Source organism: Phycodurus eques, chromosome 17 (genome assembly GCF_024500275.1).
Source record: "Phycodurus eques isolate BA_2022a chromosome 17, UOR_Pequ_1.1, whole genome shotgun sequence".
Classification (NCBI taxonomy): Eukaryota; Metazoa; Chordata; class Actinopteri; order Syngnathiformes; family Syngnathidae; genus Phycodurus; species Phycodurus eques.
Window position 1 is genome coordinate 8,940,296 of NC_084541.1, and position 1,153,433 is coordinate 10,093,728.

The following is a 1,153,433-nucleotide window of genomic DNA, read 5'->3' on the forward strand; positions in this document are numbered from 1 at the left end:
TATTGCATGACTGAATTATATTAAAAAAATATAAATAAAGGTGGCGGCACGGTGGAAGACTGGTTAGAGCGTCTGCCTCACAGTTCTGAGGACCGGGGTTCAATCCCCGGCACCGCCTGTGTGGAGTTTGCATGTTCTCCCCATGCCCTAAATTGCCCGTAGGTGTGAATGTGAGTGAGAATGGTTGTTTGTTCGTATGTGCCCAGCGATTGGTTGACAACCAGTTCAGGGTGTACCCCGCCTCCTGCCCGATGATAGCTGGGGTAGGCTCCAGCACGCCTGCGATCCTTCTGAGGAGAAGCGGCTCAGAAAATGGATGGATGGATCAATAAAGGTGCTGAGACACGATTATAAACTAACAATTTGAGGTACCGTGACATTGGATCTGTTGTGACACGATTAGAAACTATGCCGTTTTAGGGAAACTTTGTTTGAGCCAATCAAGACCAAGGAGAGTTTTGAATAAGGTGGGCGAGTACCAGATGGAGTGTATTTAAATGCGTGTCTTATTGGAATTGTTCAGTCTTTTCGTCATCCTCACTAATTGCTCTGTTTGGTTGAGGCCTCGAATTAACATTCAGTGATCAGCTCAAGCTATTTGGATGTTGGTTTCATTTCAAGTCTTAGTCTAAGTTTACTTCTTAAAACTTTGAGAGCTAAATTCAAATTCAAGTCCATCGCTTGGCCACCGTCTTCTGAGGAGAAGCAGCCTTGGGAGCAGAAGGAGAGCGGACGGAGGCCGGGGACAGCATCTCACCAGACGGGTGCCACCCTACAAAGGAAGCGACAATTCAAGACGGAAATGGGTGAGTCACCATCACACCACCAATACTCCCCGGGAGGTCACCCCAGTGGTTCCCCCCGCCCCACCCACCCCAGAGATCGGGAAGGAGTGAAGAAAGTCCCGCCCCTACAGACGCGGGAACCGCAAACACAGGGACAAGAGGAGAAGATCCCACTCCATACATGTGTCCTCTCACCATGCAACCCGATCTAAAATGTGTGGGAAAATAAAAATAATTCAATAAATAGAATAATAATAAAACAACAACCTTGACAACAAAGAATACAGAATTCAAAAGACAACTAATGATTGTGCATGTTTATTAGGGAGGCCGATTATGCTTAAGTCGCCAAGTATGCACAATCTTGGGGAAAGTGGAATCCTGAAATTCAAAATGTAAGAGAGTTTTTGTGTAACTGAAGACCAAAAGCATTGAATTGGTGTGAATTCCCATATAGCATGAAAATCGGTGTCTGGGGTATTTTTTGGTGCATTGCGCACATATATTAGATGGAGAGAAGCCCATTTTATGCAGTGTACTGAGTAAAGTGGGTTCTATCGAGCACTGTATATTGTATAAACTGTAGATTTGGTAGCTCTCAATCAGTACCCAAGAAGTTGCTTTTCAGAAAGAGCGGACCCATGACTTAGCATATACTGAAGGCTAATTAGAATGTGCCTTAACTAGGAAGACTTGTTAGTTAGTTAGTTAGTTAGTTATTAAGTAAGTAAGTAAATGAGTAATTAAGTAAGTAAGCTAGGCAATTAGTTGCATCCAGTATGAAGGCAAACGCAGTTTCACATTGTTTAAAACTATTACGATAACTAAGTTGTATTTAAAAGCAATAACGAGATTAGGGTAGCGTCGTGACGAATCACAACTAGCCGAGTTTCTACAATAGCTTGTGAAATTTGTAGTACTCTACTGTAATTAGCCTCGCCGCCGCTCGAGGGGGGCAGCACATCGAGAGCTCCATTTGACGACGTTATTATTATAGCAGAAGAAGAAAACGGTACGTCATTAAAACAGTTCCCTCTGCAATATCAAAACACAGTGTGGGCTCAGGTAAGGTAAGTGCGAACTTTGTAGTGTTTTTTTTTTTTAATGTTTAGTCCAAAAAGAAAATATTGCAGCATACAGCGTAACGTAGAGTTATTGTGTACTTTGTGTTTGAAGGTTTGGTTGAATAAATTAGGTCGTAACTCGGTATGCTAAGCTATGTGCTAACAGTCATGCTACAAATAAGCCCCCTTGTTTGGTGTCACGGAAAGAGCTAGTCTGTTAGGTAAGATTACAATAGCTAACCGTGCAATAGTGACGTGGTATTTATTCACGCATGGTATATTAAATATTTTTGTGATATTTCAATAACAGTGGGGGGACAGCAGAGGGGGAGGATGGATGTCCTGACTCACATACTTACAGACTCTCTTGAGCCAAAAGAGGAGGATGATGGCCAGATCACAGAGGAGTGCATGCTGGGTAACTGCAGGGTCAGCCTCCCTGAGGAACTACTTGAAGATGTGAGCGATGTGTGGCTGAACACTGCGTTGACATTGTATCGTTCAAATCTTTGATGACCTTGTTTACTGTTTTGTCATCAGCCTGAAATCTTCTTCTCTGTGGTGAGTGAAAGCACATGGACCGAAGTGCTGTCAGATTCTCAGCGGCAACACCTCAGTCAGTTTTTGCCGCAATTCCCCGACAATAACAAAGCAGAGCAGGGCAGCGCCATTGACGACCTGTTCAACAACAGAAATTTTCATTTTGGAAATCCTCTTCATCTTGCACAAAAACTATTCAGAGGTAATTTACACGCTCACTGATTAATCAACTCTCAAATTGTGACGTTGCTCAGTGATGGTGTTGTTCCTGAACAAAACACAGATGGTTACTTCAACCCTGAAGTTGTCAAGTATAGACAGTTGTGTGCCAAGTCTCAGCAAAGGCGACAATTGTACTCTCTTCAGCAGTATTACCACAGGCTGCTGAAACAAATCCTCGTCTCCCGAAAGGTATATTCTGCAAAAAAAATGTTGGAAGTACAACAATTGCCAGAAATTTGTCTCAATAGTTCTTCTTGTTGTTTTAGGAGTTAATGGACTTTGCTGTTCACAATGGTCTGGACTTTCCACCAAAGAAAAAGTTACAGACAAGGAGTCATGCTGAAATACGAGAACAAAAGGTTAGAAGAAGACTGAGACGCATTTTAAAGGAGGTTAAAACTGAATGTGGCGACAGTAATGCTTCATCAGATGATGATGGTCAGTGTTTTTCTTCATTTCTTACAATACTTTTTTTCAGACATTTCCATTGTAAGATTTCACAAACTGTCTTACGATGTTACTTAGGAAGTTTTAATAAAAAACATTAAAAAAAGAGAAGAGAAAAAAAAGGTGCCCTAAGAAAATTTACTTACCTGGATCTGTACTGTGTTATACATACAGATCTAATGTTGTGGACACCAACACCACAATCCCCCTCTTTGCCAACGTCCACTGTCTCGCTCAGAGTTGTGCCCAGCCTCTCTACCCAAGACATGAAGATCACTGGTGAGTCGTATTTTTTGTAATATGCATAATGCAGCGATCCCTGTTTATAAGGAGATACATTACAGACCCACCCGTGATAGGTAAAAATCGGTGATATGGAGAAACCATACTGTGCATATACAGTATGTATGTGTGTATATATATATATATATATATATATATATATATATCCATCCATCCATTTTCTGAGCCGCTTCTCCTCACTAGAGTCGCGGTCGTGCTGGAGCCTATCCCAGCTGTCATCGGGCAGGAGGCGGGGTACACCCTGAACTGGTTGCCAGCCAATCGCAGGGCACATACAAACAAACAACCAATCCGTACTCACATTCACACCTATGGGCAATTTAGAGTCTCCAATTAATGCATGTTTTTGGGATGTGGGAGGAAACCCACGCAGGCACGGGGAGAACATGCAAACTCCACAGAGGCGGGGCCAGGGATTGAACCCGGGTCCTCAGAACTGTGAGGCTGACGCTCTAACCAGTCGGCCGCCGTGTGTGTGTGTGTGTGTGTGTGTGTGTGTTACAATTTTATTTAAAAAAAAGAAAAAAAATTATTTAACATTTAAAATACCCCACCTCCTCACTTTAATCATGGTAAATGTATTTCAAACTGAAAACATTTTCAAGTATTATTTAGAAAGAACATTGACTCTCAAAGTATGGTACGCGGGCACTCTCTAATAGTAAGCCAAAGTACAGTTTAGTTGTATTGCATTTAATCTTTAACAATTGTTTGGTTTAAACAAAGGTACAATTTTTATTTCACTTTTATCTGCAATAGATTTCAACGGAAGCAATTTAGTAGTTTTTTTTTCCCAGCATCAAAGTGCAGTGTTAATGTTCAAACTGTGTGTAATGTTACAATGGCTTACAGTTGTATTAAATGTACTTTTAGGAATAAAGCCTGTCTCATTTTTCGTGAAAACGTGGGCTTACTACACTATTGTATTTTAATGTTGGTGAGGATGGTGGTTCTAGGAGAGCTAAGTATTGTTTTAGTTGTTACCCGGTGTAAAGTTTGTGAGCCACTGAAATAGAAAATACTCTATTGTATCGTTTAATGAGGTCGTTAATGTCATCTTGCCTTGAGGCATCCCTTCCCATTCTAGCAACTTAGTCATCTTGACTGCCTTGTCTACTGCCGAATGATGAATTCTGTCAGGAGAGAACACTTTGTAGTTGTGTCGACACAACATTTGCCAAAAGGCATTTAAAGTTTCCTTCTTCAACTCCTTCACCACCTTGGCTATTGTATAATCACGGCAGTACACCTTCAGCGTGAAGTTTTTGTTAAAATCTATTCCTCACCAAGGTGGTATGTGCCATTGCGCGTGTATAAAGCCTTCAACGCACATACGATATGAAAAATCCCCAATTGAGCGGGACCACGATAGGTGAACTGCGATATAGCAGGGGATTAGGCTACTGTACTCTCCGTAGACATTATATTGAGACAAATTGTCATTTCTTTCAGAAAAAATCCAGCTTGGAGAGCAGGACTTGAAGGCCATGCTACAAAACCATCGGGAGAAGAGGAAACAACCAGTAAATGATGTTTCGATAGGATTAAAATGGATATAGTGTTAATTAATTGTATAGTACATCACTCATAATTTTTCTCCTCAGGATCATCCAGCCTTGATGACCTCTGATATCCACCTCAATGACATACTCTCCAGGGCAAATATCGGTCGCAGGTCAGCTTTACGTGAGTGAATCCGCTTCAGTGAGTAACACTAAACTGTCTCTTCTTTTACTAATACCATCTTTCTTTCTCTTCCAGCGCTTTTTGAGCTGTTGCTGCCCAAGAAAAAAATAAAAGAAGAGAGAAGGAAGAAAAAAATGAGGACAGTGAAACTAGAGTCTGAGGATCCCTGTGACACTCTTGCTTCAGATGCCCCGCCAGCCCCTGTGGCAAACATCATCAACTCCATGCCAGACACCCCGTTGACACCACTGGCCCACATCAAAGAGGAGTACGTTTGGTGCAACACTAAGAAAGCACATCTGAACACACCTTATCAATGTGCGTAACCTTGATCATGGCAGAATCCTGGAGGAGCCGCCGAGCAGCCCGGTCGTCATGGAAGAACTAGCCGTCAGCTTCTTCAGCTTGTTGGAGACCATTTTGAGGATGGAACACCTCGCCAGCACTTCACTGGTACTTCCATGTGGCCTCAATCTGGCTTGTTAGTGTATGAATAGAAACCCCCATGCTTTGATTGAGATGACTTCACGTTGATGTGCTCTCAGTTGGAGGAAAAAGTCCAAATGTGGCAGTTGTCTCCTGCGAGCTCACTCAACGCCTGGTTTTCTTCTGCCTCCTGCTGGTCTGACTTGGTCCTCCATGCTCTGCAGTTTCTCGCAGGAGAGAGTAAAGGTAAATAGCTGCTATAGACTACTTCTATAGCTACTAATGTATAGAAGTCCCAACCAGTACAGTTTGGTTCTGTTTTTGTCCAAATGTCAAGACCAGTATCAAAATGACTGTTTCGTACACATTTTTCCGATTCATGTTTTGTTTTTGTTTCAATGTTTTACAGAAGGTGTCATGGCGCTCCCCAGCGGCTTCCTGCCATTTGTGGAATTTGTCGATGAAATGCAGCAGTGGAAATGGATCGGTGAGAAGGATCAGTGATTGACAATCCTAGTAGATGCCATGTTTCTTTATAGTAATGAAAGTCAGTTTCCTTTTATTTTAGGCCCCACTCACGATGCAGAGAAGGACATAATCGCACTCTGTCAACTGTGGCTGGACTCCAAAGATTTTGCGGTTAAGGTATTACAAATCTACATGCAGACTGAGACAGATTGAAATACACGTCTGTATCGATTCCTCTAGTGTCTTTGTCACCCACAGACTGAAAGTGAAGAACTAACTGAGTTAACACCCCCCATGCCACGAGTGTAAGACGCAATCTTTACAAATCTAAAAGAAAAATGGTGTTGACTTATTGTTGTGAATTATTAGATGCTTAAATATCTTTAACAGTTCGACTGATTATGTGGTGAGACCCAGCACAGGAGATGAGAGACAACTCTTCCAAATTCAGGTTTATTTTCTTATTTGTTTTAGTGTTATTTGTGTGTATGTTTATAAAATGCCCTCATAGCAATCATTTCCTTTTATTATGTTGACTAGGAGCAGCACAGATACAACCAACCCCACAAAGCCTTCACGTTCCGCATGCATGGCTTTGAATCGGTGGTGGGGCCCGTCAAGGGAGTGTTCGATAAGGAAATGTCCCTCAATAAAGCCCGGGAGCATACGCTGCTGCGCTCCAACCGCCCGCCATATGTCACCATCCTCTCTTTGGGTTCGAGCATTTCTCCGTTGGTGCTTCACTTGTGTGTGCAAAGCAAACCGAAGCTTAGAGCTCCCTCTTCTTCCTATTAGTGCGGGACGCAGCAGCCAGGCTACCCAATGGAGAGGGAACTCGGGCAGAGATCTGTGAACTGCTGAAGGACTCACAGTTTCTTGCCCCCGACGTCACAAGTGCACAGGTTAAGAGGCACTTTCTCCCCTAAAAACTCTGACCACTTTTCTATTGATGACGTCTTTGTTAAAACGTAGGTTTGTTCTTGTTCTTCATGTAGGTGAACACAGTCGTTAGCGGGGCTCTAGATAGACTACACTACGAGAAGGACCCCTGTGTGAAGTATGACATCGGCCGCAAACTTTGGATTTACCTGCACCGCAGTCGCAGTCAAGAAGAGTTTGGTGAGCGACAATGTCGATGTGGAAGCTTTTTTTTTTATGCATTTTTGTCTAGTAGGACAAGTTTTGATTTTTGGGTTGTTGTTCTTGTCACACACACACAAAGTATACTACATAATCTAATCAATGTGAGTCATAGAAAGACAGTAATTGGTGGGTCACGTCAATTGTACATGCAAAATGTGATTAGTCTTAAAACAACCTGATTCAGTCACTTAATTAAAATAAAGCAATTAGACGTGCAGTGTGAATCCTGCCTTCGTTTTTGCTATAAATGTTTTTTACAATCCCATCCAGAGAGGATCCACCAGGCTCAAGCGGCTGCCGCAAAAGCAAGAAAAGCACTGCAGCAGAAGCCGAAACCTGCATCCAAACCTGTGAGACAACTATCTTGTCATATATTTAGTTGCATTTGCAGTACTTTGTCATGATGCTGTGGAATTAGGACAAATGTCCTCAAATCTCAATTTTATTTCCTTAGAAATCTGGCTGCAAAGAAGGAGGCGGTAAAACAGCTGGCTTTTTGGAAGCAGGACAAGATATAGGTTCCAGTCCCATGTCACCAACACATTCTACACCTACCCCAAACACTCCTGGCACCCCAAAGTCACCCTTGCCTTGCACAGTTACTACACCAACTAAGACCACAGTGGCTGATGCAATCAAATCCAGCCCAGGGTGTGTTTCTTCTTCTTTTCACTGTTGTGTGGCATACGCTTCGCATTAAGTCACTTGTTTCTCTTGCAGTGTTCTCCTGGTGTCTCCCCCATCCTTGCCCCAACTAGGCTCCATCTTACCCCCCAATCAGGCCGGCCCAGCCACATCACAGCCCGTCACTTCCCAGCACGCGGCCCGAATAGTGAGTCACCTGGCGGCAGGCTCCCTCCCTCAGGTGCGGGTTGTCTCCACCCAGCCCGGACTGGGTTCTCCATCAGGAAGTCAGCAAGCCGCTTTGGTCCATCAAAACCCTCATCACATCAGAATGCCGGTGTCTGTGTCAACCAAGAGCATCTCACAGGTAAAAGGACAAATGATAGTGATGTTAAGTAGGGGTGTAACGATTCATTTTAACGATTCGATTCGTATCACAATTTGTGGTTGCCAATTAGTTTCAAGGATGATACTGGTTCATTTAGAATGAGCCGATCTGAAACGATTCATTGGTTTGAAATAGATTCAGTAACTTTTTAGCCTAAACTTCAACCAGTGTAACTGTGAAATAAATACCACTACAAGTGGTGTGTGGGCGGCTGGCGTTGGAACGGATGGTGAGAAATGTGAAAATCCAATGGCGCCTAGGTACGTCGTTAGCGAAACAGCGAGCTACTCATTTAAAACATCTCCATCTTTGCAAAGGGTAAAGTGTTTCCACACACCATGGTGGCTTGATAAGTTTTGACTCAACGGCTTCTCATCTGCCACCATGCAGTTTTGTTGTCTGCGGGGACCGACGATGAGGTCACAGACAGGCAGACTTAGTTTAGTATTGTTTTACGTCTTTAAAAGTGCTAAAAAAAAAAAACAACAACCTACGTATCCATCTAAAGTCTGCCGTGCTTACATCCAATGCGTTATTTCCTAGTATCAATAAATCGATTGATTACCTTTTTTAAAATATTTTAGATCAATTTATATAGTCCGAGAGGACAACAGTTGGATCGTGGGAATATAAATTGATACATCAATGTAGTGAATGAATCGTTACACGCCTAATGATAAGACTTCATGTGTCTTAAGGAATGTCATTACCTCCGTGTGGGTGTATTGTGTCTAAAACAGGCAGTGGTTTCTGTGCCTCTGAGGAGCCAGTCTGGTAGTCCAGTGCAGGTGCCGAACACTCTGTCGGTTTCCACGGTAACTATGACCAAACCTCAGACTGTGTCGCCTGGCAGCCCGGCCAGCATTCCGACATCATCGCCGGCTGTGCTGCAAGGAGTTGCCAACCAAAACATCAAACAGGTAAACCATGTGTCATCTTATTCTGATTGCCACATTATTTTACTGCCAAAACAGAGGACCAAACATTAATTTCAGCCCACTTACTGTTGAGAGAGAGAGAGATATAATACAAGAGCTGTATCAACATTTCTGCCTTTACAAAAATAACAATGCTCAGTTTTGACTGGAATTGTCAGAGAGGTATTCTCTTGTGTGACTGACTGACTAAGGTTATTGAGAAGTATGGATCGATATATGTGCCACCAGAAACTGAATTTGAATCATGTATATATGAGTTTGAATTGCTAGATGAATAAAAAACTTTTTTTTGGGGGGGGGGAGCTAAATTAATGCAACAAATACAGGACTCTTGATATTTTTAATGCTTGGCAGGCCAGATTTAAAGACCGAAGTGGACCGTAAGTTTTGTTGTATTTTCTCTGCAAAGGTGTCCATCACAGGCCAGTTAGGAGTAAAGACCCCTGGAGCAGCAGGAATTCCACTTACCGCCACAAACCTCCGTATCCAGGGTAAAGATGTCTTGCGTCTTCCATCCTCCTCCATCACCACAGACGCCAAAGGCCAGACCGTACTGCGGATCACGCCAGACATGATGGCCACGCTTACCAAATCTCCCGTGGCAACGGTCAAACTCAGTCCTGACTTTCTGGGCACAGCCGGCGCCGGTGGTAGCAAGAGCATATCGGCCACTCTCCACGTCACACCCCCTCACCCGTCTGTCTCCGCCGCTACATCCTGCACAGGGGAGGTACCCGCCACCAAAACTGCGCCCATCACGTCCACCCTGCTGAAGGCTGCGGGAGACACGGCCATACGCCTGATGCCCACAATGGCTGTCACCGTGGCTGACCAGAAATCTCGGACCTTCTCTACCGTCAACTCCCCGGAGAAGAGCGGTACCACCATCCGTATCATGCCAGGCCTCGGGGTGATCCCGCAGAAACAAGGTCAGACCATCACGATGACATCCGCCGGCGGCAGCAAGCCCCAAGCGGTATCCACCTGTACCAACGTCATGACCATGGCTGCCAGCATGGTGGCTGGTGCGAAGGGCATCACGGTGGCTTCGGGAGCCTCGGGTTCTCCTCTGAAGCTGGGAACAGCCACGGCAACAATGCGCCAGGTGCCTGCCCCTGTGGTCAACACACAGACGGTAAGATAATTATCTGCCATATTATATCGATCATAATATTTACAATATTTTTTTATCATCTGCCCACAACGTTTGTAGCACATGATAGTTGTTTATACTGTATTAGGCTATCCAATGGCTGGTAAACATGTTAAATCCTCAATGTAATCTGATGGTTTTACTGTATATGACTTAAGAATAAAAATTTCTACCTTTTCTCTATGTCTTGCCTTCGCCGAGGACTCGAGAGTCATAATATCTCGAGAAAGTAAAAGATTTAACAGTGTTACGCGTCGCATTAGACGGAGCGAAAGATGCCACTATTTAGTCAGTGGTAGCACAGCAGCAATTGTAGCATCAGCATCAAATCCATTTTGCATGAAACATGAAGTGGACACACTTAATTTGGTGTAGTGGGCCACAAAAAATGATGTGGCAGACTGAATCTGGCCCTGGGCCTTGAGTTTCACACCTTTCATCCATTGTATTGGTGGACCTAAGCAGACATCTGGCGCTAACATACCAGACTCAAAAATGAGAAATGTGTTTTTTAAGAGGTGATGTTATCCCAGACAGGTTCTGTCAGTATACCAGAGTCAAAAACGCGAAATGTGTTTTTAAGATGCGATGTTATCCCAGACAGGTTCTGTCAGTATATGAGACTTGCACTTCTCGGCTTGACTGACTGCTTAACAAAAGCACCTTTACCACAGACCGAGGAACCATTGTATTCTGAATACGAATACAATGGTTCCAACACGAATACAATGGTTCAGCCCTTGAGAAAAAATATAACCAAAATCCTTGAAGCAATTATGGAGTGAAGCCCAAGGGCCCATTTATTAATACCTACTTGCATTTGCTATTTGCTCCAGTTTAGTACAAGTTGTGAAACCTGAAACCATGTGTGTTTATTTTGATTTCTATCTACTATGTTGCCTAAACACACAGAGACAATAGCAACCATGCTCTCTTTTCACCTTTTCATAGGCGAAGATACCTGCACGCATCACAGTTCCTCTTTCTGTCCTCAACCAACCACTGAAAGGTAAAAGTGTAGTGACCACACCAATTGTGAAGGGGAGTCTCAACACAAAGTAAGTCTTAACATATGCACTGTATCTAGTATTGACCTGATGGACTTTGAATGATGTTGTCTATTGCCCCTCCTTCCTTTTGCATGTAGTATCAGCAGCCTGGGTAGGAACATCATCCTGACCACCATGCCTGCGGGCACCAAGCTGATTGCTGGGAACAAACCAGTTAGCTTTGTCACAGCGCAACAGTTCCAGCAACTGCAGCAGCAAGGACAGGCCACACAGGTTTGTAGCAAGTTTCACCAGGAAGCAGACACTGTAAATATATCGTCATAGCAGCACCATGTCCAGTACATAAGGAAAGTATTCAGACACCTTTATTTTTTTCCACATTTTATGTTACAGCCTTATTCAAAATAAAATACAATTATTACTATTTAATTTCCTCAGAATTCTACATACAACACACCATAATGACAAATTAAAAAATGTTTTCGGGGAGACTTTTGAAAAATTAAATTAAATTTAAAAAATAACTGTGACATAAGTAGTAATAAAAAGTATTCACATCCTATCCTCAATACTTGATGCACATTGTTGGCAGCAATTACAGCCTGAAGTAATACACTGTACATCAATATTAGCTCATTTCCTTATCCGGTGTTAACGCTCATCTTTGGCTCCTTTAGGTTCGCATCCAGACCGTTCAGGCACAGCAGCTCCAGCAGCACATGGCGGCAGCTTCTCCCAAATCGGTCTCCACGGTCGTCGTCACAACAGCGCTTTCGCCAAAATGTCCGCCCGATCTTCCACCTACACCTCCTCAGTGATCTGAGCTTGCCATCTGAAGTCCTCTGATAGTTGTTTCTGTAATATTGGCGTTTCAGTGCGTACTCTTTTCTGTGTAACTTGAAAGCACATTATTATTTAGTTATGTTTGACAATGTTAATCAAGTTTTTTAAATAACCTTCCTCAACTGCATTTCATGCGTTTCATTTTCCTTAAGAGTAAATATGTTAAATTATGCGTACAATACTGTGATATCACTCATTAAAGCTCACACCTTCACTTCATTTGCATTTACTCAATTTTAATGATTGGCAAGAAAAAAAACTGTTAAACACCACAATGTCTTTTTTTTTCACATTCCAAAACATTCATGTTGGGTTCCGTGACGACTCTCAATCCGGGGGCAACCGACTTCCGCATTCTGCAAAACGGGTCTAAGCGCTTCCCACTGGTTTGTGTGAAAGGCAGAGGCGGCTGTGACACAGCAACCATTAGACATTTAAATGTCTACCATGTCTTTTTCCTAAGATGTCACCACAGCCACCAAAAATGACAATATTCGATGTTTATGCTTTGTGTTTACATATATCATCTTGGTATAATTAATTGATATACATGTATTTAACTTTTGTCCAAAACCACCAGTCATAAAGAAAACAACATTTCGGCAAGTTCGGCTTCAAACAATCATCATCAAACCGTATAGTCATACTTGTTAGCGTCACATACACAGGAAGTCACCTATCACGTTTTCCGGGTGTGGGCACATGACGTTCCGCATATAGGTGAATGGTTGGTTGTCCATACGTGCAATTGACTGACGACGAGTCTAGGATGTAACCCTGCCTCTTGTGCAAAGTCACCTCACCCCACTCTAATAAGTACAAGTACTGTAGAAAATGGATGGAAAAGCAAATTATTCATTAATACATTTTATTTGGGGGTGTTTTTTTAGCAGCAGCAGCATACCCACTATGTGTATTGTGGACCAGAATAACATTTTTTTTTTTTTTTTAAAAAGCTGTCAAGCTTATGTAGTTAAACAGTCTATTCATTTTCAACAAAACATAAAATGTAATATTCCAAAGCCACTACTCCTCTTCTGACTCTCCGAGCAAAGCTTTCTCAGAGTTCTCAGTGGAGACTTTATTTCGCATCACCATCTCGATGTCTCGTGCTTTTCTGGAGAATCTCCTTAATGTGCTTTTGGAACAAGCAAACAAAACAAGGCAAAAAGCAGGTTACACATCCACAAGCATTCGTTATAAAGCGTGAACAGATAATACGACAGCGGAACCCTGCATACTCGCTGTTCGGCACCTGCAGATTCACCTTTTTTTTTTTTTCCTTTTCCATTTTTACCCCCAATATTTTAAAATGTATCTTTTCTTTGTTCTTTTTGTTTTTTGGGGTGAATCAACCCCCCAAAAACGCTTATTAGTGGTCTATCTCCACTTAACAATTTTGGCAGACTGTGACCTTTTTTTTTTTTTCCAGGTGGCAGCTGGCTCCTGCGTTGGGCCCTGTTGGTGGCTGGGGTCCCCATGCTTTCCAGGGGTGGTGGGGGTATAGGCGGTGGTGTGGTGCGCTGTGGGGGGGGGGGTGTTCCGGTACCTGCCCCCCTCCCATTTATATATATATATTTATATATATATATATATATATATATATATACAACCTTTATTAGTCCCACAGTGGGAAAATTTGCATCGTTTAAACAGCAATAGTGGATACAGAATATACAAAAACAGTATACAAGTACATTGAAGCCATAATTTATTAATTATGATTATAGAGTAATGATTATGCTTTGCTATTGAACAGTATGCAGAATTATTTTCATCCTATTACATAATATTCTGCAATAACTGTCACAGCGGTAATGTTCTTCACATACTTTTAGAAATATGGAAAATCAGAGAAATTGCTCTGGAAGTGAATTTCTATAGGTTGGCAGATTTGCAGTCATAGCCATGAATGCAATTGTACTTAAAATTGGCATAATAATTTATTTTGGTGTTTCAGTTTTGGTGTCCTCATTTTCAGTTTTGGGTTTCGGCCAAGAATTATTATTTTGGTGCATCGCTACTATACAGCACTTGTATTGGAATGAATTATAGTGGTCATAATGTTGCTACTAGTTGGTGCATTTTTACAATTTCCTTGGCCTAAGAGAAAGAATGACCAAGTTTAATTGTAAGCTTGTAAAAACATACTCACATCCAAACAGCAGCCGAGGTGCAGGTGACGACAAACAAAGCCACCGCCAAGTGCCAGCAGAAGCACATGGTGACAAACATGATGTTGTTATGCAAAGTCAAATCCCACTTCGGGCCGCTCGGTGGGTAAAGCACGAAACCGATCTGGAATGAGGTTCAAACACTGCTATAAACAACAACAATTTTAGGAAAGGTGTTGATAAATAACTACTGCGTATCTCCATATCCCCAAAAAATGGTAGTTCATCATTTTCTAGAAAAATATGCCTAACAAGTTGAAGGAAACTTACAACCACAATTCCAATGAAGTTGGGACGTTGTGTTAATCATAAATAAAAACAGAATACAATGGTTTGCAAATCATGTTCAACCTATATTTAATTGAATACACTACAAAGACAAGATATTTAGTGTTCAAACTAATAAACTGTTGTTTTTAGCAAATAATCATTAACTTAGAATTTTATGGCTGCAACACATTCCAAAAAAGCTGGGAAAGCTGGCAAAAGACTGAGAAAGTTGAGGAATGCTCAATGGCTTGGGTAACTTACACATCTGTGAAGGCACCATTAATGCTGAAAGGTACATAGAGGTTTTGGAGAAATATATGCTGCCATCTAAGCAACGTCTTTTTCATGGACGGCCCTGCTTATTTCAACAAGACAATGTCAAACCACATTCTGCACGTGTTATAGCAGCGTGGCTTCGTAGTAAAAGAGTGTGGGTACTAGACTGGCCTGCCTGCAGTCCAGACCTGTCTCCTATTGAATGTGTGGTGAATTATGAAGTGTAAAATACGACAACAGAGACCCCGGACTGTTGAACAGCTGAAGCTGTATATCAAGCAAGAATGGGAAAGAATTCCACCTACAAACTTCAACAATTAGTGTCCTCAGTTGCCAAACATTTATTGAACGTTGCTAAAAGAAAAGGTGATGTAACACAGTGGTAAACATGACCCTGTCCCAGCTTTTTTTGGAACGTGTTGCAGCCATAAAATTCTAAGTTAATGATTATTTGCTAAAAACAATAACATTTATCAGTTTGAACATTAACACTTGTCTTTGTAGTGTACTCAATTAAATATAGGTTGAACATGATTTGCGAATCATTTTCTCCGAGCACCCCGGTTTCCTCCCACATCCCCAAAACATGCATGGTAGGTTAATTGAAGACTCTAAATTCCCCGTAGGTGTGAATGCGAGTGCGGATAGTTGTTTGTTTGTGTGTGCCCTGCGATTGGCTGGCAACCAGTTCAGGGTATACCCCGCCTCCTGCCCGGTGATAGCTGGTATAGGCTCCAGCACTCCTGCGACCCTTGTGAGGATAAACGGCTCAGAAAATGGATGGACAGATGTATTCTGTTATTGTTTATGTTTACCACAGAATTCAAACCAATATGTCATTTAAAACATCACATACAGTTATTTTTGTTTTTATAATGCAGACACTTTGACCCTGGAACAAAGTCACTTGACTATTATTATTTCACATAGGAAAAATCGCTTAAAGCAACTTCAACCAGCGTCATGGAACGGATCACGTTCGACTTCCACTGTTTCACTATACAGTGTTCCCTCACCACTTCGCGCTTCACGTTTTGCGGCTTCAGTGCTTCAGTGGTTTTTCCAAAATATTCATAAAAAAATAAAACAAATACAGCCATATTGCGTAAAGACACGTTTCATGTTGATGCGCGCGAGAGTAGGTTTCCCTGCATGCCAAACAAAGACAAGAGTTGACTCAGAGGCTTTGTACATGCCTGTACTGTACGGGAACGCATACAAGGCGCGTGATTGGTTCCCGGCGCGACATCGACCAACGAGAGCATGAGTGGATTTATCCCGTGAGCTGATTGGCTGCGCATCATCGCAGCCTCACCCAGCATCTTCCCTTGTTGTGTCTCGCCAGTCTCATCCACGCTGTTGTGTTTACAATAACTTTTTTGGTTTAAGCAATAATTTTTTTGATTAGTTAAGCAAGCCCTTACAATGCCGCCGAAGCTCTGTGCCCCTGCGAAAGCATCCAATATTATCAGGACAAAGGCCAAAGCTCTCTACGACAAAATCTTGCCCGATGACGACAATGAAGAGGCTGAAGAAGGTGCTGACGAACCTCAAGCCAGTTCTAGCGCTGCCAGGAGTGATTCGACTCCTCGAAGGACGAGGCTTTTCTGCCAGCAAAGGCTGGTTCAAAAAATTTCAAAAAAGATACGGCCTCAGAAGCGTGCCTCTGTTATGGTGAGGCTTCCTCTGCTGACAACGATGCTGCTCATCGTTACGTGGAGGAAGAGTTTCCTAACCTCTCCTCCGCCACCAACACAAGCCTCTTCGCCTCTCTCAGAAGGCAATGTTGATGAATGTTAATTACTGTATAATAAATATTAATTACTGTATAAGGTTAGAGCGTCAGCCTCACAGTTCTGAGGACCCGGGTTCAATCCCCGGCACCGACTGTGTGGAGTTTGCATTCTGCTACCCACATACACATCCACGAAAATTCCTAGGTAGTGGCGTGGGGGTCAAATCCTACTTCGCGGTTTTTCACCTTTCGCGGGGGGTTCTCGTCCCCATTAACCGCGAAAAACGAGGGAACACTACTTTTCAATCAAAACTGAGCATGATCAAGTTTTAATACAGTTCTTGTACTGGATCTCAGCACTTGTAAGTATTACCTGGTAGAACCACGAGCCTTGCAGTATAAACAAGCAGGCTTTCAGCATCTCCAGGATAATGTGGTCTCTTATGAACACCTCCATCATGGTGCTGGCTGACCCGCTGAACACAGCCACGACGAGCAGGGAGTGGATGTGAGCGTCTAGCGGGGGGCGACTGAGCACATGGAAGTAGAACAGAAAGCCTGGGCCACATAATGTCAAAATATAACTCACTAATAGCAAGCCAGTTGAACACAAAACATCTATCTATTCTCAGCTTACCTTCCACGAAAAGCGCCAATGAGAGGGCAAGGCGGTCCACGCCAACTGGCACCAGTTTGGACACGGTGCTCACCACCAACGCTATTCCCGAGATGCCAAAAAACAGGTACATGGTGGTGTGCTGCCAGTTCATCAGCTTGACCCACGAATTGTTTTGCACGTCGTAGAGGCGAGCGTGTGGCCCGTCCACCACAAACTGCTCCACCATGATGCCTGAGACAGAACCACATCGATTAAAGTGGGTTTGCAGCGTTCCAATGATGCTTCAAGAGGAAGGACTGACCGACAAATGAAGCAAAGATTTGCAACCCTCCCTCGATGTATTCCATTCGTTTAAAGAAAGGAGGCAAAACGGCTCTGCCTTTGGGCTGGTTTTTCCTCCAGTAGTGCTGGAGAGTATGTTTGACCGTCAGCCATAACCCAAAGAGCAAGAAGAACGAGCCAGGAATGGCGTGGCCTCCAAAGTTGGCCATGGTTAGGCCTAAAAACAGATAGAAACAGGAAACAATCACGTTGGTCGTCACTTTATGCTCTTTATGCTACAGATTAAAGTGCATGCTTGATAACCTTTCATTTTATGATATTCTGATGGCTCTTCAAGATGACAAATGTCTCGAAACAAATATGGATGAGAAGCATAAACAAAAACGTGTGTATGACACGTGTGAACATGAGAGACGGTGCCAAAGAAATCAAATACAGGTGCATCTCAATACATTTAGAATGTCGTTGAAATCTTAATGTTCAATTCAAAAAGTGGAACTCATATCGATTCACTACTTCATGATTAAATTATTTTATAAATCAGAGGATTATAGTTCATAGCTAACGAAAACCCCAAATAAGAAACAATGATGGTAGGTAGGAATTGGCCTTTGTTTAATGAAACTTTGTTATATATGAGTTTTATTTTTTGAATTGAACTACTGAAATGAATGAACTTTTCTTTCATTTGGTTTTACGTTTACATTTCTTGAAAATACAGAGCTTTTTATCTTGGAAACATACTTTTTTTTTCAAAAATACAAATTCATTCAAAATATAGCAGTTTTTTCTTAGAAACAAAATACTAAGTTATAAAAACTTGAACTTTACAACTTTTTTTTTAAAGCATGATTATTTTTTAATAATATAAACTCTTTTCAAAACAAGCTTTTTTTCCCTAAAAAAAAAAAAAAATTCTTTCTTGATGCTATACAACTTTATATGGAATATTAGCATATACTGTACAACATATAGACAACCATTCACCAAGTGTGAATGGTTGTGGTGGGCTACAGTCTATCCGAGCTGACTTTGGGTGAGAGGTAGTCCACCCTGGACTGGTTTGCTCAATAGAAATACAGTAGAGAACAACCATTTCCACTCACATGCACAACTATGGACAATTTAGTCTTGAATGAAAGCAACATGCATGTTTTTAGAATGTGGGAGCCAGAGGGCCTGGAGAACATGCAAACTCCCCACACGAAGGCCGGAGCCTGGATTCGAACCCCGAACTCCAAACTGTGAGACGGATGTGCCAACTTCTAGATCCCTGTACGTGTGTTGTGAAGGACAATAAAGATTCTGATTCCAATATTATGTGGTTGTTGTTTTTTTAATATCACAAATACCTGCCTTTAGCATGGAATATTTTGGAGCCGATAGTGTTTTCACATGATATACTGCGATAATCGTGTACAGTATCCTTTGAGAAATGGAGATGCTGTAGCATTTATAAGGAAACGTTTAACATTCGACACTGCGTGTTGAGCAATATTAAGTGTCTGACTCTCTCAGCATTCATCTCGCAACAAAATTGCACACAGATAAATTAAAAATTAATTAAATTCGAAAATTAAAAAAAAAATAGGAAAAGTCATCAGCAAAACATTTACATTAAGAGAATGAAGTAGACTAAAATAAAAAATGTTATCATGGTGAAATTTTGTATCTGTTGAGGTTCAAATACAGATGATTGATACAGATGTGCTGATTTATATATATATATATATATATATATATATATATATATATATATATATATATATATAAACGCAACCGATTTCAGTATTTAGAAAAGGCAGACCTAAATTATTCTTCTCACCTCAGCGAGTCAAGGATATCCTGTTTAAGAGTCACTTATATAAAGCAGCTTCCATGCACGCGCTACACTTTCAAAACTCCCACAAAAGAATACGCACGTTTCTGAAATTGTCCTTGAGTTGCTTGATTGTATGTAGTAACTACTTGGTAGAACTGTTTTTGTCAACACCTGTCTGCGTTTGTGGACTGCGCGATTGTTTCGAGCGAATCCGACGAGTTTTTCCTCGCCGAATCTGGCAAACGTGACACAACGCATTACAACTCCATTTCTTATTACGGGACGCAAAAAGGTCGCGACCATACCTTCAACTTCCGCCTGCAACTGCCAAAGAAACGTCCGTTGTTTGCTTGGAAATGTGCGAGCGTTGCCACCTGTCACCCGATGTGAAAAAGAGTGAGTGCTTGACCGTGGCCCCACCCAACCTTTGCTTTAGTTTTCCCTTGTACACTTCCTCCTGCAGAGAGACGCACACCAGGGACAACTTGCCCAAATGTTGTTTTCCCAACATATTCATCTTTGCATCTCCAACTCGAATAAAAGAAAACCTTTTCAAAGCAAATGAACATGAATACAATGAGTAGCAGAAGACTTAAAGACATCAAATCACTCTGCAAATGTGCAACCAAAATGTCAACGAAAAAGAAAGTATGATGCCTCACAAGCGAGCATGACGTCAGGGCAAAAGCAATGATTGAACGCTTAGTGAATAATCCTCCAACAACAAAAAACACAGTCACGTTCTCTGATTTAGAATTACTTTAAAGACACTGAGATGTGCCCTGATAAAAAAAAATGTCTGTAATAAGGAGAAGAATAAAGAAAAATGTTGTGCAGTAAAAAAATAAGGAAAGCCGCTGCCTAGATTCCAACCCAGAACCTCTGAACTGTGAGGCACCTCCGCAACTAATGTACAATATATCAGATCAATCCCCAACACCAAGCAAATGGCAGTGAGTTATAGTACCTTGTTGCACTATACAAACGGTGGCTTGCGTGTAAGATAAGAAAATGTGGGTTATTCACGTGCACATGCTGGAAAAGAAATTACAGGCAAGTTGAGAAAAAGCACAGAGAAGAAGCATGGATTTAATGTACAAGCTGAAGGAGAAGTAAAAGGAAAGACCGGTACATGCATGCTTATTTAAGTGAACTTTGCACTCATTTTTGCAGTCTTTATTGCCATCTTTATCATCTTCAAACATATAAAATTCTTTGGCAACAAAACAGACATCTAAGGCAGTTGAAAATGAAGACATTCATATTAAATGACAATCATATGAAAAGAAATCTAAAAATACTCTGCCGCTCCATAAATGTCTACACCGGGTTTACAGTATCTCACAGAATATTTTCTTCTCTCTAAAGGGGTTCTCTGAGGGAGGCACAGGGGTCACCAGGGGGTCATCTTTGGCATGAGTTTCACAATAGGCCATCAGATCTGCTGCTGCTTTGGATACCTGGGTAAAAATAAATATAAAATTAGCTGTCATAAAACTAATGTACTGATAAGGAGTTAGAAGCCACAATGTGGAAGCCACTGGAATAAAAAAGAAAATAACAATATGGAGTTTTTTTTTTAATAGTACTTTTTAGTATCTTCAGTAACCACAAGTCAGGTTGAGTTTGACATTTCTCACAGCGGCCCATCTTAAAATGTCATTTCAAAATGTCTTTCTAATCACATAATATCATCAGATGTGGTTGCCTTTTTAAGACTTACAGTTAAGGTCAATAGGCCAACACCCTCACGAAAAAAAAAAAGATTCATTTGAAAATTCTGGCACAAGTTAAGCTCTATACAATTCTGTCATTTAGACCAGAGCATTCCATCTGATGGGGTTGCTGTTAATAACTGCCAAACCTCCAGGTAGATTTTACAGGCTAAGCCCCTTTTCAAACATGTGACTGACTTGAAATTTCTCACACCAATGTAGGCCCCCCCAGAGTTCTTTTAACCATATACAGTATTGTAATTTTGTCAGATAGGGGTACAGTTATTAAAATTGGTTTAATAACCCCAAGCCCCTCACCAAATAAATCAGATTGACTTGAAATTTCCCAGACAAGTCGAGCTCAAGGTGCTTGACAAAAAAATTAATATTGATCATTAAATACAATAGATGGGAGTGCTGTTATTAAGCCCCAAATGTATAGTTATACGTTGCCCAAGCCCCTCATCAAACATACGTGAGTGACTTGAAATTTCTCACATTACTCCATCTTAATATGCTCTTAAAAAGTCATTGGAACCTCATAATTTAGTTTTATTTTTACACTTAAGAGTCTAGCGTACTAGTTCCTCACCAAACAAGACTGACACATTTCTCACACAAAAGCACGTGTTTAACTCATTCCGCACCATTTCATACATTGGCAGCTGACATATAATGTACAACCCCAATTCCAATGAAGTTGGGACGTTGTGTTAAACATAAATAAAAAAAGAATACAATGTTAATGTTAATGTTAGTGGAATACAAATCATGTTCAACCTATTTTTAATTGAATACACTACAAAGGCAAGATATTTAATGTTCAAACTGATTCACTTTATTGTTTTTAGCAAATAATCATTAACTTGGAATTTTATGGCTGCAACACGTTCCAAAAAAGCTGGTACAGGTGGCAAAAAAGACTGAGAAAGTTGAGGAATGTTCATCAAATACCTGTTTGGAACATCCCACAGGTGAACAGGCTAATTGGGAACAGGTGGGTGCCATGATTGGGTATAAAAGGAGCTTCCCTGAATTGCTCAGTCATTCACAAGCAAAGATGGGGCGAGGTTCACCTCTTTGTGAACAAGTGCGTGAGAAAATAGTCGAACAGTTCAAGGACAATGTTCCTCAGCGTACAATTGCAAGGAATTTAGGGACTTCATCATCTACGGTCAATAATATCATCAAAAGGTTCAGAGAATCTGCAGAAATCACTGCATGTAAGCGGCAAGGCCGAAAACCAACATTGAATGCCCGTGACCTTCGATCCCTCAGGCGGCACTGCATCAAAAACCGACATCAATGTGTAAAGGATATCACCACATGGGCTCAGGAACACTTCAGAAAACCAATGTCAGTAAATACAGTTCGGCGCTACATCCGTAAGTGCAACTTGAAACTCTACTGTGCACAGCAAAAGCCATTTATCAAAAACACCCAGAAACGCCGCCAGCTTCTCTGGGCCCGAGCTTATCTAAGATGGACTGATGCAAAGTGGAAAAGTGTTCTGTGGTCCGACGAGTCCACATTTAAAATTTTTGGGGGAAATTGTGGACGTTGTGTCCTCCGGGCCAAAGAGGAAAAGAACCATCCGGACTGTTATGGACGCAAAGTTCAAAAGCCAGCATCTGTGATGGTTTGTTAGTGCCCATCGTATAGGTAACTTACACATCTGTGAAGGCACCATTAATGCTTAAAGGGACATACAGGTTTTGGAGAAACATATGCTGCCATTCAAGCAACGTCTTTTTCATGGACGCCCTTGCTTATTTCAGCAAGACAATGCCAAACCACATTCTTTACGTGTTACAACAGCGTGGCTTCGTAGTAAAAGAGTGCAGGTACTAGACTGGCCTGCCTGCAGTCCAGACCTGCCTCCCATTGAAAATGTGTGGCGCGTTATGAAGCATAAAATACGACAACAGAGACCCCGGACTGTTGAACAGCTGCAGCTGTACATCAAGCAAGAATGGGAAAGAATTCCACCTACAAAGCTTCAACAATTAGTGTCCTCAGTTCCCAAACGTTTATTGAATGTTGTTAAAAGAAAAGGTGACGTAACACAGTGGTAAACATGACCCTATCCCAGCTTTTTTGGAACGTGTTGCAGCCATAAAATTCCAAGTCAATGATTATTTACTAAAAACAATAAAGTGGATCAGTTTGAACATTAAATATCTTGTCTTTGTAGTGTATTCAATTAAATACTTTTTAATTGTACTTGCTCTTTACACATATTCAAGACTGGTGGAAAACTATGGGCAGCATTGATCAAAGTGCCTTATCAGGACACTGCTCATTGCCAAATTGCCATAACTCTTTCCTCATTTGTCCAAGTCAGTGCCCGATGGCAGCTGGGATAGGCTCCAGCACGCCCGCGACCCTAGTGAGGAGAAGCGGCTCAGAAAATGGATGGATGGATGGAAATTAGCACACCCAAAATACTAAAACCAAAGTATTTGTAGTAGGCCCATTTAAAATGTCACTACAAATGTTCTCTTTTCTACTGTCATTTTGCATAGTATCAACATAAACTACACATACCATCATCCTCTCTATGTTGACCTCGAGCTTTAATTGCTCAACCGTCTTTCGGGCATCCGCAATCTTGGCCATGTTGTTGGACATCCCGCTGCTTCTTTGCCTGCAGTAAACATGCATGAAGTGTGGCGATTTAAGACAGTGAAAATGACAACGTGTGTGTGTGTTTCAGGGACTGAGAATTGAAGGCAACTGGGCCGTGAGTATTGAGACTGTTTCAATTTGCTCATTAATTCTTCGCCCTGGGTCTCAGCTGCACGTGTCGCAGTGAGAGTCTCAGAGGAGGAGGACAAGGGAGGGCAGAGCTGCTCCCCTGATGGCTGCGAGCTGAGACTGTAAATAAATCTACCATTAACATGTTTATGTTACAGAAAACTGAGCTGCTGTTTATCCATTTTATATATATATATATATATAATTTTTTTTTTTCAAATAACACATTGTTCAGTAGACAGACATACATTTATGATCTTCCCCCCAAGTTAGACTATAACAACAATATTCTATATTTGTTAGTTTGTAAAAGCAACATTAAATTAAAATGTGTTGAATATTAATGACCTATACTTCAGTCATACTTCAGTAAATATTAGACCTCTACCCTAATATACAGAAGTGTTGCATTTCTTTAAGCTGTTTTAAATACACTAAACTCCAATACAAAAAGGGTCAAATTCTTCTTAGCCATAATTAAATTCATCACAAACATCACTCACCGCGACACTCCTTTGCTGAGAAGTGCTTGAGTCCTGAGCAGCAACTTGCAGCATCAAATGAAGTGTGCTTAATGGCAAAGCTGAGGAGGGAAACCTCAACAGGTTCCCTCCTTCAATTAATTAGCGCTGGTTCTTCCCCCAGCGTGGGCTCGGTGCAAGGCAACATGCAGCGCTGAACCTACTGACATATGACACTGGCTGAACTAAATCTGATATTCTACCGCATTTTGTGCCTGACATTGAGATTGTAAAAAAACCCACAAGCTTGTTTTCTTGACATGATTAAAATGTGGTAAACTGACGTAATTTCCCCCTTTTTTCCTCGAAAATAGTCAAATGATATATGTTAGTTTAACACATTTTAATCATGTGCAACCGATGTACATGTTTGAATTAAGTAAATTCAAAGGATTTTTTTGCAGTGTCCTTTATCAGTCAGAGCACAGATATAGTGAGAGATAACCATTCACAGCCACACCGTCGCTAGGTGGGAACTGAAACTACACTGCCTGATCGGAAGTCAAGTCTCCTACCAAGTACAGTGTATGCATTATTTATTAAATTGCCACATAATGGCTTTTAGCTACACTGACCGGCCACATTAGGTATACCTACTCAAGTTGATGAAATATAATATAATATAATATAATATAATATAATATAATATAATATAATATAATATAATATAATATAATATAATATAATATAATATAATATAATATAATATAATATAATATATACATTATTTGGCTACAATATCTGTAGCAGTTTTCCCTAAAGTTAGTTGTCAGTTATTACACAAAGCACCAGGGGGCAATGGTGTGGTGTTAAATGTCAGGTGCCTCATTACCATTTGTTTCCCACTCATCATTGGACTGTCTCTGTGGAAGAGCTAAGACGGAACTGTTTCACTGGTGTCTTTCTGTGTCAAGATGAGGGCCCCAAATTATAGTATGACATCCCCACAGGTGTATTCATTTTAAGTTGACATATTTGGGATAATAGTGCCCTTCCAAATAAAGTCCTACCTAATATTCATCGGGCATCATGGTGGACGAGTGTTAAGCATGGTCCTCGGTTTGAATCTCGGGTCTCATAGTTTGCATGTTCCCCCCATGCTTACATGAGTTTTCTCCGGGTACTGTGGCTTCGTCACGCATTCCAAAAACATGCATGTTAGGTTAGTTGAAAACTCAGAACTGTCGATAGGTGAGAACATGAGTGTGAATGGATGTAGGTTTATACTGTAGGCCCATGTGCACTGTGAGTGACTGCTGACCACTCCAGGGTATGTACTGCTTCACACCCGAAGTCCCAACTCCACACAGCAGAGGCTGAGTTGCGATACCAACACGGGACCTCTCGAAGGTGACGCAAATGTGCTAACCACTAGTCCTCCGTGCTACCATTAGCGAAAACAAGATTGCACAAATAATGTTTGCATTAGTCAGCAAGAAATTATATTATTACAATCAGACATTGCATGTGATCAGTCATTAAAATACTAGTCACATCCCGACAAAATATGCCCCCAAGTGGCGGTTAGCGGCAGAGCAATGACATCTGAGCAATCTGATTGGATGCCTAGTAAAAGTGCTATGATTTATTGGGAGATCGTCTTGTGTTTGGAGAAAACAAAATCGTACCAATAATATTGATAGATGGATATTGCCTCAATATCCCTATGTGCCAACACTTTACTGACAAAAGATAACAAAAAAAATGACAAAGTAGCAAACATCTAAAATTAGCACTCCAACTCATTGGGCTCTATTTTTGTAGAAAGCGCATCTGCGGCAGCGTGAAATTGCCGCTGTATCCTGATTTTCGTAGAAGTGCAAGGCTCTCTGTGCGTGTGTGTTTGCCAATTTGGTAGACCGGTCTGCACCAAGTTGGGCGTTCCAGTGCAGCGAGGGCGTTTCCTTGGAGATGTGTTGATGATCTAACGAGATGTTGCTGAATTTGATTGAGCCACAGGCAGACAGATACTGAGTTCCGCGGAGAGATAGAAGATGCCGGTGGTAATAAGCATCTCATTCGGTATTTAATAATGCTCCACTCACGCATGGATTGCTGCGATACATCGTTCTCTTCCGCACATAGATCATAATCATAATCATAATCATCTTTATTTCGGTAGTTGGAGCTGCTCTAGTACGACAACAGACAGTCAATTGACAGAGAATACTTTTGAGACATAAAGACATCGGCAAAAACAGTCGCTGAGCAATAAAAGGTTGCTAGTAATCTGGTAATGTCGGTATAATTTATTTTTTCGAGACTCAAGACTGACATTGTGCCACATTTAAAGGGATGTCGTCAGCTGTAAACACTCCCACAATGGCGCAGCCCGTCCTCTCTCAGATCTGCCTGTACTTGTCTGCAAATTTCCAGCACCGGTCTAAAATGCCCCTGGCGCAGAGCTGCTCTGCCCACCGTTCATAAAAATAGAGCCCATAATGTCGGGATACACTGCATAAAATCGCTCCATAATCACATAGTCCCCAAAAGTATGAGAGTTCCTTGTGAAGGAAAACGTAACTGCCACCACCCTTACATTACACTTCCACAAGGCCACAGCTTTCAAGTGAGGACCAGAGTACAGTTTGTCTCTTCGACTGATATAAATAGCTAACTTGGCTTCATTCATCCATCCATCCACGCAATTTCTGAAATGCTTATCTTCACTAAGGTCGCGGGTGTGCTGGCGCCTATCTCAGCTGACTTTCAAGTGAGAGGCGGGGTACACCCTGAACTGGTCGCCAGCCAAACGCAGGGCATATATAGATAAAAGAACCATTCACACTCACTTTCACGTTTACGGATAATTAAGAGTCTTCAATTGACCTACCGTGCATATTTTCTGGAATGTAGCAGGAAAGCCGAGTACCCGGAAAAAACCCACACAGACTCCCAGACAAGGGAAGAACATGGAAAACACCACAGGCGCTGCTGGATTTCAACCCTGGTCCTCAGTAATGTGAGGCAGATGTGCTAACCAGTTGACCACCGTGTCACCCCAACTTGGTTTCCCCAATTTAAACAACTATAAGAGCTGGAACTTACAAAGGGCAAGCCAGTGAAGATTTTCTTCTTATGATTATTATTTCTTTTTATTCATTTATTTATTTATTAATTTTTTAAAAAATTTTAAAAAATGAATTCTTGAAGGCGGCACGGTGGACGACTGGTTAGAGCGTCAGTCTTACAGTTCTGAGGACCCGGGTTCAATCCCCGGTCCCGCCTGTGTGGAGTTTGCATGTTCTCCCCGTGCCTGCGTGGGTTTTCTCCAGGCACTCCGGTTTCCTCCCACATCCCAAGAACATGCATTAATTGGAGACTCTAAATTGCCCATAGGCATGACTGTGAGTGCGAATGGTTGTTTGTTTCTATGTGCCCTGCGATTGGCTGGCAACCAGTTCAGGGTGTACCCCGCCTCCTGCCCGATGACAGCTGGGATAGGCTCCAGCACGCCCGCGACCCTAGTGAGGAGAAGCGGCTCAGAAAATGGATGGATTAATTCTTGAAGTGGCACGGTGAACGTCTGGTTAGAGCGTCTGCCTCACAGTCCTGAGGACCTGGGTTCAATTCCCAGCCCCGCCTGTGTGGAGTTTGCATGTTCTCCCCGTGCCTGCGTGGGTTTTCTCCGGGCACTCCGGTTTCCTCCCACATCCCAAAAAATGTGTGGTAGGTTAATTGAAGACTCTAAATTGCCCGTAGGTGTGAATGTGAGTGCGAATGGTTGTTTGGTTATATGTGCCCGGCGATTGGCTGGCGACCAGTTCAGGGTGTACACCGGCTCTCGCTGGGATGGGCTCCAGCACGCCTGGGATCCTGGTGTGGAGAAGTGGTTCGGAAAATGGATGGATGCATGAATTATTTTTGGAAGATTACAACTTTAATGTGGGAAGAGAGAGGTTGGTTGTTGATTTGAGCATGCACACGGTTTTAAACTAGTGGTCTGAGCAACCTTTTCAGGAGTTAAGCAGAGCAACAAGTGGGATATATGTTCACAATGGACCTTAATGGAACGCAGGGAAAGGTTTTTTTGGGGCAACAGGCAAGGTTTTTTTTTGGGGCAACAGGCAACTGGATCTACAGTACATGTTGGGTGTTGGCTTCCCAAAAGTAAGTCAATATTTCACAATCCCATCACAGATCACCCACTGCTTTACATATTTAAACACTGTACTATATAACCAATATCAGCTGCTTAAATTTTTACCGGGAACAGTGTTTCAGCGGTCATTATGTCGTCAATTCAAAATTACGAGTGTGGGTGCGTGCAAGTGTGTGTGTAAAGCTTGATCTTTTATTTCCATTTCACTCTTTATAACGAACGCCTAGTCATGCATGTGGAAATGTTTTAAAACGTTGTTATGAAGCTAGTGAATCCAATTTCCATTACAGGAGGAATAAAGTATCCATCCACCATCCATCAATACGCAGCACTGTGGCCTGACAGTTCTGAGGTTTTGGATTGGAATCCCAGGTTATCTGGCTCCCTCCAGCATTCCAAAATTTATTATGACTTTTGTCAGATTCAAGTTATTTCTGCGACCACTGTGGGGTTTTCTTTCATTAAGGGGTACCAGGAATTTTATTTTATTTTTCTTTGGTCTTTTTTGGGGGCATATTCGGTATTGGAGTAATCCAAAAGTGATTAAAAGTAATCACGTTTCATTACTTAATATTATGGTACTTGGATTAGGTTACTAATTACATTTTTTAAAATAGTAACCAGTAACTATCTGGGATTTGTTTAAAAGTAACCCTCCCAACCCTGGGCAGCACATAATACGTATTTAGTTACTTTGCCGTAAGGGTTGTGGCAGTACAATATTTGTCAAGTAGCCATCAAGAAAAGGGTCGTTTTAACAGAGCTTTTAAAGTGAGTTAGCATAGCAGCCAGCTGTGTATTGTATGTATGCGCGCGCGCCACCATCATTTAGTGAGTGACCGCGGTGGTGGTGGGCGTGCACACGGCACATAGCATGTAGCTAGCTACTTTTAAATGATAAATGACGACGGTGGCTCGTACGAACATTTCGCTCAATTTCCTCCTCGTCTGACGGCTTTGTCTCTAACGTGGACCAATCGTGGTTGGAATCAACCCGGGACGGCTCGGGGACTGAAGCAAATGCAAATGCAGCATTCTGACGGAGCGAGTTGATATTGAAGTTAACGCTAGCTAAGACGCACAATACGAGGATGGGGCGCGTGAGCTAACGTCAACGAAGAAAAGCTCGGGGAGTGTTAACATATTTTTTTAAGGTAACCCGCACGCTTGTATTTTGTTTACGTGTTCACGTGTCACTTCGTGATAATACGAGTGGTGTTAACTGGCGGGGTTTGCGTCTGGCAGGATGTGCGGCGTGCGGGGATGACAGGACGATGGCAAACGGCGTTGGAAGTGAGTAATGTCGGCGCACGGGAGATGTTGCTGTGACTTGCTGTGCGCTAGCCGAATGAGTGAGTGGCTTCGTCTTTTTTGTTTTTGTTTTGCTACCAAGTTCGGCTGCACCGACGCTCCACCTGCACGTCTCTCCAGCTGACATCTCTCACTTCAGATGGACACGCTCTGTGTGTGCGTGTGTGCTTGCGTGTGTGTGGAGGGGGGTGGGGGGTGTTACTCAGCAGTACAAAGGGTTTGGATTGCAGATTGAGTTAGCAAGCAGGCCGGAGAATGGCAACACTTTCCTCTTTTTAATATGAATATTCAGGTTTATCATGAGCTGAGACGACTTTCCTCTTTTTTTCTTTGGTCATCTGCAGAACACAAGCTGCTTGTGATTGGCCCAACAGAAGCATGGTCAGTGAGGGAGAAGCTGTGTTTGGCCACATCGGTCATGAAGAGTGGAGACCAGAACTGGTACTTTACTGTCATTCTATGCACTTTAACCAACAGGTGTCAACCTCAAGGCCCTTTTTCAAAACTAAAAATGACGATAACCAAATGCAGGAGCAACTACGTAATATGATGGGACAATTGTTAGGGGTCCCACACACACACACACACACACACATATATATATATATATATATATATATATATATATATATATATATACACGCGCCTCCTGCCCGATGACAGCTGGGATAGGCTCCAGCACGCCCGCGACCCTAGTGAGGAGAAGCGGTTCAGAAAATGGATGGATGGATGGATTATGCACTACAAATACATCTTCCAGAGGTTCCCTGACTCTTCAGATGGAGCCAAAGCAATAACAAATGCCATTATTTATTTTTATAGAATAATGATTCACACTGTTCAAACCTGTCTAAAAAGAAGACAAGCTATTAATGTTGCACTTTCCTAAAAAGAACAGATTTGAACTGTGGAATTTTCATTTGAAATGTAATTAAATCTGTTCCTCTTTATAATTACAGTATGTGGTTTCAGCGTTATAACCGGACCCCTTAAGAGCAAATGTAACTACGATGTGGCTCGTGATGAAAACAAATTTCACACCCTTGCTTTTACCCCATGACTGTGCCCTCCATTGTGGTCAATATTAGACTTCAATAGTCAATACCAATAGTTAATGAATTACTGACAATGACGAAGCATCTCAAGGGTATGCATACAGCTGCCGAACATATTATAACTACAGTTAAGTGCACTGGAACAGTGCATGTTATGCAGATCAGTACATGCTGGCATGTACAAGTACAAAGCAGTATTAGGACAATTGAAAAGAACAAAAACATTAAAACAAAAATTAAAAAATACAGTTGTAATTTTCATGTGGTTTTAAATTTACCACAAATACATTTCTATCAACATGAAGTCTTTTTTAAAGAAAATAATGGAAAAAAAAGTAATTTAAACATTTTTCAAGGATAAACGTTATATATAAAGATAATAATAAATGTTGGCGTTTTCCAAGAAATAGTCACATTACAGATATGTATTTGTAGTGTTTTATGTACAACTCAATCCCTGTAAATTTACCTTATTTTTGTAACAGGACAAGTTTATTCTCCTAACCTCACGTCTATCTACCGCCTCGCCCCCAGCCACTCCACCACAAGAGATTTCTGATGTGACGTTGCATTGTAAAGCATTGAAAGCCTTACACAAAAATGCACAAAATAAAATGTTACTTGGACAAATAAAATGTGTGCTGTGCATTATGGTGCGTTTGTGTAATTATGTACGATGTAGAAAGTTCTTAAAAAGTGTCTGAATCTGACCTTGGCAGAATCACAGGATTGATCTTTAACTTTGCAGGGTCTCTGTCAGTCGAGCCATCAAACCATTTGCAGAACCCGGGCGACCACCTGACTGGTTCTCTCAAAAGGCAGGACATGTCCTCAATGTTCTCAACTACAGAAAAGAAAATATATACTTTTACGCTCTATTCAAAATTTACTTCACTCTTCTCATGTTTACAGCATTGCGCCTCTAAGTATTCCGAGCTACTGGAGAACACTGAAGCCCCCAAGTAAGTGTTTTAAACCAAGCATGCATTCCAGGCAAAAACAATATATGACAGCTGAACAAGGTTCCAATGTCATTGTGTGTTTGCAGGAGAAAGCGAGGCGAGAAGGGGGAGGTGGTGGAAACGGTGGGGGATGTGATAGTGCGCAGGCTGACGGTTCAGAGGATTGATGAATTAAAGGAGTTGATCAAACAAACCCAAGAGGAGCACAGGTATAAAAAATACATATTTCAACAGTATGGATATATAATAGTGGTGTAATTATACAGAACTGTATGGTCTTAGGCCACCACTGACTTGTCGTTTTAATGGTAATTTTTCAAAGCAGTCAATTTGATGTAGTCCGTCGCTCCGTTCTCCAGACCGCTTATCCTGTTCAGGGTCGCTGGGTGCTGAAGCCTATCCCAGCTGACTTCGGGCGAAAGGCGGCCTACACCCTGAAATTGGGCCCCAGCCAGTCGCAGGGCACACATAAAGGCAGACAACCATTCAAACTGACATTCACGCCGTCACTGAGTGGGAACTGAACTCACGCTGTCCGCACCGAAGTCAGGCAAATGTACCGCAGGACAACGTACCAAATACAGTATAGCAGGATTATGGGAAGAAAATGTCATCATTTTGACAACGTTTTATAGAGGGATGGGGCATCGTCAAAGGAAGAAACAAGTGTTGAAAAATTCATGGCATTTTCAAGTTTGGAAACTTACCATAGGAGTTTACAAGAATGAATGTAGTTGAAAAGATGGTATGATGTGACTGTCTGTAACAATACATTTCTCGTTGATGCAGCTTTTGTACTGGATCCCATTAGATTGTGTGGGAATATCTAATGTTGCGTATTCACAATGGACAATGCATGCAAGTACTGCACTGAAGGGTGGGGACGAGTGCCAAAGAAGAGAACATTGAAACTGTAAACTAAACTTGAGAAATAATACGAGTAATTTAGAATTTTCTTACCATGCAGAAATTTAAGGTTATGGATGAAACTTAAATGTACTCCTTAGTAATCCTAGAAGAATCCATTACATTTTGGTGAGAATCTGGATAAAGGTGCATATATAGGTTTTTATAAAATTTTTACATTTAAGTCTCTATGGCATCAATGGAACCATCCATTCCCCAGAATCTGAATGGTAACACCCATCTGTTCATCATTCTCCATGAACCAGGAAGTAGGTCTCAATTAAGTGATGTTAGTTGTATATGGAAATACATTGCTAAAACAACAATGGTGCCAATGACTGTACATATTTAGAACGTGTTTCCAACCTGCAGGACACTGAAGAGAGAGTCGGAACTCATTCAAGCTGGTCATTTAGATTCCAAACTAGAAGAATTATGGAAGGAAATTCAGAGGTAAGATGCAACAAATTCTCAATTCACCCAGTGATACGACCATGTCTATTTTTGCCTTCATAAAGAGGATGCTCAGTTTAAAATCATGAATATATTCAAAACACTCTTGCACACATCCATTGTTAAGGGCATATAAATGTATTGTGTCGGGTAGGAAACAGAAACTGGAAGAGGAAGAAGCCGAGTTGAAAAGAAAGTGCACAGACGCTGCCTATCAGGGTATCGTCTTTACTTCAAATTATCTGTCTGTGTAACTATCTGTATAGCTATCTATTATCTGTAATTGTGCCACTGATAGAAACAAATCTTAACGCTGTTCCTCTCTCTTTCAGCCAGACAGGTAGCAAAGAACACACCTCGGCGTGTGGCAGGTGCCACCATGCATTCACCCACGAGTTGCAACTCCACCAGCCTGGAGTTTCCATTAGGTGATCCTCTTCTGTGCTTGAATCACGATTTTTCGTCTACAAAAGATGTAAGTCCAAAGAGTCTGTTGACATAACTGAAAACATTGTGGTTTGTATCACTTCATCCTAACTGATGTTTCTGACTCTTTCTTTGTCTGTCTGTCTTTAGGTTTCAGGATCTGTCAGATTAATGTCATTTGCCGACTCTTCTGGCTCTGGTAATGAGAACCCGTTACTTGTTGATGACCCCACCCAAAAGAAGCTCCTGGCCCAGAGAGGTACACCGCCCCCATCTCCACTCCTCTCTGAGCTACTGAAGAAAGGCAACATCTTGGCCACAACATCCAGATTGGTATGCTGAAATAACATATTCAAATAAAAAATGTCTACAAATATTTGATCATTTGTACTTGAAGCAAAAAAAAATGTAATGTATGTGGTTGTGTGTCAGACTGGAGAGCGTGACGTGTCCGCTGGTAATATGACTGCAGCACATGACTTGCAGCTGGCTCTGCCCTTCTCTCCAGCATCAGGTAAAATATACTTACTGGACATATGAGTAGCACATGCACAATCACGCACAATCTACTGTTTACTGCAGGGATGGGCAAAATTGTGTGCTCAAGGGCCACATTGGATTTTTAGAAACAGACACATGGGCCAGGTCTTTTAAAAAAAAAAAAAAAGAGAGAAATTGTTTATTTTAATAATAAAATCAAATGTTTAAATGTTATCTATCATCAATGTAATTATGATTAATTAACCAATTTTCTAAATTAATGATGTAAAATGATTTATTTTAACTAATATTTTTCATTCTATTGTTTATATTCATTCATTCATTCATCTTCCGTTCCGCTTATCCCCACTAGGGTTGCGGGCGTGCTGGAGCCTATCCCAGCCATCTCCGGGCGAGAGGCAGGGTACACCCTGAACTGGTCGCCAGCCAATCACAGTTATTGTTTACAATAAATCAATAATATAACACATATACAATGAAATTATTTTAAAATAAAATCTGATTAACCAATTTTAGGAAGTAAAAACAGCTAAATTAATGCAACAAATATTACAGGACTCCTGATAATGCAAATGCTCGGTGGGCTGGATTAAAGAACAGAGCAGGCCATATGTAGCCCGTAGGGCAAAGTTTGCCAAACCCTGGTATACACAAGCTGTATTTTTAATGTTCTGCCCCACAATGTACTTCTATACCACAATACTAAAACACATTGTAAATGAATACCTCTGAGATTATGAAGGGGTGGGTTTCATGTACAATTAGTTTTTATTATTGTGGTTTAGAAGTGCAATCAAGTATTAATAAAAATTAAGCATTCTTATCTTTTTGCTACATATGTTACTTTTGATATAGCTCTTATATTAAATCCCGAATGACAATGAACTTTGATTATTTCACCATAGTCTACTTATTATTTATATACCATTTTCAGCTTGGATAAATTTCTTTTGACTACAAAACAATAACTGTTTTGATGCATAAAATTATTTTCTGTTTCTAAAAGCCTGTTGTTCATTTTTAGTTGTATAGTAGAAATTCTTAGAAAAAGTCCAAACTAAAGTCACTTCCACTTTTGTGTTGGTGATGCTGGTACCTCCATGGCAGGTGCTCCAATGTTGTCTCGACTCCTGGAGGCGGGTCCCACCCAGTTCTCTGCCCAGTTAGGCTTTATGGTCAGCACAGACTCCCCCTCCGGCACCACGCCCGCTCCAGTGAAATCTGCCACCTCAGCATATTCAGGTCTCAAACACAAATTTACACAATTTGTCATCACGTAAAATCGTGAACAATGCCTTATTTATTTAGGTCTGTTCCTCCAAAATTCTTACATTTTAGTAAGTCTTTTCCTGCAAAGTTATCAAAGATGTTGTTTTAATTACATACAGTACATGTTTGTGACTGTAGTGGTCCAATTTGAAATTCTGAGATTAGGTGGGAATTTTTAATTTTTAATTAGTGGCAAAGACATGGATTTGTCTTTTTCTACAAGAATACGCTTTGAACACACAAATAAATGTTCACTAAAGTAGCAGTATTAAAGGAACAACGGATGTTGCCAGATTATAAATATACTTTAAGTACTTTTTCTTGTCTGTTTAGCCACTCGTTGGTCACAAATTTGGGTTCATGTCCCTGCTGCATCAAAGAGTTATAAAAGATAACCAAAATGTTAGAAACACCTGACAGCAAACTTGCAACCACAGTAATAAACATGTTGAATAAATATATCTAAGTGGTATTCTATATATTAGACACAACTTTGTATTGGATCTTAATAGATTCTATACCTTCATCTATAATTTTTTGTTTAAATGGGTTTCATTGCAACTCTTTAAAGCGTCCCCCCCCCCCGCCCGAACTGTGATGTGTCATTAATTTGCAGAGGTGGATGTGATTGCACCATCTGCGTCATTTGGGTGCCAGCCTCCCCCTGCAGGTGTGAAAGTTTCTGAGCTGAGTGAAGAGGATGTGACAGTTTCCTACATGGCAGATGAACTGGATCTGAAGACAGTGGGGGACATCATTGCCATCATAGAGGACAAGGTGATGATTGGGGACAACTTATGTAGTAATCACCCATTGGACACTTGCTAAGTATAATGAGATTCACTGTATTTAAAATCATGCTTTTGGCATGCATTCATGCAGTGTACCTATTGAAGTGTCAGATGAATGTATTTTCACCGAGGACATTAGCGGACAAAATGGAACCACCACAGTAAAATTAGGTTATTTTTAGAGATGTTACGATTAATCGATAACTAATCGTGCATCAAATTATTCTACAACTATTTTGATAATTGATTAATCATTTAGAGCCATTATTTTGCAATAAACTAATGCAAAATAAACCTTTTCGATTTGATTAATCAATAGAATTATTGATAGAATAATCAATTCTAGAAATATGTAATATTGACAGCCCCAGTTATTTTGCAATTTAGGTAATTTGCTACTAAACATAGGAAAAATTTCGAAGGAGAACTGTTGTGTATGATTTACAGTCAATTCTGTACCTTTTTCTACAGGCAGCAGATGCTTTGGATGTGGCTGCAGTCGAGGCTGCTCTCTTCCTGTGCGAAGAGAACGGCCACACACTTCCCGGTGCCTGGCAGGCTGAGCCATTCCACACCCAAGACCCCGCGGGGGTTCCTCAGCCCTCATCTCTCCGCTGTAGCCCAACAAGGAATCAGTCCGACGAGTTGGACATTCAGGGCAAAACCTCAGCGTGCAGTAGTCAAGATAAGTGTGATGCGGCAACCACGGTGGGACTGAGTGGCCTTCCACCAAACTCCTCATGCAACTTCAGGAGTTTTGTGCACTGCCACACTGGAGCACCTGCACAGCCCAAGGCCATGACAGACACAGGAGCCGTGGGGCACCATAAAAGCCACATGTCTTTGGAAGAGAGATGGGCACAGCAAAGACCTGAAAACTCCAGTGAAGGTATGCACACACATGTAAAAGTATAATGTGTGTTTACCTGCTTCATAACGGGCAGCTACATTTTATATCAGACCACCTGCACAATCTAATCAGATCTAATAGGTGTATCAAAAATGTAGCCTTCGCAGAGATATTGCTCAGTTTTGATTGAGGCATCCATCCATTTTATTTTATTTTTCTGACAACTGTTGTCCTCGTTATGGTTGCGAGTTAGCTGGTTGCTATCCCAGCCGACTGTGCAAGAAGCGGGGTACACCCAGGACTGGTCGGCAGTCAATTTCACATATAAACAAACAAACATTCACACTCACACCTATGGGCAATTTAGGCTTTTCAACGAACGTAAAGCTTTCACTCACACTAAAAATACTTTTCCGGGTTTTAAGCGAACGAGGGACAGAATGGCCACCACGCCACCCCAAGCCATATAAATAGAGTATATAAAGCATCAAATACTGTGTTTTACAACAATACTTAACTATTTTTATAATATCTAATGTGCCTGTGGATGAAAAAGCGACGCCTGTGACCAAAATGTATGCGCACGGTACGTACATCGCTGTGTACAGGAGCCAGCTGAGCCTATTTTATCGCCTCTCTTCTCTTTATTCTCATCCACATTCAGTCTTTAGCATCATGTTTCTTCTTTAACAATTAATCTCTCTTTTTCTTGTTTAATAAATGTGATAAAATACAATATACCGATGAATTGCATTCACTTCCACCACACAGTGCTCATATCTCAAGTTAGTGCTCATATGTCAAAGCAAAAAAAAATCGTCTGACGGCACGTATCTCAAAAACTTGCAAGTCAGGTCAGTTCTGTCTCGTGGCACCACTGTATAAAGTTAAATTATCTGACAGTCAGTCAAAAGTGAACATTATCTTCATAAAGGGTTTGATAAAGTGCTTTGATCTGATCTAATTCGATTGTGCAGGTGAAACTAATGAAGCGTATTTCTTCTTTGCAGAATCAGCATTAGAAGTTTTTCAAATGACAGAAAGACATGTGAAGGAGGTACACAACCGCATCAAACTTGTCATAGTACCTCCACTGTGTAATTGTACTGGAAGCAATCTTTTTGCATTCTCTCCTGCATTCTCCATTTTTGCAGGAGATAAAGGAGGAGAGTGGACTAAGTGTCGATCGCAAAAAAAATGCCTTAGGGACAAGTATGGACAATGAGGTCAACGGGCCAGAAGAAGATGAAGAAGAAGAAGACGAGGAAGAAGAAGATGGAGATGGTGCCGAGGGGTTCTCGTCAGAGCCTGAAGGAGAGATGGAGATGGAGCGTGCAGCCAGCGAGAGCGAGGATGCGTGCAGCCTCCGCACTGCTTCGTCATCCTTTCAGCTCCACACCACGGCCGACTCCATACCCAGCAGCCCTGCATCGTCACAGTTGTGAGTAGAAACATTTCCAGCACTCAAATGGTGGTTCTTTTTTCATTTCTGTCTAGTTACAAGTTGCACCGTGGCATGTAGAAGGTCCTGCTGGCTGGCACCTAGATGACATTGCCCTTTGAGTCATGTTTTTCATTACTTGTTCTAACATAACTTTCTTGTGTAGCTCTTTGTGCAGTGAGGACCTGGAGGCACTACAGGCTCACAAGATCTGGAAGAAGGCCATTATGTTGGTTTGGCGTGCTGCTGCCAATCACAGGTAAGACTATAGCGGGTTCATTTAGGCCACGTCGTGTTGTCACGATACCAAAATTCTGACTTCGAAACATGCCTAAAATACCTCGATACTGGTACTGAAATAATACCATGGGAAAAATCTAAAACATCAGTAAAAGCAGTTGAATGGAAAAAATATATATATACAGTGGGAATGGAAAGTATTCAGACCCCCTTAAATTTTGTACTCTTTTTTTATATAGTAGCCATTTCCTAAAGTCATTTAAGTTAATTTCTTTCCACATTAATGTACACACTGCACCACATATTGACAGAAAAAAAACGTAATTGTTGAAATGTTTGCATATTTATTAAAAAAGAAAACCTGAAATATCACACACCCATAAGTATTCAGACCCTTTGCTCAGTATTTAGTAGAAGCACCCTTTTGAGCTAATATAGCCTTGAGTCTTTTTGGAAATGATGCAACAAGTTTTTTACATGTGGATTTGGGGATCATCTGCCATTCCTCCTTGCAGATCCTCTCCAGTTCTGTCAGGTTGGATGTTGAACGTTGGTGGGCAGCCATTTTCAGGTCTTTCCAGAAATGCTCAATTGGGTTTAAGTCAGGGCTCTGGCTGGGCCATTCAAAAACAGTCACGAAGTTGTGCTGAAGCCACTCCTTTGGTATTTTAGCTGTGTGCTTAGGGTCATTGTCTTTTTTAAAGGTGAACCTTCGGCCCAGTCTGAGGTTCTGAGCACTCTGGAGAAGGTTTTCGTCCAGGATATCCCTGTACTTGGCCGAATTAATCTTTTCTTCGATAGCAACCAGTCTCCCTGTCCCTGCAGCTGAAAAACATCCCCACAGCATGACGCTGCCACCACCATGCTTCACTGTTGGGACTGTATTGGTGATGAGCAGTGCCTGGTTTTCTCCACACATGCCACTTAGAATTAAGGTCAACAATTTGTATCTTGGTCTCATCAGACCAGAGTATCTTATTTCTCACCATCTTGGAGTCCTTCAGGTCTTTTTAGCAAACTCCATGCAGGCTTTCATGTGTCTTGCACTGAGGAGAGGAGTCAACCATCACTGCACTGCAGTGATGGTTGACTTTCTAGAACTTTCTCCCACCTCCCGACTGCATCTCTGGAGTCAGCCACAGTGATCTTTGGGTTCTTCTTTACCTCTCTCACAAAGGCTCTTCTCCCCCAATTGCTCAGTTTGGCCGGACGGCCAGCTCTAGGAAGGGCTCTGATCGTCCCAAACATCTTCCATTTCAGGATTATGGAGGCTGTGCTCTTAGGAACCTTAAGTGCAGCAGATTCTTTTTTTTTGTAACCTTGGGCAGTTCTGTGCCTTGCCACAATTCTGTCTCTGAGCACTTCAGGCAGTTAATTTGACCTCATGATTCTCATTTGCTCTGACATGGACTGTGAGCTGTAAGGTCTTATATAGACAGGTGTGTGGCTTTCCTAATCAAGTCCAATCAGTATAATCAAACACAGTTGGACTCCAATGACGGTGTTTAAGGATGATCAGACGAAATGGCCAGCACCCGAGTTAAATATATGAGTGTCACTGCAAAGGGTCTGAATACTTATGGCTGTGTGATATTTCAGTTTTTCTTTTTTAATAAATAAGCAACATTTTCAACAATCATGGGGTCAATCAATTTCAATCAATATGGGGTGCTGTGTGTACATTAATGAGGAAAAAAAATAACTTAAATGATTTTAACAAATGGCTGCAATATAACAAAGTGTGACAAATTTAAGGGGTCTGAAAACTTTCTGTACCCACTGTATATATATGTACACGTATGAGCTAAAAAGTCATTAGCTTACCCTTGTTTCTTCAATATCTTATTCATTAAATTTCTTATTCATTTTATCGCCTGCATGGTAAAACTAAAGGTATATTACCAAGGGTTGGTTATCGAGAATCGAGAACCGTTTGGAACCGGAACTAACATTCTGGCTCTCCCAGAATCGTTCTCAGTTGCAATGCCTACAGTCCGTCAACCCCGAAGAAGTGGCAAAAACCAACAAAGAAGAACGCGCACGAAGACGTGCTTGTGCCCGTTGGGCACAAGCACGCTGCCGTTGTGCCCAACGGCAGCGGCGAACAAAAGTGTGTCTTCACTATGTCAAACAAAGTGACCAGTCACCTCAGTGCAACACTTGGTTTAAGATTATATTGTGCAAAGGAGGCTTTCATGATGTGGAGAAGTCTGACGTGCTCCCTCCCGAGCCTCGGCCTACACCGTGCGGAACTTCAGTCTGGTCAATTGGGTGAGTGAAATAATAAAATATGTCTATGCCAACATTGAGGCAGCTAACAAGTTAAACGGTGGGTTGCACTCTTGCACTGATGGTTGATGTGATAAAACAGTCACAAATCACTATTTTAACAATGCTATATTTAACTTTTAGCTGAAACAGTAATGAATGAATATTAAGTCAATTGAGTTAGTTCCACACGCTGCTTTTCAGTTCATAGGTTTGATATTGATACTGGTTATAAAGAACCCCAAGTCAAATGTTCATTTTAGTTTATGCTGCAGGCTCCTAAGAAAATGGATGTTCATAATTTGGACACCCTTTATTTAAACCTTGCAAACATTTTTTGACCAAGCCCCCTAAAAGAATTGGAACCGAGAATCGTTTGGAACCGGAATCGAAATGAGGAACCGAAATCAGGACCGGAATCGCTCAAATTCAAATGATACCCAACCCTGAATAATATTATTGTATTATTAAATATGATTTTGGTTATTATCAAGAAAACTATGGCTAGATGTCAGCTCTTAAACTCTTATGAGCTATTTGCCATGTCATTATTATATTTGTCCAAACAAATGCACCTTGAGTGTACCAGGCATTAAAAATGAATAAGAAACTGAAGAAACAAGGGTGGTCTTCCCCCATGACTATATTAATTTATTTATATTTACATATACCGTATTTTCACGAACATAAGGCGCACCGTATTAAATGGCGCAGTCTCAGTTATGGGGTCCATTTCTATATTTAACACATACATAAGGCGCACCGTATTATTGGGCGCAGGCATGGTAAAACATAGGCTAGCTTAAAACATACGGTAGCATGCAAGCACGCCAAAACAATGTTTTTAAAAAGGCAGCGGGAGCAAAACTAAGTTCGGTTGTACTTTATTGAAGTATTTAACAATGTACTTATGTTATTTTTTTATCAATCCTCATCCACAAATCCATCAAAGTCCTCATCTTCTGTATCCGAAATGAACAGCTGGGCAAGTTCTCCATCAAACACGCCAGGTTCCCTCTTGTCATTGTCTGAGTCAGTCTCGTTGCCATGCGGCTCCTCAGAAATGATGCCGGCTTTTACGAAAGCTCGAACAACAGTGCAAGCAGACACGTTAGCCCAAGCATCCACAATCCATTAAAAAATTGTGGCGTAACTCGCCCGGCGCCGCCTCCTAGTCTTAGTAAAGCTGTGTTCGCCATCTGTCATCCATCGCTCCCACGCCGCTCGCAACTTCACTTTGACCGCCCTGTTTACACCGATGTCCAGCAGTTGGAGTTCCTTCGTCAAGCCTCCCGGAATGATGGCAAGCTCCGAGTTATTGCACTCAGTCGAATGGTGACTGTAGAGACGCTTCTCCCGGCTGTTCTTTGCTCATTAATCCATTGCTTGAGTTGGTCTTCCAACTCGGGCCACCTCGCCTTGTTTCCGCGGAAACTCAGCTTCGTCTTCTTGACTTGGCGAAGCTCGTTTTCCTGCTTCCTCCACTTGCGAACCATGGATTCGTTGAGCTTGAATTCTCTCGCGGCTACTCGATTCCCATGTTCCTCCGCGTAACTGATAGCTTGCAGTTTAAACTGTGCTTTGTAAGCGTGTCTCTTCGTAGGTGGCATTTTCGGGGGTCCTGAGCCAAACTGATGTTGTTTTTCACAATGCACACCCCCCCGGCACTATATACCTACTGGGCGCGTGCCTTTAGCATCCTTTTTCATGCGCACCCTTCCCCCTTTAACGTCCGCATGCTGTCCTCAGTGCCCTCTGCCTTTCCTCTATATAAGCAGTGTGTCGGCAGGAAATGCTCCCAGTCAGTCAAGCGGAGCGCTCATCGAAGTCACAACATTTGCAGATTTTGGAACTCGGTGCACACATAAGGCGCGCCCCGTCCATTTAGGAGAAAATGTAAGACTTTTAAGTGCGCCTTATGGTTGTGAAAATACGGTACTTTGCCTTACTTCTACATGAAATAAGCTTTTAGTATGTAGTATTCTCAGGGCCGCCCCTCCCTAAACACAGACACACACTGTGCTTTGGGCCTCATTCTCCATGAGGGACCACATTTTGTATGTCCACAATGGATGCGCATATGTGCAACTGTGAGGCCGGTGGCATAGAGCACAAATTTAGCACGAGGAAGGAGAGAGCCACTCATTGCTACAATTAAAGCACTCAACATCACAAGCACAGATGCCTCTCTCCACACTTAAAAGGCATTTCTAATTTGTTGGAAGACAGGCAGTCATTGGCTGACCCATAGGCTTTTTGCGTACTGGCCTTTAAGACACAATTGGAACGCTGTCTCGTTAAAAAAAAAAAAAAAAAGAATACATAGAAAAATATATATATCAGTACTATTAAAAAAACAGTACCATGCTATGTCAAAATACCTCCATTTGGTATCGGTATCGATAACAACACTATGTCCAAATGTACCAGGATATGTTTAAATATTCATTCTCCTAGCTTTGGGGTAAAAAAAGATCTATGTACAAACACAACAGTGTTGGAAAAACAAAATCTTGTCCACGTAAAAACATTTGTTGGCTCTCAAGCACATTTTAGCCAATCAGAATGCTGGCAAAGCAGCATCAGCAGACCTACATTCTGATGCCTCCATTCCTAGATGCACATTATGATTTAAATCAGCTCCAGAGACAGCATGAATTCAAGTTTAAATACATAGGATTTACATTTCAATACATGTCGCACATTTCAAATGACAAGGAAAAAAAATCTGTTTTTACCATCTGTAAATGCTGAAGACGGACATAGTCTTGCAGTGTTCATCCTGGCCAAAGTTAAAAAAAATAAAATAAAGTTTGCATATGGCCAAAACGCACAGAAAAATTTGCATTTTTGAAAATATTTAAATTCAGTTCAGTAGTAGTAATAAAAAAGTTAGTGATGCTTTTGAGTCCGAACTATCACTGTTTTAAGGTTTTACCGTATTTCACTATATTTTTACACTTTATAATTCAATATACATGATTTAAGCATGGAAGCAAAATACAACTCACCATCACCTTATGCCTTTGTCATTTGGTGTTAGATTCAAGGCTGTTTTATTCATATAAATTAAAATATTAACAGCGGCCATTACTTTTACATTCATATTACAGTTCAGAATGTTGAAATGTCACTTTACATGTTTATGTGTGCGAGTGAGTATAATATATATATATTATATGTATATATTGTATAATGCTCCATTGATTTTTAAATATATGAAACAAGATTGGTTCGTCTCATTCTTATGTAGAGATACCATAATGCCACTTGAGAACAGAACAAAAAAAAAACAGCTCCATGATTCATTCTTTTGCATAGGCCAATAATGTCAAGTAAGTTCAACAGCTATTTGATTTTTCTTTTTCTCTAACCCTCCAGCAAGCTTTTCTGATGTGATTCTTTGATATTCCACACTTCACATTTCTTTCATCTCTTTTTTGGGACTATTTGTAGGTATGCAAATGTCTTTCTCCAGCCAGTGACAGATGAAATTGCACCTGGATATCATAGCATTGTGCACAGGTAAGAGCGACCTCTTCATAGCACTGGAATAGTACAGTTCAACTCAGCTCACCATTGATCTGGCTTGTATTTCTACTTCGGAGTGTGTACTCTGGATTGATACATTGATACACTGTAAAAAGTTTGTACTGTTCACTCCATAATCAAGAAACTAAATATTACTGACCTGAACTGATTTGTTGAGATGGGGTTGGTAAAATGTTGGTACAATCTGTTGCTCAGCTCACATTCATTAATTGCGCAGGCCCATGGACCTGGCCACCATTAAGAAGAACATAGAGAGCGGTTTAATGCGAACCACAGCCGAGTTCCAGCGGGACATCATGCTGATGTTTCAGAACGCCGTCATGTACAACAGCCTGGATCACGACGTGTACCACATGGCCGTGGAGATGCAGCGTGACGTCCTTGAGCAGATCCAGCAGTTTCTAGCCACCCAGCTCATCATGGAGACGTCCGAGTCTGGTATCAGCGCCAAGGGCCTGAGGGGCCGCGAGGGTCTACGACGGCAGGACTCCACAGACAAGGTGCAGCGCTAGAATTTGGAGAGAACAGACAAACATGGAGGTTAAAGGGATTGATTAAGAACTTGTCACACTTGACCAACATGGGATTCCATCAGCTCGAGTCAGTGGTGTGTACATGGGCAGAAGCTGCCAAAACACTGGCATTGTCCTCTTAGATAAATTAAATTAGCCTTGCTAAACCAGCAATGTTGAAAATGGCCAATACAGCAAATGTTTTAATGTAGTTCTTCCAGTATTTGCATCATTGCTTGTCTTTTGAATCTGAATCTGATATACTTTTACTTCTCACAGGACGCGTTCTCCATGTCCTCTCCTGCTTTTCTACTGTCTCTTTTTGTAAGTACACACCTGAAAACATAAAAATACACAACAAAGATCCAGTTATTGAGGTCGCTGATAGTGTTGTGGTACACAGCTGACTTTCATGTCGCCAGCTTGGGATGTTTCTGCTTTGTACCATGTGATCAACTGGCGATCAATCCAGGATGTAGTGTGACTTTCGGCCACAGCAAGTAGGACAGGCTCCAGTTTTGTGGTGACAGTGAACAGGACAAGCTTTGGAGCACACATACAACCCCAATTCCAATGAGGTTGGGACGTTGTGTTAAACATAAATAAAAACAGAATACAATGATTTGCAAATCACATTCAACCTATATTCAATTGAATGCACTACAAAGACAAGATATTTCTTGTTTTTAGCAAATAATCATTAACTTAGAATTTTATGGCTGCAACACGACACTAATTGTTGAAGCTTTGTAGGTGGAATTCTTTCCCATTCTTGCTTGACGTACAGCTTCAGCTGTTCAACAGTCCGGGGTCTCTGTTGTCGTATTTTATGCTTCATAATGCGGCACACATTTTCAATGGGAGACAGGTCTGCACTGGAGGCAGGCCAGTTTAGTACCTGCACTCTTTTACTACGAAGCCACGCTGTTGTAACGTGCAGAATGTGGTTTGGCATTGTCTTGCCGAAATAAGCAGGGGCGTCCATGAAAAAGACGTTGCTTAGATGGCAGCATATGTTTCTCCAAAACCCGTATGTACCTTTCAGCATTAATGGTGCCTTCACAGATGTGTAAGTTACCCATGCGATAGGCACTAACACAGCCCCATACCATCACAGATGCTGGCTTTTGAACTTTGCGTCCATAACAGTCCGGATGGTTCTTTTCCTCTTTGGCCCGGAGTTTCAAGTTGCACTTACGGATGTAGCGCCGAACTGTATTTACTGACATTGGTTTTCTGAAGTGTTCCTGAGCCCATGTGGTGATATCCTTTACACATTGATGTCGGTTTTTGATACAGTGAGGGATCGAAGGTCACGGGCTTTCAGTGTTGGTTTTCGGCCTTGCCGCTTTCATGCAGTGATTGCTCCAGATTCTCTGAACCTTTTGATGATATAATGGACCGTAGATGATGAAATCCCTAAATTCCTTGCAATTGTACGTTGCGGAACATTGTCCTTAAACTGTTCGACTATATCTCACGCACTTGTTCACAAAGAAGTGACCTTTGCCCCATCTCTGCTTGTGAATGATTGAGCAATTCAGGGAAGCTCCTTTTATACCCAATCATGGCATCCACCTGTTCCCAATGAGCCTGTTCACCTGTGGGATGTTCCAAACAGGTGTTTGATGAGCATTCCTATTGAATGTTGTTAAAAGAAAAGGTGATGTAACACAGTGGTAAACATGACCCTGTCCCAGCTTTCCCATATTCCAAACAGGTGTTTGATGAGCATTCCTCAAGTTTCTCAGTCTTTTTTGAGACCTGTCCCAGCTTTTTTGGAACGTGTTGCAGCCATAAAATTCCAAGTTAATGATTATTTGCTAGAAACAATAAAGTTTATCAGTTTGAACATTAAATGTCTTGTCTTTGTAGTGTATTCAATTAAATATAGGTTGAACATGATTTGCAAATCATTATATTCTGTTTAACACAATGTCCCAACTTCATTGGAATTGGGGTTGTAGATGGATGAATTTGGTTGCTGGAAAAAGACACTTACTTGAGCTGAATCAAACATTTTGCTTTTACAAAGATAATGCCCAATTTCAATTCAAAGGAGTCAGTCTAGTAAATGGAAGTTGCTGTCGTGAAGCCATTAAATCATACAAATCCATAATTTCTGTGTACAGGATGGAGGCACCAGAGGGCGCCGCTGTGCCATCGAAGCTGACCTCAAGATGAAAAAGTGAACAAAAACAGGCGAATAATTTGAGTCTGACACTGTCATTAAGTGAAAAGTGTTAATTCTTCCAAGTTTTAATTTATGAAGACACCCGCCTCTCCCCGGCTGCGTCATGTGTGCAGTGTAATCCCCAACTCGCTCGCCGTATTTCAACGATCTGTAGACTGTGAGTGGGGAAACTCCTATTTTGCAGAAATGGATTACATGTAATCCCAGATTACAAAAGGGGATTCCGAAAGAGTGGGTCAAAGCTTGTGATAGCTGCACATCACTCATAGCCTGCTCACAGGGAAGAACATCAGGTTGTATAAATGTGTCTCCCAGCCTCATAATCAACTAATCCTACAGGCAGGCTGTGTTTGGTCCACATGTGTGTGGTGGACTGGCATAAATGCACTACTACAATTTACAAAAATACGTGTGAAACCAGAGGCCAAAGACTGATTTGCTTGACTTTTTGGTTGTGTTACCTTATGAAAAGCATTAAGGATAAAATCTTTTTATTTTTTCCCCATTTCAACAAACTTTAAATGATTTTAAATGTATATTTTGTGGTTGTTTTGAACATACCTACCTATATTTTAAGTGAAACAGTATTGTTGTAATCGCACTGTGTTTTGTGGATGTGATAATAATGGAAACTATACTTTTAAACAATAAACTCATGTTTGGCTTGTATACTACTTGTGAATTGCTTTATTGTCTGGTCTTTGCTAATTGAAGTGAAAGTGGAAATATGGCACCGATGTGTTAAAATATCTGACAATTCTTTGCCTTACTTATAATCAATTTACAAACCCCAGTTCCAATGAAGTTGGGACAAAAACCTGAATACAATGAGTTGCAACCTTTTCAACCTATATTATATTTTATACACTACATCGACAATATATTTAATATTCGAATTAATAAACTGTTTTTTGACAATATTCACTCGTTTTAAATTTAATGCCTGCAACATGTACAATTGTGTACCACTGTGTTACATCGCCTTTTCCGTTTAACGAAGTGTTTGGGAGCTGAGGACAGTAATTGTTGAAACTGTCGGTGGAATTCTTGCTAGACGTACAACTGCAGTTGCTCAACAGTCCGGGGTCTCCGTTGGCGTATTTTGCACTTCATAATGTGCCAAATATTTTCAATGGGAGACAGGTCTGGACTGCTGGCAGACAAGCCAAGTACTCACACTCTAACTACAAAGCCATGCTGTTGTAACACGTGCAGAATGTGGTTTAGCATAGTCTTGCTGAAATAAGATGGGACGTCCCTGAAAATGAGATTGCTTGGATGGCAGCATATGTTACTCCAAAATCTGTATGTACCTTTCAGCATTTATGGTGCCTTCACAGATGTGTAAATTACCCCTGCCATGTGCACTAACATACCCCCATACCATCATTGATGCTGGCTTTTGAACTTTGCACAGATAACAATTCGGATGGTCCAGAGGACACGAAGTCCATGATTTCCAAATACAATATTGAAATGTGTACTCATCAGACCACAGTACACTTTAGCACATTGCATCAGTCCATCTCAGATGAGCTCAGGCCCTGTGAAGCTGGCAGTGTTTGTGGGTGTTGTTTATATAGCATTTGCTTTGCATGGTAGTTTTAACTTGCATTTGTAGATGTAGCGACAAACTGTATTAACTGACAATGGTTTTCTGATGTGTTCCTGAGCCCAGTTTTTAACGCATTGCTGCAGGAGGGATCGAAGGTCACAGGCATTCAATGTTGTTTTATGTGCAGAGATTTCTCTAGAGTCTCTGCATCTTTTTATATTATGGACTGTAGATGACAAAATCCCTACATTCCTTGCAATTGTGCATTGAGAAACATTCTTAAACTGTTGGACTATTGCTCCCGTGATTGTTCACAAAGTGGTGAACCTCACCCTATCCTAACTTGTGGATAACTAAGCCTTTCACGGATGCTGTTTTTATACCCAATCATGACATTCACCTGTTTCCAATTGCCCTGTTTACCTGTGGAATGTTCCAAACAGTTTTTTTTTTTTTTTTTATTAAGCATTCCTAGACTTTCCCAGTCTTTTGTTGCCCTTTCCAGCTTTTTTTGGAATGTGCTGCGGGCATCAAATTCAAAATGAGAAATTATTTGCAAGGAAAAAAAACTATTAACGTTCATCAGTTTGAACATTGTCTTGTCTTTGTAGTGTATTCAATTGAATATAGGTTGAAAAGGATTTGAAAACCATTGTACTGTTTTTAATATACATAACATTCCAACTGATTGGCTGGCGTCCAGTTCAGCGTGTACCCCGCCTCTCACCCGAAGATAGCTGGGATAAGCTCCAGCACGCCCGCGACTGTTGTGACGATAAAGCGGTACAGTAAATGGATGGATAACATTCCAACTTCATTGGAATTGGGGTTTGTATAATGCATTCAGAATCAAAACCACAGAAACACAAATGAGACAGGAGTCACAAAACAATCCACTTTTAATTTTCTGGTAGTTTTGTTTGAAAAATGGCTAAACCCAACTACGGCTTCACTGTATTTATGATTGTTTGTCCATAATACTGAATTGATCAATGTGGTCAGTCAATATTGACTGAAAATGTATTGCTAAAACATTAACAAAAACAATGTAACGAAACAATCCTTTACCTAGGGTGCATGCAAGACAACAGAACACTGTTAAATAATAAAAGTGCTTGAGATTAACCTGAACATGTCACAGGAAACACAGGCGACATGGCAACGTAAATCCTGTATGTAGTGTCATGTCCACATTTTTTCCATTTCAAATGTTCCATTTTGGTTTAGAAAAGGACACCACTTCAGCCCGAGGTAATGGAACAGCCTTTGAAATACATAACAGCAATCATGTGTTGCTTTTAAACATCCATTATGATGGATCCATTATGGAAGCAGTGAAGGGGGAGGTATAAATGATCTGAAAGCACAGTGTAAAAAAAATGTCAGTCCCTTCTTACTGTCTGATTTGTTTTGATTTTATCTAAATAAGTTATAAATAAATAGTCCATGACTTCACAGTACAACAGTGTTGAGATTTGTCCAAAGTCGAGTTATTCAAGTCATTGTAGCAAATATGTTGATTCATTAAATACACTTGGATTTTTGGCAAAGACACTGAACAATCGGGAAAATAAATAAATCAAAGTGCATGGACATAAACATAGCTTAATAAAATGCCCTCAGACAGAGACCATTTCTCGAATAAAAAAGTTGAAAAGGGGCGGAGCCTCAGTGCTGCGGCCACCAAAGCAGCTGACAAGCAAACTCGTATTTACTACCAACCCGGAGGAGAGAAGGCACATTTTTTTCCAACTCTGCTGCATGAGTCTTGCCAGGATAGCTCGAGTGTATATAATGTCAATAATGTCGTTGATCAATAGTCATACAAATAATAATGTACCAGAGTGGCACGCCACATTAAACAAACCGTCCTTCATTTGCTTCTCTGACGTCCGACCAGTCTGTGCAGCTTGTCACAGTTGTCCAACCTCATGGACTCTGCCTTCTGCTTCAGACGCTCATCTCGGTACAGCTGCCCGAGGTTCATCAAGTCTGACTCTGAGCGGGACAGAGTTTCACACATTAAGCAAGTACTTGTGGCAGAAAAACAGATCACCACCAGACAATGCTGTTGCCTTACTTTGCTGTTTCTCCTTCCAACAGCTGCTCTGCAAGTGTTCGATGTAGTCACTCTCTATAGTTTTCTCCAGCTCGTCCAGGGCATCGCCACGGTATTCCTTCTCAAAACTTTTATCCACGTAGTACGGAACGCCCATGTGCTGCGTTTCCCGGGAAACCACCAGGCCCATGCTCCTGCAAACACACAGCCTGCGTGTAGTCGACGTCCACTGTGAACTGTAAATGTCTCTCCAACACACTCACGGCTTATAGAAGAGACTGTAAGGTGGGTTGGTGGCCATCATCTGAGTGAATACCGAGATGAGGATCAGCACCAGAATGGGGAGGAGCTGCAGCAGAGCTGTAAAGGTGTTCTGTGTGCACATCATATCCGTGAACAACACTGTGAGTACGTGTTTCAACTAAATCAAATGGGTTTTTGTTAGGATTGGGAGACATTTCATTTTTCAACACCCTAAAAATTGGTTCCAAATATTGAACTTTTCCAGCAAGCTGTTCCAAGGTGACGACATGCCCAGAAAAGTAATATTATGACATTATTTACACTGCTCACAATCTGATTGTGAATCAGATATATATATTTCTTCTGTCACCTCGCCAACCTTAGGTTTTAAAAGTAACATGCTCATTTTTAAAATGTAAGGACTAGAAAGTATAGACACTTGTGTTAAAAAGAAATAAAAACTTGCCACAAGGGTTTCGGTCTTGCTTGGCCTTTGCCACCTCCACTTTCGCCCTACGACGTATCTTGTCTCCTCTCCCTCTGCCCTTTTAGTGTCACACTTCTTCTTAGCTAACCTCCTTCCTTGTATGCTTTCCTGTACTTTGAGGTTCGACCACCAAGTCTCCTTCTCCCCCTTTCCACCAGAAGACACACCAAGTACTCTCCTGCTTGTCTCTCTGATCACCTTGGCTGAAGTGGTCCAGTCTTCTTGAGGCTCCTCATGTCCACCAAGAGCCTCTCTCACCTCTTCTCGAAAAGCCGCACAACACTCTTCTTTTCTCAGCTTCCACCACATGGTTCTCTGCTCTGCCTTTGTCTTCTTAATATTCTTCACCACCACCAGTCATTTTAAACGCCACCATCCTATGCTGTCCCGCTAATGTACAATCTCCCTTACCTCTACTTTACAATCAGTAAACTACTTCAGATTATATCGTCTGCGCAAGATGTAATCCACCAACATCTTTCTACCTCCGCTCTTGTAGGTCACCCTATGTTCCTGCCTCATCTAGAAGAAAGAGTTTGCTCCAGCCATCTCCATCCTTTTGGCAAAGTCCACCAGCTTTTGTCCCTCCAAGTTCCTTTCCTGGATGGCAAACTTACCCATCACTTCTTCATCACCCCTGTTACCTTTACCAACATGTCCATTACAATCTGCACCAATCATGACTCACTCTCTGTCTGGGATGCTCAGAACTACTTCGTCCAGCTCCTTCCAAGATTTTTCTTTTACCTCTAGTTCAGATCCTACTTGTGGGGCATAACCACTAATTACATTAAACATAAAACCCACAATTTAATTTCAGGTTTCAGTCTCATCACTCGATCTGGCACACTTTTCACCTCCTTCACAATCTTAACTAACTCCTCCTGTAAAATAACACGACTCAATTTCTGTTCCCATTTACACCATGGTAAAATAATTTGAAGCCTGCCCCCAAGCTTCTAGCCTTGCTGCCTTTCCACCTGCTCTCCTGGACACAAAATATATGTAACTTTCTCCTAATCATCTTGTCAACCAACTCCCGAGCTTTTCCTGTCTTAGTCCCAACATTCAAAGTCCCCACTTTCAGTTGTAGGCTCTGTGCTTTCCTCTTCTCTTTCTGCCTAAGGACCCATTTTCCACCTCTCCGGTTTCGACCCACATTAGCTGAATTTCCACCGGAGCGCTTTCGGTCAACAGCACCGGTGGCGGACCTTGTTAACCCAGGCCATGAATGGAATCATGTATGGAATTCTTTGGATTAATGCTCATACTTGTTTGGCAAAGGTTTGAGCCAAATAACCATCCTGACGCAACCTTCTGCATTTATTGGAGTGAAAGTATTATTATTAGGCATATTAGACAAATGCTGCTCAAAATTGCTGAGCTCTTTTTCCTACGCCACGTAAAGTGGGCGCAACATTTTGTCAAAGTTTCAATATTTTGAGAATTTGCCAGGAAGAACGGGGTGCGAAGACTCGTTCCTAGCTTCTTGCAGCTTTAATTATTATTGTAGTTTACACTGGTCATCATACTGAGTTGCCCCGACACGAAAACAATCTGTTGCAGTGCAGTTGTACACTTGTATTGTAGACTGTGCAGGTGTGACTAATATGTCCGCCGCATTTTTTATTCTTTTAAAGCACATTACAGCGAGATCACAACAAATATGTGGTATCAAAAAGCAGGTGTGAGAGTCACTGACTTGACTCGGGTTGTCCTCCGCCACATCCTCACGTCTCTCATAAGCTCGTCGTCGACGAGGCTGGTAGAACTGAGAGTAGGAGGCTCCTTGGTTGGTGTACACGTGAATGTTTCCTGTGGAAGACAATGGAATACATCTAAAACTGCCACACTCCAACCTTAGAGACAAAGATGAGAATAACAGTAATACTGTTTGTGAGGATAGTCACTATCATCGACACGCCTACCTGTGGGGAAACGTCCTCCAAAGAAAATGTTGAAGAGTTCCTCGGGGGAAATGTCGGCCTCAAAGTCTCGGTGGAAGTTTCGGTTGTGGCGATGGTGAGTGGTGTGTTGGGGTGCACACTCCGCTGCCGATTGATCGCCATACTGATCATACTGCTGCCTCTTCTCCGGATTGCTCAGCACTGCGTACGCGTTGCCTATTGCTGGGAGAACCAAGGAATGACTTCTTGTACTGTGTCTTCCTACGTGGACTCAAAGGTGGAAGCATTCTGCTTCTGAAACGAACTACACTTGTCAAATTTGACTACTGTATTATCATAGGACAGTGTTGTGAAGCAACTTTTTTGGGGGGGATTGGTGACTGCAAACAAGAGCACTAAAAGAGCACAAAGTTCCACCAAGGCTTAAACATTGATCACCTTTAAAATTAATTATTCACCGACAAGCTAGGATCTTTACTTGTAAGGCCTTTATTTGTAAAACTGAATTTGAAAAATAAATATATTTTACATTTTACACCAACTATATCTGTACATACGTCTGAACACACCATAGTATACCACTAACCTACACTAAAACACAGTCATATTTTTATATTTGAATAAAAAAAAACACTTCGAGGACTAAAATACAATGCATGAAAAACATCAAGTACAGCAGTAACTGAGGGTGCCTTCTTGTGCTGTGTGAAATTAGTTCATTGCGTGTTGTTGCTAACTTCAAATTGTAGTATGTAGGTAACCGAGCACCCACCCCCCTCACCCATTTAACTCTTATTGCAATAAATACTGTATGTATAATAGCATCTTGTCAGATTACATGAGATCGATCTTTTGTTTTTTCCAGTGTTGAAATGTTTAGCAGCTTTTGAGTGAAAAGAAAATGCCTAACTGCAGCACTGTCCCTTTAAATTCCACCATAAAATGTCAACTTTACAGTTGCCACATCTGCTCTGTCCATTAGTGTATGAATGTGTGCGTGTATGAGTGAATGTGAGGCTTTGCAAAGCACTTTGGGCACTGTCATGGTGTACATAAAGCACTATATAAGTGCAGTCCATTTACCACGGTACAGTTGTCTACCACAACACATGGTGGTATCAGTCACAGCAAAGGTAACTACAGCCACCTCATGGCACCACCGGTTTGCTTTTCTTGAAGGGGTGGGGGGGGGGGGTGGGGGGGAGAGAGACCATGCATAGCAAGGCAATCAAAACAGATATAATTTGCCCTTCTACATTTTCAAAATTATTTTGACCACAATGTAAAGACAACATAACATGTTGCTATACAAAAGTAATGATAATTGCTTGCTTCCTACTGAGGCTTAACGATATTTAATGGGCAAATGAGGCCACAGTGGTGCCTTGAGATAGGAGTGTACTCGACTTAAGTTTTTTCGAGATAAGAGCCATCATTTGGTCAATTTTTGCTTTGACTTGCCTGCAAAAATTCAAGATCCGAGCAATGTATGGGCAGTGAACTCAACTCCACAAAAAGCAGTAGTTTGGAAGATAATGAACAATTCTGTTTATCACCGCTCCGGTTTTAGTTTACCGCTGTACTCACTTGTTTTTCAGTGGATTGTTATATAAAAGTGTTTTTCAGACAATTATTTACTTTAATTATGACTTTACTGATACCTTAGTGATAGAATACAGCTTGATCAGATTCACACAAAAATTCGTGTTACGTCCCTGTCGTAGGAATGGAACATCTACGTCGTAAACTGAGGACCCCTGAAATTGAGGAATATGGCATTATTGTGTGCTTTGGTGATCAGGCAGTGTTTTATGGATTTATTTATTTATTTTTCAACGGCCAAAAAGCATATGATATAAAACTGTGGACACATGGTTGTCCACATAACAAAACTATTTTCACATTTGCTAAAGCTACTCACTTCAAATCATCTACCTTTAAATGCATCTGTGGCTCCAGGAGCAAAGTTTTTGTCAGGGTGGAACTTGAGGGCCAGCTTTCTGTACGCCTTCTTCAGATCTTCATCGCTGGAATGCTTGGGAACACCAAGAATCTCATAGAAGTCTCTGCAATTCTTAATCCTGCAGTGGCATTGTGGATGTTCAAATACAAGCTATCAATATGCAGACATTTGATGTCATTTCTTTGGGTCGGAATCGCCATGTACCTGTGAACACCCTGGCGCTGCTCTTCTGTGTAGCTCTTCCTGCCATCGCCGCTCACATGACTTTTCTCTGCGCTTCCCAAGTCCTCATCTCGCCAGCCTCTAGGCGGGGGCACACGGTTCGCTTCCTGAGCAGCATTGCTTCCATTTTTAACTATGGCATCAATCAGCACTATAGAGACCAGTGTTCAGAGGAGGGAGAAAATGTAAACTGATGGCAGTGTAGCTTCTCAGTCATCCAGATCAAGCTAATCTGTAAAAGTTTAATTATGGCAACTGAAGTATTCTTGGTTGACAGCAACAAAAATAATTGTGGGAAATAATTGTTTTGGGGCGTGTTCTTCAAGTTTTAACAGTGTACACCAGTGATGAAACTAAAAACCTGTACAATTACAGGCCTCTTCATTTGGTACACCAGCGCAATCAAATCCAGTGTTTCTCAATCTTCATCGAGCCATGCCATACATTTTTTCATATTAAAAAATCCCATGTCACACCACCAAACAAAAACGTCACAAAAAGTATATGAAATGAAATAATGATCTCATCCCAATTCTCAGCCTGTGTGTGAAATCTAGGCCTGTTTTAGTTGAACACAAAGTAGTGATGCACCGAAATTTCAGCCACCAAAAGTGCATTTTCGGAACTACCAAAGTATGCATAACATGTCACATGTTGAACACTGACGGCCGGGTCACGTGAGTTGTGTACACCTCAGAGTAAAGAATAATGTACTATTAAAAAGTGAAGGAACCTTGTTTTTTATAATCACCTATTACTCTCGAGGTTCCATGCGTGTTCGTTTTCGTGGAAGAACTACAATTATAACGACGTGTTAAAAGTCAACCAATTTATTCCTGACAGAGGAGTCTATACATTTTACAGAGCTCTGGGTCAGCAGCTACGCTTATCCTAGCCTCAGCAAAGACAGCGCAGACTGAACAAAGCTCTCTGTTCTTGCCCCCGACTAATGCAATGTTTCAAAGAGGAAGTATGGAATCGCTGTCGTCTGATTGGTCCATGGTCCCATCTGACGTCATCGTTGCTCTGCAGAATGATGACCATTTGCCGCTGGCTCCAGATGCCGTCTCCAGACGCCGTCCCACAGTCTTGCATTTAATGTTTATAGTGGCTCCCCACAGTCATTGTCTTCCTTGACATCTGGTCTCTGCTGGATCGGTATCCACCCTGCTGGGAGCTTCCATGCATCACACCCCCACACCCTTATCTGATTTACATTATGCTATACTGCAATAAACATCCTTGTCTACCCTCCAAACCAGTTACACCATGAAACTCTATATTACCTTCAAAAGCAATGCCCTATAGAGCATTGCTGAATATCTAGTTGAAATGACTCACTACATACACCCTCCACTCAGGTTTTGAGAATGACATAGTGCCATAAAGCAACCATAAATGTGAAATAAGCATAAATGTTAAATAACATTCAACAAACTACTGGTAATATAAACACTAATAACAAAGATAAACATCTTTTTTACAGTAATAATTAAATCAGCAGCTGCAGATCTCGGCCGTGGAGGTCCTTCCCTTCAAAGCCCTTGAGAGCAAACCTAAGGACAAGACTCCTGAGAAAATTAATAAAACACCCCCCACACCAGTCACGCTCCCAGGTGAAATCCGCTATATGGTTGATCTCCTGCTGAGAGAGAGGCTTGATCACAGTGGGGGTTATCATAGAAACCAATGCACAAGTGCCTGTCCATCCACTCCGTAGCAAGTCCCACAACAGACCATCCACCACAAATCAGACCTTTTCTTACTCAATCGGGCCGCATCATAATAGTCAATAAAGAGTGTGAATTTACAAAACTGTGGATCCGGGTGGCTAATTGATCGGGAAGGTTTGTTATTGGGGCCTAAAGTTACCTTACCCTTATTTTGAAAGATGCAAGTTAGGGACGGGACCATGTTGACACCATAGAGGGGAACGCCTTTTACCTTAGTTAGAGGATACACGCGGTCCCAGCGCATGTTAAATGACCAATTTAACACCAAAACACAGTATCCACACACAACACCCTACACAATCAAGCAGGTCGTCTTCCCCATCGCAGAGGCCCCTGACAAGACCTTCAAACAAACCCTTATATAAATATATATATATTTATAAATACATATAAATCAAAACTCTGCAAAATATACTCCTGCCAAAGAAGTGGACTACATAATTCCTGTATACATACTCCAGAGACAAGTTGGCAATTGTCACCCAACATTGATACTATTCCCCAACCAATTGTTAACTTGTCTCACCAAAGTGTTGATGTCAATAAACCAAGAATCACATAAAAATCAGCGTTAAGTCAGCACACCAACATCCTGCAATATAACAACACTATCAAGCTGCATCCTCCTGGGCGTCCTGTAAAATAACGTTATTTCAACAAATCAGTCATTCAACAGTCTGTAGACCGTATTCTCTTGTCAGTCACACTGTCCTTTGTAACTAAAAGTCTATAGTCTCTTGCACGTGATCACATCCTTCATTACTTCTGTCAGCCAGCTCAGTAGTGCTCCATTTCTGCTTTTAATTAAGACGACACAAACATTAAACCCAAAACATAAACAATTAACATGACATGACAAGCGAGACTTCACAGACAATAATATTAACCTCGACCCAGGAGTGAATGTCCTCTCACATACACCACACAGACAAAACTGAACACAGCACACTTATTGGTTGAACCATAACACCTAACCATCCCATTTTGAAGCATTAGCGTTCTTACCCAGTTTGCGGATCCACATCCATAATTGGAGAGAAACTTGTACAGCCACCTGAGGCTTCTTTAACGCAATTAATATCCAACTTCCCTTGTTCCTGTTTGGGCAAACAGTTAACTCATCTCCTGCAACCACGCAGCTTGTATTTGAAGGTTGATAGATTGGAAATAAATATTACCATCACTACACTAGGTCTTCCTCCTCAGTAAAGCGATATTTCTGCTCGAGTGACGATTTAAAAATAGCTCAGGCTAATAATAATTCATCTGTATCACTATCCAGGTGTAAAAGAAGTGGCTTGGCAAGATGTCTCTCCACCAACCACACGTTAATTCTCCCCAGATACCTTTACAAGTCTACAGGAGTCCTTCATTGCTTTAGCTAATATATCGTAACTAACTGTTAGCATAAGTCCCCTAATTCCCAATATTACATCTGCCAAATTCTCAAAGCAAGTCACCCTCTACCACTACAGACCAGGCTTCTATCCATTGCATTAATTAAACGATTCTATTGTAAATCTCCCTGGCCTTTGCAATACCATAAACTCGTAAAACTCACACACACCCCGTCGTAAAGCTGCCCCACCCCCCAGCTGGGACGCCTGTGTCCTGTCATAAACCATTTGGTGCCCATTCCCTGCGAATTTAGAGCTCTGGGTCTCAGAAGGACATACCAGATTATTCTGTCTGATATTTCCTCAATAAGACTCAATTTATATTTATTAATCTATATTATGTTGCTTCACTATTACCCTTTTGCTCAAAAAGTAGCTCTCCGTTTGTCCACAAATTGTTGTAATCAACCTGATTTAGGAGACAGAATGCAAATAAATAAACCTCCTCAAAATTTACTTGCCAGAGAGATGGAAAAAATCCTCTTTGTCTTCCCTGCTCTAGTGCTGAATCTGGGGAGCCAATCAAACAGATTAATCCTCATACCATATTAGCCATTCTCAAAAACATGTACTCCACACCCTTGTACATGATGCAAGTTAGGCATAGTCTCATGACGTATGTAGCATACGTAGCAACTCAACTTGACACCTCTGGAATATCCTTCACTTCTGTGAACGAAAAGAATTGCATTCGCCACGCTGTATCAACAGTCACCACACTGTATCAACTAAATATTGTAAGGATGTCTTTAGTTGACTGGTGTACCTCGCATAATTTTCTTAATCCGGTTTGCCACAAACAGGAATGTATATCTACTTACAAAAATTACAGACTCTCTTCATATTCGCAATTACAGTCTTCCAGCCGCTTACTTGAGTGCCACTCCGTAAAAAACACAAAAAATGACTCCCTCTGACACACAAGTTAACACAGCTTTCATTACTTTGCAACCTATGTCAAAGCTCCTCTTCTCGCCACAAACAAGACTAAAGTCATCGTATGCGCTAAAGTGCTCCTCACGATCCTTTATCCCTTCAAGTGCTCTCCAAGCATCCATCCATTTTCTGAGCCGCTTCTCCTCACTAGCGTTGCGGGCGTGTTGGAGCCTCTTCCAGCTGTCATCGGGCACGAGGCGGGGGAACACCCTGAGCTAGTTGCCAGCCAATCGCAGGGCACATAGAAACAAACAACCATTCGCACTCACATTCACACCTACGGGCAATTTAGAGTTGTCAAGTAACCTACCATCATGTTCTTGGGATGTGGGAGGAACCCGGAGTGCCCGGAGAAAACCACGCAGGCACAGGGAGAACATGCAAACTCCACACAGGCGGGGTCGGGGATTGAACCCCAGTCCTCAGAACTGTGAGGCTGACGCTCTAACCAGTCGTACACCGTGCCGCCACTCTCTAAGCAATATATATCAAATCCCATTCACAATCTCAGATAGCAACTTGCACGCCCTTTTTTCAAACTCCGAAGCGTTTTCTGACACCAAAAACCTCCCGGTACTGTTTTCAGGCTTTTATCCCAGGCACGTAGAGCCGCTCTGGTCCGCTCTGCTGACCCGGAAGTAGACCATCACGACGCCACTCTGCCTTGATCATATCCGCCGGGCACACGCCTTAATTTATCTATTATTTAATTTATTTTCCAGAATATCATATGCCTACCTATGTATACATACAATACATATACCTTATTTATTTAGTTAATAAATATAATTGGTACCCTTTAAAGCGCTTTATAACTATTTACATATATAGTCCTGAAATTTTATTCATCAAAGTTCTAAGGGTTACTTTATATTGTATACACAATTTATAAAACGGATCACACAGAATATTTATACCATTCACACTTAGTCCACGTTTTTTTACAATAGAGGCCTGCGCAGGACATTTTGTGACAAGTAGAACCACTTGTCCGATCTGATTACTTGTGGAAAGTCATGCGTCTGGATATAATGGTTAACCAGCGCTTTGACGACAGACGGCGCATTTTCTTTTGCACAAGGATAGCCTTTGGGCCATCCAGAAAAAGTGTCGACAATCATTAATAAGTACCTTATGCCTTGGACTGGGACCACCATTGTCGGTTCAGTCCATTACCACCAGATCATTCGGGCATCAGCCCATCTCAGTGTGTTGCAATTCCCTCTTCGTTATAGGGCCAACACTGGAATCTTGACATATATCACAAAAAAAAAAAACAATCTTTTACCTTACGCAGAAGATCAGGGTGCCACCAAAAGCGCAGCTTGTACAGCATTGACACATAACTCTTATGTGCCTCACAGTTCTGAGGACCTGGATTCAAATCCGGCCTCCCCTGTGTGGAGTTTGCATGTTCTGACCGTGCCTGTGTGGGTTTTCTTCAGGTACTCCCACATTCCAGAAACATGCCTGGTAGGCTGATGATTGAAGACTCTAAATTGTCCATAAGTGTGAATGGTTATTTGTCAATGTGTGCCCTGGGATTGGCTGGCGACCAGTTCAGGGTGTACCCCGCCTCTCGCGCAGAGTCAGCTGGGATAGGCTCCAGCACGCCCGCAAGCCTCGTGAGGATAAGCGATACAGAAAATGGATGGATGGATGAGTTCCTTCAGTGTTTCGACTTTTGGTTTTGGGCCTTGAGTTCCTCAGTTTTGGTTTTCAGTCAAGAATTTTCATTTCGGTGCATCACTAACACAAATTCTATGAATGGAAACGAAGCTACACAGGTTAATTGAACTTTCTGCTGTCTAATGGAAGAGCATTTCATTCTTATGCCTTTCACTATAAGTCGCTAGCAAAGATAGATGAACAAAGACTTTATTTATCGTGAATAAAATATGTTCTGACAAATTTTATTTCTCTCGACAAACCTGATGATTTCTCATGGCACAGTGGTTGCGAAACTTATCTAATACTGTCTTTACAATGGTAATGTTTCTTTGCGACTGACACTTTCTGAAAGTCTGCAATTTAACATGTTTGTCTGAAGTGGTTTGGAACTGTAATGAACCATACCAGCTGCATCTATTCTCTTACCTTCAGAGGTGGGCAGTAGCAAAATACATTCACTCTTGTTACAGTTCCTTAAGCAAATTCTGGGATAAATTGTACCAGTCAGACTTTACTTTTATGAGAGTAATTTTGTTCAGAAGAAACGCTACTTTTACTTGGTTACAGTGAGCTACATTTCAGTCTATTTGATCTAGTTTGTCAGAGACACTTTTGCCTCAGGTGCTGTCAGCAGCACCACACAGTAGCAACGTTTTCAAAGTGACCCATTTGCGTGAAGCCTGGAAGAAACAATGGAGGAAATAAAGTCATGAGACTCACAGTCAGAGCAGGTAAAAGAAACACCCTGGCCTCACATTCAATGCATGTTTATCTTAGACTGTGATGAAGAACACCGATGATGTCATGCTCATTCTCTGTATTTGCCTAAAACTGTCAACATTTCAGCCTACAAGAACTTCACTTTGAACTTCTACTGTTTCACAAGTGTAAACAAAGTAAGTTACTTTAACTCAATTCAAGACCTTTTCGAGTGGCTGAATTTGCCTTATTTTATCAAGATTTATTTTATCATTGGGCAAAACCCGAATTTGCCTTTCCTACCCTATATCTTTGTCTATGCACTGATTATAAAAAAAAATCTGAAATTACTCATCAGTAACATAGTAACTGAGTACTTGTTTTCCCCCACTGAATTCTTAATTATTTGAAAGACTAATTTTACTTTGATTTGAATCATGTATTTCTTAAGTAACAGTACTGATAACTGAGTATGATTTTTGGCTACCTTCATGTAGCTATATGTGAAGGGCAAAATGCACGAGTCTATGCTCAATATTTGTAATGTAATACAAACAGCAGAGTGGGGTCTACACAGCACTCAAGTTCCACAGCTTAGCCACGTCTGCTAGGAAATAAAGCAGTTGCAGCTAAATATGCACGTCAGCCAAAAATAAAACATTATCATTAGGTAACATAACAGGAGTATATTGGACCAACATGAGCCTTGACTAGTAAGTAACATGCGCGGCTGCTAATGTTACCTCTGGCCCGTGTGCTGGGGTAGATATTCTGAGCTTCATAGAGCAGCTGCAGCGCTCGGTCCTTCCGTCCTGACCGTAATAAAAGCTTCGCCTTCTCTATCAGCCGGTCCGCTTCGTCTTTGTCCATTTTTTCGGTAGCTTCTTATGTGCTAGAAGCGTCGCTCGCCGTCGGTGGTGCAGCCTCACCGAGCCGGTGGCACCGTACCTTGATAGCCACTTAGCCTCACCGACTGACAGCTCCGTAACGTTAGCTCGCAGGCTAACTAGCGAGCTAACTAGTTAGCTTCAAACTGGCACCGACTTGACGCTAACCGACCGGCTGGCAGCGGCGGTCGTCAACAGCCTGCGAAATCGCAAGGACGATTCATGTCATGTTTTGTTGTTGTTGTTGTTAAAATAATGGGGCGCACTTTAATGACACTTCGCACCTGCTAAGCTTGGAGTGACAGTGGGTGAAAGGCAAGACCTTCGTGACGTCACTGTGACAGATAGATACTTTTCAAGCTCTTAAAATTCTAACTTCTTTTAAGTACAGGTACAGTATAATTTTTATATATAGTGTATATATATATATATATATATATATATATATATTAGTATAAAATAATCAAAAAGTATATGCTTATTTTGTCTTGTAAAATATGACCTTAAAAAATATATGGGGTGTTTTCCCACCAACCTTTTTTCTTGAATATACCTCATTCTCCCGCGACCCTGGTGAGGATAAGCGGTACGGAAAATTAATGAATATTTTATTCTCGTCTTGCTTTTGGACAGGCCTTTTCTGTACGAGATCCTAAATTGTGGCACTCCCTGCCTGTAGATCTCAGGCAAGCAAATTAATATTTTAAATCTTTTGGCTTTTCGTAACTGTTATGTTAACTCTTTGTTGTATTCCTGCCCATGTTGATTATGTGTTTTATTGTTAAGCACATTTTTTTTCTTTCCGAATATATATACAATTAAATTCTTGAAAATATAGCACTTTTTTCTTGAATACTTTCAAAAATACAGAAAACAATTCAAAACATACCACCCTTTTCTAAAAATACACTATTGCCAAAAGTATTCATTCACCTGTCTTGACTCAGATATGAATTTAATATGACATCAGTCCACCCTCTGCAGTTATAACATCTTAAACTCTTCTGGGAAGGATTTCCACAAGGTTTAGGAGTGTGTATATGGGAATTCATGACCATTTTTCCAGAAGCAAATTTGTCCGGTGACACACTGATGTTGGAAGAGAACGCCTGGCTCTCAGTCTCCACTCTAATTCATCCAAAAGTGTTCGATAGCATTGAGGTCAGGATTGTGCAGGCTAGTCAAATTCATCCACATCAAACTCTCTCATCTGTGTCTTTATGAACCTTGATTTGTGCACTGATGCACATTCATGCTGGAACAGGTAGGTGCCATCTCCAAACTGTTCCCACAAAGTTGGAAATGTCCAAAATATTAGACCCTGAGCTCCAGTGAAAGAAACTCTGAATGCTTCAACAAACCAAAAGATTTTGGACAGTCAAACTGTTCAGGGATTCCCCCTTCCTATTCCAACGTGTCTGTACACCAGTGCACAAAGCAAGGTCCACAAAGACATGGATGAGAGAATTTGGTATGGATGAACTTGACTGGCTTGCACAGCATCCTGCCCTCATCCCGATAGAAGACCGTTGGGTTGATTTTGAGTGGACAGTGAGCCAGGCCTTTTCATCCAGCATCAGTGTGTGACCTCACAAATATGCTCCTGGAAGAATGGGCAAAAATGTCAATAAACTCACTCCTTAACCTTGTTGAAAGAGTTTAAGCTGTTATAGCTGCAAAGGGTAGACCAACATCATATGGAACCATTTGGATTTAGAATGGGATATCTCAAAAGCATTTTTGAATCAAGGCAGGTGAGCGAATACTTCTGGCAATATAGTGTATGTATAGAATTTTTACTATTTTATATAATAAAATTGCTATAGAAATCACTATATTAATAAAATTGTGTGTGTGTGTGTGTGTGTAGAATTTTTGTTCAAAGTCCAAACCTGTACTTTGTTTTCATTAAATGTTTGTTCCAAGCAAGATGTAAAATCATGTTGAACGGTTACAATTTTGTAAATGAGAAGCTAAATGACTTGATTTTGTTCATGCATATTTTATTCAAGAGTAAAAAAAAAAAAAAAAAGATTTGTCCCATAGGGCATGCTTACAATGTGTGTATCATTGAGGAAGTCAAATGCCAAAACATATCTCTCGAGATATATTAAAAAATAAAATAAAATGTTGCCAGATAAAATCAATTATATTTGTTTGTCAAAATATGCATGTAGACCATACAAGAACCAGAACAAGAGAAAGGAAAAGAACCATAAGTTTAAATTGTAACAATAATAGTAATATCAGCAGTAAATAGAACCAGTACGGTTTCACGTTTCAAGTGTGACACGTGATTTTCTTGGTGTCCAATTAATTTACATCTGAAAACCATGCTATCATGCTTTGGCAGCCTGAAAGTAGCTTTTCACTGAGATTATATTCATTCACACTATTAAACATGTTCTGTATATCATACAACAAGGCTTCACACCTGTGAAGGGTATCTCTGCATACAATGTCTCAATATAAAATTAAAAGCAGTGGTAATAACATAAATGAAAAAAATGGACAAAAACAAGAAGGAAGCCTATTTATAAAATTTATAAAACAAGACAAATGAAACAACAGATTAAATTTAATCAAAATAATTCAAGTTAACTATTTGAAACACGACTACAGTATCACAATTATCTCACATTACAATTAGGAACTTAACTGCATGCATTGATGCGTTCCGTACCATAGATGCTGTGTTTAAAATCACTGTTTTGTCCATCCTTGAGTCACATACAGTACCTTTACCATTAAAATAATGGAGTAGAAAATTTAATTCCAGAAATGTGTCTGATAGCGTTTCTTAACATTTGGACTTCCTACTTTAGTGACTTTACAAATTGTCTTTTATAACTCCATTGGATCGCGGGGGGGGGGGGGGCAGGGGTTATTTAATTACAAGTGAAGTTCTATTGTCAGATTCGTCATCAAAAATAAATGAGCCCCCCCCCCCCCCATATAATTTAACATAAAACATTTTATTCTGTAAATTGTAGAATTCTCATGTTGATAAAGTAGTGTGTGTAGATATTAATGCACACCTGAGTGATAGCACACATCTCGGGCAGTTCTGGACAAGCAGGATATATAATAAAATACCAAAACCTCTTCTCTTTTTCACCTCTGTTAACCGGTCCTATAGCAACGCAGGCGTGATTGCTGAAACTTCTTCAGTGGAGGAGGATGCTCGAGTGATTTTTTTTTTCTTCCAGAAAGTGAGGATGTGCAAGGTAATGCCATGCTTTTCCGACATGAGCACAAATAATGGTGATGGGTCTGTGAGAACGGCCTTTCGTAAAAATAAAAATTCAACCCATTTCACATTCTTAAAAGATACTATAAATACCAAGATTAGTCTCCCATCCCCCCTCTTTTCTGCCCTCAACTCCTTCGAGTTGCTAGGAGATGACTGGCGGCGAGTCATGTGGAGGTTTAATCTCACACTGCAGTGACTTTTTACCGTTTGTCTTTCAAGAAAATATCAATACAAGGTAAATAAATAAAATAATCCACTTTAACACTTGCCATATTAGCCATTTGATTTCTTGGGAATTAATTTTTTAACCCTATTGTTGGAGGACTATTATTTTTTACATTTGCAACTTTTATAAAAAGGATTATACTTTATTTTATTGTTGTAGGAATACAATTTATTGTGTTGGCTTCAGACTCTGACATCGCTTCAAATAGCGCAGGTTGAATTTAGTTCAAGTAACCAAATATGGTTTGATGCCAATAGTGTACAACCACACTGCATGATTTTTAAAATGTCATTATTATCATTAGTTTTCTTAGCTGATTAGTTGGCAAAATTCCCTGCCTCAGACTGACAGGGGTCCATTTTAAAGTAGCCAAATATGGTTTGTTGCCAGACAGTGCTAAGTGTACTGAAAACACTTTTTTTGCTTTCTTTTTTTTCCCCAAGGTATTCTGTTTTTATACTTTCTGAACAAGATACATATCTGCAAGCTGTGAATCTGAGTGGCTTGATATAAACATTTTGTTAAAAAATAATAATTTTTTAACTCATTTGCATGGCATGAATACTGAAATTATGCCTTGTGTCAGTCATGTGTGTCACCAACACAATGTCTGATTTACAGTAGTTCAGTCTGTACTTGAGCAGAGGAAGGGAACAATAGGCAGACAACTTTTACCCACAATGCAGCCCCCTTGACCCCCCCCCCCCCCCCCTTCACATTCTGTCACCAAATAAATGACCTTGTTGCTCATTTTACATTTGCTGCAGATCACCTTCTGTCTGTCTGTCTGCTGTGGTCCCGTTTGTGTTTCTGTGTTCTGAGGCCTGAATTTCGATTTGGCAATGTCTCACTGCTCGGGGGAAAATCTGCAAGGTCGCATCCCCCCTAATCACCACCACAACCACCACCGTCACCAACCAAGGCTCACTGGATGTTGCTGTTGTCATCCGTGCCGTTTTCCTCGGACATATTCATCTTGCCCATGGAGTGACCCACGTGGTTGACACCATCCCTGCGAGGGGGCATGCGCTCATTGATGCGGTCCAGGCCCTTGGCTTCTTCGAAACTGGTGATCTTGTGCTGGGGGGAAAAGCCACGGATGGCTGAGGAGGAGAGGAACATGACAACATAGCGGATCAGAATCACATTTGTGTATTCTGATACATCTATCATGATACATTTATTGATGTTATTTGTTGATACCCATCTATATTTAACGCTTATGAGGCTGGATTTACACTGCAGGCCCAAATGCCCAATACCAATTTAATGCCTATTTACGTGGCCATTTGAGATGACACATCACATGAAACAACCCAAATCACAGGTACAGTAGTTGCTCTTTTTTCAGGGAGGTTACTTTTCGAGAGAATAGATGGACTATATACGATAGATAGGAAGTAGACGAAAATCCACAAAGTAGTGACCATATATTTTATCACTTGATATTTTAAAGCTCTATACGAAATACCAATACAAAAAATGCACACTCAATGTAAGCTGTAGCCACCGACAGCTCGTGAATTAATGTGCTTATTGCGTGTTTGTTTTCTTACCATTTGTTCAATAAAGCGATTGAACGTGCACCAGCGGCTATGTCTATCATTGACCACCTCTTGAGGGACTACAATTCATTCCAACTAGCGGTGGTAGGCTATATTAAATTAGTTAACGATGTTTACTTTACTGTAGACGTGCATTTGCGTAATCCAGTTCTGCTTTGCAGTAGAAATATTGTGCTCTCTCTTCTTCATTTAAGTGTGAAATTATCCCAAACTTTGGACATTGTCTTTTTCACACTCTTTCGTTTTGGCTCGCGCTTATTGCTACGTGTCTACAGTAACGGTCCATGTGGGAAAATGATCACCACAAAATCCTGCAATATAGTGAAAAATAGGCAATATAAAATTAGATATGTACAACTTAAAAATCCGGGACACAGTGAAATAATAAAAAGTGAAACGAGATATGGCAAGGGATTACTGTACAGTAATTACCCGCATACCTGCAGTTCACTATTCATAAATTCACCGATTTGTAATTTTTCTGCTCTTTCTGAAATGCCCTAAAACGCCACAAGCTGCTGCCAAAGCCTGGTCTAAATAGAAAAGTTGTACAGTAATTGGTCCACGGAAGTATGTTGACGTGATACATCTCAATTGAGGGACAAGTTTTGTGTCTCAGGGACTAGCTAAATTTATCCTGCGTTGTGAGTGGAATTTACAGAGTCTTTGTTGCATGTGTATATACTGTACACATACACTTCCAGTGCATTTTTTATTTTAAATCAAATCATCTGTAAGCCATTATCTTTAAGGGAAATATGGTAAAATGAGTAAAATTATAGTTTTGGGATGATAATTGGTTTATTTAGGGTTTAAATTATTAATATAGGCAATTATTAACATTTTTATGGGGTCAATTGCGGTTTTGCACTATTCACAGCAGGGCTCTGTCCCTATTCCCCACGATTATTTTAAAGTGTTAGAACAAAATTATCACATTAAGAAATAAATAACACAAATATTGAATATTACATACGGTTTAGTTTAGCTGGCCTGGATCATTGATTTCAATGTAACCAACTGTAGCTGTAATTTAGATTTACAGTGCGTTTGCCGTTTGGTCAGACGCAGGTGTGTTTACGTCCTCAATTGGCTCATTTTTATGACATCAGGCACACTATGACGGCGTAGAGCTGATCTGACCATTTATGCTGCACTTGCATTGGCAGATATCCAATTCATATCAGATGTTTATCCACATTCGGAAGTCGCCTGATTCAGAACACGAGATATCTGAATTCATGTGGTGGGGTTTTCTATTCACGCTGTCAATAGTGCCACTTGGGAGAAAAAAATAAAATACAAATAAAAAATACAAAATAAAAAAATCTGAATTGTGTCACTTGAACCATGCAGTGTAAATCCTGCTCTTAGTCTGCAATCATTTACCATAACATTAGATACATCTGAACAATCTAATTAGATCTTATACTAGTTAGCTCATGTATTGTGGAAAAATACAAACAATCAAATGGAGGATTGCCTGTGCAATACAATGTGGTCGTCTGACTCTATGCATTTTTAATTATAAAGGCCGCTTTATTAGATTGCACAAGTGTACCTTTGAGTGTATATCTAAAGTATAACTGTTCTGAATGGTCTTCCATGAGACATACTGTACATACTTACACTATTTTATTCCCTATTTGCAAAGATGACGCTATCCATTTCAAACACCTTTTACAGTTATCGCAATAATAGAGATACATTTTCTACTGATGTATTTTCGTGAACAATATAGCAATATTGGACAGTCCTGGATCAGGTTGCCATGGAAACAGTCTTGTATATTTCTAAAACCTCCATGATTTGAGTCTTTTAACTTAAACTGTTGTTACATTGAACATGTCCAAATGTTGCCTCCCAAATATGTTTTCTCATTTTCCATACAAGCACCCAATAAAAGGCAAAGTTTTAATTAATAATGTGTGTGAAATGCTGCTTGTGTTGGTGAGAGGTGGACCAGGAAGATGGAGGGAGGAAAACCATATGCTGGGAGGAGTGAGGAGGGAGGAAGAGAAGGAGGTTGGAGGGGGGTGGGGCTCACACAGGTTTACCTTCTCTGTCCTCATCATTCGTCTCGATGGCTTCAATGGCTTCAATGGTGGCTGGGGGAGGAGGAGGAGGGGAGCAGGTTACTCCGGATAAAGCCATGCAAATGTCAGAAAGGCAGCCCCGCTCAAAAAGGCAGCTCAATGTTAGGTCGGATGCAATTCACATGTTCAGTAGCAATGGAGCCTTGGTGGGACGCCATGCATTGACATGGATTGGAGAGAATCAGTGTCAACTGCAGGTCAAATAATTAAAATGTGGAGAGTAGCAAACAAAAGAATAGAGCATGGCAGGGACCGATCAACATGGAAAAATAATGACCTAAATACTTCCAATCATTTTAAGTTTCAAGTTCCATTCTAATCAAATCATAGCTTCACAACTCACAGATTTGAGATTCAATTTAGAAAGTCAATTTAAAAAGGCAATTCACTGTGAGATTGTCGACTGTTGTATAACTTGCGGCATTTTTAAGAAACAGTCAAATTTCTTTTTATTCACTTGTTTTTTGTAGTAAACACAGAGGTTACAAGGCATCCATTCGTACTTATTTAGTTCCACCGTTTACACCCATGAAAGAGCCATTTGGATAGAAACAAAATAAAATAAAAAAACAAACAGTGAACCACAAAACCCTTTTGTCATCTGAAGTGAGGATAACACTGCATATATTGTTTTTGAACCTGTATGTTGTGTATGTTTGTTGCATTTATGAAATCAATGAAGGGTACAGAGACCACAAAATGTTATTTTAGCATGTAACAAAAAAACACTTATTGCTACTGTTTTGTAAGACGCTTCTCGATGATGTTTGTTTATACTGTACATACTGTTCTGTACTGTAATTTTAATTACTGGATTTTTAAAGTCTCTAACGTGAAACTCTCAAGCATCTTCGCATAGTCTGTAAACTTTGTCGGTTGTCTGTTGGTTTAAATATTTCTGCTATAAAGAATTGTGAGCAATATACTGTATCTCCTTTCCTTTCATAAAGGTTTGTCAGGAGTAACCTTTGCCAAAGGTGGGTTAAAGGTTACGTCTAGGCACCTTTCCGAAGTATTTTTAGAATTCGAACGACCTATCCTCCTCTCACTCAGATTGGAAAGGAAAGGAAAAATCCTAGGCAAAAAGGAGAATCCGAAGAGGCCCTCTCCATTCTTCTCTGCCATTTCTTCTTTATCTCTTAGCGATGTGCTCCCTTGACGTAGTGCCCCCTCTAGTGTTCGGACTGAGACACCATATAAATGAAATGTCTTTTGTTACAGGCTTCATTTAACTGTAAGAGAAATATGTGGACTAAGACAAACATGAAAAACGTGGAGTTGGACGATAAAATGTCAGTAATGAACAGTTATTGTGAAACTTTTGCCATTTTCAAGAAAAGTGAACAATGTTTATCAAGGTGTTTCTGAACAATATTTGGTGAGAATAAAGCATATTCATCACAATTGCAAGACGTACCGTAATTTCTCGTGTATAATGCGCATTCCCCCCCCCCCCCAAAATAAATTGTCAAAAGTCAATAGTGTGCATTATACATAGGTAGAGGGGCAAATGGAAAAAAACTTTCACATTTTATAAATGTATGCCGCCATCTAGTGGTTATGAAAAACCTGTACACTTTCATTCCAAAATGCCACCGCCACCTAGTGGTTATAAAAAATTTGTAGCCTACACTTTCATTCCAATATGACAGGGGTACGTATGACTGCATACATGTACAGTTGTGCTCATAAGTTTACAATACCGTGGCAGAATTTGTGAAATATTGTTTTTTTCAAATATGACTGACTGAACAACAACCATCATTAATTTCTTTATGGTTATGTTTTGTTTAATGATAATGCTTTTCTGAAATGCTTTACTGTTTAATTTGAATACCATTCAAATAAAATGTGTTTCGCCTGGTCTTTCATGTTTTCTTTAAATAATTGTACCCATCTTACAAATTCTGCCTGGGTAATCAAACATATGAGCACAACTGTGTGTGTTCTAATTTACTAAATAAAAGTAGGGCTGTTAATTTCAAAATAAGAGCAAGTACATTTTAAAAAAGGATTATGTGTTCAAATAAAGTGCAAAACTTCAGAATAATTATTTGAAAAAAAACTAATAAAATACAGATACTTTATGTTTTGATTATATGGGTAGAAGCAAAATCATGCATTGTAAAAATGCATTATACATAGATAGAAGGGTTTTCCAGAATTTTGAGGTCAACTTTGGGTGTGCGTATTATACATGGGTGCGCATTATACAGGAGGAATTACGGTAATAGCATTATAAACATGTAATCCTACTTGGTATATACAATTTTTTCAAAAGTGGTATTTGTACATCCCTAACAAATACAGAAATGTTTTTTTTTGTTTTGTTTTTTCGCAATTTGATACCTGTGGGCAATCCTTCCAAACGTATTCATCCATTATCAATGGAGCTTTCCTCGTTAGTGTCACGGGTAACTGGACCCTATCCAAGATGACTTTCGGCAAAGGGGCGAAGTACACCCTGAACTGGTCATCAGTCACTCGTAAGGCACATATAGACAAAAATCATTGACACTCACACCTATGGTAACGTCTGTCTTCATTTGGCCTAAGAAGCATGTTGTTGGGATGTGGGAGGAAACTGGAGTGCCTTATAACACCCACGCAACACGTGGAGAGATTTTAGACCCTTTCAGAGGGTAATATTGAGTTGAAAAAGCTGTAGAAAAAGTACAAAAAGGAGTCTTATCTCCAGCCTTGTACTTACCACTCTGCAACGTCTGTTTGCCCCCAGAGAGAACCCCGCTCGGCAGCATGCCGGTGGGCGTCAGGCCCTTGAGCGTCAACACATTTTCACTTTCCTCTCTGCAGGTATCACAGATCAGACTGATCAGATGATCTGAACGACTTTGAAATAGGTGAAAATATTGTCCTTCCTGAGACTGTTAACACAAACCACTTACTGGCCTCTTCATTACGTACACTTGCACAATCGAATAAGAAACACGGGGTAGAGCTGTAGGAAAATAATGCCTTCATATACATAATAATGCTAAATGTTGATTGACCAGTGAGTGAAAATTGCAATAATTAACAACCATCCATCCATTTTCTCTGCCTTTTATCATCATTAGTGTTACAGATGAGCTGGTGCCTATCCCTTCTTCAATGACTTCGGGGCAGAGACCAGTCACATGTACAGTCGGCAAACAAGCATTCACACTCACATTCACACCCATGGAAAATTCTTCCATTGAACTACCGTGCATGTTTTGGGAAAATGGAAGGAAGTAGGAGTTACCAGGGAACACACAATAATCAACATATTTAATGAATTAAAACCTCTCTGACAGTATCAATCAAAACTGAGTGTCATTATCATTGTAAACACAATACTTGAAACAGCTCTTGTACTGGATCGCACTTGTGTAGGTGTGCCTAATGAAGGGGCTGGCAAATATAGTGAGGGTCACAGGCACAGTTTCCCACTTTGAAATTATGACTATAATAAATTAAGGCAGAACTATATGCTGCACACCGGGATTACCTGAGGACTGAGAACATTTTGGCCATTTTTCCAATAGCACGAATCTTGTTTCGGATCACCTCCTTGCGGGCTGCAGCTGCGTTGGCTGTAAAGAAATATGTGTGAGTGCATTTTGAAGGATACGGTTTTTTATTCATTATTTGACACTATAAACGCACTCTGACCTCCTCGATCTTATATTTTGATGAAGACCCTTCCAAGTGAATTCAGAGATTTGTTCCTAAATACATTATAAATGTTTGAAGATAATTGCTCAAAAAGTGCAAAGACTCAGAATTATGTAGTACTGAAATGTAGAGATACAGCATTAAACTATTTTGGACCATTTCAGTTTTCATGATTTTTTTTGCGGCATGGCTAAAATGGGGCCCAGTGACACACTTGGGGTACGACATGTACCCATGTACGACATGTCAGTGGTTATCCATCACAATTGCGATGTGCAGTTAGCTAGCTAGCTTTGCCAACACCCTGAAAATGCATCTTCCCTTCGGATAGTCTGCTAGCGTGGCTGCTTTAAAGTGCCCTGTCGGCTACCGTGAGTGTGCGTACATTAGGGAGAGAAAGGCGGAAGAGCAAAGGGGGGAAAAAAGGCTGACATGACAGCTAGCATGTGGACCAGGGCCTTGCGTTTGCGTGAGCGCTTGAGAGCACCTTGTCGTCGGCCGTGAGTGCCTATATGTCACAGTAAGAAAGGCAGAAGAGAGAGGAGGGGGTAAAATAACAAAACAAAAAACTGACGTGGACCAGGACTTTCCGCTGGCAAGGCCGCTTTAGAGCGCCTCATTCTCGTTGTGTTAAAAAAAAACAGACTCAGTGTGATATATACTATTCCAGCCACCGGAGGCCTTATGCGGATATATTTGTAGGCATAATAAAGTTGCTTGACAAAGTAGCATCCATTTTTCATCAGGCCGTGGTTACACGCATTCAGTGGGCATGCCGAAAACATTTGAGAGCGGGCAACAAGGCTTGATCTTTCAATTTTGAAGCCTCATTTTATACATTTACTCGTTTTTTTAGCAGTGTTGTTAACACTTTTTTTTGTGGTGTGTCAAATTTAGAAGACATTTATTTTCACTTTATTAGGACATTAGCATTCAGATTTAAACTTTAGATTTATAATCAAAATGAGTATTTAATATTTCGATTTATATCTAAATTTAACATTTAAGTTTATATTTAACATTTATGATAAACATTTAGGTGTAACATTTAGATTTAGGTTCATCATTAAGATTTAACATTTAGGTGTAATATGTAATATTTGGATTTAACAATTTACTATATCTCCAAGTTGACAATAAAAAAAAATGTGAAAAAAAGTTTTTTAAACATTGTTTGAAGCCAAATGTGGCAAAATGTTGCTGTTATTTCCAGTGTGAGCAGCTTTATAAACGGCACCCCATAAAGATTTGCCGTCTTCCTGCCATAGCTAATGTCATTTCAGCATTTGCATCACAGTGCATTGCAAAACATGGCATGTCATATTTCCAACAATGCTAAATTTGATAGTTACCGTCAAATATCTCATCTTCATCATTCATTAGCTCGTCATCGGAGCATATACTCAGCACATTCACCAGCATCTCTGTGACTAAGGAAGAAGGAAACAGAGTGTAGGTAAGAGCTTTGGTAATCGAGCAATGATCCATGGAGGTAGCAGATCATTACATAAGCACAAGTAAAAGGAGGCGGAAGCACCCATACACTCCATACCTTTCTCTCCAACAAACGGCAGCGACCAGGTAAAGACGTCCATGAAGTTGGGCAGCCAGTAAGGATGAGGCGAGCAGTTGAACTGTCGGATGTTCATGACATTGTTTTCATATTTGAGTACAGCAGCTGGGAGAAAAGAAGCAGCATGTTAAAAATTGCGACTGTGCTGCTGCTTTGAGTGTGCGCGACTTGTTCACCTGGAGGGTATTATCATACAGTGGAACCTCGATAGAACGTTTTAATAGGGGTGGGGGTTCGTCTGATACAGGCGACTGTCTGCTACATTGGAGCCCTTTTTGTTTCGAGGCCATATGCATCCATATTACTGTACGGTACAAAATTATTGTTCCCTCTATTTGTGGACCTTAGGGTTATAACACAGCGACACCGGCGTGGGGGGCAGTGGTCCGGTGCCTGTGCCTCCTCCCTTTGGGACTGGTCGGGGGGGGCTTCGGCCGGGCTCGGGAACTCCCTGGGTCCTGGGGGGTCGGTGGCGTCCCCCTGGTTAGGTCCCCTGCTGGACGGGCTCGCTGACTCGGCCCCCCTCTTGTGGGTGGGTGGGCTCACCCTTCCTCGATGTGCTGGCTCAGCAACTCCGTACACCAGTTGACTAACATGCATGTGGTATGGTGTTCACTCACTAATAAGTATGATATACACACTATAGACTTTAATTGTGCGAGAATCACTTATAAAAACACAGGTTATAATAACATATCAACTCACAGGTTCTTGCAGGTGTTTAGACTAAAAAAAAAAAAAAAAAAAAAAGAATCCCACCGCACCACTCGTCAATAGCACTGCCTTGCTCATTTCCCCCACATTCTGTCCTCTCTTATCTTGTTCTCTTGGTTAGTTATTGCCCCCCCAAATCTACAAATGACTGTTGTAATGTTACTTGTGTTCAAATAGCTACACTGTCTCACTATTGTTCTGCTGTGGTTCTCACCCCTAGTCCACTCTATCCTTCTGTCTGTCCCCTAAACCCCTTTCCTGTCTGGTTGTATTTTCAATAAACATCAGAATAATAATAAAAAAGAAAATGAAAATAAGCAGGAGGAGTATTTCAAACTCTCCTGTTATACAGCACAAAGGCATACAGAGCCACCATTCTGCAAGGCCATGCAGCTGAGCAGGACAGGTTTAAAAAAAAGAACTAAACAAAAACTCATAAATCGGATATTTCAAGGCACCACTGTATACTGAATTAATGAGGATCTTGTCTCCATTGACCCACAAATCGACCTGCTTAATTGAACACAAACCTTTTCTGTTGTATGAATGGCAACAAGTGGCTACTGTGCATGGGTTAATTATACCTTCTGCCGCTTGACAATTTCCAGTGGTTGGGAATGACTTCTAGAACCCAAAAGGAATATAAACCATTAATAAATATATCTGATTACATGACCTTGAATATCATGGTTTTAAATTGCAATTTGTCAGTCATTACTCTCTAGACTACGATGTTAAAGCAAAACTCTCCTGTAGACAAGCAGGAAACAAGTCAACCAGCAGATGGCATAACTGAGGCCAAGCACTGCTGACACTGATACATCAAGAGGCAGAAAGCCACATGGAGATAGCCAGCTTGCCTACAGTCCCTCCCACGCTCTGCATATCCCACAGCCAATGGCAAGCAAGACAAGATCTGGGCGCACCAACACACGGGGGGGGGGGGCTTCCTGATGTATTCCTCTGTCTTGTTCACAAGCCGTAAACCACTATAGCCCTCCATATGCTCAAAGGCCACATCATTAGGTACACCACCACAATCTAATGAGATCCAAAACAAGCGCTGCATCCGACAAATAAACAATTGAACACAAAGAGTACAAACACATTCGGTCAGGAGGCAAATGGATCCACTAATTGAAATGCACAGAAACAATCCACAGATTTCCCCACCTTTGTTGTTGTAAACATCCAAGTAGTTTGGTGCAGAGAAGATGGTGATGAGGGATGGGAATCCTGTGGTCTGACTTTTACGATACATCCGGTAACTGGCAAAAACCACAACCACAACAAAAAGAATAAATAGATTTTTGTTTTTTTAAATAGACAATTTGGTCTTTTAAAGTGCATGTATCACTGTGAGAACTTACCCTGCATCTTGTGCCTCATGTGCTCGGATAATTGATAAGAGGTTATTGCTCTGTAGGAACTCACACACAGCTGGATAACTGAAAAAAAAAAGTAATGTAAAAAAAAAAGTAAAAGTGAACTAATAAATAATTGTTTGTCTGTTTTTTGGAAAAACCAGAATTTAAATACTGTGCATCCGGCAATTATTCACAGTGCATTTTGTTGTGTTACAGCCTTATTCCAGAACAAATTATTATTTTTTCCCCCCATCAAAATTCTATTTCTGTTTTTTACATTTGGGATTTTTTGATTTTTTTTTTTTAACTTCAGTTTTTATTTTTAGTTTACTTGCTTAAAAAATAAAAAATAAAATAAAAAAATAAAAAAAAGCAAAAATTGCACATTGTCATTACGGGATATATATAAACTATCTAGGTAAATTGTTTTTTTTTTTTTTTTTAGTTAATTTTGGTTGGCTGTAATATAAAAGTGGAAAAAAGTGAAGCGCTCTGAATGCTTTCTTGGAAATTTAGTTTAGCAGTTTTGAAGTCAACCAGATCAAGGAATGAGACTCCCAGCCAATCTTGTTGTTTATTAATACACCCAGGGCTTTGTTGATATACACTCTCTCCATGTTTACCCTTTCTACCTTTTTCCTTTCTTGTACTGCACCCTATTTGGTTTACAGTTTCCAAATACAATGAATTTAGTTTTATTTGCATTTAATATTGTTGTTAAATCCTTTTAAACATGTTATTAATTTCTGAAGTGGTTGATGAAAAAAGTAAATTTGTACTTGTGTCATTAGCATAAAATATAGATTTCAACACTTCACATAATTTGCAAATGTCATTTATGTACAAGTTAAAACGGATTGGCCCCTGTGAGACACCACGTGTTATATCCAAATCCTTTGACTTGTACTCCCCCAACCAATTCACCACTCCCTCCCCCAAATCCCATATTGTTCCATAACAAATGAATGAGGCACACAATGTTACCCTCAAATGACATTAAAATGTTTTGTTTTCCTCTATCACACAACATAATGTCAGGTTAGTGATTATACATCCATTCAGCAGTGGCTGAAACAAGATTTATAACTCATAAATATATTAATTTGGTCTATAAAATCACTAAATGTGAAATTAATGAAATGAAATACTAATGGAATATAAACCCAGTAGGGCTCTGAGATCTACAGACTCAGGTCGAATAGTGGAGCACAGAGTTCAAAGCCAACATAGTGAAGCAGCATTTTGCCGTTACGCCGCACACAAATGGAAAAAGTTGCCAACAGAAGTTATGTCATCCCCAAGTGTGAATGTTTTTAAGTCCAAGTTAAAAACTCTTCTTTTTTCTCATGCTTTTTAGAGCGTTTCAACTTCAATGCTCGGTCTTGCACTGTACGCTGTTTTAATTGTATTTATTTTCCCTCTTTGTTTTAAATGTTTATCAGCTGTTTTTTTTCTTTGTTTTTAAATGCTTTTAATCATGTAAAGCACATTGAGTTAGCTTGTGTATAAAATGCGCCATACAAATAAATTTGCTTTGCTAATGAAAAATTGTCATGGATGATGCAAGCATATACAATAATCCAATAGCTACTCAAACAAAACAAAATGGCATTGCAAGCAGCAGTCACAGCTTTCTGCCCTCAAGTTTTAACCTGAGAGAAAATTAACTCTAATCACACATAGCATAAAAAAGGCTGTATAGTTCATACAATATTTTTCAGGGGTTACTACAATATATTCATCTTGAAGTCTATATTGACAGTGAGGGATTACGTGAATTAAAATTTTTTTTTTTTTTTTAAAACATGGTATTCTTACAGAATTTAGGACTAGGACTTGTAGAGTGCGGATTCCAACAGAAGAAGGGTCTGATAATTGAGATACTTCCATGCTGCATTATGAATATAAATCCACTATGTAGAAGCTCTCAACACAGCTGTTATATAACACTGTGAAAGATGTTATGTCATTTGGAAACATCTTCAAGCCCTAGTGTTTGGGGGGGAAAAAAAAAAAAAAAAAAGATTAGATATTGATGGGTAAAGGCTTTTGTTTTCATCTTGTTGTCCTTTTAGTTGTATTATACAACCAAATTTAAAAAAGATAACTAATCACACTTAATTGCTGTTCTTATTTGTTGCTTGTATACCATCCCTATGAGGAATTCTTTCAGTTGGTGTCGTATAATGTCCTCCAGTATCAGATAACATGTAGATAACAAAGCTAACATTGTATAAAAATCTTCCTGAAGGCATCAGCCAAACGAGGGAAGGAGGGAATATGACACGTCCGTGACTCCACAGAGCTTTTGTTGCTTGGCACACTAGTATGTTGCATTTTGTGTTGTGACTGCTATACACTTCGTTAAAAGTAGTCCGTTTTTTTTTTCACTTCATAGATAATGGAAAGAGAAATATGGCCTGGCATGAAGCATGTTGGCATATCTACCTACATAACAATTACAGTGCAGTTGAACCTCAAAAGTCACTAAGGACTGCCTCCATACGCGTGTTTTGCTTTTGTGGGAGCTAATTATAACCATAAAATCAGAAATTGAACATAGTCCAAAACAAAGTTCTGGCTGTTAATACAATATGAGCAATAATAAAATAATAAAATTACATTACAAATTCATTTTACCAAACAGATGCTAACGTATATAACCACTTAGCTATTTTTGATTACACAACCAACAATGCTGAGTATCAATTTCTTACACAATCCAGATCGATGAAGCGACCACAAAACTCAAAATGGGCTCGTATGCTGCCTGCCAACAGTCATACAACAGGGCTTTATTAATTTCAATAATACATACTAGACTTTACACCGATTTAATCGGGCTGATGGTATCGGCCAATCAGCATTTTATGCTGATCGGCTTTAATGTCATAATTTGCCGATCCGATCAATGATGTCATTAATCGGCTCCGCAAAAGAAATTGTGTGCACAGTATATTTGAATTCAAAAGCTAGTTTATTTTTAGCCTTGTCGCGTGTCTTTTGATGTAGTACTGTAAATATCTGAATGGCCAAAGAAGTTATTTATAAAAAATTTTTAAAAATCATCAGTGGTGTGGGACAGACAACACGTCGGCGACAGACAACATGTAATACCCGGATCAGACTACAAGACAAATTTGCTCTGTCTGACTACTGCAACAAAATCTTGCACTCCGATACCACAGCATCCCGTTTTTTACGATTATTGGGCTTTATCTTGTCAACTCAAAGGCGACTGGATGCACTCGTTACCGTGGCGACGGCAACAAGAGTGGAGCGTGCCGACGGTATTATAAGGACAAAATGGGGGAAAACGTGTGTTGGTGGTCACCGGAGCTCAGGACAGGAGAGGACGTTCATTTAAGGCTTGCTTGAGTTATGTTCACGTACTTTTAATATGATACGGCTCACAAGCAGGCAATAAATGTTATGTAGCCTAGGAAGCTAGCGGTAGCACGAACGGTTGGACGTAAACATGCCGCCGTTCTGTCGAATCATGCTCTAAAGTTTCGGTGTGGGTGAAGTAATTTAATTAAAAATAAAGTAATTTAATTACAATAAGTTAGCGCCCATTATTACTGTCATGTAATGTTGGTTTGACCTGACTGATTAGAATACACGATCTGACTAGAGCAGTGATTTTCAAGCTTTATGGAGCCAAGGAACATATTTTACAATTGAAAAATCTCACCGCACACCAACAAACAAAAATGTCACAAGAAGTGCATACATTAATTACTGTATTTACTTCCTGCCATCTAATAGGAGACCATTCATTTGTTCTGTCTGTCACTCTGCCTCACTGGCATAAATAGAGGAACAAAGATACATTATTTATTGTAAATATAATTTTTGGAGCAATTAAGTACACAAGTATATACAGTAAATGAACAGGTAATTTAAATAGACACATTCCTCCATCTTGTGATCGGATTGGTGATCGGTTATCGTTTTTTTTTTTAAACTTGCTGATTGGTGATCGGCCCCAAAAATCCCGATCGTGTAAACCCTAATACATACTGTTTAAAACACCTTCGGTTTTCCCTCCCCATTACATTTCTGTCAGGTGTCTTCAAAGGGGGAGTAGTTTTTATAAAAAAACATTTCTTAAGTTGAATTATTCAGTGCTAAACCCCCTTTTATACCTGTATGACAGTTAATACACAGTTTAGTTCCCATGCCATAAAAATATTTTTTTCCCCTCCCACTTTTTTATGCATAACATTGGTCAAAATGAGTCGCTGACCTGGTTTAAGTTTGACAGCTCTTTGTCTGTTGAATGCACAAGGCAATAACTGACATAAGACTTGCAAAATGATCGGATCAGATTTCGGCATCGTTGTGATGTTGTGTTGCCAATTAATATTCAAGTAACTGTCCTCTTTGTGGTTGCTACACCCCCACTCATCTCAGGAAAACTGGCTGAGCTTTAATGGTGCATCTTGTGCAAAGCTGAAACTTCGCATCACATGCCAACCTCACGGCAGTTGAAGAATAAATGGCTTGAATTTATTTTTGAAGAAATTCCAAAGCATTCCAGAATTGTGCTGTGTTTGCACATTCTGTGGAGGATGACTTTGTAAACATAAGCTTTCACCTACGCTGGAAGAGCATTTCTGGTTTTTGAGCAAGTTACTTAGATGGGCAGCTGCCGCCAAGCCATTCCAATACACTATATAAAGCATACATGTGTTGTGTTTAATAATACTTAACTACGATATTTATCATTTATAATGTAACTGTAGATGAAATAGTAAACTTGCATTTATTATCTCCAGCGATGAACATTGCACGCAGGTTCAATTCAAGTGAATGGAAGCGGATGATGCGATTAAACTCTAAATATCACTATCTCATAATTTTATCCACGTCCCCTTTCAGCTCACGTTCCCGATTAGTGGGCCAACAATCCAATGCTCAGTGACTTGTGCTTTACAATGATTGTAAGACCCCACATCGACGGATCCAAAGGCGACCTTGCTATGATAACTTGGCGGCCACAAGCCACAAGAAGCCGTGATATCGCCAAGGGCCAACCAGAGAAAGGCTGTTTTCCATATTTAAATTAAGAAGAACAGTGATCCAATTCGCGCAAAACTTATTACATATCAAATAACGAAAAATCCGTCCGTCTCAACTGGCAGGTGTGAAAGACCAACAAGAATAGTTTGAAAAAGGGCAACCTGGGCATTTCCCACCCAAATTATCTTGCAAACCCGATAAAAGGACATCAAAGATTATTGAAAAAAAAAAAAAAAAAACTGTTGTTTTGACAGTGACAGTTTCAGATGGAACAAATTATTTCATTTAATAGGATTTGGTATATGCATTTGAATTAGAATAACTTTTAAGTTTTGTGTTCAACTTTGGTGGTATTACCAGTATTGGTTGTTTGAAAGGGCTGCATTAGATGAATGGTTCTTTCTAAATGACTCAAGTGACAAATTGACTTTACACTGATCATCATCAATTGTTAAAGTCCAGTCACTTTCTAATTTAACGCAGCATGTTGCACATGCCTCCCATCATCTTCCTCTCCTCGAGCACTTCACCACTTCCCATCCACAGCGCCATCAAACTTTCACAAGTGTTTGAAATATTTAAACGTCCAAGGTTTGTGCTGGGAGGAAGACAAGGAGGCCACTGTACCCTGAGCACCTGGTGAAACTGTGCCGTTTCTTTTATCTGGGTCACATGGCGAACGTTCCCAAGGTGGCCCTTATATAAATTACGGAAATAGCTGTGCTCACCCTCACATGGATACGCTTTCTGCGCCACAATGGCTGACAGTGAGCACTGACAAGGCTGCTAAATGCTGGACTCAACAAGTGGTTAAAAAAAAAAATGCATCTCCAAGTTACAAATACGCGCACATTTTGTATGGCATTTATTTAAGATCATGTTTGTCTTTTTGTCTTGAATAAAGGATGCCTATTAAAGCAGGAAATAAAAATCCCAAAGTACAACATGGAAAAGAATATTCTCTGTTCACTCCAACGGTTTCTATTGATTAGTCAGAGAAAACACACACACACACACACACACACACACACACACACGCACACACTGCCTGCCTGCGGCTCACATTTCTTCTCTCCTTTGTGAAATTATGTGTCGGTTTTGCCTGCGAGTGAGAGAGCGCAAGTGAGAAATCTGACAAGGGAGAATGAGCGAGAGAGACAGAGATGGAAGTTATGCGTTGCAAACACCCTCATAAAATTGATCAGTCAGGGCGCTGGTCATTGACTTCGTTAGTCTTGATCAACAAAAATCAATGACCTAACTTGATCCCTCATTGTAGAATTTTGTTTTAGCATTTTCTTGTAAATGTCAATGCAGTATTTTGATGACAACATTTTTAAAGTCAATGTGTGTGTGCGTGTGTGTCCTTGAAAAAGTGTGTAGCTGAGGGGTTTGCACATGCTATGATGCTCAAGTGATGCTTTGATGATGCTTTGTCGAGTATGAACATAATTAAATTATCTACTAAATTCTACACACGACAGAATCAATTCCTGAGAAAAACAAATTACTTTGGAGGTTTAATTTTCCAAGATTGCTCCACTGACAAAAATAAGTAATAAGTAGGACGTTTAATGTGATGCAGTCAGTATAACAGTCAGGCTTAGATTTGCCTGCGTAAAGTGAGGTGTTTTTTCTCCCTACTGAACCTAAAGATGATGATATTTCTTGCCTTAAAATTCATTACATATATATATATATATATATATATATATATATATATATATATATACACACACACACATACATACATACAAACACACACACGCGCACACGCAATGGATCTAGTAAAATCCACTGCAAAAGCCATCTCAAATACCCCATCATTGGAACAATAATGCTTAGTTTTCATTGTCACAGTCAGTTTATTATTGTGATTGTAGTTTGCTTCATTCTGAAGTGTTTCAAATTGTGTATTTTTGCCCTCTTGCATAGGTAAAGTAGTGAGACCATTGTCAAATTATCATAACTTATTATTCAGTTTCTTTCTTCTTTTCCTAAAGAACAATAAAGCTGGATTAATTATTTGAGACAAACTAATATACTCCATTAGAAGAGCATGTCAAAATGGAAACCCTTTTGAAGGCCAACCCATTGAAGGCCAAATCAGACCCATGTGACATTTACAAATTAGAGTGGTTATGTGTTATGGCCATTTCTTTTTTTTTTCATTTCTTTTTTTTTTTTTTGTCCTGTTTGGCTGTTAGGTCAAGTAGAATGGAAAATCTGTATCCCTTTTATGCCGGGACAGTTTTACTGTGTCACGGTGGCGTTTTTAAGCTTCCGCTGTGGTATTATAATTGAGTTTTATTGCGAACCAGACGAGATGAGTCTAACAGAACAAAGTTTCTAGAAGGGAGAGAGTAACAAAGACAAAAGACAAAGCACTAATTGTAAACAGGATGAGAGAAGCAAATCATGACATTATCTACAACAATGAAACATTAAATATGAGTGTTGCATGGGGCTGTAGTGCTACACCCTGTGAGGTAAGATCAGGACAAGGGTCGTGAACCCGGCTGTACAACTAAAGTGTGGTGGCATTAATTATGTAAATTATAAAAGTCTACAGGACGAGAGTCTAAGTGAGGGGATACAGAAGCGATTTGTATATTCATGAGTTATTTGTTGCACTTAGTGCGTGACCCCACACCCAGTGAAAGAGTCCTAGGGGGGGAGAGGTGAGAGGTCAGCCCCAACACCAAGCAGTCATGCAGCCCGGGAGCACCGCCATGCTAGTAAGTGAGACCCACCTCCCCCCCGTTACTATGACTGCCAGGTCCCCGACTGGCAGTCATTGGCCCTACCCAGTGTATCAATGCCCCCCCGAGTGGTGTGGTGCATTCAAATCTGGAGAGGTCAGTGAGCCGATGGCGTGGGGGCAGGGCTGCCAGGCACTACTGCCTAACAGCAGAGTGTGTGTGATGCATTTAAAATCCAAGGGGGCAGGCAGGGCGCACGGACCGGGAAACAGCACAGACATGCTGAAACCCAATCCGACACCCACGCCCTCCCGATCCCATACCAGTCCCCCAGGAACTCTTTGATATGTGTATGTACCCAGATGTGATTAGCGAGAAATATATACAGTGACTGGTGTGAGTGTGTGCTCAGTGAGCGATTAAGAGGCATGGCTCCCGCAGATCGGGCCCAATAGGTGAAGAACCACCGATGAAGAGGACCATTCCAACCAGACGTGCAGCACCAACCCCGGCCCCCCCCCCACCCAACACCCCCACCAACACCCACTATCCACCCCTGGATGGATAGTGGGTAAAACCTCACCCCCCCCCCCCCAAACCAGGCAGGGAAAAGAACCCCACAGCAGGCCCCACAGCCCGCAGGGGAACGCCCGTCTCCCCCACGGGAAGAGGTGACCGCAGCGGGACGCAAGGAACGGAGAGAAGAGGAGGAAGCAGGCCCGAGGAGCGACAGGGGCCCCCACCAGCACGGGTGCCAGCCTGCACCGCCCCAGCACCCACAGAACATGGGTGAGTCACCATCATACCACCATTACTCCCCAGGAGGTCACCCCAGTGGTTCCCACCTACCCCCAAGATCAGAAAGGAGTGAAAAAAAAGTATTTTTGGTGCATTGCACGCATATATTAGATGGAGAGAACCCCATTTTATGCATAGTGTACTGAGTAAAGTGTGTTCTATGGAACACTTTATATTGTATAAGCTGTAGATTTGTGTTTTTTGTCATTCTAAACATATTGTTACATATCTGTATCCAGTAGCTACGGTCAGCAGACATGAAGAGGTCTTGTTCCTATTTGGTGATTGGTAAGTGCATTCATTGATTTAGTACATGAAATTAATTTATAAACTTTTGAGAGATTTATTTTACTTTGCGGGAGAAGCTTCATTATTTGCTTGACCAACTCCGGCAGTTCGAGGGTGCTCTGGAGTGTTGGTATTCTTTTTTTTAATTGCTGCTTTTAATTTATTGTATTGAAGAAAGTTTCCGGCTGTTATTTATTTTATTTTATTTATTTATCACGTGTCCTAAAACATTATTGTTAAATAGTTGTTGTAGGTGGTTAATTCCATGTTGTTCCCAGGTACTAAAATGAAGGGGTATATTATTAATTCCGAAATCTGGATTATGACAGATTGGGGAGAGCATACTGGGAGCGAATTGATCTGCAGGAGTCCATGAGTTTGCTGTTATTTGTCCAGTTAATGGAGTACCGTATTTGCACGACCATAGGGCGCACCGTATTAAAAGCCTCAGTCTCAGTTAAGGGGTCTATTACTGTATTTAGCACATACATAAGGCGCACTGTATTATTGGCGCAGGCATAGTAAAACATACGCTATCTTAAAACATACGGTAGCATGCATGCACGCTAAAACAATGTTTTTAAAAAGGCAGGGGGAGCAAAACTGAGTTTGGTTGGACTTTGTTGAACTATTTAACAATGTACTCACATTATATTTTTATCGATCTTCATCCACAAATCCATCAAAGTCCTCATCCTCTGTATCCGAAATGAACACCTGGGCAAGTTCTCAATCAAACAAGCTAGGTTCCCTCTCGTCATTGTCGGAGTCAGTCTTGTTGCCGTGCGGCTCCTCAGAAAAGATGCTGGCTTTTACGAAAGCTCGAACAACAGTGCAAGCAGAAACGTTAGCCCAAGCATCCACAATCCATTAACAAATTGTGGCGTAACTCGCCCGCCGCCGCCTCCTAGTCTTAGTAAAACTGTGTTCGCCATCTGTCATCCATCGCTTCCATGCCGGTCGCAACTTCACTTTGAAGGCCCTGTTTACACTGATGTCCAGCGGTTGGAGTTCCTTAGTCAAGCCTCCCGGAATGATGACAAGCTTCCTCACTTGCTGCACATGGCAGAGTTATTGCACTCAGTCGAATGGTGACTTGAGACGCTTCTCCCAGCTCATTCATTCATTGCTCGAGTTGGTCTTCCAACTCGGGCCACCTCGCCTTGTTTCCTCATTTTGTTTTTCTTTTTTTTCCTGTGGAAACTCAGCTTCGTCTTCTTGACTTGGCGAAGCTCGTTTTCCTGCTTCCTCCACTTACGAACCATGGATTCGTTGATCTTGAATTCTCTCCTGGCTGTGGCTGCTCGATTCCCATGTTCCTCCGTGCAACTAATAGCTTGCAGTTTAAACTGTACTTCGTAAGCGTGTCTCTTCGTAGGTGCCATTTTCGGGGGTCCTTAGTCCAACATGGGCCACCTCGCCTTGTTTCCGCGTTTTTTTTTTTTTTTTTCGTGGAAACTCATCTTCGTCTTTTTGACTTGGCGAAGCTCGTTTTCCTGCTTCCTACACTTGCGAACCATCGATTCGTTGATCTTGAATTCTCTTATGGCTGCTTGATTCCCTTGTTCTTCCGCTTAACTGATCCATTTTGGAGAAAATTTAAGACTTTTAAGTGCGCCTTATGGTCGTGAAAATACGGTAGTCTGATATTTGTGAAAATGTTTTAATGAGATTGAAAACTGCCTGAATAGAATACTTGGGTTCCTCTAACTAAAGAAGAATATCATCAGTATATAGATTGATTTTGTGTTCTGTAACTAGTGAGCAGATACCTTTAATATTAGCATTCAGACGTATAGCGGCAGCAAGAGGTTCGATAAATATTGCAAATAGCATTAGTGAGAGTGGACATCCTTGTCTGGTTCCTCTTTGTAATGTAAAACTTTGTGAAGTGATCCTATTTGTGGTGACTGTCGATTTCGGCGCATTGTATAATGTTGCTATCCAATGTATAAATTAATCTCCAAAGTACTCCAAACAGGAAAGCCCAGTTAACTTTATCGAAAGATTTCTCTGCATCAAGTGACATGATGATTGCGTTTAGATTTTTACGCGGTGACATGTGACATAATGACAGACGTCTGACATTATTTGTGGAACTTCTACCTTTAATGAAGCTTGTCTGGTCATAGTGGATTATTGACAGAAGTACCTTTTTAAGTCTCGCTGCGAGAGCTTTCGTGATAATCTTGATATCTAAATTAATCAGTGATAAGGGCCGATAATTCGCCGGGAGAGTGGGGTCTTTACCTGGCTTTAGTAATAACTTAATTGAAGCTGTGTTCATATGGCTACTAATTCTACCTTCATCCTTTATCTCAGACTATTCTGAAAAATAGCGGCGCTAGTATTGGCCAAAAATGTTTAATGAATTCAACAGGGATTCCGTCCGGGCCAGGCGCCTGTCCCGGTTGCATATTTTTTAATGTCTTATGTAATTCTGTGATGGTTAAAAGAACATCAAGGCTGTCTTTAATTTGTGTATTTAATTGAGGGATGTTTAGATCCTTAATAAAAGTTTCAATGTATTTTTTATCTCAGTTGTTTGAAGATGCGTATAAACTTCTATTAAATTTTAAAAAATTTCATTTATTTCTAACGGTGACTGTGTATAGTTGCCGTTTGAATCTTGAATGGCTGTAATTACTGATTTTTCTTTATTGCGCTGAAGTTGGTTCGCAAGGAATTTTCCTGATTTATTATTGTACTCAAAGTTAATGTATCTTAACTGTTGTTGTAGAAAATCTGTTCTTTTTGATAAGATAACGTCTAACTGATGTTTTGCCTTTTGAAGTTTGTTTCTAAGCGTATCTATCGTATTAATTGCATAATCTTCTGTGAGGTGTTTAATTTTTTTCCTCAATTCCATTTTCCAATTTTTGTTATTGTTTTTTTCTTATACAAAGAATATGATATGATTCGACCTCTCAAAAGAGCTTTCCCGATTTCCCACAACAGAGATGGGGATATGGTTGGGGAGTCGTTGAATTTCAGAAACTCATCTCATTCCTCCCTCACGAAAGAATCAAAATCTGTGTCCTTCAATTGGGACGTGTTGCAGCGCCATGTTGGTGGGGGTCCCAAATTTGATTAAACTTTTAGATTGAGAGAAATCGTTGCATGATCGATGATGATGATTGGATGTATTTTGGGAGTAATTCTTTGAGCTGCCAAATTGTTTGAAAGAAAGAAATCTATTCTTGAGAAAGAGCGGTCAACTGACGAGAAAAATGTGTATTCTTTTTTTGTACGGTTTTTCAGCCTCCACGTCAACGAGACCAAAGTCATCCATATACTGCTCTAGTATATTAGAGCATTGTGGCTGATTACTATTTTTGAGATTTGAGCGATCTATTAGGGGATTTAGCGTAAGGTTAAAATCAGCTCCCATAATAATTGTATAAGTGGCTGACAAGTTTAACAAGTGTGAAAAAAGCATGTGAAAAAAGGCTGGATTATCCTTATTTGGCGCATATACATTGACAATTGTATAAAACTTCGTAGACTAATTATATATCGGCCTTCTGGATCTGCTACTGTACCATTTATTGTAAAAAGTAGTCTTTTATGGACTAGTATTGAGACTCCTTTGTCTACAGTTATAAAAGGCAGAGATAACCTGAGTGAAATTAGAGTCAATGAGGCATTTTTCTTCTGACTTAGTAAGGTGTGTTTCTTGTAGTAGGAGGAGGTCTGTATAAGTTTAGTGGTATAATTCAGAATCTTAATTCTCTTTGCCTGTGATCGAATGCCATTGACATTCCAAGACACGAATGTTAAGTGTGACATATAATGGGTGTGTGTATCATAATTTTAAATAGATTTGGTACTATGCATTCTTTGTTGTTGTTTTTTTGACAGTTTTCGGGAGATTTTTAGGTATTGTGTTGACGAATGTTATTTAGAGAGGGTGATAGAGATGCTATATGTGTGGAAGCAAGCAGAGCAGGAAAGCAGAGAGATAGGAGTGAGGATTCATGCTGGTGGCATGCGTGATTCCGTTTTTGTTTATCTAAGCAAAAGTGGAAAGAATGAAACAAAATACAATACATTTTTGACAATTTCTAACGACAACAGATCAAAAGAAGTACTTATTTAGAAGAGCCAGGGCATGACATTGGTATCACGAAACAGTTGACCGTCGACATATAGCTTGTCAACAACTAACCACGCTCGTTTGCCTTTGTCGCAGAACTCCTTCATCAATAGATACAAAACTCTACACCTCTCATTATTCTCCTTGGAGAACTGGTCGTTCATTCCAAACGAAGTCCCTCTAAGCTCCCGACCTTTGGATTTTACAAACACTTTTTTCTGAAAGTGTTCAAACTTTGCAATGATGGGACGTGGTCGGTTTCCTGGACGAGGGCTTCCCAATCGATGGATACGGTGAAAAGTAATCTTCTCGACTGTATCTTGCTATATCTTGAGCGCGGACATCATAAACTTTTTAATCTCCACCTTGGGGTCTTCCAGAGCATTGTCTGGAATGCCTGAGAAAATTAGGTTGTCACACATGCTTCTTGACTGAATGTCCAACGTAGTTTCTTTCATGAGTTTATATTCCAGTCTAAGAGTTTGTAGTTCTGCTGACGTTAACATCATGTTTGATCGAAGCGCAGTATTATCTAATCTTAGCTCATTCACTTGTTGTTGCGTGAACTCCAACCTCTTTCTGAGTTCGGTGAGCTCCTGGCGAAACTAATCAAGTGCAATTGACAATTTCTTGTCGATTGAAAAGAAGACACTCGTCTGTATCTCTGTCGAATCAAGCAAATCCTCAGTTGAGGTGGAAGAATCAGCTTTTTTCCTTTTCAGCGGCAGCTCGACGCGTTGACTCGGATCCTCCATGGCGAGACGAGCTGGCGTTGACGTAGCTGCGCGGATAGCAAGTGGCTCTCTGTAAGTTACTGTTGCTAGCAAACCTGGCGAAGGAAAAAAGGAAAGAACGAAGCAACCATCCGCCTTTGATAAAGGCTTGTGAAAAGTGAAATTTTATCTTGTAGTAGCTGAGACTGTGCAAGGGGCGCCGCCATGTTTTGGAAACCACGCAATCTCTCGTGTTGTCACAGCATGCTCCCGTCCGCCTTAGCTGCTCCCGTCCCCCATATTTTCTGTTCGCTCCAACAGTTTCTATTGATTAGTCAGAGAAAACACACACACACACTGCCTGCGGCTCACATTTCTTCTCTCCTTTGTGAAATTATGTGTCGGTTTTGCCTGCGAGTGAGAGAGCCCAAGTGAGAAATCTGACAAGTGAGAATGAGCAAGAGAGACAGAGATGGAAGTTATGCGTTGCAAACACCCTCATAAAATTGATCTGTCAGGCCGCTGGTCATTGCCTTCGTTTGTCTTGATCAACAAAATTCAATGACCTAACTTGAACCCTCATTTCAGAATTTTGTTTTAGCATTTTCTTGTAAATGTCAATTCAGTATTTTGATGACAACATTTTTAAAGTCAATAAGTGTGTGAGTGTGTGTCCTTGATAATGAGATAAGTATGTAGCTGAGGGGTTTGCACATGCTGTGATGCTCAAGTAGCTTTGTCTAGTATGAACATAATTAAATTTTCTACTAAATTCTACCCACTACAGAATCAATTCCTGAGAAAAATAAATTACTTTGGAGTTTTAATTTTCCGAGATTGCTCCACTGACAAAAATAAGTAATAAGTAGGACGTTTAATGTGATGCAGTCAGTATAACAGTCAGGCTTAAATTTGCCTGCGTAAAGTGAGGTGTTTCCCCCCCCCCCCCCCCCCATTGAACCTAAAGATGATGATATTTCTTGCATTAAAATTCATTATATATATATATACACACACACACGCGCGCGCAATGGATCTAGTAAGATTCATTGCAAAAGCCATCTCAAATACCCCATCATTGCAACAATAATAATGCTTAGTTTTCATTGTCACAGTCAGTTTATTATTGTGATTGTAGTTTGCTTCATTCCGAAGTGTTTCAAATTGTGTATTTTTGAGACAAAATAATATACTCCATTAGAAGAATGTGTCAAAAAGGAAGCCTTTTTTAAAATTCATACTAATATTGAAGGCCAAATCTGACCCATGTGACATTTACAAATGTAGAGTGGCTTTGTGTTATGGCCATTTCAAATCGATATTATGTGCATTGATTTTTGGAAGTCGTATAATACTGCAAGCAGGGCTTGTTTGAGTGTCATGTTCATGTACTGTATACCCACTATGTGAACTTGCTTGGCTTAGGTGAGATCAATATTTTATAACTATATAGTAGGTATTATAATTGATTGACTTTTCATGTAGCTCTCCCTCCATTCATTAAGGGCTTCTTATATTTAAGAAAGTGATCATATTGCATTGGCCATGGATCCCAGGGGACAGTGTTTCCTCTCTCCTAAAGGTGGCGAGATAAGTTTCAGAGTAAAGTTACTACCTTTACTCCCAGGTCACAGGGGGCTAAATGACAACAATATTGCAGCCTCCTCCACACTACACAGAATAATTTTCACAACGGTCCCATCACTGAGACAATATCGTATTATATATGTTTTATATTCTTTGCCAGCTACTCTCCAAGGATGAAGATGGATGAACATTTTGTAGCTCAATATATATTTAATCAGATGTCATCTGCTTGTTCATAACTACATAGCATATATATGAAAATAATGGTAAGTGTTTTTACGACTGTCATAAGAGGCAAAAGGTTGTTGTTCTGAGGATTTAATAAGATTTTGTACATTACAGAAAACAGACAGTGGAACGTAAACGAATTTGACAAACCTTTTTGCTAAGAATATGCTTCTAAAGTTGCACAAATGAAATACCTTTTCACAAATTAAAACAATTGCCATATTTTCACCATAACACCTCAAGGATCAAGAAAGACACCACATTTTACACCAGACTTGCTAAAATTAATCTGTTTTGAGGGGCTGTGCCATCATGAAAATGAGCCACTGTGCACTGTACCCCCCTCTATTGCATTGCGAGGTGGTGTACGGCTTTTATTACCATGACGACTGGGCAAACTGTTCCTACTAGGCCATATTTTGAAGAAAAAGTGAGCTCCCGCTGATCAAAGATACATTTTATTCTGCCAGGTACTTCATCAGCATGCAGTGCATGCAGCAGACATATAACCCAAGTCATGGGTGAAGAAACTTGGTGTGGTGCCAATTTGTGACATCACAATTCAGAATTCAAAATTCAGAATAGCACTGACACATATTTGGTTGTTTAGTTTCACGTGATGGGTGGGCAAGCATGCCAGAGATCCAACTATCCATCCATCCTTTTTCTGAGCCGCTTCTCCTCACTAGGGTCGCAGTCGTGCTGGAGCCTATCCCAGCTGTCATCGGGCAGGAGGCGGGGTACACCCTGAACTGGTTGCCAGCCAATCGCAGGGCACATAGAAACAAACAACCATTCGCACTCACAGTCATGCCTACGGGCAATTTAGAGTCTCCAATTAATGCATGTTTTGGGGATGTGGGAGGAAACCGGAGTGCCGGAGAAAACCCACGCAGGCACGGGGAGAACATGCAAACTCCACACAGGCGGGGCTGGGTTTTGAACCCCGGTCCCCAGAACTGTGAGGCTGACGCTCTTACCAGTCGTCCACTGTGCCGCCGAGATCCAACTATTTACATGTAATTTTCATTAATTTGTCCTCTTAAAAGTCCCTTTCCATCAAAATGTATTTTTCCCTCCCTTTTTATTCATAATATACAGTATGTCAAAATTAGTCTGTAACATGGTTTAAGTTTGACATCTATGCGGTTTGTCGATTGAATGCAAACGGCAATAAACTGCATAACGCCTTTTTGAAATCGCTGACATTGTGACGTAGTTTTGTCAATTAATATTCAAGTACCTGCCCAGCTCGTGGTTGGTACCCACCCACTCAACTCAGTTGAAAAGCAACATTTTAAATTTCAATTTCAATCAAATTTCAATTTTCACCCATGTCCCCTCACAGATCACGTTCCCATTAATGGGGGAACGATCCAACACTTGGTGAATTGGGCTTCACAATAATAGTAAGACATCGAAGGATGCAAAGTCGCTGTGATTGCTTGGCTGCCCCAACCTTCGAGACGGTAGTAGACACCGTGATATGGATCAATGGAATGCTAAAAAGTGAGATGCATGAGGCAGAACTGGGACATGAATCACCTTTGCATTACACCTTTGTCATTAAAGACAATAGAGACTGAGTGTTGTGTTTTATTGTTTTTATGTCTTAATATTCACGGTGGTTTACATGTTTTCACTACTGTATTATAGTTACGAATGCAGAATGCCTAGACAGTCATTGTAGGTTTTATGTCGCAACCCTTTGACTGTGGAACAAAGTGTACTGTAGATCATGTTGGGTAATAGTCAAGTTTTAATGTATATATGTAGCTCTTTGGTCGATTGTCTACTAAATTCTCAAGACACGTTGACATCAACTGCTCTGAGCCTTCATTAAACAAGTTTCACCCCCACTGGCACCTAATCTCTGCTCCTCATCAGCACCCACTTCCATGGCTCTCTCACATTTTACAATAGAGGATCAGTTCTCGCACTTCCACTTTAACATGCTCTGCTTAATAGTTTCACAATCAACTCATGTACCATGTTTTTTTTCATCGTTTAATCTCTGCATTTATTTTTTTTTTTTAGACTTTATGCTCATTTATGTTCATCTTTTAATTGAAAAGAAATAAAGTTGTCTCACTAAGAGTAGATCCTCATCATAGACAAGATGGAAACGCTTAATAGAAACTTTTCACAGATGGATGAAGGTTTTTTTTTGGTCCATGTAAAGATACCCTGGAGTCCCAAAATTAGCTGTATGGAGTACATTAGTATGGATTGTGTTCTGAGGCACAGAAATGAACTCCGGCTGAACCCTGATTTCTGACAACGTCGGGGTGAGCCCACCTGTAAAAGTAGGAGCAGCCTCGCACTGTGTTGTGGCTGAAATATTCCTGGGTTTTCTCATTGCCGAAGTCCTCCAGAGGATCCGACCATAGCAGGTCACACATGGGGCCAAAAGCCGGCGGCTCCTTAAATCGATCCAACTTAACACGACCGGCAGAAAGAGACACACAATTCATGAGGCAAAATCTATCCACCATTGTGAAACTCCCCCGAAGCAATCTTACCTTTTTAATATCATCTAATGTGTGAATTTCAGGTGAGAGTCCGCCATGGACACACAGAAACTGCTGGTTCATGAGCGCAGCCAGAGGAAGGCAGTCAAACGCGTCCATGCATGAGTCATACACCTGCTCCGAATATTTGATTTTACCTGCCAAACAACGGTAGGACAATTAGTTGTATATGTGATCTCTCCGATACACTACAGTATGGACAAAAGTCCTTGAAGTGAACATGGAAAACAGAAGAACATGGAAGAATGCACGTCCAATTTCATTTTAATCCATTAAATCCCTATCATTTGTGCTGTCAAAGCAGAACTACTGGTCCAGAAGTGCCCCTGAAAACATATGAGATTAGTATGACAAAACAACTGAACACCGAGGTGTACTCACATTCTTGTTTGAAGGTGAAATATTCTGTCAAATGTCTACATTCATGATTTCCACGCAGTAAAAATAGTGTCTTTGGATAGAGGATTTTCAGTGACCAAAGATATAAAACACACTGTCGAGACAAAAATTCAAAGAAAGTATTCTATAAGTATGATGTTCAATAAGTTACAAACACTAGCTTATACAGTATGTGTCATTTCCCTATGTAATACTGTGATAGCTTCACCTCAATGCTAAAGTAGCCACGGTCGACATAGTCCCCCAGGAAAAGGTAACGCGTTGTGGCCGGTGAGCCTCCCACTTCGAAAAGCTTCATCAGGTCAAAGAACTGCCCATGGATGTCCCCACAAACTGGAAAACACAAGGGGGAAAAATAACTTTAAAAATTATTTGATAGGTTTGGCACTGGCACCCTGGTGGCTGACTTGGTAGCACACCCACCTCACAGTTCAGAGGTGATTGGTTCAAATCTACAGCCTAAAAATATTTCGCTTTACTACGAAGAATTTTGCGCGTGAAAACATGCTCACGAGAAGAAAATAGTTGAGATGGACACTATTTTAAAGTGAATGTTAGTTTTGTAATTTACACTGGAAGTTGCTTAGTCACCATTTGGCGAGTGCACTATTTTGTTTTCAGAATTCAACTTGCTTTCTCATCCCTTCCATAAATTGTAGTACTCCACTGTTATGTGGAATATAATAATTTTTAAGAAATCATCCGAGCAGTTTACATTTTTCCTTTGATGGATTAAACGCAGTTGTGTTTCAGGATGATAAAAGAGTCACTCTCTTTAATGGGTAAGTGAAAATAGTGTAAATGCGTGCTGTCTTCAGGGTCACAAGAAGCAGTGTTTATGGTCTTTAGCTGAAAGGCTATTGCCCACCAAATAGAAGCAAGACACCTTTCGTAAGAGAGATGCATGCTTGTTTTTTCATTGGACTTTGTACGACTCCGCATTGCAAACCGACATCTAATTGCCTTGCGACCTTCAATTTTTCATCATCATCTCTTTCGCCTCCCCCACCCCCATCTCCTCTCTCTTTTCCTCTCTCCCCTATCAGCGCCACAGTGGCCTTTGCCCACTCAAAGCTTGGAGCGATGTGAGTGGGAGACTGCTTGTGTGACTAAAGCAATCACACACGCGCATGAACATACAAGCACGTACACGCATGCATGTACACAAAAATCCACCCAGCATGTCCATGCAAGTTAAGATTTTGTGAGTGCACAAATGTCTCATCATAATTAGATGCCTGCACGCAAAATCACACAGACAATAGGGGTTGTACCCATTATTTGTTAAAACTGTCGTCATGAAATGAAAGTGTAGTACATGAGTAAAATGATTGTCTCTGGCCCATCCTGTGCCTCCGATTTAATTTGCAAAAGAATTCCACGCCGATAGAAAAACAACCAATCAGAGACGGAAGGTGTGACTGACAAGGTGTCAATTTCTCTTGCATAAGTGGACACACTCATAGCGGGAATACCCCTGCGGAGTCATGCTGCCAGCTTTGCTGAAACTATGTTGGACTAAAATCTAAATAAAAAAGGTAATATCACCTCTTTTATTATTTTGAATTGATTGTATATTCCACAAAGTAAAAGTTCAAACTGATAACTCTATTACAAATAAGTCATGCTACCAATGAGCCAACGTCAGCTCGCTTACAGTGCTAATGCAAGCTCGACATGTTCTCTGTTACTATTGATCACGACTATTCACTTTCATAATCGCATGCCATTATGAATGGCCACGTTTGAGAATCACGCTCATACACATTTGTGGGGGGCAGTTTCTTTGGTCAGAGCCTCGAAGGACTTAAATTATTAAGTCTGATGTAAACTTTTACTCAATTTTACTTGCAGTCCCAAAGCACTGACACTTTATACTATCCTTCCCTTGTAAAATTATTTGTTTCCCTGTTATCGACATGGCTAAATATATACAGGTAGTATTTGTCAGACTTTGAAGCTACAAGAAATTCTCTGTTTGAGGAAATAAATCCCTTGATGACTGTAGACCCAGAATAAAAATGACTTTCTGGCATGTTCGGCAGGGCATAAAACTAGGCCACAATTTAGGTTGATCAGAGGGAGACACTGGCAGTCTCAGACTCTGCCAGCGTTTGGAGATGTCACAATTTTAGCAAATAACTTCCGGGTAGTTGCAACAGACATACAGTAAAAATGTCACATTTTCTGCAACTTAACAGACCAGGATGTAGATGACTTAGCACAATTGCATTTATTATAAGGTTTGTACAACTAATATCTCGGATACATTTTCACTCAAAATGAACAACTTCCTGCATCAGGACTTTCAATTATTTTTGTAATTAGTATGTCATATGGAAGGCACACCAGGATGGTCACCAGCTAATTGCTCGGCACATATATGCAAACAACCATTCACACTTACGGACAATTTAAGACCTTAAAGGTGCCATATTTTACCAAACCAACTTTTACTAGTATTTGGGATGTAATAGTGGCTCTATGTTGCTTCAGTAAACACGTGACATATGAATTAAAATCGTCCACGCATTCATGAGTTCTTGATGTTTTCCTGCCGAGAGGCCTTAAATCAGGTCATTCAAATTTCTCAAGCTTATCTACGTCACTAGCGAAGATCTCCGCCTACCTCTCCGCTCCTAAGCCAGTGCTGTCAACATAAAGTGTTCTCACAAGTGGGTCTTCTCCACAGAGGCAACCAATCAGAGGAAAGGAGGGGCGGGATACGAAACTGGGTCAAACAGAAGTACCTGTCAGAGGGGCCTTTTCTGGACACTCGTAAGGTGTTTTTTTAAATTAATTTGACATTTTTATGTTAGAAAGTTAGAAAGTGTATGTTAGAAAAGTCACTTAGAAAGTCACTCTCTGGAGATCTAACTGGCCAAAAATATGGGACCTTTAAATTAACTCTGCAACCCTGAATGAATGAGTAACAAAATATGATTCAACTCCATGATGGCGATACAGATCCAATATATGCTCATTTGTTTTTTGACACACTTGTTATAAGTGAATATTTTTCATTGTTTGTGTGTGTGTTTTCTCTCTTCCTGTTTTACTGTTTATATTATTTGTTTCTTGTCACTTTTCTCATCCAATCAACAACACCATTTCCACTTCTGTTTTGTGAAATCTTTGTGGTTCTGGTCCTTTTTGTGTCGCTTATTTCTAGACTTTACACAATCGGGATTTTGGGGCCGATCACCGATAAGCAAGTTTAAAAAAAAAAAAAACGATAAGCGATCACAAGATGGAGGAATGCGTCTATTTACATGACTTGTTCATTTATTGTATATACTAGTGTATTGTATACTGTATCCATCCATCCATCCATCCATCCATTTTCTGTACAGCTTATCCTCACAAGGTTTGCGGGTGTGCTGGAGCCGTCCCAGCTCAAATTATTCTCTCGCATTTTAGACAAAAGTTAAAACATCAATGACCTCAAGGGGGCATTCAAGGATTGGCCACTGAGAGAGAATAATTTGAGCTGGGACGGCTCCAGCACACCCGCAAACCCATGGGTGCAGGCCCGGCTACCAGGCGCTCGCCTACGAGCCCCACCTCCGGGCCTGGCTCCAGAGGGGGGCCCCGGTGACCCGCGTCCGGGCAAGGGAAACCCGAATCCATTTATTGTACTCGTCATAGGGGTTTTTGGAGCCGTGCTTTGTCTGGTCCCTCACCTAGGACCTGTTTGCCATGGGTGACCCTGCCAGGGGCATAAAGCCCCAGACAACTTAGCTCCTAGGATCATTGGGACACACAAACCCCTCCACCACGATAAGGTGACGGCTCACTTTAAACTGCATACATTTCTGGAGGTCTCTGAACCATTTGCACAATGGTCATTGCACCAGACTATTGTTCTATTACTCATTTCAAACTGTTCTAAATTCCTAGAGGACTCGGCATCATTTGCACAACTGTCAAAAAAATAAAAAATAAATAAAAATAAAAAAGTATCTGCATTACCACATTACTGGTCACCTTTTATTGCTCAGTGACTGTGTTTTTATATTTTTATTGTCTCAAAAGTATTCACTGTCAATTGAGTGTCTGTTGTCGTACGAGAGCGGCTCCAGCTACTGGAAACAAATTCCTTGTGTGTTTTTGACATACTTGCCAAATGAATATGATTCTGATTACATCCTAGCAGTGCAGTTTTTTTTAAATTCGTTTTTTGTTTTTTTTTTAATGTCAAAACTACCTGTGACTGGTGCCTCAATGTCCAGTATAGTTTTCTCTTGGCGCAGGATTGTCGCCCCTTCGTTGATGATTCGCAATGCCACGGCTTCTTCCACGCGGCCCTCCTTGGTAAGATGGGCCTTCAGGAGGTCCACGCGAGGCTTCCCTTCGCAGTCGAACACTTCTTTCATGGTAAGACGGTGACTTAGGGGAAAGGGGACAGCTGGGGACAGAGACATGGGACATCAAATTCATGTGGACACTATTTGAATGCGATCAGAAAAGTGGGACTCATTGCAAACTCCACTCAAGAACGACAGATGACCATGAGAAAACCTCATGCACATTTTGCCAAAGGCGTAACAAAGCCGCTGCATATATTGTACACAGTATGTGCAATCTGTTCTAAAAATATTACTTATTTAATATGTACAAGGACAATAAATCCCTTTGCTGGCTCAAACAGTAAATTATTAAAAACTATAGCTGACAATTATTCTTTGAGAATATATATAGGTAAAGATTTGTTTTTAAAATGGTGACAGACATAAAATACACTGTCAAATACTTCCTTAGGTATACATACACCACCTAATAAGATACTGTACAAGAGCTCTTCTGGTTGAAGTTTTAAAACAGCATTGCAACATACTAAGGGCTCATTCTAATATCTTGGTATCTTTACTTAATCAAAATGGGCAAAATATTTCAAACACTTCCCAGTATGGTGCAGCTGACAGCAATGCAAACTACAACCAAAACAATAAATGTATTGTTAAATTCACACTGTATGTCTCTCAATGAAAAATGAGCATTATGCACAATAATGAATTTATATTAAATATAGAAAACAAAAACACACCAAGAAAGAAAAGGTTTCTCAATATTATGAATTTTTGGCACTCAGGAAAAACTTCATGCCCATGTCCTCGATTCATCCAACACACTCCCTGGATTGCGGAAGCCTGTGCCCATTAAAATGCACCAGTCACCTAGCCAACAAACTAAATGCGAAACTGTGCAAAAGAGATAATTATTTCTGTCAGGAAATAATTATCTGTCTGGTGTGATGACAAGCTTTCAGGCTCTGTGTATTGACATTAATCTATAGATCATCAGGCTTAACAGAGACTTTCTACATGAGGCCGCCGTAGACAATTTAGATTAACAGAAAAAGTAAGACAGATGATCGTAAAATTGCAAATACTTCCACTGATAACATGCATGCACACGCCACTGCACATTTACCATGTCAGCAGTAGTACGCCTGCCAGATTTTAGCCCTGCATAGGCAAGCACAGGCCCTCGGCAATGCCAAGTGAAGGGAAGAAAAAGGAACGTGTCTCAAAGCTTAAAGTGAACATGATCAACATGCGCTTTAATAATGAATGCTTGGCTAGAGAACTCTCAAAGTCGCTGCTCCCGGGATAATGAGGCAAGCGCCAGCAAGTGTTTTTAATTGGAGGATGGAAACAAAAATGTTCACAGTGTGCAGTGTGTATCTGTGATGGCGACGTGCGCTTGACACATAAGCGGCACACATTCTGCACTGTCAACACACACACACACACACACACACACACACACGCACGCACGCACGCACGCACGCACACACACACGTGTTGGAAGTTTGACTTGAGTTGTTATCATAGAATTTAGAGTCTGGATAACGACTTAGCATTTGCCCCTTGTCACAAAATGACAAATGTATACATTTAACCATAAACCATTAAATAACTATAAAGCAGAAAAACAGATACATATGGTGTTCAATACACACAACACACATACATCTTGATGTACAGTGGAGAGATGAAAGAAGCTGACTCCGGCTCAGCGTCCAAGCAGCAAAGTCAAACTCTGAAATATTGTATGTTGCTGGGCAACAGCAGCAGCTGACTGTTGGCGTCAAGCCAGTGCCGACGCCAAAAACTACATTTGGCATTCACATAATCTTTGCTGAAAAAAAGCACAATTATCTGAGGCTATACCGAGGAGTTTCAGCAGACTCCACTGTGACTCTCTCAAGTGACACGTTTTCAAAATGTGCATGTTAAAGGCGGTGTGGCGTTACTAATGAGTAACCTTGGGTTTTGTCAGGAAATGCTGATTGGCTCGTCAGCTACGTTTAACAAGACAGTATGCATTTTCAAGAGATGCAATTAATGTAGGCAGACATGAGCGACTTGATATCATCGCCCCACGTGATGTGTGTGGGAGGAAGCAAATGTGCATTGCCAATACAAATGCAAATGTATATTGATGGATCATCACCATTGATGGGCCCAGTGGCGATTTCTGGCACATGCATTATGTGCGGCCGCACGGGGGGTGGGCGGTGGGTGGGTTGTCATGAGTCAAAGCACCCCAAAACTTAAAAATATTGCAACGTGAAAAAAAAAAAAAAAAAAAAGATCGTGTAATTGTGCGTTCAAATCCCAACGACTGACATGTCAGTCGTTGGCATTTGTATTGGGAATTTGCACCCCCTTGTGGAGTTGCCCTCTGTAGAGGAGAGGCCATTTCAAAGATGAAGTAAACAAAAACCCACTTGGTCAGTCCTGTCCCGAAGGGGGATGGTCTCACACAGGGTGCTATTCAAGCTAGGACTGCCACTAAATGGGTCCTTAAGTATGGATGGCACCATATTGTTTAAAGACACTATGCACATTTAATTCAAGCGAGATATGTTCTTTATTCTTCTTCACACTAATTTCTATTTTTTTTTTTTTACAATACTTTCATATTGTTTCATAATGACCTACTTGGCCTGTTTGTATTCAAATACTTATTTTACACACAGTATGTTACTAAGACTTCCCGCAGTAACTGCCCTGAATATGCCTCTCCATTCCCTGCAACACAGTGATGATAGTCCCCTTACAAAACAGAGTGCACAGACCAGGACATAATGCATTCAGATTTTGTTTCTTCTGTCACATTACGATATGGAATAGAAATAAGAGATGTTATGAACTTGTAGTAGTTTCACTTGTGGGGATAAAAATAACTCTCTTGTCATCAGTTGTTAGCTACACGGGCCACATACGACTGTCTCATCCAATCAAAATTATCTGCTTTTATCACTTAAGTGACACAATGGTGCTTTTTCTTTTAATCCCCCTTTAGCTTTTGTAGAATGAAGTAGTCATGAAGTACCTTTTTGAAATGAAACTGAGAGGACAGATTCAAAAGGTAAAAAGCATTATATTTGAGTACAATTCTATTTTGTTAGAATTGGTAGGAAGAAAATAACTAATTCAGTCAGCACAATTGAAGCCAGATATTTACATACACTATCTAACAATACATACTTCCCCGCCCTCACTTTTTCCCCCTCATAGACGAAACTTTTCCTGTATTATTATTATTATGATTACCAAAATTTGCTCAATGCCAGAGTAATGGGCAATTTTTCATTACTTTCACCAAAGTCAGAAGTTTATATACAGTAAGATTACTATGCTTTTAAACTATTTATAATATTTGGGAAAACCTAGATGATGATGTAATTTCTTTGGAAGATTCTGTTTATTGACAACATTTGAGTTAATTGGAGACACAGCTGTGGATGTACGTATTTGAACTAGGCACACCTGAAACACCTTGTGTAACATCAGGGGAAAGGCAAAGAAATCAGCCAAGCCATTAGGAAGAGAATTGTGGACTTTCACAAGACTGTTTCATCCTGAGGTGCAATTTCCAAATGCCTGAAGGTGCCACGTTCATCTGTTAAAACAAGTATACGCATATACAGTATAAACACCATGGGAATGTCCAGCCATCATACCGCTCAGGAAGTAGACAGGTGTGTCTGTCTCAGAGATTAACATACTTTGGTTCTAAATGTGCATATCAACACCAGAACAAAAGCACACGACTTTGTCAAGGTGCAGGCTAAAGCTGGTAAGAGTGTGTCATTATCCACAGTGAAACAAGTACTGCATTGACATGGGCTGAAAGGCCAGTCTGTCAGAAAGAAGCCAATGCTCCAAAATATATATATATATTTTTTTAAAAGCCAGATTACAGTTTGCAAATGCACACAGGGACAAAGACCTTAGTTTTTGGAGACAGTCATTATGTTTAGAGGATAGCTGGCTGGATGACTGGTTAGAGTGTCTGCCTCCCAATTCTGGGGACCTGGGTTCAAATCCCGGCCCCTCCTGTGTGGAGTTTGCATGTTCTCCCTGTGCCTGCGTGGGTTTTCTCCGGGTACTCTGGTTTCGTCCTACTTCCCAAAAACATGCATGGTAGGTTAATTGATGACTCTAAATTGCCCATAAGTGTTAATGTGCGTGCGAATGGTTGTTTGTTTATGTGTGCCCTGCGATTGGCTGACAACCAGTTCAGGGTGTACCCTGCCTCCTGCCCGAAGATAGCTGGGATAGCTTGTGAGGATAAGCGGCTCAGAAAATTGATGGATGGATGGATGTTTAGAGGAAAAAGAGGGAAGCTTGCAAGCCTGAGAACACTATCCCAACTGTGAAATACAAGCGTGGCAGCATCAAGTTGTGTAGTTGTTTTGCCACAGTCCTATTGAAAATGTACAGTCACACCTGAAAACGTGTGTGCGAGCAAGGTGGCCTACAAACGTGGTTCAGTTACACCAGTTCTGTCAGGAGGAATGGGCCAAAATACCAGTCAATTATTGTGAGAAGCTTGTTGAAGGCTATCCAAAAATTTGACCCAAATTTTCCAGTTTAAAGGCTAAGGTATAAAATACGAATGAAATGGGTGGAAACGTTTGACTTTGAAGAAAGTAATGAAAAATTGTCTTTTAAAAAAAAATAGAATAAAAATAAATACGTAAAAATCATCCTCTCATCCTTCTGGCATTTAGGACAAGAAATAATTTTGGTAATCCGAATTGACCTAAATGTTTAGGCTGATTTAATGTCAAACTGTGAGGAAAAAAAGTGTGTGTCTTTTTATACAGTGCATCTTAATATCTGGTATATCGTTAGCCTAATAGCATAACATTGCACTGCCCAAGTCTTTTTTTTTTTACTTCTCATTACCATATTAATTAAAATACCAATGTGCTTGTTAAGAAATGTGTTTTCTCTTGTTTTGTATCATTTCAAATATGACTTGGGCAACTATGCCATTAGGTTAATATTATAAACGAACCTTCATTAGGTATCGCAGCAAAATCTAATAAAATACAATATTGAAAAATGTGCCGTTACAAAAATAATAATGAGGGAGATAGATTTATTTAGCAACTGGAAAGGCATAAAATATGAATATAAATAGCTCTCATTATTATGTAAGGCAATTACTGTACATAAAACTAAACTCCAACCACAGTAATAAACATTTTTAAATGAATACTTCTCTGACAGTGTCAATCAAATGTGAACATTATTATCAATGTAAAGCCACAATTTTTCACAGAGCTTTTCAACTGGAACCCATTATGGGCTCAACAGGCTAAACAGATTGTAAGTTTGATCCAATAGAAGACGTAATAAGACATGCTTCTGTAAAACATCAAATTGAGAGGATTTTACACAGCTGAACCATGAGCCTCGAGCGCAAATATAACAATGCAGCAGCTGTGTGACGAAGTGTACAAGTTAGAATGTAGGTTGGCCCATTTTATGGTACAGTAATAACAGACAGTGGTATTCAGTGATTTATCCACAACAAAGATTTGTGTGTAAAAAAAAAAAGAATGAAAGAAAAGAAAAACTTATATTTTTCACTGATACTAATTAATGCATGATGTAGTATATGCCACTGCGGACTACAATAAACATTTGGCTGAACGTTCAAAGTCAAACACTTATGTGACGCTGGTTGAATTCCATGCTCTGTGTGCTGTGGCCAGTAAGCAGGACTGTCCCCTTTTATTAGAATATATTGATGAGGATATTAACAGCGGCATGGTGGGTGACTGGTTAGCACATCTGCCTCAGTTCTGAGGACGTGGGTTCAAATCCGGCCTCGCCTGTATGGAGTTTACATGTTCTCCCCGTGCCTCCGTGGGTTTTCTCCGTGTACTCCGGTTTCCTCCCACATCTCAAAAACATGCACGGTTGATTAATTGAAGACTAAATTCCCCGTAGGCGTGAGTGGTTGTTTGTTTATATGTGCCCTGTGATTGGCTGGAAACCAGTTCAGGGTGTACCCCGCCTCTCGGCCGAAGATAGCTGGGATAGGCTCCAGAACGCCCGCGACCCTAGTCAGGATAAGCGATATGGAAAATGAATAAATGTATAATAATTATTATTTAAAAAATCATCATCAGATTGATTACTTGTAGTAGTGGTGGGATGAATATCACAGCTCTTTTTAGTTCGAACAGTGATTCTCAAAGTTTGGTATGAGTACCATTAGTAATACACTTTCTAGCAGTATGCTTAAGAATTACTGAATTAAAAAAATAAAATTTACTGTATTTAAATAATGTAATTCATGAAACATGTAGCTACTGCATGCATACAGCCTGTTTAAACTACTATTTATGGACAGTATTTTTTTTTTTTTTACTTTAAGTACAGTACATGCAGTTCAGTTGGATTTCATTTTTAATCTTTAAGAATGTTTTTTTTACACATTTATTTTTGTATAACTTAATTAAAATACATTTGAAGTGAATTGTTTGCTTTTCTTATATTTAACCACAGTGATGAAGAAATAGTGCGTAATATTACAGTGGCTTAGAATAATAAATTCTAAATTACATATAATACATACTTTATGGGAATAAAACCTGCTTGTTTTTGACACTTAGGCCTGACCGTTTTTTAATATTGGTCATTATGGTGGTACTTGGAGGGCTAAGTATTTATTTTAGGTGGTACTTGGTGTAAAAAAAATAATAATAATTAAAAAAAAGGAGAACCACTGACTTGTGTCATTTACAGTGTTGCCATCTACAGTTCAGTTCAGTCTTTGTACAATACCCTGTCGCCTCAAGTGCAAAAGTTGTTGATGCTGACTGAACTGCACACCCATTGCTCTAATAATGCTGGTGAATACTTTGGCGCACACTGAGCTGGTCCATAGACAAGATGAGCCTGGGCTAAATGAGTTATGGCACAACTATGAGCGCTTCATCATCCTCCATTGATCATACATTGCATCCACAGTGACGCCGTGATCCATCACCCACTCATGCATCTTTTGGGAGTCCTTATATTAGCATACAAGTAAGATATAGAAGACAGTTAATGTTAATTTATAGTTCCATGCCCTCTTCTTGCTCCTCCCTGTCAAAATCCTGCTGCATCACTGCCCCATCTTCGAGCAGGAGCTAAGCATAATGGTGACAGCTAAGAACAAACATAAAAAATACATTACGTTTTTAAAATGTATACCCCCATATCTCACTGTGCTGCCGTGCTTGTTGGAGTTCGCGCAGGCTGCCTAGGAAATAGGATTGTTTGTCAACATTAAAAAAAAAAAAAAAAAAAAAAACTTGACGGCCGCGAATGCACCACGGATGCACGACGTGGATGGGGAGGACAAAACAGAGGCCACGTTCACGCCACGGCACAAGAAGCGAAAAGGCAAGACGTTATGTAATATCGCGAGGCAAAATGTAGGATTTATTGGTAGTGGGGGGGGGGGGGGGGGGTGGGGGGGGGTCTTACTCACATTTCACCATCCGATCGGCGGCGTTGTGGACGATGTCAGCGTTGGACATCTTCATGGGTAGTTTGTGGCTGTCTTCGAGAATGGAAACGCTTCCTCTCTTCCTCTCACCCGCTAAAATACAAGATCAACTCTCAGCGCTCTTGCTCCGAATGCAGTTGATGCTGTGGCATCACTCGGATGGTGAGGATGCCCCCCCCCCCCACCCGCCTCCTCCTCCTCTTCCTCTATTCGCTTCTCTTCCTCCTCCGTGGGTCGGAGTGGTGGCGCCCGGGTAGGACTTGATGCTGCTTCCTTCCCAGCCTCGGGTGGATGCTGGAGGAAGCTGGATGCGGTGTTAAGCTGCTGCTGCTGCTGCTGTGGGGGAGGATGCACGGGAGAGGGAGGGAGAGACAGATAGCGAGTGAGAAAGAGGGAGGGGGCTTTGAAGGGAACTCCCACGCAAATGTTTCCACCAGACCGCTTGCCTGATGCTGGCTTCTGAAGGGGCTGCCCCCACGCTCACGCACGCACGCACGCACGGCACACCGTGTCCCGCTATTCCGGAAATTCTTGGCAAGCATGAAAACAAGAACACAACACATTCCGGTGAAATATTCAGAGGCTGACATCTATACGTCCAAAGTGCGAATTATATTTTGTAAAAATTCTAACTGTTCGCGATAAAGCACGAGAAGTGAGTATGACTTGACTTTGTTTATTTAAAAAAATAACAATAATAAATTTAAAAAAAAAACAATCACACTACCAAGTCTTAAACATATTGAAAATGAAATGTATGCAATTTCAACATGTCACCACTCGAGGCTCCTATAAAAACGAATTGATATGTTATGATGATATAAAATGATCCTGTCCCAATGTACAGGAGCCACCCACTCGAGCTATACTCGAATAGTCCAATACCATTTTATCATATGAAATAACACTAAACCAAAATCAGTGAAAATTTATACAAATGGCTATTCATTGTAAACGAGAGTATTCATGTGTTCGTGTTTGTATTTTTGGAACAAGGACTGGCTGTCGGGTATGATGCAGAGCAGTTCCATCCCACAACTAACCACACCCACATCTATCCATCAATTTTCTATGCAGTATTTTTCTTGTCCTCATTAGGGTCTCAGGTGAACTTGAGCCTAGGTATCCCAACTGACTTTGGCAAGAAGGTGAGGAATACCATGGATTGATCACCAGCCAATCACAGGGCACACAAACAACCATTCACACTCTCATTCACACCTATGGACAGTTTAGTCTATTTAACTTAACATGCATGGTTTTGTAAAGTAGGAGGAAGCCTATACACAAAGAAAACTGACAAAAGCACGGGGAGAACTTGCAAACTCCACAAAGCGAAGATCCAAAACCAGGGCCTCAGAACTGTGAAGCAGACACGCTAACCACTCCACGTACGACCCCCACAACAACATAAAATAGTTAAATCAATAACTCTCTGACAGGTGCAATGCAAAACACAGAATTAATGGATTTTGATACAACTCGAGAATCTTATTATATTGTGCAGGTGGTATATAAAGCAGAGCAAAGACAGGGTGCATACCAACAATCGGGCAAAAGTTTAGCATTTTTCCTCGCTTGCAATCAATGTCAGTCAGATGTTTCTTAAAGATTATCCTGAGCAATTATTTTGTGTTGTGAGGTGTTTTAGAGGTACAGTATGAAGTTTTCAAACTGCTAGAAGGATTTTAATGTAGCCTCACCCACTCCCACCCCCTGCCCTCTCGTGTCTTCGCCCAAAAAAACGCCCTCAGCTCAGTAACTGCGTGCCAAACACGAAACATAACCGGTTTGATATTGTATTTTTGGACAGTACAATTGATTGAATATGTAAAAGAGGTGATAAATGTAGCCGACGACTCAGAGAACGGTGACGTCAGTTCGTTTATATGTCAACACCGGTGCCGGTGGTTTTCAAAGCCCAGCGATATGCAGCCCTCCACATGTAGGACACCGTCTTTATATATGTTTACCCTTAATCTGAAGTAGAGAGCTGTCCAGTTCCTTCTTTTTAACTTTTGTTGCGAACCGGAGTTAAATATCCCAGCCAAGAAACTATAACAGTCATAGCTCATGACCATCATGGTGTGCATAAACAAAAGATTGACAGACTATTCACTCAGGTCTCCAGTCTCTCGAGTCTCTGACTGTCTAGTTCTCCTCATTCTGATTCCCATTTTAAAATAATAATTAATAAACAGTTTTATTAAGATCGTTTCAATAATATTGTACTGTCAGGTCATACAGACAGGTTTAACATATGACAAAAAGTGTTTTAAAAACTGCAAACGCTCCCTGAATATGTGATTTTTCCTCCCCGATCTACTCGAAAAACAGTTGGGGCCGACAATCAATGTTAAACCTGTTCAAGATTTCCATTTCATAATTCCTTGTGTGTTTGCTGTATGGTCAACAATGAGTTTTGCCGATCCATGGACTCTCAGCTCGTGACGTGAAACGGAAGGAACCTGAAGCTTGCACTGTTTGATCAGTGCCTTCTACAGCGGTACTTTGACTTGTGAATTTAATTTGTTCCGTGAACAAGCTTGCAACTCAATTTATTCATCTAGCAAATACATTTTCTTCTTTGAAATTAATCAAAATACCACACTGTCATTTTTTGTTTTTTTTAACAAAGAAAAATAGAATTGTATTGTATAAAATAAGAGAATGGTTTTATATAGTGTAATTAGTACATACTATAATATTTGTGTTGGATGTGTGCCTTTAAGGAGCGTGCAGTTGAGGAGAATAAGAAAATGAAGATGTGGATGAAAACACTGGAAGAAAAACAAAATAAGTAGTTCCTTCGCATCTGCGCTCCAGGAAACTGAAGTGAAAAGGTCAGCAGATTTTTTTTAAACGCTAGCTGTCTCTATGGAGGTTTTAGAAACAAGAGACAAAAAAAAAAAAAAAAGTTAGAATATTATGAAAGAATTCTTTCTACTCTTGCAGTCTAGGAAGTTCAGGACCACTCAACAGTGATCCCAAAGTGGCTGTTCTCAGAGTTTGCCGCGAGATGGCGCCATCGCTCTTTTTGTCCCCCTGTGAACACATTAACGCCTAATCTATTGCCTTCTCAAATAACAGACAGCGTTGCTACTTTGTGTTCATCATTACACACCACAATTACCCTTCTTATTAACAGTGCATGCTTCAGACCTGTTGATGCCATCTCATCATACTTGTGGGCCCTCCTCCTGTCTAGTCCCACAATGGGACAGACAACTTGAGTGAGGAGGCTGAACATGAGATGAGCTCGAGGATGAGTAATAAATCCCTAGAAACGGAGGCATAGTTGCTAATCAGACAGACGGCCTCCGCATTTTGGAGCTCAGCGATGCACCCAAGGTTTTACAAGGGAGAAGAAAAAAAAAAAAAAAAAGTCACACAATCCATGCTGTCGCTTAGGGGACTTGTCTGATAGCAGAATGTCCAATATTGCATCCCGGGTGCATGTGGTCCGTCATCTAAGGTGCCAATATAACCATGGGCTGATAAACCTGAAGGTAGTGGTGAAAGCAGGGTGGGAGCAAGATGATTGACCTCATCCTTTAGTCCAAGTCAGCGACTGCATGCATCATACTGTGCATTAGAATCAAAACTGGTCACTTTATGAGCAACTGGCAAGTGTGATACCTAGAATGACTCTAATAAGGTGTTAAATAAATAAATAAAATAAAATCATGAACGAATGGCAGTTACATTTGTTGACGCTATTATTACTGGCATGGCCATATGTGGTGGCAAAGTGATAGCAGCTAATGGTGCACTGAGAGGGGTACTTCCAACATTATATGATGAAGGCCTCCAAGCTGTATGTTGCCGTATGAGTAACTCACATCATATAATTGAACCTTGAGCATGTTGCACGCACTAATTGATATCCTAGGTTTATAAAATGCAAGATCGTTACTTTAGCTTTACTGTATTGTATCTCATTTTTACATATTTTTCTCTGGGGTCAATTGTGAGATTATTGCTAAATTTTTGTTACAAGCAGAAACTGCCTATAACATGTCCATAAATGAGCAAAGTCCCAACTTTCTAGTGCTAGCCTTTGAATTACCACAAAATATTAGCGGTCTTTTTTTGTGAACAAGATCAAGAGGGTTTGTTTCTTGTTTGTTGCCAGTATATGTACCCACCCAAACTGTGTTGTTTTGGATGTTTTTGGAGCATAGATAAAAATAGGGGCGGCACGGTGAGAGACTGGTTAGAGCGTCAGCCTCACAGTTCTGAGCCCCGCCTGAGTGGAGTTTGCATGTTCTCCCCGTGCCTGCGTGGGCTTTCTCCGGGCACTCCGGTTTCCTCCCACATCCCCAAAACATGCATGAATTGGAGACACTAAATTGCCCGTAGATGTGAGTGCGAATGGTTGTTTGTTTATATGTGCCCTGCGATTGGCTGGCAACCAGTTCAGGGTGTACCCCGCCTCCTGCCCGATGACAGCTGGGATAGGCTCCAGCACGCCCGCGACCCTAGTGAGGAGAAGCGGCTCCGAAAATGGATGCATGGATGGATGGATAAAAATAGGTTTCAAATAAGCGTGGCAATTGCTTGACACAATACTATTGCAATATCTTTGCAAGGGCAGCTGTGACCCGATGGTTAAGATCATCGCCTGCCACCGTGGGGGACCTAGTTTCAAGACTCCGACTGGACCATCCTCCAACATCCCCCGGACTCACGGGTGTGGTGTCCTTGAGCAAGACACTGATACTCCGAAATGCACCCCAGGCGCTTCAGCTGCCCCCAGCTCCAGTGTGTTCCACTAACGTGTGTCTGTTCACTGTGATGGGTAAAATGCAGAGAACAAATTTCGTGTGCATGCATGCATGCATGTTCATTACAATAAAGGTGATTATTCTTCAATGACACTGATAGTATATCATAATACAGTCCAGCGATTGAGCAATAATTTAAATATTAGAAGGAAATGTCAAGTGACAAAGCAAAAACAGTCTTGCACATAAAGCATACAAACACATTCATCTCATAATTTTACCAGAAAAAGTCTTATCAAAAGCTTGTATGTCTATTTATGTATTTATATAAATCCAGTAGCACGTTTTATGAAAATACAAATGTAATTACAGTAATTACATTTAGCACTAGAAAAGTAATTTTTCAGTTACTGTACAATGCAATTCCACAGTAACAAGTGTTTACAGTAGCTACTATACATAGTTTTGTATGTATAGGAGGAATCCCATTAATATGGTCATGAAGTGACAGCAATATCTAGTAAGTGAAAGAGCTAACGCTACGATACATAATAGTATCATACATAAAGTACATATTTTGTCCCAACCCAAGTTTCAAAGTGCAAGTTTTTTGTTTAAAGTAAAAAAACAACAACAACAGCCAAACACAACACTGTAGTAGTGTTTGTACTTCTACACTTATCCAGCAAAATGTACTTTCAACTTTATTTTGTTTTTATTTTATTTATTTATTTTTTTTAAACAGTGTTTAGTAAAGTCACATTACTTAGAAAAGTGTTCAATCACAAGCACATTCTGCGTAGCCCAAAGAAAGTTTTGGATAAGCAGTTGGTGCATACGCACATAGCGTTTCCTTAAAAAAAAAGTGTCATCGCCAACTTGTAGGGTGGTGTGAACAGGATCATTTTGCTAGGAAATTGTTCACATAGACAATGTACCCTCTCTGTTAATGTACTCTAAATGTAAATATAATTATACTGCTTGCATTTTAGGTTGAACCTCTCATATCCACACACTAAATGGGAACCTGCTGTATGATTTAAAGGGCCTGAGGGTCAAAGGCAAAGGAATGTTGGCAGGTCAGAGGTTATGAATGTTAGAGGGTAGAGGTTAAGAAATGAAGGGAGCAAGTTTGCATCGCAACAATGGAAAGCTAAGAGATGTTGCAGAATCAAACGACAACACAAGAAGCTATAGGTGCACCGAAATGTATACATACAGTTCACACTGTCTACAACATTCTTCGCTCCCTTCGTCCCTTATAGACCTCCTTTTGGGCCGCAGTCAGGGGCTTTCCTACGGCGTCGGTCATGTGTGCAGCTGGTGATGGAGGCCACGCAACAGTGATCTTGCTTCCCCGGCTCAGGAAAGTACCGTGCCTCGCTGCGCACAACCAAAACAACAAAGAGCCGAGTGTGGCTGCAGCCTGCGGGGTTCACTGCACCCACCACAACACGTCCAAGAGTCACAGCTAGCTGCTCGTAGCCGTCCACGCATGACTTGCCATCTTTTTGCCTTAACAATGTTATATCCCTCTTTTCCATAGCTTGGATAGAGGACTTGGGAAAGTCAAAATGAAGGACACGTACTACAAATTGCATGTGGATGCTGCAAGGTGCTGATACTGAGCTAAAGTAAGGAGAGAGAGAAATCAATTTAAAACGATAACTCCAATTAATCTTGCATATCGCACAGTACAGCATCTCCCGATCCTCCTTCCTTTCTGGAAAAACTAGAAATTTTCAATTAAAAATTTCAGCTTTAAAAATGGAGCAATCCTTGGATACCATGTAAATGTACCCCCCAGTGGCTGTGAACAGAATAGGTAATGAATTCCGAGCAATATGATTGGCTGTTTAGTTGACTAATGTCGCATTTGATGTTTTTGCAGAAGAATTAACACTTTTCCAATACGTATTTAGGATTATAAAAAAAAAAAAAAAAAAAATAGCCAACCTATATTGAACGAGTCAGACATTTCGGTTGGTGATTTCATATGTTGCAAAGTGGCATAACGATTACATTATGTGCCACACGCAAACAAAACTGTCACTCAAGTTTGGTCACAATGGCTGTAATGTTTCTGTCATTCCAGTGAATTAATTTTACAATAAAATGATATAGCAGAGAATAAAACTTGATCAATGAAGTCGATTTATCCTCCACTTGGAGTGCTGCTGTGAAGGTTACTCCTATTAAATGTTTACATATTCACTTTGGCTTGTTGTGACAATAAATGTGAATTTGTGTTGATTGAGTTTTACAGTGATTGGAGCCTGATGCCAGGTGAATACGTTTCAAAAGTGACCACATCACACAACATAATTTGCAAACAAGCAGGCTTTAATCTTAACAGATACAAGTCCATGTGAAGGTTCCATATTTGTTTTCATATTTCTAACAGTATCACCATGGAATCACGAGACACTCCATTAGGTACACCATACACCTGCACAATCGATTGAGATTCAATAGCTGCATCACCCTATAACCCTATAAATAAATAAATACAAAAAAAATCTAATACAATAACTCAGTTTCAATAGTGTCAGAGGTAATACTGTATATTTAGTGGACTAAAACAGCACAGTACAATATCATCAGCATCATATTCAGTTAGATAGACTATAACATAATTTCCTTTAGAAGAAAAAAAAATAAAATAAAATCACGGCACACCAGACAAAAATGTCCCAAAAAAAAAAAAAAAAGGATTCACAGGTATACTGTATTACTGTATGTACCTTCTGCCATCTAGTGGAAGACCATTTTATTGTTCTGCCCTTCACTATACGTCCTGGCAGAGATCGATGAAAAGCTATAGTAAATAAAACGTATTTTTAGACCACTTAAGTAAAATGGGATAATTCCCCGATGATCTCTCAATGCACCCTAACATGCAGCGGCATTGGTTGGGAATCAAATTTTCAGAAGTTTAGAATTACTTAACATTCATTCTTGTTAGATTTGCACTTGTGTACCAAATGTGATCATATTTATTCACTGGTAATGCACTTAATTCATGCGAAATAAAGTTACATATGAAAATAGTGAAAGAGCTCTTTTGTATCAAAATGGAACTGAGAATTTAAATGAATTATTTTAATCACTAACAGTCATTAACACGTTGAATCAGTGACTCAGTGAGACTGCACTTATTGTGTGTGCCTTTGGAAAGAGACGCCTGCGCGTAATTACGCACTCGGTGGCCTTTGACTTTAGTATTTGCCAAGTGAGTGTCATGTTTACGAGCCACAGAGAATATTTGTTTGCAGGGAAGGTGGTTGGCCACTGTCACGGTTGGTACAACCCCCCACCCCCCCTCCTCCCCTCCTCTCACACGTCCACTCTCCCTCAGCAGCTATGTTCCAGCACTGGAGCCTCCATCGCGCGGCTCGATCGATTCTCATTGATTGTCCCTGACGAGCTGCTCCACTTTCTAGCCAATGTCAGCCAGTCTGCGATCGGGAAGGAGAGAAACCAAGGAAAATCTCTGCCGCCCTGGCGGTGTCATGTCCACACACTTGGGCTGAACGCCTGCCAAGCATCAGGGACAGTCCGAAGAGGCGGACTGGCGTCTCGAGCGAGAGGCCGGACGAGATGGAGGGAAGGTCTGGTGGGGGGGTGGGGGACGGGTAGATTTCTGCATCGCATTGATAGCTGAAGTGAGTTCACTCGTTTACGTTTTTTTTATGGAAACGATGTGTAAACGAGTAAAAAAAATATATCAATTGGAGAGGCAACTATGTCTAATGCAATATGTATACTTATGTACTGTCTGATCATGTGAACCTATTTGTGTACTTGTTAGTCTAAGATATCTATCAAACTAGTGGTGAGGCCCGTTTGTTCCCTGAAACAAATATTTTTATATGAGTGGACATTTTTTCAAAGCAGCTGCAATGACAGCCAGTTGATGTCCTGTGTCGCGCCGCGTCAAAATCCACTTCGGGATTTCCGCAAGCTCCAAAAATCTATGAAACGTGTTTGCATGTTCCTCTCGGCGAGTGGGGTTGGAGAGGTGGGATCGCGAGGACGGGAGAAGGCTGGCTGGCTGGGGGGAACCCACGCGTCCGAGCCCCACGGAAAGTCCGCCTATGCCGAACAACTGACGGTGAATGTTGTTTTCTTTCTCTCGTCGTTTGTTCCGAGCACACGGACACGCCGCTGTAGGCTACTTGTGGAAGGAGGAGGAGGGGGGGGGGATAAGCTTGTCTTTCCTTCCCGCTTTGGGGTGTTTTTTTTTGGTCACCATTGCGCACGACAAGGCGGAGAAACGGAACGCTCGGACTGTGGGAGCCCCCTCACCCCTCCTCTGCTCGGATCTGCTCTGGTAGGTGCCAATAATACGGGTTTTTGTTTACAAATAACATTGAATGGGAAGTGAGACTGAGGTGGGATGGATGATTCGGAGGCGTAGGGCTGGACTATATACTTTGTTAAAGTCCAAAAAGTTGGCTGTCATCTCCAGAGAGCCCCCCAAAAATGTTGGACCAGGCTTGCACTGGGGGAGCCGGTGCCGCAGATGGGCTTCCGCGCTCCAGACAAAAGCGGCGCTCATTTCCCAACGACTCCCGGTGCGTTGTCAGGGCGCCACTGACGAGCTGCTGCCACTTTGTCACGAACAATCTCGCCTTTATTTTCATGTGGCGGCCGCAGGGATGCGCGCGGCGTGACGTGGACCAGCTGAAAACTTGTACGATTCTCTGTGTGTGACCGTTATCGAAATGTTGAGCCCCCCCGCCAAATGCAAACAAGCAGCATTAATGGTGCGTAAAAACAGCCAGGAAGTGAGCCTTTTCGCATTCCAGATGGCACCTTCTCTCTTAGCTACGGCTCAGTGTGCATTTGTCCGAGCATGAGCAAGTTCTCAGGTGTCCCTCAACGCACCACCACCTTTCAGCGACACGAGGTGCAGTATTTTTTCAGCCTTTAGGTTGTTGGTTTCCAACTTTGTGTGCGTAAATGCAGGAGGGGGCGCAGCACCGGATGGAGGCTGCGCGTATAATAGTCTCATCGTTGTCAACCTGCTTTTTAACTTCCTCTGTGTGTGTGTTTGTGTGTATGCGTGTTCGTTTGTGCAGGAGGTGTGAGTAATTGAAAACGTGACGCTCGTCGTCGACAGCGCGTCTGCAAGGGGGGGGGGGGCGTAGGCGGGGGGTGGGTCGCATTATGTGCACGGCCCGCACTCATGCATAAAGTATTCCCGCGTCTCTACAAGTTGAATCACTTGCACAAGAGTTCGAGACGGACTAAACCAGTAGCGAGGAGTAAGGTGTGTGTGTGTGTGGGGGGGGGGGGTTTGGGGCGCTGCTTGTTTTTAAATGCTGACTGCGACAACTCGCCACCTGCGCCCGCAGTGACGTCAGTTCCTTCATTTATTGCTTAATGTTCGAGAGAGGAGGTTGATTGTCTAGTTGGGCGAATACTGAGAAAGGCAGTAAAAACTGCACATTAGTTTGGACACTAATGCAGCTGTGCAGTTTTTTTTTTTTTTTTTTTTTTTTTAAATCAGTGCCCCTTCACTCCATATTTTGGTAGCCCGGCTTGTCTAAGCTAATACTTTCCAGTATTGGTTATACTATTGGTCTTACTTATACAAGAAGCTCAAAAGGGTCATCATGGACAGATGTTTGATTACTCTGACGTCATCCTTATCGTGCTTCTCATAGCCACGAGGGGGCCCATTTTCATAGAACTGTATGGGATTGTTATGATATGCTGAGATGTAATAACAACAACAATATAGTATTTCATTAGAAATCAATGATCTCATAGTGTTGCTGGAAGTAACCCTCTCGAAGCATCTAGTTAAAATGTTAATGGTTGGAATGGTTGCCTCTCAACCCGAAGGATGTGGGTTTGATCCCCAGCTCCGTTTGAAAATGTTAGTTTGACACAAGTGTTGGTAGTTGTGTCATAATCATCCCAAATAATCGATACCCCTGAACCACAGTGGGATTATTAAAAGGTTGTTTAGTTGTTGGTTAGCAGCAACACAAGATAATTTAAGTTTTATCCTGAGTAAAGTGCTCAACCATCACCCCCTGCTAAAACCAAGTATAAACACAAGCTAACCCTAAAATCCTTAATCACCTATTGATCAGTCAACCACGTCATCAACTAAACCCCACCGCAGCTGCGTTGTCATTATGGGGAGGAGTGGAAGGATATGTACATAGTATGATGTCAGATTGAGGAAGAAAGTCTTCAAAAGGTATCACGTTTTTATGAAACAAATCGTTGAGGTCGTGAGCACGTCAAGAGTTGCAGGTGAATGTCGAATTTGATGTGAAGGTAGCCTAATTTTGACAATCTTCTCTGATAGTTCAATCAGTGGCACATAATGTTTCAACAGTATCACCCTTGAACGTTTTTTGTAGAAATTTTCCACTACCGGTCATTTTCACGACAAATCAAACAGAAGTCTTGATGGCCTTTAAACGTATTCCCAGTATTTTAACATTAATTCGTCTTGCGTATATATACTGTACCGTATTGCAATCATACTATTTGGGCGAAAACTACTCAGATGTGGCAAGTATGATGCCATTGCCAGGAGCTGGCATTAAATTCACAAAGGGTTATGTATCTTAGTATTTCTTGGCCCAGCAGTAACTTTCTGGAGCCTTCGCTGGTTGCCTGGCAACTGAAATGGTTTGGCACGAAAACGTGGTAAACAACAAATTGACGTTTTACTCCTGCAGTATGGAATAATTGAGTCGTGAGTTGTTAATTAGGGTGCTTGTGGGTGGAGTCACTTCTCCGGGATAGAGCCACATTAGTTGTTTGCAGACTCAATGCTAACTTAGGTACCAAGCTCATAAAAATACATCTAAGAGGGACAAAACAATTTGGGAGAAATTAGATAAGAATCCCAAAAGGAAAAGAAACTAGGAATACAAATGTTAAAATTTGTGATTGATATTGAGGTGTAAAATTATGAATTTTCAATCGTTCAGGCAGTTGTATTCTGTAGCATATGAACAGAAGATCTCCTAATTTATAAATCCGGTTGATATCTGTTAATGTACCCTTTTAATTGTACCATTATGCATGACGTCATAAGATATTGGTGGTTAATCAAACTTCACTTGGAAATAAGGCATAGTGTTTCTAAACACACTACAAATCCACTGGCAAAAGTGTCACCAAATTGACTACAATTGAACTCAAGTACCTCGGTTATAAGAATAATTGAAGTTGATCTTCTTAATATGATTACATTTTGTCTACAGTAATGACCAAAACTAACACTTATACACTGTGGTGTTGCTGAATTGCCTCTTGGGTATGAGTGGCACATGCAGTGATGCTTTGTTTGCAGGGTCACTTCATACGTTTAAGGCCACACCCATCTGCACATTTGTGGAGTCACAGGGTTAGTCATTGACCCATATTGACCATTTGGACCGTTTATGTCTAGGTCTGTATGCCTTTTTGCTAATCCTGTACTGACACTCTCAGTTAGAGACAATGAATATTGAGAAAAATGTCCTATACAGCGGATATTCATTTGTTTTATGCTGAGGCAGCACGCAAGTGTTTGAGGGGTTTATATGTAACTACGAATTACAGGACTGTCAATTTACAGCGACCAGAGGTGTAAAGCTTTAAACATGAACCACAGTATCAAGTCTGTACACAGGAAATTGAGTAAAAGTGCCTCAAGTACAAAACGACACTAAATTATCTAGTTTCATTTGGCACTCAGAAGCGGAGAAGTGACGGTTGTGGTTGAGGAGACAGTTCACATTAGGATGGCATCGCCTTCAGTAAGTGATGGGTTTCTAGGTTGTTTAGCCCGAAACTGCGTACCATGTTCAAGGTTAATGGGGCCGAGACGGTGACTGATACAATTCTGTGAATCAATCCATACCGTAGAGAAGGTCTTGCTTTTCATAATTTTAAATGAAAATCTTGGCACATATTGTATTGTCATAACTTCATATTGACTCAGAGACCAAGTTTACGTACTGCTCAAGTTTGTATTTGTAATTTGAGATCACAACTTTATGGACAAACAATGATAATGCTGTAGTATGTCGGCCAGGCCAGTAGTCGGCAGTGTAAGTAATTATAACCCAGATAATTTTGTTGTCTGGACAGACACAATGGAGGAAGTTGTTGTCATAGTTCATTGTGGACTATTTATCATCAAAACGTCTCTAAAGTATTGATAATCAGCCCCTCAAACAGAAGAATAACCTTTGAACTATTCAAATAGCACCTTTTAGTCGACCCAAGGATGCTTAACATAGCTTGATAGTACTAATCAACCAAAAAAAATACTCCCATTTATTAGTATTTTTAGGCCCCCAAAATACAGTCGCATCGAAACAAATGCCCATTGTGTAACCTAAAAGTTACCTTTGCCATGGCAACTGACAGGTCAGGTAGGGCTAAGCTACCAAGCTCAGGAAAATCACACCTCAAAGATGACCTTCCTTACTATCTACTGTAAAGTGAATGAGACAATTTACAGTAAGAGCCTGCTTCTGTATTGAAAACGACTTGAGAGCACTTCAGGTCATAAACTCTGAGATAATTAGAATGTGGTCATAAATATCTGGTCATTAAAAATAATGAATATGGGAGGCACGTGAAATCTGCATCACTATTCAGACCAGTAAGGGTAGTCACTTAGGTTTACGCAGTTTATATACAAAAAAAAAATAAAAAAAAATGATGATGATCTTTGGAGGAAACTATCCGATGTGTTGCTGTGTCGTCAGTGGAAAGGTGTTTGGACTGTCGCAGAGCAAGTCAGTAGTATCTAAAGTGCTGCGTCACTTCCACACTATCAATTAATGCTCTGAAACAACCGCAGTGACAATACATGTCATTTTAAGACAAAGTAAGGTGTTATCACTTGGTCGAGTTTTGAAGAATAGGCGGCCAGTTGGCCAGTTTACCAGCGGAATTAAACCATTACAGTAGATCAGAGATTTTTTGGAAAGATTTTTCATGGGTCCTCACTGCCAGTTTTGTCACTTTGTAGATGACGAGAACTAATTTATTCTAGTGATTGATTATATGCCAATTTATTAATATTGTGGAACACTCCAGGCTTTTAACACATTTACTGTATTTAGAACATTGATGAAGCGGCTGGATCTGAGCTGGATATTCTCCCAGGCTTTGATTAATCAAGAAATAGTGCTGGGCAAGTGCCCAAGCTCGCCCGATTTACTTCTAGAGATGCACAGCTGCCAGAGTGCAACTCAGAGAGTGTGAAATTCAAATGTCTATCAATAACCACTTAGCTGCTTTTAACTACATGAAAGTATTCAGAAATGACCACTAAACGTGTAATTTTTCTTCTCTCTTTTCTTGTTATATAAACCCCACACGTATCATTCTGTGATGACTCGCAGCGCTTTTATGCTTTCACCCGCAACTGCGCAGAGATGCAATTAGTGTTGAGATGCTTAGGGGAAACCGGACCCTGGTCAGTGCCGTAGTGGGAGAAACTGAAACTATGGGGCCGAGGGGCTGTGGAGCTGGCTCTGGTTCGCTGGCGCCACATCCCCCTGAGCTGGTGAGAATGTGGGGGCTGTGCTCTTGCCTTTGAAGCTTTACCTCCCACTAATTCTGGCCTTCCAATTTCCACACACTGCACAGACACCCCCCGCCCGCCGTACTCTTCCCCTCCTTTTCCCTTTGTTTCCCTTATAAGGAATGGCCCGGCCATTTCCTCAGCTTTTCTGTGGGAGGTAGTGTGCTTGTTTGTGAACACGGACAGGTCAGGAGAATACGAGCATAGTTTGCCTTTTCATAGATGAGCAGCCACAGGAATTTCAAGCCAAGTGGATGAATGCATCTGTGTCCAGTGGGGAGTCTCACACTACCTGCCTGATGAATTGTCCTCTCCCTCACGATTGTTTGATTCAACTACCACCAAATTATATTCTATTTTACAGGATGGGAAATGATTTCCTGACTTGGAAATTAAAAGAGGGGAGAGGGGGGGGGAAAGAAAAAAAAAAAAAATCATAGATTTTAGGTATTGTTGAATATATTCTACAGTAGCTAGTCAGGTAATGATTGTTGAAGCATCTAAAACAATTAAATGAAGTCTTAATTCCTTAATACTTCTACCATTATGCAAGTCTTTTCTCAAATATTGTAGTCCAAGTGTTGGTAGTGACACGCCACAACAATATGACCACTTGCACAATATTATATTTTATACCAGAGCTATATCAAATAATCTGCCATTACAAAGGCAACAACGATCAGTTTTGAGGTATTAAATTGACTAATATTAGTTTGCAGTGGCGCAGAACTGTACTGCATCATAATAAAAACTAATATTTTGACAATTTAGTTAGTCAAAAATCTGACTGTAACAATGGACATCTTGGTAAATGAATACTTTCCTGATGTCAATAAAAACAGAACATTATTTTATTTGTAAAGGCAGAATATTTGATGCAGCTCTAGTATTAGATCTCATTGTATTGTGCAGGTGGTTATAATGTTGTGGCTAATCTGTGTATATTGGGCATCTCAATAAGGATGCTGTCATGGTACCTTGAATGAAAGCATTTAAGAACGTGTTGCATTTGTTGAAATTTGACAAAAACTGAACTGGATTTTGATTAATTAGCACACTGTTCTCTTCCCTCCATGTGTTAAGGTTCCAGGTGGCCCATGGAAGAACGTGGATGAGGGCTTAGTTGTAGCCTGTCTGTTGGCTGATTAGTCCATCAAAGAGTGGCACCACTTTCGCCAGGGCACAGAACGGACCAACAAAAGTTTCTCCTCGCTCACCCTTTACACCCACGCCCCCAACCCAGGCGGCACATACGCTCTGGACCATGTCTAGCAGGCTGTCCCAGGGTGGCCGGACTGAGGACCTGGAGCGGAGTAGCTGCAAACAGGACTCTCCTGTTATAGAACGTAGGAACCGCAGTGGCATCATCAGCGCACCCTTAAACAGGAGCCTTAAGAACTCTCGCACACTCTCGCAGTACACAGCGGTCTCGTCTGCTACCACCAATGGACACAAAGACAATCGTGAGACAAAGAGCCACACGGCCAAGCCTCAACCACCTCCACTGCCCCAGCCCACTGTCTCTGCACTGGCAGCGGCCAAGTTGGACCGGACCTTAGAACAGGTTCTGGAGGGACAGAATGGCTTGCTGCACTTTGCCCAAGCAGCCGCATTATTAAAGCGGGCCGGTATGGAGCACATGCTTCTGCCTGGGGGCATGGGAGTGGGAGTTGGCGGAGCAGATGCAGGCTCGGGGGCTAGCGACTTGGAGGGTACGTCTGTCACGGACGCCGTAGGTGGTCCTGTTGACTTCCCATATGGAGTAGGGGGTGGCTTCCCGTTCAACCCAGGCCTTTTCATCATGACGCCGGCTGGAGTGTTTTTAGCGGACAGCGCGCTGCACATGGCCGGCCTGACCGAGTACCCGGCACAGAACGAGCTGGCCTCTGCCATCAACTCCGGTAAAAAGAAGCGAAAACGTTGTGGCATGTGCCCACCTTGTCGGCGACGGATTAACTGTGAGCAGTGTAGCAGCTGCCGGAATCGCAAGACGGGGCATCAGATCTGCAAGTTTCGAAAATGTGAGGAACTGAAGAAGAAGCCCTCTGCTGCTTTGGAGGTAAGAAGGTGTGGTCCCTTCATATGTAATTGCTTTGATCACACGAGAAAAAATAAATAAAATTAAAAAAGTAGTAATAAAATACAAAAATGTTTGCAAAGTACGCCAACTACAAAACTTTTTGATTCTGTTAATCTACATTCCAAAAATAGGGAAACAAGGGATAATTGTAATACCCCCATATTTGAAAAGCGAATAGAGTGATTTTGAAAAGTTTCACATACAGTATACAACATTGTGGAAACAAAACCCCATTAATATGGATGTGCAAAATGAGTGAAAACGCCTACTACAGTGGCTCTGTTCTAACCCCACTGTTTTGACTGACTTGTCTTACATTGAGACAGTAATGCTGTCATTTAAACGAACTTTCACTTTGAGTTTGAGATGCGTTTTCAAAGGCATATTGTTACTCAAACCAAAAAGACAGCACCTTTCCCTCAATTTACAGTTAAAACAGACTTGTGTAAGCAAGAAGCACCTAAAACGATGACTGGCCGTTTAATTCATGGATTAATGATTGAGGGTGGTGGCTTAGGTGAGTGGCATCTTTGGGTGGAGCAAGGAGTTGAGAAAGGTGGCGTGCGGTTTGTATACCATAATCATAATCATTCACCACTGAGTTTGTTCATTCACTGGGTGAAAAACTGCTACCTTCGTTTGGGCATTTTCAGTTTGGTCACGTAGTGCTTACACATGCATGTTAATATTTTGGCTAAAATGTGCAAGGGAAAAAAATTAGCGTTAGTTGGCAAAGTGAAGGTAATTGTGTACAGTATGCGTTTGTGTGCAAGTATACATGTGTGCATAAGTACGTGCGTGTGCATGTAATATGGTCCATCTGGCCTTGGCGCTGTCATCTGGAGCACCAGGTGTCAGCGTGGCACACGTGCCCCCTCCCCCTCTTTTGCTGCCGTCCTTCTCTCCGGTGACCCTCCCGCTCATCTAAATGGCTGCGGAAAAAAAGTACTGCCCTTTACCTCTCTCGCTCTCTGTGGCTTAACCAAGCACGGCTGCGGTGACAGAATGAACGATCATGAAATTAATTTTGGCAGATGTTCCAATCTAAAAAAGAAAATGAATGTTCCTTATTAGTTGATGAGAGAATCACTTACCTTGTTATTACGCGAAGACTCATATTTTTCCCTGTGTGAGCCAAGTACTGTTTGGGGTATTCAATTAGTCTAAATATGTATTATGTTGTCAAATGAATTGGGACACCTGGCTGTGATACTTGCAGTACAGGAACTGAACATGGAAGAGTTGGTCTCTCATGAAGCTGTAACATCTTAGTAGCAATTGGTCCCAAAAATGTTTTTTGGGGTTGAGCTCTCACATTCTTCTAAAACAAACACATCCAACGATGAATTTATGGACCTTGCTTTGTGCACTGAGGCACAGAAAGTGATCTAAAAACTGTTCCTACTACACCGGAAAGCATAGAATTGTTCAGGTCAAGAATTAACATTCAGAGAGGACAACTGTTACTTTAGTTCAACCCCTGATTGATCAATTAACAAATGTGTCCCAAGCTATTTGTTTAAATAGCATGTAATGAGTCATGTCTTTATGGTGGGTGCCCTTAAAAAGTTGCTGGCCAGTGATTTGCCATTGAAAGACATCACCCCAGCTGCAAACTGACTGATTATTTCCATACTTTACAACAATGTTACTGGATTTGCAAGTGATGGGGTCGTGGTAATTAACCTGATGTTCACATCGGTGATGCCACACCAACAAAAGTGCTTGAATATTCATGAATGCTGATGTTGATATGGGTCATCACGAAGCTCACGTCGTCACAGTCGAACGGCGCTGCAATTATATGAAATAGACTTTAATGATATCATAAACCTGCAGAGTATGATAGTACTCTAACTGGCAGACATATGGGTGCTTATTCATTAATTACAGAAATCTATATTCATTTAAATGCCTTTTGTCATCACATTCAAGTAAACCCGTGAAGCATATGTTCCTCTTTATGTTGGATTTCAATTTAATTAGACAAATTTGGCATAACAATACTTTAATGAATGTTATTAAAGGATTAGGCTGTGGTATAATCCTCTAGTGATGTCAGTGGGGGAAAAAACACTTGCGTTTCAGGGCTGCACTTCTCTTACATCAGTCTTGATATTGTAAAACAATGTACCTGTCGTTAAGTAATTGAGCATTTAGTTAGACTAAACAGACACCGGTGTCACGTCACCCAAGATGAAAAATGATGAGGGTCAAGGGGGGTACTAGATTGTCGCGAGAAAAAAAAAAGAAACAAAAGCGAAACGATTACATCACATCTGCACACACAGAAACCACCTGATAACCTACAGAAGCTGCAAAGTTCCATCCTTTTTTAGGAGCCTGAAAAATTCCCTGGGATTCAGACACTTGGCTAGAATATTCCAAACAGTTTTCTCATACAAGCCAATGATAAAGAAGTCCGAGTGAAATCATATTCATGATGTGGCGGACCACAAAAATTAGTTCAACACCCTTGTATACACAATTGATCAGTGTCCTTGATTCATGATTATTTTGTTTTTGTGAAAGGAAAACAGGGAATTAGCTGTTTGAATGTTAGCATTAAAAATTATGCATTAACCAACGAGTACGAAGGACCGACTTGTTGTACAGAAGGGGAGTGATGTGTGAATCTGAAGAGATATTGTGTATATATATATATTAATCTACGCCTCAGTATCTCTGTATAGTTCATTAGTGACTGACACGTGAATGACTATTAAGCTAAATCTGTTCTCATATTGTTTAAAAAATATTAGTTCAAGATATACCGAATAGAAGCTGTTCCACAGTAGTGTAATTTGTCAGTGTTTCATGGTTTGTATTTGTCTGTGTGTATGCATCCCGTTGGCAAAACTAGATATTGTCTTAACAGGCTTTGTGATTAAGTCAACAGCTCTTTTCCTGCAGGTGTTTAGATCACAGAACACAGCCTGGTCTGCACAGCCGGCCATAGAGAAGTCATCAGCACACGCCAAATGTCAAATGACGAGATGCATGACTGGTTGCTGCATTAGAGGCGAATAGTCTATTTTTATTGGCGCTTCCTCTTTACGTGTTTAATGTAAATTCAGGGTAAATTGATAGTATATGATAGCAAAACCATGTCTGCCTGGCTGGTATAAAGTTTAAGGGTTTTCAGGATTTACCTGACTTTTTCCCACTCAAGGCCCAAATTAGAAATTTACTTACTGCATACTTATATCATGTATGGCCATAACATCAACATGTACTACACAAAATAATGATAAAGTACACAGAAGACATGCACTTACTTAGTACAACAAACACAAATAAAGAAGCCCTTTGCCGAGGAATTGTGTGCTTGCTTGACAAATGATAAAAAAGCTTATACAGTACTTAGTGACTCAGACAATTGCCTACAACATGAAAACTGACCTGTGATCCATTTTGGATCTACACATTAAGTTAAGGAAACCCTGTGTAAAAATACTGGGACCCACGTCCTTTACAACCACAGGAAGTGAAATACGAACAGCTTCCATTCTTCTGGGAAGACTTCGTTCAAGATTTCTCAATCAGTGTAGTGCAGTGATTCTCAAAGTGTGGTATGGGTACCACTAGTGGTACGCAGGCTCACTCCAGTGGTATGTAAGAATCACTGAATTAAATGTTCAAAGTGCATGTTACGTGGCATAAACCTTTTTTTATTCCAAGACATACATTTGTTAAGTACTGTTCAGTTGTATTTAACTTAAGTACAATAATTTGCATTTAATCTTTTAGAATTGCTTCTTTATAAACACATTTTTGTGCAAAACATTTGAATTGAATTGAAAATGAATTTGAAGTACAGTTTCTGATTTTCCTATATTTAAACGGTGTTAATATTTGAACTGTATAAAGTTGTTTACAATATTAATATGAAATATACATTTTAGTCATAAAACCTCTGCCTTCTTTTAATTGTAGTCATTATGGTGGTACTTGGAGAGCTAAGTACTCATTGGTACTTGGTGTAAAGAGTTTGAGACCACCAATGTCGGTGATCTGCGCATGTGGCACATGCAGATAAATGAACGGCAAACATAAGTACCTGCTCGCCCTGTACCACATCGACAACTACACAGAATATTCAAGATAATGCTAATCTGGGTATCCAACATTGTTTAGGTTTTGAAGGAGTGGGGCGATATTGAAATTGAGCCAAACTGCCCCATCACAAAATTCATAGTTCGCTTACAGACAAATTTGTCAGAAATAGGCAGCTAACAAAATATTTACTTGGTTGTGTAATTTCACACAGGTACTTCAGAGTTCCAACTGTTTGCATACAAGCAATTAAAAGCCAAATTTCTATAATGTGTCCTTATAGGATTCAGGCCGTCCCATAACTGATACATTTAGTTAATAAAAAAGTTTGTCCCAAGACTTTTTTTTTTTTTTCCCCCCATTTGTCTGTGAGCTATATTAAGACCACCGGGCTCTGCGATTATAAGGACTTGGCCACCAACCTAAATATATCACTGTCAGAAATAAGTAGTTTTTCATAAAGTGAACCTTGTGTTGAGTTTTGTTTTGACTTTTGAAATTGTTTCCATGCAGTAACATTCAAGAAACATTTCGTTTTACTGCATTTGCATTGAAAGGTTGCTGTACGTGCTTCCAAGACCCCAATCGGCATACGTGCCGATACGCAAGCTCAGTCCAGTGAGCAGGGTGCTTCATTTAAGGGTGTTGACTGCGGCTCAAAGAAGAGCGTAAAATCAGCAAGTGAGGGGGAGTATGCATGCAGAGGCCTTTGCCATATCGTCGCTCGCTGGCGCAGAACGTCTGGATTTATTCTGAGAATGCAACTTTTGATAGAGACTTGTGGGAAGGCAGAGCAGTTCTGCTATGTTGTATGTGTGAAAACCCTCCAGTTGTGTCAATGTCTACAGTGCTCTTCAACTATTAAACATATTGGAACTTTTCATTATAAAATTAAACTGTGGTAGTTAATATAACATCTTAGCTAATATAACATCTTGGCTGTATATATAATTTGAATGTTTGCAGCTACATCATGAGACGAGTGTTGTTCTGTTGGGAACACCTTCTAAATGAATGGTTATAGCCTGAACTTTCCTGCCCCCAAAACCTTGGACAGCAGAGGCTCATGGAAAGTAACAGGCATGCCGACTGGCACCAAGACACATATGGGACATGTGGACTTGTTGCTAAGCAGACTGTGGGACAAGTTACATCAGGAAGACAAGGGGAAAGATGGCTACGACGAAAAACATAATTTATTAAAGGCAACGGATTAAAAATATTTATCCAAAGACAAACATTGATTGATAAACCTCCTCCCCATTCAATGGACAAAGACAAACTCCTTGTGCGTCTTGTAACATACTTGGCCAATAAAGCTGATTCTAAATAGGCCTACTACATTGCAACCTTAATTGCATGCTTGAAGTGCTACACCTGCTTCAGCGCTGTCCATGAGAAAGAGAGAGAGAGAGAGAGAGAGAAATAGAGCGAGAGAGATAGAGAGAGAGAGAGAGAGAGAGAGAGAGAGAGAGAGAGAGAGAGAGAGAGAGAGAGAGAGAGAGAGAGAGAGAGAGAGAGAGAGAGAGAGAGCGAGATCCGGCCTCCCAACAGCAGCGAGAAAGTTTACTGACAGGTGAGGGGAAGCTGCAGCTTGTCTGAATGTTGATGACGTATGTAAGCAACCACGCATGTAAATGATCATTTAGCGACAGTGGCCACGGCAATCTTCTTCCTTGACAATCACACCATGGTGTTTGTGGTTTAATTAAAAAAAAAAAAAAATATATATATATATATATATATATATATATATATATGTACGCATGTGTTTCATACTGGTATACTGTATGTGCGTGTCACATGGTGCGCGGGTGTGAGTCACATGGTGCGCGAGTGTGAGTCACGGATTGTAAATTTTCCGTGATTATCCAGTTCAATTGCATTCGGTTCCGACACTCGGTGGGCCTGTGAATGTGTGGCCGCTCCACAACAAAAATTGCAGATTGCCGTATTATCACACTCTTCTCTTAATATCATGTTTTGTTTTTGTCAAAATCTCCCAAAACCCTTTTCCATATTATTATGACGTGTTGTGAACAGAATTTTAGGGTAAAATTTAATCCATTTCGGAATGAGGCTCTAACATAACATCTAAAAAATGTGAATTGCTATTATTACCTTCCAAATGCTCTGTATACTCACCATATGGGTCGCAACATTATGTACACTCAACCTAATAAGAGTCATCATAACTTGTATTAGTTGAACAATGTATTTATGATTGTCATGTGCAGTAAGGTAGAATAGAATGCCTTCTTACTGGCAGGTGTTTACGTTGTTTGATTACCATTGCGAGCGCCAGTTGCCAAGCTGCAACTGTAAATCACAATAGTAGTAAACATTTTTCAAACCAGAGACAGAACAATCTCTTTGGAAAAGCAGAATTTTGATACAGCACTTATAAAACTGAGTTAACTTTGCTCTTCAAACGTACCTAATGTGGTCGGTGAGTTAATATCCTGCTTAAAAATAACGTGATGAGTGCAAACGCCTTGTGTCAGGAAACAGAGAAAAACAAATTTGTCATGCTGTTGATGTGTGGGAAGACACCTGGTGGTCAATTTGTGTTTTTGTTGATTCGTTTTGGAATATACATTTTCTGCTCATTGTGAATCCCAGGCAATATTAAAAGAAATCTGATTCATGGCAGCTTTCTAAAAGGAATTTCTTGTGTAACAACATGCAACTTTCTCCGAAATGTCATTACAAGTTGGAATTAGCCCACTGTGGAAGCAATTACAGAACAGAATTCAGAATAAAGCCCACTTCCTTATGATATGTTAGACAAATTGTTGTGCTATGCTAAGACAAATATGGTCATCTTTGGGGAAAAAATGTCGATTGTTGTGATTGGCCACTTTGCACCCACACTTCTCATCTGCTTGAACCAGTGAAATCAGCGAAAGCGGAGACACTTTTTTTTTCTTTTTCTATTTGCTGCCATTTCACATTGATTGCACATGGTTAATGAGGAAATGCAGCAGTTAAAGTTCATCTGATGAATGAGTTTTTCTCGCCACGTATTACGACACACTAAATCCAGACCTTACCGGCTTTTTGACATCTGTGGCGGCGCCAGATGTTGCGGCTGTCTTCCTGGCTGTCTCACCGGCTAAGTGCTTCTGTAGAAGGGTCGTCACAGAGACACATGAGGGGTTAATAACACAGACCATAAAATGACTCTAGCATTATGCTGCCTGTGAGCCGTACCTTATGGTTCATATTTATCATCACTTAAGCAAGAATTCATCTATGTATTGTTGTTATAACATTAAGATTTGAAAAGTAAAATGAGTACCCCTAAAAAATGTGCCGTGTTAAATAGGGTTTACACGATCAGGATTTTTGGGGCCGATCACAGTTTAAAAAAACGATAACCAATCCGATCACAAGATGGAGGAATGTGTCTATTTAAATGACCTGTTCATTTACTGTATATACTTTATTGCTCAAATTGTTTTTTATTTATAATAAATAATGTATCTTTGTTCCTCTATTTATGCCAGTGAGGCATAGTGACAGACAGAACAAATGAATGGTCTTCTATTATATGGCAGGAAGCAAATACAGTAATTAATGTATCCACCTTTTGTGACGTTTTTGTTTGTTGGTGTGCCGTGAGATTTTTCAATTGTAAAATATGTTTCTTGGTTCCATAAAGGTGGGAAATCACTGCTCTAGTCAGATCGTGCATTCTAATTTTCCCGGTCAAGCCAACATTACATGACAGAAATAATAGGTGCTAACTTACTGTAGTTAAATTACTTTATTTTTAATTAAATTACTTCACCCACACCGAAACTTTAGAGCATGATTTGACAGAACGGCAGCATGTTTACGTCCAACCGTTCGTGCTACCGCTAGCTTGCTAGGCTACATAACATTTTATTGCCTGCTTGTGAGCCGTATCGTATATAAAAGGTACGTGAACATACCTCAAGCAAGCCTTAAACGAACGTCCTCTCCTATCCTGAGCACCGGTGACCACCAACACACGTTTTTCTCCATTTTGTCCTTATAATACAAAGTCGACGCTCTCCACTCATTGTCGTCGCCATGGTAACGAGTGTATCAGGTCGCATTTGAGTTGACAAGATAAAGCCCAATGAGCGTAAAAAACAGGATGCGGTGGTATCGGAGTGCAATAGTGAAAGAGCAAATTAGTCTTTTAGTCTGATTACGTGTTGCTTGTCTCTGACGTGTTGTCTGTCCCACACCGTCGCCATGTTTTTTTTTTGTTTTTAAATAACTTCATTGGCCGTCAGAGATTTATAGTACTACGTCAAAAGACACGCGACAAGGCTAAAAATAAACTAGCTTTTGGATTCAAATATACTGTGCACGCGGCGACGTGGAGCAAATGTCTTTTGCGGAGCCGATCAATGACGTCATTGATCGGATCGGCGAATTATGACATTAAAGCCGATCAGCCGATCAGCATAAAATGCTAAATATCGGCCGATAGCGATCAGCCCGATAAAATCCGTGTAAAGTCTAGTGTTAAAGCATGAGCAGGCGGTACGTTCTTCAATTTAAATTTTTTGTAACTTCTCTCATTTTACTGGATATGCATACATCAAGGTAAACGGCAACATTTTCCCATCACGTAACTTGCCAAAGTGATCCTTATTTTATATCCTTATTTAGAAGCAAATATTTCAGCCAAGTAATATGAATACATTAAGTCTTGTTTGAGATACATTAAGTTTGCCAAAGCTCAGGAAAGGCTGGTTAAAATGTGATGTAACACTAGGTAACTACCAATATGCCATTGACAAGAATCACAATGAATTGACAGATTTAATTTATTTATTTATATATTTTAGTGGCTTCCATAGTTCAAAGTGCATCCCTGCTGATGTGCACTCCTTCCACTATAGAAACATGTCTGTGAACAGAGAGTAGCTAGTTTACAAAAGCACAGTCACTCTGGCTAATTTAGCAATTTTTTCAACATTAGCAACTTTCCTGACTCCTTTAATAAATTTTTTTTTCAAACGGTTAAATTCTTGCTAAGAAACACCCAAATTAAATTTTCACTTTTAACTCTATTCCCGATGACAAGAAACACAGTGGAAGGCAATCACTGACTCAAATGCACTGAATATTGCCTAAGACTTAGTGCCCATTACGTTACAAAAACAGTTACTTATATGTGTGTACATGTAAAACATATACAGTATGTGTTTACGTACAGCACATGCGTTTTTAGAAAATTATGAAGAAAAAATAAATGTTACTATTATCTGTTGATACAAGTTAATGCTCAGAAAAAAAATTGTATTGTATCAGGAGAAATAAGCAAATATAGAAGGGGGTGACTAAAAGTTTAATATTCAAATGTAATTGTAACTGGCATTTGGTATAAGTTGGGGGTGGGGTGGGGGGTTGATTAGAATCGGATTTTTGTGAAATAGCTAAGATTTTACTTTAAGGTGTTAACAGCCTTGGATCAATCAAAACAATTATATATTTTTATCTCAGTTTTGTTCATCCATTTAACTTTGATTCATAAACATTTTAAGCACGCATGCCCTGTCATGAATATTTCACGAACTGTTCTCACCTACTAACTAACATGTCCTACTTTGGCAAAAAAAAAAAAAGCTGTTTGGAAAATGAATGAATGAATTAATAAATAATAATAATAATAAAATAAAGGGACCAGCTATTTGAAAAGCACAACCTTTTTCTGGCCACATGCAGTGTTTTATTACAGAAATAATTTCATTTTGGCTGTAGCAGTTATTTTTACGTACTGTACAAAGTTAAAAGAACTGCTGGGATTTGCAGTTGTTTTCAAGCAACACCTTTAGGTGCACTCAACTGAAGGACGCAATTCAATAGACATCAGAAATTGTATAAGGTATTAGTTTTCACAATATATTTATTAATGTCGTACTGTATGCAGTGATGTAAAGCTTAATGTACATCTTACTGAGAAGAGACTGTGATGTACAACTAGCTAACTAGCAATCTGCCAGTGAATAGAATGAAAAAGTACTAGCCAGATAGCATGCAACATCGATATGAAGAGTAGATCAGAATCAGAATCATCTGACATAAAGACATTGACAAAAACAGTCACTGAGCAATAAAGGGTTGCTAGTTATGAGTCGTGTAATGTCTCCAAAGACGAACGAAAAACACAAAAACAAAACTAGAGAGCGCGTAACCGAGGCGACCACACGTATATACACCTGTATGCCGTAGCAGCCTGGCTAACTGACGTGCCTAAGTTTTGGCCATGTTGTGGAGGTTGACGTTCCCATCAAACGCAATGTAAGTCAAAAAAATATTTTTACCTGTGAAAGGTTATCCCTTGATCCCTTGTTGTGATTGTACAGCATTGTTTGCAACAATGTGCTGGCATCCTTGTTCATTTGGTTTTGCCGTCCACACACAGAATACGATGACAACTTTGACCTCTTTAGCTTAGCGTCGCCATTGGCATGCAGCTTAAACGAGGAGTGTCATATTTACCTATTCATATATGTGGCACACAATGCTAATACTAGGCTAGCTTCTTTTTTCTCATCAAACCTTATCTGTAATGGCTGTATATTTCATTCTTGTTGACCATTTAAAATCTAATTCACAAACATTTTAGGTAGTGCAAATGTGTTCTTTCTGCTCATCGTTGCCCCAATTGTGCTCACCTGCTAGCACATTCTTAGTTGGACAAAAGACCCGAGTAGAAGGGGAAGGCTGCCTTTGTAAGTGCCTGAGTTGAAATAATTTTAACACCTTTTTCTGGCCAGATGAAGTGTTTAAGTTTAAATCCAACGGTTAGTACAGAAATCAGTAAATCTTGGTGTACCACTTATATTTATAATAATAAAAGGACTGCTGGGATTTTTAATTGTAGTGCAAAGGCAACACAACAGCAAATCACATTTATTTTCCACAAAACACAGTAAAGTGATGTTTTTGCTCATGGACATCGAAGCTACTCAGCCTTAAGAAACGTGATTTTTTTTAACATCGGCAGTATTTTTTTAGAGTTAATATTTTGCTGCATTGGTTAGCATGTGCCGGCACGGTGGGCGACTGGTTAGCACATCTGCCTAACAGTTCTGGGGACCGGGGTTCATATCCCGGCCCCGCCTGTGTGGAGTTTGCATGTTCTCCGGGCACTCCGGTTTCCTCCCACATCCCAAAAACATGTGTGGTAGGTTGATTGAAGACTCTAAATTACCGGTAGATGTGAATGTGAGTGTGAATGGTTGTTTGTTTCTATGTGCCTTGCGATGGGTTGGCGACCGGTTCAGGGTGTACCCCGCCTCCCGCCCGAAGATAGCTGGGATAGGCTTCAGTAGCCCTAGTGAGGATAAGCGGTAAAGAAAATGGATGGATGGATGGATGGATGGTTAGCATGTCTGCCTCACAGTTCTGAGGTTCTGTGTTCGAATCTTGGCTCTGGCTGTCCTTGTGTGAAGTTTGGATGTTCGCCCCGTGCTCGCGTGGGCTTCCTCCCACATTTCCAAAAAAATGCATGTTAGGTTCGTTGAAGACCTAAATTGCCCATACGTGTGAATGTAAGTGTGAATAGTTATCCTGCGATTGGCTGGCAACCAGTCCAGGGTGTACCCTGCATCTTCTTCTATCCTATCGATCAATTACCTAAACCGCTTATCCTCATTATGATCGCGGATGAGCTGGAGCCTGTCCCAGCGGACTTTGGACGAGAGGCGGTGGACACCCTTAACTGGTCACCAGCCAATTGCAGGGCACATATAGACAAAGAGTCAATCACACACATGGAGAATTTAGTCTTCAGTGAACCTAAACCTCTAAATTGAAGCCAAAGCACCCGGAGAACACCCATGTAAGTGTAGCGAACATGCGCGTCGCAACTTAGAGGCGCCACAGAGACTCGCGACCACTTGAGAACCCCCACTCCTCCACGCTGCCCTGCTGTGAGACGGCGACTAGGACAGGGCCTGGTGTACGCCAAGTGGACCTAAACCTAATTAGCAGCTTCCCGTACAATCTTGATTCCTGACTTCAAAAGACCCCTTCCCGGACCAAATGGTTGGGGAAGACTATGTGGTTAATATTTACCCATGCGCGTGGCGTTCACTCACTGGCGTTGAGAGGAACTGTAAGGAGAACTTGTGGACATGCCTTTGATGTTTGTTAACGGAAGATAAAATGTCCGTTTTTATATCTTGCAAACTCTGTAGAAATATTCCAAATGTATGCATTGGTGTCTGTGTCCTCATTCTCACTTTGACAGGTCCTCTGCAAGATTTTTAAAGCTGTTCATGATTTGAAAGCAACCCATCTGCCACGACCAAAGTTTAAACAATGATTCAATACATGACAGTACAAAGTTGGAAGTGTTTGAGATTAATATTATTTTAAAAACCCATTTAATAAAATTTTCAGACAAGATTCAGGTTGGTGGGCGTGGTCTTCTCCAAGTCGGCACGCCCTCTTCGTATGCCCCGCCCCTGGGGTATTTAACTCTAAACTCACACCTTTTAAAGTAGAGTTGAGTTGAGGCTTCTTTTCCTTCTGTGCTGGTAGCTTGACAGCTGGGTGGCCACCGGCCACCCCTCCCCCTTCTTTTGTTCCCTTTTTGTCCTCGGGCGCCTCCGGGTGCCACCACGTGCGCGAACGCCCGCCGCAACCAAGCCGGCGGCGTTTTCGATCGAAGAAGTCGACCATGCGGCTCTTTCGGCTTAGCTCCTTCTTTACCACAACGGATCGATACAAAGTCCGCATCACTGCAGTCACTGCACCGATCCGCCTGTCGATCTCCCGTACCATTCTTCCCTCACTCGTTAACAAGACCCCAAGATACTTGAACTCCTCCACTGGAGAGGGCACGCCACCCTTTTCCGACTGAGGACCATGGTCTCAGATTTGGAGGTGCTGCTTCTCATCCCAGCCGCTTCACACTCGGCTGTGAACTGCTCCAATGAGAGTTGGAGGTCACGGCTTCATGAAGCCAACAGAACCACATCATCTGCAAAAAGCAGAGATGCAATACTGAGGCCACCAAACCGGACCCCCTCTACGCCTCGGCTGCGCCTATAAATTCTGTCCATAAAAGTTATGAACACAATCGGTGACAAAGGGCAGCCTTGGCGGAGTCCAACCATCATCGGAAACGAGTCCGACTTACTGCCGGATATGCGGACTAAACTCTAACTCCGGTCCTACAGGGACAGAACAGCCCGTATCAGGGGGTTCGGTACCCCATACCCCCGAAGCACCCCCCACAGGACCACCCGAGGGACACGGTCGAACGCCTTCTCCAAGTCCACAAAACACATGCAGACTGGTTGGGCGAACTCCCATGCACCCTCGAGGACCCTGCTAAGGGTGTAGAGCTAGTCCACTGTTCCACGGCCAGGATGAAAACCACACTAGTCCTCCTGAATCTGGGATTCAACTTCCCGACGGACCCTCCTCTCCAGCACCCCTGAATAGACCTTACCAGGGAGGCTGAAGAGTGTGATCCCCCTGTAGTTGGAACACATCCTCCGGTCCCCCTTCCACCCCAGTCTGCCAATCCAGAGGCACTGTCCCCGATGTCCACGCGATGTTGCAGAGGCGTGTCAACCAGGACAGCCCTACAACATCCAGAGCCTTGAGGAACTCCGGTCGAATCTCATCCACCCCCGGGGCCCTGCCACCGAGGAGCTTTTTAACCACCTCGGTGACCTCAACCCCAGAGATAGGAGAGTGCGCCTCAGAGAACCCAGCCTCTGCTCCCTCATGGGAAGGCGTGTCGGTGGAATTGAGGAGGTCTTCGAAGTATTCTCCCCACCGGCTCACAACGTCCCGAGTCGAGGTCAGCAGCGCCCCATCCCCACTATACACAGTGTTGATGGTGCACTGCTTTCCCTTCCTGAGACGTTGGATGGTGGACCAGAATTTTCTCGAAGCCGTCCAGAAGTCTTTCTCCATGGCCTCACCGAACTCCTCCCATGGCCTCACCGAACTCCTCCCATGGCCGAGTTTTTGCTTCAGCGACCACCAAGGCTGCATTCCGCTTGGCCAGCCGTACCCATCAGCTGCCTCAGGAGTCCCACAGGCCAAGAAGGCCCGATAGGACTCCTTCTTCAGCTTGACGGCATCCCTCACCATTGGCATCCCATATTACTTTATCCTAAATTAATTACAAGTCTTATTTCATACATAATCGCTACATGTTGATGCAATCCGCGTAAGGGGATTTCAAGTTTTGAATTCAGAACACAAAGAAATCTAAGATATTTTCAGTAATATCGACACATCGCCCGCCATCTTGTGTGTGGCATGTCTAAACGTAATCTGTGTTGATTACGTTTAGACCGTAGACAGCGTTGTCGTGCTTGCAAACGTGAGAAAACTAAGATTAGCCTCTCAGTAAAACGAGTGTTAATTCTTTTGTGTGGGGTAAAACATGTGGCATCTGCGGTGGCCGCCATTTTGTCTGTCGGCTTTGTATATTGCAACCACGAGGTTCGCCATGTGGTCTTTCGTGTAACACTTAGAGGCTTCCGTAGTCCGCCATCTTTGCCGTCCACGTGACGTCATGTGGCTCTTCTTCAGTCTGTGCGCTCGACTGCCACCTCATGGACGTTTGCGTCATGACGTAACCTCTGACCTCCCCCCTCTCGAAGTTAGCCACCTACCCGCTAGCAAGCTACTGACGATCGCCTACAAAGACGCCCGACCAATCGATGATTGTTACGTTGGGAACAATAATCTTAGCTTGTCTGTCGCGCCACATTATACTTCTCAGCTGTTTTGCGAGTGCTTTTTCGACGAGCTTTAACCACGCTGCGCGCCGCGAGCCACCGCACTGTCCCACAGCCTAGCGTTCCGCGTAACCTAGCAACCGCTAGCCCGCTAACTAGCCTCTAAGCTACCGCATACGCCGAACGCCGCGATTGCTTTTATTAATTTAAAAGCTTCCGTTTGCGATCGCTTTCAAAATGCCGAGAACCGCGATTACTTTCATTAGTTTCAAGCTTTTTTTTTCTCTCGTTCGCGATACGGCTCAAGCCATTCAATCCAACTGCGCAACGATCACGATTGTGATGAATTTCAACGTTCCCGTTGTCGCTCGTTTGCTTAAACACAACCGCTACAATTGTACGATTGAATCTTTGTGCCTTTTTATTTTTAACCAATTTTGAGATTTACAACGTGAGCGTATGACAAGCTTTAACAACGAAGGCCCTGCATCACCCAAGCGATAAACTCCATCTTCCGTTCACGTACGTGCACTACACATTACAGTAACCACATTTACTTACTCTTTTACAAAGTGGTGTCAATAAATTAGTTTCAAATTTAGTTGACAAGCTGATTCTTCTCACTCCACCAATATGCCTAAGCAATTGTTTCAAATCAAACATTAAATTGCTAAACCTCGCGCAGCAATTTTTATTTGATCGAGTTAATTTGTACACAAAATTCGACAATTTTGTTCTATTCTATAAAGTTTCTGCACACGCAACGCAATTATGGCAGAACTTGTACAAAGTCCCAGCCATTATGACAGTCTCAACTCGTTAAGACAGCTTGTAAGTAAACTTACTAAAGACCTCGTCCCAGGCTATGCAGAATCTGTCAAAGATGCTAGCCTTGAAGCCCTCAATAGCAACATGGCACAATTTATGACTGACACTGAGCATAAAACCTTAACAGATAAAAATGCTGTGCGGACGCTCAGTTGCATAGTTGTAAACTTAGTGTCACGGCTAAAATGGTGCAATGCGGAAGAGAAGGGAATTAGACTCAAACTAGAAGCTGAACAGCAGCAACAAATCAACTTAAGGGCACAAAAAGTAGAGTCCAACACTCGTTTAAATCCTTGCACAAGCCCGCCTCGTTGATGTCGAAACGCAGCTTGAGATGCTCAAAGAGGAACGCGCTCAACGCGTCGAGTACTCATGTGAACTCATGTCACAATTGACAGTACTAGAATCTGACATGTGCTGTCTTCAAAAGCTAAGGCTAGAACAGGAAGCTGAAATAACACTTGTTCGACAGGTATTGCAGACAGCACGCAAATTAATTGCCAATTGGGAACACGTCTTCCTCGACCAAACACTGTCTAATGACGTCAATGACCGCAGACCTGTCAGTCCGCCTCCTAGGAGCGACAAAGCAGCGCTTGGTTCTGACCTCCCTGGGATACGGTCAACGGCCCCTGCCACTTTGCAACACCCCTCTCCGACCCTGGCACTGCCAAGTTGGGAGCTCGCTACGCGAACCACAGCCCTCCTCAATCCCGCCCTTGCATTTGTCTCTTATCCTGGCGTCACTACAGGTATGAGCTTAAAAGACTTAGACAGAATTGTGCGCAACATTGTGAGATTCGAACCTAAATCTGACGGTTCACACGACACAGCCGTGTACCTGAGAGACATTGACTTTTACCTTAAACGATTTCCTTCCGCTACTACAGACAATAGATTGTACCTTATTAGAGTTACATCTAACCAGGAAGTAAGTAGCTTAATCGAACGACAACCGCCACATATATTGTCAAACTATCAAGCCCACTGTCAGGCTTTGTCTCAAGAATTTGATGATCCAGAGGCCCCATCCAGCTTCCTGGCGGCTTTTACTGTTAAACAGGAGAGCCTCGAAACGCCACAAGCTTATTACTGTCGTTTACGTAAAGCGTACTTCGGAAATTTAAACAAACCCCAACATGGAGGAAGACATACTCTTTTTGTTGGAAACATGCATCCGTATGTAAGGCAACATTTGGGGGTAGCAGCATGCCCCCGCTCGCTGTCCAGCTCACAACTGCACGACCTAGCCGGTAAAAGCTTTGCTAGTCATAAAAAGACCAACACAAAGCTGTTGGATCACAATATTTCTGGTTTGATCTACCAAAATAATGACATGCGCTAAAACTTTGAACATTTGCTGGAAAAAAACGACGCCTGGTCCGGTTCACTCGAACGCGACAAGCCCAAAAGTCAGGTATCCTCCTTCGCAACCCCACAAGGGGTCGCTAACAAAGAATTGGGTACTAGTGCACATGCTATCCTTCAGATCATCTGCAGCTTGGCGAATAATGTGAAGCAAGACCCACGGGAGCCTGAGCCCCTGCTTGGAGGGCATGCCCCAGAGCTCGGCCAGCCCGCCATGATGGTCTGTTCTGACTCCGACGTCTCTGTGCATTCGGCTGATTCTCCAATTAGCGATGACAAGCGTCCCGTCCAAAAGACCGTGGGCAAGCACATAACCGACCACTGCGATGACCAAGTAACACCCGTTACTAAAATAAAAATTCACGGACCAAAACCCAGTTGGACAATCAGAGCTCGACAGTCTCCTCCCATGCCCTGTGACTCACTGAATGACTTCCGCTTAAACTCACCGTTAATGACACATCAGGGAAATGTTACTTGACAACCACACTTGAACGTATATTCCAATATGACGGACTCGTGGATACTGGAGCAGACATCAGTGTCATGTCCGAGGACGTGGTTGACTAACTGTGTGACAAAGTACAGCAAGACAACCGTACACTGAACCTTCAACACTGCGAAATGACAATTTGCCCCCTTGCCTTGGTGAACACCCACTTAAGCTCGCTAGTGTGGTTGCATTGGACAATACGGCCACATTCCATAATTCGTCCTGTGTTTGTGTCACCTGTCAAGTCAGTACCTTTGCTCATTGGACAAGATCTGCTAGGTCGTTTCATGCCATTAATTGACTATACTAGATGCGAGAGATATGCACAGGTGCGCCGGCCCCTGAAGCGGCCAGAACACAATAGAGAATCCTCCCAATGCTACGCTCTGAGCCTTACAATCCTTATTTCATACGTAATCGCTACATAAGCATCGGAAGAACAGATTTGAAGCTCCAATCTCAGAACTGGGAGGCGAACCTGCTAATCACTATTACACTGTGCCGCCCATATTGAAACATTGGAAGTTAATTCATTTGATTTGAGCTACAAATGAAAGGATGCAATAATATATACTATTTGGTGGTACTAAATACTTTCAAGTAAATAAAGAACGTTTTAAAGTTTTTACATTCGAAATCTCATGGAAATGTGATTCTGTGAATGGGAACCATGTGTCACATCTTTCACTTGCATGTCCGACTCCTTAAACGGTCCGCTGTCTCTTGCGATACAAACGTGGAGCTGAATGTATCACATATGAGAATTTCAGTTAATAGTCTCACTCTACAGTGTGACTTCAGGAGTGTATTATCATGCCAGCGCGTGTGGAGGTGTGTGATTGTACTTGAGTACATTTTGGCTTTGGTGTGAGAGCGTGTGTGGGTGCACGAGTTCTTCCTGCCTCGTTCCAGGCTCAGCCGGTGACTTGGACTTTGGAGGACGCTCGCCACGCTGATAGTGTCTTTGTCCGTCCTGATTGGCGGACCTCTGCACAGCCTTGCAGCAGCGTGCATATGTGCCACTCCTGTCATACAGATAGCCACAGTGAGGGATTGTATAGAATTTGCGGTGCTGGTGGAGAGTGGCATCGTCATTAATGATAGCGTGGGAGAGCGACGCGTGTGGTGGCTAAATAATAAATGTGGCCTATCGGTTTTTGCGTGAAGCCTTTTCCTGCGTCTAATGGCTCATACACATTTCACCACTCACTCTGAGAGTGGCATGTCATTTATGAACCAAAATAGGAAACAAGCAAAGCTTTCACTCTCTAAATTTGGAAGTATGAGTGCAGATGTCTGCACTTACAATAATAAAAACAACAACATTACAATACAGTAATTCAGGATGTAAAAAAAAAAAAAAATGTGTTGCTCTAAATCATCATAGTTGTGAATATAAACCCAGATAGTTTTAAATATTTATTTTTTTACACTTGAAGATTCGGATAAACACAACTCATTTACTGTATACAGTGAAAAAAACAAGTTAGTACACACTAAAAAGTCTTAATATATCCAGTGGGTATAAAACGTCTACACACCCTTGTTCAAATGCCAGGTTTTTGTGATGAAGAAAATCCCTCAATAAATATGGGCTGCAAATGTGTATTTTATTCAAATTATACTATTTTTTTTTTAACTCAAAGATATCTGCAGTATACTGTGTACTCTATAAAGTGCAGTGCTTTTCATGAGTAATTTCAATCTTCTCTTTCTTCTTCTCTCTCTCCCCACCCACCGCCACCCCCCACCCCCTTCTCTTCTGTTTTTTCCAAGAAGGTGATGCTTCCTACAGGAGCGGCGTTCCGGTGGTTCCAGTAGAACTTATCCTACAAGTGCAATGCCAACTCTTGGGTTGTCTCTGGAAAACAGACACTGGCTAATAAGAAAAACTACAACAAACATATTATAGAAAAGAACAAAAACAAAGCAGAAAAAAACATCTGTGGGGTAATGGATGCGCCTACTTATTCCTTGAACCAAAAATGAAGCGTGAAGAAAAGCATCTATGGAAACTTTAATTCCCTTTTCTATGTTTCCATTTTGGTACCTTTTGTCCTTTTTCCAGCAGCTTTTTTTCCATGTCACCTGAACACGGAACTGTTTATTGCCAGAAGCAGAAATGATGGGCCCCAGTGTGGACAATCAACTAATTTCTGTTTGGTGTTAATGTTGTTCATGTGTGGAAAGATACAGTACTTGTGTAGAGAATGTACTTTTACAGCTATATATTTTAAAACTAGCGGCAAATGGCAAACATTCTTGTAATTCACCTTTATGTTGTTGAAACAATGGTCTAGTTTGACCACTGACAAACAACAAAATGGTTTTTCAACCGATTTTCACATTCGGATGCTGTAAAATTCCACATCCAAACAGGAAACAGAAGCTGAGACTACGCTGTAATGTCGTCCGTCATCATCAGCCCTCGTCTGCATTTCCAAACTACTTACTTTGGCCCCTACTGAGCATGCCCCATAGCATGCTATCTGGCCAATAGCACTAAGAGACAGCACTTGCTCTGAGTCTACCCTACTGAACGCACTGATGAGAATTTTTTTTTTTTTTTTTTTTTTTTTTGTATTTGTTTGTTAATTTGTTCTATTTTCATGATTTTTTTGTTATGTTCTTGGGTAGCTGCAGCTCTTAAGAATAACCAATCTTTGTATTTGTTTAGAAAATTGGACTGGTTTTTGTGAATAAAGAGGAATGCATGTATTTGTGTCGAATGTACAATTATGTTTGTCAACTTTTCATGTTTTTTAAAGACCAACTCAATTAATTAAAAAGCTAGTACATTACTTTCTAGTGCAGCAGCACCTCTAAAGTCCAGCCAGTCAAAACTCACACACTCACAGGGAGAACACGTAAACTCCACACAGTAAGGCTGGAGCTGAGATTCGAACCCTGAACCACAGAGCTGTGAGGTAAACATCCTAACCACTCGTCCACCGTGGCGTTCACATTCTGTCGTTAGGTCACCATTGTTAACTTTAATGACAAATGTGGAAGCTACTATGAGTTGTCACTGATGCGCCTCACTCATCTTAAATACTGACGTTTACAGAACTGAGCTCTCTGGAAGTATTTTGGAGTGTGACACCATGCAAGATGGCGGTCCAAACTCCCGATCATCCATGCATCCATTTTCTACAGCATTTATCTTCATTAGGGTCGCAGGTTAGTTGGAGACGAAACAAGCTGGTTTTGGACCACAGGCGGGGTAGACCCTGGAGTGGTCGCCATCCAATTCCAGGGCACATACAAACAAGCGTTCACCCTCACATTCACACGAATTTAGAGTCTTCAATGAACCTAACATGAATGTTTTTGTAATGTACAAAGGAGCCAGAATACCTGGAAAAAACAACGCAAGTACAGGGAGAACATGCAAATTCCGCGCAGGAAGGCCAGAGCCAAGATTTTAACCCCAAATGAAGTTAATCCTTTTCATGCTCGCTGAACTCGGGTCTTGGGAGGTATGGTGAGGTCTTGCTGAGCGTGTCTGGGACTCCAAAATTATGACCAACTTTACTTTTTAACCTGATTCATGAATTCTTAGAGAGAAGACTGTATTTTATTAAGGCGATGGTAATAAGAAGCCTAAATTGAGCGTTGTCTGTTTAGTTCAACACATGTTGCATTAACGGAGTCAAAGAAGTAAAGTTGGGCTAAGGACAAGTGAAAAGCTCCAACATGTGGCCAATCTCACGTGGGTCTTGGTGTAATTACTAATTCTAATGACTCAGGTCTCTGACGCCGCAGTGAATTTCCATTTCCTGCTAAGTGATGATTCTAGCTGATGTTTTTCCTTTGTTTTTTGTCAGCTTCGTAGTCTCTCTCGCTTTCTCGCTCTCTCTCACTCGCTCACGTCCTGGTAGTGATGCAGAGCGCTGCTGCAGCCGTGGCGCTGAGTGTTTTTAATTAGCGCACATCCACGGTGGAAGGCCCAGTAGGGCGTACGAGCTCGTGATCAGCTTGGCGAGCGGAGTTGGAGAGAGTGGCTATATCCCCCTCCTCACCCCCACCTCCACTGATGACAGTGCTGGGCTACTGCCATCGCCATGGCGATGGGGGGAGTGCATGCGTGAGTGCGTGTGTTTGTGTGTGTGTGTATCTAAGGGGGTGGCTGAGGCCTTTCATTATTAATGTGCACCGCGGCGTCCTTACCTCCTCTGAGCCCGCACAACTCACTGCCTGACCTGCCATCCAAGGGAGATGGGAGTGGGGGAGGTAGGCTTGAGATAAAGAACGAGAGAGAAAGAAGCAGTGTGGAAGGTGTAAAAGCGTCCAACTTTAAAGAATAAATTAGTTTTACTTTAACAGCACAGACTGAAAGACAGGAGATGCAAATGAGATTAATAATTAAAGTCTGAGGAGGATTTTAGGTGTGGCTGCACCTGCCTGCTGAGGTGTAGCGTGGGTTTTGTGTGTGTGTGTGTGTGTGTGTAGGTGGGTGTGGGTGTTAGCCGTTGTGGGGGGTATAAGTGGCTAGGTCAGGCGGGGGTGGCTGCCTCCATGCAAAGAGGGCGTTCGGCTCGGTGAGCAAGCCTGTCACACCGGGAAAATCCTGGAATCTTATCAGCGCCTCGCAGACACTGAGCCGCACTGATCTACTCACCCTCACTGCCAGCAGACGTGCCCTTCCCCCCACCCAAAGGCCCCCACTGTGCGGGCCGGCCCCAGCTCGTCGCATTCACCAGCCCGGTCGCACGGGGAGATAGCAAGAACCGATGCGGTCCAATTGTTGTTGGAAGGAGGAATGTGGCAAAGGAAACGCTCAAGCTTTCAAAGTTAGTTGAGAAGGGAACTTGAACCTTTGGAAGAATGATGGGGGCCCCTTGTTTGACTCCATGGTCATTACGTTAGTGTCGAGAGATACATACTGTTGTATTAAGTGAAGCAAATTGTATTATTACTCACACTCATACAACCAAAATTCCAATGAAGTTGGGACGTTGTGTTAAACATAAATAAAAACAGAATACAATGATTTGCAAATCATGTTCAACCTATATTTAATTGAATACACTACAAAGACAAGATATTTAATGTTCAAACTGATACTATATTGTTTTTAGCAAATAATCATTAACTTGGAATTTTATGGCTGCAACACGTTCCAAAAAAGCTGGGACAGGTGGCAAAAAAGACTGAGAAAGTTGAGGAATGCTCATCAAACACCTGTTTGGAACATACCACAGGAGAACAGGGTAATTGGGAACAGGTGAGTGCCATGATTGGGTATAAAACGAGCTTCCCTGAATTGCTCAGTCATTCACAAGCAAAGATGGGGCAAGGTTCACCTCTTTGTGAACAAGTGCGTGAGAAAATAGTCGAACAGTTAAAGGACAATGTCCCTCAACGTACAATTGCAAGGAATTTAGGGATTTCATCATCTACGGTCCATAATATCATCAAAAGGTTCAGAGAATCTGGAGAAATCACTGCATGAAAGCGGCAAGACCGAAAACCAACATTGAATGCCCATGACCTTCGATCCCTCAGGCGGCACTGTATCAAAAACCGACATCAATGTGTAAAGGATATCACCACATAGGCTCAGGAACACTTCAGAAAACCAATGTCAGTAAATACAGTTCGGCGCTACATCCGTAAGTGCAACTTGAAACTCTACTATGCAAGGCAAAAGCCATTTATCAAGAACATCCAGGAACGCTGCCGGCTTCTCTGGGCCCGAGCTCATCTTAGATCGACTGATGAAAAGTGGAAAAGTGTTCTGTGGTCCGACGAGTCCACATTAAAAAAATTTTGGGGAAACTGTGGGTGTCGTGTCCTCCGGGCCAAAGAGGAAAAGAACCATCCGTACTATTATGGACGCAAAGTTCAAAAGCCAGCATCTGTGATGGTATGGGGCTGTGTTAGCGCCAATGGCATGGGTAACTTACACATCTGTGAAGGCACAATTAATGCTGGAAGGTACATACAGGTTTTGGAGAAACATATGATGCTATCCAAGCAACGTCTTTTTCATGGACGCCCTGCTTATTTCAGCAAGACAACGCCAAACCACAATCTGCACGTGTTACAACAGCGTGACTTTGTAGTAAAAGAGTGCGGGTACTAGACTGGTCTGTCCCCCATTGAAAATGTGTGGCGCATTATGAAACGTAAAATAGGACAACGGAGACCCCGGACTGTTGAACAGCTGAAGCTGGACATCAAGCAAGAATGGGAAAGAATTCCACCTACAAAGCTTCAACAATTAGTGTCCTCAGTTCCCAAATGTTTATTGAATGTTGTTAAAAGAAAAGTTGATGTAACACAGTGGTAAACATGACCCTGTCCCAGCTTTTTTGGAACGTGTTGCAGCCATAAAATTCTAAGTTAATTATTATTTGCTAAAAACAATTAGGTTTATCAGTTTGAACATTAAATATCTTGTCTTTGTAGTGTATTAAATTAAATATAGGTTGAACATGATTTTAAAATAATTGTATTATGTTTTTATTTATGTTTAACACAATGTTCCAACTTCATTGGAATTGGGGTTGTAGAAAACCACAACAAATAGATTAAGTACAAATTGTAGAAAATCAAATGCAGGTTGTGGCCTCTGCTCATATAGACTCCTCAATTAATTGCCTGGTGCATCATCCCTTTAAATCCACTTGGTTGTTCCTCTGAAACAGAGCTCTCCTTCAAATAAATGCCATATTTTTGTTGCATGTCTCTGGAGGGAAACAGAGATACTCGAAGTGTAAAACAAACACAAACAAAACTTACTTTGGATAAGAATGATGAAAGCAAACATTACAGGTACACACACATGTACATGCACACACACACACACACACACACACACACACACGCACATAGTATTAGTGCTGGCTTGAATGGCCCCCTGTGCGGCCCCCGAGATGGCGGCTGTCCCACAGGTCTCTCGTCGAACGGGGCGGTGAGGCGGAAGGGTGGGGAACATTTTGTCATTGTCTGATCCAAAAATAACGGTCAAAAACCTTTCATCAATGGGGGCAGGGGGCCGTGTGGCCCCTCTGAGATTGCCGCCCCGATCAACTGCCCTTGTCGCCCTCAAAAACCGCCACTACACACACACACACACACACACACACATACAAAATAAATGCCAATTAACTTTGGGCACGAGGCAGTGTACACCCTGCACTGGTCATCAGTCAATTACAGGGCATGCATAGATTCTATTCACATTTGCAGTCACACCTATGGACAATTCACTATGTCCATTTAACACAAAATGGATTTAGAAACATTTGACAGCAATGAAAGTCAGAAATGATAACCACATGCACTGCCCACAATATAAAATAATATTCAGTATTGTAGAATAAAATAATAATACAAAGAAATAATAGATGAGTAATACTGATGGTACCATGTAAGGTATTACATTTGTATTACATTTGCTTTTATAGCTGGAAAAGGTACAAATGGAAGTCCAATAATTACCAGTATTAGAATAATCTACACATTAGTGTAGAAATGGCTTGCTACTGGGACCCCATGTCTAACTGAAAGTGTAGTGTGCTTTTGACGTTTTTTTTTCTGCTTCCTTTCTGTATCTTGGATATCGTGAAGTAAATTCTTCAAGTCAATCCGATGATCCATCCATCCAGCCCGCCAGCCAGCGATCTATTCATGCGTTTTCTCTAGCCTAATCCTCATTAGGGCCACAGGTGAGCTGGAGCCTATCCCAGCTGACTTTGTGCATCAACCAACTAGTAGAGCACATATAGACAAACAACCAGAGGTGGCAAAAGTACTCCACACTCTGAAGTGGACTGACTTAGCACAAGCACAGATACTGAAAGGTAGTGATTCATCTCCTGCCTGAAGAAGATAAAACATGTAACTTGTTGTTTTTAGCTAACTTGCATTTGCTGCTATTGAAACAATATGTTAATATAGCTTTGCTCATGTTGTGAAATGAGTAACAACAAATACAAAATTACCTAACGGTAACGACCGAAAACTAAATCTTACCAGTGTGGGGTTTTTTCTCGTTTCTTTTCTTTTCTTTTTTTTTTTTTAATAAAAGAAACAGAAATTTTGAGCACCAGAAGATGTTGTGGTTCTTACCACGAACCATTATTGGAGCCGACAGTATCTTAAATAAAGCCATGGATGAGGAATATCTTACTTCTCCAAATCTTACGTTGCCATTATTGTCAAGGCTCCCTTGTTCATGTTCCTCCATATCACTGCTGTCCCTTTTTTTCCATCTTATAAAACCCCAAAATCTCAATCAATCAAGATGTCATCCCATGGATGACGTTACCTTTCGCTCTTTTTTATGTCGTGCTGTTGTCCGTGTAGGTTGAAATAAGTAATGGGCCTATTTCAACTCAGCAAAGAGTAGAAAGTACAGTTTTCAAATCTGTTTTCAAATGTAGGGGGGAAAAAGCAGAAAGTCATTATAAAAATAAGTACTCATGTACGGATACCTGAAAACTTTACTTAAGTAGGTCTACAGTAACATAATATTTGTACTGTTATTTCTCACCACTGCAAACAACCACATGTGGACATTTTAGTCTTCAATTAACATAATAGGAATGTTTTAGGGATGGGGAGGAAGCCAGGGTCCCTGAAGAAAACCCATGCAAGCATGGGAGGGCATGCACACTCAACACAGGAGGGCTTGAACCAAGATACGAAAACCCAAACCATGCGACAGACGTGCTGACCTTAAGTCAATTATGTCAAAATATTATAATAATAATAGAATATCATCTTTATACATATTTAGTCATAGATATTCATGAATTAGTAATGTAATGAATGACCCAATAAGGATCACATTCTGGGTTCTTGTTTCCCCCCAACTTACAAACATGTTGTCAAAACAGTGAAAGGGTACACATAACACATGCAGGAGGACACGCAGGAAGAGATTAAGTCCAAATCAATCGCTGTAGCTGGACGCGAAGTGAGATTTCACCCAGGGTTCTCGTTGAGGTCTGACACATGCGGCAAATGCTTGAGGGAGTGTTATTACCGGGGTGATGCTTGATAAGACGCTCGTTTTCTCCACGGCTCGTCCCGCGGGAAAATGCATCGCACAGCCATGGAAACCATAAGGGTAGGTGTTGTGCTATAATTGGACCAACGTTTTTCACGGTGCTGCCCCGCTGCCAGGTACGCCACCGTCTTCACGTGACGCTAGAGTGAAGCCACAGTGGAGAAAAAAGACACTTTCGAGGACAGCCAGTTACTCTTTGAATCTCAAACAGACATGGCAGATTTCACGCTCCTGTCATTTGTGTTACTAAATGGTCTGTTTGTATGTGCACACCTGAGTCAGATATATATACATGTATAATATGGTGGCAGGAAAAAACGGAGAAGGACGGAGGAGTGAGAAGAGTAGCCAATCCCTGCTCAGTCTCTGTAACTTGGATGATTACATCAATTTCTCGGGTATCAATAGCTTCCCTGGCCCTGAGCTACACTCCCTTCTCCACTTTGCATGCTGCGTGCTTTGTATACCAGCACATGACTCACACTCAACCACGCCTTTTCCCAATCATTGCTTCTCCAACTCGAACATTTTAAGAAATACACCCATCTGGGAAAAAGGCTTCTGGTAATCAATTCATTTATCACGCCAGGGCTGGTCTAGATTGCTTATTTTGAAGCACAATCTTAATTCTTGATTTTACCAAGAGATTCTGACCAATTACATAATTCCAACTTTGTGGGAAACATTTGGGGAATGCCGATGTCGGTTCTGAGGTCACGAAGCAAGGCATGCTTGCATAAAATTGGTGTGGAAGAAACCCATATGAAACAGTGATTGTGAGTCATGTCCTTTCATTGAACATTAGTGGCATTTGACCTCACAAATGTTCTTCTGGATCAATGGAAAAGATTGCCACAGTCACACTCCAACATTTTGTAGAAAGCCCCCACAGAAAGGTGGAAGCTGGTTTTACTACGGAGTGGACCAATACCATATTTTGTTCTTTTTTTTAATTTAATTTTATTTTTTACTTACTATTGGTGTAGATGGCATTAGAGAGGAGGATGCAGGCTTATGTGGAAAAGGATGATGCGCTGTGGTGACCCCCTAACAAACACAAAGGAAAAGAAGGAAATAGGTATAACGGGGCAGTACAATGTAGTAGTCGTTCCTGTATTACCAAAAAAAAAAAAACATCCATGTTAGGTTAAGGTTAAAGACTTTAAACTATCTATAGGTGTGAATTTTAATATGAATGGTTGTTTGTCTATATGTGTCCTGCGATTTACTGTTAGTTGAGGGTGTACCCTGCTTCTCGCCCAAAATCAGCTAGGAAAGGCTCCAATTACTCGCAACCCTAATGAGGACACGCTATACAAAATGGATAGATAGTTCAAAGCATACACGCCACTCCATGATGTCATTGTTGAACTATCATCTATAGATATTAAAAATCATGTTTCTGTTAACAGTGAACCATCCAGCTCATCTGTAATCCGAATGCGAGAACAGATGGATGGAAGGTATAATGGCCATGCATCCCAATACTTTTGTCTACGTGGATTATAAAAATTTAGATGAATTCTAAGAAAATAGTCCCTCTAAAAATCTGAATTGATCTATTGGTGATTGGAGAGAAGCAGATTTAAAAAGGCTGGTGATGTGGTTACTCCGGCAACAAGAAGTGGGTTGGAGTTTGGGCTTGAGTGAGGTCTGGAACGAATTAAGGTGGAGATGATGAGATGGAGTTTGCTGTCGATGCCCAAAGTCTGCGTGTTTGTTCTGGGGAGATCGGAAACTGGCCTGTGGCATGTGTGCATCTCCGCTTGCTTTATCTCTGCACTGTTGGCACGCTCCATCTGAATTAATTGCCTCTCTGTGAGGAAGAGAGCAGGGTGGGCAGGAAGCGTCACAGAGGTTCCATCCTTCTATTCAGACCGACTTTCTATAAGGAGACTGAGTTCAAATGCTAGCTCCTGGCAACCCCTAAAAATGACCCCCACAAACTCTGTTTAGGAGCTAATTGGCTATGGCTGCATCTGTCAAACTCCTGAAGTTTGCAGATGACACCACTGTCATCGGCCTCATCAAGGACGATGACGAGTCTGCATATCGACAGGAAGTGGAGCGGCTGGAGCTGTGGTGCGGCCGACACAACTTAGAGCTGAATTCGCTCAAGACTGTAGAGATGATCGTGGACTTCAGGAGACAGCACGTTGTCCAGCTGCTTTGTGTCAACCATCGAGACCTTCAAGTTCCTGGGAATTACAGTCTCTCAGGACCTGAAGTAGGTGACCAACATCAACTCCGTCCTCAAAGAGGCCCAGCAGAGGATATACTTCCTGCGGCTTCTGAGGAAGCACGGCCTGCCACAGGAGCTGCTGAGGCAGTTCTACACAGCGGGCATCCAATCAGTCCTGTGTTCTTCCAGCACAGTCTGGTTTGGTGCTGCTACAAAAAAGGACAAACTCCGACTGCAACGGACAATCAAAACTGCTGAAAGGATTGTCGGTACCCCCCTACCCACCCTTGAGGACTTGCACGCTGCCAGAACTAAGACAAGAGCGTGCAAAATCCTCTCGGACCCTCCACATCCCGGTCACCAGCTCTTCCAGCTCCTTCCCTCAGGTAGGCGCTACCGATCAATGCAAACTAGAACTAGCAGACATTCCAACAGCTTCTTCCCTTTTGCAATCAACTTCATAAACACCTAACCTACAATTCCATTGCAACATTCTGGCAATTTTTTTAATTGCGTTTGTTGTCACATTTCTGTGGGGCCAATTATACATTACTCGTGCACTCACTGTAGTAGTCTCGCCACGCTGCACTATTATCATATCTGTTGTTGACCAATACTGGCCACTGATGCCACAGTAGCATCTGCTCCATTTGCACACTGATTGAGGAGTATCTGCAACATTTGCACAATCAACATTGTCCCAGATTATCGCACTACACGCTTGAAGTCTCGGTGCCCTTTGCACAATGGTCATTGCACCGGACTATTGCAATATCAGTCTTTCGAACTGCTCTAAGTGATAGAGGATTCTGCATCTTTTCGCACAATTGTCAGAAAATAAATAAATGTACCGGCAATACCAGATAACTAGCAACCCTTTATTGCTCAGTGACTGTTTTTGTCAATGTCTTTATATATCTGTCAATTGACTGTCTGTTGTCGTACTAAAGCGGCTCCAACTACCGGAGGCAAATTCCTTGTATGCTTTTTGGACATACTTGGCAAATAAAGATGATTCTGATTCTGATTCTGATTATTTCTTAATGGGCCCCCAAAAATAAGGCTTGTTTAGTGAACACCGTTAGTGTAACAAGAGTGGACGCAACCCTGGATCAATTTTATGTTGTCTGGCTCTTACTGTTGACCATTACACACATTCGATGTCACCGTGAAATAGGTTGAAACCTTTGGTAGGTTTGATAAATACTGTAATACTTGTTTTCCTCTCGCCTTCTCCTCTTTTCCGCCCCACTTGGATAACTCCGCTTCATTTTCCTTATAACGTGCCAACTTTGCTTTCCTGAATAATGTCTGCACATGTGCAGTAAGAAGGTGGAATAGTCCATTGCATGAGAAGGAAAAGGGTCAGTTGAAACAAAGCCTTTTGATGTGTCTTCAAGCCTGTGAATTAAGACTAAAACCAAAATGACTGCTTTAAATCAAGAAACTCTTGAATAATCAGTTTTTATGAGATGTTTTAGGGCTTCTGGAAGTCTTGGGGCATCAGAAAATGTCCTATGCTTGCCTATTGATAAGTCCACCCCTGCCTAACATGGATGTTTTTGGAAAGTGGGAGGAAGCCAGAGTACCTGGAGAAAACCCACGCAAGCACATGGAGAAGATACAAATTCCACACAGGAAGGTCGGAGCAGAGTTGAACCATGACCCTTAGAACTGTGATAGAGACGTGAAACCATAACCATTGCGCCACTGTGTTGCCAGTTAACAGACAGAAGAACAAGAAAAATCAGATTACTGCACTTAATCATAACCTCCAGTGTAAATTCAGCTTCACAGAAACAGGTAAACACAGTAAACAAAGGCCACCGATGGGGGACATAAAGCATTTTCGTCAAGCTTTGTGGAGGTTTATTCTTTCATTTTGATTGTCTTTGTACGTACATGTAGAAGTGACCATTCTGTATCATCCAATCAACAGCAGTGTATCTGGCTTTAAAAAAAAGAGAGAAAATAAGCTTATTTTGGTACCGTTCACAACTTCAAACAATGGAAATGTAACATTGGAAATGCAACAATATGCTGCACTTAAGAGGTCTAGTTTGGGGTACTTTGACCGTTTCTGGGCAAGAGAAGCTCCAAGGCCCTCTCAGGCTGTACAGGCTGTTACTGGCGCTACAGTGAAGGCATGATAGGAAATGGCCTCGATGAGATAAAACCCGCTTTCTGCGTGCTTCTCTACAGGGGTCTCTCTCTCTCGCACACACACGTGCACTCACGCAACACACACACACGTGCACTCGCGCAAATACACACAGGTCCATGTGCCATGTGAGGTGGGGGTAGAGCACTGTCGGCTGGAGGACAGCGATGGCCCACAAGGTCAGCGTATAAGGTTGTTTTTCTACATTCTTTTTTCTTTCCCTCCCAGCCGCGGAGCTGTGTGCTGCTTGCCCGGGTCTCTCCTCTATCTGGTCAATACGGCCACGCAGCTTCTAGCGATCAATGGAGGGTCAATACCTCTCAGACGCCTGCCTCTTTGTGCGCACACTGATTTAGCTCCCACCTACCCAGACCAGCCTTTTCTTTTTTACTTTTTCTTTCTCGCTCGCTGTTTTTTATGACCCAAGCTCTCACTTAAATACACCGACCTGCTGAAATTAGAGACACAGCGGTAAATCAGAAGGGCAGAGTGCACCTTTTATGCCGAAGGGCATAAACTAAAGCACCTCATTGGGAATGCATTTGAAGTTTTTTGCTGATATGTTGACTTTTGTCCTTGCCACATACAGTATGTTCAATAGTTTAATGAGCTAGAATGACAGTCAGTGCAACACTGAACAGTGCAAGGCTGAACAACCCTAAATTGGCCCAAGTTGAACACATTCATTCATACCCATCTCCTGCATGAGCCTAAATTATCGCATTAGGATTCATGCATTTCTCAAAAATGTAAGCAATTTTAATTGTTGTAACGCCCCCCCACCACCAAAAAAAACAACCTTTATCCAGGTCTGCACCAAAATTAGGCCTGACTCCTCTACAAAATGTCTTTTGTAGAATCCTACAAACAAACAAAAAGAGTAAAGACAGCCTCTGTTGGAGATAAAGAAGTACCCCCAAAGCCACAGGTGAATACACAATTCCCCTGTAGATGGGGCTAGATTAAGTCTAAAAAGTCCAACTGGTGAAAGAACAGTGCCTGCACTACTTCACATAGGACACACTCAGTCATGCATGCTATCAGGTGACCTGCGTTAGCATGCAAATGACAACCAGGCCGATAACAGACCTGCAGCCTGAAGCCGTAGCAAGCATCCTCTTATTGATTCTGCCTTTAATGTACAAAGATGCTGTCATCTTAACGCGTCGTTAGAACAGTGCTGTTCCAAACTGACTCAGCTCAGCAAGAATAAATGCATGCATATGAAGTTGGTATCCGCCTTATTTTAAAAGTAATTTATTTCAAAACAACAGTCTCTATGGGCATATAATGTGCAGTTATGGGACGTAATGAAATACAAATACTTACTGATGGCTTTTTTTCTTTTGCCCCCTACATTTGAAAATAGATACTTGTACTTTCTACTACTTACTCTGTGAACATAGGCTTGTTTCTTTTTTTTTTATCCTCCATGGATGACGACACATTGTGAAAAAAGAGAGATAGGTAAGGTCAACCAAGGTTGAGATCTTGATTGACTGATTTATTGATTGAGTTCTTGGGGGGGCGGCACGGTGGACGACTGGTTAGAGCGTCAGCCTCACAGTTCTGAGGACCGGGGTTCAATCCCCGGCCCCGCCTGTGCGGAGTTTGCATGTTCTCCCTGTACCTGCGTGGGTTTTCCCCGGGCACTCAGGTTTCCTCCCACATCCCCAAAACATGTATTAATTGGAGACTCTAAATTGCCTGTAGGCATGACTGTGAGTGCGAATGGTTGTTTGTTTCTATGTGCCCTGCAATTGGCTGGCAACCAGTTCAGGGTGTACCCCGCCTTCTGCCCGATGACAGCTGGGATAGGCTCCAGCACGCCCGCGACCCTAGTGAGGAGAAGCGGCTCAGAAAATGGATGGATGGATGTGTTGCCTTGTGCCACCCTATAAAACCATCAGCTTCTGGCATTGAACAATTCTCCATCTAATACATAAAAACATATATAGGCAAGTTATTTTTGTATTTATTTTGTTGTTGTTGTATTTTTCAGGTCATATCCCTCCATCCATCCATCCATCCATTTTCTATGTTGATTATGCTCACTCAGCTGACTTTGGGCAAAAGGCAGGGTACACTCGGAATTGTGCGCCCGTCAATCGCAGGGCACATGATGTAGACAAAAAAAAAAACATTTACACTCACCTCTACGCCTATGCACAATTTAGGCTAAAAAATTTAGAGACGTCAATGAACCTAACAAGCATGGGGAGAACATGCAAATTCCACACAGCAAGGTCTGAACCAAGATTTTAACCCCCTCTGTGCCAGCCACTCATCAAACGGGTCCTTCAGTTGTTAGCGTTAGCCTTTTTTGTTATGTTATTTTGTTTTTATCATGCAGTTACTGTTGTCACTTCAGGCCTGATTATCCCATCAGAATTTATCTTGATGCTAAGCTGTGTCCATTGATTTTCTTTTTTTTCTTCTCAGTATGCACACAAGGCCAGTTAATAAAAGAGGGAAACTATTTTGTGTACAGAATTTTTTTTATTTTTCAGCTGTGCCAAATTATAAAATTTATGGTATGCCTTAAAATGTGTTTTACCAAATGATATTTATCAAAACGTCAGATTTATTTCTGAACTTGGCCTTTGCAGTTATTTACTATGAAGCCGGGTATCAAAAGATACAGATTTCCCATATACAGTAAACCTACACAGTGAGCCGTTTTCAAGGATATAAAACACTGTTAGCGTGTGAAGGGAAGCCCAAAGCACATTCACAAGTTCAGCCAAAACTTCACAATGTGCTCTCTTGGGCTGGATTTTCACTACACAGTTCAAATAAAACAATTACAAGGAATGCATTTTAATTTGTAATTATTTTTTTTGCCACGTGGCACAATTCGGCTATGAGTTAGGTAAAGAGAAAAAACTAAAAACGTGAAATCCTCTGATCGGAATCAAGCCCCCTCCCAATGTGGATGAAAATAATGTTGTGAATCATTTATCTGCCAATGTGACTGCACCGTAAATGGACAGATTGAATACACCAGGTCAAAGAGAGCCTGGCGATCGGTGATATATTGACATACGTGTCTGCAAAACAAAAGCAAATAATGTACGTACAAATGGGGGGGAAACAACTGTGGTAAATCAAAGCTATTGTAAAATCATAGAGAGGGAATTAAATATGATGTAATACATCAAAGGTGCAGAGATCATTAAATAAGGAAATCTCTTGCTGATGGTGGTCGGTGAAGTAATGCCAAGACACACTACACTTTAACCAATAGTCAGTTCAGACCAACAAAATTATTATTATTTCATTAGCATATATAGACCTTTAAAAATGGGGTGAATATAATCCGGGGTGTGTCAAAAAGGTTCCAGGACTGGTGTCACAAAACCTATATTTCAAATTCCACTTTGTATTTCCACTTCAAAGTAATTCCCCCAAAGTTTAACACACTTTCCCACACTTCTCATGCTCTCCTGGAAGGATTCTTCCAGGATCCTCCACAGCTCCGTCGTCATGGCCATCTTGATGTCATCCATGTCTTCAAAACGGGTCCCTTTGTTGACCCCTTTGTCGAGTTTGTGAAAGAAGAAAATGATCACACATAGCCAGGTCGGGGGAGGTTACTCCAGTACATTCAGATGTTCTTTTCGACCAGGAACTGTCAGATGCTCAGGGCATTGTGAGCAGGCATGTTGTCATGGTGAAGCGGCCACCAGTTTCCCGCCACGACTCTCTCTCCTCCTCTTCTGGCACACTGAATGCAGCAAACGACGTAGGATCTCTTTATAGATGTTCTGGTTGATCATCAGGCCCATATTGAAGGGGAAAACTCATAGTTTGTAGCTCAGTACAGAAAATGGACATTTGGTGTGACACACTAGGTAAAGGAAAGATTTTGATACAGCTCTCATTAGGGTACAGGTGATCTGAATGTGTAGTTTAGTCTTCATCTAAGTAGATATGTTGCACACCAAAGATTAGTCTTAAACATCAAGCAGACCATGGCAGACCATTTTCACCTTGTCCGACAACTACTTTTGACGAAGAAAGACAAGAAACTGCGTAAATGACTGCACACACAAAGCGCACTGCTATCTTGAATGTGACAGAAAGAAAAGGGCAAATTTGTTGTTTCGCCCTTTGAACCAACGACAACGGTTAGCTAACATTTTGCGTCTAGATGCGATGGATGATTGGACGGCCCCCATGGAGTCCGCCAACATTATGGTAATTGTCATTACTAGGGTTGGAGTGCGTGCGTGACTGACGCCATTAGGGAAAGTGCAATTACAGTAGGCTTTGGTGACCTTGCTGACTAGTGGAGGTCAGGGCTTCTCATTAGAGCGTGGTGGAAGGCAGCCCAGTGTCTCCACTGTGCCAATCAATAAGAGCGGAGCGTGGTCGGCGCTAATCAGAGCTTTGACGCAGGCTCACGCCCCGCTACACCCCCCATCCCCCGCGTTCCCATCGCCACACATCTCTGCCGCGCTTCCTCTGTTCCACCTTTTAGCTCTCTTATTACCACGGCGAAAGAATCGTTTTGCTCCAGCATGGCGGCAAAGCTAAAGTGTGCCTAGAACAAAATGTTACAAAGCACAGGAGGTGGCAAAACCCATGCATCTTAATTTTTTGTGCATTTTGACCCATTTCATACAGAGTATTAACAATATAAACTGTTATGATGGTGGTTAATGAAATGCAATCAGTGTGCAGATTTAATAATGTTAAATTTTTCTTCCTTAAAAACATAACCCAAATATGTTTGTTTTTTTGGGGTGGGGGCTGCAACAGATTAATGGCATTTCCATTCATTTCAAGAGGAAAAATTTATTTGGTATATGAGAAAATATAGTTGTGAGCTTGGTCACAGAAGGAATTAAGGTACCACTGTAATATACAATCCCCCCGGAAGAGATGGATGAAGTGGCTGGGGAAAGGGAAGTCTGGGCGTCCCTGCTAAAGCTACTGCGCCCGCGACCCGACCTCAGATAAGCGGTAGAAGATGGATGGATGGATGGATGGATGGAACCAGAGGTCTGCATTATTGGCAAATTGTATAAAGGTGTTGTATTGAATCTCATTGAAGGTGGCGGTGTACCTAAGGAGATGGGCAGTGAATCTATGAATTCCACCATATTAACTCCAAGATACGGTGAGTTCAGGGGATCCTCAGTTTATGGACCGGGTTCCACTCCTACGACGGCGATGTGACCCACATTTGTACGTTAAGTTGGAACATAGCATGCTGTAGTGTATCACTAACCTACACTAAGGCAGTAGTAAAGTCAGAATTTATGTAAATATTTGTATGAGGAACACTTCTAGGCCACAAACATAAAGTCTACTAATTTTCAGAGCGGTAGGACATGGTATTTATATGATCAATTTATCTTATAGATTTTTCATTTAATGGTTTTAAATTTCAATAAAAATAAAGACTATTAAATGTATAACAGTGATAATTGTATTCTTGAAACTGAGTGATGACGTATTCTACTATTCTTATACTAGGCGTTGAACCGATTATTCGACTAGTCTACTAGTCAATTTGCTACTTGAAGTTGACTAATTGCTAATCGTGTGTTTTTGGCGTCTAATCTTCCAATCGGCCAATTTTAAGAGGACTTTCAACATGCCTGTCCGTCTGCTGCAGTCGCTAGACGCTCTGTGGAGCAGCAAGATGTCCGGTCAACAAGGTGATACAGTCTTCATACATTTGTGTGGGTCCAAAAGTATAAAAATAAGCTGCTGGTGGATAAGAATAGTGATTCGCCGCGCTAGTTTCTGCTATTCCGATCGCCGCTAGTCTTACAATAGTCATACCAGTGTTACCACAGTTACTGGCAGAGACGAATGAGGGAAGCGGTGCAAAGTAAAGCACAGTCTTCATCGCCAAAATGCTACGTTCAATAATGCACGGGAACAACTGTTTGATAACGAGAACTTTATTCATATCATAATACTCACCAGCCAATATCATGAGATTTGAGTCGCTTTATGACACAGTGTCATAACACTTGTCGTAGTACGGCAAGTGACCGTACTATGCTTCAAAGGTCTATTGTATGCTACAATAAAAGCACAAGCGAAATAGAACAGTGAAACAGAGACATGCTCTCTTGGGGAATGGTTATGATGTCCCGTCAAACATTTTATGCTATGTAAAACAAGATGAGACCAGCTCGTGGCGCAGGGGCTCCTGTTTGTAAGTACGCTACGAAAATTACATTCAGCAAAATGGTGACTTGTATTTTTAATAATTTTGTTTTATTTGTTTCTACGTCAGTCCATCAAAGTATGGCTTTATCCCATCTGTGGTGCAAAAATAGGTTGGGGGCCGTGCTGTATTGTGATGACTAAATTTCAATGACATCATCAATTAATCAACTTCGACTTGACTTTCATCCCATTACGTTGACTACAAAAAAAAAAATCATTCAACCCCTAATTCTTATGCCACTGCGCAGACTAATGAATTGCGTACCGTTCGCAACCTCGAAAGGTCACAATTACAGTAAATATTTGTATGCAAAACACTTCTAGGACAGGAATATATATCGATCAAATGAACTGTTCGTGACCTCTAAATGTCGGATGTCAGGGCCGTCATAAACTGAAGACCCCCTGTATTGGGTTAATTGGATGACAAAGTGCTAACAAGGTGCAGCATATTTTCAAATTTAACAACTGGCAGTTTTTCTGAGTAACAAATATATGACAATTATCATTTAACGTATTCTATTCTTATATCTAATGTTGCCAGCGGAGTATTAAAACCAAGAAACTTGCTAGTCAAAGGCCTTTTAATCCTTTTTGACCGAACTATGTTTTTGTCCCTGAGTAATAGCAGAGGTATTAATTGATTTCAGGAAATTTCATTTCTATTCTACACGTCTGCATGATGTCCACTATCTCTGCCATCACCTTATCAAGTGATATAAAGTACTTGGTATTATTCATTCGAGTAGCATGGAAAAGTGAATGTAAAAGGAAATAATGTTGGATTTTTTGTCACCTTTGTTTGCTTGGAGAGTGGGTGTAATAAGGAGAAAAATAAATAAAACAAAGGCTCACTGAGTGCATTTTATGTAAAAGGTGATAAATACGTGCCATGTTGAAGCAGTGCACACTTTGATGAGCCACAAAGCTGCAGCTACGTTTCATGAAGCAGCCTGACGACACACGCGAACGCCTGCTGCGTACTCAGCATCCGTCCATTGGCTGCCTGTGGTCGCTCGTAATGGATTGTAAAGCTCAGTGCAGTTGCCCCCCTCGCCAACATGCCATCAACACAGACGCACGAGCGCACGCACATGCACACACACACACACACACACACACACACACACACACACCTCCAGGCAATGCTGCATTCAGCTCGCACTCCACGCTCTGCTGTCCTCTCTCAGCTACGCTAAATCCAACTTCTCTGGTCATTGCCCTCATTACCAACACCTCCCAAGCTGGCGAAATGTCCTACAGACTCAGCGTTGGTCTCGACCAGACTTTGGATAGAAAAACTCACAACATCATGAGTATCGTCCTGGGAAAAAGGGAGTGTCATTATTTAGCAATGTTATAATGTCACTCAGTTGAGCGCAGACCTCAGCAAAGGCTGAGGTTTTGACAAAAGTGAAAAAAAAAAACATATTTTATTGATACATTTGTGCTCTGTTTGTTAGTTCGCTGGCCACTACCCGGTTTACAGAGGATGATAAACAATTGGTGCCATTACAATTCTAGGTGCTGGACTATTTCATTGATTCCATACTGACTCAAAACGGAGCATGCTATCACTACTGTTTGTTTCTAATCTGACTACCATGTCATGCCTTGTAGTCAGTGTATTTTTTTCAACTCATTCGAGCAACCATGTTCAAATCCAGTTTGACTCTTCAGAATTTTGTGACAAATGGTGTTAGACGTGGGATGGTTACCCACAGAGCCATATGTGGCATGTCCAGCTGGAATATCTCTTGGGACAGGTGACCCGTGTGCAATAGACTCTGATGCTTCCATGCAAAAGAGACTGAATCTTAAATGTTGTGGGCAGTGCACAGGTTTTCCAAATCCTTAGACCAGGTTTAAATCTGCATTAAGGGTACTCCACGGGGTCCTTTGACAAATGGTGTTAAAAGTTGGATGGTTTGTTCAGAAGCTATTCATCACTTGGAATTTGGAAAGACTCTTAAGACAGGTGACAGGAGATGGGTAAGGCACAAGGATGCCTTCTGCTTCCTGAAGGATAGTGAGTTCCAAAGTTGAACAGCATTTGACAACACACCAAAAGAGGTAATAACTTTTCGTCATGCGTACAAAACAAAAAAAGACACAAATATAGAAACAGCATATTTCATCACTGTTCTATCATAGAATGGAACAAAGCCACCCATGAACATGGATATCATCAGGCATGTATTTAGGAAAGAACATAAAAAATAATCCCCCAAGCAAGCCAAAAGTCAGCCCAACAAGGCTGTAGAGTCTGCTTGCCAACACTGACTCACTCATACAAGGAAAAAAGATTCAAGGGTTCTCCCTTGTTTGCTCCTGCCAACACCATCAACCACTTTTATTGTCTTATACAGCAAAGCCCCCCCACCCCCCACCACCACCACTTTGTAAGTAGCACTGTATCACAACATAATTTGTCATTGGCGGACACTTTGGGGAATATGACGAATCTTATCATGCAGAGTGGCCTTGTTCCAGCAACTTTTGCAATGAAAAGCTATGGCCAAGTGTTGACAAAAATACTGACAAAATGAGACACTAAGATAGACTCACAAGTATGGTTGAAGAGGAACTTCTGCAGGAATGCTGTGGGCCTAAATTATTAAGATCCCAAATACTGGGCAATAAAGTGCGTGTTCACTCTACCAGACTTGTGGCCATGTTGCGCTTGACTTATAAAAGATTGCCATCTTTTACTATGATCCCAAATAGCAGGAGCTAAATTGTGTGTTTGCTCACGCTAACAGATTGCGTGCTATGTTGGCAACAGGTGGAAAAGTGGTGGAAAAAAGCGGAGTTTGTGCTTTAGGTAGTGCTGATTATTTTCACCATGGAACATTTGGGAGAGCACTGCAACTGCAAAATTACATTAGAAGTGATGGAATTGGAAGTGTTAGTGGAAGACAATAAACATTACTGAGTTAGAGACAAGGAATCTATTGCTCTGATAATTTTGGTTGAAGTCAGCAACCACATAAAACCACATAAAAGGTTTTCTTTGATTTAACTCAGTCTGAGGGCCCATCCTTGCGTAACATGGCATTTAAAACTAGAGACAGCATGCCCGAAAAGTATTTTGGAATAGGCTAGCACCACAGTGCTCTGAAATGAACCAGATGCAAGGAAAATTTGTATGGAGTTTTGATATGGCACGATCCCTTTTTGTGACTGGCTCCAAGTCAACCCATAGATCATTCAGAACTCCAAAATTGCATTGCTAAACAGTATGTCGCGATGATTTAAAAACAAATTTACAGGAACGAAAAAGATCCTTTCAGTCGAGTTTTAAAGACGCAAAATCAGCCATCGTGATTCATCTCATGTTGTGTAAATCACATTGCGTGTGCTAAATAAATCTGTTTTCATATACCAGAATATGCATAGTAAACTGCATGGCAATTCAGGACGTTTAGCAGACTCAATCTTGGGTGAGCCTGGTTGCAGATCAGCTTCCACATTAAAGTTTGCGCAAGCAATCAAGTTTGCACATTTTTTGTACACCCAAACCTTCGGTAGATCAGGCCCTATATGTGTACATTTCAACTTTTGTCACTGTCCATAATAAGAACATCTCAAGGTTTTTTTTCTTTCATTTTAGCAGAAACACTAAGTCTTGGGGAAAAAAACACAACCTTTCGTGAAACATTTTTGCGCTATAAGGTGTTTGTAAAAAACAGAAACCCAACGGCGTGTCATCCATAGATTCATCCATTTATTTCCTATCGCTTATCGGGGTCACGGATGAACGAGAGCCTCTCGCAGCTGACTTTGGGCGAGAGCCAGGGTACATCCTGGACTGGTTGTCAGCCAATCGCAGGGTGCGTATAGACACACAACCATTCATGCTAGCATTTACAGTACTACAGTACAGCTCTGGATAATTGAAGATTTTAGAGACTACAATGAACCGAACAAGCATGTTGATGGAATGTGGATGAAAGAGGATAAAACTCACGCAAGCATGGGGAGAACATGCAAACGCCACACAGAAAGGTCTGAACAGAATATCGAACACAGATCCCTTGATTGTGGGAGAAACATCCTAGTTACATGCTTGCCATACCCAAATGTTGTACCTGGTCAGAAAACTTTAGCTCCAGTTTGACAAATTTCAACCTGCCTACCTTATAATGAATGAGAAACCAAGAGGTATGCTATGGATCTGACAGATTATGTCTTCTGGCCTCTTTATGTGTCAGCAGTCCTTCGCAGGTTGCAATATGACTGCCTGTTCAGCACCTGGCAACTGAGAGACCTTTTTCAGACCAGGAGTGGAGTTTGCAAGTCTATTCTTTAGAATGGCTGACTCTTGACCTCAGATAAATCATGAAATGAGGAAATAATGATCTGTTTTCAATATTGTCAAAATGTTGAACTCCTGATGAAAAATCGCCAACTTCAACAAAACACTGTAAATGTACAAATGCTGAGAATTGACCCTTCACATGTAAACTTGATTTAACATGTGTGGTTTGTTGAGGAGAATGATGCTTTTCTCAGCCCAAATACTTGCAAAATATTGGCCAGAGAGTAAAGTAATAATGTGGGACTGATGTCATGGCACTGTTCAAAACACATAGGCCGCATTCCAGCAAAGTGGGAAGTCTGACATTTTAGACCTCAGACTTGAGAAAGTCCAATGGGAGACAGTGGAAGTTGGGGATACAAATCGATCTACCCTGACGACCAAGGTAATGCAACAATGGCAGCACCCACATAGATGCCCCAAAAGCCATTGAATACATCATACAGCTATATCGCTATACTGTCAGTGCATTAAATAATTCTGCCAATTCCAGCAATACATACAGTTATTTTTTTCTCTAATGCTTGTCCCGTTCAGGGTCGCAAGGGAGCCTGAGTCTATCCCGGTTGACATCGAGTGAAAGGTGGACTGCACCCCGGACTGGCTGTAAGTCACTCACAGAGGAGCAGCACTCTGAAAAATGATTGTTGTCAGGACTGTTAATGGTCAGATTGTCAATTCAAAAATGCAAATACTGTACTTGCTTATTTCAGGCGTCAGCCCTTTTTGTTGTTGTTTTGCGGACCCTGCTCGCCTCAAGCATCATGTGTCCTACTTCCCAGCAGTCTCAAATGCATCGTCCAATCAGATTGATGTCATCCTTCCTGTTTACTACTCTTAGGAGTCATATTTGCACCGTGTCTGGGGACTGCTATGATTTGCCGTCCAACATAATATTCAAGTGATCCCCTTCATTGTTTGCGCCCTCGCTATATCGCAGATTTCTTTCGTGGAACGTATCTATCTGTCTGTTGCGGAAATCCCTGTCATATAGCAGAAATCAGTGGTTTTTAGCAGTTGTTTTGAGTGAGCTTTTACAGTATACTGCACTTACTGCTAACTTGAGTGTTTTTTAAATCTATTTTAATTTGTATTCATTTGGATTTAATTTGATTGATTTTTGTGTTATTGTTATTTGTGTTGTGTGTTATTCTCTATAACTGTAAAACGTTGATGATCCTGTATTTTATATATCGTTGGTCTATTAGGACACAGTAGCTAACTAAGTCTTACTTGAACGTGCTCAGAAAACATTAAAGAAAAAAATATATATACAACAAATTCAACAAACAATAAGAGTCCAGTTGCCTCTATTCAATGTTTTCGGATTACCATGACTGAGAATTTACACAGACAAAAAATGAAAAAAACAATGAAGAGAAAACATCAATATTTAGTTAGCACATTGGTATGATATTGTGACAGTATGTTTAAAATGACTTGGGCAATTATGCTATTAGGCTAACAATATATAAGACTGTATTTTAACTATTTGAAGCATTTTGTGAGTCCTCAGTGAAATATGCTATATAAATAAAACTGACTGACTGTCTGACTGACAGACTAATACACGCCACCCCACGAGAACCCGCCTCTTAAAGGCACACAGGCACTACAGTGTGTGCAGTATTTTCTATACATTTTAAGTTTGCATTTTTTGTATGTTCAAATTCTAGCACTATACACCAAAGTTAGGATTTGATTCATATCTCGATTTCTGAACACAGTTTAATACACGATTCCATTTTTTATGAATCACAATTAATTTAGCAATAGAATATATTTAAAATATGTGTAATTTATTAATATCATAAATACATTTGTCAGAGTAGACTGTGCATGCCCCACTTCAATTAATTTAGTCTTTGAAGGTGCATTAACATGTTTTATGTTACTTGGGGATGTTTTTGAAGCGCTTGAGTCTTGTCGACTACGCAATTTCCGTCTCTGTTCTCAACTGGGTAGCTGAAATGTTCCCATACTGCTGAGCTAAATAAGCTTGAGGTTTCCACAATTTCAGGGTTATTGGTCATACTCGCCATGTTTCCTGCTCTAGTCATGTAGTTGAACTAGTTTGAGCATTAGTGCTGGCCACAGTTTTGTTCACTCCGGTCACATGACATGGAGTTGGAGCCAGCTTGCTGAAGAGGTTTATCTACAATCTAGGCTTACATTTTTTAAACTTACCACAACAAATGTCAATAATACTATTTGTTATTAAATTAGTAATGATTGATTATTGCATCTGGTAGCACTGTGAGCACATATGGCTATGTCGGGATTGGAGGCACAAACTCTGGGAGTTTGAAGGGGCATATCGCAGTTCCGCCATTTCAAAGGCGACATGTTTTTCATGTCTTTGAGTTTTGGGGGGGAGTTTTGGGGTTTCATGCTACAGTATATCAATACAGGCTTATCAAATATGTTTACAATGTCTTTAAAAACTGTTTTAAGTTAAAATGTGTTTACAGTGTGCTATAAAAGATTTCTATGGTGTCTCTATATCTCATTTTCACCAAAAGCAAGTGCTTCTAGACCGTATTCCCCACAATGAATGGGGTTCACTGCAATATGTAGGTAAACACACATGAATATTTGATAACATTTAATCATGAAAATGTACCAGTCTTCTACTATTGGTACTATTCATGCACAGTTTTTCTGTGTTGCCCCCAATGTGTTGTGCTTCCTCGCTGCCGCCGCCACATCTATAATCCCTTTTATTGAAATCCGTGTCACCTGCCGCCTGCGCAGTCCAGCACCCTGAAGCGCTCCACGTCTGGCATCGTGACGGGCACTGCAGCGAAAGGGAGCCAAGCGGAGAACACAGTATCACTTGTAATGGCGGCTTTTTAGCATCTATTCATATCTCTGCTTGGTTTTACAGCGTCAATTCAAAATGCAGCCTTCTACTGTGTCGACATGAGAGCGCTTTAACGACGACGGGGTCAGATTTCGCCACAAGCGTGATGTCCTCCTGCTGTTACTGCAAGGCGCTGTCACCAGGCCTGCCAACACCGGTAGCCATGAAGATAGAGGCATGCGGGAATCAAGGCTGAGTGTGCATTGTAGCATTTCACTTCCCTAAAAGCACACAACGGCAGAATGCGTTGGGGAAAGCTTGAGATGGAGAAGTAGCCTACACCACTGGGGAGGTGATGATGATGATGCTGATGATGTTAGTCGTGGTGGTGGCGGTGAGAGGGGAGATGAAGAGGAAAGCCAGGGGGAGAGAGGAAGAGGGAACGTGAGGCAATTTTGCAAACCTGTGACACATAAATTATTAACAAACTCTGGCTAAATGTGTAAACTGTCCCTCCTTGCTCACACCCTCTTCTTCATTCTTCACACTTACCCTCCTGTGCAAAATATTCATGCGCGCACACACACACGCACGCACGCTGTCGACGTGGCATGTGATTGCTCGTAACATGAATTGGAGCATGTCAGAGGCAAGACGTCCCGCAACGAGGCGGCGAGGGAGAGCCGACGTGAGTAGTGGGGTGCAATAAAAAGTGCGACAAAGACAAAGATATAAACAGCAGCACGGTGAAATACGGGCACGGGGCCTGTACATATGTTGCATCTTGGAGCAGATGTACAAGGCAAACGAGGCGGCGAACAATTATGGACAGCAGGAACATGCGGTGTGACTTTGAATAAGGCCGTTTGATTCCAATTTAAAAATGTTTAGTGTTAACGTTTACTGCTCTCTGGCTCTTTGTTTGGAGAGCGGTGCAGCTTTGCCACTAATCACGAGGCGTCCAGTTCATTTGGTATTCTCTAATCAATTGGCAATGTGTGTGTGCGTGTGAGGCGCTGCTTGAACGGTCACTCTGCCCCTCAGGCGATGGTGTGTGTTTGGGACGGAATGGATCCTCCCCCAGGAGTGCAGAGGAGACGTCTGTTTGTGTGTGTGTGCGTGCGCGTGTCGCCACGATACTTTTGCCGCAGTCTGTCCACTCCTACAGAACTTTGGCCACACATCTTCATAAGCACAGCATCCAAACAGAGGCCTCCACATGAGCAACGCGCTTTACTACAACAAAGCCAGGGATTATTATTTTGTCGCCAATGAGGAAATGTAGCAATTTCCAATTAAAAAAAAAAAGTTTTAGCTATCGCAAGCGAGAAATGTACAGAAACTACAATTATGGCAAATAAAGAAATTAAGGTCTACAGACTGGAAATATTTTAAGAACTGTGTGAACAACGTCGTCATGAGAGACCTTGGCGAACAAGCTCAGTTTAGCAAGCGTCAAGGTATTAGCTATGTGTGTGTCTTGCTTTTTCTTTGGCTTTCTGGTGATTTTGTCAAATAGAGGTCAGTTTACCATGTCCCGACATACGACATTTCGTGTTTAGGAACAGCAACCAATTAACTATTTTGCACACCAGCATAAGATTACGTCGTGATAAAATACAAGAGGGCACGCTCAGTTACCACCCTACTTCAGGCCTGATTGGCTGACATTCCAAATAGCAGGGGATAAATTGTGTGTTCGTACAAACAGATTGCCTGCGCTGTTGGTGGAAATGTTGTGCGTGATTTACTAAGGCTGGATTATTTTACTAAGATCCCAAATATCTGGCACTGAATTAGTTTTCACCTTGAGAAATTGCATGCACTCTTGGGAAAAGGTGTAAAAATGGTGGAGACCGTGTTTTGCTCTTTAGTTAGCTATGATGGTTCTCACCGTGGAAAATTTGGGGAAAGCGCATCAAGTCCAAAATGAAGTTTGAAGTGATGGAATTGGAAGTGTTAGTGGAAGAGGCAAACAAACAAATGATTGAGTTTCAGAAAGTAAATCAATTGCGGCCATATTTATGGAAAATCCAGCAGCCTCATAAAAGCCAAGTTTTGTTTGATTTAACTCACCTCCAAAGCTTCAACAATTAGTGTCCTCAGTTCCCAAACGTTGATTGAATGTTGTTAAAAGAAAAGGTGATGTAACACAGTGGTAAACATGACCCTGTCCCAGCTTTTTTGGAACATGTTGCAACCATTAAATTCTAAGTTAATGATTATTTGCTAAAAACAATAGCGCTTATCAGTTTGAACATTAAATATCTTGTCTTTGTAGTGTCTTCAATTAAATATAGGTCGAACATGATTTGCAAATAATTGTATTCTGTTTTAATTTAAGTTTAACACAATGTCCCAACTTCATTGGAATTTGGGTCGTATTTGAAAACAGCTTCAGAGAAGATGGAGGGGGAAGAAAATGGGACAAATATACTGTACACTCTAGGTTAGGTTATGCGAAATAAGTGGACTCAGGGTGCGTTGCACCGCTGAATCAATCATTGCTGTAAACAATATCCGTCTCCCCGACTCTCTAGTTCAGTTTGTGTAACCAAAACACATGACAACAAATCCCATGAAGGCACTCAATTCTCTCATAATATAAATAGGAAAATGTTTCCTGCGTGGAATAGCGATTGATATGCAAATAAAGTAGCACAAATAAACACACAACTGGTGTTTGTTTACAAATGTAATAGTTAGCTGGACAGTCAAGCAGGCCACAATAGACCAGCAAATATCCAAGTGCACTTCAGCAGCATGACTCAAGCACATTATCCTTGTTCGCGAGACAAAAATAAAGACGTCCTGCTCTCAGACCGCGAAATGAAACAAAGCAGCAAATATTGAGCAGGTATGCTCGTGCTAACTGCAAACATGCTATAAACCAAAAACGTGTCTGTTAAGTCAATCATCGATTCTGTTTACATGCCACATAGACGATAGTCACGTCACCATAATGATCAATAACACATTGCTTCAACCTCTTAGCTTCCAATGCAATCACTAATGTTGTTTTGCCGCAAAGCAGAATACAAAAGTCAGCTGTTGAGAGTCCAAATTTACGCACTCAAATAGGTTTAAATAGGTTTAAACCTATTTAAAATACTCAAATAGGTTTAAATAGATATAGATATTAACAGGTGTAACTTATTTCACCACTTTCAAAGACGTTTTGAACAACAAATGAGTTTTTGTTTTAAAAATAGCCTCTGAACACATACACATACAATATAATATCTTTTAAAACACCATTTCAAATGTGTTTTCTGTACAGCCAAAGGCATATTGCTTGCCATAAGCCACCAGCTAAAAGCTGAGCTGCACTGTATTTGTGTACAGAGTCAACGAGTGGCTAGAGGGCAAGGAAGTAACATTTCTTGTCACTTTCCAACTATGTTCCATGTGGGAACTTGGTACACCTCTGTACTGGACATAAAAATCAGAATAGGAATATATTACGTCTGGTTTTTTTTTTTACTACCTAGTTGCGACCCACTTTTGGGCTCCAAACACCAGTTGAGAATCACTGCTGTACTGTATATGGTTCTACACTTTAGGCTAAGGCCTCTTTTCATGGTCCTGGTCAGACTGAACACAGACCTTTGGGGATCCCTATTTGTTTGTACACACTTGATCAGATTGTTTTAATGATTTTTTCCTAATGTGTCACATAAGCACCATACATGTGCACAGGGGAAGTGACATGCCTTTCTATCTTTTCAAAATCAACTAATCATTAAATTACTTTTACACGCAGAGTGCGACCAAGTGAGGCTCATCCGCAGCGGGACGTCTTCCGCCATTACCTGCTCATACAGCCCGGCTGCATTTTGCCGATGGCGGCGGCCATAAGCTGTCTTTGACCTTTACGCATGAGAAAACTTCCGTGTTGGGTGCGAGCCAGTTGCAGAGGCACTTTGCATCACTTGAGAGATTCAATTGCTTTTATGTGTCGCAGCTAAATGGATGCAGAGATGCAGCCGCCTCCCCACGGAGCTTGGTCACCAAAACACCAGCGTCAATGTGGAATAACAACATTTTAGTAGGGAATTGTGTGAAAAGTGAAAAGTGCTATATTGTTCATTGTTGCAGGCTATTTCACAAAAATGTATGGGCTTTCTTCTAATTTAAGTGCATTACTTTTTGCTTAAAATCTTAAATTCAGGCCAGGCCGGGACTAATAATATAACCCCAATTCCAATGAAGTTGGGACGTTGTCCATCCATCCATCCATTTTCTGAGCCGCTTCTCCTCACTAGGGTCGCGGGTGTTTTGGAGCCTATCCCAGCTATCATCGGGCAGGAGGTGGGGTACACCCTGAACTGGTTGCCAGCCAATCGCAGGACACATACAAACAAACAACCATTTGAACTCACATCCACACCTCCAGGCAATTTAGAGTCTCCAATTCATGCATGTTTTTGGGATGGGATGTGGGAGCATACCGGAGTGCCCGGAGAAAACCCACGCAGGAACAGGGAGAACATGCAAACTCCACACAGGCGGGGCCGGGGATTGAACCCCGGTCCTCAGAACTGTGAGGCTGATGCTATAACCTGCCGTCCACCGTGCCGCCAAGTTGGGACGTTGTGTTAAACATTTAAAAAAAAAAAAAAAGAATACAATGATTTGCAAATCATGTTCAACCTATATGTAATCGAATACACGACAAAGACAAGCTATTTAATGTTCAAACTTATAAACTTTATTGTTTTTAGCAAATAATCATTAACTTAGAATTTTATGGCAGCAACGCGTTCCAAAAAAGCTGGGACAGGCGGCAAAAAAGGTGTCCCTCAGGTGGCACTGCATCAAAAACCGAAATCAATGTGTAAAGGATATCACCACATGGGCTCAGGAACACTTCAGAAAACCAATGTCAGTAAATACAGTTCGGCGCTACATTCGTAAGTGTAACTTGAAACTCTACTATGCAAAGCAAAAGCCAGTGGTAGTGGTAAACAAAACTTGTCTTTGTAGTGTATTCAATTAAATATAGGTTGAACATGATTTGCAAATCATTGTATTCTTTTTTTATTTATGTTTAACACAACGTCCCAACTTCATTGGAATTGGGGTTGTACTAATAATGACAATAATAATACTGAATTAAGTAAGTGTGCTTTTAAGGCCAAGACAGACCTGACTGCTTCTGCCAATGGACCATTCCTGGTCATTAGCATGCAAAGCTAATTGTGGCGCAGTGGCTACGCTTGATCTCTTTCCCTGTAAAGCGCGAGATTGAATCAGCCCGATGATCACAACGACCTAATAAGATAAAATGTGGTGTGATAGAATGCTGAGCCGATGTTAATCAAGATGTCTAATTTTGTCGCGGTGGCTAATTTTATTAGGATTCTGGGCGAGTTATAGTGTTGTGAACACTGCTTGTTTGTGGGTTAGTTAGCAGTATTACACACAAATGCACAGCTGATTCCCATGACAGGTGCACCAAGGAAGAGATTGACGCAAATCTCGACAAAAAATGCAGGTGGTGGAATTGATTTTTGCTTGTTGCTGTGTGAATTACAATGCAACCATTCCCTTGCCCCTTTGATGTTAAAGGTAGGCAGTGCATTTGGTACCTGGCCTTTCAGTAGGGATTTACCCAACTTAATCAACTCCTTAATACCACCTCTATCATGTTGCAATTATAGAAACCATCAATACTATAGAAAAATGCAATATGTATAAAATATCATCTACAGTGTGTCACATACTGTATAATTGTATATCAAACAAAGCATTTCAGATCAATGTTTATGTAATAACATGATAAAAACATAAACAATTTAAAATACCAGTCAGTGCATCATACTTACCAAAGATGCAGATTATTAAAAGTATTAATTAAGGTGTGCAGATGGCTAAAGACGTGTTTTGCTAGTCGAACTTGACTTGGTCTGCCCAACCAATCAGAAGTTGGAAACATTTTGATATGGAGAGCTCGCTTGCTGGCTCTGTGAAGACAAATTAAAATGTTGAATGTTTAAAGAAACAGTCTCATTGCTAATAGTTTAAGTTACTTTGACTAGCACTAATGCTTCTGAAGGCCCTGAGCAAATTTGATTGACATTGCAGCGCATAGAGGCTGTAATCTGATTGGACAAAAATATCCAACATCTCCATACAACACTGGAAGCAGGTGCAGCCAAGAGAAATGCTCCAAAATGAAAAGAATAGATTGTTGGGAATAAATTAATACATAATTAATAATGAATGGCATTTAGGTTGTAATCGTAGGTCAGCGATTCTGATAGTGTTTAAGAGAAGGCTTTGCTGGGCCTGACCACTCACCAATGAATCAAAGAATAATAGCGCACTTCACACCCCTATTCCTTGTCTTGTTGAAGTTAAATCTTTTTAAGGGTAGTCTTAAGCAAGTAGTGACTGTCTATCCTGCGGTTCTAATGTCAAGTATCCATGATGCTATGCATGAGTTGGGCGTTGCGACTAGGCAAGCTGTTTCTACTTGTGGAGGGGGAGCCCAAAACGTGGGAAAAAAAAGAGTGCAATAAAAGCTTTTTACTACTGGAGGGAGCACTTCACTTTATACACCGTGTATGTGGCTCATGCAGCAGACACATTGCCAAACACAAACACTTTCCCAACATCTTACATAATGGTCTGTGAACAATGGAGTAGCCTGCTCACATGCGAATGGATATATGCCACATTTTCCCCCTTTTGCTAGAGGAATTATTTTCCATTTTGGGAGTCTCCTGCTCAAGAACCAGAAATGGTACAATTGCTTTACTTTTATCATCCTACATGAACCAGAAAATACCTAGCTACTTTAGAGCGCCTCATTGTTGCAGCCTGCAAAAGCCCCGCAATGACCCGGTGGGATATATTCCAGCCATGGGAGTCTTTAAGCAGATATATTTACGTGGCTCAAAAGTACTGAACACATAAATGCAGTTATGTGTAGGCATAATAAAGATGCTAGATGAATTAGCACCCATTCATCCATCCATCCATCCGACCATTTTCTGTACCGCTTATCCTCGCTAGGGTCACGGGCGTGCTGGAGCCTATCCCAGCTAACTGCGGGGAGGACGCGGGGTACACCCCAAACTGGTTGCCAGCCAATCGCAGCGCACATATAAACAAGCAACCATTCGCACTCACATTCACACCTAGCACCCATTCTTAGCATCTATTTTTGGAGCTCGTAGTATTGATATTTGATTGACATTTGACAGTTGGGTTTGGTAGTTGGTTTCAGTGCATTCAGCGGACCCGCCCGCATCGTTTGTGAGCGGAACGACAACTTCATTTTTCACAAGTTTGAAGCCTTATTTGAGATGTTTTAAATTATTCAAAAAAGGACATTTTTAATTTCACTTTCCAGGGACTTGAAGTGACATCATAGGATTATAGCATCTTGGGTTTGACAGCACATACTGTGTATGTGTTTATCATATGTAAATACATACAGTACATGACTGTCAGCCAACATCCTCTGAAAGTATACCCAACACACGCATGCACGTACGCACGCACAACTGCCCAAGCCCGCCCCCCCGCGCCCCCACCCCCACAACCTCCCCCCTACACACGCACACACTGAGTCCCCGGTTTGTCCCCCTGCCCACTTCCTCTGCAGCCTGTGGTGTTTCCGCTGGGGTGAGACGCTGCCAGCTCCCTCCCTCTGCTCCCCAGTGGGGTCCTGCCTCCCAGCATCTGTCAGGGCAGCTGTCTCTTCTCTCCAGTTCTGCACTGCACCACACTACGCCAGGCCTCCAAACAGGATCTTGAGCGACACACACCCCGCATTAACACGCACCGCGACGCTGGAGTAATGATTGACTTCTATCGTGTGAAGGTCACACAGTGATTTTTTATTTAGTGAAAAGGACAAACTTAGTCCACTCGTGGCACGGATTTCCTTGCAAGAGTGTAAATGGACTCTTCTGTGGCTTTTTCGTTGAATATTGAATTTTTCGTGTGTTTGATATACACGCATTGGCCACAACATTAGGTACACCTGCAGAGTCTAATGCTGTGGTGGACAACGTGTGGCCCGCAGAACAAAACTTTTAATTTGCCCGCAGAACATTTATATTCTCAGGAATTCTGGAATGTCTTCCTAAAATTGGTTTGTTAAAATGCATGTATGCATCCATCCATTTTCTGTAGCGCTTATCCTGACTAGGGTCCCTGGCGTGCCTATCCCAGCTTTCGTCGGGCGAGAGGCGGGGTACACCCTGAGCTGCTCGCCAGCCCATCATAGGGCACATATAAACAAACAAGCATTCGCACGTCACAGTCAAACCTACGGGCAATTTAGAGTTTGCAGTGAAACTACCATGCATATTTTTGGGATGTGGGTGTACACCGGAGTACCCAGAGAGTACCCACGCAGGCACGGGGATAACATGCAAACTCCACACAGGTGAGGTCAGATTTGCATCCTTCTCTCCAACACCAACTACCCTCATGTCTTCCCTCAACCTTCTCTTTGGTTTTCCTCTAGCTCTCTTGTCTGGCAGTGCCATCCTCATCATCCTTATACCAATATACTCACTATCTCTCCTCTGGATGAGTCCAAACGTTCAAAGTCTGCTCTCTTTAACTTTGTCTCCTAAACATGTAATCTGGCTGTCCCTCATCAATCAATCCTAACCAACCTGGTCACTCCTAGAGAGAACCTCAACATCTTCATTTCCGCTACATCCAGCTCTACTTCTTGTCATCGTTTCAGTAATAATGTCTCTAATATGTACATCATGGCTGGCCTCACCATTGTCTTATAAACTTTGCCCTTCATCCTAGCAGAGACTCTTCTGTCACATAACACACCTGACACCTTCCTCCACCTGTTCCAACCTGCTTGGATCCGTTTATTCACTTCCTTACCGCACTCACCATTGCTCTGGACTTTTGACCCCAAGTATTTAAAGTCCACGAACCTCTCTATCTCTTCTCCCTGTTGCCTCACGCTTCCCCCTCCACCCCTCTCATTGATGCACACATATTCTGTCTTACTTATTCATTCCTCTCCTTTCCACCTGCTCCCCGCTTAGACAGCAGATCACTTATTTAAAAAAGCACATTACAAACATTTTTGTCAGTGGTTTATGAGGGGCTTGAACGGATAAATGACATTTCCATTCATTTCAATCGGGAAAGATAATTTGAGATACAAATGTTTTGAGTTATGAGTGTGGTCATGGAATCAATTTAATTTGTAAGTCAAGCCACCGCCATATGTCTCCTTTAAATGAATATTATACTGATTGGGGTTGGTTTTTATGTTTGGAGAAGAACAAAATTCCATTCATACAACAGAAGCTTCTTTCTCCTCACGAGTCTCACATTACACTATTTCATGAGTTATTCCTATGAATGAGTCCGGGAAAGACATTGGCGAGCAGAGTGGAAAAGAGGGAGGGATGATTCAGATCCAGGTGTGCCTGGAGCTTGTGGAACTAAACATAAAAATGCTTTGAGCGACACAGGTGCTGAAAAATGATCTTTTCCTCGCCTGCTCCAGCAAAGCAGGTGTGTATGTGTGCTCATGATAGGTTGCAGGTTAGGATAGGAGGTTTGTAGTAATTCAGAGTTAAGAACAGACACAACAAAAGAAATAAAAGCGGTGTCATATTGGCAGCTTGTTTGAAAATGATGTCTTTATTATTTCTGTGTAAACAATGAAAATGATCATTTGTGAGAACAGTAGTACATGAATATGCTTAGTTAAGTGTTCAGTCTGGGCATGCGGGAGTATGTCAAAGCCAAATCAACAATACACAAGGATTTATGTGTGCTCATAACACTTTGCAGCAAATTCCACTTTTCAGCTGCACAGAATCGGCTCACTTTGGGCGGAGTGTTTTGCACTTCAAAATAGTTCTGCGAAAACCACACTGCATTGAATGCATCATTTGGAACGACACGTACGAACAAAGAACAACAACGGAGTAGAACAAGGGTCTCCTGTGTATCCTCAGCATGTGGCTGTTGGAGAATGTATTCGAGAGGAGACTGACAGCTGCACACAAAAAAACAAAAACAAACAAAAACATCCACTGCAGCAGAGTGGAGATTGCGGAGTATCGTACTAAAGTGTCCACCGATAAAGAAGGCCACACAAATTCAAAATTTTAACATCTAAACCAATTTTTATAATGTTGCTCTCATCTCAATTGCTCTCATAGGGTGTGACGTACTCGAGAACGATATCTCCACCAACAACCAACTCAAATTAGGCCCGATTATCGGTATGTGGGTACCTCGCTTAAGGCAGAGCAACAAGGTAAACTAATGTTAGCATGTTGATTTGCGTTTGTCACTTCTGGCCATTAAAGTTTAAATAAAGTGGAGATGGTAAATCTGTTCGACAAATGAGTGACCAGCAGTATCCCCGATGGCCCCGATGGCCAGGTACTAGAAATATTATCTCATAGTATCACCATTAGGCAATGGAAAGGTTTCAACAAATAGAGCTGCCTTGAGTGAAGTAGGTACTGTGTGGTGAATTGACTGCAAATTAATATACATCTACTTCACTAGTGTGTTCAGTGTTGTCGCATTACTTCAGTGGGGTACACACATACTGATAATTGAGCCAAATTTGAGCATTTTCCTTTCCTTACGAGTTAAGTCCGTGAAGGTTTTTACTTCGTGTTGCAAGCCAAAATTTGCACAGCTCTGTAAAAATATGTCTTTAGGTGAAAAGAATGCAACCGTTTGTGCACCATGATAAATTCATTGTTGCTCCTTCTGGTGTGTGCGACTTGGCTACCGATGGGCAGTAAAATACAGTCATGAAGACACAAATGACAACTTTTACAGCTACTGTAAGTGACTCAGTAAACTGCTGTAATATTAGTCATTTTTTCGCCGAGGATAAGGAATATATGCTAGTGTCTATTGTTATATTTTCTCTCTTCATGTATTGATTCATCATTTGTGTTCAAATTTCCAAGTGCTTAAATACTTTATAACACATGCTGTCCGTTAACCCGTCTATGGCAATTTTGAATGTCTGTTAGCAGTAAGCTAGCAGAAGTCAAAGTTGTAGGAGTGGTGTTAAATAGAAGCCTCTTTTTTTTAAGTGCTCACTGCCACGGTACAGTGCTCATATATTGAATTGTTTCTCGCAAGTCAAAGCAAAAAAGTCAAGGTGTCAAGGAATTTCTAAATGAGCATCCATACTGAAGAGTTTTCCATTTTTGCAGCTGTCGCCTTTTTATAGTGTTGTCAGAAAAAATATTTCACTTTTTACTCGACAGTTAACGCATACACAGTTAAAACAAATGCTAACCAGCAGACCTGCAAAATTTGCACTGTCGCAGCAAGGCCGCAGATGCCCTCTCACATGGACAAAAACTTAAAACGTGTACATGCTGACAACCCCCCGCACCCCCCCCTCCCCGCTGGGTAGAGGTCCATCCAGCGCAGATGCAGCCCTGATTAATTGGGTGCAACACTGGGAAAAGGGTCTGGAAACTACCTGGCAATTTCCTGCAGCAGCCCCCCTACCCCCACCTCAGGCCCACACACACACGAACACATCTATCCACCAAACCCTCCTCCTCCTCGGCCTACCCCTCCTACTCGCGTTTGGATCACGCAAGTCAGCAGGTGGGCTGCAGGAAGGAGTGTCTGCCGTGTAGCGTTGATATTCAGCCTGCGTCCAGTGTGCTGGGCGCCCTACATTGCAGGCGCTCCCTCTGCCAAATGTTGGCTCGTCTCTGGGATGAGACCTGGAAACACTGAGAGACCAAATGGTGCAGGTAGACACGCACACACACACCCGCAAGGGAGTGGTCAACATCACAAAAAAATAGCCAGGATAGAGATGTTAAAAGGGTTGTAGTTTGCCCAATCTGCAAAGCGTGTGGATTACCCAACGGAGAACAGTGAAGCTTTTTAACGAAAGCACAGGAAGGGGGGAAGCAGCTGGTGGCATGTGTTTGAGCTGCGAGGATAAGACCCCGTGCGTTGAGTTCGCCAGCAAACGCCGTCCCGCCTCTCCGCCACCCCCACCCACCAACGCCTCCATCGCTCACTCACTTTCCCCAGCTCCTCACGCCCTCTTCATCCCTCCCCCTTGGAGAATGTACTCCTTTGTCCGTTCCACCACTGCCTGTCCTGGTGTCAGGCCTGAGCTGCAGAGGCCCGTTGGCTGGCGAACATCAGAACCAGAGAAGAACCGAGTTGAGCCCCTCACAGAGCTGGCTGCAGCCGAAAGGTCGCCAGTCGCCGCTCCCTCCTAAACCGGAGCCAGGAAAGTAAAAATGACAAAATGAAAGCCACAGAACGAGACATCAACAACAAGGGTGCACAACACCAGGGAGAAGCATGGACAACACAACAAAGAGAACTGTGAAGACAGTCGTCCACACATCCTCTTACAAGTCATTTCCAGCAAGAATTTCAGTTTGCTATGATATGTATTGGTTCCGTTGAAAAATTACCATTAAATCCTACTGAATCACTTCTTGTTATGTACCCGACGGTTAGGGCAGCAGCAGAATTTAGCAATAGGCAAGCACAGGCATTTGCTAAGGGCCCCAAAACTTCCAAGGGCCTCTATCTAAATGTCTCATAAAAACGAAATAATGTTTTCTTCCATTTAAAGCAATTATTCTTGTTATAGTCTGAATGCATGTGCTTAAAAAAACACCTCAAAATGCTGAATCTATCCTGATGGTTTTGAGTGCCCCCCACCTTCCCATGCAATGGACCATTGTTTTACTGCGCATGTGCAGACTTGATTCAAGAAGAGGGTAGCAAAAGTTACAGACTTATTGGAGGTGTTGGGAGGGAAATAAAGCGCAGTCATCCCATTCGAGCGGAATAGAGAAGATGAAAGATGAAAAGTTGTTTTTTTTAATTATAACTATGAATAGTTTCAACCTTTTTCTCAGTGAAAGTGAATTTGCGTAGCCGACAATAGCAAGAACGAGATGCTCTTGCCAGTTGCAGTTGCACTGCTGACAGTGTCAACTGAGGAGAGTGCAGAGTGACACAAATGACACTTTTCACCACTAATATGTGAGTATTAAAGCAGTGGAAATTGTAAACTATATTAAATCTTAATATTCTTATCAATTGCAGTAAATGCATTGAGTTGATTCACTTGTTGGATAATAATCCTCAAGAAGGATTTTAAGAACTAATGGGGGGAGCTAGACACACTGCAGAAAATTGTCACTTCTGTGATAATTGGACTGGGAAGCATCCAACATTTTGGGAATATTTAATCATTCACTCATATTCACACCTGAGAAGAATTTAGAGTCTTCAATGAACCTAACATACATGTTTTTAAAACGGGACAGGAAGCCAGAGTACCAAAAGAAAACACTTGCAAGCATGGGGAGACAATGCAAACTCCAATCAGGAAGGCCGGAACTGAGATTCAAACCCTGAAAACTATGAGGCAGACGTGTTCACCACTGTCCCACTGTGCTCCTCACCCTATTAATTTTCATTGAATAATCACCAATTCTAATGAGGACAAGTGGTATAGAAAATGGAGGGATGTTTGCTTAATACAGTATATTAAGATGCTGCTCAGCTGAGCCTGAAAGTGGCTCAGCTGAGCAGCATTCAGATCCTTTGCTGAGTATTTAGTAGAAGCACCCATCCATCCATCCATCCATCCATTTTCCACACCGCTTATCCTGGTTAGGGTCGCAGGGCGCTGGAGCCTATCCCAGCAGACTTCGGGCGAAAGGCGGACTACACCCTGAACTAGTCGCCAGTCAGTCGCAGGACACATATAGACACAGACAACCACCCGCACTCAGATTCACGCCATCACTGAATGGGAACTGAACCCACGCTGCTCGCACCAAAGTCAGGGGAGTGGACCACTACACCATCAGTGACTCAGTATTAAAATTCAATTACAGGCATAGAGAGGGATGATTTTTCAAAAGATAATTTTAATAATATTCTACTGTCAGGTCATACTGAGTTTTAACACAAATGATAAAAAGGGTTGTTGTTCTTTTTAATTTGCAAACTCTACCTAAAGACATTTATGCATTTGGCATTTCAATTTATGAAAATAAAATCACTAATTAAATCAATAGATTTTTGTTCTTTTTTTTATAGTTGTATTGCTTGGGCGCTGGAGGCCCAAAAAAAAAAGCAACAACAATAGAACTGAGAATAATGAATGAACATTGATTAGAATTTAATTTCAAACAGTTCAAATAATTATGAAAAAGAAATAATTGAAGGAAATAACATTTAGTTGTATAGCTGTGGGATGAAAAAAAATCTGAGTAATTAATCAAAATAAAGGGTCATTTCTCATAGGAAATAGTTTATGAGTCCACGTTAAGGCCTTAACTCAGCCGAATGATTCTGTTATTGAATAAACAATTGCTGTAAAGGTGTTATGTCTATAAAAAAGAACAACACTTTTATTTGTCTGCCCACTTCACTTTGTGTGTTGATGCACTGTTTCTCTGAATGGGTTTTGTATGCATCCCTCCTGAGCAGTCGAGCCCATCAAGGCAATTTATAGTGACTTGAACACATCTCGTCTTCCCTCTCGCCTCCTTCCGAGGCGGCCTAGTCCCACCCGTGATGAAGCACACTCGGCCAGCACCTCCCAGGCAGCCTCGACAGTCATGTGCCTTTGTCGTCTATTCCTGGCAACCTCACATGTTTGATTGGTCACACTTGTGTGTGCGTGTGTGTGTGTGTGTGTGTGTGTGTGTGTGTGTGTGGTAGAGGAGGCTCTGCATGTCCTGTGACTCAGGTGCTGAGGCTGCCCCCTGGAGACAGGGGAAGTCATTACTGGTCCCACATAATGATGACGATGATGACGATGATGATGATGATAGACAACCCCCCCCCCCCCCCCCCCCTCCTCCCATGATTCTTTGGGTTCTTTCGCTTCCTGGAAGAGTATTGAATTGTCCCTCGTGCACATCAGAGCGTGGCAGGCAACCGCATCCACCACGCATGGCAACACCGGCCCATCGCCTAGCAACGCACGTCCTCTGCCCCAGGAGGAATTCGGTGGTCTCTGCTGTAGTCACACCATGCATTTCCTGGAGGGAAATCAGCCCTCGCTCACCATCTCTCTCCGACGCCGCCACTCTACCTCAGCTACATTCCAGCTGGCTTAGCTGTTTTTGGAGGGAACCTTTACTAACGTGTGCATATTTCAGCAAAAGTGAAGAGGGGGGAGAAGAAAAAGTACATTCCTAGAAAGGAAAGTAACGGTGGAAATGTGGTAGTGGAAGTTTTATTTTTACATACTGTGTGCTTTCTGTCGTCACGGCGGAAACTTGCCATGAACTCACGTGACCTTTATAAAAATGTCAAGCTCAGAAGTCTCTAATAACAAGCCTTTAACGAGCCTTTGTGCGAGAGGAGTACGTCATCGCCATCGCCTCTGCGTGCAACTGCGTGTTTGTTCCTTGTCCGCTTTCCTCACTCGCAAACGCCTGTTCCCATAGTATTCCCATGACTCTCTGCTGCCCCCTCCCTCCTCCTCCCCTCCCCAGGGCCCAGGCTTCACCAAAAGGCAGAGCTGCGTTGGCGAGTGGCAAGCTGCTTTAGCCCACCTTCCTCACATCTGAGAACCTCTGTGAAATCCTAATCCCCAGAGCAGGGTGAAGCGCGGGCCCAGCTTGCCTGACCTCTCTGGTTGCCATGGATACAGCGCACTATAAATAAAACAGAGGGGCTTTTTTTTTTTTTCAAGCAGTTTGGCAGGGCTGCGTGGCCTGCACGCTGGTGGGGTTTATTTTCTCTCTCCCGCTCACTCCATTCTCATTCTATACCTCCTTTCTCTTCAACTCTTCTTCATTGATTCAAGAGTCTCAGTCTTCCATTTTCCCGCCTCCTTATCGGCGTCCATTCAAGGCTTCAATTCAGCCTCTCAAACAAACCACAACACCTGCATGATGACTCCACACCCACCCTCTGTAACCAGTTACCACTCAAAGTACAGTAGTGGCCTGAGATACAAGTGACCCGCCTTAACAGGTTTTTCAAGCTACGAGCCATCATTTGGCCGATTTTTTGCTTTGACTTGCGAGCACAAACTTGAGAGACGAGGGGTGTATGGTGGCAGTGAACTCAACTCAACTCATTTCACAACTTGCAGAACTTTGGCAGACAGTGAGCAAATGCTAAAGAAAGAAGCTTCAAAAGCTTTTCAATGCCACTCTCAGTTGACGTTACCTGTCAAACTAAACATAAAAAGAATAGAATTACACATTGTGTATTTAAAACAACGAAACAACTTTGCCTTAACACATAATGGAAAACCAGCTAACACTTAGTAGGCCATATCGGTACTTGCGGTATTATAACCTTTTACGCAAGTTATTTTTGAATAGAAACAGTGGCGCATCCCCTGTAGACAGACAATATCACAATACTCACATGCGTACATTCTTTATCCTCCACGGAAAACAACTGATATTATAGCAGCTTACTGAGTCACAGTAGTTTTGAAACTATTCTTCGTTTGTGTCTGCATGACTGTATTATAGTAACCCCTGGTGGCCAAGCCGGGCACACCAGAAGGAGCACCACAATGAATGGAAGTGCAACATGAAATCATGATCCAGAAACTGTTAAATTATTTACATTATTATATTTAATTGTTATTCCATGTTTTTTATGAAATACAATATTATAGGGTGCTATTTTCATTATTGAGCAAATGCATTTTAAAAGCTCTTTCTCAAGGCACCACTGTAAAAGTTGCAACAGAGGCCTAAAAATAAAAACAAGAGTTATTCCTCAATGGCAGCAGGGAAATAATTTGCTCACGGGCGTGGGAGGTTGATGGGAACGGGAGGGGTGAGGGGGAGAGAAGCTTTGAAGGGGGTTCAGGGTTTGACCGTCTCGCTGCTAGGCAAACATGCTTGACACTTCATTCCTTTCCAGCTAATGTGGAGCCGAGCGCAGCATGTTAACCTTCCGCCTGCCTTCTGATGGGCCGCAGTCACTTCTTGCACCACTTCCTGCTTTTTCAGCTGTTCATCACAAAAGAAGACTGTAGAATGAAAAACGAAGAAAATACAGCGAGATGCTGTCACAGAGTTGAAATGCTTTGAATACATCACAACTTAGCAGAGCAATCCCAAGCCTCTTCAATTGGCAAATGAGCCAATCCGTGTTGAACCTAAACAACAAAATAGTGCCACAACCTCTCCTCCAAGTACACTTGTCTATTTACTAGTGCAGTCTTTCCCAACTTTAATTAAGCCAAGGCATATATTTTACATTGGAAAAATCCAGAGGTGAGCTAAGCAATTGGTACCTGGGCATTTAACATTTAAATAAAATACATCTTACTCACCAGAGATGTTGATTATTCAATTTATTAATGAGTGCAGATTGTACATATGTGTTTTGCTCGTTGAAGTTGGCTATAACAAGCTTTGCTCTGATTTCGAAATCTGAATTTGAAATTTGAAGAAACAGTCCCATTGCTGATATAGTTTAAGATAGAGCTGTCATCGTTACTGATTCTGAAGGTCCTGGGCAGATTAGATTGACATGGCAGCAGACTGAAATCTGGTTGGACTAAAACTCCAACAGAGCTGCATTGAGTTTTGTTGGATACGCAGATGCGGCTCCTTCTGGTGTACGACCTGGCCACCGGTGGGGCAGTATAATACAGTTATGCAGACACAAACGAAAAAAATGGTTTCACAACTACTGTGGGAGACTCAGTAAACTGCAGGAGTATTCGTCGCTTTTTGTAGAGGATAAAGAATATATGCCTGTGAATATTGTTATATTGCCTGCCTACATGTGTCAAATTTGTGTTCAAATATCCGTTGCTTAAAGCTATAACCCTGCCACATACATGCCAGCTTCGTTAGCCTTTTAATGGTGTTTCCCATTATATGCTAGCAGGCAGGTTTTTTTTTAACACACAACTTGTAATTCTCTTCGTTTTACATTCTGTTTGACAGTAAACGTCAACTGGGAAAGGCAGTAAACAGCTTGAAGTCTCTTTTGTGAACAATTGTTCACTATTTGTCAAACTTCTGCTTGTTGTGAAGTGAGTCGGGTTGATTTCAATGCCACCATGCAGCGCTTGTATCTCAAATTCTTGCTTGCGGGTCAAATATTTTAAGAAATCACCCAAACAAAGGCTCGCATCTAGAAAAACCCATAAATCGGGGCACTTCTTCACATCTCAAGACACCACTTGAATAGACAATATGGAGATTGATATTTGGAGCATTAAAAAAACTAATGTGATTGTGAATGTGTTATTACTGCTAACTAAAATAAGTCCAGATAATGTGTTCAAAGTGGCTAAAATGCGAATACATGTTGTGACTGAGCAAGACGGAATGACTTGCTTAAACCAAGTAATGACTGCTTGAAATTTACCGGGGTCTCAACTTGACTTGCTTGATTTTCGCGATAGTAACTTGGGACATGCTTGAAACGTCAAGGTTAAGCCTAAATAATGACTAATGACTTGCACGTACAGTTTGTGACTTACATTGTCCAGGTGTGCCTAATGTTCTGGCTGCTAACTGCGTATGATCTTGTGACGTGTCTACCTTAGCCGGGTGCTACATTGTAAAGCAATGTGACAAGCCCGCTGTCCCAGCCAGAGTAGCTGTCACCATGATTTGAAAATTTGGCCGTCACATGCCAGACTGAGGCCTAAGCCACATTTCCTCTATGAGCGACACGACACCCTGGCACCCGCAAACATTTCATAACGTTGCCGGGGAGACGGAGGTCACATGAGAGGACCGACCCTCGCGTCGAGGCGCTTTTCACTCGGGCGACATTCCCGAGGATTAGAGTCACGATGCTGCGTAAATGTGAGACGCCGCCCTTGGCAAAAGACAAATACAGTTAAACTTAATGGGGCCCTGATGTGGATGGAGCCTCGTTGGAAAGTCGGGGCAAAACACGTCTCGCATTAGTATGTATGTAGCCCGCGTGGAAGCGTGGGCGCACTGCGAATGTGTGTGTTGACGCGGCCCTGGTGAGCACGGAGTTAATGCAAGCAGGGCTGTGGCAGTCCTCCTGCCCCTCAGCCAGATTAATCATGCAGGAGAGACACAGCAGGGCCCCCGTTCGTTCCGCCTCAGGGTGAAGCTGTGCCCGCATGCTCTCCGTATCACATGGTCCTTGCCCCCCGGGGTGGGGTGGAAGGGGTGGGGGCTATTGACGGTGTGCTGGAACGCCACAGCACGCAGCAAGGCTTTTATTTCTTTTCTCCACGCTTGCTTTTTTTATCCTCTCTTTCAACTCTCACTTTCTTCTCTTTCCTTCATTCGCCCATCTGTGAGTGTGAAGGAAGAAATGGAGAAACAGACGTTTGTCTCCCCTGCAAGGAGACAACAACAGCGTCCTTTAAAAAAAAAAAAAAAAAAAAAAATACATTTTAATCTCCCTCCGTAGGGTCCTGACGACAGCAGCGGCCTGGCTCGGTGTGCAATGAAGAGGGCTAGTGTGTCGGGATGGAGGGGACGGAGGGACGTAAGGGGAGGGCTGCCGGGACCGGCCACAGATATCTCCTGGAAACAAGTCCACGACGTCTCTGCACGTCAGAGAACAGCCACGGCCATTGTTTGGCTTTTTGGGGGCGACAGACGTGGCGGCTCAGTTACTTGAGCACTTTTCCAATTGTGCTGCGTGACTGTGGAGGAACATGATGTGTGCTGCTAGAAAATGAGGAGTAGGTTTATTCTAGTGGTTAGGGTTTCATTGTGAATTAGGGATGGACATTTGACTATATTACCTTAATAGGGAAAATGAAGTCTCAATTATCAATTGTTATTTTAAGCTAAAATTACATGGGGCAGCACAGTGAGCAAGTGATTAGCTTGCCGAGCAGTCAAGAGGTACTGGGTTCAAATCTTGGCTACAACCCTCCTCCCTCCTGTGCTTGTACAGTATGTGTATGTCGTAGTCCTGCCACATACCAAAAAAAAAATTATGTTAGTTTACTTAAAGACTCTAATTTGTCCATAGGTGTGATGTGAGAGTGAATCGTTGTTCGTCTATATGAGCTCTGTGATTGGACGCCGACCAATCCAAGGTGTACCCCAACTGTCTTACCAAGTCAGTTGGGATAGCCTCCAGCTAACCCGTGAGCCTAATGAGGACAATCGCTACATAAAATCTCCTGTATCAATACAATTGTTGTATTGAGCAGAACAATCCTGGGAGGACTCAACGTCTTGTACTTCTTAAGACAGCAATTAGTTACAATCAATGTAAAGTGAAAATATCGTCGTAATTTGACCCACCACATAGAACTGTTGTTAACAACGCTGTCAAATTTGAATGATTAAAAAAAGTTGTCAAGTATATAAACTGAGGATTCAAAACTGTGACAAATCAAGCCAATGTCTCTGCTTAAAGCCTCTGGTTGATGAAATATATCCCACTGAGTCATCGTGGAGCTTTTCCTAACTGCGACAACGAGGCGCTCTAAACCGGCCATGTCAGCACAAAGCCCCTGTCCAAACGCTGGCTGTCACGTTGGTCTTAAAAACATGTTTTTTTTTCACTTCACTCTTCCGCCTTCTATCCGTGATCTGCGTGCGCTCATGACGACAATGAGGCGCTCTAAAAGGCCCACGCCAAATCTCTGAATTCACTTTATAGAATCTTTTAAGATCGACTCTAGTGTAAAACCCTATTGTACAAGGCATCCCTACAGTCTGGAAAGCAAAAATGCATATTTAAGAATGAAAGCCGGACTACACCCTGAACTGTCAATTTCTTCTGATCATCCTTAAAATGGTTCTACACCTTCATTGGAGTCCAGCTGTGTTTGAATATAATGATTGGACTTGATTAGGAAAGCCACAAACCTGTCTATATAAGACCTTACAGCTCACAGTGCATTTCAGAGCAAATGAGAATCATGAGGTCAAAGGAACTGCCTGAAGAGCTCAGAGACAGAATTGTTGGCAAGGCACAGATATGGCCAAGGTTAGAAAAAAAATTCTCCTGCACTTAAGGTTCCTAAGAGCATGGTGTCCTGCATAATCCTGAAATGGAAGATGTTTGGGACAATCAGAACCCTTCCTAGAGCTGGCCATCCGGCCAAACTGAGCAATTGGGGGGAGAAGAGCCTTGGTGAGAGCGGTAAAGAAGAACCAAAAGATCACTGTGGCTGAGCTCCAGAGATGGAGTCGGGAGAGGGGAGAAAGTTCTAGAAATTCAACCATCACTGCAGCCCTCCACCAGTCGGGGCTTTATGGCAGAGTGGCCCGACGGAAGCCTCTCCTCTGTGCAAGACACATGAAAGCCCGCATGGAGTTTGCTAAAAAACACCTGAAGGACTCCAAGATGGTGAGAAATAAGATTCTCTAGTCTGATGAGACCAAGATTGAAATTGTTGGCCTTAATTCTAAGGCCTATGTGTGGAGAAAACCAGGCACTGCTTATCACCAATACAGTCTCAACAGTGAAGCATGGTGGTGGCAGCATCATGCTGTGGGTGTGTTTTTCAGCTGCAGGGACAGGGAGACTGGTTACAATCGAAGAAAAGCTGAATGCAGCCAAGTACAGGGATATCCTGGACGAAAACCTTCTCCAGAGTGCTCAGAACCTCAGACTGGGCCGAAAGTTCACCTTGAAAAAAGACAATGACCCTAAGCACACAGCTAAAATACCGAAGGAGTGGCTTCAGAACAACTCCGTGACTGTCTTTGAATGGCCCTCCCAGAGCACTGACTTAAAGCCAATTGAGATATCTCTGGAAAGACCTGAAAATGGCTGCCCACCAACGTTCACCATCCAACCCGATAGAACTGGAGAGGATCTGCAAGGAGGAATGGCAGAGGATCCCCAAATCCAGGAGTGAAAAACATCATTCCCAAAAAGGCTGTATTAGCTCAAAAGAGTGCTTCTACCTAATGGTGTCGTGGTACACTCGCCTGACTTTGGTGCAGGCAGCGTGGGTTCAGTTCCCACTCAGTGACGGTGTGAATATGGGAGCGAATGGTTGTCCGTGTCTATATGTACCCTGCGACTGACTGGCGACCAGTTCAGGGTGCAGTCCGCTTTTTGCCCAAAGTCAGTTGGGATAGGCTCCAGCGCCCCGCGACCCTAACCAGGATAAGTGGTGTTGAAAATGGATGGATGGATGGGTGCTTCTACTAAATACTCAGCAAAGGGTCTGAATACTGAATGGTGTGATATCAGTTTTTCTTTTTTAATAAATCTGCAAAAATCTCAACAATTCAATTTTTTTCTGTCAATATGGGGTGCTGTGTGTACATTAATGTGGAAAAAAATTAACAAATGATTTTAGCAAATGGCTGCAATATAAAAAAAGAGTGAAAAAATTAAGGGGTCTGAATACTTTCTGTACCCACTGTATATGTATACATTTTCAACATTTTAATTGGGAGTTTTTATGAGACTTAATTGGAATATTACAAAAATAACATCTTCAATGTGATTTACAATATTTGGGACACAAAGGTTGAAGCATTTTGAACTCAAGGTTACTAAATTCAACTGCATACACTGGTACATGCGTCATGGGCGAGGGTATCAATTTGCCAACATTAGCAAGTAGGTAGAATGATTAGTACACATTTGCAAGCAAGAGCGCAGATCCAACAAAGCATAAGGCATGAATGTGTAAATTCAATTACATTTTACATTGGTCCTGTACAAGTATTCAGGTCATTGAGTATGGGTTCAGAGAAGCGTTGTGCCATGAACTTATGACGTAGTGCTTATACCCACATGCGTAATTTATGTGAAATTTTATGTAAATACATGGGAGCATATCACAGTAATCGCAAAATCAATAGTAGACTATAAGGCAGGTTGACATATCACAGCCCACTGTAGCAATCCCCAGATACCACACAAATATGCCTTCAAGTGGTTGTGAGCACAGACAATTTAGTCTTCAGTGAACCTAAAAAGCATGTTTTTGGAACGTGGGAGGAATCGAAAGTACCTGGAGAAAACCCACGCAAACGCAGGAAAAATATGCAAACTCCACACAAGAACTCCTGAACCTCTCAACTGTGACGTGCTCAATGCAGACATGCTAACCGCTGTGCTGCCAGATTGAATATAATAAAATCTCTTTTGCTGGTTTGTCCCAAACAAACCACATAATGTGCTTGCTTTGATTGAATCACAACATATGTAAGTACTAAAAGTAGCAGTATAGAATAACTTTTGTTTATTTGATGCTGCTCCAGGGCTTCCCCCGACAGCCAGAGGAGGGGGACTTGAGACGAAATCGCCAATTTTAGGATTTTGAACTTCCATCCATCCATCCATTTTCTGAGCCGCTTCTCCTCACTCGGGTTGCGGGCGTGCTGGAGCCTATCCCAGCTATCATTGGGCAGAAGGCGGGGTACACCCTGAACTGGTTGACAGCCAATCGCAGGGCACATACAAACAAACAACCATTCACACTCACATTCACACCTACGGCAATTTTCCAATTCACGCATGATTTTGGGATGTGGGAGGAAACCGGAGTGCCCGGAGAAAACCCACGCAGGCACGGGGAGAACATGGAAACTCCACACAGGCGGGGCCAGGGATTGAACCCGGGTCCTCAGAACTGTGAGGCTGACGCTCTAACCAATCGCCCATCGTGCCGCCAGATTTTGAACTTGTTGGGCTAAAACTTATGAATGACTCGACTTGACTTTGACCTGTTAAAAACAGAGTTAACTTTACTAAGATTTTAACAACACGACTTGACAAATCTTGCCAATCCCCCTCTGAATCACATCCGTTACATTGTAACCACTCTGTAGCATTACCTTGATGCTAATTCTAACACAACAGGAAAGATGTCTCGCTTGTCCACCAGCATTATAAATCATTAGAAGAGAAAATCTGGGGTTTCCCTGGAAATGACAGAAACGCTAATCATATCATAAACCAGTGAATCATGCAAATTGCAGCTAGTTTTCATTCATTCTGGAGGTTTTTCCTTTTCAAATAAAGAATGGCTACAGCTGTAGTGTGACTTTTAAATACATCCATTTATTGCCTCTTTGATTCAACAACACAAACTCGACCTCCAATGTGCCTCAAAACGGTGCACGTTATAAAATTGTCCATTACATATCATTCTCCCTATAGAAAATGTGGAAAAATAGTAAAAAAACACACTGTACAATTGTTTAATATAGTACTGAGACGTAACACTTAGCAGAGTTGGATGATTTGGCAATGACCATCAAACCTGCCAGGATTTGATCCAATGGGAGGGATTAGGAATTTTTGGCACCGTCATTGGTCCTCAACAAGCTGCACTGAGGCAAGGAGTCATGTGACACACCATAATAACTCTCAGTGAGGCGATTCCATTAAAGGAAGGATCCCTCTGTACCTTATTCCACCTCAGAAAATGAAAAGAAAACCACATATGACCTAATGCAAACTTTAACAAAACAATGTGACAGTCACGTCAGACAGTAAATAGAGAACACGTTCAAGCATTTCCATTTTTGTGCTTTGGGATACTGACAGCAATGTAACAAGTGTCTTCATTGGTGGAGTTGTCCTTCCACTGACTATAACTCCACATGGTCCAATATTGTCCAGTGTGGCTTCTCTCTGGATTCTTTGGGTCAGCTTCGGGATTACCTGACAGAAGAAGTGGTGGATACACGCAAGTGGCTCGGCTTGGTCGGGAGAGGAGGCTTGATGCCGCGCGAGGGGGTTGTCGGGGGGGTCGGACTACTATCGACGCTAAAGGTTTTCATCAGCTGGGCCACTCGGCCCCGTCCGGCGTTTGGCGGCGTACTCGATGAGCCCACCTTCATTGACGACACCCTGCCAGGCACTTCCAATGCAGCGGTCCCTGAAAAACACCAAAAGATATTTGCTTAAGAAAGACCCTTCAGCCAGGACAACAAGCAATATTATGCGGATACCAACAGAGTCACGCATTCACACAAATATTTCAAAATACGTTCAAACAGGGCCATTTCATGAGTTTTTACAGTATACGGGCAAGTCTGTATTTATTTAGACACCTTTAGTGTTGTACCACGGTATGCCGCAACATGCAGGGAAGCACAGAGGTTTACTGGAAGAGATGCAGTCTAATTGAGAGTGAAAAGAAGAGGCAGAGAAGGTCCCCTATGAAGTTTCAGTGTTATCTACACTGTTTAGTTAAACAAAGCTACAATTCTGTTGTATGAATGGCAACAGGTGAATACACAGGTTGCTTGTACCTTTTGACACCTACTGGAGGAGCATTTAATTGTTCTGCCTGTCACTGTACATCTCTGGCATGATAGTTGAAAAAATATACATTATTTGTAGGAAATCGTTTTACAACCAATTTAAGCAAAGCAAAGCAAATTTATTTATATAGCACATTTCATACACAAGGTAACTCAATGAGCTTTACATGATTAAAAGCATTTAAAAACAAAGACAAAAACAGCTTATAAACATTTAAAACAAAGAGGGCAAAAAATAAAATAGTTAAAGCAGCGTACAGTGCAAGAAATATCATTTAAAAGTGGAAATGCTCTAAAAAGCATGGGGGGAAAAAAGAAAAGTTTTTAACCTGGACTTAAAAACATGCACACTTGGGGCTGATGTCACTTCTGTTGGCAACTTATTTCATTTGTGTGCAGCACAATAGCTAAATGCTGCTTCACCACGTTTGCTTTGGACTCTGTGCTCCATTATTTGACCTGAGTCTGTCGATCCCAGAGCCCTACTGGGTTTATATTTCATTCATTTATTCAGGACCTCAACCGTTTAGTGATTTACAGACCAGTAGCAGAACTTTTAAATCTATTCTAAAGCTGACTGGAACCCAGTGTAAAGACTTTAGGATTGGAGTAATGTGATCTGACCTCTTTGTTCTGGTCAGAACCTGAGCTGCAGCATTCTGAATGAGCTTCAGCTGTTTAATGCTCTTTTTAGGCAGTCCAGTCAGAAGACCATTACAATAGTCTAGTCTACTTGAGATAAAAGCATGGATGAGCTTCTCCTGGTCTGCTTGACACATGCAAGCCTTCACTCTGGATATGTTCTTCAGATGGTAGAAGGCAGTTTTAGTAATTGATTTGATGTGACTGTTGAAAGTCAGGTCGGAATCTATCAGAACACCAAGGTTTCGGACTTGGTTTTTAAAGAGAGTGACTAAAGGTATTTACAAACAGCAATCCTCTTTTCTTTATTGCCCCCCCCCTCCAAAATATTTCAGTTTTGTTGACTCATCCAGTTATTTATCAGTGACACAACACCTCAATTGAACTGTTGTCATCTGAAGACACTGCTAGATATAACTGTGTGTCATCTGCATAGCTATGATAGTCAAAATTAAAGTTCGGAAGAATTTGACCCAAGGGTAGAATATACAGGCTGAACAGGAGGGGTTGAAGAACTGACCCTTGAGGGATCCCATAGGTTATTGCCATTCGATGAGATTGAACACTTCCAATGGTTACAAAATAACTCCTTTCCTCCAGGTAGGAGCGGAACCATTTAAGGACTGTTCCATTTAGTCCTACCCACGTTTCCAACCTGTTCAGCAGTATATTATGATCTTCCGTATCAAAAGGTCCAACAAGACCAGAATTGACACCTTTCCCAAGTCAGTATTCAACATCATATCATTTAGTACTTTGATAAGAGCAGATACTGTACTGTAATGAGTTCGGAAACCTGATTGAAATTTGTCAAAAAGTCCATTTAAGTTCAAGAAATTGCTGAGTTGATTAAAAATAACTTTCTCAACAATCTTTGCTATGAAAGGGAGATTTGCGATGGGTCTAGAGCTTGCTAACGTGGAAGCATCCAGCGTTCTATTTTTTAGCAGAGGCTTAATGGCTGCTACTTTAAGAGCTTTAGGAAACTTACCTGACTGAAGTGAGCAATTGATTATTTGATGCAAATCAGCTAGCATAGAGTTCGCAATAGCTTTGAAAAAGTCTGATGGTATTGAGTCAAGACAACTCATTGATGATTTCAGCTGCTGAACCGATTTCTCTAGTTTCTTTGGTCAACTGTATCAAATTCTGACATGGTAATAAAGTTTTTCCTGGGTGGCTTCAGATGTAGTATCATTTTATCATTTTGCTGATTTGTGCTAATATTTAACCTGATGGATTGCATTTTCTCACTAAAATAACAAGCAAATTCATTGCATTTACCTGCTGTTAATAGTTCTGGAGCTATCTGATCCAGGGGGGTTGTGAGCTTGTCAACCACAGCAAACAGAGTGCGAGTATTGTTGAGGTTCTTTGTGATGATTTCAGAAAAGTGTTGCTGTCTAGCCCTGACTAACTCTTGGTTATAATTGCAAAGACTTTGTCTGTAGAGGTCATAGTCAATTTGGAGTTTAGTTTTCCTCCACTTACGTTCTGCTTTCCCACACTTTGATTTAGAGGTCTTTACCATCATTGTGCTCCTCCACGGTGTTCTAGGTCGCCTCAAGATTGTTTTAGTTTTGATAGGAGCGACAGAATTCATGACATTTGAGATTTTACAGGTGAAATTATCCAAAAGTTCATCAACTGTCTCAACACAGCAATGGTGTCCATAAACTTAGTGGCGGTACTAACATTTATGTACCTTTTCTTAATAGACATAGAGGTTGCCTGAACTTTTGGAAGAATCTGTAATTCAAAGAATGCACAAAAATGGTCAGAGATAGCCATATATTTAATGTCAATTGATAGAATTTCAACATCCTTAGCGATGACCAGGTCGAAGATGTGACCTTGAGTGTGGGTTGGACTTTTAATATGTTGAGAGAAGTCAGAATAGTTGTAGTCAGTACAAATAACTGACAGCAGTTCTGAAAAGTCCTCCATAAATTTTCCATTGCATCTTGGAGGTCTATAAATTATTAAAACAATAACCTTTGGGTCACCTTTAACTAAAAAAACTGAGATTTCAAAAGAGCTAAACTCACCCAGTATAATTTCTTTACACAAATAAACAAATAATGGAACAAATTAACAATACCACCGCCTTTTTTGCCTATTCGACATTTGTTCATAAAATACAAATTTGCTGGTGTTGCTTTATTTAAAATGTTATTACAGCTACTTTGTTAACCACATTTCATTTACTAAGAATAAGTCCAGATCAATTTAATGAAAATAAATAGCACTCCTGATGGGAATCACTGCTGAACATGTGGAGCTATGATTACATCAGTCGCGACACTTCCCAGTACCTTTCCACGATCCAAAACAGCTGACGTTTACATCAGAAACATCAGCGCAATCACAGACAGAAAAGCAATGATGTCATTGTATTGCCAGAAGATAAATGTTGCCGCCTATATTATAATAATAGCGCAAAGCAATTATATGACACATTGGCTTTTAATAAGAATAGTGTCTGTCTTTGTGACTCCAAGACAGGATCTTGGTCTTTAATACTAGTGGACCAGCCAGTGCACCTCACATGCTGTGTTAGCACCAGAACTGGAGCTAATGCTACAAGGTTTTTCAAATTAAATTAGGTTTATTTCTCAATAGAGAATGTTAGCTAATTTATTAGCTTAGCTTCTTCAGCATGCATTTTTGTATTGAGGTTCTTAAGTTTTACACTTATTCACATTCTTTTTATTCCTTTAGTATTTTTTTCCTTTTTCTTTTCTCTTTTTCATGCTGAAAACAATTATACATGTTTTAAATCCTGTGACGTGACCTTGAGTGACATGAAAGGCGCAGAAAAAAAAATCTATGAATATAATTATTGTTATTACGCATTTATTGGTTAACAAAGCCATGTGTACTAATGATTATTAAAAATGTTGCTGACTGTAATGGTAATGGCAGTAACATTAGTACATTACAATATTAAATATAGGGCCCTTCAAGCATAAAATAATTTTCAAAAAAGATAATCAATACAACTACTTTGAATCGTTAAATGCAAACTTTGTTTTGTAATATATTGTGATTGAATCAGTGAGCAAGAACTGTGATGGGACTTTTTCCACAAAAAGTGATGATGTCATGGCTTCCCAGAGTCCAGTCAGATTGCTCTGCTCGCCTCTTCTACGCTGTGATCTCGTTTTTACTGTTATTTATTAGACTATTTCTGAGAAAATTCCAGCTGTTTCTTTTGTAACTTTAGATATTTATTAATACAAAGCAATGCATGGCGTCGGAGCATTTATTGCAAAAATACTTAGTATGTTGTTATAGCAGTAGTTTTACAAAATACACTATACAACCACAAACCTACTGAATATGTATCACATGCACTATTTTTATTTTTTTTCATTCCTTGGAGGGATACTCACACTATTTTCCCACAATTTCTCCAGCACAGAACACCTTAGGGAGTATGATGGTGCCAATAAAGGTGAACATAACTTAAAAATATGTTTCAGGAAAAGCAGACGAAAATGCAAACTGTAAAAGATTGTTATTAAAGCTAGAATTCTTTCAGCACCTCTATCACTTCCTCTTTCCAAATGCATCTTTCTTCACTCCACTCTTGTTTTTTTGTTTTCTTTTTTCCTTTCCGCCTCCCTTTATCCCACCCTGGCTGAACAGAGGTCATCCTCCATGGAAGTGCAGCGGGGACACAGCTGGCCGTAGTTTGTGCATGCGTGTGTGTGTGTGTGTGTGTGTGTGTGTGTGCGCTCGCTGAGGTAGAGGGTGTAATTGAGGGAGGAATGGAGGGAACAGGCGCAAGAGAGGGGAGGAGGGAGGCAATGGAGAGCAGACAGACGCTGCTCAGACACCAGAAGGCTTGAGGAGCCACATATTTTTAGCGTCATCCCCGGGGGACGCAGATATGTGAGAGAGACTGTGTGCGTGTGCTACATAAGCAGTCTTCACGCACACAAAATAGAGCGACAAGCATGCGTCTCTGTCGGTGGGGATTTGAAGAGACACATTCTCACGCCACACAACAACAACGCCAAGCCGAGCCTCACGCGGCCCTCCTGCTCACCAATTCGCTCAGGCGTGCGACCAATTTCCACATCACACGCACGCACACATGGCAGGCAATCCTCAAGCCTTTTCTTTGAAAAATGAACACATGAAAGTAGGTTGTGTTATTGTTTATTGCTGTTTAGACTTCACCTTTGTTGCTTAGCGTCTTTCTGCCTGCCTTCCTCTGACCTCTGACCCCACCCCCGGTTCCTGTGTTAATGTCCTCTCTCAGCGCTGCGTGGGCCTGCCCCTGATTGTCTCGTTGTGTTGTGCAGTCACCACGGAAACCTTGGGCAGGCTCCAGCAATTGAGGCTGACACACATTCAGGCACGCACCGAGCGCGCAAGGCGGACGCACATGCGGATACACACACACACACACACACACACACACACACACACTGAGTGGCGGTCAAAGTGTGTTTTTTGTGCTCGGAGCCTTGGTGAAGGTCTGAGTGGAATACTTAATAAACACAGAGGCAGACAGAAAGAGGGAGTGTTTTTTTTTTTTTTTTAAGTGTCAACTAAGGTAACAAAATAAAAAACACCCACCCAGTATACGCTATTCTTGAATGTAGTCATCTGACTATAACAAATGAGAAAAAAAGACACTGCTCGGCAAATAAACCATCAAGTGGACCAAAATATCGGTGTTTAATCATCCTGGATTGATTAATAAATCTTCAATTTAGATCTCTCACTCCCTTGTGCATAGTGGGGGAAGGGATGACAGTGAGTGGGTGAGCGTGGGTGTGCGGGAGGCGTTGGGCGATAGCGCCACTGACCAGTCTGGCGCTGAAATTAAAGACCAATCTCTCTCTTTGAAGACCCCTCGTCAAGAGTGTGAGCAGGAGAGCGAGAGAGGAAGGAGGTGGGGGAGGCAGAAGTGGAGCAGAGGGCAGAATTCCCGAGCAGCACGTCTGTGGACAGAAGGGCAGGGTGTGTGTGTGTGCACGCCACTGGGGCCCCTGTCACTTATCAGCACGGGGCTGAGCGTCGCCCAGGGCTAGAGTCGGGAAGCGGCGCAGGAATGTGCGTCCTTCCCTCTGAAGGTGAGGAGAGAAGAGAGGAAAGCCGACCCCGCTGATAGAAAAAGGAGGTTACAAAACACCGACGCACACACACATGCACTAGCTTCTACAGATGCGCCACATCTTCAAAATGTTAATATAACCAAACACTAACACATTGCAGATTGTTGAACATAACACAGTGGAGCTATGAAACACAATGTGTTCTGATAAACTGTCATAGAAGTGTAAAAATAATAACAACAGCTACTATACTTTTAAAGGACACACACAGTGGTGCCTTGAGATACGAGTGACTTTCGAGTTTTTGAGATACGAGCTGTCTATAGACCGATTTTTTTTGCGTTGACTTGCGAAGGCTGTATGGTGGCAGCAGTTTGGCAAATAGTGAACAATAGATAAAAAAGGAGGCTTCAATCTGTTAAATGCCACTCCCAGTTGACGTTTACTGTCAAACTAAAACTAAAAAGAGAATTATACCTCGCGTACTTAAAACAACCATAGCTGCATGCAGCACCCAATCGTATTGGCAGCCTCTAAAAACAATGATTTTAGCAAGAGAAAATATATAACTATAATACGGATCCTTGTGATATTTTGACGAAAGCATATTACAGACTTGTTAACCGTTTTATAAATTTTGACAAAAATGCATGTCTCCTTGAAATAGGCTTCACATCCTCATTATTGACATTTTGTCAAACTATTATAATACACAATAGTTTTTAGAATGAGAATGTTCAAGGTCCCCCCCTCTGCCTTCGTCAGATGATGTTCCAGGAAGGATCACTCCTTTAAAAAAAAAGAAGCAGTTTGACAGTTTTTTCCGTCCCTTTAGCTATAAAAATGAAAGAATGTGAAATGTGTCACTGATGTGATTCATTATTAGAGTGATATCACCAGGATATTGATCAGTTTGATCATCTTTTAATTTTATTTTGTGGCTTGCCGTGGTGTAGAATCCTCAAAGCGAATTTCTTTTCCTGCATATTTAGCCAATACCGAGTGAATGTCTCCAAATTTGGGCATTTCTGGATGTTAATTGCATAACCGAACAGCAAGCAATCAACGCATGTTAAATATAATTTTAAACGCCCATATAAGCCACATCTACTCTAATGGATAGGTATTAACTAAATACAAGGTTGAAAGTGAAATCTCCGACAGACACGAACACAGCTTTACAACTCGACATGCTAGCTTCACATATCACACCGCTAATGATTTATTTCTTCCCTTTGTTTTTCTAAATGTCTTTAGCTCATTTTAAAATGCTTTTACTTTCAATCATGCCAAGCAGATTGAGTTACCGCTTCTACAAAATTCGCTACATGAATAAAGATTCCTTGCCTTGACTATCAACAATGAAAGCACAATCCCAGCCAATTTATTCTACCTTCGGTATCTTCCAAAGGAATATGGACTCTTATGAAAAGTCATACTGCGTTACGCTTGGATTGGGAACTACAACACTGTTATTACATTTTCTAGACTTGTAATTGGACGTTGCTGAAGTGAATGTTTACACAACCAATGCAGATTGCTCAATTAACGTCATGGTATATGTGGCGACGTCAGTGCGACAATGATAATTGCTTTCAAGACAAAGGCACAAATACAGCAAGTCTAGGGTGTTAAACTTCACACACTAATTGTGGCTGGCAGTGAGAAAAAAAGTTGCATTTAGAGTAAATACAGTCCCCTCCAAAATTATTGTAGGAGTGAGGCTATTTTCTTTACTTTTGCTGTAGACTGAAAACATGCATGGTAGGTTAATTGACAACTCTAAATTGCCCGTAGGTGTGAATGTGAGTGCGAATGGTTGTTTGTTTGTATGTGCCATGCGATTGGCTGGCAACCAGTTCAGGGTGTACCCCGCCTCCTGCCCGATGATAGCTGGGATAGGCTAGCACGCCCGCGACCCTAGTGGAGAAGTGGCTCAGAAAATGGATGGATGGATAGATTGAAAACATTTGTGTTTGACTTTAAAAGACGAAAATGAGACAAGAGATTAAAATTTAAGCTTTTAGGTAGGGATTTGCATTTTGATCTGAACTTAGAAGATAGCAATATTTTCAGTTGTTCTTTTTTGGGGGGTTACCCCATTCGGAAGGTAAAATGCATGCTCTATTCGGTTTAAATCTGGAGATTGAATTAGCCAGTCTAAAACTTTCCACTTTTTGTCCCTGATGAACTACTGTTGTTTTGGCATTGTGCTCTAGGTCTTTCTCACTGCATGATTAAAGGATCTCCCAATCAGTTTTGTTGCATTGTTTTTTTGTTTTTTTTTAATTGGTAGACAACATGTTTCTCGAGACTTCTGATTTTATTTTAGAACAGTAGGTTGCGATACCTTACCTGTTACTCTCTGCAGGCTGTTGCCCTCTGGAGGCTGTTGCTGATGTCACTAACAGTTATTTGTCAGCCTTGTTCTCACCACATTTCTGTCATCAACTGCTGCTGTTTTCCTTGATCGTCATGCTACTTAATGCTCAAAGTGGTTTCTTTCTTCTTCAGGAAACGCCAAATGGTTGCACTGGTTACGGTCAATGTTTGTGCAATGTCTATTATTGATTTTCCTTTTTTTTCTAGCTCCTTAGATTTTTTTTCCACCAATAGACAGCTCTCTGGTTTTACTGTTGGTTATACCTCTAATGAGTATAAATGTGGACTTTCCAGGCAAAATCTAAATCTGAAACTGAGAAGACATTCAATGATGTAAATTGTTTGGCTAATCAGTGCACCTGGGTGACCTTACTTGTTAAAAACCAACTTCTCCAAATGAAGATCATTCATGCTAAACGCTGCATCTTGTTGTAATGTCATATTATTACATATCCATTTTGTATTATTTACTTAGTTATTGTCACCACATTGTGTCATAGTTTATTGTGTCCCTCTGGTTTGTACAAGTGTTATTCACTTGTCCCAGGCATCTTTTGACACTTGTGGCTCATGTGACAGGTCACACTTCCTGCTCGGGGGAAACAGGAATGGTTGTCACGACCCACATGCAAACACAAACAGCTGAGACTTGGAGCGTTGTCGGCCACCTCTTCCCCTTGGAACGAGCTTCCTGCCATTGTCAAGGACAGACACTCGCTCAGTATTCCCTGTCCGGAGTGGAGACATTTATCCGCCTCTGTGTCCGACGTGTGTCTACCTCCAGCCTGCAGCTGTTCTTTTCCTTTGTTTTTCAGTGAGCTTCACTAATGTGGGCCCAGACATATTTTTTAAAGTCATCTTTTTTCTTGTACCAGCAGTTGTCTTTACTTCCGCCAATATCAGGGAATTCAATTGCTTATTTACTTATTTTAATTTATTTATTTATTTTTTCCAGAATTGTTATTCTGGGTGTTTGTTACTCCCGATTTTTGGACACACTTGCGAAGCCAAGCTGCCATGAATATTACAGAAACGTCTATGCTTTTTAGCTCGTCGACTGTTTCTGCTGTCCAAAGAACTTTTTGGATAAGATGACATGAATGTGATGCAGAATGAGCATTCTTCCAGCAGAGGGATCTAACGGAAACAGAGTCTCCCTCTCCAAATGGCCTTTTAACCTACAGTATCATTGTTTTCCACTGGATGGTGCTAATTTCAAACTGAATTGAACAGAACTGCTTTGGATGAGTGTTGTCTTCAGAGTAGAGAATTTGCTGCTGTTCATAGAGAAAGTCTGTAAAAGGAGCCTTGTGGGAATGGGAGAAAAGCAGAGATAATATGGTATCACTTGAAGATGATGGTGCTTGGTCAAGTGTGCAATTTGATCACCCCTTCTCAGAGTCACTATAGGGGCATAGATGCATAGTATCTAGGGACTGCTACGATGAGCTGCGATGCATTAATTAAAGTGAGTCAGAAGTACTGAATTCATTTTCTTTCGCTTTTGAGATGGGTGCCATCTCTCAGCATTCACACACAAATCCCACAGGAATTACAATTTCTAGTAGTAAATCTAAATGTACGCAGCCATGACAACAAAGACCAAATAAAGCACGCTAGAAAATACAACCCCAATTCCAATGAAGCTAGAACGTTGTGTTAAACATAAATAAAACCAGAATACAATGATTTGCAAATCATGTTCAACCTATATTTAATTGAATACACTACAAAGACAATATATTTAATGTTCAAACTGATCAACTTTATTGTTTTTAGCAAATAATCATTAACTTGGAATTTTATGGCTGCAACACGTTCCAAAAAAGCTGGGACAGGTCTCAAAAAAGACTGAGAAACTTGAGGAATGCTCATCAAACACCTGTTTGGAATATGGGAAAGCTGGGACAGGGTCATGTTTACCACTGTGTTACATCACCTTTTCTTTTAACAGCATTCAATAAACGTTTGGGAACTGAGGACACTAATTGTTGAATTCTTGAAGGTGGAATTCTTTCCCATTCTTGCTTGATGTACAGCTTCAGCTGTTCAACAGTACGGGGTCTCCGTTGTCGTATTTTACGCTTCATAATGCGCCACACATTTTCAATGGGAGACAGGTCTGCACTGGAGGCAGGCCAGTCTAGTACCCGCACTCTTTTACTACGAAGCCACGCTCTTGTGACACGTGCAGAATGTGGTTTGGCATTGTCTTGCTGAAATAAGCAGGGGCGTCCATGAAAAAGACGTTACTTGGATGGCAGCATATTTTTCTCCAAAACCTGCATGTACCTTTCAGCATTAATGGTGCCTTCACAGATGTGTAAGTTACCCATGCCATTGGCACTAACACAGCCCCATACCATCACAGATGCTGGCTTTTGAACTTTGCGTCCATAACAGTCCGAATGGTTCTTTTCCTCTTTGGCCCAGAGGACACGACGTCCACAATTTCCAAAAACAATTTGAAATGTGGACTCTGTGGACCACAGAACACTTTTCCACTTTGCATCAGTCCATCTTAGAGGACCTCGGGCCCAGAGATGCCGGCGGCGTTTCTGGGTGTTGTTGATAAATGGCTTTTGCTTTGCATAGTAGTTTCAAGTTGCACTTACAGATGTAGCGCCAAACTGTATTTACTGAGATTGGTTTTCTGAAGTGTTCCTGAGCCCATGTGGTGATATCCTTTACACATTGATGTCGGTTTTTGATGCAGTGCCACCTGACGGATCGAAGGTCACGGGCATTCAATGTTGGTTTTCGGCCTTGCCGCTTACATGCAGTGATTTCTCCAGATTCTCTGAACCTTTTGTTGATATTATGGACCGCAGATGATGAAATCCCTAAATTCCTTGAAATTGTACGTTGAGGAACATTGTCCTTAAACAGTTCGACTATTTTCTCACGCACTTATTCAGAAAGAGGTGAACCTCGCCCCATCTTTGCTTGTGAATGACTGAGCAATTCAGGGAAGCTCTTTTTATACCCATTCATGGCACCCACCTGTTCCCAATTAGCCTGTTCACCTGTGGGATATTCCAAACAGGTGTTTGATGAGCATTCCTCAAGTTTCTCAGTCTTTTTTTAGACCTGTCTCAGCTTTTTTGGAACGTGTTGCAGCCATAAAATTCTAAGTTAATGATTATTTGCTAAAAACTATAAAGCTTATCAGTTTGAACATTAAATATCTTGTCTTTGTAGTGTATTCAATTAAATATATGTTGAACATGATTTGCAAATCATTGTATTCTGTTTTTATTTATGTTTAACACAACGTCCCAATTTCATTGGAATTGGGGTTGTATCACAAATCACAAGTCGTATTTGCTTTTTCCCCCTCCTGGTTGGCCTGGTTTGATTTTGCCACTCCATAAAGATTCCGAGAGGCTGAGGTACTATTTGGCCAGCACATTAGAAGGAAAAAAAGGGAATAAATCCTTCTCCAACTGCTGAAACTTTGCGCAGGCAGCTTCCACTCAACACTTCCAGTCAGAGCATTGTTGTTGCTTCAGTGGAGACGAAAGTGACATCATGTGCGTGAGCTCACTTTTCAGCCGCTTTCTATGTTTTCGGTCTTTCGCCACCGTGAGATGTCTAATTAGAAATGGAATAAAACTCCACTGTGGCAGACATGTTGGAAAATGTGTCTGTGTGTGAAAATATTCCTATTTCAGTACCTTTTTTTTTTTTTGTCTTTTTACAGAGGTGTGCAGAGTAGCCAAATATTGTAATCAAGTGAGAGTACTGTTACTTTAGAATAATATGACTTGAGTAAAAGTAAAAAGTAGTCATCCAAATATTTAGTTGAGTAAGAGTAAGAAAGTATTCAATGAAAAAACTAAAGAAAAAAAGTAAAGAGTAAGTTGTGAGTAACTTCAGATTATTTAAATCGCAGCATGAACATCAAATGACATAAAATAAATAATAATATACGGGAGTCGACAGACACCTGCCACCATTTCAATTTTTAACTGCCCAAAAACCAACAACACATGGATCGGGCCCGACAGAAATATTATTTGCTTTATTCACTTAAATGACTTGATGAAGCTGTTTGCTGACCAGACTTAGTGATTGTGTGTGTGACAGCATAGTATAGTGCTAATGTTGTCATATCCACTGCCAAAACAACAGCAAAAACATCTGCAACTTAGTGCAAGGTGTTTTCTCAAGTTAGAAGTGGGCTGAGATATCCAAGTTTGGGCAGTCACAATTTTAAGAGCTACATGACAAAGCTGTTAATTTTTGGAGTCTGTAAAGTAAACACATTCGCGCGGGTGTTTTTTTCCACCCAAAATGAGTCATTTTGATTGGCTTGTGAAGGCTACGTGCGCGGTCATGCGACTTGCCTTGTGTCGTCTGATTGGTGAATTGGAGTCAAATGACACTCGTGATGATGTTGGATTGGCGCAACGGGCGCCCTATACGGAAGTCGAAAATGGAGTCTAAAAATAGATGCGAACACGCAAGAACGGATAAATAAAAGTAGCGAATGGCATGTCGATCATTGTAACGGAGTAAAAGTATCGATCCTTCTTCACATAAATACTCAAAAGTAAAAAGTACACTGCATTTAAAATACTCTGACAAGTACAGTTTATCGAAAATGTTACTTGAGTAAATGTAACGGAATGATGCCAGCCATCATTATTAGAATTTATGCATCCTAAGGTAATTAGGAACAATGTAGCCCTTTAGTTGATATAAGAAACCTTTGGTGATTATTTGCATAACTCATGTTGATCACGTCACTTACGTGCTTGACGATTGTGCAGTATTTACACAATTTTGTCATATCAGAATTAGCACACTACTAGTCACTTTAAATTGCTTGACAACTCTGCATCATTTGCGTAATTGTCTTTGTATCAGCATTACCACATTACTGGTACCCTTACATTGTTCGGCGACTCGCCGTACTTCTGTCTTTTGTCCTTAATGTATATTTTGTCATAGTGACTTGTTTGCTCTCGTACTAGGTGGCTCCAATTTCCGGATACAAAGTGCTTGTGTGGTTTCAACATACAGTCCTTGGCCAATAAAGATGACTGATTATTTAAACGAGCCCAAATGGCAGCTACAGACCTCACTAAAAAACAGATGCTTCTCCACCAGTTAGCGAAGGTAATGATAAAAAAAAAATAAAAAAATTCAATGTTATGAAATAAAATGTATTTTTGTCATGTATCAAAATTATAACTATTACATTACATGTTACGATTACATGATAAAAAGTTACCGAAGTAAAAAGTCTTGTAATTTACGACACTCATTTTATGGGATTATACTTTCAAGTATTTTGTTGAGCATCACATAAAGATTTAACATTCAATTAATTTCAGAGGAAGGTATATGTATTCATCCATCCATTGTCAACACCGCTTATCCTGGTCAGGGTCGCTGGAGCTTATCCCAGCTGACTTCGGGCGAAAGGCGGACTACACCCTGAACTGGTCGCCAGTCAGTCGCAGGGCACATATAGACACGGACAACCATTCGCACTCACAGTGGGAACTGATCCCACGCTGCCCGCACCAAAGTCAGGCGAGTGCACCACTACACCATCAGTGACGGTATATGTATTGTATACAATATATATCTCACTACAATGGACTCTTTGACCCACCTGATATTACAGTATGATTTAATATTTGAAGGGTCGTGTGTCAATGCAGGGTCTTGGGAGCCCCTTCAGTGCTCATAATCCTAACCCTACGTGCCCTTTCCCATGATGCAATGCTCACTCACCTTTGGCTTTCTGTGACTCCTCAATCTTTTCAAAGCCCTGTGACTGCAAGTCCACTTTGAAAGCCGCCGCCGTTCCGCTGTCCATTTTGGCCGTGGCGCTGAGGGGAGGAGATGACGCCACGCTGGCCTGCCTCAGATTTGCGACGGCGGGTCTTGCGTTGACGGGTCCCGGCGCCACGCTCGCATTGGCAGGCTTTATCATGACAGCGTTGGTTCTCCTGGGAAGCCTGGGCTGGGAGACGGGCTTTTCTTTGGTCACATTTAGTGACTTCTCTTCCTGCAGAGCGAAAAAGATACAATAAAACTTGGAGAAGGACAACAAGTGTAATTCATGTATGTATGTATGTAATCACTGTCACAGTCATGACCATGAGCCTTTGTAGCCCATTTTAGGGGTGCTGAAGCACCCCTAAAATGGATCCCAGCATCCCTAAACCTCTGATCCAAGAATTGCCCCTGGTAATGACTCATCAAATTGCCTTTCTCTGCGGTAATGAGAGCACACGGTAAGGACACAAACAGACCGATGACCACTGGTTAAGGCGTTAATTATGCGTGGGAAGAAAATTATGAGGAGACTTGGAAATCAAGCCAGCGCACTAATCTTTCTCGCTGATCCTCCGCCAGTTTAATCAACAATTTTGCTTCCTTGCCTCTCAATCAGTTGGACAAACCTGCAGAAGGCATTGCAACTTCAGCAGTCAACCCTCTTTTCCTTTAGGAACTAATCGTTCTGCAGTGAATCCTCCAAATTTGAATGCAATGAAGGTTGTACAAGTTGGAAACCGACCAAGATTTGAGGAAAAAATAGGCTTTAAAAGTCAGTCACACAAAATTAATTTGAACTGTCTTGCATGATGTGTCAGCTACTCTCGTGAGACTTCAGCTCAGTAAGCATATAAAGCACATGTATTTTACTTAAGGCACGTGGGATAGATCTGGGCCTCCATGTCATTTTATGTCGCCCGCAAAATGTTTCCTTGACTACCCCACCCCAAAAAAAAAAAAAAAAAAGAAAATAACCAAATGCATGGGCAATAAAGTAATGTGATGGGGTGATTATTAGATTCCCACATGGATGAGGTAAGGGACAAGAAGTGTAACTGTGTCACGCTCTAGCTACACACCTAGTACATAAACAGTGCAGTTGAGCTTCTGGCAAACAGATGTCATGGCTATCAGTCCAGTGTTTAAAAATAAAAACAAAAAAATTGCAACTTCAATTGGCATCTAAACAGACACCCCTGGCTCTTCAGATATAAGAAATACCATTCATGTCCTTATACTATGGCTAAAAGCAACAAGTCGATAACAATAACAAAATAAGAACAAAATACAAGCTGCACTTCTGTGTTCATGCGTACATTTGGCATTTTGGGTTTCTGCATCCTTCATGCGTCATCAAAGTTAAAGGTGATTGCACAATTTATCATTTTTAAGGTTTACGATGCAGTGGTTACCTTAATGTAACACATGGGTGACAGTTAAGTGGTCAAGTCCCTCTAGCAAGCCTCCCTTTCACTTTCTTACAAGCTCAGCCTATGTCATGCGTGAAAGTGCGAGTAGTTTTACTAAATACTAACTTGTACTGACAAAACTATAAAAAAGCTGTCACACATTTCTTAAATGTTTTGAAAATTCAAATTGTTGAAAATGTTTAGTGTGTGATTTCAATGTATTGTTCTTACTTTACTGAAATTTAAATTTACAGCTTGGCACCGAACTGAAATTTTCAATTTTTAACGGATTTAATTTAATTGAATGTGATTTTGCGCATGCATTGCAGACTTGGACGGAAAGAGCGACGTTGACATTGACAAGAAAAAAATAACATACTTTGCATTTTGGTAACGTTACAGTAAGTTTCAAGTCATTTAAGTTTTTAAACATGTATATGTCCTTGACTAGACGAAATATTCAGCCCTCGCATCCGATGCATTAGTGTCCGCAAAGTGCTGGCCAATGAGACGGTGGCCTACGGGAGGATCTGCTGCTTAAACATTTATATTTCTCTCAGATAAACCACAAAGATGCCATAAAATGTTGTAAAATAACAAAGGCAAAAGCTTTGCCTTGTGTGAACCGTGTATGTGTGTGTGTCAATGTGCATGAGCACTGCTGTATTTTGAAACTAAACTAAGCTAAGTTAGCAAGAGCTAATGTTTTGGCTAACACTGGTAATGTTGTTCCAACATTCAAATATGGTAAACATGAAACAAAGATTTTCATCTTAAACTTTCAGGATACGTAAAATGAATCATTTTCATTTAATCAAAGCTAAAATACTAAATGTGCCAGATTAAATTTTGTTTAAATTATGCAGTGTTTATTTTTTCAGTGTACACTTAAACATTCATTGAATACAGCCTGTACAATTCAGAATATTTGAGGACAAAAGGTGGCCTCTAAAAAAATGGATTAATGTTCCCCCGCTATTCGCAAGGAGAGGGATAAAACCCTGCCGCAGATAGCGAAAATCCATCGTAATTGCCGCCCCTCCCAAAAGGTCTAAAATTGCCTAGAGGTGCCACAAGATGGCAGCAAAGCACTAATTTTTTCTTATCTCATTTCACTTAAACATAGTTCCTTGGCACCAAGAGGCCACAATATAGCGACTAATACTTTGGCCTGAGCACAAAAACAGCCAATACTGGAGGATAGGTTGCCCCCCAAAAAATGTGTGACGATGTGAATTTGTGAGTGCCGAATCGCGAATATACTGTATGAGAGTTCACTGTATCTGCATTTCAGTTTTTTCTGATGGGAAACATTTTAAGAGGCCAACGAGGATCTTGGATCGCGAGAACATTCAGCCTACCCAAAAAATGGGGGTTGAGGCTACAAATTTGGTCTTTGCCAAACTCTGCTAAAGTGTCCATGTTAAATGCATAGCATGGCTTGAGGAACAAATAAGGGAGTTTGCTTCTGTGGAAAAAAATAAATAAATCCTGAGAACAGAGATTTCGACTCGCCCCAAAAAACCGTGGGGACGTTCCTGCAATCCCATCCATCTGCGAGTGACGCGTCCCACTAATTCCCTGATCAAGTTCATCAACCATCTGCTCTAGGGCGGCCCAAATATCCGCCGTGCCGCTTCTCCTTCACTTCTTCTGCCTCTGTGCGTGTGCGAGAGTGTGTTTGTGTGTGCGCACGCACGCTTGTGTGACTGCAAAGGTATGCATGCACGTGACACAAAAAAGTGAGGCAGAGTGAAGGTCGTGCTCCCCGGACTTCGGGCGGGTCAGTAGAGTTCACCTATTTCAAATGCAGAACTCAATGAAGGGCCCTTGTTAGAGCTCAGTGCATGAAGAGGGAATGCTGGGAGAAAGATGATATGCAATGACGCGGTGAGTGAAAGGACCACTGGCTTAACCACAGTTTCCTATTACTCAGACTGGGAATGACCTGATGAGACCCCATTAAAGCCTTTTTAAAATCAATTCCCAGCTACTATTTCTACAAACTATTACATCTTTAGATCTTAAAATTGTGCGCATTCATCACTTTAAGTACCTTGTGTGCAGTTGCAGATGCTGATGAATGTTCACTCACTGACACCTGTGGGCGCAACAAAGACATTACACCATGGTTGGCCATGACGCAATCCAAGCACTGGACTCACATTACATCAGGACAATGCGCCAACTCACCGCCAGGGGGTGTAAAGTGCTTGCCTCTTCACATTTGGCCTTGTGGAAACAGACAAAACAATTCATGTCATCATTCAAGTGTGTTCAGCATTTGAAATAAGAAGGAAACGATTCAAATTGATGTTAGGCTAACTGAAGCCTAGTCTAAATTGTCCATAGGGGTTAATGTGTGAATGGTTCTTTGTCTACAAGTGCCCTGCGATTGGCTGCAACAGGTCCACAATGTACCCCAACCTCTCGCCCAAAGTCAGCTGGGAAATGGAGTTTACTGCAACCCTAATGAGGATATATATGTGGTGTAGAAAATGGATTGCTCTTTAATTAGAGAGCATCTCTCCGACACTTAAGGATGTTCATATTACCAAAAAAAAAATACGAACATCATGCCTGGCAGAGGTTGCAATGACAATGTATTAAAAAAAAAAAAAAAAACTCTTTTTTTGCCACATATAAACCGCCACCACTGACTCCAAAATCAGCAGCTTTGTGAAACGCACACCCTAAAATATCACAGGGTTGTGTGCTTATTTTAACCTAAATCAATACCTAAACCTTTTAAATCAATAGGGGTGTCTACTACTTGAGGAGCAGCGATTTAACACGGCTAAAGAGCCAATCTGTACTTTACATATTATGTCGCGGAGATAAAAATGGCTTGAAAGAGGTTTTGCAATGGGGGGTAGTGTTTTGAAATGAGGCGAAAATGTGGGTCTGATGGGAACGGATGGAATTTTGTCAATGTCAAGATCATGTTTTGAGTGGTGAACAGAAAATGTTCGTGTTCATTTTCATTTTGATCAAACATTTGTATGGGTTTGAGACCATTAATTTTCATTCCAAGATGATTTAAATATTTACATACCTTCAAATTCAAGGATATTCCAGGTTGTGTCTGAGAAGGAAGGTTTTCTCTGTCAGTCATGACTTCAGCATTTATTCTGCTTTTCAAAATGGTTTGATTGCTGTAACATAGTTTTTAAAAATTATCCTTTTGTTTAAATCTTGCCAACAGTGAAGTCTGTGAAACAAAAATTACATTTACATATATTGTATATAAATATATTACACTGAATTGTTCTGTGGCCAGGGTGCCTTTTTTTCTCCCAATCCTGAGATGATGCATTTGGAAGTCAACTCGTCCATTTCCCCGATAACAATGACGGCCACATCGCCATCGCGACCCAGCAGCCAGCTCACATTCTTGCTGTTGGCTGTGAGGAAACAACACGACATTTGAGTTAACAGATGGACCCCTTGCACACAATGCCAATGTTTTGGGCAAGATTAGTGACAGATGTGAAACTTGAGATTCAAAAACAGACATATAGGTTAAGTACAGTACCGGTACATGATAATCTTGTGCGAACCACTAAAGCATTACAAAAATTATAATGCTCAGTTCCATGTAAGCCTATCTCCTGCATACTCCTCTCGAACACCAACTGCCCTCATGTCTTCCCTCACGACATCCATCAACCTTCTCTTTGGTCTTCCTCTCGCTCTCTTGCCAGGCAGCTCCATCCTCATCATCCTTCTACCAATATACTCACTATTTCTCCTCTGGATGTGTCCAAACCATCGAAGTCTGCTCTCTCTAACTTTGTCTCCAAAACATCGAACCTCGGCTGACCCTCTGATGAGCTCATTTCAAATTTTATCCAACCTGGTCACTCTGAGAGCGAACCTCAACATCTTCATTTCCGCCACCTCCAGCTCTGCTTCCTGTCTCTTCAGTGCCACTGTCTCTAATCCGTACATCATGGCTGGCATCACCACTGTTTTATAAACTTTGCCCTTCATCCTAGCAGAGACTCTTCTGTCACATAACACACCTGACACCTTCCCCCACCCGTTCCAACCTGCTTGGACCCGTTTCTTCACTTCCCGACCACACTCACCATTGCTCTGGACGGTTGACCCCAAGTATTTAAAGTCCTCCACCCTTGCTATCTCTTCTCCCTGTAGCCTCACTCTACCCCCACCACCTATCTCATTCATGCACATATATTATGTCTTACTTCGGCTATTCTTCGTTCCTCTGCTTTCCAATGCATGCCTCCATCTTTCTAACTGTTCCTCCACCTGCTCCCTGCTTTCGCTGCAGATCACAATGTCATCTGCAAACATCATGGTCCACGGGGATTCCAGTCTAATCTCATCTGTTAGCCTATCCATCACCACTGCAAACAGGAAGGGGCTCAGGGCTGATCCCCGATGCAGTCCCACCTACACCTTAAATTCGTCTGTCACACCTACAGCACACATCACCACTGTTCTGCTGCCCTCGTACATGTCCTGTATTATTCTAACATACTTCTCTGCCACTCCAGACTTCTACATGCAGTACCCCAGTTTCTCTCTGGGTACTCTGTCATATGTTTTTTCTAGATTTACAAAGACTCAATGTAACTCCTTCTGACCTTCTCTGTACTTTCCCATCAACATCCTCAAGACAAATAATGCATCTGTGGTACTCTTTTTAGGCATGAAACCATACTGTTGCTAGCAAATACTCACTTCTGTCCTGAGTTTTGCCTCCACTACTCTTTCCCATAACTTTATTGTGTGGCTTATCAACTTTATTCCTCTATAGTTCCCACAGCTCTGCACATCACCCTTGTTCTTAAAAATGTACACCAGCACTTTTCCTCCATTCCTCAGGCATTGTCTCATGTGCTAGAATTCTATTGAACAAGCTGGTGAAAAACTCCACAGCCACCTCTCCTAGATGCTTCCATACCTCCACAGAATGTCATTTGGACCAACCATTTTTCATCCTCTTTAATGCCTTTCTAACTTCCCCCTTACTAATCATTGCCACTTCCTCGTCCACCACACTTGCCTCTTCAACTCTTCGCTCTGATTTTCCTCATTCATCAACTCCTGGAAGTATTCTTTCCATCTATCTAGCACACTACTGGCACCGGTCAACATATTTCCATCTCTATCCTGAATTACCCTAACCTGCTGCACATCCTTCCCATCTCTATCCCTCTGTCACGAACTCTTTGTCCTGTCTCCTCAGCGCACCCGGCTGTCAAACTCCTGAAGTTTGCAGATGACACCACTGTCATCGGCCTCATCAAGGACGGTGACGAGTCTGCATATCGACAGGAAGTGGAGCGGCTGGAGCTGTGGTGCGGCCGACACAACCTGGAGCTGAACACGTTCAAGACTGTAGAGATGATCGTGGACTTCAGGAGGCATCCTTCGCCACAGCTGCCCCTCACGTTGTCCAGCTGCCTTGTGTCAACCGTCGAGACCTTCAAGTTCCTGGGAATTACAGTCTCTCAGGACCTGAAGTGGGCGACCAACATCAACTCCGTCCTCAAAAAGGCCCAGCAGAGGATGTACTTCCTGCGGCTTCTGAGAAAGCACAGCCTGCCACAGGAGCTGCTGAGGCAGGTCTACACAGCGGGCATCGAATCAGTCCTGTGTTCTTCCATCACAGTCTGGTTTGGTGCTGCTACAAAAAAGGACAAACTCCGACTGCAACAGACAATCAAAACTGCTGAAGGGACTGTCGGTACCCCCCTACCCACCCTTGAGGACTTGCACGCTGCCAGAACTAAGACAAGAGCGTGCAAAATCCTCTCGGACCCTCCGCATCCCGGTCTTCCAGCTCCTTCCCTCAGGTAGGCGCTACCAATCAATGCAAACTAGAACTAGCAGACATTCAAACAGCTTCTTCCCTCTTGCAATTAACTTCTTAAACACCTAACCTACAATTCCATTACAACATGCTGGCAATTTGTTTGACTTGAGTTTGTTGTCATATTTCTGTGGGGCCAATTATATATTACTCGTGCACTCACCACGCTGCACTATTTGCATATCTGTTGTTGACCAATACTGGCCACTCATGCCAGAGTAGCATCTGCTCCCTTTGCACACTGATTGAGGAGTATCTGCAACATTTGCACAATCAACATTGTCCCAGATTATCGCACTACTTGTCACTTTAAACTGCATACACTCCTTGAAGTCTTGGCGCCCTTTGCACAATGGTCATTGCACCGGACTATTGCAATATTAGTCATTCGAACTGCTCTAAGAGCTAGAGGACTCTGCATCTTTTTGCACAATTGTCAAAATAAATAAATAAATAAAAAATGTACCGGCGTTACCAGATAATTAGCAACCCTTTATTGCTCAGTGACTGTTTTTTGTCAATGTCTTTATGTCTCAAAAGTGTTCTCTGTCAATTGACTCTCTGTTGTTATACTGGACTGGCTCCAACTACCAGAGACAAATTCCGTGTGTGTTTTTTGGACATACTTGGCAAATAAAGATGATTCTGATTCTGATTCTGTCTGACCAACCTGTATAGATCATTTTCTCCTTCTTTAGTGTCCAACCTGGCATACATGTCATCATATGCCTCTTGTTTGGCCTTTGCCACCTCTACTGTTGCCCTATGTCACATCTCAATGCATTCCTTACGCCTCTCCTCAGTCCTACTTCTTCTTAGCTAACCTTTTACCTTGTATGATTTCCTGTACTGTGAGGTTTCACCACCAAGTTGCCTTCTCTCCTTTCCTGCCAGAGGATACACCAAATACTCTCCTGCCTGCCTCTCTGATCACCTTGGCTGCAGTGGTCCAGTCTTCTGGAAGCTCCTCCTGTCCACCGAGAGCCTGTCTCACCTCTTCACAAAAAGCTGCACAACAGTCGGCCTGTCTCAGCTTCCACCACATGGTTCTCTGCTCTGGCTTTGTCTTCCTAATCTTCGTCCCCGCCACCAGAGTCATTTTACACACCACCATCCTATGCTGTCTAGCCACACTCTCCCCTACCACTACTTTACAATCGGTAACCTCCTTCAGATTACATCACCTGCACAAGATGCAATCCACCTGCATGTTTCTACTTCCGCTCTTGTAGGTCACCCTATGTTCCTGCCTCTTTTGGAAAGGTGTTCACTCCAGCCATTTCCATCCTTTTTGCAAAGTCTACCACGATCTATCCCTCAAAGTTCCTTTCCTGGATGCAGTACTTACCCATCACTTCTTCATCACCCCTATTTCCTTCACCAACATGTCCATTACAATCTGCACCAATCACGACTCTCTCTGTCTGGGATGCTCAGAACTACTTCGTCTAGCTCCTTCCAGAATTTCTCTTTCACCTCTAGGTCACATCCTACCTGTGGGGCATAGCCACTAATCACATTATACATAACACCCTCAATTTCAAGTTTCAGCCTCATTACTCGATCTGATACTCTTTTCACCTCCAAGACATTCTTAGCCAACTCTACTTTTAAAATAACCCCGACTCCATTTCTCTTCCCATCTACACCATGGTAAAATACTTTATACACTGCCCCTAACCTTCTACTTACTGCCTTTCCACCTGGTCTCCTGGACACACAATATATCAACCTTTCTTCTAATCATCATGTCAATCAACTCCCGAGATTTTCCTGTCACAGTACCAACATTCAAAGTCCCCACATTCAGTTGTAGGCTCTGTGTTTTCCAAAGTTTAACAGAGCTAAACAGCAGCTCTTGCTGTTGGCTGACAGCCAATTATGCAGCTTGGCGCTGACGTATAAGCTCCCTCAGGAGTATGAGTGGTGAAGCAGCTGACGCAGGTTTGACAGTGTGAGTGATCGTTGGCTTCAAATTAGTATGTCATGGTGAACTGGTTTTGCCAGCCTATCCTGTGGATCACATTCTTGCTGGCTGGCCCTACCAGGAGCACTACGAAAACACAATAGTTGGAACCAATTTGATAAACAAGACACATACTAGACTGACAGCAGCAATGAGGCGCCTTTGTCAGGTGCGTGACAGAAGCTGCATGGGAAATTTGAGCCTTGCTGCAAATGACAAGTGCACCAAGCACATTAGCAGTAAAAATAAAAATGCATACTAAGAAACCTACACCCTGGTTCAGAGGTGAGATCTGAGACCTTAAGCAATCCTATAGGCATCTTAAGCGCAAATTGGAAAATGGAAATTAGACCGGCTACCTCTGTAGAAATGTTTATATCTTGACATAAAATGTATTTTTACACTCCTGAATTTGATTAAACCACACCTAGTCTGCAACTAGTCTCTTACACCGCCTCACCCCTGACATCTGGATAAAGGTCTGTCCAACTGCATGCTCTCTTCTCCCCTCTCTGCTCAGAGAGTGCGCTATGTGGTGATGAGCAAAGTGAGGCTGTTTCTGAAGCTGTGGAGGATTCTGGATCATCTGACCGCAACAAGACCTGAAGAGGACCACTTCTCAGGAGGCGTCTACCTGCACTGCTTAATTTCATCAAATGGACTCTCATGCTATTTAAACTAACATTGTATAGCATTTATTTATCACATCATGTGATTAATATTGCCCACTGGGCATCCATTGCAGCCTGGTCATCTGAAAAGGGGGAGGCCTCCATCAATCCCTTCTGAAGGTTTCTTCCTTTTTCCAAAATGTTTTTTTGGGAGTTTTTCGCTGCCCAGGTGAGGCGTTCAGGCCAGATTGTCCATCTCTGTGAACAGTGGGCCTCTGAAGCTCTTTGGACTCTTTTGTGATTAAGGGCTATATAAATAAACTTGACGTGACAATTTTTGATAGCTGATGATAATTCCTTCCTACAACAAAAATTCACCAACATAAAGCATCTTGCAGCCGTTTTATATTAAGGAAACTACATTCAAAATACGGCACACGGTGGAAAAAAGACCCTTACCCTATTCTTTTCAGTTTTTACTTATAGTTAATAAATAGCAGCAATTCAGGCATAAAAAAACTTTTCTGTAATCCGCATAATCCTAATTTGTGTCTGTCTGTGTAGGGCAGCTGGGACCACTACAGCAACTTGCCATGTGGCGATGACTCTGTGATTGTTCCCCATCAAGTGTGCTGAGCAACAAGTGGCCAAGCAAATGTGTAACAAGACAAGAAAAATAAATTCACCCAATTCTATTTATCTTTGTTGCTGATCTTGCCAGTCAGATAATTTTGCAGTAATAATAATCATGCACATCGCTATCAGTTGTCGGTGTGGTTAAGTAAATTACTGTGGGAACAGAAATTTAAAGTAAAAATTGGATCAGATAGTGAGAGAAAGTAGAATAGTTTTCATGTAGTGAAGTAAGTAATGCGCTTATTAAGTGTTTGGAATGCCTCTCTTTTCACCTTCTGCAGTGCAAAGGTTTTTTTTTATTTCATTGCTGTTTGTTGGTTGATGTATTAATTTTTTTAAATGAATTATTAACACACAAGTTGATGATGGATTTCCATGAAACTTTGTAGTGGTTTAGTTACCAAAACTGAGCACGCACTGTGCAAATGAGCCATTTTTAAGTCTGATTCTGAGTTGGTTGACTAACCAGGGCTACTTTCAAGACTGGTCAGGTGTCATTAGCCTTAAAACATCATATATCCCTGAAAACGTCCTATGGCACACCGAGATATGAGAAGCGCTTTGCTTTGTCGTTGGAGTTGATTTTAACAGAACATTCAGGGTCCACAGATCTTCTTGATTTATTTTGACAGTTGACAAATTTAACAGCATCTGACATCTACAGCACACAGGTGTAAAAGCAACAACTCAAATTTACAGTGTGAGCGGTAACTATGTAGCTCAGTGTAGTCAGTCAACGTAATGTGAGCGCTTCACTCGATAGCTTTGACTTTCTGTCACAATACATACAGTGTGAGTTGAGTTTAAAAATAACTGAAATTGTGGAGTGTGTGTCCAACTTTTAGTTAGTTAGTTGGTTAGTTAGTTAAGATAATTAAACAAAAAACTAAACAAAACTTTCTAGCTGGTTAGTTCAGTGGCAAAAATTTAATTTCTGCTACCCTTTGTCAAGGGGTGGCACATGGGCTAGCGAATAACTCATACAACCCCAATTCCAATGAAGTTGGGACATTGTGTTAAACATAAATAAAAACAGAATACAATGATTTGCAAATCATGTTCAACCTATATTTATTGAATACACTACAAAGACAAGATATTTAATGTTCAAACTAATAAACTTTATTGTTTTAGCAAATAATCATTAACTTTGAATTTTATGGCTGCAACACGTTCCAAAAAAGCTGGGATAGGTGGCAAAAAAGACTGAGAAAGTTGAGGAAAGCTCATCAAACACCTGTTTGGAACATCCCACAGGTGAACAGGTGGGTGCCATGATTGGGTATGAAAGGAGCTTCTGTGAATTGCTCAGTCATTCACAACCAAAGATGTGGCGAGGTTCTCCTCTTTGTGAACAGTGCGTGAGAAAATAGTCGAACAGTTTAAAGACAATGTTCCTCAACATACAATTGCAAGGAATTTAGGGATTTCATCATCTACGGTCCATAATATCATCAAAAAGTTCAGAGAATCTGGAGAAATCACTGCATGTAAGCCGAAAACCAACATTGAATGCCCGTGACCTTCGAGCCCTCAGGCGGCACTGCATCAAAAACCGACGGATATCACCACATGGGATCAGGAACACTTCGGAAAACCAATGTCAGTAAATACAGTTCGGCGCTCCATCCGTAAGTGCAACTTTAAACTCTACTATGCAAAGCAAAAGCAATTTAACAACAACACCCAGAAACGCCGCCGGCTTCTCTGGGCCCAAGCTCATCTAAGATGGACTGATCCAAAGTGGAAAAGTGTTCTGTGGTCCAACGACTCCACATTTCAAATTGTTTTTGGAAATTGTGGACGTCGTGTCCTCCGGGCCAAAGAGGAAAAGAACCATCCGGACTGTTATGGACGCAAAGTTCAAAAGCCATTATCTGTGATGGTATGGGGCTGTGTTAGTGCCAATGGCATGGGTAACTTACACACGTGTGAAGGAAACATTAATGCTGAAAGGTTCATAGAGGTTTTGGAGAAACATATGCTCCCATCCAAGCAACGTCTTTTTCATGGACGACCCTGCTTATTTCAGCAAGACAATGCCAAACCACATTCTGCACGTGTTACAACAGCGTGGCTTCGTAGTAAAAGAGTGCGGGTACTAGACTGGCCTTCCTGCAGTCCAGACCTGTCTCCGATTGAAAATGTGTGGCGAATTATGAAGTGTAAAATACGACAATGGAGACCCCGGATTGTTGAACAGCTGAAGCTGTACATCAAGCAAGAATGGGAAAGAATTCCACCTACAAAGCTTCAACAATTAGTGTCCTCAGTTTATTGAATGTTGCTAAAAGAAAAGATGATGTAACACAGTGGTAAACATGACCCTGTCCCAGCTTTTTTGGAACATGTTGCAGCCATAAAAGTCTAAGTTGATGATTATTTGCTAAAAACAATAACGTTTAGCAGTTTGAACATTAAATATCTTGTCTTTGTAGTGTATTCAATTAAATATAGGTCGAACATGATTTGCAAATCATTGTATTCTGTTTTTATTTATGTTTAACACAACATCCCAACTTCATTGAAATTGGGGTTGTATAAGAAGGTCTTATAATAAACTGTGGTGAACATAGATAAATGCATGTGTTTATTAGATTATAAAACCAGTGTAGATGAAGCTGGAGTGGGGCAGATATCGCCAAAGTGTTAAGTAACAGTGTGTCACAGATGCTTTAACACAACGTACCAACCTAATTGGAATTGGGGTTGTACATTTTAGTGCAGATCTGAATAACAGGTTTTTGCTGTGCAGTACTCTCTTCAGGCAGCCAGAGGACTGTCCATTGTTTACTCTGTCATCCCTCATGAACCAGGAAGTCGCAGTTTAACTCAACAGACTGGCAAACACACACACAATAGTATAGTATTCCTCTCATTTTTGACACTGTGCTTAACAGTTTGTCATTGGAAGTCGGTGAGTTTACTGAGTGCCATTCTTGTTTTTAGTTTTTTTCCCCCCCAATACGCTTGTGGATCATGTGGCTAAAACACAAACGCAAACATGGATTGCCTGCACAGCATCACAGTTCACAAGTCCCATGACTAGAATAGCCCAAAAGCAGCATGTGACACGAGCTTCCCTTTGTGCATTTATGTGAGCTCCCCCGCTAAGCTAAGCAGAATTCTGTCTTTTGTGTTTCAAACACATACTTTTCCTGTCTACTTCCTGTTTTCCTCCTGCTAATTGTTTCAAGCATTGGCTCACTTCCCATTTTACCCAGCGAGATGAACCATCCACCATTTTCACAATTAGAGTAAAGCTATGACCTCATGCTGGAGAAGCCTGGAGTCTTCATTCAACCTACTGAAAGCAACATTGCTCATTTAAGAGTGACAGAAAGTGTTGTCTTCTTTCTCACTGCACCAAGGTTGATAAATAGGAAGTGCTTTGTTATTAGCCCCAAAGAGACAGCTCACATTACTGTATCAGTCACAGTTCATGAACCCGTTTAACATTTGAACCAAATGCATCATGGGCCCAGAGCTCAACTGTGTGATTGGTCATGACCAAGCGTTATGCCACCACACATTTTCCCCCAGCAGACAGAAAATGCAGTCGAACCAGTTTGAAGTCACGGCGGAGCCTTGTGAGTTACAGCCTGCTTCTTCCATTCCTGCAGTTGTGTAAAGAAAGCAATTATGGGTGACTTCATTTACTACGCTTGTGGGGATTTTTTTGTTTTTTTCCTGTCATCATTTTTCATCACATACGATTTCTCAATGTGTCACTGGGTACAACATGATTACTGTAATTTTTCTTGGGTAAAGTATTAAACCTGAAAAAAGTACTTTTTTGATTCTTAAACCGAATAAAATGTGTTCACATAGAGAGAGATCACACAAAGAACAAAGCCAAGGTTTTTGGCCTCTATATAAATGTTTTTTTTTTTTTTTTACTATTTGTAAAAGTTTAATGGCTGGTGTTAAGGTTTGTATCGAAGGTGTGAATTTGTATGTGAATTATAAGGAGGTTGGATAGAAGTTGATTGACTTTTTAAGATCTCATTTATAGACAACTTACATTTTCGCTTACTGCGATTCATCATTACTGTTATTTGACAACTTTTTATGTCCACTTTCTAATTATTATTTAAAACTGGGTGGTGATTTTCCGTATTCTTCATGTACTGTTGACACTGCATAGCTAAACAACCAATAATAAAGAACTTCATACCATTTTTCTTGCGAGAGACTCAACTGATAGCCAGAACTGTCCTTCAAACAACATCCTTCTTTCTCTGTTTTGAATAAAGCAAAGATGATAAAGACAAGAGCCAAAGTTGTGAAGTGTTTGGCAACCTTGGCTAATGAATGAAATCTTTTGAGCAATTTAGCCACAATAAAAGTATCTTTAGAGTCCGATTGACACATGCAGGTCAAAATTGCGTGAATAAATGAGCCCCTTAACCATGAATTATGCTGATTTCAATGTAAATGCAGTACTTGTCATCACTGAGCTTTTTGGAAACCATTCCACAGCGGATGGAAACAGTTGGGTGTCAAAATGTGATGCATGATGGATTGTAGTCTTCAAAAATGTTGGCAAAAGAAGCTCCAATATAACTGAGTATTGTACCCTTAAACTTAACGGTCTTGCAAAGTATAAATTTGTATAAAAGGGGTCTTTAAGTGTATAAGTCAAGTTTACGACGTAGCCGTGTCTGAAATGGCTCACGCTAGTTTAATAGGGAGCAGCTGGAGTTTGTCAAGCTCAAGTAAGTTTGTCTGTGAGGAAACTTAAAACTGGCCAAATGGATTCGGGATAAACACTGTGCCTGAGTTGGCAAACAGCTGTTGAGATGACAGCGAACATGAGATCTATGCATTAAATGTGTCATGGTGAATGTATGCGTTGTGGCCACAGCTCGTGGGCTGCTCTATTAGTTGATTGAAAACAACTTTGCAAACGTTGTCGTGAGATTTGGATTGTAAACGTCAAGAAGGTGGACAGATGGCGCTTTGCTTGCGTGAACATGAGTTATGCCTTAAACCGATGATTCCCAATCACTCCTGTGGCTCATTCATGTGCTTTGAGAGCTTGTCAGGTCCAAAAATCATTATTTTTATTTATAAGAAATAATGCGTCTTTGGTCATCTACCTATGCCTGAAACATTCAGTAACAGGCGGAAGTATTAAATGTTCCTCCATTAGATGGCAGAAGGTAACCTGTGTAGCCAACTGTTGCCATTCATACAAAACCATACAAGCTTTGTGTTCAACTAAACAAGCCCTAATTTCAAACTGAGTAAATACATTTGTGAGTAAATTGAGACGAGATCATCATTAGTTCACTTTATACAGTATACTTTTTGTGACACATTTGTTTGATGGTGGGCTGTGAGATTTTTATAATGTAAAATATGTGCCTAAATTGGAATGCAAAAGCGATGAGGCCGTGATTGAATTGTTACCTTTTTTTGTTTCTTTCCTCTCGCCTTCTCGCTCTAGTTTCTCCTCACGCTCCATCCAGCGCCGCACCTGCTCCTGGCGCATCTTCAGGAACAGTGTCTTTTTCTGGTCCTCGTTAAGAGCCTCCAGCACATCGGGGTCGATGTACATGTCCTTTAGGATCTGTTGCAGCATTGTGGTGGCAGATTTGGCAGCTTAGACAGCGGGTCAGTCGGGGGTTCCACCTGGTTGAGGCGGTGCAGGGAGGGAGTTTCTCCTTCCAGAGGTGAACAGCCGTGCTTTTATAGTTTCATGCTTTCAAAACATTTTGATGTGCCAAAATCCTGAAGGATGCTTCTCTGGAGGAACTTCACAAATCGCGACAAGTGATCATCCTCACACATTTGAAGAGGACAGGATAAAATCACTTTTCTTAGTGGACAGTTTCTCCCACACACGTCAATTTCCTGTCATCATTGGAGTATCTGTACAAAGAAGAAAACAGGACAAGCCTTCTTGACGTCTTTCATTCCTGTCAGTTATGAGAGGCTAAATCCAAACTGACACTCTGCCCAGAATGGGAGGAGACTCTTAAGGAATGGAACTGTTTCTGTCATCATAAAAAAAAACACACAAAAAAACACAACCAACCCTTCCTTCTTCCCTCTCTCTAAACCAGGCTCCATTCACACCCAAACTCCCACGAGAATCCCCTTCTTGTGATCAAGTTTTGGCTTGAAAAAAAAAAAGTGGAAGAGCGTTTCAGATACTCTTAACAAGGACCCTGAAAGGGATCAGCCCACCCCCAAAATCACAGCAGGGAGGAAAGCAATGGCTACCCCTACCACACAGGCAACAACACACTTTGAGGGAAAGGAAGCTTGTCGCAAGACAGAGAACCGGTGGAGCCCAGATGGTGTTGAATAAACCAATTTAGTGTGCACACATGGAAGCCCAGCAAAGGAGAATAAGAAAGCAAGAAGGAACAACAAAAAGAAGAGTTAAAATGGAGTTGGCTGAGATACTCACAGTAGGATGTAGACAGCTGCTCCACAACAGAGTATGCTAAGTAAGCTGAGAGTCAAGAGAGCCTCCTTGTCTTTGTATGTATGACTGGCTGATGACATCACAGCATTCCATGCTGTCCCTCCCTCCCTCCTTCCTTGTAACCGCCTTTCTCTCAGTTGTCTCGCTTCCTCTCAAATTGTCTCTCTCGCATTCTGTCTGTCTCACTTGCTCTTGAAACAGATCAGTCATACGTCAGTTTTATTTGAAAAAAGAAGAAAGAAAACCACACCAAGACATTTGGAAAACACCAAACATGACATACATACATATTTTTTTGTGTTAAGGTGTGTGTGTATATATATATATATATATGTGTGTGTATACACACACACACACACACACACACAGTCGCCATGGCTGCGGTCAGCCATCAAAGTCCGGAAACGGTAAATTTTCTCTTTCTTTGACGGACGTTCATGTTGTTATGTAATGTGAACGTGCGTGTATAAAAGTACAGACACTGATGCACAACATCACAACCAGACGTGATGTTGCTAATATATACGCGCCGGCTGGGAGTTGTTTTGACTCACTTCCGTATTGTCGTTCTCAAGCGAAATGACGGTGGCTCTAAAAGGACAAAGCTACACCAAACTGACAAAGTGAACCACTTAACCCTCATGACGTCGCAGGTGAGTTGGCGCCGATACCAGCTCACATTGCAGATACAATTGGGCTGACTGGGCAAGTAGCGGGCTTACACCCTGGAATGGTCGTCAGACACGTGGGCACATATGGACTAACGACACCATTAAAGAAAAACATCAATTCACACTCCACTTACTTATGAGTATTTACTGAACGAAGTATGTGAATGTTTTGGGAATGTGGGCCAAGTACCAGGTCACAAGAAGAGCTAGAGCCGATATTTGAACACCCGACCTCCCAACTGTGAGGCAGATGTGTTAACCACCAGGCGACGCTATGCTTAAAAACTAGTTCAACTAAAAAGGGCAGTAGATCCAGTTGTGGCATTCTACAATGTGTTATTAAACTCACATCGCACCAAAGGAAATATCATGGAGCAGCCAACATTCCGTGCGATGCAGAGCATTTCTACACCACAAAATTCTTCAATACTGTACTACCAATCACGCGAGTACATCATCTCATCTCACAGCCATACGAGTGGGCGTAACCACACGGAGAAGGCTGCACACTGCAGACAGATACAATTGGAGCCTTTTCGTGCCCGGCATTTATAAACAAACAGCTCCCTCTAATGGCCAATGCGAGAAAAGCTTATGTGAATTACGTCACTCCAAAAGACAAAAGCATGCTACTGAACATGTTGCAGTAGCAACATTAACATGGGGACATGAAGTAGAACGTTCTTTCATTCAAACGTAATATAGTAATTTTAACTATTAGCTGATATCATGTTCAAACGTAATATAGTAATTTTAACTATTAGCTGATATCATGGCATCAGCAGTTGTATCACGTTGTGTTGATCAAACTGACCTTCTGGCTGAAGGACAAAATTGGCAGAACAGAACTCACCTCAATAGTACCTCTTCATTAATTGGTGTACAACTTTTACTCTTTGGAGTGCACAAATACTAACTTCCTTACAGTGCAATGTACAGTGATGAAGGGTAGTTGGAGAAAATTGTTGTATTAGATATGGGCAACCCCAATCCAAATCACTGTTGAGCGAAGTAATCTTTGTGAGCAAGATTACGATTTACAAATCTGTTAGGTCGTCAGGTGCTGTTCTGCACAAGAATTAAAGTCGCAACATCATAAGATCAGAGATCAATGCTTTATTTTACAGCCTGTTATGACACATACAGTACTAGAATTCTCTATAAGACGACGACACAGGTAATTGTCCGATGTTATGTCACCAATATCGTATTTTTAAGGCTGTAAAATTAAGCTTTAGTCATTAGTATTGATGTAAATGTCAGACAGTGTGGACAAATACAACATCAAAATCAAACACACTTTTCCCCATCAGTGAATAGTTGACATTTTGGTATTTTTTTTTCAACAAGAAACATGAAAATACATATTTTGAATATAGATTCTCTTTATCGGGCAAAATTAAACTAAAATTTTGTCAAATATACATACGCAATATCTCATGTATCAAAACAAAGATGAAGAGAGATAATGACATTCTTATATGAAGTATTGTTCAGGCATTTTAGAACCTGCATGGGAAAGCAAAGTGCTACAAACAACAACCACTAAAGACAGTTCACCAAACTGGAAATGAAGACTGGACTAAAGCACCTTTTGTTAGCTTGAGCTAAAAAGGAGTTTTCAGTTTACTTTTTTTTTTTTTCATTCAAAAGTGTTGTTCCTTCATCGTTTGTTACCATTCTTGCAATAGTGTTGTTTCAAGTTATTGTGAACTGCTTTGACGCAGTGGCTGTTATGACCTTTGTTCGACCTCCATCCCCCTCCAATACAGATGTTTATTTTTGGGGGGGAGTGCAAATAACCTGCTTACAACCCCTGCTTACAACCCCTCCACTAGAAATAAACATGGAATTCAGCCACATCTTTTCAAATAGTAATCATATATTTTAATTGATATACATATATTGCCACAATTGGCACATACGATATTGCACACAGTCATGAAATGTTGCACATAAAAAATAGATATATTTTTTTGTGAGCGAAAACATTCCAAAAGTTACAAGTGGAATAACGCTGAGAAGGTAAAAACTAAAAAAAATGAAATAAAAAGCGCTACTCCCCATTAATTGAGCGACTGACAACATACATGACTTCCTAAAAGCCAGAGCATATCAAGAGGCAGGTGAAGGGGGGAGGAGCGGCAATGGAGGCTTGTCAACAACTATTTCCAATAATTTCAGCTCACTGCTCCTCTGGCTATATAATGTGCTTGGTGCTAACTCTTCTGCATTATCTTGCATCGAGGTGACCCTCCTCCCCTTCCATGTTTACATGTAGGCCGATACCTGGATGGCTGGGGAATAATGTTGAGTGGCGATGAAGGTATATGGAAGAAGGACAAAGCCTTTCTTTTTTTTTTTTTTTTAGCACCACGAGTCTGGGCCGAGACACAAAAATGGAAGAAAACGGTCATCGAAAAGAAGCCAAACTTGCGATCCAAAGCACCAGGCCAGCGTGTAAGCATGCAGAGTGTGTAAGGCACCAGGTTGTTTTATATGCTGAAGAGGATGCTCCCAGTAAGCTTTTACCATATATAGGTGGTCAAGGACAGTCTAGTTTGCTGGTTTCCAGTCAAATCTAAACATCACGGAAGCAAACACTGAACTCAATGCTGAGGTAAATAGATCTGATTGTTGCCAGTTTCTCTTAACGTGACTGGCAAAGAGTTTATAAAACTGCTATCACACATCTATGAGATGCGACAGAACTGGACAAGAGCCAGTTGTTTTCTGTGTGGCAGCCCAAATATATCACCCCCCCAGGAAGATATGGGGCCAACAACAATCTAAAGTGAAACATTAAGCCTCTTTTACACAGTAATCCCGCAAAATTCCCGTAACAGAAGCGCTGACATTTATCTGCCTTTGTAAATACACAAAAGCCAGTGAAGGCAGGAAATTGCCGCAACTGTGTCCTTTTCCACAGCTACAAGGCATCAGATAAATGTATACGAAATGCCAACGTTTGGTATAAAATACAGGGTGTCCCAAAGTCACTATTCACTTTTTTTTCCATTTTGTTTTAGGTATCATTTGGACAGACATGAGGCCATCACCATTTCACAGCTTAGGCTTTGCAGTTTTTCTAAGCAGATCATCATTCCCATTGGCGTAGCCTAGCAATAAGTTTTTCTGGCCAGACTGTAGTTCAGCACCAGTTTGAGAACCTCTCGGGCCATCACAATGGTCCAAAGCGTAGTAGAATTTACGCTACCCATGACAAGTCTCTCAAAATAGGGGGCCTGCTACTCGCAGCATGGTTGAAAACACTAAACCTCTAGAGCAGGCATTCGCGCAAAGCCAGGCAAGGTCTATCTAGAGGGATGAACTGGAACTTGGCATCAACAAAATCTCGATTTAGCCAGTGCTTTGGAGAGTGATAACCCGTTACATGTACAGAGTTTCAGGTTGTTGAGCATCCCAAGTTACCTGAAGCATTTTAACAAACTGGCACTGAACTGGAGTCTGGGACAAAAGCGTTTTGCCAGGCGGCAAATTTGCCGTGCTACTCCAATGTCGCTTTGTAAGCCCTTGAGCAAGGGAATGATATGTTTAAAGCCTAAGCTGTCAAATGCCGAAGGCCTCACGTCTGTCCCAATGAGACCTGAAAAAGGAAGCATTTAGTGACTTTTGAGACACGCCCCACTTGTCAGACAGCAACAATTGCTTTCAACACAACATAGTGGAAATGAACGATGGACGTCAAGTTTCACACTCTTGGTGTGACAGCATTGCCTTCCACACAGGCAGCATCCCGTCTATTATGGCTCTGATACGACCTCCGTAGGCGGAATATTCACTGAAATCTGACCCATTCTGTACCGTTTGTACAGAACAGTTACATGGAACAAAGGCAGAAAAATGCCAGCTTTTACAGGCAGTGTAAAAAAGGGCTTGTGTCCATATTAGCCTCCCACCGATGGATTTTACAGAACCAGAACTGAAGCCCACCAGGAAGGGTACGTGGTCACAAAACTGGAGCCTTGGCCCAGGCATGCACCCTTACTTAAAGGCTCCCCCGGTAGTGTGATGGTAATCATTTGACTTTCACTACATCACCAAGCCTTTGGATGGACATCACTCAGTACTCAAGGAGTTGAGCTTTCGTGCAATACAGGCAAAATATGGAAGGGTCCTTGAGACAATATTTTGGGAGACCAATGCAATCGACTAAGTGCAGACAAACATGCAGCGACAGCACGCCTTAAATTGGCACCATTTAGACATTTTTAACCATGTTCTGGCCAATTGTTCATTTCTCTGCATTTGCTACATGTTATTTCATTATAATGCATTTAGTACCTTTGAACCCAACACATTGCATTAACAACAACACACAACGGAAGTCTAATAGATCCATTTGCATGGCAACCATTTCAACTGATTAGGTTTACGTCTTTGAATGCCTCGGACAACACGTCAAGAACCACTGACCAATATTGATTTGATTTTGATGCAATGCATATTGCACAACATAGAGAGAGCACTTGTTCCTTTTGAAAAACTGCATGACATCTAACCAGTTTCCAAAGTAGGCCTAGCCCTCATTTGATTTGTGTGTAAACAGTCACAGGTAAATAAGATGGCGAATACATGTGACCTTTTTTTCCGTTCTATAAACTTTCTCAATTTTGGTTTTGGAAAAAACAAACGAAAATATCTCATTTGTGCTGAAGTTATTAGCTTACATGACAAGGAAATGCTTACTCTCAGATCTCAACATTGCAAACACTTTTTTTTTGTTTTTAGCTTTTTAAGTGGTACAAAAGTTATTTTACTCTGTTAATAAGGGAAATAAAGACTCAATATTGTTTTTCAAGTAGGAAACAATGTTCAAACATGTTATTACTTTGTTTAGCAGCCAAGTTACTGTATTATGGTGGTTAATTGGGCTAACATCCAGCGATGAGTGACAACATGTCAGAACTGTCAGCTTGTGGTGGTTTCTTATATTGTGGGTAATGCTCCCTTGGAGTTAAACCGTTACAGTTAGATTTATTTCTTTTATACAGTAGAGTTGAGGGTTAGATTTCTTATTTCCACGACTCTTGTCTCAATCCTCGTCTCCATCGTCCGCCTGCACCTCCTCCTCCTCCTCCTCCTCCTCCTCCAGCTCGCACGCTCGCTTCTCTCGCTGCTTCTCCTGGATCTTCTTCATCTCGTCGGCGTATTTAGAGAACGTATTCCCGAATTTGGACCACACTTTGTAGGGCACCGTGATCGAGTTGCGGTAGGTCGGTTTCACCTCGCTTACCCGCATGAACACGCCGTACTTGTTGGAGCCCACGTCGAAGAAGAAGCGCTTGTTGTCCACAGTCAATGACGAGCCTTCGGGCAGCTCCGCGGGCTCCTCTTCCACGCCGTAATCGTCAATAAGTTTGGCCAAAGCGTCGCGAAACTCGATAAGTCCTTGGGCCGGGAGCGCGATGGTCTGGCCCTGCGTGGACCCCAAGCCGGGCCCCCGGTTGACGGTCTGCCGGACCCTCAAGAACCGCCCCCTCTGGTTCTCTTTTAGATCCATGTAGTACTTCCGATTCTCCCGCATTAAGAACTCGCTTTTGAGCGCTCGCCGCGGCTCGTCCTGCACCATGCCCGGGTTGCTGGGACCCAGCTGGGCGTAGTGCTCGATGAAGTCCCCCAAGTAGTCGCGGAACTCGACTGCCACGGACATGGAAAGAGTGAGGCGGCTCTTGTTGCCACCGGCCCCGACTTCAGCTATCTTCAAGAAGCGGCCTTTGGCGTTCTGCTTTACGTCCAAATAGAAGCGTTTGTTTTGGATGTCAACCCGCTTGGACGCCAGCTCTTGAGTCTCGTGCTGGAGGCCGGAAGCCGAGCCCGCCCCTCCCGCCGCCGAGTGCATGGAACCGAAGCCTGGGCCCGTGCCTGCTCCTCCCTGCTCACTTCCACTGTCTCTGTCCGCCATGATGCCTGCCTGCCTGCCTGCCTGCCTTCTCCCTCAGTCTAACCGCAAAGACTCGACCAGTCACAGCCAGGGAAGCAGCTCTCGCGAGATCTGCCGAAAGGTACACAAAAAAAATGAGAGGGAGTAATTAGCATTCAGAGACGTCAAATACTGTACATAGAGCCCGCCTTGAGCGGGTTGGCGCTTCCGCCATATTGAATGTGTCACATCTGCCCGTAAACCATCCATTACCCATTTGTACCCTCATAAGCTGCAGCCTATCCCAGCTGACTTTGAGGCAGAGGCAGGGTACACCCTGGACTGGTCGCCCTCCAATTGCAGGGCACATTGGACAGACAATCATTCACACTCACATGCAAACCTAAAGACAAGTAAGTGTCTTCAATGCATATTTTGGAATGTGTGAGGAAGCCGGAGTACCTGGAGAAAACCTGTTGCAATCACAGGGAGAACTCCCCACAGGAAGGCTGAAGCCCAGATTTGAGCCACTCGTCAACCATATTGCCACAAATAAATTAATGAAAGCCAGGGGACTGAACTATGGCAAGTTTGGGCATTTACATATTCAGGATCCTTGATATCAGTAAAGACCTTGTAAAGTCATGTTTGTGATTTGATTCTAAATACAGTGGTGCCTTGAGATACGAGTGACCCGACTTATGAGATTTTCGAGGTACAAGCCTTCATCTTGGCATATTTTTTTGTTTTGTTTTTTTTTGTTTTGAGTTACGACCCCAATTTCGAGTAACGAGTGTGCTTCTTTTTTTTTTGTTTTTTTTTTGTTTTTTGTTCTGTTCGGCTGTTAGGTCAAGCAGAATGAAAAATGTGTATCCCTTTTATGCCAGAACAGTTTTACTGTGTCACAGTGGAGGTTTTAAGCTTCCGTTGTGGTTTCTTAGTATTATAATTGAGGTTTATTGAAAATAAGACTTGATCACTCGAACAGAACAAAGTTTCTAGAAGGGAGAGAGAAACAAGGACAAAAGACGAAAGCACTAATTGTTAACAGGATGAGAGAAGTAAATCATTACATTATCTACAACAATGAAACATTAAATACGAGTGTTGCATGGGGCTGTAGTGCTACACCCTGTGTGGGAAGGACAGGACAAGATAGAACAGGACAAAGACAGGAGAAGAAGCATGCAGGACAAGGGTCATGAACCCGGCTGTACAACTGAAGTGTGGTTGGATTAATTATGTAAATTATAAAAGTATACGGGACGAGAGTGTAAGTGAGGGGATACACAAGCGATTTGCATATTCATGAGTTATTTGTCGCAGTAAGTGCGTGACCCCCACACCCAGTGAAAGAGTCCTAGGGGTGTGTGCCTGCGGATACATGCAAGTGAATTGACACAGTTTTACATGCACAAAGACTGACAGAAGTGTTACATGCACAAAGACTGACAGAAGTGTCCTGTAATTGCTGTGGCCGCACCGCGGCGGCTGAGGACCCCACCCAATCAATCGAGTGCACTTCCAACCTCCCACACAATGTCTGGCAACCAATGATTCCCACTGATTTCCTAGGGACAATACATTGGGGTTGTGTACTTGCATTTCCCGTGTTTTTGGGGCAAAATAACATTCTTCAAACCATGGATCCCAAGAAAGTATTTGAAAATTAACTATTAACAAAAGCTGTTATATTGTTTACATTTAGGGGCAGCCATAGCCCAATGGTTAAGAGTTATATTATTTACATTTAGGGGCAGCCATAGCCCAATGGTTAAGATCATCGCCTGCCACCGTGGGGGACATAGGTTCAAGAACCCGACTGGACCATCCACCAACATCCCCCAGACTCACAGCTGTGGTGTCCTTGAGCAAGAAACTGATACCCCGAAATGCTCCCCGGGCGCTTCAGCTAGTTCCACTAACGTGTATCCCCAGGCGCTTCAGCTGCCCCCTGCTCCAGGGTGTTCCACTAACATGTGTATGTGTTCATTGTGATGGGTTAAATGCAGAGAAGAAATTGGCAAATTGGACTGCTCCATTGCGAATTAGCCTGCTACGAGCTGCTCGTCGATAGTTGCTGGTAGTGGGTTTGCGGACGGGTGGACCGGCATTTGGTCCCTTCAATACTCCACAGCCTTGCTCCATGCGCTGTGCATGGATCCACACAACAGCGATACCTTATTATGTTTGCTAGCCCACAACCTAACAAGCTAGCCATATAATGAGCTAACAGCGTGGTTGTTTCATGTCAGCACCTGACTGTGTTGTTGTGTTTGTGTCTCTATTTAGACACGTAAGGGAAAGTTACCCGTTTACGATGTTCACTATCCCGCGAGCTAACGAGCTTGCTACACTGCGGCAGGCTCATCCAATATGTCAGCGCCTCGCTCTGTGTGTGTGTGGCTCCCCACATAATAGACACTTAAGGGAACGTTAACTGTTTGTCAAACAGCTAGACACCTTTTCAGTCTTTAGCTGAATACAGACACTTCAGGATATACTGTACGAACAAATGTATATGATTGACACGTGAAGGTCAAGCAGGTGGTGTTTCAGCGCACATGGCGACATCTGGAAGGTGGGCTCTATTTTCCATGATTTTGGAGTTTTATGTTACATATAAGGCATTTTTTTTTCATTCAGATGTGTCACGCTTGTTAACAATAGTTTTTTTCCTGTGGTGTGTTAAATTTACAAGACATTTGTTGTCCCTTTACAGGGTCTTTAAGATCACCGTTAGTGTGTGTACTAGTGTACAGCGGTTCTCAAACTTTTCACACACAAGTACCATATCAAAAAAATACTTAGCTTTCCAAGTACCATCAGAGCCACTTAAAATGGTGTGTCTGCTGACTGCCATTTAACATGAGTTTGGATGTAATTGATTTATTTAATTGTGTATTTTTTTAACTTATTATTATTATTTTTAATGTAATGTTTTAATGTGAAAACATCCACATCCCCAGCTATAAGAGGGTGTGCACACCCTCTTACCTTGTCACCTTACCTTGTTTTTACAGGTTATAGGTCACATGAGTGGAGGAAAGTTTTAATGTGATTTTGCTTTGTCTCATTTTTTTATATCACAAAAACCTGGCATTTGAACAGGGGTGTGTGGACTTTATATATCCACTGTATGTGTTGGGAGTAAATTTAACATTTTTGTTTCAGCCGATAAAAGACCAAATACTGTGAGTTAACTTTGGAGAACTTTTATTACTTAAAATTGTATAAATCCTCAGAATTTCAGCCTCATAACAAAAAATATTCTCAGATTTATGTTCTCCGTGAAATCCGTCTGATTATCTTTGTTGAATGAAAATAAAACATTTGCAAACATCTGCTTTTGCTTTGGAAAACAGTGATCATAAGTGTTGGCTATTTTCTGACTCACGGACCAAACCAGTGACTGAATCATAATAATAATTTTATTTTTGCATTTTGTGCACTATCAATTTGAAATAATGTCTCATTTTTTTTAATGGAGGGATATCAATTTTAAAATGTTTTTAATTCAATTCATGGATTAATAATCCATCCATCCATTTTCTGAGCCGCTTCTCCTCCCTAGGTTTTGGGGCGTGCTGGAGCCTATCCCAGCTATAATCGGGCAGGAGGCGGGGTACACCCTGAACTGGTTGCCAGCCAATCGCAGTGGATTAATTATAATAAAAATAAAAAAATCAACCGATTAATCAATTATTCAAATAAGTGTTAGTTGCAGCCCTATCATATCTTTAAATGTTGTTTCAAACGAGTTTGCTGTACCGCCAAAGGCATATTGATTGCCATGATGTCTGCCTGCTAGCCAAAGCCTAAATTGCACTGTATTTGAGTAGATCAGTGGCTGAGCGCAAGGAAGTTAACAGTTCTTGTCACTTTATACTATGGTCCATGTGGGAACTGTGTACATCTATGTACTATAAACCACCCCCCCCCCCCCCCAAAAAAAAGAAAACAAAATTTAGAATCTGAATACAGTTGAGAATCAGAGCATTTGCTTGCAGAAAGTAGTCAAACTACCCCAAAAAACGTGCCATCTCATCTACATTTTATTCGCTAAATATTGTGTTGATGCCTCTGAGTGTAAAACGGTTGGTACATCGACAAGCAGCAAATGACACATTCAACATGGCGGCAACGTTTACGCATAATTCTGTGCCAAGACGTGATTTAGGTATAGTTGAAATCTATGTCAGCATTAGCAGCTGAAATGTCACCTGACCTACTCGGGAGAGGAACTTTCACTTTAAAAATGGCTACGGCAAATACTAACAGTAAGTGTCACGCAGTAATTGCTTTTAAGGAACGTTGTCTTGACGGTGCTGCCGAATTATAGCCACACGTCTTCGAAGAAGACGCGTTGCTATGGCGTCGAATGGTTTAACGCGACGTATTTTTTTTTTCTTTCTTTCCAAATGACAGTTCCAACTATGACTAACCGAGAACGAGGTAAACTCAGCTGTCTTCAAGCTACAAGTGGCACATGCTTAAAAGTGCTAACGTTTGTCAGTACAATACGGTATTTACCACTGACATCTGCTAAAATGTAACCCAAACACGGCTAAACCAGTACAAGCAACGTAGCTTCATCTGCAATGTCAGAACGCACAGGAGACCGTAGATGAACCACATGGAGCGACATCAGTTGACTAAAACAACGTGACAGCGAACAATAAAACCAAACAACGTACCTCAATTTGCTACTCAGCAGGTTAAAAATTCTTGACACGTACTGTCAAGCGCATGTAACGTTTGTGGCTCAGAGAGAGTCCGTTGCGAATACAAGCACCTTTTCATCGTCGAAACGCTTTCTCGTGCATAAGTGTCTTATGTATGTGACGTTGGCTTGCGTCTTTTTCTTTTTAGTGTATGAGGAGCACGACGTGGACCCGCAGAAGAGCGCTGGCCTCTTCAAATAAGGGGGGGGGGGGGGGGGGGGGGGGACAGACACGTATTTCATTCATTGGTTTTCCACTTTTTTTTTTTTTTTTGTCAACTGTTTTTCACCCCACGTTGATAATAAAGTTGTGTATAAAGAGACTCTGTTCCTAAAATGCAATATCGTTAGCCTAGCATAGTAGCGTATTTGAAAGTTTTGGGGAAAGGAGGATTAAAAACAACCACCACCTCGACGCATTCAATTAATAAAGAGTCCCAGTTGCCTCAATTCAACCTTTGCGGATTACCATGACCTGCAGAGACAAAGTGAAACAGACCTAGAGCAAGCACATTGGTATTTTTTTTTATTTTTATTGTTAATGTGACAGGAAGTTAAAAATGACAACTATACTATTAGGCTAACGCTATTTAATGACTCATGACACTTGTAGCACGCAGTGCACAGTAAATCATAAAATCATAACCACAATACCCACTGTTTATGAATACGAATTATTATTTTTTTGAAAATTGCTATTGTGACAGGAAGTTTAAAATGGATTCGGCAATTATGCTATTAGGTTAATGACTTAAAAATCTTAGTGTACTGTAAATAACATCTATAACCAGTTTACGAATAGGAATTCAAATTAGTTAATAATTCTCCCCAAATTAAGTACATTCTATATACCTCAGCTCACAGGGAAAGTAAATGACAAATATTACACTTTTGTCCACAATCAGTGAGCAATCAAAGTGATACTTGAGAACATTGATTATACATAGATTAGCCGGAAATGGACTGATGATAATAGGGACTTTAAAAAAAAAAAAAAAAAAAAAGGTTAAATATGAAAAGCCCTTACTTTGTGCTATAACAGGGGAATTGAAATCTAATTCATCCTAAAATTTTGAATACACAAGCAAATAAATTACTAATCCTAGCAATTTTCAAATATTGATGACAAGCATATATATATAGCACAATTGCCTATAAGTAATTTCTGAACCTTTTCGGAAAACGAGAGAAAAAGAACAAATTCCACAAACAAGAAAATATTTAATGAGAATTTTTGACAAGCACATTGGTATTATGTTTTTTTTTTTTTTTTATTGATACTTTGACCGTAAGTTAAAATGGCTTGGGCAATTATGCTATTAAGCAAATTAAAACGCATTTGCCACCGCAGCTAATTTTCAAGGGAAACCGTGTCCTATTTTACTTTACCTATTAAATATTTATATTTCTCTTAATGCTGAAAGTTATATTTTCGTTCATTCCAAGAATAGTCTTTTTTTAATGATGTTTTCTTGAAATACGTATTCATTCAGCAGCCCTTTGATCTCATATATTACAGGTTGTACAGTAAGTTAAAAAGTCAAGCTCATTCATTGAATATGAATGAATAACACATTTTACCTTACTTTCTTGGACTATTAGGATGCAGCACACGCTGTGACTTAGTTGCAATAATCATCAGGAATATTATGTATGCATGTAAAAATATATATATGTTTTAAATAATTAATCAATTTAAAACAAATTGTTTGGAGCGGGCGTCCACTTCAAAATGATTATGACTCGTTAATTATTTGTACTTTAAAATGTTTATTAATACTTGAAAATGCTTATGATGTCAAGTGGTGGTCCCGAAAAGGTAACTGTCCATAGGTAAGTCCATTATAAGGATGTTCGGGGTATTTTAAAGAAAAACACCTCTCACAGTAAAAGGTATATATATTTTTTCTAGTTACATTAAAGAATGAAATGATTCTGCTTCCATCCGCCATTACAGTGCTTATGTAAATGGTTATGTATTGGTTCAATTATAGGCAACGGTGGCCGCTCACAGCATCATCTACAGGCCGTAATGTAAATTAACCATGTAATGGAAGAACGCTAACTTTCTACATTCGTTTTCTTCTATGAAAAATGTATCGCTATGCAAGTAGTATTTTTATTTTTTATTCTTTAGCTGAGTTTCAAAGGCCTAACTCAAACGTTTCCAAACTTTGCAGAGCCATTTCACTATATGTATTATTTAAGTAAAGAAAATAATGGCGTAGAACGCCTTATTTTGGATGTGGAAATAATTCACTTCTATTTATCAGCAAACTGCATAATAATCCAGAAACTTTTGAAGAATGGTTAAAATTGCAATAGTTATTTCCCGAATTTGTATTTTAGTGTTGTCTTGTTTGCTACTATCTTTAAAATAAAAACAAATATATATATATATATATATATATATATATATATATAGCTCAAGAGAGACAGAGAGAGCTTGCAAACACACACAAATAAAAAATAGCGGAATATAATAACAACAACTTAAGCATTCTCAGTATGTCCATCAAAGTTTTAATATATATACCAACATATAATTAAAAGGACAATTCAACCCCATGCATTAGTCAAATATGTATGCGTCTATATTAATGCAAAGACAACTGTTTTACTGGAAATGTGCTAAATTAAAAATGATCACATTGAGTTGGAAAATTTGGCATTAATAAAAGTAATTTAAAAAAAAAGAGCTATTGGTCAGAATTTTACAAAACGTGAATGATTGCATTAAGTAACAGTTTAAGACATTGCAATTTGTTCTATATTCGTTCATCTAAGGCCTCAACAAGATAGTTTAGTTTTAATATCATGTCCTATTTCATTAGATTTATTATTTCCCGGTATTGAATTGCGATGCACGCAGACTTGAATAAAGATGAATTTGCAGACGACATCTCTCTGCTTTGTTGTAGGTTGATGGTAGGTTGACAAGTGAGAAGTTGGGGGGAAACTAAAATCAGTATAAAATACCTAACGAGAATAATACAAATGTCTATGTCTAATAAAAATAAATAAGCATTAGTATGGTTTCAACTATTTTTATTATAATTGAAAGCAAAACAGAGGCAACTTTGACATTCATTTTGTACAGAATGGACCATTTTTCACTTATTGATCTTTATGCCGCACCTCGTGAGAATATATTTAAATTAATGAGTTTGGTTCAAAACAGCCACTCCAATGACAAGGCAGAAATGTCTAAAAATTAGTTTTCGCTCATCTGAATCCAAAGCCCGAAAAATCAAACAAGCAAACACAAAACGAATTGCGCACTTTCGAACTATTTGGGCTATTTTCGCATTTGGGTCTCTTTTCCAGCCGTTATGAAAACAGCAACGCCATATTGCTCGTGTGTCACTTCCTGGACTACTTTTACTCATGTAGGGCTGCAGCCAAGTTTGGCATAAATATCACGCGGGCACGCATTCAGGCGTGACACTCGGCCGTGTATTAGTTGGTATGTGGGTGAACTCCGCAAAGCCTAACATGCTAGGGTGCACATTAGGACGGTTTTTTTTAAAGGCCACGGTGCAATTAAATGACGTTGGAACTAACAAAGCACATTTCCTTCCAGGCGGTATCTCCTTAAACAAAACCTTACCAGTTTGTACCCTTCAAAGCATCGACGGTGTGCAGCGGATGAGCTGACTGGACACGCCGCACAAGAAGGCCTCTGCTCGGGGATCACGTTCGTCGGACTCGTCGTAGTGCTAGAGCTCCCCTCCCAAAGATGGACCACAAACGGCGAGTCGTGGCACGGAGAGTTACACACGCACCAGTCGGCGGGCGCCTTACGCTCCCCCGTGACGTCACGACGCACGGCCTGATCTCTGATCTCTGGCGTCCTCTCGTGGTCATGTTGAGGAGTTGCAGCATCACCTCCCTAATTTACAGGTATGGAAACACGTGGAAGGGATTTTTTGGGGGAGGATGTAACCGGTGTGAATGTGGTTTCAACTCCCCACCCCCCATTGAATTAAAACTGAATGTGTTTGTGAATTCTTATTGGTCTATATGTGCCCTGTGATTGGTTGGTGCCTGTAGTTCAGGGTGTACCCCACCTCTCACCCAAAGGACTGGTGTGATTGGCTCCAGATCAGTTTAAGGAAAAATGCTATAGAAAAAAGACATCACAACTTCTTGACAGATTCAAAATGAAAAGACCAACAAAAGATGCAAATTTCTCCCATCCAACCTCAGTCAAACATGCTCTCTCCGGAAGATCATATGTTTGATATTTGATCATGGTTCTGATATACATTGACGGATTAACAAGAAAATCCAGTCCTCAATTTCTTTGGTATTTTGGCCATAGGCCAAAACCACCTTTTAGGGATCTAGTTTAATGTGCTTTTGTGATGTTGCGTATTGGGTGAATACATAAGACCTATGCCTCACCAGACACTTCATTAGGTACATCTACAATCATATTACTGTAATTGAAATTTATTAGCATTTGGTCAAAAGCTAATATGTAACCTTTTAAGATAGCACATTTCAATTCACCCAAAGACATTCCATCCATCCATCCATTTTCTGTACCGCTTTATCCTCACAAGGGTCGTGGGCGTGCTGGAGCCTATCCCAGCTATCGTCGGGCGAGAGGCCCTGAACTGGTCGCCAGCCAATCGCAGGGCACATAGAAACAAACGCACTCACATTCACACCTAAGGGCAATTTAGAGTCCTCAATCAACCCACCATGCATGTTTTTGGGATGTGGGAGGAAACCGGAGTGCCCGGAGAAAACCCACGCAGGCACAGGGAGAACATGCAAACTCCACACAGGCGGGGCCGAGATTTGAACCCCGGTCCTCAGAACTGTGAGGCAGATGTGCTAACCAGTCGAGCACCGTGCAGCCCCAAAGACATTATGCCTTTATAAATATAATATGTACATTGCTCATTTTTGATTGACACCGTTAGAGAGGTATATCAATATTTATTATTGGGGATGTGGTTATATTGTATTTTGTAGTGGTGTAGAATTGCCTTGCACCATACTCGACTGTCTAATACCATCCATCCATTCTCTACCGCTTATCCGAGGTCGGGTCGCGGGGGCAGTAGCTTTAGCAGGGACGCCCAGACTTCCCTCTCCCCAGCCACTTCATCCATCTCTTCCTGGGGGATCCCGAGGCGTTCCCAGGCCAGCCGAAGGATGTAGTCTCTCCAGCGTATCCGGGATCGTCCCCAGAGTCTCTTCCCAGTGGGACGTGCCCGGAACACCTCACCAGGGAGGGGTCCAGGAGGCGTCCGAAACAGATGCCCAAGCCACCTCATCTGATTCCTCTCGATGTGAAGGAGCAGCGGCTCTACTCTGAGAACCTCCCAGATGACCGAGCTTCTCACACTATCTCTAAGGGAGAGGCCGGACACCCTGCGGAGGAAACTCATTTCACCGCTTTTCTTTCGGTCACGACCCACAGCTCGTGACCATAGGTGAGGGTAGGAACGTAGATCGACCGGTAAATCGAGAGCTTCGTCTTTCGGCTTAGCTCCTTCTTTATCACAACGGACCGATACAAAGTCCGCATCACTGCAGACACTGCACCGATCCGCCTGTCGATCTCCCGTTCCATTCTTCCCTCACTCGTGAACAAGACCCCAAGATACTTGAACTCCTCCACTTGGGGCAGGATCTCATCCCTGACCTGGAGAGGGCCCGCCACCCTTTTCCGACTGAGGACCATGGTCTCAGATTTGGAGGTGCTGACTCTCATCCCAGCCGCTTCACACTCGGCTACGAACTGCTCCAGTGAGAGTTGGAGGTCACGGCTTGATGAAGCCAACAGAACCACATCATCTGCAAAAAGCAGAGATGCAATACTGAGGCCACCAAACCCCCTCTAAGCCGGTATCAGGGGGTTCGGTACCCCATACTCCCGAAGCACCCCCCACAGGACCTCCCGAGGGACAGAGGGGGGCCCCGGTGACCCGCGCCAGGGAAACCTGAATCCATTAATTGTATTTGTCATAGGGGGTTTTGGAGCCGTGCTTTGTCTGGTCCCTCGCCTAGGACCTGTTTGCCATAAACTTAGCTCCTAGGATCATTGGGACACACAAACCCCTCCACCAAAATAAGGTGACGGCTCAAGGAGGGGACTGTCAAATACTTTGACCCATATATGTAGCAAAGTAAGGTAACATAAACATGAGAAAAAAACACACAGTGCTTATATATATCCCATACGTACAACCACAATAATCAATTATTAAATTTATACCTCTCTGTCAGTAACAAAATGAAATGGAGCTTTATTGTCTTTGTCTGGACAGAAGTGACATCCATCTATCCATTATCTGAGCCGCTTATCCTCACAAGGGTCGCGGGAGCGGTGGTGCCTATCCCAGCCATCATCAGGCAGGAGGCGCGGTACACCCTGAACTGGTTGCCAGCCAATCGCAGGGCACATAAACAAACACCCATTCGCACTCACATTCACACCTACAGGCAATTTAGAGTCTTCAATTAACCTACCATGCATGTTTTTGGGATGTGGGAGGAAAGCGGAGTGCCCGGAGAAAACCCACGCAGGCACGGGCAGAACATGCAAACTCCACACAGGTGGGGCCGGGGATTGAACCCCAGTCCTCAGAACTGTGAGGCAGACGCTCTAACTAGACGTTCACCGTGCCGCCAGAAGTGACATGTTAAACGATATATTGTTTGCTTTGCATTAGAATGTGCCAGGGTTGAGCTGGAGCTTATCCCAGCTGACTTTGGGAAGAGCAAACCCTGGACGAGTAAAAGCAACAATGTGGACTAACCCTCACGCGAGTCGTCATTGAACCTAACATGCATGGTTTTGAAATGTAGGAGAAAACCCAAGCAAGCATGGGTATAACATGCAGGTGTACATATGTCAAATAATGTACAGCACATTTATAACATTGATATTTTTTCGCGAGCATAGCCTACTTGTTGTGTGAGACTGAGATGCTGCCCACCTGTTGGCGTGCAAATTCCAATGCCTGTTCTGCATTCACGATGCCATATAAGATGTGGCCAGCAGATGTCCCTCTTTCAGGATCTTGACAGTACATTCCTATATTTGCTGAAACCAAACTGTCCTCTACAAGCCTTACTAGCCTCCCCTAAATATTCAAATTACTGCAGGTTGTCCCCACATTTTTGACTTATGCATCTTTAAATGTCCTCCTTAGTATTGTTAAAAGTAGTTTCCAGCAGATGTAGTTCTTCAGCATCTGTTTTAAAAGCTCTTATATGAACACAGAAGAAAAGTCATCACAGCGCATGACTTGTATTGGACTATTACTAATGTTAAAATACACCATGAAGTGACCACTTTATAGGACCTGTGCTTGGGAGGAGTGAGGAAATGGCTGCATGCACACCTCCCATCCTGCATTTTTGCGTGACGCCCCCGACCCCCTCTTCTTCTCCTCCTCCTCCTTTTGGCAATCTGTTCCATTTTCTTTGGGTCTGTGAGAGTGGGGGGGGGGGGGGGGGGGGGGGGGGTAGGGGGGGGGGCGGAGAGAGCCGCGGTAGAAGACGGCGAGCAGGACCGCAATCATGTTTTAATCCTCAGAATCAAACCTGCGCTTTTCCCCATGCTCCTGAGACTCGAACGAGCAGAATTTGTGGGCCCACTGCAGCATTTTTCCGTCTTTTCTTGCTTCATAATCGACGGCTGTACCCCTCCTTACTGCAATATTTGGGCAAAGATAAGAGCGTCAAGGCTGCCATGGCAGCATAGGAGAGGGCATCCTCATCCAATTCCTTGCTTCCACTGTCTATGATGCCTTATTGTTATTATTGTTGTTATTAAACTGGATTTGGGAGCCAGCATCCTTCTATGTCGCACCGCCGCACGCCGACCCGTTGGAATTAAGCGGGGATCAAGCAGCGGATCCCGATGGCATGGACACTTGTGCGAGGTCCGCCGCGCTGTCGAGCCACTGGAGCCCCCTTGCCGTCTCCTCCTCCTCAGCCAACCCAGCTCCGTCCCCATCGTCCCGCAGCCCCGGGAGCCCCGCCGCCGCCGCCGCCGCAGCAGCAGCAGCAGCACCGCCAGCAGCCACTCGCGAGCCACAGCAGGCGGCATGAGGCTTGAGTCGCTCGCATCTCTATCCATGCTGCTCATCGGGGTCTCATTCGCCTGCTATCCCCCGACTTCGGATTCCCTGCAGGACCGGGCGTACAGGTCGGCCGTGGTGATCGAGGGCAAGGTGCAGTCCACGCCGGGGAACGCCTCCGCCGAGCCTCCGTCGCAGCCCGGCGTGCACGTCAAAGTGCTGGACGTGTGGCCCCTTCACAGTGGGGGACTGGAGCCCGAGCAGCTCGTCACCGTGCTGGGGGAGTTCGGGTCGGAGGCTCCGTGCGCCGACGTGCAGAAGAACCGCAAGTACATCTTTTTCATGGAGCCCACGGAAGCGCCGCTGGTCTATAAGGCTTCATTTGCGCCCCTGGACACGAGCGGGAAGAGTCTCAAGAAGGATGTTGGCAAGATTTTGTGTGAGGACTGCGGTAAGTGGGATCATGTATTGGGGATTACCGGTGAACCCGGAAGAAAAGCATACTAGCACAGGTTTGGGGGCTTCGTGGGCAACATCATATCTGGGATACGCTTGAATTGTAGCTCCCACAGAGTCGATGTAGTGTTTGGATTCAGTGGGTTGCACATATGTTCCTTAAGGGCGTCTATGCAGCAATTTTCGACAACTCTCGCAGGCTCCCATAGCCCACATGATCAATCAAACTCTCTTTCTCTCTGCTCAGCTGCATCGCACCTGCGCCTCGCACTGTTGCTTGTGTGCAATTGCACTTTGTGGGGATCAAACTATCTGCATCCTGCAATACCCCCCTCCACTGCATAGTTTTAATACCCCAAGTGTCCTCTCACACTACGCTGCTTTCTAACCTTGCAGTCCTATAGGACACATTTGCATCCTAATAGGGCTTGGCCCCTGTTTCAGCACCAGGGACAGCGGCCGGTGGCACACGATCACGTTGCTCCAAGCAAATTACTTCCTGAGGTATATTTAGGTTCACACCTAGTAATAGCATTCCATTTGACATAGCTTATCTGTTGTACTATTGGGAAATCAGACTCAATGTCTACTTGTAGATAGTGTTGCTGTACTTTCCTGAAATGAAGTGTACATACCAAATTTAAACTCCTCTTTTTAGAACATATGATCAAGCATTATTATATTGACACTAACTGAGTCACTGACGGTGACTCTGCAGCGTGATGCAGGCAGCTTGGTCACAGTTCCCACTCGGTAACGTGTGAATGTGAATATGAATGGTTGCCTGTCGACATGTGCCTGTGATTGACTTGTGACCAGTTCTGGGTGTAGTCTGCCCAACAAGATAATCTGGATGGATGTTAATCCGAATTCTTATTTCAGATATATTTGTCTTTCTTTCTTTCTTTCTTTCTTTCTTTCTTTCTTTCTTTCTTTCTTTCTTTCACCCCCTTTAAAATAAAGTGTCACAACAGGTCAAATTTGGTGGATTTGATCAGTGTGTTGGGAGGCTTTCTTGGGTTAAAATCTTGGCTCAGACCAATCTAATTGAACTTTTGCATCCCTTTGCTTGCATGGGTTTTCTCCAGGTATACGCCAGCTCCTTTCCTCATTCCCCAAACATGCATGTTAGATTAATTACAGAGAAAATTGTCCAGAGGTGTGAATGTACATGTGGATGGTTGTGTTTCTACAATATAATACATATGCCCTGCATTTGGCTGGCGAACAGTCCAGGATGTAAAACGCTGCAAGACCAAAGTTAGCTGGGATATGCTCCAGCTCACCTACGACCCGCTTGACCGGTATAGGAAATGGGTGGATGGTCAGTGTGTTTTTGTTTTCGGGTAGTAGTCCAAGTGCATTTGTGCTGGTAGTTGCTGATGTAATTTGTGTGTTTATCGTTTCAGTGCTGCTTTGCATGTCGTACAAGGGAAAATATTTTCGTAAGTTAAGTGGCCTATTGATTAAACACAACACACTGCTGTTGGTTGCAGAAGTAAGCACATACATTCATTTATATGCAAGTGTGTATGTAGCATTTCTTTTGTTTACAAATTGTTGAGTATCAGAATTCAGCAGGTGTTCTGCCACTGAGTGTGGCAACCTCTCAGTGATGTCTCAAATTACACACACAGTGTATTCCGCACTCCTTGACAGGGTAAAACAAGTATCTACCTCTCAAATTATAGTGACAGGTCCTGTAACTGGGTCTCAAACAGCTCCTAGTACTTGTCACAGTGACACCTGCAAAGGCCTGTAACACTGCATCAGAATGGAAGAATGGGAAGCAGCTCTTCTTGTATTCCGTCATGGTACCGGGCAATTTAAAAGTGCACATGTCCTGAAAAAAGTCATATCCTGACATCATTTTGCATAGTCATTTTAACTTGGTACTTATGAACATAATATGCCCTGTCCTGTTGCCTTCTTAAATTTTTAAATCCTCTTAGCGTGTACCCACGAGACATAAATGCTCCCCGTTTCTCCCTTTTGCCACACTTACTCCATTGCCCTGCCTTTTTAACTCATGTCCTAATCAGAGAGGTAACACCAAATGGATCTTATCGCCTAAAATCCCCCAATGACATATTTTGCCAAACAGTGAATATTGTCAGTAAGTGTTAAACAAAAGTCACCTCATTACTGTATTTCTCATATAGTGTTTTTTGATACCCAACTGCAGAGAGAACCAGGTGGTTATTAGGGGGAGGCATATATTCTTTATCCTCTGCAAAGAACAACTAATATTACTGCAGCATACTAAATTGAGACCACCATCGACATGTATGGTTGTATTACTCTGCCCCCATGTGGCCACGTGTGGGCACGAACACAAGAAGGAGTAGCACAATGTCAATTAAATTGAAACAAAAAATGGGACAAAACCGGTTTTATTTATTTATTTAGTCATGTTATCACTGTATGTTTTTTTTTTTATAAAGTACAATACTGTAGTGTTATGTTTCTTTAAAAATAAAAACATTTGGGTTGTTTTTTATAATGAGGCTGGAAATGATTAATGGACAATTTAACATTCATTTCAAAAGATGATTTGAGGGGTGTGGGCGTGTCTGCTGAATGCAATGAAACCACGTCCTCGCTGTTAATCAAATACCACACATCGATCTTACCTACACATCCCTACATGTAATGAAAATATACCCGCTTAAAGCCTCTGGTGGAGAGAATATATCCCACTGGGTCATCGCAAGGCTTTCAACAGATAAGGTTAGGGTTGGGTTAGGTAAGGTAACAGGTCAGTTGTGGCAGAGTGTTTATTAGATGCTATTTCGGCCACTATTTGACAAAATACAGTATGAGAATCCAAACTTTTGCCATGTCCAACCCGAAGGCCCTGCAATAATTGTATTATATAAAAATTGGTATAAAGTAGACCGCAACAGAGCCCAGACCTTGTATCATTGAGGATCTTATCGCTTGTGTAAGTCATAGCTACACTCACCATGCTGAACCTTCTCTTCTGCGCTGTCAGGACAATTCATGACAAAGCCATTCCCAAAACTAGACAAACAGTCAGTCCCCTGACAGTCTCTATTCCCCACCAGTCTCCTCTGTTTACTCATCAAAAATGCTGATTCATCATATCTGTTATCATCACATCTCTTTTCCATGATATTTTGAATAATTATAAAAAAATTTTTTGGCAGTGCATTTTACCCAGACCCAGTGTTTTAAGTCTGGACACTGGGTCCAGACTTAAAACAGTGCTCAGCCTTAAAGCTTGTGCTGTATATTCCCACTTGTGCAGGGTTGCACATGCTCCCCAGTGTGTTAACAATAGGACTGTACATACTGTACAGGTCTCCACATGATATCCTTGTTGTTGTCTGGTTTCTAAGGGCTATTGAGATAGAGGTGCTCTGGTCGCACCATTAGAGAATCAAAGTCCATGCAACAAATTCATTCAAAAACAAAAAAAATATTATTATGATCAATACACTCACCAGCTCCTTCAACAATACAATTACCTTTTGTAATATCAAGAAACAAATTAAAACAATCCTTAACATCATGTTTATTATTATGCTTTTAGTTTACAGTGATGTAGAACTGTGCTGCATATGGAGAGCTACAGTGGATATAAACATTCTACACACCCCTGCTCAAACACAATTTTTTTTATATATACTGTAAAAAAAAAGAAGTATTTTCAAAACTTTTTATACCATTAATGTACCTATAACATGTACAACTCAGTTATTTTCCCTTTCTTTTCAAGAAGGGAATTAAAGATAAACAACTGAAATACTGTGATTGCGCTGTGTTCAATTTAACAAATCACATTAAATTACATTTTGTTGACTTTGTTATGGTCCAGTGAAACCAAAGTTGAAGTTTTTGGCCATAATTCCAAAAGGTATGTTTGGCACAAACACAACACTCCTCATAACAAAGTGTGATGCTGTTGGTGGCAGCATCACACTTTGGGGCTGTTTTTCTTCAGCTGGAATTGGGGCCTGAGATAAGGTGGAAGGAATTATGAACATTTCAAAATAGCAGTCCGTGTTAGCTTAACACACACTGTGTAGACCTTTTATATCCTCTGTATTTCAAATGTTCTGATCACCTAATTAGATACATGAAAGAGGTAAGGATACTGTAAAAAGCTGTGAGACAGAGCAATTGTACACCACTGCAAATTACATCCATAATAATATTTTTGACATTAATCGCACTCTGACAGAGTCAGCCAAAACTGAGAATTAATATCTTTGTAAAAGCAACATTTAGATGCAGCTCTTAGATGTATTTCATTTGTATCTGATATGAAACAATACTGCAATAACTGAGTGTAAATGGTATGTGTGACACCATAGTAGTCAAAATACTGTAAAATACTATTTAGTCTAGCATGTTCCCACAAGGCTTTGCCTGAATTAGAAGTCTGCCTAATGACACACATGTGTGGGTAACCCCCCCATTTTTGCTCCTCGACCCTGTGGGGAGACATAATTTTTTCACTTTGTGTGTGTGTGTGTGTGTGTGTGTGTGTATGCAGGCAGAAAGATGGGAGCACTGACTCACATTTCTGCGCAAAAACAGCACTTAGCATCTACTACACCAGCATCCTACTGATAATTAACAAATGCAAAAATCATTCTGATGCATTCCATTGCTCATGAAGGCTACTACTTTATTGGGAGTAGTAGATGAGTGTAAAAGTGTTATTGCGCCCTCCGTCTTCACAATTCTGTCCGTGGTCGCAGCTGCCGGGCCGAGGTGGTCGACGAGCAGACGTTTGCCCCCGAGCTGTGTATTGTTGTCTGAATCGAGAGCATTCCTTCGAAAAGCTTGACGCTGAAGATTAGTGACATTGACACTGTGCTGTTGCCTTGTGAGCTCTCCAACAAGCCCACAAGGTTATCTGGCAGCAGTATGAATCAACATGCGTCTACAGATTGCCCATTATCCTCTAAATATTACACTGAAGGGCAATTTAGCCAACAGTGGTTGATGGTGACAAAGGTGCTCATTTAGTGGATTTCACCTCAGAGATTGTACTCCAGCACAGGATGTTTGCTGAGATAAGAATGATTGAAATGTTTATGACTGCCAGTGCTGCAGTGCCTCTTGTCCAGGCCAGAGATTGAGGCTAATGGGAGTGACCAGCTGAGTGCACAGATCTCTCACCATTTACATTGACATTGTGTCGGTTGTTTATGTTCATTCTTGTAGAATCTCTGTCCTATTAATCTTTGCTTCTCTGTTGTTGCAAGATAACTTGATGAATGGAAAAAAAGAACTGGGCCATTCCAAATAACTGCCCCCCTCATTTTCTGTCTCGTTCACTTTAAGGGCCATTTCAAAGGAGAGATTTTTGCAAGCTACAATTTTTATATAGTGAGCATATTTAGTGTGTAAAAATAAACATTTCCAGGTAAACGTCCTGATGATGGCTGTCAAAAAGGAAGTGTGTGCTGAGAATACAAGCTTGAATAGCAATGGACTTTAATAATCCTTGAAATTTATAAATCCACACTTTGGGTATCAATAAGCTTTTAAACTTGCAACATACATGTATAGTCAAGGACATTAGCCTTGTTTAGTAGCTGTACACATAGTGAGTGAAAATAATGTTGCTGTCCAATGGAAGGCAGTGGTCGTGGTCAAATCCAGTGACTAAAATTTTGTAAATTGCTGACCTTGCTGCTTCAGTTTTCATGTTTTAGTAGTCGTTAAGTTAGTAGTTTGGGCGTTTGATTTTTATTAAACAAAGACATATCTGAATTATGCTGGTAATCATATCTAAAATTTGTAAACAGCAATTATTTGTATTTAGTTTGCCACTGCATGTTATTTGCCGTGGCTTATGTAGGAATCACTATTTGTGTGAAGATTAGTCCAGGGCATGTCCATGGCCACTCCTGTAAAAAAAAAAAAAAAAAAAAAAAAAAAGCAGTAATACCACTTTTTAAGGAGGTCAGGTCTTTAATTACGTGTTCCTTGTCAGCCGGGTCCAATTGTCAACTCGTCTTTGTCAAACCTTGAGGGATTGTTTCTCTTTGTGAGGCTGAGGACATCGAATCCAAGATGTTTGGACTAGCTGAGGTTATAGGTCACGTGGGTACATGTTTTTTGTCAGCTCTCTACTTGTTGAAACTTTCAAATAACATGCTTGTCACACTTAAGTTCACTACACTCTGTCGTTTGCTACTGTTTTTTATACTTTCGAACTTCTATTTGGTAGGTTAACATATTTAACAATTTGTTTATTATTTATTACATTTTGTTTGTTATTGTTGGAGTTTCCAACTACCGGAGACAAATTCCTTGTGTGTTTTGGACATACTTGGCAAATAAAGATGATTCTGATTCTGATTCTGATTCTGATTACAGTGGTGCAGAATGGCACTGTATAACACTAATAGCTGTTTTTCTACAATATGTTGAGATGTCTGTCTGATATCTGACAGTGTCAATCAAAATTCAGCATTGTTATCCTTTAGTCATTTCTTCATTAAAAATTTCTGCTTGAGTTAAATCTAAAGTCACTGATATTGTATGGGTGAACTTTCTGGACATGTGAACTCATGTTAAAAAAAACTTGTTCTTATAGAATATACCTAAAACAAATTGTTGAAGACAAAGGTACTTGCACAGTTAATTATCTAACTAATTAGTATATTACCAAAAACGTCAGACATTTCGACATGGAGGCATGCAGTATCTCGAGAGTCTGGTCCCGAGGGGGTCTCCAAGATGGATTTTTATACTGTACCTTCCCACATGCAAATGGTCCAATCAATGCACATACTATAGATAGGCAAAGCCAGATGGTGAAGGAAAGGAATATTGGTCATCGGGTGCGTCTCAAAATGGTGTTTGTAGGCTATTGTTCTTGATTAGACAAACTGGAGTCGCTTCTTGTGTTTTCTAATTAAACTCAGTGACGGTGTGAATGTGAGTGTGAATGGTTGTCTGTCTGTGTACGTTCACTGTGATTGACTGACTGAAGTCAGCAAGGATAGGCTCCAGGTGTCACAAGCCTGAAGAAGATAAGCGGTATCGAAAATAGAGAGTTAAATTTAGAAATTTTCATGGAAAAGTTGGTGCAGTCAGAACATCTACAAAGTTCCTAAAAGTGGCCCAAAAATTCCAAGGCTGGGAAACCACCATACTAGGTGTGTCCGAAAAGTTGTAGGACTTGTGTCATAAGAAATATTTTTTGAAACCAAACTATGTGTTTTCCACCTTCAATGTTTGCGAGAAAATCCACTAGCACGTCTCAAGAGATTATGCGCCGTTCGCTTCGTTCAGTGAGCGAGACGAGGCAAGGGTTGTGGCAGGATAACTCGTGGCTGCTTCACCATGACAACCCGCCTGCTCACCTTGCGCTGAGCATCTGACAAGTTCTGGCTGAGAAGAACATCACCGTGCAGGCGCAACCTCCCAGCCTGGCTCCGTGTGATTTTATTTTTTCTCCTTCCCAAGTTCAAAGGGGTCATCAACGGAACCTGTTTTGAAGACTTGGGCGACATCAAGATAGCCATGACCACAGTGCTGCGGAGAAACCCGGAAGAATTCTTCCAGAAATGCTTAAAAGCGTGGCAGAAAAAGCTGAAAATATGTGTTACACTCGAGGGGCATTGCTCCAAAGGGGAAAACCTGCAGATTGTAGTTCGGACTTCAAAATTCATCTTTTGTGACACCAATCCTGTGACTTTTTTGACACACCTCATATGCATTGAAAATCCAACTACCGTAAGACACAGAAGCCTAATGCAAGAAGAATCTTTAGCTTTGATTTAGCACATAGCAATTAGGCACGTAATAAAAGCTTTTGACATTACACCAAACTGAAGTTATCACTCCCTAATATGGCGCTTAATCACCACTCCATGCATGGACCCTAAGTACTTGCACTTTAGTTCTACACGGGTGATTTAACAAGTCTTCTGTGGATATTTTTCCATCCTCGTGAATGTCTGTTAACATGCCCTTTGACTTCACACACAGCAAAGCAATGCTTTGGATGATTATACATTTCCATGCCATAATACAGACATAATGTCTGGGCTTGTGGGAAATAATGAGCTTTCTCGAGGTTCAGCTGGATGAGAACTATGAGAAAAAGTTTGAAATGCCAAGCACTTTAAAAGGTGCAATGCAATATTAAATTAATCGTAGTGAGTGTGACGCATAACTGTAAAACACTTCAGTGGAGTTTAAAGAAATGAACACATTTGTTAAGTAGAGAATGAGCAGGTCTGCATGACAATTATCTTTCTTTTGGACCATGTTAAACCTCATAGTGTTTTCCCATTTGTGATCAAAATAGGTACGTACAATGTACATTTACCGACTAATTCTGTAAATGTGTTTACAAAGCAACATTTATTTGTCCGAAAATCCTTTGTTTGTACTGTAGCTTGCTTGTACTGTAGCAACACTGCACTGGGTAAACAGCTAGCAGAATCATCCATTGGACAGAAAAGAAGGATTGTGATAGTGTGAAGGGAGATTAGTATTACAATTACAATAATTAACCTGATTTATAATCTCCTCCTAATCTCTATATTGAATTAATAGAAAGGATGAAAGCTGCTTTCGGAACAGTAAAACTGTCTTGTGTTGCTTTTGTATGCATTTTTATTTCATGGAAATAAATTTGGCAACACTTTTACATAGAATATTTTCAGTATGATGCAATGCAGTTCTTCAACACTAAAAACTACAACCATAATAGTAAAAATATCACAAACCCCAATTCCAATGAAGTTGGGATGTTGTGTAAAATGTAAATAAAAACAGAATAAAATTATTTCCAAATCATTTTCAACCTATATCCCTTGTGTTGTCTTGCAGGTCAAAAGTGACCCACTGCCATGTTTAGCTGTAGAAAAAAATACCTTAGACTATCTTTTTCCAACTTAAAATTTTCTGACATTTCCTAAAGGGGCCCCATCATTAGAAAAAGTGATACTTTGTTTTTGTTTATGTTTCCATGTGGGCTGTACACCACTAGGGTACAATGGTTGTCTTATGGGTCATTTTTGACCCGTGAATTATAAAAGCATTTAAACACCAGTAAAAAAGTTCAAAGGCCAAACACAAACTCTTTCTCATACACAGATACACACACACACACACACACAGACACACACACACACACACACACACACACACAAGTCAAAGAAACTGGATTGGTGTATGAATTGAACTAACATTTGACCTGCAGCTGCACTCTTGAGCTGCAACTAACCCCTCACATCACACAAGCTCCCAAAGAAAACAAAACACATTTAAAACATAATCAAAACGAATTCAGTATCGAGGATATAAAGGTATACTGAATCAAATGACCCCTAGTTGGGTCGTTGCTGAAGCCATGAGTAGAAGTTTCACTGTCCAACAGGTCCTGGATGAGAGATTTTCAGGAGCTCAGGAGGAACAAGAGGATGAAGATGTATCTGAAGAGGAAGACGTGGAGGAATACAACCCAGAGGATGATGCATCTTCAGATGAAGAAGAGGAAATCCCTCAAACTGATGGAGAAATATTATTGTTAAAGAACAGCAAAATTGCATGGTCCCCATCAAATTCAGACAGCAACCAGGGAAGAACAGCAGCACCAAACATCATAAGGATGACTCCAGGGCCAACAAGGCTGCCCATGTGCAGGACATTTCATCTACCTTTCTCCTGTTCATCACACCAACCATTGAAAAAATCATCCCGGAGAATACAAATTTGGAGGGTTTCCGGAAACATGGAGAAAACTGGAAAAATATGGATGAGCTTGACCTGCGTGGCTACACAGGGCTTTTGATATTAGCAGGTGGATATAGGTCCTGTGGCAAGGCTACATATAGTCTCTGGGATGTAGAGAGTGGCAGGGCAATTTTTCGTGCCACAATGCCGCTGAAAATCTTTCACACTTTTTCAAAAAGGCTGATATTTGACAACCGTGAGTCAAGATCAGCAAGGCGTGTGACGGACAAACTGGCAGCCATCAGAGAGGTCTGGGACAAGTGAATTGAGCATCTCCCATACCTCTACAACCCTAGCCTTGAAGTCACAGTAGATGAGCAGTTGGTTCAATTCAACGGTAACTTTTTATTTTCATATATGCAATGTTACTAACCTGAAATATTTCTTATTTCATTGTGATGTAACATCCTTGATTCATGCAATTTTCCGTGACACTCACACTCAGTGATTGTAATTTCTTCTTCTTTTTTTTTTTTTTTTTTTTTAAATCAACAAGTCGCTGTCCTTTCCAGCAGTATATGCCAAGCAAGCCAGCAAAATATGGCATCAAACTATGGGTGGCCTGTGATGCAAAATCCAGCTATGCATGGAATATGCAAGTGTCATAATAAACAGTGCAATAATAAACCTTACTCTGTAAAAGAAAACTTATGACAGCTGGTTTCTGGTAACAAAAAATAAATTGTAATAATGTCTTTTTTTATTGTGAAAAAAATACATGACAAAAATGAATTAAATTGAGTTGAATTGATAAATAACGTTGTTTCATCATGCAAATTAGATTTTGGATTTAAAATTCATTTCAGCTGCTTTATTTGGGGGCTTTGGTAGGGCGGGTCATGTTTGACCCGTAGGACAAGGGGAGGAAACAGAATGTTAAGATCACATAAGGAATATTCATTAGAATACACTACAAACACAAGATATTTAATGTTCAAACTGATGAACATTTTGTCTTTTTTTTGCAAAAATTCTCTCATTTTGAATTTTATGCCTGCAAAACGTTCCCAAAAAGCTGGGACAGGGGCAACAAAAGAGAGGGAAAGAAGAAAAAAAGAGAGGAATGCTGAAAACACACGTGTAAAGCTTCTCTGGGCTTGAGCTCATGCGAGATGGGCTGACGCAAAGTGTAAAAGTGTGCTGTGGCCTGACGAGTCCACATTTCAAATTGGAAATTGTGTCCTCTGGGCCAAAGAGGAAAAGGACCATGTGTATTGTTCTCAGTGCAAAGTTCAAAAGCCAGTATCAGTGATGATGTGGTGGTGTGTTAGTGCCCATGGGATGGGTAACTTGTAATCTGTGAAGGCACCATTAATGCTGAAAGGTACAGTACATATGGGTTTTGGAGCAACATTTGCTGCCATCCAAGCAATGTCTTTTTCAGAGACGTCCCATCTTATTTCGGCAAGACAATGCCAAGCCACATTCTGCACGTTACAACAGCGTGTCTTCAGAGTAAAAGAGTGTGAGTACTCGACTGGCCTGCCAGCAGTCCAGACCTGTCTCCCATTGCAAATTTGTGGAGCATTACCAAAGCGCAAAATACGACAACAGAGACCATGGACTGTTGAGCAACTCAAGTTGTACATTATGCAAGAATTGGAAAAAAATCCACCTACAAAGTATCAACAATGACAGTAATAAACATGCCCTGTCCTAGCTTTTTTGGAACGTGTTGCAGGCATCAAATTCAAAATGAGTATTTGCAAAAAGGTTATCAGTTTGAACATTACATCTCTCGTCTTTGTCATGTATAGTAATTGAATAGGTTGAAAGGGATTTGCAAATCATTGTATTGTTTTCAATTACGTTTAACACAACGACCCTTCATTGGAATTGAGGTTTGTATTAAAATTAATCTCCCTAATAGTGGAAATTAAAAATGCCCATCCTTCTATTTTCTGTAGTGCTTGTCCTTATTAGGGTTGCACGTGAGCTGGAGCTTATCCCATCTGACGTGAGGTGGCGTTCACTCTGGACTGGTCACCAGTCATTCGGAGAATTAAAAAATTTCTTCATTTTTATTATCATTGTACAGCTTATAATGATCTAATTCAATTGTGTAGTAATATTGTGACCACTGAGTATAGACCACTACACTACTTATTACTGTGCTTATTTCCATGCATTTTAAATTGAACGGAACCCGAGACTACACCACTCATCATTAATGTTGTAAAGCCAAAGGTTTGTAATACACTAATAATGGGATATCATTAAAAAGTCACCTCATAATTTTACTGCTGCATACCATTATTACTATATAATTTAATTAAATACTCATAACCTGTTTTAAAAAAAAAACTTGTTTCATTTGCAATTAACGTATAATTATAACTTTGATTGTGAAAAACTACAATATTTAGGCCTTTGCCATTACAGTTTACAACTTCTTTTCTGCTTCTCCAGCATTGAGGCAGACTCTTTAACCCACTGAAGAATGTTGCCTTCACCACCATGAGGCAGTATATGATCAGGATCAGGGCGCACTAGAAAGTTGCAAAGGAAGGGCCTGTTGGGAACCTCAGCAGTTGTTTGACTCGATGAGCCACACTGAAGAGTCCATAGTCGTGCAGTCCGGGAGATATGCGCAGGATAACAGCTGTGAAATTCACTGCCATTTGGATGCTTCTTTGTTCATCAAAGACAGTCATATTTCCATTTTGGGGGCTCTTGCTGTTAGTATTGCAGGCAGCTATAAACAGACATGCTTCTGTGACTCAACTAACGGTAATGGTGTCCCTCAGGGACGAGCAACCCCGGACACTTTTGAGCCGTTGCCAAAAAGATCCAAGTCGTTAAGTTTGAGAGTGAGATATAAATGTCAATGACTTACCTCATGTCTGCATTTCACCAGAATACAAAACTGCTGTAACTTTTAAATGCAGCACTATTAATTGGACTTCTATAAAAATAGCAACTACCATTTAGAAACCTCAACTAGGCAATACAAAAAGATAATGAACCTACCACATGACAAAAATAATGCTATAATGCAAAACAAACTAACTACAGGATAAATATACGCTTCAAAACAGAGAGGGTCATATGACAATTTACCGTACTGTATAGTGTAATTGCCTTACCTAGTGGAGAAGTTGGCATCATGTTTGTTAAAATCGAAAGAGATACCAGTTTGGGCTCATGTTTAGATATAGTGCTGTTATAAAAACACACAATGCAAATATGTTCCAAATACAACTGTGACCTTTGTTTTGCAAGCGCAAAAAATTATATGTGGCGTGAACAAATGACAACAGATCCTATGCATCACCGCTGTTAACTGTGTATATACGTAGAATGGCCTTTTTCTCTGCTCCGCTTCTCTGTGTGTTTTGTATCTTTACAAATTGTGTCCTCCTGCTTTGTGAAGGCAGTTATGTTTACCCCGCCTTTTGAATCATTCAGTAATTTGCAGCTATCTTGGGCTGCAATACTCTTCCGTCACAGACTGCAGCTAGTGCATGTAATTAAATATTGAAAACATTTTTTTTTTCTCTGCACACAGCTCAAGAGGTGGTTGATAAAATTAACCCTTTTAAATTCCAAGAACAAGAACAACATTGATGGTTGGCATAAAAGATGGCTGGGATGGATAGATAAAATTTAGTTGAAAGTATTATTTCAAAAGCACTGAAGCTTGAAACAGAGTTTTACAGGAAATCAATGTATGCTGGTATTGCCTCATAAAGGAAATTGTTTTAAAAATTAAATGTTATATAACCTTAGAAGTGCAGCATTCAACTCCCCCAAAAATGTCAAGCCCTGCTGCAACACAAACATGGCAACGTGATTTGCTAAAATTGCTATGTTGTTATGTGAGCCATATAAGAACCTGTAAAGTGATTTTGGTGATTTGGTTCATATTACATTAAATATATTTGAAGATACATGCTGAAAACATACCGTATTCAAATACTGAATACAAATTAGTACTGGATTGTTGCGATATAGCATTAAACTCTTTTTCACCATTTCAGTTGTCTGGAATTTTTTCGGGCGTGTACCAAGTACACACATGGGCTTTCTGACATGAGTCGACCCTCCCCCACTATAGCTACAGTATGAGTACTGAGCGCCGTCAGTCCATCAGCGGCTATCCATCGCAATTGTGAAGTACTTACAATGAATAATTGTAATAATAACTTCCATTTCCACTACCACTGAATGCAATTAGCTTGCTAGCTCGCTAATAAGTCACCGCCTCACCGCCTTGGTTTTGTGTCATGTGGGTTCACATAACAGAGACACTCCAAGGAAAGTTAACCGTTTATCAAACATGCAGCACACATTAATCAGCCTATGGGTCACACTGCAGACATTTGAGCACATACTGTACGAAGTATTTGAGTGACAGGTGAAAGCCAAGCGAGGCGTGTTTTCAGCGCATTCATCAGACATGCCCACAGCATCGGAAAGTTGAGAGAATGTCTAGATCTTTTGCCATTTTGAAGCCTTATCTACAACCCCAATTCCAATGGAGTTGAGATGTTGTGTTAAACATAAACAAAAACAGAATACAATGATTTGCAAGTCATGTTTAACCTTTATTTAATTTAATACACTACAAAGACAAGATATTTAATGTTCAAACTGATAAACTTTATTGTTTTTAGCAAATAATCATTCACTTAGAATTTTATGGCTGCAACACGTTCCAAAAAAGCTGGGACAGGTGGCAAAAAAGACTGAGAAAGTTGAGGAATGCTCATCAAAGACCTGTTTGGAACATCCCACAGGTGAACAGGATAATTAGGAACAGGTGGGTGGCATGATTGGGTATAAAAGGAGCTTCCCTGAATTGCTCAGTCTTTCACAAACAAAGATAAGGCGAGGTTCACCTCTTTGTGAACACGTGAGTGAGAAAATAGTCGAACAGTTTCAGGACAATGTTCCTCAATGTACAATTGCAAGGAATTTAGTGATTTCATCATCTACGGTCCATAATATCATCGAAAGGTTCAGAGAATCTGGAGAAATCACTGCATGTAAGCGGCAAGGCCGAAAACCAACATTAAATGCCCGTGATCTTCGATCCCTCAGGCGGCACTGCATCAAAAACTGACATCAATGTGTAAAGGATATCACCACATGGGCTCAGGAACACTTTAGAAAACCAATGTCACTAAATACAGTTCGGCGCTACATCCATAAGTGCAACTTGAAACTCTACTATGCAAAGCAAAAGCCATTTATCAACAACACCCAGAAACGCCGCCGACTTCTCTGGGCCCGATCTCATTTAAGATGGACTGATGCAAAGTGGAAAAGTGTTCTGTGGTCCGACGAGTCCACATTTCAAATTGTTTTTGGAAATTGTGGACGTCGTATCCTCCGGGCCAAACATCGAAAAGAACCATCCGGACTGTTATGGACGCAAAGTTCAAAAGCCAGCATCTGTGATGGTATGGGGCTGTGTTTGTGCCAAAGGCATGGGTAACTTAAACATCTGTCAATGCACCATTAATGCTGAAAGGTACATACAGGTTTTGGAGAAACATATGCTGCCATCCAAGCGACGTCTTTTTCATGGACGCCCCTGGCTTATTTCAGCAAGACAATGCCAAACCACATTCTGCACGTGTCACAACAGCGTGGCTTTGCAGTAAAAGAGTGCGGGTACTTGACTGGCCTGCCTGCAGTCCAGACCTGTCTCCCATTGAAAATGTGTGGCGCATTATGAAGCGTGAAATACGACAACGGAGACCCCGGACTGTTGAACAGCTGAAGCTGTACATCAAGCAAGAATGGGAAAGAATTCCACCTACAAAGCTTCAACAATGACAATGATAAACCTGCCCTGTCCCATCTTTTTTGGAACATGTTGCAGGCATCAAATTCTAAATGAGTATTTGCAAAAAAACTCAGGTTTTCAGTTTGAACATTAGATCTCTCGTCTTTGTCATGTATAGTAATTGAATAGGTTGAAAGGGATTTGCAAATCATTGTATTGTTTTCAATTACGTTTAACACAACGACCCTTCATTGGAATTGGGGTTTGTATTAAAATTAATCTCCCGAATGGTGGAAATTAAAAATGCTCATCCTTCTATTTTCTGTAGTGCTTGTCCTTATTAGGGTTGGATGTGAGCTGGAGCTTATCCCATCTGACGTGAGACGGCGTACACCCTGGACTGATCACCAGTCATTCGTGGAATTAAAAAATTTCTCAGTTCCTAAACGTTTATTGAATGTTGTTAAAAGAAAAGGTGATGTAACACAATGGTAAACATGACCCTGTCCCAGCATTTTTGGAACATGTTGCAGCCATAAAATTCTAAATGAATGATTATTTGCTAAAAAAAAGAAAGTTTATCAGTTTGAACATTGAATATCTTGTCTTTGTAGTGTATTCAATTAAATATAGGTCGAACATGATTTGCAAATCATTGTATTCTGTTTTTATTTATGTTTAACACAACGTCCCATCTTCATTGGAATTAGGGTTGTACTATTTTTTTATTATTCATTCAAATTTGGCAGGCTTGTTAACAACACTTCTGTGTTGTGTCAAATTTATAAGACATTTAAATTTTTCCGAGATATGAGCGTTCGTTTGGCCGATTTTGTGCTTTGATTTGTGAGCAAGAATTTGAGATGCGAGCATTGTATGGTGGAAGTGAACTCAAATCAGTGCACTTCACAACAAGCAGCACTTTGGTCTAATGTAAAAATCTTCAATAAAGGCTTCAAGCTGTTTAAAGCCACTCCCAGTTAAAGTTTACTGCCAAACTAAAATTACAAATTGTGTATTTAAAACAATCACATAACTTCGCCTTTAAGTCTACTATCTTAATGCTAACACACAATGGGATATGCTATAGGTGGGCTAACGAATAGCATCTATGTGGCAAGGAATGGATATTTGAACACAAACAGTACAGCAACACAGACAGATATAACAATACTCACAGGCATATATTCTTTATCCTCCGCGAATGACGATTAATATTACTGCAGGTTGTCTACAGTCGTTGAGTGAAAACTCTTCTTTGTTTGTTGGCATGACTGTATTATACTGCTGCCCGGTGGCCAAGTCGCACAGACCAGAAGGAGTGGCAATGGATTAATCATGAAGCACAAACATTTCTTTGCGCTCTAATTAATTACTGAATGTTATTACTGTATGTGTCATGAGTGTGTGTTGCGGTTGTTGTCTTCCCCCTGTCTCATACACACCTGCTCCTGAGAGCATCTTCACCACCTGTGGCTCGTTCACCCTAATTACCCCTTGCATTTAACCTCGTGTCTCATTCTTTCTAGTCGCCAGTTCGTTGTACCTTGTCGTCGTGTTCCAGCATTCCTTGTTTCCATGTCACAGACTCACAGTAAAACTAGACCCTGTTCCGAATATCGACCTCGCCTTTTTGCCTCACGTTTTTGGATACTGTTGCCTTTTTGGATTGCCTACCAGTGTACCGACCTCTGTCATATATTAAACCTCTCTTTTTTAAACTGTCCATTTGTTTTGGAGTCGTGCATTTTTGGGTCCTATCCTCTGTTCCGTTCATGACAGTATGTTGTGATAAATTCAATATTATGGAGTGCTGTTTTCCATATTAAAAAATACAGAATATATATATATATATATATATATATATATATATATATATTTTGTTTGTTTTTGTTTTTGTTTTGGGTGGAGACCGGAACTGATTAATGGCATTTCCATTCATTTTAATGAGGAAAGATGATTTGACATATGAGTATGGAATGACTTAAACTATCTAATCTCAAGGTACCACTTTATATTCAAAGTATATATTGTTAGGACATAAAAATTGTCAAATATAATTAAGTTTTTTTTTCTTTAATAAGTGAAGATCTCTTCACATACCACTTACCTAACATACAGTATTTAGCAAAAACTAAACAAAAACACTATAGTAAGTGTTGTATTATAGGTAGATATGGTCAACACATACTTTCCAGTATTTCCACATGAGTCAATTATTCAGGAAAGATAAGGCTTTCTGATTTGTACTTATACATATGATTCTTATATTTCCTACTAAAAATTTTGCTTCTTAATTTCTCAACTCTCAATGAGAGCAGACTCACTTCCTTTACATTATTTTTATTGCCAACTAGAAAACTGGCAAAAACGTGACATGAAATCTGCCGATAATGTATTCAACATTGTTTTAGGTCTATTTGGATTTGTTTACATTTATCGACAGTTCCATTTTGAACCCCAAACACTGTCGTTTGGCAATCTATCGGTGGATCGAAACATAGCATCACTGTAAATAAAATAAAATAAATAAATAACAGAACGTTTAAAAAAAATGGGAGAAGCACAATTTGTTAATGATCAAAAACTTATTAAGATGCAAGGTTAAAGGTCAGGTTTTGGCTTGTTTCTATTCAACCTAATTTTTGTTTTGTGTACAGCCTCAAACTGACACATTTGACTTTTTATTAGCGGCGTAATTGTCCATAGCACCAGTGTTGTTGTCAGGAGTGTCAACATTGTTTTGGCATGTTGTAAAATTAGGCTACGATTACTCACTCCCAAGAAGTCTGGTTAAGATACTGGCACACATTTCATGCTAATCATTACGTCAATTCGCTTACTTTGGCTGCCAGTCACACCACAAAAAGTACATTATTTAACCTTCTGTGCACTTCTTTACCAGCATAGACAACAGCAGTTCTCTTGAACTGCAGGGTGTCAAAGGGTTCTACAAACAGGGTTGGGTATTCAGTTAATTTGTTTCACATTTTAAAATGTACTGTATGTCAAATAAGCTACCTTCTTGCTAATATTTCATAATGACTTGGTTGTTGATGTGAAACCTCTCCATGAAGTCAGTTAAAAGGTTTTCTTCTGGTGCGCCCTCATTCACCAACACTATTCTACTGTACAGTGCTCATGTGGCAAATAGCAGAATGGCAGTGATGCATATGATTTACGTCAACTGTTTTTGAATTTATGTCTTGTCTGTGTCTGAAATCCTCCTTTAGCCAGAAGGTGGAACGATAGTAATGAATCAGTTTAAACTTGATAGCTGCCAAAGTTTCTGTGACAAATAGTCAATAATGAGCCGGATGTTGTATCCACTTTTGTGTTGCTGTGTTTGAGTGCGGAGTACGTGATTTACAAACGTTTGCTCGCCAGCTCTTCACATTGCTTCTCCATTTGCGTGGTGTCGTGGTCCAATAGAAGGAAGTAGTGTGAGTGTGAAGAATGCCTCATGAGATATAACCTTTCACTGCGCACGACCTCTCTTGAATTAATTCACCACAGAAGCTATTGAGGCGTCCTCCAAACTGAAACCAGTGCCTAAAAATAATGTATCTGCAGGTAGCGATATAATCTAGCAGCAGGTGTTAGGATGTCGAGAGCAAACAGATGCTGCAGACACTATAGATTCACAAGCGTCACCAACATGGTGCCCGCGGGCACTAGGTCGCCCCCAAGGACCACATGAGCAGCCCTCGGGCCAACTTGGTGGTGGGACTTTGTGGTTTGTTGAGAATTTTGTAGAAGTGAAAATGTAAAGACCTTGCAGCGCTTTACAGAAATAAAGTGTTGCATATTTTTCAGTTTCCTACCTTGTTAAAAATTGTTGATACAGTAATTATTGTGAGCTGTCATTAGCAGGATTGATTAACTGCTTAAAACACTCATATCTCAAACCATTTTTACCCACTGAAATGAACGGAAATGCCATTAATCCGTTACATCCACCCAAACCAAAAGAATCCAACAAAGTGTTTGTTTTTGACAAGATAAATATTACTCTATAATATTTTACTTTATAAAAAACAGTAATAACATAATTAAATAGAATATAAAGACAAAGAGTTTGTGCATCATGATTGATTCATTGAGAGTGCACCAGGCCCACATGGGGGTAGTATAATACATGGAGATGGTAACAATTCCTCAGTCAGCTGCAGTAATGTTGTTTTCTGCAAAGGATGAAAAAAATAAATGCCTGTGAATATTGTTATACTGTCTGTCTACATTTGTTGCTCTGCCGTTTGTGTTCAAATATCAGTTTGATAGAGGGTTGTAACACCGTGACACGTATGCCAATGTTTGTTAGTATTACACTAAGCTAAGCTAAGCGATCATTCCTAAGGCAAAGCCATTTGGCTGGTTTAAATACACAACATGTAATTCAAATCTTTGTTTTTAGATTGGTTTGCAATACACTTCTACTAGGAATGGCATTATCACACGCTTCGGTGTGATATCACAATTTTATTTTTTTACAGTATGTTCTGTAGCCCTGGGAGAAGTGTTCACAGAGTTCCCTGCATGCCTAGCCGCATGTTGTACATGCTGTAATTAGGTGTCAATTGTAATGTAAAGAGTTTTTTTTTTTAATGTTTCCCTATAATAATAGTTATATGTGTTTTATTCACTTGTTGGTTTTCATTTTGGTTGTGTTGTTGTACTGTAAATGTAGGTTGTGCTCTGTGTAGTGACTCCTTATGCTGATGCTGCTGTCTTACTACAGTAATGCATAGTCACCATATGGGGGGGTAGCACAGGGGGGCCCAGGCAGAGTGTTAGGGGGGCACTGAAAACAAAAGCCATCTTGCTTGAGTTTCTAAATGCTGCTTTGTTGTAGTTGGTATTATAATTTATATTGTGATCAAATACCATTGTACAATAACATCAAAACAGCAGCACCCTGAAATTAGGTTCAATCCTTCATGCGGACCGATATTATCGATTTATGAAACAGCCAAGAACATGTACTAGTATAAGGAAATGTGCTCGTCTGCTCTTGTAGACATTAGCAGGCTGATGTGTTCATCATGAAGGTTTCGACCTAAATGTGGGTGTGCCAAAATCTGGCTAAAAATCAAATAAGTCATCAGAAAACAAGCCTAAAATTACTCCTGCATCTATTTTGGGGACATTTTTTTCTGCAGACATCGTTTTTAATTCCAGATCTATGGAATAAGTCCCAATGTTTGCAGTATTAAATAGGTAGGTCCTTTAATGGCTGTGTCAAAGAAATATTGTCTGCCATGATGTAGTTGACCTATCAGCAACATTTGACATTGTTTAGGTGCAGGGATCATTGGTGCAATAGGAACCGTACATGGGTGTTGCTCCAGGCTACGTGCGTCACTCTCATGTTCTAGTTTCATCCGGTGCCGGTTTCAGTTTGGAGATGCTTGCGATTTTAATGGTAGACTAGGACCTAAATGAAACTGTTTTTGTTTAAGGTCAAGTGGTGGCCATAGTGAATATAACGTTGACTGTGACTGGTATACCATACACATTGCATTTGAGTACCTCGCTGAAAAGAAAAAATATATATAATAAACTTTATCACAACAATACAGCGCGCTGCATCAAAATGGTTTGAAAGGTTTCATAAGGAATGTAAGTTATTTGAGAACTTCATCTTCTTTCCAGATCCGTGTAGATGATTGGAAGCAATTAGTTGTGATTTTTTTCATCATGCTATTAATTCTGTAAATTTGCCATCACTCAGTGTTTGGCAAGCATATGCTTGTTTTTCAGACACTTGAGGAAGCGATCTGCTCCTTATCGACCTGGCAAAATATCAGACACAAACAGAGTTTTGTTATACAAAAATGAAACACAAGTGTCAGTTGTAAAAGTCTAGCGAAAGGCGATAGTATACACGATAGGAACTTCAGCAAAACGCTTGGGAACAAAAGGAGCATGGGAAGGGCAACTGTGTTTGTGTGCAGCGTGACGAAGTGTTGAAAAGAGGGGCTGCCGGCACTCCCGCTATGGGCGCCTCCCGGTGTGTCTAAGGGACGTGTCCGGCCATGTTCATCCCACACATGCACACACATACATGCACGCACGCATGCACGCACGCACGCACACACAGTACATATTCTGAGAGCTTTGTTTCCACAGGTATGTTGTAGGTGTGGATTGATGTGTGTCTTAACATGAAAAGACTTTAAACAGAATGGAATGGCTTGTGGCACTGCCTCACAGTTTTGAGGACCGGGGTTCAAATCCCTGCTTTGGCTGTGTGGAGTTTGCATGTTCTCCCCATGCCTGAGTGGGTTTTCTCCAGGTACTCCGGTTTACTCCCACATCCCAAAAACATGTGTGGTAGGTTGATTGAAGACTCTAAATTGCCCGTCGGTATGAATGTCAGTGTGAATGGTTGTTTGAGTCTATGTGTGCCCTGCGATTGTCTGGCGACCAGTTCAGGGGGTACTCGCCCGACGATAGCTGGGATAGGCTCCAGCACGCCCGTGAACCTTGTGAGGAAAAACGGTACAGAAAATGGATGGATGGATGGAATGGCTTGTACGCTGTGCTTGGAGTCTCACCAAGAGGCAGCCATGGTTCCCTCCTCTCGTGAAGGGGGTGTCCTCCTTTGAGACTTCTCTGTAAGAGTTGCGATGACACATGCGTCACTATTCTAATGGAAAGTTGCCCAACATTGTGGTCCATGACCAAATGAATGTAGAACAGAGGAGGAAACAACCACACTGACTCATCGACAGATACCCGTAAACAACTTGAAACGCTCGTTTCTAATATAAGTGAGTATTTTGCTTGACTAAATTGATACCTGCTTATGTCAGGCTAAAAACTGTGACATCAACATATTGACAAATGCTGGAAGGTTCAGGAGCGGCAGTGGAAGGCTTCACAAATTACACATCCATCTATGTGCAGCACTACACAGCACAGGTCCATAAATAAGAGGAAAATTTGGATTTAAATACAAAAAAGTTCTCCCAATGTTTTTGTCTATGTAGCATTCATAGCTCCTCTGACTATGGCTGCATGCATGCATTTGAGTGTGTTTTGCAAGTAGGCTGTTACTCTGTCCTTTACCCTGTGTCTTGCCCTTCCACCAGTGCTCATTATTGTGTTGCTCTAATCTGAACGGGACAGCACTGGCTGTAGGAGTGTATTTATCTTCCTGCACAAATAGGACCTCTTTCCGTCTGCTCCCTGCTCGGCTTGTTGTTGAAAGATAGTGAGCAGCGAAGAGCAAGCTTCACTATGGGCATGTGTGTGTGAGTGAGTGTGTATGTGTGCGTGTACACGGCTGAACCGAAATGTGGCCCAGCTGGCTGGGACACAAGCGAGCTAGCCCTCACCTCACTGCAGCGAATGCAGACAAAAAAAAGAGGACGATATCTCCCTTGATATTGATACCCCTTAACTGTAGGGGTGTTCTACCCTAAGTGAGACAGCAGCATTCCTCACAAAGGTTTGTTGTACCTGTAAAAGTCAGTAAAATCAGCATTACACAAAGTTCCTCAAGTCTAAGTTCCGTAGCACCATTTCACATCACATCTGTTGGGATGTATACTTTTGCTTCGCATTGTCTAGACACGTTTCTTTTCGTTCCCCTTGTTGTCTCCATGACATTAGGCTTACAAGCAGGCAGTTGTCATAGTGCAAGTGGTGATGGGCCAGGAAAGCACTGTAAGCAAGCATAACAAAACATCACAAAGCATACCATGAAAACTAACGCAATGTTTGGTCTCTTCCCGTGCCCATGTCAAAATTTGTCAACACGTTTCACATAAAACTGTCAGGAAGTTGATTACAAACCTTATCTTTGTCGATGACAACATGATTCATTATACAACCCCAATTCCAATGCAGTTGGGACGTTGTGTTAAACATAAATAAAAAAAGAATACAATGATTTGAAAATCATGTTCAACCTATATTTAACTGAATACACTACAAAGACAATATATTTAATGTTCAAACTGATGAACTTTATTGTTTTTAGCAAATAATCATTAACTTAGAATTTTATGGCTGCAACACATTCCAAAAAAGCTGGGACAGGTGGCAAAAAAGACTGAGAAAGTTGAGGAATGCTCATCAAACACCTGTTTTGAACAACCCACAGGTGAACAGGCTAATTGGTATCAAAGGAGCTTCCCTGAATAGCTCAGTCATTCTCAAGCAAAGATGGGGCGAGGGTCACCTCTTTGTGAACTAGTGTGTGAGAAAATAGTCGAACAATTTAAGGACAATATTCCAAGGAATACAATTGCAAGAAATTTAGGGATTTCATTATCTACAGTCCATAATATCATCAAAAGGTTCAGAGAATCTGGAGAAATCACTGCATGTTAGTAAACCAACATTGAATGCCCGTGACCTTCAATCCCTCAGGCGGTACTGCATCAAAAACTGACATCAATGTGTAAAGGATATCACCACATGGACTCAGGAACACTTCTGAAAACCAATGTCAGTAAATACAGTTTGGCGCTACATCCGTAAGTGCAACTTGAAACTCTACTATGCAAAGCAAAAGCCATTTATCAACAACACCCAGAAACACCACCGGCTTCTCTGGGCCCGAGCTCATCCAAGATGGACTGATGCAAAGTGGAAAAGTGTTCTGTGGGCCGACGAGTCCACATTTAAAATGTTTTTGGGAAATTGTGGACGTTGTGTCCTCTGGGCCAAAGAGGAAAAGAACCATCTGGACTCTACGCAAAGTTCAAAAGCCAGCATCTGTGATGGTATGGGGCTGTGTTAGTGCCAATGTCATGGGTAACTTACACATCTATGAAGGCACCATTAATGTTGAAAGGTACATACAGGTTTTGGAGAAACATATGCTGCCATTCAAGCTATGTCTTTTTCATGGACGCCCCTGCTTATTTCTGCAAAACAATGCCAAACCACATTCTGCACGTGTTACAACAGCGTGGCTTCGTAGTAAAAGAGTGTGGGTACGAGACTGGCCTGCCTGCAGTCCAGACCTGTCTCCCATTGAAAATGTGTGGCATATTATGAAGCGTAAAAGAGAGACCCTGGACTGTTAAACAGCTGAAGCTGTACATCGAGCAAGAATGGGAAAGAATTCCACCTACAAAGCTTCAACAATTAGTGTCCTCAGTTCCCAAACGTTTCTTGAATGTTGTTAAAAGAAAAGGTGATGTAAGACAGTGGTAAACATGACCCTGTCCCAGCTTTTTGGAATGTTGAATGTTGTTTGGATGTTGCAGTCATAAAATTCCAAGTTAATGATTATTTGCTAAAAACAATAAAGTTGATCAGTTTGAACATTAAATATCTTGTCTTTGTACTGTGTTCAATTAAATATAGGTTGAACATGATTTGCAAATCATTGTATTCTGTTTTTATTTATGTTTAACACAACGTCCCAACTTCATTGGAAGTGGGGTTGTACAGTGAAGCCCCGGATTTTCGTGGTTCGGCATTTACGAATTCACCTATTGATGGATTTTCTTGTGGAACCTATCCTCTGTTCTTCATAGAAGAACTTCCCTATTTTGAATTTTTTGTGACGTAGCAAAAAAGATATATATAAAAAAGTCAGTGGCAAAATACTGTTTACTTTTTATAAATCTTACTATCAAGTATAAATACTATCAAGGTATTTTATGTAACATTGCAGGTGTACAAATAGGTTAGCAAATGTGACCAGCTAAACATAAATAAACAATCAAACACAAACAAAGTGTTTTGTTTTCTGAGCGAGAAAAAGCAAAACAAATGCCCAGAGCTGATGCTTTGACACCCGCTGAAGTAAAGTGTTGCGAGATACCAAGATCTCATGCAGTACGCAACATCACATGAGACATGACACAACTTTTGAGGTGAAGTTTTTGTTAAAGATGCTCATTCCAATGGTCACTTTTCAAAACTCTATTTAAGACACTTCCATACAGTGCCTGCAATGGATTTATGTCTTTTTTCCTCCAAGGAAATTCTGTTTGTTACCATTCAGTATGTGTTTCAATTGTCAAATGTTGTTAATAAAGTTACCAAAATTGCTGAACTATAACCTTTACTTCAAAAAATCTTGGAACCCTTCTATGGGGTTCCAAACATTGTGGTACAGTACCAGGTAATTCACTTCTGTGTGACAAAAGGCATGGCTTTCTTGTTCTTTGTTTACTGTGTTTCATCCTGTTCTGTGTTAACATCAGTTGCCAGTTTAACCATTTTGTAGTAGTGTGATGTCACACTTAATTTACGTAGCAGACGCAGTTACTGTATCACCATCTTGCTAACACACCCCACGATGGAAACACAAGCCAGATTATAAAAGACTTTCCATGTAACTGTACTGCTTCATGGAACTTTTGGTACTAGGTTGATGACCCAATCACAGCCTTAGCTTCCTGTTAGCCTCGTCTAGCTTGCCAAAGCACAGCCTCGGGGCCACCGCGGCGCAGTCAACAGGGGCCGCTCTGCGGCCCACTTATCAATCTTAGTCCATTTGAGTCCGCCTTGATCCCGGCCCGTTTTGTCAAAGCATGATCTAAGCGTACACACATGCGTCGTGGCCTGTTTTGCAGGAAAAGCCTTCCACTGATGAAAAACAAACAAGTAGATAAGAAAGGCTCTTGATAAGCTCATGCTCAGCCACAAAAAGGCAAAAAAATGCAAATGATTCTGACCGAGAAGCTGCTTTCTCTCTGTGTGAACCTCCTCTCGGTGTCCTCACTGTGACATGTTTGTGCTGCTCTAAAAGCACATTCTGGAGATAAGGGACAAGTGCAGGGTGCAAAAGGAATTTGATTCGATGTGAAGAATGCAATGCAGAAAGCGGACACACGTATGTTTTTGGAGGGGGTGAGCTGGTCGCTGATAAGACGACAACCTTCACGTGTTTTCTGAAAATTTTTGCAGCTTGAAGTTTATTGTAATCATGCTTGATTAACAGTTTAAAATTTGCAAATTAAAAGCGTACTAATTAGCAATGTTTCAACATTGGCCTTGAAGTCATATACTGCAGAATGCATTTTAAAAAAAAAGGGTACAATTATACAGTAAGGGCATCCCTATTCAGGGGTTCAAAATACATTAGTTATTAATTTGTTAGCAAAGCAGTTCACTGACTCTTAACTGTTGCACTGTTTAATTTATTTAAAGTATTTTATTAAAAATGTACTTATAGTTTATAAAGTTTTTAGTACTATACAGTATTTGTAAAGCCTTAATAAGGATAAATTTACACTTTTCGACCTGATTTGTTCAAATTTCAAAGCATATTTTCAGAAAACCTATCAACTGGACAGACAGTTTTTAAGTAGTGTTTTGACATTATAAACAGTTACACGGGTGTAAAAACAAAATTACCACTGCTAGTACTAAAATGAAAAAACAATCGCGGTTGTGCTGGCGCCTATCTCAGCTAACTCTGGGTGAGAGGCGGCATACACCTTGAACTGGTCGCCAGCCAGTCACAGGGCACATACAAACAAACAAACAATTCACAGTCACATTCACACATATGGACAATTTGCATTTTTTGGGGATGTGGGAGGAAACCGGAGTACCCGGAGAAAACCCACACAGGCACGGGGAGAACATGCAAACTGTCAGGGCTGCTGTTTCAGCACCCTGAGTCCAGCCCGTGTGTGTGTGTGTCATGAGTGCTTTGCAGGGTTGACGTGTTGGAGTCTAGCAGCTGCACCTTGTCATCCTAATTACACCTGACTGCTCTTAAGATGCTGTGGGACTCCAACTCGTCGCCAGACTATCAACGCTCTACATCGAATTTGTAGCCTAGCCAGCTTGCCTATCTTTTTGCTTCCTGAAGACCTAGTGAGTTACCTCTACCTAATTCTTGTTCTTCGTCCCCATTCTGCCATCTGCCCTTGCTCCCTGTAAACCAGTGCTCACCTCTTGGGGCCCACCGACAACAGGGACTCCTACCCTGCCAGACCGGTCCTCGTTGGAACTCTGCCAATCACGGATTTAGTTCTCGGACTTCCTTTGTTCGCTTCCAAGCTGCAATAAACCTTTATTCCCAAACTCACCTCCCTGTCCTCTCTGCATCTGGGTCCAACTTGCAACCTGAATCCTGACAGCATAGTCTGCCCTGTCATGGACCCAGTGGAGACGGATCCCCTTCGCCTAACAGTTACCGGACAGAGCATGCTTTTGGAGCAACACGACCAAGCCCTCACCCTGCTGATTCAAAAGGTAAGTGACTTCTCACAAGCTCTCACATCCCTCCAAAATCAATTTGCCTCACTCCAACCCCACTTGCTGCAGCATCCACCCCTCTGCACTTCCCCCCTCATGCGTGAATGCGTGAACCATATGTACCCGCACCAGGCCCTTACAACGGCAATCTAGGGTCTTGTCGCGCCTTTCTGGTCCAGTGTTCACTTGTGTTTGAACAGCAACCACAGTCGTACTCCACCGACAACGCTAAAATTGCCTACCTCATCGGCTGTCTTTTTTCCATGGCGATGAAGATTTGTGACCACCCGGTGCATGGGAGGGAGGCCGCTAAACGGCTGATGTCACTCCGACAGGGCTCTCGCAGTCTGGCTAAATTTGCGATAACTTTCCGAACTCTCTCTGCGGAGGGTAACTTTAATGATGAGGCGATACAGGAAGTTTTTCGGGGGGCCCTAAATGAGTCTCTTAAAGACGAGTTGGCCTCCAGGGATGAGCCAAGCTCCCTAGATCAGCTGATTGATTTTTCTATCAGACTGGATTGTCGTCTCCGTGAGCGGCGGAGGGAACGCAACTCGAGGTCACAGACCCCGCCTACCCTGCGTCCTTCTCCACAGCACTCCACTCTCAAATCCTCCTTTGAGCCGCAGACTTTGTCACCAGCCCCACTTCCCGAGATCGGTGAACCCATTCAACTTGGCCAAACAAAACTCTCAGATTTGGATCAAACACGCAGGAGAACCTCTCATCTGTGCTTGTATTGTGGAGAGGTGGGCCACTACATCGCAAACTGTCCCACACGTCCATCAAACTGGCAGACTCGCCAATAAAGGAGGAGTTGGTCAGTCAGAATGCAAGTCCCTCCTCTTCTGTGCGTTTTCAGATCTCTGCTACCATCTGCTCGAATGATCTGTCTCTGCCCGTTTTATCCCTAGTAGACTCTGGAGCTGACGAGAATCTCATTGAGGACTGCCTAGTTAAACAGATGAAAATTCATCTACAGGCTCTGACCACTCCCAAGAATGCCCCTGCCCTTGATGGGCGGCTGATCACCCATATCCAGCAAGAGACTGCTTCCGTTTCCCTCAAGCTATCAGGTAACTATCTTGAGACTTAAGTTTTCATGTTTTCCCTTGTCTTCAAGTTCCAATCGTGTTTGGGTTGCCTTGGCTGAGGCTCCATAACCCCAACATCGACTGGACCGTGCCCAAGATCACCTCATGGAGGAGTTTCTGTCAAGAGAACTGCTTGTGATCTGCTGCGTTGCCCCGAAGTGGCCGAAGTCAGAGTAAATCCCCTGACCTATCAGGTGCCCCCTCAATTTACCATGACCTAGCTCCAGTATTCAGCAAACACCATGCCACCTCTCTACCCCCACACAAGCCTTACGATTGTTCTATTGAACTACAGCCCGATGCACCGCTACCTAGCAGCCGTCTTTTTAACATCTCTCGTCCAGAGCGGGAAGGCATGGAGACCTACATCAGCGAGTCATTGGCCGCAGGTATTATCCAGCCCGCCTCTTCACCGGTGGGGCCAGGCTTCTTTTTTGTGGACAAAAAAGACAAGACCCTCCATCCATGTGTGGACTATCGTGGCATTAATAACATCACCATTAAGAATAGGTGCCCCTTTCCCCTGATTGACTCTGCCTTTTCCCCCCTTCACGGGGCAACAGTTTTCACCAAGTTGGATCTGCGCCCGGCCTACCACCTTGTCCGCATTCGGGAGGGAGATGAATGGAAGACAGCATTTAACACCCATAGAGGGCACTACGAGTACCTCGTAATGCCTTTCGGCCTGACCAATGCCCCTGCTGTCTTCCAGGCACTAGTCAATGACGTCCTGCGTGACATGATCAGAAAATGTGTTTTTGTGTACCTGGAGGACATCCTGGTTTTCTCCCATTCCGTCGCAGATCACGAACGACATGTTCGACAAGTACTTCAGAGACTCCTTGAGAACAAGCTCTTTGTTAAAGCAGAAAAGTGTGAGTTCCATGTTCCAAAGACCACCTTTTTGGGTTACATCATTGCTGAGAGGCAGCTTCAAATGGACCCAGCCAAGGTAGCTGCAGTCACTGAGTGGCCAACGCCATCCACAAGAAAGGAGCTGCAGCGATTCCTTGGCTACACCAACTTCTACCGGCGGTTCATTCGGAACTACAGTCGGGTGGCAGCACCCCTCACTGCGCTCACATCAACCCTAAAGACCTTCGAACGGTCTGAAAAGGCCGACATGGCCTTCTGTGAGCTAAATAAACTTTTTTCCTCAGCTCCTATCCTCGTTCATCCAGATCCACAGAGGCAGTTCATAGTTGAGGTCGATACATCAGAGGCGGGGGTTGGTGCGGTGCTGTCTCAGCAATCCCAGACTGATGGTAAGGTCCACCCTTGTGCCTTCTTTTCTCGCAAGTTGTCTCAAGCAGAGAAAAATGATGGGAGGAGCTCTTGGCGGTGAAGATGGCGTTGGAGGAATGACGGCATTTCCTGGAAGGCGCCGAACACCCATTCATCATGTGCACAACCACAAGAATTTGGAATACATCCGCTCTGCTAAGAGGCTGAGCTCCCGTCAAGCCAGGTGGGCATTGTTTTTTGACTGGTTCACTTTTACCTTGTCTTACCGCCCAGGGGCCTAGAACACCAAGGCGGATGCCCTGTCCCACCAGTTCGCCTCGGAGAGTGTCAAGAATGATCCAGATCCCATCTTGTCTCCCCGTTGATTTCTGGGCCCATTCATCGCAACTTATCTGTCACCCTGGAATCCGCAGAACATTGCCCTTCCTCCGTCAATGCTTCTGGTGGCCCACCGTGGAAGATGACACTCGGTCCTTTGTCTCTGCATGCACAGTATGTGCTCATAATAAGACATCCTCTAAACCAAGCTCTGGTTTACTACGTCTGCTTCCCATTCCCAGACGCCCTGGGTCGCACATTGCTCTGGACTTCGTTTCTGGGCTTCCCCCATTTCATTGGCCCCTATGAGATTGTGGCTGTGGTAAATCCATGTGAGGTATGTCTTAAGCTCCCTGCCTCTCTCTGCATTCACCCCACCTTCCATGTTTCCCTGATAAAACCGGTTTCTTCCAGTCCTCTGTCCCGCCCTGTGCCACCCCCTCCTCCTCCCTTGGTCGTCGTTGGTCATCCCACTTGGGCCGTGAACAGGCTCCTGGATGTGCATCGCCGGGGTCGCGGCCTCCAGTACCTAGTTGTCTGGGAGAGCTATGGTCTGGAGGAGCGTAATTGGGTCCCTGCGCGGTTGATTCTGTGCAAGTCGTTGATCCGCGACGTCCATCGTGCCCACCCCGGTTGCTTGGCTCGTGCGCCGAGTGGCACCTGTGGAAGGGGGTGGGGTACTGTCAGGGCTGCTGTTTCAGCACCCTGAGTCCAGCCTGTTTGTGTGCATGTGTGTGTGTGTGTGTCATGAGTGCCTTGCAGGGTTGACGTGTTGGAGTCTAGCAGCTGCACCTTGTCATCCTAATTACATCTGACTGCTCTTAAGACGCCCTGGGACTCCAACTCGTCGTCAGACTATCAACGCTCTACGTCGAGTTCGTAGCCTAGCCACCTTGCCTATCTTTTTGCTTCCTGAAGACCTAGTGAGTTACCTCTACCTAATTCTTGTTCTTTGTCCCCGGTCTGCCATCTGCCCTTGCTCCCTGCAAACCAGTGCTCACCTCTTGCGGCCCACCGACAACAGGGACTCATACCCTGCCAGACCGGACCTCATTGGAAGTCTGCCAATCCCGGATTTAGTTCTCGGACTTCATTTGTTCACTTCCAAGCTGCAATAAACATTTATTCACAAACTCGCCTCCCTGTCCTCTCTGCATCTGGGTCCAACTTGCAACCTGAATCCTGACAGCATAGTCTGGCCTGTCATGGACCCAGCGGAGACGGATCCCCTTCGCCAAAAAGTTACCGGACAGAGCATGCTTTTGGAGCAGCACGACCAAGCCCTCACCCTGCTGATTCAAAAGGTACGTGACTTCTCACAAGCTCTCACATCCCTCCAAAATCAATTTGCCTCACTCCAACCTTGCACACAGCCGCCTGCTGCAGCATCCACCGCTCCCACTGCCCGCCTCACCCACGTAATGCGCGAACCATATGTACCCGCACCAGCCCCTTACGACGGCAATCTAGGGTCTTGTCACGCCTTTTTGGTCCAGTGTTCACTTGTGTTTGAACAGCACCTACCCTGCCAGACCGGTCCTCGTTGGAACCCTGCCACTCCCGGATTTAGTTCTCGGAGTTCCTTTGTTTCTTCCAAGCTGCAATAAACGTTTATTCACAAACTCACGTCCCTGTCCTCTCTGCATCTGGGTCCAACTTGCAACCTGAATCCTGACACAAACTCCACACAGGCGAGGCCGGATTTGAACCCAGGGTCCTCAGAACTTTGAGACGGATGTGCTAACCAGTCGACCACCGTACCGCTGAAAAAACTATAAAATGTTATTCTTAATTTTAATGACGAGTTAATGCGTGACACAAAGGTGAGTGGTCTTGCAGAGGCGCCTCACGCATCTCACTTTTTCAAATTCTTACTTGTTACACAACTTTAACAATAAGTTTGTAATCGTTGTTAATAGTGAAATGTAAAAAAAAAAAAAAAAAAAAAAAAAAACAGCACTCCATGATGTTAGCGTCATACTTTTGCCAAATACTTTTGTTTCATTTTAAATGCTATGGCTCCAGGGGCTTTCTTCTTTTCGAGGTTCCACTATATTTTAATCCCAGTTTTTGTGCAATCCTGACAACAAACATACCCTCTTAAAGCACTGCTGGCATTTAGCACAAATTGGCTCCTTTGGTTTTACAACAGACCTGTATGTGTGGGTGTGTTTGTGAGTGTAATGGCAAAAACACCAGTGTGACGCCTTAATACCGATGCAGCGTACCTAAAAAAAATTTGTTTTTGTTTTTTTTGCTTCGTTTGAGCCACACTCAGAGTGGAAAACAGGCCCATGTCCAACATATCAATGGCCCATGTGCTTCTTCTATATACATGTGGCTGCACCTGTGTGTTTGTACGCCCGTGTAGATGTGCGTGTATGAGGGCGTATGTTTGCGTTTGAGTATGACAGTGTATACTTTGTCGGCCCAGGGACACTTAGATTGAGTGTGTGTTGTTCTCTGTGATGAGAGTACGTGTATGTGTTTGCGTGAAGACCTGGTTCCATGTGGGTGTGTGTTTGATAAACTATGAAAGGATGTGGGAGACTGTTTGTCTCTTCAGTCAGGGTGAAAGCAGGAGAGAAATAGCAGAATGAGGAGGTGGACGGGATTTGCTTGCAACCTCTATCTCTAAGTCAATCTGCTCACAGTCACACAAACCTCTTTATCGCTCCCTTAGACAGAAGGGAGGGAGACAAGCAACGAGAGAGAGAGAGAGAGAGAGAGAGACTGCTTATTAAAAATAAGTATGTCATAAGTGGAAAAACAGAGGAAAAATGGAGAGGGATTCAATCAGGCAGCCTTAAGAAGATAAAAGTGGATTTTTCTCTCTAGGAGGATCACCAAACGTCATCAAAGTTGTGCCCAGACAGCCTCAGCTCTTAATATTTGTGCACTTACAGTATAGGCACCATGTTTTCATTGGTCAATTCATTACAATCTACTGTAATAACACCCAGTGCAAAAGTCGTATCCAAAAGTGTTTCAGCAAAAAGTGTGGTCTACAAACTGGGAGAATCAAAGAGGGGTTGTGATAGTCTGAAGGCCGACTATTGTGACAATCAGTCCATAATGATACAAATTCTTAACTCCTCCTATCTTCATATTGAATTAAACATGAAGGAGGGATGCTGCTTTTTGAATTACCAAAACTGTTCTCTATTGTTCGCGTGTTTATGTCATTTACAACGTGAGAATATTTGGGATTTGAGCTATTATTGAGTACCATTGTTTAGCTCCAATACTTGTATTCTAGACTACTACTATACTACTAAATGGGCAAAATATTAAGACACTGCAGGGGACACCAACCTTTTTGAACGTGAGCGCTACTTGGGTACTTATTAATGCAAAGTGCTACCAGTTGGATACACACTTCTGAAATAATGCATTTGCTCAAATTACCTTTAATTATAGGTTATTTTTAATAATTTATGGTATTCATCTTTGTGCAGACTAGGGCTGCAACTGTTGATTATTTTAATGATCAATCAGTGGATAGTCTTTTTTCAATTTTTAAACTTAAAACTTTCCACCCGTTTCTTCCGGTCAAATTTCGAATTGACTGCAGAAAATGCACAAAACATAAATTTATTATGATTCAAGTACCGTTTTTTTTTGTCTGTAAACGTGTCAGAAAATAGGAAAAACATTTTGATAATTGTTTTCCAAAGTAAAAGATGTTTGCAAATGTCTTTTTTTGTGATGAAACAAAGGAGGATTTGGACAATTTTAAGTTAAACAAGGTCTCTGAATGATTAATCGATGATCAAAAATGATTATTGATTAAATATTGATTAATTGATTAGTTGTCGACAACTAATCGATTTATCGTTGCACCTCTAATGCAGACATTGATCATGTCAATAATTTCTCACAACAATTATTAACAATGATTTAACAGGGTAGGAAGCTGATAAATACGAATATGCAACACTTTGGGCTCTATTTTCATAGATTGCAGAGCTGCGCTTGAACGTAAAAACTGGCCTAACTTGATTTTTGTGCAAGCGCAAGACTCTTTGCGCATTTGCCAATTTGGCACACTGGTCTGCGCCAAGATGGCATGCAAAAAGAGTGTGTCCTTTGACATCTACCCGGCGTATGTGACAATTTGGTGACTGAAAGTCTGTCTAACTTATACCTGCTCATACCACGTCTAAATTTTGGCACAAGGTAGACTGCTGGTCTAGCACAATTTTGGTGAATTTGATCAAGATGCAGGCAGACAGGTACGCGAGCTTTGCAAACATGTGTCAGATGTATTTCATTCATTGTAGAAATCAATTCATTTAACACATTATCCATTCATCCATCCAACCATCCATTTTCTGAGCCACTTCTCCTCACTAGGGTCGCGGGCGTGCTGGAGCCTATCCCAGCTGTCATCGGGCAGGAGGCGGAGTACACCCTGAACTGGTTACCAGCCAATCGCAGGGCACATAGAAACAAACAACCATTCACACTCACATTCACACCTACGGGCAATTTTAGAGTTTCCAATTAATGCATGTTTTTGGGATGTGGGAGGAAACCGGAGTGCCCGGAGAAAACCCACGCAGGCACGGGGAGAAATGCAAACTCCACACAGGCGGGGCCGGGGATTGAACCCGGGTCCTCAGAACTGTGAGGCTGACGCTCTAAGCAGTATTATTATTATTATTATGATTATTATTATATATTTAAAATCATCTCACTGGCCGTGGTACAGCTATAGGGGTATGGGGTGCACATGGAAACGAACAATCACGGAGGGGGTCTCCATGTGCCCACTCCACTGCACTAATCTGCTTTAAAATAAACGTTCTTTGCACGCTTTGACCCGGACTCGAACAAATCAGTTTCTTCTTCCGCCATGTCAAAGACTATTAAGGTGCAACTTGCACGCCACTATTAAAGGGAATGGGAGGAGCCAACTCGATTGGACAGGATTAAAGTCAGTTGTGAACGCGCCCACACCAGCGCAGACGTCCCACTTTACACCTGTCCACGAAATTACCAAGATCGGGTCCTCCTAGAGGTACGCCAAGCACAGCACTGGATTTATGCCAGTCACGAAAATAGAGCCGTCTAGCTCTATAAACCTACTAGGAATCACGATTTCTCATTTCTGGTGAGCAGGGCAATCTGGTGCCTGCACAATAGCAAAAATCATCGTATTGATTAACTACTGACCGTGTCTAACAAGACTAAGCATTATTATCTTTGTTATGGTGGAATTTTTGATACATCTCTTCTATTGGATCTCCGGTGTACCTGTTAATGTGAAATTGCTGTCAATAGGTGGAAAATGTTTTGTGCACAGTGGAAGTGTTTTCTTTCAATTCTACAGCCTTGCCTGCAGAATTGTTGCAAGTGTTTGCACACGCATGCCGCTTCTTGCATCACAACATTTTTATTTGGCAATCTTGTGGTCATAAAAAGCTGTAAATGTTGTACTTAGGCAAGGGCATGCCTCTATACTTGTGTGCCAGAATATGCATACAGTTTCAAAAACAAGATGGGATATCAACCTGCCCTGAATTGCACGCATTGACAAGGCATTAGTGTATGGCTTTAATTTACAGTGCAGATGACGAGGGCAATGATCGGGACGAGTAGGAGAGATCACATCTGGCAGTTCCGTGCTATCTCGGAACACATACTGTAGTTCTCTCCCATGCCCTATTGGCTGATGAGTTGCTATGCTCCTCTCTTGCACCTCCCAGCCCCAATCAAAGCCATCATGATATGAGTCAGCAGCAGCAATCAGACACACCGGTCACAATTCATCTAGTGAGTGTGGGGGAAACAGTGAAGTGCTCACAGCAAAGTGGGATGATGGCCGAAATACATTGGGAAAATTTAGCAAGCTCTGGTGTCATTTTCTCAGCGGCTTGGAGAGTGGAGCATGCTCAGTGCTGATGTTGGTACGCCCCCTCCTCTGTGAGATGCTACTGCAGTGTTTCACAGCAGGCTTGACACAATAGACTCTTAACAAGAGCATCAGAAGGGCCAAGCTCTACCTTCTCTGTGCTGTGTCAACCTTTTCTTTTCCATCCTTTCTCACTTTCCCCTCCTCCCGTTGTATCCTGACACGTTTTCTCCTCACTTTCTCACTCCGATCTTGTCTCACTCTCACCTCCCGTCTCTCTCTCATCCTCGCTCCGCCCTTATCCACATCTCACATGCTCCCGTTGCTACCCTTAAGACTGCGGTTGCCATGGTGACAGCCATGTTCTGCGCAAACGTCAAAGAGCCCAAAAGCGCCTAGGATGAGTTGCTTGTATTTTACCACTTACATTCCTCCTTGCTCTCTTTCTTCTCCGTGTGCCACACAGCCACGCTTGGTTTGGATTCATCCATCCATCCATCTGCTGTTTTGAAAACGAGGCAGAGGATGTCATTTTTTTTCAGGTCTTTTTATCTATTTTTATTTTTGTTTTGTCTGTGTCCCTGATCTCAGCTGTTGCCGAGCAGAGTTCGCTCAGATTTGGAATCTCAGCTGACCTTGGCACTGCTGACCTTGACAAATAAGCCCCTTCCTGGGGCCTCAACCTGTCAATGACATCCATTTGTGTCATGCCCCCCCTAAGGACACCAATCTTCAATGCCTCACATCTTTCCTCATTCATTCGAGGGACGCTTATAGTAACACGTGGAAAGCAGCAGAACTGGCAGAATATATGGTGAAAGATTTATGATTTATGCACCTCCTTGGGCTATACTTACCACCGATAGTGTAGCTAGAGTAGCAGATTTTGAAATCAGACAGTGTGTGTGTGCATGTTTGCATAACATACTTTACTGCATGGTCAGCTCAGGTGAGTGTTTAAGAGGTGAATTGCAGCAGATGTTTCTGTTACTATTATATGAATGAGGATTTCATTTAAACCATATGTACATTTTTAATGCAGAAGAATGGGCAGTGTAGTGGGTGGACCTTTGTGGGCATTGCCAGCTTTTTCAGTCAGCGAGGGTGGGTTTCAGCCCCTGTTGTGAATCTTACTGGAGAAACAAATAGTATAGAACATGGGTGAATGTGTTATTGATAGTGTAGTCCAGGAGTGTCAAACACATTTTTGACACGGGTCACATTGTAGTAATGGTCTCCCTTATAGGGTAATTATGACTGTGAGCCCATATCCATAAATGTATGATGGCTCCAAATTATTATATATGTACAAAAGTAATTGATGGTTTGGAAATCAGAAGCCAGTAAAAACTGTTTGTTCAACTATTATTTCACTTATTTGAAAAGGGGGATTTGTAAAAAAATAAAAAATAAATATATTGCAATATCTCAACGTTTTTAAAAGTGATGACAATTTGCAATTTTAGCATTTTAGCAAGAAACAGAAAGTAGATGCACATGATTTGCTTTTGCGGGCCACATAAAATGATGTGGTGGGCCAGTTCTCGCCCCTTGGGCCTTTATTTTGACACCTGTGGTGTAGTCTTTCACATACAAAAGCTGACTGTCAGGCACCTGACATGGGCTGTGATTCCCTCACAAATAATCCTGGTTGTAGACTTCCTTTTGTATGCATTACCTCTGATAGGCTCCAAGTAGTTGTTTTCATAGTTAACTTTTATGGGTGTATAGTTTCCCTTTTCAATCATCTAGTATTGTCAAGTTAGTTTTTTTTTTTTTTTAAATTAAGAGCTGCAGGACCCAAGCACAGGGAAGCAGGGAGACAAGGCAGGAGTCCAGGAATCTAAAAAAATGAATTTTAATTTAACAAAGTCCAAAATCTAAATACAAAGTGACAAAGAAATACCAGTGAACAAAAAACGAACCAATGCAAAAACATGACCAATGCAAAAACATGACAGGACTAAGGAGACATGACGTGACAACAATTCACCAACAAGGACTGAAAGAAACCAGGGGACTAAATACAATCAAACTGACAAGACAACGAGGAAACACCGTGACAAGACACGAATGGCTGGAGGGAGCTGATTGGTTGACACAAGATCGAGGGCTGACGAGAGCAGTTAGAAACTAGAAACTAACAAGCAGAGAAATACATTAAAATGGTTCACAAGTAAATACGACATAACATGAAACAAAACTAAATAATGTACACCACCAAAACAGAGATCACGACTGGTATCCATTTGTGCCCTTTTTTTGTGACCCTGAGTATGGACAATTAATTGGTATGTCTTTGTTAGTGTAGTTTTTAATGTAGTGCTGTCATTTTATATAGTATTTTTAATGTAGAACAATTGGAAGCATAGTTTTTCACATAGTTGACTGTCATGCCATTGTTTAAATCCTGTGCCTCATTCACAATCCCCCTGTAATTTACTGGTGACTGCTCCAATGTATAGTCTGCTTTTTGCCCCGAAACTGCTAGGTTAGGCTCCTGTTAGCCTGCAACCCTCAAGATACACCGCATGGAAAATGAATGGGTTATTGATAATGCAGTAGTTCACATAGCTGACTTTTAAGCAGTTGTCGCCAGCTCGATTGTAGGTCACTGACCTGTTTAGCATGAGCTTCATTTCCCTGGGAAATCATCCATCCATCCATCCATTTTCTATAGCGCTTGCCCTTATTAGGGTCACAGGTGAGCTGGAACCTATCCCAGCTGACTTGAAGGGGTTACACCCTAGACCGGTCATCAGCCATTCGCAGGCAGGGCATGTTTCATAGACAAACAACCACTAACACTCACATTCACACCTAGGGACAATTTAGAGTCTTCAATGAACCTAATGTGCATATTTTGGAAATCTGGGAGGAAGACTGTCCGGCGTTTTATTTACATATTCACAGTATGTTGCAGCCAAATGGGCAATCTCTTATCACATCCTGATTAAACTTGCTTTGACATTCCAGCTTCTCACACTACATAGTCCCATATATGGGGACTTTTCTTTCCCAGAATTGGATCTTGCAACTCTTTCCTGGCTAATTAAAAAAAAGACATTATAACACATCAATAAGTGTATGCTGCTTGAAGAATCTTGATTTTAAGACAGGGCAAACACAAGTCTACCGTGCTGCCGTGTAATCCACCTTTCACCCTAAATCACCTCCAACCCCCATACGACCCTGAACAGGATAAGCGATATATGAAATGTTACATTTGTTTGTGCCACTGAATAGAATCTTCTCCTTTTGAAAATAGAAATGGAGCCAATACAGTGCTTCTCAAAGGTCAAAGGTCACCTCCTCTTTGCTCTGTATTAATCCTTCTTTATTCCTGTTTCTCTGAAAGCAGCCCCCAACGCCCCTTATTTCATCTATCAAGAGCTAAAAGTCTAAAAAACATGATGTGCATTAACTACACACACTACACACTGAACCTTATATCGGCCTGATACCCATATGTACTTTGTTGGCAAGAAGCAGACAGACCTAAACAACATAGGCTAATGGCTGTTTAAAGTCATTATGTCTGCAAAGATAAACTTGTACGTGTGTGAAAGGGCAGGAGTGTTGTTGTGCAGCATCACTGTGATGATGTGCAGGTATGCCGCTGCTCTACTCCATCACGCTGTCTGAGCTGTCTCTCCTTTTCTGGGAGGGATTAGGAGGCAAGCAGCCATGGGGTCTGGGAAGCATTTATGAGCGGGGACATATGTACAAAGGATCAGTGTCAGAAAATATAGGGCTTGTGTCTTTTTCTTCTTCAGAATTTGCTCTACAAAGTCGTGCCCCTCCCACGCTGGCTCACTGTGCCCCTCCACCTCCAGACCCAGATCCGAGAACGGGCCACATCTGTTGAACAACAGCAGATGCTCAGGGAGATGCTTTCTCTGAATGTTCTAAACTCTTGTTTCCGTGCAAGTGTTGAAAAATAGAAATGCGACTGTAGCTCCACTTCCCACAGCTGCCGCCATGTTGTATTTCTTAAGAGCGTAAACTTTGTGATTGAATCAGATGTGTTGTTTCAGGACACCGTCAATCAATTCCTCACGACCATCCATTTTCCGTTTTCTATACTGCTTATCCTGTTCAGTCTCAGGGATCTGGAGCCAATCCCACCGGACTTGGGGGAAAGCAGTCAATATTCTTAATTTTCATACTTTTCAAGTGTAAAAATACGTTAAGTGCACTCTTAGGTTGTGCACCCATCAGATTTGATGGAGTTTCCATTATATTAACTCCAAAGTTGACTGTTTTCCTGCAACAGGAGCTTCCATGCAAACCTTCCTAGTGTGTCACCAATATTCTGAGATAAAAGTGCTATAATTTGCAACAATATCAATTAATTTTCTTTAAATATAATGACTAGAGAGGCACCGATACTGCTTTTTTCAGACCGAGCACGACGACCTGTATTTAAGTGCTTGCCGATGGAGAGCATCGATACTTCATAATGCTGTTACGTCTTAGACGTTTTTCAACATCGAATATTGTTCAAAAACTATTTTCTTGAGCATTGCAAAAGTTCCACTCAATTATACCACTTTTTAGAGTAACAAGTGACATTTTAACATCCAAATGCATGTTTTTCGAAGTCTTGCCACAAATTTTACTTGAATTTAGCCTGCAACATAAGGCACTTAAGTTATGTGGTGTCTTAGTTTGAACACTAGGGGGTATTATGTAAAAGGTGTACATACAGTAGATGAGCGATGAAAACAGAATAAGAGACGAAGAAGAACGTAGAGTCTGGTGGAATAATACAATGCCGTGTTACTTCTGTGTGCTAACTACAAAATAAAGTGAGTAAAAACTAAAAGAAATACAAAACTGCTTTTTGAGAATTCCACAAGTTATAAAATAAAAATGAACAACTGCAGTGATACTTTATCACAACACCGCTTACCTCTCATCACTCGATGTGCCGTGCGGAGCAAAACACAGTGGGCGACGGTGCTTGCCGGACGGCCCGAGCGGTGTATAATTTGTAGTCAGCTAAAATTGTTGTCATCGGTACTTACGTTAAAGTACCTCCACACAGCTGACATGGCTGGCTCCTACAAGGAAAATATACAGTATGTCAGGCTGTTGAAGTGGTATTGGTGTAGTAGTATCGCAGCATTTTTATGAGTACAGTACAGTACAGTATTGGAGATTGCCGAATCACAGTCGTACAATTATTGTCCAAAATCAATAAATCAATTATTGTATAAGAGTCTTGTAACTACACACTGCTGCTTTTTCATGCTCTATAATGCCTTCACAAACTGTTATCTGACCTTTCAATGTTGATTGATTGTTTTATACCACAATGTATTTTCCTCCTTTTCCCTCCTTTTAATGGCGCATCTTTTTTTTTTCTCTCCAGTTTTTGTAACTCTGCCAAGTGGCATGCAGTAAATGTTACCCACATATGCGTTTATATTGTTAAATGCTACAAAATAGTTTGTTTCCAGTTGAGCAGCAGCCCAGAAGGTTTGCAAACAGTTTGGCAGGAAGCCTCAGTTTTGAAATACACACCATCCCAGAGGTTCACATCTTCTGACATTGTTCTTACGAGCACATCCAGTCGTAACGGCTGTCGACAAATTTCACATTTCACAGGCTTGCATGTTTTGCGGACGTGCCTGATGGCGGTCTTCAGTTCCTCAGCACAGACAACTGGCTGTGTTACTCTAAATCTATGCGCCATCATCTTGATGCCCTCATTTCCTCTGTACTGACGTCACTAATCGTCACATTTCTGACACATACATAAACCACATGCCCACCCACGTGCACACAGGCTCAGCGAATGTCTCATTCTGGAGAATCTAGTAGGAAGTGAGTGTTGATATTGGGGGGGGGGGGGGGGGGGGGGGGATAGTATGGTAAGGTGGCAGATCTCTCTGCACTAAAGCCCCCTGCCAGGAATCGGTTACCTCTGCTGACAGATTAGATTATTGGCAACAGCCACAAGGAGAAGAGAGTAGAGGGGAAAGAGCAGTTAGGTTTAGGTAAGCACCAAATCAGACCAGACTGGCATGTCCAAACCTGGCCACAGGTTGACCTTTTGCACATCTCTTGCATCGCAGATGAGGCATGCGTTGTTGAGTGCGTTGACCTGTTAAGACATGACCCCTTAGCTGCCCCTTACAAACTGCGCTACTGCCGCCGCCTCCTCCCAAGACATGTCAAGAATTCTCCTTGGGCTGCTCTCAGACAAAACCTGGGAGAGCCCAGCAGATGACTCATCCACCTTTTTTTTTTTGTTTTGAGTTTCAATGGCCAGGTTTCATTGAGAGCCACATGATTCTCCGCTTCACTCAGCAACAGCCTTAGATAAGGGTTCCCCCGACCTCTGATCCTTCTTAGCAGCTTAAAATGTTCAGAGCACACACTTAGGGACATGAGAAATTAAGATAAAAGGATGAACCACCGTTTACATTACAGGGTCCTCAGTTTACTGTGTTGCCATACAGCGTACAATGAAGTAAGAATACATCGTCACACGGCACAGGAAGGCTTGCCCCATTTTCATTGTGCTTCCTCTTTTTTTTTTTTTACATTGTTGGTTTCTTTTAAATATATGGCCTACAAGTGTTTTTCATACAAATTTACTGAACAAATGAACAAGATTTTGGTACAGAACTTGCTTAGGTTCACAAACTATGCTTCACGAACAGTCACAGCAGGAAGATTCTGTTGCGTTTTTTCCTCACAAAGCGTATACATCCTTCGCTCCGTACGTCGCATATTTCACACACAGGTGTCTTTTTGTTTTTTTTGCTCTAAATGAGACCTCTCTATGGCTTCAAAGAAAGTGAAAAGTAGGAAGTGGATAGTCTATTAGGAAGCCTAATTTTATTAATGTTTTTATCCAGATCTGCGCCAAACTTTTTAACAGGTTCTTGCTTGGTCTGTAAGCCACCCCTTACTTATTATTATGACTTAGTATTGGTTATGTAGTTGTTTTCATATTCCTGCGAGTTGACTAACTATGGCATGTTAATACTCAATAGAACACAGACCTCAGCCAAAGGTTGAAGCTGTAACAAAAGTGATTTATGTTTGTGACATCAGATGACAGGAATGTACTAATCTAATTCCGGTGCGGAGGTGACAGTTTATGACTTAAATGGCAAAAATGTCAATTAAAACATTTTTCAAAAGTAGATTTTTATTGCATTTAGTGTGCAAACTACTTTCTATTTCATGGAGAATGATGTAAGATATTAAGGTGTTGTGATATGTGTAATGAGATGGAAGAATTATTTTGTGTTACCATTGTAAGTCGAATGTCAAAAAAAAAAAGAAACATTTTCTAGCATTGCATGATGGGTTCTCCCTCAGCACACGTGTGACTCCTCCACAAATAGTGGTCAAAATCATATAGTTTATGCATAAGGTCATCAAAACAATACATCTTGCTTCTCATTCTCATCTGAAATGCAGTTTGCATGTTTGCAAAAAAAAACATAAAGAAAAAAAATCAACTAAAATCTCTAAAAGAACAAAACAAAAAATAACTTGTTATAAAAAACCTCTTTCTAACTGCAGTGTTCTCTTGCTGGCCTTCACCTCAGTCAAGTTCTTGATTTCCTGTCCTAACATTTCCCTGTTGCCCCGCTTCCCTCCATCCTAGCCTATACATGAACGAGACCTCGGGGATGAAAACGCTTTTGCAGAAGGGTCCTGTCTAATATTACTCGCCGTTTCAAAGATACGATCTTGTTTAATGAATCTGGATTCTTTCCGCCGCGTGGGTATCGGTGACACCTGGCTGTAATGTGGACTGTGAGGGAGTCGTGCATCCACGGGCGTGTTGCGACTTGCCTGTAGCCAAGTGGGAGTCGGGGTGGGGTTGGGAGGGGGGGGGGGGCGTGTGTGTGTAAGGGAGGGGGGTTCTGACAGACAAGAGAGGGGAAGGAAAAGATGATTTTGTGTAATTTTGTAAGAAGTAGTCTGTCACTGATTGGGATCTGACTTTTGGCACCCCACAAGGCCCCCCGCCCCCCACCACCACCATCTGCACCCATCTCCTCATTGCTCACTCACACGTATCTCCTGAATCTGAACGCATCAAATCAGACCCAGATGTGAAGTAGCTTGTGACCCTGACAATAAATTGGCAAGGGCAGCCCCGCCCGCCCCACCTCCCCCTCCATCCCACCACCCACCCTATCCTTTTGAGTTATCTGGGTGGGGTCAGCAGTGCAAGGAGGGGGTCTTGGTCTCATTTGGGCACGGGTCATTACTAAAGAGAAAAGATGCTCGTCGAGGAAACCTTTTTTTGTATGGACCACATGGGACTTTTCTCAAGGGGGGGTCCTCTTGGTGCTTAATTTTGGCTGCAGGGCTTGTAAGAGTCACTGCTTATCGATGGGAAATGCCTTCCTCTTGTCTCCTCCCTTCTTCCGTGTACTCTCACTTTTCTTAAGCCGTCCCCACCTTTTCTCTCCCTATTTTTCCTCCCTCTTCCCTCCTTCCTCACTCCCGCTCTGTCCCTCTCTCTCTCTTTCTCTTTCCCTGCTGTGAGGAGTACGTGGTTCCTTGCTGTACTTGATTGGTGTGAGTCTATATAGGAAGAGAGACGCTCCAACTGGGCTCAGAGTCTGCGGCTGCCCTCTTGCCACACGTTCCCGCCACCGGACTACCTACTTTTGAAAAGAAAACATTTTTTTTTATTTCTTATCTTATTTTGGGGCTCTTTGACTGAGAGGATTTACTTCATTGTGAAAGCATGACAGAGAATAGGAGGAAAGATAAGAAAGGGAGAAAGAAGGGCGGTAAGAAGGGGCAAAAAGAGAAGGAGGGCGATCCCACTCAAGGTAAGAGGAAATTCAAGGTGCACAATAATTTCCATATTTGCATGAGACTGTAAAGGAAACAAATTAAAAGGAAGTTTGTGTTGCTGAAGTATCACCCTCGGCTTATCAAAGCTTGCCGCTAGGTTGTCACATGCATATGTCTCCTAATGTGGACAGCGTGTAGAGACACATCTGGTTTGGCGGCAGGCTGGAATTGTGGGGAAGTCAAACGGTGTGATTTGTGACCTCATTGTTTTCGGGCTTTCTCTCAGCCTTACAGAGAAGGAAATAATAAAATTAAAAAAAAAGTTAATTTGTGGGTTAAAATCTGATTAGCCGTGATTCATCATTATTCCCACAGAGCGAAAATTATGTAATAGTGTTGTCTGTTTGACATTTTCATTGTGGAAGTATTTGTGGAACACAATGCAGTACCATAGCTTAGTACACATTCGGATAGGGTTAATAATTTATCAGCTTTTTTAGTGGTTTTTGGATGTCAGTGATGTACATAAAATTGCGTCTTTATTTTTTGCTTCCATGTCAGAGTATCACTAGAGTCTTCCCGGTCACAAGTGTAGCAAATGTGCTTGCTCACTAGTGGTTGCATGCAAGCTGCAGCATGTCACTGTAAACTGACCTCAGGTCATGGGGAAGCCCACCATCCCCTGTTTCATTGAAATTACTTTACTCTGTGTGCTGTGACGTTTGCTTCTGGCTATCTTCTGTTTTTAACTTTCTCTTTTGAAACTCTGTTTTCTTTTCTTTTTTCACGGTTACAAAATATGTTTTATAACACGTACGTGATAGTGATCTAGAAACAGTGGAATACTAAGAAAATGTTTTGGGGGAGCATCTTCATTAATCAGCAAGCACTGCAACAGATCTAATCTAATGGCATCTACATGACATACAACAGAACATACAGTTGGTTTGCATGTTCTAGTTTCACAACTTTCATTAAGCCAAGGCATCCATGTTACATCAGAAAAATCTCACAGCACACCCCCAAACAAAAATGTCCCAAAAAGTATCAATACTGAAATTATGATGATTTCATCCCAATGTTAATGACTCAGTGTGAAATGTGGGCCTTTTTAATTGAACACAAGCTGATATACTCGAAGGACGCCATGACTTATTCTGTTTTATGAATGGCAACAGGTGGATGCACAGGTTTATTTTAACTTCTGCCATCTAATGGAAGCACTTTTAATTGCTCACAATATAAATCACTGGCATAGAGACACGAATATACACATATTTTTAATTAAAATGATTTTTGGGAAAATTAAGTGAAAGTGAATAATTTCCTGCAGAACCCCTGATGATCTCTCATGGCACACTAGGCTGTCACGGCACCCTGGTTGTGAACTGCTATTCTAGTGTATAGATCAACATACTCGAACACAGTGCTGCTCAATCATGGATATGATGCCAGCAAATAAAGTAGTATGTGGCATGTCAGATTTAATCATCCCAGGGCTTTTTCATTTATATCCGAAAATGACATTGAAGCACAAGTGCACAGTGCAATGCAGCAATGTGATTTTCAGATCGCCTTTTTTTTTTTTTTTTTTTTTTGCTCTATTTTCTATGCCAATAATCTAATTACAAAATTCAACTCCTGCTTAAGTAGCCCGTGTAGTGTCCACATTCACAGTGCACACGGCATCAAATTGAGACTGTGAAATGTATCATGCAAGATGAAAAGATTGAGAGTCTTAAAGCTCTGTAATAAGTAAGTAGCCACCTTGTAATTATTGATGAGTAAGCGTCACTGCTGAGAGCAATAAAATACATTCAAAAGAAGCAATGATGGCATCTTATTTAAAAAACAAACACACATCTATGAAATTTACTGTATCGGTATGCTACCCATATTGTTTTAATGCAAAATTGTTATGATATTAAATTATAATTACAGACCACCTCCATACAATGCAATATGACTTTAAGATATGAAGTTAAACACAAATATCTCAAGTCATCTTTCCCCACTGAAATGAATGGAAATGCCATTATTTCGTTCCATTCACCCCCCCCCCCCCCCAATTTCTTTTTAATAAGAAAAATAGCACTCTACTTCCTGACGGTAGCATAATACAAACATATTGTAGGTGGAGATGGTCACAACTCTTCAGTAAGATGCAGTAATATTTGTCATTTTTCGCAAACAGTGACGACTATATGACTAAATGCTTGTGAGCATTGTTATATTGTCTGTGAGTATGTGTTGCTCCACCATTTGTGTTCAACTAAGTTGCTTGAAGGGTGATAAAGTAAATTCAACATGTGTTAGCAATAAGCTAATAAACCTCATTTTTTAAGAATTTAATCTGTCATACATCTGCTTGCTGTAAAGTGAGTTGAGTGCACTGCCACCATGCAGCATTCATACTCTGTCTTACATTTTTACTTGCAAGTCCGAATGATGGCTTGTATCTTTCGAAAAAACTTAAAAGTCAGGTCAGATGAATCAAGTCGAGTATTAATATTTTCAAGTTTTTTGTTCTTGCCCTAACAATATCCTGCATTGTTTTAATTGATGGTGCGTGGTCCAGCATGTGCTTGCTTGTGTACATGTCCTTGTGCGTCTGAGGAGTGTCAAATGTAATTGTATGTAATCTGACCAATGAGTGGCCTGTCAGTCAAGAATATGACAGCCTTATCCCCTCTACTTTCATCTTTCCTCTTAATGGAACTTTGCACGTTTTTCAAGGGATGTGATTTTCCCAGCAGGTGTTAAGTTCACTAAGGGTTACTACAGCCACACTGAAAAGAAAAAAAAAGTTGAGAAAAAGTTGCAGTACTAGGAAAATGAAGTCACATTTTTAAAGTTTTCTCTGTAATAGTTCAACGCTGTTGTCGTTATTTCTCCTCAATACTACAACTTTATTATTGTAAAATCTTGCTCATAATCTTGTAAAATTATAATTATATCCCTGTAAAAATTAATTTTTTTCTTGTAATGCTATGACCCTTATTAAAAAAATCTTATTTTTAGACTTTTATTCTTGTAAAAGTAAAATTATCCTTGTAATATTATAACTTTAGTCTGATATTGAAGCTTTATCCTGAAATAGAATACGAAATTCCCATATTATTACAACTTTATTATCATACTATTAGAGCTTTATTCACATGAAACATTTTATTCACATGAAACATTTTTTCTCAAAATCATGATGATTTAAATACCCCAATTTTTTTTTTTTTTTTTGGAGTATTGTTTTTTGTTTTGCTTTTTTTTTTTTTCTTCTTCCTTTTCAGTGTGACCCTAATGTTCGTACTATGTAGCAGTGAGGCCACAAGCGAGGATGAGCTTGCTGATTTGGTGCATTTTGCAGCAGCAATGTAAAATTTTTTTCCAGACTCAAATATGTGTGTGTGGTTGAAAGCCGACACTCTCATGATAATGCTAACAAAGCTGGCAAAATGTTAAATTCTTACAGAAGAAGAAAAGACACCTGGGGGGGGGGTGGCGTAAAACTGGGCAACTTTGTTCTCATTCTTCTGCTGAAGAGGAGGCCACAGGCACGTAATCAACATTGACATCAATGCGTTGAAAAGACAGAGCCGCTTGTGAGGTTGTGGAACTCCTCGCACAAAGTGTCATTGGCCTAAATAAATACGCATTTACTAGCATTGTAATTGTACTGACCATCCATCTTGTGTCAAGACAAAACACAGGTTTGCATCCGGTGCGGTAGCTGTTTGTGAGTGTGCGTGCGCAGCGCACACGGACTGCTAATATTTGGTTGTGGAATTGAAGAGCCTCCTTCATCTTGTGCCAGATCTTTCTTATCATGTTCAAACACCTACCAGGCACTTTAGAGCTTCAATCGAAGCTACTGAACTAAGTCAGAAACAAAATGCATCAATAATCAGAGGAGCTGGCGACATCTCAAACTGTTCGGCAATGCGTATGTTGGTGTGGCCGCACAACACGGAAAGCTAATCAAAAACAACACCTTACAGCTACTTGATTCATCACTAAGCTGCAAATACAGCAGTAATGTGCCTATAAAACACCTTAATGCATGCTGAGTGGAGACTGTTTATTTTGTAAAAGCGAAGCTCTCAGAACATACCTACACACAAAGCACAGTGGAGTCTGAACCTTTTAAATGCACTGTACTCACAAGTCACAGCGGTAGGGCAAATTTAGCTCCAATATGAAAAGGTTCAAATAGTAACCAACAATTGAATGAAAACTAGCTAAATAATAACATGACCGATAATAAACTAAATTTCTATAGCACTGAAAACGTCATAATAAACATATTGTAAATGAATACCTCTGGAGGTGAGTTTTAATTTCTTTGTAAATGCAGCTTTTGTATTAAATCAAAATGGTATTATGTCACAAGCGCCTCTAACAAAGTGGCTGGTGACTACATTTAAAAGTCGTTCACAGTTGTGCTAAGAAATACAAGCAAGCTACTACATTTCTTTTTCCAACAATTAGGGAATATATCTCCGTTTTTCTCCTCTCTCCCTATTACTCATTTTATGTTTCTGTATACAGTATAAGAGATGGATGCCATAAATTAAAAGATAAATAAGTTAAAAGATAAATGGATGGCTGTTCACCGATGTCCATAGGTGCTTGAATGAGTTTATCTTGAATTAGCAGTTAATAATCTCAAATCTTTTCTTTTTTTTTTTTAAATTGTAATTGGCTTCATAACTTTAGAACGTCACACATTTCATTGGTGCATCGAGCAGGATCGCTGCTACCGAGGCAAAGGATAAGGTCTGTTCGCTGATCTTCAAGAACTGGCCGATATCAGGAGAATAATCCTCCTTTTTCATCTTTTTTTGGTGCTTTTTGTGGCACAATTGGTGCATTCAACTTCCCGTGTTCCAAAATACTGTGTGCACTTCCTGGACACAAGTCATTTACATGAACTGCAACACAAAGCAGGCCTTGCTCTCAATCCAAAACACCCATGTCACTTTAATAGGCCACTTTTTTTTTTTGGAGCAGATTTATTTGAATTATATACACTATCAATGTGCCCGACCTTTACTGGCGACCAGTCTGTCTTTTGCCAAAAGTCAGCTGGGAAAAGCTACAATGATCAACTCCTCTACTGGGGAAGTGAACGAATTCTAATGACTGCATCTCACAGCATAGGAATAGAAAAATGCAAAATGCACTTGAATCAGATTTTGTTAATAAATTTACCATTCCAATGGTTACACTTGATTGAATCTATACAAAACGCTTTAGGTTACGTGCAGGTGACTTTCATCAGTACAAAATTAATTGCATGAACTTTGCTGAAAAAAATTCCAGCGAGTATATGATTTCTAGCAAACAAGCATGCAAATGTGGTTGTAACTCTGATGTTTTTAAATTTTTTATTTTAATTTTAATTTTTGGCAAACATTTTTGTCAAACCTCATTCCATGGTTGGTATAATTTAAATGTAACAGTTATGGTACTGTATGTTAAAGATAAATGGTGAGTAAAGCGATGACTCGTAAAGAGAGGAGCGAAGTGATTTCATATACTGTATAACCTCCATTTACTTTATCCATCCATTTCCTGAGCCGCTTATCCTCACAAGGGTCACGGGAATGCTGGAGCCTATCCCAGCTATCAATGGGCAGGAGGCGGGGTACACCCTGAACTGGTTGCCAGCCAATCGCAGGCACATTTAAACAAACAATCATTCGCACTCACATTCACACCTACGGGCAATTTCGAGTCTTCAATCAACCTACTTTATACTATATTTAATTTCCATCACATTTGGAGTCATAAGCCAGTGAAGTGAAGCAAAACGGTTTGGATCAATAAACTCTGAACTGGTGGATATTACTAAGTAAGCAATCTAATCTGCCAATTAATGTGTAGTAACCACACAAAAGAAAAGCTAACATACCATGCAGTGTGCTGACAATAACTGCCTGATTCGCACATTTTCATTTATCATAACAAAGAACAAAGTGGACAGTTCTCTTTTAATTAGGGGACAATATCTAGATCCATCCTCCTTTATGTGTACCCAAGAGTACACTCCCGACCTACACTGCAAACAAGGGGTACTGAAAAGTGGGACACATCTCGCATATTTTAGGACACTTTACAATGAAAATGTAATAAAATGCATATTGCACTGAACTGAACCATACCCCTTCAAGACACTAGACTACAGTTATGACCAACATCCAGTTCAACTATATAGTACGACAACAGCTACACTGAACAGGATAAAAACAGTATACAAAGTGGAGGAAGTGACGAAAGGAGGGATTAGGGAAAATATTAATGATAGTTTTTAAACAGCAATCAATGCTGAAAATATTTCTGTGCATGTCAGGTTGAGTTATAAATCAGGAACCTGTTCTCAGAAACAAGGATACACGATAATTAATGGAAAGTTATGTATTTCAGGGGTTATGATTTTAGAAGGCAATTTTTTTAAAACTAAAATGCTCCAACAAGGGATGCACATTCATTGACAGACTACAGGCACTTAAAGGGTATAAGAGAATCTATTTCTGAAAGTCCTGTTTTCTTGTCAGCGCTGTATTGAGTAGTATAATGCTCTCCGAAAGAGTTAGCCGTGTTTTTCTAGTTGAGATGGAATCAACAGCACCTCTCCTGGTTGCTAGGGCTGAAACGATAAATCGACTACCTCGATTACAGTAAAAATTGAAGCAAAAAGTTACAGACTGGCTAATCTGAGTCTGCAGCAGCCAACAGCACTCTCATTCGCCAAGACACCGGTCACTCACTTTCATCCGATTACATTAATAATTGATGGCTTAATCAGGAGAGTACTCAATTCTAAAACTATTCTGTAGATGCAGCCCAAGTTATCGCACTCACATTTTGCTTCAATTGCTTCAAGATGTAATTCATGAACTATCAATTTCACACAATCAAAAGGAATTTTAGAGATCATAGATATCCACTTGTCCATCCAATTAGTATCATGTTTTTGTGGCATATGATGCTTGTCTTGCTTGAAAATAGTCAAGTTAGAACATAATAGTATAGTGCTACAATTTTAACTAAAATAAGTTAACACTGGAGAAAGGATTGTGATAAAGAGTAATGAGCATTCTTGAACAGTCAGATGGAGAAAGAAACCATATGCTGTTATTGTAAAAGGTTGCATTATCTCAAAGGCTTTGAGTCATATTAAAACGATGCACCAGCTAATTATCTGGTGAAAGCAACTTCCTTGCTTGCGGTTGAGAAATGATCTTTTAGAACAGATGTTACGGTGCACTAACTGGTCCTCAGTCGGAACACCATCGGCCCAATGCAAAGGTCTCGAGCTGTCTCACTGGGCAATTTGTCTCTGAACAGCATGTAGTGAAGTGGCATAATACCAGAATAATCTGGGATACTTTGTCCGGGGGAGGGGGGGTTTTACAACTGCATGCCTCAGATTCCTCCCCTAAGCTTCTGGAAGTAAATGAGAGATGTTGACTCAATTATATGAGCATTTGTTAATTCATCAAGCAACTTGTTCTTAAAGTCGGTGCGGTCGCGCTGACTTTTCCAACTGTTGGCCCTGAGCGTGAGCCGCTGACATGCCACACAGGCCTGAGCGCTCCGTTTTGGCCCTTTATTGTCCACGTTTGCAGCTGCCCCTCCACTTCAAAAGCAGACAATCAGGCGCTTGCAGAGGCCCTGAGTATATCATTGCTGCGTGACACATTTCCCACAGGTGTCAGGCAAAAACGAGACGACCGTTTGAGAAATCATGACTCGGGGAAAAAAAAAAAAAAAAAAAAAGACTTTATGTGACTACGGTCGACTTGCGCTCTACTTCATGTGTGTCCAGCAAACATCTCCTGTGCGATGGTTTCCTCATCAGGCGACCCACAGAGGAGCATCCACTGTATATCACACTGCGTGTGCGCTGCCAGGAGGTTCATGGATGTCATGTTGTGTAGATGAAAGAGCCTTGAAGATAGACGTGAATATGAATCTCTATGGAGAACTGTTGAACATCTGTGTCGCGAAGGTAGAGAGAAGTGACGGCTCCCTGCGTCTTCATTACGTTTGTGCATGGAGTGGTCCTTCTTCCACATCTGGCTTACCGATAAGTGTTTCTGTAACTCTTCCAGGTGAAGAGAAAAATTGTTTAATTTATTTGGCAAGGACAGACCTGTGTTGAAGCAAAGTACTAAACATTTTTTGTGTTTGTTTTTTTATGGGGCAACTTCATTCTTGCTATTCTTTCTGCCGATGACAGGATGACAGGCTTTCCTCAGGCACCGTGTTGGGCCAAATCTAGCAGAGTGGAACGTGTAAGGCCATATAGCGCAGATGTTGTTTAGGCACTGTATTCCATATAGATGGGTAGGTTAACGGGCAAAGTCAGTTAAATAGTAACATTTGGAGACTGGAGTCAAATTCAACGTTTTCTTGCCACGCTACATTTAGAGGTAAAGGCCAGTTGATGAAAACGTTGGTGCACGTTTGAGTATTCATGAATGCAGGTTCTTTTCGTACAACACATCCCATACAGCCTATTACAGCTCAGGTAAAAAATATGTTTAATGGGAAACATCTGGACGTTTAAAGTTCTGCATGTGGTCCTTCTTGATAAACCAATAGCACCTGACACTCCAGTATGTTCAGCCCTTGTGTATGCACTGTGTTCCTAATTATTAACTGTATGTTGTTTTGTTCATTTTCCTAAATACAAATTAAAGTTAATACGATTTTTGGAACATCAATATTTATATTAGCATCAACAAAGGTATAATAGTGGGGACACTGCTTTCTGTCCTTACATTAGAGGAAATGCTATTAAACTTTGCCCAACAAATTAGATGGTAGTCTCAGAGCCCATCTTCAGTATCACCTTAAATATCTCATCCAATGAACTTTAACTAATTCCATGTGTATTTTCAGCCTCTATTTAATTTGAGGCGACAGTAATTGCCTCCCAGAGTTGCTGTTTGGATGTATACTGCCATCTACCGTCATAGGTTCTTAATAGGGTTGATGTCAGGGGATGATGGTGGTGAAACCATGAATATTTCTCCCTTCATAGCCATCGCAGCTAAAGCTTCTATGGTATATTTAACAGTGTGCAAAGGTGTGTTTTTCTAGCATGAGAATGATTTTACTGCAGAAGCCACAGTTCAGAGGTCATTTGGACAACTTCAGGCACCCTATATGAGCCTTCCATTTCACTCCCCATAATTGTAGCCCAAAACATCACTTTGTCACCTCCTTGGGCAATTTGCAGCCTTTTCAAGACACGGTGGCCATCCACCAACTATCAAGAACGGCGACATTTAAAGTAACACCACATTTATTGGCGATAAAGTTGTGTGAGACTTAGTCTTCAAGGATTTATGAGCTTACTGCAGATAGGGTGGCCGAAATATAGCTTTATGCCCGACTGCAAGCCTTTAAAGGATGCTGCATCAAGAGGTTCTTGGGACTCCAGAGACCCCAGCAGCTTCAAATACCTGCTTGCTGCTCATCAGAGGTCTTTTAACAGCTCTTCTATTAATACGATGCCTTTGCCTAACAGACATTCAGACAGACACAAATTTCTTTGTACACCTTTATCAGAACAAAACAGTTTGCCAATTTTCTTTTTAACAGTATGATTATTTTCTTGAAATGTCCAGTCTTTTTATATCCGTAAGTGATTTGACTGCTTGATAGTGTGGAACAACCTGTAATATTCCTTGTAATTAGGCTAATCTGGGAGACCTGTCTGAGATTCATACCAGTGATCTAAATAGACAGGTTAAACAAAATATGCCAAAACTTCCCCAGAAAAACAAAAATGCAAAAGTTTACTTCACTTAAATCCTATACTGTTTGCATAATAATTTGGAACGCGGCGTATATTTTGCTATGACTTCAATAAGAAGCTATCTAAAATCTTCAATTCATTACATGACATCCTCATGTATCCATTTTCTGTGATATAGTATCCAGTCCAACAAAGACTCATCTGTCTTATTTCAGCATCCCAACTTCCACGTGCCATAAATACCAAGTGGCTGACAGACAAAAATATAAATAGATGCTGCCGATCTAAAAATACTCTTTGTTATTGAGCTGTGTTTGAGCTATTTTGAATGTGACTTTTTTATGTCATCGCCTGATGTCTGTGAAAATCAGATTGCACTGTACACCGCAAACCCTGTGGAGTACTATAGAATAAGTATGTATCTTTAGTATTTACCAGAGGTGTGAGTAAGTCACATATGGGAAAAGGGCCACTGTGGATAAGTTAGTAGAGCTGCTCATCCAGTGACTGCAGGCTTGGCGGCTCAAATAGACCGACTGTCCGCTGTCAAATTGTCCTTGGGCGAAACACTTAACTCCAAATTGTCCACAGTGGACCTGGCAATGCCTTGCATTGCGGCAGCCACCCATTGGTGTATGAATGTGTGTGTGAATGGGTGAATGTGCGCCTCTGTGAAGCGCTTTGGGCAACGGGATGGCGTAGATGCGCTATACTGTGTAGGTGCACTTCATTTACCATTTACGTGCAAGTCCTAGTATGAGTAAGTCTCAAGTTTTAACCTTCAAGTTTCAAGCAAGTCCCAAGTTAATGTGGCGAAAAGTCAAGTCGAGTCCCCACTAAATTTCAAGCAAGTCGAGTCAAGTCATTTCTTGGGTTAAGAAAGTCATGAATCAAGTCATACAATGTGCAGTGATGCACATTAGCCATTTTGCACTTCGTATCTGTACTTGTGTTAGTTAGCCTCCTAACACATTCACAATCACATCATTTTATATGATTAAAACCAATATTCATATTGTCCATTACTTTATTGTCTTCTCAATTAAATTAAACAACAAATAACTGACATGGAGTTAATGTTTGACCAGCAATGAATTAGCTAAACTGTGACTTCATGTTGCTTGCCTATCTTTGTGGGTTTAATCATGACAGATGAAGTTAGATGTTGTAGTTGTTGTGTCTCTTATTTTTGAGTTTCAATCCTTGCATGTTGCCATTGTTATTTTCCTGATTTTATTAAAAACTTTAGTCTTGAATCCAAATGTAATATTCTTTGAAGCGCCCTCCATGATAATTGCTTCATGAGCACTTCACATCATAACATACTGGTGAACTGCCAGGTTTGCGCACACTAATAGAGGAGATTTTTCACTCTCCGTTGTTGTTTTTTGTTTGTGTTGTATGTTAGTGTGCCTCATTCTGACTGGCAGTTTCCTCTCGTACTATTCTGAAGTGAAAAATAAGACGAGCCTAAACCAAAGTGAGACAGGGCTCAGCCGAACTGGCACAAGAAAAAAAACATAAACAATCATTTTGAAGTTGTAACATGCTTCTTGGGTTGCATGAAAATGCTTTAAATTAAAAATACATTTTAAGGGCTTTGTGTCCCCCAAGTTAAATAAATATAGTTCTTCACTTTTGTATGATTTTCTACTAACATCAAGATCTTGATTGCGAGAGCCAGACTCGACACATTAGTGACACACACACACACGCACACACACACACACACACACACACACACAAACGCACACACACACACACACACACGCACACACAAAAGGCAACATCACTGAGGCTTTTCCTTTCCTTGCGGACATGACAACTTCATCAGGTCATGAAAGTAGGACACTTTCGACAGAAAGAGGACATGGGTGGGTGGTAGAGGAAAAAGTTGTTATAAATGCATCACAACTGCAAATTTTGTGTTCTCATTGCTATCCTTGACGGACTTGAAAACAGCTATAATTGGAAGCATTAATCAGCTAAGCATTCACATGATATCGTGAATGGAGAGAGTTTTTGTGTGTGAGTGAGGAGGAGGGGGGCATCTTGGCCATCCCCTGATTGACCCTCATTCACCCCGGCTCACTCTCCCCACCCTGAGTGAGTCTTCCCCTAAACATCTGTGCAGCTGTCAGCTGGCAAGTGTTTGTGTGGCTGTGTATTCTTCAAGTACTGTATGAGTGTGTGTGTGTGTGTGTGTGTGTGTGTCAAAGATCATTTTTCATAACCTAACGCATGACATTAATAGAAGTGACACAATATTTGGAGTCACGCACACAAGAGCAGCAGCCTAAAACATGATTTACCCAGTAAGCGTTAATTCTACAGTGGCAATTGATTGTAGATGTTTGCTATAATATCTTGTGTTATATCCGATAGCAGGCAATTGTATAGCAAGATAACCAGCTTGAAAATGCACCTGGTTGTGAGTTTGACGTCAACTTGATGATGCCTCTGGTGTCAACATCTGCTGGTCACATGAGAGACTTGTTAGCTCAGTCCATTGAGGGACACTTGGCTCCATACTGCCTTAATGTCCTCTTTGTTTTCTGGTAAAACACAAACACACAGTGGAGCATCAATTGTGCAAACTAAACTTTTTTTTTTTAACTCAAGAATTCTCAGTAACTGTTTCTCTTTTTTTCCCCCTCGTCTGTTTAGCTTCAGCTCCAAAGTTAAAACCAATGAAGAATCCATCAATAGTGGACGAAGGAAGCAAGCTCACAGTCAAGTGCGAGGCCACGGGGAACCCTCTGCCGACCTACCGATGGTTCAAAGATGGCAACGAGCTGAAGAAAAGCAAAAAAATTCGAATAAAGAACAGCCAGTGAGTACAAAAAAAGTACTAAAAATATTTAATACTGAATACTAAAGTAAATGATGTTTAACCAGCAGTGTGTAAATGTATAGTTCAAGAACATGTTTTAAAATTAATCACCTTTGCCTTTAAAGGAAACATATTATGGAATATTAACGTTTTAATAGTTGCAATAAATAGTACAGTAGCAGATCCAGAACGCCGATACATAATTATACAGGCTACAATATTTAACAAACTTTACACAATTGTATACGCTCCTAATAAAGATGATCCAGCCTTTTTTCACATGCTCTTTTCACACTTCTTAAACTTGTCAGCCAATTCTACAATTATCTTGGGAGGTGATTTTAACCTTACGCTAAATACCCTAATAGATCGCTCATATATACTTGAGCAGCATATGGACGACTTTGGTCTTGTTGACATATGGAGGCTGAAAAACCGTACAAAACGAGAATACACATTTTCTTCGTCAGTTCACCGCTCTTTCTAAAGAATGGATTTTTTTCTTTCAAACAATTTGGCAGCTCAAAGAATTACTCCCAAAATACATCCAATCATCATCAGCGATCACGCACCAATTTCTCTCAATCTAAAAATTTAGTCAAGTTTGGGACCCTCACCAACATGGCGTATAAGAAAAAACAAGGACAAAAATCTGAAAATGGAATTGAGGAAAAATTTAAAAACCTCACAGAAGAATATGCAATTAATCCATCAGATAAGATTAGAAACCAACTTCAAAAGGCAAAACATCAATTAGACGTTATTTTATCAAAAAGAACAGATTTTCTTCAACAACAGTTAAGATACACTAACTTTGAGTACAATAATAAATCAGGAAAATTCCTTGCGAACCAACTTCAGCGCAATAAAGAAAAGTAATTAATTACAGCCATTCAAGATTCAAACGGTACACAGTCACTGCTAGAAATAAATGAAATATTTTAGAATTATTATAGCATCTTATACGCATCTTCAAACAACCCAGACCAAAAATAAATGTAAACTTTTATTTAGGATCTAAACATTCATCAATTAAATACACAAATTAAAGACAGCCTTGATGTTCCTTTAACCATCACAGAATTACATAACGCATTAAAAAAAAATCTGCAATCGGGATGAGCGCCTGGCCCGGATTTCAGGCCAATACTAGCACCTCCATTTTTCAGAACGGTCGAGGAGATAAATGATAAAGGTCAAATTAGTAGCCATATGAACACAGCTTCAATTAAATTATTACTAAAGTCAGGTAAATACCCCACTCTCGCAGCTAATTATTGGCCCTTATCACTGATTAAGGTAGATGTCAAGATTATCTCAAAAGCCCTCGCAGCAAGACTTGAAAAAGTACTCCCGTCGATAATCCACTATGACCAGACAGGTTTCATTAAAGGTAGAAGTTCCACAAATAATGTCTGACGTCTGTTAAATTTAATAAGCATGTCACAGCATAAAATTCTAAATGCGATCATCCTGTCACTTGACGCAGAGAAAGCTTTCGATAGTTAACTGGGCTTTCCTGTTTGCAGTACTTCATAAATTTGGCTTTGGAGATTAATTTATACATTGGATAGCAACATTATACAATTCGCCGAAAGCGTCAATCACCACAATTAGGATTACTTCACAAAGTTTGACTTTACAAAGAGGAACTAGACAAGCAAATCCACTCTTACCAATGCTATTTGCAATATTCATCGAACCGCTTGCTGCCGCTAAAGTAACATTAACTTAGTTACTTTACTGATTACTTGAGCTTAAAAGTAACTGAGTTACTTTACTGATTACTTGATTTTAATAGTAACTAAGTTAGAAAAAAGTAACTTTTTAGTTACTTTCAGCAGCTGCCAAGTGGCAGGAATAGCACTTATCCACAGTACAAGAACCATACCCATTACTTGGTAATGCACACCACACAAGTTACATAATGATGTCATCCATATGAACCCATCCATCCATCCATTTTCTGAGCCGCTTCTCCTCACTAGGGTCGCGGGCGTGCTGGAGCCTATCCCAGCTGTCATCGGGCAGGAGGCGGGGTACACCCTGAACTGGTTGCCAGCCAAACGCAGGGCACATACAAACAAAAAATCATTCGCACTCACATTCACACCTACGGGCAATTTAGAGTCTCCAATTAATGCATGTTTTGGGATGTGGGAGGAAACCGGAGTGCCCGGAGAAAACCCACGCAGGCACGGGGAGAACATGCAAACTCCACACAGGCGAGGCCGGGGATTGAACCCCGGTCCTCAGAACTGTGAGGCTGACGCTCTAACCAGTTGTCTACCGTGCCGCCCAATATGAACCAATAACTTAAATATTTGTGTAGTTGAAACCACATTAAATCAGCAACTTCGTGCAGACTTGACATGATAACAGTACAGTAAGTACCTCAATGTGAACAAGCCATTCTTAGTAAACTTCTTTAATCTTAACTGGTAAATGGATGCTGATTGTGGTCCATGAAGGCAACTGTGTGTGTGCGTGCGTTTGTCCGTGCATGTACGGTTTGATATTGGGGGCATACAAACACACACACACACACACACACACAAACACACACACCATTGCTCCCACCATCGTAATTTTGATGCAAAGAGCGAGAAAAGGTGACAAGATTATGCAACTGTTTAACTAGCAAAGCTGTGGGTTATTGAGGGGGGAGAAGCACTTACTTGCGTGACGTCAGCCGTGCAGCGGTTTAAACCAGCTCACAGTCCGGACTGCAATAAAGTTGAAAGTTCTCACTTTTCATTGTAAATATTATTTCAGATAAATATTGCAAGTCCTTCCATGAGTCAGTCCGTACTGTATGACGATTTAAGACCGCACATTTCGGTATGAATAATTAACCTACAATGCATTGCACACTTAACACGACAATAAAACTGTATTTTTAATGTGTAAATAAAACAAGTAACAACAATCAAATACACTTTTTACAAGGGCAAATAACAAAAATCGAGTGGCAATAGTGAAATCCTGCATTTATTTGCATTTTTATAATACTGCACCGTCACTGTGCAATGTAGAATCAACAATCACCTCCCAATAGCTTTCTTCCACTTATTGACAAATTAGTAGTGTGCGTGAATGGTTAAAAGCAATTGAATGGCCGGACTGCGATTTCTTTTGAGTCACCAGCAGCCACAAACCAGTACTTAGAAAGAGACATTGTTGGTTTGAAAAAGTAACTGTAGTCTGATTACTCTCCCAGGGAAAGTAACATGTTACTTTACTCGTTATTCAAAATGGCAGAATTTTGGAGTCACGTGTTACTTTGTAATGCCTTACCAGCATCACTGATCGGCAGTTATAAGTATTTTTTTTTGGCAGGGTGTCAATTACATGCCAGTTCCAGTGCTTTTGGTTGCAGTACCGAGCTTTGCCGCCCATTAAAAGAGCCAGCACTTTGCCCTGCTCGCTTAATAATTCATGCTCCTTTTCCACACTGTCTCCGGTAGGCTAATGATCATGTAATTAAAATTGCTGGCTCCAGAGGAGCATGTGAGTAATGTGCAAGTAAAAGACAGAATCTTGGAACACGTTGATGCATTTAAAGCCCCCTTGTAGACACTGTTGCTGTTTTCGAGCCAATTTAAAAGCAGCGTTATGAAAAAACATCACGAGACGTGTGACATGGCTTAATGAAACCACTTTGAACTTTATACAATATTCTAAGTAGTTCTATTATTCTAGACACGTTTTCACTCTCTAATCAGCACCCTATCAAAGCAAAGGCCTGTTGCCATGCGGCTGCTTGTCCTGTTGTCTGCCTCGCTGTGCCCCATATTTCCACTCAGTGTGTTTCCACGTTGCTTCCTCCCGGCCTGGATTCCCTTGACTCAGCTGTGTGAGTATTGTCTCCCACAGGAAAAACTCCAGACTCCAGATCAGCAGAGCGAAACTGGAGGATTCTGGGAAATATACTTGTGTGGTGGAGAACCTGCTGGGAAAGGACAACTCCACTGGCACTATAAACGTCCAAAGCAGTGAGTACCGAGTGAAAGCACTGGCATTGTTCTTCATTACTTATGACTGTTCTCCGGCCAACTAAAGATCCAAAGTGGGCATCCCAAACAGGCATGTAAAAGTGATAAAATGCATAAAGAACAACTGTCCACCTTGTCTTTGGGGGTTTGCAGTGTTTTTAATATGGTTTCTACTATTCAGCAATGTGCATCTGGCAGTGTGACATGAGAACATAATGCAGAACAGAATAAAAAAACACAGCACACCTGAGAGCTGTAAAAAGTTTCACTTTTTGATAGTGGAAAATACAGTACAGTACATGCTAGTGTTGTGTTTTGGAAAGTGCTGTCGCTGGTGAAAGACGTTTGATAACAGCTGCTTCCATTTGGTTGGGGGGTGAAATAATGTTGGTTCTGAGCACTGCTACAAGTATGTTTGGGTAGTATACTTGCTGCATGGTTGCAGACAGTATTCCCCCCCTCCACACACACACACACAAATAAAGAGCGGATACAAGTCATGTGCTTTTGCTTCTATCCAAGCAAGGATGTATCGTTATCTGGTGTCTGAGTGGCAAAAATCCACAGCTTGTCGAGAGCGCAGACTGTAGCTAGAAATTCCACATCTTCCCCACCACTGTGTCAAAAACAAAAAATCTACATCCACTCACAATGGCGTTATAAAGACACAAAAACACATTCAATAGCTCTCAAAATGCAAATTAGAAGCCTGAAAAAGCAGCAGTAACCACGTGGTCATGTGCACTGATGACTCTGTTCCTCAAAAGATAGCATGCAAATATTCTAAATGTACTTTATACATATTTAAAATCAGCATGGAAATTTAATTGGTACCTTTAATTGGTACTGTTTAATAACATTTACATACAATAATTTGGCTTTAGTGGTACAACAACTAATCGATTATGAAATTAAGCGACTATTTTGATCATCAATTAATCGTTTAGGGACCTTGCTTAATTTAAAATTACAGCCTCACAACAGTAAAAATCTTCAGATTACTGTAGTCCTCCACGAAAGCAGACGGATCATCTCCGGTTTTACTTTGGAAAACAATGATCAATATTTTTGCTTATTTATGTTACGAACCAAAGCATAATGAATTTATGTTTTTGCATTTTCTACACTGTCAATTTGAAATAATGTCCCGTTTTTTATTTATTTATTTTTTTAAAGGGATAGGAAATAGAACTTTTCTTTATCCAATTCATCAAAAAGAATAATGGATCATTAAAATCTTCGTTAGTAGCAGTCCCAATTGGCTTTTTATCTTGCCAAGCTAAAAAATATTTTCCGTTGATTTTCCTTGAAGTATATATGTCCATGAATCCGTATGTTTCAGTATTATTATTAGTATGTTAATAGGGTTATATGATTAAATATTTAATAAACTGGTTCAGGTTAGATGATCAAACAAACCTAAGAAAACAGGTGAATTTAATCCATGTACTTTTTGCTTCCTCAATAACAGACACAAACACTAGCACAATCACATTAAGCTTCATACTGTTGATAAGGTCTTATACGTCAAAAGACTCGTACTAGTAAAATTATACAAAATGACCATTCCTCTAAATCTTCACCTAAATGCGGAAAATAAATTGCTCCTCTAAGATGTGTATCTGTATACCACAGTTGTATAGTGGTTAACAAGTCTGCCTCACAGTGAGGAGGTTCATGGTTCGAATCTTGGCTCAGGCCCTCCTGTGTGGAGTTTGCCAGTTCTCCCTGTGTTTGCATTAGGTTTTCTATGGGTGCGCCAGTCTATTCTCACATTCCAAAAACATGCATATTAGGTTCATTGAAGACTAAATTGTCCATTCGTGTGAACGTGAGAGTGCATAGTTATAATAGGATGTACCCCAACTCTTGCCCAAAGTCAACTGGGATGGGCTGTAGCTCACCCTTGACCCTAATGAGGATACGTATTTTAGAAAATGGTTGGATGAATGGATGGATGACTATCTAAATTCCAATGTTTTCACCTAAAATTCTTACTATATTGTTGTAAAATATGCATTCCTATTTTTTCCAGATTATTTTTTTTTTTGTCATTTCATTTTTGCGGGACTTTATAGTCTGGCTTTAATAGTCCTTCATCCATGGACAAAATACAAAAAAAGACAATAAAGGATATATAGTTAAAATAATAATAATAAGAAGAATAAATACCAGTGTTGGTGTGCCTTTGGCCTGTGCTTGATGTCTTGGAAGGAATGTACAGTATGTTCCTGCTAGTATTCACCTGACTGTAAAAACGTCTCAGGGCGATGATGCTGTGCAGAAAAGAGGCCGTGACGTTAAACAACGTACAGATTGTGTTTTGCTTATTTTATTTTTTCAATTGAGCATGCATGGTGACATAGCTTTGCTACTGCTGGCGAAACATTTGGATCTTTTTGTAAATTTCTTTGAGGCGGGGGAATGAGCGAGCCGCTCTTTCCACGCCACGGCGAAGATATCGTCACTCTCATTGCTGACCTTGGCAAGGGGCTCATTTCTGTAGACATCCCACTCCTACATGAGAGGCCAACTGTGGCTGCCGAGGAGTGAAAAAAGAGGTGCATTGAATCCAGCCGTCACTCAGTGCCCTTGTACGCTCGTTGAGGCACAACACTCACTCAGCCTTCTCTCTTTACATCCGTCACGACGAACTGTTATTGTTTACAGTCAGGCAGCGCCACTGGAGTAGCAGATCTTTGCAAATAATGAAAGGGACCTTTGTACGAGGAAAACCAACATGCTGGTCCAATTGCCAGCATACAGATAGGAAGCCAACCACATCCAGTTGAGATTCCCATCCAGATTATGCACCTTGTGCTGACACGGAAACGTTACATAGCCTTTTTTTAGGCACTATTCAATGAGGCTAGCTCCCATGCTTGGTGCAAACCGTCACATTTAATTGTAGCCTAATCATTTAAGATAAGTGGAATGCTGAAATACATCCTGCAGAGGTCAGGGGAATCCCTTGTGGCAGCACCTGTTTCCTTAAATGTTTTTGGAAGGCTTAGCAACATGTGACAGTGAAACCCTATATAATGATCTGTGAATATTGTATTACAAAGCAAGCAGGCTGGAACACACTGTATAGTTACAATGTATCAGACGGGACGTGAGCGTGAACTCCTTTGAAGGTAAAGCGTGACTCATTAACATCTACTGTAAAATTTAGAGATATGATAACAATCCATTTCTCTTATACAGTACTGTACTGTACAATCTACCGAGTCAGGTAACATTTAACATTCTTAACATTTATATAAGTATAAAAAGAAGTTAACCACCATTTTGGGTCAATACCACATTAAAGTGCCTTTGGTGTCCTCTTCAGAATCGAAAATGTAGTAGAATAATGGAACTGAGGTCTTATAAATGGCCAAATATTTACACACATACCAGTATGTCTCTTAAAATGTGTTTCCTCCATTTTATACCATTTCTTTTCTTTGGGTGTACATGATTTCGCCATGCCCCACACATTGCACTGCTAACCACAATGTGTAATATAAAGTAGTTGAATGACACTAAATATATTTTTTACATGGTGTTATTTTCCAAAGTTATTTGGTAAAACAAATCATTTTGTTCACGAATAGTCTAAGTTTCACAATCATATTTATTGGACATCTTGCATGTGTCTCTGAAATTGCTCTTCGCCCTGTCATTGAGAGAAAGGTTGCAGAGTAAATAATTACACTTATGTTTCGTAATTTTCATCATATTATGTGTGTAGTTGTCGAGCTTAACATGTCCACTCTGTCATAGTAAAATATCAACTGATATAAAAAACTTTCAGAAATTCAAAATATATTTGCTAAATGGTACACAGTCGGCTTGATAAGTGAATCATAACACACATTGTAGCTCCACTATGTGTTCATTAAAAAATACAAAACCTGTCAGCAAGCTCACATATCTTGTTGTTTGCATGTACATTCTCTGCTGACAGTTAATTTATTTTTAAAAAGTGTGTGAGCTTGACCAATATGCATTTCTAACAGCATAACATCTACATACAAAGAATATGACGTCTCAAAGGCACCGTCTGTTGATATTGACTCTTTTGTTGTCATTGCTGACTAAACATATGATACTGAGCAGCCAGGATAGTCGTGTGTACCTCTTTCCTACATCACAATAAGTTCCATTTCCAATTCTATGATCTTCAGCACACTTATCCTCCCTCTGTGATGGCACCCGGACCGGGGTTCAAATCCCGGCGCCAAATGTGTGGAGTATGCATGTTCTCCCCGTGCCTGGGTGGGTTTTCTCCGGGCACTGCGGTTTCCTCCCACATCCCAAAAACATGCGTGGTAGGTTGATTGAATACTCCAAATTGCCCATAGGTGTGAATGTGAGTGCGAATGGTTGTTTGTTTCTCTGTGCCCCGCGATTGGCTGGCGACCGGTTCAGGGTGTACACCGCCTCCCGCCCGAAGATAGCTGGGATAGCCTCCAGTAGCCCGCAACCCTAGTGAGGATAAGCAGTAAAGAAAATGGATAGATGGATGGATGGATGTTCCATTTTATCTGTCGTTGTCATTGCAATAAATTATACCATTTTGTCAGGGAGGAACCATTTCCAATTTCGTTCTTGAGCAGAAATATCTTAGGAAACATCACCCTAACAGAGCCATGTACAAGTGTACTTTATCTAACCGTAAATATAAGCGGCTTCTTGCACACTTTTAGGTGTGCAAAGGTGTAGATGTAACACTATATTGAAAAAGCGGACTGTCTTGTCAGCATTTCATTAAATCGCTCTTGGTTTTTAAACAATGGCATGACTGTATGGCCCATTTTTTGCAGTGACCCCAGGGTGTCTGCCTGTCTCTGTGTGTGCGTGTTTGTTTGCAGGTCCCATTGTGTTACACCGGCACGTCTTGTTCCGTCATGCTTCAGGGAAGAAGGCAAGACGGGACGAATCAGGGGTGGTATGTCCATAGGTGGGGGGGGGGGGGGAGGAGGTATTCAACAAAACCATATCCTCCAATAAACAACACTCTGTCATTATCAAAATCACTGCTAAAAGTATGAAATCTACGTGTCCAATCTTTCTTGTGTTTGGAAAGGAGACGAGTCATTTTAGACGCACTTCTCCTCCTAAGGTTGCAAACGACATGGCGTTAAAGAGCTGCAGTGGCCCGCTGCAGTATGTTGCAGCATGTCGCTGCAGTATGATCAGTTTAAGTGAACAAGAGGGGAGGGGTGCATGAGATGGACAGAAGGACACACACACAGAGAGAGATAGAGAGAGAGAGAGAGAGAGAGAGAGAGAGAGAGAGAGAGATTGAAAAGAGTGCGGAAGACAAGGGAGAGACGGTGCAATCAATATAAGGGAATGCATGACAGAAAGCAGACTGAGACATTATATACAATAGACAGGGGGAAGCGGATATACAGTATATAGAGGAAAGACACAGAGCGAGAAGGAGCAAGACAAGAGCTTGACGTTCTGGAGGGGAGAGTTTTATACTCTTTTAGGAAGCAGTTTAGCCCAAAACTGAGTCTGATGTTTCTAAAAGAGGACCTATTGTAGTTGTTTTTTTAAATCTGCCGTGGCAATTTTCAGCGCATTACAACAGAGGCCCCTTCATGCCCATCTTGTTCTACCTGATTTAGGAGTGACCCCCAAACTATTACTGTATTGTTATTATCAATTCAATATAAATGTACTTACCAAGATAATCTTCCACAATCTAATGAGATCCATTACAAGAGCTGTAGCCACAATTCTGCCTGCACAAAAATGCATCGTTGTAGCCCAGGGGTGAACTGAAGGGCATTTGATTTTTAAGACAAACAGATGGGCGAGTTTATTCTTATTCTTATTATATCTTAATAATAGAATAATCCATTTGAATTCATCATTGTATTCTTTATAATTAATTTAATTATCCATCCATCCATCCATTTTCTGTGCCGCTTTATCCTCACAAGGGTCGCGGGCGTGCTGGAGCCTATCCCAGCTATCTACGGGCAAGAGGCGGGGTAAACCCTGAACTGGTCGCCAGCCAATTGCAGTAATTGAATTATAATCACCCAATTATTTAATGAAATAAATACATTACATGTATGTACCTTGAGATACAAGTTCAATGGGTTGCATGACCATGCTTTTAACACAAATCATCTCTCCCAATTGAAATGAATGGAAACTGGCCATTAATCCGTTCCAGCCCCCAAACCACCCACTCCTAAAACATTTTGGAATGTGTCTTCAATAAGGAATGTAGGACTCTATAATATTGTTCATTATAAAAACATGTCGTGATATCATAATTCAATGGAATTTAAAGAATTAAACATTTTGTGGATAATGATGTATTCATTGCATTTGTGCAGCTCCTATTGGTATGGGCGCCTTGGCCACCTGGAGGCAGTATAATACAGATATAGGAATATACAGTACATGGAGAAGGATATCACGACTCCTCAGTAAGCTGCAGTAATATGAGGGTTTTTTTTTTTTGGTAGAGGATAAAGAATGTAGGCCTGTGAGTATTGTTACAGTTCATTGTCTGTCTACGTGTGTTGCTCCATAGTTTGTGCTCAAATATCCTTTGGTTGGAGAGCTGTGATATCTCCACTGCTAGTGCTATTCATTAGCCGATTTGTTAGCACTAAGCTAAGCAGACTTTGCTAAGGCAAAGCTACAGTATGTGGTTGTTTTAAATACATTGTGTGTAATTATCTTCCTTTTATGTATAGTTTGAAAGTGAACTTCAACTGGGTGTGATGTTAAACAGCTTGAAGCCTCTTCTTTTGAAGAGTTGTTCACTATCTGCCGAACTGCTGCTTATTGTAAAGTGAATTGAGTTGAGTTCACTGTCAACATACAGTATCTCAAACTATTTGAAAATAGGCTAAATGACGGCTCATTAGTCGGTTCACTCGTACATCAACTACATTCCTTTTTCAATGTAATTTTGTGTCCATCAATACTGAGCATTCATACATTTATAATGGCGTGTTTTGTTGGTATCGGACACTATTGGAATTAGATTGTGCAGGTGTACCTATTTTTCTAGTCTGCGGTTACCAATGATCACAGATTAAATAACAAAATGAACTCAAATGGCAGCATCTTCTTCACTCAACGTGATGTAGCACGTCTGCAGCTTCCTGCCATCTGTTCTGTGCTGAGGGCCGACCTGAGCCACCCATCAATCAGCTCCACCACATGGTGATTTAAGGACAGCGCATCACACGCTGAAACGAGGGGTTCCCTTCGTTTGAAAATAAGAATCCAAAATGTGATTTTAAAGCCATAAAGCACACTAGCTGTGAATTTTAATATAGGTCGTTTAAATTGATACGCATAGTATCACTTTGTCAAGGAGCGCCAGACTCATCTGACACTTTGCCCAGAGGCGTTGTTAAATAGGAATTACCTGAATGTTCCCCGGATACCAATTTTACCTCCACATATAAAGGAAGATGGGAAAGATCACTGCTGTATGCCATAAAAACAAGCAAGATATATTAACCCCTATTAATAATGCACATAACATTTGGTTATTACTCCAGCTCTGCCAACACCTATTTATAATTTCACAGTGAGGGAAAAGAAACCTACTACGCCAGTTCCCTCGGGTGAGGAAAAGCTAACCAGCGTGTTCGTGTGGGAAGAACCGGAACCTTAAATGAGCCCCTTTATGCATTATCAAGCATTCAGTGCATGGTGGTGCCATGCCAGCCATGCAGTTTGCCCTATAACACTAACAGATTGCACCTGTGTATGGATTTTACGCATGACGCTTTGTAAGAGCGGGTGGAGGAGGAAGACCCACTGTTAACTGTATGATGTGTCATTATTCAACACACAGTTGAGGTTCTGCTTCAACACATTTCATTACTATTCCTTCCCACTGCTTGTATTTTAACTGAAACATTGGGGAGTCTCTCCGGACTCTTCGTGTTCTATCGTTTACATTTTGCTGTTGCTGACCTGAATCCAGTGTGTGTTTTGTGTATGAGCGTTTGGGAGTATCTCCCAGGGGCATAGTGCGGGTTGCCAGAGCCTGGAGTAAGGCAAATATAAATGCCCCACCCGCCACAATCCTTTGGACCAATACCACCAATACCAAGTCTACCTAAATATCTTAAAATACGAAACAAAAATGCAACATACAAGGATGGCTGATAGGAAGATAGCTTTACGTTTCTGGTGATAAAGCTGTCCAATAATAGTCACTTGTGGAGTGTTTTTGTCTTTTTCTTGCTTCTGGGGGGGGCGGGGGGGGGGGGGGGACAATAATCTGACATACATGGTTGTCATTGGGCATTGACAACCTTCTTCATTATTAATGCACATGACAGTAGCTAACTATCATAATGTAAAATATTCATTTGTAATTTCCACAGACAGCAGAAATTAAGCAGAGACCGTATATACTAGGCAAATCATAAGCCAGTAGTCCCATGCCCTTCGGGAATTTATTTAATTTTTTTAAAAGTTAATTCAATTACATTTTCTTTACAAATCAGTTGATTGAAGACTGTAAATTGCCCTTAGGTGTGAATGTGTGCACGAATGGTTGTTTGTCTATATGTGCCCTGCGATTGGCTGGCGATCAGTTCAGGGTGTACCCCGCCACTCGCCCGAAGATAGCTAGGGTAGGTGAGTGAGGATAAAGCGGGACCGAAAATTGATGGATATATATATTAACTCGTCACAATTACTCTCATTAAATATATTTCCAAAGGTGCTATTGACATGAAAATTTCACCAGATGTTGGGAACAACCACAGTAATCCATACATACACAAAAGTACAACAAATAAGCTCAGAAATTGAGTTGTGTGTAATAATGTGAAATGACACAGGGAAAAAGTATTGAACACGTCAACTGGTATTTATATAATACTTTGTACAAAAGCCTTTGACACCTTCAAGACACCTCCTGTATGGAGAACATAGTCGCATGCATTGCTCTGGTGTGATTTTGACCCATTCCTCCTCACAAGCAGTCTTCAAAGCTTGAGGGTCCCGTGGGCTTCTTTTATGGACCTTGAGTTTCAGTTCTTTCCATAGATTTTCGATTGGATTCAAGTCAGGTGATTGGCTGGGCCATTCTATAAGCTTTATTTTTGTTATTTGAAACCAATTGATAGTTTCCTTGGCAGTATGTTTTGGATTATTATCCTGCTGAAATGTCCAAACTCGTTTCATTTTCAACATCCTCGTAGATGGCAGCTGATTTTTGTCAAGAATGTCTCAGTACATTTGCCAATTCATCCTTCCTTCAATAATGTGAAGTTTACCAGTACCATTTGCTGAAAAGCAGACCCACACCATCATGTTCCCACCTCCAAACTTCACTGTTGGTATGGTGTTTTTAGGGTGATGTGTAGTGCCATTTCTCCTCCAAATGTGGTGTGCTTTATGGTATCCATCCACCCATCCATCCATTTTCTGAGCCGCTTCTCCTCACAAGGGTCGTGGGCATGCTGGAGCCTATCGCAGCTATCATCGGGCAGGAGGCGGGGTACACCCTGAACTGGTTGCCAGGCAATCGCAGGGCACATACAAACAAACAACCACTCGCACTTTTTTTTTTTTTTTTTCAATTTAGAGTTGTCAATTAACCTACCATGCATTATTTTTGGGATGTGGGAGGAAACCGGAGTGCCCGGAGAAAACCCACGCAGGCACGGGGAGAACATGCAAACTTCACACAGGCGGGGCCGGGGATTGAACCCAGGTCCTCAGAACTGTGAGGCAGACACTCTAACCAGTGCCGCTTATGGTATCCAAACATTTAAATTTTGCTCTCATCCGACCAGACTATATTATCCTAGTATAACTGGCTTCTCCAAATGTTTTTCAGAAAATTTAAACAAGCTTTGTCATGCTTTTTTTTCCAGCAATGGGGTCTTTCGTGGTGAACATGCATAGAGGCCATGGCGGCGGAGTGCATTACTCACCGTTTTCCTTGTGACACTACCTGCTATTTTCAGGTCGTTTTGAAGCTCTCCTCAGGTGGTCCTTGGCTCTTAGACAACCATTCTGATTATTCTTTGCACTCCTCTGTCAGAAATCTTGTGAGGAGCACCTGACCAAATTTATGGTGGTATGATTGTCTTTCCACTTACGTATTATAGCCTCAACCGTGCTCACTGGAATGTTCAGAAGCTTAGATATGCGCCTGTAACCAATGCCATCGTTTTGCAACAATTAGTTTGCGATGGTCTTGAGACAGCTCTCTGCTCTTTGCCCATCATGAGATGTGTCTTGACGCACACCTCGACAATGAGACCTTTTTGTTGGCCATCAATTAGGACTGAACCAGCTGATATTCATTTGCACTGACAAGGGGCAGGATTGTTGTTTGATTATTGATATATTTTATGTGTTGTCTTGGCTTTCCATGCCGTTTTAACCTCCCTTCATACCTTTATACCTGTGTCATTTCACATTTTTACACACAACTTAACTTATGATCTTATTTTTTTTACTTTCGTTGTATGTATGGATTACTTGGGTTGTTCCCAACATCTGGTGAAATTTTCAGGTCAATAGCACCTTTGGAAATATATTTAGTGAGAAAAGTAGTGACGTGTTAAATACTTATTTCAGCTGCTGTTTATCAGGGTTGGCACTGGGTCATGAAAAAAATCTCCTAGCTACACACAAACTCCACTTATCCCCTTAACCACAGCATTACGTGTGTTTATGTGGCTAAACAAATTATTACAGCAAATATTAAAGGACTTGATGTTGACAACGCTCAGTTTTCATAAAGAATGGAGCAACCCGTGTGTGGCCCCACAGCCATACTTTACCCATCCCTTTTACACACAGTCGGTGTGCATATACCTGTAGATGCCAGATAAAGTAAATGTTGCAAAGCATCATGGAGGATTGGCAGTGCAGCTACTGTAAATTAGGAATGCTTGTTGGTGGTTGTGTGAAGATTTTTTCATGGGTTTTGTGTGTTACGGTAACCATGAGTGTGATGAGGGTGGGATGGAGTGACACACTCGTCTGTGTAATTGTCAAGGATGGTGTTAATTTTGACTTTAAATTGATGAATTGGCTATTAATCCTGCTACGATCCCTTTAATATCTTTTCTCATCATGACGCCACTGAAGGTGTTATCCCTCCTGTAACATCATCTTGCCCCTCCCCCCTTCGCCACCCATGCTCTCCATGCTACCGCACCGGTGTTTCCCGGGTGTCTAGATATGATAAGTTATTTTCCCTACAGCATGCCCGACCTCCTAAGTAGGACCAGCGGCCATTTTTTGTCCATGTGGTCTGACCTCTAGCATGTAATCAGTCTGGCACGGTGAGACCTGGTGGCCCGCTGCAAAACAGTGTAGTATATCATTCACTGTTTTTTAGAACAAAGGACCAACCGCGGTCAGGTTCACGGGGCTCCACGTGGCTTCAGATTAAGGCCTCCCATTATCCTACAGGCTGCCATGTTGTGATAAGTGCTTGTGAGGCGGCCAAGTGTCCACGGGCTGTAGGTCACATCCTTGGGGTGTGCTGTGCGCCGCTCCGCCGAGAGAGTGTGTGAGCGTCCAGGAATGTGTTGATGGAAATCACAGCTGAACATATGATTGCTCCAACCTTAGCAGTCATGCTGGGGCCCACCAGCAACAATTTCACGGATGCATGCACGTACGCAGGCCCACACACACACACACACACACGCACGCACTCACGGACACACACACACACACACACATACTTTCACATGTTTTCACTTGTGATTGTGAGGCCAACTACTGTGACCCCAATGCTGATGTACAACCCCAATTCCAATGAAGTTGGGATGTTGTGTTGAACATAAATAAAAACAGAATACAATGATTTGAAAATAATGTTCAGCCTATATTTAATTGAATACACTGCAAAGACAAGATATTTAATGTTCAAACAGATAATATTTATTGTTTTTAGCAAATAATCATTAACTTAGAATTTTATGGCTGCAACACATTCTAAAAAAGCTGGGACAGGTGGCAAAAAAGACTGAGAAAGTGGAGGAATGCACATCAAACACCTGTTTGGAACATCCCACAAGTGAACAGGCTAATTGGGAACAGGTGGGTGCCATGATTGGGTATAAAAGGAGCTTCCCTGAATTGCTCAGTCATTCACAAGCAAAGATGGGGCGAGGTTCACCTCTTTGTGAACAAGTGCGTGAGAAAATAGTTGAACTGTTTAAAGACAATGTTCCTCAATGTACAATTGCAAGGAATTTAGGGATTTCATCATCTACGGTCCATAATATCATCAAAAGGTTCAGAGAATCTGGATAAATTACTGATGTAAGCGGCAAGGCCGAAAACCAACATTGAATGCCCGTGACCTTCGATCCGTCAGGTGGCACTGCATCAAAAACCGACATCAATGTGTCAAGGATATCACCACATGGGCTCAGGAACACTTCAGAAAACCAATGTCAGTAAATACAGTTCGCCGCTACATTCGTAAGTTCAACTTGAAACTCTACTATGCAAAGCAAAATCCATTTATCAACAAAACCCAGAAACGCCGCCGGCTTCTGTGGGCCCAAGGTCATCTAAGATGGACTGATGAAAAGTGGAAAAGTGTTCTGTGGTCCGACGAGACCACATTTCAAATTCCATCCATCCATTTTCTGAGCCGCTTCTCCCCACTAGGGTCGCGGGCGTGCTGGAGCCTCTCCCAGCTATCATCAGGCAGGAGGCAGGGTACACCCTGAACTGGTTGCCAGCCAATCGCAGGGCACATAGAAACAAACCAGCATTCACACTCACATTCACACCTACGGGCAATTTAAACTCTTCAGTTAACCGAGCATGCATGTTTTGGGGATGAGGGAGGAAACCGGAGTGACCGGAGAAAACTCACACAGCCACGGGGAGAACATGCAAACTCCAAAAAGGCGGGGCCGGGGATTGAACCCCGGTCCTCAGAACTGTGAGGCGGACGCTCACCGTTCCGCCACATTTCAAATTGTTTTTGGAAATTGTGGACATCCAAAGAGGAAAAGAACCATCCGAACTGTTATGGACAAAAAGTTCAAAAGCCAGCATCTGTGATGGTATGGGGCTGTGTTAGTGCCAATGGCATGGGTAACTTACACATCTGTGAAGGCACCATTAATGCTGAAAGGTACATGCAGGTTTTGGAGAAACATATGCTGCCATCTAAGCAACGTCTTTTTCATGGACGCCCCTGCTTATTTCAGCAAGACAATGCCAAACCACACTCTGCTCGTGTTACAACAGCGTGGCTTCGTAGTAAAAGAGTGCAGGTACGAGACTGGCCTGCCTGCAGTCCAGACCTGCCTCCCATTGAAAATGTGTGGAGCATTATGAAGCGTAAAATACGACAACGGAGACCCCGGACTCTTTAACAGCTGTAGCTGTAAATCAAGCAAGAATGGGAAAGAATTCCACCTACGAAGCTTCAACAATTAGTGTCCTCAGTTCCCAAATGTTTATTGAATGTTGTTAAAAGGAAAGGTGATGTAACACTGTGGTAAACATGACCCTGTCCCAGCTTTTTTGGAATGTGTTGCAGCCATACAATTCTAAGTTAATGATTATTTGCTAGAAACAATAAAGTTTATCAGTTTGAACATTAAATAGTGTAGAGTATTCAATTAAATATAGGTCGAACATGATTTGAAAATCATTGTATTCTGTTTAACACAACATCCCAACTTCATTTGAATTGGGGTTGTGCATACAGAAAAATTCAGCAACCCAGCAAACACCTTTATACCATCAGTGGCCATCATTGCTTCCGTTCTGTATTTGGTCCAACTAGAAAAAAAGCACAAACATGATGACAGTACATGGTAAACGTCTCATCAATCGCATCTTTTTCATCTCAAAGTACTGTATAACGTAGTAGGGTATCAAGCTGCCTATACACTCAGTTGGTTGAACTGAGTGACAGTGAACTAGCGGGACTGTGTGGAGTTTGCATGTTCTTCCTGTGATTGGTTTTCTCCAGCTATTCCATCTTTCTCTCACATTCCAAAGCCATGCATGCTCGGCTCACTTAAAACGCTAATTCTAGAGTGGGCAACATATGGCATGGGTCACATGGCCAACCAAGCATTTACATTGTCAAGGGTTCTGTAATATTTGTTGCAATTTCATTTTTATTGATTAGTTTTTCCCCCAAAATCAATTAGTCAAAATTTGTTGATTCAGGCGGAACGGTGGACGACTGGTTCGAGCGTCTGCCTCACAGTTCTGAGGACCGGGGTTCAATCCCCGGCCCCGGCTGTGTGGAGTTTGCATGTTCTCCCCGTGCCTGCGTGGGTTTTCTCCGGGCACTCCGGTTTCCTCCCACATTCACAAAACATGTGTGGTAGGTTGATTGGTGACTCTAAATTGCCCGTAGGTGTGAATGTGAGTGCGACTGGTTGTTTGTTTGTATGTGCCCTGCGATTGGCTGGCAACCAGTTCAGGGTGTACCCCGCCTCCTGCCCGATGATGGCTAGGATAGGCTCCAGCACGCCTGCGACCCTTGTGAGGATAAGCGGCTCAGAAAATGGATGGATGGAAAATGAATTATTATTTTTTAAAATAATCTCATAACTAAATCTTACTTACTTAAATTCCATTCCTACATTGGCAGCGTAACCGAGTAGTCTGTCAAAATCAGTAAACTGCGGTGAAGCACTGAAGTCATAATTACAGTAATATTTGTATGAAAAAACTTATAGGCCATAAATATAAAAAGGTATGCCTAAACTACCAGTATTGTTTGTCAGCTCATCGGTTGAGCAGATTCTTCAGGTTTGAGGATACACAACGAGAAATTACAAAAATAAACATACGCGCTAATGTTAGCTTACCCTGTTGCTGTGGTGTCATGTTGAACACTGCGGTATTAAACTCCACAGTTTCTGCTTTGCTGCTCCTCATTCTCCTCCGGGATGAAATGAGTCTCCGTACCATGTCCAACAGCTTCATACAGAGCAGTAAATACAGGGGACCCTTATTCGCCTCCATTTTTGTTGTTTTTTGTTTGTTGTTTTCAGTTTCCCGCAGTACCATTTTGAAGTTGAACACAGACAGCCTGAGACTGTGGCGAGTCCATTGCAAAACGGCAGTAACTCTTAGGTCTGGTACACACATAAAGATTTTTCCACTCTTAAAATACTTTTTATCTGCTACAGACCCCCCACATTAAGATATAAAATTGGGCATTCAACAGTTTTGGTTGTCATGTGTGTGGTGTGCTCCGAGAATCTCAACACAGCAGACCACACACAGAAAGATCTGATCTCTCGTGATCGCACATAATCTCACAAAACCGAAGACCTTGTAAAATGGCGATGTTCTTAAAAAAGGACTTGCTTCGGAAAATACTTCTTGGTCTCTGAGTAACCCCATTTTTTTATTTTATTTTATTTTTTACATAAAACGACGTTGTGTAAGACATTTTTGTCTTGAGTGCTTCTTTGATTGGGTACATTGTGTTCCATGTCACCATTCTCGGCTTCATGACTCAGGAGAAGTGGGCGTTCCCCACACACATTATGACTTTTGGCCGTATATACTGATACTGAACACGTTTATGATTTAAGCTTGTCGGACCGACCTGTTTCAGACCCTAAAATTGGGACGAAGTTATTCTTAACACACATCAGACCTATGGACATTCATACAGGATAACCTTAGACATAAGATTTTCTGGCGTTTGACATTCATGGTCAGGAAGGGACAAAATTGGCACAAAAGCAGGCCGATTGTATTTATGTGTGTACCGGGCCTTAGGTATTCAACAAATAACTTGTAGGAAGCCTGTTGCCAGTTTGCTTCGACAGTCAAAAGCACACGCTTCCAGCTGTGTTACGTTAAAAAGAAAAAAAAAAAAAACAAGTATGCCATACCCGCAACTGAAATTCAACATCTCAACGCATTCTATTACACCCTGACAACATAAGTCACCGTCAAATTTTTTTTTTAGTGTGTTTAAGGTATTTGAAAATGACAGACAGCAGCCGTCACAATCAATGTAAACTGTGAAGGGAAGTTTCAGGTTTTCCTCCCACTGACTGATGCTCTCCTACGTCAATGAAACATTACGCTAAGTGCTGCTTTAGAGAGGATAAACAACAACTTCCCTCGCTTCTTCTGTGTCTAACCCTGGCAAAAACACGACATACTCTGTCGACGTAAGAAGCAAGATAAACATCTTCTGTAGGGATGCTACTGCTATTTTTTTGTGGATAAGCTACAGTCATGTCAGTAAGAAACTACATTTGCCAAGTGTTTAGTATTTACAGGTCACTGGAGAACTGCTTGGCAGCTTGTATGAATTTAGTCACGGTGCTATCAATCATGCCCGCTACACTACGCTCGACCTGCGGTGGCAGTCGGCATTAGTGTTGTTACACACTTGTCAGGAAACGTCCATACCAGCTGACCAATCATTACAATTAATTTATTTGAAAAGCCTGAGACTGTTTTAATATGTGACAGTGACAATCTATGGGGACAATCTATCAAATGTCATTGCAGTTCTTGTTTTGGGTTGTACTTATCTTTCAGACAAGCTTTGGTTTATCTTTCAGAGTCTTAAACCCATTGACATGCTCTCAGGCCAAATACCATAAGATATTTGAAAATATCTGTCGGTAATCTGTAGAAAGTTTTTTTTTTTTTTTTCAAACCACAAAAATACTTTTGTTTGTCAAAGCTGCATGTAAAAATGCTTTACTTGTCCTTGCTTGTATGATATCAGTGTGATTGCAATTTAAAAAAAAAAAAATTTTAGCTTGTTGTTTTGCTAACTTCCATTCATTCATCCATCTTTGTTATTGCTTTTCCTTATTATGGCCACTTACGACAAACACCCATTTACATTCACACCTATGGACAATTTAGAGTCTTCAGTTAACCTAATATACATGGGTAATGTGTTGGGGGAAGCACATGCAAACTTGGGTAGAACCTGCAAACTCCACACAGGAGGGCCCAAATTGAGATTTGAACCCAGAACTTCTCAATTGTGAGACATGTGTGCTAAACGCTACTCCATCCTGTTGCCCATTTTGATGTCCCCCTTTTTAATAAAAAAAAGAGTTAGTTTTTGTTAAGATGTGATATTCAGAAATGATTTTTGTGGTTCCCCATTCCCTTGTGTTTAATTTTTATTTTGGCTTCATGATTGGCCAAAAGGGTGGCACGGTGGCCAACTGGTTAGAGCGTCAGCCTCACAGGTCTGAGGACCCGGGTTCAATCCCCGGCCCCGCCTGTGTGGAGTTTGCATGTTCTCCCCGTGCCTGCGTGGGTTTTCTCGGGGCACTCCGGTTTCCTCCCACATCCCAAAAACATGCATTAATTGGAGACTCTAAATTGCCCGTAGGTGTGAATGTGAGTGCGAATGGTTATTTGTTTCTATGTGCCCTGCGATTGGCTGGCAACCAGTTCAGGGTGTACCCCGCCTCCTGCCCGCTGACAGCTGGGATAGGCTCCAGCACGCCCACGACCCTTGTGAGGAGAAGCGGCTCAGAAAATGGATGGATGAATGGATTGGCCAAAAGGTCTTGACACTTTGTACTTACAGTGACACCTGTTGCTTTGGCATGCACTTGACACTTGATTGTGTTGTCTTGTGGACTGTCAGGTGTTGTCAGTGAAGTCATACTGTAGCTGAAAAGGCCCGAGTGCTGCTTGTCACCAGTGGTCTTACATAACGTGTACATGACCATTCAAAACCTTGGACACACTTTCTTATGCTATTGAATGAGAAAGTGTGTCCTAAATTTTGACTGGTAATGTAGCTGGTAGAAAGGTAGTGTGTATCCCTAGGCTGTTGTGTTTAGTGTGTATTGCCTGCTGAGAAGACCAATCTGCCTCATCATTGACGGTCGTGTTTATGTGTGTTTGTGTAGCGCTAATACAGCGGAAAAGTGTTGGAAATGATTTGAATCCACTCGGGTGTTTTGTTTGCATGATCGGAGCAAAAACTGATGAGCAACTTGTATGACTACTGCGCAGCTATTTCCCGTTGAAGAAAACTCCCTCATTTTTGAGGGAGTTTTCAGCTCAAATTGCTGTTCAAGGTCATCAGTTGCTACTCCAACGACTCCTGATTCCAATAATAAGCAAATGAAGAATATTAGAAACAGCCCTCAGTATCCCACAGTGCAGTTCTACACCACTACAAACTTAAACCACAATAAAAATATAATAAAGGTATTGTTTGACAGCGTGAAACAAAAGTGATCATTTGTATCGTCTTTGTAGTGAATTTCACTGGATTGTGCAGTTGTACCTAGTCACCTTTAGCATGACGACATGAGAAGGGGTGTTGTTTTTAGTTGTATCATGGTTTTGGTTAATTGGATCCTTAGATTGTTTCTGAAATCATCACCTTTAGACAGTGTGCATTGAATTATGTGGTTAAAATACATTCTTAAAAAGTGCAAAGTGACTACATTGGGAGTACAATGTTTCGTGAGATTATGATGATGATGATAATGGTTATTATTGTTATTATACAGTGGAACCTCAATTTATGAATGACCCGGCATCTTGGCAGGGTCACGGACTTTGTGATTTTTCCCGTGCCGCATAAACATCATTGGCTCCATGTGTCAGGTATCTGTTTTTTGCCCAAAATGGCCACCACCTCCCACAATGCAAAGCTCCACCCCATTGTGGGAGGTGGTGGCCATTTAGGACTAGCAATAACCACAGTGAACATCAACATGACTGTACCTGAAAAGGCTAAGACACTGCACAGTGATTTCCTATCAAACTCACTGTTATTTCATCATCAGAAATTGTGTTTTTCTATGTTATATTGTTATTATATTTCTATTATTGCAAAGATTTGATTTTTAACCACACAATGATCAAAATATGGTAAATATAATGTAATTCTACCGCTGGAACACATCATTGCAGTTCCATTCATTATATATGGGAAACATTTTTGTTGCAAGCGTTCAGTTTGAGAAGGGGGTCACTGAACAAATAAATTCATAACCTGAGGTTCCTATATATATATATATATATATATATATATATATATATATATATATATATATATATATATATATATATATATATATATATATATATTAGGGATGACACATTTAAAGTGTTAACTCATGATTCATCACAGAAAAATATAGCATTAATCATGCTTTAACTCAGATTAATCGCACACTTTATTTTGACCACACACGTGCCTTTACCATGCTGTGGATGGATATCTGAAATGCGATGCAGGTTGCCATAAGGTCAACTGATCAGGTCAATGCTTACGCCAGTCCAAAGATAAGTGAGGAGACTCCGACTCGTGTGCAAATTTTGCTTCAAAAGTCACCCTGACGGAATCTGGGAGCTCTCTGTTTTAAATGGTGGAAAAAAACGTGTGTGTGTGTGTGTGTGTATAATTAAATGCATTAAATTAAATATTATCCGTAGTAGTAGTACTTAATTAAATACATTAAATGTAAACATACTTTATGAAAACACATTAACAGTTCTGATAGAAATGTGTCCTGTCTCTGTGTCCCCAAATGTATTTTTAAAGAATTCATAATACCAACATAATATACATAGCACCACATTTGTTTCATTAAAAACACAGTAATATCCAGGAGACTAATAATGCTAGGGAGTGTTTCATAGCAAGAATAGACCTAACTAACAACTACCTATTGCTTATTTGTTGTTGTGGTACTATGCAGAGATTGTGGCCTGGGCAGAGTTTCTCTCTCTGTCTAGTAAAGCAAAGCGGAACCATCCATCCATTTTCTGAGCCGCTTCTCCTCACTAGGGTCACGGGCGTGCTGGAGCCTATCTCAGCTGTCACCGGGCAGGAGGCGGAGTACACCCTGAACTGGTTGCCACCCAATCGCAGAGCACATAGAAACAAACAACCATTCCCACTCACAGTCATGCCTACGGGCAATTTAGAGTCTCCAATTAATGCATGTTTTTGGGATGTGGGAGGAAACCGGAGTGCCCGGATAAAACCCACGCAAGCACGGGGAGAACATGCAAACTCCACACAGGCGGGGACGGGGATTGAACCCCGCACCTCAGAACTGTGAGGCTGACGCTCTAACCAGTCGGCCATCGTGCCTCCCAAAGCGGAACCAAGTTCAAAAATATATAATATCTTCCCAACACTTGATAGAAAATGAACCAGAAATCCTGACTGACATCTTCTGACCCCATGACAGCTGCAGAGTGTCACACTTTTTTTTTTAAGTACACCCACAACCATGTTTAGTTCTTGAAGCATTAACACAATTGCCACTTCACCCACACAGACTTTCCTTACCTTTCTTTTTATTTATTGTTTTGGCTCTTCTGTATCACATCCGGAGTACCAGGAAAGTAGAGGACCAGTTGAAGAAAGTGTTCATTTTAAATATCTATCCAAAAAAAACATCTTTCCGAAAATGATGATTTTTTTGGAATATGTGGCCAAACCTCAGAAACAACATATTGGTGGAAGGTATATGAGGGTTTATCATATTTTTGAGGTATGCTGTATCAGAACACGTTTTTGCCAGAAGCATTCAGACGTTTGCAGTTAATATGGTGAAAGACCAAGAAATGCTGGATGGTTGAGCCATAAAACATAAATCAACTTCCTTATATGTCAACAATTGGGAAAGCTATGCATGGTATGGAGCATTCAATGTGGTGCTTGCATGTGGCCAAGCTGTCTGAAGAAGAAGCAGCTGCTGAGTCTTATCATCTGAATGCTTAGAAGCACATCACAGAACTGAACAATACTGAACTACAACTGGTCTCAGAACAGCACACACCTTCTACAATTCTAAATTGGATGGGTACCAAATTTGACATCTTCATAGATAGTGTTATGCGTAATCCAAGAAATAAAGACGATTGGAGGACCCCGGTTGCTGTTCAGTCCATATTTGGACCACTAGTAAATTGTACACATTCATCAATAGCCAACTCCTGCATGTGTCATTCATTATTCAATGAGAAAACAAAGACATTATCCAAAAATGAAAAACTAGAAAGGCGCTTCTGCCAAAGTGGAAAGATTATCTGCATAAGAACGGATTCCTGGCAACGAACCGATTAAAACAATCATTTTTATTCACATTGTCACATGTATAAATTTGTCTCCACCGAGAAAAATGATATGCTCTACCAAGTCTCAAAGGGGGGATATGAAATAAGCAAAAGCTAAGGACCACAAATGTCAACTCCATGTAGAAACATTCCACAAAATAACGGGAAGTCATATTGACTTTGCTGTGCGCTTGTCTGTATAGGATTGTAGCAACTTCAGAGCAGGGGTGAAGAGCAGTCTATCCATCCATTTCCTACACACCTTATGATCATTAGGGTCCCAAGTATGCTGGAGCCTATCATAGCGGACTTCGAGCAAGAGGCGGCGTACACCCTGGACTGGTTGCTAGCCAATTGCATGGCACATGTAGACAAACGCTGACAACCATTCGCACTCACAGGGTGAACAATCATAGTAAAATTGCAGTTCATGAATCCTCACCATTAGGGATAGCGAGTATCGAAATCGGGCCGATAGTGGCCTTATTTCAAGGTATCGGGTACTTGGGAAGGCTGCCGTTACAAGCCAATGATACTTAAGGCAAAACAATCTGACATCAAGTGAGTCCTCTTTGCCAGAATTTGTCACTACACTGCGGCGGTTTGACACATTGGCGAATCATCATGTATCAGAAAGAAAGAAAGAAAGAAAGAAGGAAATTAAGAAAGAAAGAAAGAAAGAAAAAGAAAGAAAGGTCTTTGTTCATAATTATCTGTCATTGTGTTAATTGAAATGTTTCAAAAGTACTAGAGCTATCGGTACTTGATATCAGTATTGGTGAGTGAATAAAATTGAGTGAATACTCGTACTGGTTTTGGGCTGGAAAAATGTTTTATCAAACATCCCTACTCATCATTATATACTGTATTTATAGCTCCTCACCAAAAAGTTAAGGGAATGGATTCTTTTTGGATTATACATTTGCATTTTGGGGTAAGAAGGGTTGACTTCTTTTGAGAGCAAATGGTGATGACAGAAAATAAATTCCTCTCGCCAAATTGTTTTCGATGTCAATTGAATCTGATGTGAAAGAAAAGTGAAGGTTTAACCTTTGCAAAAAAATGGGTGCAGACTTATATCCAGATCTGTAATGTAATGGATTGTTCCTTCGCCCATGCCCCACAAGGTTTTGTAGTTTCTGTAGTTTTTGCATAATCCTGTTTAATAAGAAACAAACAAAAACCAAGAATGCCACTCAGTAGAGCACAGACCTCCACCAAGAACCACCAGTCCAAATCTGGATCAAAAGCAACCCAATCAATGCATACGGCTGAATATTGTATTTAAGATTATTCACTGAAACATTAGCAAAAATATTCCATTGCACCTTTATCCTCTCTTGGGCCCGTCATCCACCCCCCTCACAAAGTTTAATGGAAACCAATCGAGGATTGATAATGTGTAATGTGTAATCCTGCTTTTCAACCAACCCATTCTCTTTAGCTCAGATAATGGTCTGAGTTGAAAAAACATTTCTGCAGGCGGAATCTTATTTTGCTTGTTCTCTTAATTTCCTGTAATCCCGTCGAAGCCGCAGTGTGATAAATTGGGAGTTATTTTCAATGATTCCATTTAAATCCACATTTAAATGGTTTCAAACCTTAGATTCTGCTGTAATACATTTGTCTTCAAAAAATAAGAAAAATAGAATCAGTCTATCCACTCTTCAGAAAAGTAAACAGGAGAGAGGCCTAAATGCTCCCAACTTTAAACACTATTATTTAGCTAACCAATTACAATACCTCATCAAATGGTTGCACCACAGTGAGGAGTGGGATTCTTGGCTAGAAATAGAACAAACAGACTGCAACAACATCAAACTACCAAAACTCCCATTTATTTTCTACTAGTCTTAAATGCCATAAATGTTTTAATAATCCAATAATCGCATCCACCTTAAGGGCTTGGTGGCAAAGTTGAGAATCGACAGGATCTCAATTACCTCCCAGTATGCTCTCCCCAATCTGGCATAATCCAGATTTCGAAATTAACAATATACCCCAGGCGGCACGACTGGTTGTAGCGTCTGCCTCACAGTTCTGAGGTCTGGGGTTCAATCCCCGGCCCCGCCTGTGTGGAGTTTGCATTTTCTCCCCGTGCCTGCGTGGGTTTTCTCCGGGCACTCCGGTTTCCTCCCACATCCCAAAATCATGCATGGTAGGTTAATTGACAACTCTAAATTGGCCGTAGGTGTGAATGTGAGTGCGAATGGTTGCTTGTTTGTATGTGCCCTGCGATTGGCTGGCAACCAGTTCAGGGTGTACCAAGCCTCCTGCCCGATGATAGCTGGGATAGGCTCCAGTGCACTCGCGACCCTACTGAGGAGAAGCGGCTCAGAAAATGGATGGATGGATGGATGGATTATATACCCCTTCATTTTAGTACATGGGAACAACATGGAATTAACCACCAACAACAACAATGTTTGTAGGACACGTGATGAACTGTTCCAAGAATTCCAAATAACAGCCGGAAACTTTCTTCAATACAATAAATTAAAAGCAGCAATAATAATAAAAAAAAAAAAACCCTCCTTGAGCCGTCACTTTATCGTGGTGGAGGGGTTTAAGAGCTAAGTTGTCTGGGGCTTTATGCCCCTGGCAGGGTCACCCATGGCAAGCACGGCTCAAAGACCCCTTATAATGACGACAAAAAATGGACTCAGGTTTCCCTTGCCCGTACGCGGGTCACCGGGGCCCCTCTCTGGAGCCAGGCCTGGAGGTGGGGCTCGAAGGCAAGGGCCTGGTGGCCGGGCCTGCACCCGAAAGGGTAACGTGGGTTCCCCTTCCCATGGGCTCACCACCTGTGGGAGGGGCCATAGGGGTCGGGTGCAGTGCGAGCTGGGCGGGGGCCGGTGTACTTGGCAATCCGATCCCCGGCTACAGAAGCTGGCTCTAGGGACGTGGAATGTCACCTCTCTGGCAGGGAAGGAGCCCGAGCTGGTGTGTGAGGTCGAGAAGTTCCGACTAGATATAGTCAGACTCGCCTCCGCGCAGAGCTTGGGCTCTGGTACCAGTCCCCTCGAGAGGGTTTGGACTCTTTTCCACTCTGGAGTTGCCCACGGTGTGAGGCACTGAGCAGGTGTGGGTATCCTTTTGCTCCCCGGCTCGGCGCCTGTACATTGGGGTTCACCCCGGTGGACGAGAGTGTAGCCTCCCTCCGCCTTCGGGTGGGGGGACGGGTCATGACTGTTGTTTGTGCCTATGCATCAAACAGCAATTGAGAGTACCCACCCTCTTTGGAGTCCTTGGAGGGGGTGCTGGAGAGCGCTCCCGCTGGGGACTCCATCGTTCTACTGGGGGAGTTCAATGCTCACGTGGGCAATGATAGTGAGACCTGGAAGGGCGTAATTGGGAGAACGGCCCCCCCGATCAGAACCCGAGCGGTGTTCTGTTATTGGACGTCTGTGCTTGTCACGGCTTGTCCATAACGAATACCATGTTCAAGCATAAGGGTGTCCACACGTGCACTTGGCACCAGGACACCCTAGGCCGCAGTTCAATGATCGACTTTGTGGTCGTGTCATCGGACTTGCGGCCTCATGTCTTGGACACTCGGGTGAAGAGAGGGGCGGAGCTGTCAATTGGTCACCACCTGGTGGTGAGTTGGTTCCGATGGTGGAGTAAGATGCCGGTCCGACCTGGCAGGCCCAAACGTATTGTGAGGGTCTGCTGGGAACGTCAGGCGGAATCCCCTGTCAGAAGGAGTTTCAAGTCCCACCTCTGACAGAACTTTGCTCATGTTCCGGGAGAGCTTTGGTGGTCGCTGAAGCAAAAACTCTCCAGATTTGAATGCACCACAGGGGCGCTTCGGTGGGGCCGGCGGAACGCCCTGGGTCCCTCGGTGTGGGACGTGTCCCGTCCACCGGGCTGCCCTGGGCCTGATCCCGCCCCTTGATTGATTGGGTGAGGTCCTTAGCCGCCACGGTGCGGCCACAGCCATTACAGGACACTTCTGTCAGCCTTTGTGCATGTAAAACGGTGTCAATTCATGTATCCGCAGGCACACACCCCTAGGACTCTTTCACTGGGTGTGGGGTCACACACTTACTGCGACAAATAACTCATGAATATGCAAATCACTTGTGTATCCCCTCACTTATACTCTCGTCCTGTAGACTTTTATAAGTTACATAATTAATGCCACCATGCTTTAATGCTGTTGTACAGCCGGGTTCATGACCTTTGTCCTGCATGCCTCTTCTCCTAACCTTGTCCTGTTCTATCTTGTCCTGTCCTTCCCTCACAGGGTGTAGCACTACAGCCCCATGCAACACTCATATTTAATGTTTCATAGTTGTACATAATATGAAGATTTACTTCTCTCATCCTGTTTCTCTCTCCATTCTAGAAACTTTCTTCTGTTCGACAGATCAAGTCTGATTATCAATAAACCTCAATTATAATACCACAGCAGAAGCTTAAAAACTCCACTGTGACACAGTAAAACTGTTCCGGCATAAAAGGGATACAGATTTTCCATTCTGCTGGACCGAACAGGCCAAATAAATAAATAAATAAGTGGTGAGTTGCAGCGAAACCTTTGCAGAAAACCACATCTAAGTTTTTGAAATATCACAACACATCTTTCTTTGGAGGAGATCCAGTAAGCTATAGGCCATGTTATACAGGACAGTTTAGCCTCAGTATAAACGAGTGAGGGCACTGCTCTGTGTGTGTGTGTGTTGGTGTGTGTGTGTGTGTGTGTGTGTCTGCGTGTATGTGTGTGTGTGTGTGTGTGTGTGTGTGTGTGTGTGTGAGTGTCGGGAGGAAGCAGCTGTTCCACTGGAGAAGCTGAGTGACGTGAGCAGGAGGTGACACAAGGTTGTGCTGTGTGCGCGGCTTTGTTAACTCTTCCTGGGTCCGACACAAAACTGATCTGTGACTCCATTTGATAGCATGATAAAATAATTCCCACTTCAGGCCTCCCAGCTGTCCTGGTGGTCTTCCTCTCCTCCGAGTGTGACCTGAACTAAGGCTGCCGGATTCTTCTTTGGGATTTTCCAGATAACTGACGAGCCCCATCATGTTTTGTTAATGCTTTCAAATATTAAAATGATTCGTTGCATCACAAAGGCTTGTCTGTACTGCACTGAAAATGAGTCTGAAAGTAAGCTGGTTTGTCTGTGCTACTCCCATGATATTGTAAATTTTGCATTTTTACTTTAAGCAATTTCAAGTCAACTGTGAAGGAGTAGGATATAGGTCAAGGAAGAACCCATTCAATTATGGTAAGGGTCAACAGTGATAGATGTATGGATTCAGGATTTTTCTCCCAACTTTTGTTGACATTAAAGGTTTTTAGACAAAGCCGTTATTTATTTTCGGTGTAAAAAAAGCATGCATCATAATGACATAATTGCATAACATGGAACATGAGCTGAGGAATAACCTTTCCACTTGTCTTATTGTCACACTGCAAAAATGCAAAATTTTACCTTATGAATTTGTCTTATTTATAGTGAAAACATCTGACTGTACTTATTTTAAGATAGATTTGCCTTTTTTTTCTAAATTTTCAGCAAGACAAGAAATTTGTTTGTTTTAAGATACAATTTTTTCAGAATCTTGTCAAGTCTTATCAAGATCTTATTTTAAGAATCTTATCAAGTCAATTCATACAAGTTCCGTTGGTAGATATTTTTTCACCTTTTTTAGGGACAAAATGTCTTGTTTTTAATATTTTGGAGTTGTTTTGAGAAGGCCATGTTTAAATTAGTTTTTCTTAATGAGTCAGAATAACAGTATGCAAACTCTCTACTTTGGTACAATAACTTGTGTTGAGAAATACTCTGGTAAAAGTAGAAGTACTGATTCAACTCTTGTACTTAAGGCAAAGTAAGAAGAAGCACAGACCTTGAAATGTATTTAAATGGGGAATTTTCAATTTTCATCGTTGCTGTGACACTAACTATAATTAGTTTTATTTTTTGCGAGGCTGTGGGGGTGTGCCGACAAATGATTGACACCTCATAATTCAGGCCTTCTCTCTCTGATGGGTTGTTTGTGCTCGGTTGTGGTGGTTTCTTGAATAACCATTTTTGGGGAAGATTGCACTTCCGACTCATAGTTCTGAGGTTGTGTGTTCAAATCTGGGCTCCGACCTTTGCGTGGCTTTTGCATGTTCTCCGCCACTCCGGTTTCCTCGCACATTCGAAGAACATGCATGCTCGGTTCTTTGAAGACACTCCATTGTCTTTGTGTGAATGTGAGTGTGAATGGTTGTTTGTCTATATGTGCCATAACCGGACAACATCAAACAATTATTTTAAATAAGGCAGTGGATGGGGAATGTCTTGCTTCTCTGAATCTTTTGCTGTCATCATTTTTGCGCCCTAGTTCACGTTTTGTCACTGCTGTCCCTGTTCTTTCTGCCTTTAAGACACCACCAGGACACCAAGATTCCAATCAATCAAGATTTTAACTGATGTTACCTTAGGGGCAGCATTGCTCAGGTATTAGGGTGGTTGTTTCCCAACACAAAGGTGGTCGGTTTGCTCCTGAGCCCATGTGACCATTTCCAAGTGTCCTTGAGCAAGACACTGAAACCCCAGTTGCTCCTGATGCTACATCATCAGTATGTGGATGAGGAGAGAAACGCTATACAACTGAAAGCCCATTTACCATTTAAACTCTATTTATTTATCTTTTTTTTTTTTAACATCATCCGCGGAGGTTGAAAAAAGCAACAAGCCTATTTTGGCAAATTTGGGGTAGGTGTAAAAAGTATGGATATCTGTTTTTAAATGTCGGGAATAAAAGTAAAAAAAAATGTCAAAAAAGGCAACTTATGTAATTACCCAAGTAAAATACAGATACATTACCTGAAAAATATATTGAAGTACAGTAACAAAGTTTTGGTACTTTGTTACTTCCCACCACTGCCAAATACTGATGACAAAATTAGATATATGAGGTGCTTGTTATTTAGCAAGGTGTACAAGTTAGCCTTTCCATAGCTCTGCACTGAGTGTGTTTATCTTTCAGAATGGGGCACTTCAAGGTGTTTTTACACTTTCCAGTGTATCTTTACGGAACATATACTTACCATTCCTTTGCTTTAAGCTCATGGACACACAGCGATGTCGTAGACAGCTGTCTCTTATCCGAAACCTCCCATTAGTCCATTGCACTACCTCCCCTGTTGTTGTCCGTTTTTTTTTTTTTTTTTTTGCGTATGAGTCGTCGTTGTGTCCGTTGTGTGTGTGTAAGTGTGTGTGTGTGTGTTGATTTGAATTGTGACTGGAATAAATGTCACCGTGGTCACTGATTCACGCACGCACAGCAGGCTCATCCTTTAGTATACATTCAATAGAATGGTGGGGGATGTACAGCAAGTGTTGATGTGTGAGTGTGTTGATTTCATGGAATAGCGTAGGGGAAAACCTCTCATCCTCACAGCTGGTCTACAACTGCGAGTACAAGGCCCAAATATGGAGCTGGGGTATATGTTTTCTGGTACAAGGCTGCAAAGTCTACCTTCCTCCAAAATGAGAGCCAGCTGTTGAAGATGACGGCCAATGAAGACATGATACCTCCCAAGCGATGAGATCCACTTTGTAGCGTGCTAGTATTATCATAGCTCTGACATCTCATCGCAAAATGACTATTTTTACGACACTTTAAGTGCTTGTGAGTTTTTGTCCATTTTGTTTTGTTGTAATGGCTGAAAAAACATAGCAACCCATAAAAAATAATTTGCGAAAGTGAGAACACATGTTCCAACATCTGGTCAAAGAACCTGTCCCTTGGAGGTGTGCAATGGATTTCAAGCCATCAGAGCTACTAATTTAAATTTCACACGCTGGCTTCCAACCAGTGTGTAGGTTTGCGCTTGTGTTTCCAGTTAGCATGAAGAAAATGGAGGGAGTGATCAGTAAAGGCACCTTGCTGCCTCTGATAACAGATTGTGAGGCTTTAACATTGGGGAATAATCACAGCCGCAGATTTAAGTACGCCTGCACATTCTAATCACATCCAATACAAGTTCAAATAGTCTGTCCTTTAAAAAAACGCTAATACTAATACTAATACTAATGTTTTTAAGTGTAGAACTGCACTGTCATACTCTTGTTGATGCTGTTTGTAATACTTTTATTTAAAGTATTTAAATTGGGTAACTAAAGTAGAAACACCCGTCAGTGTGAAGCACTGCAAAACTGAGCATCCCGATTTATTATTATTATTATTTTTTTTTTAAATACGGGTCTTTCAATTGTACAGGTGCCTTTAATGTTTGGCTGGTTAGTTTTGAAATTGTCAAATCTTCCATTGTAGCGGGCTTCCTGACACACAAATGGATCTTATCAGAAGTCAAGCAACCCCTTTTCTTGACACTGAGCTGCTCAGATTGAGCAAAGGCGCCCTCACATCTGTCTGAAACTGGCACTTCTGCAGGAAGTGCTGGATGAATATAAGCGTATTACTATCCATTACTGCTGCTGCTGTCTGTCAGGAGTTTAGACACAGGATGGCAAGAGGTTGAGTGGATCATCGTAACGACCTCAGACACGTGGGGGGAATCCCCCTTTCTTGAAGTAGGGAGAGTGACCTTAAGAATTCTGTGGATTGTGTGGGATTGATTGTAAATGAATCACATCCACAACAAGCTGAGATGTTGACCATTCTTCAAAAGAAAAAAAGGTCCTTTCTTTTAAACTTTCCTTTTAACCTGTCCTGCAACAAACAAAACAAAACATTACACAACTTTACCTTGGAGTTTTTTTTTTTTTTTTTTTTTTTACTGAGCAATAGTGCTGCAGCCTGGTGTTGATGATTCAGTCTTAACTAGTTTGCAGTCTGAAGAAGAACAACATGATGTCACCAATGAAAATTTAGAAAGCTTAATGCATGCAGACTTCTCCAAGCAGCATCAATATGACACTCAGAGATTTTCCAGTCTGATGAAAAATAGCTAAAAAAAAAAGGAGTCAGTTAATTTATGCTGATTTCCCCAATGTTCAACAAAGGAAATTTAGTCAAAACACCCATCCCTCCTTTCTAACATCCATCCACCCATTTTCTATAGCACTTGTTATCATTAGGGTCGCAGGGATCTGGCGCCTATCCCTTCGGTCGAAAGGTGAACCACAAACGACAACCCCAATTCCAATGAAGTTGGGACGTTGTGTTAAACATAATTAAAACAGAATACAATGATTTGAAAATCATGTTCAACCTATATTTAATTGAATACACTACAAAGACAAGATATTTAATGTTCAAACTGATAAACTTTATTGTTTTTAGCAAATAATCATTAATTTAGAATTTTATGGCTGCAACACATTCCAAAAAAGCTGGGACAGGTGGCAAAAAAGACTGAGAAAGTTGAGGAATGCACATCAAACACCTGTTTGGAACATCCCACAGGTGAACAGGCTAATTGGGAACAGGTGGGTGCCATGATTGGGTATAAACGGAGCTTCCCTGAATTGCTCAGTCATTCACAAGCAAAGATGGGGCGAAGTTCACGTCTTTGTGAACAAGTGCGTGAGAAAATAGTCGAACAGTTTAAGGACAATGTTCCTCAACGTACAATTGCAAGGAATTTAGGGATTTCATCATCTGCGGTCCATAATATCTTCAAAAGGTTCAGAGAATCTGGAGAAATCACTGCATGAAAGCGGCAAGGCCGAAAACCAACATTGAATGCCCGTGAGCTTCGATCCCTCAGGCGGCACTGCATCAAAACCCGACATCAACGTGGAAAGGATATCACCACATGGGTTCAAGAACACTTCAGAAAACCAATGTCAGTAAATACAGTTCGGCGCTACATTCGTAAGTGCAACTTGAAACTCTACTATGCAAAGCAAAATCCATTTATCAACAACACCCAGAAACCCCGCCGGCTTCTCTGGGCTCATCTAAGATGGACTGATGCAAAGTGGAAAAGTGTTCTGTGGTCCGACGAGTCCACATTTCAAATTGTTTTCGGAAATTGTGGACGTCGGGTCCTCCGGGCCAAAGAGCAAAAGAACCATCCGGACTTTTATGGACGCAAAGTTCAAAAGCCAGCATGTGTGATGGTATGGGGCTGTGTTAGTGCCAATGGCATGGGTAACTTAAACATCTGTGAAAGCACCATTAATGCTTAAACTGACTCCCATTTAAAATGTGTGGCGCATTATGAAGCGTAAAATACGACAACGGAGACCCCGGACCGTTGAACAGCTGAAGCTGTACATCAAGAAAGAATGGGAAAGAATTCCACCTACAAAGCTTCAACAATTAGTGTCCTCAGTTCCCAAACATTTATTGAATGTTATTAAAAGAAAAGGTGTTGTAACACAGTGGTAAACATGACCCTGTCCCAGCTTTTTTGCTAAAACAAGGTTTATCAGTTTGAAAATGAAATATCTTGTCTTTGTAGTGTATTCAATTAAATATAGGTTGAACATGATTTGCAAATCATTGTATTCTGTTTTTATTTATGTTTAACACAACGTCCCAACTTCATTGGAAATTGGGGTTGGAGATTGATTGCCCGGGAATCACAGGGCACATATAGAAACAGACAACCATTCACATTCTGATGTTAAAATAATAATAATAATAATAATAATAATAATCATTTCCAAGCTACACTTAATACTATTTTAACTCCACAACACACCAGAATGATCAGGGTGTATTGTTCCAAGCCATAGAGTGCTGAGTTGATCTGAACTACAATTAAACCTCCTCGATTAATGGGGGACAGGGTCAGAGTCCATTACAACTCGTGAAAAACTTACAGATGATTTCATTGAAAATAAAATATGCCAGTGTACGTATAAAGTACGTGCGGTGAAGACTCGCCGTAACTTCCACTGACAACTCAGGCTAAACTTAGCTACTCCCTGAGATGTTAGTCTCTTAGTCGAAATTCATAGCTTTAACATACAGTGGTAACTTGATTTTCGAGTGCACCAACTTACGTGTTTCCCGAGTGAAAACAAAGTGTATCTGCAGGATGAGCCCCACTAGTAGACTGAGTTATAACTGCCTCCACAAACAGGGAAACAGGTCTGCATTTCGATTGGGACCAAAAATCCAGCGCTTGCCAACTGCTGCCCGCCAGCGGCCTTACCGGCAGTGCCGCCGTCGGCTTTCACCGCCTGATTCCCCTGTTTGAGTGTGCTGTGCACCGTGTGGCTCTATTGCAGTTTGCGAGCAGCTGTTGTGCAATCCCGCACTGGGCAGCTCTTTGATTTGACTTGAGCGGCGGGATGATTGAGGCAGGCAAGACCAGGCATATCAGCTATGTGACTGAGACACGGCAAGAGTCAGGAGTTTAAAAGATGACACAGTCGTTGTGGTAGCGGCAGCAGTCCTGCTGAGGAGTGGGTGTTAGATTAATGTTCCTGGTAGGCTCCACTTCATCTCTAAATTTTTTTGAATTGGGGATAGTTTCCATTGTCGGCAAGCTCAGATATTCATAATGGTCTCTCGCAATGTCCAACCTACAGTAAATAGCCATCTAATTCCTCTTTGGATATTTGTGTGCTATTTTGGATCCATGAAGCCTAAATGAAGAGAGACTATTAGTGTTGATTGGGTGTGCCTCTGTTATGTTTTGAAGTAGGCGTGTGTTTGTTTTATCTTTGATCTCACATGGTAATATTTTCCACCCTAAAATCCTGTCAATAAACAAAAACAAAAATCGAAGCCTTCGTCATCTCTTATTTTCTGTGATTTAGTTTTCTGCTCTAGACTTAATTACTTGTCGAAGGATATATACACAGTTGCCTGTCATCTCTTATTTATACGGAAGCGAAGCAGTGTAGCTTTCATAAATAACGTGTAAAGGAAAATACTGAAAAATATTTTTTTCCAATAATGGATCCAAACTCATTCTTTCTTGGCCTATGCCTCGCAACTCCTTGGTTATGCATAAAGTGCCAGTTTAAAAAAACAACAGTCATTTTTTGTAAAGTTTAGCTCACATAATAGCATCACATATTTGTTTGTACCTGCCATTTTCCATTAAATTATTCCCTCCAGATACATTGCAGTCAAAATGCCAGTGTTTGATCATTGGGTGGTCCTTGGAAAAATGCTGCTTTTTTTCCGCATTTTGTCTTTGCTTACACTTTCTCAAGACTTGTCACCATGCACCTTAGTAACAATATAACTAAAGCGCATTGATTGCTTATTTTACCTCCCTCGTCTGACGTGTGTGCGTCTTACATCCTCTTTCACCACATCAAACCCTCCCATCAGTAGCACTCTATTGGACCAAGGAAACTCTGCCCTGTATGGACTAACCTAATCCCAAAGTGGTTATCCAATGAACGCATATGTACACACATTCCATTTAGAATATTTTTCTAAGGGATTGCCAACAGGAAAGGTCTCTCGTTCCACTTACAAGGAAAAGCATATTTGGGTAACTGACCTCCCTGCTAAAGGGTCTGTCCTTATCAGTCAGTTATCTCTTTACCATCATGTTTTTCTTGGCCGAGTAAAATGATTTATTGTTGGTTTTATTAGTTGAAGCTACTGTGTGCTACCTGTTCATTCATGTTGGTTCATTTATTGGGAGTTTTGTCAGTTTTGCATGACCCCAAGCTTAGAGAAAGACATTTATACGAATTTTCGAATTGTAGTTCTTGCATCTGTCTCTGCTGAGATGTAGCTTTCAGAAAGCGATGCAGTCTGCCCACTGTTCTTGCACACATACCTCCTCCTGTCCATGGGACATGATTTATACTTTTTATGCTGATAACATTACCTTTTGTGAGTGAAAACATCAAACCATAACGAAGTCCAGATGTAAGCGAAGCTACTTTGGGTTGTTCCTGACGCCGACTCACACGCTGTCTTGTGTTTTGGATTGCGCTTCGTTCAACTACAGTGCAACAGTGAAAGGTCCTAATCCAAGCCTTTAGTAAATTCTGAGCATTTTTCGTAAACATTGACCAAACGTGTGTAATTCAGCAGTGTAGACCGGCCAATTGAAAATGTTTTTACTACACAATTTGCCGTTTCGTGATACCCTGTGAGGTGGAGCACGGGGTTTGGACTCATTGTCAACGCAGTCGCTTTTTCTGCATATATGCACAATGTGCCTCAAGAGGGAAAAAAAACTTTGCAATGGGTACCCCTCTTTTCATTTTTACGATTTTTTTAGAATCCTTTGGAGAGCGTGGAAAGACAGGCATGTTTATGAAGGTTTCCAGATGGTCCTCTTTGCACCCCCAGCTTTTCTTTTCAGTTCTTGGACCATGAAGGATTAATCAAAGTCAGCAGTAAGGGCTGATGGCTAAACACTGTGGCTCTTTAGAAACCAGCGGAGACCTCTCTGCAACTCCAACTCAGATTCGGCCCCTGGGCTACAAGGCCCGGTGAAAGTTGAAACCTCCACTTCAAAACCAATCAAACTTGGTGAAATCATAAGTGCAGATAAACAAGTTGTGCCCCCTTACTCTGTTTTAGCAAAGCACCTGATCACCTCACAGGCTGAGAGGGATTTTTCTCTGGGATCGAGCCGGAGGATGCGGCCTAAGGAAGGAACACATCCAACAAATTTACATTTTTGGCTTTATTGACACAGTTTGGCCTCTTGTTAAAAGACAAAAGATTAAAGTGGCATCTCCGGAAAGAGTGTGACAACCCAAAAGAACCACGCACAAGATGATTGTTAAAACAAAGCTTTTAATTTCGAAATATGACAGCACTATTCTTGTTCACAGTGTAGCCCACTGTGGTGCGTTCCATAATTATCATTTCGAGCAGGAAAGTGAACAGTGGTGCGGTTGACAGCACAAACTGGAGAAGCTCCAAAATGACAGTATTTGCTTGCTTTGGGAGATAAATAGTTCACAGTTAAAATCTATGTCCCTTTGGATGCTGGCTTTTTGCAGAATCTGCAACTACTGTACGCAACAAGAACAATGTACTATTTCTCGGACACGTGCAAAGAATCTGAGCCAAACAGCTGGTCGACACGGGCGTGCATGTACCGCTTGTACTTTAGCAAGTGTCTCCAGAAACAACTGCATCTGTTCACTGAAGCCTCGCTATAGGTCACATCGCACAATGATACAGCAAAGATAAAACAATTTGCTACCAAAGCTAAGTGCCTCATAAAGCTTGCATTGACCATAATGTAACCTCGATGGGAAATGCAACGACACATTTCAAATATACCTAATGACTATACATGTAAAGCTTGCCAGAAAGCATATGGAGTCAAACATATAGGGAAAGCTGGCAGCTAACCAAGTTCCTTTATGGATACAACAAATGCTGTCAAAAACAACATGAGAGCGAACATGGAGTTAAAAAAAATAATAAAATCATATCCATTGATACATTTCAGGAATTTTGCTATTTGCAGTCATTGGTCCAGCAAATCATGATGTGTGTCATTGAGCACTCGAAAATAATTCCTTCAAATTATGTCCGTTTTTTTGGGAGATTATATGTGTATCTAACTATGAAATAAAAGGTTTTAGGCCTTCTCATTAATTTTACGTTAAAGTAAACACCGGTTTGACTTAAAAAAAAGAAAAAAGTAACTATGTGAACTCTATGTCAACTTAGCCACTTAAGTATGTGGTGCTGAAGTCAAACATGAGCTCGAGGGGGATTATTGTACTTGCCTTCTGTTGCTTATCAAACATCATGGAAGGATTTGTGTACAGTGAAAAAGATGTGATCAATGTGATCCATTGGGAGTAGTTGATTGTCAGTGGATGTTTATTAGAAAATCTGTTTGAATTGTTTGTAAATTTCCCAAAATGAGCAAATATTGATCGTTAAAATTTCTTATTTTAAAGCTTTTTTCACTGTATAATGACAGTATATAAAATAAACTGCGACTGGGTGGCGACCAATCCAGGGTGTGCCCTGCCTCTCACCCAAAGTCATCTGGGACAGGCTCCAGCACACCTGCGACCCTAATGAGGATAAGCGGTATAGAAAATAGATGGATGGATATAAAATAAAAATGCTGAGGCAGCAAATGCAACGTATGGTTTCCATTTTCCATAGCTCAAACCGGCATTAATTTGAACAACAGATGGGTGGAAACATTTTTTATTTCATCGTCCTTCTAAGTGATGGTGTTGGAAGAGTAATTGGAAGACAGAAGATGTCAAACAATAGGGATGAAAATTGGACTTTTTCTCTGCAGTGGTATTTGTGACATTTGGCGATGCTGGGCCAATAGATGTTTCTACTGGTTTAGTTCATACGTGGACATTTGTAGCTTGTTTATTTATTTATTTATTTATTTTATGTTGATTTATGGCATTCTGTTGTTATTAAAGTTGCTTGATATCTACTGCTTGCGTACAGAATGCAGTACAATAAAACATGTTAGGGGTTAAACTTGGAAGTTATTTGCTCGAAGATAAAGGTCTAATGCCGCTTAATATTGTTTGTTCTGCCACTAAGCGATCTCCTTGTCTTGTAAAGATTAAACTTCCAATTCCCATTTTCTGCTCTGTACCCAAGGACATGCATTGTCATCTAATGAAATTAGATGTTGGGAATGTATAGGGCCATTTGGATGTCAAATACATAACAGGACATTGAAGGTCACCTGACCTGGAATAAGTAGACATACTAGCATGTACTCTATAGTCTTTGGACTGAATTTAGTCTTTATAATGCAGACAAATCAGAAAATTATTGGCATAGTGGTTTTGTGGCAAAATGTAACTCATGTGGTTATGGATTTTTAACTGACATTTCCTCACAAAGTGATTAGTACATCTGCCTCACAGTAGATTCTGGGTTTGAATCTTGACTCAGCCCCTCCTGTGTGGCGTTTGCATGTTCTCCCTGTGCTTGCATGAATCTCTCCAGCTACTCTGGCTTGCTCCCACATTCCTAAAACACGCATGTTAGGTTAATTACTGCAGAGACGAAATTGTCTATAGTTGTGAATGTGAGAGGGAATGGGTGTTTAGCTATATTGTATGTATTCTGCAATTGGCTGGCGACCAGTCCAGGGTGTACCCCTTCCGCACCTCTCACCCAAAGTCAGCTGGGATAGGCTCCAGCTCACCTGCGGGCCTAATGAAGACTAGCGCTACAGAAAAAGAATGGATGGAGTAGGTAATTATCAGAGTTGATAGACGCTGTTGTTCACATTCATCCATCCATCCATTTTCTGAGCCGCTTCTCCTCACTCGGGTCGCGGGCGTGCTGCAGCCAATCCCAGCTATCATCGGGCCGGAGGCGGGGTACACCCTGAACTGGTTGCCAGCCAAATTTTTTTTTAACACAACGTCCCAACTTCATTGGAATTGGGCTTGTAGATGAAGGTGTCAGGCGTCACCAACATGGTGCCCATAAGCACCCCTTAGGACCACAAGAGTAGCCTGTAATTCTAAAATTAGCATACCAGTGATGGAACATTGTGATTCCCTAGGAGCGTTGTCAAAGTGAACATTTGAAAATGTAAAAACACTTGCAGTGATTAATAAAAATAGGACTATTACTGTTGTTGATACTGCCGTTGTCGTGCCAATTGTTCTCTCGTCTCTCCTTCAGTCGCTCTCTCTCTATCTAACCTCTGTCCCTCTACTCTGTCTCTCCATCTCAACCCCAAACAGCCAAAGCAGACGGTCGCCCCACAGAGTTTGGGTTCAGTTCAACTTTTCTTTCTTCTGGGGGAGTTTTTCCTTGCCTCCGTTGCCAAGTGCTTGCTCTTGCCGGGACATTTTGGTTTTCTTATATACATACAGTATATATATTGTATGAGGAATGTAGCGCTTGCCATGCTCAATGTGTAAAGTGCCTTGAGATAAAACTTCTGTTGTGAATTGGTGCTATATAGATAAGACTGACAAAGTGTTGCATATTGGTATTTATCTGATTCCTACCTTGTTAAATTATTGTTGATAATTATTATGAGTATTTTCACAGGGATACATATAATTCCATCCATCCATTTTCTGAGCCGCTTCTCCTCACTAGGGTCGCGGGCGTGCTGGAGCCTATCCCAGCTGTCATCGGGCAGGAGGCGGGGTACACCCTGAACTGGTTGCCAGCCAATCGCAGGGCACATACAAACAAACAACCATTCGCACTCACATTCACACCTACGGGCAATTTAGAGTCTCCAATTAATGCATGTTTTTGGGATGTGGGAGGAAACCAGAGTGCCCGGAGAAAACCCACGCAGGCACGGGGAGAACATGCAAACTCCACACAGGCGGGACCGGGGATTGAACCCGGGTCCTCAGAACTGTGAGGCTGAGGCTCTAACCTGATACATATAATTAATTAGTAATAATAAATATAATTAAAGGCATTTTGAGCATTTTTAGAAGTGTGGATCAAACTAATAATTAGTACCCAAGAAGTAGCTCTCAGCTTCGAAAAGTTTGGTGACTCCTGGTATGTAAAGATACTAATTGTTCGGCCTCAGGCAGAGATGCATTTAGTGCTTTTGCAGTTTTCTGTTTGATGAGTATGCTAGATGTTGTGAATACAGACAGCCGGAATTTGTGTTGATGCAAATGAACCTGAGGAACAATTTGCGACTCTGGGTGGCAATATCAAACAAATTAACCCCCCCTCCATCCAGAATGTTTTCCCCTGCTGGCCTAGATAGAGGCGGCCTATTGGACGTCACGTTTCGTGTTTTTGCCCCCTTTTTTGTTTGCATCTTTTGCTCAAGTTTCTATTATAAGCATTGGGTTGTTTTTACAATGTTTTCAGGTTCCTGACTGATCTTTTTATGAGGCGTTTTACAAGCCAGTGCTCCAGTCAGAGGTCAGGTGTGAGCAACGATGAGGTAGTTGTCATTAGCCGGGCCACTTTTTTTCCTTTTTTTTTTGCATTCTTTTTAGTTTCCTTTGAGTATACTAACATTAATTTTTGCTTTAAAAGTGAAAGACACACAACGTGCCTTTGTGAACTTACACGAAAACTGACTTGTTTTCCTGGTGACAAAAATAATTCCTACTGAAAACCACTGAAAATATGATTGTTGATCCCAAATGTATCTTCATGTAAACTAATGCAAACCTTTATATTCATGTGCATCATGCTAAGCTACTTTTTCCCATTCAAGGCATGCAACAATGATGGAAATTAGTTGTGATTGTTTTTCTTATCAATACAAATGTAAACATACGAGCCTTTAAAGGTTAAAAAACAATCTAATTCATATTTGATACATACATTTCAGGCCAAAGTAATGTTAAAACACTGACTTGTTTAAAGTGGAAACAAATATTCATCGTTACAGCAGTTTTTAGAATTGTTTTTGGGAGAACATGTGAGTCTAATGGCCCTTGACTGACAGAGGCCCAAGAAAATAATATTTCCAATTTGCATCATTGAAGTGGTGGGGCTAATTATATTTTTTCACAGGGCAACAAATCCTTCTCAGCGCCCCTTTTGGGGCATGTTCATCATTTGAGCACACATTTGACTCTCTTTCTTCAACTTTTTTTGTAAAAAGATTGAAGATTAATGTACCCACTTTATTCTGAGCCATTAGCCTGTGTGGGGTGGGGGGGGGGGGGGTGTTAAGAGGGATTTTGCCTCTCCAATCTGCTTAAAAAACGTCTGTGTTGACAATCGTGAATGTTGAATATTTACGATCGCAAATCCTCGCGTGTTTGTCAGCGGCAAGTTTGTCAAAACCACGTACTCTTATGATTGTGTCAATGGTCATTTGGAAAGCAACCTAAAGCTCGAACAGAGGAGCAACTGGTTGTGTTGAGTGTTTGTTTCTCACAAGTTATTCACCACAGAAAAATGACAAGATGAAGTTGCAACTGCAACGCAGTTGCCAAAAGGGATGACAGTCAGCCTAGCTTCTTCTCTTTCTTCTCTTCTATCTTCTCTTCTTCTACTTCTTTTCCTTTCGGGTTGTCCTCTTCTATACTCTTTACTCTTTTAATTTGTCTATGTAATTAACAGCAATATGGATGCCCTGTGGCGCCATACTGCCTTTCACAGGTTAGTTTTGGTATTACACCTACTTTGGGGGAAGAGACTTTTGATTGTTGGTGGAAGTATCATTCTGTGTATGATGTGCTGTGTTGGTCATTCTGAGTTCACAACACACTATAAAAGCAGTAAGAACACACATGCTGATTTATTTTCCTGTTCATGTGGCGTCTGTCACATTAAAAAGCATGTGTGTAAACTATTTTACACACAAGAGAAGAACAAAAAACAAAACCTCTTGCCTTTTAATATTTTTAATTATAATACGTTCATTGTTATCATTATCTTGAGTTGCTGATTGCTGCGAGAAATAAATCTCCACTAATTACATTGTGTTACTTTTTGTGGTGGAATAAGTCTGTGTCTCGGCTCTTCTACAAGCAGAGAAAACAGCTGATGTGACTTTCCGCATGTAACAAATGTGATCCTGTGACAACTCATCCTGATGGCAAAGAACACACATCACAGGTCCAACTGAGTCGACTCCAAACGCACTTTCCAGCTGTTGAATCTGATTTATTGTACTTGCGCAGAACTGCGTGGTCGGAAATTCTCCGCGTCCCACCAACAAACTGTCACTATCTGCTTAGGTTCTAACATCACCTGACAGCAGGTAAAGAGCTGCCATCACGTGTCATAATGCAGTACATCACGCGCCTCTCTTGTCTGATCCTGCAAGCTTCACCCCTTCCACCTCTTCCTCTCTGCACTGCCGTTTGCCTTCAAACGTTGCAGCTCTTGGCCTGATTAGCAGCCTTCACCCCGAACATATTCTGTCTGTTCAGCCAGGGGGGATTAAGTGCAGATACATGACATTTCGGGCCATTCCAAGGATCTGAGTCAGCGCATAAACAACTCCTACGCTATGTCAGGGAAATATTTATCTTTGCTCGTACAACTTCTTGAGATAGTGTCAACACTGCTGAGAGACACAATTATACTCGTGGATGGGGAAACAACAGTAAGAGCCCTCGTGGAAATACTGGAGTATCCTGTGGGGAAAGAAAAGTGTACCCTATCAACTGATGAAACACAAGTGATGCCTGTCACAAACTGTTGATACCAGCCTCCTTCGTGTGGCCATCAGATTCATGCATTCACGGAGAAATTAAGGTTAATGTGGGAACATCGTTTCATGTTAACAACCTAAAGAAATTATGGTTTTGCGCTTTTATTCAAATATGCACCCACATTACACATGTGCTACATGAGTCAAATGTCTGTTGAACTCAGTTATTGTTTTGCGTAAATTCAACAAACAAAACAAATAGTGATGATAACATAAGACAGAACTTGAAGTTGCAAGAAAAGTATGTGATCCCTGCAGTGTGATGTATACTCGTTATGTTCTGCAAAAAGCATTTTAAAAAAATAGACAGTTTGTCTGTTGTTGTGACTTAGATGTTCACATTTTGTGACCAATTTATGTAGAAATCCAGGTAATTCCAATCCTTTCAGCAGTATAATGTTGTAGGTCAAATAGTCTCAAAGTGTGCTACTAGTACCAATAGTGGTATGTGAATCACTGCTTCAGTACAGTTCAGATGTATTTAACTTATTTTTAATACATTTGCAATCAATCGCTAAGAACTATTTGCTCTTAAAGATGTATTTAAGTAAAATTTTTATTCAATGTTCATATGCAATACATTTCAATTGAATTATTACTGAAATAAGCTTTTTTCTTTCCTATATTAAAGCGCAGAACTGTGTCAAACTGTCAAGCTGTGCATAATGTTACAGTGGCTTACAATGATATTAAATATACTTACTGTATTAGTAGTAAAGCATTTGTTTTGTTTTTGGTGAACACTGAAACCTACTACACTGTATTTTAATGTTCATCAAGATGGTAGGACTTGGAGAGCAAGGCCAAAAGAGTCTCCAATTAACCTACCATGCATATTTTTGGAATGTGTGAGGAAGCCAAATATTTCTACTGTACACTCTAATAATACTTAATAATCCTAATGTCTGTCATTTTTGTGTTTTCTTTTCTCCTCAGTAACCACAACGCTATCTCCAGGCTCAGGCCACGCCAGAAGATGCAATGACACAGAGAAGGCCTTCTGTGTGAATGGCGGTGACTGTTACTTCATACATGGTATAAACCGGCTTTCCTGCAAGTAAGTTACCTATTTTTCAGTTGGTTTTTTTTTTTTTTTTTTTTGGTCCTTATTTTTTATGCCCACCAGTTGAAATGCAAACCCTTTTTTGTGGCAGCATTTATAATATTCTTCATCACAGCAAGAATCTGCCTTTTCCTGCTATTTCTGTTTTGGTTTGTTTTGTTGAGAGCACTTGATTCCTGTTGTTCTTTGTTTCAGCAGCAGAAGCAACCCGTCAGAGGAATATGCTGCTTAACTGCCCACCTGTTGTGTATTGCAACGCTCATAATGGAGCGGCGTCGGCGTGCTCATCCTTTTAAGTCCCGTTTAGTGTACAACAGGAGGGCTGCCTTTTAAAAGCCCTTTTCAAAATGTCATGAGTCACCGCTCTAGTAGGGAGAAAATATTTATGCCTATTAGGGGCCCCCAATGAGGTAAATAGAGTTGTTGCTTACATTGAAGGTCCTTGGCAAAGGGGATCGTGACACCGCGGCTAAAGTGTACTTGTCGGAAAGGAGCCAGTTGACATTATCATAAAAACAACTTGTTTTTTATTTAACATTGAGATTTTAGTTTGCATTAGCATCACAACCAAGAGTCATTACTCCAAAATACAGTGGAACCTATGAGGTGGAACACAAGCCGCAATTCGGATTTGGAAACCAGTTTTCCAGAGGAAATAATGAAAAATGAACAATTGTCACTCTCATTAAAACCTTTCATAGCCGTAGAGACCGATTTAAAGGAACGTTTAGATATACAGTAATCCCTCGTTTATTTCGGGTTTAGGTGAAATCAGTGAAGTCGTGACCACGTATTTTCTTTTTAATTATTTATACACATTTTAAAGATGTGTGAACCTCCCCACACTCTTATTAATCTTACCCACACTCATATTAACCGCTATACTCCTAAACACCTTTTAAACTCTCAAACATAACATTTTAGACAGTAGTACTACACACTATGTACAGTCTATTCCTTGTATTATGTGTTTTAATGAATTTGTCTTATTTTTTAGTCTTAATGTTTTCGGCTAGCAAGCATTTATGTTACTACAAAAAATACAGCATACACTCAAAATCCCACAATATGGCTAATTATGTGTCATATGAATATTAATACCCGCAATGCACTGAGTCCGCAATCGGTGAACCATGATATAGCGAGGGAACGCTGTGTTAAATGTAAAAGCAATACAAATTAAACTTGAAAGAGGAGAACATTCTTAACTGTTTCACGAGTGTAAAAAAAGAAGTTAACCACTGTAAAATGTAAAACCAATTTAATAACAAAGTCTACTAAACTTTTGTTTCACGTTGGAGTTTTACGTCACATTACTTGTCGAGGCGGCTCATTGATAAAAAAAAAAAAAAGCAGCAACAACAACAAAATCAATTTAAGTTTGAGTGTGGTACAATGTGACATACTTCATGACTGCGGTTCTAGTATTGCAAAATAAGAGACAAAAAGCCAAAGAAAAAGCAAAACAGATGCCCCTTTTAATCCTTTCTGAGAAAGTTTTGTCTGAGAGTATTTTCTAAAAAAGAATTGTGCTTGTATTCTGAATTGAACAACTTGGTTGGACTTTAGAGCAGTGGTTCAGGGATGCCGTGTTCCAGTGAATTATAGTGACAGCTTTTCCATTCCATGGCAGAATGTACAATAAACCTGTGTATCCACCTGTTGCCATTCCTACAACAGAATAAGTCGTGGTTTCCTGCGAGTACAAAAGCTTTGTGTTAAATTAAACAGGACAAGATTTTACACTAAGTCCATTTGTGAATAAATTTAGACGAAATCATCATTATTTCAGTATTCATACATTTTGTGTCATTTTTGTTTGGTGGTATGCCGTTAGATGCCTTCCTTCAACAAAGGTATGGAATGACTGACTGATTTAGAGTTTCCACTGGAACATGTTTTTCCGCCTTTTTTGTTAACTCATTTAATATTCAATCCAACCACTGTGGTAATCCATTCTAGCTAATAAAATCCATTCTTGTACTTGGAACACAAACTGTGCACTCCCTCTTGTAATGGCTGTTAAATATCGGGTTGCATGCTCTGTTGGACCATATGTCACTATATCACAACTACTTAGGCCGGTGTGATGTAGGAGCAGCAACACTGGCGCAGCTTCAGCGTCCAGTTGGCCCCTGAAAAGAAGACTGCTCGACGGGCAATGCGGATATGGCCCCAACAGCCGTTCAAAACGCTATGTACAAATTGGAGGCAGCAATAACTCAATAGCTAATTCACTCACAGCCCCAGGGCATGGCTCCAGAAGAGTTGGATAATGCAGTGAAGGCCCGTGGGGAATTTGTTGCCCCCACAGCCATCTCATTCAATATAGGCCAGGCATCAGCGGGTATTACTCACTGGCTAAACAAGTGGTGCAGACAGCTCAGCCCGCATTTATGCCCAAATCATTCACTCTCGTGGACAAACTTCTTCAAAGGGGAGCACAGGTTAAGACATGCTCCATGAGCAACCGTTATTTTAGTAGTTTTCACCTTACGAATGAAGTACAAATTGGAGTTTAGCCTTGTTGAGCATACAATTAAATGGTGGGCACTCACTGGAAACTTCATTGGGAACCCCTACTCAAAGTATTATATCATTTTAAAAAATACAATATCTATAATAATGACAATATTTACTATTTATACATAATAATAATAATATTAAGAAGAAGAAGAATGGATTTTTCATGAATATTTTTTATAAATATATATATATATAAATAAATCTCAATAAATATTTTATTCAAATACAAAATCTAACTGTGGATCTATAATAAGGACTCGTTTATGTTTATATTTTTAGACTTAGGGCCTATCACCTTTGCTAAATGCACAATAAATCTCCCCATCGGATTTGTTTTTTTGTTTTTTTTTTAAGACAAGTCTGTTACAGTGTGATAATAGAGTACGCAGCTGCACTGAATTCCGATATTTATTAGATTATGTAGTTCCAGTTCTGCCACTTTTACGCCAACTTACCGTCATCTCATCAGTCAGGGTGAATAATTAAATGTTGAACATTATGGCTCTCCCGGGAGGTGTTGTGTGAAACCAGTAAATCGCTTGCCAATGACCTTTTGTTGGACGGACGGTCTCGTTGTGAATCCAAGCGGAATGCCGGTGCTCCTAAAACAGCAACTCCTCATTCTAACGGGACTTTAATGAGGAAAGATAGCTCGGGCCAAACAGACATACTGGTGATGATGAAGTGTTGAGTTATTATAAGATACATTCAAATGTCAAAAACTGCCTTTTACATGCATGCAAACAGAGTTAAACTATTTTAAATTTCCTTTGGGAACGTCTCTGTGTTTCCATATTTCTCTTGATCTTGAAATATGGTAGCGTTTAGAATGTATCACACAACTCAACTGTTAAGCCCTAAACAAATATCCAGAGAGTAATAGGCGTTAGCCCACGTTACATTTTGCTCCACGGGCTTCCAATTGATGAATTGATTAGCTCCAAAGCGCTGCAATGATCTTTCTCTTCTTTCTTTGTCCTTTAGGCCAAAACGAGACTGGGCTTATGTCTTTAAAAGCGATTTAGGACAAGCCTCCATCATCTCTCTCATCTTCTAGATTTTTATTGAGTTTTTGGAACCACCAAGAGAGTACTTTTAATTCTTTATTTCTGTGCAACTTCCTGTTGAGTTTGTTGGATGTATTAACTTGGTACTTTTTCAGATCCTCCCATGGATGTACACATTATTTATTTATTTGCATTTTTTATTATTAGTAAGAATTCACACACAGAAGTGTTTGGCAAAAGTTGTCAAAATGTGAAAAAGTCTGTTTTATTGATAATGGGGAAATATAGAGAAATATGTTTTTTTTTTAAATACGTTATCCCATGTTATCTATTTTGAATGACATTTTGCTATTTGTTGTCAAGGTAAGAAGCTCTAACATGCGTTTGGCAGCTAACCTGGAAAATTGTGCTTTGAAATCTCTGTCAAATTGCATCACACCAGGTTTCATATGTTTTGCTTATATGTACTATAGCTAAAAGGAGTTCAAGTTTCATCCAGATCCAGTGGAACCAAATGTTAATACCACATTTGTTCACTCATTCAGTTCACAGATGACAAATGTGTAAACTTTAGCGGGGGTCTGTTTAATGTCATTTTTTGGGCTTCATTCTATGGCCTCACAGTTTCGTGGGTCACTTATAATTTGTTTATTGAAAGAAATCATTGGTTGAATATCTTAATTTAAAAGAGCTTCCTCATTGTGCATTTTATATTTCATGAAACAATTGGAGGAATGTTGTCTTTTCTTAATATTGTTATTTTAGTATTGTTACATTCTTAAAATAATATCTATTGTAATATTAGCTAATGTTTTTACATATTGCATTACACAAACACGTTGGGCTTTATTTCCGTGACTTGCGCAAGTCCAGCGCTATGCTTGGTGTAACTCTGTGAGGAGGTGGGTTAGACCTGATGTGTGTAATTTCGTAGACAAGCACAGCCAGTGTATTTAAAAACAGGGCTATCTGCACTTTGTGGGCATGAACATAGCGGACTTTATTTGCCGCCAGTAAAAGCGGCTTCTTTCATTCATTCCCCTTAAGTGAGGCCCAATGACAGTCTCACACGGAGAGAGCGCTAAGCGAGTGACTCGAGCATTGTCACGTTGCCGGCGTGGCAAAAGACAATGTGATTAAATACAGTATCAGCTGGTGATAACCGGGGGCAACTTTAAATGTGTCCGCGGACTTCATGTATTTACCCCCACCCATGCATGATTGTTTGTGCATGTACCCCCCCTCCCCCCGTAACTGTGTGCCAGCCAGTGGGATGACTTAAAAGATAATAATAATAATAATAATAATAATAACCTCAACCAACCGACCATTGTCTGTACTGCTTATCCTCCCTGGGGTCGCGGGTGTGCCTATCGCAGCTATCTTCGGGCGAGAGGCGGGGTACACACTGAGCTGGTCGCCAGCCAATCGCAGGGCACATATAAACAAACAACCATTCACACTCACATTCACACCTACGGGCAATTTAGAGTAATAATAATAATAATAATAATAATAATAATAATAATAATAATGCATGTCGGCACAGTGACTGGTTAGCATATCTGCCTCACAGTTCTGGGGACCCAGGTTCAAATCCGGCCTAGCAGTTTAACGTGAGAAATTGTACGTAAAGTCAACGTTCCATTCTTTTGAGTGTAACTGATGTAATGTTTGTACAACCTGTTTCAACCTGAAATCCACACAAGTTCACCTCGCTGTGTTTTCCTGCCCGTAACATTTGTGTGCTCCTTCCCAGATGTCCTGACGGATACTTTGGCCCGCGATGCTTAAAGACTGAACCTCTGCGGTTGCACATGCCCAATCCTTTCAAAAGTATGTTCACTTGATATGAGCAGCTGAGAACAGAGACACAGTTGTCACTGGATTACGTCTGTGGACTCCCGCCGAAACACCCCCGCTACTCCTCCGCACACCCACCAAAACCCGGTCCTCTTCTACTGTCTCCTCTTCTTCCTCCCCCCTCTCAGGTCAACGTGCACCGGGCCGTGCACAGTGGTGTCACCCATGGGAACGCTCTGGCTCTGCTGTCCATTAGTCAAGCTGTTGGTCTAATTCTCTGCCTCTCTCCCTCTCTCTCTCCCTCCCCCACCACACCCTCATTCTTGCGCACTTTCTGGCTCATCCACCACCCTTCTTCCTCCTCTTCCTCCCTCTTTTTGTGGCTTTCAGGTGTCCAAATGACTTTACTGGTGATCGGTGTCAAACCTACGTTATGGCACGTTTCTACCGTATGTCAACTTCCTCTTCTGTCAAATCCCCTCGAGTCACATGTGCATGTGTAGACAAGACATTAGCCTCCGAATAACGCGCCCAGTAGTTGTGTGTCTTCTGTCCAGACCCATAGATAAGCAGGCCCTCTTATTGTGTGTTGTGTGTCCTGTTGTGTATTGCATGTGCATTTCAGAATAACCGCTAATACTGTTCTTTTGTTGGTGATGTGTAGACGTAGCCTTTTACTGAATGTGACAACTACAGTAAAACAAAATGCTTTTGGTCCAGCAATTAATAATGCTTTCTCACCTTAAGTGGATACCATGTGCATGTTTAGCCCTGTTTCCACCAAGCAGTACAGTTCAGTTTACAACCCCAATTCCAATTAAGTTGGGACGTTGTGTTAAACATAAATAAAAACACAATACAATGATTTGAAAATCATGCTCAACCTATATTTAATTGAATACACTACAAAGACAAGATATTTAATGTTCAAACTGATAAACTTGATAGTTTTTAGCAAATAATCATTAACTTAGAATTTTATGGCTGCAACACATTCCAAAAAAGCTGGGACAGGTGGCAAAAAAGACTGAGAAATTTGAGGAATGCTCGTCAAACACCTGTTTGGAACATCCCACAGATGAACAGGCTAATTGGGAACAGGTGGGTGCCATGATTGGGTATAAAAGGCGCTTCCCTGAATTGCTCAGTCATTCACAAGCAAAGATGGGGCGAGCTTCACCTCTTTGTGAACAATTCCGTGAGAAAATAGTCGAACTGTTTAAAGACAATGTTCCTCAATGTACAATTGCAAGGAATTTAGGGATTTCATCATCTACGGTCCATAATATCATCAAAAGGTTCAGAGAATCTGGAGAAATCACTGCATGTAAGCGGCCAGGCTGAAAACCAACATTGAATGCCCGTGACCTTCGATCCCTCAGGCGGCACTTCATCAAAAACCGACCAATGTGTAAAGGATATCACCACATGGGCTCCGGAACACTTCATAAAACCTATGTCAGTAAATACAATTCAGCGCTACATCCATAAGTGCAGCTTGAAACTCTACTATGCAAAACAAAAGCCATTTATCAACAACACCCAGAAACGCCGCCGGCTTCTCTGGGCCCGAGCCCATCTAAGATGGACTGATCCAAAGTGGAAAAGTGTTCTGTGCTCCGACGAGTCCACATTTCAAATTGTTTTTGGAAATTGTGGACGTCGTGTCCTCCGGGCCAAAGAGGAAAAGAACCATCCGGACTGTTATGGACGCAAAGTTCAAAAGCCAGTCTCTGTGATGGTATGGGGCTGTGATTGTGCCAATGGCAAGGGCAACTTACACATCTGTGAAGGCACCATTAATGCTGAAAGGGACATACAGGTTTTGGAGAAACATATGCTGCCATCCAAGCAATGTCTTTTTCATGGATGCCCCTGCTTATTTCAGCAAGACAATGCCTAACCACATTCTGCACGTGTTACAACAGTGTGGCTTTGTAGTAAAAGACTGCGGGTACTAGACTGGTCTGCCTGCAGTCCAGACCTGTCTCCCATTGAAATTGTGTGCCGCATTATGAAGCGTAAAATACGACAACGGAGACCCCGGACTGTTGAACAGCTGAAGCTGTACATCAAGCAAGAATGGGAAATAAATCCACCTACAAAGCTTCAACAATTAGTGTCCTCAGTTCCCAAACGTTTATTGAATGTTGTTAAAAGAAAAGGTGGTGTACCACAGTGGTAAACATGACCGTGTCCCAGCTTTTTTGGAATGTGTTGCAGCCATAAAATTCTAAGTTAATGATTATTTGCTAAAACAATAAAGTTTATCAGTTTGAACATTAAATATATTGTCTTTGTAGTGTATTCAATTAAATATAGGTTGAACATGATTTGCAAATCATTGTATTCTGTTTTTATTTATGTTTAACACAACGATCCAACTTCATTGGAATTGGGGTTGTAATTTGGTACGGTTGTTCTATCATGTTCCCGTTATTTTGTAAATAACGTATCCCTACCGTATTTTAGCAACTCTCCATTGGGTTACAAATGGCTTTGGGATGGTACAAATGGTGAAGCCAGGCATACTGCCATGTGTTGATTAGTTGACAAAAAAAAATATCAGAGAGGACTCACAAAGTGCTTTATATGGTTAAAATACAGAGTCAAAACCCATGGAAACACAAACTAAATTTGCTACACCCCACGTACTACATTTTAGTTATACAGATATGGTCATATACAGTACATATGGTTATAACATTGCTAAAAACAACAAATATAATGGTGGCCTAGTACTATTGCACAGTATGTCAAAATTGTCCCTAATATTCCACCTTGTGATTTATATCAAGGTTGGTTCTATCATGGTTCTTACACATTTTCTAAATATGAAATGATTTGCTTTGACATGATGTGATTGCTGACAGGCAAGACAAGAAACATAACCCTGGTTAGGGATGTCTGAGAACAATTACTTGAGGAGCTAACATCAGCTAACATTCCCTCATGACAATTTCATTACTGCACAGAAAGTCAAATGTACACTCCTTATTTTTGAAATATTATGAAATCTGTACATAGAAGTAAACCCGTTAGATTGTTGGTCTACCATCGGAAAGATTAGGAAGCGTTGCATGGAGATGCATCACAAACATACACAAGCCGTGTTCACATAATCCTACGACTGTCTTACAACTTTGACATCCACTGGGACATTTTGCAAGCTGCATTTGATGACTTCACACACACAAACACACACACAGCTGTTGTGCCGTCACACCAGAGACACTAACTGCTCCCTCAGATGTCCTCACACGCCGTATTATCATTCGTAAAGCCAGGGTCAACTCTGCACCACTAAATACAGCAATAGCAGCAAATATATCCATCAAATGTGGATTTATAACGTTTGACGATGTGTGTTGGACCACTTCTTGCGAGATTCTGCTTCACAGGTTTGGCCTCTCTTGTTGCATTCCAGTAAACTGGGAAGTCATCAATTTTAGACCTGACAAGGAAATGAGGATTGTAGTCCCAGTCAAAGTTAGAGTTCCTAGTAGCAAAGTCGTGTCAAATCAATGGGAGTCAGTAATCACATAACAATGGTGGCACCCACAGAGATACAATAAAAGATGCAGCATACCTGATTCTGCAGGGAAATCAGTGATGCCAAAGGTGGATCACAGAATCAGTTTAATACAATTCAACTAACACAATTCCAGTATACTCATTATACAGTAGGACAGTGCGTTGAACTTGTGGTTAGTATGTCTGGCAAACAGTTCTGAGCTTCAGGGTTCATATCTCAGCTCCAAACTGAGGTATTCTGGGTTTTCTCTGGGTACTTCGGCTTCCTACGACATTCCAGAAATATGCATGTTAGGTTAATTAAGACTCAAAATCAGTGGTATCCAACCACCGGGCCGTGGGCCAGTACCGGGCCAGCTAACTTCCGATCTAGACATGCCGACACTCCGTGAAAAATATGTACTTCCATGAATCAGTCCGTGGCTGAAAAAAAGATTGTGGAGTACTGCTCTGAATTGTCCCTATGTGTGGATCTGAGTGTAAATAGTTGATTGTCTATATGTGCTCTGCAATTGGCTGGCAACCAGTCCAGGGTGTACCCTCTTATCACCTCAAGTCAACTGGCTTACCTATGACCCTAATGAGGACAAGCGCTATAGAAAATAATAGGATGGATGATAAAACTGGTTACAATCTCAGTAACAATTACTTTTAAGTAGCCAGATATTGTCTTTTTCCAGGACATGTACTCTTTTTGGGACTGTCAGTGGCATGTACAGTATTCTTCCTGACTCAGGTTTCTATTTAAATCCCGTTCCTGAACAATTTGGCTCCACAGCTTTTAGAAGTACAGTAGGATGTGGTGAAGCATATCGCTTTCAAATGACAGTAACTAGTAATATAAAATGTATTGCATTTTTAAATTGAAGTAACTTAACCAAAATTTATCTCTGTGTGAAATTGTTTGTAAAATGTATTTTTCAAAAATGATCAAGGTTACAAGTAAAATATTAAGGTGGTTGTCAAGACTGCTGCATATCAATGATTTGTTCACAAGCAAAACAAATACCATCTTATCACATTTGTCCTCCAACTATATCTTTTTTTGTTTTGACTAAAATGCTTTGAGGTTTCAGCTTGTTGGTAGGATAGTTACTGTAAAAGTAGGATATTCTTGAATTCTGAATGTAGCTCATCCACGTGCTCCGAAAGCGTGACTTATCAATGTAGTCTTCAGAGTGCGAGCCATTACATTAGATTCCTGGAAAAATATGAGTGCTACATAAACAGGTCATGTGTGTTTCACAAGATTTAAGACTGTATTTCTGCTCTTTAGGAACAAAGCCAATAATGTATTTATTGAATTACAGCTGCTATGTTACTGTACATTTGTCAGTGTCATGTCCTCACATGCCCATGTAGCAATCAATTCAGTGACATGCCAGTTTGTAAGCAGCTTGTCTGCTTTCTAAGGTGGTCGAAACTGAACATTGCTTATGTATGTCTTGTTTGCCTAATGTTGGCTCAGAGTTGTTCTTCTCCGCGTTCGTTCTCATCCTATAGTAAATGTAATGCACCCTGCTCATTTTTTTGGCAGAAGAAAACGTTGTGTGTGGGAGAATGCAGCCCTCTCTGCATTCAATTTAACTTTGCTGCAGCTGTGCGACGGTATCAAGGACAAAATTTATCTCTGGTTCTTATCCAGCTGCATGAACACATTCCAAGCTTTAGCAGCTTTTTGCGGTGCTTGAGTGTTTGCGAGAGCCCTTTTGGAAATTTCATGAAATAAAGCATTTAGTGTTAATATCATCTTGAAATAAAAAAATAGTTGGTATACATTAAAGGTACAAACTGGACATACTGTTATGGAGAGGCGCTCAGAAAAGCCACCATTTAATCAATTTATTTAAAACATGACTGTTATCCTGTAGTTCTTCAAATATGCTGATCCACAGTAAAAATCCGGTCCTTGGAAAGTCACATTCAAACATGATGGATGTCGCGATTAGCCTTCCAGGTGAACTTTAAGACACTGTTGATATTTCACATTTTTTACTCTCAATTATAACAATAAATCACATTTTCTCTCAATGAGTGCACAGCCAACAGGCACACACAGGCACATGTGAGCACGCACATCCATTCCGTACTTCAAAACCTGATTCCTGCAGGGGTACCACCAATCCCCAGGAGAGAGCCCGTAGAGCAGGAGGATGGCTTCTGCTCCTCTTGGCTTAACAAGAACGTGTTGTCTTAAGAACAGCTGGGACTTGCTTCGACACAAAGTCATGCGAGTGAGCTCCCAGAGATATGAACTCAGTTGGTTTGAGCAGCCCTCGTCATAACTATAATTATTCCTATTCAGGGTGATTGTTTCAATTATGGTACGTTGCGCTTGTTTAAACCTGCCTATTCAAGGGATGGGTGTGTTTGGAAAAAGAAAAGGTGTTTTTTTTGCATTTTTTTTTTTTAAACAAAGCAGACATAAGAAAATGGTAGCGGAAGCTAGTAATCTCACAGCATGTTTACATTAGGCATGTGACCTATCTTTTAGTCATGAAAAATGACATCATCTGCAAAGGCAACAATTACAACACAACATAAACCATTTGTTTTTAAATATAAGAGGATAGGATGTTAGGCTAAAAGCTATAGGTTTAACGATCTGACCTTATTTGTGTTTGTGTGTTGCATGCTGCATGTTCAGTGTGCCATCGTTAAATGTTACTAACAATGTCTGACAGTTACTTAGTCAAATAATTGTTCACTTTATTGTGTCTATTTTTCCTACTATATGTTAGGAGGTGCCTCTTTCATAATCTGCTCTTTTGTTTCTCTGTTTTTTTCTTTTTTCTTTGGACTGTCAACTTTCTGCAATGGCAGATCATCTTGGGATTGAATTTATGGGTATGGAACAATCCATTTTGATTCTCCGTCCTGCATAGATACTAAAAAAAATAATAATAAAAAAAATAAAAAAGATTTCATTTTGACATGCATTCATTCCATCTGTGGTGTGACCTGTGAATCATACCATCCCCTCTATTAACCAAACAATCTCTCCCCGGTCAGACATACTGTCACTCGTTAAGAGTGTACAAACCCTACAACTGATTCTCCATCGAACGTGATTAGCATGGATGTCATCACCTGCACTTCTCGTACTGTACATGTGCATTGAGTCAACCGTCTGACTCACATAAGCACATTTCTTTCTTTTATTTGCTCATTCCATCTTTAACAAGCATGATATATCATGTCAGTAGCTGCCAGATGCCTTCCAACTCTAGCCTGTTTTCTCTATGCATATGCCTTCCCTTTCTATTACTTCTAGAGATTTAGTACCTGTGTCTTGCCTCACTCTCTCATAAATTGAGCTGAAATTTGCCTATGAAGTATAAGATGTCTGCACTGTTTGATTTATCTTTCAATGAGTGGTTGTTCATATGAGCATGCAGTGCTATATTTAGAGCCGTATGGTCATGATTTGCTTCTGTTTGCTGCCATTTCTGTCCTTCTTTTGACAGCTCTCATTTTCTTTAAGCTTTTCCAGAAAAGTACTTCAATGGTTTGAGGGTGAGATGAACACTAGTAGCAAGCAAATGTACACACCATGAGGCTGGCTGTGTTCTCACGAGAATTGCGCAGGAAATCGTACATAAAAGTTGAGCATTTTATCACATTAAAACTGGACTAGTTTGCAACAATATGAGTGCCACATGCACAAACTGCCACTGTGACACACTGTGAAAAATAGTGGACATTGCCCTGAAAAGGCCATATATTGCAAGGAAAACACTCAATTTTGCCATGAAATCAAGGTGGTTGAAGTTAGGTTAAGAGAACATATTGCCTGTTTAAGAAAGAAGTCCCTTTTTCTACAACTGGTTGTCCCAAAAATACGTTTATTTAAGTGTCACTTAATGTACAGTAATTTCCTAATCACTGTGTACAAAATTAGTTTCTAACAGTAAAGTACGACGGACTAATGGTAGTAACGAAGTAAATTTTATTTATATAACACGTTTCACAGATAGGACACAAAGTACGTCCAATAGTAAAAATAGAGTATATAAACCAGTGAATCACAACATTTTAAAGTTAATCAAAGAAAAACAAAAAGCAATCATATCAACCCAAAATAAATAATAATCAAAACACATCGTAATCTTACTGGAATGTCTGCCTAGAAATGTTTTATTTTTAAGTGCTATAACAGTTTAAAGTTGTTAACAGTTAGTTGCAAATACGTTAGCACGGAATTTGCATGTTCTCCCCTTGCTTTCCCGGGTTTTCTCCAGGTATACTTGCTTCTATTACTTCTTCCCACTTCAAAAACAAACAAACATGCATGTCATGTTAGTTGACGACTCTAAATTGTTCGTAGATGTGAATTGGTGTGAAAAGTTATAAAAATAATAGATATTTTGGTAAATTATGTGTTTCCTCATTATTATTTGCAAGCATTCAGCAGCAATTCAGAACAAATGGCCTTTGTTCAAAGCAGAGTCAGACTTCCATTGTTAATTACAATAGGATTAATCCTGAAAGAAAAAAGGTATCAATTGAGTGTGTATACATCTTTTGGGACACAATATCATTTACAGTGCCCTACATTCTGTATGAAATCCTGTGTAATTCTGGTGTGAAAAGACTAGCGCCAATGTTTTAATCATTCAAGGAAATAACCCAGTTTGCCACAATGATTTCTGTAATATGTCAAAACATTAAACTGGCTCAATGGTGTCAACTGGCTTCAACCATTATGTAAGAGTTGCACAAATTTAACATGTTTATCCACAGTAATGTAACCTCCTTCCCCCTGAGGAAGGAGTAACGTCTAACCCTCAAACACACGCAAACTCTTCTCTGGAAAAGCTCCTCGGTTTTAATGTCTTTGTGATGATGTAACACATGAATAGTCAGGGAAGATAAGAAGTATTAGAAGGTTCATACTGTAGATCTGCAGTGTAAAGCAGGAAGCTGCTTATGAAGAGACTGACTGTCTTCTTCCTCTTTGATTTGTCACTGTATGTGTGTGCATGTGTGTCTGTGTGTGTATGTGTGTGCGTGTGTTTGCATTGTGTGCTGTGGACAGAGGCAGAAGAACTCTACCAGAAGAGAGTCCTGACAATCACGGGTATTTGTGTGGCTCTGTTGGTGGTGGGCATCGTTTGTGTGGTTGCTTACTGTAAAACCAAGTAAGTTGTGCTCCAAAATTCACCAAAATGTACTTATCAACCATGGTACGTCTTCACATACTGTGTACAGTGCGATAAAAAACCAATATTTTTTCGAAAGGAAACAAAGAAAGAAGATGCACAATCATCTGAGGCAGAACATGTGTCCAGAACACCCCAATCGGAACCTAGCTAACGGACCCAATCACCCAGGACCAGGACCAGAGGAAATCCCCATGGTAGATGTGAGTTTCTGAAAAAAAAATTCTACAGTTTTAATGGTTAACCCTAACCCTTTTGTACCCTATTAAAATAATAGTCATAGTCAATCTTCATTTGAAGATGAAGAACGGAAGGTCATGCTGAATTTAATCAAAACATTTCGATTTATGTGACAATTGCAAATCCAGGTTTACACGGCCTCTGAAATGTAACCCCTGCTTATGGGGTTTTCAAAATAAAACCTCAACACCTGAGTAGAATCTCATTTGATTTGCCTTTGAAAATCCATCCATCCAATTTTCAAAAGCGCTTGTCCTCAGGTGAGCTGGAGTCAATTGCGGGGCGCAAATAGACTTTCACCCAGTTCACACCCTTTAGACAATTTCCAGTCTTTTATTAACCTAACATGCACGCTTTTGGAATGTGGGAGGAAACTGGAATCCCTATGAAAATCCCCAAAATATATACAGTACACTACTCACAAAAATTGAAAGATATTCAGCTTTCGGGTGAAATCTTCGGTGATCTGCAAATGCACTATACCCTTTATACGTGAACTTAATTTAACCTTAAACCTGCAGTGTGCAACTTTTATTTTGTTAATAAAAGGTCAGATTCACCCACTGATGCAATTAAGTCTATCAGCTCCTTTAACATTTTGTTGCTGTATTTTTCAGTATTTTATCTTTTATATTTCATTTCGACCGGCTGAGTTCCCGCTCTCCGTGCTTACTGGCGCACCAAAAATAACGTCCCGGAAATTACAGACTGGAAAGTCATGCATTTTGTCTAGCAATCGCCGGAGCGCGGCCCTTTGTCTCCTGTTTGTAAAAAGCTAACTAAAAATATCATTTCGTGTTTCCATAGCAGAAAATAATCATACAGTAATTACATCTTCCGAAAAGTCTATCTTTTATCCCCACCGGCTGTCCTTCAAAACAGAATAAAATAGAATCACCCTGGAGCCTATGTCACATCAACGGCTCCGTTGTTGTGATGCAGAATTCCTGCCGAGGGGGCGACAGAAGCTACACACTGCAGCTAAGATTTAAATTCTGAATGCGCATGTCCAACTGATCAATGTTTCAATACTTTTTGCACAACTTGCTCTTCTCTAACAAGGAGCTGAATGGTGAAATTCACAAGTGTTTCAATGAAATTGCCAAGGCTTCATACAAGATGTAATTGGCCACTGATCTTACAACAGCAAAGATACAGAGAAACTGGAAGTGTCACAGAAAGGCGTAGAAGTAGATGTCCTTGGAAATGTTGATTCATGGATCAAAAATCTGTTGTAAATTATACCATCCAGCTCCTTGTTACAGGACAGGAAGTTGTGCAAAAAGTAGGTAACTGAACCATCGAAGGGTTGGGCATGTGCATTCACATGTTTCAAGAAGATCAAATTACGTTAACCTGTAAAGGTTCATAGAGCATTTTAGGTCCATTCTGAAATTTCATACAAAAGCTGAATATCACTAACTGTTTGTGAGTAGTCTATAGAAAAGAACTAAAAATATCCTATCAATATCCATCCACTGACTTTGGACGAGAGCAAGGGTACACCCTGAACTGGTCGCCAGTCAATCATAGAATAAAAAAACAAAAAATCTGGCCAACTAATGAACTTGTAAAGGTTATGGAGCATTTTAGGTCCATTCTGAAATTTCATGCAAGAGCTGAATATGACTAACTAACTGGATATGCAAATTACATAATAAAATAATGTGTACAATTAAACTGCCTTTCCTTTGACACAGTACATATCAAAGAACGTCCCAGCAACTGAACGAGTCATACGGCCTGCAACAGAAGGATCGTTCCCTGCCAGCCACACCTCTTCCAGATCTCATAATTCTTCCACACGCGCCCATTCATCAACTCACAGGTGAGCATGCATCGGGTGCATCAATGCAACAAAAGCTTTAGAAATGTCTCCACGTGTGCCTGACACCGTTTGCGTCGTTTCAGACCCGAGGAGCGGACGTGGAGCCTGGAACATTCGGACAGTATCCTCTCTGACTCACCCGGTATGATGTCATCATCGGTGGGAACCAGTAAATGCAGCAGCCCCGCATGCATGGAGGCACGAGCCCGGCGGGCTGCACACTGTGCTTACAATGACCCCCATCGGCCGACCCTCCAATATGGGGACTCCTTTGACTCCCTAGGAGACTCTCCACACAGCGACAGGTGAGACTGAGGCCCCTGTGGCTCATTTCTGGAAGTCTTCAGAGACATAGTAAAAAACTTGGTATTGTATTTAGTCATTTAACGTGTGACTTTACATTCTTAACTTTCTGGGCTGCCAAACCACTGTAAAATATACATACCATTTGCATGCATAGCATTCAAAGCACAAAACCAAGGGCCCGTATAAATTCAATCTTGCATTTTGTGTGTTAAGAGTTATTTCACTCTATATAAGTTAACGGAACCATTCTATATTAAGTATGTGGACATGAATTGGGCCTCAAATTGCTATGCACAGCTTGATTACGTAACCGACATCCCCTCAGAGTCCAGTAATAAATAACATGGGCTTCGTCCTTTATGGCAACAGCTTCTGGATCAGCAAAATCAGCACTTATGTGGAAATCTCTCAGGCTCACTTGGCCTTAGTGTATAGAGCTTCCTAAAGGCTCATCACCCTTCAAAGATCCACAGCGATGCGCCATCAGCGAAATGCAACTTCTGCCAAGTTGTGTCTTACATGTGTTGTGTGGGCGTTTTGGTGGAGCCCAAGATTAGGTACACCTGCATCTGTCAATATCCAATAAAAAAGGTCGTATCAAAAATGATGCCTTAACACTGTCAGTGTTCATTTAACAATATGTTTATTATTGTAGTTGTGGTTTAAAGTGGTGTAGTACTGTGTGTGAAGTAAACCTAAATAAGATATATGTATATAATGACCTGTACCTCACTCCAAACTACAACCACATGAAAATAAGAATTGTAGTTTCGACAAAGGAGCATCTCAAAGATCTAACTGTTTTTTGCTTCACACTTCACTTTCTTAGTCAGATTTGGAATTGACAAATTACGTTGAATTTTAAAACATCAATATTAAAAACCATAATTATTTCTGTATAACATAAAAACATCTTTAATCCATCAGCATCACCTAAAATACATATTAAAAGACTTAATGAAAAAAGAAGTAGACCTTTAATATATCCTTGGGGAACACCAGAGGATGATGATGATGTTAACACAGGTGGATCGCAGCTGTGTTATGCAACTTAAACAGCTCTCAATTAACCAATGACACATATATTTTGTCTGTGGTAGCATCCACAGACAAAGCATGCTGGCCTTCTTTCTGGGAGCTAACTTTGGGTGTGAGATGATATTTCTCTCTTGGGTGAGAGAAATAAAGATGATTCTGATTCTGATTCTGATTCTGATTCTGAGACTGTGTACACACTAGACTGAGTACCTGTCAATCATAGGGTTGTCCCATAAAGACAAACAACCATTCACACTCACATTCATGCCTATGAGCAATTTAGAATCTATAATTAATTTTAATTTATGAAACTAATTAAAATCACTCAAGGGGAAATCCAACTCACATTCTTTTGTATAGTATATTTGCATTAGACCACACACAGCAGAACAGACACATTCAGGCATGCAAGGAGAGATGTCTGAGTAAAGGAGTACACTTGGGGGGAGGACTATGGGGGGATGATAGGGGGAAGAAAACATGCAAGCACAGATACAGATAGGTCCCAGTCAAAATTCAAATGCGGAATTTTTTTGTTGGAAGGCAGAGTGAACCTCGCTCATCCACGGTGCTGTCATCATTAATTAGTAGTTCATATTGTACTTAATTTAGCTGCACTGGCTTCATTTCGTTGACAAACATGTCCTGTGACCTGCAGTGATGTTAAGTAATGGACAACAAAATACAGTATATCAGTGGCTCAGTATAAATGTATCTGGACAAAGACTTAGCAGGAACAGGAAGTCAGTTAGACACAAATAAGGCCGCTTCTCCACAACAGCACTTTTAAAATTATGAAACATTTCTATGTAGACTTATTAATTTTGTAATTTAATCACTTCTGTTTATTCATTCTATAGTAAATATTGTATCCAGAGCCAGAGCCAGGTCAGGCACTCCTGCCTAAGCGTTCAGTGGGTACTTCCCCGTACATAATCCACATCTTACTACCTCGATCACATCACGATTATAGAAACTATCAATACTTTACAAAAACGCAATGTGCCATTAACATGACAAAAACACAAACAAAATTAAACAAAATACATCATACTCATTATAACATTTATGAATGTGTTCAGATTGCTACGAAGATATTTTGCGAGTCGAACTTGGTTTGCTCTGACCAACCAATAAGAGGATGTAAAAATGCTGAAATTAATATGGGCCAGCTAGCTTGCTCTATGAGGCGAATTTAAAATTAAATGGTTAAAGAAACAGACGCATTGCTATCATAGTTCAAGTAACATCGGCCAGCTCTACTGATTGGGCAGATAAGATTGACCATAGCAGCACTTCCATCTCATCCATCCATTTTCTTTACCGCTTAGCCTCACTAGGGTCTTGGGCTGCTGGAGCTTATCCCAGCTGTCTTCGGGCGGGAGGCGGGGTACACCCTGAACCGGTCGCCAGCCAATCGCAGGGCACATAGAAACAAACAACCATTCGCACTCACATTCACACCTACGGGCAATTTAAAGTCTTCAATTAACCTACCATGCATGTTTTTGGGATGTGGGAGGAAACCGGAGTGCCCGGAGAAAACCCACCCAGGCACGGGGAGAACATGCAAACTCCACACAGGCGGGGCCGGGATTTGAACCCCGATCACCAGAACTGTGAGGCAGATGCTCAGCATTTAGCGGCTAAAATATAAAAAAAATAAAAATAAATCTAACCTCCACAACAGATCCTGGAAGTAGTGCAGCTTAAAGGAAACACTACACGATGTAGAGAATAGACTGTTGGGAATACATTATTACAATTTTATTGAACAAATATTGGAAATTGGGTTGTAAATGTACAACCCCAATACCAATGAAGTTGGGACGTTGTGTTAAAAATAAATAAAAACAGAATACAGTGATTTGCAAATCATGTTCAACCTATATTTACTTGAATACACTACCAAGACAAGATATTTAATGTTCAAACTGATAAACTTTATTGTTTTAGCAAACAATCAGTAACTTTGAATTTTATGGCTGCAACACGTTCCAGAAAAAGCTGGGACAGGGTCATGTTTACCACAGTGTTACATCACCTTTTCTTTTAACAACATTCTTTGGCCCAGAGGACACGACGTCCACAATTTCCAAAAACAATTTGAAATGTGGACTCGTCGGACCACAGAACACCTTTCCATTTTGCATCACTCCATCTTAGATGAGCCCAGAGAAGCCGGCAGCGTTTCTGGGTGTTGTTGATAAATGGCTTTTGCTTTGCATATTAGAGTTTCAAGTTGCACTTACGGATGTAGCGCCGAACTGTATTTACTGACATTGGTTTTCTGAAGTGTTCCTGAGCCCATGTGGTGATATCCTTTACACATTGATGTTGGTTTTTGATGCAGTGCCGTCTGAGGGATCGAAGGTCACGGGCATTCAATCTTGGTTTTCGGCCTTGCCACTTACATGCAGTGATTTCTACATATTCTCTGAACCTTTCGATGATATCCCTAAATTCCTTGAAATTGTACGTTGAGGAACATTGTCCTTGAACTGTTCGACTATTTTCTCACGCACTTGTTCACAAAGAGGTGAAGCTCGCCCCATCTTTGCTTGTGAATGACTGAGCAATTCAGGGAAGCTCCTTTTATACCCAATCATGGCACTCACCTGTTCCCAATTAGCCTGTTCACCTGTGGGATTTTCCGAACAGGTGTTTGATGAGCATTCCTCAACTTTCTCAGTCTTTTTTGCCACCTGTCCCAGCTTTTTTGGAACGTGTTGCAACCATAAAATTCTAAGTTAATGATTATTTTGCTAAAAACAATAAAGTTTATCGGTTTGAACATTAAATAGCTTGTCTTTGTAGTGTATTTAATTAAATATAGGTTGAACATGATTTGCGAATCATTGTATTGTTTTTATGTATGTTTAACACAATGTTCCAACTTCATTGGAATTGGGGGTTGTAGGTCAGTGCTTCTCTTAGCATTCAGGGCTGCAGAGAAGGCCTTGCCGACCCTGACGGCCCACCAGAATCACCACTGATTACGTTCCTTTCTCTTTTTCCCTCCCAACAGATATTTGTCAGCTCTAACGACACCAGCCCGCCTCTCGCCAGTGGATTTCCATTACTCATTCCCCCCGCAGGTGCCTACCTTCCAGATCACCTCGCCCAACGCCAGCCAAGCCATGTCCCTCCCTCCCGCTGTTCACAACCCGTACCCACTGGAAGACAACCAGCCTCTGCTGCGCCACTACCAAGTGCCCCTCCACGACACCCAGTGCCAGGAGGCCTATCGGCAGCAACGGCGCACTTATCCCAACGACAGCAGGGGCAGCCTGCCCTCAACCCCCTACCGCCTGGCGGACGACGAAGACTATGAGACCACCCAGGAGTATCTCTCTTCGAGGGAGCAACCAAAGAGAAGTGGGTCCAGCGCACCCGATAGCCGGCGTTGGAGGAGATCCAGACTGAACGGCCACGTGGCCCCGCGTGGATACGAGGCATCCCGGGACTACGGCTCCCGGAGCTGCCTTACAGGAAGCGAGTCAGAGGAGGACGGCGAGAGTACGCCTTTCCTCAGTATGCAGAACATGAAAGCTGAGCCCTCCACCATCTACAGGCCGGTGGACAGTCGGACTCCTCACTCGTCGGGGCGGCACAGTGGGCGTGGGAACATGCAAACAAGACTTACACACTCCTGCTCCAAACCAGACACTACACCCCATTAGAAAATGACCATGAACCAACAAAAAGTCAATATAGTATAGACCTGCATCTATAAGAAATATTTTTATTTTATATAACTGACAGATATTCTAAACAAATGAAATATTTATTTTCATTTTAGCAAAAGTTGTCTACTAGTTAACAGCAAAGACTTTTTTATAGGGAAAACTCTATTTATATGTACATTTTGATTTACAGCATAAAAAGATGTGCCAGTTTTTTCACAACGTAAAAAAGAAAAAAAATAGAGTAATATTGTGGTGCCTTTTGCTGTTTGCCGATGCCAGAGGGCCAGTGGAGGTTTTTGTAGCCTTTCTTATACGGATGCCTCATTTTTTTATACACATTAATATTTTATTTTATTTTATTTTTTCCCCCCATCTCTGGTTGAACGTTTCCTTTCTTGTATCCTTTTAGGAGTCGCACTCCACTGGAACCCCCTTTTCATATCATGCAATATAAACCAGTTTCATCACAAAGTGTATGTTTACATCAATGTAACTCACCTGTAGAGTTTATTATTTGGGATCAATTAGAATGAATACCATATAGATCATTTTTGCCACCTGATTTGGATGTGTGTGTGTGTGTGTGTGTGTGTCTGTGTGTGTGTGTGTGCGCACGCATGTCACTGCTTCCATGTATTGTTAGCGTTGCAATGGTTGTTGATGTAATGGCATCGCCCTACGGATTTGCCAGTGCGCATCAGAAATACACAGAACCCCTGCTTTATCACAACTGTGTGCCCATCCCTCCACATCACCCCCTGACCCCACCCCCATCCCCATCCCCTCGCACCAGTGAGTAGGCGCAGGTGAAGCTGCGGTAGGTTGTGTTAAGTTATGCAGGTCATTGCTTGATGTGTTTACAGCTATTCTTTACCCCCGTCCCAGCCTGCCCCATTAAGCCCACCCCCCAACCATCCACCCTCCCACCTTTTCTGCAGGCTCCCCTCATTTTAGCCCTTTATGAGCCTCAGAAATACTGAGCCGCTTGGCACAGGGTGACCCCTGCCATTAGAGGTGGCGGGCAAAACAAAAACATTACATCTGTTTTCACTCAACTTTTAACTCCCCTCCTCTTTAAAATCCCATACTTCATCATCCTTCTGTGTCCATTCTTGTTTTTGTGGTCTCTGTTAGTGGCCACACAGTGTCTCAGGATTTCCGAATTGCCTCCCCAGCCCCAAATCCCTCACCCAGTTAAGTCTGTTTCGGACCTTCATGCACTCATAACCTACACATCCACACAGTCAAGTAGGAGGAAAACAAACTAGACAACACGAGTGGAATAGATGTGAAAGGGATCATTCGATGCAAAATATGCAAACTTTCCGTTTTGCTGTTTGATTACATCATTTTCTAAGAGGTGACCATGCAGTGTGTGCGTGATGCCTGTAGTGTAGAATGAAACAACACAATATACAGTCAATGCATATTTAACACAGTTATTTTTCTTCATTAAAAAAGCCATCTATCGAGTTTCTTGTGCACATACTTATTTTATCACTCGGTTTAGAGAGCTTCACTCTTACAGGCAGACTTCCAGTAATGTCAAGTAGCATCCAAATAGTGTCTCCTCCGATAGTACTGTGTACCTACCGCTTTGTCTTATTGACAGATTTTGTCTTCTCAAATTCAGCCTGATGCAAGGAATCAAAAACATTAAAGCCCACAGAAAACTTTGAAAATCTAAGAGGAAAGCTGAAGTGTTCACTGTTGATATGTTGCTATTAAGAATTAAAAAGAGATGATAACGATTGCGCTGCACTTCTAATTGCTACGTGGCAATTGCACAGTGGTCTTTTTCATGGGGAATGGTCTTTGGTCACATGTCACTTGCAGGTAAATTCCCTATCCCTTCCCCCAAAAACTCATCTAATTTAATTTCTGTGATCCCCCTAACTCTGGCAAAACTCACCATGTTGAGGTCCTATCAGGCATGCTCTGCTATAGAGTCCTCTCTTTTCATTTTAAGACCTACTTCCACCTAACCTCGCACTCCCCCCAGCTTGAAACTCCCTTTCCTCTGCATGTCCTTGTGGTCAAGGTTAGATGGGTGCATGGTTTTAAAAAAAAGGTGAAAAACAAAAAGAAAAGCAGCCGACAATTCTATTCCAGTCAGTGAAAGTGTATGTTATTTAACATTCAGCAATAAATATGAAGCTCCCACCCCTTGCCCCCCACATGTCAAGCCTGGAATATGCTAGAAATAAAAGAAACAATGCGAGATTGTCATAGATTGTAAAATAAAATGAAAAATGATTCCACCTGTTCATATGAGGAAAATAAATCTTTATTCATATCATTTTATGATGTAGTTATTTCTGCAGAAATGTTTGCTCTGCATCTTGATTTATTTCTTTGCTTGAATGCACATAATCTTATGGATGTGTACAAAATGACATTTTTGATAGCATTATAGTATGGTGATCGGTGATGAATGGACACACATATACTTTGAGAAAAAAATACGATATAGTCCCCATAATTAATCCTGCCGGGGAATGATGATGCAACATATTTCATAACAGATTTATACTATTCACTGTAAAGGTTAACGTTTTTTTATTTAGAAAAACTAGCTTTCAAATAACTTTATACTCTATTCCTCTATTTGAGAAACAAAATCAATATCCTCCAGGACACTAAATTGTGCAGACAGGGGTCTTTTATCTGGCAATTACGTAAGATTAAAATAGTTACACTGTACTGTATTTCAGTATACTTTAGCATGAGTGAAAACACACCACTAGATGGCAATACCAATTGCAAAACAAGTACATCACACAACAATTGTGTGGGGAGGAGTCCCAGTACAAAATTGTCTAATGTGTGTCCAAACGCATTTATTAAGGCAAAAGAATATGTTTTATTCATGTGCTGGGTGAATAAGTTGCATGAATACAGGAAGGTGACAGGTCATTTTAATGCCTAAAATGTGGATGAATGCTGAATTCAAACGAAAGACCAGCATCACTGTAACGCTTTTTCTGCAATTAAAGGCAATTAACAATACTATAGTATGGCCAGTTTAAAATGGTAAAACAATATTAAATGAGCTAACAGAAAAAAAAAACGTTTTTTTTTTGGATCAAAAACTCATACAAAAACTCCAACGCTATCATGACTAACTTACTTTCCTCCATATTTTAGGATTGTAGAGGTGAGCCAATCCTGTTCTTTTAACTTCCAGTCCATGTATAAATATGAACTCAAATGAGTATAAGACGCAGTGCCCTACCATCGGTGCCAGCAAAAGGCCTTCTCTGCTGGCCTAAACATGATCAGAAACAATGACCTACATTTGGAAGCAAGATTATATTATTTGTTTCATTAAATTGTATTGATTGAGGCAACGTAGATACAATATTACATCCCAAATACCAGAATAAGTTGGTTTGGCAAAATATGTCCCCTTTAACACAAGAGAATGAAGGCCCAGCGTCTTGTAAGCAGCAAAGTGGAAAGTCCAGTAAAACTATAACTGGAACGGAACGTGGCAGATGTGAAATAATGTATAATAGCTAACACGCCCTTAGTCTGGGAAAACAAACAACAACAACAAAAAAACATGAAGGTCTGTTAAGATTTTAGCAGAGTGAATGGAGTCAGGTGTAGGCACAGGCAGTGTACATTAGATGGAGTCATTGCTGCAATATCCAATCATGCGCATAGGTGTCGCTCTTTAGCTACATCAACATTTAAACCGGATGTTTGGGTACAGGTTTAAATGTGGTTAAAACATCCAACAGCGGATGAATTATTTAAAATGAATGTAATCATTTCCACTCACAAATAAGGGTTTAGACTTGACATAGATACTGTTTTACCTAGGATGTCATTTACATAGCTCAACCGAGTGCTGGCAATGTTTAAAATGTAACCAGTAAAATGGGGACCCAAATTATTTTAGGCAGCGACGTCCACCAGACACATGACAGGTTAGTGTTGTTGATCTAAAGTTATCGTCCTGTTCGCTTTTTTTGGGGCTAACTAATAATTAAGTTAGTCCCGCACTTGTTAGTCCTCCTAACGTTTATCACTTTTCTCCATATATATTTGTAATTGACGAAAAGGGTTTAGCTGGCTAACCGTAGCTTGAGATGGAGCTGAACGACAGTCAAGTTCAAGAGAAGGTCAATTTAAGTTCAGCTGTATAGTTTATAGTGCAGGGGTCATACTGAAATTGCACCGAAAATCGAGTCTCCTGAACTTTTTGGTGAGAGCTTGGTTCAACTACATGAGGAAGCTTCAAATATAATCTCATTATCCATACTAAATGTTGTTCATGATCAGGTTAAAGCTTTCCATATATGATGTAACACATTTGTTGCTATAAAATAAGTTGTACTGTATACTAAATGACAACAGACAACACACATAGGCTGGTATTGTTTTTATTTTTAACTTCCTTTGGCTGATTTTAAATACAAAACATTATGAGGCTCCAGCATCACTAAAGTCCTCAATGCTACTGTAAAACCATATGTGATATTTTCTTTCCACGATTGACCTGTCTATAACTCGCATCAGTCTCCATATTCCTGGCAGTCATACAGGAGATGAGTAGGCTAAATTAAAATCACTGCGAAAACAGCTGCAGAAACACATACCCGCTCAAGTTTGACAGTTAATCAGTAATACAATTTTGATGCCTTCAGACGACCTGCTTCAGGAGATTCGCTTGCGTGTCTTGCAGAACGGCTGCTTCCTTTTGTGGCATTTTGGACACTCTCCCAGAGCCCCTATATTAAAAAGCAGGCAATTCATAAATGGATGGGTGTTTACTTTTAATTCACTTTGCAACTAGGTGTATTTTTTTGTTCACATGATTTATCCATTTACCTGTCTTCGACGTCTTGTATTGTGTCAGGAAGCGGCGAGCCAAGTGTTTCCGGGAGGAATATGGCTGCCACGCCACTCATGATGGGGGCTCCTCCGTAGATCATACCCGGCAGCCAAGGTATGAAGTCACCACTCAGAAGCACCATCGGGGCCACCATTGCTCCGGCACGAGCCGTCATCGATACCCAGCCCATTCCATTCTGACTGAGGTACAAAATTTTACTTTAACGTCATGATTATTGTGTCGATTCATCCAGGGTGTCCCACCCCTCTCGATCAGTCACCTGGAATAGGCTTCATTGAGCTCAAATGAAGACAAGCGCTATAGAACGTGGGTGGATGGATATTCCACTATGATATACATGTATTTCAATAATATGCATCATTCTGCTATTTTTTGAAACACTTTTGTGTTGTATTTGTAATCCTCCCAAATATCTGCCAAGTGAAGGGGTCAGTACAACACAGGTGTATTAGGACTCTGAGGTAAGATCATTGGGTTTATGTGACCTACTTTCATCATGGTTCACATTTTTTGCTCATCCCTTGACCTCTGACCTTTAGTTGGGCACACACTTACACTGCAATGTCTGTAGCTAGATCATAAACTATTTCCATCCATCCCTTTTCTATAAGCACTTGTCCTCATTCGCAAGTGTATCCCACCTGACCTAAGGGCGAGAAGCGAGGTACACACTGGACTGGGCGTCAGTCAATCGCCAGGCACAAAAAGACAAACAAGCTTTCACACTCACATTCACACCTCTGGACAATTTAGAGTCTTCAAGGAACCTGTTGTTGTGTGTTTTGGGAATGTGGGAGGAAGGTGGAGTACCCGCAGTAAAGGAGCGCATGGAGCATCAGGGAGAACATGCACACTCAACACAGGAATTAAACGTCATGTTGGAACTATTTTATATTCATTATGAGACATAATGTTATTTGAACCATTATGTAATAATTCAGAGTGGCCTGTCAGTCTGATTATCCTGCTCAAATAGTCAAGGAGAAAAGTTCTCAGCTGAGGTGGTGATTGTCTTAATGAGTTTAAGTTCTTGCATACATGTGCAACGACATAATCAACTCACCGAATTATGGTGGGGAAGAGCTCGCCTGAGTAAAGGTAACAGCAGTTGAAGGAAGCAGCGAGGCAGCCTTTACCCACGACAGCCAGAGTGGTGCGCAGCGTCTGTTGGTCTGTGCACGGGTGGAATGTCAGTCAGGTCACTTAGCTTTGCACTGACTGTGCAGTGTTACCCTGCTATATTGCAGTTCATCGTTTGCGCCCCCATTATATTGCAGTTTTTTAATCTTTTGTTTTGATTGTTTTTTTTACAGTATTCAGGCACTCCTAAGGAACATTTTGGACATACGGACACTTACTTGTTAGTTAAAACATATTTTTAAATACTTCTGCAAGTCCAAATTTAGACTTCTGCGCCTTAGGTGTAGTGCCACAAGATACTTAGCAGCACTGAGGATTACTGGAAGAGATGCAGCGTCATTAAAAGCAAGAAGAAAAGAGAGAGCAGGTCTTTAACTTTGGTTCTCGACTTTTGGCAGTTAATGGACTCTATGCACGCACCACTTGCGCATTCGGTGGCATTTTAACTTCTGGTCTACATGTAAACGCATAGTGACACTATGAGAAATGTGGTAGAACTCAAGACCGAGTCGAAACTGATCATCGCAGCACACCGCAGTGTTGGCTGGAGTAGCGATCTCATCATCTTTAAAAAAGTAAATACCTTTGGTGCCATTTCGAGTCGGCCAAGATCAACCCCCTCCACAACCACAAGTTCTCACATATTTGATGATAGAGGTCATTATTCAGTCAGATGACATCCTAGTATGTTCTGTTTGTATGTGCTTCTGCTCTGTGTGTTACAGTTGTTAGCAGCTGTTTGAAGGTTTCATAACATCTATACTAATTTCTGTTAGCCCGTTTCTAGCATTTCACAATATTTGCTACAATTAAGATTTACTTTCACATCATTAGACAATTACTTTCGTTAGATGAAGTATATGGTTTGGTTGAACATTTTGGTATTTGAATATGCATCAATAGAGTTTCTATCCTGCTTATCCTCACTAGGATCACAGAAAAGGTGGAGCCTATCCTACCTTTGAGCAAGAGACAGGGTACACCCTGGACTGGTCACTAACCAATCACATGTTTAAATACTATATACAATGTTTTTTGCATATGATTTTTACAGTAAACATTTACTGGAAGTTACAAATAAACAGCTTGAAGCAAGCACTTTTTGCCTCTCATTTGGAAAAGCATGCAAATGAGAGTGAAAAAAACGTTTTTTTTTTTAAAAAGTATTTTAATATGGTTAAATATTTTTATAGTATGTGTGAGGGATAAAACTATTTTTTTTAGTTTTTTTTTTATGTGGTCTCTATCGCAGGTTTTCAGTATTGGAATCTGGAACATGTACGTTATTAGGGATTGATGTAATTAAACAATTCAGCGTTTTCGTCGGTAACCAGCAGAGGGCAGACTTAATTCAGCAATCAAATCTGAAAGCAAACAAGAAAACTGTCTGGTTAAGGAAAATATTTGTTACGTTGTAAGGCAGTAGAATCATGAAATGTTTCTCCTGCAATCAGTGAACAATGTTAATGCTAATACTAATGGAAAATAAACAATTACAGTGGGAGGAAAAAGTATGTGAACCCTATGGAAATTCTTAAATGTCCACAGAAATTGGTCAAAATATATATAAATCACAAGATTAAACAGCTTGCTTAAACTAATACCACACAAACAATAAAATGTTCTCATATTTTCAACATGAACATTCACAGGGCAGAGCGGAAAAAGTAAATGAAACCCTTGGATTTAACAACTGTCAAACCAGTCGCCCACCATGCCACCCTTGTGAACTCCATTTTTGTTTAATGTTTTACGTATAGTGAATTTGTCAACAAAGATGCTGTCATGTGCCAGTGATTTCTGTAAGTCTTTAGCTGACACTGTAGCGATTTTAATTTTTTATTTATTTTTTAAACCTTATTGAGCATTCTGCACTGTGCTTTTGCAGTCATCGTTACGAGACAGCCACTCTTTGGAAACAGTGAGGAACTTTCTCCATTTTTAGGCAATTTGTCTAACGGTGGACTGATCAACATCAAGGCTTTTAGAGATACTTTTCCCAGCTATCATCGGGCAGGTTATTTAGAAAAAAAAAAAAAAAAACAACATATAATTATTTGTGTTGTATTACAGTAGACTCTTTTTATTTGTGTGATTTAGATGAAGCTCAGACTACATTTTAAGACCAATGTATGCAGAAATCTAAGATGTTCCAAAGGATTGACATGCTTTTGGCCCCCACTGTAAATCTAAGGATAGAAAAATATATTATACAGATCAGCTCAACATTATAATGACAGTGATAAAACAATTTGAAAAAGTAACTGGAGTATTTTTTATTTTTTTTTTAAAGTTATGTAAAGTAATATTCTTTTCAGATGTTTTGGGGATAAAATGTTTATTTTTCCTATTTTAATGAGTGCCCTACGAGGTGTCGACCATAAAATAATAATGTTTGTTGTAAAATATTTAAAAATACTGTTACTAAAACTAATCTAGAAGTAAATGTGAATGATGTATCCTCGGCGTGTCTGGTATTATGTCATACCATAAGGTACCATAAGGTTGATCAGTACGGTGATTCCAGCAATGATAAGTGCACCACATTGGGATGGACGGCGTCCGATAAAACTCATTGTCACAGTTATGACGACCTTGGCGGGAATGTCCACAGCCCCAAAGATGACTTGGATTAAGTAGAAGTCCACCCCAAACTTCTGGAGGTCCATAACAAGCCCATAGTACGCAAAGCTTGTTGATAGCCTGTGGAACAGTAAGGCAAAGGGTTCTTAAAATCTGAACGTTTCAGTTTATAGCTGTGGAAAGTGCTTAATGTGAAGTCATTTGAAGTGCTTGCATGTGAGTGTTTGCTCACCAGACAGCACTGAGGCAGATTGTCATCGACCTCATTGTGGGAGTGCGGAACAGATCACAGACAGTGTAGGAGCCTTGTGAGCATGACATCTCTTTCTTCATGGACTCCTGCACCATCTTTCGCATAGAGAAAGTCATCCTCACTCAAATTCAGTTTCTATATCCAACAGAAGAAAATGGTGTCGTTAAGACCCTTAACATTTTCACCTACTTTGATGTCAATTTTGTCTCCTTCCTCATGGCGTCCATTTATTTTTGCGACACTTTTAAGGTTCTTGATGGCTTGGTCATAGTTTTGGGTGAGGACCAACCATCTTGAAGATTCATGAAACCACCTGTATGAGTGAGCATTTGTTTACAGTCCAAGAACTACATTCACATCATTAGCCAAAACAACATTCACATCATTAGCCAAACCTGTATAAGTCCAACAGAGGAGCTATGTTAAAAATTCTGCCTATACAAAGATATATTTTCTCAGATTTGATTGCCTGATTGTCGCCGCAAGTATTGATTTATGGTTTAAGTATTAAGAGAGGGCTATAGAATAAAATGGATAAAAGAGGAGATAAAATTAAGTACTAATTAAATTTGAATATATATATATATATATATATATATATATATATATCAGAATGGGATAAGGAAAGCTTTTTAAGCTAGTATATTTATTTCAAGACTTATCTTTCATACTGCATTTGTTTTAAACAACTAAGCATGGCATGCATTGTGTGATACATGTATCACAAGTGGAATGCGAAAGAGGTGCTGAAAGAAATGTACTATGCATACTTTTACAGTGGCTTCAACCTTTTTAATCAAGTACATTTGTTAAGAGTTCAGTTGTATTTAACTTTTAAGTACAATACATTTGCATTTAATATTTTAGAACTGTTTGTTTTCAAACATTTATTTAGGTACTATTTTTATTTGTATGCAATAAATTTAATTTAATCATCATTCATCCATCCATCCATTTTCTGAGCCGCTTATCCTCACTAGGGTCGCGGGTGAGCTGGAGCCTATCCCAGCTGTCATCGGGCAGGAGGCGGGGTACACCCTGAACTGGTTGCCAGCCAATCGCAGGGCACATACAAACAGACAACCATTCGCACTCACATGCACACCTACGGGCAATTTAGAGTCTCCAATTTATGCATGTTTTTTGGGATGTGGGAGGAAACCGGAGTGCCCGGAGAAAACCCACGCAGGCACGGGGAGAACATGCAAACTCCACACAGTCGGGGCCGGGGATTGAACCCGGGTCCTCAGAACTGTGAGGCTGACGCTCTAACCAGTCGTCCACCGTGCCGCCTAATCATCAGTCAAGTAATTTTTATTTTCCTAAATGTAAGCATGTGTTAATGTTCAAACTGTAATATACTTTTTTTTTTTTTTAAACTGCTGCCTCATTTTTAATAAACACTTTGGCTTACTATGCTAGTGTATTTTTATTTAGAACTTTGTCATTCTCGTAGTAATTGGAGAGTCAAGTATTTTTGACTGAAGAGCACCTCTGCTGGTTGCAGTCAAGTTGTGTTCTTCATTTTGTCTCAATTGCTTCAAATGGCTATTAATCAATAATCAGTTCCACACAATCAGCTGAAATCTTAACTATCAATTAATTGACTTATCAATTACTGTACCCCTAACTACTCTGTATGCAGAATAATTAAGATTTGGTGGTCAACTAAGGAATCTGTTACACCTAATTTATTAATATATAAGGAGTTTTGTCCTTAGACTTAAGTTCATACAGTGTAGGTAAATAAACACAAATAACAACAGTAAAAAGCGTAATTCTCATCGTATGTGTACCTGATGTTGTACCATCTTTTAATTAGTATTTTGTTCTTTACTGAATCTATGAAAGATGCTCATGAGCTCAATTTAGAACATCTCACCATGAGTAGATGAAGAAGACATAAAACGGTGAAGACACAGCCAAGGTCAACCACCTCCAGTCCCGGACGAAATAAGCGATGCCCGCCTGGATTAACTGTCCCAGTGTGTAACAGTAACCTGTGAGAGTGCCCACCCCGGTCCGCACATGGGTCGGTATCCACTCCACAACTTTTTGAAAGAGATAATACAGTGTTGTGTGAGATGCAGCATGTTCATTGAGACTATCTTTCCCAGTCAAACTGAATTGCTTACTGAGAGAGAAAGTATTGAGGCCCACGCCTGACAGAGCCATTCCGCAAAAAAATCGGCACAGGCAGAACATTGGGAAGGACGTGGAGAAAGCAGCACAGGTCCCGGCCACTGCCATCAGCAGGTGAGAAATGATCAAAAGGCTGCGTCGCCCAAACCTGAGAACATAGCAAAGAATCACTGTAGCTCACAATGTGCAAAAACAAGATGCATGTTTCTAATATAAGGATAATTTTCACTTCATTGAACGCATTCCATTCAATAAACGAGTAATTTAAGAAGAATGTGTTAAGTGTTACAATGTAAAGCTGGTCAGTTAAGATTCTTGTTTACTTGTCTGCAAGACTTCCCAAGACAACGGATCCCATAAGGACACCTCCCATGTAGACGGTTTGGCCCATTTGCTTCAAAGAGCGCAGATCACACACCAAATCCCACTGAACACACAATTTAACGCTTTTTAAACAACCATGCTGAGACTACAAATCTAAACATAGCCTTACCTCCGCTATGATTGTAGAGGTCATTCCAGTCATATTATAGGACCATCCATCTGTGCATCCCTGGAGGTTTGCATCAACATCAAAATCTTCCTGTTGTTCTTGTTTAAAAGTGCCATTCTTGTCCAGGAGGTGCCACTGTGGAATAACGTAGCGTCGGCAGCTCTGATGCTTGCCGGTTTGGTCCAAAGGCACTGTGACTGTCAGGATTTCTTGCGGGCTAAGCTTTAGCTGAGAGATGTTTGCGTGTGCGCTGCAGTAGTGAAGAGGCACAGCCGCCACAAAATTCTGCAGCAGGTTGTGACTGGCCATCAGTAGCACTGGAATACAGAGCAGGGTCACATGCAGGATCTGGAAGCGGCCTGTGCTGCCCACCTGCTCCAAAAGGTCACCAAATGCCATTTAAAATGTTTTTTTTTTCTCTCAAATCCCCACAAGCTGGTTAGTGGCACCAGGAGTTCTAGTAGTTACAAAAACATGTCTTATGTTGTGGTAGGAGTAATGAACATTCCCCTCAGCACCTGTGAACGTAGGAAAATAATGGCCAGTTATTATGTTGCATTACTAGTTTTAAAGGTACAGGTTTTTTGTGTTTTTTTTTTTGGGGGGGGGGAATGAAAGTCACACAAAAAAATCCATATACGCACAAAATGACAGCATATCTCACGAGGCTTAATCTCAGTAGGCACTGAAAGGATTTTTTTCTTTTCCCTTTTTTCTATTTCTACCACCGAAGAGAATGGTATGACAACTGTAGAATGGGGAGTGAAAGTTAATCGTGATGTGGAAAGTAATTTGTTATTTTCAATTTAAATAAAAAATACTTTGGCCCGGATCAAACATACAAAATGGGCCACAAGACTAAATTTTATTTTAATATTTCATTGGTTGGATTTAGGTGACCTGGAAACCGCTCTGCACGTGCCAGTTTGGATGTTGGATACCATTGTGGCACTGGAACCATAAACTAATTTAATCAATGAGTCATTGAGCCAAATATTGAAATATGAAAAACGTCTTTGTCTTAGGTTAGATAATAAAATAATCACCTTTTCATTGTTTGACTTTTGATTCCCAATTGAAAACTGAAAGAAGGGAAGGGTTACATAAATTAAAAAGTGTCCCAAGTGCCTCTTTACTGGCTGCTCAGTACTATATGTCAAAGTTGTCAGTAGTGCTATACTGTAGTATAGTATAAAGAAAATCGACATTTTATGATATTCAAAAAAGAGACGACTATTTTAAAACTTTTTCCACTTTTAATATGACCTGAAGGGCGGCACGGTCGTTGACTGGTTAGCACATCTGCCTCACAGTTCTGAGGACCCAGGTTCAAATCTGGCCTTTCCTGTGTGGATTTTGCATGTTCTCCCCGTGTCTGTGTGGGTTTTCTCCAGGTTCTCCTGTTTCCTCCCACATCCGAAAAACATGCTTGGTAGGTTAATTGAAGACTCTAAATTGGCCGTAGGTGTGAAGGCAAGTGTGACTGGTTGTTTACATGTGCGCTGTGATTGGCTGGGGACCAGTTCAGGGTGTACCCCGCCTCTCGCCCGAAGATAGCTGAGATAGGCTCCAGTACGCTCTCCCTCCCGGTTCGAGCCTCAGCCTACACCGTGCGCAACTTCAGTCAATTGGGTGAGTGAAACAATAAAATACCTCTATGCTAACATTGAGCCAGCTAACAAGTTAAACGGTGAGTTGCACTCTTGCACTGATGGTTTTTAGCGTTTATTTCAAACCAACGTAAGAGCTGAAGACAGACACAAAATTAAAATATAAATTACTTAACCGTACTGGAAAGAAAGTTGAGTCTCATTACAACCTTAACATTGAGCTAAAACTTCACCAAGTGTCAAACTAGCAACTTTACATCATAATGAATTGGGACAAAATTCTCAAAAACGCTGTCTCACAGTTTCACAAACACTAACCTTGTCTCATCGGTGTTGATAAAGGAATCGAACATTTTACAGAGCATTTGGTTCCATCCATTACTTTTTTTTTTTTTTTTTTTGCATTTGTTTTAAATTCGTTTTTACCTCTGCCGTTATTTTTCGTGCCAAAATGCTGAGTTCTGGTGCGCACCCTTCAAAATAAGACTCCATGCTTAAAACAGGAAGTCAAGTTAAAACCTCCACACATAAACCATTTGACGTGATAAAATGGTCACAAATAACTATGTTAACAATGCTGTATTTAACTTTTAGCTGAAACAATAATTAATCCATATTAAGTCAATTGGGTTAGTGCCACACACATTGCCTTTTAGTTCATAGGTTTGATATTGATGTTGGTTATTAAGAACGCAGAGTCAAATGTTAATTTTAGTTTATGCTGCAGGCTGCTGAGAAAATGGATGTTCATAATTTGGACACTGTTTATTTAAACCATGCAAACATTTTTGACCCAGCTCCCTTAAAGAATCGGAATCAAGAATCGTTTGGAACCGGAATCGAAATGAAGAACCGGAATCGGGACCGGAATCGCTCAAATTCAAACAATGCCCAACCCTAGATGTGGTTGTGTTCAGAATTAACCAATCACATTCAAACTCATGTTAAATGGGAGCTAGCACACACGTGCCACCATTTAAAGGGCCTTAGATTAATGCTAAATAACGTTCAGCCGGATCAGTGCAGCGTCTGCAGTGATGTGGACTTTGTATCTTTGTATCGGTCCGATGTGGTAAAGAAGGAGCTAAGACGAAAGGCGAAGCTCTCAATTTACCAGTCGAGCTATGGTCACCTATGGTCACGAGCTGTGGGTCGTGACCGAAAGAACAAGATACAAGCGGCCGAAATGAGTTTCCTCCGCAGGGTGTCCGGGCTCTCCCTTAGAGATAGGGTGAGAAGCTCGTTCATCCGGGAGGATCTCAAAGTAATGCCACTGCTCCTCCACATCGAAAGGAGCGAGATGAGGTGGCTGGGGTATCTGATTCGTATGCCTCCCTGGTGAGGTGTTCCGGGCACGTCCCACCGGGAGGAGACCCTGGGGACGACCCAGGACACGCTGGAGAGACTACGTCTTTCGGCTGGCCTGTGAATGCCTCGGGATCCCCCTGGAAGAGCTGGATGAAGTGGCTGGGGAGAGGGAAGTCTGGGCGTCCCTGCTAAAGCTACTGCCCCATGACCCGAGCTCGGATAAGCGGTAGAAAATGGATGGATGGATGGAACGTTCAGCCATTCTAGTCGGCTTTGCCTGACATTTTTGTAGTCACATCTTACGGCACAATTCATGGTCCACAAAGAGATTCTACAGCATTAGAGGGGACTAATTGTTCAAAGGTATCAGTCAGGAGAAGGGTACAAAATAATTTACAATGCATTAAATATCACAGAACACAATGAAGACAGTCGTCATATGGCGAAAATATGAGCTAATAGTGACATTACCACGTCCCTCCAAAATTGGTGAAAAGGCAATAAGAAAAGTAGTCAGGGAGGCTGCCACGAGGCCAACAGCAACATTGAAGGAGCTGCAATACTTTCTGGCAAGTACTGGCTATTTAGTAACAACATGACAACAATCTCCCTTTGTCTTCATATACAGTTATCTGGGCTATGCGGTAGGATGGGAAGACAGAAGGTTTATATCATACAGAAAAAACCCACACTTAAAATCTCCCAAAGACCTGGGAAATCAACATTGAACTTTTTGGCCATAAACCCAGAAGATACGTTTGGCACTGCTCATCCTCAAAAGAACACCGTCCCTACAGTGCAGCATGGTGGTGGCAGAATCAAGCTTTGGGGCTGTTTTTCGTCAGCTGAAAATGGGTCCTTAGATACGGTGGAAGGTATTATAAATAGTTCAAAAAGCAGTGAGTGTTAGCACAAAACCTTTAGGCTTCTGCTAAACAATAAAAAATAAATGTCAGAATAAGCCTAGTAGAACATCTTAACTTTATTTGGGGTTGTTCAAAAGCCCTTTAAATGGTGACAGTTCTGTACTGACTAACTACCATTTAACATGAGTTTCAATGTGATAGGTTAATTCTGAAAACAGCCACTCCCCCAATTCTAAGAGGGTGTGCACACTTGTGCTACCACTATCAGTTGTTTGCATTGCAATTTTCCCCCTAACTGAGTTTTACATATAGGTTGCATTAAAGGTGGAAAATATTTTGAAATAATTTTTCTTGGTCTCATTTTTATATGACAAAAACATGGCTTTAGAGCCCAGGGTGTGTAGACTTTAAATATGCACTTTATAAGAAGGGATTGTACGCTGATAAATGGGGAACATTTAGTTTCTATGTGAAGAGTCTTGCCTCTAAATCAGCAGTATCTGCCCTCTCCCGGTTTGCCATCAATCCTTCGGTCATCATCAAGTGAAAGTTGAGTTCACATTTGACTTTTTTACCTTTTAATATTAAGAGCAGTTAACATCTTTTTTTTGCACTTGTATGATAGTTAAGAAGTTTACTTAAAACTGTATTGCGTTAGGTGTCAGCAGTTTGATTCTAGAACAGATTATCTCAATTTAAAGTCCTAAAAAAAATAAAAACGTAATCTAAATGTGAACATTTGGAGATCAACCAGCATCCCGGAACGGACTGTGTTTGACCTTTGAGTTTCCACAGCACAGAATTTGGGAAGGACTTACCTGCAGAATACGATGATTAATAGCTTTCAGCATACGTCTTTACTTCAATTCTCCCACAAGATCGCACAAGAGCATCAACTCAAATAAAATACTTTAAAAGATGGTAAAAAAAATGTAATGGAAGTACATAAAGTTGTGACTGCATGTTATTGCAAATAATCTGCTCTCAAATTCCAGTGCTTCTTATGAACTTTGGATTATTGAAGTGCTATTGAGCCGGCCGCACGACGTATTAGCAGTCCACTCACTCAATGCGGAGCTTGAATGTAGAGTCTGCTGAATAGGCTCAAAGTCTGGTCAGGCAAGAGAGCAAAAGTGGGCAGATACCTCAGTTTGACTCATTTTTACTCCCCGCTGCTATTTAAATTATTGAATATGTTAAAAATCGTCAAATTGCCTCATATGTGTTTGTTTTTTGTTTATCATTGCTTCTACCAATGGGACATGAGGCATTTTACACAAATCTGCAGAGCCAAATTTTTGGGATTCTGTAATCAGAATAATCAGTAACTTTAGTAAAGGGGACTCTTGGAAATGAAAATAACAGTTCTAATTGTCAAACAGTGTAGTTATGGAAAAAACAAAGCCTTTGCGTGGCAACTATGTAATGTAATGTAAGTGTCATTTTGCTATTGTTGGAGCACAAACCTAAACCTCTGACTTTTTGTCCTGCTGAATAGTTTTGAGGAATGTGTGCACTTGTGTAATGATCAGCGTGAGGTGTCAGCCTGAATGAAGCTGCAGGTGCACCAAAGAAAAACAAAACCCCCCGAAAATACGTTGATTCAGCTGTGAGAGTCAGAAACAGCATAGAGTTGTCCTTGGAAACTCTTTTTGAGTGGCTTTTGAATCCCAAAACATTAATAAACATAAAGCTACAGACTTCACCAAAAACTTCATTACAGATCAGATCACTTGCTGCACAATCTATTGAGAGACAACACAAGCGCTCTGCCACAAAGATACCGAACAGGTATTAATTTAACAATATTTTTTGATGGTGGTAGTTTGGACATCTACATTGGTTGACATCCATTTTCTGAGCCGCTTCTCCTCACTAGGGTCGTGGGCGTGCTGGAGCGGAGCCTATCCCAGCTATCATCGGGCAGGAGGCTGTCTTCCATTACATTGCACTGGTCAAATATGACTGCTACCATGTTGACAGTAGTAACACATTACTTATTTTCTCATTGCCTTGTGCCGCTCTCTCTGTTACTAGTTACAACACAACTAAGCTCATTTAACTTTGACCTGTCTACAACAGAAGCCAAGAACAAAATACATTTTTTTTTATGAAGCTGTGACAGTCCAAAGGTCTGAACCTTGTAAAAGAGCTAATAATGAACATTTTCTGCAGTTGTTAAGAAGCTGCAGAGCAATGACAACAAACCCTATCCCCAATGTGGAGGTGAAATACTGAATGTACTGTATGTCTACTTTGAAATATGAGACCATATAATTACTAACTGAAAAGTGTGCTGTTTTTTTTTAGTTCCCCCCCAAAATAGATGTATATTGTAATCAAATAAATCACATAATTTTATCACCTTTTCCAGTTCGGTCTATACCAATGATTTACTGACTGTTCACACTATTGTGAAATGACTACACGTTCAAGTTTAAAAAACACGTGGAGTTAACACATGCTCAGAGAAGTGTGGTTTTGCTGGCAAGCTTTTTTTTATTTATGTGATCTTTTATGTGATCTATGCATGAGCAAGCATAAAGTATTATGTGACATATATATATATATATATATATATATACATATACATATATAAAAGAATATTAGTCCAATATGCTTTTCTATATAAACTTCAACATGTCGTGTAAATGATTGCATAGCGAATACATGTACTGTAGTCGCCAATATGCTGTTGTAAATTGGAAAATTGATTCATTGTATCACATTAACTGTAACTAAATGATTTGGATCAGTGAAAATATATAAAAAATTTGTACACCAAAAAGACAGTAATCAGCATTGATCTCAGGCAACTCTTCAAGCTGTGATCTAACAATTTGCTACACACTTAAAGTGACTTCTATCAGCCACGATTTATATTTTAGTGAGCCACATTTAATTCAATTTATTTCATCAGCAAGATGATGTATTTTTTTAAGTCAACTGCCCTATTGTTTTCAAGAGGATCATTTGGAGTAACGGTCACGGGTGTGACTACATCACTGCAAAATAAAAAGTATGTTATCAGAAAATCAGTGGGCATTAACGTACGGTTGTATCCCCAACTGTAAAAAAAAAAAAAGTTGTTGCCCAACTGTCCAAGGTCCATTCTACTGCAGGACTGTGGCTCATGCTGCACGAAAAACAAACAAACTGTTCTTTTTTTCTGACTTTAAACCCTCTCAAAGTAGCCTTCGAGTATTTTCTATGCTGCATATCCTGTCCCAGTTGACCTTAGAGAGGTAGAGTACATCCTGGACTGGTTGCCAGCCAATAATAGGACACATAAAGTATAGACAAACAACCATTCACACTCACACCTAAGGACAATTTTGTTTTTAGTCTTACATGCATGATTTGGAATGTGAAATGAGCTCCGCACAGCAAGGCCGTAGCCCGGATTCAAACCCAGAAGCTCACAAGTGAGGAAGATGTGTTACTAACGCGTACACCGTGCCGCCTCAGATCATGTCACTTTTATGACTTTATTTCCGTTTAACTTCCTGTACCGTTTCCAAGCAACTGACATTCAACTTGGCGGTAACTATCTGATCTCTATATAAGAGCTTAGAGCGCATGCCACAATCTAATGTACCCCTTTAGGGAAAAGGGGGAAAAAGGTGAAGTAAGAGTGTCGTATTTTTCCAAATATACTGTAATTATTTCATAACAATGAAAAAGCCTCAATAATTACCCCTTCCGTTGCATGGAAATCTTACTCAACATAGCCACTACCTCATACTGATCATATCAGCCTCATGTAGGGCATCTGCAAAACATCAGCACCAAGAATAGATCTGTTTTTTGCAGATTGCGTCACCTGAAAACAACACTTCCTAAGACAGCAACTGTCTGCAAGGTTGATTAAAATGTAAACTAATGCAGAAGTGTTCTCGATATCCTGTTTGTAATTCCTGTTTTACAGTAGATTCCTTACTGTGAAATCCAGGTCGATGTCCTCAGCTCTGATATTATAATCCCATTTGATGGTAAATATCATCCCTAATGATGTTATCAGTGTCCTTTTGTGCCGTCAATATTGGTATACAACGCAATGGTGCATTGAAAGACAACAGTTAAAATGGAAATAACTAAAGGTAGTCACCCAGGCTGTTGTGGTATTTTTTACATTTTAACATTTTATTCAGAATGAGTTTGGGTGTGAGTGCTGTTGGGATTTTTGCATTTAAAAAAAAAAAACAAAAACAAAAAAAAGAAAATCACCAGTCAGTTTACAAAGCCCACCACAAAGCTTCTTGATCAACTTCACAGCGGGTAAATTGTAATCTCTGCACCCCTTGAACGTGGCTGCAAGATGTGGTTTTGTGTATATATGCAAATGACATATGCAAAGTGTAGCTATGGGTTTTGTTTGTGACACTGTGAAGTGATGCAGGTAGAATTTAATTTGAAACTGTGGATGAACCTTTCGGATGCACTTCAACCGCCTGGCACAGCCTCAATCTTGGAAGTTAAGACAAGTTCATATTTATGATGATGTTGATGATGCTGTCATGTGGCCAGTTTAGTCTAGTTTATCAGGGTTAGGGAGTTTCTCGAGCGTCGGCTCCATCCCCCAGATCTCACGGGCATACTGGGCAATGGTGCGGTCACTGGAGAACTTTCCACATCCAGCAATGTTGTAGATCACCTTCTTGGTCCATTCCTTGGGGTTCTGGATTGAGGATAATAATACGAGCAGTGATAAATAAAATGACTACTATTAGTGATGATTTGAAAAAAACATTTTAATTAGAGTCATGACATATTGCCTTGTACAGACCTTATAAAGCGCGTTAACTTTCTCCTGGCATTTAATATAGTCCTCATAATCAGCGAAGACTTTAAATCTGTGCAGAAAAAAACACAATTATCTCAATGATGAAAAATCTGCATGATTAGTCTCTGTGGGAATTGTACCAACATGCAAGTTTAAAGTTATATTGTGCATGTTGATATTATGTTTGTCCCATGTTGTTATTGATATTAATTGCCTTTACCTGTCATGGTGCATCAACATGTTGACGATTTCTTTGAACAAGTCAGGCTGCTTTGGGCTGAAGAATCCTCCAGCAATCTGGTCAATCGCTTGTTTCAGCTCAGGCATGCGATTGTAGTACTCCTGAGCATGGTATCTACAGCCAGAGTAACAGAAAAATAATACCTTGACAAAACACAATGTATATTACCATAGTAACCAGTTCATCAAAGATTTGTCAATGCTTATACAATCATGTAGGCCAGGTCGCCAAGGCCACAGTGTATAAAATATCCCCACTCCTTGAGAGGTGGAACAGTGAAGATATACTGTATACCTAGGTTGTAGCGCCTGCTAGACGTGCATGTGATCACGATATGCAGTGAGCTGATATTGTTTTGTTCAGTCCAGATGAAAAACATTTCAAGATGTTTGTTGTACTGTTGAAAAAAAGTGTTGTCCAATTTCCAATATAAGGGCTCTATCAAGAACTCTGCCTGTCTTGAGAATCATAATCTTTTAAAGCTAAATATACTATACAGATCTCATATTGGATTTTATTAGATTGTCTGGGTATAGTTATTGGAGTGCTCGGGGTTATTGTATGATTTTTCTAATTTGGTCAGATATGAGCTGACATCTTACCCTTTCTTGTCCATTTCATCAACATCTTCCACCCTCATGCCAAAAATGAAGAGATTGTCCCCACCCGCCTCCTCAGCCATTTCCACATTGGCTCCATCCATAGTTCCAATGGTCAGAGCACCGTTCAGCATGAACTTCATGTTGCCAGTGCCGGAGGCCTCAGTGCCCGCTGTGGAGATCTGCTCGGACAGGTCAGAAGCTGGGATGGCTGAAAGGTGATAGAGGTAAATGGTCATTGACTTTAAGACAGGGGTGTCAAACTCATTCAAGTTGATGTGCCACATACTGCCTAACTTGTCAAGTGGGCTGCACCAGTAACATCGTAGCACAATTGATATAAGTAATAAGTGGGCGGCTGTGGCTCAGTGACCGAAGGGTTACTTGTTCGAATGCTGGCTACGACTGTCCGCATGTCAAAGTCGCCCATTGGTGTCAGGGCTGCTGTTTCAGCACCGTGCGTGTGTGTGTGTGTGCGTGCGTGCGTGCATGTGCGTGTGTGTCATGAGTGCTTTGCAGGCTTGATGTGTTGGAGTCTAGCAGCTGCATTTTATCATCCTAATTACACCTGACTACTCTTAAGACACTGTGGGACTCCAACTCGTCCCCAGATTATCAACGCTCTATTTAGAGTTCATAGCCTAGCCGCCTTGTCCACCTTTTGCTTCCCGAAGACCTCGTAATTTTATCTCTAACCCATTCTTGCTCTTTGTCCCCAGTCTGCCGTCTGCCCTTGCTCCCCGCAAACCAGCGCTCACCTCTTGTGGCCCACCGACAACCCGGACTCATACCCTGCCAGACTGGTCCACCTTGGAACCCTGCTAATACCAGATCTAGTTCTCTGAGCCCTTTTTGTTTGCTTCCAAATCTATAATAAACATTAGTTCACAAACTACCCTCCCGCTGCTCTATGCCTCTGGGTCCAACTCGCAACCTGAATCCTGACAATTGCTGTATGAATGTGTGTGTGAGTGGGTGAATGTGAGGCTTTGTAAAGTGCTTTGAGCACCGTGATGGTGTAGATAGAGGACTATATAAGTGCAGTCCATTTACCTAGTTGGTGTTTTAAATGCAAAAAAATAGAAGTACATTAGATTTTTTTTATATATTTAAAAGAACTATACTTTTGGAAAACATTCACAACAACCTCAGACTTGTTGACAAAATGTGCAATATTCTGATCTCGGTATATAAAGGGACACAATTTTAAGTCACCCCCCTCCCACCACCATGTCTTTAATGTATTTTTTCACTTTCAAATTCATCCTGGCAGCCAGATTGAATCTACTAATGGGCCGGTTTTGGCCCATGAGGCATATTTTTTAACACCTGCCTGTAACCATGGATTTACTTCATCTGCTGGGGGACACAGGAATAACAAGATGAATAAGAAAAGCAGTTGGAGAGCAAAGGGTGCGAGAAATACCTTTCTCGGCAAGCGTGACTCTATAGTTCTCCAAAAAGATGACTTTGAGCCTGTCTCCCACCACGGGATCATTGTTGACCACTTCGCCGATAGCTGTGATCAGACGAATAATCATCTTGGCAGTGTGGTAGCCAGGAGCAGCCTGCGACAAATCACACGTCACGCAAGCTGCAAACAAGTCGCACTGACAATATTTCAATTTCACATACAAAGATTATGACATGTTGTTCTTTAGACAAAAAGTAGTCGAGATGGAATCAACACCACCTCTGCTGGTCACAGCCAAGTAGTGCACTCTATTTTGCTTCCAATTCCATCAAGTGACTATGCGCAAACTCCAACATTTTTTGTGACAGTTATGTTCAAAGTTGTAAGACAAATACCTTTCCTCCAATCATGATGGTTCTCGGAGTCCACTGCTTGTTGGGCTCTCTCTTGATTCCTGGCAGCAATATGCGAAAATGTAAGGACTGAGGTGGCCCTATTAATAGATGTCGCAGTGTGAATTAAAATGGATGTTGAATGCTTACGGTTGTAATAGGTGATGATGTGCAGACAGTTGAGAAGCTGCCTCTTGTATTCGTGGATTCTTTTGACTTGAACGTCAAACATGGAGCTTGGATTGATCTTAACCTTGTAGTGCTCTTCCAAGTGCATGGAAAATTTCAATTTATTTTCCTGACAAAAAAATATTAAATTTAACCTGTCAGGTAGTCTTAGTGGAGTATTTCCTCTCCAAAGCTTTATTGTCGGAAATTGAGCAAAACAAAAGTATCAACAGAAGCTGAATCCGCTTAATGACAGGCAACCCTACTGATGCAGAGACTGTAAAAATCACATAATAGAGGTTTGCATATTGTGCCCAGAGGAACAAACAGTGGTGCAGACTCAAAGATCAAAAAGATGAACTTGACTTCACCTGCTTCACTTTGGCAACATCACGGATGAAAGCGTCGTCGTTCACAAACTTGCGCAGACGCTGCAACTGGTCAAGGTCACGGATGAAGTCCTCGCCGATTCTCTTTATTAGACAAGAATGGAGAATGAGTGTTAGTTTTTCACACACAAAGCACTGTGGGATATCTGTGTGACGTATGTGTGTTTAAAAACACAGCTAACCTCGGCGATGACCTCAGCCAGGCCAGGGTTACACATCACCAGCCAACGGCGAGGGGTGATGCCGTTTGTCTTGTTCTGGAACTTCTGTGGTTCCATTTCATAGAAGTCCTTGAAGCTGCGGGCCAGACATAAATCAGGACACACAATTAATAAAGAGGCTCACGGCTGAAGGTGCATCGGCTGTGACGGCCGGCGTGAACGTACACAGTGGCTTTGAGGATGTCCGAGTGGATCTGGGCCACGCCATTGACTGCGTGAGACCCAACGATGCACAAATGGGCCATGTTGATCCTCTTCTGTCCTCCTTCTTCAATTAGGGACATACGGCTCAGACGGTCAACATCACCAGGAAACTTTGCCGCAACGTTCTGTCAAAAAGAAAGACATTCAACACAAATTAATTAACTTTCTGATAATTTTATCCTTTATTTTGCTCATATTAGTAAACAACTGAATGTCTCGCCATGGCCCAACTTTACTTGATGTTGTGTAAGGCGTGCAGATGAATGAAAGCAAATTTCATTTCACTTTTCACCTTTAATTCATGGTATGGCACATAGGTCCCCAAGCGACTGTCTGCAGCTCGGCAGTGAAACCGGACTGACAGAGAGGACGGATATGTGCCGGAGACAGAGGCAGGTCTCAAACCTAGTTATTTCCTCCTCAAATTGTGTGTCTGAAAAATTTTGTCTTAGAGCCATGATCTTTGGAATATTTGTGGCTGATAGAAAATGGGCACAGTGTTTCGTTTGGTGGCTGCAGGGGGCGAAAGAATCAGTCGCATTCACTTCATTCACTGGAGTGTATAAACCCAGGACCTGTAGTTACTTCCCCAAAGGGCTGAACTGGGGGATCAAGCCATGTGAAACAGAGACAGGAAATGGTTCTTAAATTTGCATTCTAATTTCTGAAAACCTAGACCCCCAGGCCTGCTTTATTTACTTGTGAATTTAACAAAATCCCCTGTATTTTTTGGGTAAGCAGAACTACATGATACAACTCTAATTCGTTTCTTTTAATGACAGTCCTGTATTTGTTATTAATATACATTGCTAGTCATGGTCAGACTTTGGACATGGAATGTATGCACATCCCATCCTCCCGCAATGCAATTTTTAATGTTCTTGATAATAAAAAGCCTGTGCCTTTCTGAACCAGATCAATGAGCAGGCCAATCAGCTTTATTCATAAGCTATATTTAGTAAGCGGGGGATACAAGAATGCATACAATGTCTGCAGAGCATTACAAATGGCAGCATGTTGCAATAAGCAGTTCTAACCTCCAGGTGGCGACGATTGATTTCATAGACAATTTCCAAGTGGCGGGGCAACAGATGGGCAAACAGGTCCACTGGCCATCGCTCCAGAGCCTCTGGGAGAACTGTGTGATTGGTGTAAGCACAGGTTCGCACGCACACATCCCAGGCCTATAGATAAGGAAATATTTGACTCATTTTATGTGGAGAAAATCACTATGAGTTGTTTCATGTGGTGTTTTTTAGGTACAGGTATTGAACAAAATAGCTCAACTCACCTTATCCCATGGAAGTTTCTCTTCATCAAGCAGAACCCTCATCAACTCAGGAATAGCCATAGCCGGGTGAGTGTCATTCAATTGGATGGCAACCTGAATATATAAAACTTTGTTAAGTGTCATTAGCCAGTTCAAGTAAATGCTTATGGGGTCCTCAGTGGCGCTCCACTATTCTGATACGATAATAACCCTGCAACAATGCATTAAACACACACTGACTGAGGCAAGGCACGGTGGACAACTGGTTAGAGGATCTGCCTCACAGTTCTGAGGACCGGGGTTCAAACCCCGCCCCCGCCTGTGTGGAGTTTGCATGTTCTCCCCGTGCCTGCGTGGGTTTTCTCCGGGCACTCCGGTTTCCTCCCACATCCCAAAAACATGCATGATAAGTTAATTGACAGCTCTAAATTGCCCGTAGGTGTGAATGTGAGTGCGAATGGTTGTTTGTTTGTATGTGCCCTGCGATTGGCTGGCAACCAGTTCAGGGTGTACCCCGCCTCCTGCCCGATGATAGCTGGGATAGGCTCCAGCACGCCCACGACCCTAGTGAGGAGAAGCGGCTCAGAAAATGGATGGATGGATGACTGAAGCAATTTCAAGTAAGGCACAGAAACATCGGGATGGGGTGTTTTAATTTGACAGAAACTATTGAGTTTTTTTTTTTTTTTTTCCCCCTCCCTTCACCTTGTCAGGCAGTTTGCTGAAATCTGTGCGAGCAATCTCCCTGGAGCCAAACTTGGAGACCTTGAAACGGCGAATGATGTCTTGCAGGGTGGCAGACACCACAAAGTATTCCTGCTTCAGACGCAGCTCCTTGCCCTCGAAGAACTGAGAAAAGAGACACAAGTATGTTTTTGTCCAATAACTCTAGATGCATCATTAAAAAGTAGAATTTTATAATTTATCACTCACGTATGGCTTTGTATTTTTACTGAACATCCGCCTACATTGTGCAAATGTGCACTTCCTTCTAGACCATGGGTGTCAAACTCATTTTCGTTGCGGGCCCCATTGTAGTTATGCTTTTCCTCAGAGGGCCTTTATGACTGTGAAAATCATATTGAGCAACTCACAATATTATTGCGTGTACACAATTGCCCCTGCATTTGATTATTATACACTCCATATTTTTACTATTGTTCAGTTTTATGATAAGAGGAGATTTGGTGGGGATAGAATACCTGTAATATCTGTAAAAAGTTAAGAAAATTGGTAATTTGTAAACATGAAGTAGACACACTTGATTTGCTCTAGTGGGCCACCAAAAAAAAAAAAAAAGACTGGTGGACTATATCTTGCCCCTGGGCCTTGAGTTTGACACCTTCTGCTTTAGACCTACAGATATTAGCCTGGCCATTTACAAACTACAGTATGTTCAAAGCTGTCGAATGAATGTATGTATACATTAGGTTAAAAAGGTAGAACCCAGCATTTGTGGCATCATGGTATCATGTAGTTATAGCTTGGCAATATTACTGTCAATTATTTGACAAAATTTTGCTAATGTTGTTTTTGCACCTTTATGTCATGGTCTACACTCTGCTCAGTTTAGCAGTTTCAGGATAGCATAAGTTGCAGATTATTGATTGAACTATCAATTTCGTATAATGAATAAGCAGTTAAAAATTGAAACAGATTTTAGTTAATATATTGATGTCGACTTCCGCACTTGTAATGTGTTTGTTAAGCACACAAAAACTTCAGTTAATGCTAGACCGACTCAATGTTTTTGTGTTGAACTAACAATACACTTGTGTGAAACTGGATGACATATATAATATTTTTGAGTGAACTCAAACATCCATCCATCCATCCATCCATTTTCTGAGCCGCTTCTCCTCACTAGGGTCGCGGGCGCGCTGGAGCCTATCCCAGCTGTCATCGGGCAGGAGGCGGGGTACACCCTGAACTGGTTGCCAGCCAATCGCAGGGCACATACAAACAGACAACCATTCGCACTCACAGTCATGCCTATGGGCAATTTAGAGTCTCCAATTAATGCATGTTTTTGGGATGTGGGAGGAAACCGGAGTGCCCGGAGAAAACCCATGCAGGCACGGAGGGAGAACATGCAAACTCCACACAGTTGGGGCCGGGGATTGAACCCGGGTCCTCAGAACTGTGAGGCTGACGCTCTAACCAGTCGGTCACCGTGCCGCCTGAACTCAAACATGACATTCATAAATAAATGATGATCCAAAAGTGCATGGCTTTGCAATTTACAAAGAAATTAGATGGTGCCCACATTTAATAAAAAATTAGATATAAGCTGAATTTATCACAATGGACCTGTGTGGGTTTTCTCCGGGCACTCCGGTTTCCTCCCACATCCCAAAAACATGCATTAATTGGTGACTCTAAATTGCCCGTAGGTGTGAATGTGAGTGCGAATGGTTGTTTGTTTGTATGTGCCCTGCGATTGGCTGGCAACCAGTTCAGGGTGTACCCCGCCTCCTGCCCGATGACAGCTGGGATAGGCTCCAGCACGCCCGCGACCCTAGTGAGGAGAAGCGGCTCAGAAAATGGATGGATGGATGGACTCACTCAGTTTCATCACAACATTCTTGCAGATAGAAATGGGCAACATAACCTAAGTATTGGGTCAATCACTTTCTGACCGTACTTGCACAGACATAAATTACCATGACACGGTTTATAGCTAAAGCTTTAGGGTTATCAAGCAAATCCTCCATCTGGAGCCTGTAGGGAGTCGACGCATGGTGGTCTGGTCTTATGTCAGATTTAAAAGGCAGCTGAAGACGAAGACCCTGAGGTCCTTGAGGTCCGGATTATGGAAATCCATCTTTTAACATTCAGATATGTACCTGAATAGGAGCAATGCCGCATGTCGGCTGTATAATTTCGCAGATTAAAAAAAAAAAAAAAGCGAATTAGTCCTTTCTTACGTTGTCATTGGGATACAGCACACGGGAAATGTTCTCAGCCAGGTTACGGTCCAGCACAGCCTGAATGTAGCCACCAACATTGACTGTGTAAAAAAAAAAAAAAAAAATATTTAATTTACAAAACATTTCAAGCTCATTATTATGTGACAAAAACTATCCAGAAGAAACATACAGTCTTTAAGGTTAAATTCGCATGGCGCCTTTGCAGACCACAGCCTCATGGTGTTGACTACGTTGTTTCTGTAGCCAGGGACTGGGGTGTCATATGGCAGGGCTAAAACTACCTGCCACCGCATTACAGGAAGAGAGAAACCTTTTAGATTCTTAGATTTGACTCCTGATGTCTCTATAAATATCTCCTTGTTATTTTTTTTTCACCTGAGTGTCAACCCATCTGACACCGTCAGGGTGATGCTCAGTCCTGCCGTAGAAGTGCACAGGGCGCATGTACTCAGGACGTGCTTTCTCCCAGGCGTTGCCATAGCGCAGCCAGTCATCAGCCTCTTCAACCTTGATAATGACATTGGGAGAGGAAAAACACTCATTAGGTGAGTACGTTCTAAGCTGAGTCAGACCCAGTAAATGACAAGGACAATCAAGATAATGATAATACGTAATTATGGATATTATTCACTTTATGCCATTAGGTTGCCTAAACCCACATCTGTCATGAAAAAAGACCCAGGAATATATGTATTTCTTTGCTAAATAAAGAGGCTAACCTGCCAGCCGTTCATTATTTTCTGATTGAAGATACCAAATTCATAGCGGATACCGTAACCATAGGCAGCCAGGCCGAGGGACGCCATTGAGTCCAGGAAACAAGCTGGAAGCCAAGGCAAAGCAGGTAAATAAATGATTATTCTTCCACAAGGTGTACAAATTCAAGTAAGTGAATGGGTGTAAAAAGGATTTGAATAATTCAAACGTGTAAGGGTGATAAAAAGCACACCGGCTAGTCGCCCAAGTCCACCATTTCCCAAACCGGCGTCTTCCTCCATATCCTCAAGTTCCTCCATGTCCAGACCCAACTAAAGATTCCAGAGAACACACAAATACTAAAATTAAGAAACCAATTTAAAATTTCGAAGCTAATTGAAAAAGATAACGCGGCTTCCTTTCACCTGGTATGTGGCTTCATCGCAGGCATTTTCCAGTGCAAGGTTCACCATGGTGTTCTGGAGGGTGCGGCCCATGTAGAACTCCAGAGAGATGTAGTACACACGCTGTGTAAAAAAAGAAAAAATAGAAAAACATAATGAGTGTATATAGATATATATATATATATATATATATATATATATATCAGTGCTTATAAAACCTTTTACACCAAGTAGGAACAATACTTACCTCTCCAACTATGACTCAAGACAGTACAAAAATACAGTTGTGTAGTAGGCCTAACTGTTCATTAAAACCAAGACAGAAGTAAAACTCTAGATTTAATATTATCGTAAGCCAATGTAACTTTTAAACAGTTTTAACTTTAACAATGTCCTTAATGAAATATTAGTACTATTAGTATGAGCATTAACGATTCAATTAAAATGTATTGCACATAACAGTTAAATGAAAAGTCCACCTAAATAAAGTTGAGAATCAAACAGTTCTTAAAGATTAAATGCAAATGTATTGGACTAAAAAGTTAAATACAACTGAAAAGTGATTCTTTTGCATACCACTCGTGGTACATATACCACACTTATACTGGTATATATCATTGAGGGGAAAAATGCAAACTCCTATCGTATTTGAAGTACAGTATCCCCCAAAGAATTCATTGTGAGTAATCTTCCACCTGGGCCTGCATTGAGAGTTTAGCCTTTGCCATTTAGGTGTTATTTTGGGGTGGGGGGGGGGGGGGGGGTTCTCATGAAATTGAGAAGGTTGATATACACAGAAGAGTTAAAACAGAAGGGAAGGGACTAGGGGACAAATTACATTCTGTATTACATAACGGCAACATTTTGGTTTGGCAAAAATAGCTCCTGTGGAGGTTGTTGTAAAGGTCAGCCTGAGAGTGATAGTCTTTTCTTATGGAGTTCAACTCAGGAGTGAGAGGAGGAGTGGTTCACCTAGTTGTGTATAATAAAATAAAATATTCATGCCAGAGGCTTATGACAGCCAGGGTTCTATTATTTGATCGGATTTTTTTACACATTTTAACGGACTTTGATTTTGTCTATTTCTTCAGTTATTGTTAGTCTAATTGTCCTATTTACCTGTCTTTTCTTTTACTGATACTTATAAATATCATCAATAAATCAAATGGCTGTCACAGTTGCTTTGCAGTACATGAGCTTACAGCTCTGATCAAGGGATTCACCTTTGCCCTTTCAGTCTGCATCTGTGAGCAAGGTCGATACAGTCAGGAGGGTCAGGTGGTTCAGTGTGAGGTTGCATCCCACCGATGCTGTATTAAACCTTTTCTAAAAATGTATTCCACTCTTCAAGTAAATGTCACCCTGCTTGGGTGAACACAAAAGGCACTTAAGTGACAGAACAATGACTCTCTTAGATGTTACAAAGGGGGGAAAAAAATCCTTTATTCTGCAGAGTGATACATTAAACTGCAAAGAACAATTTTCCCTTCTTGTAAATGTAATTGATATTGCTTTCACTGGACCTCCAAACTACTATTTGCAATTATGTATGTGTCAGTTTACTATTGTAAGTACCAGGTTCTCTCTATAGGTGCATGCCATGCACATATACGGGGCGTAGATATGAAATCCAGTGCCCTTGGAGGTATGTGCTCATGTGAGACAAGCAGAGGCTGTGTGCTTTATGGTGAGGCGGAAAAGGAGCAGAAGGTCACGGAGAGGTTTAATGTTTCAGCACACCATAAGAATGGAAGCTTACCAGACTGCTAAGAAGCCCTTGTGAAGTTTAAATGTCATGGCCTGGCATTAGATTGTACCCAGGCTGCTCCTATACAGCTGAGGAATGAGAAGCCCTTCTCTTATATGCAATAAAACATAGCTGATGCTTAACAGGAGGATTTAAGCTCGAGGATTTAAGCAAGGTGTTAATGGGGAAAAAATACAGATTTTACATCACACTTTGAATCTCAGTATCTGCTCCTGTTATGACTTAAACTTACTTTGGGATCTTTCTCATAGTAGTGCTGCTGGGTTCTGATCCACCTGCCGATCAAGTGGTCCCGGACAGTGTGGGCAAGAGCAAAGTAGTAATCCCTTTTTGTCGCCACATTTCTGTCTTTGGCCAGCGTGAAGTGGAGGTGCCTGTTGAAATTCTGCTTCAGCTCGGTGACATTATCAACACCGGCCAGGCCTCGCACCGAGATCTGCTTCCTCCTGTCATGGTCAGACAAGGGTTTGGACATGGCGGCTCAGGGTTTGCTAGCTGAGACCTCTGGGAGAACGTTTCACGTTAAGCAAGCACCACCAGGCCCAGACACACAGCAAGAGTGGCAGCACAATGTGGGGTCGGGTTCAGCTTTTTAAAGGCGCTACTATTAATATTGCAAAGAGGGTGGAGCTATCGTGTAGATTTGGTGACGGGTGGAGCATATGCTCAGTAATTTTTAAAGCATACTGTAGGTCTCATTAACAGACGTTGGATAATGACAGATTAATCAGAACTCACCACTGACATTACAGTCATTACATAGATGAGATTATAGAAACTTTAATATACAAAACAAACAAGTGTTGAAAAGTAAAAAAAAAAAAAATTTAAATACACTGACACAAATTCTTACATACGCTACTGCAGGGACATAAATATTGCACAAGGTGTGAGATAAGTGGTCGCAAAACCTTCAAGGCATGCAATTAAAAAATGCATAAAATTAGATGCAACATAATTTAGGGTTGAGTTAGGAGGAAGTAAAAAAACGGTTACTTTTGTTTACCGCATATCTGTAAAAAGGCAAAGCATTCTTTTTGCGAAGAAAACAAAATGTTTTAGCTGTCGCACTCACTCTACATGATGGAAACTTAGATGGTAATGACACCAGAATATAATTTATTTCCAGTTCTGCTGATCATTAGTCACATTGTTACCTCCTGAGCTTGGGTAAACTTTTCAAAGGTGTTCCAGTGGCGACAAATGCCTGTGATGAGGACGTCTGGCAGCTGTAGTGGCTAACTCACTTTCCCTCTCATCGTTGGCAGGAATGTCGAAGTTAGCAGATGGTATATTAAATTCCAACCAACGTATTTTTTGCTCAAGCAAAGCACAGCAAAAGCCCGCCAATGTTCGTCTTGATAGGTGATGCTATCTTTGCAAATTGCTGGATGGTGTTGGAGCCATCTGCATTGCAGACAAACATTACAGACTCGGTAATGACTGACCATGTTTTTCATTGTCTAGCATCTCAACAGTACTGTAACAAGTCCTTGTGAAGTGGTGATTCAGGGTTTGTGTATAGATCACATTTATTTAACAGCCCGCAGCCATATCAGACTCCAAATCATCTGCTGCAGAGCTACTAGAGCCTACTCTATTTTGAGTTATTGCACTCACGAGCCAAACTATCGTAAAGTCTTGACCTTCTATAAATAGTAACTCTGACCCAGTCCCAAAGGCCATGATATTTGAAAGGCATATCTTGTTAATGTCAGCTAGAGCCGGCAGACAACACTCGTGTATTGCTAGCACTGTGTCGGAAGACGCTGTTGTCAGCGAGCTGCAAGGCGGCTTCGAAATTGGTTTAGCCTGTTATTTTAGTGTCAACATGAAATGGATTTCATGGCACTTTCATTACAAGTTGACAGTAAAAGTACAGGGGGTAAAATTAACACGCCTTTCCAAGCATTTGCACACTGGACAACATATAAGAGTGACAAAGAGGGATGCTGTTGCCAGGCGTCATAGCACAAAAAAAGAACTGTGAATTAAATCACAAATGTTTTCTAATAGCAAAGGCTGTCAAGATATTTTATGTGGTTTAATAATCCCCTCCACACTATGTTACATTCACGTCTCTGCATACCCAATGACCCCTGCAACAGAGGAACCATCACACAACAGATGACAGAGATTGAAGCTGGCGTGTCCCTGATTTGTCCATTATGATGAGCAAATTATGTTCCTACATGTCTACTGGCTGTTCTGTCAAATAGTGCATCAAACATTTATAGACCACACTCTTGTTTCCGGCCTGATAGACACCCCTATACATCCTGTGTATTCAAAAAAGCACGACATTTTGCTCTACAAATTGTTAAAATTGAGCCATTTAATGAGAATTCCAACAATAATATCCATGGACACATTCCTCTGTCTGTTGAGTTTTGACTTTGTTCATTGTAAAACCAGCGACCACTGTCGTTAATAAAGGTTATGATTAGCTAACGTTAATCACAGTTATTAGCGCAACCACACTGCTGATTGTCCCCAGTGCATTATGATAAATATGGTGTCGATATTTTTGCGGAAAAAAAAATAGATACAAATAAAAAATAAACACTAAATACCACTTCTGCTTTGGTAATTAAGGACTTTGGGTGAAAGTCACTGATATGGCTTTGCTCACATGGGATAAGTGAGCTTTTAATGAAACGCATTCTGATGTTTGCCACATTATTTTGAGAATATTTGTGGGACAAATTAATTGGAAAATGAATGCATTACTGACATAAACCACACCAAAAAGGTATTGAGTTTTATGAATGGGTTTATACTGGGAGGTAATACTAATACTCTGTAAACAGGTCAAACTATTAGGGAAAACCAGTCAGTGCAGCCCAGTACAGTACAAACCAACCCCACGGTCTGAAATGAATCAACAGCTTTCTCAACCGGATTCCATGAAAAGCTCTCTGCTCCCACGTATCATAAATGTATCTGAAAGCTGTCTCACACAATAACATGTTACATCTGCAGGGGCGTGCTCAGCCTACGTCTCAAATATTTACTTCACTAGAAGAATTCAGCTTCTTGTTGCCATCATATCAAAAATCGTTTTTAATATCTTGCATTCAGCAGGTAAGTCCCAGTTTTTCTGTCTTAAAAAAAGCAAATACAATAGATGAGTCTCATCAGAATTGTTTGTAGCAGTCAACGTGTAAGGTTTGTGGAGAGGATTTATTTCAATACCTGGAATTCAGTAACTGATTGACCTATACAAATTGGGCCGAATGTCTCTCTGCTAACAATTTTTATTGGGTAAAAAAAGTCTACACACTCCTATTCAAATGCCAGGTTTTTGCAATAAAAAAAAAAAAAAAAACAAGCCCAAGATAAATCGTTGCAAAGCTTTTTCCACCATTAATGTAACCTGTACAACTGTCATGTGATGTGTGATACCAAGTGTGCACACACTCTTAAAATGTAACTGGGATGTTGCTATCACATTCAAACTTGTTAAATGGGAGTTGGCACACACCTGCCACCATTTAGAGTTCCTTTGATTAATTCGAACTAAATTTCAGCTGTTCTAGCAGGCTTTTGCTAACATTAAATGTTTTTGATTTCGAGCAGAAGCCTGAAGACTTTGTGCTAACACTGACTGATTTTGAACTGAGGTTGTAGGAAGTGCGAACTATGAACTATGGTATAGCAGGGGAGCGCTTATAATTCCCTCCACATTGTCTGGTGAGCCGTGTTGTGTTTGTCCCAAACATACCTTTTGGAATTATGGCCAAAACATTCCCACCTCGGTTTCGTCGGACCGTAAAACATTTTCCCACTTGTGTTTGGGAGGTTTTGTTTCTGTCCAATGAAACCAGTGTTGAACATTTTGGCCATAATTCAGATGGTATGTTTGGTGCAACCACAATGATGCTCATCACCAAAATAAGACCAAACCCACAGTGAAGCATGGTGGGTGCAGCATCATGCTTTGGCGCTGTTTTTCTTCAGCTGGAACTGATGCCTTCGAAAAGGTGGAGGGAATTATGAACAATTCAAAATCACACCCTCAGGCTTCATAAGCAGTCATCTCTAAACTTTATTTTCACTTTCTCTGTTGTAATTTTATATTACAAATATAAACTGGACTGACTAGACAACTTTTTTTCTTTCAAATGAATATTCTTCCAATGTCATGTACTTGCATTACAGTCTCGCTGCTGTGTAGGGTTAAAGTGACAATGTGGGTGAAGAATACTCATCATCTCATTACTGTTTTTTCCGAGCACAAAGTTTTTAAAGTTTAGTTTTGAAATTCTAGTGGTTAAGTCATGTCAAGTGATTTAATTGTGTTGAGTGTCCTGTGATCAGCACGAAAGAAACACTGTCACCTGGTGGTAAATCTGCAGTTTCCTGCAGCAGGGACACAAGAACAAGCAGTGGCCCAGTTATCGTTCGTCAGTGGCCCAGTTTTCGTTTGAATGTAAATGAACACGGAGTGTTAAAAGTACCTTAGCTTCGGTGGAACTTTACAGTTCATGTCTGTGGCTTGCACTGTTTTGTTTAGGGATGAGCATTAAAAGAAACCTACGTCCATTGTGGATAAAGGATGTTTTTTCCCCAATGACAACTTTTTACAAAGGGTAAATTACAATAGTAATTCCCATTAAAACAACAGTAAGGCGCAATAGAAATCAATAAAATGCAATAAAGTGCTGATTATTGCTATGAAATTGGCACATGGCAGCAAGTAAAAATGCCGAGTGACAGTCTGTCCAGCAGATTTATCAATGTATTAATTTAATCTGCCCGAGAACATCATGCTGTTCACTGTCCACTAGTCTGCGTTGTAGTTGTGTATGCACTACATCCATATCCATCCATCCATCAATTTTCTGAGCCGCTTATCCTCACAAGGGTCGCGGGAGTGCTGGAGCCTATCCCAGCTATCATCGGGCAGGAGGCGGTGTACACCCTGAACTGGTTGCCAGCCAATCGCAGGGCACATATAAACAAACAACCATTCGCACTCACGTTCATAACTACGGGCAATTTAGTCTTCAATTAACCTGCCATGCATCTTTTTGGGATGTGGGAGGAAACCGGAGTGCCCAGAGAAAACCCACGCAGAAAACTCCACACAGGTGGGGCCGGGATCTGAACCCCAGTCCTCAGAACTGTGAGGCAGACACTCTAACCAGTCGACTACCGTGCCGCCCTGCATGCACTAGAGTATTGAAATATTTGTCCATTAACTTAGTTATTTTGTGGTTTAAAATACCCCTGCTTGCAACATTTCTTTCTTTTTTGCTTTCTGTTTTGATTAGCTTGTTTTGGAAGCCAAGTAATAGCCTGCATTAATTGCACCATGGATTAAAATCCATAGTGCCACCGTGGCTTCAAGACCAAGCGACTAAAACAGGGGTGTCAAACTCATTTTTGTCACGGGCCCCACTGTAGTTACGGTTACCCTCGGAGGGCCGTTTTGGCTGTGAAACCATGTAAAATAATAATTAATTAGGTCATCGTATCGTTACATATACAAAACAAATTGATGGATAACTAGTTTTGAAATCATAAGTCAAGAATAATAGTTTGTTCTGTTTTTGTTGAAGTTACTGAAAAAAGGTGTTGGGTAACAAGAAATGTCATTGCAATAGCTCAACATTTATTACATATGACAATTTGTAAATTTTGGTACAGATTATAGCAAGAACCACGGAAATTAACTCATGATTTGGTTTCGTGGACCACATAAAATGATGTGGTGGGCCGGATCTGGTCCCCAGGCCTTGAGTTTGACATGAGGACTGACAGTACAAATAAATCAAATTCCAAAAAGATCAACGAAAGCAATCAAAATTCATTACATGAATTTATAATGCCCATATTTCCCCAAGTTCTTTCTTTCTTCACCAGCACAACACTAAGTGGTAGCGGGGGAAAGTAACTTTCTTGCTCAATGGGTCTAAGAAAGATCACATCCCAAAGGGAGGCAAAACGGGATAACTGCCGATTGACGGAGCACAATCATAATTATGTGCACAGAAGTAAAACATAGTCTTGCATTATCTGTACTTTTTGCTGAGGGTTAAGTGTATGATAGTTCTGCCTGGCCAGTTTCATTTAAAATATATCTGATGTTGTGAAAGCATGCAATGTTGGGTAAGGTGGAGCTTTGATTTGAAATACTGCTCGTGCTCATTACGACTTTGACGATGACATTGAACGTGTTGTATGTTTGGAGTGTTTGCTGGCATGTGTGGCATTCTAAATGCGAGTCTGATGTGAAGTTCTTCATATTCATGAACTTGAAAACCTGAATATCAAAGTTTTGAAGATAGATGTCACGTCTTCCCTATCAGACTGATACTAATACGTTCTCTTGGCCGCCTTGAACATAACAGAGTGATGAACGACAAAAAACTACTCTTTCACTCTGCAAACGATAAAATGTCCAACATTAAATGTAACATTTGCTAAGCCGTAAGTACCAGTGAAATATTTCCACATAAACATTGGATGTCATCTGTGTGCTTAATGCTTTTGAACTTTTCAACCTGCCACGCGTTTGTGATGATTCTAATCGAGCAAATAACTCTTTGACAGTTTAATAATCTGTTTTGAAGTTCGAGAGTGTGATCATTTACCATATTTTCTTAGAATCTTTAAATGGGGGTTAAGAGACCAGCACAAATTGTATGCTGCAAAATAATAATACTTATATTAATGTAAAAATACACAAAAACACTCAATGTTAGTTTAATCGCATTGCAAAAGTCCTCTATATTATTACGGATAATCACAAAGTATACATTTTTCAAAGTCTGCATTTTCAGATCTGACAGCAAAAGTGTTCTCCCATTTACGCACTCAAGCAGAATTGTTTTTCCAAGAAAAATGAAAAATACATTTGAGCACATTCATAATTCATACGTCATCCCCAAATGCAAGATAGCTTTGACTTTATCTCTTGCAGGGAAGGCGCGGGCCCTTAAAAGCACAACCCGGCAAGCTTTAGGGGGTTCTGCTGTCACTTAAAAGGTAAAATACTCTCCAACAAAAATATCACAATCTGTGGGACGCTAACATTGGGAAGTTCTTTTTATTGTGTCCTTGTGTGCTTGCATCATTTCCACTCCTTCATCTACTTGTGTTCTTTTCATACTGTATTTAGTTATAGTCTGGGTTTCCATTGGCTTGTCTGTATAAATCTGATGCAGTTCGACTGGATACATCTTCTCATGCACTCCAGTCAGGAAATTTGTAATACGTATCCCTGATGGGGATGAATAGGACTTAACAGAGCATTTCCAGTTTCAGACTTCATAATTAGTTTTGAAGTGGCTTCCTTCCAAGTACACATTAACTTGTACAACCTTGTATCTGGTGGCATCTGCCTATGAACTCACTGGACACCTCATTAGGTACCCCTAAACAATGTCATAAGAGCCTATGCAAGAGCGGATTTCAAAGTCCTGCCTTGACAGAATAAAAAGAGCACTCAAAGAGGCCAGGTGTCCCCAAATTAGAGGCCTTACGGCTTTTTTACCACTTGTGAAATCAATGATGAACAGCTGCAAGGATAGCTAAGAGGATGGTAACATTTGATCAATGTTCACTATTTAATCTGGACACATAGCAACACAATCTGATGGGAATTGACTGAGATGTGTCTGAATTTTTTCAATGGGATTATCCAAGTTAAAATTTAAATTGCTGCCAACTGCACAATCTGGATCAACAGTGCGAGTTCACATTGCACTCTGGCAGAATCTGACTGCATACACATGGCTTCTTACACAGACGTTTCTCCTATAAACCATAACAATTTTGCACTATTTCATATTTGTATTACCATACATGTGTATGCATCATACATCAAACACTAACTAAATTTTAAGGCTGTTAAAAATGTCAAGATGAAGAAAAACCAAAATCATGATGTCAACAGAAAAAAAACATAAATGAGAACACAAGGCTCAAGGCTCCATTTTGATTGTCACTTTCAGAGAGGTATTCGTTTAACAACATGTTTATTATTGTGGTTGGACTTTGCAGCAGTGGAGAAATTTATTGGATCATTTTGCTAAAACCATATAAAACCTGTTTAAAAAAGGTTCTCAGTATACTGCAGGGCAGCTTTAAACCACTGCAAAAAACTACAACCACGATAATAAATATTGATAAATGAATGTCCTCTAATGGCAGTGTTATACTTGTTGGCATGTCTTACATTTCTGAGATTCGGGGATAGAATCTCAGCGTATGGAGTTTGCATGTTCTCCCCGGTGTTGCGTGGGTTTTCTCCAGGTACTATGGCTTCCTCCCTCATTCCAAAAACATGCATGTTTGCTGAAGACTACACAAGTGTTCAACTCGCCCTGGACATATGCTTCCATCCAAGCAACGTCTTTTTCATGGATGCTCCTGCTTATTTCAGCAAGACAATGCCAAACCACATTCTGCACGTGTTACAACAGCGTGGCTTTGTAGTAAAAGAGTGCGGGTACTAGACTGGCCTGCCTGCAGTCCAGACCTGTCTCCCATTGAAAATGTGTGGCGCGTTATAAAGCATAAAATACGATAACAGAGACCCCGGACGGTTGAACAGCTGAAGCCGTACATCAAGCAAGAATGGGAAAGAATTCCACTTACAAAGCTTCAACAATTAGTGTCCTCAGTTCCCAAACGTTTATTGAATGTTGTTAAAAGAAAAGGTGATGTAACACAGTGGTAAACATGACCCTGTCCCAGCTTTTTTGGAAGGTGTTGCAGCCATAAAATTCTAAGTTCATGATTATTTGCTAAAAACAATCAAGTTTATCAGTTTGAACATTAAATATATTTTCTTTGTGGTGTATTCAATTAAATATAGGTTGAACATCCATCCATTTTCTGAGCCGCTTCTCCTCCCGAGGGTCGCGGGAGTGCTGGAGCCTATCCCAGCTATCATCGGGCACGATAGGCTCCAGCACTCCCGCGACCCTCGTGAGGAGAAGCGGCTCAGAAAATGGACATGATTTGCAAATCATTGTATTCTGTTTTTATTTATGTTTAACACAACGTCCCAATTTCATTGGAATTGGGGTTGTACATGCATGCTTCTGGTTATTATTATTTTTTTTAATCAAGTCATGTGTTAGCCATATGTTTTTGTGTGTAGTGTAAGATTAGTTTGGCATGGTATCAACATGTTTTTGGGTCATAGTTTGTGGTATATTCATATTTTAAACGTTTTTATTCAAATAAGAAATTATAACAAAAAATAGAGAGGGCATCAGTTAGGCTACTTGGCGTTTCTCACTATTTGTGGCAGGGCTTGGCCGAAAGCTAACAAAATATTTGAACGAAAATTCACGCCACCATAAAAGGTGGCCCTATAAGTCTTGCTGGTGCTTGCTCATGGGTACTTCAATCAAATGCATTTTTCCGATCAGACGACCCAACTTGTGCTCCAATGGAGGATATACTGTAACATGAATCTTGCGCAACTTGCATGTTCTTGAACGCTCATCGAAGCGGTCCATGGCAACTCTGCTGCTGCTAGTAGTTGTGGGAAGCTCCATTGGTCCACGACGACTGACCGCGCCCTCAACCCGGCCGAGCTACCTCACCAAGTGTTAGCATCAAGTGTCAGGGGAGAGGCGGCCCCCGATGCTGAGGATGAGGAGGAGGATGTTGCGGAGGAGAGGAAGCATCTTTGTCTGCACGGAGAAGCTCGGGGCTTCCCTTGCTCTCTCCTTCCTTCGCGCATACAATAGATAAGAACGACCACCGCCACTCTGAAGATTAATAACGCTTCATTTGCAGTTGCTGCTTTTTTTTTTTTTTTGTAATCACACCTTGATGCAGGATTGCCCCCGCCCCTCTTCTTTTGTGCTGTCTCTGGCCGGCCGGAATACAAAAATCAACGCTTCGCTGGTGTGTCGGATCGCCGGATGAGGCACAGGTAAACGAGACCGCACACCTCCCACACTCAAGCCGCAAAATGAGGCTTCTTAATGAGCTTCAAAAGCAGCAAAAACGCCGCCGGGTTATTTGTGTCTGTGTCTTTTCAATGTCATCACTCCGGAGTAGTTGTTATTGTTGCGGGCTATTCCAATTCCACCAATTATTTCCACTTTTTTCTCTCTCCATGAGATGTCGCCATGCTTAAGAACTCGTGTGTGTGTGGGGGGGAAGCAAGACGTGATCCAATTCTAACTACAGGGCAGGTGTTTTCTTATCAGTGTTGGGGAAGAGCACACTCCCCTAAAATGAGCACAAACAAGGTTGAGGTCGCTTCATAATTTCATGCCGGGAGACATTAAGTGCACGGTAGAGCTGGATGATAATTTGCATCAAGGCTGCAGTCACCAGCGTGAACTGGAGCCAAGGGCTCCCGTTGTGCGAAATGTTGTCTTCATTTGGCCTAAAAGTGAGGTGAAGGTGCTTCATGCAGGCTCCCTCATATGCCGCTGGTAGCCTATTTATTATTGAGAGGGGCTCATGTTCTGTGGGGAGAAGACTTTCTCGAGAAAGTAACACTCATGCTTTTTTTGATGTAGTTAAATTGGGGGAAAAAAACTGAAGCAAAACAGGGAGATCTCTGATAAGCAGTAAAAAGCTGCACCCTGGCGTCTACGCTTCCACAGGAAGCAGCTGGTGCCTCAGTTCAGCAGGGTGGGCCACTCAAGGAGGCGTGCAGGGGAGTTTCAACATCCAATTATTTTATTGGGGCCAGGACTGGTTAGCACATCTGCATCACAGTTCTGGGGACCGGGGTTCAAATCCTGGCCCCGCCTGTGTGGAGTTTGCATGTTCTCCCCGTGCCTGGGTGGGTTTTATCCAGGTGCTCCGGTTTCCTCCCACATCCCAAAAACATGCGTGGTAGGTTGATTGAAGACTCTAAATTGCCCGTAAGTGTGAATGTGAGCGCGAATGGTTGTTTGTTTCTATGTGCCCTGCGATTGGCTGGCGACCGGTTCCGGGTGTACACCGCCTCCCGCCCGAACATGGCTGGGATAGGCTCCAGCAGCCCTGGTGAGGATAGGCGGTAAAAGCTAATGGATGGATGGAAATATAAGAACACAATCGCACGTCAAGCTGATGACAAACATGGGCGGCTATAGTGAATGTGAGATTGCTCAGTAATCAAGATGACCAAAGCTACCTCATTTCATACGAAGATGTACACTATGAGTTTTTTTGTTTTCTTTGTTTACAATCACTGGTCACTTTATTAGGTACACCTATTCCCTTTAATGCAGTGTTTTTCCAACTTGTCACTCTGGGACATTTTCCTATAGTTGATAGAAGTTCAGCACAGAAAAACAAACATATTTCTAAAAAATAATCTTTGAAAACATATCCATCCATCAATTTTCTACATTTCCTCACGAAGGGGGCGTGCTGGAGCCTATCCCAGCTAACTGCAGGTGAGAGCCTGAATCGGTCGCCAGCCAATCGCAGGGCACATAGAAACAAACAACCATTCGCACTCCCATTCACACCTATGGGCAATTTAGAGTCTTCATTTAACCTACCATGCATGTTTTGGGCCACACAGGCAAGGCCAGTTTTGAACTCAGGTCCTCAGAACTGTGAGGCAGATGTGCTAACCAGTCTTCCACCATGCCACCTTTGAAAACATATGTACTGTCCATAATAATTTTAGACATAACTACGGTACACATGCTTACATGTTCAAAGTGCCTCTCAGAGCACCTTATGAAGAAATCAAGTAGGAAGATTATGATTGCCCTAAACACAGCTAAAAAAATTCACTTATATCTTGGAACTTTACACGTCTGACGCATGCCTGCCCAAATACAGTGGGGCTTTGACTTACGAGTGCCCCAACTTCCAAGTTTTTTGAGGCGCTTGATCAATTTCAGATTCGCCCCTGCTCGAATAAAGTGGGGGGGGGGGGAAAGGAGAGCGATGGTCACCAGTGGTCCTGAGCTAACCATGTGATAAATGGCCAATCCGAGGTATAGAATCAGAGCTACGGATATCGTTCACTAGGCCACGCCTCTTAAAGGCACACATCAACACACGGGTAGCCTACTACAGTCTCTGTGTGTGTGTGTTTGACTTTCATTTTAATTACACTTAATACAAAATAAGAGTAACTGGTCACCTTGTCTGTCAGGTGAGCCTGAAGAAAAGGAACAAGGCAACTCGGCGCTTAATATAACTGAATCAAACATCGCTAGTGGTTACGTTGGATTGGTTAAACTGAGTCACGTGTCTCTCTGTAGATCGCACAAGCAATAATCCATAAAAATACATGTTGTGAGCGGAAGGTAGTTCCATGCAACGGAGTAAAAGTAGTGTTCTTCTTTACAAAAATACATAACAGTAAAAAAAAATGGAAAAATACTCAGACAAGTTTTAAGTAAATGTAACAGAGTAAGTGTAGCACATTACTTCCCACCTGTGTGTGTTTGTAAAGTTGTTGTCATGATCAGTCAAAAGGTTTTGTAACACCTCACATAATTTTCTGACGCATCCTGCTGCTCCTTCCTGCCTCTCCCGTATTTGTTATGCAAATTGAAATCTACAGCACATCGCATTTCACAAGAGTGGGGAGGATTATTCATAGGGCAGCGCTTATTTCCTGTCCACCTGAATCGGGTAACCCTGCCCTAGCACACAACCCCCACACGTGCCTTTTTTTTGTTTTGTTTTTTTTGCCTGCTGCATGTTTCACTTGAAGTGTGGATGGTGTATCGGTTTTGCATCTCAGTTCTGTTGTACAATACATCTCTTCTGGCTGGCTACACTGTTCATTCTCTACTGGGTTCAGTAAGACACTTGTTTAAAGGCTCTTCTCTTAAGTGAGCTCCCTTAAATGAAAGCTACGGTATGTTAACAAAGAAGCAAACTCATGCCATACTGAGTGTTTGAGCGTGTGTTATTGTTATATATTTAGCTTGCTGTACAATACCAGCTGGCTTTTCTTTTTGTTGAACTAGCTTTCTCGACAGTCATGCTCCATGCACAGCGTATTTTCGGCTCAGAACACATTTGTTTGTTTTTGTCCATATCAGCTCTAATGTGACACACCACAACATTCTACCACTGACCACTCAGTAAACAGACTGGTCTTGCAGCGGCGTCTTAACTGCATCACTTTTGTTCTCACTCCCCAGACATCTGTCAACATTTGTGCCTTCAGTGACATTTTAGGGGTTGGTAACAGTGTAAACGTGGATGAGGTCAGCAGACCTCCAGCAACACTAACACATCTTTTTTTTTTTTTTTTTTTCCCCAGACAAATTAAGTGAAATTGGATATTTTCCTGCGGCACCTCTAATGCTCTCTCACGGCACACTAGTTAGTATGCCACAGTACCCTGCCTAAGCCACTGCCCCACACCTTAGCAAAGGTTCATGAAAATAGTAGTCTTCTGGTGGCCCCTGTGTAATCATACTAATGAACTAACTATGCAGCCATAATGTCTTCGTAGTTGGTGGTATCGAAAAAGTACTGGTGATAAAGACCAAAGACTAAAATAACGTAATGGATACTGTTACTTCTAATGTTCTTTCTTTAATAGAATTTAAATGTATGGTACATGGTTACTGCTCGTTCAGCTGGGTATTTGGACTCCCTTTAAGCCACTATCTCTTTTAAATTAGCATAGCAGCTGCTGTGCATGAAACGGAAATCATATTTGAAATTAAGATACCTCACACAAAGGCAGCAGCCTATATGCAAAGAGAGATGGATGATTGGATGGCATGAAGGAGGAGACTGCTGGAATTAATCGCAGGGGAGAGTTGACATAGCGTGAGTGTGTGAGTATGTGTGTGTGTGTGTGCGTGTGCGTGTGCGTGTGTTTCTGGCGTTGCTCAGCGGCTCACGCATGCAGAGTGGCGAGTAGAAGGTTACAGATATTGTGTGGCATTGCGAATTGTGTCGCTTCCTCTCTATCATAGCCCATCAAGGTCACATCCACAGACTGGATGTGGTGGCCCTGGCCTTTCCTCTCCTGGCTCTGGCAGAGGAATGGGGCCCGCGGACCACTGCTGCTTCTAATCAGGGCTGACGCATGACTCAATTGCATGCCAGCTGTACGGCCAAACAGGGATTATGTCCCTGGATGGTGAAGACACACACTCACAAAAAAGGTCACTGTTGAGATCTTTGTCTAGCTGCACCTTGGGCGGGTATAGGATTTGTGCTTTATTTGTTCTCAAATAAAATAGTCTCATCCACACAATGTAAAACACATACCCAGGAGCCCTGAAGTCAGAACTGCGACACCCGCAGCGTGCTGTAAGTTACGTTGCAATCTGGGTCATTGTGCCACTTGTTTTCCAGAGTGGCTTCAAGCTTTTAAAGCAGCCAAGTGTACATGTGGAATTAAAGTCAGCTATACAATGTACACTCGTGTACAGTTTTGCCACTGATTTTTACAATGCTCGGATGATATCACCATAAATCTGTGAAATAGCTGGAAAATTGCCTGCTATTTTCACTACAGGTGTCCTAGTAGGTGGAAAGCACCGTGGCCTGTAATTTTCTGTTAGCTCAATCTTACTGCGGACTGAGCTAAGGTTGGCACATTGCAGTTTGTCATAGGAGGCGAAATGATGGTGACAATGTTATTCAAGAGCTCCATTGTGAGTTACTGAATTTGGGCTGACAGTACGAAGTACTATGAAAAACATTCGTACTGTGAGATGGATATTTTCTTTTTTGTCTGCATTATTTATAAAGGCGCAAAGATCTTCTGCTTAACTAAGAGTAAGATGAGTTTTTTAGTGGATTTGACAGCTCAGGAAGTAGAATGAGGAAGAAGAGTAACTTGAACCTTCTCATATCATCAAGTCTGGCTTCGCCTCACGTGTAATTGCTGCAGATTCATCGTCTTGCTGTTCATGAAGCCGCAACGTTCGACGTTGGGTAAATGACAGTGTGACTGCTGAAGTGCAAGTTGATTGGCTACAGCCTGAGCAGATGTCGCTGTGGGGCCATGTTTAACACCTGGCACTCGGGTGTCCTTGCCAGATTGTTGACTGATTTGTCTGCCTTTTTCTGGCACCTGGCTATTTACTTGCATGTGCCCACGTCGGTTAGACTATGTTGACATACTTGCAAGCATCAATGCAACCATGGGTGAAGTGCTTCTAGAATGAGGTGTGGTCAAGGGCATTGTGAGTGCATTCTTATTTGCAACAAACCCTTGAAATATTATATGTCTGCTAATGCACAAATATAGACATGACAAAAACAATTACAAATGGAAGTAAAGCAATGTACAGGAGGACAATTCACAGCAATTGCCATTAGAATGAATGAAATGAGTGAAATTATGTGCAGGAACTTCATTTCTCAAAGGTTAGTAAAAATATGTGCCACATATAACGCACGCATGTGACAATGTCCTCACACGCACTTAAATCATGATTGCTTTGAAATTGTCACAGCAGTGCTCTTCCTGCTGGAAAATAGTTAATATTGTGTGGGTTTTTTTTTTTTAATATAATTTATCAGAATCATCTTTATTTGCCAAGTATGTCCAAAAAACACACAAGGAATTTAAGATTAAGGATAATGAATCTATTACCTAGATTCACTTCACAGAGTATCGGGCCAATTCCTACTTCTTCTTTTGGTTGGTCTACCACTTGATTGTCAGGTTTGGATGTCTTTCTTTCACATTTGCCTGTGATGACAAGATTAAAAAAAATAAAATAAATACCTGCCCATTTCAACAATATTAAATTAATCATTGCATTTCTTCCCATGAGACAAAGCGGTATTCAGTAACTTCATTGTTTATGCTGTTTTTAGACACGGAATCTCCAGACATGCCAACAAGTGCGAATGTATTGATGAAAGGTCACACGCCCATACAGTGACATTCTGTCAACAAAAGGTGTCACCCTCCTGATAAAGCTGCCATTTCTGTACTGGCTGCTAACAGTTTACTTTTTTTCAACATTAGAAAGTCATTGAGACTATTATCATACTTACTGTAAATATCAAGGGACTTTTACGCAGTGCAACTCTCCTTCTCGGGAAGTAGAATTAAAAAGACTTGTGACAAACAAACCAACGAATGAGGCAAAGTACAACTTCAGTGCTTCAGTTATTCATTGATTAATTTATACAATAATAACAACACACTTGTGAATTTGGCACTGAGGTTTAGCATCTGCTTTACTAATTTAAACGTACCACTTAAGATCATAAATAAGTACCTGTATTGACTTTAAAAGCTGATTAGGGACATTAAGGTTGAAGCTATGCCATCACGGTGGGAGATTTAAATGTGAATCTCAATGTGACATTTCTATGTTCTCCCTCTGCTTTAGTGCATTTTCTCTGTGTAATCCGGTTCCAAAAACATGTTTTTAGGTCATTTGAAGACTCTAAATTGTACGTAGGTGTAAATGTGAGGCCTTTGGGAAAACAGACCAAACCTGGACAATGGATAAGCAATATATTTTATTGACTAATTGAAAATCAAATAATAATAATAAATAAATACTGAAAGAAAACAAAACAGCAGAATATTTCACATTAACATAATTATGTTAGCTTGCGCAGCACGGTGGACGACTGGTTAGCACATCTGCCTCACAGTTCTGAGGTCCGGGGTTCAAATCCCGGCCCCGCCTGTGTGGAGTTTGCATGTTCTCCCCGTGCTTGTGTGGGTTTTCTCCGGGCATTCCCGTTTCCTCCCTCGTCCCAAAAACATGCGTGGTAGGTTGATTGAAGACTCAAAATTGCCCGTATGTGTGAATGTGTGCGCGAATGGTTGTTTGTTTCTATGTGCCCTGCGATTGGCTGGCGACCAGTTCAGGGTGTACCCCGCCTCTCACCCAAAGACAGCTGGGATAGGCTCCAGCACGCCCGTGACCCTTGTGAGGATAAAGTAGTACAGAAAATGGATGGATGGATGTTAGCTTGCGTTAATATGTTCATCCAAGTAAAGAATTGTGTGTGTGTGTGTGTTTTTTTTTTTTTTTTTTCTAATAATGTGCAGTATACGTTTCAGATACTTCATGGGACTGAGATAAACTAGTATCACCACTTTTCTTTCTCAAGAGATACACATTCACACTTACCACTATCACTACTGTATTCATCTTTTTATGTGCATATTTTTTATTTGACTTTAGGTGTATTCCAACAACCTTTCTTGTGGGGGCCCCATTAGGGAGATTTCCGTGTCATTGAGGTGTGTGGTTCCAGTTGTGTCGTTGATATTGACTAATATCTCCCGTGTCTCGGGCCCCACTGCTAGGCACCACTCAGCAACAACTACAGTAGTAAAGGGGCCCAATGCGAGGGTTCTCGACAAAGACGCGCTATCGTTGCAGTGTCTAAGCAGCGCTTTGTCATTGATATGAGCCAATGTCGACTGTCTCTCTGAGTCCCCTCAGCTCGGCACCCTGGTCACTTGCCTGATTGTGGCAACTCTAAATGTGAATCTGAATGGCCGTTTGTCTGTACGTGCCCTGCAATTCACTGGCAGCCAGTCCAGGATGTGCCCGCCTCTCACCCAAAGTCACCTGGGATAGATTCCAGTTACCCATGACAAGGAGAAGCACGATAGAAAATCAGTGTATGGTTGACACTACCACACAGTCTCTAGTCATACCGGATCCTGATGTTATGGACCAGTAGTTAATAAAGAACATAAGTAAAGCTGACACAAACATTTAATGATCATCAGACTTTTAAAGTGTCGTTCACACAAATACATTTACCTGATGAAATCATTTTGTACATATGTTGTTTGAATTACTAACTCTTCATATAACACTATTTACAAAGTTACACAATCCTAAATTGCACATTTTTGCTGGAGCCGAAGCAAAACAATATCTGCAATAATGTGTTAAATAAATCCCCTTGAGACACTGTTTAAAGCCAGGCTATATAAAATAAGCATGCCGTATTAAATGTAACATATGTGTCTTGGCAGTTAATGGAAGCACGTTAAAGCACTTAGCCTCATTCAGATTGCACCATTCCGAATGTGGTGTCACGTTGCAAACATTACAGCTCATCCATCGTTGTTACTGGGTGACAGCTTGAGGAAAGGATGCCGAAAATTGCACCGTGAACCAAAATGTGCTCAGGCAGCATTATCAGTGCCCGTAGAGATATAAAACACAATATTACCTGCCTGCCGTATACATTATGCAGTTACAGGGCTCAGAAGACTGCTAGGAAGCAAGGTTCAAAACTACAACAAGAAATAGATGCAGTAACCACTGTATGCCCAAGTTACAGCACCATTTTCTTATCTCTCGATCTACTTTTGTTCGTAGCGTACGATCGTAGGCCAGTGTCTCGAGCTAAAACACGAGAAAAGCAAGCAAATGCACCTTGGCAGCCTATCATCCAGATGAAACACTTTATCTATGTCATATGGCACAAAATACAGTGCCGAGTGACAGCCAACTTTGAAATTTAAATAAATAAATAAATATCCGGACTGCAGCTTGGCCAGTCGAAGCATTTGAATTGAACTTGCATCACATCAGCGGTGCTACTGAGGTCGCCCGCTATCTGTGTTGCAGATCTCTCAATGAATCTTTCTCTTTATTCCTGACACCTCCTTCACTGGCGCAGGCATTCATCTCTCGCTAATATCTACACACATCTCCCTGGGGAGGAATGAGAGTTGTGTAGCATACAGCTATGTCTGGGTTCATTTACACAACAATGTAATACTAACAAAACAAAACAAAAGGCCCTTGCTGTTATGTACATGCAGTATGTCTTGCAAAAAACAAACAAACAAAAAAACTGAAAACATTTGCATGCCAAACCAGTAGTTGCCGACGATGCAAATGCTCTCCATGTTGCTGGTTGGTTTCCCAGGTCTTAACCAAAAGCGTTTGTGGATGTAGGTTTAGAATTTGACGTATGTAAGTGATGCACCTCCATTTGTCCCAGTGACAGCCCAGAAAATGTATACTTTGCTGACATATAGTCCTGAGTAGTACCATTTCTACAGTAGCCTAGTCGCCCTCCATTGTAGTTTTGGCTTAAATGTGTAATTAGGGCAGGGAGAGTGGCCCTAGTAGATAACTACGGCTTTCTATTTTATACAGAGCCATCGTTTATTTGTAGAAGGGAATGCACAGAAAACATTTGGCACGTGATAGTTTGTCATTAAAACAGCCGGGTTGGCATACAGTAGCTGTCCCATGACAATTATTTTATTAGCCTGTGAAGCCCAGATGTTTGTGAAAATGTTATGATAATAATTTCTATGATCAAGAATGATTTTTGGTTTTCCAACTTTTCCAAGAGAAATTTATATTTATAAAAAAAAAAAAAAGAAAAAAAAAAATCACTTCCAGCAAAAGACTGTGCTGTAGTTTTCTTGGTCTTGTATGTCCACCAGTGATGTGCCAAACATTTAGTACCAGGGCCTTCATTGGGAATTTACTTATCCAATTTAATCCTCCTCTTAAGACCGCCTCCATCACGTCGCAATTACAGAAACCACCAATACAACATGCAAAAATGCAATATAATAGCATGCAACTTTGTCACGTAGATCATCTGGAGCAGTTCAGAATCAATATTTATCCAACAACATGACAAACACAAAATACATTTAAATAAAACATCACGCTCACGAGAGATGTTGATTATGAAATGTATTAATCTGTCCAGTTTGCTCCAGAAGTGTTTTGCTATTCAAAGTAGAGTTGGTCTGCCCAACAAATCAGAGGACGGAAAATGCTGACATTATTGTGGGCCTGCCACCATTGATGACTACCTTAAATGTTTGCTGCCCCATTATTTATTTGTGTCATGGCTGGAAAAAACAAACGGTACATTGGATTCATAGTTGTTTTGTGTGTGTTTGTAACAAGACTTCTCAGTATGGATCAAATTGATATTTTCTTCCTAGATTAAGCATCTTTCAACAGAGACTTAATGATTTAATTGAAGCGAACCTTTTTTTTAAAAAATCATAAACAATTGTTCAATTGCAAAAGCCGACAAGCTCCAATTAAGACATAAACAGAGCAATGCCGACCAGCAGGCTGCCTATCATGGCATCGGTCAGTGTTTCTTAACCCTGCTAAACCAAACAACCCCTTTGAAAAACTTTTATTTCAGAATCTGACAATTGCCATACGCATTCTACTGCAGATAGCGTCCTCTCCATCCAAGCCAATCACGACCCCATACGTACAGTATTAACGTCATCACAAACTTGTTGTGTACAAACATGTCTGCGCCCATTATTTCTCATTAACTCGCTGCTAATATACTGTAACCTACACTTTGCATCGAAGTGAACGGAAAATATGACAATTGCGTGAAACAGTCTAAGAGATGACGTCATGAAACTCATCGGTTATGGCGACAGTGTTCAGATTCTACGAGGACGCCTTCGGCAACGTTGATCGCAAACAAGTGTGTCGACTGGATCCTGAGGATAGCAGCAACGAAGAAAATAACTGACTGTGCAATCAGTGTGACTCACGTTGAAGGCTTAGGATTAAGGATTCATTTAAGGGTTAGAGACTGTAGTTCTTGTACAGTCACATGATATTGATTTTTTATTCACAAATCATAATACTTACCATTTCAGGATAATTTTAGTTATGTGAAAATGTAGGCGTTGTCTGTTTTTGTGATGAAATTACATCAAATATCTCTTTAAGACTTTTTTTTCGTTGTACTTTTTCCAAATCATCATCTTAATTGCTGAATATATATTAACTTAGAATACCATAAATAAAAAGTATTACAGTACCTTTAACCTGGAACCAGAATTTAAAAAAAATAATTCTCAAGTCACCAAAAATTGAGATGTCCGCTTTTTCATTTAAACTCTTCAATAGAAGACTGCTCAGTTGAATATATATTTATTTGTGAAAGCAAAAGTAAAACAAAATACTGGTTGAAAACATTGCGGTAATGTCGCCTGACAAGAGGTTAAATGTACAGAGTCCTCTCGCCTCCATTCCTCTGTCATTTTAAGGTGGATGACATTTTCACACGGATGCAATTGATCATTGAGTGGCACAGCAGTCTGGACTTGAATCAAGAGATTTTAACAGCTGCCTGGCCATCCATCCGTCACGCTGATCTCCTCTGTGCTCGATGCGGGCCTGTCACACTTAGATGGCCGAGTGACGGCAGCACAGGGGATGTGTGGTAAATAGTGCAGCAGCCATTTATTTCCGCCCTCCCTCCGTCTGCAGGCGTCACTCACGGGGAACAGATTCATGCTAATTCATTATTGTATATGCATCAGGAGTCTCATCTAACCAAACTCAATTTTATCCTTGCCTGCGGCTGCTTTGTCTGTAAAGGCATTTGTCTCAAACCATCTTACCTGCGTCGGGAGGCTGCACGTCAGCCTCGGTGTCAGCTCCCACTGGGTCCACGTGGGGCGTGTGTTGCAGGTTCTGGGGAATGAACTGAAGTGTGTGTGATGCCTTCTGAAGTGCTCGCAAACATAAGCGTGCGTGCCTGTGTGTACATGTGCGAAGGAAGGAAGGCAGAGGCAGAGAGGACGCTCGCTCGCGCCCACTCTCACTTTTGTCTGGTGGCATTCTCCTCAGGATGAGATGTGACAGCACTGGATGATCTAATCGTGGATGTCATAGCATAGCTGCTTATTAACTGGGATTTCAAGGGCAAGCATTCCCATCATTAGCCGGATACTGTATGAAAGGGAGAAAAGCCTGAGCAAGCGAGCCGATGATGGATCCTGGTAATGTCAACCAGGCGCAGGAGGAACTGCTTGTCTCTTCTGATTTTCCCATGCACACATTTTAGGAAGTTTCTTGACGAGGATCTTAATTTGCAGAGCGTGGATTGACGCAGATTGTTCTTCTGGAGGGTGACATCTCAGCAGCAATTTTGGTCTTACTTTTGAGCCGAGTGGGAAGGAACTGTCACATGTAGTGAAACTCAACCGGGGTTGCTTTCATGATGGGTACGTTTTACACCGTTTGCATGTTAGTAATTCTGAAGGGGCAATTTGAAAGAGGTAGAAGTTGATCTTTGCTCTACATCTTGTAAATGTTCACTTCCTGACTGTGCATTTCCCCATTAAAACGATAGGTATCTGTTCTTAGTTTTAATTCAGGATGATAGTAGAATTCTATCACCCCAATACTCCCTTCAGGTTTAAATTGAGAGCATCCTTTTTTTTTTTTTACTTTTTTTTTTTTTTTTTGATACTGAAGCTCTGTGAGCAGTTGTACAGTGGAATTAAGCAGTAATGCATAGTAATTAGTTGAAAGCAGACATAAATCTGAGTCTTTTATTGTTAATGAATTCAAATAAAATGGTTAGCACATCTGCCTCACAGTTCTGAGGTTGAGGGTTTGAATTTGGGCTGTGGTCTTCCTGTGTTGAGTTTGTATGTATTTATATGCCTCTGCCTGTGTGGGTTTTCCAGGTACTCCAGCTTCCTCCCACTTTCCTGTAATGTGTTTCTTAGGTTCAATGAAGCCTCTAAATAGTCCTCTGGTGTGAATGTTAGTGAATGTTTGTTGTAGGCCAAACTCCCAGCCACCTAACATACTGGCAAGTGCACTCTTAAGGTTTAGCACATTCTCTGTTATCCATTACATCTGTTTCACACAAAAGAGTCACACAGAAAAGGACGTTACTAACATTTTAGTCATGTTTACAATAATCCTGAACACGAGCAGTCGTAATGGGATCAACACAAAACCACACAGAACTCGTCTTCGCTCATCTGTATGGCACCACACATAAGCACCACACCAAATCAACATGATAGCAAGCTGGCAACCAAAGTTAGCAAATTTATTGTCAAAATTGCAGTGATGCACGCAAATGTAAAATTTGAATTGCATAAATAGTGATTCCACCAGACAGTGAACGTTGATGAGTTTAACTCGACCGGAACTTGACATGTCAACATGGAACACGGAGGAGTTGCTCGCGTACATTGCCCCCAGCTGTGGCAGTCAGATTTGACGTCAGCTTCAGCTCGGGGTGCTGGAATGTAGTGCCTCATCTTGGTCCTATATACATATATTTCAAAATAATTTTATTAAATTATAAAGATTTTTATTAAATGTTTTTGTCTTCAAGGAAATGAAGGCAGTTAGCGCAGTCAGTGGTGGGGTGGCGCCCTAGCGCCCTCTATTGTCCAGCCACCACTGAATGTGACTCCCGGAAGCAGTAGGCCGAGTGGTGTTGCAAATGTACACTTTGATGGAGAAGTATTAATACTGCTTTTCAAATGTTATTTAAATGAACAGAATCTATAAATATTTCTTTGTATTAGTTGTATGATTGTGCGAAATGCATGGACCCTGACAATTCCAATAGTAACAAACAATGGGCAATTACATTTTTGTGCATTTGTGTGTGTGTGTGTGTGTGTGTGTGTGGAGGGGGGCAACCATGTCATGGTGACTGTGAGATGCAGCACTGTGTCAGCTGCACAGAGGGTAAACTAGTTTGACACAGCCTGTCCTCTAGTGCCTCCCCGGGCCAAGCTTTTGTATTTTTTTTGCCCCCCTGCTCGTGAGGAGAGTAGTCCATCTATCTATTTCATCCTCTAGTGAGTCATACTAGAGCAGTTATAGTGCATTGAATGGAAATGTGCTATTGTAAGGGATCAGCAAGCCTTTGTTTGCAACTTTTTTATCCTGTTTATCCTGTTTATTTGTTCTTTTTGTCCTAATGACACAACCAAAATAGTTTCTAAGCCTTTTCCCTTTTAGCTTAGCCGTGGGAGCCTAAAGTGTCGCTCCTCACCACCTCCCTGCTCTCCATTATTAGTATCATAGCATGCTCAAACTGAGTAGGGCGCTCTGTTAACTAAATACTCAATACAAATACATCTGACACGAACACAGAGGAGCGAGGGCAGAGTGAATGTCGATGAGGGATACGTCTGGGCCGAGCTCCACTTAATGGAGCCTTTGTGGCACGAGCTTGTGGCAACAATCTTAGCTGATAAGAGCGACGATGCTGAGGCACTGATAACAGCCAATCACAGGGCACACACAAACAAACAACCACTCACGCTCACATTCACATTCACACCTACGGGCAATTTAGAATCTCCAATTCATGCATGTTTTTGGGATGTGGGAGGAAACCGGAGTGCCCGGAGAAAACCCACGCAGGCACGGGGAGAACATGCAAACTCCACACAGGCGAGGTCGGGGATTGAACCCTGGTCCTCAGAACTGTGAGGCTGACGCTCTAACCGGTCGGCCACCGTGCCGCCATAACATCAGGTCATAAATGAAGATGTTTGGTGATTCTTGCCGTCTTCTCCATCAAATCTCTTTTTTTTCCAACGGCATCTCTTGTGTATGCTACAATGTAGTGAGCAGATGTGCATTGCATTTGTTCCTGTACTACACCTACAGAACATTTGCATTTACTTAATGAGGTAGTGTGCGCAGAAGTCTGTTTATGCTTGTAGCAAGTGTTGTGCACTTAGCTACTCAATTACCTGGCTTACTGGTTTGTGAAAATGTCAGCTGTTCCAATGCCCTGCGCGTCTTGGAATGCTGGAACACACACATCAGCACACACACTCGCTATATGGCCTAGTATAGTATATAGTACTTTGAGTAGACTTTTGATACTCTTTAAAGGGATTGTTCTGCTTGCCTGTTTTTATGTTCTTGAGTGAATGTCCCAGAAAAACAAGTTTTATGTGAATGCAATGGAAGGATATATTTGTAAAGTTCATGTTTTTTTTTTTTAAACTACGCAAATACTTCGTACTGTACTTAGGTAGACTTTTCAAGTATAAGTATTTTATTTTGTTGTGAATGTGAGTGCGAATGGTTGTTTGTTTCTGTGTGCCCTGCGACTGGATGGCGACCGGTTCAGGGTGTACCCCGCCTCCCGCCCGAAGACAGCTGGGATAGGCTCCAGCACGCCCGTGACCCTTGTGAGGATAAAGTAGTACAGAAAATGGATGGATGAATGTTATCTTATGTTAATATGTTCATCCAAGTAAAGAATTTAGAGTATTCAATTAACCTACCCTGCATCTCTTTGGGATGCGGGAGGAAACCAGAGTACCCGGAGAAAACCCACGCGGGCACGGGGAGAACATGCAAACTCCACACAGGCGTGGCCGGGATTTGAACCCCGGTTCTCAGAAGTGCAAGGCAGATGTGCTAACCAGTCGTACACCGTGCCGCCTGTTAGTCATCATTTACAACAAAATAAAATCCAATTTGTTCGTTGATGTAATTCCTGATCACAAGGCAAAACAATAGTCCTGCCTGTCCAAAGGAAAATCACCCAATTTTCCATTACTTTAACTTCCAACATTTAATTACATATTACATCAAAAACAGCAAATACAGGTATTTTAAGACTCTTACTCAAGTCATATTCTACAATGTGGGTTTAAATTCTACCAAAGTTATTTCCTGTTAAGATAATTGTACGCAAACCCCTATTCTAATGAAGTTGGGAGGTTGTGTAAAACATAAATAAAAACAGGATACAGTGATTTGCAAATCCGTTTCAACATATATTCAATTGAATACCCAACAAAGACAATATATTTAATGTTCAAACTCATTAACATTGTTTGATGGATGCAACACATTCCAAAAAAGCTGTGACAGAGGAATGTTTACCACTGCGTTACATCACCTTTCCTTTTAACAACACTCAATAAGCTTTTGGGAACTGAGGACACGAACTGTTGAAGCTTTGTAGGTGGAATTATTTCCCATTCTTGCTTGATCTACAACGTCTGTTGCTCAACAATCTGAGATCTCCATTGTCGTATTTTACGCTTGATAATGTGCCACACGTTTTCAATGGGAGACAGGTCTGGACTGCTGGCAGGCAAGTCTAGTACTCACACCCTTTTCCTACAAAGCCACACTGTTGTAACACGTGGCTTGGCATTAGCTTGCTGAAATAAGCAGGGACGTCGCTAAAAAAGACGTTGCTTGGATGGCAGCATATGTTGCTCCAAAATGTGTATGTACCTTTTAGCATGAACCCATGCTGTGGGTATCATAGATACTGGCTGATAACAATCCAGATGGTCCTGTTTCACTTTAACCCAGAGGACACAAAGTCCATGATTTCCATAAACAATTTGAAATGTGGACTCGTCAGACCACAGCACACTTCTGCACTTTGCATCAGTCCATCTTAGATGAGAAGCCTGGGACGATTCTGGGTAATGTTGATATACTGTATGGCTTTGCAAGGTAGAGTTTTAACTTGCATTTGTAGATGTAGTCATGAATTGTGTTAACTGACAATTAACTTGTTCACCTGTGGAAAGTTTCAAACAGGTGTTTTTAGAGCATTCCTCAATGTTCCCAGTCTTTGGTTGCCCCTGTCCCAGATTTTTTGGAATATGTTGCAGGCATCAAATTCAAAATGAGAGAATATTTGCACAAAAAGAAAACAATAATGGGCCGGCACAGTGGATGACTGGTTAGCACATCTGCCTCACAGTTCTGGGGACCGGGGTTCAAATCATGGCCCCGCCTGTGTAAAGTTCACATGTTCTCCCCGTGCCTGCATGGGTTTTCTCCAGGCATTCCGGTTTCCTCCCACATCCCAAAAACATGCGTGGTAGGTTGATTGAGGAGTCTAAATTGCCCGTAGGTGTGAATGTGAGTGTGAATAGTTGTTTGTTTCTATGTGCCCTGCGATTGGCTGGCGACCGGTTCAGGGTGTACCCCGCCTCTCGCCTGAAGATAGCTGGGATAGGCTCCGGCAGCCCGCGACCCGAGTGAGGATAAGCAATAAAGAAAATGGATGGATGGATGGATGGATGGATGGATGGAAAACGATAACGTTCACCAGTTTGAACAATAACTATCTTGTGTTTGTAGTGTATTCAGTTGAATATAGGTTGAAAAGGATTTGCAAATCATTGAATTCTGTTTTCATTTACGTTTTACACAATGTCCCAACTTCTTTGGAATTGGGTTTGTAAAACTCCATGTTAATGAGCATAATAATTTCTGAATGCTTGAATTGAATGTTAAAAATGGTCAATTATGTAGCGCTCATTGCTGATTGTTATTTTGAAGCATATGAGGCAACCAACACAGGTGCTGTTGATTCACTCTTAAGTTAGCTATCGAAAGAAGCTGGTCAAAGCTTGGAAATGTTTATTAAATACGTGGAAATGTATTTATACTCGGAAAATATTTATGAACCCTGAATGAGATCAATACTAATACTGCATCCAAAATGTGGCCCACAGTATACTTTTCAGTGCCTAAAAAATAATGCTCAGCTATTAGAAAAAAAATAATAAATTAACAATGTGATTATTATTGTGGCTATAGTTTGCAGTGATGTTGAACTACGTAATTTTAAGCTGTTTGCTGTATTTTGGTTACCACCTTTATCTCCATGAATTAAAAAAAAAAAGATACCGCTCAGTGCATTTGTGGGAAAAAAAACTCAAGATTAAAATCACAAAATAAAACCATTTCTGCTTGGTTTTGGAGCATTTGAAAGCATGATACACCAGTTTGTCACCCTAAAACATAATTAGATGGTGATGTCATTCACTCTGTGTTGATTCAGCAAAACATTATCTTCATTAAGTGTACATCTTATTAGCAGGAGGCTACAGCATAGTGCCAGATATATTTTGGTTGTCATTGAGTAGTATCGATCCAACTTTTTGATTGACAATGGCGATTAAAAAACGAGCATCTGCAAGCGCTACTGTTTACACCACAATTGTAGTCATAACCAAAATAACCCATCTATCATCTTCGAAGAACAACAATAACCCAGACACTATTGTTCCTGCAACACCCCACGCACTCCTACACCATCCCCCCCAAAAACACCTTCGAGTAATTGAAGCTATGCCGCAAAACTGCCCCATCATAAAAGATTGAGTTGTAGGGATGTGTTTGCTACACCGCACCTTAAAAAAAGAGGATTGAGGGAATGGATAAAATGTAAGATTCATAAAGGTGGTAGGAGACAGGGAATGTTCTTTGCAACATGACATACATTTGGAATCACATCCTGTCAAGCTCTCACTGCTTTCACTTAGAGTCTGAAAATGTAAGCTTTATGTACAGTATAATAGAAGTACAGTGTAGGCAATGGAGTCATTCATTTGCCAATTGCCAACAGTATTATTTTCAGAATTCATGATGTATTAAAACGTGGCAGATCCTCAGAAATCCCTTAGGTGTTTTGGAGATGTTAAACCTTACTTTTGCTGTAAAAAAACAAAACACATTTTAATAAAAAATACCATCCATCCATCAATCCATTTTCTACCGCATATCCGAGGTCGGGTCGTGGGGGCAGTAGCTTTAGCAGGGACGCCCAGACTTCCCTCTCCCCAGCCACTTCATCCAGCTCTTCCGGGGGGGAACCCGAGGCATTCCCAGGCCAGCCGAAGGACGTCCCCGGGGTCTCCTCCTAGTGGGACGTGCCCGGAACACCTCAGCAGGGAGGCGTCCGGGAGGCATCCGAATCAGATGCCCCAGCCACCTCATCTGGCTCCTCTCGATGTGGAGGAGCAGCGGCTCTACTCTAAGGAACGTAGATCGACCGGTAAATCGAGAGATTCGCCTTTCGGCTGAGCTCCTTCTTTGCCACAACGGATCGATACAAAAAAATAAAATAAATAACAATAAAAAATGGCGGCACAGTGGCCGACTGTTTAGAGCGTCAGCCTCACAGTTCTGAGGACCCGGGTTCAATCCCCGGCCCCGCCTGTGTGGAGTTTGCATGTTCTCCCCGTGCCTGCGTGGGTATTCTCCGGGCACTCCGGTTTCCTCCCACTTCCCAAAAACATGCATGAATTGGAGACTCTAAATTGCCCGTAGGTGTGAATGTGTGTGCGAATGGTTGTTTGTTTGTATGTGTCCTGCAATTGGCTGGCAACCAGTTCAGGGTGTACCCCGCCTCCTGCCCGATGACAGCTGGGATAGGCTCCAGCACGCCCGCGACCCTAGTGAGGAGAAGCGGCTCAGAAAATGGATGGATGGACAATAAAAAATACTAAGAAAAAAAAAAATAAGTGTTTCCACATGATACTTGAAAAAGCTTTCATTTAATAGTGTTTGTAAAGTTTGATTAAAGAGCTTTAAATTGCTTGAAACTGAAATAAGCAATGATTGCTTGCAGGAATGTGTCACAAGCAGGTGACACATTCTCATACTTTGTGTGCAGTATTCCTTTTAATTTGTTTATAATTGACTTGCATTGCTTTTTAGCATAATGCAATCTACATAGGGCAACATACAGCGCCTGTAATTTGTTGGAAAAGCTTGAAAATTATTTCCGATGGTGCATCGCTCAAATTTGACTGACCTTTTGAAAATAAGGTGAATGAAATTGTAGTGCATTTGATAAATTTCCTTGATCATCCTTCCATCCATCCATTTTGTATATACTGCAAGGGTGGAAGGCACGCTGGAGTCCCAGCTGACAACAATTTTTCACTATGAATGTGACCTATAACATGTAAAACTCACCTGAAAAAATGTAAATCTTTTAGAGAGGGGAAGTAAAAATAAACACCTACAATCATGTGTTGCACAAGTGTGCACACCCTCTGAAAACTGGGGATGTGGCTGTGTTCAGAATTAACCATTTATGTTCAAACTCACCGGCACGGTGACCGACTGGTTAGAGCGTCAGCCTCACAGTTCTGAGGACCCGGGTTCAATCCCCGGCCCCGCCTGTGTGGAGTTTGCAAGTTCTCCCTGTGCCTGCGTGGGTTTTCTCCTGGCACTCCGGTTTCCTCCCACATCCCAAAAACATGCATTAATTGGAGACTCTAAATTGCCCGTAGGTGTGAGTGCGAATGGTTGTTTGTTTGTGTGTGCCCTGTGATTGGCTGGCAACCAGTTCGGGGTGTACCCCGCCTCCTGCCCGATAACAGCTGTCGCGGACGTGCTGGAGCCTATCAGCACGTCCGCGACTCTAGTGAGGAGAACCGGCTCAGAAAATGGATGGAACTCATGTTAAATGGGAGTCAGCATAAACCTGCCACCATTTATAGTGCCTTTGACTAACCCCAAATAAGATTAGCTATTCTTGTAGCCTTTTCCCGATATTTTTCAGTCAGCCATAGAGGTCATCAGGGCTGTAGCTCAACTTCTCATTGCAGATGTCATGCGAAGTAGTTCAGGCAGTCTTCAACGGCACCTCTGTTGCTTTTAGCCAAGAAGTGCACAGCGTTTTGCCTCCGTTTCTCCAAAATGGGATGAACAAACAACAATAAGCAATACAATCTATACAATTGCATCATTCTTAATGATCAATTAATGGATTATCATACCCATCCATTGTACGAGCCTTAACAAGTGAATGCATTTTATTGTCCAGTTTACATACTTTGAGAAAACTTTGGATAAAAATTGGCACAAAACATTTTCTATAATGGAAAAAGTTCACAATGTCAATGTTTTCTATTGTAAGCCAAGTAATGCTGAAACAAGTTAATCAATGCAATAAAAGAAAATGAAGTGGCCAAATCTCATAGGTGTCTCTGGCTCAGAAGAACATTGGCAGAATTTGTTCCAACCTGGAAGTCTCCAATAATAGCTCGCCGAGACCGATTTTATAAGCTCTTGCTTTACACGGTAAGAAGCTTCAGCTGGACCCGGGCGAGCTAGCAGCTTGTTGGAGCAATGGCACACAGCTGAGCAGCCTTCTGTGGCTTCATCCTGTGTGCTGCAGGGTGGAGGGCGGGTGCAGTCCTTGGAGCTGAGCTGCAGCTCCCCAGGCAGGAGCATGGCCTGAGTGACAACCCCATGTTGCCTTTTGCCTGCTTAAATTTGCAAGTGTGCCCTATTCATAGACACTACTTTCATTGTAGTAAAATTATTTCTGAAGTTTCTCTTTTTTAGTGTCCAGAACCGCTGATTTATAGTCATTAAAAATTTATGTTCAAACTGCCAGCTCAGAGAGACTTGTTAGAATCAGTTGCGATAGCAGTTATGATTTGAGACGCATGACATTTAATGAGAAATATTAGGAAGCAACATGTTATTTCAAGAAGGTTAGCACATCTGCCTCACAGTTCTGAGGACTGGGGTTCAAATCCCGGCCCCGCCTGTGTGGAGTTTGCATGTTCTCCCCGTGCCTGCGTGGGTTTTCTCCGGGCACTCCGGTTTCCTCCCACATCCCAAAAACATGCATGGTAGGTTAATTGAAGACTAAATTGCCCGTAGGTGTAAATGTGAGTGCAAATGGTTGTTTGTTTATATATGCCCTGCGATTGGCTGGCAACCAGTTCAGGGTGTACCCCGCCTCCTGCCTGAAGATAGCTGTGATAGGCTCTAGCACTCCTGCGACCCTTGTGAGGATAAGCGTCTCAGAAAATCGATGGATGGATGAAAGTGTAATGGCGGCACGGTGGACGACGAGTTAGCACATTTGCCTCACTGTTCTGAGGACCGGGGTTCAAATCCCGGCTTTGCCTGTGTGGAGTTTTCATGTTCTCCCTGTGCCTGTGTGGGTTTTCTCCAGGTGCTCCGGTTTCCTCCCACATCCCAAAAACATGCGTGGTAGGTTGATTGAAGACTCAAAATTGCCCGCAGGTGTGAATGGTTGTTTGTTTATATGTGCCTTGAGATTGGCTGGCGACCAGTTCAGGGTGTACCCCGCCTCTCGCCCGAAGGTTGCTGGGATAGGCTCCAGCACGCCCCCGACCCTAGTGAGGATAAGCGGTACAGAAAATGGATGGATGGATGAAAGTTTAATAATAAAAATTACCACGTGTTCAAAATTAACTCTACTTCAGCAATTTGAGCATCCACCCACTCCAAAAGCATGGCAGACGTTCCGATCTGAATTGTTGTTTAAAAACAGGGCCCAGTGATGCACTTTGTAGTACGGCATGAGTCCCCCATCCTCAACTGCGTAAGAACTGTGTTCACATCAGCTGTTGACAGGGACAATTGCAGGGTCCAGTTATCTAGCTAACTAGCTATGCTTATGATGTAAGTGCACACACATAACGTAGAAAGACTAAAGAGAGAGGAGGGAGGGAGGAAAAAAAAAGTCTGACGTGTGAGCCAGCGTGTAGACCAGGACTTCATGCTGGCGTGTTAGCTTTAGAGCGCCTCATTGTCCGCTGTGAGTGTGTGAACGTCACAGAGAGACAGGTGGAAGCGTGATGCGGGAGAAAAAAAAAAAAGTCAGGCATGACAGTTAGCGTGTGGACCGGTGTTTTGGACTGGTGTGGCTGCTTAAGAGCACTCCATGTCTTGGTGTGGAAAAGCCCCACAACGACCAGGTAGGATAGATTCCAGCCACCGGAGGCTTTATATTTTCGAGACTCCAACATGCAGTATTGTGTAGGCATAAAAAAAAGATGCTAGACGAAGTAGTATACAGTTTTTTTCAGGTGTTAGCAGTGGTATTTGATTGACAGTTGAGCAGGGTCTGGTTTCAGCGCATTCAGCGAACACGCCCACAGCAGCTTGATTTCTCACGATTTTGAAGTCTCATTTTATGTACTTGCTCTTTTTTTTTTAACATTCAAATTTGGCAGGATTTACTTAATGTGAACAAGTAAAATGACGTGAAAATAAGAAATAATAATAAATATATAGCAGTGCATATTATTATTTATAATAGAGCTGAAGTACTGTAAAACTTAAGGATCATTGAGAACACAAAAACATGCTTGAATTAGAAATAAATAGAAAGCCTTTATTGTCATTGTATGGTGCAAATGCAATGAAATTGGGGGGAAGTGATCAAAAGTTCAGTCAACACACAGATATAAATACTCTGTATTCAATTTACACTATGTTTATTTCAGGCTTTACACGATCAGGATTTTTGGGGCCGATCACCGATCAGCGAGTTTTAAAAAACGACCTGTTCATTTACTGTATATACTTGTGTACTTAATTGCTCAAAAAATTATATTTACAATAAATAATGTCTCTTTGTTCCTCTATTTATGCCAGTGAGGCATATTGAGACAGAACAAATGAATGGTCTTCTATTAGATGGCAGGAAGTAAATACACAAATAAATGTATCCACTTTTTGTGACATTTTTGTTTGTTGGTGTGTCGTGAGATTTTTCAATTGTAAAATATGTTCCTTGGCTCCATAAAGCTCGAAAATCACTGCTCTAGTCAGATTGTGTATTCTAATCAGTCAGGTCAAACCAACATTACAACATGACAGAAATAATGGGTGCTAACTTACTGTAATTAAATTACATTATTTTTAATTAAATTACTTCACCCACACTGAAACTTTAGAGCATTATTCGACAGAACGGCGGCATGTTTACGTACAACCGTTCGTGCTACCACTAGGTTGCTAGGCTACATAACGTTTTGTTGCCTGCTTGCGAGCCGTATCGTATTAAAAGTACAGGAACATACCTCAAGCAAGCCTTAAACGAAAGTCCTCTACTCTCCTGAGCACCGGTGACCACCAACACACGTTTTCCCCCATTTCCCAATTTGTCTTGTCATCTGATCCGGGCATTACGTGTTGTCTGTCTCAAACGTGTTGTCTGTCCCACACCGCCGACATGTTTTTTTTTAAAATAACTTTATTGGCCGACAGATATTTACAGTACTACGTCAAACGACACGCGACAAGGCTAAAAATAAACTAGCTTTTGGATTCAAATATACTGTGCACGATGGCGACGCGGAGTAAATGTATTTTGCACAGCCGATCAATGACGTCATTCATCATGTCGGCGAATTATGACATTAAAGCCGATTAGCATAAAATGCTAATTATCGGCCGATACCGATAAGGCCGATAAAATCAGTGTAAAGTCTAGTTTTTTTGTTGTTGTGTGGTGTAGAACGGCAATGCACTTGGAACTTGTGCTATTATTGTGGTTACAAAAATAATAAAAGATGGGAATGGAACCTCCACTGTGACAAAATGAACACCACATACAGGGCAGACATTCTGTGCCTTGCTCTCTATATTTCCCCATAGTTGTTGACGGATTGGGTTCAGTCATTTGAGATGAGGTGTCTCATAATAGGCATTATTAAAAAAAAATTAAATAAAGTATCCTAAATATGGTACAAAATCTCCTTTTACAGGGTCTGTCAAGAACAAGGAACAAAGGGGAAGGGATTCTTAAACACTGGCATCCATGGTCGCTAGTATCTTTATTGTTATCTTTGTTTACTACAAGATGAAAACACTGACTTTGAAAAGCGCCTTGATAGAGCTTCGGTGATCCTGATACGCTTCACTGCATGCTTCTCAATCATCTAAAAAGATATCGCTCTCAAATGGCAAAATCTTGACAATGTTTGGACTTTGAAGCATTGGAACCTTGTGGTCACACTTTGTCTCATCCCTATGCAAACATCCATACTAATTAGAGATTATCGACTTGCTCAAAAAGTATCATCAGGACCATGTTTAAAAATATCCATTAATGCACACGCTTGCACTTTGCGTCCATCTGATAACTTTGTGTAAGCAGCTATTGTTCGCCTCTTGGGAGAGCAAGTTTTCTGCATGCACACTGTCTCACAGATCTCACTGATTAAATATGAGCTAGTAAATATTGTCTGTGCCGTGGACCTGCAGGCGGGGAGGCAAGTTTGAAGAGCCAACAGAATGGACACAGCCGCTCTTAAACTTGGATGAAGCAATCAATTCCCAGTTGCGCTTAATTACTTAAACAATTAGAAAACCTTGTAAATGATTCAGCGTGAGACAGCAATCAAGGCAAAATGATCTCGCTTTAATGAAATCAGGAACTGAAACAATGGAAAGAGCAGCAAATTATGGAGTAGAAATTGCAATAAGAACATTGATCTCAGGGACAGAACCATTTATGTATGATCTTTTAAATTCAAAGAAAATATGGCAGCCTTTCTACTAGGTCAGGCCTGTCTTTGTTCTATATCTGACTGCCACAGACTTAATATGGATAATTAAAAGTGTGTATCATTATTCTATGTCGTCGTTTCTATCAATTAATCATGGTGGGAATTCTGTCAGTACTTTTCTTGTTTGACATGCAACGCTTTACAGTTGTCTGGAATGTCTTGTCAGAAGAAGTATAATGGAGATAAAGGTATTAAGCTCAGTACTTACAATTAGTGTAATGCACACAGTTACCAATTTAGCTGAGCAGTCTGCGCCAGGCTGGGCCTACCAATGCAACAAGGGTGTGTTCTTGGAGATGCGCCTGGCGGAGTGACAATTTGGTGGCAGAAAGTAAGTCTAAACTTACGCCTGCTCAGACCATGTCTAAATACTGGCGCAAGGCAGACTGCTGGTGTAACGTGATTTTGGTGAATTTGATCGGGGCACAGGCAAACAGATACTGAGCTCAGCGGACATACAATACTTATCACCAGCTAGTTCTGTATTTAATAAGGGTACTTGCTCACATTGCCTGTTGCCGCACCGGCCTAGAGCAGTGACAATGTGACACTCAAGCCCAGATTGCTGTGATTAAACATCGTCTTCTTCCACACAACGATGCCGCTATTGAAGCTGTCATTACATCATGTGTAAAGGGAATGAGAGTAGCCACTTTGATTGGCAGCGAGTGAAGTCGGCCGTAAACACTCCCACAGTGGCGCAGCCCGCCCACTGTCAGTTCCGCCAGGTTGCACTGATGTATGAAATTACCAACACCGGTCTAACCTGCCCCTGGCACGCAGTAGCGCCACCCGCCAAGGTGGATTTAAGGCGTTCACGAAACTAGTGCCCTGAGACTGCTCAATGGACAAGTAATTCGCAGGTCTGGCTCACAGTTCTGAAAATTTGGGCTTGAATCTCTGCTTCAGTCTTCCTTTGCATTTTCTCTGCATGCATTTTCTCCGGGTAGTCTGCTGTCCTAGCAGGAATGTTAGGTAATTGAAGAATCTAAATTGTTTATAGGCTACTACTCCTCGCCTCTTGGATAGTCTCCAACGCCCAAACGAGGATAAGCAGTTTATAAGATGGATGGATGAATGGGTGGCTGGGTGAGCCATAAGGCTGCATCTCTTTGCATTCAAATTCACAGGCTAACCATAATAAACAGTAATGAGTTCCAACTGATTCTTGTCGAGAAATACGATGACAGCAAGGTGCCAAATTTGAGGTTATGCAGAACTATTCACTCTGTGGGGAATCTCACTCAATTCCACACTCTCTGCTTTTAGCTGGCAAGTCATCCTGTGTGCGTCTATGTTTCAATATTTAGTGACTGGAGAACATACTGTAACTTCAATGATATGAACATTAGACAGCCCAAATTTCAAATGATCAACAACAGTCCTATGAATAAAAATGAGTTCCTTAATTATGATGCTTACCTGGATCTTTTGCACCAAAGCATTGACATCCAAATCTTCCACACCAACACAGCTCTGTTTTCATTTGGCTTCAAACAGAAAGATTGAAAATGAGCTTGTAGGTGCGTGACAAGTACACTTTCACTTTACGGGTTCAAGCTTTCCTGTCGACTTGATGTCATTACCAAGTGCGCTGTTCTGCTCGTTCACCTCTTTAGGTGGATCGTAATTGCTTTCATAGTCTTGCAGGCTCCATTTAAAGGACGGCAGCGTAATCAACCGCTGCCGCTCCTCTATAGGAAAATTGATGAGTGAAAAGAGTCTAGCTAAACTGTTCGGGGCGAATAACCATGCAGTGCAAATTATGCAGTCTTTTGAAATATTGCACCACAAGCTGCAGATTACAAAACAAAGTGTTCACAGCTCAGATGCTTCTTCAACAACCACTTATTATTTATCACTAAATCATAGGCAGCTGTCATATAAACTCTATTCATCCTTTTGAGGTTGTGACAACAACCCGATTAATTCATCAGAAACCCACATGTATGAACGCATTCAGTCACATGCACTCACAGACTGCTTCATTAGGAACACCAGCTCCAGCTAATGAGATCGAAGAGAGGGGATATTCTGCCTTTACAAAGGCAGTTGCTCAGTGGTGATTGCCATTGTCGGAAAAGTATTCGTTTAACACTATGCTTATTGTTATACTTTTAGTTTGCTTTTAGAACTGCACTGCATCATACTGAGAGCTCTTAGTCTTATTTTATAAGGCAGACTTTGGATACAACGCATGTATTTGATTTTATTCAGTTGTGAAAGTGTCCCTAACCGTGTGCTTAGTGAGTGTATAATCATTATTTTTGTCATTTGTCAAGTGCTACCTCCATTATAGATGGTCTCCTCGTTTGGCGTCTCACTGAACAATCGTATTGATTCTACAGAGAGGTGATGTTAGATCACCATTGTGTTCACTGAAATGTTACTAAAACTCTCACAATCAAACCCAGCTGGTTGGATTCATGCAGAATGTGCTCAGTAAATTTCCCCGCAGCATCGTGCCACACTGTCTTAGACCAGCGCTGGACAATATCAGCACATGCACAATAACTAACTGTTGGACCTCTGAGCACTCTGCCTCCCCCTTTGGCCCTCCCTTGGGTAAATTGACTCGCAGTAGAACAAAATCTTGAGCAGCCAAGATCGTGGTATGCAGTCTATGTGAATATAATGATCGGATAAGGGTTTTCCAAAGTGTTGACCTCAAGAACCAAATTGTATTCCTCCCCGGGAGCATAATGTATTGCCATAACATTGATATGTATAAAAAGATGAGGAAGACCACGACTGACATAAAATTACAACAGACATGATACAAATGCAGCTGCACAGCGGACTTGTGGTTAGCATGTCTGCATCTACGTCTATGTCACCCACAACCCAAATGAGTTGTATTGTTGTTTAAAATGCATGGGACCTGTCGTAGAGGGTAAAGACAAGCTGAAGATGTGACATTTCTATCCTTCTTCCCACAATTAATGTGTCACTATATCGCTCCTGTCGTGATGACAAGCATTGAATGTACAGTATCTGAATGTAAACACTTACAGGAATATCGCAAAAAGACGCTCAGTTTATGGTAGAAACCTATTTCCAAGTGAAGCCCCGCAAGTGAGGATACAGATTGGCGTTTCCGTCGATCCACCTCGCGAATCTACGCTCCTTACCCAGCAAAATGGACGAGCTTCATCTTCTCATAAAGATCAGTAAAGACTTCAGACGTTCCGCCGCCATGTCCTTTACGGAGACTTGGCTTTGTGAGGCTGTACCCGATGGCGGCGTCATGCTTCCCGGCTTCCATCTTCACCGGGCAGACTGCGACATGGAATCATTGGGGAAAACAAAAGGCGGCGGGATATGCTTCTATGTATATTTTCTGAGAAAAATGGTGTACGGACGTCACGGCACTCAGCACACACTGCAGCCCGCATTTAGAGTCGCTGTTTTTGAACCGTAAGCCATTCTACTCGCCTCGTGAGTTTGCATCATTCATTCTTGCCGGTGTCTACATTCTGCCTCATTATTCTCGGGGACTTTAACAAAGCTAAACTCAACCACGAACTCCCTAAATACAAACAGCACATCGACTGTCCTCCCAGGGAAAATAACATTTTAGACCACTGCTATACTACGCTAAATAACATATACCGTGCCATACCCCGTGCAGCCCTGGGCTCGTCTGATCACTGCTTAATTCACTTAATAGCAACGAACAGGGAAGAACTTAAATGCGTGAAGCCTACAGTGAAAACAGTGAAAAAGTCGACCAATGAAGCAAAGATAGAACTTCAAAGCTGTTTAGACTCCACAGACTGGAGTGTCTTTGAAAATTCAGCTGGCAGCCTGGATGAATATACGGACACTGTCACATTCTATATTAGTTTCTGTGAAGATGTGTGTGTACCAACAAAGTAATTTTGCACATTCAATAACAACAAGCCGTGGTTCACTGCCAAACTTAAGCAACTTCGCCAAGCTAAGGAGGACGCATATCAAAGCGGGGACAGGGCCCTGTATAATCGCACTAGAAACCAGCTGACTAAAGAAATTAACATTGCAAAGAGAAACTATGCAGCAAAGTTGGAAAAACAGTTTAGCGCAAACGACTCTAAATCAGTCTGGCATGTATTACAATCGCTGACCAATTACAAGCGACGATCACCCCAAACTGAGAACAATAGTACAATGAGTTGAATACCTTCTACTGCAGATTTGAAAAGGACACGTTCACACCCCACACCAACCCAGCCGCACCACCGACCACAATCACACCTCTGACTTCTGCGTTTACCATCCACGAACAGGATGTGAGACGCATCTTCAAACAACAAATGATTAACAAAGCGGCAGGCCCAGACCATGTGTCCCCATCCTGCCTCAAAGTCTGCGTGTACCAGCTCGCTCCAGTCTTCACATATAAATTCAATAGATCTCTGGATCTGTGCGAAGTCCCATCCTGTGTCAAACGCTCCACCATTATTCCAGTCCCCAAGAAACCTACAATCTCGGGTCTAAATTACTACAGGCCTGCCACAGGAGCTGCTGAGGCAGTTCTACACAGCGGTCATCGAATCAGTCCTGTGTTCTTCCATCACGGTCTGGTTTGGTCCTGCTACAAAAAAGGACAAACTCCGACTGCAACGGACAATCAAAACTGCTGAAAAGATTGTCGGTACCCCTCTGCCCACCCTTGAGGACTTGCACGCTGCCAGAACTAAGACAAGAGTGTGCAAAATCCTCTTGGACCCTCCACATCCTGGTCACCAGCTCCTTCCCTCAGGTTGGCGCTACCGATCAATGCAAACTAGAACTAGCAGACATTCCAACAGCTTCTTGCCTCTTGTCATCAACTTCTTAAACACCTAACCTACAATTCCATTGCAACATGCTGCCATTTTTTTTGTCGAGTTTGTTGTCACATTTCTGTCGGGCCAATTATACATTACTCGTGCACTCACTGTAGTACTCTCGCCACACTGCACTATTTGCATATCTGTTGTTGACCAATATTGGCCACTCATGCCAGAGTAGCATCTGCACCACTTGCATACTGACTGATTTGCAACATTGTCCCAGATTATCGCGCTACTAGTCACTTTAAACTGCATACATTCCTTGAAGTCTCGGCACCCTTTGCACAATGGCCATTGCACCAGACTATTGCTATACTAGTCATTCAAACTGCTCTTAGTGCTAGTGGACTCTGAATCTTTTTGCACAATTGTCAAAAAATAAATAAAAATAAATTGTACCGGCATTACCAGATAACTAGCAACCCTTTATTGCTCTGTGACTGTTTTTCTCAATGTCAGTGTCTGTCAATTGACTGTCTGTTGTCGTACCAGAGCGGCTCCTACTACCGGAGACAAATTCTTAGTGTTTTTTGGAAATACTTGGCAAAATAAAGATGATTCTGATTCTGATTTAGTGAGTTCATTGTCAGTCATTAATGTTCCCCTCTTGTGGAAGGTAGATAATGTAGCACAGGCATTGGTAAAATACTATGCAACACATTAAATAGCATCAAAGACACAAATATTAATAAATCAGTTTTTTTCAGCTTATTGTGAGATAAGGTGTAGCTCAAACTACGTGTCATGAATTATTAAGCAAAAGTGTTATGAGAAATTTCTCAGATCTGTTATTATGCAATGTTTACATTTTAATGTTAAATGTAAAAGAGATTCAAATAAGTGATCTCCAAGCATTTGTTCTTACTTGACAGCGTTTACAAAAATGAAACTGACAGATTCAGTATCAGCCTAGGGCATACTTCTGCAAATAATAATTGTGTGGGTGTTTTTTTGTTCTCTTGAAAACCTCTGAGGCTGTGTAAATGTTGCTAGAATGAAATCTTCAAAGTGCCTCGATGGCTGAAATAACACAGCTACCCAGCTTTGCTTTGTTTATTTCCCATTTTCTGGTTCACATGATGGTGTTTCAGGAGTGCTTTTTTTTTTTTTATTTTTTTTTATGAGAGTCTCATTAAATCCATCTACTTTTAAATTAAGTTACTACTTATTCCGTTTGCCAAGCACAAAAACGCAGATGCCAGCGGTACTGGTTTGGTTGGACGATTGGTAAGGATGGCATGATTTAGCGATTTTCATCAAACTTTGAAGAGTTGTGCCACAAATGACAAAGACAGAGCCATACAATTTTGAAAAAAATCTGGATTGAAATGTGGGTATAGAAATGTTTGGTTTGTTTTTGGCCTCACATGGTGACCGTCCAACACCCCTTCCTTTCTCCACAAATCAGAAATGAGCCTGTTAACTAACATATATGGACAAATACAACTTTGTGACGTACAGTATATACAGACAGAGAAGCAAAATACAAATATGATGCAACACGATTTTTCTTTTTTTTACCTATGTGGTATATCCACAGAGTGCCGTTATCGTTTTATGCTTTTCTGACATATTGTGTTGGCAGGCAAAATGCCCCACCCAGTCAGGTTGTTGCATATTTGTTTGGCAAAAGAGAATATCCCATTTTCACTGTTCTCTCGAGCCATATAGCACCAATTAAGATTAATATTCACACCTTCATTCAACAGGGACAAATTCAGTCTCTTTCCGGTTTTGAAATGCGCCTTGTCGTTGTTTATTTCTTATCATTATAACCTGCTTGAGAACATCTCGACCCACATGATGATGCACACGGTGACATATCTCTCAGGATGTTTTGCCTCCCCAATGAAGTTATAGTGAAGATGAAAAGCTGAGACCACCGAAATACAAATGTGTTTTTTGTTAAAATGAAAACAAGGTGAAGTCCAACCACGTAGATGCAAGTGAGACAGATTCTTATTTTATATTCCATAACTGACCGTGGCAAATTACAATTCATCCTGTGAGGAGCAAGTCAGTTTGTATCGCCTTCCAGGATGCATCTATTCCCATGATAAACCCATCTATCTGAAGGGTTTACTTCCTGCCTCCAGCTTTCAAGAGCAACTTTGATTTGCTTCCTATGATATGATATTTCTTGCAACTCTGCCAAATGTGAGCAAGCCCAAATGTGGCAGTTCCTCATCTGCAGTGCCCCAATAGAGGCCGTAATTCCCTGCTGACTCAAACATATCATATATTTCTCTCTGTGCAGAGATGAAAATGGGCCAGCCCTGCAGGAGACGCCTTTGCTAATGCGCCCTGTTGAGGTAAAATCACAGTTTAACGTACATCAAGAATATTTCTTACTTTAAAAAAAGCCTACTTAGATGGGCACTACAAAAGGGGGCTACAGACTACTCAAAAGTTATGGGAACAGAACGGCAACTTCCTTTATTTTTGCCGTAGACTGAACACATTTGGGTTTGACATCCATTGAGGAATACCTCTCAAAAACAAAATTACTTGTCCCCACTCCCCCCAGTTATCAGGTTAGTTACACCTCTAACTGTAAATCTAGTCTAGTCTATCCATCCATCCATCCATCCATTTTCTGAGCCACTTCTCCTCATGAGGGTCGCGGGCGTGCTGGAGCCTATCCCAGCTATCATCGGGCAGGAGGCGGGGTACACCCAGAACTGGTTGCCAGCCAATCGCAGGGCACATACAAACAAACAACTATTTGCACTCACAGTCACACCAACGGGCAATTTAGAGTCTCCAATTAATGCATGTTTTTTGGATGTGGGAGGAAATTGGAGTGCCCAGAGAAAACCCACGCAGGCACGGGGAGAACATGCAAACTCCACACAGGTGGGGCCGCGGATTTAAACCGGGTCCTCAGAACTGTGAGGCTGACGCTCTAACCAGTCGTCCCCCATGCCGCCGGTCTAGTCTCGTCAGGCAAAACCTAAATCTGAAACTAAGCGTTGACATTCAACACTATTTTGTTGTTTTGAATAACGTAATAGGGACACACCTGGGTAACAAAACACAAATCCTTCACATATTGCAATACTTCTGATCACATGCAAATTAAGTGGGTTCAAACAAAAGGTGTTGTCTTCTATATTGTGTATCGTAGTCAGATATTTATTATTTTTGAAATAAAGCTAAAATGTTGAAATCATCCATTCAATGACAAATCCAAATCTTTTCCGTCTACAAGAAAAATTAAGTAATTGGCGTCACTGTCCCAATACAACAGACAGACATAACTTTTGTCCAACCACCTTACAAACTTTACTTGTGTCTAGGAGGCTTGTTGTGTTGCTCTTCATGACAACGTTTCAATTATTTTTCTTGTTTGTTTCCACAACACAAATCTCCTACTTTCCACTGCCACTGACCTGTACATGTATTGTTAGGCTGCAGTGTCTTGGTCCGGAGAGACAGCACGGAGAGCTTATGGGGCCTAACATTCCCGCGAGGTGGCCATGAAATATGGACTGCAGCACAGAATTGTTGCGAAGCACTGTTTCCATTTTCTAGAGGAGAGCGAAGGCTACAGGATCAATATGCTTCTTCATGTTGAAAGCCTGCTACTGGCTTTAACTCACACATGTAGGGTTGTCAATACAACAGTTAGTAGGATGTAATCACTGCAGCAATTATAATATATTTCCTTCTTACTAATTCTGATGAGTATTTAGCACATCCGCCTCATAATTCTGAGGTTGGACGTTTCAATCCACCCTCAGACCTTCCTGTGTGGGTGCTCTGACTTCCTCCCACGTTCCCAAAACGTTTTTTAGGTTTGTTTGAAGACTCTAAATTGTCCGTAGGTGTGAATGTGAGTATGAATTGTTGCTTGTCTATGCATGGCCTGCGATTGACTGGTGCCCAGTTCAAGGTGTACCCCACCTCTTGCTCAAAGTCAGCTGGGAAAGGCTCTAAGCGCACCCATGACCCTCGTGAGGATAAGCAGTATAGAAAACGGATGGGTAATTTAATAGTCTGATTCCTCCACTAAGAAAGTTATGTGTGTTACCATTTGTTTGTTACTGTGCAGCTTCCTGACCCCACATATAAATTTGTATGAGTGATTTGGAATAGAAAAACACAATTGCTTATAATTAGCAAAACTACCCAGATAGAAATGACATTTTCTTTCTTGGTTGGTCAGAAACTGTTGTGTCAAACCATGTAGATCTGATGCAGATCAGGCAATTGGCAGAATTTCTAATGCAATCTGGAGACTTATATTAAATGTGTTCTGAAGCTTACACCGCTAGCTGTCCTAGATCTTAGCTCTTCGTTCACTGATTTCATAAGTGGCAAGTGTTGACGTTTTGTCAGTATCTGAATTAAGAATGGCCATTTGACTCAATTTCCTTGATAAACTATGGGATTGCCCTGATGATATGAATTGTCATTTTGTATACTAGTACAAAAGTAGAAGCACCCTTTTGAGCTAATACAGCCATGAGTCTTTTTGGGAATGATGAAACAAGTTTTTCACACCTGGATTTGGGGATCGTCTGCCATTCCTCATTGCAGATCCTCTCCAGTTCGGTCATTTTGGATGTTGATCATTGGTGGGCAGCCATTTTCAGCTCTTTCCAGAGATGCTCAATTGGGTTTAAGTTAGGGCTCTGGCTGGGCCATTCAAAAACAGTCATGGAGTTGTTCTGAAGCCACTCCTTCGGTATTTTAGCTGTGTGCTTAGGGTCATTGTATTTTTCTAAGGTGAACCTTCGGCCCAGTCTGAGGTCCTGAGCACTCTGGAGAAGGTTTTCATCCAGGATATCCCTGTACTTGGCCACTTTCATCTTTCCTTCGATTGCAACCAGTCGTCCTGTCCCTGCAGCTGAAAAACACCCCCACAGCATGATGCTGCCACCACCATGTGTCACTGTTGGGACTGTATTGGACAGGTGATGAGCAGTGCCTGGTTTTCTCCACACATGCCACTTAGAATTAAGGCCAACAATTTCTATCTTGGTCACATCAGACCAGAGAATCTTATTTCTCCCCATCCTGGAGTCCTACAGGTGTTTTTTTAGAAAACTCCATGCGGGCTTCCATGTGTCATGCACTGAGGAGAGGCATCCGTCGGGCCACTCTGCCATAAAGCCTCGACTGGTGGTGGGCTGCAGTGATGGTTGACTTTCTAGAACTTTCTCCCATCTCCCGACTGCATCTCTGGAGCTCAGCCACAGTGATCTTTGGATTCTTCTTTACCTCTCTCAATAAGGCTCTTCTCCCCCGATTGCTCAGTTTGGCCGGACGGCCAGCTCTAGGAAGGGTTCTGATCGTCCCAAATGTCTTCCATTTCAGGATTATGGAGGCCACTGTGCTCTTAGGAGCAGACATTTTTTTATAGCCTTGGCCACATCTGTGTCTTGCCACAATTCTGTCTCTGAGCTCTTCAGGCAGTTCCTTTGACCTCATGATTCTCATTTGCTCTGACATGCACTGTGAGCTGTAAGGTCTTATATAGACAGGTGTGTGGCTTTCCTAATCAAGTCCAATCAGTATAATCAAACAAAACTGGATTCCAATGAAAGTGTGGAACCATTTTAAGGATTATCAGAAGAAATGGACAGCACCCGAGTTAAATATGAGTGTCACAGCAAAGGGTCTGAATACTTATGGCTGGGTGATATTTCAGTTTTTCTTTTTTAATAAATCAGCAAAAAATTCAACAATTAAGTTTTTTTTCTGTCAATATGGGGTGCTGTGTGTACATTAATGAGGAAACAATTAACTTAAATGATTTTAACAAATGGCTGCAATATCACAAAGAGTGAAAAATTCAAGGGGGTCTGAAAACTTTCCATACCCACTGTATTATATCAAAAAGGTCGCGGCGTGCTGGAGCCTATCTCAGCTATCTTCGGGCGAGAGGCGGGGTACATCCTGAACTGGTCGCCAACCAATCGCAGGGCACATTTAAACAAACAACCAGTTGCACACACATCCACACCTATGGGCAATTTAGAATCTTCAATTAACCTACCATGCATCTCTTTGGAATTTGGGAGAAAACCGGAGTACCCAGTACTCTGTATGAGAGCATTTCTCTTGCTTCAAGTACTTGAAAATCTTAAGGTATTATAATTTGTAAGTGAGATTTCATGACTGGTTATGAGTACATTTAGCTTAAAATAAGAAATACCACAATTATAACGGTATAAGTAATAAATTAAGTACACTAGTTTTAAGACTATGTTTACTTGTTTTAAGAAATCTTGCCTAGTGAATTTTTCTTTTCTATTGTCAGATAATTTTGCATTATAATACATTCCATGTTTCAATACTATTTTTTATTTGTTTGTTTTTAAGTCGGTGGACGACTGGTTAGAGCGTCTGCCTCACAGTTCTGAGGACCCGGGTTCAATCCCCGGCCCCACCTGTGTGGAGTTTGCATGTTCTCCCCGTGCCTGCGTGGGTTTTCTCCCACATCCCAAAAACATGCATTGATTGGAGATTCTAAATTGCCCGTAGGTGTGAATGTGAGTGCGAATGGTTGTTTGTTTGTATGTGCCTTGCGATTGGCTGGCAACCAGTTCAGGGTGTACCCCGCCTCCTGCCCGAATATAGCTGGGATAGGCTCCAGTGCTCCTGCGACCCTTGTGAGGATAAGCGGTTCAGAAAATGGATGGATGTTTTTAAATCCCAGTTTTTGCAGTGCACCTGTGCTAGCCCAGCAGAGCACTCCATTTTGCTACAATTACTTGAAGATGCAATTAACCAGCGATCAATTCCACACAATCAATCGATTAATACATTATTATGCGCTTCCCTACTCTGAATAAACTTGATTGATTTAGAAGTGTTTTTATTGTGACATGCTTTGCACAAGATTCTCAGCAATAATTATGATGAATCATTTTACATTCTCCTTTTGTCCTTTGTCCTAGGATGTTGTGTGCCTGAGAAGGCAGACCGTGCCACCTAGGCTCTGTGCCGAATTGACACTTAGAGAATTGACTGGAGCCGTGCTGGATGGAGGCCAAGACACTGGATGGCGAAGACGAGGAATCACACAGTCTCGTGGATCACTTGTGATGTTTGTTGTCTTTCTGTCACGCGTTGAACGATGGCAAAAAGAATCCGGATAGACAGTCAAGGCTAAAGAAACACTGCATGCAAAAATTGCTTTCTTGTTTTGAGATATTGTGGGCCTTCAGTCGACACTAAGCTATTATTTCTTCTTCTTCTTGTATAGGGATACATACTGTATGCATTAGCTGGTAGACACTAACCATCATGGCCAAGTGTCACAACAAAGCCTCCTGGTTATTGTTTTTAGTTCATTTGGTGCTAACAGGAAGCGCATTGGAATATGAAGGCATTCCGGGTCAGTGGACACGCTACGGACAATGGGACGCCAAGACGACTGCAGAACTCAGCTTCATCCTGAAGACGAACATCAGCAAAGCGCTGGTGCTCTACCTCGACGATGGTGGCGACTGTGACTTCCTGGAGCTCCTCATAGCTGACGGGAGAGTCCAGTTGCGCTTCGCCATCCACTGTGCTGAGCCAGCCTCCCTGCACACGGAGACGCGTATCGACGACCTGCGCTGGCACCGAGTTCTCCTGTCGAGGAACTACCGAGAGACCAAGCTGCTGGTGGACAACGAAGAGAAGGCGGCCGAGGTCAAGTCTAAGAGGAAAGAGATGGTCGTGGCCAGTGACCTCTACGTAGGCGGCATCTCGCCCGACGTGCGCCTCTCCGCCCTGACGTCCAGCACCGTCAAGTACGAGCCGCCGTTCGAGGGCCTCATCGCCAATCTGAAAGTGGGGGAAGCTCTGCCCGTGCTCTTGGACGGTCAATCCGTCCACAGCGACATGGACTACATCTGTGATGCGCACTCGCCCTGCTATAATGGAGGCCTGTGCTCCGTCAGCCAGGGGGAGGTCCTGTGCGACTGCATCAACACCAGTTTCGTGGGAAGCTACTGCCACGAAGGTGAGGCAATTCACACGTTTGTGATCACCGCAAAACATTATTTTGCGCCTCGGTCAATAATCAACAAAGCCCAACGAAACTGATTGAAGTTAAATATATGAGAGCGGTTGGAGTACCATCAGTTATCTTTGCAGAATAATGTGCCAGCAGCTTGATGTCATTTGTTTATGGTGAAACTAGTACAAAACACCAGGGAGGAAATTATCTGAAAGCCTAATTTAACTTTTAACTATACTACTGAAAACGTCCAAAAGAAGTAAAGCTTATCTTTACTTGTAAAGTTTCTGTTTTTAATATATAGTATTTAGCGATAGAGGATCCCAACAGGCGTTACTTTGGACGAAATGCCCTTTTCTAATCCCCTCAATAGAATACTGAGAAATTAATTTATTATTATTATTTTGTTGTAGCCATTTTTAAAAAATATTTATTACCTGGTATATAGCAATGACATGCATCACATATAATATAATGGTGTCAATACAATATAATGTGATATTTAAGTAGAAATATATTACTTTGTCTTCCTCCCGTGGCTGGGAGAAACTTTCTCCACTGTCGTTTTTATGTTTGTAACAGCTCCTCTCCTAAATTTCCCACATAATTTCTTATTATCATGCAATTTAAATGCTTTTTTTTGAGGGGGGGGGGGGTGTGTAAATGTGCTGTTTTGCTTTTTCCTCAAAATACAATTCCCTGAAAGCTTAACTTGAAAACTGTAAAGTTATTATTATTATTATTTATAGTTTAATGAGCTTTAATTTATTTTTTAAAGTACACATACATAGTTTTTAACAGTGTTATTTGAATATTGCTCCATCGATGGCTTAATATGTTGCAAATATACAGTGTAACAAAGCCTCCTGTGGTTGAAACAAAATGATGAAGTATTTAGGCTTATCGTAATGATCCAATTTTGTAGGAAAGATTTTTGTATAATAATCCCCAATACTGTATGATACACTAACTTGTCAAATATAATACTGTACATGGAGGATCCTAACAGGGAGTACAATTGGCTTAATGACTATTTGTAATATTCACGCAAAAAATATGAAATATAAACATTATAGGTACTTGCTTCTTCCAGTTATGACATTTTATTTGTTCCACTGTCACTAATTTAATACAGCAAACACACTGTTCCAACAGACAAGTAAACAGTCCAACAGACAAGTAAACAGTCCAACTTTGACATGTATTTGTGTTTGAAATAATAACCAAACAAAAAAGCTTAAGCAGCTGTTTTAGTTTCAACTTGAAGCCACTTGGTATTTGCTCTCCTACTGCCAACAAAATAAACATGTCTGTTTTTCTCCCTATTACAGCAGGTGTCCAGAAAGAAGTAGAAGGTAAGCCACTTTATTTTATAATGAGCGTAATGGTAACCATGTGTACTCTTTGCAAAGGCTTTTACTGTAGCCTCAGTGTGATTGCTGCCATCAGGTTGTTATTGTCAGTTTGGACTGCAGTTCTGACATCCAACACATTAGACTTTGATGACATACTGTATATTGTACATATAGTAGGACGTTCTTCATGTACTGATTGTACAAGTACATTTATTCACAGCAATCAAATTGCTAGGTCTGTCAAGTCTCTGGGCCTCGTAACAATGTAGAGTTTTGCATAATCCGTCACAGAAAATGTTTGCCCTTGTATGCGTTGCCTTTTTCCACTTCTTAGTGACTATTTGTTTGCTAGACTTAAATGACATTTAAGCTCCCACTTGACACGTGGAATCAAACATGACTGCAAAAATACACTGAATGATTTCTGGGGACATTCATCAATTTGTTCTGTTATTTTTGCACAGGGAGACTTCCCAGATATTTTGTTTTCTCTAAAAGGAAGCCACTGTGTCATTATTGGCTCATTATCCTGCAACATTTTAACGATACAGAGCAACTGTACAGGCCAGTTTTCTAAATATGATGAACACATAAAATGTTAAATATAAAGTGTGAGAAGGAGATTTATTTGGTCGCTTGTGAAACTTATACATCACATCAGCAAAGTGGCCGTCGTGGTGAAGTGGCAGCCAACACACTCTGGGGAGGTGCACTGAACCACGGCACGTTATCAATCACTGTAATGCAGCAAACTATGCACACCTGCTCGCCAAAATCCACTATATTACTATAAAACATATTCATGTATAGTTTGTTAATATGGATGCAATTCGCATAGAATGTCTATGACAACGCAAATGATTGTCATAAATTTATAAGTGCGAGTGTGCATATTTCAGCCTTTACAAATACTGTAAGCTATAATCGTCACATACTCGCACAAAGGTGGCATGTGTTTGCTCTTACAGGAAAAATGCAGCCATTATTAGATGACATACTGCAAAGAGAGCGGATCAGAATGTTTATTGGATTAAAACTTGACATGGAGACAATCCCCTGTGCAGAAAGCATGAAAACAACAATGACAACAAAATAACACTGAGCCGATGCCTTGTTATTGCCCCCATGCAACCCAGTGTGTGATGCAGCAGCAAGTCTGTTATTCTCCCACCAACAAACACACGCACACACACGCACACACACACACACACACACACACACACACACACGCCGTAGACAGCAAAGATGGCCGCCCATATGCTTTATTCGATCTTGACTGCGGGTTTGAAGTGCTGTAGGAATAATCCCCATTTGACAGCGGAAACGCTTAGAGGGAACGAAACAGTTTGGCACAGCAGGTGGCTCTTCCCAGTTGTTCATCTACAGTATGCAGCATGTGGCATCCCGTTGATCTGTGTGGACAAAGGCCACGCCGGGGCACGCTCTAATGCCAAAAGCATCCTCTGATGTTTTGAGAGCGGAAAAGCAGGTCTGCGAACGAGAGATAAGCGCAGCTACCTCACATCGCACAAGCGGACCGCAGAGGATTCTGTCAAACGTCACGGGACAACTGTACACAAACACACAAAGTCCGACTGAAAACGTATTGTCAATGCTTTGTCTGGGTTTTTATGTTTGTTCGCTTTGTTTACTTTCAGAATTGTATGCACAAGCGCACAGTAATTGCACTCTAGGAACGGCAAGGAATGACAAAGCATCCATAGGCATCCGTCGAAAAAGGACACAGCTGGTCCGAGTGGGCTCAGATCTTCCGCTAGCAATGACCTTGGTCTCATCCCTCATTATAAGACGCTCTATAATACTGTACTTTTCATGGAAAACAAATTTGGCAAATCCTAATCCTAATGCAATGGCTCTTTCTTCCAAGTTGCTCACTAATTATGTCGCAACAATGACCAAATGTTTTTTTTTTTTTTTTTTCTTTTCGAAATAAGGATCATATAGTATAGTTTTGAACAACATTTTCAGCAAATCTTAAAGAATTTAAATTGTTGCAATCCAAGTGAGATTGGGAAAACTCTTTGGGTTTAACACTTCCTTCCCTAAATAGAACATCCAGCTAGCTGTAATATTGGTTGTGAAAATGAAAAAAACACACATATTGGCTGAGAACTCTCTTGGAAGGTTGTGTTCACCAATACAGAAAGAGATATAAGCTTTATAACCACTAGTCACAATAGTATAACTCCTTGCACAACCTAGTTATAGCCAACACAAGTAGGTATCAAGTGTGCATTTAGACAGATAGCAATGCTCAATTTTGACTGACACAATCAGAAAGATAATAACTGAGCTACATTTCTATGATTGTGGTTATAGTTTACAGTGGAGTGGAATTGCACTGCGTCATACGAAATGTTTCTAATATTTTGGTTACCACATTTGCCAGTGTCAATCAAAATGTAACATTATCTTTCCAAAGGCAGAGTATTTGATACACAACAGTATTGGATCTCATTATATGTAAGTCTTCATTAGACAGTGAAGTGTTTGTTGCAAGCTGAATCAAAAAGCATAAAATGCCAACAAATAAATAAATCACAGATTATTCCATGGCCTGCTGTTTTAGTTTCCTCTCCACGTTTAAAAATAGCAAACTAAATAGTACAGGAAGAGAGTGAAAGGCGGTTTATGTTCGTATATGCTCCTGGGACTCTATCTCTGCATTGCCACGCTGAGATTTGGCTGTAAGGCTCAGCCAAGTAGGGTAAGGATATTCAATGTGGTGACTCCCTGGATGTGATATTTTACTTTAGCAGGCACGACATATCTCATCCACTTTCCCTCCAATGCTGCTAGTAGTCCAAGATTAGCGTGGCTGGTCCGGGCATCACATTCTGCCTGTGATGGTTTGACCTGCATGGGTCGCACAGTTAGCTGTACGTTGTTATGACATGCAAGATGGCAACATAGGAATTTAAAGAGAAATTGTGCAAAAAGTTATGCTTAGTGTTATATTTGAACTGGACTGACATCTGCAGCAACAATGTCAATAAAAATGCTGTTGATTTTTTTTGTTTTTTAAGGGCATAATTGAAATGATAATGAAGAGTTATTTCACTGCAATAGATGTAATAATCCATCCATTTTCTACACCGCTTATCTTCGCTAGGGTCACATGCATGCTGGAGCTTATCCCAAGTAACTGCGGGCAGGAGGTCGTGTACACCCTGAACTGGTTGCCAACCATTCGCAGGGCACATATAAACAAACAACCCATAACACTCACATTCATACCTATGGGCAATTTAGAGTCTTCAATTAACCTAGCATGCATGTTTTTGGGATGTGGGAGGAAACCGGAGTACCCGGAGAAAACCCACGCAGGCACGGGGAGAGCATGTAAACTCCACACAGGGGGGGCCGGGATTTGAACCCCGGTCTTCAGAACTGTGAGGCAGATGTGCTAACCAGTTTTCACCGTGCCGCCAATTTATTTAATAACGAAATGTATAAATTGTGCAGGTAAGATTTTAAACTAAAATTTTTTCCAATTGAAGAAATAGTTCCTTTATTAGTCCCAAGATGGGTAAATAGAAATGGGCTTTCACTTGTATAGCGCTTTTCTACCGAAGGTACTCAAAGCGCTTTAACAGTGTCTCCTCATTCACCTACTGATGATGCAGCATCAGGAGTAACTGGGGATTCGGTATCTTGCTCAAGGATACTTGGACATGGTCACAGAGGCCGAGGATCGAACCCACAACCTTTGGTTTGAGAGATGACCACGCTACCAACTGAGCAATGGGAAAATTCAATTCAAGCAAATCTAGTAAATCATGCCTTTCGTGTCTCTTTTTGTGATGAAAACAAATTCTATTCAAAATTAGGCAGCACGGTAGGGTGAAGGTTGGTACAGTATGTCTGCCTCACAGTTCTTGTGTGGCGTTTGTTTTTTCTGCGTTTCCTCCCATATTCGGAAAAATTGCATCTTAGTTAGGTACATTGAAGACTACTAATTTTCCTAAGGTGTGAATGTATGGTTAGTTGTCTTTTTGTGCCCTTCGATTCGCTGGCAACCAGTCCAGGGTGTACCCTGCCTCTCCCCCAAATGTCCGCTGGGAAACGCTGCAGCTCAACCGCGACCGTAATGAGGACGAGTGCTCTTGAAGAGGGATTGTTTTCACATTTCACATTTTCCTCTTGACCCCGTTGTCCTTATGAATGATATACACAATAAAATGACATTTAAAAAAAAAAAAGGAAAAAAATGGTGGGGGAAAGGAGATTAGTTGAGTTTCGTCTCATGCCACATTTTTTTCCTTTTAATTCAGGTTAATTTAAATTTAGCTTAAATTCTTGAGGGTCTGACAGTCCAGTATATTTGTCAACAAGACAATATATTTTGCCATATCTGCATACCAGCTAAGTCATACTATTTTCATAAAATGTTTTGACAAAAAAAAAAGAAACAACAGGCTTTTTCAAACCACCTCAAATATATGTCTCCCTTTTTACTAACTACAGTGAATTACTGTTTGTACAAAACCCTCCTAGAACAGACTCCAGAGAGGATGGCTGCCTCGCAGTCGTGATGTATTTCTGCTCCTCATTGAAAGGTGTTTTGCAGCTTGGTGCGGCTGGGTGTGTCTTTGTCTCTGCCTTGCCAACAGTTGTGATGAGTGAGCGCCTAACGGAGCACACACACATATACGCACGCGCACACACACACACAGATACACCCATGCAACCCCCCCAGCCCATCCCACCCGGTAGCTAAAGGATGACAGACATCTTAAGGTGGTGATGTTTCTTGCTTTCCTGTCCAGTTCAATCGCAACACAACTGGTGAGAATGAGATAGCCTGAGGGGTGAGGAGAGAAGGAAGAGATGGTCGTGTTTGTATTTTGAGGACGACGTATTGGTTTGTTGTCGGGCGACAAACAGCCCCACTCAGAGTGCATAGAGCTGCACTTTGCAGGGTTTGTTCTAACAAAATATCATCAGGTGCGTGGTGTGTGTTTGTGTGTGTGGTGCATACCTGCTCCCTTGGGTGACGATGTTCTTAACACAGCAAGATATACTCTGACCTCCATCTTTATAAGGGTCCCCAGGGACTGAAATGGACCTCTAAGCGCGTTTCCTAAAGTGGTGCTTTTCCGTTCAGTTTGCCACACATGGTGAAGTTACCACTGATCGGACTTGTGTGTCTGCTACTGTATATGATGATAAATACGTAAATAAAGTGACAGCGTTGCAACACGATACAGTGTAACCCGCCAGTGGATTCAACACAGAAGAATGTCATATGAAACAAAAGGCAAATTAATGCCAGCTTGCGTTATTACCTCAAGAAAAGTGTGTCTAAAGCTGTCATGAAAACATACATTTTTTTGGTACTCTTCACAACTTTTGATTGTATGCATAATGCAATAAATATGTATCTTTAGAGTATACTGAAACAAACCATTTTTCGTATACAGTACCACTGCTGACTGAAATGTGGTAGGTTACAGATAATGCAAAATATGAACTGACTCAAATCCATTTAACTGCTGCAATACCCCATTTGGCACGCTCTTGAACGCATATATAGGCGACACTTTTAGGTCCTGTATTAACCCAGGCAGTAATGTGATGCGGTATGGGTACCCTTCAAAGCAAAATATATAGCTTATCAAGCAAACCTCTTTGGATACCGTAATAATGCATTTAGCAAAGCAAATGTGCCAAAAGTGGTACAGAACAAAGCAATTATTTGGAGACCCACTTTGTATGCAAAAGATTGTTTGTCAAATTTATACTGATAATGTGTTTGGTACTCAAAAGAAAGGGTGTCTAATGTCTCTAATAGCTTTAACAGAAAAGCAGTTTTTAATCTATCAAACTGACGCACCTAATTTGAGTACTGAAATAATGCATTTGGTGCCAAATAAAAACAGTGTGCCAAACAAGTGATACAGAACAAGATCTCCTGTGGGGAGTTTGCTTGTGTGGGTTTCCTCTGGATACTCCAGTTTCCTCCCACATTCCAAAAACATGCACATTAGGTTAACTGAAGACTCTAAACAGACCATGGGTGTGGATGTGAGTGCGAATGGTTGTCTATTTGTGCCCAGCTGGCAACCAGAGTGTACGATAGCTTTCGCTCAAAGTCATCTAAGAAAGGTTCCACCTCATCCGCGACTCTAATGAGGCTAAGCGGTATAGAAAATAGATGGGTCGATGGTATCAAACTGGAATACTAGTATGGTTAAAATTACTTAAGTAATATCCAGGAGACCTGGTTAATCTTAAATATGATTTGATATCCTTGCATGGAATGACAACCATACATCAAAAGCAGCATACACAGTGGTTGAACTTGTTTCAACTTCTGTATTATACCTGTGTAAATCACACCCTATTATCTTCACTTAACATGGTCTATGCTCTATCTGACTATCATTGTTTTCTCTTAACCAAGGAAAATGGTCTAATCTGACTTTGTATGATTTAATCATACAGGACCTATCAACCACAAACATATGCAAATCTCTATTCAGTCATTAGTCAGTATTAAGCAAGTCACATATGTGAGACCTATGTAAGAATGCACATGAATTAATCTACGATTGTATTCCATCAATTACGACTTTAGGTACTGTAATACCACATTTGGTCCACTAATATGCTGATATAATATTATAACTAATATATTGCGTTCAAGAGCGTGCCAAATTGGGTATTGCAGTAATTAAATAGATTTGAGTCAGTTCTATAGCTTAGTCATATTTTGCATTATCTGTAACCTGACACATTTCAGTCAGCAGTGGTACTGTATACCAATGCCAAAACGTGGTACAGTAAAGATCGGATATATTGTTATTTTTCACAGCTTTTGTGAATGTGAAATATTGCTTATATTATCAAACTGAAATTTATTTTTTTTAACCATAATACAGCACTGAGTCCACTAACAAAGATTGGCCAAAAAGTGGTACAGAATGAACATTGGTTTCTGACTTCCTTTGGTACCGTAATGCTGCATTTAGGACCTTAATACAGTGATTCCCAACCACGGCGCCATAGCACACAAGTGTGGCGTGAGAGCTCATTAGGGATCCAATTTCACTTCATTTGTCCGAAAATTATTATTTTATCCATTACAAATACACCTTTGATCATGTATCTATGCCAGCGACGTATAGTGACAGGCAGAACAATTAAATGTCCATCCATTAAATGTTCAATGGTATAATAAACCTGTGTATCCACATGTTGCTATTAATAAAACAGAACAAGTTATGGTTTCCCATTAGTAGATCAACATTGTGTTCAATTAAACAGGCCAAGATTGCACACTATGTCCATTTGTGAGTAAATTGAGACAAAATCATCATTATTTCAGTATTCATACCTTTTGTGACATTTTTGTGCTGTGAGATTTTTGTCATGTACACTGAATGAGTACACTGGCTCAAAAATGTCTGGCAAACACTGCATTCACAAAACGATGCGACACTTGACAACTTTTGACAATGACGATGCGGATGTATCGCGTCCGGTATCGAACTGAATTGAACTGTAATTGTTGATGCCAGTGGGTCTTATGAGTGACAAAGGAGCTTCTGAGCCTGATAGGAGTGTTCAAAGAGTGCCAATGCAATGAGCAGAGCTGTTTGTGTTGGCTGGCTCAGTGGGGCTCATGTGCTGAGCAGAAGTGTTGTGTTTTGTCATCCCCGTCTCCTTTTTGGCACGAAAGGCGGGTGAAGTATGCCACATATACTCCCTGCCAGGCTGCATATTGATTAGTGTGTGTGTGTGTGTGTGTGTGTGTGTGCGCGCACACGCACGGGTAATGTAGGAGTCAACAACTGGGTGCCTGCTGCTCCTTTCTGCTCTATTTTTATTTTTAAACTTTTTTGTATTTTTCGCAAGCTGATGTGTTACATGATTGGTGTGTGATGTCATTGTATGATTACTGCAGCAGGAGGGCTATTTACTTGCTCTTTAGTACTAAACCTGTAAATCCACTACACCGCTTGGCATAATGTGCTTTGTATGATTCCGACGTTAGATGTAGTGAGTGAGGATGAATGTGAGTGCTGCCCTTTTCCTGTTAGCCATGTGGCTTGGCTGAGGGTTTAGATGGAAATCCGAGTGGACATAAAAATAAGTGAAGACTGTTAATTGGTACATCTCAAACACTGTCTTAACATACAATGTGTTCCATTTGGGGAAAAAGCATCTTTGAGTGCAACTAGGATGACGGTTGCGCCAATCAAGATGTTTTTTTTCTTTCCTTCCCTCTCCTCCCTTTGAGATGTCTGTCTCTTTTTTGCTTTGATTCCCCGTCTCTCACCTTTTGAACTGTGACATCCGTGCCTACCCCAGGATGTCTGTCACAAACTGCAGTCCAACATTGTGACAATGCTTTTAGTTTTCCCGATCCTCTTTATGAACTTCCTGTTTTCGTATCCTTTTTTCTGTTCTTTCCCTCAAGGTCTGGCGCACCTGATGTTAAACCGCCAAGGTATGGGGTCTATTGGTTTGCTTTTTCCTCCCAGCCACCTAATCACGACATTCCCCACTCCCGTAGATATCATTTCAGTTAACTGTGCTGCACTAATATTTCCTCTCCTCTTTTTTTCCCATATGTACATATACTTGCTCATTTTTGCTCCCTTTCATGTTATGCTCACGACTCACTCACTTCTTGTCCATCAAATCTTTGTCCTGACCACTGACTGCGCTACTGGAACATCACCTTTGACTGCTGCAGTCTTAAGCCAAGGTAATGCACTGACGCTCATGACGTCTCTTCAGTTTACTGAAGGTATTTTCAAAAACAAAAATGTGTCTCGGGTCATAAGAACTCACTGACTTACTTCCTGGGAAGCTACTGAGAGAAGAACACATGAATATATTAAGATAATAATTTTCTTTTTTCACATGATTTGCCATTCATATACAGCAGTGAGTTTAAATGATATGAGTTTTCATCATAGCTAGTTTGTAAATGAAATTACCTTTCACATGGGGTAATTGTAGTACAAATGTGTTGAACAAGAAGGTGCAAACTGTTATTACAATACTGTATGTATTTCTAATTATTTTGCCCTGTACTGTAGATTGGGATACTTAGCAGGATAAAGACAAGACATACATTTTAGGCAGCTTATTTGGTGTGCATCCAGACTCAATAGCAGCTATGACCTATATATTTAGGCCTTTGAGTTTTTTTTGTTTTTTGTGTGCCGAGATTCAGATAAGTCGCTATCTCCGTCTCCATGGCAATCGCTTTCCACAAAATACAGAGGCCTCACTTTGATGACCTCCCCCCGCAGTAAAATACACGGCTCCTGTCTTCGATTTTCTGGTTTGCAAAATGTCACTTATTAAAGATAAAACTGATCTCTACGATATTCTGATGAGGTAAAATGTTTTTTGTTTTTTTTTCACGTTTTTCCGGAACTGTTTTGTTATAGCGGCCGTGTTCTTTTTTTTTTTTTTGACTGATTCATATATTACATAGCATTTTTTCAATATTAGAGTCTCATGTTGTTGTCATTTTACCACAATTTGAAAAATACTGGAAATCTAATTGCCATACAGTGGAACCTGGATAAGACTAATAGGAGATTGTCAGTTACATTGAAGCACTTTTTTTTTAGGCCACATGCACCCATTTTATTATTATTTTATTTAAAGTTATTGTTTTGTAGTTGTTGTTTTTTTCGTGGCCTAAAACACCCAGTACAGTACAAAGTTTTTGTAAATAAAATGTTTGAAAGTTTCACATTTTATCTAAATTTACCACACTGGTGTGCTTGGTCATGTTGACATTGTTAACATACAGTACTCATCATAGGCGAGGCACTTTCATGTGTCGCAAGGAATTAGTGTGCTTCCTAGTTACAAATCCGTTGTCAAACGCTAGACAATAAAACTGTTACTGTACCAAAAGTAGCATGTTCCAGACTCCAAAGACTTGCTTTTTATTTCTCAGGTAACACTGCCGCCATACCCCTCTCTCTCTCTGTCTCTATCGCTCTCTCTCTCACTCTCTCTCTGCGCTGGGCTCTACGGCACACTAGACAATCGATATAACCAACATGACATGGCCGCCACGTCGCGGGCCCACATTCAACATGGCCGCCATGTAGGCACGCGAGGCGCGTCTTTTGGAATCGGATCTCGTCATATTATATATCTGTGACCCGGAAATAAGTCAGTCCCATTCTCTGCCTGCACTGCGCCACAGTACCAGTAAACAACAGCGGCCAATTCTGGAACTAACAGACATTGTCAACAGCAGTTCAAGTGACAAATGGAAACCATTTTTGGACACATTGTTTTCATTGCCGACGGTCCGTTTTTTCTGTTACATTAGGGTCCGTTTTATCAAGGTTCTACTGTATTATATTGAGCAGCCAGGACAGAGATGTTCTTACTACATTCCTGTCATTCAATCCCTGGTTCAATTACCATAGTCTTCCTCTGTGGTGGAAAACATACGCTTTGCAGAAAAATGTTGGCGTTCAAATTCCGACGTTCCACTGTATTGTTTTATTGAATGATATGATTAGATTTAAAATATAAAATAGTGTAACGTTTTATGTCTTCTGTGAATTATTTCTGTGTCTATGAATCACCAATGAAGAGTCTGGAATTATCCAGCCGATTTTCTACAGTAAAAATATCAGAATCAGAATCAGAATCATCTTTATTTGTCATGTCCAAAAACACACAAGGAATTTGTCTCCGGTAGTTGGAGCCGCTCTAGTACGACAACAGACAGTCAATTTACAGAACACTTTGGAGACAGAAAGACATTGACAAAAAAAAAAAAAACAGTCACTGAGCAGTAAAGGGTTGCTAGTTATCTGGTAATGCCGGTACTTATATGATTGTGCAAACATCTTGTCAAAGTCAGTTACAGTAGATGGGAGAGTCCATAGTCCATAGAATGGAATGTTTTTAAATTATTATTATTTTTTAATCCCCTATAAAAGCTTCCCTTAAGACCATTGATGACTTTGCCATCATATATTCTTTGGTAAATTTCTTTTGACAGGTCTTCTCCACAATGAATATCGTAATGATAAGATCAGAAGGTAATGTTTCCTTTAAGATCATGCTACAGTAAATGCAACCACAGATGCAACAGTGTACTGATTAACATTGGCACCTGCAATATAGTAGCACTTCAGTATCAAATATTTACTGAGTCATACGAGTGGGTCCTAAAGGTCAACCATACTGTGATTTGTCCTGAAATGAGGCCTGAAAGTAATTGCTCCATTTCATGCATCAATAAGAAGACATTGTGGAGATAATTACCCCCCAGGCAATACTAGCACACTTTTCAATTTGTTGCAAAGCACTGTACATCGAACTGCCAGAGAAATGTGTGAGATGGAAAAGTTTGACCGTGGCAATAAGTCTGATATCAAGCATTGGTTATTAACATTGGCAGTTGTCAAGCTGTTAGCCTGAGGCTTGGGCGCATGTGTTTAGGTTTGAGCTGGCTTGTTTTTTATTTGGCACTAAATTAGCTCAAATCAAATAAACAATGTAGTTGCTCCCTTGTGGGTTTATCCTCTCAGTCTCAAAATGAATTTAAATGGTGCTTATTTGTTATGCTTAGATGATGTCGTTTTAATTCACACACATTTGAAAACTATCCACACACACGTGGCCACCCACTTGCTAATGCATTTCCCGATGGACTCAGTGGTCAGTAGCTGCCCATATGTCCATGCCACCTGACTTAGGTTGGGATGCTGACAGATGCCTCCCCCACTAAAGACTTAGTCACCACCTGCGCCCAAGCCCAAGCTTGTGGGCCGCTTTGAATTTGTAAATCGTGAAGTCTCGTCATAATAACCAATACGCATATTGTCATTTCGTATGACTGCATGATGTCAGTGTAACAGGTGGGCTCTTAAAACGATTGAGTTCGTGATGCCCACCTGGTGGTATGGACCTCTTTCTCTTCTGTGTTTAATGTGCTTCATGCTGTGACGGTTATTAGTATACTAATGTAAATGCAGCAGCTAATGTACAGCTTATGAGCATGGGGACAACGTTTGTCATTTTTAACACTCAGAAGGAGCTCGGGGTTGCTGTGTGGCCTTGCAGTGCAATTCACCGATTTAGCCACAAGGGGCACGCTTCTTTTATACAATGATTCCGCAAGTAAAGTCTACCTTAGGAAACCGTGAACACAAAGAATTTAATGCAACTGTCAACACTGGACGTTATCATTAAAGGGCACACGAGGAACTGTTGTTAATATTAAAACTATTGATTGCAAACGTCACTGATGGTGTAGTGGTACACTCGCCTGACTTTGGTGCGGGCAGCGTGGGTTCAGTTCCCATTCAGTGACGGTGTGAATGTGAGTGCGAATGGTTGTCCGTGTCTATATGTGCCCTGCCACTGACTGGCGACCAGTTCAGGGTGTAGTCCGCCTTTCGCCCGAAGTCAGCTGGGATAGGCTCCAGCGTCCCGCGACCCTAACCAGGATAAGCGGTGTTGAAAATGGATGGATGGATGATTGCAAGCCTTACCGTCATGTGAAGTTATATCGTCCCTATAGGGGGGGCCTTGCTTTACAGTTTGGACATTTGACATTTCCAGGTTACGAAAGGCGCACAATGAACTACTTCGCACAGCGACAGGAAGAAATGTTGTCACGTGACAAAAGAAGGCCTGCTCAGTTATCGCAGTAATTAGTGTTTTTTTTTTTTTTTTTTTTTTTTTTGTATGGCCGAAATGTGTTTTTATTATAAATATTCACTGTAATTATGACATAACTATTTTGTTGGTGTAGGTCAGTGCTCGACTATGGCTCTTTCCAACATTGTAACTGAAGGAATGGAACTCCATTATAAACCGAGGAGCCCTTGTTTTCTATTTTTGATAGTTCCATCGTCATTATTATCCTCCCTTTTTAAATTTATCATTGATACGCTTGTGTCAGGATCCGATTTTTGTTCATCAAGTCTAATGGATATTTGTTCAACTTTTGAATTATATCTTCATTACAATTTGATGACTGCTGTTCAACTCCGAAACCATTTCAGTTTTGAGGTTCCACTATAACTTGAAGATTGTCGCAGCCTCTCTTTGGGCCTGAGAACTGTTTGCCGATTAGAAATTAGGACAATTTGGTTCTGAGTTGCAGCTGGCAACAGGCAGCCATTTGATATTTTTTCTTTTCGTACTCATGCAACTTGAACCAGATTCAAAATCAGTATGGTTCTGGTTCTAACAAATCAATAATTAGCCTTAAAATTTTCAAGAAGAAAACGTGTGATTGGCAGAGTCCTTGCTTGAAGTGGGGTACACGCATATGGATTTTTAACATCAAATATTTTTTTAATGTGAGTAACACCATAAATCACAACGAAAAAAATTTACTTCTGTATGCTTACTGCTCTTATAATGTGTAGTGTACTCGAGTTGCCCATAGACAGCACACCACACACAGCCATACCTGTAACTCCACCAACCACTGCAGGTCTCTCACGCCAAACCAGAGGTCTAAGGTAATACCAAGACTGGTCTGTTTGAGGCCACACTGTGCCGCATGTCATCCAGACGAAAATCTGTTAGATAGTCAGATACATTTTCTGGTAATTAAATTTGCAATTACAAACTCTTCTCTTTGTCATTTTTATTGTGGTTAATGACTCCGTGTTGACCACACACCCAAGGATTTGTGATCGTAAATATGGAACAGGTTTAACATTTCCGATTGTCAACCCCAACAGTTTTCCGAGCAATCGGGGAGGAAAGATCATCCTTCACAAATCCCACTCCACAGGATAATCCGGTAATCGGGTCTTTGCTTACGTACCTTGACAGGCGGCCGGAAAAATGCTGACATTTGTTTACAATATTGTTATGTGTGTACCCCTTTTTAGATTAAGGTACAAAATTCCTGAAATGACAAAGGCCATTATTAAACCTTATTTGATCTGGCCCTCCATGCATTTTAAAAGCAAATGTAACCAGAGAGGATTTTTTCTAAAAAGCACAAAAACAAGCTCATTATAAATAGTAATGCATATTTGTTCATTTGTTAGATCATATTTGTTCATTTATTTAGTATAACCTTCAGCAGATTTGATTGACTGAAATACCAGTGACTGGAAAAGGTTTCCCACCCCTGAGTTAGGGGGAACCCATTTACACCTCTGTAGGGTCAGGAGACATGAGATTGGCCAATGTAGTTTGTCAGACAAAGGGAAGGGGATATGAGGAGAGAGGTCACAGTCATGTGTGGCTTCCCAGTCAAGCTAGTATATACTGCTGAGCTTCATTTTCGGCAACAGTCCTCCACAATGGTCTAATAGATGCCCCCAAGGTAAATGGTGATGGATTTCCCCACGGTGCCAGCAGTTACAAGGTGCTGAATTGCCCCATCAGCGTCAGCCATTTGACTGCAGCCTTGAGCAGCCTTTGCTTCTGAGTTAGTGCCAAAGTCTGAGTGGTGTCAGGGCAAACACAGCAGCTTCTGGCTTCCTTGCTGGCTTGTCAACAATGTAGCTGCAAACAATAGAGCAAATCCTAAACAAGAAGGCTCAATCAATCGACCTACCTACCTTCCTATCTATAACTCTTCAATAAGTATGGTTTAAATTCCAATTTGTCTGCCAGCAGTAGCACACACTTTGACTCAGATTTTAACTTGCATGGAAAAAGTCATAGGATTTACTCATAACTTCCCCAGCCGATTAAATACAAAGAAAACAATATTTACCCACAATAGCCTCTTTGGAATAGCAAGCAAGGGTCTGAAGATGTTATGCCACTAGACAAGTCAAGTCAGATACATTTTATTTATTGTATATAGGGCCAATTCAAAAAAAAAAAAAAAAAAAAAATTGATTTCAAGGCACTTTACACACTGAGCAGGTAAAGAACCACACTGCTCATACATTATATATGCTCTGTAGCGCGACCGTCTGCCTCGGCCAGTTGGTGTGAGATTGAGACAGAGTGCACTGACAGACGGTAGATAGTGAGAGAACAGGATAAAGGGGTTGAGCAGACGAGGGAGGGACGAGCGCACAATGGGCACAACAACAGCTGATGACAGTAACTACGACGATGCCGGTCCACTCCCAACACAAGACCACAATTAGAAAATTACCCTGAAAACAGCCTGAGAAGGAGGATTATAAGATTTTTATTTAGGCATCATAATTTTGTGTTTGACTGTATAAAAATATATAAAATATAAGAAAAAAAATGTAATCTGCAACAACTGCTGGATCTGGTGAACCATTGTCATTTGTATGACTACAGTATTGAGCCCTACACCTTATTTTGGGGTCAGAAAAGACTCCTTCATTTCCTTCAATTCTCAATTTGTCAGTAGACCAAAGCATGTATATAGTTATATCCATGTTTAACTATTTGTTTAGTGTAATTTGGATACGTATAGTACCACACCAAAAGTAGGTTGTTATCTTATGTTCTTAATGTGGAGTTTTACAAAATGTCAGATGTCTGCTCCTTCGAGTTCTTTCGAAGGCGAAGTTTAGTTAGACTTACACGTTTGTATTGACATTTAAAAAATGGCACTCATGAATAAAGGCGCAGGCGTGATTATCTCTTTTTATTATTATCACCAAATTGTACGGGGGAAAAAAAACTATTGAGTGCTTTCTGCTTGCCTTGTCTTGTCTGTCGAGCTCACCATTACAACACATTTCTCAATGTGGCATTTAAATCCTTAAACGTAACCTTGGGGTTTCTTTTTTTAGTGGTAGGACTTTAATGTTTTTTTGAGAATGCTACATGATATTAAGTTCCAGCTGCAAACACCGTACTTGTTTGCAGGTTTGATTTATAATTATCGTCTTTATATAGTATGGAGTGACTGTGCAGAAGCAGAGCAGCTTTAGTGTGTGTCTGAAGACAGTAAGATTGGTTCACACGTCTTTTCTTCCATTCTTAGGGCAGGGGGAGTCGATGGCCACCTTTAAAGGCAACGAGTACTTCAGCTACAACCTGTCTCAGACGCCCATTCAGAGCAGCTTGGATGAGATCACTCTGTCATTCCGTACACTGCAAAGGAACGGCCTACTGCTTCATACGGGGAAGTCCGGAGATTATGTCAACCTCTCTCTGAGGGACGGAGCTCTGTGGCTGGTCATTAACTTGGGCTCTGGTGCCTTCGAGGCCCTCGTGGAACCAGCCAACGGAAAGTTCAATGATGACATCTGGCATAATGTACGAGTGACACGCAACCTGCGCCAGGTGTGTACACCGTCTATCTATTTGCGTTTTAAATGGTTCTTCGGTGAAACAAAATCACCAGGTCTAAGTGTGGAACATGAATCATGAAACACAACCAAAAATGGGGTGTGATAAGACGAGATGAGTCACTGTAAGTGTAGTGGTTCACTCGCCTGACTTCGGTGCGGGTGGCGTGGGTTCAGTTCCCAGTCCCACTAAGTGATTGTGTGAATGTGTGTATGATTGGTTGTCTCTGTCTATACTGTATGTGCACTGTGAATGAATGACTGGCTTTCACCCAAGGTCAGGTGGTACAGTATAGGCTTCACCTCCCTGAGATAAGTTGTAGAGAAAATTAATGGATGAATAACACAAGATGAGACTAATCTGTGTTTATTGCGTGTGTTGTACCCTTGTACAAGGGTGTCCATGTTGAACAATGATGATAATAATAAAAATAGGGAGTTTACCACCAAATGCGGTTGCCATTCATCAAGGTAAGATTACCACCATTGGTATTGTTTGTAAGCTAAAATATAACTAAAAATATTAACTGAAAGAAAAATTGTTACACAGCACTGTATGTCTTTTCTCTTCCATGGGAAAAAAAGAATTCAAACAAAGTCAAGGGTCAAACATCCTCCTGGAACTGAATGTGGTCACATGGTCCACTGTGTTGACCAGGGACGGGACAAGTTTTATGCTCAAGGGCCACATTTGAATTTTAAATCATGATGATGATGATAGCCAATGCATTTAGGGGGTCTGGTTTGGTTCCTTCAGTATTACGACTCTGCTTTTTGCACATAACATGGTTCTGTTGTCTTCATCAAGCTGCAATCTCCATCTTTCACTGGAGTGGTTCGCAGCCGAGTGTAAAGTTATTGGGATGAGAATCGACACCTCCAAATCTGAGGCCATGGTCCTCAGTCGGAAAATGGTGACGTGCCCTCTACGGGTCGGGAATGAAACCCTTCCCCAACTTGAGGAGTTTAAATATCTTGAGGTCTTGTTCACAAGTGATGGAAGAATTGGAGCACAAGCTCAACAGGAAGATCGGTGCAGCATTTGCAGTGATGCAGACTCTACATCAGTCTGTCATGGTCAAGAGGGTGCTAAACCGAAAGACAAAGATTTTAGATTTACCAGTTAATCCCACCCTCATCTTTGGTCACAAACTGTGGGTCATGACCGGAAGAACAAGATCACGTATACAAGCGGCCGAAATTTGTTTCCTCAGTAGGGTGTCCAGGCTCTCCCTTAGAGATAGGTTAAGAAGTTTGGTCATCCGGAAGGGGCTCAGAGTAGAGCCACTGCTTCTCAGCATCAGCAGGAGCCAGAGGAGGTGGCTCGGGCATTTGCTTAGGATCCCTCCCTGATGAAGTGTTCTGGCACGCCTCTGCTGGAGGCCAGACCAGGACATGCTGGAGAGACCATGTCTCTCGACTGGCCTGGGAATGCCTGAGGATCCACCTGGAAGAGCTGGACGAAGTGGCCCAAGAGAGGGAATTCCGGGCCTTCCTGCTTAGGCTGCGGCCCCGCGACCTGACCCAGGATAAAGGGAATAAAATGGCTGGATTGAAGAACTGACGGGCCCGCATGTGACCCCCCCCAAGCTATAATTTGCCCACCTCTAGTTATAGACCCTTAGGTATCGTTCAGACCAGCATTTCATTTAGTGCAATCATTTAAACCAGTAGAAAAAAATGCTATATGCTTGTCACATTCAGGTCAATCGTGCACTTAATTTTGGTCTGTAACACTTGAGTTACATTCTTAAGAGGTTCAGGTAATTTTCCTACCTTCAGGAAATCTTTTTAAGGTAATAGTTCTCCATCAGTAAAGATTCGGGCAAATAAGTGTTGCTTCTAATGAATGTTTAATATGTGTGTTCTGCAGGAGTCCCGCTATCCGTGCTCCTATGCTTGGCTAGAGATTACCAGCTCATATTAGGTCATTGCCCTCTTTCTCATGAAACAGATTGCTTTGGTTGAAATAATCAGAATATTGTTTTTTGTGCGCCGTAAGAATGTTTTAATCGCAATATGAAAACTCAATAATATTCATCATATTCTCACACAGTATCTCCTAACCAATGTTACCTTTAGAACAATACTCGCTGCACATGACAACAACCACTCTTGAAATTAATTTTTGTCTCTGTGGCGGATGATGCAACATTGCAGCAGTTTCAGAGAGGTCATGCAAGCAACAGCAGTGCTTGTATAATGAATACAGGCAATGCATGCCAAGTACAACTCAGCCCTAAGGTTTCATATTCATATAGTTTGTACTGTCCAGAGGACAAGGCATGACGCTGAATCCTCCAACTAATTGCCAAGATGTGTCTTTTACACGAGACGTGCCCCCGTTTCCACTTTTGGACCATGGTCAGTCTATTCCACCGACCATACAACATGAAAAAAACACTTCTTCTACTTTTCCTTTCGGCTTGTCCCTTTAGGGGTCGCCACAGCGCATCATCCTTTTCCATGTAAGCCTATCTCCTGCATCCTCCTCTCGAACACCAACTGTCCTCATGTCTTCCCTCACGACATCCATCAACCTTCTCTTTGGTCTTCCTCTAGCTCTCTTGCCTGGTAGCTCCATCCTCATCATCCGTCTACCAATATACTCACTATTTCTCCTCTGGATGTGTCCAAACCATCGAAGTCTGCTCTCTCTAACTTTGTCTCCAAAATATCGAAACTTGGCTGTCCCTCTGATGAGCTCCATCCATCCATTTTCTGAGCCGCTTCTCCTCACTAGGGTCGTGGGCATGCTGGAGCCTATCCCATCTGTCATCGGGCAGGAGGCGGGGTACACCCTGAACTGGTTGCCAGCCAATTGCAGGGCACATAGAAACAAACAACCATTCGCACTCACAGTCATGCCTACGGGCAATTTAGAGTCTCCAATTAATGCATGTTTTTGGGATGTGGGAGGAAACCGGAGTGCCCGGAGAAAACCCACACATGCACGCGGAGAACATGCAAACTCCACACAGGCAGGGACGGAGATTGAACCCGGGTCCTCAGAACTGTGAGGCTGACGCTCTAACCAGTCGCCCACCGTGCCACCTCTGATGAGCTCATTTCTAATTTTATCCAACCTGGTCACTCCGAGAGTGAACCTCAACATCTTCATTTCCACCACCTCCAGCTCTGGTTCCTGTTGTCTCTTCAGTGCCACTGTCTCTAATCCGTACATCATGGCTGGCCTCACCACTGTTTATAAACTTTGCCCTTCATCCTCGCAGAGACATAACACACCTGATACCATCATCCACCCATTCCAACCTGCTTGGGCCCGTTTCCTTCCTGACCACACTCACCATTGCTCTGGACTGTTGACCGCAAGTATTTAAAGTCCTCCACCCTTGCTATCTCTTCTCCCTGTAGCCTCACTCTTCCCCCACCACCCATCTCATTCATGCACGTATATTCTGCCTTACTTCGGCTAATCTTCATTCCTCTAATCTTCCTCATTCATCAACTCCTCAAAGTATTCTAATCTATCTAGCGCACTACTGGCACCAGTCAACATATTTCCATCTCTATCCTTAATCACCCTAACCTGCTGCACATCCTTCCCATCTCTATCCCTCTGTCTGGCCAACCTGTATAGATCCTTTTCTCCTACTTTAGTGTCCAACCTGGCATACATGTCATCATATGCCTCTTTTTTGGCCTTTGCCACCTCTATCTTGGTCCTATGTCGCATCTCAATGTATTCCTTTCACCTCTCCTCGGTCCTCTCAGTGTCCCACTTCTTCTTAGCAAACCTTTTTCCTTGTATGATTTCCTGTACTGTGAGGTTCAACCACCAAGTCTCCTTCTCCCCCGTTTCCTGCCAGAAGATACACCAAGTACTCTCCTGCCTGCCTCTCTGATCACTTTGGCAGTAGTGGTCCAGTCTTCTGGAAGCTCCTGCTGTCCACCGAGAGCCCGTCTCACCTCTTCACGAAAAGCTGCACAACACTTGTCCTGTCTCAGCTTCCACCACATGGTTCTCTGCTCTGCTTTTGTCTCCCTCATCTTCCTCCCCACCACTAGAGTCATCTGACACACCACCATCCTATGCTGTCTAGCCACACTCTCCCCTACCACTATTTTACAGTCACTAACCTCCTTCAGATTACATCGTCTGCACAAGATGTAATCCTCCTGCGTGCTTCTACCTCCGCTTTTGTTGGTCACCCTATGTTCGTGCCGCTTCTGTAAAAAAGTGTTCACTACAGCTATTTCCATTCTTTTTGCAAAGTCTACCACCATGTGTCCCTCCAAGTTACTTTCCTGGATGCCGTACTTACCCATCACTTCTTCATCATCCCTGTTTCCTTTACCAACATGTCCATTACCATCCGCACCAATCACGACTCTCTCTGTCTGGGATTCTCAGAACTACTTCGTCTAGCTCCTTCCAGAATTTCTCTTTCACCTCTAGGTCACATCCTACCTGTGGGGCATAGCCACTAATCACATTATACATAACACCCTCAATTTCAAGTTTCAGCCTCATCACTCGATCTGATACTCTTTTCACCTCCAAGACATTCTTAGCCAACTCTTCTTTTAAAATAACCCCGACTCCATTTCTCTTCCCATCTACACCATGGTAAAATAATTTAAACCCTGCCCCTAAACTTCTAGCCTTACTGCCTTTCCACCTGGTCTCCTGTAGACACAATATATCCACCTTTCTCCTAATCATCATGACAACCAACTCCCGAGATTTTCCTGTCATAGTCCCAACATTCAAAGTCCCCACATTCAGTTCTAGGCTCTGTGCTTTCCTCTTCTCTTTCTGCCGAAGAACCCGCTTTCCACCTCTTCGACCCACAGTAGCTGAATTTCCACCGGCGCCCTGCAGGTTGACGGCGCCGGTGGCGGACGACCCGGGCCACAACCGATCCGGTATGCAATTCTTTGGATGAACGCTCATATTTGTTTGGCAAAGTTTTAAGCCGGATGCCCTTCCTGACGCAAGCCTCTGCATTTATCCGGGCTTGGGACCGGCCTACAGTTTGCACTGGCTTGTGCCCCCCAAAGGCTGCATTAACATGAAAAAAAACCCACTAAATTTACAAAAATGCTAACATTTAAGAGCACACTCACACTAGGTAAGCACATTTGACAAATCAAGTCAAAATTGTTTCACTAGATGGATAGTAGGAGTGCTACATACCATGCTCAAGCATGTTTGCAGGTATGCCTGGGCAGCATGTTTACTCATGCATATTTACCAAACTCATGCCTGTATAACCAATGCAATCATTCCACCCACCAGTTATTGATAATGACAAGAGCCACCTTGCTATACAAAGTAGTAGGATGGATAACCCTTTTTAGTCCTGCAATGGACAAGTTCCGGTTTTAGTTTTGCAAAGTAGACAGTGGCAGCACAAAAGAATGCAAAAACTTATTTACAGTATGAGCCAATGGGAGCAGTAGTATTTGTGGCAACTGCACATGAATAATGAACACTGTATATGCATATCGGAATAGCAAGCTGTAGATAAATGTACAAGATATATCGTATAATGTAAAGTGAATAGAAAAATAGTAAAACAGCAACATGAACAGTATAGTTATAGTAATACATTTTATATTGAACATATATGCTTAAAATACAATACTGTCCTGTCAGGCACACAGGATGACACAAGTCATATTAACTATCAGCAGTGGCGCCACCGGAAAAAAATAAAATACCAATTTGAGCCATACCACTTGAATGGCGCAAATAGAATTTTTTATTTTTTTTCCAGGGGCCCCATCATTCAGTCACGGACCCTTTTAATCACTTTTCTTTCCATTTCCAGCGCCCCTACTGACAACTATACAGTACGTGATTTAATAGTAAATAAACACATTTGAGGTGAATGTGTCACGGATGTAATATAAGACTCGCTAAGCTAAAAAAAAAAAAAAAAAAAAAGATTCCAGCTAGTCTCACCTTTTTGTTAATCAGAATCATCTTTATTTGTCAATTATGTAAAAATGCACAAGGAATTTGTCTCCGGTAGTTGGAGCCGCTCTAGTATGACAACAGACAGTCAATTGACAGAGAATACTTTCGAGACATAAAGATGTAAAAAAAAAACAGTCACTGAGCAATAAAAGGTTACCAGTAATGTGGTAATGCCAGTCCAATTTTTTTTATTTAGTTTTTTTTTTGACAATTGTGCAAACAGATGCAGAGTCCCCTAGCAATTAGATCAGTTTGAAATGAACTATATGTACTATATCGATACCAGAACTGTATAGCTATGAGTATATCATGAAGATAAATAGTAGACATTTAATTCAGACCTTCTGAGGTGCAGCATCAGTGATTTCTGACCTCACAAATTAGGTTTTGGATGAATGGACACAAATTTACATCTCATGGAAAGATGTTATATCTGTAAATTGTGTAAGTCCTTCCATTTTTATTTTTGTGATAATGACCACCTGTCTCATTACTTTTGTTCATATAATTTTAATATTTTATTATATATATATTTAACATGACATTTGCGTCATGGCCAATGTGACAGCGTCCTAGCTGTGCTTAGTGACTATATTTGTACTGTCAACACACTGTGGCGGCAAGTTTTCCTGAATTGTGTTTTGTTTTGTGCCAATGCTCTGGGCTCATATAGTGGGGAGCGTGCTCGACACGTTCAGGCACATAAATTGTGTAAATTCATGCAGAACTCCTTTGGGCTCAGCTGCCAAGCTATATATTTTTTTTCCTCACATGTGCTTTTAAACATCTGCAATGGAAAAGTCTCACTGCAGAATCCCTGTGATCATTTCCGCCACATTGAAACTTTATGGAATTGCACGTCTCCGATAAGACTTTATTAATTTCAGGGGAGACATTCAGGGAGGAAGAAATACAGTGTGCAAAATAAAGTGAACGTTCACCTGCAACATAATTTTACTAATCTTGGTCTTGTGATGTGTGGTGCATTTCAAATGTTGGCGTGCAAAAAAAGGACTCCCAGTGTATCTAATTCACCATCAGCAGTACATTATGAGCCTGGCCACATGAATCACAATGTAAACTTGCATTCTCCTCCATGCCGGTTCACTTCCCCAGACTTTCACATGAGAGGAGATTCAATGCTCACAACGTCACTTATGCTTTCAGCCATGCATTTGATCCCTGTGTAAATTGCCTTTGCCTCAGATAAGTTACCTCCCTGACATGTAGATATGGAGAATTTTAACTCCTGAGAGAATGCTGGTGGAAACATTTTATTAGATCCGCTGTTGCATTTCAGGCACGAATTCCTCCAATTACCACCTCCCGCCCTCTCGTCTCTTATGTCACTGAGGCGGACAAAATGATTGTATTTATTTTCTGACCCTCATTAATGATGCTGCTGCATGTTGATGTGCAAACACAATATACATACTTGCAGACAGCATCATCTAGTGTGTTGTTTTTCTGTGTTTTAATCTGCGCTCTGTAACTTTTACATATGCATCTAGAGGTTTTATGTCTTTTTTTATTTAATTCACAGAACAATCAATTGCAAGCTTATTTTGTACATATGAAATAGGCTGATAATCCATATAGTGCTGTTTTGTGTGTGTCTGTATGATTATTTATTTATTTTTTATCCTGTCCAGGGTCACATAGTTTACTAATCAAAGAACCCAGTGGCCTTTGGGAGAGTTGTGAGTGAGGCCTATGAACTCATCAACCTTACTGGGAAAAAGACCATGAGCAATTTAGTCCCTCTGTCTGCTTGGTAGTTAAAATATTTCCGTTATATAATGATCCACAAATTATTTTTGTGGGTAGCATGGTAGCCTGATGGTTAGCATATCATGGTGACCCACAATCGTGAGGGACATTCACCAAGGAGCCATGCCTTGAGAGTTGGGGGGGGGGTGGGTTCCAGATTGAGAGTAGAGACCTGCGTTTCCAGGTTAGGAGTTACTTTTGTTGCCGGGTTACCTAGCGTAAACAGATACACTGATCGATCCATTAACAGTTGTTGTTAGATTTGTGAAATGGAGAGCAAAATGTTGACTCAACTCATCTTTGACTTCTGTTTCGTCAATCACAACATTTGCAAAATTGGTGACCTCGATGTGAGCGTTATGCCAAACGACAACGGTGACAACAACTCGGTACTTCCCAAATTGGTGTGATGTCGAGGCTCCTTCAGGTACCGGCAGCTACGACACACTCAAGACATTTCTCTTACAGCTGTGGTAACTATCAGAAACAGAGAAGGCAGACCAATTTCTGTCCCTGTGCTGGGCTTTGCTAATCCCTCATTCCTGTTCGCGCACATCTTCTTGCATCAGCTTCCTGCACGCTAGCCAATTCCCTCTCTCTTAAACCAAAGATTACCATGTTCTGCTATTGAGGCAGACAGGATTTTCCTCACGAACCGACCGTAGTTTCCCCACCAAGGGCACCTCGGCCCCAGCCCCAGAGAATGCTAATGTTATCACAGTGACAGTGGTTGTTGGCTGCTAATGCGACACAGGGTTATGCTACTCTCATGCCAGGCATGGAGCTAAAGACAACCAGTGTCAAAAGCCATGTAGTTTTGTGGTCAAGGGCTGGCAATCCACGAGTGCCGGCCAAGACTGCAAGCTGTTGTTTGTCACCAACACCTTGTCTGGCCAATGGCTATTGATCGATCCAGGTGCACCGCTCATCTTTCTGCCAGCACAGACTGTGGACACCATGGCTGATACACATGGATTGTAGATGGGCGCCACTAATGGATCACCCATACATACCTAGGGTTCTAGGTTTGTGGAAGACGTTTTGGATGGGATTTCGTCATGGCCACTGTGTCCACGCCATTTCTGGGTGCAGACTTCCTCTGTGCTTTTAGACTGCTGGTGGATGTGACAAACTCCTGCCTGATTGATGCCCACTCTCTTGCTTCTCACCCCTGCACGCTGGGAGGGATAGGAGCACTCTGCATGGTGAAGACACTTTACACTGTGAACACGTGTCATCAACATTTACTGCTCACCGAGTCGCCAAGCATGGTGTGGCGCATCATATCACCAGGGTCCAGGTATCTCGGGGGAGAGGAACCAAACCTCACAGTTCTGAGATCTGAGATCTGTCGGCTTCCTTTCACATTCCAAAAACATGTATATTAGTTAACTCAGGGGTGCCCAAACTTTTTGGCTCAGGGGCCACATTGCCGTAAAAGAATTGTCATGCGGGCCAGCATTAATTTTACATGCTACCGACGAGGGGAATGCTTTTTTGTATTTTTATTTTACTTTGTTTTACTATGCTATCTGCTGCTAGTTAGATCTGATAAGTGCCTGACCTGGATAAATGAAGGTTAAAATAAACATTAATGAAATGCAAAATAAAGTATTTTTATCAAATTTAACTCAAACTCAAACTTTATTCATCAGAATCAACAAACAACATGTTTGCATTAATGTGAAGGGTGATACTGAGATCTCGACTGCAGTAAATGGGGCAGGTCTGGCTCAAAAGCGGTGGTTTTAATGCGCAAGATGTCATGCAGGTGGGAGTCACTTAGTCTTGTCCTCACGCGGTTCTTATTCATGTTCATTACTGAGAATGTCTTCTCACACAAGTATGTCAAACCAAACAAGCTCAACATTTTCTTAGCAAATGTATCCAGCTGCTGGTAAAAGTTGACAAGAGGGAGTTGTTGGTACCGGCTGCGACACTCTGTGTCACACTGCAGCTCAATGAGCTCCAACTGCAGGTGGGCTGGAACATCACTGAGATCCACTGAAACGGGAGAAGAAAAAAGTATGATCTCCTTTTCAATAGTTGCAAAATCCCTGAAACAGTGTTGAAACTCCTCAGTCAGAGATGAGATGTTTGCGGCATACGTCCTCATTTGCGCACTGATATTGTGCGCTGGAAAACGGGTCATTATTTCTTGCAGAGATTGGAAATGTGTGGTATTGGGCTACGTTTGTGACAGGTGGGTTTTGAAAAGTAGCAGCTTGGTCCGAAAGGCTTTAATATGTGAATACAGTTGGCTTATCAATGCATTTTGCTCCTGAAGGCTCGTGTTCAGGTTGTTAAGATGTTGGGTTATGTCAACTAAAAATCCAAAATCAGACAGCCAAACAGGATCGGTTAGTTCTGACATCGGTTGTCCCTTTTTTGCCAAGAATTGTCCAATTTCCTCTTTGAGTGAGTAGAAACGCTGCTGCGCAGACCCCCGACTGAGCCATCTTACATCAGTGTGATACACAACATCTCCGTATTCAGCGTGGATATCCAGTAAAAATTGTTGAAACTGGCGGTGGCACAGGGCTTTGGAGCGAATATAATTAATAGCCTTTATCACCGGTTTCATTACGTGATCATATTTCAGATGTTTGGCACATAGAAGTTGTTGGTGAATAATACAATGGAGTTTTATAGCTTTACCTCCTTCTTCGCTTACTTTGTTACACAGTAGGGTTGATAATCCACTGTGCTCGCCAACCATGGCATGTGCGCCATCTGTAATAATCCCCGTGATTTTATTCCACTTTAATTTTATGTCATGTACGGCGGAACAAACAGAAGCAAATAAATATTTCCCTCTTGTTTGGTCCTTAAGGCTCTGGAGGTCAAGTAGCTCTTCACGCATGTTCATTTCACTGTCCACTCCTCTAAAAAAAATCAGTAACCGAGCGCTGTCGGATCCATCCGTGCTTTCGTCACAGGCTAACGAAAAAAATTCAAACTCCACTCCTTTTGCGTCCAACTGTCTCTTAATATCAGAAGAAACTTATTCGATCCTTCGTGACACAGTGCTACGAGCCAGGAAAACATTGGCGAACTAACTGTTGCTTTTTCTCAGGACAAATGTTCTCCACCATATTCATCACACAGTCTTTAATAAATTCACCCTCAGTAAAAGGTTTGCAGTGCTTGGCAATCAGCGTTGCCACCTCATAGCTTGCCTTTGTTGCATTTTCATTTGACTCACTGGCTCTTGTGAAAAAGTGTTGCTGTGCCGTTAAACCAGCTTCCAGTTGCTTACATTTTTCACTGCGTTCGTTCCCAGTTAGCTTGTCGTAATTAGCATGTTCCGTGTGGTAGTGCCTCTTTATATTGAACTCCTTGAACACAGCCACAGTATCTTGGCAAATTAGGCACAGGCAGTTGTTTCTAAACTCAGTGAAAAAATATTCAGACTTCCATTTGTCCTGGAAACGTCGGCCCTCGCTATCAACTTTCCTTTTCTTACTTCCAGTTGCCATTTTAGAAATGGGCAAAAAACAGATCATGCGCAAAACGGCCCCGCGAGAGTTGAGGCACAAGTTTACTGCCATCCTTTGGTGAAATATAAAATTGCGCGTGTATTTTGTACTGCCGGGCCACATATTATTGGTTTTATGACAGAGGCTTCGGGCCAGTGGAAATATGAACACGGGCCGGATTTGGCCAGGGGGCCGGACTTTGGGCATGTCTGAGTTAACTGAAGTCTGTCAATATTTCATAAGTGTATGTGAGCGTAAATGGTTCGTCTATATACTGTATTACGTGCAATTGGCTGACACCTTATGTGTGTGATTCCTCTCACCCATCATCAGCTGGGATAGGCTCCAGCTCCAACACGACCCTAATGAGGGCAAGTACTATTGAAAATTAATGGATGGATGATTTTGTTGTTGTTATTTGAGAGATAACTTGGCTTACTTTTAACATTACGGACAGTAACAAAGAATGCTATATGTTTTGTGTAATCGTCCTGACTGGTTATCGCCCCAATTTTTTTTCATATATAAAAAGGGCACTGAAGGCTCTGTGTGCAAAGATCTGCTTTAGATGGTGCTAGGTATAAACGAGAAAGCTACATTTATCAATTTCAAGACATAAAAGGCTTTTATTTGATGTGCGCCATCAATCAAACCAAAGCCAAGCAACCTATTTTCAAAGAGTCAAAGCTAAAGATACTCAAGGTTTTAACACAAGATGGACAACAAAATCAATATGTGTCACGACAAGAGAATGGCCGGCAGAACCTGACACCTCAGCATGTCCCATTACTACTTTGACTTTTATCCTTTAGCTTTCCATGAGAGGAGTCTATCTATGGAAAGAAAACCCGTGTAAAATTGTAACCTTGTGATTTAGGTGTGTACGAAATCCTGCTTAAGTCGTTGAATGTTGCTATCCTGTGAAATAAACCCTTGAAATGTATTTTCTTTAAAAAAAAAAAAAAAAAGAAGAAAATGGTTCTCATTAGCTCAAAGAAGCTAAATTGTGATGCCCAGTTTTTAAAGAGGCCCTTTATCACTGCGGAGTCACCTAATCAAAATGATAATTATCCATGAGGAATTGTAAATCAGTCGACCATTAAACCAGAACACTGCCAGACAGCTTTAATTCATGTAGCGATGAGAGAAGCTGCTTCCCTTACATCATATAAACTCTGCAATTGTTCATAAATTCACAGTACAAATTTATAAAATGATTACGTTTCCAACTTTTGGGGAAGTTTGACCTTTCATAGGATGCATTAGCAATTCCTATCAAGTTTTTGAATTGTAATTGTTTTAATTTATTGTCATGCGGTTGGAATGGTTTCCATCTGTGAAGAATTTCATGTTCCCAGTAGGCTTATCGTCATGGCAACAAGCATATCCTTCTTTTCCCTTGCTTCACTGTTTTACAATTCATCTCCTCTGTCTCTTGTGATGTGACTGATACAACGACATTTGTTTTTAGGGTCTCTGCCAGTGGGCAAAAGCAATAATTAAACTCACTATTTCACTATTCTTAAACCCAAATTAATTGAGTTTTCCAACTTGAGCAGCATCCACATTGCTTTTGGTGCCAAACTATGATTTGAAGAAACCTTCGTGGTGTAATGACTTTACTGCCATTGGAAATGGAAATCAGCAGAGATTAGCGACACTATGAAGACTTTTTCCTGTAATGGCTTTCCAGATCTAACAGTTATCAGGCAAAGAACCATGTGAATACCTAAAAATGTATAATACAATTAAAATGATAAGAAAACTAACAAGTGGAGATTTAATAAACGTTTTAAGTCTTAGAAGAACTTAGTGAAAATAAGACTTCTTCTTTTTCCTTTCAGCGAGCCTATCTCCTGCATCCTCCTCTCGAACACCAACTGTCCTCATGTCTGCCCTCACGACATCCATCAACCTTCTCTTTGGTATTCCTCTAGCTCCCTTGCCCTTGCCTGGCTGCTCCATCCTCAACATCCTTCTACCAATATACTCACTCTCTCTTCTGGACGTGTCCAGACTATCAAAGTCTCTAACTTTGTCTCCAAATCATCTAACCTTGGCTGTCCCTCTGATGAGCTCATTTCTAATTTTATCCAACCTGGTCACTCCGAGAGTGAACCTCAACATCTTCAGCTCTTCTTCCTGTTGTCTCTTCAGGACATCATGGCTGGCCTCACCACTGTCTTATTAGCTTTGCCCTTCATCCAAGTAGAAACTCTTCTGCCAAATAACAGACCTGATACCTTCCTCCACCCGTTACAACCTGCTTGGACCCTTTTCTTCACTTCCTTACCACACTCACCATTGCTCTGGACTGTTGACCCCACGTATTTAAAGTCCTCCACCCTAGCTATCTCTTCTTCCTGTAGCCTCACTCTTCCCCCTCCACTCCTCTCATTCATGCACATATATTCTGTCTTACTTCGGCTAATCGTCATTCCTCTGCTTTCCAGTGCATGCCTCCATCTTTCTGTTCCTCCACCTGCTCCATGCTTTCACTGCAGATCACAATGTCATCCGCAAACATCATGGTCCATGGAGATTCAAGTCATCTGTCAGCCTATCCATCACCACTGCAAACAAGAAGGGGCTCAGGGCTGATCCCTGGTGAAGTCCCACCTCCACCTTAAACTCCTCTGTCACACCTATAGCACACTTCACCACTGTTCTGCTGCCCTCATACGTCCTGTATTGACATACTTGACTGCCACTCCAGACCTCCGCATGCAGTACCACAATTCCTCTCTGGGTACTCTGTCAGAGGCTTTCTCTCGATCCACAAAGACACATTTCAGCTTCTTCTGACCTTCTCTGTACTTTTCCATCTCTAGACAAATAATGCATCTGTGGTACTCTTTCTAGGCATGAAACCATACTGTTGCTCGCAAATACTCACTTCTGTCCCGAGTCTAGCCTCCACAACTCTTTCCCATTACTTCGTTGTGTGGCTCATCAACTTTATTCCTCGATATTTCCCACAGCTCTGCACATAACCCTTGTTCTTAAAAATGGGCACCAGCACACTTTTCCTCCATTCCTCAGGCATCTTCTCACCTGCTAGAATTCTGTTGAACAAGCTGGTCAAAAACTCCACAGCCGTCTCTCCTAGATGGTTCCATACCTCCACAGGAATGTCCTCAGGACCAACTGCCTTTCCATTTCTAATCCTCATTAATGCCTTTCTAACTTCCCCCTTACTAATCATCGCCACTTCCTGGTCCACCACAGTTGCCTCTTCTACTCTTCCTTCTCTCTCATGTTCCTCATTCATCAACTTCTCAAAGTATTCTTTCTGTCCAGCACACTACTGGCACCAGTCAACACATTCCCATCTCTATCCTTAATCACCCTAACCTGCTGCACACCCTTCCCATCTCTATCCCTCTGTCTGACCAACCTGTATAGATCATTTTCTCCTTCTTTAGTTTCCAACCTGGCATACATGTCATCATATGCCTCTTGTTTGGCCTCTTTACCCTATGGCACATCTCATTGTATTCCTTTCGCCTCTCCTCGGTCCTCTCAGTGTACCACTTCTTCTTAGTTAACCTCTTTCCTTGTATGATTTCCTGTACTGTGAGGTTCCACCACCAAGTCTCTTTCTCTCCTTTCCTACCAGAAGATACACCAATTACTCTCCTGCCTGTCTCTCTGATCACCTTGGCTGTAGTGGTCCAGTCTTCTGAAAGCTCCCCCTGTCCACCAAGAGCCTGTCTTACCTCTTCCTAAAAAGCCGTACAACACTCTTCCTTTCTCAGCTTCCACCACATGGTTCTTTGCTCTGCCTTTGTCTTCTTAATCTTCCTCTCCACCACCAGAGTCATCTTACAAACCACCATCCTATGCTGTCTAGCCACACTCTCCCCTACCACTACCTTACAGTCAGTAACCTCCTTCAGATTACGTCGTCTGCACAAGATGTAATCCACCTGCGTGCTTCTATCTCCGCTTTTGTTGCCTCTTATGGAAGAAAGTGTTCACTACAGCCATTTCCATCCTTTTTGCAAAGTCTACCACCATCTGTCCCTCCAAGTTCCTTTCCTGGATGCTGTACTTACCCATCAGTCCTTCATCCCCCCTGTTTCTTTCACCAACATGTCCATTACAATCTGCACCAATTACGACTCTCTCTCTGCCTGGGATGCTCAGAACTACTTCATCTAGCTCATTTCATAATTTGTCTTTCACCTCCTACCTGTAGTGCATAGCCGCTAATCACATTATACATAACACCCTCAATTTCAAGTTTCACCCTCATCACTTGATCTGATACGCTTTTCACCTCCAATGCATTCTTAGCAAACTCTACCTTTAAATTAACCCCTACTCCATTTCTCTTCCCAGCTACACCACGGTAAAATAATATAAAGCATGCCACTAAACTTCTAGCCTTACTGCCTTTCCACCTGGTGTCCTGGACACACAATATATCAACCTTTCTACTAATCATCATGTCAACCAAATCCTGAGATTTTCCTGTCATAGTCCCAACATTCAAAGTCCCCACATTCAATTCTAGGCTCTGTGCTTTCCTCTTCTCTTTCTGCCTAAGAACCAGCTTTCCACCTCTCCTTCGTCTTCGACCCACAGTAGCTAAATTTTCCACTGGTGCCCTGCAGGTTAACGGTGCCAGGGGCGGACGTTGTTAACCCAGCCACGGAAATAGAACTTTAAACAATGGACCCAGTCGATCAAATTAGGAAGCTGTAAAACTGTGGGATTCTTCTCAGTGAACCCTGCAGGTTAACGGTGCCAGGGGCGGACGTTGTTAACCCAGCCACGGAAATAGAACTTTAAACAATGGACCCAGTCGATCAAATTAGGAAGCTGTAAAACTGTGGGATTCTTCTCAGTGAAGAAAATACTAATAATGATGAAAACTTATTTAAAACTGACTTATTATACTATCCTCCAACCATTCTATATTGGGCTTGGTCCCATTCGGGTCCAGGGTGACCTTGAGCCTATTGAAGCTGACTTTGGGTGAGAGGTAGAGGTTTTTATATATGAAAAAAACGTCCTGGACTGGTCGGCAGTCAATCGACGGGCACATATAGTCCACCAAGCATTCACGTTCACATCTATGGTCAATTTAGAGCATAGTTGGACAAAATACGTCCCACGGGCTACATCCAGCCCATCCATGGTCTCTGACCAGCCCTCGCAGTCTGTATGAAGTAAAAATAAAATGTAAAATATGCAGTGCTTTTATTTCAATGTGTGTGGGCAGTACTATCGAACAAGAGAAATGACTTGATCTTCAGTGTTGTCGATTTAGCAACATATTTAGCAACTTTTCGACCCCACTAGTGACAATTTAAAATTAAAAATGTGACTAATGCCAATAGTGGTCATCATGTTGGGAACATTTTCTGTATGGTGGAGGGAAGATGTCGAGGTGGTTTACCCTGATAATGGCTAATATGAGTTAGGGCGCAGGTGGAGACAGGCTTGAGCAACGAGACGGGGAAGGTTGGGGGAATCTTTAAGGACTGTGAAAGCTTCAATTGGACGGAAGTGGGATTGATGATTTTGGTAATTGGGAAAGGGCCAATGAAACAGGGAGTGAGTTTACGGGATTCAGTTTGAAGCGGGAGGTCGTGAGGAGAAAGCCAGACAGATTGGCCCACCTTGTATTCGGACGTCGGGGAGCGATGACGGTGCACGAGCTGTTTATTGCGTGCGGCAGACTGGTTCAACGGCGCACGGACGTCTTTCCACACTGCCTGGATTCTCTGGAGATGATCCTTGACAGCGGGGACTGCCACTGCCTGCTCCTGTTCTTTGTATAATGGTGGTTGGTAACCATAGCAAGCCATGAATGTGGACATACTAGTAGCTGGACTGGTGAGGGAGTTGTGGGGGTACTCAATCCACGGGAGGAATGAGCTCCAGGAGGAGGGGTTGCATGCGGCAACACAATGGAGGGCAGGTTCAAGGGATTGGTTTGCCCGCTCCGTCTGGCCGTTGGTCTGCGGATGATATCCTGACGACAAGCTGGCTGCTGCGACCACCGCTTTACAGAATTCCTTCAATACCAGGGATGAGAAGTGAGGATCTTTGTCAGAGACAATATCGATGTGAATTACCGTGGAGTCTGTGGAATTCACACTTTTCAGGTTTAACATACAGATGATTTTCAAGGAGACACTGAATGACTTGGCGGACATGGATGCGGTGTTCTTCGGGGGAGCGGGAGAAAATGAGGATGTCATCGAGGTATACAAACACAAACCGGTTGAGCATGTCACGGAGGACAGTAATACACAATACATTTTTGGAAAACTGCAGGGGCGTTGGTTAAACCAAATGACATGACCAGATACTTGAAGAGATGGGTATTGAAGGCGGTCTTCCATTCGTCCCCCTCTCAGATACGGATGAGGTGGTAGGCGTTTCGTAGATCCAATTTGGTGAATACCTGGGCGTCACAGAGGGGTTCAAACGAGGGGTCGATGAGGGGAAGCAGAGATTTATTCTCCATGGTGATATCATTGAGACCACGGTAGTCGATACATGGGCGGAGAGTGGTGTCTTTCTTTTCAACAAAAAATAAGCCGGCCCCAACTGGAGAAGAGGAAGGTCGAATGAGTCTGGAAGCCAGAGAGTCATGGATATCATTCTCCATTGCCCTTTTCTCAGGTCGGGAAAGGTTGTAGAGACGGCTGGATGAAGAGGGGCCCCCGGCAGCAGATTAATTGCACAGTCATACGGGCGTTGGGGGGGGGTAGAGAAATGGCCAGGTCTTTACGAAACACCGGAGAGAGATCATGATATTCTTCGTGGACTCTGCAGAGGTCAACGGGCGTGGAAGAAGGTGGCGGTTTACCAGAGGGAGGTATAGCTGAGAGCAGGCAAGTGTGAGTGGCAGTGAGGGCTCCATAAGGGTGATGGCTAAGTGTGTCCAGTATATGGTGGGGTTATGTTTTTTGAGCCAGGGAATTCCAAGGACTAATGGGGTATCAGGGGAAGGGATAACAAAAAGAGAGATGTTCTCACAGTGATTTCCTGAAATAAGCAAGGTGAATGGCACAGTTTGGTGGGTAACAGGGGAGATGATTTGGCCATCCAGGGCTGTGACCTTCTTCAGGGACAGAAGTGGTTGCAGAGGGATTTGGAGCTGACGAATTATGGCTTCATGAATGAAATTGTCATCGGCACCGGAATCAATCAGGGCAGTGATGAGCGTGTTATGAGCAGAAACTATAATGCAAGCGGGAATGGTCATGCGAGAAGGAGAGCTTGCGGGAATGGAGGTTTGGCTCGCGGCCGCGGTGAGCCTGATCTTTTGGCCGCAGGGGACACGAGGAAATAAAGTGACCGGATTGACCGCAGTAGATACACAGCCGCTGTGTGATAAGACGCTGATGCTCCTGTTCATCTAACCATGTTTTTGCAATTTGCATGGGCTCTTCGGTGGCTACGGGGAGTGACGGAAGTGCGGAAGACGGTGCGGGAGGCAGGTGTGAAGCTGACGGCGCGGCGCTCGGAGTGGTAGGGCTTTTGCGTGAGCGAACCCCCCTCTCTCGTGTGCGCTCTCGCAGTCTGTTATCCAGACGGATGGAAAGGCCTATGAGATCCTTGAGAGAGGAGGGCTCGTCCCGGACTGCTAGCTCATCCTTGAGCTGCTTGGAAAGGCCAAAAAAATAAAAATAAATCAGCCTAAATGCCGCGTCATCCCATCCACATTCACCCGCCAATATTGCAATTGAGTAAAAACTGGCTACATGCACCCAGGTCCTCGGAGTAGGACTCGGGCGACGGGACATGAGGTTCTTTGTACAGGAGGCAGGGTGGCTCTGAGGCTGCGGGCTCGGAAGGCGTACTTACAGGTGGAAGTTTGGACACCATCGTCGAGGAAAAGGAGGGATACTTGTTCTGTGAGGGAGTGTAGGGAGTCCATGAGTTCTTGGAGAGTCTTTTCTTGTCTTCTCCTTGGAGAGTGAGTGCGTTCATCAGTGCCTCCGGAGTTGCTGGGTCCATAAGGGCCAAAGTATTCTGTCACGTATGGGGAGTAGCTGGATCCAAGAGAAGACGGAGGCAGATGTAAAATGATGAACAGTTTATTGAGGAAAAGTAATGGCGGTGGTCCTAGGTGGGTTGGCAGGCGGTGGCGTGGACAGGTGGCTGGCTTGGCGGCAGGAATGACGTGAATCAGGAACACGGGGGTAAACACTGAGAACAAGGAGACACAGGAGCAAAAAAAAAAAAAGGGAACGATGAATAGAGTGACTTACGTGAGTTAAATGGGCCTTGGTACCGCTGGAAGTAACTGCAATACTTTGGCGAGGATTTCCTGGAACAGGCAGGCTTATATACCGGTGGTGATGAGGCTGATTGGAGACAGGTGCTGAAAACAGAGGGGGCAGGGGGGAGAGAGAGAGAGAGGACGCAAAGCGCCCTCCCGGCTCCAATAATGGAACGGCAGGGCAGTACATGACAGATACTATAGTATGAACAGTATTCTCTATACATGTTATGCTTTCAAATTTTGGGTTTTTTGTGTGTTCAAATACATTTACACAGTGTTCTAAAGGTCTGTTTTAATAGGTTTAAATGTGTTTAGAGAGTGTGGAAGGGGTGAAACAATTTTTTCAAAACGTTTTTTATATGGTCTCCCAATAGCGGATTTTCCCCTGTCGTGATTGAGTCTGGAACGTATACCGCGCGATAAAGAGGGGCCCACCGTTTTTAAAGTGTGCCCAATAAATGTTTTGCATCTGTCTAAACAAAATTGAAAATAATTTTTACCGTTCCTCAAAAATCATTGTTTTCTCCTTCCAGGTGACAATCTTGGTGGACGGGATACTGACTACCACAGGCTACACTCAAGAAGACTACACCATGCTGGGCTCTGACGACCTGTTCTACATCGGAGGCAGCGTGGACACCGCTGACCTGCCAGGCTCACCAGTCAGCAACAACTTCATGGGCTGCCTCAAAGACGTGAGTCCTGCCCGACCACTGCGGACCACTTGAAATACTAGCCTGCCCTTTTTATATGCTCCTCCCTCTTCCTATACATTGAGGGTGTTCTCAATGTATAGAAAGTTAGCCTTCACATTATTACTGACTGGCCTGTTGAGAAGGGTGTTTCAAGGAGGAAAGTTTGGCAGAGAGGCTGCACCATGTGTGTTTATATAATCCTATGGGAATGCCTTGGCAAGAGAGTAGCACCAGTACAGTATACATAAGTAATGCCTCCATCTTCTTATGTTCACCCCAGGATCTCCTCTCTTCACTCATCCTCATTTTTAATCTTTCCATAAAGCCGTGGCCTGCACCTGTCACTTTGATTATCTCTACGGAGCATGTTAACATCGTGCACTTGTGCATTAGACTTATGTAAGGTGTAAAGCAGGACATGATCTGTTAATGCCCATTTTCCGCTGTGTCGTACAAATTTTTAATAGGAAAAGCAGTCACGTAAAAATCAAGTGAGGCCACGTTTAAAAGTGAAGGATAAGTGTCAGTGTTATTGCAGCCAACTCCCAATTCAAACCAATGAGCTTACATCCACTATTCAAGTGCCTTTTTTTCCCTCTTTTTTTGGCATACAAGGCAATAAAGTTTTGTCTCTGTCCTCACTTCCCATTGAAGCACTGCATAAAACAAACAGCTAATCCGAATTATAGGCTGCACAGAATTCACACAGCAAATAAAGTGGAGAGATTAAACACAAGCGACATATGTGACTGAGAGCTTGGCATAAAATACAATTTCATATTGTGTTGTTTAAATCAGACTAAAGGCTTATTTGAGAAGTGTACCAAACCTAGTGCAAAGCTTCCTGGCTGTGTGAAACGTGACCCTTTCTCCACTTGGGCAAGTTTTCCTATTCAGAAATAGAAAGAAAAAGCAGCATAGTTTGGTGCCACATTATTCCCGTGGTCAAACATGCGAAACATTCCCAACAGCCTCCATTTGCAACCCCTCATGCCAGCTAAAACTGAGCTAACACTGTACAGTCCCAACACCTTGCAACGATAGGCTCAATCCATTGACAGTAAATGCACAACAGTCAAAAACTTGCATAAAATGTAAATACTGAGTAGGTGTTGAACTGATGAGTCGACCAGTCGACAAGTCAACTTTACTACTCCACATCGACGTTATAAGCTTGAAGTTGATTAATCAAGTGTTTTTGGCATCTCGTTTTCTAATCTGCTGATTTACAGAGGACTATCGACTCGCCTGTCTGCTACTGTCGTCAGACACTCTGTGGGACAGCGAAATGTCAGGCCAACAAGGCGACACAGTCTTTATACGTCCACGGGTTTGAGAGTATGAAAATAAACTGGTTAACATCGGGACACTTGTCGCTTTCCGACACTGTGTCATAACATTTGTCGTAGTATGGCATATGCTATACAGCCGTACTATGGTGTGCTACAAGTATCTGGAAATATTATACCAAACAAGAGATCGCGAGCACATTCATTTGCAAAATCTGCAAGTCTATCCTCAAATGCAATAAAAGCACAAGTGAAATAGAAACACAAATATACTTAATTACTATTTGGACACTTGCTACGATCTTTCAACACGCTATGCTATGGAACACAAGATTAATACTGTCTACTAATTAAAACATTGAGCGTAATGGGGATTTGGATTTTTAATAGTTTGTTTTTATTTGTTTCTGTATGGGTCCGTCGAAATATGTCACAGTGAAACTGGTCCGTGGTGCAAAAAAAGGTTGGGGACTGCTGTACTGTGCTGAAAAATATCAGTGACGTCATCGATTAACTTCACATTGTAGTCGACTACAAAAAATCTTTAGTTGGTTAACCCCTCTTCTGAGTCATGCCTGCAATCTGCTAAGCCATGCTGCTACCTAAATTTACTAGAATGAGAAAATATTTTACTACTACTAACTAGTCTTTCAATTTCAATCTAATGAGATCTTATCCAAGGAACCTTACCTTTACAAAGGCAATATTGTTTAATTGACATTGTCATAGAAGTAACGCTTGAAACATCTATTATTATGCTAAACAGTTAATTAGCTACATGAGAGTGACATACTGTAATATTAGAGACCACTCTGTGCTGTATAATACTGTAAATTATAAGCACAACACTAAACATATAACCTCTCTAACATTGTGTCAAGCTAAGTGTTGTTGTCTTGATAAAAATAGAATAGTTGATACTGTACAGCTTTTTCAGGTGTATCTTAGTAAATGTCCCATGAGTGCATGCTATCCTGCCTTTAAAATAATCCCGAGTGGCAATATATAACATTTTCTCATTCAATAGTGTAACTCCGATTTGCTACAATTTAAATGTTAGTATTGGTTTCACATGAGGGTATAACATCATTTTCAAGCACAGGCGCTGGATGATTTGCTCTCCATATTAACTCTGCAGCGTGAAGGCTCTGCAATGAAGATGAGATGTTATTTTTGGGCAGGTTATTGTCCCGGCATTACTGCAACCTCCACTCTGTGGGCGGCATGGCTGGTGGTGGTGTTCGGGGCCCGCGCTGCTGATGTGCCAACGTATTGCAGGCACGCTGACAGGATGCGATGTGCATCACAGCCGCGAAGACGGGATGACAAACGGGAGTAAGAAAAAAAGCCCCACTAATGAGGGCGAGTGGTGGACGAGGCAAAGCTGATCAAATGGGATCAGCCTGCCAGGAAATGCTGAAGCAAGGTTCAGAGACAGGTCAGCCGGTCCTGGAGCTTTGCCACTAGACCGATAGGGCTGCATGCTGAAAGCAGAGAATTGACACATTTACATTCTTCTTAATGTTTCCCAACGTACAATTGCAAGGAATTTAGGGATTTCATCATCTACGGTCCATAATATCATCAAAAGGTGCAGAGAATCTGGAGAAATCACTGCATGTAAGCGGCAAGGCCAAAAACCAACATTGAATGTCCGTGACCTTCTATCCCTCAGGCGGCACTGCATCAAAAACCGACATCAATGTGTAAATGTATCACCACATGGGCTCAGGAACACTTCAGAAAACCAATGTCGCTAAATGCAGTTCGGCGCTACATCTGTAAGTGCAAATTGAAACTCTACTATGCAAAGCAAAGGCCATTTATCAACAACACCCAGAAACGCCGCTGGCTTCTCTGGGCACGAGCGCTAAGATGGACTGATGCAAAGTGGAAAAGTGTTCTGTGGTCCGACGAGTCCACATTTCAAATTGCTTTTGGAAATTGTGGACGTCGTGTCCTCCGGGCCAAAGAGGAAAAGAACCATCCGGACTGTTATGGACGCAAAGTTCAAAAGCCAGCATCTGTGATCGTATGGGGCTGTGTTAGTGCCAATGGCATGGGTAACTTACACATCTGTGAAGGCACCATTAATGCTGAAAGGTACAAACAGGTTTTGGAGAAACATATGCTGCCATCCAAGCCACAACTTTTTCATGGACTCCCCTGCTTATTTCAGCAAGACAATGCCAAACCACAATCTGCACGTGTTACAACAGCGTGGCTTCGTAGTAAAAGAGTGCGGATACTAGACTGGCCTACCTGCAGTCCAGACCTGTCTCCCATTGAAAATGTGTGGGGCATTATGAAGCGTAAAATACGACAACGGAGACCCCGGACTGTTGAACAGCTTAAGCTGTACATCAAGCAAGAATGGGAAAGAATTCCACTTACAAAGCTTCAACAATTAGTGTCCTCAGTTCCCAAACGTTTATTGAATGACCCTGTCCCAGCTTTTTTGAAACATGTCGTAGCCATAAAATTCCAAGTTAATGATTATTTGCTAAAAACAATTAATTTTATCATTTGAACATTAAATATATTGTCTTTGTAGTGTATTCAATTAAATATAGGTCGAACATGATTTGCAAATCATTGTATTCTGTTTTTTGTTTCATGTTTAACACAAGTCCCAACTTCATTGGAATTGGGGTTGTATGTCGTTTCAAGCCACAAAGGATTTATTTAGGGGATAAATGTCTTGTGTCATTTAAAAGACAGAGCATGGCCCATGATAGATCTCTTTAGAGATGATAATAAGGTTCATCTGCTAAAAGGGAAAATAAAAGCCACTTTGATACAATTGCATCAAGCACAGCGCCAAGCAAGTAGAGACATTTATCTGTGGGGTCTCCATCTGAGAGGTCAACAATACCCCAGGAGATTCAACATTACATCCTTAGCCTCGATTCATCTCATGCTTCAACTTTTGAAGCCAATTTGTAGCCAAATGTCCTTATGGTCCTCATAATCATATTCTAGTTTTCCATTCCAATAACAACTCTAAAAGAATCACCATAGATGATTGACATAATTGATTTAATTGTGTACTTACACTGTTCTGACAGTTTGGTTTTTTTTGCCCTTTTTTTTTGTCATGGAGTGACACATTTGATTCGGTCGCCTGTTAATGGCATCATTTCCACTTTACACCCACTGGCTGCTAGTCACATAATTTTCTCTGCCACACATTATATATTTCAACTCTCTAATAAAAGGCATTCATCGGTAGCTTATTTAGATAATGATCCAGCATAATTTGTTATTTGAGAGGTTGTTCTCATGAGAATTTAGTAGAATTTTGTTCAAAATATAATGCAGTTCAAACAAAGAAAAAAAGTAAATAATACATAAATAATGATAATATAACCATTTTGAATTGTGGAAAAATGTAGCTTTTATTGTTGGAGCCTGTCCACATTGCTTTTGGACTGTGTTGTGGTAGGACGCTTTTGGGAAAGGTGACAATGCAGGTGTTCGTTCATGTGTCGAGAGGTCGTTTTGCATCTCAGCTCTGACCATTATGTGGAGTTTGCATGTTCTCAATGTGCTTCCATTGGCTTTTTTTTTTCAAGTTTTTTTCTCCCACATTCCAAAAAGATGCATGTTAGGTTCATTGAAGACTCTAAATCGTCCATATATTTAAATGTGAATGTAAATGTTTTTATTGTAGATATAATGTGCCCTGCAATTGGCTGGCGACCAAGTCCAAGGTCAGATGGGTTATGCCTAGATCATGATGATCGCACTACTCGTCACTTTAAACCGCATTCACTCCTTGAAGTCTCAGCGCCCTTTGCACAATGGTCATTGCACCGGACTATTGCAATATTAGTCGTTCGAACTGCTCTAAGTGCTAGAGGACTCTGCATCTTTTTGCACAATTGTTTTTTGTCAATGTCTTTATGTCCCCAAAGTGTTCTGTAAATTGACTGTTTGTTGTACTAGAGCGGCTCCAACTACCGGAGACAAATTCCTTGTGTGTTTTGGACATACTTGGCAAATAAAGATGATTCTGATTCTGATTCTGATTCTGAAACTACAGGATTTTAGCCTCGTTATTAGCCTGATTTGCTATTGTGGCCGATTTTCAGATCGCATTTTTGTCGGGAACAACACAACTTATTGTAGTGTAAAATAATCCACGACCAATGATTTGACCCTATGATAGCCCTACAACACCAAAATGAAAAGTCGAGCATGTTTGATTTTTTTTTGGCAATCTTCTGTGTAGTGTGACATATCAACGACAACTGTCCGACAGCGCACATTGACGTCAACCAGTACGATTGCGTATTGTGACCGACACATTGCCTCCCTTGCTCGCCGTTGTCAACATTTATTAATGCGCACAAACCAGTGTTACCGAAGCTTTTGAGCATGATTCAACAGAATGCTGGCATGTTTACGTGAAAACGTTAGTGCTACCATTAGTTGGCTACATAAGGTTTTGCTGCCTGCGTGTAAGCTACATTAAAATTTTGTGAACATACCCGTATCTCGAGCTCCCCTTGAATGGACAGCCCAAAAGTCATCTCCCGAGCACTCGGTGATGACACCACGTTTATTTTCACCTTTTTTTGTTCTTTTTCCAACACACATTACCATAATCCGTTGTTGTTGTTGTCACCATGGTAACTGGTATATCCAGTCGCAGTGTTTTGTGTTCCTGCTTCCCTATACTGTTTGATTTGACAGGATAATACCCAGTGATCGTAAAAGACGGGATACGGTGATATCCTAACTAATGTTGTGCAGTGTTGCCAGTGTTTGACCGAGATACGGCAAGATTTTAAGGCAATAGTCTGACATAGTGCCAATGTGAAGATCCAGGCTTTAGGCTCCATTTCACCCACAACCTTAATGAGGACAAGTGCTAAACTGGTTGAATGGATGGGCTCCTGGGACCCTCCTGGAATACTACTCAATAATTTAATTGATTATTTAGATTTGTTAGCATAATCCTTTCTAGCTGTTTGACTTTGGTGGAGATTTCAAAGAAAATGTCTCTCATATAATGGGACTCAAGCCATTCTAATGTTTGAAATTTTTACATTATTAAAGCTTCTAAATATTGTACAGATTTTTTTAGTAGAAGTGCAGCAATTAATCGATGAATCAACAACTAATCAATTATCAAATTAATGAACAACTATTTTGATAATTGATTGTTTAGAGCCATTGTTTAATTTAAAACTATCCAAATCCTCTGATTTCTCTGCCAGACATTCCCAGCAGACCCCCACAATACGCTTGGGTCTGCCAGGTCGGACCAGCATCTTCCCCCACCATCGGAGCCAACTCACCACCAGGTGGTGATAGGTTGACAGCTCTGCCCCTCCTGCTCTGACAGGTTGACAGCTCTGCCCCTCCTGACTGTTGTTGGTGCCTATGCACCAACAACAGTCAGGACCCGTCCCCACCACCTGAAGGCAGAGGGAGGCTACCTTCTGGTCCACCAGGATGAACCCCAATGTACAGATGCCGAGCTGGGGAGCAATAAGTGTACTCACACCTGCTCGGCGCCTCTCACCGTGCGCAACTCCAGAGAGGAACAGAGTCAACCCCTCTCGAGAGGACTGGTACCAGAGCCCAAGCTGTGTGTGAAGGTGAGCCCAACTATGTCTAGTCGGAACTTGTCGACCTCACACACCAGCTTGGGCTCCTTCCCTGCCAGAGAGGTGACGTTCCACATCCGTAGAGCCAGCTTCTGTAGCCGGGAATCGGACCACCAAGTTCCCCGCCTTCAGCCGCCGCCAAGCTCGCACAGCACCCGACCCCGTTGGCCCCTCCCACATGTGGTGTGCCCATTGGAAGGGGAACTCACATTACCTTTTCGGGCTGTGCTCGGCCGGGCCCCATAGGTGAAGGCCCGGCCACCAGTCGCTCGCCATCAAGCCCCTTGTCCGGGTCTGTCTCGAGAGGGGGGCCCCTGTGAACCACGTCCGGGAAAGAGAAACCACGATTCAATAATTTTACTCGTCATAGGGGGTCTTTTAGCCGTGCTTTGTCTGGTCCCTCACCTAGGACCAGTTTGCCATGGGTGACCCTGCCAGTGGTATAAAGCCCCAGACAACTTAATTCCTGGGATCATGGGACACGCAAACCCTCCACCACGATGCGGTGAGGGGCTCCTGGAAGGGTTGTGCGATAACCTTTAATGCAAAATGTATTTTTTTCCCAATTATTTGATTAATCAATGGAATAATTGATAGAATAATCGATTCAAATATTCGATAGTGACAGCCCTAGTTTTGAGTACCATTTTAGCATGGGTAATTGTCATTTTAGGGCGAAAAGATTATGTGCAGGCTACTGTTGTTCAGGGCATGTATCTTCTTATTCTTAAAATTGTATGTACCTTGTTGGCAGAGCTATGTAAACACAATATATGGTCTTTGACAACAAAGCTGACTTTGACATTGACTTGACCTTGAGTGTATGTAACATTTTGTCAGCTTTCTCAGTCGTGATCACTCTTTTTATGAGTAAGACCAACCTGGAAATGCTCTGCTAATAAAGCCCAAATTTTTTCCTATTAAAAAAAAAAAAGAACTTCGACTTTCACTCATTTTCAAATGGTCAGTTTTACCATTTGATTTCAGTGCTTAATTAGTTACAGCGAGGCAGTGTGAAGTGTGATATTGGCTCATATCCCCTTTGAGCTGGCCTGTAAGTCCTGTGTGCAGCGTGGTGTGTCACCTCCAGCGCTGACTGGTGGCACAGTGATGTGGCAGATAACACATCGGGCTGCGGGTGAAATGAGACAAGCTTTATTTTTTTGTGCCCTGCTGTGCATATTGATGAGGCCAACCCACAATACAACAACAACATAAGAGGAATAGATGCTGCTGAAATAATGTGTTCTTTCATGAGGCATGTGTTGTTAAATTGACTTCAATTTTACACAGTCACGGAATATTTTGTAAATACTGTATATCAGTAAGTATCCTGGCAGTACTTATTGTCATATCCCTCCATCCATCCAATTTCTTTACTGCTTATCCTCACTAGGTTCGCGGGCTGCTGGAGCCTATCCCAGCTATCCTCGGGCGGAAGGCGGGGTACACTCTGAACCGGTCGCCAGCCAATCGCAGGGCACATAGAAACAAACAACCATTCGCACTCACATTCACACCTACGGGCAATTAAGAGTCTTCAATCAACCTACCACGCATGTTTTTGGGATGTGGGAGAAAACCGGAGTGCCCGGAGAAAACCTACCCAGGCACGGGGAGAACATGCAAACTCCACACAGGCGGGGCTGGGTTTTGAACCCCGGTCCCCAGAACTGTGAGGCAGATGTGCTAACCAGTCGCTCACCGTGCCGGCTATTATAATATCAGTTACAAAAAATAGTGAGGGCACAGCTCAGAAATCAACCACCCTCTGCCTTGTGAGTTCAGCCATGCTTATAAATGTTCAAATTTGTTGAGTGAATGTTGCATTGTGTAATGACCTTGAATGGTCCAAGCACATATTTTCTTCTTTTTAAAAAGAAATAGATGTTTACAAAGCAAACAGATATTGAACTCGCTGTACTTACGCACTACTTCTTATTTTACTTCACTTTGAAACCCAATGTGCACCCTTAAATCAGCTACTGTAAATACTCACACAGGCCTCATAATAAGTTTAGTAGTAGTAGTTGTAGTACTAGTAGTAGTAGTAGTAGAGCTAGTGGTAGTATAAGTACCAGTTGTATAGCTCGAATATACAGTATAGCGTCCACTAAAATGTGTCTATGTACATAGAGTTTATTATTATTATTAGTAGTAGTAGTAGTAGAAGTGGTGGTGTAGTTTTACAACGCTGCCATGTATAAAATAGTCCAGTGAATTAAAAATAATTCTGGAATTGTCCAATTAATTAAGTAATTAATTAATTGATTGTCCAATCAAAAGCAGGCAGTATTATCTTCTGTGCTGCATTGTCTTATGTACTGTACTGTAAGTTGTTTTAGATCACATTACACTGTACATTGTGCAAGTGTATCTAACGTTGTGTCCAATGAGTGTGTGTGTGTGTGTGTGCGTGCGTGTGTGTGTGTGTGTGTGTGTGCGTGCTGTGTGGTTTACCATTGTCATTTACAGCACATTTGTACGCTTTATGCTTTCTTGTTACTGCGTGAGAATATAATAAGGTAATTCACTCGTCAGTGTAATATATAATACTCTATATACAGTATACACCAGTGATTACCAACCACTGTGCTGTGGCACATTAGTGTTCCATGAGAGACTATCAGGTTTGCGGCAGAAAATTATCCAATTTCACTTAATTGGTCCCAAAAATTAGTTTTTAATAAAAATAATATATATCTTTGTTCATCTATCTATGCCAGTGATGTAGAATATAGCAAGAGGCACAGCAATTAAATGTTCCTCCACTAGATAACAGAAGGTACATAATTAACCTCGGTATCCGCCATTCGTACGACAGAATAAGTCATGGCACACACACACACACACACACACACACACACACACACACACACTGAAAAAGTACATTTGTGTTTCAATTGAGGCAGTATCATCCTCATCCCGTCATCATTTTCCAGAGATACGAGCCATCACTCTGCCATTTTTTCCCTTTGAGATACGAGCACTAAATGGTGTCAAAAAACTCAACTCACTTCACAAGCAGCAGTTGAGCAGATAGTGAACAACTCTTCAAAAAGAGGCTTTAAGCTGTCACATGCCACTCCCAATTGATGTTTACTGTCAAACTGAACATAAAACAAAGAGAATTACGCCTTGTGTATATAAAACAACCACATCACCTTTGCCTCACGAAAGTCCACTAGCTTAATTCGAGCAAACCATGCAAAAACGCTAGAACCTAATGCATAGCATTGGGTTCTCAGTGTTACAATACTTGGATATTTGAACATAAACGGTGGCGTAACACATGCAGACAGAGAATATAACAATACTCACAGGCATATATTCTTTACCCTTTCTTTTAATGGGAAAATATTATTTCAGATAATGTTTTGAGTTAATCAGCGTAAGGTCACGGAACGATTTCCAGGCACCACTTCTTGTGACATTTTTGTTTGGTGCCGTGAATTTTTTTCTAATGTAAAATTATGTGGCTTGGCTCACTAAAGGTTGGGAAAGACAATGGAAAACTGTATAATGGATGGATTTTTTGAGCCATAGGAATGTTAAGTGGATTTTTTTTTGTGGATCTTTGAGCAAGCCAAAATGTGGTCTGGATGGTATCCTTGCGATTGTAAGCATGTGTTTGTGTTGTATTCATTGCTTTATTTATTGATGAGTAATAGCTCAACTTCTGGGCCGGACGGATTGCCTTGCGCAGCTGTCACCTCACCACGGCATCTCTCTCATTTATCAGGTGGTCTACAAGAATAATGAATTCCGACTGGAGCTGTCACGGCTGGCTGAACAGCGGGACCCAAAAATAAGTATCCATGGCGACTTGATGTTCAGCTGCGAGAGCGTGGAGGCCCTGGAGCCGGTCACCTTTGACACGCCGTCTGCCTACCTGACACTGCCCAGGTGGAACACAAAGAAGACAGGCACCATATCGCTGGACTTTCGCACCACAGAGCCCAGCGGTCTGCTGCTGTTCAGCCACGGCAGCCTGCTGGGAGCGTTGCCTGGGAGCAAGCCTCGTGCCGACTTCTTTGCCATAGAGCTGCTGGATGGTTTCCTCTACCTTGTCATGGATATGGGCTCTGGCAGCATCAAAATGAAAGCCAGCAACAAGAGGCTTGATGACGGCCAGTGGTGCCATGTGGACTTTCAGAGGAAAGGCCGCAATGGTAAGGGGAAAAAAATAATAATGTGTATGTGAGGAGGCAGGAGAGGCTCTGTCTGCTTCTGTTATTGTGTTTCTGTGCTCTTAGCTGCCCCATACAAAGATTTCCAAGCTGTGAAGTCACCATATGCCAGCTCGGATACAGTCACCGCGCCGTGCCCTTGCCATTTTTTCCCTACTGCAGTGAAACATGCATGCATATGCAGTAGGATTTTTAATTACGGTGATATTTTTAGCTGCCATAATCTGTTTGACATTTTTTGTCTAATAATTTTACAAATGGCAAATTTAACAGTTGCCCATATTAAACTGGGTAATGTTGTGCAATTTGCATCTGCCTCTCTCTCTCTCTCTCTCTCTCTCTCTCTCTCTCTCTCTCTCTCTCTCTCTCTCTCTCTCTCTCTCTCTCTCTACAGAAAGTATTCAGACCCCCTTAAAATTTTCACTCTTGTTATATTGCTGCCATTTGGTAAAATCATTTAAGTTCATTTTTTCTACATTAATGTAGACACAGCACCCCATATTGACAGAAAAAAAAAATATTTTTGAAAAAGATTTATTAAAAAAGAAAAACTGAAATATCACACAGCCATAAGTATTCAGACCCTTTGCTCAGTATTTAGTAGAAGCACCCTTTTTAGCTAATACAGCCATGAGTCTTTTTGGGAATGATGCAACAGGTTTTTCACACCTGGATTTGGGGATAATCTGCCATTCCTCCTTGCAGATCCTCTCCAGTTCTGTCAGGTTGGATGTTGAACGTTGGTGGGCAGCCATTTTCAGGTCTTTCCAGAAATGCTCAATTGGGTTTAAGTCAGGGCTCTGGCTGGGCCATTCAAAAACACTCACGGAGTTGTTCTGAAGCCACTCTTTGTGTATTTTAGCTGTGTGCTTAGGGTCATTGTCTTTTGTGAAGGTGAACCTTAGGCCCAGTCTGAGGTTCTGAGCAATCTGGAGAAGGTTTTCGTCCAGGATATCCCTGTACTTGGCCGAATTCATCTTTTCTTCGATTGCAACCAGTCTCCCTGTCCCTGCAGCTGAAAAACATCCCCACAGCATGACGCTGCCACCACCATGCTTCACTGTTGGGACTGTATTGGACAGGTGATGAGCAGTGCCTGGTTTTCTCCACACATGCCACTTAGAATTAAGGCCAACAATGTATATCTCGGTCTCATCAGACCAGATAATCTTATTTCTCACCATCTTGGAGTCCTTCAGGTGTTTTTAGCAAACTCCATGCAGGCTTTCATGTGTCTTGCACTGAGAAGATGTTCCCTCGGGCCACTCTGCCATAAAACCCTGACTGGTGGAGGGCTGCAGTGATGGTTGACTTTCTAGAACTTTCGCCCATCTCCCGACTGCATCTCTGCTCTTCAGGCAGTTCCTTTGGCCTCGTGATTCTCATTTGCTCTGACACGCACTTTGAGCTGTAAGGTCAGGTGTGTGGCTTTCCTCATCCAGTCCAATCAGTATAATCAAACACAACCCGAGTTAAATATATGAGTGTCACAGCAAAGAGTCTGAATACTTATGGCTGTGTGATATTTCAGTTTTGCGTTTTTAATAAATCAGCAGAAATTTCGACAATTATTTTTTTTTCTGTCAATATGGTGTGCTGTGAGAGAATAAGAATACCCCGCTTCTGTTAAAATGATGGATGGCCTACGATGTCACCAGCTGGCAGCGTGCCAGCGCACATGCGGAATGACGTCACATCAGCTCAAAACAAAATGATGGATTGCCTATGACTTCACCAGCTGGCAGCGTGCCAGCGCACGTGCGCAATAACGTCACATCCGGTCAAAACAAAATAAGATCACTTTCCGGGCCACATGTCCCCAATGATTTCACATCCGGTGAAAACAACATAACACCGTATCCGGTGAAAACAAAATGACGCCACATCCGGTGAAAACAAAGTGAGATCATGTTCCCTGGCATTTTTGTCACATGACATAATGTTGGGGGTCATCTGTAGAAACAAAGGAAATTACCTGTGAATATGATCCCTTCTAGCCCCGTCCCGCGTCGGTGGTGGGTGTGACCGCGCCCCACAGCTTTTGGCAAGGCAGCGGCAAAGAATGAGGTCATCACGTGACTTGTCTGAGATGTTACGGGTCATGTCCAGTGGTCACAACCCCACACCTGTAGAGAATGGGACACTCATGTGGCTTCAGCAGGTGACATGGGGTGTCTGAGACGTTAGAAGATCTGAAAAAATGTTGTATGTCGCCAAGAACATGTGTTTTCTCTGCCCAATGGGTTGTGCGAAACGCTGAGCAGACCATCAGTCTAGGAAATCCCCTTTTGTGCAAATGGGAACACGCCCAGACATGTTCTCAAGGTTCTTATCAAAAAACATGTCTAGGTGTAAACCATAAACATGTCAGTTTTACATTTCGTGTGGGAGTTTCCGAGGCGAAAACATGTCTTGACATGCTTCTCATTTTCAAGGCTCTTATCAAAAACAAGTGCAGGTGTAAAGCATTATGTGATGAATATTAATACATCTAAACCATAAACATGTCAGTTTTACATTTCGTGTGGGAGTTTCCGAGACTCTGATCAAAAAACAATCTGAAGTGCCCTATGTGATAAGAAGATTATAGGTGTGTAGAAAATCAATATCAAGTAGGTATATATGGCTTGCTTACACATGGCAGGCTGAAATATGGCCTTCATGAAAACAAGTTGCGTTGGCAGCGTTGTAAAAACAAGTCCCGCCATCGACGCGTGACGGGGCCGAAAGGGATCATATTCGCAGGTATGATCATAAATGACCTTTTTTGGTGCCGATATGACACCTAATGATTTCCTTTGTTCATACAGATGACCCCCAGCATGATGTCATGTGACAAAAACGCCAGGAAACATGATCTCACTTTGTTTTCACCGGATGTGACGTCATTTTGTTTTCACCGGATGTGGCGTCGTTTTGTTTTTACCAGATGTGACGTTATTGGGGACACGTGGCCCTGAAGTTGATGTAATTTTGTGTTTGACCGGATGTGACATCATTGGGGCACCGGATGTGCCGTCATTGCGCATGTGCGCTGGGACGCTGCCAGCTGATGACGTCATAGGCCATCCATCATTTTGACAGAAGCGGGTATTCTTAGTCTCTGCTGTGTGTACATTAATGAGGGAAAAAAAGAACTGAAATGATTTTAACAAATGGCTGCAATATAACAAAGAGTGAAAAATTTACGGGGGTCTGAAAACTTTCCGTACCCAGTGTGTGTGGCGTGTGTGTGTATTATATAGATATATTTTTCTCTCTCTCTCTCTCTCTCTCTCTCTCTCTCTCTCTCTCTCTGTATATATATATATATATATATATATATATATATACAATTTCTCATATCATTAGGACACCTGCATGAACCTAATGAGATCCAATACAAAAGCTCTATCAAAACTTCTCACTTTACAAAGGGATAATCACCACCAAAACTTTTAACCTTTGTCAACTGAATACCTAAAAGGATGAAAAGGTGTATCCACATCCACAAGGTTTTCTTCATTTGGGCATGTGGATACACCTTTTCATTCAGGTGACAGAGATATAACAAAAGCACAAACAGGACGATTCAATTTAGTTTGTAACTTGACAGCATCTGACCTGCATCCTCCGAGGAAATGTTATTCAAATTGGATGCGATTGGGTAGAATCTATATTTCTTTGTGGATGTGTGGAATATCATCAAAAATCAGTGTCAATAACCTTAAACGAATATCTACTCATGATATATGCTTCCTGGCATGGGTAATAACGCAACCTGTAAAAATTGAGTCTTGACATAGGAGTAAACATTCTGCTTAAATAAAGACAATATAATGCTCAGTTTTGAACCTGTCACTGAAGGGTATTTATTTGATATGTTAGTTTTATTGGTTGTCATCTAGTAATTTTCAGTGGTGTAGAACTGCAGTGTATTACTGTACATACTAAGAGTTGTGTCTTGTATTTTGCACACCTTACAGAGTTAAATTAGGCAACCAAAATATTTGAAACTGCTCTCAGTATGATGCAGTAAAATGGTATACCACTACAATCCACAACCACAATAATAAACTACTGTATTAACTATTATTTATTTATTCATTTATTTATTTATTTATTTATATTTATTTATTGTTGTTAAATTAATGGCTCTCCGACAAATTCAATCAAAATTGAGCATTATCTTTGTAGAGGCAGAAGTATTGGCCTATAAAGTGTACATGCTATTGTCATACAGCAGTGATTCCCAACCATCGTGTGCCGTGATAGTTCATTAGGTGTGATGCGGGAAATTATCCCATATCCCAATATTTTTTCATTAAATATACATTTTTGTACAAAAATGAGCATTAATTTACTATAAATAATGTATATTTGTTTATCGATCTAGGCCAGTGAGATATAGTGGCAGGCAGAACTATTAAATGTTCTTCCAGTATTTATCCACTCACCATGGTAAATTTATCCTCTTTATCCCCTTGTTGTCATTCATACAGCAGAATAATAGCTTTGTGTCAACAAAAAAAACTGAGCCCAGAGTTCACAATAAGTAAATTTGTGATAAAATTGAGACAAGATCATTCTATGTGTGTGTATGTGAAAATATACTGTATATACAGTATGTATGTATGTATTTCTCACTGCTTCCAATTCAGTCAAATTCCAAATATAATCATTACAACTTCATCACGTCTGAGAGGAATATTCAATGTGGATCCTCTTGAGGCCTGGAAGGACAGTTTCTTTATTTACACTTGAGAAAAAAGAGCAAAGACGAGTGCCCACTTCCTCAATCCCACGTTTCTTTCTTGCTTACCGCAGCCCACACACACCTGTCGTTATTTCCCACATGTAAAATGTTGCATAAGTGCAGGTTGACTCACCCGCTGTGGTTCCGTCCCTGCAGGCTTTATTTCGGTGAACAGCAAGAGCATCCCGTTTTCCGCCAACGAGGGCAGCGAGATCCTTGACCTGGACGGGGACATATATCTGGGGGGTCTTCCCGACGACCGCCAAGGTCTCATGCTCCCTCCAGAGGTGTGGACCGCCTCCCTGGGCCTCGGATATGTGGGCTGCGTCCGGGACCTCTTTATTGACGGCCGGAGCCGCAACCTGTGGAGACTGAGCGAGGTTCAGGGCGCCGCGGGCGTCAGCAGCCTATGCACCAGGGAGACTCATGTCAGGTGTGGCCGAGACACGTGTGCCAATGGCGGGCACTGCAAGGAGGGGTGGAACCGACACATTTGCGACTGTAATGGCACCGGCTACCTGGGGCCCAACTGTGAGAAAGGTATGAGCCTCTGAGAGAGGATGCATGGATGGATGAATAAGTAAGCAAAAAATACCGCTACAAAGCTTTTATCACACTTTGAAGTCTATTTTATTCATCACTCAGCTGGAAAGTGACATTAAATAAATATGTACAGGAAAAAAGACCATTGCTTAAAACCTAGGAGTCCCATATAGTAAAACATTTTTATGTAGAGTAAAATAATCTATATGAGCATTGTAGCTGACTGTGTTGATTTTTGGTCATCTGATCATGTGAGCTGCCTCACAGCTCAGAGGTTCTGGGTTAGAATCTCTGTTCTGGTGTTCCTGTGTGAAGTTTATATTTTCTTCCCGTGCTTGCGTGGGTTTTCTTTGTGTACTCCCACATTTCAAAAACCTGCATGCTAGGTTATTTGAATACTCCAAATGGACCATAGGTGTAAATGCTTGTTTGTCTATATGTACCCGGCAACCAGTCAAGGGTTTACCGCATCTCTTGCCCAAAAAGATTCTCGTGCTGCATTTCAGAAAACGCGCAACTTGGAAATTTCAGACCAAGTCAGCATTTCCTATGCTGCATTCAAGACTTCTGAGAAGAAGAAAAGATATCCCACTTAGAGCTCACGAGGTCTGACATCAAACGATGTTTGTCAAATGTGAACACATTGTGTGTAGGTGTAGTGCTATATCATCTCTGCATGAAGTAATTTGTTCAACTTAAAATGTTTTAGGCTGCTAAAATATGTACTGTATACTGTATATGCAGTATGTCAGGACTGCCAACCGTCTACAAACAAGCATCTGCCTTTTTTAAAATTGTTTTAATTTATTTATTTACTTATATATATATATATATATATATATGCCGCACAGTGAAACATATATATATATTTATATATATGTTTCAATGTGCGGCACAGTGGACGACTGGTTAGAGCGTCTGCTTCACAGTTCTGAGGACCGGGGAGTGTGGAGTTTGCATGTTCTCCCCGTGCCTGCGTGGGTTTTCTTCGGGCACTCCGGTTTCCTCCCACATCCCAAAAACATGCATTAATTGGAGACTCGAATAAATTTCCCGTAGGTGTGACTGTGAGTGCGAATGGTTGTTGGTTTGTATGTGCCCTGCGATTGGCTGGCAACCAGTTTAGGGTGTACCCCGCCGATGATAGCTGGGATAGGCTACAGCAGGCCCGCGGCTCAGAAAATGGATGGATGGATGGATGTTTCAACTGGAAAACTAATAGATTATTACTCTGAATTTGAACTTGTTAATTTATTATTAATACCACCACAATCAATCAAGGACATTGTAAATTGAATGCCATGCCTCTCCAATACAATATACAGTGCACCTCCCTAATACATGTACTACTACATTATGTTAGGCGGCACGGTGGACGACTGCTTAGCACATCTGCCTCACAGTTCTGAGGACTGTGGTTAAAATCCCGGCCCTGCCTGTGTGGAGTTTGCATGTTCTCCCCGTGCCCGCGTGGGTTTTCTCCGGGCACTCCGGTTTCCTCCCACATCCCAAAAACATGCGTGGTAGGTTGATGGAAGACTCTAAATTGCCCTTAGTTTTGAATGTGAGTGCGAATGGTTGTTTGTTTCTATGTGCCCTGCGATTGGCTGGTGACCAGTTCAGGGTGTACCCTGCCTCCCGCCCAAAGAGGGCTGGGATAGGCTCCAGCATGCCCACGACCCTCGTGAAGCAGTACAGAAGATGGATGGATGGATACATTATGTTATATTGGTAAATCTACATGTACAAGGCGGTCCAGGCCACAGAGAAAGGGACAGATTATGGTTGATCAGAGCCATTTACTGTATAACTAATTTGCAGTAAAGTTCCAGCTCTTGAGAGGTTTTTTTATAGAATGATCAGTATTGTGAGGTTGCTAGGCCTTTGAGTGTTGCTTTACTGGCAAGAATCGCTCATTTTCAAGCAGATTGTTTCCTCACAGAGAGGTCAAAACACAGCAAGTAGTATGTGGGATGTATGGAAAAATCTCTCCTACACACCCAATCATTTTGTAACATCACTACATGATAACTTTGAGTCTGTCACAAATCTGATTGCTGCTGCATTAGCGCCCACTGTCTACAAATGCTCCAGCCTTTTTCTGCCATCTGCTGCAAAAGATGAAAACTGCAATGTCAATTTAAATCATGGAGTAACACTGATAAGCTTTTAAAATGCAGGGTTGAAAATTCTACATTGCCCGCAGGTGTGAATGTGAAATGGTTGTTTGTTGATATGTGCCCTGCGATTGGCGAGCGACCAATTCAGGGTGTACCCCGCCTCTTGCCCAGAGCCTGCTGGGATAGGCTCCACAGCATGCCCGTGACCCTAGAGAGGATAAGCGGTACAGACAATGGATGTATGGATGGATGGTTCATGTGAGTGCTGCAAATATGAATATTATATATTAATGTTGTATTTTAAGGGTTGAAAAGTGGAAACAAAATGCTTTCCCTGCAACGAAGAACCATTATTTAGTAACTTGTAGGAGAGTTGAACTCAATGATTTCTCCCAGCCAATCAGCTGAAATGAAAAATAAGTAAAATACTCTAATGAAATATGTGTTAAAAATATATGATTATAGGTGCAGCACAGTGAAATTGTGGTTAACTTGTCTGCCCCACATTTCTGAGGTTCGGTGCTGAAGCCTCAGACCTTCCTATGTGGAGTTGGCATGTTCTCCCCATGCTTGCATGGGTTTTCTCCGGATACTCCATCCCGCATCCCGAAAACATGCATGTTAGATTAAGAGAAAAGTTTAAATTGTCCATAGCTGTGACTGTGAGTGTTAATGGTTGTTAGTCTACTGTATACTGTAGAGAAAATACCCCGCGATTGGCTGTCAATCAATCCAGGGTGTACCCCGCCTAAAGTCTGTGGGGATAGGCTCCAGCTAATGAGGACAAGAACTAGAGAAAATTAATGGATGAATGATATATGATTATTATGAAATAGTGAAAAATAAAAAAAATAGAATATGAAAAGAATATGAAAAATACTTATTTCTTAATATTCAAGTTTTCATTGGCATCATTACCTTTCATCAATTATTAGCTGGGAAAAATCACATGGCAAGGTGGCCTCTATTTTGACAAAATTTTGCAAATATGGTGCCTTGTCCCCTATACCAGTGATTCCCAATGACTCTGCCGCTGGATATTATCAAATTTCATGTAATTGTTCATCCATCCGGGCGTGCTGGAGCCTATCCCAGCTGTCATCGGGCAGGAGGCGGGGTACACCCTGAACTGAACAACCATTCGCACTCACAGTCACACCTACGGGCAATTTAGAGTCTCCAATTAATGCATGTTTTTGGGATGTGGGAGGAAACCGGAGTGCCCGGAGAAAACCCACGCAGGTACAGGGAGAACATGCAAACTCCACACAGGCGGGGCCGGGGATTGAACCCCGGTCCTCAGAACTGTGAGGCTGACGCTCTAACCAGTCGCCCACCGTACCGCTGTAATTGTTCAGAAAATTATTATTTAGTTGAGTGTTTCTCAACAATTCTTACCCTGGGACGTACATTTTCCTATTGTCGCAGAGTCGCGACCCACATTTGCAAAAGTGAAGAACAAAAAAGAACATGAATTGTAGCATATTTTTAAACATAACATGTGCTTACATGTTCAAAGTGCTTTTCAGAGCACTTTATTAAAAAAGTGAGGATGAACTTGACATCTTGATGTACAAAAATCCATCCATCCATTTTCAACACCACTTATCCTGGTTAGGGTCACGGGACGCTGGAGCCTATCCCAGCTGACTTCGGGCAAAAGGCGGACTACACCCTGAACTGGTCGCCAGTCAGTCACAGGGCACATACAGACACAGACAACCATTCACACTCACACCGTCACTGAGTGGGAACTGAACCCACGCTCGCGGGACCAAAGTCCGGCGAGTGTACCACTACACCATCAGTGACTCTGTACAAAAATAAAATTAGTTTTCATAATTGCACAAAATGCCTCGAAATTTCACTCATCTTGGCACTGATCTTTTCTTTTTAGTAAAGTCACGATAATGTTATTTTCTAAATAAAAGTCAAGTCCGAACTGGGATACACTGAATATTTCACTGGACAGGAGGTCCTCATTATCACTAATCTACACCGTCAATCTACAAGTCATAATTACATAAGATATTTGTATGAAAATCACTTGATAAATATAAACCAATCCAATGAAAAACAGTGTGCCATTAAAGAATGCCGGTTTTGTAACCACATATTCTTATGCCACTGTGCAAACTAATTCATTGTGCGCCATTCGTAACCTCGAACAATTGTCTATTGGTACCGTTTAGGACCCCTTGTAATTTTTTACTACCTGTCCAAGACTCACCCATTGTGACCCACTTTTGGGTCCTTACCCACCAGTTGAGAATCGCTTACTCCCAATAAAGTATCTTTCTTTATCTATGCCAGCTACGTATAGTGACCAGCAGAACAATTAAATGATGGCAGAAGGTATGAATAAACTGAATCCATCCATCCATAGTGCCATTTTTGCGTGGTGTGCTGTGAGATTTTTTTCCATTGTTGGGAAACACTGCTCTAAAGAACTAGACATCACTTTGTTTTGATTCATTGTGCTTTATGGTTAAAGAGTTGTATTTTCCACTGCACAGATGCCACAGTGGTGAGCTACGACAGCAGCATGTACCTGAAGGTGATGCTTCAGAGGACGCTGCACACGGAGGCTGAGGACGTGTCCCTGCGTTTCATGTCCCAGAGGGCCTTTGGGCTGCTGGTGGCGACCACGTCTCAGCAGTCAGCGGACACCCTGCGCGTGGAGCTGGACGCGGGCCGAGTCAAGCTGACGGTCAACTTGGGTAATGCCGCATCAGCAGATACGCTAGCAGATAATATCTCAGATGACCTTTTTGCAGGAAGAGTCACTGAGCCACTGATCTCAAGATATTAGTCCGCTGTCACTCTTTTCCATGCCATCCTCGTACAATACAACTCCAGTTGCTTTTAAAGAGATGCACATCCCTTTATTATATTTACTTCAAGTTAAAAAATACAAAACATTCCAATCATTTTAAACAAAATGTTTTAGGAAAGAACTGTTGATAGAGATTACAGATTACATCATAATGTTTTCATAACTTGTCAATACATATGTGGAAACTCACAGCTAGACGTGACTTAATCTTAGTCATTTACACTGAGTACCTTTCATGCCAGGTATTTTTTTTATGTTTGAAACATTAAATGCCAAGTTTAGTGTCATCCGTAAGGAAAACGGTTAGCTTTACAGCACTAGGCATATTACACCTTTGGACAATGTGTGGATGTTTTTTTTTTGTTTGTTTGTTTTGCGGGAGAGGTGTTGGGGGGGGGGGGGGGGGGGGGGCATGCCAACAAAGAGGATAGTGCATCTGAAGGGTTCATGTTATGACTCCAAATTGCAATTCCCTTAGCAGTTGTGTGAACGCTGAAATATGATGTCACAGAGATAAAAGGGCATTACATCAAAGCATGGCCAACTCATTTCTCTGAGTAGCACAGCACTGACAGTAGAACGATCTGATTGGATGGTGAGTGTTTTAAAGGTGATGCCATGATATCATCATTGCATAGTTTTTTTTATGTCCTTATTCTTAAAATTATATTAGATTCTAAAAAAAAAAAACGTTTAATGCTGTGAATGTGCTGTACCATGATAAGCCTAATGAGCAGCACATTTGAACAAAAAGGACACATTTATTTTTAGAATGTTAATCACTGCCATTGACGACTTTAGAAGTCAAATATCCATGTTAACTGGGAAGGCTGGCGACCGGTTTAGGGTGTACACCGCCTCCCGCCGGAAGATAGCTGGGATAGGCTCCACCACCCCCGCGACCCTAGAGAGGATAAGCAGTAAACAAAATGGATGGATGGATGGAAAGAGCCACCTATTAAACACTCATCTTTAGACGTGACGGTATAGACAAGCTCGATGCACCATATATGGTATATGAGATGTGTCAGAAAAGATATACGTATTTCAAATCCGAACTTTGAGTTTTCCCTTGTAATGTGGGCCAGATGATCAACCAGCACGTTCATAAAGAGATCCTGCAGTGCTTCGTTCAGTTTGCGAGATGAGGCGATAGTTGTGGTAGGACAGCTGGTGGTTGCTTTATCAAGACAATGTACTGCTCACATTCGAGAGTTCCTGGCTGAGAAGAAGCAACCTACCTCACCCAACCTGGCTCGATGTGTTATTCCTCTTTCCCAAGCTCAAGGGGGTCATCAAGGGGAGCCATTTTAAGATGACATCAAGAGGGCCGTGACAATCGAGTGGCCGAGGATTCCCGATGAACCCTTTCAGGAGTGCAAGAAGACATGGCAGAGAAGGTTGGGAAAGTGCGTTGGACTCACGGGGTTTACTTCGAAGGAGAAAACCTGCAGGGTGAATGTGAAATATCTTTTATGACATCAGCCCGTTCTGACACAGCTTGTATATAAAATATGAGCTATTCTCACAAAGTCAATATAAATAATATAGTATATCGACTTGGAGAAACATGTTGAGAATAAAGGACTTATGATGTAAATTACTTTAAGAATGTGATTATAGTTAATTGCTTAACACAAGGGATTGTTGCCTTTTTAAGCAACTGTGGTCTTTGTCTGTCTCTCTCTCTCAGTTCATGCAGTGGTCAGGTCCCATCTGGCCGTCTGTCTCTCAGCTCTTTCAGCCCTTCAATGGCTTGTCTGCAGTTCAAGGAGAAGGCAGTCAGAGACCACATTCATCACAACGCTCACACATTACACTTTCAACCGCACACGTGGCCATTGTACAACACACCTCCTCACTAGGCCTGTCTAGTTGAGAGTCTCTTCACTGAGCTTAGGGTGTCACCGAAGAACAAACATACTGTACACGCACATAAAGCATATATACACACACACATACGGCACACAAAGTGAAACGGTGGTCTCCGGCTTTCTGCATCCACTGCTCTGTGATGGTTGACAGTTCGGGAGCACTCCTCAGCTACGCGATGTAACATAGTCATGCACTCTGGCTGCATCATCTTAAATATTCACAAGATGCAAAAATTACCAAATGGGTCTATTTCCAGCCCAACGCTCAGTGAATTATATATCGTATTTAGAAGACATTAAGTGGTTTTAGGCTTGGGCAAATGGTATGTGACTTATGTTTTGTTTTTCCAAGTTCAGCGTGGCTGTAGGTCGTGCAAATCGCCTCTTTCCTCTGCATTTGATGTGCAAAAGGCATCAGCACCATGCAAGCCTGCACAACAAGCAGGAGACATCTCAGCTAACTGGAGTGCCAGAGTCAATGAAGCAGGAGCTCGGTCTGCTTGATTTTTTTTTAAAAATGACCAAGCCAATTAACACAAGCCTTTGGAATGCACTAGAATATCTCAATAATCATGTTTTCTCATCCTATCCTAACTTATACATTCCTGGGTCACAAATCTTAGTTACGTCTGATATATATTGAGATCCAAAACAAGAGCCATCTTAAATGTTTACATTTGCTTTCAATGTGTTTACTGTTTTTGTACTTAGAATACAATAGAATCAAATTATTGATGCAACGATACACATAATTGTAATGTGTCTAGTCCAATGAAATGGAGCATAGCAGCTCTCTTAGATGCTGAGTATCGGGATAGATACAGTAGATGGATGGATGGATGGATGGATAGATAGATCACCACAAGAATAAACTGAGTTATGACTGTTGAGACAGTGTCAATCTCATTGCATTATCTTATTTTGATACAGCTCTCGTCTTGGTTCTCATTGTACTGTGCAGGGTACCTAATGAATTGTGCTGTGAAGGAGAGGTCTTTAATAAATGACTTCCTAATGAGCAACATGCATCTTCCCTGTTAACGTGAGGCAGCAACATAGACTTTTATCTGGTTCCAATTTAGGCTTTTATTATCTGTCTCTTACATTGTGCTCACCGAGATGTACACTTGCTACACTGCAGCACAGCCAAAGCGTGCATCGTCATGGTAACCGCAATTCATTCGCTGATGCCGATTCTAAACAGCGTAATCAAAGCTGGACGCGACTTCGGCTCAACCTCTTCTTTCACAGTGACTAAAGCGCTCATTGATCTGCTTCATTCTATGGCCGGCACACGCTGAAATGTTTCCTTTCACTCACTGTTCCTTCTCTTAATGCCATTTGCACAGCGGGGAGGAAAGAGGCGCTTTAGACTCCCGAGGCTGTCCCCGGATGGTGGGCTCTGAGAAGCACTGACGTGTCTGCAGAATGTACCTTGAAGGATATGAAATATTTTCTCCCCACTTTTTTTTCTTCTTTTAATCTCACCATCTCACTCTCTCTCTCACCAGATTGTATCAGGATAGACTGTAATCTCAGTAAGTGTCTCCCACCATTATCTACAATATTGTGATTGAAAAAAAAAATACATGCACTTTGATGTATTCCTGCAGCTCACTGCTCTCATATAAAGCTAACATTATTATGTCCAGCAGTATATTCTGTTCACAACTGGCCTTACTGTATATACGAGGTAGGCAGGTCACTTGCATAGTGAAATGAGTAGAAGAGCTGTAGCATAAAATCTTCACAAAAGATCCTAATAAGTGATTGATTTTTTTACATGTTCATTATTGTACTGTAGTCACTTTGCAGTGGTGTAAAAACTGCACTGGATCTTGCTGTAAATTAAAAAAAAATATTAGAAAGATCTCTATGTCGGGGTGGGCAACTTTTGGACTTTTGTAGAAAGGGGCCATATTTGACGTACTGTATGTATGTGTGTGTGTGTGTGTATGTATATGTATATACATATATAATTATATTATTGTTTTTAAATGTTATAATTTAATGAATGATTTAGCAAATTATTTAAGACGAATTATTATTAACGATTAAAAACTATTAAGTGTAGTATGTATGTATGTTTTTTAACTAATATTTTTAATTGTACTTTTAACAGTAGATAAATTAGCAAATTAGTTAATAAGATAAATTATACATCAAAAATATTTTTTTGGGGAAAAAAGGTAATCTAATGCAGCAAATCTCTTCTCATTGTAAATGTTGGCTGTTGTACACTGGTCCTAAATACTCCACAATAATTAAAGTATTGCTACACTAATTAAAATCAATCAAACAAAAGATATTTTTTCCAGCAATCCAATGTTCTTTTTTGCTTTTCATTTTATCTCACAAAGGCGGAATTTTTGACACAGCTCATATTTTGTCTCTCATTATTAGTGTTGAGGTGTACCTAATGATGTGTCTGTTTCTGTGGTTGTGTTGCATTGCTCTATTCTAATTTGGGTGAAAATAAATATATTGCGGCGGCACAGTTAGAGCGTCAGCCTCACAGTTCTGAGGACCCGGGTTCAATCCCCGGCCCCGCCTGTGTGGAGTTTGCATGTTCTCCCCGTGCCTGCGTGGGTTTTCTCCGGGCACTCCGGTTTCCTCCCACATCCCAAAAACATGCATGAATTGGAGACTCTAAATTGCCCGTAAGTGTGGATGTGAGTGCGAATGGTTGTTTGTTTGTATGTACCCTGCGATCGGCTGGCAACCAGTTCAGGGTGTACCCCGCCTCCTGCCCGATGATAGCTGGGATAGGCTCCAGCACGCCCGCAACCCTAGTGAGGAAAAGCGGCTCGGAAAATGGATGGATGGATAAATATATTGCACATTTGGGCTGTCATTGCAGTGTAACAGCACTGCCGTCAAGTACAGCTACACTTGGCATTTGATGCAATCCTATGACAAATTAGCTCTACTGATGTCTGACGATAATAGCCGCAGTAATCAGCCTTTATCTTTGTTGAGAAAACAGCCCGACTCATCCCCGGTTTAGAGATGCAGCCATGTCACTAATCCCACTTCAGCGGGTGAGCAGAGATTATATTTGCTCTTGTTTGTCTGCTATCCGATCAATAGATGAGTATGAGACAAAATTATCACGGCCATCAGGAAGGAAGATAGCAGTGCTTGCTGCCAATTCCTTCTCTTTAGAGTGATTGCCTTTGTAGAAGACTGTCTATTTATAGCTGCTTAAATCATGATATGTCGTTGAATACTATTATGCAAATCCAAATGAATCAGTGATTGAATCTAACTAGTCACCCTGCATCCCCAGACAGTCGTTATCCTGCTTTAATGTGTGATGATGCTCGAAAAGCGTTCCTGTTTCATCACAAGTTTTAATTGTTAAGGACATTATGAGCTAAAAACAAAACAAAACAAAAAACTACTTAATCCATTCAATTTAAGCAAAAATAAGAAGAAAAACAATAGCATTAATCATAGTTTGTGTCTGGAAAATAAAAATTGGATTAATGAAAATGAACTTGCGGCCGAGGTATTAATGAGACTGTTGGAATGTTTAATGGGGATATGCTCTCACCTGAGAGACACACACTTTAATTTCACTGTCTAGACTACATCTTAAAAAAAAAAGATAAAACAAAGCTGTACGGTATTGGCCATGTGTATGGATTCTGATAAAAGTCATCACAATACTTGAGTGCTAGCCCAGCCGTTGTGTAACATTAATGTCGGGCGATGTAAATAATGAGCTGACAATAGTATTGTGTGTTCTTCAGGTTGTTTTTAATAACATTTTTATGGATTTATTGAACATGCCACTCTCAAACAGAACCTAAATTTTATGGAGACTGTCTTGTCAATCCATTCCAGGATCAAACTGTTGCTTATTATGGGCATTTTAAGAAACATGAAATTCTTAACTGTCATATAAATGTAAGAAGAAGTTGACCATTGTTAATGGTCAAACTTTAAATCACTCAAGCGTGTGCTTACCCTTGAATTTGACGATGTGTGACAGTCACAAAGTGCATAGGGAAATGGAGAAGGATATGTTATGCTTTTAAACAGTCTTAATTTGTTATTAATGTGAAAAATATTCTTATTACTTTTTAAAATGTAACAGACCCCACACATGATGAGGAAAAGCTCAGCAGGTGCATTCTAAGTGCTCTTGTGTGTGGTTTACTAGAGAGGACCAACACAGCACAACAACTTGTGAGATAGGTTAAAGTACAAATACACAAACCAGCGCCTCTATACTTGTGTCCGGCAACAACGCGAGCTTCAGACCACTTCTTAATTGGTCATTGTTCTGTTTCACGTCACAACTCAAAAACATTAGGATTTGTATATTGAATAGGTTTAACATTTACAATTTCCAGCACTGACAGGGAAAATGACTTTTAACACACTTTTTCCCACAATATAGGGTTACTTTTTTAGAGACATCCAAGAATCGAGACCTTTGCTGACTTGGATTGCAAAGGATGTAAAATGATCTAATTTGGCCCGATTGGCGTAAAAACTGTGCCAAACAAATCATGCAAGTTACTCGTTGTGGTGACCACTGATGGGACAAGCCGAAGGTCGCAACATGTCCATATGTGTGTACCCTGCCTAAGGAGCCAGTCTTAATTGCACAACCTCAAGAGTACTGGATTTTACCGGTTTCATTGTATTACAGAGTAGTTTTTATAATTGTGTCTCATATTGATCTATTGATCTGACTTGAAGCATATTTAATGGGTAGATTAAGTGTTGCATTTGGACACATTAAGGTTCCTTATTGGATTGCGGTGTTTTTATCAAAGGCAGGTAAGTTGTGTGTGTATTATCAGTTGTGTGTGTGTGTGTGTGTATGTATGGAGATGCAGAAGGTGTGGCCAAAAGTAATGCAGAAATGGGATATGAAAGTTTTTTGTTTTTTGTTTTTCAGCCTCAGCCAATTATATGCTCTCTTAGTCCAGCAGGTGGCACTGTACCAACATCTACAGAAAAAGGATGTGCGCTTATCTGATTTCCCAATGCATGTGGGCCACTTCAATTTGTCACCAAATGAGCTTGTTAACGCTGCAGATGTATTGATGGATGGCTGTCTCGTGGAAGAATTTGATGAGGGGGAAATTAGAGGCACATGTAAATCATGCAATTAGCTGCTTAAATTATTTATATCATTTAGGGGGAATTATAGTTTATACCAACTTGATTACAGAATGAAGACTTCAAGTCGCTTAAGCAGGGATGTAGTCTGTTTTTGTAGGGGTTGTTGGGGACACAACACATCTGCCTCATCTTCACAAGCCAATCACAGTTGCAGCCATAGAAGGCACGTTGAGCAGATCAGAATCGCAAGGGTTTGGTTGTGCAAAATGACATGATCGCCATACTTTGATTCTTATACAGTATGCCTACAAAAACTGAACACTATCTTTGAAGTTATCTTTTTTTTAATCCATTTTGGATATAAGTGGAGATCAAAACAGAGACAATTTCTCTTTATTGCCCTCGTGTGCTTTTGTGTGAAGCACAAATAAGGGGTCAAAACGGCGGCAATAATAAAGGGAGGTCTATTTATCATCCCATGTAAAGAGAATGTTTACGATTCCCTTTAAAAACATAAAACACCAGAAATATCATCATCATTCATTCGACCAGCACACTGAGAAGCAAAAATGCTCCCTATTTGACACCCCTTAATAAGCCTCACTTCCTTCAATAAAGACAATCCTATTGTTTTTATGATGAAGGTTTAAACTCTGAATGTTTTAGTATTTGGGCTGCACATGATTCCGTTGTGTGATTGCTTTTCAAACACTGGGGAAAACCCATCAAATATAGAGGAAGCAAGCTTTAATGCCATCGATGCCATGCACAGTCGATAATGTTCAGGGTGGGGGTGATGCTTGTGGAGTGTGTTGTAAAGATAAAACGATATGCAGCAATGGCCCCAAATCTCCCCCCGTCATACTTTTGTCTCCCTGGGGATGAATCGGCAAGGTGTGCGGAAACCACTTGATGTTTTCCCATTTATTGTCCTCTGTGCATCCCCTGTAATTGTGCACCCAGAGAGCTCAATTAGCGAGACAAACCGCTCAAGGCGCAGTCAAGCTTAGGCATGGCCAATTAGTTTCCCAAGCAATGTCAGAACTCCTTTGAACTGGCATGTCGGCCTGTTGCGCAGCCACTGATTCAGGATGACGGTGCTGCAGTGGCAAGCTTCTGCGCCGTGACCTATTTTGAAAGCGGCTAGTAAGACATAGAAAAGGCTTGGTTTTACTTCGATATAGTCATCTGCGGTCTGTGTTCTCCAATGAGAGGTAAACACCCAGCAGAGCACAGACCTCCACTTTGACGAACCAGTAACAAAACAAAAGCGATTTAGTTTGTATTTTAGCAGGACAATTAGTACTGGTTTAAGCAGGACAGCATGAAGCGGGGTACACACTTTGTTTTAACATCTTAAACGATTTAGAAAGGAATTACTGCTTTTGTGGTGTACAATGTACTCGAGATGACCAACACAGCACACCAAATGATAACGATATCTACGCCAACAATCGTCTCTCCCCCAAACCACTTGTCTGTCGTAGTACCAAGACTGACCTGTAAGGGGCAGCATTGTGCCACATGGCATCCAGATTGATGGACATTAAAAACAAAAAGAAAGAGTAGTACTATTAGAAGAAATAAAAGAAGCTAGGGTAACTTAGTTTAGCTGTTTTTAACCATGTCAAACTCTTGTCAGTTTTATTGTGGCTTACAACCTGAGAGGCACATTATACAAACACTCAACACATACATTTACCCGCTATTTGTGTGTGGCAACAGCATAAACTTCAAGTCACTTCCTGATTGGCTATTGTTCTGTTCATAAAGATTCATCACCGCCTTGCTTGGGAATTTAAATAACATCACAAGCCGTTCTGTAAATCGTGGCATTCAGGGAAGATGCATTTTCGGGGTGTGGGCATAGCTAGCTAGCTAACTGCGCGCTGTAGTGGTAGAATACATGGGAAAATAGAAACTGTGTTTGAATAATGATTCAATTCAAATGCATTGCACAAAAAATACCAAAATGTTAACACTTCTGAAACATTAAGTGGAAATGTATCGAACTAGCTAAATACAACTGTAGTGTACTTTTGTGATTCTTTTGCGTACAAGTAGAGCAAGCCCGCGTACCACACTTGGAAAATCAACAATCTGAGGCATTACGAAAGATGCAAAGAATTGCTCTTTTGCAAGCATGAGTCCATTGTGACTAAAAAATGCAAAAATAAAAAATGTATTCCTCTAAAAAATATTTTTTTAATCATAGAGCACTGTATTTGTGTTTGTTTGTCTGTCTGTTTTTTTTTTGTCCGTTCTGTCATTTATTAAACCGAGAGATGGACAGGACTTGACTATTCTCCGTCCCAGTCATGGTTGAACCATTAAATAATAATAAATGACTTTCAATCTTTTACTATGTATATAAATGTATCCAATTTAAATCGTCTGTATTCAAAAATAAAAAGAAATGTCACTTTAATAATGACTTTAATAAAAACTCAAGTATCAAGCATATGATACGTTTAGTGTTAACAGGAACGACTCAAGTGACTCAAAACAGAGATTTCTTCCTCATCACATGCACCACTTCTCCAAATAGGCTGTGTAGTTTGTACAATTGTACTGACAAACACTGCAATCAAAATAGTACCTCTTATCTTTGCACTTGCGCACGTCATAAGTAAAAAACTAAGTCAGTTCCAACTTTCCTTTCTCACCCTTGAGCATAAGTTAAGTGCAAATTATTGGTTGCGAGAGTGATATGTGAATGAATGGACGCCACCTGAGTGGCATTGTTCACTTTGAGAGCATCGTCTGATGAGAGAGGACACCGAGCCCGTTCAGCGTAATTGTCACTTGACGCTCTCCACCTCTTAGGCAAAGGACCTGAGGTACTCCTGCTGGGCGATAAGCTGAATGACAATGAGTGGCACGCGGTGAAGGTGGCACGTCGAGGGAAACATTTGCAGCTCTCTGTGGACAATGTCACCGCCGAAGGTAATTTCAGGTCACGCAAATGAGGGCGTACGTGACACTTAACACACATCTTGGTCTTCTTCAGGCTTCATGAGCGGCGCTCACACCCGCTTGGAGTTCAACAATATCGAGACGGGCATCATGACCGAGCGCCGGTTCACCTCTGTGATCCCTTCCAACTTCATCGGCCACCTGCAGGCCCTCTCCTTTAACGGGATGCTGTATCTGGACCAGTGCAAGAACGGGGACATCTCCTACTGCGAGCTGAATGCACGCTTCGGCATGCGACACATCGTGGCCAATCCTGTGACCTTCCTGACCCCGGCCAGCTACTTAGCCTTCTCCACCTTGCAAGCCTACGCATCTATGCACCTGTTCTTCCAATTTAAGACCACCAGTCCTGACGGTCTCATACTGTACAACTCTGGAGACGGGAGTGACTTCATTGTGGTGGAGCTGGTCAAAGGGTGAGCTTACAGTGCTTACATTTAACCAAACTGCATTAATGTTTTCACGTAGATATATTTTACACATTGTTGAACTTCCTTTAAATGTGTAGATTGACGGTTGTCAGGACGCAAAGTAGCAAATCTCTCCAACAATTCGTTGCAATTTCCTTTGTCCACAATTGGAATCCAACTGTGACCCAAGTCTTTACGATTCAGCTACTGCTGCACCAAATTATAATTCCAGCCATCCATCCTCTATAACGCTTGTCCTCATTAGGGTCCCGAATGAGCTGGAGCCTATCCCTGCTGAGCTTGGGTGAGTAGTCGGGTACACCCTGGACTAGTCACCAGCCAATCACAGGGCACATACAGATGAGACGTCACCAACCTTTTTGAAACTGAGACCTATACCTAGGGTACCTATTAATGCGATGGGCTACTTGTTTAATAGACACTTCCAAAAACCGAACAAATTGATATTACCTTTAACTACATTATTACTTCATGGTTTTAATTTGTGTGAAGACACTGATCATGTTAATAAATCTCACAATAATTATCAATAAGGATTTAACAAGGTGCCCTGCGATTGGCTGGCAACCAGTTCAGGGTGTACCCCGCCTCCTGCCCCATGACAGCTGGGATAGGCTCCAGCACGCCCGCGACCCTAGTGAGGATAAGCGGCTCAGAAAATGGATGGATGGATTTAACAAGGTAGGAACCAGAAAAATATCAATATGCAACACTTTATTGTCCCATTACTGGTGAGCTATTTTTAGAACAAGCCTGTGGGCTACTCATGTGGTCCTTTGAGGCTACCTGGTACCTGCGGGAACCATGTTGGTGACATCTGATCTTGATAATCAACTGCTTTCACACCAATGGACAATCTACAATTCACCCAAAAAGCATGCTTTTGGAATGTGAATGGAAGCCGGAATACCCAGAAAAATCCCACTCAAGCACGGCGAAAAAATGCAAACTCCTTAACGGAAGGACAGAGCTGAGACCCAAACCTCAAAACTCTGAGGCAGACGCACTAATACTAGTTTAGTACGCTGCCCCAAATTATTATTCCTAGACACAAATAATCGCATATGGCCAATTCAAAATATGTGAGTTTCATCCAATACAATCGACTTTAGTGTTATTTTTCACGAGCCACATCTTTAGGTCTAATCTTATTAAGTTCCACTGCAATATACAACCAAGTTTTCTAATAACCAAAATATGAGAAACACCTCTCAGTGAAGTTTTATTTTACACCCAAAACTACAAGTACATCAATAATCAAAAGCACAAGTAAAATTGATACAGTGCTTCAAGTGGTCCCTTGAGTGCATCCATTAAATACACATTTATGACCAAATACTGTTCAAACGACCTGGTTAGGGGAAATTAAGAGTAGGTGCAGCTGTGGTACTGTGACAAAAAAGGCACTTTCCCCTATTGAGTTCGGACATTCACAAGCGTCTGGTCACCTAAGTGGGGCAAGGGAGTGGAATGGAGGTGACGGCGCTGATGCGTTTTGCTATTCAATAAGAAATAGCATGGTATAGTTTCCCACTGACAAACATTGTACAAACGTTCTCGACGAACAAACATAGCACAATTAGTACTTCTTGAAGTCCTGCTTGGCACTATAGCTTTCGCCATCAGAGACATAAAGGCTTAGAACACTTCAGTAGCAGTTTTCAGGTGGCTCCATTTTTTTCTGTGTAATGCAGCCACTTGCAATTTGCAACTCTCACTATTTTCAGAATCTGACATCAAATACTAACTACAAGAAGACTTAACACATACGATATTTTATTGACATTTTATGATAACATTTAAATACAGACAAGATAACGAGGTGGAAAGCGGGTTCTTCGGCAGAAAGAGAAGAGGAAAGCACAGAGCATAGAACTGAATGTGGGGCTTTGAATGTTGGGACGATGACAGGAAAATCTCGGGAGTTGGTTGACATGATGATTAGGAGAAAGGTTTATATATTGTGTGTCCAGGAGACCAGGTGGAAAGGCAGTAAGGCTCGAAGTTTCGGGGCAGGGTTTAAATTATTTTACCATGGTGAAGATGGGAAGAGAAATGGAGTCAGGTTATTTTAAAAGAAGAGTTGGCTAAGAATGTCTTGGAGGTGAAAAGAGTATCAGATCGAGTGATGAGGCTGAAACTTGAAATTGAGGGTGTTGTGTGTAATGTGATTAGTGGCTTTGCCCCACAGGTAGGATGTGACCTAGAGGTGAAAGAGAAATTCTGGAAGGAGCTAGACGAAGTAGTTCTGAGCATCCCAGACAGACAGAGAGTCGTAATTGGTGCAGATTGTAATGGACATGTTGGTGAAGGTAATAGGGGTGATGAAGAAGTGATGGGTAAGTACGGCATCCAGGAAAGGAACTTGGAGGGACAGATCGTGGTAGACTTTGCAACAAAGATGCAAATGGCTGTAGTGAACACTTTTTTCCAGAAGAGTGGTGATGGATAGGCTGACAGATGAGGTTAGACTGGAATCCCCATGCGACCATGATGTTTGCAGATGACATTGTGATCTGCAGTGAAAGCAGGGAGCAGCTGGAGGAACAGTTAGAAAGATGGAGGCATGCACTGGAAAGAAGAGGAAGACAGGGAAGATTAGCCGAAGTAAGACAGAATATATGTGCATGAATGAGAGGGGTGGTGGGGGAAGAGTGGGGCTACAGGGAGAAGAGATCGCAAGGGTGGAGGACTTTAAATACTTGGGGTCAACCGTCCAGAGCAATGGTGAGTGTGGTCAGGAAGTGAAGAAACGGGTCCAAGCAGGTTGGAACGGGAAGGTGTCAGGTGTGTTATGTGACAGAAGAGTCTCTGCTCGGATGAAGGGCAAAGTTTATAAAACAGTGGTGAGGCCAGCCCTGATGTACGGATTAGAGACAGTGGCACTGAAGAGACAACAGGAAGCAGAGCTGGAGGTGGCGGAAATGAAGATGTTGAGGTTCGCTCTCAGAGTGACCAGGTTGGATAAAATTAGAAATTAGCTCATCAGAGGGACAGCCAAGGTTCGATGTTTTGGAGACAAAGTTAGAGAGAGCAGACTTCGATGGTTTGGACACATCCAGAGGAGAAATACTGAGTATATTGGTAGAAAGATGATGAGGATGGAGCTGCCAGGCAAGAGAGCTAGAGGAAGACCAAAGAGGTTGATGGATGTCGTGAGGGAAGGCATGATGGCAGTTGGTGTTCGAGAGGAGGATGCAGGAGATAGGCTTACATGGAAAAGGATGACGCGCTGTGGCGACCCTTAACGGGACAAGCCGAAAGGAAAAGAAGATTAGAATAAAAATATAAGGCATATTTTATCAGATAATCTATATAGTACAGTACATGTTACATAAAGAGAATGTATATAATAGTAAGAGTGCAATATACGGTAATTGTTGATTTAACATGATGTAAACGGGATTTGATTGGTGACCAGTCCAGGGTGTACCCAACATTTTGCCCAGGTGGGATATGCTCCACCTCAATCGTGACCCTAATGAGGATAAGCAACATAGAGGATAGATGAATGAAAGGATGAACATTATAAACAGACTGTAAAAGAAACATTACCCCCAGTAGAGGTATTATAGAGGTACTATTTAATCTAAATAACCAAATAATAGAATGTGGCTATATCTCTACTTTCTTTAACATTGTTACATATTTAAGGGACTATTTGCATGGCATTTTGACCTTTTCCCACAACAAAAGTAGAAGAAAAAACCCATATGATGAACATATGTAATGTTATTGGGAGCTATAATGATAGATGACAAGTCATGGGTGGAAAAACATGTCGGTGTCATCCTGCAGGTTCATACATTACGTCTTTGACTTGGGAAATGGACCATCACTGATGAAGGGAAACTCCGACAAGCCGCTCAATGACAACCAGTGGCACAACGTGATCATCTCCCGTGACAACACCAACGTGCACACGCTTAAGATTGATGTCCGCACGGTCACCCAACACACCAACGGAGCTCGCAACCTGGATTTGAAGGGTAAATTATTTGAATATTGAGTAAAATATCTGAATGGGTTGAGTTTTTCAGACTGTTCAACAGAATTTTGTTGATCACAGGGTGTCTTCTATGTTCTACAGGGGAGCTGTACATTGGCGGTGTCGGGAAGAGCATGTACAGCAGCCTGCCTCGACTGATAGCATCCCGGGAAGGTTACAAGGGCTGCCTGGCATCTGTGGACTTGAACGGAAGACTCCCTGATCTGCTGGCAGACGCCCTTCAGAAGGTGGGCGAGGTGGATCACGGCTGCGGAGGTGAGGCGTGACAAAAAAAAAAAAAAAAAAAACTGTGAATCCCAACTGTGCTCAATGTCCCATTTTTTCGTTTTAGTCGGGTCAGATCTCACTGCCTTAGGCAAAATAGGACATGTTTATGCAATAGTAGATATTTATAATAGTAGTAGTCGTTGGTTTGGTAGAATAGACTTGCTGCTTTAATCATGGAACATACACAAACTAATTGAGAAAAATATTACAACATATGAATAAATTAAGACGGCACAGTGGACGACTGGTTAGCAAATCTGCCTCACAGTTCCGAGGGACCTGGCTGCAAATCCCGGCCCCGCCTGTGTGGACTTTGCATGTTTTCGCCGTGCCTGGGTGGGTTTTCTCCGGGCACTCCGATTTCCTCCCACATCCCAAAAACATGCGCGGTAGGTTGATTGAAGACTCTAAATTGTCCGCAGGTGTGAATGTGAGTGCGAATGGTTGTTTGTCTCTATGTGCCCTGCGATTGGCTGGCGACAGGTTTTGGGTGTCGCCCGAAGATAGCTGGGATAGGCTCCAGCAGCCTGCGACCCTAGTGAGGATAAGCGGTAAAGAAAATGGATGGATGGATGGATAGATGAATAAATTATAAGTATTTTAAAATCGTGAGTTAGTTTTCAATCACCCTGTATAATACCGATGAGCTAGTGGTTAGCACATCTGTCCACAGTTCTGAGGTTCTGGGTTGGATTCTCGACTCTGGCCTTCCTGCTTGGCGGTTGCATGTACACGGAGTACATGGAGTTAAGGAAAATTAATGGCTGTAATAACAACAACAATAATAATAATTGCACCACAATTTGTTTCTAACAAAGGGAAACGTTTTCAGTTTTTAGCCTCCCTTCACTAATCCCCCCACGAGTCTGTTCAAAGCCAGGCCCCCAAACTTGATTCTTAAACATGGCCACTCATAATGCCATGCGATTATGAGAGTGCATAGTTTTGATAAATTGTCACAGAGAACTCTATCCAGCTTCAACAAAATAGCAATGCTAGCAATACTACGCTATCATTAGCACTATAAACAAGTAAATAAGTAAACTCTAAACAGCCAGGGCTGCTACACTAAATTTTACGGTTTTAAGTTTTGTTTTTCGGAATGTAAAATCAATTAGAAATCGAAAAGAGATGATAGATATTAAAAGGCGCAGTCTCAGTTACGGGGTTTATTTCTGTATTTAACACATACATAAGGCGCACCGTATTATTGGGCGCAGGCATGGTAAAACATACGCTAGTTTAAAACATATGGTAGCGTGAACGCACGCTGAAACAATGTTTTTAAAAATGCAGGTGGGAGCAAAACTGAGTTCAGTTGTACTTTATTGAAGTATTTAACAATGTACTCACGTTATTTTTTTTAATCAATCCTCATCCACAAATCCATCAAAGTCCTCATGTTCTGTATCCGAAATGAACAGCTGAGCAAGTTCTCAATCAAACACGCCAGGTTCGAGTCAGTCTCGTTGTTCAGAAATTACGCCGGCTTTTACGAAAGCTCGAACTACAGTGCAAGCAGAAACGTTAGCCCAAGCATCCACAATCCATTCAAAAATCCTAGTCTTAGTAAAGCTGTGTTCGCCATCTGTCATCTGTCATCCATCGCTCCCACGCTCCTCGCAACTTCAATTTGAACGCCCTGTTTACACCGATGTCCAGCGGTTGGTGTTCATTAATCCATTGCTCGAGTTGGTCTTCCAACTCGGGCCACCTCGCCTTGTTTCCGCGGAAACTCAGCTTCGTCTACTTGACTTGGCGAAGCTCGTTTTCCTGCTTCCTCCACTTGCGAACCATGGATTCATTGATCTTGAATTATCTCACGGCTGCTCGATTCCCATGTTCCTCCGCGTAACTGATAGCTTGCAGTTTAAACTGTGCTTCGTAAGCGTGTCTCTTCATAAGTGCAGTTTTCGCCTGCGGCCAAGCCAGCCTCCACTCGTATAGTAGCAGTCAAGCCAGATGCCCCTAATTTTGTTCATACTAGGCATTACGGTAATAGGTTGCCAACTCGCGGCGAAAGCCACCTTCAAAATAAAAGCTTCCCAATAATACTTTGGTTAAGGATTGCAACCAGCAAAGTTAATTTGAATCTTGAGATACATTAAAAAATGTAGTTTATTTGGTATCTTCGTAAAAATAAATGGTAAATGGACTGCACTTATATAGCACTTTATCTACATCATCACAGTGCCAAAGCGCTTTACAAAGCCTCACATTCACACACACATTTATAACCCAATGGGCGACTGCTGCCATGCAAGGCGCTGCCAGGCCCACTGGGAGCAAATTAGGGTTCAGTGTCTTGCCCAAGGACACTTCGACAGTCGTAGCAGGGATTCGAACCTGTTCTACCTACTGAGCCAAAGCCACCCCAACATAATCCCATTGGTATCGCAAGACAAGTCCAGATCTGTGTGACAGACCACCAAGGACTCCACTAAAAGAGGTTTGATGAAGATCTGATATTGTATTTCAAAATAAAAGTCTCTGAAAACTAATAAACTACATTTTTTAACGCATCTCAAGATTCAAATTAACCTTGCTGATTGCATTCCTTAAACGAAGAGCATTGATGTCCGTATTATTGGGAAGCTTTTATTTTGAAGGTGGCTTTCGCCGCGAGTTGGCGACTTATTACCGTAATGCCTAGTATGAACAGAATTAGGGGCAGCTGGCTTGATTGCTACTTTACGAGTGGAGGCTGACTTGACCAGCGCTATATACCTACTGGGGGCATGCCTTTCGCGTCCTCCTTCATGCGCACCCTTCCCCCTTTACGTCCGCATGGTGTCCTCAGCCACGTCTGCTTTTCCTCTGTATAAGCAGCGTCAGTCAAGCGGAGCGCTCATCACACAACAACATTTGTAGATTTTGGAACTCGGTCCTCACATAAGGCGCGCCGCATTAAAAGGCGCCCCGTCCATTTTGGAGAAAATTTACAACTTTCAAGTGTGCCTTATGGTCGTGGAAATACGGTACCTGTCAAGCAGAAATTATGCTGACTCTGTCGCTTCTGAATCCTCACAGCAGCGTGAGATCCCTTCGCTCTGCTTCTGTTTGCTAGTCTTGCCCAGTTATTATTAAATGAGGGATTAGCTTTTTTTCAGAGGTGGATACTACAACCCCAATTCCAATGAAGTTGGGACGTTGTGTGAAACATAAATAAAAACAGAATACAATGATTTGCAAATCATGTTCAACCTATATTTAATTGCATACACTACAAAGACAAGATATTTAATGTTCAAACTGATAGACTTGATTGTTTTTAGCAAATAATCATTAACTTAGAATTTTATGGCTGCAACACGTTCCAAAAAAGCTGGGACAGGGTCATGTTTACCACTGTGTTACATCACCTTTTCTTTTAACAACATTCAATGTACGTTTGGGAACTGAGGACACTAATTATTGAAGCTTTGTAGGTGGAATTCTTTCCCATTCTTGCTTGATGTACAGCTTCAGCTGTTCAACAGTCCGGGGTCTCCGTTGTCGTATTTTACACTTCATAACGTGCCACACATTTTCAATGGGAGACAGGTCTGGACTGCAGGCAGGCCAGTCTAGTATCCGCACTCTTTTACTACGAAGCCACGCTGTTGTAACACGTGCAGATTGTGGTTTGGCATTGTCTTGCTGAAATAAGCAGGGGAGTCCATGAAAAAGATGTGGCTTGGATGGCAGCATATGTTTCTCCAAAACCTCTATGAACCTTTCAGCATTAATGGTGCCTTCACACGTGTGTAAGTTACCCATGCCATTGGCACTGACACAGTCCCATTCCATCACAGATGCTGGCTTTTGAACTTTGCGTCCATAACAGTCCGGATGGTTCTTTTCCTCTTTGGCCCGCAGGACACGATGTCCACAATTTCCAAAAACAACTTGAAATGTGGACTCGTCGGACCACAGAACACTTTTCCACTTTTCATCAGTCCATCTTAGATGAGCTCGGGTCCAGACAAGCTGGCGGCGTTTCTGGGTGTTGTTGATAAATGGCTTTTGCTTTGCATAGTAGAGTTTCAAGATGCACTTACGGATGTAGCGCCGAACTGTATTTATTGACATTGATTTTCTGAAGTGTTCCCGAGCCCATGTGGTGATATCCTTTTCACATTGATGTCAGTTTTTGATGCAGTGCCGCCTGAGGGATCGAAGGTCACAGGCATTCAATGTTGGTTTTCGGCCTTGCCGCTTTCATGCAGTGATTTCTCCAGATTCTCTGAACCTTTTGATGATATTATGGACTGTAGATTATGAAATCCCTAAATTCCTTGCAATTCTACGTTGAGGAACATTGTCCTTAAACTGTTCGACTATTTTCTCACGCACTTGTTCACAAAGATGTGAACCTCGCCCCATCTTTGCTTGTGAATGACTGAGCATTTCAGGGAAGCCCCTTTTATACCCAATCATGGCACCCACCTGTTCCCAATTAGCCTGTTCACCTGTGGGATATTCCAAACAGGTGTTTGATGAGCATTCCTCAAGTTTCTCAGTCTTTTTTGCGACCTGTCCCAGCTTTTTTGGAATGTGTTGCAGCCATAAAATTCTATGTTAGTGATTATTTGGTAAAAACAATAAAGTTGATCAGTTTGAACATTAAATATCTTGTCTTTGTAGTGTATTCAATTAAATATAAGTTGAACATGATTTGCAAATCATTGTATTCTGTATTTATTTATGTTTAACAGAACGTCCCAACTTCATTGGAATTGGGTTTGTACAAAACAGTCAGAAAAACTCCTGAAAGCCAAGCTAACAGGTCATCGAAAAACTGTGGCGGTTTGGCGGTGACCACAGTGTTCCCAAGAGTGCGTGGAAAATGATTGACACCTTGTCGGTCACACATTTTCTGATAGGTTGTTCTTCTTTGGGTATTGGGGTTTCTTCAAAAACCTTAACTTGCAAACACCCCTTTAAATTCCTTATTATCTATCATGAAATCCATGCATTTGTTTTTTTTATAGCTAAACAAGCAAGCAGTTACTTTCATATAATTATAATCAAGTCAGAACCATGTATTTTTAAGGTAACCAGCAATAATGTTCAGTGTGGTAATTAAAGGATCTGAGGATGATACTTAAATGTCATGAGCATACAGTTAAAAAAAATATAGATATATTTTGTCTTTATTTGTATTCAAATGTATTTCTTTGTTTTTTTAACTTTCATTTCTCTTCCATCCATCGTAACTCTTGAGACACATTCTGACCAGCCAAAGCATTATTATCACAATATAATGCACAATACGAGAGCTGAGATAATGTTGATGTTGCTGCTTTGACAAATTGAAGAGACAGCCTTGTAAAATCTAATGTGTGTATATGTCATCACCGTGCAGGTCCCAGCACCACCTGCACAGAGGACTCCTGCCACCACCAGGGAGTGTGTCTGCAGCTGTGGGAGGGCTTCTCCTGTGACTGCACCATGACAACCTACGGGGGGCCATTCTGTAGTGACCGTAAGTACGATTTTTGCTTCATTCAGGCGAGGAAATATCCCTCTTCTGAAAATCTGATTTGTCACTAAAGGTTGGCATTACAAGACACTAAAGAGAAAAATAATATTTATTTTAAGCACATTTAAATGCTTTCACAATGAGTCACCACAGATGTCTGCATAGATTACCTAAAATGTTCCCCCTCACAAAGCCCACAGCGGGTGTCATGGCCGCCTAGTGCTAAACTGGTGTTGTCTTTGTTTTTTGGCTGTTCTGGGAACAAACACTGACACACACTGGTGTGTCTTGTTTTGAATTGTGAACTGATTAGTATACGGAGATAAAACAGCCATATCTTGTGTCCATTTTGCTTGTTCTGTTTAATTAATTGGATTTTGGATTTTCATCCCATGTTTTCAATAATTTATATAATTTGGATCCAATTCCATGAGTAAATTAATTAAAGCTAATTATTGCCTGACAAGCTGCTTTGGTAAGTGATGTATTCAAAATTTCAAGTTTAATTGACATTTTCCTCAACAATGTATCTCCAATATTGAAAACGTCAGATACTGTATCTAGAGCCCCCCAAACATGCAAGGCCTGTGAATAGGATATTATTTCTAACATTAAGACGCCAATCCAAAGTATTCATACAAGGTCTTTTTGGATCAAATGCTGCATGCCAGAACAAACTTTGTTCCATAGGATTCATGTTAATGTTTATTGGTGCGGCCCCTTCGGTGTAAGAGAAGAGAAATGGGCTTCCAATCGTTGAGGGGGCTGTTTGTTATTGTGTATTTGTATTCAAAGAAAACTATCACATTAGTTAGAATCATACAGTTTGTAACCCTCTGTGCAAACATATTTTGGCATTTAATATCGCTTTACTTGAGTTTTGAAAAAGAGACAGGTGACTTGAAGGGGTTTGCTTAATGGGAGCTTGTTTCTTTCTGGGATAAGGAGTATTGGACCTATTCTAATTTAGACTGCTATTATTTTTTGAATAAACTAGAAATATGACGGAAAATGTGTACAATTATCAGACATCAAACATCAAACAGTTTCAGACTTTATTTGTTAATAGTACTTTAAACAAATTTAAAAAACATGACATTTGAATAAAAGAAACATTCCATTTTACCCGTATCCCGAATAAGCTGTATAAAAAATGGATGGGTGAGCCATTCATTGGTACAGTATTGGATCCTGTATTTTATTTATCTCTACTAGTCTATCCAAGATTGCTTTTAGAGCAGGTAATGTAACAGCTCAGTGTAAAAGCCAGCAAAACCAATGCAGCAGATCAAAATACACAAGGTGATCATTTGAAGTAGTTTAAGCTCAAAATTCTTAAAGCACAAAAGGAAAAGCGCTGCTGAAGCATGCCAGAGAATGGAGGAAATTTGCTGGATAAATTGCTCATGTGGCAAGTGAAAATAGGGAAGATGGCAGGCAGGCTTTGTATTTACAAAAAAAGATTAGACAGTGGTGGAACACATTTGGGTGGTGCAAGTCTGGACAAAGAAAGTAAATAGAAAAAGGCATGACATAAAACACATCTTTAAAATAAACAAAATACACAATAATTAATGTACAAAAAGCTGTATGTGAGGATTAGTTGAATTTCCATAAAAATGAACTGTACCCACAATAGTCTCCATAATTTAGCCAAAACAGATTTTAAAATAAATAAATAAACATTTATTGTTTTACTGTAATGTCGAAGTGGCTCCAGGGGCATTAGTTTTGGAAAATATTAGTCTTCTAAAATATTAGTAAAGATGATGTAGCAGTTAGTAAATGAATTCTTCCCTACCAAAGCCTACTAAATTCATCTTAAATAAGTCCAGGCATAAAGTACTTTTCACTTGATTTGTCCTTTAAACAACTTGCTCTCTGCCTTTTTTGTTTGTTTTTGGCTCACTTTACTCTATTGATCCTCACTGAAAATCGATAACCTGATCTCTCTTTTTTTTAATCCGTGTGTTATTCAACTGCTTCCTCAAACTGCGTCTGACAAAGCTCTGCATTCTTCTTTCCCGCATAATGCCGCATTAAGCAAGAGAGGTTTTCCATATTCAGACATTTAGAAGAAAAATTCGACACACACCTCCCACCATTTAAATTTTTAACTGTCCAAAACCTAACAACACATGCATTGGGCCCTACAGAAACATTATTTGCTTTATTCGCTTAAATGACTTCATGAACAATCTGTTTGCTGAACAGACTTAGTGATTGTGGCTGCGTGTGCGACACCATAGGGGTAGAGCTAATTTTGCCATATTCACTGCCAAAACAACGATAGAAACATCTGCAGCTTACCGCAAGGTTTTTTCTCAAGTTAGAAGTGGGCTGAAATATCCAAGTTTGGCCACTCACAATTTAAGAGCTCCATGATAAAGCTGTTGTTTTTTTGGGAATCTATACAATAAAAACAGACGCCCGGCTGTCCCCCCCCCCCCCCCCCCCCAAAAAAATGTGTCAGTTTGATTGGCTCGCGAAGGCTACGTGCATGGTCATGTGACTGGCTTGTGTCATCTGATTGGTGAAAAATTTGTCATTTTGATTGGCTCGCGAAGGCTACGTGCGCGGTCAAGTGACTGCCTTGTGTGGTCAGATTGGTGAATTGGAGTCAAATGGCATTAGTGATCCCGTTTGATTGGCGCAACTGGCGTTCTATGCGGAGGTTGCAGATGGTGTCTAAAAATAGACGCGCACACGCAAGAATGAATAAATAAAAGTAGTGAACGGCATTTCGATCATTGGAACGGAGTAAAAGTATCGATTCTTCTTCACATAAATACTCAAGTAAAAGTAAAAAGTACGGTGCATTTAAAGTACTCTGACAAGTACAGTTTATGGGAAATGTTACTTGAGTAAATGTAACGGAGTAAATGTATCACGTTACTACCCACCTCTGCAGTTAAGTATATTATGTTCCAGATGTTTTATTGTTTTTTTCTTCATATTCCCAGTGGCTAACTTATTTGTACATTTGTATGACCGTCAAGAATGTTAAAATGTTTAAAGCCATGGCTATAAATTTAAGATGGGAAAATTTGATTTTGGAACAGATTATTTCTACCGACATGGAAAAACGGATTAGACCACCCGAGTGTCTTCAGTTTCTTGTTCATTTTTAGCGCTTGATACAACTAAAGGTACGTTTGGACAAATGTAATGATGGCAGCAAAAATAACTAATAAAAAGATATTAATTAAAAAGCTGATATGTAGCCATTTTCCATGGTTTTCTTGATAATAACCAAAATCACTGGGAATAAAATTAAGCTTAAGCATGTCAAAAAGAGCATAAAGTATCATGATTGATGTGTTCCTTTGTGTCAAAATATGAACAAATTAGTCACAGTCCAGCGCATTCAATTTTAATTTTGAGATTTCATTATTTATGAAAATTGACAAATGTCTAAAGCCATTAAAAAAACAACAACACTGTGAGTAGAAACCTTTGCCCCCTGGCAAACTGGACTTCAGAACAACTGTGTTTCTGACATGGTGCCATTGTGTCAGCCTAGGAATGTCTTTGGAACTCTGTAGTGGATAGCAATGTATTACACCAAACAGATGGCGAGAAAGATATTTGACATTCTTCTGCAGAGAGTAGACCATCTTTGAGACATTTTAGTAGGATACAGTAAACCCCCCTTTTATGGCAGGGTATAAATTCCATGCCCACCTGTGTTATAGAGAAACCAAAAAAAAAATGTTTTCCCCATAGTTTTACCCCTTCCCACATGATTTAAACACATTAAACTAATTAAAGAACACGTTTTAAATTATTCATTCGCCCCTGTTGTTGCTGTCTCGCTGTCAAGAAATGGGAGACTATGGTATAACATCACTTCGAGGTAACCAAAAGAAAAAGCTTTCTCGCTCTCACAGTTCTCCAAATAAGAGACACAGCGTGCTTGCTTCAAGCTGCTTATTTGTTACTCCCATTTGAAGCTGACTGTAGAACTGACAAAAGAGAGTTAAACATTATATATTTTAACACCAAAATGTTAGACCAAAGCAAATGCAGGATTTTCCTTTAATGAAAATCTGCTATCTTAATGCTAACTTACAAGGTAAAATGCCATAAGATGAGCTAATATACAGTACAATAGCATAGTAATTACAAACGGTAATCAGAAACCTTCAAACAACTGCTACTTGAACCCACACGAAGCAGTAACCAATACAAACAGAGCATTCACAGGCATATATTACCTCTCCTCTGTGGGAACTATTCTTATTCTTGCTCTTCATTTACATGCTGCATTTCTTCCAGTTCCACAAACGATAAACCTCAATATAGTGGAGGATGACTGTGTTTTAAAAGACCTAAAAAGAAGGATACAGCCTCGTTTTGTGTTGTGTTGGAAAAAATCTATCATAAGGACTCTTGGATCTTCATACTGCTCTGTAATGAGTTAGGGCTAATCGAGAAAGCACCCCTTTGATGTATTTTTACCTCACGCAGCTTCTATTCATTTTCAATTAACTGGCGTCCATGTTTGTGAACTCAGCACCTTCCCTCTGCTTGTGACCTGCTCCGAGCAGGAGGGCTGTGGACAGAGCACATCGTGCTGATTCTTGGATTTAGAATTCTATTGTGCAGCTGCTCTCTATAGCTCAGCTCTCTTCACTCTGTGTGACAGCCTGGTACTGATGCAACGTTGATGAGGAACTCTAAAATCTTGCAGACTGTAAAACATATTTTGGTTCTTATGTCACACTTTGTATTGATTCCCACATACTATACACAAAGCGGCATGATGCTGGTTGAGTATACTCTAAGCAATAAATAAAAGAATCTGTTGATTTATATCCTCTTTGATTCCGACTGAGAGGGATTATATGTTGGTCAGCACTCGTTTCCGACCCAATCGGAAGTTCAAAGGACATAGCGTTTAATGTTATTTAAAACCCAACATTTGATTATCTGTAATTGCCGCAACTCTGGCACACACGCACACACAGACAGACACACACACACGCACCATCGAAGCTGGAATTTTAAATGGATGCCTAAGGCGAAACCATCAGAGCACTCGCCCCAGCAGGTCCTATAAACATGAATGTATTTACATGAATATTGGATTGGCTGGCTTGAAGGATATCAACCACATACTGTCTTGGCAATTTCAAAGACTTGCAACATGGGCCGGTTAATTTGACTTTTAAATACCACATTTTGGAGCCGTTTTTGCCAATGGCGGACATAGTATTGACTTTATCTCAGCCGCAACTCAAAAATCTCGATTTTCAACTCTATTTCCTGGAGAAATGTTTCCGAAAAAGGCCCACTTGATTGTGTTGAAGCAAAATTAGGCATTTGGTTAAGCTTCATACTCATTTAGGTGGTATGTTGGAATGCAATCGCCAATAGGTAGCAACTTGGACAAAGTAAGTCAAAATTCCTTCCCGCCAAGTGTTGTTGAAAATAAAAATGATGCAGTAATACTAGTATACCCTATGCAAAAGGGATGCACAATTGAGTGCACTCAAGTCTTTTAAGTACGATTTGAGTCAGCACTTTTTTCTATCCAAAAGAGCCTCTCCATCTTGTTGGTTATAATTGGCATGTCTTGCTAATCAAAGGTCAGTAAAACATCAGTGCAAGTCCCAAAGAATAACAACTGTATTGTTTTGCATCGCGCCAGCATTTACTCAGCAGTAAACCACAAATGGACAAATTTGCAGAAAACTTGTAACCATGACTATCTATCAGTCGGAGAGGAGCTATAATAGTGTTTTACCAAAAACATGAAAACAACAGTAGTTAAGATGATTATTCATCAAAAACTATTTACCGGGTAGGACAACAGTGTTTCTGTTAACCTGTCGGGTGGTTATTCGGTAGCACAAAGCCATGTGTTCCACATTATGATACTGTCATTGCTTTGCTGGGCAAACTAAAAGCAAGTGTAATTATTGTTGAAAGCTGTTCAAATATGCTTTGAATATAAAATGTTCCTGTCACTCCAAAATGCACAACACCTATAATTTTCAACAATTTTCAAAACATGTTATAAGACCATTTTTAAATATGGCTTTTGAAATAACACCGAGCAATGGCCAGAGCGCTGTTGGAAGAAGCGCACTAAACATTATTTTGTGTTTCTGTAGCAGAAAATGATTATACGATAATTGACTGTATAAATGACAACAATGATAATGTATGGGAACAAACAAAACAGCTTTCCAAGGACCCCTTAGCTGCCCAACACGATGCCTGACATCAAATACACACACCGAACAATGCATGCGCAAATGCAGCAATAATCGGAAATGACTCACTGTGTCTGCATTGTACGGCCTGGGATATTTCTGTCTGATATCTTCATCACAAATGCACACAGGTCTCGATGATGAAAGAAAACAATAACAGCCGTCTGCCATGACCGAAGGCCGCACATTTTTCAGAGGACCCCTTAGCTACCCTACAAGGTGCCTGATGTAGAAAGAAGTTCACCAACATACGAGCAGTGCCTGCACAAAACACAGTTTAATACAGTTATAAAGATCCAAATGAGTAAGAGTCGCCACTACTCTCAGGGATTCACAAAGCTACAATAATATTAGTGTTTTTTTTTTTTCTTTTGCAGAGGAATACAAATATGCACTTGTGAGTATTGTGATAGTATCTGTGATAGTGTTGCTCCACCATCTGCTGGCACACTGTAGTGGTGGAAATGGGTCAAATAATTGTAACTAGAATACGACCACTATTGTGAATGAAGACGCTGAAGTTCTTACAGAGCGGGGGAGGGGCGTCTCATGCCGGATGCCCGAGTGCATCATTAGGCGCTGTTTTAGCAATGCCCAAAAAATCAGGACAACTGAAATGATGACAAATAGTTTAACACTATAGCTGTACAATGGAGTACTACGTACTTCTTAGTCTTTATATGTTTTCATCAATTATCTTCAAACATGTATAATGTATTTAGAAAAACAAATCTATGATTTCAATTTACAGGGTCTTGAAATGACAATGCGGCATATGCATGTAGTATCAGTGCATTGAAGGCCTCCCGTCTTGGCACATTTTTTCATACAGCTTTTTTGTTGGATGTCATTAGACTGTGCAGGGTATGTATAATGGACTCTCCAATGACTGTAAATCAGTCAATATTTTGTCTCCTCTCACCACATGCAACCATGGGAATCCATCTTCTTCAGTCCAGATGGGAAATTACACCTGAGATGGTTTTAATGTAACTCACAACGATCCACCACCTGAACAATAGAGCCTACCTTTGCTGCTCATTTAGAAGTCTACATTTCATTGTGATTGTTTTATTCCCATGGAGGCAAAGACAGACGGTAAATTGTACTCCTCGCCTGCAGGCATGAAGCCAAGCTACATGAGCGCGGCGTGACTGCCGCTGTCTTCCTTTCCTATTTCACATGCCAGTTACTGTGCTCTTTTATCTCGCTTTCTTTTCATTTATGTCAAAACTACAATGGCGTAGTTTATCCATGGGAATGTTTCCTGTCGGAGTGCTCAAACAAATCCCATTTTTATGCTTTAACTTCTATTTGAGAGGAAGCTGTGCAGGTCCTACAGGCCACAAGGATAATCCATGATAGAGTTTCAAGCTAAATCTCGTGCTTTGAGACTGAAGCTCAAAAATATGTTTCCTAAAGTTCTTAAAGATGTTAAAAGGTAGAACATATCACACATCCAAGTCAAGGAGGTGCTGTCCCATCGGAATCAAAATCAAAAGAAAAAATGGTGTGTGCCGGGATCATACCATGCAAATTTCATCAATGCACCAGTCTCCTTTTCTTGTGGCTTGATTGAATCTGGAGGTACCCTTACCTATTGGACTGATTACTGTCACCATGGCAACCAAGGCGAGCAGAATCATAATCTAAATTTGGAAAAGTAATGTGTGTATTAGCCTGAAACCATTGCCTGGTCCTATGTATGTTGACAAGTTGAGCATTATGTGCACACACTTAGTTGTCCTTTAGACACATAAAGTGAAGGCTCAACATATGCACTTTGCATCTTAGAAGGCATTTAAAACGATCAAGAGTGATTATTATTAAAAGGAGCATATTGTGTGTGACCGAGCAAGTCTGGCTCTCTCAACGGTGTTATTTCACGGTCCCAGCAACTAGTGCAGCATGCAAATTGCTGTTTTAATTGAGCCTTTTAAAACCTAGATGTACGTCTGTAGAAATATATAATGGTCCATCGCTTACATGTCCTAGAAAGGGGGATTTTTTTTAATTTATTTTTTTACCACTGATTCTTTGCTAATACTGTGGGTCAAATCCAAGACTTGACAGAGTTTAGATTCCTGCATGCTTGATATCACATAAAGATATGCCCAAGCATCGACCACTTACACATCCCATGAGAAATATTCACTGTAGCTGCTTCCTGCTCTGTATTATTTTCTACATGAGCATGGAAATACCTCTAATAGTGAGTCAAATAAAATGTGTACTTGCCAACTATTCCTGCTTTTAGTTTATTTGTTCTGTAAAAGGTCATCTTTAACAATACTTCAGTCATCACTGTTTACTTTTCACTCAAGTAAGAACCAACCACCCATTAGACGCTTTGCTCGCGACGTGTTACGGTAATCAACTCCAAAGTTAATTAAAAGCTCTGCATTTATTTGACAATTGTCGAGAATACAACGTGCCTCTCATTCATCCTTGCTGGCACTCTTCCGTGCGCCACTTGCTCGAGGGCACATAAGCATAAGGATGGGAGCAAAGGGGTTTTAATCCTCAAACTCTACTACTACACATTGGCAATAAAACTGAGAGAATACCTGAATTTAAATTTACCATAGTACTTATTTGAAAAGTAGAAGAGTGGCATGCATCACCCACCGTGTTGGTTTTAAAGTAGTTTGTTTATGTTTTATGATGCAGCCCATTGTGTCACTGAAATTAAATAAACAAGGTAGTTAAGGGCAAACATCAAATCAGTACCGAGATGCTTCCTGTCAGTGCTTGATACAGCAAAATTGTTTTTGTTTTTTAGATTAAATTAAAATTTCTCTGAACTCCTCCTCAATAATGCTCTTTGTTTTTGTTTGTATCAATATAAAATCTTCCCATCAGTAACCTGGCAGAACTCATTTTTAACCAATTTTCATCACAGCTTGTTGTCATACTATATGCCAAAGAAAGAAGCCTTAATTTTGTTAAGATACAGGAGTAACTCCATGTACAAGTGACCTAATTTACAAGTTTTCTGAGATACGAGACGTCACGCGGACAAATTTTTGTCTTGAGTTGCAAGTAAAAATTTGAGTCACAAGCGCTAGATGGTGGTAGCAAACTTCACAACAAGCAGCAGTTTGGCAGATAGTGACCAATTATTCAAAAAAGACGCCAAATATTTGCTTCAAGCTATTTATTGCTGTACTGTAAAACTAAGAATAAAACAAAAATAATTAGATGTGTCTTTAACCGAAACACATATTTTTGCCTTACGAAATTCCCCTTGCTTAATGCTAAGAGACAATGCAAAACGCCACAGACGGGCTAACAAACCTAGCATCGATGTTGTTGTGTTATAATCCTTTAAGCAACTGATATTTGACCACAAACGGTCCATCACTACACAGACTAAAACAATTATCACATGAATATATTAATCTATCTTCCGCAAAAAGTGACTAATACCACTGCAGCTTACTGAGTCAGTTGTGAAACCCATCCATCCATGCATTTTCTGAGCCGCTTATCCTCACAAGGGTCGCGGGAGTGCTGGAGCCTATCCCAGCTATCATCGGGTAGGAGGCAGGGTACACCCTAAACCGGTCGCCAGCCAATCGTAGGGCACATACAAACAAACAACCATTCGCACTCACATTCACACCTACGGGCAATTTAGAGTCCTCAATCAACCTACCATGCATGTTTTTGGGATGTGGGAGGAAACCGGAGTGCCTGGAGAAAACCCACGCAGGCACGGGGAGAACATGCAAACTCCACACAGGCGGGGCCAGGGATTGAACTGTGAGGCAGACGCTCTAACCAGTCGACCGCCGTGCCGCCCAGTTGTGAAACCCTTATTTGTTAATAGATGACACTGCTCCCTGGTGGCCAAGGCACACACAGAAGAAGTAACCCCACAATAAATTTAAGCATGAAATCATGATGTCCATACAGTACAGTTTAATTCTTTATATTCTCTTTAATTATGCTATAATAATAATAATAATAATAACTTATTCCTGTATGTTTTTATAAATTATAATACTGTAGAGTGCTATTTTTCTTAGTAAAAAGCACATTACACTTTATGGTGTTTTAGAAGGGGGCTGGAACGGATTAATGGCATTTCCATTAATTTCATTGGGGAAAGATGATTGCTATGTGTTTTGAGTTACAAGCGTGGTCACAGAACAAATTAAACCCGTAAGTCAAGGCACCACTGTATTGTATATCAACCCCGAAGTTTAAGAGGTAGACAAGAACTCAAAGTCGTCAAATCTGAACTCAGTAGCCCAGTGTTCCCTCACAGTACACTACTGAACCAATTTTCTTCTGACCCCATATTTAAGCTCAACGTGAACACTCTATTGGACACAATTTCTTCAAGACACAAATTTCTTCAAAACTAAAAACCAAGAGTCCTTTTTTTTTTCAAAGCCAGCATGTACGAGGTAGTCAATTTGAAAGATCAAATCAGTAGTTCGATGTTCCCTGTGACAAGACTGCTGGACCCAATTTTGTCAGGTATAACGGTCCTGTATGAAAGCAAGAGCCCCACTCATTTGGAATGATTTGAGATAAAAGACTGTACCAGTAACAATCCTCAGTTTTTCCGAAAGGCTTATACTGTATAAGAGAGCTGTCTGAGCAATCATCCGTCTGATTTGAGTGATTATTTTGTTTTTGTGATAGGTCTAAATGTTGGTTATCAACACAACCTGTTTAAATTTTAGACCAACATTCCTTGTCATTTATTGATTTTAATTCATCCATGTGTTTATTATATATAAATAAATCATCAAGAGTTTAGTTGCTAGCTTTGTCAGTATTTCTTTTCTCAAGTCAGTTCTCATTCTGAGTGAGAGATGAGCCCAAACATCATTTCACAGCTCAATTTCCATGGTAGAAAATTACGGTTATGCGAGAATAAAGATCATGTTAACTTGTCCTCCAGTAAAACATTCCGCAATAATACATAATCCACCACAGGTCATCATCTCACAGTGCTTTTTCAGCTTCTCAGGCTTTTAGGCCTAAGAGTAGAAGTTCTGACATTTGCATAGATGTGAAAAGAGAATAAGTACCTGAGGCAAGTCATGTCTCTTTGGCTTACTTTTGCTGCCTTGTCCTTGCTTCTCACATTAAAAAGCCTGATATGATGATGTGTTGCACTTTTTCAAGCCGTAAGGAATAGGTTGCATGTGTGTGCTACAAAACAGGTTCTGTGTAATTCTAGTGTGTCCATATGAATTTGGGTAGACCGGATTGGATTTTGGTTCACGTGGCCCTGTTGTATGTTTGATAAGTAGCAGTGGGAGGCTTCTATAATAGAAGAAGGGATTAATGAAAAGGGCTAAATCCCAGCAATTTACTCAAACCTAATTATCCAATTCACTGGCATGTGTGCTCGACAGAAATAACAGCAAAGTCTTCACTTTTTGTCAGAAAATGAAAGATGAGAAGGTTATGTCATCAGAAGCTCATGTAACAGAAATAAATGTAACATTCTCTTAAGAGCCCCTTGTGCGTTGCTGTTAATACTGTTATTCCTCGGCTTTAACTCATTGGAGACCATACTTTTTTGTTTAACCCACGTGCCTAAAATATGCCGTGGTAGATCTGCCAGACAATCAGTGAAAAAAAAATTAACAACAGCCTCTTTCACTGCCTGTAAAAGCCATCCTTTTCTCAGCTTGTTTTTCCACGTTGTCCCAGGAAGTATTCCGTCTTTGGAGGTAGTGTACTACCAGGGCCATAAGAGGGAGGGACAGCACCTCTCTATAAAAGGCCACGGCATCATGGCCGAGTGAGGGAAGTGAAGTTTACCACATTAAAGTTACTTCTACTGTAATTATCCGATTGCACTGTATGTGTAGTTGTGAGAAAGTGCACACAATTGCTGGAAAGGCCCTGCTTCGCTGGGCCCTATATAAAAGGCAAAGGCAAATAAATTTCTTATGGTTCTGATGCACCATTTTTTTTGTCAGGAATTCTGTGTGAAGGCAGCTTTTAATGACAAAATCCAGCCATCTATTCATTTTCTATCACACTTGTCATTAGAGCTGGAGCATATCCCAGCAGCTGTCAAAAGGCATGGTACATTCTGAATTGGTGAGCAGCCAATCACAGGAAAAGAAGATCCCTAATTATTTCATTCACGGCTCGCAAATTGTCATCATTGGTAAGTCTTTATTTAAAATCGAATTAACTAATCATTCTATGACCTCTCTCAACCTTTGGACATCGTGCCCCAGATCGCCAGAGACTTATAGACTGATAGCTCATTAGAATGCAAACTGACACAGACAGCGCTGTGCATGTTCAATAGATAAAGATAAACACAAGCCACAGCAACGGTTGCGCTCAGAAATGCGAATGGTTACTTGATGATTAGTCACACGGTTACATGACTCACCCAGCAAACATGGACGGCTGGAGTGGGAGTTCGGTCGTTATAGAGTGTTTTAAGAAAAAGTAAGACAATCAACATTCACACTACCATTCACCGTGTTCACACAGTCGTCGCATTGCCTCAGACTAAATGCTGCACGACGCTCACTGACTTCAATCTGCTGGACACTGCGGCATCCCATTATCATTACTGTATACTATGAAGTTCATTTATTTACATCATCCATCCATCCATAATCTACAACCCCAATTCCAATGAAGTGGGATGTGTTAAACATAAATAAAAACACTGATTTGGAAATCATGTTCAACCTATATTTAATTGAATACTCTACAAAGACAAGATATTTCTTGTTTTTAGCAAATAATCATTAACTTAGAATTTTATGGCTGCAACACGTTCCAAAAAAGCTGGGACAGTTGGCAGAAACGGCTGAAAAAGTTGAGGAATGCTCATCAAACACCTGTTTGGAACATCCCACAGGTGAACAGGCTAATTGGGAACAGGTGGGTGCCATGATTGGGTATAAAAGGAGCTTCCCTGAATTGCTCAGTCATTCACAAGCAAAGCCTCTTTGTGAACAAGTGCGTGAGAAAATAGTCGAACAGTTTAAGGACAATGTTCCTCAACGTACAATTGCAAGGAATTTAGGGATTTCATCATCTACGGTCCACAATATCATCAAAAGGCTCAGAGAATCTGGAGAAATCACTGCATGTTAGCAGCAAGGCCGAAAACCAGCATTGAATGCCCGTGACCTTCGATCCCTCACGCGGCACTGCATCAAAAACCGACATCAATGTATAAAGGATATCAACATATGAGCTCAGGAACACTTCAGAAAACCAATGTCAGTAAATACAGTTCGGCGCTACATCCGTAAGTGCAACTTGAAACTCTACTATGCAAAGCAAAAGCCATTTATCAACAACACCCAGAAACGCCGCCGGCTTGTTTGGGCCCGAGCTCATCTAAGATAGACTGATGCAAAGTGGAAAAGTATTCTGTGATCCGACTAGTCCATATTTGAAATTGTTTTTGGAAATTGTGGACGTCGTGTCCTGCGGGCCAAAGAGGAAAAGAACCATCCGGACTGTTATGGACGCAAAGTTGAAAAGCCAGCATCTGTGATGGTATGGGGCTGTGTTGGTGCCAATAGCATGAGTAACTTACGCATCTGTGACGGCACCATTAATGCAGAAAGGTACATACAGGTTTTGGAGAAATATATGCTGCCATCTAAGCAACGACTTTTTCATGGAGGCCCCTGCTGATTTCAGCAAGACAATGCCATACCTCATTTTGCACGTGTTACAACAGCGTGGCTTCGTAGTAAAAGAGTGCGGGTACTAGACTGGCCTGCCTGCAGTGCAGACCTGCGCGTTATGAAGCGTAAAATACGACAATGGAGACCCCGGACTGTTGAACAGCTAAAGCTGTACATCAAGCAAGAATGGGAAAGAATTCCACCTACAAAGCTTTTAACAATTAGTGTCCTCAGTTCCCAAATGTTTATTGAATTTTGTTTAAAGAAAAGGTGTTGTAACACAGTGGTAAACATGACCGTGCCCCAGCTTTTTTAGAACGTGTTGCAGCCATAAAATTCTAAGTTAATGATTATTTGCTAAAAACAATCAAGTCTATCAGTTTGAACATTAAATATCTTGTCTTTGTAGTGTATTCAATTAAATATAGGTTGAACATGATCTGCAAATAATTGTATTCTGTTTTTATTTATGTTTAACACAACACCCCAACTTCATTGGAATTGGGGTTGTATAATATTCAAGATTATTTATTGTCATTGTACAAGACCTACAACGAAATTCAGATGCTGGACAGTCTCAGCGGAGTTGATACCAAGAGCCTCTTTGACAGGTTTGCTTTCCTGGGTGTTCTCAGGAAGGACAGCGGTTTTTGTGGCTTGTTTACTGGCATTGTGGTGTTTGTATTCCATTTGAGGTTCTCTGAAATGTGTGTGCCCAAATATTCGAAGCTGGACACTCTCTCTACCTCCTCCCCGTTCATGTGCAGTGGTATATCTCGCTTCTTCTTTTTTTTGTGTGTATGTGTTAAGTGTCAGATTATTTTCTGTGCACCACTCTGTCAGCTTCTGTACCTCCTTTATGTAGCAGACTCATCACCTTTGCTAATGAGAACAGTAATGAGCGTACAAGTAGTAGCTTATACTGCTTCTCACGATTAGCGTCACAGGTGAGCTGAAGCCTACCTCAGCTGGATATACCCTGAACTGGTTGCCAGCCAATTGCAGTATATTTATACCTCTATCGTATGTATATGTAAAATCATAAAAGAGCACGGTGCAGAATCCTCAATGATGTGAAGAAAAATCTTAAGTGTCGGTCGGTTTGAAACTCACAGAAATCTCTGGCAATTTTCCATCATCTCTGATGGAAAAATTAAGTTCAACAATAATAGATTCCATTGGAGGACACCATGGAGAAAGAAAAAGTAATTGGTAGAAATTTGAAGTTTGGAAAAGATCACCTGGATTTTCCACAGCACTGCTGGCAAACAATTTGTGGACAGATGAGTGTACCAAAAATGAGTTGTTGGAAGGAACACAGAAGGCTGCGTGGATAAAAAAGGAACAGCACACTTCCATCAAAACCTCATCCAAAAAGTATGCTTGATGGGGAATGGGGGTTTGGGACTGTTTCCCACCTCAGAGCCTGGATGCATTGCTATCATTGACAGAAAATGAATTCCCAAGTTTGTCAAGACATTTAGCAGGACAACTTAAGACCATCTGTCTGCCAATGAAAGCTAAATATGGAGATAGGTGATGCAACAGGACAATGACCCAAAGAACAAAAGTACATTAACAACTGAATGGCTTTAACAGAATAAACTATGTGCACCTTCTGGAGTGGCCTACTCAGTCTTGACCTCAACCTGATTGAGATGCAGTGGCATGACCTCAAGAGAACGGTGCAGCATCAGACGTACAAAGAATCTTGATGAACAGTTTTGTAAAGGAGAATGGTCCAAAATTCCTCCTGATTATTGTGCAGTTCTTATCTATAATTGTAATTGGTGGGTTGAGGTTATTGCACCCAAAGGATGGTTAGTTATTAAATCCAAAAGTTCACACTGTGACGTTTGCATGTGTTTAGTAAGGATATGGAAACATAATTGTTTATGAGGTACTAGTTTAAGAAAACTCTCTTCGTCTATGTACAGTGGTGCCTTGAGATACAAGTGCCTAGATTTACAGATTTTTTGAGATATGAGTCGTCGCTTGGCCACATTTTTTGTCTTTATTTCCTCTTATGTCTAACAACAGTATCTGATTTTGCAGTATACTGCACGGCGTCCGAGAATTTCATTCAACATAACATCCACGCTGTCATGGATCTAATTTGTACAGGAAAAGCATATACAGTAGTTTTATCATTTTGTGAAGAGTTAAGAGATACATTCTCCAATCTCAGAGCCTTGATACAGACTCTTATTGAGAACACTAATTAAAGACTTACTTTTTACATGCCTGCGATTGGAGTATCGTAGTCACTCATCGGGTGAAATGGTCTAGTTGCTAAATGTAACTGACTGCGATGCCAGCAACTTGACTTATACTGTCAACATCCCTGAGAGGATCGTCAGGCTGAAAATATGTGTCTTGTGATAGAGCTCAGCCAGTGTAATTACCTGGCAGCACATTTGCATCTTAAAGGGAGGTTGTGTCTGAAAGCCCCTCGTAAGGCAGAGGGGGAAATGATAGGATTGTGCTTTGAATGGCACGCAGAAGAGCTATTACATGTAGATATCTCAGGAAGATTGTAATTGAATATTTACATATTGGAATGTTTTTCCTTCATTTGAATTAATAGACCTTTTTCACTATTATTATTCAACATATATTTAATGTTATTATATACTGTATATTGTAATAATATATTTCTTGCATTATTTTTCCTAGAAATATAACTGACTTAAGGATGTCATGCCTTGATTAATGTGGCGTGTAAATAATTGATTCAAAATCCATTAAAGCCATTTGTGTAGCGTGGTCCGTTCGTGCTTGGAACACAAGGCAATGGCATGCCAGTGAAATTCAACAATAAGCAGTGATGACATTAGTATTTTTTTTCTTCCTCGAGCAACAGCAGCAGCCTCACTCTGTCTTCCGTGCGCTCTTATTTAAGTCCCATTTATTTAATTTTATTTTTTGCCCTGCTGTTACATTTTAGAACTTAAACATCTCCTTTCTCATCTGTACATCCCATGTACTTTTCACCAAAGGAAAGATGCTATCAGGCTTTCATATGGTGTATAACAACAAATACATTCTCAGACATTTTAGGCGGACGTCTCTCGTCTCAATAACAATGGAAAAATTACTGTTTTTACAGGTAGGTTACCATTGCCTATTTATCTGCCAGATGTGCATGTGGTCTCCATTTATCTTTGTGCCCCCAATGTTTTTAGTTACCATGACATCTTCTTCATACTTCAGCCTTCATCTTCCTTTTTTTTTCATTTGCCATTACAGATTAACTCAATAGGATAAGAACCATTTTTTTCCCCTCCAGATGATGCCCTGTTTGAATCCTATCTAGAACACCAATGTGTATATTGACTAATCTTAACATGCGGTTTCCGTAGTTTAGCCCAAGATTATGAATGTCATTTAATAATGTTTTTACAAATATTTTTATCTTTATTGAAATTAGCTTCAAGTTTAAAAATGGTATTTAAAATAGAATAAATTATATTACAAGTGTTGAACAATCTCTGGTGCTACAGCAGCATTATCTCCCCTCATCTCAATTTGGACTTCATCGATATGTGTCAAGGAATGTATAGAAATACGAAAAATTATACTATAAAACTATACACCCCAGTCACCTTTCATCATGGAGCTAGTTTTTAGTCCCACCCAAAAAAAATCCAGCCAGCTAAAATGGTGAGAAAGAATTTTGAGCTGTATCTTAATAATTCACTATTATATTGTTCTCAGTATTTGCGCATGTTTTCAGCACTTACTCCATCTAGCTTCAAACATTCATTCATTCATTCATCTTCCATTCCGCTTTTCCTCACTAGGGTCGCGGGCATGCTGGAGCCTATCCCAGCTATCTTCGGGCGAGAGGCGGGGTACACCCGGAACTGGTCGCCAGCCAATCGCAGGGCACATAGAAACAAACAACCATTCACACTCACGTTCACAACTATGGGCAATTTAGAACTGGTCGCTATCATATTTAATGTATTTAGAAACAAATCACGCAAACGACTACAGTGTGTGTCAAGTGCCAAGAATGCATCGGCCACCTGAATGAAGCTTGTGTTATAGTGTAAAAAAATATATATATTGAGTATATTAGTAATAAAAGGCAGCATAGAAAGAGATGAGTAACTGCATTTCCTTGATACATAAAACACAGTTTAGCTTTCAGAAACATCTGGAAAGGTTAGGCAAAATGCTCATATTAATAATGCAATATTGCTGTTCAGTGTGCTGCGTGCACATTTGATTATGACATTGTTCATAAACACATGGGAATGTAACAACATGGGACTACGGTGGACAGAAATTGTACGAAAAAGTTGAAGCTTCCATCCCCCAAATTAATCGACTGATATTTTGTAAAAAAAAAAATTAAAAAATGCTAGCAACAGCAGTTTTATAACATGGTTTTACTAATTTCATCTCCTGACTGGGAGATGCCTGTGGTGCTCGGTGATTGAAATTTTTTTTTATGAATTTAAAGAATTAATAATGTAGGTTTTGATCTATGGACACATTTTACAGTAGGTTTGGGTAACTATGCATTGTTTCTCAATGAGGATTGATGGAGTCCTCAATACATCTGTCCTTGCATGCTGAATGCCCATCTCTCAGCATTCACAGAATATATATTTTACTTATTTTCCAACAACAATTCTAAATGAACTGTGAGACATGTTCTAATGTCTTCTATCAGCCCCTTTGCTTCACTAGTTTTGTGGTGTAAACCTTATCTTTGAGATATCTCCATTTACCTAAAAAATCCATTAGGTCTGGGGAACATGCAGGGACGGTACCCCTACCTTGATCCAAGCCGAACATTCAAGCACTTTATGACAAATCTCTTTTCTTCAGAAGTTAATCGTATATTTTTCATTCTTTAGGGTGACTTGCACTTGAAAATATACAAAATAAATAAAATACGTGACGAATGGCCAGTCAAAGAGTGAGTAGCCTTCACAAATTTGGCATGCAATAACATTAGTGTGAATGCTTGTCTCCTAGGATTCCTAAAAATAATACTTTCCAGAAACAGTAGCATAAGTGTCAACACTTGCCTTAGCTTTGCAACAATAAATATTTCATTGCACAATGATAACAGTAGCTTAAATTTGTATAATGCCTTTCAAGGGACCCAAGGATGCTTAAAGTTAATGCTGACATTAATAATAGTGTAATAGTTGTCACTCAGCATTCTCATAATAAAGCGTCATTGATTCATATATTCGTAAATGGACATTACATAGACATCGCCTTGGTGTGGTAGCATGTCTCACACATTGACCCAATAAATAGAACTAGCACACAATGGTCTTAGCGTGAAAGCGTGTCTTTCAGCAGTCACACTGTCATGTCAACATTAACAGTGCACAAGTGGGGTCAAGCCTCGCCAAGAGGCTCAGTGAGAGCCGTGGGTGTTCAGAAATAACAGAATAAACTAAAAGAAATGTGTTAGTGTGTGGCCGTAGGCAGTAATTGCCTCATTTCGTTCTCCTGTGTCCTAAATAAGATCCGCCGAATAATTTCCTAAATAAGTGCGGTGGAGTCGATACAAGAAGTGCTAAGCAGGTGAACGACCTCCGCCCTGCTCTGACTTCTCCCTCTGTGCTTCCCTCTCTGTGGGAACATGGCGCGTTTTACTTAACACCCACAACACGCAGCAGCTGAACCTCAGATAAATGGCGGTGTGTGCCAACCGCTCGCACCCCACCCCCAGGGGGTCCAGGGCTTCCCGGTCGCTGCTGCAGGGGCTGTGCGGAAGGGGAGAAAGGTTACATTCAGTTTACATCATAAAGAGCAGACAGTGTGCGCACAGAGGCCCTCACATTGTGAGCCCCGCATCTGCCCGTCCGTCTGTCTGTCTATCTTCGTCCCAACTCCCGCAAGTCACACCGCCACACGCTTATACATCATTTAGGCGCTGTTTCCCCGACATCCTCAAAGCTCTCACGCTGTTTTTGCTGATAAAATTATAACTATGTGCAATGAAGAATTTAAGCATTTAGCCATCTAGTGCAGTTGTCACAGCGGTGGCCTATAGCACACTGCGGCAAACCATAACATCACCTCATTTAGCCTCAGCCTATTAATGACAGTAGATTATATATTCTCTGTGTTAGACATAAACCTTTGCGTTTTTAGCTAAATAAAACAAGACATCACAATGAAAGTGCAAGCCTCTGCCAAGGCAACCTAGTTTCTCCGTTATTGCCATGGCAACTCTAACTGAGCTGTGTTAACCTTCCAAACACTGGATTACAATGCATTACTGCAACTCAAACATTGGCCTGTAAAAGGACTCGAGTGTTAGCATAGCGTGTATTCTTGCTTGGTGGTGCTGCTGCAGCCTAGAATTCCTCTTTTAGGGTGTTTGTTTTCCTGTTCTAAAGCAGAGTAACCTTTGCTTAAAATGTTGTTTTGAACAAATGGAAGTTCCGTGGCTGCTTTTGTGAACCTGCGAGGGTGAAAAGGTAACCTCCTTGGTGAAGTTCTAAAACATTTACATATTATATTAAGATTTTATATTTAGCTGCACAGATATCTGGTGTAGTATTCTTTGGCCGGGGTCACCTTAAGTGTTACTGCTTTACAAACAAAGGGTGCGCAACAAACTTACACGTAAACATACACCTCACTCAGCCACTCTCTCATTTTCTCCTCGTCCATCCAGTCCTTTTGATTGGCCTTAACGATGACTTTGGCTGGAAACCTTTCTTGAGACAGCGTCTTCCTCTATTACCATTACCATGGCAACCAAGCACAACAGTAAAAGCCGACTTCTCGTGCCCCGTTGTGCGTATCGCTACCGTGGTGGTCCCCTTCTTCTCTACAGTGTGGTTCACCGGGATGTCGAAAGTGAGCAAAAGTGAGCGGCACCTCGTCCATGTTGGTGATGTGGTTGGGCTGGATGTGTTTGTCGGCAATCTTTTTACTGCAGTAGGAGCGGAAGATGGCCATCTTTTCCTTGTAATCCGCCGTAAATTGCTGCGCCACGGTTGTCCTTTCCCGGATGGATAGATGGCGCCGTTTCATAAAACGAAAGCAGCAAGATGGACCTCCTTGAAAATGTTACATTTTCATTTCTTCTGCAAGCATTATTGCACTCAGTCAAATGGTGACTGTAGAGATGCTTCTCCCGGCTGTTCTTTGCTCATTAATCCATTGCTCGAGTTGGTCTTCCAACTCGGGCCACCTCGCCTCGTTTCCGCGGAAACTCAGCTTTGTCTTCTTGACTTGGCGAAGCTCGTTTTCCTGCTTCCTCCACTTGCGAACCATGGATTCGTTGATCTTGAATTCTCTCGCGGCTGCTCGATTCCCATGTTCCTCCTCGTAACTAATAGCTTGCACTTTAAACTGTGCTTCGTAAAGCGTGTCTCTTCGTAGGTGCCATTTTCCGGGGTCCTTAGTCACACCGATGCACTACCGGAACTATATACCTACTGGGGGTGTGTCTTTAGCGTCCTCTGTCACGCGCACCCTTCCCCCTTTACGTCCGCATGCTGTCCTCGGTCACGACCGCCTTCCTCTATATAAGCAGCGTGTCGGCAGGAAATGCTTGCAGTCAGTCAAGCGGAGCGCTCATTAAAGTCGCACCACAACATTTACAGATTTTGGAACTCGGTGCCCACATAAGGCATTATAAGGCGGCCCCGTCCATTTTGGAGAAAATTTAAGACTTTTAAGTGCGCCTTATGGTCGTGAAAATATGGTAAACAGTAAAATGTCCAACGGCAACTTAACACAAAAATTCAAACATCATTGTTGTCAGTGAACCTACTGTGCACAAAAAGTGAAAAGTCATGTTCTAAATTGATTCTGCTGGCATGGGACCTTTACGGAAATATGTGCAAAGCAGTGATGAGCACAAATTCCAAGCAAAAACTAAAGAGTGTGTTTGTTTCTAGCAGTAAAATACTATTTAACAAGAAAGCTAATATACTGTAGGTAAAAATACTGTATTAGTCTTAGTGTCAGGGCTCTGATTCCCACCAGCAAAAAAGAAAGTGAGCCATACTAGCCTCAGAGATGATTGTTTGTACTTCAGGACGAATATAGTGTATGCAATCGATATTCTTCCCATTAAAATGCATATGCCAGGAAATTTTGACATATTGTGAGTTAATTGAGGCTGAGAAATGTTGTCACCAAGAAATGCCAAAGAAATAAAAGGATTAATTAGTGTAAGACTGGTTAATTCATTGGCAGCATGGTGAAATACTGCTTAGCACGTCAAATCTGTGCTCAGGCCCTTCTGTGTGGCGTTTACATGTTCTTCCCATACTTCAGTAGGGTTTCTCCAGATACTCGCTCCCTTTCTCATCCCAATAAATATGCATGTTATGTTAACTGAAGACTCTAAATAGTATGTAGATGGGAATGTAAGTGTGAATGGATGTTTGTCTATTAAAATGTGTGCTTTACTGATTCAGGGTTTAAATCTCAGCTCTGGCCTTCCTGTGTGGTGTTTGTATGTTTTCCCCATGGTTGCGTGGGTTTTCCCCCGGTATTCTGGCTTCCTTCCTCATCCCAGTAAAATGTATGTTAGGTTTACTGATGACTCTAAATTGTCCATAGCTGTGACTTTAATTGCGAATGGTTGTTTGTCTATATGTGCCCTGCAATTAGATGGCTACCAGTCCATGGTGTACCCAGCCTCTCGCCCGGAGTCAGCTGGGGTAGACTCCAGGCGACCCTAATTAAGATAGTCATTTGAGGAAATGGTTGGATCGAAGGGTTTGGGTAGAGAAAAATAATTGTTCAATTGGCAAACAGTATTACACACTGTTGAATACACTTAAAGATTCTAATATGTAGCAAAAAAAGAAACGTGTGTGAGTGCTGAGACATGCTGTCGTTGAGCTGAAATGACAAATAAAAACAACAACACACACTCAAGTGACTCAGGTGAACCAGATCACTCTAGTGAGTGACCCAGAGTCCATTAAATGAACTGAGTTCACCACTGTTGCTTTTGTACAATAAATCCAATGAACTTCACAGTGATGTGTTTGAATGAAATCAAAATGACTATAGATGGTACAGTCACCACAATAAATGGAATATGTGTGCATTGTGACTTGTCACTCAGGCAACAAGCTTTGTATTATAATAATATATAACAATGTACGGTGTGATGCGTTCCCGTTTTTCTCTCGCACACACCAACTCGCCTTTCCCTGCTTCATATCTCCTCTCTATTTGTCAACCCCCTCTCCGTGTTCCTGGCTCCCTCCCTGGTCACCGTAAAACAAAAACACAGCAAAGCAAAGCCAAGCCAAAGAAGGAACACCTCCACATTTTCTTCTTTGCTCTCATTTCTTTTTGTTCCAATGTTTACTCCCGTTCAGCTGTCTTCAATGAATAATAAGAAGATTGGTTAAGCTTCCCTCCTGAATTGTAGTATGATACGCCTATATGTTTAAATTTTCTCCTGATGCAAGATGCAAAATTGCTGATGATGAATTGTTTTAATAGCTGTCGGGTTTAATCTGGTTTCTCTTCTCTTACACTAGAATGAGGAGTGCTGTTGATTGAGGACTGATACTCGACTTTACACCATATCCTCCAAAGGCAGCTGGGTTAACAAACAGTAAAGATAGCATCCTTTAATTAGGGTACTTCCCTCAGACACATTCAACACACGCTTTAAATTTCTTTTCTTTTTTCAGCCATGCTGATGTGCATCATTACAGCTTGTATTCAAGGAGTGTTTGGACATCTGACCAAAATAACCACCTTGATGCTTTTCCTGTGCACACTGAAGACAGTGTCTGTTGATTCTGCAACTGAAACCAAAAGCCAGCACTGGCCCAATGCCATCACTCTTATTCATACCAAGCTTCTTCTAGATTAATCCCCAAGGATAGATATAACCATGTGTAGGTAGTAAACACACTCACCAACTCACCACTGAGCGAAGGCTGCATCAATCATGGGTGTGGTTTGAAAATAGTTTTCTTATAACCCACAATGCTGGAGGCTGTGCCTCCATGGTGGAGGTTGTGTCTTTTCTATTTGTGGATGTTATAGCTTCTTAAATATATGTTGTATATATTGTCTTCTTCTGTGGCGGATTATGTTTCTCTTTGTGGTGAAGGTTGTCTTTTATGATCAAGCATCTTAAAAAGTGAACTTTGGATCCCCTATAGTCTAGGTTGTAGTTTCTTAATGTTAAAAATGGTATCTTCTTCTATGGTGGACTATCTACCGGTAATTCCCTTAGTTGATATTGTTCTTCTGTGGTGATGCCTACACTACGTTAAAGGTGACTTCCGTGGACGAAACAGGATGGTCATGAAACAACATGGGGAGGCGGGATGGGCAAACCTGACAGACCGTGATTGCCGTGGATGCCTGGGGAGATGTTTAAAATGTCAAAACACTTGCCAAGGCAGTCACGGTGTAGATTCGAAACCTAGTCAGCTGTAGTAAAACGGGGTGCACGCAACTAAATTGCGTGTAACACAATTTGGAGGTGGTATTTTAATCCCCGGCATCGAACACACACCGTCTACAACTGTAACGCGAAGCCATGCATTTAATGTAACTACAATGCCTGCTATGGCATACCTGTTTATAATGGTTATTGTTAAATGCGTGTGTAAGAGTGTGTGCAATAGAGAGAGAGAGAGAGAGAGAGAGAGAGAGAGAGAGAGAGGATAGAAAGAGAGAGAGGCTCTCTCACTCCCTATGATACCACCCAAGTGAGCAGTTTTTTTTTGTTTTGTTTTGTTTTGTTTTTTTGCACGTTTTGGAACAAAAGATAAATCAGTGTATTAGTTATTGATAGAAAACTAATATCATCAAACATTTTGTTTAGCGGCAATATACATGTCCCCCATCCCCCACCCCGCCATGCTGACGCCGACTCTGGAAGTAGGCCAGGAAGGGGAGCTTCATTTGACTCTGTTAAGACAACAAACGTGTCCCAAAGCTACCCTGCGTCCACGTTTCAGAACGTGAGAAACGTGAGGGACCACGTTAGAATGTGACAGGCTGGGAGGGAACGTACTGGCATCTGTGGTAAACCGCAGGCTGAAACTCAGCACCCCCCGCAGATCCTGTGATAGACTGGCAGAAAACTTGGCAAGACTTGAAAACAAAGTAAACAAATGGCAAAACAGGTCTGCCGTGGCCGCCAGGAACAAAGAGTAAACGTAGGCTTACAGTGAACGTTGTTTGTTCTTCTTTGGGACTCAAAGATTCTTCAACCATCCATCCATCCATTTTCTGTTGCGCTTGTTCTCTTTCTCAAGTGAATTGGAGGAAATCCCGACTTTGGACGAGAGGCATGGTACACCCTGGACTGGTCGCCATATATACAAACAACCATTTATACTTACATTCACAGTGATGGACAATTTACAGTAGTCTTCCATTAACCTAACATGCAGATTTTTGGTATTATAAGTTCTTCTGTGGCAGCAGCTGCCTTTTCTTTCATTGAAGTCTGCTTTTAAAGGTTTTGGGCATACAATGAAAGGAATAAAAATGTCAAAAACCAATACCAAAAGATTGAAAGGCTTTCTCCCAAAACACACTAGATTGCACTTGTGGTTGGTGAAATTATCCGATGATTTGTTTTGTCATCTGGAAAGAAGTGGTTTCTCAGCAGTGGCGCAATGGTGCTGTTCTTCTTTTCCTAGTGACACGCTGAGGCTAGTCAGCTCAACTTAACAAGCAAATGGAGTCTATTCATGCCAGCACCATGTGCAGCCAGCAATGCAGAGCACTGTCACATGTGGTGCCGTTTTTAGGAGGAAATGTGGGCCATGTAGGGGGAAAGTGAAATATTATTTTAATTAAGGTAGAGAGGAGAGCTTGTGTGCATTCACAGATCTCCGATAAACATTTTATCTTGGATATTGTAACTGCACAATGAATTCTCCCTGATGTTTTATTGTTTGTTGTTTACGTGATACGACTATTTGTGTTTGTACAGTTGTGTACAACCTGATGCTACGAGATTGTTACATTTGTGGAACTGATTTGCTTCTCAGTGCTTTCGCAATTCTTCCCCCCCCCCCCCCCCCCCCCCCCCCCCCGTCTGAGCCAGACTTATTTTAGGTGTTGTCGCTTTGAGCCTAATGAAATCAACCAAACATCACAACTCCAGGCTATGCCTTTCAGAGCGTGCTTGCATTATGTGTAATTAATCTGAAAGTGCTATGATTAATCCTGCTACTTTACTGCCTCGGGTGAGACTGGATGTCACTGAAAAATCTCCTCTAACAGATCCTCCTGAGAACAAAAAGTGCAATTTAGGTTTCTTAAGTCAGCACTGCATGTCTTCTCATATTGTATCATTTTGCAAGTTTTGTGATAGCCTTTGGTACAAGGTGATATAAATGGGCCATTTTAGCCAATTGGTGCCATTTACTTGTAACATAAATATGAATAAATTGAACTGTAGGCTATATACGTTCAATTTATTTAAACATAAATTGAACTGTAGGCTATATACGTTCATCAGGGCCACATAGCTCAGGCCGCCTTTTAATAGTACAGTTAATAATGACTATAGTTTACAGATTTCCATTAGATCTGAAAAAAGTACAAATTGCAGGGCTGTTTTATAAAATTATATTCACTTGATGTTGCTGCCACTCATAAATTGGTGACTTGAGTGTGTGTACATACATTTCTATATGGGCAAATAATTTTATTATGTAAATGAGCAGTGACCTGCCAAGCTGCTTTATATGATGAAAGTGCAGTTAGAACTGCCTTCAGGCTACATTCTCCTCTAAATATTTTATTGTCTGGAACTGCAATGATGACAGATGCTGAACAATCACACATGATACATTTCTTGAATAATCAATTGTAATTCCTTGGGAAAAAAATAGGCATGTGGAGTGTGTTGATTGTCCATGCTGCTTGTGTAAGAAATGCGACTTGTTAAATAACCAATGACGACCCAAGGTTAAACTCGTCGATTCTTAAATGGAGCCCTCCCCAACCTTGTTGTCCAGATAGCTGCAGCTTTCATCGCGTTGCGCAGACCGTCAAGCACGTCAATTGATTAATGCAAACCTCTCACGCTAGACAGCTCTCACCAAGATATCATCGCTGCCTAGAAAGTCGCTCATGAGCTTGGAGAGGCTGACAGTCCAAGTTGTAGGCCATAAATCATCTTGCTCAACTTCTGGAACATGGCTCTGCTGGAAATAAGGCCCCATTGTTTTAGTCTGTGGTACAGAGTTTTCAGTCAAATGCAGCATGGGCTATTTTATGATCGTCCTGAGCTGAGTTAAATTGAGATTGGTTACAGCTTTGGCCATAATTGACAATGACTTTTGCTTTGACGTCATTAGAGGATTATTTTCTGTGCTATCATTACATTTTCACACTGAAAAGTCACTGCAACCCTGTATTAACATTGAACGGGGTACAGACACAGACACAGTGACAGGGGTGCTCAATTAAAAGTAAGAAAAGAGGTCAGCAAAAGTTCTTCACACTGAGGTCTGGAAAATGTATGGCATACATTATAATTAAGTCCCAAATAGTTTGTCATCACCAACTGACAAAACATGAAAAATATGCAGTATTCCAATAATATTTAGTCTTGAATTTCACAGTAAACTGGAAGAAATAATACAAATACGTGTTAAAGACCTTCTAAAGTGAATTCAGAGATTTGTTTCAAAATACATTATACATAATAAAAATAATAATTGAATTTCTGCCTTGACTTCCCTCCTCACCGCTTGCCTCCCTCAAACACAACCACTCACTCCACTCACAAAGCTGCTCTGAATAAACTATTTTATTGGATAGGCGTTAAAATCCAGGAATGTGTATTTTGGGTGTGCATACATTTACTAGCGTTATGAGCAGAATCTAATAATTGGGTTGTCTTGGTCCCCATCTGGAGTCCTCCTATTTGAGCAACCTCTGCCTTGTTTAAACTGTTAAACAACAGAGAGGGGGGTAAAACAAAAGTCCATCTGTATGATAGCAATCACTTGCTGTTTCACAATGAGTAACTTTACGCTGTCTTCTAGTCGACTGGGAAGTCAGAAATTTCCGACCTGCGTCTTGGAAAATACATTGGAACGTTGCTCCAAGTTGGAATTGTAGCTTGCGAACTCAAGGCAATTTGATGTTACCATGACAGTTATCTGAAGTCAAATGTCGGATCTGCATGGAAATCTAAAAATTGGCTTGTAGCTAAATCGAGAAATACTGTAAATTACCTTTATAATTTAAAAAAAATGCAGTTCTGTCAAGACTGTGGCAACATTTTCATCTGGATTTGCACAGGTTCTTCCTTTCTTCCACAAATTTTCATGAAAGCTGCCTCGGTAATTTAGTTTTAGTACAGTTTATCCTCCTAACTAACAAACCAACAAACATGCCTAGACTTTTCATTTAGCAACGTAAAAATACACTTTTAGAGAAAATGTGTTCAAAATTGGCCATAAATCCGCATTATTCGTGTTAATTATGTAAGCTGATAAATTTGGAGCATGCTCTTGTCATCCTAGAATGTGAAGCACGAACCTTCCTCTGTTCTTTTTTGTTCAATCAGCGTCTCCGGCCCACAGTGCCCCACCTCCTCCCCAGCATGAGTAATAGCCTGCGTCGACTTCTTGTCACCGTGTGAGGTGGTGCCGCATGGCTTGCCTCTGTCCTCCTGTTTCCATGCGTGTCCTTTCAAGCGACTAGGCAATTCCAATCTGATATCTATATTGACCGTGATTTAGCTGATACAGCTCAATCCTCCATCTCCTTCTCCCCATTCTGGCTCAATTGTCGATAATGTGTGCATCTCTCAAGTGTCGGTGGATTCCAATTCACCCTATCATCACATTCCCCACCTCCGACATTGGAAAAAAAAAAAACGGCCTCCTAAAAACTGTCTAGATTTCTCTGAACTATGATCAGTCATTGCTAAGAATAAGTCCTGCATGGTTGAGCGGCATGAGAGCTGCCGTGCTGTCTTTCCAAGGGCTGACTTGTGTACAGATAGGAGGTGAACATGATGAGAAAACATTGCAGTTAATTGATTAGGAGAGCACAAGCAGCAAAGGCTTGGCTAGCACAATACTGTGAAATATTTACACTGTCACAAATGAGGCAGCAGTGGGAGTGCACTCGTGTCCCTCGATGTGTATCATATACTTTTGGAAATGCAAAGGTTCAGGACAAATACTTTAGATATATATATTGTACACTTGATCAAAGTATGTAGTTGCCCTCCGAATTCGCACTTATAACAGCTCCACTCTTCTACAAGATTGTGGAGGGTGTCTTTGGGATTCTTGTTGTTGTGAGTCAGAGGAGGTCACTGATATTGGACAAGTAAACAGTTCTACTTCATCTCAAAAGTGGTTAAGGTCAGGCCTCTCGAGTTTTTCTTTAACAAAGGCATACAAGTGCGCCTTTGTAAACCGTGCTTCTAGCCCTAGAACAGAACAGAAGTTGGAAGTATAGAATTGTATTAGGTAATAACAATAATAATTACTTTATTTATAGAGCACCTTTAAAAACACGTTTTGACAGTCAGAAAAGCATACATAAAACACAATAAGATCATTCTGTTCATATATATCATACTGTTTAAACCATCAACTTTCTCCAACAACAAAAAAGCATTAAGAAACCAAGGGAATGCAATTAGGGCAGTGCCCTTGTCATTCTAGCACAGGGGTGGCCAACTAGTCAGAGACTAAGAGCCACTTCTTTTTCTGTGTTACTGCAAAGAGCCACATCATACACATGGGTACACATGAACATCATCTTTTAATCATGTATGCACGCATACACAGACCTCTGCTCAGCCAGATCTAATGAAAATAACCACACCAACATGATAATATCAATAATTTTCAACAGTTAACATTGTGTGCACTGTCTCACACACACAAACTCTCAGTTCATTTTTGACGCATGTCATGTGACAGCTCCTGAAGAGCCGCATGAAACTAGTTAAAGAGCCGCATGAGGCACGCGAGCCGCGGGTTGGCCACCCCTGTTCTACCAGATGTTGCTGTTCCCATGGTGTATTGCCACGTATTGTTGTTGTTCAAGAAAAAAACATATCCAGCATCTGCCGCGTGGTGTTGTATCCTTACGCCGTTGTGCCAACTAAGTCATTGAGCACCATTCCCATTTACAGCTCAAAAAGTTGAAACAAGTAACCATTTTAAACATTTTGTGACTTTTTGGTTTTCTACGCAAAAACATGACTCTATGTCTATCTGTAGTTCATATTGAATGTAGAGTGGTGATTCAAATATGGAATTCATTTGCACAAAGAACTTTTCTAATATAATAAATACAGTGGTGTCTTAAAACAACCACATAGCTTTGCCAGTTTGTTTAGTTAGTGCAAACAAGCAATGCAAAACGGTGTAGACGCGCTAATACGCAGTGGCTGAAATAAGTATTTAATACCTCACCATTTTTCTCACTAAATATACTTCCAAAGGTGCTATTGACCTGAACATTTCACCAGATATTGGGAATAACTCAAGTAATCCATACATACAAAGTAGAAAAAATAAGATCAGAAATTAAGTTGTGTGTAAAAATGTGAAATGACACAGTGTTGAACACATGAAGAAAGGGAGGTGCAAAAGGGCAGGGAAAGCCAAGACACCTAAAATCTATCAATAATTAAACAGCAATCCAGCCCCTTATCAGTGCAAATGAACATCATCTGGTTCAGTCCGAAATGATAGCCTACAAAAAGGTCTCATTGCCGAGGTATGAGTCAAGACACATCTCATGATGGGTAAGAGCAGAGAGCTGCCTCAAGCTCATCGCAAACTAATTTTTACAAAACATAACGATGGCATCGAGAGGAGCCAGATGAGGTGGCTGGGGCATCTGATTCGGATGCCTCCCGGACGCCTGCCCGGTGAGGTGTTCCGTGCACGTCCCACCGGGAGGAGACCCCGGGGACGACCTAGGACACGCTGGAGAGACTATGTCTTCCGGCTGGCCTGGGAACGCCGCGGGATCCCCCCGGAAGAGCTGGATGATGTGGCTGGGCAGAGGGAACTCTGGGCGTCCCTGCTAAAGCTACTGCCCCCGTGACCCGACCTCGGATAAGCGGTAGAAAATGGATGGATGGATGGATGGCATTGATTACAGGCGCATATCTAAGCTTCTGAACGTTCCAGTGAGCACAGTTGGGGCCATTATACGTAGGTGGAAAGCCAATCATACCACTATAAATTTACCTTGATCAGGTGCTCCCCACAAGATTTCTGACAGAGGAGTGCAAAGAGTCGTCCAAGAGCCAAGTACCTGTGGAGAGCTTCAAAAAGACCTGGAATTAGGAGATAGTGTTGTCACAAGGGCGGCACGGTAGCCGACTGGTTAGCACATCTACCTCACAGTTCTGAGGACCGGGGTTCAAATCCCGGCCCCGCCTGTGTGAAGTTTGCATGTTCTCCACTTGCCTGCTTGGGTTTTCTCCGGGCACTCCGGTTTCCTCCCACATCCCAAAAACATGCACGGCAGGTTGATTGAAAGACTCTAAATTGGCCGTCGGTGTGAATGTGAGTGCGAATGGTTGTTTGTTTATATGTGGCCTGTGATTGGCTGGCTGGCTGGGAGAGGCTCAAGCATGCCCGCGACCCTAGTGAGGATAAGCGGTCCAAAATAATGGATGGATGGATGTTGTCACAAGGAAAACAGTGAGTAGTGCACTCCGCCGCCATGGCCTCTATGCACGCTCACCACACAAGACCCTATTGCTGAAAAAAAAGTATTTCAAAGCTTGTTTAAAGTTTGATGAACAACATTTGGACAAGCCAGTTAAATACTGGGAGAATATAGTCTGGTCTGATGAGTGCAAAATTGAACTCTTTGGATGCCATAATGCACCCCATGTTTAGAGGAGAAATGGCAACTGCACATCACCCAAAAATACTATACCAACAGTGAAGTTCGGAGATGGGAACATGATGATGTGGGGCTGCTTTTCAGCAAATGGTACTGGTAAACTTCACATTATTGAAGGAAGGATGAATGGGCAAATGTACTGAGACATTCTTGACAAAAATCTGCTGGCATCTACAAGGATGATGAAAATGAAACGAGGGTGGACATTTCAGCAGGATAATGATCCAAAACATACTCCCAAACTCTCAATTGGTTAAAAAAAATAAATAAATAAAATAAAGCTACTAGAATGGCCCAGTCAATCACCTGACTTGAATCCAATCAAAAATCTATGGAAAAAACTGAAACTCAAGGTCCATAAAAGAAGCCAACGGGACCTTCAAGATTTGAAGACTGCTTGAGTGGATTCCTGTTTGATTATTGATTGATTTTAGGTGTTGTCTTGGCTTTCCATATCTTTTTGCACCTCCCTTTCTTCATATGTTCAATACTTTTTCCCCATGTCATTTCACGTCTTTACACACAACTTAATTTCTGAGCTTATTTGTTCTACTTTCTTTGTATGTATGGGATACTTGGGTTGTTCCAAACATCTGGTGAAATATTCAGGTCAATAGCGCCTTTGTAAGTATATTTAGTGGGAAAAAATGGTGACGTGTTAAATACTTATTTCAGCCGCTGTATCTGTGTTGCAGTGTTATAACCCTATAAGGAACGGATATTTGAACAGAAATGGTGTAGCAACATGTAGCCGCATGAATAAATGGCACGACCAGAAATAGGAATCCAAGCAATACCTTTGATGGATGTTGCTGTGCCTGTGACATAGCAAAAACTTTATTGCAGTTATCAGGTTTTCTAATGACTCACACTATTTGTTGTCCCTGCAATGTTCTGGGTGATATATTTGATATAACTATCCACATCAGACAATAAGCGTATTCTTTATTTTTTTGGTATGTTGCCGACCTTGGTCCTGCAGGGAACTCTAGCCCAATCTTGACTAATGAATTAATAGATTAATAGGCGTTTACCAATACTCCCCCCCCCCCATGTCTTCCCAAGCTGTAGTAGTATCAGCATTGAAGGCACCACTGCATCGACAAACCACTGTAGCCGTGAAGCTCCAATCATGTATCTTTTTTTACTGCAGGTGTTGACTGCACAAGGGTTTTATTATAAGCGGCGGCATATCAAATTTGTGAAGTATTTCCACGTCCATCATGCAGGCCTATTGTAGCTTTCGGTGTTAACAGCGTATCCATATCAGTGGCCTTGTGTTCGCTTCTGTAACAGCACTGACAGCTCACCTAAATCAGGCTCCTCCTCTGCAGTATGATTCCTGCGTGCTACTGCCAGGACCTGCGAGCTGTGTATTTATTCACACAACCCATTTCCTTGCTTCACTATCCACCCCTCCCCCAACACCACCACTCACAACGGCCCCCCTTCCCTCTCAATGCCGTTGCCGCCCCTTCTTTTCCTGCCTCTCCCTCCCCACTCACTACCGCTCATCCTTGGCCCCCACCCCCTAGGGCCTCTCCCTCCTCCGCTCATTTGCTTGCAGTCTCGCTTTTCGGACACACACACACACACGCACACACGCACGCGCACACACACGTGCACACACACACGCATGCTGACAACAGTATGCCTCAAGAAGATGCTCTTGTGTGGCATTGTTATTAGAACTCCAAACAGTTTGTGTGTGTGTGTGTGTTTGTGTGTGTGTGTATGTGAAGCTTCAGGCTGTCCTGGAGTTTGGGTCATTTTGGATTATTTATTTATTTTTGGGGGTGGGGAGGGGATCAGCATCTATTTTAGTGCTCTGCAGCATCCTGAGCTCATTCATCTTGTGTTGGAGGAGAAGCTCCTGCTAGATACTTGCAATTGTCAGGTTAAAAACGAGGCAGCGCCGCAGACCTGCCGAAGATGAGGTAACTGGAGAGGGAAGCGGAGCAGCAGCATGAGCGGAATGCAGCACTAATCTTGCTGCATGAGACTGAGCAGGTGGAGCACCAGAGGAAGAAGGAAAAGCAGCATCCCGGCGAGTCTCGCTCGGAAATTCACCGTATCCTCTGAGGGAGAGAGAGAGAGGGGCTCCTTTTTTTATTTTTCTGGATTTTCCTCCCTTTACTGCGCCGCTGCAGATGTCGCTCGCTCTCTTGCTCCATCTATACCTCATCTAGCACCCCCATCCCCTCCTCCATCCCAGCCTCATCCCTCCCTTCCTCCTTAGCTATTCTCTTCTTTATCACTGGCTAAAGGGGAACAAAAGTGCTGGGTCCTGCATCGTCCCTAATCGCCAGCATCTTTACTCATGCCCTTATTTTTATCCACTCGTACAGTTGGCTTAGTGAAATGATCCGTTTTCCCACGGACGTGTGTGATGTCTGCGGTGGAGTGGCGCTCGTCTTAGTGGGCAGGCTCAGCTGCCCTCCAGCTCTACCTGTGGGCGATGGAGACTTTAATCGCGATTCTTATCTCATCAAGCTCGGTCCTGCTGCCATGTTGCACGCCTAAATGTTTCTTTTTCTTAGGCGGCATGCCTCTTTAGTTGGATCCATCTCTGTTTTTATTTTCATTTGGATGTGCACCTTCCCGACGCCTTGGATATCCCACTGTCTAAATGAAGCTCCTGGATGGTTTTGAATGCTGCGCAGAAGAAACCTTCCTCTGGGAAAATGTTAGGATAAGTTTGCAGACAGGCAGGCAAGCAGTTGGATTTGGTTTGATTTAATTGATTTTTGGTTATTTTTATCAAATGTTCAAAGGATGTTTCTTTTTGTTATCTGATGCCAAGTCCTCAAGCAAGCAAAGGGATTATAAAAGCTATGTCCTCGATTCTCTGAGACACCCTGTGGTCTTTTAGTGGAACTCCAAAAGACCAAACCGTGGTCAAGTGGTCGGTCTTCGGCCCATGTGGAAGTGATGGGTAGACTCTCTGCAGCCCCTCTTGGGAGGACCTGGGCAGGCTGGAGCCTCAGCATGGGCCTAAGTTACTGTTCAAGACTCGCCCTCTGGCTCGCCTTGATTGTAGTGCTGCCCATCCAAACTGGAACGGCACGTGTGTCCTCTAGTCTTAGCACCACGCACCATGTCCACCATTTCCACAACAAGCATGGCACTGTTCCGATTGCCATCAACAGGATGCCCTTTCTAACCAGAGGGGGCCATGGTAAGAAAAATTTGATGGAATTTCATAAATGTAGCGTTTTTTGGCACCAATGGCAAGAGTGGCATTCAAGGTATAACAAAAGGAAAAAAAACAAAAGGGCACAAAATAAAAAATGCTAGGGACATTCGTGTTGGATAATATCAACGTCTAACTATGCATGTGCTGCAGCTTGTGCATCATTAAACACGACATCACAAGCACATCAACATCACATCAGTCGTGCTTCCCCTTTTCCCTATGCTGCCTTTCACCAACCATGCTGCCTAACAGAAACAATACGTGTTTGTATTGTCATATCATACACGGTGTGTATTTGTTTGAGGAATTCAATTACGGCAAAGTATGCGCTTTGTGGCACTGAAGGATGTTAAGAAATGACCTATCCTCTACAATTAACATCCATCCAGCAGCGCTACTTAAATCAGTCATCTCAAAGTGCTGACACCAGAGCTCCTTTTTAGATTGCACTTTGAAATGTCTTTCCTAACACTCACTTTTATGTCCTGTAAAATAGGACCCCGGTGGATTTGTCGTCTTTTTCAATGCAGCAGTTTTGTCATCCTTTAAAAAAGGGGGCTAAAGATGTGATGAATTACATCAGTGCTCTTATTATAGCCGAATGGTTATGGAGGGGGATTTTACAGGCGAGGCGACGCTCGTGATCAAACAGACCTATTTAAAATACTTCAAAGAACTCACTGATAAATTTTCAATTACCCTTATTGTAGGGTTGCTGCTGCTTGGTCTGAAGTACTGTACATGCTTCACAGCAACGAGTTTGCTTTAGTTCATCGTAAATGCCTTGCTTAGAATACATATGTCATCATAAAGCTACAAAGATGCTTGGAATTTTAAACACGTGTGTTCATGAGGGAAATAAGAGATAAGACTGCTGCAATATCTCAACATCTATAACAGCAGCATCTATAACAGCAGCATTTGTTCCAATGTACTGTAGTTGCAATCATTTACTTTTTGTGTAGAGGGTGTTAAACACATCAATGTGGTCAGTGAACACAGCTTCCAGACAAGATGTGAAGTCTTTTTTTTTTATTATTGTAAGTGGCAAACGCATGTGAATTAGCAATAAAAAGGCTGTAAATTCACTTTCATCCTTCCATAAGGAAAGAGAAAATTACCATCAATCATTGCAACCTTTGTTAGCCAATATTCTCTGGATGGAACACCAGAGTGAACATTTCCATTGCCTGACTGTTTGGTAGCATAAGAGATTATGCAATAAGGCAATTACTTCAAATTTCATTTTAAGTGTCATTTCTACTTCCTTTCAGTGTCGCTGAACAAAAAAACTCAGATAGTGCCTGAAATTATTCTGCTATGCACTGACCATTAAAGCCTACTGCCAGCCTTCAGTAATGTTGGTCTATAAAGGTTAAAAGTCCGTATCTGGCTGGTAATGGAAATATACTTTCCATTTGTCCAAAAATTGTACTACCTGAGTCCATTGGATAAGAAAATCTCAATTGAGAAGGTTACTATGATAACTGGGGAATATCCTTGAATCAGGTATGCCAAATTGACTTTTGTGTAGTATTTGTGCAAACGCAAATATGAAATGACTCTTGATACAGTTATGGAAGATGAAAAAATAATTTAAACAACAAGCAAGATCAGTTGGGGAGAATGAGGTGACAGATACAGGTATAGTTTGTATGGAAACATTGGGCTTTTAAATGTTGGCCCCAGCAGTGGGTTAGCATGGATGCTAACTTAACCAGGAGATTTATCAGAATCAAACAACATTTCTCAAAAGAGGGCAAAGAGTGCTACTGGAGATGAAAACTACAATAACCTACTCTTCTTCAACTTCCTTGCAATCGTTTTTTTGAATAAAAACAGTTTCAATCAGCTCTTCACCATTTAATATTTGTGAAACAGTCTTGATGTCATTAGGTTAAAGTGAAATTGGCACTCCCAAAGGAAGAATCCAATATATTTTGCATTTTTTTTCTCATTTTCTCATTTTCAATGAATGTCATATGAAATGCATTCTAATATTCTAGAACGTGTTCTTTTAACACGCTGTTTCTACTTGCATTCAAGAAGTTCTCTTCTAGCATTCTAAAATGCTTTCCCTCATCACATAGTTTCCTCTAGCATTCTATATTCTAGAATGTTCTCCCAAAACATTGTGGCATATTTCCCCTAACATTCTGGAATATTTTCCTCTTACATTGCAAAGTGTAGTCAGTGTCACCGATAGTGTATTGGTGCATTTGCCTAACTATGGTGCAGGCTCCGTGGGTTCAGTTGTGGTTGTCTGTCACTCAGCATGTTCCCTGTGACTGACTGGCAACCAGCCCAAGGTGTAGTCCACCTTTTGCCTGAAGTCAGCTGGGATACGCACCAGCTCTTTGTGAAACTGAACAGGATAAGCTTTATAGAAAATGGATGGATGGATCTAAAGTGTTTTCCCCTAATATACGAATGTGCTTTCCTCCACTACAGTATTCTAAAATGTGTTGCTCTCATATTGTACATTAGAACATCTTCGTCTAACATTGTAGAATGTTGTCCTCCAGCATTTCTCAGTAACATAACACATTTTATTAATTTAGCATTCTAGAAAACTCCCCACTACTTCTCCCCCTAGCAGTATAAAAGCTGGACTCTAAGGTTCTACAGTATTAAAGTAAAATTTACCCTGTCATTCTACATTCAAGAACCTTTTAGAACCTTTCCTCTATCCTCCATAAGCATTTTCCCCTCATATAGTATTTTTGTTAGCATTCTAAAATGCTTTCCGCTCACATTCTAAAACATCTTTGTTTAACATTCTAGAACATGTTCACCTTCACAATTCTAAAGCCTTGTTTTTTTCCTTCAAGTAAAATGTATTCACTTAGCATTCTAGAACATATCCCCTAAACATTCAAGAATGTTTTCACCTCATATTCTAGAAGCTTCCCTCCAACGTTCTAAAACATCATCGTTTTTCCTCTTGCATTCTAAAACATATTCCCCTAGCATTTTAAAGCATTTTGCCCAAACATTCTAGAATATTTCCCCTTAACATACTGAAATACATTCCCTTTAGCATTCTAGACACTCTATACATTGTAGAGTGGTTTCCAATAAAAATGTCACATTCCTCTAGCATTCTACATTTAGGAACATTTTCCTCTGACATCCTAGAACGTTTATCTCTAGCATTCTAAAACATTTTCTCCTAACATTCTGGAATATTGGTTATTAACATAATAGAATACAGTACTTAGACTAGAATGGTGGCTCTCAAAATTGGGTCTCTGCGCCACCGGTGTCTACAAAATAATTTGCAATGAAATACAATTATTATTATATATGCTTGTGCCCTGCGATTGGCTGGCAACCATTTCAGGGTGTACCCCGCCTCCTGCCCGAAGATAGCTGGGATAGGCTCCAGCACTCCCGCGACCCTTGTGAGGATAAGCGGCTCAGAAAATGGATGGATGAATATTATATATGGTGACTGCCAAACCGATAAAAACAAATTATACTGAACCAATTCATCCTCCCTACCTTAGCTTTGGGCCATATACAAGCTCTGGTATGATTGTGACATATCACATACAGTAAATCTGACAACCCTACATGCACACAGCATTTCTAGCTAGCATTCATGGATATATATCTTTTTTTTTTTTTTTAATTCAGTAAGGTTCCTTTCTGTTAAGCATGTCTTAAATATTTAGGTTTAAACATGAAACAAAATTGTATGGCATTTAGGGATGCACATGGTTATATTTGTGTTATGTTTAATTGGCTTTAGGAGGTTCTTGGAAAACGTTCTCCCTTGTAAGGGGTCCCTTTAGCCAAAAGGTGAGAGAACTCCCGCTTTGGTATTCTAGACACTTCCTCCTAAGAATTCCATAATTTCCACATTCCTCTAACGTTTTGACGCATTTTACCCGAACATTCTAGATTGTTTTCCCCATAACATTCTCAAATGCATTCCTCTGTCTTCCCTCCAACGTTCTTACGTTCTTGAACGTGGTTATCTAGTCCTGGTTCTTGCTGATCCCAATTGCTGAGGTGTGTGTCATTCCAGTTCGACATTCCCACCCTCAAGTAGTTGGGCCCATGCCTCTTGACATCAGTAGTGCTTCACATCTGTTATTATGCAGTATTTTGCTGATCTAACTTCTTGCCACTCAGACTGTAAGAGACTTGGCCACGCTACGACCCCTTATGTGGTAGACGTCATACGCACTCCACCGGAACTCAAGAAGGATTGGCCAGTAGCTGACCCCATCTTCATGCTCCCAGCCCCCCCTACTCACATGCTCCACAGACTCAGTAGAAATATTCCACACTTCATTCTTCAGAGTCCCCCGAGTTGGGACTGACTGCCACAAGCAGAAAGTTCACCAGCTTGGGGGGAAATGGCTTTTTGGGAGCCTATCTGCGTGTGTCTTTGAGTTTCCAATTGGGTATCACAAACTGAATTGAGCAGAAAGCATGTCATCCTCCAAACGATTTATTTTCTTGTTGCGGGAGCTGTAAAAAAGAAGTAAAATCAAATGTGGACATAGGCGATAAAGGTTTGTCACAGACGCTTCTTTTTCCTCCAGGTCATATTTTACAATTACCCTGTGGGGGAGATTGTACAGTGTAGCACCACAATCATGTGTATTTATGCCCACAATAGCCATAAAAAACAAAAAAATAATGTTTTTTTTTTTAAAAAAAAAAACATTGCCATCTTATTGCGAATATGGCGTTCAAGATCAGAATATATTTTTGTTGTTGTTGTTTTTTTTAAATCAGAGAGGATAAAGTAAAGGAGGTAGAGAAATAACAGAACAGGGTTGTGATATGCAGCTGAGAAGGAAAACAAGCTTTGAAAATTCTTGGTTTGTTGTGCTTTTTATTATATCGCATATCGGAATTACTTTGGACAAATGACTGGCAAATGAATATAGATGTAAAATACAAGAGAGCATTTGACCATAATAAAATGACACATTTGGGATAATGGAAAAGAAAGCAAGCATAATGAATTCAAGCTGCATTCAAGAAAGCCATATCACATACAAACAACAAGCTTTTTATGTATGTGAATTGCGGCGGCACTACGATGACTCTTGAGTGTGAAATGAGTTTCTCCAAAGAAATATGAATGATAAAAACAATTAATTGAAAAAGTGCATATGCAAATTGGAGAGAAAAGACTTGACAAGGTCATCACATCAGGTGGTTTTCGCCCCAGTTTTAATTGTGAGGGTCATGTTTTGCTTGTTTTGTCTTCTAAAGCAGGATAGGTTGCATCTTCTGGTTCAGACTTCAGTATCTCAGCAGATGTGCGGGGGATGACTTAAACCTGACTGTATGACTATACAGGATCTGGTACAAACATGAACACGTAGAACTGACTTGAGGTGTTTTGCATGAACGGTATAGCAGTCCAGTGAGGGCATTCATGGTGGTCTATTTATTGATATAAGAGTGTGGGCAGGTTGCGCAAATATTATATTCATGCACATTATTGCTGTGCTGCGATTGGCTGGCGACCAGTTCAGGGTGTACCCCGCCTCCCGCCCAAAGACAGCTGGGATAGGCTTCAGCACGCCCGCGACCCGAGTGAGGATAAGCGGAAGGGAAGATGAATGAATTCATTAATTATTGCTGTCATGCTTTATGGGTCCAATTTGTCAACATTTGTTGGTAAGAAAAAGAACGGAAACGAAACTCATTAGATTTTGATGTGTGCGACCTCACCACCAGAGGGCAGTACAATGCAGAAATACACACAAATGACGAGTTTCACAACTAAGTGACTCAGTCAGCAGCAGTAATATTAATAATTTTTTTTGCAGAGGATAAAGAATAGTTGACTGTGAATGTTGTTCTATTATCTAGCTGCAGTATATGTGTTGGTCCACTGTTTGTGTTCAAATATCCGTTGCGGAGAAATTAAGAAATTAAATAAATTCTGCCATGAGCCAATCCTGTAAACTAACAAACTAACTACCTCAAGGGTTTAAAACTTGGGTATTTTAGGTGTGTCATAAAAAATGCTTTTCTGATGCACTCGGGGGAAATGTCTTTAAAATGTCTTGGAAGGTCTTGCATTTGCATTAGTGAGGTCCATTTCCTTTTGCTGAAGGCAGAGAAGAGTATTGCACATATACAGCCTTTTGCTATATCGAGCCTGGAAGATGTACTGAGGAAATCACAGAGTAGTAACGGTCTGGAGATGGTTAAGGTGGTCCTTTCTCAGCGCTCCACCAGACACAATTTTTGACCCAACTTATTCAAACCCTTGTTTTTTCTTCATCTTATTTTTAGAATATTTTGTATAAGCCAAGATAGTTCAGATCAAAGGTGAGATGTAGTTGTTTTATGTTTCTTGTGCAGCATAGCACTTGTCCGCTGAGTGCAATTTTAATGCAATTTTCTCCTTTTGGGGATATCTTTGACATTGTAAAAGTCCTACTGATTTATTATGGGCGGCACGGTGGACGACTGGTTAGAGCATCAGCCTCACAGTTCTGAAGACCCGGGTTCAATCCCCGGTCCCGCCTGTGTGGAGTTTGCATGTTCTCCCCGTGCCTGCGTGGGTTTTCTCCGGGTACTCCGGTTTCCTCATACATCCCAAAAACATGCATTAATTGGAGACTCTAAATTGCCCGTAAGCATGACTGTGAGTGCGAATGGTTGTTTGTTCCTATGTGCCCTGCGATTGGCTGGCAACCAGTTCAGGGTGTACCCCGCCTCCAGCCCGATCATAGCTGGGATAGGCTCCAGCACGCCCGCGACCCTAGTGAGGAGAAGCGGCTCAGAAAATGGATGGATGGATGATTTAGTATGCTATGTACTGTATAATGCAGCTTTCAACTATGCTCACTACTGTTTAAAAAAGAAAAATATACTGGGGAAGTTAGTGATGGTTTGTGGCTCAGACGATAGAGTAGCCATCTCCCAAAGCGAAGGTTGTGGGTACAATCCTGTGTCGAAGTATCTGTGAGCAAGTTACTAAATCCCCAATTGCTCCCGATGCTGCGTCCGTCATCAATAGGTGAACGATGAGACAGTGTTAAAGCACTTTGAGTACCTTGGATGTAGAAGTGAAAGCCCATTTACCATTTTTGTATGATAGTTAGAGATTATTTTGTTGTCATTTCCTTTGTAGGAAATTAGCGATTTTTGCACCAGCCACTTTATAGTCAAATACAAAAAAAACACATAAAAACAATAATAAAATAGGGAAGAAATACTCAAAGACAAAATGCTGTATAAAAATCGGTGAGGCAATGAGAGCCTCCTACATTCTAATAAAAGTAAATATTAGACCCAAAGGGCCTTTATCAGTCCCAGCGCAGCATCTCAGTATTTCATCGGAACCTAACATTTTTGTGGTGACCCAAACCGTCTGCAAGTTAAGCGGAAGAGTGTGTTAACATGATTATAGAGGCCCATCCTTCGAGGGGCTCATGTCCACCCATTCAGTCTGAGAGTTGACAGTCTGGATGCGCAGCACAGATATGACCCTAAACAATAATTCTGCCATAATGCATCTTGAGGTCTGTGTAGCAGCCGCATCAACTTATGAAATCTTCCACGGAACCCTTAATTGAAGACCTCTGTGTGCGTCCGCAAGGCCAGTTGCCACTTTCTTCACTCGAACGCCATCATTTAAAGTGAATAGCATATGTCCTCTCAGTCAGGCTTCAGGCTGAACTATTCATTTTCATCATTTCACTGAGCCAAATTTAATAGAGCGTGAAAGAAGTGGGCTTCAAATGTCATAAGTCAGATGACAAATTCAGACTTAATATCTCTCCATAAATCTCAGCACCCGCAAGAATTGCTCACAGTTTTGGAGTTTAATGCGAGTTTATATTCTCAATCGATCAGCTTGTTTTCTTCCCCCCTATTAAATTATGTGTTGCTCTGTTTTCTGCATAATGACTCCACAGTGTACTGTAAGTTATTTTGTCATTCTGACAGGTCATTAGGGGAGGTTTATCGACAGTTCTTTTAAACCCAAGTGTACCCAGATATGAAAATATACACTTGTATCTCATACAAATACTGTATTAAAAACTGAAGTGTGTTGCAGTGCAGTTTTCCAAAACTCCAACATCCAAAATAAAATATTTATAATAGCTATATAATATATATTATATAATTGTGTTAAATTTATAGCTCTCTGACAGTGTCCATCAAAACTGAGTCTTATTATTGTTAGATCTTATATTCATAAGCTTGTGCAAGTGTACCTAATATAGTTTTACCCCATCTTTATTGAGCCATGATACATATTTTACATTAGAAAAAAATCTCACCGCACATCACCAAACAAAAATGTCCCCAAAAGTTAAGTATGTATATTGAAATAATGATAATCACAAATCTATTAATTCAGTGTATAGGCCTGTTTCCTTGAAAGCAATAATATTCTGCTAAATGAATGGCAACAGGTGAATGATGGGTTAATTGTACCTTCTGCCATCTAGTCAAAGAGTATTTATTTGTTGTGCCTGTCACTGTACGTCACTGGCATAGATAGATGAACAAAGAGACATTAGTTGTAAGAAATAGATAAGCTTTTCGGACCAAATAAGTGAAATTGGATATATACTAATGTGCCGCAGCACAGTGGTTGGGAATGACTGACCTAATGAAATCTTTAGTAATGATTAAAATGCTCAAAAGTGGTGATGTTTTTTTTGTGCCATTTCTATTTAGTATGATTTATTATTAACTTTGTCCCTATACATAAAACATTTGTACAAGGCAGGACTGGCTCATTTGAGCTGCAGGAATCATCCGGTTCTTTTTGTCAGCAAGCTCTGGGTTTTCTTTTTTTTCTTCTTCTTCGCATCAAACAGTGAGGCGTGATGCAAATTACCACCAGCGTGCGCAGCCTATCGCTCATTGCCTCATCTGTTGTGCACTCAGTAGGCCGAGAGCACAAAGGAGAGAGGACGGAACGTTTTTGAGTGGGTAGTCAATGCAATGTGACACAGAAACACATCCATAATGTTACAGTGGGTGCGCACATAACCACCAAGATGTAGCAGGCGACCGTGGTTTGAGGGAATTATTTAGAGCATGATGGCTCCTGTAGAATGCAGATGGATCTATCACTTGATGAGTCTTCTGACCTGCATGACATATGAGAGCAAGGCAAGCCTGTGCATGACCTCACACTCATCTCAAGATTGGATTGGAATGCATTGGATGTGTTGGAGCCCTCTTTAGTGTGCGCATTTGTTCCATCATATACGGTATTTACCTCCCCCAAGCCTGAAGGCGAGCGCTTTTATTTAGATCCCTGTTTTTGGGTTTGTTTGTTGAGTTATAATGGAACTGTTAGGATGGGACATCCAAATGATACTGTCAGTTTTATCATGTTATTTTCCATATTCATTCAGTTCAAGGATCATGAATTTCCCCCCAATGGGATTAATAAAGTGTTTATTGGCTAAGTAGTGTATTTTGAAAACAAAAGGAATTTGTCTCCGGGAGTTGGAGCCACTCTAGTACGAAAGCCACAATGACAAAATATACATTTAGGACATAAGAAGACGAGTACGGAGAGTCACTGAGCAATAAAAGTGTACCAGTAATTTGGTCATGCTGATACAATGACAATTGTGCAAATGATGCAATTGTCAAGCAATTTAAAGAAATGTAAAATGATGAGTAGTGCGATAAATCTGATACACTGACAATTGTGCAAATGGTGCAGAGCACGTAAGTGGCCAGTGGTGTACGACAGTAGTTATGCAAATAAAGCACAATGATGAAGTTACAACAATGAGTACAGTAATAATGTCCTACGTGCAAGATTGGCAACATGTCACAATGGAATTTTAAGTAAAATGTTAAAAAATGCAATGGAAATAGGGAAGAAGCTATTGGAATGTCTAGTGGTTTTAGTGCGCATTGTTCGATAGCACCTGCCTTAGGGAAGGAGCTGCAAAAGGTGGTGACCATGATTTGGATGATCCAAGGGAATTTTGCTTTGGCCGTCCTAACTGTCTGTTGCGGTCAGATTTTGTCCTTCATTGTAGCAGCACCAAACCACACTGTGATGGATGAACAAAGGACTGATTCAATGACTGCTTGATAGAATTTCCTCGACAGCTCCTGTGGCAGGCTGTGCTTCCTCAGCAACCGCAGAAAGTATATCCTCTGCTGGGGCTTTTTGAGGATGGAGTTGATGTTGGCCTCCCTCTTTTGGTCCTAAGAGGCAGTAATTCCCAGGAACTTGAAGGTGTCGATGGTTGACACAGGGCAATTGGGCAGCGTGAGGGGCAGCTTTGGCGAAGGATGATTTATGTCATTCTCAATGAACCCGAAAGTAACCTGTTAGCTAGCAGAAAACAATTACCACTCTTGTTAACACTTGAAACTTAATGGAAGTCTGCTCACTATGTGATATGCAGTGAAGGACCATGCATTTGGTACCTTTGGCTTCAGTGGAGATTTACCCTGACTTAATCCAGCTCCTAATTGTACCACCACTATCATGTTGTAATCACAGAAACCATCAATATGATACAAAGATTTACATATTTGTGCCATGTGCACATACAGTGGGTATGGAAAGTATTCAGACCCCTTAAGTTTTTCACCTTTTTATATTGCAGCCATTTGCTGTAATCATTTAAGTTTTTTGTTTTTTTTTCTTATTAATGTACACACAGCACCACATATCGACAGAAAAAAAACAGACTTGTTTAAATTTTTGCAGATTTATTAAATGAGAAAAACTGAAATATCACACAGCCATATGTATTCAGACGCTATGCTCAGTATTTAGTAGTAGCACCCTTTAGAGCTAATACAGCCATGAGACTATTTGGGAATGATGCAACAAGTTTTTCACACCTGGATTTGGGGATCTTCTGCCATTCCTCCTTGCAGATCCTCTCCAGTTCTGTCAGGTTGGATGGTGAATGTTGGTGGACAGCCATTTTCAGGTCTCTCCAGAGATGCTCAATTGGGTTGAAGTCAGGGCTCTGGCTGGGCTATTTAAAAAAAGTCACTGAGTTGTTCTGAAGCCACTCCTTCAGTATTTTAGCTCATTGTCTTTTTTGAAGGTGAACCTTCGGCCAAGTCTGAGGTTCTGATCACTCTGGAGAAGGTTTTCGTCCAGGATATCCCTGTACTTGGCCACATTCATCTTTCCTTGGATTGATACCAGTCGTCCTGTCCCTGCAGCTGAAAAACACTCCCACAGCATGATACTGCCACCACCATGCTTCACTGTTGGGACTGTATTGGACAGGTGATGAGCAGTGCCTGGTTTTCTCCACACATACCGCTTAGAAATAAGGCCAAAAAGTTCTATCTTGGTCTCATCAGACCAGAGAATCTTATTTCTCACCATCTTGGAGTCCTTCAGCTGTTGTTTAGCAAACTTCATGCGGGCTTACATGTGTCTTGCACTGAGGAGAGGCTGCATCTCTGGAGCTCAGCCACAGTGATCTTTGGGTTCTTCTTTAGCTCTCTCACCAAGGTTCTTCTCCCTCGATTGCTCAGTTTGGCCGGACGGCCAGCTCTAGGAAGGGTTCTGGTCATCTCAAACATCTTCCATTTAAGGATTATGGAGGCCACTGTGCTCTTAGGAACCTTAAGTGCATCAGAAATTTTTTTGTAACCTTGGCCAGATCTGTGCCTTACCACAATTGGACTTCAATGAAGGTGTAGAACCATCTCAAGGATGATCAGAAGAAAATGAAGAAGAAATGGACAGCACCCGTGTTAAATATATGAGTGTCACAGCAAAGGGTCAGAATACTTATGGCTGTATGATATTTCAGTTTTTATTTTTTAATAAATCTGCAAGAATTTGAACAATTCCGTTTTTTTCTGTCAATATGGGCTGCTGTGTGTACATTAGGGCGGAAATAAAATTAACTTAAATTATTTTAGCAAATAGCTGCTATATAACAAAGAGTGGAAAGTTTAAGGGGGTCTGAATACTTTCCGTACCCACTGTATATTGTATGATCTAAAAGCAGTTAATAATCAATATTTATCTTAAAATGTGATATAAAAATTAAAAGTAAAATAACAAAATTATTAATTAGAGACTCTAAATTGCCCGTAGGTGTGACTGTGAGTGCGAATGGTTGTTTGTTTGTATGTGCCCTGCGATTGGCTGGCAACCAGTTCAGGGTGTACCCCGCCTCCTGCCCGATGACAGCTGGGATTGGCTCCAGTACGCCCGCGACCCTAGTGAGGAGAAGCGGCTCAGAAAATGGATGGATGGATAACAAAATTAAATAAAAAACATTCTCCCCAGGGATGCTGATTATTAAATGTACTGTATGATATTGAGCTGTGTTTTTGTGATCTAAAATAAATTTTACCAAGATAAATCATTTTAAAACCTTTTTTCGCTATTAGTTAACATATACCTTGTACAACTAATTTGAAAAAAATGCAATATTTTACTGATTGGGAGTACAAATAAACAGCTGCCATAAAGTGGGCTAAGTTGGCTTTTCCTGACATTTTGTAGTCACATTTTACAACCCATGCCATGGTCTGCACAGAGCTTCCGCAGCATCAGAGGCATCTCAATGTTCAAAGGTATTAGTTGGCTGAAGGGTACCAAAAAAATCCAAAGTATTATTGTCATATATCATATCATATGTACTGTATAATTCTCCCAAAGACTCAAATATATGCCCATAAGATATCAAAACACTTTGGGTGGGATTCGTGACACACAGGGTAATTTTGTGTGTCTGCAACAAAAAAGGGCACTCCCTTCATCCAGGGCAAAAGGGCAAGTACTTGAGCACCAACTAGTGGGTATGTGGCTATGCACGTTCCTTGCACTAGTGGTTTTCACCATGCACATTTGGGAGAGCACTCCAAGTGAAAAATGAAGTTTGAAGTGATGGAATTGGAACTGTTAGTGGAAGAGGCAAACAAGCATATTACTGAGTTATAGAAAATAAATAGATTGCTCTCATAATTTTGAGGAAGCCAGCACTGTATAAAAGCCATGTTTTGTTTGACTTAACTCGTCTCGAGTGCATTGCAGTCGGATGTAATTGCCCATTAACGTGTTTAAAGGACACGTCATAAAAACACACTATTATGTAACAGTGGGGCAGAAGTGCCAAACAGCTCGTTCAAAGATGCATTTTCAGAAATAGACAGCAACTGATTTACTGTGTTGTTTAATTTCACTCTTGATTGGTGATAGCACTTCAGAGACCCAACTATTTGTATCCAAGCAATTACAAATTGTCATAATATGGCCTCGGTTTTGCTCCATTTTGAAATGACTATAGTGGAGGCAAACTTGGAATTTTAATTTTAATTTCGCTAACCATTATTGATCACTCGGGACCACTATAATAGAAATTGATTTTGTGTAACAGAGGTGTCACATTTTTGTTTGGAATATGTTTACTTTTGTGTGTTTTTTCTAATAGGCTCCAGCAATCCGCGACCCTAGTTAGGATAAGCGATAATGTAAATGGGTGGATGGATGGATGGATGTTTACATTTATGCGTTTTTCCTAATAGTACAACCCCAATTCCAATGAAGTTGGGACGTTGTGTTAAACATAAATAAAAACAGAATACAATGATTTGCAAATCATGTTCAATCTGGATTTAATTGAATACACTACAAAGACAAGATATTTAAGTCCAAACTGATCAACTTGATTGTTTTTAGCAAATAATCATTAACTTAGAATTTAATGGTTGCAACATGTTCCAAAATAGCTGGGACACGGTCATGTTTACCACTGTGTTACATCACCTTTTGTTTTAACAACATTCAATAAACGTTTGGGAACTGACGACACTAATTGTTGAAGCTTTGTATGTGGAATTCTTTCCCATTCTTGTTTGATGTACAGCTTCAGCTGTTCAACAGTCCGGGGTCTCCGTTGTCGTATTTCACGCTTCATAATGCGCCACACATTTTCAATGGGAGACAGGTCTGGACTGCAGGCAGGCCAGTCTAGTATTTGCACTCTTTTACTACGAAGCAACGCTGTTGTAACGTGCAGAATGTGGTTTGGCATTGTCTTGCTGAAATAAACAGGGGCGTCCATGAAAAAGACGTTGCTTGGATGGCAGCATATGTTTCTCCAAAACCTGCATGTACCTTTCAGCATTAATGGTGCCTTCACAGATGTGTAAGTTACCCATGCCATTGGCACTAACAGCCCCATACCATCACAGATACTGGCTTTTGAACTTTGCGTCCATAACAGTCCGGATGGTTCTTTTCCTCTTTGGCCCGGAGGACACGACGTCCACAATTTCCAAAAACAATTTGAAATGTGGACACGTCGGACCACAGAACACTTTTCCACTTTTCATCAGTCCATCTTAGATGAGCTCGGGCCCAGAGGAGTCGGCAGCGTTTCTGGGTGTTGTTGATAAATGGCTTTTGCTTTGCATAGTAGAGTTTCATGTTGCACTTACGGATGTAGCGCTAAACTGTATTTACCGATATTGGTTTTCTGAAGTGTTCCTGAGTCCATGTGGTGATGTCCTTTACACATTGATGTCTGTTTTTGATTCAGTGCTGCCTGAGGGATCGAAGGTCACGGGTATTCAATGTTGGTTTTCAACCTTGCCGCTTACATGCAGTGATTTCTGCAGATTCTCTGAACCTTTGGATGATATTATGGACCGTAGATGATGAAATCCCGAAATTCCTTGCAATTGTACATTGTGGAACAGTGTCCTTAAACTGTTCGACTATTTTCTCACGCACTTGCTCACAAAGAGGTGAACCTCGCCCCATCTTTGCTTGTGAATGACTGAGCAATTCAGGGAAGCTCCTTTTATACCCAATCTTGTCACCCACCTGTACCCAATTAGCCTGTTCACCCGTGGGATGTTCCAAACAGGTGTTTGATGAGCATTCCTCAACTTTTTCAGTCTTTTTTGCCACCTGTCCCAGCTTTTTTGGAACGTGTTGCAGCCATAAAATTCTAAATTAATGATTATTTGCAAAAAACAATAAAGTTGATCAGTTTGAACATTCAATATCTTGTCTTTGTAGTGTATTCAATTAAAAATAGGTTGAACATGATTTGCAAATCATTGTATTCTGTTTTTATTTATGTTTAGCACAACGTCCCAACTTCATTGGAATTGGGGTTGGAATTGGTCTACCCAGCCTCTTACCCAAATTCGGCTGGGATGGGTTCAAGCTCACTCAGGACCCTTAATTAGGATAAGCAGTATAGAAAATGGATGGATGGATATTTTATTACTGAATCTGTAATTAATAGAAATCTCCACTAGGTACAGTAACGTTTTATTGTGTTCATTGTGTGCTTTCTTTTCGTCACTTATGAACTGTGAAAGAATCTAGTTGATTTCCAGTGGGATGCATTGTTGATGACTTCTACTTTGTTATTATTATTTGGAATATACACCAAAATAGTAGTGTCATGAGTTTTAAATACGCAAATACAGTGTACGTTTTGCTTGTAACATTCTCAAATGGGTGCGCTGCTCTTGAAGCTCGTATTATTTAGCCTTGAGAGATGAAAATCTGTGGCGTTGACGGCAGTGAGAGAGAGACACACAAAGAGCAAGGGGAGATGCGTCATATAAGAGAAACATGACTTTTGTAGTAATTGTCTTTATCAAAATTTGTTGAGCATTGGTTTGATTTGATTAATGTCTACTGCAGATGGAGACTTGACAAAAGGAGACACAACAACCAGGCAGGAGGGAGTCATGTAAAGCTTTTCATGTTAAGTTAGGAATTACTGTCTCTGCTCGTCGATTCATCACTTAAAATGGGCGTGAATGAAAGTGATTAAGGTGTTGTTTTCAAATTTTATATGAACAATAGCATTACAATGTGCCATCAATATCAACACTGTACAAGTGCTCCTCTGCAATTGTCATATCCATCCATCCTTTCTCAATACCACTTATTGTGCGCATGCATTCAAATTTGTTCCAATGCATGACGGGGGTTGCTAGTCATTTACTGTGGAGTTGTTGTGACAATAAGCAATACATTTGCTGGGTTATGCTTTTATATTGTAAGATTGATATTTTCTGCTAACCGTTCAACTTGCAAGTGACTTGTCGTCTCACTGGATTTAGTACTTCAATAAGCCAAACTGTAAATGTGTGTCTTTCATGAATCAAGTCAAACACAGATGCTTTTCAACGATAAGGTTTTTAAAATGCAGTAGGCATGAAAGACTTACAGACTTTGTTCCAGACTGATGGTTACTTCTTAAATATGACCTTGAGGATTTTGGAATTCGGTCTTTAGGGTTGCTTATTTCCCTATGAATGAACCAAAAAATTATTTAGAGTTGTAAGAATGACTTTGGCTTTAAAAAATTAACCGATGTCAACCTTCCAGTGGTGTCTGTGTGTGGTTTTAAACCTTTTCTATTCCTGGCACCACTAGAAAACAGTTTTATTATGTATTCGTGCTGCCCATAAAAGTAGTATAGTATTTAAGGATGACAAAAGCAAATGTATACTAAATATTCATCCATTCCCAATACAGTGATCCCTCGTTTTTCGTAGTTAATGAGGACCAGAAACCCTGCGAAAGATGAAAAACCGCAAAGTAGGATTTGCCCCCCCCACCCCACCCCCCCTACGAATTTTCGTGTATGTGGGTACCAAAATCTTTAAAATTTGTAAACAGTATTTATACTTTACATATTTGAGACAAAGATTACAACAGTACACATATTTACTGAAATCTTTAATTATAAAACCTTATACAGTAATGAACATTCATCAACATTGCCTTCTGAGAGAGGCAAAGAGGCTTGCGTTGGTGGCAGAGGAGAGGCTATCACTTGACTCGTAGAGGCTTTAGGTTCACTCGGAGACTCTTCTGCTGGAGGCGCTGATGGTGTAGCTGGGGTTTTACCTTGGAGAAAAACATGGTGACGGGTAGTTGTTGTCTTTGTTTTTTCTTTTGCGTCAAAATTCCCCTGTACAAGGACATAACCCCGTCTCTTAGTACGTGGAGTTACCACACGTTTCGCTTCCTTATTGAAGCAGTTTTGCGGATGTTTGCTTCCTCTTTCTTGATGTACCGCACTGTAGATTCATTCACGCCATAATGGCGTGCCACAGATGCAGAACTTCTGCCCTCTTTGATCATATCTAAAAGTTTCACTTTTTCGCTGATGGTCATCATCTTCTTCCTCCTCTTGGGTGCCCCGGAGGAAGCTTTTGCAGGGGCAAAGAGCTTAGGCGGCATTGTAAGGGCTTAACTAATCAAAAAAAGTTATCGCTTAAACAAAAAAAGTTATCACGAACACAACACTAAGATACAGTATGCGAGACAGTCAACAGCGTGGACGAGACTGGCGAGACACAAGACGGGAAGATCCTGGGTGAGGCTGCGATGATGCGCAGCCAATCAGCTCACGGGATAAATCCACTTGTGCTCTTATTGGTCGATGTCGCGCCGGGAACCAATCACGCGTCTTGTATGAGTGCCTGTGGCATGTACAGTACAGGCATGTACAAAGCCTCTGAGTCAACTCATCTTTTGTTTTTGGCATGCAGGGAAACCTCTCTTCTGCATCAACATGAAACAATGCGTCTTTCCGCAATATGGCTGCTGATATGGCTGTATTTTTTCATTTTTTTTTTTTTTTTATGAATATTTTGGAAAAACTCGCGAAGCACTGAAGCCGCAAAACGTGAAGCGCGAAGTGGCGAGGGAACACTGTAATTCGTTCCATCATCAAATGGTATTATAAAAACTTTATTAACTGTACAGTCAGTTTTTAAGTAAGATGACCTTGACATCTTGCGACATGTATGGCGACATCTTATTTGTTGAACTCCAAAGTTTTGTGCAACTTTAAAGGCAACTTTTTAAAACACTTTTGGTCGAATTATGAATTGTACAGCTTCAGCGGCATTTGACTTCAGAGGCTTCATCCATCCATCCATCCATTTTCTTTACCGCTTATCCTCACTAGGGTCGCAGGCTGCTGGAGCCTATCCCAGCTATCTTCGGGCAGGAGGCGGGTACACCCTGAACCGGTCGCCAGCCAATTACAGGGCACATAGAAACAAAGAACCATTCGCACTCACATTCACACCTACGGGCAATTTAGAGTCTTCAATCAACCTACCACGCATTTTTTGGGGATGTGGGAGGAAACCGGACTGCCAGGAGAAAACCCACCCAGGCACGGGGAGAACATGCAAACTCCACACAAGCTTTGAACCCCAGTCCCCAGAACTGTGAGGCAGATGTGCTAACCAGTCGGCCACAGAGGCTTCACGCTACCTTAATTAATAAAAAAAATGCCTGAATATGTAGATTTCCTAGTAGTTTATTATTTTACGAAACCATTTTATTTAAGTAATATCATTCATGGTTTTGTAATTATTACCGCTATATATATTATTATTTTTGTGGCCAAATACAACATTGACAATACAACGTTAAATTTGATGGACTTGTGTGTTTTTAATTATTATTATAACATTAAGGTATTAAATTGAGATGATTATTTTGCTGCTCTGAATTGAAGTGAAGTGAAACTCAAGTTTTTCATCCACATTGTAGTGAGTAATTATGTACTTGCCCCAGAAGGAATGTGAGGATGTGTGAATAATTCAAAGCCAGCTGAAGTGGAAAAAAAAGTTAAAAGTGATTTCACTGAATAGAAAGGAGGGCAGAGTGAGGCCACATGTAGATTACATTCAGTCCAAGAAAGAAAGCCATAAAGCTCACTTACTGCGACTCCATCATGTATCTAATGTCGCAGACGCACATTTGCCTGCAAATCCGTGATATTAATTAAGATTAATGTGGTAAGAAAAAAACCCACACAGTGTGAGAACCTGCCCTTTAATTAAATTCAAAGTCAGCACATAGTCACTGTCATGCCTTTGGAGGTCTTTAAGTATCAGGCAACAGTTAGCTGCTATCAATAAGAAACCTTTGTAGCAACTTGCCATTACACTGTGCTGAAGGCTACTTCAATCTTTCATGCTATGAATTGGGGCTTCAATTAGGTCTCAAGTGTTTCCCCGCGCTTCGCTTCATTGGTTCTCTGTTTGAAAAATATCCATCCCACAGACCTAAATGCTTGTTTTAAGAGCTAGAACATAATAACATGCATTTCGGCTGTACTATCAGAGGTAATTGTCGTTTCTGTGGAGCGCCGCTTTCACATCACACTGCCATGGCGAGGAGATCCATGTCACTTCGTGTTTGCCGCCAGCTCCTCAAATCTAAGCTCTCCCAAAAGTGCATCACTCATCCATCGCCAGCCAACTCCCACCCTCCTGAAAAATAACTGTAAAAAAGTATTTAATTATCTTTAAACTTTTTAGCACTGTGATAATATTTGAGATATTTATATCTCTGTCTGTCTCCATCTTATTATAATACTGTATAACAAGAACACACAAAAAAACTAAATATTTTCTTGTGACCTCCCTTTACACCATGATTGGATTAGTCACATACATACAGTAGCATCGCTGTCCAACTATCTCCAAATCTGAAAAGAACAACATGTATAATATACACTATCTCGATGTTTCAGATAAAAGTGAAAAAAAAGATGAAAGAATGCTTTATTGTCAATTCAACCGGTAATACAGAGAGTAAAAAGAGAACTGAACCACAAACAATACTATTGTTGCATGAGTGAGGTAGATAAAGACAGTAGCATTTTTGCATGGATAATAGGATAAGCGGTACGGAAGATTAATGAATGAATGAATATGAGGTACAAAAAGGACAGTCATGTTTTACATTGGTTTGTGGCAGATGATGACACTTAAAGTAAACTGACAAAATTTGGATACACTTGACATGTACCTTAGAACCATTCCTACGACTTTGTGTAGCATACCTACAACAATGTAAAGTTCCTGTGAGATGCCTATATTAAACCTAAACTAAATGCAACCTTAAGTACAGTACTTCTGTTGAAACCTACTATTTATTGTTTTACTCTGTGAAAAAGCTAATTAAAACAATAAAAGCTGGTAGCAACTTAACACTTTACAAGTAAAGAAAATATGCTTGCTCTTGTCACACATTTCTAAGATTTTCTCAATACCATAACTCCAAATTGTGTTAAAAACCATCACACATTCGACATGTGTAAACGTGAACCCAAGCCAACTGCTCACAACCTGTAAATGAAAAAAATAACACCACATGTGTCAGAACAAATAAACCCTGCTGAGTACAGAGCAATAACATTTCTTTGGCCTGCACCTGCTGGATAATATATGCACAGATGGATGAAACACACTTTCAAACCTTGAATCTCAGAACTGTGAGGCAGAAGTGCTAACCACTACTGCATCGTGCTCTCCAGTGTCAATCAAAACAGATCCATTGTCATTGTCAACACCGCTTATCCTGGTTAGGGTCGCGGGGCGCTGGAGCCTATCCCAGCTGACTTCGGGGCAACAGGCAGACTACACCCTGAACTGGTCGCCAGTCAGTCGCAGGGCACATATAGACACGGACAACCATTCGCACTCACATTCACACCGTCACTGAGTGGGAACTGATCCCACGCTGCCCGCACCAAAGTCTGGCGAGTGTACCACTACACCATCAGTGACTCAAAACAGATCATTATTATCTATTATTTTTCGATACCGATCACAGTAGATTGAGCGGGTGTACCTACTGCTGTGGCTGGCAAGTTTGTGAATTGGAATGTGCTAATGCACCTGCTGGAGCTCACCTTCTGTTGTTGCAAGAAAAACACAGAGTACAAATTGTTGTCCTCAAGGATGTCAGACTGAAAGAAACAAACTAACCAAAGGGAACGTGCTGGGGGAAACAAATGGTGTTGTTTACACGTCTCTCTTCCCACCTGCAGCTGGAACCACATACATCTTCGGGAAAGGAGGCGCGCTCATCACATTCACCTGGGCCCCCAACGAGCGGCCGAGCACCCGGGCCGACCGGCTCGCCGTGGGCTTCAGCAGCCTGCAGAAGGACGCCATTTTGGTGCGCGTGGAGAGCACCCACGGGCTCGGAGACTATCTTCAGCTGCACATAGTAAGTGCTTGAATAAGATTCTTTCGCCACAAGGCCCCGTTTATTCATCACCATTCTTGCTTGTGAAACATTTTACAGTGGCAGTAATGAGGAGCATAACACAATGTGAATATGAACACGTTTGTAGTTATAATGACAGTTTTAGTTTCCAAATATCCTTTAGATTCTCAATAAACACAACTGTGAACCATCGTCTCCACCAAGAAAACGAAGCTAACTTGTTAAGCACTGATATTTTATAATTCAGTGCAGTGTGTCAGCTGAGCCCATCATAAATGACTGAATTTATCACCTGATATAAACAAGACATAGTGGAATAGAATGTGTTATTACTCAATTAATTTAATAGACAAAAAGATGGCAATATTGAATATACACAAAACTAAATTCTAAAGCCTTGCCTACGCTCATCTTTGGTCCTTGAATCAAATGTCAAATGCCAAGACGAAACAATGCTGCCAGATATATTCTATTCACGTTTATTCTTCTTAATTACCTACAGCAATCTTAATGTAGTTTGGACTTAGTGTGTAATACTTAATGACATGTATATTTCTATATAAATGCTGCTCCTCCTGAATGTGAGATTTGACTTCCCGACGGATCCTCCTCTCCGTAACCCCTGAATAGACCTTTATCAAGGATGCTAAGAAGTGTGATCCCCGCGCTCGTGGACAACCACCGCGGTCTGCCCCCGATGTCCACGCCATGGTACACGTGTCAACCAAGACAGCCCAACAACATCTAGACCTTCCTGCCAGATGTAATCCAACGCCCGGGGCCCTGCCACATTTAGCTTTTTAGTTCAAATTGGCACAACCTATGCCAGGCAGCCAAAAAGTCTACTCCGCCTAATCCAAGCTGTGCCATCGCCACAGCTGTAGTTTGATAATACGCTTACGCCGTGGTTTTGTGTTTTGTGATCAAATTAGCCCATCCATCGTGGCTAATAGCAAGCATAAGGCAATGGATGATCATTACAGGGGAACCAGCAAGCAATCTCAGTGTAAAATGAAGGTTGCCATCATTAGGAAATTAGAATGTGGCGAAAAGATGGCGGACGTGGCATGTTTGTACAACATGCATCGGTCTGGCTCCACAAAAGAGAGGCTCCAGCCAGCTACTTTGTTTGGCAAGCGCTGTGAAGAAAAAGTGTCCATGTTTGGACGCAGCAACCAGGAAAAGAGACAGCGCTCTCCATTCCCTCCTCCTCTTCCTCTTCTTCCTCATCCTCCTCCACTGCCACAACAGACTCAATCCCCCACATTCGTACAACATCAATCGGTAAACGATTTGTAAGTTTATTCATTTTTCAGCGGGTCATGCCAACTTGCACGTGTCAGTTATTGGCGCGGCAGTAAGTGCTGACATAAAAGGAAGCAGAAAAGTTCCCAGCAGGCTTAAGGAAATAATTGAGAAGGAAGCCTTCAATAGAAAAATGGCAAAATAACAACTCACAAAAAATTCAAGATGCAAACAGCCTTCTGAAACATAACTTCTTTGTAAGTAGGGTAGCGTCTGTATTTCAGTGACGGGTTAAATTCGATCTGTATACTGCATACTACTGTATACTTTGGGAGTGGATTTTTATTCACATTTGGAAGAGGCTTGATTCTCAACTAAGGATATCTGATTCCTTTTTTTTTTTTTTATATTTGCGACACCTCTCCGAATTGGGCCACTGCAGAGCAAAAGCACTGGAGTTGTCTCATTGAACGATGCAGTGTAAATTCAGCCTAGTGATCAAATCAACTCGTTAAACAATAAAAAATAAGAAGATTCCTGCATCCGCCTATTTATCTAGGCCACACCCTACCCTCATAAAGAAACTGTACTGTTTCCATAACCCTTCTAACACACCAGCATAAAAACCATGGAAACTAGGAATGCGTAGTACATATCGATACAGCAGCATTCAAATTAGGCTTTACATGATCAGGATTTTTGGGGCCGATCACCGATCTGATCACAACAAGGAGCAATGTGTCTATTTAAATGACCTGTTCATTTACTGTATATACTTGTGTACTTAATTGCTCAAAAAATTATATTTACAATAAATAATGTATCTTTGTTCATCTTTTTATGCCAGTGAGGCATAGTGACAGACAGAACAAATGAATGGTCTTCTATTAGATGGCAGTGTCATGAACAGAACAAACGACACGACCCAAAATGAGAGCGATGAGATTTTTCAATTGTAAAATCTGTTCCTTGGCTCTATAAAGGTTGGAAATCACTGCTCTAGTCAGATCGTGCATTCTAATCAGTCAGGTCAAACCAATTACAACATGTGCTAACTTAATGTAATTAAATTACTTTATTGTCATTAAATTGCTTCATCCACACCGAAACTTTAGAGCACGATTCGACAGAACGGCGGCATGTTTACGTACAACCGTTAGTGCTTGCGAGCCGTATCGTATTAAATGTACGTGACCATACCTCAAGCAAGCCGTAAACAAACAGCCTCTCCTGTCCTGAGCACTGGTGACCACCCACACACATTTTTCCCCATTTTGTCTTTATAATACAGTCGGCGCGATGCACGACGCTTGTTGTCATCGCCACGGTAACGAGTGTATCCGGTCGCATTTGACAAGATAAAGCCCAATGATCGTAAAAAACGGGATGCGGTTGGTATCGGAATACAAGATTTTATTGCAGTAGTCTGACATAGTGCAATCGTGAAAGAGCAAATTTGTCTTGTAGTCTGATCCGGGCGCAAAGTGTTGTCTGTCTCTGACGTGATGTCTTTTCGGTTTTTTTTTTTAATAACTTTATTGGCCGTCAGATATTTACAGTACTACGTCAAAAGACACGCGACAAGGCTAAAAATAAACTAGCTTTTGGATTCCAATATACTGTGCACGATGGCGACGTGGAGTAAATGTCTTTTGCAGAGCCGATCAATGACGTCATTGATCGGATTGGCAAATTATGACATTAAAGCCGATCAGCATGAAATGCTAATTATCGGCCGATACCGATCAGGCCGATAAAATTGGTGTAAAGTCTAATTCCAATATCAATATTACCGCTGTCTGATAAACCGTTATCATAACTGCGAAAACGACCACACATGACCACAAGAAAGCAACAAGGTTTTTCTCGTGATAAAGTATCGTGTCTGTTGTCGAAACAAGCGACACCTCAGCAGCTGTCATCAAGTGTGTCTGTTCCGGAGGGAAATCAGCCTTTTTAGTACGTAGCCGCAGGACAGATGTGGCGTGATGAAAACCAAAGGAGAGAGCTGTCAAATGTCTACGAGTGGTGTAATAATTAAAAACACAGCTGCTTAATGTGGCTCTCAGTCCAGTGCATATTTTAATACCGGATGCTTTTATCAAATCCCCTTCATACTCAGACGGTCGCTGTTTTATGCCACCAATTTCTAAGACGCAAATATTGTACCATAAAGGGCATTCGACTGTGGTTCTCCATTGAATGTTTCAGAAACATATGACACTTTTTTTTCCCTACGAGATCAATTCTTTCTCCTCAGCTACTGTATATGCAACACTTAGAGATTGTGTCTTTTTTTTCTTCTTCTTCTTGCAGCTGCCAACTACTGCACTCAGACACTTTGACACGTTGACACATTATTAAATGCTTAGACAGCGAAGGAGTTCACGGAGTATGGGGTTCCTCTCGCAAAGCACTCTGATACAATAGATAGCACTCATATCCCACATTGCTCGAGTCGCTTTGGTCAAAGTCACTCAATTCAGGAGAAATAGTTGAAAATGGGGAAGGGAACATATGATATGAGATACGGTTAAGCCAAACCTCATACTCCCTACGGGCACATTTGATGTCAGTGAAGATTTTATTTGGTGAATGCAATAATACATTTTGTAATTCTGGTTATGGTAAAAATCGACTATTTCTCTTATTATTATCTATTAAATAACTTCCTCTAGTGTTTTGTAATTTTCTCGTGTAATTTCCAGCAAAAAGGATACGCATTCAACTATTACAAATTCACTTTAACTGTGAGAATTTGTGCCAGGGTATGAATATTGTTGGCCCAGTTGACATTTCTTATTATACTAATTCAGATCTAAAATACTATACAAACAATATAGCAAGACATTCATCAGTCAGGAATATTTTTTCCTGAATTGAGTTAATGTTGGGAACAGTGGACCCACGCTATTCGCGGGGGATAGGGACCAGGCCGACTGCGAATAGCCAAAATCCACGAATAATTGGTGGCCATTAAAATTGCATTTGGGGGGGGATAAATAAAATGTTGAATAAGCATGGAAATACCACCCAAAAATAAAGAAATAAATAAATAACTTCTGCAAATCTGCAAAGAGGTGAATCTGCCTGTGCCAAACTGTGAATATTGGGGGGACCATTGTATATACTTTTTAAATAAACTTATTTAGGGAAGAATGGAAAGAAATGAAGAACAGAAGCAAGTATGTAAGAAGGGAAGGAAAAAGGGAAGGAAGAAAGGAACTGATTCACTGACACTTTTAGGGTCTCAAATTGGTCAACACACACACACACACCAACACCTGGACTTCAAACCTTATAGCACTGGCCTTGAAAAACTCATTTAAAATGTTAACGCTTGTTTAAAATCCTAACCCAGGCTAGAAACACCATTTTGAAACCCTGTATGTAAAATGCTGCTTGTCTTCGGTCATGAGTGTTAGTGAGATAAAACATAATGAGAGGTGATTTTTTTAAAAAGTATATTCAGAGGGTGTGAACATGTCACGTTACACAGCCGCCTGTAAGATCCTTGGGAATTTTCATCATACAACCTTTTTTTTTTATACAGTTCTTAAGCAACATGTCCTTTCCTTTCCTTTCCATTTAACGGAAGGGGATGATAGAAAAGGTTTGCCCTCCTCGTTTCTCAAGCAACCTCTTGCCCTGTATTTGTGTTTGGATTGTCCTTTCCAAAGTTTGGTAGACAACTGAAGGTGTGCTGCTATGCTTGAAGATTATTACAGAAAAGCTAATGACATAATTTTTTTATCTTAAATGCATGTTGCACTGGTAACATAATACCTTCCGATAGAATTCACTTTTTAGAATGTCGAGACTGCTTTGATCACTGGAGAAAGAGTGACAATACAGTGATAGTGTACAGAATTGTGCATGTGGAATTTGAAATACTCAATTTCTTTCATCTCTGAGAAATGAGCTTTGCTTGGTCAGAACACTTTAAATTGATTTTATTTACCGGGTCCCCCGTGTTAGCCATATTATCACAGCTGTATGTTGAATATGAAGAGATACAGTATTTTAGTGTTCCATTGGGAATACAAGAGACCAAACAGCTGTAAATTGCCCCGACCACTGATGCAAACTCCCACTAAGAAAGATAGTCAGGGGGTTTCTACTCTATATAAGCCCTCTCTCAGCATCATTTAAAAGGTGTTCTAGTTGCAGGGACACGTCATAGTCCAATGGTGTGCGCTGTGGTCCTTACATCATTATAAGCACCAGGCCAATATGCAGGCTGCAGGCAAGGTGATGCATTCAGTGCAAATGCAAGCACAGTCCTTCGCCACAAGAACCGAGGTCCTTGTGGAAGCGCGAACAGCAGACATCAAGCAGCTTTTCATGTCACACCTCCTATAGGCCGGTTCAAGTAGATTCTTGACTCGAAATGGGAGCAAATGAATGTCAAAAGCAACAAACCTCTCTTTTGGTCGCCTGGACAAGGGTGTGGTAGTTTTGCTTTGCCAGCACTCGGAAGGTCCTTTGGGACTTGTTTTTTAATCTGACTGAGTGAAGCGAAAAAGAAAAATGCCCTTGGCAATCTACTCCAACCTAGGAGATGTTATTAGGGGCTAGACTGACGTTATCAGCCAACATTTAAACTAGAATTAAATACCCAAACTGATCAGTCCTAGACAAGTCTGCCCTTGATTGATTACATTTTTGACATTCAAGACCATACTCCTGCAGCTTCTGCTGCTGGAGCTCAGGCATGCGCACAAATAGACTCCAAGTGGTGCTCAAGCACCTGCCCTTTGCCCTGGATGAAAAAAGAAATTAATAATAATCATAATAATAATTTACTCTCTCTGTCATCAATTCCACTCAGTGTTTTGATATTTGAAGGGCATTTATTCGAGTCCTTGAAAGAATTGTACATATGCTTCCACCCATCTTATTTTATTTTGGGTTAATCAGAGGCCCTTTAAATGGTGGCAGGTGTGTGCTAACCCCCATTTAACTAGTTTCATTGTGATTTTATAAATTCTGAACACAGCCACATCCCCATTTAGAAGAGGGTGTATGCACTTGTGAAACCAAGATGTCTCAGTTATTTATTTTATTTTTTCTCCTCTCTAAAAAAATAAATTGTCATTCATGTTATATGTTAACTAATAGTGGAAGAAAGTTGAAAAATGATTTATAGTGGTCTCAATTTTGTTTATCACAAAAACCTGACATTTTTCTATAGTCACCTCCTTTGTTAATAGTTGTATTATTGACTGTGTTTATGGGGTTAGCAGAAATACATACACAAGTTAAATATGTAGTTTTTTTCTTCATAGTATGAATAATTTTGGTGATGGGTGCCCTTTTTTGGCTTGAGCACCTGCCCCTAAACATGTTTGTGCATATGCCTGCTGCATCTGGTGGGTAATAATCCATCCATCCATCCATCTATGTACCCAGTGCCAGTTTCTGCCATCTGCATTATGTGCAGCTGCACAGGGCAGCATTGCTGGAGGGTGCGATATGGTTTTCTAATGTGTAATAGCATGTCAGTCACCTGTGTTTGTACAGAGAATTTGTGTCTCCTTGTGGGATTCCCCTTTGTAGAAGAGAAGCAGGGTGGGGAGCAGAAAAATAATCATGTAATAGTTTCCTGTGATGACACACACCTCTGGACACACCCGCGGCAGCCATGTTAGAAGTCAACACATTGTTTTTTGTTTTTTTCTGGTGCTTATTGAGTGTTTGAATCAAGAAATTGGATTGATAGCCAACATAAAAAAAAAAAAAGAGAATTACTGTGCAATGTTAGGCTGCAACAATACAGCTGGGAAGGACAAAGTCTCATTTCAGCGTTTACCAGTTCCAATTAGTTAATTAAAATAATTTAATTAGACTAAACATTTGTCAGGAAAGGACTTAGATGGTGGCTTTCACGAATGAGCAGAGCTGATCTCACTGTGGCCAGATCCGTGTTTGTCCTGAACACTTCAGTGAAGGTAAGCTTTAACGTTTAGCAACGTTAGAAAAGGCATGTTACATACATACATTGTAATGTATGAGACACAGTCCTGTTTTTACCCCACTTAAAGAGGAGATCTGTGTTGTAAATAACCCTGTTGTAAACCGGTAATAGCAGCTGACTCCCACTATGCGGCCCGCTATCCAGCCCTGAGGCTAATGTTAGGCAAATCAATTCTGTTTCAACGAAAATAAGATAATCCGTCAATTATTCTGAGTCATTACAGTCTCGGTTTTATTTCCATTTGACTTCGCACACAGTTAGGCGGTGAGAGATTTGAATTGTGTAGAGATCATTGTTGTTTATGTCACCATATCGTGGCTGCAAACTAACTCACAAGCGACAATCAGAATAATCCCACCACACTTTTGCGCTTTTTTAAATATCAGTAAATTGCCTGTTTTTCCTAGGATGACATGATATAGTCTATGTCAATCTGATATGTTAATTATAGTTCATTATTCAGATGGCATTGCAAAATGCAGATTTCAGATTGACTTTAAAACAAAATCACCGACTTGATTTGATGCACACTGTAAACTCAATTGGGAACGTGCGATGCTCTGTTGAAGCATAGTTGGTAACATAAGTTAGTGTTCAAATTGGACCTTTAACATCCCACTATGAGCCATAAGAAACACATGAAATCCAATCCATGATGATTAAAAAAAAATTGCCACCATACCTCTATTAACTGTACTGGCAATGTTTTAAGTAACATTTTAACATTTTTAGCTGTCATAAAGGCATAATAAAAAATAGTCATAATAGTAATGATAAAAGCCAAAGAAAAAAATAAACGTGCACTGAGGTATTGTGAGATATCGTACATGGCAGTGATTAATTGCTGGAAACGAGAGAGAGAAAAACAGTAAATACTTTGATGTTCAATGAGGAACGCTGAGCTTCCATGAAATATGTATGATTGTACAACTTGAGAGGCATGTTGTTTAAGCAAAGCAAAGCAAATTTATTTATATAGCGCATTTCATACACAAGGTAACTCAATGTGCTTTACATGATTAAAAGCATTTAAAAACAAAGAAAAAAAACATTTAAAAACAAACAGAAAAAGACGATAATTTTCTGATTCTCAAACTTTAATACAATAATAATAATACAACATTCTGATAAGAACACAAGTCCCCTCATGTAAAATAAGAAAAGTCTTTTGTTAGGGATATAATTGTGATTTTCCACGTATTTCATTGGATGCCCAAAGGGGATTAAACACTTGGGTTTAATCTTCTTTTAGACATATACCCAGCGAATATTAATGTCACATAATTGGACAGAGCAAATTACCTTAGAATAGCCCTCTGATACTGCATATTTCTACCTGCCTTGTACTGTGAAGGCTTCTTCATATGGACTAAACCCAAAGTCGTCAGTTCAAGCTTTTAATTTACAAAGTGGGATGTTGGAGGTCTCTGAACACACTTAACACTTTCATATGTAACATCAAACATGTCATCATGAATAATTATTTCACATACTAAAGGATTCCAGTAGGATTTTACATATGATTAGAAGGTGAGCAAAGCTTTTAAGACAGCTTTTACATCACACCACAGCCTCAGCAGAAGCAGCAACTACCTTGGAGGCAAGAAGAGACATATTTCTTTCTACATATTCAGCCAGCCAGTCATTCAATTTTCAGGAGCATGAGGGAGGGGGAATGATCTAATATGGCACAAATCATGGGATAAGCTCGGGAGGAACTGCGCTGATGTGACATCAAAGCTGGAAACTCCAAAATAGAAAGCGCGATGCAGTGTTTAAGATACTATATGTACACCTTGTCTGTAAAGCCAGTAAATATTGTACTCTTGATGTGCCACAGAGGACTAGCATATTTTCATTTCAACAAAACACGACACCCACCCGATTTGCCTACAGTTCCTCTGTCTTGTTGAAGGTGCCATACTGTAGCTGTAGTTGGAAGAAAGCCCTGCAGCCACCGCATATCTTATTCCACCCGCCTGAAAGGCAAAAGACATGCAGGCTGAAACTTCCTTATTATAATGATTATTAATCATGTGCACGACATGGAACTGTGCACAACTGACATTCCTATTATAGTCATGTCTCTGCCTGTCAACAATCCTCTCTAATGAACTGTTACCATACCACTGGGTTGTTTCATGTGCAACAAAATATAGTCGTTGGACACTGTTTTAGGTACGTCTGCACAGTGTAATGAGATCCGCATGATAAGGTATCAACATCCCAGTGGTAGAGTGTAAATGTACATTTCAAAGCGATATTTAACATTTTTTTTATTGCCAGCAACAGTTTTTTATGACTAATTAGGACATATTTCCCAACCAGTTTCTTTTCTGCACATTAGTGTGCAGTGTATCGCACTGCCATCAGAAGTTTGACCTTGTATGGCAGTCCGAGGGTGCACAGGACACAGGCACACAGACTCTTTGCTACCAGTGCCCCCCAAAGGCTATCTTGGGAAACAGCCTTGACCTTTGTAGAAGGTTGTCAGTAGCAGAGGCAGGAAGACAGGGGGGAAGTGTGTGTGTGTGTGTGTGTGTGTGTGTGTGCGTGTGCGTGTGTGCGTGTGTGTGTGTGTGTTAGTTGGTCAAGCAAAGGAGGAACAGCAGGATTGTGTCAGGAGTGATCCACATCAGGCAACCTGAGCTGGCGGCTGAGAGGAAACGATGCTGAACCCCATAGAAAGAGTTTAACATACTGGCCATGTCACAGAGGATATGCTTTCACTGGCCCAACAAGGTTTTGGTCTCGACACCATTCATGTTGCCAAAGGAGAGCTTTTCCCACATATACCCGCTATCTTGTCTTCTTGTTTGAGTGAAAAGGGATATAGAATATCTTAGAAGGTTTCTCACATGTGTTTTTTTCCTATACAAAAACCACTAGAGCGATTTAAATTACATTTTGTGGACAGGTGCGTTGTTGCAAAAAGCGAGCAGTCAGATGGAATTATGTGTTTTTTGCTGCAGGGCTCCCAAAGCAGTTGTGAAGAGAAATTGACTTTGGGCCACTGCCTCAGCTAACATGTGGTCATTAGGTTCAGTCACATAAGTAAACATTTGTCTTATCATTTTGACATGCAACAAAAAAAATGCTAGTATTGCACATAACATTACATTACTTCACAGAACTTTGTTAGTGCTGATGATGCACTGATAATAGACCACTAAATTAAAGTGTTACTTTATAGTATAGTACTTTTTTAAGCATTAAGTCTGTGAATATTAGTTTGATTTTGTTAACTCCTATTGTAAATCGCAGTCGAGTTGAGGGAGTGAGTGAGTGTGATATGAGAGAAAGTTTTAGGGTGATTATTAAATGTATTGGGCGGCACGGTGGGGGACTGGTTAGCACATCTGCCTCACAGTTCTGAGGACCGGGGTTCAAATCCCATCCCCGCCTGTGTGGAGTTTGCATTTTCTCCCCATGCCTGTGTGGGTTTTCTAAATTGCCCGTAGGTGTGAATGTGTGCGCGAATGGTTGTTTGTTTCTATGTGCCCTGCAATTGGCTGGCAACCAGTTCAGGGTCTACCCCGCCTCTTGCCCGAAGATTGCTGTTATAGGCCCGAGCACGCCCGCGACCCTAGTGAGGAGAAGCGGAACGGAAGATGGATGGATGGATTAAATGTACTGTATTAATGTGTGCAGATGGTGATGTGTTTTTCTAGTTAAAGTTGGCCTTAAAGACCCTGTAAAGAAAGAAAAAGTGAATATCATCTATATTTTACACATCACAGAAACGTGTGATGCTTAACAAGAAATGAAATGAAATGAGACTTCAAAATTAGTGCAAAATCAAACCATTGTTTCCGCTGTTGTTTCTGAATGATCTGAAACCACGCCCTGCTCAACTGTCAGTCAAATACTACTACTGTACATCAGAGGTGGGTAGTAATGCGCTACATTTACATTACATTTACTCAAGTAACATTTTCCATAAACTGTACTTGTCAGAGTACTTTAAATTCACCGTACTCTTTACTTGTACTGTAGTATTGATGTGAAGATGGATCAATACTTTTACTCGGTTCCAATGATCGACATGCCGTTCGCTACTTTTATTTATTCGTTCTTGCGTGTGCCCGTCTATTTTTAGACTCCATCTTCGACTTCCGCATAGGATGCCTGTTGTGTCAATCTAACGTGATCACTAATGTCATTTGACTCCAATTCACCAATCAGACGACACAAGGCAGTCACATGACCGCGCACGTAGCCTTTGCGAGCCAATCAAAATTACTCATTTTTCACTAATCAGAGGACATGTCTTGTGTAAACAGACCGGCTCCGCGGGTCAGGAGGCAGGTATGCAGAACAATCAGAGATTGGTGAGGTCGATGACCGTGGTGTCGTCTGCAAACTTCAGGAGTTTGACAGCCGGGTGCGTTGAAGAGCAGTCATTCATGTAGAAAAGAAGGGCAGCGGAGAGAGGACATCCTTGCGGCTGATGGTGCGTGTGGATGAGGTGGTGTCCCCCAGCCTTACCTGCTGTGTCCTGCCTATCAGGAAGCTGTGAATCCACCGGCAGTGGTAGGCGAGATGCTGAGCTGCAGAAGCTTGGAGGAGAGGAGTTCGGGGATGATGATGTTGAACGCGGAACTGAAGTCCACGAACAGGATCCTCGCGGAGGTTCCTGTTTGCTCTGACCAACCAATCAGAGGACTGAAAATTGCTGATGTCATTTGAGGCAGATTTGAAATCTGATTGGTGAAAGAAACAGTACTGATTCTGAAGGCGCTGGACAGACATGACAGCACAGATAGAGGCTGAAATCGGATTGGACAAAAAAAATCTTACAACCACATCCTCATACTGGAAGGAATGCCGCCAAGGGAAAAATTATGAGATGAAGAGAATGGACTGTTGGGAATAAATTAATACAATTTTATGGAACAAAAATTTTAATTTCGGATTGTATATGTAGGTCAGTATTTCTGATCGCGTTTAGGCCAGCAGAGAAGGCCTTCGTGTCCTCATGCCGCATCAAACATTTTTCACATAGCGACTAGCAAACAGACAAGAGGATTTCCTCCCCAATATGTGTTTTTAACATCCTTGACAGCGGTGTGCGTTATTCATTCTTGTCACCTGCAGGATCAAGGCAAAATCGGTGTCATCTTCAACGTGGGGACTGATGACATCACCATTGACGAGCCTGCTGTCATGGTAAATGACGGCAAGTACCACGTTGTACGCTTCACACGCAGCGGTGGCAATGCCACTCTCCAGGTGGACAACTATCCGGTCATTGAGCGCTACCCTCCAGGTAAGACTAATGACAGCAATTGTGTGCTAAATGAAGGCAAACCCATTACATGTTGGCCTCAAGATCAATCTCTGAATGACTGGAGGTTTGAATTCAGTTCTCCCAGTTGTGCATCACTCTCGAAGTATCTATTAAGTTTCCACCCACATATCCATGGTGGACCTCTCATTTTGCATAAACAATCGTAATTTGACACTGATACACGCCTAAAGCTGTCTTGCTAAGTATATCTCCCTGTTAAAGGGCTTTTATCAGCAGCTGTCATTCCTGCAATTGTTTTTCTGCCTCAGACAGAGAAGCAAACATGCTCACGTGCAGTACATTCAAAGCCATTATTTTCTCTTCACCCCTATTCTAAAAATGGATTTTCTTTAGTTTATGACTCATGTAGTTGAAGTTGTGCAGTGAGCAACATAACTTACTTAATGAGGTCCAGCAAACGTTGTCATGTCGTCCACATCTACTGTCTTTGTGCATAAAAAGATTAATTGATACTCGTGCAAAGGAATCTAGTGGAAATAATTTTGTGAGTTGCATGACATTTTGTTATTGACTCAATCTGCAACTACATGAATACACAGGAAACAAACCTGGAGATGATATATTCCTCGAAACCTCATTTTAAACCCAAAAGGGATTAAGTTTCGCCCGCCTGTGTACGTGCACGCCTAATTTGCATGCTGATTGAAAAGGAAAAGGCAAACTACTTTCATGTAATCACGGCTGGCTGCTCTTTAACCTGCTCTGAACCCAATCGACCTTCTTCAGAGCAGGTGCAGCAGCAGGCACTCCGGGAGGAAGTTCCCTCTGTGCCTTCAGCTGCTGGTGAAAGTATGCACAAAATCCCAATTTTTTAATCACGCGCATCTGTACACCCTTTGCTCCTACTTTAGCAATCGATGTTTGCTTTATATGATTTAAATGAGTATATGTATCCAGCATAAACTATTTTAGGTGACATGCTGCATAAGAAAGCTTGAACACAGTCTAAGTGACTTAAACTGTATGTGTCGCACATCCTCGTCCATGTTACACCATAATCCTAATCCGATTTACTGTATATATTCATTACAAACCCACTGCTGACGACATTGGCTGACTTTGGCCTGTTTACTTCAAATTGATTATATGTTTATGTATATATGTATTCATTTATGTATGGGTTCATATTTCTTGTCATACTTATAATCTATATGTATTTTCAAAAGACTAACAACTCTGATAATGTGTAAATTTGCGCCAAAAGAATTGCCTCACCTCCAGAATAAATCACTTGTCATTATTATATATGTATTATGTACTATGTTGTCGCTGTCCAACAAAAAGCATGTATTTTTTTTTTTATACAAAACCAAAATGATATTTCTTTGTTTAATAACAAAGAGAAAAAATATGTACAGTAATAATGCTTTTTGTTTGGACAGTAATGAATCAACTATGTGACTTTTCACACTGCTCTCGTCAGTATGTAGCCAGCCTTTCATTCTTGGTTGCAACATTAACTAACATCTGAGATATGATCATTTACAATGTGATTTTCTTATTGTAAGAATTTAGTAGGAATTCATGCTATAACTTGTCAGTAGCAAATTGACATTTTGAATTATGAAAATGCTATTCCAATTTCTATTCCAACAGTGGCAGTATACTTTTTGCTTTTTGTTTTTTTATTTCCTACTAAATTCACCATGCTGAAATATCATCGGAAATTATGTTGGTTTCTGCTTAGACCTCATGTCTGACTTTCTAAATGTGAATTTTTTTCTAAATGCTTTTGTTAATATGTCTGAATTTTCATGATGCTAACTGAATTAACCATTTCTTTATTCAAAGTATATAAACCTTTTTTTCCTGTGCTTAAAAGAGCTAAACAATACTAACTAGTGTAGCTATAAACAGCCTAAACGTGAGTTTTCTAACTGTTGCTCTTCAAAATCAAATAACTAGTAAGTAAACTGAACTGACAGATGCTTAACCAACTTGTTAAAGGTGTTAGCCATCATAACTCTGTTTCTAACCCTGTGATCTTTCAGCTTGCAGACGTTAACCTTTAACCTGTCTCTCCAAATTCTCTGAAGGACACTATGATAATGAGCGACTGGCTATTGCTAGGCAAAGAATCCCGTACAGACTCAATCGGGTAGTTGACGAGTGGCTACTCGATAAAGGTAAAAAAAACAGAATTGATTGGTTAATTAATCCTTGAACTAACTAGTGATTAACCTTTCCCCCGAGAGGCGCAGCACCGCAAGACAATTGTGACAAGGATCATGTTATCCAGACATGTAACAACCTTCAATTTAATTGGACGTCTTAATGTCTGCCACTTATGAAGAGCAGAAAAATATCAAACTGATCAAATGTTGTCAGCAAATATTTAAGTTTTTCTTCCTTGTCACTTTTGCACCTTGTGGACCAGCTGCACCCTTAAACAGATTTTAAACCAACAGACTAAAAACACATAACCCATACCCTGGCCTCCATCGCCCCTCTTAACCACTGCCATTAACTTACAAAGGAGTATTTGGGCCACACCGAAAAGAAAAAAACAATGACAGTGTACGAGAAGGAAGTTATACATTTTCGAGAATAAAGTTGTAATTGTGAGATTGATTTCGAAACAAAATTGTAATTTTAAAGTCATTACTATCTGAGAACAAAGAACAATGTCATAATATTATGAGAAGTACTGTAAAGTACAATCATAATGTACAGTATTAATACAATAGAAACAGAACAATTTTATTACTTTATAACACGCAATATTCTGAGAAAAAAATGTTTTATGAGAATAAAGTCACTCTATAACCAAAATGTTATCTTAGAATGAGAAGAATGTCATAATTTACCAGAATAAAATTGTAATATGAAGAGGAAAAGATCCACTTCAGAATGGATTTGAACAAATATTAACTTATTTTACCCCATACCATGTAAGGCAGGTTTGTGTGGGATTTTTGGCATTCAGAGTTAAAAGTTAATTTCTTTCATTTATGTAAAACTTTATTCTCATAATATTTGATATACAGTATTACTTTTTTGTGTGAAGTAATAAAACTTGAACCTGAATTTGTTTTCTTGGAATATTACAAATGTATTCTCGTTTTTATTTTTTCCTTTTCAATGTGGCCCTAACATTCCTTTGTATTAAATAGATGTGTAATTGTGTGTAATACTTTGTTTTTAATCTTTAAAGTGTGCTGCACTTTGACTCGTGACAGTAAAATGTGAACTAAACGTCTCTCCCTCCTCCCTTTAAACCGATGTAAGCTAAACCTCTCGATGTGATCGCCCTAAGTGAACCGCTTCCCTTCCCTTGTTCCCCGCGGCTCTGTGTTGTTGGCTTCCTGTGTGCACTACAGTGACCATGTCACAGTCCCCTAGCTCCAGTTTAGCCCGTGACAAAAGAGCCCTGACAGGCTGCTGAAATGGTTCCCTGTTTGCAGCCACCAACTTTGCTAATAAGTATTCTCCTGAAACGGGCCCATTACTGCAGTCTTCTCGCTGATGTAGCTTATCACCGTAGCTGCTGTCAGTGGCGCTGTTATAAGACATTGTCCCTCTCAGGAGGTAAAACAATTGGACTGGAGGAGAACGCAGAGTTTTAATGGCTGCGGAATTCAGTAGTCAGTGGAGTTTAGCCTCCATTTTGGCGGATTTTTTTCCACTGCACTAAAGCCAGTAAAGTTTTAATCATGGCCTCTGTTTGGTGACAGTTAAGAGATAAATAAAGATCCAGTATAAACACCCGTACCTTTCCAGTGTCTTACAGTGAGAAATCAAATTTTACAATGGCAAAATGCATAAATAGGGACCTAAATATAAGCACCACCTATATTTATTATAACCTGCATGATTAAAGTGTAAATCCACCCCCCCCCCGTTTAATATCTAAATGATTTTTTTTTTTTTTTTGTAAATCACTAAATGTCAATGCTCACTTACACCGACCTGTTTCAAGTTGTACTTTTTCATGTCTGCTTTACCTTTTTTTGTGTCCCTTTCTATCAACCTCTCTCTTCCTCGCTTATAGGGAGACAGCTGACCATCTTTAACAGCCAAGCCGCCATTAAAATCGGCGGCCAGGACAAGGGTCGACCCTTCCAGGGTCAGATCTCTGGCCTTTACTACAACGGGCTGCAGGTGCTCAAACTGGCGGCGGAGAACGACCCCAGCGTGCAGGTGGAGGGCAACCTCCGTCTGGTGGGCGACGCGCTGTCCGTGCTGACCACCGACACCACGTCCGCCACCCCGGTGGCTGTGTCCGACATGTCTACCACCATCATGGAGACCACCACCACGATGGCAACCACCACCACCCGCAGGCAGCGGTCACCCAGCTTAAGGGACAGCATCTCTAAGGTCAGAGCATAAAAGCAAAATTAGAAAGACAAACACTTGGGGGGGTCTGTCCTTTTTTATATGTTTAAAAAAAACTTGGACGGCCAACCAATTATAGTCCACTACAGATACTCAGCTCTACTGCATTTAGTATTTGGGCTTTCAGTGGGGAATGACTTAATCCATCTCTTGATACCACGACTAGCACGTTGCAATTCTAAAAACCATCAATGCTACATTAAAATGCAATAAGAGCACATAGTTGTGCCACGTAGATCATCTGGAGTAGTTCGGAATCCATATTTATCTAATAACGTAACAAAAACATTTCATTTATGGGTATGTCGGTGGCAGATTCATCCTCGCTTTTTCGTTGTAATATTTGAGGATACAAGAACTAAAAATGACAAAAATAAATTGTGAGCTTACTATGGGCGATGGGCTCCACAAATAATCAGATAATGGACAGGGGCACCTGGCAGTAACAGTGAGTCAAATTTGGAGAGATAGGCACTACAAACATGATGCCAAAGATGGCACGATGAGACATTTTTTACTTCTTTCCATTTGGTACAGTATAGTAATAGTACTCCAATAGTCAAGTATTAGGCAGCACGGTTGCCTAGTGGTAATGTGTGTCTCCGGGTTCTCTTTTCATAAACAGCTCATCCGAGCTGGGGCGCAAATGCCAGCGAATCCCGATTTCCATGCAAACGCAAGACCGGTTTGCACCAAGCTGGCCCTTCCAGCACAGCGAGGGTGTGTGCTTGGAGATGCACCTGGCTAAGGGACAATTTGGTGGCAGAAAGTCAGTCTAAGCTTACACTTCCTTACTACAGTATATGTTCTCTGCGATTGAGTGGCGACCAGTCCAGGAAGTACTCCGCCTGTCGCCCAAAGTCAGCTGGCATAGGCTACTCTAATGAAAAGAAGTAGAAGAGAAAATGGTTGGATGGATAGTCTCGTGCAGTGTTGGAAGGAGGCAATATAACAAGCTTACTGCATAAAACCTAATTTATTTATTTTTATTTAAGCTTGAACTTAAATCCAGTTTTGTTTTTTTTATTTAATGTCACCAACCTTTGTGAAATAATATACTCAAATCCTTTGTAATACCATCTCAATGTCCTTTTTTATGTTCTGCACTTGGAGGTTCATTCATGTGAGTGTGCTCTCTGAAATTCAAATGGGCAATTAGAATCAAGCAGATAATGTGATGTTGTTTTTCAATCAATGGCACTCTGAGAGAAATATTCAGAGAGAAAGACAAATTCAAAACATTTCATTTCTCATTGTGTGACTCCAATATTATGTCTAATTAAAATTTCAGGGTCTAAGTCTCACAGGAGGATTAAATATGAAGTCTTTTGTGCTTGGGTTCAATGGAACAAGAGCGCTTGCAGTGTTTTGCTGGAACTGGAGGCCAGAGGTGCTGTTAAAGCTTGAAATTGGCTTCAAACTTTAACAGGCCACAATAACTTTTTTTGATGCACAACATTTGTTAACATTATAGCTCAGCTGCAATAGTAAAAACACACGTATTACTACTGTTGCCAAAGAAATGTCCACTTGGACTATCCATCAATCCATCTATTTTCTGAACCGCTTATCCTCACAAGGGTCGCAGGAGCGCTGGAGCCTATCCCGGCCATCATCGGGCAGGAGGCGGGGTACACCCTGAACTGGTTGCCAGCCAATCTCAGGGCACACATAAACAAACAACCATTCGCACTCACATTCACACCTACGGGCAATTTAGAGTCACCAATTCATGCATGTTTTTTGGGATGTGGGAGGAAACCGGAGTGCCAGGAGAAAACTCACGCAGGCACATGCAAACTCCACACAGGTGGGGCCGGGGATTGAACCCCGGTCCTCAGAACTGTGAGGCAGATGTTCTAACCAGTTGTCCATCGTGCCGCCCACTTGGACTAATAAATGTAAACAGTTGGAGTAAATAGGACAGACTACAACACAAACAAATGACATCAGATGTATAAAGAGCCATGATTCACTTTACCAATACATTTAGTCTTAATCTTCATCGATATATTTTACTTTATACAGTACATATACGTTATTATATACTGTACACTGTATATAGTTGTTACCACATCTGACTCACAGTCAACAGGTTCTGAGTTTGAATATCGGATCAGATATTGTATGGAATTTTGCAGGCTTCTTCCCACATTCCAAACGCGTGCATGTTAGGTTAATTGAAGACTCAAAATTGTGTGGGTTGTCATTCGTTTTTATGTGTCCTGCAATTTGCTGGCCACCAGTACAGGGTGTGCCCCGCCTCTCATCCACATTCACCTGAGATAGTCTCCACTAGTTACCAGCGGACCCTAATGAGGACAAGCGCAATAGAAAATGGAAGGATGGATTCTTCAAAGCTGCAATACTGGGTTGCTTTCAGATGGATTCATTTGCATTTCTCTCTCTCCAATTTCCCTTTACCTTTGAATAGCCTTCTATATATTTTCAATTTATCCGAGTGAACCATCTAGTCACCATTCTGCTCAGGTTTGTACTGAGGTCGCTGTGTGCCCTCAGCTTCTTTCTAAAAACACACGAACATTGACTTACCATGAGAGAGTTTGTTATTGCAAGATGCAGCTTGCACAGAAACAAATGAAGAGCTGTGTTTAGCCGGGTGAGAATTTCCTTTTTCACAGTAGAGCTCCTCCTTATGAACATGGAAGATTCCGCCATGGGGGCAAAGAATGAAAACAGCAGAATATGTGCACATATTCTGTTTGTTCTTTCACTAGCGTTGCTCCAAGCAAAAAACACTGAAGTGGCACATTGAAACACACTGCAACATTTCTTCTTCATAAACCACACAGCAAACAGGCTCGTAGGGCAGTGAGCAGTGGGACTGTGTGTTTGTAAAATGAGCTTTTTTTCTTTTCTTCACACAGCCGCAGAACTCGGATGATATTCTGGTGGCGTCAGCCGAGTGTCCAAGTGATGATGAAGACCTTGAAGAGTGTGAACCGGGAACAGGTGGGTTTTCTATGGCAAAAAAAGATGTTACAGTTACAGTACATCAGCATGAATACAGAAAGCTCAGCACAAAATTGGTGTTTTTACTGTTCCCTAATCAATGCTCAATTAGTCACTGGGTGTGTTGTCCATTGAGCAAATGAACACTTTACCGCCAAATAGATTTCTCCCAAAAAAAAAAAAAAAAAAAAACAGCTTTGTAAATTGCGTGAGAGCAGCAAGACAGTATTTAACTCACCAGTGAATAAATCAATTTGTTTTAAATGCTTCTTTTCTGTTCCTCCTCTGTTGTCTACCCTCATGACACACTCGAAGCTGCAGGTGTTGTTTATAAGGCTTCATTAGACAAACAATGCAAGAGAACTTGTTTGAAAAGAAACACATCACTTAATAATTTCATTGTATTTTAACTCAATAGAAGTTGTGCATTTTACATAAATGCATTTTCCTTTTATGATAATGGTTTGGTAAATGCAGTCAAGATCAGGAGTGTTATGAATGTATTGTTGAGATATTTTATTTACTGTCCTGCAGAAGGTCCTTAATTAATGCATCAAACTTGACACTAAAAAACAAAATCTAAATAATTACAAAGTAATTGAGGGCAGAGAAGCAATGCTATGCCGTGGATGGAAAATGTGAGATGGACCACCTTCTAAAATAAATTTCTCAATTGTGTTTCATTGAAAACAGAAACAGTTCTAGAGAATAAATCCACTAACGTGCAGAGCTCCAGGCATGACATGGCAATTTTATTTTGGCCACAATATAGTAGTGACTTGCACACAAAATGCTAATATATGAACACAAAATAAGTGTAATTTGCGCACAAAATACTAATTGGTGGGTTTGTTATCATTGTGATTAACAACTCAGCAAATGGCGCACACCTTTGCTAGAAACCTCAATTTCTGGTGTCCTTGAGGGAAGTGTCTTTTCTTATTCTGTTTTCATGAATAGCCTGCAATGCTGTGCTAAGGCGTTTCAAACTTTTGTTCCATGTGCCCCCTTTTTATCTTTGAGCACCTGCCGCTCCAAAGGTCTCTGCATAGGAAGCAAGAATAAAAGACACGCAAATAGAAACTACTAATGTGAGGCAGTTACATATTCCATTCAATTATTGTATCGTCATAGTCCAAATAAGACAGTAATATCATCAGCTTGTCATGCTTCACCCATACGCAAGCATTTGAACAAATAATGTCCTCTCAAATAGATGGCTTCTTAATATAAATACCCAGTACTCTCTACATTTGAATAAATACAACCCCAGCCACTATTCGAAGATATTTGTACAAGTACTTATGCAAATATTCTTGGTAGATACTGTATAACAGTCCAAAAATGTTAGTGTCATGTAGCTCCCTTCAACCCCAGAAGCCATGGGGCATTATTAAAAAAAAAGAGTGGACAGAAACACTAATTAGAAATTAGCACAGGCTAGGGAATACTATATTCTTTTCTTACTGTTGTATTGTCATCACGCATGGCTACTGGTATCATAAAAATCGCATACATTTGCAGAATCCTACTAAATTGTCATGAGAAAAAGCTCCAGTGTTACAGAGTCGTTAAGAGTGAACGATAGCGGATAGAGCATGAGTTTATGGCACTGTAAGTGCAGCTATTTAAAGAGTTTTCCCATATTGAAGCACCCTCAATAATTAACATGACCTGCGCAATTATTTGTTGTTACTATAAATGTGATTCAAATTAAGATGGGGATAACATTGGAGGCACAAATACAACCCAGACTGAAATACCACAACCTTGATGAATTCAAATAAAATCTAAATGGCATTGCATGACCTTTGTGTATCATGTGATATCTATTTACATAGAAGACAAGTGGGGTTGGGGTATATTGGATAGGATATATACGTACAATATATGGATCATATTGTATTTGTCAAATGAGATTGGTTCCTCCTTAAAGTGGAGTGTCACTGATTTCACCCCTTGTAACGCCGCCTACACGTGCATAAGCTATGCATGCCAATTTAATTGTTTATTGTATGTTATTTGCTTTGTCCTGTGTTTGTTATTTAGTTTTAGTTTCAGGAATATTTGTGTCCTCATGTGAGCCTCTAGCAGTATTATATGCTACACACCCACACACTGACTCCACATATTTTAGTCAAGACCAAAGTGGTGGCTTTCGTTTATGTATTCCAGCAATAAGTGTTGAATAGTCTCACAGTGTAAAATGATTATTAAGAAAATATCACTGATATGCTGGTTAATGGTAATTTATTCTTTACTGATATTCTACTTAATGAGCAGATTGTGCCTCTACGGTAATGAGCGCAACTGTTCAGGCACATTTTTAATGCTGTTCTAATTTAGGATTCCCCCCCAACCCCCCACCCCTACCTTTTCTGTTTCCTTTTTAGGAGGTGAATTAGTGTTGCCTATTATAACAGTGGATTCCCTTGAGCCCCCATCCATCGCCACCCGTTACCCTGTCATCCCTCCTCCCCCTACCCTCCTGTCCCCTCTCGAAACCACCAAAGAGTCTGTGATAGTCCCCCCTCATCCTTCCTGCCCCCCAGACCAGGAGGACTGTGGTGACACCGTGGAGGTCTCGGCCTTCGGCTCCGGGGAGATGACAGAATCTGATGATGAGGACTTTTACAATAATAACAACTCCCCGTTGGTCACTGACAGGACAGTCCTTCCGCCACCTCCTGCCACCGGTGAGGGCGGAGTCCAGAAACCCCGCCCCTTACCCCCTTATGTTCCCACCACCAACCCCGACCAGCTCCACATCCCCGCAGGCAAAATGAACACCCGAGACCAGGTGCTTCTGCCCCCTGCTCCCCCATCCTCCCGAAACACACCGGGACTAACTTACCCCCCCAATTTTCCCCATGTTCCCACAGCCGACCCCACAGCCTCCGACGAAAAGATCCAACCGGGCGCCGTGGAGGTGATCAGGGAGTCCAGTAGCACCACGGGGATGGTGGTTGGTATCGTGGCTGCTGCTGCTCTCTGCATTCTAATCCTCCTCTATGCCATGTACAAGTACCGCAACCGGGATGAGGGCTCCTACCAGACAGACCAGGGCCACAATTTTGCCAACAGTTTTACGGTGGAAGGCAACGGAGCGGTGGTCAAAGACAAAAGCACAGCGACGGCCTCTGTGGCCAAGGCAATCACAAAGGGGAAAAAGAACAAGGATAAAGAATATTACGTATGAGTAGGCGGGCAAGGACTGAGATGATGTGAGGGTGCTCCACTTTCAAATCACCAGTATTTCTTTTTTTTATTCTGGTTGGATGTCAGACATTTCACCGGTAACTAAAGGCAACTGTCAAATGCAGACTGCAGTTAACACGAACATTTCCGTCACAGTTGCACAGCGACCTTAATGCTGTCATCCATCAACCACTACTTGTAAGTGTATCATTTTTATGTTAACAACCTAAGAAGAGTCCTATCCAGTGTTGCTTTGTATGTAGCACGGATATGATGCAGTAATAGGAACTGGGGTTGAGTTTCCTTAATGTTTTTTTTTCTTTGTAATCTCTGTCTCAAGTGTCAATGCCCTCCATTATGATGGAATGGCGATAGAGAGTGAACACAAATCGGTTAAAATAGCAGGTTTTTCAGATGTGAAAAAAAGACTGATACAACAAGTTTGCAAGTTTAAAATATTAATGGAAACTATAGCCTGTGCAATGTAACTGAAAATCAAACAAACGGGCCCCACATTTGTGTGGGACATACAGTATGAAAGTTAGGAGGTGTGCCAGACAGAGGACTCAATTCGAGGATACAGAGTTTGAAGGAAATCGGAGCGGTAGCAGTAGGGGTTATTTCATCTATACATTTGTACCAGCAGGTATCCCGTTTGGTTTGGCTTGGATCTTGTGGCGGTATTAAGACTACTGTGTTTTCTGGTGAATCATCAAACTCAGCTGCCCTGTTCCGGCAACAACCAATGACAAAAACTCGAACTTTTCACAATTTAGCATCACCAATCTGTTTAATATAAGTGGTTCAAATTTGGTAAAAATCAGACACAAGCTGTAGGACAAGTTTGTTTTGGTAAAGTCCCTGAATATAAAAAACATGCTTCAAACCAAAATGGAACACTATCTGTGTCTTTTCAGGCATGTGCTTTTTTTTTTTTTTTTTTTTTTTTATAAATTATTATTTACTCCAGTAAACTTCCTAATGTCAGCATTCAGAGAAACTGGTTTTGGGAGATGAATTTTTAAAAATAAAAATCAAGGAGGCACTATTAAGCCAATCTTGGGGGCATCTCCTGCAACCCCTACCAAATTCGAATGTTACCAGGGTGACAACACCAACAATAATTGACGCCCCACCTAAAAGAGGTTTGTAATTGCAATAGGTGCCACAAGGTGAAGGCAGATCACTTAAAATGGAAGGATCATAAAGCACCAACACCATCCATCCAGCATGTAGACAATCATGAACCTATGTATGTTACATGAAGGACTGTATTCAGTAGTTGAATTATTCAACACAGACAAACCACCTTCAACCAAAACTGCAACAAAGTGCTGTTCATAAATACAATTCATACATAAGACAATTTAATGTAACATAATTAAGAAAGCTACCATACTAGTCCAAATAAGACGCTTGCACAAAGTGACGTGATATCACACATAAGCAAACAAATCCAGTATGCACACGAGCACTTGACATGTAGTATTAAGTCATCATGATTACCTTTTAACATTAACTCAAAATCATAAATGTTAAGGAACAGAGGAAAATTGTAAGGGCAAAGTAGACTACATGGTTTATTAGTAGTTGCATTAGGAGAAAAGCGGAAACATTCTTTCAGTTTCACTTTTGACAGTGCACGAGGTGCATTCAAGGATCGCCAACAAAACAGAACATCTCAAACGCAAACAAAAATACACCCATCAATGAATTTAACGTAACAACACCAAGATTTCATCAGATGGCAACAAAATAATCATTTTGTCCTGAGCACAAAAACAGCAAGTAGATGAGATTTTCAGCAAATAGGATAGGTTCAAAAAATAATCTGCAAACTTTAACGGTGACTATTCAGATGTTGGAAATTCTTAAAATATATATATTATTTTGCCTAAGAATAATAATGACAAAGCAATTTCACAATGTCCTTGGCACCATCTGGGCCTTAACAAGAAGACTGAATTAATATGTACGCCTTCAAATAATTGTTCAAGCACCTTTTCTTTAATTAAAGCCTTCAGTATTTTTTGGAAAATGCCAATGGGTCAGTCAAAAACTTTAATCCCCCTCTGATGAAGCTATTTTTTTGTTGACTTAGATTTATGCTTGGGTTCATCGTCATTGTGAAAGGTCAAATTCCTCTTCGGTTTCAGCTTTGAAACAGGACAAACCAGCACACAAGGCTCTCACCCTTGTCGAAATCACCAGGTGAAGAAAAGCAACCAAAAATGCACTAAATCAAAATGTGCTTCAAGATACTATTCATTTCAGTGTGCACACACTTATACAACCAGCTTTTATTTTTCCCTAACAGATTTGTTATTGCCAAAGAAAAGGCAAGTTATATTACTTTGTCTGTTTGTGGGTTTTTTGTGTGCATCACTTGCTTATCACTCTCACTCACTCAATCACAGATATGCACCAAATCATTTGCTATTCACCACATAGGTTATTGTATTCTAGAGCTTTGTCAAAGATTTGAAGTAAGAGATGTCAAACACAAAGAAACCTTCCCTCATTTTGTCCAACCATGTTTAAACTTGGTGGACAAGTAGGTAACATCTCTTTTTTTGGCTAAGTTTATGGTGGTGATAGACCATGACCTTAAGGGGATAGCCTACATACATACCAATTATCACAATTAATTGGAGAATTCCCCCCCCCCCCCCTTCCAACCACAGTTATCAAATACACAATTGTTGGATGTCTCTAAAATATTATCTTGAGCGAATACTCTTTGGTGTGGGACCTTTTTCCCCTCCTCAATCTGCTCAGAAAACAGACGGGCTGACAATTCTCAGTGTCAAACGTTCAATATTTCCGATCGTTTATCCTTATGTGTGTGGTCAAAGTTGCGGTCGTCCGAGACATGTACTCCGTGATTGTGATGTGAAATGGAACCATAACCAATTAAGCTACTCAAAAAAAAAAAAAAAAAAGCTAATAGTTAGCCAGCTAGCTTCTATTTCTAAAATAAGCTAACAGTTAACCGAGCTTCTTCTATTTCTTCTAATACTACTACTCTTTCTTTGTATTTTTCATAAGCATGGATGCAATGTGGCACCCGTGCTGTCTCTCACAGGTCAGTCTTGTTACTACAACAGACATCTGGTTTGTGGGTGGAAACTCACAAAGTCAATGGAAATTGTTATGAGCGCGGTGTACTGTGTTGGTCACTTATTACAACAGCAGTAAGCCCACACTTTCCATTTACATAAAAAATATCAGTTAAAATGTTAACCATCGGTATAAGTGTACTGTACTTTATCTGTAACAATGCCAAGATGAGATCTAATCACAACAAACCACATTTAGACATGGACTGAAAGACCTCTGTGCCTATTTTCCAGTTCTGTAATTATTTTGTCAATGTTCCCTCAGATGATGGTGTAAAAATCTTTTTTTCCCCAAAAATGTCTCCAAACAAAGTAAACAAACTTGACTTGACACAACAGCACAACAAGTGGCATGGAGGAGCACTTTGGCAAGAGTCAAGTGACCTTTTCGTTTCTTTTCCAGTTACATTGTACAGGTTAAAATATTTTTCATAAAGAAAAAATGCTATTGTAACAAAGGTGTGTTCACTTTCTACAGCCACTGTCTATGAAACAGAACAGACACAGTTGTTGAGTTTTTGTGGTACACGAACAAAAAGAAGGAAGCCTTTTATTTCTGTAAGACATCATCTCCTCAGCCGTGTTGCATAATAAACCCCCCCCCCCCCCCCCCCCCCCCCGCCAGCCTACCCAGCCTCTGTCTGCAAGACATGATACTGGGACATTATCATGAAAAATACAGGATGTGTAAAAAGGGATATCACTCAACGCACTGTGGCTGTTGAACCTTGCAGTAAGACGGATGGGAGTCATTTATTTTTGTGTGGTCGGTGTAGCGTTTAAGTCAAAATAAGGGTAAATGTGAAAAGTTCAGTCTCCACCAAGTGAAGGTATATCTGTAAACATTGCTTGTATGTATATATAGAGGCTAGCACACTCAAGTGGCATTGTGGATGCAAAGTTACAGAGAAGAATCAACGTCCAAGATGCTCGTCCCTCTCCCACCTCTCTCACAGCTTTCACAGGCCCAACTTTCGGGCTGGGCAACATTTTCCCATCCTTGCTTCTTGGGAAATGACTATGAAGCCATCTCACTGTCCATCTTGTACCCTCCATTTAAAAAAAATGACAAAAAAAAAAAACAACTTTTAAGGGATGATCCAAAAGCACACAGGAAATGTAAACATATCGTGGAGACATAGATATTCCTTGTAAAGCAGCCAAATGTATTGTTTTTTCTATCAGTGAGTTAAAGACTATTCCATAAGATGACTAATTGATGATGTGTGAATTGTATTGCTATTTCTCAGATATTTCGATGTACCTTGTCACAGCTCCTCCTAACATGTTCCATTTTAGATTGCCTTTGACTCAGACAAAAAGCACACACTCTCCTCTGATACCTGCAAACATCTCGTGTTCCTGCATTATTCATGACTCCGATTAAGCAGCGAAAACACGAGGATGGGACAAACAAATGTTTTTGTTTTATTACATTGTGCATTTTATATGTGCTGAATCTGTTACTCAATGGATCTAATAATATAAAGCCATTTCCCCTGTTTGGTTCTGTCTACATTGACTTATTATTCATGCTCTGTGATCCCCTGTTACTTTTTTTATGAAAAGTGCCATTCGACGTGAGCTGCTCTGTGCTCGGAAAATATTCCATCCCTCACTCATTGCTATTGTAGAGTGTTCATGTGAAATGGATATCAATATGTGTACAGAACATGCATAAAGATAACAAAAAAATACACTTGATGATATACTTTGTACACACTTGTGTTGTGTGCTGCTTCTTGGACAAAATGCAAGGCCTTTTAATGATGGATGCATTGGACTAAAAGTGAGAATTTATAGCTCAGTACAGCTTTAACATGAGGTGAAACATGATTTATGATTGAATTAAGCAAGCGATTTCAGTTTTAATCAATGCATAAATCGTGTGAACACTGCTCACTCACACAATTCATCATGATGAATTTTAACCTTACTCAAAGGTTGCACTATTCTACTGGTGTAGAGGAATAAATACATTCAATAAATTCACACTGGTGTCATTTTACACACGAGAAAGAAGGTTCGCGTTTTTACACGGAGGTAAAGCGTTTCATACAAGTTTCAGGATATGATATGGTTTACAAATGTCTCTTGCGCTTGAGTTTCATCATCATGGGCTCGCTCTCGTTTTCTAACAGAGTACTTTTCTCCTCAAGCGATGCCTTAATCTGGTTTGTTTGGGCACTGATGTCGAACACTCAGCTCAATTGAGGTGTTCTATGTTTTTATATTATTATTATATCTGATTACAAATAGAGACCACAGTTGGGCCTGGTGTTGCAAGTATACTTTGCAACGGTCCCCGGAGGAGTAGAATTTCTATCATGCTAGGAGTTTGAAAAAACTGCCTGAATTATGGGAAGAAAGTTAAACTATATACTAATATATTTACATGTAGCTCTTCCTTCTCAGCCAATTGACTAAGAGAATAGCTTATGCAAAAATGCTAATTAATACATTATGACTTCCATCTATGAATCATAGATTATATTAATGTCTTCTCTGCTGTAGAATTCTGCCACATTTACATTACACAGCATGAGAAAATACTCAGCCTTGAATACTGTCCTCCAAGCTATTGTAGTAATTCATAAAACCTACTTCTCACGTGCACCAACTTCAGCAGGTTTAATTATTGTAGAATGTTTAGCTATGTAATCAGGCGCAGTGATGAGTTTGGTGCTGTTTGACTACCCCCTGCTGAAAAAACTAAGAATTGTAGGACGAAGAGACGAGATATTACCTCCACTTAAAGAAGCTTTGAAGTTTTTGCCTAAGGAAAGATCCATCCATCCATCCATTTTCTGAGCCGCTTTTCCTCACTAGGATCGCGGGCGTGCTGGAGCCCATCCCAGCTATCATCGGGCAGGAGGCGGGGTACATCCTGAACTGGTTGCCAGCCAATCGCAGAGCACATACAAACAACCATTCGCACTCACATTCACGCCTACAGGCAATTTAGAGTTTTCAATTAACCTACCATGAATGTTTTTGAGATGTGGGAGGAAACCGCAGTGCCCGGAGAAAACCCACGCAGGCACGGGCAGAACATGCAAACTCCACGCAGGTGGGGCTGGGGATTGAATCACAGTCCTCAGAACTGTGAGGCAGACGCTCTAACCACCGTGCCGCCCCTAAGGAAAGATATGTTCTTAACATTTGTGAGTACACGGATAATCACTACAGTTTATATGGTCTCGCAGATTTTCACCAGCAGTTTCCCAACGTCACAGTGAGATCAAATTTGAAATGCAGGAACATTTTTTGCAAGTCTAATACAGTCTGTCTTTTTTTGGCCAATTGTTGGCCATGTGTTAGGTCAGTAATCACTCAATTAATTTATTTTATACCTTGATCTTCAGACTTGGCATCACGGTGGGCGACTGGTTAGAGCGTCTTAGGACCAGGGTTCAATCCCTGGCCCCGCTTGTGTGGAGTTAACTGGTTTTATCCATATACTGTACTTGCCACAGTGTTTCTTCAAGCTATGAGATTTGTAGAACATTTATTGAGTCACTTTACATTGTACTATTGTTCTCCTGGCAGTTTCTTCCAGCTTTCTCAATGGGGATATTTTTTTAGATGCAGCCTAGTTCTGGAGTCTCTGTAAAAAAGTACCATTACATAACCACTGTTTATTGTTACAGTGCTGTGTACGTATATATATATATATAGATAGATATATCGGCACTATGAGCGACTGGTTAGCACTTCTGCCTCAACCCCGGGTTCAAATGCGGCCTACACGACAAAGACAAGATATTTAATGTTCAAACTGATAAACTTTATTGTTTTTAGCAAATAATCATGAACTTAGAATTTTGTGGCTGAAACACGATCCAAAAAACACCACTGTGTTACATCACCTTTTGTTTTAACAACATTCAATAAACGTTTGGGAACTGAGGACACTAATTGTTGAAGCTTTGTAGGTGGAATTCTTTGCCATTCTTGCTTGATGTACATCTTTAGCTGTTCAAGTCCGGGGTCTCCGTTGTAGTATTTTATGCTTCATAATGTGCCACACATTTTCAATGGGAGACAGGTCTGGACTGCAGGCAGGCCAGTCTGGTCCCAGCACTCTTTTACTACGAAGCCACGCTGTTGTAAGACGTGCAAAATGTGGTTTGGCATTGTCTTGCTGAAATAAGCAGGGGTGTCCATGAAAAAGACTTGGATGGCAGCATATGTTTTTCCAAAACCTGTATGTACCTTTCAGCATTAATGGTGCCTTCACAGATGTGTAAGTTACCCATGCCATTGTCACTAACACAGCCCGATACCATCACAGATGCTGGCTTTTGAACTTTGCGTCCATAACAGTCCGGATGGTTCTTTTCCTCTTTGGCCCAGAGGACACGACGTCCACAATTTCAAAAAAAAATTGAAATGTGGACTTGTCGGACCACAGAACACTTTTCCACTTCGCATCAGTCCATCTTAGATGAGCTCAGGCCCAGAGAAGCCAGCGGCGTTTCTGGGTGTTGTTGATAAATGGCTTTTGCTTTGCATAGTAGAGTTTGCATAGTAGAGGTTGCAGTTACGGATGTAGCGCCGAACTGTATTTACTGACATTGGTTTTCTGAAGCTTTCCTGAGCCCATGTGGTGATATCCTTTACACATTGATGTCGGTTTTTGATGCAGTGCCGCCTGGGGGAAGGTCACGGGCATTCAATGTTGGTTTTTGGCCTTGCCGCTTACATGCAGTGATTTCTCCAGATTCTCTGAACCTTTTGATTATATTATGGACTGTAGATGATGAAATCCCTAAATTCCTTGTATAATATATATATGTATGTATATATATATATATATATATATATGTATATATATCTACGATTAAATATATATATATATATACGATTTATACGATTTATATATATACGTTTTATACGATTAAATTTAATCATTACAATATGGTAACAACAACAAAAACAAAAGAATAATAATAAAATATATATCACTCAAACCTCAAATTTAATACCTGATCAAATTAAAACACTAACTTAAAAAATCGACAAAAATAGGTGGAAACTTGAATTATGTTTTATAGTATGTATTCTTATCCCAATGCCATCCTCTGAACCTGAACATGCTCAAGACTGTCGAGATGATCGTGGACTTCAGGAGGCATCCTTCGCCACAGCTGCCCCTCACGTCGTCCAGCTGCCTTGTGTCAACCGTCGAGACCTTCAAGTTCCTGGGAATTACAGTCTCTCAGGACCTGAAGTGGGCGACCAACATCAACTCCGTCCTCAAAAAGGCCCAGCAGAGGATGTACTTCCTGCGGCTTCTGAGAAAGCACAGCCTGCCACCGGAGCTGCTGAGACAGTTCTACACAGCGGTCATCGAATCAGTCCTGTGTTCTTCCATCACAGTCTGGTTTGGTGCTGCTACAAAAAATGACAAACTTAGACTGCAACAGACAATCAAAACTGCTGAAAGGATTGTCGGTACCCCCCTACCGACCCTTGAGGACTTGCACGCTGCCAGAACTAAGACAAGAGCGTGCAAAATCCTCTCGGACGCTCCGCATCCCTGTCACCAGCTCTTCCAGCTCCTTCCCTCAGGTAGGCGCTACCGATCAATGCAAACTAGAACTAGCAGACATTCCAACAGCTTCTTCCCTCTTGCAATCAACTTCTTAATCACCTAACCTACAATTCCATTACAACATGCTGGCAATTTTTTGACTTGAGTTCGTTGTCACATATCTGTGGGGCCAATTATGTATTACTCGTGCACTCACTGTAGTTGTCTCGCCATGCTGCACTATTTGCATTTACTGGCCACTCATGCCAGAGTAGCATCTGCTCCATTTACACACTGATTGAGGAGTATGTGCAACATTTGCACAACCAACATTGTCCCAGATGATCGCACTACTCGTCACTTTAAACTGCATACACTCCTTGAAGTCTCGGCGCCCTTTGCACTATGGTCATTGCACCGGACTATTGCAATATTAGTCATTCGAACTGCTCTAAGTGCTAGAGGACTCTGCATCTTTTTGCACAATTGTCAAAAAATAATAATAATGTTACGGCATTACCAGATAACTAGCAACCCTTTACTGCTCAGTGACTGTTTTTTTTTTTTTTTTTTTTTTTTTTTTTTGTCAATGTCTTTATGTCTTAAAAGTGTTCTCTGTCAATTGACTGTCTGTTTTTGTACTAGAGCGGCTCCAACTACCGGAGACAAATTCCTTGTGTGTTTTTGGACATACTTGGCAAATAAAGATGATTCTGATTCTGAAGGGATAAAAACAACATAAAATGACAAATATACTATAATAATAGTAACGCAAGTACAGAAGCAACAACTTTTCCCAACATACTGAACTTCTGATTGCTCCTGTCGAGAGGTGGACATTTAACAATATGTTGTTGTAATTGTAGTGGTGTTGCGCTGCACTGCATCATGTGAGGGATATCTCCTATATTTTGTTTACCTTAGAAACATGAGTGGTGCCAAATATGAAACTATGTAACCACATTAATAAACATATTTTAAATAATTTTCTGGTGGTGTCAACAGAACAAGATACTATATATTGTATATGAAACAAACATACAGTATCAAGAACATTCAATATATAAATAGTATACGGCATATACAAAAACAAAAATGCCCAGGGTTTTAGTGAGGTGCATTCAAACCATTTAAAACATCTACAGATATTTCTAGTTTTTAGAGCCTTTTTCTCGTTAGAGTCATTAATAAGTTTGCTGTATGAAACAGTATCATTGCGAAAGTGTGTAAAAGTAGGTTTCTGTTTGCCATATTTGCATTTAGGAATATAAAGTTTTATCCTTATTTTTATTACTAAATTAACTATGAAAAGTACATCTTTGTTAAGCATGCTTTTTTTTTTTTTTAAAGCAACTCATTACATTATTTTCCCATTTTAAAGAGAAGTAAACTTAATGATAGACCAAAACCTTTTCCAATTATTATCATTTACAAAACGATTCAGTTTATTATTTGTGTAAAGAGCAAATGTGTGGTTAATTCCCAAATAATAATATATGGCTTTAATGCACTTTTTTTTTAGATGAAACAAAGGGTCCGGTTGATGCATTCTTTCAAAATTAAGAAAAGTTATTAAAATGTAATCAAGTGTTATGAGTTATATTACTTTGGGAAAGCAATTAAAATAGTTGCACTACGATTACATTTTCAACAGGGTTACGAGGGTAACTTTTAATTGTAACCAACGACATCTCCAAAGTAATCTCCACAACACTGAATGTAGATGGAGACAGCATATTTGTGAAACAAGGCACAAACTCCCTAAATGAAGCTTGAGAAATTGTACATAACAAAAGTGATCGGGAGGCGAAAAGCCCCGCTCGGTGACGTCACAATATGTGACCAATCAGCGTTATGGGAATATCTCTCGCTGATTACTCACTTGAGCGTGCGTGTGTGTGCGCGCGCGTGAGTGAGTGAGCGAACTAGTTGTTGGCTAGCACCCTAGCAACTCTACTTAGCCTCCCTTTCCGAAACATTTGAACACGCTCCCATTTCTCGCCAAAGACCCACTTGACGTTCGCCATGAAAGGGGACCACCGTTAAAGAGGCTTGTCCGTCCCCCGAAACTGTCAAAGAAGACCAGGGAGCCTCGAGAAATTATACATTAGCCTCTAGTCACTGGGGAAAAGTCCGGCTACATCTTACAGAATAGTATTTTTTATTTTATTATTTTCTTTTTTTTTTTGGTGAGACGTCGCTTTCTAACATCCTGGGAAGGAAAGCTGTGAGATTTTTTTCGTAAGGAGTGGATGCGGAAGAAGGCTATGAGGCGAGATGGAAGGCTAAAGCTAACTGGACGCTGTGCTGGGATTCAAATGTGAGAAGCGTTTGAACTCCGAGCACAATTGTAGCTCCTGTCACTGTGAAGGGAGCTCACGATAACATTTTTACCAGCTTCGGCGTGAAGGTTTAGGACGGTCGTGCTCATGTTTTTACGACTACTTATTGTTTAGGCAGCTAACAAGGGTGACAGCGAGCAGATTGGATTGCAGCTACTGGAGGCCTAGCATTAGCCGCTTTCTAGTTCAAATCATCTCATGTTTTACAGCGAATGTCATCGTGTTTGCTTTGGCTATCGATTATGTCCGAACACACACCGCGTTGATCGCAGGTGTTGGGTACGTTCATCGACTCCACTTTGTCCCGATCATAACAAACACAGTCACACGCTAGGCTAAATGGTTTGTTAGCTTGCTAATGCATCTTAGGAAATGTCATCTAGTTGAGACAACACTCTAATAGGCCCTAAAAACTGAGATTTTTTTTTTCAACACTCTGATTCGTTCGGAGAGCTACTAATAAAACTGCATTGTATAATATAGTTGTAGTTTGTCGTGGTGTTCTATTGAAAGGTGTTTCTTATATAGTGACCTACCAATTTACCTAAATATTGGAACACAAGTATGAGAAGCGTCTCTCAGTGGGGTACAGTGTCGTTGTACAGTTTTTCTTTCGTTTTTTTTACGTTTACTAAACTCTTGTTACATTAGCTGCCTTACACAGCCATATTTTACAGTCAGTCAACACGTTCTGACACTTGTTCATGTTATTTGCACGTATGCTACCGTTTTGCTTGCTGTGACAGTAGAGGAGAGTGGAGGAGAGTCTTAAGATACACTAATCACAAAAGATTAGTTATATTTGGCTTCTACGTGAAACATTAACAACGATGTCCACTTATATTCCTTTCTGTGACGCCTCCAGTCTTGCTTTATTTTTGTTGCAACTGGCTAAATCTAAATCTGATGACACTCTGTGACACTCAAAGGCCTGGTACACACAGACTTTTCAAATCGTAAAAGATTGTTTATCTGTTACAGACCCCACACATGAAGATAAAGTATTTAAAGGTTTTGGGCATACTGTGTGTGGTGTGCTCCGATAATCTCAACACAGAACACCACACAGACAAAAGATTCTGTTTCACTACTGATCTAGATTCTAGTCCTCCAAGACAGAAATCTCACATGGTTGAACTAAAATGAGGAAGATGAAACACTACGGGATATGTTGTGCTGATTTTCCACGAGTGTTGCGGAAGAGACCGGAGGCGGGAAAATACTTCTTGCAGTCTGGTGAACCCACTTGAACACAATTCAACATCAGTTAGTACATGTTTATTTTTATATATGGACACTTCCTTGTTTCTCAGTCAGGTAGCGACATATATTAACTACATTCTACATTGGCTACATTTCACATCACAATTAAGTCAGGAGTAGTCGTTTTTCCACATACGTCAAGATTTTTGGTGGTAAATATTGAAAACATTTAATATTTAAGATTGTTGGCCTGACCCGTTTTGCACCCTACTTTCGGGCCAAATTCAATCTTGACACACGTTTAGACCACAGGATAATCTTTTTGGATAATCTTATAAAATAATATAGTTTGTTGTCCTTGGTCAGGAGGGGAAAAATCAGGCCCAAAACAGCCCAATTTATTTGTGTGTACCAAGCCTGAAGTAATTTAAGTTCATACTGATTTTTCAGCTGAAAGCCGACTATCCCTAACTTTTTGTGAGTAGTACCGGTATATCTTAGGAACTTGAGCTTGAACTTAGTCCAGACCTTTTGTTATATATACTTGTAGTTGTTTCTCTATCAAGCTTATTGTATGTTGTGATCTTTCTTCCAGATGAGTGTTTTTTCTCACACACGCTGTTTTGCCAATGTGCTACCAAGTCACTCACCTGAATACCCTTCAAGGATTAGGCTCGAGTCAAGCGGCATCATCTGTGCGGGGAGGAAGCACACAGCGGTGCCAGGATGTGCAAGGACTCCTGACCTTAACTGAAGTGTGCACATACCCAAGGCTTAGAAGTGTTGTTCCCCATGAGACAGTCTCGCTTGATTTGTCATCCCCAATGGAAGTGGCATCATAGACACGCGACACTGTGGCTCTAACTCCGCAGTTTTCTGAGCGGCCTTGTTGGAGTGGCTCTTTCAGCTGCGGGTTCCCCCTGAAGGTGGAGAGATGGGCTCTCAGGCACTTCAGATATTACGACAGGGTGTGTGGGCCTCGCTCACCGGAGGGTGGTATGTGGACCCCCATCAGAGCACCTTCTCCAACTGCTTCCATCTCTACCTGTGGATATTTCTGCTGGCCTTCCCCTTTCTGCTGTACATGGTGAGCACATTTTCCAAACGCACTACATTCGGAAATTAGGTTTTCAAACACAATTCGCTCAAGGTTGTTGGTTGACCTCCTGTTCATTCAAATGTAAAATTTTCATTACACAGTTTGACCAGAGAAAGTCATGAAAATTATTCTACTATTCCAGTGTCAAACTGTGGCCATCGTTATGCCTTTATTGACTGGACAGGCAATGTTTTTAGTAAAAGTGTAATGATAAAAGTGGGAGAATAAGTTCACTGCTGTACAATATACTTAAAATAGTTTTCTATTACTGTACTTACCATTTGATGACACAGCAGTGTATAGGGAAGTGGGATGCCAAAGTGGGGAAGATGAGCCACCCAGAATTAATGTAGTGCAAATTCATGAGTCTTAATAACAATATACGCCAGTTTTAAAATCAATCAATTAATCTTATACATTTGTTGAAGGAAATAAATTGTAATTTGCAGTTACTCTTCTTCCTATGGTTTAATAACCTCCAATGGTTTCTAGTACAGCGGCAGCATATTGGCACAGTGTAATACAGCAAATGCAGTCAAAAATGACACCCAACTAGTGTAACGCTGAAATAAGTTTTCCTGATGTCAGAGATTTCAAAGCTGTACACGGCCCATAATTAGGCGGAGGCAGGCGCCTCCAAATTTTATATGCAAGAAATGCCTTGAATTCTTAACTGTCAAGTGTAAAAAAGTAGTTTACCGCTTTTAATAGTAAAACATTCAAACTGGGGATGGGAATTTGTTTGAATTTCCTTGTTTGACCAATAGAAAAAGCAACGACCAATTTATTAATTGTTATTTAAAAAAAATATATGGTTAATAGAATGGGAGAATGTGCACAACTCGTGTTTTGATTCCATATTAAGCAGTATGTTGTCTGGAGCGGTTGCCATAGCGGATGTCTCTGTCTCATGTTGTTCTTTAGACTAACGTTTCCCAAACTTTACTTTTACATTAGAAAAATACATGGCATACTGCCAGACAAACAGTCACAAAAATTTGGTCGTTTTACTCAAATATGTACTGAATCAGTATGATGTGTAGGCCTGTTTTGTTGAACACAAAGCTATTATTCTGTTGTATGAATGGCAACAGGTGGCTACACAAGTTAATTGTGCCAATTATGCCATTGTGTTAATTCTGCCATCTATTGGGAATAACAAAATAACATGCACAACACCAAACACAAAATGTCACCAAACGCCATATTTGGTGGCAGTGGTAGAGCCTTTAATTATTCTGTCTGTCACTCTACGTCGCTGGCATAGATAGATGAACAAAAATACATTGTGTTAAATAATCATTTTCTGACCAATAGACTGAAATTGGATAAACTCCTGCAGCACACCTGATTATCTGTCACGGCACACTAGTGTGCCTCGGCACCGTGGTTGTGAATCACTATTTTAGGCCACAAACTAGTTGAGGCTTAATAAACAGCACCTCTGCTGCTTGCAACTAAGACACACACTATATTATGCCTCTCTTGGATCAAGACATTAATGAAATCAAATAGCAATCAACAATCAGTTCTACACAATTGGCTAAATAATACTTTTTAATCAATTAATTAGTTGTACTTCACAGCTGAGTCTCTTCATATAGATTTAACTCAGTAAGCTGCATTTGCAGGGTCTACTCTGTTCGTCTTGTGACGTTAACTTACATAGACTGCTTTCTCAGCTCTGCTGCAAAGCTGCAAGAGGTGACATTGTCTTGTTCTTTGGTCATCATCATATTTCTCCATCACTGGTGTATGTGGTGGTATCTACAAAAACCCACAAAAAAAACTCAAGAAGGGAAACTTTAGTGTAGATGATCCTTCTGGATTAAAGTGTTATGAGGAGATGCGCTGAGGTCTTACATGAAATCATGAATACAGTCTTTTTTTATGACTTAAAAGGCCATTTTTTTCCAGAAAATTTAGGTCGCACTCTAATTTGGGCCGTTTGAAATCAAAGCTTCCAGTGTGCATGTGTACAAATTTTTTTAATGTTCTTGCACCCCCTTGCAGGCTTTCCCTGCCAGCTTGGTGATAGCAGGTTTGTACTCCGCTGTGGTGGCCATCTTTTTCACCACCATCAAAGTGGTGAACTACCGGCTCCACGCCATGTTCGACCTCGGGGAGCTTGTCGATAAGAAAAAGGCCTCACTCACAGCCGAAGTTCCAAAGACTGAGGAAGTTGAGGAAGCTTCAGGTGGCCATGATGGGAGTCAACCCAGGTGAGTGCGTGGTTTAAGACAACGTGAAATGGCAGTGATGTGAGTCAGATATCCTGGTGCTATACTGTACACTCTTTTAATTGGCTCTGTGACTGTTTTGCGCCAGGGATATTCATGCTGGTGTGGAGATGACCGTGTTTCGGAAGGTCAACTCTACGCCTCCAGTGAGATGCAGCTCTCAGCACTCACTGTTTGGGCTCAACCAGGTGTCGGTGAGGATCATCAACTTGTTTGCTTAGGTTCAAAAGGTTTTTATCTGTTGTACTTATTGGTATTTTTTCTATTATCCAGGAGTTCTTGCCCCAACTTGAGGATTCAGGGGGAACAAAGGGTTAGCATATGCGTTTTATTCTTCCATCTAATAAGTCCATACCTCAAGAATGAATATACCATTACCGTGTAATGTCTGGGGGCTTTACACGATCAGGATTTTTGGGTCCGATCACCGAGTTTAAAAAAACGATAACCAATCACAGATCCGATCACAAGATGGCTCAATGGTATCTATTTAAATGACTTGTACATTTACGGTATATACTTGTGTAACTAATTGCTCAAAAAAATTATATTTACAATAAATAATGTATCTTTGTTCATCTATTTATGCCAGTGAGGCATAGTGACAGACAGAACAAATGAATGGTCTTCTATTAGATGGCAGGAAGTACATACAGTAATTAATATATCCACTATTTGTGAGAATTGTATTTGTTGGTGTGCAGTGAGATTTTTCAATTGTAAAATGTGTTCCTTGGCTCCATAAAGTTTGGAAATCACTTCTCTAGTCAGATCATGTATTCTAATCAGTCAGGTCAAACCAACATTACAACGTGACAGAAATAATGGGTGCTAATTTACTGTAATTAAATTACTTTATTGTAATTAAATGACTTAAAACACACCAAAACTTTAGAGCATGATTCGACACAACGCTGGCATGTTTACGTACAACCGTTAGTGCTAGCACTAGCTTGCTAGGCTATATAACGTTTTGTTGCTTGCTTGCGAGCGGTATCGTATTAAAAGTATGTGAACATCCCTCAAGCAAGCCTTAAACGAACGTCCTCTCCCGAGCACCGGTGACCATCAACACACGTTTTTCCACATTTTGTTCTGATAAACACACAGCACGATCCATTATTTTTGTCATCGCCATGGTAACAAGTGTGTCTGGTTGCGTTTGAGTTGACAAGATGAAGCCCAGTGATCGTAAAAAAATGGACCGCTGACATGTTTTTTTTAATAAATAACTTTGTTGGTCAGATATTTACAGTACTACGTCAAAAGGCACGCGACAAGGCTAAAAATAAACTAGCTTTTGGATTCGAATATACTGTACACGACGGCGACGTGGAGTACATGTCCTTTGCGGAGACAATCAATGACATTGATCGGATCAGCGAATTATGACATTAAAGCCGATCAGCATAAAATGCTAATTATCGGCCGATACCGATCAGGCCGATCAGATCGGTGTATAGTCTAATATATAATGTGTAATTCTCGGGATTTAAACCATTTCCGTCTTTGTTTACTTCAGATATCAAGGAGTTAATGCGAGAACAGGGAAGCAATAATGTGATCGTTACCTCTGCTCATCGTGAAATGCTGCGGCAGAGTTCTCAGGACACCATCAGTGAGTCTGCTTCTGTTCTCTAAACTTGCGTCATACAGAACTGTGTTTATGCTGCTCATGGTCAGGAGCCCTGGTGCCCAGCAGGACCAAGAGATAGTTTGTATTGTATTAATGAATTTGAGAGTCTAGCTGCATTTTTATCTTATTATTATTGGTGTCACCTATGCAGGGGCTCCGAGCGTGGTCCAGTCCTGTATTGCTGCTGCTCTGGGAGGTAATTTCCCAGGTCTCATTGGACTCCCTGGTGTGGCGTCTGGATTTGGAGAACCAGGAGAATATCTGTCTGTACCACCTTCCCCTTCGAGTCAAGACGATGGAGAGAAAGAGCCGTTGCATGATGTCGAGGTGCCTCAAAAGATTCCAGAGGACAGTGGGTTAGCTTATTCTCCCCTAGGGCCATCTGGTGAGTCTGAAAGTCTTGGAGATACCCCCCTTAGTCCTCTTATAAAGAGTAGCTTGAGTGAAGAGCTGAGTGAAAATCTCTTAGGGCTGGGCCTCGACCCAGTGGTGTTTGTGCCTGGGACTGAGTACCCGGGCTGTCGTAGTGGGGTGGCATTAACTGCTGGATCCACGGACAGCTGTTTCAGTGGTGGTGGTGCCGCCACTGATCGCGAGACGCTGAGTACTGTTAGCAGCTACCGCAGTGAAAAGACAGACTCCACTCAGCTTGAAAGTCCATCATTCACCCAACCGAAGCTCGCAGATGGACCAGTATCAACTACGGTGCTAACGGCGGGTGCCAAGATGCCCACAGACGCAGAGGTTCAAGTAGGACAGGATGGCAGTGATACGGATAACCTGTCAGACAGCGTGTTACTGCGTTCCCCCTCCAAAGATATCTTCCCCAGCCAGGCGCTCGACAGGACACTTGTTGAAGGAGACGATTTACCGTCTGACATGATTGCACAACCCCCCACTTTCCACAACTCTTCCCCCTCAAGTAGCGGCCTCTCAGATGTTTGTGATTTAGACAGAGCCGCCCCGGTTCCCCCCCTACCTCCGCCTCGGCAGGCCACTTCTGTGCCCTCAGGGCTGGCCCTGGGTTCAGTGTGCTCAGAGCCCTCTTTGCCCATATCCTCAATCCCATTCCTGCTGTCTGATCAAGCTGCCCAGCAGGTCGTGCGGCCCAAAGACTTGAAGCTACTGCGGGCCAGTGGCAGTAGTGTGGGCCATAAGCCGGGCCGACGGAAAGCTCTGCGAAGGCGAGCCGGAGCAGGAAGTTTTGATTGCGGCTCTTACAGGCGTCACCACAATCATAGACAACACAGAGATTACATCCCGGTGCGTAACAAGCTCGGCGCCAAGGCCTACAGTGAAAGTCTCTTTGAGGATTCCAGCGATGAGGATGACTGCAGCGACATGAGCGCTGCATCCAGTCTAGGGTCTCAGCGCCGCTATAGCTCAGATGAAGATGACTCCAGTTCCTCTACCTCCTGCTACTCCCCAGAACTCACTAATGCTGGCGCTGCATTACAGCTCCCTCCGGCTGCTCAGTCTCCTACTTCCCGGGAAGGGGATTTAACGGAACCTGCTGGCCCCTCACATTCTCGTGCTGCTCAGCGCTCATCGAGCACAGCCAGCGCAAAGACGCACGCCAGGGTGCTCAGTATGGATGGCGGGGGTTCAAGTCAGAACAGCACAGCAGCGCTACCTTCTGCTCTGCATACAATGCCCTCCACTTCCACCCCTGTGCCTCGCACCCTCACCATCTCCAAGTCTGACTTGGAAGCTCGCACCATCCACATCGATTGCTTCCCAGTGTCTCTTCCTCATCGACTTGATTCTCTCGGAGGCTCTTGGACTGGCAACCAGATGGGCTGGCGAGCGGGAGAGTTGACCGAAGAGGGGGCTGTGGGAGGAGGTGAGCTGATGTTTGTGTTGCCTGTTTGTTTTCAGGATAGCTAAATACAGTTTCAAAATATCTAAGACATGTTTCCAAGTATGCACCAAACTGTTTTGTTCAGCTCGCCATTATGTGGTTTGGCACAATGAAGACTGCATCCGCTACATTAGTGTGACATCCTCTAATTCACCATGGAAATCTGAAATGAAGAGTGTTTTTTTCAAGAAACACACACACTTCTTCCTCATAATCTGCGGTATTCTATTGGAATGTCGCGCTTTACCATTTACCAATTAATAAACTACACTGTCTGACTCGCTAATATTTTGGTAGCGTACAACTGCAGTAGGAGTTATTTTAGTAGCCTTTTGGAATGAAAACAGAAAATGTTACTGTACCGCAGTATTCTGTATGGTATGAACGGTTAACTTCTGTGCAGCGCTGGCTCTAGAGGATGGCGGCAAGCACGAGTCAGTCAGCAGCGTTAAGAGGACCCAGGCCATCCGCAGGAGACACAATGCAGGGACAAACCCGACACCCCCACCCTCCACCATGGGGTCCCCTCCTAGGTTAGTCACACTAAACAAAATCCTAGCAAGCAAGCTGATTTATTGATTTGCAAGATGTTACGAATGGATATTCCTTGGAAGCGAGGGCAATAGCTAATGAGTTTTGCCAATGCCAGCAAAGACTGATAATTGAAGGCTGTTAAGATCAAACTTCATTTTATCGTAATCTTTGTCTTTAAACCGTTAGCCTCCAGGACCTTCAAAGGGCTCGGACCTCCTCCCACTCGCGGACCCGCACCCTTCCCTCTGCCTTACAGTTTGCCTCGTCACTTCTGCTCCCGCGCAGCGGCATCCATGAAGCCTCTACCTTCGATGACACATCTGAGGGGGCTGTTCACTACTTTTTTGATGAGAGCGGTGAGTTTCTGGCTTTCAGGGAATGAGCACGACATTTTCGGAAAGAGGGGCTTTGCTCTTTTAATGTCTGGAGATTAATGAGAAGATCAATGCAACTTTCATGTCTGTCAGTTAAATGGGAAGAGAGGGACCATTTGAAAATCAAAGCAGACACACAGCTGGAATTTATTTCTTTTTTTCTCTTATTCTTCTGTTGTGTATCAGGAGTGAAGAGGTCCTACACATTTGGGCCTGGTGGAGGAGGTTATGAGGACCCAGTTCAGTGAGTTAGAATCTGTGTAGTTTAATTTTATACAAGCTTAAAATACTTTGAAAGAGCATTGCAAACAAACTCCAAATAATCTAACATCTTGCTTGCAGAGAAAGGGAAAGGCAGTCCCAGTCCTCAAGCTTCACCTCCACAGAGGTCCAGGAAGGAGCACCAGTCCTGTCCATGCTGCAGCCCAGACCAGTTGTCCTCCAGGGCATGCAGGTGCGCAGAGTGCCATTGGAAATGCCTGAGGTTAGTGGGTTTTTTTTGTTTGTTTTTTCTCTCTCTTATTTTTCATTCAATGTAAGCATCTTTTTGTTTGTTTTTTCTCTCTCTTATTTTTCATTCAATGTAAGCATCTTATACAAACCATTGTCTGCTTGTCAACCTGACTCCAGTTTGACCTAGATCACGAGTCTCTGCAGGAGTCTCAAGAGAACACGCTGATGATCGAGGAGAAGGCTAAACCCAAACAATACTATCGCTTTTGGGTCCTGCCTGGGAAGTGGCTCAGGGTCCGCTATGATCGATTAGCGCTTCTGGCCTTGTTGGACAGGTAAGGCTTTCGATTTGAAGAGATGTGATGCAACATTTTCAACATTGTTACACTCAATCCATATGAGTCAGTATTCACAGTCCCTGGTCACTATATTAAGTACACCTTGACTAATTGATGAGATTTAAAAAAAAAGTTCAACCATAACACTGAGCTTTTTTGTGTTTTTTTATACAGATATTTAGATTTTATTAGATTACAAAGTGTTAGAGCACATTAAGTGACTGGATGAACAACTCATTGTCAAAATATAACATGGTTCTGACATCAGGAACCGACGTGTGGGAGAAAATGTGTTTGCTGTGGTGCTGGCCAGTCTGGTGGCCTTTCTGGGGTTTCAACTGTTGCTCCAGGGCTTTTTCAGGGACATCTGGGTCTTCCAGTTCTGCCTGGTCATTGCAAGTTGCCAATACTCCTTACTGAAGGTATACAAATCTCAGTGAATTCATTTGAGTAGTTGTTCATGTCTCGTGTGCAGCCAGTCATTTTCTTTGAGTCATCATGTGTTGTTTATAAAGCTGCTTATTTTTCAGAGTGTACAACCAGATGCAGCCTCTCCCATGCATGTGAGCACTGGGTTTACCCTCATATTTTCAGAACTTTCCTGGCTGGTTGTGGTGTTGTAGTTTTATGTCCCTTTCTGTTATGAACAGGGTCATAACTGGATCATCGTGTACAGCCGGCCTGTTTACTTCTGCTTGTGCTGCGTGATGATCTGGATCTTTGATTTCTCTGGGCGCTCCAGCAGCCTGCAACCATTCTCACTCTACGGCGTCACCTTCTTTTCTGCTCACTTCCTGCTATGTATCAGAGATATGCTCCTGGGTAAATCGTCACACTTCATCTACAGCAGAGGTGTCAAACTAATTTTTATTGCGGGCCACATTGTATTTACGGTTTCTCTCAGAGGGCCATTAAACCATATAAATGTTTCATCGCCTCTTTATATTATTACATAGACACAAAAAATTGATGGACAAATAGTTTTGAAATCAGAATTCAAGGATAATAGCTAAAGCTATTGTTCAAGTTACTGTAAAGAGAGCTTTGGTACCCAAAAAGGGCTTGAAACTTTGGTCATTTTTAGCAAGAATCATGTAAGTGGCACCTGATTTGCTTTCTTGAGCCACCTAAAATGATGTGGCGGGCCGGATTTGGCACACAGGCCTTGAGTTTGACACGTGATTTACAGTGTATTAATTGACCTGTTATACCTACAGAAAAAGCATACCCTGTGAGGTTTAGATGTTCATTAGTGTGTTTTTATCGCCCTACGCAGTGTTTTCCCTGTGTTTCCCGGTCATCTTCCTGTTTGGCTTGCTACCTCAGGTCAATACCTTTGTCATGTGTCTGTTGGAGCAGATCGACATGCACGTTTTCGGTGGAACGGGTAAGAACATGGCTCTTTAGCATTCGCTGTGTATTATTTTCCAATCACAAAAAAGAGATTAGTTGGTTGAACTCCATCTTTGTACGCTGCATTGATCCACTCCTCTTTTGTCCCCAGCCACCACCAGTCCCCTCTCGTCTCTATTCAGCCTCATACGCAGTGTGTTCGTGGCCGCTCTGCTCTATGGATTTTGCCTCGGTGCCATAAATGTGAGCACAGCATGAATAGTCGTTCAATACCATGTCTGAAAGTTAAAACTTGACTACAAAGTGGAATTCTGTTTTTTCCTCTTACTCAAAGGCACCGTGGGCGGACGCCCATGTGCCAGTACTGTTCTCTGTATTTTGCGGCCTACTACTCGCCTTGTCCTACCACCTGAGTCGCCAAAGCAGCGATCCCACCATCCTGTGGTCAGTATATTGCTTCACGGATTCAATAATAACAACTTCTTCCTTTTGATGATGGCTTGCATACATGACGGCTAAACTATGGATGCTGATTAGAGACTTTTTTTCAAATAAATATTTATTCTAAGATTTTAGAGAAACTAAATGTAAACACAATTAATCCTTATGCGGCGGCACGGTGGACGACTGGTTAGAGCGTCAGCCTCACAGTTCTGAGGACCGGGGTTCAATCCCCGGCCCCGCCTGTGTGGAGTTTGCATGTTCTCCCCGTTCCTGCGTGGGTTTTCTCCGGGCACTCCGGTTTCCTCCCACATCCCAAAAACATGCATGAATCGGAGACTCTAAATTGCCCGTAGGTGTGAATGTGAGTGAGAATGGTTATTTGTTTGTATGTGCCCTGCGATTGGCTGGCAACCAGTTCAGGGTGTACCCCGCCTCTTGCCCGATGATAGCTGGGATAGGCTCCAGCGCGCCCGCGACCCTCGTGAGGAGAAGAGGCTCAGAAAATGGATGGATGGATAATCCTTATGCTCAGACTCCTCTTCACGTTGAAATGCACAAGTGTGTATTTGCATTTACTGTAGTATTTACAATCTACTTAAATATACGTATACGGTGTATATATTTTGTTTCAAATAGTCCAGGACTACACAGTACTCAATATAAATGTGTACACACCAACAGATTTGTTAGAAAACCTTGAGTTTCATTTCAGAATCAACATTTTCTTTGTTCTACTATATTGTATTACAAAATACTCCCATAAATGTGGACAATTGATTTCAAATGAGATTTGTCGTTGTGTACTGTTTGCACATTTTTCTTCTTCTAACAAATTAATTTAATGTTGCAGTGTCTCAAAAATAAGTACACAGCAATGAAAGTTGAGCAAAACTAAATGTTAGATGAAAAAAAATTAATACAAAAAATAATAAAAAATTATTTAACCACTGACTAAGTTGTCTAATAATCACAATTCTGAAACTTCTTTTGTTCCACTGATGAATGGATAATAAGCTTTCAAATGGGGCCAATTTAAGCCAATGTGTGAGTAAATTGTGATGAGATCATCATCATTTTAGTATATTCTTTGGGACATTTTTGTTTGGGGGTGTGGCATGAGAGTTTTCCAATGTAAAAAAATAAATAAAAATGGGTGCCTTGGCTCAATAAAGATTGGGAAACAGTTCCACACGATTGCAAAAATTCTTCAATGTGTCCATCTCTCACCTGAACATTTTGAAATTTGAAGTTGCCTCACTTTTTCTCCTGGCTTCGTTCACATCAGGTCATTGGTTCGATCGAAATTATTACCTGAGCTGGAGAACCGCAGGCCTGAAGAACCCCCTGTGGAGATCAAGGATCCTCTTCCAGAAAAGCTGCATAACTCTGTGGTAAAAATCAAGGCTTTCTAACCTTTACACCTTTGATTTCAGAATGTCATTCACTTTAAAACCTTAATGCAGCCCTATGGGGGGCACAAGCCAGTGCAAATTGTAGGCCGGTCCCAAGCCCGGATAAATGCAGAGGGTTGAGTCAGGAAGGGCATCCGGCTTAAAACTTTGCCAAACAAATATGAGCGTTCATCCAAAGAATTCCATACTGGATCGGTCGTGGGCCGGGTTAACAACGTCCGCCACGGGCGAGCCAACCTGCAAGGGTGCCGGTGGAAATTCACCTACTGTGGGTCAAAGTCGAAGAAGAAGAAGTGGAAAGCGGGTTCTTCGGCAGAAAGAGAAGAGGAAAGCACAGAGCCTAGACCTGAATGTGGGGACTTTGAATGTTGGGACTATGACAGGAAAATCTCGGGAGTTGGTTGACATGATGATTAGGAGAAAGGTTGATATATTGTGTGTCCAGGAGATCAGGTGGAAAGGCAGTAAGGCTAGAAGTTTAGGGGCAGGGTTTAAATTATTTTACAATGGTGTAGATGGTAAGAGAAATGGAGTCGGGGTTATTTTAAAAGAAGAGTTGGCTAAGAATGTCTTTGAGGTGAAAAGAGTATCAGAGCGAGTGATGAGGCTGAAACTTGAAGTTGAGGGTGTTACGTATAATGTGATTAGTGGCTTTGCCCCACAGGTATGATGTAACCTAGAGGTGAAAGATGGTGTGTAAGATGACTCTGGTGGTGGGGAGGAAGATTAGGAAGACAAAGGCAGAGCAGAGAACCATGTGGTGGAAGCTGAGACAGGACGAGTGTTGTGCAGCTTTTCGGGAAGAGGTGAGACAGGCTCTCGGTGGACAGGAGGAGCTTCCAGAAGACTGGACCACTGCAGCCAATGTGATCAGAGAGGCAGGCAGGAGAGTACTTGGTGTATCTTCTGGCAGGAAAGGAGAGAAGGAGACTTGGTGGTGGAAGAACCTCACAGTTCAGGAAATCATACAAGGAAAAAGGTTGGCTAAGAAGAAGTGAGACACTGAGAGGACCGAGGAGAGGCGAAAGGAATACATTGAGATGCGACATAGGGCAAAAGTAGAGGTGGCAAAGGCCAAACAAGAGGCATATGATGACATGTATGCCAGGTTGGACACTAAAGAAGGGGAAAAGGATCTATACAGGCTGGCCAGGCAGAGGGATAGAGATGGGAAGGATGTGCAGCAGGTTAGGCTGATTAAGAATAGAGATGGAAATATGTTGACTGGTGCCAGTAGTGTGCTAGACAGATGGAAAGACTACTTTGAGGAGTTGATGAATGAGCAAAATGAGAGAGAATGGAGACTAGAAGAGGCAAGTGTGGTGGACCAGGAAGTGGCAATGATTAGTTAGGGCGAAGTTAGAAAGGCATTAAAGAGGATGAACAATGGAAAGGCAGTTGGACCTGATGACATTCCTGTGGAGGTATGAAAGCATCTAGGAGAGGTGGCTGTGGAGTTTTTGACCAGCTTGTTCAATAGAATTCTAGCACGTGAGAAGATGCCTGAGGAATGGAGGAAAAGTTAGCTGGTGCCCATTTTTAAGAACAAGGGTGATGAGCAGAGCTGTGGGAACGATAGAGGAATAAAGTTGATGAGCCACACAATGAAGTTATGGGAAAGAGTAGTGGAGGCTAGACTCAGGACAGAAGTATTTGCGAGCAACAGTATGGTTTCATGCCTATAAAGAGTACCACAGATGCATTATTTGCCTTGAGGATGTTGATGGAAAAGTACAGAGAAGGTCAGAAGTAGCTGCATTGTGTCTTTGTAGATCTAGAGAAAGCCTATGACAGAGTACCCAGAGAGGAACTGTGGTATTACATGCGGAAGTCTGGAGTGGCAGTGAAGTATATTAGAATAATACAGGACATGTACGAGGACAGCAGAACAGTGGTGAGGTGTGCTGTAGGTGTGACAGACGAATTTAAGGTGGACGTGGGACTGCAACAGGGATCAGCCCTGAGCCCCTTCCTGTTTGCAGTGGTGATGGATAGGCTGACAGATGAGATTAGACTGGAATCCCCGTGGACCATGATGTTTGCAGATGACATTGTGATCTGCAGTGAAAGCAGGGAGCAGGTGGAGGAACAGTTAGAAAGATGGAGGCATGTACTGGAAAGCAGAGGAATTAAGATTAGCCGAAGTAAAACAGAATATATGTGCATGAATGAGATGGGTGGTGGGGGAAGAGTGGGGCTACAGGGAGAAGAGATAGCAAGGGTGGAGGACTTTAAATACTTGGGGTCAACCGTCCAGAGCAATGGTGAGTGTGGTCAGGAAGTGAAGAAACGGGTCCAAGCAGGTTGGAACGGGTGGAGGAAGGTGTCCGGTGTGTTATGTGACAGACGTCTCTGCTAGGATGAAGGCCAAAATTTATAAAACAGTGGTGAGGCCAGCCATGATGTACGGATTAGAGACAGTGGCACTGAAGAGACAACAGGAAGCAGAGCTGGAGGTGGCGGAAATGAAGATGTTGAGGTTCGCTCTCAGAGTGACCAGGTTGAATAAAATTAGAAATGAGCTCATCAGAGGGACAGCCAAGGTTTGATGTTTTGGAGACAAAGTTAGAGAGAGCAGACTTTGATGGTTTGGACACATCCAGAGGAGAAATAGTGAGTATATTGGTAGAAAGATGATGAGGATGGAGCTGCCAGGCAAGAGAGGTAGAGGAAGACCAAAGAGAAGGTTGATGGATGTCGTGAGGGAAGGCATGACGGCAGTTGGTGTTCGAGAGGAGGATGCAGGAGATAGGCTTACATGGAAAAGGATGACGCGCTGTGGCGACCCCTAAAGGGACAAGCCAAAAGAAAAGAAGATTCCCTTTAAAACCTTGTCCCTTCTCAACCACAGAAAGAGATTCTTCAATCAGACCTCGTCATCTGTCCCCTCATGGCTGTGATCACGTTCGCCATCAGTGCCAGCACGGTTTTCATTGCACTACAGGTTAGTACAAGTTTAGGCCATTTTTGGGCCATTTTTCTTCACATGATTTGATGGGAATTACTCACATATTCCTCTTTGTGCTCTTGCCCCACAGCCTGCACTCAGCTTTGTCTTGTACATCCTGGCGGGAGTTGTCGGCTTTATTACTCACTATCTCTTGCCGCAGCTCCGCAAACAGCTTCCTTGGTTCTGCCTGGCTCACCCTGTACTCCGATCCAAAGAATACAGTCAGTTTGAAGTCCGAGGTGAGTGTCTCATTGCTCTTTATCTGCTTGAGCGAAAGTCACTGTAAAATATAAGGGCCATTATCAGCTTCTCCCTCTGGAGGCATCACTGAGGATTAAATGAAACCTAGCAAGGTCTCAAGTTGAAGTGCTGCTGAGAAATGCATTTTAACCTCCATCATCTCCCAGGGATTTTCATTTTTCACTCTGCAAATGCTTAGTTCAGATATATATATTTTTTTAGTGTTGAACTTGCTTCACATTTTGAGAAGTTCGTGTGGAGCTTACTCAGTTGGATCTCACTTGTTTTTTTTCATTTCATCCTTCCTTCCATTTTCTATACCGCTCATCCTCACTAGGTTGGTGGGCTGCTGGAGCCTATCCCAGCTATCTTCGGGCGGGAGGCGGGGTACACCCTGAACTGGTCGCCAGCCAATCGCAGGGCACATAGAAAAAAACAACCATTCGCACTCACATTCACACCTACGGGCAATTAAGAGTCTTCAATCAACCTCAATGTAAAAAAAAAATACACTGTCTCACTGTCAATGTGAGCAGCATGAAATCTCATTTTATGGTGCAAACATACCTATTTAGAAAAAATAAATATAGCAAAATTACAGAAAATATATAGAAAAAAAAGCAAGATGGCGCCTACCAGTGTGGTCACCTCGGTAACGCGCTCTCTAGTATTGTTTTTGTGTTTTTCGTCCGTCTTTGGAGACCTTACACGACTCACTGACACAAGGGGAGACCTGCTAACCATCAAGGAGGCTACTCCAGACTTTCTGTCACCAAGTTTCGCAAATCCGCTCAGTTTTTTTCCCCGAGTTACTCACCGGAGTGGCGTCCGCGGTTTTTGGCGCATGGAGACTGAAGCGGAAACGGGCCGGGATTCAGGTGAAACTCCGCAAGAGAGGACACAGATTGGTGTTCCCGTCGATCCACCTCGCGAATGTACGCTCCCTACCCAACAAAATGGACGAGCTTCATCTTCTGTTAAAGACCAGTAAAGACTTCGGACGTTCCGCGGCCATGTGCTTCACGGAGACCTGGCTTTGTGAGGCTGTACCCAATGGCGGCGTCATGCTTCCTCATTCATCGAGCGGACCGCGACATGGAATCATCGGGGAAAACAAAGGGCGGCGGGATATGCCTCTATATCAAGGAAAAATGGTGTACGGAAGTCACGGAGCTCGGCACACACTGCAGCCCGCATTTGGAGTCGCTATTTTTAAACTGTAAACCATTCTACTCGCCACGTGAGTTCGCATCGTTCATACTGGGTGGAGTCTACATACCGCCTCAAGCTTACACGAACGCCGCACTGCTAATGCTCGCCGAACAAGTCAACGAAATTGGAAAAAAAACACCCGGACTCACCCCTCATTATTCTCGAGGACTTTAAGAAAGCTAAACTCAACCACGAACTCCCTAAATACAAGCAGCACATCGACTGTCCTACCAGGGAAAATAATACTTTAGACCACTGCTACACTACGGTAAAAAACGCATAGCGTGCTATACCTTGTGCAGCCCTGGGCTCGTCTGATCACTGCTTAATTCACTTAATACCGACGTACAGGCAAGAACTTAAATGCGCGAAGCCTACAGTGAAAACAGTGAAAAAGTGGACCAATGAAGCCAAGATGGAACTTCAAAGCTGTTTAGACTGCACAGACTGGAGTGTCTTTGAAAATTCAGCTGGCAGCCTGGATGAATATACGGACGGACACTGTCACATCCTATATCAGTTTCTGTGAAGAGGTTTGTGTACCAACAAAATCATTTCGCACATTCAACAACAACAAGCCATGGTTCACTGCTAAACTTAAGCAGCTTCGCCAAGCTAAGGAGGACGCATATCAGAGCGGGGACAGGGCCCTGTATAATCGAGCTAGAAACCAGCTGACTAAAGAAATTAACATTGCAAAGAGGATCTATGCAGCAAAGTTGGAAAATCAGTTTAGCGCAAACGACTCTAAATCAGTCTGGCATGCATTCCAATCGCTGACAAATTGCAAGCGACGATCCCCCCAAGCTGAGAACAATAGCACACTAGCCAACGACTTGAATACCTTCTACTGCAGATTTGAAAAGGACAGTTTCACACCACACACCCACCCGGCCGCACCCGCGACCACAATCACACCTCTGACTTCTGCGTTAACCATCCATGAACAGGATGTGAGGTGCATCTTCAAACAACAAAAGATTAACAAAGCGGCAGGCTCGGACCATGTGTCCCCATCCTGCCTCAAAGTCTGCGCGGACCAACTCGCTCCAGTCTTCACTCAGATCTTCAATAGATCTCTGGAAATGTGCGAAGTTTCATCCTGTTTCAAACGCTCCACCATCATTCCAGTCCCCAAGAAACCTGCAATCTCTGGTCTGAATGACTACAGGCCTGTCGCTTTGACATCTGTGGTCATGAAGTTCTTTTAACGTCTCGTGCTGGACCACCTCATGAGTGTCACAGGTCCCCTGCTGGACCCCCTGCAGTTTGGCTACCAATCGAACAGGTCTGCGGATGATGCAGTCAACATGGGACTGCACTTCACCCTAGAACACCTCGACAGTGCAGGGACCTACGCGAGGATCCTGTTCGTGGACTTCAGCTCAGCGTTCAACACCATCATCCCTGAACTCCTTTCATCCAAGCTTCTCCAGCTCAGCGTCTCACCTGCCATCTGCCAGTGGATTTACAGCTTTCTGACGGGCAGGACACAGCAGGTCAGGCTGGGGGAGGCCACCTCATCCACACGCAGCATCAGCACTGGGGCGCCCCAAGGTTGTGTCCTCTCTCCGCTGCTCTTCTCTCTCTAAACGAACGACTGCACCTCAGCAAACCCGACTGTCAAACTCCTGAAGTTTGCAGATGACACCACTGTCATCGGCCTCATCAAGGACGGTGACGAGTCTGCATATCGACAGGAAGCGGAGCGGATGGAGCTGTGGTGCGGCCGACACAACCTGGAGCTGAACACGCTCAAGACTGTAGAGATGATCGTGGACTTCAGGAGGCATCCTTCGCCACAGCTGCCCCTCACCTTGTCCAGCTGCCTTGTGTCATCCGTCGAGACCTTCAAGTTCATGGGAATTACAATCTCTCAGGACCTGAAGTGGGCGACCAACATCAACTCCGTCCTCAAAAAGACCCAGCAGAGGATGTACTTCCTGCGTCTTCTGAGAAAGCACGGCCTGCCACCGGAGCTGCTGAGACGGTTCTACACAGCGGTCATCGAATCAGTCCTGTGTTCTTCCATCACAGTCTGGTTTGGTGCTGCTACAAAAAAGGACAAACTCCGACTGCAACGGACAATCAAAACTGCTGAAAGGATTGTCGGTACCCCCCTACCCACCCTTGAGGACTTGCACGCTGCCAGAACTAAGACAAGGGCATGCAAAATCCTCTCGGACTATCCACACCACGGTCACCAGCTCTTCCAGCTCCTTCCCTCAGGTAGGCGCTACCGATCAATGCAAACTAGAACTAGTAGACATTCCAACAGCTTCTTCCCTCTTGCAATCAACTTCTTAAACAGCTAACCTATAAATCCATTACAACCAGCTGGCAATTTTTTGACTTGAGTTCGTTGTTACATTTCTGTGGGGCCAATTATGTATTACCCGTGCACTCACTGTGGTTGTCTCACCATGCTGCACTATTTGCATATACTGGCCACTCATGCCAGAGTAGCATCTGCTCCATTTGAGGAGTATCTGTAACATTGCACAACCAACACTGTCCCAGATTATCGCACTACTCGTCACTTTAAACCGCATACACTCCTTGAAGTCTCAGCGCCCTTTGCACAATGGTCATTTCACCGGACTATTGCAATATTAGTCATTCGCACTGCTCTAAGTGATAGAGAGGACTCTGCATCTTTTTGCACAATTGTTTTTTGTCAATGTATTTATGTCTCCAAAGTGATCTGTAAATTGACTGTCTGTTGTACTGGAGCGGCTCCAACTACCGGAGACAAATTCCTTGTGTGTTTTGGACATACTTGGCAAATAAAGATGATTCTGATTCTGATTTAATCACTCATAAAATCTGAGAAAATGAGCCTTCCCTGGAGCAGACCCACACATATACAACAGAAATATTTTGCTAAATGAATGCATTACTGTTTGTCACCAGATGCTGCTCAGCTGATGTGGTTCGAGAAACTGTATACGTGGCTTCAATGTGTGGAGAAGTACTTCATTTATCCAGCGGTCGTGCTCAACTCCCTCACGACGGAAGCACGCGCCGTTGGGCAGAACCATAAAGAGCTGGACATCTAGTAAGTCACGACAACAACACAGATCCGTTGTAGGTAATGTGTGAGGTTTCCTCTCACACCTCATTCTGTCTGACTGAAAATGATTTATTTACTATAAAAATAATGCCAGCAACGTATAGTTGACAGGCAGAATAATTATATGCTCTTCTACTAAATGGGAGAAGGTACAATTAACTTGTGTGTCCATCATTATTTAAATATACTTTTTGTGACATTTTTGTTTTGTTGTTCTATGAGATTTTTCAAATGTAAAGTATGTACTGAATTTGATTATGCTGGGGGTATGTAATAAAGTGTCCATGAAATTTTTTATGCATGTCGTCTCATCATGTCGTCTTGGCCTGTCTTCCAGTAGCCGGGCGCTCTTCATCTCAGTAGCTGGCATGAAGCTTCTGCGTTCGTCCTTCTGCGCTCCGTCGCAGCAGTATGTCACACTGTGCTTCACCACGCTCTTCTTCCAATTCGACTACCCACACTTCTCAGAGACCTTCCTGATTGACTACTACTTCATGTCCATTCTTTTCAGCAAGGTCAGAACGCACGGCACCAATCATTTCACACGTTTTAAAACCTAAAATATAATTGATTGAATAACAGCGCATCTTGGGGTGGGCGAGATATATCGCCTTCGATACAATCGTGAACGTTGCTTTAACAATTTACAATTTTACTTTATGAAGTATTCATTCTGTCTCTAAAAGAAAACAACAATGAATGCATGAACAGCATATGAGGAGGAGAGAAAGGAGGAAATGCATGTGAGTCCACATTTGCCAAATCAGCGCACGATTCAGTCACGTGATTTAGTGGCAAGAAAAATAAACTCTCGCTCACAAACTAGCGGGTCGAACAACCTTTTCAGGAGTTTAGCAACTTAACAAGTGGGTGAATTGAAACAATGGACCTCATTGGAACGCATGTATAGTTTTTTGTTGGCCAACAGGAAAATGGCACAGGCCACAGATGTATGTGCTGTCTTCCCAAACACGGCCGGTTTAAAAGCGAAACAAAGACAATGGACAGCGCTGTTACGATCGTATATTCACTGGAGGATTATTCATTTTGGTTAACGTTTACAAAGAACTGTCCACTCTCATAGTCATCCAGACTGCTGATGAGGCCAATAGAGGAGCTAGCTAGCATAGCCCTACTCCTGCCGCAGCGGTTTGTAAGTAAATATTGTATTTTACAATCCCGTGACCTATCAACCACTGCTTTATTTGAACCCTGTACTGTGTTACCAATATCAGCTGCTAAGCCTGTCACCGGGAATAAAAATAAAAAATTCCGCCGTTATGATGTCACGTATCATCCTTTCAAAATTACCTGTGTGCGCGCGTGTGCCCACTTGATCTTTGTTTCATTTCACTCTTCATCATAAACACATAATTTGGAAAGGTCTTAAAACTTTATGCAGCTACTAAATCTAATTTAGTAGCTTTACTTTATACAACCCCAATTCCAATGAAGTTGGGACGTTGTGTTAAACATAAATAAAAACAGAATACAACGATTTGCAACTCATGTTCAACCTATATTTAATTGAATACACTACAAAGACAAGATATCTAATGTTCAAACTGATAAACTTTATTGTTTTTAGCAAATAATCATTAACTTAAAATTTTATGGCTGCAACACGTTCCAAAAAAGCTGGGACAGGTGGCAGAAACGACTGAGAAAGTTGAGGAATGCTCATCAAACACCTGTTTGGAACATCCCACAGGTGAACAGGCTAATTGGGAACAGGTGGGTGCCATGATTGGGTATAAAAGGCGCTTCCCTGAATTGCTCAGTCATTCACAAGCAAAGATGGGGCGAGGTCCACCTCTTTGTGAACAAGTGTGTGAGAAAATAGTCGAACAGTTTAAGGACAATGTTCCTCAATGTACAATTGCTAGGAATTTAGGCATTTCATCATCTACGGTCCATAATATCATCAAAAGGTTCAGAGAATCTGGACAAATCACTGCATGTAAGCGGAAAGGCCGAAAGCCAACATTGAATGCCCGTGACCTTCGATCCCTCAGGTGGCACTGCATCAAAAACAGACAATGTCTGAAGGATATCACCACATGGGCTCAGGAACACTTCAGAAAACCAATGTCAGTAAATACAGTTTGGCGCTCCATCCGTAAGTGCAACTTGACACTCTACTATGCAAAGCAAAAGCCATTTATCAACAACACCCAGAAACGCCGCCGGCTTATCTGGGTCCGAGCTCATCTAAGTTGGACTGATGCAAAGTGGAAAAGTGTTCTGTAGTCCGACGAGTCCACATTTCAAATTGTTTTTGAAAATTGTGGACGTCGTGTCCTCCGCGCCAAAGTTGAAAAGAACCGGACTGTTATGGACGCGAAGATCAAAAGCCAGCATCTGGGATGGTATGGGGCTGTGTTAGTTCCAATGGCATGGGTAATTTACACATCTGTGAAGGCATCATTAATGCTGAAAGGTACATACAGGTTTTGAAGAAATAAACTTCAACAATTAGTGTCCTCAGTTCCCAAACGTTTATTAAATGTTGTTTAAGGAAAAGGTGTTGTAACACAGTGGTATTGGGACGTGTTGCAGCCATAAAATTCAAAGTTAATGATTATTTGCTAAAAACAATAGTTTATCAGTTTGAACATTACAAATCTGTCGTGTATTCAATTAAATATAGGATGAACATGATTTGCAAATCATTGTATTCTGTTAATATTTGTTTAACACAATGTCCCAATGTCATTGGAATTGGGGTGGTACATCATCACAGGATGCATAAAGTAAACATCCAGCCATCCATCCACGACTTCCGCTAAAGATGAGGAAATCTGTAAAACACACTCAGAAAACCCTTGCCGAGTCATTTAGCAAACAAGTACCATATGGCAAAGAAAGTAAACGTTGGCAAGACATAAAGAATGCCATCAACTACATTTCTTTCTGCAGTGCTCTAGCCAAATTTGTATGCCAGTGTGTGCTGTAGTGACACTTATTTGGTTTAAAATATTTAATTAGGGTTAAATTTTTTTTGTCATCTTAATTGTTTACATGTTTGTTTTTAAACAAAAGCTTAACTAAAATAGTATTGTGCAAACCTGATTTGGCATATTCTCCTGTATCCAGCCTAGACATAACTTGAAGTTATCAATTGTTGTATATTGCCATACAGTATTCTTGTGCAATATCCTGGATAAATGTCTCGGGATGCAAGTAGAGATTTACAGTTTTTTTTCTTAGGATATCGTCAAATTATTTTTACCATGAAATAAAAAAAAATTGTTTTTGATATTTTTATTTGACCACATTGCTGACCCCTAAATGCATCTTTTTTTAAATTTTATATTTCTCAGATGTGGGACCTGCTCTATAAGTTACGCTTCGTGTTGACTTACATCGCCCCCTGGCAGATCACATGGGGCTCTGCTTTCCACGCCTTCGCTCAGCCCTTTGCTGTGCCACGTATCCTTAAAGCTGATTCGATGACTCCTATGATTACGTGTGATGACACATCAGTGATTGCTCAGTTTCTTCACGAGGTGCCCTTAACTCCATTTCTCTGCAGACTCTGCTGTGCTATTTGTGCAGGCCATATTTTCAGCTATCTTTTCTACCCCTCTCAATCCAGTGCTAGGCAGCGCTGTGTTTGTTACCTCATACACCAGACCTGTTAAGTTCTGGGAGCGGGACTACAAGTATGTGGTTTATGACTCTGCAGCTTTATTTTACTCAAATGTGGCCCTGGAGCCACATACAGCCTGGTCCGTTCTTTAATCCAGTCCACCGAGTATTTACATTTTTAAGAGTCCTATAATATTTGTTGCATTAATTTAGTGTTTAAGCTATATTTGTTAAATAAAATGTATTTATTCATTTTATTAATTAAAAATGCATATGTACGTAATTTAGTATGTAAAATAAACACTTTTACATATTTAACAATTTATTTATTTATTTATTTTTAAAACCTCCTTTACAAATGACGTGGTCTCTTTTAATAATCAAATTGATTAAAAACGTCTGCCCGCCCCAGTTCACCACAATCAGTGCTAATGCAATTCTGTCTTGTTAGCACCAAGCGAGTTGACCACTCCAACACCAGACTTGCCACTCAGCTGGACCGTAACCCAGGTATGCACGCTAAGACCATTTCTCGTATCTTTTAACATGGTTGAGATGATGTGAAACTGTTGCTATGCCGCCGCCTTTTCCTGCCAGGCGCCGACGACAACAACCTGAACTCCATCTTCTACGAGCACCTGACACGTTCGCTGCAGCACAGCCTGTGTGGAGATCTGCTGCTCGGCCGCTGGGGCAACTACAACACCGGCGACTGCTTCATCCTCGCCTCTGACTACCTCAACGCGCTGGTGCACATCATCGAGATCGGCAATGGCCTGGTCACCTTCCAGCTGAGGGGTCTGGAGTTCAGAGGTGTGCAGCAAGCCACATTCTTAAAAATTTAGATACTTTTTTGTATCTGCTTGATGGGTAAGGCACTCACAGAGCTAAGCCGAGTTGAATATCTGTTTTTACCCAACAGTTGCTATTTACAGAAAACAGAAACATTATTCATATACAGCTGATACGGTCATCCTGAGTTCTCACATTGTATATGTTATTTTGAAAAATGACAAGTTTAAAGATCCAGATTTATTGGAAGTTGAAGCGAAACGATGATGTTACCCTGAATAGGTCACTTAGTATTCTTGCATTTGATTCCTCCAGTAGTCTTTTACATTGATTCACCACCTCCGACATAAGGTACCTCTGCACAATCTAATAGAAGAGCTGCACAGTAAACCATTCATTGCAGGGGATGTGTTCCAGACCATGTAAAAATGTGCAATACAGAGACCATAAAAAAACATAAATATAGTTTTAGCCTTCCCACAAACTTTAAACACATTTAAATTAATTAAAATATATCTGAAAATACTGCACATGCCATCTTCTCTGATCAGTGCCTCGACCCAAGCACTAGTCCCAGGATTAACCGCTGAAGATGGTTTGTCTGCCGCTCCTTTGCCTGTCACAGAGGTCACTCAAAGCAGGCTCTTGTTCTTCGCCTTTGACCCTGGACACGCACTTTTTGACTGTGTTGTACTTGTAACCTATTTCAGCTTCCCCATACACATTTTGCAACCTTTTCAAAATGTTTAGTGGTGGTACCCCTTCCAGAACAAGAAATTTAAACACAGCTCTCTGCTTCTAACTGGGATCAAACAATGACCTCATTTCCAAAATGGCTAACAGGAAGAGGACAGGACCATAAAAATCTCAGGGGGAAAAAAAACTATTATCCATCCATCCATTTTCTGTTTAGTAGATTAAATTAGATTGTTCTCATTACTTTTGGACTGCCCCTCGTCTTATAGTTGTAGCTACACAACTGCAAACTACAAACACCATTGAAATATTGTTCAGTTTAAAACTTTTTCACAAAACTGAGAATGAATATATTTTTAAAGGTGGAATTTTGATACAGCTCCTGTCTTGTGTTATGTGATGCATTTTACATCACCTTCTTCTTCTCCCTGCAGGCACCTACTGTCAGCAGAGGGAAGTAGAGGCCATCACAGAAGGTGTGGAGGAGGACGAGGGCTGCTGCTGCTGCGAGCCAGGTCACCTGCCTCACATGCTGTCGTTCAACGCCGCTTTCGGACAGCGCTGGCTCGCCTGGGAGGTGGCGGCCACCAAGTATGTGCTGGAAGGTTACAGCATCAGTGACAACAACGCCGCCTCCATGCTGCAAGTGTTTGACCTCCGCAAGATTCTCATCACGTACTATGTCAAGGTGAGATGTCCAGAAAATACAGGGTAGCCATGAAGTCTCTTTACAGGTTATCCAATTTGTACAAAAGCAAATGAATACAAACATCTGTGAAAATTATTAAAAAATGAGACGTTGATATTGACTTTTTTTTTTGTTCGATTGTACACTCTTCTCTTTATCCATCATTGTCCCTGTCTTCATAAATTTCTGTGCAATGCAACAACTGATGGACATGATGGTGGACGTCATCCATACTTAATCCTGTAGTTTCGCTGAGTCTATATTTTGTTTCAGTGAATCACATTATGCCTTTTCCTAAGGTGTAGCCTCAAGGACTTTATTAACAGAACCTATTTCATCAACATTGTAAAGGAAATACACAAATGTAATGTCAAACCACAACAAATCTGATTAATATATTCTCTTATCATATATGTCAGCTTGTGAAATCACCATGGGGAGAGCCAGTACAACTCAAACCCCACTCCCCAACCATACAGAATGAGATATGCAGAAGTAGTTCCAACTTTCACAGCCTGTGGAACTCATTCCATTTAATTTCCGCCAGTTTAAATTGTATTTATACACTGTGTTAAAATATTACCAACAAAGTTAGCTATTATTGTCAAAGTAGTCCAACGGCAAAATTTGCTCTTTGCTAGTTCCTGTTTGGATTTCTTTAGGAGACCAACAAGGCGGCAAAGTAATCAGGATTGAATTCATTACACCCTCCGTTGATGGTGAAACCCATAATGCCGCCATTGATTTCAAGACACCAGACGAAATAACATTAATAAATGTTTGTTCGAGCAGATTCCACAATTGACAAAATTACTTGAGTTTAAAAATAGATTTATCATGCCAATCCCCTATGCAGGTCAGTGAAGTTTGCATTTAGACGCATTTTCATCTACTCTGCCTGGTACACTAATATTGTATGTATTAATGCATGTTTGCTTTCTCCAACAGAGCATCATTTACTACGTGAGCCGTTCACCCAAGCTGGAGGAGTGGTTGGCTAACGAGACGATCCAGGAGGCACTGCGACCTTGTCTCGGAGCCAACTACGTCGACAGCGACCCCACCTTCAACTTGAACATTGACGAGGACTACGACCACAGGGCCTCCGGCATCACGCCCTCCTCATTCTGCATGATTTATGTGGACTGGATTCAGTATTGCAACAGCAGGCGTCAAACGGTTCGTCTCGCCACAGGCTTTACATCCACTTATTTGTAATAAGTGATGGAAATTCATATTTTAAACCTCAAGATTGGATCTTGTTGGAGTTGGTTTAAGTTCTACTACTTTTGTGTTGCAGCCTGTAACAAGTGATCGAGATTCTCCTCTAGTCAGTCTTTGTTTAGGGTTGTGTATTCTAGGAAGAAGAGCCCTGGGCACTGCCTCCCACAGCATGTCTGCAAGGTGGGAGCACCAGCTCAGCCTGGACAATATTTGTTTTTATGCTCATATCGTACAAAAGTTTACTGTCCCTACCCCATTGTGGTTTTGACAGCTTGGAGCCGTTTCTCTACGGCCTCCATGCACTCTTCAAGGGAGACTTTCGCATCACATCGCCACGGGACGAGTGGGTCTTTGCAGATATGGACCTGTTGAATCGAGTTGTGGCGCCCGGAGTGCGGATGTCCCTCAAGTTGCATCAGGTAGCACTTTTCTGACCAGCAGGAAACAACTTCACAAGAGGAAAACCTTACCCTCAGGTTAACATACTGACCCCTGTCACGATTTCCCCCAGGACCACTTTACATCCCCGGATGAGTATGAGGACCCTGCGGTGCTCTATGACGCCATCACCGCCAACGAGGAGAAGATGTTGATATCGCACGAGGGCGACCCTGTTTGGCGCAGTGCCATCCTCGCAAACATGCCCTCGCTGCTGGCTCTGCGTCACATCATGGATGACGGTAGCGACGAGTATAAGATCATCATGTTGAACAAAAGGTTCCTCAGCTTCCGGGTCATCAAGGTTGTACCTCTTCCATTTTCTGCATTTTATTTGGTTTTGTTTTTTTTGGGGGGGGGGGGTAGTTTTTTTTATTGTTTTTGATACATATGAGGGGCTTTCAAAAAGTAATGAGCCCAATTTAATTTAACCTTTTATTCATTCAATTCAGCCCTATGGGGGGCACAAGCCAGTGCAAACTGTAGGCCGGTCCAAAGCCCGGATAAATGCAGAGAGTTGCGTCAGGAAGGGCATCCGGCTTCAAACTTTGCCAAACAAATATGAGCGTTCATCCAAAGAATTCCATACCGGATCGGTCGTGGCCCGGGTTAACAACGTCCGCCACCGGCGCTGTCAACCTGCAGGGCGCCATTGGAAATTCAGCGACTGTGGGTCAAAGTCAAAGAAGTGGAAAGCGGGTTCTTCGGCAGAAAGAGAAGATGAAAGCACAGAGCCTATAACTGAATGTGGGGACTTTGAATGTTGGGACTATGACAGGAAAATCTCGGGAGTTGGTTGACAATGATGATTACCAGAAAGGTTGATATATTGTGTGTCCAGGAGACCAAGTGGAAAGGCAGTAAGGCTAGAAGTTTAGGGGCAGGGTTTAAATTGTTTTACCATGGTGTAGATGGGAAGAGAAATGGAGTCGGGGTTATTTTCAAAGAAGAGTTTGCTAAGAATGTCTTGGAGGTGAAAAGAGTATCAGATCGAGTGATGAGGTTGAAACTTGAAATTGAGGTTATGTATAATGTGATTAGTGGCTATGCCCCACAGGTAGGATGTGACCTAGTGGTGAAAGAGAAATTCTGGAAGGAACTAGATGAAGTAGTTCTGAGCATCCCAGGCAGAGAGAGAGTCGTGATTGGTGAAGATTGTAATTGACATCTTGGTGAAGGAAACAGGGGTGATGAAGAAGTGATGGGTAAGTACGGCATCCAGGAAAGGAACTTGGAGGGACATATATATGGTGGCAGACTTTGCAAAAAGAATGGAAATGGCTGTAGTGAACACTTTTTTTACAGAAGCGGCACGAACATAGGGTGACCGACAAGAGCGGAGGTAGAAGCACGCAGACGATGTAATCTGAAGGAGGTTACTGACTGTAAGGTAGTGGTAGGGGAGAGTGTGGCAAAACAGCATGGTATGGTGGTGTGTAAGACGTCGACAGCGATTAGGAAGATTAGGAAGACAAAGCCAGAGCAGAGAACCATGTGGTGGAAGCTGAGACAGGACGAGTGTTGTGTAGCTTTTCGTGAAGAGGTGAGACAGGCTCTCGGTGGACAGCAGGAGCTTCCAGAAGACTGGACCTCTACAGCCAAGGTGATCAGAGAGGCAGGCAGGGGAGTACTTGGTGTATCTTCTGGCAGGAATGGAGAGAAGGAGACTTGGTGGTGGAACCTCACAGTACAGGAAATCATACAAGGAAAAGGGTTAGCTCAGAAGTGGGACACTGAGAGGACCGAGGAGAGGCGAAAGGAATACATTGAGATGCGACATAGGGCTAAGATAGAGGTGGCAAAGGCCAAACAAGAGGCATATGATGACATGTATGCCAGGTTGGACACTAAAGAAAGAGAAAAGGATCGATACAGGTTGGCCAGACAGAGGGAAAGAGATGGGAAGGATCTGCAGCAGGTTAGGGTGATTAAGGATAGAGATGGAAATATCTTGACTGGTGCCAGTAGTGTGCTAGCTAGATAGATGGAAAGAATACTTTAAGGAGTTGATGAATGAGGAAAATGAGAGAGAAGTGAGAGTGGAAGAGGCAAGTGTGGTGGAGCAGGAAGTGGCAATGATTAGTAAGGGGGAAGTTAGAAAGGCATTAAAGAGGTTGAACAATGGAAAGGCAGTTGGTCCTGATGACATTCCTGTGGAGGTATGGAAGCATCTAGGAGAGGTGGCTGTGGAGTTTTTGACCAGCTTGTTCAATGGAATTCTAGCGGGTGAGAAGATGCCTGCGGAATGGAGGAAAAGTGTGCTAGTGCCCATTTTTAAGAACAAGGGTTATGTGCAGAACTGTGGCAACTATAGAGGAATAAAGTTGATGAGCCACACAATGAAGTTATGGGAAAGAGTCGTGGACAGAAGTGAGTATTTGCGAGCAACAGTATGGTTTCATGCCTAGAAAGAGTACCACAGATCCATTATTTCCAAAATGTCTGACAGGAAGAGGGTGGGCTTAGACAAAACTTCTTTTAAAATAAACATTCAAACAATTATTTAAACTACAACCAGTGAAAAAGAAAAATCAATGATTAGTTGGTTATATTAAATTGCGCTCATTAATTTTCGACTGCCCCGCCAACATTTTCAATGCTTTGTGGCAGGGGGTTTCCTTCCTGAAAACTTTGTTGAAAATGGCATTTGTTTTTCTGTACACTCTTATGTGAGTTCCACCTCACACGACTGACCAGCCTTGTGCTCCCCCTACAGGTGAACCGAGAGTGTGTGCGTGGGCTGTGGGCCGGGCAACAGCAAGAGCTGGTCTTCCTGCGCAACCGCAACCCTGAGCGTGGCAGCATTCAGAACGCCAAGCAGGCCCTAAGGAATATGATCAACTCATCGTGCGACCAGCCCATTGGGTACCCCATCTACGTGTCCCCCCTCACCACATCGTATGCGGGTGGGCACAGTCAGCTCCGCTCTGTGTGGGGGGGACCTGTCAGCCCACACAACATCTACAACTGGCTCATCAGTAGCTGGGACAGGTACCATACGCCAGTTTGGACCATCATCACTTCTCGTGGTCAGGGCTGTGAGCGTGACTAGTTTATTTCTCTACAGGATGCAGAAAGGATGCGGCGCTGGTTGCAACAGCGGAGGAAACATTGAGGATTCGGACTGCGGCGGCGGTTCCGCCTCCATCACGACAAACGTCGCCATCCACACCACCCAGAGCACACCAGCCTCCAGCCTTCCCCAGCCACACATCCCCACCATGCAGCACTCGTTGGGTGAGACTCTCTGCCTCTACAAAGAAGTACACTGAAAAAACAGTCCTTTGAATTGAGTTAATTTGAACATGTACATCGGTAGCACATGATTAAAATATGGTAAACTGATGTAATGTTTTTTTAAAATTTCCCTTCTCAAAAATGATGCCAGTTTACCACAATTGAATCATGTGAAACCAGTGTACATTTTAAATCCATCCATCCATTTTCTCCCGCTACATCTACATTTTAAAAATTAATTAATTTCATGGAGATTTTTTTTTTTTTTTTTTTTTTTTTTAAAAGCCATGTGGTTCAGTTCCGTTCAACTTACAAGGGTACAGTTTCAAAAGGTTTTTTTTGTGTTTCGGGATGATGCAAGCTCTTTGATATCGTAACAATAAGAGACAGGTAATCCGCTTATTACTTCAACACATCGTAAGAATGTACTTAACATAAATAAGATGTAAGGAAATTAAATTATCATATATGAAATAAAGTAAATAACGTTGCGAAATTGTAAGCAAAGCAACAACAAAAAATAGACAGCACTGTACTTTTTTCTTTTTTCAATCATGGAAATCAATACAGGAAGTCCTCGAGTTACGACGCACTCGACCTACGACGTTTCGACTTTACGATGCCCGTGCTTCGTCCGCCCTTTTGTCCCAGCACCATAGTGTTTCTGCTTAGCTAGTGCATGTCTGTGTTTGTGCGGCGGGAGTATCTTTGCTTTCTTTGCCCTCCTTTTTTCACACTCTCAGCAGTAATGGTAAGTACAGCATCTTATTTATTTTTTTTAATGTATTTTAGTTTCTTTATACGAAGTGTTAACCTTTCCTGCTACGGTCACCTGACCGTGGTCGGGAGACGCAGGGGTTAACTCCCTTCTCTCGTTGCACAGCTGAGCTGGGTGGTGGCAACAATAAAGGCACGAAGCACCGATTTGATGCTATAATGGGTTTATTAGCTCCTCTGCACATTCAACGTCAACGGGTCCTCCGCGATTCGCTACTCTTCCCCGGTCGCCGTCACTACACTTGCCACTGTACACACTCGCACCTGCATGCACTCCTTCCTCCTTCACAGTCCCGTCTCACTCACACATCGACGCACACGCCCACACAGACTGAGCTTGCTGTCACAATCACGTGGGACAACACCCGTAACAGAAGTATTTCGCCGTAAATTTCGACTTTAACGGTGTAATCCGACTTACGCGGAAAATCGTGTTACGTCGCCAGCGTAGGGACGAAACTCGTTCGTAAATCGAGGACTTCCTGTACATTCTTTGGCTAGACAACTGTCTTGGCACATACATCACAGCAGCAGTAAAAATTTAAATGGCAAACCTATAACATCACTTAAAATGATCAAAATAATGATGTGGTGTTATAATGTAAAAACAAGACAAGGTTAAAAAGTTTTAATTCCTTCACTTTTGTCAAATAAAAGACAATAGTGTCTAACAGGGATGAGCAAACTTGTGCTCAAGAACCACATTAAGTTTTTTAAAAAAAAAAATTATGGATGGATGGGCATTTCATTCACAGATGAGGTAGAAAAAATATATTTTTGATATTTCCTTTTCATTTTTGTATTTATAATTAATTTAATTATAATTAATAAATCTAATAAATGTTTAATGCATGTGTAAAATTGTCATGATTGTCATTGAAAATGTGGAAAAAAAGGTGAAAACAATGAAAATTGTCAATGTAACAAAATAAATACTTTACAGTGAATAAATACATTTTAATGTAACAATATTCGGGGAAAATGGCTAAATTAATTCAACACATATTACAGTACTCATCATAGATCATTTTACACGTGAGACTATGTGAGTGCAAATGCACATGTCATGGAAACACTAAGTGCCAACCCGGGAACAGTGAGTCCCTGCAACTTATCATCACGGAATACAGTAATCCTACGCTTTATTTATTGTTCTTTCTTCGCGCTTCCGCTATATTGCATATTTTTATTACAGGTGTTACTGCATTTCTTTAATACTTTTTGTACAATATTTTTGTGTTGTCCATTGCTCTTGTTCTCGGTGTGTTTAGGCTTATCATGATAGCAAATCTTTTAGGAAAATATCTTTTCCCAAAAATTATCACGATAAACGATAGTATCGTTGATCTTTTTTATACCACTGATTTGATATTAGTGCATAATAATTCAAGTATATCCTTTTTAACAACAATTCACTTTGATACTAATTCTAAGAATAATCAACATTGATATTGTAATGTAGAACATTAAATAAAATATATTAGATTAAAAAAATATAGATAAAACAGACTCGGGCTCTGTTAAAAAAAATGGCACTTCTACGAATATTAAAATTTGGCACAGGTATAAACGGTCATTCATTCCTTAAAATATACTGCCAATTAAGTTTCCAGTTGGTGAAGAAAAAGTGCCAAGTAGCAACATTAATGACAATACAAGTAGATCAAAGAAACCTGCTTTAAGTCCAGATCTGTACTATTTAAAAGTCTGCAGCCTTTCTTTAAATGCTGCTTTATCAACATGTTCAATGGCTGCATCTCTTACAATAGTGAGTACACTATACTCTATATAATGTTAGCATATGTGCACCCTATACATGTTTGTATTTGTATTGTTGGGCAAAGGGTTCCATAATTGCAAGATGACGGGAAACGGGAGATGTTTTTTTTGTTCCCAGCGAAAGTAATTTGGGTAGGATGGCTGTTTAAAATGGGTTTTGTCACTTTGAGGCGACTTAATACAAATTCGACATACCAGCTCATTGGTGTTAGTAGGATGGCCGCGTTCATCTGGCTTGAATCCAAAATTTTCCCACATCATCGCAGTGACGTTAGAATTTGGAACAAATTTTATTAACTGTGCAGCTACCGGCTCGCCGTCAGAAAACTTAGCTTCGTGTAGGCGAGTGCCTGAATTTGAAACGCACACACGCATACAGACATGCTCATAGCCAATCAGACAGAGGGTCCCCGCTCTTAACTATCTCTGATTGGTTGAGAGATCACAATGATGAAACCCATTGTTTGTCTGCTTTCAAGCCTTTTTTTTTTTTTTTTTTTTTTTTTTTTTTTTTTTTTTTTTTCCCCCTCCCCTCAAATGACTGGGCACTTGTATGCACCCATTTTTAAAAAAAAAAAAATTTCCCCCGCACAGTACAGAAATTTGGGCGCATATGCGGCCAAATGAGTCAAACTCTGGAGTCTTGTCTCGTCCCCCAAAAATACACCGGATTTTCAGCACCACGCCAGAGTACTAAGCCAGGCGGTCGAAGACTCAGATTGATCATACTTTATGGAGTAGTAGTAGTGACTGCTACTTTTTGTGCGTTTGAGACACGAGACGCACATCAAACAAGATCCCTGCTCTTCATAATGTAAATGCTCTGTGGATATACTTTCCTATTCCTGGTCTCCAGTAGCGCCTTAACGATGTAGTTGGTCTTTGAACCTATGGTGCCAGGAAGTCGTATGGCATGGATGTTATTTTCACAATGGAAAAGCTCAGTAGTCGCAATGTGTAATTTTAGTGTTTTGTTGTTTGCCCATCAGGTACGGACAACCCAGTCGGTCCAACCCTGAACTGGCCTCACCACCCCCAGCCACTCCCACTGGCTCTGCTCAGCCAATCAGAGGGCAGGATGGAAGCGGGACTGCTCTCGTCCCTCCAGCGTACATCCTCCATCCAAGGCTTGCTGGGTCAGCAGCTGTCCAGCTCGCAGCTCTCCTTCAGCGGGTCAGTGGTGCCGCCCCCTCTGCCGGTGCCCGAGCACTTCTGCCCCTCCAGCTTCCTGGAGAACTCGAGCCACAGGGCGGGCCAGCGGGCTGGCCTCGCCCAGGGCAACGTGCTCCACTTCGAGAGCCATTTCGGGAAGTGGAGTTTTTCAGGCAGAAAGGGCTTTAACGGTTCGGCGGCGGCCGAGGGTGATGGAGGAATCGTCCACGCTATACGCACGCAGGTGAGGAACACCAACAGGAAGTGGCCTGGCAGAGCGGTGATGGGCATGACTAAAATCTTTCTAACCTTATGGAAAATTAACACTGCAATTAATCATCTTTGTGAGGTGTGAGAATCTTTCTGAATGTTCTGAAAATATATAGAGAAGCTTTTACGTATGCAGTACCCTTGTATTTACCTCATCAGAATCAGAATCATCTTTATTTGCCAAGTATGTCCAAAAAACACACAAGGAATTTGTCTCCGGTAATTGGAGCCGCCTCTTGTACGACTGCAGACAGATTGACAGAGAACACTTTTGAGACATAGACATTTGACTTCTTCCATAGCAAGAAATACATTTAGTACATTTACACTGTTATTGTCAATCAAATTGCTAATGACTGTTTAGCTTGGGCTTGTGTGCTCTACGACCAACATTATTCAGTAATTGCCTCATCAAACGCAACCAGTTGGGAACAAGATTGCTTCTCGTAATAATTCGCTGGTTTGACTTGAAGAGAAGTCTTTGAAGTGAAGAAGACATGCTGACCTGTCGCTCTTTGAAGCTGTGGTATCGACGCTCCCTCCCGATCGCTTTCTAACAAATATGCCTTGCAGAGAGGCTTTGCGTGCCTGTCGGCCATGTAGGCAAAATAATTGAGATGAAACTGCGCGCGTTTGGAAGGTCCGCAGGAGCCCAAGAGTTTCTCTGTACTCTATTTCTTCGCCTTGCACTCATGCCGAAAATGTCACAGTCTACTCTAGACACTTCAGTTGGAGAGCTCTGTCGCTGCATTTGTTTATTTTTTATTTTAATGTTGTATGGTACTGATATGTAGTGCACTCCATTTAGCTCTATTTCTTCAAGAAGCAATTTGTAGACAGTAATTCCACACAACCTCAGCCAAAATAGAATCACTGAATGAATTCTGATGCCCATCACTAGTGGTGACCACACTGTTTGATTATTTTTTTTTTGACTGCCTTCCTTTTTCACAGCCCCTGCCCCCTGGCCCTCCACAAGAGGCCAGTCCCACACAAGACCCGCTGGGAGCGACACGGGTGATGGATTCCCGCCCGCTGCCGGCAGGGGACGCCCCCGCACCACCTGACGAATCCACCGAGTTGCCTTTACTCGAGCACTTGCGCTGATGATTGACAAGCCCGACACCCCCCGCCCAAAAAAAGTCTTCAGGACTCATTCCATTAATTTTTATTCCACATAGATCCACAACACACGGAAATATCCACTCCCTCCTTTGCAGTCTGACAGCATGTTGCACGTCGACTCAGGATGTTACTCCCAAAGTCATCTTCATGAGGATCTTATCTCGGGTCAGAGGCATAGTGTGCGTTTGCGTGTGTGTTTACGTATGTGAATGTGAGAGTGAGTGTGCTAACAGGCCAGGAAGGCCAGTGCAATTATAAGGGATCTTTTTCTTTCCTTTGCTCAACGATTGTTTATTTTTATGAACTGGAACATGGAGGATCAGCTTTGACTGCGTGGATACCACAAGAAGCCTTGTTCGGTTTTTCTCTCGACTCAAAAGCCCTTCTCCCACCCGCGTTCAGTCCGGAGAAATACAACAAACTCTTAAACCAACTGAAAATTCACCCCCGGCCCACGCGTGGTGCTCGGACCGATTGTTTACAGCCTCGAGTCCAATCTGAGCAAATGTGTTGATCACAAACCTGGCAGCAAAGCTTTTTTTTTTTTTTTTTTTTTTAATTTTTTTTCTTCTATTTGGAGGATGTTTTTTTTTTTTTTTTTTTTTTCTTCTTCTTCTTTACTTGAAAATTGTGGTGAGGCACTCTGTTTTGGCGCCAAGCAAGTCAATCGGAGACACCCACCCGCATCACATCCAACAAGGAGGATGGGGGCGAGGGGGTCTGCTTCCTTGTCACGCCTACTCGACTACTGCTTCTGCATCTCTTCGCTACTACTAACTAGTAAAGTCACTACTACTACTGCTTGAATCCAGCGTTTTAGTTGGAACTAAAGGATTAAAAACGAAAACAAAGGATGAATATTTATTGGAGGAATGCGGTCTTACATAATGGGATTTGTTTGTATCGTGCTGATGTTGAATTGGCAATTTACTTTTTTGTTTTTTTTTGTCCACCCCTCCTCTTCAAACCAGTATTGCAATTGTGTCATCTCAACAGGGGCTCCTGTGTGTGGATGTAACTGGAAGTACACAGAGAAGTCGCTTTAAGTTGGTTTCCTTTCCTCTCCTGCACTCTTGGCCGCTTTGGTTTGACCACAGTGATCAGATAATGCAGTAGAACACAAATGACAGAATACAAAATATGACCAAAATAAAATGCTCTATAAAAATGGTACAGTATTCCTTGGTAGGAAAGTACATCGTTTGGTGGCCCGCTAAAATTCTCCTATTAGGGCAACGCGGTGAATGTGTGGTTAGCACATCCGCCATACAGTGCTAAGGTTGGGGGTTTGAATTCGGCCTCTGGCTTTCCTGTGTGGAGTTAGCATGTTCTTCCCATGCTTGCGTGGATTTTCTTCAGGTAGTCCGGCTCCCTCCCACATTCCAAAAACATGCATGTTAGGTTCGTTGAAGACTAAATTGTCCTTAGGTGGGTAATATGAGTGGGAATAATTGGGAAATGGTGTGTACCCTGCGATTGGCTAGCAACCAATCTGGGGTGTACTCTCGCTGCCTCTGGCCCAAAGTCAGCTGGGATAGGTTCCAGTTCACCCATGTACCTGGATAAGCGGTATTGAAGGATGGATGAACATTCTGCTAAAATCCCAAATAGCTGAAATATTGCAGGCACTAACGCTCCTGCTAAAATCACAAAAAGATGGAATGTTGAAAGCCCACATACTGCTGCTAAAATCCCAAGTAGCCCTCTCCACATCTTTTCTTTTTGTGAAATAACAGCTGCCAGTAAAACCTTTTCTTTTCTTTCTTTTTTACTTTGCTCTGAGAAAGCAAAGCACAAGACGGCGGTCAGAGCTGGGTGTCAGTTGAAATAAGAAGGGATTTCTCTCTGCAACTATGTACAGCATGTTTCATACATAAAAAAAATATATATAAATATAAACCTATTTTATTATGATTGGAAATTCTGGGTTATTTACCGTTAAGACACTAAAACTGTTTAAAATAAGCGAGGGGGCAAAGCTTCACATTTGAAATGTGCAATTTGGTTCTGTTGCTTTTGGATGTTTTTCACCCCATCCCACCATCTGCTTTTTTTTTTCCCCCCTGAAAGGCGAGTCTTATTTAAGTCAATGTTAAATGTTCTGTACAGTTTTTTTAGTGATTTTTTTCCCCCCCTTCTATTTAAATTAAAGGTTTCTGTCTTTGTTTGCAATTTGATTGCTATGGCTTTTTTTTTTTTTTTCTTCTCCTGAGTAAACCAACTTAGCCAGATCTGACATATAGCTGAAATGTTGGAGCCTCCCTCTAAAATCCCAAGTATCTAGCAAGCTGGGTGCCTTCATTCTCAATAAAATTCCTCTCAAATTAGAAGTGGCTGCAACATTAGCAGCTCCTATTCTCTCTCCTGTGCTTTTACTGTAAAATACCACACAGCAGGAACTTTGGCAGCCCACTAAAATCATTCTAAAATCCCAAGTAGCTGGCATGTTAATGGCCTGCGTTATCTCACATAAAGCTGTCTAAAATCACATTTATAACTGAAGTGTTGGGGGCCTTTATTATCCCTCCAATATGCTAAATAGCTTGCATGTAGGAGGTCTGCATTATGCTGCAATTATCTCTCTAAAATCCCAAGTAAGTATGTCCAGTATTTCCCCTCTAAAAAGCCAAATAACTGGAATTTTGGAGGCCCACATTCTCCCACTATAATCCCTTTAAACTGCCAAGTAGGTGGCATTCTGGTGGCCTGCATTTTCTTTTTAAAATCTCTCTATACTTTGAATGTTGTATTCGCCCTCTAAAAGGTAAAACTTTCCTGCTACTTGGCATGTACAATCATGCTTGAGTGTATTGTCTATTATATACATTTGTCTAAAAAAAATCCTCTCACTCTTATGGCTTTTAGCAAATAGAAATAATTTTGGTAATCCTAATTGACCTAAAATGGGAAAAGTTTAGTCTGATTTCATGTCAGACTGTCAAGGGGGGGGGAAAGCAGTCTCTTTTTATAGTCATGCTGAAAAATATTGGCACGGGGTGCCATTTTTTAGCACCACTGTGCAGTGCCATGAAAAGGTATCTACCCCCTTCTCAAATTTGCTTAGTTTCCCTTCTTTGTTTTAGACCATCAAACACATTTGAAATATCAGACAAAGATAACTGACAAACATAAAATGCAGTTTTTAAATGGTGATTTTAATTTGGGGGGAACTATTCAAAGCTACCTGGCCCTGTAAAAATGTAATGGCCCCCTAAACCTATTAACTGGTTGGGCCATCCTCAGGAGCAACAACTGAAATAAAGTGTTTTCTATAACTGGCAAATCTCTGGGGAGATATTTGTTGGCTCACTCTTCCTTGCAGAATTGTTTTAATTCAACAACAGGATTTTTTTTTTTTTTTTTTTTTTAGCATGAATGGCCTTTTTAGGGTCCTGCCACAGTATTGCAAACAGATCCAAGTACAGACTTTAATTGGGTCACTCCAAAACCTTCCTTTAATTTTTTAAGCCATTCAGAAGTTGACTTGCTGGTGTGTCTTTGATCGATGTCCTGCTGCAGAACCCAAGTGCGCTTTAACTTGAGGTCACAAACTGATGGCCGAACGTTCTCCTTTACGATTTGATTGTAAAATGGTAAATGGTTAATGCTTCCATCAATCACAGCAAGTTGTCCAGGTCCTTGAAAAGCAAAGCTGCCCCAGACCATCACACTATCACCACCATGTTTGACTGTTGGTATGATGTTCTTTTTCTGAAATGCTGTGTTACATTTACGCCAGATGTAACGAGATACACACCTTCCAAAAAGTTTGACTTTATACTCGTCAGTCCGTAAAATATTCTCCCCAAAGTCTTGGGAATCATTCACATGTTGTTTGTTTTTTGTGTGTGTAAAAGTAAGAGGAGCCTGTATGTTCCTTTTGGTCAGCAATGGTTTTCACCTTGGAACCATGCCACGTATGTTTTTTGGCATCTCTTCCTTATTGTTGAGTCATGAACACTGACCTTAACTGAGGCAAGGGAGGCCTGCAGGTTTTTTTCTTAGATGTTATCCTTGGTTCCTTTGTGACCTCCTGGATGAGTCGGGGTAATTTTCGTAAGCTGGCCATTCCTAGGAAGGTTCACCAATGTTCCATTTTCTTCTCCATTTGTGGATAATGGCTCTCACTGTAGTTCTCTGGAGTCCTAAAGCTTTAGAAATTGCTTTGTAACCCTTTCCAGATATCAATTACTTTATTTCTCATCTGTTCTTGAATTTATTTGGATTGTGGTATTTTGTTGCAGCTCTATTGGCTGACTTAATTTAGTTATAAAGGTTCTATTTAAGTGACTTGATTCATTCAACAGGTCGAGAGGTAATCAGGCTCAGCTGTGGTCGGTGAATTAACCAAACAATGTGGTTAGCCACAGTTAATTCATTATTTAACAAGGGGGCAATTACTTTTCACACAGGCCCAGGTAGTTTTTATTTTGTATTTATTTATTCCCGCCCCCAATAAGGCAGCGCAATTTCTGATTGGTCGAATTATAACTCCTTAATAACGATTATAAAATTTGGGCAATATGTTCAGCTAAAAGATCTTTTAAGTGAAAGCGAGGGAACAGTATGGTTTCATGACTGGCAGACATACTGTACCTGCAATGTTGAGGCCTGTTTTCTCCTAAAATTCCTAGAACATTGGGGGACTTGCTACAATCCCAAGTAGCTTGGACTTTGTGGCCATGTTCTCCCTCTAAAAAAAACTTCGACAGCCCACTAAAATCCCTCTAAAATTCTAAATGCAGTAGCTGGAACATTGTCAACCGGTAAACCTCTAATAGACATCTGATACTCTGTAGTTGAGGAAATAAATGCATGGGTCTGGTCTGTGTATGAAATAGCACAGTCATAGTTTGGAGCATTTATTTAAAACCTGTTAACAATGACTCTTACACAAAGGAGCGCTTCATCAGAGACGGAGTATAGCGGATCTCATTGTAGCCTTCCTCCTCCTCCTCCTCCTCCTCCTTAGAGACCCTACGTCGTCCGTCCTGGCCTGTCCGATGAAGCCATGTCATGAGCACCAGCAGGGTCAACAGCATCAGGCTCATGGATAGAGTCAGCAGCACTCCCTGCAGGATCCCTGAGGAACTCCCTGCAACTGCTAACATACAGTGTGATCAAAAGTGTCAGTGGGGCGTGAAAGGGAACCAAAGTTTATGGACGAGTCGAGAATGCTGGTTACCGCTGTAAATGGAGAGGTTGATGTAGCAGTTCTCCGTTCCCAGGAGATTGGAGGCGGAGCAACGATATAGGCCGGACGTCTGCGACGACACGTTGACGATTTGGACCGAACCCGACAGCTCGCCTGACAAATAATCACAATTGGATAAAGCGCCTCGGAATGGATACAACCTCAAAGACTGGTAGAAAAGTTTGAACCAAACACTAGTGATAATGGGCAGCACAGTGAACTTGTGGCAGAGCAGGTCTGCCTCACAGTTCTGAGGTTGGGGGTTCGAATCGCTAGTCTTCCTGTTTTCTTCGGCTTCCTCCCACATTCCAAAAACATGGATGTTAGGTTAACTCAAGACAAACATTTTCCACGAGTGTGAGTGTGGTAGTGTTTCCATGTGATTGCCACATAAAAGCCCACCTCTCACCCAAAGTCAGCTGGGATAGGCAATAGCTCACCTGTGACCCTAAAGCACAAGTGCTGTGTTTTTTAGCCAGTTAATCAATACTTTCAGTGTATCGCTGGAGTTCCACAAGGCTCTATTCTGAGTCTTCTACTTGTTCCTGATGGTCGATATTAGTGATCGTAGTGTATCATCCACTGAATGCTGAAGGAAATGTGCCACTGTCATATGTTTGGTTGAGCTTTTAAAGATGGACATATGTCAATTTGAGAGATAACCTCTGCCATTTATTGTCTTATGTAATTCAAATTAATAGGCCACTTCGAATTACAGTGGCTAACTCCCATTTTTTTTCTTTTTTTTGCCTTTCATTTCACTACCATGTCTTCTGAAATCAGATCAAATCAAATTGGCATTTAAAATGGCTTGGGTTCTTACCAACATACAGAAAGTGTTACTATCAGTGTTCCAGTGGTGTGCTCTGCAAGCATAATTGATAACATGCTGACCCTCCATGTTGATGGGCAGTGAAATTTCCTCTGGGTTGAGTTTATCCCAGTGGATCTCCGGAGTAGGAACACCCTCGACCACTGAGCAGGACAACGTGACGCTGCCTCCCGCGTCCATGTCGCCATCCCACTGGCATGTGGGCAGAGATGGTGCCACTGTGGGTGCAATCAGCAGATCAATGCATCACCATTGATTGTTGTTCACTTGCTTTACTCAAACATGTTTCTGTAATGGTTCATCAAAAACGAGGCTGGGCTTTACACGGTGGCCTGGAAGTGCAAAACAATATAACAAATTGTGAAGCACTTTTACATTTCAGACAACAAATTGACAAAAGCCGAAACGCTTTTACATTTCAGAAAACAAATGAACAAAAACCGAAACACTTTTACACTTCATGAAGCAAATTAACAAAAACCGAAATACCTTTACATTTCAGAAAACAATTTAACAAAAGCCAAAACACTTTTACATTTCCGAAAAAAAATTAACAAAAACCGAAACACAACATTTCAGGAAGCAAATTGGGTAGGCTACGCAGATGTAAGGAGATGTCCAACCCAAATAGCGATTCCGTCTTTTGTAATTGGTTTCGTCTTTTGTGTGTTTTCTGAAATGATAAAGGGTTTCGCTTTTTGATAATTTGTTTTCTGAACTGTAAAAGTGTTTCACAATTTGAACTATTGTTTTGCACTGCCAGGCCACTGTTTAACCTACAGTTTAACCTATTAATATTTAATATTAAAAAAAAACAAAAAAAAAAAACATTAATATTTAATGTTATTGTAAGACACTAACACAGTTTGAACATGAACACTGTGCTTAAAAAATTGGAAAACAAAAAATCTGCACTTAAAATAATGAAAAAATGGGTTGGACATTTTTCAAAGTTGATACAAATTGTACCTAAAAAAATTTTTTAAAATCAAAAGTTCTAAAATATTAAATGTAAATGTATTGGACTTAAAAGTCAAACATAATTGAGCTGCAACTGAAAAGTGAACTGTACTGTAATTAAAAAAAAAAAAAAAGTTTAAGCCAATGTAACTTTATGGGGAGTTTGACTTTAATAGTGATTAGAGTGAGTGTGCAACTCAATAAAAATAAAAAATAAAGTCTTTTTGGAGAGGTGAAGTAAAAAATTAACAACTGCGATAATTCCTACTAGAACCGCTAAACTTTATTTGGGGTTAATCGGTGGCAGTTATGTCCTGCATTTAACATTTGTATGTGATTGGTTGATGCTGAACACAGCCACATCCTCAGTTATTGGAGGGTTAGCAACAACAGTATCTCAGTTGATTATTTTTACTTCTCTTTAAAATATACGTATTATTATATAGTTTTTCAACTGAGTTGTAGCCTACAGGTCACACAGTTTTGAAATGTTTCATCTTGCTCTGAGTTTTATTGATTTTTTTCACAAAAACCTAGCAATTGAACCGGGGTGTGTAGATTTTTTCTATCCACTGTGTAAGAGTACATTTACCCAGAACAGTGAGAAGCAGTTCTCCTATGCCAGGATCTGCCGTCTCTGGAGGGTTGTTTACCATACAGCGATAAATGCCAGCGTCGGACAGACGAGTATCATTCACCATGATGTCTGCGCTCCATGGGATACCTGCCAATCAAATGTTACCTTTTCCCAATTGTTTTTTCAAAGATAAAAAAAAAAACTAACAATAAAATCATGGCTATACCTGTAAAGCCTACCCTGCCAATAAGAGATGGGTCTTCAATAATCTGGCCATGGTCATATACGATCACCTGGAATGTCAACGAAGGAATTTTTGCTCTCCAAATTATGAAGTAATCACATTTCTGACAGAAAAACTAAGAATAAGAAGGTGTGTGTGAACCTGAATGGGGGATTCCGGACTGGAGAGGGGGGCCAGAGTCCAGATAATGTTGAGTCTGGAAAGGGGGCTAGAGGTGAAGAAGGAGCAGGGCAGGATGACAAAATCTCCTCGGACTACCTCCGCCGTCGACTCCCTCATGGTCACCCTCAGAGCATCTGAGTGAATCAGTGAAGGCAAAAACAAAATAAAACAAACGGAGATGTAACATGGTGTGTGTTCGAGAGAAGAATATCATCAGCATACATTTGACACACGACAATAATTTATTTTGGCTATCAGGAACAAGAAGTAGAAGACTCAGAACAAACCCTTGTGGAACTCCGCACACTCAATTCCTTTGAAATAACGTTTACATTGATTAACTGGCTGAAAATGTATTCATCCCTTTTCGAGAACACTTGTTCTCATTCGGGTCGTGGGTGAGCTACAACCTGTTCCCAACTGACTTTGGGCGAGAGGTGGGCTCCACACTGGAATGATCACCAGCCAATCACAGTGCACATATAGACAAACAGCCATTCACACCTGTGGACAATTTTAGAGCCTTCAGTGATGGTAACGTGTGTTTTTGGAATGTAGGAGGAAGCCCCACACATGAAACCTGGAACCAGGATTCTAACCCCGACCCTCAGGAAAGTGAGGCAAATGTGATATAACCACAAGTGCCCTGTGCTGCCCCTGGCTAAAGATGAACAGTGTAATCCAGTTGGTCTCAATGCTGAGACCAAGAGTTTAAAGCTAAACAATATTAATGTGGTTTTCACATTTGATCTTTTTAGTTAGATGATTGCATGAAACGAAATAATAATTTATCTAATAAAGGCATATTTTTGTTGGGCTGTCACTGCAAGCATCTTGGCTGAGTATCATGTAAAATGTATAGTGTTCTTGCTTGGAAAAAAGAACAATTGTTCAGTTGAAAATGTTTACTATTACTTTGGGACCTTGGATCATTTTGTGTGTTTTGTGTTGTCTTGTCGATAACATCAATCAAAATCTAAATATTTTTTGTTGGGTTCTGTATTAATTTATCTTTTGAAAATGATAACAGTTTAAAATCTGATCGAGTGACTTTGGTTTAATATCAGCAGCCATCTTGAGTCCGAATCATTTAAAATCAATAGCATACTTGTTTTGCGTTACATACCCCAAAGAGCTGCAGAAAATAAGATGGAAAGTTTAGAACACTGAAAAGCCAAGCTTTCATCTACATTTATCTGAACAGAATATTCTTGTCTAAATAAAATGTAATGCAGCCAAGGGATCATATAAAAAAACATGTGCGTGTCATTGAGCCACTTTTCACGTCCTTATTTTCTTGTCATGATCCAACAATAATGAAGCAACCGACCAAAACTCCCTTTCTCTCGTTTACATTGTTGTGTATCTGTGCATGTGTGTGTAGGGTTGTTGCATATGAGTTGTTAATTCAATTTGACATCTCTGATGTGGCACCAAAAGCAGTTGCAGGCAGAGTTGAAAAAAACAACCCACTTACTCAAACATACACTCAGCATTTGTTTGTGCATATAGCATAGTCGCATACACTGTCAACCAATGCTCAGTTTGGATTTATGTACATCACGTGACAACTCCATAATAGTAGGAACAGCTCCTAATATGATGCAGTTCAAACTCCAACCACTGAAGTGAACATAGGCCTAAAACCTACTTCTTATTTATATATGTATTTATATTTGTTTTACTACTCAAAAAGGTTCAGATGGAAACTACAATTGAACTGTACTTAATAAATGCACTGTATGAGATTTTAAAAACGTTTCAAGTCATTACGCACAATTTGAACATTTAATTCACCGACTCTTTCGTGTCCCATGCACTACTTGCACTACACTTTGGGAATCAATACCCTAGTTAAATAAATACATCTCTGACAGTGTCAATGAAAAGTAAGCATGTATTGCCTTTGCAAAGTTGTGTTTATTTATTTTTACATGAGAGAAGCGTACTCACTTGTATGCAGGGCCGTGAAGCACACGCACAGGCTCCAGAGCGCACGTCGTCCAGGGGCAACCATGGCTGTGTGAGAAGCAAGCTCCGCTCTCTCCCCCCTCATGTGCCAAAAAAGAAAACTAGCCATGCATGATTAATGTATTGAGCAATGCAGCCTCATCTCACCTCTCATTGTCAGCTTGGTGCACAAAACAAAAGCAGCATTATTACTACACTCTCCTATTATCGAGGAACACTATTAGATTGTATTGCTCAACGCTGCATAAATAAGTGCAGATGATCTGTGACAGATGTTGCCTATTTGTCCTGTTATGTTACAATACTTCATAGGAATCTTGTTGCAAATTTTGTTGCAAATCATATGAGCACTTTGAAATTGTTAACCAAAAATTATTTCAACAGTATTATGAATCAGTGAGCCTGCGCCATTCAGTTATGCGTCCTTTGTAAATGTATACATAACAATTTAAGTTGTGGCAGTGCATGGAAGAAAGAAAAAAACAAGTTCCAACAACCCAACCTCTTTTGAAGTGAAGCTTTTGAATGACATTTTGTAATATTCAATGTCTTAAAACATTTCTACAGGAGGTATTTATTTTCACAGTGTGAACATGGCACACCTTTTTATATTAGTGTGCTCCTGAAACTTGGTAACTTGGTTTAGCCTTCACAAGTGCATCAATGTCATTTACATGTTGTCAGTGAACCCTCCAATGGACAAAATTACCAACAAAAGTTACTTTTATTGAAAAATAGCAGTGAATGTGTTCTCCATCCCCACAGGCCGGATTGGACTCTCTGACGGGCCGGTCCTGGCCCGCGGGCCACCTGTTTAACACCTCTGCGTTAAATATTTCACGGAACACAGTAAAGACAGTCATCAGCAAGTGGAGAGAATCAAGATCTTCAAAATTTATGAAAAGACGAGAAGAAAAATTGTCAGGTAGGCTGCCAGGAGGCCAACAGAGCAACATTGAAGCTGCAGAAATTGCTGGCAAGTACTGCCTGTTTAGGACGTGACAACTATCTCCCGTCTTCTTACTGTATTGGTATGATCTTTAACCAAAGGTTCTTCCTCTGAGCTCAAACATCTTCTATTTGACTACAATAACAGAGAGGATATGATACATATTGATCTAACTTGTTAATTTGGACATATTGAATTACACATAAAATCAATGCTCAACTTTTTACCAGCAGATATTCACTATTCTTAAGGAGAGCATAACTTTTAATTGACCTAAATCCATATTGTACAAATTTAATCATGGTAACCTGCGCTATTAAAACAAAAACTAATGTTTGTGACTCTTGGTTGCCAAGCTCCTGTTTCAAAATGTTTTCAAGTACAACATTAAAGCGCTGTATCCCAATATGCCTCGTGGTCTGCATTTAAACGAGTCTCTGGTCAGACGTTTGATTACTCTCCGTTTATTTAAAACAAACAAACATCCGGCGGCATCTTTGTGCGTTTCAGCTGCGTAAAGGACAGAACATTTTACAATGAGGCTAGAAAATTAACATGGAGCAGAGAGAGACAGAGAGGAATTGGCAAACTAAATTTTTCAGGGGAGAAATACATTTACGACCAGTTCAGGGCGTACCCCGCCTCTCGCCCAAAGATAGCCGGGATAGGCTCCAGCACACCCGCAACCCTAGTGAGGATAAGTGGTACAGAAAAGGGATGGATGGATGGAAAATACATTTGTCGGGGGCTGTACAGATGTTATGATGTACAGTATATACACTACTGTACATACTGTAGCACAGAACACTGTTTTTCTGTGACTATTGTGGCTACTTCTCTCAATTCTTTAGCCCACAAAACATAGCAGAGACACACTTCCTGTTTGCCTTCGTCACACTCACACCAGACACACAAATCATTGGGGGGATAAATTTTATAACTGATTGGCCATAATTGTGTAACATTTCCTTTTGCACGACATGATACCGGCCAAACTCCATGTATGCTAAGATGAATTATGACTAGTTATTTCTCTTATGGCATGGAACTTTAATAAATAGTGAGATAAAGAGAGAGACTCTAGACAAAAGGGGAGTGAGTTCTGCCCCTCCCTCTTTCAGGGTAACTGGGAGTGACCTGGTGGCAAGCCAGCCAACGACAGGAGGATTCAGAGTGTTTTGCCGACCTAATCGGATCACGGCAGCCGCGATTCGCCACAGTCCGCTCACAAGAGCATGGTGACGGGTTTCTCCAGGAACTTGCGGAACTCGGCCAGCCACTGGGCGCCCACTGCGCCGTCCACCACCCGGTGGTCGCAGCTCAGCGTCACCGACATCATGTTGGCCACGTCGAAACTGAAGAACAAAAGTTACGCCTTTACTACACAATATGGCCTGAAAATCAAATCTTTAGTATTTTCCACAAATATCCATTTTTGATTGAGTCCCCCCCCCCCCCCCCCCACTCCGTTTATAGAAAAAGCAAATGGCAGTGACATCATTCAACTCCAATTTTTGCTTTTTACCCCCACCTGTTTCCTTTCTCCTTTTTCCTTTTCAGATAAAGTGAAAATAAGTGCTTCCTCTTCAAACATGACTTGACTTAGGAGTGTCGTTCAATCCGTGACAAAAGACGGTAACTCAATTTACTTGTATATCAAATACGTTTTCTCCAATGAAATTCATTGATCCATTCGAGTAATTTGTTCCAGTCCACAAAAAAACATTAAAAGTGTTTTATGTTTTTAATCAAGAAAAATGCGCTGTATTGTGTATAAAAAAAAAAAAGAAAGAAAAAAAAGCAACCTAAAAGAGAATGTTAAAAAAAATAAACTGGTTTGATGAAGTGTATTTACTGTACATTGGGACAAGCCAAATGCCACAACAAATGTAGTGTTGTATGTGGCCTTCAAGGGACGTGGCCTAACAAGTGAGGGGGGCTGAAGCCGGGTACCCATCTTGGTCAGTTAGTCTTCGTGTGAGCATCTGGGCGTGAGTTGTGGTCTATAGCAGCTCCTTGCAAGTGTTCTCATTTTGTTTTTGTGTGTTTGACCATTTGTCCCATTTAATAAATTGCTGAAAATGCATTGGGGTCTTGAAAGCACATACCCCGGGTCAAAACTGTCGAACATTTCGTAAAATCACTGATTTTACAATGCATACCTTGGCACCATAATTACTCCCCTGTAATGGATTCCTAGACCCAAAAAGGTTCAAGAACCCCTGCCCTGTTACACACGTATAATTCTTATGTGTACAGTGGACCCCCGCTATTCCCAGGTGATAGGAACTGTGCCCGACCGCAAATAACGAAAATCTTCAAATAATAGATGCCCATTATAACTGCATTGAAAAAACTTTTTTTTTTTCTTCCTTTTTTTTTTTTTAGCTCATATTGAACTTGAGACATACCCTCTCTCGTTGTCAGCGGGCATGAGGCGTTTTTCAGAGCCTCCCACGGCGAGGATGCACGACTGCGGAGGGTTGATGATGGCCGAGAAGTTCTTGATACCAAACATCCCCAAATTAGAAATGGTGAACGTGCCCCCCTGGTGGGAAATAATTAAAAAATGTATTCAAGTAGAATGTTAGACTCTACTGCCGTGACTTCCACTGGCAGGATTGTACCTGGAACTCATGCGGCTGCAGTTTGCCGTCCCGTGCTTTGGCGGCGAGTGCCGACACGTCGCTGCTGATGGCGGCGAGTCCTTTGGTGTGCGTGTTGAACACGATGGGCGTGATGAGACCGTTGGCCGTGCTCACCGCCACACTCACGTCCACCACGTGGTTCCTGGAAGAAAGCAGGCGTGCCCGCACTCAAGTCAGTTGGGAAGTACATCACAGAGAGGACTCACAATGTGCTTTACATGGTTAAAATACACAGGAACAAATAGGGTTGGAAAATTCTAAACTTTTTATGGAAATTAATGGGAATGAACAGAAACAACAACAACAAAACAACAACTGGAATTCATGAAACTCAAGCCTGGCTTTTTATAGGGAACTGAGCATGCAGGCAAAGAGCTAACCTCATTTCCCAATTAATTCCCATGGCACATTTCTAATATGGAATATTTCCACAACTCCCCCGCTTAACTTCCCATGGAAATTCACCACCCCTTTGCAACCCTTACCTCAAACATTTATACAGCTAATACAAGAGAAAATAATTAATAATCAAATCACCCATCAAGTCTTACCGAAATGCCTGCCGAAACAAATGTGTTTTAACTGTTTTAAAAAAAAAAAAATAAAAAAAAAAAAAAAAAAAAAAGAAAGTCTGCAGGAGGGGGCAATCCGTGATTTACGTTATCAAGAGTTGTATCACATTTGTTGAATTAATTTAGCAGGGGATTTTTTTTTTTATTTCTTGATTAAAATGTGTTTTTTCATTATGCATTGGTTTATCTCAGGACATAATTTGTTAATTGATTTATTGTAAATACTACAATACAAATATTAAAAATAACAGCTTTAGATAGACATTCAACATTTTTATTTAATGCATTCAATAATAAGTTGATTGTTTACCAGAATTTAAAATGGCCACATCAGATCAGTGTGGCATTTGTTGTTCTTAGGCAGGATCTGACTACATTGTGCTCTCACGCATGAAACTTTACCTTCTTTTCACAACTAAAATAAAAAAAGAATTGTAGTCTGTTGTTACTGGTGTGAGCACTGTTTCATGTGAGCAGTGCTAGAGCCTTTCTTGTGGTTTTTACTCACTGGCGGATTATGGTGTCCATCCAGGATGAGTTGCACTCAGGCACCTTCAGGCAGGCCAGCGCGCTGGCTTTGATGATAAAGTCATTCACACTCAGCTTGATACTTCTGGCTTTCACCTCCTGGACAGCAGAGGTGACTTTGTTTGAGAATGACCTTTTCTTTCATTCTGGTCTAGCGCTAAAGAAACAAACTAGCACAAAAAGGAACCTCATTGAGTTCTTTCCTAAGCTCCAGCACTTGGTCCATGTTGACATCTACAGAGAGATAATAGTGAGGGATGGTTTGCTTTGACTGCATCAACCTCTGAGCGATGACCTGTAAAGGAGACAAAAAAAACCCCAAGGAAATCAGGTTTTGTTTTGTATGCGTTGAAGTGCACGTGCTAGCATGGAGGAGGAGAGAGAACAAAAGCTGAAAAGAACCCCAAGGCCCGGTCTAAAGTGGAGCGGTGGCCACAATAAATCAGGTGTGTTTGTTTCTCACCTTGCGGATATTGCTGATAGGGATGTCTGTGAAAGTCCCGGCTGGAGCGGCAGGAACGGCAGCAGGTGTCGGAGCAGCTGGAGCTGCAGTCGGAGCTGGAGCAGCCTGCCAAAAGGAAACTCTTCAAATGACACCAAAATTCATGAGGCATCATTTCACTAATGCGTTGGATACATTTTGCCAACCACAGCGTGGGCTACAGTAAACACAGAGACTAATCGTATTGGCTTTGGATCCACATAGGTGAATGTACTGGGGCCAAAGAGGGAGTTATGAAACACAGTGGTTATATTTGCATGAATTTTATGCATGCATGCTAAAGTGACAGCAGTTCTGGTCACACAATACAGGTCCTTTGAATCTTAATCTCAATCCCACAAGATAATTGTACAAAACAAAATATTTTAATCTTTATGGAAAACAAAATATTTTAATCTTTATGGCAGCCTGTTTCGGATGCAAAAGTTGAGCCAAAATGAATTGTGTCCTTTGTTGGGTTTTTCATCATACCTCTTCTTCATTCTATTCTCAGAAAAGATTAGTCTAAAAATACTTTTACCACGCTCATCCTCCATCCTATTGTACAGACTATTGTACTTGAATGGAAGTTAGGGGGTTGGAGTTATCCCTTGTATGCACTAAGCAAAGCTATGTAAAAATATTCCATTGTTACAAAAACTAACATGTAGTGAGAACATCTCTTCTTTTTTTTCTTTTTAACCTGTCCTGTTCAGCTGCGTGGCCATGCAGAATGGTGAATCTGTTTGCCTTTTTGTGTTGGAACAGTTTTGCTGTGCAACAGAGGAGTTTGAAGAAGAGAACATCTACATAAAGGGGATGTTTTCCACACAGCACATGATCACATGATCCTGTTTTGTTCCCTTTGTAATTGTTTTAAAGTACTTTGTGTGGCATTATGATCTATGTAAATAAAATGCGGTTGATTGATTACTGCGAAAAAGTGAAGAAAACCATGCAATCCCAGTCTGCAGAGGTCAGCTGAAGTGTAACTTACTGGGGCAGCCTTTGCAGGAACAAAACTGTCAATGTCTTTCCTGGTAATGCGTCCATCAGGACCAGAACCTGAGAAAGAAGGGTATATGTCATCATCACATTTCAGTGACGGTCTGTCTCCGTATTGATTGACGGCTCACCGGTGATCTCCGCCAGGTCAAAGCCTTTCTCTGCAGCAAGTTTCTTTGCCAGCGGGCTTGCGAACACACGCCCCTTCCTGGGCGCTGCGGCTGCGGGGGTAACGGAGGGTGCGGCGGCGGGCTGGGGGACCGGAGGTAGTGCTGCAACGACGGGTGCTGCTGCCTGGGTGAAGAAAGCGTTGGGTTACATCAGCAGAACTATTAGAGCATAGTTCTATAGTCAAAGTGTGACTTTCGAGTGCCCCAACTTACAAGTTTTTTTAGATAATTTGCTTTTGTGTTGTGAGCAAAAATTTTATTACGAGTCAATTTCAGCCACTCCACTGCTAGATGGCAGCAGCGAACTTCAGAACATTCGGTTGCCGTCAGTTGTGAATGTGAAAGTTCAGGTATTATTATTATTGTTATTATGATTAGGCATTAGGTTCTTTGTGACGGTATTTTGACAAGTTATTTTTTTTTTAACCACGGCTTGTAAGAAATTTTATGGTCGTACTGTATGTTTTTATGGAGTACAATACCACATAGTTCAATTTTTCTATTAAAAAAACCCTTACAAATTTTGGGGGGTGTTTTTTCGGAGACTGGAACAGATTAATGGCATTTCCATTCCTTTCAATGTGGAAAGCTAAACTGAGATGCAAGTGATTTGACCAAGCATGGCCACGGAATAAATGAACTCAGAAGTCAAGATACCACTGTATTTGTGTGTGCATGTCTTACTGGTGCTGGCGCAGGAGGTGGTGTTGAAATCTCTGCAACGCCGGTTTCCTCATAGTCCTTGAAGGCAGCAATGTCGCTCTCCTTCTCTACGATGATGCACAGCGGCGTTCCTAACGGGACGTCGCGTGTGCCCTCTGACACCATTATTTTGGCCAGATAGCCCTCCTCCTGCACCTCAAAGCCTCGAATGAAACGCGAAGGCGAGACGATGAGTACAAGTTGGATGGAAACAACAATTTCAGGATGGGTGTGTTCAAGTTTACCGATGGTCGCCTTGTCCGTCTCGATCTCGGCCAGCAGATCTCCCTCGCTGAGCTTCTCGCCGACCTTCTTCTCCCAGCGCTGCACCGTGCCCATCGTCATGGTGGGCGAGAGGGCGGGAAGTGTGATCTGCCACACACACAGGTTCAAGGATTCAAACATTTTTTTCAATACTAATCTCGGTATTTACTTATCTATACTGAACTTCCACCCCACTGTTTTGTACTATAACAGTGGTGCTAATTTAAATAACAAACAAAAACACACAGACACACATATACCAAGTTTCAAGCATCAGCACAGTCACGCACAGTCATTCACATCCACCACAGGTGCGACGCCCCTATCATGCCAAAGCCTTAAAGTGAGCAGACCTGCGCTGACTTTTGTTCAATTCACAGATTATCTTATCGAACAGTGTTAGCTTCTGATAAGCAGCACACCATTGATTGGTCAGTTACGTTGTTGCTGTGGCTGGCTGTGTTAGGTGATGTATCCACATCCGGTGTATTTTGAAGAAAGCATGTCACGGACATGCTATCAAAATACCTGAGGAGTGTTTTAGATGTCTCCTCTCATATTTCCTTAAAATGATGGTTATATTTACAATTAGTGTCTAAATAATGTACTTATGTGCTCCTAAAAATTGAGGTAGTCTCCATAAAATGTCTGTCAAAGCCATAATTTTTTTTTAAATCCTCTTAAATGAAAGCCAGTAGTCTCCACTTCTATCACATCTGGGTTTCAAATCCATGGTGGTGATGTATAAAGACAACATTTTCCATAAAAACTATTGTCACTGTCCAAATACTTTCGGACCCAACCTGTATCCTGCTGCTCGGCGACTGCACTCCTTGTCACTTGGAGAGGCCCACCTTTAAGTGTGTCGGGTAGGAGCTGCCTGGGGCTGCAGGTGGTGCACTTGCAGAGGCAGCTGGAGGAGAAGAAGAAGATGAAGAAGGAGGAGGAGGAGGAGGAGGAGCAGCAGCAGCAGCTGATGATGTGGCAGAAGTAAACGAGTCCAATGTAACGTCCTTAAAGGCTGGGATGAGTTCTGGACTGTAAGGTGGACAATATAAATTAGTGTAATGTTCACCTGATTTTGTCTTTGCAAGTGCAATTGAATTATCAATGGCAGTCATGAGTATTGCAGTTGTTTACCTGTCAACAGTAATGCAAATTACTGCTCCAATGTTTACATCTCTGGTCCCTTCCGGAACAAGGATTTTGGCTAAATAGCACTCTTCCAGCATCTCAAATCCCACTGTGGCCTTGTCTGTCTCCACCTATAAAAACACAGCAATATTATTTTCTTTCTACACACTCCTACACACACATACACAACACACATTCTCCAAACCTCTGCTATGAGGTCTCCCTCGTTTATTTTGTCTCCTTCCTTCTTTTCCCAGCGAGCGATGGTTCCTGTCTGCATGGTGGGCGATAGTGCAGGCAGCTCCACCTGTTTAACATTGAAAGTAGCACATCACTGAAAATCATTGAAAATGTTGACATGATCAATAACACATATTTCACAATATACTGGGTGACTGAAAGCAGCTTTCAAGGTGATTTATTAATTCAGAGTGGCTATTTATAAGTGGAGGCAGTTAAGGTTATCCAGTGGCTCAGGAATGGAAGGTTTGTGAAGAGGTTTCATTGCAAAAAGGCACAATATTAGTAACAACTACATAATCTACTGTAGTAAAGTACATTGATTATGAAACATTCTGCCTTTAGAAAGATGATCATGCTTCTTTTTGTACATGTACCTAATGTTGCATAGGCCAAACATGGCACATATTCAAAGATAGACAACGCAGAAGTGTCACAAATGTATAAAGTGACCCACTGGACAAAGAAGCAGTTAGAAGGTAATGTAATGTAACAGAATGTCCCTAAAGTCTGGACAGTTATGGGTAATGTGAAGTCATGGCATTAAATTCATGTGAATCGTGCAAAGTGTGTTGAATAAACAGTTACAAGAAACCACTGACCACACCTTGGGTGTAACACGGCAAAGGAGCTGTAATGCTCATATTTGAAGATAATATTCTGGGTCAAGTCAATGACTTTCAAAGTTCTCACAAAACTGGGTGCAACAAGCTCACCGATTGCCAACTACTTTGCCAATCTCGTGAAAAATTATCAGGTGTGCCACAGGACTATGTCCCAAAAATATTTGTATTGACCTTAAATAATAATCTTTTCTCCTCTGTCTATGCTATGTATAGTGGTGACAGGCAGAACAATTAAATGCTATTCCACCATCACCACATATTATCATTGTATTAGCGTATATACGTTTTATGACATTTTTGCTTGCAAGTGTGTTTTGAGATATTATTATTATTAAAATATGTGCCCTGGTTCAATAAAGTTTGGGAATCACTGTTAGCCAGCATGTCATAGTAGCTATTTCCAGCTACTACAGAGTATTTAAAACAGTTTAAAGACATAGGTTCATAGAAGCCGTTATCAAATCTCTGCAATGACACAATACATACTGATTTGCAGGCTAAATTTGAAGTTTAAGAGGTATAATGTTATAAAGTGTGTGGTAAATTGCATCTCATGTCTCTGTGCTAACGGAGGTCATGCTAAGTGAAGTGGGTGCTATAGCAACCGGAAGGCCGGTAACGATACCTTTTGGTGAGGCGGGAGGCTGTAGTACCGCTCGTTCCGACAGCTACCAGCCAGCTGGGGACACCGCAGCAGAGCTTCCCTGTGACTGACGCCCACGCTAGAGCATACAGCCCGGCACCCGGCTACGAGGTGTAGCCGCCTCGCAGAGCCGGTTCCGGGCACGCAACGGGAGCCGATGGCACAGGCGGCAGGCCCGGCCGGGAGGGCACGGGGGCGTGGGAGCCCGGCTGACGGCCTGAGCCGCAGTATTAGACGAAGCATGTCGAAGCAGTTGATAACTACACGGAGCTATGGATAATATAATTGTCTTACACCTGCATCAGGAAAAGACTCTAATAATCGTTCTGGTGCCACTCCTCACTTTCTAATGACCTCCTCCTGTCCAAAACAGACCGCTTTCCGGCTCTCTACACGCACTGCCGTCTCTCTGCAAAAAGTGTCGTAAAACCCATAGCTAAACCGTTTAAACGCAAATTGAACGCAATCGAAATCGGTAAAATACATGTAAATAGGTTATTCTACACCAAGACTCTATGATTATTATTATTATTAATCAGTAGTAGTAGCAGTAAAACGCCAATATTTTCCGTCCTACTTCTTCCACGTTTTCCACAAATTAAATCCATTCACAAAATTCAGGACATGTGGGCTACTATTTTTTACATTTAAAAAAATATGTCTTCTCAGAATTCCCACATTTCTCATCCCTCAAAAACACATTCAAGTGAATTAGACATTCATCAAAAACGGTTTCCCAACATTCCCATCCCAAACTGAAACTCTTCAGCTCATTCAGATCATCTTAGGACATTTCTTTCACATTACAATAATTCCCCAAATTCCACTTTTCACACCAAAATGATAATTTTTTGCCACATATGAAGAGATATTTTACAGAATTCTTTCCTCCAATATTTCTTGATTGATTCAAACCATTTCAACTTCAAAATATTTTCACTTTACCCAGAATTAAACATTTCACAGTAAAATTCTAAATTTTTAACAATAAAATTTATTTGTACTTTTAAGAGATATTTTACAAAAGTCCCTCCTCTGTCAACATTTCTTGACCGATTCAAACCATTACAACTTTAAAATATTCAACTCATTCATGACATGCGCATGCTACTATTACCATTACCAAATCTTCAAATTCATAATAAATTTCCCAAATTAAGACACATTTTACATTATTACCTTCTATCCACATTTTTAAGTCTCATATGATTCTACATTTCAACATTAATTCCGCAGCATTTCAGTTAGCTTCATCGTTTCGGCATTCACATGCAATTTCTACAAAAATGTTTTTATTATCATGAACATATTTGCAAATGGACGCATATTGACGTTTTTTTTTTTACTTTAAATCACAAAAAAAATCTACAATGAAACCAAGTTTTTTAAATTTCTACAGAATGTATAAAGTGCTTATGTGGTATAATACTGAATTCTGTTAATTTATTAATAATGCGCTACATTTTGACCGTATTTGAACCAGAAACATCTCAATACACACCACCAATCACACACACATACACATATACAAATAAAATAAATTAAAAATAAAAGTGGATACACGGGTTATGTACCCTCTGCCATCAAGTGGAAAAACATTGAAATGTTCTGCCTTTCACGACGTCGCTGGCATATACTGTATAGGAACAAAGATTCATCATTTGTTGTAAATAAATTATTTTCAAACCAACGCAGTACAATTGCATAATTTCCCATGGCACACCTGATGGCCTCTCACGATACACTAATGTTCTACAGCACAACGATCGGGAATTACTGCTATAGACCAAACTCAGAAATGAAACAATGTTATATTTTTTTAGATGCCAGCTTTTATTTTGCAATACATATCTTTCAACACTGACAAATACACATCACTTTCTAAACTGTAAGTCTCTAAATGTAGAGTAAAAAAATATTCAAACTGTACATTTTGCAGACTGATGGCATTCAGAAAGGTTACATTAGACTGATGCATATTTCTATTGGCTTGTTAGAAAAGGCAAAAAAAAAAAAAAAAAAAAAAAAAAGTCACAAAGGGGACAAATGAGTGTCCTAACACTGAAGCTCAGCACACACATACACACTCACACAATAAATAAAGGTATAGTTCATTACCTTAGTTAGGTACTACATGCTTTCCAATTCATAGCACAGCTTCATTAATAAAAAAGAGCACAAGCATTCCCAGCCCCGTACTTGACAAAAGATACTTGTCATCATACCAAAAATATGGTTACAAAAAATAATAATAATACAAAAAACACCAGCTTTTTTACTATAGTAAACAGTGGCATTCATCTGCATTTCTAATGCTCATGAGTTACAGCATTTATTCAAAATATTTTCACAGAAGCATGTGCAGAATGTTTACATGCGAGGCAGTGAGCCACTTATTAAGATGACATTTAAATGGCGTCACTTCCAACACAAATTCCTAGTAACTGCTGTGGTTGATAATACTGAAGACTTAACATCCATGTTACACGCCAAAGGACTGAATGCATTTAAACTGGCCACAGTTACTAAGCCTACAGTTCTGAACAATGAATGAAAGGTGATTCCAAACACTTCTATTTAGCAGTAACATGAAGTGGACATTATAATATGTTAGGTTTTTGGGTATTTTTGAGACACTGTAGTTAAGGCTTGCTAATATCAAGCACATGGTGGCAAGGCACTGAGTTCTAAGATATGATCAACATTTACAGCACAGCTGTTTCGAGTCCAGCATAGAAACCCAAATCTCTTGAGTGCCGAAGTCTTTCACATTTCTAATAAGTGGAATCTCAAATCCTTTTGTTTCCAGATTCCACTAACATGGCTGTTTGTCTAAAAAATGTAAAAGAAAGCAAATAAAGAGCTGAGCATCAACAGAAAATAATAAGGTGAGACTATTAGGAGATGTTCAATGTTGTTACCTGCCTTCACCATGGTCTTCCTCCACCCAGGCCACAATTTTACCTTCCCAGCCAGGAACGATAGCTCCATCCAGAAAAACCTGTTTTCATGCACAGGGACGTAAAATATGATCAAGATGTACCCTGGCCTATGTACAACACTATATTTCATTTAGAAAAGTCTATAAAGTTTTCCATTTTGTTCCCCACCACAACCTTCTTTACCTCTTCTTTCACGGTACCAAATTCGGGGTCCAAGGCCTTAAAATGGTACCTGTAATTCCCCTCTTGATCCACAGCAGCCTTCACATCCTTGAGAGTCACCTCTCCCAGCCTATAAAAATGTCCCCCCCCCCCCCGTCATGACACTCACATTGAAAAAGTCCACCCTGTGGCATTTCATATGTACAGGTATATACTGAGGTAAAACTGAAACCACCTTTTGGGTATGTTGATCATAGAAGGTGTGGAGGATCTTCCTTTGAAGTACAGTATCTTGGTGGAGGACGTGGCGGTGCTGTTAGACTGACAACCCTCTGCAATGATACAAAATAGAAACATAAAAATATGTAGTATGCATGACTGTGTTTCATGGAGGACTACTTACTTGACCAAGAGTCAGAGTCGCTGTTCTGTCCTTTGCGTCTGGGAGACTTCCCTCTAACCTGCAGTATGAGAATAACAAGCACAACAACAGCAACACTCTGTTAGCATTCCCTGAGGGGGAATTTAATTTAAAGTCTTATTAGATTTACCACTCTACAGAAAAACAGATGTGCACAATCTGAATCCTAAGGGAAAGATGTCAAAGTAAGAGGATAAACAATATTTAATTTCTCAATTTCTGTAGCTATCTATAAAAATACAAGTGTGGTCAATGTGATCATGAAATCCAGATGAATGAATTCAAAAGTCACTTTTCTTTTGTTCTAGTCAACAGCCCCACGATACACTACAAACACACACTCGTACCCTGTGTGTATGTACAGCATGCAGTCTGTCGATGAGTGACACAATGCCCTGCTCCAGGGTGTCCAGTGTGTGGTGCTGTGGGTCGTGGGCTCTGAAGTCGTTTCTCAAACTTCTGAGGGCATCTCTGAGCAGCTGAACCTCCTCTGCCTGCAAACAAGGCACAACCACAGGTTTCATTCACCTACATGTAACAACATTAGATTATAAATAGAAATATAAATATAAAATAATATACATTAGCAATTTGTTATTTGCAGTGGAATTCGGAAGGAAGCCGGAGTACCCATGCACGCAAAGGGGGAACATCACTCCACACAGGAAGACTGCAGCTGAAATTTGAACTCCGTATCTCACTGTGAGGCAGACGTGCTAGCCACTATTTCACCATGCTGCCCACATAATACAAGAACTATGTGAGGCTTGTTCAGGAAGGTACGTAAAACAGCCCCTCCACTTGACTCTCCATAACAAAAGACAGTGGGGCTTAAATCAAAATATCAGCCATGAGCCACAGTACTTACACTTGATATGGAGGAAGTAGGATTTCCAGAGGAATAATAGCCATTGTATTCAGTGCATGGGGAAATCTGAAAAAAATAAAAAATATATTGTCAAATGCGTGTCTGATGTTGAGAATTTGTTAGTAGTTTCATTAAAATCAATATTACCTGTTGCAGATCTCTATTCATCATTTCCTGCCCGATGCTATTTTTATGGTCCAGCTCTTTCTGCAACTCACTCTGCCAAAAAAAACGAACACAACAACACATTAACACATCCCAGTAGATGCCTGGGGAACAAAATGTCGCTTATTGACCATGATAAACTATACCTGCTGCTTTTGGCTTTCTTCAAGCTTTTGTTTGAGTTGCTGCAAAAGTCTGTCCTTCTGCAAAATGTCCTTCTTCATCGACACATTGAGGGAAAAGAAGTTAAGTAAAGCCAACCCAAAGGTCAAAACAACCTAATTAACCCCAAAAGCTTGAAGCTAGCAATGCAGACCATAAACTAAGAAAATTCACTGAGAATAAAGAAGCGTATTTAGGTATAGTCATCTGAAAAAAAGCATGTTGGACAACAAAAGGTGTTGAGTTACATTACTGTACACACATTACCTTGCAGTCACTCCGCAGACGGGTACATTCCTCCAGCTTCCACTGTAGCTCGGTCTAAGCGAAACAGTATTCTATATTTATAATAAAAAGTTACACTGAACACAATGCATTTTTTGTCTTATATACTTTCTGATTGTTAAGTTCATCTTTCGCCATGCTGGCTCGGAGAAGCTCTTGCTTCATCTGAAGGATGGATGTCTCCTGAGTGCACAGACGCTGCTGCTGGGCCTCCTGCATGTTGGCAAATCAACAAAAATAACTTTTCATTTCCCCAATGCTAACAAGTTATCCCGTCATGCCACAACATTAGATGTTATACAGTATAACTCTAATTGGCTCTGTAAATCATGCATGCATCTTGCCTTGATTCCTTGCAGGTTTCTCATCTCTTGCTTACAGCTCAAAAGTTCCCTCTAAACCGATGAGTTAAATATTAATAAGTGACATGGAAAAAAATAGCTTATTTACTTTTAATAAAGTGTGTAATATATAGTTTGAGAAGAAAACGCATACCCTAAGCTCCCGAGACTCTTCCATACTCTGATCCAAACGGCTGCGGATGACTACCTGGAAAGAGAGAGAGAGAGAACAAGGGAGGAGTGTGAGAATGGACAGAAACTGACACCCGTGTCACCCTCCAGCGCACACATAGTCACACACACATACACACACAGTGTGTCAAGAGAAAGAAATGCGATCTGTGTGGAGAACTATGAGCTGGGGTAGGAAGAAAAAACGGGAGATACCAAAAGAGGGAGGGATACGACAGAAAAGAAAAAGTTTGAAGGAGTCGAATTTAAATGTATGAAAGAAAGTAGGAGAAAAATAAGGATGTGTACCAGCTGCTGGTCTGGATGACCTTCATCCAAACTTAAAGACAGATCTTGCTCGTCCTCCGGCAGAGAGCCTTGCAGCAGCAACGCCTTAGAAACACACAAAATATAAAATCTGACACCAGGTGGCAATGTCGAGGAAGTTAGAGCTCACCTCGTGAATATAAAAAAACAATAATTTAACATCAGTGAATATCAAATGTGGTACAAGTGCTAATACTGGTACACTTCCTCCTTCTAGTGGTATGCAAAAGAATCAAAACCTACAGTTCAGTTGTATTTCACTTCTAAGTTCAATACATTTGCATTTAATCTTTAAGAACCGTTTTAAAGCTTTCATTTAGGTACAATTTGTATTTAACTTTTATGAGCAATACATTCTCACTGAATCATTATCTAAAGGGGAACTAAACCCAAAACATTTTAAAGCAAGAATATATTGTATATGCCAGCACTTGTATAAATTAGACTTTACACCGATTTTATCGGGCAGATCGGTATCGGCCGATAATTAGCATTTTAGGCTGATCAGCTTTAATGTCATAATTCGCCGATCCGATCAATGACGTAATTGATCGGCTCCGCAAAATATATTTACTCCGCGTCGCCATTGTGCACAGTATATTTGAATCCAAAAGCTAGTTTATTTTTAGCCTCGTCCCGTATCTTTTGTCGTATTACTATAAATATCTAACGGCCAATAAAGTTATTGAAAAAAAAAAAAAAAGAAAAGAAAAAAGGTCGGCAGTGTGGGACAGACACCACGTAATGAACTACGACAAGACAAATTTGCTCTTTCACGATTGCACTGTCAGACTACTGCAATAAAATCTTGTATTCCGATACCACCGCATCCCGTTTTTTACGATCATTGGGCTTTATCTTGTCAACTCAAATGCGACCGGATACACTTGTTACCGTGGCGACGACAACAAGAGTGGATCGCGCCGACTGTATTATAAGAATGATGATGTAACCCCAGCCATTTACGTTTGGGAAGTACTAAAGGCTTTTTGTCTGGCTGTCACAAGCGCAAACTTACGTGGACGGCTGGCGCCATGGCTGTATTTTAATCAATGACAGTGTAATAAATTAGCTTTTTTTTAAAGACCATTTAAGTGTATTAAATTAGCGATTGATCCTGATTTTGGGGTGGTATATTGTGTTGATGTTGGTACGCAATGGTATATGATATCAACTTGAAGAATACAGTATTTGGTAACTCAAGAAGGATGGCGGCGTATTTTTGATTTCCCAAAAGGTAATGATTTTAGAGGTGCGAGGATTCCGCCTGACAGAGATGATATGTAGCTTGTTGTTGCTATTTAATAAACACACAAACCAAAAAAAAGAAACTCTCACTACTTGCCTACCTGCAAAGCCGACACCATTTTACGCGTCTCCTCTACCTCCTTCTCCAAAGTTTCACTGATGGAATCCTCCCATGTTGTCTCCACTACAGCAACAGACGACTCAACTGCAGAGGCACGCAATTAATAACGACGCACAAATTGCACAATACATCGTGACTCCGAGATGGACAGTGTACAGCTCACCTCTGTTTTCTAATTGTGTGAGGTCTTCTTCCTGGCTGTCTCCTTGGGTGCTGGTTGGAGCTCTGGGAGATGGTAAAGGACTAGAGCTGAGACTTAAAGGGAAAAAAAAAGACAAAATAAGATATAGTGTCTATATAAAAAAAACAGCAAAAAAAAACTTAGAAGTATTAACATGGTGCTAAACATAGTATGTACAGTATATATAACAGCATAAGGATACAGTACACACAATACTGTAATACAGTTAATACTAAACACATGCACATATACATACACAAACACACTCACACATGCACAGTATCTTGTCTTACCATTTAACCTGTGTCCCCCCCATCTGACTGATCTGTGCTATGTTCCACCAGGCTCATGCTGGTTTATCATCTTCCACACTCAAACACACACACACACACACACACACACACACACACACACACACACACACACACACACACACACACGCCCTCTGCGTATTGCTAGTCACATGCTACCATGGTAACCAGCACATTATTTCCTGCTAAACCATCTCTCTTAATAAAGCTATACACAATAACGGGCCATATCTTCTAGTACAACTGCTCAGTCCGATGAGATCCCAAAATCTTGCTTTTGCATGTATCTAATGTAAGGTAATCAACATATTAGAAACACCTCTCAGTATGATGCAGGGGCAATCTAAAACAGGACTGGACATGTGACTGAAGAGGATAAAGGCTGATTATATTTTTCTCTATCATCTGCCTTTGGACACACGCGGACCATGGTTACGTTACTAACGCGTCATATGCTCTGTTGGGCATGACACAAATAGAAATAAATGTGAGAATGTAGTCAACTGCTCTCTTAGTGTGGAAAAGTCGGTGTTAAAGATTTGGTACTTTCTGTTTCTGTCATGCAAATACATTCAAACAACCAAGTAGTTGTTTTCTATATACTGTATCTACTTTTTAACATGTTCTATATACTTAGAATGTGAAATTATAAGTTTATATTAGTATTCACTACTATAAAACAAAAAAATTTTGATTAACATCAGTTGTCATTTCCGTAGGTATATACAGTATTAAAGCCCTCAACATAATTAAGTATAGGCGACATTCCCTGTGTAAAATTTATTGGAAAACAAGTTGTCCATGTTAAACTGCAGGCAAACAAAATTCGAGCTATTTGTGTTCCTCAGTGAGCAAATTACTAATTTTGCATGCAGCATTTAAGAGTTAGCTGCAGGCGAATCAAACACTCAAACTGAATCCCATTTGAAACATTTTAAAACTGGAAGACGTCTTCTAAGTGTTTAGAGGAAAGAATGTTTATTGTCAGTGTTTCTAAATTTGTATTTCAGCATTAAGTGAACCTAGAGATCAGTATCTGTTAATACAGATTTTTACTTACCTGTTGGTCTGTGCATTGTCCTGTTCATCCGGGGTTCCTCTCTCATACTGCTTCACCAGTGCACGAACACACACGCTCTTGTCTCCAGCTGACCGCCAGCAACTGAAAAGTGAACCACAACGGATACACTCAAAGTAATTGTCATACATCATAGCAGCAAATTTAGGTACACCTGGACAATCACGCTCTGATAAAAGTGGTGCAGTGACTCTTTTGTTACAAATTAGTAATGCTCAGTTTTGATTGACACTCATGCAATTGTTATTTTTTTGTGTTTGTAGCTTAAAGTGTACAACTTCAGTGTACCCTATTGGGATGTGTTTTTAATATTGTAATAGGACAACTTAAATATGAGGGGGGGGGGAAATCACAGTATGCGTTAGTACCATTATGAGGATATAGCTGAAAGTATATGATAAGAGTTTTAGTAAATCATGCCGGCTGACTTGGAAGAAACTTTTCACACATAACAAATGAAAAATAAGTTTATTTTTTCCAGTCTCAAACTGTGGCCATCACAGAACCTTTATTTACTCTCCAGGTAACATTTAAGTAAAATATTAACATTTCTACTTATCGTACGGGTATAAAAATAAATCAAGCAATCAGTAATGTTTATCCATTAATTTTTAACAATAGTTCTCCTTAGGGTTGGGGGTGAGCTGGAGACTATCCAGGCTGACTTTTGGTGAGAGGTAGGGTACACCCTTGACTGGTCTCCACTCAATTGCAGGGCCCAGATAGACAAAACAATTAGACCTATGGATAATTAAATTTTTAATGAACCTGACATGTATGCTTTTAGTAATGTGTGAGGAAGCGTGGGTAACCGAACACAACCCACGCAACCAGGCAAACTCCAGACTGGAAGGCAAGAGCTGAGCTATCCTGAACATTAGGGTGACAGTTAGGAGGAAGGTTGGGGGAAGCAGGAGTACCCGGAGAAAACCCATGCAAGCACAGGGGGAACATGAAAACTCCACACAGGAAGGACAGAGTTGAGAGTCGAACCCATAAACTCACTATTAGGTATACGTCCTAACCGTTATTCCACTGTGCTGCCAATCACTGTATAATAAACTAAATAAATAAATCTAACATCAATAACTCCACGTAATGGAGAAGGAACAGAAATATGTTAGCAGGGTAATACTTTTAGTGGCGTTGTATTACCGGAATTAAGTGTTGTGTTTATCCGCTTGGTAAAACTCATTTGTGTATGTAAGGGATTTAAAAATTGCATTGCTCATAAAGCACAGAAGAACCAGACCTTTTCCTATGTTGCAGTAACGTCCAGTTACATGGATATTAACACACATTTGCTTTTTGCATCACAACAATATACAAAAAAAGCAAATAAAAAGCAAAACACACACCTATATACATTTAAGTCTCATTAGATTTCTCAAGCATCATCATTCGCGACTGACTTTTGAGGCATATTTTTCCAATAAAATACGGTTAAATTCCAACTTGTACCGCTTTTAGAGATATCAATTTATAGGTTGTTAGTATAGGTGTGTCTAGATTTTTTTTGTGTGGGAATAATAGCACCCGTGGTACCTGTGAATGTGCGACGCACTTGCAGGCAATGAGGCATTGTATCGGGCTGATGCTAGAGTAGCAGCAGCACCTTGTGCCAGTGCCACAGTGGACAGAGGGTTGTGGAAGGGGGCGCCTGCTGTGGAGCCCCTCCCGCTTCCCGAACCAACCCTATGATTGGCTGAGGGCTTGAAGTGAGCAGCCAGTGCCAGAATAATCCTCATCACAGATTTCAGGTTACCTTCAACAATGTCTGCACAAAGAACAGAATGACATCTATGAAACATGTACTCATGCAATGTTTCCATCATACGTTTGTATACAAATAATTTGAATTCAAAAGAAAAAAATGTGTTCTGTGGCTTTAGGAAATGTCTATGGTCTGACATACCTCTTGCTGAGATGTGAGGCATGCGTATATGTCTGGAGGAAATAAAATGCAGCACTTGCTCCACATTCTTCTTGCTTTCTTCTTTGCTCTGAGGAGCCACATAAATGCCCTCAAGCACTTCTCCAGCTGCCACACAGAAAACGATCTTTTAGGAAATAAGAACAATAAGGATAATGCATAGCTGTATTTAGTATAAGAGGCAGCACACTGAAGGCGTGGTTAGCACGTCTCCCTCACAGCTCTGGGGTTCTGCGTTCAAATCTCAGCTCTGTCCTTCCTGTTGTGAGCAACAAACTGTATAGAAAATGGATGAATGGCTGTAGTGTGCATAACGTGTTGTTTTTTTTTAAATGTACTATTTGTAAAACTAACAGAAGCAATAATCTAAATTAGGCACACGTTTATTACAGAGGGACAGAGGGACATCTTTTTGCAAGTGGAAGGTCGCCCTCTAACGGTAGTTTAGAAAAAGCGCCAAGCTTTATTCTTTGCAGTTGGTCCTGATCCTACTGCAACGTGATCTTAAAATCGTTAAGTTTTATTATGTAAGTAATGCTTAAATTATTTGCTTGTAACAATTATTTATACTTTCCTCACTAAACGGTCGTAGCTAAATGTTCATTCTATGTTAGTTATTAGTTATTTTGTGAATGTTGCGCATGTATTTACAATTCTATTTACATACTGTTACAGCTGTCTTTCTGTTGATTTCAGATTTACTCTCTCTCTCTACAGTGCTTTTGTAATCAATAATTGCATTGGCTGGCAACCAGTTCAGGGTGTACCCCGCCTCCTGCCCGATGATAGCTGGGATAGGCTCCAGCACGCCCGCGACCCTAGTGAGGAGAAGCGCCTCAGAAAATGGATGGATGGATGGGATCTTCACAGAAAAAAAAGTCAGGAAATACATTCCACTTTTTAGCTTTGAGAGTTTGTCTGCTCGCATTTGGCCTTGCAAGCTATCATACATGTCTTTGTGACGGGATTCATAGTGTCGGCGCAGATTGTATTCTTTGTAGACCGCCACCGCCTCTCGACAGATGAAACAAACAGCCTTTGCGTTGAACAAAAAAATAATCATTTGTCCACTGCAGGTTAAATACCGTGCATTCTGAATACATTTTACTATTCTAAGTTCAAACAGTGTATAATGTGGCTTACAATAATATTAAATGTACTTTTTACAAATTAAACCTGTCTCATTTTTGATGAACACTTGAGCCTACTATAATACTTTATTTTAATATTGGCCATGATGGTGGCACTTGCAATAAAAACATTTTAGGTTGTACTTGGTGTAAAAAGTTTGACCACTGATGTAGACTAAATAATTAAAATGTTCAGAACATCATTACTATGAACATTAGCAGCAACCCAGAGAACAAAGGCCTGTTTAAATACAAAACAACAACAAAATACCACTAATGTCTTTTATCGCAAATTTGATTTCTCGTGTTTATAATATTAAAGACTCTTTATTCCAGATTCAGTGTTTAAGCAAAATTTAAGTTTGTTGTCAATTATAAACTTTAATGCTACATTTCTGCAGAAAAGGGAAATATGCAGATTGCAGTGATTTTTCATTAAATATTCAGTTTGGCCTGCGATGACGTCCCAAATTTTTTATTTTGGCCCACCGTGAATTTGAGTTTGACACCCCTGCTCTATACCATCAATGACTATTGACTAACACTAGAACTACCATAGTGACATATGAATTCCTTTCTGACAGTGCCAATTACAATTTTTACAATGTTGGGGTTATTTACAATGTGCAGGTGTAACTCATGAAGTATTGGCTGATGTAATCGAGAATGGAAAAATTAATCAATTAATAGACTGCATCTTTATATCAGCCTCTACCTGATGAACCGCCCGTGTATACTATGCCGATGTAAATGTATTTACCAACTATCTCTATGAGTTGTATGAGAACCACTCCATCTTGCAGATCACTCCTGAGGTCAGCGATGGGCTTCAGTCCAGGTTTCCTTTTCAGCTGAGCGTTTACCCAGGAGATGTAGGTGGCCAGTTGGTGCTACATCCAACAACAACACACACACATACATACATACATACACATCACGGTTTAATTAATGTTGAAAAGATTTTAAAAAGTATGTTTCTAATTTTACACACAACATAGACAGCAGTGCAAAACAAACGGCTTCCTTTGTTTATTATGCCGGGACAAAAGGGCGTGGGGGCGGGGTCAGCCAATTGTATCACAAACCCAAATCCGATTTCATTTAATTAATTTTCCTTTGAAACCAGCAAGAGAGAATATTTTTTCAGGTGTCGAGTTGTGTTCAATGTTACAATTGACGTATATTTCAGGAGCTACATTCCATTTTTACCAGTCGCCTGCAATCACGTGACCTACCGTTGTCCAGGATACACAACCCAACCATTAACAACACATTAGAACATTTTTTTTTTTATTAATACATAGCCTTATCGTGTCCATTCTTACTCGTGTTGAACTTTTGACAAGCACGAAGTGACGTAAGCTGCTGTATAAAATGGACTTGTTTTGGGGGGAAAAAAAAGCTAACCACGTTCAGGTTAGCCTTTTTTCTTTACCTTTACAGGGACACACCGTATCACATTTATTAATTTAAGTTTTACTCTGTCAGAACGACATAATTTCACATGCAATTGTGGTTTGCGAAAGCTAAACCACTAAACAGGAACCCGACAACCGTTACCTCGTTAAAACCTCCGTGCAGCACCTCATCGAGCAAACTTCCCCGAGAAAGTGAGGCGATCATCTTTTCACTCGAAAACCCATTGAAGTCAGCTAGCAAGCCGGCTAGCTGCTTAAGACTAGCATCTCATGGTTACGGACGAACCGTAACTACGGGCTAACTATAAACGGTGCGGTTAGCGGTAGCCCTCCGAATGTCAAACATCATTTGATGGATGGGAGGAGGAAACCACCGACTCTGGTCTCGTCAAGGCATCGGACAAAAATCAACTGAGCTCATACAACTTTGTTTCCGCTTGGTGATTTCCAAATAAGACGAAGAAGAGAACACTTCCGGAAATACACCGTAGATGTATTTTAACATTTTTATTTTATTTTATTTTTTTAAATCAAAGGATGAATTTGCTTTTTAAAACGGACAATAAGGTTAAATATGTATGTAAAATATGCATATAATTTAATAATAAAAATAAAATGTATAATCTAGAATTAAATAAATTATAGCGATTTAACCATCCATCCATCCATTTTCTGTACCGCTTAATTTAATAAAATAATACAACGAATGTATGTGTAAAATTGTTGTAATGTATGTGTAAAATTGTTGAATGTATTATTTATAGTGAATCAATTATTCATTGGGATATATTAATACAAAAATAAACACCTCACAGAGGAATATGCATTTAATCCGACAGATACGCTTAGAAACCAATTTCAAAAGGCTAAACATTAATTAGACGTTATCTTATAAAAAAAGAAAAGATTTTCTACAACAACAGTTAAGATACACTAACTTTGAATACAATAATAAATCAGGAAAAGTCTTTGTGAACCAACTTCAGCGCAATAAAGAAAAGTCATTAATTACAGCTATTCAAGATTCAAACGGCAACTGTACACAGTCACCGCTAGAAATAAATGAATTTTTTTATAGCAGCTGATACGCATCTTCGAACAACCCAGATCAAAAATAAATTGAAAGTTTTATTAACGATCTAAACATCCCTCAATTAAATACACAAATTAAAGACAGCCTTGATGTTCCTTTAACCATCACAGAATTACATAACGCATTAAAAAAACATGCAACCAGGACGGGCGCCTGGTTTATATTTAATATAAATATATAAATTAAAAATATATACATATTTCAGAAGTCAATGAGATAAACGATAAAGGTAGAATTAGTAGCCATACAAACACAGCTGGTGGCACGGTGGACGACTGGTTAGAGCGTCTGCCTCACAATTCTGAGGACGCGGGTTCAGTCCCCGTCCCCGCCTGTGTGGAGTTTGCATGTTCTCCCCGTGCCTGCGTGGGTTTTCTCTGGGCACTCCGGTTTCCTCCCACATCCCAAAAACATGCATTAATTGGAGACTCTAAATTGCGTGAATGCGAGTGCAAATGGTTGCTTGTTTGTATGTGCCCTGCGATTGGCTGGCAACCAGTTCAGGGTGTACCCCGCCTCCCGCCCGATGACAGCTGGGATAGGCTCCAGCACGCCCGCGACCCTAGTGAGGAGAAGCGACTCAGAAAATGGATGGATGGATGGATGGATGGATGAACAGAGCTTCAATTAAGTTATTACTAAGGCCAGGTAAAGACACCACTCTCTGGCAAATTATTGGCCCTTATCACTAATTAATGTAGATATCAAGATTATTATTTTCAATGATTCCATTTAAGCCCACATTTAAATGGTTTAAAACATTAGATTCAGCAATAATAAAAAAAAAAAAAAGAATACCAACACTCCAGTGCACCCTCGAACTGCCGGAGTTTGTCAAGCAAATAATGAAGTTTCTCCCGCAAAGTAAAAGAAATCTCTCGTAAATTTACTCCAGAGCACCCTCGAACTGCCAGAGTTTCTCAAGCAAATAATGAAGCTTCTCCCGCAAAGTAAAAGAAATCTCTCAAAAGTTTATACATTAATTTCATGTACTAAATCAATGCACTTACTAATCACCAAACGGGGAAGAAGACCTCTCCATGTCTGCTGACCGTAGCTACTGGATACAGATTTGTAACAATACGTTTAGAATGACAAAAACACAAATCTACAGCTTATACAATATAAAGTGCTCCACAGAACACACTTTACTTAGTATACTATGCATAAAATGGGCTTCTCTCCATCTAATATATGCGTGCAATGCACCAAAAATACCCCAGACACCTATTTTCATGCTATATGGGAATGTACACCAATTCAATGCCTTTGGTCTTCGGTTATACAAGAACTCTCGTATATTTTAAACTGCAGGATTCCACTTTCCCCTAGATTGTGCATACTTCCCGATTTAAGCACAATTGACCTCCCTAATAAATATTCACAATCATTACTTGTCGCGTTAGCTACCGCTAAGAAAACAATTCTATTAAACTGGAAAAACAAAAAAAGCTATTAAAATCAATCAGTGGCTAAATCTCATCATAGAATATATTGTGTTAGAAAAAATATTAGCAGGACCAAAAAATCAATTACACATATACGTAGATACCTGGTCACCTTTCCTCAACATGCTAAATCTAGACTCTTGATTCCTTTGTCTGAGTAGGGTGCCATTTGACATTTGACAATAGCAAGACTATTTTCATAAAGTAAACAATGGAATTCTATATTCTTTGTTGTCGAGGTTGTTGTTTTTTTATTATTATTATATTTATTTTTATTTGTATTTTTATTTTCACACAGACACATGCATGGTGTGGGGATATTCTCCTCTTGTCCCTGTGTTTGCTGCTCCGGGGTCTGTGGGGGTTGGACTTTTTTCACTCCTTCCTGATCTCGGGGGTGGCGGGGAACCACTAGGGCGACCTCCTGGGGAATATTGGTGGTGTGATGGTGACTTGCCCATGTTCTGTGGGTGCTGGGGCGGTGCCGGCTGGTGCCCGCCTGGGTCCCCCACTCCGGCTGCTGGTGGGGCCCCCCTGTTGCTCCTCGGGCCTGCTTCCTCCTCTTCTCTCCGTTCCTTGCGTCCCGCTGCGGTCGCCTCTTCCTCTTCCCATGGGGGAGCCGGGCGGTTCCCTGCGGGCTGCGGGGCCTGCTGTGGGGTTCTTGTCTTATGTTTGTTTCTCTCTCCCCTCTTGAAACTTTGTTCTGTTCGACTGATCAAGTCTGATTGTCTATAAACCTCAATTATAATACTAAGAAACCAGGGTGGAAGCTTAAAAACGCCACTGTGACACAGTAAAACTGTTCCGGCATAAAATATTCCATTCTGCTTGATCTAACAGCCGAACAGGATAAATAAATAAAAAATTGTGCGTACGTTTTTGAATGACCAATTTGAGGAACTGAACAATGCATTAATAAGCAGGATCAGCATTATAGAATATAGCTGGGTGGAAGCTTGGCATAGTTTGCTGTGATGTACAACAACATACTGTTGATTTAGTTTCTTTCGGTGTTAGTCAAAATGAAGTATGGTATTATTATTCAATTAGGAGAAATTGGAAATTTTAAAATTTGTAAACAATAATTCACTGGACAGCTATCATCAGAGCATGCCCTTGTTTTCTGGCTTGCTGTTAGCAGTACTTTTAATTATTCAATTCAAATCATACAAACAAAACCAGCACAGTGGACAAGTTGTCAGGATGTCTGCCGCATAGTTCTGAAGTCCAGGTCTTGGATCTTGCCTTCGCCACCGTAGGAATGGCACACCGTCATAAATGACCAACTGTATCATGGTTGGAATTAATACACAAAGGAAGCATCTATAGTATTTAAAATTTCCAAAGCATACATTTAAATATCTTTCCACACATTTTTGTAATGCTTCTGCAATAACCTGTTTTCTGTTCCCTTAAATATTTAAAAATAATTTTTAAACGACATGGATGTTCAAATACACAACACCATAGAATTACCATTGTATGGTATTTATTTAGGTCTTCCTCACTTTCTAAATCCTGACCTTGAATTACTTTGCAGGCAGAAGAAAATACAGTCCCTCATTCATCTTTATTGATTTATTTTTATTTGTATTCTTAACAGAAATGGTTGCTCTCCCAGTCATATTTTTTATTAACTCATGATATGACTTGGAAGTTCTATGCTCCAGATGTCCCAGCTTGCACCGGAATGGCTTTGTCACTGCACCGATATCGAAAATATGGCCTGGAAGGAATTTTACGTGAATGCATCACACACCGATATACACTTATACAGTTCAGACACTTTTTTTAAAATATAAAAATACATATAGATGTATCTATAGATGGTAGTATTCTGCCATTATGGGGGCAAGTTAAGCCATTTGCAAGACTTTTGTCATTATACATCAAAAGTATTGAATATAGTACTTACCTTTTTTGCTAAGTTGTTTGATCTAACATTGGCAGGTAAGGGAGGTAAATGTTTCTGGGCCCAGGAGGAGAAATAGAAATGTTTCCATCATCCAACAAAACATTCTCACCAAACTCACACAGCTAAGACAAGGAGAAAAACAGATTTAGCTACAGTGTTTATGTACAAACTGTGTGTGTGTAGTAATGTTTCTACCTGTTTTTGCAAAAGTTTATGAGTCAGATTTCGAAGTTTGCCACTCTGTGTGCTTTTTAGGCTGCTCAGACGCAAAGTGGCTCTAATTAGAGTCACGCTGGATCCCGGTGGCATGCGAGTGCGTCCTGACAGTAGGCTCACGGCTTCCTATAAGTATTCACACGCATTAGAGTTACAGTGGTGGTTATCTACCAACTACGCATTCAGGTTTAAATACCGAATTCAAGTAATTATCTCTTTTATTCCCATTTTGTTGCAGTTTTTTATATAACATGTTATATGATGTTATACGAAGCTCATCACTGTCTGACTTTTTTCTATTCTCAAGATGTGTTGTTCGTGTTGGTACCTGCAATAATGACAAGCCGTCATCTCCCCTCCTTCTTCGTGATTTTAATTGTGAACCTTCAACCAACAAAAGGGCTTGAGTGTCGACATCTCCTAATTGACCACAGTCCTCCAAGCTCTGCTTTAACACCTGAGCTGCCTTGTCATGAAGCTTACCTTTAAAAGACGTTTATAAATATACACTCCTCACAAAAAGTTAGGGATATTGGGCTTTCGGACAAAATTTCAGGATGGACCTATGTACTAGAACCTTTACAGGTGAACTTAATTTGACCTCCAATAAACCTTTGAATGCACATCACATGTCATTCATCCTGAAATTTCCCCAGAAAGAACAATATATGTTTTTGTGACTGGTGTATACATTGTTTTTTTCAAGTCAGACACAAAAGGGTGAAAATAATAAAATTAATTTCTTCACAGTGTTCAATCTATCCTTGTGTTTGTTTTAAAGCTAAGATCAGTAAAATACCCATTCTTGTTTTTGCTAAACAAACCTCTCAGAATAAAAGCCTGAATATGAGAGAAAGAAACCACAAAGACAGACCTGGATTAGGAACAGTGACATCGGCGGCCTGTACAAGAACGCAACGGAGCAGCGCCATGCGGCAACGTAGCCACAGAGCACCTCCGACCCTCTCACTGGCCTCAACTGCTCTGGGGCAGTCTCCATGCTGTGTGCAGTGTTCAGTTCCCTGTTGACAGAACAGAACACAACTTGCCACATACATCAGTGCACACTATACTTTAAGAAATCAGCCATTCTTGTCACATTTGCACACAAATCTATTTTCTTTCCAGACATTTTTTGTTACGAATATAGAGCAGATGTGACCTGTTCAGTTTCAGTTTCAGTAAGCGGGAACTCAGAGGTTGGTTTCTTATAATCTGGTATGGCTTCTTTAAATTCCTGCAATAGCGCCAATGATGAAACTGCCATTTCAGAACTGAGAATGTAAAGATATGAAACTAATTATTTGCATAATATCATAGGTAGTATGTGCACACAAACATGAAACATGAAAATTTGCTTGAACCTTTGTGCAACATGTCCTTGCTGCAGGTAGAGGTTGGCCTTGAGAAGATTTGACTCTATTTTCAATTCCATGTTCTCAATTTCACTATAGGAGGGACATGGGAGTTTCTCTAATATGGAGTCCAAAAAGAGGGTAGCTGCTTCTAGTAGCAGGTACTAAAGCAGAAGAGACGGATAACAGATAAAGACAGGAAGTTAAGTTAAGCAAAGATTGGAACAAAATAAAAATAAATACCTTGATCTTTTCGAGAGTGAGGGTCTGCTGGGAAGCAAATCCCCTCACTTTGGGCTTTTCCTCTTCTTGGTCCAAGACTTCAGAGTCCATTGGGACTTGTTCATGTTCTTCTGGGTTCACTACATCCTCTGGCACTAATCAGATATGTATATTGCTGCTCTGAGTTTAAACAGTATCATCCACATTGAAAGATGTCATATAGAAAAGTATATACAGTATTGATGTTTGCGGACCTGGCTCAGGCGGGCCATTTACAGTGCTACTGAGGGCCAGGGTGAGTTGAACACGTGCAAGGTTAAATCGGAGGCTCAATGTGGATCCATAAAGCATGCTGACCTCTGGAGAAAGCTCACAACTCACAAGTTCCTCCAAAGCCTAACACAAAAATCAAAGAGTCACTCCTTACACTGAGTGCAAAAACAACAAATCCTGATACACTGAACATGGACACAATGACAAAACACACAAAATAGAGCAGAGCGAGTACCTGAACATTGTCCAGGAGGGACTTGTTGTTACAAAACAACTGTTCTGACTGCAGAAAGAGCACATTGCATTATCTAAGTATGTTTTATGGCGTTGTACACTGTACAATTGAATCCATGAGTAACAACACTACCATGAGATATTCTTAAATTTGAGTTAAAAAGCAGCAATAGAAAAGTGAGTGTGTGTTTACTTGGCGAGACTCATGAGTGATGTAGCGTCCATTAGGGAGAAGAATCCCTGCCCCTTTTGAGAGCTGCTCTGTTTCCTTTACGGCCTCAGAGAAGAAGTGGAGTTCAGTGAGAGCGCGTACCTGCAGTAAATATCAGCAAAATAAACACACATACAAAAATCCACCAGAATCATGAGAGTAAATAGCATGTGGGAGCGGTCACCAAAACACTAATGCTGACCTTGAGTATTCTGCTTTCAACATTGCGTTGAACGTCTCTGCACACTGTCCCCACAAGATGCTGATGAAGTGCCAGCGTGGGTAGAAGCTGAAGTTGCAAACTTTATTTAAAACATTACAATCAAACACTTATTGAACACTTTATTAGTTACACCTACGCAATTCAATGAGATTGTTAGGTTTGTAAAAGTCATGAATTTCTCAGCAGGATGCAGTACGTTCTCGTGCAAACTACTACCTCGATAATACACATTGTTAAATAAATAACTCTCTGACAAATTATTGTCAAAACTGACAATAATAATCATCTTTGCAAAGGCAGAATTGTTTTAAATATAATTCGTATATTGGATCTCATCACATTGTGCAGGTGAAGTTAAAGGTTGTCGCCAGAGAATATTTGCGCATTTTCATTAATGGCGTGTCTACCGCAATGTAGTAGCCTGCGATGAACAGCCATTGGCAGACGAAGTTCAGGCTGGCGACAGTGGCGGTGAGGTCGGCCCTGTGGGGTTCTGAGAAAAGGTCGACCCCGGGGAGTAGTTTATCGCTGATGCTGTATGAAGCATACTGGAGGTCATCCAGGGGGTGAGCCAGGGAGCAGCACAGCACACACTACAGAAGGTGGGGATCAGAGATACCGCATATAAATATATATATATACACTTCTCACAAAAGGTTAAGGATATTGAGCTTTCGGTTGAAATTTCAGGATGAACCGAAAATCTATTAGAACCTTTAAAGGTGAACTTAATTTGACCTCTCAACGTTTTAATGCCCAATTGCTCAATGTTTCAGTACTTTTTTGCCTGACTTGCTGATCGGAAATATTCAAAACGTGTTTGATTTTTGAATTGACGAATACATTTCTTAGAATGTCGACTTATACTGCCTTTCAGTGACTCGTCCGTTCTCTCTGTATCTCTTTTGCAACCTGCTTCTGACACTGTGACACTCTTAAGCTCAGTGGGCACTGCCCTTTGAAAACACCTTATTTGAAGCCTTGCAATGGCAAGGTACTGTTGATCAATTGTTAGGTGGTATTTGTTTTGGGCTCATGAAGTCAAATTGTGAGCAAAATGATGACGTGGACTGTTTAATACCAATTCTAATTGAACCAAGAAATGTATTGGTCGATACATGGATCAAACACCTGTTATGAATTTTGGTGTTCAGCTCTTTGTTCGAGAACAGAAAGTTGTGCAAAAAGTACTGAAACAATGAACAGTTGGACGTGCATTCAAAAGTTTAGAAAATGTCAAATTAAGGTCACCTGTAAAAGCTATCGTGCGTTTTAGGTTCATCTAAAATTTCACGCAATAGTCGAAAATCCCTTTCTTTTTGTGAGCACCTGTAATGTGAATGAATATATGTACAAAAAATAAAATAAAAATGATACAGCTGAAATCTTGGTGGTGAGACTGAGGGACAACCAAACAATTTACCTTAAAAAGGTGAGCTGACAAGAGACAGCACTTGGTCCTTTGGCTGATATCTGAAGTTAGAATATACCTGATACAAATAGCTGAAGTGTCAAAGGCTCATGTTGTCAACAAGTACAAAAAAACCAAAATCATTTTAATAAATCTCACTAGAACCCACTGTGCAATTTTAGCAGTGATCACAGCTGCCTGGAGACATCCCCAAATGCCAGCCTGTCTCAGCGTTTGTTGCAGAGTGCCACCCCCAAATGACACCCAATCCCATTTATCGATCACCGCTGTGCTGTGTAAGGCAGCATCTACAGCTTTACTCCAGCAAGAATGTGCCATTCTGTAGGGAAAAAGAAAAACAGGAAGAAAAAAAATCCAGGACAATAATGAAAGCTGGCAACCTCTTTAACCTAGTTTGGGCTGTGTAATTGCATAGACGAGGCTTAAAATGAAAAGACTTGTTTCAGCATGCACACATTTACAGACTGGAGAGAAAATAGATTTCTGACCGTGTGTTTAAGTCATAGAAATGCAGGTTTCCCATTTCATGCAGAGCAAATACACTGAGGAATTCTTGGTTGTTGGTCTGGAGATATTCTGTAAGTAAGGAAAATAAATATTTCACATCTCAAATTTGCCTGATGCCGAAACTGAACACGGAATGTCAGGGCCTGCAAGGCTTTCTCTGCTGGCCTAAACAATACAGAAAGCACCGACCTCCATTTACAATTTATCCATCCATCCATTTTCTGAGCCGCTTCTCTTCACTAGGGTCGCGGGCGTGCTGGAGCCCATGCCAGCTGTCATCGGGCAGGAGGCAGGGTACACCCTGAACTGGTTGCCAGCCAATCGCAGGGCACATACAAACAAACAACCATCCGCACACACATTCACACCTACGGGCAATTTAGAATCTCCAATTAATGAATGTTTTTGGGATGTGGGAGGAAACCGAAGTGCCCGGAGAAAACCCACGCAGGCGGTGGGTGACTGCTTAGCACGTCTGCCTCACAGTTCTGAGGACTGGGGTTCAATCCCTGGCCCCACCTGTGTGGAGTTTGCATGTTCTCCCTCCGCCTGTGTGGGTTTTCTCTTTTTTTCTTGGAGATTTCAGCATAATTACTTCAGAGAGCCTTGGAAGAAGGACACCTAGATCTTGTGTTACAATGGGGTAAAACCATATTTGGATTTCTTGCCAGGTATGTAGTTTTACTCAAATAATTAATTATTTTAGATTGTTGTCTTGCCTTTACAGCGACACGACTGGTTAGAGTGTCTGCCTCACAGTTCTGAGGACCGGGGTTCAATCCCCGGCCCCACCTGTGTGGAGTTTGCATGTTCTCCCCGTGCCTGCGTGGTTTTCTCCGGGCACTGCAGTTTCCTCCCACATCCCAAAAACATGCATTAATTGTTTGTTTGTTTCTATGTGCCCTGCGATTGGCTGGCAACCAGTTCAGGGTGTACCCCGCCTCCTGCCCGATGATAGCTGGGATAGGCTCCAGCACGCCCGCTACCCTAGTGAGGAGAAGCGGCTCAGAAAATGGATGGATGGATGGATGTTTTTCTCATCCTATTAGATACAAATTTATTCTGAACTCCTCCAGAAGATGTCGAGTTACAGTATGTAATACAGTTGTGTGCTGTTACATTACGTTTTCATATAGTATTGATGGTTTCTATTATTGCAATGCTATATATAGTGTTGGTATTAAGAGGTGGATTAAGTTGATTAAGTCTCTGCTTCTGGCCCAGGTACCACATATGAAGCCTATAACTGCTAAACACCGTCATCTTAAATTAGTTTTCTGAAAAGTATCTGTAAGTTATCTGCAGCCTTTGTACTTGTCATGTATTTTGTTCTCTTGCCTGTGGATGCAAAGTACGTAGAGATGATTCTGGGCATGCAGTCAGGGCTGACGGGGAGATTGTAGAGAGTGTCCGGAGTGACGTAGTCTTTATTAATCAGGTCCCAAGGCTGGATGTTTGGTGTGGTCATAAGTATGGGATTGAAGTCAATCAGGTCTGATGTGATCTCACAGCACTGCTCAGTTTCAAAACCCGGTTGCGTATGAGCCAGTAGCAGCAGCAGTAATGATCGGCAATAGCGGAACACTTGGAGACAATGCGGTATTCTTTCAACGGCTTGACGGTAAAAGTGCAATGTGTTCGCCACATCTAGAGGAACACACACAAGGAGCTGGGAGCGCTTCATTTCTGCATCTTAATGACACACAAAACACAAAAACATGACTCCCATAATAAAAACATGCATGTAGCTACAGTTGGTATTCTAACCTATGAGCTCAGTTTCTTCAGTCAGCGTGATCTTCACTACGGAGCTTGATGACTGGTGGGTAGACTGAGGAACCCACCCACTGAACAGCTGGCACCCTGCATAACTCTTGTATGTTACCTAAAACACAAAAGGGACAAATAGACACACAGAACAGGATGCTTTGAAATGCAGGAGAATAATTTCCTGAATGATGATACTCTAATGTGCTACCTCCTTTCCAGTGGTCCACCGAGTCTTGACATGGTGTGGTTGTGGGACTTTTGAACCTCCATTAGTCCGAATCCTTTCAAGGAGCTTTCTCTGGGCGAGGGCCAAGAGGGGAGTTACTGTCAAGGCGTATCGTTCACTAGGATGACACAGGCCACGTTCACATTTATTGTTATTATTGATTGCAGCATGTTATACAGTACAGTATCCATGTTTTTACCATGCCACTCATATTACCAGCCAAATATATGCTTACTGGCCACTGGCATAATAAAGCCAATACAAGAGCTGCTTTTACAAATCCCCCGGTGGATTGTCATACAGAGAGGTGCTTCTAAAATTTGTGTTTCTTTATTTAGCCAAATAAAAGGTCAAACTACAAACATACCTGCATATGATGCACATTTGTCTAAATAAAATATCAAAAAAGCATAATATTTTGTTCAGCACATTTCCGACACAGCTCTCCTCATGTTGTGCTTAAAACCTGATCATTACATTCACATTTACCGGGTGTATGAGTTGAAAATTAAGGCAAAATGTGCCAGGCGTTCCCATTTGCCATTGTCATGGAGCAGCTCCAGAGTGCGCAACACCAAATTGTGGACAAAACGCATGTCCACTTGGGTGCAGTCATCCAGTGGTGCTGAGAAACAGAGACTGAACTCTTGCTCCTCCTCAGTCACGCTGTCGTACAAACGCCACATCTTAAGGTGATAACAAAGAGGTGGTTAAAACTGGACGAAACAAAATGGACTATGCTAATGGTTGTGCTTTACTGTTTAGAACAGACGGCAACGTGTATGTATTATTGTGTATGTGACTTACTCCCAGTCTGCTTAGCATGTCCATGATAAGATCTGTTGCAAGCACTAATAGAGGGGTGAAGGTGTTGTGCAACTCATCTGATGTAACCAGGAAGGGAGGTTGAAGCTGAGAAGCTGTCTGTTCTAATGCAATAATTCTGTTGCTTTCTTCCCACACAGTGTGACAGACTTTCTGCAAATTCGTCCAGTGACCTCCGCGGTGGGCTAATACCTGAAGAAGAAGATAAAAAATGCAATACATACCACAAAAAAATTGTAACACAGTACGTGAATCCAATTTGTAATTGATGCAGCTATGTCCGAGGTAGGAAAAGTGTGGCCATATACAGCCTGATTTGTTCTTGAGTCTGGCCCACTGAACATTTACATTGTCAAGAGTCCTGTAATAATTGTTGAATTAATGCAGCCATCCTACCTTCTAAAATTCACTTCAAATGTATTTATTAATTTTTTTAACTGATTAAATAGCTATTTAATTGATTATTTGCAAATCAAAAATCACCAAAATATTGGTAAAATATTTTCTTATTTAAATAATTGGTTAATTACATTTACAACAAATAATACAAATTAAAACAACTGAGCAAACATTAGTTTTATTATGAAAACATTTACATAAATTACAACAATATTAGTAATAGTTCATTATAATGAAATTAATCATACATAAGAAAAATAGCATTTATTATTTTATTATTAAAATGACATTTGTAAAATCATAAAAAAATTTGCTTAATTCGTTTTAACAAGCTCATACATTATTAATATTTTATTATTTTAAAACAAACAATTTTGCATGAAATACAAAAATATTAGTAAAATACATGAATATTTACTTTATTTTATTGAATCATTCGTACATCAATTACCACTGGTTAACACATCTGCCTCACAGCTCGGAGGACCTGGGTTCCAATCCGACTTGGCTGTGTGGAGTTTGCATGTTTTCCCCGTGCCTGCGTGGGTTTTCTCCGGGTACTCCGGTTTCCTCCCACATCCCACAAACATGCATGGTAGGTTGATTGAAGACTCTAAATTGCCCCTAGTGATGAATGTTTGTTTGTTTCTATGTGCTCTGTGATTGGCTGGCGACGAGTTCAGGGTGTACCCCGCCTCTCGCCCAGAGTCAGCTGGGACAGGCTCCAGCACACGTGCAACCCTAATGAGGATAAGTGGTATGGAAAATGGATGGATGGATTGTATTCTTTTTTTAACCTCATATATAAGTGACCTGGCCCATGTGTCTATTTTAAAAACCAAATGTGCCCACCCCTTGTCTATGTTAACAAACTGTACCATGGCCCTGCGTAGATGTAAAGCAGCTTTCTCCAGTGAGTCCAACGGCATGTTTTTCAGCAGCTCAGGCTTTTGAGGGTGGCGTTCTGCCTCCTCACAACTTTCGTCACTGTCAGAACTATCCTCTACTGGAAAAAAACAGAGGCAATGTTTTCACTTTTTCACTTTTTTTTTTCATTGTGTCAGCTTACCTACCATTTTTCTCACAATCTTTGCTGGAAGCATCATCGGACAGATCAGAGTGTGACGAGTCTCTCTCTGAACTAACTTCGCATATGGTGGCTTGCTGTTCCTGTAAGTTCCTCTTCACAAGCACACCAGAGTTGGCCAGAAAGAAGATCGAGGGCTTCAAGTGGCTGTATCTGAAACATACAGAACATAATTTTGTCTGTACCCGCACAATGCAATGAGATACAATACAAGAGCTGCATAAAATAATCAGCATTTACAAAGTTATACTATAACACTTGTATGCTTGTAGAACCACAATGTATACCTCATCCTCTGCACTGTTTCATACATTCCAATGATGAAAGCGCAATTAGAGAGTAATTGGCTTTAACTTGTGGAGAAATTAATAATATATGCATATATATATTGAAGCCTGTGGAGTACAATAATAGTCATCTTTGAATGTCATTGTTACAGAGGTACTGAGATTATAAACTGGTTAGCAATATGTGGTAATGGGAAGTAAGTGGTGCTTGTATGAGGTATGTGTGAACCTGGATTGCAGGGATCCTTCATGCAATGGGTATAGGTCCTTTTCGAATAATGAAAGATGTGCCTGAGCGATGCTGTAATTGATCTGAGACCTCCACACTCTCTCCTCTGAGCACCTCCTTCTCAGCTGAAGCCGCCTCGAGTGCCGTTCCACAACAGTATTCATTGAACTCAGCAGACGCTCTACAGCCTTCAACTCCCTGCGCAATGAAGAGAGCATATGCCATCGAGATTACGTCAACACAGTTTTACACGTCTTACGCACACCTACTGTATATGTATATTGTCTACCTGACAGTTCTCGCTGTCAGAATGGCACCACGTCTAAGTTTCTTCCGTTTCTTTGGAGACTTTTTTGTTGTCTTCTGCAATAAAAGACATCTATTTAATAATTCATTTATTCATTAGTTTTTTTTATATGTATATACACACAGTCAGGTCCATAAATATTGGAACATCAATACAATTCTCATCTTTTTGGCTCTAAATACCACCACAATGGATTTGCAATGGAACAAACAAGATATCCTTTAACTGCTTCAATTTGAGGGTATTTACATCAAAATCAGGTGAACGGTGTAGGACTCGCAACAGTTTGTATGTGCCTCACATTTGTTTCAGGTACCAAAAGTAATGGGACAATTGGTTGCTCAGCTGTTGCATGGCCAGGTGGGCATTTATGGCTGCCAATGGCTCCCCGGCCTCTGGTTGAGGACCTGAGTTTGAAGGAAAACACCGCCTGCGTGGGCCATATATGCCCCTATGTATTCCCATTGCGTAGCCATGCGTAGCCATGCGTACTTTTACCTGTGATGATTGACCTTCTGTCGCAGTGGACTTATTAGTTTCTTTATCACACAGAGTGTTTCTCTCCAAACATTTGGCAGACATAATCATTTCGTCATCTCTCCTGGCAGAGACAGAACCATTTGCAAACTGTTATGTCATTATCAACATGAGCAAAATCTCTACAATGTATATTTAGTGTAAAGTCAATCCATCCATCCATTTTCTGAGCTGCTTATCCTCACAAGTGTCGGAGCCTATCCCAGCTATCTTCGGGCAGGAGGCGGGGTACACCCTGAACTGGTTGCCAGCCAATCGCAGGGCACATACAAACAAACAACTATTCGCACTCACATTCACACCTACGGGCAATTTAGAGTTGTCAATTCACCTACCATGCATGTTTTTGGGATGTGAGAGGAAACTGGAGTGCCCGGAGAAAACCCACGCAGGCGCGGGGAGAACATGCAAACTCCACACAGGTGGGGCCGGGGATTGAACCCCGGTCCTCAGAACTGTGAGGCAGACACTCTAACCAGTCGTGCCGCTGTAAAGTCAAGACAACAATCAAATATAATGATTTATTTGAGTAAAACTACATACCTGGCAAGAAATCCAAATATGGTTTGGCCCCATTGTAACACAAGATCTAAGTGTCCTTCTTCCAAGGCTCTCTGAAGTAATAATGCTGAAATCTCCAAGAAATTTGAATGGTTGCCAAGCTGCATCACTATGAAAAAACACAAGACACGCATGGCTGAATTCAGGAATTGTCGATTTGAAACACAATATGTTGCACGCTACGTACTGATTCGATAAGCATGCTGTAGCTTGCTAGTGAAGATCCTCTCACGCAGTGTGGCAGAATTCTCAGAACCACTCAGTGAGGGGGAACTCTCTATGGAAACATACATAGTGGACATTATTTGAATATGGTAGTGAATATTCTTGTGACATGCAGTGTGAGGTGATGTGATTTATTTATGTATTTATTTTTTATTTGAATTAAATTCTGTTCCTAAGCGCGGCATGGTGGACGACTGGTTAGAGCGTCTGTGTTACAATGGGGTCAAACCATATTTGGATTTCTTGCTAGGTATGTAGTTTTACTAAAATAAATATTATTTTTGATTGTTGTCTTGACTTTACAGCGGCACGGTGAACGACTGGTTAGAGTGTCTGCCTCACAGTTCTGAGACCGGGTTCGCCTCCTGCCCGATGATAGCTGGGATAGGCTCCAGCACGCCCGCGACCCTAGTGAGGAGAAGCGGCTCAGAAAATGGATGGATGGATGGATGGATATGTTCCTAAGCAGACCGTTTTGTATGTATTACAAAGTGAAGAATACAATCGACAATCCAAAAACAAACGTTGAGTAGTTTGGAATTCAAACAAACATTTCTGTAAATAATGCCTCAAAAGTAAAAAAAAAAACAAAAAAAACATCATCTTCATTATGCAAATCACTACAAATACCAAGATGTGCTTCTTTGCTTGCCCACAGACACGGTATAATTCTAGAAATATCGATAAAACACCAATACCTGACGTTCTACAAACGTTACTTTTTGTTCCCTTGCCATTCCTTGTTTGTCAGACAGCTTCAAGGGGCGAGTAGTTTGACTTCATTTTCGTTTGATATTTATATTTTATTTTATAGTGGGATTAATTCTTCATTACTTTCTTGTATAACTTTATTCCTGAATGAAAGTTACCAATGTTAAAATGGGAATTAAAAGGTTGTTGGAACAGTTAGATGTTTTATTATGTCATCTATCTGAATAGAACAAATTACAGCATTTAATTATTATGAGTAGAACAAATTATAGCAGTGAATTATTATTATTTCCTAAGGAAAAAGTTTTGGGGAAATTCCAACACCTTGATTGTTCGACTTTGATACTTTAATTTAAATATAGTTTTTTACCTTTGACTTTGTTGGGATCTGCATCAGCTGTGATGACCTCCTTGAACTTCCCATACAATACCTTCAGTTGAACATATGTTTTCATTTCTTCCTTTCCTGCAGTAGCATCCTCTGTCTTTGACTAAGAACACACATGCAGAATAACACAGTAAATGGATTGAAAATTGAAGCTTCAATGAATGTTGCAATAGCAATTTTCTGACTGTCCTCCCACATCCCAAAAACATGCATGGTAGGTTGATTGAAGACTCTAAATTGCCTGTAGGTGTGTATGTGAGTGCGAATGGTTGTTCGTTTATATGTGCCCTGCGATTGGCTGGCGACCAGTTCAGCACGCCCGCGGCCCTAGTGAGGATAAGTGGTACAGAAAAGGGATGGATGGATGGAAGTCTGAAAGACAGAGAGGCCAGAAAAATAGCATTCATCTTTACCGACACATGTTTGCGAGCAAGTCTATTAAGCCGCTCTTGGGCTTCAAAGACGTCTTGGAGAAGAGCACGACCACAGTCTATCACCACAGAGGCCTTCTGATGCTCCTTCAGTCCACGCAATGCCTGGCCATAGAGGATAGTTACTGTCAAAACTAAACTCAAAAATCCCAGATTACAGCTTCATTATTCAGAACTAAACACTGTTTGCATTTCCAGTGGTCTCTTAATGATGCCGCCATGGAGGACCATTATTTATTGACAGGGGCTGAGACACATGCATACACACCTTGGACAGATAGTTGGTGATGCAGGCAATCATGTGCATAAGACTTTTCACTGTGTTTCTGGGCCATTTTTGTTTGAGATGAGCTTCGTTCTCTTTGAGTACATTTAAGCATTTGGACAACAACTGAAAAATGTAACACAATACCAATTTGGTTTAAATAATGCTACACTGGGAGAGGAGGTAGAGTCTAAGTGATGTTTTTACCTTTATTGCTGGATCGCAAGGGATCTGATGGAAGATGAATGGAACCAAGAGGCCATAACAGCTTCCTACAGTTTGAACAGCAGAACTGCTGTCATTTAGCCACATAGCCAAGTCCATGGCTACCAGCAATCGTTCACATTCAGCTAGTCTGGCTTCCTGTATACATTACACATGAAAATATTGTGTATTTAAATCCGTGTGGGGTGAACAGAATATTAGATTTCTTCAAATAAATAATGACTTTTTCACTGCTAATACTGATTAGATTTCTTACGTTGGAGTCAATGACCCCAGGAAATATAAAGTACACACCTGTTTCCAGACAAAGAGTCCACAAATGCTGCCCGAGTCACAGAGGAGTGATTGCTGCTGGATGTTGATGTCTGTCTCAATGAAGATGGACGTGAGGAAGAGCTGACACAGGAGTGGAGACGAGCATTGCAGATACTTCATATGGAGCCTTTAATGAGAATAGAGAAGAATGAGATAAGCAAAGAGCAAACTTTACATAGTAGTTATGAGCTCCTCACGCTGTTGAAGCAAGTCTATCCGGTGGTCTGTCAGGCCCACTGTCAGGAAGGGTAAAATGGCTCCATAATTCCTTGCAGGCTCTCTTTGCAATGTCAAACTGTTTGGTTTGATATGCTACCTGAGAAGACGCAAAAAAAGTTACTTTCATCGTTTCATGATAAGACAATTCTACAACACAATATGTGCACGTGTGAAACTCCCCATGAAAGCAGTGTACCTGTGCCAAGTGAGCCCACGAGGAAAGCAATGACTGCGGCATGGAAGTCATCAGTGGGAAGGTCGACGCGCCAATGGCGTTGCCCAGTAACTTCCCTTGGCAGGTGTATGCCGCGATGGCAAAAACATACTTCTGGTTCGGTTCCAGCCGCTCCACCTTCAGCTGCCACTCACCACAAATTGCTGGTACCTGCAAACCGTTTGTCTTTTTAACATGTGAACGTATCAAGTCTTAGATGACAACATTTTGAATCGAAACCATACCAAATTCCCAGTTCCTGCCAGGCTGCAGTCTCCGAGGCGGACTTTCAGGTCGATACCCTCAGCTGGACGTCCACACAGTTGGTACCAGCACACCTTGATTGATGTAGGGAGGAAATGAATTGTGACACATGTCTTGCTCATGCGATCGATAACGTCACAAACCTCACTTGTTCCTTCATGTGGTACGGAGCAGGAGCAAAGGTTAAGGAGCGGTTAGTGCGTGAGATTAGGACGGGACGAAGTGGAGGGATTTCCTTTTCTTCCTTCATTACTTTGCCTTTATTTTCAAGTGCAAACTTTGGGTTGTTGGCGATGTACAGTTTTCTCTCTTCTATTGCTGCCTTCTCGATTAAAACACATGCTTCCTGGTGAAAGTGATAAGAATGAGATATTTATTGTTTATTAGTAAATATCAGTAAGCAGAGTGAAATTAATGCTTATTCATGGCATCTAAATTATATACAGGACTTTAAAAACTTTCTTTTTTTTTTAACCTAACATGCACTACAACCTTTACAGGTGAACTTAATTTGACCTTTTCTAAACTTTGCATTGACATGTTCAACTGTTCAATACATCAGTATTTTTCACACAACTGTTTAGCTCTAATAAGGGGATGAATGTCAAAATTTAATGTCATGTTTGATCATTGAATCAACCGATACATTTCAAAGGACTTGCACTTCTATGCCTTTCTGTGACACTTCCAGTCGCTCTGATTGTCTGTTGCGTTCACTGATAATGCTCTGTCGAAAACATCCTGTTTGAAGCATCGCAATGCTCAGGTACTGTTTGTTGATAAATTGTTAGTTGCTGTATTGGTCTCATGATGACCAAATGTGAACAGTGTCACAAAGAGGAGTGTTTAAATACCAAATATATGTAAACCAGGACATTTGTTGATCGATTCATATATAAAACGAATTGCTCCATTCAGCTCTTTTTTAGAGAAAAGCAAGTTTTGCAAGGCGGCACGGTGGTGGACTGGTTAGAGCGTTGGCCTCACAGTTCTGAGGACCTGGGTTCAATCCCCGGCCCCGCCTGTGTGGAGTTTGCATGCTCTCCCCTTGCCTGCATGGGTTTTCTTCCTCCCACATCCCAAAAACACGCATTAATTGGAGACTCTAAATTGCCCGTAGATGTGAATGTGAGTGTGAATGCTTGTTTGTTTGTATGTGCCCTGCGATTGGCTGGCAACCAGTTCAGGGTGTACCCCGCCTCCTGCCCGATGATTGCTGGGATAGGCTCCAGCACGCCCGCGACCCCAGTGAGGAGAAGCGGCTCAGAAAATGGATGGTTGGAAGTTTTGCAAAAAGCACTCAAACATGGAAAATTGGACAGAAAGTAGAGAAGGTAAAATTAAGTACACCTGGAAAGGTTCTCGTGAATTTTAGGTTTGTACTGACATTTTACCCAAAAGCCGAATATAAAGTATAATATATACATTTTGTGAGTAGTACAGAAATATTTTTTGCATACAACCTCTAGTAGATTCCTGGTCACACTGGACTCATTTGACTTCGATCCATCATACAAAAGCAAGGCCTTCTGGATCAGAAAAAGTGCTTTGGACACTTTGTTCTTCTTGATCTTGTCCAAGAGATCAGACTCTGTCACTGGAGACATTAAACACTATTAACATCTGAAACTGCTTTAGTTATTGAGCACTGTCGCGTAAGAGGCTCGCCTGCATTTAGCTGCATTAACTTGAGAGATGCCCGATGGTGGATGATGTCCAGTTCAAGAAGAATGTCTATCGCAAGCATAGCTGTATGTGTAGACTGATTAGATCGATCCCTTTTAACATCTGACTCTATTTCTTCCTTTTGCTTCTCAGTTATTTCAGTCTCTCCGTTTCCATCTTGCCTCTTCAGAGAGCACGAGAGGACAATCACAGGACCCAAACAGGAAGATAGGAACATTTACAGAAATACAGAAATCTCCTACGGACAGTACGTACCAGCAGGTAAGTAATGTCAGGGGGCGCTGAGCCATCTTGGGGCATCAGTGTGACCACACGCTTGACCAGAGCCTCAAAACCCTTCTCAACTACCATGCACACCTTCTGAAGAAGCTCTTTACGTGACCCCTGCAAACAAACAAAAATCCACAGTTGCTTATACTCTGGTGCCTTCAGATACAAGTGACCCAACTTACATCTGTTTGATATACCACTCGTCATTCGGACGATTTTTTGCTTTAACTTTAGAACGCAAACTTGAGATACGAGCGATGTATGGTGGCAGTCAATTCAGTTCAACTCACTTCACAATAAGTATCAGCTGGTCAAATATTGACCAATTCATCAAAAAAGAGGCTTCAAGCTGTTTAATACCAATCCCATTTGGTTTACTGTCAAACTATACATCAAACTAAGAGAATTTCACGTGTATTTAAAACAACCACATACGTAGCTTTGCCTTAGGAAAGTCCGCGTAGCTTAATTCTAACAAACAATGCAAAACACCATTGCATGCAAACCATCGATAGTCCGGGTTTTAAAGGCAACGGATATTTAAACACAACCGGTGGAGCAACACATGTAGACCGATAATATTACATTTATTTTTATTGAATTTACAATCTATGAAAAATGACTAATATAAAGGCATCTGACTGACCCAATTACCGTAATACAAGAATACGTAATATTCTACTAATACTGTAATTAGTCTGCATGATTGTCTCGTACTTTTTGACTAAAATGGCCACCACCTCCCACAATGCAACGTAAAAGCTGCTCTGAAATGTGGGTGGTGGTGGCCATTTTGGGCTAGCAGTGACAACAGTGAACATACTGTAAACATGACTGTACACAAAAGGGCTAAGACACTGCATAGTGATTTGCAAGCAAACCAACTGTTATTTCATCATTGTGAAATTGTGTTTTCACCTATCTTTATATTGCATAGTATTAATTTCAACCACACAGTGATCCAAATAAGGTAAATATAACATTGGTCTGCAACTGGAGTGGATTAATTAATTGCATTTCCATTCATTTCAATGGGAACCTTACCTCGGTTTGCGAACGTTTCAGTTTGAGAATGGGTTCACGGAACAAATTAAATTCGTATCCCAAGGTTCCTCTCTAATTTATTATGAACTGTTGATTAAAATCTATGCAAAATGCAGTTCACATACCTTAAGCAGAGTGAAGCAATATTTCTTTCCACTACCAGCTTTGACTTTAGGTGGAACTATGGAGAACAAACACAGGTTTTAAAAATTCAAACATCTAATAAATGTATAAATGACAGTCTCTTTCTCATCTGGTAGCGAGGAAGATCTGCAACATGTTTTAGAACAAAAGCAGTGTGATCACTATGCTTACTGCGATCAGCCGCACTCTCGAGCAATAAGACCAAGCTGTGGATCATCTCTGCTGTCTTTATGCAGTCAACTGTTGCCAGGTCACAGGCAAAGGCCACCTCACACTGCATGGATAGGCACCACGCCCACTGTACGGGCAAAGGGAGAAATAGCAGCATGCACCAATTAAAAATGTATTAGATGGCAACTGTTTAAAAACACTCTTACAGTTCATGTTTTACCTTGTCGTGTTCCTGTGTGAATTCTGGGTTTTTTATCTGATCCATCAGAATCACCAGCTTTAGCTTCCCCCACAGAAAGAGTAAAACATCCCAAACTAGTTCTACATCTGGCTGCGCCTCCTATAAAACAATACATGCACACATCCATGCTCTTTGTCTGAAGACTTTGAAAGTCCTACATCCCACATATACATGTAACATATCAGGTTCATCTCCATAATCTATAGCTGAATGTCATGTTTTTTATAAGCTGCCTAAAAACACAACATTGATATAATGTAATATAAACACGGATATAGTGTAATGTAAACTTACAGGAACAGACTCACAAACTGCCTTATGCAGAGTCTCTGTCAGGCCAATGATGCAATCGAGTGACCCCCTGTACCTGTCTGTCGAAAACATTGATGAACAAGGCCATGTTGTGATTTGAATACAACTCAATCATCAGATATGGGTTTGCTATAAAAACATAATTTTGCTCGTGATGGAAGCTCACATGGAGGCATACACGACATCAGTGATTACCAGCCACTTGTGTTTTGTGAGTGATGATCAGATGTGCTGAAGAAAATTATCCAATTTAACTTCGGTTCAAAAATGTTTTCGTTCACCTGTCTATGCCAGCGGCATATAGTGACAGGCAGAGCAAATAAAAAAAAAAAAAACACTACCATCACACGTCATCATTATTTCAGCATGAGGGCCATTCCGTCCTATAGGTGCCATTAGCTTGTTGTGACTCTCAAAATAAATTGACACTGTTGTCTTTTATCAACTCTAACTCTGATAATTGAACTACTCAAAACGTGTAATTGCCCATCTGATACAACTTTATATTCTTGTCATGATTTTATTGTACTGAATCTAATCATTTAAATAACAGGAGTCAAAGTAATGCTAATAGTGTGTTGACATTAAGCAAATTACAGAGATTCAACCAAAGATATATGTTGAAAATGAGAAAATAAAATTTAAAAAATATCCTTTAGGAAACCGAACTGAGTTGAGATTTAAACCCCTCCAGTTATAGTTAAAATATCATTAAATATAAAGAAAAATATATGAGTCACCTTACTTTTGGCCTTCCCATGATCTGCAGAGGAGCTGCATATGAGGCAACTTCCTGTGGACCATTTGAATTATGCAATAATCCAAATTTTTCAAAAGGGTTAACGTGTTAGCGTAACAGGATTGAGTAAAAACGTGGGAACACGACTGAATTGTGCACTTTAAGAATAAACCAAAGGAAAATAATTTTAAAGTATTGTTGGGATAAGGCGTAACACAAATGTGCAAACAAAACAATATTTCTCATGCAGGTATTTCATTTTAAAGCTTAATTTTAGAACGTGTGGACAGCAATGTGATAAATTTGCAGGACACTTGGCTTAATAAAACAATGTATTTTACAGTTAATTTTGCAGAAGCAAATGGCAGCAATTTGGTGAAATGGCCCATAAATAATATATTTTTTGATATTTTTGTTTGATGGTGTGCTGTGAGATTTGCTCATTAAATGTTGGGAAACACTGCACTAGTAATCACTTCTACTACCAGTTAAGTCCTCTCTCAGGCGCCTTCTATGGGAGGATTTCAGCGTGCTGAAACCATTGATCAAGGCGAGCTCGTATTCTGACTTCCTGAATGCAGGCCCTTCCACAATCTGACATACACAGACAGCATCCTTTAAGACATTCATAACATGATTTTCCTCTACTTTTCCACAAAACAGGACAAGCAAAGAAGAGCTCACAGTCAAAATCTGCAGCATCAATCGTGAATGTTCGGCGAAAGCGTCCGGTTGCTTGTACTGAATCATTAACTTAATGAACCTGACGGCGGTAGTGACAGGCACTTTGTGTTCTCCTGTAGTAAGATGACACATCACAACACACTCATGAAACTGATCACAGGCTGTAGAAAATGAATAAAAATGGACAGATAATGATAATAATAAATTACCTGCAGTAGCTAATTCCATCAGAGTTGATGTTGTGGACAGTGCACTGAGAGGTACAGAAGACTGTTCTTGACGTTTCTGATCACAGGTCGTAGCCACTCCTTGATAAAATAGAAATTCCAGTTGCAATCTCACCAGCAACATTTTCTCTTTATGGCCTGTGCTTTTAATTGTTCGTTTTACTAACCAGATAATATACTGATGCCAGAGGCGAAGAGTTCCAGGACCACCTCCTGCAGCTCCAGCTCTTCCGGCAGCCTTGCCTGCAGCGGGCGCATGGAGCTGTCCCACAGTGCTTCACAAACGCCCAAGAATTGTGCTGCACTGCTGTCAAAGAGGCCCATCAGCATTCGCTCTGTGGCATTACGAGGCCACGGTATCTATAGCACATTTAGATCACTTTAGTTCTTTAAAATTGACAATGCCAAACAAAAACAAATCTATGACATTTAAATGTCTTTATCATGGCGCTTTGTTGCCCTATTGGTGAAATAGTGAAAAGAAGAAGTCAAAAACTGGAAAAACAAGAACGACTATTTATTGTCAACATTTACATCGGCAATTAGGTTTGCAAAATTTTGGCAATTTTCAATGTTGGAATCTTTCAATGGGAGCTAATGGTAGTTTATGGGAATTAACTAAAATGAAGATTGGCTTTTAATAGCTGGGCTATCAAATTTACCGTCAAATTTCAGCATCAACGCAACAATGTAAATTGTAAACTCAACAACACGAATAGTCTCCTTGCTGAATATTGATTTTAAATCAGCAGTATTCTATAGAGCGCATTTAGAATTGCTTTTATTAGCTTTTCTTTACATTCGGAAAGTCCTTTAGAGTAGTTTTGCTCTTGATTGTAATCATGTGTTTGGGTTTCCTCCTGGTCTCAAACACAGCCCGCTTGAACATCATGGCAGCCAGCTGGAAGAAAAACATTTTTGTTTAAAATAAACCAGTTAACTGAAAATAAATCATTATGTGTTTGGAACGAAAACTAAAGGTGGTAGTTAAAATAGTAAAATGATATGCATCATGATTTGCCTTTCTCATCCTTTAAATGCCTACTGATATTGAAGGATATTATTGTAGCAAAGAAGTATGACATTATAGTATTAACAAAATATTCAAGTAGTTTAATGCCTTGATGGAGGCTTCTCTGAAGGCCCTTTGAGTCGCTTTGTTTGAAGGACCAGTATTCTCCTTATCCTTCTCCTGCTCTGCAAGGTCATTGATTTTTCCAAGTGCTCTCCGGGCAAATTCCTGTAAGCGTTCAAAAACATAAAAATATAAAATTCAAAGAATTGCTCTTGATAGACATTCCTTTTTACTGAATTTTAGCACAAATGAAGATAGTTTAGGCTTAAGGCCACGTTGGACCGGAGTTGTCGTCATTTAGGTGTCTGAACAGAGTGACAAGTAGGGTTCACCTCTGCCTGTAGGGAAGCTTGGTTGTCATAGTAACAGTGACAGACAGCACAGTAGAGTTTCACAAGCCATGGCAGATGTTTAACAGTCATGACAGGCATGGTTGACTCTAAAGAGAGGCTCGCCCACAGAAGGTACTCCAACGCCTTGAAGGGATCACAAAAGGAAAACAATGATTAAAATGGATTTCCAATTATATCGCAACATGCTGCTTGAGGTGAAAGGAGGGTTTTAAGGATTTGACGTATCTGAAATCAGCATACCTTTGCACTATGATTCAACGCCATCAGGTAACTACACATTTTGAAGATGTGCAACGTACCTGGAAAAGGCAAGTATGGAAAAGAAAATATAAGTTTTGGCCTAATCTGTCTCACCAAAAAAAAAAACATGCTGGACATATATTAAGAAAATTGAAATAGTCAACCATTATAAATAATCCAGCAGAGGTGCTTGTTCTGCTGAAAAGCCTGCATCATTATCCTGATAAAGTTCAGCACATGCAGCAGTTTCGAAAGCCCCTTCTGGCTGAGGACCATGGGCCTTTTCTCCAACTCAAATATACACAGCGCACAGCCCAGCATTGAGCGAACCTACATGCACACACAGACCAGGACACAAAAATAATACGATTATCAGCAATGACTTTGCATGACAACATTTGTAGTGGCAAGGAAGACAAATGAACAAAATACAACAAGAAAATACCTTCATGATAAAGACATCTTGGTCTGTGTCAAAACCGTCTGGAAAAAAGCAGTTGACAAAGTGGTCAACATCTGTAATGTCACTTATACTAGTTGAGCAGAACTGAAGCAGGTGCAGACTGTAGCCTTGCGACAGAGCCGTCTGGTACAACTGCGTGAACAAGAGACAAATAATTGAAAATAAGATTAACAAATAAACTGTCTCAAATACAGACAATTTGACAATTACCTTCAATCCAGTGAGGAAATCTCCAATCTGTAACATGCGCTCCTGGTACAATTTAAAAGGCAGACGTGGTTTGAAGTTTCGCCAGATCTCAGCCAGCAGTGTAATCCTTCCAAAGTTATTTAAAACAAAACACTCAACACCATGATGACAGTGGTAACAGGGCACCTCATTATGACAGTTTCACTCCCTTATTGGGGTGTTACTAATGACGTGTAATGTGATTATGTAATTTAATGACAGAATTGTTGTAATTGTGTTCCATAACAGTACTGGAAGAAAATGTGTAATTAAATGAAAGTTGCTTTTGAAAATTTCCATCATTACACTTTTAGTTACATTTGAAAAAGAGCTGTAAAAGCTATTTATTTTTCATTTGGCTTCATCTTTCTAAAGCCCACACTTGTGATTGGCACAGCCATTCTGCTGTATTTTCAAACATGACATATTTTTCCAAATATGACCTCGGAGCACCACCTTGCTGTGCAATCTATTAGTTTGTCTGAGATTTTGAAAAGGTTAGCCTCATAGTTACAATTTTGAACACTTTTATCTTGATATATGGAACATTCACTTATCTGGGTTGTTACAATTAATGAAGCTTACCACCACCATGGTGTGACCGAGGAGTGAATGAATAATGCATGACATTTTAAAGTGCGAGTGTCTAGAAAAGCGATATGTAAGTGTAATGCATTATTATTATTATTTGTCATTTGGTCAACATGGTATCATCTCTTCCACATTTTTAATTATGTATTTACATTTCATCATGTTTTGTTGTCAGTTTATTTGTATAAAGAACAAATATGTGGTTAATTCCAAAACAATTAACAATTAATCCACCCTTTTCAAGGAAAAATACAAAAATGAAAATGTAATCAAATGTAATTAGTTATATTACGTTGAGAAAGTAATTGAAATTTACATTTACACGTTTACATTTTCAACAGGGTTACTTGTAATTGTAATCAACTACATTTCCAAAGTAATCCTCCCAGCTTGTTTGTAATTATCTGTTCCATAAATTCAGAAAATTGATGGACAGATGAAAGTTGTGTATCATGTATTGGGATAGTACATCACCTAAAATAAATCCTCAAAGCATATATTTCAAGTTGCTCCCATTACAAGAAAATTACAAGACTCACGAGTCGTTGATACGACTCATAGGTACCAAAACGAGCAAAAAAAATAAATATATTTTTTTGTTTTTGTTTATAATATTAATAACTTTGTTTCGAATAAGTAAAACATTGCTCCAAAGCATAGTGATGTGAATTTTAAAACATCAATTAATAAATAACGCCGTGCCGGTTACCTAACAAGCTAGTTTACCCTTTAAAATAAGAGACGTTGTCCTGGCAGGTCGACGACGCCACTCGTTTCATCACGGTCATAAACGAGTTAATGTCTCGCTCAAAAGATACAATGACCGGGTTTCTTTTGTCAACTTTGCCGTAATAGGTCGCAGGTAAATCCATCGAGGCCATAATAGTAATCTTCACATGCCAACGAGTACTGTGGGGCAAGGCATATCACCATAGTAACGAGGAGGACGCTGAATAAACCAAACTCAGACACTCGACAGTGATGCGTTCCCGTGATCAATAATGTCGGAATTTTTAAATTTACGGTTTCGCAATTGCGTCTGTGGAGATAAAACTACAATCTTAATGCAGTAGAGTATTTGGAATACAGTACGTGCATTTACACACGTTATTTTGTTTGGTCACCTTTGTCTATATAGGTACTACATCATCATGTGTCCTGAGGCATGTGAAAACGTTTACCTTTCTTCTTGAACAATGTCATGGAGGTTGGTGGAAGCCATAACCCCACTACACATTTAAAATTTTAAGGAAACTGTAATCAACAGACGGATTTGTAGAGTTTTATTTAGTTATTTAAATTTAGGATATTTGAGCTTCACTAAAACCACACTTGGCTAATACTGATATTTCTACACTAAAATCACACTTTGCTTTGTTTTTAAATTTTGTTATATCTGACCAACAGCTGTCACTTAAACTTGCATACATTAGATGAATTTGTCTGTTATCTTCCCACATTTGAACACGTTGGTATATTTACACATTATGATATACACTTGTTCGAGTTTTTGGCAAGTTCAGCTCTGGAATATAATATCAAAACAAAATATTAAACGTGGGATTAAAACAGGCTATACGGTGAACAACTGGTTAACAGATCTGCCTGACAGTTCTGAGGACTTGGACTGAAACTGCATCTGGGGACAGAAAAACTTGTTGGAAGGCATACATTTTGCAGCACTGCTCCAATATCATTTGGCAAGGAATGGACAAGACAATTATATGCTTACAAAAACTGCAAAGCCTAAGTAAGCTGTCAAATGCTGATGGCCTAACATCTGTCCAAGTGATACCTAAAATGAAACAGAAATGAAGAAAGTGTGTATAGTGACTTTTGGGACAATCTGTATTGAAATCTTAGGTAGGCTATAATATATTTACTGACACATCAATATTAGTAAATTTGGTACATACGTCATGTAAATTTCAGATTATACTTTAACTGCACTTTTGTTACATATTATTTTCTGAGGATTTGTTTTTCCTCTCAACAATCATATTGAGGAAAAGAGCTTTAAAATGTTTCATAACTCAACAAATAGAATGATCAAGAATGGAATGATACATTGAGACGCTGACAAAAATTTGTAGAGAACTTCATATTTGACATCTCACCTCACAGCAAAATGATGCACGCTTTAGCTTCCACCTAATGCAGCGCCATACAAACTCATCATTTCCCATTCAAGCCGCACATTCACTTTGCTCGCAGGCCTAAAGCTTCTGGCACTCGCGGGCCAGCAGGCTAATGCTCTGGCAGCTCGTCCTCATACAAACACGTGCACAGCGATCCAGACCGGGGCATTTCCTGGGTAGAGAACATAGGCAGCATCAGCAGTATTCCCAGCCAATCTTAACTCATGACCGGGCAGAAGGGAGCGGCAGAGAGACACTGAGAGTGAGAGAGAGACAGCCAGCCACCATTGGGAAGATGAGACAATGAGGGCAATGGTGGGACAAACAGTTGACATCATTGTTCCAGAAAGATCAGCCTGTTGGCAGGGTCACCGTGCAAGTGGGCTGTTATGGCAGGGTGTGGGGGGGGAGTGTGGTCAGAGTCGCTCAGGGTGGGATGGGAGGGGAAAGTGCTATAAATGTGCTGCAGGAAAGCACAGCGAGCACCCATCTGAGACCAAGTGTCACCCTCAGACACGCCATCGCTGTTTCATCTTCTCCCGATACTCACCATGGATATCCCCATTCAGTACCCCTGGTACCGCCGGGCCTTCCCATACCGACGTACCGACCTGCCCTTTGTCGAGTCTCTCACCGACTGGCCTCTCATCTGGCCATTCCCATGGTCCTTTGCTTGGATGCGCCCCAGTTTCATGCGCTGGTTAAACTGGCCTGAAAATGGACACAGTGAGGTAAAGTGCCCAAAGATCATTCATTTTCAAGGTGTTAACAGTAGTAGTACAAATCCTAACAAGTGTGCCGTCTAACCGATAGATGTACGTGGAAAAGGATCGCTATGTGATTTATCTGGATGTGAAGCATTTCTCACCGGAGGAGATCAGTGTCAACGCCGGTGACGAGTTCATCACAATACACGCCAAGCATGAAGATAGACAGGTTAGTGAAATTCTCACAACTCCACATAGAATGACTAAAGTCCATATGGGTGACTGTTATCTTCCTGACTTTCCAGGACGACCACGGCTATGTGTCCAGGGAGTTTCTGCGGAAGTACAGGCTTCCCACTGGAGTGTCATGCGCTGAGATCACCTCCAGCTTGTCGTTCGACGGCGTGCTGACAATCACCACACCCAGGTCTTCACCTGGCCCCGAGCGTAACATCCCAATATCCTGTGAGGATGGAACAGCCAAGCAGAAAATGTAGAGCGGAGTCAGGGTGCCTCTGGCCCAGTTTCACTACTAATACTCACTACTAAATTCTGCATTTGTTTGTATTTAACCTGTTTTGTGGGCAGTTGAGTGCACGTATAGATGGGTCAGCCATGTCTAGAGTCCTGCAAAGAGCCTTCTAATAAACCAGTATCTAACTTGCTGCTATTGTCATATGCCTGAAAGACAATTGTGCTTTAAACCACAGATGGACATTTAAAGTCAGGAGTTAGGTTAGAGTACAATTTCCTATCAGAAATTATGAACAAACCAAATATCTGTGCCACCTTGAATGTAAAAGCCTTCTTATTTTCAATTTGACGTCAAAGGTTCAAACAGTAGCTTACAAAGGGAAAAAAAAGCTTCTTTGCCAAATGTGATTGCAACAGTGCCTGAATGAGTGAAAGTCTGTTTCTTTGTATGTGTTGAACTCGGGACCAGGTATGTGCTCTGCTGAGAGGGAGGGGAAAAGACGGGTGCAGGAGTGCTGGATGACGGAAGAACTACTGTAATCCTTTTCCACAGGGAAGCAGGGCCTTAGAGTGTAAGGGATACCTTGTATTTATGTATGTGTATGATGTGAGTGTGTGGTGAATCCCAAAAGAGAGTGAGAACGTGCTCAATGATGATCCCTATCACTCTTTGCAAATGCTAAAGATCATCTGGTGTATTAACACATCATACATAGAATAAATGTTGGAAAAAAACATGAGTTTGTCTGGGTTTACTTTGTCCAAACTCTTATTTTTTTTAATGGTATACAGCAATAAGCTCAAATTTCAGACAGTGAAGATCCATAAGAGTCAGTGATGCAAAAGTACAGATACAAAATACAGTAGAGTTTAAGGATGATTTTACAAAGCGGTTTATTTTCTTTCATCTTAAAAAACACACTGACGCATTGATATAGGAATGAAATTTCAACCAACATATATATTTTCTTGCATGAGGTTCCCACATGAAAATGTTTTTATTTTGTTTGTTGGATAACGAGTTCTAAGGTGCTAGATGAGAAAAGCAAGCATTTTCTACTGCTTGCCAAAACTGAGCCTACATTTGGGCCTCATTTGCCACGAGTTGCAATCCATTATACCAAAATTCTCCCCCGCCCCAGTATATTTTCTTCCTAACTAAGATAACCAAACTATTAAAAACAGCTCTCAACATGATGCAGTGAATTCCTACAATTACAAACTACAACAATAACTTTGCATTAGATTCTACAGGTGTACCTAATGAAGTGGCTGCTGTCGAATGTTGTAATGCCCAGAATTTTGTTCTTCTTGGGGATCCCATTTCAGTTACAGTAAAAGTCCCATTTCTGAAAGCAGAAAAAAAGTAAAAAGGTGAGCAGCTTGATTGACTATGTGTGTAGCTGTATTACTGTATGTGTGTGTGTGTGCGCGTGTGCGTGTTCACCCACGGTCGTCTTCACTTCTGTGTTGGCTGGCTCGAGAGCTTGAACCTCCTCCACCACAGTGCTTGGAAAGTGACCAATACGAGCCTCCTGTCCTCCATAATAGGAATCCTGAACCTGGGACAAGTCGATAGATGGTACTTTTCGTGAGCATTAACATTCATCAATGGTGGTTAGGGTGGTGGGTTATCATCTGCATGCAATATGCTACATGTGGACTAAAGTATTGGCACACACACCAAAATTAAGGGCAAGATTAGGCCGATGAGTTTTTATTTTATTATTCTTATATTCTGGACAATGCTGCGCTTAGTGAGAGCAATTGGGGGAAAACTTTTCTTTTCTTTATTTTTCTTAAGCTGCAGTGTCTTTTTCTTTATTTTCTCAAGCTGCTACACCTATTCTGTTCATAACATTTTTTTCTTTGTTTTTATCAAGTTGCTGCACGTTTTCTGTTCATTGACAGAATTTTCTTTTTCATTCTTTTTCGCAAGTTGCTGCACCTTTTATGCTCATGACTGAAAATTCTTTTTTTTTTTAATTTCTCTCAAGTTGGTGTGCTTTTCTCATCATTGTCAGAATTTTCTTTTTCTTGCTGCTGTGGCTTCCCTGAAGCAGCTATAAACTAAGGCAAGAACATCTTCATATTTGCTTCACTTTGCATAAGTACAAAGAACAGATGTCCCAACACTTTTTCCCTTATAGTGTATGCAAACTTGCACTATTTTTTTATTCATTAACTTTTTGTTACTCACACTGCCTGCCCAGAAGAGGTTCCCAGTGTCCTGTAGCATGGCATAGACATAAACAAGCTGCCCGTGTCTGATGGAGATGAACCTGCAATCTGCGGGGTCGTAGTCCTGCACAGCACGAGCTATCAGAATAGCATCTGTGAAGCAATAATAGAAATTAATTCATAGGGGGTGGGGGCCAGAATTGGCAACTCTTAAAAGCCTTATTATGAAGGTGTGCATACTTACAGCTGCATTCTGAGTCAGCGCAGAGTTTTCTAGCAGAAAGTTTAGGCATCTGTCTTCCAGCATCAGAGGTTGGCAAGAAAAGCCAAAGTGAGAGAAATAGAAAGAATTTGCAAGGCATGTCTGCACCCACTGACTCACTATGCTCTTCTTCTTCTTCTGAGCTTATCCTTAGGTGGGAGATGTTGTGATGTTGCCCACTATTTGTACTCCCCCTCACCTAATACCCTTGCTTACGACTTACACAGAGGTCCTTTGAAAGCTTTCAAGTAGGTAAACAGGATGGAGGGATGAGGAGGAGGGGTGTTGTGGATGGAGGGGGGATTCGACAAACTCATGCTTGTTTTCTGACCTCCGCCCGCCCCCTTTTTTCCATTCCAACCTGGCCCAGCGTGCTCACACTAGAGTGAGTATTCTTTTGCCATCTCGGAGTTCTTTCCTTCCTTGCTCAGCCACTAGGTGTCAGGGCATCTTTTGCTGATCCTCACCCTTTTCTTTCTGGCCTTCCCCACCTTTTTCTATCTGTTCAAATCCCCAAGAGGTGGAGCCTCTACCTGCATTTACATACTGTATTCTGGACTGCCAAGGGAACCAGCTGAGCCTCTCTTGTGCAAACACACACTCACCAAACAGGAAGACCATTACTCTTTGGTGTAAGTTGCCCGCGGGGACGTTCAGGTAAGGCTGAATTTCTGATTTTGATGTTGAATCAAAGGAACTACATCACATTTTAACCTTTTAACATTAGTTTAAATATGACTGTATTTATTTATGATACCAATTAGTGGGAGATGGTAACGAAAAATATGATAAAATGTCAGTTTAGAGTTTAAACATTATTATTCTATTAATAATGATAAAATCTAAATGCACAATCTCATAACATACAGTATAGCAACAATTACGCCTTTATAAAGATAACAACGCTCACTTTTGATTGAACTGTTGCTTTAAATATGTTTATTATTGTGGCTGCAGTTTAATTTGGTGTACAGTTGTGCAGCACCATATTGTATTGAGGGGTGTTTTTAAAATATTTTGGTTGCATTACAGACTGTATACATGAGGGGCAAAATGCCAGAAATGCCTCAAACATACTGTACAATATCTCTCATGTTGGATCTCATGGGATTTGTGCAGATGTACCTACAGTTGTGAAGCCGGTGAATGTATATTCATGTTTAGTTGTCAGAAACTATCTTTAAAAGAAAATGTTATGAAGATGTCTCAATTAGAAAAGCAGGGATGAATTAAAGGTTTACTTTGTGGAATTTTTGTTGACTTTTAGTGACGTGTTTGGAGGAAACATTGGAGGACATTAACCGTGGAATTCAGGGAGTGGATCAAAAAAATGACAATAGTGGATCTGGAATTTCGGAAAGAGACTGTCAGACAAAAGAGCATGTGAGATTAGATTACTAGAAAACAGCCAGAGGGAACCCTTATATTCACTTCTGCTCTGTATTTATAGTTGGATTGGGTTCATTATCTTGTCCCACACAGGACAGGAAAGGTGGGGCAAAAAACAAAACAGCATCAGGACAATCTGGATCAACGTGAAGAACAATCCACTGGCATTAATTGGATTACAAAGAAATAATTCCAGAGAAGAGTTTCTGCTAGTTCGCCCACTTACCTGTCAAACCTATGACGATGATCTCAAACTGACCCCTGCAACCCTGAGACCATGTTCAGTCCCAGCAAGAACAGTCTCCCTTCCCCCAACCTGGAGGACTCCTTTTTCCCGCTCTCGTCAACCTCTTCAATCTCACTCTCCTTCGCCCTCCCCACATCCACGCCGGATCTTGGGGGCATCGACAGCGGGGGTGGCCTAGAGACTGACCTGATTCTGGCAGCTGAGCTGGGACAGGCTCTGCTGGAGAAGAATGAGGAACTGGCCGCTGCTCTGGAGGAGAAGGAGAGGGAAGTGGAGGTAAGTATATTATGCAATATATAATAGTACTGTATATATTTTAGCACGGTGGATGACTGGTTAGCACATCTGCGTCACAGTTCTGAGGACCCGGGTTCAAATCTGGCCTCGCCTGTGTGGAGTTTCCTTGTTCTCGCCGTGCCTGCGTGGGTTTCCTCCGGGTACTCCGGTTTCCACCCACATCCCAAAAACATGCGTGGTAGGTTGACTGAAGACTCTAAATTGCCCGTAGGTGTGAATGTGAGTGCGAATGGTTGTTTGTTAATATGTGCCCTGCAATTGGCTGGCGACCAGTTCAGGGTGTACCCTGACTCTCGCCCGAAGATAGCTGGGATAGGCTCCAGCACGCCCGCAACCCTAGTGAGGATAAGCGGTAAAGAAAATGGATGGATGGATGTACATATTCTTTAAGACACAATTGTAGCTTTTGGGTCAAAACATTCAACTGCACTGTTGTTGCTGCATGTTCTCCCCGTGCCTGCGTAGGTTTTCTCCGGGCAGTCCGGTTTCCTCCCACATCCCAAAAACATGCATCAATTGGAGACTCTAAATTGCTCGTAGGTGTGAATGTGTGTGCGAATGGTTGTTTGTTTGTATGTGCCCTGCGATTGGCTGGCAACCAGTTCAGGGTGTACCCCCCCTCCTGTCCGATGATAGCTGGGATAGGCTCCAGCACGCCCGCGACCCTAGTGAGGAGAAGCGGCTCAGAAAATGGATGGATGGATAGAAACCACTATCCAGGCACGGGGAGAACATGCAAACTCCACACAGGCGGGGCCGGGGATTGAACCCGGGTCCTCAGAACTGTGAGGACAGAAAATGGATGGATATTATTTATACATAAATATAATAACCAATTAAACATTTTGAATAAAATAAATATATAATTGTTAAACATTTAACTAAAATTGTTTATTATACCTTTTTTGTTTGCAATAAATTCATCAACTAATTATTTAATGACATAAATGTTTTTAAAAAATTCAGGTTTGGCTAGTGATGTAGGCCATGTTATAAACCGTTTTTTATGTTTATATTTTATTTATTTTAAAGATTGGATTGCACACTTCCTGTCCAAAAATAATGTGTTGAATGTCTTAGGCGTTACAGCAACAGAAGCATGTTCTGCAAAGGAGGCTGGAGATGAATGAACTGGCGTCTGGACAGAAGGAGGCCGAGCTGAATGGAGATTTGACCGCTTTACGTTCTGAGCTGGACCGCCATCATACTCAGGGGCGGGACCGGCGCAGGGATGAGAGTGAACAGCTGACCCAGTTATCCAACCATAACCAGCGCTTGGTGGAGCAGCTATCAGAGGTGTGGTTTTACATAATCACCCATCGAGCAGGTTTCAATGCTTAAGTATGAATGAGAATGTTTTGATGACGCAGTCATAGTGCTAAACATAGTGCAAGCGAATTCACAGCGAGAGCAATGCAGGCAAACAGGTTCAGGGAGTCTGTAATTCTTTGAACCGTCTCTTAACTTTTCTCCTCTGCCACCCGTCTAGGCTGTGACGCTGGAACATTCCTTGAGGACTGAGATTCGTACCCTGAGAGAGGAGATGGACGAGTCCTCCTTTAGCCGGAATATCAGCTCCACACAATTAGAAAACACACTAGCAGAGGTATAAATACCACTCTGACACACTTTCATAACATGTCATGCAGAGAAAGGCCTCCTCAGTAGAGTATTGGATATGTTTTTGGATTGGCTACAACTACAGAGACTGAAAATGGAAAAGGTTGAACCTAAGGACCTAAGAAGGGGCCTGGCTCACAATCGCTAAAGTTCCTCCCAAAGTTGTTTGATTGGGTTGAGGTCAGGGCACACACGAAACTCATCCAAGCATGCCGTTATGGACCACGCTTTTGCACTGGCGCACAGTCCAACAGAAAAGGGCCTTTCCCTATAAACTGTTCCAACAAGTAGGAAGCCGATAAAATTAAAGATATAACACAAGTGGAAGGGCACTAGCTGATTGATCAATTCCTAAAATTGAAACTGTTTTTGCACAAACCTGCTCACAAATAGGGACTTTGGGGACTACAAGAACATTTACGGCACAGGTGTCAAACTCATGGCCCGGGGGCCAGATCTGGCCCGCCACATCATTTTATGTGGCCCGCGAAAGCAAATGATGTGTGTTGACTTCATGTTTCTTGCATTGAGATATTGCAAGCTTTTTTTTTGTTACCAATCACCCTTTTAAAAGAAATGTAATAGTTGAAAACATGTTTGTATCGGCTTCTGATTTCAAAAGTACTTATCCATCAATTGGTTGTGTACATATAAATATATGAGGCAATAATTCATTTATATAGGTTCACAGTTATAACGGGCCTCAGAGGGAAGTCATGACTACAATGTGGCCCATGACAAAAATGAGTTTGACACCCCTGATTTATTGGAATAAATTGGAAATATGCAAAATTGCAAGTTTATACAGGGTACTTAAAATATATTCACTTGGAAAAAAACAAACATCTTCCTGCATAATCATGGGAACAACCAGATGTACTGTATGGTTATGGGGAAGCTTGGGTTTCTCAAGATTTATGTTGTTCTTCATTAAAGTACTGCTCACAAATAAGGAAAATATTTTTCAAACTTCTTATTAGTTATTTAGTAATAATACCTTAGATTTACATAGCACTTAGCATCGACCTAAGGACGCGTAACAATAACTCATGGGAGTAATTAAAAAGTGTCTTTACAGGAAGTCCTCGATTTACGAACGAGTTCCGTTCCTACGCTGGCGATGCAACCTGGATTTCCGTGTAAGTCGGATTTCACCGTTAAAGTCAAAATTTACGTCAAAATACTTCGTATAAAGAAACTAAAATACATTAAAATAAAAAAAATAAGATGCTGTATTTACCATTGCTGCTGAGAGGTGGATGGAAAAGAAGGAGGGGAGGTTGTGAGAGCTATTGCTGCCGGGACCCGCGCACTCGGTCGATCGCCAAGCGCCCCTGTCTCGCCCTTCCTCCGCACCCCGCACAACTTGTCGCGCGCTCTGAGGAAGCATGTGCAGGTTCTACTGGCCACTAAGGTGCTGGGAACAAAATGGCGGACGAGGCACGGGCGTCGTAAAGTCGAAACGTCATAGGTCGAGTACGTTGTAATTCGAGGACTTCCTGTATATGAGTGTGTAGTCATGTTACTATACCTTTTGGTGCTTGAGGAGTTTTTTTTTCTCTGTTTTTTTAATGTCCAGGGAAGCGGCGTCACATATTTTAGAGGTGCCCAGTTTTTAATAGTTTTCTAAGAATTCCAACTACGTTTCAGGAAAGTTTACAGAAATATATGGCCCCTTTAAACGTCTACACCCAAACAAACAAATGATGAAAGCATAACCTAATTGTCAGGGGTAATTTGGTATATGGAAAATCAGAATCAGAATCATCTTTATTTGCCAAGTATGTCCAAAAAACACACAAGGAATTTGTCTCCGGTAATTGGAGCCGCTCTAATACGACAACAGACTGTCAATTGACAGACAACAGTTTTGAGACATAAAGACAGTGAGAAAAACAGTCACTGAGCAATAAAGGGTTGCTAGTTATCTGGTAATGCCGGTACATTATTATTATTATTTATTATTATTTATTTTTTTTGACAATTGTGCAAAAAAAAAACTATGACTATTACCTTTTCATCCATCCAGCACTTTTCACTCCTTTTGCCTCCTGGCCTTTCCCACAGAGCCGAGTTTTGAAGGGGCGCCTGTGTCACATGGAAGCCCAGCTGAAGGCCTCCCAGGAAGACAGCGACAGGGTGCGCTCGGAGCGGAACGTCCTGAGGGACAGAGTGTCGGAGCTGCAGGTGCAGCTGAGAGAGAAAGAGGCAGAGGTAAACGGCCGACCTGTGACACTGGGTGGTCTTTATCATGGTGACGCTAACAGGAAGTCAATCAACTCCTCACTAACAAAAAGCCACTAACACAGTCGGTGATTGTAGTGTTCTACGAGTGTATATCCTTCACTCACTCTGTGTGCGTTTGTGTGCGTGTATTTGTGTAGCTAGAGCAGGAGCAAGGGGTGGTGTTTCAGTTGCGTACCATGAATCGCTCTCTCCAGCAAAATGCCCTGAGCCTGGGAGAAGAGAGCATCCTGGACATTACACACACACGACCTTTGTCACTGCTTAGTGAAATTCAGCAATCCCAGGTACATACAGTGTGCGCGCACAGCCACACACACACACACACAGGCCCCACTGCTACTTTCTGTGCATACTAACCACTAATGACCCAACTTTTTGCTTTTGTTGATTTTAAAATGCATCAATCAATAAATACCTGAACTTCTAATAATGTAGCTCATGTCTGAAATATGTATACAGTATGTCTAATATGTCCAACTTCACCCACCCCACTCTCCAGGCCAAAGATGCACTCCTAGCCCACTCTGTCGCACTGCAAGCGAGAGATGATGAGATAGCAGCACTGAAAGAGGAGGTCTGTAGAAACTTTGTACAACCGTCCTCTGTACATAAACGCAACAAAACAAAACACAAAAGTCGACTTGTGCATCTGCAAACTCAAAAGCAGACTACACCCTGGACTGGTTGCCAGTCGATCACAGAGCATCTTTGAATGAGGCATTGATTGGGAATGGAGCTCATGTCAGCCGCACTTCTTTGTTCATCTACAGTATGTGCCAGTGATGTATACCGACAGGAAGAACAATTAAATGCTCTTCCACTAGATTGAAAATGTACCTGTGTAGCCACCATTATATACCTTTTGTGACATTTTTGTTTGGTGATTCTCTTTCATACAGTTATAGGGAGCCACCAGTGGTATTTGTACCACACTATGAGAATCACTGGGCTACTGTTTGGTATTGTGGCCAGTCTATTTGCTTTCACAAGGGGGTCATAACATATAAAACACCCAACAATAGACTGTTGTCCTGTACACACCCATTATACATTATCAAGAAAATACTGTAATAATCAGGACTGTAATCAAGTCAGTATTTAACCTCCAGAGACCAACATTATCCATTGATAGTGTAGCGCTTCACAAATGAGCCTTGTGTGCAACTTGAATGGAATCATTTCCCACTCATTGCGCACTTCACTACTAGGTGTAGTCTTTTTGGGATCAGCTCCAGCGCATGCAATTACCCTGGACAGGAAATGCACTGTTTACTACCCAAAGAAATGAAGACCTGAGCTTGTTTGAGATGCACAGAATTACTCAGACATTTATCATCCAAGAAACTATCTTATACATACAGATACATACAATAATGCTTTGCAGTATGGAAATGACAGTTGTGCTTCTGTCAAAATTGTTCTTTGTCAAGTTCACATAAGCAAATGACTACCAGTGTAGATTAAGATAAAGGGCATTTTCATGAGAGGATCCTTTTTAATGTGTGATACAGAGAACGTGAATGTTATCTCACATGACTGATGACTGATTTTTCCAACTTCTCAGGTGAAATCCCAACAAGAAGAACTGGAATCACTGCGAGAGGAAATAAAGCCATTTCGAAGCAGTCCAGATGCGCCAAGTTATTGGTAATGTTAAACAACATTTTCTCAAAAAATGCTTGTAATCTGGTATGGTTATAGATATGTTAATCAACTCACCAATGTCCAGTTTGTTAGAGAGTGAGTTGGCCACGGTGCGACAGGAGAAAGACTTACTGAACCATCAGCTTCTCAACACCATCCAACACAAAGTGGCCCTGTCCCAAGAGCTGGATGCTTGGCAGGTATGTCTGAAATAGACTCTGACATACAGGTACACAAACTGGGCACCACGGTGCAATAGTGGTTAGCACATTTGCCTAAACTAGTACTTACATTTATATACTTGCTCATACCGGGTACCAATACTTAGAATGCTGTTAAGTGTGCAATTGTGATTAAAATGCTTTGTTTCAACCAAACATTGTTCAAAAACACACTCAGAACAACTACTTCAGTCCTGACATTTCAACATCCAACTGCATGTTTTTGTCTTATCACACATTTCACTTACATGTAACAATTGGGGTAAACACAAGGCATTTCAATTACAGTATGTGGTGTCTAAACTAGAACACTAGGGAGCACTATGTCAAAAAATGAGTACCTAGATAAGAAACGAAGAACATAGAGTGTGGTGGACATAAGTAGGAATATGGATGCCATGTTACCTCTGTGGGTTAACTACAAAATGAAGGGAGCGAAACGAAAAACAAGACTGCTTCTTGAGAATACCACAATTTATACAATGAAACCGTGATAGGACAACTGAAGTGATCCTTTGTCAAGATATTGCAGAGAGACATAGCCAGTCAAACCTGAGCAATATCATCTTCTGTATCGAAGACATTTCATCCAACTCTTGCATCGTATCTCATTATACTGTGTACGCGGCATGGCGGACCACTGGTTAGCACATCCGTCTCAAGAGTTCTGAGGTCACTCGTTCAAATCTGGCCTTCCTTTGTCGAGATTGCATGTTCTCCCCATGCCTGTGTGTCGGGTTTTCCGGGTACTCTGGTTTCCTCCTTACACTCCAAAAACATGCATGGTAGGTTAAAGACTAAATTGTCCACAGGTGTGAATGTCAGTATGAAAGGTTGTTTGTTTACAGAAAATGGATGGATGGATGCGCCTTGCCTCTCGCACAAAGTCAGCTGGGATAGGTGCCAGCACACCCGCGAACCTAGTGAGGATAGGCGTTTAAGAGACTGTGTACCTAATGAAGTTAACGATTTATTCTTTTTTTCCAACCTGGACTCTGTCTGGCAGGAGGATATGCGCTTGGTGATCAATCAACAGGTGATGCAGAAGGAGGAGGACAGACTAAAGAAAGTTCAGCAAGAGCGAATGAGCATAGGAGGACTCCAAAGAAGCAAGTCTTTGAAATTGAAAGGTGAAGGAGGAAAAGGATTCTTCTCATCTCTTTTTAGAGACAAATAACACAAATGGAGACAATAAATTGATGTTTTAAAGCAACAGAGGATTAAACATTTTACATTTTTGTACCATAAGAAGCAAGTGTATATATCTATATAATTGTATTTATGGATGTACAGTAAATAAATACTTTCTATTTTTATTGCTTCATATTAAAATGTTATTTGGGAGCAAATTTTTTTTCAGGGCTGGTTGCTTTGCTTCACAAACCTTTTTAAGCCTGCTCTAACAAGATCATTCAAATTTAGTGTATCTTTATACTTTAAACTGAAAATAACATTTCTGTAACATTTACACAGAGCACGTTTTGAGAATTTTGAATGAGTAATCCCTTTTATGCAATTTGAACCCATTTTTATAATCAGGCGTTTCATTAGGTGCAAAAATCTAAGAGGTGTAGCAAAACAAAAAACACACAAAAAACTGCCTTTGCAAATTAAGGTTTTGTCAGAGCAGTATTGTTAATAATAAAAAAAAAAAAGATCATTACAGTATTGTGGTTTCCATTTGCAATGACGTAAAACTGCACTAAATCATACCGAGAGGTGAAATTCTTGTTACAGCTCTTCTACTGGATGCATTCGTTTTGGGATTTTGCACCTCATGTTAAGGCCACTCCAGGAATTAGAAGAAGAAAGAAACAGTGCCATATGATAGAAATAACATAGTTTAATAAATAAATTTCAAAAATGCACTTTGTTCCACATCCCTCCTTTGTTAAATAACAGATAAATAGCACAATAAATATATGAATTATGACTGGAGCGTGCAATAGAGCATGTTGCATGAGATAGAACAGTATTGTGCATACCTTCCATAAAATTCATTACTTGGTCTTCTTGGGTTGACTGTAACAGCACCTTTTATATATTTTTACACTTGACTGAACTGTTTTGGGTCCTTCTGTCCACTTCCTCTCTTTTAACATCCATTTATTTGAAAATCCCACAAATAGTTCACTGTTGTTTGTGTTGTTGGTGCATTAGCAAGAATGCCAACAAGTTGTGGCTGGTCAGCTAATTACGTCTGACTTGGTCATTGGCAATCCAAAACTGGTTTATGATCTGCAAATTAGCTTTACAATTAAATGATCTTGATTGCATTCGAGTATGCAGAAAGGTTTCTACTAAAAACATTAAAATAACATTGTTTTCTTTTTTACAAGTATAATCTCTTGTAACAAAATGTCTGTACGAGTAGATCCCTCATATTTGCGGTTATGCCTCTCGGAAAGTCCAATTCATCATTTCAGGTTAGTTTAACGGCACCCAAATAAGGAATAAATAATCCTCCTTCGTTTCAGAGGTAGATTGCAAGAGATGATGCACTGATTTCAGGTATTGTTCTGGGACTGGAGACCACAATACTGTGGTATTTCCCAGAGCTGATTCACTGTGAGGGATTGAGTCAGGATGAAGCCCTGGATACAGCTTTCTGCTGTCATTCCAGAAAGAAAAAAGGTAGACTATTGTCCCACATTGACACCAAGACCTACTTGCAGCTTGTCACCGCGGTGGTTTACAAAGGCACCCATGATTAGGGTAGCAGGGAGCGGGCTCAGGCGCTTCTCCAGCACGCCTCCGATGATGCAACGACTGTTAATCATACCTGCAGCACACGACACAAAGCATAAATTATGCTTGTGAGATTCAAAATAAATAAAATACAGTGGTGCCCTGAGATATGAGTTTCATTCATTCTGTGACCACACTCATAGTTCAAAACACTCGTATCTCAAATCATCTTTCCCCAATGAAATGAATTGAAAAGCCATTTCTCCATACAAACAAAAACAAAACTGTTGGGTTTTTTTTGTTTTTAATTTGAAAAAAAGTACTCTATTATAATTCTACTTCATAAAAACAGAGCAATAACATAATTAAACAGAATGTAAAGCATAAAACAGTTTGCGCATCATGATTTAATGCGCAATCCAATTCAGTGTACTGCTCCTTCTGGTGTGCCCGCCTAGCCCACCGGGAAGCAGTACTGTGTAATACAGTCATACAGACACAAACAAAGAAGAAGCGACTTCTACTACTACTACTACTACTACTACTACTTAGTAAGTTGGTGTATTATTAGTAGTTTGTCGTAGAGAATAAAAAATATACAATATGCCCTGTGAGTGTTCTTATATTATCTGTCTCCATGTGTTGTTCCAGCATTTGTATTCAAATACCCATCTCTTAAATTGTTGTAAAACAGTCACTATCGATGCTAACCATTAGCATGTCAATGGGATTTTCCAGTGGGGGCCGTTCATGAGGCAAGGTAGTTCGTTTGTTTTAAATGAAATTAAATTCTCTATGTTTTATGTTTGACAGTGACCTTCCACTGGGAGTGGCATTAAACAGCTTGAAGGCTATTTTTTTATGAAATGTTCACTATTTACCAAATTGCTGCTTATTGTAAAGAGAGTTGACTTGAGTTTACTGCCACCGTACGGCACTCGTATCTCAAGAATGCTCTTGCAATTTAAAGCAAAAATATCAGTAAAATGACAGCTTGTATCTCAAAAAACTCAAAAATCGGGTCACTCGTACCTCAAAGTACCACTGTAGAATTAAAATGCAAACCTCGAAAGACCATGTTGGCCTCTGGTAGTTCCATCTGGTACCCAAATGAGGTTGTGGTCTCCTGAGTCCTGGTACTGGCTTCAAATTCCACCCCTACTTGGATCTAGTGAGCCCACAGACCATATGCATGCATTAGTGCAACAACTACAAAAACTTTGTCATATTAGATCCAGCACCTGCTTGTTGGCTCTGTGATAGTAGCTAGCATGGGCACCTCCTTTACCGGCATTCAAAGTTGCCACCCAATTTGGTCCTAAACACAAAATATGGTGAAAAAGTGCTGTAAGATCCACTGAAAGTTGACTCGATATGACATTACATTTATTTAATTCACAAGAAATTCCCACTTGAATACTGTCCGGCCAGTGTGAGGATTCCACCCTCTTCTGCTCTGCCTCTGTGGTAGACCAGCTCTCCTCCTAACACCAGACCAGAGGACACACTTTGCAGAAAGTGAGCCACTAGGATAACTGTTCCAGGAAACCACATACATAGATACAACGTAGATTAACAAATAGACAAAAAAGTGGACCACATAGATTGTGCAGGTGTACCTAATAAAGCGTCTGGTCTCACCTGATTCTCTAAGCACGTCTGGATTAGCCACCGTCACAGCTGCAGTGAAGTCACTCCCCCTGTACTCTGTTTCAAATTGCCACGTTACAAACTGGGACTGCTGGGTCTTAAAGCACAATGAAAATTTTGATCATCTAGTGTTTTATGGCAGAGCAGATTTTATTTCACAGCAGACCGACGTAGTATTTTTTATTTTCTACCTGGAAAACCGATCTGGCTCGTACACGCTCAGTTAGATGCAGCAAAGCGTGCGCATTCAGACTGCCGGAGGAATCCATCTCACCAATTAATGCGGGGGCATCCTTGAGGTAGATGAATCAGCAATATGCAACTTGTGCGCCTGTAGAACGCATATACAATAACAACAGTGATTCATGCTTTACCTTGTCTTTGCTGTAATCATCAGACTGCAGGTGCTCCACATGGAATCGATAGTACGAAGGACTGACAGCACTGAGGTGGAGGGTATGACTGACCTGAAGACAAACGCATGCATGATAATATCAAACTACATTTTATCTTACAGTCACTGGCTACCACAATAGGTACACCCGAACAAAATTCGAATTCAATCCAACATGGCTGTGTAAGAGCAAATAAGTGGCAAGCATCACCTTGAAGAAGCTGCTCACAGTTTTATTGACAATCATCTTAACTCCTTCAATCTGTTGAGGAAACACATCTGCGAGGAGGAGAGGAAAATTGTTCATAAGTGACATAACATTTCAACATAACATTTATCTGCATAATTTATATATAGGATTCAGTAGCCGAGCGGCACAGTGACCGACTGGTTAGCGCGTCTGCCTCACAGTTCTGAGGACCGGGGTTCAATCCCCGGCCCCGCCTGTGTGGAGTTTGCATGTTCTCCCCGTGCCTGCGTGGGTTTTCTACAGACACTCCGGTTTCCTCCCACATCCCAAAAACATGCACAGTAGGTTAATTGAAGTCTCTAAATTGCCGTAGATGTGAATGTGAGTGCGAATGGTTGTTTGTTTATGTGTGCCCTGCGATTGGCTGGCAACCACTTCAGGGTGTACCCTGCCTCCTGCCCGATGATAGCTGGGATAGGCTCCAGCCCTCCCGCAACCCTTGTGAGGAGAAGCGGCTCAGAAAATGGATGGATGGATGGATGGATTCTGTAGCCCTCTATAGCCATGTTTGCTAACTTGAGTCAAAATGGATGCTATACAACTCACTACAAGCCAGTCAGAGATGAAAGTTAATGCATACGTGTAAAATCCAAGCAATGTATTAGTAAAATGGTGGTTCAAATTGTATTTCAGGCAAACCTTTGCAACTCCTGTGCAGGGAGTGAAAGCTGCCTGGGTTTGGTAGGCGTCCATCTCTCCTCTCCCAGCGTGGCGGGCTGTACCAGTGAGCAGGATGCGCGTCCCAGCGAGAAGGTGGGGGGTCCGTAGAAAAAGGCCAGTTCTGGTGGCCTGGACCGGAAGACAAAGCCAAAACACTGCCCATGGGACTGCAGCACTTCCTGTAAGGAATGAAGAACCCATTTTCACTTTTATTTTACCGACATCTCATGCACAATTACAGGGCATAACATTAAGTGCACTGGAATAATTAAATGAGACTTCAAACATGAGCCGCATCAAAAATAAGCTCTTGGAAGTTGGAGTGTTATAGTATAGTCATAAGCATATTTCTGTGCAGCATTTTTATTACTTGATTGTGCAGACTGTAGCTAAGGTTGTGCCTGGTAAATGTCAGTGTAAATGTATTAAAAGTGATGTTGATGTACAAATATCATTGCAAACGCTGTCACACACGCAAAATAAAATGTGCAGCATACTGGGAAGGATGCTGTACTCGGATGCATCAGTACCGTTAGCTTCCATGACCTTAGCATCAGCGAAAAATTCTCTTTTTTTTCTACCGGCGACCTCAAACCGGATTAAAGTACCTTAAATTCCTGGGAGAAACCGGGAGCGATACATCAGAAACACTGCTAGGTTAAGTGAATATGAGAACGCTGCTACAAAAGGAACTGATCCTCCAGCTGTTATGTGTCACCAGATAACATGTCCCTTGTAAACACGACAGACCTCCTTCTTCTCCAACCCTGGTTTAATAATCATTGATTTTGGTATTTTTTTCTTTCCAAATAATTAATTTATAATTCACAGGTCTTGGATAAATACTGTAAATATTGTTGGATTATTATTTTTACAATTAGGATACTAATATCAACAGCCGTGTTTCCTGTCAGACTACTCAAATTGAAACACGGTATACGAAATCAGGCTGGAGGTGAGATTAATCCTGAGCTTTCGCGTGCTGCCTGAGGCACCGTAAATCAAGACGTCAGACGGTTTTAGCCTACAAGACAGGAACCTCAATTTAATTGCTCAGACAACAAAATGCCTATTATTTAAGTCGGTTTAACACCCGACTCCCACGCGCGTTTCTTTTGCGACGAGAAGAGAAAATACTTTTAGAAACCTGTAGGATATTTTTTTTCTTCTTCTCGCGCGCGCGCTGTGACCTATCGGTTGGATATGTCTCGTTCACTGTCGATATTGCTGGTGGGAGAAGGGAACTTTTCGTTTTCCGCTGGTTTGTGCCGCTTACCATGGGAGGTGAGCGTCACGGCCACTTGTATGCAGCCTCAGGAGGAGGCACTGCGGCAGGAAGGCGCATTCAATAACATGCAGAGCATCAAGGACTCCGGTGAGGATTTGGATGATTAAAGTTCTTAAAATTACTGTACGGTTTTGTTGCATATGTTGTATTTTGTTGTGACTTTTTCCCCCTCAGGTGGAAGTGTGCTTTTCGAGATAGACAGCACAAAGCTTGGGGAATGCGCATCCCTGCAAGGGCATTTGTTTGACCGTGTGGTATTTAACTTCCCACACTGCGGGAGAAAGAGTGGCGTTAAAAAGAACAGGCAACTTCTCAAAGACTTCTTTCTCAGGTAAAAGTGTGTCCTACCGAGGGAAACAAAGAGATGCAGTGGCTTCAAAGTCATACTAATAAATTGACTGTTATTATTATAGTGTTTACTTGGTGAAACATTTTATGATACATAATATACTTAGCAAACGCAGTATCAGGAATAATTAAATCATCTTTGATCATGATAGATACAGTAGATGGATAAAGTGGATATAAAATGTCTACACACCCTTGTTCCAATGCCAAGTTTTTGTGATAAATAAGATAAAATCATCCAAGATAAATCATTTCAAAACATTATTCACCATCAATGTGATCTATAACCTGTACAACTCAATTGCTAAAAAAAAAAGAAAAGAGCTTTTCGACAGGGGGAGTAAAAAATAACTAAGATAATGTGGTTGCACATGTGCACACCCTCTTATAACTGGGGATGTGGCAGTGTTCAGAATTAACCAATCACAAATTCTTGTTAGATAGGTGTTAACACACATCTGCCACCATTTAAAGTGCCTCTGATTAACCCCAGGAAGTTCAGTTAGTATCATCTGCAGATTGCAATCCATTCAACTGTCACTTTTGTGGCATTGTCCCTCCAGTTGCATTCAGGTGTTAGCTGAACACGGCGAGGTTCACGTTTCCCTGTGCAACGGACAGGGCGGGACGCCGGCCGACCAGCCGAGGCGAGAGCGACACAACAGCTGGCAGGTGGTTGCCATGGCGGCAGAGGGACACCTCATCCTCAATGATGTCCGCCCTTTCGAGAGTGACAAATACCAGAGCTACAAGTGCACAGGATACAGGTAAGATGTAAAGGTGAGTGTTTAAACAGACAGGTTGTTCTCTTAATGTGGGATTGGAAGATGTTTTATTGAGTTCCCTTTTTCCACAGGAGTCAAGATAAAGGCTTCCATTTGGAGAATGCTTTGCTCCATGTGTTTACTCGCAGCGCCCCCTTCAGTTGCCCTCAAGTATTTAAAGTCGAAGAAACTGTGGAAGGAGAAAAAGTCCAGTACAACATACCAGCAGAACTCAGTGATTACACGTCTCGGTATTTAACCTCAACACTTTCCCTCATATTTGCTATACAGTGTGTGTGTGGATGTTGGACTATGATAAAATATCACCTAGGATTATGTAAAACCTAATGAACAGATTTTGATGCCATTTTGTCTAATTCATAATTTTGATAAAAATAAATGAAGTGCTAGATAATTACACGAGAAACAATCTGTTAAACATTGGCGATAATATTTCTATTATAAAGAAACCAATGTCAGCGAGTTAAGCAACCACCAACCAATTGTTGCTTCCAAACTAAATTAATTAACCGATTTTGATGGACATTTTCAATCACCCACGGAGTAATTAGAGATAATCTAAAAAATATGAATCCATCTGTCCATTCTGTGTGCCTCTCATCATTTTTGAAGGTCATGAGCCAAATCGATCCAACCCAATGAATGATGCGTCAATCTTAGTCAAGGTACTATAAACGTACTAGATAATACTAATGATTAAACCTTTTCAAGTGCCATTGATAATGGCAAAATGGCATAAAAAATTATAGTGGTTGATTTAAAGTGACTTTGTTACAGCTTATGTGAAACTGATTCGAACTCACACTTGCCTGAAAATTGAGACTGCTTTTTATTCTAAGTCATGAGCTCCTGCTGTGTTCCTCAACAGGATAAGCAGTAAAGTAAATGGATGGAGCCAAGTGCCATTGAAGTTGTTTACTGTCTTTCTGCTCTTTCTTCAGGGGCTTTCTCGCCTCAGATTCTGTCCATCCTGTCAAATTGGTGCAAGATTTTCTTCTCGAGAGGCTACAGGAAAAGTGGGCGGTCTCCATGGCGACAGAGACCCTTCCTGTCCTCCTCAGAGCCAAACAGTTGAATTTGTGCTACCCTGACATAGACCGCACACTGTTCTACTGGATTCACGGGTGTCAGAAAGAGCTGAACTGCGAGGCTTGTACCTCCACAGAGGAATTGGCGAGTCAGGTTCGAGGGTCGTGCGTTGTCTCAAAGCCAATGGACAAGGTGTTGAATAGTAAGGGAGTGGAGGGGATAAGGTCATTATGCTCTCCTGATGTTGACCTTGAGGGGGAAACTGCTCTTTATATATTGCGTCCCTCACTGCGCCCCCAGATGGAAACACTTGTCGCGAAAAAAGAAGAGTTGACCACTGGAAAGACAGAAATTGAAAAAAAACAAGATAAGGGAATTAATCTGGAGCATAGTGGGAAATGGAATGGTGTGGCAAGCAAGCTTTTTGGAATCAGTGGTCTGGTGTTCAGAAATGTTCCGGTCCAGCACTGGGCTCTGCCTGTCTTCCACGAGCTCCTCTTCACTGGTGTTCTCCCTAAAGTGTACGAGCCAGTCAATGTTCTTGAGCAAACTTTGGGAATGCTGCTAGCTCCCTACGGCGTCTCCACGGTTACCAAGCAGGAAGGTCTGCATCTGATGGCACAGCCGATGGGGTTAATCGGTAAAGTGGTCACAAGTAGCACAAGTGATGTCAGCCTCCTCAGCGTGACTGTGTCTTTAAATCTGGACCTCCTCGCTGTGCTCATGTTCTCACTTCCAGACTGGCGTCTGTTGTGGTCACATGACCCACGCTTCTTGCAGCAGTTTGTCCTCCGGCCAATGCCTGGGACACCTTTCACCGCCTACTCTCTGTTCCCTGAGCTCTTTAGCTTCGACATTAGCTTCTGGACGGGGACGGCGTGGGAGGAAAAGAAGTTCCACGCGCTGGTCCGAGAGGCCTCCTGCGGGAATGTGGAGCATGTTAAACTCATTGATAAGTTTTCACATCCGGACCTGAGCCAGACCAGCTACTGCTACAGGCTCATTTACCACTCCCACACACATGCACTGTCACACACACAAACCCTCCAGTTCCACAAACACTTGGAGTCATTACTGTCCTCATGCTTGGAAGTGACAATCAGGTAGCAGCTAATATTCCTCAGTTTGTCTGCAAACTATAATTTTTTTTAGACTTTTTCATTAAATGTAGATGAGAACCTTGAAATGAGTCAAATGTTGTGAAACAGTGTTTCACATGAAGTTTAATTTAGGCTACGCCTTTGAAAAAGCACTTCTGTGTGCTCAAACATGTGATCTAACACTGTCTGGATACATCACCAGAGTGCTCTCGAGGGTTTCCCAACCTTTATTAATTCAAAGCCGATACTTTTCATTATTTCATGGCACACCATCAAACATAGTACTGTATACTGAAATAATGATGCTGTGGTTGAAGTGGTGGTAGTGGAAGAGCATTTCATGCTTCTGTCTTTGGTGCAGTCGTTGATAATCACTGCTTGAGAGTAATTCGGTACAATCTATAGAGGGAATGGAAATAAGACAATATGCCAGTGTTTTAGTCATATACATAGTTATTAATCAGTGTTATTTAATAGTTGAGTTGTATGTGCAGAAAGAGCCTTGGAGCTTGGTATTGTGCAATATATGCAACAACAAAAAAAGAATAAGGGACTTTATACTAAACAATAAATTGGCGAATAAATGTGCACATTGCAGTGCATTATGTAAACTGGAGTACTGTAAACAGTCATTTGTTTACAATAAATGAAGTACTTTAAATGATTTGCTTGTATTTCACAATCTACACATGCCATTGATGTTATTTCATTATTGATGGTTTTGAGTCAGAGACAAGATTACTGTACAGCTATTTAAAAAAAAAAAAAAAAAAAACGGGCAATAAGGATCATCAACAACGTCGGCCATCTGGACGACTTTCACTCTTGTGGCAGTCAAAATTATTAAAATTTGCACACAAGTTAAATTCCTAACCACACAGATCATGTACAAAGTTCATATAATGTTACCAAAAAATATTCCAGAATTGTTTTACAATTGAAAGGTCGTTATATCTTCAAAATTAGGAGAATCTATACAAACTGGAAATTATTTTGTATTTCATTCTGTGAGGTAAGACAACAATAGATAGGTAGTTCATAAATTTATTTATCCCGTTGGGGAAATTCAGCCACCTCGCAGCTCACAGTCAATGCACCAAAATAAATAATCAAATACAATCGTCAATTCAAATTCAAAAGCTCAAATACACTCCACTCGTAAAGTAGCAGTCAAGCCAGCCACCCTAATTTTGTTCATGCTAGGCATTACGGTAATAGGTCGCCAACTCGCCGCGAAAGCCACCTTCAAAATAAAAGCTTGCCAATAATACGGACGTCAATGCTCTTCGGTTAAGGAATGCAACCATCAAAGTTAATTTGAATCTTGACATGCATTCAAACATTTTGTTTATTTGATTTCTTGGGGAAAATTAATGGTAAATGGACTGCATTTATATAGCGCTTTATCTATACCATCACAGTGCCCAAAGCGCTTTACAAAGCCTCACATTCACACACACATTCATAAACCAATGGGCGACTGATGCCATGCAAGGCACTGCCAGGCCCACTGAGAGCAAATTAGGGTTCAGTGTCTTGCCCAAGGACACTTCGACAGTCGTAGCAGGGATTCGAACCTGTTCTACCTACTGACCTAAAGCCACCCCAACATAATCCCATTGGTATCGCAAGACAAGTCCAGATCTGTGTGACAGACCACCAAGGACTCCACTAAAAGAGGTTTGATGACGATCAGATATTGTATTTCAAAATAAAAGTCTTTGAAAACTGCATATTGTAAGTATTGGACATACTTGGCAAATAAAGATGATTCTGATATTTTGCTGTCATTACCCCTGACTGAAATAATCTTTTTAAAAAAAATCTATGAGATATCGCAACACCAGTACAGTTCTGGGGGACACTACACCACCCCAGATTTCCAACAAAAGAGGTCCCATACAAATCTGATGTGGCATTTCTAAATAAAAATCCCCTGAAATATGCATATTTCACTGTCACTACCACTGATTTAAAACATTCATTTAAAAAAATCTCTGAGATATCGCAACACCGGTCCAATTCTGGGGGATACTACACGACCCCAGGTTTCCAACTATTTAAGCAGCATAGAGAAACATTTCATCGCAAGCGTGACGATTGCGGATGTTATTGACCAATCAGCGGCTCTCGTTCGTGTTCCGAGCCAAGCGGTGACGGAAATAAACGAAGGGCGACTCGGAGGAGCTTCGTCGGGAAACATGGCGGCCAAGGCGCTCCGCCAGCGAAGTAGACGAGGCAGCAGACAAGATGCGAATAACGTCAACGTCTCCACAGAGGCTCGAACGCCGAAAGAGGAGAAAGGGGGCGATGAGAGCAAAGTCACAGAGACTCGGCAAGAGTGAGTAGGAGGCGGGGACGAGGGACAGTAGACACGCCGCTGGTGTTATGTCCATCCCCGGGTTGACTGGCAGCTCGGGCAGGAGAACTACAAAGCTAGCCACCTAGGGACTCTCATACCAGTTTCGTTGCAGCAGCTATGAATGCTCGCTCGAAAACCATATATACAATCAGTTTCGATCCAGTGTTTTCCCACTTCTGAAACAATAGCATTGTTGACGTCAAGTGGGCTGGTCATCTTCATTCAATCTCCATTCTCCCCCGCTGCCTGATTTATGTATGGCACATTCGCTGATAATTATGTCGCCTTTCTGGCACGCCATCGACACACCGTACGTTGCATTGTGCCATCACGAATGTTAAATATTGTTTGAATTTGATCTCACTTTTAAGGTGACGTGTCACTCAGGTCAAGATCCTTACTAAGCTGCACCGCTTGAGCCAGTTAATTGAACTCATCTAATGATGTGTGAAACTGGAGAAATGCTTGAGTAGCACTACTTATATAAACCTTTATTGCTTAAAGGGGGCAATTTAAGCTATTGACACATTAATAGTAAGTATACGCTGTATTATGTAAAAGTCAAGTAGGTTAAGAATTCAGATATAACATGTATTTTGAAGTAGGTCTGAGTGATATGGGGTTAAAATAAATAAAAAAATAAACATTTCCGATTTTAATTGATCATCTCTCTTTGCTTAGAAAAAGCATATGATGATGAAATTTTGCTCTTTGTTTTTTACCTATGATAGCAAAGAAGAATTTATGCTCATGTTGTCTGTTTCCTGGTGGGAATTAAAGTTGTTAGTAGCTTTTTAAATAATCACTTGACGGGTTAGAAGGTCGCTAAAGCGTAAGTGCAAAGTAACCAATTTGGCAACACCGACTGTGCTGTTGTAAACTAGCTCGGGTTGTTTGGCACCCATGTTATTGGTGCGAACTGTGCACATCAGCGTGGCCATGCTTTGAACTATAGAAGCTGTGTGTGTGGGGGGGGAACCTCAAATGAACTTGAATTAATATATAACATTGATGAAGCACCCGGTACTATTGCATTTACCTGTACCAGACATGCCATTAGAATAGATACATCTGCATAATTTAAAATCTAAATAAATCCAATATGAGACAAAACTGTATAAAAAATAGGAATATGAAGCAAAACATTTGTCTTGACAATGTCAGGGAGGTGCTTAGTTCTGTGGTTGTACTTTACAGCTATTGATTTGAAATTCCTTGAATTGTGCTCAAGCAGCACAGTGACACAGTGGTTAGCACGTCTGACTCACAGTTCTGAGGTTCGAGGTTGAATCTCAGGTCCCGCCTTCCTATGTGGAGTTTGCATGTTCCTCCTGTACTTGCATGGGTTTCTCCCTGTGACCCTTAGCAGGAGAAAATGGATGAATGGTTTGTGCTGGTGTACCTAATGTTGTGGCTGGTGATAAATACCCCAGTAAAGTACCTTTTAGGTATTCATTCATTCATCCATTTTCCATACCGCTTATCCTCACTAGGGTTGCGGGTGTGCTGGAGCCTATCCCAGCTGACTCTGGGTGAGAGGCGGGGTACGCCCTGAACTGGCTGTCAGCCAATTGCAGGGCACATATACTGTAAACAAGCAACCATTTGCACTCGCCTAAGGGCGATTTATAGTCTTCAATTAACCTACCATGCATGTTTTTGGGATGTAGGGAGGAAACTGGAGTACCCATAGTAAAAAAAACAGCACAGGAAAAACAGGAAAACTCCACACAGGCGAGCCTGAATTTGAACCCAGATTCTCAGAACTGTGAGGTAGATGTGCTAACCAGTCGTCCACTGTGCCGCCCCTTTAGGTATTAAACAACTCTTAATGTGCATGTGTTTCTTCCATAGGTCAATAAGTCGCGGTGGGCAAGTATGGGCCCCGGAAGGCTCGACTGCATTCAAATGTTTGCTGTCGGCACGCTTCTGCGCAGCGTTGCTAAGCAACATCTCCGACTGCGATGAGACCTTCAACTACTGGGAGCCTGTGCGTATTAGAGGGGGGGGGGAAAAAACTAATGGTGCTTAACGGTGACATATTGTGAAAAATTTAGTTTTTTATGGCCATCTTGCGGCACGTATATGCAATTAAAAAAACTTTCAGGGGGCTGTCAATTATTTGCAGATTTTTGGTATTGGCAGCAGGGGTCGTTCCATATCCCCCGCAAATATCGGGGATTCACTGTATATAATGTATATAATTCTTTATTCTTGGGTTATTTTGCAGAAAGCATAGCACAGATATGTTATTAAAATGCCTGGGCACTGTGTTAAATTTTATATTTGCAACACTTCTTACTTGCTTGCAGGTTACTCTTTAGTCGTCTTAAGCTGTTAATGTGCATAATAGTTGTGATGACTCTTTTCTGACAGATGCACTACCTGCTTTATGGCACAGGGATGCAAACGTGGGAATACTCGCCATTGTATGCCATCAGGTCCTACACTTACTTGTGGCTTCACGCTCTCCCGGCCTGTTTGCACGCCCATGTACTGCAAACAAGCAAGGTGAGTAATTGTTCTGCGTCTGACATCACACGAGAACACATGCAGGACGGAGCAAGCCGTGTGTTAACTCTTGTGTTGCAGGTGTTGGTGTTCTACTTTGTGCGATGTGTCCTTGCATTCTGCTGCTGTGCCTGTGAGCTCTATTTCTACAAGTGAGTTCATAATCTTCTTTTATACGCAACACCTTGGTTTATGTGACAACGTGTGGACCTGTAGCTCTCCCTTGTGTACCTGTCAAGTAATGAGCCTTATTTACTCTTTTAGACAGGGGTTCTCAATTAAAAGTTAAGGGGTTCTCATATCAGAAATGATTAATTCCCAAATATTGAATTAGTATTAATTTAAGCAACAATTGTCACCACTGAATGATTGTCAAATTAAATAAATAAGTACAATTTGGACATAATTTATTGTTGCTTTAAGCACTTAACTGGAAGGCCAAATGAAACATTTGCTAAATTTATGTTAGATAAATTTTGCTTCTGAAAAGCAAAGTGCTTGCACAGGTTCCCCCTAAACGGAAGTAAATAAAATGCTGTAAATATTAAAGAAAAGACCATTTTGAAAGTCTCCATTCTTTCTTGATACATTTGCCAAAATACTGGTGCAACTCAATACATTTGAATATTGTGGAAAACTTCATTTATTTCAGTATGTCAATTCTTGAAGGGAAACTTGTGTATCACATAGATTTAATACACATTGAGTAAAATATTTGGATTATCTAATTTTGATCATCATAACCTATAGCTAATGAAATACCAAACTTCACCATCTGAAGAAATTAGAATATTATATAAGACACAATCCAAATGATTTTTAATACAGAAAATAGTTGGGAACTGGCTTTCTGCAAAGTATCCATGTTTAATGAATCTATGCATTTCCCTTTTTGAATTAATCAACTGAAATCAATGCACCTCTATTTTGGGTCGACACAATCTATCAATCACACTAATATGAACAACTAAACAGCTTGAACTCCCCTTTTCTTCACCGTTTTCATGTTTTAAAAGCACAACATTATCTCTTATTACTCATTGGCAGTCCATCCTCGTTGCTTGCCTGCCTCACACGCAACCACTCGCTCCACTCACAAAGTGGTCCTTATTATTATTAATATTTAATTATTTGCAGTAATATGAATAAATTATAACTTCTATTAGGGAGAAATGTTTAATCTTTTGTTTACCTTAGAGTCAGTGATAGTGTAGTGGTACACTTGCCTGACTTTGAATGGTTGTCCGTGTCTATTTGTGACTGACTGGCGACCAGTTCAGGGTGTAGTCCGCCTTTCACCCGAAGTCACCTGGGATAGGTTCCGGCACCCCGCGACCCTAACCAGGATAACAATGGATGGATGGATGGATGTTTACCTGAGTTAGCTTCATCGGCGGGGCAAAATACAATCAGTATAATGGAAACTTGAGCTTACATGTCATTGTAGGATGTCATTAGATTGTGCCGGTGTACCTCTTAAGCTGTCTGGTGAGTGCAGATACTAATATAGTGTCGATTAGCATTTGCTGTGTGTGTCTAGGGCCGTTTGCAAGAAATTCGGCTTGCACGTCGGCCGCCTGATGCTGGCTTTTCTTGTCCTGAGCACCGGAATGTTCAGCTCATCTGCAGGTTGTTAATATTTATCAGAATTTTTTTTGTGTGTGTGTTTCTGGTGCCATGATTCCTCATCCTTGTTTCCTTCACTTCCGCAGCATTCCTGCCCTCCTCCTTCTGCATGTATACGACACTGGTCGCCATGACTGGTTGGTTCCAGGACTCCACGCCTTTAGCCATTATGGGGGTAGCTGCCGGCGCAATCGTTGGCTGGCCCTTTTCTGCTGTAATTGGGTACTCTCATCAAACAGATTGCCTACTTACAACCTGTTCATTAAAATTAACTTTTTTCATTTACTACTTTGCTGCGTTTTTTCTGCAGGGTGCCAATTGCGTTTGACCTGCTTGTGATAAAGAGACAGTGGAAATGTTTTATCACCTGGACAGCTGTTGCTCTGCTGCTACTGCTGGTAAAAAAGAAGAAAAATTTGACTGAACATATTACCAGTGAAAGACTAATGTCCAAATGAGGTCAACTTTAATCTGTGCAAAATGTAATTATTTGGTCTTTTTTCAGGGTCCCTTGGTGGCAGTGGACTCTTTCTTTTATGGAAAACTGGTGGTAGCCCCTCTCAATATTCTACTGTATAATGTCTTCACACCACATGGGCCCGATCTGTATGGTAATTAACACACACCGCTGTATATTATTTTATCATGTTGGCACAAGCACCAGGCATAAAGTAAGCAGTGGCATCATGCCCATTTAAAATTAAGCCACGTTAGCTGACCTTTGAGGAGGTGTAAATGCTGTTGTTTTTTTCTTTTTACATATTCATTTACACCCGTGACCCTAGTGAGGATAAGCAGTACGGAGAATGGATGAAAGCTCAGTTTCAAGCTGGATGGCGTTCTATGGACTCTAGAGGGAGCCTTCACCCAACAATACAATTTAGCACGTGAGACTCGTGGTTAGCATATCAGCCTCAAAGTCAAGGACGTCAAAGGTTTGAGTATCCATGTTATCCCCTTGCTTTTGTGGGGTTTCTCCAGGCATTCCGGCTCTCCTCCCAAATTCCAAAAACATGCATGTTCGGTTTAATTAGGACTCTAAATTGTCCATTAGTATGCATGATTGTTTATCTATATGTGCCCTCTGATTGCTCGGCGATCAGTTCAGGGTGTACCCAACCTCTCGAACTTTGTCAGCCGGGATAGGCTCCAGCTCATCTGTGACCTTAATGAGGACAAGTCTTATAGAAATGGATGGATGGTTGATTCAAAATGTCATCAGACATTTCATTTGGCGCACACACACACACACACCACCAAGTTAGAGCCAATAGGCAAGCTATATTAACAGCTATTTCAGCCAATAATTGTGTTGTGAATGCATTACTTAATAACTTACTTAGTGCATCAGATTGTGTCGTGACCAGTGCGTAGAGGTGTGTGATATGGACAAAAATGTATATCCTGTTACAGGTAATTCTATATCCCGATAACGATGTATATTTTGATAAAATTAAATTAAATTTGCTGTGATCTTTTCGCTGTTTATTTATCCATCCATCCATTTTCTGAGCCCCTTATCATCACAAGGGTCGCGGGAGTGCTGGAGCCTATCCCAGCTATCATCGGGCAGGAGGCGGGGTATACCCTGAACTGGTTGCCAGCCAATCGCAGGGCACACATAAACAAACAACCATTCGCACTCACATTCAAACCTACGGGCAATTTAGAGACTTCAATTAACCTACCATGCATGTTTTGGGGATGTGGGAGGAAACTGGAGTGCCCGGAGAAAACCCATGCAGGTACGGGGAGAACATGCAAACTCCACACAGCTGGGGCCCGGGATTGAACCCCGGTCCTCAGAACTGTGAGGCTGACGCGCTAACCAGTCGTCCACCGTGCCATAGTCATTTATTTATAAAATACATATTTTATATCGGCCACACAATAAAAGGAAAAAAAAAACATTTATAAGACTAAAACACAAAATGCAGTGGCTAAAGAAATACCATTGAAAATATCTGGTAGTATAACCACTTTTCAAGGAATAAAATGCAAAAGATTAAGATAAATACAACACAGTGTTTCAAGTAACACTGAATTATGCCTCAATTTTATCCAGTAAAAGTTCTCATAAATGAACTGTTACAGGAACACGAGATTCTCATCTTGTTCTGAAAGCTTGACTGTGATATCTCAGTTTTAACTTTTGGGGCACCATGTAAAAGGAGTGAGTACAGTAGATAAGAGATGTACTAGATATGAAACGAAGAAGAATATAGTCGTGTGGGTGGATATTGTATACAATTAGATAGATGGATGCCATGTTGGCTGTGTGCTGAGCTATAAATGATTTTAATGAAAAAATGAAAGGATAAATGTATTACAGATGGAAATAAGATGCTAAATCTGGTGCAAGCAATTCTTTGTCTTTTGATAGTGACTAAAACACAAAACCAATGACATAAACGTCATATCGTACAACTCTACTAGTGTTCATTGATTCTGTTCGGGAAGCATGTTTGAAGTCTTTTCAAATGCGCATTTAACAGATTTTCTGACCCTAAATTGGAATGTAGAGCATCTTTTGCGTGGGGTTTCTTCCAAGGTACGGAGCCGTGGCACTTCTACTTTCTGAACGGGGCCCTGAACTTCAACCTGGTGTTTGTTCTGGCGCTCTTTTCCCTGCCGCTCACTGCTCTCATGGAGACGCTCCTGCACAAGTTCAATGGTGAGTGATTGAGTATGTCCGTGTGTGTGTGTGTGTGTGTGTGCGTGACAATGAGTGAGTGGGTGGATGCGTGTGGGTCTATGTGTTTGGGTGTGTGAGAAAATGATGGTTCTTTGATGGTACCTGCTCTTTTGCTTCCATGCATTGTGTGTTTTCTGCAGTGCAGAACCTAGGCCGTCCCTACTGGCTGACTCTGTCTCCCATGTACCTGTGGATGTTGGTTTTCTTCACCCGGCCTCACAAAGAAGAGCGCTTCCTCTTTCCCATCTACCCTCTCATCTGCCTCAGCGGGGCCGTGGCCCTCTCGTCTTTACAGGTGGGTTTACAGCCGTCGTTTCCACCGAAGGGTGACGATCGGTTTCCCATTCCTTTTTCTTCCTGCAGAAATGCTACCACTTCCTGTTCCAGCGCTACCGACTGGAGCACTACACTGTGTCCTCCAATTGGCTGGCGCTTAGTGCGGTTGTGGTCTTTGCTGTGGTGTCACTATCTCGTACCGTCGCCCTCTTCAGAGGTGGGTGTGTGAGTATGTGGACACGGCTCTTTGTGTCTCAGTGGGCTTCACTTTTGTTCGTTCCCTGCTCTCTCTCCCACCCTACAGGCTATCACGCCCCTCTAGACCTATACCCAGAGTTTCTTCACATCGCCAAGGACACGACTCTGCACACGGTCCCCGAAGGCAGACCAGTTAGCGTGTGCGTGGGCAAGGAGTGGTACCGCTTCCCGAGCAGCTTCCTTCTTCCTCACAAGTCAGTAGTCACGATTCCAACCTATAAGACTAGCTATAGGCATTTGTTCTTCATGTTATATTTTAATGATAGAAATTGACATCAGGGAAGTGCAGGTGGTTAACACGTCCGCCTCGCAGTTCTGGGTCTCAAATCCTCTTTGGAAGCTGCATGGTCTTCCTGTGCTTTCATGGGTTTGCTGCAGGTCCTTAGGCTTCCTCTCACGTTCCAAAAACGTGCTTTAGGTTCATTGTAGATTCTAAATTGTGCATAGGGGTGAATAGGTATTTGTCAAAAGAAGTCCACGGTGACCCCACCTCTTACCCAAAGTCAGCTGAGATAGACTCCAGCTCACCCATGACCCTCATGAGTACAAGCACTGGAGAAAAAGGATGGATGGATAGATTCACATCGATATGGTTAAGTTGTGTAGTCGTTACGTTTTGAAGCATTGGAGGCATAATAGATTCCATTGGCAGCAACCAGAAGCAAGTGCAGTTAAGTCCGAACTTTATACCTTGCCAGGTTGCCAAAGTACAGAAAGAGCGCAAAGTTCATTGCTTGAAGTAAAGAAAACACATCATTGTAAACATTGCAATATAATGTAGGTACAGCTCAATAAATGTGAAAACCGCATTGTAGAATAGTCCATTTATTTTAGTAGTTTAATTCAAAACATGAAACTTTTAACCTTCATGTTCTATTATTCATTCATCACTAAAAATAAGTTGATCATTTATTGTTACTTTTCCCGAACAAGGTACATTTTTTTGAATGACCATTAAATTATGTACGCTTATAGCTTAACAAGTGTCACCGTTTCCTGTTCCTGATCTCCAGTTGGCAACTACACTTCATCCAAAGCGAGTTCAAAGGTCAACTTCCTAAACCGTACGCCTCGGGTCCTCTGGCCACGCAGCTCATACCTGCTGATATGAACGATCAAAATCTGGAGGAGCCCAGCAGATATGTAAGACGTGCTTTCCCCGCTACATGGAATCTTTATGAGCTGTCAGTGACATGACCAAGTGTGTAATGATGGCTCCATACAGGTGGACATCCGGCACTGCCACTACCTGGTAGACCTCGACACAGAAGAAGAAACGCCACGTGAACCACGCTACGCAGCCAACAAAGAAGAGTGGAACGTCATTGCCTATAAGCCTTTTCTTCAGGCTTCCAGGTATTCATCACGCAGATCTACCAACCTGTTACTACACGGTTATTTTTTTTAAAAAAAATGTAAAAGTGGTTTAGTGCAATTCTAAAAACTAATGAAACCTCAGAGGAACTGTTTATTGAAAAAAACCTCTTTACAAGACCCCGCAAAATTTACTTTAAATGACAAAAGATGTTACAGTGGGGCAAAAAAGTATTTAGTCAGCCACCAATTGTGCAAGTTCTCCTACTTAAAGAGATGAGAGAGGCCTTTAATTTTCATCATACTGTATGTATTTAATGGTGATGGGACTCTAGTAAAGCTTTGTTTTAATTATCTTTCTTTTAATCAAATATTTTGACAATCTTTTACAATTTAAATTAAAAATGTTTGAGGAATAGACATAATTTAACAAAATTCACTCTTTTTTATTTTCCATCAGGCTACCACATACACAAACAGATTTGGGTCAATTTTAAGATTTTGAATACGATTTCAAGATGAAGTTTGAGCTCACAGTATAGCTCTAACTCATAAATTGAAGTTGGCTATTGTCAAGCTTTTAAAAGACTAAAATACTGCTGATTTGGAATTTCAACATAGTTTATCGGTATATGTATCTTACACTGTTTCATCTCTAGTTGCTAACATCGGAATAGAACTCCATTCTAAACGAAGGACATCATCATATGTTTTCAGCAATTTGATAATGGACAATTTTATATATTTAAAAAAAAAAAATGAAATGGCCCCTAATAGGAAAAGTTTTTCATCCCTCTGCTAAAAAGAATTATTTAATTATTGTATTTATAGTCACTGTTCTGCGCACTGTGCAAAGCGTTTACCTTACTAATAAATATATGAAAAAACTGAACATAAATTAAAAGCCATAAATAAAATCGAGGCAGCTACTGAATATTATTTACTTTACAGACGATCCACTGCAAAAACTTAAATCTAACCATAATCAAATATCTCAGATCTTTTCTAACCAGGCAGTTTTTGCGCAAGAGAATTTCGCCTGCTGCAAATATCGCTCCCCCACCCCTTTTAAGTCTTAATAAAGGTAACTTGAGATTGTATTACTGTTTGAGTAATCATTGTTAAACTTAAAATTAAAAATACTGCGATTCTATTGATATAGGTAGTATAAATGCTTGAGTTTTAAGACATTGGTTGGGGTTTTTGAGGCAAGCTATGTTTACATGTTTTAAGGAATCCACGTAAAACTTTCCTATTCTATGGGTGGATATTTTTGCTTAAATTAAAAACCAAATTCCACTTATAGGAAATAACCTTAATCTTAAAACGGCCGCTTTCTCCACTTTCAGGTCCTCTCCGATCTTCAGAGCATTTTACATCCCCTTCCTCTCCGACCACCACACTAGCTACAGGCGCTATGTCATCTTGAAGCCGAGGCGGCAAAAGCAGCCACGTACACGCAGCCACGGCTGACCTTTGAACCTCAGCTTCGCTCAGATACAACAGGATCCCTCCCCCTTGACTTGACACAGCTGCTGTGTGTGCGTGCTTGCGTGTTTTGAAGTATTTGTCTTAAAGGGACACTGTGTCATAATTACTCCCATCTATTGTTGAAATTGTGTATTACATCTAAACGAATAGTGCATTCTCACGCCTTAATTTTCCAAACACGTATGGCAACAACAGTAACCTTTCGAAGATAGGAAAATTTGTCGGAGCACAGACTAATCCGTGACAGTTGGCCCTAACGTGCTATCCTGCCTATTGTAAACAACACGGTCTAACAAAACGGAATGAAATAGGGCTTGGAAACCGCTTTGCATTGTGGGTTGAGGCTGCCGCAGTAGCTTACTGAGCAGGCTGTACAATCGCTGTGTGTTTTCCATGACTGAAAAACATATTAAAATGCAAGAAACAGATTGGGATTTTACAAAGAAAAACTAGACCATGAAGCCACAGACCAGTTTAAATGGTTTGGAACTGTACAAAATCCTAAATACAGAATGGAGCAGCGACCGGCCGGACCTAGTGCCTCCGTTGTGTGCGTGTGTGGTGTGCCTACACTTCGGAGCAGTTTAAAAATTCCAAATCATTAGCATCTCATGTTACCAACTGGTGGATGCAGGACCTTAACACGATGAAGCCCACTAGCGAGCAATGGGAACACATCATTTGGACGAAGGTACGCGGCGCTAAGTTGCATGTGTGTTTGCTTTTTAATCATACCTGTCTCCATTGCATATCTGTGGTCCTGCAGTATGCTGCTGCAGTCGTGCAGATTTGCAGGTGTGTGGTAATAAGATGATCTTCTCGTCCAGTGTCTCAATCTTTGCCCTGAATTGCCGCATAATGAATTTCCGCGTTGGTAGTGCTTGTCCTCTTACGGCGGCCGTAGTTTCAACATGGCAGACTGTCATGGTGCTCCCCAACTGGGTCACCACGCTTGTGTATAAATAAATCACAAATTATTTGCTTACGAGAATGTCTCAAATTACTAGCCGAAGCCACAATACACCAGTGATAACACATTTGTAAACGCAGACATCAGTTTTGGCCGGTAAACAACTGAAAATGTTACACAGTGTACCTTTTAATATACGGACCCTTTAAGGACCTTGCGTCTGTGCGTGGGCCTACGAGTGTGTGCATGTATGTGTGTACTCTTAAGGGGTGTTTACTGGCAGGAATCGTGTTTTTGTGTCATCTGTCTAAGATGTTATTTCAATGTCTTGGAAGCGGTTCATAGCTGTTTTTCCTCTTCATACTGGACATCAATGCGTGACCGAATGAAAGAAATGTCCTCACTGAATCATGTCATAAAAACTTTTTACTTAATGTGCTTGGTGTGAATGTAGAGAATGAATGGGAAGGGTTAATTTCATTGTAAAGTGTAATAAAAGAACAATGTGACCAAACACAGTCATTCTGTTTTTAAATAAAATAATGGCACCACCATCTGATTTGTTTATTTACTAAACAAACATACAAAGCACAGTAGACATTACCATTTTTACAAATATCAATCTAGTGGAACAATCGTCAGTAACATGCTGCGTTATGAATAGGCTATTGCAACACTCACAGGCATTATGAATCAAAATGGATTGATTCAGTTGGAAAGCGAAGAAGCCATTGACGAATTCCTGCTTTACAGCTGTGCTGTTATACAATTAGACAACATAAAAACAAACACTTGACATGGAGTTTACGCAGCACACATCAGTGACATGTCAACAGGTCATGCAAATGCAATGGACACATAAGTCATATTACATTAGCAGCAACCAAATGCTCCGTGCTAATTCTCTTATGTGTGCACAGTCAACATGATGTTTGAGGGAGGCTTCAGTTCATTCTCCATAACATTGTCAGATTTACTGTCATAAAGGGCAAACAAGCTTTATCAAGCACGTGACAGGTGTTCAGTGCATGCAACACTACGATGTTCAATAATTAAAACTTATCCAGAATGCCAATATCAAATCACAAAATTCCAACAATTAAATGTCAAAATTGCTCATGAATGTAGTTAAGATCAATAGCTCTTGATGGAGAGCGAGTGTGAAGTCCCACTCCATGTTTCTACTCAATGTCTACAACAAAGTTACCTGCAACAAAAATATAAGAGGTGTTTTTGATTGGCACTGTCAGAGAGGTAGTCACTTAACTAATTTTGTTTATTGTTCTGTTCTGTAATGTTGTAGAATTGCACTGGATCATATTGATAGATGTTGATTATTCCCCCCCCCCCCCCCCCCCCCCTCCCCATTTGTGTAGCTTTTAGTATCTATATGCAAACTCCACACAAGAAGGCCTCAGATGATATTTGAACCCAGGAACTCTAGACCATGAGGCAGATATGCTAACCACTCAGTGTACTGCACTGCACCCAAATTTATTTATGATTAAAAGAAACGTGATTTAGAATGTTTTAAAATCTCCCAAAAAAAAAAAGTTGTTCATTTTCTATAACGCTTATCCTCATTAGGGATATTACAAAATGTGCAAAAAGTCAACCACTGAATACTTTCTGGATGTATTGTATGGATGTATGTATTGCTTATAATAACAAGCATATGGAATTGGTTTGCTTCATTTACATTACCATTTAAAACCACATGCATGCAGCTTTTTTTACCACCCCATGTCCACCATCAGACACACTTTACTGTGCATACACACACACACACACACACAAACACGTCAGTATTTCTCACTGTCCAGCCAGCGTTGTTCATAAAAATATTTTCTCCCCCCATCGAGATTCAGACCACTTCTGTGGCTATCCAGTGTGGCCTGGTCGGGTTTGCGGCTTCCGTACGTTCCCAGGATGCTTTGGTAAGAGTCCCCCTTGCCATTGTTGCTGTAGGTCTGATATAAATCAGCCTTGACCGCATGAGCCCCAGGCGTCACTTTGGGCTCGTAGAGTTCCCTCTTAGCTGCCATGATGTCATCAAACAACTCGTGGTCTCCGTAGGCGCCGCTGCCGAAATGCTCGCTCTTAGTGGTGCGGCGGGCGAGACTGCGGTCGGAAAACTGCCCAGGTAGTGCCAGCCTCCCGTCGGAGACGTCCCTCTTCGCCGGGCGGCCTAAGCTGCTGTTGTAGAGGTCACGCGTACCACGGCGGCCCAAGCTGAGGTCGTTGAGGTCAAAGTTGAGGAAGCAGCTCTCGGTGCTAGCAAGAGTCACGAAGCCACTTTCTGTGTCGTGACCACCTAGGTTGTCATAATCCCCCGTAGGTGTCTCAGGGGACGAGCACAGAAAGGATGTGTTTTTGGTGTGGGGGCGCCCAGACACCAAGTCATCGTCCTTCTGGGAGCGAATCACATTGTAGACGTCAGTTGGGGTCGGGCTGGGCCGGATGTTGGGCTCTGTCCCGAGTACTTCAGACTTCTGGTCTTTCGTCCGTCTGTCGGATGAAAAACAATACAACCTCAACCCGACCAAATGTACTGTCACACACTTGACTTTAGCCAGTTAAGTGAACAATTTTGGGACTTTACTTTGACTTGGTATTAATGACACTTGTCTTGACTTAAACTTGAACTTCATGACTAGCTAAGTCTTGGCTGTTTACATTTGAAAATCTGTATTTTCAAGTTCATATTTGTTTTGTTTTTAAATAACTTATTTTTCCCATAGGGCATGCAAACCTGGCAACCCACCAGTATGCTACAATGTGGCCTGTAGTATCATGGAGGGAGCTCTGAAGATGATTAAATTTAAAGCCAAGGATTAAGGTTTCGCTAAAATCTTGAAATTAGAATGGCAACAAACTCAAAGATAAGGGACACAACAAGTACGACATCCAACTTAATCAGTCACTATAAACCACATTAATTTCACAGTTAAGCTAACCGATAGCCAGTCAAGCATTAACTAAGCTTCCTGTTGGTTATTCGTTTTAATTGAGAAGAGAAAGTACTGGATAATACAGACACTAATTTGGGACCACTGAAAAAATGTGATTGTGAATGTTTCACTATAGCGCACTAAAGCAAGTACAGAACCCAAATAATTACTTTACTCGACTTGCTTGAAATTTAGTGGGAACTCGACGTGACTTGATTTTCACCGCAGTAACTTAAGACTTGCTTGAAACTTAAGAGTCGGGACCTACAGTACTTACTGTATGACTTACTCCTACCGCTGCCTTATTGGCTATCGTCCCATATCACGTCAAAGTCGTAGAGTCTTTGGGTTGGCCGGACCACACTCGGATCGGGGTTACTGTTACATTTTGCTTTTGTATACTATTTATGGTTTATATGACTGCAACTTGATAGTAGTGGTATTGAGAGGTAGATGAAGTCGGCTGAGTCGCCATTGTCTGTGTGTACCCCACTTGAGAGTTAGCGTGTCGTCCAAACACTGTCTATTTCTTTGGGTAAACAAAATTGATATTCATTGTCAGGAATGATGAGGTCAGTATGAATTGATGTATTAAACACACATCAATTCAGCATATCGCCTTGTTTTTCCAAACCTTCCTCGCCGAATGAGGATAATCTGCTCTGTGATTGATAATCATACAATATTGATGTTTGAGTTAAGGTTGAAGATGTTGCGTGCACTGCTTGCACGTTCTCCACTCTAGATGGTTCCGGTCATTGACCGACAGGTCAAACCTATTGGATACTCACCGTGAAACGAGCATTTTGAAGCAGCAGACACCTATCACCGTCAGCAGCAGCAGAATGAGCGGAATTGTGGGAATGATGATGTAAATCACATTCAGGGCTAAGAGAAAGCGATACATCACATCACATTAGCATTTAGATGTAACATTTATGGACTTCCAAATATAAGGAAGGCTTTTTCTATCAGTTGCTGCGCTAACCTGTGCTCCTCTTTGCGTTGTGGTCACTTGGATTCCAAGGCACAGATGGAGGGAATATGGCTGACAAAATGCATATATACAGTTGTGTTGAGAATGACAGTGTTTGAACGTAATAGTGTTTCAACATAATAATTTTTAATAGACTACAAAATCCTTATAGTTTTTATTCCTGCACATGTACAGTAAATGTGTTGGGAGCACACTGTACATTCTATTCCAAATGAAAACATCAAAAATACTGTATAAATCTGTTATTCATTTTTAAAAATTGGATAAAAGGGAACATTAGGCTGTTTGCATTTTTCTTTACTTTTCCAATAACTGTTTCACATCTGCGTGGCATGGAGTCCACTAACTTCTGGCACCTGTGAGCTGTTATTCCAACCAAGGATGATTGGACTACATAATAACATTTATTTTCGTTTCTTAAGGATGCAGATCTTTGCATTTTACCTGCATGAGTGGCGTTCGGAGGTGAGTTTTCAACTGACTTGTCTGGAGAGAGCAAAAAAATAAAACAAGTGAGATAGCACATGGAAATGTTTCAAATGATTACATGTGGTATACCTTCTGTGTATTTGCAGATGAAATTGTGCTTGGTTTCACAGTTGTCGTCATTCCACTGGAACATGTAAAGACCCCCCAGCCCGGGCGGAGCGGACGGCTGGTGATACATCACTACGCACACCTCATAGCCACATGAAGGTTCATCCCAGTGCCAGTTCCTGCACACGCATGCATATACGCACACACGCAGCTGCTGTCATTTACCTCAAAACCACCTCAACTAAATATACGTTCCCATTTATTGGGCTCACTTAGATAAAACCAATGCGACCCTGCAATGAATCTTTCTCTCGCGGGGGTTATAATGTTCGCTTTTACTCTAATTGTTTAAGAGAGAGCTATTGATCTTATTCAATGGGCATTTTGGGGGCTGTAATTTGGAGGTAGTGTAGTACCATCACCGGATATATATATATATTGAGAAGTATATTTAAAAACAAAAATTGCAATTCAATTAGACGCAGTGCGTCAACAGTGGTTAGAAAAGAAATGAAATGAGGACTATATCCCTATTTAGATGCTAAGAGCGGTATAGGGATGACGTCCGAGCAGCTTGATTGGACAGAATGGACTCGATGATCCTCTTGCAGTTCCATGATGTCATCATTGCTTTTCTGTCTCGTAGTTCTTGTCGACAAAGTGCTAGTTTATAGTCTTAACCACAATGGACATCTTTTGCAGAGCAGACATGACATCTATAAACCTGAGCTTTACAACGGAGTGAGAATTTTGACACAAAAACTGCTAAACATTTCACAACACTAACACAAAAATAATTGGGAAAAACAACATATTATTCTATGATTATCCATCTATCTACTACACAGTGTAGAAAGTCACTAGTTCAATGCAGGCAAACCATGTGAGCCATGTCAATTGTTAATCTTAGTATATGCCATGGGCCGCTAAAAAAAATAGGATGTGGAATACAAATGGCTCACTGGCTGTAGTTCGACTTTTCAATTAAGTTAACTTGCACATGGTACATCAAGGTATCCTAGGTAAAATATTGATAAACTATTTTGACCATTTGTCCAAAGTTAACTGGGATAAGCTCCAGCTCACCCGTGACCCTAATGAGGACAAGCGAAATAGAAAATGTTTGGGGGATGGCTATCCTAAACATAACCCACCTAAATGTAGATTTTGTGCCATCCAACCAGCGGTACTGCGATGAGCAGTCGCTGCTGCTGCTGCTGTCCTCATCTCCATGGTTACGCCGCAGCCCAATCCAGAAGTCTCCGTCGGTCGGCCTCAGATCCGTGATGAGCTGCTCGACGATCTTCTGCTCGGACGGCGACTCCACGCTCAGCAGCTGCCCGCCATCCCGACGGCAGGACAGGTCGGCCTCCCCGAAATTCAACCTCCGCCGAAGCTCGGAGAAGTAGGCCAGCTTGTAACACGGCTTGCCGTTGACCACCTTGCACACGCGCTGACCTGTACGCACATGTACACGGTTGACCTTTTAAGTGTATGAGGCCTTCACGTGCCCTCATGCTGGCCACAATATTAGATACACCTGCACACTCAAATGCAGTGATTCCCACCCGCTGTGCTGGAAGAGATGTGTGTATTCACAACAAATAATGTATCTTTGCTCATCTATCTGCCAGTGACATATAGCAACAGGCAGAACAATTAAATGCCCACCCTCTAGATGGCAGAATGTATAAATTACTTGTGCATCCACCTTGAATGTTAATCTTATCCCCGATGACGAGTGGATTTACAATATAATAAAATGTCATGTAAATTTGGCGATCACATACTATTCGGACCGTCTTGGAACGGTGAACATTTTTCTTCCAAACTACATTACCGATACCTGCGACACATATCCAGTCTAGTTGGACTTGCCATAAACTTTAGTTCACTGAGAATCCAAAGGATTCTGTGTGTCTTTATGATGCCACCACTGATGGGGAAAAAAAGAACCGTGGAACTTAAAATGTAACTTCAACAAAGGAAATGTTCTGCTAAGCACAACATCAATCCATCCATTCTCAACACCACTTATCCTCAATCAGGGTTACGGGGCACTGGAATCTATCCCAGCTGACTTTGGGTGAAAGGCGGACTACACCTTGAACTGGTCGCCAGTCAGTCGCAGGGCACATATAGACACGGACAACCATTCGCACCCGCATGCACACCGTCACTGAGTGGGAACTGAACCCACGATGCCCGCACCAAAATCAGGCGAATGTACCAGTACACCATCAGTGACCTTAGCACTACAATTAAATATCAAGTACAGTAGATTTACAATTACCACCTATACAATTAGTATACACTACACATCACTATTAGTTACCTATCTAACAGACATTGAAGGGTGAGTAGTTGTACTTTGAGTTTTATTTAGTTTTATCATACAGTAGTTAACTTCTGTTTATGCTTGTATGACAGTTAAATATATAGTTTTGTTTGTTTGTTTGTTTGTTTGTTTTTAACTAAAAACATCAAGTGTAGCGTTAATAAAGTTTTTAAGAAGGAATAATTGAATTCCCCTAACAGTATTTCCTATGGGAAATTAGTTTTTGTTTTTTTTTCCCATCGGAAAAAAATAAATAAATTGAAATTATAACAACACAGAAGTCACCCAGCGCCACAGAATGGATTGTGTCCGCTGTAAACATGTTGCATATTGTGAATGTAGTTCGCACCTTATTTAGATATATGGGAAGGGCAAAACATTAGAAACAACACTATTATCTTTCCAAATGCAGGATTAATAATACATTACAGTTGCATCCCATGAAGTGTCTAGTAAGTGTATATCACATCCACACATCCCAGGCTGCTTACCTCTAGCTTCAGATGCATGCGCTTTATGTTAGGAGCCCAATATCCAGCATGGAGTCGGTCAGGAAGAAGCCCCAAAAAGAAATTCACAAGTGAGTGAATTTGCTAAAAATGATGTGTGTGTGAGGGTTACCTGTAATGTGGCTGGTGGCTCCTGATGGATTAAAACATAAAATCAGGAAGTGGCAGAGGATGGTGAGCCGGTCCATGGCTTCTGGCATCTGACTTTGACGTTTGTTACTTAGTATGTCATATCACTGTCACACAATCAGCGCATCATCAGCCAAAACTTGAAAGAGCGATCGGACGCTGCAAGTGTCCAAAAAGGTACTTCAAATGAAAGAAAGATTCAGGTCCTTTTGTGTGTGTTTCAAGCTGGTGTTTGTGTGTGAGCGTGTCTGTGTGTGTGTGTGTGTGTGTGATGGAAGGAGGAGCAAGGAGGGGAGGATGAGAAGGGGGCAGTGTGTGTTAGGGAGGGGGCTGTAATATGTTAAGAGCAGCCTTAATGATCGTCAGAAGAGGCGGCATTGATCGCAGAGACATCTAATCACGCGAGTGCTTCTCATTGTAAACGCTGACACGAGGCAGATTTCACTCCTGGCTTTATGACTGGCGCTTTAGGGGATTATCATTACAAAGGTGTTACATGAAAATGATCTGCTATAATTTAATCAGACGTGTTTTTATATAATGTGTTCCCTCACTATGCAGTGTTCGTCCCGCATTGTGTTTTAGTGTAAATGATCTTACAGTTAGGACAATATTCGGAGTGTTTATGATTTAGTCTTCACACAGCGCAATGAATTTAAAATACAACAAAATGTGATTGTAATGTAGATCCCTCAACACACATTCACAGCTATAGACAAGTTAGTGACTTTGAGGCCATCTGTGTGCCACTTTGCTGCCCAGTGCAAACTACAGTCACAATAGTAAAATACAATACAGTCAAATAATTGTATATCTTTATACAACTCTTACTTAGGATCCCACAGTATTCTCATCAGGTCTTTTGATTAGATGTGGGTCAGAGGTTACACTGTACAAAAGCTAAAGCTCACTTCTCTCCTGTAGTTTCTTCTGCACAGAAGGTGTACAATCCCTTGTCAGACTATTCCTTTTAGGTTGATTTTGCAGCCCAAACTCACAAACGTCAATCCAACATTAGGATGAGCCAGATTTTACAAGTTTTGGAACATTCCTCTCAAACTTGCCAATCTGATAATGACAAGGATCAGCAACTATTGATGCACGCTCGCACTTTTCTCAGCACAAATGGAGGAAAAGGGAATGTATGCACTTCCTGATGGGAGTAATTTCTAAAATGGCCCATGAGCTTGATTTAGGAGCAGTAGAAAGACAGATCAGCCGTAGTTTGAGGAAGCAGGATGCTTCATCGGGAATCTGCTGTGTGGGCTGGCGAGGAATGGGACTATGGGTGGAATTGCTCAAGATGCTAATCCCGTTATGTTTGATTGATTTCCGTTTGGGGTATGGATGTGAGGGTGTCGTGTTGAGGTTAGCAGGTGCACAATAAAGCAGAAGACAAGTGGGTTGGGTAACTGAACACTTCTTCGTTTATAACATCTGAGCGCAGGAGGAGCTTTCATTCAATTTGGACTCCCGTTTGTCCCTCTCTCACGTGCTCTGTCCCGGGCCATCCCGCTGACCTCCTCTTGCCTCCATCCTAATTAGTTAAAGAGAATTCAGATTAATGCTCCCGTGGGCATGCTCGAGTACATCACTGGTTAAACGCGCGTGGACACACACACACACACACACAAACACGCGCGCGCGTGCGCATACAGAGGATGGGTGGTGCCAAGTGTCAAAGAAACTCAGCAGGAAAATTCACCACGTTGTACATTTAACCAATAGGGAAAATTTCTAAGTGCACTTTTTTTCCACTGAGGCAAACCATGACAGGGTAATGGTCAGCTGATCAAGTCAAATAAGATAATCCAAGGCTATAAACCTGCCAATGCATCTTTTGTAATTCAATGCAGGCCTCGTAAGCACACACACACGCGCACACAACAACAAAGAATGACAAGTAGTGCCGATTTGCACCACAGAGACACAGAACTGTACAGAGCGCCAACCAAAAGTACTTTCCTCTGAATTAGATTTGAATAATGCGAGCTGGCACGCCACCAGACGTGGTGTCCGCAATGCGTAGGCCTGAGCAGACAAGCTGGAAACAAGCCTCGACTCAGTGACCCGAAAGGAGAGTCGGAACGCTCCATCAGCAAACGTAAAAAGCTTTTTAATGGAACCTTTTAGTAACTCCACCCCGAATTCATGTTTGCAGTTTGACAAACGACCGATAGTTAAGGAAACTGTTGAATATGATGACCACCGTGTGACGTAGGGCATCTCAAATACTTATTAACAGCGGTGGAAAGAGTACTTACAGTCTTTACTTAAGTAGAAGTACAGATACATGGGTTTAAAAAAGAAAAAAACCTGGTAAAATGACCTATTTAACTACTACACTTTAGTAAAAGTGAAAAAAATCTGACTTAAATGCACTATAAAAGTGAAAGCCCCCATTTAACAATTAGGTACAAATGTAAAATTTTTTTTTTTTTGATAACTTGCCACGACAACAAACCTCTCTGCAACACAAAACAATTTTTATCTTTTATGAAATTACATAATGTTCATACTGAGAAGAATGTTATGTAGTGTGTTGTTGTTTAAAACTAGCTAGCATTCATTTGACTTTCACGCTATAAAAATGTTATGTTCCCATAGCTCTGCTAAGATGAACTGAGTAACAAAAGTGCTAAATTAGCTGATGATAAATACACACACACCTGTGCAACAATCCAGCTGTCTAATCAGCATCTTAATATGCCACACTTTTGAGGTGGACGGATTATCTCGGCAAAGGAGAAGTGCCCAGTGACACAGATTGAGATAGAGTTGTGAACAATATCTGTGAGAAATAGGCCTTTTCTGTACAGGAAACAGAAAAGTCTCAGATCTTTGAATTTAGCTCATGAAAAATGGGAGCAAAAACTAAAGTATTGCATTTATATTTTTTGTTGTGCATCGTTGTTTCTTAACTGCAGCAAACTGTGCGAGTGGTTACGACGTCTGTTTTACAGTTTTGTGGTTTAGGATTTAATCTCGGCTCGGGTCTTCCTGTGTAGAGTTTACATGTCCTGACTGTGCTTGCGTGGGATTCCTCCAGGTAATCCGGCTTCCTTCCACATTCCAAAAATATGCATGTGAGGTTCAATGAACACTGAAAATTGTCCATAGATGTGAATGTGAGTGTCAGTGGTTGTTTGTCTGTCGACCAGTCCAGGGTGTAACCTGCCTCTCACTCAAAGACTGTTGCATGGGATAAGTTCCAGATCACCCGAGACCTAAATATGGACAAGCATGATAGAAAATGGATGTTTTGTAACGGATTGAAAGATCTTCGTTTGACAGCTAAAAGGGGAAACTGTATCAGCATAGGTATGTACGTTTACTCACCAAATTGGTTTAGTACGTTCGTTGAGTACATGTTGCGCTAGCCTACTAAATTATTTTTATTACACCAGATAATATTCTACCTTTTAAAAACAACTATATAAAAGAAGATGCTAAGTGAGATGGGAATGAACCAAACATTATTTTATCTTATCTTTATAGATATATGTATATACACACACACACACACACAGGCAGCACGGTGGGCGACTCACAGTTCTGAGGACCCGGGTCCAAATCTGACCTTGCCTGTGTGGAGTTTGCAAGTTCCTCTCGTTCCCGCATGAGTTTTTTCCGGTTACTCCGGTTTCCTCCCACAAGACATGCATGGTAGTTTAATTGAAAACTCTAAATTGCACGTAGGCGTGAATAGTTGTTTGTCTATGTGTGCCCTGAGGTTGGCTGGCAAGCAGTCGAGGGTGTACTCCGCCTCTCGTCCAGAGTCAGCTGGGATAGGCTCCAGCACACCTGCGCCAGCACGCCTGCTTATCCTCCCTCATAAGCAGTAAGGAAAATGGATGGATTTTTTTTTTTTTTTTTTTTTTTTTTTTTTTTTTTTTTTTTTAAGAACTAAACATGGCAAACCAAATTACACTGACGAGACACAGCTGGGCAGCATTGACAAACTCATAACAAGCAAGGAGCTGATTGGCTGAGAGGATGGAGAACAGCAGGAAAGGAGCTGATCGCCTAACGACACTAGGTGAAACCAATTAGGTAAACAGCCATGTTTCAACTAAAAAATCCAAATCCGCTGTGTGCGGAACGTCAAATGACCAAATATGGAAAACAGATTTGCAGACTTCCTGTGTATACTGTGCTAATGAGCATAACTAGGATCGATGACACGATTTGTTGAAGCCGAACTTGCTAAAATTTTGTATTTTTTATGTTTTGTGTCTTTGGACAAAAATTCAGTACATATATATCTTTTACTTATACAAATATGATATATGTAAACACGGACGAAGCCTAAATATCGGATATTTCCATCGTGGTGGCTCTGTGGTGACATCTTTGACTTTTAAATTCCTACGGCTCCTTTGTCACGGTCTCCTTCATCATTCACCCGAGCCGGGAGGAATCGCATCAACCTGTTTTGCTGAATGTGGAAGTAGGTTGCACATATTCCGGATTAAGCAAAGACCAACAAGTCCAAAATACAATTAAAACATCAGATCAGCTATCTACATGGGACTGTTACAATTCATATTAGTGTTATCCGCACATTCTACAGAAACGTGCTGCTTAAACACTTGAGGTTGATTAATTAAGGATCTCATGATGCTTTTTATATCATATTTAAACAACATCGTTCACTTCATACATGGTCAAATAACAGCATTGTTGATATGACTCTCGATAGATTAAGCATTTAGCTCTTCAAGAACTCCAATGGTGCATAATCATCCTGGTCGTCGTTTCCAAGGATAGATTTGAGGAAAGGTACAACCCTGTAGACATTGATGTGGAAATCTCGGGAGTTCTCCTGTGAGTCGACTACACCGCCACCCTTGCACAGATTTTGGCTTCCCCAGCTGACAATACCAATCTGGGAAAAAAAAACAAAAAAAGAACTAACTTGTCCATTTTTGACATCTACACTTTACCAGCTGTGTTTTTACTTATAGTGGAACCTCTTTCATTTACTGCACAGCAGAGCTGGCAAAAACTCACTCTGTACTTCGGAAGAAATACAGTACAGATACTTTTCAGACTGTGAAATAAACTTCAGTACAAAAGTAAATTATGTAAATGTTATTTTCCATTCCATACAATACCTGTTTTGATAACTTGGGAATGTAACCTAAGCATATTTTACCTAAAAATCTGGGCAACAGTTTGCTAATTGTAACCTTTCTGGGTCCGCTTTACATTCGTATTTGGCTCATTTGTGAGGAAAGAAAGAGACAGGAAGGCTCACCTGCACTGTGCGATGCTCATAGTTTTTGAACACAGCTCCTCCAGAATCACCTGCCCCAAATGAGATTCCTCAGTGGAAAATAGAGGCCCCAAATGCTCGGTAACAATGAGAAAGCCATCAAATACACTTACCTGTACACGCTATGTGATCTCTGAAGGGAGTCCGACCACCAGTGCACAGGAAGTTTTCGGTCACAGGAACCTCTGGTTTGGTTGTTGTGATGCCTGCTGCGTCCAATGCATGTTTGATACATTCATCCCTCTGCGTCACATAATGGGAAGGTCAAAAGGAACTTTGGGGAGGGAAAAAGTGGCTAAATTTGTTTACAACTCACCTTATCGCCAAGTTTAGCATGGACGTGTTTTTCATCCACCCATTTTGCTCTGCTGCGTGTCAGGAAAGTAAGTTTTTCCATATTCTTTAACAGGAGCTGCTCTATAGTTACAGACCACAAAAATACAACCAATTTAGCGTGCCTGTTTTAAAGATATTGTATAAAAGACAATGTAATTAGGAGAAAATGTACATATCTTTTAGATTGAAATCTGCCACCACACTAACCACTCACTTTTTCTCATGGCAGAATGTAGCAATTTTCACATTTCACATTATATCTCCTATCTTAATGGAATGTATTGGAGAGTAACTTGACTTTTTTTTTTTTTTACAAAGCTTTTGCTTCAAAAGCTAGTAAAATAAGGTAAAATAAAATAATCCAGTTTGAACATTTGATTCCCCCAGAAATTGCTATTTTTATATATTAGGTTTCTCCTGATGTTTTTGTTTGTTTGTTTGTTTTTTACGAGTGAAGAATATGTGTAAAACTTCACAAATTAATTTTTTTTTATCAGCAGTGATTTTTTTGACGATATATGTACAATGTGTTATATGAAAGTGGCTGTCAAACCTTTGACATCAAGCACCAACTGAAGAATTCTTAGCCCTCAATGGCCCACCATCATGACCAACATTAACATACAGTAGTAGGCCCAAGTATTCATCAAAAACAAGAACTGGTTGCCAGCCAATCACAGGGCACATAGAAACAAACAACCATTTGCACTCACAGTCACTTTAGAGTTTCCACTTAATACATGTTTTTGGGATGTGGGAGGAAACCGGAGTGCCCGGAGAAAACCCACGCAGGCACGGGGAGAACATGCAAACTCCACACAGGCGGGGCCGGGGATTGAACCCGGGTCCTCAGAACTGTGAGGCTGACGCTCTAACCAGTCGTCCACCGCGCCGCTACTAGTTAACTTAGTATTTTAATTATTACAGAACACTCTTTTTAAAGGTAACCCATAAACATTGTAGTTTTACTGACTGGCCAACAAACAACAAATCAAAAATGCATATTGTAAACAGTTTACTGCATAGGCTAGTCTCCAGAATCATACTTTAGTATTTAGTTACCTTGTTCTGCGCAGGTGGATTCACCAACCAGTTTTAGAGCATCACTGGTCTCCTGGGTGCAGGGTAAACAAATGGGTCTAAACAAGGAAAGAAGACAATGTTGCGAGCACAGTATCACAAATGTTTTTTTTTTAAATTATTATTATTCATTATTGAATCGTCAGACCTGACCAGAGTGGAGATTTTCACAAATTCGGTAAGTTGGATGAGAGCCACGTCATAGTCGTAGAACTCCTTCACACCCTCGTTCACTTTAGCGCTAATGTTGTACTTTGAGTGTAAAAAGAAATTCTTAACTCTTTTTGCTGTCAGAGAGAGAGAGAAAGAAAGAGGGGCAAGTGTGTAATCAAGTACACTGAACGCCATAAAACAACAGCAACAACAACAATACTCTGTAGCTCAAGCAAGTTCCACGACACAAATTTCCTTAAATGCAAAAATATCTGATATAGAGGCGTTGGAGTAGGTGAACCGCGATATGGGGGGAACAATATAGATCCAAACAAGCCTTTTCGAATCCAATGCGAATGATGGAGGATCAATCGGCGTCATCTTACTTCTGCCTTGTCCGTCGTCGATGTCGATCGTGACGTGTTTGGGCAGATCTTCAAACGTGAAGCAGTGAGCGGCAGTCAAGACAAACATGGGAGTCACCAGAGAGCCCATACACTTCATGACTCTACCCTCGTTCTTAAAGAGTCAGTCAGACACAAATTAGATTTAGTCTACAAAGGCACCATGGCTTGCAAAGGGGGGGGTGGAATCATTAAAACTGAAATTGTCTTCATTTTTTACCTGGACAACAATTAGCGCCGCCCATGGATAGTTTTCTCTTTTCTCGGTGGTGTCATAATCCTTGTGAAGCCCACATAAGCCTTTGACTTCATCCTCATCTGAAAGTGAAAGAAAAACATATCAGTCTGTATTAAATAGAAAAAAATGGTTTGTAGCAACATGTCGTAGTGATGCTCATATTGTTGTAAAATGGTCCAGTTTAAATGTAACACAGTATTGTGATTAACTTTTAATAACTACATTCTTGAGAGGGTGCATTGCTTCAAATCAGAATATGCAAAATCTGATCAGAGTACAGTGGAATTAATGAGGTTTCCCATGTTTTTAGTTTGCATGGTGGAACCCCCTTGTACTGCAAAGAATTCCAGTATACCCGAACCCAACCCTATTTGGTAACTTTTTTATTTAAACCCAAATTTACGTTAAACACCTAACTAAGGAAAATGACATGTGATTTCCCAAAGAAAACTGGCAAAAAGGATAATGAAAATGATTACAAACTTTTTAAACTTGGATATCATTGTTATAAATGCAATTATATGGGATGGAAATTTTGACTATGTGTCTTATATACTGTTATACAACCATTTGAAGGGATTTATATTTTTCCCCTACAAAAAAAAGGTACTGCAGTGTGGAACATTTTTATTGTTGTAGTTATCCAGGACTTTTTATTTTTGTTTATTTTTCATCCGAGCTATCTGTCAAAAACCGCAGGGTTGTTCACCCGAGGTTCTTAGCTTAGCCTCTGAGCCCACAACTGCTGTGGCCTTTCAGGAACAGAAAAAACATTTAGCAAAGCTCTCCAATGTAAACATTTTTCTTGTTATGAATTAGTGAGTTCTCAATATTGTTGTTATACTAAATGCAAAGAAAAATTTGCTTGATATTCTCATGAGGTGTTGATGCTCACATATTAGTTTTGCCCTTGATTTGTGCTACTGAGTTCAGCAAAGTATGTATTGTAATGGTGTGTAAATGGCAGTGAAATCAAATCTATAGTGCAAAATGTTATAGTGCTACTTGAGCTTCTTGCCCCAACAGTGTAGGAAGAAATACTGACACTTTCACGAAAGGAGAGCCTGCTTTTAAGAACATCAGGAAACAAGAGAAGGATGTTTTGTCATCATGTTATTATCTTGTGTATATCTCCCCGGAATCAATTTAAGATGAACACTTGGCTCAGAGCTGTGCAAGCAAAATACATAAAGAATAAATGCAAAACCCACCAATGATTTCATCAAATGTCTTTTGTAATTTTTTGATGTCCTTCATCCTGAAGTAATGGTTGCCGCCCGTCCCCACGACGAGAGGCTTCAAGTCGTCGTCGAAGAGCTCCGCCCCGATGGCGAAAATGTAAATGTCTGAAAGACAAGATGGAAAATAAATAGCAGCAAATTCACCTGGACTGGACTCACGTCAACTCACCCAAATATTCTGCTCTCGCTGGCTCTTTCTGCCTATAATTTGGGTCCATGTATACCATGTTCTTTATTTTTTCCACTGTAGACTCAGGTGAACCACCCATGTTGTAAGCACCTGCAATCAAAAAAACAACTGCGTGAATCAAAAACTAAAACACTTCATCCCTTTGGTGCAAAGATTTGAACAAATAACACATCTTAATTTCACCCTGAAATTTTACCCAAAAGTATCCCAAAACTTTTGTGAGTACTGTAGTGTATATTATGAGTACTTGTGGGTTAACTAGATGAAATGCTTTCAATGCTGTATGTAGCCCACACGCAATTGTTGTCCGAGTTTTGATGTATGCCAATATCTGCTTGCATTTTTGGCTCTATTTGTTAATGAGGAGCGTATTTGATCACTAGTCATTTTAATTTAAGCACTACTGTATTATGTTAGGCTCTGTTTTTAGACTATATTAGACTGTCAAGTTCTTTGAACAAACAATGGTAGTGATGAACTCCATCCACCAACATGGTGGCTGGCAAATGCTCTATTTTGCTACAATTTCAAAGCAGTTAGCGGTTTGAAATGACAGAACAGAAAATTATTTTTCACTAAAAAAGAAAGTTATCCAAAAAGATGTTTCTACTGAAGAAACAAAGAACAAAAATGTCTCAATGAGACTGATTGTAGATACTACACCGCAGTGAAATAGTGAAATGCTAAGTTTTGTGCCCATTAAATTGCACTTAATAGTGTGTACACATTGAAAATCATTTCAGAGGTGATTGAAGTTACCGTCTGTAAAAAGAATGATGACGTGACGGTGCTCCTTAAAGGCCTCATCCCCTTTTCGCTGTTTTATAAGCGCCATGCGCTCCAAGAAGGTCATGAAGACCAGGTTCAGATCAGTTCCGGCTGTGTTTCTGTCTTTGAGTGGGGAACAACGAACACAGTAAGTACAACCTCAAAACCAAGATGAAGTAGTGGTTGAATGTAACAGCATTTCCAGGAATAGGTCTAATCGGTTGGGTACTCACTTTCTATTTTAAAGTTTTCTAATTCCCTTTTCAAAATGTTCAGTTGGACCTTGCCATCCACAAAATCCAGAATGTTGACAACTTCATATACAGCCGAGGAGAAAAATACAACCTCATAGTTTGGAGAGATGGGAAAAGATGAAATCTGTGTGGCGGGGGGGAAAAGGCACCAATTAAGTTTTGTAATAAGCAGACAAGCACATGCAAATTGCTGCAAAATGTTCCTCATCCTCATTAACTGCTTATGCGTGTTATTTTGTAAATGAGCCATTTATCAGCAAAAGTAATATCCTGACGGCTGCACTGAAAACATGCCAAGGGATTCAGGCCAAGCAGCATCAGTCAGGATTATGATGCAAAGAGTAATTCATAATGAAATGCACTTGTAATGGGACGCTGCCCCAACAACCAAATAGGATGAGATCCTGTTTGTGCACGTTATGTGGACAGTGAGCCAAAATGTGCTCCTAAAAGTGTGCCAGACACTTAACTGCTTCACACCCAACATACTGTACATTATTACTGTACACGGCTTTACTGTAGCTATCTAACTGCTGTGTGAGATGACTTTTCTAATATCTGCAAATACAAAACTCTAGGGCAAGCGCTTTTAACATCCAACAGCTAGACTGCATATTTGTAACAGATATCTGTAATTTAGTTTTGCCTCATCATAAAGAACATTGAAGATATCCCTACCTTCATTCTTACTATATCCACAATTGTCTTTTCAGATATTTGCAGTGTCTTTTGCTATTTCTGTGTATGGGGTTTCTCATCACCGATACTGTCTTTACAGTTTAGTTACACATATCTGCTGTACTGATATCTGACAACTGAATTGTACATATCTGAAGCTCGACTTCATTTTGACATTTTGACTGAATTCAAGATATCTAGGTGCCTTCCCAGATATCTTGAAGTAACTTTTAACAAGGCGAAATCATATTTTAGACCTCTGTAACTTAGTTTTGACCAGTTAAAACTGAAATAGATCAGGGTGTACTCCGCCTCCCGCCCGAAGATAGCTGGGATAGGCTACTGCAACCCGCGACCTGAATGTGGATAAGCGGTAAAGAAAATGGATGGATGGATGGATATCTTCAATGAAAATTCAAACTATTCAATGTAATTACAACTTGTCAGAAAGACGTTAATATCTCCAAATTAATATCAATTGTGGATAATCAAACTTAACTTTTAAATGTTAAATTCAAGTTAGGGATATGTGTCTTTCGCCATCTTTTAGATATTACCCATCCTAGTCATGCTAGTGCGCAACAAAAAGCATGTACAGAATGTCAAAATTTTGCTTGTTTGTGTTGCTACTAAAAGAAACAAAAATGCAAATGCATGATTTTTGTTGGACAGCAACTTTATGCTCTTTCTTTGGTAACTTCACTTTCTAACTTTTCCACAGATGGCGAATCGGCAGGTAGAGCCACAATAAGAGAATTATTCAAAACGAATATAATGAGACAAGTTTACAAATGAACTGAGAAAAAAATCCCACGCGTCATCTGCTGGTCCTGTTGGTGCACTGTGTTCAATGAAAATAATCATTTTAGTTGCTTATTTTGGCCATTCAGTTCCGCATCTCAAAATTCAACTTCAGAAACAAAGCCAAGGGAAATGATGTGAAATTGATGCGGCTGATGATCTGCCAAGCCTAATACAACATCAAACGTGTGTTTTGATTTTTCAGAATGTCGACTAATTGATTAAATATCCCACCCACTAAATCACTAAGGTATTTTTGTAAGTCAGCATATTTGTGGCTGGTGGCCATCAGCAGAAGCTCCCTATTTAAACAACAATCAGCAAAACAGCCACAATCTGACTTGCATCTCTTAAAGCAGCATCACATTTGCTGACTCCTCAAGTTCAGCATATACAAAGAGAGGCCGGTTGTAGGCATCATAGAGAGAGCAATTACAATTGTCAATCTGTACACTCTTTTATTATGCTCATTGAAACATGATTTTTCACTTATTGTAATCAAGAAAAAAAAAAAAGAGTTATTTTTTGTTGTTACCTTGCTGATAAGTTTAGTTACAGTATCTCTGGCGTCATTGAAGTATCTTTCTTCAATACTCTCAGAAATATCCACACCAATGTAGATGTTGAGCGTTCCCGATTTCGAAATCCGGATTTTTCTGCCCTCCTGTGTGTCGTCTGAACGGTTAAAACGGGTTATGTGAGTTAAAGAGTTTAGTATCAAAGTTTCAGCACAAATGAAATTTTAACCATGCACAGTCATTGTGTAATTGAAATACCACAGCTTTCCATTTGATTGAGATAAATGCATTATTAGGCATCATTAGACTCACCTGTGGGTTCCAAAGTGGTAAGGCTGCCTTTGATTGCGCTGCCAAAGGCTTCTGAAACTTCCAGTGGGGTATCATATGTGTATCCGTCTGAGGAGGTAAAGACACCAAATTGTAGTGATTATAAATTATAGCTAAACATTATCCTCCTATTGGTTCCTACTGGTTTTCATCATCTGGTATTGTTGATTACAAAATAAAGGATACTGTATCACTTCAGAAAAAGAAAAAGAAAGAACACAAATATTTGGCATGTCTGGAGGACCAAAACAAGGTATTTTGTACACAGGGTATTAGTCACCTAACGAGCTAATGAATCACTGTATCCGGAAGCAACTTAGTGCCCATGACCTCTTTCTTGATACTACTGTTGAGCCTGGGTTTCTCAGAATGTACACTATTGTGTAATTGGGGGCTAGTAAATATATCGTTACATCAATTAAATGGTATGATTTTAAATATAGTCAATTTGAAAAATATTTAACAATTTTAAAAGGGAAAAGAAATAAAAAAATCTCTCTCCTCTCAATTTCCTGAAATGCAGATTTCCTTTGAGCCCTTAAATGAGTTAAATAAGCGTGTCTGTGGCTTACAGTAGCAAGCTGGTTCCGTGCCAGTCCACTGCCCGTTCTCCAGGCACACTCGCTCAATGGAGCCAACCAGAAACAGATTGCCAGTGCAGCTGTATTTCACTTTGTCGTCTAGTCCGAATGAATTCCCGCTTCTTATGGCACCGGCTGGGATTCCGGGATCAGCACAATCGGCTCCTGCTGTGATAAGGTAAAATGTGCCAAGTCAAAAAATATTTTAAAAAATCAGAACAGTAAACCTGACACGGTGGAACTGCTAAAGTTGAACACAATCTGTGACCCTGTTTGCTAGTTGTTCTAATTCCAATGCCCATTTGCAGTATTGATTTGAAGGAATTTGTCACCACAAAAACTGTACAAGCAATTTTACAAGTCAACACCTGTATAAAAAAAACTAAAATAAAGTAAAACTACTCACCATTTGAAGATGCCTATCAGACACTAATGGAAAGGGAACAGGAAGGTGTTTACAGATCAACACTGTCGCCCAGTGGTGTTCTATAGATATTGTTGGACAATAAAGACTTGCACAGTATACAGTAATGTATAGAGTAGTATAATACAGTGGTTCTCAAACCTTTTACACCAAGTACTACCTGAAAAATACAATGCACTTCAAATACCACCATCATGACCAACATTAAAATACAGTAGCATAGTAGACCTAGTGTTCATAAAAAACTTTAAGCGATTGTTCAATTAAAACAAAAATGTATTCATGAAAAAAAATGAGACAGGCCTTTTATTACAAAAAGAATGTTTAATATTATTGTGAGCCACAGTAACAATATACATATATGAATATTAACGCTGCGCTTAAATATAAGAAAATACAAAAGAACTACTGCGAAAAGCATCTTCAATTAAACTGCATTGCCCATAAAAGTTGAATGAAATTTTAACCTAAATAAAATAATAAAATAATAAAACGGTTCTAAAGATTAAATACAAATGTATTGTACCCAAAAAGTTAAATACAACTGAATGCACTTGTCAGGCAGTAATTCTTCACGTACCACTAGAGGGAGCCCATGTACAACTAGTAGCACCACGGTTTGAGAATCACTGGTATAATACACCTATTCGCGGGCGACAGGGACCGAGTGCAAATAGCAAAAAACTGCAAGTAATTGACGCCGCCTCCCCCTCTAAAAAAATTGTTATGATTGTTTCTCAGTCTAGATGTGTCCTTTCACCATAGTTCCTTGGCACCAAGACAGGGCTTTTGCCGCCATCTTGTGGCACTTCAGAGAGCACAGAAAATAGGCAGGTTTTTCAGGGAATAATGGAGGATTGATTCCAAAAAATAAAAACATATTTGCAAATGCTGCAAATAGGCGGGAGAGACGGTGTATCTTTCGTTTAGCAAGCAGCATAAGAACACATATTGATCTGTGTGGTTGCTTCATCAGAATTTACTGTTTAAGAAATGGATAGCCAACATTTTTTTAAGTTGAAACAGACAAACAACATGATTTTTGTCAAGCTTCTCCGCTCATTTTCATGGTAGTCATTAGCTATTCCTCTTTTATTTACATTTTATTAACATTAGCATGTGCTTGGGATGATCACATTTGCATGTGTAATTGAGTCATTGTATTGCTAGTGTTGTAGTGAGAAGCCAGAACCCTACCTATGTATTAAATTCAATTTCTGGTGCTACTGTTATCATAACACTTGCCATCACTGGTACCCTTTTGTGGTTCCTCCACACACAAAAATACTGATGTCACACCTGACATCACTTGTGTTTGAGGCATCTTAGTCCAACAAATTTTGGTTGAATTGTACCACTTTAGAGGTTCCACTGTGGTAGAAAAGATTAAAAAGATAGCTTAAGAGCGGACTCACAGTCACGGCTGCAGATGGGAGTGGAGCCACTCCACTTGCCGTTTGGTAAGCAGACCCGCCTGGCTGAGCCTCGCATCATGTAGCCGGAGTAGCACTCATACTCGGTCTCGTTGTCTACAAAGTATTTCTCCTGAGGAGGTGTGACGCTGCCGTGCATCAGCACAAAGGGATTCGGGCACTCAACCACTAAAAAAATTGGAACATGGAATTGGATTTCTCATGGAGCAAGGCAAGGGGCGAAAAGCATCACTTACTCCTGCATGTTTGAAGTTGAGAGCTTATGGGCTCTTTGCTCCATCTGCCACTGAGCTGGCAAACACGCATTTTGGAGGGATAAGGATAGAAACCCTCAGGACAGTGGTAGACCAGCATGCTGCTTGCATTTAGCCCCTTGGTCAGTGTGTAATGACCTCCCTCTATTTGCATATTGTCCTCGGTACAATCACACCACACTTCTCCACCTAAAATGAAAAACAACGTCAATAGGCCACACAGGAAATGTATGCCTACATGCAAATAGAGTTATCATAAACTTGAATGCAGATTGACAAATTGCAATACTTGCTCGCTACAAAATGGTCAGAATGTTTACATTTTCAATCAAGATTTTGTCACTGTAAAATGTTACACATACTGAACTTACCCATTAGGACACACAAAAGTGCTGCACACACAACCCAGTGAACTGATAGCTGCATGTTGGAAACTTCAAGAACCGAGGAACCAAAAAATGAGAGGTTTTGCAGGAGATGGGCTTTTATCAAGCAAAACAACAGGGATTGGATGAGCCAAAATCGAGAAGTTACTTATTAACGACAGGACAAATAAAATTAGATCAATATTATTGTCAGACTCTGAAAACTTTTTAAAATTGCAATATATCTTACGGTCACATTCATTTCATTTCATTGAAATCGATTGTACGATCAAAGTAAAAGTAACGTCTTCATTTTTTATTAGGATACCCGTCAGTGACTCATATTTGTGTTAGGCATACAGTGGAATTTAATGTTCAAATAAATGAAATTTGAATAGTGAGTAGCTGGTTTTGGTCTTGCTGTATGAATGAGGTCTATAATTATTGTATTAGTTAGGTCATCTTATACTATCTTTTCATTCTGTATTTCCTGCCATCATGTGAACATTTGCCCAAGCAAGACAAAGTACACTCATTTCATCATTTCCCAAAAATGGAGGCGTAGCTGAACGGGGATTTGTTTACACGCTGATCCAGGTATTGATTGCGCACTGCGCGGGTTCAGCTGAGCCTCCAAGAATCCGCAGTCTTTCTCCTGCTGTCTGCTGCAAAGTGAAACATAAAAGAACTTGACCTTTTAAAAACACAAAGGTAAACGGAGGACATCTCCCCAAAGTCCATGAATCAACCCCATAGAAAAAAAAATCACGCAGCCACTGAGGCCTTGATTATCAGTGACGTTGTGAATGTGCCCTGCATTTGTAGTCTGTCTGTAGTGTTGTCTGAATTTCATCTGAAAGTCAGCTGGGATTGTTTTGCCTATCAGTGACTTTTCAGTGTTATAACTTTTGGAAAAATGAAAAAAAAAAAAAAAAAAAAACATTCTATTAGATGACATGTTTAACCTTTAGGAACTTGTATTGATACAGCTGAAGCACCTTAATAATAAAAATTATTAGGTCTGGTTTGTTCAGACATGGATTGTGATAGTGTTTCATGCACTTTGGGGCGGTCGACAAAGGTTTTTCAGTATGTCAATATTGCATATATTGTAATGCCCTCGAATGTTGTCAAGGAGGACACTGTCGCTGATGCATTTCAGCCGCTTTATTCCCGGAGACAAATTCCTTGTGTGTTTTTGACCAACTTGGCAAATGTGATTTTGATCATGCACATTCATATAAAAGAGCTGCTATCGGCTACAACTCACGCCCAGTCACTCCCCACCCCAACGTTCAGCCTTAGATGTTCCTTTCCTCTTTGCTGACGTCACAACTGTAAAGAAACAGGGGCCGAGCCAGAAAATCTTACTATTACTGCGATTGCGTCAGCTATCGTGACATCGACGGAACTCCGTCGTAAACCGACAACGCGTGGCACTGTACGTGTTACATTTGGGGAAGTTGTAAAAATAACTTTGGAAAATCGGTAATGGCGTTACAAATGTGACGTATCAATTATTCGTTTTTTTTTTCAAGCTTAATGTAATGTTTAAAAAAAAAAGAAAACATTCAATGCAACGAGCGCAATGAGAAAGTAAGACAGGGGCAAGTAAAACGGAAGCGGAAGTGGCGACACGGCGGAAGTTAGCAAAACAAGAGCGCGAATTTGATCGTGCCTTGACACAGTAGCTGCTGTGTGAGACACGTAATGTGCGTCAGTTGAATGTTTATGTGGACGAATTGGGAAGCGCTGCTAGTTTGGGAGGTACGTGGCTGGAATAGAGTCTCAATTTGTCACGTTACAGGTAATAATAGGCAACATTTTAGCTGAAGTGATACGATATATGAACACATAATAACGGGTGCTTCTGTTTTTAGCATGGCGGTGCCGTTTGTACAGGACTGGGACCTTGTTCAGACACTTGGTGAAGGAGCTTATGGAGAGTAAGGATCCTTCTTTGTTTCACTTCTTTAATTAATTTCAGAAACACCTATTGCACTATTACTTAATTTACCCTAAAATTATGTGCGGTAATGACCAAAGACAGTGTTGTTTAGGAGTGTAAATACGCAGCCCATGAGGAAATAATATTGCCTATTTCAGTTTTCATAGTTCTCCTAGGATCATACTGTATTTTTGGAAAAAAATAAAATAAATCCCCATTCATTTTCTTTGCCAAGCCAATCACAGGACCCATATATACAAACCATTTACACTCGGAGACAATTTATAATCTTCATTCAACCTAACTTTCATGTTAGGTTGATCAGAATCAGAATAAAGTGTTTAGTCTATTTTAAACATGCTGCAGAGGAGCTGTTCTGAAACTTTACACCAAGTACCACCTAAAAAAACATTCTAAGCTCTTCAATTAATAATAACCAACATTAAAATACAGTAGTGCATGTGTAGTAAGCCCAAATGTTCACAAATAAGATATCATTATTATAAACCACTGTAATATTATGAATAGTTTGAACATTTGCACCACACTTAAATACAGGAAAAATGCAAAAACAAGTATCTAGTATGTAGTTAATCAAGAATTGTACCTCTTACAAGATTAAAAGCAAACAGTTCTTAAAGATTAAATTCAACCACATTGCAATCACTGCCGGAGAGTATTTGTTTTGTGACGTTCCTCTCTTGTGTCCATGTGGTCAGAGTGAGGCTGCTGGTCAACAGACAGACTGAGGAGGCGGTCGCAGTCAAAGTGATCGACACCTCGCAAGCTAAAGAGTGTGCGGAAAACGTCAAGAAGGAAGTCTGCGTACACAAGGCAGGATGTGACCTCCCATGCCATCCGTGACCGGGAAACATTTCAATGAACTAAATTAGTAATTGTGGGAACTATTTTTGCGCTTTTATTTCAGATGCTGAACCACCACAACATTGTGCGTTTCTTTGGCCATCGTAAGGAAGGAACTACCGTCTACCTCTTTTTGGAGTACTGTACAGGAGGCGAGCTGTTTGACCGGATTGGTGAGACATTAATTCTAATTAACAAATTGAACACTAATTCAACTATAGAGTTAATTTTAAAAACGTGTTTCAACAAGTACTGTAAAAACTGTCATCCAATAAAAGCCTTCATGAAAGAGGCACTTTATTAAATGTTCATTTTTGTAAAGGCAGCTCTTGTATTTGATGGGATTACATTGTGCTGCCCCCAGTAATTACTGAAAAGTAAATACATTTGAATATTGTATTTACTATCAGGTAAGTGTTGGGTGAAAGCAGCTATTGTGTGTTTTGATTGGAGAAGATTTTGTCTAGTTAGGATTGTATTATTATGTTTTTTTTGTGTGTGTATACAGTTTGTGTACATCACATTGCTCAGTTTTTTTTTTGTATATATATATTTGTATTTGCTTGTATTTTGCCTTGTTTTACTCTGCAGTCTGCAGCCAGGTTGGCATTGCAAAAGAGAATCTGTTCTCAATTGCCTTACCTGGATAAATAATGCTTAAATAAATAAACATCATCAATCGAATTTCTTTCTGTAGAGCCCGATGTGGGAATGTCAGAGAAAGATGCTCACAAATTTTTCCAGCAACTTGTAGCCGCTGTGGTAAGAGAAACACGTTGAATGTGTGTACTTTAGCTCATGTGACCTCCTTGTTTCTGCGAGTACTAAAGTCATGCTTGCAGGAGTACCTCCACAAAATCGGCATCACCCACAGAGACATAAAGCCAGAGAACATTTTGCTGGATGACAAAGGTAAGAAACTATCAATCTACGCATATGAAAATGGTGCATGAATAATACAAAGAACATAAATTCAGTATTTCCACAAATAGCGGCATTTAATGACTCAACTACCAATCCGTGTGGGGACGGGGGGTATTTTTACAAATTAGATTTTAGAGTGATATTAAACAATTTTATAGGTGTATTACAATTTGTGTTAGGTGTAACTGGAATTTAAAACAAAGTAAAAGGGATTATTATTAAGAAAGACAGAACAACAGTACTGGGCCGCTCATTGCTGTAAAATTATGTTTTAATCATGTTTAGGGAGCTGTTTACAACTTTTTCTTTTTTGGACTCCACAGTTTAATTGTTGTGAGGGTATTGTTTACAAGCTTCGGTGCTGCTGTTTTGTTTAGTAACAGAATTCAAATGGGCTAAGCGATATAATGTCCGTGTGTGAACAATAGCGTCTACGAACAGATATTAACAGTTACTACACGTTTCTCTAATGGGATAACGGACACATTTATTTTTAATTTGAGTAAATAATTTATGTGCAGGGCAGCACAGTATCGTAGAGGTTAGCACCTCTGCTTACCAGTTGAGAGTTCCCTCATTTGAATCTCAGCTCAGGTGTGGAGTATGCATGTTCGTTCTGTGCGTGCGCGGGTACTCCGGCTTCCTCCTACAGTCCAAAAACATGCATCCTAGTTTCATTGAATGCTCTCAATTGTCCATTGGTGTGAATGTGAGTGTGTTTTTCTATGTATGCACTGGGATTGGCTGGCAACCAGTCCAGGGTGAAAGCTGTTTCATGCCAATTTTCAACTGGGATAAGCTCCAGCTTGCCTGCAACTCTAATGAGGACAAGCGCTATAGAAAATACAGTAGATGGATGGTTGTATGCATTCATCTGATTTTTATCTACTGTGCTTTGGCCTTCCAGACAACCTCAAGCTGTCCGATTTTGGCCTCGCAACCATGTTCCGCTTCAAAGGACGGGAGCGGCCGCTGAATCGTCTTTGCGGGACTCTCCCTTACGTCGCCCCAGAGCTGTTGAGCCAGACCGAGTACAAAGCTCAGCCTGCAGATATCTGGGCTTGTGGGATAGTGCTGACTGCGATGCTGGCAGGAGGTAAGGCTCGCCGCAGTCCTAAACCAACTGCAGTGTTCGGGTTTCGGCAGCTAGTTTTCAGGAGTGGCCGACCATCGACCACTGGTTTTGCTGCGGTGCGAAATTTTAATCGCCAGTGAATGGCATCGCAATGTCACTGGTGTAACGGCAAGTCAAAAAGGCTGTCGCGTCACTTGATCTTTCACAACCAAAATATTTGTTCCCGGTTGCTGCCATTTTCAAGAAGTGCAATGTCTATGACTTGGGCTAACAAAGGGCTTTTCTAAATCTGACATCCAAGTTTTGGTCCAAGCTTCTGCGTTTTGTTGTTTTTTCCCAGAATTGCCGTGGGACCAGCCCTCTGAAATCTGTCAGGAGTATTCAGATTGGCTTAAGAAGAAAACTTATCTGCCACCCTGGAAGAAAATACAGCCAATGACTCTCTGTAAGTCCTCAACGTGTAAATGTCTCCCTTTCATGTGTGTGTGTGTGTGTGTGTGTGTGTGAGACTCCTTTTTCTTTTTATCAGGTTTGTTGTCCAAGTTACTGTTGCCCAACCCAGAAGAACGCATCACCATTGCGAACATCCAGAAAGACCGCTGGTTCGCTCAAGGTAAGTCTTAAAGGAGCCTTAAACTTAACATGCTGGTTCGATTACATTTAATAATGGTATTTTTGTACAGGGGTGAAACAGCCACTAGGTTCTCTAAGCTCAGGTGCCAACAAATACCACAGAGCCGATGATGGAGTCCTATCGCGAACCAGCAGGTGAATACTCTACTCTCTTTCTTTTCTTTTTATACTTTTTTGGGTGCTCCCGATGTCAACATTACGGTAACGTCTCTGCAGCGATGACAAGATGCAGTTCTCCAGCTCCCAGCCCGACCTGGCCGTGGGAGGCTGGGAAGCCATGCTGTTCATTGGCCAATCGGACGGTCAGGTCAGCTTCTCTCAACCTACCAAACCCGAGCACATGCTGCTGGGCAGTCAGCTGCTGGGAACGCCGGGAGCCAGTCAGGTGACTCCCGAGTCCTTTATTTGTGCGCTTTTCCCTTATATTTCCGAGCCTTTATTGAGCCGAATCACATATTTTAAGTTAGAAATCTCTCAGCACACCGTTGAACAAAAAAGTCGCACAAAATGGGTTAAGTCGACCACAAAAACGTCTGTAAGTGATTTTTAAGACACTATTATATGTGTAATGTACATATAACATGTATGAGTGAGGTGAATGATAGTCAGCTGGATTTTTTTTTTTTTACCTTACCTAAAATGGTAATTGCTAGAGCGCTAATGCTAACCGTTTAGCAAAGGGTAAATTCTGTGCAGAGTTTGTACTAGCATATTCGCAGTTTGGCAACTTCAGTTTCACCAATTCACAGTTGTTGTTTTTTCAAATTTATTTTATGTGTGTGTGTGTGTGTGTGTGTTTATATATATATATATTATATACTGATGATGTCTCTCGAAAGAATACTTTTAAAATCTTTACTCACTCTGTGGACGCAGACCCCGTGGCAAAGATTAGTGCGCCGATTGACGCGTTTCTTCACCTCTGAGAGTGCTGACACCTCGCTGGCTTCGCTAAAAGGCGCCTGCGACAGCCTGGCCCTCTGCTACAAACTCACCGGCAAGAATCAGGTATGTGTACGCCATACCCTTTGTGTCCATTTGGAAGATTACTTGGAAGCACTACAGTTTTAGACTTTGAAAACCTTATCTGGCATGCTTTACAATTAGGAGTGCTAAGGACGATGTCCATCTGACTATTTGTGTTAGTGTGGTCGTTTTTGTACAGTTGCTGTCTTCAACAGTATAGTGTATTTCACTACTCTGCAGCAACAAGTAGAGGGCGCCATTAGAATGCTGTTTAAACAAGTTGCCACAGAACTCAAAACGGGATGTAAAAGGAAAACAAAGTGGTCGAAAAATGGAGTGAGGTTCTCCATGTTCATGTGTTTGTGCATGTTCATGCATGCGTTCAACTGCTCGTTTGCATGTGTGTGTTCCTGTTTTTTGTGTGCACGTGCTTGTTGGGGGTGGGTTCTCTTCGTGTGCGCGTTTTCACCCGCATCTGTTTGTGTTCCTGTGTGTTCGTCTGCACTTGTTCGTGTTTTCATGTGAGTGTGTTTGTGTCCGCATTTTAGTGTTAAAGTGCGCAATGGCTGCAACTAACGAATATTTTAATAATCGATTAATCTGTCAATTAGTTTTTCCATTAATTGATGTTTTCTTTATATATATTTCCATCCCTTTATTCACAAACAGGACATTATTTCAAATTGACAGTGCAGAAAATGCACACACCTAATTTGATAGTGATTCAGTCACTGGTTTGCTCCATTCACATGTTAGAAAGTCGGCAAAAATGCTTATCATTGTTTTCCAAAGTGAAGGCAGATGTTTGCAAACGTCTTATTTTGATTAAACACAAAGATAATCAGTTTGCCTTTTTGAAGGACTACAGTAATCTGACAATATTTACTGTTGAGAGGCCGAAATTCCAAAGATTTAGACACATTTAAGTTTAGAACTGGACCTCTAAACAATTAATCGATTATTAAAATAGTTGTCGATTAATTTGATAATTGAGTAGTTGTTGATTAATCGTTTAACTGTTGCACCTCTCATGCGTTTTCATGTGCACCTGTTCGTGTGTCTTTCTCTTTCTCTTTTCCTGTCGTGTGCGCATGGTAGTGTAAGTGTGCACCTGTTCACTTGGGAGCGCCAATGTAAAGTGGCGCTGAATAAATGTTTGATATTAGTTGTCTGTCAATCACTAATTCACTAATCCATCTCTTGTACCAAATCATGCAAAAGAGCCAGTTAATTAACACACTGCACATTGTGCTAATACACGCGGTCTCAGAGGGAGAACACACCGTGATTGCCGTGGAAAATGTTTTGACAATTTAAACAGCTCGCCAGGCATCCACGCCAATCACGACCGGTCACATTTGCCCGTCGTGTCTCCCCACTTTTTCTCACGACCATCCCGTTTTGGCAACGGTGGCCTGAAATGGGGCTGCCGTGGGTGCCTTGAGCATAGTGTAAATGTAGCTTTTGTTAGTTCTCCATTGCTGTGGTCATACAAAATTCCCTATCCAATCCGCAAATTCATCGACTTCCACCTTGTTAGTACCGTAATGTATTAATTCGGAAACCGAAGTTAAGCTTTCAGAACATGGTGTGTGTGTGTGTGTGTGTGTGTGTGTGTGTGTGTGTGTGTGTGTGTGTGATTTTAACACACGTTAACCTCTCTTTGCCCCTCAGGTGACTGTGAGCACACTGGACAAACGCAATAGCAAACTCACTTTCAAAGTCCACTTACTGGAAATGAATAAAAGAGTGCTGTTAGACTTTAGGCTGTCCAAGGTGGGTTTTATTATACAGTTTGAGTAATAAAACAACAAACAAAAGGTAATTGACACAATATCATCCATTGTCATAATTTTGTGTGTTCAGGGTGATGGTCTGGAGTTCAAGCGCCTCTTCTTGAAGATAAAGCAGAAGTTGTGCGACATCATCTGCACTCAGAAGAATGCATTTTCTATTACATGAGGCTACTGGTGACTAAACATATGAACATGACAGTGAAGGAGGGCGGTACCTGTATATATGTAGCTGTTAATTGTTTAATACAATGTTTTAAATGCGTTCTCTTCAAGTGTCCTTCTGCTTCTTCGTTATGGTTTGTGTTTGTCCCCCCACTTCCTGTTGTCATGATTGGTTTTTAGAAATAACTCAGACATGCTATGCCAACAATCCATATAGAAGTTACATCTCTGTTCAGCCTTTGTTCTAATTTTGCTGTTACTGTTCAATATCTTTAATAAATTATTTTGAATAAGATGTTTTTGACAGACAACCTGCATTACACAATTACGATGGTTTTACAAGAGGAATCAAACGGCAAATTTCAGGCTACAGACGAAGGAATGGCTAGAACACACTTAGTAATGCAATCTTGGAAATTACAAATGAGGACTTATATGACTTCCTGGGAAGATACTTTAGGAGCCGGTAGCCTGGACGGTAATCGTGACATTGACGGGTTCGTTGTCACCTGTGGGAGGGGCTTGGCCTGCGGTGGTCAAGGGTGAAGCTGCTCGGGGAATTCGTGGACCTGGATAAAGAATCATACTTAATTAGCAAGTCTGGTTATGTATAGCATCTGCAATAATTGGAAGGTGTCACTGACTTAATGTATCATTGGGTTTCATATATATATATATATATATATATATATATATATATATATATATATATGACCCAAGCAACAACTGCATTGAAAGCATGTCAAACAATATATCATGGCAGTGCCCAAGAGATGATGCTAATCTCTCCCATTTCGAGCATGTCTTTTATGCACTCTTTCCTCCTGGTTTGCCGCCATGGGGCCAACTTCATCCTGGCTTTACACGGAGTGTTGTGTGAGTCCGTAGTAACATTACTCCGTGCAGAAAAATTATTACTGCGAAGCATCGATTTAGAGATGTTGCTTTGACTTTTTTTGTAATTGAATTGCATGAGTGGAACCCTGCATACTCGCACTTCGGCCCCCACAGATTCACCTATTTGCGGATTTTCCCCGATTAATTTTTTTAAATTACATTTTCCATTTTCTTTTGGGGGCTGGGGGTGGAACCAAATCTGAAAACAATTTATTGGTGGTTTATCTCCACTTATTCAAGACTTTTTTGGGCTTGAAAATGTTTTTTATTTATTTTCAACGCAATTATAATTGGCGACAATTATCCGCGATTTTCACTATTTGCGGTCCAGCCCGGTCCCTGCTGTATTGGAGTTATTCGAGTAATCATTTAAGCCCTACTTCCAGGTGTACCAAAAGAGGGATGGTGTATCGATCCTTAGGATGCATCAGAGCTCTTTAGGTGTCAGGTGGGCTTCACAACAATTGGCCAAGTATGAGTATGCCATCATTTTTCTATGTAACTTTTCTATTAAGGGGAGTGCAGTAAAATACCTCCACTCGTAAAAGCCTATCAATAATACGGACGTCAATGCTCTTCGGTTAAGGAATGCAAGGTTAATTTTAATCTTGCTGGTTGCATTACAAAATTTATTTTATTTGATATCTTGATATAAATGGACTGCACTTATATAGCGCTTTATCTACACCATCACAGTACCCAAAGCGCTTTACAAAGCCTCACATTCACACACACATTCATTAACCAATGGGCGACTGCTGCCATGCAAGGCACTGTCAGGCCCACTGGGAGCAAATTAGGGTTCAGTGTCTTGCCCGGCATGGTGGCCGACTGGTTAGAGCGTCAGCCTCACAGTTCTGAGGACCCGGGTTCAATCCCCGGCCCCGACTGTGTGGAGTTTGCATGTTCTCCCCGTGCCTGCGTGGGTTTTCTCCGGGCACTCCGGTTTCCTCCCACATCCCAAAAACATGCATTAATTGGAGACTCTAAATTGCCCGTAGGCATGACTGTGAGTGCGAATGGTTGTCTGTTTGTATGTGCCCTGCGATTGGCTGGCAACCAGTTCAGGGTGTACCCCGCCTCCTGCCCGATGACAGCTGGGATAGGCTCCAGCACGCCTGCGACCCTAGTGAGGATAAGCGGCTCAGAAAATGGATAGATGGATGGATGTCTTGCCCAAGGACACTTCGACATGCGCACAGCCGTAGCAGGGATTCGAACCTGTTCCACCTAGTGAGCCAAGGCCACCCTAAAATAATCCCATTGGTATCCAGATCTGTGTGACAGACCACCGAGGACTCCACTAAAAGAGGTTTGATGAAGAGCTGATATAGTATTTCAATATAAAAGTCTCTGAAAACTGCATATTTTGCTATCATTACCCCTGACTGAAAAAAAAACTGTTAAAAAAATCTATGAGATATCGCAACACCAGTCCAGTACTGGGGGACACTGCACCACCCCAGGTCTCCAACAAAAGTCATCCCACCCAAATCTGATGTGGCATTTCAAAATAAAAGTCCCGTGAAATATGCATATTTCACTGTCACTACCACTGATTTAAAACATTCATTTAAAAACAATCTATGAGATATCGCAACACCAGTCCTGTTCTGGGGGACAGTACACCACCCCAGATTTCCAACAAAAGAGATTTGATCAAGATTAAAATAAAATAGAACACCGTCTTTCTTATAGCTATTTAAAAGATACTGTTTTCCTTCCAGTTACTGATGGTGTCGTGGTTCATTTGCCTGACTTCAATGCAGCCAGCATGGGTGATGGTCTCTACGGTATATGTGGCCTGCAACTGACTGCCGACCACCTCAGGGTTTTTTCTGTCTTTTGCCCGAACTCAGTAGGGGTAGGCTCCAACACCCCGCGACTCAACAGGATAAGTGCTGTTGAAATGGATGGATCCAAGCATGTCTTCCTTCCAGTGTCAGACTGGCATGAAAAATTACTTCAGTGGTTAAAGTGTTAATGTTGAGACCCAAACAAAATCATATTTAATGATAAAACAATCTGGGGGTTTTAAAGACTGCAGATATACTTCATCAAATGGTGATGGCAGTAATGTAGTAGCATCCTGTGAATGTCTCCTACATGTATGAAGGGTAAAGGTATTGCGATACGAATAGGATTATTTCTAATTATTTCTTAAAAGAAGTAGTATTGACATATATTTTTTTAATGAATGTTTTAAATCAGTGGCAGTGACAGTGAAATATGTATATTTCAGGGGACGTTTATTTTGAAATGAACCACCTTATCGTGGTGGAGGGGTTTGTGTGTCCCAATGATCCTAGTGGCTAAGTTGTCTGGGTGGCAGGGTCACCTATGACAAACAGGTCGTAGGTGAGGGACCAGACAAAGCACAGCTCCAGAAAACATGACAAACAATTCAGGAAGACGTTTCACCTTGCCCGGACGCGAATCACCTCTGGAGCTAGGCCTGGAGGTGGGGCTCGAAGGCGATTGGGCCCGGCCGGGCAGAGCCCGAAAGTGTAACGTGGGTCCCCCTTCCCATGGGCTCACCACCTGTAGGAGGGGCCATATGGGTTGGGTGCAGTGTGAGCTGGGCGGTGGCCGAACGCAGGGACCTTGGCAATCCGATCCCCGGCTACAGAAGCTCGCTCTAGGGACGTGGAATGTCACCTCTCTGGCAGGGAAGGAGCCCGAGCTGGTGTGTGAGGTCGAGAAGTTCCGACTACATATAGTCGGACTCGCCTCCACGCGCAGCTTGGGCTCCGGTACCAGTCCTCTCGAGAGTGGTTGTACTCGCTTCCACTCTGGAGTTGCCCACGATGAGAGGTGCAGAGTATGTGTGGGTATACTTATTGGCCCCTGGCTCGGCGCCTGTATGTTGGGGTTCACCCCGGTGGACGAGAGGGTAGCCTCCCTCTGCCTTCGGGTGGGGGGGACAGGTCCTGACTATTGTTTGTGCCTATGCACCAAACAGCAATTCAGAGTACCCACCCTTTTTGGAGTCCTTAGAGGGGGTGTTGGAGAGCGCTCCCGCTGGGGACTCCATCGTTGTCCTCTAGGGGACTTCAATGCCCCCCGATCAGAACCCGAGCGGTGTTCTGTTATTGGACTTCTGTGCTCATCACGGATTGTCCATAACGGACACTATGTTCAAGTATAAGGGTGTCCACACGTACACTTGGCACCAGGACACCCTAGGTCGCAGTTCGATGATCGACTTTGTGGTGGTGTCATCGGACTTGCGGCCGCATGTCTTGGACACTGTGGTGAAGAGAGGGTCGGAGCTGTCAACTGATCACCACCTGGTGATGAGTTGGCTCCGATGGTGGGGGAAGATGCCGGTCTGACTTGGCAGGCCCAAACGTATTGTGAGGGTCTGCTGGGAACGTCTGGCAGAATCCCCTGTAAGAAGGAGTTTCAACTCCCACCTCCGACAGAACTTTGCTCATGTTCCAAGGGAGGCGGGGGACATCGAGTCCGAGTGGACCATGTTCTGCCCCTCCATTGCTGAGGCGGCTGATAGGAGTTTTGGCCGTAAGGTGGTCGGTGCCTGTCGTGGCGGCAATCTCCGAACCCGTTGGTGGACACCAACGGTGAGGGATGCCGTCAACCTGAAGAAGGAGTCCTATCTGGGCTTTTTGGCTTGTGGGACTCCTGAGGTGGAGACAACGTAATACATTCCATGTCTTCAGCTACTCGTCTGAATCAAAAGAATCCTTGAAGCTCGCAGTGACATTGTAATAATCAGATGCTAAAATCATGTCTTGCCTGGGCTTGATGAACTACCCATTTCCCCTATTCCCGTCTCTGTCCCGTTGACCACCTCATCCTCTGGGAAGTTAATGTTCTCCCTCGACTGGCTGTGATGCCTGGAGGAGGTAAACAATGAGAATTCCTCAATATAGTTCAAGCCAAAATGGACTCTACTATTTGTTTATATACCGTATACTCACAGGCCAAACAACATGTCATGAAGTCCTTTGGGAAGACAATAAGGGAAACTTTAATTCTGTACATTGTGCTCACCAATAGCATTCACTAGTGTGTGAGTGAGACTCACGGGGGTTGTTGTTGCGGTTGCGGAAAACGTAGACGAGCAGTAGCACTGTGGCGATGGCCGCAAAGAGCATCCCGCCGATGCCTGCTCCGATCACAGCTGCGTAGTTATTGGCGCGTGGCTCGGCTGCAACACATCACAGTTACACATTGCAACAAAGCTACATAGTACATATATATTTGTAATCTTCTCTCCACACAAATGTTTAATGAGACATTTAGGTGAGTCGAGAATCATTTGACTGGAGTTGTAAAATTGTGGAAATTTACCAAGTTGGACACTTTCCAGGGGAATTAACAGGAATGCATGGGTATTAACAGGAAATAGTAATTTAATTCGTCAAATTTAAAATGCAGTTTTAACAGAAAGCAAAGGTACCGTAGTTCAAAACATTTTGGATTTTATTATTTCTGTCATGGATTGTAATGTCACATACTGTAAAAACAATGCTCTTACTGCAATTTCTTTACATTTCTGCATCACATGCATGGATAATTTTGAAAATTCTTTACACTTATACTGTAATAAAAGTACCGACACTTCTTTACTGTACTACATTGAACCTAGGGATTAGATCCACTTACATTACTGGGGTAAATACTTCATTTGAGCTGAATTGTTTATTTTAGTCAACAAACATAATTTTATAATTTGGTGTAGTATTATTACTAACTGTTTTTATATACATGTTTTGTATATGGTTTATTACCACAAAATACCCATTCATTCCCATAAATTGCCATACATCCCTAACTTTGTCCAACTTTGAATATTTGCAAAATTGCCCTGCTTAACTTCACATGGAATATTTCCAGAGATGTGCCAGACCTTTTCCTCCCCTTTGGAACTTCAAACCTCTCTACTTAAATATCAATCACCTGACAAAGTTAGATGTTAAATGTAGCATAGAAGAAAGAACACACAGACAAAGTGAGATGAAATGAAAGGAGAAGAGAAAAAGCAAACAGAAAGCGAGTATCGTATGTGTTTGTTTGTGTGGCATTTAGGAGTCTTTCACCTAAGTAGATAACAAAGAAAAAGAACAATGTTAAAACGTTAATACCAGAGTAAATCATCAAGCACAGTCTTATTAACAGCATCTGCACTCACTTTTTGGAAAATGTTACACATTTGCTACCCCTCCCAAAAGGCCATGTTTTCAATGGCGCTGTTGGTTAGATTGCGCAATAAACTCTTAAGCAACTTTGCCTGGGAAACGTCCTGCAGTTGGCTGAGATGAACCCATTACATTTTGGCGTGGATGAAGAATGTTTGTTTTCACTGCCCAATATTGCTACGTGGCAATTTCTTGGGGTAATTTTTCCGATTATGAAAGAATCTTACGTTTGTGTAGGTAAATAGGCATCCAGGTCATTGTCAGGCAACCGGAACTCTTGGTTGTTTTAAGACATTTAATGTGGCAGACAGTGCCCATTTCCCGTGGGATTATCACCTGGTGGACGTGCAGTGAGTGACACACCAGACATTTGAAATGATTTGAACAGAGACAAAAATATAGGCACTCAATTTAGCCATAGCTTGGGGAGTAATACGTGGAACCTCGCATATTCGCAGTGTTGCACCCATTTGCAGATTTTTTGGGAGAACCTATCCCCCGGTATTTGCGGAACACCTCACTTATTGGCTGTATTTTTTTTCCCAATTCCCCGCTTAGTCGCTATTTTTTGTTTTTAATACTATCCCCCGCTTATTCACTGTTTTTCAGGGGAAAACCAATTATTTTTAATTTTTTTACACTATCCCCTGCTTATTTGCTGTTTTTCAGGGGAAAAAAAACGTAAAAACCTAATTTTCTTTTTTACAAAACAAAGGGCCTACTTTATTTTTATTTTTTAATATTGTCCTATTTTTTGAGTAAAATAATATTTTTTTCGAGAATACATTGCACCCTGTATATTCGTAGTTTGGCATTCACGGGTTAATCTATTCATGGAACATATCCCCATCTTATTGGCAGAATTTTATTTAAAAAATATATATAAAATAAATATAATAAAGTTATTATTTTATATTTTTTTTACTTATTAAAAAAACATTTTTTCCCATGGTAATTACAATGACCATCAATTATTTATGGTTTTTCACTATTCGAGGTCGGGCACTGTCCCTATCCCCTGTGAATAGCGGTAGTCCACTGTATAGTCCTAGGCATCTTCCATCCATCCATTTTCTGAGCCGCTTCTCCTCACAAGGGTCGCGGGCGTGCTGGAGCCTATCCGAGCTATCATCGGGCAGGAGGCGGGGTACACCCTGAACTGGTTGCCAGCCAATCGCAGGGCGCATACAAACAAACAACCATCCGCACTCACATTCACACCTAGGTGTAATTTAGAGACTTCAATTAACCTACCATGCATGTTCTTTGGATCTGGGAGGAAACTGGAGTTCCCAGAGAAAACCCACGCAGGCACGGGCAGAACATGCAAACTCCACACAGGCAGGGCCGGGGATTGAACCCGGGTCCACAGAACTGTGAGGCTGACGCTCTAACCAGTCGTCCACTGTGCCATCTCTCTCTCTCTCTCCTCTCTCTCTCTCTCTCTCTCTCTCCTCTCTCTCTCTCTCTCTCTCTCTCTCTCTATATATATATATATATGTATTATATTATGTTATATATATTTTAATTTGTTATGATAACATTACAACTTTATTCTCACAAATAGACAAATTTATAATTCTGATGGCATTTTGGGGTACACGTCGTAGTTATGTTTAATTGGCATTAGGGCTATGAGGGTGTTCTTGGAAGACTTTTCCCCCTGTCGGTGGTCCCTTAACCTAAAACGTTTGAGAACCCCTGCCTAAAGCAATCAAGAAGTCATCCAGTTGCCATTGATTCCACTTCCTAAAAACTGATTTCAGGCCATGTGGGTAGTTTATCTATTAAGATGTACAGCTGAGATTGTTTGGCCTTGGCAGATGTCTGGGCTGTACTGAGTGCCGTTCTAATATTTGCTCTTTAATCTACCTGGCGTCTTTGCAGCAGAGGGGTGCCCGACTGTTCTGTGGTTGAAAGGCGTGACACGGAACTGGTACTTTGCGGTGGGTGTCAGCCTGCCCACAGTGTGAATCCTGACATCGGGATCCTGGATGATGTTATGGTGCCAAACCGAGGCACTGATTCTTTCCTGTGTTTCCTCCATTGAGTCATTGCCGCTTGCTCTCCTCCTCGGCCGCTCGTTCGCCCCTCTGTGCTGCACGACGAATCCGGTCCATCCTTGTTGGGCATCCTGCTCCATCTTCCACTCTAGCTCCACCTCGTTCCGCAGGCGGCCGATGTACATCACCCTGATCAGGGTGGCATTGGGTGGCATGGGGTGCTCTGAGAAGAAGACCAGTTAGAGTCAAACATTGTAGCAGCTTCTAAGGAAATTTTGAAGAATCTTACTTTTAACCACTAGTGTGATGTTTAGGTCAGCTCCTCCCACCGCGTTGCTTGAGGTGCACCTGTACTCGCCGCTATCCTGAGTCTCATCTGTGTCTCGCACGGTCAGGTTGGCCCACGCTGATGTTCTCAGTAGCACGTACTTGGACGTGTCGCGGACGTCCAAACCATGATTATTGAACCACGTTATCTGACTGGTGGGAAGGTAGTTGGCCCTCAAGTTGCATGAGAGCTGCACGTCGGCCCCCTCGTACACAGACACAACCCTCCGCTGCGTTAGCAACACGGGGGCCTCTGTAAATAGAAAAGAAGCGTGGAGTGCCGTAGTGTTGCTTCTGTCAATATTTACGATTCCCCGTGTTGGTGCAAATGCTTGTCTCTAAGCACTGACCCAACGTGAGCCTGCAGGTCTTAGTTTGGCCCAGAAGTGGATGTTTTGCGTGGCAGACGTACGGTCTTCCACTGCGGGCGGTGCCGTAGCGAATGATCAGGATGTTGTAGTTCTCTTCTCTGGGGGTGCCATGGCCCTCCCACCACACCAAAGCGTTGGGTGCCCCTCCGTCCCAGGAGCAGGACAACATCAGATACTGCTCGTTGGTCCTCACGTAGGCTAAGCACACCGGTTCTGAAGGGGGAAGAGCTGGTGGAGGAGAAGAAGTTCAAAGCTTGGACAGCAGCATACAAAACCGAATAGCCTCTTTCATACAGAGATCCGCATTTAGCCACCTGTGGCTTTTACATGGAACCCAGAGAAGGGCGACACGGTATCCTGGGACACGGTATCAGAAAACTAGATGTGTGATGACGTCAGCGCCAGTGTCTGTTGTGATGTATAAAATATTTGCTTGACTTGCTTTCAACTCAACAGGTTTGATAAAGTAAGTGTCCAGTGTTTAACCCTGTCCCGGTATTGCAGAATACTGTACACAAGCCTATTTCACAATGCCTCTATAATCTGGCATTTTCCTGTGTCCCTGTTCTGTATTCACATCGCCGACACGGAATGAGAGGGACAAAGACGTCTTGCCAATATTCCGCCTTCTGTGCTAGTAGCGTCACTGATGGTGTAGTGGTACACTTGCCTGACTTTGGTGCAGGCAGCGTGGGTTCAGTTCCCACTCAGTGACGGTTTGAAAGTAAGTGCGAATGGTTGTCCGTATCTATATGTGCCCTGGGACTGACTGGCGACCAGTTCAGGGTGTAAACCGCCTTTCGCCCAAAGTCAGCTGGGATAGGATCCAGCGTCCCGTGACCCTAACCAGGATAAGCGGTGTTGAAAATGGATGTGCTAGTAGCAGCGCTATAAGAGGCTGAATGATGTGTGTATGATTTTTCTGTGATGTCAGAAATGGTGTTTAGGTTTCTCCGTTTCTCGTTTCTCTTGCCCTGCTGTGTTGAAAGTAGAAATTTACGCTCTCCATCAAGTATGTTTATACTGTGGCTACCATTGTCATGTATCTAATGATGTGATTTTGGGATGCTGTGTTGGGTTGTTTATAAAAGGCACAGGTGAATGAATGACAGCTCTGATGTGCCAATTCTTCAGAATCTCTCTGTGAAAGGGCCATGTCCCGACTCTGTTACGAGTCTGATACTACCCCCAAAGCTAGAAAATATACGGGTTGCCCTTGTCTCCACATTCCCTGTGAGAACAGTGATAGGAGAAAATTGGTTCCTTTACAGGCTGCATGAGAGGAGCTAGCGATTCTCTTTTAGTGAATTGGGGTCTGCCTTATACTGCCATAAAACAAGTATGGATGGAGTCGATCTTTGTTCCTCAAGCAGGTACGATCTCCACTGTAATGAGGCTAATAATTGGAAGAGGTGCAAATACGTCACATACTGTATGTACGTGCAAGTCATGGTTAGTCTTGTCTTACCTTCAAGTTTGAAGTTACAGTGGCAAAAATCAAGCGAGTCAAGTCAAATCAATTTTAACCAAGTCATTTCTTGGGTTAATCAAATCATAAGTCATGTAATCTTGCTCAGGCATAAAAATATATTTGCACACGTATGAGATACCACGTTGCACTTGTAAAAAAGCAAGTTTGTCAAGTCGAGCCTCATGAATAACAAGTCGAGTCTTTCATAAGTTCTACCCAAGCAAGTCCTTACAAATCAATACTTCGACTACATTTTGACTCAAGTCAAGTCATGTGACTCAAGTCCCCCACCTCTGATTATAGGACTCCAAGGAAACTGGTTGTACCTTTTTCATAGCCAAAAAGCTATAAATAAAATATATTCCCAAGGTGTCAAGGGAGCAATATCTGCTTTTTTAAGGGAACCACATCCAGTGACAAACCATTGTTCACCAAGTCCACTCACATGCACGTGTGCTGCACTCCACTGCTTGTTTGAGTGCAAGATGGGAGCCCGTGCACGTAAACAAGCTGCTATTCCCTGCCAGGTCTTCGGACGGCAGCAAGATGTCGTTGTGTCCACTGTCAACCTCGTCTCTTTCTACACGTCTCAAGTTTTCAGCCCAGTGAACGTAGGCGGGTGGGAAACCGCCAGCCCAGGAGCAGCGTAGTCTCAGAGAGGTGTGATTTATGGCCGGCTGCATGGAGCAGGAAGGAGAGCCGTCTGGTGGATCTATGGGGAGAAGAGGAAGCGTAACAAATCAGTGGAGGATGCAGCAGGTCATCAAGGTAGAAGACAACACTGGCGATGCTGAGTATACAGTGAACCCCCGTTCATCGCGGGGGATACGTGCCAGACCCTCCCGCGACAAGTGAAAATACGCAAGATAGAAAGACCTTACAAAAGACATTTTCTTAAATAGATTTACCTCTCCCACACATTAAAATGTATTAAAACACACTTTTCAAATACATTAACACATTTGAGCACACACCCAAAAAAAATTTGACCGTAAAATGTATTGGAAATACTGTACGTATCGTAGTATCTGTGTTATATATGTGCCTTTAAGAGGTGGGATCTGGTGGGGAAGCGTGTGACGTGGTGAGTTGGAGGAAGGTTGGTTCAAGGCATGGTGAGTCTGCGTGTGAGTGTCTGGGCGTGAGTTGTGGTTGACAGCAGCTCCTGCATGCGTGTGCCCGTTGTGTTTGTGTTTTACTGTTCTCCTGGCGTTTAATAACTGGCTGAAAAGTGCACCAGGGACTTTGGTTCTCCCTTCCCACATGCAAGTATATTGCAGTACAGTAGTACCTTGACTTAGGAGTGCCTCAAGTTTTTCGTGGTACGAGCCATCGCTTGTTTTTGGGGTTTTTTTTTTTTTTTTTTTGGTTTAGTTTTTTTGCTTTGTGTTGTGAGCCACTCAAGTAAAGTGAAAAAAATAAAGGATAGCCACAGTTGCGATGCTCGTTTAGACCAGTGACTCTCAACTGGTAGGTCGGGACTCAAAAGTTGGTCGCGGAACCCATTTTGGGTGGGTTGCAGACAGCTAGTAAAAAAATGACATGTATTGCTATTCTGAATATTCCTGCACACTACAGAGGCGTTCTAAGTTCCCACATGGAATAGTAGGAAAGTGACAAGAAAAGTTACTTCCTTGCTCTTGAGCCACTCGTTTACTCTGTAAATAAATACAGTGCAGCTCAGCCTTTGGATGGTGGACCTCATGGCAAGAAATATGCCTTTGGCGGTATAGCAAACTCATTTGAAATGGCATTTAAAAATGTAGAATACTGTACATTTTTTTTCAGAAAAAAAAAAAACAATCTTGATTGTTCTTCACTGTTAGTAAAGCGGGTCTTGACTTTGCAACATTAAAATGCGGGTCCCAGGGTGACAACAGTTGAAAACCACTGTTTCAGGAGTTTATCAGACAGGAAAACTGTCAAGTATAAAATGAAAACACTCACAAGGAGAATAGAGTCGCCATCACACTAAACTATGATATCACTCACGAATGTGACTCTCCAGGCCATGCCCCTTAAAGGCACACATCAACATGTGTGTGTGTGTGTGTGTGTAACTTTAAACCCAATTACACTTTATAGTATGAGTTTATTTCTTTACATTCTCTTTCATTATGTTTTATATTAGTTTTTTTAATTTATATTTTTACAGTACTATTGTCCTTTATGAAAAACATGTAACCAAAAAAATCTGTCCCGAATGGATTAATGGCATTTCAATTCATTTCAATTGGGAAAATTGATTGGCTAGATCAGGTCATGGAACAAATTAAACCTGTAAGTCAAGATATTATTGTATACAGTAAAAAAAAAAAAAACATTGAAAATGATCACTATAAATCACAGATTTCCACAACAGCAAAAGAGAACTAGATATGTTCCACACAAAAATTCTGTGATGTAGCTGCGCCGCAGCAGGTGAACCGCGATATAGCGAGGGAACACTGTATCAGTTAAAAACAAAAAAAGAAAAATAAAGAAATCGGTAGAATGGCAAGCGGTGGTCCTTGCAGGTGAACATTGCCACTTGCCATTCCCACTTGTCATGGCTATGACATGACAGCAAGTACCTGCCAGAGAGTTCCATCAAGTTTCCCGACAGTCCAAATGGAAGAACCGGTCTTGAGGGCCATCACTCATCTTGTGTGTGTTTGTTTGAGAAGAAGTGTGCTGTGGTTTTGATTTGGAAAGCTTCATGGGAATAATTGCAAGGGATAACGGATGATCAAGAAAGGAACCAGAAGAGGTGCAATCCGCAGAATAGGAGATTGTAAAGATTCAGTGTTTGTCTTGTACTGTAAATGATCACATTGCTTTGGTTCTTCATGTTATCGTTTACAGTACCAAGACAGAAGAGCATGAGCGAGGTCGCCGTCAAACACAAGGCTGAAATCTTGATAACGGCGTAGAGTTCAGACTCACAGTACACAGTCAGGCTGATGGTTTTCTTGGAGCGCGTGTTGAGGTAGGTGTTCTGCGCCAGGCAGGCATAGTCGCCCGTGTGCATGCGAAGGACCTTGGTGATGGTGAATTGTGGCCCACTGTACACCTGCGAGTTGTTGTAGAACCACACGTACTGGCTGGGTGGATTGGACTGAGCATGACACTGCAGAGAGACGGTCTCTCTCTCTAAGGCCGAGTAACCTCGCTCTGTCACCGTGTACGGCGTCACGTCGATCTGAGGAATGTCCGGACCAACTGGGGAAGAGGTGTGTTTTTTTTTTTTTTTAATCAACGGTCACAAAGTAGATAATCTCACCTGAATTGTTGGAAATATCTGAAAAGAACAAAGTATCCAATCTCATGTATTAAGGTTATTGCTGCCTTGGAAGATGAGCTTTTTATACAGTGTAAGATCCTTTGGTACATATTACTGGGTCTTGTAAAAAAAATTTATACTCACAGATAATGTCGAGCCAAATCCTATCAGAGCGCTCACTGTTGACCGCGTTGCTGGCCAGACAGCGGTACCAGCCCGTGTGGTTACGGTTCACCGCCGTCACGTTGACCAGGCTCGTGTTGCCTTGCGCGAACGCCGAGATGTTCCCGTGACGGCTTTCTTGTTGCCATACATACTGGATGGGTCCCGTCCCGTTGTCCAGATTACATCGCAGCCATATCGTCGATCCCGCCACTGGAGAGACGTCGCTCACCAGGAGGTGCGGCTTTGTCAATGGAACTACGGAGGGCAAAAGCCTTATTGTCTCTATTGGTGTTCATGTATATGGGGCATTAAGAAATATTTAGATGGGTCAAAAGGATATTATCAATATCGTGTCATCCATTTTCGATACCGCCGGTTATCATTAGTCACAGTTGAGCTGCAGCCCATTCCAACTGACTTTGGGCGGTGGGCTAAGTAGTCAGGGGACTGGTTGCCAGCCAACTGTAACTGTTCACAAAAAGTAAGTGATACTCAGCTTTTGGGTAAAATCTCAGGATGAAGCTAAAGTTTATTACAGGAGAGCATTTACCGCTGAACTTAATTTGACCTTTTCTAAAGATTTTGAATGCATTTTGATTTCATGAGACTAAGACGACACCGGACAATTGCTCAACAGTATCTCCCCATTCTGTTTCGGTTTGAAACAGAATGTTCTCCAGAGGGAAATGCTTAGTGTCATCAGCAACTTGCATCCTTGGAAATAAAAAAAAAAAAGATACAACTGTTGTGAATTTTCCCATTTAGCCCAATCCGACCAAGCCGAATGTATTATAATGATTAAATGAAACACAATTTAACATTTTTAAGATCAAAACAAGTCTTAATATCTACTCCAATTCATCTCGCATTGGATCTTGGGCTACGTTTACACTAGGTTCTGTTGGCCCGGCAGCCCCATTTGCCTGAAATGTAGTGCGCTGTGGGATTTTGGCTATTTTTATTCAAGTGTAGCTAGGTTTTCTCATGGTCCATTGCAGTATCCGTGACAGGCAGTGGAGGGAAGAGGCTGCTGAGACCTATTATGTATTATCAGATTTAGTTACGTTCACCCATTTCACGAGGGCTGACAAGGTTTCTCATCCACGCCCGGACTGCTGTGGCAAATTTGTTGAAAATCTCGCCGGCCATCAACAGAAATCACAGCCTGTCATGTTTGCCCATTCCGTCTCCCTATGCTGTCGTCTCACGACCATCCCGTTTTGTCTGTGGTGACCTGAAACAGGGCTGCCGTGGCCACGGGAAACATAGTTTAAACGTAGCCTTAGCATTAGCGAACGCAGGTGCACAGTATGGTTTATAATAACTACCAATAAGAAGGTATCCAATTGGTTTGCTCCATTATTATTGCTGTTTATAGCCACGTGATAATCACTATTTCACCGTACTGCCTACGAGTAGTACTTAAATGTTTGAGGTTGCAAAAACAAGGCTCATGAGCTCATCTGTCAGTCTTTTTAAGTTTGCCGCTTTTAAAAATACCTGCATCATGAACTGCATCATACTTAAAGCCATTTCTAATACTTTGACTCTCTCTCATGGAGCTGGATGAGGTAACCAAAACACTAAAAATAGTCTATAAGTAGTTAGGCGGCACATTCTAAGTTACTGTTTGTGTGGTCACCCCTGCACGAGGACCAAAGGCCTTACCTCGTACTCTAAGGTGGACGTAGTAGTAGTAGACTACGGGCGCGTTGTCTATGTCATAGAAAGCCTGGCAGGTGTAGAGGCCTTGAGCAGACATATGAAGCTTGTCGATGCTGACATCAGCACTTTTTGAGATGACCGTCACTTGCCCGAGCGTCTGGGCCAGCTTCTGGATCCTGGGACCTTGGCCCAAGTCGTACACCACCGCCTTGATGGTTTCAGTTCTGGGCCTGGTGAAGCTCCATATGTACATGTCAGGTAAGGTGGACCCGCACTCCAGAATCACAGCTTTGCCAACCACACCGTACATAGTGGTGTCCCGGTATACCACCTCCCCATTGATGGGCTGCGCTGGGGTAAGGGAACACACACATACATGCAAGTGTGTGTGTGTGCACGAAAGAGAGGCAGTGGTGTTGCATATCACGCATGTGTTCAGTTACAGGATTAATTCCATTGCAAGTTTCAGACTACATTAATAAACTCAACAAGAGGTTGTTTTTGCTTCACATCACTTCAGCAAAATATAAACCACAACGTATCATAAATGTATCGTGCATAAGCTCGCATTAAATGTTGATATTGCATTCTTTTGATTTGTCAATATTTTATACATCACTGTTATAAACAGTGGGAAACACAGTGAGTTCTTGCATCCATCCATTTTCCGTACCGCTTATCCTCACTAGGGTCCCGGGCGTGCTGGAGCCTATCCCAGCTATCTTCGGGCGAGAGGCGGGGTACACCCTGAACTAGTCGTCAGCCAATCGTAGGGCACATAGAAACAAACAACCCATTCACACTCACATTCACACCAACGAGAGTCTTCAATCAACCTATCACACAGGTTTTTGGGATGTGGGAGGAAACCGGAGTACCCGGAGAAAGCCCACGCAGGCACGGGGAGAACATGCAAACTCTGCACAGGCAAGGCCAGGATTTGAACCACGGTCCTCAGAACTGTGAGGCTGATATGCTAACCAGTCGTACACAGTGACGCTCCAATTTTAATAATAATTAATTCAAAACCAAGTCAAAGATTAGATTGAGCACTGACAAATGGACAACTATATTGCAACTTTTTCCATTTTTCAACCAATCCGGTTGTATATAATATGTACATTGCATGTATTTGAGCTAAAATTCAATTTACTTACAATTTGCAGAGTGAAGCAGGAAGAGCAGCCCGAGCAGTTGGGTCAGCATGGTATCATCATGATCTTCGGTACAGCAACATTTTTTCCCAACAAAAATAGATAAGAATTATCTAAAAGCCAGCTGAAATGTGTTCCTCTTCTTCTCTCACTCTCATCCAGAAGAATCCAGTTGGAGTACTGACCTGAGTAGGGAGGGATGAAGTCAACTGATTTGGGCTCAATTATTCATGTCTTTTTCCTTTCTCTCCATCCTTCTATTCTTCCCCAGTGGGGTTTGAATGACACCGGTGATACTTTTTGCTCATTCATTATACAAGGCAGGCCCACATACACCTGAACATTACACTAATGGCTGATATGCAGGGTCGCAAAGTGGACATTCCGCCACTCATCATGGTTTGTATTGTGGCCCCAATCTTCTGCAGAGGATGTGCACAATGGGGATTACAGGAGATTTATATTTTTGATTTTCTTTTTGCTCTTTTTGTTTCAGGACAAGGCGGCACGGTGGATGACTGGTTAGAGTGTCTGCCTCACAGTTCTGAGGTCCGGGGTTCAATCCCCGGCCCCGCCTGTGTGGAGTTTGCATGTTCTCCTCGTGCCTGCGTGGGTTTTCTCCAGGCACTCCGGTTTCCTCCCACATCCCAAAAACATGCATGGTAGGTTGATTGACGACTCTAAATTGCCCATAGGTATGACTGTGAGTGTGAATGGTTGTTTGTTTCTATGTGCCCTGCGATTGGCTGGCAACCAGTTCAGGGTGTACCCCGCCTCCTGAGGAGAAGCGGCTCAGAAAATGGATGGATGGATGTTTCAGGACAAAAGGATGCACAAGTGATGCGAGGAGCTCAATGAAACAATTTTAAAGAAAAATAATCTCCTGAATGCGATCATTCCCCTGTCTTTAATCGTCTTTGGGGAGTTGTACAAATAAATTTTGGAAATTTTGTTTTGGGAGGTCATGTGGGCACCACAGAGCAGAATGACCACAACTAATGAGATTTGAATAAGGGGAGATTTTTCATAGCAGCCATGATTGTTCTTGCCTTCCCATGTTTAAGTATTGGCATTCATATCTAATCTGTCTGTGATGTTGAAATTATTTTTAAAGATCATCATTGTGATTTGAAGAACGCAGCCCTATGGAGGGCACAAACCAGTGCAAAGTGTAGGCCGGTCCCAAGCCCGGATAAATGCAGAGGGTTGCGTCAGGAAGGGCATCCGGCTTAAAACTTTGCCAAACAAATATGGGCATTCATCCAAAGAATTCCATACCGGATCGGTCGCGGCCCGGGTTAACAACGTCCGCCACCGGCTCCGTCAACCTGCAGGGCTCCGGTGAAAATTCAGCTGCTGTGGGTTGAAGTCGAAGAAGAAGAAGAAGAGGTGGAAAGCGGGTTCTTCGGCAGAAAGAGGAGAAGAAAGCACAGAGCCTAGAACTGAATGTGGGGACTTTGAATGTTGGGACTATGACAGGAAAATCTCGGGGGTTCGTTGACATGTTGATTAGAAGAAAGGTATATATTGTGTGTCCAGGAGACCAGGTGGAAAGGCAGTAAGGCTAGAAGTTTAGGGGCAGGGTTTAAATTATTTTACCATGGTGTAGATGCGAAGAGAAATGGAGTCGGGGGTCGGGGTTATTTTAAAAGAAGAGTTGGCTAAGAATGTCTTGGAAGTTAAGAGTATCAGATCGAGTGATGAGGCTAAAACCTGAAATTGAGGGTGTTATGTATAATGTGATTAATGGCTATGCCCCACAGGTAGGATGCGACCAAGAGGTGAAAGAGAAATTCTGGAAGGAGCTAGACGAAGTAGTTCTGAGCATCCCAGACAGAGAGAGAGTCGTGATTGGTGCAGATTGTAATGGACATGTTGGTGAAAGAAATAGGGATGATGAAGAAGTGATGGATAAGTACGGCATCCAGGAAAGGAACTTGGAGGGACAGATGGTGGTAGACTTTGCAAAAAGGATGCATATGGCTGTAATGAACACTTTCTTCCAGAAGAGGCAGCAACATAGGGTGACCTCAAGAGCGGAGGTAGAAGCACGCAGTTGGATTACATCTTGATTACATGATGTAATCTGAAAGAGGTTACCGACTGTAATGTAGTGGTAGGGGAGAGTGTGGCTAAACAGCATAGGATGGTGGTGTGTAAGATGACTCTGGTGGTGGGGAGGAAGATTAGGAAGACAAAAGCAGAGCAGAGAACCATGTGGTGGAAGCTGAGACAGGACGAGTGTTGTGCAGCTTTTCGGGAAGAGGTGAGACAGGCTCTCGGTGGACAGCAGGAGCTTCCAGAAGACTGGACCACTGCAGCCAAGGTGATCAGAGAGGCAGGCAGGAGAGTACTTGGTGTATCTTCTGGCAGGAAAGGAGAGGAGACTTGGTGGTGGAACCTCACAGTACAGGAAATCATACAAGGAAAAAGGTTAGCTAAGAAGAAGTGGGACACTGAGAGGACCAAGGAGAGGCGAAAGGAATACATTGAGATGCGACACAGGGCAAAGGTAGAAGTGGCAAAGGCCAAACAAGAGACATATGATGACATGTATGCCAGGTTGGACACTAAAGAAGGAGAAAAGGATTTATACAGGTTGGCCAGACAGAGGGATAGAGATGGGAAGGATGTGCAGCAGGTTAGGGTGATTAAGGATAGAGATGGAAATATGTTGACTGGTGCCAGCAGTGTGCTAGCTAGATGGAAAGAATACTTCGAGGAGTTGATGAATGATGAGAGTAGAAGAGCCAAGTGTGGTGGAGCAGGAAGTGGCAATGATTAGTAAGGGGGAAGTTAGAAAGGCATTAAAGAGGATGAAAAATGGAAAGGCAGTTTGTCCTGATGACATTCCTGTGGAGGTATGGAAGCATCTAGGAGAGGTGGCTGTGGAGTTTTTGACCAGCTTGTTCAATAGAATTCTAGCGTGTGAGAAGATGCCTGAGGAATGGAGGTAAAGTGAGCTGGTGCCCATTTTTAAGAACAAGGTGATGTGCAGAGCTGTGGGAAATATAGAGGAATAAAGTTGATGAGCCACACAATGAAGTTATGGGAATGAGTAGTGGAGGCTAGACTCTGGACAGAAGTGAGTATTTCCAAGCAACAGCATGGTTTCATGCCTAGAAAGAGTACCACAGATGCATTATTTGCCTTGAGGATGTTGATGGAAAAGTACAGAGAAGGTCAGAAAGAGCTACATTGTGTCTTTGTAGATCTAGAGAAAGCCTATGACAGAGTACCCAGAGAGGAACTGTGGTACTGCATACGGAAGTCTGGAGTGGCAGAGAAGTATGTTAGAATAATTACAGGACGTGTACGAGGGCAGCAGAACAGTGGTGAGTTGTGCTGTAAGTGTGACAGACAAATTTAAGGTGGAGGTGGGACTGCATAAGGGATTTTCATTTGGGGATGTGAAATATTTATTTATTATTATTTTGTATTTTTAAGTGTTATTTTTGTCAATATTTTCGATGTATATTTTGATGACTAGACTTGGTGTGACAGGTGGGATTTGCCAAGGTGACCAAAAAATGGTTCCTTCATGCAGTGATTCCCAATCAACTGTCCCGCAGCACATAAGTGGGCTATGACAGATCATCGGGCGTGCCACGGGAAATGATCCAAATTCACTTAATTTGTCCAAAATTATAACAATTTAGAACAAATAATGTATCTTTGTTCAAAATCACTTTGATGCACTAGCTTGTGATCAGGGAGGAATAAGGACAAGTGCAATAGAAAATGGCTTGAGGGATAATTCCTTATGTATGTCAGTCGTGCCATTACCACAAAAAAGCATTTGGGGTTGCACACTTATGCTTAAATGTTTGTTAAAAGTGACTGACAACACCAATGATACAAGCCTCTTGCTCATTTTTTATTTAAATGCTAAAAATTCTGAGTTCGTCCAACAACCAGTGTCAGTGAATACTAAAATAAACAAACAAACACGTTATTCTATAAATGTCAACAACAACAAAACATCTCCAGTCAATAAAAATGTCATGTCAAATTACAAACAATAAATCAGGACATAAAAGGTGAGGTATGCTGTGATTCAGTGTTGGGAATGATCTGAATTTACAATACAGGACAATGACAGTGATTATTAAACATAAATTATGAAATACCTTTTTTTAAATGTTATTTTCATGTGGGGGGTTTTCTTACAAAAACATACAATCGTAGAGGATCGGTAAAGGGGTGAGCCACATTAAACGATTCCGTTACAAATTAAAATGAGTGATGGACAGCTATAAATAAGAGACATAATTTGGCTGAGAGAATATTCCCTTTCACAAAATAGGTAATTAAATAAAATACAGGACACAAGGGGAGAAAATGTGTTGTAAAAGTGGACAAAAAAGTCCTAAAGCTGCATTGCCCACCCAAGTGTTGCAGACAGTCAGAAAACAAACTGCCAAGTAGTCCAAGTAGAGTTTTCCAACCTCCTCTTGAGAAACGTTTGTGTTCCAAATGTGTTGTTGTGTGTGAGATTTCCTCGACACCCTGCCAGGTCAGACGTACTGCTCTTTAGGAAATGTGTACGCCCCCACCCCCGGGGGAGGAGGGGGCAGGCCCGGCACTGAGGGGTACTTAAAGATGGCGGCGGAGTGCGAGGGTGGAGAGAAGGTGTTCTTGGACGAGTTGGTGCTGCTGCTGCTGCCCGTGGTGGCTTGTGGAGAGTGGTAGGGGTGCTGGGGTAGGAAAGACAAAGGGGGATTAATGGGGGGGGAGTAGGGCTCTGGGTAGTCCTCCTTGTTACAGGCTAGCCTGTAGCTCACGTAGTCCGCTGTGTTAGGAAGCTCCTCGTAGAAACGCCCCGAATGCTGTGAAGAGGTTAGCAAAACTCTTTACTTTAGCTCAGTGATTCCCAACCACTGTGCCGAGACAAATCATTATTTACTATAACTCATCTTTTTTTCATCTTTCTATCTATGCCACCAATGTATAGTGACAAACAGAACAAACACTCTTCCACTCGATGGCAGAAGGTACATAAGTTAAACGTGTGAGTACATTAAGAGGACCTCAGTACACAGTGAATCCCGACTGGGGCTGCACGATATTTCATTTGAGCACTGTCATTGTAATGTACGTGTGCACAATAGTCACATCGCAGGGGCTGCGATGTTGTTGTTCTGGAATATACAGTGAATCAACTGTAATAGTAAAAGTGACCAGCAGAGGGACCTGTTTGGACATGTTAATAGAAAGAATGTATGCCTGCTGTATTTCCTATTTCGCTCTTCAGAATGAAAGTAGGCAGGCAGGCGGCAGCTGCGTGAGTGTGCAAGGTGTGTCCAGGGACACTGCGTAAATGAGAGTGAATGTGTTCTTTTGTAATACAGTACATCATTGTAAAACTGGATTACTAGGAAAATTATTATTTGTATCTGAATGCTTTAGTTAAAACACTGTAAGATCACACTATGATAATATGGAATTTATTTTGTTTTGTAAAATAAAAGTAGATAAATTATTTTGTTGCTACAGTGAGCCAGAGCTGCGAGGAATGCAAAGTTATCAATGTCCTTTCACCATCATTCCTGTCACTGTGTTGCGTGTTTTTGTTTGCACATTGAGGACAAAAAGTCTTGTTTTGGTTTTAATTCCTCTTTTTTTTTTAAACAAAAAAAAACATTTATGCGTTGTGTAAGGCAGTTCTGCTTTGCAGTAGACACATTGCACTTTATCTTCCTCTTCCTGTGTAAAATGATCCCAAACTTTGAAAATTCACTCTCTCTTTACTCCTGGCTTGTGCTTATTGGCACGTGGGTTTGTGTGGAAAAATGATCACCAAAAAATCCCGCGATATTGTGAAAAAGCTGTAATATAAAATTAGATATATGGGTCATTCCACTGAGGTGGTACACAATTTGTGACATGTAAGAAAAATTTAAGCACTTGAATCATTTTGTTGAAAATGTTCGTAAAATTTCTTTGAAGTATTCCAGTTACCTTTAGGGGTTCATGGGATAAAAACATACATAGTTTACTTAATATGACCATTATTTGACCAGTGGTCGCTTGTAACACTGACTCTAGATATGAACACGGAAAGCTGTTTATTGTATGAAAACCTTGGGAATTTTTCACACAATATGGTACATGACCATGGACACTTACTAGCAGCCAGAGGCATCTGGCTTTGTCAGTTGGAAGTACACACAAAATTCTTTTTGAACTTTGACTGGGCTTTCTGCCAGTCAAACACATTTCCAGTTAGACACACCATGGCATTCCAGAGTTTCAACATGTATTCCAAATACCAATCCTTGACTGAACAATACAATGATTTCAAAACGTTAACACATCGTTCTGAACATAATGTCTCTACAGGAGTCAGTGTTAGTTAACAATAATACAGCCATTTAGACCTGTGCGTAATTTTGACGCCGGCGGTCTTTGCCAGTGCCCATGGCACGTTACAAGCACCAGTAACAATCCACAGTGCACCACACAACATTGACATTTTTTATCAACAAAGTGAATATGTTTTGATCAAAGATAGTTAAAAGCATTTGACAGGAGGCCTTTGACAGGAGGCCTTTATAATCGGAAGTATGTGAATAATCATGACCACGTCCTCAACACTGCTGTGACTCGTCAAAATTACCAGCGAGTCAGCAGTGCAGTCAGGAGACACAGAAAACAGCCTGTGCACTAGCGATAGAAAACGGTCGAAACTCACCAATCATTTCTCCTTCAACGAATCAAACAAGAAACCATCTAATTCTTACAAACTCACTTTTCATCATTGCTAGTAACTAGACCGTTTGAGATCGAAGCTTGTAACATTTTGACATTATTTTCTTGAAAACACTTACCAGGTTCTACCGGCCGCTGCGTGTTCCCATCAAGCTCAAATGCTGCCGTATGCTGGTCGTATGTACGCCGAAAATGGTTCTGGGTGATCAATGTCGCAAAATAGTCAGCCGTTTTTGTTATTTTGTCCAAGTCGCTCAAACAAAAATATGACCGACACTTAAAAATGTAAGTCAATATTGTCTCCTACTCCTTCTGAAGCAATTGATTGATCCTTCTATGATTATTTTTGGAGATTATTGCATCAATTCCAAACAGCCGTCGTAAAATGGCCGTTGTTTGTTTACAGTTATGAAATTGAGTGGCCGCTTTGATCGTAACGTGTTTTAACGACAAAGTTACGAGCACGATGCCCATTTCTAATAAGTGCCTCTAAGAAATCTCGTCGTGGGATGTCATTAAGTACTGTTGAGTGATAGGCGCACCCTTCCTGCAGATATTGGCGAAGTGGTTGCATGATTTTGCCAATATTTTTCACACTGTGCCTATTTCCGTGGATGACTGTAAAATGTCACACTTCGGTGGTGGTCAAAAACCACAAAAATGCGTTTGACATGGTTTATTGCAAAATAATTGGATATGGAAAATTCTTGATACAATATTATTTTATATCTACATGCTGATACCTGATGACTGACAATACTGTTGTGTGTTAGTATTTGATGCCTTTTCATGTATTTTGCCGTGAATAATTGCTCGTAACATTTCACCACATCTGTGGAATGACCCATATACGATTTCATAATCCATGACACAGTGAGAATGCAAAAAGTGAACCGCGATAGGCAAGAGATGTCTGTATACAGATAGAGCAGAAGCGATGAATTGAATAACTCGCTTACAAACAAAGTCGAACCAAAATCTCTCCCTCGAAGCTTCGCAGGGATAATTTTTCCACAAGGACTAATGTTACTGCAGATGCATGCACTCCTCTGTAAAAATATGTTGGTGCGATGGCCACGAGCCAGGAGGAAAGAGTCCGTAAAAGACAGCGAACGTTCAGAGTTTGGGATCATTTACAGTTATTGTTATGCCCCAGCAAGTGCTCAAAGATAGATGCATCCGTCTGTGCACGTTTAATGACTTAATTCAACAAACAATACAGTCATACACCAACTGCTATGTCCACAACTGACGCTCAGGCACTCAACGCACAGACTGGCTAAGGTGAGCTAACAACAGCCAACTACACTCTCATTAACTCTTGCGTATTATTGTAATTATAAATTCAGAATTTTAATGAGATTTTATTACATGTACCTAATGATGTGACCAGTGAATGTATGCGTACCTGAATATCTTCCGCGGGTCTTTTGCGTATCGGCTGGGACAGTTTCCTTGACGGAGAGTCGTCTCTGCGCAAAAAGAAAGACAGCAAATGGTCTAATCAATGGAGTCAACAATATCAAGTTATTTTTTGAATTTAAAATGTGTTTATTTTTAGACTGTATGTAACTTCCTGGCTAATGGATATAAATCAATCTGGAAAAAAATACTATTGGTGGGTATTTCGCAATAAATTGTTGTTGGCATACACACATGATGACATACAGTATGTACAACCCCAATTCCAATGAAGTTGGGACGTTGTGTTAAACATAAATGAAAACAGAATACAATGATTTGCAAATCATGTTCAACCTATATTTAATTGAATACACTACAAAGACAAGATATTTAATGTTCAAACTGATAAACTTTATTGTTTTTAGCAAAGAGAATTGGAATTTTATGGCTGCAACATGTTCCAAAAGACCTGGGACAGGGTCATGTTTACCACTGTGTTACATCACCTTTTCTTTGAACAACATTCAATAAACGTTTGGGAACTGAGGACACTAATTGTTGAAGCGTTGTAGGTGGAATTATTTTCCATTTTTGCTTGATTTACAGCTTCAGCTGTTCAACAGTCCGGGGTCTCCGTTGTCGTATTTTACGCTTCATAATGCGGCGCACATTTTCAATGGGAGACAGGTCTGGACTGCAGGCAGGCCAGTCTAGTACCCGCACTCTTTTACTACGAAGCCACGCTGTTGTAACACGTGCAGAATGTGGTTTGGCATTGTCTTGCTGAAATAAACAGCGTCCATGAAAAAGACGTTGCTTGGATGGCAGCATATGTTTCTCCAAAACCTGTATGTACCTTTCAGCATTAATGGTGCCTGTTAATGGTGCAGATGTGTAAGTTACCCATACGATGGACACTAACACAGCCCCATACCATCATAGATCCTGGCTTTTGAACTTTGCGTTGATAATAGTCCGGATGGTTCTTTTCCTCTTTGGCCCGGAGGACACGACGTTCACAATTTCCAAAAACAATTTGAAATGTGGACTCGTCAGACCACAGAACACTTTTCCACTTTGCATCAGTCCATCTTAGATGAGCTTGGGCCCCGTTTCTAGGTGTTTGCATAGTAGAGTTTCAAGTTGCACTTACGGATGTACCGCCGAACTGTATTTACTGACATTGGTTTTCTGAAGTGTTCCTGAGTCCATGTGGTGATATCCTTTACACATTGATGTCGGTTTTTGATGCAGTGCCGCCTGAGGGATCGCAGGTCATGGGCTTTCAATGTTGGTTTTGGGCCTTGGCGCTTACATGCAGTGATTTCTCCAGATTCTCTGAACCTTTTGATGACATTATGGACCGTAGATGATGAAATCCCTAAATTCCTTGCACGTTGAGGAACATTGTCCTTAAACTGTTTGACTATTTTCTCACGCACTTGTTCACAAAGAGGTGAACCTCGCCCCATCTTTGCTTGTGAATGACTGAGCAATTCAGGGAAGCTCCTTTTATACCCAATCATGGCACCCACCTATTCCTAATTAGCCTGTTCACCTGTGGGATGTTCCAAACAGGTGTTTGATGAGCATTCCTCAACTTTCTCAGTCTTTTTTGCCACCTGTTCCAGCTTTTTTTTTTATTATTCAATTAAATATAGAACATGAACATGATTTGCAACTCATTGTATTCTGCTTTTGCAACTCATTGTATTCTGCTTTTATTTATGGGTTTATTTATAGGTTGTATACATCCATCCATTTTCTATAACGGTTGTTGTTTATTGGACCTGAAAGATGAGTCAGCCATAAAAGTGTTTACATACGAGCCGTCATCTTTTCTGCTTCTGATCTTGAGCACCAGTACTGTGATGGTAATTCCCATCAGCACGCCTGCCGCCAACAATAAGGCCACCACGCTGATGACATCACCCGTTGCTATCTGCGGTAACGGCTTGTCTGTAAAGAAACCAGGCACACATGTAACAAGATCAACTCGAGAATCTTGAGATGTAATGCAAAGTGGTCTCATACCTATGACGCTAATCTCCACGAAGCCCGATCTGGTCCCGATGCTGTTAGTGGCATCGCACACATAAGTACCCTGCAGATCGTACGTGACCGGCCCTTTAAAGATGAGGACGTTGTCTCTGATCTCAGCGCTGCTTGGCATGGAGCCGTTTATCCTGAAGAAGATAGAGTGAGAAACTTGAAAATGGAATATTTACTGTCATGCTTTTTTTTCCAATCCTCTTCACCCACAGCCTCCACTGGTAGAGGGAGACGGCCGGGTTGGCGTCGGCTTGGCAGCTCAGCTGGACGTTCTCTCTGTTCAGGTACCAGTTTCCGTCGTAGCCGTCAACCAGAACATCGGGTTCATCTGGAGTGCGCACACAAAGAAGGACGATGAATCCACCGCACGAGGGGTTTGCACGTTTTTCCAGGAGCCACCTGACAATCCTAACGCCACATCAACATAACTACTGTGTGCATCCCAAATACCATGGAAATAATTTATTCTAAGAACATTTCAAGGTAAATACATATTCATGATTCATGAAGGAAACAAATTCAACTGAAGGATATTCAGTATTTACCCATTGTCACTAGCTATCTGTTCACCGCTTTCACTAACAACAGGAGTGCGAACAGATAGGAGCTGGTTTAAAAAGAATCACATTCAGTGTTACCAAACTAGCAATTTTGTGGCTATATCAATTGACCTTTCCGACCGCTCGAGCTACTATTTTTCAAAAAAGCCACTTGTGAGATTAATTCTGACTAAGAAACAGACACCGTCATTGGAATAATTTTCACATTGTTTTCCATATGACAAGAATGGCGCCTGGTAAAACACAATTACGTAGTCAATTGCGCTTAACATTGATAAAGATGGAATGTATATTTACAGTGAACCTTCATATATTTTCTAATTCACCTGTCGGCAGATCAGCTTTTGGAACCTATCCTCCATTTTTGTGGAAAAACTAATCTATTCACTGTTGTTGTGCGCAGACCAAAGCAATACAAGTATTACTTTGGCGCCATCGTGTGGAATATTGGTGTCGATGAACTATGTTGAAGTCAGTAAAGGAACTTCATGTAGACAAAAACTGTCTTTTGTTGCCATCTTGTGCATCACAGTCATATTACCAGCAGGTTTTCGCTAGTCACAGCAGGGCTTTGTTTTATTCACAGGGCAACATGTATAGGTTGCAAAAGCATGATTTATCAACCTGTTGAAAACTTTTGACCCAAGGCATGTGCTTCTAAGTTGAAAATATTTTGCCGAGGTTGCCTTGCATCACCTGTACAGCTCGACATGAGAACAGAGAGTGATAGAGCTACAGTACAAAGGCCACACACATGCAAAGATGTCACATTTATATATGTCACAATTATACCAGAGCTTTTCTTTGGGCCAAAGATAAGGTGGGGAGGGGTGACTTGTTTAGTACTGTATGTTTGTTTTATTGGCCTCGCCATATGTAGGAATGCTCTTTTTGAAAATGATACTAAAAAATAATTTATTGCTAATTATTTGGCTGACCCCAAGTTGCAGCTCGCGGACCCGTATGTTCTGGGGACTCCAGTTTGAGAACCTGCGCACTACACAACCCATGATGACCAAAATGTGCTTTTTCATGAGGATGACTTACACTGAATATCGAGAGTGACGCTGTCGGTGAATACCTCCTCGTTGTACAAGGTGACACAAGTGAGCGTCTCCTTGTGCGTTTCCCTGCTGGGCACCAGAATGTAGTCGCTCTGAATGGTGAAGGTGCCGTCCGAGTTTCTGTACTCACGGGTGCTCACTTCACCTGGCACCCTCGTCTCCCACCTGCCCAAAGAATAAGCATATCAGTGTTGTGACACATCAGTGCATACTTATGTAATAACAGAATAGGGGCTTTTAAGGTTGATTAAATGGCGAGTTTTAAAGTTTTGGTCTGTCCTCTAATATGGCTTTTGGAATCTGGAGTAATGGTACAAAACTACACAAGATAAGTTAAACTGCATGCAATCAGGTCCTGACGTCACCACATTGCCCCTTTAAGTAGTGGATCTGTACAATATATTCCTTTTGAAGGATTTTTTTTTTCTAAAGGAGTATTAAAGCCACACTGAAAAAAAAATACACTTCGAAGTTAAAGTTGAGAATGATCTAAAAAGTTTTCAGCGGAAGGCACATATCAGAAATTAGTTTTTTTCTCTGGATCCAGATGTACTTTTATTTATGTATTCCTGTTACAAATTTTAACTATTTTACATAGACAATACAATGATATGAATGATAAAGACAAATAACACACACATGAATTAAATCAAACATGATTTAAAAGCGGCGGCACGGTGGGCGACTGGTTAGAGTGTCAGCCTCACGGTTCTAAGGACCCGGGCTCAATCCCCGCCTGTGTGGAGTTTGCATCTTCTCCCCATGCCTGCGTGGGTTTTCTCCGGGCACTCCGGTTTCCTCCCACATCCCAAAAACATGCATTAATTGGAGACTCTAAATTGCCCGTAGGCGTGACTGTGAGTGCGAATGGTTGTTTGTTTCTATGTGCCCTGCGATTGGCTGGCAACCAGTTCAGGGTGTAACCCGCCTCCTGCCCGATGACAGCTGGGATAGGCTCCAGCACGCCCGCGACCCGAGTGAGGAGAAGCGGCTCAGAAAATGGATGGATGGATGGATGGATGATTTAAAAGCCATTTGTCAAGAAACTGTGCCTGCTTGATGATCAGTAAAACAGCATTTCTTCGAATAATCAAAGTAGCCGGCGACCAATTTTGGGTCCAGACCCTCAGTTTGAGAAATCCTGCTCTTGATAATATAAATACTTGAACAAGGGACTTCAATACAAGCCATTTTAACATCGGAATATACAAGTTAATAAATGAATTTGATAAAATTCAGCTTAAAAAAAAAAAGAGCACAATGAATTCAAGTGTGATAAAATGAACATGCACCTGATGACACCGGGTGGTTTTCCATTAGCGGAGATGCACGACGCCACCGGCGTCTTCAGGTTGGATGCACGAGCTACCAGCGTGGGCGTGGACAGACTCATCTGAGTGGTCGGACGAACTAAACATGGTAGCAAAAATAACAATGATATGAAGAAATACAAACTGATTGCATTAATCTGGAATTCCATATATAAAATGGATAGAAATTCTACCTGAGAGACCGTAGTCTTAATTAATTAGAAACAACTGTAAATTTCATAATAGCACCACCTAGACATTTTTTGAAGTACATCACAGGACTATATACACATTGGTATATTCATGTATGGTATATTTGTACAATATTTGTACAATGTACTTACTGTATTATTAAATTGAATGTTCATCCATCCATTTTCTATAATTGAATTTTCTGTTCAGGGTTGTGGGGAGCAAAAGCCTTTCCGAGCTGACTTTTGGCAAAAGCTAAAAGGGTTGTTGGTCTAAATGTGACCTGCGATTGGCTGGTGACCAGTCCAGGGTGCTGGGATAGGCTCCAGCTCACCTGCTACCTTAATGAGGACAAGCGCTGCAGAAAATGGATGGATGGAAAAGTTTCACGTGTATATGACATTCTTATAAAAATGTTTACATCCATCCATCCATTTTCTGAGCCGCTTCTCCTCACTAGGGTCGCGGGCGTGCTGGAGCCTATCCCAGCTATCATCGGGCAGGAGGTGGGGTACACCCTGAACTGGTTGCCAGCCAGTCGCAGGGCACATACAAACAAACAACCATTCGCACTCACATTCACACCTACGGGTAATTTAGAGTCACCAATTCATGCATGTTTTTGGAATGTGGGAGGAAACCGGAGTGCCCGGAGAAAACCCACGCAGGCACGGTGAAAACATGCAAACTCCACACAGGCGGGGCCGGGGATTGAACCCGGGTCCTCAGAACTGTGAGGCTGACGCTCTAACCAGTCGTCCACCATGCCGTCCCCCATTTACACTTACCAGCAAAAACCTACTAAAAATGCTGTAATACATATGCCAGGCCATTAGTTGGCGATGTTACTTTGTACAGATGGAGGAGGTTCTTACCATATACAGTCAGGTTGACCTTGTTTTCCCTGTTGCCCGCAGGGAAGGTGGTGTATTCACAGATGTAGGTAGCTTCGTCAGACAGACGCAACGTGGAGAAGGTGATGGTGGTGTCTTCAAGGGTCGGAGTTCGACGCCTCACGGCAGCGTTCTTGAAGGTGACGCGGTCCTTGTAGGGAGGGGCTACGGACACCCCGAGGGACGGGTTGGCAATGGCCATGTTCTGCTTGGTGCCGTTCACCAGTTTCTGCCACGTCACCTAGGAAGGCACAGATGGAAGTGGGCCTTTTCAAATTGAGCTCTCATTAAATGTCCCAAAAGTTGAATAATTTGGAGTTCAACCTGAATAAAATCTTTATTTGTACATGCAAAGTTAATCAAGGTTTTCTGATTCCAATAGTTATAATCTGGAACAAAGGTAGGTAATAACTGAACAATACTACATGTTTAGAATTATGTTTATATTTAAGTAGATCATGATGGTGTCCTGGAATGGAAACATTGTTAAAACAAGACCCCCATGTGATGTTTTTGTCCCGAAACAATTGTGAATGGAAACCTTCTAACGTCTGTCCTTCGAAATTTGATAAGCACAACCTCTCCCGTCTTGGGGGAAGTTGGCGAGGTGATAGCCAGAAAAAAACTGTCCCCTACGTTCTGCAAAATATCAAGCTAGTGAGGTGCATTAGAGGGTTGCTTTGTTAGGTTTCTGAGTGTAATCTATGTTTGTGCTCCTCTTGGTATTTGGGATCAGTGCGGGTGCTTTCCTCCTCTCAATTCAAGGTATTATAAAGAAGATACTTTTATGACGCGAATACTGGCAAGGAGACAAAGGAGAGAGATGCTTGGTTGAATGCACTCCTTTTTCACTTGTTTTCTCTTTTGATACTAAGAAAATAAATATTAAAGACGTCTAAAATTTTGCAACTCACACCAACAAACAGAAATTTCCACAACAATCCCTAATTTTCTAGCTCCTAATGGCGAGCGAAGTGGTTATTCAGGGCCTCAATGTGAGCGGAGCTGCTAGAGTGGACAAGTACCTGTGAGATTTTGACGGGCGGCGAGCTGTTGATGAAACGGCAGCGAAGATCCACCTTGGAGCCCAGGTACCCTGACTTCCCATCATCCATTTCTACAGTTTGGCCATTCCCTCCTATGACATAACAAAGAAAGAAAGACAGACACACAGTATAAGGCAACCACATTTTAAGCAGACACACTTATACACACACTATTAGTGCTGTGCGATATGGACAAAATTTTACATCCTGATATAGCCATCCATCCATCCATTATCTTTACCGCTTATCCTCACTAGGGTCGCGGGCTGCTGGAGCCTATCCCAGCTATCTTCGGGCAGGAGGCAGGGTACACCCTGAACCGGTTGCCAGCCAATCGCAGGGCACATAGAAGCAAACAACCATTCGCACTCACATTCACACCTACGGGTAATTTAGAGTCTTCAATCAACCTACCACGCATGTTTTTAGGATGTGGGAAGAAACCAGAGTGCCCGGAGAAAACCCACCCAGGCACGGGGAGAACATGCAAACTCCACAAAGGCGGGGCCGGGATTTGAACCCCCGTCCCCAGAAATGTGAGGCAGATGTGGTAACCAGTCGGGATCAGTAGGTACTGTAATTTTATATCCAGATAATGATACTGTATATATCCCCATTTGGTATTTTTCCTTAAAATTGCACAAAATTAATGGCAATGTTCTCATATCGGTTTGCCATTTATTTATAAAACATGATACATATTATATAGAAAACAAAAACAAAAGATGAATAAAATACAATTGAACACAAATATCCAGTGGAACAATACCATCCAAAATATTTGATAGTACAATCGGTTTTCAAGGGATGTTCGCTGCTCTTGCGTCCACTGTAATGCAATGTAATGTACAGTATGATGTTGTTTTTATCAATGCCCCTCTCGCAGTGCCATAAACCAGTATTTGCGAGGTCATGTAAAAATGCTACCGCAAAATACCAGCATTGCTGTATTTACGTTAAACTTAATTTATACAATGTTAGTGTCGTGTCCGAGACGTAGGGCATCTAAACTCATTCTTGTCAAACACAAGGCTCACAAAATCATGTATTCTCATGGAACGCATGGGTCAGGGTGGCTCACTACGATATATATCGTTATATTGCACGGCTCTACACACTATTGTAGTATATACAGTCATCATGAACAACAATTTCTCTCATAGCATTTTTGTCTTAGTTTTAACTAATTTTCCATCTAAATGGCAGGAATAATAGACAATGCAATATCTGTAAAATAATTTATGTGGTCAGCACAGCTTATGTCAAAGGTGATACAGTTGGACAGCATGAAAAGGGAGCTGAGGTCAGAGGTGGTGGATTACAGTCAGGTATAAATAAGAGAGCTGTAAGTAAGGTACTGTTACTGTGGGAACTAACTGGTACTGTGGGAACTAACTAACTAACTCAGTTAGTTAGTGGGAGTGATCCTCTGGAACAAATCCACTCCAGAGCCTCCCGGACTTCACGTAGCGTACTTCACTCACGTGTTTACTTGTGCTGTATGGCCAGACAGACACTAAAAGTGAGCCAGTAAGTGTGTGAGTGGGCTTACTTTTAAGCAGCTAGCCTGCTGATTGATTTATAATGCAGTGAAGCAGAGCACAAGGATGGCACACTGAACAAAACAGGCTCCAAACAATAGCTGCTCCCATTCTCATACACAAACACACAAACAGCATAATAATATCAATGTGTTTACATCTTTTCATCCTATCATAATTGTCAGACGTCCCAAATATGATGATTTACTAGACAGAATGTGCTGCAGAATACATTTTACAACAAAAAAAATGCCCATCCATCCATCCATCCATTTTCTACCGCTTATTCGAGGTCGGGTCGCAGGGGCAGTAGCTTTAGCAGGGACGCCCAGACTTCCCTCTCCCCAGCCACTTCATCCAGCTCTTCCGGGGGGATCCCGAGGCGTTCCCAGGCCAGCCGAAGGATGCAGTCTCTCCAGCGTGTCCTGGGTCGTCCCCAGGGTCTCCTCCCGGAACACTTCACCGGGGAGGCGTCCAGGAGGCATCCGATTCAGATGCCCCAGCCACCTCATCTGGCTCCTCTCGATGTAGAGGAGCAGCGGCTCTACTCTGAGATCCTCCTGGATGACCGAGCTTCTCACCCTATCTCTAGGGGAGAGCCCGGACACCCTGCGGAGGAAACTCATTTCGGCCGCTTGTATCCGGGATCTTGTTCTTTCAGTCACGACCCACAGCTTGTGACCATAGGTGAGGGTAGGAACGTAAATCGACCGGTAAATCAAGAGCTTCGCCTTCCGGCTTAGCTCCTTCTTTACCACAACGATACAAAGTCCGCATCACCGCAGACGCTACACCGATCCGCCTGTCGATCTCCCGTTCCATTCTTTCCTCACTCGTGAACAAGACCCCAAGATACTTGAACTACTCCACTTGGGGCAGGATCTCATCCCTGACCTGGAGAGGGCACGCCACCCTTTTCCGACTGAGGACCATGGTCTCAGATTCGGAGGTGCTGATTCCAATCCCAGCTGCTTTATACTCGGCTGCGAACTGCTCCAGTGAGAGTTGGAGGTCACGGCTTGATGAAGCCAACAAAACCACATCATCTGCAAAAAGCAGAGATGCAATACTGAGGCCACTAAACCGGACCCCCTCTACGCCTCGGCTGCGCCTATAAATTCTGTCCATAAAAGTTATGAACAGAATCGGCGAGAAAGGGGAGCCTTGGCGGAGTCCAACCCTCACCGGAAACGAGTCCGACTTACTGCCGGATATGTGGACTAAACTCTTGACTCCGGTCGTACAGGGACCGAATAGCCCGTATCAGGGGGTTCGGTACCCCATACTCCCGAAGCACCCCCCACAGGACACCCCGTGGGACACGGTCGAACGCCTTCTCCAAGTCCACAAAACACATGTAGACTGGTTGGGCGAACTCCCATGCACCCTCAAGGACCCTGCTAAGAGTGTAGAGCTGGTCCACTGTTCCACGGCCAGGACGAAAACCACACTGCTCCTCCTGAATCTGAGATTCGACTTCCCGACGGACCCTCCTCTCCAGCACCCCTGAATAGACCTTATCAGGCTGAGGAGTGTGATGATCCTGTAGTTGGAACACACCCTCCGGTCCCCCTTCTTAAAAAGGGGGACCACCACCCCAGTCTGCCAATCCAGAGGCACTGTCCCCGATGTCCACGTGATGTTCCAGAGGCGTGTCAACCAGGACAACCCCACAACATCCAGAGCCTTTAGGAATACCACACTGATTGTGTCAATCAAAACTATTTATTCCATATGACAATTTAATTTTTTTCTACAGATTTTAGCAAGAATCATGGCAGTTCAAGCACATGATTTGCTTTCGCGGGCCAGATCTGGCCCCCGGGCCTTGAGTTTGACACCATGTATTAGAGCATGCCTACTGCCTCTTGTGACCTATACAGAGATACAGGAGTCAGTGGGAGTAGATTACAGCCTTTGGGAATATTGAAATCCATCTGTATCGTGAGAATTTATGCATTTATTGAAATATTACACGAATCCTTTCTCCATGAATCATTGTAACCTACTTCCATATGGGGTGGGGCTTAATTGTGTTTAGTAACACATCCAGGCAGGTGAATCTTCGAAGGAATACTGAAAAAAAATTTTTTGGAGGGGTGGGGGGGCAAATGCCTTCATATACATGACTAACCAATAGCAGACACACACTGAAAGGTCCCGAGTGAGCTTTGTTGAGCTGATTAGAGGTTTAGATGAAGAGCAGTGAGTCTACCTCGATCCTCCCTCCCTCCCTCTCGCTCACACGCGCGCACAAACACAAATACACACACACACGTGCACACACAGGCACGCCTCACATCACTCTGTTTCACCTTCCTGCTCTCCAAGTCCATTCATTCATTCTTCCTTTGTTTAAAAGGGTGGGAAATTACCTCATGAGCCACAATGACCTAAAAACAGCAGCAGCATGGGAACTTTACACAACAACGGCAATGTTGTTTTACGCGTGTGACGCGCATGTGAACGAGTCCTCGTAAATGAGTCCAATATAGACACATAGACAATTACATGAGTTGTTACATGAGTTGCTGCATTTAAAAAAAGGTATCAAAAACAGTATTTTACCTTTAACCACTAACTCAATTTTCACAGCAACATGGTACTTGTTTTCTAAAGAGGTGATTCTGAATAAAGCAGAGGAAAATAAGTTTGTGTTCTTGCAAGAAAATCAGTCTTACAGAGTGTCAAGTTGTTTGTTGAGTGAGTGATACACTGAGACAGACACACATTGTTCTTGTAGAAGGACAAAGGGAGGGGACGCTTTGATCATCGGATAACACGAAGAGCAATCTGGTGGCCTTCAACCAGTCATAACCAGCTCTACTTCAAGGCCAATTGGTGATAATACCAAACTCAAAACATAAAAGATGCTTTACGAATACACTGAGAAGTATTTGAAATGCAATCAAAGTGAGAGGGAAATTACTGACACACACGTTTGTTGTAATGCACAACAGTGATGAGTGGCTGCTCACTTTGAATTTTCATTATGATGGCAAAGCAGTGCAGCCTATAAAATGTATTATAAACATTTATGCGCAACTGAGTGGTGGATTGTGATGCACATAATGCTGTATTTCATATTAAAAATCAGCGTTCCTACCATGTCATGCTGGTGGCTGCGTAAAGCGTTGTTTAAAGACGAACAATAGCATCAGCGTGCTATCAGGATCACAATAGCAATGCTCACACACAATTACACGAAAGATATTAGTAGATATTCCAGATACATTAAAACATTGTATTTTGAGGAAATTAAAGGTTTCATTCTGAACCATCCATCCAGCCACCCAGCCACTACCTACATATACTCATATCCCAGGTGACTTTGGGCAAGAGGCGGGCTACACCCTGGACTGGTCACCAGCCAATAGCAAAGGTACATGTAGACAAACAAAACCATTCACACTCACAATCACACTAAATGACAATTTCGAGTCTTCAAATAATAAGCATGTTTTTGCAACATGGGAGGAAGCCGGAGTCCATCCATCCATCAATCCATCCATCCATCCATCCATCCATCCATTTTCTGAGCCGCTTCTCCTTACTAGGGTCGCGGGCGTGCTGGAGCCTGTCCCAGCTATCATCGGGGAGGAGGCTGGGTACACCCAGAACTGGTTGCCAGCCAATCGCAGGGCACATTCAAACAAACAACCATTCACACTCACATTCACACCTACGGGCAATTTAGAGTTGTCAATTAACCTACCATGCATGTTTTTGGGATGTGGGAGGAAACCGGAGTGCCTGGAGAAAACCCACGCAAGCACAAGGAGAACATGCAGACTTACTAACCACTTGTCCACTGTGCTGCCCATATATTTAGCAAAAATATGTAATTTTATTCATGCTACCAAGATTATTTACAAAAGCAGACAGTACTTTCTCATTTAGGTATCTCCACTGTAAACTCCAGTTTTACATCATGTGTGTCTTCACAACAAGATAAATCATTTCAAAACCTTTTTCCACCACAAATGTGACATATACCCTGTAGGAAGGAGGCTTTTCCTGACATTTTTGTTGTCACATTTTACAGTACAAGCCATGATCTGCAGAGAGCTTCCACAGCATCAAAAGGAACTCATTGCTCTAGGTATCAGTCAGGAGAAGGGTACAAAAGATGTTTTGAGGCATTAAATATACCATCGAAGACAGTGAAGACATGCATCATCAAGTAGAGAAAATATGGCACAACAGCCAAGAACGAGACGCCCTTCCAAAATGTATAAGACGACAAGACAACTGGTCAGGGAGGCTGCCAAGAGGCCGACAGCAACATTGAAGGCGCTGCACGAATTTCTGGAAAGTACTGCCTGTGCAGTACATGTGACAACAATCTCCCCACTTTTCAATTGTCTAGGCTATGGGGTAGGTAGGGTGGCAAGTCGGAAGCCTTATCTGACAAAGAAAAAAAAACACGCACAAAATGGTACAGTGAAACAAAAGGTGAACTTTTTCGCCATACTTCCAAAAGGTATGTTTTGTGCAAGCACACTGCTCATCACCAAAACAATAGCATGCCTATTGTGAAATTTGGCATCATGCTATGCTTTGGGGCTGTTTTTCTTCAGGTGGAACAGTCAAGGTGGAGGGAATTATGAGTTCCAAATACCAGTCAGTGTTAGCACAAAACATTCAGGCTTCTGCTAGAAAATAAATGCCTAAGGAAAAGCCTATTAGAACAACTTTATTTGGGGTTACTTAGAGGCACTTTAAATGGTGCCAGGTGTGTACTGACTCCCATTTAACATGAGTTTGAATATGATTGGTTAATTCTAAATGCAACCACATCCCCAGCTATTAGAGGGTGTGCACACTTGTGCAACCATATTATCTCAGTTGTTTTATTTATTTTTTGAAAAGACGGCACAGGTTATATGTCACATTCATGATTGAAAGTGTTTTGAAATGATTTATCTTGGACCATTTTTTTTTTATCACAAAAACCTGGCATTTGAACACAGGTGTGTAGACTTTGTATTTTCAGTGTACATAGCTGTTTTAGTAATGGCTTTAGGAAATGTAATGACATCATAATTATGACATCATTGCTTGTGTTTATTATCGTTATGTCTTTTTTCTAAAACAAATGTGAATGTTTATCTCAGCAATTACACAATTAGTATTTTGAAAGAGATCTAGTATTTTTTTACAAAATACTAGCATTGAAAAAGGAGAAGAATGTGTTTGGACAAGAAAATGAAACAGAAAGAGAGAACGAGGGAAGATTAACCCTTTAATCTCTGCGCTATCAAATCTGTGATTGATCAGGGATTAACACGCTGTGCTTGTGTGTAATGCAGCAACCTGACGCACAATGAACACCATCCAACACATTCTGACGCACAAACTCATGCAGTCACACACTTCAAAATAAGACCTATGGTTAGTTTGTGACATTGACCGCCACTAATTTATGTGATTTCCCACTCCAATTCTTGTCTTTAAAAGCTGCATCATCTTTAGCAACAATGGAAATACAATTGTGACATCCACTCTGCTAAATTACATCCCTACATGATCCCATTTTAACTGATTGAAATGCAGGTTTCTTCTTTTTTAAATCATAACATATCATTTAATCTGTCATTGTGAGTGCCTGTGCATGTTTGCATGTAATCTCCACGGCGGCGTGGAGTGTGCACTTGGCCCGTGTTCAGCGAGGCCAGCTCACAGGATTAGCATGACTCTTGCTACTGTTTGGGGACATGAACATATCGAAAGAGAGGAGATAAGGAGTCACAAGGAATATAAAATGTCTGTGGAGGATGACAAAGAGGACAAGTAGGAAGATGACTAAATCATCAATCATAAAAATGGGCCTTAAAGCTACATAAAAGGGTGAGGAAGAGGACAAGAAGGGCTGTGCTGGATTATTTTAGTCTGGGTTATCCAGCAGTGGATTATAATGAAATTTATATTTGCTTCTCAGTCTCCAGTGGCAAATGATTGAACGAGCATGAGTGTGTGCACCAAGCAGGTAAAGACATTTGTAGTCTGGGATTTGGCAGCGTTCTCCTTGTCCCATCCTTCCGTTACGGCTCCCTGTGCAGCTCTAATCCCTGTCCTTCAACACATGGCACACACACAAACACACACAAAAAGAGAGGGGTATGTACACATGTATGCGCTCCAGAAAATTATTGCTCAGATGGCATGGAGAGTGCTTTATCGGCGACTTTGAGTGAAAAAAGCAATCAGAGCAGATGTCATACCGGCTCAACACATCCGTATGCTGCCACTATTGTCATTACGTAATAAACCCAACCCTCCTCTACCCACTTTTTTTTGGGGGGGGGGGGGGGGGGGGGGGGGGGGGGGGAGGGGAATAGGGGGTTGCCACCACAAGTCCGACGCCAGATACTCATTACTCCATTCGTTATGATGCATTACAAACAGTTATTCTCAAACACTGTGTGAGAAACCATGATCAAATTTCACTTAATTGGTCTTAAAATTGTTATTTATTTACTACAAGTAAATCTAGTTTTGTTCATCTGTGTATACAAGTGACATAGAGTGACAGACAGGCAGAACAATTAAATGCTCGTCCATTAGATCAGTGGTTCTCAAACTTTTTGCACCAAGTACCACTTAAAAAATGTTTAGCTCTCCAAGTACCACAATCATGACCAACATTTAAATGCAGTAGCGTAGTAGGCCTATGCACAGTTTGAACATTAACACTGCACTAACATATGGGGGGGGGTGTACTTAAAACACGTTCACTGCCATTGATGGCTTTAGAAGTCAAATATCCATGTTAACTGTGAAGGCTGGCAGTGAATGAGTTTTAAATACTCCAATAAAAAGGGTTTACACATAAAGCGTAACTAAAAACTGTATGTAAATAAAAGTGTAAAAACAAACAGTTTTTAAAGATTAAATTCAAATCTATTGTACTAAAAAGTTCAATACTACTGAACTGTACTTGGGCGGTGATTGTACCACTCGCGGGAGCCCACATACCACAAGTGGTACTAGTACAATACTGAATTACTGGCAGAAGGTACAGTATTCACCTGTTTCCTTTCATACAACAAAATAATAGCTTCTAGTTCAATTCAACAGGCTTAGGTTGCACAGTGAGTAAGTCATTTTGTGAGTAAATTAATACGAGAACATAAAAACGTATAGAGTACGTATATACTTTTTGGGATATTTTTTTGGGTGGTGCGCCATGCCATTTTATGAGATCTTATGTAAAATATGAGCCTTGGCTCAATTAACGTTGGCGAACAGTGCATAAAATGTGGAGACCACTGCAGCAGAGGGGATGAATTCGTCAATGCTGTCACCAAACTAAAGGTCCAAAACAACAAATGATTTGGTTGATACATAAAAGCGTATCATAACAATCCCTTGTCAAACGTCCCTGGATCGCACCCTTTGGAACTGGACTAAATTGGAGTTTGAACCACTGTACCTTATAAGATCTCAGTTTGCAAACATTGAAAAAAAACAATTGTATATATATATATAGTGGTTCAAACAGTGGTTCAAACTCCAACTTAGTCCAGTTCCAAAGGGTGCGATCTATATATATATATATATATATATATATATCTCGCTCGCTCTCTCTCTCTCTCTCTCTCTCTCTCTCTCTCTCTCTCTCTCTCTCTCTCTCTCTCTCTCTCTCTCTCTCTCTCTCTCTCTCTCTCTCTCTCTCTCTCTCTCTCTCTCTCTCTCTCTCTCTCTCTCTCTCTCTCTCTCTCTCTCTCTCTCTCTCTCTCTCTCTCTCTCTCTAGCGGTACGGAGGAGACTGGTTAGATCGTCTGCCTCACAGTTCTGAGGACCCGGGTTCAATCCCCGGCCCCGCCTGTGTGGAGTTTGCATGTTCTCCCCGTGCCTGCATGGGTTTTCTCCGGGCACTCCAGTTTCCTCCCACATCCCAAAAACTTGCATGGTAGGTTAATTGACAACTCTAAATTGCCCGTAGCTGTGAATATGAATGTGAATGGTTGATTGTTTGTATGTGCCCTGCGATTGGCTGGCAACCAGTTCAGAGTGTACCCCGCCTCCTGCCCGATGATAGCTGGAATAGGCTCCAGCACACCCGCGACCCTTGTGAGGAGAAGCGGCTCAGAAAATGAATGGATGGATATATATATATATATATATATATATATATATATATAAAACATTTCTCTTCTCATTCCAAAAGAAGGATTTCCATGATTTCCCTCCATTTTCTATTTCTATTTCTTAGGGTCACAAGTGAGCTGGAGCCTATCTCATCTGAATTTGGACATGAGGCACAGTAGATCTTGGACTGGTCGCCAGCCAAACGCAGGGCATGTATATAAAAGCAAACAGTCACATTCACACCTCTGGACAATTTAGAGAAGGGGTCTCAAACAATGTTGGGCCACAGAGGGCCATTATGACTGTGAAACCATATAAACTTTCATTCGCCTCATCATATTATTTTTATTTATTATACATACATACATATTTTAGGAAGAATCATGGAAGCTAATGCACATGATTTGCTTTTGCGGGCCACATAAAATGATGTGGCGGGCTGGATTTGGCCCCCTGGCCAAGAGTTTGACACCCGTGATTTAGCGTCTTCAATTAACCTAACACGCAAGTTTTGGGAATGTGGGAGAAAACCCACGCAAGCACGGTTAGGTAGACACCACATAGGAAGGCCACAGTCGATATTTGAACTTCTGAACTGGTCAACCGGACTTGCGAACCAACCACGAAGCAAGTAAATTGAACAGAAAATCCAAACAAATTAGGTTACAGCCATGTTAGATGCATAGCATAATCATAGACAAAAATAAAGTTAGAAACAACAAATATCCACACTGACTCACAATACCAACATTTAGACTCACCATATAGCCTACAAGATTAAGAACACCTATGTAATCAAATGATAGCCACTATCAGAAATGATAGATAGATAGATAGATAGATAGATAGATAGATAGATAGATAGATAGATAGATAGCTAGATAGATAGATAGATAGATAGATAGATAGATAGATAGATAGATAGATAGATAGATAGATAGATAGATAGATAGATAGATAGATAGATAGATAGATAGATAAATAGATAGATAGATAGATAGATAGATAGATAGATAGATAGATAGATAGATAGATAGATAGATAGATAGATAGATAGATAGATAGATAGATTTGATTGTGTGACTGCTGAGTATATAACGTCAGTAGTTTAGGTCACAATGCAATTGTGAACATTTCTATTCTGCAGCATGTGGATCAAAACGAATCATGTATGAAAGAGCTATTATTTGAAGTAAAAAAAAAAAGAGAAGAAAAAGCTTACCTGACAAGACGTAAGTAGTTATCAAGAATATCCTAAATGTAATATGTTCCATGCCCAAACCACCTTTGCCAGTTTCCCTCCTTGGTTCAGTTCCCAGTGTGGACTTGTGCTCTGCCTCAGAAGCGACTTTTTCTGCTGTGCTGTGGGTGTTGCAACTGTCGAAAACCCTCCTCGCCAACTGTGAGGATGGAAACAATTTGTCAAAACTCGCACCGCACAATTTGATATCCTCTTTCTCCCGCTCGTGTTGTGATTTGTCCTCAAACCGGAGGCGCAGCAGTCGGCCCGGCTCGGCGGGGATAAAGCAGCTTAACTCGTAGGCTGCAGATTATTTCCCAGATAGCCTTCCCTCAGTCCCGACCGAAAACTATCTGTCACTGCCCAGGGGGCCGGACCACCGTGCAATCACCCCAAAAAAGAAAAAACTCTCTCTCTCTCTCTCTCTCTCTCTCTCTCTCTCTCTCTCTCTCTCTCAGGAGACTATGAGCTCAGTCAGTAGGAGCAATTAGACAGCGCGGAGCTTCCAATGAACCCCAGGCCATTCTCTTCTCACAAATTCACCTATTCACACTTTTTTTCCCCTGTGGCCCCTAAACCCAGCTACACAATGAAAAACTCAACTATTCGCAGTATTTTTGTGCTCTCTCTGTAACACCCTAAGAACCCACAAAGTGGTGCCAAAGCACTGATTTACCGAGATGGGCGATAACACTTTTTGGATTCGATAGAGGCAACACATTTGGCCTGCCGCATTATTTGACGTGGCCCGCTAAAGCAAATCTACTTTGTCTACTTCATGTTTCGCACTGAAATCTGGACCGAAAGTTTAAACTGAGCCTGTCTTTCAAATGAATAGTCTAGATCAAGGTTTAGTTCCAATTTTGACATCTATGGGGCAGTCCATTATTGCACTCAGCACTTTTAAACTTTGTTGTTGTTTTTTTAGCTTAAGTGTCAGCACATCTGAATGTTAGCCTAAGTAAATGTTAATTATCATCGTTCATGGACTAATGACAGATTTTATGGATGTTTGGATTTAAATTTTAGAGGCACCCATAAAACTGTAAATCACTCCTACAAAATGACAAAAATGGAGGTAGCTCAGTTTGGTTCTCCTTGGCTAAATTGTTTTAAATTTTAATAATGTTAATATACTGTACGCAAACCTCTTATTCTTAAATAAATTGGACAGCAGTTGAAAGGTCTTATTTCAAATTTAGTTCATTCAATCAAGTGGTGATATCGCGGTCACGTGAGAAAAAAATAAATAAATTAAATGTGCCCTGTGACAAAAATAAACTTGACACCCCTGAAACTAACCACATCATGAACAAAGCGTTATCAACATAAAGAGTGTAATGGCGAAAAAAAATGAGCTTGCCATGCCAGTAACTAACCACATCATAAACAAAGGTTATCACCATAAAGAGTGTAATGGCGACTACAATCACTAGAGGGCAGACGTCACTTAAACGCCGCGTTTTTGAAGCCTTTCAACGCAATACATTCACAATGTGGACAACGAGTGTTAAATGGGAAGGACGTACAGTAGAATTTCTATGTTATTTAAAAAAAAACAAAAAAAAACGTTTCAAGTGCTGCGTCTTGAAGAAAACAAGCGTTGCTCACATGCGGGTCACATGACCAATCAGCAGACCGTGTGACTTCCCTCAATAACTGGAGTCGGTCGGCGGGGCTTGTCTGACCTGACCGGCGGCAGCCACCGGCGGAGGTCGAGACACGAACAACCTTTGCTCCACGACGCAACTTCTTGGGAGTCTTCACCGGTGAAGCGTGAGTCCTCACCCCGTGTGAGGACGACGACGAAGGTCCCGTCTGCATTAGCTTCAGGTACCGGCAGAAAGTTTGCTAGCTCAGCATTTATACGCATTGTGTCTCTATACGTTTAAACTTCACCCCTAACCCACTCTCCGTGTTTATGTTTGGTCCACGCCACGACACGTAAAGACTTCCACGGGGACAATGGCACAGCTGCCCTTCCCGCAGCCCGGTTTCGGGCTGCTGACCTGCGCGCTGTTGTTCGTACTGCCTTTGTACGCTGCATGTCACCCGATGCGGATCTCAGATCAGCCGCAGCTCGTAATGGAGCGTCTCAGCCTGCCAATGGTCAAATTCAACTGGACCAGCATCTCCTGCCGCGTGTGCCAAGCACTCTTCACCATCCTGGATGTGGCTCTCCTGGTAAAGGCTTCACACTGCAGATACACTAAAACACCAAGTTACTGCAGTCATATAGGTCTTTCAGGTAGGCTATTTGTATTTGTTTTTGACCTTTTTTTTGTTTACACTTTTTAAAAACAACCTCTCCAGATGACGACACGATGCAACTGAATATTATTATTTTTAACACCATTAGTAGTATCTGTACTTGTACTTCAATACAGAGTGTGAGTACTTTTGGCACCTGCTGAATTGGCAACCAAGAAGTCAAACTGGAGTGACCAAAGGAAGCATTATGCAAGTAGCAGCGATTCCAAAGAGAGATGAATTGTACTGTGGAAATTATCCGATTTCATTTAATTGATCTGAAAATTAGGAATTTACTAAACTGCATCTTTGTTTATCCATCTATCCCAGTGATGTATAGATATGGCAGAAGGTGGATTTATTTTGAAAATTAATACAAAATAGACATCGAACCACTTAACCCTAGTTTTCCCATGTTCAGAAAGGAGTTTGCCCTTTTATGAAATTCTACCCTTTCTCAATTTTCAGTTAATTTATTCAGCTTCCTCAATACTAATGACAATGATCAATGACAACAAAAAATAAGTAATTAACCTCTGTATCCAGCCATTGTCATTCATAAAACTGAATATCATTGTGTTCAACTAAATGAGCACAGATATTTTGTAAATTTACGATAGATAATTATTTTTCAGTATCTATACTTTTTGTGACTTGTTTGGTAAGGTTTTTCTCATGTAAAATATGTTCTTTGGCTCAATAAAGGTTGTGAAACACTGTTTTAGAGGAACAAAAATAAGGGAAATATGGCCTTCTGTATTTCAAACACAGGTTGCCTGTTGACACAATTTAAAAGATTTTGAATGCCTTTTTGCTTCAGGTACTCCGGCTTCCTTCCTCATTCCAAAAACACGCATACCAGGTTATTTGAAGACTCCAAATTGTTCATATGTGTGATTGTAAACGGTTGTTGGTCAGTTTATTCCCTGTGATTGACTGGTGACCAGTCCAGGGTTTATCCTGCCTCATGTGCAAAGTCAGCTGCGATTAAGCTCCAACTCACCTGCGAACCTCATAAGGGCAATCAGAAAATTGATTAAATGTGTTTAAGTTGTCACGAGATAAGCAGTGTTGAGTCTGCGGTTCTGTGAAATTCTTACATCATTTACAAGCAGTCCAAAACAAACAGTTTCTTCATGACTTTAGGAAAGGTTGCTCTTACTTTAGTTATCAGTAGGAATGGAGAAACTGAAGCTTTCTGAACCAATGAATCACTTTGAGACAATTGGCCTAAAATTATTCACTGCTTTGAAACATTTGAGACACTAAGAGCTTCATTTGTTGGCTAAACCACTGTGTATTGCACTTCAAGGGGAGCGTTGACAAAGCCTCTTTAATGACTATCAGTGTCTCACCGATTACTTGTTCAATAAAGACCAAGTTTTCTATCATTGTCATCGTGTTCTTCGGTAGATAAATGTTCCAAAGTGACTATTACTATAATGTGATGTCTCATAATGGGTGCCTACAGATTAGGGGGGGTAAATGTGCATGTTTTTTTTTCTTTTACAAGCTGTATCAACAGATTTATTCACATAGCATTTTTTTTATACATTCATCCATGGCTTTTACCCACTCTTGAGTAAGGTGACCTCATAGCCTTTTGAAAGGCAACGTAAAATGTTTGTGAAACAGGGATTAACTGTGCAAGTACCTTTTGTTTTAGGTATATTCTATTTTATTTTTTATTTTTTTGTTTCTAACATGAGTTCACATGTCCAGAAAGTTCACCCATGCAATATCAGTGACTTTAGATTTAACTCAAGCAGAAATTTGAATGAAGAAATGACTAAAGGATAACAATGCTGAATTTTGATTGACACTGTCAGATATCAGACAAGACATCTCAACTTATTGTAGAAAAACAGCTATTAGTATTATACAGTGCCATTCTGCACCACTGTAATCAGAATCAGAATCATCTTTATTTGCCAAGTATGTCCAAAAAACACAAGGAATTTGTCTCCGGTCGTTGGAGCCGCTCTAGTATGACAACAATGACTTTATTATTGGCAACTGTATCTGAGGCAAATTGCTGATGAACAACTGTTTTGTTTTTCTAAAATCATGGGCACATGTCATGTCTCGCATGCAACATCAAAGATGTTTTTGCTGTATTTAAGCTATAAAGCCAATGAGCCATGTGTACGACTTTTCGGTGGTGTAACCACGCGGATCAACTACATAGGGCTCCAATACATGCCCCCACCTTCTTCACAGATTGAGAGCTGAGTGGCCTACCGCTCGATTAAAAACCCCGGGCACCAAGTCTACCGGCCAGCACCCTTTTTAGGCATCTAGGGCGGAAATTCACATTCAATCCCAGCACTCCTCACTGCCGTGATATAGCTAGAGCATCTCTCTGCATGTATAATTATTGAAGCTTTGTAATGTAAATGTTTTTCGTCCTTCCTGGGTGTTGAAAGTGATTGTGACGTACTGCATCAATAATGCTTTAAATCTATCAAAAAGCATCATTTGGGGAGTAATTCTGACACATTTGAAGAGGTTTTGAATGAGATATAGACACGCCCACCCACTTGGATACTGCTGTGATGTTCGAGGCCTCATTCACAGTAATCAGTTGATTTGTTACCGCTGCATCATTTGGTCGAATCAGATTCGAGAAGACTGGCTTGAGCAAGACAGCCCTAGTTATCGGTCTCACCCCCCCCCCCCTCCCCCTAAAATGTCACCAGAGACAGTCAAAAAGAATCTACTTCAAATCTAGGTTGGTTGTAAAGTCCTCCTTTATGGCTTTTATAGCTGATAACCTCAAGAATCATATGATTGCTTTGGTTGACCTCAATTATAGATTTCATGTTCAACACCAACGGGTAGGTAGGTAGCTGTATCAGAGAGAATATTTTAATATTCGTGGTTGTAGAACGACACTGGTTTAACAAAGTATGCTATTGAGTAAATCTACATAGACCTGTTGTTTTTGTTTACTCTTCCAGAGCGACATCAATGAAGAGCGAGTGGCGCGCGCCGTCGGTGAGGCTTGCATCCGCCTCCACCTGGCCGACGAGCAGGTGTGTCGTGACATCACTGAGCTTTTTCGGGATGACTTCATCCGGGCCTTGCAGGAGTCGTTGCTGTGGCCTACCGAGGCTTGCGCCTTCCTGGTGGGGCCCTCCTGTGGCAAGTTTGACATCTACGCATCGTGGAACATAACCTTGCCCAAGGACCCCAAGCCTCCCGTTACGCCGCCTGTGCCTCCTAAACCTGGCTCCCCGCAGAGCAGAGTCCTGTTTCTCACCGACATCCACTGGGACAAAGTAAGCCTGCTCAATTTGGAGACATTTGTCGGAGTGTTAATTCAGTCCATCGAGTATTTATATTAGGACCCAAACGATAATGGATTTTTTTTAAGCTGATTCCAATATTAAGCAGAATAAAATTCCAATAACTGATTTTTTTGAGGGGTCAAATAATAAAAATATTTTATTAAATAATTGGTTGAATTATAATTTACAATTGAGAATACATTTTATTTATTAAACTGTTTTAATAAACTGTATGTAATATATATAATATTTTTCGTACACATTTTACTTTACACCCCACCTGATCTGCGAATGGTGTGGCCCATCTGTCTGTTTAAAAATCAAATGTGGCCCTTGAACACAAATGTTTGCTCACCCCTTGAACACAAATGTTTGCTCACCCCTGTATTGGATCAATATTCACTTTTCGATTTAAGCACAACAAGCAGACATTGTCTTGAATTCAGAGTTAAAGAAAAACAATTGGTACTGCAAGTTGAAAATAGAACTCTGAAGTTGAAAATGCAACTCTGAACTAAACCTCTTCTTTAGTCACGAACAAAATAAAACCACTCCAGTCAAGTGAATATGTAAAACTGCATCAAGACTGGTATTAGTTATTAGATATTTACTCCATGTAGGGAACATCACTTCAATTCACTTCCCCCCCCAGGTTGCATTTGATAATGCGCTGCTTTGCACTTCCACCCCCTTCAAAACATCTGAAATGGTTTTGCAGCAACCTTCCTTCCCTTCATGTTTACTTCCTGTTGCAATATAGGTAGCAAAGCACTAGCCCCCCTCTGTTGGCTTTTGTCTGCCAAGTAATACATTTTGCAACTCGAAAATTCTAATGTATAATGAAGACATTGTGCATGTTGAGCTGAGCTATGAATACTGGGTGTATGTGGTGCATGGACACGTAACTAAACAGAAATACTGTATTACCCCCCCCCCCCCCCCCCCCCCACACACACACACACACACTCCTACTGTGTCGGAAAATTTATTAACCAATAAAGATTGTGCTGCACATCAGAAGCTGACACTGTTAATGCTAATCTATGTGTCCAACAAAACTACCTGTAATTGCCAGTCTGTTTACCATTTGGATTTGTCATGATAGCAGTGGTTATTTGATATTCATGGCAACAGATCCTCCACCTGGCTCTACAACTACAGAGGATGTGGGGGTTTCTGCTAGATGGTGAACAGCCTGGTGGCTGGACTTGGCTATTGCTTGAAAGTGGCTTTGGATCATCACCCAGCGTAACTGATCATGTTGCAGGCGAGGAAAACTGTGGGGGGCAGTGATGTAAATTCGGAAGTGCAGAACTGGTTGCTCTTAAGATGCATTTTCAGAAATGGGTAGATGACAAGATTTCTGTTGATGTTTAATTTTACACTTAATGGGTGTGCAGGCACTCCAGCGACCAAACTTATCTAGAAGCAGTCAAAACCTCAATTTTGCAAAATACGTCTCCCTTAAATATATATTTTCTCTAACAGGAGTACATTACGGGCAGTGCCGCCGACTGCAAGGAGCCTCTGTGCTGCCGTAAAGACTCCTACTCCCCGATGTGGTGGCGCCGGGAGGCTGGCTACTGGGGAACGTACGGCAAATGCGACCTGCCGCTCAGGACGGTGGAAAATCTCCTAGAAAATGCCGCGGGGGCCGGACCCTGGGACTGGGTCTACTGGACGGGAGACATACCGGCACATAACGTCTGGTCTCAGACGAGGCAACAGCAGCTGTCTGCTCTTACAGTCATCACCAGGCTCATCCAGAAGTAAAAAAAAAAATTGGGAACTTTAAACACAGTGTTGATGGTCTCACCATTTTAACAAACTGGTTGACTCTATCGTTTGCTCAGACATCTCGGGCCTAATGTGACAGTCTACCCGGCTATTGGGAACCACGAGAGCACGCCGGTGAACAGCTTCCCTCCGCCTTTCGTTCATGGCAACAGATCCTCCGCTTGGCTCTATAACACAATGGCTGACGAGTGGTCAAAATGGCTGCCGGAGCAGGCTTTGAAGTCTCTGAGGTGGGCCACATTTGAGCTCATGCTTGAGGTGTGGGTGGAGTTAGACATACTGTTAATTGGTTGACGAAGAAGTGTAATCAGTCAGTTCTGTATGCAAATGTAAACTATTTTCCCCATAGAAAATAATGTAAACTGAATCAATTAACTCCTTATACTATTTATGAAAGCATTTTGTGTCCAGTCAATATTTTAAGCATGTTCGATGACCACTTTTTTCCAGTAAGAGTACTCAACTGATACAGAGTACCGATACCACTAGTACTTTTGATATATTCATATAGTTTCAATTAAGAGATAATTGTGAACAAAAACCTTTTTCTGATGCACATGATTCGCTGATGTCAAGCCAACGCAGTGTAGAGCCAACTACTGGCAAGAAGGACTAACTTGTCAACTTTTTTTTTTTTTTTTTTTTGCCACAAGTATCTGTGGCTGGAATCGACCGCCTTCACAAGTACCTGAAGCGTTGAAATAAGGCCGGTATCAGCCCTTGCTCATCCCTCATTTTAACTAACATTTCAACATTCCTATCTGTCAAAACAAAAGCAAAATAAAACTAAAACTACTCACCCTTTGAAGACGCCTGACAGTAAAGTAATAGAGTTGTGAAAATACAGTTGCTTAGTAGTGTTCTATAGATGCTGCATATTTATGGACGAGAAGGGTTCAGTAGAACCTTGCTGTAAGAGTGTAATTCATTCTGTGACTGAGGTCCTACAGTTTACCGCTGCCTTTCGGAGGTATGTATTTATGTAATTTGATGTAATGTACGTAGTAGTGAGATCATTTTCTCATCACAAATTCTCTTTGCCATTCTGTCAGTCGAGACAAAGAATTTCCTTTTATTTGTACCTGGAAAAAGAACTTATTTGAATGATTTTGCAGATACGGAGGCTTTTACACGATCGAGATCCAGCCGGGCCTGAGGCTGGTGTCCCTCAACATGAACTTTTGTGCTCGTGAGAACTTCTGGCTCATGGTGAACTCCACTGACCCCGCTAACCAGCTGCAGTGGCTGGTCCATGTACTCCAGACCAGTGCAGACAAGGGGGAGAAAGTGAGGAGGGAATAGAAAATTGTTCCGTTTTGTCATTGTAAATATGGTTGAAAGTGCTTTTTAAATGAGGCCAAAGTTGTTGGTCTTATAACTGTAATTGTCTTTCTGTGGGCAGGTTCATATCATTGGTCATATTCCACCTGGTCTGTGTTTGAGCAGTTGGAGCTGGAACTACTATCATATTGTCAACAGGTACCTTGGTTTTAAAAAGGTCAAAATGTTACATTAGTTTGTTTGCTTGCCTGAGGACAAATGATTAATATTCTTGAATTTACTAAGTAGATCTGTGAGACCCACCTCCTTGAGCCATCACCTTATCGTGGTGGAGGGGTTTGTGTGTCCCAATGATCGTAGGAGCTAAGTTGTCTGGGGCTTTATGCCCATGGCAAACGGGTAATTTTTTTTGCTTTGACTTGCAAGCAGAAATTTGACAAACAGGTCCTAGGTGAGGGACCAGACAAAGCACGGCTCCAAAAACCCCATATGATGAGAAAAATTATTGGATTGCATTTACCCTTGCCCAGGCGTGGGTCGCCGGGCCTCCCTCTGGAGCAAGGTCTGGAGGTGGGGCTGCCCAAAAGGGTAACATGGGTCCTCCTTCCCATGTGCCCCCCACCTGTCGGAGGGGCGATAGGGGACGGGTGCATTGTGAGCTGGGCGGTGGCCGAAGGCGGGGACCTTGGCGATCCGATCCCCGGCTACAGAAGCTGGCTCTAGGGACGTGGAATGTCACCTCTCTGGCAGGGAAGGAGCCCGAGCTGGTGTGTGAGGTCGAGAAGTTCCGACTAGATATAGTCGGACTCTCCTCCACGCACAGCTTGGGCTCTGGTATCAGTCCCCTCGAGAGGGGTTGGACTCTCTTCCACTCTGGAGTTGCCCACGGTGAGAGGCGCCGAGCAGGTGTGGGTATACTTATTGCTCCCCGGCTCGGTGCCTGTTCGTTGGGGTTCACCCCGGTGGACGAGAGGGTAGCCTCCCGCCACCTTCGGGTGGGGGGGACGGTTCCTGACTGATGTTTGTGCCTATGCACCAAACAGCAGTTCAGAGTACCCACCCTTTTGGAGTCCTTGGAGGGAGTGCTGGAGAGCGCTCCCACTGGGGACTCCATCGTTCTGCTGGGGGACTTCAATGCTCACGTGGGAAATGACAGTGAGACCTGGAAGGGTGTGATTGGGAGGAACGGCCCCCCCGATCAGAACCCGAGCGGTGTTCTGTTATTGGACTTCTGTGCTCAACACGGATTGTCTATAACGAACACCATGTTCAAGCATAAGGGTGTCCACACGTGCACTTGGCACCAGGACACCCTAGGTCGCAGTTCGATCGACTTTGTAGTCGTGTCATCGGACTTGCGGCCGCATGTCTTGGACACTCTGGTGAAGAGAGGGTCGGAGCTGTCAACTGATCACCACCTGGTGGTGAGTTGGCTCCGATGTTGGGGGAAGATGCCGGTCCGACGTGGCAGGCCCAAATGTATTGTGAGGGTCTGCTGGGAACGTCTGGCGGAATCCTATGTCAGAAGGAGTTTCAACTCCCACCTCCGACAGAACTTTGCTCATGTTCCGGGGGAGGCGGGTGACATAGAGTCCGAGTGGACCAGGCGGCCGACCGGAGCTGTGGCCGTAAAGTGGTTGGTGCCTGTCGTGGCGGCAATCCCCGAACCCGTTGGTGGACACCAACTGTGAGGGATGCAGTCAAGCTGAAGGAATCCTAACAGGCCCTTTTGGCCTGTGGGACTCCTGAGGCAGCTGATGGCAGTGCCGATTGCACTGGATCCTATTTGATTTTGGAATTTAGTTTAAGTGGACCATTAAAATGCATCTTTGTTCTGTAGTTGAGGCCAAACACTGTCAAATATTGTTTTTCCAGATATGAAAGTACCATTACGGGTCAGTTTTTTGGACACACACACTTTGATGAGTTCCAGATGTTTTATGATGGGGAGACCATGACTCGCCCACTGGGGGTTTCATTCATTGCTCCCAGTGTGACCACCTATATCAATTTAAACCCAGGTAATCAAGTCACAACCTTCCTTCTAATAACAGTACACTGAGAACTAATTTATTGATCTTCCCAGGTTACCGTGTGTACTACGTAGATGGGAACTATCAAGGCAGCTCCCGGATGGTTCTGGACCACGAGACTTTCATCCTCAACTTGACAGAGGCCAACCATAAATCGGGAGAGCCCAAAGAGAACCCCAAGTGGACTCTGCTGTACCGCGCCACAGAGACCTACGGGCTCGCCAGCCTTTTCCCCTCCGATTTGGACAAGCTCGTACAGGGCTTCTTCGGGGACGAGCGCCTCTTCCAGAAGTTCTGGTACTTCCGACACAAGGGGCACGTCTCGGAGCCGTGCAAGGAGACTTGCAAAACCGCCATCTTGTGCTTTTTACGAAGCGGCAGATACGACTTACTGCAGAAGTGTGACCTCAATGGTGTCAAAGTTAGAAAAAGTCTGTGTTAGGCAAAGCAGCAATGACATCACACAGAAATGTTTTGTTCCTCGCTGCTAGTATTTCAGGGAGAATAGCCATGACATGAACAATAGGTTTGACCTCATGTGGTGTGCCCATGCTTTAATTTTTGTTTCCAGCTAAAAATGTTTTCTGTTTACTTGAAATGCAATAATGTTTGTTCGCAATCAATCCAAATACAGTGGCACTATACTTTATTTCACACACAATGTCCATCTGCATCATGACAAATGTAGCTTGCTGATTGCCTGTATAAATTGTGAATAAAATATATAATTTGTGAATGAATTAAATGGTTTTGGTACATGTGACTTTGATTTTTGTAAAATGTTAGCGCACATACCGATTCATCTCAAATTTTAAAATTGTGAACTTTTTTTCAGTAACTCAATTAAAAAAGTGAATTTTCTATGTTACGACAGTGAAATATTTTTCAAGATTATAGCTAGCAACTAAAGACATTTCATCCATCCATCCATTTTCTGAGCCGCTTCTCCTCACTAGGGTCGCGGCGTGCTGGAGCCTATCCCAGCTGTCATTGGGCAGGAGGCGGGGTACACCCTGAACTGGTTGCCAGCCAATCACAGGGCACATACAATCAAACAACCATTCGCACTCAGTAATATCAACGGGCAATTTAGAGTCTCCAATTAATGCATGTTTTTGGGATGTGGGAGGAAACCGGAGTTCCCGGAGAACATGCAAACTCTGCACAGGCAAGGCCAGGATTTGAACCACGGTCCTCAGAACTGGGAGGCTGATATGCTAACCAGTCGTACACAGTGACGCCCTAATTTTAATAATAATTAATTCAAAACTAAGTCAAAGATTATATTGAGCACTGACAAATGGACAACTATATTGCAACTTTTTCCATTTTTCAACCAATCCGGTTGTATAGAATATGTACATTGCATGTATTTAAGCTAAAATTCAGAAAACAATTCCACCTGGGATTGAACCCAGGTCCTCAGAACAGTGAGGCTGACGCTCTAACCAGTTGCCGCCTAAAGACATTTCACTATTCTTTAAAATGTAAAATGTTTCCACAATATTGTAATCTATTTCAAATGCATATTTAAAACTATAACGAGAAATATATTGTAAAATTTTATAACTTCATTTCAGTTGCTTGAATTGTTGGAAATTTATTTTAATGCATTTTGACCTCGTGGAGCTAAAAGAGGTAACTCAATATTAGAAATACCTCAGCATGCAGTAGTACTTGTACACCACAATAACAGTACATTTTGGTTTGTCTCAAACATCATCATTTATTGGATCTTGGTTGTGCAGAAAATACCTATGTGGCTGGCGGTCATTTGGGATTCATAGAACCGTAGTTACAGAAGTAACTTTTGTTCCTACACTGTGAGCACCCTTTTCAGTGTGTGTGTGTGTGTGTGTGATAAAAACATTTTCATGAATTGAGTAGAATTTGTTCTTAATTTGTAGTTCCAGGTTAAATATGGCGGCACGGTGGTTGACTGCCTCACAGTTCTGAGGACCGGGGTTCAAATCCCGGCCCGACCTCTGTGGAGTTTGCATGTTCTCCCCATGACTGCGTGGGTTTTCTCCCACATCCCAAAAACATGCATGGTAGGTTGATTGAAGACTCTAAATTGACTGTAGGTGTGAATGTGAGTGTGAATGGTCCCAGCTATCTTCGGGTGGGAAGTGGGGTAGACTCATAACCGGTCGCCAGCCAATCGCAGGGCACATAGAAACAAACAACCATTCGCACTCACATTCACACCTACAGGCAATTTAGAGTCTTCAATCAACCTACCACACGTGTTTTTGGGATGTGGGAGGAAACCGGAGTGCCCGGAGAAAACCCATCCAAGCACAGGGAGAACATGCAAACTCCACACAGGTGGGGCCGGGATCCGAACCCCGGTCCCCAGAACTGTGAGGCAGATGTGCTAACCAGACTTCCAATTTTTTTTTTTTTCTTTCTTTTTTGCCTTTTTCTACCAATAGAATGAATCCTTACTCATCTTCTTTGATTTCATTTTCTAATTATTGTTTTCTTTATTGGCTTGTAGTGATGTGAGCAGCCCACAAAGCACCTGCACACTTTTCAAAGTAAGCTGTCATTCTTTTCCCGATGTATTTTTCAATTTACTATCGTTAATGCTCTTGATCCACTGCTCGTTTGAACAAAAAGCTCCCTAGTGTAGTCCATCTTGCTGAAGAGCATTTATTATTACAATATTAGACATCCGAGAAGGACATGGTGACGCCAAAGTCCTCCTTGTACAAGTCCCACATTTTAGGTTTGTGAGGGTTGTCCAGTTCCTCTCTGGGTAAAAACAGCCTGCAGATACACAAGCAGATGCTAATGAGATACTTTTACAGTCAACATATATACTTATTAGAGGCTATGATGTTCGTACTTGTTATCTACTACGAAGGAGGTATTGAACCAGAAGTAGAAGGGAACTTCTTCATATCCTTTGGGAATACCCTGAGGAGGAGTTTTGGGAAAATGTCACGATAAATATCAGATGCAATAAACAGTAGAGTACAATACTGTAGCTACTGTATATATCTACACTTGACAGTGTTCACATACTGTAATCATGTTATATGATAAAGATACTGATTCCTATTCGTATCACTGCACTCTAATACACAGAACAAAAATATCACTGCAACACTTGTTCTTAACTCCCATTTTTTATGAGCTGAACTCAAAGATTTAAGATCTTTTCGAGATACACTAAAAGGCCCGTTTCTCTCAAATGTTGTTCACAAATCTGTCTAAATCTGCATTAGTGAGCAATCCTCCTTTGCCGAGATAATCCATCCACCTCACAGGTGCGGCGTATCAAGATGTGTTTTAGGCTGCCCACAATAAAATCCCACTAAAATGTGCAGATTATTAATCATGTTTATACTAACATCTTATATCTCTATTTTATTCATTATTTTTTTATTATATACAAACATATGTATTATAATTCATCAATCATGCTTCTAACATTTTATACCGCTCTAGTATGATTATTTACAGTATATTTAATCATACTGTTAAAAGTATTTTACAATATATTTTATCATTTTACTTATTTTCAATATATTTATATAAAATATATATATGTATTAATAATAATTTTAAAAATACATATGCATTTTACATAGTGTCCCAGTTTTTACTTTTCAAGTGCAAGTGTAAATGCTCAGAGTAGGTCACTGGGACATTAATAGCAACATAGTGCAGTTTTATTGATTAATTGAGAATATGCTGCTAAACTGCTTTGAATGACTTAAATATGACCGTAACGTTCTATTGTTGTTATTAGTAATACAGTATGTAGTTCTATTCTGTTTCATATACAAGAACAGCCTTGTCTATGTGAATCAAAGTATAAAAACACTCACAGCAGTGGACTCAAACATGACCTTGACATCTCCTTGAACCTCAGGTCCATTCTGGAGGCTGATGACTACTGCATTGCCGCCCAGGTCGGGAAACACCTAAAAGCAAAACAGCTGCAGGTGACTCTCTCAGCCACTTGACAATGATCTCACTTTAGCGGGCGACTTACTGCGCAGTTCTCCTGTGTGGCGCACAGACACTGAAACACAAGTTCTTTCCTCACTATTATCTTCACCTTTAAGTCGCTGCCGTTACCTCTGCCCACACCTGGTGACAGAAACAACCACAACATTAATACCTCTCAAAAAATGCCCATCAAAACCTTCAAAATCTTTGACATTTTTCAGTGGATCTCATTAGATTGTGCAGCTTTTCCTGAGGCCTGTGTGTGTGTGTGTAATGTTGTGTTGCACCTGCTATGGAGTGGATGCGGATGCTCTTGATCCTGAGTCTCTTCGGAGGAGGAAGCTGTCTGTTGAATTTAGTCTTCATGGTCTCGTAATAGCCCACATACCTACTCTGTTGTACAAACAATATAATTTTTTTATTTTTATTTTTTATTTTAAATGCGGTATGGAAAATGGATGGATGGATAAAATTGTATTTATTCATAAAAATATTTATCTATTTATTGTTACATATTTGAATTTCATAAATGGTTGATTATTAATGTTCACGTTCTGACCATATTGGTGAGAAATATAGAGACTAGGAGGCCATGTCTTACCTGGGAGGGCGTCTCCACTCCTTGAAACTTGGAGCTCCGACTCTTGTCCGTCCTCCTCTCCCCAAAATACTCCAGACTATCCTGTTAGATGTAAAAAAATGTAAACGTAAAAAAGAAAAGACATCCGAGTCCTACTTATGCACCTCTTTTTAAATGTTCGCCTCACCTGTGCGCTCTCAAACTGATCACTGTCAATAAGCCACGTGCACACCAGAGTACCAGTACGGCCTGGTACAACAGGGGAAAAAGTAGTATGTTATGCACATGTCAAGAAAAGAACGCGATTGTTGTATGTTTAGTGGCCAAAAGGAGGAATCACCTTTTCCTCCTTTGCAGTGAATGGCGATGACATTCTGGGGATCAGCCGACATCCACTCCTTCACACTAGCTGTGTATTTCAGCATGTCCCTGAAGCACACACACAATGTTTAAGTCCAACAACTTCAGTACAACTTGAAGTCAGTATAGCGCAAACCTCCACCGAGGGAAAACAATCCTATCTGGAAACTTGGACTCGTTCATAGCTACTATAATCTGATGCTATTTCCCCATGATATTTCTTAACCAGTGCTAATTTTGGATTTTTGTGTTACAGTTTAATGTGCTTTTTTTGTGTTTTTAATATGATTCCGTAAAGTATTTTTCATTCGGCAGTGTGAAGACCCTCTTGGAATCAACGGTTATTATCATCTTTGAGGCGAATGAATCACCTTTTTGGGGGTCTCAACATTTTCAAAAATACATTTTTTGTAAGTGTATGTATCCTAAAGGACCCAAGTGGGAAATTGAACAAGAATTCAGCAATTTTGGTGAGAAGCAGCCATATTCACCCAAAAAAAGCCCTAATCTGAAGCAGGTATCCAACACATACTGTATTGTATGATGCGACGCTAAACTCCCAAGCTTTTTTGCCTGTGCCATTTAATGTGGGCAAGTTCGATTATCATTTTGTAGATCTGGCATGAAAAAGGGGGTGTAGGCGCTTTAATGATCATTCATAGATGTCTACCCCCTACATATGATATACAATTTTGTCATTTGGAGTCATGCATTACTCCGCGAGAAACTCACTCTAACGAAGGAACATTGTGGTCGTCGATGAACACCCGTTCGACCCTGTAGTGGAAGAACTTGGGGTCGTAGCCTTTCTCACCTGCCAAAACAAGAAAATGATCCATCGTATAGGCATTAAATTTACTTCACAGTTAAGATTTTTTCTACACAGTTTTACTTGGATTAAGATTAATTGTATTGCATTTGTAACAGTACTTGAGACGGCAACAGGGGCCGAAGGTTTTGACAATTTTTTTAATTATTATTTTAAATCAGATATTCTATGCTATTAAAAAAATATTTTAAAACAATATCATAATTAAATGTATTTATTTTTGAATGAATACAATATTAATTAAATGAAAAGTTAAATAAATTAAATTTAAATAAAAACAATATTTGAACACGTTATTTCTCCACGGTGAGCTGTACCTGACTGTAAAATCTGGCGCAAACGTTTTTAGATGAGGCTTCAGGAGAACTGGCTTGGTGTGTGACACGGAAAACCTTCAAAACTGCTTGTGGTGGTGGTAAGTGGTGAAAAGAGGAGACCACTTACTGCAAAGGTTATAAACTCTGTAATGGCCCTCGTGTTTAGTGTCAAGGAATCTCGCCACCTCCTGGAAGCAAAGACACAGGACAAGCACTTCGAGAATAATGAGCGATACAATTGAATACAAACTTAGATGCAAGGAGACAGTTCAAATACAACTTGTTGGCTGCTTCTGAAATGTGTCTGTATATGTATGTGTGTGTATATATATATATATATATATATATATATATATATACACACACACACACATACACATACATACACACACACACACACATTATATTGTGTCTGCATATTTATCACACTAAAATAAAAGATTATACGACTTTATACTTAACATAGAATACATTGTATACGTGCAAAGGCATACAGCTTTCTAACACAAGTTGAGACTCGAACCCAGAACCTCAACTGCCGCAGACGTGCTAACAACCTAAACACCATATTGTTTCTTAAAAAAAATTAAAATGTATGTTGATAAAAAAATATATATGTTGAATGGAGATATATGGTGTGAGTATACCTAATGAAGTGTCTTGGCAGGTTCATTCCCATTGTGAAAATCAAAGTGACGATTCTTTGTCGACCAATCAGAGAACAGCACTATCACTACCATACCACAGTGGTTCATAGCCTAACACAAGAGCGCCAAAAAGTGTTCGGGTTATTGGTTGTTTTTCTATCGTTGTGGCAATTTAAATGGCAAAAAAATGTGTACTGTACATACCTTGATTGGGTTCCTGTAGAAGGACTGCTTCCCAGATGAAGGGAAAGACATGGCAATCACACGATCTGGACAAGAAGATTTTAAAAATACATTTAAAAATCATGACGTCAACAGGTTCCTCCCGCATATGTCACGCTACGATTCTTTTACCTGTGACATAGGTGAGGTCCAGGTCAAAGCCGTCCTTCTGGTAGCGCCGCTTGTTCTCAGAGACCTGAGGAGAATGGACAGAAGCTCATGTCTCCCTTCACACCACTATTTGTGCGTCACACAGTGACAGAAGCTATTCACCATCCTTCTTGTGACTTTCTCCAGCTCTTTCTTCTGAGCCGCCAGCCTGAAGAGCCTCACCAGGATGATAATTCTCAAGAAACGCAGAAAGGAAACCACCCTAGGGAGGAAGTGACAATACAGGGGATTGATTAAGAAAACGTTAGCAACTCAACAGTTTCGGAACCTAATGTAATGATCCCGTGAGCATTGGTTTCACTCCAAATGTACTTGCACTCGAAGTGTTGTTCTCGATTGAATTCCATTGTGATAAAGTACAAAACAATCCGTTGTCAAAAACTTCATTAGTACACCTACACAATATCGTCATGAGATCCAACACAAAATCAAATGTTCGTTCCCAAATTCCAATTTAAGCACTTTCATTTAGTTTTGAAGCTTTTTAAACAGCCTACAGCTGTAGGAAAATACATATTTATAAGACTACATTAAAGTGAGAAATTATTATTTTACGAGAGTACATTTAAATAGATGGTATTGTGCTGTAAACAAAGTATTTTGGAAAAGTACTCTTTTAAATAACTGACACTTTATGCTTTTGCAGATGTACCCAAGTGTCTGGTGAGTGAGTGTATTTGCACTGATTGCAGAATTTAATCACGCCTTCAGGACCATTTAAATCCGCTGGAGCATACGACTACTATTACCGTACTGTAGTGAGTACCTGGGAATGAGGCTGGCTCCAGAAAGGTCAGTGAAAGTGTAGCTCATGGTCACCACCAATGTGACGACCACGACACAGGCGTCGATGATGTTCAGCGTGGAGCCAAAGTAGACCTTAAATCTTAAACAAACAAATAAACATTAAATATAGTGTGATGATGTCGCAATTAAATGTGTTTATATAAAAACATCGCGGGACTCCTTTTCCTGGAGGCCATTTCATTTCCGGCCCAACTTCCTCCTTCGTTACTTCCTCTGTAAGAGCCAATCACAGCCGCACGGACACTTTGTATTTTCTGGGACTAGTTTGCGTGTCATGCCTACCCTTCCACGTAGACCCGGAGGAGAACATCAGCCAGGAAGAAGAAGGAGATGATAAGGGACACGGTCTCCAGAGAATTCCCCACTTCTCTGCTCCTGGCTGGCAGGGAAATATCCACGATGACCAGCACGATGTCAACGAGGATTAGTACCACGCCAAATACACTGAGCCGAGCAATATGGAATGGTTATTGTTCAAGATAAGACAGTTTTGCTTTGAAAATTCTGAAAGCTACTGACCGGAATCCAAAGGACATAACAAAGGGGGCAATCTTCTTCCGGATATTGCTGGAAAATACGATATTTTACTTTCATTTTAGGCAACTTGGAGCAGCTGCAGAGAGATAACCGGATTTATAATACAGATTTAAAAACACACTATAGTGGAACCTCCAAAATTGAACACTGTGGGTTTGACTTCCAATTTTTCCCCATAAGAAATAAAGTGAATTCATTCATTCCAAGCTCAAATTGTCACACATCTTTAATAACTATAAAGGTATTATTTTAAGTGGCATTTAAAATTTTCTTGACCATTCTCCAAATATAAATAGAAGTCATCCAAAATTCAAACCCAGAACTGCGAGGCACTTTGCCTATTTGAGGCATATTTTAATAGAACATTTGGTTAAAACAAAACCACTTTTGCAGGTCCACCGTACTTACAAATCTAAATGCAACATATTCCAATATAATTCAATGTAATGTACTCACTGGTACATAGTGTGTGGTTCCACAGCATCATCCCGTCCGTTGTCAATCTCTACTTTGGCATCATCCATCCTTGCCACACTTCTAAACGTCATTAAAACATTAACGCATTGATTTGAAAATAAGTGACACATAATACGGCTTGAACATTAAACCATGCTGTAAAAAAAAAAAAAAAAACACACATGCACATTCAAGGTTAATCTTTCCCCAAAAGTCATGCGTTTTGTTTGTGTGCGTGTCTTTTTTTTTTTTTTTTTTTTTTTTTTAAATCCTCACCCATTCACACCTGAATCCAAACCCGGGGTGAAGTGGACCGTGGTCATGACTTAAAACAAAACAAAACAAAACAAAAAGACAGTGGTGTTGCTGTGGACCTGAAGTTTCAGAGCAGCGTGCAGAGATATTTCAAAATAAAAAGATAAATGAATAAACTCGCAGCCTGGATGAAAACGAGCGCATTCCAACATGGAAAAGAGCCAAAGGAGGTGGTTCATTAGGTTAATTAGCCGAAAGAAAAGGCACACAAACCATGCAGGACACGAGCGCGAATCCCACTTGCTCCTCTCCTCGGGAAGTTCAAGTGTGTCCTTGCTTACCGTTGGCATCGACAATCACCGGGAAGGGAATCGGTCTTGTGACTCGGCGTGGAGCAAAAGGAAGACAGTTCAAAGGTTAAACGGATGCTTTGCCTTCTAGTCATTCACGCCTCCTTTTTTTTTCTGCTAACGTAGCGAGGTTTGTGTGTGCGTGTGTGTGTGTGTGTGTGTTTAGGACTTCCTGGATGTTTTTTCCCCCTCATCTCTCGCTCTTGCAAAAATTAAGCCACCTCCTCCTCCTCCCCTTTGCCACATCTGCTTTCCATTACTGCACAAAAGAACAAAAACAAAACCAAAAAAAAAAGGTTTTGTAGGATTCATGCAGAAAATGTAAAAGGCACAAAATGTGCGTAGGCTACCAATTATGAAGACGCACATCATGGGCCAATAGAATAAACTTTTTTTGTATTTTAATTTTCTTTTGTTTATTGATTGACAGTCACTTTTATTTGAAGTTTATTTTATTTTATGATGCTTTCTTTCTTTATTTGAGATCCAATTTTATTTTCGGTCATTTGCAGGTGTTTAAGTGATGTTTTTGTTGTTGATTGTTTATTTGTTAATTCGATGGCAGATGACTGAATAATTTTTTTTTTATCAGTTTACTTTCTTCATTTTATTATGCCTATGATAATGACTATTTATTTATTTATTTAAAATCCTTTTTTATTTTCCGTTATTGGCAGGTTTGTCTAAGTGATGATCTTTTAGTTGTTGTTGTTGTTGCTTATTAATTTGCTTATTTAATGCCGGATTCATTTTTTGCTTATATATTTGTTTTATTTATTTGCAGCTGTGCCCAATTTTATTTATTTACTTGTTTGCTCATTGTCCGATTACTGTTAGCACTCTTCTTTTGGTAACTTTGTTAATTCATCTGGTGTATTCATTGGCAGTTTGATATTTGTTTATTTACTTATTCTTTAACAGGTGTGCCGAAGCCATCCTTATATTTTCAATTAATTCCCTTTTTCTCAGGCAGCACAGTAGACTAGTACACCTGCCTCACAGTTCTGAGGTTCCTGTGTGGAGTTTGCAAAGTTAATTGTGGATTCTAAACTCTCCATATTTTGTACAGGTATATGAGTGTGATCTGAACTTCTGTTTTCCATGACAGCGTTGTATAGAGCAGAAAAATGCTGTTTTGACAACATCATGTTGTGCTTCTATCGACAGCAAATTTCTTGAAAGATACATCTGAAGAAAAACATCACAAACTCAAAAAGAACACTACTAGTATTCCTGGAATTAAAACAATGACATCAGGTACTCTTCCCGAATGTTGGAATGTTTGATAGAGAAGAAAAAAGAAAAAAAAGAGGCTTGGGCAATGTCTTTCGCCTAACGTGGACAATGCAGAACCAACCCAACCCAGTTTGAAATAAATACCGACAGCAGAACACAGATCCTGCACACAACAAAAGAGACACTACGAAATGAAGGTAGATATTTATCAAGCATGGGAATCTTATAAAGTATTTTATTTTTCTATGTATCTTCACAAGTGTGCAATGTTTTTAATCACTTAGACTTGCAGGGATTCCTTCACACTGTTTATGCTGTTTTCCCTGATTTTCCCAACCAAGACTTCATCACTGAACCAGTTTTCAGTAGGTAATCTATATAGCCTAATGATCGATAGATGGATTTTTAATCTTTTTTTTTTTTGGTGGGGGGGGGGGGGTTTGGGGGTATCTACATTCAAAGGGATGTGGTCCAGGTGTTACAGCTCTCAAGCGCAGCATAAAGAAACTGGAAAACAAACTCCTGATCGGAGCTTGGCAGGTGGAACACTTGCAGAGGCACAAATTCTTCCGTCCGATTCCCCCTGCTCAGTCTTTGGCGGACTCCAACAATGGCAGCTCGACGTTAGAAAGCTCCAACGCGACCCTGATGAAGCCTCTCCCACCAGCAGGAAGCCTGATGGTCCATGACAGAGGTAATAAGCACTCAGATAAAATGAGGAGCCAGAGCTGGCCAACGCCTCCATGGGGCCTTCAGCAAAATCAGATTTTAGGGCCCTGTTTCTACAAATAATATGAAGTATTCATACACGTACTATAAACTCAGTGTTACCCTGCTGCAAGTGGACCCATGGATGTTTTTTTATTTCAAAATGGGCGCACATTTAGCTACAAAAGCGGGCTTGGATTGATTTACATACCAAGAGATGCATCACAAGTGGGATAGTGAATATAATCTTGGGAGGTGATTCTTAATGTGTGGTATGTGTACCTCTAGTGGTATGTGAAAGAATCACTACCGAAGTACAATTCAGTTGTATTTAACTTTTTAGTAAAATTCATTTGCATTTAACCTTTAAGAACGGTTTGTTTGTTTTTTAAACTTTCATTAAGGTTACATTTTAATTTAACTTTGATGTGCAATAAATTGTACTTGAATCATTTAAATATAGGTTTTTGTTCTCCAATATACAAGAGCAGTGTGTTCAAACTGTAAATAATGTTAGAATTGTTTAAAATGTTGTTAAATACAAATTTTAGGAATAAAACCTCTTTCTAATTTTTTTATGAATTTCCCTTAGGCTTACTACGCAACTGTATTCCAATTTTGGTAATAACTGTCGTACTTAATTTGAAAGAAAAGTTGCAGTACCACTCATTTAGACCTACTAAGTAACGTAGTAGGTCTAAGGAGCCTATCCCACCTATCATCGGGCAGGAGGCGGGGTACACCCTGAAGTGGTTGCCAGCCAATCGCAGGGCACATACAAACAAACAACCATTTGCACTCACAGTCACACCTACGGGCAATTTAGAGTTTTTCAATTAACCTACCATGCATGTTTTTGGGATGTGGGAGGAAACCGGAGTGCCCGGAGAAAACCCACGCAGGCACGGTGAGAACATGCAAACTCCACACAGGCGGGTCCGGGGATTGAACCACGGTCCTCAGAACTGTGAGGCTGACGCTCTAACCACTCAAACACCGTGCCGCCTACTAAGTAACAACAACAATAAAAAATAAAAACAAAACTGTGTACTCAGCATTTTGTAAAAGTGCCATCTGGTTTTGTATTTTTGTTTAAAAAAAACTGCAACAGCAATGTAAAAAAAACAATTTGTTGTGCAAGAACGTCACTTAGCTGTACTGTGTAAAAAATAATCTGTATGAAAACAGAGTATTAATAAAATCCAGATCCTGCAAATACTTAATGATGTCAGTGGAAAAAGAAATAAGGTGAGGTAAGGTTTAAATTTGAATAATTAGGTCTTAAAACAATGAAAAATGTGCAATCGCATCAGTAAAATAAAGAAATAAAAAATAAACTGCCTTAACTCAATGAGCTATTATTATGCTTTTAGATTGTTCTGAGCTGTTTGACAGAATGAGACCACGCAGCGGGTTTTACCGCATCAGGCCCAAAATCGACCAGGAGCCAGTTTTGGTCTACTGCGACATGGACGATGGAGGAGGATGGACGGTTTTCCAGAAACGGCGACATGGAAAAGTTGACTTTGACAGGTATTATATTGATAAAGATGACGTGAAACCATCTTTGTTAATATAATATGTGTGTCTTCGTAGAGACTGGGTGGATTACCGAGATGGCTTTGGCGACTACAAACTGTGGAATGACGAGTTCTGGTTGGGAAATGAGCACATCTATTCTCTGCTCTCAGAAGGTAAGCAATAACAGAATTGTATTTATTCGTACTATAGATAAGTGCATCACAATAAATTAGAATTGTACAATAAAAGTTCAATTACTTGAGCAGTTTAATTCCAAGGTAAAAGCCATACAGCATATTATGTCGATCCAATCGAAACTGGAAAATAATTTTCATAAGGCCAATTCCTACCCATTTTTAAAACAAATGTTAAGACACATTTTAATCTATTCTTGTCTTGAACGAATCTTAAGATTCCTATATGCTGGATACAGCGAACCTCCGCATATTCGCAAGCGCAAATTCACCTATTCATGGACATTTTGGGGGAACCTATCCTCTGTGACTCGCTGAAAAACTCTCCTTTTCGCTGTCTTTGTGCTAAGGCCAAAGTGACATCTGATTGCATCTAGGTGCCAAGGAAACAATTAGAAGTGAGTTGAGTATATTCATTCGGACTAAAGTAGTCCTTAGCCGCATTCTATAGGCGATCATAAGCCTCTTTGACGGGTGTCATACCTTGACTTACAAGTGACCTGACTTATGAGTTCTTTCGCTCAATCATTTTTTTTGCTTTGACTTTGTCTACACGTGTACTTGGCACCAGGACACCCTAGCTCGCAGTTTGATGATCGACTTTGTGGTCGTGTCATCGGACCTGCGGCATGTCTTGGGCACTCGGGTGAAGAGAGAGGGCGGAGCTGTCAACTGATCACCACCTGGTGGTGAGTTGTCTCCGATAGTGGGGGAAGATGCCGGTCTGACGTGGCAGGCCCAAACGTATTGTGAGGGTCTGCTGGGAATGTCAGGCAGAATCCCCTGTCAGAAGGAGTTTCAACTTCCACCTCCGGCAGAACTTCACCCACGTCTCGGGGGAAGTGGGGGACATTGAGTTTGAGTGGACCATGTTCCGCGCCTCCATTGCTGAGGCGGCCGACCAGAGCTGTGGCCGTAAGGTAGTCGGTGCCTGTCATGGTGGCAATCTCCAAAACCATTGGTGGACACCAACGGTGAGGAATGCCGTCAAGCTGAAGAAGGAGTCCTATCGGGCGTTTTTGACCTGTGGGACTCCTGAGGCAGCTGATGGGTACCAGCTGGGGAAGCAGAATGCAGGTTTGGTGGTTGCTGAGGCAAAAACCCGGACGTGGGAGGAGTCTGGTGAGGCCATGGTGACCTCAGTATTGCATCTCTGCTTTTTGCAGATGATGTGGTTCTGTTGTCTCCTCAAGCTGTGATCTTCAACTCTCACTGGAGCAGTGTGAAGCGGCTGAGATGAGACTCAGCACCTCCAAATCTGAGACCATGGTCCTCAGTCGGAAAAGGGTGGAGTGCCCTCTCCGGGTCGGGGATGACATCCTGCCCCAAGTTGAGGAGTTCAAATATCTTGGAGTCTTGTTCACAAGTGAGGGAAGAATGGAAAGGGGAAATCGACAGGCGGATCGGTGCAGCGTCTGCAGTGATGTGGACTTTGTATCAGTCCGTTGTGGTAAAGAAGGAGCTAAGCCAAGCTCTCAATTTACCGCTTGATCTACGTTCCTACTCTCACCTATGTTCACGAGCTGTGGGTTGTGACTGAAAGAACAAGATCCCCGGATACAAGCGGCCGAAAGGAGTTTCCTCCGCAGGGTGTCTCCCTTCTCCCTTAGAGATAAGGTGAGAAGCTCGGACATCCGGGAGGAGCTCAGAGTAGAGCCACATTGAGAGGAGCCAGATGAGGTGGCACTGGTATCTGATTAGGATGCCTCCCGGACGCCTCCCTGGTGAGGTGTTCCGGGCACGTCCCACCGGGAGGAGACCCTGGGGACGACCCAGGACTATGTTTCTCGGCTGGCCTGGGAACGCCTCGGGATCCCCTCGGAAGAGCTGGAGGAAGTGGCTACGGAGAGGGAAGTCTGGGCTTCCCTGCTGCGGCTGATGCCCCCGGGACCCAACCTCGGATAAGCGGACGAAAAGGGATGGATGGATGGACAATACTTTTCAGAAGGCCAAGTCCTACCTACCTTTTATTAAACATTGTGATCATTTCATGTAATATGCAAATGTATTGAGATACACCTTCACACACACACACACACACACACTTATTTTACACTAACTATTTTTGTCCCAAGGTAAGAATCTGGTGAAGATAGACTTAATGGACTGGGCGGGACAGAGAAGTCATGCATATTATGAGAACTTCCGGATCACAAGTGAAGCTGTATGGAACACAATTCGCCTTTGTTCACACGTAACTAAAATATTTTCATGTCACATACTGTAGATGTCTTTAATTGAAAATAGGATCGTTACCGCCTCAAGTACGGGCTGTACAGTGGGAAAGCCGGAGATGCTCTGGCAGGCGGAGGAGGCATGGTGGAGCAGTGGTCCGCGGGCCTCAGTGGCATGCAGTTCAGCACTAGGGATCAGGTTAGTAGTCCAATGCTCCTGCCTCTGTTTTAAAATTTTGTTTTAATAACAAAGCATGCAGAAGCTGATGTTATTGTACTGTCATAACAGGACAATGACCGCTACATTCAAGGCAGCTGTGCCCAAGAGAACAATGCAGGTTGGTGGTACAACAGGTGAGACTTGTGGAACTTTCTCTTAATGCTATTGGGGCACAGCATCTAATAGAGTGAAGAATACGATTGTAGAATTAATGCTATCAACCATATTATTGTGTTCAGCAAATTTTGTGATTTACTTTCAATAATAAATGCTGACAGTGTGATGTATCCTTTCTACCAACAGATGCCACGTTGCCAACTTGAATGGGAAGTTCTACCGCAGAGGGGAGTACAAGGGTCAGTATGACAATGGCGTGGTGTGGAGCACATGGAGGGGCCTTTGGTACTCCCTCAGACACACCACCATGAAGGTGCGCCCTCTGCTTTTCTTGGACGCCATGGGCAGCGGCGGAGGGGAAGGTTAAATACACCAGCCACCTCATGTCATTAACATTCAAGACTTACTACTGTTTTATTACTCTTTGACAGTAAAATATCAGAGGACATTATCTTCTTTTATCATGACAAATAAGCAATCATTACAAAGAATGTATGTAATGTAACTCATAATAAAAACAAATTGCATCCCAACCATGTATGACAGGTGATTTATATTGAGGAACAATGTTTTCTTTTCTTGAAAACAGTGACAAAAAAATTCTTTTAAAAAACATTGGTTGACATACAAACAGGAAACAAACAAATAAAACAAAACATTTTGTCAAAAGTCACATGGCAAACTTCAATGAAAACATAAAATAAAACAAATCGTCATTTTATATAATTACGATGAATAATTGCAACAAAAAACATAACTACATTTGTTTTCAACAGAAAATGCTGATACTTGCTTCATATTTGAACAATATTTTTTCACGCAAGATCACTCTTCCTGTTTACTTCACTCCTGGAAAAAAAAAAAAAAAAAAAACAGTCCCCAAACAAAATTGCTTTAGTTTATCATCATTTTACAGTGAGGTGTGTTTAATTTGATCACTTGTAAACGAATTTTGGCTTTTCAACTCATAGAAAATACTGCATGTCAGTTGTCTACTAAAAAACAGTGGATTACAGTGAACAGTGAAGTTTGTCACGAGGCATACGTTCCAGACCTACCGCAATATAGACAGATCATATAAAACTTTTAAAATATATTTTTACCCCTCCCACACACTTAAAAAAAAACTCATTAAAAGAAACTTTTAAACTCACTGTAAACATATTTGAACACACCCAAGAACAATGCAAGCATAAAAGATATAAAAAAATACTCCATACTGAGTATTATACTGTCTGTGTGTTACGTGTAATTTTAAGAGCCCGGGATTGGGACTGAGTCCAGCCGCGAATAGTGAAAATCTGCAAGTAGTTGACGTAACCCTAAAAAGGTTTATAGTTGCCTATAAATGCCACATGATGGCGGCAAGCACTGTTTTTATCGAGATGAAACTCCTCAATTCACTTGAACATAGTTCCTTGATATCAAGACGTCACAGGATCACATAATCACGAATTTAATCTAAATGAAACTCCTTAATTCAGTTCAAGATAATTCCTTGACACCAAGATGGCAGCAAAGCACTATTTTTGTCTAAATTAAACTCCTCAACTCACTTCGACATAGTTCCTCGCCACCAAGATGTCACAAGATGGCAGCAAAGCACTATTCTTGTCTAAATGAAACTCCTTAACTCACTTTAACATTGTTTTTTGAAAACAAAATGCCACAAGATGGCACCAAAGTAATAATTTTTATTATAGGTTAAATTATCTGTGAATAACAGAGAATAGGTTAAAAGAAAAAAAAAAAGTGAATCTGCGAATATTCTGGCCTTGACTGTAATAACCCATAAAAAAAGATTGCTTAAAAATTAGGCACCTCTTCTTGAGCCGTCACGTTATCGTGGTGGAGAGTTTATGTGTCCCAATGATCCTAGGAGCTAAGTTGCCAGGGGCTTCACGCCGATGGTAGGGTCACCCATGGCAAAAAAGTCCTAGGTGAGGGACCAGACAAAGCACGGCTCCCAAAACCCCTAGGAAGAATACATTAAATGGATCTTGTCCGGACGCGGGTCACCGGGGCCCCCGTCTGGAGCCAGGTCTGGAGCTGGGACTCGAAGGAGGGCGGAGCTGGTTTGATGATCGACTTTGTGGTCGTGTCATCGGACTTGCGGCATGTCTTGGGCACTCGGGTGAAGAGAGAGGGCGGAGCTGTCAACTGATCACCACCTGGTGGTGAGTTGGCTCCGATGGTGGGGGAAAGATGCCAGTCCGACCTGGCAGGCCCAAACGTATTGTGAGGGTCTGCTGGGAACGTCTGGCAGAATCCCCTGTCAGAAGGAGTTTCAACGCCCACCTCCGGCAGAACTTCACCCACGTCCCGGGGGAGGTGGGGGAAATTGAGTCTGAGTGGACCATGTCCCGCGCCTCCATTGCTGAGGCGGCCGACTGGAGCTGTGGCCGTAAGGTGGTCGGTGCCTGTCGTGGCGGCAATCCCCGAACCCGTTGGTGGACACCAACGGTGAGGGATGCCATCAAGCTGAAGAAGGAGTCCTATCGGGCCTTTTTGGCCTGTGGGACTCCTGAGGCAGCTGATGGGTACCGGCTGGCCAAGCGGAATGCAGCTTTGGTGGTCGCTGAGGCAAAAACTCGGGCCTGGAAGGAGTACGGTGAGACCATGGAGAACGACTTCCAGATGGCTTCGAGGAAATTCTGGTCCACCATCTGGCATCTCAGGAGGGGGAAGCGGTGCACCATCAACACTCTGTATTGTGGGGATGGGGGCGCTGCTGACCTCAACTCGGGACATTGTGAGTCGGTGGGGAGAATAGTTCGAAGACATCCTCAATTCCACCGACATGCCTTCCCATGAGGAAGCAGGGTCTGGGTTCTCTGATGCGGGCTCTCCTATCTCTGGGGTTGAGGTCACTGACATGGTTAAAAAGCTCCTCGGTGGCAAGGCCCCGGGGGTGGATGAGATTCGCCCGGAGTTCCTAAATACGCTGGATGTTGTGGGGCTGTCCTGGTTGACACGCCTCTGCAACATCGCGTGGACTTCGGGGACAGTGCCTCTGGATTGGCATACTGGGGTGGTGGTCCCCCTTTTTAAGAAGGGGGACCGGAGGGTTTGTTCCAACTACAGGGGGATCACACTCCTCAGCCTCCGTGGTAAGGTCTATTCAGGGGTGCTGGAGAGGAGGGTCCGTCGGGAAGTTGAATCCCAGATTCAGGAGGAGCAGTGTGGTTTTCGTCCAACCAGTCTACATGTGTTTTGTGGACTTGGAGAAGTCGTTTGACCGTGTCCCTCGTGGAGTCCTGTGGGGGGTGCTTCGGGAGTATGCGATACGGAACCCCCTGATACGGGCTGTTCGGTCCCTGTACGACCGGTGTCAGAGTTTGGTCCACATTGCCGGCAGTAAGTCGGACTCGTTTACAGTGAGGGTTGGACTCCGCCAAGGCTGCCCTTTGTCACCAATTCTGTTCATAACTTCTCTGGACAGAATTTATAGACGCAGCCGAGGCGTAGAGGGTGTCCAGTTTGGTGGCCTCAGTATTGCATCTTTGTTTTTTGCAGATGATGTGGTTCTGTTGGCTTCATCAAGCCGTGATCTCCAACTCTCATTGGAGCAGTTCGCAACAGAGTGTGAAGCGGCTGGGATGAGAATCAGCACCTCTAAATCTGAGACCATGGTCCTCAGTCGGAAAAGAGTGGAGTGCCCTCTCCAGGTCGGGGATGAGATCCTTCCCTAGTGGTATCTTGGGGTCTTGTTCACGAGTGAGGGAAGAATGGAACACGAGATCGACAGTCGGATCGGTGCAGCGTCTGCATTGATGCGGACTTTGTATCGGTCCGTTGTGGAAAAGAAGGAGCTAAGCCGAAAGGCGAAGCTCTCAATTTACCGGTCGATCTACGTTCATACCCTCACCTATGGTCATAAGCTGTAGGCCGTGACCAAAAGAACAAGATCCCGGATATGAAATGAGTTTCCTCCGCAGGGTGTCAGGGCTCTCCCTTAGAGCGAGAAGCTCGGTCATTCAGGAGGGGCTCAGGGTAGAGCCGCTGCTCCTCCGCATTGAGAGTAGCCAGAAGAGGTGGCTCAGGCATCTGTTTAAGATGCCTCCCAGACGCCTCCCTGGTGAGGTGTTCCGAGCACGTCCCACCAGGAGGAGACCCCGGGGACGCCCCAGGAGATGCTGGAGAGACTACGTCTCTCGGCTTGCCTGGGAACGCCTCGGGATCCCCTCGGAAGAGCTGGAGGAAGTGGCTGTGGAGAGGGAAGTCTGGGCTTCCCTGCTGAAGTTACTGCCCCCGCGACCCAACCTCGGATAAGCGTAAAACAATGGACGGATGGAAAAATTAGGCAATATACCAGAACGATCAAATGACTAATCTACAAACGTGTACTATTAAAATCCTGTAAAATGTCCATCCATTTTCTTTACCACTTATTCTCACTAGGGTCGCAGGCTGCTGGAGACTATCCCAGCTATCGGGGTACAGGCGGGGTACACCCTCTGAACCGGTCTCCAGCCAATCGCATTCCTGTAAAATTCTTCTGAGAAAAAATAATTACCGCTACAAATATTGGAGACAATTCCTCTTTGTGACCTAATTCGTCTCTTCTGTGTAGACTGGTGAAAGGTCCAGCATCCTTTGCTCCGCCTCACTCAGGGTATAAGCAAAGCTTTCAGTGCCGATGTAGCATCCAGACCCAGGTCTTGGGCGGCCCTGGTCTTTCCTGTGGTCCGATGATGACACACTGAAGGTGGAGCTGCGCTGACGTCCTCTGACGCTGGAGCCGGACTGAGCCTCCTTTAGTTTTCGCGCCAGCATATTCCTTTGGATCGGTGATGGACCGCGGCGGTTCCAGTTCTGCTCAGCCCGTTCCACACTGAGGTTCACTCCGTGCTGACGGTTAGGACTTGTGACTGGACCGCCGATCCCTGAGAGTCCCTCACGAGCTCTGTTTCCCACCTCGCCACTCACCTGTCTCTCCCCTGCACCACTGTGGTCCACATGTTTCTGCGAGGTGTTGGTTCCTGTGTGTTTAACTTCATTACTAAGAGAAGGAATGGAATTTTGTATGCAGGGATTCCTCTGGTTGCTACTCTGGCCTCTACATTGGGTCAACTTTGGGGTGTCATGCTCTGGAATGGGGTAGGAGCTAAATTGAGGCCTCTCTCTTCTATCTTTGGTCCACGAGTTTCCTTCAGGAAGGGTCCGAGATCCCACCTGAACAGGGAAATAATTATGTCAGTGTTTCCCAATCTTTATCAAGCCAAGGTACATATTTTATATGAGAAAAATCTCACGGAACACCACCAGACAGAAATGTCACAATATAATAAAGTGACCAAGCCCTGCCGTGAATAGCGAATATTCACGAGTGGGTTTATAATTGCCTATAGAGCCTTACTTTTGTCTAAATGAAACTCCTGAACTCACTTCAACATAATTCCTTGGCACCAGGATGCTACAAAATGGTGGCAAAAGCACTACTTTTGTCGAAATGAACCTCCTCATTTCACCTAAACATCGTTCCTTGGCATCAAGATACCGCAAAATGGTGCCAAAGTTATATTTTTATTGCACAGCAATAGGTGAGGATAGGATTAAATCTGAAAAGGCCGAACCACTATTACAAATAATTTTGTCTCAGTTTGCTCACAAATTTGAAATTTGGGCCTCTTTAGTGAGCACGCTATTATTCTTTTGTATGAATGACAACTTATAGATGCACAGGTTAATTGTACCTTATGCAATTTAGTGAAGAGCACTTATGTAATTGTCCTGTCTGTCACTATATGTTCCTGACATAGGCAGATGAACAAATACACAGTAGATTATTTTTAAGGAACAAAATAATAATTTTTGGACCAATTAAGTGAAATTGGATAAGTGGTTGGGAATTAGTGAATTATGTTAATGTTATTTTAAACAGAACAGAAATGACATGAATAAATCTGCAGAGTTCACCTGAGTCATGCTTCTGTCCCGGAAGTGTCCTGAAGATGAAAGCTGAGGTTTTGTGTCAGTGAAACTGGAGGTCCTGCGGAAATGTGGATTCTTGTGATACACGTTTCCTCGCGGTCTCTCTGCGACACCTGCTATGCCGCTCCTCTCTACCATCTCTACCCAATCGGCAGTGCGGTCGCGCCACTTGGAGCTGCCCCCACTTCCATGACCTGAAACATGAGGACCCAATACAAGATCCACTCTGGGATTTAGTCGGTCCGGTGTGATCCTGGAAGGCTGCGATGGTAGCTCAGAAAAGGAGGACGCAATGGGTGACGGAATGTGGGGGTTGGTTGGTGAAGCGGGGGTCTCTACCGAGGTATCGTGAACCGGGCTTGAGGAGACGTGGTAGAGTTGTGTAGCCTCCTTCAAGCCCTTCTTCTTCATTTCTTTTAATTGCAGCTGAGCTAAACGGTACCTGGGGAAACACATTTTACAATGAAAGAGCAGTTTCTTGTGTAGCAAAAAAAAAAAACAACAACTGTGGTACATAGACTTACAAGTGCCCCAACTTATTAGTTTTTAAGAGCGATTTACTCGATATTTTTGTTCTGTGTTGTGACTGAAAATAAGAGCTACCGCAAGAGTAAAGTGGAAAAAAAAAACAGACAGCTACAGTCACCAATGAACCTTTAGCCGTTAATTGAATGTTCTAAATTTAGTTACGAATTTGATCACGGAGCGAATTAATTCAAGGCACCAGTCTATTTTTTTTAAACTTGATTCAAACACGTACCCAAAAATGGGAGGCAGCAACTTCAAACCAGTGGGCGATAGCCTCTCCGGATCCTGTGAGAGAGGCGAACTGCCCAGCGGAGGCCTCTGGATTTGGGTCGAACCAACGCTCATGAGGCCCGGCCTCTGAAGACTGTTGCCGCAAATGGAGGCCTCGTCGGAGAGTTTGCTTCCGCCGGGGGAATGCACGGAGCCTCTGCGGACTGAGCTGCACTGAGGGGTGTGGCAGAGCTTTCGCCACACGGTGATCACGACTGTGGCCAGAATGACAGCAAGGCAGAGGGAGATGCCGGCAACCACCACCATGTTGCCACCTATGGGGACGACTCCAGCCAGTACGGGGGGAAGAGATGGCGATGGAGCCGGCAATGCTGGAGGAATAAAAGCAAACAACAGTACAGTGAACTCCTGCATACTCGCAGTTTGGCACCCACAGATTCACCTATTCTCGCAAATTTAGCTTATCAAGGCAGGGCAATACAACAGGAAAAGTGACTGACCTGCACAGTCTTCCAGGGAGCAGAAGGACTGTTTCTTCTCCATTCCAGTGCACTGCTTCCCGTCTACACCAGAGGGCAGCAAACACTCCCGCACGCGTTCCCTGACTCCCTCGCCACAGCTCACACTGCACACACTCCACTGCTTCCAGGGCCCCCAAGATTCTTGACGAAAAAGGATGACCAAAACATATGAAGGACCAAGACATAATTCATTAATTAGTGAAATAATATTTACGTTTTTACATTAAATTAAGTGGCGTTGAATTAATAACACTTATTTATTTCCATTTGTAATGAATTAATGACATGTTTAATGGTAATTGTTTATGGTGTATGTACTTATTTATATGCTTTTACATAAAATGAGTTGGTATTTTAATGAATTAATGAAAAACCTAATGACTTATATATGTAATTCCAATTATAATTAGGTATTTACAAATTAAAGCAATTATTGAATGGTGTATAGTTATTTAATTATGAAAGCAATAACTGAATCGTGAAATATTTACGTTTTAACATAAAAAGAATGTATTTAATAAATGAACACTTAATAAATGTATTTAGTTCCCATTTTAATTAATGTGACATTTAAGTTATGATTAAATGGTCTATGTATTTATTGAATTATTAATGTTTATTTTTTCCATTAAATGAGCTGGTATTCTGTGAATTTAATGACTCATTTGTGTATCTAATTCCAGTTATAATTTGTTCATAACGCATTAAAGCAATTATTTAAATTATGGTGTATCTATTTATTGAATTATGAAATCAATAATTGAATAGTGAAATATTTATGTTTTAACAAAAAATGAATTGGTATTTTAATGGATAAATGACATATTTGTGTGTTTAACTCTAAGTATCCATCCATCCATTTTCTACCGCTTATCCAAGGTCGGGTCGCAGACTTCCCTCTCCCCAGCGACTTCATCCAGCTCTTCCGGGGGGATCCCGAGGCGTTCCCAGCCCAGCCGAAGGATGTAGTCTCTCCGGCATGTCCTGGGTCGTCCCCGGGGTCTCCTCCCGGTGAAACGTGCCCAGAACACCTCACCAGGGAGGCGTCCAGGAGGCATCCGAATCAGATGCCCCGGCCACCTCATCTGGCTCCTCTCGATGTGGAGGAGCAGCGGCTCTACTCTGAGATCCTCCCGGATGACCGAGCTTCTCACCCTATCTCTAAGGGAGAGCCCGGACACCCTGCGGAGGAAACTCATTTCGGCCGCTTGTATCCGGGATCTTGTTCTTTCTTTCACGACCCACAGCGCGTGACCAAAGGTGAAGGTAGGAACGTTGATCGACTGGTAAATCGAGGACTTCGCCTTCTTTACCACAACGGATCGATACAAAGTCCGCATCACTGCAGACGCTGCACCGATCTGCCTGTCGATCTCCTGTTCCATTCTTCCCTCACTCGTGAACAAGACCCCAAGATACTTGAACTCCTCCACTTGGGGCAGGATCTCATCCCCGACCTGGACAGGGCACGCCACCCTTATCCGACTGAGGACCATGGTCTCAGATTTGGAGGTGCTGATTCTCATTCCAGCCGCTTCACACTCAGCTGCGAACTGCTCCAGTGAGAGTTGTAGGTCACGGCTTGATGAAGCCAACAGAACCACATCATCTGCAAAAAGCAGAGATGCAATACTGAGGCCATCAAACCGGACATCCTCTACGCCAGCCTTGGCGGAGTCCAACCCTCATCGGAAAAGAGTCCGACTTACTGCGGGATATGCGGACCAAACTCTGACTCCAGTCGTATAGGGACCGAACAGCCCGTATCAGGAGGTTCGGTGCCCCATATTCATGAAGCACCCCCCAGAGGACCTCCTGAGGGACACAGTCAAATGACCCTCCAGACACTCCTCTCCAGCACCCCTGAATAGACCTTACCAGGAAGGCTGAGGAGTGTGATCCCCCTGTAGTTGGAACACACACTCCGGTCCCCCTTCTTAAAAAGGGGGACCACCACCCCAGTCTGCCAATCCAGAGGGACTGTCCCACTGCTTCCCCCTCCTGAGACGCCGGATGGTGGACCAGAATTTCCTCGAAGCCGTCCGGAAGTCTTTCTCCATGTCCTCAGCGAACTCCTCCATGCCCGAGTTTTTGCTTCAGCCACCACGAAAGCTGCATTCCGCTTGGCCAGCCGGTACCCATCAGCAGCCTCAGGAGTCCCACAGGCCAAAAAGGCCTGATAGGACTCCTTCTTCAGCTTGACGGCATCCCTCACCGTTGGGATCCACCGACGGGTACGGGGATTGCCGCCACGACAGGCACCGACCACCTTACGGCCACAGCTCCGATCGGCTGCCTCAGCAATGGAGGCGCGGAACATGGTCCACTCGGACTCGATGTCCCCCGCCTCCCCCGGAACATGAGCAAAGTTCTGTTGGAGGTGGGAGTTGAAACTCCTTCTGACAAGGGATTCTTCCAGACGTTCCCAGCAGACCCTCACAATACGTTTGGGCCTGCCACGTCGGACCGGCATCTTCCCCCACCATCGGAGCCAACTCACCACCAGAGGGTGATCAGTTGAAAGCTCCGCCCTTCTCTTCACCGAGTGTCCAAGACATGCGGCCACAAGTCCGATGACATGACCACAAAGTCGATCATCAAACTGCAACCTGGGGTGTCCTGGTGCCAAGTGCACGTGTGGACACCCTTATGCTTGAACATGGTGTTCGTTATGGACCAATAACAGAACACCCCTCGGGTTCTGATCGGGGGGGGGGCGTTCCTCCCGATCACGCCCTTCCAGGTCTCACTGTCATTGCCCACGTGAGCATTGAAGTCCCCCAGCAGAACGATGGAGTCTCCAGTGGGAGCGCTCTCCAGCACCCCATCCAAGGACTCCAAAAAGGCTGCTGTTTGGTGCATTGGCACAAACAACAGTCAGGACCCGTCCCCCCACCCGAAGGCGGAGGGAGGCTACCCTCTCGTCCATCGGGGTGAACCCCAACGTACAGGCGCCGAGCCGGGGAGCAATAAGTATACCCACACCTGGTTGGCGCCTCTCACCGTGGGCAATTCCAGAGTGGAAGAGAGTCCAACCCCTATCGAGAGGACTGGTACCAGAGCCCAAGCTGTGCATGGAGGTGAGTCCGACTATATCTCGTCTCAACTTCTCAACCACACACACCAGCTCGGGCTCCTTCCCTGGCAGAGAGGTGACATTCCACGTCCCTAGAGCCAGCTTCTGTAGCCGGGGATCGGATCGCCAAGCTCCCCACCTTCGGGCACCGCCCAGCTCGCACTGCACCCGACCCCTATGGCCCCTCCCACGGGTGGTGAGCCCATGGGAAGGGGGACCCACGTTACCCTTTCGGGCTGTGCCCCATGGGTGCAGGCCCGGCCACCAGGCGCTCGCCTTCGAGCCCCACCTCCAAGCCTTGGTCCAGAGGGGGTGGACGTGGAAAGGGAAACCTGAGACAATTTTTTGTCGTCATCATAAGGGTCTTAACTCCAACTATAATAAAGTAATGACATATTTAAGTAATTATTTAATGGTGTGTTTACACTATTTATTTGATTTTGTCACTTTATGTCCTTCAATTAAACACAGGACCATGAAATAAGGAATTATAGTGGAATGAGTATGCATTTTGTGAGATAAAATTAATTGGTATTCAAACAATTATGTAATAAATTGTCATTATAATTAGGAATTATTTATTGGTGAATTTATTTATTTAATTTTGGTACTTTGAGTCATCCGTAAGAACATACTGAATTTACAACAAAGTAACGTCTAGTCGCCACATGACTCACCTTCGCTCCTGTGCACCACCAGGCAGGTCTGAGCCGGACTCGGCGAGCGGCTGTAGTTAAACACAAATCGGAAGCAGTACTTACTCCTTCCCGGGTAAAAAACAGAGCAGTTGAATTCTGTCTCATTCTCTCCCTGAGTGAGCCAGTTAAAAGCCAACGGAGGAGAGGACGCATCCTCTTGCCCGAAACCCATCACTGCTTCTGCTCCCGTCCCAGAGGAGAGAGCTAGCCCTCTTCCAACAACGCTGTCTTTAAACAATAGTACTTTCCCATCAATGTGAGCACAAGGTGGAGTTACTAGCTTCACAGTCACAGTCCCTTCACACCCACTCCTATAGATATTGGCGTTTTCCACTAGCAGCTTATAGGAGAAGATGTGGGAAAGGTAGAGAGGACCGGAGCTTTTCACCTCCTGTGCTGAATGAGGGGAGCGGAGGGACACTTGTATGAAGTCCCTCTCCGTGAAAGGGAAGGCACAGGGACGCTTGATCATCTGGGAACGGAGAGGACGGATTGGATGATACGTGCGGGCTTGCACCTTGTTGATGCCTTTTCGTCCGATCTGGTTGTACTCCATGTAGCTGACTTCGAGCAGGAGAGCAGGGTCGAGGATGCTGGAGCAAGGCTGGAAGTGTTCGTTGGTGGATATTCCAATCTGGAGTGAGGAAGAGCAAAGGAATTTATCTATAATGTGGGATTCACTTGATTGTAGATAGCGTTATCAACATAAAATCTTATTAAGCATGGAGTATTGTATAATCCCCGGCCAAGTCGCAGTTCGCTTCTTGTGAATTCACCTTTTCGCTGATTTTTTTGGGTCTAATGAAAAAGCAGTGCTACTTTTCTGTATTATAGAGGTTATTTTTTTTAAATACTACATTAACAATGTCTAGAATGTATTTATGATAAATATGTTATCTTCATTGAAAAAAATGGCTATATTTCTGTATTGTTTTACATTTGTGCATATTTTTCTTGATATTTGTCTACTTTTTCTTGCAAATCTTTTATTTTTACATCCATCCATCCATTCTCTGGTAAATTGGTTTGTTATGAATATCCAAATAAAAAATATTAGTAAAATAAAAATATGTGCACATACAGTCAACATGCTTTATTCATTTTAGTAAAAAGTTGCTTATTTAACGATAATTCAATGAATTATTAGAAATAACTAATAAATCAGAATGAATTATTATCTATTATTTAAAAAAAAACTATTTTACATATTTTGCATACACAGTCTAACTTTTTCTCTCCAAAGTTTGGCCACCTCTGCCTTAGGGACTATGTAGATAAGCATATTAAAAATAAAATAATAACAATAAAATAAGCATTTTCAGAAACATGACTAACAAGTGAGTCATGAATTCTGGTACAGCCGCTGAATTGAAAAACAACATTATCTTCACATTTAGTTGATACTTGCCTGAAAAGCTCCCGAGTGGTTTACGACCCTCTCGACCGCAATGTGAAATGTGGGCCACTGCACCCTCAGTTCTGAACTCCACCACGCGTTACTCTCCGAACGCCCCGTCCCATTTGAGTAGGACTCCTCCGCGGTGCTGGTCTGCCTCAGTAGGAAGCGGAAAGTTCCAGCATACAGGAAACAGGTGCAGCTGAACTCCACTCGACCAGCAGACTGGTTGTTGGATAGAGTCCTGGTCTGGAGGGTGGCGTTTGTGTCCATGTCAATCAGAGAGAGGCTCAGGTGGCGGATGAGGCTGCTGTTGCTTTTCGTGCTGAAGTCCACGAACACACTGGCGTTGCTAAGGGCGACGTGGAAGGAGGGCCAGATGTTGAGCCCTGCCAAAGCTTGACAAGGTGGCACAGAAATCACAGGTCATTGAGAACTGTTTATAATATTTGAGTCAACAAAATGATCCCAAAATACAGTATTCCAAACACCTCTGAGTATGATGCCTTGCACTGCACTGTTAATGTACGTAAATGTCATATTTATATTTCATGATATTGCCAGATAAAAATGTATCAGGTCTCGAGAGCAGTGATTCCCAACCTTTATGGAACCAATTGCAATTGGAAAATCTCACGGCACACCAACAAACAAAAATGTCACAAAAAGTGGATACATTAATTACTGTATGTACTTCCTGCCACCTAATAGAGGAGCATTTATTTGTTATGTCTGTCACTATGCCTCATTGGCATAAATAGATGAATAGATACTGTACTTACTTAACAAATGAACTGTACTGCATTTTTAAGTTGAACCCACTGTCACATTACGCACAGTTTCAACATTTCATTCAGTGATTCTTTTACCTGCCACTTGAGGGGGGCTGCATACCACTATTGGTACTCGTACCACACTTTAAGAATCACTGAGGTCGCTCTTACCATATCCCATGAGCCCCAGCAACAGAGAGAGCAGCGAGACAGCTTGTGGCATTCCGATGTCTCGTTTTTCACCCTACACCTCATGGCCGCCTTCTTCTACCATTGTTGACTTCTAAAATCACAAGACAGGCAAAAATAATCACACAGCATCACAGGAAAAAGTGGTAGGAACTTGCTCGTGGATGTCAGGATACATGTAGTCTGAATAACAGCAAGGAAGCAAACATCATTGTGAAGATTTCCTCTTCCGCCATGAGAACAGAAACTTATCACACCACTATGGCATTCAAAAAACAAAACAAAAAAAGCATTGAGTCACTCCACTGAACCAATTAATTAATCCATCTGGGTTTATGTTCCACTCCTTAGTGGGTCCTGAATTTTGATTAACCAACATAGCAAGACCATTATAGGACAGTCCCTACACTTCCAATAAAATCTCAAAATACAATCGATAGCTAGGTAGCTAGATAGATCGATAGCTGGAAACTTAAGTCAGATTGCGATTTCACCCTCATGGAAAATGTATTTTTTTTTTCCTGAATGGCAAAATGTATGTAATTATAATGGTGTGTATGTCTGTGTGTGTGTGTGTGTGTGTGTGTGCGTGTGTGTGTGTGTGCATTTGTGAGTGTGCGTGTGTGTGTGTGTGTATCAAATTAAAAGCAAATGTTTGCTTTTTGGAATTCAGCTGTCCCAATATATGTTCTACCCACACATTTTTCTTGTGGTTGCCTATTGTCTTTTTTTGTTTGGTTGTTGTTGTTGTTGTTTTTATTTAAAATAAAACCATATGCCCTTTTCCTTACAAACGACAGCAATATAAGAAGAAAATAAAGCATATTTGTAAAGGTGGGATTCTTACAAATGTATATTATGTTTATGTATTCATAGCTTATCCAAATGAATAAGACAAACTCAGCTTTGGTCTACAGTACAGTTAGTTGTTAACAACAAGGGAATTTAAAGAAACCCATGCTTCACAAAGAGCACTCTTCATGAAAATAATTCGAAAGCAAATGGTTTTGCTTGTTAATAATAGCGTGTTCATATTAACAAATCATTTAACAAAACCCACCTTGAACCTTTGGTGGGTGCAAAAGACGACACCACATAAACGTAATAAAATGCGCATTGGGGAAAAAAATCGCTACTCACACGTCCAGACTAATTTCGGCAACATTCCACTGCTTTTCTCCGTGTTTTCGTTCCATTTTGTCTAAGACTGATGATCCAAAACTGCGCATTTATTTCAGTGAGTGGAGACGTCCACACAGTTGTGGTGTGCTGTTGTTGTGAGAGTGGGAGTCAAACATTAGCTCACGTGCCTGTTGCATGCCATTGTTTTACTTTCTTATTGTTTGGTTTTATGCTCTTTACTCGATCACTACCTTCTTAAAATCATGGCCCAAGTCATTTTTCGGACAAAAAGAAGAAGAAAAGAAACAAATACTGAATATATTAATTTTATTAATAATTTCATATTAGGAGTACATTTGCTTGATTCGTTCAAGGATAAAGGCTAGTTTTGCAGAGGAGGCCAGCATCACGAGCAGACGGTCGAGAGAAGAGATCTAGAGAAGGGGTTTGGGGGTTAAAAAAATAATAATTTTCAGTCATAATTTTAGGAATGTGATGACATTAATTAATACTGTAGTTATATTACCGCATTGGATCCAATTTCCTTCATTGATACTAAAAATGTCCTTATTAAGATCATTTGATCAATATATATACCAATACATGAAAATTAAAAAAAAAACAAAAAACGCCGGGGCACAGCTTCACAAACACGAGATAATGCCATAAAGAGTCATAGAACAGTATAGTTCTTGAACTTCTTACTCCATGCAAGTAGCATCTAAACAAAACTACCAAGTACCACCATCATGGGCAACACTAAAATACAGTAGCATAGTAGGCCAAAAACAAGGCAGCGGTTTTATTCCTAAAAAGTACATTTAATGTTATTGCAAACCACTGCACCATGCACAGTTTGAACATTTACACTGCGCATAAATATATGAAAAAAATTATACTTAGTGGATACAATTAAAATGTATTAACACGAGTAACATAAAAATGGTTATGTAAATTTAAAATGTTCCAAAAGATAAAATGCAAATGTCTTGTACCTAAAAGTTAAATACAACTGAACTGTACTTAACAAATGTACTGTACTGGATTTTTAAAGGTTGAAGCCACTGTAACGTTATGCACAGTTTGAATATTTAATTTAGAGTTTCTTCACATACCGCTAGTGGTACCTGTATCACACTTACAGATGACGACAATGGATCCCACCTGACATTTTCTGTATCCCGACCCATGCGTTCTGAGAGCAAGTGTATTAAAGCACAGACACAGTGTAACGCGCTCATCTATTGCTTGACATAAAATGTCATAAATGCATCACAATATTGACCTTATTGTAAATAAGAAGGAAAAATAATACAATCAGATATTCATCAAACATTTCATCCTTTGCTTAGATATTCCAGTTCCTGCACTACAGTATAAAACAATCCGCATTTAGGCCTCATTAGGATAACCTGTCCTTCCTCATTTCAGCTCCCAATTGCGCCAATTAAACCACGTGGCAGGATAATCTAATCAGTGTGGCCTGCATACTTTGATTTTACCTCAAAAGAACCCTTTCAAAAGAGACAGGAGCTTCTCTTCCAATGAAAATGACCACAGGCAGTAGTAAATACACCAATAATGAAAGTGGCCCAGGTGGGATTTATTCACATGATTTTCAACATATTAATTCATACAAAAATTCCTTTCTGACACACTGTGAGTAATGATCACCATTCTATTGCAAGCTCCATTTTGTCCAGCATATTTCACTTTGGTTTGGGAAGAATGGGTACACGGGCAAAAATAGTTCTGAACATGATATGATGCAGAGATTACACTGCGTGATAGTTCGGATGTATTTCTATGTAATTCATGATAGATGCAAACGCCTCAAAAGAGGTTTGGGTAGAACCTCAAACCCTCAACGGAGTCGTCTCGACACAGGTGGCCCATCTTCTCAGCCAGTAGCAAACTGCAATAAGGAGGGAAAAGTGAATAAAGTGAACAAGAAGGCATCACCCATCTGTCTGTCCATTTTCTATATCACGTATCTCATATAAAACAAAGCAATGTAATACAGTAAATCCCCCCTCCCCCCCAAACAAGTTTTCCCCTAGAAAATAATATTTTACAGTGTCTGTCGGCATCAGAACATTTTTGTTCAATCTTTCTGTCTTTGATAATCATTAAGAGACACATCGGTGGTTCGTTTGCAAGAGGACAGCGCAAACAGTGCTAACCTTAGCCATTAGCTTCATGGACGTTTTTCGTTGCTAAAAGAAAAACACACACACACTTACTATGGCTGGCCTTTCTTTTGGGATAAGTCTTACAAAAGCCAAACAAAACAAAACAAAAGTAGAGTTATCTTTTGATGCTCACTGAACTTTTTCAGTTCAGATTTGTCTCTCTGTGATGACGAGCCCTGAAATATTTCTGTTTAACTGTGATGACCCTGATAGCGTATGTCACTAACCTTTCTCTCATTCTGCCCGCTTGTATCAGGTACCCTTGCTTCCTGTGCCACACACAACAACACTGCTACTACATTTGTTGTTTCTTTCCCCCTTTAACCATTAGTAGGTGCCTGCGCTTCCATAAGTGCAGCCAACAACGGCAAGACTTTTACATCTGCTACCATTAATTTAGTAGTACAAATACCATTAATAATGCTAAGTGACAATAGTATTTTTATTGCTATTACATATACAGTACACATTGCTACTTTATCCTTTACCCCTGCTATCCCTCTGTCAGGGGTCTGCAATAACAAATTAGCTCAAATTACCTTTCTGTTATTCTTCATAATTAATTATATACATCTATGTGATTGACACTGATCACGGTAATACTTTCTCACAATAATCACCAACATTCATTATTTTTAGAAATCTCAACACGTGTTTATATTTTCAAATGATCACTTCTACAACATTCCTAGGAAACCGCACTGTCCAGTATTCACCATGTGGGTGACCCCCTGATCTATCTGCTGTCCCTCAACCCAACCGGTAGAGGCAGACGGCCGCCCCACACTCAGTCTCGGGTCTGTTCGAGGTTTCTTCCTGAGTTGGAGTTTTCCTTTTCTTCGTCGCCTAGTGCTTTGCTCATCCAAAGTTCAGTTGGTCTCTTAATGTGTGAGGGGTGTGCCTTGAGAGAACTTTGCTGAATAAATTAAATTCAACAGAACTTCAGGGAGGTATGCAATATGTTGACATCACGCACAGTGAATGTTTTGTACAATTCGTGAAGGTTGTTTTTCCATTTTTGGGGAATACCAGTTTTGAGGTTCCACTGCACGCCGTTGTATATCAGACACTTACCGCTCCTTAGACAGAAGCACTGAGAGACCCAAGAGTTTAGCGAATTCCTCTGCTGTTAAAGATCCTTTCTCTGACACCTGATAAGGGAGGAGAAAGTGAGGCATAGTTAGTTAAAAACTGTTTGTTTAAACATGACTTGTTTCCAGATATTATTGAAGGATGTTACAGAATATCTGGGAGGGTGGAAGTAAAAAAAAAAAAAAACTACAGCGTGTTTGTAACAGTGGAGCTCACATTGTCCAGCGCTGAGGCGATCATTTCCTCTTCGCTGTGAGACTGCAGCTGGACCACCATCACGCCGCTGTCAAATACACGCAGCCTGCACGGGGGCAAAGGTTTGTGTCATGTTATAACGAATTTAGAATCTTTTGTCATGCCATTTCTTTTTTTTTTTTTGCCATTTAAGTAAAGAAGCAGTGTGTAAGACTAACAGGGAGTGTTTGGTGCAAAAACCTAGGAAGTGAAAGGAAGTGGTCAACACTTTCAAAAACAGGAAGCCTGACAGGAAAAGTCTGGCTGGTTCTTCTGTGTAGGTCAACTATTCCCACCTTCACACATACTGTGGAAGCTCCAAAGTTGAGCTCGAAAAGTGGTACAATTTGGAGTTCAACCCAAATGTTCTGGAAAAATATGTCTTAAGACTCCATCAGTGTATTTTTGTGTGTGTGCGTTTTTTGGGTGTCACCACATAAATGTACCAGTGATAGCATGACTTGTATCAGTGCATAAATCCCTTGTCACTCGAGGCAGAAGGATGCCAACAAGATCCAAAGAGTAAACATCGCATTACAATCAAAGAACCAGAAATGAAACTTACGAGGACATAGAAAAGGGGTCTGGCTGCTCAGTACAATATGATCAGTACAATTACATTTCAATTACAAGTTACAGTGCCCTACACAAATTAATTTTAATAGACAACTGCTGAGTAAACAAAAGGTTAATCGTGCTACATGGCTTTACTCATTCCAGCAGTATCTATCAAACACCACTAGGTGGCGAGATTGCTCTGAAAACACCTTCCTCTTCTCTCCATTACGTGTCTGTGAGGTGTCTTTAAATGGTAAAGCGCAGTACTTTTATTTTTGTTCTATTATATAGTGGTTAATGGCAGTTAATGTTAAAATATATTTTTACAAATATTGCCTGTGTAATTCTAGGTTTTATGATGGAAATAGTTTCAACCTGGAACTAATTAATTTATTTGATATTATCATGGAAATATTCATGGGAATCTTAAAAAAAAATACAACTCACCTCAATGGGAGCTTCAAAGACTCAAACATCTTGCATGCATTTAATAAATCTTCTGGGGACAAAAGCTGTGAGAAAGGAAATACGGTCAAAAGTTTCAGAACACCCCAATTTTTCCATTATTTTGTTTGAAATGTATGCAGTTCAATGTCACATTGTATTCTGAAATAATAGCACAGAACAAATACGTAATTCAAGTTACAACTCATTAAAGTAGCCGTCTTTGGCAGTCATAACAGCTGAACACACTCGTGGCATTCTTTCTACAATGGAAATCAAACATTCTTCCGTAAGTTCTTTTCAACTCTTTTTAGACGTTCCCATAAATGCATGGCACTTCCTTTTCTTTTACTCTTCTGTCCAGTTCATCCCAAACCAGCTCGATGTCTGGAGAGGGTGCCTTTTTTTTGTATAATTCTGAAATGTAAACTATTTTTCAGTTTGGTGTAATCTTGCCTGTTTTCTTTCAACCTGTGACACTTCACCACTTAACTTTGTACAATTTCAAGCTATTCAATGGATGTGAATGCTTGACTTGCAATAAAAAAAACATTTGGGAAAATTGGCGTGTTCTAAAACATTTCAACATTCCAAGCAAAATCCATTTAAGTTTTTATTACGTTTGTTTCGGTGGTAGGATTACCTCCATTCCTCTAGCCCGGTTGACCAGACAGTACACCTCAGTGAGCGCCATCATGCCTCCGCGTTCCTGAGAACATAGCAAATGGCAGAAATTGGTTCCCAATAAAATAAGTAAGGATTTAAGATGGCGGTCTAAATGGTATCTAATGCTTACATCCAGAGGGGCCTGGAGCATATCTCCCAGTTGTTTAGCCAGCTGCATGTGGTAATGTGTGCCTGAGCCATGTGTTTCCCTAGTGACGGGGTTAGCGATACCCATGCTGAGCAGGTATGACTTAAAGCGGATGGTCTTTAACGCAGAAATAAACAACACGTTATCATGTGTGTGTCATATGTGCAAGCGTAGAACTTGATTAGCGCCAGTTATCACCTCATCCTCTGTTATGTCCCCTTGCTTGTCTTTTATCTTGTTAGCTATAGATTTGGACAGCTCTACCATCTCTTTGGCCTGTTTGACACAGAGGAAACACACCTGATAAAAGCCACTAAATAACCAACAAAATAGGGAGCTATGATGCGTGAAACAAACAACTAGTAATTGACTATAAAATACAACAAATTGTTTTTATATAATAAAAAGATAAGAGCTGACAAGAGAAATGCAGGGCACTTTACCTTTACCATCAGCTTACTGAGATCCTCAAAGGCCTAAAAAGTAATACAATTGCCACAATTCAAGTAAATGTTTATATTCACAGCATTAATCGATTAATTGCACATGCATTTTCTTTACTTTGGCCACAACATTGGACATAACATGGTCAACCAATTTATTTTACAACACCTCTGAGATGTTTTTGTCCGTTTCTTTCCTCCTCTCCTCTATCTTTCGCTCAATGCCAACAATCCCGACTGCGCGTATCCTTCCTGCCTCCAAGACCACAATGGAAAGGAAAGGGGGAAAATGTGAACATTTTCAGCGCAAACGAAACGAGAGAGCAGGGAATAAAATGTCAGCAGCTAGCTAAATGTGTGTTTTGTGGTGATTGTTCCATACATTTAAATGCTTGCATGCATGTAATTACATTGGAGGAAACGTAAACTCATGTCATGTGAAGGACATTGTGATTAAGTAGCTAATGTTAGACTATTGCACCACATGCAATTGTCATTTTAACCAGTTGAGTTATACTTGTGAAGAAGGGGACACATGGCTGGTTCTGACACTGATTCATCTCAGTGGTTAAAAAACAAACAAACAGATGAAACAAGTCTGGATATGAATTGGATGCAGTACTGCCATGATGTGGGACATAATTTGAATAAACAAACGAGTCATCACATTTTAAGTTGCCACAGCAGGAAGGAATAGGAGGGGTGCGCTAACCTGTGGGCCGACTCCTGTTGGGATGGGTGGAGAAGCGGGTGTGTTCTCCCATCTCTTTTGAGTCATCTCCTCATTTAGCCGCCTGAAAAACTGAAGATAAAAAAAGCACAATAGCTGTTTTAAGGGGACATACTAAGGAAAACTGACTTTTTAAAGTGCTTGCACTCCAATAGTTGGGTTTCCTGAGTGCCTTCCCACCCATCAAGTGTGGAATTAAACAACCAAGTAAATCTTTTACATCAAAGTGGGCCTAATTGACAAATCACGGCCCCAACATTAAATTTTTCCACCCATGACTTGGCAGTATCCAGAGTCACTCTAAAGCAACAACCCGGTGTGGTATTTACCTCAATCTGACCATGTTCTTTAAAAGAGAGCTTGATGTAGGAAAACTTGCTGTTTTGGTAGGGACCTTGCTCCTTGTTAGCAGGTACTGGATGCAGGTGTATAACAATTTTTGCACTGCAACACATAAGAACAAAACATTCAGCAGTACACAAAATATGTTTAAGGCAAATACATGCAATGGAAATGTCACTTCCAATTAAAAACACAACATTGTGCAATGTACATAGTTACCTTTTCCCAATTCCTGCAGCCTGCTCCTCAAAAAATATGATTTGTGACAATGGCATGGAAATACAGCAGTCCTGTGAAAAACAACAGAGATCCCACCAGTCCCAAATGTGACAGATCAGTAAAATGTGTGGCGGTTGTGCTTACAATACAAAGATAAGTTCTCAGCCCCCTTACATGATTTTTACCGTCCCTCCAAATCAAGCGATGGGTGCTCAGCAAGGCAATTCCAATATCTAGTTTAGCCTATATCAGTGCAAGATACAGACTACATTAAAATATGACAAAACAGAAGCTAGATTCATGTACAATTTAAGCTATAAACAGGATTCATCGTAGAACTCGGGGAATCAAAGGTATACCTTGTCGTCACCATCATACAATCTGACGCCTCGTTGTTGTATTACTAAAGTCTCGTTAATTTCCAACAAACCGTTTGACCAATAAAACCGATCCATTTCTGTGATACTGAGGTCAGATTGTACCCTACTAAAACGCACTAGCGTCTAAGCTTGTTTACTTCCTGTTATACACTTCTAAAACGGCCCCGGCGCTGCCTTTCAAAAATTATACAGCTATACAATTAAAGCGGTTCATAAAAATATTAATTTAAATTATTATTATATATCATAAATCATATATACAATATGTTTTGGTTATAGGTTGTATTTTCTCAAATATTCTAATTTCAATGCAACAGTCTATCAGGCGTTCTTTCTAGTTACCTTGCAGAGGTCCTTGACCATGTTGACGTGACTAGCGTCAGCTGTCAGTGGAAGCTAGCATCGGTGCTATCGTCCTCGTCGCGGTTTTGTTTAAAGAAAATAAATTTTTATCCCATTGTTTCAACATTTTCTGGTACCGGGTTTAAAAGATAACAAATAAAACAGACCAGCAAACTCGTTTTTCCCAGTGCATAACGCCTTTTCGTTCAACTAGTCGTAAACGGTGCAGCTAAAGTTGACTAGCTTGTTGTTAGGAATGTGCACTGCACTCGTTATTGTCGCTATTCTTTTTTGGGGGGAAGTCATTGTTCCAACTGGAGGAAAGTTGTGTTGCGTGCGATCAATGAGAAGTGCCTGAAATTAACTGATATTATTAAATGCTTTTGAATATGCTTTCTTATACTAATATATTCGGGCCAGAATTGTTTGGCCTTATATACTTTAAGTCATCTTAAATTATCGTGAACAGCGGTATCAGATCTATTTTGAATTTGGGATTTACCACGCATGTGATACATTTAAAAACAGGCGAAATTTTAATTCGATTATCATGGATAAGAAATCATTTGACATAGTCTTGGATGAAATAAAGAAGGTAAAATTTGCTTAGTCACAAGTCACACAGTAGTAATGATAAACAGTCAAATCATTCATAAGCCTTTTTGGTTGCTCCATTTGTTTATCATTCAGTGTGTCCTGACTGATCAACGGATTAAAGCCATTGAGCAGGTTCATGGATACTTTTCCAGCGAACAGGTAATAAGCAGTTGTATATGATTAATCGACCCGCTCGCAAACTGCAGTACTAAGCAGCATATAGTATGTCTAGTGTTGTAAGATGTCTTCTTGAACATCTGCAGGTCATGGACATATTGAAATACTTCTCTTGGGCAGAACCACAAATTAAAGCAGTAAAAGCTCTGCAGCATGTAAGTAATGTTTTATAGAACATGGTTAGTCAATCTGTATTATATAAAATCTATAAAAACGAATTAACGTAAACTGAAGTTATAATTCTAAAGATAAAAACATGTAAAACGCATGTAGTCTTGCCATTTTGTCATCTGCCATGTATAATAGATTCTTCTTCTTGTAGAAAATGGTTGCAATCCCCACCACCAAAGTTGCCAACATTCTGAATTGCTTCACATTTTCAAAGGACAGACTTATTGTCTTGGAGCTGATCGCTTTGTGAGTGCATCAGTTAATATAACGCTGAGGCAATTGGATGATCATCCTGTTCAGTGTGTTTGGGTTTGAAATTGCTAGGTTTCTCCATTCCTTTGCAGGAACATTTCAGATGCCCACAATTACCGTCCTGTGGAAGATATGTTTCGCATACACTTGTCGGAGAAGAAGCGCGCACGCAGGATCCTGGAGCAGGTATTTAAATGAATTATACCCTTTTTTTTCTTGACATTAAGAAGTCAACTGCAAGTTTACATGTAAATGCATTGTATAGGGCAGAACGGTGTTAGAGTGGTTAGCACGTATGCCAGACAGTTTTGAGGTTCAGGGTTGAACCTGTCTGGCATTTGGATGTTTTCCCCATGCTTGTAGGAGTTTTCTCCTTGTACTCCTTGTACTCTGACTTGCTCCCACATTTAAGCATACATGGTGAATTATTGAGAATCAGCACCACCAAATCTGAGACCATGGTCCTCACTCGGAAAAGGGTGGAGTGCCCTCTCCGGATCGGGGTTGAGATCCTGCCCCAAGTGGAGGAGTTCAAATATCTTGGGGTCTTGTTCACGAGTGAGGGAAGAATGGAACGGGAGATCGACAGGCGGATCGGTGCAGCGTCTGCAGTGATGCGGACTTTGTATCGGTCCGTTATGGTGAAGAAGGAGCTAAGCCGAAAAGCGAAGCTCTCGATTTACCGGTCGATCTATGTTCCTAGACTCACCTATGGTCACGGGCTATGGGTCGTGACCAAAAGAACACAATACAAGCGACCGAAATGAGTTTGCTCCGCAGGGTGTCCGGGCTCTCCCTTAGAGATAGGGTGAGAAGCTCGATGATCCGGGACAGGCTCAGAGTAGAGCCGCTGCTCCTCCGCATTGAGAGGAGCCAGATGAGGTGGCTCGGGTATCTGATTAGGATGCCTGCCAGGTGAGTTGTTCCGGGCACGTCCCACCGGGAGGAGACCCCTGGGACGACCCAGGACACGCTGGAGAGACTATGTCTCTCGGCTGTCCTGGGAATGCCTCGGGATGTAGTGGCTGGGGAGAGTGAAGTCTGGGCTTCCCTGCTGAAGCTGCTGCCCCCGTGACCCGACCCCGGATAAGCGGAGGAAAATGGATGGATGGATGTTGAATTATTTGAATATAAGTTGGCAATCGGTGAATGTGAATAGCTGTTTGTCTATCTGCGTACTTGATTTGCTTGCAACCAGTCCAGAGTGTACACTGCCTCTCATTCAAAGTCAGCTGGGATAGGCTCCACCATACGTGCGGTAGAAAATTGATGTATTCTGAAGAAGAAGATATTGTTTCCCCACAATATATTATTTTTTTAACGTTACTTGTCATCTCTACTAACATACAGGATTAAGTGACACACCGTTTTCTTTTTTCACTAGGTATGTAAAGTTGGTTGCAAGGCTCCTGTAGCCATGATCTCATCCTGCGGTATGATACCAGGAAATCCATATCCAAAAGGCAGACCCAGTCTAGTTACTGGCACATTCCCAGTAAGTACCGAGTTCCATGTTGAGATGTTTCTACGTCAATTCTGCAGACTTTGAAGCACTGGGATCGGTGTCACAATTTGCTCTGCTCAACCACACACCCTTATAATACCGAAAACGCCATGAAATGCCTACGACGCACCCTTAAAATTGAAGGCAATCACATGAGATTGGAGTAGATAACTTTTTTTGGGGGGGGGGGGGGGGGGGGGCACTTTGTGCTGTTTCTACTTGTTTATTTCATACAGTAAGGTTGGCAGTTTTTATTTTCTCTCATAAATGTGTGCATAATATTTGCTTATTTATAAACCAGTGCATGCAATAGACTCTTTTACACTCTGCACATTACACTGTTCTGGAGGTGTCTCTTTACTGAGCTGATAAGTGATTGTCAGTGATACCCATAATAAATGCAAGTAATTAAGATTCCTCAAGTTAATAATTTAGAGTTTAGGTCTCTGAAGTGTGATGAAGGACTGGACCAAATCACTGAGTGTGTTCTCCTTGTAATTACAGGGAATCCCTCCAATAAAGAAAGAAGGAGAGAAGAAAGATGACACTTCTAACAGTATGGAGGGGAAAGGGATTGCTGCTCGAATAATCGGACCCTCCAAACCTGTAAGTAATGGGATTGTGTAATGTTAAAATCAATTTGTACGGCTGCAAAGTGAGAATGTCTTTGTGCACAACTTGCACAATTGATCAATTTCTCTGCATTTTATGGCTCAAGGGTGACTGGATCAGTCACAAAGTAGAGCTGCCTTTTGTGTGAATGACCTCTTTTCATTTTAGTGTGACTTGTCTTGTAGTTCCCTTCAAGCTACAATCCCCATCGGCCCGTGCCCTACCCCATACCTCCGTGCAGACCCCATTCTACCATTGCACCAAGTAAGAAGCAACGCACAAACACACTAAGCTATCTTCTGTAGACAAATGACAAAAAAAAAGTCCAAAACTGGTGAGTGGTGGCGGGAAAGTCAGATACTGTTTGATTACGGTATAGTTACTTTGTAGGTGGTACAGTGTGTGTGTGACTGTGATGGACAATGACAATATTTGCAACTGCTACACAGGTGCGTATAACAACGCCGGCCTTGTTTCTATGGGAGGGGTCATAACGGCCAATGTGCCCCCTCCCCCATACAACTCTGCCCACAAACTAGCAGGTATGGTTCAGCAGAGAAGCGCGTATGTGTGTGAGCAAGTAGAAACCCTTTTGAAGCCCACTGCCTGAGATGCTGGCATGCTGCTTACTTGCGCTTCTGCAGCATTAATGCCCTTTCACTTTCAGGTGCACAATATGCTTTTTTTAATTTCAGGTGCACTGAATGACCAGAAAATGAAAACTCCTGGTACATATCAAGGCTGTAGAGTTTTCCAATTTAATTCAGTGCTAATTTCAATACAGTGCAAAGATGCCAACCTTCACAATTTCCTGGAATGAACTGGAGGTGAAAATCACTCCCAATTTCAAGCGAATTCACGAGTGAGCTGAATCGGCGACTAATTTTTTCGTAGCACTATTTAAAACATCTCTGACAAGTACCGTATTTTCACGACCATACGGCGTACCGTATTAAAAGGCGCAGGCATGGTAAAACATATGTTAGCTTAAAACGTACGGCAGCATTCATGCACGCTAAAACATACGCGAGCATGTATGTTTTTAAAAAGGCAGCGGGAGCAAAACTGTTGTTCGGTTGCCAGGGGGCTGTTCAGGAATGATGCTTCTCCCAGCTGTTCTTTGATCATTAAGCTATTGCTCAAGTTGGTCTTCCAGCTCGGGCCACCGCGCCTTTTTTCCGCGGAAACTCAGCTTTGTCTTCTTGACTTGGCGAAGCTCGTTTTCCTGCTTCCTCCACTCGCAAACCATGGATTTGTTGATCTTGAATTCTCTCGCGGCTGCTGGATTCCCATGTTCCTCCGCATAACTGATAGCTTGGAGTTTTAACTGTGCTTCGTTAGTGTGTCTCTTCGTAGGTACCATTTTCAGGGATCCTTAGCCAAACCGATGTTGTTTTGCACAATGCACATACCAGCACTATATACCTACTGGGGAAGGGCCTTTGGCGTCTTCTCTCACGCGCACCTTTCCCCCTTTAACGTCCGCATGCTGTCCTCAGTCACGTTCGCCTTTCCTCTATATAAGCAGCGTGTCGGCAGGAAATGCTCCCAGTCAGTCAAGCGGAGGGCTCATCAAAGTCACACAACAACATTTACAGATTTTGGAACTCGGTGCACACATAAGGCGCGCCGCATTATAAGGCGCCCCCCGTCCATTTGGGAGAAAATGTAAGACTTTTAAGTGCGCCTTATGGTCGTGAAACTACAGTACAAGTTACTTAACTTGAACACAGTAAATTTAGATCGTTACGACCAACCTCTGGTTATTTTGGAAGGATCTATTCATCGCCCCTGTTGGGAATCAGAAACATCGGCATCTTTGACATTGATTTCTGTGTTTGGATTTCTTGATGGACAGAAAGTTTACTGCAGTACAATACAATACCATCCCAAAGTACAGCCTGAATTGTAGTTACTATATTTCCTCATTTAGTGGACAGGAGTGACATTTACTCAACTACAGAGTACCAGGCATTCATAAGAGGGAGCCCTTCAGTTGTACGAGTACATTTTAATGATGCAATTACATAATATTTAATATTTTCAAATAGCTTATGCTCCTGAATGATCCTCATTACATACATTAGCACTTTCTCTCTAAACTCTCGATAAACTTCAGCTTTACCAATGCCATGTCTACTCTTCAGACACAAATGGTAGTGGCATAGTCAAGGTATCTGAGGAAATATTCTAACTGCATCAATATTGTGCTGTGTTTTTTGGTCAGTCAATGTAGATATTCATTTTATTATTTCGTTGCTTATGGCACAAATAGCTTCAGACTAATGCCATTACTGGCCTTCTTTCTGGATTCATGCTTGCAGCTCATGAGAGGACTCTTAACTTGCATCACTTTGTTCTTTTTTATTTTTTTTACGGAAAATCCATGTTTCAGGGCCTTTGGGGTGGGGGGGGGGGGTCATGTGGCCAAAACCACAAATAAAGTCATTATTTTTTTTGATATTTCTTATTGTCAAACAAAGTGGAAGATATAAGTCCAGTTAATAGCTGAATTCGCAATGGAACCATGATGATAAGACAACCCCCCCAAAGGTAACCTTTAAATTTGCACGTGGGGAATCACTCTATTCTCTATTCTTTCTACTTTCTCTTTTTTATATGTTGGACTGTAACATCCTTGACTATTCAATACAGACAAGACAGACAGACATTTTCCCCATTGAAGTGAATTGAAATGTCATAACTGTAATCCATTCCAGCCCCCAAAAACCACCACCATATTTTGAATAAAGAGAAATAGCACTGTAGTGTATAAAACCATAGGAGAATGGAAACAACTGGGGGGAAAAAAACTAGTTTTATAAAGGCTAAATACTGTAATATTTCTGTTGGATGTATACCTTTCAGAGGTGTAGCCTAGTGAGTGATGTTTTTTTCTCAAATCACTCGAGAAGCGGGGTATCTGAATCTCGCATGTAATGTAAATTGTTGCTAATAACCACATAGAAAAATCAACCAAGCAATGGCTTGTAACTCGAAAAACAACAAACAAGTTGGAGCACTTGTAAATGATTGTACCATTTCATTGGTGATTTTAAAAAGTATACAGTGGTGCCTTGACATACAAGGGCCTTGACTTGTGATTTTATTTTTCCAAGATTTGAGCTGTCACTTGACCTTTTTTTTTTTTGTCTTGAAAGACGAGCAAAATTTGAGATACAAGCCCACTTCAGACCCCCACAGCTAGATGGCGACGGCACACTTCAAAATATCTAGCCACCATCAATTCACATTGGTTTCCTTGCAGTGGAAGTACAAAATCAGTTTGTGGCAGTAATGTGCCATTAAGATGATTTGCCATCTACCAATAGACCCCGCAGAAGAAGAAAAACATGGGAGGACAATACAGTGGTGCAGTCATGTTTTGTGCTCACATTTTCCGTGCTTGCAGGTTATGTGGAAAGCAAATGTTATTACTGTGGGATTTTGTGCAATACAATACTGTTGAGTACAATAGTTCTTTAAAAAATCATGTTAAAAATGTTTGGGGTTGTTTTTGAGGGGCCTGGAATGGATTAAATGTATTCCCATTCTTTTTAATAGGAATAGATGATTTGAGTGTTTTGAGATACAAGTGTGGTCAGAGAACAAATTCAACTCGTATCTCAAGGCAACACTAGTCATGTCTTGTGAGGACAGTAATCTTGATGTCTTTTCATCATTAGGCTACGCCAAACCAGGCAATCCCCAGAACAAGACACCAGGAGTCAACAGCGTGCCGCTGCTAATTCCTCATGGCTCCACCCCGTCCACCCCAGCCCCACCGCAGGCCTCCCCTTCTCAGCCACCCCCTACAACTCCCATCACACCTGTTTTTCCCGGCATGGTGCCCTCTCACCACTCTCCGTCACACGCTCCGTCACCATCTGTCATTAAAGCAGGTCCGCAGACCCCTACACCATCTTCTGTCATAAAAGCCCACACCCCCTCAGGTACCCCTTGTGGAACTCCTGTTCTTGGCAGTGGGGGCTTCTCCCCTTCGCCTTTCCATTCTCATTCTCAACCAGGCACCCCGGCCACCTCCCGCGGCGGCGCCGATGTCCTGTCTCAGATGAACTCCATGGGATCAAATCAGCAGAGGCCTTTTTCCCAGTCTACAGACCACCCTTTTCAGAGTGTACAACCACAAGCAGGTAACCACTCTGGCTCAGTGATCCGTAGCTACACCCCCTCTGAAACGCCATCTAATGCCGCTGGGTCCTCCACTCCAGTGGTTCCGAGTTGTTCCACCCCAGGCCCCAGCCCCAAACCCTCCCCTGCCCACTCTGCCCAGGCTCAGGCGGCCATGGGCCCGCCTGGACTCCTTCAGCACGAGCAGCAACGTGCAGCCATCAGTAGACACAGTGGGGGTGGCGGCAGTGGCAGTAACAGCCCCGTGCCCTCCGCTTTCAAGGGGACATCTCGCTCTAGCACGCCGTCTCTTAGCCCTCTGGTGGTACCGGGTTCAGCCCAGGCTGCACTGGCCCGTTCCCTGGGGCTCTCGCACCCCCCAGGCTCTCCTCAAGTCTCCCTCGCCAGTCCCGTCGCCATCAGCGGCCTCCAGGCTTTGTCTGCCAGCCCAGGACCACCTCACTATCCTGGGCTGTCCTCTTTCCCTGCTCTTTCCTCCTCCCTCCCTCCTACCTCCATCTCCTCATCAAGCAACATCTCAAACCCTTCCCCCAACTCCATCTTCCACAGCCTGGCTCCCAATGCTGCACCTAGTGCGGCATCTCCTTTCAGCCTAGCCCTCACCTCTGCTCCCTCTGTATTCCCAGGCCTTCCGCCTGGTGCAAGCCCCGCTGCTTTCACAGGTTTGGGAGTTTCAGGAGGGCACGGTGCAGGGAGCCCCGTGTTGCCTTCATTCATGGGATTACCAGGAGCCTCAACGTCCTCCATTGCGTCGGTCGCACCAATGCAAGCGGCTGTAGCGGCGGCGGCAGCGGCAGCCGGTGTTCCAGCATCATCTCCGGTTTTACCCGGTTTTGCATCTGCCTTCAGCTCCAACTTCCAGCCTGGGTATGTCAGACGTTTATTTAACTAATGATTCCCAACCAAACCAGTGTGCAGCGGCACATAAATTTGCGAGATTATCAGGTGTACAATGGGAAATTGTCGTATTTCATTTAATTGTTCTGAAAATGATTTCTTTACTACAAATAATGTATCTTTGTTCCTCTATCAATGTCATCATCAGGGATGCTACGGGAAATGATCTGATTTCACTTAATTTGTCCGAAAATTATTATTTATTAATTGCAAATACACCTTTTATCATCTATCCATACCAACCATGTTTAGTGACAGACAAAACGATTAAATGCTCTTCCACTAGATGGCAGAAGGTACATGATTAAGCTGTGCATCTGTTGCCATTTATACAACAAAATAAATTATGGCAGGCACACACTGAGTAAGTAAATTTTAAATTCAGTCAATTAAGACAAGATCATCAATATTTCAGTATATGTACTTTTTGTGACATTTTTGTTTGGTTGTATGCCGTCAGATTTTTCTGATCTAAAATATGTGCTTTGGCCAAATCACCATTGGGAATTATTCTTAGACAGCTGCATTTGCGGCAGGGCTCCTTTTATTGACTGGTCCAGGGTGTAACGCACCTCTCGTCAAGTCAGTTGGGATAGATAGGCTTCCGTTTTTCTGTCACCCGAATGACAAGCGGTGTAGAAAACTATTTACACTCGCATTCACATCTATAGACAATTTAGAGCCTTCACTTAACTTAACATGCATGTTTTGGGAATGTGGGGGGAAGCCGGAGTGCCAGAAGAAAACCCAGGCAAGCATGGGGAGAACACAGGAAGGCCTGAGACGAGATTTCAACCCAAAACCGCCGAAGAGAGGCAGACGTGCTAACCACGAGGCAACTGTGCTACTTCTGTTCAGATTTGTAATGAATTTTATGATGCCATAGAAATAGCTAGGGGAAGTTAGGGGCTAGGGGAAGTAAAAGTAGACAGCTAAGATAATGTGGTTACACAAGTGTGCTGTGTTCAGAAATAAGCAATCACATTCAAATTCATGTAAAATGGGTGTCCGCTCATACCTGTCACCATTTAAAGTACCGCCAATTAATTTCCGGCACGTCATGCCTGTTCAGTACTTGTGCAAACATTCTCTTGTCTTCTTCATAGGTCTGTGCTATGGGGTTAGGCTGGAAACCTTATCTTGCCAAGAAAAACATCCAATTCTGGCTATATTTTGCAAAAACACTTGACATCTCTCAAACTTCTTCTTTTCCTTTCGGCTTGTCCCTTTAGGGGTCGCCACAGCGCGTCATCCTTTTCCATGTAAGCCTATCTCCTGCATCCTCCTCTCGAACACCAACTGCCCTCATGTCTTCCCTCATGACATCCGTCAACCTTGTCTTTGGTCTTCCTCGAGCTCTCTTGCCTGGCAGCTCCATCCTCATCATCCTTCTACCAATATACTCACTATTTCTCCTCTGGACGTGTCCAAACCATCAAAGTCTGCTCTCTCTAACTTTGTCTCCAAAACATCGAACCTTGGCTGTCCCTCTGATGAGCTCATTTCTAATTTTATCCAACCTGGTCACTCCGAGAGCGAACCTCAACATCTTCATTTCCGCTGCTTCCTGTTGTCTCTTCAGTGCCACTGTCTCTAATCCGTACATCATGGCTGGCCTCAGCACTGTTTTATAAAAAGTGTTCCGACAGCCATTTGCATCCTTTTTGAAAAGTCTGCCACCATCTGTCCCTCCAAGTTCCTTTTCTGGTTGCCGTACTTACCCATCACTTCTTCATCACGCCTATATCCTTCACCAACATGTCCATTACAATCTGCACCAATCATGACTCTCTCTCTGTCTGGGATGCTCAGAACTACTTTGTCTAGCTCCTTCCAGAATTTCTCTTTCACCTCAAGGTCACATCCTACCTGTGGGGCATAGCCACTAATCACATTATACGTAACACCCTCCATTTCAAGTTTCAGCCTCATCACTCGATCTGATACTCTTTTCACCTCCAAGACATTCTTAGCCAACTCTTTGAAAATAATCCAGACTCCATTTCTCTTCCTATCTACACCAGGGTAAAATAATTTAAATCCTTCCCCTAAACTTCTAGCTTTACTGCCTTTCCACCTGGTCTCCTGGACACACAATATATCAACCTTTCTCCTAATCATCATGTCAACCAACTCCCGAGATTTTCTTGTGAGAGTCCCAGTTGTCTATGGATACATGATGTCTGGCATTTCTAATTCCTTCCACATTGTCCCACAGGTCCCACTGCACACAAATGGAATAAGTTGCCAAGTTGCCAACAGCCCCAAGTGTGAATGTTTTGAATTCCAGGTTAAAAACTCTTCTTTTTATCCCTCATGCTTTTTAGAGCATTTCCGCTTTTAAATGATCTTTCTTGCACTGTATCCTTATTTAATTCAGTTTTTATTTTCCTCTTTGTTTTAAATGTTTATAAGTTGTTGTTTTTAAATGCTTTTAATTTTGTAAAGCAGATTGAGTTACCTTGTGTATAAAATGCGCTATATAAATAAATTAGCTTTGCTCGGAAGACAAAAAAAAAAAAAGAAAATATCAGGAAGATAAGAAGGGGAAATAATCTTTTCAAGTGTACTCTGCCCTCGGTGCAGTGTGTGGACTTTGTCTCCAGTAGCCCTACCCTATGATTATTGTGAGCTATGAGTTTTTAAAACTTAATGAACTCAAGCCACTCCCTGAAGTTAACATGGGACACACTCCTGCTCCAATGACAGATTTTTGTGATGTAAAAAATGAGACGCAGATAAATCATTGAAAAACTTTTTTCACCAATGAGACCTATAAACCTGTACAACTCACTAGATTTTCCCCCAAAAGAATTTAAGGGGCAGGGAGAAAAAAAAATACAAAATATACAATAACTAGTTTGCATAAATATGCACACCCTCAAACTAATACTGTGTTGCAGCACCTTTGGCTTTTATTAGCGCGCTCAATCTTTTTGGGTAGGGGTATCATTGTGGCACATTTTGATGTGACAATATTTGGCCACATATGAAAAAGACAAGATTGTTGTCACGTACTAAACAAGCCAGTACTTGCTGGAAATGTCTTCAGCTCCTTAAATGTTTCTGTAAGCCTCTTGACAGCCTTCCTGACCAGTTTTTTTCTTGTCATATACATTTTGGAGGGCTATCCAGTTCTTGGTAATGTGAGTGTCGTGCCATTTCTCCACTTGATGATGATTGTCTACACTGTGTTCTATGGTATACTGTATTTAATGCCTTGGAAATTATATTGTACGGTTCTCCTGACAGATACCTTTGAACAGCGAAATCCCTCAGATGCTGTGGAAGCTCTCTGAGGACCATGACTTGTGCTGTAAAATGGGATGACAAAAATGTCAGGAAAAGCCCACTAGAACATCTGAAATTAAGTTGGAGTTGATCAGAGGCACTTAAAATGGTGGCCAGTGTGTGCTGACTCCAATTTAACATTAGTATGAATGTGTTTGGTTAGTTCTGAACACAGCTACCAATTATTAGGGTGTTCACACTTGTGCAACGACATTATCTGTTGTTTATTTTTACTTTAAATTGAGTTGCACAAGTCATAGGTCACATTAATGGTGTAAAAAGTTTTGAAATGATCTAGACTGGTCTCATTTGTTTATGTCACAAAAACCTGGCATTTGAACAGTGGCTGAATATAATAGGGACATATTTGCTTTGTAAGACAAAACATCGTGTGGTTGTATAAAAATACACTTTCTCACAAACGTTTCCCATGATGTAGTGATACAATACATGCATGAGTCTGATATTAGTAGTACGGTGGTAATAATAAATATATGGTGATTTTGGTACATGTATTCCAGTTTGAGCGGCGGCCTCCAAGCTCCAGCAAGCAGCGCCTTCCCGGGCCTGCTGTCCTTTCCAGGTGTCCCAGGCTTTTCTTCCGCTGCCTCCCCTGCCGCTCTCAGTAACCTCCACAATCCAGCCATGCAGCCTGCCGTGCTGCAGGTACACACACACACACACACACACACACATACAGTTTCATACAATACTCGGAAAATGTAGGGACAATCAGCTTTTAGGGGAAATTTCAGGCTGAGTCTAAAATGCACTAACCCTTAGAGGTGAAGTTAATTTGACCTTCTCTAAACTTTCTCTGCACGTCCAACTGGTGTTTCAGTACTTTTATGTACAACTTGCTGTTCTCTAACAAGGAATTGAATTTCCTGGTTCATTTCCTGGGATATGCTCCAGCACGCCCGCGTCATCAGCAGGTTTCAACAGAGATCCAGAGAAGCTTGATGAGCCACAGAAAGGCATAGAAGTTCATCTTTAAGGGGTGTACTGTCGTGCCTTTTAGGTTCTTCCTAAAATTTCACCCGAAAGCCCAATATCCCTAACATTTTGTGTGTAGTGTACGCACAGAAACTATCTCTGGTTGTTTGAGGTGTCTGTATGTTAAGTTTAATAAATAATTCTCGTTTTCCAGGCTCATCCAACATCCGCTTTGGAGGGCTTACCTCCTCAACCCAACGTGTTCACCAACTACTCCGCAGGCCCAGGAAACCCCTTCCCCCTCCAGCCGGGCCTGCACCCCCAGTTGGGTTGGCAGTGATACCTGCCTTAATTTTGGCTCTGTTCGTCTCCTGTGATTGCATACTGACCTCCCTTTCAATGCCCTGTCTGGACCTTCAGCAAATTGTTTTCGTCTCTGAACTGAAGACGCAAGACTGTGAAATGAAATGAGTGAACAATAGTATGTGTGTTATTCATAGTGAACAGATGTAAATATCAACTTTTTTTTTGTTTTGTTTTTTTAAGTAGACTGTAAGTCCTTTATATGTCAGCGTTGTCTTGTCGCCAATTTCACCAATATGAATTACGGTAAGTGAAAATGAATTGTCTATGGATACATGATGCCATGTAATGACATGACTATTTAATGTGGGAGTTGTTGACAACTGCTCTCATGTTAATACATTGATGAAATCAAACACTGTATGGGCATGTATTGTTAAACTGAAACATAGCGTATAGAGTTTTGTAGTATTTTTTTTCAACTATGGAGTTTTTAAATTCTTATTTCAGTGAGTGAAACTTATTCGCTGCTGTCACAAGTACTTTTTGATTCAAAGTATTATACCTTTTACTGTCCCTTGATTTACATTTTAATACCTACTGTTACTTTCAGGGATGTTGTCCTTTTGTTAGTCTTTTTCGTTTCACCGGATATGAATTTCTTTTATTACTTTAGTCAGTAAACCAACTGGTGCTGTAACTTCTGCTCTATTTGTGTTATGCCGTGTTACAACTGTGCCAAGCCCCTTCAATGAAATGAGGTGGACTGAATAAATGGAAGTCACTGATGGTATAGTGGTACACTCCCGTGACTTTGATGCGGGCAGCCTGGGTTCAGTTTCCACTCAGTGACGGTGTGAATGTGAATGCGGATGGTTGTCCGTGTCTATATGTGCCCTGCGACTGACTGGCGACCAGTTCAGTGTGTAGTCCGCCTTTCGCCCGAAGTCAGCTGGGATAGGCTCCAGCGCCCCGCGACCCTAACCGGGATAAGTGGTGTTGAAAATGGATGGATGGATGGATGGATAAATAGAAATGCTCAGCAGGAACAATTTTACATTTCATCACAGCGGTTTATGATAATATGACTCAATTAACTTCCTGGAGTAGTTATTATGAGCGTCACTGAGATTAGATGATGTCATCAGTCATGTATTAGCTATGAGACTAACTGCGTGTCGAAAGGAAATGAAAAAGAAAACCGGGTACTTTTCATTCAAGTCACATGATAGCTGCCAATCCTAGCGTTTTAGATTGGATATGTTTTGTATTTTGTGTTTTTGGAATATAGAATCCCCCCCTACACCACTGTTCTTCAGAATGCCATACGTAAAGAAATTACATACATGTAGTGTATATAGTTTTGTTGATTATACCTACACTGTAAAATGTAAAAGTATTTTTATAAGACAAAATTTGAAGTTACAAAACTAAAATATTGTTAAAATATAAAAAATATATATATACAAGTTGGTTGCATAAGCATGCACACCTATAAATTAATATGTACGGTTGCAACTCAATAATCATCTATATAGTAGAAAGGTTCATTTATATCTACAGTTTAAAAAACGGAAACATTTATAAAACAGACGAAAATACTTTCCAGAAGGCCAGTTCCTACCTAATTTCTAAAAGATAATTCTGATTGTTTCTTATTTATTATTCTAATCTTTTGAGATGGGGAGGTTGTTTAAGGGTCACCTACCAAATGTTATGTTCACCAGGATGGTCACACCTGTAAAATATGTTTTTAACTTGGAAAGTCAAAATGGTGATTTATTTGGTCAAAGAATAACGATGATGCAAAAAGACAGGGGGACAATAACTATTTAACACAGAAATCCCATTATATGTTGAAGTATGTATGGTCTTTGCAGGACTTTATAAAAATCCAAACCTGAAAGAAAAAAAGACAAAATCAACAGTTATTTGGAACGTTGACAAAAGCCCTGCTTGCTAGTCCCAATGCTTTGAGGTGATGTAATGGAACATGGTCCATTTCTATAAAACGCAGGTATTGTTTGCATTCTGGTTGGAGTCGCAGTTTGTGCAAACACGGAGGAAAGCCATTAACCTGTCATAATGGCTTGCTGATTGTCCTCTGCCGATGATCAACACACAGCCACAACTCCACCTTCTTTCAGCTGTACGATATAATCATACTGTGGCTTTAAAAGGTCTGGGTGACCTCCTCCTGATTAGTAATACTTCTTCAAACTCTCACTCAAGCGACTCTTTCACTTCATTTTTTCCCTGTCATATGGAAATGGAGGACCAAATGGAAGGTCAGAAGAGGACGGGGGTGAGCAAAGAGGCCTTAATATGTAAGTTTAACATTATTTTCTTCCATTGGTTGCTTTTAAGACCATTACAAACTCTCGGATGCTTTGTTGCTGTACATTAGCAAACATTCCCTCTTTCCAGAAATAGTTTCGAATAGACTTACGTATCATAATGTACATCAGAGCAAGTTTATTCTGTGTAGTGTATATTTAGACACTCACCTGCGCAGGTAAGAAGGTGCGAGGCAGCCTTGGGCGTTGTATTGCGCCATCGTCATAGAGACACACTGAGATAAAGCGTCCCCAAAGCATGTGACCCCGGCTGTTTGTGCATCTATTTCCATGGACATTGAGCACAGAGCTTTATCACTGCATTATCATTCCATAAGTGTTTGCTGTAACAAAAAGAAATATTGTAAAACAATTGATATCTCGATTTAAGTACTTCCTTCATTTAAAATGGATGTCAAGAGGTTTCATTTGTATGAATTTCTTATTTTTATTGTAAGGTATGATACCTTAGATTAGGCACCGAGATACAACTTTTTCCCTGTGTTAATTATGCTTTACTATACCGCCAAAATGTGCATATTACGTTCTGTTCTAAATGTATATTAGTAATGTATTAGTAATAATAATAATATTTTTATTGTGAGATATGATATATTATTATAGTGCTCATACACTATTTAAACTTTTCCCCAGTGACCATTGTGCTTTACTATAAAGCTATAATGTGTGCCATACTAATACTAATAGGGATGATAATAATAACAATACAATTAAAAAATGAAAATTGAAAATTAAATTAGAATTAATAATATCATGTTTTGTAAATTTGTATAATATTTTTTTTATTAATATAATTTCCATTGTGATTTATGATACGTTATGACAGTCCAAAAATTATTTTCCCCCCAATGACTATGATGCTTTATTATACCGTACAGCTATAACATGTGGGGGCTGTTAAAAATAAAATAAAATAATAATAATAATAATATATTTTGCTCAGCCTCCCTGGTAAGGTCTATTCAGGGGTGCTGGAGAGGAGGGTCCGTCGGGAAGTCGAATCTCAGATTCAGGAGGAGCAGTGTGGTTTTCGTCCTGGCCGTGGAACAGTGGACCAGCTCTACACCCTCGGCAGGGTCCTCGAGGGTGCATGGGAGTTCGCCCAACCAGTCTACATGTGTTTTGTGGACTTGGAGAAGGCGTTCGACCGTGTCCCTCGGGGAGTCCTGTGGAGGGTGCTTCATGAGTATGGGGTACCGAACCCCCTGATACGGGCTGTTCGGTCCCTGTACGACCGGAGTCAGAGTTTGGTCCGCATATCCGGCAATAAGTCGGACTCGTTCCCGGTGAGGGTTGGACTCCGCCAAGGCTGCCCTTTGTCGCCGATTCTGTTCATAACTTATATGGACAGAATTTCTAGGCGCAGCCGAGGCGTAGAGGGGGTCCGGTTTGGTAGCCTCAGTATTGCATCTCTGCTTTTTGCTGATGATGTGGTTCTGTTGGCGTCATCAAGCCGTGAGCTCCAACTCTCACTGGAGGAGTTCGCAGCCGAGTGTGAAGCGGCTGGGATGAGAATCAGCACCTCCAAATTTGAGACCATGGTCCTCAGTCGGAAAAGGGTGGCATGCCCTCTCCAGGTCGGGGATGAGATCCTGCCCCAAGTGGAGGAGTTCAAGTATCTTGGGGTCTTGTTCACGAATGAGGGAAGAATGGAACGGGAGATCGACAGACGGATCGGTGCAGCGTCTGCAGTGATGCGGACTTTGTATCGGTCCGTTGTGGTAAAGAAGGAGCTAAGCCGAAAGGCGAAGCTCTCAATTTACCGGTCGATCTTCGTTCCTACCCTCACCTATGGTCATGAGCTGTGGGTCGTGACCGAAAGAACAAGATCCCGGATACAAGCGGCCGAAATGAGTTTCCTCCGCAGGGTGTCCGGGCTCTCCCTTAGAAATAGGGTGAGAAGCTCGGTCATCCGGGAGGATCTCAGAGTAGAGCCGCTGCTCCTCCGCATTGAGAGGAGCCAGATGAGGTGGCAGGGGCATCTGATTCGGATGCCTCCCGGACTGGTGAGGTGTTCCGGGCACGTCCCACCGGGAGGAGACCCCGGGGACGACCCAGGACACGCTGGAGAGACTACGTCCTTCGGCTGGCCTGGGAACGCCTCGGGATCCCTCCGGAAGAGCTGGATGAAGTGGCTGGGGAGAGGGAAGTCTTGGCGTCCCTGCTAAAGCTACTGCCCCCGCGACCCGACCTGGATAAGCGGTAGAAAATGGATGGATGGATGGATATTTTGGAGGTGGGTACATAGCCTCTATAAAAGTATACACAGTACAAAACAATAACATGTAAGCTATGACACATTATATGACAGTGCTCCTCGACTCCTAACATTAACTTTTGTGCTGCGATTATGATCAATCATGTGACTCAGTGTCGGAATGCAGCTGTGTGAGACATGACCAAGTCATTCCTTTAAAGCAACAGTAAAATTTCCTTTAGTTCAAGTACAGGGAAACTGCGAATCTTGTGGTCTAACCTCAAAAAAGAGAATAAAGCTGATTTTCTGCACAGTCAAAGAGTAAAAAGAACATGACCACTAAAGGTCATTTCTTAACTGCTCTATCCATGTGAGGCTGCAGTTGCCATTCCTTATAAAGCTAATATTTGAAAATATATCTCTGTGAGCTAAGACCTTCTTGTCTTAGGGTTATTGTAATATTCTAAATTGACTTACACTGGAAAGTTTGGCGCATATTGACAAATAGACCGTTCCTGGGCTTACTTTTTTTTTTTTTTAATTAGATAATGAGAGATGACAAAGCTTGTGTCAACATTTCACTGTTTACATTTTGATCGCGTTGCATTTTTTTGTGAATTGAGCTGAATCACATTGCATTTCAATAGAAATATTAGATTACTACAAGCTAATAAAGTGTGATATAATCATGGTATTGTCCGACTGTTGCTCTACAGGGTGCTTTAATGCAGCACTCCAAGCTTAGAAGGTTAAATTATCATTTTTGTCTTCTCAACAAATAAATTCCCATCTTTTCTGTTGTTACAGCTGAACGGACCGGGTCTTTGGGATGCTGTGGGTGGTTTATAGTCATATTAGTTGGATTATTCACAGTGTGCCTCTTCCCCTTCACCATTTGGTTCTGTTTGAAGGTGTGTAGAAAGAAACAAAAACAAGTGGTTTGTTGGTCTGCAGCATTCATTTCCTCTTTGATTGTGGTTTGAGCTCATGACGTGATGCTTTTTTGCAGATAGTTCAGGAGTATGAGCGCGCAGTTATCTTCAGACTGGGCCGCATCACAGACAGGAGGGCAAAAGGACCAGGTCTGAATAATTAGTATAGTTTTTGTAATGCGCCTAACCTTTGATTTGACTGAAAAACAACTGTTTTTTTTTTCTCGGTTAATCCACAGGAATTTTCTTCATTTTGCCCTGCACTGATTCGTTTATTAAAGTTGATCTGCGAACTGTTTCATTTGACATCCCTCCGCAAGAGGTAATGAAACACTACAAAACTTTATCTAGATCTTATCTAGATGAAAAAAGACATACAAATAATCACATAACATTAGGTACACTTGCCCAGTCTAACAAGATTACAAAAACAGTGCCTTTAAAATGTAGTAATTTTCTCATTGATGCTGTCTTAATACTTTAACAATATGAATCATGGAAGCCTGCCGCTTTGTTAACCTTTTGTTGTTTGAAGATGCGTCTCACATCCTTTTTCACGGATGGTTAACGCAGAAGTCGGTGGAGTGATTGTGGTCGGTGCTTCGGCTGGGTGGGAGTGGGGTATGAAAGTGTCATTTTCAAATCTGCAGTAGAAGGTATTCAAGTCGTTGGCTAGTGTGCTATTGTTCTCAGCTTGGGGGGGATCGTCGCTTGTAATTTGTCAGCGATTGGAATGCATGCCAGACTGATTTAGAGTCGTTAGCGCTAAACTGTTTTTCCAGCTTTGCTGCATAGTTCCTCTTTGCAATCTTAATTTCTTTAGTCAGCTGGTTTCTAGCACGATTTTACAGGGCCCTGTCCCTGCTCTGATATGCGTCCTCCTTAGCTTGGCAAAGCTGCTTAAGTTTGGCAGTGAACCACGGCTTGTTGTTATTGAATGTGCAAAAGGACCTTGTTGGTACACACAAATCTTCACAGAAACTGATATAGGATGTGACAGTGTCCGTCCGTATATTCATCCAGGCTGCCAGCTGAATTTTCAAAGACACTCCAGTCTGTGCAGTCTAAAAAGCTTTGACGTTCCATTTTTGCTTCATTAGTCCACTTTTTCACTGTTTTCACTGTAGGCTTCGCGCATTTAAGTTCTTGCCTGTACGTCGGTATTAAGTGAATTAAGCAGTGATCAGATGAGCCCAGGGCTGCACGAGGTGTAGCAGTTTTTTAGCGTAGTATAGCAGTGGTCTAAAATGTTATTTTCCCTGGGAGGACAGTCAATGTGCTGCTTGTATTTAAGGAGTTTGTGGTTGAGTTTAGCTTTGTTAAAGTCCCCGAGAATAATGAGGGGTGAGTCCGGGTGTTTTTTTTCTCAATTTCGTTGACTTGTTTGGCGAGCGTTAGCAGTGCGGCGTTCGTGTTAGCTTGAGGCGGAATATAGACGCCAGCGAGAATGAATGATGAGAACTCACGCGGCGAGTAGAATGGCTTACACTTCAAAAACAGCGACTCCAGATGCGGGCTGCAGTGTGTGCTGAGCTCCGTGACGTCCGTACACCATTTTTCGTTGATATAGAAGCACATCCCGCCGCCTTTTTGTTTTCCCCGATAACTCCGTGATGCGGTCTGCTCGGTGAAGATGAAGACCCGGAAGCATGACGGCGCCATCGGGTACAGCCTCACAAAGCCAAGTCTCCGTAAAGCACATGGCGGCGGAACGTCCGAAGTCTTTACTGGTCTTTATCAGAAGATGAAGCTCGTCCATTTTGTTGAGAAGGGAGCGTACATTCGCGAGGTGGATGGACGGAAACGCCAATCTGTATCCTCTCTTGCGGAGTTTCACCTGGATGCCGGCTCGCTTCCCTCTGTGGCGTCGCCTCCGTTTCCATGCGCCGAGGACCGCGGTCGCTGCTCCAGTGAGTAACTCCGGGAAAAAACTGAGCGGATTTGTGAAAGTTGGTGAAAGAAAGTCCGGAGTAGCCTCCTTTATGTTTAACAAGTCTCCCCTTGTGTAAGTGAGTCGTGTAATGTCTCCAAAGACGAACGAAAAACACAAAAACAATACTAGAGAGCGCGTAACTGAGGCGACCGCACTGGTAGGCGCCATCTTGAGCATCAGTGTGCGTGTCCTGTTCGGATGCCTCCCAGACGCCTCCCTGTTGAGGTGTTCCGGGCACGTCCCACCGGGAGGAGACCCCGGGGACGACCCAGGACACGCAGGAGAGACTACGTCTTTCGGCTGGCCTGGGAACGCCTCGGGATCCCCCCGGAAGAGCTGGATGAAGTGGCTGGGGAGAGGGAAGTCTGGGCATCCCTGCTAAAGCTACTGCCCCCGCGACGCGACCTCGGATAAACGGTAGAAAATGAATGGATGGATGAATACCATTATAGTTGTAGTTTGCAGTGCTGTAGATTGAAAAACAGTACACTACACTACATCATTTGACATAATATATTTTGGGCATTGCTTTACGTTTCGAGAGGTGTTTATTTTTTTTCATACATTTTATATTCAGGCACACTGCATCACATTGAAGGGGGGGTTATTGTTTTTATTTTTTACATTTTTATTTGTTGTATTGTTAACTATACTGCATCACATTGAAAGCGTTTAAATATTTTATTTTTATTTTAGTTAAAAAATTCAAATTGTTGTTCTTTTTGTCACCAGATTCTGACTAAGGACTCAGTGACAGTGAGCGTGGATGGCGTGGTGTACTTCCGTGTCAATGACCCCATTGCCTCTGTGGCTAATGTGTCCAACGCTGACTTCGCCACCCGTCTGCTCGCCCAGACCACCCTCAGAAATGTCTTGGGGACCAAGAACCTGGCCGAGGTCCTGTCTGACCGCGAGGGCATCGCTCACAGCATGCAGGTACGGATAAACATCTTCACAAGTGAAAGTGCTTAGAAATCAGCATATACATTTCTTTTAGTGCAGCATCTGTGACGTATTTGGTTTTCGTACACGATTGATCGGGAGTGATGGGGTGTTCTCCAAGTGCCCACTTTACGGCGCAGATATTTGTGATCTTATCTTAGCCCATGGAGGTCTGCTTGCAGTTCCGTATAAACATACTTTGCAAGCTTTGACCTCCTGGGGCCTCATGTACAAAAGGTGCGTACGCAGAAAAACGTGGCATCCGTTCTTTTTCACGTTAAAGTTGTATCAAGAGTGAGATGACCGTGGAAATGTGCGGTCCCTCACGCCAACTGCATGGCTGGCGTACGCACGTTTCTGCAGCTTTTGGTGCTTTGGCGACACTTATAGGTGATGCTGGGAAACTGTTCTCCTCAACCTGCACACCAGAGACACATGAATAATTAGCACTGATGAACAATTCATGCCCGGCAACATTTGATTTCAACAATGCAATTGAGGCAAGGACTGAGAGTTCATTTGTTAACCAGTGTATTTAATGAATCACTGATATTTGTGAGGACACCTATTCGTTGATCAAGGCGATCAATTATGCCGCTTATTGCCCTCACCATCGCCTCGTGACTCCAGCACATGCACTGAAAAAAAGAGTCCTTTGAATTTACATCATTTGAACATGTACATCGGTTGCACATGATTAAAATGTGTTTAAATTGACATAATTTACCCCTCTTCTCCTAAAAAAAAATACATGTTTTTTTTGTCAGTGTGCTTGTCCTCTCCTGTGTAAGAAAATAATAAATTGAGTAATCAAAAAGGAGTCAAAGTTTTTGATATCCTCTTTGATATGCTGATGTGCTTCTATTTGAATTCAAAAGATTTATTACAAATACCATACATACAAGATTTACACATGAACCTTTATCTCACAGGGCTGAGTGTAGGTCACTGTATGAACACATTTGTTATGAGTTCTAAAAAATACATGATATTAACCTTGTGGGGTGATCAGAGTCAGCCACGTCCTCCCATCACCCCTGAGAGAGCAGCGTCACCCATGATCGCAGCGATTCTCTCCTCGAACGGGGTGAGGCCCTCCGCGCCGGATCTTCCGCCTTTTTTTAGCCACACTTTGGTGCTGGGCAGCTGTCCTCCGCTTCACATCCACCTTAATGTCTGACCACTTCTTTTTTAGTTCAGCGTATGTGCGCTATTCTGTCTACACAGCATTGACAGCCGCACACACGCTGTCCCATTCACTACTCTTTCACGTGTTGTTAACGCCGTAAGACAGCATGCCAAAGAGGATTTTCTTGCGTGCCTCCACTTCATTGAGCAACTTCACATTTACATTACATTACATGCTTCACATGCAGAGATCGGCATCTCAGGTGCGGGGTTCATTTAAATATGATTTGCATATTCAAATATGGCCGTGGACAGGGAGGAGTCGGCTACTCCAACATGTGCACTCATTTCCACGTTGATTGGAATTTACGAAGGAAATGTGTTTGGATTCATGAGTACGTGCAGTTTCATACATCTGAATATTTTTGTGCATACGATGTTTTCTGGATTTGAGCGTATGCCATGTTTTAGGAGGAAATCCAAGTCTTTGTACATGAGGCCCCTGGCTAGCTATTTAATTTCTTCTTCCACCATGTCAAAGACTGTCAGCACGCTTCTCGTGCGCCGCATTTAAAGGGAATGAGAAGGGCCGCTTTGATTGGACAAGTCGGCTTTGATCAAGACGTCTCTCTTTTGGATGCGCTGGGGTGCCCTGGTCCACAAAATTACCGACACTGGATCTAACTGGCCTCCGCGCAGAGTTATGCCACGCGTCCCGCCGGACTTGACCTAGTCATGAAAATAGAGTACTGTTTTTTACTATATCATATATGTCACGCATTCTCGAAACTGTTTTCTCACAATATTTTTTTAGTCAAACCTGGATGAAGCTACAGACAACTGGGGCATCAAGGTCGAGCGTGTGGAGATTAAAGATGTGAAGCTGCCACATCAGCTGCAGAGAGCCATGGCTGCTGAGGCAGAGGCTGCACGAGAGGCCAGGGCCAAGGTAAAGTAGCTATACAACAGAGGTGGGGAAACATGCAGCCTGTGGGCCACGTATGGCCCAAAGGAGTGTTTAATCCATCCCACCATGCAATTCTAAGAGCGAATAAAACCTCAGAAATTGTTTTTGAAATCCCCCAAAACATTTAACCCTCCAATACTTATAGAGTATATGTATTCTTCCTACCACTGGTGCTACCACTAAACTCCCACATACTAATCAACTCGCATAGGTGATAGCTGCTGAAGGTGAGATGAATGCATCCCGCGCCCTGAAGGAGGCATCCCTGGTCATCGCCGAGTCTCCGTCAGCTCTCCAGCTCCGTTACCTGCAGACGCTCAACACCATCGCCGCAGAGAAGAACTCCACCATCATCTTCCCCCTACCCATGGATCTCATTTCACCCTTCATCCGCAAGTGACTGAAGTAGTTGCCTACTTGGTAGTTTGCTCTTCAGTTTATATTGTGCAGTTGTTGAACGGACAATATTTTACAGAGGATTTGTTGATATAGTCAAGATAATCGTAGTCAATACCTTTTTGCTGAGACCGTATGTATACTTCTTACTGGAACCATTGCATTTTCTGACACATTTCTAATTTAAAATGCGCATTCTTACTGTTGCAACATCAGTGTTTAACCTTTATCAATATCATGGAACTATAAAGAAATACCATCGTGTCACAATGTTATATTTGTTTCATTTTGTAATGTATTTATTGTTTAGTCATTTTACTTCCCCGCACCTAATGAATGACGTCTTGTTTCATGCAAGGTCAATATCACAGTACTTTAGGTGTGTGTATACCTATACTGTTATTTAAGGACACGTTCCAGTTGTTGTCTAGAAAATATTTAGACATAAAATTGGTTTGTATGAGGCATAATGGTTTACATTTATTAGTTTTCTTCTTAAATTATTCAGCTTTATCTATTAGGAAATAAAGCAATATGATACAGTGGTCACCAACGTGGTGCCCACGGGCACCAAGTAGCCTCCAACAACCTCACCAGTGATGGGACAGTTTAATTTCCTAAGAATGTTGTAGAAGTGATCATTTGAAAATGTAAATAATTTCACTTTGTAGTAAAGTGTTGAAGATTAATATTTATTTTTTTCCTACCTAGTTAAATAATTGTTGATAAATCTAGTCAGAAATCATTAACATGATCAGTGTCATGATAAGCAGTAGAAAATGGATGGATAGATGGATGGATGGATGGATGGATGGATGGATGATCAGTGTCTTCACGGAGACGAATATCAGTAATCATTATTAAACACATATGATTAAACGTACTTTGAGCAAATGTGTTATTTCAGAAGTGTGTATCGAATTGGCACCCCTTTCGTGTTAATCAGTACCCAAGAAGCAGCTCTTACTTCCAAAAATGTTGGTGGCACCGTTATAATATAATATATGATATGATATGATATGATATATGATAGGATAGTATCGTAAGATTCCATCCCTATGATCACAACTGTACAAATGTAAATTAGTCGACCTACTTGTGGGACCAGAAAAGTCCGAGTGTTCATGAATGCAACAACAACAATGGCGTAGCTCCAAAGGTATCGGTGCATACAAGTCACGGTATTCCTTGTCACGGAACTGACTTTCCCACGCAATGATACAAATTCGAAAACAACACCATACAAACAACCAAAACGATTGAGTAAAACACGGAATTATTAAGCACCAATAGTTTTGAAAAAGTTACAAGTGGCGAAGTTAACGACGACATGGCCGAGAAAATCAAGAGAGGACTGGACGTCACTTGGGGCCTCATGTACAAAAGGTGCATATGCACAAAAACGTGGCGTCCGTTCTTTTTCACGGCAAAGTGTACATGTTCAAATGAAGTACATTCAAAGGAGTCTTTTTTTCAGTGCATGTGCTGGAGTCACAAAGCGATTGTGAGGGCAATAGGCGGTATAAATGAGCGCCTCGATCAATTAATAGGTGTCCTCACAAATATCAGTGGTTCATTAAATACACTGGTTAACAAATTAATTATCAGTCCGTGCCTCAATTGCATTGTTGAAATCAAATGTGGCCGGGCATGAATTGTTCCTCAGTGCTAATTATTCATGTATCGCTGGTGTGCAGATTTATGAGAACAGTTTCCCAGCATCACCTCTAAGTGTCGCCAAAGCACCAAAAGCTGCAGAAACGTGCGTACGACAGCCATGCAGTTGGCGTGAGGCACCGCACATTTCCACGGTCATGTCACTCTTGATACATCTGAACTTTGCCGTGAAAAAGAACGGACGCCACGTTTTTGTGCGTACGCACGTTTTGTACATGGGGCCTCATGTACAAAGACTTGCGTGGATTTCCTACTGAAACATGGCGTACGGTGAAATCCAGAAACCGTCGTAGGCACAGAAATATCCAGCTGGAGATGCATCACTTCCACCGGTGAGAATTGTTGTTGTTGTATTAATTAAACAACAAAAAACCCACCCTAAAAATTCAATATAGAAAAATAGACACATAGAGACAGAGATATGTTCAAGTAGACTTTAATTCTTGTGACAAAGATCTATTCTATTTTCTAACACAAGTGATAAGTGGAAGTGCAGGACCAATTTCTAAACAAATACATTTATCTTCTTCATAGCACAGATGTTAATATTGACCAACAAGTCAACAAATGACATTCATCATCCTTCAAATTGGTCCGCCACGCTTTACAACTACATGTCGACCATCACAATGCAAAGAGTTCAAAGAAGAGAAACAGCAAAGACTGACAAAACATGCTTCTATTACTTTGTTGGTGCACTAAGAAACAAGTTATGCTGATAATATATTTACATTCAGACATACAATCAATACCAGAACAAACACATTCATTCTCTCTGGACCAAAGCCAAATTTGAGGAAATTGTGTCATTTATAATGAGATCAAATTTTTTTAAAAAAGGAACCGATATAACATTTTGTAACAACATCATTTACAAATGCAATCATTGTGTAAAAGACAAATGCCTTGTCTCGTTTGGGGGCTAAGTGCTACATATTGACATCTATAAATGGCTGCTACAAATGCAGTATTGTTTAGACAAGAGGTCCTTTTATGTTTCATCAAATCACATGAATGATAGAAACTACAGTCATTACATTTGTTTCACATTCAGAGCGAGATACAGATGTCCACAGGACATACTGGCAGGGTCATTAGTGTTATTTGAATTACATGTAACTTTATACTGTTATTTATTGTTGCATCCTTGTAAACTGTATTGTTTTACACCTGAAGTGACCCTGAAGTACAATTGTAAATATTTGAAAACACAGTGACTGAGCGACTGGCAGTTTCTTACAATGAACATTCTCAAAATCATTCAAAAGAATCAATCAAATGCTTCGTTCTACTTGACATTAACCCTGTCTACCAACCTTAGAAGAAAAAAACCTTGTAGTTCTCCTCATGATGCATTTTGCTTTTCATGGCCATCAAAAATGCTGGTATGGCTAATTACCATCACCTTAACAGTTTGTTACTGAAAAGGAAAACAATAAAATAAATCAACACGGAAACAACATGTTGCTAAATGCTGTAACACAGGGGTGGGGAATCTTTTTCTTTTTGGGGACCATTTCATTCCATTAGTTTTTACAGTAAATACATGAGGGGGGGAAATGTGCTTTTGTCTAGCATTTCATGGCAGGCCAGATAAAATGCTCTCATGGACCATACAGTATGGTGTAGGTTCCCCACCCCTGGTAAGAGAACACGACCACTGTCCTGACATAACTCTTATGTCCCATCTTGCTCTCTGACTAAGTTTATTTACAGCAGTTTGTTTTCATGCAAAGACTTAATACCTGTTACGCTCTTCAGCAGGACACCATTCATGTATTGTAAACTGACTGAAAATCACGATGTTGACTTGGTCAAAGCAGCCCCTGGGAGCACCCTGAGGCTGAAGTGTGAGTACATTACATTCCTGGTTGGTTTCTATTGCATTTGGTTTTGTTTTTTTTGTTTTTTGAAAGAAAAAGGAAAATGAGACTTAGTAGAAGCTATAAAAAGAAATTTGAAAGAGGTTATTGTAGCATTTTCATTTCAAACACTTGACAAATGTGTGTTATTTGAAGATGTTTAGAACACATACTAAATACATGTTCAGACCGGAAACATCAGAAGAAGTCATCTGTCAATTATTATTTTTGGAAGAGTTTAAAATAACGTATTTTGCACAAAGAGGTAAACTGAAGGTTAACATTCAGCTAGCGGAACCCCTAAAGTCAAACGCTGCAGAAGTTGTACAATTTGGAGATTGACCTGATCTTTCAGGAAAGAAATGCCTCAAAAGTAAAAAAAAAAAACTACGGTTCAAGTATGTGTTTCTTTTTCTTTCTTTTTATAATGCCACCAGTTAAGGGTAGTAATGATGGCAAAGACGAAACCCAGAAATGGAACTTATTGCAACATAGGCTAAAAAGGTCTGGCTGGTCAGTACAATACTGTATGAGCAATATCATTAGTTAATATCACAAGGCATTTTAATTCCAGCAGTTACTTTATTGTATTGTGGTTAACCTCTCTTTATACTATGAGAGTTAGGAATGTTAAAATGTTAATATTCACTGCCAATACGTTTTATGATAGTGACGGTATCAGACGGAAACAAATAAATTCCCTTTATAGTTTTGAAATTACAGTAGAACAACTTTAAAGTCAACAATCGTCACAAAACAGAATGTCTTTGATTTTGGGGGTTCCACAGTACAGTATATAGCTTATTGACCATTAAATAATTTAAAGACTGTCCCCTCCCCCGTTCATTTCCTTCATAAAGCCAACTAAATAAATAGACAAACCACAGCAGTAATAAGACTGGAAGACATTCACAGTGCATGCGTGCTTAAGTAAAAACGTAAGTGGAACAAATAGGTCTGAAACCTCTAATACTGATGGACACTCGACCCGGCAATTATCTGCCTTCAGAGGTAGTATCAGAGCCATAACGGAGGCAGGATGACATCTGTGTGTAAGGGAATTAACAGGAGTGTGAAATGTAACACCTGAAGCTCACCTCGACTGCCCTGTTTTGTTGAAAGCTGATTTCGGGATACCGCGTTGCTGTATCTTCTGCTATGGCTCTGATGTGGGCATTTTGCAGTTCTTTTCCGGATTTAGTTAGAAACTGTACGAAAAATTAAACTGTCGCTAGGTTCATGCAGAATCCCAACAGGAATAAACACAAAATAGTAAGTCCTGCTGCAGCATATTTCTAAAAAACATGTAGGATAATTTCCATGTAGCCCTAAATATGAAAATGTTATACTCATTGCTCATTATATTTTTTGTACAAATTCATTGTAGACTTCGTTGTTTGTTAGTATACTATCCGTAGAAATAATTGTGTGCAAAGGTGTCTGCGTTTTATATACAATGGAACCTCTAACGTCAAATGCCCCTGAGGTTATATAATTAAATCAGAATTGTACGGAAATGTTTTGGGAAATATGTCACCAAAGTCGTAAAAAACTTAAAGGGTTATAATTACAGTGGAACCTCAGTTTACGAACGACCAGGTTTACGAACGATTCCATTTATGAATAAGCTTTTAAAAGAAAAAATGCCTCTGGTTGTACATTATTTTCGGTTCACGAACAGTCTTCGCATATCTTTATTTTTTGCCTAAAATGGCTGCCACATCCCACAATGCAATGCAAAAGCTTCACTGCATTGTGGGAGGTGCTGGCCATTTTGGGCTAGCAATAACTTCAGTGAACATAAACATTACTATACCTGAAAAGGCTAAGACATTGCTAGCAAATCCAGGTATTTTATCATGAGAAATTGTGTTTTCACCCATTTCTATATGTATATATACATTTTATTTTAACGTTTTATGGGAATTAAAGTTTGACTCTTCAAATGGAAATAAATTCTTTTGTTAAAAATAGTTTGTAAATCTAAATTCATTGGCCTAGCATGCTGAAATCGATTGTATTCGATATTAGAGGTTCCAATTTAAGTGACGTAAACTCCATTACATCTTGGCGAGGCAGAGGATTTCCCTAAAACCAATTAAAAATGACAAATATTTAATAAAAATTGATTGACCTTTGCTGGTGAAATGGCAGAAGTAAGGCGCTTTGTTGGGGATTTACCTTTGTAGAACAGAACTGCCATCCCAGCAGGAGAGTGTGTAACATATTTAATTGAATACATTTGTGTTCTAAACACATGAGGGTTTTGTTCTTGTGTGCTGCTTCCTGTCTGTGGGACACCTTAGTGACTTCATGCTGACACTATTTGTGTCACTTTCATACATAATATATACAGCAACCATTTCAAGATTGAGTTGAGTCATCCTGCATGTTTTGGTAAAAATTACCTTTGCGTGAAAGAAAGCGTCAGCTGTCATATTCAAAACACAAGTTCAAGAATTTGATGTGTCATTCTGGACACAACATAATACATTTCACATTCAGTAAGGGTCAAGGAGAGAGTAGTTTTGAGAGGAAATATTTTTTAAAAATGTAAAGAAAATTAAGGGTTTTAAAATGTCTATCTTTGTAAAGTGAGACAAGTTGCCGAATTACGATTGGCTGTTGCCCTATGAGTGGGTGTAGCTGGGCCTGGGGAGTAATTCTGATTGGCTGCTACCCTGTGGGTGGGTGTGGCCGGGCCAGGGGAGTAATTCTGATTGGCTGTGTGGAAGGGGGAGGTGGACTGTGGAGAATTTCCATGGAGCTGGGGGCAGCCGTGGCAGTGGGTGGGGGAGTGGCATCCCAGTGAAGGAGCAGGTGAGGATGAGAACAATGGGGATGACGGGATGGGGGAGGTAGAGAAGGAGCAGTGGAGGGGGGAGGATGAGGGAGACATCAGGGGGCTGGTCTGGAGACGCCACAGTAGCTCTTCGTTGTTCCGACTGAGTCGTTTCTTCTCCGTACTCTCCTTCTCGACAGATTCCTGGAGGTTGGCGTTCTCCTCTGACAGTTGCCTGGAGGTGGAGTTCCACAATCAATCAAAGGAACCATTCGGGGATTCATCCATCCATTCATTTTCCGAACTGCTTATCCTCACTAGGGTCGCAGGCGTGCCGGAGCCTATCCCAGCTATCTTTGGGCGAAAGGCAGGGTACACCCTGAACTGGTCGCCAGCCAATCGCAGGGCACATATAAATAAACAACCATTCACACCTAAGGGCAATTTGGAGTCTTCAGTTAACCTTCCACGCATGTTTTTGGGATGTGGGAGGAAACCGGAGTACCCGGAGAAAACCCAGGCAGGCACACCTCACACCGGCAAGGCCGGATTTGAACCCAGGTCCTCAGAACTGTGAGGCAGATGTGCTAACCAGTCGTTCACCGTGTCGCCCAATCGCGGATTATTTGTCCAAATTTAAAAACAAATTGTTTTAAAAAAAATTTTTTTGGTGGGGGGGAGAAACCCCAAAAAGCTTATTGACAGTTTACCTCCGCTTATTCAAGAATATTTTGGAGTTAAGAACAAAAACATTTTTTTTCCAATGTAGTAATAATGGCCGTCAGTTATCAGTGGATTTTCGCTATTCGCGGTCCTTAACCCCCTGTGGGGTTAATATAGCGGGGGTCCACTGTGTACACAACCCACAATTACAACAAGTACCACAGTTTAGTTTATCTTGGTTTTGTATGAGAAGGGTTAGCTGGTGTGAGTTTCCACCACTGGCTGCAAAGGCTATGTAAACAGTGTGCAACAGGAAGAGGAAACTGAATTATTGTCAATGGTTGTTTATTACGAAAATCTTTGTTCCAAGCGGTTCTTAATGTCACACAAAATTGATGATTCACTGCGAATGGACAGCCGTGTGTCTAACGCTAGTTTATACCATTGTTTCTCAAAGAGTATTAATATTAAATATTATTTTTAGGAATAAAACCCCTGTCTCATTTTTGATGAACACTTAGCCGTACTATGCTACTACTTTTAATGGTGATCATGATGGTGGTACTTGGACAGCGAAGTATTTTTTTCAAAAAAAAATATTGAGAACTACTGATATAACTTGTTTGGTTTGGTTCGTCCTGGCCGTGGAACAGTGGACCAGCTCTACACCCTCGGCAGGTTCTCGAGGGTGCATGGGAGTTCGCCCAACCAGTCTACATGTGTTTTGTGGACTTGGAGAAGGCGTTCGACCGTATCCCTCGGGGAGTCCTGTGGGGGGTGCTTCGGGAGTATGGGGTACCGAACCCCCTTGATACGGGCTGTTCGGTCCCTGTACGACCGGTGTCAGAGCTTGGTCCGCATATCCGGCAGTAAGGCGGACTCGTTTCCGGTGAGGGTTGGACTCCGCCAAGGCTGCCCTTTGTCACCGATTCTGTTCATAACTTATATGGACAGAATTTCAAGGCGCAGCCGAGGCGTAGAGGGGGTCCGGTTTGGTGGCCTCAGTATTGCATCTCTGCTTTTTGCAGATGATGTGGTTCTGTTGGCTTCATCAAGCCGTGATCTTCAACTCTCACTGGAGCAGTTTGCAGCCGAGTGTGAAGCGGCTGGGATGAGAATCAGCACCTCTAAATTTGAGACCATGGTCCTCAGTCGGAAAAGGGTGGCGTGCCCTCTCCAGGTCAGGGATGAGATCCTGCCCCAAGTGGAGGAGTTCAAGTATTTTGGGGTCTTGTTCACAAGTGAGGGAAGAATGGAACGGGAGATCGACAGGGGTATCGGTGCAGCGTCTGCAGTGATGCGGAATTTGAATCGCTCCGTTGGGGTAAAGAAGGAGCTAAGCCGAAAAGCGAAGCTCTCAATTTACCGGTCGATCTACGTTCCTACCCTCACCTATGGTCACGAGCTGTGGGTCGTGACCGAAAGAACAAGATCCCGGATACAAGCGGCCGAAATGAGCTTCCTCCGCAGGGTGTCCGTGCTCTCCCTTAGAGATAGGGTGAGAAGCTCGGTCATCGGGGAGGATCTCAGAGTAGAGCCGCTGCTCCTCCACATCAAGAGGAGCCAGATGAGGTGGCTGGGGCATCTGATTCGGATGCCTCCCGGACGCCTCCCTGATGAGGTGACCCCGGGCGACCCAGGACACGCTGGAGAGACTATGTCTTTCGGCTGGCCTGGGAACGCCTCGGGATCCCCCCGGAAGAGCTGGATGAAGTGGCTGGGGAGAGGGAAGTCTGGGCGTCCCTGCTAAAGCTACTGCCCCCGCGACCCGACATCGGATAAGCGGTAGAAAATGGATGGATGGATGTTCTTTACCATTGTAGTTGGTAAAAAAAATAGAACTAGGTTACTCGATCACTTTTTATTCGGTCGCAAATTGTCCGAGTATAATACGACTACATTGACTGTCAAAGCAGGCACACATTGTCTCCTTAAATGGTTTGCTGGAATACGTTGTATTTTTTGTTATGGCAAAACAGTATATGATATATTTTTTTTTTTTTGAGCTTTGGGGAAACTCTTATATGGATTTCCTCTTTTTCTACTCTTCACAGCCTTTTATCAAGAAAATGTCAACATATTGCATACTCCACTGAAATTACCTGAGCCAAACCATACTTTAAGTTATAAAAATATATGGCTAGTAATGCAAACACTAATCTAATGAAAATTCTACCTAGATAAGGTGAGGTTTCTTTCAATACGAGCTTTCAGATCTTCATTTTGTTGCTGCAGAACCTGGACCTTCTCCTCCAGGAACACATTCTTTTGGGCCTGCTCGAAAGTAAAAACACAACCGAAGCGTGTCATTCATTTGTCCGACATAGTCCCAGTGGACATGCATCCATGTAGTGATGGTAAAGATGGCCTATTTGAGCCTACCACTTTTTCCAGATCTGAGATCTTCTGCTCTTGCTGGTGTATTTGCTGATTCTTCATTTCCACAACCTCCTTCAAGCTCTTCAGATCCTTCTCAATATGCTGGTATGGAGCTAAAACATCCTGATGCATGCAAACATATGACTTCACTCAAGAGGTCTGTTAATCTCGTGAGATTTAAGGATCTATCAATTGTATACACAGATGTTACGGGGCAGATGATAACGTAAATACACATACTAATAACTAAATATTGATTCTAGCGATACCTATAAAATGTAATTACCTGACACTATTGCTCTTCAAACACCTTCATTTTCCTGCTTTTGAACTAACCGGCATGTCAGGGTGAACAATTTTACTTTATTTTAGTCGTTGTAGTTGTACCTAAAATATTGCCTGTAAAGTTACCAAATGTTTTATAGTGGCAACAGTTTGAGAGAAATTCACTTTGCATTATTTCCTATGGGAAAAATAGTTTTGAAATGACAAACTTGGACAACTTGGAAGTTGAGTGGCGTCATGTAAGGATTTGTTTTCAGCTTTGGGAATTCCACTGCTATAGGCGGAAATAGGCGGATAGTGGTGTGTTGTTGTAGGCATGGTGGTCGATGTTTTTGGTGATGCTTACATATGGACTTATACTGTATGATAATGAATACATTTATGAGAAAGTTTTTTGTTATAGCACCACCATCTGACCAATTGCTAGGAGAATTTATGCAGAAGTGCAAATATATTTTCTTTAGCAAAAACTCACAACTATTTGTTCGTCGGTGCTCTTTCTCAAAGCCTCTTCAAAGCGCTTGGCTTTGTCCCGCAGACTGTGGTTTTGAAATGTGAGCGTGTCCACTTGATCCTGGATGACACGCAGTAACACAGAATTGTTTTTCACCAACTCTGGCTTCCAAAGCATTTTTATATTGTTTGATCATACCTGAAGTGAAAGCCTTAGTTTCTCAAAATCCTCCTCAAGAAGCATCTTCTGTTGCTCGTGAGCTTTCCTTAAATCTAAATATGCATTTGTCAATGATTGAGTTTATTTATAAAAGGTCAAGTTGTGTTATTTTCATGTGATATACATTCATACCTCTCATGGTTCGGGCATGCTCCTCATGCATTGTTGCCATGGTGATATTATGCATGTCTCTGAGTTCCTGAATGGCTGCCTGGTGGTGAGCTGTCATCTCCTCCACCTGACACACAACAAACACATTTCCAATGACTAATCACATGCACTAATTACAACCCCAATTCCAATGAAGTTGGGATGTTGTGTTAACCATGTTCAAACTGATAAACTTTATTGTTTTTAGCAAATAATCATTAACTTAGAATTTTATGGCTGCAACACGTTCCAAAAAAGCTGGGACAGGGTCATGTTTACCACTCTGTTACATCACCTTTTCTTTTAACAACATTCAATAAACGTTTAGGAACTGAGGACACTAATTCTTGAAGGTTTGAAGGTGGAATTCTTTCCCATTCTTGCTTGATGTACAGCTTCAGCTGTTCAACAGTCCAGGGTCTCGGTTGTCGTATTTTATGCTTCATAATGCACCACACATTTTCAATGAGAGACAGGTCTGGACTGCAGGCAGGCCAGTCTAGTACCCGCACTCTTTTATTACGAAGCCACGCTGTTGTAACACGTGCACAATGTGGTTTGGCATTGTCTCGCTGAAATAAGCAGGGGCGTCCATAAAAAATACGTTGCTTGGATGGCAGCATGTTTCTCCAAAACCTGTCTGTACCTTTCAGCATCAATGGCGTCTTCACAGATGCGTAAGTTACCCATGCCATTGGCACTAACACAGCCCCATACCATCACAGATGATGGCTTTTGAACTTTGCGTCCATAACAGTCCAGAAGGTTCTTTTCCTCTTTGGTCCGGAGGACACGACGTCCACAATTTGGACAGATGGAATTTAAAATGTGGACTCGGCGGACCACAGAACACTTTTCCACTTGTCATCAGTCCATCTTAGATGAGCTCGGGCCCAGAGAAGCCGGTGACGTTTCTGGGTGTTGTTGATAAATGGCTTTTGCTTTGCATAGTAGAGTTTCAAGTTGCACTTACGGAGGTAAATTGGATTTACTGACATTGGTTTTCTGAAGTGTTCCTGAGCCCATGTGGTGATATCCTTTACAGATTGATGTCGGTTTTTGATGCAGTGCCGCCTGAGGGATCGAAGGTCATTGGCATTCAATTTTGGTTTTCAGCCTTGCAGCTTACATGCAGTGATTTCTCCAGATTCCCTGAACCTTTTGATGACATAATGGACCGTAGATGATGAAATCCCTATATTCCTTGCAATTGAGGAACATTGTCCTGAAACGGTTCGACTATTATCTCACGCACTTGTTCACAAAGAGGTGAACCTCGCCCCATCTTTGCTTGTGAATGACTCAGCAACTCAGGGAAGCTCCTTTTATACCCAATCATGGCACCCACCTTTTCCCAATTAGCCTGTTCCCCCTTTGGATGTTCCAAACAGGTGTTTGATGAGCATTCCTTAACTTTCTCAGTCTTCTCAGGTCACGGGCGTGCTGGAGCCTTTCTTTTTTTGGAATGTGTTGCAGCCATACAATTCTAAGTTAATGATTATTTGCTAAAAACAATAAAGTTTATCAGTTTGAACATTAAATATTTTGTCTTTGTAGTGTATTAAATATAGGTTGAACATGATTTGCAAATTATTGTATTCTGTTTTTATTTATGTTTAACACAACGTCCCAACTTCATTGGAATTGGGGTTGTACAACAAGTCAGGGATATTCAGCTTTCAGGTGAAATTTCAGAATGAATCTAAAATACACTACATTTTCAGGTTAACTTACTTTGACCTTCCCTAAACTTTTGAATGCACCTGTTCTACTGTTTAATGATTCAGTACTTTTTGCACAACTGGCTGTTCTCTAAGAAGGAGCTGAATGACAAAATTGACGACAGGTACTTGATTCATGAATCAACCAATCAATTAAAGGTTCACTTGTAAAAGTTATAGTACATTTTAGGTTCAACCAAAAATTAAACTTGAAAGCTGACTATCTCAAACGTTTTGTTAATAATGTACTGTATGTGAAAGCGGCTCTATATAAAGAGGAAACAGAGGAAAAAGAGGAAATCTGATGCTGCCCGCTTTTTACCTGCTCCTGTTGCTGGGTCCTAAGCTCCTCCAAATCCGACTGAAGCTCCGCCTTCAGGTGTTCCGTCTCAACAGAGTGACACTTCCGGAGGCTCTCCTCCACGGCGGATAGCTCAACTTCCTGCTGCAACTGCAGCTCCTGCAGCTGACATTCAAATGCCGATTCCACTGCAGACCTTTCCAGCTTGAGTCTCTCCCAGTTTGCAGAGTTGGACACTGAGCAGGAGTGATGCGTTATAAGCATGTTAATTTGCATTCCGGAAAGACTGTGCTTTGATAAAATATCATCACAGAAGGAGTTTTAGCATTTTTGGAATTCATCTATTGATGAAGAATATTATTCACAGTGGAATCTCTCAATCACGACATCTCAAAATTTTGGGGTAAAGGGATCCCTTTTAGGAGAGATAATTTTCCAAGATATATCCATCCATCCATTTTCTGAGCCGCTTCTCCTCACTAGGGTCGCGGAGCTTATCCCAGCTGTTATCTGGCAGGAGGCAGGGTACACCCTGAACTGGTTGCCAGCCAATCACAGGGCACATAGAAACAAATAACCATTCGCACTCACAGTCACACCTACGGGCACTTTAGAGTCTCCAATTAATGCTTGTTTTTGGGATGTGGGATGAAACCGCAGTGCCCCGAGAAAACCCACGCAAGCACAGGGAGAACATGCAAACTCCACACAGGCGGGGCCGGGGATTGAACCCGGGTCCTCAGAACTGTGAGGCTGACGCTCTAACCAGTCGTCCACCGTGCCGCCTCCAAGATATATATTGACAAATATTTTGCTGCGGTCACCTTGCCTCACCTCATCAACTGTACATGAGAAAATGGTGTGAGAGAGAGGCTGTGAGCATGCAGGGATTTTAGATTTGTGATGCGTCAAAATCATGTCAGAGCTTTCAATCCCCGGATTGTTAGCCTAATACCATAGTGGCCTAAGTCAATTTGAAAGATTTCAGAAAACAAGAAAGAACAAATTTTTTTTAGCAAGCACGTTTTTTATTGCTATTTAGGTCTGCAACTAACAATTATGTGAATAATCTATTGCTTTTAAAAAAAAATTATGAATCGATGATGCGAAGACTAAAATGTCATCCCTTTATTTAAAAACATGACATTATTTCAAATTCACAGTGCATAAAATGTACAAACATGACGATGAAATTTTATTTAAATTTAATGCTTTATTATTATTATTATTATTATAAATATAATTATAAATATTTATGCCCTGCGATTGGCTGGCAACCAGTTCAGGGTGTACCCTGCCTCCTACCCGTTGATAGCTGGGTTAGGCTCCAGCACTCCCGTGACCATTGTGAGGATAAGTGGTTCAGAAAATGGATGGATGGATATTAATATTTACTGTTGAGAGACTGGAATTCCAAGGATTTGGACCATTTTTAGTTAAAATCTCTAAGCGATTAATGGATTATCAAAAATCGCTAGAGATTAATATGATAATCGCTCATTTGTCGATTAATCATTTCACCTCTATTGATATTAACAGTTAGTTAAAAATGGCTTTGATTGGTCGACAGTCATTCACAGGGTACATGTAGCTGTGCACAGATATTCACACTCATATTTGCACTATCACTAAGTAGGAATTTAACCCCATCTTCCTCGACAAAGTCAGGGACGTAAACTACTACACTGTCAGTGATCATTTCACTAACATTTTCAGGTATACAAAACACTCAAACAGCGGCCATTTGTGATTGCGCCTTAGCGCAGAGCAAGACCTCAGCTCAGTGAGCATCAAGGGGATAACTTGTTTTTACTTTTTGCTTGGCTTACGTGTGTCGTGCTAATAAGACTGTTATGACTAAATTATATGACCACCATCATGCATGACTTTTCTAAGATAGCAGCATACATCACATGAACTCAGTTCATCAAGCATAAAACAAATAACTCTGTTTTGACATTGTTTTGGCATTTTAATGTGACACTTACTCCAAAAGAACCCAAACAAGAGATGTTAAGAGAAGACAAATGTGAGAGGATAATAGGAAGTCATGAAAAACGTACTCACCCAGTTGCTCTTTCATCATTTGTATTTCTTGGAATAAGTTCGATTCACTCTCTTCTGTGATTTTATTCTGATGAGACAAAAAATAGGTACAAATTGAAAGTGGCACTTGTACTGCCAAAATAGTGAGCTACAGTATCTAGTGTTTGAACAAAATACTAAAACGTGCATGATCTGATTTACATAAGTGAGTGAATGCAACTGACAGTTTTTAATTCACGATTATAAATTGATGTCGATGAAAACAGATGCATGTGAGGTAAGGGTGGGACAAAATATCTATTGCTATATATCAGGGATCATCAACCTTTTTGCAACCGAGAGCTACTTCTTGGTACTGTTTAATGCGAAGGGCTACCAGTTTGATATTTGCTTCTGAAATAACAAATTTGGTCAAATTAACTTAAATGATATGTTGTTATTGATAATTATTCATATTCATTATTATTGAAGACATTGATCATGTTAATAATTTCTCACAGTATTTATTAACAATGATTTAGGAATCAGGTAAATATCAATACTCAACACTATTTCTTGAAATCTCTGCAAGTGCAGGAAATCACAATGTCACATTTTCATCGGCACTAACAATTTGTTTACGAATCATGAACTATGTTGCACCATATTTTTACAAATGTCTTATGAATTATGAAACACAAAGATTTGCTTTCAGATTTTTAAATCTTATCACTTTTTGAACCAAATCGGAAGCATTTTTAACAATTTTTCGTTATTTTTATTTAATTTGCCCATGGTACTGCCATGTTGCCACTGAGAACATCTCTTTCTGTTTTTTTTTTTTTTTTTTTGTCGGTCAGTGGGAAGCCTGTCATTGCAATGCTGTGCACCAGTGTGTTGTAATCTGGGGTGTAATTTGACACTGCAACTGAGTGCGTCTTGCAGGTGTCCATCAGTGAGGCCTTTTTTGTTTTTGTTTTTGATGAAGTTCATGTCAAAAAAAGGCAGATTCACACACATAGGCTGATCCAAACAAGCTGGCAACCTTCATAGCTACTGTGCATACATCACTGTACTTTTCTGTTTCAATAAGACGCCAAAGGTTTGGTGCAGCACGCCAGTCTTTGAGGTTCAGATCATTTTGCAATGTTACAGTTTCAATCTCCACCTGTCCAATATCCAAGCTGAACATTGATCTTAGTTGCTCAGCAATGTATGTTGCGTCTACATTTATGAAAGGGTTGGAAATGAATGACACACAAGGCTCAAGCTGACAGAGGTCACAAAACCTGTTCTCAAACTCTAGCCTGTCTGTTTATGACTTGAGAGTACTTTCCTACAACTTTGTCATAATTCTCAGATGGATCATCATTGGTTTGCAGCACCATCTGCACAGATGGAAAGTGCAGCAACTTTTTTTCTCTATAAATTCACAGAGAAAATGTTCATCCGAGCTTTAAATGCATTTAGAGCGCTTATCAGTAACAGTCTTACCTTTGCCTTGCAGCTCACAGTTCAAATGGTTCAGTTTCACAGTAATGTCTGTTAAAAATGCAAGGTGAAGTGTCCACTCAGTGTTCTCCAGTAACAATGTGTCTTCACCTTTGGATTGTATGAACTCTATGATTTCTCTCAAAAGTGAAAAAAAACCAAAACGAACCAAAACTTGTCCCCAGCTGAGCCAACGGTTTGCAGTGTGTAGTAAAAGGTCACCATCTTCAGCTGGCAGCTCCTCCAAAAGCACCTTGAATGTTCTATGCTGTTTAGCTCTGGAGCGGATGCTACAATACAAACTTTGAAATCTACAGTTGTTTTCCCTGACATTGTCATTTTCAAATTTACAACAAATTTAAAAACAATAGCAACAAAAAATGCTAAATGCAGCACGCTGTTAAGTGGCATATTTTTTATTTACATTTTTTTAAGAATAGCAACACAAAAAAAAATTAAGAAGCATCACACTGGTGAAATATTTTTAGAACAGGCTCGCAGGCGACTCATAGGCTGCCCGTTGACTCTTGCTATATATTATATTATCTCCCAAGGTGCAGTACTGATGCTCCAACATCAGCTATAGATATCGCTGCCCTACATAAAAAAATGTCCTTATCATGAGGTAGTTTGCAATTTCTTCCCCCTAATGATGTTTTAAACTGCAGCTATCTTTGTACAAACAGCAGGTGGCGCTGACATTTCCTCTAATGAGCCAGCCATTCTTGAAATTCATTTGCACCTAGGGGCTAGTGATTGCTGCACTCAGACAGCAGCCATAAATATGTCTGCTCATCTCACGGGTTAAATCATTCCAGTGGACTCAGGAAGCTTCATGAGAGAAGCTCAGTGACACACTGAACTCTCCCAGAACCTCCCCCGCAGTCACCGGCGCTCTCACCCATCATAATCATCGCACTCGGCAGCCACGCTGTGAATCTTACCTCAGCGTGTTAAATACTGTATGTGCTCTTGAGCCTACATTTTAGTAATCGCAAAGGCTATGTTGATCAAGACGATGAAAATCACCATGGAGAAATTTGTCATTTCACTAGTGACACTTGGCACAACACTTAGTGGGATAGTGTAATGGTGTCAGTTCAAATAGCACTGTCACCTTGAGGCAGTAATGCTGAGTGGTGACGATGAAGGCTTCTAAACCCAATGAGGTCTTCCTCAGTTTTTCTTTAAGAGCTCTCAGTTGCTTTTCTTGCTGCTCACAGCGTCCACGCAGCCTCTCCAGCTTATGTGACAAAAACATAATAGCGTCAATGTCTTTTGACTCACTGGACGGGCTCCTATACTGATTTTCACTGAATCTCACCTGCTCACGTTGGTCCTCGTTCTCCTTCTCCTTTGCTTTCCTTTCTTCGTCTTCTCTCTGCTGAGCATCCTCCTTCTCTTGCTGCAGCTTCAAGGGGGGCACGCGACGAGGGGACCCAGGGGGCACTGACCCCCAAGGCGGCCCTCCTGCAGGTCGCTGGCCTGACTGGACTATAGGGAGGGAAGAAGGAACACTATGACAATTGAATGGCAATTATAAAGACCAATGATTAAATATTCCATATCATCATTCATCCATCCATTTTCTATACCGCTTATCCTCACTTGGCTTGCGGGTGAGCTGGGGTCTATCCCAGCTGACTTTGGGCGACCCCTGGATTGGTTGCCATCCAATTGCAGTGCACACCAGTCATCATATACTCATAAATATTTCCAATGAATCAGGATAAATTCTTTATCGAATTGATGAATATCGACTATAGAAATTGCACCTGACCTACTGCTAATGGCAGTGTTCACCTGATAAATGACACTGAGTTAATATAATCTTTTGTACAGAAAAACACTTAGGTTCTATCTAATCTCAAGATAAATGTGACCATTTGTAAGTCAGTAGCTGAAATGCAGCTTTTCATAAAACCCTATTGCAGTTCAATAAGTCCATGTATATTCCTACACTTTTTGATAAAAAAAACATACACATTAAAATGATTTAATTATTTTTAAAGTTGGAGATGATGAAAAGTCGAATGCTTGAACCCCTTCTTTCCACCATGTGTGAGTCACCTTGACATGTGGTGACCACATTAGCAGGTGGAGCGCTCTCTCTTGGCCAAATGAAATTGCTTTGCTTTTTTTCAGTGGAAAACAATTGTCACAAAATTTCAATTATTTTATCACAACAAAAATTAAGGAGTCCCAAAAGAAACAAATCAAATTGCCCTATAGTAATTTAACAATCCAACACACTGCAGCACAGTGTGACTCCCTCAATCTCATCATTCAGCCAATTAACGTATGGGGGTCGGTCTCCATGACAACCCGAGGCTGGGGTTGGGGAGCAGGGTACCAGATAATGAGTGAAAAATCTGTTTGCAGGAGGTGGGGGTGATAAGGGCCCTGGGTAAAGAAGGGAGGGGGGTACTTGAAGCCATTGTAAAAGGACTTTTTGGGAAAGGAGCAATTAAGTTTAGACAAAAGTGGGGACAAAAAAATGCCACATTGTGTAAAAAAGACAAAGGAACCACAAAAGATTCCACTGGGACACATCTGAATGATACTTGACAGATGGAGCGTAGTGAATACCGCATACCTGATTTGTTTATATTGCTCAATTTCATATAATTTGATCAATAAAGGTAAAGACATGGCCCACAGAATTAGCTTTTGGTTAGGTTAAATTTTTTTTATTTTTTTATTTTACTGGTAAGAGTATTTGAATTATTGGCATTTGTCCATCAAAAAATGTAATTCTATAGTAGTATTTTTCAAAGTTTTAATGCCAAGTTTTAATGCCATCAATGTGTAAAGGATATCACCACATGGGCTCAGGAACACTTCAGAAAACCAATGTCAGTAAATACAATTCGGCGCTACAACCGTAAGTGCAACCTGAAACTCTACTATGCAAAGCAAAAGCCATTTATCAACAACACCCAGAAACGCCGCCGGCTTCTCTGGGCTCGAGCTCATCTAAGATGGACCGATGCAAAGTGGAAAAGTGTTCTGTGGTCCGACGAGTCCACATTTCAAATTCCATCTATCCATCCATCCATCCATTTTCTGAGCCGCTTCTCCTCACTAGGGTCGCGGGTGTACTGGAGCCTATCCCAGCTATCATCGGGCAGGAGGCAGGGTACACCCTGAATTGGTTGCCAGCCAATCACAGGGCACATACAAACAAACAACCATTCACACTCACATTCACACCTACGGGCAATTTATAGTTGTTAATTAACCTACCACGCATGCTTTTGGGATGTGGGAGGAAATTGTTTTTGGAAATTGTGGACGTTGTGTCCTCCGGGCCAAAGAGGAAAAGAACCATCCGGACTGTTATGGACGCAAAGTTCAAAAGATCATCAGCTGTGATGGTATGGGGCTGTGTTAGTGTCAACGGCATGGGTAACTTACACATCTGTGAAGGCACCATTAATGCTGAAAGGTACATACAGGTTTCGGAGAAACATGCTGCCATCCAAGCAACGTCTTTTTCATGGACGCCCCTGCTTATTTCAGCAAGACAATGCCAAACCACATTCTGCACGTGTTACAACAGCGTGGCTTCGTAATAAAAGAGTGGGGGTACTAGACTGGCCTGCCTGCATTCCAGACCTGTCTCCCATTGAAAATGTATGGCGCATTATGAAGCGTAAAATACGACAACAGAGACCCTCGACTGTTGAACAGCTGAAACTGTACATCAAGCAAGAATGAGAAAGAATTCCACCTACAAAGCTTCAACAATTAGTGTCCTCAGTTCCTCAAACGTTTATTGAATGTTGTTAAAAGGTGATGTAACACAATAGTAAACATGACCCAGTCCCAGCTTTTTTGGAACCTGTTGCAGCCATAAAATTCTAAGTTAATGATTATTTGCTCAAATCAATAGTTTATCAGTTTGAACATTAAATGTCTGGTCTTTGTAGTGTATTCAATTAAATATAGGTTGAACATGATTTGCAAATCATTGTATTCTGTTTTTATTTTTGTTGAACACAGTGTCCCAACTTCATTGGAATTGGGGTTGTAAAAACAAGTGTATTTCAATAGGCCACCACCATTTGGTCTGTCAATAAAAAAAATGCCTTTACTATGAATGCCTAAATTTTTACTAAATCATCAATATCTTTTTGAAAATAGGACTTTTAGCATGGCTCTTTCACCATGGGAGACATATACCCATATAAAACCAAGACAGCATTAAAAAAATAAAAGAAAGATTAGATGTTTTTTTTGTTTGGTTGTTTTTGTCTTTATCGACATTGATCAAATTATATGAAATTACCCATATGGTGTGTGAAAGGCAGACCATTGGAGGGACAAGAATTCAAGGAATAATGGGAGTGATTCCCACTCGTGTGGCAAGTTTAGGTTTCATATTCTGCCAGTTTCAGCTTCATTTCAACACAATTTTACTTTTTTCCCCTTCAGACCGTCCCGACATGCACCTTCTTCTGTGTTCTGTCAATATCTCTAAAACCCAGTAAGAAACAGAAAATGCTTACTATTAAGTAGGAAAGAATGTGTCAGCTAATTTGCAGTAAAATGTAAACACAAGCAACTTTTGCAAGAATAAAATGCAGGCAGGCCCTTTCTGCCAAATTGGGTTCACAGAGTTCAAACTACAGGGTGTGCCAAGGAAGTTTAAACATTGTGAATCCCAGGCAATAGTCTGTGATGAATAAGTGAACAGGGAATAGCCACCAGCTTCTTCTGGTGACCTTTTTAAAACACATTCTCACCATCATCTTGTTTAAGGACTGTTTATCATCAGCAATTTGTTTTCTGATTATAATGTAGGAGTAGTTTTGACAGCTATAAAGTGGAAAACCGACCTGGTGACTGAGGTTTGGGTGGAACAACTGCCAGCCTCTTCGGGGAGGTTGGGAGGGAGCGTGTTACCTCGGAACGCCGCTGGAACTCCTTCCTGCCAACTGTTAAACAACAAGTAGGCCACTCAACACTATTTTGACTAGGAAGTTATGCAATGACACTTTGATACTTGACAATACAATAAATATGACAGTTCATAAAATAAAAGGAAAGAGAGAACAGATTGTTTCGGGACCATTGTGAACTAAATAACTATCATTGTAAATATTGGATGCATTAATAAAGAAAGTATACCTACAACAAAGACTGGTGGAAAGTGAATGGAGGGTTTTTATGCTGGCACATTAGTGTCTACATTCTCCAAGCATTCTTATGTTCTTTATAACTAAAAGTGTTCAATATTTCATAGGATTCTGGGTCAAAGCAAAGCCAGGCACACTGAGAAGGATGAGCCAGCTCTTGTCTGCTCTCCGTGACTCTTACAAACTTCCCAGACGAGACGGAAAATAAGGCTAAACTCTGAATGATACTCAGGATGACTTTTCCGATCTCGTCTTCTGTTGTGTGTCACATTAGATCTGGTGTGAGAGCTGGTGCGATGTGTGGGTGTTCAGAAACCGTAGCTGGATTTAGTTTAGAACAGTCTGTGAAATGTGCTACCTCGGATCTTTGGAATGGGGAAAAGTAGGGGGCAATGGGCGGCGCGGGGGGGGGCGGGGCAATGAAGGATTTGGGATTTAATAAAGAGGTGCGTTATAAAGTTAGCGGGAAGTCTATAGTCTATGCAGAGAGGAGATGGGCTCTTTAAAAAAAAAAAATACCATAATCAGAATTGTTATGTAAGAGAAGAATCTGATCCTGAACAAATCTAACTTAAAACCCGCAGAGAGATGTTCCATGTCTGCAAATCTGTGTTGGTTTGTTGTGTTAGATGTGATTTCACACTATCACAACACTGGCCTTGTTTCTACCCAGCTGTATAGTACAGTACAGCACTTATAGCATCCCAATTTTCAGCACCTTTTTGTTAGAGTACTGTTGCAGTAATACAGAATTGTGTAAGGTGGTGCTAGAAACAACACTATCTGTGTGAGTGGTCAACAGAGAATTCTCATTTGGTAACTCGCTACACTGGAACCTAAAAGTGGAGTAGGAAGTGAAGAAAAAACTCAATTAAAAAAATAACTTCTACTGACCCTCAGGAGAGCTTCTTGGTTGAGCGGGCAGGTATCGGCGCGGCAGTACTGGGGTGGATGGCGGCTGAAGGCTGTTGCTGCGACATGGCGCACCTCTCTTGTGATCTGTTGATGGAGAGCCACCGGTCACCCTGTGTAGAGGCGGCTCCTCGCTCACACTCAGACCTGGAACAGACACATATAGATGGATGACCTTGGATCAAAATGGTGATATGAGAAAGAGACGAAGGAGATGTTTCTCATTTGTTTTTTATGCAGGTACAATGAGGCCCCAGTTTGTGTAATCTTGCAAATAGATAAACACTACCACACTGCGTATATCCTGTTTATCTCCCATACCCGATCGATAACGACACAACACCTGCACTTCGACATCGTCCTTGTGTGTGTCACACAGGAATAAACAAGCAACCGCGAGGTGGTGATTAGGCCATAACTTGTCTCCTTTTGGCCTGCATTGTTAGCTATCCATGCCAAGTAGCAGACACACATGCTCATACATTATATTGCCAAAAGTATTCGCTCACCTGCCTTGAATCAGATATTAATTTAAGTGATATCCCATTTTTAATCCATAGGGTTCAATATGACATCGGTCCCTCCTCTGCAGTTATAACAACTTAAACTAGCACAATAATGAAACTCTGAGCTCATATTACAACACCAATTCCAATGAAGTTGGGACGTTGTGTTACACATAAATAAACACAGAATAACAAATTTTGTCTTTAGCAAATAATCATTAACTCACCTGCCTTGAATCAGATATTAATTTAAGTGATATCCCATTTTTAACCCATAGGGTTCAATATGACATCGGTTCCCCCTCTGCAGTTATAACAGCTTAAACTCTTCTGGGAAGGTTTACCACAAGGTCTATGAGTGTGCATATGGGAATTTATGACAATGTTTCCAGAAGCGGTTTGTGAGGTTACACATTGATGTTGGACGAGAAGGCCTGGCTCTCAGTCTCTGCTTGTGAACCTTGATTTGAGCACTGATGCACAGTCATGTTGGAACAGGTAGGGGCCATCTCCAAACTACTCCCACAAAGTTGGAAATGTCCAAAATATTGAGCTCCAGTGAAAAGAACTCTGAATGCTTTGGCAAACCAAGACATTTTAGACAGTCATACAGTTTGGGGATTACCCCTTCCTGTTCCAACATGTCTGTACACCAGTGTACAAAGCAAGGTTCATAAAGACATGGATGAGAGAATTTGATATGGATGAACTTGACTGGCCTGCAGAGTCCTGCCCTCAATCCAATACAACACCTTTGGGTTGATTTCGACTAGACAGAGAGCCAGGCCTTCTGGTCCAACATCAGTGTGTGACCTCACAAATATGCTCCTGGAAGAAGGGGCAAAAATTCCGATAAACTCACTCTAAAGCCTTCCAAAAAGAGTTGAAGCTGTTATATCTGCAAAGGGACCAACATCATCCATCCATCCATCCATTTTCTGATCCGCTTCTCCTCACTAGGGTCGCGGGCGTACTGGAGCCTATCCCAGCTATCATCGGGCAGGAGGCGGGGTACACCCCGAACTGGTTGCCAGCCAATCGCAGGGCACATACAAACAAACAACCATTCGCACACACATTCACACCTGCGGGCAATTTAGAGTTGTCAATTAACCTACCATGCATGTTTTTTTCACGTGGAGAAGATGCAAACTCCACACAGGCGGGGCCGGGGATTGAACCCCAGTCCTCAGAACTGTGAGGCAGATGCTCTAACCAGTCGTCCACCGTGCCGTCCCGACCAACATCATATTAAACCATACGGATTCAAAATGGGATATCATATGTGAGTCAAGGCAGGTGAGCAAATATGTTTGGCAATATAGTGCAGAATCCAGGGAGCCTCTTTGGTTTGACAACAACTTGTTAACAGGTTGTATATTTGCATAAGGAAAACATCACCACGCAACAATTTATTTTGCTTATTTTATTGTTGAGTAGGATTTTGGAGGAAAATTCCACAAAAATGGCACCCACTTGTCACATTGATCACTACAGATCCACCACACAGTATGACCAATTCGCTGAAAATGGCTAGGTAGAAAATTAAATAAAATGAATTTGAAGTTTATACAATATTAATCGTAATAATTTTATAATATAATGTAACGTAATCACAAGCTGTTGGAAAGTGAATAAAATAAGTTTGTCATAATAATGTGGTAAATGGCACAGTAAACCAGCTGAAGTAACATTCACATTTTAATTCTGACTGGTGCAATCGAGGTGGACTTCAAGCAAGGACAGATCAAAGATATTTACAGTGCTGAATGCAACAGTGACAACATTTGTGCACATGCAACATTGAGGCGTGATTTGAATGATTAAAAAAGGAGATTAGTGGTAATATAAAGACACCCAAACTGATAGATTTCGTGAACATAAAGGCAAGTTGATCGAGAACACCAGTGCTTGGCAAAATGGCAGCCGATGATGGATACGCGCACACAAAGCTAATAAATCGGGAGGAACACGGTAGCTAGGCTAGGGCGAAAGCAAACAATGTGAAAAAGGGATATGAAGATAGATGAGCTGATGCTGCTTGGATGGAGCCAGTGGCAAGCGTCTGTTATTATGACGAAAATGAAAAACAAGATATGGAGGGGAGAAAAACAAAGCGAAGCTCTGTTGGAGATTTATTGGCAAAGTTTTACAGCATAATCTCGAGTCCTTGCAGTCCTAATTCTGGAAAAAGGGATCACACTAAGGCATGTGCATTTACCTGAACCAGGAAACAGAACTGGAAGTTTAAAGTGAGTAATTCTTTAAATCCACCTTATTTTGTGGCTTAACCTCACCGCTGCCTGTGGAACACAGTGGGGTTTCTCAGACAGACGTCAGCTTCATTCTGCACTGCACTTCACGCGTGACACGTTCTGTAATTAAACTGGGAGATAGAATTCATCAGAGCCTGTGATTTGTTTCGCCTAATAGTCAGTGCGTCCTGTTATTTGTTGGAAGTTTTCAGTTGCTCAAATCAGTCTTAATGAAATATGTGGCAGTCCTCCACATTCCTCGTCAATAACCTTTCGTGTATTTATCAAATACTGTACTAGCAACTTACTATTAAGCCACAATGTGATTGATGCTGAGCAGATTCGAAATGTTACTGTAATGTATTTTGTTGGAGAAACGTCAGTTAATGTAGAGGCAATTTACAAGTCTGAAAACTTAATAACTGGGTATATCTTCACAATATATCTGCAGGAAACGCTTATGAATGCAAAGTACTGCATGTCAGCGGCAGTAAATGTGTGTGCGCATGTGCGTGTGTGTGTGTGTATTTGGGGGAGGCCAAGGTTAAAGCTGCATACATAAAGCACAAAATAATAGCCCTGCAGCGATGGACCTGAGTAGAAGTCTGCGGGAACGATTAAATGTGTGATGTCAGGAGATTTAAGTTCAGTCCGAAAAACAAAATAAACTATATGCTTCCAGATAAGACGAGTGTGAGGCTGCTTGCTCCGAGATCACACCTCCTCAACATTGCCACAGAAACGCTGTGAGTAAAATTTGAATACATCATATAAATTACTCACATTTTCTGACTCTGACACATGACGACAAAAGAAGACCATCATTTTTCAGTGTTAAGCAGTGGTGAACTGGGTCCGATGCTTTACAGTGGTGCACAAGTGCATCACACTGAGAGGTGCATCTGTTTTGGTTAAATAAAATATACTTTGGAAAAATTCTATCACATCAGAAGTGACTGTACAGTACATATTCTTAAATTTGCCTCGTTTCTGGCGTTATATTGAGATGCGGGCCTGATGAAGAGGCACTCAAGAAAGCATGTGGGTCAATATCATTAAAGTGCCTTTGGTGTCCTCATCACAATCACTGAGTTGTCATGAAAATAGCACAATAATGAAACTCTGAGCTCATATTACAACCCCAATTCCAATGAAGTTGGTACGTTGTGTTAAACATAAATAAACACAGAATACAATGATTTGCAAATCATGTTCAACCTATATTAAATTGAATACACTAGAAAGACGAAATATTTAATGTTCAAACTGATAAACTTTATTGTGTTTAGCAAATAATCCTTAACTTAGAATTTTATGGCTGCAACACGTTCCAAAAAAGCTGGGACAGGTGGCAAAAAAAAGTTGAGGAATGCTCATCAAACACCTGTTTGGAACATCCCACAGGTGAACAGGCTAATTGGGAACAGGTGGGTGCCATGATTGGGTATAAAAGGAGCTTCCCTGAATTGATCAGTCATTCATAAGCAAAGATGGGGTGAGGTTCACCTCTTAGTGAACAAGTGCGTGAGAAAATAGTCGAACAGTTTAAGGACAATGTTCCTCAACGTACAATTTCAAAGAATTTAGGGATATCATCACCTACGGTCCATAATATCATCAAAAGGTTCTGATAATCTGGAGAAATCACTGCATGAAAGCGGCAAGGCCCAAAACCAACATCGAATGCCCGTGACCTTCAATCCCTCAGGTGGCACTGCATCAAAAACCAACATCAATGTGTAAAGGTTATGACCACATGGGCTAAGAAACACTTCAGAAAACCAATATCAGTAACTACAGTTCGGCACTACATCCGTAAGTGCAACTTGAAACTCTACTATGCAAAGCAAAAGCCATTTATCAACAACACCCAGAAAAGCCGCTGGCTTCTCTGGGCCCGAGCTCATCTAAGATGGACTGATGCAAAGTGGAAAAGTGTTCTGTGGTCCGAAGAGTCCACATTTCAAATTGTTTTTGGAAATTGTGGACGTCGTGTCCTACGGACCAAAGAGGAAAAGAACCATCCGGACTGTTATGGACCCAAAGTTCAAAAGCCAGCATCTGTGATTGTATGGGGCTGTGTTACTGGCAATCGCATGGGTAACTTACACATCAGTGAAGGCACCGTTGATGCTGAAAGGTACATACCGGTTTTGGAGAAACATATGCTGCCATCCAAGCAACGTCTTTTTCACGGACGCCCCTGCTTATTTCAGCAAGACGATGCCAAACCACATTCTGCATGTGTTACAATAGCGTGGCTTCGTAGTAAAAGAGTGCGGGTACTAGACTGGCCTGCCTGCAGTCCAGACCTGTCTCCCATTAAAAATGTGTGGCGCATTATGAAGCGTAAAATACGACAAGCTGTACATCAAGCAAGAATGGGAAAGAATTCCACCTCCAAAGCTTCAACAATTAGTGTCCTCAGTTCCCAAACATTTATTGAATGTTGTTAAAAGAAAAGGTGATGTAACACAGTGGTAAACATGATCCTGTCCCAGCTTCTTTGGAACGTGTTGCAGCCATAAAATTCTAAGTTAATGATTATTTGCTAAAAACAATAAAGTTTATCAGTTTGAACATTAAATATCTTGTCTTTGTATTGTATTCAATTAAATATAGGTTGAACATGATTTGCAAATCATTGTATTCTGTTTTTATTTATGTTTAACACAATGTCCCAACTTCATTAAAATTGGGGTTGTACAAGTGGCTAAACATTTGCACACATACCAGTACAATGACAAGTCTTAAAATGTGTTTCTACAAAATTCCTGGGAACTCACAATGTCTCATCAGTGGTGAGCTATTTTATTTAGAATAGGCCCGTGGGGTACTCCTTAAGGGCTACCTGGAGCCCAAGGGCACTATGTTGGTGACCCCTGATTTAAACACCAATCAGAAATCTGTACTGTTCCTTAGGTGTAAAATTGAATGCTGCGATGAGTGACAAACATGAAGATGGTTGAAAGAAAGTGTGAGGTGCAGGCATCAACGCCGTCACGGCTGCCGTGATAGTTTTTCTCCCTTTTGCTGCCAAGTGGCATCCATATCTAATTGGCCATCTCAGTGTGTATCTGCACACAAGTATGTGTGTATCAACTATATGCACACATGCGCCACAGAAACCATCTGGTCACAGTGAGCTAGCATGAGTCACACACCAGATCTGAGCTTGGAGCCGTGGCATCTGGGGTGCAACATCCACTCTCCTCCCAGTGCCAGCCTCTCCACACAGCTCTCGTTTCCCTTTCACACACTTTCTTCTCTTCCTGTGACTTGCCTCAGCATCCAGAGCTATTTCACTGTTATTACAGTATCACCGAAATAAAAGATTGAGTGCAGCAATAATGCTGTATTTGTTTTGACTATTGAATTTCCATCATGCAAATGGGCCTTCCTCTGCAGCCCCCCACCAGCTATGTAAACCGAACCTGTCAATCACAGTGGAATTAACAGTGTATGCATGGATGCATCACTCTCGCTCATGCACACTGAAACACCTTGGGGATGTCAGCACTCGGGTGACGACAGGATTGCGTTAATGGCTAATCAATGTTTCATGGTAACATACACTCCCACATGTGATAGAATTTAATACTTGCATACCGTTTTAAATGCAAACATGCAGTCGGCGAACTGCATTCGATTGCTTTCCAGTGATCTATAATGCATGTTCAACGCTGCTGTTTGTGGCCCCCGAGGGGCCCAAAGCAGAGTGTTCAGCATGTCCAACAAAGCGATTTTGTGTCAGCTTCAATGATCGAGTCTGACTGGCCAAAACAACAATGAATGATGAATGTGATTGTTGTCAATCGACTGAGCCATGAGAACATATCGGCGTCTTTGATCTACAATACATTGTACCGACGTTTTTCTCATCTGCACATTCATAAACTTTACCTTCAAAATGGCCAACAGGTGGTGGTAGAAATAAAATATGCAGATGAAATGTGAAAAAGTTTGGATGAATTTAATGCCAAACATCCCAGAGACACTGCTCATTGATCACAGCAGGTTGTGCAGCTGTGATGAGCTGTGATGTGGGGAGCTTAAACTCAGAGGATCTTCCTCTAACCCACTTTACTGAGGCTTGGTAACCCTTGCCTCCATATCTCTCTATTCCTTAATGATTGCTCCTTTCTGGATCATCCGGTGCCCAAATGGAGCCCGTTTTCCTGTGGATCAATGGTGCGAATAAGCAATTGAGGCCGGTGTCTATTCTCTTTGTTTCAGAATGAGGTTCTGGGTCGGTACCACTCCCCTGCCAAACGCTAGAAGGATGTGTGAAAACCCATGTCAATCTGACTGCTCTTTGATCGTATTTTGGAGTGTGCCATGAGGGGAAAAGATCCCTGCGTGAAAAAGGAAAATCCGGTATTGCAAACACTCATCCCAGCACACACGTAAACATTGTCGAAAGATTCCCCTGGTAGTTAGAAACCATGATTACTAGTACAATGTTCTCCTTCTAATCGTCATGTTACCATCTCGCTCAGTCACTCTGAAGCTCGTTATTTCCCATAGTACCTTGGGCTACATGTGGCTTCTACAATGCAACTATTTATAGGCATAAGGGGCAATATCTAAAATTCCAATGAGGACAAAGCTTCAATATCTAGATGTTGCTCCTATGTCTCCTGATTGCGCCTCAAAATAAAAAGGCAGTGTTTGTTTTTTATGATATGAGCAGATGGTTAATTGATTCTGTTTTGCATGGAACAAGCAGGAAAAATAGCTCAAGAAATGTTTGATACTGTCTCACCTCCGAAGCTGAACTGTTCAATGACTTAAGTTGACTTCCAAGTTGTTCAAATTTAAAGGAAATAATGCAAAGTGAATAATTAATTCTGGGGTTGACTCCAACTCTCACCTTCATTAAATATGTTTTATTAACTGTACAGGCTGTGTTTTAAGTGAATTTTTACATTCCTGTCACACAAAACAAAAGAGACATGAACCACTAAAATAAAAAGTAAAACTTTTCGCCTGTTGAAGATGTCTGAGAAACATGAAATGGCAAGGGAAGTCAAAGGTATTTGCAGATACAGATACTGTCACCTAATTGCGTTTTATAGATATTGCTGGAATGAACAAGTGTTGTGTAATGTTTAAGAAGTTATTAACTAATAATCAATTCTGTATTAGTATTGCACAAAAACACCAAAAAGAACACTCTCTCTCTCTCTCTCTCTATATATATATATTTTCATTCATTTATTCATCTTCCGTTCCGCTCATCCTCACAAGGGTCGCGGGTGCGCTGGAGCCTATCGCAGCTATCTTCAGGCAAGAGGCGGGGTACACCCTGAACTGGTTGCTAGCCAATCGCAGGGCACATATAAACAAACAACCATTCACACTCACATTCACACCTACGGGCAATTTAGAGTCGTCAATCAACCTACCACGCATGTTTTTGGGATGTGGGAGGAAACCGGAGTACCCGGAGAAAACCCACACAAGCACGGGGGAGAACATTCAAACTCCACACAGGCGGGGACGGGATTTGAACCCCGGTCCTCAGAACTGTGAGGCGGATGTCCTAACCAGTTTCCACCATGTCGCACTCTGTATATAATATATATATCCACAAACACACATACACACATTTTCAGAATGTGATTTTTGTGTGACTGTACTTGTTTGACAGTCCAATTCATAGAATATTGATAAGAATATGAATATGCCTTTTTCTCTTCTGGTACCTGAGATGCTACATTCTTCCCACTCTTTTCCTTATGGTTGTTAAGAAGGGGCCTCCCCCACATTGGTACACAGCTTGCACTCAAGATCAACCAATGGAAGGGCGACAGGAGCGATGAAACAAGTGCTCAGATGAAACAAGGGAGAAGAGGGATTACGTAACAGGGAACGGTGACATACGCGAGAGCTGAGGCGCTTACGTCAGCTGTAACTGGGAGAGGAAGAGAAAGCTATGTAGGTCACATTAAAAACACATGCAGTTATTCTGAATTCAGCCAACTAACCGGACCAGCGTACGCTTCAAGTTCTGGTTCTGCACATTTCATGCAGCACCCTACAACATGAGTAGGTAGTTATCTCTGCTAATGATGACTGACTCCAGCAGAATAATTGGTCTATAAAAATATATATCTTCAAATCATTTAAAACAAAAATGTCATTATAAAACGCACTGTTTGGTGAGTATCATGTTCCAGCTCGGTTTTAACTCATTCATTTTGGACAGTTAGAGAAAATCAATGGCGCAAAAGTTGGGTCGAATTCCCAATAGGATAAGCACTCATGAAGCTGTGTTATAAGATGTTAAGACGAAAGCAGCTAACCCTTTAAGATGTAAAAACGACATAATGTGGATGGGGAGTGTTTATGCAAATGATGCATAAAAGGGCTAATGAAAACAAGATAGTGATGATCATGACACTCTCGTGTAGTGATAAAACTGGCGCTGCATTGTTTTTAAATGTTCCTTTAGCACTGAACCTGTGATGTGGTATTTTGCTGCAACTGCATGTGGTTTCACACGGCACTTCTAACACAACAAAGCGGGTGGAGTGTGAAAGTGCACACCCCTGTCTTGACATTACGACATTCTTTTATACACAGATGCTATCTCACCATTCATGGCACAACTTGGTCAGTGCTGTTTATCGAGAACAAATCCAGAAATCTATAGTGTAGGTATGAAATGTTGAGACTTACGGTGAGCGATCCTGCTCAGGTCACTCTGCGTGCTGTCGGCAGAGTGTGCAGAGGACACGCTAGAACTCCTGACGAAGCCAAACGCTGCCAGGCGGCCCACGGGGAAACGGTTGGTGCTGAAGCCAGGGGCACGAAGGCCTGACTGGCTAGCTTTGGGAAGCAGGGACCTGGACGTCACGGCCTGTGCCTGTGCTAATGCTGGAGCCTCAGGAGCATGATGAATGAAAACCTCATCATCAGCTAGAATAACACACACAAAAATCAAAACAAAATATCAGTTTGCTTAATAAAAGCAGAGATGAAACTTCAGAAGGTAGCCCAACCATCATGCAGTAAACCCCAATAATTTGCAGGTTCATGGGGACCGAGTCTTACCGCGAATACCCAAAAAAACTAATTGATGGCCCTCTAAAAGTGTTTATATTTTTCTGTATTAATAGTTTAAACAAATAAATAAATATACCTCAAACCAGAAACACTTTAAGTCATTTCAAACTCATCTCACATTAGCCTTAAAAATAAAAGGCTTTCAGAGGCTTGAGCCAATCTGCAGACCAGAAACATACACAAGCAACAAAAGATTTTCGATAACTTCTCCTAACAACTAGTGATGGCGAGATGAAGCGTCATGAAGCATTGTAACACTTCAGCCATTGGTTCGAGTAATGGTTCATTTCTTGATGCTTCATTGCACACGTGCATAATCAGAGGCAGCTGTATCTTTACCACATACAGTATGTGCTGCGTTGCTTTTTGGCTCTTGTGAATGACTCTGTATTACAAAACAATGTTTGACCAAGAAATCTCCCAACATAAAGTGTAAAATATATTATTGAACGTATTCTGTTTGCTTAAAATGTTCATCATCACTGGTATGGCAGGTTGTATAATGTTTTTCTGTCACTTTGGGAACATGGCATGGGCTTAAGAGGGCAGAGGATTTTGAAAGGGCTTATTTAGAAATAACAGTTTATCATCATTTTTGTGTTAAGTGATTAATTCAAGAGCAAGATTTTTAAATTGGGTACGGTAATTTCTCCTCTTCCAATGAGGTTTTATTTTACCTTGCTTTCTGTGAACACAATAAATACTTTCCCCATGAATAAAATAAGAAATGATGGAAAATGCTGTTTTTGATAAACCAAGATAATTGATAAGCCTCAATGATATTTCCTTATGCGGTGCGGTCCTGCTTGGGGTTCAAACTCAGGCGACCACCATACCCCAGGTTGAGAGTCGAGTGCATCAACCGGTGGGCTATTCGACCAGGGTGCCGGGTTAGCGGGCAGCAGCCTCTCTCCAAGGATTTCGAGGAGTGACTGAATCGCTCACTATCTCTACTGTCCAAGCTATGTCCAAACTGCTGCCAACACTCTAAACTCTATGAGCCTATACAAACTACACAGTCTTTATCCAAACTGAGCTGACCGCAACTCTATATAAAACACACACATTTTGAACAGACCCTGCATGAAGGGTTTAGATTGCTGTCAAACCTCGTGGCAAACCCTGAAGCGCTTCACGAATCGGTCATGCGGTACAGCCGGGCAGAGAGACTTCGGACGTCATCACTTTCGGGCCCGTCCCTAAACGAATCAAGCCTTGATACGCGATTTGCGGAAACGCCCCCTCCATTACTCGACACACGCCTCGAAAACTCGGCACATCTCGTAATATCAGTACTAACAACCCTGGCTTAACTTTGCTTCTCCCCTTTTAGTCGCCATCTTGTCGCATCTTAGAGAGTTACAGAAACTTCTATTAGTTTAGGCCCTCTAATGCATTGAATAAACAAAATTCTGCTTACTTATTATGAGACATACTTTTTTTCTTGCAAAGGTTCACTGTAGTGTCACATCATATCAGTGTGACACAAAGTAAGCCTTTAATTTCCATCCATCCATTTTCTGAGCAGCTTATCCTCACAAGGGTCGCGGGAGTTCTGGAGCCTATCCCAGCTATATTCGGGCAGTGGGCGGGGTACACCCTGCACTGGTACCCAGCCAATCGCAGGGCACAAACAACCATTCGCACTCACATTCACACCTACGGGCAATTTAGAGTCTTCAATCAACCTACCATGCATGTTTTTGCGATGTGGGAGGAAACCGGAGTACCTGGAGAAAACCCACGCAGGCACGGGGAGAACATGCAAACTCCACACAGGCGGGGCCGGGATTTGAACCCCGGTCCTCAGAACTGTGAGGCAGACGCTCTAACCAGTCGTCCACCGACTTTAATTTAATAAACAGAATTGTCTTGTACACTCATGGCAGAAACATTTTATGAGACATACTTTTTGTTTATTGACAAATCAATAGTATCTAGAGCAGGGTATCTAGAGCAGTGATGTCACAAAAAGTGGCTCCATTAATTACCATAATTTCTCATGTATAATGTGCACCCTTGTATAATACGCACCCCCAAAGTTGCCCTCAAAATTCTGGAAAACCCTTCTACTTATGTATAATGCATTTTTATAATGCATGATTTTTCTTCTACCCATATGATTAAAACATGAAATATTATCTGTATTTTATTAGTTTTTGGAAAGAATAATTCTGAAGTTAAGTCATTTATTTATTTTATTTACTTGCTCTTAGTTTGAAATTCACAGCCCTACTTTTATTTAGTAAATTAGAAAACACACAGTTGTGCTCATACATTTGATTACCCAGGCAGAATTTGTAAGATGGGTACAATCCTTTAAAGAAAACATGAAGGGGATTCAAATTAAACGGTCAAGCATTTTAGAAAATCATTATCATTAAACAAAACATAACCATAAAAAAATTAATGATGGTTGTTGTTCAGTAATCAGTCATATTAAAAAAAAAAAAATAAATAAAAAATATTTCACAAATTCTGCCAAGGTATGTAAACTTATGAGCACAACTGTACATATATGCAGTCATACGTACCCTTGTCATATTGGAATGAAAGTGTAGGCTACACATTTTTTATAGCCACTAGGTGGCGGTGGCATATTAGAATGAAAGTGTACACCTATCTCATAACCTCTAGGTGGCGATGGCATTTTGGAATGAACATGTACAGCTTTTTCATAACCACTAGATGGTGGCATACATTTATAAAATGTGGACGTTTTTTTCCATTTGACCCTATACCTATGTATAATGCGCACTATTGACTTGACAATTTATTTTGGGGGGGGGGGGGGATGCGCATTATACACGAGAAATTGCGGTACTGTATGTACTTCCTGCCATCTAATAGAAGACCATTCATTTGTTCTGCCTGTCACTATGCCTCACTGCCATAAATAGGGGAACAAAGATACAGTATTTCTTGTAAATATATTTTTTTGAGCAATTAAGTAAAATTTTATCATTTCCAATGGCAACCAGTGTGCCGGGGCACACTGTTTGTGAATCACTGATCTTGAAGTACCCTTTAGGTACCTGTACGATTATTTTTGGTAACCAGTGGAAAGGAGTCCAAAAAGTGTTAGGGTGTTCTTTAAAACTTGGCCTCTAGTGGAAATAGGGCATTATTCAGCAGTGTGAACATGATTACAGAAGGGTAATTCTGCATAGCTATGATATTTGTTTCCAGTGGAGTTGTTCATCATTCTGTGCTGATTTTGCCCTCCGCGGCCTTGTGTGTGTTCCAACTCTGCTCGGTCCACAATTTTAAGAATTAAAAACGCTGCTAACAGCTGCATTTGGCTTTGTGTGGTCCTCCTTGCAGGCTGAACTAATGTTCAGTACTTTATCTAATACCAACATTGTCACAGGGTTTAAAATGCATAGAGCAATTTGTGGCTTATCTTGTTTTGACAATAAATCCTTCAGTCAGCCAATCAATCAGGAAAATACACGAGGGAGGCAAAACAAAAAATCAGTAATTGCTGTTGGACAAGCGGGAAACACGTACACTCACATGCACCACACTCTTTTGGGCTTTGCAAGGTCTAGATTCAGGGTAAAATATTATCCCCTGCTGGATGCAGAGATAAGGTAGGAGGCCCTCGTTTCCTCTACAATTGCCACAACTCTCCACTGGGCACTGAAGAGCTCCCCATCACATCAATCCGTGAATGAAACATTTTATGAGAGAAAAGATGAGCTCTGTTTGCAGCTAGCAGTAGGAAAAAGCGGGGACTGAAGGTGCCATCATTGCTGCTGCTCCACCTCTTCGCTCCTTGTCAGCCATTTGGTCCAAGTATTAGATTGGAGCTCACTGCTCTCAAGTGCGTAACTCCGAATCATTAAAGATAAATGTTCCAATTTACCTCCTGTCCCTGTTTCTGGTCCTCCCCCTTCAAGTGTGTAGAGATTCTGACAAATATCTACTTAAGCATGAAGAACACAGATTCTCCCCTCCTGCTGATTGAAAACACACACTTTTCACTTGAATCTAAAGAGGATATGGATCTGGTAATATCTCAGTGGGAACTAATGCTGTACAAAACTTTAGATTGCATACAGTGTTTGTAGGACTGGCAGCAGCAGGGGGAGAGATGAATGCAGCAGAAACAAAGTGACATTAATTAAGAGTTAATTGGAGTTCACTTCAAAGCCTGCAGGTCCCAGAAGGCCAAGCAGCATAAATTACCAAGGATTGCAGTTTAATAACTAGGCTGATAAAATCTAGTTGTATAGAGATTATATACATTTGTACATCTGAGGAAGTGTTGCACTACAAGCCTGTGTTTTCAGCTTGATGTTCACGTTATTAGACCCGGGGAGAGAGGAGTTTAAATATGTATGGAGGTGATAAATGGAATTTCCATCCATCGGTAGGTAGGACGAATAACAAATTTCTAGCTTCAATATGCCAGTGACAGTCACACTGCAACTTAAATCGGACTGCAGGTGCCAGAGGTAGAAAGTGAATTGTCTGAATTGGAAATTAAACGAAAGGAGGGAAAGTGAAAACGGGGCAGTATGTATTAATTTAATTTCATAGATGCAGCTTCTTGGAGCAGGACATTTCCCCTCAGAGCAGAGTGCATCTTGAAATCCTCCAAACTGATCAACCAGAATTTGAGCAAATGCATTTTAATGAGGTGCTTTCATCTCAGGCCAAATATGTCAGAGCAGTCCCACATCTACTTACTGCTGCAAAGGAGCAGACGGATAACAGCTTTCTGGTTTGTAAAATTTCTGGTAGATAAAATGAAATTGGACAAGTTTTTCACCTGCGGTATCGTAGCTTTTCTGGCTGGCTGCTGGGCAGACTTGTTGAATTGGTTGGCTAATTGTTGACCTCTGACTTTGACCAGGTCCTTTGTCCTTGATTGGGCCTGAAGCTGTCCTGGTCACAGCACCCAGGCCTAAACGTAGACCTCTGCCAGAGCGCAAGAGACTGCCGCTCCCTCCAGTCTGAACAGCAGTCCGAAGCTGTAGTGGGTCCTCTGCAGAACTCTCTTTAAAACTGGCTGATCTCGCGACCTAAAAATGATGCATGAAATACTTAAACTTGTACTATATAACCTTACCCATATTTGGTGTGTGCTAAAGGCAAATAAAAATGTTAATGTTTCTTCCTCGAAGCAAAAATTAGTAACTTGTATACATTTCAAAAACAGAATACCTACCTGTGACTGTGCTCCATAGAAGTCTTCTGTTTTGCTGCTCAGCTTTGGGGGTGCTGTATAACTGTGGGTATGTGTAGGAGGGATAGTGTTTGTATTTCCCGGGACCCGGATACTCCTGCTCAACAGTCCTGTTGGAAGGATGTTTGTTTGCATGTCTTTGTGGTACTTGTCGTAAAGCAAGTTGGAGGCACTGAGTACTGGTGCCCCTCTGGTTTCTTTTTCAGGCTTTAAGGAGTCTATAGGTGTATCTTTGAAGGAACTAGGTGTTGCACCTGCACCATGTGTGTATGTGGACAACCTTGCTGGTAAAGAAGATACCTGATAAGGTCCGTCAGCAGCTTGAGGCTTGAACTGAGGATTCTTCCGAACGTAAGTGATGATTTTTGGGCGTACTCCTTTAGGTTTAAGTTTTGGTGAAGGAGAGCTCTTTTTGGGGCTTGAGTTATGGCTTGAGTTGGGGGTGCTTTGCTGGTTGTTCAGAGGCGCTTTGGGTATTCCAGTCGGTTTTATGTTGGTTTTAACTGGTGTTCTCATGCAAGCACTGTCATGGCCCTGAGCTGATGTTTTGACATCCGGGCCTCCTCCTGACAGGGTGTGTTGAGCTTCTCTACGTGTATCCTTAGAGATGAGGTACATTGAGGCCTGCCTGTTTGGTGAGCCCTGGAGTGTCCTGAGAGGAGATTGGGGAGGTGTAAACGTCCTTTTGGGACTGGAGCAATTCCTTCTGTAGGTGAACTGAGTCTGGGGTCGCTTCTCCATGGTGGAAGGTTTGGAGGTATTTGAAGCAGACTTTGTAATTAAACCTGGCTGCTTTTCCGCTAACAAAACCTCATTTATGGCTGCCTGGTTGGGCTGTCTGGATTGGAAGACTCCATATGTGTTGTACAGGTGTGAAAAATCAGATGGTTCACGTAAAGATGATTTTGTAAGCTTTTTGTTTGACCCATTGTGAGAGTGACTCGGTGAAACTGTTGTGCTATTGTCGGAGGCTGGTCGTTCAACTTCAGAACCTTGGCCACTACGCTCTGCTAAATTTTGCGCTCTTCCCATCTCTGTCTGACATAGGGGTCTGACAAGCTGTTGCCGCCTCGGTGGTAGCACCCTTTCCTCAAACCCAGTTCTTCTTTGTCCAAGACCACCATCAGAGGATGATCCATTTCTCCACTGGCTTGTCTCATCCTGTCTGTCATCCTGACTGTGGCATTGTTTCTCCTGATAATATAATGGTGGAGGGTTGTTATCTACAGCAGCTGACCTTCTTACAGCTTGGGCTGAGGTAGTGTTGTTGGCATAACCAATGCTGGTCTTAGAACTGGGCAGACAGATAAAAGTATCTCTCCTAGAATCCAGGGCGCTAGATAGACTTCCACTAAGATTCATTGTGGATAGATTGGAGACAAACACATTTGTTTCCGACTTTGACTGCTTGAGCCCTCCTCTACCTGTGTTGGTGTTCTCTTCTTCAGCTAAGCCTGCCACACAAGTGTCTTCCTCTGTACTTTGACAGGTATTTTTTCCCCATTCCTCTTTGTCCCACTGAGTTCTGTTCTCCACTTTGTTGCTGTCGTTGTCATTCCTCCTCACCCCAATTGAAATAGAGCTGGCAGTTGAACTGGAGGATATTGACATTGGACCCTCGTCTTTACCTTCTTTCGTGCTTCCTCCATCCTCGTCATCATCATCTTCCTCATTTTGGTTTCTCAATAATGTATGTATGTCAGGACACTCCACAAGCTCGATCTCTCTGAGCCCAGGCTCCGAACACTGCTGTTCAGAGACCCAGATTATCATCTTGTCGTGGGATTCACTTTGAGATACCAAAGGTGGGAGTGAGCTCTTATTGCACCCTGTGTCCCCTAACAAGCCTCCTTGATCACTTAAAGAAGACAATTGATTGGCATTGTCATCGCCAGTGTGAGTGAATTGGATCGGAGCTTTGTTTGTAATCTTTTCCGCTCTCGCAACAACCCCACGTTCCTTGAAATTAGTTGGGATGCTCATTTTGGACTGTTTCTTTTGAGTGCTCTAAGATATCAGGCAGATACCATATCTATCCCAAAGGAAATTCTGGAGCCCGAGGCCATTGATTGATTTATACACCACTCTGTTTTTCCTCTCTTTTTTTGTTCAGGTTTTTCTGTAATGCAGTGCTGTGGTCCTCCAAAAATAGAATTTCATGAATCTTTTTTACATCAGCTCAACATTCCCTTTCAGCAAGTAGTCTGTGATGACACTGCATTGAGGTTTATTCCATCTGAAAGAAAAAAAGGAGACTATAAGACAAACTCCTTTCATTTGAAGAATAATTTTTAGAAGCAATTTCTGAAATTGTGTAATTTTTTGTGTGTGAATCATCAGGGAAGTGAATTTTAAAGAAAACATCTGTTATAGTTGTTGGTTGCATCACATGGTTTAAGTCTGTAAACAGCATTTGTTTTGTATCTCCTAGAACTGCAGTCAAAATAGTGTGTCCAAAGTGTAAAAGCACGAGTGTTACATGTTCAGGTGCATGCCCATCAATAAGAAATGAAGGTCATTTTGTCTTGAAGCATGATCACTGACCGGCATAAAGGAATGAGATGAGTGAGGAGCGAGGTGAAGGCTCGCTCTTGCTCTGCACTGTTTGCTTGTTAAACTAGAATCACTCTGGGGATGATTCAGAGAGGTGAAGAGGAAGAAGGAGAAGGGTGTAAAATGATTTGTATTGAGCCTCTTCCTTCAAGAGACACTGAAAATAAGGACTGGAGAAAAAACATTGTCATGTTTCAAATATATTTGTTTGTATACACTAGTGTGTATCAGTGGCTAAGTGTCTGCATGCTGCGAGCAGGCGGAAACATGCTGGTGTTAAGGAGCAGAAGTACCAGCTCAGAACAGATGAATCCATATTGTAGGCCTGATTTCTGCAGAGGGGGTTAACACTCTCCTCAAGTGCACCATATGGCTGATTCTACCACGAGTCACTTATGTTCAACAACAGAACAAACTGCTTTTCACACGCACTGCAGCAGAAATATAAATATATGACTTTATACGTGTGACAGCATGCGGTGTAAAACAGATGAGTCCAAACATGTGTGTTTGACCTCATAGTGTGTGTGGTTAGTAATCTATAGACAGACTAAGACAGACAGACAGACTGCTGCAATAATATCCCTCCATCCATGTTCTATAGCTCTTGTCCTCATTAGGGTCACGGGTGAGCTGGAGCCTGTTCACTTTGGGCGGGACGCAGAATACACTCTGGACGCTACCAGCCAATCACAGGGTATGCGTAGACAAAAAAAAAAACATTCACAATCACATTCACACATGGACAATTAGTCTCCATGGGGAGATCATGCAAACTCCACACAGAAAGGTCGCAACTGAAATTCAAACCCAGGACATTAGATTATCTTAACCTACTGTATTCAGTCACCTGTCTGTGCACTGCATGACCAGGATACTCATGCTTTCAGCAAGTATGTTTTTTTTCCCATTTCATCCTAATGAATATTTGAGTAGATTCCAAGTTTGCAAACAGAGCTCCTGCTGTTTAATTATAGGTACAGCAGGGGCATCAGTACTCATTAGCAGGCGGTTCCACTTTGTATGATGCTGATAGAATGGCAAAGATAGCAACTCCTAATGCCTCTGGGCCACTGTCAGGCTAGTTTTGGCCAAATGTATAAAGCTAGGTCATCTCAACAAAGAAGAGAAATAAGAAAAATGATTGCAACTCTGCTCATAATGTTGTCAAAGGTGTGGCAACTTGAATATGATGCGAGGGTTCCAACAAATTATAATACAATTGCTATTTGCATTTAAATGAGGATACCACAATAACTCATCCATTATTCTGTTGTGGTCTGGTGAAGACTCCCTTGATTGGTGGCCAGAAAACAAAATGTCTTGTTTACCATAACCACATTTCATTTCTCTTGTTTATTGGCGGTTTATTGTAATAAGACTGTGGTAGTCTCATATCACAATATTCGTATGATACGTACCTGACAGAGGTATCACTGTCCTGCCTACACGTCCTGTGGTTGAAATCAGTGACGTGCGGTGAGGTTCATGATTAGTGTGGCACTGACTGTCACGTGACGTCTGGAGCTCGATGAAGCTCAACTCAACACTGCTACATGCTGGTTGTGGCACTGTACATACCAGACTCCACTGTGCAATTTTAGTGGCTTTTCTGGTTGATAAGAAAGACTAAATGTCACACACTTTCATTAAATATATTAGACAGTCTGTTAAACGTCAGTAAGTGCAGTACATGTGTGATAAAACGTATATTATTGGCAATGTAATGAGGAAACACCAATGTCTCTTGTGTGAAGCCACGGACCAATTACAGCCTGCCTGAATCAGAATCAGAATCATGTTTATTTGCAAAGTATGTCCAAAAACACACAAGGAATTTGTCTCTGGTAGTCGGAGCCGCTCTAGTACGACAACAGACAGTCAATTGACAGAGAACACTTTTGAGACACAAAGACATTGAGAAAAATAGTCACTGAGCAATACAGGGTTGCTAGTTATCTGGTAATGCCGGTACAATTATTTATTTATTTTTGGACAATTGTGCAGAAAGGGCGGCACGGTGGCCGACTGGTTAGAGCGTCAGCCTCACAGTTCTGAGGACCCGGGTTCAATCCCCGCGGGGCCCCGCCTGTGTGGAGTTTGCATCTTCTCCCCGTGCCTGCGTGGGTTTTCTCCGGGCACTCCGGTTTCCTCCCACATCCCAAAAACATGCATTAATTGGAGACTCTAAATTGCCCGTAGGTGTGACTGTGAGTGCAAATGGTTGTTTGTTTGTATGTGCCCTGCGATTGGCTGGCAACCATTTCCTCCTGCCCGATGACAGCTGGGATAGGCTCCAGCATGCCCGCGACCCTAGTGAGGAGAAGCGGCTCAGAAAATGGATGGATGGATGGAATTGTGCAGAAAGATGCAGAGTCCTCTAGCACTTAGAGCAGTTCGAATGACTAATTTCCCAATAGTCCGGTGCAATGACCATTGTGCAAAGGGCGGCGAGACTTCAAGGAGTGTGTGCAGTTTAAAGTGGCGAGTAGTGCGATAATCTGGGACAATGTAGATTGTGAAAATGTTGCAGATACTCCTCAGTCAGTGTGCAAATGGGGAAGATGCTACTCAGGCATGAGTGGCCAGTATTGGTCAACAACAGTTATGTAAATAGTGCAGTGTGGCGAGACTACTACAGTGAGTGCACGAGTATGTATAATTGCCCCGACAGAAACAAACTCAGACAAAAATAAATTGGCAGCATGTTGCAATGGAATTGTAAGTTAGCTGTTTAAGAAGTTGATTGCAAGAGGGAAGAAGCTAGTTCTAGTTTTCATTGATTGATAGCGCCTATCTGAGGGAAGAAGCCAGAAGAGCCGGTGACCGGGATGTGGAGGTTCCGAGAGGATTTTGCACGCTCTTGTCTTAGTTCTGGCAGCGTGCAAGTCCTCAAGGGTCGGTAGGGGGGTATCGACAATCCTTTCAGCAGTTTTGATTGTCCGTTGCAGTCGGAGTTTGTCCTTTTTTGTAGCAGCACCAAACCAGACTGTGATGGAAGAACACAGGACTGATTCGATGACCGCTGTGTAGAACTGCTTCAGCAGATCCCGTGGCAGGCCATGCTTTCTCAGAAGCCACAGGAAGTACATCCTCTGACGGAGTTGATGTTGATCGCCCACTTCGGGTCCTGACAGACTTTAATTCCCAGGAACTTGAAAGTCTCGACGGTTGACATAAGGCAGCTGGACAGCGTGAGGGGCAGCTGTGGTGAAGGATGCCTCCTGAAGTCCACGGTCATCTCTACAGTCTGGAGCGTGTTCAGCTCCAGGTTGTGTCGCCCGCACCACAGCTCCAGCCGCTCCACTTCCTGTCGGTGTCATCTGCAAACTTCAGGAGTTTGACAGCCGGGTGTGTTGAGGTGCAGTCGTTCGTGTAGAGAGAGAAGAGCAGTAGAGAGAGGACACAACCTTGGGGTGCCCCAGTGCTGATGCTGCGTGTGGATGAGGTAGTCTCTCCCAGCCTCACCTGCTGTGTCATGCCCGTCAGGAAGCTGTAAATCCACTGGCAGATGGCAGGTGAGACGTTGAGCTGGAGAAGCTTGGAGGAAAGGAGTTCAGGGATGATGGTGTTGAACGCTGAGCTGAAGTCCACGAACAGGATCCTCGCGTAGGTCCCTGCACTGTCGATGTGATCTCGGATGAAGTGCAGTCCCATGTTGACTCCGGAGTACCCGGAGAAAACCCACGCAGGCGCGGGCAGAACATGCGAACTCCACACAGGCAAGGCCGGATATGAACCCCGGTCCTCAGAACTTTGAGGCAGTTGTGCTAACCAGTCGTCCACCGTGCCGCCAAAATGCCAGTTTTCGTTTATATATATATATAAAAAATAATAATACATCAACTCGGTGCAATGCGGTATGAATAAAAGTTATCTTTTTCATTTCCCCCATTATGTTTGGTTCTAGTGTGGAATAATGAAATAAGATTGACTGGGTCACGAGCATGAGGTGAACAAGGTAGGATCCTATGGAAGAAAGATTTTCTGTGCTGCGCATGACATCTGAACTCCTCTGGGATAAATGTAAGATGCAAAAAAGAGCAGTCCTGCTTCTGTTGTCATGGCAATACCATGCATGAGAATGACAGAATCCACCTATGGTCTGCCGTAAGCAAGAAAGGTCAGCGCCGGAAAGAGGCAGTAACCTCTGAAGGTTAGCAGGATGCTTTTAAACCAGCAGCTCATGCATACTGTACATTCTTTTATGCATCAATGGTGAATCACAATGCCATCCAAACACAACTAACAGGTCCAAAAATAACTAAGTGAATGCCTGGACTGTGAACAAGAGGTTCAGTCACCCATCTAAGAGCAGTTGTGTCCATGTTAGTAGTCTGTAACTACAACCCTAAGCCAATGAAAACCAGTAGTGTGCAAATTTAGTGAGCATCTGAGCTGTAAGAGCTTAATTCAAACAGCACTCAAAGGAAATAAATCCAACAAGTAAACAGAACATGAAATAAAGAGATTGCTTCTTTTCCTCTAAATGTTATTTTTAAATTCAAGCAAGAATTGGTCTTTGGGGGAGATGATGTACAGAATGTGGACATGTAGATAATAATTATAGAGGAGAGTTGTCACAGGAAGGCTACAGCTACTAATGGACATTAATATAGGAAGAGCTATAGAGGGCTGTTTGTGAAGTGCATAATGAAAAGATCCATCCATCCATTTTCAACACCGCTTATCCTGGTTAGGGTCGCGGTGCGCTGGAGTGTATCCCAGCTGACTTCGGGAGAAAGGGGGACTACACCCTGAACTGGTCGCCAGTCAGTCGCAGTGCATATTGAAAAAATCACAAGCGCAAAGTGAAGGAATTAATGAAGGCAATTTTCCGTATAAACTGCTAATGATGATATAATAGCTGTCATTGACAGGACAACACGCTTGCATATTTTGTTGTGCAATGTGAGCCAAGTTGTTTTTATAGCATCATATATCATTTACAACATTAGTGCTGTATTCAATTCAAGAACAACAATAGAAAATCATGTTTCCCAAAAATGTTGTTCATTGTGTTTGTGAGTCATATTCGGATAGGTATACATGAGAACACGAGCATTTAATTTTGCTTGTTATATTTCTGCATTCGCACGGACCTGAACCATCTGCAACTTGGATGAAATTGTTTTGAATACCCTTTGTCAACATAAATGTGATATATGAATAACGACTTTGGGTAGCAGTGTCTCTGTGGTCAAGGTACACTTTGGTGAGAGATGCGTTCGACTCTAATATCAATACGGTGTTCTGCCATAATTGCTTTGACGGCTGGCTGCCTGAAAAATTGGTATTTTCTCCAGGTTGCTGTTCTGGCATGGAATGGTGGTGGGGGGAGGGGATTATTTCACAGATAGTTTCAGAGGCTAAACTGTGTGGACCTGTTTGTAACGGAATGCTGGAATGCCGATATTCGTCACATCGGACGCTGGTGCTGACGTTCTTATGAGGCTAACAATATGATTGCGGGATCCTGTGTTGCTGAGCGAAAGCACACAGTTTTGCTGATTTCCCACGGAATCAGTGCAAGGTCTTCAGTTATGGCTTTGATGGGGCACCTAGTGTTTATATGGTAACATTATGGTATCTACTGCGATTGACTGGCGACCAGTTCAGGTTGTATCCCGCCTCTCGCCTGCGGTTAGCTGGTAGAGGCTTCAGCATACCCGCGACCCTAGTAAGGATAAGCGGTGTAGAAAATGGATGGATGGATGGATTATGGTATCCAAAACCTTCGAGTTACAGATTTCAATTGTTTGTTCAGGCCCCAAAACGTTATTTTTGTGTACAATGTACAATAATCCATAATCCAATCAAACATCATATTTGCGGTTCACCATTCACAAATTCACCTGTTTGCATTTTTTTCAGTGGATCCTATCCCCAGCTATTCACTGAAAAACTCACCCAGTCATGTTTTTTGTGCCCTTTCCAAAAAAAAAAACCAAGATGCCACAATGTGCCCAAAGCCTGATCTAAATAGGAAAATAGTAATTTGCTCAAGAAAGTATGCTGAAATGCATACATGCATAAGTGGATATAGAAAAAGTGGATATAAAAAAATCTACACAACCCTGTTCAAATTCCATGTTTTTGTTGTATACAAAAATGAGACCAATATAAGACACATAAAATCATTTTCTGCCATTAATGTGACCTATAACCTGTACAACTCAATTTCCATCCATCCATCCATTTTCTGTACCGCTTTATCCTCACAAGGGTCGCGGGCGTGCTGCAGCCCATCCCAGCTATCCCCGGGCGAGAGGCGGGGCACACCCTGAACTGGATGCCAGCCAATCGCAGGGCACATATAAACAAACAACCATTCGTGCACACATTCACACCTACGGGCAATTTAAAGTCTCCAATTAATGCATGTTTTTGGGATGTGGGAGGAAACCGGAGTCCCCAGAGAAAACCCACGCAGGCACGGGGAGAACATGCAAACGCCACACAGGCGGGGCCGGGGATTGAACCCCGGTCCTCAGAACTGTGAGGCAGATGCTCTAACCATTCTTCACCGTGCCGCCCCGCCACAACTCAATTTGACTTTTCGAAGGGGAAATAAAAAGAAACAATATGCACAAGTGAGCACACCCTCTTATAACTCCAGGAATGTGGTTGTGTTCAGAATTATGCGAACACATTCAAACTCATGTTAAATGAGAGTCGGCACACACCTGCCACCATTTAAAGTGCCTCTGATTAACCCCAAATAAAGTTAAGCTTTTCATGAAATCTTTTTGGAGTCACATCTTACAGCACAAGCCATGCTCCACAGAGAGATTCCACAGCAACAGACAGATCTCATTGTTCAAAGGTATCAGTCAGGATAAGGGTACAAAATAATTTCCAAGGCATTAAATACACTATGGAACACAATGAAGACAGTGATTATCAAGTGGAGAAAATATGGCACAAAAGTGGCATTATCAAGAACTGGACGTTCCTCCAAAGTTAATGAAATGAGGAGAAGAAAACAAGTCAGGGAGGCTGCCAAGAGAACGACAGCAACAATGAAGGAGCTGCAGGAATTGTTGGCAAGTACTGGTTGTTTAGTACACGTGACAGCAATCTCCCATGTTCTTGTGTCTGGGTTAAGGTGGCAAGACAGAAGCCTTAACTTACGAAGACAAAAAAACACGTTTGGAATCTCCCGAATGCATGTGGAAAAAGGTGTTGTATGTCCATGAAACCAAGGTTGAACCTTTGGGCCATAACTCCAAAAGCTACAGTAAGTTTAGACTGGGTTGTTAGTGCAAGTTACAGAGAGTCTACACGTGTGTATCCAAGTATACGCTTTACTCAAATCAACTGTAAGCCATTTATTTTTAATGGTAATTGTGTAATTTTGATATTAAACTGTTTTGGGATCATAGTTTATGCTAAATTTACAGTAATTGTACTGTAAATCCATAGGTTAATTGCACTTTCTGCCATGTAGTGGAAGAGCATTTAATTGTTCTGCCTGTCACGATACATCACTAGCATTGATAGATGAAAAAAGATACATTGTTTTTAGTAAATAAATGACAATGTTCTGGCCAATGAAGTGAAATTGGATCATTTCCCAAAGCACGCCGCCTTCAACAATGATTCTGATTCACATCGGTTGCTGTTCAGAAAAGCCCATCGTTCCGCACAAAGTCAACCACTACCTGCATGTTCTCACACACACATGAACACATGCTTTCTCCCAATGCCTTTGTTGTGGGTCCAGTAGCACATGTGGATATTACAGAAGCCATTTGTCTTTGGCAGTTTGCTTTATTGCTCTCCTACCCCCAATGGAGAGCGGACAGGTTCTACACAGTGTGGTCCCTTAGGTGAAGCCCCGCCCCCTTCACACACATACACACACTTACGCTCACACTCCTGTCGCATCTCCTCTTTTTCATCCACACTCTCAGCGTGTGAATTCCAGGAGAGTGAGGCGGAAGCAAGAGAGAGGACACAAATGGCGAGCGTCGACATGAGCATACCCATAATGAATGGCTGTGGAGTGGTCACACATGACATAATAAGATTTAGTGCTGCGCTTACATAAAAATGCAGTGGAGCAGTTATCCCTCGACATGAACACCCTCTCCTCTGCTACTGCACAAACAGTGTATTTGTGCGCTGGTAATTAATCTCTAATGAAGCCCTTTTCATCTATGCGTATTTTTAGACCCTTTCCCATGGCTCGATGGTGTGTGAAATGTGTGTGTTACTTTGACAGTACGGAAACCAATTGACTTCTACACAGAATTCTACACAAGAAAACATGCTTGTCTTGTTATCAAATATCCAAAGTAGAAATTCCCTCCTTATACACATTGACTTTTGTTCATGTTCTTAGAATCCACCAGTAGGATAAAGCTTAGTGAGAACATTCATTGAGGAATAAGCTAGGCTTAATCATGCAGCCATTCTCCTCCAGTTGTCTCTTTAAGTCCTGCTAAACAACAGAAAGATAAGCTTGAACAAGACATTATAGAAACCTGAAAGTGTACCTATGACTTTTGTGGATGTGAAATAAGCGATCCGGGCAATGCATTGGGTTGAGGTGAACCTCAAAATTGAAAGGCCTCCAAAATCGTACAATTTAAAACTGTCTAAAAGTCATTATTTATTATTTCAAAGGAAGGATCAGCTTCAAAGGGTGTTGAGAGAAGAATGTTTAAAGCGAACAACAATATACACCAGAGGTTACTTGAAGTATGTAGAGTCAAATGCAAAGCAGTGGACTGTAGGGTGTCCAAATGGGGATTCCGTCATTACATAGTATTTCACTGCCACGCCAGCCAGAGATGATTTGTTGAGCCTCCGACTGACTACCACCTGAGCCATGTGAATGACAGAGCATAATGAAGATGTATTGAAAAGGCTGAAGAGATGGTGACATACGCAGCTAACATTAGCTACTAGTGCGAGTTGCGACCCAAACAGTGACGGTGAATGTTTCAAAAAAATGAGGAGCATCTGTGACATGACTTTCATTCATCAATGAAGACACTGTTGAACAAGCAATATGTCTTAGTAAAGTAATAGTAGTAAATGTATGTTTTGAACAGCTAAGCATGTTCAAGTGTTACTTTAAACATTGTGTTATAAAGGTTTTATGATGGCCACAGTTAAAAACAGTTTGACTCAGGTGGTAGAAGAGTGTGTTGGTCTCCTAATCTGAAGGTTGTAGGTTCAGTTGCTTTTGTTATCCGTAAATGAATGAGGAGACATTGTTAAAGTGTTGTGCACCTTGAAGGTAGAAAAGTTCAATACAAGTGAAAGCGTAGTTTCCATTTACTCCATAGTTTTTAAACATTGACATTTTACCAGTCGTACCCTTGACCTCGCATTGTCTAAAACTGATCGGTTTTCTTATTGAAAATCTGGGACCTGATTAGGTTATTCTGTACATAGTAGAAAACTCCATTTCTAAAATAGAATCCCTCCTCAACTCCATGTTTTAACATGATAATACAGAGTTAATGAAGGAGGCTAACATAATCAATCCCATTTTCTTCCATGAAGAAACCCCAATAATACAACCTGTCTTCCTCTCTCCTTCCCCTCACACATACATTCTGATGCTTTTTGTACCCCAGGGAAATTCGTTTGTCATCACAAGGCAGGCTCTAACAGGATTTGGGGTGAGAGTAGGTGTTCATACCTTGACGAATGAGGAGAAAGTGGAAATCGGATCATCTGCAATAAAAGCTGATTTATTTCCACATTTCTCACAGGCGGCCAATGTTGGCTAGCTGCTCAGAATGCATCAGAAAATACTCATAGACCAGTAACAGGCTTTATTTGCCCAAGTGAGCTGAAGATTTGCCATTTGCTCATGTGCACGCAGCCGCTCTCACAAAAGGTTTGACTCTGCCATTCACGCGTCTGCTAAAAATAGCGCACTCATTAACACAATCAACACCTCTAAAAAGGTAAAACTATGACGTATACATGCCGTTAAATCAACACGTGCACAGTTTGTCGAGACACCACCTACGCTCTCACTTGGTGAACAGCGAGAAAGGAGACAAAGAAGAAAAGAACCAATTTTACAGTGTGCACACAAACACCCTTTTGATGAACAAGTCCTTATCCTTGATTGCTTTGTGACGTATTGCTTTTACCAAGTGCGGCAATTAATTCTGCTATACACCATGTGAGGATGGACGGGGTTTGGATGCATAAATGGGAAAAATAACAAAACCAAAAAAAGAGAGGCAAATTCAAGCAAAAATAGAATGCAGTACGTGAGCTGATTTGTCAGGTTTGTGTTCATGGATTTATTGAGCCCTACAGACCATCATACAGACAGACCTAAAGCCCGACAGGGGTGTCATGGGGAGAAGTTGTCTGTTCATGCATGGTGGCTCGGCATTGTTATTAGCAAAGCCCCTCCACCCCTGTAGGAAAACCATTAACTCTCACGTGGCTCTCAGAGGCGACAAAGAAAAGGCGAGAGGAGTTCAAATGCAGCGCTGATTCAGACAAGGATGCAATAAATTCTGTTCAGGACTGTGAGGAACTTAGCCTTTACCAAAACGTACCAAACAGTCAGACGTAAAGCAGGAAATGTGCAGACAGCGTGGATAAAGAGCACATAGACTCTCGAGCCAGATTCAGTAGTCTGACTCACGTTTATTATTCTTAGAAAATATCAAACTGTGAACCACAGGTGTTAAAGAGTGATATATTTTTTTCTCTCTAGCCTTGTAATATGCAAGTGTGTGTATTCAATGAACAAGTGGCAATGGAGCACCAGGGAAGTGGGGGAAGGGAGAGCTGGCAAAGGATCAGTGAGAGGTGAAGGCAAACCAGAGAGTGAGCTGAAGGTTTTGGTGTAATGGTGGTAGAAAATAAAATATGGTAGTGGGTTGAATTGGCCGTCTAAAGAAAAGATGGTATGTGGGGAAGGTGCTGCAAGAGGTTGGCGCAAAGTCTTTCAGAGGAGCACTGCCCACTTATTGGGTAAGAAATCACAGCTGAGAAAACACCACTCGAGTAACATTTTCATGACCACAGTCTATTAAGAACATGCATGTTTCTTTTGAGGCTGCACGGGGACCAAGTGATTAGGACCTCTGCATCCCATTTCGAAGGTTCGGGTTTCGAATCTCGGCTCCAGCCTTTTTTTGAAGTTTTGTGCGGCTACTCCGGTGTCCTCCTGCATTCCATCCATCCATCCAATTTCCGTACCGCTTATCCTCACTGGGGTCGTGGACATGCTGAAGCCTATCCCAGCTATCTTCGGGCGAGAGGCGGGGTACACCCTGAGCTGGTCGCCAGCCAATCGCAGGGCACATAGACACAAACAGCCATTCATACTCACATTCACATTCACACCTACGGGCAATTTAGAGTCTTCAATCAACCTACCACACACGTTTAACCCCGGTCCTCAGAACTGTGAGGCAGACGCTCTAACCAGTCGTCCTCCGCGCCTCCTAGTTCATCCATTTCGTCACTATTCATGCATTATTCTCGCAGAGAAGGTCACAATGTTAAGAAAAGCGGAAACAAATATTTTAAACACTTTCATCTACACCAAATTGGTGTGTCCCTGCCGACCCTGTTTGATAGAAATAGAAACTAACAAGCAGATGAGGTTAGGATTGACACAGACACTGATTGTTTTTCAAGGTTTGGTGCTAAGGATAACATGATTTTAACAAATGGGGCTCTATTTTTGTAGACAGCGCATCTGTGGTGGAACCTGGCAGTGACAATTTGGTGGCAGAAAGTCGATCTAAATTTACACCCGCTCAGAGCACATCTAACTGCCGGTGCAGGCTAGACAGCTGGTCTAATGACATTTTGGTGAATTTGATCAGGGCACAGGCAGACAGATTCTGAGCTCCGCGGACATATTTAAGTCACCAGCAGTTATCACTAGACTTTACGCCGATCTGATCGGTGTTATCGGTATCGGCCGATAATTAGCATTTTATGCTGATCGGCTGATCGGCTTTCATGTCATAGTTCGCTGAGCCGATCAATGACGTGATCGATCGGCTGCACACAAGATATTAAACTCCGCGTCTTCGTCGCGTATGAATCCAAAAGAGTTTATTTTTAGCCTTGTCACGCGTCTTGTTGTGCAGTACTGTAACTATCTGAGGGCCAATAAAGTTCTTTCAATCTTGTCGGTGAAAAAACACTTCGTCAGTGTGGGACTATTTTGCGGTGTCTCAGAGAAACAACACGTAAGTTATTTGCAGTCTGTGCACAACAGAAGTACGTCGTGGGGAACGACATCTAAATGCAACAAAAATACAACAACAAAAGAAAAGTCAAACGGACTCGAACTCTGGACAACACCCGTCCATATGGATGGGACAGTGAGAAAGTTAGAGTAAGCATGTCATTAACAGTATTTATTAAAGTAATTTAATTGCAATAAAGTAATTTAATTACAGTAAGTTAGGACCCATTATGTCTGTCATTTTGTAATGTTGATTTGACCTAAGCTAATGTCAGTGGGTGGCACGGTGGCCGACTGGTTAGAGCGTCAGCCTCACAGTTCTGAGGACATTGTCTGTTGCCACTCCGGCCAAGAGCAGGGACAATGTTCCACTCACGCACCGATGTAGTGCGTGTACATGAACTACTTGTACACGCATGTGTACATGAACTACATGTACATGTAGTTTTCTACCGCACAGAGTAGTCATTGCAACACGCTTCAATGGAATGAGAGGAGCCACTTTGATTGGCGGCGAATGAAGTTGCTGGAGTCACTCCGAGAGTGGCGCAGTCCGCCCAGTCTCAGATCTCCGGGGCTTCGCTGGTCTACGTAATTACCAACACCGGTCTAGCCTATCCGGGTGCAAAGATGCACTGCTTGCTGCGCTGGATTTATGCTGTTTACAAAAAATAGGACCCATGAAGTTAACACATGTAGAGTCGGTGTTACAATTCGTGGCCTTCAAGTCTTCCAAAGAGACTGCAGGGTTTTTGCTGACTTTTACTTCTTTTTTTAAAAAAAAAGAAGTAAAAGAATTAGGCATGTGTGCTCACTTCTTCAGCTGACACACACACATGTGCACACAAACGCGTGCAAACACATACGCACCATGTTTGGTGTAAACAGCGTGCACGTGCACGTGTGTATTTATGTATACTGTGTGAGAGAACGAGAGACAGTGGAGGCGTGCCTCTCGGTGTTCAACCTGCTCATGCAATGTCCTGCCTGTGACTGTGGGGAGGAGCTCACGCAAGCCACCTTCCAGACAAAGGCAGTATGGAGTGTGTGCATGCTTGTGTGTTTGTACCTCAGACACACACACACACACACACAAAATGCGTCTTTTTACGGTTCGGAAAGTAATTACAGCCCTTTTTGTTATTTCAAACCCATTTACAAATAATGCTGACGTGCATTTGAATCCACGACATAATAACCACTGCAGTACTGAATATTTTCCCTTATTTTTGTCAAGGCAAGCTAAAAAAGCGTCGCCACTAAATGACAAACAACACAATAGAACGAGAAAAAAATCTAAAAATGTTCTTTCTACTAAGGAGTGTTAGGGCCAAATTGAAAGTAACCAAAAAAAAAGTAAAAAGGTCATATGAGAATATTGTTGAAATTATAAGATTAAGTGAAAATATTACATGAAAGAAGTCATAATTTTTATGGGGGGGGAAATGGTTAATTTGACCAGAATAATGTAGTAATATGATAAACATAAAGTTAAAATATGGTGAGACTAATGCTGTAATATTACAGTAATTTAATTTCTTAATTTAGTAATTAATAACCTAATTTGTATGGTGGGTCTCTTCATTTGGTCCTAGATTACTGAATTTGTGTGTTTTGACATTCACTCTTTAAAACTGTAATTTTTTACAAACATCTTTCTCATAATTTTATAATATTGTTTTCCTAAAATTATCATATATCATTTTTTTGGGAAACTTTTTTTTTTTTTTTTTTTAACCAATTTTACAACTTTATTTTACTTGGAACTTTTTCAAAAAAATATTATTTTTTTCTCTTCCATGTGACCTAATACTCTTTCCTCTAGACCTTAGGTTAGTCTCTATTTTCCCCTTACATCTCCTCCTCCTCTTCCCCCTTGTTCTGTCCCATAAATTGACCTTGTAAGTCATACCAATGTGCAACATTCAACATGCCTCACATACACACACACATACACGCGCATATCATACTGCAAGCTGCTGAGCTACAGAACTCAAAGGCACACACTTCGTATCCCCCTGGTGACTTCACTGGCAGAGATCTACTGAATTGATCGTTGTTCAGACATTGCAGAGGTCACATGTAATGAATCAATCACGCGTGCATCAGCATCCCCAGCAGCGCAAGCCAAGGCCACAGGCGACCAGACTGATGTAGTGTCAAATCATTCATCAACGTGCTGTGCAGATATTGGCAAGAATAAACAAATGGCAAGGCTCTCAATGTGGGTTCCGTTAACAGCATGGAGTTCGGATAAAACCCAAAACACACTTCCCATGTAATTTTAGGAATAGTTTGGCTCAGATGTTAAATCAAAAGCGTTAACAAACACGAGTGTCTTCTGTTGTGCACGCATGCAGTTCAAGGACAACCTGGCCGTCAGGCAACACTCAATCAGGACAAGAGACGGCCGGTTGTGGACGACGTGTCCTCAGTGTACTCACTTTTAGTTGGATCACCCCCTCCCTTTCTCTCCACATCTCCAGATTAACCTCATACACATTTCATGCAAATGACTGCAAAAAGTAACTAAAAACGGCTTTGTACATCTGCACTTGTTTATAGGAAAGCCCCATGAATGACTTAAGAGATCTAGATTTTGTGGACCAAAATAGAAAGATGTTCCCAAAAGAGAGCTGCATTATTCATTCTTGATGTATCTGACTTGTAAAACTCTTCATCTGGAAGGAGTTAAGTCGGCATCACAGTGTGTCAAATCTGCTCTTTTCACATTTCAATTTTACATTTAAATTTCAACAAACCAGGCCCTTTGTTTATATGTCCACAATGATGTCAGAGATCCCAGTTGGTAATATCCCACAACCCCCCCGCCCAGTGTTATTCATCCCTGTGTGCAGTGTCATCACAGGAGTTCGACCTAAAGCTCAGATAATCTACGCGTGATCATTAGAGACTTGACCTGCTGCATCCATCACAGCAGCGCGATCGTTGCCATCTGACCTCACGTCGCTCCACTTTGCAGTCCGGTCTGCAGCCCAAGTTGTACATATAAGCACAAATAAACCCCTCGCCCCTTCATATGAGAAATAAAAATGAACAAAAATACGTGTTCATAAATGTAAATTAGTCAGAGACAGGGCACAGATGCAATGGAAAAAATAAATAAAAGCAAACCTACTACTTCACAGTAATTGAGAAGATATACACAGGCTTACCGTCATATGCGCTGCCGCCAGAAACACGCGTGTGCCTCGCACTCTCCCTCTTTCTGGATTAAATGGTGCGGAGAGAGAGGAAGAGAGATGCTGCGGACAGGAGGAGGAGGAGGGGGAAGATCTGATGATGCTGATGCTGCAGCCACTCCTGGCAGTGTACCAGATTTTGTCGCTGCACCACAGCTCCCCCTGCCGGATCTTGTCGAGGTTGAACAGAAATCTACTCCAGCGTTTCCCAAATTTGAGTGAGCCAAGGCATATATTTTCCACACCCGCAGGCCTGTTCCTGAAAATTGCTCACCAGTGATGGGACATTGTGATTTTTTACGAATGTGGTATAAGTGATCGTTTGAAAATGTCAATGTAAAATGAGTGTTGCATGTTTATGGTTAGGCTTTTTTTTTTGTCTTATTCGGCTCTTAGGTCAAACAGAATGGAAAATCTGTATCCCTTTTATGCCAAAACAGTTTTACTGTGTCACAGTGGAGTTTTTAAGCTTCCGCTGTGGTATTATAATTGAGGTTTGAGAATCAGACTTGATCAGTCCAACAGAACAAAGTTTCTAGAAGGGAGAAAGAAACGGAGACAAAAGACAACGCACTAATTGTAAACAGGATGAGTGAAGTAAATCAGTACGTTATCTACAACAATGAAACGTTAAAATATGAGTGCTGCATGGGGCTGTAGTGCTACACCCTGTGAGGGAAGGACAGGACAAGATAGAACAGGACAAGAACAGGAGAAGAAGCCTGCAGGACAAGGGTCGTGAACCCGGCTGTACAACTGAAGTGTGGTGGCAGTAATTATGTAAATTATAAACTGTACAGGACGAGACTATGAGGGGATACACAAGCGATTTGCGTATTCATGAGTTATTTGTTGCAGTAAGGGGTGTGTGCCTGCGGATACATGCAAGTGAATTAATACCGTTTTACACGCACAGACGGACAGAAGTGTCCTGTAATTGCTGTGGCCGCACCGTGGCGGCTGAGGACCCCGCCCAATCACTTGAGGGGCAGGATCAGGCCCAGGGGTCCACCCGAGAGCAGCCCGGCAGACGGGACAAGTCCGACACCGTGGGACCCAGGGCGGTCCGCCTGCCCCACCGAGGCGCCCCGACAACCGGCCACCCAGCGGGGGCCGCAGGGACCCAATGCCACCCCCGCAGCCAAACACCCCACCCCTCCACCCCCAGGAGAGCCAGATACCCCCCAACCCGCAGGGCCCGCGATGCAGCCACTCTCCGCCCAGCCAGACGAGCACCGCCATGCAAGTAAGTGAGACCCACCTCCCCCCTTGTTACTATGGCTTCCAGTTCCCCAACTAGCAATCATTGGCCCTACCCCGTGTATCAAATTCAGTAACTACTATTGAAATTAAGCAGTAATTCAAAGAATGGGAATATTGCTTTATTCTTCCAGACGGAGAACTAGCAAATTTCTCTCTGCCAGAACTGACCAGGTTTCAGCAAGTTGAAATTACAGAAGCATGCGCAGTTCATGGAGTTTAATTACTGTACAATACAATGATGAATTTTTATTTTTCCATCTCCCGTGAAAGATAACAGAACCCAAGGACTTATCGACACGCAAACCCTTCAGCTCACAGCTACCGACTTTTGCTAATACCTAATTCATATGACAAGTGCACTCTGATTTAGAACATTACGGAGGATACAAGATATGGTATATAGAATACATTTAACTGTGCAACACAAAACCCGCTGTAACCAAATCATCCACAGACAATTTATACACCGGACATACAAAATAACAACACAACATTCCCACATTTACAAATAATTTACTTAAAGTGATATAAACAAAATTATATACATATTCTTTTATTATACTGTATTTAGCCACACTACTTTGTTATGGGAAACTTCCTAACCCACACGGTAAATACCTTGTCTTAAAAATAAGACCTCAACCGGAACCTAAATAGTTGTGGATAATGTAAATAGAAGTCACGTTTTTCGATTTTAAATTTGTACAAACTTTTAAAAAAAAATAAAATAAAGGTGTTTATATTCAATTTGATTCAATTCTACAACAACTGAAACAAAAATACTGATCTGAAAAGAAAGCAGCCTTCATAATGGGTAAACGTTTAGAATGAAGAAAAAAAACAGGTGAAGTCTATAATAAGGGAAAGGAGAATACATATTTTTAAAAAGTCTACAGAAGGCATTGTTTCACATTATGTTTGAAAAACACAACAAGACAATGTAACAAGCAGATGTGCTAAAGGACACAGCAGCCAGCACTGTGAAAATGCTCAAACGCAATGCTCAGCACTAGTCATAGATTTATCAATGACAGCCAAACTAGAAGAACTACTAGAACTAGAACTACTACTTGCGACCTTATTTTGGACACCTGATCTTTGTATGACCTGCAACCTCCGCTGCTGCCCTAACAGGTGCAGCCATTTGTGCTGCCAGTGATTGACAGCAATAATATTAGAGATGAGCTATTTGTGTTGGAGTGTCCTGCCAGAACTGGGGGAACATTTCAACATCACTTACATAAGTGTTGGCAATTATAGAATGTACTGGTGCATATCAAGAAATATGTCCACGGTGATGGAACCCAGCAACGGGTGACAAAAGTAATGTGTATTTTTTTTTGGTGAACTTTTTGGAAGTATTACTAATAGAATGTAGTAACATTATACCTGTTACAATCACAGTAAGGCATGTTGCAATGCATTGGGGTGACCAGACATTGCTTTCCTTTCACATGTTCACTTTTTGGACCAACAGAAAGCATCCTGCTGGTAAATTCTAAATAATCTGGGATTCTATTCACTCTGTCACAATGAGAGGCGGTTTAAATCCCGCCTGTCTGACTGTCCCGCCACTGGCGGGCTTTTCAGTTATTGTTCATGCATCATTGCATCTGTTCATCAATATTATCGGGACCAAGTTTGTTTTAGTCGCCGATAACGCCTGGCAAGTTTGTTATTTATTTCTTTTTAGGCCCAGTCGTTGAAGCAAAGTAAATAAATACGATTATTTTTCTCAAATACACTTTATCATGATGACGTTATGTCCGCATTACAATGGAAAGTAGGCTTATTAAAATTGTTTAACAAACATTATGGTCGTGTTAAAGGCCATTAAAGTGTTCATTTATTTTCATACTATACAATTTTGTAGTCGTTTTAGTGAAAGTAACTTAAATGTAGAAGTAGTGTGATGCACAACCAATTCAGAGCCCATACTATAACTAAATTATTTTCAAATGACATTAACTAGTAACATTTTGGAACTTGTCCAACACTATCAATACAAAGTAATATTGGTTTCATTGAAAGGGAATATAAGAAGTTGATGATTACTGGCTTCTGGACATAATCTGACCCAGACAAGCAAATATTATGGTCACCCAGGAACTTGAACTGGTTTCATGTCAAGCTACATAATACATCTGAGCCTTCATCCATCCATCCATCCATTTTCTGAGCCGCTTCTCCTCACTAGGGTCGCGGGCGTGCTGGAGCCAATCCCAGCTGTCATCAGGCAGGAGGCGGGGTACACCCTGAACTGGTTGCCAGCCAATCGCAGGGCACACATAAACAAACAACCATTCGCACTCACATTCACACCTAGGGGCAATTTAGAGACTTCAATTAACCTACCATGCATGTTTTTGGGATGTGGGAGGAAACCGGAGTGCCTGGAGAAAACCCATGCAGGCACGGGGAGAAAATGCAAACTCCACACAGGTGGGGCCGGGGATTGGACCCCGATTTCTCAGAACTGTGAGGTAGACGCTCTAACCAGTCGTCCACCGTGCCGCCTCTGATACCCTCATATTTCAGCAAAATATTCAATACAGCAGCATGCAGCTTCACAAATCGTGTGTTTGAATGTTATAGTTTAAACATTCCCTAATTGTTACTTGAAGGACTGGGAGATGCACCGTCCAAATTACACAGACACACCGTTGCCAGGGCAGGTCGTTGTGTATGCAAAACAAAGATCCCTACAAGTCTCCGTCGTCATCCTCCATGAGCTCGATGCCGTTGTGAAGGAAGGCCTCCTTTTCGGGTGTTGTGGATACAGAATCTCGGTCGCGCTTGAAGCCGTTCATCTCCGTGTCAGGAGATGAGCGGGCCGCCGCCGCCGCTGCCTCTGCGCTGTGATGGATGCCGTAGCAAAAGTAGATCAAAAAACCTGAACCCCCCCCCCCCAAAAAAAAAACATGCAGGGGTCACTGTTATACACACTGTTGGAAATGTGATTCAAGTCATGCATTTGTTAGATCTTTCATTGCACTGCGACGCAGCATGGCCATTCGAAGACATTTTCATGAACAATGACCAGGAAAATGTAATTAATAAATCACTTTTAAATGTCAACCAAATGTTTACCATAGTTAAAAATGAAAGTGAAATGGAAGGGCCATGCACCCTAAATTATATATATAAATATTCCTAATAAAGTAACTCCAGACTTGTGATTGTTGTGAGCATGTCAACATGTAAAAGCAGCCCAAGTACAGTTGATGAAAACAGTGATACCTTCGCAACCCTACTCCAGTTCCACGAGTTGGTGATGTAGGATCCAGTACGTGTTGCAATATTTCTAACTTCTATTTCTATATTTCTCATAGTCATAGTTCGTTATTCACAAATTCACTTATATTTTTTTCCTGTGGAATCTATCGTCAACTATTTACTGAAAGATTTGCAGTTTTCAAGCGCTTTAAGTAACATAGTATAACTAAAATGCCACAAGATGGCGCCAAAGCCCTGGCTAATAGGAAAGGAGCTCTGTAACTTGCGTCAAGGAAGTATGTTGAAGTGATACATCTCGACTGTTCTACGATTTTTGCATGTCGGGGAGGAGCTAAGTTAAGTCTTGCCCGCATGTGTATGCTTTTGTTCTGCTGACTGGTTGGTAATAAGCTCGAGCCAACAAACGACGAGGGTCTCTGTTGCTTGACATTATTTTCACGGGTTGCAATGCCACCTTGTGCTGCCACATAGTGCACATGCCAGAAACCTTCACTGCTTATGCGTACATGCCAACCCTAACATTGCTGCCTGCAAAGGAGCGGTTTACCTAAAGCCATCCAGATTGAAAACCGTATCCAAGTGCCTCTGTCCAGCTGCATCATCAGGTAGACATTAACAAACATGCTGATCACCGGAAGAATAGGCAGGAACGGAACCTAAAAAGCAAAATATCACAGAATGTAATGTAATGTATGTAATGTAATGTAAAGTATCACAAATGTACAGGATGTCTGTTACATTTCACTTAGTGCTAATTTATGGCTGTGCAAAGACACAAACCTTAAAAGAGAGCTTTGTTTTGCTCTGTGGCTGTCTCCAGACAATACAAGTGAGGAGGAGGCACATGATAAAGATGATACTGAGGATTAAAATGTTCAACAAAGTTGAGCCTCCCTGGACAGCCATCGCACTGAACGTCAGGATCAGCAGCCCTGCATAGCAACAAAATAGTTAGTGAAAAGTTGCATCCCTGTCAAATCTAATCTAATAATATTTGCGAGCCGTGTGTTTCCTTGGTTGTGATATAGATTGCATATGTGGCAGCAGTTGTAATTTAGCATGGAAAATCCAAAGCAAAATGTTACCAGATCTCAGATGTGGTTACTTGTTGGGTTTACTGTACATGGATTTTATTCTTAAATAACTGGATTAAAACTTCCTGTAGTTATCTTCTTTACAGTGGTTTTCAAACTTGGGTCCGTCAGCTGTAATTTAAATACCTACATACAGTATAGGGACTGACGGGCCAATAAAACAAACACTTTCCCGTGGGACATTTAAAAGCGCTGATATAATTGTAGCATTTCACATAAATCTAACATCTCTGCGTGCATACAGAATTTCTAGTACATTTTTTTTTTTTTCAAGTAGAGTTGTACAGGTGAAAAAAGGAAACCTCCCCTTTTTGCGGGCTCGGAAGCACATACTCTGGGTCAAAAGTTTCCAACGTTATGATCGATAACTTCTTTTGCAAAGTACTTTATAAATGGGGAATTAAAGGGAGAGACTGCAATTAACACACCTCCCCCCAAAAATCTATTTTTGATATGAAGTGTAAAAAACAAAATCAGCCATCTCTGGCCTCATCTTCTGTCTCTACTTTGATATACAAGAAATCACCATGTCTGAAGAAAAAACAACCAATATTTTTTTCCCCCAAATAGTCACTATTAGAGTGGTAAAGTCGCTTAGTTCTGTGTCGCGATCAAACCACTAAACGGCAACACTGACTCTTTAGGTTGAAACTTCAAAAAAATAAATAATTCCCTTGGCATTTAAAGGTGCACGTGGTAGTTAATTGGAGTTAGGAATTTGAGTGGGAAGAATTCTCCCCTGAAAGCGGTTTTGAGAACCTAAATCATAGCCATTCACAGAATGATTTTTCCATCTGACAAATGTTTATGGCTGCCTAAAGATCTGCTCTCGCTGTAGTCTACATGGAAGTAAGTTGGGAGCATTCGCATTTCCCATACCCATGATAGAGGCACAGATGTTGACCGTGAAGCCTGAAAGGGAGGTCGGATCAAGGTTGTCCGGGAAGAACAACGTATTTAAGCTGAACCTCTCCTCCACGCCGGGTAGGATGCCCATACTGCCATCGCTCTGCTCCAGCTCCTCCTGCATATTGGCCATCTGATACGCCGCACTGGGCTGCTCGGGCTGGTACCTGGCAATCAAACAGGCGCACGAAGCGGAATTCAACTTGGAGATAGCTGCAAAAACCAGCGTGTTCACAGTAATCCACTGTCATGCTGCAATGTTAGCAGGCAATGAGCCTGTTTATGAGTACTGTCAATCACAATGTCCGCAAACACAGTTCAAGTCAGTCGTAATCTGTGTTGCAGTTTAAAAGATGATGAGGTGTGAAATTACATTCAATATGGATGCAGGGCTCAATTTGAATGGTTGCCTGAGAGCAGATGTGGCGGTATGGGGGGTGGTGACCGAATTGATGAAGTGCCTATTGGCTGTATAACTTCCTCATCATCTAGGGCAAAATACCCAAGATTGCCTTTTGACAGTGAACTATGTCCTGCTTGTGTGACACGTAGCTCAATGGACTGACATAAGCACCTCTTCTTGATTCTTGTATGAACAAGTCTCTGACAGTGCTCCACTGACCTTAGTACCAAGACACAGGCAGCCACTAATGTATAGGCCAGCAGTGTGCCGATGGACATCAGGTCCACCAGATCCTTCAGGTCAAACAGAAATGCCATGGCAGCTTGAAAGGAAGAACAAGGGAAAAGGTGACAATAATTGTGAGAAATTTGGTAACAAACTAGAGTGATACCTACTGTCTATGTTTTTTTCAGCGGCAACACCGATTATCAGTAGCCAAGGAGGCCGATAACTGATATTTATAGCCGATATTCATTTGTTGTAAAAGGGAATATTTTGGTGTCAAAATGTGAAATAATACAAAGTCCAACACTTAACTGTTTAAATGCCTTTTAACGTATGTTCATTGAAAAGCTTTTCAGATTTGCACTATGTTCAAGATATTTGTTTTCTTTCTTTTAAAATTCTAACAAAAAGTACAGGGAGCTCCCAGACTCAGCAGAATGTCTTATAAAGTCAAATGAAAACTTAAACAAATAAATAGCTCTCTAAAAGCTTTGACAGTAAATAAAGTTTTCCAAAATTTTAATATAACTGAAATGTTAATCTTTCACATATCTTTGTTTTAAGTTCAAACAAAAAAAAATAAAAAATCAAGGAGTTCCCAGGGTCAGCCACATCTCTTATAAAGTTAAATAAAAAGTTTAAATGTAAATAAATAATTCCCTGAGGTTTACCCAGTTTTAAATCGATTTCTTAGTCGCCCTAGGATTTTTGAGAAGAAGAAAAAAGAAAAAAAAATGCCGACATGCGTCAAAATACCGATTATCAGCGCTGATAATCGGCCCAGCCAATATTTGGTCTATCCTGATAACAAAGATGACTGAACTTGGAATTTGGTTCATATAACCCATAAATTGTGACATCTATTACGTTAGACAGCATTTGTGAAGAAACCAAAACATCCAAAACAAAACTGATACATGATGAGTTGGTTGATTCTGTGTTTGGTGGTATTTGTATTTTTAGCATTAAGCATCAAAATAAGTGAAATCATCTTAATATTTACTCTCCTATTTGTGGTTTTTTTTTGTGCTCTTTTTGAAATGCCCAAAGATGCCACAATATTGGTGCCAAAGCCCTGTCTAAATTGGAAAGCTGAACAGTATTGGTCTAAATAACAGTAGGCTACTAATATGTGGGTAACTACTTTCGTGACCATAGACCTACACTTTTAAATGCAAGTGATCATTCAGCAAACTCCAAAACAGCACATGCAGCTATCTTTGCGTGCCCTATTCATCTTACCAGACAGAACCCCGGCAGTCACAGTGGACGTTATGGGGGATTTCCTCTCGCTGACATGGGCCAGGAAGGAGAAGAGCAGGCCATCCCTAGCCATGGCAAAGATGATACGAGGCAGGGGGAACATGGAACCCAACAGACTGGGATGGGAGGTAAAACAACAGATTGGGGTGACAGGAATGAGAACAGGGCATGGGGGGGAATTGAGATAGGTCAGTAGGGGGGAGAAGGAAATAATTAGTCAATAAGAAACAAATGGCCAGTTGCAGACTTGCCACAGATGAAAAAAGCGGCGGGATTCAAGACCTGCTACACATGAGCGACAGGGGCATGACGGTGGACTTAATGTTTTGATGCCTGCATGCAGAAAAGTTTGTCTCGAATAAGAACTAATTCCACTTGTTTGCAATCTGCGTTCCAACGTGGATTGTAAAAAGTAATCTGTTATACAAACATCATGCACTTTATCCTCTGAATAGAAATGACATGACATTAGAGAGGATTAGTGAGTTCCTTTTGCATGCTTTAGGTACTGGTTTCTGCCAGGGCTCTCTCAGTTAAATAAAATATCAGCTAATATACAACCCAACCTCGCTGAGCCCAGCAGCATGAAAACAGAAGACTCCGAAACCATGTATGCCCTTTTAAAAACATGCGTGTTAGTGTCTCACCTGCCACTATGCCAGAGGTGAGGGTTGCAGTTAGCGGGGTTTTGCTGCGCGGGCTGATCTTGGCCATGAACTCGAAAAGCAGCCCGTCGTCAGCCATAGCCCAGATGACACGGGGCATTGGAAACATAGAGCCCAGCAGGCTACCAGAGGTGGGGGAGGGGGGACCAGGAAATATAGTATCCACATATATGTGAGAAGGCAGTACAGAGACATGAGATTTCATCTCAAATAGTCAACAAATATGACATTGCATTCATAGTCACATACACAACATAATGAAGTAAATTGTGTAGTATTATGCATGCAGTGAGAATGACAGTGGCATGCAATTAAAAACACTCTTTACATATATCCATTCACCTCATTGCAGCATATTGCTTGGAATAACCCGTTTGCACTGTAAGGCCAGGTCACATCTATAAGTTATACAAAATTACAGTGGACTCTCAGATGTCAAATGAGATTTAGAGAGTTCCAGGAGATTGTCCGACCTTTGATTTGTTTGGATTTCAAACGAATTTTTTTCATGATCAATGTAAATGCCATGTCTAGAGCTGGGCGATTAATTGATTTAATTGATGCAGACCTAAGAGGTACCGTTTTGTCAGTCATTTGGAATTGGTTCAGGTCTACAGCATTAGACAAAGAGCAACGAATAGTCCGCTGCCAAGTGTCTTTAAAGAGTGTTAAAACAAAAGAGAGTAGCATGGAAGAAAAAACTCCTGCTAAGAAACAGTGTGTTTGGATTTTTTTTATCCAAGTTGTGAATAATATCCTTGTTATTTGCTTTTCCTTCTTAGTGAAGGACAAAAAAACTAAACAAAAAACAATCTATCCATTCATCCATCCATTTTCAACACCACTTAGGGTCGCGGGGCGCTGGAGCCTATCCCAGCTGACTTCGGGCGAAAGGCGGACTACACCCTGAACTGGTCGCCAGTCAGTCGCAGGGCACATATAGACACGGACAACCATTCGCACTCACATTCACACCATCACTGAGTGGGAACTGAACCCACGCTGCCCGCACCAAAGTCAGGCGAATGTACCACTACACCATCCGTGACCCAAAAAACAATCAAAATCAGAAATCATATTTTGGGGAAAATAACTTGGGATTTTATTTTAATACCGTATCACCCAGCCCTAGCTGTGTTACAATCAATTTACAATTTGAATGTGAAATGATTTTCGTTCCACACACAAAAATATATCTTGACGGATGGCTGTTTATCAAATATATCCCTGGGTTTTCCCCAATGAGGGAGCATATTCTAGGGGTTTGTCATCATCAGATTCACAGGTAATGTTTTACGCAACATTGTTAACAAAGTGTGAAAATGCCAAAATATGTTCAAACTGCCATTGGCATTACCATAGGTTAAATTTAGTTTGATTGTTGAAATGTTCATGTTCTGAACGTCCACTGTATTATAATGAGAGTCCACTGTATTGTAATAATCCAGCAAATGGACACAGTTGCAAGGTCAGTACAGGTTACGCACACACATTCAAAGACACATGAATATCTCCTGTCAAGGCAGATTTTTTTTGAGAAAAGATGCAACTTGCAGTGACCTTTGCTGATATCATAACTGCTCATGTAGTCTGTTGGGACTAAATTCTTAGCAAGCCAAGACTTAAAAAATATACATACACAAATAGACCTAGAGACTGAAAGCATATACACGTAGTATGAGAGGGCCTACCTCGTGGACAGTGCACAAAGGGAGCCGACAGCCACAGCATATTTGGCTCCTTCCCAGCCCACGTACTTAAAAGCAACGGGAAGGGGGCTATTGCTGTCGAGCAGGTAGTACGGCATCATGAGCGTGAGTGCGCCAGAAACGCAGAAGTACGCCACAAAGCAGATCAGCAGCGACGACACAATGCCGATCGGGATGGCTCGCTGGGGGTTCTTCGCCTCTTCTCCTGAGGGCATCATGTTCAAAATGCACACTACCATTAGGTACACTTGTGCTCTTTGGTTTGTATTAAAATTGTCCAGTTTTGAGTTTTCATTCAACTCTGCCATTTATTAAGCCAAGGCAGTCATTTTACATAACGCTGGCGTTGGACCGAAACCTTGCATCTCCAAAACCATCACTTTTCAAGAAACAAAACATCCACCCATCCATTTTCTGTACCGCTTTTCCACACGTGGGTCGCGGGCGTGCTGGAGCCTATCCCAGCTATCTTTGGGCGAGAGGCGGGGTACACCCTAAACTGGTTGCTAGGCAATCGCAGGGCACATAGAAACAAACAACCATTCACACTCACATTCACACCTACGGGCAATTTAGAGTCTTCAATTAACCTACCATGCATGTTTTTGGGATGTGGGAGGAAACCAGAGTACCCGGAGAAAACCCATGCAGGCACAGGGAGAACATGCGAACTCCACACAGGCGAGGCTGGGATTTGAACCCCGGTCCTCAGAACTGTGAGGCAGATGTGCTAACCAGTCGTCCACCGTTCCGCGCAAACAAAACAAACAAAAGAACGTCATGTTTTTTGAGCCAATAGCATTGGGTTGCTGAGAGACACAATTAAATACTATTCAACTCTTTAGATAGGCCAATAAATTGTAAAAATAACACAATAGTATTAGACACAATTTAGACATACCAATATGTGGTTTTGACCCGATGCCAGCAATAAGTTAAATCTTACGGTTCGCCACCAAACAAAAATATCACCGAAAATACATACTGAAATTATGATAGTAGTATACGTCAGTGTCATAGATAATTGAACAACAATACAACACAATACAAAACATTATTTGTAGTAAAAAAAAAAACACTTCTATTAAAAACAAAATGGGGTAAAAATGTGAAATTGAATGATTTAATTGGAAATTACAGCTCTTATCGAATATGATCAACTCGAAGAACAGTATCAAAATTCTTGTCTTGCTCAATTTTGATCAACAGTGACAAATTTTGCTCAGTATTTTTTTTTGCATTACCTCTGCCGAGGAGATTGTTTTAATTCCCTTCTGTTTGTTAGCAGTAGCGTACAAAAACATACTATAATCATCTTAAATTTTTTCATTACCTTGTACATCACTGTTTGGTGGAACATGGTGAAAAAAGAGGGCAAATTGATTGATTTAATAATCGTTTCCGTTGCATTTTGCAACAGAATTGAACAAGAAGCTTATTTAGCACCCATAAGACTGAAACACCCGACTATTCAACTGCTGGCCATTACGCAACTGCGTTCCTGAGACGAACACTCAGGATTTGTTGTGCAGTTAAAAATTACATTGCGATGATGGGAACGTGGACAGCACCGTCTGGATCCTTTCACTGTTTTTGACAGGTCAAAGCCACTGGCTGACACAGATTATACACACTGAAGCCTGTCTGCCAAGTGTTGGACTGAAGTGCCCTCATAAATAAAACTCAAATAAATGCTCAGGGTTAACGGCACAGGAGCCAATAAGAATTCAGGACATAGAGGGGTGGGACAAGAGGGGCGAGAGGAAGCTTTTACAGGCATTTTGCAGCGTGAACAGATTAGACGACAGTACACAAAAGGAAGGCTTGTCCGAGTGATTCTTGTTACCTGCGTCACAGTTCGTATTGGGACAAGCACACAAACTTTAGCGTTTCTCTTTGCCCCGCTTATGTAATAGCGAAAAATGTTTGGACAAGCTTTGGGTACATGATCTCCGCTCCAGATCTATTTACACTCCCCCAAAAGTATGTCCACTGGGTGTATATTAGGTATGGGGAAATTAGAGGAAGACTTTAGGGCCAACCAAATCAACACTGACCTGTGGTTGCTATGCAGTCGAATCCAACAAATGCGTAGAAACAGGTAGCAGCTCCAGACAGGACGCCTGTGAAACCAAATGGCATGAAGCCACCGCCACCTAGTTCCTCTCTAGTTGGCAAGACATCTGTAAAACTAGACACACACACACGCACATGCACACACACACACACACACACACAAGGAACTTGGATTATGTTCAAAAAGGCTGTGACATTATGATTATGATTATTTGATTATTTGTTAAAAACAATAAAGTTTATCAGTTTGAACATTCAATATTTTGTCTTTGTGGTGTATTCAATTAAATATAGGTTGAACATGATTTGCAAATCATTGTATTCTGTATTTATTTGTTTAACACAACGTCCCAACTTCATTGGAATTGGGGTTGTATATCCATCCATCCATTTTCTTTACCGCTTACCCTCACTAGGGTCGCGGGCTGCTGGAGCCTATCTGAGCTATCTTCGGGCAGGAAGCGGGGTACACCCTGAACTGGTCGCCAGCCAGTCGCAGGGCACATAGAAACAAACAACCATTCACACTCACATTCACACCTACGGGTAATTTAGAGTCTTCAATGAACCTACCACGCATGTTTTGGGGATGCGGGAGGAAACCGGAGTGCCCAGAGAAAACCCACCCAGGCACGGGGAGAGCATGCAAACTCCGCACAGGCAGGGCCGGGATTTGAACCCCGGTCCTCAGAACTGTGAGGCAGACGCTCTAACCAGTTGTCCACCGTGCCGCCACGTGCTAACCAGTATATATATATATATATTTTTTTTTTTATTGAACCACAAAAGCATGGTGTGTTTGAAAAGGAAGAAACAGATTGCCACAAAGAGATGGAACATGTGACAAAGGAGAGAGTTTGGATTTTTGAGAAGCAATGATTGATGGCCCTTGACTGACTGCACCAGTGAATTTCAGCAACGGAGACTAGCCTTGCTTTGCATTCGAGCCGCAGCTATATATATGAAACTACGAATATAGTATAGCTAAGTATTATTGTAAAACAATATATGGACTGTATATGCAATATTGGTACGGTGGTCGCCGGCCACTAGGTTTTACTAATGCGTAGAACCTGGAAATATATTGTAAAAGCGCATGTGCATTTTTCATTGGGGGTTACATCTGTGACGTTTCAGACGCAGTTCACTGGCGATTACGCCGGAAAAACCAATAGGTGACGGTTGGCCACTCAAGAAAACTAGACCAGTTCAGTTTTCAGTGTTTTCAGTGTTTCATGACTTCACAATAATTGGATGTGGATCAACATGAAAATGTAAGCTCTTCAGCCTCATGCATAGTGAAGGAAATAGTGTGTGAGTGTGCCCTTACTTGTGGCTGGAGTTACTGCTGTTAAATGCATGCAGGATTTCATCAGGGTTCAGGTACCAGTTCTTCAAAGTACCTTTGACCAGGCCAGAGATCACCATGAACAACAGGACTAGCATGTTGATACACGTAAAAACCTTGTTGACCATTGCAGACTCTTTTACTCCAAATGCCAGCAGACCTTAGATGTTATCAAGACAAGTGAGAAAAGCTGATCAATACAAATGGTCAGAGGGGAAAACAAGTTGTGAAATTTTTTTTTTTTATATATATACCTGTGAGGGTGATAATGATGACAACAGCAAACAAGTCAGGATATTCTGCCAGTACTCCTGGTGCATTCATGTGCATGTACCCTCTGCAGAACTCCTCTATCCGCTTCCCTATTAACTCATCAAAGGTAGCGCTCCATGCTCTGGCCACACTGGCAGTACCTGAATTGCGGGAAGATTATTTAGACTTATCATTTTTGTCATAACTGTAAGATTTTATATAAGTATGATGGTTATAATTAGATCTGTCTGATTTAGACAGCCTATTTAGCTCCAGCTTGACATAGAAAATTCCATTGAACATTTTCAGACACTTACATTTCTGTCAGATCAGGTTAATAATGGTTATGTTAGATTTTATTGGCCGAATGGAGATAGTATTTCAACCAGGCAACTGGAAGATGCGGCTCGGGAGTGCTCTATTTTTTACAGTAGTAAATGCGGGCTTACCAATGATATAGGCAAGGATGAGGTTCCATCCAGTTATGAAGGCCCAGAGTTCGCCAACAGTCACATAAGAGTACAGATAAGCTGAGCCTGTCTTGGGAACACGAGCTCCAAATTCAGCATAGCACAAGCCGGCTAGGACTGATGCTAAAGCTGCTATCAGGAAAGACAGCACTATGGCAGGACCTGGAAGGGCAACGCAAGTTTCTGATTTAGAGGCTTTCAACAGCATTCGACAGGAGTTTTAAATCATGGCTGGCGATACCTGAATTCTCCCGTGCGACAGCACCCGCGAGCACGTAGACGCCGGCCCCCAGCGTGCTACCCACCCCTAGTGCCACCAGGTCTAAAGTGTTGAGGCATCGCGACAGGCGAGAATCCTCCGTGTTACAGTCCACCACCTTGACCCTGAGCAACTGCTTCCCAAATCTCACAAGTTTGTCCAGCCCCATTGGTCCGACTGCAGGGAAGGGAAGGCGGCCGAGCTGGAGAGGGTTGACCGCGATTTGGGGGTCACAGGGGGGAAGCGGCACACACCTTCAGTGGGCGTAAAGAAGGATTGTGATAAAAGACAATGCGACAGTCTCTATCGCTGGTGGAAATGAGTTCAGGTTTGTAGCGTACAGTTATATACAGCTGTTAACAGAAGAACCTTGATCAACTGGCAGAGAGGCGCATTGCTGTGGGAACGTTTTTAGCGGCCACACTTGCAATCAAATCTACACGATGGACATACTTGACAAACTTATGTAGGACACAGTTTCCTGTGTTGGATAACACATCCCAAATCCACAATTTCTGACAAGTGTCCAAAAAGTAAAAAGTCTATATGGATAATCCAGTTTATTGCTTGATGTGTTGTTGACATGTGTTACATAACACAACTCAGAGGCGTGGAACCAAATCCCCCTGAACAGATTGTTGGATACGAAGAATCATAACTCATGACACAAGTACTGCAACAGTTTTAGTCTCTTAAACATGCAGCCACACACACACGCACAACGGAAGTTACTAATTATGAACACTGAAAGTCCTTACTTAGTTTTTGGAAAATATGCCTCAACAATTGCCAAAAAAACATGGACTTTCTACTGTTGTCCTGCAAGATGCAAGTTCCAGAGTATTTCTGTCCCATGTCAAACGAAATGATCCGACAGTAAAGTGTCAGTCGTTGAGTGAAACTGAAGTTGTAGGACAAGGTTCAACAAATACAACTGACGGTTAACGTTAGCTGCTAATGCTAGCCGTTAGCTCGCAAGTACCCAAGTGGCCATTTTATTTTTATTATGACCTCCTCATCGAGCTGTTAAACACATTGTTACACTAGTGTTGTCCATCTATGTTTGCCCTGGCGACTAGTCCAGGGTGTATCTGCCTTTCGCGCCAAGTTTGGTGAGTTAGGCGTCAGCTTTCCATGACCCTTAACAAGATAAGCAGTATAGAAAATGGATGGATGGATGTTACACTGGTTAACTTTTATTTTTTGTTATCAATGTTAACATTTATGTTTAAGAAATGCCTGCACTGTTAATCAAGAGTTTATGATGGTGACAGTTTGACGACTGAGCAGATTATTTCTATTAACATTATTTCCTATAGGAATATTATTATTATTGTAGTTTTTTGTTTGTTTGTTTGGTTTTTTATCTGAACAAATTGGAGATCAACCACTGTCCAGGGAACAGATTGTGGTCAGCTTTAGACATTGTGCGCCAAACCCAATTGACTGTGCATAACACCACAGCTGTTGGTGGAAAATATTCCCTGGATGATAAGGAGCGGTCGCGGATCTCTTCCACGTTCCTTAGCATTTAGTTCATATAAAGGGAGCAGATTGAGGAATAGAATGTAGAAAATGTGGGACAGGGAAATTCAACAATCACTCCAGTTTTTCCTGGAGTGTTTGGGCAGGAATCCAGAGCAATGTCCCATGGAAGACAGGACTTGAGCACGATCATGCCGATGATGGCTTCTTTCCAGAGCTCACTGACATGGTGACACAAACTGAAAGGTCATGCGGACAGTGATACAGTCATGTCACACCCCATGGAAACTTCCTCTTGAGGGTAACTTAAGGTTACACCTTTTTTTTCCCTCCCTTTCCACAAAGCTGTACAAATGTTCCAGGTGATAAATTATGCATGGAGCAGACCACAGACGTTAAACCCCGACTTCTCAGACTTTAAGTTGCTATTTAGCATTTCCGAGTTCATTAAGCGTGACGTACAGTAGGCCCATGCATCATACACCACTTTAACATGACAAAGATTAAAACAGCAAATGGACAAAAAAAAAAAAAAACGAGGTATGTCAGAAAGGTTCCAGGTTTTCCCCTTCATTGTGGGCCAGACTATCAAACAGCATGTCTTCAAAGTGATCCTGCGACTTTAGGTTGGTTCACTGCGCAACATCCATGAGCATCCGACTGCACCTGGCCGAGAAATCAACCTCCCTACTAGGCATGGGTGGTTACCGGTTTCAAGGTATACTGCTGTTTTTTGTTTGTTTTGTTTTTAAATCATTGTTTCGAAACCGCTAAAACTTTCCATCAGCCTTATGAGCTGATTTTGAGTGCAGCCAAGTGACACGACCCCTCCACACACATATATATATATATATATATATATATATATAATTATCCATCCATCCATCCATTTTCAATACCAATATATAGCATGCACCAAGCAGCTTCCATTCATCCATTTTCAACACCGCTTATCCTGGTTAGGGTCGCAGTTGTGCTGGAGCCTATCCCAGCTGACTTCAGGCGAAAGGCAGACTACACCCTGAACTGGTCGCTAGTCAGTCACAGGGCACACAGACAACCATTCGCACTCACATTCACACTGTCACTGAGTGGGAACTGAACCCACGCTGCCCGCACCAAAGTCAGCTGGGATAGGCTCCAGGGCCCCGCGACCCTAACCAGGATAAGCGGTGTTGAAAATGGATGGATGGAAGCTGCTTGGTGCATGCTATATATTGGTAAAATAGCAGATTTTACACAATGCATAATGGCTTTCACATATCCTTTGTTACAGAGTAAGTAAACAAACATTTCCAAACAATTTATTCGAGCTATTGATGAAAAACCCTCATCTGGTAGAGGTAAACAAGGTTGTGCCTGTCAAGTTTATTAAAAAAAGATCTGCGTAAAAATAGTATGACTGGTAGAGTGCTTAGAGAACCACAGGCAGAAACAGTAAATCAAAGCTGTCTTTATGGACGGCATGAACCCCTCAGTGACTGAGTTTAGGTTACTGAGTGTTGAGTCAAAAGCAGTCTGTGAGTAGAAATAAACAGCACAAATGTATAAATAAATCTGGGACGGGGAACCTCGGGCCACGAGTATTTGATGGGGCCTGCCATGCAATTCTAAAAAAAAAAAAAAAAAAAAAAAGTACAGCTAGAGGTTTAACAATTAATCAACGACTAATTGGTCATCAAATTAATTGACAACTATTTTGATAATTGATTAATCATTTAAGAGTCATTGTTTAACTTTAAAATTGTTGTACACATTCTCTGATTTCAGCCTTTCAAAAATAAATAGATTTTTGCAGTCCTCCATGAAAGCAGACTGATAAGCTTTGTGTTTAATCAAAATAAGACATTTGCAAACATCTGCTTTGACTTTGGATAACAAGCATCAGTATTTTTGCCTATTTTCTATGACCAAACCAGTAACATAATCATAATCACTTCTTGGAAAAAAAAACAATAGTCAATTTAATCTATTATGAAAATTATCCCCATCCTTGAGCTGTCACCTTATCGTGGTGTAGGGGTTTGTCTGTTCCAATGATCCAAGGAGCTAAGTTGTCTGGGGCTTTATGCCCCTGGCAGGGTCACCCTTGGCAAACAGGTCCTAGGTGAGGGACCAGACAAAGCACAGCTCCAATAACCCCTGTGATGACAAACAATTCAGGAAGACGTTTTCCCCTGCCCGGACGCGGGTCACCGGGCCCCCCCTCTGGAGCCAGGCCTCGAAGGCGAGCGCCTGGTGGCCGGGCCTGCACCCATGGGGCCCGACCGGGCACAGCCAGAAAGGGTAACGTGGGTCCCCCTTCCCATGGGCTCCCCACCTGTGGGAGGGGCAATAGAGGTCGGGTGCAGTGTGAGCTGGGCGGTCGCCAAAGCCAGGGACCATGGCGATCCGATCCCCGGCTACAGAAGCTGGCTCGAGGTACGTGGAATGTTACCGCTCTGGCAGGGAAGGAGCCTGAGCTGGTGTGTGAGGTCGAGAAGTTCCGACTAGATATAGTCGGGCTCGCCTCCACACACAGCTGTCGTGGCGGAAATCCCCGAACCCGTTGGTGGACACCAACGGTCAGGGATGCCGTCAAGCTGAAGAAGGAGTCCTATCGGGTCTTTTTGGCCTGTGGGACTCCTGAGGCAGCTGATGGGTACCGGCTGGCCAAGTGGATTGCAGCTTTGGTGGTCGCTGAAGCAAAAACTCGGGCATGGGAGGAGTTCAGTGAGGCCATGGAAAAAGACCTTCGGACGGCTTCGAGGAAATTCTGGTCCACCATCCAGCGTCTCAGGAGGGTAAAGTAGTGCACCACCAACACTGTGTATAGTGGGGATGGGCGCTGCTGACCTCAACTCGGGACGTTGTGAGTCGGTGGGGAAAATACTTCGAAGACCTCCTCGACTCCACCGATACGCCTTCCCATGAGGAAGGAGAGTCTGGGTTCTCTGAGGCGGGCTCTCCTATCTTTGGGGTTGAGGTCACCGAGGTGGTTACAAAGCTCCTTGTGGATGAGATTCGCCCGGAGTTCCTAAAGGCTCTGGATGTTGTGGGGCTGTCCTGGTTGACACCGAGAAGGCGTTCGACCGTGTCCCTCGGGGAGTACTGTGGGGGTGCTTTGGGAGTATGGGGTACCGAACCCCCTGATACGGGCTGTTCGGTCCCTGTACGACCGGTGTCAGAGCTTGGTCCGCATTGTAAGTAAGTCAGACTCGTTTCCGATGAGGGCTGGACTCCGCCAAGGCTGCCCTTTGTCACAAATTCTGTTCGTAACTTTTATGGACAGAATTTCTAGGTGCAGCCGAGGCGTAGAGGGGGTCCGGTTTGCTGGCCTCAGAATTGCATCTCTGCTTTTTGCAGATGACGTGGTTCTGCTCGTTTCATCAAGCCGTGATCTCCAACTCTCACTGGAGCGGTTCGCAGCCAAGTGTGACGCGGCTGGGATGAGAATCAGCACCTCAAAATCTGAGACCATGGTCCTCAGTTGGAAAAGGGTGGTGTGCCCTCGCCGGGTCGGGGATGAGATCCTGCCCCAAGTGGAGGAGTTAAAGTATCTCGGGGTCTTGTTCTCAAGTGAGGGAAGAATGGAACGGGAGATCGACAGGCGGATCGGTGCAGCGTCTGCAGTGATGCAGACTTTGTATCGGTCCGTTGTGGTAAAGAAGGAGCTAAGCCAAAAGGCGAACCTCTCGATTTACCGGTCGAGCTACGTTCCTACCCTCGCATATGGTCACGAGCTGTGGGTCGTGACCGAAAGAACACAATACAAGCGGCCAAAATGAGTTTCCTCCACAGGGTGTCCGGGCTCTCCCTTAGAGATAGGGTGAAAACCTCGGTCATCAGGTAGGATCTCAGAGTAGAGCCGCCGCTCCTCCACATCGAGAGGAGCCAGTTGAGGTGGCTGGGGCATCTCATTCGGATCCCTCCCGGACACCTCCCTGGTGAGGTGTTCCGGGCATGACCCAGGACACGCTGGAGAGACTACGTCTCGGCTGGCCTGGGAACCCCTCGGGATCCTCCCAGAAGAGCTGGATGAGGTGGCTGGGGAGAGGGAAGTCTGGGCATCCCTGCTAAAGCTACTGCCCCCACGACCCAAACTCATATAAGCGGTAGAAATTGAATGGATGGATGGATGAAAATTATCGTTATTTGTAGCTGTAGTATGAATAACCTGCAATTGAGAAGTTGAACCTGAAGCAACCTCAGAAGTGTCTGTCAAACTTGTTGCACTTCGCATTAATCATTACCTAAAACTTAGCTTTCAGTTTCAAAAAGGTTGCTGAGCACATCACTCCCTTTTGTGTGATATTGCTTATTTTTTGTTTATTTGGTGTTGTTCAATCATTAAACAATGCCAAATAAACAATAATAATCAGTTAATAAACAGTAATCAGAAAACATATTTTGCAATAAACTTTAATTAATTTACCCGATCATTCAATCAGTGGAATCATGAATAGAATAATTGATTCTAAAATATTTGATATTTGATAGTGACCGGCCTAAAGTACAACCTCAGAGGACCTGTTGGAAAAAAGTATAGAAAACAATTAAAGCCACAAATGCTAATGTATAATTTCCATTGCGTAATTTCTTTCCATAAATTTAGTATGACCATTGGAAGATTGTCTTAATTAGAAGAAACCAAGCAACACTCAACTAACATTGCATACAAGCTCCAGCGAGTGGTGACAGTGACTTACTTAAGTCTTCTCCTGTTGATACACTGTAGCACTGTGCGCCTCCAGAGAAATGTGATTAAATAGCACGTTGTTCTCTATTCTTTGAGCTACCGAGAGGACCGTGCGGTGACTTAAAGGGTTCCGAAATAGGATCTGCAGGAATCACATGGTTCAGCTATTCAAAGCAGCAGTGACGTGCGTACACACTGAAGGCATAGTCATCATGCAGAGGTGGACAGTTATGAATTCATACAATTTGCTTAAATAAAGGTATGGGTACTACTCTTGTAAGGTGTAACAAATGGTTGAAGTTGTCAGATAATTTACAGTTTGTCAAATAAGTTAATATTGTTATTGGTGAGTGCATGTAAGTAGATGTAGTGCCCTTCAGTGGAGGTGTGTCAGGTCAGAAACAAGGGTGTGTCCTTTGACAGCCAATCAAATTGGAGCATTGAGAAGACACTGCTTGACATTTATATGAGAGTTCTTTTCGGCACTCTGACCTATATGTAGATTGATGGCAGTAGTGATGAGACTCAAAACATAAAACAAAGAGTTGAGTGGAAGGTACAGTATTTTAGTGGGTCAGAAAGGACAGTAACACCGTGTTGACTGTTTTGCAATTTATTTTTCTGCGCCGCTCAAAAGCATATAATGATATGTGATGCTTATTTGAATTGCATCCTAGTTCACTTAGTGTTTATTTCAGCATTCCTGTATGGCGTTTGCATGTTCTCCCTGTGCTTGCGTGGGTTTTCTCCAGGTACTCCTGCTCCGTCCCCCTCCAAGTTAAACTACCGGAGACAAATTCCTTGTGTTTTTTGGACATAATTGGCAAATAAAGATGATTCTGAGTCTGAAAAAACTTATTGGCAGTTTATCCTCGCTTATTCAATGATTTCCTGGTTTTTTTTCTCTCCAAGCAATTATAATGAGCGTCAATTATTTTTTGCCATTCACGGTCCCTATCTCCCACTAATAGCAAGGGTCCACTGTACTCTAAATTTGCCATAGATGTGAATGGCTGTTTGTCTATACGTGCCCTGCGATTGAGCGGCAACCTTTTAAGTCAGTCCGACTTATTGGGTAGATGGCGTAATAATAAAACCACCATAGCCGGATTGATGAGAAAAAAAAATTGTGATAATTTACAGTAACGTAATTTCTTGTGTATAATGCGTACTCATGTATAATACGCACTCCCAAAGTTGACCTCAGAATTCTGGAAAACCCTTCTACCTATTTATAATGCATGTTTACAATGCATAATTTTTCTTCTACCCATAACCCAAAACATGAAGCATTATCTGTATTATTAATTATGTGTAATTATTCTGAAGTTAAGCACTTTATTTGAACACGTAATACAGGAAGTCCTCGATTTACGAACGAGTTCCGTTCCTACGATGGCGACGTAACACGATTTTCCGCGTAAGTCGGATTTCCGACGTAACACGATTTTCCGCGTAAGTCGGATTTCACCGTTAAAGTCGATATTTACGGCGAAATATTGTCCCACGTGTGACAGCAAGCTCAGTGTGTGTGGACGTGTGCATCGATGTGTGAATGAGACAGGACTGCTAAGGAGGAAGGAGTGCGCGCCGGTGCGAGTGTGTACAGTGGCAAGTGTAGTGACGGCGACCGGGGAAGAGTAGCAATTAGCGGAGGACCCATTGATGTTGAATGTGCAGAGGAGCTAATAAAGTCATTAAAGCAGCAAATCGGTGCTTCGTGCCTTTATTGTTGCCACCACCCAGCTCAGCTGTGCAACGAGAGAAGGGAGTTAACCCCTGCGTCTCCCGACCACGGTCAGGTAACCGTAGCAGGAAAGGTTAACACTTCGTATAAAGAAACTAAAATACATTAAAATAAAAAAATAAGATGCTGTACTTACCATCACTGCTGAGAGAAAAAAGGAGGGCAAAAAATGCATACAAACACAGACAAGCACTATGCACTAGCTAAGCAGAAACACTATGGTGCTGGGACAAAATGGCGGATGCGGCACGGGCGTCGTAAATTTGAAACATCGTAGTTCGAGTGCAACGTAACTCGAGGACTTCCCGTACGTTCTTTTTTTATTTACTTGCTGTTATTGTGAATTCACAGCCCTACTTTTATTTAGTAAATTAGAAAACACACAGATGTGCTCATATGTTTGATTACCCAGGCAGAATTTGTAAGATGGTTACAATTCTTTAAAGAAAACATGGACCAGGCAAAACATTTAATTTTATTTTAATGGGATTCAAATTAAAGGGTCAAGGATTTCAGAAAAGCATTATCATTAAACAAAACATAACCATAGAGAAATTAATGATGGTTGTTGTTCAGTTATTAGTCATATTCAAAAAATATATATATATATTTCACAAATTCTGCCAGGGTATGTAAACTTATGAGTACAACTGTACATATATGCAGTCATACATACCCCTATCATATTGGAATGAAAGTGTTGGCTATACCGATTTCATAACCACTAGGTGGCGGTGGCATATTAGAATGAAAGTGTACAGCTTTTTCATAACCTCGAGACCAGGGGTGTCAAACTAATTTTTGTCTCGGTCCGCATTGTAGTTATGATTTCCCTCAGAGGGCCATGAGAACAGTGAAAACATTTAAATGTTTAATCACCAAATCATATTATTACCATTTCCAACAAATTGAGGGATAACTAGTTTTGAAATCAGAAGACAGGGATAATAGATTGTTCAAGTATTGTTTAAGTTACTGTAGAAGAAGGGTTTGGTAACATAAAAATTCAATATCTCAACATTATTGTTTATTATTATGACAATTTTGAATTTGGGTACAGATTTGAGCAAAAATCATGGAAGCTGACGAGCATGATTTGCTTTCGCCGGCCACATAAAATGATGTGGCGGGCCGCATCTGGCTCCCGGGCCTTGGGTTTGACACCTATGCTGTAGCCGATGGCATACATTTATAAACATTTTTGGGAGGGGGGAGGTGAGGATGGGCATTATACACGAGAAATTACGGTAAGTCGATTTATAATTTTCAAACTTCGGTATATAGGAGGAGAGAAGCAATTACAAATTTTGGCAAAACAAGAAATGTAATAATATGTGTAAAACATTTGTGTTGATAAAGCCTGAAATGATTGTGTGGTTGTGCAAGACTAGATGGCTTGCAAACTGAGCCTGACAATAACAACAAGGATGAAGGCAACACGTGCTGGCTGTGTCCTTGTTTTGGCGTCCAGATGGAAGGAGGTTAAACTCCTCATAAAGTACATGATTGGGCCTATTAAGAATACATTGTGCCTCATTTATCACCTGCTTAAAATAGATGCACTGCAGCTAGGGCGCCGTTCCTCCTTCTCTTCTCACATTTTTACATTGTTGTGGCGCCCTCTGCTTTTGGAATGAGTGTGGCAAAGCTCACTGAATTTGTGTGTATGCTTTCTGAACATTTTATTCGAGTTGCGAATTGTACAACCTTAGGCTGGCTCTATCAAGCATTAACAAGAGTCTTGTAATATTTGTTGCATTAATTTTGCATTTTTTTGCCCCTAAAATTGGTTGATTAAAAGTTATTTATTCTTTATTTAGTCATCTTATCAAATAATGGTTAATTGATTTATTGTAAATAATAGTTTCTTAAAATAAACAATTTGACATGCGGTATATATTTATTTTATGAAATAGTTGATTAATCAATTATAATTGAATAATAAAACAATAATAAATAGAATCATTTATTTATTTATTTTTACATATTTGAAACACATTTTAGGTAACTTTTGTTTTTCCTTATCTGCCAATGACCTGGTTCAAATGTGGCCCATAGCACAAAGGTTTGCCCACCTTTGGTATGAAGGCACTATACATTATCGACGAGGTGTGTCAGAAAAGTTCCAGGACTGGGGTCACAACAGATATATTTCAAACACAGACGATCAACCAGCATGTCTACAAAGAGGTCCTGCGATGTTTGCTTTGTTCAGTGCACGAGAAGAGGCGACAGTTGTGCCAGGACAACTCGTGGCTGCTTCACCAACGCGGCTGCTCACAATGCTCTGAGCATCTGACAGTTTCTGACCGATAAGAGCATTCCTGTGCAGGAGCTAACTACCTTCTCACCGGACCTGGCTCCGTGTTTTTTGTTTTTTTTCCTCTTCCCCAAGCTTCAGGGGGTTATCAAGGGGACCTGTTTTGAAGCTGTAGATGACAAGAGCTACAGAGGATCCTGCAAAAATGTCCTGAAACACTTCTGATAGACTTCATGCATATATAATACACCTATGAGTAACTCTACTTTTTTTATTTTTACATTTTACATTTTACCTCTGAAATCAATACATTGATTATTTGTCAATTTGAAAACTATTCCCAGAAAGCTGCCTCTTCCACAGGAATCAATACACAATTTGTCCGTGTCTGTGAGCGTGTATTGGTAAAGCTGCTGTTCACTGTTATGTACACATTTCAATCTATTTAGTTTAGTTACAAATGCTCTCATTTGTAACCCTGCTTTTCAAACCTAGTTTTTGTATACAGTATTCGTCTTACTGAGTGCATAAATACTTAGAGCAGCCCACAGGAGTGGTGAGCGGGTCTGATCTCGGTGAACCTGGAAGGCCGCCACACAAGCTTGCATAAGATATACTGTACATAGCTGAACATACAGGATATCTCCCATTCCAGCAGTCAGACCACTGGTGACCCACTTTCATGGCAGCTAAAGTTAGACCGCCTGGAAATAAACGAGATACGTTCCGAGCGGCTGTTGTTGTAACAGCCAAATGGTGGACAGAATAAAAAAAAGTAATACAAAAATGCAGTTGAAGGAAGGATTTTGTGTTTACCTACACGAAACTATGGATTACTTACGATGCTCAGTGCTACTTGTACTTATTTGTTATGACATTTGATTTGTTGCTCGCATGTCTGCTGTGTCCACTTGCTGCTTTCACTCCAGACCTTCCCATCCCCCTCAGTCCTGCTCACGTGTACCATTTGAACCCGGGCACTGTTACATCCTTTCCAGCCTTAACTGTCCCACCTTAACCTCACACAGGAACAGGAAATTAAAAAAAAAGCACGTCGACAGAATATTCAAAGTGTCTGGCGTTAGAAGAACACAAAGGCCAAGTAAAAAATAAATAAATATATTTTTTTTAAAAACAGGTTTACGATGGAGAGGGAATTTTCTTAGGGTGCTTTTGACACACTTTCCCTGGTACAAATCAGTTTGTAAATTTGGTCTATTTTCCTCTTTTTGTTACGTTTCACACGATAAAAAAAGTTCCATTCAAATGTACCACAGTAAGTGTGCTCGTGCCCATCATAAATCGAAGGTAGCACACAATACACTACAGTACATGTCATGTACTCCCCTTCTTTGGTAAGCGTTTCACTGCTTGCCAAACACACTTTCCCAGTACATCAATATGTAAAGACTTTTTACTAGCTGTGTACATACTGTATTATGATCGGTCTAGTAAGCTTAGTACAGGGGGGGGTCCTTATTTTATGATAAAGTTCCATTCCTACAGCGGCGGCGTAACCAGAGTTTGTACACAAGTCTGAACACGCCTATCACTAACCACAGTAGTAAAGGTCATAATTACAGTAAATATTTGTGTGAAAAAAACACTTCTAGACCATAAATATAAAACAATCCAATCATAAGCGCTTAGTCCGGCGCTAACTGAGCGTGCCTTTTTGTGCCGTGTGAATGTATAAGCTGCGCAATCTAGTTTATTGTACTCCATTTGTATCTTTGAAATAATCGCAGTAAATATTTAGATGAATAATGGTAGAGTACTCCATAAAAAAAGTTATGTTATGAGAATATGTAAGTAATGTTAAGAGGATGCCCATGTTCTTTTTCTAGGAAGTCATAATCTTACTGGAGAAAAGTCCTAATGTGTTTTTCACAAATATTTCTTGATATTTCCTGATTACTACTGCTACTAGATTACTGTGTGTATCTTGAGAGAGACAATGGCTGCTTGATCTCAACTGTTGGGTCTAGGTGGGAATATTTACATTCACTTAAAAAAAAAATACAAACTTATTTGCACAAGATTACTACGTTTTTAAATTCAATTTGTGACTTTTTTTTCTTGGGGGGGAAAAAAAACGAAACTTTTTATATATCATAATGTTTGTCCTAACATTTTGGCTCATTTTCCCCCCTCAACTGTTATCGACTGTTTCTAGTAACATTGTAACCTTTCTTCTTTCTGAAGAAAAAAAAATCATTCCATTCTTGTAACATACACACAGTATAATTATTTTCTGTACCATTATGTGGTCTGCTATGTTTTAATACCTAATACTCCTTTCAAAGCATCCACCACATTGCTGATATGCTTCTCCAGTCTTGATATTGTCTCTCTCTCCAATAAAAAGCATTTTCATTTCATAAAAGTCATTTTTTAATTGTTGTTATTTTTTGATATAATAGGAAAACAAATTTTTTGCCCTGATGGTGTCACTTCTTAAATTCCTTTTGGGCTGGTTTGGTGATAACATTTCTCGAAATTCACATGCAATTGTTAAAGGAAATGCAATTTTCAAGTACAGCAACTAAATTCCCGCATTTATCCTATGGAATAAGTTTGCTCGCCATTCAAAAGAATCAATACACTGAAGTTAGAACATGAACAGTCTACGAGTATATGTGCAGAGCGGAAATGTCAGTGAACTCAAATGCAGTGTCCCTATCACTTTATGGTTTACATAATGATGTGTGCAAAGAAACATACCCCCATTGGAGCTCCTGCATGGGCGGATTGCAATGTTGTTGGGGGGTACATCATGTCCTCAAGTGTTCTTCATTTACTTTTTTTTTTTTTTTTGCGTGTGTGACGTGTGCTTAATAAAGGTGATTTTGCAGTTACGAATCTTTCGTGCAAAGCTCGTACATGAAGTTCCGTGCAGTACACAGTGCTATTGTATGCGTGCACATGGTAGCGGTGAAGCAACACGTCGCTTACTTACCTTTTACAAGTAGAACGAGCGCATCCAAACTTTCTACACACGCGCACACGGCAGTGACAGACGATATATAAGTCCAAACTGTTCTGATCCGGTTGAAGAGTAAGAGTAGAGTAGAGGTGGGTTAGCGTTTTTTTCGGGGCCACTTGGTTTAAAACGTGGTCTCACACGCACGCACGCACGCAGGCACGCAGCCCCGCCTGCCGCGGGTTACACGCAGTTGCATAATAGTAGAAAACGAGCTAATGTGGCGCTGTTGTCAACTGAGCCTAAATCCAGCGGTGGGCAAACTTCAATTTCAGTTTACTGTATATTAACTAACCAGGTATTAGATCAATTAAAAGAAATCTTTAATGTACTGTATACTGTAGTAATACTCATTGGTAAATTTACGTATTCATGTTTTTTTTTTTATCCTATCCTCCATTATTTGCTGAAAACTCACCTGTTTGCATTTATTTGAGCTTTCTTTAATATGCCACAAGATGGCGCCAAAGCCCTGTCAAAATAGGAATTGGTCTAAATGAAGAATGTTGATGTCAACTGAACCAAGTTTTGTATTTCAGGAGGAGCTATGTTTAGCCTGGGTTGGTAGTGGAAGTTAGGCTTCGGCGTCTTTGCCACATGTGACTGCAACCACAATAAGAAACATTTGTGTTATCACTGCGCTCGGCATTCGGTGTCTGTCATGGCGGCAATCCCCGAACCTGTTGGTGGACACCAACGGTGAGGGATGCAGTCAAGCTGAAGAAGGAGTCCTATCGGGCTTTTTTGGCCTGTGAGACTCCTGAGGCAGCTGATGGGTACCGGCTGGCCAAGCGGAATGCAGCTTTGGTGGTCGCTGAAGCAAAAACTCGGGCATGGGAGGAGTTCGGACAGCTTCGAGGAAATTCTGGTCCACCATCCAGCGTCTCAGGAGGGGAAAGCAGTGTACCATCAACACTGTGTATAGTGGGGATGGGGCGCTGCTGACCTCGACTCGGGACGTTGTGAGTCGGTGGGGAGAATACTTTGAAGACCTCCTCAATTCCACCAACACGCCTTCCCATGAGGAAGCAGAGTCTGGGTTCTCTGAGGTGGGCTCTCCTATCTCTGAGGTTGAGGTCACCAAGGTGGTTAAAAAGGATCACACTCTTCAGCCTCCCTGGTAAGGTCTATTCAGGGGTGCTGGAGAGGAGGGTCCGTCGGGAAGTCGATTCTCAGGTCCAGGAGGAGCAGTGTGGTTTTCGTCCTGGCCGTGGAACAGTGGACCAGCTCTACACCCTCGGCAGGGTCCTCGAGGGTGCGTGGGAGTTCGCCCAGCCAGTCTACACGTGTTTTGTGGACTTGGAGAAGGCGTTCGACCGTGTCCCTCGGGGGGTACCGAACCCCCTGATACGCGCTGTTCGGTCCCTGTACGACCGGAGTCAGAGTTTGGAAAGGCGAAGCTCTCAATTTACCGGTTGATCTATGTTACTACCCTCACCTATGGTCACGAGCTGTGGGTCGTGACGAAGAACACAATACGTGACGAAGAACACAATACAAGCGACCGAAATGAGCTTCCTCCGCAGGGTGTCCGGGCTCTCCCTTAGAGATAGGGTGAGAAGCTCGGTCATCCGGGAGGATTTCAAAGTAGAGCCGCTGCTCCTCCACATAGAGAGGAGCCAGATGAGGTGACTGGGGCATCTGATTCGGATGCCTCCTGGACACCTCCCTGCTGAGGTGTTCCGGGCACAGACGCTGGGGACGACCCAGGACACGCTTGAGTGACTACGTCTTTCGACTGGCCTGGGAACACCCCGGAAAAGCTGGATGAAGTGGCTGGGGAGAGGGAAGTCTGGGCGTCCCTGCTAAAGCTACTGCCCCGGTGACCCGAACTCGGATAAGGGGTAGAAGATGGATGGATGGATTCCTTTGGAAATTATTGTGTACCCTTCTGTTGTTTGATAAATTTGAACAATGAAATTCCTCTGATGCTGTGGAAGGTCTCCTCTGCAGACTATTGTGCTGTAAAGCCGTGACAACAACAAATTAATCAAAAGCCTACTAGAACATCAAAACTTTATTAGGGGTCAGGAAAAGCCTATTAGACCATCTGAACTTTATTAAGGGTTAATCAGCGGCACTTTAGTGACAGGTGTGTCCTGACTCATATTTAACATGCGTTTAATGTGATTACTAAATTCTTAACATCTCTTGTTATGCGTGTGTGAAAACCTGTGCAAGCACAAAATCTCAGTTTTTACTTGCCCTCTCAAAAAGATTTACTTTTTCCAATTGAGATGTATAGGTTATTAGTCAAATGAATGGTGGGAAAACTGAAAAATTTAATTTTTCACAAAAACCTGGCATTCGAACAGGGTGTACTTTTTATATACACTAAGTCAGCGTTTTCCAAAATACATTGAGCCAATGCACACATTTACATGAAATTCTGCTGCAAGATTCAGTTCTGTTACCATGTCACTGGCATACACAATTTGTAGTAAATAATTTTCACAAAATGTGAAATTTCCCAAGACAAACCTACTGCTCTCTTGGCAGTTGTTGGGAATCACTGACCATAGTGAAAGTCAATGTAGTGGATAAAATCTCAAAATCACTCAGTCTGAATACTGGTAGCCAACCAGCAAGGATACAGTACTTTATTCGCAAGCAAACAAACGATAACACAAAACAAAAAAAGACTACAACTGTTTGACATGTGGTGTGTACAGTCAGTGCTGGTGAGGATTCTTTGTGTGTGGTGCAGCAAGAAGTCACTTTTAGCACAGTGGAAATTAGAAGAATATCAAGGCAGTTTTTACATCACTCAGTACGAACTATTTTTTAAGCCTGTTTTATCTTTTGATTTTAAGTTCAAAATTCCAAATACATAATGAAAATTGTTGGCATGTAGTCAGTGTTTGTTCAACTGGTTCATACAGGAGTATTAGACAAGTGCATGAAGACAAAAACCTTTCTATACATTATTCACAATATTTACACAGGTGTTTTATTCAGTATGCAAACTTTAGCCCAGAGTCCAATTTAGTGAGGAGTCAAATGCAGCAATGGAGGAGAAGTCGTCTGTGCTGCCGAGCCTCTGTCTAGGACTTGGTTTCCAACAGAGACTTAATATCTTTAATGCCTTGCTCAGCTGCTACGGCGATGATGTGGTCCACAGCCTTCATGTGCACCAGCATCTTTATGATCTCTTTCACCTGATCCCTGTGGGCACAAATGACGGCGTCAATGTGACATGATGATGCAATATATGTTGAAGCTTTATCCAAGAAGACTGCCAAGAATATTATTACAGTATACAGTAGGCTTCAATAGCAAATGGATGTTAGTTTGGTACCCTTCTCAACTTTTAGCCATTCTATTTCCATCAACAGTACACTTAGTCTTAGACTTCAGGCAAGTCAAATTGGGTGAGTCAAACAATAAAATACATCTACCGTATTTACACGACCATAAGGCGCACTTAAAAAAAAGTCTTAAAATTTTCTCCAAAATGGACGGGGCGCCTTATAATGCGGCACGCCTTATGTGTGCACAGAGTTCCAAAATCTGTAAATGTTATAATGTGACTTTGGTGAGGGCTCCGCCTGACTGACTGGGAGCATTTTCTGCCGACACGCTGCTTATAGAGGAAAGGCGGACGTGACTGATGACACCATGCGGACGTGAAAGGGTGCGCCTGAAAGAGGACGCTAAAGGCACACCCCCAGTAGGTATATAGTTCCGGTATGTGTATTGTACAAAACAAAATTGGTTTGGCTAAGGACCCCCGAAAATGGCACCTACGAAGAGACACGCTTACGAAGCACAGTTTAAACTGCAAGCTATCAGTTACGCGGAGGAACATGCGAATCGAGCAGCCGCCGCCGCGAGAGAATTCAAGATCAACGAATCCATGTTTCGCAAGTGGAGGAAGCAGGAAAACGGCATCATTGCTGAACAGCCCCCCGGCAACGAGACTGACTCAATGACGAGAGGGAACCTGGCATGTTTGATGAAGAACTTGCCCAACCAAAATAACGTGAGTACATTGTTAAATACTTCAATAAAAGTACAACCAAACTCAGTTTTGCTCCCACTGCCTTTTTATATACATGCATGCATGCTATCTTATGTTTTAAGCTAGCGTATCTTTTACCATGCCTGCGTCCAATAATACGGTGCGCCTTATGTATGTGTTAAATACAAAAACAGAGACTGCGCCTTTTAATACAGTGCACCTTATGGTCGCGAAAATACGGTATATCAACATTGTGGGCGCTAAGAAATTAAACAGTGAGTTGCACTTTTGCACTGATCCTTTTTAGCGTTTCTTTTGGTCTTCAAACCATCGTAAGAGCCCATGACAGAAAAAAAATAAATAAAAAATAAGCTTAACATTGACCTAAAACTTCAAAAGGTCAAACTAGCAACTTTACATCACCATGAATTGGGACGAAATTCACAAACATCTCACAAAAACTAACCTTGTGCCTCATCGGTGGGTCAGTAAAGGAATCAATGTTTTAAAGTATTTGGTTCTATTTATTTCTCTTTTTCTTGTCTAAGTTTACTTTCGTTTTCAAAATTCACCGGTGTCTTATGAAGTTACTTTTCATGCTAAAATGCTGAGTTCCGGAGCATGCCCTTCAAAATAAAAGTCCTCAAGCTTAAAACAGGACGTCAAGTTAAAACTTGCACATAAATCATTTGACATGATAAAACAGTCACAAATAGCTATTATAACAATACTATATTTTACTTTTAGCTAAATCAATGAATATTAAGTCAATTGGGTTAGTTCCACACACATTGCCTTTTATGTTGATAATGGTTATAAAGAACCCCGAGGCATGCAGAAATTTAAGAAATTCCAAAGGCTTCACACACTTTTTCCTCCCAATGTAAGTCAAGGCACAACTGTACTTGAAAACGGGGCTTAACTTGAATACACTACTTCGGAAGCCGTACGGGGTCTTACTTGGTCACACGTCGCTCGATATCGGACGTGCCCAAGCTGCCGCGGTATAATGAGTTGGCCAAATGGACGAGGTAGCGACACAGCGGCTCCAACTGAGGCAGTGTCTGCTGGCCCTTAAGCCCAGTGAACCATTGCATAGGCAAACAGTCCACCACCTGAGAAAAAGCCAGAAGAGTGAGAGAGAGTTGAGGACCTGACCGCAACACCTGGGGACTAACCCCCCCCAAAAATGACACATCTACCTTCTGGGACTTGTGAACATTGTCCTCACTGGGGTCAGTGGTCTGCAACGCGGAGAGGATATACCTATTCAAAGTGCTGTCTAAAGCCAGGTCCTTTAGACAGGAAGTGGAGACAATCCCCTCCCATTGCAAGATGTTTCTTAACAGCTAAGGAGAGAGGACAGTCATACTATCATAGCGCATTCCAAAGTAAAGAAACCCCCCCACAGACACAGTACCCAAAAAATATTTAGAATTGCCTATAATAACAATTTAAATAACTAACAATTTAAACTATAAATATGCCAAACTATCATTTCAGAATCTTCTTACATTACCCTAAAAAACAAATGGCTTGCAGAGAATTTGATTTTGAAAAAATACATGCACACCTCCAGGATGTCCACTAACAACCCAGGCTTAACGTTATCGTTCTCTCTCAGTCAAGATGCATCAGTTCAATAATACTTTCTTGACACAAATGACTACTTTCCTAATAGACAGGGCTTTGGTGTTATATTGTGGCATCTTAAGGCGGAAAGAGCACAAAAATAAGACAAAGGCAATTTTTTCCACTAACAGCTGAAAACAGGATCCTCAGAAAAAAGAATGTCAATAAGTACATTTGTGATTCCCGAACTGCAAATAGGCAAAGGATTATCTACAAACCTTCACACAAGTCCAGAACTGCCTCTGGTAGAATAAATAGGGACCACCGTTTTTGTTTTCCAGCAAACTGAGCAAGAGCAAAACCACAATAATCGTGAGATATATAATTGTCATAGGTCTGAGGTAAATAACGACCCATTTTAAGCAATAGTGCAGCATACTTTTTGGGGTAGAGGGGTTGGAAGACATCTTCATCCAGTGTCCGCCGCACCCGCATGACGACTGTTCTCAACAACTCCTGACGAATGAAAAAATACAGAATTGATTTAGAATGCTTGTAACAGAATTAAAACGAAGACTATCTACATCAGTGCTTCTCAAATAGTGGGGCGGGACCCCCCGGTGGGGGGGGTCGCTTTGCGATGCCGTGGGGGGCGTGTGAGACCCCGAAGAACATGTTTTGCCATACTAGAATAAAGTGTAATTGCACATCCGCTGCAGTAGATGGCAGTGGTGCTCTCGGTCTCGCTGTTTTCTATTTCAGTGAAATTGATGCACTTTTATCTGTTACAGACTGAAAGCAACTAATAAATGTATTCTTTATTGTAAATTAATCTATATCTTTCTTTTGTACCTTCTTCAATGTTTATAAGAATTAGATTAGATTATCCTTTACATATAATGTTATCTAGAGGTGTACTCGCAAATTTTTTCCTTCTTCGGGGGGGGGGGGGGTCCTCATAACAGAAAACAATTGAGAAGCACTGATCTACATGAAGGTGGTGTTGAAAGTAGGCCTTACCCGTGTGTACTGGTTGTCCCCATGCAGCACAGTTGGGTAACCTTTTATCAGCCTGCGAATAAAGCCCACCAGCCGTGCTGTCTGACTGTTTGACAGCGGGTCCCACGCTTGTTCGGACAACACTGTGCGCACAAACAAACACTTTTAGTGGGCAGCATTGCTATGGCTAACAGTTAAAGTGGAACCTTAAAAGGTCAAACACCGTTCTAGTACAAGTTAATATTGCTGAAGGCGAGTTTACATGTTTTTTTAAATACAACTGTAAAAACTAATTAATAACACGTGGCAGATGCAGTGATAAGTATAGAAAAAGAGCTGCTAATATTTTAGTATTTAAGTTTACTCATTGTCGTTTCAACCATATTGTACTGAGCAGCCAGGACAGAGACCTCAGTACCACTACTGTCGTCCTATTTTTGGTTCTTTGGTCATCATCACTAGACTTTACACCGATCATCGGTTTGATCGGTATCGGCCAATAATTAGCATGTTATGCTGATGTCATAATTTGCCGATCCGATCAATGCTCCGCAAAAGACATTTACTCCGCGCTGCCATCGTGTACAGTATAGTTGACTATAAAGTTAGTTTATTTTTAGCCTTGTCGCGTGTTGTTTGACATAGAACTGTAAATAACTGACAAAAAAAAAAAAAAACATCGGCCGTGTGGGACAGACAACACACGACATTTGGTCTTTCACGATTGTACTATGTCAGACTGCTGCAATAAAATATTGTATTTTGATACAACCGCATCCAGTCTTTTACGATCACTGGGCTTTATCTTGTCAACTCAAACAGAACCGGATACACTCGTTACCATGGCGACGACAACAACAATGATCGCGCCGTGTGTATTATAAGAATAAAATGGGGGGAAAAAAACATGTGCTGGCGGTCACTGGTGCTCGGGAGAGAACTTTAATTCAAGGATTGCTTGAGGTATGTTCACGTACTTTTAATACGATACCGCTCACAAGCAGACAACAAAACTTTATGTAGCCTAGCAAGCTAGCGCGAGCACTAACGGTTGTAGGTAAACATGCCAGCTGTCTGTCGAATCATGCTCTAAGGTTTTGGTGTGTGAGATTTAATTATAATAATGTCATTTAATTACAGTAAGTTTAGCACCCATCATTTGTGTCATGTTGTAATGTTAGTTTGACCTGACTGATTAGAATACATGACCTGAATAGAGAGTACTTTTGTAGATACTCAGTATACAGTACACAAGTATATACAGTCAATGAACAAGTCATTTAAATAGACAAATTGCTCCATCTTGTGATCAGTTTTTTAAACTCACTGATAGGCCCCAAAAACCCTGATCGTGTAAAGCCTCATCATCACACATTGCTTCATAATTTCGTTGCCTTCCACTGTTACGTACCAAAGACTTTTAGTAAAAGGCAGAACAATTACATCTTCCACTCGATGGAAGAATGTTGCCATTCATACAACATAATGGCTTTGTGTTCAAACAGGCCCAGATTTCACACAGAGTAATTAAATTTGTGAGTAAATTGAAACAAGATCATTATTTCAGTATATAAACTTTTAGTTTGGTGGTGTGCTGTGAGATTCTTCTAATGTCAAATAATTGTCTTGGCTCAAAAAACGTTGGGAATATTTTCCAGAAAGTTTTGTTTGGTTTCCAAATTTTATGACCATTAAGGTATCTGAACTTTGGGTATCCAATGTATTTGTTAGTGTCGATACCTGTTAGTTTGGTGAGGACGACCTTCTCAACAATGGCCGGGAGTAGGCCAATGTCGCTGTCTCCTTTTTGCAATGCGCTGTGCTCCTCAAAACCGTAAAAAAGCAGAGACTCAAACCAGAGCATGTATTCAAAATTTGCACATTGCCCCTGGAGAGAAGCAGAAGAAGAGTGGGTTTCAGATTTTGTTCATTGCCAAGTTTAAAACCTAAGTCAAGAACAGGCCTTGCCTCAAGAGGGTTCCATGTGATGAGCTGGAGTCGAACAAGAGGGCTGAAGAGTTTGGGCAGACAGAGGCCGATGTAAGCATCTTTGTAGCACTCAGGGTAGTCACTCCTCCACACTTCAAATTGGGATTTGATGTAGTCCAGGGAATGAAAGTCCTCCACCACATCCTCAAACACTTTCTTACATTCTCTAGTGATACGATCTGGAAGGGAGGACGTTTGCGTATCTGAATGAATTTACGTTTGATCGCCAACAATTTGTCGCGTCTTATCAATGCAACTTTTAATACCGTGCTCCATGCTAAAGCTGGTGATGTCCGTTGACGTCTCCTCGTCATCAGACGACAAGCCTTCTTTGTGCTCTGCCCACTTTCCGTTCTGCTCTCGCGCTTGACGCCGCCGAGCTCTGACAAAATTAAGAACAGCATGAGATGGTGGGTTCAGACTAAACCTTTTTTTATTTTTTCTTACCGTCGGGCCTCTCTTTCTGCTATCCTCCTCTGGCGACTGCTCTCTTGATGCAACGTGCGGTCACGACCGAACGAGTCCAGATTGGGAGCCATGACAGCTTTATCTGCAAGAGACAAGAGCCATGTGAGGGCCAGTTGTGTTATTATGACATCACCCTATAGCTTCACCGCACATTAACATTACTAAACATTTGATTGATATTGACTCAGTTTTATCATCATGCCATAAGATACTCATCTAATAACTGCTTCCAACAATAATATATTTGTTACAAATCCATATCTTTGTACTTGGGATGTGCATTTGACCATGAGGAAAATGAACAATCAATAATTATTTTAGATGGCAGAAAATCAAGCTGAAAAATAATGCAGATGACTTGTATTCTTTAGGCAGCAAATTAGTAAAGACTAAAGCAACAGCACAGCTTCTGGTGACAGCCAAGTAGTGCATACCATTTTCATTATGGGCTCATTACAGGGAGTCCGTGGTTGAGTAGTAAATAAAGTCATAGTAAATATAGCATTGTAAACTGAGGACCCCCAGTAAATCAATTCCACCCAAAAGACAGAATCAATACTATTCATTTACTCTTATGTCCATCCCTCATTTGTATTGATTACTCAATTCCTTTTCACTTACCTGCCTGCAACATATTTGTTACACCCATAGAGGTCACAAGATAACTTTTGTCACCTTTTAACCAAGTGACTTTACTGGCATCCCGCTGACAGCCAGATTCGGTCGTGCAAAACCAGATGATACATTTTTCTCATATATACATGTTCACTCACACAAATCCAAGACAGCTCACACTATTTAAAGGGTGGGAGGGTGGGGGGTGGTGTAAATCCCAACCATACAGACACAGAGCTCGCCCACACACAGAACTAACGAGGCCGTTCGAATGAATCATAAAAACCTTATAGATGGACTGACTTGAAAGGCTTGCAAACTCCGCCGATTCATCTTTTATATCATCCTGTCTTCTCTGGACGAGTCGCGAGGCCCGTTGCCTTAGTAACTGGTGCATGGCAGCCTCCAGCTCCTCGATGGCAGGTACCTGAAACATACGACGCCTTCTGTGACCTCTGAACCACACAAAAGCAGGGCTCCGAGTCACAGGAACGCCTCGCTGCTGTGAGGGAGTGGAGGATTGCGACGTGCAACTTAACAGTGGAGCTGGAATAGTAACAGTGTGGGGTAAAAGCAAATAACTTGCCAACGCTGTGAATTACAGCAAAAGGACCGATGTGCTTTTACCTGACACGCACAATATTCTGGTATACCTAAAGGGATCCATTTACAGTGATAGAGTAAGGTTGGTTCCTATTCCACGCTCATCACTACGTTAAGTGCAATGACCTAGAATCAAAACAAACATTCATGAGTTTAAAAGATGTAGGTTGTGCCATGTAGTGAGTGCTGCAAGACCAACTTTTAAACATGCATTTACAAACCAGCAAATACAATCATATATGATGTGTTGCAATTATGTAGCACCATTTTGTATTATATTCACTTTGTTTACACTTACACATGCAAACTATCGATTCCAACTATATGTACTGTAAAAGAGTAGTGACTATGTACACTCTCTCAACTAACAGCTTCACACATGTGCAATAAGAGGGTATAAAACTCCTGCAAGCTAAATGCAAATGTAAAGGGAGCTGTATTTGAATTAGAAAATAATATTTTATTTAGTTATTATTGTAATGATTAGTGGTCCATGTACAGCACTTTGTTGCAGCAGAAGTTGTTGTCAAAGTGCTCTAGAAATAAAGTTGAGTTGATTAAAGACAATACAGGGGTCCTCGGTTTAAGATTAGTTCCGCTTCTATGGGAGCAAGGTAACCTGAATTTTACACAAGTTGGAACTTGCTGTAGTCTGTCAATAAGCGGGGGTAAAGTCATAGTTGCCACTAATGAGTATGAAAAATAATGTAAATCAATCAAAGGAAAAATAGTGGGTACGGCATAACTGAAGTGTTCTATGTCAGGACCGTCGTAAACAGAGGACCTCGTATAGCCCCTTTTACACTGCTGAAAAACTGCAAATTTTTCCGCCTTTTCCCCTGATGCTATGCTGTGTTAACACTAAAGTTAACCCGACAATTTTCCACATTTTGGGATGTCAGAGCCATGTGCAAGAAAATGTCAGGCCAGAAATGTTTAGTTTGACATCTCACTTCCCCCACCCTGTTGAGTTGAACACTTTTTTTTTTTTTTTTTTTTAAACAAGCATTGTATGCGTCACAACAGACACTGATATCATCCATCCATCCATCCATCCATCCATCCATTTTCTGAGCCGCTTCTCCTCACGAGGGTCGCGGGCGTGCTTGAGCCTATCCCAGCTGTCATCGGGCAGGAGGCGGGGTACACCCTGAACTGGTTGCCAGCCAATCACAGGGCACATACATACAAACAACCATCCGCACTCACATTCACACCTACGGGCAATTTAGAGTCTCCAATTCATGCATGTTTTTGGGATGTGGGAGGAAACCGGAGTGCCCGGAGAAAACCCACGCAGGCACGGGGAGAACATGCAAACTCCACACAGGCGGGGCCGGAGATTGAACCCGGGTCCTCAGAACTGTGAGGCTGACTCTCTAACACGTATCTAATTATGTGTGAAAGGGCACACGGTTACAGCAATTTCTCTCTTTTGCTGGGTTGTGTGTAAAAGGGAAATGCGGATAAATGCCAGGTGCTCTATAACTATGATGCCCCAATTTTGGGGGATCTTTGTGTAAAAGAGGCTAATGTTAGTACCACAAAAACATGTATAACACTGACCATGTTTTTCTTAAGTATATTGAGTAACTTGTAAATTCCTTTTGTAATAAAATCCTTTTTTGGTCACTTAATCATTCAAAATCATCATGTGCTCAGATTGCAAAGACACAAAACAGCTAAGAGCAGATAACAATCTCCCTTACCTTTTCACCGAAACACTCAAGCAAGTCTCCAACATACCCTCGCATCTCTTGCAAGAATTGATATTGATCTGCATTGTCATTGGACGAGCCGTCCAGCTGCAGTATGGCGCTCTCTGAGGCAGCTAGATCTTCCTGGATCTCTGTGAAGCGATTAACGTTGGCGTTGTGGCCTGTACGCATATGACCGAGCCTGCGGACACATAATGACCAGGAGGAGAAAAAAAACGGGAGTAGGAAGTAGGTTACGTGGCCAATTGCTTTCAAGTGCATAATTAGACAAAACAGAAGTCTCAAATGCAGTTGTGGGAATTCTAAATAATTTCTGACCAAAGCAGAGTATGCGGTTAGCTCTGTATGCAGCTTTACGGGGTCTCTGAGACCACAGCACAGAGAAGGCAGCGGCCAACATGACAAGGCTGGTCTTCTACATGACCTACCTATCCTGCAGGCGTTTCTTTACCAGATCAATGGACACTGGGGCTAAGTCACTAACAGAGAGCCCGAAGTGAGCCGAAGCGCTGTCTGCCTGGCCAGGGTGCTTGCTGGAGTGCGGTGGCACCACGCTGAAGGTGAAAGGCATATTGTAGCCAGTTCCGTAAGGCTGAGTATCGTAGCTGTTCTGGTAGTAGGCTGTGGTGTCCTCCGGTTGGCTGCTTGGGACCTGTTCAGGAGAGACAAGACGACGTGGTCACTGTGACTGATGCCAGTGTCACCATGACTTCGGGATGGATAGAATTTATTGAGTACAGATTAATACATCATTGTTAATCATGTAAAATAAACTATAAAGAGGTAGTTACAGTTGTGCTCATAAGTTTACATACACTGGCAGAATTTATGATTTCTTGGCCATTTTTCAGAGAATATGAATGATAACACAAAAGCTTTTCTTTAACTCATGGTTAGTGCTTGGGTGAAGCCATTTATTATCAAACAACTGTGTTTACGCTTTTTAAAATCATAATGACATCAGAAACTACACAAATGACCCTGATCAAAAGTTTACATACCCCAGTTTTTATTGCCCCCCCCTTTAATATCTATGACAGCTTGGAGTCTTTTGTGGTAGTTGTGGATGAGGCTCTTTATTTTCTCTGATGGTAAACTACCCATTCTTCTTGGCAAAAGGCCCCCAGTTCCTGTAAAGTCTTGGGCTGTTTTGTATGAACTGCAAACTTGAGATCTCCCCAGAGTGGTTCAATGATATTTCAGCCAGGAGACTGAGATGGCAACTCCAGACCCTTCACTTTATTCTGCTGTAGCCAATGACAGGTCAAATTGGCTTTGTGTTTTGGATCATTATCATGTTGGAATATCCAAGTATGTCCCATGCGCAGCTTTCGGGCTGATGAATTTGAATAAAATTTCCCGCAAGTATTTTTTTGATAACATGCTGCATTCATCTTACCATCAATTTTGACCAAGTTTCCAGTGCCTTTGTTGCTCACAGATCCCCAAAACATCAGCGATCCACCTCCATGTTTCACAGTAGGAATGGTGTACCTTTCATCATAGGCCTTGTTGACTCCTCTCCAAATGTAACGTTTATGGTTGTGGCCAAAAAGTTACATTTTGGTCTCATCACGCCAAATGATTTTCTTCCAGAAGTTTTGAGGCTTTTCTTTGTTGTTTGTTATAAATGTGATTTTTTTTTATGACATTGGTGTAGCAATGGCTTTCTTCTGGCAACTCGACCAAGTGCCTCCTTATTGTGCATCTTGAAACATCCAGACCAACTTTTTTTTTTTTCCCCCCAGAGAGTCCTGTATATTAGCTGAAGTCATCTGCGGATCTTTCTTTGCATCTCGAACAATTTTCCTGGCAGTTGTGGCAGAAATTTTTGTTGGTTGACCTGATTGTGGTTTGGTTTCAACAAAATCTCTCATTTTCCACTTCTTAATTAGAGTTTGAACACTGCTGATTGGCATTCTCAGTTCCTTGGATATGTTCTTATATCACTTTCCTGTTTTATACATGTCAGTTACCCTTTCCGTGCAGATCTTTTGACAATTCCTTTGCTTTCCCCATGACTCAGAATCCAGAGTTGTCAGTGCAAGTGTCTCTCAGGAGCCCAGAAACTCACCGAACCTTTAGCCACACACTGATTACAAGCAGACAAATCACAGGTGTGGATGGTTACCTTTAGTAGCCATTCAAACCCATCTGTGTCAACTTGTGTGCATGTTATCAGGCCTAAATCTCAAGGGTATGGCTTCATCCAAGCACTAACCATGAGTGAAAGAAAAGTTTTTTTCATTCATATTCTCTGAAAAATGGCCAAGAAATCATAAATTCTGCCAGGGTATGTAAACTTATGAGCACAACTGCATGTGAAGAAAGTGGCATACACACAGCAGCATTCGTGATAAGAATGTAAAAAACAAAACAGAACATCTGCCACTAATCTTTGCATTATGCATTCATTAAAGTTAAAACTGAATGTTTTGAGTCTCCATTTTTCTTCAAGTTTCTTGATTAGACAGTTGAAAATGTTAAGTTACTTAAGACGCTGCCTGTACAGTTTGACCAGAGAACAGAGTACATGGAGTCATATAATGTTTCAAAATCCAAATATATTGGAGGTCGACCAACATCCTTAAACTTTTCCCACATTAAATGTTCCACTGGATTTCTATTGATCATCAAGCAAATTTCATCGAGCTCTTGATTTTGTTCATAACAATTAGTTTAAATGTCAATGGTCTGATATATTAGATTTTCTCGAAGACCATACCCTGGGACAGAAACCACAATTTAAAATTTGGGTCTTGAGTTGAAAAACCTGATATCATGTACAGTCGAAAATATCCATAGTATTTTCTTGACCGCCACTATTGCATCACAGGATAGAACAACTGCTTCAAAAAGGTTTTGCCGTTCAGGAAGGAGCTGTGTGTGGCTACTCACCTGTGGTATGCTGATCCCTTTCCTGATCTGCTCCTGCTCCCACCGGCTCAACTCTTCATCGTGACCCGTATCCAGCGCCTCATCGTCGCTCCCCTCAATACCTGCACGCACGCAACCAACAGTCACGCCACAACGGCAGCACAAGACGGAGGCCAAACACGTCTCGTGAGGTGACGTACCGATCTCTTCAGCGATCTTTTGCCTCTGGGTTTTGTTCCGCACACCACTGAAGCGGATCCTCTTCTCTTCCTGGTCTTCGTCGTCGCTGCCGTCCTGGTCTTCTTGCGTCTGACGTTTCTTGGGGGTTTCCGTCTCCACAAGTGGGGCGTCTCCCCCCAGCTCTCTGGCTAGCTGTCGCCGCTTTCTGGCAGCATGAATGAATGCTGCATCAGGGATCTCACCTAAAGGAACACATAGGTACCGAATAGGAAATGTAGTTGAATGATGGAAACAGTACAATAGAGCATTGGTTCTCAAACTTCTTGGGTCCACGAACCCCGAACAGGGGAGAATTATTTTCAAGGACTCCCTCATAATCCTAACGCCAATTAAACATAACTACCTATTTGTACTTGGGTTTGGAGCGTACTCGGTAAAATAGAGGACTGTTCGGTACGCTCTGCACGGGCGAATACGGACTCATGGAACGCCATTATTCAGTTTTGCAATTAACTTTGCATTGATTCTGTGTGTATGTGCGTTTCTACCAGGGAAGATAATAAAGGCATTATCTAGTCACTGTTGCATGTCCACACAGTATTGGTGCACCGATTGGCATATGTTGGTATGAACTACACACAAAAAAATTCTATGAAATAATTTGTTGCACTTGAAAAAAGGCCAATAGTTAAACATATGAAGCAACATGGTACCAGGTCTCAGAGTACTGAGGGAGGAGAGCGTGTTGAAAGTGGCTCCAGTGTTGTTGCTGCTGCTGCTCTTCTGTACTTGACTGCCTTTCGCCTCGTCAGCACTGTCAACCTCCATTTCTTCCTCACCATGCTCACTGCCCACTTTGCTGACCACTTCTTCTTTGACGGCAACGACAGGTTGAGGCACCGCTTCTATGGAGCACAGGGAGAGATGAGTTAAATGGACAATGTACTGCATTTAAAAAAAGACGCAGAAACAGATGTGCTAACCACTACAGGTTACCGTGCTGCACCATTTTAGGCTCTTGACTGGCCAAATAGTGCTTGACATCCAGCCAATAAGTATATTCATATTGTCACATTTTCCTTGACTTTTCAGTGAACGTAGTGTCAGTAAATGGTGCAAATCGTGTAATGCTGTTGACTTCCCCCACCTGTTTTAACGACACCACCCTTTTCCAAGTCCTCCTTGTACTCTTTCTTCAGCTGCTTGACTATTTTCTTGCTGTGATTGGACTTCTTCACTCGGAAGACCTCTGGTCCTTCTGTTCGTAGTCATGTTGGGTCCCATCCCATGTAATCATGTCGCAACAAAAGGAGAAGACAGTTCAGAAAGTTTCCCAAATCTGATGCAATCTTGTTCATCGTCAGACAGGTGAGTTATTTATTACTTTTGGTGTAATGTTATAAAGAAGAAATAACTATTTGTATTGTTAGGGGAGATATTTTTATATGTATTTAAATGGTTATAAATGTAAAATAAAGTATTCCCCGATTGTTTCCTGGAGATACAGACTGAGCCCTGCCCCAAATACCAAACAAACGTAACTGATGCTCCCTCAAATGTTTACAGCGGCCTATATCAATAGTTTTCCATGGTAAAAATATCACAAGCAACAAGCAGAAAATACTATAATTTCAAAAGCATCTTATATCCATCCATTTTCTTTACCACTTATGCTCACTCGGGTAGCAGGCTGCAGGAGCCTATCCCAGCTATCTTCGGCCGAGGGGCGGGGTACACCCCGAACCGGTCGCCAGCCAAGCGCAGGGCAAATAGAGACAAACAACCATTCAGACTCACATTCACACCTACGGCCAATTTAGAGTCTTCAATCAACCTACCACGCATGATTTTGGGATGTGGGAGGAAACCGGAGTGCCCGGAGAAAACCCACCCAGGCACAGGGAGAACATGCAAACTCCAGACAGGGGGACCGGGATTTGAACCCCAGGCCCCAGAACTGTGAGGCACATGTGCCAACCAGTCGCCCACCGTGCCGGCAGGATCTTACATTTGGAGAAAAATGCACCAGAAGTGCAAGGATGCTGGCGTGTCCCACATCGCAACCCATAAAAAAAATACCAATTGTCAAGCAGTAATGAGCCAGTCATTTGTTTGCTTGAGCATTTTTTCCCCTTTACATTCATTTTTTTTCTCCATTAGCCTACCGTGTTATATTTCTCAATTAAAAAACATTATATTGCAGTGTTTTGAGGGGGCCGGAACAGATTTATAGAATTTCAATTCATTTCAATGCAAGTCCTATTAAATTAAGAAACGAGCTTGATCACTGAACGAATTAAACTCTTACTTCACGATACCGCTGTACTTCCCTTACACCAATTACTACTTTCCTATGAGCCTGGGCTTTGGCGCCACCTCGAAGGAATCATCAGAAAGTTTTCAATTGAATACCAAGCTTTGTGAAAAACGAAAGACGAATAAGCGGGGATTCATTATATGAAATTTTTCATCTAACAAGTATTTTACAGTTAGGTGGCACTTAAAACAAGATTTGTCTAGAAATTGTGAGTAGTCAACCACAGAGCACACACCATGGTCACGTGGTCTTTTTTTGCAGCCTGTCGTCGAACGAATTGTCCCGTTACATAATAGTTTGTGGGCATTTGTTATTGATATAGATTATAATTATAACGTAGAAATAAAATAGGCTATCAATGTGGAAAATGGCGGCACATGGCTCGTTCGCTAGCCAAAATGAACGCCGGTGCGGTACCTTCTTCTTCGTCATCGTCGAAACTCAGTAAACTGCCTTTCGTGGGTCCGAGCACCGGAGCGCTCTCTTTCCCTTTTTTGTCTCTCCTGACGTCTTTTGGGCTTTTGAAATTTGCCCCGAAGCCATTGCTCCTGGGGCTTAAGCTAACGTTGTTGTTGCCGCTGGACGTCTCCAGGAACGGGACTTCCTCCAAAACAGGCCCGAACAACGTCGACGCCAGCATCGGCTGCACATTCTCCTCCCGCTCGTCCTCGTCGGACTCGTTCCTTCGTCTGAAATTTGCGCGTTTGATCCTTTTAAACATTTTCGTTATCAGCGGTGATCAACCATGCTTAGATTAACGATACACTTCGATCAAATACGGGTGAATGGACATCCATTCTCCTAACAAGCCATTTTCTGGTCAAGTGCCTTTCTTCTTCGTTGTTAACTTAAAATGTGACTGTTTTAGTGCCTATAATTGTTATTACTCCCCCTACTGCTCAAAACTAGTATGTGCATTAGTCAGATACAAAAGGATATGCTGTGCTGAACTGTACTGTACGTCACAACCATTAATGTTATACCATTAGACATGATAAAAATTTGCAGTCAAGGCAGCACAGTGGACTTAATAGTCTGCCTAATACTTTTTAGGTTGTGGGTTTGAATCCCGGCACCGGCCTTCCTTGTTTGGGCTTTTCGTGTTGCATGGGATTTCTCCAGATCCCACGTGCCAGAAAGAAAAAGATAAACTGATAAGTCGACTTTCAGCTTTCCATAGCTGTGAATGTGACTGTCAACGGTTGTTTGTCAATATGTGCCCTATAATTGGCTGGCGACCAGTCCAGGTGTTTGTACCCCACCTCTCGCTCAAGTCAGCTGGGATAAGTTCTATCTCACATGACCTTAATGAGGACAAGTGCTACAGAAAATGAATGGATGGAAAAAGTCACTTATTTCAGTAGTTCAATTAAAAAAGGGAAACTTGTATCATGTACATAAATTGAAACACACTTTTTAGAAGGCCAATTCCTACGTATTTCTATCATAAAAATCTGTTATTATTATTATTATAATTTCTTGAGATGGTGAATTTGGGGTTTTTGTTAGCTGTCATCATCAAAATAAAAAATCTCTCTCTATATATATATATATATAGAGAGAGAATTTTTAATTTTTATATGCAATTTTATATATATATATATATATATATATATATATATATATAAAATCATGCAATATTTTGCACTGTGCAGTGAATCTATATAATGGGTGAGTTTCACTTTTTGAAATCACAAATATTCAGCTATCATCGGGCAGGAGGTGGGGTACACCCTGAACTGGTTGGGCACGTATAAACAAACAACCATTCTCACTCACATTCACACCTACGGGCAATTTAGAGTTGTCAATTTACCGACCATGTATGTTTTTGGAATGTGGGAGGAAACCGGAGTGCCCGGAGAAAACCCACGCAGGCACAGGGAGAACATGCAAACTCCACACTGGCGGGGCCGGGGATTGAACCCAGTTCCTCAGAACTTTGAGGCAGACACTCTAACGAGTCAGTTACCGTGCCTGCATACTTTCTGTACCCACTATATTTTGTGGTCAGTCAGTACATGTACATGATTGTAAATTCATGTTTTTTTTTTTTTTTTTTAATATATTTTTGCAGGGACTGTGCTCGTACTGCACTAATAAGTGTTACAATGAAACTAAATAAACAAATCTTTTACATGGATTTGTTTATGCCAACAAGCTAAAATTCTTGAGCCAAATAAAGTCCTTAAAATCATTCTTGAAGATTATCATCAAACAAGTGAATCATCTCTGTAACATTTCTGAACATTTTCCCCCCACCCTATTTAGTACAACCACAATTCCAATGAACATAAAGATAAACAGAATACAATGATTTGCAAATCATGTTCAACCTATATTTAATTGAACACACTACAAAGACAAGATACTTAATGTTCAAACTGATAAACTTTATTGTTTTTAGCAAATAATCATTAACTTAGAATTTTATGGCTGCAACACGTTCCAAAAAAGCTGGGACAGGTGGCAAAAAAGACTGAGAAAGTTGGGGAATGCTCATCAAACACCTGTTTGGAACATCCCACAGGATAACAGGCTAATTGGGAACAGGTGGATGCCATGATTGGGTATAAAATGAGCTGCCCTGAATTGCTTAGTCATTCGCAAGCAAAGATGGGGCGAGGTTCACCTCATTTCGGCCGCTTGTATCCTGGATCTTGTTCTTTCGGTCACGACCCACAGCTCGTGACCATAGGTGAGGGTAGGAACGTAGATCGACCGGTAAATCGAGAGCTTCGCCTTTCGGCTTAGCTCCTTCTTTACCACAACGGATCGATACAAAGTCCGCATCACTGCAGACGCTGCACCGATCAATCTCCCGTTCCATTCTTCCCTCACTCGTGAACAAGACCCCTAGATACTTGAATTCCTCCACTTGGGGCAGGATCTCATCCCCGACCTGGAGAGGGCACGCCATCCTTTTCCGACTGAGGACCATGATCTCAGATTTGGAGGTGCTGATTCTCATCCCAGCCGCTTCACACTCTTCTGCGAACTGCTCCAGTGAGAGTTGGAGGTCACGGCTTGATGAAGCTAACAGAACCACATCATCAGCAAAAAGCAGAGATGCAATACTGAGGCCACCAAACCGGACCCCCTCTACGCCTCGGCTGCGCCTTGAAATTCTGTCCATAAAAGTGATGAACAGAATCGGTGACAAAGGGCACCCGCCTCCCCCGGAACATGAGCAAAGTTCTGTCAGAGGTGGGAGTTGAAACTCCTTCTGACAGGGGATTCCGCCAGATGTTCCCAGCAGACCCTCACAATACGTTTGGGCCTGCCACGTCGGACCGGCATCTTCCCCCACCATTGGAGCCAACTCACCACCAGGTGGTGATCAGTTGACAGCTCCACCCCTCTCTTTACCCGAGTGTCCAAGACATGCGGCCGCAAGTCCGATGACACGACCACAAAGTTGATCATCGAACTGCGACCTAGGGTGTCCTCGTGCCAAGTGCATGGTGTTCGTTATGGACAATCTGTGATGAGCACAGAAGTCCAATAACAGAACACCGCTCGGGTTCTGATCGGGGGGGTGGGGGGCGTTACTCCCAATCACGCCCTTCCAGGTCTCACTGTCATTTCCCACGTGAGCATTGAAGTCCCCCAGCAGAACGATGGCATCCCCAGCGGGAGCGCTCTCCAGCACACCCTCCAAGGGTTCCAAAAAGGGTGGGCACTCTGAACTGCTGTTTGGTGCATAGGCACAAACAACAGTCAGGACCCGTCCCCTGACCCGAAGGCGGAGGGAGGCTACCCTCTCGTCCACCGGGGTGAACCCCAACGTACAGGCGCCGAGCCGGGGAGCAATAAGTATACCCACACCTGCTCGGCGCCTCTCACCGTGGGCAACTCCAGAGTGGAAGAGAGTCCAACCCCTCTCGAGGGGACTGGTACCAGAGCCCAAGCTATGCGTGGAGGCGAGTCCGACTACATCTTGTCGGAACTTCTCGACCTCACACACCAGCTCGGGCTCCTTCCCTGCCAGAGAGGTGACATTCCACGTCCCTAGAGCGAGCTTCTGTAGCCGGGAATCGGATTGCCAAGGTCCCCGCCTTCGGCCACCGCCCAGCTCGCACTGCACCCGACCCCTATGGCCCTTCCCACAGGTGGTGAGCCCATGGGAAGGGGGACCCACGTTACCCTTTCGGGCTGTGCCCGGCCGGCCCCCATGGGTGCAGGCCCGTCCACCAGGCGCTCACCTTCGAGCCCCACCTCCGGGCCTGGCTCCAGAGGAGGATCCCGGTGACCCACGTCCGGGCAAGGGAAACCTGAATCCATTTATTGTACTCGTCATAGGGGTTTGTGGAGCCATAAAATGCTAAATTAATGATTATTTGCTAAAAACAATAAAGTTGATCAGTTTAAATATCTTGTCTTTGTAGTGTATTCAATTAAATATTGGTCGAACATGATTTGCAAATCATATTCTGTTTTTATTTATGTTTAACACAACGTCCCAATGCACTCCGGTTTCCTCCCACATCCCCAAAACATGCATGATAGGTTAATTGACCACTCTAAATTGTCCGTAGGTGTGAATGTGTGTGCAAATGGTTATTTGTTCATGTGTGCCCTGCGATTGGCTGGCAACCAGTTCAGGGTGTACCCCACCTCCTGCACCTGGCAATTGCCCAACCCTGGTTCAGGTCACAAGGAGCTGGAGTATATCCAAGCTGACTACACCTTGGACTGGTCACCAGTCAATCAGAGGGCACATTTATCAAACTTACTTTATTATAATGTAAATATTTCTTTACTGTTTTTTCAGTTTACTTTTGCTCCAATGCACAAATTCTGCCTCTCAGAAACAGTCTCCAGAGGATTCAAGATGCAAACGCCTAATTGCTACAGTTTGCATGTTACCATGTTAAACACGTTACTACCACTGAAAAGGTTGACGGGGCCGTGTCCCTCCTGATCAGACAATATGCATTCTGCACGTCTGACATTGTTCACTTGCGTCCTTAAATGGCAGACATGTGGGATGCAGTAAGCGAGGGTCATTACAGAGCCATTACTCAACGTGCTGCGTTGACGCCGTGGCAAGTATAATAACTGCCGAAATTAAAGTGTCACCACAGAGGAAGCTGGAGTGATTTGTTGTGATTAATTAAATTCAAGATGACCCCTTGCCATTAAAACAATAATTGGATAAAAAAATAACTCCACGTAACGTCTTCCAATTAATGGCACTATTTGTCTTTTCGCCCCCTTATCCCATAACATGTTAATTATTGAAGATTAGATTGGGAAAATGTAAGCTTAAATCTATCGCCGTTGAATAGATGATGGACTTTAATTCAGGAGTGGAGAACCTATGGCATATAAGGGCACAATTTATAAACAAATCAAATCTCGGAGGAACCATTATAGTAAGTCAAAATATCCATGTAAGCCACAAATGGACAATAATTATTTGGTCCCTGCACATTTTAATGTTGTTTTGTCTCCATGTTTATATATGACTATTAAAAAAAAAAAAATTTCTTGCCCCATACAAGTTTTATTACTGTGCATATAAGTACTGTGACCTATTACTGCCCCCCCCCCCCCCCCCCCCCCCGGAGCCAGCAATAACTCAAAACAAAACATAAAACAGAGCACTTTTATTATTATTATTATATATACATTTATTGGAAGATAAAACCTTATAAAATATTTTTATGTTTGAACTGATCAACTACAATACATATGGGGGCAGTGTGGGTATTAAGACATTTGAACGCACTGGGATCGGAGCTCCGGTCATGTGTAGAGTTTGCATGTTTTCCCTGTGCCTGCGTGGGTTTTCTGTGGGTACTCCAACTTTATCCCACATCCCCAAAACAAAAATGGGTTCATTGAAGTCTTTAAATTGTAAATGGGAGTGTCAGTGGTTGTTTGTCTATATAGTACCCTGCGATTGGTTGGCGACCAGTTCATGGTGTACGCCGCCTGTCGCCCAGAGTCAGCTGGGACGGGCTCCACCATTCCCGAACGGCAACGTGGAAGTGGACATTTGCAACAAAGCAGAGCATTGACATTAAACTTCAAAACCACTTGGGGGCACTGTTGCCCCTTCTAATATAAACGCATTTACCCGCCATGTGGCTTAAGGTAGCCCTCACAATTCACTCATGTATGAATGCTAATAAAATACAATGACATTTCCTCATCCAGTCTGTATCTGCTGCCAGCCAGCACGAATATAGATTGTATCAATAGTTCTGTTCAAAAGGATCATCAAATAAGCCTCTTCGTTTCTCTCTATGCGACCGTTTCATCAACTTCATTTTGCATAGGAGATATTTTCGAATTTGGTTAATTGTAGTCCCCATTGCCTTGAAGTAGTGATGTTAATTTAAACTGCCCACATAGGCTACAGTTACTGAAAACGTGGTTGAAGCCCCTGGTTTCATTGTATTCATTCATTCTGGTTTCAGGGTTGGCTACCTTGGATTATTAAATACACAGAGTGCATGTCAAGAGGTAATGAAGATAGAGTTATTATTTTTCGGTAAGTGGCACTGTAATTGAAGGGCAACAGGAGCCGCACCTTTCACCTTTTACTAAATACTTTCATTAATGCAAGGTTATGTTTGGTAGCTTGGAGAAAATTAGGATGTCAAAATTAATTAATTAGTCTTTTTTTTTTTTTACAGCAGTAGTAAAATAGTCAGGTTTTCATAGTCAAGAGTGTTAGTCTTTTTTTTAATGACAGATATGTAATTTTGGAATTATCATGTCCCACTGATCTCAGGTAATAGCGTCCTTTGTCGGGAGAAGATTGCTGTCATGATACAAACGCCCATGTAAAATAAATATGACAACTGTGGATTAATTACTATTGTTATCTCTAACAGGGGATCAGAAATTGCTTGGTGAATGGTGAGAGAACATTTCAGAACATTCAGAACCGTCTAAGAAGGAATTACAAACACACATCCCAGCCCACCCTTCAAATAAGTCAGTAACTCTGACGGCGGAAAGTCCCAACAGTTGATGCAAGAAAATACGCAGACCGAGGCAGACCTTCCTTGTAGACGGGCCAGTGTTTGAAGCCAAGAACAGTGAGTGAAAACCAGACTAATGACAGGACTGTATCATGTCACAGTGCAGGAAGGCAGGACTTCAAGAGAAACGCAGTCCATATTAGAAGGCAAGAATATAAACAGACTAAGGTAGTTCTTCCTTGTTGACCGGACAATGATTTCATAAACAGTGATTGAAAAGAGGAAGTGTTTACTGTCAGACCGTGCAAGAATGCAGCACTTAAACAGAAGAAGAATATATGCTGACTGAGGTAGACCATCCTTGTAAGCTGACCAATGACTGCACGAACAACGGTGGAAAAGCAGACAGACAATGTGCAAGTGACAAAGTAAGAATATACATAGACTCAGATAAATTGTCCCTGAAGACCAACTGATGGGAGGAGGAACAATGACTGAAAATAAATAGTCAATGATGGTAAGGAATATCTCTTGTCACACCGAGCAAGTTGGGCAGGTTTTCAAACAAAAACACTTCACAATGTAATGAAAGAGTCAATGCAGACTTAGGTAGATTTTCCGAATAGACTGGCCAATTATTGCATGAACAGTGACTGAAAAGTAATACATCGACGACACAAATCACTTGTGATTATTATAAAAATGTACAATTAAAACAAACATTTAGGTTTCTACAAGATGATGAAATGTAGATCGGGTTTCTTTTTCCTTGTTACTCAGCCACTTGTTGCTAGGCAGAATTTGTCGGGCTCAATCATAACTGCCCCATAGGCCAATGAACAAAATGGTTCGGTTTCTTTTCTGGTCACTTATTGCTGTGCAGAATTCATGGAATACCATTGTAATGTTCTATTTTGTGGTGTTAGTTTAACACTGGCTGCACGGTGACCGACTGGTTAGAGCGTCAGCCTCACAGTTCTGAGGACCTGGGTTCAATCCCCGGCCCAGCCTGTGTGGAGTTTGCATGTTCTCCCCGTGCCTGCGTGGGTTTTCTCCGGGCACTCCGGTTTCCTCCCACATCCCAAAAACATGCATGAATTGGAGACTCTAAATTGCCCATAGGTGTGAATGTGAGTGTGAATGGTTGTTTGTTTGTGTGCCCTGCGATTGGCTGGCAACCAGTTCAGGGTGTACCCCGCCTCCTGCCTGATGACAGCTGGGATTGGCTCAAGTGCGCCCGCGACCCTAGTGAGGAGAAGCGGCTCAGAAAATGGATGGATGGATGGATAGTTTAACACAGCAATTTGTAATAAGTAATGCTAATTTTGTGCCTTTATAGTTCCTGTCGCTTGTTTGGATAGCAGGAAGGTAGGATTCATACAACAGGAAGTCAGAGAGCTACAGATAGGAGAAAAGTAAATTATACGTCGTTCTTTGTTCCTTGCTATATGGCTGAAAGCATTTGCCTGTGAGTTATTTTATGTCCAGGTATCATACTGTGTATTAGAGAATGTTGAGTTACAGGAGCTAACTTGTGATTACAATAATTAATAGAGTCACTAAGCTAACTAGCATTCCCCTTCAATTTAACATCGATGTTAGCATTAAGGTAGCAGAACTTTCATATCATTTTGAATATGTTAAATTTCTGTTCGTATGTGTTCTTTTCAGTTGTAAATAATTTTATAAGATAGATAACATACATTTCTATGTTGTCCTGGTTTAAGAGTGATTCCTGGATCAAAGAATGAAAAGGAATTTTCTTATTTGGAAACTCTGTATAGCAGGCTAGGGTATGCCATCCACACATGCAGGAACAGAATAACAATCATTTGTGCACCATATAGCATGGAGGAAAACAGTGAACACTCTGTATTAAATACAAAATCCATACTTCAAGGAAAACCAGTGACTGGTGCATAATGCAGAGCTGCGACTGGGTCTTGAGGGTTGAGTTCCATGCTTTTAATTGACCTTCTCCACGAGGAAATGATGTAGCTCATCAATTCTACCTTTGTTGATTTAAATGCCTCTCCCCTAGTGAATGCCTTGTTTTGGTGACAGAAGAGCAGGAAACACTTTTAAAAGTATAAGAAAGTTATCAGAGTAAAGTACTGTGTCAGCACAAGAACCTCTGCTCTCCTTTTCCCTCTCCACCTCCTCCCTCAACTATCAGTCAAGGTAGCATCAAAGCCTAATCACCAAGAGCCACACTTGCACATCTTGGCCTGTGAAGGAATCTTGCGGAAGGGAAATATGGGTCCCTCAAGGACACTGATAGTTCACACTACACAGGAGAAGAGAAAACATTAGAAATAAGCTTGCGCAGCAGCCTTCTTTGCTGTTTCTCTGTGTGTACTCTCTCAACGGGAAATGCCCCCGAACAAAAAGTAGGATGTTGTGTCAAAGATCTTGAACAGCGAAAGGGACTCGGAGGAGAGAGAGTCACACACAAGGAAAACCTCGGTTTCGAGCTGTCTGTCAATTCTACCTGGATGTCGTGACTCGTAAATGTGTGAAGGCCACTTTATTGTTCTAGCGAAGACCTGGTATTGATCCACCAATGCCTTTTGCACAGAAGCTAGCTAAGGTGGGATTTTGCTGCAACAGTATGGCCCTTTAACACAGCAACACGGCTCGTGTGGCATACGGTATAAATTACTCAAAACAAGTTAGACTTTTGGGTGAAATCACAGGATGAACCTAAAAGTGAATTTAATTGAAAGCCTTTCTGAACTTTTGAATGCGCAGCTTGCTCTTCTCTGTCAAAGAGCTAAACAGCAAAAATCACATCAGGTGTTTTATTCATGAACTGACCAAAATATTTCAAAGGACGTCCACATCTCTACCTTTCTGTGACTCCTTCAGTCTCTTTGTATCTTGGTTGCGACCTGATGATGACACTGTGTGGCACTCTAAGCTCAGTGGCCACTTTCCTCTGAGAACAATCCTGGCTAAAGCCTCACAATGGCTCGTTACTGTCGATCAATTGTTAGGTGTACTCTTGGTCTTATGATGCCAAAATGTCAACTGCATGATAAAGAGGACCGTTAAATACCAATTCTAATTGACACCGCTTGTGAATTTTGCTGTTCAGCTCCTTGCTAGAATAGTTGCTAAAAGTTGGGCATGTGCATTCAAAATTTTAGAGAAGGTCAAATTAAGTTCACTGTAAAGGTTGCAGTGCAAAATACCGTCTTTGTCATCAGTTCCACCCAAAGTGTTTTGATATTTGAGGGGCATTTATTTGAGTCATTGGGATGAATGTACATATGGTCCCACTTGATATTATTTGGGGTTAATCAGCGGTTCTTTAAATGCTGGCAGGTGTGTGCTGATACCCATAACATGAGTTTGAACGTGATTAATTAATTCTGAACAGAGCCACTTCCCTATTTATGAGGGTGTGTGCACTTTTAAAACCACATTCTCTCTGTTGTTTATTTTTTTACTTTCCCTCTCTATTTTTCCCCAATTGAGGTTTAAAGGTTATACGGCAACTAATAGTGGAAAACAGTTTTAAAATGATTTATCTTCGTCTCATTTTCGTATATCGCAAAAACCTGCCATTTGAACATGGGTGTGTAGACTTTTTATCTCCACTGTAGCTTGGCTTCACCTTCTTTGTTAATAGTTTTATTATTGACTTTGTTGATTGTGTTAACAGAAATAAATATAAATGTTTAATATATAATACTGTTTTTTCTTTTTATGAATATGAATAATTTGTCCTTCTTTCTTTCTTTTTTTGACTTTAGCACCTCACCCCAAAAATGTCTGTGCATATGCCTGCGAAAAGCCTTTACTTTTTGTGAATAGTATAGTAGTAGTAGAAAGTACTTGTCAGACTTTCACCACAACAGAGCAGGAGGAGTGAGTCTGGCGTGTCACATTTCACACCCATTTCCAGCAATCCCCTCTGTACGGCTTTGAAACTACCTCCAAAGAATGAGAAAATTGACAGGTCGACTTTGTCCAGCTATTCCATATCCTTGTCATTTAAATAGAAAAGTGATATTGGAAAAAAGCTGAAAAAAAATGTTGCCTTTTGCAGGCAGTGTGAAAGGGGCTACATATGGTTTTGTAAGCTAAATCAGGGAGAAAAAAAATCACACTCTTAAATACTCTTAAAATACCTCACACCACAGGATATTTGCTCAGGATAATCTTTCAGACAGATTCGCATCAGGTGGGCCTTTGATGACTTTTAGTGAGGAAGTGAGGGGAAAAAAAGGCTCAAATTCATCCCAAATATTGATATGTGTGTACCCCGCTGTAGCTCTTTAGTTCTATCTAGAAAACATTGTGGCAGCGACTATCTGAATGTTTCCATTGTTAAGAAAAGTTGAGAAATGTGGAAATAAAATCCTGTATCCACATTTTTATTTACAGATACACAAAAATCCCCTCCACAAAGTTTAAAAGAACTCACTTTTGGAACTCAAGTGTTTTTGCATAATCCCACTAAAAAGTCATCTGGAGTGCACAGGCAAGCCAAGTTGGAAAGATTGTGGTCTGCATATCAACATAAAGTACTCCTTGAAAAAGAAAAGTTTCAAATAAATCGTATTCATGTCGTTACATGTAGTGACGTGTGATCAAAATCACTCATTTTTTTCAAATAGCTTGTTGGCATAAACAAATCCATGTAAAAGATAATCTTTATTTAGTTTCATTGTAACACTTATTAGTGCAGTACTAGCACAGACCCTGCATAAACATAAAAAAAAACATGAATTTACAATCATGTACATGTACTGATTGACCACAAAATATAGTGGGTACGGAAAGTATTCAGACCCCCTTATATTGCAGCCATTTGCCAAAATTATTTAGGTAAATGTTTTACGCATTAATGTACACACACACACACACACCACCCCATATTGACGGTAAAAAAACGAATTGTTGACATTTTTGCTGATTTATTAAAAAAGAAAATGAAATATCACACGGCCATAAGTATTCAGAAGCTTTGCTCAGTATTTAGTAGAAGCACCCTTTTGAGCTAATACAGCCATGAGTCTTTTTGGGAATGATGCAACAAGTTTTTCACCACTGGATTCGGGGATCCTTTGCTATTCCTCCTTGCAGATCCTCTCCAGTTCTGTCAGGTTGGATGGTGAATATTCCATTTTCAGGTCTCTCCAGAGATGCTCAATTTGTCATGAACAGAACAGAGGAAAGGACCCAAAATGCATGACTCCAATACAAATGGACAGTTTCAAAAAAAGAGAGGTTTAATAAACAAGCAGAGGTCGGTACAAAGGCACACAATCCGAAAAGGTATCCAAAAAATGTGAGGCAAAGAGGGAAGGTCAATAATCAGAACAGGGTCTAGTCTTACTATGAGTCGGTGACGTGGAAACAAGGAACGCTGGAACGTGACAACAAGGTACAACGAACTGGTGACCAGAAAGAATGAGACAGGAGGTTAAATGTTACGTTAATTACGTTAAACGAGGCACAGGTGGGCAAGATGCTCTCAGGAGCAGGTGTGTATGAGACAGGGGTAAGACAACAACCCGAACACACACCCATGACACAATTGGGTTTAAGTCAGGGCTCTGGCTGGGCCATTCAAGAACAGTCACGGAGTTGATCTGAAGCCACTCCATCATTATTTTAGCTGTGTGCTTAGGGTCATTGTCTTGTTGGAAGGTTAACCTACAGCCCAGTTTGAGGTCCTGAGCACTCTGGAGAAGGTTTTCGTCCAGAATATCCCTGTACTTGGGCGCATTCATCTTTCCTTGGATTGCAACCAGTCGTTTTGTCCCTGCAGCTGAAAAACATCCCTACGGCATGATGCTGCCACCAGCATGCTTCACTGTTGGGACTGTATTGGACAAGTGATTAGCAGTGACTGGTTTTCTCCACACATACCGCTTAGAATTAAGGACAAAAAGGCCAGCTCGAGGAAGGGTTCTGATCGTCCCAAACGTCTTCCATTTCAGGATTATGGAGGCCACTGTGCTCTTAGGAACCTTAAGTGCAGCAGATACTTTTTTTTGTAACCTTGGCCAGATCTGTGCCTTGCCACAATTCTGTCTCTGAGCTCTTTAGGCAGTTCCTCTGACCTCATGATTCTCATTTGCTCTGACACGCACTGTGAGCTGTAAGGTCTTATATAGACAGGTGTGTGGCTTTCCTTATCAAGTCCAATCAGTATAATCAAACACAGCTGCACTCCAATGAAGGTGTAGAACCATCTCAAGGATGATCAGAAGAAATGGACAGCACCCGAGTTTAAATATATGAGTGTCACAGCAAAGGCTCTGAATACTTATGGCTGTGTGATATTTTAGTTTTTCTTTTTTAATAGATCTGCAAAGATCAACAATTCCGTTTTTTTCCTGTCAATATGGGGTGCTGTGTGTACATTAATGAGGAAAAAATGGAACTTAAATGATTTTAGAAAATGGCTAAAATATAACAAAGAGTGAAAAATTTAAGGGGGTCTGAATACTTTCTGTACCCAGTGTATATAATCGCTTAATCGTATTGTTACATACATTATACACACCAAATTGATGGATAACTAGTTTTGAAATCAGAAGTCAAGGGAAATTGTTTAACTATTGTTCAATTTATCATAAAAAGGGGTTTGGTAATAATAATTTAAAAAATCGCTTGTAATATCTCAGCGTAATTAAAAGACAAGTTGCAATTTTGACACAGACTTTTGCGAGAAACATGAAATCAACACTCATGATTTGCTTCTGCGAGCCTTCATTTTGACATCTGTGCTCTAAAGGTGTGAATGTGGATGGTTGTTTGTTTATATTTACACTGCCATTGATTAGTGTTATAGGTTATAGATTGATAGATTTTTGTAACAAATCCAAAACAAATCCAATTAAAACTTGCCTAATTGAGAGAAACACTGGCAAGATTCATGGTCACCTGTATGATTTATCATCACTCTTCTGTGAAGAATCAGGCTTGCTGCATGCTGAGTTACTGTAGAAAATGAACGCAGATTGATCTGTAGCTTCTCTGCTTTAAGAGCGACAACGCCACCGCAGCACCTGCAAGCGAGGAAGCTGGAGAGCAGGAAATGATGTGCCTGTTTAAAGAAGAACATAGTGAAAAATATGATGATGTTTAAACCCACTTTGAAGTCTCTTGAACTGGTAAATAAATGATGTGCTCAAGAAGCCTGCTGAAATGGCTGCAGCTCTTCCACCTGCGGCTCTGTGCTTAAATATTCATTTCCTGCCATAGCCACACACTCAAACCTCTCTTTAGCTCGCTCCCACAAGCTTTGCCAAGTTTGTTTGTAAAAGACTGAATTGAATGGCAAAGAGCTGCTCGCAAACCGCTGTTTTCCTAGGGAACATACAGTACATTGGAAGGAAAGAGAAGAGGATTTATATTATCCTTAGTGATCGCCACAAACACTCTTAAACTCCTTCATCAGTGGACAGTGCTGCAGAGGAGAAGAAAAAAATTATCTTTTCATTCGCTCGGTTACCATTCTTTCATCCCGGCAATGCTCATAATGGCCTTGAGATTAGCGCTCATTGAGTTAGCTTTCATTTGGCAGTATGGGGGAGCAGGGGCTGCTGCACCGAGGAGACACTTGTTGGAAAGAATTACGCCGGGAGAAATTGAAAAAAGAGAATTTTTAATTGGAATGTTTAGAATATGAACAAGATGGAACTCGAGCAGCATTTAAGTGTGAGCCTGGTTAATTAGTCTATCATTGTACACATTATCAGCACACCAACAAAACAGTGCAATAGGTGAATGCTATGATAAATTGCTGTAATTACTAACATCCATGCATCCATTTTCTGTACCGCTTATCGTCACCAGGGTCGCGGGCGTGCTGGAGCCTAGCCCAGCTGACTCTGGGCGAGAGGCAGGGTACACCCTGAACTGGTCGTCAGCCTATCACATGGCACACATAGACAAACAACCATTCACACTCACAATCACACACCTACAGGCAATTTAGAGTTTTCAATTAACCTACCATGCATGTTTTGGGGATGTGGGAGGAAACCGGAGTACCCAGAGAAAAGCCACCCAGGCACGGGGAGAATATGCAAACTCCACACAGGCGGGGCCGGGATTCCATGTACAGTTATTGTATCATTTGAACCAAACCATCCATCCATTCTTTGTTTTAATTTCTTTTTCAAACTAAGACCAAAACTGTCCATAAATATTGATCATTATCTGTTGAATGGTTATCTTTTATAGACAATTAACACAAAAAGAAAATGCTGCATGAAGTTTTGTCCGAGATTTAAAAAAACATATTTACCATTTTCATATCTCTAATGTTATTTTGAGGATCTTTAAATATTTTACGTCAGTTGTAAATTGCAGTCAGAACAAGTATAAATTACTTTGGAAAACCTTTAGTCAAAATGTTAAATCATTTCTCACCTTGAATAAAGATTTTGTTTTCAGCTAAAACATACACAGTAGGATATAAGATTTCAATTTAAATTTAACTTAATATTTTTGACTTCTCTGTCCATGCACAGTATTATAAACAAATGGAGAATGTCTGGTGGGCTGATGTAGATAGTGGTCATTTACGTGTTTCCAGTTTTCATTGAACTTTCATGAAAATGTGCTGGAAATTTGTGATTAAAATGATGTTTTTGTGGTGAATTTGTGCATGTGCATAGAGCTCACACTAGAGGTCATGTAGCTGTGAAACAGTTTAAATATAGAGCTTAACATTTTGAAAGATTTCCTACTAAAGTCTTGTGAGAACACATTGCACAAAATGAGTGGTTTTACAAGCTTTCTCTACTAATTTATTATCTGATCTTCCTGCCTATTAGTCCATCATGTGTAAAAACAAAAAAAAAAAGGCTTGACTTTGCATTGACTTTTCTCTCCTTCTCATCTCCTCAGTTCCCTGCTGCCTCTTCTCTCCTAGCGTGGATTTCACACATTGCTTCAGGAGTTTCCCCTCCCCAATCAGTCTACAATTAGTTGTTTCACATGCTTGATTACATTGAAAGAGAAACGATGACTTTTTGTGGCATCATTCAGTCAAGCCATCTTGAACAGGACTTAGGGCCCAGCAATCAGTCACAGGAGGGAGTTTTCATCTCTCAAAGCTTGACAAAAGTATTTTTCCTTGATTTGAGAGCAATTACATAAGAATGATGCCTTGAATATGTTGGGCCTTACGTCAAGCCGACTGTAACGACACCTCTGGCTCTGCAATCACTTACTGGTGCTTGGCAGGAGGGAGTTAAAGCCTGTCGAAAATGTAAGTCTTTATTTTTGCAGGGATTTGGCTTTGCCCTCATGCCAATTTTTTTGCATCATACTGTGTCATACCCACCAGGATATAAAGAGGCCAAGCAGGGAGTTGCCAAGAGCAACTGCATGCAGCTCCTAGGGAACAACTGGGGATCGCTCAAAAAGGCTCTTCAAGAAAAGGTAGATGAGTAGCTCTCTCCCAAATTCTCTTCAAAAGCTCATTTTGTTAAACTTTTTTGGCCTTTTATCAAATACATTCAGTGCATGTCGACTGAAATGCGCGACACCTCTGGCAAGGCTGACCAATCTCAGTTTGGATCAATACCTGGCAAATACATTCACCTCCTGCATATGTCTAAAGTTTGTCATTAAGATTCAGGTGCCGTGGAACACTGAAAGTCAATTCAATTGTGTATTCAGGGGAGTTAGACTCAAGTTTTTGTGAAAAACAAAACAGCTCCAAAGTCACATAAAACCTGGAGTTCAAACCATTGTCGTACATGGTTCGAAATCCGAGTGGGTCTCTGCATATCCTTTGAGATTTGGACCCTGTTTTTTTTGTTTTTGTGATGCCACACCAGAAGGGTACCAAAGATGGTAAAGAGGAAGAATATGATGATGTCGACCATAGAAAAGTAAACGTAGCTTATTGTTATGCTCACTCCCTCCGAAGTCAATCAATCATGTCTGGAGAGTGCCGGCTGGTTCTTTGTCTTTGCTCTGTTTGCTAAGTACAATAAATTAACAATAATATTAAAAGAAGTACAACTTAATATCATACTTAACATAATAATAATGCAGAATACGGATTTAATCACCATGACAACTTGGGTGGACGTACTTTGTTGCGATGAGGCCAGGGCTTCTACAGGCCCAGAGCATAAAATGGGAAAAAAAAACAAGCACCGGTAATGATTTTCAGCAGCATTTCAATATCAACCTGCCAAATAACATGTGTCAATTAGCCTCGCGGATCCCCCTGCATGTTGCGCATTCAGCAGACATATCGCCAAACACAAATATCCCCGCCCCCACGTCCACAACTTGTGCTGGTTATTAGAAGCGAGCTCACGATAACCAGTGCAGCTCTGCTTAGCTTTAGGTTTGGACATGATAGTGTTTCCGTGAAGTCTGGAGTCTGGCCATCACGTTTGTATGAAATGGTGGCTCTTTGGCCAGCCTAGTTGCCAAGTTGTGGGCAACCCCTACCCCCCCCCCCTCCCCGAAAAAAACTAATGTGCGTGTGGTTATTATGTAAATGAGACCCACTGTTATGTCACAATTCTGCAAAATTCAGAACAGCTTGCTCACACATTTTCAGGAATAGTCCGATCAGAAAATAATTACTTTGTTGGTTAATTTGACACTTGGTGGCCAGGTACTTCAGAGACCCAACTCAGTAGAACCAACAACAGTAAAAAGTCAAATTTCCATGAAATGGCCCTTTTAAAACACTGTCTTTACAGTTAATAAAGGTATTAATGTTGGTAACACTTTGACTATGGAACATAATACTATTTTCGTTATTTACTCTGAGAATATTCATTCATTTATTTTCTGAACCGCTTATCCTCACGAGGGTCGCGAGTGTGCTGGGATAGGGTCTGGGATAGGGTCCACTATCCCAGTTGACTCTGGCGGTGTACACCTTGAACTGGTCGCCAGCCAATCGCAGGGCACATGTAAACAAACAACCATTCACACAAACATACACACCTACGGACAATTTAGAGTCTTCACTGAACCTACCATGTATGTTTTTGGGATGTGGGAGGAAACCGGAGTACTTGGAGAAAACCCACGCAGGCACTGGAAGAACATGCAAACTCCACACAGGCGAGGCCGGATTTCAACCGGGGTCCTCAGAACTGTGAGGTAGAAGTGTTAACCAGTTGTCTACCGTGCCGCCACTATGAGAAATTAAATTCATGCCAACCTGACTTGTTAAATTTGGTTATTTTGTTGTTAATGTTTAACGATGTTAACTTATTTTCAAGTAAGTATCAATATGTGAAGCAAAAAGTAAGGAAAAATTATACATTTTTTTATGATGTCTAATTCTAATTCTATGTCCATTGTTTAATAGGTAAATTTGATTCTAAATCGGAGCTACTTGGCCTTGTTATCAATGTTAAGGTAGATCTTCTGCATGGTTTACACTGGCTAGATTATTTGTACACATTTAGTATTCATTAATTGAGTAATGCTGGTAACAAATAACAATGTCAGCAATCTGTGGAAGTAATTATTAACCAGGTTGTTTTTGTGATTCTTGCTGCAGTGCACAGAAGTGTTATTGGGCATGAAGGATCATCACAATTCTTCCTCAGAAGTACTTGGTATGCAGTCAGTTAACAAAAACCGCTTTGGATTCTACACAGGTATGAGATTTCTTTGAGTGATTTATTTGTCCTGCATAAGGAGAAAATGTGCCTTTGGGGCAACTTGAATTAAAATAGATGACATTTTAAAGCCCCTCAAGAACACCGGCACAGCAACCGGGGGTCCAAACAGAGTGTTGCATGAGTAGAGGGCCTCACACCAGGGCCTTGATTTAATCACAGCCCTGCGAGAGGAGCAAGCAAGCAGGCAACAAAGCCGTCCTCGAGCCTTACACGTCCTGTCTTCCATGCTCCCTGTAGGTGGACCCCTGAGAGGCTATCCGTCACCCTCCACCGAGCTCGTTTGAAGATGAGAGGAAGCGAGTGCGAGCGGAGGGAAGGCCGAGAGGAGGAGAGGTAGATGAAACCCCGCTTGTTCTCTTTGAACTGCTAATCGCCGTGTTTAAAGCTGACCTCGCTTCCTGTCTCCGTCTGTGCATGGCTCATTAAAATATGTACCCCGATAAAGAATCCGGAGGGGTGTTCAACATATTCTCGCCACGTTGGTAGTCAAACATGAAATTTCCTCCTCGATGTTAAAACGAACACGTGAAAACCATTGTTATGAGACTTGCATGTCTGACAGAGAGGCAGAAAAATGCTGGATATTTTATTTTTTTGCCTTGACTATGTCAGAAAGGATCTGATACATGCTATTCACAAAGTAAAATTGCTTTCTTATCATTGTCACTGTTTCCCCAAACAAAATGCAATCCTTTGTGCACCCGTAACACCCGTCGAGGGACATTCTTTGAATTCAAATCTGAACTACATAAACGATTGTCTTTATTCAGGTATTGTATACAACATACTGTACATAAAAGAATAGTGAGTCAGTGCGATCTGGTGGATCTAGGGGGCCACCGTCCTCCTGTCCTTAATGCAGAGTCGTCTCTGCTTATTTGGGTACTCAGTTTTAGAACATTGTGTCCTGCAACCTATCAGTTTATTGGTTTAGTGTCGATTGGATCTAACACCGGGCAGGCAAATCTATGTTGACTGAATCTAGATCCAATTTGTGAACATTCACACTCATGGACGAGCCCAAAAATTGGAGGGGCGAGGAGAGGTGGGGCAAGGCTAGCGTAGGATCAATCAATCACGGCTCCCGTTGGCTCATATTGACTCTGCGGTCCCACTGGGGTACACACTCGATGCACTTTGCGGCATTTTCGTGCTTGTCAATGAAGAAGCGTGCCCGGCCCAGCTCTCACCATTTATTAGGATGCGTTTGGGTAACGACGTGTCTCTCAAGCATGGTATCGGGGACCCCAGTGCGCTATGTGTCGCCCTGCTCCAACACACCCGCTCAATGGATGTTGATGAGGTTAAGAAACTGAGCTGAAACACGATGAATACGATGCAGGTTTTTAAAACCTGTTGTTATTGGAGAATTATGGCGATCCAATTTGGCTTCTGTTTGGCGACTTCTGCCCTGAAATGCTTCAGCATTGGCTCTTGTGTTGAGGGACATATTGAATTATTATTGTTTTCCCCTTGAGCCTGCTTGTGTGTCATCACTGATAAATATTGACTCCTACACCTGCTTGCTTTGAAACTTCACAACCTCTTTGCTCACAAAGCGCAACTCATTGCCTAAAAGCGTCTGAACTAAACAGAAGCAACTTTGGGCAATTTAAGAGAATTGTCGAGACCTTTTCTTGCTAACTTGAATCACAGTATTTTGAGTGATGTTACATGCTATGTAATGCGGCATTTCCCTTTTGTTCATTTCCCGGGCCGTCCAAGTGTTTTTCTTTGAACAAGCTTTAATGGACAAGATGTAGCGACACTATAAAAGCCATACAGGACAAAAATGAATTCACAAAGGACGGAAATTGAAAAAAGAAAGCAAAAGCTATATATACTTATACTAAAGAAAAAGCTTATACTAAAGAAAAAAAACATGCCTAGAGATGGTGCTGCCTTTTGATGCACTTATATTCTGATGAAGAAAGGATATCTGTTGTATATCTGTTGATTTTTGTCTGTGGCTAATTACAGACAACCTTAATTTTTCAAAGAGCACCTTTTCACTACATTTGAGCATTTCTTTAGGTAAATGAGCATCATTTCATCAAGTTCAATTTACAAAAAAGCTGTTTGCATGAGTGTGTGAGTATTCATTAGAATACTGTGGAACCAAACTGAGGACAATTCATTCAGTGATGAAATAATAAACTCACTTCACAACAAGTGGAAGTTTGGCAGATATAACAAGTAAATATTCTTTAAAAAAATAGACTTCCAACTGTTTATTGCACAGGTGTCAACTACAATATGGCCCACAACAAAAATTTAGTTTGACATGCCTTGTTTATTGACACTCTCAGCTGAAGGTTACTGTCCAACTAAACATAAAAACAAAGAGAACTACACATCGTGGATTGAAAGCAACCACATAGCCTCCGCAACCTGAATGCTAACATACAATGGGATACTCAGGCATAATGGCTAACAATTAGCATATATGTGCTGGTGGTTTTACACTTTAAGCAATGGATATCTGAGCACAAACTTTGCTAGAACATGTGTAGACAGACCATATAACCATACTCACAGGCATATATTCTTAATCCTTTGCTAAGAATGACCAATATTAGTGCTGTACTGAATAGTTGAGAAGAGTTGCGACATACAAAATTGCTGCTGTTAAACGGTGAGGCAAGGCAAGGCAAGATGGCGCCTACCAGTGTGGTCGCCTCGGTTACGCGCTCTCTAGTATTGTTTTTATTTTTGTGTTTTTCGTTCATCTTTGGAGACATTACACGACTCACTTACACAAGGGGAGACTTGCTAACCATCAAGGAGACTACTCCGGACTTTCTTTCATCAACTTTCGCAAATCCGCTCAGTTTTTTCCCCCGAGTTACTCACCGCAGGGCGTCTGCGGTTTTCGGTGCACTGAGGCGGAGGCGGCGCCACAGAGGGAAGCGAGCCGGCATCCAGGTGAAACTACGCAAGAGAGGATACAGATTGCCGTTCCCATCGATCCACCTCACGAATGTACGCTCCCTACCCAACAAATTGGACGAGGTTCATCTTCTGTTAAAGACCAGTAAAGACTTCGGACGTTCCGCTGCCATGTGCTTTACGGACACCTGGCTTTGCGACGCTGTACCCAACATCATGCTTCCGGGTTTTCATCTTCACCGAGCAGATCGTATCACGGAGTTATCGGGGAAAACAAAAGGCGGCAGGATATGCTTCTATATCAACGAAAAATGGTGTACGGACGTCACGGAGCTCAGCACACACTGCAGCCCGCATTTGGAGTCCCTGTTTTTGAATATTTATTCTATAGATTATTCTATTGATCATTCCATTGATTAATTGAATAACATTTATTTTGCATGAGTTGATTGCAATTCCCCCCCCCTGATTGTTAATTAACTAATTGCTGATTTATTGATTAATGATTAAACAAAACAAAATAACAATTAAGCAATATCGCATGAGAGGGAATGATGTAGTCACCAACCTTTTTGAAAGTGAGAGCTACTTGGGTACAGATTAATGTGAAGGGCTACTAGTTTGATATACACTTCTGAGGCTGCTTCAGATTCAACTACATGTCAATTACAGGTTATTCATACAATTATTATTTTTGTAATAGATTAAACTATTATATCTTCCATAAAATGATTGGTTCAGATACTGGTTTGGTACATAATGCCAGAAAAAGAAACATGTTGCTCATAAGTTTTCTAAAGTAAAAACAATTGCAAATTTCTTGTTTTGATTAAACATAAAGCAGTGTGGTTTCATGGAGGACTACAGAAATCAGAGAAATTTACAGTTGAGAGGCTGAAATCAGACACTTTTTTTTCTTGCCCCCCCTCCACCCCCCCTCTTATCAAGATGGTCATCAATCATCTAAATTGTACACTGACAGGGTAAGTGAAGGGTGATTGACAGTTGATGATTACCTGGGCTGAAGGGCGTCCTGGGTCTCCAGAGCAACCCTCTCTGGAGGTTATAGCCTTTTACTTCGCATTGAAAAATGACTTTATTAGGATAAAGAGGAAAAATAAAGGTTCACTCTTCGTATCAAAACAAGCTGTCCAAAAATGGACAGTGTTTATGACAGTTGACTGCAAATGTGTACATTTTTCAAGACGTTAACCACTGTTAATATTAAAAGTAAAAACAATCAAATGTGTAATCAATGGTGACATTGGTGACATGGTTTACAGTCTGTTCTTCTTCTACTATTATTGTCAGTTTAGAATTACTGTGCTGAGCAACCAGGACAAAATGTTGGCTAACTAGAAAGAACCAGGTGGTTTCATATAGCTGATAAAGCTATAGATTTCTAGTGAGTTTCACTGCAGTGTGAGGAAACAAATGCTTCTTCACCAAAACTCATTTTGTGGGCGTTCATCCTGGAAATAAACTTGTGTTAAGATGTTACTTCAGTCTTTATGGCTGTAATTTACCGTAAACACTGTCCATCCATCCAAAAGACAGAAAAATTGCAGCATGGAGAGGCACTTGACAGGGGCAGAGTAGTGGTTTAGTTTTACAGGATTAACTTCACCCACTATAAAGTGTCTTTTTTTTTTCCACAACCCAATTTGCTGAGTATGTCTGACACCATGACCCTTCTTTTATAAGGAGCCTGAGCAGCGTAAGGTTGGGTGGAGCTATTGGGGGGCAATGTTTCATTGGCAGGCAGACCCGCTCAATGGAGTCAAGGTAATAAAACAAGTTTGAGAGGAAGGCTGAAAAGAGGGATTGAGTTGAGCAGCGGCGGCTGGAACAACCACCAGGTGAAAATGCTTTCAATCTAACAGGTTACTGATCGACTCAAACCTCCTAAAAGGATTCACTAAGACTTTTTAAAGGGGGAGAAGAAAAAGAAGCAGCGCTTCCTTCACATTGTGGTCTCCATTGCTGGGAAATAGAACTATTTGTTTGGTAGACTCTGAAATGGCTATATAAAGCGGCTGAAATAAGTATTGAACACGTCACCATTTTTCTCACTCAATATACTTCCAAGGGTGCTATTGACCTGAACATTTCAACAGATGTAATCAATAATCCATACATACAAAGAAAGTAGAACAAGTAAGCTTAGAAATTGTGTGTAATAATGTGAAATGACATAGGGGCAAATGTATTGAACACGCCAACTGGTATTTATTTAACGTTGTGCAAAAGCCTTTGTTTGCAATGACAGCTTCAAGACACCTCCTGTATGGAGAAACTAGCCGCATGCATTGCTCTGGTGTGATTTTGGCCCATTCCTCCACACAAACAGTCTTCAAATCTTGAAGGTTCCATGGGCTTCTTTTATAGACCTTGAGTTTCAGTTCTTTCCATAGATTTTCGATTGGATTCAAGTCAGGTGATTGGCTGGTCCATTCTAGCAACTTTATTTTTTTTCTTTGAAACCAATTGAGAGTTTCCTTGGCAGTGTTTTGGATCGTTATCCTGCTGAAATGCCCACCCTCGTTTCATTTTCATCATCCTTGTAGATGGCAGCAGATTTTTATCAACACTGTCTCTGTAGATTTGCCCATTCATGCATCCTTCAATAATGTGAAGTTTACCAGAACAATTTTCTGAAAAGCAGCCCCACACCATCTTGTTCCCATCTTCGAACTTCAATGTTGGTATGGTGTTTTTAGGGTGATGTGCAGTGCCGTTGCTCCTCCAAATGTGGTGTGCATTATGGCATCCAAACAGTTGAGTTTTGCTCTCATCAGACCAGACTATATTCTCTCAGTATTTAACTGGCTTGTCCAAATGTTGTTCAGCAAACTTTAAATGAGCTTTGACATGCCTTTTTTCCAGCAATAGGGTCTTTTATGGTAAGCGTGCATACAGGGCATGGCGGCAGAGTGCATTACTCACTGTTTTCCTTGTGACAACAGTACCTGCTAATTCCAGATGTTTTTTTAAGCTCCCCACAGGTGGTCGTTGGCTCTTGAACTTCTCTTCTGATTTTTCTTTGTACTCCTCTGTCAGAAATCTTGCAAGGAGCACCTGATTGAGGCAAATTTATGGTGGTGTGATTAGCTTTCCACTTGCATATTATGGCCCCAACCGTGCTCACTGGAACATTCAGAAGCTTAGATATGCGCCTGTAATCAATACCATCGTTATGTTTTGCAACAATTAGTTTGTGATGGGGTTGAGGCAGCTCTCTGCCAAGGTGTGAGTCAAGACATCTCATGATGGGTGAGAGCAATGAGACCTTTTTGTAGGCCATCAATTAGGACTGAAACAACTGATATTCATTTGCACTGACAAGGGGCTGGATTGCTGTTTGATTATTGATAGATTTTAGGTGTTGTCTTGGCTTTCCATGCCTTTTTTGCACCTCAAAACCAAAATGTAGCAAAAAGCTGAAGAAATGGCAAAATAATTTTTAGACTCAGTCTTTGAACTGAACTTTTACACCTAAAGTTCTACTCAACAGTACTTTCTTTTACGTGCCACTGTTTTTGCAATGTGATGTTTGTTAAATACGGTATAAAATTTGAAATTTCTAATGAGTCATGGGATATATCCTCCTTTTTGTTTGTTAATGGATATATTTTTCCAGTGCATTACCCCACTTCTACTAAGAGGTTTTCAATTCACTGAGCTCATAACGCATACAAAAACACGGCACTTTTAGTTTACAGCATCTTCCCAATTAAATGCATTTACATACTCAGGTAAATGGCTAGACAAATAAACATACCAATATGTATATGCATATGTCATGTCATTAAAGTTCCATTATTACTTCCACCCCCTTTCTTTCTCAACGTGTCAGAAATCCATTTTCCTAATGTCATCTTTCCATTAGTCTGGTCACCGTATGATGCAGCAGTCTGCTGGCCTATTCAATTTAAAGGCAACAAAGCCTGATGAAGTGGTTCACTTTTTCCCTGCCTTCCTTCAGTCTTGACCGCATTATTTTCTTTTATCACTTTTGATGTGGTGGATGTAACTTTCATTTTGTGAAGAATCAACGATAGATTTACTTTGCATGGTTGGTTTGTTCGTGTAGATGTTATGGATGAGTTAATTCATCTGGTTCCCGCAGGTGTTCAACCCTACTTTTTAAAATTGCTATTCAACAAAGTGCCTAGATCAGGGGTGTCAAACTCATTTTTGTCACGGGCCACATTATAGTTATGGCTTCCCTCTGAGGGCCGTTATGACTGTGAAGCCATATAAAATATTGTCTCATATAAGGACATATACACAACAAATTGATGGATAACTAGTTTTAAAATCAGAAGCCAATAAAAAATTTTCAACTATTATTATATTTATTCCAAAAAGGTGAATGTAACATAAAATGCTTGCAATATCTCAACATTATACAAGTAAAGACACCAATTTTGGTATTTTTACAAGAAACATGAAGTCGACACACATGATTTCCTTTGGCGGGCCACCTAAAATGATGTTGCGGGCCGGCTCTGGCCCCCGGGCCACCAGTTTGACACCAGTGGCCTAGATGGTTGGCCCATAAATCCATTTGGCAAAAATGTTTTTATTAGCATAGTTTGACTTCCCCCTTCAATTCCCCCTTCAAACAAAAAAAAAAAAAAAAAAGTGCTTAAGCATTAGCTATCTCCTTTGATTAGAGCCTTGAAAGGCAGACATGCTTGGGACAACCCACGCACACATGCAAACCCACACAATTCTTTCCACCTCACACAAACATGTCCCAACTAAACTCATCTCACACATCCGTAATCAAAACTGACACTCACCCCCTCTCCCCATAACACATACACACTCCAAACCATCCGTACCCCCACCTTCCTCCTCTTCGCTCCCCGAATACCAGGCGGCTGAGCATCTGACTCTCCCAGTAAGCCCCGGGCCAATTAGTGTGCTGTTGCCGCATTGTTATCTGCCTGCCATTGCGGCTGTCTCCTGCTGGCACAAAACTTTACTGCTGCTCCACAGCAGCCCACAATAAGAGATGGCTGAGATGTGATGAGTTGGGAGCTGGGGGTGGGTGAATCTCAATAAATAGGAAAGGTTGACTTGACTTGAAAATGACTCGAGTATTGATTATTGTGATGAGCAATGGTGGATTATGCTTTTTCCTAGAAGGAAAATGCATGCATTGCAGCACAGTGAACTAATGGTTAGCACGTCTACCTCACAGTTCTGAGATTCTGCGTTTGAACCTTGGCTCCAGCCTTCTTGTGTGGCATTTGCATGTTCTTCCCGTGCTTGAGTTGGTTTTCTCTGGGTACTTCCTACCAATTACCAAAAACATGCAGGTCAAACCAGGTTAACTAAAGATTCAAAATTGGAAAAAATTGAAACGGGGAGCCGTTTGGCAAGGGATACTGTCATGTTTTATACTGTTGGTATCGTAATTAATACGGGTAAAGCACAGATTTTAGTTTAGGCATTTTTAAAATTTGTTTTGCCTTATTGAATATACGTATGACGAATATTGTATTTTGTAAACAATATGCATCTGTTCGCACCCCAGTTGCTTGGAAATAAAAGTGGTCCTCTGTTTCCAACGGAGTAATCCGAATTTGTATTTAAACTGGAACAAGCCATCTAATCTACACTAAAACATTAGTGAAGTCATGATTAAAGTAAATCGTTTTATGAAAAACACACCATTCGAAGCCTCGAAGCGCCATATGTCAAATACTCCACAATAGCAAATTAGTGTTTTCTTTTTTTGTTATTTTTAGTATGTGTTGTGGTAGAACTCCATTTTTCAGTAACGGTTCTAAAGGTGATGGAAACACCTCCGAAGGGATAGAAGACATTCACTTCATGCTACAATCTTTACTTAGCACTGTAGTATTCCACATCAAAAGTGTAAATTAAAAATGGGGTTCTTTCTTGGGTAAATAAGTTGACAGGGGCAAAGTCATGAGATTTACCTCTGGTGAAATGAAAAAAAAAGATAACCTTGAGTCCCACAGCTCTAGCCTGAACTTTACTTTGTCAAGAGATGTCCACGCTGCTTAAAGTTCACATCTAGACAGTTTTGCAGCATGAACTGAGGTGCAGAAGAATACAGATGACAGTTTCCTAGTGCTCAGTCTGGTGTGAGGGTCAGAGATTATATAGAGAAGATAACCCACACAAAACAAATCACAGGCTCTGTAGGATTTTGTGCTAATTGCACATCTTTTGTCACAGATTCACAGTCTACTTCAGCTATTCTCACAGTAAGGGGATGTCTTTTCAGTAAACAGACATCTGATGACTGTAATTCTGATTTAGACCTCAGACTGTTGGTGCCAATCTCTGGTGCTCCCACCCTCCCGCCCCTAACGACATCACACACCTATTCCAAGATAAAATAGAAATCTGCCTGACTACAGCACAACTCACCATTCAAACCACAGGTTCCCACTTTTAGAACCTCCATTACCTCATTTGTGCTGATGTCTATTGATCCCCTGAACATGAAATGCAAGATGGGTGTTCAGCAGAATGGTTGTTGTGAGGACATTAGAGAATGGCTTGTGGTATTAGTACAACTATTTAATAAGTGATAAACTATTGGAGGATGTAGTGGATAGTTATTGGGATACCTCCCAAGACAGATTGCATGCACAAGATCAGTACTTTTTTGCATTTATCATTCACCTAAATACCTGGGGAACAATGTTCCAGGCCCACACAGTCGACCCTGGCCCCCTGTATCCTCTGGGTGTTCCGTTTGTGCCCCTTTGATTGTGCCTAAAATAGGGGCACTTCCAATTCAGATCCTTCTCCGGAAAGAGTACCACATGGTGTTCATGAATGATGCAAGTTTCATGTCTTGTACAACAATGTCTGGGTCCGGGCTAACCCCATCTACAGTATATGGTCAGAACCATGTAAACCCAGGTCATGGTTGGCTAGCAGTTGATCAAAGCTCTTGGGAAGTGTGGATGGGCACCCCGTAGGCCTAAAGGTAAAATCTCTCGGAGGGCCCTCCCGCATTAGCGAGGACATCAACTGTGGATCAGACGGAAGAGGTGGCACCTCAGTGACTGTGAAGGCAGATGAAGGCTACAGCAGTGCTTCAGTCCCAGTCATCTGTGCCCCCCCCAACCATTGGATCCAATTTCAGAGCTGTTGAGATCGTCTGTTTCTCTCGGTGTAACAAGCTATTTTCTTCACGTTAATGAAAGTCAGGCATATGTCTCCAAAGAGATCCCCTTGGAATTAATTAAAGATCATTCTCAACTCGCGGGATCGCCAAGAGACATCAGTGTCTTGTTGTACACAAGGATTTTCCTCTGGGACTTGCGACCTAAGGAGTCCACTCCAAGGTCACTAGTTCATGTCCAGGACTTGCAGCCATAGCACAAGACCAGGAGTATCAGGTCTCTAAACACTTTTTGCTTGCATTTAAATATCTTGAACGCCAACATAGAACATCCCCAATTTTCAGCCAAGGTGTCTGTTGACTTCACATTCACCACAAGAGTGGTTGGGTAAGTGGACCCATCTGCCATTTCAACACGCATACCAGCCATCAATCCTTTTTTCCACCACATTTACTGTTAAGTGTCATGGATGAGCTGGAGCCTATCCCAGGTTTGGGGAAGAAACTGGGTACATAGGCCTCAGCCCTTCCACTCAGTCTAAACTTCCACTCGTTTGGGAAGAATTTAGTGTGTTTTTGGGAAAACCTGGATTACAATATCAATTCTAGTTGATCCCACATGCATCTGGGGTTGAAGCCTGTCAAATTCGTACACATAAAACTGAAATTCAGGGCTTTTTACTGAGACTTTTATACACTAAGGGTATGTTTCTCTGTCAAGCAGTGATCATGCAAGGTGAGAGTGATTTTTCTTACTGCTGTTGTCACCGCCACTTATGTCAAGCATCCATCAGCAACTGCCCAGGCGGGATCTAATATGGATGTGGACGCTGTTAATTGTTACGTGTCTAACAGGCAAATACAGTACTGTACTTCTTGTTTGTTTGCTGTCGAGGATACATCAGGAAATGTTAGCGAAGCAGTTTAGGATCAAAGAAAAACATAATGATCCTCAACCTAAAGTGACCTCCTCCTCCATCTCCTCTTGTCATGACTAATCTTTGTCTACTTTGCACTTTCCCTGCTTTTTTTAATAACCCGCTCATATTCTTGAGGTGCTGTGTTTGCTTGGCTGCCTTTTATTTTATTTTTTTTCCTCTACGAGCGATTTTACTACACACAGGTGAGTGCAGAACTAGAATGCTTGTTGATACACTGTTCTTGTAGGTCCTTGTGCATTTCTTAAAGAAAGCTAAATTGCTGTTCAGACGACTTTAATTTGCCCGTATCGGAATGTGTTGTCCCCGCTTGAGCCAAATTCAACCAGGCACTTTCCTTCACAGTGTGTGGGAGAAAATGCTGGAACATTCTAGTGATTTTTGTTTTCTTCCATAGTAAAGGCAAAAGAGACCATGAATAGTATTAAGCATCATTACGTTGGTAAATGGGTGAATGTTACATGGCCTGTCCCTTCTACCATATTCCTGCAGGAGCAAATTGGTCTCATGGGATCCAGTCGTGTGTGTGTGTGTGTGTGTGTGTGTGTGTGTGTGTGTGTGTGTGAGAAAGAGAGAGAGAAATGTGAGTTACAGGAATAACAATTGACAGACAAAAGACTTGAGCCAGATGAACACATGTATTAGGGTGTTCTTTTCCAAACAAACACTTCTCATAGGATGCCATGTCTTTTTGAAAGCGAGCATCTCACCTTATGTGACTTTTTACAAGATCCACAACAAACTATTAACTGGTAAAGGAACAAACTGAGACACTATAGAACCTGTTTCCATGTTAATTTAATGGATGGAAATTTAGAATTAAAAAGTAATGCTCATTAACTTCACAAGTTATATTGGTGGGACCTTTTTTGTGATGTCACCACATTAAGGGTACCAATGATGGCAAAGAGGAGAATCATATGATTACATTGCCTATCTCTGTCTCGGCTGCTGAGTATAATATCACTAAAGTGACGATATAGCATTTATAAAAGAATGAAATGTACACGTCACAGTCAACACTGTTTAAGACAAGTTGGCATGAAGAGACTCTCCTCCCAGGCATGCACAGTGATCCTCCCTACTGTGGTTAAAGGCCCAGTAAACCGAACCCAAAAAAGGGGTCGGCGGAGCCGTCCGGTTCGCTGCTGCCTTGCTGTGCGCCGCAAGTGGGTCTAAAAGGCAAAGACACTGTAGCCCAAATAACACAAAACACATTACACTTCAGCAAACAGATGTTTTATTTAGTTGTAGGCATACTTTGAACTGGGCAAAGTTGTTATGAATAAGGAGCTGGCAATTACGCCGGATGGCCACAGCGTGGAATAAGGGTGCTTGGTAATTACATACTGTAATGGGGGAGGGCTGACTCATGCTGTTTCCTGCTTGTCAGTGTGCCCTCGTTTTAGCCCCACCCCAAAAATCCCGACAACTGACATGGTGAAAAAGAGTTTAATTCTATATATCAACAATTCAGTACTTAATTGTTTTACGTCTATGCATGGATTAAGCACTTACCTTTAAACATATTTAATGTCTTCAGAAATAAACACGAAAATGACTACTTACTAATTACTGGGCCTTTAAGGGATGTAATACAGTACACTAATTCACACAAGGATGCTGATTGGCTGCAAAACCAAAAGAGAAAAGCTGTTGATGAAACTAATGGTGAATACTGTTGATGACACCAGTTGTACAGCCTGTAAGGACTTGGCTATAGTGACTGCAGGTTGTACAGCACAACAGGGTGAGAGGTAATGTTTTTCCACGTCATTAAAGGAACGACTGAAGGAAAGTGGGTGGTCAGTGATGGAGTTCAGTTGAGGCTGTGTTGTGTAAAAAGTCTTAAGACCAATTGTGACTTTTGAGTAGTTGTGTGACATATCCACTGCACACTTAGGAACATGTTATGTGTTCACAGGAAAGGAGGAATGTCAAATCCGCTTGATCAGATGAAAATCCGCTGTAAATTTGCTGTGGGACTCGAGCGCATAGAAGACTGAGACAGTTTGGGTCTAGTCAAACAGAAACTGAGAGTTGGCTAAATCCCAAAATCTCATTTGTGGATCGCTATGAAGTGCCTTACAGTCCATGGGGAATGATTGTTTGGTTTGGATGTTTGCATTTGGAAAGAATTTTGCCCGTAGGAAATAGAAATAATCTGGTCCAGGGTAAAAGTGTTGGCATCATAACAGTGATATTAACTGTACGGGAAATATATTTTTTTAGTCGTAACTGTCAAATCAGAGTGGGGGGGGGGGGGGGGATCATAGCTACTGTATAATGCAACCGAAATAAAGCATAATAGAGAGAGAACAGGAAGATGTTTGCAAATTGATACTGTCAACTCGTAGTTATTTTTACGAATTAGTAAATGTGGTATATACTTGTAGATGATCTGTGTATTTACTTGAGCAGCGGCTTGGTAATATAATTTGGATGTAATTGATATTTACTTATGTATCGCTCATCTTGTTCTGAGCAGCCATATTCTTTCCCATGTCTCTGTCAGTTCCATTATCTTATACAATTTTTTTTCTCTTGCCATCCCTGGTACCCTTCTTTGGTAACATCACAAATAACACCAAAAAGCAAAAGGAAGAGTAAAACACACTTGTGGAGTTAATCCTTTAGAGCAGTGATTCCCTCTGTGCCGAAGCACATTAGTGTGCCGTTAGCGATCATCAGGTTTTGCATCTATCTACAGTATGCCAGCTACATATAGTGACAGGCAGAGCAAATAAATAGTCTTTGACTAGATGGCAGAAGGTACAATTAACCTGCGCATCCACCTGTTGCCATTCATACAATAAAATAATTGCTTTTTGTTCAACTAAACATGCTCAGATTTATCCCTGCATAAGACATTTTTGAATAGATTGTCATTATTGCAATGTAGGCGGCACGGTGGGCGACTGGTTAGAGCGTCAGCCTCACAGGTCTGAGGACCCAGGTTCAATCCCCGGCCCCGCCTGTGTGGAGTTTGCATGTTCTCCCCGTGTCTGCGTGGGTTTTCTCCGGGCACTCCGGTTTCCTCCCACATCCCAAAAACATGCATTAATTGGAGACTCTAAATTGCCCGTAGGTGTGACTGTGAGCGCGAATGGTTGTCTGTTTCAATGTGCCCTGCGATTGGCTGGCAACCAGTTCAGGGTGTAACCCTCCTCCTGCCCGATGACAGCTGGGATAGGCTCCAGCACGCCCGCGGCCCTAGTGAGGAGAAGCGGCTCAGAAAATGGATGGATGGATATTGCAATATACAGTAAATCCCTTTTTGTGATTTTGGTGGTATGGCGTGAGATTTTTCTAATGTATGATATAAAGGTTGGGCAATCACTGCTATAGATGCTCACTGAGCTGAGAATTTTTTTCCCCTTGAAATCTTTTGTTGAACCCCAAAATTTCAATACTGTATCCTGAGAAACTGAAGAATGTTGTACATTAATGGCAAATTAATTGGAATGTCAAACTATTATTGTAAGGTAACAAACTTCTAAAGCTCTATTCACTGGAGCCATTTAGAGGTAAAAAAGGTAATAACAACAGCATATTTTGGTATTTTGGTACCATAAATGAGGAAAGTGTTTCTGAGTATCCAACTGTGTAATTTAACCTCAGCCGTTGTTGTGGGCTGACAGTGACCCCCACGCCCTCCCACTCACGAAATCTCTCCTTCACAAGCACTTGAGCGTGCATATATTCACAAACAGATTTTACTAGCCAGTTGTCCTTGATGCGTCTCATAAAAACGCATCAACGATGCCCGTGGTTGTTTCATTTGGGGCGGCCTGCGAAATTGCGACGTCTTGGCAGATGGTGTCTTGTGCTACGTGGCGGACATGATGCGGGAAAGGACACGCTGAACACGAGCACAGCTTTAGCATGCCGGAATGAGGACACAAAGTCCTGTTCGAGGCAGACGTTTGAGACTGAAAGCTGTGTGCACCAGATGCTTCTGCATGGTGCAAATAAAGTAAAAGAAATGAAGATGGCCTCCACCAAGGCTGAGCAATCCTGTTTTACATCAGCACAGACCTGTACAGGATCCCTTGATTTGTTCCTTTGCTCCAATGTCTTTCACTGACAAATTGAGGAAAATGTTGTACGGTGAACTCCCGTTGATCGTATAGGACACATTGACATGGAAACAGAAAAATAATCTTTCAGATGGGTTTTCTTTGGATACTCTGGCTTACTCCCGCATTTCAAAAACATGCATCTTTGATTAATTGAAGACTGTAAATATCCATAGGTGTGAATGTGAGTGTGAATGCTTGTTTGTCCAGATGTCCCTTGTGATTGACTTGCAACCAGTCCAGGATGTAATTCTGCTCCAGTTGGGATCGGCTCACCCGCAACCCTAATGAGAACCAGCCGATATAGAAAATGGATGGATGGGTAAATGCCTTTGTGGAGGTCATATAACACTTCCAGTAGCGGTCACAATTATTCCAGAGAATAAGGCGAGTGACTGATTAGTCTGTGAAACTAAATTGGGGGAACAGAACAATTTGTCCATAAGCAAGCTGGGGATTTTGTACTGTGTATAGAGCTACACATTTGTATGATCAGCGGACATATGGATGCCATAAATGCTGCTTGTGCTGCTTCTGTCTCCATGGCAATGGACGTTCTCCATCAGTCGTGGACACAATGTTATGTTATAATGAAGGGGCAGCGACATCAAAGTGGCACAAGGTGTGAGTGGAAGTGACACAGCACCGCCCCTTATTGCCTGAAGTAAATGAAGTTAGTCATTGCTGTTGTCTTCCATCTGGTAATGGATATCGAGGTGAGAGATCCAAATCTAAATTGAAAGAAATATTAAAGACATTTCCAAAATAAAGGAGGGAAATGGAGCTGTAATGGATGAAGGAGGAAGAAAGTAGAGTGCGCCAACTGCTGGGGATGAAGAGACAAGGACATCTCATGTCTCCCTCAAGACCTCAATTATCTCATCTAACCTGCATTTGATTACTGCCACTTTTCTCCTTCGTTCCAGTTCTTCTGTTACAGTATTTCATTACTGTTCTCCAGGTCCTTCACACCATGCCATCACTTTTCTCCTTTTTTGTGTCTTGAGTCCAGCTTGGAGTTGTGTGCGTGTCTGTGTGTGCTTGTTTATCTGCCCACCTGTATGCTGACACTCAGAATTAAGGCTAAACACTTTGTTGTGGGCAAATAAATGCAACTTAAGTATGGGGGTTCTATGGAGAGATATTAAACCATTGCAATTTTCCACTCATCGGTATACAGTAGCTGTAGACTGACATGATCACACTGTTGTGTTATTCATTAGCATGCAGGTATGTTTTAATTTTGTATGCAAAAAAGGTTTACATGATTACATATAAAAATAAACCCTTCAAATTAGGTTAAAGCTGTAAATGTGTGGTTCCTCACAGGGATAAAAAAATAAAACTCATAATACCATAACATTGGCTTATGTCGAAATGAATGATAAAGAACAAGGACAAAATAATTAGTTAATTTGAAGTGTTGTTTCTGCCTGTTGGGGTTTAATTAAAGAACTTAAAATGATACCAGAACGAGCACTTCACCATGTAATGGGCTGAGCTTTACACATATTTTCTCCACCCTCTATTATATTTCATAAGACACATTGCTTGAAGGGTTGATGTAAAAAAAAAAAAGACTAGAGATGTGAAAAAGATAGTCTTGTACTAAATAAAAACAAAAATACTTCCTCAAGGCTGCCATGGTTGCAAAAATGGATGAAAGGGGGGAAAAAAAGCAACACTTTTCTAATCATAAAAACACAGCATTAGACAACAGCTCCAGTTAGTCTTCTGTAAAGATGACTAAATAATAAAAAAAAACCCCTCCTTTCTGTTTTCTGAAAAAACCTTATGTAAGAAAGTGGCCCACATGAGCGGCACTTGATTTTCTATTTATTTCTTTTAATGCAATGAACTGGGTATTGTATTGGAGAAGACGTGTCTTCAGTCAAATGTCTATAAAAGAACTTTGCTACTTGTAGTATCTCTCACTCCTTTCCGCTTCTGTTTCAAGCTCTCTCAATTATCCCATGATAGTCTTCAACTCCGGCAGTCTTCACATCGAGGAGAGAATGGACAGCGACTCTCAAAGAGAGAGCATATCAAAGAAGATACTGTAAGTAAAACAAAGCCCAGTGAGGCATGAGAAGGCGATGGAAGATGAACAGCTTGAATCCTAAATATCCCCTCAATCAAAAACCTTCTCCAATCAAAGATGTCACTGATTGTTGTTTCAGTTTGAACTTCTTTCCTGTGTTAATATCTTAAATGACCTAACAACACAAATCTTAAAGAGAACAGCTGAGACCACTTCCACTTTGGCCTGTCATGATCAAATGGATGTTAAACATGACTCTAAACCTCCCTAAGCATTTGTAACCATGTTCAGTGTGTCTCCATTGTATATTAGTCTGTCTCAAGTGCTTTGAGTTGGAGTTGTATCGTAGCCAGCAGTGTGACAGGCATTATAATGTATTCTGCATTTACAATACAGTTGGTATCTTGGCTCATTGGTAGTGTAGTGCTTCATACAGCTGGATATAATTCACAACCATCCAGGGTTTGACTGGCGATTAGACCAGGTACTGACAACAAGTCTTGTAAAATTAGTATTGGTATCTTGATGACCTGTGGCCTCATGTACAAAATACGCATACGCACAAAAACGTGACGTAGGTTATTATTATTTTTTTTTTTTCACGGCAAAGTTCAGATGTATCAAGAGTGAAATGACCGTGGAAATGTGCAGTGCCTCACGGCAACTTCATGGCTGGTGTACGCACGTTTCTGCAGCTGTTGGTGCTTTGGCGACACTTAGAGGTGATGCTGGGAAACTGTTATAATAAATCTGCACATCAGAGACACATGAACAATTAGCACTGATGAACAGTTCTAAATTGCCTGTAGGCGTGACTGTGAGTGCAAATGGTTGTTTGTTTGTATGTGCCCTGCGATTGGCTGGCAACCAGTTCAGGGTGTACCCCGCCTCCTGCCCGATGACAGCTGGGATAGGCTCCAGCACACCCACGACCCTAGTGAGGAGAAGCGGCTCAGAAAATGGATGGATGATATTTATGAGGATGCCGATCATTTATGCCGCCTATTGCCCTTACAATCTTGTGACTCCAGCACAGCACGGGTGAGGACACGGCCAGCCAAAACAGACAACCATTCGCACTCACAGTCACACCTACAGGCAATTTAGAGACTCCAATTAATGCATGTTTTTGGGATGTGGGAGGAAACCGGAGTGCCCGGAGAAACCCCCCACAGGCACGGGGAGAACATGCAAACTCCACACAGTCGGGGCTGGGGATTGAACCCGGGTCCTCAGAACTGTGAGGCTGACGCTCTAACCAGTCGGCCACCGGCTTCCAATTCCAACCAGTTAAATTAGAAATACATGAGTGTAAATGCACTAATAATCTAATTCAGATGCCCCAATAAGGAAAAACCCACATTTTGTTCCCACGTGTTGGTTTTCACAACAACGACAAAATGAAACTGGAATTATAAAAAATGATTACTGTGGTCAAAACAGGTTCTTATATTTTACCCTCACACGAAAAGCTATTTGCATCCAAAGGTGCTCCAAATGTGTTTCATGCCATCCTTTGAAACAATGAAACTAAACTCTTTTAGACAGTTGCATCTGTGAAACAATGCAATTAGCGCTAATGCAGATTTGTACCCAACAATAACAACATATTTTCTCGACATGAAACATTAGAATACAAAATCAAAGCAGCCAGGTCCTTTTTGGAATTTGCATATGCTTAAAGAAAACAAAGCGCATGTGGTGTTGTTTGTTGGTTGTCATTATGATTTTGTTATCTGGAGATTGTAATGGCTGTTGAATTATACTCAGCATCTAGCCTGGCTCCGTATAAGCCCCATGGTTAAAAATTAAATAGCATTGAAGGCTTGATTTATATCGTAAGGAGTGGAGGCTGGTGATCTATTGAGGTTGGGATTTAAAGATGACTAACATTTTTAGGGTTTGGATTTTCTGATATCTGTGAACCCCATCTGAGTTTGGGACTGTAACAATATATAAAATAAGATGATTCCAGTCCACTTTGCTTTTATGTTTTAGTACGGTACTTTATAGATTTTCAGTTTGCAGAACAAATGAATAAACAGTAAAAAAAAAAAAAAAAAAAACTCATCCCATCCTATTTCACCCACCAAGCCTTGTTGCAGAGGAGTGGAAACAAAAGCACATATACAGTACATGCAGAAATAAATACCCATCAACAATTTTTGCAGTATAACTGAAGGTGACGTGACATAATGTGACATAATACATCAATAGGTCAACTGGTAGATTCATGACTGGTGAGCAGTGGCATTAGTCAGATTGATAGTTATTAGTCAAACAGAGTGGCGTGGCAGCCCGGTAGTGGTTAAAAAATATATAATTTTCAATTACTATTTTCACACACATTTGGCCACATTTGTATTTCTAACAGTTTAGAGAGAGCATGTTAGCCATCACAGTTTCTTATTTATTCAATAGGCTGACATAATAGGCTGCTTCACTAAACTGCGGCCCAGCTGAACCAACATTAACTTCCTGACCAATCAGGTGAAAAATGGAAGTATGGAAATAAATTAAACAAAATGAAATTGTCACAAAGATGCATTAATGTTACCTAAAACACAGTTTAACACAGTGTAGTATGATGACAGTCAGGTTTTGGTCTTGGAATATTTCTTCATAACCTAAACAATTGTGAGTTAGTTGAACAATCAAAGAGTGCATTTTTTTAATCATCAATCAATTAATCAGTTTGGGCTCATAATTAGCGGATGTTATAAGCACATTACACGGTAAAATACCAAATATTACACTTAATTAATTATCCCATACTGTGCAAGAAATGTGACTCAACAGAGTTCATTCCTCACAGCTCTGTGTGCTTCCTGCAGCAGCCTGCACAAGCCACTTTGTGCCAGTGACAGTGCTATTGTATCAACTCTGCCATAAAGTAGGCTACTGTATACATTATTGTACCCTGTTACATCTGCGTAGAAGAACGGCACCAACGTGAACTACTGGGCTCTCGTACGCACCCTTCATTGAGGCATAGGACTGTCTGACTCACTTGGCACTTTTTTTTTTTTTTAATCTGCGGTTTTAGCATGTATATTGCTTGAAAATAATACTTAATGTATTGCTGATTTTTATTTATTTATTTGTTTTATTTTCACCTGTGGATGAAACAGTGAAGCATGGAGAGTCTGTGTCGCGGACTTGCACAAGTTCAGTCAATGAATTGAACAACAACCTCTGAAATATGCACACTATGCTTTTATTTCTCACCCATTTCCTTCCTTTCTATTATAATAATATAGATGCAGGGGTCAGGGCAGTCTGCTTCTTCCTTGACAATCGCAGCATGTTTTTTGTTTTTGTTTTTTTTGTGGATCAATTAAAACAAAATAATAATAATTGAGTACAGTGTATGTGATGCCTCAAAATGTTCTTTTCCAATAAGAACAAATACCAGGGATTATAGTTTTTCTATTGTCGCAAGTTTGTAAATATGTGCAGCGGTCACTCGCCTGTTGTGCAGTGTGGAGTCACCATCTGTATTTTTACCCCCATTGTCCAGTTAAGTTGCTTTGGGCAGCGTCGCTCGGTGTGCGGTGGGCCGAATGTAGGTATAAGAGACACTTTAGGAAGAGTCTTTCACTCCCATGTATGAAAACAGTTCCTGTAAATACGCCCATGGGTGTGTTACATGATCCTCATGTTGTGTAAGCATTAGAGTCAGCAACATACTAATAAACGTTTACATAGGCATTACTGTATTTTCCTAATGGGTACTTTGGTTTCAGTTGTAAAACATAGTTTGACTTTATGAGATTGGCAGATGGACCAAAAAAAGGAATTTATTCACAATGTAAATAAGATACACAATTGGAGTAATGTATTTGCATTTGCTTTAAAACATAAGGAACAAAACTCAGGGGAAACGTTTGATAAGCAGAAATATAGCAGTTCTATTCTTTCTCAGGCTCTCCCTCTGAGTCAGTGACTCACTCTGTGAATGAACATGTACAGGTTGCCACGGAAACGCTACAACGGATGGTGATTGATGGAAATGGTAGCTCTAAATTGTGTAATGAGCGAGAGGTGATGGGATCATGATCACCATAAAGAGACGGGGCAGCGCTTGATTTTCCACTTGGAGATCTGTCATCTGCTCATTCTCTTGGGAATGCGTGAATTTCGACAGGTTCGGGAAAGGACGCTCTGGTTGTATGGTGACATCCGTTAATACTTTTGTACTTCCTGCTGTGAATGTCCCTGTTCTGTTGGGTTTGTCTCTGTTTGTGCAGCATTTAGTCTTCACAAAAATCTCAAATAAAACATGGCTTTTCTGCGCTTACTAGCTTCCCCAAACTTATCAGTGATAGATTTCCTTTGTGTAACTGAATTTTTTTTCTTCCCCCTACAGGTCTCGCATCCTCCATCATTCTCTATCTTGCCATCCTTTTCCATTCTCCATATAGTCTTCCTCCCCCAAAAGTTTAACTCTTTTTCTTCCTCTTTCCCATTTCTCTTCTAGCTTTCCCTCAATGACTGTCCCACATACCCCCCAATATATGTTTTAGACACATTTTCTTTCAAGCGTTCAATGTTGTCAGCAGACTCTTGTCTTTTTGTATAGAGCATAAAGTTCTACCCACTCTTTCCATCGATTCTGTTTATCTGCATTCTGGTTCTAACCAAGCTTCTTTGGTTTTGTCAGTATCCCTTCTTAGTTGGTTAATCAATCAATGATTCATTCCTGGTGCCTCCTCTGTGGTCTCACGCTTCCACTTGCTCCTTTCTCCCATTGCTTGCAGCATCTCGTGTAATCCATGGCTTTTGGGGTTGCTGCTTACAATAGCCATATTTTTCCTCGACAGCTTGCTTTATACATACTAAGGTTATCCCAGCTTTTTTCTGACTTTAGGTTGCTCACTTCTTTAGTTTTCTATATTTAATTTGTCCTTTCTCCAAATGTCTTTCTCAGTTTCGTCTTTTCGTAGTTCCATATTCCATTTTTCCTGGTAGTTTTCTTTTTAATCTGTTCTAGTGCTAGTTTGCATTGAATAACATCTAAATTGTGGTCTGAGCCAATATTAGCTGTTTTTTTTATTTTATTTTTTATTTTATTTTCATGATTCTAAGACATTTGTGACATTAGGCACAGTGTTCCTATTTCTGGGGCCTAACACTATACCTATGTCTTTCTCATGCAAGCCCTCCTGAATGCATTTCGGTTATTGTCACTTGTGAATTCTTCTGTTCCTTTCCATCTTACTTCACATAATCTTCTTTTTCTTTCGTCTTGTCCCGTTAGGGGTCGCCACAGCGTGTCATCCTTTTCCATGTGAGCCTATCTCCTGCATCCTCGTCTCCAATACCAACTTCCCTCATGTCTTCCCCCACAACATCCATCAACCTTCTCTTTGGTCTTCCTCCCGCTCTCTTGCCTGGCAGCTCAATCCTAATCATCCTTCTACCAATATACTCACTATCTCTCCTCTGAACGTGTCCAAACCATCGAAGTCTGCTTTCTCCAACTTTGTCTGCAAAATATCGAACCTTGGCTGTCCCTCTGATAAGCTAATTTTTAATGTTATCCAGCCTGGTCAACTCCCAGAGAGAACCTCAACATCTTCATTTCCGCCACCTCCAGCTCTACTTCCTGTTGTCTCTTCAGTGCCACTGTCTCTAATCCGTACATCATGGCTGGCCTGACTACTTATAAACTTTTCGCTTCATCCAAGCAGAGACTCTTCTGTCACATAACACATCTGACACCTTCCTCCACCTGTTCCAACCTGCTTGGACCCGTTTTTTTCACTTCCTTACCACACTCACAATTGCTCTGAACTGTTGACCCCAAATATTTAAAGTCCTCCACCCTCACTATCTCTTCCCCCTGTAGCCTCACTCTTCCCCCTCCACCCCTCTCATTCATGTACATACTGTATATTCTGTCTTACTTTGACTAATTTTCATTCATCTCCTTTCCAGTGCATGCCTCCAGCTTTCTAACTCCTCTGTCATGCCAACAACGCACCTCACCACTGTTCTGCTGCCCTTGTACATGTCCTGTATTATTCTAACATACTTCTCTGCCACTCCAGACTTCCACATGCAGTACCACAATTCGTCTCTGGGTACTCTGTCATAGGCTTTCACTAGATCCACATAGACACCATTTCGCTCCTTCTGACCTTCTCTGTACCTTTCCATCAACATCCTCAAGGCAAATAATGCCTCTGTGGTACTCTTTCTAGGCATGAAACCATACTGTTGCTCGCAAATACCCACTTCTATCCTGAGTCTAGACTCCACTACTCTTTCCCATAACTTCATTGTGTGGCTCATCAACTTTATTCCTCTATAGTTCCCACAGCTCTGCACATCACCCTTGTTCTTAAAAATGGGCACCAGCTAACTTTTCCTCCATTCCTCAGGCATCTTCTCACCTGCTAGAATTCTGTTGAACAAGCTGGTCAAAAACTCCACAGTCACCTCTCCTAGATGCTTCCATACCTCCACAGGAATGTCATCAGGACCAACTGCATTTCCATTTTTCATCCGCTTTAATGCCTTTCTAACTTCCCCCTTACTAATCATTGGCACTTCCTGGTCCACCACACTTGCCTCTTCTACTCGTCCTTCTCTCTCATTTTCCTCATTAATCAACTTCTCAAAGTATTCTTTCTGTCCAGCACACTACTGGCACCAGTCAACACATTCTCATCTCTATCCTTAATCACCCTAACCTGCTGCACATCCTCCCCATCTCTATCCCTCTGTCTGACCAACCTGTATAGATCATTTTCTCCTTCTTTAGTGTCCAACCTGGCCTACATGTCATCATATGCCTCTTGTTTGGCCTTTGCCACCTCTATCTTTGCCAACATGTCACATCTCAATGTATTCCTTTCGCATCTCCTCGGTCCTCTCAGTGTCCCACTTCTTCTTAGCTAACCTTTTTCCTTGTATGATTTCCTGTACTGTGAGGTTCCACCACCAAGTCTCCTTCTCTCCTTTCCTGCCAGAAGATACACCAAGTACTCTCCTGCCTGTCTCTCTGATCACCTTGGCTGTCATGGTCCAGTCTTCTGAAACGCTCCTCCTGTCCACCGAGAGCCTGTCTCACCTCTTCCCGAAAAGCCGCACAACACTTTTCCTTTCTCAGCTTCCACCACATGGTTCTTTGCTCTGCCGTTGCCTTCTTAATCTTCCTCCCCACCACCAGAGTCATCTTATACACCACCATCCTATGCTGTCTAGCCACACTCTCCGCTACCTTACAGTTGGTAACCTCCTTCAGATTACATTGTCTGCACAAGATGTAATCCACCTGCGTGCTTCTACCTCTGCTCTTGTAGGTCACCCTATGTACCTGCCTCTTCTGGGAAAAAGTGTTCACTACAGCCATTTCCATTCTTTTTGCAAAGTCTGCCACCATATGTCCCTCCAAGTTCCTTTCCTGGATGCCGTACTTACCCATCACTTCTTCATCACCCCTATTTCCTTCACCAACATGTCCATTACAATCTGCACCAATCACAACTCTCTCTCTCTCTGGGATGCTCAGAACTACTTCGTCTAGCTCCTTCCAGAATTTCTTTCACCTCTAGGTCACATCCTACCTGTGGGGCATAGCCGCTAATCACAGTATACATAACACCCTCAATTTCAAGCTTCAGCCTCATCACTCAATCTGATACTCTTTTCACCTCCAAGACATTTTTAGCTAACTCTTCTTTTAAAATAACCCCGACTCAATTTCTCTTCCCATCTACACGATGGTAAAATAATTTAAACCCTCCCCCTAAACTTCTAACCTTACTGCCTTTCCACCTGGTGTCCTGGACAGACAATATATCAACCTTTCCGGTCATAGTCCCAACATTCAAAGTCCCCATATTCAGTTCTAGGCTCTGTGCTTTCCTCTTCTCTTTCTGCCAAAGAAACCACTTTCCACCTCTCCTTCGTCTTCGACCCACAGTAGCTGAATTTCCACCGGCGCCCTGCAAGTTAACTGTGCCGGGGGCGAACGTTGTTAACCCGGGCCATGACCAATCCGGTATGGAATTCTTTAGATGAACGCTCATATTTGTTTGGCAAAGTTTTAAGCCGGATGCCCTTCCTGATGCAACCTTCTGCATTTATCCAGGCTTGGGACCGACTTACAGTTTGCACTGGCTTGTGCCCCCCATAGGGCTGCATTATCTTACTTCACATAATACCAGGTCTTTTTAGTCTTTTACATTTCTATCTTGTTTTTAAGTTTCCCATAAGTATTCATCACATTCCATGTTCCTATTTGTTAAAATGTTGGTTTGACTAACACTTCCAATTCCATCACTTTAAACTTCATCTTGTGCTTGCGTTGCTCTCCCAAATGTTCCATGGCGAAATCCATCAGAGCTACCGAAAGCACAAAACCTACTTGTAAATACGGCAGTCTCCATGACTTTTAAACCTGTTGCCAATAGTGCGCACAATCAGTTAGAATGCGTGAACACACAATTCAGCACCCACTATTTGGGATCTTTTGGAAATCAGGCCCTAAATTGTCCATAGGTGGGTGTGCCCTGCAATTGACTGGCCACCAGGCCAGGGTGTAATCCCACAGTCAGCTGGGATAGGCTCCAGCGCTATAGAACATGGATGGATGGATGATTGTAGTTGTGTTGGAAACCAGCATAAAAAAAAAATCACACTCAGGCATAGACAGAGCATGCTAACTCCACACAGAAAGGCGCCAAAGTTGAGCTGGAATCAAACCGGGTCGCTCTTGTTGCGACGCTGCAGTGCAAACCACTCACCATGCTACGACAACTGAGTTTGTTTCCACAGCACCATTGGGACAGAACGATGCAATATAATGCACAAAATCACATCCTCATTGTATCTATAATGATTATCTTTATTTTAGCTTCTTGGCATGCAGTATTTGAAAAGAAAACCGATGGATGGTGGAATAAAGGAGATTCCAACTCAGACTGGCGAGGCCGAGTGAATAAGCAATGAGAATGGATTCTGAATGAGTGATAGTGAAATAGAAATAGGCAGAATAATAGAAACGGCTGCGGATGGTAAAATTGAGGGTGAATGGGTGGAAAGTAAAAGACAGTGATGAGGGGTTATAATGCAAAGCTGTGAGGCAAAAGATGTAGGGAGAGACAAATGAGACAGAGAAGGATAATGACACAGTGCTATGAGCATATGTGCCGAGGCAGGGAGAGCGCGATGGAGCTCAGAAATATTGAGGCAAACAAATGCATATGCAGGATGCCCTCCCTCCTTCGCTCAAGTGTGTGTGTGTTTGCGGATGTGTGTGTAAATCAGATAGACTCCTTCCAACACATACACAAACACCCGCCCCCATCTGTTTTCAACAAACGTGCTGTCATACACAAACACACACATGCATTAGCAAGGCAGGATGAAAGCAATCAATATTTTAAGCAGACATCTGAAGAGTCCGGTTTCCCCCCCGGGAAGATCAGCCCTAATTGGTCCGAACAAACAGCCAAAGGACGACAACGTAAACAAGGCCTACGCCGAATGCTGCAATTAATAGAATGTGAACAGGAGTCGCAAATTAAATCTGTGCACACACACCGACAAGGCTTTTGAACATATCTCCATTATCCGCTGCCAATTATTGTTGTCCGCTGATTTCAGAGGCCAAGTCTGCCCCAGCACTTGCATATCTAAAACAGAGACCATCGCATCTGAGAGTGTGCACAACGAGTTTGGAATATCTGATGTTCATTTAGTCATTTTGTTGCTTGTTTGCGGTTCATTTGAAGGAGTCGTATTCATAAGCAACGCCTGCTTTCGTAACAAGCTGTGGGTTAAACACAAAACCGGGACTGACATTTCTCAAGCATGCAATACAACTCTCAGGAGGTCTTATTATTCATACCAAATATGTAAAAGGTGTGCGTTTTCCACCTTGTGTGTGTGTGTCTGTTTATCTACTGTGGTAGATAAAAAGATGGAAGGCCAGTTTGTGGATGAGAAAAAAAAAGATCCATTTAATGGATTCATTCCACCAGTTGTATTACCGCAGGCGTGCCCAACAGCACAGTGATCCCTTATGGCCTCTAAACTCAGACCATTTTGGTGTTCTTGACCATCTGACAATATTGATCAAATTAGAAAACAGAAGAAAACATTATAGCGAAGTGATGTGCACAATTGTTGATGACATCCAGTGATGTGCGATGTTAACCTTGTGTTCTCAGTCTTTTTTGGGGTAGGAGTCTATCAGCATGGCACATCTTGACTAGCCCAAATTTGCTCATTTGAAAAAGCACGCCAAATGTATTGGAGTGCGAGGGCATCTTGAGTACACAACCCTCTTTAGGATCTCCCTGCACATATGAAAGTGAAATTAGATCTTTGCTCAGGCTGAACTATTCGATGAATGGTCAAAAATTGTTGTCATGCTAAAAAGTTGAAATTCATTTTCAATTCCAGCTTTTGAGTTGACATGACAGTTTTGGCCCCCAATAGATTGCTATTTCTCACTTTTTCATAAGTTCTCCACCTTGACTAAAGCCCTAGTTCCAATTTAAGAAAAACAAGCCCAACGCATCATGCTGCTGTCACCATGCTTTACTGTAACTGTGGTCTTCTTCTGGTGACGTGGCAGTATTGTTTTTGTGCCAGCCTTTTCTTCACAAAGCCACAAAGACAAAAACATCATGACAGGACTAAATTTTGCAAAAACAAAAATGGTTTGATAAAATCGAGGTTGAACTGAACAGACTCCACTGAGATGTTAACAAGGTTGGGAATATAAGCAACACTCAAATTATTTCCAAAATCTATGTGGATTCTGCTCACCAATGTCTCAGGGAACATTGCTGGGAGCATAACCAAGACAATCCAGTTTGATTTAAGGATAGGCATAATAATTGATTAATTGAGCATTAAGAATTTGGTCAATTGTGTGGCATTACCAACTAATCGTCTCATGACATTTGAGGGAAAAACTGGTGTGCACTGTGTGCGCTATTGAGTTGATTTCAATAGATTGCATTGTAAAGGGCGGCATGGTGGGCGACTGGTTAGAGCGTCAGCCTCACAGTTCTGAGGACCTGGGTTCAATCCCTGGCCCCGCCTGTGTGGAGTTTGCATGTTCTCCCCGTGCCTGCGTGGGTTTTCTCCGGGCACTCCGGTTTCCTCCCACATCCCGAAAACATGCATGAATTGGAGACTCTAAATTGCCCGTAGGTGTGAATGTGAGTGCGAATGGTTGTTTGTTTGTATGTGCCCTGCGATTGGCTGGCAACCAGTTCAGGGTGTACCCCGCCTCCTGCCCGATGATAGCTGGGATAGGCTCCAGCACGCCCGCGACCCTAGTGAGGAGAAGCGGCTCAGAAAATGGATGGATGGATGGATGCAGTGTAAAGAAGAATAACATGACATGAGCTGTAAGATGTTGAGCTACATCCATGGAGACAGCATCATTAGCAGTGATACAAAGTAGTCACTGAAAAGAGGAGAGAGAGAGAGAAAAACATAAAAAAACACACACTTCTGGTCAAAGGTTTTAGAACACCCCCATTTTCCCAGCTTTTTTTTAACATTGAAATTAATGCAGTTAGGTTTCTCATTTTACTCTGAAATGAAAGTACAAAACAAATATACTATCCAAGTTACAAAATAAATCATGCAATCAATCTGCAAACAAACATGTATTCTAAACCTTTGACTCATTACCGTAGTCACCTTGGGCAGATATAAAAGCTGAACACACTTGTGGCATTATCTCTATAATCAATTATTCTTTAGAAAGTTATTCCCAACTCTGTTGTGGAAGTTAAGTTGGCACCGATACTAACAATACTCCTACCACCACCAGAGGTGGCAAACGTACTCACTGTACTTAAGTAGAAGTACAAAATCTTGCCTACAAAAAAAATTGGTAAAAGTAGAAGTAGTGATTCAACTCCTTTACAAGTACTTAAGTAAAAGTAAAAATGGACTGACTCGGAAATGTGCTTGAATACAGAAGTAAAAATTTCTGCACAGGTTGAAAAATGTAATGAGCCTCTTTTGACAGAGTAAGAAGTAGAAAGCACATATATCTGTAGCGAGTAAAAGTAAACGTCATGAAAAAAGAAATGACTAAAGTACAGATCCCTGAAAAATATATGTAAGCATAAGAATTAATTATTAGTTATTTGTTACTTCCCACCATTGACAACTACAACCACTACTACTATGACTAATATTAAGTGACACTTGCAGTACATAGCAGTCTGCAAGACACCCAAAGACACTAAAACACTTCTTGGTGGATGAAAATATTCTCAGGTGTATACATGTACACCTGACCTTTTATTTATTTTTTTAAAAATTCAATTTGCAATGAAGGTTAATCACAGAAGCCTACTCTGAGCCTTTCAGCATTATCCTGACAGCGTGCAAATATTGGGTTTATAGACCTTGCCATTACAGCTTTGATATTTGCTGTAATGGCCACCCAGGCTTATAGTAAATGCAGGTGTTGCAATAGAAAGAAGAGGGTTGGATATGAAAGCACTCAGGATTTTTAACCTTTCCTGTCTTGGGTAAATGCTGATCTCAAAGGAAAAGACCATGTACTTCAGTGTTGGGGTGGGGAAAGGCTGAGAGAAATTAATATACATAGACACATTATTTACCCGTTACTCCTGCAGTGCTAAGAACCATTTCGTGACATAACTGCCTTTTTCTCTGTCAGCTTTAATCCTTCACCTCCCCTAGTTTTACTCGCTCAGTCAGCCTTACCGCCCACCATCCTGGCCTCTACCCACTCTTGTCTCTAGCAGAGATGTTTGAAGAACTCCTCGGAAATACTAAACTGCCAACTTAATAGAGATATGCTGCACGTTAGTATTATGCCGCTTGTTAGGCCTGCTCCTGAAGATGTTCCTGGACAGCCTTGTGATGCCCTTAACCCGACTCATTATTGCTTTTTTATCCAATTGAAGTGTAGTGAGAAAACAAACGAGCAAAAAGGAGAGCCAGGCTTTGAGAATTTGCATGTACACAGTGTCATCTCCGAGATATATTCAAATTGTATTTTTATTTTGATCTTCAACTATTTATTCCACTTATTAGAATTAGAATCTTTGCCCTAGACAAAATTTTAAAAATGTGCTTGTGTCACAGTTGTCACCACATGCCCACAAAAACCCACCAAAGACCAGCATACGACTTAACATTAACAAGGCAAACAATAAACCAAAATCAGTATAGCATGTAAATGAGACGTGTAAACTTACTACACAACAACAGCCATAGCTATGAAGGTGGATACGACACGCCCCTTTTGAGCTGCGTGCCTACGGCGACACAAAGCTAATGTCCATTGCCTTTGATGGGAACATCGCCCCTGCCAACATGGCTGCCACCCAGGCAAGTCTGTTAGCCGGATCTAGTCCTCATATCAATAACAGTGGCACAACCCAGAAATATGTGTACCAGTGTCAGAATCAGAATCAGAATCATCTTTATTTGCCAAGTATGTCCAAAACACACAAGGAATTTGTCTCCGGTAGTTGGTGCCGCTCTAGTACAACAGACAGTCAATTTACAGAACTCTTTGAAGACATAAAGACATTGACAAAAAACAATTGTGCAAAAAGATGCAGAGTCCTCTAGCACTTAGAGCAGTTCGAATGACTAATGTTGCAATAGTCCATTGTGCAATGACCATTGTGCAAAGGGCGCTGAGACTTCAAGGAGTGTATGCGGTTTAAAGTGACGAGTAGTGCGATAATCTGGGACAAGCCTGTTGATAGCGCCACAGCACCAGTAAACAGCACCAGTAAACAGCGGCCATTTCTGTAAATAACAGACTGTCAACTATTGCACAAAGGGGTGCTTTTGAGTTCCAACTGGACACAATTTTCTGTCCATTAAATCCAAAGCCTGTTAAATAGGGGTCTGATAAATGGAGGTTCCACTGCATCGCTACATTGCCAACTGCCAATCAAGCTTCATGAATTTTATGTTTTAAAAGGAGTCTACAATAAGGACACTTATTGCATATGTGCCTCCTGGACACATTTTGGCAAGTTTATATAAAACATTGTTGCATATAGCGGATAGGTGGACAGTGTCTTGTTCTGCTTCTGCATTAAAAACAGCTGGGATGTCGGAAACAGACCTTGGATCTTGTGAAGTCTGACGTCAGTGTTCCAGTCAAATGTGAAACAAAAAACAAAAAAAAAAAGGGCTGAAAAATAGTGATAAGCTACTCTTTCAATGTCAGCAGCAGTACTGACAGCAAACCTAATCTGTTTAAGCAGCCTCAATTTTTTTCCCATTTTACCAAATAACTTCAGATATAGCTGTACACTAATTTCATGCAGTAGCACATGCAATTACGATACAGCCAACAAATGGAGAGAGTCTTTTTAGTGCGTTTCTCTGGTTGCCTCCATTGTTGTGACTTCAGACTACTGCATGTTGGATTTCGTTGATTTGTCGCCACTTTGCAAGTAACTTCAATTTAAAGTGGTGCCTTCGTTGCACTTTTCCTAGTCAGAGGACTGAATTTTTCAACTTCCAAGTTTTTAGGACTACAGGATGTTTGAATACTCTCTTAGACTAGGATAGGTTTTCTGAGTTATGTTGGTCTGTCTTTACTCTTCCACAATGATTGATCAAATGGGCCAAAGCTCACAGTATGCATCAACTCTCTGGGAGCACCAGTGTGTATAGTTGATAACATTTGAACTTAATGGATGTATGCAAGTCACCCTCTAGCATTATGGAAACATTGTGGGCTGTCAAGAAAAGTTTACTATTCTACTTAATGCTGTTTTTGGTGTTCAAACAGAAACTTTCTTAGTTTTATATTCTTCAGTTTCTTCAGAATTGCGAGATGTTATCAGGGCCAGTGGGGTATACACATACAGGTCTTTTAAAATCTTAACTGATTTTACAAATGTGAGACACCCAACACATGATGAGGGGAAAAAAATGTGTGTGCTTACTACTCTTATAGTATGTGGTGTACACAAAATAACAACTTGGCACACCAGAGACTTAATGGAGTTTAAGGTTCTTTTGCTGGTTTTTAAATGTCTTAATGGTCTTGTCCCTTCCTTCTCTCAGAACTCCTTTTACCGTATGAACCCTTGCGAGCTCTGAGATCCTCCTTTTAATCATTCCAAAAGTCTGGACGCGCACTAATGGAGAGGCATCGTTTCAGTTTTACATCCCCTGTTTGTGGAACAGGCTGCCGGAGATCTTGTGTTCTTATTTTTAAGAACAGGCTCAAGATCCACCTTTTTAATGTTGCTTTTAACTAAATATTTATGTTTATTTGGTTTTATTCATCATAGCGTCTATGTTTTTACTTCCTGCTTTTATGTTCTTAGGTCTGTTATTTATGTTTCGGATTTTTTAGGTCTGTTATTCATGTTTTGATCATTTCAGCTTCGCAGTTTTAATTCAGCAAGGTTTTTATATAATTCTTTCACACCAATGTTACTGATTAATATCCTTTAGTAATATTTTACTACTTTCAGTGTTTTCCTCAGAGGAAGCCCTCTGCGGTGGGCTGTGGCCGTGGTTCTGTCTGGTGCGGTCCCCGGTGCTGTGTGTGCAGATACATGCTGCGCCGCTGTACTGGGGGCTCCATGCTGGTGCCCTGTGTCCGTGGGTAATGGTCCTGGTCCAGAGGGCTCCGAGAGATGGTGTTTCCTCATCTGGATGCTCTGTGTCCAGCCTCAGGTTTCTTACGAAATTTTAGTATTATGTTTTTAACTAGTATGTGTGTGAGCGTGTATGTCTTAAGTCATTATGAGTTCGTTTTTTGCCTGTGTGTGTGCGTGCGTGTCTGTGTCCTTGTGGACAAGAAGTGGGGGGGTTTGTTGTAATTCATGTAAAGGTCTGGGTTGCACTGTATGTATAAAAAGTGCTATACAAATAGTTTGTTGGATTGATTCATCATGACATCTCCCTGACAATCGTGAGTCTCCTACCCCAAACCTGCTGTCTAGCATAGCATCAAGACTGGCCTGTGAGAGGCAGCATGGTGCCACAGATCATCCAGACTGCCAGAAAATACAAAGAGTAGTAGTAATAGAAAAAACTAGACTGACTATAAGGCCATCTGGTAGCTAGGGTTCCAAACTCTTCTCCTTGTCATTTTTTTTTTTATTGTGGTGAATGACTTGAGACATCAAAGACATCAATCTATTCGTGTCTGGCAACAGTGTGAGCTTCAGGTCACTTCCTAATTGGCTATTGTTCTATTTCATGTCACGATCAGATAGTCCACACACATTAAAATTTGTGATAGTAAATACTGAATGTCTTATCAGCCCAGATTGTTTTCCGTACAGATCAGGGATACAAATTATTTTAAAACGCCCCACACCACAGTGATGTCAGACCATTGGACTTTTGCTGACCAGTCAGAATTTCATTGCTCAGTGCTATTGTTGTTTTTACTGTTCATATGACAAACACACATCCTGTATCTTGAATTAGGAAAATCTCACGGCACACCACCAAACAAAAATATAAAAAAATATATAAATAATGAAGTAAGCATGATCTGGTCTCGACTTACCCACAAATTAACTGTGAGTGAAATATGGGCATATTTAGTTGAACACAAAGCTGATGCTATTGTAGGAGTTAAAGGAAGACACACAAGGAAATATTCTTTAGTAGTTCTTCCCAATACTGGAAGAACATTTAATTGTTCTGCCTGTTACTATACATGGCTGGCTTAGAGAGCTAAACAAAGATACACTATTTATTGTGGGGAAATACAAGTAAGAATTTTGGATCAATTAAGTTGAATTGGATAAATTGCAGCACTCTGGTTGGGAATCATAGATCTCTACTATGCAACTGGGCTTGTTTCTGCTACTGAATAAGAAGGATACATCTAAGAGTCCTGTCTCCATCCACGATCTTAAGCTTACTCGAGAGACCTGTCTCCCTCCCACCCAATTCCCATTATGTATCGTCTAAAGGCCGTTTGTATATCAGCATTAGGAGCAAATGTGTTTACAGCTAGATTAGCTACCCTGTCACATTTACTTTCTGTGATTTAGCAGCTAACTGTGTTGCCGGCTGAATGTGGGGGTGGGTTGTGCCGTGATTTAGAGGCAGTCGTGCAGTGTACAGAAGCATCCAGGAGCTCAGACAATTCTGTGGCGACACAAAATGATAGCCATTTAGTTAGTTGTCATGTCTCTGGCCATTGCACAACTTTTCAAAAGGGCTGCTACAAATTAAAAAGCACTTTAGTTTGCACACATGAGCGGAGCGAGCAAGGGAGTACTGTGTAAAGCACCCACTTTGTGCTATGAGGAAGAGTAGGGGCCAAGGCAGGGAGACTATGTGCGATTGAGAGGTAACAATGGTGACCCTGAGGTAATTGGCAATTAGAGAACTGCCAGCATTGTTGTTCAAGACTATAATTAGGATTATCTCCCATAGACGTGTGCGCTTGTGTAACGTCTATACTAACGTTCATATAAGTACAGTGCACTTTGCTGTGACCTTCTGTAATCACACTTCTTTGTTTTAGCAACAATATAGCAATCATTACGTTGGTCACAGCACTATACATTAAATGTAAGTGAAGCCAGACCTTGGACCACCCTGAAACAATTCTCACGAATAAAATAACTGAGTGGCCGGCTGCAATCTCAAATCTTCATGGCTAAAAGGAGGTTTAGCAGTTTGGAAGTTTCATCTAGATCCACACTTTGCTCTCAATCCAAGTGAAACAAATAAATTAAACCATTCTCCAGAAGCACGACACATTTCAATCTTAATTGTGGAGATTTGACCGGATGAATGGGGCTTTCCATGTCAAATTTAAATGCTGCCAGATGAAACTTGACAACAGTTACAGCTTTTCACCCCGTATACACAGCTAATTTTGTGTGTGTATGAAAACTATAGACAACATTCACAAACACATAAATTAACGGAAAAAAATAATCAGACAAACTCATAGCAATGAAACTAAGTTGCTTAATCCTTAAAATTGAGATTTACTTGATGGATATGTGCACTGAAAGAATTTCTATGTGCTGTACTTTAAATGTGTGTCTGCCTTTTTACCATCTTACACTGCAGAGAAAAGAGTTAGCGAAATGGAAGATAACACCTCCACTTTGAAATCCATCTTTCCGAAGATGGATTCGCTACCAAGAGCCTCTGGCTCGGGCCTCTTTTTCGTGTGTGTCGTCAGGGTTTTTAATTCTGCAATTGTGACTTGGTGATGTGCTGTCAAAACCCTCTCTGCATTAAGACACATTTTATGCTCCAAAAGTTCACATTTTCACAGATAAAAGATTAAATTACAGTGTTCTATTTTTGACAAAGAATGCTTCAGGACCACTTTTGGCAGGTCTTCATCCCTTGTACCATAAGATCTGCAGTCTGGAGCGAACCTTATACCGACAGATCTGCCCTATATATTTGTTGTTGCGTTTTAGAACTTTCAACACTTGAACATAGCAGAAGTTACCTCCCTATTGAGATGAAGGGGTGAAGTGTGTCCACAGACATTCCAAAATAACCTGACTTGAATGCTAATGAATCAAAGTGACGTCAGTCCTAAGATACATAAAAGACTGAGTTGAACCATGCAGTTGTGCAGCAACAACTTGCATTGTTGCAAACAATGAAACTCTTTCTTATTAATTTGTTTCCGATTAGAATCAAAATTCATGTGGTGCACTGGAAACAAAATGCCTAAAACCTTCACGGGTTTTCACATTTTAAGGCTGATCCAAGTTTTATTTTTTATTTTATTTTATTTTTTTTAACACAAATGCCTTGAATTCACACCACAGCCTTTTTTTCCCTCATGATTTCTTCAGCACCTTGCTTTCGAGAGCCGCCCTCTTGCGTGGTCATACGCTACTCGATTTGGACAGTGCAAATAGCAGAACATGTTGAAAAAGCAGCCACGCTTTAGAACGTATCGGGGTCTTTGAAGTGGCTGACAAAGAAGCATCAAAGGGGTTAATGCACAAGCTTTACACTACTTGGACCATGAGGAACCTGTTCCCAACCTTCACGTTCCCCGTCTTTTCCACAAAGACCAGTTTAAAGGGAACATTACCCATGATCCTTCTCCACTCTGCTGCAAGCTCATGCAACCTCACTGATTTTACTGCTTTCTGTCCTATTCTACAACTGACTCCTCACTTGCAATGGAATGTGTGACTCTCAAATGGTCAATGGTCTGTCTATACTCTAAGGACCCCTCCTTCATATTGTATTTTTAAAAGTGCACAATCTACAAGGACAAGTATAAAAAGATCAGATTTTTATCGGTCTTGCATAAAACCTAGGAACTAAAGTTGGGTAGTTAAGGATTTCATTTCTTAGAAAAGAACACCCAAGTTGAGTTTTAGGCTCTGCACACCATGCTGTTCCCCAAAAATCTTCCAATGAGACCCCAAAATGTAAAGGAAGCTTCATCGACTAGCTCTGTGCTCACAATCAATCCACTTATAAACATTTCACAGAGGGCACACACGTTTAAATCTGTTGGCCCAAAAAACTATCCTCATCCAAGGCTCAAGTCAACCACCAATTAAATACATGCAAATCAACCCTAAACATACTTTATATCCATAATTACATCAGTCTACATCTTGAGCTGGTTTAAACATTTAATCGAAATCATGATTTTCTTTTCAGACCCCTGTGGGGTGGTTTGCTCTTCACACGCAGCAGCTCATATCTATTTAAGCAAACATTTTGTAGTCTGTGTCAAATTGGCTACACACCAGACAGAAAAACATGGCAATTATTTGAGCTGTTGCAAATTTCGACATTGCGCTACTCTTTTATAATGTACTGCAGCTTGCCATAGCTGTGTGTAAAGACATTTGGGTTTGTCTCAGATACCAGGTTCTCCTTAAAAACTGTATATTGTTATCGTTCTTTGAAAATAAATTTTTAATGGGATGTGAAGCGCTCCATCGGAATGCTCAGCTTTCCTGTGTCCATGACAGTGTTGTATTGAGTCTTCAATTCAGCATTACAGTGCATGCAATGCCAGGACTTTCTTGCCCCAAAAGTTTGAAATAATTTCAAATGTTGTGCAAGAGTGTTGCCTTGAAGCACATGCGGTTTTTCCTCCAATCCATTTGAATCTCACAGCCTGCACTCTGGTGTCAGCAATATTTGCATCATAGTTGCTTGCACAGCTCTCACAAGGTTTGTTTTTTTGCAGATGCAGTTTTCATTTCAGTTTATACATATGAAAGATCAGTTAAAGAGCAACGTCTGCTGCGGAGGGATTGTGATGTTTTATATGCTGTTTAAAAATTCCGGTATACACATGGTACCGACTTCCTTCTTCAAGCAGGGTAATCTATTCTATCCTCTGTTACACACACAAATAATACTCAGGGTTGTGGACCATCAGGGATGTAATGGTTTTGATAAGGTTTGTCCAAAAGATGCAATGTTTGATTAAATATGTTTTCCCACTTTTAATCATTGTAGTAGTCCTGTCCCTTACTTTACAATGGAGATTGGTATCTTTCCTGTCAGCCGCCACTTCATGATATTCAGTGGGGATGCTTGGTGGAATATGGTAATATGTCCCTCTTGTCAACACACACACACACACACACACTTGCACAGTTCACCCACGTCCTTAGACAATGAGGCTCACAAAGGTGACAGTCTGTTCTCCCCAACACTGCCTCTTCTATGCATATTTTTCTGCTTCCATGTTCATGATTTAAAGAAAGTTGGGGATGCGGAGAAAACAAATTCATGAAGTTTGCAGAGTGGAAGGCATCAACAGGAGACTTGATCAACTACGATATTCTGGAAGACACCTGGGGTTGGGGTGAACAAAAGGTGTTTGGTTTGCTCATATGCCTTTCACCCCCAAAGACACTGTCATTCCTCCTCAACCAACTTTCATCAATGACACTGCACCAGCAGCAGACTGGAGAGACCTTTCATTATATAGCCAGGAGAGAAATAATGTAGTTCACTTGAGTTAAATGAATAGAATAAGCTTGAGGGAGTCTAAGTTTGTCCCAAATGGTGCTGAGGGACTATTGTATGCTGTTATTTCTGTTTTGTTGCCCAGTCATAGTTTGTATTTCAAATTAAAAAGTTCACTTTCACCATATATGGTATGTTGTGGGCTTTTCCAGAGCGGCCAACCTATAACAATTCAAATTGGTATGATTTATTTATTTTATTATTTTTTTTCTCTCCCATAATTTCAAATTTTTGTAGAGTATTTCTGAACGACAGTCATAATCATAACTTTTAATAAATTATAGCTTCAGTTGTCATTTTAATGTGTTTGTTACATCAACCTTGTAATGGTGGACACAATTGCAGCCTGAATCAAAGTACCAGCATATAAGATGCAATATTTCATCAAAAATATGTGGATTAAGTCTCCTTTCCCAATTCTGTTTTCAATCCTTGTTACAAAAAAATCTTGATAAATCAGATTAATCAGATCTCAAACCTCAAAATTAGAACTCTTCAGTCTGTTTTGCGAAAAACAAATAACATTGCTGATAGACTGACTTGGATAGTTTATGTATGGAGAATAGTTTTGGTTTCTATTTTGTGCAATGTACTTCTAGTATGCGAACAAGAAACAATAACTGTAATTAAGTCTTCTCGCATGCTATTTACAGGTATATTACATATTTATATTTCCTATATGAACAATTACTGCTGAAACTACAAATTTCCCCATTGCGGGACTAATAAAGGTTATCTTAAATTACAAATATTAATGACAATAATATATTTTTAACCTTCCCACGTTCTGCAGTGACGTACTAATTAATTTCCGGTTCCGACGTGGCATCACTAAACGCGTATTAATTGGCCTGTTATTTTGTTGTTCAAAGTTGGTTACTCTGCGAAAATGTGGTTCCTGGCAGACCTATGTGACAATTGTATCATTTCACCAAATCACTTATTTCGATGTTTTGCGACTGCATGTAACGATAGCTTGGCAATTAGTATGGCATTGACATCATCTTTGCCTATCCACTACTTGTCCTCCCCTTGTGGCACTTGGAAGAAGCATGTCAAGAAGTGTAGCTTATTCGCTACCATGGAGGCGATAATCAGTGACTTACAATGCGTTGACAACGGACGCAAAGAGAACTTTCGCCTCTGTGGCTTGGCAGCTGGGGGGCATAATAAAATGGCACGCACCAAGCAGCTGTTCAATGTGGACGCACCAGTAATGTCAAATGCTGGATTTTTTAATTTTTTTAATTTTTTTCTCTCTCTCTTCTACCAATATCCGGAACAAACAGTGTTGTGGCCATAACTAGTCAACATTCAGTGATTTCTGTAACAAAATACAGATGTTCTGTAAAATTTGGCTTTTCTGTTTGTTTTCAACTTCAATATTCCAGCCATGAGAGGCTTTAAGTGGATATTTTCGCAACTCAAACATGTCGGGATGCGCAAGCATGAGAAAGACGTGGTATTCGATTGACAGTTGGCAGTTGTTGCATTGACAGCGTTCGAGAGCGGCGAGAATGGCTTCATTTTCAGGATTTTGAAGCCTCATTTTATGCGCTTGCCAATTTTTATTTAAAATGTTTTTTTTTAATCATTTAATTTTGGCAGGGTTGTTAACAACACTCTTCTCTGTGGTGCCTCAAATTTAGATGTATTTTCACTTTACACAAATGTTGGTAGAACTCCAAATTGTATCACAAATTAGATGTCTGAATGGCTTGTGGTTGACCTTAGTGGTTTCACTGTATATGACAATGTCAATGGGCTTTTAGTGCAAATCCAAAAATCAGCATTTTTCACGTTTTGGTGCTAATTTATTCAGGTTTGTCCTCCAAACCTGTTACATGGCTTTTGTTAAAATTGAATGAGGCGTGGTGATAGTCACGCTCCGTCCAAAATGTTAACATTTCCCAGTGAAAAGGGAGAAAACTGACAAAACAAAGGTCCAACAGCTGTCTCTTCTCATATACAGCAGGTTCGTGGCCAAATACTGGACAGTTACCAAAAAGAGTTGGACCAGGCCCCTATGTGCCTTGTTATCATACTCGGGCCTGGTATCAAAACAGAGCTCCTCTCTCTGTGTGGTCCACATGAAGAGGAACAAAGCTAGGCATCCTTTTCATGCAAGATCTGAAACTGAGAAATGCTTTAATTGGGATGAGAAAATTGCCCGGAGGTGTGACTGTGAGTGCGAATGGTTGTTTGTTTATATGTGCCCTGTGATTGGCTGGCAACCAGTTCAGGGTGTACCCCGCCTCCTGCCGATAGCTGGGATAGGCTCCAGCACTCCCGCGACCCTTGCGAGGATAAGCGGCTCAGAGAATGGATGGATGGATGGAGAAAATACCACACCAAATAAGTGGCAGTTGGTGTCTTCAGTTACATTGATTCCCATGTAGTATGGTGGCTGTTAGTACTAAGGTTCCATCAATAAGGTTGATGTCTCTGAATCTTGGATTGTATAATGGGCACGATAGTGTTCTGTGATTTTCATGTATTTTCCAATTGTGTCCTGCTTGCTAAGAGGAAGTGTGTTGTTGGTGAGCCCCCCATCCCACCCTATCCACCCCATATACGGACTGTATATTGATAGTGGATCTTTGCCCTTCTCAAGCTTGTCCTTTTGTTGTGCATCTCTTGAAATATCAACAGCACAAATGTTCCCGCCTTAATAGAAATGTGGCCAATTAGCCAATTTACAAATGTCTGCCACCAAATTTCCAACAGGTGCGTGTGTGTGTGTTTGAGGGGTGAGTGTTGTAGCCGACTGTCTAGTACAAGCACATTTTTTGTGGCCATATGCACCCTTATTACTGTACAGTACAAAATTATTGTTTTGTATTTTTTTTCATGGCCTAAAACGCCCATCCATTTTCTTTACCGCTTATCCGCACTAGGGTTGCGGGCTGCTGGAGCCTATCCCAGCTATCTTCGGGCGTGAGGCCGGGTACACCCTGAACCGGTCGCCAGCCAATCGCAGGGCACATAGAAACAAACAACCATTCGCACACACATTCACACCTACGGGCAATTTAGAGTACCAATCAACCTACCACGCATATTTTTGGGATGTGGGAGGAAACCGGAGTTCCCGGAGAAAAGCCACCCACCGTGCCGGCTCCGGCCAGTACAGTTATTGTAAATACATTTTTAAAAGCTCGAGCATGTTTAAAATGTTTCTAAATGTATCCGAACTTACCACGGGTGTGCTTTATGTAGACATTGTTGACGTCATAGGCGAGTCGCTTTCATGACCGCGAAGAATAAGTGCTTCCTACTTCCAACTCTGTTCTCATAGATGAACGCCTTGACAAAAAAAAAAAAAAAAAACTGTTACTGTACCAAAAATAGCACGTTCCAGACTCCAGAGACTTGTGTGTCGTGTTCCTCTTTGCTTCAACACTGCAGCCAGCCATGTGAGCGCTCTCTGCGGCACACAGCACTATGCTAAATATGCTACTATAATAGATGAACTCCTTCCATCATGGCAGCCACTTGGAAATGTTGCCACTTTCAACATGGCCACCACATAGGCACGGCTGTTAGTTGGATCTAGTCATATTGGCTGTCTATGACCCGGACACACGTGCTTGCCAGTCTCTGCCTGTATTGCGCCACAACGGCAGTAAACAACAGTGGCCAATTCTGGAACTAACAGACTTTGTCAACGGCAGTTTAAGTGACAAATGGAAACTACTTTTAGACACATTGTTTGGTCATGACGATCCATTTGATCCAATATCCGTTAAATCGGGGTCCATTTTTAGAGGTTCCACTGTACTGCCATAATAAGCTCTTCTGGTAGGGAATCACCATGAAGTCCTGGCTGTGGGGACTTGGGAGTAAATCTACTTCGGCTGGCTACAAGGTTTAAGAAACTCTCCCCCGCATTTGCAAATTCACCTACTCGCTGATTTTTCAGGGAACCTCTCCTGTGTTATTTGCAATATCTTGCCAAAATTTTCTCTATCGTGGCAAAAAAACGAATTTTTCATTTTTTTTTGGTGGCAAAATGCTTTTTACAGTGGATGTACAGTTCCAAAGTTCCAGTTTTTTAAATCTCCCGCTGCAACAAACACGGCGTCTGGGTGTTCCGTCTTTCGTTTATATCTGATTTCATGCAGTAGTGCTGGTAGTCTAGTCCCAGCGTAGCAGAAAACTGCAAACCAGGAGGGCCAAAGAAAGCTCATGTTGAGCTTTTCCGATGTCTAAAAGCACTTCTGTCGAATGTTATGTTTGAATGCATGGTGCAATGATGCAATGCTTTTATTTTGAAGGCCTGGCTTTACCGGCGACAGAATGTTTTACGCCGATAAGGCCCGAGGGTCATTGACTCGTTGCGTTGAGTTGTCAATAAAAGCTTGAATTGTGGAACACGCCTTACCATCTTCTGTCCCTTCATACACAATACGATGGAGTGCAAGCACGGAACTCTAGATATACAGTACAGTACAGCAGCAGGAAAAACAAGACCAAGTTGGTGTCATGAATATGTCACGCACTGTACTCCAAAGTAACACACTCCAGATAGGTGTAATGGCAGCATGATGAAGGGGTGGAAAAATGTATGGAATTAGATATCCTCAGAACGGAAACAGGCCTCTTCCGCATGAATACAAAAATTCTCTCTGCATCACATATCGGCCATTGCGACTGCAGCATTAGCAGACAGATCGGCCAAAACAAGCTTTAGGTCAGGGTCGTAAACACTCATGCGTCTGGCTAAACAACACAAGTAAACACATCAAAAAAGAGCTGCTGGAAATTTAAAGTGCTGTAAAAGACTAAATATGCTATTTTATAGGTGTTGATCATAAGATAATAAAAATACAGTATTTCATGACAATAGCCAGGAGAGTACAGATCTCACTTTCATCATGGGAATTACATTCAGATCCACCCATCATTTGCGAAAAGATGCGATGATAGGGATACCACATACATTTTCTTTTTATATCTGGCTGTCTTCTATAGTGCCTCACAAGGGTCATCGGTTTAATATACAGTTGGTACAGAAAGTTTTCACATCACCTTAAATTTTTCACTCTTTATATTGCAGCCATTTGTTAAAATCATTTAAGTAAATTTTTTATCTCATTAATGTAAACACAGCACCCCATATCGACAGAAATTTATTTTATTGTTGAAATTTTTGCTGATTTATTAAAAATGAAAAACTGAAATATCACACAGCCATAAGTATTCAGACCCTTTCCTGTGACACTCGGGTGCTATCCATTTCTTCTGATCATCCTTGAGATGGTTCTGCACCTACACTGGAGTCCAGCTGTGTTTGATTATACTGATTGGATTTGATTAGGAACGCCACACACCTGTCTATATAAGAGCTTACAGTTCACAGTGCATGTCAGAGCAAATGAGAATCATGAGGTCAAAGGAACTGCCTGAAAAGCTCAGAGACAGAATTGTGGCAAGGCACAGATCTGACGTTTGGGACCATCAGAACCCTTCCTCGAGCTGGCCGTCCGGCCAAACTGACCAATTGGGGGAGAAAAGTCTTGGTGTAGAGGTAAAGAAGAACCCAAAGATCACTGTGGCTGAGCTCCAGAGATGCAGTCGGGAGATGGGAGAAAGTTCTAGAAAGTCAACCATCACTGCAGCCCTCCACCAGTCGGCTTTATGGCAGAGTGGCCCGACGGAAGCCTCTCCTCAGTGCAAGACATATGAAAGCCCGCATGGAGTTTGCTGAAAAACACCTGAAGGCCTCCAAGATGGTGAGAAATAAGATTATCTGGTCTGATGAGACCAAGATAGAAATTGTTGGCCTTAATTCTAAGTGGAATGTGTGGAGAAAACCAGGCACTGCTCATCACCTGTCCAATACAGTCCCAACAGTGAAGTGTGGTGGCAGCATCATGCTGTGGATTTGTTTTTCAGCTGCAGGGACAGGGAGACTGGTTTCAATCAAAGAAAAGATGAATGCGGCCAAGTACAGGGATATCCTGGACGAAAACCTTCTCCATAGTGCTTTAGAACTTCAGACTGGGCCGAACGTTCACCTTAAAAAAAGACAATGACCCTAAACACATAGCTAAAATACCAAAGGAGTGGCTTCGGAAGAACTCCGTGACTGTTTTTAAATGGCCCTGCCAGAGCCCTGACTTAAACCCAATTGAGCATCTCTGGAAAGACCTGAAAATGGCTGCCCACCAACGTTCACCATCCAACCTGACAGAAGTGGAGAGGATCTGTAAGGAGGAATGGCAGATGATCCCCAAATCCAGGTGTAAAAAACTTGTTGCATCATTCCCAAAAAGACTCATGGCTGTATTAGCTCAAAAGGGTGCTTCTACTAAATACTGAGCAAAGGATCTGAATACTTATGGCTGTGTGATATTTCAGTTTTTCTTTTTTCATAAATTGCAAAAATTTCAACAATTACGTTTTATTCCCCTGTCAATATGGGGAGCTCTGTGTACATTAATGTGGAAAAAATGAACTAAAATCATTTTAGCAAATGGCTGCAATATAACAAAGAATCACCTTTATTGTCATGAACATGCATGCATGCACACGAAATTTGTTCTCTGAATTTTACCCATCACAGTGAACACATACACATACACCTGTTAGTGGAACACACTGGAGCAGGAGGCAGCTGAAGCGCCCGGGGAGCATTTCGTGGTATCAGTGTATAGAAAATATGTAGCAATAATAACAATGGGATGAAGAAAAAAAAAACTTGCTTTCTCGAAATATTTGCACTTCCTTACTTCCGACCACTAGTGATTTCAACCTTAGTGTTGAGAAAATGTTAGCAGGGATGTTGGAAAGTGAATTTGCGTTTATCCTTTCAAATGCATCAAAAAATCAATTTGGCAATTTTGACAGTGATTATCTCCTGCAGATGTTTCGCTTTGCACAGCGAACAGTTTTCATGGAACAGACTCAAAACATGTTAGCTGGCTGGTGCTGAGGGCCCATTAATGGATGCACACAAAGAACACAGTATAAAAAACTGCTTGCTCAAATTTAACTGTTTACTAAAATGAGAGAGATGACTTGTTTATGTAAATGTTGCAATGAATAGCAGGTATGAAATGAATAGAATCAAAGTACTGAAATTCCTCACATAATTCACTTGCTCCATACAGTGTTGAATTAAAGTGGACATAATTCAGTTAAATCTTAATCCTTAAATCTCTATAAATGCACACGGAGCTTCCAAATAGTGATAACAGGAGGTGCATCTTGTTACACCACAGGGGGTTCTTATAATGAAAAAAAATAAGTATTATTTCCATCTTTTTAAAGGCTCTCTTGTCATGAGGTGAGAGGACAGGTGATGTCTCCATAATGAAGGGCTGAGCTACAGCGAGGATTCCACTCCGATGGTTACTGACACACAACTGAGGTGAGCTTTATCCATCAGCTTTTCACTCCTCCTACCCATCAATCTTCTTCTCAGTGTCAGCCATCCATCAGCTTCACAACTCCTAAAGGGAATCCTTGTAGCACTGATCATGGTCACACAAAAAAACCATCCCCTTGCAGTACGGTCACATGGATGAGTGTGATACTTGCACGTCACTGCAACATAATGAGCCTCTTTTAACACGGCTTCACACAGTCACACCGGACAGATTGCAAAACCAGACTACACTCGCACCTGCTTGGTGTGTGTTAAACTATTTATCGTAGCTGGTTATTTATTTTGTTTATAAGCGTAACATTTGATGTCCAACAGATAATCATATCCATTAAACGTTCCCAAGAAAATTAATTGGGCAGTGAAGACTGGAAATGTTAGTCTTTATTAATGTAAAGATTGGCATTCATGAATCCATGTGTCAATATTTAAGAATTCAGTGGATTATGTGGAATTGATTGTTTATTAATGGTGTCTTTTGCAATTGAAGCAACTCGGAGTGCAGTCAAAAAGAACTTGATTTCAGCTTTTGGAAGCTGAGCTAGATTCATGCAGACATCCGCCATACCACAACTTCTCCAGGTAGCATTGTGTTCAATAAAACACAGGCATGGAAACAGGAGTTCAGAATTTCAGTGATTCTCCCATCCCTATCAAAATAATATTAAAAGCATAGCAATCATTAATTTCCCTCATATTCTGACAAAGAAATTTAGTTAAATGCCTATCCCTTTAACGTATCATCCATGTTAATCCCCCCCTCCAACCCCCCCGAATCGCTGCACTTTGTGAAAGGGGCCAACATGAGATGGTGAGGATGAAGGCAACTGGTAAAAACCTGGGACCAGGGTGTAAATTTCGCCCACGTCTTAAGAGGCTACCAAGACACCGACATAGCGCTACTTACTTTGTGCAATGAGTCCCAAAAAGAACTGAAGTCTTTCAGTGAAATCTGTGACCGAACCACAATTTTGTTGTTAAAATGAGCTCATGGAAACGGTCAATGCAGCTGTCCATTTAGCATTTGAATGGCTACATTGTCTTAGTTGAGATTTGTCATTCCTGAATTTTGTCTGTCCTTATAGCGAGGGATGAGGAAAAAACAAAGACCATAATTATCCCCAATGATAATCTCCGCTCCCACAAAACAAACAAACAAACAAAAAAATCTATTGCCACTGAATTGGCTGACTAAAATAACTCTCGTAATAAGAGATTTTCAACTTAACTCTCTCAGAGGGCTGCCCAAGTGTGACCATGAATATACTTTCATTGGGTGGACATACTGGACTCAAACATGTCCCTTGTGTGCCTTGAAACTATGGGCCTTATGTAGTAAGATCCCAAATGGTGGGTGCCTAATTACATGGTCACCCTAACAGATTGCACTGCACATGCTGTTCACAACAGATGTTGCGAACAGCAATAACAGTGGAATTTTCTTGGGGGCAGGGGGAAGTGACGCAAGTGCAAAATTATGTTTAAAGTGATGGAATTGGAAGTGTTCGTGGAAAAGGCCAACAAATGTATTACTAAATTATATCGCTCTGCTAATTTTGCTTTTCATTTCATTAACCTGGTGTGCTTGGGATTGGCGCTATAGTTTCTCTGTATCTTGCGCGACATTGCGTTTTCAACTTGGGAAAGAACACCAGAAGAATCGCTCAGGGAGAGCCTATCACCAATTTCCACCATGTGCTGAAATAACCCAATGCACACGCAAGGACACAATTAAAATTAATTTTGTCATAGGTGATATGGCATGACTCCTTCTTGTCACTGGCTCCAAGTCAGCCCTTGTATCACTCCAAGCTCCAAAATTGAATTGCTAAATAGACAATATGTTGTGTTAATTCTTGTTTTTGGCATTTCAAAAAATAAATTTACACAAGCGGAAAAATCTGTTCTCCTCATTTTTCTCCTCATCCCATCACAGTAACAGACACGGTATAAAAGATGCAAAATCAGCTACCATAGTTCATCTCCCATTTCAGAAATCACGTTGCACTTGCTAAATTAATCTATTTGCCAGAATGAGTAATATGAACTGCATGACAATTTTGCGCATTTGACAGACGCAATCCTGTATGGACTTGGATAGTTGATCGGTATGCAAATCTTTTTTTTACCTTCAGTAAATCGAGCTTCATGTGTAATTTAGTGAGTTCTATTCATGAGCTTAGCTTCTTTAGCTTCTGACTGTGTCAAAACCATGTTGACTGCTTTCTGTTTGTATTCACAATACTGGCTAATGTAAATGACCTAATGCTGTAGTACATCCAAACAAGAGTCCTTACTTCAACCTGTATTATACATTCAGCCAAGGAGTTTCCACCGGATACAAGCTGTCGAGATTTTTTTTCCAAGATACACAAAATGTTGACTGACATAGCTAGAACTAAAGAACATAATTCATGAAATGAATTATGGAATTCAGTGCACACCTGGCTGCAGCCACATGGATCTGTGGCTGGTGCGACGCACATGGATTTGAGATGCTGAATCGGATCAAACAGCAATGTCTTCTCAGTCTAGTCTCTTTTCCACTTGCACAGTTTGTACCTGACAAATACGAGGATGTTGTTTTTATTCTTGCCGGTCACGTTTCAGGCTGCTTTTCTTCACCAATTCCTGGGAACTTTGGTCAGAAAAAACTTCGCAAAGTCAACTGAAAGGTTTTTTCACTGCCTGATTTGAGGAGGATTTAGTCAGTAGCCATTTGATTCTCTTTTATTTGCTCTTTTATTTACTTGTTTGGTAACAAGCTGATACGCTCAGTCGGTTTTAGAAAAGAAGGTCGTGGGTTGCAGTTTGAATAAACACTTGACTGTCTTTGTTATGGCTACAATAGTGTTTTCACTGTATAAGATTGTTCAAATGTAAAATCAACGGGGAGTTCTTGCATCGCCTCTGATCTTTTGCTTCATTCCCATCAAATTACTACACAGCCAGTTGAGAGCTTGTCTCCTACGGAGAATAGATTGTATTTTGCAGCATTAACACTCCATCCCTCTCCTACAGAAGAACAACATTTTGCCTCTTTTTGCCTTTGTGCACACCCCAAAAAAACAGCCGTTGAGGAACAGGTTCTTTTGCAGAGGTGGTAGAAAACGTATTTTTTTTCTACATTCCTTTCTGACACAGCCACAATCCCTTAGAGCATAGGTGTCAAGGCCCAAGGGCCAGATGCGGCCCGCCACATCATTGTATGTGGCCCGCGAAAGCAAATCCTGCTCGTCAACTTCCATGATTTTTGCTAAAATCTGGACCCAAATTCCAAATTGTCATTATAATAAACAATAATCTTGCGATATTGCATTTTTCTATTACCAAACCCTTCTTCTCCAGTAACTTAAACAATACTTGAACAAACTATTATCCTTGTCTTCTGATTTCAAAACTAGTTATCCCTCAATTTGTTGTGTAATGGTAATATATTTTGGTGATGATTGAACATTTATATGGTTTCACTGTTCTAACGGCCCTCTGAGGGAAATCATAGCTACAATGCGGCCTGAGACAAAAAAGAGTTTGACACCCCTGCCTTAGAGCCTTGTTGGTTGTGAGTTGAGTGTTCCGCCCTAGCACCTTCATGTACTCATGCTCTGTTGCCACTCTTTACCTACATGTCCTGCACAAACTGAAGTATTAGTCATACTTGAGTGAGCGCATTGCATTGCAATGCATGCAAAGGATGTGGACAATAAATTTAGAATATCTCTTGTTAATATAACTAGAGGTTTGACCTGAGGTGCATTTCTGAGACAATGAATCACAATCATTAGAGACATATAGATACAGTACATGCAGAGCCTTCTGCCTGTACTTTGTGCTCAAGTTGTGCATATTTCTGGAAGCTTAGACGTTCACACTAAACGTGTCAGTACCACCTGAAAGCCTTGAGGTGTTCAACGCCCTCACAGTCCGCCGGCCTACTACAATGCCTCAGAGTTTTCCCGTCTTCTTTATAAGAACATTATTAAGACCTCCTTCTCTGCTGTTAAAACCTCTTCTTTGTATTTGGGGATAACGTTGATTCAGAGCAGCAGTATAAGGCCAGGGACATTGGCATGGCATAAAACGCACATCTCTTTTCGCACTTACTGAAAGCATGACCTTCAAGTTTCTTGATCAACTATGAGAATTAACAGTGCATCCATTATAGAGCAATGTTTCATGAACTAAATCACTTTTGTCGCTGCAAAAAAACAGTCGTGACCAAGGGGTGCGTTGGATGCCCCCCTCAGGATCCCTTTGCACGCTACTGCCTACCACATTCCAAACACATGTATGTTAGGTTGGTTGAAGACTAAATTGTCCTTAGGTGTGAATGGGAGGGTTCATAGTGTGGTTTCGACGTATTCCCTGTGATTGGCTGGCGATCAGTCCAGGCTTTAGTCTACCGCTTGGCCAAAGTCAGCTAGGATAGGCTCCAGCTAGAGTACCAACAAACACAAATATGAACATCCATCCATCCATTTTCAACACCGCTTATCCTGGTTAGGGTCGCGGGACGCTGGAGCCTATCCCAGCTGACTTTGGGCGAAAGGCGGACTACACCCTGAACTGGTCGCCAGTCATTCGCAGGGCACATATAGACACGGACAACCATTCGCACTCACATTCACACCGTCACTGAGTGGGAACTGAACCCACGCTGCCTGCACCAAAGTCAGGCGAGTGTACCACTACACCATCAGTGACTTCAAATATGAACATTAAAATCCAAAAGGGAATGGCCAGAAATCTTCATGTTTACTGGTAGCGTCACATCTTACTCACAAGTTATGTTACATTAGTACGTAAACCTGCCTTCTTTTGACAACTTTCCTCAGACATTCACAGCACAGTGCCCAAAAATAGATTTCCGGGAACTTTAAAACTTAAGCTTTTGAGAGCATACTGTATGGCCACCTGAGGCACAGTGCAGAACGTTGCTTGCATCAGGTTATCGTGCTCTTGAACATTGCGCTCGTTTCCCGTCGGGCGCATGCATGTTTGTGGAGGAGCCTCAGGCCACAGGACTCCAACACTGACACAGCTGACTGTCGTCTCTTGTGGTGTTTTCCACACTTCTTCAAATTGCTTCTTTGAATCGCGCCATACAAAAGTCTTTGCTTGATTTAAAAAAATATATATATTTCCCCCCCCCCCCCAACAAAAAAAAATTCTTTCTGTGGTGTTTGGAACACAATACACCTCTATGGGAGACAAATAGGAGGCCATTTCCAAGAGCACAATCAGATACTGTGATAATCTGCGGTCCGAATTTGATGAAAACAGAAGCTCAGCAGGATGGATGCTCTGCTTGTGTACCCCTATGATGAAGAAATATTGGGACATTTTTAACAAAAAGCAAGAAAACTAGGGTGATGTCAGCATGCATGGTAGTGAGTACTTTTCCATTACTTCGCGTTTATTTTTGAAGGGATGAAATAATCTGTATAATTGTTCTGATCGCTCATTTACACAAATGTCCAGTGTCAGTGTCGTTTTGAGTCTGTCACCTGCTCAACTTCTCATTGCTGATGTCATGTTGACCTTCTTAAGACCAGTGTTTCCAAACCTTTATTGGGCCAAGGCACATATTTTACAGATAGTAGTAAAATAGTATACATACTGAAATAATGATAATCGTGTGCCAATTTACTCACAAATGTACTTAGTGCGAAATCTGGAGCCAGTTTAGTTTAACACAAAGCTACTATTCTGTTCTATGAATGGCAACAAGTGGATCCAGTGGAAGAGCATTTCATTGTTCTTCCTGTCACGATACATCACTGGCATAGCTAGATAAATAGCTATACATTTTTTGTAGAAAATAAATATTTTTCAACCTAATAAATTAAAAATGGATAATTTCCCACAGGACGCTAATGTGTGACAGCACAGAGTTTGGGAATTATTGCTATAGACGGCAAACTAGTTCAGACTGAGTCAGTAGCGTCTGTCCTGGTTGCAGCCAAGTCCTGCACTCCAATTTCTTCAAGATGTGATTAATCTAAAGTCAGTTCCCCACAGAATCCTAATGATCAATTATTCAATAAATATACCCATCACTGAAACCAAACAAACCCACACTAATGAAGACACTACTTCATAGACAGAAGGAATAGGCAAGGTCACACATTAATTCCTCCTGTGGGAGAACAGCAGTTTTTAGGAAAACCTGACTAAAGCCTTTGCGATCCTTCTGCAGTTCAAGTAAGCAGGTGAGAGTAACACATCAAGGTATGAGTAAGAGCGGAAGTAACACATTCGAGTAGGTGGGGGAGCGACAGAAGGCCTCCATAATATGAGAAAGAGGTTAAGTGCACGCTCTTGCACCTGCAGTTAAAGCCTTCACCCTCCATATTATCCATGCCCCCCCCCCCCCCCAACACACACACACACACACCCGGATGCCAATCCGATTTGCCAACTTTGGGAAGCTGTGTGTGACAGCCAATTACTGGGGAGATGACTCTCAGTGCAGTCACCTTCTCACCTCACAGCCCAAACATCTGCCTGTCAGAGTGTCCAGGGAGGCAGGCGGATTTGAACCGCCCAAAGAGGCCAGCAGGAGAGACGGAGTGGTTAAAACCTCCCCCATGGTGCGCTCGCCACCAATATTACAGGCCTGTCATGTCATTTCACGTCACCTGCTTCCTGTAAGAACTATGAAATCCGTCCCAAAAATTGTGCATATATTAATAGCCATTCTTATTATTGTTCCAGTAGAAAAAAATTGCTGAAAATTGTAATGCACCAAAGGATAAAGAAGTTGCAAAAAACATATTGAGGAAAATTAGTTGATGCAAGACAAATTGGACATCACCGTGAACTGGTGGTTTGTGAGTCTGTCTCACAGTTCTGAGTTTCAAGGTTAAAATCTCGACTCTGACCTTCCTGTTTGGAGTTCTCCCTGGACTGGCATGGATTTTTCCAGGGTACTCCAACTTCCACCCACATTCCAAAAACATGCACGGTTGATTAAACTGTCCATAAATGTAAATCTGAGTGTGAATGCTGGTTTGTATGTGCCCCTCAATTGGCTGGTGACCAGTTCAGGGTGTACCCCTCCTTCCGCCCTACATCACTTGAGTTAGGCGCCGGCTCACCTGTGAACTTAAGGTACATATAAAAACAATAAATTTAAAATGGATGCATGGATGAATATAAAGAGGCAGAAGGTCTAATCGTCATCATGTGTGAAGAGATGACTTATTCCTCAAGAACGGTTGGTTAAGACAACAAATTAAGACAACATGAAGTGGACTTGCATTCAAAGCATTAGACTCCGGGGTGGTGCCACTATTTTTGTCCTGTCTTATTGAGTTTTTCAGAGCTATCTGGAACTTATGCAGTAATTGACTGTCCGTAGCCATCCATCCATCCATTTTCTGAGCCGCTACTCCTCACTAGGGTCGCAGGCATGCTGGAGCCTATCCCAACTATCATCGGGCAGGACACCCTGAACTGGTTGCCAGCCAATCGCAGGGCACATACAAACAAACAACCATTCGCACTCACATTCACACCTACGGGCAATTTTTAGAGTCTCCAATTCATGCATTTTTTTGGGATGTGGGAGGAAACCGGAGTGCCAGGAGAAAACCCACGTAGGCACGGGTAGAACATCCAAACTCCACACAGACGGGGCCGGGGATTGAACCCCGGTCCTCAGAACTGTGAGGCTGACGCTCTAACCAGTCGCCCACCGTGCCGCTGTCTGTAGCCAGTAAAGTAAAAATGAAGAGAAGGGACTGCCAACAGTTAGTTTCATTGTTTTTGTTTTACAGTAACAGTACAAATAATTAATTTGACAATGTTTAAAATTGAGGGGTGAGACTTTGCGTCATCAAAAGAGACTTGTTTAACAATACCGTATTCATATACAGTACATGCATGCAGTGATATTTTTGCATTTGTCTTACTGCATCTCATCATTGTCCCAAATGTCATCTACCACAATAAATGTCAGGTTCAAGACACCTAGAACATTTGTAACAACAAGACAGACACAGAGGCAGTTCAGTTTTCAGACTTGCAAGGAGGACGGACGAGAGTGTACTTAGTTACAATCTCCAACCCGTTCTAAGTTCACTCTGCCGAACCCTCTCTTTTGATTTCCTTAGGGCAGTTCCTAGTTACACAGCTGTTGCTGCTATAAAGTTGGGGGAGCACATAGCAGCAATGTAAAACAATCACATATATGACTCATTGTGGAGATGTGTTCTTCCTCAGCGTTGATTGCTTCAACCTTTGACCTTTGATCGCAAAGTGTTCCAGGCGCTATCTTTTGATGAGGGCACAGTACTCTTCACAGACGTCAACTTTTATGACACAATCAACATACTGCTAAATGCGTGCTTTGAAAATACTATAAGAGTAAATATGGGATAACAATGTACTTTTATTCTAACATTTCCCTCCTGTTTATCACATATTTACTCAAATTCTCATATCACCATACATCAGTCACTTGAGTAAGATTTTTTTACTGTCAGATCATTTTTATGAAAACACTCAATTTACTCTCAGAGGCAATGTTAATCTTTATTCATAGCCACCTGGATCTGGAAATAAATCCGGCAGGTCATAATGCACGTCATCATCATCATTACTGTCACTACCTTCAGAGTCAGGACCAAGTAAAGGATACATTTGAGCCATCCGGTTACCCATGGGTGAGATTGCTGTTGTTATGAATCTATTAATGAGAGAACGCAGACAAGGAATACAACAACATCCACTCAAGGTCTAAATTGCTGTAAAAACAGCGATTGATACCAAAATTGAGGACACCACGGCTTTGTATTTTCCAAAGGCATTCATCCAGGAGTTCCACATGGAGGTGTCAACACCATTTTACCATTAAGGGTTCGGAGTCCCTCTATGGCCTTGGTGAGACTGCCATCCGCAGCTGTGCTGATGGGAATGAATGTGCAGTATTGTCCTCCTGAACATACCACATACTCCTCCTCTCTCAGCCAACAACATGTCAACAGCTACCCTGTTTTGGAATGCCTGATGTGACTGATAGCTGTTCATGTGCAGCTTCAAACCCACTCTGTGTCCAATTGCCCAATTTTTTCACGTTGTAATGGATGTAGTTGATTCTGTCTACGTTTTTGTTGGTTGTGCACCACCAACAGATCGAGGACTCAAATCCTGCAGCTATTTGATACTTAAATTTGTACTCACTTGAAACACCATGGGGAACAGCAACGGCGTCAATGTATGTTGGATCATTTTGGCCCTGCCAATCTGCTACTCTTTTATCTGACGTCACCAATGTTCTGGCATGACAGTGGATAGACTAGCTGTTAACTCTTATACAGACATAGGATTTGCAGATACCGGATACACAAGGTCACTAGAGCACAGAGACCTGTTACATTCTTTTGCAATTGATCAAATAGTCTAGCATCTCCACACCACCACCAGATGTCCCCTCTTGGCTACGGATTGAAGTTAATTTCTACCACTATTGATACTGTAGGAACCTGAATTTTATAATCACCTCTTACTCTCGAGGTTCCATGAGTGTTCGTTTTCGTGAAAGAGCTACAATTTTAACGACGCGTTAAAAGTCAACGAATTTATACCTGACAGAGGAGTCTATACATTTTACAGAGCTCTGGGTCAGCAGCTACGCTTATCCTAGCCTCAGCAAAGACAGCGCAGACTGAACAAAGCTATTTTTTCTTGTATGGAATCGCTGTCATCTGATTGGTCCATGGTCCCATCTGACGTCCTCATTGTCCTGTAGAATGATGACCATTTGCCGCTGGCTCCAGGGACGGTCTTGCATCTTATGTCCAGAGTGGCTCCTCACAGCCACCTCCTCTCTGACATCTGTCCTTGATGGCCTCCACATGCACCCTGGTGGGATCTTTCCTGCAATAAACTCCTACACCCTTATCTGATTTCCACTTTATACTATACTGCAATAAACACCCTTGTTTACTCCCAGACCTTTTGTGGCAAACAGGTTTGTGCTTATCAACTCTAGTCACAGGAAACACGCTGTCCCAACTCATACATGTAATTCCTAGGATTAGTATTATTCATAACATCAATGACACAATTTTGCGGAATGATGGCTAAAAAAACAAAGGTTCCACACTAGCGCCTTTATGTTCTCATGCTCTGCTGCCACTCTTTACCTACAAAACAAAACACAACTTTGAAAACTTGATACATTTTTGTGCACTGTAACTTTTACATTTCTGAATAATTCTGTGTCATCCTGATCCCCAGACGTCAAAACTCGAGGCCACTCGAGGCTCTGTCAGGGTTTACCGTATTCTCCCAGATTTCAAGACTTCTTTTGGATTGTTCAGTTTCTCCTACATAGGAGCCAGACTCTGGAATTCGCATCCAAGCAAGTTGAGGCTGGAGACTGATGATAACTTATTTGCCAGAGACCTAACAAAATGACTCAAGTCTGGACAGAGCTGCTTGCATAATGATATAGATGTCTTGTACAGAAACTACCTGCCATGACACAGATGTTCCTTCTATTTCAGCTACCTTCTAATAAGTCTCCTGCGCACAAGTGTTGAGAATTAGCACTCTTGCTAAACCACTTAAAGCAATGCATCTGGTTTGTCCAATGTTTTTGTGGTGACCATATCAAACAAACGAATTCTAAAATTCTAAAAACTCATCTGCAACACAGCTTATTATGCCCTCCTAATTAGTGAGTTTTATCATTAAAATTGTAATATTACAGTGGTTAACATATTTTTACCCGTGTATGCCTGTTTAAGAATAATGGAACATTACCATCAATATAGGTTTTATGAAGAGATTATTTTCATATACATTATTATTTCCCTGCGATTAGCTGGCGAGCAGTCTAGGGTGTGCTGGATTTCTTATTTTCACCGGGAGAAATGGTTTCAAAATCCAAACAAATATGATCTCAACCAGCATCCTTTTGTGTTCAACCATTCCATTGGAAAGCTTATTAGAGCCATATTTGCATGTGTTTTGCCAGAAATCCATGTATTTACATTTGTGAGCAAAGAAGATAATTGCGCAATGTCATTAAGCGACAAGAAAACAAACAGCTCGTGTTCCTTCTTGATTAAATGCCAGCACTGTGTCGCGTCGCTACATTCCGACTCAGTACCGACACAATTTGTTGTGCATGCATTTATTATTGTCCCCCTTCTCACCTCCTTTACCCTCTCCTGTCCCCAGGGGCTATTGTGACTCAGAGGGCAGTGCGGTATAAATGAATACACTGAAGGAATTGGATGCTTTTGTCTCCAGTTGTTCCGCATTCCCATTTGCAATGCGTTATGACAGAAGGAGAAAAATGGAAGAGGTTAGAGGTCCCCTATTCCTCGTCATGCACTGAAATTGAAGGGGAACTAATGTGTTGGGTGCCAAAGTGGAATATAAGCCTGTTTACCCCCATGCAAAGGCTTGTGACTCTATTGCCTTTGAAGTAGTGTTAAACTTTAAAAAAAATACTGTGGCTGATAGTGATGGCGGAAGACAAGTGTTTTGGAAGGAAAGAGCAAGTATTAAGTTCTGACTTTTATCAAAATGTGTGGAGGCTGCACACACATTATATTGCCTTGCCCAACACTAATTAGATCCTATTCAAGAGATGTAAGCAAAATTATTCCAAAATTAAAATCTCTCGTGAACAAAAACAACATTTTTTTTTTCAGAACCAGTAAGTAGTTTGGGCTAAGAAAACATTGAGCACTCCATCCTAAATTACAAATCGATTACATACCTAAAGTAGAAATTGCTTTTTTTTATTTTTTTGTCCCCAATTTAAAAAAGACTACCCATTTGTCTTAATAAAAGGGCTTTTACATCCTTCCATCAACATACACAAAGATAAAGACCCGCAGCACTTTTAATATTCAGTCTGGTTCAAATTATGTCGTTTTGATGGGTGGTTCTCTCTCATGTAAATGCCTGGTATGACTTTGTTCTCATGATAACCAGTAGCTGAGCTTGAACATATGACAAAGCGTGTCTACTCAGTATTGCCAACAAATATTTAGCGACTTTTCGGACCCTTTTAGTGACTTTTTAAGTTTTTTTGTTTTTTTTGCACCAGTGATGCACCACATATATCAAGCCTTTTTGTCGTGTTTTTGATGATGATAGATGTTAACCCCTATGCATCCAGACTGCAAATTAATCATTCATGCGCAAAGCCACTACTAGATCATTAAATCATCATCACTCAAGAGACCAAATACAGTATCTGTATACAAGCAATCAAAAAGTCCATCCGTTGATCCATCCATTTTCTTCACCACTTATCCTCACTAGGGTCGCGGGCTGCTGGCGCCGATTCCAGCTATCTTTGGGCGAGAGGCGGGGTACACCCTAAACTGGTCGCCAGCCAATCGCAGGGCACATAGAAATAAACTATCATTCACGGTCACATTCATACCTATGGGCAATTTGGAGTTTCCAATTAACCTACCATGCATGTTTTTGGGATGTGGGAGGAAACCGGAGTGCCCGGAGAAAATCCACCCAGGTACGGGGAGAACATGCAAACCCCCCACAGCTGGTTCCGGGATTTGAACCCCGGTCCCCAGAACTGTGAGGCAGATGTGCTAAGCAGTCGCTCACCGTGGCCCAATCAAAAAGTCAATTTTCATAAAATATCAAATTTAATATTTGAACTAGGTGAAGCTCAATATACAGGTGGTGCGGCTATTAAGCGGCAATTAAAAAAAAAATTGCAGAAGAAAATGGTTTAATATGAATGTGGGATATTTGATTTCACTAGGCTGTCATACCACACTCCATTTTAGCTCAACTGCTTTTAATTCATCAACAATGAATTCCATAATGACAATCAGTCTTTCTAGCGCTGGAAATTGTAATGGAGTAGTACTTACAAATGTGCAAGTTACAAATGGTGACATATATTATTTAAAGATGAAATCCGTTCACCTGTAATTGTGGCGCACAGTTTGAAGAAAAGGTTTGTTGTGCCAGCAGCAGTCTGATAGTGGAGCTTTATCTCAGCTTGCCTGGGGGAAAAAATCTTAATCTAAGCAAACTCAAAAGCAACCTAGGGCTGAAAGAGACTAGCTCTCACCCGCACCCCCACCCCCGATAAGGACAAACACAAACCTTTAGAGTAAAGACATCTCCAGAGAAAAGTCTTTTCGAAAATATCTTTTATGCCATCCCTTTTGTTTATTCTCCGTCCCTGCATAGATTGTGGTTTTGTGTGGCTGTTTGCGAGCAGCCGCGCAAGAGCCACAGTTGTCTCTGCAAGTAGAAAGACACACACACACAACCGCTACCTGAGGAGACGGTGAAGGTCCTAGGGTGGCCCGAGGCGACTTAATAACTCACCTGAGGCGTCAACCTGACAACAAAATACTAAACTCACTGATGGGAATACACACAAACAGTTGCAAGCTGTCACAGTGTCTGACCGTCAATGTCTCTTTCCTTCTACCTGTGTCACTTGCAACAGGACATGGTTGCGCCAAAGAAAAAAGCTATAGGTTCTGTCACAGCAGCTGGTGCAGCCGTCAAAACAGTTCAATAGTCTTTGATTGTTCCTGTCTACATGACACCCAATTTATGGAGCTTTTGGGGTCAGGTGATCCTCCAGTGCAATCTGTCAAAATGTAATTTCCTCAGGAAATAAATGGAGTAGTGGATCATGGGAAATTAAGTACAGTGGACCCCCGCTATTCGTGGAGAGATAGGGACCGGGTCTGACCGTGAATAGCAAAAATCCGCAAATAATTAATAATAAGCCATTTTCCAGTAATTACGTTGAAAAATAAATATACATATTTTTTTGAACACGCTCAAATTCTTGAATAAACCGGGATCTACCACAGGGGTTGGTTGGTCGCCACCTCCCAAAAGGAAAAAAAGAAAAAACACATTTGTTGTGACGTAAAAGCAGTCAGTGAATGATAATGTAGAATTAGCTAGCTGTTAACTGGCTTAATTTTAGCCACTCTGTTGTTCAGTGACGCCGTCAGTTGAGGCTATACAGCTCGTCTAAAAATGTGCTTGTGTGTAAATACTATATTTTGTTACTGTTTGTTCAGTAACGTGGTCAAAAGTGCACAAACGGCTGTGTCTATATTCTCTCTATCTTAACCACCTGTGGAGGGATTAAAATTTGTAGTGGTGGTATGCTATATTAAATTAGCTAACAATGTTTACTTTACTGTACACGTGCAGTTGCATATTTGAAGCCAGTTGTAGTGTACTTTGCAATAGGAACACTGCACTTAAGCTCCTTTTAAGCGTGAAAGGATCCCAAACTTTGGAATTCTGTCTTTAAAACGCTGCAGTAACAGCCCGTGTGGAAAAATAATCACTGCCAAAGCCCACGCTATAGCGTATTATCCGCAATATAAGTATAATAAAAAAATCTGCGATGCGGTGAACCCGCAGGAGGTGAATCGCAATATAGCGAGGGAGGACTGGAAATTGTTTTGACAATCAATCCTTTGTCATTAATTCAGTCGTCTACAGGTTTAAACTAATTTAGCCACAGGGAAAAGCCGCATAAGCGCCAAGAATTAAAAATCAGACTGGAGTCTCATTAGCATATTTTAGGAGGGTATTTTTAGCTGTTTGTGTTTGTAAATGTCACTACGGCTGTCAGCTGTCGCACAAGATCTCAGCAGGCTAGTTATATCAGAATGTTTAATTTGGCACAGATCATGTTTGTTTATGTCCCTTTCAACTGTGATCAATTACTGGGATTGATGTAAATATCTATGCACAGGCAAATATTTTTGCCACAAAACGTGTTAGGCATTTGGGTGCAGTACTTGTGAACTTCAATATCAGCTTGCCAATTATAAATGGCATATTACTAAAATTAAGATTTCTAAATAGATTGTGTGGAATTCATTTGGCATGGAGAGTGGCCTAGTGGTTATCATGTCTGCCTTACAAATCGCCCTTGGGCCAGAATTTGGAAACCGCTGGCTATAAAGAATATTGGGAGGTGAAAATATATTACTCTTCATATCAGGACAGATTTCCATAAGAATGAATACTCTAATAAGATCCTGATGTGTGCCTATTGCAAGGCCAATCCCTCAATTGAAAATCTCTATCCATCCATTTTCTAGCACTTACCCCATTCAGGTTCACATTGATGCTAGAGCTGAGTCATCTGGCTAGAAGAAATCATAAATGAACAGTTATATAACAATACTGCTAATAGTGCTAACCCCCTTTGATATTATTGGACATAAGCTATTGTGCTGTTCTGCTGTCACCTCTTTGTATTTGTCGGTTTTATGTTGATGAAGGTTTTACAATAATACTTAACTATACAGTGTTCATCATTTCATATGTACTGTACTTGTGGCTAAAAAGTAAAGCGTAGAGAGTCTCTGTTGCCAAAATGCAAAGTGCCGTCAATGAATGGCGCAAGCATTGCATACAGCAATAATATCCACACGCTCTCCTTTTGTTTTCACACATTTCCTCTCTTTGCGTTTTTAATGTTTGGCGAACATAGGCTGAAAACGTGGACCGCAAAACAGTGCAAAACAGTGCCAAAGGAAATGAGCAATCAAATAAAAATTAAGCGTGTAAATGTGAGTAAAAAACACAGGCTAATAAATGAAAAACAATGCAGGTGCAACAAAAGCTATGCATTAAGGCTACACAAAGTAGCAAACACAGTGATGGAAAACCACAGCATAATACTAGCATACAAATAAAATGAGAACAAAATGAAATCTATTCTATACAAGGATAAAAATGCTAACAAGCAAAAGAAACACGGCACTGTGTTTACATTCAACAACAAAACGGTTGAACCAACGGTAAGTACACTAGCAAAATATGTGCTATTGACTAGGAACTACCAGAGAAAAAATGACGAGTTATTGATGCTAAGCTAGTTACAAATAAAATAAATAAATAAATAAATAAAATAAAAAATAAATACAACTTGATCTGGAACCGTCAGGGATGGCAGTATGAGTCGCTGCCTGTAATTTGTTCGCCATTGTCCAATTAATGCGCTTTCGGCCATGTCGCTGGGTTGCAGTGGGCTTTTCTGTTTGTATTCATCTGACCTTACCCCTTTCGCTTTTTAACAGCAAAAATATAAGCTGCACATGCTGCGAATTCACAAAAGCAACTGCGAGTCACCGTGGGCTTCTGGAGGGGGGGTTGGGTGGGAGGGGGGGTTGTAGGGGTAGGGTGTAGTTGAGCTGTGATCAAAAAGTACAAAAGACTCTCATCCTCTGCTACTTTCAGAGTGAGACAGTATATGCCTCCTTTCATTTCACACACAAAAACTGAAGAAGACAAAAGTTGAGCAAACTTTGTTGAATGCCTCAGGCAAAATAAATTCCAGTGCTTCATTACATAAACTCCAGCCGCTGAACCTTTCACATGAGCATAGATGTGAAATTACAGCGCTGCTTCTAGTTTGTAGACGAACCATATCAAATGGCAATTTTGTTTGTGGAGTCTGAGATGTTCAAGGATAGCAGACAATGTAGCCTTCAGGAGCATATTGGAGCACAGGAGAGACTATCACACTTAAATTAGGCAAGGTGAAGTTTCAGAGACTTGCTAAAGGGCCAAAGACAACCCATTTCTTGATTTTATTTTATTATTATTATTTTTTTTTAAGGGACGTTAGTGTGCAAAGTTGAATAGATCAAACACGGCAGAATGGTGGTGTAGTGGTTATAATGGCCGCAATGTTTGCATAAATGCTTGCGTGGGGTTTCTCCAGATATGGTGAACCCCCGTTTATTGGGGGGGATACGCTCCAAACCCACTTGCATTAGGTGAAAATCCGTGATAACGAAACCATATAAACATACTTTAAAAACATATTAACTCATTAAAAAACATTATAACCTTATTTGAATTTTTTTTTCCAAGCATAAAATTTATAAAATACAGTAACACTAACGTGATGGGAAAAAAAGTTAAAATACACGAAGAAATTTTAGTGATGCTGCTGAAATGTTCAGTATTTCATACATTGACTTTTTACTGACTACTGTTTTCAATATTTCTATTAACGTAAAAAGCAGAAAAAAACTGCAAAAAAAAAAAAAATGTAGCTACACTGCAAAAAATTAAACACTGGTGAAATGAAAGTTATTTTAGCTTTGATTCAATAAAAAATATTAACTTAGTATATCCTGAAAGTTTGTATTTCATGTAAACCATTTTTGAGTGTCATAACAAAAATGATCAGTGTTAGCCACACGGCAGAGAGTTTCAGTGCTCATACACCTGCACTCACGTATACAAGCTTAATACAAGCTTTTAACGTTGTTATTTAACATTTTATGGCGTCTTTCTGGTTTATGCAATGCATGTTCCCCCTGCAATCACGAAGAGAGCATGCAAACTACACACACACACAGATGTTTCAACATAGTTTTGAACCTGGATCCTCTGACTGATGCTGATGGGCAAGCCCCTATATACGGCACCATACTGCCCCAACACATAAAGTCTTTATTACTTTTTCAAAAAAATACTGTGGTGTTTCCCATTTTATGAACAGGTGCAAACAATTTTGCTTGTTTTTATTCATTTATGAATGACAACATCTGTACATATTGGACAGTGTGGCACGTTCTCTATGAACAGAGACTTTTGAGTTCATGCTTTTAAGGCTATTATAAAAAAATAAAACATTAAATTGAAAGACTCAAGTATCCACAATTCAGAAAGTGCCTTTACAGTTGATATTCAATTTTCACTCTCTTGTCGTGACTAAATTGTGTACTTTTTGAGCCAATTGCAGTTACTGTGAAGTAATTACACAAGTATTTTCTTCTTTACTGCCTTGCCGCAGTCCTTTTAGATTATTGCAGGTTTAATGAATGCTCAGTGAAGGCGAGCTGACTGGAGCCCAGCCTTCCTTTACACTCTAATTGTTCCAGTGAGACTGAAACTCAGTGATACTCTTGTTGAAGGGCGTGTTGTTCAGTGTTGGTGGGTTGACACCGCTCTCCCCACCCGCACATCAACCAATTCCTCGGCTCATTCTTACTAAGCTGTTCCGTTTCCGTTTGCACCACTCTCGTCCTCAATTATTTCACATATGCAACAGCAACTAATGTATGTTGATTGTACAATCTAGTATGTAGTGTGCTGGGATGGACTCCAGAACCCCGTAACCCTGAGCAGTATTTATTGAAAAAGCATACAGATGGATGGATGGATGGACAAACGTTTCAAGAAGTGGATGTTAAATCGGTTATGCTAATTACCTCTGCCGAGTATGGATTTAAAGTTTCCACAAATGAGCAGAGGTGGGTACACTACCCAAATATTGTTCTCAAGTAAGGGTACTGTTACTTCAAAGTAATATGACTCAAGTAAATGTAAAACGTCTTTACCAAAAATTTGTGATTCATTAGTAATTAGTGATTAAGTAATTAGTAAGAAATTATTCAGTGAAAAAAGTACTCAAGTACCGAGTAATTGGTGAGTAACTTCTACTTTTTTTAAATCAGAGCATAAACGTCAAATAAAATACAAATAACTGAATACGTATGTTTGTGTGTGTGTGTGCGCGTGTAGCATGTACCCCAAAAGATGTACGTTTTACAGTTATGACCATAAAATAAGGCTAATGTGGGCTAATATGCACAGCCTAAACAACAACAAAATCATCTGCAACTGACCGCAAGGTGTTTTCTCAACTTAGAGGTGGGCTGGAATCTCCATTTTTGGCCAGACAGTGCCAGACAAATAATAACATGCATGAAAGCTGTTGTTTTTCATCGTCTGAAATGTCAACACACTCGTGTGCGCCATTTGCCTTCTATGGGAACTACAATCTTCCCAACGAGGCCGCAACGTAGTCACGTCGATTAACCAGGCTGGCGTATCTAGTGTTTATATCTAGGCTCACAAAGCCCAATGGAAGACGACGTTTGCGGTCTTGTTGACTGCCTTTTGTTGTTTGATTGGTGAACTAGAGTCAAACGTCGAAAGTGCTTGCGTTGGATTGGAGCAAACAATGCATGATGCGGAAGTCGTAGTCTAAAAAGAAATGGAAAAAAAATGATAAGCAATAATGGATTACTAAATAAAAGTAGCAAGTAGATGATTGTAATGGAGTAAACGGACCGTTTCTTCTTAACATAAATACTTGAGTAAAAGTAAAAAGTATGCCGTATTAAAACTACTCTGAAAAGTACAATTTAAATAATAAATGTAACGCATTCCTACCCACCTCTGGTTATAAATTGCCTAGTGTCTGCACCATTAGACCTTTGAAAGTATGGGCGACATGCACAGGCGAACGCAACAGTGACTAAATTGCTCCATATGTAGCAGAACATGGCAACGGCTGATTCCATAATTGAGCACGTACTGTACATTTATCCATAATGCTACACAGTGCAGTCACCTCATGAATGTATGAGTGCATTGCATGCACATGTCAGTGAAATGCACACAAAGCCATACACACTGTGTGTTTTTTTAAATTTTTTTTATTTTTTTAACAATTTTACCCTTGGCTAAGCAAGCTGCAGCAAGGCTTTACTAATGGAAAGTGCTGCTTCTAAATGAGGTCGGAGAAATTCTTATACATGCTGCTGGTTGTGAATGCTAACAAAGTCACACTTCAGCTCTTCATAGAATGAAACATTACAATAGCAGCTAGCAGGGCCAGTTAGTCTGGCTTGCAAATTCCATCAGTCAAACATTTGATATGTAACCTTTCTTTTTATTCAATGAATGAAGAGCTTTTGATGTATTGTGGGCAAATATAAGTAACACTTGTTTTTGCCTCCATTTTCTACGAGCTGAAATTCATTGCTTATAAAACATTGGTGACTGGTTTCAGACGATCTTGGAGGTGTAGATGCTGGATGTGGAGATCACCTCATGTTGCAGCAGGATAATGCATGACCCAATGTTGCAAGGATCTGCACACAATTGCTGGAAACTGAAAACATCCCAGTTTTTGCCTGGCTAGCATACTCATCGCACATGTCATCCACTGAGATGCTCTGGATGATCATATACGACAACGTTTCAGTTCCTGACAATATCCAGCAACTTTGCACAGCCATTGGAGACGTAGAACAACATTCCAAAGGGCACGATCAACAATGGGATCAACTCAGTGTGAAGGAGATATGTTGCACTGTGAGAGGCAGATAGTGGTCACATCAGATACTGACTGGCTTGCTGACCAAAACTTGAGCATCCCTCCCCCACTTCTGATCAAAGTCTCCAAAATATTATTATCCTGTGGTGTCAGGTGTGTTAAGTTTTTTTTTCCTCCTGTCCTTTCCTTCTTCGCTCTCCCTTCATGGGTCTGCTCAGAAAACGGTTGACGACTATCATAAATATTCAAGCTCTTTAATATCTACGAATGCAAATTCTTGTGTGTGGTCAACACAGTTCGGCCGAGGCATGCAGCCTGTCCTGGCTGACTTTGGACAAAAAGCAGAATGCATCTGGACTGCTAAGAGTAGGCTCTGAACATATGCTTCCTGAATGGGAGTCAGACAAGTGTACCACTACATCAACTATGACAGACAACCGTTCACAGCCCGCATCCAAAAGAATAAATAAGAAATTACAAAACATTCAAGGCTTGAGACCCAAAGCCACTTGACTTTCTATGTAATTCCGATCAACCATCTCCAAGCAGAAAGCATTGCTCAACATTGCCGTGTTGCTCCCTGGCTGCACATTTTCTCATAATTGGCCTCATAAATCCCCACTTGTCACCCAAGGGTCTGCGATGCTGCTGGTATTATGGCCCACTCCCACCCCCCTCTGTCAGTCCCACGTCTGTCTCTGAGCCACCGCAGCTCCCTGCTGGCTCTTATCCCTGACATTTCCCGCTAGTCGTGAGAGTTATGTCTTTGTCAAGCTTGTCAACATCAAAATGGTCCACTGCGATGACTTGACATTGACCTGATGCTCACACCGACTGGGCAGTCTGCTAAGCACACGCTACCCGCTTCATTTCATTTAGCTTATGTTTGATTAGCTTTTTTTTTTGGTGTGTGTTTGCCAAAGTGTTTAATAAAACAATTCCAGACAGAAGTAATATGGCTTGATAGGAAAATGTATCTACTGACTGACTGTCTTGTCTCATTATGCGATTTTCTTCACTGCTTACCTTTTTAAAAGCAACAATTTTGACGTAATCACAAAAGTGGTATTCAAAAACAAGCTAGCATCTTCATTACTGAGCACTTTATAATGTGGCCCAATTGTCTGTTTTCTGCAAATTTTGCTTCAAGATGGATCCACTCAGCAAAATAAGTCTAATGGAGGGTCAGGAACAGTTGAAAGATCGAAGTAAACTGTCAAAACAATGTTATTCATCACATTAATAGAACAGCGGCACGGTGGCCGACTGGTTAGAGCGTCAGCCTCACAGTTCTGAGGACCCCGGTTCAATCCCCGGCCCCGACTGTGTGGAGTTTGCATGTTCTCCCCGTGCCTGCGTGGGTTTTCTCCGGGCACTCCGGTTTCCTCCCACATCCCAAAAACATGCATGAATTGGAGACTCTAAATTGCCCGTAGGCATGACTGTGAGTGTGAATGGTTGTTTGTTCCTATGTGCCCTGCGATTGGCTGACAACCAGTTCAGGGTGTACCCCGCCTCCTGCCCGAAGATAGCTGGGATAGGCTCCAGCACCCCCGCGACCCTAGTGAGGAGAAGCGGCTCAGAAAATGGATGGATGGATTAATCGAACACTGGTGTGTCTACTTCAGTTTTGCATCATTTGGAAGAAATTTATTCTTTTTCTTTTGTCTAACTTAAACCTAAAAAAAAAAAAAAATCTATCATCAATGCTAGCTTGTGAAGTTGCACTCGTATTAATGAGCAATTGTCTTTTTACCTATTTGAACTAGTAATGCATGAAGAGTCATGTGCTTTTAGACCCGGCATAGAAACACTGAGGCTTGCACCACTTCTTCAATTTGACGATGCAGAAGTATCATCATATATAAGTATATCTGAGAAATAAAATAACTTGAAATGTCAAACTTTATATATTTATGTATTTTATAGCCATCAGTTTCAATCCATTTTCTATGGCGCTTGTCCTGATTAGGGTTGCAGGTGAGCTGGAGCCTATCTCAGCTGACTTTGGGCGAGAGGCGGGGTACACCTTGACCTGGTCGCCAACCAATCGCAGGGCATATTGAGACAAACAACCATTCACATTCACACCTGTGGATGGTTTAAATTTTTTGTTGACGTTTCACCCAATACAAGTTATCTTCAGGCATAAGAAAGATATTTAAGCCCTTTTAAGGCCAGTTTTTAAGGCCATGTCATTCAAATGTACAATCTCTGATTCGCTAAACGTGTGACCGTTCAGAGTGAGTGATGACTCAATATTACACCACCATATTTTTTATTTTGGGAATGATTGTTGATAGTTCTACTCATGCCGATGTTCCTTATTAGGAAATGCTGAACACAAAGTTGTCTAACATTCAAACAGCCATCAATCCATTGTCTATAGTGCATCTCTTCATTTGGGTTCGTGCTGTCTTTGGGCGAGAGGCTGGGAACAACCTGGACTGGTTGCCAATCACAGGGCGCACACAAACGAACAACCATTCATATGCACAGTCACACCTACTTACAATGTACCGTAAGTGCATTGAAGACTCAACAGTGTCGTCTTTAACACACATAACATGCATGTTTTTGGAACGTGGGAGAGAGATGGAGCACCTGCAGAAAATCCATGCAAACATGGGGAGAAAATTCCAAAAAATCCACCGTGCTTGGTTATACAGTGGTGCCTTGAGATGCAAGTTTAATTTGTTCCATGACCAAGCTGGTAACCCAAAACACTCATATCTGAAATTGTATTTCCCCAACAAAATGAATGGAAATACCATTAATCTGTTTCAGTCGACCAAAAAAAAAAAAAGTTTTTGTTGGGTTTTTAATGACGAAAATAGTCTTTATATTTTGTATTTTATAAAAAACATATAGTAACGACTTAATCAAACACACAATCAAGAATGTTTTATATTATTGTGGCAAGGACAGTTTTTGCCACATTTTTTGTTTCAATTGAGTGGACATTGTACTGCTCCTTCTGGTGTGTGCACCTTATTTTTACTAAACAATTTTTTAATTTTGCAGTCTATATAAAATATGTATTTTATAAATGGAGGGAAAAAAATCACAGAAAACAATTTTAATTTATTAATTTCATGTTACATATGTTGGGATAAAAAATATTGTCCATATTGCACATCTCTCTCTATTTTCTGTTTAGTTTGACAGTAAACTTCAACTGGAAGTGACATTAAATAGCTTGAAGCCTTTTTTTTTTTTTTTGCCACATTGCTGCTTGCTGTGAAGTAAGTTTCGTTGCGTTCACTGCCACCATACAGCACCCGTATCTAAAGATTTTGCTTGCAAGTCAAAGCAAAGTGTCAGCTCATATGTCAAAAAACCCGTAAGTCGGGCCACGCCAATCTTAAGGAAACACTGTATAATGTATTGTCACTGTCCAATGAAAGACATGTACGGTGTCTCCAATTTGTGCAAACATTTTCCTTTTACCCTAAAAGAAAAATTCTTTTTGTCACTTTCTGGGATGAAAAGACAATTCACACCATTTGGTGATACACTATGCAGTAATGTACCGCTATGTTCATAACAGGATTCAATTGTTTGAATGGGTTTGATTCGATTTTTTTTCAAGTACCGTAACAACCCAAGAATGACAATTTTCTATAAAATACTGTGCAATGTTTTTTTCAATACCTTTCAACATTCTCAAGACATTAGGCTAATAGATAGATAGCAATAGTAAGCCAGTATAAATCTGCAGCGTTTATACAGCAGGGCAAGTTGAAGAATCGGGACAAGAGAAGGGAAAAGGTAAAAAAATCTTTTGACAGCCAGCTCATTATATATGTTGTTATCCTCCACTAGCCAGCTCCTTCCCTCTCTCCTTCTTTCTGTCCCTCCCTATCTGTCAGTGCAAGGATAAGATCCCCCTCTCTCCTGAAGGCTTAGTAGAGATTATTCCGGTGTCCCAGGGGAGGGTGGAAAGGATGCTGAGATGCCACATTACAGAAGTAGCAAATGTTGAAGTGAGTTTAATGGGCCTGAGGTTGCACACGTAAGGGGAAAGGCAATAGAAGGTACAAAGAGACTTCGTTTATTCCCGTTTCCCTGTTCATCCATCTGTGTATTTGTGCACAGTGTTTTATGCCTCCCTTTGCTCTATTGATTTAGTCTTCTTATATCTCACTCTTAATGATGTAATCACTGTGGATCCACTCCCTTACCTCAGACTCCTTTTTCCATACAACGGATGGGCATTTGATGACATTTTCCGGTTGACAATTCTAACTCGGTCGTCAAGTAACCGGAATCAAGCTCATGAATAAAGACATCCCAACAGCTGACTGACAGGACAAGCATGACTGCATGTTTTAATCTTTAAAGCAAAAGGGAGCAAGTTACATATCTTTCATTTTCCTCTTCCATTAAGCCCGAGCCTCTTACGCATGCCCGCTGAGACACTCCACATCTTTAATTGGCTTGTTCCATCATTTTCTAAATATTATTATGTTGTGTTTTTTTCTCCTTCAACCCATTAAAGTTGTGTGTTGAAACAAGCCCCTGAGACGGGACCCTTGAATAGCAATGTACCTTATCAAAAACAGTGCGAGGAAGGGAATACTAAAGAGCACCTGGGAGCTGAAGCAAGACGGCTGTAAAGGCACAATCAGGATGTTTATGCCATTTCATCCATTTTATGTTTTAATGATGTACTACATAGTTTTCAGCAATTTATTTTTTTCTTGTTTTTTTTCCCCCCCGTTTTGTTTCTTGAATCCTTACAGACATCATTGGAAAAGCTAATAAATAAGAATGAATCATCTTTGTGTCCTGGGTTGGAAAATGCCCACAGAGTGCTGCATTTTCTTCCAAATGCTCTGCAAAGCACCACATGCAGCATTAAGTACTAAAATGCTCATGGAAGTCATCCCTGCGGAGTTCTTTATTCACCGCTGATAAGCAAACGGAAACAGGGGCATAGTGATTAATACTCATTTTTCAACAACAATATCAAAACTCATTATTCCATTTTGCATTTTAGATTTAATAATATATATATACAGTGGTGCATTGAGATACGAGCTTCCAAAGTACCTGTATCGGATATCATCTTTCCCCAATGAAATGAAGAGAAATGCAATTAATCCCTTCCCCCATCAAACCCCCCCCACCCAAAAAAAAAAAGAAAAAACTTTAAAATGTTTTTTTCAGAAGAAAATCCCACTTAACCATATTGTACTGGATAAAAACACAGAGTAATAACATTTGCTCTCTGCATAACCTGCAAACAAAGAAAATGTGAGAACAAAACATAACTGTACACAAGTATTGGCTTTCATTGTTATTCTTCTGTGGCGTTTAATGGTGCATTACCGCCACAAAATGATATTGTCCTTCCACTGAAAGGACATGTGAATTGATAATGGCCAGATGTTGTGAAGTTTGCTACCGTGGTGGGATCTGAACTGCACTTTTATGTCGAATTTGTGATCGTATCTCAAGACAAAAACATCAGCCAAGCAATGGCTTGTATCTTGAAAAACTCCTATGTCAAGGAAACACTGTGTAGAAACATTTTCAAGCTGCTGTTTGTCATTTAGTTGTGTCCATTTGTACCTTAGCTAGTTTGCAATGGGACTTTGAATGTGCACTTGTTTGTATAATGTTTTAATTGCACTTTGTTCTGACTGTAAATGATTGAAAATCCTGGCAATGTTTTTACCCTATTTAATTTTGCATCCTCAAGATTAATATTGGTTGCCCTTGGCGACTACCCCCTAACCTCCACCAACCCCCATCTAGCGTCACTGCAAGCACCCGCCAGTTTGTTCCAGGAAGTGACTAACCCCGCAGCGGGGCTTGTGGAAGATGAATAGTATAAAATGGATGATGGATTCAGGAAATAGGTGGAAGCTGAATTTAAGGTTGGACTGCTGTAGGGTGGAGACGCACTAAGAGTGATCACAGTGTCTGCGAGCAGGGATGAAGCTGGCAAGCGCCACTTTAATTCCTTCATTGCTTGGTATTTTGCCATGAAAATGGTCTCAAACTCTGTCGTGCTGAAGAACTTCACATGCACATTTGAATCCTTTCCGTATGTGTCCTCTCTGTGTTTTGATTCAAAGCAGCCGTTAAAAGGCATTTAGACACTCTGACAATCGGCTGAGCTCACACTCTTGTTTCATGGTCGATCCCTGCCTACAAATTACCTGCTCTGCTGAATGAAGATTGACGTGTTGCTAAGATACCCCGACAGAGTTGTTAAGGCAGGGAAGGAGGGAACGACAGAACACGCAGCAGATAGGATAGCTGCCACAAACCAGACGCAAGGTGAAAGATTGTATCTGAGTAGAAATGTCACGCTCTCAATAATGTCTCAATCAATAACAATAAATCACAGGGCGTTAATACGGCCCGTTCTTGATAAGCAGGGGGAAAAGGACGAGACGTGACGTGTGTGTTCATCTTTTAATAATTATTGTCAGCACATGTGTCAACAAGCCTTATTCAGTCTAGGTTAACCTTTGAGGGGACAAAAGCCAACCGTCAATTACTCACAGGCCGTGGAACGTCCAAAACAAGCACCTCGCGTGCAGTGTTGTACCTGAACAAGTTCAATTTCGTTCATTGAACTAGTTCATATTTTGTGCAAACGTGACCTGAACTTAGTTCATTTATTTCTGATGAATGTAATTGAGAACATGCTCATTCTGGTGTCAAAGAACGGTTTTCGAACGAAAGCTCATTTTCATTCAAGAGTGGCAGGTTTTGGTACGGACTTCCAGGAAAGACCCGTCTGAAGACTATTTGGCAACCGATTTAGTGTGCGGCCACAGCCATCATTCATGGCAGGCAAGTCGCAGCTGCGTGACAACGCGAGGTGCATTCAGGGAGTCCACGTAAATGGGATTGAATGTGTCCTTCGGTGGTTCTTGTGCAAAACAGTACATATTTGTAAAACTTGATAAGGCCTGTTATGTTAGTTATGCCTGTCCCTTCACCATCGTTCCTGTCATATTGTGCTGCGTGTTTTTGTTTGTACATGAAGGACAAAAGTCCTGTTTTTGTTTAAATTCCTCATTTAAAAAAAGAACATTCAAGCAAAAGGTTTTTCCTGATGTTTTTGAGATTGTAGGATAAAAGCTGCAGCTGGCTACAAGTGTGGACTGAATGGGTGGCAACAATGAGAAAATTTAATTCCAGTATTTTAAGAGTAATAGCCCATCAGCAACATTGAGAAAAAAACAAAAGAGAAATATTAACTACTTCATTTTTGGAAGAGTGAACTTAGTTCAAAATTTTGAAGCATTAACTACAAACTGAACTATTTCATTTTTAGAACAGCGAACTAATTTTGAACTAGTTCGCGTAGAAAATGAACTTTCCCAACGCTGCTCGTGTAAGACTTCAGCTCAGTGAGTTCATTTGGCAGTTCATTTGACTGTTCTGAATCACTAGAATCGGTTCATTAAAACGATTATTTCGAACGATTACTTCACAAAATTTGTCTTTCAGTTCGTGACTCAGCCCTGAGGTTCACATTGACACTGTAACATGTTCACTCACTGAGGGACGGTGCGTTAACTGACCTAGTACACAGTTGTTCGTAAGCAACACAACGTTACTTTGAGTGTTATACATGTACTAAAATTACTGCCGGCTTCTTTCTTTTACTGTGTGCAATAATGAGGAGTTTACCAACCATCCATCCATCCCTTTTTTCCCGCTTATCCGAGGTTGGGTCACGGGGGCAGCAGCTTAAGGAGGGAAGCCCAGACTTCCCTCTCCCCACCCACTTTGTCCAGCTCTTCTGGGGCGATCCCGAGGTGTTCCTAGGCCAGCTGGGAGAGAATGTCTCTCCAGCGTTTCCTGTGTCGTCCCCGGGGCCTCCTCCTGCTGGGACGTGCCCGGAAAACCTCACCAGGGAGGCGTCCGCGGGGCATCATACATAACCAGATGCCCGAGCCAGTTCATCTCATCATTAATGCGGAGGAGCAGCGGCTCTACGCTGAGCCCCTCCCGGATGACCGAGTGAAAAAATAAACAAAATAACTATCTAATTTACAGTTGAATATTGACAATTGCAGCAGAGGCACAGAGGGGATAACGAGGCATGTGTGTATTTGTTTTCATGTAGCTTGACTCCACGTTTGCCATTTGGCTGTATGAGAATTATGAATGTTAAAATGTTATTTTTTTAAATCTCTTCGAGACAGTTTCTAAAGATTTGGTTTCATTTTTTTTAACTATCGGAAAAATGTTTTTGTTAAAAATATCTGTTGACTTCCAACTAGGGTTTCTGCTGCATGTGACAAGACCTTTTTCTTTCTTTTTTTTAAATCTTGTCACTTTAATAATATTATATCAATCAAATTCTATTTCCTTTTGATTTCATTAAAATTTTATTATTACCATTTTTTTTTAGGTCCTACAGGAATCCCAAAATTCTACTGACTCTAGGAAGGAGCGCATGGTCCATTTTAAACACCCAGTTGCCAAATATGGTTCCATGCCCGATACATGCCTAAAACTAAGGTGATATGAGGAGGGGAAAAAAGTATGACAGAAAAATGTGAGAATGCATAATCAAAACTTGGCTGCATAATTTCACACACCCTCATCTTTTTGATTACTTAATTGAACTTTGTAGGAAGTGAGTGCGTGTCTGCATGCGTAAGTGTTAAATACTCTTGCCAGTCCTGAGGCATTTAATTGTGGCGGGTTGTAGCGTGGCCTTCCCCCACCATTGCATGGAGGAGCGAGGGCATGTATTGCATCTCTCCCACCACCTTGTCTGGTGGATGACTTGAGGTGAGAGATGCTGCCTGTTAAATATCTCTCCATACATCCCTTTTCTGAGCAACTTATCCTCACAAGGGTCGCGGGAGCGCTGGAGCCAATCCCAGCTATCATCGGGCAGGAGGCGGGGTACACCCTGAACTGGTTGCTAGCCAATCGCAGGGCACATATAAACAAACAACCATACGCACTCACATTCACACCTACGGGCAATTTAGCGTATTCAATTAACCTACCATGCATGTTTTTGGGATGTGGGAGGAAACCGGAGTGCCAGGAGAAAACCCATGCAGGCACGGGGAGAACATGCAAACTCCACACAGGTGGGGTCGGGGATTGAACCTCGGACCTCAGAACTGTGAAGCAGACGCTCTAACCAGTCGCCCACCGTGCCGCCTGCCTGTTAACTAGCTTGAAATAACTCAATGTGAGTGCAGAAGAGAGTCATAATTTGCCATTAAATCAAAAATAATATGCGGTAAAGTGCAATATCGTCAGACAAGGCCTCACATATTGACATAGGTTTTAGCTCATCAGTTTGTCAAAGCAGACAAACTAATCCTCAGTTGTGTGATTTACCACCACCTATTGATAATCAGCCATGCTGTGAAGATATTAGGACTGTGACAAAACCACTTATGTCAAAACCTGCATTTAACCTCAATCATACATGTCACATTAAGGGCTATGTACCGCAATCAAAAAGCCTTACTGTGAAACCATAGTTGGGTTCAATATGGGGAAGACTGCAGACTTGACAACTGGCCAGAAGACCATCATTGATACCCTCCATAGGATGGGTAAGCCACAAAAGTTCATAGCTAAGGAGGCTGGCTGTTCACAGAGTGCTGTGTCCAAGCATCCATCCATCCATCCATCCATCCATTTTCTGAGCCGCTTCTCCTCACTAGGGTCGCGGGCATGCTGGAGCCTATCCCAGCTGTCATCGGCAGGAGGCGGGGTACACCCTGAACTGGTTGCCAGCCAATCGAACCATTCGCACTCACAGTCACACCTACGGGCAATTTAGAGTCTTCAATTCATGCATGTTTTTGGGATGTGGGAAGAAACCGGAGTGCCCGGAGAAAACCCACGCAGGCACGGGGAGAACATGCAAACTCCACACAGGCGGGGCCGGGGATTGAACCCCGGTCCTCAGAACTGTGAGGCTGACGCTCTAACCAGTCGGTCCAAGCATATCAATGGAAAGTCTAGTGGAAGAACAAAATGTGGCAGGAGAAGATGCACCAGCAAAAGAGATGACCATGGGCTTCAGTGGATTATCAAAGAGAGAAGATTCAAGAATCTAGCAGAAATCCAGAAAGAGTGGAATGAGGCGGGAGTCAAACTTCAACAACTACCACATCCAGATGCATCCGGGAGACGGGCTACAACTGTCGGGTTCGTAGGATCTTCTGAGCCTGAGCCAATGTAGGAAGCGTCCCAACTGGGCCAAAGCGAAGAAGGACTGGACTGTTGTCCAGTGGTGCAAGGTCCTCTTTTCCGATAAAAGTAAAGTGTGTCTTCCATTCAGGAATCAAGGTTTAAGGTTCAGGTCCAGTGTGAAATATCCACAGTCAGTAATGATTTGGGGTGCAATGTTGGTAAACTCTGCTTTCTTAAATCCAAGGTAACAACAACAGTCTACCAGAATGTTTTAGAGGACTTTATGATTCATTCTGCTGAGGATCTGTATGGAGATGCAGATTTACAAGTAAATCTTCTGCTGGGCCTTTTTGAGGATGTTGATCGCCCACTTCAGGTCCTGAAAAACTGTAATACCCAGGAACTCGACGGTTGACACAAGGCAGCTGGACAGCGAGAGGGGCAGCTGTAGCGAGGGAAGCCTCCTGAAGTCCCCGATCATCTCTACAGTCTTGAGCGTGTTCAGCTCCAGGTTGTGTCGCCCGCACCACATCTCCAGCCGCTCCACTTCCTGTCGATATGCATACTCGTCACCGTCTTTGATGAGGCCAATGACAGTGGTGTCATCTGCAAACTTCATGAGTTTGACAGCCGGGTGTGTCGAGGTGCAGTCGTTTGTGTAGAGAGAGAAGAGCAGCGGAGAGAGGATGCAACCTTGGGGCGCCCCGGTGCTGATGCTGCGTGTGGATGAGGTGGCCTCCCCCAGCCTCACCTGCTGTGTCCTGCCCGTCAGAAAGCTATAAATCCACTGGCAGATGGATGGTAGGCGAAACGGTTTTTCCAACTTATATATATGCAAAGAGAAACTATACATGACCCTGTCCCAGTTTTTTTGGAACATGTTGCAGCCATAAAATTCTAAATTAATGATTATTTGCTAAAAACAATAAAGTTAATCAGTTTGAACATTACATATCTTGTCTTTGTAGTGTATTCAATTAAATATAGGTTGAAAATGATTTGCAAATCATTGTGTTCTGTTTTTATTTATGTTTAACACAATGTCCCAACTTCTTTGGAATTGGGGTTGTACATATATATGTACTTTCAGGACCATAGGGAACACCGTATTAAAAGGCGCAGGCATGGTAAAACATACGCTAGCTTAAAACATATGGTAGCATGCACGCACGCTAAAACAATGTTTTTAAAAAGGCAGCGGGAGCAAAACTGAGTTCGGTTGTACTTTATTGAAGTATTTAACAATGTACTCACGTTATCAATCCTCATCCACAAATCCATCAAAGTCCTCATGTTCTGTATCCGAAATGAACAGCTGGGCAAGTTCTCAATCAAACACACCAGGTTCGAGTCAGTCTCGTTGCTGTGCGGCTCCTCAGAAATGATGAAATGATTTTACGAAAGCTCGAACAACAGTGCAAGCAGACACGTTAGCCCAAGCATCCACAAATTGTGGCGTAACTCGCCTGGCGCTGCCTCCAATGCCTAGTATGAACACAATTAGGGACGGCTGGCTTGATTGCTACTTTACGAGTGGAGGCTGGCTTGACCGGCGCTATATACCTACTGGGGGCGTGCCTTTAGCGTCCTCCTTCACGCGCACCCTTCCCCCTTTACGTCCGCATGCTGTCCTCAGCCACGTCCACTTTTTCTCTGTATAAGCAGCGTGTCGGCAGGAAATGCTCCCAGTCAGTCAAGCGGAGCGCTCATCACACAGGCACGGTGGACGACTGGTCTGCCTCACAGTTCTGTGGTCCGGGGATCCCCGACCCCACCTGTGTGGAGTTTGCATGTTCTCCCTGTGCCTGCGTGGGTTTTCTCCGGGCACTCCGGTTTCCTCCCACATCCCAAAAACATGCATGGTAGGTTAATTGACTACTCTAAATTGCCCATAGGTGTACATGTGAGTGCGAATGGTTGTTTGTTTGTATGTGTCCTGCGATTGGCTGGCAACCAGTTCAGGGTGTAACCCGCCTCCTGCACGATGATAGCTGGGATAGGCCCCACCACTCCCCGACCCTTGTGAGGATAAGCGGCTCAGAAAATGGATGGATGGATGGATGGAACTCGGTGCACACATAAGGCGCGCCGCATTATAAGGCGCCCTGTCCATTTTGGAGAACATTTACGACTTTTAAGTGTGCCTTATGATCGTGAAAATACGGTATATTTGGCTCTTAAATTGCTTCAGAGAACATATACTAAGCTTAATCTATGGAAACAATAAATTCTCATTTCAGTCTTTGTTTGTTGTTTGTGAAATTTTGTGAAATTTTGTGCTTGTGCACCATGTTCGCTCACATGTTCTGTGCATCTCCGGGGACTGAGCTCCCACCTGTCCATAAAACCTGGTGACGCCTGTGGTCTGCAACTGCTAACATTAAGGCCTTTTGCCCACAGTGGTCTTTTACAAACCCACACTATACCCCAACTGACAATGTGTCGCCTTAGAATTTCTTTTTTCTAAATTTAGTACTATACTGTATCGAAATTGTCAGAATGAAATGTGAGCTCGTCAATTACCACAGATATTCATCTGCAACAATCTCACATCACACCCACCCAGCATCACAGCCACTTTATACAAGAGCTACTTAAGCTGCCAAATGTCAAACAATTTCCTATAATAAATGATGCAAATTTATGCACCTAGGTGCTCAAAAACCTAATCTAGCTGATACCAACTGTTTGTGGTGTTTATTGATGAATATGCAAACTCGCATGTACTGTAAGTATGGCGCACAAACTAGATTGATTTTCATTATATGCAAGGAGATGAATTCATAACCATGATGATATATGTGGCAAACTCAAAGTCAAACACACTACTCCAAGTGGCTCGAATTTCCAAACTATTTTCACATAGGAAATAATGTCAACTAAATCAATTTTATTCCAAGCTGCTAACCATCATAAAATCAGTATTAAATGTACAGGCAATGTTTTGATTTATATTTGTATATTGCAATTGGCTGGAAACCAGACCAGGATATATGGTGTCTCCTGCCAAAGTCAGCTCTTGAAAATGGAGGGATGGATGAATATTGCTCATCATAAAGTTCCACTCATCTAGTATTGCATAGTAAACCCTGCTATTCACTAATACACTCATTTTTTTCAGCATTACCTATCTTCAGCTATTTGTTGGGGGGAAAATATGTGTATAACGTGCTTTTTCTGTTGCCCTAAAATGCCACAGGACGGCGCCAAGGCCCCGAGTAGTAGGAAAGTAGAAATTGCTGTCAACAAAATCAACTCCACAACAATTAGCAGTTTAGCAAATAGCGAACAATTCTTAAAAAAAAAAAAAAAAAAAAAAAAAGGCCTGTTCACTCAAGTACGTGTTGCTGAATGTCTGTATTATACTGCTCTCTGTTGGCCAACAGAAGGAGCACAAGAGCTGGAACGGATTAATGGCATTTCCATTCATTTCAATGGGGGATGATGATTTAATATAAGTGTTTTGGGATACTATTGTGTTCAAGGAACAAATTAAACTAGTAACTCAAGGCACCACTGTTTTAATATAGGCATTTATAAACAGTTTGGGGAGGTGGCAATTGCACAGTTTTTTTGCTATTAGCGGCAGGGCTCGGCCCCTATCCCCCGTAAATAGCAGGTGTTTACTGTAATGAGACAGTAAATTCAAGTAAACTAAAAAAAAGGAACACTATTCACCTTTTGAAGATGCCCGACAGCCATGTAATGGAGGCGACAGGAAAGAGTTAGCAGAGAGCTACGACTCATTTGGTGGCATTTTATAAATTGGAATTACTTATTGTTGTGTCGTGTATAGTAAGTGCTTTTGTCTTGGAAAATGAGTGTTGTGTATGTAATTTATATTTAATTCATTGTATTGTTCATACTGTATGCAGCAGCTGGACTCTTTCTGTTACAATCGCTTGTCCAGAATTTCGAACACAAAAGCATAAGTCAACTCAACAACTTAAAAATAAATAATGATTTTATTTAACCAAGGGAGCACAACAATGTGAACAAAATTCCAATAAACAAATGAAAATCAATGTCAACAAAAGGTTAACAGAGAAATCAATAACAGACAACGAAAACAATTTAACCAAGGTGAATGGGCGAAGCACGATGGGAGCTATACGGGCAATTTAGAGTTGTCAAACTACTCCAGGATAAATATAAATATAAGTACTGAAAGAAAGTATTTACAGTATGTGGATGACAAAGAAAAGAGCATGAAATATGGTGCAGCAAAAAAAAAAAAAAAAAAAAAAACACAATCAACCGGGGGCAAACAACAATGGGTAAACATTATCCCAACAAGTAGCTCCCATCAATCCAGCAATTACAAACGTAACTAATGATGAGGCAGAGCAGGTGTTCCTTGGAGGTTCCGCCCAACCACCAGAGCAAGGGACTAGAAAAACAGAAACACAGGATCATGACGCTTTCCTACCTTGGAATGGAGCTCATTTTTGGTTATGTGGTTTTATCACACTTTTTCCTTTTAAAATCCTTGGAAATCTTCATTGTTAGCACCACATTAAACACAAAAAACAGCGCTTGTGGAGTAAATCCTTTTGTTGTTCACTGAGCTGATGTCTTACGAGATTCGCTGACATCTCGTATTTTGGTTGAAATTCCAAAATTCAGACTTTAGAGAGTCCACTTTGCAATTACAGTTATCCATTATGTAGCAGTAAAAAAATAAAAGTCCGTGTACAGTCCTGAAGGCATATCAGAGATTACTACAGTTTTGAATTTAATAGTCATTTCTAATTCATTATGGGAAAGAAAATGCAATTTGTCAATGCCACGAGCCAATTTGACAGTGGAGATCAATGTCTTACACAGTTTCATACAGAGAACACCCACACAGCTAATTATTTTAGCCACCACATCACTTTTGAAAGCTGTTGGTGCCAGTTGTACCACGGTGACTAAAAGTAACATGTCTTGCAAAACTCCACTGACGTAAATACACACATATACACACACAGGCAAGCACAGCAGCACACACGAGGCACATAGAGGACAAGTCCTGTACACCATCCTCCTCATTAAGGTGGAGCTGAAGCTATGGACTGAATATTGTGGGTGTCTTTACATTCATCTCCACTTAGCTGATATTGTTTTCATCTCATATACACACACACACACACACACACATGCACACGCACACACGCACACATGCACACGCACGCACGCACACACACACACACACACAGCAGCATCTCAACAGGTCACAAGCTGTTAATGCATAGTCATCTACCCCCACATGAGTAAGAATTGGTGTACGCTGATGTTACACATGGGGGGAAGAGGTTGTGTGCGTGTAGGTGTATGTGTGTGTGTGTAGGTGTGTTTACCAAGATGCGATTTCGGTAATGGAATATAATAATATAGTCTAGGGTTTTAAGGTGCATTTTGAGCTCACAATATTCTGAAATCTGTAAATTCTGCATTCAATTTTCAATTTTCATATTCAATCTTTCAAATTACTTTTTACAAACTCAAGAACTTTCAGTGATTTAAAAACACATTTGTTTTCATTTTACATTCAAATACATTCCAGAAAAAGTGGGAGCCTTCAAATGTCCTTGCCCAAAAGTAAACAGACCCACAGTTGGAAGTGCCATTTCTACCATCCAAAATGGTAAGAAAAAACTAAAACAAACAGGCACACTTGACACCCCTACCTCCCCCAAACTCTTCCCACTAGTTGGAAGCATCGAATTATCCAAAAGGTCTTGCTAAAATGAAGAATTAAGATTGATATAGTGAGGTATGTCCCAATTTTGTACAAAACTCATCAAACTAAATTGGTGGCATTATTTCATTTAACATCCTTTAAAATTGGTTGTTGTGCATCAGCATCATCTGCAGCAATCTGTTTACTGTGTGAGTACTCAACAAAGGACCGCTCAAACAAATGGAACCGCAACGGATATAAAAGCCTCTCTGAGTGCATGTGAAAAGCTTTCCACATCACTTTGAATCACTGTGCATGGGACAAGATGACCATGTTTAGCTTCCCCACTTCGACAGCACGCGTCCGACCCCGGAAAATCGCAAGGACTTAGCCGCCGATGATTTAGTTCAACTGTCAGTGCAGACTTAATGGGATATTATTCAAAGAGCAAGACGGGGGTCGAAGACAGCTAACATCACAAGGGGTTGAAAGCCTGTGTGCGAGGGGAAAAAAAACAAAACTGTGGCGGACCAGTTCAGGGTGTACCCCGCCTCTCGCCCGAAGATAGCTGGGATAGGCTCCAGCACGCCCGCGACCCTTGTGAGGATGAAGCAGTACAGAAAATGGATGGATGTTTAAAAAAATTAATCAAATGCGAGTGCAGTCACTTTTTGCAATGCATGACTTGAATGTGCAATGGGCTGCATTTTATCTTGGTGACCTTTGGTCTGTCATCTTCTGGCATCGCTGGAATATGAGCTCGGTGTCCTTTTCTCCTTTCTTGTTTTGTTTTGTTTTATTTCATAGGTGTTTTCAAGAAATGACTGTACAATCCATAGTCCCGTAAAGTAGTCTGTGTGACCAGCGGTGAATTGGAAATGGTTTGAAATGCCTCCTTAACTGTTATGTATTTACTTAGCTGTATAATCATTCAGAGATCTGATTTTCATGAAATGATGCCTGATGAAAAACCCAAGAACTTAAATGTGCAGAAATACACTGAACCCCTAACTGTGAACACAATTTATTGCTGATTTGTTCAATTTTGAATTCATTTTTCACAGGGGAAATATACTGTTATTAATAGTATAGGTGGTGTTTTAAATAAACATCAATCCATTTTCGTGTCATTATTAGGGTAGCGGGTGAACTTGAGCCTATTCTATCGGACTTTGGTTAAGAGGCGGGTTAGACCCTTAACTGATTGCCAGCCAATCACAGTGCACATATAGACGAACAACCATTCGCACTCTTTTTCACACCTATGGACAGAGTCTTCACTTAACCTAACCTGCTTGTTTTAGGAAGGTGGGTGGAAGCCTTCGTACCATAACCCACGCAAGCACATTTATCAGTGCGTATACACAGACGTACGTAAAGCATGCGTACGAACATTTCCACGTAAAGAATGGGATTTATCAAGTTGGACATGAGTAAATTTGCATATAGCTGTGACCATGTGCACACACAAAACCTTGTGTTGCAAGAGTGAAGCTACAAACTAAAGGTCACCAAAGCCATCAGAGTCGTCCCTTGATGTTTTGGCCCCCGGGACATTTTAGTGGGAGATTGGAGAAATACGCAGCCTTTCTCAACCAACACTAAGATAAATCATGTCGGCAGTGTTGGATGCAATTACTTCCCTGGCCCCAATTTACATCCAGTTCCTATACCATCAGCAACAAGCTGAACTTAAGCAAGGGTTTAACAAACATATAGATGGAGCCTTAGACTGCCCCCACATTCAATCAAAGCAACATCGCACAACGAATTCAGCTACGTGAACAGGAAAGGATTTCATTCAATCAATGCACAAATAATCTGCGGTCAACATCGCTTGGAGGAACGCACTAGTCATTCATTCTACAGAATAACTCTGTAAGTGCATGTGTGACTCAAAGCAGGAGGATGGGCCAGCCTAAAACACTTGACATAAGCATAAAAAAGCTTAACGTTGCTTCATGTCAGAAAACTGCCATCAATCGTCACCGAAATGTATGTGGACGTTGGTACTTATGCCCCCTTCCACCTATGAAAATATCAGAACGATCGCTCCTATATTTTGGGTTTTATGGACGTTAAACCTTTTCGTCATTAAGCGACATTAAGATTTTTTCTATAGTGAGCATGCTTAACTTCCATAAAGAAACACTTAACGCCCGATTGGCTGGCAACCAGTTCAGGGTGTACCCCGCCTCCTGCCCGAAGATAGCTGGGATAGGCTCCAGCACGCCCGCGACCCTAGTGAGGATAAGCGGCTCAGAAAATGGATGGATGGGTGGATGGGGCAATCGTTCTGATATTTTGAGAGGTAACAACAAGTACCCAATAATGCTTGCAATATATATGCATATATGAATATAACTTGGTTGTCCTCCTCCAATTAAAGATAATTCTTGTCTGTGGCTCATGACAAGATTTTTGGCATTGAGTTTGATGTCAAACTATTTCATTTTTGTTGTTATTGGTAACACCTGCATTAAATATTCTGAACAGTATTTTATAGTTTGTTTCCACTTCTCAGACAAGTTCTTCAATGTCTGTCTCGGAGATAATCAATTTCTCCGCCCTCTTTGTCACGATTTCGAAGACGGAAGTAGTCCATCAGCACATTCTTAAAGGGATTGCTGCTCCCATAAATGATCAAATGGAGACATTTCTCAATGCAAATGAGGTTGAGCTTGTGCCAGTGTGGCAGTTTTAGAAGAGGTGGGATGTATAAACACATTATTTTTTTACTGGTGCATGTACGACAGGTGTCAGCACATTTGATAAATATGGATGTTTTTGAACTTATGTGTGTTTTTTAATGTCTGTCGTACAAATACACATAGAACCTGTTCTATGCACTCTGATAAATGATAGCCCAAGTTTTCACATGCCTGTTGGGGTATTTTTCTCAAAAATGTACCTTTTAAATATTTTCCACCTGCTACTATGAAGGTCTTAAATGTCTCATCGAGGGCTTCAGTAGGGCAATTGACAAGGCATGTACTTGAAGAGTTTTGTTTTCTTTTTGTTTTTTAAGGTAATTTATCTTAAAATATCAAATTGCTTACATTTTGAGGTGGCTACACTGTGGTTGGATATAAAATCATGATGTCAACTTTTGTGTGTAATGACATTAAATGACAAAAAAATAGCATTTGGGGTTTTAGATACAGTATTTGGGGTTGTCCTGCCTCAGTATGTGCATACCTCAAGAGCTGAATGGATGGGGGGAAAATAGGAGTAAGTGAGATAAATAGATGGCTGGCTGAAAAGAACCATGGCAGACAAGGGCAAAATGCAAAAAGACATTGTTGACTGCAGCAGCAGAGCAAACAGAGGGGATGGGAAAAGGTGCCTGACGAGACAGGGGAAGAGCAACAATGAATGCCGAGGTTTGAGAACGGCTGGATGGCCGATGGCAGGCGGACAAATAAGCAGGATAACTATCAACCAAACAATTATTCAGTTGCACAGACAAGGATTCATTTAGTGGACCAAACTACTAAGAACAGCTTAGAATACACAAGGATGTGGCGTGGAAACATCTTTTACTACACTGACTGGACTTGATTTGCAGTGAATGAAGCATGATGGAGGAAATGCAGCCTGTCATTCTGTGAAGTTGCTCTTCTAATGGAAAAATAAAACCCCATTACCCAAATATTCTACATACAGATTTACATAGCAATGTCTCAGTTTTATTTTTTTTTAGATACACCATTTGTTGGTTAGTAGATTTTTTTGTTGTTTTTGTCAAAAGTTCAATAAACGCTTGCATGCAGATATAATGAGCCAATGGCATGTGTGAGAGAAAGAGAACTGGAATGTGCCCTAACATACACATGCACACACATGCACACACACACACACACACACGCACACATAAACAGAGCAGCTCACGTGTTGTCAGGTAAGGAAATATGACACAAAGTGAGAGATAAAAAACAAGCATAATAAGATAAGATTGCTATCCAGGCCAATTAAGGATGATATATATATTTTTTTTATTGTCGGGGATCCTCAAAAATGAAGTAAAATAAAACATGATCTCAAACCAATAGTAAAAAAAAAAAAAGACTAATTCATTTTATACTCCCCCGCCCCACCAAAATTGACATTGTGAAAGATCTCGATCGATAGATGGATATATAACACATATACTTAATGTAAGTGAAATGTAAAAAAGTCCCCGACAGAAGTGAGAGTGAGGAGACGAGAGTCGAAAGTTGCAAAATATCTTTCGGCTCAGCTCATTCACATCTGGGTCAGTTGCCACCAAGACTGAATGTTCCGCTCTGCTTCGCTGAGCACTCAAGGTGCAGGTAGAAGTAGGCTACAGGCTTTATGTGAAAAGTTAAGACTGAGATACAGTTTGTCCGTAAAGTTGCTATGTGGTGAATATTTGGTGTCCCCAAAAGCAGTGTGATACTGTAGGCAGACAAGGCTCTACACTTTCCTTCGGGTATATCTGAGTTTTTGTAAGAGTTCGGATTTAGGTTGGGATTATGATATGGTCAGGGATTACTTTAAAGTTGGTGTTTTGGTTAGCCTCCCGAGACCTAATAAGTATAATAACTGAACTTGGTCTTTGTACAGAAAGTGTTTTTTGCAGAAAATGATGTCCTTATATGTGGACAGTTGGCTTATCATAATATAAAAATATATATATATATTTGGTTAGGTAAATGTCGGTGTTAAGGTTTTGATTTAGGTCTAAGATTTGGTTAGGTTTAGAGTTAGGGTTAGACTGCTGCACCACCCTTGAAGAAAATTCTTCCTGTAGTTATTTTGTAAACTTTCAGGCTTTGTCCATAAGATGCATATTTTTATTTGCATTTCCTCCATATACAATTGTTTGTCCTTAAAAACAAAGCTTTGAAAAACTTCGGCTAGGGTGAAAACTTTCCAAAGCTCCGTTTGTGTGTCAGCGTGGCTTTTGTCATTTGAAATGTTCAACATAATGACATTATTGCCTTATGTGTGCTGTTTATATTTGGTGCAATGATGTGCATGAGTGTAACCTTTAACACGCATGGCCGATAAAAAAATATATAAATTCATGTTGCCTCCTGGGCTCCGTGTAAAGTAGCAGTGATTAAAAAAAAAAAATTTACAACTAGGGATGGTGGTGTAAAAATGAAGTCTGTGTATGCTTTATCAGCATTCTGAAAGGCCAAAATGCGCTTGAGAGCTGACGCAGATTTTTGTTTGGAGCTATAGAAATATGTTTTCAGAAATATCCTTGCACATGTAGACATTGCCTCAGACAGAATCAAACTAGATCAGAGTTGCTTTTACTCAAATGGTAGGTTACTATGTGAGTGAAGCATCACACTGTGAGAGTCTGAAACTTGGGTGCACAGGTCATCTCTTACGGATGGATCCTCAGTCTCCAAGCCCTGCTGTCAGAAAGAATGGACATACTCTTTCCCTCCCCTGATGACCTGGCGCTCACACTTCCCACTGAGCAACCCGACGTTGACTTAAAAAAGACGTTGGTGGCGGGTGTAGAATGAAAGCTTTTACGATGTCCTTTTGGCACGTCTTCTAGTTGTCCAGTTTTGAAGTGTACATTATGTCTGTGCAAATATGGTTCGCAAATGTGCTTTGGACATCTTATATGAGGCAAATTGAAATGTTATTTATACAAATGTGTCAGGGCTGCTGTTTCAATACCCTAAGTCCAGCGCGTGTGTGTGTGTCATGAGTGCTTTGCAGGGTTGACGTGTTGTAGTCTAGCAGCTGCACCTTGTCATCCTAATTACACCTGACTGCTCTTAAAACGCTGTGGGACTCCAACTCGTCGCCAGAGTATCAACGCTCTACGGTGAGTTCGTAGCCTAGCCACCTTGCCTATCTTTTTGCTTCCTGAAGACCTAGTGAGTTACCTCTACCTAATTCTTGTTCTTTGTCCCCACTCTGCCATCTGCCCTTGCTACCTGCAAACCAGTGCTCACCTCTTGCGGCCCACCGACAACATGGACTCCTACCCTGCCAGACCGGTCCTCCTTGGAACCCTGCCAATCCCGGATTTAGTTCTCAGAGTTCCTTTGTTCGCTTCCAAGATGCAATAAACTTTTATTCACAAACTCACCTCCCTGTCCTCTTTGCATCTGGGTCCAACTTGCAACCTGAATCCTGACAAAATGAAAGATTTAAAATGTTGATCAGATGGAAGGGTCTTTTGAAATTATACCTGCTCAGAACCCATATGGTAGCTATGGCTACTCATCCTTCCAACTACGCACACATACATACCCCCTCTGAACCTGATCCTATTTATTTGATGCCCTTTATGATGCTAACAACTAATTTTGTCCTCACATAGAACTCACCACCGTCTGTCTTCGTTGGTCTGTAACACCTCTAGAGTAGTCGGGCTTCTCTTCATTAGGGATCTTACTGACAATGTCTGCGCCTACTGTCAGATAATCTGCCATGCCACCCCGGAGACTTGGATCAGCAGACTAATAACTGTCAACTAGCTTCAGACAAAGTCACAGCGGTAATTTCATTGTAGTCACAGAAGCCTTTGTCCTCAATGCAATATTCCATTATTAGAACCTCCTAAACATTTTTGTTTCTATCCACTCCAGTCTTCGTGTACTTATGTTAAACATCTCTGAGGAAAAAAAATGTCATCTTCTTTATAATTTGATCTCAACCTTGCTTTGTAGGGGGAAAGTTGATTGACTCATGCGGAAAAGCTGCACTGATTTTTATTACAGATTTCAAAAAAGGAGCGAAGGAGACACTGACTCCAAGGACACCTCATCTCACACTCTTGGTTTCCATTACCTAAATATAACACCACAAAAGAATCGTATTGCTTGGGAAGAAATCCATCTTCAGACTACTGCGCCTTTTTAAATCACCTTTCAAGACCTTTTGATTATTTTCCCTTTACATATTTATGTTTTTTATTGGAACCTGTATCCCTTTATCAAGTATTTGCATTGGCCAAAGAAGAAGGAATCTGCAAGTCTGGAAAGTGAGTGTGGATACCTTACTTGAACGGCAAGTAATTAATAATTTACCAGGCAACGCAGCATCGATCTGTAGCTTTTAAAGCAGATAAACAGTAGTCGCCACATGCTGACCTCAGCACTGAATGTTTCCTTGCTTTTTTATATTCCGGAGTGGAGCTGAAACTATTTTTAAACAAAATCCTAAGGGTTTTACCCACTTAATGTAAAGGAAAATTCCATCACCTAGGTGGCTCATAACCTTGCACAAAAACAACAACAACAAAACAGCCACAATGCAAGGTTGCCATTTCCTGCAAATTCTATGCACTGTCAGTGCTGTATGGTTGCCTTCAAATTGATTGGTGTTGAAAACGTTCAGAGAACTGGCACCAAAGTTACATCTGGAAACTCCTGGCTGCACTTGATGGTTTTATGGTGGGTGCTACCAGTAGGTCTCTGTAGCTGCACTTGAATTTCTAATCTGTTGCGTTATTATTCTGACACTTAGTTAGATACAACATCAGCTAGGTAATGACTGGCTCGCGATCCACTTTTTGGCACTTGCAATTTGCATCCACATACAGTATTCATCCATCATCTCAGGCTTGACCGGATGATTGCAGAGGCCTGTTTTGCCTCATGTCGGGTGGGAAGTGGTGGGAAACGCTTTGCTAAAAACCACCACCACCTGGAACACATTGGTTGCCCAGTTTTAGAGTCCTTGAATCCTTTTTGTTAGTCGATACAACAAATATATTAACATTAATTTCAGATAGAAGTTCAATGCAAAGGAATTATTGATGCCGATTAAAGTATAAACACTGTATCAAATATTTTTTTGGGGGGAGGATTTTCATGTAATTGACATTGAGCAGTTAATAGTAACAGCTTAAGAAAGTTTTTTTCCCCCTCGGGTTCATTTGTTTGTGACGGAATGATGAATATGTGTAGAGTTGCTGATAAAAAAAATATGCAGTTTGATCTACATGTACAGTATATTGATGTTTTCTTAATTATTAGATTTTAATTATTCTTAGAACCCCCTGTTTCTCCTGGTGTTGTATCGTCTGACGGGGTGAATGTAAGTGTGCCTAGGTGTGGGGCATAATGATTAAGGGATGATTAAGAATTTGTCCATTGTGTGGAATTGATTGTTGATTTATCATTATTGAAGGCATTACTGTGCATGACTGTCATGGTCTGTGTTGTTGTTTTGATTATGTTTTATTTCGTTTCATGTTTTATACACAGGAAAACAGCTCTGTCCCATGTCATGTCTTGTCTTTTCTCATTTGGTTTTCGCTTCCACCTGTTCTCGTTAACCTTGTTCTTTGTGTCAACCAATCAGCTCCCTTCAGCCACTCATGTCTTGTCCAGGTGTGTCTTGTTGTCTCCTCAGTTAGTTTGTATTAAGTTCTGTGGTTTCTTTCAGTTTGTCTGTTCATTAATGTTGTTGCTGTAGTCACATATCCCTTGTCATTTTATGTTGTTGGGTTTATTCCTAGTGTTTCTTTGATTTGTGATTTTCTGGGACTTTTATTTAGTCTTTAGATTTTTCCATGATCCTTGTTTGACTGTTTGGGTTTTGTAAATAAGTACTTTTTGGAGACTCCTGTATTCCCACTTTGCAAACCTGCAACTGTGATGTAGACTGTAGACTGTCATCTGACTAATAGAAAAGAAGATTTGTACCCCAATCTGCTCCTTTATTCAGATCCACACTCACGATTCAGTCAATTCTTAGTTGTCCCAACTGTCCCCAAAGTTTCAAGCTCAAGCAGTAACACTAAAAAAACAAACAAACATAGAAACTCTTACGTCCAAAAACATTACCTCCTTGGGGGAGGTTATACAAAACCCCTTCTATCTGGCTCCCAATCAGTTTCTACTCCACACCCTCCAAATTGTTCGGTCGAACCAATTAGAGTGGACAGGTTTCTCCCTTTGTGTCCTTTCGGATATAAACAGCTGCCTCTCAAATAAGCGGCTCCAACATTTACACCAATTATCTGAGCCAAAGAAAATGGCTGCAAGAGAATTGTATGAAGCTTAATAACGGTATAAGGGCCATTAAAGAGAATACATATCATTTAAGCCACAAGTGCTTTTGTGGCATAGATTGGCTGTTATAATTTTCCAAAGTTCTCATGTTTCCTGAATAAAACAAAAATAATAATCTTTTGATGAGCACACAATTTCAGTGGGTAGGAAGTACACTATCGTAGCAACAACAGAGGGGAAAGAAATCTGAATTGTGTAAAAAATCTGATGAGGCAGGGTAGTTTGCATATTTATTTCTGTCAGAAGTCTTCTCCATCTCAGTAAACCTCTGTAATTACATCCCAACAGAGGGAGGAATTAAAGTCAGTTCCGTCTATTTGGGATGATGGATCTGACAGCGAGCAGTTATATAGTCCTCATGTCTGCAGACAAACACACATAAATCGCCACCTGCGACTGTGCTGCTCGGAAGTCTGTGTAATTAAACATTATTATATGAGAAAGTGAATTAATCTGTAGTCTGTGAAGGTGCCATCAAGATGCGACGGATGGCAGGAGGTGTCGGAGGGAGGATGATTTAGCAGAGTAGGCTCGCCATATGAAACCTGGGGGATTCAGTCAACAGTGAGGAGAAAATGAGTATAATTTGGAAGATTCCTAAATGATTCTGCTTTTCCCATCGTTGTGTCACATTGATGGAGCGAAGACAGTCACCATCAATGAAGAAAACAGCACAAATTCAAGAAATGCCTCACTCATGTCCATGTAATGAATTAAATTTTTTTTTTTTTTTTGCGACTCACAATATACGCATGTAATGTAATGACAACTACACTATACTAGACATAAACCATCATTTACTTGAGCACAGATGGAGTTCATCAACAAAATATAATACTACCTTAAGGGTAAACATTTGACTATCATTATTTGTAATTTTCTAATCTAGGGTGCACTCCGCCTCTCACCCAAAGTCATCTGGGATAGGTGCCAGCTCACCCGTGACCGTATTGAGGATAAGAGCTACAGGGAATGTTTGGTGGAATTTAATACATACAAATACAATTTGTCGTACAATATTGTTGGTAATATTTTGATTTTTTGGATAACATTAGTTAACATTCGTTTTTACACCCAAATTGTAAAGATAAACAAAAAATGCTATAAATTAGCCACATTAGCATTTGGCACAAGTGCTGGTCTTATTAGTCTTTTATATTCTGTGTCTCTGTATAATGATTTGTTAGCATGCTAACATGCCACTTACCTTAAGATGATAATGGACAAAACGGCAAAATATGACAATGATGTGTCGAAGCCATTTTACTAGCATTTTTATCACAAATATACAGTATGTTGATTTTTTTTTTGCATTGTTTAATTTATCCGTTTGTGTGTGTTGGGGGTCGGGGGGTTGGGCAAAAAGTTCCATCATTCAAACCCCTTTTTGTACTCAGGAATTTCAGTTTATACAATTATTATTGTGTAAGAGCTAACAGTATTTCAATACAATTATTGCAGTTCATTGGTCTTCATGTGAATTATGTGTGCTGACTTATATGTGTGAGTTTTTTTTCTTTTCTCCGGCAGACGGGAGAGACCTATGGGACCCAATTAGAGTGTGTAATGTTGGATATGACAAAGGAGAGTCGGTTTGGTCATGCCCACTCGTCTCTGCCTTGTACCCCCCCCAACCCAGCTTTTATAGGCAAACAGAGGTTTAATAAGAGAGGGGTCTGGCGCTCTCATCTCCTCTCCGTCCGACAGAAGGAAGCACAGTGGTCACAGAGTTTGGGTTTGGATGAGGTCAGTGCCCCCGTGGGCTCAGCTTCAAGGGAGAAAAGACAGTGAAATAAACGGACAAGTGACTTGGGGATCTGCAGCACCAGTTACAGAGCAACAACTCGCTGGTTCTCAAACATATGATATAACCAGATATGAGATATGAATACAGATTTGTCCTGTATCACATCACTCCTTTAAAGAAGATGACAAATGGAACGTGTGCACACCAAACCAATCTGTGGTGGGATCATTTCCATGAGAAGAAAACTGAAAGTAGCATTGTGAATTCTCTCAGGAGATGCTGAAACGCCAAAGAAAGTGTGATGCACTAATAATTTGTTTATTTATATTGTTGGTCAGAGTGCAGTTTCAGTCAAGCATTTATTTTCATACTAAATGTAACTGTATGTAGACATTTATTTCATGTCCATTGAACCTTTGTGATCAGGTTTTATTGAGTTCAGGTTCCCTTTTGGCTTTGGGGTATACACCTAGGCTGTGTTTGCTCGCCATTTTGTGGTGCTGTGTAGTGAGTATAAGATATCTGTATCCCACAATGCATCTTGAAAAGTAGTGAACAACCAATGGTCAGTAGAAAAGCAATATTATCCTATGATGCACATCTTTAATATACTGGAAATAGAGCAACACATTACAACACAGATGGTCAAAAAGTGCTCCGGTGGTGTTAATTTTGTAAAATACACTCATCTTAACAATATAATGTTAGTATAATGTATGTCTACGTTCAATATGTATTATGGAAGGCCCACTAGCCCGCGTTGAGCCATTAAATTGTAATTATGCAACAGCATTGACATAATTAATGGCGCGCCTGAGTAGTATTTGAAAACTATCTTTCATTTGACTGATGAGTGAACTAGTCAACAATATAAAAATCTGTATACATTCAGTGTTGTGATTAGGGAGGAAGGAATGAGTGAATAATTCCGAGCACAGCCGTGAGCGCTGAATGGTATGTCGACGCCATGTTGGATGTCTAATTAATTTGCTGCTTGGAGATGGACCAACTGTTTCACATTCAAAGCCAGATCTCATTGGACTGACGCTTAACAATGACTTTTGATTGCGAAATTGCCCTGAAAATACTATTCTGATTGTTGTTGCACTTTTCTCATACCAAGTAGGACTCTCATAGATAAAGGGCTGAGAAAACAGTGGGAAACCGCTTTTAAAAGGGAATGCTTTTCTTCTTGTCCATCTCCGTTTATTTCTATTATATGTAGTTAAATTTATAAAAATAAAATCTGTGAATATCAAAATGAATCTACATAACACAATCCTCTGAAATGTTGAAACTTGTTTTGATGTCCAGGTGATTTCAATCAAAGTCAGTTTAAGTCAGTCAATTTGCATTTTAGTTTATATTATATTTTAGATTTTGAGTTTCTTCTGTTCGGTTTTAGGGCATAGAATGATGACTGACAGCTGCCTCAGATCTGTCTTGACCTGTCGGTGTGTAGGAACTGAGAACGCAGTAATTCAGTGTTTTGTAAATGTCATATATCAATTACACACACACCATTGCTCCCACCATCGTAATGGTGACAAGATCACGCAACTGTTTAACTAGCAAAGCTGTGGGTGATTGACAGGGGGTGGAGTGGGGGGGTCGTGGGGGGGGGGGGGGGGGGGGGGCACTTACTTACGTGACGTCAGCCGTCCAGCACATGAAACCAGCTCACAGTCCGGACGACAGACAAAGTTGAAAGTTCTCACTTTATATTGTAAATATTAAGATAACTATTGTCACTGAGTCAGTCCTTTATACTATTACGATTTATGGCTACGCACTTCGGTATGAATAATTAACCCACATTGCATTGCGCGCTAAACACGCCAGTAAAACTGTATTCTTAATGTGTAAATTAAAAAGTAACAAAATCAAATATACTTTTTACACTTTTTTTAGAATAACAAAATAGTGTAGCGATAGTGCAGTCGTGCATTTCTTTGCACTTTTATGGTACTGTACTGTCACTGTGTACTATAGAATAAACAATCACCTCCCAATCGCTTTGTTTTGAAATGAGCTTTCTGCGTGAATGGTAAAATGCTATTGAATAGGTGGACTGTGTTGTTTGAGGCACCAGCCACAAATTAGTAATTGGTGAAATGTGAGAGAAATTGATGACTCAAAAGTAGCTATTGCTGGGTTGAAAAAGTAACTGTAGTCTGAGTACTCTCCCGAGGAAAGTAACGTGTTACTTTGCTTGTTACTCAAAATGGCGGCATTTTGGAGTAACGCCTAATGCGTTACCGGCATCACTGCATATATAGCATATAGCTGTGAACAGTGCTGTGATAGCATCTGAACAATCTGATTGGACATTAGTAAGTGCTTCGTTTAATGTCACATCATTGCTTTTTCTGGTCATGACCTCACTGTTTGATCTGCTTTAGAACTGAGAAAAATACTTGATTTTCCGAATAAAGGTTGCACAACTTCAGATATTTCATTAATGTATTAATTTCCAGACCGCTTATCCTCACTTGGGTCGCGGGCATGCTGGAGCCTATCCCAGCTATCTTTGGGCAAGAGGCGGGGTACACCCTGAACTGGTCGCCAGCCAATCACAGGGCACACATAAAGAAACACCCACTCTCACTCACATTCACACCTACGGGCAATTTAGTGTCTTCAATCTACCTACCACGCATGTTTTTGGGATGTGGGGGGAAAGCGGAGTTCCCGGAGAAAACCCAGGCAGGCACGGGGAGAACCTGCAAATTCCACACAGGTGAGGCCGGATTTGAACCCAGGTCCTCAGAACTGTCAGGCAGATGTGCTAACCAGTCGGTCATCGTGCCGCCACTTCAGATATTTTTAAAAGTCAAACGCTAATGTGATGAAAGTTGCGTCGACGATGCTGACGCTGATGATGTCATTGCTTTTTTTTTTATTTGTATTTTTTTTTAGTACAGTACTTCAATTTAAAAAAAAAATATATATATATATATATATATATATATATATATATATATATATATATATATATATATATATATATATATATAAAACATTTTATATATATATATATATATATATATATGTATCACAGGTGCAGGGAATGCTTTGCCATAATCTATATTCATCAACAACAGACATGTCAAACATAAAATTTACTCCGAACACGCAATACACAAGAGCGTGGACGTGGTCTCGGTGAAGGCGCTCCTGCTGACGGTATTTCCAGCCAGAGGCAAAAATCCTCTCATTTGGCGTGTCTTCCCCTGGGACATCAAGGTAACATTTGCAGAACATGGCCAGACGGGGAAAACTGTTCTCATTCTGGGCCCACCACAGCAGCTCGTTCTACAAGGTGGGAATTTGCCGTGTTTGCCAGTAATCACGGATACCTTCGTATGTGATGGAATAATTATCTGCTCTCCTTCCACTTTGATGGTGTGGGCTGAATTTTTTTTTAAAAATCCTGCTTGAGCCTGGGGGCACCTCACTTACCAAAAGGTGTGCACTCAGAAATAGACAATTTCAATCAATTAAGGTGACGGGAATAAGGGGCTCTGCGTCTTCCTCTTGCCAAAAATGTGACTCGTCGACATCATTGTGGAGTAGTAAAGTAGTCAAATTGACTAGTCTGTACAAAATGGTTACTTCCCAAAAGCTTTTTAAATTGTTTTCACTCCACTGCTTTTCTGCCCATAGTCCAATCTTGGATATGTGCTATTTGTATAAAATCCAACCTTTATAGAGGATGTTATTGGAAATATATTCCATTCTTTTCAAATGATCTTTTCTTGTTCCACATCATTAGAAAATAAACATCGTTTGTCTCCGAGTAGTGCCTCACATCTGTTATTTTGTCGTTTGACCTTGGTCTCCTAACTTCTCTTAGTGACGTGGATGGCTTCAGTATACAAAAAGTTCCTTTGTACATTAAAATCCGCAGCCAAGCAATACGATAAAGCACAGTTTCACTTACTGGGATGGGAACAACACAAGGCTCAAAGATCTTAAAAAGTAGCCTGCATGGGCTGCAGCTGTCATGAGTAATGGTCTCCCCAAAAAGGACATTGGTGCTTTTACAGCCCTTTGAATCTTATGCTGTCTCCTGCTTGCTTTCAGTGTGACATAAATGGTATCAGAAATCCGTTAAAGGTTTCAGGTGAACGTCCTGCTGTCTGCTTGTTCAGATGACACATTGTAAAAAAGGAAATCACAGCAAAATAAGTGTGAAAACATCAGAAAGACTTGCTGACCTTTTGGAGGAGAATGTTTTCATTTTGACTGGCTTGTTTTTGGGTGTCTTTTGGGAGGGTCAGTAGAGACTACATTAAAGGTTAACATTAAATTTTGTTTTGTTTTCACATCAAATATGACTTCCTCGAGCCAGTCCCTCATAAATCTGCTGTCATTCTCAAGAAATTCAAAAGAAACCATCAATTTACAGCAAACAGACAAATCCTTTTAGTAATATATAATTATTTACTCTAATAAGAAAATAATAATAATTAAGGCTTATTTACGCCCAAATAACCTTTATTAATGTGTATAAATCAATTAAGTAAACACCATTAACAGCATCATTACATTATCTTTTTTTGACTAAATTATGACATTTGAATGATGAAAGGCATTTTTACCATTTTAATTTTCCCTTGTTGACACATTTCCAAGCCTCTTCCAGGGTTTAAAATTAGAACACAAGCCGCTATATTAAACATCTCAAATGTTCAAGTTAACAACAACTTGTTGTAATGAAATGTCTGTTGTCTAGTACTGCATATACCAATGTTATGGCAATACTTACTGATATAGTCACTGTCCAATTTGTATATAGTCATCCCTCATTTATCGTGGGGCTTAGGTTCCGACCACCCCCGCAACAGGTGAAATCCACAAAGTAGCGACCACATTTTTGGAATTATTTCTACATATATTTTAAAGCTGCATGAACCTCCCCGGACTATTATCTTATCTTGCCCATACTCCTATTCATCTCTACTGTACTTTTATAAAACATTTTATACTCCTAAACACCTTTTAAACTCTTAAACATACAGTAATGCACATTAGTATGGTGTATTATGTACATTTGATTCCTTGTAATATGTGTTTTGATTTTGATTTTGATTTTCTTTTTTTTAGTTTTGTTCTAGGGTAGGAAGTATTTATTTTACCACAAAAAAAAAAAGATTATTGCATATACTCAAAATCCCATGACATGGGGAATTATGTGCAGTATGAATATGGGGGGGAAAAATCCGCAATTCACTGAATCCGCAATTGATGACCCACGATATAGCGAGGAAACACTATACTTTATACTTTTACAGCAAACTATTTTCATAGTATTTTGGTCTTCGCTCATCAAATTAAAAACAATAATTAGCAAGCGCCAGAGGGCCTTCTTGTGCTGCTTATGCTGAGAGACATTCGTAACTTCAAAATGATTTATGTCAGAACTTGAGTAACTTGTACATTCAAAATCCTAAATTGTTTCCACTAGCTTCATGAGAATAAAGGAGCACCAATTGACTTTCCTCTTCAGCCTGTTGTTGTTGTGAATGGAGGTGAATGGAGGAGGTGTGGTCTAAAGCAAAAGTTTGCGTTACAGTTTTGTAAACCAATGGAGACGCAACCTGTAAGCCGTTAACTGTAAATCGCCCCAAATCTTACCTGCCACGACAATTTTTTGCGCCCGGCATTTTTGTCCCATACTCCCTAAAGTATTTCGATTACCTTAAAGGCCACGAGCTGGCTCCCACGATATTTATCAATCAAGCAGGTCAGCGCCAACAGAGAAAAGTGGAGTGGGGCAGCAAAGAGCACTTAGCCTGGATAAACAGGCGGCTGGTACCATGGATCACTGCACTGCTAAACCCGCCACTAGGCACCGGGAGAGGGGCTGCAATGTGGAGGAGGGGAAAGAGGAGGGAGCAATTCTGAAGTCTGTGTGTGTGACTTGGAGGGAGGCTTTGGGGAGAAACACAGGCCTGGTCAAAATGTCATCAGCGTACCAGCTTATAGCAGCTTGAAAGGCTTTAGAGTGGTGATATTTATCCTGTGGGCTTTGGTAGTGAGGTGGACTGGGAGAGAAAATATTTATAATTTCATGGTGTCTTCAGGGGAAATCTGATTTCAGATGGCTGGCAGTCCGATAAATAGGAAGTGGTGCCTGGAACCCTTTCCTGGAGAGAGCGACGAGAGGCCACGGGTCTCGTGTATGTCAAATTTGTGTAAGTTTCGAACAAAAAGAAAGACATTTCTTTGTGTGTGTATCTCAGCTCTTGAGAGCGACACTTTAAAATTAGCTGTTCTGAATGATTGGACTGGGCTACACTGGGCTGCATGTATTATATCCCTTAAGAATACTCGTTCAGGAGTTAAATAAGGTCAGCGATGGTTTAATCTTTGCGACTATTCCAACTAGTCCTGCTGTGCCTTTACTCATTTCTTCTCAGGGAATTACTGCCAACATCCTTGCCATCTCGCCATGAATTTTTAACAAGGAAATCGTATCCTATTAATTCAATACAGCCCTCTAAAATTCAATATGCTGTTGAAACAATTTGATTTCTCTGCCCATCATTTATCTGTGTTTATATTTAATGTGACTCCTCACACAGTCAGGGAAGGGTGCTGACGACATCAGGGGAGACGAAGAAAGAAAGAAAACTGTTGGATGGAGAAAGTTCTCATTTAGTGGTGCAACCTGAATCCGACTTAGGCTGCTTTCACACTAACTCATTATAATTGAACTAAAGTTTCCCTCTCTTGGTGCGGTTCTTGATGTTCAGGTGTAAAAATACACACCATGCCTTCCATACAACTGGTGTGGGAAGATGTTATCACCATTGCTTGAAATTGTGGATATTACAACCGTCCTCCATGTTTTTAGACATTTGCTCAACTCTCATATCTGCAACATGGATTACTAAGTGCATCATCATCATCACGTGTATTAAAATGGTTTGATAAGGTTTGAGGCATACAATTCTGGAGGGTTGTTGATTTTGAAAGATGATCTCAAACCAAGACAGTTGTCAGTTCCATCAAGTCGTGTCATGGAATCCATTCATCTGCTTCTTCCCATCAAATGAAGATAATGAGGGAAAGCCTGCATCTTTTCTTCTTGGGCAACCTTATCTAGTTTTGGCCAGGAAATTCTAGTATTGTATGAAAGTACTGTACATTTTAGAATGGTTTAGTCAATCAAGACTGTTGCATGTTACATATATGCAGTAGTTGTTGACTTTAACTTGGGTCCTCCTTTTCAGGGCCACCCATAACGGCACTGGAGAGCTCTGCGGGCACAGTACCTCTGCAGTATCATAAACAATTGGTGGATGCCCTGTGGTTGTCTACAACAATGCAATTAAACAACTGCAATGTCCTTGGGCAAGGCACCGAAAACACAAAATTGCTATGATAGTTTTAATGCATAGGAAACACTTCCTGCACAGTGAACACCTGCCTTTCCGCGGTCAGCTATTCAGTAAGTCACATATTCTCATTTTATTTTCTATGGAACTTATCCGCAACTATTAGCTGAGAAACTGACATATTTGCGGATTTTTGTGCTCTTTTTGTAACACCCTAAGATGACACGAGATGACTACAAAGTTCTGGCCAATAGGAAAGTAGTAATTGGTGTCAAGGAAATATTGGTGAAGTGATACATCTCAACTGAGATCATTTCTTATTGGGGAGGAGCAAGGTTTTGCCTGGGTTGTTGGTGGAAGTTACAGTCTACCACACGTACATGTGCACTTCCAGTGCATTTTTTTTCCGAACTAAAATCATCTGTAAGCCATTTATTTTTAAAGCTCTTATAATATAAGAGAAGTTTGAAATTTGATTAAACAGATTTCGGATCATAATTTGTGGTATATTTATGGTTTAAAATGGGATTTTTCGTGATCCGAGACACGGCTCAGTCCCTACCTCCCTAAAGATGATGATTTTTTTCACCTCTAGTTCTAACAATCTAATACAAAACATCTCATCTCAAAGTTGAGGTGTGTTACTGTTGTTTCCCCCCTAAATGTTTGAGCGGAATCTTTTGCCAGATATAATTCACATAAATAAAAAGAAACAAATTTGCTTTACATAAGAGCATAAAACGCAGCGTTATACAACAAGTCACCTACCTACCTCTATTGTCATAAAATCCCAGTATATAATTTACTCTGCACAAATCTCTAGGTCAATTACAAAGTGTGAAGTTGCAAGGGCACACACACACACACACACACACAGACATTCTGAAGCTTTGATGTGAGCCGTGGCTATAATGATTAGGGCTTTGCTCATCTCATTTCCTTGATTGAAGCTGTAGTGCAGGATAAATAATTCATTCTCATGTATATTTCAGAGCTTTAAATCATGTTTTTAGGTTTCAGTTTGATCAGTCAATTCGAAACACATGTACACCTTTGCTTAGCCTTCTGTTCTGATGCTAATTCTATTTGGGACCCAGCCCTCTCTGATTTCCCAACTGCACAACATCTGTCTGGCCAAGTACATTTCTATATTCCCACCTCTGTCCCCCTGTTTGAATGTATATTGTGGTGCAAAACATTTATCTAAAATATAACAAGAACATTCACAGCGAACATTTGTCAACTGGAAAATCAATGAGTGGGCTATCATAATAGCTAAAAGAGGCGACATTTTCATCCAGATCCAAGGGAACAGAATGTAATAATATCCAATACATTAAAGAAATGATTAATTACGACCTAATTTGATGAGACTTGACAGAGCCATAAATATATAAACATTTAAAATTAGATTTTTCCATATTACATTTGAAGTACTACCAAATTTGTTTGTCTGTCGTCTGTTGTGTCTGTTGTCTTTTTTTTTTCATTATTGATTTTTTTATTTGATTGAATGGTGTCCTTGCATGCTTTGTGAGGTGTATTTAAATCAAAAGCATTATTATTTAATTAAAAAAAAAAATCTAAAATCAAAATCAGATCAAGGTTAAGCATCTACAAACTCATATACATTTGATTTACATTAGATAAGATATGAATAGATACCGCCACCATAATATTTTTGAACCTCCTCAATGTGTGTTTTCAAGCCAAAATGCTTTGAAGAATACTTATCCATTGTAAAAGTCCATGTATTTTCACACAAAAAAACAAATCTGTACCTATTGAATATACCACATTTTCTCAAATTGTGGCCTCCTTTCTAATGGAAGCCGCGCCTCAATTAATCACAGGGGTACAATTAAGGACAGTAGAATAGCAGGTGGTGCAACTAGGTAGCTGTAATTACCTTTACCCTAAATGATACCACCATGTGTTTGACGTTTGACTTCATTACATTGCTTCATTCACAACACACACCACCTGCACAGCAGACATGATATCTGTAAAGATGAAGTTTGAAGAGAGAGTGCTGCAAAGTTGGAGCACACTTGAACAAAAGTTACGAAGAATGCCACCATATAGAAAATAATAAAGTAGGCCTACTGTGGTACCTTGAGGTACGAGTAACCCAGTTTGAGTTTTTTTTAAGATACAAGTCGTTGTTTGGCTGATTTTGCTTTGACTTGTGAGCAAAAATTTGAGATATGATCGCTGTATAGTAGCAGTGAACTCAACTCACATCACAACTGGCGACAGTTTGGCAGATAGTAAAAAAAAGAGTTTATTGCCACTCTCAGGTGACGTTTCCTGTCAAACTAAACACAAATACATGCCTAATGCTAAAAAAACAAAACAAAGCACCATAAATCGGCTAACGAATTGGATCTATGTCACGGTGTTATAACCCTTTAAGCAAAGGATATTTGAACACTAACAGAGGAGCAACACATAGACAGATAATATTACAATACTCACAGGCATACTGTATATTCTGTATCCTCTGTGAAAAAGGACAAAGAGTATTGCAGTAGTATTGAGTCAGTTGTGAAACTCTTCTTTGTATGTCTCTATGTTTATATTACACTGCCCCCAGATGGCCAAGGCACACACATCAGAAGGAGCATCACAATGTCCGTTAAAATGAAGCTAAAAAATTGGCGAACATTTTTTAATTCTTTACATTCTATTTAACGCTGTTTTTACTGGATATTGTTGTAAAGTACAATATTATATAGTGTCATTTTATTAATGTTTTATAGATTTATCTACTGATTTAAAAAAAACATTTCAACGAAAAGAAGACTGGAATGGATTAATGCTATTTTTGTTCATCTCAATGGAGAAAGATGATTTGAGAAGTCTGTTGAGTTAGTGCGTGGTCAGGGAACAAATGTCATATCTCAAGGCACCACTGTATATTTTAAAAAATGTGTATTTCATTCACTTATTTCAGTTACTTTAACGCTCCCTCCAAATAAAGGCCTGAGCCATTTCTGACGCCCAATTCCTTTTCCATTTGAGTAAATAAACGCCCTCAGAAAACGGTATATGACGATGGACGCTAATTGCATTTGTAATGCATATACTGTACCGTGTTTAGTGTGTGAGCACTTTTTCCCCATCTTAATAATTCCTCGATGTTTTCTCACTACAACTTTCTCTTCATTTCTTTCATCCAACATGCTCAATGCTACAAGCTTGTTAATTAAGTGTATGCAAACCTTTTTTTGAGAATATAGGTTTTGAAATTTTAAAAAAATTTAAAAAACAGGTAATGTTTTTAATGTATTTGCTTTTATCAATCTTTTTATGCAACATTTCCTGTCTCATTTCATTTCCTGCAATAACACATTTACTCACTGAAATATCAATAATTAGGTATTTTCAGTAGTATAACTGTTCAGGTTAGAATACAGCAGAAAGATGAAAGCTGCTTGTCACCACTCAATAAGATTGTACGTTAACAAAAAAAGTGTAACTGCAATTATGTTTGTTTGGATGACTAGAACACTGTCAATTAGACAAACAAGATTCACGCTGCTCCTCTGAAGAGGGGGGTTCCTGCATATGTGTGTGTGCGCATGTGTGTTTGTGCATGTGGTTCTACCCGACTGGTCAAGTAGTCGGGTACAGAATGGTCATTCTGTCAGCACAGATGGACAGGAAAACGCCCAGGGGGCAAGTGAGACGCCACAGGCTATGCGCTTTGCATACTGTGTGCGCATGTGTTTGTGTGTGTAGCACTTGTGTGCACAATTCTGTTTTGTGTGTGTGTAGTCGACAGACGCCAACCCCCTCCCGCTGCCCCTTGCATGCAACAAATGCCATCCCTATCTGCTCGGGTTGCCCTCTAACACACCAGATCACAAACACGTGTACACACACACAAACTCACATAAATGGAGATCATTCAAGTGTCACTGAATGCTGTGATCTCCCTTCACAACTCTAATATGAAGTGAAATGATAAGAATATAGCAGACAACCCATGCCTGTATGATGGGTGCTGTCATTGTAACGCAAGCGAATGCAGCAGTAGCTCCATGCTGCTAATCCTGCAACAGGCAATTAGATGCGCAACAATCTAATAAGGCGATTTGTTACAGACCAGGCCGTGACTCCCGTTTTTCCTCTGGTGTTTTCCCTTTGATTTCATGGTTTCCCTTCCTTGGTGTGCGTGCTTGTGCGTACGGAGCGGCTGTGTTTATAAAGACATGCAGCAATATGTGTTCCGGTCATTCATCCATACACAAACATGTTTTAGGTCACTGAAAATTGACTTTCGAAAACTCCAGCCAGGTTGTACATGTCCCTCAAAGTAAATGGTAAAGAAATTTATGAGTATATAAGATATTGATATAGTAAATATAATGTATATAGTGTGATGTTTAATAGTAACTCAGCAATCAGTCTAACAGTGGAAATGCCGTTTTTCCTCTGTTCTTCATGCTTCTGCTTTGATTGGATTATTAATTTTCTTACGGTCAGAGGTGATGGTGCCATCTGTTGCTTTACCAGGCATTTGGCAGCCTGTGAATGTTCAACATTATTGTTAGGGTCGGATAATTTTCGGATCTTAGATTAATTTGGTCGGAACTGAACTATGACGTTTGTTTATTGTGGTGCAAAAACACTAAAAGAACAGTGTTGGCAAGTAAAACCACACACACAATTGGTTATATTGGATCAGCAGACTATTTTGAACAAAATAATGGGAAGATATTGCCATTTGACTGTCATAGAAAGTAATTACCATATTTCCGCAAATAGTGGCGCGGTTAATCGACGGGTGCATCATCCACTTGAATAAATAAATGCTGCATTTCAAATCGATTTCTCATTTTACTCTTTAGGTCCCCAACCACTGGGCTGCGAACCAGTACCAGACCCAAGGCCATTTGGTACCGTGCCGCACAGAGAGACCGAATGCAAATTGTTTTTATTCTGCCGAGTAATTATTGTCATTATTATTATCACCCACAACTCTTGCAGCTCAAATGTTAACAGATCACGCTTTTTACTTTTATGACACAAGCCTACAGTATGTGAAAATGTCCATAAGACAAATACAGTATTGTTACCTGTGGCATGTTAGATGGCTTGCTAGTTACAATATTTTAATGCTACAAAAAAACCCAGTCCTTAGTTACTGTTTGGAATTTGTGCTCACTCCTTTGCACAAATTTTAAAAACTTTCATACTAAATTATAAAGCATGCTTGTGCTAATAGTTCCTCTCTAGGTATCATAAATGTGTGATTTTATTGCAATGTATAAAATCCATGTTTTGATATATGTGTAAGTATAAGTAAATTTAATGTTGACAATTTCTTGTTAATCCTATTTCATTATGTTAATGATGATATATGTTGATTGGGTGAAAGCATGTATTTACATTGAAGTTCAGAACGAGTAAATTGCACTGATTATTAGTTTGCATTTTTATATCTACTTGTTCACATGCACTTTTTTTCTGGTCATGAAAGCATGACCTTACAGAATATGCAATCATTGTATACCTGACATGATACTAATATTGTCTGATTAAAAAATAATGATGATTCTTGAATATTGTAGTTATGGCTAAAATAATATGCTTGCATGTGTGCAAAAGCAAACCTGACCAAGACCTTTGAACATACAGATTTGCTTCAAAAACAAGATAAATAATTTACCATTTTTTTACGCTTAAAACTATATTTCTGCCAGTGAGCTGACACCATTAGGTGTTTCACGATTGGGGGCTCCATTAGCCTCGGGCTGCTGGAGGGTTCCATTCACCACCATTTTGTGTCAAGTGTGGAGATGCAGCCTTATGACCAATGCAACACAGAAACTTCTGCACAATTCTGTGGTGCAAAGTTGCTGTCTACAGTGTTCTACACTGTCTGACCGGAGGGGATTCTACCTTATTATTATTAATTAGGATAGCTATGTATTCACACTTCTAACATAGTCAGTATGATGTATAAACTATTAGCAACACATTTACGCTTAGTGTACTGTTTTTTTTAAAATGATATAACTGCTTCCAGATATAGCCCCCCCCCCCGCCACCTACTCACGACTCACCATTCAAGTCAATATCACCATAAGGTGCCTTTGTGACGTCCCCATTTCCCTGATTCCCATTTGAATATACAGTTATAAACACCACCCCTCAGATAAGAATTCTTTTTCCAGAAATAGAAAATCTGGCATTGACATCTTTGAACAATACAGAGAATGGCGTCTGGAAAGCAAAAATTTAAGGAGAAAAGTTTAAAGTAAAAGGGTGCAAGGTAACATACGTATAGTGTACTGTGTGGTGAGTTTAGAAGAGAGTGCAAGCTTGTCATGTGGACAAGAACAATGAAATCTGTTCCTTGAATGAATCCTCCCTTCATCTTCTTGACATTACCAGCTGAACATCTCCTTCATCTCTTATCTCACCTTTTTTCCCCTCATTTTTTTTTCATCCCACCGGACCCCGCAACGCACAAAAGTCACCACATCCCCTGAGAGCATTTCTCACAACTTTGCAAACACTCCTCAATTTGATGTGTGTGTGCGTGTGTGTGTGTTTTTTTTTTGATGACGCAGTACGTTTCGCTGATCAAGGGCACTTGCCGCGAGGACAGTAAAGGTGAACGGATAAACACACACACGCACGCATGAACACGCACACACACGCACGCATGAACACAAACACACACACACACACACACACTTTGAGTGGTGTGCCAGAACACCTGCCCATTTGAAAAAGAGGCAGCAGTACAAAGCTCTTCTATTCTGCAGCCATGAGGTGACACACCATTGTTTTTTCTGCCCCCGAGCATTTTGATTAGGAATAAGAATGAACCTATTGAAGTGTTATATGAGAGGCCTGATCATTGCTTTCTATTTAATGAAATACATTGATCATATTGTCCTTCGCACTAGTAAATGTATGCAAAGTAGTAAATCTTACAAACTTAAATAAATGTTGAAATCCAAGTATGAAGTTACGTTTACTCAACATGGCATCAAGCTGGTCTCCTGGAGTTCATAATAGTGACTCCTCGATAGACATCACTGGCTCTCTGCTACAGTTACTAACAATGAATGCTCCTTTCTATACAATAATCAGGTAATGTCATTTATTTTAAATTTGCATGAAGATTACAATCAGGAAATATGCATTTGAATCTTCATTAGAACAGTGGCTCTCAAACAAGCTTCATTGAAATATGTTGATTGTATTTCACGTGGTAAATGTTGAAAATTTTATTTGTATTTAATTAAGTGATTCTTTTGGGTACCACTAGGGGTACCCCGCATACCACACTTTGAGAATCATTGTGTTAGAACAACTCAATGTGCCGTTTGCATGTTCTCTCCATGCTTGCATGGGTTTTCTGAGGGTTACTACATCCCACAAACATGCTTCTTAGTTTAATTGAACACTAATCTGACCATAGGTGTGAGTGGGAATGGTTATTTTTATGCGCCCTGTGATTGACTTGCGACCAGTTCAGAGTGTACACCGCTTCTCCCCCAACGTTGGCTAGGACAGGCTCTAGTTACACGTAACTGTAATGAAGATAAGCAGTATAAAAAAATGCATGGCTGGATGATTAATGACCCAGCATTTGTGTGCTCCATGTCCGTGGTCCCTCTCCAGAACTGGGACAAACATTTACATTATGTCTTCAAAATCCCCATACTGATAGTAATCTCACGTTGAAGGGCTAAAAGTATTTCACTTTTTTTTTTTTTGTGTACAAGTATAACTTGGTTTGACTCGACATTGCCCATTTTTACAGTTAGTTTCTCCAAATTATTTTACACCATTTCATAATCTGATGACATAGACAATTTGCACACAGATGATCTAAAATTTTAATGTGATGTGTGAAAACTGAATTTAAAGGAAACATATTTGTTGAGTAAGACATGCTACAGCTTATTTGTCAAGAGCTGCACTACCAATTTAACACGTTTTGTCACAGGTGGTGCGCATATTGAACATTTGTGAAGCTTTGTGAAATCGCTTAAAAAAATCTATATCGTTTAAATATTTAGATATTAATTTTGTTTATTTTTCAAAATGACGCGTATTTAATTTTTTTGTCTAGGACGCGTTGCTACTCAGATATTTATATTTCCTATGATGTTAGATTTTGGGGGAGAGGCTACACATGGTTGTACATGTATAGAGTTTATAATGCCTTGTTTCTGTAACATCAGATACATGATATATCTTCTATTTACATCAAATGGTCAAAGAGGCAAACCAAGGGTTTTCACTTTTGTGACTGTGTCTGTGAATGCGTGTGTGTGTGTGTGTGTGTGTGTCTTAGGGATGGAGGAAGACAGGGAATGCGTTTGCACATACTGTATGAGAGCTGAGCCCTCACTGTAAACATGTTGACGTATCAACAGGGCGTCTGCTTCATTTTGTCTCTCTGCCAGTGGATCTGACTTGCAAATTAATCACACATGATGAGATGATTAATCTGCGTGTTGTCCTGCTCTCTGTCAACCAGAAACATCCATCTGTCCTCATCTATGTCTCACCGCTTGCCACTGAAGACAACACGCAATGTTTGACGGAGGCTTCGTCTACCTGCTTTGCATTTAATGGAAATAGTGCAAACGTTCAAACTTCAGTCTAATACGTGTTAGAGCCGATCTTTCCGTGAACGATGCAGTCCTATTGGCGACTTTTTGGTTTTATATCAGATTTTCGGAAGAGGCCTGAGTCCGATAATTGGACATCTGATCTGTACCTTCTTCTTTCTTTACATTGCCACGATGCATATCCGAGGAAGTCGCACCTGTTGCAAGAATATTATAATTGAATATTACAAGGCGACTAATGCATAGAATATGCTCCTATTGAAAACAAGGAATAACGAGGGAGGATATGTTCATATAGTATATTATTTTTTACCAAATACACGGATGAAGTCTATCAAAATTTGTAACAAGTTTAGATGAATAAATGACTATATGTTACAAGACTGTCAAGCTGACATTCAGGGCCAAGGCGACGTAATTAAACATGTCTGCTGTCAAGGGACCTGGAACACATCCCTCTAACCTTTTCTTATATAGCTTCTGTCAAAGTCCATACATGAACATGAATGCCTCTGATGTAATTAACTTTTCTATTAGCACGCTGGCCTCAGAGGTAGACCAAGTCACATTTAACAAAAAAAAAAAAGAAAGAAAGAAAGAAAGAAAGAAAGAGGTCCCTACATCTTCAACCTCATTAATGATCCAGCGCTAATTAAAATGCAGACTTTGGTGCGGTGATCTTTCTTAAATTCTGAAGCCTTTTTATTGTGAGCATCAACTAATTCCATTTTTGAAGCAAAACAGACAAGCAGATGTTGTTGGCACCGCAAGGCATAATTTAGAACTAAGATTAGTTTTCAAATTTCTGAATCAATTATTTTAATATTAATAATATCCCCTCCATTGAGTTATTTAAGGTTTGAGCAGGAAGGATCTGGTAGATTGTTTGAGAACATGGTTCCCCCAAAAATAGAAATTTAAAATATAATAATAATAATATAATATAATATAATATAAAATGGGCGGCACGGTGGACGACTGGTTAGAGCGTCAGCCTCACAGTTCTGAGGACCGGGATTCAATCCCCGGCCCCGCCTGTGTGGAGTTTGCATGTTCTCCCCGTGCCTACGTGGGTTTTCTCCGGGCACTCCGGTTTCCTACCACATCCCGAAAACATGCATAAATTGGTGACTCTAAATTGCCCATAGGTGTGAATGTGAGTGCGAATGGTTGTTTGTTTGTATGTGCCCTGCGATTGGCTGGCAACCAGTTCAGGGTGTACCCCGCCTCCTGCCCAATAATAGCTGGGATAGGCTCCAGCACGCCCGCGACCTTAGTGAGGAGACTCCACACAAGCGGGGACGCTCTAACCAGTCGGCCACCGTGCCGCTACATAATATATATACATACAATATATATAATATAGGTATGGCCTAAAAGAAAAAAGCGCTTCACTGTAACAATCGTCTATTGTTACATTTTTACCCACTACTAGTATCAGAATCAGAATCAGAATCATCTTTATTTGCCAAGTACGTCCAAAACACACAAGGAATTTGTCTCCGGTAGTTGGAGCTGCTCTAGTACAACAGACAGTCAGTTTACAGAACACTTTGGAGACATAAAGACATTGACAAAAAACAATTGTGCAAAAAGATGCAGAGTCCTCTAGCACTTAGAGCAGTTCGAATGACTAATATTGCAATAGTCCAGTGCAATGACCATTGTGCAAAGGGCGCTGAGACTACAAGGAGTGTATGCGGTTTAAAGTGACGAGTAGTGCGATCATCTGGGACAATGTTGGTTGTGCAAATGTTACAGATACTCCTCAATCAGTGTGCAAATGGAGCAGATGCTACTATAAGATCACGGATACAAGCAGCCGAAATGAGTTTCCTCCACATTGTGTCCGGGCTCTCCCTTTGCGATAGGGTGAGAAGCACGGTCATCCTCGAGGGGCTCAAAGTCGAGCCGCTGATCCACAGCATGGAGAGGAACCACATGAGGTGGCTCAGGCACCAGGTTAAGATGCCTCCTGAACGCGTCCCTGGTGAGGTTTTCCGGACACGTTCCACAGAGAGGAGACACACCCGAGCAATTTTCTGTCTCTGGGTCCCCCAAGAAGAGCTGGACAAAGTGGCTAGGGAGAGGGAAGTCTGGACTTCCCTGCTTAAGGTGCTGCCCGATTGACCCTACCCCAGATAAGTGGGAGAAAATAGATCGATTGATGAGGTTATCATTGACGTCCTTGCTTTAAATAGCGGAATAACTGAGCTGTTTTGTTTATTTTGATTTCTACCACATCTTTTTTAGGTCGTGAACTAGTTGGGTATGAATTTATTGCATCCTCTCCTGTACTAGTGTGAAATTCATCGTGCCTCCACTACTGGAAGACATTGCAACTACACTACGAACATTGTTCTGTACATACAGAATCACCTTACGTCTTGTCCTGTACAGGGCCATGGGTGAGCTGCAACCAGCAGCTACAGCAAACGTCAGGTGAAAATCAGACCAGACAACGTTCTGAATTGGTCGCTAGTCATCACAGGGCACATATACTAGATAGTCCATCCCTCCATTTTCTTTGCCGCTTATCCTCACCAGCCAATCGCAGGGCAAAAACAACCATTCACACTCACATTCACACCTACGGGCAATTTAGAGTCTTCAATCAACCTACCATGCATGTTTTTGGGATGTGGGAGGAAACCGGAGGACCCGGAGAAAATCCACACAGGCACGGGGACAACATGCAAACTCCACACAGGTGGGGCCGGGATTTGAAAGATATATATCAGATCTTGAAGTTCTATGCCCGACTATCATTTGCAAGTGACCAGGTCAGATTTTCTGTTTCCATATGTCAGGGCTCTGTACTGAGTAATGGGTTGCCATGCTAACGACATAGTCTTCTGTAAGTATGCCGGAGATTCCATATATAAACATTGAAAGGATGAGCAGTGGAAAAAAATACAAAACCAATTAACTCTAAAAAGGAGAAAATTAAGTTTTGTCTTACTGCTTTGTGAAAAGTCATACATTTTGCTGTAACATGGGCCTCGTGCCAAACTGTCATCATGCTGCTCCTAGTCATGCAGTGGCAGAGTTCAGTTAAGCCGTGTCACTTGGTGTGTGACTAGCTTGGGACTGGTGGTGCTTTTGTTTCTTCAATGTCATCATTGGTAATCAGAGTGTATTATCTAAAGCCATTCTCTGCTCCTCTGTCTCCACAACGTTGGTGTGCCAGTAATCTAAACACCGCTCTAGTAATACCCGATTTGAGAGACCAGAGTGCCCCCAGTGAAGACATATGAACTTACACACGAACCTGATTTCAAGCCACCTCCCCATGTGGTTTTAAATCTGTCTTGCTCTGATAGGATTAATGTGATTTTTGCTGTTCATACTTCATAAAGTCAAGACGGATACAATGTGATTGTGACAAAAATCTGATTTCGGGCTGCCAGTCGGAACAAGGCCATAGAGACACATTCACACTGTCACTGAGTGGGAACTGAACTGTAAGTCAAAACCCAAGCAAACAATAGAGGAATTAGATTGAACAACTGATAAAAAGATAAAAACCCATGCTCATGTACACATCATTTTTATCTCCTTGGATGCAAGAAACTGTTCGTCAAACATTACGTCATCATCTTTTATCCCTCCACACCATATAAAACCTTTACACCGCCGCTGCCAGGGTCAGCTAAATTGCATCAGCGAATGTCAAATGGAAAAAAAATCAATATTTTATTATTTCTAGTGCAAATCCAAAAGGCCAAGTATGATATTAATTCAAATGACAGCAGCATGGGAGAGTAGTGAATAGTGCTGCTGGGTCACTAATGTACTTTCATGAGAGGGAAAAGCAGAGATAAGTACGTTAGTTATCAGTGAAACGAAAACAAAACAGGTAAAATAATGAAATCATATGTAGGATAGCATTGTATAAACATTATAATGATGTGATCTACTTTGCTTTTTTACTATCCACTATGGCCAATACATTCATCATTCATGCATCCATCTGTCCATGTTCCATCCTGCTCTGTTCACAGTCATGGGGAGCTGGAGGCTGTCCCGGTTGACTTTGGGCGGACTACACCCTGGACTCGTTGCCAATCAGTCAAAGTTTGTTTCCTACTAACTACAGTCTATGATTTTTTTCTGCAAATTCTTTAAATTCTCTGAGAACCAGTTTAAAGACTGCATGTTGGCAAGGTGTCTACATATGTAACTTTACCCTTTATTTCCATTCAACACAAAGGGTTTTAAGGGTTGAAATAACCCAAAATGACAAGATAGTTGCATACTGTATGGATTGTGTTTATGTTGACCAGATTGCTTGGACAACACAATCACACATTTAATCCTCTCTTTTGAGTTGCAATCCATGTTATTGTCTTTTTCTTGGTGGTGACTTACGTATATTACACAGACTGACCATTTATACTCTGTGAATGGTGAAGCGACAAGAGGTGACATTTATTTGAGGAAAGACCATCTTACGATGTCGATATCATCATGTCTCGGGTTGTCTCTCCACTCTCTATTTGAGTCGTCCTCCACTTCCTCTTCCCTTTTTGCTGTTAGTAATCCCGTCATTGTTGTTACAACCACTTTTGTATTTCCAACATTATTGTATGGCTGTCCAGACAGGATTGGCACAACAATTGTTAGCCGTCACTCAACAATTGTTAGCCGTCACTCTCCTTTTACAGACAACTCGACATTGTGTCGATGAGAAGAAAAGAGAAGTGATTTGGGGCTTTGGAGAAATAAATGCATTCTCCAAAACATAAGAGTGCAGATTTTCATCCATCCATTTTCTGAGCCGCTACTCCTCACTCGGGTCGCGGGCGTGCTGTAGCCTATCCCAGCTATCATCGGGCAGGAGGTGGGGTACACCCTGAACTGGTTGCCAGCCAATCGCAGGGCACATACAAACAAACAACCATTCGTACTCACATTCACACCTACGGGCAATTTAGAGTCTCCAATTCATGCATGTTTTTGGGATGTGGGAGGAAACCAGAGTGCCCGGAGAAAACCCACGCAGGCACGGGGAGAACATGCAAACTCCACACAGGCGGGGCCGGGGATTGAACCCTGGTCCTCAGAACTGTGAGGCTGACGCTCTACCCAGTCGTCCACCGTGCCGCCTGCAGATTTTCACAACATAGATTATTTTTTATTTTTTTGCAGTTACCATTTCCATCCAATCTTTTGTGTAAATAAATATCGTCCTTTATAGGAGGGAAAACACATTTCTTCTTTCTTGTGGCTTCTCCCACGTGAATTAACCACAGAAAGTTATGTTTCCAACTTGTACAATTGCTGCGGCTCAATTTTCTTTGATGGGTGCTACCACACACACCATTGAATTCACACTTAGTAAAATAGAGGCTGGCAACGCCGATTCCCCAATCCAAAAATGTACATTTCAAACAGCCCTTCAATTGGTTGGCGAGCAGTCCAGGTTATACCCCTCCTCTCGCCCAAAGTCAACTGGGATAGCCACCATCTCACCCAAACTCATAATAAGGGCAAGGGCTATAGAGAATAAACAATGGATGGAACTGCCATTTTTAATAGGTTAGAGGAGAAATTTTAAATTTATATTTGGTTCCAGTATCCAAAAGGCTGGTGTATCACAATCTTGATATTTCAAGAGTGAAACATTTTCACAGTTTTGATTGAGAAAACTATTTTTTTTAAACTTTGTCTTAGAAAGGACTGTTGACTTCAAATAAGGTACTTGAAACAGCTGAGCTCAAAATTGAAATCATTATGTCCGCTCGATACAAAGACAATTTTCAGTTCAGTTTGTCCTTTAACCATTCATTTTTCTTCGCTTACAGATCATCGTCCCGCAGTATATCAAACCCAGATCTCTTTCGATTTTGAATATCGGATACAAGATGACAGAGGCTACTTTGTTCTTTATAGCGCTCTGTCAGTCACAATTTTGAGCAATTTTCTCACTCAAAACGTTTTTCAAAGATGACTGAGGCAGCAAGGTTGAAATATGTTTTGCAGCCTTTCCACTGCACAGTAGCGACTAGGCTAGGCTAAACTGTAGGGCTCGTATAATACTGCAACATTCAGAGCTAAAGCACAGCAACTGTGTATAATCAAATGTCACAGTGACAAATCTGCTCAACCAATGGTTTACTTACGATAAAAAAAATACCTTTTCGTGCATACTTTTGTCAAAGGAACAAAGCATCAATCGTACAGCTGTATTGAGGCAAGTGGGTCCCGAACAGTCGACTTCTTTACCTTGATAGTTTTGTTTTCAGACCAACAGGGGTTTGTGTGTGTGTGTTTGTGTATGTGTGTGTGTGTGTGTGTGTCTGTATAAGAACCGATTTTGAATCATATCTTTCTGAGCCAAGATGGTTGCAGTAGTTGGGGTCAAACTTCAGTCGTCAACCTTTGTTAATCAGATTTGGGCTGTTCATGCTCACATTCCCTATGCTAGACTTCCTTCCAGCAAGAGCTGTAACTTTATTACACTTGTCTTATACTGTATAACTTTTTTCTTTCCACTCGTGAACACTTTAAAACAATGCCCAGTCAAAAATCCCCAACTAATACTCTCATTTATACTCTATTTCCTATTTCTCTTTCAACTTTTCCAACAATTCATATCCATACATCCATCTACACACTGGCTTTCATCCTGAATGCAGTACTGACGCCCACCTTGATGCAGTAATCTGTCAAATTAACTGGGTTTTGTGGAAACAAAAACACCTGCAATCTATTGTGTAAATGTAATTATTTCCGTCTGATCTTTTTGTTTTGAGTGTCAGTGGCCTCCATTGTCTGTGGAGCTCATTAATTGGGATCTATTTGAGCCCAAAAGAGGAAGCCAGTTAAGGAATATTTCGACTTGAGGGTTTCCTGAATGGCATTTCAAATGTCAGCACAGAGCCCATGAAAGGCTCTTCATCTATAGTAATTAGATGAATATTTAAGTAGTGCATTATCTGTTCCTGGCAGACAAAAACACCCTAAATAGACAGGCTCTCTGCATTTATCATGGACACTGTGAATCATTAGCGCTATTGTTTGTTTTCTGTTTTTTTTCTCCCTTACTCAAAAGGTGACACTCTTCTTGTTGTCATTTACGCACTTTTGAGGAACAATGTGGTCATTTAGCTTCCCATAGTAGTCAACAACAACTCTACTTTTCAAATGTCTTCCCCCGACACTCTTTTTCGACAACTTTTAAACTAGATTAATATTGTGTGTACTGTAGTTTCCCAACCAATTGCCATCCCACTAATAGACGCGATGCCATAATTAGTAAACAAGTCATCACCAAATAAACGTCTCCCTTTTAACCATCAGAGAAAGGTAGGCACTATGATTTAGCAGTTAAATGCTCTGCCCATTTGAAGTCTGTTGCTAACCAAGTGACATAAACAGTGTTGGGTCCCGTGTCGGAAAGCCGAGGGCCCCAAAATGGTCAGGGCCCCTTGACAGTGTCAAGTTTTTACCCCATGTTCGACAACCCTGCCCAATGCTAGCGGGGGATCCCACCCCCGACAGAGAGGGATTGCTCGAGAATCATGCAAACTCCACACAGGCGGGGCCGGGGATTGAATCCCAGTCCTCAGAACTGTGAGGCAGACGCTCTAACTACTCTTCCACCATGCCGCCCAAACGGACCTCCCCAACCCAAAATATATACTATATTATGTAATGTGTATTAAATTGGATTAGCCACAGATTTGTGTTTGTCATCCTCATGAATGTGGTACAGTTTTTCACCATTGCTAAAACACATTTCTTGAAACCGCCACTCTTTTTCTCAAAACCCTGAACACAAATCCCAAAATTCTAACTGCATTCACGAAACCCCTGACTTTTCTATCACAACCCAAACTATCACCTCTTGTCAACAATGATTGTTCGGAGAAAAGAACAGTCCTTCCCCCCTCATTTGTTCATCTTTCAATTCTACAAAGAGGAAAATATGCTTACAAATGAACAGCCAGTAAAACTAGTACTGCAATGAGCATTACATTACTTACAGTATAGTATTCCGTATGTCAAATGTTGTACTAGAAACAATTTACCTTTTCTCTGAATGTCCTGATGATGCTGACCACAGAGAATCTGTTCAAATGGGGTTGGACACTTTGTCCTACCATGAACAAGAATCTGGTGTACAATAGTTGCTCGAATTTCATCGGTTATGATTGTTCTTGGTCTTCCCCAGGCGCTTCCTGGTCCCATTATTCCTTTTCCACCCCCTCTCATACTGTACAAACTCCTATGCCTCTCTGTATGTTTCTGTCCATTTTAGAGAGAAGCACATTTGCCACCTATACACTGTGACCAGGATTTTATGTATTTATTTATTTATCCATTTAAGGCAATTAAGAACAGATTCTCATCTGCAATGCTGACCGAGCTGCAGACAGAAGAATAAAACAACATCTCAATAACTTTTTAACCTGCCCAATTGGTCTGATCACATAATTGGAAACTTGTGTATTCAGTTTTTAGTAGCTGTGTGTAAAAGATGACAGCTGTGTTGAAGTTGTATCCACAGTTTGCTGCCAATTTTTAAAGTATTGCAACACAAGTGTATTATAGTGCAAAATGTGTTTAGTAGCTGGTAATGTGTTTAAGGTTTTGCAAGACAGAGGAGATTAGTTTTCCAATTTGAGTCAGTGTTTGAACAGTGTTTAAGGTTTCACTAAAAGAGTTTTTGATTTGAAAAATGAGTTTAGGAAACTGAGGCTGTGGTTCGGATAATGGTATTTAGTGTTTTAGCAATTGTGAGAAACTTTATTACAGATTTTCTGAAACGGAGTGTTATTTTGTTAATCTCTGAGTCAGCTTTACACCAAGTGTGGACAACATACATGGTGCTAATTGAGATTATTCGGCCTCCACCAGGCAGGTAAAGTGGATGCAGTTATTGGGTTCTTAAAACAGTTGTTTGTGCTGATAAATGGAGGTCTGAACGTTTGCTATTATTATATCTATTCTAATGCTAGCCCAGACTGATGCTCTTCGTTAGGTTGTATCCATTGTATGAAGTATTTTAGTTTGCTAGCTAAGTAATAATGCCTTAAGGTGCATGTGTCGAGTCCCCGCTCAGGTTTATTTTTCTGAACAGTGCAGAGAATAATTTGTTTTTCTTATTGTTAGAATAGAAATGTATTACGGTACAGTCTCATCTTGTGGGTTTAAATGGGATGAAGTAAAATAAATGGCAGATTTGAGGTCGCGTTTGCATTTTTACCATAGCTATTCATCCCAGAAGACCTCCCACCATTTTCTTTTGAGTAAATAAGCCCTGAGCCAATATTTTTGCAAATAAGGTATAATAATAATGTTATCTATTTTTTTATTGTTTGTCTCTCCCAAAATGTAGTTTCTGGATGGTCCAGTGTCTCCTGATATTTTCAGTGACCTTTAAGGTGCATGAGGATTTCAATGTTGTTGTTTTTGTCCTTTAATTGTCTAATTAATTTTGTTTTTGATTGAATCTTATTGATATTGCGCTTGTTTTTCACTGTACACAGCCTTTGCCATTACGAAGTACTCCTTTCTAATTTGTTGCAATTCAATTGGGAAATAAAAGGGCTTTAACAAATCTGACCTTTGCGCGCACGCGCGCGTGTGTGTGTGTGTTAATTGTGATAAACAATTCCAGTTTGTGGTGATATTGATGTACTGTTATCAATATCTGGCTCCCTTTCTGTTAATTTTCAGTCAAATCAGTCAATGCAAAATAATCCCACAGAAAAAAAAAACATTTTGCAATAGTACACTTGCACCACATGAAAATGAGTATGAAATACTTCATGATAACAAGGATTACATATTACCGGTAATCATCTCGAATTAGCATAACAAGATTTATTTTTTCACATTTGAGAAATAAGTACATACATTAGTCTCAGTATAACGCATTTTAATATGACCGTTACGGAACTATAAAGACAATAAAGGTAGCCATCCTTAATGCCTACAGTATTTGTCACTGGTTAGCCTCTTTGGCCAAGTATTTATGCTTGGTAACACGTAAACCTTAGTACTGAAAGGAGCAGTCATGGCTAAAAACATTTGCACCCCTTTTTAGCCATGACTGTATAAAAACACATCTTTTTTTCCCCCTGACTGTCTGACAGGAAATCAGACTAAACTTTTCATGTTTTAGGTCAATTAGGATTACCGAAATAATTTCTACTTGCTAAATGCCAGAATGATGAGAGAAGTATTTTTTGAACAAATATACAGTATACTGTATATAATAGACAATACAGTCATAGCTAAAAACATTGGCACCCCAGGAGTGCCAATGTATATGACTATGTTTCCTTAATTATAAGTAAAATGAACAAACACATTATTTTTTATAATAGAATTTTTTTCAGACAGAGAGAATGTATATCTGAATGTTGTGAACTCCTGCTTGTATGTAAAGTAAGTGTCATATTAAGCAGATTAATGCTGTTGTGCCATAGTGGAGGTCTTCATGAATGGAGTTTAGCACAAATAAGTGAGGATTTTCAAATTGTGTTTAGGATTCCACATTACTAGGACCCTCATTCATCATTAGTGCTTAGAATTCAAGGGGGCGCCATACTAGCTGGAGCCACTGGTGTGTTGTCAGGCGGCAACTCAGCAAATGAGAGCTGGCGACGTCCATGGAGGAATAAACACTGTGTGAATAAGTAATCACTTGATAAGATCAGCTTCAATGAGATGGGTGCTCATCCTTCCCTGCTGAGCGTCTTTCTATCCCGGGGCCACGTGGTTCCACGCATGGAGAAATATATTAATAAGTACAAACTGTGATCATGGGGTCAGTGTCTGAGAATGTTTTGCATACCTCATGATGACATGCTGGCACCGGCACGTGAGCGCTCGGGCCGGTTTGGCGGCTGCATGTGACAGCTAACGCTGTTGTATACTTGCACGTGTTTACATTTTGACAACATGCCCACTCAGACGCAGCAGGATGACAGACACTCGCTTTGGATCTTAATTAATTCCACAAGTGATCCAAGTAATACCATCAGTATGGAAGCCTGTTTGAGAAAGGACATTCTTAGAAAGTAATGTTTATCTGTCTGTTTTTCTTTTTACTTGATTCATTAACATACCAAGGCGATGAAACAACTTGTGGGGTGGGGGGTTCACAGTGCTCAGGAGCACTTCAAACAAAGAGGGCAACCACTGGGTGTGGGTGTTCAAAAAGTAGGGGTGGGGTGATAGCGACACCCACATCCCCCATGGAGGCAACGCCCTTGGCAACTGCAACAATTACCACTAATAATAATAATAAATTGGTGTTATACAGTTTTTGATATGCAAACAAACTACCATAATTTCTCATGTATAATGTGCACCCATGTATAATACGCAGCCCCAAAGTTGACCTCAAAATTCTGGAAAACCCTTCTACCTATGTATAATGCATTTTTACAATGCATGATTTTGCTTCGACCCATATGATCAAAACATGAAGTATTATCTGTATTTTGTTATAATCCTTATTTTAATTAAATTGCTCTTATTTTGAAATTCACAGTCCTACTTTTATTTAGTAAATTAGAAAACACACAGTTGTGCTCATATGTTTGATTACCCAGGCAGAATTTGTAAGATGAGTACAATACTTTAAAGAAAACATGAAGGACCAGGCAAAACACATTTAATTTTATTTTATTGGGATTCAAATTAAACGGTCAAGGATTTCAGAAAAGCATTATCATTAAACAAAACATAACCTTAAAGAAATTAATGATGGTTGTTGTTCAGTCATCAGTCATATTTTTAAAAAAAATATATATATAAATATACATATGTTACCAATTCTGCCAGGGTATGTAAACTTATGAGCACAACTGTACATATATGCAATCATACCTATCCCTCTCATCTTGGAATGAAAGTGGAGGCTACAATTTTTTTTATAACCACTAGGTGGCGTTGACATTTTTAAATGAAAGTGTACAGCTTTTTCATGACTACTAGATGGCGGCATACATTTATAAAATGTGAAAGTTGTTTTCAATTTGCCCCTATACCTATGTATAATGCGCACAATTGACTTTTGACTATTTTTTTGGGATGCGCATTATACACGAGAAATTACGGTATTTACAACTAAAACAGTAAAACTGTTTCTCTTTATTAATGCCCTGTGAGTAAAGATAATTCAATTTCAGGAGCAAAACAAATGTTTTCCTCCACTTTCTGTTCTGTCTCAAGGTCTGATTTGAGAGCATATCTCATTAATGATTAATGATGAGCCTCAAGAAAACATTGCTTTTAAGATTATCATCTTATTGCAGATTGCTCTTGTTTTGGTTCTCAATATAGAGATCTGCTCAGGGCAGGGACAGATCTAGTCCAGTGAGTTACAGGCCTGCGGGCCACCCCAAAATCTTGAAAAATATATTTACCTAACAGCCCTGCACTAAAGGAACATATGAAACAATACACATGCACAGAAGCACAAATTGGATGGCAGTAAAACCTAACTGTGATGACATAGAAGAAAACAATAATACAAAAATAAAATGTTGTATCGCGTTAAGTTGGACAAAACCCACACAAGCACACGTCAATATTCGACCCCCAAGTCTCAGAACAATGAGGAAGATGTGATAACCTGTATTCCACCGTCCTGCCCTACTGCAAAATACAATGCTGAATCTCAACATTATTATCTTCACAGAGACAGAATTTGGGGTCACATGAGTAAAGTGTACCTAATGAAATTGCTTCACACTTTTAAAGCCTAAATCATCTGCCTGTTCTAGGGGGGGACCAACCCCTACAGCATGAAACTGATTCTGAACCACATTTGGGCCCACCCCGAATGAAGATTACACAGTATTGTAATGATTAAAATTGTGATTATGGCGTCGACTAATTAAAAATACACTTTAGTTGAAGCTGTCATATTTTGTATTAAGGGTTTGATAGACAGCAAGTTAAGGACTCAAAGCAACAACGCTCGACAACCCTCAGCCAACATCGGCGTAACACATCCTGTAGCCGGTAAAGTCCAACCTTCCAAAATAAAAGCACATCAGTAGAATAACACAGAACAGGATCCTTTAGTGCGTTGCACTATAAAAAACGGCGGTCAAGTTTTGTTGATATACGCCATTAGCTGGAAGTCATCATTCACCAGACGAGAGGTAGTCAGATGCAAGCAACAGTTAGCACAAACAATATTGTTTAACTACAAGCTAAGACTTCTGCTCAAGAAGTGTTGTTGACTAACTATGAATTATAATAGCAGCCTGGCAGAACAGGTGGTAATGTCAGCCTGAGTTGATTTGTAGTCAACATTAGGAGCACTTGTTAAAGATTATGGCATTTCTGCCACTGAGGATGATGCTCTTATTATTGGAATAAGCTTCCCTTAATTTTTCCCCCCACATTTGTGCAATGCAAAATTATTTTCCTTGATTCTGAATATTCTTTTCTGCTGACGTATTCTCATTTGTTTGTAATTATGTTTTAAAGACAATATACTGTAAGGTCCGCTCCAGTGTGTGTGCGTGTTTGTCTCCCAAGTCCTTTGGCTCTCTTTGTGTGGCCCTCTTAACATGAGAGTACTCTCGTCAGCTCTCTCAACACCATCGTCTGGCTCTGTCTCAATGTCTGCCTCATTATTATTCATCTTTATGGTGCAGAAATAGAACGTAATGTCCTTTTTTATCTTAATTTTGAGCTTACAACAAAATGCAATGGAGAGGAATACCCAATATTTCAGCAACCCAGTCTAGTAATATTTGTTATAATAGGTTTTTATGGGCTTGCCTAGTTTTGTGTTGTGCATACATCCAAATCAGTTGCCTTTCTGCGAAATTCACCGTTTTGAACTCAAAATAGGCCATGTACGTGAATCGTATAGATCCGATTAATTTTTCCTTGGGGGGTGGGTCGCATTTTTCAATTGATGTTCGTGCTGCGGTTAAAAAAAAATCAGAAGTTACTCACTATTTACTCAGTATTTCAGTAACTATTTTACTGTGTACTTTTTACTCTTACTCCAATTATTTTTGGGAGGACCACGTTTTACTTTTACTTGAGTCACATTATTGTCAAGTGACAGTACTCTTACGTGAGTACAGTGTTTGGCTACTCTACCCACCTCTGGAGCGGACTTCCTCTATTGCTCCTCTTACAACTACGTTTCAGCAACATTTTTGCTCATCAGATCAGCCAGTGTCGTATTTGTTGGACTGGTCTTTTGTATTTTCGCGCTGAGTTGCTGCGGGTCGTGGCCCTGGTCATGGTCCCTGCCGAACTGCGAAGCACACGTAACTTTGGCGACAAGAGTTGATCCGCTAGTACATCTTGTATTAATTAGGAAACGCGCTTACAATTATCTAATTAGTTTACGGATATTAATGTATTGAGCGACAGAGCGATGTTAGGGATTATGTCACAACACAGAATGAACTAACTTCTAATTCAGAAATGGCCAATAAAAACAAAAAAATATTGTACTTAAAATTTTCCTGCAGGATGCATTTGGGATTAGCCTTTGAAGTTGGTAATAGTAAAGAATGAAGTGAAACAGAGAATAATTTTAGTCAATTCTTCTCTGAGAGTGCTTAAAGAGGAGGATGCTATTCATGTGGCACAGCTTGAAGCTGGCATCAGGTGCAGGTGGAGATTGGCCTCGCTCAAGTTGGAGCCCAAAACAAAAAAGCAAAGAAATTAGGTGAATTTAATGTTTTTCCATTTCCATTTTCAACACCACTTATCCCGGTTAGGGTCGCGGGGCGCTGGAGCCTATCCCAGCTGACTTCGGGCGAAAGGCGGACTACACCCTGAACTGGTCGCCAGTCAGTCGCAGGGCACATATAAACACGGACAACCATTCGCACTCACATTCACACCGCCACTGAGTGGGAACTGATCCCACGCTGCCCGCACCAAAGTCAGGCGAGTGCACCACTACACAATCAGTGACTGGTGAATTTTATTTTAATCTTAAATTTGTACATCAACATGTACTTGAGCGGCGTAAAATGTTTTTCTGCGTAAATAATTTTTTTTTATTTTGCCTTATTGTAGTCTTCAGAGTTTTCCAGCTTGCTTAAATTTATGTTAAAATCATAAAAATTCTCTACGGATCCCCCCAGACGCCCCCTACAATGTTGTTTTTTTGGTCACCTTTTTCATGCATTTGGTGTTTGCATGTCTGGTTGTGGTACAGTTAACTAACGCTAGCTAGTAGAGGGTTGAATGTGCCCCTCTGACAAAACATCACCACACGCCCTCAGTATAATTGGTCTAGCTCGCACCACCACTGAGCACTACCACTGGAATTGGCATTAATTGCTTGAGAGGGGAACGTAATTATCTCAGGTAATTATTACTCTGGGTAGAGTGAGAAGCTTGACAAGACTTTTCCATTGCTTCCCCTGCAGAGGGAAGTTGCTAGAATTCTGCCTTTTAATGTGATTTAATGAGAAGGGAATAGTCAACGCTGAGCTCTCCTACCTCGTCTATCACATGCATGCTTACATGTATCCTGCTGAACACACACATGAACACGCCCACAGGACACTGCTGTAGGTACACCCGCACCATGAGCTCCAGTATGAAGTCATGGTTTTTCAAAAAAAAAACAATGCTCAGTTTTTGTTGTTTCTACCTGACACGTACAGTGTATTTCAACATTCAAAGTCCTGAATTTGGAAACCAATCAAAATCTTTGTGAAAAAATAATATAATTCAATATGAGAAATTTTTGATTTTAGCCCAGTGAGTAGCTACAGGATTGCCGTCAGAAGTGTTTTTTTGTGTGTTGCCTGTGATCCCACCACTGAAGGGTACCAGTGATGGCAAGAAGGAGATAATATGTAATGACAACCATAGAACCAAACAACCTAGAGTCACATTAAGGCGACATTAATAATGTACATTAGTCCTAATGTAAAGAGACCAACCTCTCAGTCACGTGCAGGAATCTTCCCCTCTGCATTCTCCCTGCATAATGACAGAAACAATATTAACATCATTTTTATGACAGTTAAGGATGTTCAAATGTTACTTAAAATGTTATGTGTACATTTATTAAAGGCTTTATAATTGCAGAGTGTATTCAACCTTCAATAAGATAGCCTCCATATTTTTTATTTTTTTTTACCCTTGAATGTACACTCCCCTCCAAAAATAGTGGACTACTGAGGCCAAGTCTTATATTTATATACATGTACAGGTTTCTGTGAGTACAGACATTTATACAGTGGGTACGAAAGGTTTTAAGACCCCCTTAAAATGTTCACTCTTTGTTATATTGCAGCCATTTGCTAAAATAATTTAAGTTAATTTTTTGTATGTACACACAGCACCCCATATTGCCAGAAAAAAAACCAAATAATTGTTGAAATTTTCGCTGATTTATTAAAAAGGAAAAACTGAAATATCACACAGCCATAAGTATTCAGGCCCTTTGCTGTGACACTCATATATTTAAATCGGGGGGGGGGGGGTGTCCATTTCTTCTGAGCATCTTTAAAATGGTTCTACACCTTCATTGGAGTCCAGCTGGGTTTGATTATACTGGTTGGACTTTATTAGGAAAGCCACACCCCTGTCTATATAAGTTGGTTTTCAAGTGAAATTTAAGGATGAATGAGATGATTTAAAATTTGAGTGAATATCAAATTAAGTTCACCTTATATCACCTTAAAAACCATATTGTACATAACTGAGCTATCGTCAACTCGCAATCGGCGCTCCCATGTGTGTGTATGAAAACACCGTTCAATGTGCCTGCTTAAGGCTTTTTAATTTCGAAGCGGGGTCCTTCGCCACTAAGCAAATGGCACTTGTGAAAAATGAACTTGGGCGTTGTGAAAGGGGATCAAGGTTGTGTAATGACATCTCTGGAGATGAGCCCACGCTACCTGCTGTGCAGCAAACGTGCCAGTCAAGCACCAGGTGGTCAGTGGCCTGGGTGGACAAGCTTGCAAAGACACGCAAACAGACACACACACACACACACACACACACACACACACACACACACCTAAATCTTATTAAAAGCCAAGAAAGATGAAGGTCCAGGCACGACTTATTATGTGAACCAAGATCGAGCAGAATTATGGCGAGATGTGTCTTTCTAATGTCCCCTTTTATCATTGGACAAGGAGCCATACTTGGTGAGCGCATCTGCCTCACAGTTCTGAGGATCCGGGTTCAAATCCGGCCTCGGCTGTGTGGAGTTTGCATGTTCTCACCGTGCCTGCGTGGGTTTTCTTCGGGTACTCCTGTTTCCTCCCACGTCCCCAAAAAGTGCATGGTAGGTTAATTGAAGACTCTAAATGGTTGTTTATTTTTTATGTGCACTGTAATTGGCTGGCGACCAGTCCAGAGGGTACCCCGCCTCTCACCCAGAGTCAGCGGGGATAGGCTCCAGCATGCCCGTGACCCTAGTGAGGATAAGCCGTATAGAAAATGGATTAAAATGTTAGTATAATAGACTCAACGGCCATTTCATTAGGTCTTAGGTACCTGTCGAATCTAGTGAGGGATTTCTTATAAATGTGACACTGTAAAAGGATATTACAGCAATCCCCCACATATTCGTGGTTCACTATTCCCCTATTCATGTTTATTGTTCTGAGGGACCTATCCCCGGCTTTTTTCACATTTTTTGTGGTCTTTCTGATGTCATTGGAAAGTAGTATAATAGTAAAATAAGAAAGTAGTACAGTGTCAAGAGTGTATGTTGAAGTGGTACATAATGATTGGTATGCTTTGTATGTCAGATAGGTGATGATTTTAGCCTGGGTTGTTAATGGAAAGTTTACTTGCATGTACACCCGCATTTCCTGTGCATTTTTCTAAAATCAAATCATCTGTAAACCATTTATTTTTAAGGCTAATGCTGTAAAATGAGTTTGAAATTACATCAAACAGTTTTGGGATCATAGTTTCTAGTTTATTTACGGTTTAAACTACATTTTTGGTAACCACAGAACCAGAAATAGAACAGCGATGTAGCGGTACTGCGGGCAGTCTTAGCTGCGCAATACAATTTGGCTAAAGCGGCTAAAGTTGCCATCAATTAAACAAGAAAAACATAATGTATGCCTCAAATTCACTTCTGTGTAATTGTGTGTGAAGAGACTCACCTCCCAGACACAAGCAAAACATTTCCTTCTGCATTCTTTTTTAGGTAATGGATCATTCCAGAGGCCAGCCCCTCTCTAAGAGCACTTCCCGCTATTATTATTACTTTTAATGTGCTAATGTGCTGTATAAGTAGACTTTGCCAAGTAAATATCAATGTAATAAATAACGCCCGACACACATGACTGAGGGGGAAAAAAATGAATTTGAGAGGATTGCACTTTTTGTGTTGTTGAGCAATGGGTGCGTTGTGGGAGAAAATGGATGATAAAAGCGGCGGCAGCTGCAGGAGGCCGTGAAGAGTCGTGCTGGGTAATATTTTGCTGATAGAAGCAAACTGCTGTCTTTGCATCCTGGGGAGTGGAGTCTGGTTCTGGCCACCCTCAAGTAAGTAAAGAGTAAAAGTGTGCAGATTCACATGTATGCACTTTAAATAATTGAGGAATAAAAACGGGACGGTAGCTCGATTTATGTGAGGAGTTCATACGGAGGGCTCTAAAGTGGACAAGGAGAAAATACTAATAATAAAGATGACTTTTGTTGTCTGATTAGACTGATTAGAGCATCAGCCTCTCAGTTCTGAGGACCGGGGTTCAATCCCCGGTCCCGCCTGTGTGGAGTTTTTTAACTTAGGCCAGAGAGCTAGGCACAAGTCAAGCACAAGTCAGGCACAAGTTTTTTAACTTAGGCCAGGGAGGTAGGCACAAGTCAACTATTACCGACGATTAATTTTTATGAATATTTTTAATAGATATCAATATAATATCTATTGGCGGCACGGTGGGCGACTGGTTAGAGCATCAGCCTCACAGTTCTGAGGACCGGGGTTCAATCCCCGGCCCCGCCTGTGTGGAGTTTGCATGTTCTCCCCCGTGCCTGCGTGGGTTTTCTCTGGACACTCCGGTTTCCTCCCACATCCCAAAAACATGCATGAAATGGAGACTCTAAATTGCCCGTAGGTGTGAATGTGAGTGTGAATGGTTGTTTGTTTGTATGTGCCCTGCGATTGGCTGGCGACCAGTTCAGGGTGTACCCTGCCTCCTGCTCGATGATAACTGGGATGGGCTCCAACGCGCCTGCTACCCTCGTGAGGAGAAGCGGCTCAGAAAATGGACTGTGCTTTTGTTGTTTTAATTAACTTTTTCCACTGGTCTCATCTTGACAGTGAGCCAATAATTAAGTGGATATATACAGTTAATAGTCTTATGCATTACAATTATGACAATTACAAAGTAGATAGGTTGTGTATGGGCCAAGAGAAGAAGCCATTGAATTTGTTGAGAATCTATCTGGATTATTAATGGAGTGCACATATATAGCTCACATTCACCCATTCACACACACATGGGCAGCTGCTGCCATGCAAGGCGCTGCCAGGCCTACTGGAAACAATTTAGGGTTCAGTGTCGAGCTGCTGTCGGCCACGGCTCACGCTCAGTCACTCACCCGCAATTCGCCACCGTCACACTCCAACCCACTCGGCCCCGCCTTGTTAAGGCATAGTCATGTATCTAATGCACAGACTTCTTTGACTGCAAATGAGAGGACAGATCCGGAAGATTAGATACATGTTCACACTTTCAGTAATGATGGCATCAGTTAAAGTGTCCATACCACCCCCCAGCATTATAACGCCACAACCCATCCTCCTCTGTGAACCAAGAAGTGCCCTGCCAAGTAACAAACCAACCAAAATAAGACGCTGAACCAATTAGTTTGGCCTTAGCGGAGCTCGGCACTCTACTGACTGACATTTTAGTTGTAAACAGTATGGTCATTATTTTATTGCTAAAACAACCATCTAATGGTGGCCTACAGTACTTTATGTGCATAATAGTTGCTGTACTGTATATGCATTGAATAAACCTTTTTTAATTTTTAATTGGGGCAACCTATACTGAAATATGGCTAGTCATACAATTTATTGAAGCCTGCAGATGCGTGCCTGCAAATAAGTGAGATTAAAATAAACCAATTCCGAACATTAACATTTACAACTGGCCTGCTTCAAAGTTGCTTATTCAATGTAGGAGTGGTGCTATTTTAAAAAATGCAATCAGCCATTGTTGGATGATGAAACCAGCAAAGCCTTGAAATGTATATTAATGCACTTCATATGGGTTTTTGATCCCTCACATTAACCGGCCAATTTATCTTCTGTACTGTACAAGCTGCTTTCAGATGGCTCTTCAGGCAGAAATTAGAAGCACTATGTAAATGTGCATCACTCTCACTGTGTGGATTCCTCATAACGCCTTTGCCGCTTGCCGCAGCTAAGTACCTAAGTCCAACAATTCCTCAAGTTTATAAGCCAAGTACCCCCTTCAACATGCCACGAGAGCAAGTGCACCCCATTTTCACTCACCTGAAATTCTTCAATATTTCGGTGTCTGTCTTTCTTGTGACTTTACTGTATGCGTCCTTCCTATCGATTCCCCAGTTTTCAGCCAGTGTTTGGTTTAAATGTCTTATAACCGGCATATCAAACCACCGTTATGCGTTCAACATACCACTTTTTCTGAATTCCAACACCTAAAGGACTAAGGGAATAACTCCCTGTTGTGTTCTGCTTTTTCTTTGAACGTTTTTGAAGTCAGCACAGAAGGGCTCCAGACAGTGATGGCAAAGAGGAAGAGTAATGGTAACTGTAGCACCAGAAATGGAACTCGCAACAGAACGGCACAACTAGCAATTGTTGCCGACCGAACCATTCATTGTGTATGCGCTGCTGCGGCATAGGAGAGATGGTACCAGAAGTACGTTTTGAGTTAAAGCAGCAAGAGATTTTGGAGAGAAAACGGCATGGTGAAGTAAATGGAAGAATCATTGAAATGATTAATTAATGTTAATTATGATCATATGTAAGATTTAACGATAACATTTAAGTTGTTTTCTTTACTTATTTTCTTGAAAAGATTACAAAAAAAGGTCAATTGAGTTTCACATTAATAGAAGACAAAGTTTCAAAATGATTTTTCTTGGTCCCATATTTTTAATATAACAGAAATATATTATATATATATATATATATATATATATATATATATATATATATATATATATATATATATATACACAACCACAATTCCAATGAAGTTGGGATGTTGTGTTAAACAAATAAAAACAGAATACAATGATTTGCAAATCATGTTCAACCTATATTTAATTGAATACACTACAAAGACAAGATATTTAATGTTCCAACTGATCAACTTTATTGTTTTTAGCAAATAATCATGAACTTAGAATTTTATGGCTGCAACACGTTCCAAAGAAGCTGGGACAGGGTCATGTTTACCACTTTGTTACATCACCTTTTCTTTTAATAACATTCAATAAACATTTGGAAAATGAGGACTCCAATTGTTGAAGCTTTGTAAGTGGAATTCTTTCCCATTCTTGCTTGATGTACAGCTTCAGCTGTTCAACAGTCCGGGGTGTCCGTTGTCATATTTTACGCTTCATAATGCACCACACATTTTCAATGGGAGACAGGTCTTGACTGCAGGCAGGCCAGTCTTGCACTCTTTTACTACGAAGCCACGCTGTTTTAACACGTGCAGAATGTGGTTTGGCATTGTCTTGCTGAAATAAGCAGGGGCGTCCATGAAAAAGACGTTGCTTGGATGGCAGCATATGTTTCTCAAGAAACCTGTATGTACCTTTCAGCATTAATGGTGCCTTCACAGATGCGTAAGTTACCCATGCCATTGGCAGTAACACAGCTACATACCATCACAGATCCTGGCTTTTGCGTCCATAACAGTCCGGATGGTTCTTTTCCTCTTTGGCCCGGAGGACACGACATCCACAATTTCCAAAAACAATTTGAAATGTGGACTCGTCGGACCACAGAACACTTTTCCACTTTGCGTCAGTCCATCTTACATGAGCTCTGTTGATAAATGGCTTTTGCTTTGCATAGTAGAGTTTCAAGTTGCACTTAAGGATGTAGCGCCGAACTGTATTTACTGACATTGGTTTTCTGAAGTGTTCCTGAGCCCATGCGATGATATCCTTTACACATTGATGTCGGTTTTTGATGCTGAGGGATCGAAGGTCACGGCTATTCAATGTTGGTTTTCGGCCTTGCCGCTTACATGCAGTGAGTTCTCCAGATTCTCTGAACCTTTTGATGATATTATGGACAGTAGATGATGAAATCCCTAAATTCCTTTCAAATATACGTTGAGGAACATTGTCCTTAAACTGTTCGACTATTTTCACACGCACTTGTTCACAAAGAGGTGAACCTCACCCCATCTTTGCTTTTGAATGACTGAGCAAATCAGGGAAGCTCTTTTTATACCCAATCATGGCACCCACTTTTTCCCAATTAGCTTGTTCACCTGTGGGATGTTCCAGGAGTTTGATGAGCATCCCTCAACTTTCTCAGTCTTTTTTTACACATGTCCCAGCTTTTTTGGAACGTGTTGCAGCCATAAGATTCTAAGGTAATGATTATTTGCTAACAACAATAAAATAAAAAAATAGGTGGAACATGATTTACAAATCATTGTATTCTGTTTTTATTTATGGTTAACACAACGTCCCAATTTCATTGGAATTTGGGTTGTTTATATATATATACACACACATACATACGCATAGCACGTTTTAAAAACATTTTCTCACTTCTAAACCTATGAATTTTTGTGTGACGAATGACTTTTTGAAGTGCAATGCTTTTCAGACTGTTGTTTCACCATTAGCTCATCCTCCCCATATCACTTCCTGAGTCTTTAGTAAGTCTTTGTGCATGTGTACATGTACACCACAATACATATTAATGTCAATATCATTTATTATACTTTCAAGTTTATGTCAAATCAAATACAGTTGGAGGCATTGGAATTAATTTATAGTCAGAAAAATATGGCAATAAAACTGCCTTGCATGCCTGAGGTTGTGATGTTCTGGTTGATTAAACCAATTTAAAAATAGCACGTGTCCCGTTTTTTTTTTCTTTTTTTCTCGGCAGCCACTCTCAAGCACACAAACAAACAGATTACCACTAAAAATAAAGCGGGGTAGTCTTTCGGCTAGTTGCCGTAACGGCGCTTGACTCGGTGTGCGCTTCCTTTCATCATTCAGGCGTTCTGGTGACTTATCAAGGATACTCCGATCTGCCAAGGCGCACACTTTTATTTTGACGTGCCCATTATAGCCTTTAAGTGTGTCATGAGCGATAATAGGCTCCGTCTTTGTGTATAGGTCTCAGGCAGATGTTCATAATTTGCTCCCAGCCTCCCCGCCGCCGCTCTGTCCTGAATGAATTATTCTCAGATTAGACTAATAAAGGGGAATAATTTAAATGTACCTGCATTCATCACTTTTAAGTAATCTAAAGCCTGATTTGCATGTAGATTCACATTTATACCTTACACACTGAAGAAGTAGGCTTGCCTACACTTTTTAGGTGAATATGAAACGACAGTAAACTGATTTTGTGTCGCGCTCGCTGAATATTTCATGGAAAACAGCATATTCACTATTCATATTTGGCGTTAGGTCTTGTTTTCATCATTGTATTTGCGTAAATTCACAATAAACCCAACATTGTTTCATGAAGCAGTTATTTAGTACAGTCTGTTACATCCAGTCTGGTCTCAACATATAAGTTGAACACAATGCCCTCCCCTTTGGCATCCTTTCAAACACACACGTAACAAAGCAAAGTTCAATGCTAATTTAGGTTGAGAGAGCTATTAATACGCCTCCTTTATGAGGACATTTCCATCCATCCATCCATCCATTCTCTGAGCCGAAGCGGTATGAACTGAGACAAGGGCATTTCTCTTCGTGTGCTTGGATGCAAATAGATGAGTGGAGGAGGTGTTGCATTTCTAAGAAAGTGTACATTTGATTGCCAGTAACTTCACATACAAGTGCCAGAAGGTAAGCAACAGGGAAAGTGTTACCATTTTGGTCCTCCCTTGAATTTAACTTTTTTAGAGAATATTGCTAAACATTTGTTCTGTTTACATTATATGCATTTGTCACTTTATAAGGTCCACCTGCACAATCTAATAATGCAATTCAGCCTTGATGAAAATAATGTAAGTTTCTTATTGACACAATCATGTATACTGTATTGTAGTTGGATTTAATGCATTAATGCATTTATGTGGCTTATTGGGAAGGAAAATGTAGCCCATGATACAATATATATGCAAATTGAAACATTATTTTGTCAGTTGTATCAATTTAGTAGTTAGAGAACCACCGGTGTTGATTTCAAATGTTGTTTGAATGAAATGTAGCAACACACCGTTGAAGAGTACACAAGTCGTTTTAATCAGGAAATTCCAACAAAGGAGCTGAGGTAGCAACCATTTGTTTCTGAAATGATCACACAAATAAGTTTGATATTGTTCACTCAGGAACATAGTGTTCCCATTTTGTGTTTTGTTGAATGTACTGTCAGAATTCACAAGCTTGACTAGATTCCATTAGTTTGTAGTTGTCCCAGTTCATTTTCAGAAATTAGGTGAAACATGAAAATTATTGCTGTTTTTCCTTGTACAATTTTTGAGGAAACCTCTCTTGTGCTCCCCTATCAATTTACAGCAAGGCAGCTTAGCTCAGGTTATTTCAAGCATGACCAGCAAAGTAGTACACAATGGAGCCAATCCTGCACAAAAAAAGACAGCTGGAAATAGCTACACACACACACACACACACACACACACACACAAACACACACACGTACGTACTGTATACACAAAGCACATTCCCTTTGGTGAAAGTTGGCTTGCCTTGTAAATTCATGCAAGGAACAAATAAGGAAATCATTGTAAAGTCTCCCAAATGATTGCACCATAACTATCACTGATGAAGTAATTTACTTTTAAGGCAGAACAGAAACACACTTTACTTTGACAAAGGGCTATTACAACAAAGTAATGTGACATTCATCTCATAGATTGCACTTGTCTATTGATGAGCTTCTCTGCATCATTTTTAAAGGAGCCTTTTATTGGAACGCCTCAGATTGAAAACTAACAAAGTAGTTGAGGTGGGTGATCATTAAAGGTCAACACCAAATTAAGCAGTTCCTCTTGGTTAACTTTTTAAAGAGTTCAATGATGAAATGGAATCTCAGTTATTACTGTTTGGAAAGTTTGTTATTTAGACATTAATTGCTGTCTGACAATGGACTTAAATTAGTCCCTGCTATTTCCATCATAAAAGCCTTTATTGCTTATGATACAATCTCTGTTTGCGTGTGTGTGTGTGTGTGTGTGTGTGTGCGTGTATGTATGTATGTGTGTGTGCATACTGTTTACCAACAAAACACGCACTTGAAGTGTTAAGTTTATTTTCTAGTCTAATTAACCTGTCTATTTCGTACACCTCTGTACTGAACCTAAAAAAAAAATCATGTAATATTTTTTACTACCGGCAGCTGTCCGCGACCCACTTTTGGGTCCTGCCCCACCAGTTGATATCACCGATTTAGTCTTCAATAAACTTAATGTGCATTTTCTTGGATGTGGTAGAAGGTCCGAGTCATGACAAACATGGTGTACAGAAAATACTTTTTTTTTTTCATGAAAATAATATTTATATATTTATTAGCGACGTGGCGGCACGGTGGACGACTGGTTAGAGCGTCAGCCTCACAGTTCTGAGGACCCGGGTTCAATCCCTGGCCCCGCCTGTGTGGAGTTTGCATGTTCTCCCCGTGCCTGCGTGGGTTTTCTCCGGGCACTCCGGTTTCCTCCCACATCCCAAAAACATGCATTAATTGGAGACTCTAAATTGCCTGTAGGTGTGAATGCGAGTACGGATGGTTGTTTGTTTCTATGTGCCCTGCGATTGGCTGGCAACCAGTTCAGGGTGTACCCCGCCTCCTGCCCGATGATAGCTGGGATAGGCTCCAGCACGCCCGCGACCCTAGTGAGGAGAAGCGGCTCAGAAAATGGATGGATGGATTATCAACGTGCAACTGATCTTTTTGGGGGGGGGGGGTTTCTTGCTTGGATTAGATTTAAATGTCTTGTATTTGATCTTTATTGATTGTTGTTTTTTTCTGTATTATTAATACAAGTGTATATGTGTGAATATTGTTGATGTTGATTTGAATTAAAACTTTAATTCGTGTCATTTTTTTAATTGAGAAGTGCAGTTGAGAGCTCATGCAAACCATTTAGCTTGTTCCTGGTAATTATAGTTTAGCTAAAATATCTTACTGAGTAAAAGGTTGATATTTGGACTTGCAATTAGTTTTCTTTTCTAATTCAAAACTTGCTTATAGGTCTTTTTTTCTGTTCAGGCTAAAAAAAAGGGCCAGTTTTCTAATAACAATTTGCTTAAACTTGTATCTCAAGATACCACTGCAATTAGAAGAAGTTAGTGCTGAGAGGCCTAATTTCTAAAGCTAAATTTTGTTTCGTAGACATCAGCATGGTCTTACAGCCATGAAGCCAGTGTAAACTTAGTAACAATTTTCTGTCAACAGACAGCAGATTGTCGCATGTAGCTCCACCTTTAAACAAGTCTTGCCACGTAGTCCAGCAAATGTCAAGAATTGAAAAGTGTTGTATCAATGACTATTCATCGTTCATTTCAAAGTAGCTACTGTAAGACTCACAGCAGTGGGCTCAGTTTTTTTTTTTTTTTGGAATAATGCACTACTGTAATCCTTGAAGGCTTTTAACATGCCAATTTGTCACACTTCTATTGATAACACATGTGTTACAATGCGCTGTCTTGACTATTTTCTTCCATCAGGCACAGTGATGCTCTGCTCTGACCAGGATGCAAGGACGGAGGAGCTGTAGACCCTTTGCAGCAAGGCGGAGAATGGATGAGCAAGCCAAAAAGCAGGTGAGGATGGCGAAAAGACGAGTGATGAATGAGGGGAGACTTGATTAAGGAGGTGTGCTTTTCGACAGGTGTGAAATGGCCTGAAAAGGGTGAAAATAGGTGAAGGGAGATGAATGGCTGCAATAGGTTGTTATTGATAAAGAATAAATAATGATGAAAGCCTGCTGATAGCGACAACATGGATAATATGATGAAAAGGAACGCATGAGAGCAAAGATCAAATGTCTCTCCAAAGGAACGACAACACTGATATATGAATACATGTTTTATTATTAGAAAATCTTCATCATCATTTGTCTCACTTTCCCTTCATGTCTTTGCTCCTCTTTCTTGACATTTCTTTCTGTTACTTTCTATCAGTCCACCACAATATTTCGGGGCAGTGTATTATGACCACCATTATCTGGATTAGTGTAACTGCCTCCCCACTGATAACAGTAATCAATTACATCTCCCTGTGTCATTAAGTACTGGAGCAGACCTCTATATACTGTAATACAACTATGCTTTTTTGGTCTCTCTGTTTCAAGCACCTCATTACTCTCTTTGGCTCTCATTTTTTGGTTTCTCTAGCTTGATGAAGCCATTTATTTTTCCAATCCGCTCCCTTATACTCTAACACATTTGACTGAATATGTACGGAATACTCTGTTTAAGAGAAGCTGGGTAGAATCAACTTTGTATTTGTCTTGAGAGAGCTAGAATATATTAGAATCATCTTTATTTGCCAAGTATGTCCAAAAAACACATGAGGAATTTGTCTCCGGTAGTTGGAGCCACTCTAGTACGACAACAGACAGAACACTTTTGAGACATAAAGACATAAAGGAAAATGAGCAATAAAGGGTTGCTAGTTACCAGGTAATGCCGGTACAATTGTTTTTTTATTTTTATTTTTTGACAATTGTGCAAAAAGATGCAGTCCTCAGTTTGAATGACTAATATAGCAATAGTCCGGTGCAATGACCATTGTGCAAAGGGCGCAGAGACTTCAGGGAGTGTATGCAGTTTAAAGTGACTAGTAGCACGATAATCTGGGACATTGATTGTGCAAATGTTGCAGATACTCCTCAGTTAGTGTGCAAGTAGTGCAGATGCTACGCTGGCATGAGTGGCCAGTATTGGTCAACAACAGATATCCAAATAGCGTGGCGAGACTACTACAGTGAGTGCACGAGTAATATATAATTGGCCCGACAGAAATGTGACAACAAACTCAAGACAAAAATATTACAGCATGTTGCAATGGAATTGTAGGTTAGCTGTTTAAGAAGTTGATTGCAAGAGGGAAGAAGCTGTTGGAATGTTCTAGTTTGCATTGATCGGTAGGGAAGGAGCTGGAAGAGCTGATGACCGGGATGTGGAGGGTCCGAGAAGATTTTGCACGCTCTTGTCTTAGTTCTGGCAGCATGCAAGTCCTCAAGGGTGGGTAGGGGGGTACCGACAATCTTTTCAGCAGTTTTGATTGTCCGTTGCAGTCGGAGTGTGTCCTTTTTTGTAGCAGCACCAAACCAGACTGTGATGGAAGAACACAGGACTGATTTGATGACCACTGTGTAGAACTGCCTCAGCAGCTCCTGTGGCAGGCTGTGCTTTCGCAGAAGCCGCAGGAAGTACATCCTCTGCTGGACCTTTTTGAGGACGCAGTTGATGTTGGTCGCCCACTTCAGGTCCTGAGCGACTGTAATTCCCAAGAACTCGAAAGGTCTCGGTGGTTGACACAAGGCAGCTGGACAGCGTGAGGGGCAGCTGTGGTGAAGGATGCCTCCTGAAGTCCACGATCATCTCTACAGTCTTGAACATGTTCAGCTCCAGGTTGTGTCGGCCGCACCACAGCTCCAGCAGCTCCACTTCCTGTCTATATGCAGACTCATCACCGTCTTTCGTTCGTGTAGAGAGAGAAGAGCAGCGGACAGAGGACACAACCTTGAGGTGCCCCAGTGCTGATGCTGCGTGTGGATGAGGTGGCCTCCCCCAGCCTCACCTGCTGTGTCCTGCCCGTCAGAAAGCTATAAATCCACTAGCAGATGGATGAGATTCACTCAACTTTACCAGGTAACTGATCCATTTTCTATAGGTTGTTTGTTTATGTATGCCCTGCGATTGGCTGGCGACCAATTCAGGGTGTACACCGCCTATCGCCCGAAGATAGCTGGCTGGGATAGATTGCAGCACACCCGCAACCCTAGTGAGGATAAGCGGTACAGAAAATGGATGGATGGATAATACATACATGTTACTAACTAGTATTTTCGTATTTACCATGGTAGAGGATTATGCTTTGTCCATAATTGTAACATTAGGTTTAGAAGTAGCATGTCTGTCTGCCTGCCTGCTGGTCTGTCTAGCGAGCTACCTGATGACTACTTATCTTTTTACCTACAGTACCTAATAGGGGTTGAAGTGAATAGTGGACGAGTCAACTTTACTACTCGACATTGACGTTTAAAGCTTGAAGTAAACTAATCGCTAATCATGTGTTTGTAGCATCTCGTCTACCAATCAGCCAATTTACAGAGGATTTACGACTGGCCACTATGCTGCCATCGCCAGACAATAACGCTAAAAAGCAGCAAAATGAAGGCGAGACAATCTTCATACGTCTGCGCGTATCCGAGAGAATGAAAATTGTCATGGTCTGTGTTTTGGTTTGGGTTGTTTAGTTTTGTTCCATGTTTTCCTGTGTTCCATGTTTGTCGTGTGCTCATTAAGTTGTTGTGTCCACCTGTTCTCGTCTACTTTGTGTCGACCAATCAGCTCTCTCCAGCCACTCATGTCTTGTCCAGGTGTTCCTCGTTGTCTCGTCTATTTGTTTGTATTTAGTTCCCTGGTTTCTTTCAGTTCTTGTCGGTTCATTGTCGTTGTCACATGTCTCTGCCATGTCATAGTCGTCAGTTGTCTTTATCATTGTGGTATGTTATTGTCAGGTGTCATTCTCCCTTTCTATTCCACGTCTTACTCACAGGTCATAGTTTGTTTCCAGTTTTAGATATTCGAGTGTTTCTTTGTTACTTTGATTTGATTGGTATCTGTTGTGGGACTTTGTTTAGTTTTCCCTTTTTGAAGATTAAATATTATTTTGAGACTCCCGCACTCCTGCCTTGCCTCCCTGCTTCCCTGCAATTGGGTCCACCGTGTTCTTGCCTTGCGTTACTCGCCCTCGCCTTAACCACGTACGTGACAGAATGAACCGACCAGAACAGGACCCAGCGGGAAGAAGATGGCGTCATCCTGGACACCACCAAACTGCCTCCCACCGTCCTCAGCCTGCCATCCATACCTACCCTCCTCCAGTAAGCCCTATCGTTCAGTCTTTTCTGTCCTTTTCATCGGGTCCCCCCACTTGTCCTAGTTATTCACCATGCCCTACTATTTTACATCCACATGTTTCTTTAGATTCTGATTTTTCTGATTGTGAGGATGGCCCCGATTTAGTTAACCTTCTGTCTGATTCTGACTCGGACACAGATTTTTCTGGTTCCTTCGCTAGTTTATCCTGTCCTCGTCAGTTTTTGTCACGTATCCCCGGTGAGTCCAAAACCTTTCCCTCGGACCTTTTTTTGGGCACCCGTTTGGCCATCTTACCGGGACCGCCGCGTGGTGGCCAACGGCGGCGCCCAAGTAAAGGTCAAATTTTGCCCCCTCGTTGTTTTTCCTCTGTTCACAAGTCAGTTAATTTTTCACCTGTTCCCACACATTGTTCCACGGCTCCAATTAAGTCACGTCTAGTCAAACCTGCTTCCAAGCCACCATGTTCAGTACCAGCCATTTTTCCTAGTTCACCTTCCGGAGACTTTGTGCACTCTTCCACTCCCGTACCCTCTACTCCCATACCTCAATGGCGGCAGGCTGAGGAAGCGACTGCAGGCCCCG

General features: G+C 41.4%; 39 protein-coding genes and 1 long non-coding RNA gene across 84 annotated transcripts; 16 read left to right on the forward strand and 24 right to left on the reverse strand.

The window, feature by feature from the left end:
• Positions 1–1,991: 1,991 nt before the first annotated feature.
• Positions 1,992–12,324, forward strand: nfrkb (nuclear factor related to kappaB binding protein). Of its 3 annotated transcripts, XM_061702685.1 has the most exons (26): positions 1,992–2,070; positions 2,160–2,308; positions 2,390–2,591; positions 2,673–2,800; positions 2,878–3,049; positions 3,233–3,337; positions 4,814–4,884; positions 4,966–5,047; positions 5,123–5,315; positions 5,389–5,500; positions 5,593–5,719; positions 5,883–5,960; positions 6,042–6,118; positions 6,200–6,246; positions 6,332–6,392; positions 6,482–6,656; positions 6,737–6,843; positions 6,937–7,060; positions 7,355–7,434; positions 7,539–7,735; positions 7,805–8,075; positions 8,837–9,016; positions 9,444–10,169; positions 11,139–11,245; positions 11,335–11,470; positions 11,875–12,324. In XM_061702685.1, exons 2-26 carry the CDS (start codon positions 2,183–2,185, stop codon positions 12,013–12,015), a joined length of 3,825 nt encoding a protein of 1,274 aa, XP_061558669.1. In that variant the 5' UTR covers positions 1,992–2,070; positions 2,160–2,182; the 3' UTR covers positions 12,016–12,324. The 3 variants fall into 3 exon arrangements, with proteins under 3 accessions (XP_061558669.1, XP_061558671.1, XP_061558672.1); XM_061702687.1 differs by lacking the exon at positions 11,875–12,324 and having other exon boundaries at positions 11,139–11,196; positions 11,335–11,451; XM_061702688.1 differs by lacking the exons at positions 1,992–2,070; positions 2,160–2,308; positions 2,390–2,591; positions 2,673–2,800 and having other exon boundaries at positions 2,919–2,970.
• On the reverse strand, positions 12,260–19,632 carry tmem45b (transmembrane protein 45B). The gene is made up of 6 exons (XM_061702689.1): positions 19,524–19,632; positions 17,416–17,613; positions 17,133–17,345; positions 16,869–17,053; positions 14,196–14,338; positions 12,260–13,178 (listed from the first exon to the last, which is right to left on the reverse strand). The coding sequence occupies exons 2-6, from the start codon at positions 17,603–17,605 to the stop codon at positions 13,067–13,069; spliced, it is 843 nt and encodes a 280-aa protein (XP_061558673.1). The 5' UTR covers positions 17,606–17,613; positions 19,524–19,632; the 3' UTR covers positions 12,260–13,066.
• Positions 19,633–20,549: 917 nt separating this feature from the next.
• On the reverse strand, positions 20,550–31,508 carry gng8 (guanine nucleotide binding protein (G protein), gamma 8). Its single transcript, XM_061702855.1, has 3 exons — positions 31,391–31,508; positions 23,481–23,580; positions 20,550–20,678 (listed from the first exon to the last, which is right to left on the reverse strand). The coding sequence occupies exons 1-3, from the start codon at positions 31,504–31,506 to the stop codon at positions 20,550–20,552; spliced, it is 345 nt and encodes a 114-aa protein (XP_061558839.1). The 5' UTR covers positions 31,507–31,508.
• A 1,426-nt stretch (positions 31,509–32,934) lies between these two features.
• LOC133416153 (bromodomain-containing protein 8-like) lies at positions 32,935–47,726 on the forward strand. Its single transcript, XM_061702854.1, has 14 exons — positions 32,935–33,000; positions 33,333–33,475; positions 33,577–33,759; positions 33,859–33,940; positions 35,035–35,169; positions 35,813–35,973; positions 36,459–36,876; positions 37,848–37,894; positions 37,992–38,278; positions 38,445–38,537; positions 44,243–44,311; positions 44,556–44,838; positions 45,130–45,174; positions 46,983–47,726. Exons 2-14 carry the CDS (start codon positions 33,380–33,382, stop codon positions 47,040–47,042), a joined length of 1,959 nt encoding a protein of 652 aa, XP_061558838.1. The 5' UTR covers positions 32,935–33,000; positions 33,333–33,379; the 3' UTR covers positions 47,043–47,726.
• A 1,771-nt stretch (positions 47,727–49,497) lies between these two features.
• dnajc18 (DnaJ (Hsp40) homolog, subfamily C, member 18) lies at positions 49,498–63,126 on the reverse strand. The gene is made up of 8 exons (XM_061702899.1): positions 62,660–63,126; positions 55,463–55,631; positions 55,231–55,376; positions 53,317–53,517; positions 53,091–53,203; positions 50,922–51,031; positions 50,680–50,852; positions 49,498–50,597 (listed from the first exon to the last, which is right to left on the reverse strand). Exons 1-8 carry the CDS (start codon positions 62,784–62,786, stop codon positions 50,473–50,475), a joined length of 1,164 nt encoding a protein of 387 aa, XP_061558883.1. The 5' UTR covers positions 62,787–63,126; the 3' UTR covers positions 49,498–50,472.
• Positions 63,127–64,827: 1,701 nt separating this feature from the next.
• Positions 64,828–107,835, reverse strand: LOC133415821 (protein phosphatase 3 catalytic subunit alpha-like). Of its 2 annotated transcripts, XM_061702288.1 has the most exons (14): positions 107,415–107,835; positions 99,829–100,029; positions 95,830–95,954; positions 95,604–95,715; positions 95,214–95,359; positions 94,990–95,129; positions 77,258–77,335; positions 77,061–77,155; positions 75,153–75,278; positions 74,953–75,030; positions 73,434–73,518; positions 72,654–72,751; positions 69,905–69,955; positions 64,828–67,385 (listed from the first exon to the last, which is right to left on the reverse strand). In XM_061702288.1, exons 1-14 carry the CDS (start codon positions 107,467–107,469, stop codon positions 67,207–67,209), a joined length of 1,569 nt encoding a protein of 522 aa, XP_061558272.1. In that variant the 5' UTR covers positions 107,470–107,835; the 3' UTR covers positions 64,828–67,206. The 2 variants fall into 2 exon arrangements, with proteins under 2 accessions (XP_061558272.1, XP_061558273.1); XM_061702289.1 differs by lacking the exon at positions 69,905–69,955 and having other exon boundaries at positions 107,415–107,834.
• A 7,688-nt stretch (positions 107,836–115,523) lies between these two features.
• cxxc5a (CXXC finger protein 5a) lies at positions 115,524–143,961 on the forward strand. 4 transcript variants are annotated; one of them, XM_061702633.1, is made up of 3 exons: positions 115,524–115,824; positions 122,802–123,777; positions 143,020–143,961. In XM_061702633.1, exons 2-3 carry the CDS (start codon positions 122,983–122,985, stop codon positions 143,062–143,064), a joined length of 840 nt encoding a protein of 279 aa, XP_061558617.1. In that variant the 5' UTR covers positions 115,524–115,824; positions 122,802–122,982; the 3' UTR covers positions 143,065–143,961. The 4 variants fall into 4 exon arrangements, with proteins under 4 accessions (XP_061558617.1, XP_061558614.1, XP_061558618.1 ...); XM_061702630.1 differs by lacking the exon at positions 115,524–115,824 and adding an exon at positions 115,863–116,492; XM_061702634.1 differs by lacking the exon at positions 115,524–115,824 and adding an exon at positions 115,863–116,492 and having other exon boundaries at positions 143,023–143,961.
• Positions 143,962–190,133: 46,172 nt separating this feature from the next.
• Positions 190,134–224,042, reverse strand: zgc:100829 (uncharacterized protein LOC445149 homolog). Of its 3 annotated transcripts, none has more exons than XM_061702650.1 (8): positions 223,883–224,035; positions 222,877–223,338; positions 211,663–211,807; positions 211,459–211,558; positions 210,597–210,635; positions 210,460–210,504; positions 206,947–207,223; positions 190,134–192,714 (listed from the first exon to the last, which is right to left on the reverse strand). In XM_061702650.1, the coding sequence occupies exons 2-8, from the start codon at positions 223,046–223,048 to the stop codon at positions 192,494–192,496; spliced, it is 999 nt and encodes a 332-aa protein (XP_061558634.1). In that variant the 5' UTR covers positions 223,049–223,338; positions 223,883–224,035; the 3' UTR covers positions 190,134–192,493. The 3 variants fall into 3 exon arrangements, with proteins under 3 accessions (XP_061558634.1, XP_061558635.1, XP_061558636.1); XM_061702651.1 differs by lacking the exon at positions 190,134–192,714 and adding an exon at positions 192,732–199,605 and having other exon boundaries at positions 223,883–224,042; XM_061702652.1 differs by lacking the exon at positions 190,134–192,714 and adding an exon at positions 199,615–202,505 and having other exon boundaries at positions 223,883–224,039.
• A 1,659-nt stretch (positions 224,043–225,701) lies between these two features.
• puraa (purine-rich element binding protein Aa) lies at positions 225,702–238,937 on the reverse strand. 2 transcript variants are annotated; one of them, XM_061703081.1, is made up of 2 exons: positions 238,789–238,937; positions 225,702–230,587 (listed from the first exon to the last, which is right to left on the reverse strand). In XM_061703081.1, the coding sequence occupies exon 2, from the start codon at positions 230,495–230,497 to the stop codon at positions 229,628–229,630; it is 870 nt and encodes a 289-aa protein (XP_061559065.1). In that variant the 5' UTR covers positions 230,498–230,587; positions 238,789–238,937; the 3' UTR covers positions 225,702–229,627. The 2 variants fall into 2 exon arrangements, with proteins under 2 accessions (XP_061559065.1, XP_061559066.1); XM_061703082.1 differs by lacking the exon at positions 238,789–238,937 and adding an exon at positions 235,153–235,215.
• A 4,301-nt stretch (positions 238,938–243,238) lies between these two features.
• Positions 243,239–370,712, forward strand: nrg2a (neuregulin 2a). 3 transcript variants are annotated; one of them, XM_061702978.1, is made up of 11 exons: positions 243,239–243,677; positions 301,066–301,231; positions 305,108–305,226; positions 347,183–347,303; positions 353,036–353,094; positions 359,003–359,026; positions 361,218–361,320; positions 361,421–361,544; positions 363,282–363,409; positions 363,493–363,714; positions 367,782–370,712. In XM_061702978.1, exons 1-11 carry the CDS (start codon positions 243,254–243,256, stop codon positions 368,434–368,436), a joined length of 2,145 nt encoding a protein of 714 aa, XP_061558962.1. In that variant the 5' UTR covers positions 243,239–243,253; the 3' UTR covers positions 368,437–370,712. The 3 variants fall into 3 exon arrangements, with proteins under 3 accessions (XP_061558962.1, XP_061558963.1, XP_061558961.1); XM_061702977.1 differs by lacking the exon at positions 243,239–243,677 and adding an exon at positions 288,371–288,664; XM_061702979.1 differs by lacking the exons at positions 353,036–353,094; positions 359,003–359,026 and adding an exon at positions 352,602–352,678.
• A 2,141-nt stretch (positions 370,713–372,853) lies between these two features.
• slc22a6l (solute carrier family 22 member 6, like) lies at positions 372,854–384,761 on the reverse strand. Its single transcript, XM_061703386.1, has 11 exons — positions 384,520–384,761; positions 379,918–380,435; positions 379,748–379,851; positions 379,418–379,572; positions 379,165–379,333; positions 377,472–377,595; positions 377,262–377,377; positions 376,935–377,149; positions 374,370–374,478; positions 373,282–373,485; positions 372,854–373,181 (listed from the first exon to the last, which is right to left on the reverse strand). Exons 2-11 carry the CDS (start codon positions 380,314–380,316, stop codon positions 373,094–373,096), a joined length of 1,683 nt encoding a protein of 560 aa, XP_061559370.1. The 5' UTR covers positions 380,317–380,435; positions 384,520–384,761; the 3' UTR covers positions 372,854–373,093.
• A 3,170-nt stretch (positions 384,762–387,931) lies between these two features.
• pygma (phosphorylase, glycogen, muscle A) lies at positions 387,932–399,729 on the reverse strand. Its single transcript, XM_061703385.1, has 20 exons — positions 399,413–399,729; positions 397,434–397,535; positions 397,262–397,340; positions 397,032–397,135; positions 396,688–396,819; positions 396,482–396,593; positions 396,310–396,392; positions 394,088–394,231; positions 393,404–393,496; positions 393,150–393,296; positions 392,074–392,237; positions 391,870–391,984; positions 391,670–391,771; positions 391,281–391,428; positions 391,134–391,192; positions 390,751–390,892; positions 389,328–389,535; positions 388,705–388,839; positions 388,488–388,554; positions 387,932–388,379 (listed from the first exon to the last, which is right to left on the reverse strand). The coding sequence occupies exons 1-20, from the start codon at positions 399,653–399,655 to the stop codon at positions 388,230–388,232; spliced, it is 2,529 nt and encodes an 842-aa protein (XP_061559369.1). The 5' UTR covers positions 399,656–399,729; the 3' UTR covers positions 387,932–388,229.
• Positions 399,730–409,000: 9,271 nt separating this feature from the next.
• Positions 409,001–605,748, forward strand: LOC133416460 (neurexin-2-beta-like). Of its 12 annotated transcripts, none has more exons than XM_061703377.1 (21): positions 409,001–409,081; positions 445,671–446,722; positions 448,051–448,074; positions 463,994–464,295; positions 484,281–484,442; positions 495,092–495,521; positions 500,431–500,814; positions 505,454–505,657; positions 509,159–509,185; positions 515,556–515,675; positions 515,740–516,121; positions 519,935–520,125; positions 520,227–520,400; positions 525,760–525,879; positions 581,588–581,769; positions 594,089–594,260; positions 596,339–596,428; positions 598,294–598,622; positions 601,529–601,613; positions 604,007–604,413; positions 604,496–604,644. In XM_061703377.1, the coding sequence occupies exons 2-21, from the start codon at positions 446,020–446,022 to the stop codon at positions 604,544–604,546; spliced, it is 4,539 nt and encodes a 1,512-aa protein (XP_061559361.1). In that variant the 5' UTR covers positions 409,001–409,081; positions 445,671–446,019; the 3' UTR covers positions 604,547–604,644. The 12 variants fall into 12 exon arrangements, with proteins under 12 accessions (XP_061559361.1, XP_061559356.1, XP_061559363.1 ...); XM_061703373.1 differs by adding an exon at positions 441,020–441,074 and having other exon boundaries at positions 409,050–409,081; positions 604,007–605,748; XM_061703372.1 differs by having other exon boundaries at positions 604,007–605,748.
• A 9,629-nt stretch (positions 605,749–615,377) lies between these two features.
• LOC133415766 (pecanex-like protein 1) lies at positions 615,378–654,171 on the forward strand. Of its 2 annotated transcripts, none has more exons than XM_061702136.1 (36): positions 615,378–615,786; positions 617,607–618,098; positions 620,124–620,332; positions 620,439–620,544; positions 620,624–620,663; positions 621,873–621,968; positions 622,138–623,829; positions 624,251–624,380; positions 624,568–624,737; positions 624,942–624,999; positions 625,098–625,239; positions 625,386–625,543; positions 625,815–625,968; positions 626,077–626,109; positions 626,197–626,368; positions 626,823–626,933; positions 627,051–627,142; positions 627,234–627,343; positions 628,629–628,734; positions 631,607–631,699; positions 631,794–631,944; positions 636,071–636,215; positions 636,568–636,745; positions 639,554–639,662; positions 639,766–639,895; positions 640,273–640,331; positions 640,419–640,634; positions 641,744–641,997; positions 642,946–643,176; positions 643,298–643,401; positions 643,493–643,640; positions 643,733–643,963; positions 646,376–646,650; positions 646,727–646,896; positions 650,442–650,848; positions 651,829–654,171. In XM_061702136.1, the coding sequence occupies exons 2-36, from the start codon at positions 617,946–617,948 to the stop codon at positions 651,979–651,981; spliced, it is 6,786 nt and encodes a 2,261-aa protein (XP_061558120.1). In that variant the 5' UTR covers positions 615,378–615,786; positions 617,607–617,945; the 3' UTR covers positions 651,982–654,171. The 2 variants fall into 2 exon arrangements, with proteins under 2 accessions (XP_061558120.1, XP_061558121.1); XM_061702137.1 differs by having other exon boundaries at positions 636,571–636,745.
• Positions 654,172–656,824: 2,653 nt separating this feature from the next.
• On the reverse strand, positions 656,825–662,159 carry zgc:165604 (uncharacterized protein LOC792578 homolog). Its single transcript, XM_061702060.1, has 7 exons — positions 661,922–662,159; positions 659,948–660,102; positions 659,789–659,855; positions 659,578–659,709; positions 658,088–658,243; positions 657,185–657,307; positions 656,825–657,103 (listed from the first exon to the last, which is right to left on the reverse strand). The coding sequence occupies exons 1-7, from the start codon at positions 662,046–662,048 to the stop codon at positions 656,889–656,891; spliced, it is 975 nt and encodes a 324-aa protein (XP_061558044.1). The 5' UTR covers positions 662,049–662,159; the 3' UTR covers positions 656,825–656,888.
• Positions 662,160–663,139: 980 nt separating this feature from the next.
• dlat (dihydrolipoamide S-acetyltransferase (E2 component of pyruvate dehydrogenase complex)) lies at positions 663,140–672,297 on the reverse strand. Its single transcript, XM_061702055.1, has 14 exons — positions 671,884–672,297; positions 670,598–670,699; positions 670,399–670,523; positions 670,113–670,296; positions 669,240–669,366; positions 668,977–669,158; positions 668,254–668,416; positions 668,115–668,182; positions 667,100–667,204; positions 666,824–666,931; positions 666,617–666,735; positions 665,516–665,678; positions 665,300–665,436; positions 663,140–664,243 (listed from the first exon to the last, which is right to left on the reverse strand). The coding sequence occupies exons 1-14, from the start codon at positions 672,142–672,144 to the stop codon at positions 664,114–664,116; spliced, it is 1,974 nt and encodes a 657-aa protein (XP_061558039.1). The 5' UTR covers positions 672,145–672,297; the 3' UTR covers positions 663,140–664,113.
• A 1,435-nt stretch (positions 672,298–673,732) lies between these two features.
• On the reverse strand, positions 673,733–685,561 carry LOC133415734 (dixin-like). Of its 4 annotated transcripts, none has more exons than XM_061702057.1 (21): positions 685,308–685,561; positions 684,508–684,637; positions 682,600–682,725; positions 682,230–682,461; positions 680,667–680,768; positions 679,278–679,369; positions 679,095–679,198; positions 677,728–677,811; positions 677,402–677,455; positions 677,251–677,301; positions 677,015–677,119; positions 676,889–676,942; positions 676,606–676,674; positions 676,442–676,513; positions 676,295–676,360; positions 675,774–675,920; positions 675,409–675,466; positions 675,241–675,337; positions 675,027–675,135; positions 674,823–674,902; positions 673,733–674,733 (listed from the first exon to the last, which is right to left on the reverse strand). In XM_061702057.1, exons 1-21 carry the CDS (start codon positions 685,368–685,370, stop codon positions 674,691–674,693), a joined length of 1,938 nt encoding a protein of 645 aa, XP_061558041.1. In that variant the 5' UTR covers positions 685,371–685,561; the 3' UTR covers positions 673,733–674,690. The 4 variants fall into 4 exon arrangements, with proteins under 4 accessions (XP_061558041.1, XP_061558042.1, XP_061558043.1 ...); XM_061702058.1 differs by having other exon boundaries at positions 674,827–674,902; positions 675,076–675,135; positions 676,606–676,677; XM_061702059.1 differs by having other exon boundaries at positions 675,076–675,135; positions 676,606–676,677.
• Positions 685,562–689,319: 3,758 nt separating this feature from the next.
• LOC133415896 (cilia- and flagella-associated protein 54-like) lies at positions 689,320–713,155 on the reverse strand. The gene is made up of 56 exons (XM_061702433.1): positions 712,974–713,155; positions 711,639–711,744; positions 711,411–711,560; positions 711,130–711,295; positions 710,966–711,024; positions 710,705–710,848; positions 710,418–710,537; positions 710,097–710,198; positions 709,465–709,657; positions 709,280–709,378; positions 709,071–709,183; positions 708,872–708,980; positions 707,630–707,706; positions 707,315–707,434; positions 707,095–707,221; positions 706,905–706,960; positions 705,721–705,849; positions 705,448–705,628; positions 705,243–705,376; positions 703,928–704,125; positions 703,761–703,853; positions 703,498–703,686; positions 703,280–703,398; positions 703,062–703,209; positions 702,750–702,905; positions 702,546–702,668; positions 702,260–702,382; positions 701,829–701,949; positions 700,710–700,799; positions 700,505–700,631; positions 699,923–700,025; positions 699,407–699,480; positions 699,118–699,315; positions 698,588–698,754; positions 698,393–698,517; positions 697,098–697,307; positions 696,780–696,976; positions 696,273–696,408; positions 696,062–696,179; positions 695,633–695,986; positions 694,276–694,363; positions 693,936–694,106; positions 693,779–693,845; positions 692,763–692,948; positions 692,335–692,421; positions 692,115–692,234; positions 691,923–691,970; positions 691,669–691,810; positions 691,436–691,569; positions 691,202–691,356; positions 691,000–691,111; positions 690,712–690,859; positions 690,166–690,320; positions 689,817–689,963; positions 689,622–689,743; positions 689,320–689,432 (listed from the first exon to the last, which is right to left on the reverse strand). Exons 1-55 carry the CDS (start codon positions 713,126–713,128, stop codon positions 689,630–689,632), a joined length of 7,383 nt encoding a protein of 2,460 aa, XP_061558417.1. The 5' UTR covers positions 713,129–713,155; the 3' UTR covers positions 689,320–689,432; positions 689,622–689,629.
• Positions 713,156–714,891: 1,736 nt separating this feature from the next.
• On the forward strand, positions 714,892–716,253 carry LOC133416120 (alpha-crystallin B chain-like). The gene is made up of 3 exons (XM_061702785.1): positions 714,892–715,116; positions 715,199–715,321; positions 715,398–716,253. Exons 1-3 carry the CDS (start codon positions 714,937–714,939, stop codon positions 715,587–715,589), a joined length of 495 nt encoding a protein of 164 aa, XP_061558769.1. The 5' UTR covers positions 714,892–714,936; the 3' UTR covers positions 715,590–716,253.
• A 188-nt stretch (positions 716,254–716,441) lies between these two features.
• Positions 716,442–725,852, reverse strand: mia (MIA SH3 domain containing). Its single transcript, XM_061702724.1, has 6 exons — positions 725,342–725,852; positions 723,576–723,755; positions 717,992–719,894; positions 717,767–717,900; positions 717,018–717,128; positions 716,442–716,915 (listed from the first exon to the last, which is right to left on the reverse strand). Exons 3-6 carry the CDS (start codon positions 718,107–718,109, stop codon positions 716,892–716,894), a joined length of 387 nt encoding a protein of 128 aa, XP_061558708.1. The 5' UTR covers positions 718,110–719,894; positions 723,576–723,755; positions 725,342–725,852; the 3' UTR covers positions 716,442–716,891.
• On the forward strand, positions 718,563–727,014 carry bicdl2 (BICD family like cargo adaptor 2). 3 transcript variants are annotated; one of them, XM_061702719.1, is made up of 10 exons: positions 718,563–718,666; positions 719,277–719,921; positions 721,023–721,238; positions 721,432–721,548; positions 723,630–723,776; positions 723,947–724,093; positions 724,309–724,383; positions 725,374–725,456; positions 725,539–725,653; positions 726,681–727,014. In XM_061702719.1, the coding sequence occupies exons 2-10, from the start codon at positions 719,676–719,678 to the stop codon at positions 726,849–726,851; spliced, it is 1,317 nt and encodes a 438-aa protein (XP_061558703.1). In that variant the 5' UTR covers positions 718,563–718,666; positions 719,277–719,675; the 3' UTR covers positions 726,852–727,014. The 3 variants fall into 3 exon arrangements, with proteins under 3 accessions (XP_061558703.1, XP_061558704.1, XP_061558705.1); XM_061702720.1 differs by having other exon boundaries at positions 719,492–719,921; XM_061702721.1 differs by lacking the exon at positions 723,947–724,093.
• Positions 727,015–727,471: 457 nt separating this feature from the next.
• Positions 727,472–732,043, reverse strand: si:dkey-71l1.1 (uncharacterized protein LOC569883 homolog). Its single transcript, XM_061702723.1, has 10 exons — positions 731,925–732,043; positions 731,296–731,495; positions 730,618–730,685; positions 730,387–730,479; positions 730,204–730,305; positions 730,004–730,109; positions 729,775–729,897; positions 729,604–729,680; positions 729,428–729,530; positions 727,472–728,456 (listed from the first exon to the last, which is right to left on the reverse strand). Exons 2-10 carry the CDS (start codon positions 731,477–731,479, stop codon positions 728,314–728,316), a joined length of 999 nt encoding a protein of 332 aa, XP_061558707.1. The 5' UTR covers positions 731,480–731,495; positions 731,925–732,043; the 3' UTR covers positions 727,472–728,313.
• A 228-nt stretch (positions 732,044–732,271) lies between these two features.
• On the forward strand, positions 732,272–737,552 carry fdxacb1 (ferredoxin-fold anticodon binding domain containing 1). The gene is made up of 5 exons (XM_061702533.1): positions 732,272–732,691; positions 732,779–732,935; positions 733,516–733,719; positions 733,809–733,967; positions 734,679–737,552. Exons 1-5 carry the CDS (start codon positions 732,520–732,522, stop codon positions 735,871–735,873), a joined length of 1,887 nt encoding a protein of 628 aa, XP_061558517.1. The 5' UTR covers positions 732,272–732,519; the 3' UTR covers positions 735,874–737,552.
• A 472-nt stretch (positions 737,553–738,024) lies between these two features.
• Positions 738,025–749,856, forward strand: alg9 (ALG9 alpha-1,2-mannosyltransferase). The gene is made up of 15 exons (XM_061703043.1): positions 738,025–738,207; positions 740,083–740,218; positions 740,605–740,739; positions 740,821–740,891; positions 742,280–742,368; positions 742,452–742,587; positions 742,676–742,763; positions 742,871–742,976; positions 744,917–745,039; positions 745,201–745,355; positions 745,424–745,553; positions 745,641–745,788; positions 746,608–746,737; positions 746,820–746,950; positions 748,258–749,856. The coding sequence occupies exons 1-15, from the start codon at positions 738,068–738,070 to the stop codon at positions 748,379–748,381; spliced, it is 1,842 nt and encodes a 613-aa protein (XP_061559027.1). The 5' UTR covers positions 738,025–738,067; the 3' UTR covers positions 748,382–749,856.
• A 1,255-nt stretch (positions 749,857–751,111) lies between these two features.
• Positions 751,112–756,841, reverse strand: layna (layilin a). The gene is made up of 8 exons (XM_061703024.1): positions 756,754–756,841; positions 756,624–756,644; positions 754,949–755,252; positions 753,816–753,973; positions 753,702–753,743; positions 753,249–753,308; positions 753,052–753,148; positions 751,112–751,817 (listed from the first exon to the last, which is right to left on the reverse strand). Exons 1-8 carry the CDS (start codon positions 756,839–756,841, stop codon positions 751,112–751,114), a joined length of 1,476 nt encoding a protein of 491 aa, XP_061559008.1.
• A 4,523-nt stretch (positions 756,842–761,364) lies between these two features.
• LOC133415849 (complement factor B-like) lies at positions 761,365–772,172 on the reverse strand. Its single transcript, XM_061702351.1, has 18 exons — positions 772,103–772,172; positions 771,714–771,920; positions 771,460–771,645; positions 769,612–769,788; positions 769,022–769,108; positions 768,727–768,866; positions 766,692–766,836; positions 766,450–766,581; positions 765,670–765,780; positions 765,471–765,605; positions 764,242–764,339; positions 764,004–764,136; positions 763,613–763,742; positions 763,447–763,523; positions 762,365–762,465; positions 762,162–762,291; positions 762,031–762,080; positions 761,365–761,658 (listed from the first exon to the last, which is right to left on the reverse strand). The coding sequence occupies exons 1-18, from the start codon at positions 772,155–772,157 to the stop codon at positions 761,482–761,484; spliced, it is 2,271 nt and encodes a 756-aa protein (XP_061558335.1). The 5' UTR covers positions 772,158–772,172; the 3' UTR covers positions 761,365–761,481.
• Positions 772,173–773,751: 1,579 nt separating this feature from the next.
• chek1 (checkpoint kinase 1) lies at positions 773,752–780,746 on the forward strand. 3 transcript variants are annotated; one of them, XM_061702284.1, is made up of 14 exons: positions 773,752–773,903; positions 773,977–774,042; positions 774,764–774,878; positions 774,973–775,081; positions 775,606–775,670; positions 775,751–775,820; positions 776,740–776,928; positions 777,248–777,352; positions 777,437–777,520; positions 777,591–777,675; positions 777,757–777,925; positions 778,417–778,548; positions 780,181–780,282; positions 780,373–780,745. In XM_061702284.1, the coding sequence occupies exons 2-14, from the start codon at positions 773,978–773,980 to the stop codon at positions 780,466–780,468; spliced, it is 1,386 nt and encodes a 461-aa protein (XP_061558268.1). In that variant the 5' UTR covers positions 773,752–773,903; position 773,977; the 3' UTR covers positions 780,469–780,745. The 3 variants fall into 3 exon arrangements, with proteins under 3 accessions (XP_061558268.1, XP_061558269.1, XP_061558270.1); XM_061702285.1 differs by having other exon boundaries at positions 773,752–773,863; XM_061702286.1 differs by lacking the exon at positions 780,181–780,282 and having other exon boundaries at positions 780,373–780,746.
• On the reverse strand, positions 780,379–796,993 carry LOC133416363 (V-set and immunoglobulin domain-containing protein 10-like 2). Its single transcript, XM_061703215.1, has 12 exons — positions 796,945–796,993; positions 795,791–796,138; positions 794,102–794,377; positions 793,621–793,896; positions 791,141–791,407; positions 789,204–789,452; positions 788,816–789,106; positions 788,396–788,749; positions 785,410–785,532; positions 785,303–785,327; positions 785,112–785,218; positions 780,379–781,033 (listed from the first exon to the last, which is right to left on the reverse strand). The coding sequence occupies exons 1-12, from the start codon at positions 796,991–796,993 to the stop codon at positions 780,921–780,923; spliced, it is 2,478 nt and encodes an 825-aa protein (XP_061559199.1). The 3' UTR covers positions 780,379–780,920.
• Positions 796,994–800,191: 3,198 nt separating this feature from the next.
• On the forward strand, positions 800,192–811,533 carry LOC133415562 (uncharacterized). Its single transcript, XR_009770151.1, has 3 exons — positions 800,192–800,276; positions 807,321–807,591; positions 811,152–811,533. It is a non-coding gene; the product is annotated as an uncharacterized LOC133415562 (long non-coding RNA).
• LOC133415558 (nectin-1-like) lies at positions 800,798–825,052 on the reverse strand. 2 transcript variants are annotated; one of them, XM_061701666.1, is made up of 11 exons: positions 824,660–825,052; positions 823,031–823,208; positions 812,153–812,265; positions 811,110–811,368; positions 810,025–810,142; positions 808,716–808,897; positions 807,319–807,436; positions 807,091–807,242; positions 806,883–807,015; positions 805,061–805,124; positions 800,798–801,770 (listed from the first exon to the last, which is right to left on the reverse strand). In XM_061701666.1, the coding sequence occupies exons 1-11, from the start codon at positions 824,870–824,872 to the stop codon at positions 801,459–801,461; spliced, it is 1,842 nt and encodes a 613-aa protein (XP_061557650.1). In that variant the 5' UTR covers positions 824,873–825,052; the 3' UTR covers positions 800,798–801,458. The 2 variants fall into 2 exon arrangements, with proteins under 2 accessions (XP_061557650.1, XP_061557651.1); XM_061701667.1 differs by having other exon boundaries at positions 800,798–801,638; positions 824,660–825,051.
• On the forward strand, positions 824,631–834,459 carry smpd1 (sphingomyelin phosphodiesterase 1). 2 transcript variants are annotated; one of them, XM_061701668.1, is made up of 9 exons: positions 824,632–824,881; positions 824,999–825,232; positions 828,259–828,579; positions 830,077–830,357; positions 830,442–830,615; positions 831,501–831,672; positions 831,788–831,864; positions 833,542–833,687; positions 833,753–834,459. In XM_061701668.1, the coding sequence occupies exons 2-9, from the start codon at positions 825,014–825,016 to the stop codon at positions 834,139–834,141; spliced, it is 1,779 nt and encodes a 592-aa protein (XP_061557652.1). In that variant the 5' UTR covers positions 824,632–824,881; positions 824,999–825,013; the 3' UTR covers positions 834,142–834,459. The 2 variants fall into 2 exon arrangements, with proteins under 2 accessions (XP_061557653.1, XP_061557652.1); XM_061701669.1 differs by lacking the exons at positions 831,501–831,672; positions 831,788–831,864 and having other exon boundaries at positions 824,631–824,881.
• A 1,607-nt stretch (positions 834,460–836,066) lies between these two features.
• tpte (transmembrane phosphatase with tensin homology) lies at positions 836,067–843,344 on the reverse strand. Of its 4 annotated transcripts, none has more exons than XM_061701673.1 (19): positions 843,185–843,272; positions 842,865–842,913; positions 842,589–842,669; positions 842,115–842,162; positions 841,878–842,039; positions 841,555–841,674; positions 840,891–840,990; positions 840,750–840,813; positions 840,600–840,664; positions 839,876–839,936; positions 839,335–839,416; positions 838,583–838,671; positions 838,430–838,491; positions 838,264–838,344; positions 837,950–838,055; positions 837,706–837,803; positions 837,539–837,634; positions 836,551–836,621; positions 836,067–836,471 (listed from the first exon to the last, which is right to left on the reverse strand). In XM_061701673.1, the coding sequence occupies exons 2-19, from the start codon at positions 842,909–842,911 to the stop codon at positions 836,369–836,371; spliced, it is 1,536 nt and encodes a 511-aa protein (XP_061557657.1). In that variant the 5' UTR covers positions 842,912–842,913; positions 843,185–843,272; the 3' UTR covers positions 836,067–836,368. The 4 variants fall into 4 exon arrangements, with proteins under 4 accessions (XP_061557657.1, XP_061557656.1, XP_061557655.1 ...); XM_061701672.1 differs by having other exon boundaries at positions 843,117–843,253; XM_061701671.1 differs by lacking the exon at positions 842,865–842,913 and having other exon boundaries at positions 843,185–843,344.
• Positions 843,345–844,501: 1,157 nt separating this feature from the next.
• Positions 844,502–849,890, forward strand: fgl1b (fibrinogen like 1B). The gene is made up of 9 exons (XM_061703192.1): positions 844,502–844,626; positions 844,714–844,794; positions 844,892–845,123; positions 846,511–846,670; positions 846,734–846,831; positions 848,928–849,016; positions 849,100–849,225; positions 849,316–849,380; positions 849,550–849,890. The coding sequence occupies exons 1-9, from the start codon at positions 844,621–844,623 to the stop codon at positions 849,728–849,730; spliced, it is 1,038 nt and encodes a 345-aa protein (XP_061559176.1). The 5' UTR covers positions 844,502–844,620; the 3' UTR covers positions 849,731–849,890.
• Positions 849,891–851,915: 2,025 nt separating this feature from the next.
• Positions 851,916–863,968, reverse strand: LOC133415956 (thrombospondin type-1 domain-containing protein 1). Its single transcript, XM_061702519.1, has 8 exons — positions 863,850–863,968; positions 862,692–862,803; positions 861,760–862,145; positions 860,331–860,985; positions 856,557–856,718; positions 856,058–856,427; positions 855,283–855,739; positions 851,916–854,538 (listed from the first exon to the last, which is right to left on the reverse strand). The coding sequence occupies exons 2-8, from the start codon at positions 862,741–862,743 to the stop codon at positions 853,915–853,917; spliced, it is 2,706 nt and encodes a 901-aa protein (XP_061558503.1). The 5' UTR covers positions 862,744–862,803; positions 863,850–863,968; the 3' UTR covers positions 851,916–853,914.
• Positions 863,969–865,410: 1,442 nt separating this feature from the next.
• vps36 (vacuolar protein sorting 36 homolog) lies at positions 865,411–871,407 on the reverse strand. 2 transcript variants are annotated; one of them, XM_061702324.1, is made up of 14 exons: positions 871,259–871,407; positions 871,074–871,142; positions 870,900–870,970; positions 870,668–870,782; positions 870,321–870,410; positions 869,778–869,864; positions 869,609–869,641; positions 869,364–869,441; positions 869,148–869,282; positions 868,995–869,060; positions 868,355–868,419; positions 867,332–867,416; positions 867,098–867,174; positions 865,411–865,746 (listed from the first exon to the last, which is right to left on the reverse strand). In XM_061702324.1, exons 1-14 carry the CDS (start codon positions 871,352–871,354, stop codon positions 865,665–865,667), a joined length of 1,149 nt encoding a protein of 382 aa, XP_061558308.1. In that variant the 5' UTR covers positions 871,355–871,407; the 3' UTR covers positions 865,411–865,664. The 2 variants fall into 2 exon arrangements, with proteins under 2 accessions (XP_061558308.1, XP_061558309.1); XM_061702325.1 differs by lacking the exons at positions 869,148–869,282; positions 869,364–869,441.
• Positions 871,408–871,656: 249 nt separating this feature from the next.
• On the forward strand, positions 871,657–885,336 carry proser1 (proline and serine rich 1). 2 transcript variants are annotated; one of them, XM_061703052.1, is made up of 12 exons: positions 871,657–872,216; positions 872,312–872,377; positions 872,482–872,550; positions 872,718–872,812; positions 872,911–873,004; positions 874,203–874,313; positions 874,827–874,928; positions 875,120–875,198; positions 875,384–875,476; positions 878,621–879,953; positions 883,796–883,940; positions 884,425–885,336. In XM_061703052.1, the coding sequence occupies exons 1-12, from the start codon at positions 872,172–872,174 to the stop codon at positions 884,548–884,550; spliced, it is 2,358 nt and encodes a 785-aa protein (XP_061559036.1). In that variant the 5' UTR covers positions 871,657–872,171; the 3' UTR covers positions 884,551–885,336. The 2 variants fall into 2 exon arrangements, with proteins under 2 accessions (XP_061559036.1, XP_061559037.1); XM_061703053.1 differs by lacking the exon at positions 875,384–875,476.
• A 1,320-nt stretch (positions 885,337–886,656) lies between these two features.
• Positions 886,657–896,208, forward strand: stoml3b (stomatin (EPB72)-like 3b). 2 transcript variants are annotated; one of them, XM_061703113.1, is made up of 7 exons: positions 886,657–886,840; positions 889,875–889,978; positions 890,077–890,149; positions 890,239–890,321; positions 892,665–892,868; positions 894,817–894,951; positions 895,181–896,207. In XM_061703113.1, the coding sequence occupies exons 1-7, from the start codon at positions 886,777–886,779 to the stop codon at positions 895,367–895,369; spliced, it is 852 nt and encodes a 283-aa protein (XP_061559097.1). In that variant the 5' UTR covers positions 886,657–886,776; the 3' UTR covers positions 895,370–896,207. The 2 variants fall into 2 exon arrangements, with proteins under 2 accessions (XP_061559097.1, XP_061559098.1); XM_061703114.1 differs by lacking the exon at positions 886,657–886,840 and adding an exon at positions 888,725–889,106 and having other exon boundaries at positions 895,181–896,208.
• A 1,263-nt stretch (positions 896,209–897,471) lies between these two features.
• mtus2a (microtubule associated tumor suppressor candidate 2a) lies at positions 897,472–950,430 on the reverse strand. Of its 2 annotated transcripts, XM_061703285.1 has the most exons (16): positions 950,379–950,430; positions 932,436–934,689; positions 932,037–932,289; positions 926,873–927,112; positions 917,410–917,574; positions 916,216–916,314; positions 912,699–912,868; positions 912,492–912,617; positions 909,926–909,992; positions 907,880–908,094; positions 905,819–905,924; positions 905,666–905,739; positions 905,489–905,587; positions 904,732–904,851; positions 904,526–904,623; positions 897,472–901,921 (listed from the first exon to the last, which is right to left on the reverse strand). In XM_061703285.1, the coding sequence occupies exons 2-16, from the start codon at positions 934,434–934,436 to the stop codon at positions 901,486–901,488; spliced, it is 4,269 nt and encodes a 1,422-aa protein (XP_061559269.1). In that variant the 5' UTR covers positions 934,437–934,689; positions 950,379–950,430; the 3' UTR covers positions 897,472–901,485. The 2 variants fall into 2 exon arrangements, with proteins under 2 accessions (XP_061559269.1, XP_061559270.1); XM_061703286.1 differs by lacking the exons at positions 904,526–904,623; positions 904,732–904,851.
• Positions 950,431–951,809: 1,379 nt separating this feature from the next.
• slc7a1a (solute carrier family 7 member 1a) lies at positions 951,810–978,887 on the reverse strand. 6 transcript variants are annotated; one of them, XM_061702341.1, is made up of 13 exons: positions 978,705–978,887; positions 965,558–965,829; positions 965,296–965,478; positions 964,849–965,007; positions 964,577–964,754; positions 963,228–963,361; positions 961,153–961,375; positions 958,776–958,912; positions 957,528–957,630; positions 956,879–957,072; positions 955,686–955,837; positions 955,453–955,561; positions 951,810–954,561 (listed from the first exon to the last, which is right to left on the reverse strand). In XM_061702341.1, exons 2-13 carry the CDS (start codon positions 965,742–965,744, stop codon positions 954,371–954,373), a joined length of 1,950 nt encoding a protein of 649 aa, XP_061558325.1. In that variant the 5' UTR covers positions 965,745–965,829; positions 978,705–978,887; the 3' UTR covers positions 951,810–954,370. The 6 variants fall into 6 exon arrangements, with proteins under 6 accessions (XP_061558325.1, XP_061558324.1, XP_061558323.1 ...); XM_061702340.1 differs by lacking the exon at positions 958,776–958,912 and adding an exon at positions 959,444–959,583; XM_061702339.1 differs by having other exon boundaries at positions 961,153–961,402.
• Positions 978,888–981,292: 2,405 nt separating this feature from the next.
• Positions 981,293–996,861, reverse strand: paxbp1 (PAX3 and PAX7 binding protein 1). Its single transcript, XM_061702490.1, has 18 exons — positions 996,445–996,861; positions 994,858–994,968; positions 994,424–994,615; positions 993,731–993,952; positions 993,552–993,652; positions 991,082–991,305; positions 990,645–990,834; positions 988,636–988,759; positions 987,697–987,799; positions 987,516–987,631; positions 987,229–987,428; positions 987,001–987,148; positions 985,282–985,403; positions 984,701–984,777; positions 984,540–984,606; positions 983,892–984,038; positions 983,650–983,804; positions 981,293–981,893 (listed from the first exon to the last, which is right to left on the reverse strand). The coding sequence occupies exons 1-18, from the start codon at positions 996,746–996,748 to the stop codon at positions 981,773–981,775; spliced, it is 2,724 nt and encodes a 907-aa protein (XP_061558474.1). The 5' UTR covers positions 996,749–996,861; the 3' UTR covers positions 981,293–981,772.
• Between the last annotated feature and the right edge of the window lie 156,572 nt (positions 996,862–1,153,433).

Excerpts from the sequence above, each read along its gene's own strand:
- LOC133415896 (XM_061702433.1), bottom strand. The coding sequence starts at position 713,128 with ATGGCCTCGATGGATTTACCTGCGACCTATTACGGCAAAGTTGACAAA. Across the intron at positions 692,949-693,778 it reads TGTCAGCTCACCTTTTTAAG|TGTGTGCTGTGCTGCTCCCT; the intron begins GTAAATTGTTTG and ends CACCTTCTGTAG. Across the intron at positions 691,811-691,922 it reads CCCTCCTGGACAATGTTCAG|GCTTTGGAGGAACTTGTGAG; the intron begins GTACTCGCTCTG and ends TTTTTGTGTTAG.
- LOC133415558 (XM_061701666.1), bottom strand. The coding sequence starts at position 824,872 with ATGCAGACGGGACCTTCGTCGTCGTCCTCACACGGGGTGAGGACTCAC. Across the intron at positions 812,266-823,030 it reads AACTACTTACGTCTTGTCAG|GAGGGAATGGCCAAACTGTA; the intron begins GTAAGCTTTTTC and ends GTTATGTCATAG. Across the intron at positions 807,243-807,318 it reads TCCCTCTACCAGTGGAGGCT|GATAAACGGCTCCATGCCAA; the intron begins GTGGGTGAAGAG and ends TATCTTCTTCAG.
- fdxacb1 (XM_061702533.1), top strand. The coding sequence starts at position 732,520 with ATGTCTCGTTCACTGTCGATATTGCTGGTGGGAGAAGGGAACTTTTCG. Across the intron at positions 732,936-733,515 it reads CTCAAAGACTTCTTTCTCAG|TTGCATTCAGGTGTTAGCTG; the intron begins GTAAAAGTGTGT and ends TTGTCCCTCCAG. Across the intron at positions 733,720-733,808 it reads TACAAGTGCACAGGATACAG|GAGTCAAGATAAAGGCTTCC; the intron begins GTAAGATGTAAA and ends CTTTTTCCACAG.
- slc7a1a (XM_061702336.1), bottom strand. The coding sequence starts at position 965,744 with ATGGGGCTGGACAAACTTGTGAGATTTGGGAAGCAGTTGCTCAGGGTC. Across the intron at positions 965,479-965,557 it reads TGTCGCACGGGAGAATTCAG|GTCCTGCCATAGTGCTGTCT; the intron begins GTATCGCCAGCC and ends TTGCCCTTCCAG. Across the intron at positions 959,584-961,152 it reads CTTTGTGCACTGTCCACGAG|CCTGCTGGGCTCTATGTTTC; the intron begins GTAGGCCCTCTC and ends CACCTCTGGTAG.
- mtus2a (XM_061703285.1), bottom strand. The coding sequence starts at position 934,436 with ATGAGCATCCCAACTAATTTCAAGGAACGTGGGGTTGTTGCGAGAGCG. Across the intron at positions 916,315-917,409 it reads ACCAAGAAGCTCTCCTGAGG|TTGGCAGGAAGGAGTTCCAG; the intron begins GTCAGTAGAAGT and ends GTTGTTTAACAG. Across the intron at positions 904,624-904,731 it reads TCTCAGATCTGGAAAAAGTG|GCCCAAAAGAATGTGTTCCT; the intron begins GTAGGCTCAAAT and ends ACTTTCGAGCAG.
- LOC133415734 (XM_061702056.1), bottom strand. The coding sequence starts at position 685,370 with ATGATCGCCTCACTTTCTCGGGGAAGTTTGCTCGATGAGGTGCTGCAC. Across the intron at positions 682,726-684,507 it reads ACAACTCATAGAGATAGTTG|CTGGAGAAGTGCTTGAGGGC; the intron begins GTAAATACATTT and ends TCTGTGTGGCAG. Across the intron at positions 675,921-676,294 it reads CTACTTCCTCCATATCAAGT|GCAGAGGAGGTTCAGCTGCT; the intron begins GTAAGTACTGTG and ends CCTTGTTTGCAG.
- LOC133416153 (XM_061702854.1), top strand. The coding sequence starts at position 33,380 with ATGCATTCACCCACGAGTTGCAACTCCACCAGCCTGGAGTTTCCATTA. Across the intron at positions 38,279-38,444 it reads AGCCCTGCATCGTCACAGTT|CTCTTTGTGCAGTGAGGACC; the intron begins GTGAGTAGAAAC and ends TTTCTTGTGTAG. Across the intron at positions 44,312-44,555 it reads TATCATAGCATTGTGCACAG|GCCCATGGACCTGGCCACCA; the intron begins GTAAGAGCGACC and ends TTAATTGCGCAG.
- layna (XM_061703024.1), bottom strand. The coding sequence starts at position 756,841 with ATGCCAGAAGCCATGGACCGGCTCACCATCCTCTGCCACTTCCTGATT. Across the intron at positions 755,253-756,623 it reads GCATGCATCTGAAGCTAGAG|GTCAGCGCGTGTGCAAGGTG; the intron begins GTAAGCAGCCTG and ends ATGTGCGTACAG. Across the intron at positions 753,309-753,701 it reads TCCGAACGCCACTCATGCAG|CCATATTCCCTCCATCTGTG; the intron begins GTAAAATGCAAA and ends GCATTTTGTCAG.
- alg9 (XM_061703043.1), top strand. The coding sequence starts at position 738,068 with ATGGCGGCCAAGGCGCTCCGCCAGCGAAGTAGACGAGGCAGCAGACAA. Across the intron at positions 740,740-740,820 it reads ATGTACTGCAAACAAGCAAG|GTGTTGGTGTTCTACTTTGT; the intron begins GTGAGTAATTGT and ends CTTGTGTTGCAG. Across the intron at positions 742,764-742,870 it reads TTGCTCTGCTGCTACTGCTG|GGTCCCTTGGTGGCAGTGGA; the intron begins GTAAAAAAGAAG and ends GTCTTTTTTCAG.
- LOC133416460 (XM_061703372.1), top strand. The coding sequence starts at position 446,020 with ATGGCCAAGTGTCACAACAAAGCCTCCTGGTTATTGTTTTTAGTTCAT. Across the intron at positions 509,186-515,555 it reads CAGGATAGACTGTAATCTCA|GCAAAGGACCTGAGGTACTC; the intron begins GTAAGTGTCTCC and ends TCCACCTCTTAG. Across the intron at positions 601,614-604,006 it reads AGAGTGTGAACCGGGAACAG|GAGGTGAATTAGTGTTGCCT; the intron begins GTGGGTTTTCTA and ends TTTCCTTTTTAG.
- cxxc5a (XM_061702633.1), top strand. The coding sequence starts at position 122,983 with ATGTCTAGCAGGCTGTCCCAGGGTGGCCGGACTGAGGACCTGGAGCGG. Across the intron at positions 123,778-143,019 it reads AGCCCTCTGCTGCTTTGGAG|AAGGTGATGCTTCCTACAGG; the intron begins GTAAGAAGGTGT and ends GTTTTTTCCAAG.
- zgc:165604 (XM_061702060.1), bottom strand. The coding sequence starts at position 662,048 with ATGGCTAGTTTTCTTTTTTGGCACATGAGGGGGGAGAGAGCGGAGCTT. Across the intron at positions 660,103-661,921 it reads CTTCACGGCCCTGCATACAA|ATGCTCTGAGGGTGACCATG; the intron begins GTGAGTACGCTT and ends TGATTCACTCAG. Across the intron at positions 659,856-659,947 it reads GTCCGGAATCCCCCATTCAG|GTGATCGTATATGACCATGG; the intron begins GTTCACACACAC and ends TTGACATTCCAG.
- LOC133416363 (XM_061703215.1), bottom strand. The coding sequence starts at position 796,993 with ATGCTGACCCAACTGCTCGGGCTGCTCTTCCTGCTTCACTCTGCAAAT. Across the intron at positions 794,378-795,790 it reads CGTCCACCTTAGAGTACGAG|TTCCATTGACAAAGCCGCAC; the intron begins GTAAGGCCTTTG and ends TGCCCTCCGTAG. Across the intron at positions 789,453-791,140 it reads GGAGTGCAGCACACGTGCAT|CTCTTCCCCCTTCAGAACCG; the intron begins GTGAGTGGACTT and ends CTCCTCCACCAG.
- LOC133415766 (XM_061702136.1), top strand. The coding sequence starts at position 617,946 with ATGGGCTCTCAGGCACTTCAGATATTACGACAGGGTGTGTGGGCCTCG. Across the intron at positions 620,545-620,623 it reads TTGGGCTCAACCAGGTGTCG|GAGTTCTTGCCCCAACTTGA; the intron begins GTGAGGATCATC and ends TCTATTATCCAG. Across the intron at positions 626,934-627,050 it reads GCACGTTTTCGGTGGAACGG|CCACCACCAGTCCCCTCTCG; the intron begins GTAAGAACATGG and ends TTTTGTCCCCAG.
- mia (XM_061702724.1), bottom strand. The coding sequence starts at position 718,109 with ATGCCTTGCAAATTCTTTCTATTTCTCTCACTTTGGCTTTTCTTGCCA. Across the intron at positions 717,901-717,991 it reads CGCTGACTCAGAATGCAGCT|ATGCTATTCTGATAGCTCGT; the intron begins GTAAGTATGCAC and ends ATTGCTTCACAG. Across the intron at positions 716,916-717,017 it reads ACACAGAAGTGAAGACGACC|AAATGGGACTTTTACTGTAA; the intron begins GTGGGTGAACAC and ends TTCTGCTTTCAG.
- dnajc18 (XM_061702899.1), bottom strand. The coding sequence starts at position 62,786 with ATGGACAAAGACGAAGCGGACCGGCTGATAGAGAAGGCGAAGCTTTTA. Across the intron at positions 55,632-62,659 it reads CCCCAGCACACGGGCCAGAG|TGCTGATTGATGCCATAGTT; the intron begins GTAACATTAGCA and ends TGGTCTCTATAG. Across the intron at positions 51,032-53,090 it reads CGGAGGACAACCCGAGTCAA|AACACCTTTACAGCTCTGCT; the intron begins GTCAGTGACTCT and ends ATGTGCACACAG.
- slc22a6l (XM_061703386.1), bottom strand. The coding sequence starts at position 380,316 with ATGGCATTTGGTGACCTTTTGGAGCAGGTGGGCAGCACAGGCCGCTTC. Across the intron at positions 377,378-377,471 it reads GAGACAAAATTGACATCAAA|ATGGTGCAGGAGTCCATGAA; the intron begins GTAGGTGAAAAT and ends TCTATGCGAAAG. Across the intron at positions 373,486-374,369 it reads CTCTTCCCCACCATAATTCG|TCAGAATGGAATGGGCTGGG; the intron begins GTGAGTTGATTA and ends TTTGTACCTCAG.
- nfrkb (XM_061702685.1), top strand. The coding sequence starts at position 2,183 with ATGGATGTCCTGACTCACATACTTACAGACTCTCTTGAGCCAAAAGAG. Across the intron at positions 6,393-6,481 it reads GACAACTCTTCCAAATTCAG|GAGCAGCACAGATACAACCA; the intron begins GTTTATTTTCTT and ends TATGTTGACTAG. Across the intron at positions 8,076-8,836 it reads CAACCAAGAGCATCTCACAG|GCAGTGGTTTCTGTGCCTCT; the intron begins GTAAAAGGACAA and ends TGTCTAAAACAG.
- LOC133415821 (XM_061702288.1), bottom strand. The coding sequence starts at position 107,469 with ATGAAGATGTCCAACGCTGACATCGTCCACAACGCCGCCGATCGGATG. Across the intron at positions 100,030-107,414 it reads CGCCGATCGGATGGTGAAAT|CTGTCCCCTTTCCCCTAAGT; the intron begins GTGAGTAAGACC and ends CTCTGTCCCCAG. Across the intron at positions 75,279-77,060 it reads GGATGTTTACAACAACAAAG|CTGCTGTACTCAAATATGAA; the intron begins GTGGGGAAATCT and ends CTTTTCTCCCAG.
- stoml3b (XM_061703113.1), top strand. The coding sequence starts at position 886,777 with ATGGAAATGGAGGACCAAATGGAAGGTCAGAAGAGGACGGGGGTGAGC. Across the intron at positions 890,322-892,664 it reads TTGACATCCCTCCGCAAGAG|ATTCTGACTAAGGACTCAGT; the intron begins GTAATGAAACAC and ends TTTTGTCACCAG. Across the intron at positions 894,952-895,180 it reads CACGAGAGGCCAGGGCCAAG|GTGATAGCTGCTGAAGGTGA; the intron begins GTAAAGTAGCTA and ends CAACTCGCATAG.
- nrg2a (XM_061702978.1), top strand. The coding sequence starts at position 243,254 with ATGAGGCTTGAGTCGCTCGCATCTCTATCCATGCTGCTCATCGGGGTC. Across the intron at positions 347,304-353,035 it reads ATAAACCGGCTTTCCTGCAA|GTGTCCAAATGACTTTACTG; the intron begins GTAAGTTACCTA and ends TGTGGCTTTCAG. Across the intron at positions 363,410-363,492 it reads GCCCATTCATCAACTCACAG|ACCCGAGGAGCGGACGTGGA; the intron begins GTGAGCATGCAT and ends GCGTCGTTTCAG.
- pygma (XM_061703385.1), bottom strand. The coding sequence starts at position 399,655 with ATGTCCAAACCCTTGTCTGACCATGACAGGAGGAAGCAGATCTCGGTG. Across the intron at positions 396,594-396,687 it reads TCAGATGGGTTGACACTCAG|GTAGTTTTAGCCCTGCCATA; the intron begins GTGAAAAAAAAA and ends ATGCGGTGGCAG. Across the intron at positions 391,429-391,669 it reads ATGTTGCCAAAGTGAAGCAG|GAAAATAAATTGAAATTTTC; the intron begins GTGAAGTCAAGT and ends TTTTTTTGTCAG.
- zgc:100829 (XM_061702650.1), bottom strand. The coding sequence starts at position 223,048 with ATGCTGCAACAGATCCTAAAGGACATGTACATCGACCCCGATGTGCTG. Across the intron at positions 211,559-211,662 it reads TGGCCACAGAACAATTCAGT|CAATCAAACCATTTTGAAAA; the intron begins GTAATATATTTA and ends ACTATGTTACAG. Across the intron at positions 210,505-210,596 it reads GCACTTTACACCCCCTGGCG|GTGTCAGTGAGTGAACATTC; the intron begins GTGAGTTGGCGC and ends TTGCGCCCACAG.
- proser1 (XM_061703052.1), top strand. The coding sequence starts at position 872,172 with ATGGATAAGAAATCATTTGACATAGTCTTGGATGAAATAAAGAAG. Across the intron at positions 872,217-872,311 it reads TCTTGGATGAAATAAAGAAG|TGTGTCCTGACTGATCAACG; the intron begins GTAAAATTTGCT and ends TTTATCATTCAG. Across the intron at positions 879,954-883,795 it reads AGCTCCAACTTCCAGCCTGG|TTTGAGCGGCGGCCTCCAAG; the intron begins GTATGTCAGACG and ends CATGTATTCCAG.
- si:dkey-71l1.1 (XM_061702723.1), bottom strand. The coding sequence starts at position 731,479 with ATGGGCAGTGTTTTGGCTTTGTCTTCCGGTCCAGGCCACCAGAACTGG. Across the intron at positions 729,898-730,003 it reads AGACGTGCTTAGAGAATCAG|TTATCCTAGTGGCTCACTTT; the intron begins GTGAGACCAGAC and ends TTCCTGGAACAG. Across the intron at positions 728,457-729,427 it reads GGCCAACATGGTCTTTCGAG|GTATGATTAACAGTCGTTGC; the intron begins GTTTGCATTTTA and ends CGTGTGCTGCAG.
- LOC133415849 (XM_061702351.1), bottom strand. The coding sequence starts at position 772,157 with ATGCAGCTATCAGTTCACTGGGTTGTGTGTGCAGCACTTTTGTGTGTC. Across the intron at positions 768,867-769,021 it reads TACCACTTTGGAACCCACAG|ACGACACACAGGAGGGCAGA; the intron begins GTGAGTCTAATG and ends TTAACCGTTCAG. Across the intron at positions 761,659-762,030 it reads ATGAGCATCGCACAGTGCAG|ATTGGTATTGTCAGCTGGGG; the intron begins GTGAGCCTTCCT and ends TTTTTTTCCCAG.
- chek1 (XM_061702284.1), top strand. The coding sequence starts at position 773,978 with ATGGCGGTGCCGTTTGTACAGGACTGGGACCTTGTTCAGACACTTGGT. Across the intron at positions 774,043-774,763 it reads GGTGAAGGAGCTTATGGAGA|AGTGAGGCTGCTGGTCAACA; the intron begins GTAAGGATCCTT and ends CCATGTGGTCAG. Across the intron at positions 775,082-775,605 it reads CGAGCTGTTTGACCGGATTG|AGCCCGATGTGGGAATGTCA; the intron begins GTGAGACATTAA and ends TTCTTTCTGTAG.
- tpte (XM_061701671.1), bottom strand. The coding sequence starts at position 843,288 with ATGACTAGAAGGCAAAGCATCCGTTTAACCTTTGAACTGTCTTCCTTT. Across the intron at positions 842,040-842,114 it reads GTTATGTCCTTTGGATTCCG|TGTATTTGGCGTGGTACTAA; the intron begins GTCAGTAGCTTT and ends TGCTCGGCTCAG. Across the intron at positions 839,417-839,875 it reads CAGAGTTTATAACCTTTGCA|GTGAGAAAGGCTACGACCCC; the intron begins GTAAGTGGTCTC and ends TTGTTTTGGCAG.
- gng8 (XM_061702855.1), bottom strand. The coding sequence starts at position 31,506 with ATGTCCTGCCTTTTGAGAGAACCAGTCAGGTGGTCGCCCGGGTTCTGC. Across the intron at positions 23,581-31,390 it reads AATCCTGTGATTCTGCCAAG|GCAAAGAAGCAGCGGGATGT; the intron begins GTCAGATTCAGA and ends TGTTTACTGCAG. Across the intron at positions 20,679-23,480 it reads TCAACATAGAGAGGATGATG|GTATCCAAAGCAGCAGCAGA; the intron begins GTATGTGTAGTT and ends ATTTTTACCCAG.
- bicdl2 (XM_061702719.1), top strand. The coding sequence starts at position 719,676 with ATGTTCAGTCCCAGCAAGAACAGTCTCCCTTCCCCCAACCTGGAGGAC. Across the intron at positions 721,549-723,629 it reads TAGAAAACACACTAGCAGAG|AGCCGAGTTTTGAAGGGGCG; the intron begins GTATAAATACCA and ends CCTTTCCCACAG. Across the intron at positions 725,457-725,538 it reads CCAGATGCGCCAAGTTATTG|TTTGTTAGAGAGTGAGTTGG; the intron begins GTAATGTTAAAC and ends ACCAATGTCCAG.
- tmem45b (XM_061702689.1), bottom strand. The coding sequence starts at position 17,605 with ATGGCCAACTTTGGAGGCCACGCCATTCCTGGCTCGTTCTTCTTGCTC. Across the intron at positions 17,054-17,132 it reads ATTGGCGCTTTTCGTGGAAG|GCTTTCTGTTCTACTTCCAT; the intron begins GTAAGCTGAGAA and ends TATGTGGCCCAG. Across the intron at positions 14,339-16,868 it reads AAGGCTCGTGGTTCTACCAG|ATCGGTTTCGTGCTTTACCC; the intron begins GTAATACTTACA and ends ACCTCATTCCAG.
- puraa (XM_061703081.1), bottom strand. The coding sequence starts at position 230,497 with ATGGCGGACAGAGACAGTGGAAGTGAGCAGGGAGGAGCAGGCACGGGC.
- dlat (XM_061702055.1), bottom strand. The coding sequence starts at position 672,144 with ATGCTTCGTCTAATACTGCGGCTCAGGCCGTCAGCCGGGCTCCCACGC. Across the intron at positions 665,679-666,616 it reads ATGGACACCATAATCCGCCA|GAACCACGTGGTGGACGTGA; the intron begins GTGAGTAAAAAC and ends GCTTTCTTCCAG. Across the intron at positions 665,437-665,515 it reads TGCAGCCGCATGAGTTCCAG|GGGGGCACGTTCACCATTTC; the intron begins GTACAATCCTGC and ends ATTTCCCACCAG.
- LOC133415956 (XM_061702519.1), bottom strand. The coding sequence starts at position 862,743 with ATGCCACAAGCTGTCTCGCTGCTCTCTCTGTTGCTGGGGCTCATGGGA. Across the intron at positions 862,146-862,691 it reads GCTGGGGCTCATGGGATATG|CTTTGGCAGGGCTCAACATC; the intron begins GTAAGAGCGACC and ends CACCTTGTCAAG. Across the intron at positions 854,539-855,282 it reads GGGACAGAAGCATGACTCAG|GTGGGATCTCGGACCCTTCC; the intron begins GTGAACTCTGCA and ends TTCCCTGTTCAG.
- vps36 (XM_061702324.1), bottom strand. The coding sequence starts at position 871,354 with ATGGATCGGTTTTATTGGTCAAACGGTTTGTTGGAAATTAACGAGACT. Across the intron at positions 870,971-871,073 it reads GGAGGGACGGTAAAAATCAT|GACTGCTGTATTTCCATGCC; the intron begins GTAAGGGGGCTG and ends TGTTTTTCACAG. Across the intron at positions 868,420-868,994 it reads ACCGGGCTAGAGGAATGGAG|CTTTTGTCCCCAGAAGATTT; the intron begins GTAATCCTACCA and ends CCTTTCTCACAG.
- LOC133416120 (XM_061702785.1), top strand. The coding sequence starts at position 714,937 with ATGGATATCCCCATTCAGTACCCCTGGTACCGCCGGGCCTTCCCATAC. Across the intron at positions 715,117-715,198 it reads CTGAAAATGGACACAGTGAG|ATGTACGTGGAAAAGGATCG; the intron begins GTAAAGTGCCCA and ends TCTAACCGATAG. Across the intron at positions 715,322-715,397 it reads CCAAGCATGAAGATAGACAG|GACGACCACGGCTATGTGTC; the intron begins GTTAGTGAAATT and ends CTGACTTTCCAG.
- paxbp1 (XM_061702490.1), bottom strand. The coding sequence starts at position 996,748 with ATGTTTAAAAGGATCAAACGCGCAAATTTCAGACGAAGGAACGAGTCC. Across the intron at positions 991,306-993,551 it reads AAGGGATCAGCATACCACAG|GTCCCAAGCAGCCAACCGGA; the intron begins GTGAGTAGCCAC and ends TCTCCTGAACAG. Across the intron at positions 987,632-987,696 it reads GCAGAAAGAGAGGCCCGACG|AGCTCGGCGGCGTCAAGCGC; the intron begins GTAAGAAAAAAT and ends TAATTTTGTCAG.
- smpd1 (XM_061701668.1), top strand. The coding sequence starts at position 825,014 with ATGGCACAGCTGCCCTTCCCGCAGCCCGGTTTCGGGCTGCTGACCTGC. Across the intron at positions 825,233-828,258 it reads TCCTGGATGTGGCTCTCCTG|AGCGACATCAATGAAGAGCG; the intron begins GTAAAGGCTTCA and ends TTACTCTTCCAG. Across the intron at positions 831,673-831,787 it reads GTGCAGACAAGGGGGAGAAA|GTTCATATCATTGGTCATAT; the intron begins GTGAGGAGGGAA and ends TTCTGTGGGCAG.
- fgl1b (XM_061703192.1), top strand. Across the intron at positions 846,671-846,733 it reads GGAAAAGTTGACTTTGACAG|AGACTGGGTGGATTACCGAG; the intron begins GTATTATATTGA and ends GTGTCTTCGTAG. Across the intron at positions 849,226-849,315 it reads AGTTCAGCACTAGGGATCAG|GACAATGACCGCTACATTCA; the intron begins GTTAGTAGTCCA and ends CTGTCATAACAG.